Genomic DNA, 1,153,433 nt, shown 5'->3' with positions numbered 1-1,153,433 from the left:
CATCTGGGTTGGTTCCACAGTCTAGCAATTGTGAATTGTGCTGCTATGAACATCGATGTAGCAGTATCCCTGTAGTATGCTCTTTTAAGGTCTTCAGGGAAAAGTCCAAGAAGGGCAATAGCTGGGTCAAATGGTGGTTCCATTCCCAGCTTTCCCAGGAGTCTCCATACTGTTTTCCAGATTGGCCGCACCAGTTTGCAGTCCCACCAGCAATGTACAAGAGTACCCTTTTCCCCACATCCTCTCCAGCACTTGTTGTTGTTTGTCTTCATAATGGCTGCCAATCTTACTGGAGTGAGATGGTATCTTAGGGTGGTTTTGATTTGCATTTCTCTGACTGCTAGAGATGGTGAGCATTTTTTCATGTACTTGTTGATTGATTGTATGTCCTCCTCTGAGAAGTGTCTGTTCAGGTCTTTGGCCCATTTGTTGATTGGGTTATTTGTTTTCTTATTGTTTAATTTTTTGAGTTCTTTGTATACTCTGGATATTAGGGCTCTATCTGAAGTGTGAGGAGTAAAAATTTGTTCCCATGATGTAGGCTCCCTATTTACCTCTTTTATTGTTTCTCTTGCTGAGAGAAAACTTTTCAGTTTAAGTAAGTCCCATTTGTTGATTTTTGTTATCAACTTTTGTGCTATGGGTGTCCTATTAAGGAATTTGGAGCCCGACCCTACAATATGTAGATCGGAGCCAACTTTTTCTTCTATCAGACGCAGAGTCTCTGATTTGATATCTAGCTCCTTGATCCACTTTGAGTTAACTTTTGTGCATGGCGAGAGGAGGGGATTCAGTTTCATTTTGTTGCATATGGATTTCCAGTTTTCCCAGCACCATTTGTTGAAGATGCTATCCTCCCTCCATTGCATGCTTTTAGCTCCTTTATCAAATATAAGATAGTTGTAGCTTTGTGGATTAGTCTCTGTGTCCTCTATTCTGTACCATTGGTCCACCCTCCTGTTTTGGTACCAGTACCATGCTGTTTTTGTTACTATTGCTCTGTAATATAGTTTTAAGTCTGGTATCGCTATACCGCCTGATTCACACTTCCTGCTTAGAATTGCTTTTGCTATTCTGGGTCTTTTATTTTTCCATATGAATTTCATGATTGCTTTATCCATTTCTACAAGAAATGCCGTTGGGATTTTGATTGGCATTGCATTAAACCTATAGAGAACTTTTGGTAATATCGCCATTTTGATGATGTTAGTTCTGCCTATCCATGAACAGGGTATATTTTTCCATCTTCTAAGATCTTCTTCTACTTCTCTTTTTAGGGTTTTGTAGTTTTCATTATATAAATCTTTCACCTCTCTTGTTAGGTTGATTCCCAAGTATTTTATTTTTTTTGAGGATATTGTGAATGGAGTGTTTTTCCTCATTTCCGTTTCAGAAGTTTTGTCGCTGATATACAGAAATGCCTTTGATTTATGCGTGTTGATTTTATATCCTGCCACTTTGCTGAATTCATTTATTAGTTCTAGTAGTTTTTTTGTAGACCCTTTTGGGTCTTCTAGGTATAGAATCATGTCATCTGCAAATAGTGATAATTTAAGTTCTTCCTTTCCTATTTTTATGCCTTTAATTTCTTTCGTCTGTCTAATTGCTCTGGCCAGTGTTTCGAGAACTATATTGAATAGAAGTGGTGATAGAGGGCATCCCTGTCTTGTTCCAGATTTTAGGGGGAATGCCTTCAATTTTTCTCCATTGAGAATGATGCTAGCCTGAGGCTTAGCATAGATAGCTTTTACAATGTCGAGGTAAGTTCCTGTTATCCCTAGTTTTTCTAATGTTTTGAACATAAAGGGATGCTGTACTTTGTCGAATGCTTTTTCTGCGTCTATTGAGATGATCATATGGTTCTTATTTTTAAGTCTATTGATGTGGTGAATAACATTTATTGATTTCCGTATATTGAACCATCCTTGCATCCCAGGGATGAATCCTACTTGATCATGGTGCACAATTTTTTTGATGTGCCTTTGTATCCGGTTCGCCAGAATTTTATTGAGGATTTTTGCATCTATGTTCATCAGAGATATTGGTCTGTAGTTTTCTTTCTTTGAGGTGTCTTTGTCTGGTTTCGGAATCAGGGTGATGTTGGCCTCATAGAATGAATTTGGCAGAGCTCCTTCTTTTTCTATTTCCTGAAATAACTTGAAAAGTATTGGTATTAATTCTTCCTTAAAGGTTTTGTAAAACTCCGCTGTATACCCATCCGGTCCTGGGCTTTTCTTGGTTGGAAGTCTTTTGATTGCTTCTTCTATTTCATCTATTGTTATTGGTCTGTTTAAGTTGTGAGTATCCTCCTGACTCAGTCTGGGCAAATCATATGACTTAAGGAATTTATCAATGTCTTCACTATCTTCTATTTTATTGGAATATAGGTTTTCAAAATAATTTCTAATTGTCTTCTGTATTTCTGTAGTGTCTGTTGTGATATTGCCTTTTTCATCCCGTATGTTAGTGATTTGAGTTCTCTCTCTTCTTCTCTTCGTTAGCATGGCTAAGGGTCTGTCGATCTTATTTATTTTTTCAAAGAACCAACTTTTAGTTTTGTTAATTTTTTCAATAGTTTCTTTTGTTTCAATTTCATTGATTTCCGCTCTGATTTTAATTATTTCTTGCCTTCTGCTACATTTGCTGTTGTTTTGCTCTTCCTTTTCTAGGGCTTTGAGATGAAGTGTGAGCTCATTTATTTGTTGGTTTTTCCTTTTTTTGAGGAATGACCTCCAAGCGATGAATTTCCCTCTTAAAACTGCTTTCATTGTGTCCCATAGATTCCGATATGTTGTGTCTGTATTTTCATTTATCTCTAAGAATTTTTTGATTTCTTCCTTTATGTCTTCTGTAACCCATTGATCATTCAGTAACATATTGTTCATTTTCCATGTGATGTAGGATTTTTCCTTCCGTCTTTTATCATTGATTTCCAGTTTCATTCCATTATGATCAGATAAAATGCATGGTATTATCTCCACCCCTGTATATTTACTGAGGGTTGCCCTATGGCATAATATATGGTCTATTTTTGAGGAGGATCCATGTGCTGCTGAGAAAAAAGTATATCCACTTGATGATGGTTGATATATTCTATATATGTCAGTTAAGTCTAGGTTGTTGATTGTGATATTGAGTTCTATAGTTTCTTTATTCAGCTTTTGTTTGGAGGATCTGTCCAATTGTGAGAGAGGTGTGTTGAAGTCACCCATAATTATTGTGTTGTGGTCTATTTGATTCTTGAACTTGAGGAGAATTTGTTTTATGAACGTCGCAGCACCATTATTTGGTGCATAAATATTGATAATTGTTATGTCTTGTTGGTAAATGGTTCCTTTTAACAGTATATAATGTCCTTCCTTATCCCTTTTGATTAATTTAGTCTTGAAGTCAATTTTATTCGATATGAGGATGGCCACCCCTGCTTGCTTACGAGGACCGTGTGCATGGTATATTTTTTCCCAACCTTTCACCTTCAGCCTGTGTATGTCTTTTCCAATCAGATGTGTCTCCTGGAGGCAGCATATTGTTGGATTTGTTTTTTTAATCCATGTTACCAGCCTATGTCGCTTTATTGGAGAGTTTAAGCCATTAATGTTTAGAGTTACTATTGATATATGGTTTGTACTTCCAGCCATGTTTGATTATTTATCTTCTTTTTTTTTTTTTTTAATTTAGTTTGTTTCTCCATGGTTAGCTTTCCCCCCACCCTCTGTCTTTATAGAGGCACTTCCCACTGATGGTTTTGGTTATTGTTTTTCATTTCTTCCTCGTGTAGTGTTTTGCTCAAGATGCTTTGCAATGCTGGTTTTCTGGCTGCAAATTCTTTTAGCTTTTGTTTATCATGAAAGATTTTTATTTCGTTATCGTACCTGAAGCTTAATTTTGCTGGATACAGAATTCTTGGTTGGCATCCATTGTCTTTCAGTGTTTGAAATACGTTGTTCCAGGATCTTCTCGCTTTCAGCGTCTGTGATGAAAAATCTGTTGTTAACCTTATTGGTTTACCCCTGAATGTAATCTGCCTCCTTTCTCTTGTAGCTTTTAGTATTTTCTCTTTGTTCTGTATATTGGATATCTTCATAACAATGTGTCTTGGCGTTGGTCTACTGTGATTTTGTGTGCTCGGTGTCCTGTATGCATCTACAATTTGTATATCCATTTCCTTTTTTATTTCTGGAAAGTTTTCTGTAATTATTTCTTTCAGCAGGTTACTCATTCCCTTGGTTTGAATCTCTGTACCTTCTTCTATCCCGATGACTCGTAGGTTTGGTTTCTTTATGTTATCCCATATCTCTTGGATGTTTTTCTCGTGGTTTTTAACCAGCCTTTCTGAGTTGGCTAGGCTCTTTTCAAGATGATATATTTTGTCTTCATTATCTGATGTTCTGGCTTCTACTTGCTCCACTCTGTTAGTGATACTCTCAATTGAGTTTTTAATTTGGTTTATCGTTTCCTTCATTTCTAGAATTATTGTTTGGTTTTTTTTAATAATCTCAATCTCCTGATAAAGATGCTTAACTTCTTCTTTTATCTGTCTATGTAATTCATTTTCAAAGTGTTCTTTCACTGTTTGGATTTGCTGTCTCGTATCCTCTTTAAGGTTCCATTCCATCTGTCTAAGGTGTTCCTTGAGTTCTTTATATGACCATTTTTCTGCTGACTCTAGGTCCTCCTGAATATTTAGGCTGTCCTTCATTGTTTGTACTCCTTTTCTTCCTTGCTTTTTTATGCTGCTCATGTTACTTCTTGTTCTGTTTGACTGCTGAGTTTCTGTTTACTCTTATAGATTTATTTGATGCTTGAGAGGAAAGATATTAGAAGGGAAGGGAAGAAGTCACTAAAGAGAATGAGAGTAGGCAGGTAGAATTCAAGGAAGGGGGAATAAGAAGATTGAAAAGAAATGAAAAGACAAAAGAAACAAGAATAATAAAGATTAGATAATAAAGAAAGAAAGAAAAGACGGAAAAAAAAATTTTAACAAAAATAATAGTGATAATAAAAAATGAAAATTAAAATTAAAAAAAAATAAAAATAAAATAAAAAAAATTTAAAAAAATAGAAACATTGAAAAAAAATTAAAGAACAACAACAAATAAAAATTGAAAATGAAAGAAAAAGAAGAAAGAAAAGAAAAAAAAAAGAAAAGAAAAAAAAATGATAATAATAATAATAATAAATGCAGTCCTAGAGTTCTATTAATTTCTCTTCCAGTAGGTGGAGCTGTGCCCACTGGGCCAAGCTTCTCCTCTCAATAGGTGGGAACCATTCACTGTGCAGCAGCTCTTTCTCCTAGACTGGGCCGGTCTCCAATCCTGAGTGTCTAGGGCCTTGTCTTGTGTTTCCTCAAGCCAGGCCGTGCTCACCTGTGGCGCTCACCACAATACTGGCTACACGCCAGGTCTGCTGCTCCTGGGAGCCCTGTTTTCATGAACACCTGGGCTCACTCTCCCTGTTTGCCTCCCTCAGACCCTAAGTTTGTAGAGCTTGGGGCTGAGATCCCCCAGCGAATTTGCTTGCCCTCCTGTAGCCACGCCCCCGGTAGCTGGTGCAAGAGACCTCAGTTGTCAGCACTGGTGGGAGCGGTAGCCGGGAGTTCCGCGCCGCGAGTCCTGCGCCACTCCTGGTTCCCTCGGTCTGGTTATTGCGTTCACAGGAGAGCTGGGAGTGGCCCTTAAGGTTTCCCCGCTGTGTGGAGAGAGATGGCTAGGGGATTACACACCTGTCGCGCTGGTTTCACTGCAGTTATCTCCTCCGCCCATGACGCCATTTCTCTGCCATGGTGATATCCCATGCAAATGGTGACCGTTTGTTCCCTTTGCCGGATGACCAATGCAACGGGTGGGTCCTGACTGTCTCTCCCAATCCCCGTTTCAGTCCTGTGGCCACTGCCTATGAAGGCTCGGTTGGCTTTTACCTCTGTAAGTTCCTAAGGGCCGGCCAATTATTTCAGCGGGATCGTTAGTGCTGAGTCACACGAAGCAGGCGAACCGGAGCTTAATTGCCTCCGATTCGGGCTCTGTGTGTGTGTTCTGAGGGGCCCAGCCTGTACACCCCAGATCCACGTCAGCTCAGCATTGCCTAGTGATCCTGAGCAAACAGCATTTAGACAGTTTACGGCTCCCTATGCCCTCACAGTTGAAGATGTCAGAGACTTGATCTCTCTGCGCCTGCCACCATGTTACATCTCCTCAGTAATATTCATGTTGCCCTTACAGCTTCCTGGTATAAGCAAGTTCTTGGGATTATACAAACTGCTGCTTCTGTTTCCAGTCCAGATTTCTAGAAATGAAACTCTGGGCCGCGCTGACGAGCGTCCGCGCTTGTCTGCGACCGTAGCAGAGCCGCCCTGGCAAGCGTCCGCGCTTGTCTGCGCCCGTAGCAGAGCCGCCCTGGCCTCCGCAGCTCTTCAGCCCGGTGCCAGGCCCCAGGGGCCCAAGCGGCTGCCGCCGCGGCTCTCCGTCCCCCTCCTCCGGAGCACGGGTCGCCTGGCAGGGGGGTGCAGAACGACCCCAGAGCAGGCTCTGCCCGAAGGTGCAGCGGCGAACAGGCCACAGAGACGCTCGAGGCTGCAGTCCAGCCTTCGGAGGACAGGGCTCGGCACGCAGCCCAGCTGCAACCTCTAGGTGCGGCTGCCGGACAGTGTATACGGAGCCATCAAGACAGCAAGCAGAAAGCAAATGGCGGCTCCCGCGGAGTGGATTTTCGGCACAGAAACCACAGCCCCGCCAGCAATCCCAATCCACAAACTCTCCCTGTATAAAAAATATTCAAAAAAAAAGAAAAAAAAAAGGCGGGGCGCACTGAGCTTTCTTTGCCTTGGGTACTTACAATCCACTGCTGATTGCACATTCAGCTTCTCCGCCCGGAGCGAAGCGAAAGAGGAAGCAGATGGGAGCAAAGCGCCCGCGGCTCTGAGCAGCCAAGCGTCTCTTTTTCGATTTCTTTGTTCTTCCTGCTCCTTGGCAAAGTGGTCCACTACAGATTAACGGTGAAAGGAGCTTTAACAGACTGTGCGAAATCTCTATTAAAGCCGCTGCTTTGAGCACCACGCTCAGCACTTCAGCAACCCCCGTACGCAGCGGCCATCTTCCTCCGCATTAACTATGTATTGTTTTGCAACATAATTCATCCCTCATTTAATTTGTATAACTTTCCTAATAATAAGCGAGTAAGTGTAAATTTCCTACTCACCTATGTTAAAAGACAAGAAAGAAACATTGGATTTTGCTGTCATGTCATGATAGTTCATAGGGAAATACACTCAACAATGGGTGGTATTTTATGATACAAAACCACTTGAGTTTTGGAATTGATGAAGGAAAGGTATTGTAACTACCAGTCTTCTCTGGACCAGATCTTGCTTTAAAAAAAAAACCAAAAAAACAAAACTTTATTATAATTAACTAAATTGTTAAGACAATAAAGAGGCTGTTGACTTCTTATTTCTTTCTTCTTGCATTTATTAATTTAATGTATATTCACTTAGTATGTAATAATTACTGGACACTCTTGTGAACATCTGAAATACAAAAGAAAATTAGAGAACATATCAAGTGTATTTTCTTTAGTTCCATATACTTCAGTAGCAGAGGGTTTCTGGATATTACCTGTTCAACTCTTCCTTCTACCAAACAGTGAGAAACATTGAATTATCTTAGTGATGGTGGTCATACAATAGCTCAGATCACGCAAACTTTGCAAGAGATGACAGAGGTTGTTTCCTACCTACAGTGAAAGAGCAGAGATGTTCTGATTACTTTTCTCAGTATAGGTATTGTCAAACATAAGCTTCTTTCCTTTTGAAGGACAACAAAGAACAGGCATATTTCCCTTCACTTTTCATATTTATGTGACTATACCCTAAATACTATAATATAAAATGCTCATAAGCTATAAATATATATAATATAAATAAATATATGTATAAAGCACGCATAATCTTCCAGTGAAGCAATCTTAACCAATAATTAAGATTTGATTAAATAACCATAATTAAGATTATGATTCCTTTTTGTTCTTTAAGGCATGTATGTTTCTTTTGGGGAGGAATAGAGAGATCTTTACCCTGAATTATCTGAAAAATACAAAATAATTTACTTGAGAAATAAAAATTTGTTGCATGTGTCTCTCAAAGCAATTCAGGGATATACTCCTAGGATCCTATCAGACTACAACAGAAGGAGGCTAATACAGTACTGCAGGCTTTAAGAAGTAGAAGATTAGATGACACATGATTTGAATTTAAGTGCAAGAATATAGACAAAATAGATTACCCTAGTGGGCCTTTGAGTAGTTCCTAATACAATCATATATTATGTAATCAAGATACTAATTCAGGCTTAGTTTTGGTATCCTATTTGCAGTCTAATTGGAGTGGTTCTTATGGCATAAGATTGCTTCCAGTGTTTTCTAAATAGCTCTAAATAGCAAAGTGTTTTATAATTGTGTTAATAAAAGCTTTTAGTGATTTGAAAAAGATTAAGTGTGGTCAGTAGGCCAAAGACGGACAAGCCTAAAAGGCTGAGGTCTTTCTCTGCTCTTCATATTCCAAAGACTTGGTATCAGTGAAGGCTGAGCAGATGTGTACTAGGAGGTGACTTCATCCAAAGAATGTGATAAGGTTCCAGAATGAGGCAAACACTTGTTTAAAGTATTAGAGACCAACTTTAAAGAATGTCAGTCTAGATCATTCATTCCTAGATGGTGGGATTTGTCTCAAAACAAGTCCTTTTAAAGGTGTTATTGGTAGGGTCTTAGCAGCATTAGAGTAAGCAACAGAATTATTCACATTTTTCAAATTGATGAATTATAATTCCTAAATCAGTAAAGTCATTTCAATAAGATATCAAATACTTCTGGAGGAATTTTACAAAGCCCAACATAGAGAAGAAACTTACATTTCCATTTTACCCTCTTTCTCACTCTTCACACTTCCTTAAGTAAATGTATATATCAGCTTCTTTCTATGCAAGTACTCAGAAAGGTGGTGACTGTCTTTTGCAGGCTCTCTCCTGAAGCATTTTCTTTTGTTCTAACACTGGTTAATTTCAAAGTCATAAAGTCATAATTTTCAAAGTCATAAACTTCTACTGGGGCAATAAGTCTGTCCTTGATATTGAGTCAAACATAGAGGTTTGCTCAGTTTATCATGAACTTATGACAATGAAATTAAGTTAAATAGTACATTGAATCCAAACTTGTGTGAATCAAGTTATTTATATGTGTTAGAAGAAAATAAAAAATACATTCAGTCAATTATGATAGTGTTTTATTTTCAATTTGATATTAAATATTAGAGTTTTTCCCCTGGATAGAAATCATTCATTGTGAAAATAGAATCCAGACATGTTTGATATAATTGTGACAAACTTATCTGAAATTCAAAATCTGTCATGAATATCTTTTTCGTTCAACTATTAAATAGTGAGATATCACCAGTTCCCAGTTCCCAGAACACTGTCCCTTCATAGTTGTTTTGTGAGTTATTTCATTATCTACCTTAGGATTAAAACCTCAGAACATTCCTGGTTACTACTAATAAAAAGAAAAATAAAATGTCCCTATTTTCTGTAACTCACAGAAATAGCTACATTTTATTTATTTATTTATTTATTTATCAATCAATCAATCAATCACTGGGTATTGATTGAACCCAGAGGCACTTTATCACTGTGCTACATCTCCAGCCCCCATTTTAATTTTTTACTTTAAAACATGGTCTTACTAAGTTGCTTAGAGCCTTGCTAAATTACTGATGCTGGCCTCAAATTTGGGACTCTCCTGCCTCAGCCTCCCAAGCTACTGAGACTACAGGCATCCTCTGCAGACCCAGCAAGAATAGACATTTTAATGACAAGTGGAGTTCTTTAAAATTTACAAATTTCCCCAGGACTCTTAAATAAATATTAAAAAAAAATATTTGTTTTCTTAACCCTACAATCTCCTTAAACTGGGTGAGTTGAATTAAATATCACAATATTGGATTTTGTAAGATCTCTTAGAATGTATTGGTCTTTGAAGCAATAGTGAAAAATGGAGAGAGAAAGAGTTCAATTTCAACATTTTTTTTCTATTAAACTCTGGAATTATGGAGGAAGCTAAATGTATTGAAATGCATTTAACAATTGATATCAGAAGTTATTGATGTCATTCTACCCCTACTTATTTACATGTGTGAATCTTTGGGCAAGTCACTTAGAATATTTTGAAATGCAGATGTAACTAGTACATTTATGAAATGGCAGCTGTCAGAAGTATTAATCAAATATGAATATATTTTATATAATTAGATTAGTATACAATTATATAGCATTATATTGAACAGAACAATGATTATTAATATTATTTTAACAATTGATATTGTTAAAATAATCTTTTGTTAAGAGATCAAAAGATTTTTATACATACAAATAATCACAGTTTAAAATAGTATATAATGTTTTAATAAGTTTTATTCAGCATTAACTTCATGCTACTATCATTTAAAAATAGTATTTTTAATTTAGGTAATTAATTCTCAATGTCAGTTTTAGTAACCATGCTTTAGTTACTATATTTTATAGAGAAAAAAAAACAAAATAAATGAAATTCTAAAAAATCCTTTATGTCCTACTTACTATACAATTTCCTTTTTATAAATCAAAAAAGGGTAATTGGTTAATTATTCATTCGATTTATGAAAACTATATACTTATTAGTTACTTTAATATAATTTTATGTTTTTAATGCTTTTGAAATATATTAGGTAGAATATAAGTTATCTCAGTATTTTTATTCTTTCCCCTAATTTTAAATGGGTAGATTTACAGCACTTTATGCTCTACTCACTTACAATTTACTCTTTTGGAGTATTGTATGCAAAAGGACATTCTCCTTATGTGACAGGCACTATACAATTTTATTAATCAGTTTTATATTGCTGTAAAAATTACCTGAGATAATCAACTTTTATTGGAAAAATATGAAAATAGTTTACTTTGGTTTAGGAGTTTTTCAGAGACTTCAGTCCATGGTCAGTTGGCCTGCTGCCTTTGGCCTGGTAGGAAGACAAAATATCAAGGAGGGGAGGGCTTAGTGGAACACAGCTGTTCACTTCATAACAGCTGGGAAGCAGCCAGAGGCAGGAGAGTCCAGGGTCTTAATTATCCCCTTCCAGAGCATGCTCCAAATAACCATGTTTCCTTCCACTTGGCCCCACATCCTAAAGGTTCTATCACCTCCCAATACTGTCACAAACTAATTACCAGGCCTTTGGGGAACATTAAAGATCCAAACTGTAATAACATAGAAAAAAATATAAGAATTATAACCTAGATAAAATTAATTATAAATACTGTCAAAGTTTCACATAAGGCATTTCAGGATTTTATTCTGAGAATTGTGTAGTTAGTCTGAAGTATTTTTTTTTTCATTAAATTACTTCCTTTAAGTCAGTAGAAGAAAATATGACAATAAAAGAAATTATATATACATTTATATATATAAATATATATACATTTCTTAAATGTAGTTTAACATTTATGATAAGCATCCAGAGATTCATTAAAAGCACTTTATTTGAGAGATAAAAAATATGTATGCCCTATGTATAATAGAAACATATATGTAATTTATTCATATATCTACATATTTTAGAAAACTATAGCTAAATAGCTATATAATTGTATTTACTCTCCAAACTAATCTAAATATGTTATTGGATTATAAAGATGAGGCTTCATTTCTTCTTGATGGTCCAAAGAAGATTAAACAAATTGCTTAAGGCCCCTTAGCTAGTAGGAGTAAGAGTTAGAATTTGGACTTTTATCTGCTTGACCCTGAAGAACATTACCATTTAATCTACATGCTATATTCCTTTTTGTTTAAAAAAATCTTTAAAATTTGAATTTTAAATTATAGCCTCAATATATAAACTTCAAATTATAACCTTAATATATAATTGAAGTTAAGAATATCTTTTTTTGTCTTAAGAGAATCACCATCTCTTATACATGTTTTATGAGCATGAAAAAGTGATGTCTAATAATTATGAAGGATTTGGCTTGCATGGAGTTCTTTATATGCTTTATTTCAGTCAATCCTTACAGTAGACGTAGGGTGCAAATACTACTATTCAAAACATTTTATGAATGATGCAACTGCAAATTATGTAGAGACCTGCGGCCAAAGAAGATTCTGGATCTTTTTCTAAGTTGTATGGAAAGCCACTGAAGTTTTGTTCAAGGTAGTGACATGATCTGTTTTAAATTGTGAAAGTAGCAATTGGGCAGTTGGGTGAGGACTGATCTGGAGAAGCCAGACCACACAGGGAAATTGGATAGAAGAGGATGGTTGAAGTCCAGGAAGAACTTGGGCTAACAGTCAAATTCTCATATATTTCAAAGCCAGTTCCAACGAAATATCTGATGGTTTGAATAAGGGATACCAAAGAAATATAATTCAAAGATATCATCAGATTTTGGCCTTAGCAATTGGGAAAATGTGGTTATAGAAAGGATGAATCCTAGTATAAGAAAGTTCGATAAAAATTTAGTTGAGAATAGGTTTGTGTTCAGATAAATATTAAAGAAAGATGAGTACTTACTTAAATAAAATTGTTATGAGTCTGGAAAGTCCCCAAAAATCTCCTGTGCTCAGAGATGGAGTTTTTGGGAAAATGATTAGATCATGAGGGTTCTGACTTTATTAGTGAATGAATCCACTGATAGCTGAATGGACTACTAGAAGGTGAAACTTAGTTGAAGGAAATAGATTAGTGGGGGCTTGCCCTGGAAGGGTTTATCTTTTCCTCATCCTCTTCCTGTCTCTCTGTGCTTCCTGGATGCCATGAATGACATGATAGAACAGCATGCTTCTTCCACCATGATGTTCTATCTCACCTCAGGCCTAGAGTAATGGAGCTGATTGAATATGGACTGAAACTACGGAAGCTGTTAGCTTAAAGAAATATTTTTTGCTGTTTTTCTTAGGTATTTGTCACAGTGATGTAAAACTAACACAATACTGATACACAAGCTCTTCATAAAATATAATCTATTAATGAAATTTAAGAAAAAATTGACTCTGATGGTTGAAAATTGCTATTTTTTACAAGATACTACTTTTCTATTCGTCTATTGGGGTTGCTAAAACAAGGTATCATAAACTAGATAGCTTAAAAACAACAGAAATTTATTTATTATGGTTCTGGAAACTAGTAAGTCCAAAGTCAAGACAGTTCAGTGTCTAGTGAGGGCCCACCTTCTGGTTCATAGGCCACCTGCTGTGAACACATATGATTGAAGGTTCAAGGCAGCTTTCTGAGGCTGTTTTAATAAAGTCTCTAATCCTACTCACAAGGGCTCTTTCTCATGACCTTATCCCTTTCCCAAAGCACCACCTGCTCATATTACTGCTTGGAGTTTAGGATTTCAACATATGAATTCTGGGAGGAAATAAGCATTTAGACTATAGCATGATAGAAAGGAATTATGTTTGGGGATAGTTAAAAATATTATAAATGTATCTATGAAGAAAATCACAGGCAACTCATACTCTTTCTTGGCAAACACTAAAATTCTGATAATTCAAATACTGCAGAAAAGAAATAGTATCAGTATTTTAATAAAATATTGCCTAAAATATATATCTTTCAAGATAATCTCTTGAGCAGTAGGGTGAAGGAAATGAGGACTCTGTTTAACTATGTCAATAGTGAATTAAAAAAACGAATCAGTAAATATATTATTTGTGTGTCTTGCTATCCCAAACTCTATGATTTGTCTATTAATGAAACCTTGAAGTTCAAATACTTCAATAATACTATGGGAAATATTTTAAAAGATATTTTCATAGTATAATATTTCTCAACTATAATTTAAAAAACAAGCCTTATAAATAATAGAAATCCATGCACTTTTTTTCCTGAAAATTATCTAAAGAAATCTGTGCATCATCTCAGTAGTTACAATAATGTTTACAACAGCATTCTTAAGAAAATTTTGAAAGTGCTATGGGATTTTGGAAATGTAAAATGTCTTATACATTTTATATATTATTATGCTGGTAATAAAATTTATTTTGCAGAAGTCTATTTAATATATCATAGAAAATCACATGTTCAAATATAATTAAAACATTAAAATGCCAGATTTTTGGTTTCATAGAGTTTTAGTTTTTAAATGTAAATGTACAAAGTATTTTCTTATTATATGCTTTAAATTCTTTCTACATAGTCACTGGGAAGTTGGATTTAGGGCAAATGAGATTTCTGTGGGTCTCTCTGGAAAAATTCACATATGTCTATATTATAAAAAGATAGAATGCTGTTACCTGAGATATGGTAAAATACCATAAAGGAGATAGAATTTGACTTTCAAGACTTAGTCTTTATCCCAGCTTTAAAACTATTATCATTCTATATATGAACCTTGGTATCCCCATTATAAATGATGAGGTGTCACATGAATCCATGCCAAATAAAAGACTCACATGGAACATTAAAAATTTTGTTTTAGTTGTACATAGACAAAATACCTTTATTCTATTTATTTCTATGTTGTGTTAAGGATCAAACCCAGTGCCTCACACATGCTAGGAAAGTGCTCTACCACTGAGCTAGAAGTACAGCCACATGGAACATTTTTTTAAAGAAATATTTGTTTTTAATTTCAGTCTTCCAACAATGTTTAAGGTAATTATATATATTCTTTTCCACACGGGGAAGCTAAATCTCATCAAAGTTGTGATCTTGTTCATGTGTATATGAATACTAGAGATCACAGACGGAATCTGAAATCAGGTCAGTGTGACTTTCAGAGACTGTGTGATGGTTCTTCAATTGGAAGAGGTAAATGAAATAGAACAATGGCATTATGGATGAACAGAAATAAAGGAATGGTTAGAAGAACACAAATAAGTAAAGACATTTAAAATAACTTTTTCTGGAGAACCAAAGAGAATGAGGATCTGAGGAACAGTAAGAGACTTGATGTGGTTCAGGAAAACACAATGGAAAGATTTTTTAGTTATTTTAATTATAGAGAAGGCAAGATAGCAAAGTCAATTGAAAGCCTAAACATAATAGTGAGTGAGTATTTGAAGATTAATTTAATTACATAGGTATGAGAAAATAAAAGCATTTATGGATTTGGATTACATATATCATTAGAGTTAACTTACATGTATTTGAGTCTAAATGGCATAAGCAAATACTAGGCAAAAAGGTCTTTCCCTGAAACTTCTTAATCCCCATCCTTCAATCAAAGACTTGCATTTATTCTCATCTTAGCTTGCACTCTCATTGTTTTACCTTTTCCCAAATAATGAAAAGCTTCTTAAACCAAATAAAACACAAAGGCCTGTGGTTGAAGCTCTGTGATATAATGCTTTCCTAGCATGCATGATACCTTGGATTCAGTTGCATTTCCAACATGGAAAAACCAGAATAAAACAAAAACTAAGTATTATCAAGAATATTTAGGAAAAAACTACCTTAAAAATTTACAATGTAAGTAAATTATGTGCAAGTAGCATGCATATAATATAATTAACTATATGTTTAGAACTTGATTAGTGTCATAAAGACTCATAAAAATCCTAGGAAATCAGATTTGGGCAATCTATTGTAATGAGTAGGTAAGTCCCTTTATGAACCCTGAGGAATCATGATCCTGCAAATTACATATTCTTTTTCTCTTCTAACTTCTTGAGAGGGCCTCACCTCGCAGTCACTGATTAAAAGACATGCGGTAAAACATCTCCTTGGAGAACCTATGAAACAGAATGACTAATGTTCTCTTTAAATTAATGATAGGTGAATCACAAAGCTTTGGGAGGTTGAGTTCCTTTTCCTCATCTGAACTTTCTTTGATGAAGAAATAAGGCTAGAAAACATGTGAGAATGCATTATCTCTTGAGAGATCTAGTACTTCTCTTTCAGCCTCTAGCTTTAAAATGTTTAAACAATATGAAAAAAAATCATTCCTGTTATACCAGTCCCTATGTTTTCTCTTAAAAATGAATTGGAAAAATATTAACTTAAAGAGAAGAAAAAAAATTCTTACCGTTTACCCATTCCTCATAATTTTTAAGATGTATAGAAAAATAAAATCTTATATTCTGACTCTGGACAGGACAACAAACATAACATCTCATTCTCTGCTGAAGGAGAAGTAAAGGAGGAAAAATCTTTGAAGGAATGAGGGATGAAAGGAAGGAAAGAAGGAAGCAAGGCAGAGAGAGAGGATCTTTCATTATCACTTGTTTGAGTTCTAAGTCTCTCATCTAGTTTCTCTGGCTACCCTTGGAGAAGCATGTGATTCTAACTTCTAACCACATAAAGATTAATAATAAACTTTTCTAGTATAATAAAAATCCTTTTGTAACATGCAAAGAAAGCATTTAATTTTTTTTTTGTTAGTACACTGTGGTTATACCTAATAGTGGGGTTTATTTGATATACTTGTGCATGAATGGAATGAAATTTGCTCCATCTCAGTCCCCAATTCTTCTTCTCTCCCTCCCTTTTCCCTCCCTCTTTTCCTCTTCTTCTACTCATTTTCCTGCTATTTATTGCTTTTTAATTGGTGCTTTAAAGATATACATAAAGATGGAATTCACTGTGGTAGTTATATATGTATATAATTCTGGTTTTGTTTTCTGTCAAACACTGTGTAAGTCTATAATATTTATAAATCATTTGATCTGTGTGTAAGTCAGTTAGGGCTGCTGTAACAATCTATGGACCTGGTAGTGCATAGAGCATACATTTATTTCTCACAGTTCTAGAGCCTGGGAAGTTTAAGAGTGAGGCTCTAGCAGATCTGGTGTCTGTTACAAGCTCTTCTGGTTCACAGAGTAGTCTTCTCATTGATCCTCACATGGCAGAGAGCAAGAGCTCATGTCTCTTCTCAGAAGGGCACTAATGCCATTCACAAAAGCTCTGCCTTTTTAACTTAATCACCTCCCAACAGCCCATATCCTAATGCCATCAGTTTGGGTTAGATTTCAACATGTGAGTTTTGTGGGAAACACACAGTTCATCCAAAACAGCAAGGGAAACCACCATAAAAAAATCCAAAGAACATGTTAAAGACTACAAAACAACGGGTATATTAGTACAAGCTTCCTCTAAATCTTTGAAAGAATATGAATAAAGGGGAAGTAATAGGCAGTTAAAAACACTTTATATTTGGAACTACAGAATGATTTACTAATTGTAAAAGCAACTAATTCAATTCTCCTTTACCTCATAGATATTCATTACATGTATGGAGAATTCTAAATCAAGTCCCAGATAACTCAAATCCTCTTCTTACGTTTTGAAAGGTATTTCTTCTAAGAAGTCTCAGTAATTCTGTATTAGGCATATGGGCCTTATGGTTCCTTTACATATTCATATTTACTTTCTAAGGTGAAGTACTATAGGCTGATAAGATTAATGACTCTTTTCTTAGAAGTTCCATTGTAGTGAAAGCCCACATATAATATTATTGCAAGTAATGCATAATTGTATTTGTTTCTTCAAATATGCAACCTCTACTAGACTGTAATTCCCTGAAGTCAAGAAGCACAGATTAATGATCTTTGTACCCTCACAATTTTTTAAAAATCATGTAAAAATTATGATGATGGCTGGAGTATTCAAAACCTAGGTTGACTTTCTTCACCTTTTCCTAATTGAAGTAATGTTGAGTTATTCACCTTTATTCTGTTATGAATTTATTTTGGTGGTAAACTGTGCTAAGGTTTAAAATACTGCTATTGCTTATCTCAAGAGGAAAACACAAGAAGGAAAACATGTATTAAGGGTAATAAGATATTACCTTGGACTGAGAAAAGAGAAAGAGAAAAAGAAGTCCTCTAGCTCAGACTGCACTTGTTGCCTATTGACAAGAATTTATATTTAAAGTAGCTGTTTGTAGGCAACAGGTTGTAGGGTCTTGGATTTTGTGTGTTTGTTTTAATCTCACTCTGACAGTTTCTGCTTTAATTTACCATTCACATTTAGGGTCATTAGTAATACAACTGGGTTAATATCTACTGTGATTGTAACCATCCTCTATTTGCTATACTTTTTATTTCTCCCCTGCATTTCTAGATTTCTTGATTTTTATTAATGATATGATTCTATTTTGTCTCTTCTCAGCACAATTATTTTACATTTTTGAGAAATTTTAATTGTCCAGTTAGCGTTTTGCAATATGCATTTTACCGAATAAAATCTGTCTAAAATAAAAAGAAAGAAAGAAAGGAAGAAAGAAAGGAAGACGGTCAGAACCATATATAGCTTCTCCAAAGACTCCTGCATTAATTAGGTGGCAATTAGTAGCAAAAACCCAAAAGATTTGAAAGGTTGGTATGCAGAGGAGTGAAGCAAGCATCAGGATTTTTTCAAGTCAAAGATTGATTAGGAACCATATTAATATTTTGCAATCCCCTCTGCTCCATTTCCAAGAAATATATAGAACTGTAGCAGGACTCTATGAGTTGTTAGGATGGCTCAGAAAATACTTTACGGGTTATGATTTTGTTGTTGTTATTATTATTCTACTTGTCCAAAAGAACACAAGTACATATTGTGAGTTATGTACAAATAAAAATCCAGTTGATTCACAACTGATTTTGTGAACTGAATATCATAACCATGATCTTTATTTAATAGATTTAGCTCAGATTGTGGAATAAAAAGAACACTGAAACTACCAGAATTGAAGTTCTATATTATTTATAAAAGTTTTTATGGTAGACTATTTCAGAACAGTGTAGTAAAATTTGTATCTTCTAAAAGCTAAATAAAGAACAGTTGTCCCAACCAAGAAAGCACTATTTTTATCATCTTTTTTTTTTTAAAATTGTATATTGCTTGTGTAATACTTCAAGTGCCTGTTTTTCTTTTCCTTCTCAAACATTATACCCATGCCACTTACCCTTTACTGTAGTCAATCAATGAGGCCAGATGGCTAGCCCATCCACCATAAGCTGCAGGGAAAAGGAAACCTCATACTTCACATCATTATCTTTATGACAATTCACAGTGTAAGACATCCCAAGGCTTATTCTAAAAGGTACTAATTGGATGTTCTATGGCTGATATGAGCAGAGAAAGAAAATATATAGGTCATGCTGAAGGACTTTATGGTATGAAAAAGAGTAAGCTAAACAAAAGGCACATTAGTTAAAATAAATTTTAAACAAATTAAATATAAAGAAACATAAAGGCACTAGTACATTTTAGACCTTGAACTTCTAATATCAAACAGCATCTGTCAATTATCAATAAATAAAACAAAGTAATATTCCCTTTGCAGAGACCGTAATATTCAAGTTCTTTTAATATCAAACCGAATAATAAAACATTAGTACATGAGTCTAAGAGTAGGAACTGGCATTTCTAACACATGTTCTGATCTATACTGTCTTGTGAAGACCATAAGCTGCATCTTAAAATGTCAATGGAAATTATTAATCACCTAAACATTCTATCTCACATTCTGATTTTTGAATAGTTACGACAGCAATAATAACCCATCAACAAAATGGTGCTAGTTATACCAATGTGATGAAATAAGAAGAAAAAAAGAAATAATATCAAAATAGTAACAAAGACTAGAGCATTTTCTATTAAATTTGAAATAAAATGTTAAAATTTTAATTACTTTAAAAATAATGTATTTAAGCTCAGCGGAGGAAAGATAATTATGAAACTTTATTTAAACTGTTTATATTATCAGAGAGACACTATTGATTAATTATTGCTTTCCAAATTGATAAGTAAAATTTTGTTTATAGCATAAAGGTATAAAAAATGTTTTGATACATGTATACATTGTGTAACGCCTAAGTCAAGCTAATTAACATTATCCATTATCTTGCATAGTTATCATTTTTGCTGTGAAAACTTTTAAAATCTACTTTCTTAAAATTTTCAAATATATAGTACATTGTTATTAATTATAGTTATCATATTGTAAAATAGATCTTCTGTACTTTTCTTTCTGTTTAATTAAAATTTTGTACATTGTAATCAACATCTCTCTGATCCTCCTACCCGCTACCTTCTCATAACCACCATTTTTCTTCTGTTTCTATGAGTTTAACATTTTTAGGTTGCAAATACATATGTGTCATGCAATATCTATCTTTCTGGTCTGGTTTATTTCACTTAATGACCTCAAAATTTATCCATGTTCAACAGAATAGGATTGCTGTCTTTTTAAGGCTGAATTACATTGTATATCAATGCCATATTTTTATTATCCATTCATCTCAGTTTGGAAACTTAATTTCTCGTCATGGCTATTGTGAACAACTCTGCAACAAGCTTGAAGGGTTCAGATATCTCTTCAACATACTGATTGTATTTCCTTTGTATATACACCCAGAGGTAGAATTGCTCAATCATGTGGTAGTTTTATATTTAATTGTTTTAGGAACCTCCACAGTGTGTGTGCTAATGCACATTTCCTCTAGTCATCCTCAAGAGGTCCATTTTACTTTTCTTTACATGCTTGGTAATATTTATTTTTCATTTTTTTTAATGACAGGAATGAGGCTATATTTCTAAGAAATTCCCTAGATATAAAATCTTAAATCAAAACTTTGATGAAGTTAGTTTGCCGTGATTCCTCCTAAGAAGCATGAAACAATTTGCCCTTTACAACAATAAAACAGACAACACAGAGAGACTGGGCATATTTTTAGAATAACTGTCTAAAGAAACTATGTTATCATTGACATTTTAACCATGCTAGTATTCTTGTGACTCCATGAGGTATACAGAGGGTTGAGGGAATGAGTTTAGTGGTCAAAGCTATAAGAGTAGACAAAATAAAAACTGAGAAAGTGGAGGTGATTTACATATTTTGTGAATAATTCAATTTTGGAGGAATTCCCAAAAATATCTTCAAATATTTCTAACTTCCAAGTAAACCAAGAAAAATTTGAAAATAACTTTTGTTTCATTATATCTATTTTATGTCTTGTTCTTTTGTTTGGAGTTTATTCTGCATTTGAGCAAGTCATATAAAAATCCAAGTTTCAAAAAAGAAAAAGGTCAATATAATGAAAGTAGGTTTTACATAATAAGGAGCTGAACACATAAATAATGGAAGCTAACATTTTGGTTTAAACAGAAGAAGTCAGACACCAAATGCCTCCTACTCTAGGATTTCATTTATATCACATTTTATAAAAGAAAAATTGTAGGGATGAAAATCAGATGGTGATTGCCAAGAAGTAGGGATGGGGGTAGGCATTGCACACAAAAGATACTAGTTAACATTTGGGTGTGATATAAATATTTTGTATTTTGATTGCATTGGTGCTTACATAACTGCATATGTTTTCAGACTTTTAGAACTGGATACATAATATGAGTAAATTTCATTAAGTATACTCTACAGCTCAATAAACTGATTTCAGAGAAGAGAAATAAGTATTCAACTTAAATTTAGAAAGTATTTGCTTAAATTGCCAAGACAATGTGATCTAAATATCCTGTCACATTATTTCCCCAAATGATTTCCTGATTCCTTCTTTTAAAACTATGTAGAATGACCTTAGAGTAAAAAAATACCAACTCATTTTTTTTTCAGTCTGACATTTTTTAAAAATCCCCCAAAATAAGGATAAGTCACTCTCACTCATTTTTCCAAAAACAATTAATGTAATTGCTTGAATTTGAGTCATATAAAAATGAAAAGTACAAAAATGCTTTTGTAGTCATGAAAAGATTATTTAAAATCAGAATATGTGCACCTGAAAATTATGATGAGATTAAAAAAAATAAACCACTAATAAATATTATCTTTTTCAGAGAAAAGGAATGTATAAAAGAAAACTAAAATTTATATAAAATTTCATTAAGAATTATCTAATTTATTGAAGAGAAAAATATTTTAGTAGTTTTAATCTTTCCTTTAATTCGTAGTCTAAAAATTTCATATTAATAACTTCCAATTAAGGAAACTGATAATAATCTCAAAAAGGTTTTCATGAAACCTTGTAGAATATTTCAAATGTCCCCGAAGGCAGAATTTAGCTCAATTATGAGCTAAATTTTCAATCAACATAAAGAAACATCTTCTACCTGATTCAAAATATGGAAATAATTCCATCAATTGAAAATTTCTAGCAGGAATGAAAAATAATCTCTCTCTCTCTCTCTCTCTCTCTCTCTCTTTCTCTCTCTCTCTCTCTCTCACACACACACACATACACACACACATCTATATCTATATATTAGTGAAAAACTTTTCAGTGGTATAGATATTAAATTAAGATGATAGCTTTAAATTATAATTTTTCTTAATTCTAATATATTTATGTGATATAATAAAACCAATATACATATATTCTACACTGTGGGAAAACAAGTTAGAGTAAAATCCTATTAAAATGATATGTATTTTTAAAATTCAGTTAAATTGATATTTAAATTCTCTTTCCTATGTACATGAGAGTAAACTTTGGTTGACTTGCTTATGTTTATCCAGTTAAAGTGACAACTAAGGACTCATACATTATATCTTGCTCAAAGCAAAATGTTACTTTTATTATTTCACAATATATTATGGATTTTCTCTTCAGTTTAAATAATAGTGAATGACACTTATTTGATTAAAAAGTAGTAGTCAACTGCCTGGGCATTCTGTTGACCGTTTATAAAGAAAGACTTAATTTATCTTAAGAAAAAAAAATGTTGCCTTCAGTCTTTTCCAAATGACTGACATATAATTGTGGCAAAACTCCTGGTAAATTATGTTAAATAAAGGAAGGTATCATCAGCTCTCACTTGCAAATTGGATTGGATGCCAAATCCATATTAAGAAAAGATAGAAAAAGTAGTCAGTATATTATGCAGTGAAGGCATCCACTCACTGCTCATGACAGACATCCCAGAGTTCTCATATGCAGAAAACAAGAGAGAAAACTCATTCTTGGAGATACGTGGATAAGGAATATGGAAACATAAAGGATCACAGTGAATATTGCCATATTTAGAAAAGTTGTGATATAAAAGTAATACTTCTGGAACCTCAAAAGATATTCAAGATTTTAAGTTATGATTAAAATATCAGCCCACCACCAACTTTCAAGGATCAACTTTCTCTTGGTGGATGTGTGTGTGTGTGTGCGCGCCCATACACACACACATAATTATATATATATACTTATATATATAATGTGTGTGTGTGTGTATATATATATATATATATATATATATATATATTTTTTTTTTTTTTTTTTTTTCAGTACCAGGGCCTCATGCTAGACAAACATTCTACCTCTAAGCCACATCCCAAGCCTTTTTGGTATATATTTTTAGAGGGTGAAGCTTGAGATACTTTTTCGTTTTCCTACCCACAATTTGTTCCCCAATCTGTCTGTTCTTGTGTGTTTCATTCACTTCAGTTAAAAATCCTCACTCAGTTTGCCATGGTTTGATCAAAGGCTATCCTAGAATTTGGCGTTTTCAACACAATGTTATCACTTTGTAAGCTTCAGTAAAAACAATTTTTCCTTTATTGTCTGAATTAATATAAGCCCTGGCAGAAACAGATGGTACATATATTGGTAAACATGAAGAAAGTTTAATAATGGTTTATTTACTAAATTGTAGGTAGGATACTCTAGTAGGATTGCTATCCAGATTTGAGTGTATATAATGCTAAGTACCCTTACATCTAAAGAGGAAAGTGATTAGAACACTTTCCAGAAGCAGAAGGAGGTAGTTCCTTAGAAAGAGCCAGATCATTAGAATCTTAGATTGAGAGTTATTCAACCCAAAGAAGCTCCTCTGGAGAGAAGCTGGACACTCCAACTTTATTTTCTCCCCTGCACCCTTTCTCTTGCTAGGGCTCTCTCTAAGCCCAACCAGAAACGAAGGCAGAGGAAGAAGGAGTATCTTGAAGTAGTTTCCACCAATCAGATGCATGAGGACACAGAGCTTGAAGAAGGGCAGGGAGGGCAAAGGCTAGATCTTGAGATGCAAATCAGAGATATCTATTAGACTTTTAGAGGTAGTATATAATATCTGTTAAGCCTTATTGATGGGTTAGAGTAATGAATTGTACTATCATGCAGATTATAAAAATGCAGCTATATATAAATAGTCATTTCCAAGTCTTCAATGAAAGTTTTGATGACCTTTCATGGAGGTTGCCTTTTTTCAATGTCCCTAACTTCTAATGTCAAATCTATCTGTAGCTCTCTATTTTGATATCCAAAATTATATCTTTTCCAAATCATACTTTTACTGGAAGAACTTGTATTCATCACAAGATTCATCTCCTTGTCTCACAATTATATGTCTCAATATTTCCAAAGTAACACAGTAGAAATGGGGTTTGCAGGCACTTCAAGTAGAGACTACATGGACGTCTTCCCAGCAGGTACATATACTTCCATATTCATCTGCCTGTCTATAGGTGATTATAGCATCCATCTCACATAAATATACTCACTCACATACACAGAATCATACATGAGTATTCACATGTGCAAACATATATGAGAAGAACTATTATTTTTCTCTAAGATAATGAAGACTAAACCACAGGAAGAAAATAAGCATTTTCCTAACTGGGATATATTTGAACTCTATTATTATGAAGGTCAAATCCCTTACAATGGAATTATACTTGGCATTACCATTCAGAACTATGTTATTTCTTTTGTTTATTTCCAACTGCCCTCTATATTCAAATGGTGCCCTCCTGAGCCTAGAGAGAATAAGAAATACATCCCTTATCAAGTCTCATTCAGCAGAAGATTGCGTATCTAGGAAACAGAACACCAGAATCATTCCAATAACATAGTTAATCTATGGTGGCTCTCTGTGATCATCCATTTGAAACAAACAAATAACAACAAAAATGATGTAAAAATAATTGGAGAATTCTATGCTCTACAGCACAGAGTATGGTAATGCCATCTTCTGCTCATCTATGAATGGCCACTTAGGAATACTGCAGTGGCCCAGCCTATGCTGTGTGAGCTGAGAAACACAGAGCTAACAGACAGATGAAAGTAGTTATTTTAGAGTCAAATTTAAAATATCATTGCTGTCATAAATAAGAAATAAATTACCAATAAGGATATATCCCTGTTGTGTAAATTATGTTCCTATATTCCTGTGTAAATCAACAAGTAGTATCCAAAAATGAAATTTGCATGTATTTGTTACTAATGAATATCATCTTTGAATCATATATGATTGTATTAAAATTCGAGTTTCTTGAATAAGAAATAAAAAAGCCAAATAATTATATTTATGCCACTAAATGTCATATGATTTTCGCTTTAACATTTTTACAAAACTTGATATTTTTTACTCATGAACAAAGTTGTCATGTTTAATGTATTCTTTAGTATGTTTGTAGAGCATCCATATATCTATTTGATGTATGATATCTCAAAATCACATTGGTTTCTGAAGCATTCCTATTGAATCTCATATTCCACGATATGCACCAAGTTTTGTTTGCCAGATCTCTTTTTGTTTGTTTGCTTCTATCAATGTATGTTTTGTAGTTATTAAATACAGGTTTAGTTTTTAAAAAAAGGAGATTGGGAAGCTTTTCAGTAAAACATGTTAAATCTGTTTTTAATGACTATTTGGACAGATGAAGACCTGTCTCAAATGTCAAAATAACTGCCTCACACTTGAAACAAGTACTTAGACAAAGTCTGAATTCTTTCTTGATCTCTGAGAAGGGAGAAGTATTGATTCCCTTAAATTAAAAAAAAATACATACATACAGGGAGCAGTCATGTATAGCAGTTCATTGAGTTATTTGTTGAAAAGGCTTAATCTTCCTCCATTGAAGTTCAGAATTTACTTCTCACAGTGACAAAAACAAAGCAAAATCTTCTTTAGAGCCTGAAAATGATCTTATCAATTATTACTTTTCCTTCCTCCAGGTAATCAAGTCATATAATGCAGGGGAAATAAAGAAAAAGCAAGAGTCTCACATCCTGACTGTGTCATGTGTTACTTGTATTTTTTAAGGAAAATTAATTTTGCTGAGTCTGAGTTTCAATTATTTGTTATTGATTATATAGTAATTTATTAGAAGTTCCTAGGTATGGGAGTCATAGCATGTTCTTCAGAATTATTCTGAGGAAGGAGTCATTTTCATAATTAATTAAACAGTAACTATTTACAACTGCATTAAGAGATGTGAAAAACAGGTATTGAAAGCAAAAAGGGCACATAACAAAATTCTGGTGTTTAGGAAAGAGAAGGTGTTCACATGGAAAAAATTATTTAGTTTTGAAGGTAGAGCAGAAAAATCTTCATAAAGTTTTTTGAAGAAGACATTCAAAATTACAGGTGTTTTTATATGCACAGTTTCTGAGATGGGAGTTGACATGATCATGTAAGTTTATTGCATAAAATGAAATCTAGAGGAAGAAGTGTTGAAAATTAAAAAAAAAATCATAGTTCTCTCTCCCTCCCAGAATAAATAAAAAAAGAAAAATAAATCATTTTCCATAGGACTATAACTATTTTTGTAGCTCATCATGTTTAATAGGAAATCCGTTTATAATTCCAATGACATCTTCCACAGAAATAGAAGAAAATAATCTTAAAATTCTAAATGGTCAAAGACCATTAAGCAAAATGAACAAATATGGAGGCATCATACAAACTTACTTCAAAAATGTACTACAATGATAAGGCTATATAAATCAAACAGCATAGTGCTGGCACAAAAACAGACATATAGACCAATGGGATATAATAGGGGGCCCATAAATAAGTCCACATGTCCATAGTAACCTGATGTTTCACACAGTACTACAAATATGCAATGGGAATAGTCTCTTCTGTAAATAGGAACATTGAATATCTACATGAAGAAGAATGAAATTGAACCTGTATTTCATGCCAAATATAATTCAAAATGTATTAAAGACATAAATATAAGACTTGATACTATAAACCTACTAGAAGAGACTATAGTAAAAAGGTTCTCAACATTGGTGTGGGCAAAGATGTTTTTAATGTAATCTCCTAAGTTCAAGCAACAAGAGCAAAAATAGGCAAATGGGATTGTAACAACCTAAATAGCTTGTGCACAGCTGAAGAAATAATCAAAATAGTGAAAAGTAACCTACAGAATAGGTGAAAATATTTTCCAACTCTGTCTCTGATAAGGAGTTCATATCCAAACTGTTTATAAAAAGAATTTCAACAACTCATAGAAGACAGATAACCCAATTAGAAAATGGGGAAGTAACACAAAATGACATTTCTACAAAGAAGATATACAAATGGCTCATGGATAATGAAAAAGTACTCAACGTGTCTAACCACCAAGCCAATGCAAATTAAAGGCCACAGTCAGATAGCACATCTCACCTGTGAGAATGGCTACTATTAAATGATACTAAGTGTTGGTGAGGATGTGCAGAAAAATAACATTTACATGTTGCTATATAACTGGAAATAGAAAATGTGGTATAAATAAACAACAAAATGCTTTTCTGCCTTAGAAAAGGAAATCCTGTCACATGCAACAATATGGATGAGTTTGGAGGACATTATGCTTAATTAAGTAAGACAGTCACAGGAAGATAAATGCCACATGATTTCACTTAAATGTATAAAGTAAAAATGTGGAAGTAATAGAAACAAAGAGCAGAAACACTTTTCTGTTGTCCCTGAAGGAGCAAACTGGCATGTTGTAGAGAGGGTCTAATAACAGAAAATGGTGACAACCTATAAACCACAGGAACCCGATTTTTCCAGAAATCACTGATCTTGGAAAAGGACACCAAGTTTCAGATAAGATCAGAGCTCTGGCTGACTTGACAGCAGCCACGTTCCAAGGAGATTGTATTTGTAGCTGTATTCCAGTTAAACCATGCTTAGACCTCAGACCCAAGGGAATTGTGAGATAATACATATGCCGTGACTTCTAATTTTGTAGTAACTTTTTTTTATGCAATAATAGATGACTCATGTAGCTATAGTGTGGTAAACAGCAGGACTAGTACAAAAATTGGTGATTAATTAATTAATTTACTCATTTAATATTTACTATTATTATTTCACTAGGAAGAAGAGCAAACAAATTTTATAGTCCAAAACCTAGTCTTAAGGCATAGAACATAACAGATACAGATGGGGTTATATAGTTAAAGTAATAAAAACTGAGTTATAGGATCTAAAATTAGAGTATATTTTTCTCATTGCATGTTCATATCAAGGAGCCGCTCCTAGGTTCAAGGGTGAGAAAGTGAAGTTTAACAAGGAGCTGGAAGAACTAGCTGGAAAGAACATTGTAAACAGAAGGAATTTTATAACAGGGCTACTATATTAAAGCAGGATCCTAATGCTTTTGTAGCCTGTTTCCATTAAACAATAAATGGCTTGAATACAGATATTATATAATGTTTTCCATTCAAAGAGTTTACATAATTAGGTGCTCCTTATACACTAGAGGATTAAAAGAAAAAAATAAATTAATCAGTGATATCACAAGAAAGTGGGTATTAAAATGGGGTATAAAAAGGTGTTTCTCATCTGAGAACTGTCCAATGATTATATAGACTACCCCTTAGAATAGCTGTATCGCTATAATTTAAAGTCTAAGCAGACAATATAGTCATCACTAAACAGCACTGAAAAACAGTGAGTGACCTATTGAATCCATTCTAGTTTTCAACATCTGCTCAATCCTAGGAGTGGTAAACAAAAATCATGGTAGACATGGTGGGGCATCTTCATAAAATCAGAAATAGCAACTGGAAAAATGGAATTGCCAGAGGAGAAAAGCCTTGGAAATAAGATGCCTTATCAAATAGAGATAATATGGAAATATGAAAGAGCAGTTTCATGCAGATGGAAAAAGCAGGATTTTTTTTATCTTAACAGAGTTTAAATGAGCAATGCATATAAATACATGAGGAATTATATGAGGAATGCCATTTCAAAGGATCATCAGACTTTCTGGACTCCTTTCTCAGAATATAAGTGCTTTTGTGAAGTATAATAACTCATATGTCCATGCTCATGTAAGGTGGAGGACCAGTCTTTAGAATTCAAAAATTTCAGATGCCTTAGTTGGAAGACCTTCCATTTTTCTCCATTCAGACCCAAGTTTCAAATTGGAGGTGAAGAAGTTGGTACACGTGCTACAGCCATAGCACAGGTAGGTTGGTCAGCCTTTGTAGCCAAAACTCTAACAGACTTTTCTTCTGCCTTACTCACCAATGCAGAGGGTTGTATGTAGGTATTACAAAATTGAACTAGACAAGTATGATCTTTTTGAGTACATGGATGATCAAAATTAATTATTATTTAGCAATCTCATTTGGGGCTTATTCTATATATTAATTTGAGCTTAGAGATAATTCCAACAAATCAAATATATGTTTTAATTATTGCCTAGGTCATATACTTTATCATGGAAGTTCATATTGTAATTTAGGGTAAAAATTATGTAAATATAAAGCATAGTAAAACCTTAAAATGGAAAGTAAAATTTGACTTTCATGAAATCTAATTAGTAACCTCTCTAATGAATAATCTGTCTAATTTTGGTAATAAAGTGAGTTATTAGCTACTTGAAGGAGAGGGATTTGACTTTCATTGCTTCTATTTCTATTAAAATATCAGAGCCTAGCATAGTGCCTGACAAATAGTAGAATTAAAAATATTTTAAGACATTAGTGGATGCATAGAAGGATGTTCTCTAATTAAACTAGTCACCTTATTTAGAATTTCATATTTTAAAGTATTAGCTAGATTCCATTTATTATTGAAAATGCTTCAAATAAAACTCCACTGTAATAAAAAATATGTTGATTTTGTCCTTTTAGTGTAACTTATCACATTTAATGAATAAATACTATGACGTCATTGATGTGAGTAACACAATTATCCTGATAATCAGTACAAGCAGGAGGGGTGGGAGAGAGAGAGGAGACCAGAAGGGCAGAATGATAAATTGTTCTGTTAAACAATTTCTAATCATATAAATGATCAAGTGATTTAATCAGCTTCATACTAGATAAGAAAAGATAATGGAAAAAATGAGAAAGGCTTAAATTAGCTTTCAGTATGAAAAAGCAGAATGTAAAATGCTAATTAGTGTTACTGGTATGATGATACTCTCCAGAGAATTAGCACTCTTCTCACAATTTTTCAGTTGCATAAGATAAATGACATATACTATTTAAAAGTGTTATGTGACTAACAATTATATAACTTTATCTCTAGGAGAAATAATGTGAAAATAAAATAATCCATAAATGAATTCCAATAAAATTTAATAGATGGTCAACAAATCTTACTAATGAAAATCATTAACTTAATTATTACTTAGAGTGAATTGATGCCTGAAAATTGTATTTTGTAAGCATAAAAGACTCCAGATTATTATGTGGTAAAGGCCATGAAATTAATAGTCATTAAGAGTTATATTTTAGATGATCCCAAATACTGAATAACATTCTATTGGCCTACATTTAATTATATAAAAGAACTATATCTGGAAACAACAGCATGGTATTAAATTGATAAATATATTCACATATAGGTCTGTAAAATAATATTTAAAATAATTAAATGAAAAAATTTTAAAATACCATACTTGAAGTGTTTATTTTCAGAATTGGATTCTTGCTGTTCATACAGCATTTTCCATTACTGTTTTAGATGAATAACAGACTTTTAAAAACCTTTTTCTTATTTAGGATAAAATAAAACAAAAATCAAAGGATAAAAGATTATAATGACTTAAAATATTTGCTACAGTTGCTTCCAAGAAGTGATTTTATGAGATCATCCACACACAACGTAACTTTCCCAAGGGGTAGTTAGCAGCCCAAGAGAGAAGAAATATTAGCATTAAAAGGAAAGTTCATGCTGCTTGTTCAGTTCAGTCAGATGATATATTTGTTTTGTATGTGGCTCACTTCTTTTGGTTCCCCTATTTAAATACTTTCAGTATACCTTGTGTTGAGTAGGCTAGGAACACTTACTGCCACTTTACAAACTTGAAAGTTACTACATAAAATAAGAAGTACTTGCAAAACTATTTGCTCAGTATTAAAACTACATTAAAAAAAGCCTTGGGTATCAGACATTTGTATTTGCTGTTTATACATTTTTTCTTATAACAAAATATAAATGAGAAACCAAATAATGCATCTCACTATTTTTAATAATAATATTTATAACCGTTTCCATTTATTTTTTGAGTGGCTGATGAAGTGAGATGACATAATCCTTACATCAAGCTCAAACTTATTTGTTTATTTTAAGTAGGCATTAGATGGGAAGTAGGAATTCAATGTTCTGGATTTTATTTTCATTTTAGTGTTCAGTGGTCATTTTTATTGTATTATTACTATTTTTTCATTGGTGCTGTTTTAGTCAGTTTTGCTTTGCTGTGAACAAAAAACCTGACAAGAACAACACAGAGGAGAAAAAGTTGATTTTGGTTCATGGTTTCAGAGGTTTATTTCATGTCGGCTGACTCCATAACTTTAGTCCTGAGCAGAGGCAGAAACTCATAGTGGAAGGGCATGGCACAGGGAACCAGCTCAGGACACAGGAACCAGGAAGGAGAGAGAGAGAGAGAGAGAGAGAGAGAGAGAGAGAGAGAGAGAGAGAGAGAGAGAGAGAGAGAGAGAGAGACTGCGTGCGCACGAGCGCTTCTCTCACCAGAGACAAAATATAAACTCCAAAAGCATGCCTACTTAGTGACCTACTTCCTGGATTCACATCCTTTCTGCCCACAGTTATCATCCAATTAATTCATTCAAGTAGATTAGGTTACAGCTTTCATAATTTAATCATTTTACTTCTGAATATTTTTTTCATTCTCTCACATATGAGCTTTTGGGGGAATGCCTTAAAACTGAACCAGAACAATATATCATAATTATACATAGGAGTTGGATTCAGTATGCAATATTTGTACATGTCCATAACATAATTAGATTAAGATCATTCCCAAGTAACTTCCCTTTCCCTCCTTACCCCCTCCCTTCTCCTGATCTGCTTGTTTTATTCATTCTGATCTCCCTTTTATTATTTTTAATAATTTAATAATTTACTGTTAGCAAAGTTTGATAGATTTTGACCTGACAGAAATAAAATTCTGATATATGAACCAAAAAAAATGTTAACTAGAAAGAGATATGTAAACGAACTTGAAGGTCAGAAGTCTAACTATAAGACACTGAATTAGAAATCAGCAGAAGTGTAGTAGCAACTAAAGCCACCACTGTGGATAGGATCATGCTGCAGGAATTGTAGACAAGAAGAAAAAATGAAGAAACACTAGCATTGAAAGAACTGATGGGAGGAGGGAAGACCTTAAAGGGATTCTGAAAAGGAACCACTTGGGGAAAAATCGATGAAGAGAAAGGAGTAAGAGGTGCTAAGAGTATTCTTAAAAGGAGATTAAAAGTTTCTGAGAATTCTACTGATTTCCTTATATGAAGCCTAATGGTGACCTGTAGAAAAAATATTTTGGTGGTATTACAGGATTAGAAGCCCAATTTCAGTGTGAGAAGGTAAAAATGATCAGGGAGAATATTAGAATGGAAAGTTTCAGAAACAATGTGAACATTTTTGGCCATTAATGAATGTGAAAAATGAAAAAAAAATACATGGTGAGAGAAGTGAAAAGGGAAGGTTGTACATGGTTTAATTTATTTTTATATGAAAGAGATGCTGCCAAGGGGGGGAAAAAAACTATTAGTGAAGGTACTAAAGTTATAATTGAAGGAAGCACTAAAGAATACAGGAATATCCTAAAGAATTTCAGATGTTACAGGAAGCAAATATTAAGTAGAAAGACTATATTTTAAAGCACATCTATAAAATGTAATTATTTCTTCTCTTTTCTTTTCTCTACACTCAGAGAAAAACTAGTTATAACAACATAATTTTCTCCTGTCTTTACTACACTGACTAAAAAACTAGGGCCCATTTCTGTGGTAACCAAGGAGAAGCCCAAGAGAATGCAATTAATTACTTTTGTTATTCTAATAAGGACCTTGATAGAGACAGAAACAAATCAAACAATATTTTATACAGAAAAGAGAATTACTGTGTTTATAGGAAATTATAGATGACTTGTTAAACGGAGACAAGTTTCTTTCTTCCATATGGATTCCTGAGTTTCTGTCCTTAGGTAGTATATAAGTGTGTGACCTAGCTGGTTCACTAATTAAAGAAATGATCATATTCTGGGAGCTGAAATGAACCACATTTTATTCTATGAATGTGTAATTATATCACAATAAACCTGTATTAGTCAGGGTTCTCTAGAAGAACAGAACCAATGGGATGGAGATATATAACTAGATTGGCTTACACAACCAGATGCTGGATAGTCCTATAGTGGCTATCTGTAGGCTGGAAAGCTAGAGGAACTGAAACAAGAGGGATCAACTATGCTACCCAAGTCCAAGACAGAAAACCTGGAAACTCCCTGGAGAATCACTGTCAGAGTCCACTTTGGAAGAGAGAAGGAGCTGGAATTTGATGTCTTCAGACAATCCCAGCAGCAATCAATAACCCATTTAAGAAACTAGAACTTTCATATGTTGCTGTTTCCTTTTTCTTCCAACTTTTATCCCATCTAAACCTCCAACCTATTGGATGGTCCAACCCACTTAGGGTGGGTCTTCTGTTCATTATCCCATGGGCTAAATTTTCAAATACCCTTATTGACACAACCTGGAGCCTCTTAGGTGCTTTTTAACCCAATCAAGTTGACAATTCAGATTAGTCATTATAAAGCCCCACCATTATGTATAATTGTGATGCACTAAGAAAAACATAAAAATAGAAATGATATTTTAAACTCTTACAGATAAGAATAACAATGAAGATGGATTTATGGCCAACTTCAATGGAGGAGTCTTAGAATTCATTCTACTACCAGTGCTTAAACCTTCTTCTCCTTTCCATCTGACACTCTCACTCTACCTGGCACTTATTAATCTACAGAACTTTGTTAACAAAGAACATCACTATTTAGGGAAGCAAGGAAAATGTATTTCAAACTCTCAACTCTAAACTTTCTATTTATTACGAATGAATGAAAGAAATTGTAATCCAAGCAGTTAAGATTCACTCATATATTATATGGTTAGCTATTTTATCAGAGGTGGGTGAGGATTTCAATGGTAAGAGTAAATAAAAGATTTATTTGAGAAATGGGAGCATAGCCTCAAGGCAAAGAACCAAGCTAAGTCAGGGGGGAGGTTGGTGGCACTCATTGTGAGAATAAAGATCAAAGGTGTTTTCCTTGAACTGTAGAAGAAACGTTATTTTGTCAAGAGTTTATCCTTTTCTTTCCTTTGCTGCAATTGTCTTTAAAAATGTGCCAATTGGTAGTTAAATAGATCCTTTCTTGACCATAGTCTTGGGGAATTTGAAGAGACAGATGAGTAATTGGGAAAATGTGCTCCTAATTTTGTCTGTCCATAGAGATAGAACGTGATCCTCTCTCTTTAATAAGGTAAAAAGGTAAAAGAAAACAGAAAATAAAAATAAGTGGTTAATGCACTAAGAGTCCAACTGGGATCAACACACAGATTGAAGAAGAGACCATAGACCTTTATCAGTTGAAAAAGGATGAAAGCTTATTGTGGAGGATACAGCCTAATAACTGAGAGGGCAAATTATGAATTGAGATATATATCTTATGACTGGGTGAGTAAGAAACTTAAGAGCAGATACTTTGAAATGAGAAATAGTGGTTGGAATTAATATTATGTATCTAAGGTAACACAGGTCCAATGCTGGTTATTTTAGAACATCTGATTTGGGCTGAAAAATCAGTTTAATTATGACAATAGTGAGAAAAGTAATGTCTTTAGAAAGAAACCAGGTTTCAGTTTAAACCAGAGGGGTAGGAAATGATTACTGAAAAGTTGATGGAGGTGTAGTAGATAAAATGACCGTCCCCAAATCTGTGGATATGATCTTACCCGATAAGAGGGACCTTGATGATGTGATTAAGGTTAAAGATGGAGAGATGGAAGATTAGCCACAACTATCTAGGTATGCTCAGTTTAATCACATGAGTGTTTTAAAACAGAAAACCTTTTTTTTTGGTTTTGATCAGAGGGAGTGTGACCACAGAAAAGGGGTCAGAGAAATTCAGTGTTGCTTGCTTTGAGGATAGAAGAAGTTGACTGTTCACTAAGAAAATGTGGGCAACCTCTAAATGTTCAAGAAGGCCAGAGAATAAAGTCTCCTCCAGAGCTTCCAGAAGAAAATGAAGCCCCTCCACGATGCTTTGATTTTAGGATTTTGAACAACCAGCACTGTAAGAAATAAAATTTATGTTGTTTAAGCCACTATGTTTGTGGTCCTTTGCTACATCAGTTGTGGAAAATTAATATGTAGTGAAATTGATTAATCATGGGAATGGAAGGAAACATGAGGATTCTGGTGACCATTTCACAAAGTTGTTGATATACTCAATAACATTGAATATATAAACCATTTAACAATCTGGAACATAGGCTTTCAGAACTTGTAGTAATTATTTAATATATTTTTTATTTATTGCAAGTGCTATGAATCAAACAACATAGTAATTAGTAGTCACTGCTGATGAGATGCTGAAAAATGTATACATGGAATTACTCTCAAATAGTTTCTACTTTTCTGAAAGTGGAATTAATTATTGTAGGTAACCAAACATTATAGTTGGGAAATAAAAGAACTGTGACACTTCCCCCGCCAAGAATTTTTTTTAATTCTTTGAGTCTTAGTTTTCTTATTTATGAAATAGGGCTTTCTCATATACTGTATAAACTGCTTATAATGACTAAATATTTCATGTAAAAGCAATTGACATGAAATATTTTTAAAACATGTTTAATGTTTTATAGTGCTTGTGTGTGTGTATCTGTAAAGGCTTGAGTGTAATTTATGGTGAAAAATACAGCAACTCTTCTTTATCACTCTATATTTGGCTGCAGTTACAGTGGTAATAGAGATGTTGTAAGTGGCATTAGGTAATGCGAGCTTTTCACATTATTAGCAGTGGAGTTGTTAAGCAACCCATTTATTTGTGGAGCTGCCATGGCTTCACAATTAAGGGGAAACACTAAAATCAAGGAAGTGTTTCTTAGTAATTTGTCGAGGATCAATTTAATTGTCCTTTGGCACTCAGTGCTACTGAAACTCAATAAATAGTTCACTTGTAGGAAATGTGATGATGAGTAAAACCCAATAGAAAAAACACAGCAGTCACTGTTAGTCACTATTCAGCTTTTGCCCTGAGGATGCTATCATGTGATGCCTAAATTCAAATATTGCAACATGGAAAAGTCTAAATGCAAAAGTAAGTATCCTAATCATTGATTGAACCACATAACACCTATTTACTGAGTAACAATTATATTGTATGCTTTGTTAGTTCCCATGCAAAGATGAATTAGGAACAATTTCTACATCAAAGGATGATAAATAATAGTAACTGGCTTGTTTATATTGTTTTTCAGTTTACAAAAAAATTGTGTTTTTTTTTTTTATTTCAAATGCTAAATTCCTGTTAATAGACACAGGAGTGCATGTGTAACACTGACTGTTATAAGAGAGCGAGGAATCTACAAGGAATCTGTAATTTTTGCCTGGATGGTGATTAAATGAGTTAACTAAATGTTATAGTTTGGATGTGGAGTGTAGTCTAAAACCTCATGTGTGAGATAATGAAGAACATTCAGAGGTGAAATGATTGGGTTTTGAGAGCCTTAACCCAATCAGTGGATCAATCTCCTGATATGTATTAAGTGAGGGGTTACTGTAGACTGGCAGAGTATGGCTGGAGGAGGTGGATTCCTGAGGGGCATGCCTTTGGGGTATATATTTAGTAAGCTGAACTTAACTTTTCTTTCTGCTTTCTGATAATGTCCTGAGCTACTTTCCTCTACCACACTCTTCTGCCATGATGTTCTGCCTCACTTTGAGCCCTGAGGAATGGAGCCAGCCTACTATAGACTGAGACTTCTGAAACCATGAGTCTACAAATAAACTTTTCCTCCTCCAAAATTGTTCTCATTAGGTCTTTTAGTCACAGCAGTGAAGAAGCTGACTAAAACACTAAAGGTGAAAATCCGAGTTATGATACACAGTACTACTAGGCATTTAAAGTAAATCCTGATACTTTTTTAAAAAATACATTCTGCTCTTTTAAAAACTGAATTTGTTTTTAAACAAATTGTGGTGGGCTTAGTTTTCTCAATCATAATTTTCTTTTTTATTGAAATTTTTTTTGCAAATTTGTGTAGTACTATATTAAAAATAAATAAACTTGCAGAGAGGAAAATAAAAGAAGCAAAGACATTAAAATGTTAATCAAAATACCTCTTCATTCTTTTCTCATTTTTATTTTTAATTAATTTTAACTGGCAATTAACAATATTATATATTTATAATGATGACATGATGTTTTAATATATGTATACATTCATTATGCAATGACTAAATCAAGCTAATTAGCATATGCATTACATCACATATTTTGGTGGCAAGAGTATTTAACATCTAATCTCAGCAATTTTCAAGTGTATTTCATATTGTTTTTTTTTTTTTATTTTATTTTTTTTTTATTGTTGGTTGTTCAAAACATTACATAGTTCTTGATATATCATCTTTCACACTTTGCTTCAAGTGAGTTATGAACTCCCATTTTTAGCCCATATACAGATTGCAGAATCACATCAATTACACATCCATTGATTTACATATTGCCATACTAGTGTCTGTTGTGTTCTGCTGCCTTTCCTATCCTCTACTATCCCCCCTCCCCTCCCCTCCCCACCCTTCTTCTCTCTCTACCCCCCCTATTGACCTTCATTTCTCCCCCTTGTATTATTTTTCCCTTTCCCCTCATTTCCTCTTGTATGTTCTTTTGTATAACCCTGAGGGTCTCCTTCCATTTCCATGCAATTTCCCTTTTCTCTCCCTTTCCCTCCCACCTCTCATCTCTGTTTAATGTTAATCTTCTTCTCATGCTCTTCGTCCCTACTCTGTTCTTAGTTACTCTCCTTATATCAAAGGAGACATTTGGCATTTGCTTTTTAGGGATTGGCTAGCTTCACTTAGCATAATCTGCTCTAGTGCCATCCATTTCCCTGCAAATTCTATGATTTTGTCATTTTTTAATGCAGAGTAATACTCCATTGTGTATAAATGCCACATTTTTTTAATCCATTCGTCTATTGAAGGGCATCTGGGTTGGTTCCAAAGTCTTGCTATTGTGAATTGAGCTGCTATGAACATCGATGTAGCAGTGTCCCTATAGCATGCTCTTTTTAGGTCTTTAGGGAATAGACCAAGAAGGGGAATAGCTGGGTCAAATGGTGGCTCCATTCCCAGCTTTCCAAGAAATCTCCATACTGCTTTCCAAATTGGCTGCACCAATTTGCAGTCCCACCAGCAATGTACAAGTGTACCCTTTTCCCCACATCCTCGCCAGCACTTGTTGTTGTTTGACTTCATGATGGCTAAATCTATTAACCAGTATTTTCAATGGAACTTGCATATAACACAATTTAATAATTTTAAGTGTGCAATTTTGTAAGTTTGAGGAGCATCATATAAAATATTTTTACCACCGCAAAATGTTTTCTCATGCCTTTTGCAATCAACCTTACCTCTCCTAATCATTGCTCTGTTTTCTGACATTATAGTTTTGCCATTCCAAGAATATCACATAAACAAATTGTAGATTTTGTGAATATGCCAAGACTTTCTTTCACTTAGGCTGATCATTTTCAGCTTCATCCATGTTGTTGGGTGTATCAGTAATGAATCAGTAGTTATTTGCTTTTATTGCCAAGTAGAATTCTGTTGTAAGGTTAAACCATAATTTCTTTATTAGTTCACAAATTGATAGACATGAGAGTTCTTTCCAGTATGTGGATATTATGAATATAAATAAGCTGTTATGGATATCTAGATACAATCCTGTCTTTGAACATAACTTTTCATTTACTTTTAGTGAGTCCTTAGGAAAGGATTTCTGAATCTTATTAAGAAACTTTTAAAGGGTTTTGCAAAGTATTTATATCATTTTCCATTCTCATCCACAAAATGTGACTCTTCTACTTGTATTATAATATCTTCAACAACATTTGACGCTGGTTTTAATATTTTGATTGACATTCAATGGTGTCTTGTTGTGGTATTACTTTACATTTCCCTAATTACTAATGAGAATTTATCAACATGCTATGTCTCATTCTTAGATTTTCTCTGTGGAAGTATCTACTCATATTTTTGTAAGTGGCATTAGGTATATAGGTTGAATTCTTTGTCTCATCCTGGTGAGTTGAAAATATATATTCTGGAGAGGAGTCCTTATGAAGGATACACAAAACATTTGCATTTTGTAATATAATGTATTTTTTAAAGTGTACTCATAAAGTTTTGAGGTTCTGGCAAGAGCAAGTTCAGTTCCCCTTCTTTAGCAGTTGATTAAGTCAACTAAATAACTACTTCCCTTATGCACTCTAACATTCTGGGGTCAGTACATACCTACCTTACTTGTGCCAGAGCCACATACCAGAAACCTAGGGACAGGCCCTATGCCAAGAGCCAGTGAAATTGTTCAAATTAGTCAATTCAGAGTGAGCTTATGCAACCTAGCTAATCCTACCCTTCTTTTTATTTTTTTTCTTGGTACCGGGGATTGAACTCAGGGGCACTTGACCACTGAGCCACATCCCTAGCCCTATTTATATTTTATTTAGAGACAGGGTCTCACTGAATTGCTTAGTGCCTAGGTTTTGCTGAGGCTGGCTTTGAACTGAGGATCCTTCTGCCTCAGCCTCCTGAGCCTCTGGGATTACAGGTGTGTGCCAGTGTACCCAGATAATCCTTCCCTTCTTGCCACACAAAGCTACCTCTTGGGCTTTGGCTTGCACTTATCCTATTCTCAGCTGCAACCTTCCAGGTGTCCCTGTGTGACAGCCTTCTCTCATTTGGAGATGTAACAAAAACTTTTGCTGCTTACCTATGTAAGTGTCACTGTGTTTTGTCTTACAATCAAAAGAATCTTCAAATCTAAAACACCTTTTATTCTACTACAGTGTACTGACAAACAATAGACTGAATTTTTATTTCACCTTTCTAACTATACATGTGTTAGGGAGAATGTACACTTGCTGTATGTATTTTTGGGTGTATATGACCTATACATCAGGTTAAGGAACATGTCCCGTTTGGAATAAGCAAATCATTATATTCTACATCTGTGTACAATTCAGAGATGAGAATGAAATGCTTACACAGAAATGCAAGAAAATATTTTGGAGATTTTCCTGAAACAAATACTTGTCTCATACTTGGCAGGAGATAGCAAGATTTTCTTCCTTTCTTCATGTTCTTTCATCTTAAAGTCTCTATTTTTCAATTTCTATTCTATTTGCATATATATTTCTGTACTGGTGTGTGTGTGTGTATGTATGTGTGTGTGTGTGTATTCATGTGTGTATAAGATGACTGTTACATATTAGTTATTCATGTTGTTCTACTTTCTTTTTTAACTTGAAGTGTCAAGAATTGAAAGAGCTCATTTCACTCTGATTCTTTTTACTGTGTAACTAAGTACTTACTTCTTCTGAAAGCATATAAGATTTTTCTCTTTATTCCTGGAGTTAGAGAATAATATTGGAATATAATTAAGTATTGTTTTATTAATTTTTACTACTTAAAATGCAGTGATGCCTTTTAATCTACAGAATCAGGTCTTATTCCAGCTCAAGAAAGTTATTTCTTACCTATTTAAGTTTTGCCTCCCTACCTGTTGTTGCTACTTCTCTTTCTATAATTCTAATTGCTGTGTACTTTCATCTCATGTGAATGAATTCCTAATATGGGCTTCATTCTGTCACCTAATTCAGTGACTATTATTTTTCTGATTTTTAATTCATATAAAATATTACACCCAATTATCTCACTATTTACCTACCTATTCTAGAAAATATTTTATGCTACAATTGAATCATTGTAAATACTAATTTATTTTACATTCAGTTATTCTATTGATAGCAGTTCCATCTTACTCTGCTGTAAATGTTCATTTTTATTATTTCTTTTTTTGCCTGATGGACACGCTTAGGTTGTAGTCCATTCCATGCTATCCTTGGAATTCAGACATAGTTCTGGAATTCCTTAATTGGTGACAATCTCATTAGAAATGGGAGGGACCAAGATTTTGTCCTGTGTATTGATGGAATGCTAGTCATCAAGTTCTTAACATTCTTTGCGTGATCATCAGTAAGCTCCTTCTGTTTGGATTTCCCATTTAGAATGGAATTAATCCTGACTAAGAGATGGAGACCTCAGACCAACAGTTCTCAGAAGCCAGGGAATCCTTATGAACATTCTTGGAGATCAGTGCTGGCCTTTCTCAGGCTAATCTCTACTTCTAGTATTCTAGTTTCTTGGACTCGCAACGCAAGGCTTTCCACTGTCCTCTCACTTACTAGTGGAAATATTTTTCATCACTCTTTCTTTTTATCATTTTACATAATCTGTTGCCTCTACTCTCTTTCTAGGTGCCATGTTTCTACAGTAACAATCCTTGGAGGACTAGTGCTGATTGGGTATAGGGTAGCAGGCATAACTCCATAGCACCATAATCCCAAGATTTTCTCATGTATTAACTCATTTTTAGTCTTGATAGAGGCCCTAGTGTTGATTATCTGAGTGAATAAGAAGAATAGCATGAAAATGAAGAGAATGACATGAATAAGATTTAAATGATCCTGGTCTGTGTAGAAGGCATAGAATAGATTTCTTTCATTGTCATTTGTTAAAGATTGACAAAGTAGAACCAGAAAATGGAGATTTTTATCAAGTACATTATAGAGTTCAGTTGTGATAAAACTGGTTAGTGATAGGTTGCCATGAAAGACAATTGAGATTTTTAAAGCAGATATAATGTGTGGACTGGAGTTGGAGAAGAATATTGTCAGGAAGATTAACAGCAATGGTATTTATATAGGTGGCAACAAGTGAAGGTGGAATAGAAGAAACTATTAGTGATGACCAGTGTCCACCTACAGTTCCCAGCCTGCCTTCAGCATGTTTTCTACATGACAAGTACAGAGCAAAGCAATGTTGAGTGGAAGAAAAGGGTGTCACATCTGGGAGGTGTGATCTAGTGCATGGGTGGCCAAACCTCTCCTCTCCTTTGATCCTGAATTCTGGTGTCCCTGACTTCTGCTTAGACACATGCAATCTTTTATTTTTACTTATCCTTATGAGGTTCCAAAAATGAGCAAGTAAATTTTCTTAAAATATGAGCCAATTATAAAGAATTATTTAAATAAGAGGCAAATATGCATGCATATCTCATTGTTGATATTCTAGCATACAGAATTATGAGATTTGGGGTAAATTGTGATTATTTATAATGAAGTCAGAGTAATACAAATTTTAAAAATGATCCTGCATTCAGCAGATTGCTAACCACCACATAAATTACACAACCATTAATTCACTTTCACTCATCTGAAAATCAGAAGAAACAAATATGACCTTAGGAATAGAAAATTAACTCCCTATAAATTGCTGGAAAATTTGCTAATAGTTCCTTTTGTTATAATATTATACAAATTAATTTTACTATATAATTCTTTCTATTCAATTTAAATACAAAGCAGAAGCAATTTGCTGTGGTGTAAAGAATATAGAAAAACAATTATTTGGTTTTAATAAGATTTGATTTTAGAGGTTCTAATTTTCATATGATCTTTGATAGTTCACAACTTTTTTGAATTTTAATTTATTATTAAATATGAGTAATAATATATTTTCTTCTGTCTCACAGGGTTATTTTGGTGATTATGTTATGAAACATGTTAAAAATTTGTTTGTAAATTGGAACATGAAACGTGTACATTATATTTGTGTGGGTTAATAACAGTAGATTATTCATACCGTTTGCAATACTAATATAAAATTATCTAAATTTGAAGTAACTGTTATTATTATTTGCATTTTTTCAGGTAAGGATGCTATAATAGATCTTAGGCAAATTGTCTAATATCACATTGGAAATAAATGGTGATACTGAGATGCAAATGTCCATGCTTTCATTACTATCTTATATACCCTTTCTTTTTGCTACTCAAGAATTTGGAGTTACTTATACACAAAAGTCATCAGTACTGTCTCCTTGTGTAAATATACAAATCTGTTATTTTGGTTCAAATTGTTTTAGTTGTCACATTCAAAAAATAAATGTTGAGATTCTGTTATATGCAGTACAGAATATCCAGAGATAATTAAAGATCTATAGATACCTTTTAAAATGGCCATTGAAAGGATAAATCTAACATTGCTAAACTATAACATGATATAGATCTGTAAACCAAAAAAATTCAAATAAAAAGGTTTTTAATTTTTTTTAGTTTTGACATAATTTCTATCTCAATCCACAGAAGTGAAAAAAATTATATTTCTCCAATAGCTAAATCATGAAATAAATTCCCATTTTTTAGAAAAAAGTTAATTTTCATAATAAAAACTTGTTTTTCAGCATTTTGAGGTCTGGGAAGTTAAAGATCATGGTGCTGGGAAGGTAGGTCCATTTTGAGGCTTATCCTCTAGGCTAGTAGGTAGCCACCATCTTGCAATGTGTTCACATGCCTTCTGTGTATGAAAAGGGAGAGATAGATCTCTCTCCTTTTCTCTTTGTATGAAGTCACAATCATAAAGGTCCCATTCTTCTGGCCTCATTTGACTATAGTTACTTCCTAACAGGAAGTGCAAATCAAAACCATAAATGAGACACCACTTTACACCTATAAGAATAGTTATAATTAAAAATCAAAACTGGAGGTGGTGAATATGTAGATGAATTAGATCCTTTGTACATAGGAGATAAGAATTTAAAAGAGTACAGCTTTGTAGAAAGCAATATGGTTCTTCCTCAAAAGTTAAACATCTTACTTCTTGTTGACTCAGCAATTTCAATTCTCTCTCTCTCTCTCTCTCTCTCTCTATATATATATATATATATATATATATATATATATATATATATATATTATATATATATATATATGCTAGAAAACAGGGGCTCAAATAGATAATACTACACTGTTTTTTTGTATTGTTATCCACAATAAATGTGGAAATACTCATTTTCCATCAATAAATAAATGTAATAAAACATAATACTGAGTTGTAAAAAGGGATAAATTTCTGGTGCTATAACACAGATACTATAACCATAATGCTATAATGCTATAACACAGATGAACTTGAAACCTTTATGCTAAGTGGAATAAGCTTGACACAGCAGGACAAATATTATTTAATATTGCTTAGATATATAAAATACATAAAATGAACAAATTTACAGGTACACAAAATAGATTGGAAATTATCAGAAGCATAAAAGAGGAGTGAGTGGGGTGTTATTGCTTACTGCTTACTGAGTTTCTGTTGGGGTGATAGAAAATGTTTGGAAAAAGATAAAAGTGACAGTTTCTAGAACACTGTAAATGTAACTAACACCACTCATCTGTACCCTTAATAATGTTTAAAATAGTAAATTTGTGATACATGTATATTTCACCATATTTAAAAATTTCCACTGTGCATATCTATTACATTTTCTTCATTCTTTTGTCTATAAATAAACTTTTAGGTTGAAATCCTATTTAGCCATAAAATAGCATGAAGTACTCTCATTTGTGATAACATGGATGGTCCTGAAGTCATTATGTTAGGTGAAATAAGCCAGGCACAGAAAGACACTGTATGTTCTTACTTAAAAGTAGAGCCTAAAAAGTAGATCTCATAGAAGTTGTTGAGTGGAATAGTGGTTACCAGAGACTGGAGAGGATAAAGACAGTTCTTAGCAATTCAGTAGTGAAGATGTAAGGTTTCTAACAAATGGTACTGGAAGAACTTGATATCCTTATGAGAAAAAAAATAAAAATAAAAAATTTGAAACCTTAATTTATACCACACAAAAAAAATGATCCCAAAATGGATCATAGGCCTAAGAATGTAAATTAGCATTACAAGACTTTTAGAATAGTATAAGATACAGTCTTTGTGATCTAAAATTGGTGCAAGATTCATTAGATAAGATTCAAAAAAGCATGAGGAATAAAAATAAATTTTAAAATTGGTCTTTTTAAAATGAAAAAGATGTTTTTAAAAAACATGTAAAAGTCAAAGCACATATGGAAAGTTTTCATGGACCATGTATTTGAAAAATATTTCATATATGGAATACATAAATATTTTGCATCTCAACAAAAGACATACCGATAAAAAAAAGGTTGTTAATACATCTTCCTGAACAAGATATATTGATAGAGAATAAGTACCTAAAAGGAAGCCCAACATCATCAGCCATCAGGGGAGTATAAATTAAAACTATTATACATGCATTGGGATAGTTAATTAGTAAACCTAATTACACAGGGTTTTGTTGTGGAAATAGTGCAATAGGAATTCTTTCAAACTGTTGTTGCAAGTGCAAAATGGCATGAACTATTGGGAAAGCTCTTTAGCCATTTCTTAAAAAGTTAAACATACATCTTTGAGATAATTCACTTGTTCAACTTAAGTATTTATAGATAGAAAATGCTTTCAAGTTTCACTGAGAGTTTCAGTCAGTGGACAGAAAACCTTCTGTATCCTCTACTAAAAGTCCTTGACGTAACTTCCTCTGTTGCTATTTACTTCCTTCTCTACCCTTCACAATAAAACTGAGTTTTATTCATTGTGCCCAGTCTTCCTTTTCCCTCTACCATCTACTTAAGTCTACTTTTGTCATTTGGCAGCAATCATGCTAACCACAGGCATTAATTAACTTCATATAGTTAAGGACATGGGCAATTCTCAGACTTCATTTTCTATAAAGCGTAGTAATATTTATCATGTTAAACCATCCTTTCCTTTCTGAAACACTTTCCTCTCTAGGGTTTTTTTTTTTTTTTGATTGTTTGTTTTTGGTCACCATCTTAATTATATTTTCACCTTTTCATGTTTTCCTTATTAGTTTCATCTTCTTAATAATACTTCTGTATTTGTGACCCTTAAGGCTCTATCATTGCCTTCTCCTACTATGTATTACATTATTCCTTGATGTCAAATACTGTTAGCTTGGAATTTGGAAATTATTGTCTCTAATTAACACGAACGTCTTCTTAGTATAAGAGTCATATATTCAATATCCCACTCAAAAACTCCACTTGGGTGTACAAATGGCTAAAGCTGACCAGATACAATCACTGTTAATTCTAAATCTGTTAATACAAACTTACCTCTATCACCAATGACACACTAAGGATGGTGGGAACAAACTTCCATGGGCATTTTGTCTTTAGTACTATATATTAAACTGTTAGCCTGTCTTCTTTCTAAGACTTTACTTATTGAGCTGCTGCTTTATAATATAAAAACTCAAAAACCAAAATTCATTCTGTTTCAAAACAACAATGTATAAAAGACAGGTATGATTGGTCCACAAAAGATTTCTTTTTAATTCAATGTAATGACTGTCAAAATTTCAGAAAATTCTTTTATTTTTTTTCCTATTAGGGTTACTTATAAGTTGTTAAGTACAATACAGACTTTTTAAGCTTCAATTTTCTTGGTGAGCCTGCTTATTACAACTGTCTTAGTATTTCTTATTGACCTCTCCTCTTGTCTTCAGAAACACTCTTTTCCTAATTTTCTTTTAAATGTACATGACTATTTTTATTGAACTAATGCATTGTTCTTTGTCCTTCAAGACTTTGATTTATACAGTTTCCTGCCCCATCCAGCTATGTAATTGGTATACACACACATGGCAAAGAAGTAGAGAGAGAGATATTCTTCCATTCTTCTGCCTGATCAGTTTTGCTAATAAAATCTTAGTACCTAAGTCCACTTAGTCATGTAAAACAGCAACTTGAAAGTACTGTACTGTTTTCTTTTTGTATTAATACTATTATTAAAAAAATTAATAATATTACAAGTTTCATTGCATAAGTATTATTCAGACAGAGCTTTTTATGTGTTCTGTTCGCCATTGCCAGGTACAGGTCCAGATTATTTATTGTTTTAGTGATTGTGACTGGCTTCTTGTGATATGATTGATTGTGTGATGTAGTGATGTGTTTACTCTGATCTTAGTCTCATCCTTTCTACACATCTAGAGTTGTCTGTTACAAATGAAAATATAACTGTATTATTCTTGTGCTTAACATGTTTTCAATACTTCTGAATAATTTGCAATATAAAATTAAGCTCATTAATATGGCATTCAACATCCTTCAAGACATAGTACCTCCCTAATTTTACTTACCTTTCTAAATTCTGATGTGAACTTTTTTTTTTTAATTTGAACTAGATGAAATTGTCCCTTAAAAAGTTCAAATGGTTAATTATCAGCAATTTCCTAGAATATAACTAACCTTATGCTTTAACAATGGTGAATTGCCTAAAGTACCCATAATACAATTCTTGCTTCTATGACTACCAATTTTGATTTTCAAAAAAAGTATCAAGTTCCCGATTCCAGAACCATAATCCTATTCTAGTAGCTTTATTTATGCTTCTGAGACTTCTTCATGATCCTTGATACTTATTCATTTTAATTATTTATAACTGCACTATTAAAACTGGAGTTTTGAGATAAAACTCTATTTTCCCCTTCTGCTGGTAGGTAGGGTCGTGCACAAGCTGCAAACCTCTGCAGCCGAAAATTGTTGTAGCTCTTAATGGTGGGTAGTGTCGCAGGAAGCCCAAGCAGCTCACTATCAGCTTCTTCTTTCTGTTTCTTGTCTCTGAATTCAAAAAATAAAATCCAGAGACCAAGACAAATGAATGTTGAGAATAGGATTTATTCAAGTGTGCATAGAAACATAACTTCACAGTGTGAGAGGGGACCCCAGAAGGGTTGCTTTCTGAGTATGCTAGTCCAGGAGTTTATGTAGCACTTGGGTCGATGCTATTGTTCCAAACTTACGCTAATCAGGGTTTGCAAAAAGTACCAAAGTTAAATAGGGTTTGGGGAAGTACTAATGCTATAAGTTAACCCTGATTCCCATTCAGGTTTGCCTTGCTTCTATTTTCTCCCCACATCTTGGGAAATCAGAGGTTGAGGTCAGTGAATGGCACATGCTCTGTTGTGGTGGGGGACCTGAAGCTTCAGAGCTGTGTGGAGTGAGTATCTGCTTTTGGTCTGATTGAGCTGTGTAGGATGACAGGTATGTGGGTTTTGGCTTGCCTGCAGTGAGTGCTCCACCTCGCCTCAGGCTAGTTTTCACCACCAGTGCTCCAGCCTGCCTAGATCACCACTCCCTCAGTCCTCCACTTTGCTATAAAGCTCTGCTGCCACTTCCTGAAAGGGACCAGTAGGCTGGCTCTTCCCCTTGGTGGTAGGGGGGCTGCCACTGAGTCAGGTAAGGGTGAAAATCATAACAGATTTTATACTAAACCATAGAATAATTACATGGGGATAAGACCACATTTTTCCAGTCTTTCTCCCTTTTCATCTTGTGATATTTAGTAAGTGATGCGAATTTCTGAAATTAGTTTTATTCCATCATAAAATGAGAATAATCAAACATATATCCTCATAATGATGTAACTCCCTTTATAATGGCACATGGTAAAGAATATTCTAAACTTGCAAAATTTTTATGTTGATAATAATCATTTCTGTTGAAACTTCCAAAATGAATCAAAAAAAGAGTCATATACATATTAAAATTAAGTTCATAAAATATTAGATATAATAAACAATTGTATTGAAAAATCAATGCAGAATAAAATTTATCCCTTGCTGCAAATAATAATAAACCACAAAACTCCACAAAAAAACCATAATGACCTTCAAATGATACAAAAACATTCATTGTATTAATATAATTTTGTGTGTGAGTTTTAGCTAACACTAGACTATTATTTAAACTCTTAAACATAGAATAATTTGCTTCCATTAAGATTACTACAGCTTTCATTTTCCACTATCATAATTTTAAAAAGTTATTTGAAATGAGAAGTTAAACTTATATTTTACTGTCTCCAAAAATTTTTCAAATATCTTAAAGATCATTTTAACATAACAAAAAGATGTTTTATGTAATGCCAGTAGAATTACATTAAGTCTCCATGATATTGTCCTTTGAAAAGTAAGTTAGAGAAAGTAGGATTGCTAAAATGAGTTTCTTGTAATGGGATGACTTTTGTTGCAAGTAATTGAAACTTTAGAATGCTTAAACAAAGAAGTCACAAGATAAAATGTCTGGAGACTTTATGGTGGATAACACTTATTAAGGGCTCAGTTTCCATTGCTCTATTTCAAACTGCCACTCTCAACATGATAATTGCGACATGATTTCAGCAATTAAGATGTATTGTTTTCTCACAGGAAAACACTCAGAGGTGAAAAAGTAATTTCTTTTTGCTTTCCACTTTTTCCTTTGTTAGATAATTTTTTGGTTGTAGATGGACAAAATATCTTTTTTTAAACTTTATTTACATTTATGCAGTGCTGAGGATCAAACCTGGTGCCTTATACGTGCAAGGCAAGCACTCTGCCACTGAGCCACAATCCCAGACTGATTTCCACTTTTTTTTTTTTCATAAAGGAAAACCTTAATGAAATATTAGGGGAACAGACTTACTGGGCACCTAGTAGTCGAGGGCTGAAACACAAGTCAGTTCTTGTCACCAGTAAAAAGAATTATCTTGGTTATCTTGATGGGTTAATATCTACTACCTGTGGCTATAGAGAGGTAAACCAGACTGCCATCCCTGAATAAAACTGTGTATTCTTAGCCAGGAAAAGGGGGAGAATGATCATTGCTTAGGAGTGAGGCTTTGGAGGCCTCCTCTCAAATTGAATTCTGTTCTAATCCATAGAATGAGATTACAATGTTCAAAATGTGTGTCTACATAGTCATCATAAGAGGACATACAGATGCTACCCTGATGGAGAGTTCATTAAGGGACAGAGTGGGAGAAAATGAGTAGCGGGAGGAGAAAGAGAACTGCTACTGCAGTTCATCACTATGAAGTAAAGGATTACATTCCAAATAAACTGTATCAAAGAAAGATTTTCAACTTGTCATTCTCAGACCAGGGTGAAAAACAGATTTACTATAGAAATCCTCAAGTTTATGAGTTCCCTGCATTAACTTTTTAGTTAAATAAAATGTTAACCCACATTTATAAGAAAATAGGTGTCACTGTCAACTCTATTACTCTAAATGTATTACTGAATTAATTAGCTTTTGTTTTAAAAAAACATGACTACCGTATAGGGGTCTTAGAACAGGTTTTCTTTTAATTTTTAACAATAAAAAGTGAGGATCTCTTATAAAGACACTGTTTAATAAAGAAATAGTAGGACTTTTAAAAAGAAAACTTATGTAAAGTACCCTCTGCACTTTTATTTTACCATCATCTTTGGAGTTTCTTAAGATAAGTTCTTCTGTGGTATTGAAGCTCTTCGTTAGGTGAGTCACTGGACCCATGGGGATAATGATTTATTCTTCTGGGTCTCTACACTGGGAGTTATAAATTATAGAGAAATGTGGGTCACCCCTAAGTCTCCTAAATACAATGCATGTTATATATAGGGAATCTTGCTTGATGGTTGGAACATATCATAAAACACAAGGTTATTTCCAAATATTAAACATATTCTGGGGAAGGGGTGATTCTCAGTTTAGCCATGTGCAGGCTGAAGATTTTCTGATTGAGCTCTCAGTTACAAAGTTTGAAAAGTTGAAGTGTGGTACAACACGATGAATGATGAATATGATATTGTTATGTTACTTGTAGGTATTGTAGGGAATGCATTCAGGTGGGGGAAGCAATAATTTTGACAAAGGTAAGTTCAAGAACCTGAAATAGCAGAAAGAGAAGCAATGTAAAACTGAATTTCTGGAAAATAGATCAGAAAAATAGATTAGAATTAAACTATGGTGAGTTTAATTCATTAAAGCTCTGCTTGGTGCAATAATAGTTTCAGGTGGAAAGGGAATTATGTGAAAAGGTAGGGGAGGATCAAATGTGATTTAAGGACATTGCCTCTGGAAATAAGACTATAAATCAGGAAGCTCCTCCTGCAAGATCATTAAGCCAAATGTATCCTTCTCTGTGGCTCAGTTTTGTCACCTCTAAATGCAGAAAAATAATATTCTTATGCACTGGCTTGTAAGGGTTAAATAAGGTATACAACATAGAACACTTAACAGAGGGCCCATAAGCGATTATGTGCTCAATAAATGTTAGCTAATGTTACTTCCATCTCCCTTATGTTTAAATATGAGAAGAAAGAGATACATGATGAATGTATTTGAAATAATTTACCTTCAAAATACTTAGTTTAATATTTGGACAAATGCATTATCATGTAGCCCATTTATTATTATTGTTTATTTAATTCAGAGTATTTTTCAATATGTCAGTATGGGACAGCTCTTTTATTCAAAAGCCATACAAGCACATTGTATTAATGTACATCTTTTCAAAGTGATCACTTTCCAAAGAAAAAAACAATTGTTAAGATAGGGTTCCTTTTATTTATACACATCATGTATTTTTCTTCAGATAATAGAATAATACCCGAAAGCAGGATTATGTAAATGCAGAACTACAAAAGCAGCTTAGTTCAATGGTCTCATTGAGGGTCATGCATTAACAATTTTATGAGAAACCCTATGACAAGAAAGGGATTTAACATATTAGATGACAACATGCAATTGAATTAGTTTCTTCAGGAGAAAGTTCTGAAGTTTCTATTTGAGAGCATTTTTATGAGAAAAAGGCCTGTGTGTATTTTTACTGACACATTTTTTGGAGACAAGGCACACACATCTTGTGGCACTCTAATCTGTTCCTAAGCATAGTAAAAAAAAAACACAAACAAGGCTGGAAGTAATTATTAATAGATAAAGTGACATTGCTACTCATGTAAGCATGTGATTAACAAGATTTGCATAATACAAATAAATGACAAGAAAAATAAAATTAAGGAAGCATAACAAAAATGCATATCACTGTCACTGTCGTTCCTTGAATATCTTGTCAGAGAATATTCACATTATTTAAAGATAACTGGATAAGGGAATATACTGAGCTCCATTTATTGAGTTGGTACCATGTGCCAGGAATTGTTATTCTCTTATGTACACAAGCTGCTCTAATTATTACAACTAATTATGCTGATATTCTTGCTTCCATTTTATTGGTTAAGAAACTGAGGCTCAGATATCAGGTCTGTCTCAACTTAATGACTATACTCCTGGAATTATAATATATAGTCTCTTGCATCATAACAATCACAGGTGCTTGATATAATACAGACTTTATAGTACATATCTCAGAATTATTAATCAGACTCTCAGGAGACAGGTCAGGTACAGGACTATCATTTTAACACGTTGCTGGGTGATTCTGATATTCAACAAAATCTGAAAAATGTTGCTTCATTGACTAGCGAAACCAATTGATCCTGACTATACTCTAAATCACACATTGTTAAGAAGTTTTACAGATTAATAAATTGCGTTTGAGAGAGGTCACTTATTTAAAATTGTAATAAAGTACATACATTGCATTAAATAATGGTCCAATTAATTTCTGGATACTCATCAATAATGCACTTGTGTAGCCAGCATGTAAACAACTGATCTTTAAGAATGAATCCTCAAAGATTTATGTTCCTATTCTATGATGATCATGAGAGTAATGGTTATTTATAGGAGCTGGAAAAGAAGTTTTCAACATGATCTCTGTCTTCAAGTTTCTTATAAATGTTATTGTTCTTTGCTGGTTCCATGATGGAAGTTTTCTGACTATTAAAAAGTACTTAGATTTCAGCTAGTCTACCTTCGGCTTTAAGGCTTTCAGGATTGGTCTGAACCTTTATTTTTGTGTATTCTTTATTTTACATTTAATCTTTATCTAAAAGTAGTAAGTCTCATTTGCCATAAGCATGATAAATATTATAATGTATACAAATTTTAAAAATAATAATTACAAGTTTATAAAAATATTTAGGTGGATTTAGGACAAATTTCATGCTAAAATGTTGTGCTAATATAGTTTTAGATAATGACTGCTATAGATCAAACTTCATAATGCAGTCTATGCAGATCACTATTGTAAACTAATAAAATTGATGGTTGAATATACTGCCGTGAAGGCAGAACTAAGTTTTATCAGTTTAATGTCATATTCAGAACTACTGGGATCATATAGAATGCAAAATAAAAATAGCAGCCTATACACGTGCTAAGTATGTTTTGTATATTTTTGTTATTCTCTCAGGATACTATTATACTAGCTCTACCTAGTGGTCAACTACAAATATTACACTTAGCTAATAAATAGGAATTAAGAAGTGTGCTCTAATTTACAATTTAGCTCTAAAATAAGTAATTAATGATTACTTCTAGTTGACATTTTTGAAATGAAGTCAAATGATTTGGATACAGAATTTTCAACTCCATTGTCATTGATTGGTATAGTTTATTTTGCAATTTTTAAAAAAATTGTGGTGTGAAACTTAACTTGAGCTCTATGTTCTTACATGTTTGAGTGTACAATAGAGTATTGTTAACTGCAACCGCAGTGTCACCCAGCAGATCTATCATTTTGCATAATTAATTTTTTTCCCTTTGGTAAAAGGGAAATGAAGAGCTGCTATTTCAGCAACACTGCTAATAACCACCATTCTTCTCTCTGTTTCTGTGTGTTTGCCTGTGACAGAAGTAATTTATAAACTAGGCTTATTTATTAAAATGGAGAATTTTGATTTGTATTTTCTTGGCACTGAATTTTCAGTACCAAAACCACATTTCTTGAACGTTGCATTCCATGACCAAATCACGTCACAAGGCAGGTGGAAGGGGAAAGGTGAGACTCCCATCTTGATGTGAGTGGTTGTAAAGTCACATTGCAAATGACACAGATACAGGGAGAGGTAAAGAACAATGGTCACATTTTCAATCTGCCACAAGTTTGAGAGGATTTTCTAGGTATGCATTTGTATTCATTGAGAGTGGGAGTTTCACAGATGTACTATGATTCAACATGAGGCCTTGTATTAAGTTTATAGACAAACATTTATATGTCCTTTCTTTAAATTTTAAGAGTGATAATTATTCCTTTTGGATAAGGATTGGTCAATAGACATCTTTGTTTATACATTTAATAAGATTAATTGCAATTTAATTTATTTTAGCTCTATGCCACAAATCTATAATCTTCAGTGGAAATCAAAACTTTGGACTAAGAGTCAAAGGACCAGATTGCTACCCCAATTGATTGTGTGGTCTCAGGAAAATCATATCCCCTCCTCTATGTCTCCTTTTTTTGCCTGTCTATGCAATGAGAGAATCAAATTGAATAGAGAATAAAATATAGAAGTATATTTTTCCATTTTAGGGTTTCTTCTAGTGTTGTCTGTGATAAACCTCTCCATGCTATCACAATCCAGTATTTTCTCTGCTAAAAGCATTTGAGAATATTCAAACTAGCAATTCCTTGCTGTTCAATTAGAATCATCTTAATATTGCCTAGACTACAATGTGCACATCAGTCAAAGATAAATTACTATTCTCAACACCTTTGTGACAATGTCCACCCTGTTCATTATTTTTTTGACATGGAATTTTAGGTCTACATTCTCTGAAAAAAGGACAACAATAACAAGGACAACAACAAAAAAATACCCAAACTTCTCATTTTTCTCTGTGTCAAATGGAATGACGCTGTAGAGGCTGTATTAGAGTGTTTTGTTTTCAATTATTCACACTTAACACAAATGCTGCAGTGTGATTGTGTCCCACCTCCCTACCCATGTTTATCATCAGTCTATTTGCTTTCTCTAGACTGCCTAGGAAAAGTGAAAGTATTTGGTCATTGGAACATGTAGTTTAGCTCTAAAAATGTGTTCTCAGTAGCAATGTTTTTCAAGTTTTGATAAATGTTATCACTGGAATGCAAGAGGATAATGGTACTCAGGAACTCTGCACTATCTTCATGACTTTACTATAAATCCAAACTTATGCCAAAATAAAAAGTAGACCTAAATAAGATGAAAAGAAAAATCATATTATGAACCTGTCTATTTATTTGTAAGTGAGTGAAGACATATAAATGCTTTGTTGTATATTAATACTACACTATAGTTAATGAAGAATTGACCAGATCAATGTATACATAAATATGGGTAGAGCTTGCAGGATATAGTTTTGAAAAGCAAATTATAAGAGTATAAGATTTAAGTAAAATTCAGAAAATGTTAAAATACTAGTACATATTTTTCTTATGTAGGCATATATATATATCTAGGAAATTTTAAAAATCATGAGCAGACTATGTACTGAATTTATTATAGCAATGCAATATGACTAGGGAGAGAAACTTGAGGAAATCCATTCTAATCTGTAGTGATGGTTTTTTAAGGGGATATCTACAGCAAATTTGTCAATGAAACAAAATAAAAATCACTTTGTTTCAAAAATATCTGCTATAAAACCATCAAAGTGAATTTCTGTTAGCTAATTTTAACTATTTCTATACTCTCTTTGCTGTATCTGAATTTCTGTATTGGAGTAAATATGAAGAATACTTCATCACCAATTATTTTATCTCCATCAGTGTCTTCTAACTCTCAAATCCACCTTCTCCACTTCAGCAATCCTCTGTTCATCCTCATTACTCTCATTCTAATTTTAATGAGGTCCTCTAATCCTTGCACAAGCCTTCTGTCTTTTGCCTTTTACCTAATTGGTCTTCCTGTCTCTGGCTCATCCACCCTCTGACTCATCCTGTGGCTGATAAAAGTTCCTCAAGTGCAAAACTGATTTAATCCTTCTGCTGCTCATCCACCTTAAATGACATCGGAGTATCATTGAATTAAATAGAAATCTCTCCATCTGATTTTCAAACAATTCTATAAAATGTCCTCAGCTTAAACTTTCCTGTCTATGTATATACTTGAGCAACACCCTTACACAATACAGTAGTTGTTTAGCTCAACTGATTGTTTCTGCATGAATTTCATGCATCACTACCTTCATTTTTTTGTACCTGTTAATTCTTCAATTTGGAATAACTTCTATAAACTTTGACTCTTGATAGCCTGTTTTCAAAGGAAACATCACTGTCAATAATGGCATGTTGGGATTTATTTTATCTGGTCTTGATTGACTCTTATACCCTCAGAAATATGATATTTTTTTAGCCACTCATAAAACTTATCTTGTACTTTTACTTTTAATGTCTCGTGGATATATATAGATTTATATTTGCCTTAAAGCTTTGTAAATTGTTAGCCCTAAAATGTTAGGATTTATGCTAATCACATCAGTTGATATGATTGAGGAAATCAATCTCAAAATAGATAGATTTGGATATGTCTGGAATTGAAAAAAAAATTGGAGTTGAATAATGGATGAAAAATATTTAGCATTTAAATCTTTGATATATTTGTGGCAAGTATTGAGATGGAGACTTGATAATATGGAGATTAAAGTGTGACATCTATTTAATAGTAACTCAATACTTGAGTAATTACTTCAGCAATCCTCTGTTCAAGGGAGTATGTAAAACACCATAGTCAGCACTTCACAAAGAATAAATGCATAATTTTATATTAATGAATATAGTTCAAAAAGACCATTGAACTGAAGGCAAACTGATTATTCAGGAAAGAATAGTTTTCAGAAACACTTCTATTAACAACAATAATTTAATGAATTACTTATCTATTTTTTTTTACATATGATGCTGTAGCTTCTTGACAATAATAGAAACAAAAAACCTCTACCTTTTGCTTTTGACTAAATTATCTCTTTATTTTAGTGTACCAACTATCATTTCTTTGCTTTCTTTACAACCATATTAAAACTAAAGCATAAAAGTTTTGTAAGTTTCAAATATCAAATGTTAAAAATAAAGGGGTTATGGAAATAGAAATGCTGATTTAATGCCTAAAGGTTATTTGTGGAGAATTATGGTAAAAATTTCTTCCCCTCTTCTTTTTTGGTTAAGAAAAGGAATAAAATATGTGTTCTCTAAATAAGATAGATGACTCCAGCTTTCCTAAAACTATGTTCTAAAAAGTAACTTGTAATATTATTAGATGTTAAATGAGAAAGTGGTTTTGAAACAAATATGACAAACACTACATAGAATTGCCATTTCTTGGAACATACAGTTTATATATTCTTATTATAAATTTTTTATTCAAGTATAGTTAACCTGATATTTCCCAAATTTATAATACAGGATCATGTTTTTTTTTTCCTCCTGCAGAATGTTTATCAGCATTTTTCTTTAAACAGTTTGGAAATGTTATACCAGTTTCCCATCATGGGTCATTCATGCATCAAATATTTACTGAGCATCTTCTATAGCCCAGGCAGTTTTTAAGTTGGATTTAGACATAAAAGCTGGATTTAGAAATAAAAGTCATTTTCTTCCAGTTGAGAATCCTCACTGTACAGCATGAAGGAAGAAATCCTAACTCTTTATCATGTGATATCAGAGGACGAAGGTAAATTCTTGACACAGCCATGCTGGTACTCACTGATTCCTATCTACCTACCAACCACTGATGGACAGAAGCTGGGTCAAAGATTTCCTGGAATCCATCTCTAAACTGAGTATATAAAAAGAGAAGCTCCATAGACAACAGTGTTGGAGTCTGTAAGAAAGACAGAGGACTTGAAAGAAATGAATCATCTGAAGTACAGTAGGTGATTTGTCCTAGAATCCTTAATGTGGAAGAGGGAGTAGAAAGAGGAGATGGTAAAGGGGTAAACATAGACATATCCTCCTTCTGTGGAAACTAAGGCTTGTGACCTAACAGATATCAGGGTCTTTTGGAAGAATGTAACAAACAAAATGACTTCAAGAGATTTATGTTCTTTTTGTTTTGTGACTAGATTGGAGTAAAGATAGTCTGGAGGCGACTGAAGACCTAAAACATATAGACATATGAAACAAAATTGCAATTGTTTAGAGTACATCTCTTATTAAAAAAAAAAAAAGTTCTCATTCTTGTCCAATACTTCATTCATTATTGTACCTGGTTATCTCTGGAGTAGTAATCTGACTATCTTCTTGATGATTAAGGGCTACATTGAAACATCCTTCCCCATTCTCACACACAGGAAATGGTGAGAATGAAACTCACCATTGATCTTTTGATATTGATCTTATAAAACATAAAAACATAATAAACTCGAGTTTAAATGTACACAAGTATCTTAGGGAGAAAAAAACCCCACAGATTTCATCTAGGAAAAATGATCACGAGGACCAGAAAATTTAGAATGAATAACATTAAATAATATGCAAATTAGACATTACATGTATTTGCAGGGGTGGGAGATTGTTGTTCAGCCACAAAGTATATTACTGAATAATTACAGGTTGCAATTTTGGCAGTGTGGTTAAGCAATGTTCTAAGGGAAAATAGCTGCTAGATTTTTATACCAAGGTCCTATTAGCATGACTCTTTCTAAAGTAAAGATGAAGGGAAAAGTTATGGTCACAAATTGCAATAAATTTGATAAATGTTTTCACATATAATAACAAGATTTTTGATGATCTGGATTTTAGACTGAAAGTAGGATTGTTCTGTGTTTGATCCTGTCCCATCTCTTATGCTTACAGTGCTCTGTCATTTTTTCTTTCAGGTTGTACTATGTGGATCTTCACTCTTCTATTAGTTATTTATCACTTGTTACTACTTGCATATTCCTTTCTTCCTAAGATACTTATGTATATTTATCATAAGGGATTTTCAGACTTTACTTGTCTGTATTTAAACTAATAGCCATTTTGCTAACCGTCACCCTTCTCCTGTGATCTCTGTTGTACATGTGGTTCCAATGTTTTCCCTACCACTTATGCAGAAACCTGAGGGTCATTGTTGACTCCTTTGTAACTTCACCCCTACCTATGTCATTAAATGTAAAATTCTGCCAGTTTCACCTTCTAGATATTTCTTTTATCATCACTAATTTATACACAATACTGCAATAGCTTCCTAATTGATTTTTTATCATTAACTTTTTTCATTAAAAAAAATCAATCTCAGTTCCCTAGTTGAGATGGCCAAAATAAAATTCTGATTGTTTCATTCACTTTCTGCTACCATTTCATCTCCTTTCCAAGCCACCTTTACTACCAAAAAAATAGCAGCTTGAAAGACTTTTTGGTATTGACTTAATATATGTAGTTCATAAGACCAGATTATCTAGTTCAAAAACTGTCTATATCTTACTAACTTTGTGAACTACAAAATATACTTACTGATATGCATATACATAAGTATTATATATATAATATAGACACATAAATACACACATGCATATCAGAATAAATAAAAAAATATATAGTATAACCATCTAGTTTTTAAGAAGCACAATTCTCAATTGATGATATATTTTATATTCCTGTAGTCCTTATTCTAACAAATGTTTCTTTATCACCATTTATAAAATGACACTATAAATGAAGAAAATATATATAATTCATATATATGTGAAACAATTGTTTTATATATATATATTAGAATATATAGTAGTAGAATATATATATTCTACTACTTCTTAGCAAATAGAAATAGTATTTGGAGGCAAAAGTCTTGAGTATAAGTTTATTTCTATGCAATTTTTTCCTAAACCTATTTTCTATACAATTGAAGATACAATAATCTTAATGCCTTTCATTTCATTATTGTTATATTTGTCTCTTTGTTCTTTTATATATATATAATATGCATATTATATGTATATATATATATATATATATATATATATATATATATATATTTGCTAATACAAAATTATTAACTACATATGTCTTATAAAATTCACTCCAGGAAAACTTCATATGGATATTATGCCTTCAATTTATTACTGAATTTAGAAGATGAAAATTTATAAACATTAAAATCTTTGCTTTCTTCTTGAATAAATATTTAGATTATATAACATACAAATTTAATAATAATGACAAACACTTGTTATACCATTTCCATTTTATATTAAATAACAACCTATGTTCTCTATTTTTTATAAACGTGGTTTATGATAAGCCCCTGTGTAATTGTAGCTAGCTAGTATAGCAACCCAAACACTGCAAGTATCAATTGACAAGAAGATTAAAAGAGAAAGACTTTGTCTGAAAACATATGAAAAACTTAGGATATGTAATATGAAACAATGCAACAGGAAATATATTTAATCTCTAATAAAACAACACACACACAGATACACACACAAGTGAGGAAGAGAGAAATGAAAGAATAATTTCTGAGATAAAAAAAGGATGAACTAAGGACATAATTAAGATAAAAGTCAGATCTATGAGGTGAAAGGGGTTTGATTTTAAAAATTATTAATTTAAAGTTTATTTTGATTTGAACATAATTATATAAAATTATAGGTACAATATGATGTTTTGATATGCATATGAAATTTATTAAATGGCATGATATAATTAAGTCAAACTAATCAACATTTTCATCACCTCTCTTACTTATTTCTTATTGTGATTAGACATTTAAAATTTATACTTTACTTATTTTTAAATATGTTTTATCAAATATTACTATTATTGTTATCATTATTGTTATTATTATTTTGACACAGGGATTGAACTCAGGGGTGCTTAACCACTGAACCATATCCCCAGTCCGTTTTTATATTTTATTTTGAGACTGGGTCTCTCTAAGTTGCTTAGGGCCTCACTAAGTTGCTGAGGATGGTCATTGTCTTCCAAGTCACTGGAATTACAGAGGTGCACCACTGTGTCTGGCTTCTAAAACGCTATTGATTATAGTCATTCTGCTGTTCAGTAGAATTAGGAACCTATTCTGCTGATCGATCTGAAACTTTGCAACCTTTGATTAATGTCTCATTCTCTCCACCCCATTTACCAGCCTTGGGTCTGGTAACCATCCTTCTACTCCAAAATTTTATGAGTTTAACTATATTAGATTCTACATTCTATTTGTCACCTTTGCATTACTACAATGTATCTGTGGACACTAACTTTAAGATATAGTGCTGGGGCAGACACAGGGTTAACAGGGAGCACTAGAAAAGTAAAGAGGAGGAATTGACCAGAACAAGATCCACATCCAACAGGCAAAGCCTCAAGTCTTAAATCTCTAAGTGAGGCATTCTGGGCATGTGGCAGAAGGATCACCTCCCAAAGTTTCAGATAGTACTGCCCCATGACTTTGCTGGTTGCATGCCACATGGCTACTCTAAAGATGTTTGCATCTTTTCAAGGTTGTGTGGCACCTTGCTGGAACCTCTCCTTTCCTGGGTTCTTGTTGACTTCACTTCTGCAGCTCTACTGGTCATCTCCAGTGGTCAGCTTCACTGGTGGCAAATACCCAGGAATCAAATTATCAGGAAAATAGATTTCATTCAAAGCCAGCTTTGAAGGAAGATAGAGGAGACCTATTTTCAAATAACTGTCTTCAGAGAATTCAAGGGCCAAGAAAGCATTTATAAGAGAAGTGATGGCAAAGTGGGTCAAAAGGCATACATACCTGCAGATATAGTTAGGCAGAGAATTTGCCAGTCTGAATTCCCTTGGCCTCTATCAGATTGAAGGTGTGTGGGACCTTCAGGCTTTACTTTCAGATTGGAGCACCAATTCTCAGTATGAAGAATTTGCTCTTAATTTCAGAGGGAGTCTGCTTCAGAAGTTGCCAAGACTCTATCACTTAGCTTCTGCACAAGTCCACATTCAGCATTGTGTGAGCAATGCTAAGATCTGTTGCTGGCACAAGCTGTGCTCAAACTTGCATAAATCCTGGTACAGCAGCCATGGTGTTCTTTGCCAGCAAGAGAGAGCCTCAAGTTGTTTTTGTGTGCACAGGGCACCCCAGGGCTCTTTTGTTGCCCTAGAATGTCTCTGAGAAACATTGACACTTCTAGGCTTCTGAGAGGCCTATAAGGAGCTAGGCAGAGCCTGAAGATTTCTTTTTCTTTTTGTTTTTTGGGCTTGTATTTTCTTCCTTTCCTCCCATCTTTCTTTCTTTCTCTCATTCTTTCTTTCTTTTGCATTTCTGATAGGATTTTCCAAAATGGCTACACTATTTACGTTTCTTATCAACAGTATAAAAATGTGTCCTTTACTTCATGTTTTTGCAAAATGCTATTCCTTTTTAAATTTTAATTATTTTTCAATTTATATCTTTTTATTTATTTATTTTTATTTGTTCTTTTTAGTTATACAAGACAGTATAATTTCATTTTGATATAATTATACAAGCAAGTAATATATCTTATTCTAATTATAACTCCATTCTTATGTGTTATGGCGAGCTTGAATAAATCACCGAGTCAATCTTAGAGTAGTAGACGGAAACTTTATTCACCAGTTGGTGGTCTGGATTCCCCAGCTGGTGGGCCAAGGGGCAGATTGCAAATCTATACCCTTTGACCCCCACCTGGGATTTGAGTACACCTTTTATAGTCCAAAACCATATTAATCATAAGTGACTGTTGATATGATTAAAAAAACCATAAACAAATGTCATGAAATCTAAAATCATAAACAGAATGGGAAGTGGGTCAAAATGTCCCTTGAGTGCAAGTTAAAGAAGGATTACTAACATCTAGACAGTCTATCCCTGACAGGGTACATCGTCCATGAAAAATGAAAATCGAGGAGAGAACAATTTTACATTGTATAAGAATTGCCATCTTGTGCTGCCAAACATGCTATGCTAAGCAAATACTGATGCGTACAGAGGCAGGGCTTTCACATGGGAGAAACAGTTTTTACATGCTGTGGAGTCTCAGGGCAAAATGGAGTCTGTTTGGTCCTTACCCATATAGCCTGGCCCATGACATATGCATGTACACAATGGTGGGAATCACTATGGTAGATTCATATGTGTACATAGGAAAATTATTTTGGATTCATTCAACTGTCTTTCCTTTTCCTATTACTCCTCCCTTCCCTTCATTCCCCTTTATCTAATCTAGTGAATATCTATGCTTCCCCTCTCCCCTCTTATTGTGGATTAGCTTCCACATATCAGCAAAAACATTTGACCTTTGGCTTTTGGGTAGGATTGGCTTATTTCACTCAGCATGATAGTCTCCATATCCATCCATTTATCTGCAAATGTCATGAAGTCATTTTCCTTTATAGTTGAGTAATACTCCATGTTCTTTATCCATTCATCATTGAAGGTCACCTAGATTGCTCCATAGCTTAGCTATCATGAATTGAGCTGCTATAAACATGAATGTGGCTGTGTCAATCTGGTATGCTGATTTTAAATCCTTTGGAAATGTACCAAAGAGTGGGATAGCTGACTCAAATGGCTATTCTAAAAAGCATGAAGTGATACTCCTTGTAGTTTTGGTTTGAATTTCCATATTATTTAGAGGTGCTGAGCATTTTTATAGTATTTATTGGCCATTTATAAGTTTTCTTTTTGAAAAATATTTATTTGGGTTTCTTTCCCAAGAAAGAAACATTTGTTTCTTATTAGAACATTTGTTTTCTTGTCATTTGGTTTAATCCTTTTATATTTGAGAAGTTAACCTATTTTTAGATGTAAGGTTTGCAAATATTTTCTCTCATCTTATGTGTTCTATCTTCACTTGGTTAATCATCTATTCCTGCTGTAAATAAGACTTTTAGTTTGAAGCTATCCTATTTATCTATTATTTTTATTGTCTATGCTTTTGGAAATCTTATTCAGAAAATCATTGCTCAGACCAAAGGCAATGTGTTTTCCTCCAGTGTTTTCTCTTAATATTTTTCTTCTAGTAGTTTTAAAATTTTAGATCTTATATTTTAGGCTTTAATCTCCTTTGGGTTGATTTTTGGATACAATATATGAAAAAGGTCTGATTGTATTCTTCATGTAGATATCTGTCTTTCTGCTTCTTTTAGTTATTCTTGCTTTTCTTTTTCAATGTGCATTTTTAGAACAGGCTCTAAAGACTACTTTTGGTTTCTCAATATTCACATCGCCATACATATCTCAGCTTATTTTCCTTTCAGTGAGTGAGTGTGATTTGAACTTCTATTCTCTTTTTATTTTGTCTATAATTATGGTGTTTTCCAGAACCCTCAATTCAAATCTGTTTGTAGGCAAAACAGACACTGCTTAATATAGTAGTTAATTTTATTCCATTATGATTCAGGAAACAGCTTATACTGCTCAGTGCCCACACTGCAGTCATATGTGAGTAACACAATCTCTTCTCTATGCATAAGGTATGTTTAAAATATATATTGTATTTCTACTTCTAAAACAATAATACAAAAGCCAATATTTTATTTAAAAATCATGTAAAAAGGCATTTTTAAATGTTTTTTGAATAAGAACTTTTTCCCAGATTATACCATATTAATTATTTGGATTTTTTTTCCACTGGAGCATTCATTATTCTACTATTAACTTAAATTTGTTTTAACTATTAAACTACCAGCATATTTTCCCTTTGTACTCACTTCCTACTCTACCATTTCTTTGTCTCAAAGGAGGAATATATTTTATTTTATAATTTAAAGATGTGTGCATGTGTGTGTGTCAGAGGGAGGGTAATGACTATATTATCTTAGGATCATACAGTAAATAACCTAGAATGAATTTAAGGAGGTATACTTTTTTAAAGTTTAAAAGCTATGGTGAGTCTTTTAAAAATTAATAAGATGAAGCATTTTAAAAGAAGGATTAGAAAGCAAAATCACCTACTTTTACTACTCAGAATAATAAAATTGCATCCAGACCATTTTTAAATCATTTGTTATATAAATCATATTCACATATCTTCAAAACGCCTACTCCTACTTTTCACCTACATTGTTCTGTAGTTATTAATACTAGTTATGAATGGTGGTGAAGAAATTCATTTCAAACTTGTACTGAATAATATGTTGAATAAATTGCATGTTCTGTCAGGAGTAAAATCTACTTATTTTTATAGCACACTGAATAAAGAAGAGAATTTTAGTCTTGTCAGCTCAAGATTACAGAGATGTGAAGTTTACCAGAATTAAGAATGTATTAAATCTGCTTCTTGATGTTGTGTAGGTGGACAGAGAAACCTACATTGGCTCCAAATCCTAAGTGAGGATCATGTGTGAGACTAGTTATCTAAGTGTCCTGGAAATTTATGAAATTAAGATCGATTTAGACTAACAATAAATCAGCATAGCTATTGTGTTCATTAGTTTCTCTGGGAGGCATACAGTGAGATGGATTTAAAACATGCCAGAGATTTGTCAAGGGATAATTTCTGTAAAAGATAAAATGGAAATTAGTAACATTGTGCAGGAAAAAAATCTTCACATTGTACTGCAGAACTGACATCTAGAAAATGAAAGGAAAGAAGGAAAAGCAGATTGCCCTCCGCCATCTCCCCTGGCTTGGCTACTTATTTCACTCAATTCTCATTTCTAAAGAGACTGAGCCCCTGGGAACATTTCCCTTGTCATGTTGAAGTTGATGCATTTATTCCTTGATATACACAGTTGGGAAGAGAATGCTCAGAAGAGATTCCTCAGAAGATCAGAATTCTGTATATAATCTTCCTTCCCTGGATTGCTCAGTAACAATCCCATGTCCTCCTATTGATCAACTTCAACTATTCCATCAAAGATAGTTTCCTGTAATACTCTGGGCATAGAATTCAAAATTGTCTAGGCAACAGCCTATATAAGAAGTCAATGAATATTGTTTGATTGTTTTTTGCTTGGCTAGTGAAACACTCTATTTTCTTTTCTTTTCTTTTTTTGTTTAATTCTCATGCATTATTCCTACCAGGGACACAGGGCCATATGGAGTTCCTAGACACAGTGTATATACCTCATTGTGTGGGATATTGGCTCCAAGAGAGCACTTCAGCTTTATGCACAAAAGGCCATGCCAATACTCTCAAGCCATTTGCCTTTGGGTGGTAAATTATATGATAAAACCAGTGGATTCCATGGTGATAGGTCTTCTGTGTTTCCTTTGCTGTAAACTCAGTCCTCTGTCCAGATGTTGTTTTATAGATTTCTATGCCCTTAAGTTATGCACCTGTAAGCTCCAGGATAGTGGTACTGGCAGAGGTTCTGCAAGTCAAAACCCTTTTGCTGGCACATTGACTTTAAACCCCTTCTCATGTTGGTGTTGTCACTTGGCCTGTATGACTTTGGGACCTTATGCTATCAATAAGTCAATCTCATTGACAACATCTTCTATGATCCCTGGCTTGTAGACAAGAGTCACCATGGAATTTCTTAGTGCTTCTCTCGTTAGCACATGTCATATAGTATTGATTAGTAGTGTACTATTTGGATCATCCTATGCAACTTTATCCTCTAGTGAGTATTCTAACTTTGCAAAATATATCCTGTTGTAAACCTGCACAATGACATTTATTCAGTTTACCCTAAATTTGGGCTGATGAGGGGATTGGAAAAGAGATAAACAAACACACAAATATAGGAAAAGTGGAACCCAGTGGTAAAGCCAAGCCCTGATGAGCCTTGACTGATATCAGAGAAGGCTCTGAACATTTATTATATAGGTTTAAATATAAAAATGATTTATTGTGAGCACGAACAGCCAATTAAAGCTCAGAAGCTTGTTGTCCATATTTCATCTACCTCTGGGAAGCTGGTATTTGAACTCAAAGCTATTGAACCAGTGGAATCCATGACAAGCATGGAATCCTCCCTATTAACTGGGGCCAATGGGCAGACCTCCCAGCTCCCTTGCACAAAAAGATTCCTAAAAGAAATGTCTCTGCTGTCCAGGACAGTTTCAAAGAAATGATTCATTCACTGCTCCCAAAAATATCCATTCTAACATGTCCAACTACTTGAGCCTTTTAATCCTTTCCTGTTCCATTTGTGTTGGTAAGTCCAGATTTTAACTTAATTCATCATAGACCACAATTTCCCCATGTTTCTAGAAGTCACTTGTTATGCTTTGGACATGAGGTAACCCTCTAAAATTCATGTAGAAAAGTTCAGGGATAAAATAATTAGATTAATTCATTTGAGGGTCAATGATTTGAATGGATTAATGAGTGGTAACTGAAGGCAGGTATGGAGTGGCTAGAAGAAGTATGTCACTGGGGGCATGCCATTGGAGATTAATGTATTGTCTCTAGTTCCTTACACTCAAGCGCTTCTGTTTTCTGGCTGTCATGAACAAACATAGCAGCTTTCCTCCATCACATGATATTCAAATCCAGAGGTATAGAGATGGCCAACCATTGACTGAACCTTTGAAACTGTGAGCCAAACTAAGGTTTTCTTCTTCTAAGTTGTTGTTGGTTTATAATTATAATGATGCAAAAGCTGTCCAACACATTGTTTTTGACAAGTTTTCACTTCTGTGAACAATTTTAGGGGAGGAAAAATTTATTTAGGTGCCCATTATTTCAGGTGTCTCAGTCTATAGAATACTGACTCCATTCCTGGAGGCTCAAGGAGAGGCAGAACATCATGGCAGAAGAATATAGTGGATGGTAGCTCAAATGATGAACAGATAGCAGAGAGAAAGAGAGAGAGAGAGAGAGAGAGAGAGAGAGAGAGAGAGCACTCACCAGATACAAAATATATACTCCAAGGGCATGACCCCAGTGACCCTACCTGCCTTTAGTTCCCACTCAGTTAATCCCATTATGGGATTAATTCACTGATTGGATTAAGGCTTTATGGTCAGATCAATTTGGCTCTAAACCTTCCTGCATTGTCTCACACATGAGCTTTTGGGGGACACCTCAAAAGTATAACACATATCACTCTAGTAGAGAATTTTTACCATGCCTTAGGGTTCTTGTCAAACATTAAATTTTGTGTCTGAGATATCTTAGCCCAAGTAAGTAACCTATCCTTATCTAGCCCTACATTTCAGCTCCCCAATCAAGCGTGTTCAAAATCTAGTCTTATAGATAGTTTATTAAATTCTGTTAGTGTGAACTAATACTTTAGTGTTGGAGTGCAATATTTTCCTTTTTATCAGACCTGGATATTCCTGGTTGAGTTAGGTCAATAACAAATCATAGTTATCCATCTAATATCCAAGAGTGGAGGTGAGGCAAATCTTGATAAGAATTCCTATTGACTCATGGGAAGGGGCTTCTGAAGTAGGTAATGATATTGACTTGGACTTTGAAGAGTACTATTTTTTTATAAAAGGGTTACCTCTTCAAAACACTGGAAACTTAAGCAAAAGTAGAGAAACGTGATTATATCAAACTGAAAAGCATCTGCACAGCAAAGGAAATAACCAAAAGATTGAAGAGGCAAATTACTGAATGGAAGAAAATAGTAGCAGACTGTCCACCTGAAAAGGAATTAATATTCAGAATACAGAAGGGACAAAAACTCAACAGCAACAAATCAGATGACCTGATTAAAAAATGGGCAATAGACCTAAATAGACATTTCTCAGCTAATAGGTAGCTGGAATATGCTCAACATCACCAATCACCAGGGAAATGCAAATCAAAACCACAAGGATATGTCACTTCATTCCTGACAAATGACTATTATCTGAAAGACAAAAGATAGCAAGTGCTGAATGATAAGTTGAGAAATGTGAGTGCTTCAAACCATTGATGGGAATGTAAGTATCTGCAACCACATGAAAATCAATATGAAAGTTCATCAAAAAATTAAGAATAGACAATAATGGGAGGGGCATAAGAAAAATGGAGAACTTTAGGCAAAATGGAGAGAGGGAAGGGGAGGGGCCATAGGGGCAGAAAAGATGGTGGAATGAGATGGACATCATTACCCTAGGTACATGATGACTGCACAAATGGTGCGATGCTACGTGGTGTACAACCAAAGAAGTGAAAAGTTATGCTGCAATTGTGTGCAATGACTCAAAATGCATTCTGCTGTCATATGTATCTAATTAGAATAAATAAATTTTAAGAATAAAAAAAGAAATTAAGAATAGAACTACTCATGACCAATGTAATTCTGCAACCTGTACACTCAGAAAAATGAGAAATTATACCCCATCTTATTCAAATGTATGATATGTCAAGATCATTGTACTGTCATGTATAACTAATTAAAACAAATAGAAAAAAAACTTAAAAGACAAAGAATAGAACTACTGTATGATTCAGCAATCCCATTCCTGGTACTTCAAAGGAAATGAATTCAATAAATATGTCAAAAATATATCTGCCCTGCTATATTTATTGCAACGTTATTCACAATAGACAAAAAATGAAAGAAACCTAAGTGTCTATCATTTGATGAATGCATAAAGAAAATGTGATAAATATGCACAGTGGAGTACTATTCAACTATAAAGAAGAGTGAAATCCTGTCTTTTGTGACACCATGGCTCAAACTGGAGGCATGGAAAATAAAATATTTGATTTCATAGAAGTTGAGAGTAGAATGGTGGTTACCAGAGTCTGGGGAGTCTAGGAAGTGGAAGAGGGAAAGGGAAAGGTTGATCTATATAGTTTATAGTTGGATGGGAAGAAGAGATTCTTGTGTGTTATTGAAAAGTTGCATGACTATAGGTAAGGATAATGTGCTGTATGTTTCAAAAAGCTAGAAGAAAATATTTTGAATGATTTTACCATGGAGAAGTGATGGATGTTTGAGGAGATGGATATGTTTAATTTGTTTTGAGATTTGCACAATGCATTCATATATTGAGGCATTGCATTGCATACAATAAATATATATAATTCTTTTATTATGTATCAGTTGAAAATAAATTTAATGAAAATTTATAAATCCAGAAATAATAGCTACTTTGTAAGCTACCAAGGTCTTTACTGTTAGTTTCCATTTAAAAAAAATATATTTCAGTTGTCAATGGATCTTTATTTTATTTATGTGTATGTGATGCTGAGATTTGAACCCAGTAAATCACACATGCTAGACAAGTGCTCTAACACTGAGCCATAACTGCAGCCCCGAGTTTTTATTTTTAAAGGAAATTTCCCAGAGCTTTTCATTATCCCTCTATTAAACATAACACTCCTTAATAATAACCAATCCTTTCCATTGTCCTAGCTGCATGATTATCCCTGTATGTTTCAACCTTCTAAATCTCTCTAATGACCAGGGTATTTACCTCTGATGAAACCTCCTTTCAAGTCACTAAGTCACTGTCAGCAATATGACAACAATTAAGGCCCTGCATTGTGCAAGGGATTATCCATGTCTCACACGCACCCTTTGATGTTGTCCTTGTTTTCAGTAAAATGATAATGATGCAGATCCCAAACCCCACTTCTGGCACTACTTCAGTAAAACCAGCAAAAAAGCAAATGTAGATACAGAATTATGAATGCAAGAAGTCTTACTGGGCTTTGCTTGTGAAAGACAAGGGAAGGATGAAGCAGAATCAGACATAAAAACCTAAGATTATGATACTGGCAAAAGGAGCTAGTTGGTAAACAGAAATAGTGAGGACTTAGTACTCCTAAGGTACTCAGTCATAGCTGGGCTTGCCAAGAAAGTGAATGCACTCCTCTGGAAAACTGCAATAAAATGTGATACATGTTGCACTTTTTTGAGACGATGAGAATTTTAGGTTTCTTCTTGTATTATTACTGACAACAATCAGGCAGTAGACAAATGGAAGTCTTAGATGGTGGCTCCTGAAGACTTTAAAAAAATTATTTCAGATGTACATATGTATTGCCAGATACTGTGGAATACTGCTGTAATCCTAGCACTAGGGATACTGAGGAAGGAGAACTGCAAGCTCAAAGCCAAACTCAACAACTTTTAGACCCTGTCTCAAAATGAAAAATGAAAGATTGGGGATATAACTCAATGGTAAGGCTCCCCTGGGTTCATTGCCCATACAAAACCAGACGCAAAACAAAACAACACAACGAATATTTATGGAGTACGATGTAATAATTTAATACATGTGTACATTGTGTAAAAGATCAAATCAGATGAGGTAGCAATTCTATCTCCTTAAACATTTAAAAGTTTTTGATTAGTATATAATAATCATATATATTTATGAGATACAGTATAATATTTCAATACATGAATACAGTGTGCAGTGATAAAATAAAGGTAATTTAGTTCTGTGTTTCCTTATCATTAATTTGTGTTTGTAATCTTTGAGACTACTAGTTCTTCATATGATAGGTTGTTTTGAACTATAGCTTTGCCAGTGTGCTGTAGAACACAAGAACTTACCTCTGGAGGCTGTCAGCCACCACTCTTTCAAGCTAATTGGCAAGTTTTTCCTTTTCCTCCCCTCCCCTTCCCCTTCCCTCCCCTTCTTTCAGTAGTGGGAATTGAACCCATGGATACTTTACCCATTAGTGGTATCCCAAGAACTTTTCCTTATTTTTTGAGACAGAGTCTTGCTAAGTTGCATAGGTCCTCGATAAATTGCTGAGGCTATCCTTGGACTTGCCATCCTCCTATCTTGGACACCCAAGTCTCTGGAGTTATAGACACATGCAACCAAACCCAGTGTGAGTCTTCTCTTGATGGAATGTCTAAACAGCACCTTCTTGGAACTTCTATGGTCATGAATAGAATAGCCAAAGCTAGTTGAACTGTATTATACATACAACTAAATCACACGATATGTAGTTTACATTTTTTTGTTAATTGTTAAGACACTTACAAATCAGATTAAGGAAATCAGCTAGAAAACACAATTCTTTTATTGTAACTATGTTATACTTATTTAACTCTAAATAAATCACAAGAAAACAATTTTAAGGTATTTAAATAATTCAAACAGCAAAAGTAAACACCTGTTGTTGATTATACAAGACATAGTAATCTTAAAAACAGCAACAATGCTCCTGTACATTTCAATATGATTTTCTAATATCCAAAATCTTTTGGGGTGTATTTAGCACAGTTATGCTAAATTAAAAAGAAAATCTTCTTTCTCTTCTATTAACTTGATACTGACTATACATATGAAATACAGAACTAACAGTCTGCAAATGATGCCAAATAAGCATATAACTGAATAGAGCCTTAACTTTAATAGCTTTTAAGTTCATTTTAGCAAGCACTTTTTCAGCATGCTTTATAATACACAGAGGGCTAGGATGTAGTGATTAAATACCTCTGCCTTCAATGAGATTTCATTCTAAGCCCTGTAAGAAAGGTACTAGCTAATAAGCGACTTCACTTTAGTGAATTTAGGTAACTGGAGAGAGGAGAAAGTTTAGCAAAAGAGGTGGAATTTGGCCAGGCCTAGTGGAACACGCCTGTAATCCCAGCAGTTTAGATCGCTGAGGCAGGAGGATTGTGAGTTCAAAGCCAGTCTCAGCAAAAGTGAGGTGCTATGCAACTCATAGAGATCCTGTCTCTAAATAAAATACAAAACAGGGCTAGGGATGTGGCTCAGTGGTTGAATGCTCCTGAGTTCAATCCCCAGTAACCTCCCCCACTCCAAAAAAGAGGAGGAATTTCTGTAGAGAGAGAATATATGTATAAAATTTCAATAAAATAAATGAAGGTAAGAAGCATGTATAGAGAAAGGGACAAAGACATAAATTACAAAGTAAGAAATTGCTAAAGAATACCCAAAACAAACCAAAAAACTTGTTTCTTTGGATTCTCAAGAGAGTTGTAACAAACTAAGGCATAAAGTGAGAGCTGAGTGTAGAATCAGGATTTTTCCATAGGTGATTTTGGAAATCATGCATCTTTGTTAAAAATACATATTTCGAGGTTGAAGGATCTTGTTCTACAATATTTGGGGAGGAAAATGTTTTTGCTCCTTTTAAACCCAAGTTTTATCACTCACTGAGTAAATGGTACAGACATGTTCTGGTCACATAAATAACATATCCTTGTGGCGCATGCCTGTAATCCCAGTGACTCAGAAGGCTGAGACAGGAGGGTCACCAGTTTAAAGCCAGAGGTATCATTGCTAAGGCACTAAGCAACTTAGTGAGACCCTGTCTCTAAATAAAATACAAACTGGGGCTGGGGATGTGGTTCAGTGGTTGTGTGCCCCTGAGTTCAATCCCCCGTACCCCCATCCTCCCAAAAAAGAATATATCCTTTCGTTGTAACAATTTAGGGTCACTAAGGAGATGAAAAGCCAGATTTTAGAACTAAATCATACAAGAGCTAGAAGTATGGTTTTACACAAATATATGATTTAGATAAAAATTGTTAAAATCAGGTTGGGGATGTGGCTCAAGTGGTAGCGTGCTCGCCTGGCTTGCATGGGGCGCTGGGTTCATCCTCAGCACCACATAAAAATAAAAAAATAAATATGTCGTGTCCACTAAAAACTGAAAAACAAATATTAAAAATAATTATCTCTCTCAAAAAAATTGTTAAAATATCTCATGTATTAGAATTCATTAACTGTAATGACAAGGATTACAGTAGATTTTTGTTAGTAGTAAAATAAAGCTTTTGATTATAGAATTTGAGGGTCATTAACATTGTTTCAAAGAACATATTTTATTTCTTTACAGAGTTATTACTTTTTTGATTCATTTTGGAAATAATAATTATTCATTTTTCTGAGCCAGTTCACTGGTAATAAGCTTGTATCTTCTAGAAATAAAGCAGACTATCTTAAAACAATTAAAAAATAATTGGAAATTCCAACTATTTTAGGATGAATAGAAATTCTTAACAGGTCAGTCAATCTTAGGTTTATACAGAAAATAGATTAAAACAAACACAATGGTGCTATGACAACAACATTTTATTGAAGTAATTTACAGTTTTTACTATATATTAATTGATTTTACTATATATTAATTGATATTAATATGATGTGATACTGCAGGGATCTTAAAAACAAAGAAAATCGCCCTTCAAATAAAGGAGTCATGGATATTAAAACTTAACTTGATTAAGAAAATAGTAAGGGAATTGAAGACTTTGGAATTGCTTCATCTTATGTTAAAATAATATACTTTTCTTTATCATTACCAGAAGTTATTTATCAGAGGGACAGGAGATTGAAAGCACTGAGAAGCCATGAAAATTACCTGTAAGATACTAGTGCTACGTAAATGAACCCACCGATATTCTCGTTTGAATTAAATGCTGCTGCCTAATCTTTGAAAACATGAGTTCTTATTTTTTTTCTAAATACAATAACCAATGTAGAGGAATATTCTATCAAGAGTAAACAATGTTTATCACTCTCTTGAACATGTGAAAATTGTTCTTCAAATGGTTCCTCTGTGCTAAAATTCCTAACACTAAAATTCTTCAGAACATCCAACCCAAAGAATTTTCATCTTGTGCAGAGGCATGAGTGAGAAGGAACACTCACAAAAGAATTATTCATGAAATACCTACACTAATAATATGGATAATAGTTAATTTTTATTGAATACTTATAATGTTCTTTGAGAAACAGGTTTATTAAGGGAGACCCAGCATTCTTTAAAAGCTCTTTCCTATGTACCAAAACTTACAGTGAAAATTATAGTCATTGGATTTGAAAATTACAATACAGTGGGAATAATTGAATATGGTGGCACCAGTATCCAAATGGTGGCGCTCAACTATCAAAGGCAAGGTGAGTATGGTTCCAATAGTGGACACCAGAGACAAGGAAACTATCAGAATAGAACAAATATGCTGATAAAATGTATGTGGTAGAGAGCCTACTACATTCAGCTGGCACCTACACACACCCAGGCCTGTGCCCCTTCGTAAGCCCTTGCAAAGCCAGTTGGTCCACAGTACATAAAAAAATATCAATAGTGCTTCTATATACCAATAACATACCAAAAAAGAAATAAGAAACAGGAGGGAAACCAAATAAAGGAAACAATACAGTTTACAATAGTTACAAAAATAAATAGAATACCAGGGAATAAATGAAACCAAAGAGGTGAAATAACTCAATAGAGTGTTTTCACTTTATTAAAAAGTGAGTGTACTCTCTAAAACATGGATGAAAATAATTGAACAGGACAGCCAAAAATGAAAAGACATTCTTATTTTATGGATTGGAGGAATTTATATTCTTAAAATGTCCATGATACCCAAAGCAATCTAATTCAATGTAATCCTTATTAAAAAATACTAATTGCCTTCTTCAGAGAAATAGAAGAAAACAATACTAAAATTTTTATGGAACCACAATAGATCCCAAATAAAAACGCATCTGGAGCTGGAGGCATCACAGTACCTGACTTCAAAACATCTGCACAGTTTTAGTAACCAAGACATCATGGTCCTTCATGGACAAACTAATAGAAATGAATGAAGAACCCAGTAATAGATCCATGTATTTATAATAACTAAGATATCTGTCTATGTATTTATTGCCAACTGCTTTTTGATAAAGACACCAAAAAAATTCATTAGAGAAGATAGTCTATTCATCAAATGATTCTGGAACAACTGATAACCATTTGGAGAAGAATAAAACTATACCTCTATATCTTAGAATTTACCAAAATCAATTCAAAATTGTTTAATGACTTAAATGTTAGACCTCAAACTATAAAATTACTAGGAGAACATGTGTGCGAAATGCTTCAAGTTATTGGGATGGGTAAAGATGTTTTCTGATATGACCCCAAAATAACAGGAAAGAAAATACAAAGTTGACAATGATATATGATATATCCTATCAAAAAGTTTCTGCACTACAAAGGAAACAGCCAGCAGAGTTGAGACAACCTAGACCACAAGAATTAATATTTGCAAGCTAATAAACCAATAAGGGATTAATATCCAGGATATTAGAAACTCAACTCAACAGAAAAAAAAATTAATTTGATTTTAAAAATGTGTAAATGACCTCAATAGACATTTTTCAAAGGAAGATATACAAATTACTAGCAAGAATCTGAAAAAAATGTGCTCAAAATCACTGATCATTAGGAAATGCATATTAAAACCCAAATAGATATCATCTATGATTATTATTAAGAGAACAAAAAAATGCTGGTAAGGATTAGGACAAATGTTAAATGTTATGTAAATGTTAATTTCTTCAGGCATTATGAAAAAGATATACAGATTTCTCAAGAAAAGAAAAACCAACTAGACAGAATCACTGAAAAATTTAACAATCCCACTATTGGTTATATATCCAGAAGATAAGAAATCAGCATGTTGAAGTAATACCTGCACTCCCGTGTTTATTGAAGCAGTATTTACAATAGACAAGATATGGAATGAATGTGGGTGTCCACTGGTGAGTGAAAATATATATATATATATATATATATATATAAATAATACATGGCGAAATATGCTTCATCCATAAAAGGAATTAAATCATTTCACTTTGGCAACATAGATGAACTGAAGCACATTATGTTAAGTGAAATAAGTAAAGCAGAGAAAGACAAATATTCCAGGTTTACATATATATTTGGAAGCTAAAAATGTTGATCTTCTAGAAATAAAGAATTGAATACTGGTTACCAGAGGCTTAGAAGAAAGGGTGAGGAGAGAGAAAGGTTGGTTAACAGGTACAGGAAAACAGTCAAATCAGAGGAAAACCTTCTACTATTCTATAACCCAGTGGGGTAACTGTAGATGACAACAATTAATTACATATTTTAAAACAGGTAGATGAAAGAATTTTGAATGTTCAAAGAAGTGTTAAATGTTTGAAGTAATGAATGTGCCAGTTACCTTGATCATTACAAATTAGATACATGTATTTAAATATCATACTATATATCAAAATATGTAGAATTATGATGTATTAATTTAAAATTTAAAAATATAATTAAAATTGTTTATGACTGGTTTGTAGTACTAATGGCTATAAAATACAGTCCTGCTGTCAAAATTTTTAGAGTTTTGTCTTTAATCTGAGTCTAGTTTTGTAATCTTCCCATGATAAAATTGTGTTAATTTGACTTGCAATATTCACTGGAATAGCACAGATATATTTAAAAGAGGATATTCAAAGAGGTACCTCAGAATTAATGGAGTTGGGATTATATAAGTTATAGTCCATTTTGTGTTACAGAATTTTTATATTTGGGTTAAGATTAACAAGTAGCTAGGGGATCCAGTCAAAATTTTACTAAACTGCCATCTGTAGCTCCAGAGAGGAGAATATGAATTAGATTTAAATAAAGCAAAATACCCATAAGAAATCTGTACTATTGCCATCTGGAGATTTTTTTATGTGAAAAATGAAAATTTTATTTGATTGCATAATTCTAGACAATTATTTTGTGTAGCACTTAGGTTATTTCATCAAACATGTAATTTTTACATAAAACATATTTTCCCTATGAACTTCTCTCAACAAAAGAGGGAATTTCTGAACATACTGAACATACCACAGGGAATCTCAACATCAAGCATATCCACATGACACTAATTTAAAAAAATTAAATAAATTACAGAAAGATCAGTCAAGTAGAGGGAGGGGATCAGGAGGAAGCAGGGAGTGCTGGGAGCCGAATCCGGCAAATTATATTCCATACTTTTGTGATTATGTCACAATGTATCCTAATGTTATATAAAACTAAAAAGAATCAATACTTGTAAAAAATTATAATTTCACATATGTGTTTATCATACTTTTTCATTCAGTTGGCAATTTAATTAATCTTATTTACCATTCTAATTAATGTCATTTACCATTCTTGCTTATATTTCAAGTATAATGTTTGTGGAATTTTGCTGAGTTTTGTTATTATATATTTTTGTCATTTGTAATGGTTAATATTTTAATTTATTTCCTTAGTGCAAAAAAATTAAAATGTAAGTCACTATATTAGAAAGTAAGAAAGAATAAATGACTATATAGGAACTCCATATATTAGTATTTTTTTTACGATATATTGGTTTGTATTTATTTTCAACAGAAAGGTGGCTTTCTAAGAAAGAAATATAAATATCATGTACTTTTACATTCCTAATGATAATATAGAAAAAGTAACTCATAAGAATTATTAGGCCATATTAATATTAAAATTCAATTGAAGAACCACTGATCTCATGTATATTCTAATTTAAGTGTGTATAAATATTAAGTCATTATACTTATATTTGAGTACAAGTATATATTGAATGTACAAGAGGTAGAACAGTTAGCATAAGTGAATAAAGCAAGGAGGTGCAGGACAACAGGCAAAGGCTGAACTTGGGTACCTGTCATTAAGCATAAAATTGTGTGTGTGTGTTTATAGGAAATTGTTGCATAGCACCAGGATACAAGAGGTTGCTGGGAGAATAAGTCACATATTTAAGAGATCTTATATACAAGGTTTGGAATCCCAGAATCAGAGAATTTCAGACTTTTAGAGATGATGTTTTGCTTTTAAGAATGTTCCATCTATTGATTACTTAAAGCTTTTAGAAAGAGTAAATTAGTTCTCTTATAACATCAGCATCAAAGAAGAAATAAAAGCATAAATGTTATTTATTGGAATGACTTACTCATAAAACCCTTTTCAGAGCAGTATTTTTTTTTTTGCATTTACCAACATGGCTTTATAACAAGGATAAAAAGCCATTAAAAGTGTACAACTGTGGCTATGGACCATAAAAAGTATATAACTAAAAAAGTAGGATAATTATTTCAAAGTAGAAAATCATAACATAATCATATAATAATGTCATACATTTTATGCCCTTTTAAAACAATATATTGTTCTCCCCTCCTGACTGATCAAGTTTCCTGAACTCCTACATAAAAATGTATAGTACTGGGATAAAGATTTATAATCTACAGGAATGATTTGATCATGTTGATAGGAGAAATAAACATATTTTACAACTTAGAAATTTAGTTTTGGGGGCTACAATAAACATTTATTCAAATATGAGATACTACATAATAGCAATTATATTCTTAGAAATATAAATGCTGAAAATATTAGTGTTAAAAAGCATTTGTTAATAATAGTAAGATAAATCAATCCTAAAGCTGGTTTATAAAAATTATTGTGCAGGGGCTGGGGATATAACTCATTTTGTAGAGTACTTGCCTCGCATGCACAAGGCCCTGGGTTTGAGCCCCACCACCACCACCATATATATATATTTCTAAGAATATAATATAATTTTATTGTGCAAAATACCAAGAGATTATTGAAACATTTTGACACACTTGATAAAAAATAAATATATACTTAAAGAGTACGTAAAATACAAAGAAAAAAACCACAATGCTACATAGTAGAGAATCTAGAAACTATATACACACATCCACACAAATCACATTACAAATGAATAAAGACTTGGATTATTGAAAAAAATCTATAACTGACGTAAAGAACATAAGACTATATTTAAACTTAGATAATGGAAGAAGACAAAATATTAAATAGCTAAAACAATTATTAAATGCATACAATGGCAGTAGTTTACCCAAGGAAAAAAATTGAAGTCAATGGATAGAAAAACAGTCAAGTTTAAACACATAATTATGAATATCTATATGCCATATGCCATAGAGGAACTTGAAAAATAAGTAATAAACTGGAAATGTATTGTCAGTAGATTGGAAAAATCATGATGTGGATAATGGAAAGATATAGAACTTCTATTTTTTTACTTCTTTTATTTAAAAGGTACACTCCTTATCTTCAATTTTGTTTTCTGTGTGTACAGATAGATTGACTCTTAGAAACTTATCTCTTTTTTTTTCGTTTTAGTGCCTGCTGTTTAAAAAGTTAATCCTCAGATATAGAATTATATGTAACATTTTTTATCCTCATTTGCTAAAGAAAGACAATTTGATAGATAATAGTGGTGGGGGTGGTTACAAAGCAAAAAGAAATATACAATGTACATACAAAATGTCACAGATCTGCAGAAGTAAATAAGGTATTTCAATGTAAAATAATAATGATATAAAACACTTTATTATCTTAGTACGTTTTTAAATTCATAATATCTAGTTTTAGAATTCTGGACACTTCCATTCTCATACTCTGAGTATACAATGGGAGAAGCTATTTGGAGAATTATGTCAAATTTTGTCAAAGTTTAAGAGCTATATTTCTTTTCTTCCAGCTATTATACTTGTAAAAATGTGTCCAGTAGAAATATGTGTTGTGTACAGTGACAGAAAAAAAAGACCTCATATAAATTCATTTTGAAGAATGAAAGTGAACAATTAAGTGGCTATAAATACTAACTTCTGCCAATCAGTAGCTATGTGACCTTGGGGGAGATACTTAACATATGTTTGCATTTCAGTTTCCTTTTCTAAAGACCAATCTATTTTTCCCTGAAAAAAATCATATACTGGAATTTAAACCCCAAGGTAATTGTATTAGAAGACAGGGCCTTTGGGAGGTGTCACAGCAATCATCCCTTTTGCTCTTCTACCATATGAGCAGCAACCGAAGATTGTATTGGAAAAGGAAAGAGCTAGCCCTGACCAGATGCTGAATCCACTGGTATCTCCATCCTTGGACTTCTCATTCTCCAGAATTATAAGAAATAAATTTATGTTTATAAAATATCCAGTCTAAAGTATTTTGTTATAGCCATAGTAACAAAGATGAGGCTAATAATATCTGATATTATTTATATTAAGTATATGGAAAATTATTATTTGACACTTACTAGATCAGTGTCTTACAACAACTAAATGGCACTAAGCCAGCTTTAACTATGAATATTAGGACAATGTGGAGGGAATGATAGAGCCACAGGATGGCGAGAACTTTGGTTTGTGAAAGCTTATGCCATTGGTGCCCATGTGCTTTGGACCACACTGTTTTGTGAATCTCTTCATTATAACACTTTAATTTTATTCTAACCATTCTCTAAAAGTAAATAGAAATGTTATTCTCTGCTCATGTTTTATAGTTATATTTGTTTTTTTAAGGGATGAAACTTAAAAAAAAAACTTAATTCTAGTAATTTTTTCAGGAGGAAAATAGCACTTTGGATGTGAATTTTATAACCATATGTACATTTGAGATCTTTGATCTCTCTTTTCTAATAAGGCTGATTTATAGTTTTTATAACAACTATGTTTTTATAAAACAACAAAATGATAAAATATTATATGTATTGCCAAGTTACCAAACTTCACAGAATTTATGCAATTAAATTTTATATGAACCCTATAAAGTTTGTATATAGTGTGTCTATATTTACAAAGGAGGACACTGGGATTCAGTGATTATTTTTATTCTGATTAGAATTAAAATATTCTGGGAGTATATATTACAAATGGGATATAACTGGAGTCACTCTGAATTTAGGGCCCATTTTCTTTCATTGTGTGTTGACTCTCTTTTATATATGTAAAGACAGATGATAGGCAGAGTTTGATTGTTAGAAATAAATATAGGTTACCTTGTTTAAAGTCTTCTAAGAGCAATGAACCTAAGATGTTAGTTCCTGTAGGAGACACAAAAAACATTTGCTTTACCTTCATAAGAATTTAACACTAGTTGTTCTTAATAGACAAGATGTATTTTATGAGGATCTTTACCTATTTTCATTTTGAGACAATGTCTTTATTTTAGTTATTTAATAGATTTATTAGGAAACATGAAATTCTTACTTTGTGCTCAGTTTGGTTCTATATCTTAAGAATTCAGATCTTCATATTAGTTTTTTTCTGAATCTCAAGAGGCTGACCTCTGATTACTCAATAATACATTAGTCCTAACCTGATAGATACAATGTTACTTGTCTCTATTAATATTATTATGATTCTAAATGATCCAACTTTAGTATTTCATAATAAAAAACATTATAAGTTAACAACTGAATTGCTAAGAAGGAGAAAATGACATAAATAAACCAAAGCACTAAGCTACATTCACATCCCCTTTGAAAAATGTTACAGGGTCTTCCCAGACATGTCTCAAACTTGCAATGTTCCTGTCTCAAACTCCAGAGGAAGTATATTTTAAGCTTTAAAAATTATGCTGTTTTGGATCAACATCAGAAGTCTATACTTCTCATACTCATTTAAAAGCAAAAGAAGGTTTGTTTGCTTCCATGAGGATCATATTGCAAAGTTCATGAAATGCTTTCTGCTCTTGGTCATGGCAGTAGAATTAGATAAGAATGCCTAGGAACATAGTTCTGAGACCTCTCAGCCTTGCCTGTAATCCAATCATTGAACAGTATGCAAATGACCTAACAGGAATACAATCAAGGCTACAAGAGCAAGTAATTTCCATTTCAATTACTGCTTAATGAGATTGTGCTGTAATTTTAAGGTAGTACACCTCCAGGAAGGGCTTTTACTTCTTCTCTTTTTGCTTTATTCAGATTACTTCCTCCAATTACACTGAGCAACAAATTATTGCTTTATCTGATCAAAGATTTAAAGGCTGCTCTTTCACATGAATCCAGATATTCCATTCTTTGTAAAAGTCATCCAAAGCTAACTTTTCAAAGTATTCTTATCAACTGATTAACAATGAAGTATGCAGGAAAAGTAGAATGTGCTTTCTTTCAGGAGACATTTGAGTTTTATCAAAGGAATGGGGCTATTAGCCAAAGGATTTAAAAAATGTTTTTAAAATAATTCCCCCCCCCTTGCTTTATGAGTGTCATTTGAAAGGTTCTAACATAAGAACCGAAAAACCATGACTATAATGATATTGATTTTCTCTACATTTACCAGAGTGATAACCTAGATTCTATAAGATTGCTTGCTCTATATCCTATCACCTAGTCTATCAACTTTTAAATAAGATTAAAATAACTTCTAGAGAAAGCTACTTCTTAGGCATTGAAATTCACTGTGTAGAAAAGGTGTTTCCAGGTTGCTATAGTCAGGGACAGTACTGGGCACAATTTTGAAAATCACTGAACATTTGAAATGAAAGGACACTTTTGAGATCATTATCCTCCCACTATATTACCCCTCATTCTGCAAATGAGTTACAGAGAAGTTGAAATTATCCATGCAGAAGTTAACAGAAAGCTATTGATGAAGTTGCATCTCACATCCCCTGGCTGGGTTAATTGTTTGGGTACCCCTTGTCTTTGAGATCTCCACATTCTCCACATTCTTTTCTTCCTTCCCTGGTAATATCATTACATTAATATTAACAGTTACTACATATTTATTATTTACATGAATATACTTGGTATGAATTGTGATTAGTGTTCTATCCATCTTTAATTCTAATAACAGCCTATGAATACACTTAGTAACCTGTTTTCACAGATGAAGTAAAGTTTAAATGATTTTCCTAAAGTTACACAGGAAGCAGTGGTGTCAGGAAAATGAACATTTTCAAAATAAACAGGTCTCTCTGACCCTGGGCTTGATTTGTAAGCATGACAGAAAAATATCCAGGAATATTTTGTGCTTAGGCTGCTCTTTCAAATGGATCCAGATATTCCATTCTTTGTAAAAGTCATCCAAAGCTAACTTTTCAAAGTATTCTTATCAACTGATTAACAATGAAGTATGCAGGAAAAGTAGAATGTGCTTTCTTTCAGGATACATTTGACTTTTATCAAAGGAATGGGGATATTAGCCAAATGAATGAATGAATGAATGAATGAATGAAATTTTAGAATTGAAAATTCACTCCTCAATGAATGGCTGTTAAGAAAGAGATTTAAAGTAATGAGCACTGTATTGTGTCCTCCATTTAATGTCCTTTATAGAGTATGATGAAAAGCGATCAGGCTTTGGAGGTACAGTTTATTTCATAGCTGCAAACTCATTTAATGTAAGAGTAATCTTTTACTAAATCAGTCACTATTGATTTGCAAAGAGCTAAGCAATCCCTGTAGTCTAATGCTGCTTAGATTTTTTCTGGGAAATTCATTTACCTCTAATTAAGGTTATTCAGTGATATGGTGGGAATAGAATGGACAGTAGTTCAGAAACAGCTCTCCCATCTCTATCCACACTTCATTAAGATAAATTCTTCCTTAATATAACACATATATTTCATTTTTCACACACACAGAAAATGTTTCTTTAAGAAAGGATACCGTGCCAGGAATGGTGGCACACACCTGTAATCCTGTAATCCCAGCAGCTCTGGAGGCTGAGGCAGGATGGATTGCAAATTCAAAGCCATCCTCAGCAATTTAGCAAGGCCCTAAGTAACTTGGTGACACCCTGTAAGGGTTTTAGCTGTGGAAATATACAAGACATCCAATTTCCTCTGATGGGAAAACTCCCAGGGAATAGTAGGTGTTTTGTTTTCCACAGCTCTGAAACATTCTGTAGTTTCTCCCAGGAATAGTAAGATAACTAATATGTGCTCAATGCCTAGGAAAATTTCTCTGCAATGGTGCAAGATGCCTAGCTGCTGTGGTGATGCCCTCTGTAAGGAGCCTCTGTGCTAGAGTCTTATCAGCCTCTACCTTAATCTCAGACACTTAGCTCCTGGGAATTAAGGAACTATCTTATTAGATAACTACAATGCTTCATCAAGCTCTGCTGCTCCTAAACCTGCCCACAAAACAGTAACTTTAATCAACAGACTTTCTTGAAAGCTACACAAAGCTCCTAATATTGAACATGGCAACTTAGTATGTAACTGAGGAAAAAGCTGCATAATGTTGCTAACTCTATAACCTGCCTAGTGATACAATGAAAAATATGCACTAAGGATGCCAGTGATCTAATGTAACCTATTGATAAAAATAAGGCTGGCAGCTTGAAGAGCATCCATTATTCTGCCTCTGCACCTTGCTTGTGTCTCCTTTTGCTCTCTTTATAAGACCCTGTCTCAAAATAAAATAAAAAAGGTCTGGGGATGTGACTCAGTGGTTAAGCACCCTTGAGTTCACTCCCCAGTACCAAAAAACAAAACAAAACAAACAACAACAACAACAAAAAGTGTTCCTTTTACTCCACATCATCTCCCAGCATTTATTATTGTTTGTATTCTTGGTGACTACAATTCTAAACTGGAATGAGATGAAATCTGAGTGTGGTTTTGATTTGCATTTCCCTAGGTGCTAATGATGTTGAACATTTTTTTTTTCATCCATTTATTTTTTTCAGGAAAAAGCCTTATTATTTCTTCTTTTGAGAAGTATCTGTTTCGTTCATTTGCCCATTTACTGAATGTGTTATTTGTTCTTTAGGTGTTAAGCTTTTGAGTTCTTTGGTTAAAGATAACTTGAAATTCTTTGATTTTTATACAAATTTTTCACTTAACAAGAAAACAAATTACCTTAGTGATTTTGTAGAATTTATAATATGCAATATTATACAAAATCCATCTCTCAGCAAAACTGTTCAAACTGCTCAGGGTTATTAGTTTAGTAACAAGGCTATTAATTATACAATACATCTTGTGGGATACTCTGACCTGTGATACTATTTAAAGTGGGTTTAATTCAGTACATACTTTCATAAATTCCCTAATATAAACATATACTTTTTCTTTTTAGCAACAGCATAATTTTTCTTTCCTACCTAAGAACAAAGCTCTCAAATAAAAATACTTAATATCTATTCATAATTTTCACTTACATAGCCATTTTTTAAAAATTTCTACTTAAAACATATTAGGGCATGTTAATCCTTATGTATTTATTTTAAAACAGTAACTTTCTTTTCTTTGTAAGAATTTTGATATTTCTAATTCTAAATATTGTATTCAAATTAATAATTTAGATATTTTACCAAATATGTCAATAGCACAATTTATATTATATCCACAAAATCTAAACACTCTAAGTTATTATTGAGTAGTTTTATTTTTAATGGAAATAGTATTTTATTTTAAAATTCCATCTATACTAAACATATACAGGCTTCATTTATATTGTGTTAGAACTTATAAATAATCTAGAGATGATTTAAAATATTTGAGAAGATATGCATTTGTTAAATGCAAAAATGGCACAGTTTTATACAAGGGATTTGAACATCCTCAGATTATGGGATCCACATGGTTCCTGAAACCAATCCCCTACAGACCTCAAAGGATAACAATATCAATTGAGCCCCCTAGTAATGTACTAACAATATCACTACAGCTTAGTATCAAAGTTTGATATTTTTCTAAAGCTTCATGAAATGTAAATTACAAATTTTTATTGTAAGGCATCGAATTCACTATTAGGAAGGTTTTTTTTTTTTTTTTCAGAAAAGTTTGCATAAAACACTAGCTTTATTGTTTCTATATTTTGGTTATGCTTTCATGAATTATATAAAATCCTAAGAGAGTATATAACATTTTTGTTATTTTCTTGTACAATTGTGTATTCCTACATGTATTTTTCTCTACTTCATCATTTATGCAAAACAGTTTTTCTGATATTCATCCATGCTGATAAAGGCAACTGTAGGATTCCATTGTATCATAGTGCACTACCATTCAATTATCAGTATATACTAGGGCTATCTTGACTTTCTTTTGCTGTAAAAAATAATAATAATATGTAAAAATCGTTTTATATTCTTCTTCTACCTCTGTTCTGGTGAACATGTGCAAAATTTCATTTATTACATAACTCAAAATATAATTGATGGCTCCAGAGTGTAGATACATATCAAGCAAACACAAAGGCAAATTGTCTTCTGAAGAGCTTCTATCAATTTTGATTAATGCCAATATTGCATACAAATTTCTTAAATATTATATTCTTCAAATCTTTTTGTACTGTCAGATGTCTTTGGGTATCTTACTTTTTACTAGACTAATAGGTTTTAAAATGCATCTCATTGTAGTTGTCTATTTCCCTCATTACTCTGAGGTAGAGCAGACTCAATGTTTATGCTGTATTTGTTTCTTCTAGTAAGTCCCTCTTCATATCTTTTGACCACTTTTATATGGTTTTAACATTCTAATTTATTTTTAGGATTTATATATTCTGGGTATTATTCTTTTGTGAGAGGCAAATTCTTCTATTTCTAATGCATGATATGATTTTATAAAGGATTGATGCTGACTTTTATTGAGTATATATTTTTTTTTTACTTATTGAGATGATTACCTTTTTTTCTTTTAATCTGTTATTCCATCTGTATTAGTCAGGATTCTCCAGATAATAGAAGTGAGACAGAAGAAGAGGAGAAAGGGGCAGTGGGTGGGGGGAAGGTGTGGAGGTAGACAGACATTGGCTTTAAGGCACTGGTTGATACAGTAGTGGATCCTGGCAAGCCCAAATTCAGCAGGCTGAAGATCCAGGGAAAGATTGATGTTGCAGCTCAAGTACAAGTGCTGTTCAGAATTTGGTCTTCCTTAGGTAGTCTCATTTTCCTTATAAGGAACTAAACAGATTGAAAATGATTTTATTTCCACTTAATTATCTCTTGGAAGTGGGTAATGGGCACAGACTCAAAAATATTGAGGAGCAAGAATAATAAAGGCATAGATTGTGTTTAACATTAAAAAAACTTAGAAATATGCATTTAATTTTCCTGGAGAAGACTCGAAGGAAGTAAGGAACATGGTACAGAAGAGATTATACACATTATTTTCATAGTAAACTTATAAATGTGTAGCACACCATCCTTTGCTTCACAGACTAGATAAGGAGAAAAATGTTCATGAAAATATTTTGCACAGTACAACATGTAATCCTCAGCATGAACAGGATAAGTGATAAATACCACATTTTATGAGTCTTTTGTTTTTAATTCACTAGATGACATGAGTAACATATCCATCCATGTAGCGCTATAAAGGTTGTCCATCAATCCACATTCTGCAGGAAGTTATCTATTTCCAAAAGCATAGATATCATAACTAAACATAGAAACTTTTGGCTTCTCTAACTTACTATGTCTTTGGGTATCTTACTTTTTACTACTATTTCTTTAAACATAATATCAACTACAATCCATAGCTTTCTTTATGTACTGCACCATAATTGTAATAACTTCTTCAAAATCCTTATTTGCTAATTTTAACATGTAGTTATCTCAAAATCAATATCACTTTCCTTCTACTTACAATATCAACCATAATATATGATATATAAACATGTTCCTTCTGTGCTTCTATTTGCCTGAGAGAATAGATTTCATGCCTGTGCTAAGATCATATTTAGAATGCTTTTATGCTCTTCATTTCTCCCTCAAATTGCCTTTGAACCTTTTTCAGACATATATGTATGCATATATATGTATATATGCATATATATTTTTTTCAGCATATTTACATAAATTTCCCGTTTATAATTAATTCCTTCTTAGGTTTCTCCATTGGTGCAGATATACTGTTTCATATTCAGAATTTACATAGATACAGCTCGAAAGACAATGTAGACAGTTTCACAGAGCAAGTGAACATGATAATGACAAGATTTGTATACAATTTATGATTTTATTATATCATATAATAAAATAATAATGACATATTTCACTATATACTTAGCTGTGTTCATGTTCTTTTAATAGTTTTGTCATATTTCATCAATTAAAAGAGTTTGCCCTCTTCTGGGGAGACAATAAAATGTATAAAATTTTCTCATTTCTGTGTTTGATTTGGGTGCTTCACCTTTGCCTTTATCTAAAGAATTATTGACATTAGCCAGGCATGTTGCTGCATGCTTGTAATCCAGTGACTTCAGAGGTAGAGGCAGGAGAATTGTAAGTTCAAAGTCAGCGTTAGCAACTTAGGAGGCCCTAAGCAACTTAGTAAGACCCTGTGTCAAGACAGAAAATAACAAGGACTGGGGATGTGGCCTAGTGATTAAGTCCCCTGTGATCAATCCCCAGTACAAAAGAATATATATATACATAGATACAGAAGAATATATATATATATATATATATATATATATATATATATATTCTTTTGTACTTGGGATATATATATATATATATACTCACACACACTCACACACACACACTCACACATACACACACCCATATATGTATAATCTCCACACACATACCCAGAAATCAAAATCAATGATCTAAGCAGTAAACACTAGAAAATATAACATTTTTAATTTTTTTTTTTAAATGAAAAATTATAATTTTTATTCTATGCGATATAAAATAATATGCATAGATTTGAGACATAATTTCTTAGTTTTTACTTTAGGTAAAAGAAACACAATGAAAAAAAGGTTTATAAATCTCTCAGTCCCTTTATAAAAATTTACTGTTGAAACCAACTGTTACTTACATGTACAACCACCAACTCTGAATAAAATATGAATTATAGCTAGGAATTGGAATTTACCTAGAAGAGCTCTAGCTGCTTTTTAAAAAATGCATAATTACATCATAGAACACTGTGTCATCTATAATATGTCCCAAATTTGAAAAGAAACTCCTGCTTCCATATAAGGAAACAATACTTTTTCCATAATTGTCTTCCAGTATTAAAAAACTTCATAGACTGATTTACCTTTATTAAAGGTAAAATGATGCACTGCTACATTTGTATGGATTATCTTGATTCTCAGTAGTTCTTAAACACAAAATAAAATTTTGCGTGAACTTTCATCTGTTTAGGTTTTCAAAATACTAATACAAAATGTATTCAACTAGCAGAAGTCCAAGGGCTAAAGAAAAAGGAACAGAATATAAAATGTTCACCAACTTTATCCTTTCTAGTTTTACACAGCTTCAGGTTATTGAGACCTAATTGGTTGGTTGTGCCTAATCACCACGAACATAGCCCCATCTTTTATCTTAATACTCCCCAATGCCATCTTTTGTTTGGTTCTTCATTTTGCGACGTATAAGATCACTTCGTCCAACTTCAATCATTTGTTCTTCCCAAGATTTCATTTCGTTATCATAACGAATTTTATCATCTTTAGCAAGTTGAATATATACTTGCTTTTGAGAACTAGGCAGGTTTTTCCAAGTTTCATTTACATATTTCAGCTTTGCCTGTGATGAACCATCCTTAACTTCTTGGAAGCTTTCAGATATAAAAATGTTATAAGCTGAGCGAGGTCTTTTTGGTTTTCCAAGCATTGTTAACTCTCTTTTTTTTTATTAAAGCTTTCTTTTTTAAACGTTTTTGCAGCGAGTTGTCATTGTTGAGGCCGTTAGATTTTTCTGAGGAGGGTCCTCCGGGATTTGGGCCCGGCCACTGCCTTGTCGGCCATCACCGCCGCCATGGCGCTGCTCCGGGGAGTGTGGGGCGTGCTGAGGGACCTGGGAAAGTCTGGAATGGAGTTGTGCTCCGGCTGTGGAAATCGTCTGCGCTCACCCTTCAGTTTCGTGTATTTTCCGAAGTGGTTTTCATCCACCTTGGGTAGTTATCCTAAGAAACCTATGAGTTCATACCTTCGATTTTCTAAAGAACAGCTACCCATATTTAAAGCTCAGAACCCAGATATGAAAATATCAGAACTAATTAGAAGAATTGCTGAGCTTTGGAGGGAACTTCCTGAATCACAGAAAAAAATGTATGAAGATGCTTATAAGGCAGACTGGCAAGCATACAAAGAAGAGATAAACAGAATTCAGGAACAGCTAACTCCAAGTCAAATGATATCATTTTTAATTTTTATAAGCTGTTTAAAGGGGTCTTTTCCTTATAGCTTTTAAAGATGATAAAGTAGAATTACAAAAAATATATTAAATTAAATAGTAGTCTTGACTAAAAACAAAACAAGAAGAAAAAACATCCCAAATTCACAAACAATCTCATTGGAAATACCACTATTTAGATACTTGTAATCAAAATGAATAACTGTTTTCTAAGTTTTGTGAAAGTATTCCTGCCATTTACCATAAGATCTGACACTTTCAGACACATGCTAGCATTAACTATCACTTTCTAGAAGATGATAAGAAAAATTGAATTTTATTTCAACTACTTAGCAATTGAGAAAGGCAAAAAAATGCTGTAAATTAAAGCTTAACTATATTCATATAAATGTTTGGGAAGGTACCAAAGCATTTTCCAGAACCATACCTGTGTTCCCCACATACTTTTATGAAATGCTAATTTAAAAATATTTGAAAATGATCTTTTGGAAACAGTTAACATTCTCTGTACATAAACGTCTTAAAATGTCTTCTGCTCTGACTGAGATAATGAGATAAGCATAGCTGGAATCCTAATATGATTGTGCTTTTATGCTCTCATTTTCGTTCACAGTTCATAAATTGCTATATTATCTGTCAATGCTCTGACTCCACTTGAGAAAGAAATAAGGAGATGCTTTTAGGTGAAAAAGCAGATATACATCTTTGGTTCTTTAAACATATAATATTTGATACACCTAATAGCATTATAATATAACAATGTTGTCTTCTCTCTATAAAAATGACACCACTGAAATATGCTTGGTAGAGTGGTGACTATGAATTGCTTTCCCGGAGCAATAGGATGTCTGTCATTACTCACCTATGCTCTTTGCTCAGCCCTCTCGTACAAGCACGATACACTGGCTATATTTTTGTTTTATTGTAGGTGTTCCACTTATGATTTACGTAGACCTATAAAGATGATATCTTAGAACAGCAGTGAGTTACAAAATATACTGTAGCTATGGAATTCTGTTTTCAAATAAAATCTTTCTTGAAGGCACAACATGTGAATCTTATGAAAGTTGGACCACAATTCCAGAAAGGATAGGATTTTTTCTCTTCTTTCTCCCAGACAATTCTGGGCCCAGAACACTAAGAATCAGTATTTAAAACTCAGTGAATCAATGCATCATTACAAAAATATTCAGGGATAAAAGGACCAGACTGATACTTATGTTGCCACCGTCACAGCAAATATTCTAAGTGATTATTATTTGTGAACTAATTTTCTAAGTGCTTTAATTACTTAATTTTTCTAGTTATTCCTTATCTCATCATCTAAAGGTAACCATGAATTCTGGGTATCGTACCTAATCCATCTTATAAAAATGAAAATGAAGTACAATGTGCTTAAGTACATTTCCCCATAAGTAACAGCTAATAAATTCTAAATGTGGGTTTAGACTGAGGGTCACCAGATTCATAAGATGACTTACATAGTGAACATTCATTGTTTTTCTGTGCAACATTAATTTCATCATTTTACAAACCATTCTCTTACCTATCTAAATCTATATGAAATTAATGGAATTGAAAGTCAAGAGCCAGTCCACTCAAAGCAAGCATTTTATTTTTATTTATTTATTTTCAAATATTTATTTTTTAGTTGTAGTTGGACACAATATCTTTATTTTATTTATTTATTTTATGTGGTGCGGAGGATCGAACCCAGGCCTCGCACATGCTAGGCGAGTGCTCTACTGCTGAACCACAATCCCAGCCCCCAAAGCATGCATTTTATCTAGGGTGGTCATTCAAAATTTTCCCTTGTGTGAAGCAAGGTTATAGGAAGAGATATTTAAGTAGGTGCAGTCTCTCTTTCTGGGATTGCTCTGTATGCAGGGAGTTTAAATAAGTTAAATTTTTGATCTGCTGGGGTTAAAGCAGCAATGGAAATGGCAGTATATATCTCACCATATGGATATAGTGTACATAAACTAAAGCCAAGAGTATGTGGTGATAAATGTTCACCTGAATTCCTCAATCATGAGAAAAAATATAATAAATTATTTTATTTATTTTTTTTTGTGAGCCAATTTGAGTTGTCATATTTCTTTATTTATTCCTAATTGCTACATAATAGTTTTATTATTTAGGTTTTAGATCTCATTTATCATTTAGATTGAACTAATCCCAAACACATATAATAAAAGGAAATATCTTTATCCAGCAAAGTATTACAGGGGATATAATAATACAGAAGACCAAACTTTATTTACAGAAAGGAAATACATAAGAACAAACTTTATTCATAGCAAAACCAGACCTAAAATCAAGTGCTGTAGAGGGGGATGTAATATAACTGAGTTGTGTTTTAATGATAACTTTACCACTGGAGGAGTGGTATAGACTGAATCTTAAGGATGGATAGTCATGAAGAGGGTTGGGAACTCTTCATAGAATGAAGAAATAGGTGTACAATTATCATCATAGAGTTGGAATGAGGTATATAGTCCTGGAAAAACTGAATCATTTATTGGGGGAAAAAATTAAAAACTAAAACTTGGTCCATCACTGAACCACTGTCAAGGATTCAGCAGCCTCCCACCCAAGCACCTCTTTTCCTGTTGCTCTGTCTCTCTACTGTCCCAGCTGCCTTGTGCACACTGGTTCCATTGAGGAGAAGGAATTTGATCTTATGTCTACTATCCAGAACCTCCACTCATTCCGCCCCTTAGCTGATACAAATAAGTGATAACCTGCTTCCTGCTAGCACTGAGGATTATATCACAATTCAACAGAGAAACAGTAGGAATATTCTTACTGATGATTATGATAAAAAGAAGCTAGTGAAGGTATTTAAGAAGAAATGTGCCTGCATTGGTACTCTAATTGAGCATCCAGAATATCTAGAACTAATTCAGCAACAGGTGACCAGTGTAAGAACATATACCAGTTCCTGGTAGATTGGACTGGCCAAGGTGATCAGCTGAAGGTTCAATGGAGTTTAAGTGCTTGCGTCTCACTGAAGCTTAAGGGATGACATCCTGGCAATGAGTAGAATTTCCCTTCTGTCCCTTGTCACAAGTTTAAAACCCTCACAGCTTGTATAATGTAATCATTTTGGGGTCCACTTTTAACTTGGACTAGTGTAACTCTTTCATGCAATAAACTGAAAAGAACCATGCTGTCTAGTCTTGAAGTCACTCATTTAAACAAAGGACAAGCAGTAGGCGCCTGGCAGCGTCCACCCTGAAACAAAGCAATAATGTGATGCTTCAGTGATGCTCAGACCCTACAATCACAGATGGCTGTGTCTGGCCAGAAGCTCTTTCGCTCTTCCACTGCAGAATCCCCTACCCTAAGAGAGTGTCATGACCTGAACAATCAGGAGAGGATGAGGTAAGACAGCAATGGCAGCAGCAGTAGCAGGGCACCACTCCAGGGAGCCTTTGGTAGCAAAAAGAGCCCCTGGTGTCTCTAACCTGACCAGATGGGCAGAACTCAGAGGCCATCTTCCCTCCAGTGAGGTGATGTGACATCTGGCTTGCCACCAAGGTCTTCTTTTTGAGAGCACATATTCTAGCTATGGTCTGTGCAAAACAACAGAATGTAGGGCCAGCTGAATATCAGTTAAATTTTTGACAAGGAAACAAATCCCAAACTGATGTTATCAGTCCTATAGCTAACAACAGAGCTTGCAACTCACTAGCAACAGCTGCTCTGGTCCATGTGAAGTAAAGCACTGATTTTTGGTATTCTTTTTCCCTTCCAGTTTTAATGTTATGTAATGCACTCAAACCCGTATTTAAACAAACAAAAAAAAAACAAAACAAAAAACTTGTTTTCAGAAATTAAAAAAAGAAAAAAAGGCAAAACTCAGACTATGGTACTTTGTATTGCTTACATGCATGATGTAATGATAGCTATCATTTTATATATTTAAGACATATCTCTGAGTTCAAGAGAGAAAGATACCTGCTGCAGTCTGGCTGGGCACAAATCACGAGCCACTGAAGCAGGAACAAACTTTATTTCTGAACTCCACCAGCACACTCCACACAGGCTCCCTGGGAACTCTCCCAAACGCCACCCACGCTGCTCCTCCAGGAAATCCCTCCAGGAACCACCAACCGGAAATCCCTCCTCTGGCACTTCCCCAACCAATGGGAACTCGCTGGGAATCCCCATGAGAACTCCAAAGTAGCAGGCTGAGGTGGACAGCAGGGTTCTAATATACACAGCTTAACATAACCATTATCATCTCAATGGCTTGCTGGCGTCACCTCTCAACCACTCCATTCTGGCAAAATGCCATGCGTCATTAGGACTCCGTTATGGCTCTCAGCAGATACCCTTTAGCTATTATGAATAAACAAGATTTCTAATAAAATATAAGCTTATTTATGAAAAATAAGTAATATTAATAATCATATTTTTGTTAATTGAGTCTCAGGTCTGTAAGTTCTTTTAATATTCGTTTCTTATACAGATAATCCAATTATTAACTCACTAACCATACAACAGTTTTGATAACTGCCAAGTTTCTCCAATCTGATAAAAGAGAAAGGAGGGGACAAAAATCTTATATTTTTTATGACATTTTTTTAATCTGAACAAATATTAAGCACAGATGGGTAATAAGACAGCGAGGAACTCAATTCCCTTAGTGGAACATTCTAGAATCATGACAATCTAATCAATCTATGTTACCAATCAAATTTCCTTCCATTTTATTGAGCCACATATATTTATTTTTCTTTCTTTTTTTTTTTCTTTATGTACTAGGCATTGAACCCAGCAACACTTAACCACTGAGGTATATCCCAGCCATTTTTTTGTATTTTATTTAAAGACAGTGTCTCACTGAGTTGCTTAGGAGCTCACTATGTTGCTGAGGCTGGCTTTGAACTCACAATCCTCCTGCCTCAGCCTCCTGAGCCTCTGGGATTATAAGTGTGTGCCTCTTTTTCCAGTTATATCAAACGTCTCTCTGTTTTATATAGTTCCAAGTGCATTATACTCTCCATGCCAGTATTGTCCTTACTCTTCTCATTGCAAATAAAACTCTTCATTCTTAAGTATATGATTCAAAAGTCGTGTCTTAAAATATTATATTTTTAAATTTATATTTCAACAACTTTCTATCATTATCTCTACTGTTTAGGGAAACACTCATACATAGTATGTCACATTTATGTCACTCAATAAATGGAAAACATTTGAAGGGGCATGGAGAGAGAACAGAAAGAAAGAAAGACAACAAACTTTTCAATCTGATAACATTATGCTGGAATGGCCTTCATTTTCATACAATTATGTCTTTTCATTAGGATATTTTGTGCTTTTAATACTTACTTTTGTAACTAGTTTGTTCCTTCACTTATTCATTCATTCATTTATTCATCTAACCTCAATGATTTTACTATTTGAAAATTAAAACATTATTTTCCTTAAGCTGTAGATATACTCTTATTAGAAAATTTTTATATAATTAAATATTTTCCACATAATATGATAACTTACAGAGGACTATGGATATACAAAGGAAGGAGAATTTAGTTTTAAATAAGACTTCTAAAAAAGGGGTCTTTTAATTTGTCTTCACAAATAATTTTATAATGGATATAATTGACTTTATTAATGTCCTTTGCTATTAAAAAGTCAGAAATAAAATCAGAATATCATATCTTATCATTTATAATTTACAATTAAGCTTCTCATGTTTTAAAATTTAAACCACTAGAATTATTTTGATAATGTCATATAAAGCATCAAAATATTACATAATCTCATACACAATGTCTCTTAAACATAATGGCTATGGGTGCACTAAAGAAAATAACAAATCAACCAAATCAATTATATGAGCAAAGAGACCCATAACCTGTAACTTTGTCCTCAGCTTTTACCACACACAAATGGCTTCCCAGTTCCTTATGCAAGGAAACCCTTATATAGTCCATCAATGTCAAGGCTAGATTATAATTAACATAAATACTTTACTATTAATCATTTTCCACAGTAAATTGTTTTTTCATTAAAATAGTCATACTCATTAATCATAATTGTAATTTACAGTTTTCTTAAGCAAAATCTTTATCTTCACATAAATTCTACTTTTCTTATTATCCATAATTATACTAAGGAAAATAAGTAAGACAAACTGGAAACAACTAGTTTCTTTAAATTTTGTTTCAATATTAATAATGTCCTCAGGCCTATCCATCACTATAATGGATTTTGTCATAACATGATTAAGTGAAGAGGTAATTTGCACTGTTGTGAAAATGGCTTTGACTATGGAGATATACTGCTTCCATCTGGTTCCTTCATTCAGGGTTATGCTATTACATATTCCCCTAATATTCAAAAATATATTAGAAATGTATAGAGGACTAGGTTGCCATAAAGTACCATTATAACATTGAACAGTTATTTTCTACACAATATTTTATTTTAGACAACCTTCACAATTTGGAAAATACTTCTACATATTTCTCTTTGAGGGGATAGGTTTGCTTTTGCTGTTTTTCTTCTTGTAGAAGAAACATCAAACAGTATGGTTCTGTATTTTGAGTTTATCAATAATAATAGCATCAATAGAGACTTGAATAATCATTAACTCTTTCATTCACATGTTGAGCACCTACTAAATGCTAGGAATTGCATTAGTGGTAGACAAAGTATACATGAATAGAGTTTAGAATATAATGGAAAGAGCTGTCTTAGAATATTACAAACAACATCCTAACAAATGAGTACAGGTGCTATTAAATGATATGTGTGTATTTATGTGTGTGTGTGTGTGTGTGTGAGAGAGGGAGAGAGAGAGAGAGAGAGAGAGAGAGAGAGAGAGAGAGAGAGAGAGAGAGAGAGAAACTACATTGTACAAAGGACAGGGAACTAAATTACTTCTTTAAGAGACACTACTTATAATGAGGCTTGCAGGAGGAGTCAGAAGAATGAAACATTAATTGTCACGGAAAGAGACTCTAAGAGTGAAGAAGTAACACTTGCAAAGCTATGGTTTTGAAACTCTCTGCACTTTCAGAGAACTTGGGCTAAGACAAGGAAGGTATTGACCATTTATATTTAAAAATAGTGAAGCTGGATACTTCAATATTATTATGTATATTATGCACCAATTATTCTCTGAAGCAGATACTAACACACTTAATAATTTTGTGGAATTTGCCCCAAAACGCTATGAAGCAATGATCCACCGCAATGCAGCTTAGGGGAAATGTCAAGACAGTTATCCATGGATTGAAAGTCAAGATTAATTTTTAAAGGTTATGGTCAATAAAAGCCCTTTTCCGATGAACTTCATTTAATCACTAAGAATTGAATTAACATAGTCTTTTTTGAATTGTGGAAATAATTTATGAAAGTTTGTATATCTCAGTGAAGAGTTACTTTCTTTACCCATGCACCAAACTGAAGTCAGGCTTTGATAATGACTTCAATCACAAAGGACATTCCTGTGGTGAAGGAAAATAGTACTTAGAAATGATGAGAACTCACTCAATAGCATGTCATTCTTATACTGTCTGCATATATTTTCTTGCCTGAAAATATTTTGTTAAGTCATTAAAATATTTCTAATAGTGGTATTGCTGAAAAATAATTCTTGTTTTTCTCCATAGAATTTAGATGACTTTAATTTTTTAGTGCTTAATAATATTGAACATATCTCAGTTAAAATGCAAAGTTGTAAACTGTGTAATAAATCAGTGAGCAAATTTGTGTGATAGAATTTGTATAAAAGCAGTTATTTTTCTTCCAGCAGCCAGAGTGATCCTTTTCAAAAAGCTTCCCAATGTCCCTACAATTAAGTACCAGCCAGCTTCTCAAGATCCATCTTCTCTCTCACCTTTCATGCCTTGTTCTCCAGTCTGTCTTAGGTTCACAGCCTGCTGTCCTGTCTGTCTGTACTCTAGCTGTACTCCTACCTCAAAGGCTGTACCCTGTGTTCTCACAGAATGAGCCTGCAGCACTCATCTCCCAGATGTCCATGTGGCTCACTTCTTCTCAACCCCCATGTTTCTTTTCAAATGACACCTTATCACAGAAGCCTTTCCTGAGCAGGCTAGATAAATTAGTAGCCCCCATTTACACAGTACTGAACCCCTTGACACAAACTGTTTTTCATATCCTGCTTTATTTACCCCATGATACTTATGAAATGCGTGCATCAGTCTTTTTATTGCCTATTCTATCCTCCATGAGAATGGAAATTTTGTGTATTTCCTTGCTCATGTCTCTAATGTCTGTACAAATTCCATGAAACTGATAATTAGGAACATTTGTTGTCAATGAATTAATCTGAGACTTCATTTAGTGTTTCATGGTTCATTTCAAGTAATTCATAATTGATAAAACGAACAGGTTTATTTTATTCACAAAACTCAAAAAATAAATTAGCAATTTTATTAATATATTCAACACTTTACATTGTGGGTTTTTTTTTTTTTTTTGGCACTGGGGATTGAATTCAGGTGCACTTGACCACTGAGCCACATCCCCAGTCCTATTTTGTATTTTATTTAGAGACAAGGTCTCACTGAATTGCTGAGCACTCCGCTGTTGGCTGAGAATAGCTTTGAACTAGCAATTCTCCTGTCTCAGCCTCCAGAGCTGCTGTCATTACAGGCTTGCGCCACTGTGCCCAGTGTGGTGTTTTTTTAATGGTAAGAATACTTGAAATCTACTTTCTCAAAAAATTTCAAGCATCCAATACAGTCACCATGCTGTGCATGTATATCCAGAACTTATTCATCTTTTAACAGAATTATAATACATACATATGTATATATAATGTAATAATTATAATATCTTTCCTTTACCCCACTTCCCAATTTCTGGTGAACACCATTATATTTTCTGTGATTATGCATTCAATATTTTTATTTCCATGTATATATTAGATCATGCAAAATCTGTCTTTCTGTGCCTGATTTTTTACCTAGCATAAAGTCTTCCCTTCTACCTGTGTTATCACAGTGGCAAAATTTCTCCCCTGTTTTTAAGGCTGAATAAAATTCTGTTGTGTGTATATTTGTGCATGTTTTTTTTTTTTAAATCCAGTTCTCAGTTGATGGACTTTCATAGTTCAATTTCATTTCTCAGTTATTGTGAATAGTGCTGCAATAAACATGGGATTGAAAATATCTCCTTGACATACTGATTTCATTTCTTGGATATATACCTAGTAGTGAGATTGCTAGATCATGTGGCAATTCTACTTTTTATTTATTTCAGGAACCTCCATACTGTTTTCTATAATGTTTTTTACTGGCTTGAATTCCCACCAACAACTGTCAAATGTTCCCTTTTCTCCCTGGTAGCTATCCTATCAAACATAAGGTGATAGTTCATTGTGGTTTTGACTGGCATTTTTCCAATGATTAATGAAGTTGAGCATCTTTTTATGTACCTGTCCATTAGTTCTATGCCATCTTTGGTTCAGTTTTTTAAAAATTAGGTAATAGTATCCTTGAAGATATCTTTTAAAATATAGATGCAAATATATTTAATTAGGTTTAATTCACATGGTTTCTATTTCATAATTGCTTATATTACATTTATTTACAAAAATGTGAAACAAAATCATAGGGCTATTAATTAATGAGGATGTAGCGGGACACTGGCTACTGACTAAGTAGGCCAGTTTTTGAACAACATAGTAGGAACAACACTAACACTTTTTTCTCCTTCTTTCGATATTTATGGGTTAGAAGATCTTGGCTTAGAGCCTCCTTCTTTTATATAAGGAGATATTGAGGATGCCTTATAATCTAGGTCAAGAGTAAAGTATTCTTTCATCAAATAGCACTCATAGTCTCTGTGAGATTGGTAGCAGGCATCCCTCTTTCTTTGCCCTTTCCATATTTCCTGTTGTTTGCCTTTACTGATATAATTCTAGTCCAATTTTTGCTAAATCTCATGCTTATTCTGCAATCTTTCAATCTTTTAAGTCTATTGATCAAAGTATAAAATTCAAGCTGTTTAATAATATTCATTTGCAGTGTACATCAACAACTGGAACTGGGAAATACACAATAAAATAGAGGGATAGATAATAGTAAGTTTTTACACAGCAATCTCCAGAGCTGTAGTTAAGATGTGAGTCTCCTTCAGGGAGAGATTAGGATTCTAGACAACCACCTATTTAAAAAGAAAGAAAGAAAGAAAGAAAGAAAGAAAGAAAGAAAGAAAGAAAGAAGGAAGGAAGGAAGGAAGGAAGGAAGGAAGGAAGGAAGGAAGGAAGGAAGGAAGGAGAAAAACCAGAAACAAAGAAAAAAATAGGTCAGTAATACCAACAATAACAGGCAAATTAAAATTGTAGGAGGACAACTGTGGCCAAAGAACAAGACAGAGACCATGTTATCAGAATATGCTTTCTGTTTTAAACTGATATGCCAGATATCAGCTGTGCTGTACTACAATTTTTTTGACAGCAAAATGGAAAAGAAAAAATAAAAGCAGTAATAGCCTAATAGCCTAGAGGGTTATGAAGATAATTAAATAATATTAAGTAACTTCCATGTAATAAGTGACTATTGTCTGTGTTCTAATCCTTCTTTGTATTCGAACATGGTGGAATATTATTTAATATTTGGAAAATAAAGGATAGTGTTTTGTGCATATTCACTAAGCCCCAGTGTGATATCTATTTTTAAAATAATCTACATAAAATCTAGCAAAAATATGCAGCACATGTTGTGCAATAAGTTTCATTTTCTGGATGGCTAAATTTCATAAATAAGATTGTTACTACTCTATGAACCACTGTCACCACTGGGTTCTTATGTGTTTGCTTTTATCAATTTGTTAATAGAAAATAAAGTAGGGGAACAGGAGGGACCTTAAAAGTCATTTCTTTTTCTCATATAAGGAGGGGCTGGAAAAACGTGATTAAAATAAAATTGAGTCATATGCATTCCTATGCTTTTTGTTTAATAATCTTTTGACATATGACTTAAATGAAACAAAATTACTCCTGCTGAACTAAAATGTGCTTACATCTATGAAGAGAGAAAATGTCTATATTCAGTGGAGCACTTTGAAAAGTGAAGGGAGTTAATCACCAAATTAAGAAGAACATGGTTGGTTTTCATTTTTAATGTAAAGAAATGTCAGGGCCCATAGATATATGATTAAGCATTTGGGTCAATCAAAATTGAATGAACTTTTGAATTGAGAAATATAGGTTAGGATATTATATACAGGAGTAAATTTTTCTTAGCTGATTTGTTACCATAATAATTCATTAATATATGATTCAGAAGTAAGTGTTTTCAATGTGTGACCATAATTATCCCCTTTCAATGTGCATATAATTAATTATATGGTGGTAGTCTTTAATAAAATTAACCTGCAATGTATGTTTAGCACATACTTGATAATATTGCAAATTACTGAATATTATTTGATATAAAGTAACTCTAGTTATCTCTGTGTAAAATGAGAAAGAAAAAATAAATGTTGGTACCAAAGAAAGATATCCTTTGATAGTTGTGTAAAAATATTAACTTTCCAAACACACCTCATTTGAAAGTATTTTTTATTTGTCCATAGACTATGGCACTAGCTTACTTTGGGTTAATACTCCTACCAAATTATGCAACAGGAAAACATACCTTATAATTTTAATTTTATTAAATTTAGCTTTATCAACAATAAGATCTAATGAAAATTTTAATTCTCAGTAATGTTAAATTCATGGTTTTAACATCTCAACATTGGTTAGAGTGTATATCTATTTATACATATGAATGATGCATTTTTTAAAATTCAGCATTGCATCTGGATGTCATGGAATATTATTTTCTGGGTTTACTTCTTTTTGTGAAGTGCTGTGAGACCCAGTGGACACCTGGTGAGACACATACTACATTCTGCTACTTGGGCAGAATTCATTTCATTCTCTCCCTGGGAAATGAAGAGAGTGAATCTCACAAAATAACTCTATATTTTAACTTAAGTTTTCTTTCTACTTTACTGATTCCATTCTAATTTTATTTTCACACCAATTTATAAAGGCAAGTTAATAATCATTACCATTATTTAGAAACCAAGTTCAAAAAAAAAGACTTGTTATAATTAACATAAATATGATGTTATGAACTTATAGATTTTATATACTTGACATTTGATTTTTACTGAGTGGTGCTCAAAATGATTATTTTATTACATCTCCCTCCCACTCCCTCTAATACACACACATACACAGACAGACATCTTAGAATTCTATTGCCAGCCTTCCTCATATCAGTGAATGGCATCACCATCCAATTGCTAGGGCAACAAAGCAAATACAAACAGAAAAGGTAGACATTATCGTAAACCCCTAAATTTTCTTATCTTCCACAGTGATCCTGTTAGTTTGTTCTATTATCTATCCCTCAAAATACATTTTAACGCCCTTTATTAGATATAGTGTGATGTGTTCATCTCAATTTTCAACATCTCAGTCAAAGCCAACACCATTGCTTCTCTACACTAAATGCAGTATCCTCAACACTAGATCTCTACTTCCACCTTTTTCTACACAGAAGCCAACATGATCTGTGATAAATCATTACATCCCCCAACTTGCATTTCTCCAATGGATTTCTTGCACATAAAATAGAATGTAGACTCTATAGCCAATCTCTGGGACCCTGAAGGATTCAGTCATCACTTAGCCTCTCTCCCCACTGAGTATTATGCTTCAACTTCATAGAACTTGTATACAGACTTAGGATCTTCATGCCTGACATCACTTAAGACTTCTCTTTCATCAACTATGGGAATTGGTGATTCCTTCTCATCCTTTGGAAACATACCAAATATATCATGTCTTTAAAGAAATCTTTCCTGACTATACTGAGAAACCCTGTTAATCCTAATTTTCTATCCTATTATCTCATTTATTTCCTCAATAGAATGTCTATTTCTGATCGAAATACAAGTCCCTTGAAAAGACAGAGAGTGTTAGGAACTAAGCAACAATAACAAAACCAAGAAAATCATTCAACATTTCATCAGTTACAATTTTGCTTTTTCACATGGGTAAAAATTAGTAAAATACTTAGTGATTAAATGAAAGAATAGATAGTTCTTTCATTATCATTTCATATTATTTTGTATTATTTCAAAAGTCAAATATATTAAATTGAAACATTCATGTTCTTAAATTGAATGATAACTTTTTTGCTAACACAGTTATTCTCTATTAATGTTTAATTTTATTTATTCATACCTTTACTTTAAATATTAACTATCTGCAGTTTTTCTTTGTTGGCATTCCTTCAATTTCAACCAAGGGCCAACAAACAAAAAAGTTCAATGAAGCTCTCCTAACTAATGACTACTATATTTTTCTTCTTTTCCTAGTGACCTTGTTTCAGAACCTTGACCAAAATTAAGCCACTGTTAAAGTATCTTAATTAATTGAATTGCCTCTATTGGTTTTTCTTTTCTTTTTTTTTTTTCATGGAGGTTGAAAACAGCGATTGTCATGTTTATGAGATATAGTGTGATGTTTTGATTCATGTATACACTGTGCAAAGATCAAATTAGGGTAATTAGCATACATATCACCTTAAATATTTATTATTCCTTTGTATCGTTATAGTGAGAACATCCCAAATCCTCTATTCTAGCTATTTTGGAATCCACAACGAATTATTGTTAACTATATTAATCTTTCTGTGCAATCAAACACTAGAAATTATTCTTCCCATCAAACTGTAATACTCTACCTATTGACCAACCTCTCCCATTTTCCCCATCCCCTACTCTTGCCAGCCTCTAGAAACTACTACTCTACTGTCAACTTTTAGGAGAAAAACATTTTTAAAAATATTACACATAGAAGTAAAATAAGGAGATATTTATCTTTCTATAGATAGCTTATTACACCTATCATAATGTCCTCAAATTCCATTCATGTTGCCACAAATGGCAACATTTTGTCATTTTTTTATGGCTGAATAATATTTCTTTTTGCCTTCATCCAGTAATGAACATTTAGATTGATTTCATATCTTAGCTATTGTGAAAAGTGCTGCATTAAATATAAGAGTGCAGATGTCTCTTTGATATATATATATTTAATTTGTTAATATACATCCAGAAGTAAGATTTCTGGGTGATATGATACTTCTATTTTTATTTTTTTGAGGAACATTCAAACTGTTTTCTATAATGGCTGTACCAATTTACATTCACAATCACAATGTGTAAGTTTCCTTTTCCTCAATATCTTGTTAGTATTTGTTATTTTGTGTATTTGATAATAACCATTTTATGGTGCTGGGAAAACTGGATATCCATATTTGGGAAAACTTGACATTCACATGTAGAAAAATGAAACTAGATCCTTATCTTTTATCCTGCTAGAAGAAAACATAGGGTCAACACTTCGACACATTGATGCTGACATTGATTTCCTTAAGAAGACCCTGAAAATGCAAGAAATAAAATTAAGAATCAGTAAGTGGGATGACATCAATTTTGAAAATATTCTGCACATCAAAGGAAATGATAAAGAGTGTAAAGCGAAAGCCTACAGAATGGAAGAAAATATTTTCCAGCTACTCCTTTGACAGGAGAGTAATGTCCAGAAAATATAAAGAACTTAAACATTTTGACACCAATACAAAGAATTCAATCACCAAACGTGCAATAGAGCTAACCACATTCTTCAAAAGAAACACAAATGGATGATAAATATATAAGTTCAACATCCCTCACAATCATGGAAACGCAAATCAAAACTACACTGAGATTTCATCCCTCTCCAATTACGATGGCAGTTATCAAGAATACAAATAATAATAAATGTGGGTGAGGATGTGGGGGGAAAAGGTACACTCATACATTGTTGATGGGCCTGCAATTAGTATCACCACTCTGGAAAGCAGTATGAAGTTTTCTCAAAAGACTAGGAATGGAATCATTGTGTGACCCAGCTATCCCATTCCTTGCTATTTACCCAGGTTGAAAATCAGAATACTATAGTGATACAACCACATCAATGTTTATAGCATGCATCTCACAATAGCCATGATATGGAACCATCAATAGATGAGTGAATTAAGAAATATACACACACACACCCCAATCACTTGGCCATAAAGAGAATGAAATTATGGCATGTGAGAGTAAATGGATGAAACTGGAGACCATCATGCTTCGTGAAATAAGCCAGACACAGAAAATTAGTGGTTGAATACTCTCTCATGTGGAAGCTACAGCAAAGTAAGAGGAAATAAAATAAAGGCAGGGGGTTGGATATCATAAAAACAGAGGGAAGATTGGGGAAGTAGGAGATTGATGGGGAGGATGGAGAGATAGGAAAGGGGAAGAAATGCAGAATGAATTTGACAAAATTATGCATATGCATATATAAATATATCACAGTGAATTCCATCATTATTTGTATCTATAAATCACCAATTAAAATATATAAATAAGTGAAAGGTAGACACATAAGTAGAAGAAGAGGAACAGACGGGGGGAGGAGGTGAGGGAAAGGAGAGGCATGAGGGAGTGAGAGTAAATCAAATTCCATGCATGTATGATTATGTCATAATGAACCTCAATTATTCTGTAAAACTAAAATTCACTAATAAAAGCAAAAAAGTAATAAACATTCTAACTGGAGTGAGATAATATCTCATTGTGTTTTTGATTTGCATGTCTTTCATGATTAGTGATATTACACATTTTATACACACACACACACACACAGAGAAATTTGTATGTCTTTTTTAAGAAATATCTGTTTCTTAGCCTATTCTTTAGCATGTGTATTTCCATTGAGTTGAGTTTCTTAAAAATTCTGGAAATTAACTCTTTGTTGAGTATACATTTTGTGAGTATTTTCTGCCTTTCATGGATTGGAAGAATTGATATTATTAATATGACCAATCTTCAGATTAAAAACAACCCCTGTCAAACTACCAATTTCATTTTCCACAGAACCAGGAAAGAAATCCTAAAATCAATATATAAATACACAAGAAACCAAGTAGACAAAAGTAATGTTGAACATAAGAACCAAGCTAGAAGCACTATATTACCTGACTGCAAAATATATTACAAAACCATTATAATTAACATGGCATGGCATTGTCTTAAAAAAAGACACACAGAACGGATGAAGCAGAATTCAGAAAACATAAATAAAACTACACATTTGCAACCATTTTTTTAACAAATATATGGCCAAGAACACACAATGGGGAAAAGTGCATTCTCTTGAATAAATGATGGTGGGAAAACTGGATGTACACAGGCAGAAGGAATTTAAACCCCTTTCTCACTATACATAAAAAATCAACTCAAAATAGATGAAAGACTTAAATGCTCAACAAGAACCTGTGAACCCACTAGGAAAAAAAAAAAAAAAAAAAAAACAGGGTAGTGCTAAATGACACTGGTCTGGGCAATGAATTTTTTAGATATAACCTCAAAAGCGCAGGCAACAAAAGCAGAAAGAGATAAATGGGATTTCATCAAACTAAAAAGCTTCTGCACAGCAAAGGAAACAATCTAGTTGTGCTTTATTTTCCAAATTGTGCTGCTGCATTTTCAAATAAATCTTCCAAATTATCACTTTCTTCTTGCCATTCTGTTCCACAGGATTTCATAGCTTTCTCTAATCTATTGGCTACAATACAAACTCTTTTGTTTGGCATTCAAGTCCTGCAGAATTCTGGCTCTGAATACATTTCCAGCTATTTTTTCTCTTTCAGTACATATATAACTTTTGCTTCTTGGAAAAAAAAAGTACATTCCTGTGCCTGAATGTTTGTTCAATATTTAGTCTTCCTATTTAAATTTTATCTGTCCTTCAGAGAACACTTCAAATTCTTCCAACACAGCCAACAGTCTGGATTTCTCAATAAGTCATCTGTAAATGGCACCCAAATCTCTCTTGCTAGTCCTATTTGCATCCACTCATCTTCCAGAATGCTTTTTTCTGTTGATTGGTTTAGAAGGATTACGATGCAACAGTGAAAAGAGCAGGTATTTTGGGATTTCCCATGCTGAACCAAATTCCAAGTCATACTACTTTTACCCAGTCTTAAAAGTTGTGCTATTTAACATCTTTGAGCTTTGGAATTATCTGTCTATAAAATTGGATAGACAGTGCCTAAATCATGGGGTGGTTTTGAGTATTAAAGAATACGTGTATGCATCGACTGTGTAGTTAGTCTGTTCTTCCCACATCTTATATTCCAAAACAGCATTGTTCAAATCCCATCTCAAACCCTATCTCTTTCAAAGATGTTTTCCTGAGCATGTCCGCATCAAAGGTTTGCTTTCTTCTCAAAGTTGATGGAAGGATTTTTTGTTTGTTTGTTTAGGACGATTATTTTGTCTTATACTCTCTTGATATTAGTTTTATATTTTACTAATGCTAAATTTAAAAATAAAGTATTTAGTGACTATGTGGTGTTTTAATATTGTGCTAGATAATTATCAAAACTAGGAAACATAAGGTAAAATGGTTTTACACATGAGAAAATCATAGGAACAAATAAAATAAATCATCCAGGGTCCTATGGCTTTTTCAGAGTTAAAGATTCAAACTCAGGTCTATATAGTTCATCTTTATAGTTGTTCAAGTAATATCATAATTCTTCTTTTTTTGTTGTTTTATGCCAGTTTCCCCAACTGATTGCAAATTCTGCAAGATAAATATTGTGTAAGACACGTCCACTTTGTATAATTCTTTAATTCATAATACTTATTTCAAGTTTTAAAACCTAAAAATGTTGCTTATTTTACTTTAAATGAATGCACACACGAACTCTAAAAATCTTATATGTGCATTTATGTAATTTGTATATTTTAATATAAAATTTTACATGTATGAATGTATGTGCATCTGTGAATATATATATATATATATATATATATATGCCCATTAAATCAAAAGGTCTCTATATATTTACATATATATACATTTATGTGTATGTGTAATTTATATAATAAATTATATTGTTGTCATAATAATTCCTTTCAATATTTTCTTTTAATTTTGAAAAATTTCATTCCTTTATTTTGGTCACAAATTCTATCAACCTTTCCCTCTGATATGTACATATTTCATAGAGTTTAGGGTATGTTAACATGAATTCACTTTTTTTTGGGGGGGAGGATTATTAGGTCTCATTCAGTCTGTTTTTTACCCTTTCTTCTTTTTTTTTCCCCTCTCTGCTTTATTTGCTCCTTTTTTCACTTTATTTTTCTGGGGAAAACAAAACAAACACACACACACCTGCAGAAGATTGCTGAAGAGCACAGCTGAGCCTTTTGGTCCTCAAGGTTCCTAACAGTGACCTTTAGACTTAGATACTCTGATCTTTACCATCCTAGGAAGCTCATTTACTTTCCTGTCACCATAAAATTTAATTTTTTAAAAAAATATTCTGTACTGTGGTTACAGAATATAAAAGTAAATGTATATCTGTTACTGTTTAAATGTTAAAATGTCACCTGAGTAAGAAGTTAGGCAACTATAGAATCAGGTAAGTTTTTCATAGGCTGTTGCCTTTGTAACAGAATTCCCAAATATGTAAGTTACTGATGCTTTAGGGAGAACACTGGTAGGGAGTGAAATTTGCAGTTGCTCGGACTTATTAAATACTGGAAATTTTAAGGAACATGAATCACTCATGGTATTCATGTTAACAACATCCCTAAATTTCAGATATTTAGCTGTTAAATTTTAGTTTAACCACTGATCTGATTTGCATTTTAATTATCTTATTCATTGTAGGACTTTTTTTTGCTGTCTTCATATTCAAAGTCCTCAAGCTCAAATCAGTAGTGAGTCTAACCAGAGCAATGGATGGCTAATAATTAAGAAATATTACCAATGGCTCTCTTAAAGTTTCCCCAGGACTTCTTGGGAGTACTACTTAGGAAAACACTGATGTATTTTATAATTAGTATTCATCTCCATCACTCAGAAATAAAAATTATGTTTGCAATTTAGACTAACTGCCTTCAGGAACCCCTGTAATGAACCTGCTGCCTAAAGAATCTGCAAGAAAAATTCTATTGAAAGTAAGATTAAAGGAAGCCTTCATCCATGAGAGGTGTGGTGAGGTTAACTACTTCCCTGGGCTTTCAAAAGGTCCCTCACACAGTAGGTAAACAATGAAAGTTGAGATAATTGGTTATCATTGGTACCAAAGTGTCAAAGTGTAATGGAGCAGGATAGCTCTCCGTGTGGGAAGAATGTCCTGGAGCTTCAAAGGCTGCTTGGAAGGTTTTCTGAAGACCAGAAGTCTCTTTCTTTAATAACTGTGGCACACTAAAGCATCTTGCTAATATATGCCAATAAACAGAATAAAACTGTTGATTTGGATCATGCAAAATTCCCAAATTACTAGTAGTAAAAAAGAAATAAAACTCTATTTGTAATTTTTACATTATAGTAAAATTTTATAAGGAGAAAACTTTATACTCTGTACCAGATATTTCAATTGCTTATTCATTTCATCCTTCCTTTGTGCCAGTTCTCTCATTCCAGCAGAAACTACATATTATTGAATGTTTGCCTATAATCTGTGACAATTTCCTTTATGCCCAGCCCCACCATAGTTTAGAGATAGATCATTGTTTTACAAGCCTAAGAAAAAATTGCAATGACCTGGGTGTGCTTGAGAGCTTTTAAAAATTAATAATACTTGAATTCTTGCATGATGTTATTGTTTTAAGCTTGGTTACAAAAATCTATAGCTAATTTTTGATCAAAGCTACCTACCATATGATTCTGAAAAGCAGGTAGGATTGAGTTACTGAGGAAATGTTATGTCTTTGCCAGTGATTGGTTTAGGTAGAGAGGCACTTTACCAATTTTTAGCCAATGAGATGTTAGAAAAAACATGCATTTGTTGGACTTTGGGGAAAAGTTTTCTTATTTTTGTAAAAATTGATAATAATAATAAAATGATAAGAAGAAATTAATTAATTGCAAGAATAAATCATTGTTCATTTGCAACCCTTATAAATCGTCAGCAAAGCAACAATATTAGGATCAGGAAAAAAAGCAAGGATAAGAGAAGACATCAAAAAGCAAATTATGGCAAAGTGAAGTGATGGGAAAAGTTTTAGGTTCTTGAAGGCATTGGTAAGTCATGAAGTCAAACGAGTCTAGAATTACCATGTATTTAGATTTCTTAGGGGAGGTCAATCACTTCTCGCCTGCTTCAGATGTTTTACTGGCAATTACATTCTTGCTGATCTAAGTTGTAAAGAAACCAATTTGTTATACCTTTAAAAGAATAAAGCCTATAAAGTCTTCGGGAACTCAATAATTATTTATTGAGCTCCTACCATAAGCCAAGAACTGTTTTGTGATGTTGGAGCTAAGTGAGTAGTGATGAGAAGAGGAGACATAAAGCTATATAGGTAGGGACAGCCAGATCACAGGGAACCCAGTAAATCACATCAGGGTTTGGCCTTCCCTTTGTGTCAGGTGTCAAGGCGATAGAAGTTGCTCTTCAGAAGAGTAATATGATCCCACTTGTGTTTCAGAGTATCAAACTAGACAAACTTCTAAATGCATAGTGTAAGTGATCATAGAAAGTAAAAGAGAAGTGGACTACTTAGGCGTTATTGTAATAATTGTAGATAGTGATGCCTTGGCAATGTGATTGCAATAAGGGTGCTAAAATGTGATCAGACTCTGAATGTAAATTTAAGGGTAGCAAACAACTTTGACAGTCTGCAAAGGATACAAATAGTTTTTATATAACAAGACTTCTAGCTAGGGACACTAATTGTTAATCCATGAATTTTCTCTTTGTTTCCCTCTCAATTCCATTAAAAGTTAAAGTATAGAATTCTCATGACAGGTGCTTTCCTACCTCTCTCCACCCTGCTTCAACTAACGTCATCATGTTTTTATTAGAGGAAGAGAAAGAGAGAATTTAGTGGATCACTAAAAGGTAAAGTCCTTTTTAATAGATTGGGCCTACAATGTTCAAAACTTTCAGGTGAGAATTACATAGAATTCAGAATTAAGTTCCCCAACACATTCATTTCCTAATAACTAATGCAAATTTTTTTTTTTTTTTTTTTTTTGGTGCTGGTGATCAAAGCCAGGGGCTTAAATATTAGGCAAGTACTCTACCACTGAACTACAACACAGCCTTGATCTCTCATTTCTTTAACCCATCTAAGACATTCCTTTTAGTCTTATCTGGTTTTCCAGTGCAAGAAAGGCCTCATATCTAACTGCATAAAGTTCACAGTAGTAATGTGCCATTAGTGATATTTTCCAAGAGTGTTTTATAATGAAAAAATATTCATGTTATTGATCAATATTGTCCTGATTTTTTATTTTAGTTTGGGAAGTATATTCCCATGTCTTTTATGAAATAGCAAGATTTCACCCATGTGAGTCCTTGGCTAACATGAACATTTTATTGTAAATTGACAGTTTCCCATCATATAAACTTGTGAGGTATAAACTGATGTTTTGATTTATGAATATAATATGGATTAATTAAATCAAGCTTATATATTCATCAACTTAATACATATTAGTTTTGTGGTGAGAACATTTGTAATTAATTTATTAGAAATTTTGAAATATGTAATACACTATTATTAACGATATTTACTATGTTTTGCAATAGACCTAAAAACTTTTTCTCCTGCTGGGTGTGGTGGCACAAGCCTAAAATTCCACTGGCTAGGGAGACTTAGGCAGGAGGATAAGGCGTTCAAAGTCAGCCTTAGCAATTTAGCGAGGCCCTAAGAAACTCAGTGAGACCCTGTCTCTAAATAAAATATGAAAAAGGGCTGGGGATGTGGCTCAGTGGTTAAGTGCCCCTGGGTTTAATCCTTGGTACTTGTCCCTAAAAACTTTCATTCTAACAGGTTTATACCACTTGCCCATCATCTCCATTTCCCTTGCTACAAGCCTCTGTAATCACCATTCTACTCTCTGTTTTTGTGAGTTATAGTGTTTTAGATTTATCACATAAGTAGGAACATACAGTATTTATGTTTCTGTACCTGGCCTATGTCACTTAGCACTATATCCTCCAATTCCACCCATGACATTGCAAATGAATTTCCTTCTTTTGTAAATCTGAATAGGATTCCATAGTATATATATTCTAGAGTATATATACCAAATTTTCTTTATCTATTCATCTGTTGCTGGAAAGTCAGGTTATTTTCATGATTTGGCTGCTTTTCATAATGCTGTAATAAACATGGGTATGCAAATATCTCTTTGTTCAACAAACTGATTTCAAATCTTTTGATTAAATGCTCAGACATGGAATTGCTAGATCATAAGGCAGTTCTACTTTTTAGTATTTTGAGTAAACTCTATACAGTTTGTCTTCATTAATTTACATCCCATCAACAATAAGGATTCCCTCCTATCCACATAAAATGAATTTTTTTACTTTGAACTTTATAAGTGTTTCTTTAAAGTGCAAAACTACCTTATTAAAATTATATGAAATGATTATGTAAATGCAGATTCTCCAGGGCCTTGATATCAGACATCTTAATCAATAGGTATTAAACTTTAACTGGAATTTTAAGTAATACTTAATTACATAAAGAACCACGTCTTCGAACAGTTAAAAACATTTTTGTTTCAGTGTATTATCTGAGGTTGGATGCTCTGTTTTCTCAAGGGAAATATTTACCTCTTAGGACATAGATCATGATACACAAATTGATTTTTAACTCTGCATTAGTAGTTTAACTTGGAAAGAAAAAGTTTATATCATCTTGAGTAAATAAGAAATATTTTATCAAGAAAAATGAAATTAAAACATGACAAAAACTGATAACATATATGAGATTCTCCAGAGACAAGTATAAAAATGTAATTATTAGCAAAGTATTACTTTTGCTTCTTTTGTACATTAGAAAAGATGTTTATCTTATCTTTATTCCCTGTAAAAAACTTCATTGGAGTGAAAGACTTTCATTGCTTTATAGACACTCTTTATTCTAGGACAAGATCTTACTGTTTTAACATGGTTGGCAAGAACAAGTAATGAACCAATTAGGTTATTTGGAAGATAAATCAATAAATCTTTGATAACTTATAGGACATTGGTAACTTCAAGAATGGGATATTGAAAGAATTATTATAGATTAATATTACAGTGATTTGGATTTTATTCATTCAATAAAAATTTGAGTGAAATTTAATCTAAGACAAGTTTTACTTAGAAATGTGGAAGAATGGTAAATGAAGAATGAATTGTTATCCATTTCTGCAGTTATATGAAGTTAACATACTGACACATTTGGACTTTGACATAGGCAGTTATCTAGCTCTAATTTTCACAAGCAAAGTCCAATGATTGAAATTGGCCCAATTTGTGTTCATGGAAATAAAGTTTTATTAACACCAGTAGTAACCTTTTATTTATTTAATATAGGTGGCTCCACTCATGCTACTGTGGAGTGGAGTTTTCAGTTCAAACCATAATGTTTGGTGTCAGATCCATGAACACACAACTTCGAGGTCAGAATTTCATTCATTACTTCAGGACATTGCATTCTTGAGCTACCTCCCTAAAATCATTCAGTTCTCTTTCTCTTCCTTTGAATGGTCTCATATCAAGAAAACTGAGGCTTCAGTTTTGCTGCTACTTTACTGATACTTCCTGTGATCAGATTTGCTTTTTTTTTTTTTTTTGAGATAAATAATGGGAAGACACAAAGAGGACACAAGCAATGGAAATTTTTCCATATTCTTGGTTAAACATTTTTTCTGGTTAGAAAAAAAAATGATGCCCCTTCCTCAGAATGTTAGACGTTTTCCCCACTGTAACTGTTGTCATTATCACTACGGCACCTTTGTCACTGTGATTTCCTAAAAATCGAGAAAAGCAAAAAAAAAAAAAAAAAAAAAAAAAAAAAAAACACCACACAAACAAAAAAAAGTGGTTTCTCCCATTATCTCTGACCCTTTACTAATTCTGCAACCACAAAGTGAGGATTTTACTTGAAGCTATTTCTTTTCCCACCCAGCATGAGTATCTTGGTTTCTGGCTCATTGAGTTTAGGCCTGGAGATATCAACGGGTGTAGATGAGAAACTGAAGAGATTTCTAAAAGATTTGATGGTGCATCAAATTCTTGTGTACCACCCTAAGCCTCCAACAAACACTGGCTTCTCAGAATCCTCCTGAAGCTTCTTCTGAGTTCTGTCAAGTCCATGGCTACATTCAGTGAAAGAGACAGGATGAAGATTGCTTAGTTAACTTGCCAAAGAATCAGAACCATTTGATAAGCTTATTTTCAAATCTGAATAATATATTTGTAGAGGGCCAAACACAAACCTGGTATCATGACTGCTGCATTTCAATTTTCTTCTATCATAGTAATTTCCCTGGCTTTTATTTCTCATCCTCCTCATTCTAACACAAGCAAATTGGAGAAAGAAAACCACATCTCTGCTTCAAAAATAATTCTCCAGTTTCAAATAGAATACTATTTGATCCACTTGAAGACTTTGTAAAATATATTGTCTTAACTTCTCTTTGAAAATATTATCCTGTTTCATGCTCTCTCATAGTCTACTCTTATCTTAACATGTTTATCCTCACAGTACAAATATATAATGACTTAATGTGCAATTTGTTAAGCTGATTTTCTCTTCTTCATAAATGTTTGGTGATATTTGGAGAGACTTTCTGTAGAGTTGGCTCCAAAGGGCATAATCTTTAGCTCCTGTTTTACTTCCTAATCTCTTCAACCCTGTAAGGACATAGAGCCTTTTAAGATAATCTTTTTTCATTTAATTAACAAACAGGAACAGAAAACACAAAAATGCCCGAATAACTGAAAAACTTCTAGTTTAAGATAACAACAACAAAATGACCCAATCACCAACCTGTGAAATGTCAAAGGAATTCAAGAGATAAGCATCTTTTGAGTAATTATCTATCTTGATAGAAACCAGACTTTCAATCAACATACAATATTAACTCTATTACTATATCTGAAGAGTGTTGTTAATTTTCTCCACTTGTTAGGAAGGACATTTATAATAGTAAAATGTTTTGTCCTAGAAAACACAGAAGATAAATTCTCAATCTTTTTATAAAGTCTCAACATGTTTTAGTATATTTCCCCTAAAAAACTTTTTATCATGTTATTCTAATTGTTTTTAAATTTAAAATATCTTAAAATTAAAATGATTTCTAATATTGGCTTAGGAAGCTAGTGAAAACAGAACATGATTTAGTTATGACTAATGATTTGATGCTGTAAAAAAATTCTGGAAACAAATCTTCCAGGCAGAATACAGAACAATAAACAATCACTGATTTAATAAATTTATCAAGTCTACTTAGTTAAATCAGTTTTAGAATTGCTAAAACATCTATGGTTCTTAGATTCTTAATGATTTTATAGTAAACATAATTGTGTTATTTAATTGTATTGCTACTGTCTTTATCCATTTGATCTCAGTATTTCACACTATAATCTCCATATTAAACCAAATCAGAAACATGTTGATAGACAATATAATTGAAGAATAGACTTAAAAAATTAGTAAATGAAAGTTTATGTAAATAAAATTAGTGGAAAATGCATGAAATACCTTTAAATAAAACCTAAATCTATAAAAAAATTATTGAAGGAAACATAAGAGGACATTTTGGTAACCTAAATTATGCAAATGTTTCTTTAGACAAAAACCCAAAAACATGATCATTGTAAAAACAATTAATAAATTAGACATCATTTAAGTTAAAAAACTGCTCTTCAAAAGACATTGTTAAGAGAATGAAAAGGTCAGCCATACAGTGGAGGAAAATATTTGCAAATCATATATCTGACAAAACATTTGTTTCAAGAATGTATAAGTCACTGTCAAAACTTAATCATAAAAAGATCCAAAAAATGTGCAAAAGCTGTGAACATACTTTATCAAAGAAAAATAGGTAAAGAGGCACATAAAGATAAATTGGCAAAGAGCTGCATGAAAAGATGTTATCATTAGTCAGTAGGAATATGGAAATTACATAGTAATTTGATTTATTATGCAGTTATATGAATGGTAAATTAAATACTAAATAGTCAAAGATTTGGAGTGACTATATCCTTCATACATTATTGGAAGAAATGTAAAATGAACAATCACTTCAGAGAAATACTTTGATATTTTCTTAAAAATTCAAAAAATAACTTACCATATGATGCAATCATTACACCAAGGGGTATACCCTGCCTGTCATGCTGCATGTGTTCATACAAAGATTTGTTCACAAATGTTCAAACCAGCACTATTTGAACAGATACTGGAAGTAATGGAGCATCCATTAATATGTTAATGGATAAACTGTATAATTAGTAGTATATTGAAATACTAGTAAGTAATAAAATTATTGATGAACATAGATGTTTATGGATAAATCTCAACACATGGATGTATCTCAAGATATACTGTATGAAAGAAACTACAAGTAAGGGGGCATAATTTACTATTATACTTGTTCAAAATTATAGAAGTGCAAATTAATATATTGTGACAAAGGCAATCAATACTGAGATGGGAATATGGTAGTAGAAAATCAGTGGGAGTGATTTCCAGGAAAACTTTTGGGGATAAATTGCATCTCATTATTATGATGATTGTAATGGTTTCATGATTCTGTGTGTGTGTGTATGTAAGAAAACTTACCAAATTGTACTCCTTTAAATATGTGCACCTTATTATATGCCAATTATGCCTCAATACAGCTGGGTTTTTTTGTCTATATTGATGAAGGCTAGGGTTTTACTTTTGAGCATGAATATGAAAATGGCCAAAGAATTTATTTTTTTATAGTGTACCAAGTGCCTATAGTGAGGCAGAAAATATAAACATCAATGACTCCTGGATGGCTGTTAATTTATTATTTTGTTCCCAAGGAAAAAAGACTTTTATGTCCAATGGATGAACTATAGTGCAGTAAGACAGGAGAAAGGTGACATGGCAGGATATTCCTCATTCATACAGAAGGCATATGAAACTGTACTAAAGTAAACCAAATGGTGTAACACTTAGTACCAAGTACAATTATTTCCAAAATGAAATATACCCACTTAACTGTAGAAATATCAAGATATTTTGTGATGTTTGAATTAATATTAACATATTGTATTCTTGTTATTGTTTTGTGGTTATTTTCTTTGTGATTTTTAACCCTCTTTGACCCAATGAATGGGTTTATTGTCAGTGTTAATCATAAATGTATCCCCCAATCCCCAATCCCCCCAACCTCCAAATGAGGTTGGTGAAAACTTTGATCCCCGTGGTGTGGTATTAAGTACAGCCTTCCTTTACGTAAGGATTAGTGGTTTATAAAATCTTGCAGGCAATTAACTCAGTCCTTATTTGATCTTTTACTTTTTCACCAGATAGGGTCACGGTACCTGTTACCTGTGTAAAATGCAGCAACAAGGAGTCAACTTTGAGGTGGAGACTAGGCCCCAGCCCAAATACCAGATTTGCTGCCACTTTGATCTTGAACTTCTCAGCCTGTAGCACAGTGAGAAATTCATTTCTGTTGTTTATAAAATACTCAGTCTTTGGGTTTTGGCTATAGCAGCACAAGTAAACAAAGAAAAAGAAGAGTTACATAAAATTTTCAAATTGATGAAATGACAAAAAGGAAACTTCAAAAATAAAATAGTCAATTTATAAACTCACAAAAACATGTTTAATAGTTGTTAAGTAATAAGATTATATGTCTGAAATGGTACAATTAAGAAAGTCAAGTTCAAGCTAGTGACATTTCCATTTAGTTTTTCCAAGAGACTTATTACTGCCCTCTGTTACACATCTTATTGCTATACTATAAGCTCAATCAGGGCTGGGATTTTTTCATTTATTTATTTTTATCCTTCCATAGTTTGGTGGACCCCCAGCATTTAGATTTGTGCCTGATGTGTGATAATGATGATGGAATAACCAATATCAATTTTGAACTCCAATATTGCATATTAATTTTCTAAAGTTAAATATTAAATATTGGGTGAAAATTATTTCTACCTATGAGGAAAGATGTCAATATTGCATATATTGAGTATATATTTTCTATACCAAATATGGTAGGACAATATTTGCATATATCCGTATCTATAGACTTAAGAAATTATAAAAATGAATGTAAGAGGGTAACATATTCCTGACTGAGAGGGGGTTGGGCAGAACCAGCACAGCCAACATAGCAGAATACAGTGAGTTTAACAAGCTCTCTTTGTGCTGCTAGTTCCACAGTCTTTATGATTTTTTAATTCTTCAACTTCCAAATACAGGGAGTTATAAAATGGTGAAGATGCACAGCAAGTAATAAAATATTTATTTTCAATAAAATATTGAAAAAATTCTTCAAAAGTGAATTCTTGGCCAAATTTTTTTTAAAAGTCTTTTTTTTTAAATAATAAAATGGGAGTTCATAACCCACTTGAATCAAAGTGTGAAATATGATATATCAAGAACTATGTAATGTTTTGAACAACCAACAATAAAAATTTAAAAAGAAATAAAAAAAAAGAAAAACATCGGGAAGAATAAGAGAGGGTAAGAGGAAGGATAGATATGATCAAAGTACGTTATATGCATGTATGTGAAAATGTCACACACCCCACCACTGCCAAGCAAGCCCATTGAGTTCTTTTTTTAATATTTATTTTTTAGTTTTAGGAGGACACAACATCTTTATTTTACATTTATGTGGTTCTGAGGATTGAACCCAGTGCCTCATGCAGGCTAGGCAAGTACTCTACCACAGAGCCACAACCCCAGCCCCGCCCATTGAGATCTTTTAAAATAAAAAAAAAAAAAAACAAAAAACTGAGAAGTGTATGCTTCAAAGTACATTTTTTTAACCAGATATGGATTATACCTCAATAAATCTGATTTTAAAAAATTTAAAAAATGTAAAATGTTTTATGCAAATGCCTATACATTCCTACTAATAATTTCTTTTCTTAATCTAGCCATTCAAAAAATTTTAAATTTTTCTTTTCGTTGTAACTGGACGTAATACCTTTATTTTGTTTATTTATCCATTTTTATGTGGTGCTGAGGATCGAACCCAGTGCCCTACACCTGTGAGGCAAGCGCTCTACTGCTGAGCCCCAGCCCCAGCATCTAGCCATTCAAATTTTATATTTTGTTATGTATTTATTTTAATGTGAGATGAAACATGTAAGAAATAGCGTACTATTATCAATCTAAAACTTTTAACACCCATTTTAGATTCACCTATTCTCTTTAATAAACTTGGATTCCTCAGATTCAAGTTTGAATTTATTACTATACACTCCCAGTAATATAGTTAAAAAAAATTCATTTTGAGAAGGAGCTAGCCTTGATTGTGTAAACAGAGGATAATATGTTTTTTGTGTGTGTGCTTTAGCCCAAAGGAATACATTTATTATATCTAAAATTACATAGTCTCATACTTTTAACTAAGATTATTCAAAAATTTTATTTGCTTCTTCTTAATTTTGTACTTCTATTAAAACACAAGTTTGGATGACAGTTCAAGATGGCACTACATTTCAGGGAGCCTACTAATTTTCTAAAGTTAAAGATTATATGTTGGGTGAAGATTAATTTTTGCCTATGAGGACAGATCTCAAAGCCTTCATTTGATTCACAAATGGATTTTTGACACAGGAAAATAAATACAAACTACAAATTTACAATTTTTCTTTTTCAAAACCAATGATTTCTCTTTTAAAAAAAACTATCCAATTAAGACTGAAAGTTTACAATACTATAAAGAACATAAATGGGTACCTAACGATTGATATTATCTGTGTTACTTTTTTAAAATCAAATTTAGATGTCTTTGACACTGTTTCAAGTAAATCTAAACATGTTGCTGGTTATAGTTAGCTTTGCATTGCTGTGATCAAAAGACCTGATAGAACAGCATGAAAAAGTAAAAGTTGATTTTGGCTCAGAGGTTCAGTCTGTTGTACAAATTCTCCATGACTATGGGCCCCAGATGAGACAGAACACCAAGGCAGAAGGGCATAGCGGAGGAAAGCAGCTCAGGATATGGTAACAGGATGCAGAGAGAAGAGCTCCCGTCACCAGGGAAAAAATGTAAACTCCAAAGCCATACTCCCAGGGATCTACTTCCTCCAGTCACACCCTGCCTGCCTACAGTTACCACCTAGTTAATCCATATCAGTCAATTAATCCACCAATTAGGCTACACTTCTTATAATTGAATCATCTCACCTCTGAACCTGTTTGCATTGTCTCTGACATGAGCTTTTGGAGAATACCTCACGTACAAACCACAACATTCCATCTAGGTTAAGTTCTTCCAATCTAATCAGATGCTATTGCAATGTTCAATCTCTGTGTTTCACCCATTTTCATACTTTTCTGAAATTCCAACATTTGTGTAATCCTTTGTGAAAACATGTATCTTGACAAAGAGATCTGGAGGGAGTTAAGGAGGATTGCAAAGATAATTCTGGGAATGATGAGTTTTATAAAACATCATTAACAAAGAGCAAGGAGAGAGTTAACAACAATAACAACAAAGAATGAAAAGAGTCTATCATCCCTAGCAAGAGAGAGGGAATGTTATAAATCTGGGTTCCTCTCGGTATTGGGGCTCTTGCTGTTATGCCTCCTACTGATACTTGCAGAATATCTGCCCTCAAAATAGGAAGTTCTTGATGGATGATGTTGATAGCACTGAACACACAAGTGGATTTTTAACCTACGGTGAGTGTTCAAATAAAAAACAGATGGCAACTTCTTAGAAACTAAGTACATTCCTCAGGAGATAAAGTGGAGTATTAAAACATTTTAACATTGCACTGGAGCAGATAATTAGGATAATTACAACTCTTCAAAGACACAAGGAATAAGGTCTAAGCTAACTTCCTTCTTCAAAATTTAAACATTATGAAATTCTAAGGGAACTTGAGTAAAATCATCATTCTATAAAATGGAATAATATTTACAATGGTAGTATTTGAGATTAAATAGATTGTTATGCTCAAACATCAATTATATAATGAAGAAAGCAAAATCAAGATGCCTCTACTTAACATGAAAAGTAATACAGCTGAAAAAAGAAAAAGGAAGTCAAGATAGTTTAAAGATGCAAAGAGAAGAGTCTATACCCAAGTACATACACAAACATCAAACAATTGGAAATGCCAAGTGGTTGAATTTGATTTAATTTTGGAAAATTAATTAAATATCATTGACTTGGCTGTGTTAATAATCTCAGCAATGTTGTCATTTTCTGAGTGACTTTTATTTTGACTCATATTAATTATATCCTTAAATAAACAATTTTATTTGGGGATATCATATTACAGAATAGTAATAATGGGCTAAATTAATACAATATGGATAAACTGTATGGAAAGTTTTGAAACAAGGTAGACATGTATACACACAAATGCACATATACAGAGTTATGTACTACATAGCAATATTTCAGTCAAAAACAGACCACATATACAACATTGGTCCCATAAGTATACAATGGAATGAAAAAGAGATTCTCAGTAACTCATCATGTAGCAATTGTAGTATTTGTAGGGCGATGAGAGCAACAAAAGATTGAGAAATGTCCTTCATCAGAATTGAAGGAATTTTAATAATATAAAGATACAGAACAGATATAGATGTATATCCCTCACAGCATCATGATTATCACAGCCAAAGCAAAAAGCATATTTGTGACTGTTATGATTTGGAAATGTTTTGTCTCTCAAAGGTTCTTGTGTTTGGGGGTTGGCATTGATTGTGGTGAGGGGACTTAAGGAGGAGAAAGGTCTAGTGGGGGGTCCTCAGATAAATAGGAGGCATATACTCAGAAGGGATTGTGTGACCCCAGTATCTGTCTGGCTTCCTGATTCAAGTTGTGATCTCTTCCTCTCACAGAGACATCTGCTATTGTGATGCCATCCACCAAGAGGTCCTCACCAGAGCCAAGACATTGCTGGTAAGTGTCTTTTATTCTGTGGGACTGTGAGGAAAATAAATCTCTTTTCTTTATAAAGTTACCCAGCTTTTGGTATTTTCTACATTAATAAAAAAAAAGAAAAGACAACTACAACAATGTTGAAAGAAAAGTCTGGCCCCCATATGATATTGCATTTGCTTCTAACTTTGGGTGGTTTAAACGACTTAAGCATATTTGTTCTGTTACATAATGTGAAAATGAGAGGTGAGTATTTGAATGTTAATGTGAAGGAAGCTGAGAATTACTGGAAACTTTAGATAAGCTGATTATGCAGGAAAATTACTTGACAGAGTATATCTTCAATATGGATTATTGAAAATTCCCTTAATCTGAAAATGATATCTGAAAAGACTTTCACCAACCAAGAGGCCAACTCAAGGCAGGGTTTCAAGACTTTTAAGGGCAATCTTGATTGGAAGCAATGTTTCAGGCTAAAAAATGACACTCTGATATCTGGCAGTGCGGACCTCAGGGTGAGCAAACGTATCAATGAGTACCTATTGCCGGGGTACCACAGAAGCAATACAAAGTCATGGGTGACCCAGCTTCTTCTTGAATTCTTTTCCAGGAAAATGGAGTACTATCTAAGGAATAACACACTTTTCAAGATCTTTGGTTTTCAACATATGAGAGCATTTCTTCTGTACACAGAGACAATTTAACATTTTCCTTTCCAATAAAGACAGCTATTCAGGACTTTCATTACATTGCTGAACACAAGTGGTGAGGGTGGGGATTCCTGTCCTGTCCCTGATCTTAGAGGAAAAGTCTTTAGCTTTTCCCCACTGACTAGTTTAGCTGTGAGCTTGTCATGTGTATCCATTATTGTGTTGAGGGTACATTCCTTCTATAGGTAATATCCTGAGTTTTTATATATAAGGATATTGAATTTTTTCAGTTGCTATCTGTATATACCTGGAATGATCATATTATTTTGGTCCTTCATTCTGGTATTGAAGATCACATTTCTATATTGGCATGTATTAAACCATTCTTGCATCCCAGGGATAAATTACAGTTGTCCATGGAGAATGATATTTTCAATGTAGAGTTGAATTCAGTTTGCTAGTATTTTTGTGATGATTTTTCTTCTATCCTCAGGAATGTGGCTCTAGTTTTTCCTCTCTCCCTCCCTCCTTCTCTTCCTCCTCCCTCCCTCCCTTCCACTGCTCCTTTCTGTCCTTCCTTTCTTCTTTCCTTCCTCCTTCTCTTCCTTCTTCCGTCTTCCTCCCTCCCTCTTCCTTCCTTCCTTCCTTCCTTTCTTTCTTTCTTTCTTTCTTTCTTTCTTTCTTTCTTTCTTTCTTTCTCTTTTGTGTATTCTCTGGCTTTGGGATCAGGATAATTTGGAGTTTAAAAAAATGAGTTTGTAAGTATTCCATCCTGTTAGCTTTTTTAGAAGAGTTCAACATTTACTGATATTCATTGTTAAAGATTTGGAAGAATTCAGCTTTAAAGCATCTAGTTTTTCTTTGAGAGAAGGTTTTTTTAAGTTGATTTAATGTACTTATTTATTAGCTCTTTGCTTGAAGTTTCAATTTCTTTATGACTCAGTTTTGGTAAGTTGCATATGCCCCCAAATTAATATATTTCTTCTAGGTTGTCTGATTTGTTGCCATATGTTTCATAACAATCTCTTTAAAACCTTTATATTTTATCTGTGGTAATGTCTATTTTTCAGGTTTTTAAAATTTTATTTCAGTGTTCTCTTTTCTCTAAATTAGTCTAGCTAACATTTTATATATAAAATTATTTATTTTTAAACTGAACTCTTAGTTTCTTTGTTCTTTTTACTTTTTTGTACCTTCTATTTCATGTTTCATGTATATCCCTCTGATTTTACTGTTTCATTCTCCTACTTATATTTGGGTATTTGTTCTTGTTTCAGTAGTAGCTTGAAGTGTATTGTTAGGTCGTGTATTTGAAATTCTTTCAGATGGAGGTATTTATTCCTATACACTTCCATCTTAAATTTAGTTGCTGCATTTCTTTTTTTTTTATTGTTGGTTGTTCAAAACATTACATAGTTCTTGATATATCATCTTTCACACTTTGCTTCAAGTGGGTTATGAACTCCCATTTTTAGCCCATATACAGATTGCAGAATCACATCAATTACACATCCATTGATTTACATATTGCCATACTAGTGTCTGTCGTGTTCTGCTACCTTTCCTATCCTCTACTATCCCCCCTCTCCTCCCCTCCCCTCCCCTCTTCTCTCTCTATCCCCTCTACTGACCTTCATTTCTCCCCCTTGTATTATTTTTCCCTTTCCCCTCATTTCCTCTTGTATGTTCTTTTGTATAACCCTGAGGGTCTCCTTCCATTTCCATGCAATTTCCCTTTTCTCTTCCTTTCCCTCCCACCTCTCATCTCTGTTTAATGTTAATCTTCTTCTCATGCTCTTCGTCCCTACTCTGTTCTTAGTTACTCTCCTTATATCAAAGAAGACATTTGACATTTGTTTTTTAGGGATTGGCTAGCTTCACTTAGCATAATCTGCTCTAGTGCCATCCATTTCCCTGCAAATTCTATGATTTTGTCATTTTTTAATGCAGAGTAATACTCCATTGTGTATAAATGCCACATTTTTTTAATCCATTTGTCTATTGAAGGGCATCTGGGTTGGTTCCACAGTCTTGCAATTGTGAATTGAGCTGCTATGAACATCGATGTAGCAGTGTCCCTGTAGCATGCTCTTTTTAGGTCTTTAGGGAATAGACCAAGAAGGGGAATAGCTGGGTCAAATGGTGGCTCCATTCCCAGCTTTCCAAGAAATCTCCATACTGCTTTCCAGATTGGCTGCACCAATTTGCAGTCCCACCAGCCATGTACAAGTGTACCCTTTTCCCCACATCCTCGCCAGCACTTGTTGTTGTTTGACTTCATAATGGCTGCCAATCTTACTGGAGTGAGATGGTATCTTAGGGTGGTTTTGATTTGCATTTCTCTGACTGCTAGAGATGGTGAGCATTTTTTCATGTACTTGTTGATAGATTGTATGTCCTCCTCTGAGAAGTGTCTGTTCAGGTCCTTGGCCCATTTGTTGATTGGGTTGTTTGTTATCTTATTGTCTAATTTTTTGTGTTCTTTGTATACTCTGGATATTAGGGCTCTATCTGAAGTGTGAGGAGTAAAGATTTGTTCCCAGGATGTAGGCTCTCTATTTACCTCTCTTATTGTCTCTTTAGCTGAGAAAAAACTTTTTAGTTTGAGTAAGTCCCATTTGTTGATTCTAGTTATTAGACAGACGAAAGAATTAAAGGCATAAAAATAGGAAAAGAAGAACTTAAATTATCACTATTTGCAGATGATATGATTCTATACCTAGCAGACCCAAAAGGCTCTACAAAGAAACTATTAGAGCTAATAAATGAATTCAGCAAAGTGGCAGGATATAAAATCAACACGCATAAATCAAAGGCATTCCTGTATATCAGCGACAAATCCTCTGAAATGGAAATGAGGACAACCACTCCATTCACAATATCTTCAAAAAAAATAAAATACTTGGGAATCAACCTAACAAAAGAGGTGAAAGACTTATACAATGAAAACTGCAGAACCCTAAAGAGAGAAATAGAAGAAGATCTTAGAAGATGGAAAAATATACCCTGTTCATGGATAGGCAGAACTAACATCATCAAAATGGCGATATTACCAAAAGTTCTCTATAGGTTTAATGCAATGCCAATCAAAATCCTAACTGCATTTCTTGTAGAAATAGAGAAAGCAATCATGAAATTCATATGGAAAAATAAAAGACCCAGAATAGCAAAAACAATGCTAAGCAGGAAGTGTGAATCAGGCGGTATAGCGATACCAGACTTCAAACTATACTACAGAGCAATAGTAACAAAAACAGCATGGTACTGGTACCAAAACAGGTGGGTGGACCAATGGTACAGAATAGAGGACACAGAAACCAATCCACAAAACTACAACTATCTTATATTTGATAAAGGGGCTAAAAGCATGCAATGGAGGAAGGATAGAATCTTCAACAAATGGTGCTGGGAAAACTGGAAATCCATATGCAACAAAATGAAAGTGAATCCCTTTCTCTCGCCATGCACAAAAGTGAATTCAAAATGGATCAAGGAGCTTGATATCAAATCAGAGACACGCCGTCTGATAGAAGAAAAAGTGGGCTACGATCTACATACTGTGGGGTCGGGCTCCAAATTCCTCAATAGGACACCCATAGCACAAAAGTTAATAGTTGCTGCATTTCATGTTTTGGTATATTATGTCTCTGTTTTGTTTGTGTTTCAATTAAGTTTTTAAAATTCTTCTAAAATTTCTTCATTGATTCATTGGTTGTTTGGGTGCTTGTTTGATTCCTGTGTATTTGTAAACTTCCCCAAATTTTGATTATTGATTTTTAATTTTGTAGCATTGCAATTGGAAAAGATGCATAACATTACTTAGTTTTAATTTTGTTAAGACTGTTTTTGTTGCTGAGCATATATTTTAACCTAGAGAATGTTCCAACTGTACTTGAGAAGAAGGTATACTATGCTTCTGTTGGAAGTCTTGTTCTGTAAATATCTCTTCAGTCCATTTGACTTGGAGTGAAGTTTAAGTCATATTTTCTTTATGCATATAATGTCCATTGTGGTAGTGGAAGTCTACCACTAATATTGTACTGTGACTTATCTCTTTATTCAGACCTATTGGTATTTGCTTTATATATTTGCTTGAATGTTGTGTGCATATATATATATATATACATATATATAGTTGTTACGTCCATTTGCTGAATTGATCTTTTTTCATTACAGAATGACTTTTTTTCCCCCTTAGTTTCTGACTTGAGGTCTTTTTTATTTGATGTAAGCATATCTAGACCTGCACTTTTGGTTTCTATTTGCATGAACTATTTTTCCTTTGCTTTCAGTCTATATGTACCTTCAGGATTGATGGTAAGTCTCTCATAGGTAGCATATAGTTAGGTCTAGTTTCTTTGTATTCATTAAATCACTATATATTTTTCTTGGGGAATTTAATCATTTATAATCAAGGTAAGTTTTGAGTGTGGCAGTGCTGGGGTTTGAACTCAGGGACACTCTACCACTAAACCCAATCCCAGCTCTATTTTGTATTTTATTTAGAGACAGATCTCACTGAGTTGCATAGCACCTTGCTTTTGCTGAGGCTGGCTTTGTACCTGCGATCCTCCTGCCTCAGCTACTGGGATTACAGGCCTGTGTGACCTTGTCCAGCCTCAATGTAATTATTGTATCATTAATTGTCTTGGAGCTCCTTTGTTCTATTCTTCATTTTTTGGTATCTCTTCTTGTGTTTAAGCAGTTTTATCTAATCTGACTCTTTGTTTCTTTGCTTTTTATTTTTTGTGTATCTACTGCTAGCTCTTACTTTGTAATTATCTTGATGTTTAAAAAATCATCCTATGGTTGTAACATGTTGTTTTTAAGCTGATAACAATTTAGTTTTGCATTTCTCTGACTGCTAGAGATGGTGAGCATTTTTTCATGTACTTGTTGATTGATTGTATGTCCTCCTCTGAGAAGTGTCTGTTCAGGTCCTTGGCCCATTTGTTGATTGGGTTATTTGTTTTCTTATTGTTTAATTTTTTGAGTTCTTTGTATACTCTGGATATTAGGGCTCTATCTGAAGTGTGAGGAGTAAAGATTTGTTCCCAGGATGTAGGCTCCCTATTTACCTCTCTTATTGTTTCTTTAGCTGAGAAAAAACTTTTTAGTTTGAGTAAGTCCCATTTGTTGATTCTAGTTATTAACTCTTGTGCTATGGGTGTCCTATTGAGGAATTTGGAGCCCGACCCCACAGTATGTAGATCGTAGCCACCCTAAGATACCATCTCACTCCAGTAAGATTGGCAGCCATTATGAAGTCACACAACAACAAGTGCTGGCGAGGATGTGGGGAAAAGGGTGCACTTGTACATTGCTGGTGGGACTGCAAATTGGTGCAGCCAATTTGGAAAGCAGTATGGAGATTTCTTGGAAAGCTGGGAATGGAACCACCATTTGACCCAGCTATTCCCCTTCTTGGTCTATTCCCTAAAGACCTAAAAAGAGCATACTACAGGGACACTGCTACATTGATGTTCATAGCAGCACAATTCATAACAGCAAGACTGTGGAACCAACCTAGATGCCCTTCAATAGACGAATGGATAAAAAAAATATGGCATTTATACACAATGGAGTATTACTCTGCATTAAAAAATGACAAAATCATAGAATTTGCAGGGAAATGGATGGCATTAGAGCAGATTATGCTAAGTGAAGCTAGCCAATCCCTAAAAAACAAATGCCCAATGTCTTCTTTGATATAAGGAGAGTAACTAAGAACAGAGTAGGGAGGAAGAGCATGAGAAGAAGATTAACATTAAACAGGGACGAGAGGTGGGAGGGAAAGGGAGAGAGAAGGGAAATTGCATGGAATTGGAAGGAGACCCTCATGGTTATACAAAATTACATACAAAAGGAAGTGAGGGGAAAGGGGAAAAAAAAAACAAGGGGGAGAAATGAATTACAGTAGATGGGGTAGAGAGAGAAGATGGGAGGGGAGGGGAGGAGAGGGGGGATAGTAGAGGATAGGAAAGGCAGCAGAATACAACAGACACTAGTATGGCAATATGTAAATCAGTGGATGTGTAATTGATGTGATTCTGCAATCTGTATAGGGGGTAAAAATGGGAATTCATAACCCACTTGAATCAAAGTGTGAAATATGATATGTCAAGAACTATGTAATGTTTTGAACAACCAACAATAAAAATTAAAAAAAAAACTTAAAAAAAAAATAAAACAAATAACAGCTTTTATAGTAGAAAAAAAATTAGTTTTGATTGCATTCATCTAAATCATAATTTAATAATTTTACTTCACCCCAACATTTTGAATTTTGTTATTATAAGTATGACTTTATATTGATCATTCCCTAACAGATCAGTAACCTTTATCATTTTAATTATTTAGTCTTCTTACCTTCATTCTAAAGATAGTAGCGATTTATATGTTACTATTTCAGAGTTTCAGCTTTCTGGATTTGACTGTGTATTTATGTTTCCAAAATTGACTTATACTCACATATCTTTGTTTTCCTAATTAGAACACTTTTCTTTCAGCTTGAAGAGGTCCCTTGAACATTTCTTGTAACACAGGTGGTGGTGATAAACTTCCTCAGCTTTGTTTTAGAAAGTCTTTATCTCTGCCTAATTTCTCAAGGATTGCTTTGCCATGTAGCATTCTGGGTTGGCAGGTTTTTTTCCTTCACCCATTTGAATATATCATTCCACTCTCCCTTAATCTATGAGGTTTCTGCTGATAAAACTACTGCTCACCTTATTAGAACTCCCATATATATTACTTTATTCTTTCACCTCACTACTTAAAGATCTTCATTTTCTCTTTTGTGTGTGTGTGTGTGTGTGTGTGTGTGTGAGAGAGAGAGAGAGAGAGAGAGAGAGAGAGAGAGAGAGAGAGAGAGAGAGATTTTGCTTGTATGTCTTGGAATAGTCTTGTTTAGATTGAATCTGTTCAGAGACTTTTGACCTTCCTGTATCTTTCTCCAGGTTTTAGATATTTTTTTCTGCTAGAATTTTCTTAAATAATCTTTTTATCCCTATACTTTTCTTCTCCTTGAATTTCTTTTTTTTTAATATTTATTTTTCAGTTGTAGTTGGACACAATATCCCTCTTCCACTTATTTATTTTTATGTGGTGCTGAGGATAGAACCCAGGGCGAGTGCATGCCAGGCAAGTGTTCTACCACTGAGCCAGAACCCCAGTCCCCTCCTTGAATTACTAGAAACTCAAGTATTTCTTTTGGTGATATTACATAAATCCCATAAGTTTTCTCCATTTTCTTCTATTCTTTTCTCCTCTGACAATATATTTTAGAACAACATGTTTGTGAGCCCACAAATTCTCTCTTCTGCCGGATTAATTCTGTCATTTTTTTTTCAATTACATTTTTCATTTTATCAATTGCATTTTTTAAGCCCTCAGATTTCTGTTTGAATTGAAAAAAAAAATAGTTTCAACCTCTTCACTACATTTCTACTTGTGTTTATTTATTATTTTCCTGACTTCAGTGAATTGTTTACTTGTACTTTCCAGAAGTTCACTGAGGTTATTTAAAACAGGAATTTCATGCATGTCTGATTTTTTTTTTTTTTTAAGGTTGATGCTCTGTTTTTTCCCTTTGGTGATGTCATATTTCCTGTATTGTTCTCAATCATATAGCCTTGCATTGCTTCTACATTTGAAGGAGTAAGTATGTGTTACAACCTGGAAAGAACTGGCTTTGTTTGATAAAGCCCCCTCACCAATCATCTCTTCCAGAAATTATGGGAAGGCTATCTGCCATGGTCTGTATGTGGCTTGCTGATGGGGTCTTTGAGTTGGCTGGCTTGTTGCCTGGGGCAGTCAGAAGGTGGTCTGTGGCCTGGTTTCACTGTGGAAACCTGTTGACTAGTCTGATACCTAGATCACTAGGAGCTGAATTGATGCTGGGGCTTTGATACTGAATATTTAGGAGACCACCAGACACTGGGATGGGCCTGAACCCTATATCCTCTAGGAATGCTTAACTCTGTAAGTGTAAGCTCTGGGTCCTGGGTCCAAAGGGTCTGATCTGGAGTCTGGATATTCCCATAGTCTTAGTTGGCAGGGACTGGCCTCGTACTTGGAGTTCTGGGGTAAACTTGAACATTGTGCTTGCTGGAATAGGCCTAGACCTTGGCACTGGATCCCGAGGCCACTGAGATAAACCCGGATGTTGGGCTTAGTGATGTATGTGCAGGCATAGAATCTGTGTCTGGAGGGTCTAGTTTAATCCTGGTGTCCCAGGTTCTGGCCTGGTACCTGGGTCATGTGGTTAGCCTAAAGTCTGGTTCATAATGGCCTGTATAAAGGATAGGTGTGTGGGTCCTATTTCAGAAGCTAGATCTGTAAGAATTGGTCTGAATTCTGGGATCTCAGACGCAGGTGTATAGGATAGAATCATAGGGACTCTCTTGGTACTAAGGCCTAAAATCAGTGTTCTAGGTGCCAGCATTGTAATTGAGGCTACATTTGCTGGCTTCATGCTAGCATAGACCTTAAGCCTGGGGCTATTTGAACCAAACTGTATCTTGTCTGTCTGGAGCCTGGGTGGGATTAGAACCTGTAGCCACAGGGGTTTGCTATGAGTTATAAAGATCTGGAGCCTATACTCACAGACTGCCAACACCAGTCCATTTTTGTTACTATTACTCTGTAGTATAGTTTGAGGTCTGGAATAGTAATGCCACCAGCTTTACTCTTCTTGTAAGAATTGCTTTGGCTATTCTGAGTCTCTTATTTTTCCAGATGAATTTCATGATCCTTTATTTCTATGAGGAATGTCATTGAGATTTTTATTGGGATTGCATTAAATCTGTATAGTGCTTTTGGTGGTATGGTCTTTTTGATAATATTAATTCTTATAAATCTTTGCATTTAAATATAACTATGTCCTTATGACAATACTTAGGTCATCACACCATCATTGACCCTCTGACTAGAGCTACTGGAGCTCTATCCATTTGTCTTTTCAGAACATTTTAGCAATATTATGAAAAACATGCTTAACAGTAATATACTTATCACTACAAACCACAATCTAAAATACTATCAATTCATTTTCTATTGCTGTTGGAAAAAGTTACCACATACTTAGTGACCTAGTGGTTTAAAATAAAACATTTTTCCTCCCATAGTTCTGAAGATCAGAAGTCTGAAATCAGTTTTTCAGGACTAGTTTCTTCTATAGATTCAGAAAAGCCTGCTGGCTTCCCTTGGCATGTGGCCACCTTATTCCAATCTCTTCTTCTATTGTCATATTACTTTCTCCTCACTCTGTCCCTCGGCCTTTCTCTTGGATTATATTAGGCCAAGTCAAATAAAAGAGGGTTATAGCCTCATCTCTAAAAGCTCAATCAGACTTACATGGTCCCTTTTATCATACCAGGTAACACACTTACAAATTCAGGGATTAAATTGTGGACATTTTGTGAAGGGTCATTATTCAATTTACTAGTTGGCTATGTTTGGGAGGCCATGATTCAACCCACCAAATACATTTAAAAAAATAATCATTCACTACTATATCTCAAAATGTATAACTCTAGTGTCTCAGTAAGATATGATACCAGCTACTATATCAATTTTATGAAAGAATTCTCTAAGAAGGAAAGATACTGAGTTATATTGTCATATTGTCCAGTTCTGTAACCATTACCTAAATGTTTAAACAAATGTGATCATAGAGTTTCTTATGTATAACTCAAGATAGATTATTGAGTACGTCTTTATTTTTTTCAAGTCACTTTTTATGGGCTAGTCAATATTTCAAATTTATTTTCAGTATCCTCACCATTGTCTATTCTCAAAAATTTAAGACATCTAGGCTTGATAAGACATGCAGGTTTTCCTGTATACTCAGGATGCTGAGGAAGGAAGCTTACAAGTTCAAGGACAGCCTAGGTAACTTAGTAAGATCTTGTCCCAAAATAAAATAAAGCAGATTGAGGATCAGTTGCCTTGCCTAGCATGTGTGAGATCTTGGGCTAAATCTCCAAATCTCTAATAATACTGTAAAAAAAAAAAAAGAAAAGGAAAAAGAAAAAGGAAAGAAAAAAGGAGGAGGAGGAGAAGAAGAAGTTGTTAAGATAATGTAATCAAAGACATTTATGAGCATCCCTAGATAAATTTTTAATTTTCCTCAATTCACTTTATGCTTGCCTTTAAATATCAGAAACTTATTTCATAATTGAAGCAAAATTCGTTCATTCTTAAAATAAAGTCAAATATGTGTGTTTGTGTTCTTAATGTGTGAATATGAATGCCTAACATATATTTATATGAATGTAGTCCATGAAAAACATATGTAAATGAGATATCCCTACTCATTTTGTTTGAAAGGGAAAGAAAATGGCAGAAAGATATTAAAGAACAGAAATAGAAGGAAGACTCAACTTCTGCATTACAACTAAAGAAACTGGGAACAAAGAATAAATTTTAAGGATTTCTGAATTGTTTCCTCAATATTTCTTAAGGTAAATCTGTTGACATAAGATCAGTGAGAGCTAAACGTAGTCCTGAAAACAGTAAGGATCCTATACCCAGTATCAGCAAGTGGGATGACTACTCACCAGGTGATTTATGAAGAATTTTATATTTTGGTGTTTTTAGAGTTATTTATCTATTCTGACTTCATTTGAAAATGGTCACCTCCTGGAGATGTATGAGTGGTAAGCCTAGGAAATACCTTGGTATAGTGTCTCCTTGGTTTGGAAAGCAGAAAGGGACTCAAGTGAATTATCTTCCATTTGAATTCAAGTTCTAAAATGATTCAGAATCTTGAAATCTACAAACTGTGAAGTAGTTAGTTGGTTATCAAATTAGAACATTCTAAATTATGCTTGAATCTTCATTGAATCAAAACTACCAGCTCTGTCTCCATGTTAAAGGTGAAACAAAACAAACAAAAGATTGGGTTCACTGCTTAATGTAATTGAATGCAAACTATTATTATGCACAACAGAGCATTTGAAAAATCACAGTTAACCTTTTGCTATAATTATTTTCCTTAAAGACTGATCTGCTACCAACAGTATTCCCTTTTCCCCAAAGTTTAAATGGCAGATTTTTCTCAGTTTTTTTTTCCCTATAACTTTCCTTCACAGTTTCATTGCTAAGGATTGTAACTTATTAAGTCCAAATTCTTCAAAAGTTCTTTTCATAGGATATCAAAATGTGATAGGTACAACTAAGTGTAGAGGGGATGCAATTTCTTTCTAGATAGGACTACTGTTTGTAAGAAAAATTAGAAAAAAAGAGATACACATTATAAAAAGATAAAACAATAAAGAATTATTTTTTACTTCTCTAATAATTTGGTAAGAAAGGCAAAGTTAATTTTCATTTCTTTATTTAATAAATACATTTTTTTAGAAATTGCTTTGGGTCAGACAGTACAGGAGAAGGAAACTTCAACAAGAGCAACCATGATGTGATCCTAGCAAAATTAAATTTTAGTAGGAGAACAGACATGTAAATGCAGTGTCATAATAGCTGTCAGAATAGTATGCGTGGCACATACTTGAAGCAGAGAATATTGGAGGAATTACTTGGAGATTTCTTGGCCAAGGATATGCTTGAAGTGAACTATCAAAACATGCTGTAGCCATAAATACTATACTTCCATTTAAGAGAAAAATACTATACTTCTACTTAAGAGAATGCAGAAGTGTTTTTGCAAAGCCAAGCTTCATCAGTAATGCCCCTGTCCTTTTTAACTTTTGAGAGACTCTCTTTGTCATATCAACTATTATTTTAGTTTCCATTTGCTGCAATAACAAACTATCACAAAATTAGCTGCTTAAACAGCAAAAACGTATGATCTCACAGTTTGGTAGGGGAGAAGTCCAACCTGCCTCTGAGCAGATTGACATTAAGGTGTCAGTGTGGCAGTGATCTTTTCTAGAAGATTAGAGGAGGGGGTGTTTCCTTGCCCAGTCAGGCTGTTGGTAAGATTCAGTGATTTCCAGTCAAGGGGTTGAAGTCCCTGTTTTCTTGTTGGCTATTAGCAGAAGTCCTTTCCAAGTTTGTAAAGGCAATTCTCTTTTCTTGGTTTCTTTCCTCCATCCCCAAAGCCAGTGATGGTGAGTCGTGTTCCTCCCATGCTTTAGATCTCTCCTTTCATCTGTTTTCCTCATTCACTCTTGGGACCCATGTGATATAATCCAGGATAAGCTTCCCATCTAGACAATTTTAATCTTAATAGAATTTGTGAAGTGCCTCTTGACACCTTACCTATTTACAGAATGCCCACATTAGAGCAGAGGCTTCTTTGGGGGGCATTATTCAGCTTACCATAAAAGATTACCAGAGGATGAAGTGATAGGTTGAATTGAATTTAAGACTTTGTCATGTGAATTCCAATGGAATTTTTTTTCTTTCTTTTTTTATTAAACCCAGGGTGCTTAACCACTGAGCAACATCCCCAGTCCTTTTTATCTTTTTCTTTTGAGACAAGGTCTTACTCAATTGCCTAGGATCTTGCTAAATTGTTAAAGCTGGCTTTGAATTTGCAGTTCTCCTGCCTCAGCCCCTGAGTCCCTGGAATTACAGGCAGGCACCACCATGCCCAGTTAGAACAATTCTTTCTTAATAACCCATAATTTTTTATGTTTTATGAACTTTAATAAAGGGGGACACAAAAAAATCTTCTTTGAGGATGATATTGTTGACATGGAATTAAAAACAAAACAACAAAAAATCATTGGATCTAGACATTGCTACTATAATCTGAAGATTATACATTATACACTATAATTTTGTTTGGTTTATTTAAAATGGCTCTTCATAAAAATATCAAATGAAATAGTGTATTTTTATAGTTGTTTACATTTTAAAAATACAACCTTGTCATCTCATTTGATCCTCACCATAACCAGGTGATCTACTAAAGTTACTATTCCTTTACTTATATAAATTAAAACGAAAATAGTGTTTTGTTCTAAGTTGGAGGAGAAACATATTTGCCATAACAAATATGTGTGAATTTTTAGGTTTCTAGAGCTACCAGATAAACTGTAAACTGTAGGAATTTTCTCGTGTGTGTGTGTGTGTGTGTGTGTGTGTGTGTGTGTGATGGCACCTTGGGTCAAGTCTCTTTTATGTATTACATGGAAAGCAAACAGAGTCCAAATATTCATTAATAATAAGTTATATTGCAATGATGAATCAGTTTCTAAATATATGCTATAGGGCAGAACATAATATTATTATTAATTTTGAGGGAAAATGATAAAAATGATGAAATTTCTATGATGAAAATGAACTAAATTTAGCATATAACAGTTTAAATTTAGAGCTTGTACATGAAATGAAAAAAAGTGGTATAAAATCATGAAATGTTTATACTTTATTATCTAATGTCACATAGTACATGAAGTAGTGAAGCATAGAACTTCATTTAGATGGATACACAAAACAATTTAATTAAGAGAGCACTCAACATGGCAATAGGGAAAATATAGTTTAAAAGTCATAATTAGCCTGGAAATAGAGGTCATTTTAAATAATTCTGGCAGCTTGATTAATGTTAAAATATATCAAAAAGTTCATATTCTAAAGAAACAGAACTTGGTTTTGTCTCTCAGCCTATCTGATAATTAGAAAATTATATATGTACATGTAATGGTTTTGTGGTTATATGTTATAAACATAACTAAATTATCTACTTTACCAATTTATTTTATTAGTTATTTAAATATGATTTTTAATAATTTGGAGTGAAACTCTGAATATTTTCTTCTATTCTTGTCTAAAAAAATCTAAATTTATATAAAGTCATGTAGTCTTTTTGAAAATGTCAATGCCTCAGAAAGCCTTTGGTACAGATAGAAGAATAGTGTGAGTTTTGCAATTATTACACTGAGAAAGAATTTTACAATTATTTCTCTAAATTGATATATAGCTTATTGTCATCCTTTACAAATTTTGTATTTGGTAATATGTTGACACACTAAAACATTTGTATCCCCCCAAATCAATACTTGCTATGTTTTCATGTCATATGGGGATGTGATAGATTGGCAACAAATCTGGGTTGATAGACACCTGCAAATTCCCATCTAAAGTCCAACAAAGGGAAACTCTTTTCTTGTTACAGCTGTTTCATAAAATATTACCAGAGGATGAAGACAGTTGGGAGCCATGTAGCATCATGCAAGAAGTTTCAGCTTTGGATAAGCCAAATAGGCTTTGAACCCCATTCTGAGATATTCAAGGGATAAAGTATCACATCAAAAAGAGAAACAAACAAACAAGCAAGAATATTTAGGCTTAGGGGTTACATTTTAGGAAATGGAATTAGTTTTATTACTTAATTCATTCAAACTAATTTATTTTAATTAATAACATTAAGTGCCACAAACATTCAACATAAGGTATTTATTTCATATACAGACATTATTTTAATATTACATCTTTGCTCACATAGAGATTGTTCTTCCTGTAAAGAACTATTCAGATGACTCTCTGTTATCTCTAGATGATAAATTTAAAGTACATTTATAAAACTATAAAATATTTTCAATTTGTTTACCTGATGTCATTTTTTTCCAGTGATATTAAAATTGGGAATCCCCTAAGATGAAATAAAATGAGTATTTGGAAAACCTGCACATGCTATGTGGATGATTTTTCTTTGCTGTTATAACAATTTTGTGTGGGTTTAAAAATGTTTTTGTTTAATTAGATGACTAAGGCCAATTGTGAAGTTGTGAAGATGGAAACTAATAATGATACAGTGAAAACTGTAAACTCTGGTTTATTCTCCTTGTGTTTGCATTATGATAGCAGCACATATTATTTGACTCTGGAGGAAACATTTCACTTTTTTTTTTTTTTGGTCTCATTTTCCTTATCTGTAATAGAAGAGTAACAAGATTCCCTGCCCATTAAAAGGGTGCAATAATTAATTTACTAATTTAATAATAATTAATTTACTTTATGTAAAGCACTTATCACCAAATATAGGTCACTAGCATATCCAGCATCAGAAAGTGGAAAGAAAAAAGGAGGTAACTTCTCTCTTACCCCATTGGCTACTTAATTATAATTAGCTTTAAGGAGGCAAAAATTTGTAACAGTTATTCCTAGGAGTTATCTGCCCAGATAAGATTCATTAGTTTTAGTGCTACAGAGACAAAAAAGTAATTGGGGACAACCAGTAGTTTCTAGAAACTTAAGATCAATATATTTTAGTGATTGTTGAAATAGACTTTAAAGTAGTACCTTACGCATCTCTTCTCTTATTCATGTCCTCTGTTTTCATGCGGCAGAACCTGTGCTTTGTTTCTATTAGAGTACAGCATGACAGAAAGTTGTGTCCATGGTTACATTACATGTTATTGGAGCTCTGTCTTTTCTAGCACTCTCTACCTGGAGGGCTTAGGTGAAGCCAGTGTCCATGCTGGGGAACTGCTCATGGGAAAGATCACATGCCAAGAAACTAAGAGCAGACACTGGCCCCAAATCAGAAAGACACTGAAAACCTTTGTCCAGCAGCCAGCAAGAAAACTAATGCTTCTAAATTCACAGGAATGAGCTGGGAATCAGATCCTTCTCAGTCTAGTATTTAGATTATATCACAGCTTTTGCCAACACTTTGATTGCAGCCTCATGAGATACCCTGAGCAAGGAGCCCAGTCAGGTCTTGCCAATGCTTTTGACCCCTGATATTCTGAGATAATAAGCATGTGCTATTTTAAGCCACCAAGGTTGTTGAAATTTGTTAAATAGCAAAAGAAAACTAACAGAAGTATATATTATTGATACCATTGAGTAAAAACATTTATTTGTAAGTTGTCTGATTTAGTGAAAAAAAGTAATAAAATAAATAAAAGAAGGCAGATAATGAGGGAGGGAGAAAAAGAATACTTCCATATGTATTTAGTTAAGTTTAGTGATTTTTTAACATTTTCTGAAGTGCTTTACTCTAATTCAAAGTCTACTCTTATTTTGATAAAATTACAAGCATTTAATTTCTGGTTTTAATGTAGGTCTTACAGAAAGACATGGGTGTGTTATTTTAAATTTCTTAGAAAATATATTTTAGTTATGAGATGTTAAATAGATATTTTCCCCTAACTTATTTCCATGATAACCTATAGATATAGATGTGGATATAGATATTACAGATGCAGATGCCTGTTTGTTTTAAATTAAATTTTCCATTTTCTATTTCGTCTTAAAACATGGCCTCATATTTTAAAACATTTTTTAATAACATAGGCACAAAACCTGAAGTATATTTCAAAGGGTTTTTCTTTTTGTTCTATTTGTTATGTTTTGGAAGTCTCCCTTATAATGGGAATTTCTGTTTATTTATTCAAAATAGGACTTTAAGTGGTTTGCAAATAGCACTGAACCCTGGAAATAGCAAATACAAAGGGAGACTTGTCTGAAAGAGAAGCAGAGTATTCAGACTTGTTCAGGTATAATCAAAGCGAAGGTGCTTCTTCTGTCTAGTGCCAAGAAAGTAAAACAAAAAAATTCTATTATTTGGTGAATAAGACATACAGCTTTTGATACAATGCAATCATAGTAAAATTGTTTCAGGGAAGGTGTTGATAAGTAATGGATTTTGAAACAATGTAATCACAGCAAGGGGACTTTCAGGTCCCTGGGCATGAAGTAATTTCATGAATAGTCTTACATATTTTGTTAAAATTAAAAGTTATAAGCAGAAATGAAGAATGTTGAATAAATAGATGAACATTTTAAATATTCTCTATAAATTACTGTAGAACAATTATATTGATCAGTTTATATCTTTACCATTCAAAACGTGAGTGTAGAGTGTTTTGTTTTAATTGTGTAAGGAAGTATGTGTATCACATTTTGTTACTGGTAATGAGTCTTATGTTTTGGACATACATTTGGGTCAATGAAACTAATACCTAATTAACCTTTAAAGCTATCTCTTCTGATTTAAGATGCAGACTTTTTATAAAGTATGTGTTGGTGACAAGTTTCTATTTTTATGTAATATAAACCTTCAATGTCTAAAACACAATCATTTCCTTTATTTACTTATTTTTTGGGGATAGTGCTTTAAGGAACATCTCACATTTTTATCTTTAAGCATTATTTAAGCTTTTAGTTTTTCATGTTATGTTTTTAAAGTATTTAATTTTCTATAGTCAGAGATTTATCATTTTCCATTGTTTCCAGCTGTTAACTGTGATTAATGTGTGCATATTGTTTGGCTGGAAACTTGAAACTGTCCATGTCAGGCGTAGTCTGCTAACTATTTTGGAAACCCATACACTTTGTTGATTTTTCTTTTTTGATACTAAATCATTTCAAAATAAACTGTCAAGATAGAAGATTTCAGGGCTAACTTTTATCTGTGTACTACAAATGTTGTTTTATTATCTTGTCAACTTCAATTTATTTGTGCCAGGTTATTCAATAATCAAGATACTTGTTTGGCTTCTTATGGTTTAGAATAATGATCTATTTATACTTTATAAGTTCTGAGCTTCCTTCCATGCAAATCAGTATCAACTTTAATCCTATTTACGATCAGTAGATTAGTTCCATATTAGATATCTCAATGTGGAAAGTGTGTAAATTGTGCTAATTAGCTACTGTGAGGATGTTTACTACAATTCATTAGATATAAATATGTATATATTTTTAACCCCAGTACTATTTTCATTTTAGAGTGAATGATTTTTGTGGTGAGGGCTGTCCTATGCATTGTAGGATACTTAGCAGAATTCCTGTCCTCACCCATATAATGTCAGTAATACCACCACTCCCCTTCAGTTGTGTCAATCAAAGATTCTCCAGGCATTGCTAAATGTCCCTTGGAGGAAAATGGATGGGAATACCTAAATGAAAACTACTGTAATAACTGTAATAGAGAAGAATATTCCTATGCTATTAAGAGAATTTTACTTTTGATGGCTCAAGAATTTACTTAGAATTAGATATTTAAATCTATACACATATTTAAGCAGGATTGGAGTAATATAACTTATTTTTATATCTTGTTATAGAAAACTCTTTCAGTATAGTGTTTGTTCTTATTCTGATTGGGTTTAGCATGAGTTTTGTTGGTTAGACAAAATAAAATTGATTTATATTGTTATTTGATCAGCCACAGTACCATGTAAGTGCTCAAATATATAAAAGAAGTTATAAATATGTGTGCCTCTGTGGTTTTCTTCTATTTTTATGAAAAACTAGATTTTCTGTAAGATTGAAACCTGGTTTTACCTGAAACTCTGAAGCATTTATGGGAGATAGCTATGAAAAAATAAGTTTATGCTTAATTTCTTTGAATTATGGTAGAAAACTTTGACCTGAGATAGTTCTCCTCTAGTCTGCAGTTCTCCTCTACTCTGCTTTGGTGACTCTGTGTGTGTGTGTGTTTTCATAAGAACTTGGGGCCCATCTTTTAAAAAAATTATAAACAGTAAGGTAGATGAAGCTCTATTTTTGGTGGGCTTTATCTTCTTCCAAGTTATAAAACTAGTTCCTGTCCAAAAGGGTATGGGAGCTTTGGTTTTTCCCTGGATAAAGACAGTTTGACCAATGGTAGTATGTCTTATTCCTGAATGACTCATTATGGTTTATTTTGAGAACTCATACACAATGAATCATCTGTATAAAAGGATGAGATTTTTTTTTGTCTTGGCAATCTTTTAGTAGGATTGCCTGCATCTACCTGATAGCCATTCAGGTTTGATGCTTATTCAGTATTAAAAGTTTGTTATTGTTCTGTGGAGAGGATTGTTGGGTTGTGAAAAGATTTTGTTTTCAATAACATTTTGGTTTCACCAGTGCTTTTATTCTATTTACCAGGAAAATAGGAAGAAATAAGCTGGGCTTCCTGAATCAGCACTGTGTTGCTCTGTAGGCTGGGTGATTATATTCTTCTGTTGAAGAGACACTGTGGCAAAGAACCATGTTGAAAGACGCTTCATTTTGCTGAATAGGGCTTTGACTCTTACTGCTGCTGTAGTTTGAAATAAGATGTATTGGGGAAGGAAAATACTGGCAGATATGCCCTGGAGAGTAAGTCTCCTACTGAATCCTCTGCTACCTCTGCTTTTCTGTTAAATAAATCCAGAAATAAAGCTATAAAAATAGTGCAATTTAGTCTGGAAACAGTAAGCTAAAAAGTGGAGTTTGGCTGATGTAAAAAGCCTTTAGGCAAATTACTTAAGAAGCTTTCTGTCTTTCCCTTCTTTCTTCCTTCCTGAAGTCCTTCCTTCCTTCTTTCTTTTATGAGTTTTTGTTTTTTCTTTTAAAAGTCCAGGATAAGTTAAAGGTTTATTAACTTCACTGACACATGTGACAATTTAACATTTAGCAGTTCCTTGAGGATATTTCCTGTGGGTAACAAAGAATTACCCAATTAATTTGTGATCAAGGAGAAAAACACTGATTCATGCCATTCTCATTCAATCTTACCTAGGAGCCTGGCTGAATGCTGTCTCACTGCTTTCCCCTTCCCTATCTCAGTTTTTAGTATTTGCTGATATGTTGATTTAGCTCATGTTTTTCAGACATTTTTTTCTCAATATTTTAAAAATCTTTAGACTATTTACAAAACTATAAATATAAAGTAGTAAAAAAAACAATGAAAATTGCTGAGTAAAGATTATTCCTATATTCCTCAGCAATACTGTAACTCTATTTCTATACGAGTATGGTAGTCTCCAGGATATTTTGTGCTTCCACCATGATAGAAACAGAAATGGTGCATACTAGCTGTCAAAATAAATAAACAAAAATGGTGTCTGTGTGGTGCTGACTTGTTCTTATCCAAGAACATGACTGCTGTATTCCACACCCTAATGTGTCCTATAAAAACAAAAATGAATTAATGAGAGAACATATTTTAGCTCCCTAGATTTGCAGTTTCTGAGTTTTCTAAATTCTTTCTGAAATAAAAGCAGAAGGGGGCTGGGGAAAGTACATATTACAATATAGCCATTTGAGGTAAAGAAAAATTCTTTATTATAGTATGTCCTCCGTATCATTTGGTTAGTGTTCATGTTGATTTCTTAAACACAATATATAGTTGTTTTATGAACAGATACAACAAAACAAGTAAAATTACTCTTAATTAATTTGGGCTACCTGTGCTGACCCTGAATAACACTACAATTTAGCAGTCTAATCTTTTTTTAAAAAAAACTCTTCATTCTTGTATCTTTTCAAAAAATTTTCTTTCAAATAATTGCAGATACCTCTTGACTTTAAATATTGTAATTTCACTTAGTGTGGTCAAGTTTTTCTCTCCTTCTCCCTCTCCTTCTCCCTCCAACATTATTATAGATTTAAAAGCTATGACTTGACTTACAAAATAACGAAACAAAAATACAAGCAATTTTCATAGACTTCTTATTTTTTGTTTGAGCATTTTTATTCTAAAATTTGAATGTAATCAAATTACCAGTTGAGATCCATCAGTGCTTGGAAAAGTATTTACTATTTATAATTAACAAAATCACTGTATTGGTAATTTTTTTTGCTTTGTTTTCTTTACATGGATCATTTTGTTATTACCTTAGAATAACCTTTATTTTACTGAGTTTGAGAAAAGAATTTATGTTGTATGGTGGTTACACAATTATACATATTTCCCAAAATATATTGGAAAGTACAGTTAAAATTGATAATATATTTGCATATAAATGAACTTAGTGAAGTTCATTTAAGATAGAAATAGAGTAACTATACATTCAACAATTTGGATGAATGTCAAACAACAACAAATAAAAAACACAAAAGCAAATTTCTAAATTAAATTGAAGAACAGAAAAAATAATTTAGAATTATAGCAAACAGAACAGCAGTGGTTGCTGAAAAGGGTAAGAATTTGCTGAAATGGGACATGAGTAAATTTAGCTCAATCCAGTTGCTAAGTTGATTATATTGGTACATATTTTTGTCAAAACTCAATGCATTGTATACTCAATAGGAGGGCATATTGGTTGATTGTTAAAAAAAGAATGAATACAATTTAAGAAATAATTATTGCATAACATTTTACTATGTCTGTCGCCCAGGTTTACATGTAGGACATTGACAATGTCTTGCAAGCCTCCACGATCCTCTGCTTAATCATATATCCCTTCCTCATGCATAGATTCCCTGGATTTTGATGTGTCCTGCATAGAACTATTGAGGAGACAGAATCTCAACTAGTCTGGACTGCAAAGAGCTTGCACCTCCTGGGATAAATGTACTTTGGACTTCCGTGTAAGTGGCAGAGCAGCACCCCGGCTCCTGGGGTGTTCTAAACAATATATCCTTGCTGTTGTAGTGGAATCACCCTGTATGCCTTTCACACTGGCAATATAAAATGATGACCTTAAGACATGGGTTTTCAAATCCAGTTTGTGACAGGTAATGTTATACTTGCCAGAGGCAAAAGGAGAGCTGCTGAATGCACACTCAGCAGCTTGCCTCTTAGGAGTCAGGATTTCAGTCATACTGCCAGTATCCTACTGAAGATACACTTAAAACTCAGAGCCAGCAGTTCCAGTTCTAAAAATTATATTATATTTGTGTAATTTATCGGGATGTTATAATAACTGGTTTTCTGATTTTTTTTTTGAAGAACCTAATGTCAGATATTTTGAGATCAGACTGAGAAATAAGTCACATTTTTTAGTTAAAATGTAAACAACTTTTATAGTGATCATTCCACTGTGTATATGTATCCCATAACATTATCTTGTATACTTTAACATTCACAATAGACTTTATTAAAAAAATTAAGCACTGAACTATTTCACTGGGCCAATTAGATGTTCCTGTTTATGTTCCATCCCACTTCCCATGTAATTGGATTCTCATACTTAAAATACATAATGTATCATTTGAGACTCTGATAGCCTTCAATAATATCACACCCATCTATTTGACAACTGAATTATGAAAAAGTTGTGAAATAAAACAGAAAAGGAAGTATGGAGAGCAACATGCCATCTAAAATACCCATGACGTTGGAACATGGAATTCAGTGTAAAAGTCAAATGGGTCATATGGTTAATGCTCAGAATGCTTCAGACTTTCATATCAGGCACCAACAACATTGGATAGAGAGTACTTGCTTTCTCAAGGGACTTGCTCCTGTGAGAAACTAAACATAGGGAAGACGTATAAAAAGTGTTTCTGTAGCCAAATCTATCACTCAGATAAGTCATTTCACCTTCCAACACAGAGAGAGAAGTATGCACTTCCCACTATATAGAGTTATCTATTCTTCACTGGAAGAAAACATGAAGAGTGCCAGGAGGGAGCTTCAGAACTAGAAATGTGGTAGTTCCTCACCTCTGAGCAGCACAGCCTGATACATCAGTGCACTGGGCTTGGTAATAACTTCCTTATAAGTAAAACTGCTTGTTGACATTTGAAGCTCCAACTGTCTCTAAATTTCCTGTTTCATTTCTTTAGGGAAGATAAGTGCTATCACTTTCATGGCAGCTGAATTTTCAGTACAATATTCTGTATTGATCACTACCAGTTTTACCATACAAACCAAATTTGCCGAGAAAGAGAGAAAAACAAATGGGTTATGTTTAGGTCAGAATGTAACCAATGCATTTCTTGTGTCCCAAAGAAATTTCAGTTCCATTGTAATTGTGACTGTACCATGCATTTCTTCCTGCAACCTTTAGGGATTAGACCCTAGGATCATGTGTGCCTCAATCCTCATGTTGGATGATATCATGGAACACATGACCCTTATCTGGGAATTCTCAGGTAAATTTCAGCAACACCTTATTTCAGAAAACCCTTAAAAATGTATGTTCATAAGTTAGAGTTTGAAATTGCTAGGCATGCTTTATTTATCTAAGGTATTCATATAGTATTTTGAGATGAGGCTTTTGGGATGTGATTAAGTCATGAGAATGAAACCCTAATGAATGATATGAGTGTTTCTGTTTTAAAAAAGATTCTGGACAGCTCCCTCATCCCTTCCAGTATGTGATGATGTGATTAGAAGACAGCCATCTACACACAAGGAAGCAGGCACTTGCCAGCCACAGAATCTGCTAGTACTTTGTCCTTAGAATTTCTGGCCTCCAGGAATTTGAGAAATAATTTGTTCTTTTCTATAATGCCTCAGTCTATGGCATTCTGTTATAACAGCCTGAACTGATTAAGAAACTCAGTGAATTAATTGTCTGTACTGACTGTAATAAATCACCACAGACTTGGTGGCTTAAACGACAGAAAAATCCTTTCTCACAATACTGGAGTTTAGAAGTTAAAAATCCGTTATCACTGGGATGAAGTCAAGGTCTTACCAGAGCCATGCTCATCTCTGGGGGCTTAAGGAGAAATTTTGTTTTCCTTGCCTCTTCTGGTTACAGGTGGTTGACAGTGTTCCTTGGCTAATGATTGCACCATCTTTATCTCTGTTTTTATGGTTACATCTTTTACTTTGCTTGTGCCTGTGTCTCTTATTCTTCTCTCTCTCTCTCTCTTGTGAGGACACTTGTGATTGCATTTGGGGCCCATCCAAGTAATACAGAACAATCTCTACCTCAAGAATCTTAGTTTAATCATATCTGCTCTTTTTTCATAAAGGACTGCAGGAACAAGGAACATTATTTAGGCTACTATACAAGGTATCAGCAATGTTTGTTGTTGAGGGTCCCCAGCTTTAATCAAGGACATCAAACAGATCTTGGATTCTATTATTGCTGTCATTTCAGGCAGTGCTTATTTTCTGTAATGTCTTTAGTTACTAATAATCTCAGAAAGAGGAAAATATTTAGCTGGTTCCTGTCATAATTACATCCTCAAAATAGCTGAATACTCTTTTCATATTTACTTTGTTCTTATACTATTGCCAGATGTATCCTGAATTTATTGAAACTGATGTTTCCAAAATTATATAAGGTCTTTTGCAGTTTACTAGGAATAATTTTATGTCTTAAATATACGGTAAATATTTAGGTGGCACTATGTCATGAAAGCCTCTAGTACTTAAGAAAACTTGAACAACCCTCTCTCATTACCCATCTCTACTCTAACGCATATTCCAATTGGTGAATAGGATAAAATGATGCTAACTGACAGTAGGAATCCTTTACTGTCCCTCAAACATGTAGAAATCATCTTCTCTTGTGAAAACCAGAAAATATTAAAAAACTGTATTATTACCAAGGACATATTTATTCAAAGATAATACAACATGTGTGTCTGTTGCATGCCTTTTCACTTACTCTACTCCCAACTCCAAGAAGACATTTGACTGTCAATCCACACTTCAGGTACAACCAGATAGGAGAAAGATAAATATGTTATCCTAAATTCTCAATGTCTATTGGCAGTGTGACACTCTCCTGTATCAGTGAAAGTCAGTTAGACCTAGGGACTGCTTAGGAATTCTTCCGAATTAAAATACCTCTGTAAAATGTTTTTTTTTTTTTTTTTTCCATTGAATGAACCAGGAAAAGCCCTATTTGTGCCTAGTGTAAACTTGTTAAGATTTATAAGATTCCTTGGACTAGTAAAATTCTTATACCATGTGAGAGAGAATATTCATTAAGTTTTGAGTAGTCATACATCTGATGGTTTGCTGCACAACAGTATATTAATGAGTTCACTACACACGGGGAATCCTGAGCTATTGTTATATAAATTAAAAGTGGCTCCCTGCAGTATGGTGTGGTAGAGTGAAATGATCACATGATTTGGTTCCAATCAGGCTTGAATTTTTTAAATGCTTTTATTAGTTCATTATAGTAATGCATAAAAGTGGGGTTCACTTTGACATATTCATAAATGCTTATAACATAACTTGTTCCATTTCATTCTCTAGTACTTCTTTTTTCCCTACCCTGATCCCTCCTTTACTCTATTGAGTCTCTTTTCTATTTATGTATTGTATTTTTAATGGGTGCATTATAGTTATATATAAAAGTGGAATTCATTGTGATTTAGTCATACATGCGCGGAACATAATTTGGTTCATTTCATTTCACTCTTCCTCCCTCCCCTCAGTCACCTTCCACCTTCTTCCACTGTTCTCCCTTCTATTTTCATGCATGGTAACCGATAGAAGAAAATATTGGGTTAGCACTCCAACATCACAGCAGAGGCACCAGCTTCCTTAATAAAACTCCTAAAGCTGAAGAAATAAAATCACCAAGAGTCAGTAAGTGGGAAGGCCTCAAATTAAATAGCTTTTGTAGAGCAAAGGAAACAATTTAAAAATGTGAAGAAAGAGCCTTCAGAATGGGAGAAAATCTTTTTCATCTATTCTTCTAACAGGGAATTAGTATATATAAAGAACTCAAAAAACATAAACACCAAAAAGAAAAATGACCCAATCAATAAATAAGCAAGTGATCTAAACAGATATTTCTCAGAAGTAGAAGTAAAAATAACCAAACACCCATATGAGAAAGATGTTTCATAGCCTTAGCAATCAGGAATATGCAAATCAAAATTACATTGAGATTTCCTCTCACTTCAGTTAGAGTGACAATCATCAAGAATACAGACAACAATATGGCTCATGAGGATGTTGGGAAAAAAGTATACTCATGTGTTGTTGTTGGGACTGCAAATAGTACAACCACTCTGGAAGCAGTATTGAGATTTTTCAGAACACTAGGAAATAAACTACCATTTGACCTACTCCTTGGCATTTATTCAAAAGAAGTAAAATCAGACACTATAGCAATACATACGTTCTAATGTTTATAGCAGGGCCATCACAATAGCTAAGTTAGGGAACCAGCAAAGGTGCTTGTCAACAGATAAATGAATAAAGAAAATGTAAAATATATTTACATAACAGAGTTTTACTGAGCCATAGAAAAGAATGAAATTACATCATTTGCTGATAAATGGATGGACCTGTTTTTGTTTTTTATTTAAAAAATATTTTTTTGGATTTTTTTAAAAAAGAACATCATTCTCAGTAAAATATACTAGATTCAGAAATTCAAGAGTTAAATTTTTCTCTCATGCAGAAACTATAGAGAAATAAGAATTAAAATTTTAAAAAAATTGGTAAAGGACAGATCTCAGGCTTGAATTTAAACTCCAAATTCAAAACTAAAATGTTCAACATCTCTAACAATTAGAGAAATGCAAATCAAAACTACTCTAAGATTTCATCTCACTCCAGTCAGAATAGCAGCTATTATGAAGACAAACAACAATAAGTAAATGCTGGCGAGGGGAAGAAGGCACACTCATACATTGCTGGGGGACTGCAAATTAGTGCAGCCAATATGGAAAGCAATATGGAGAATCCTTGGAAAACTTGGAATGGAAACACCATTTGACCCAGCTACCCCACTCCTCAGTCTATACCCAAAGGACTTAAAAACAGCATACTACAGGGACACAGCCACATCAATGTTTATAGCAGTACAATTCACAATAGCTAAACTGTGGAACCAACCTAGATGCTCTTCAGTAGATGAATGGATAAAGAAAATGTGGTATATATACACAATGGAATATTATTCAGCATTCAAAGAGAATAAAGTCATGGCATTTGCAGATAAATGGATGGAGCTGGAGATTATAATGCTAAGTGAAATTAGCCAGTCCCCCCAAAACCAAATGCCAAATGATTCTCTGATGTAAGGATGCTGATCCATAATATGCTGCAGGTGGGAGGGGGAGGATTAAATGAACACTTGATGGGGCAAAGGGGAAAGGGGGAAGGAGGGGATGAGAGGGAGTATAGGGGTAGAAAAGATGATGGAATGTGATGGTCATCATTATCCTAAGTACATGTATGAAGACACGCAGGATATGAATCTACTTTGTGTACAACCAGAGATATGAAAAGTTGTGCTCTCTATATGTAATATGAATTTAATGCATTCTGTTGCCATATATAACAAATTAAAATTTAAAAAGAATACAGACAACAACTAGACATATTTCTTAATTCATCTGAAGTTCATTTTTTCACTTAAAATTAATATTAATAACTATATCAGTATTGCATCTATTTAACAGCAAAGTATATATGAAAAAGCTAACATGATCTCTAGAAAAGAGTAGATATCAGTAATATTTGTGCTATATATTCACATCATTCATATTGTGTAAAAAATTTCATATAAAAGCTTTGGTTAGATTGAGTATAGTTACTTTATTTGTCTTGTACTTTCACCCTATCTTTATTTTCATTTAAAAACTAAAGTAGTAACTTCATCATCATGCAGTGATAATACTTTATTGCCATGTGATAAAAGTGAAGTGTAGTAATGTAGTAAAATTTATTCAAATGTTGGAAATGCAGTCTAATGTTCTAACGTATAAACATTAGTATTCATTTTCAGTGCTTCATTATAAGCTTCAGTATCGTTTCCTAGAAATTCTGCATTGAATGTGTGTGTATTTTTTATGTCAAATCATGCTTATATTGGTATTCTTTGTGTGTTTTGGGATTATTTTAAAAAGTTCAACAACAGTATAGGTAATTTTAATTTTGTCCTAATCTATACAATACAATGAGTAATCAATAGGTATCTTTTTCTCTCTGCTAGAAGACTTCCACTAACATTCTCCACCTTATTAGTATGCTATAGGGCACAGGTGGAAAGTAGATAATGAAAAGATCAGACTGTAAGCCATGAGAGTTGTTAATACTTCAAGATCTTCTTTTAGAAATCACTGTGATTTAGGATAATGATAAAAGATCATTACAGTACTTTCCCTTCATTACCTCCTTTTATTATACTTTCTCATTCAGTCTTCATAATATCTTGTTGTGGCCCTTGGTCATTAAAATGGCCTTTTGAATGCAATCTTATATTATCCCTTTTAGATTGTACCATACAAGTAAGTATTTTTGTGTGTGTGTGTGTGTGTGTGTGTGTGAGTGTGTGTGTGTGAAGTACTTTGTAATAAATAGAATATTGATTTGAATTGTCTTCAGAATCTGTTTTGTGAATATTTGCCCTTTTAAACTCACAGTGTTTTTATTACAATGACTAAAGTTTGAAGGCCAAAAAAACTTTTTTGGTAGAATTTTTAAGTGAACACAAAACATTATTATTACCAAGTACAGAAATGAGAATAAATATGAATTCAACATTTCTTCTCTAAAGATCGTTATTGGTTTTGTAGCATAAAATGCTACTGTCCATTTGCAACATTTTTTCAGTCTGATTATTTCTGGTCACCTGCAGGAGAAATTTTCTGTAACAGAGCCTTGGAGTGGCTCATTTTGCTTTTAGCCTCTTAAAATAATAGAAAAGTATGCCTTGAGGTGGCCTAACCCATACTTTTTGTTCTCTTGGCCTATGAACAAATGTGTGAAAGGAAGTCGAGTATGTGGGGTTTCACTTTCTATCCATAATGGAAGTAGTGAGCTGGTAGAAGCACACACATGATGCTCAAAAGCTCGTCCAATGCTCTGCATTTATATGGCAGTAATTTTTAGGCTTGTATTATTTTTTTCTGTGCAATCTCAGTTCCTCTCAGAACCTATCATGAGTTGAGAGTCCTGAAATGAAAGTAAAAATAGCAATTTTGTATTCCAAACTCAGCAATAAGCCTTCTTTTCCTTTCTGACTCAAACTCAAGGTACAGTCATGACAGTGTAATGAGTTTGTGATGTCTGAAAGGAACTTGAACTTGCTTTAGAATTTGACTGAATGAAAATTGAAGAGTAATTTTTATATCCACTGGATAGAAGAAAAAGAAAGAAAAATGGATACCTAAGTGCTGGGCTGCATTTACCTTTCTGGCATAAATCAATGATTTTTTGTTATGATTATCACAACTTTATTTCCCCATAAAATTATCATGTTGACAAAATTTAAAATAAGCTCATATTACCTTGATTTTAAACATCTCCCAATTAATTTAATGAGTGTAAATCTGACTTCCTCACATATTTGCATCCATATTAATATTAAAACAAAAACATGGTGCCTTTTATTAGTTTTATCTTAATTAATTTAATTTTATGGGCCTCATAATTTGTAAAAAATGATTGCACATAAAACTGTTAAGTATTTAATGGCCATATGATATCCATATGGGAGATTTCTGTGTTTAAAATACATTGAAGCCCATATCATTAAAGTGCTAAACTTTTCACACTGAAAATAAATATTAATGCAGTAAGTCAAGTAATTTTATTTCAGTTGCTCTTATGACTGTGACATTATGTTTTATTAAAATACAAATATTTTATTACCTTTAATTTTGTTTGTTATAACATTGCAATATTAATAATAGCTACTTTGCTGAATAGGACTTTGTATGGTATTTATTAGGAAACAAGAAAAAGAAAAAAGATTTCCGTCCTACTTTTTGACATTATATAACTGCTGAACTTTCAAGATCTCAGGGTTGCAAAAGAAGTATTCCAAAGTCAAAGAATCCTAAAGCTGAATAGTTTAAACATTATTGTTATTAGCTCCTACACTCTTAATCTGACTTAACATTTTTAAGTATCCTTGACTCTTTTGAGTTTTTCAACTAATAATAAATATGGTGCATTAGATATTAATATATAACAAACTACCACACAATTCATTGGTTTAAAACAATAATAATTTATTACTTGTCACAGTGCATTGTGTTGTGTAGGTGACACCCCTAATGGTTTTCCTTGGGCTCACCCATAAGGATGTACTCAGGAAGGTCCAAATGTCTCTACTCACAGCAATTCATGTGGCTGTCAGCTGGGGTTTTGCTTTCTGTGGCCTCTCATATACTCAATAGATTAGGTCAAGCTTCTTTGCTTTACATTCTCAGAGTATTATTCCAGAGAAACAGGAGCAGTAGCTTTGAAACTGCAGGATCTAATGTTCCAAGTAAGTTCTTCCGTATTCTTCTGGGCAGCACAGGTAATAAGACCATGCTTTGTTCAGGTGTGGAGAAATAGGGTCCTTCTCCTGTTGGAGCAGTGAAATATGGTAGCCATATTTTCAATCTTCTGTTCATATATGTCTTGTCTGCATTGACTACTTTCTTGTTTCTTATGAGCAAATATTCTAGTAATTTAGAGTTTGTTATTTGTAGAAAGAGGTAACTTTTGGAAAATAATAGGATTTAGTTTCTCCCATAGTGTGTGAGAAAGCACAGTTTACCAGCCCTACTTATAGCCTCACAGAATTTTGAAAGTGTTGAGGTTTATTCAGTATATTAAAAACTTCTCTACAAGTTTCTGAGCTGATTCTAATCAACCTAGAAGAAATAAGCATCCTCAATCCCAACTTCGTGTAAGATCTCTGAGTTCTATTGTATATCTAGTGTATGGTATTCTTGAATATTGTTCTGAGGATCGGTTTTCCATATTGTTTATGACTAGTTGTACTAAGTATGCAAGTTCTTTGCTAGAATAAGAGTTTTAAAATAAACTCCAAACCATTGATTTTGGTACCCATGAACAACTACCCAGCTATCTACTTACTACCCTTAGGGGCCACATGTCTTCACTAAATGGGGTAATATTATCACCATTGTGTTTCTGTTAATTCCACTGCCTAAAACAAATTTTGCACATTTGTAGATTATTGAAGAAATTTGTTTGGTCTGAAATTGTTTGTTTTTGACCAAAATTATGTTTAAAAATAAACTGTACATTAACAATGGAAATAGAGAGAGTGAGATTTAAAATCACAATGCAATTTACAAGGGCTTCAAATAAAATACTTGTCAATAAACCTAACAAAAATATACAGGGTCTATATGGCAAATATTATAAAATTCTTCTGAAAGAAGGACATATTATGACTTCGGATTTGAAGATTCAAGTGAAGATATCGTTTTTTTTTTTCCCAAATTGATCTACAGGATTTATGAAATTACTATCAAATCCCAGAGAAATTTTGTAGACATAGACAAGGTTATTCTAAAATTTTTATGCTAAAGCACAGATTTAAAATAGTTCAAATTTTATTAAAAAAGAAGACTGCTATAAGAAAAAATACTATGTCTGATTTTAAGGTAAACACATAGCTCAGGAATCAGAGCAGTGAGGTATTGGTAAAAAGATAATAACATAGAAGGATCATGGTAGAAAACCCATTTATAAAACCAAAGAAGAAATTATGGCCTTTTTAAAATATGGGGATGAAACAACCACAGATAATGGTAGACAAAAAAGTTTAGCACTTTAATGATATGGGCTTCAATGTTTTTTAAACATAGAAATCTCCCATATGGATATCATATGGCCATTAAATAAAGAATTTTGAAAAATGGCATTGTCTTAAATGTAAATATACAGTTAGAAAAAATATTTGGGAGCAAGGATTAGAAAATTGTCCTTACTCTGGACACCAAAATCAAGACTTATAAAAGAAACAAAAAGATAAAATTAGTCCTTATCAAAGTGAAAAACTTTTGCTGTGTCAAAGAATCTATAGAAAAGATTAATTTTATAAGAAATTCTTAATCTGATTTCCTGAATAGCTGTGCTATTTTCCACGTCCCACAGTGAAAGGAATTATTTTCCACATCCTTGCCTGCATTAGTCATTGATTAATTTTCACAATTTTGTTAGATGTAGTGATTTTTTTTATTGTAGTTTCAATATGCACTAGATTCTATTATCTATCTATACAATGATTCAACATACATATATGTAAAAATACTTTTATTTTCAATGTTTTTTTTTCTAATGCAGCATTCTAAGGGCTACTGATTTTACGTTAAATTGATATTTTAAATATGGAATATTTCAAACACATAAAAGTAGAAATAATGTTATAAAATCTTGCTAAAAATGACTCATTAGAAAAATAAAACCAAAGTGGGATAAAAGCAAATAGGAAAATTTAGGTTTTATTTTCCTAATTACTCATTTTTTGGCAACATTTTATACTGCTTGATTTTATCTCTGCTTTTCTTTAAACATATTTTATCCTATATATTGAATCACTAATATCAACTTAACTGACTGAAAATGAATTTTTAAATCTATTTTCCATACTGAATAAAAATGGTACATTTTGCATAATGTGAGGCACCAATATAGAAGTCTATAAAATGTGTAATATGTAACATGAACCTATAGAGGCATGGTATATCTATGCAGATCCTTCAGAGGCATCTATTTTGTCTATCATCTCTCAATCTATTGATCTATTATCTATGTGTCTATCATCTATCTAAAGAGACTATAAAAAATGGATCACATAGTTTTCGAAGTTGAGAACTCCAAATTCTGTATAGTCAATATCCCAGTGTGAGTCCAGAGGCCATAAGGTGCCACAAAACAAGGAAGAGGTGATATCCCAGTGAATGTCCTCAGGCAGAAACAGCTTACACTTCAAATTAACTGTCAAGTACAAGGATTGCCCCTCCCCCCCATTTTTATTGGTGCATTATAGTTTTACTGTTGAGAGCCATGTATAAATTATGGGTTTGTTTGAGCCATTATGGCAAGGAAGCTGCTTTTCTGGGAACTTTTGGGTGAAATTCCTCAGTTTGAGAAAGCCCATATCATGCTGGTGCCCTGCCTTAGTTCACAGCCTTAGGATCAAACACAGCAACCCAGAGATGCTTGTAACCTGCCAAGCACCAAACAACCTGTTCACTTCAAGACACCTGCTACACTGAAACCTTACCCCTGACACACTGAAAGCTTTGATGTACTTCCCTTTAAGTGAAGAATCAGGGCCTTTTTCAGTTGTTCAGTTCCAGTTCCTATCGGGGCTGGAAGACCCATCAGCCTTGCCCACCTTTTAAATCTAATCTCTGTCTTTAATTCTTACTGATTATTTCAGACTTTTTATTTTCCCAGGTGACTCACACCTCCTAGCAGGAATCTCTTCTACCCAGGACGCTGGTTATCCTGGCATATTGTACATAATGATGGTATTTGTTGTTATATATTAGTACATGCACAGAGTATAACAATATAATTTATCTAATATCCCCTCCCAGTATTTACCCCTCTTATTTCAGTAATGCTAGGCCTATTCTCTTCTGCCCTTCATCTCATTGGATGAGATCCACCTACTTTATGGAGGGCAATCTGATTTATTCAGTCTGTTGACTTAAATCTTAATCTCATCTAAAAACACCTTTGCAGAAACATTCAGAATAATATCTGACAATGTATATGGCCACCATCACAAATCCACTCTTCATCAACTTGGCATCTGTCCCATATAGATCACCTTAAACCATATTTAATCTTTCAATGAAGACAATAAGAAAGTCATGATTCCACCTGACATGATAGAACTATCCTGCCTACAACTGAAAATACATTGCGAACTTCTCTAGAAGAGGAAGTATTTGAGTAATATTACTCTTCCATAACTTAAATACTATTATATAAGATTAACCATACTTTAATCGTGTGATAGGAAATCAACACAGCTTATGTTAGTGATCAGGATATAAAAGGGAATAAAACAGCATTCCTCAGTATTTTGGGTAGTTCTTGTGTCTTCCTCTTGTTTTTTTCCCATCATAACAATTCTCAGTCTACAGGTTGGGGAAAAAGTGGGGGAATTCTGTCAGATGTTGAGCATGTCTATTCTAATTATATATTCCAGAACTTGGAGATAAAACCACAGCATGTTTTCAGGGACCCACAATGATATATTAGATTTCTTGAACTAATATTTCTTCACCAGTGTCTAGGACTACCCTGATAAAAGACCCTAGATTCCTTTTGGGAAGCCTAGGTGAAAGATTAATAGTATAAAATTTCGGTAACCCACCAGGATTCTTTCTCAAAGGGAACCAGTCTCTCCTTCACTCAAGAGGTTAAAAGTCTATAAAATAAATAGAGTCTGGGAATTGATTCATGGATCATGACTATCTGTTTTTATGAATCAAGTTAGACTTTTATTTACTTGACCTAGAACTTTTATAGATAAGTAAAAATTTAATAGGCTTCCTCTCTATTTCACTTCTAGGAACACCATAATCAACCAGCCAATTTCATATATCTACACAGGAAGAATATTCTGATTGCTGCTTCGACTCTGCTATTATAGCAATTAAACCTACTTTGCCTTTGGGAGTTATGTGTCATTACTTGGTTTCTACCACTCAGGATTCAGTGACTATAGTTCCTACTTCAAGGTCTGGTTTACAACCAAGAGTGATCACTGAGCTTCTGAAGGATGCTGAGACTCTCCTCACAAATTCATTTCTCATAGCATTGGTGAAAGATGTGTCTTTTAGACTCTGCCAGTGTGAATGAGTAGGTCCTAAATGAAATCCACTGTAATGTTCCCATCTCTTTTAAACCCTTTCTCTATATTAAACCAAAGCAAGTCTAATGTTTACAACTCCATTCCTGTGAAGTGCTTTTTGGTCCATGTTTATCTAACCAAACAAACTGTTGTATCTCTTCATGACTCCTGGAGCTAACAACATTAAATGTAGCATCTATGTTCAGTGAACTCATGTCAATAAATGTTATCTCATTCCACATTGTAGCTGTTTTATCAACATCCTGTAACCCCTTATTCATTCCCACTTACATTCCCCATTATTTCTGTCTGTATAAATTTGTAAACATATAGTTCTTTTGGAGTATAGCATATTTCCTCATTTATCACATTTTGCACCTAAACTTAGGGGACTATTAGACCTAGAGTATAATTATGGGCCAAGATGCAAAAAGGGTTAGAGGAAGGTAGGACCTGGGAGTTGTTGGTACTATCTGGAAGGCAATTGACTTAGGAGAGACCATTACAATTTTCTCAAGCAATGTGGAGTTAATCCCCTCAGATGCTGGTGGAGAGGGTGTTTATGTGACTAAAATAACTCATCAGAATTCGTATTACAAGATTCATCAGTGTCTTCCCACATGTCTCTCTTCTAACTTTCAGGATCCCATTCCTTCCCAATCAGTGTCTTCACATTAACAACAGAAACTTTGCAAGGCTGAGATTTAATTTGCATAGTAATTCATTGACATTATGAGAGCCTGGTTTTGGTTTTCAGCAATCTCAGTCTTGTGGTTACAGATGATCTTAGTTCCTTTTAAGATATTAAGAAGCTTCTTCATCATTTTTATGTTATTTGAGCTGGGGATTTGAATTCTGTAGCTCATCCTTTTCATCTTTTGTCCAGAAACATTAGTAGCAACTGTTCATTCTCCTTTACACTCACTCTTTTGACAATAATGCTTGTAAGTATTATATACATAGTCACCCAGATACTAGCTTCTTATAAGTGCTTGCTTAGGTATATCCACTGGTTATATTTCATATATTTTTATTGCAGATTATATCAGTGCATGGATCTTAGTTCTTTCTTGACCATTAGAAATAGACCATCAATGTTTATAAATCTAACTGTATGCCAAAGAACCAATATAGAAATTTTATTAAGATTCTATTCCTGTGCTGGGGTTGTAGTTCAATGGTAGAACGCATGTCTTGCATGCATGAGGCCCTATGTTCTGTCCCCAGCACCACATAAAAATAAACAAATACAAATAAAGACATATATTAAAAAAGATTCTGTTCCTCTAGCGTACTCTTAATATCAAATTCCGTTTCAGCCACTATTCTCCAGATAAGCAAAATCAATTATAATACAATATTGAATGTTGTATATACTATATATAAGTATGTGTATATGCATTTATTTTTAGTTTTTATAAGGAATGATCTCAACTGATATAGAGTCTAACAAGTCCAAAATAGCCAGAGCCATCCCAGTTTGAATCTGAAGGCTGGAAATTGCAGTAGAACCAGAAAGAGTCTATGTTCAAATTCAAAGCCTATTGGGATGTAGAATTCTCTCTTAGGTAAAGACCATTTTTGTTGTTGTTGTTTTTCATTCTATTCAGGCCTTCAACAGATTGGATGAGTTGCATTATGGAGGACATCCACTTTACTCAGTGTGATGGTTAATTTTATGTGTCAGATTGACTGTACTAAAGGATGCCAAATAGTTGATAAAACATTACTTCTTGGTTTGTCTGTGAGATTGTTTCTAAAGGAGTTAGCATTTTAATTGATAAAACGAGTGAAGCAGAGAACCCTCCCCAGTGTGGATAGGTCTCATCTAAGCCATTGAGGGCTTAAATAAAACAAAAAGGCAAAGGGAAGGAAATTCATCTTTTCCTACTGAGGATGGGATATCTGTCTTTTCCTGTTCATTATAGTGGGACTCTTAGTTATTAGTCTTCAAAATCAGATCTGGACTTACACCACTGGCACCTTGATTCCCAGACCTTCACATTTAGACTGAATTAAGTCACCAGATCTCTTGGTTCTTTAGCTCACACAGGATAGATTGTGGAACTTCTCAACCTCCATAATTAGATGGGCCAATACTTATAAAAAATCATATATATCCTTTTGATTTAATTTCCCTGGATGATCCTGACTAAATACATGAAACTTATCAGTACACATGGTTTAGGAAGTATTTAGAGAGTCATTGGAAGACTCTTTGTAGAGGGGGTATTTGAATTGACTGCTGATGTAGAATTTGGACATTTATGTTGTTTTGTATTCAATAAGAGATTATGGTTCTCATTTATCAAGTATCAGAAGATTTTAGGGGGCACTTCTTTTTGTGTAGATAACTTAAAAACTACTTTCTCTAGGAAGCCTTTGGTGCATTCTTCAAGTGCCTGCACAGTAATATATTTTCTTGGCTGTAACTTCTTACACTGTGAAAATTTATTGTTTAACCCTAAATTTATAACTTGATTTCATTACCAATGTGCAAACCTTACAAAAATGATTGACATTAATCTTCAGAAATCTCAAGATTTAAAGTGCTAGACTATTGGCTTCCTATAAGTTTCATAGAGCTCTTAAGATTTGCATAACACTATGTCTGGTACAATATTTTATATGACAAAATATTTAATTTTCTTGCCAAAGTGAATTATATGCAATAGAGACTGAAGTTTATGGAGAGTTTAAATAACAGCCCTTTATTACAAAGGTAACTTTTTTTTGTTAGTGTGAATGATGTTTAAAAATTCCCTGTGAAATACTTCCCTATTTGCCGCAGTCTGGCTGGGCACAAATGCCGCAGTCTGGCTGGGCACACAATCACGAGCCACCACACACTTGTAGATTCAAACAGCAACTCTTTATTCCCGAACTCACACCAGCCGTCTACAATCACGTTCTGGGGAAATCCACGTTCTCTGCCCAAATCCACCTTCTCTCCCAAATTCACCTCCACTGGGCTTTTATCTCCAAAATATACTGTCTGAATCCCGTGAGAACTCAAGGGGAACTCAGGCAGCAGGATATGCCCTATTCCCAGCAGGAATAATCTTAAACCTGGAACCTAAACTGGGAACGCCCTAAACACGACTATCTTAAAACCGGGAACACCCTAATCTGCCTTGGTCCTTGAGCAAGGTCACATACATTCAATGTCACTGCAACATGGGGTACGCTGGCAAGGAAATTGTCATACCTACTTGGCTAATGGCTCCCAGCACCTATTATACTAATAAGTTTACTATATAATATATTGTCCAAACTGAGACACTTATTTCAGAGATATATGATGAACCAGATGGTACGCTGGAACAACAGGTGTAAACTAGGACTTTTGTGCAAACTGGAATTTGTATTTGTCAGAAGAATTGGAAATATTGGAAAACAACAAAACTTTAAAAATATAAGTAATATTTTTTAAATGAAAGAATTTTATTTAGCAAAAACTATTCATTTTTTTGATAAATATGCTACATTTTAAATAGGATGGGTGTCAAGTAAAAAAAAAAGACAAAGTTCTTTGCATTGAAATTCCTCTTACCTGCCTCTTGTGCAGATATGCTAGATATCCTAGATGATATTTTCACATCTTCAGCTTTTTAAAATTATCAATCATTATATCAATTAATTAACTTTAATATAGTGAGAAAAGTTAACATGAAATCTACCCTTTGAACAGTTTAATTTATTTGGTACTGGAGATTGAATCCAGGGGCATTTAACCACCGAACCACATCCCTAGCCCTTATAATATTTTATTTTGAAACACAGTCTCATTAAATTGCTGGGGGTCTCACTAACTTACTGAAACTGGCTTTGAACTTGTGATCCTTCTGCCTCAGTCTCCTAATCTGCTGGGATTATATGTGTGCACCACCGCACCCGGCTCTTAATAAATTTTTAAGTGCACCTTACAATATTAACTACAGTCAATATGTTGTAAGGCAAATCTCTAGAATTTATTCATCTTGCCTAACTGAAACTTTATACTCGTTGAATTGAAACTCACAGTCTTGCCCACCCCTAGAACCTAGTAAATGCTGTTTTGTTATCTGTTTCCATGAGGTATTTGAAACAACTAAACTCAAATATTCTTGATATTGTCAAATTGCTCTGCTTAACCAGTGGCAATTCATATTTCCCTCGGCAGTATATAAGGGGTCTGTTTTTCTACTTAAACTTACAACTGTAGATATAAATTATGTTCACGGGAAATTTTGAAACAAGTATGTCAATGATGTATAGTGTAGGAGATATTTTTGATCTCCCTAGAGCCAATGGAGACAGGGCAGGTATAAAGTTATTTCAAAGTCAATGTTTCTCTTCTCCATCATTGTTATCACTTAGAGAAGTGTAACAGACCTTGGCTCTGAAGATCCTGTAAATCATTCCTTTTCCTATGCCCTTTAAGCAAATGTGCCAATGGGAAGCATCAGGGTCAAAGTTACTGTGGGCAGCATTTGAAAGGGCAATGTATGGAGCTCTGAGAGTGGAGTTGAAGCTGTAGCGAAGATCCTAGGAAGTTAGATACCAGATATGTAAAATATATTTCAAGGAAAGCTGCAGGCAGTGAAGAGATCTAGCCCAAGAATGAGGCCATATGAGCTCCAACCAGTAAGGTGATGGAGGTGGGACTGCCACCTGTCTTCATTAGTTTAGATTTTTATTTTTTGGTACTTGGGTTTAAACCCAGGTTAATTTACCACTTAACTCCATCTGTAGCTCTTTATTTTATTTTATTTTATATTATTTTTTTGAGACAGGATTTTACTAAGTTACTTGGGGCTTTGCTAAGTTGCAGAGGCTGACCTTGAACTTGTGATCCTTCTACCTCAGCCTGTTTAGTCATTGGTATTAAAAGTTTGTGTCACCATGCCCAGCCATTACATTGGAATCTTATTATCCCATTGCTGTCAGTGATTCAGATGTGTCTTACTGCCAGCTCTGAGCAAAAAGAAGAGTCAACATCAAGATTCAAAGGAATCTTCTACTCAAGGTCAATTTTTTTTTCATTTTTCTTTACCTTTATTCTGACTTTTTGTATAGCATCTTGTAGCATTTCCGTAGAAATAGTCATTTATTGGGTCTCTAGGCTTATATAGAATAGTCACTCTAGCAAGCCAATTCTCTGGGATTTGTATTTCATTTAACAAAACATCATCTATTTCATGTGCCTAGGAGAAATAGTTTTGGTGTCTTTGTACAATTCCTAGGGTCCTTGCCAGAAAATTTGATCCTGCGTCGTGAGAGAACACTGCCATGACAATAAGCTCTTCTCTTTTTATAACTTTATATTCCACATCTTCTGTGCACTCAGGATAGTTCTGTATGTAATGTCCTGACTCCTTCTGGCATAAGTTGATTAGATGCTGCAGTTTCTCTGGGAGTAATAATTACTCTTTATCTTCTTTATAGGCCATGTGCTTTCTCTACCAGCTATTGCTGTTATTTAATTTAAAGTACTAATATAGAAGTCAGAAAGGAAAGTGAGAGAAGATCTGGTAGAATGGGATGTGCTACTTTGCACAGTGAAGATAACCACGTCCTCTTAAAGTGCCTCAGAAGGATAAAAACCCTGTTCTGTTGGCTTAGGGGGTTTGTGACATATAAAAATTGAAGATATCTTAAAGTGCATCAAACTAAATATCTCTATCTCATTCTGATGGCTTCATTATTTTCCATTTGAGGCCTTCATCTTGGTAAAAAAGATCTCCTTAGGTAAGAATAGAAATGATTTCTGTTATTCTACTACTCTTTATAATTTGATTTTGATCCTGCTTCTGAGCCTACTAAATTCTCCATCAACAAAAGGTTGACATTCTTTGTATACTGACAAAAAGTTCCTCTGGATTTCATACATAGCTTTTAAATATTTAGTTTTGTATTATCTCTCTCTCACACTCATTAGTTAAGCCCAGCAAAAAAAATATCCAATTTTATTATCTTTATAATTTTTTTCTGGCATATTTCAAAAATGCCTGCTAAATTTCAATCAGTAATGAATGGTTCCAGAAAGTTTTTCTTTGAAGAACTGGACAGTGAATAATTTACACTCTGCAAGCACAGTTTCTGTAACAACTAGTATAGTATACTGGTGTAGCATCTTAGCAGTTATAGATGGCTGCAGCTTTTCTCAAAGGAAGATTAAAAAAGAAAAAAAAATGGTGGTGGCTAATAGTTTGCTAACTCCACACAAAAGCAAGCATTCTTTTGGTTTATCATATCAGGTCATGATATGCAGAAGTTATAATCAATCCCTTGGCATGCTATGGCTCCCATATCTACTAGTAATGATTTTTTAAATTATCAACATGTTAGAAGATACCTGCTTACTACCTCCCACCTCCAATTTAGTACTAATTATTCAGTGTCTTGTTCTGGTACTAATTAAAACCCCTGGAACCAGGCCCTAGGGTGGAAGTGAGCATGCATAGAAGGAAGCAAGACTGGACAAAGGGAGAAAGTGGGTTGTGATACTCAGCCAATCTCTCAAGACATTTGAAGCTAAGCCTTTCAAAGTCATTCTAGTTTTAAATGCAGGGGCCATAGACCTATATTTTCACACAGACAGGTCATTGAATGAAGGTTGTCCCTGGAATCAGGGTATGATTTTTGACAAAATGACTCTCTTTACTTTGGGGAAATTCCCAGAAAAGACTGACAACTGAGATCTGTCAGTTAAGAGTATTACTTACAACCAGTGATGTATGTTCAGAAGAGGGATCTGAGTAATGCATATGGTTTCCACTAAAGAGATATAGTCCAGCATATGAAGAGATACTAAATGAGTTCCAGGATGTCCTCTTTCTCCTTGAATTTGTGCCAATTTTTTATATTTTTTGGACTGTGGGAACCTCTGGCACATTGCCAGTTGCTTTCTGCACACCCATAAAGAAACAACAGGCTATGTAATGGCCAAGCTATATAATCCTATTTCATATTCTCTATGCAAATTGAAAGACTTGTACTCTCTGGGTGACTGGTTAGAGATTCATTTTCTCATCCTATATTTCTCAGATCTTTACCAGCTACCCAAATAATTGTGGAGGATATAATTTATATGACACATTGTTCATATCATGTTCTCCTGAGTGAACTTAAGTAGAGATTATAATGGTTATGAGCAATTTTTCAGTTCTATGAAATCATTAAACTGAAAATATTAGTTCAATATTTTATATATTGATATGAATACAAATTCTCCTTTTTATATTCTTTCATTTTCCTATGAAAATGTTCTAATTGTGGTTAATTTGATACATCTCTATTTCACTTACAGATATTAGAAGTATTGTATGAACTATATCATTCCAAGATGGAGTAAGGACTTTGTGTATTCACTTTTGGCGAGAGCATTAATGTATGTTCAGTATGTATAATGTGCGAGGAAAGGTGGAAGCAAGGTTTTACTGTTACTTTATGTGGAAATTAAATATGGTTTAAAGAGGTGCATATGGATACCAGTTTAGGTGGACACTGGATCACAACTGGTTAGATAGCATGGTAAAATTGGAGAATGTGCTTTCTACTATCATTATGATACTTTTGTATTAGAGGAGAAATGTACACAAGAACTGGAATGTGGACAAGAAGCTGATCATTACTCTCTAAAGGTGTTTTCACACTCAGATAATGTGACAATGGACAGACTCTGAGATTCCTGATGATGGATTCCATTTCTCTCCTGTGCCCTGCATCTACATTGTCATGGCTGCTGGCCTCTTGGCCTGCAGTGACCACAGACCGGACCCCAGCTGTTTCTTCATAGAGACAGCAGTAACCAGTTTCTTCACAGAGACATTAGATTCCCAAAGACCTCTCCCTGTATACAGTCTCATTTTGAAAGATGTTGGAAGTGGTTTTATCACATGGTGGCAGCAGAGTTCTAACAGGGCAAGCCCCAGTACAAAAAGACTTATTAAGTCTCTGCATGTACCAATTTGCTGATGGTGAGCCATTGGCAAAATAACCATCACCAAGGTAAAAGTCAAAGCAGAAGGAAACAAAAGAAAGCATGGATACTAGGGACATTTCAAATCTACCTCACCTGAACTTTACCTTTGTTGTAATTACATATGTATTTTCTTTTAGAGTTCTCTAATAATATTGAAAATGTAGATTTCATATATATGTGTGTGTGTGTGTATATATATATATATATATATATATATATATATATTCAGCATGTTATATATATGTATATAAAATCAGCATGTTATATATATATATATAAAATCAACATTTTATATATATATACACATATATATATGGTTTTAAATCATATAACATCATATGATTTTAGTATATATTAACTTAGGATATATTAATTGCAACTTTGTTGAATACCACTTCCTACTTAATATTGAACAATATGACTTCCTATCTTATTAAATTTCTTAGCCCTTGGCACGTTATGTTAGACTTACTGATCTTTTGTTTTCTGAAAAAAGACAATAAAAGAAGAATATGTCATGAAAGTTATAATAAAATCCACACTTACATTTTAAGGTTGTTTTTGAAATTTATAAGCTAGTTTTCTCCTTAAATATTTAATATATAGATAAAGAAGTTAATGCTACCTATGGTATGCAATTAGAAATACTTCTTTTTCTCCTTTTAAGCATTGCTTGATGAAAAAATATCCCAAGCTAGATTGATTCTCATATTTTAATATAATGGCTTTAGATCATTCTAGAATAAAAGTAAATGCAATCTGTTGCAAAAGAAAAAAAGGTCAGGCTAAATAAGATAAAGAAGATTTAAAAAAAAAATGTACCCTTAAATGATTTTTTAATTAATTTAAGACTAAATGTAGTATTTTTGGAGTTCTTTGCAACTGTTATCTGTAATGCTTGCCAAGTTTCCTCCCCCCTCTTCTCCTCCCTCCTCCTTCTCTTCCTTGTCCTCCTCCTCCCTTCTCCTCCTTCTCTTTCTCCTCCTCCTTCTTCTTTTTCAATTTAAGACTCTGATAAATATTCAGACTCAACATTAAGACGAAAACTTCAGTTTACACCAATCTAATCAGAATGATTTGGAACACAAACCATCCCCTTGTTGGCAGGACAATGTCAATCATTCTTTTTCGTTTTCAGGAGTTTGTGATATAGATCAAAACAGTATCATATGTATCAAGATCTCTTGCAAAGTCTATAGGCACAACATTCAGGGTATTTACAAGAGACCTGGAGAGCTACTACAGTCACTACACTCAGGGATGAATAAAATAGTTTGTATATATCAAGTTTTTCCAGTTTTCCCAGGCCAGATGTAGCACAAAACAGAGGTCATTTTTAAAATCATAGCAATTTATTTTGCATTTTTTACTTATGTTTCGTTTCCAAGGGAACAGGAACAAAGTTCATTTTCTCATTCAGCATAGGAAAGGGTTTTGTTAACACTTTTCCTACACTGTCAAATGTTCCAACCATATTTTGTACAAAATTATTTATAATAAATGAGTGGGCTTTAGTTACATGCCAATTTTATTAGATACAACTTATTTTTCTGAACATAACAGATATTCCATGTATTTATGAGACATCACACTATCTAACAATTACTGTGTTCTGTTCTCTAGTGGTGAAGGTGATGTGGCTTTTTGAAAAATACCATTTGCTGACCCTCAACTATATGCCAGGCATTATGTTTATTGTTCAATGTGTATGATATTATCTATTGATCACACCAATCTTGCAAGAAAGGAATTAGCAACTTTTTGTTGAGGAGAAAACTGAGGCTGAACACAATGGTCAGCTGACCCCAATATCATTTTTACTCTGCCAACTTTAGAGACCTTCATGATATCATTTAAAAAGTGAATGGTTAAGTGATATTGGTGATGCAAATAGTGTTGCTGTTTGGATTTTTGTCATTGTCATCATTAAGACAATCATTTGCTGGCTACCGACTTTGCAAGTTGTTTATTTTAAAAAGGAAGAGGTTACTTGAAGGGATATTACAATGCAAAATTAAAGGATTTATGAAATGAATCTCATTTTAGCAAAAGTTTTTGAAATTTCAAGTTTCAAATCTGTCAGAGAGCATGAAGATTCAGAAGCAATAATGGAAATGGTATCATTACATCTATTTAAAAATTAGGCCAGCAGAAAGGTGGGTGTAGTGAGTAATCCTGTTTTAAGAGAATGTCCTAATGGCCTCAATTTATCCTTTGTCTGTAATAACTATGATTGACTCTAACATTTAAAAAATTTAAACCTAGATATTTTTTATAATATTTTTCTTCTGATCAATGAAACTCACTCTCTCATTTGTGTTACTTCTTTTTTAAAAAAATCAAATTGCATAGTAGGAAAATTATATGGTTATTTACAGAGTAGTTCATGAACTGTCTTCAAGTGGTAAATATTCTTATTTTCTGATGCTGAAACATGTTCTTGGTAGGTTGTGTTATACTTAGTTTATTATATCAAAAATATTAAAATTAGGGGACTGGGGTTGTAGCTTAGCAGTAGAATGCTCACCTAGCTCGTGTGAGGTACTGGGTTTGATCCTCAGCACCACATAAAAATAAATAATAAAATAAAGGTATTGTGTCCAACTACAACTAAAAAAAAATTTAAAAAAAAATTTTGTTAAAATAATTTAAATCAGCATTATGCTAATTTTTAATCCATTCTTAATTAAATGTTTTTGTACCATATATTTCTTTATTTTAATGAAGCTAAATGTTTATGATCATATGCTTTTATTTATATAACTATATTCCTTTTAAAATATTATGATATTAAATGTCTTTTTATATAAGCCTCTAAACCACTCAGTTTATATAATTCTCTATTTGATATAATTTCTTATATATAGAATTTTATGTATATCAGTCTTATTTTCTTCAGTTATTTAACTTAATATATATTTCATGAAAAGTGGAAATTATTTTATTACACATAAAAAAGCATCCAGTCAATGTTTCTGACACACGATTCAACAATTTATACTTTTAAAGTAGATTATTATATTTTTGATGATAGCATCTGGTTTATACAACCTTCTTGAAAAAAACTACTTTATTATAATTGTGCTCACCCACTGAAAATCAAATAAAATATATTAGTTTTATATATAATAACACACATTAATTTTTCATACATTTAATGATCTTAATAAAAATATTCATGCCATTTTCATCAATACCTTGATTTCAAATTGTAAAAAAGATTACAGATATTAAGGAAGTATTATATATCAAAAGACATATTATTGTATGATACCTGAAAAAGTTCAATTATGTTCTCTGATATTTTGCGTATTTCTAAATATTCAGAAAACAATGATAATGTTAGTAATAGTGTCAATATAATTAGCTTATATAAATATGTTCACATTCTTCTTTCAATAGAGATGTGCTTAAGAAGTCCAACCAGACAAGCAGGAGTTACTGTTATATTGAAAGTGAGACTGAATTTTCTTCTCCAATGTTCATCAACAAAAAGTAAACCAAATAAATGAACCCACTATCAAAGGATGGTATAGTTTACATTATAAATTTTATTTCCACTCCTTACATTTTATTTTCTTATATTTTATGACTTAGAGAGAAAAGAATTTGTAGGAAGAATTCTTAGCAGCTAATGCCTAGATGAATAAAATGCTAAAGACAAACTAAACTGTCATATGTAGAGCTAGAATATAAAATACTTTCCCCAGTGATTATATGGGTATTGATTATGAGTGTATCATAAATAAAGAAATTACCAACACTCTTCAAGCTGAAGTAAAACTTTAATTACTAAAATTTTTAAAATTCAGGTTTCAACTAATATATATATATATATTTCAACTCTTTCTCTCAGAGAGAGAGAGAAAGAGTTGTGATACAGAGACATAAAATTAATAGTAAAGCAGATAAGAGATGAGAATTCTGCAGCAAAGGAATAGACAATTTTTTATATCTCAAAATGTTAGGAATAGTAGAAAGTGTTAGAAATTTCTACATAGCATTTTACAAAAGTTGTACTGTTTTGAGAAGTATAATAAAAATGTTTGAACTTTCTCTATTATATCAATGTATTTGATACCAAATAATAAAATTATTAGGAAGAAGTCTTTAAAAACCAGTCATAAAATTAAATAAAAATTATTCCTTACTCTAAAGCTCTACAAACGCTAAATAATGTTACATTAATTTTGTCATATGACATAAAAGTAGGCTTCATATTTGCTTTCTTTTAAAATTGTAACTTTCCCTTCTATAGCAATGAATACAAAACACTTTATCTTTACACCATCAACATGAGTTGTTACCATTGATTTCAGATTTACACTAGAAAGTCTCATCACCTCAGTCCTTCCTGTATTTCTTTCTCCTTTGCCCCAAACATGAAAAAGTATTGTGAGGAGCTGCCATTCTGCTCTCTATAATATAACTTTTACTGTTCTGTTTAATTTGATCTGCTATAGTTTCTATTAAGTTTGACCTCATTTGCTTATTTGGCCTTTGCATATCACATATACATGTATTCATTTCTTTACTGTTTTCTTCCATTTATACTATAACAGATATGAGGGATATTTTCCAGAATACTCAGTATTGTATGCTAAGTGCCTAAAACTAATTTGTATTTAGTGGAAACTCACTGAACATTTCCTATAATAATAAATTTCCAATGCATTTTTCTATGAACTCAAGAATAATTTGTGTGCGTGTGTGTGTGTGTGTGTGTGTGTGTGTGTGTGTTAGAGATTAAAGAATGGAAATGATGACTGAATTCTGAATTGTGCCATATAACAATTATTGTTTATTTCTTATGTGCTTGGTACCCCAAGTCCTAGCTTCTTTATGTGTCTCTATTTGGCCTTCTGCCTACTTACAGTGAAGCAAACACAGCTTACCAATTTTTTGATGTGGTCCATGCCATCTGTGATGTTTAATTTTATGTGTCAACTTGACTGAGCTACAGGGAGCCCAGATATTTGATGAAACATTATTCTAAATGCTGATGTGAGGCAATTTTGATGAAATTACCATTTTAATTGGTAGAGTAAAACAGATTGCTTTCTATAATGTGATGGACCTTATCTAATCTGTTGGAGGCCTGAATAGAACAAAATGACCATCTCTCCCCTGAAAAAAATTCCAACAGACTTCATTTGTACTTCAGCTGCACCATTGGTTCTCCTAGTAGAGGACATCCAAGATCACTGGAGATCCAACTGACTGGACATCTGAGATGCTAGTCTTTGAACTGGAATTTCACCATCAACTATCCTGGGTCTCAAAATCACTAGTTCATATGACATACTGGACTTGCTGGACTTCATAAAACCATGAGCCATTTTCTTATGATTAAACCTTTTCTATAACATATATAGAACCTTTTCTATAACATATTAGAACTCTAATATACTATCCCTCAGATTGTTAAGTGAATTTCTTCCATGAACATTTCCATGATCAATAAACTAACATGTATTCAGTTGTTATTAATTACTAACTGACCTCTGGATTCCACAATCAGAGGTACTTGCATCAAAAATATTTTCTATTGAGGTTCACTGCAATATTGCAAAAGAGCCTGTCCCTTTATGATGAAGAAAATGTGTATAATGAAGTAATCCACTGAAAATCAAAATGTTGGCTCATACAGTAACTAGGATTTGAGCCAAAATTTGTCTTAACACAAATTTGATTTTTTATAGCATTCAACTTCTGATCAGTCTAACATTTTTTAAAGGATCAACTAATTATATTTTTATGTTTTTAATGAGATTTTAATTCAACACTTAATTAAGCTGATTAGAAAATATTTACAAACTATCTAACCTAAGAAATAATGTAAAATTATTAGACATGAATCAAGATTTTGCCATTTCATCTATTTTCCTGAATGTTGAGGACACTTGCCTCTGTGAGATTGGATGACTAATTGACTTTTATATTAGATAAAAACAAATGTAGGTATCATAAAATAGACTTTCAGAGGTTCTGCTCTTAATAAAGAGATGGTATTTAAATAGTGAGTTTTTAAATAAATTGTCCTTCTAAAATGTGATTATTTTATTTCTCATTTTTACAGTTCATTTGTTTGCATTTGTTGATTCAGAGGAGAGAAAATAAAGCAACCAATTTATAGAAGCATTACATATCTTATTTTAAGCTTTGCTAATTGCCACTGAAAATGCCCAGTTTATTAGTCATTTATTTTGTTGAATTTCATTTACTTAGGTATTCTCAGTAGTAAAATCATCCTCAGAATACTATCCAAATTATATCAGAAGATTGACAACATTTATTTCCATAATGAATTTTCTGTTTTGAAAGTATATTATTTGGCATTCTAAAAAATAATGTATATTATTCATTCTTATTATTTTATAAGCATTATAAACAGTGATTAAATGTCCTCTTAGTCACACGAGTAAAATAATTTCTTTCAAAAATAATTTCTACCTCATTAATGCTCTATGACCCTTTATTATTGTTTTTATAATAAACAGTATGGTGGGCACATTGCAAATGGCAATAAAGCAGAACTCTTTAATCCAAATTATAAAGTATGTAGTAACAATTTATTTAACTATTTAGATTAATGTTAAGTCTTTTATGGGATAACTCAGCAAATGTAAGTCTACTAAAATTGAGATATTCAGGGACATCTTTTTAAACACAATTTACTATTGAAAAAAATTTATTGATACTTTATTCTAAAAATTACTGCTTTTATTCTCTTGTGAATATGGCAAAATTCACTTTGATTATTGCTGTAATAGAAATCTTATTTCTTGTTATCAAATTATATAAAAAAGGAACTTTCTACTTCTCTAAAAGAGAACATATATTGGGATGAATATTTCTTCCTCTCATCCTTTACTTACTAATCTCTGAATCAAGGAATTAGCCCTATTGATAAAAACCTGAAATATATTCAGTAACACCTACGTGCAGGTAGGATATTTTTTATGGTTTGTATATGAGGTGTCTCCTCAAAGCTCCTTTGATAATGCAGGAATGCTTGGAGATGTAATAATTAGAACCTGTGATGTCTAAATAATTATGCCTGACTTGTTTCTATTTTTTGTTAGGTGAGTTCTCCCATAATTAGGTGAGATTTTATTCAAGTGTAGTCAGGGTCATATTCTGTTGCTTATAACCCCAAAATATCTAAATAATATACATTTGGATCCCAATAAAAGACTTTTATTCTTTTGTTAATTTAAAAAAAAAAGAATGTGAGAGCTGTAACCTAATCTGTCTATCCTAATTTGAAGAGAATTACTAAATGATGACTACTGACAGGTAGGATGTGGCTGTTTGAGGGGGGTCACTGGGGAAATACCCTGGAAGGGTTTACTTTCCCTACTGCCCCCTCTATTTCTTAACCATCCATAAACAGAGCAGTGCTCCTGCACCGTTGTTTTTCATCATGATGTGCTTCCTCACCTCGTGCCGGATAAATGGGGAGTTAGCCCACATGGACTAAATCTTTGAAAACATGAGCTTTCCTCTTAGTCGTTGTTCTTGGGTATTTTTCTCACAGTGATGCAAAGATGACTAATACAATATTAAAAGGAGATGTTTAATATCATTTAAAACTAACCTATCATTCTCGTTGCCTTATTTTCTATATCTTCTAAAAGTAGCTCCAAGTACCTTTTTTTTTTTTTTCTGGTGCTTTATCTCTATTCAGTTCTGAATATATCCTTACCTGATTTAATCTCTCATCCATCCATATACCCATCCCTACACTCCCAACACTTTTAATGACCTTTGGAATTTTCTTTTTGTCATCAGTGAGATTTCTATAGTTTGTGGTTCTGACTTTCCCTTCTGCTTCTCATGGCATGTAAAATCCATACAGCTCATTAATATTATACTTTCACTATAGTCTCTAACATGGTGACTGTTTTTTGTCTTACATCCCACACAATACTGGAATTTTAAAGAGAGTGTAGGTGAGTTTCTAACTCCTAATGGCTACTACCAACCCATCATTCTTTCCCCATCCTCTAAATTCCTACTGCTCTGAAGTGTAGTTTTTAGTTTATACAATCAACTGTCTCTCCTTGTCACAGTCACATATAAACCTGGTCACTTTTCATATTAATTGAAAAGTTTTGACATTTGACTCACTGCTGTTCTTTATTTTTCTTTGAATAGTATATAAATTCTTGCTTCATTTGTATATTTAATGACCATCTACTATACTCCTCTGCTAGCAACTCCCTTGGTCATACTCAATAACTTGTCACTAGTTTTAACTAGAACCTCTCCAAAATTTCATTTTTTAGACCTCCATACTAATTATCCAACTAATGTTTGACCAAAATGGTAACTTCACAATGCTAAATACACTCTTTGTCATCATCACTCTATTGTCTACAATCACTTGATTACCTGGTGTAAACTCCATAGTCTGTCATAATTTTGTCCTTGCATATTCTCTCAACCCATTTTTTCCTCTACTAAAATAATAACTGAAAGACCTGGTTCCCCTCTGCACTATCAGAGGAGCAGAGGTAGATGTAGAAGAACACACAATTATGATTACTTTAAACTGTGGTTCTGACTTTCCCTTCTGCATCTCATGCCTTGTAAAATCCATACAGCTCATTAGTATGAGAGTTTCACTGTAGTCTCTAACATGGTGACTGTTTTTGTCTCACATCCCATACACTATTGGAATTTTAAAGGGCGTGTAGGCCATAAACTTTTAAGTGCTTCTTGAAAACAAGAGTACATTTCTCTAGTCAATTTGCTTTTCCATTCTTGGGTAATAATTCATGATTTCTCATATTTCTTCAAGAGACACTTCTTTATCTCTATCTCTCTCGCTCTCGCTCTCGCTCTCTTGCTCTCTCTTGCTTTTACATCACTAGGAAAAACATACTTTGAGAAGACAGTTTTTATAAACTATTTGCAACTAAGTTCCAGACTCTCTTCAGCAATCTAAACCCCAATCTAAACTGTCTTACTTCCTGTTACAATGGGTCAGATATTCATACTTCTTCCTGAAGCCAGTGTCTCTGCTTGTTTGATAGATTAAGCTTTTCTCATGTAATAAATTTGTCAAACTTTGATGGTTGAAAACAGAAATACTATTATTATCACTCAGGCATCCATATGTAAGTTCTAGTTTGTAGGACCTAGGCTTTGCCTTAAATTTATCTGGTCTTGGTCCTCTGCTGAGATTTGGTACAAGTTGATTCCATTTGTGGTTCATACTGATGCCAAGGCTGACTCTTCAACCAACCCACACGAGTCTCTTCTCTTGATGACATCAGAATCCTCATAAAACCAATAGGGACATGGAAGTTTCTTGAACTAGGCAATTTAACTATGTCACTTTACAGATCAAACCAAGTCACATGGTGAAACACAAATTCAAGACACAAGGAAATATTCTCTCTGCCTTTAGTAGAGGAAACTAAAACATGAAGGAAGGGTAGGGATTTGTGGTCCATAGTAATTTATATACAGTTTCCTTCAACTCTTACAGATTTAAGCAATTTTATATTTTTACTTTCTGTCTTCTCATCCATCAGGTTTTCTCTAACTAAATCATTCCCATCAGCAAACAAACATGATGAAACAAACAAGTGTTAAGAATGAAACATTCCTACCTCCTACAAACAAAAACCCAATGACCAAAAAACTCTCTTCTTTGGCTCCAATCCAATTGCCCTTCCAATTCTATTCTTCCCTATACAGTAAAATTCTTCAAAAGAAATGCCTATATGCAGAGTTTGATTTTTTTATTTCCCCCTATGCCTAATCTCTGTTTGCTCAGGATTTTACTCCTACAATTCCACTGAAACAATTCTTTCCAAAGTAATCAACAATTCCCAATTTCCAAATCCAATGGCACATTTTACTGTTATTAATAGAATTTGACATTGTTGATGGCTTCTTCCTCCTTAAAATATTTCATTTACTTGACTTTTGTAATGCCAGTATCTTTCACCTTCTCCTACATTTATCTGTACAGTCTCAGTTCCTTAGTAAAATGTCTTCAACTCTGCAACTTCTAAATATTTTGTTTTAAGGATCAATAATGTTTGGACCTCTTTCCTTATTAAAATTAAAATTTAAAAAATTCCTGAAAATTTCTAGGCCCAAATTCTTCATTGTCAAGCTTATTCGCTTGAGGCTATCATCTAATATACAGTTTTAAAACTGGTTATTTCCAACTGACTTTCAAATTAATATTGCAGGATCATCTTGAGAAAATATAGAACCTACTACCTGAAGGAAAAGCTTTAGGCTTGAATTAATAGCTTTTTCTAAAGTAGCTTCAGAAATCAAATAAATGATTTGCTTCCTTCAGCTCTCTTCTAGTGAGTAGTTTCATCTCAGTTAATGACATTCTATTCTTAACAGTTTATCAGGCCAAATTCATGCATTCATCTTTGACTTCTCTCTTACCCTTATAATTCGTTTATACTTTATCAACAATTCATAATTGTGCCATCTTCCCAGTAAATTCCATATTCAGATGTTCATCATTTATACCCCCATCACAGTGGTTCAATCTAAACATCATGTTCATTTATAACATTAACATTGCCCCTTAAGGATTTCCTTGTTACCAGTTTACCAGAATCTATTTTCCATATGATGGTCCAAGTGATTTTATAGAATGTAAATTTGATGATGTAATTTTTCTTTTCAAAATTCCTCAATGACTTCTCTTAACACACATTATCTAACTCCTTACTATGACACAGGAATTGAACCCAGAGGCTCTTCACCACTGAGCCACATCCCAGCCTTTTAAGTTTCTTATTATGAAACAGAGTCTTGCTAAATTGTTTAGGATCTCATTAAGTTGCCTAGGCTGGCTCTGAACTTACCATTCTCTTGCCTCAGCCTCCAGAGATGCTGGGATTGTAGGCATGAGCTTCCATGCTCAGCTCCTTTTTATTCTCCTAGCATTGGTCTCATTGTAATTCACTCCATATTCCACAGACTATGTTTCACATATTACACTTCTTTAAATAATTCACCTTTATTAGCCTCTCTTCCTGAAAATTTCTAGGCCCAAATTCTACATGCATTGCCCCTCACTTTATTGAGTTTTTTTAAAGCTAAAATTATATTTCTTTTTAGAATGATTTTATATAAGCCAAACTATGATCATATCTATTTCACCTTATACACCCTGCTTATTTCCTAATTGATACATTCATTTCAAGAAAAGTCTTTTATGGAAAATACTATGAAAGTTTTTCAAAAAACTAAAAATAGAGCTACCATATGACCAAGCAATCCCACTACTAGGTATATACCCAAAAGAAATAAATGATATGTGGAAGAGATTCCTACACTCTCATATTTATTGTAACATTTCACAAAACCCAAGGTGTGGTATCAACTGAAGTATAAATCAACAGAGCAGGAATAAAGAACATACTGTTTGTATACACAATGGAATTCTATTCAGCCATAAAAGAGATAAAAATTCTTGTCATTTGAAGCAACATGGATAAAGCTGGAGGACATATGTTAAGTGAAATAAACTGGAAAAATTTTGCATGATCTCATTGAAATACGAAATCTAAAAAGTTTGACTTCATAAAAGTAGAGCTGATTGGTTTCTAGGTGTTGTATAACCTGCTTGCTTATGTATGATTGGAAGATACATTTTATATCAATTGTAATCACTTCCATATTAAACCAGCTGCTGGAGGTCCACTGTGGTTGTCACCTGCCAGTTCTCTCACCAGCTCCTGATGTCTGTGTTGACTCCGCGTCTCTACCTGCCACAACTGAAGTAGCCGAGTGACGAATTGACCACACCAGTGACCAGAACGTCCACGGTTTTTGAGGCTTAAGATGTGGCTCAGTGGTAGAGTGTTTGCTTAGCATGAGCAAGGCACTGGATTCAAACCCCAGTACCATGGAAACACACACACACAAACACACACACACACACACCAGTTACTTCAGGAAAGGGTGAGGAAGGGGAAGAAGAGAATGAGGTAAGGTTGGTCAATGGACACAAAGGAATAATTCGATTGAAGGAATAAATTCTGGGGTTCTATTGTATAGTAGTTCCGCCATATTTAATAACAATGCATGTACATTTCAGAACAACTAAAGAGTGGATTTTAAATGCTTCACCACAAAGAAATGATTACACCTTGTATACATGTATTGATCCACCACAATATACTCCATAAATGTGTACAATTATTTTAATAAAATTAAATAAAACTCTTAAAATATATAGAATTAAAATAAATAAGACTCTAAGATTCTTGGCTTTAGAACTAGCACAGCTACTTTTTAATTATGAAAACCAGAAAAATTCGTGTTTTGAAAGCTTAATACCATTAATTTACAAAATGAACATGCTGTTTTATAACTCTAAAGATAGAAGAATCAAATTCAAGAATATATGTGACAGTTTTTAATACTATGCTTTAAGGATGTAAAATCTTGCCATTATTAGTCTCATTCTATCCTATGATGATTTCTTCTATTTGCATATTTCAAGAGTTTTCGCACTTGGAATTAAATAACTCTATTTACTTTAAAATATCTGATCACAACAACAGTAAAAGGCCCCAGGAAAGAGCTCTTGCTTTGTAATTATTCTTAATAGTCTAATTATTTCAAATAGTTGGCATTAGTCTTTACCATACAATTATCTAAATCTAACTTAAATATATAATTAGCTCAGAATGGGCAAAAATATGAAATGTATTCCACATTTTAAAGGGAAAGTCATTTTTCTATCCATAGATTACAATCCAAATTGCTTGCTGGTTACCCATTTAAAGCCCTATGGAGTAATTCAAGATGAATTTTCTCTGGAAGAGAGTATTTGGATCCAATAATTATTGTGAGATTTACAGTTATATGTATTTCTACATCATAAAGATAACAATTAAAAGCTATTTAATATTATGGTACTGTTCAATGGTCCTTGTGAGGGAAATCAAGAGTTCCAGTCACACTTGAGTTTAGCTAATATTTTCAAGAAAATAATAAAATGTGATTACTACATACAAAATGGATATAAATAAATTGATTAAAATTAATGTTAGCATTGATGGGTCATATGTGATGGAATGAGTAAATAGTGAAGGAAACAAATGTACACATTGTAAGTGCAGTGGGGATAAAGTCATTTTTGCAACTTAGGGGTAAGATGGAAATCAAACAGCTAGGTTAATAGCTGAAAAAAAATGCAAAGAGGAAATATGTTAGTGGTAATACTTTAGCATATTGATAAGCATAGATAAGTAAATTAATAAAAAGGCCAAAGGAAGAATAGTGATGGCTGATGAAGTGAAATCTGCTGAAATACTTTGCCCATTAAAATTTTCTGTGACAGAGTTTCACTGGAGGTCAAATCTCAACTTCTCTTCAAGGAAAAGGGAACTCCATCGACTAGGAAAAAAAATCCCTTTAGGGCTCAGCAGCATTGACTTGCTGAAAGACTTGCCAGAAAAATTCAAGGGTAAAAACACTTGGACCAAATTTTATGTTTCTCATCTGGTCTATCATCAACCCATTCTCTGGACAAAGAGAGTTCCATCCAATAAAAAAATGACTTAAGGTTAAAATACAGAAACAGAATACAACAAACAACAAAACCAATCAAACAGTAGCAAATATAAGGAAAGTTCAGTGTTTGATGGTTATGAAAATTGTGCAATCACTGGTTCAAAGCTGTTCATGGTTATAAGATGTTGTCATAGTTATTACCAGTGTAGACAGAGGTTGAAGATGGTTCAGCTTTTCTGAAGTCATGACAAACTGTAGCAAATGAAGGTAGAGGATTGGTGACTATGTACGAAGATGAAAGAAAAAATAAAGATGCCCTCCAGTTGGAGTGTGCCCAAATATTTATGGGATGGATTTTGAATTACGGTGGTGGATTTGGTGATTTAATTAAAAAAAAACAGACTACTATTCCAGGTTCTTGAGTTAAGAAGAAAACTTGCATTTTAAGACCTTCCATAACCATATAAGACAGGCAAGTCTAGGTTAAAGGAAACTAAGAATTTGGGATAATAATTGCAATGTTATTGGATTAGTTCTATTGATGAAGGCTTGAATGAATTAAGACATTTGCAAGACTAAAGAGAGTATAGATTTTAAAGATATTTTTGAATAGTTCTTAGTTGGATGGAAATGTTACATACCCCTCCCCGCCCCCGCATGAGGAATAACATTTCCAAATATCTGAGTACTAGGTTATGATTCTTTCAAAAGTAAAACACAATTTTTCTTGTGTTTTGACTTTGGGTCATGATACTTAATCTTGAAAACAATGCAATGTTTATGTGATATAGAGACAGCAACTGGTTTATATGGTAACTTTTGAGTTTCCTTTTCTTGAATTTTATAGTCTGTTTTCTACTCAGAACCTCATCACCTGTTATCCCCAATCCAGAAAAATCCTATTCATTTTTTCCCTTATTGTTTCTTTTTAGTTATACATGACAGTAGAATCCATTTTGACATAAATATACAAGCACAGAATATATTTTGTCCTAATTCGGCTCCAGTACCAAGTTTTAAATACTGAAATCCAACATCTCATCTTGTACGTAAGTAAGCGTGGAGCACTTTCCCTCCTTTGTCTCCTGTTAAATATATTAATTCTTTGGGTCCTTTATCTTAACAGATCATATGTCTTCACAACATGCCCTAGTCAGTAGCATGAATGTAGATGCTAAGGACGGAGTTTCAAGATGTGTAATAATACAACAACTGCTAACTGCTCTGAGCATTAACTTGCCATTCTTTTTCACCCATTCTTCCCATGCTCAGTCTAACTCACAGTAGAATCTAACCTCAGGTTCTGAATCATTAAGGAAGATATACATATGCATAAACAGACATACATGCCCTATGCATGATTTCATTTGAATATTTATCAAATTATCTTAAAGTAATTTTCTTGTGTCACTAAATTGATTATGAGAAAGAGTTTCCTAAATGTTGTTTGTGCATAACCAACTCCCCTGTGGTCAATTTGCATACAGGACTTTCTTGTATCTTTCCATCATTTCCCACTTCACTATTGCCTGGTAAGTGAGGTATGTTCCATTCTGATTTCCTCCAATTGTCTCTTAATTCATGCTACCCAAGGCATACCACATAGATTCTTACAGTTGGGTTTAAAATCCCCACTTCAACAAGGGCACTAAAAGTGAACTTGATCCTACATACATCTAGAAATGTTGACTTAAGTCACACCATGCAAGAACTTGCAGTGTCTCTGTTGTCCTTTATTGTACCCCTGTCATTACTATATACATTCTTTTATCCCTGACACAAAGGATAGTTAACAAAATTATTTAAAAAGGCATTTTCAATTTTTTGCTTCTGTGGTTTAATTGATAGCTGTTCCCTCCAAAATTCACCTTGAAACTTAATTCCCAATGCTGCAATAGTAAGAGGCATAGCTATTAGAAGTTAATCAAATTATATGGCCTCTCCTGATTAGTACCCTGAAGAAAGAGCTTGAGATTGAAGGAAGCACTCTTTGTCTTTCTTCTTTTCCTATGTACAGACACAGCATCCCTCTTCTCCAGAGGATACAGCGACAGTACTATTTTTGGAAGCAGAGAACAACCCCACCAGGCCCCAATCCTAGTGACACCTTGGTCTTCACAGCCTCCAGAATTATAAGAATTAAATTTGGGTTCTTTATAAATTGCCCAACCTAAAGTACTTTATTATAGTTCCACAAATAAACTAAGGCATCTCCCATCTTTCAGGCATCCAATCTTACCAATGATGACTACTTCAAAGTTACCTTTTTGCTTGACGTTTAGGGCAGTGGAAAGAGGCTAAATGTCGGCACCTCCCATTCCTTAGGAAAGAAAAGAAAAAAATCTAAACAGTGGGATGATGACTCAGTGTTTCTATGACTTCCCCTTAAACTCCCTCTTTTCTTTGTGGAAGCCTAGGGAGAGTAATTAATTATAGCAGTGAGTAGTTACATTTTATCACTGAGGTGATATCTGCTGGATTCCTTTTCTTAGTTTTCTATAGTATAAGAGGGTGTTGATTGTTCATTATTTTTAGTCAAAATCCTTTCACTATAATTTTGAGACACTATGCAAACTATCATCCAATATGTTGTTAGGTATTTTAATTTATAATTGCACTTTTAAATATTTGGAGGTATTTAATTAATTAAAACTGGTTCTCAGCATTTAAATGCTCAAGAAAAATTGACTTTCAAAGTGCTGTCAAATAAGACATAAATTTAATAAATTGAGCCTTAATCAATGGAACAATAACTGTGGGTATTATTTTCCATGTAAAAATATCCCTTCAAACCATCAACGATCTTGTTAAATATATAAAGCTTTCAGGGAAAGCCAGAAATTATCAGATTGCTACATGGTAGATTCCATCCAGAATTCTGTAACATCTCATTTCCTTCCTTATCGGACCTGTCTCCTCCATGTTATATAAATCCCAATTAATACATCTTTTTTAAACTTTGTAGACTGAACTTTCTTTTTTCTCAATATGCCACATATTCTACCTTGAACTTAAAACTTTTGAAAATGTGAAGTTTCTTAAAATATTGAAGCTATATATTTCACTATAAAATGCTTGCCCTAATAAAGTTATAATCCCTAAAGAACAGTGACTGTATTTTATACCTAGCTTCTTAAATAATAGTTACTTATTTTTAAATTGAGACTTCTCTAAATTTAGTCATACTTACTTTTCTGTGTCTGTATTTTCAACTTTTTTTTTTTTTGCTTGTGATTTTGTTGGTATTTGTCAGGTAAGGCAGTTCCACTAGCTTTGTAATGGTTGTATTCAGGCCACGTAGTTGGATCAACACCTCACACAAAGCCCCAAAGCATCTCAAAAACTTCAAGTAGTGTTCTGATTCCCCCCAAATCTATTCTCTGAAGCTAGATTTTGTATTATAGCCAAGGACAGTTACCAAGTACTTAGAAGGAAAGCAAGCACTGGGTAACACAGATAAACAACGTCAGAGACACAAATGTGGGTGAGGCATGGAATCTGGAAGACTATGCATCTCCTCCTGGACTTGGCCCAGGGAAGTCTGGATAATCTGAGTTACCACCTCCAGTGGCCTTCCTGGTCCATTTGGTTTATTTTGTCTTCCTGATATATTTAGGGAAAAATCAGGAAGCTTGGGTTCCTGTGAGATGATGTGACTGTTTTCTCTGTCTTTAGATCTTAGCTCATTAACAATGAAGCAGAAGACAGCTAGAATCAAAGATGATGCTGTAGACCTGCAACATTGAACAGCTGTCAGAGGATTCCTATTTCAGAACCCATGTTGCCTTTCCTACTGAGCCCAGTTTTAAAATATTCTCAGAGGTATAAGGTACTTGTCTTCAAGTTTTCAGGGAAGAAATCTGTTCTTAATAAACAAATAAACAGACAAAAACATCTATTAAAGAGTCCTTAAAGTGTCTGAAGTGCTGGCCATGCCAATTACCCTACTCCCATCATTAGACATTATATACATAAACTGAAATGTCCCACTGTGCCTTGTAGAGAGTATAAGGTTAGTGCGTATGAATAATAATAATAATAAATCCTACCAATTTTGGTGGCCCAGGACTGTAATCCCAGCAGCCCAGAAGGCTGAGGCAGGAGGATCACAAGTTCAAAGCTAGCCTCAGCAACTTAGTTAAGACCTAAGCAACTTGGAAAGACTCTGTCTCAAAACAAAACAAAACAAACAATACAAAGCAAAAACCAAAACATGAAAGGGGCTGGGAATGTGGCTCAGTGAATAAGAACCCCTGGATAGTTCAATCTTTGGAACCACCCCCCAAAAAATTCCTTAGCAGTTGGAATCAACATGTGAAGTACAGTTATGACTAGGAAATGGCCAAGAAAGTGAGAAACAGTGCAAGCTGATATATATGAAAAAAGAAGTAAATGAGGGATTTTTCTGATGATCATGTATAGAGTGTTTGATACAGAGAAAGAACACCATTTGTGCTATTATATTTAAAACTTTACATAATATTAAAAACATATAGAACTTACTTTAGTAATAAAAAGATAATAACTTAAGGAAAGGTTGAAAATTTTTTTGCAAAGGAAGATAGCTGGATTTATTTGTTCTATTTTGTAGTAGTCTACTATGTGCTAGAAATTAAGGTTCAGTGAGATGTTCAAAGATAGTTCAGTGTTATGACAAGTGTCTTAATAATATCTCCTGGGAATTCCTGGGAAGAACAAATTAATCTAAGAGACAGGCCTGATTAGGAAGGAAGTGAGATGTTAGAGATTTCTAGATGGAATCTAAGAGAAGGCCCAGGAAAATTAGTACAGAAATTTTGGAGCTTGGGAATAAAGGTGGAATTTTAATAGGTTCGCATGGAAAAATGTTTGCATATTTGTTATCATAAATAGTTCATGAGCCATTCAGAGGCAAATGGTTTCTTTCACTAAACCATACCACAAAACAAAAAAGTATTTAGTCCTTATTGAGTCCTTAAACCCGGGAGAGTGTTCAAGGGAGTCACTATTATAGAGAACAAATAAAGGAAAATATAATTTGCAACCATAAAATGTAAGAATAAAGCTGTAAGTTTAAGGTACAGAGTAAACGTGATAAATGGAGTGAAGGAAGTCAGGTTAGATTTTGAGAAAATCTGAAAATTAATATGATTTTTGGAGTATGAAAAAAGTTAACAGATTGCAGAAATTTTGAAGATGGTGATGAAAGTTGAAATAGTTGAAAAATAGATTAAAATATAACACAAAATATCTGGATGGAAAAAATATTAGGTTTGTGGTTTAACATATACAGAAAACAAAAACCTTAAACAAAGATGACTTAGAATAAAAAGATTAAGTATGTGGGGATGAGGGTCTTTTTGCAAGAGATTAAGAAACCATGGGCAAATTAATTTAATTTGCACAAGGTTATTTATTCTTTATCTGCCTCAGATATTCCTCCATTCCTATATCACTTCTTCATAGTGTTACTGTAAATATAAAATGCAAAGTCCTTAGATAATAACTCTAAAAACATTTTGTATTTATGAGTATATACTAAGTGTGGTGTTCAGCAAAAATGGGCAGAGAATCATCTCATTCTTATCTTTATATCCATTTTGTAATGTTGTGTTAGTCATCTTTTGGTCCTGGTGACGAAAAACAATGGCAAATAACTTTAAGGCAAAAACTTTATTTTGATTCACTGTCTCAGAGGTTTTAATTCATCGTCAGTTGAACTGGCTCTTTTGCATTGGATCTGACTGAGGTACAGCATCATGACAGAAGGGTATGGCAGGGGAAATTTGCTCAGCTCATGGTAAGCTGGGAAGGAGAGGGGAGCTGGAATAAATGGAGGAGAGGGAGAGGGGAAGGGGGAGGATATATTCCCCAAGGACATGCTCCCAATGACCTAATTTCCCCAACCATGTCTCACCTGCCTCCAGTTTTCACAACTTCCTAGTAGTCTATTCAACTATCAGTGGATAAATCCACTGTTGTGACTTGCCAGAAAAGCTACCCAGATGTGCCAGAGTCAATGAGTCAACCTGTGAAACTGAATGAAAAAATTTAAAGGCATTATGGTTTAGATACATTGTCCCCTAAAAGCTCATGTGTGAAACAATGCAAGGAGGTTTAGAGGTGAAATTATTGGGTATGAGAGACTTAACAGAATCAGTACATCAATCCCCTGATAGGTATTAACTGGGTGGTAACTGTAGGCAGATAGGGTATTGCTGGCAGAGGTGGGTCATTGGGGAGTATGCCTCAAAGTATATATTTTGTCCCTAGTGAGGAATTCTCTCCTCTCTCTCTCTCTCTCTCTCTTTCCTGATGCCATTTTCCCAGCTGCTTTCCTCTGCTATCCTCTTCTGCCACTATGGTTTGCCTCACTTTGAGCCCCAAAGAATGGAGTCAGCCATCTATCCATTGAGACCTCTGAAGCCATGAACCCCCAAATAAACTTTTCCTCTTTAAAATTGTTCTTGTCAGGTCTTTCAGTCAAACAGTGAAAAAAGCTAACTAAAACAAAAGCCAGTAGACATATACAGTACTATTACACCAGTTATTTGCAATAGTTAAAATATAAGAAACAAATTGTTTATCCAAAGACTAATTAAGTTATGGTTATCTATATAATAAAATATTAATTCAATTATCTCATTAGTGAATGAAATCTCAATCTAATGTTATAAAATGGTACTCTACAATATTTTGTGAATTATATCAATTATAAAATGATCAGCTTGTCTATGCACAGATAATATAAAAGTTTATAATATGAAAAAGTGAAATTTTTAGTAATAGGAAATGCATGTAAGCATCTTTTGTGTATTTGTGTTTTCAAATGGACAAATTTTCCCTAATGTATGGGTATGTATAAATATGTGTATGTGTGATTATACACATACACATCTGTGTTTATATATGGCATATTGTTAATAAATGGATCATCAATGAGAATCTTGTTGGCTGCACATGTTTGGGCAGTATTTGGTAGGGAAGAGCTGTAGGTTTCAAATCATATATTCAAATAACTTGGTTAGAAGACTGGATATGAGAATTAGCACTATCACTTTGTGGACTTGGAGAGATCTTTTCCTTTCTGTGACTCTTCATGGCTCCATATATAGGACAAGGATAAAAGTATTGTGGTGCAATAAGGAGAAGAAACACCTTATCTGGGAAGAACCTATTAAAAACAGTTGCAATCTGCATAGCACTTGGAAGAGAAGCCCACCCTTCCCAGGTGCCTGCTGCTGAAGAACAAGGACTCCAAGGGAGATTCTGTCCCAGCAAACACTATGTCAGGGGCTCATGTTTTAAAGTCCACTTGATCCTGGTGAAGAGTGCCCTGGTGTGGTGAGCCGCTTCTGCCGTTTCTGCAGATTATGGTCGCCATTACAAGATGGCGTTGGCTCCGCTGTGGTCTGTGACAAACAACTTCTTATCTGGGAAAGTTGGCACATGATTTTTCACCACCCTGTGAGAAAGTTCCACGCGGCAGCTTTGCATTGGGGCTTGGGATGCTTTATTAAGGCTGGGAGGGGCACCCGAGAGGGAGAAGAAGAAATATCCAGGGGCCTGAATAAACTGTTGAAAGAAGATTCTCGAGTTGCGTCTTCCTTGCGGGCAAGGGGTCGCGACAAGTGGTGCCGAAACCCGGGAACCAGAACTTTCAACAGTCAGGGGTGGTGCACCGGTTAGTCCCAGGTAAGTGGGATCCGCGATCAAAGCGGGGTTAGTCCCAGGTAAGTGGGATCCGCGATCAAAGCGGGGTTAATCCCAGGTAAGTGGGATCCGCGACCAAAGCGGGACAGCTCCTCTGTAATGAAAGAGAGAGCCTTACATTTTATTGCAGCTGCACTGTGTACTTTCGCTTTCTTTTTTTTGTGCTTCCTTTGTTGTGTCATGGGTGCCGCATCTTCAAGTCCGCTTCTCCTGGCCCTAGATGGCCTGTTATGTTCCAAGGGACTGGAAGTGAAACATAGTACTTTACAGAGATTTTTACAGAAGATAGATATCGCTGCACCGTGGTTTGCATTTTCGGGCAGCCTTACTGTGCCTAGTTGGGATAAATTAGGCAAAGATCTTGACTTTGCTTCTGAGCAGGGCATATTAGAGGGTGGGGTGATACCCCTTTGGAAAATGGTCCGTAGTTGCCTTACAGATGATAGATGTCAGGAAGCACTTACTAAAGGACAGGAGGTTTTAGAGCGATTGCATGAGGAAAAACCGGAGATGGCAGAAAGTGAAGTGACTCGGGAGGATGGGAGTGTGCGGAGCATGAGACGGGGGAAGAAACGGTTGTATCCAGATCTCAGTACGCTGCGTACACCCCCATGCGAAAGTGGGTCAGAGGAGGAGAAGGATGAGGAGGAAGAGCTCGGGAGGCTGTCTCGTCAGCTAGGGAGTTTAGCTGTAGGAGAAGGGAACACAGATAAGCAAGGGCTCAAGAAAAGCGATCCCCCGGATCCACCGCCGGATGGCGGGGGCATTTCAGGAAGAGCTTTCCATGCCCAAACATGGAGGGCTATTCACGCTGAGATGGGTCTTGCTTATCCAGTTTTTCAGGATGACAACAGGGGAAGAGTCCATGAACCCTTAGATTTTAAAATTGTGAAGACCCTGGCGGAGTCTGTACGCACTTATGGGGTGGATACCGCCTTCACGCTGACTCAGGTGGAAAATCTGTCTAGATACTGTATGACTCCCTCTGATTGGGCTAGCCTTGTTCGGGCTTGCGTTTCCCCGGGTAAATATTTGGACTGGAGCGCATTCATGCTAGAGGGCGCAATAGAGCAGGCCGCCCAAAACCATGCAGCGGGACACCCCCATTGGGACAAGGATATGCTCTTGGGACAGGGTAGATTTGCAAATCAACAGACAGGATTTCCTCTTGAGGCATATGATCAAATTAACAATATTTGTATTCGGGCATGGAAGTCGCTTCCAAATAGAGGAGAGGTATCTGGCAATTTGACCAAGATTCTACAAGGCCCTACAGAACCTTTTTCAGATTTTGTAGCAAGGATGGTGGATGCTGCTGGAAAGATTTTTGGGGATCCTGATAGAGCCATGCCCCTTATCAAGCAATTGGTCTTTGAGCAATGCACCAAGGAATGTAAAGTGGCAATCACTCCTTATAAAAATAAGGGCATAGAAGCATGGATGAAAGTGTGTAGAGAGATTGGAGGACCTTTAACTAATGCAGGTCTTGCAGCTGCTGTCCTTCGGGTGGCAAAAGGGGGCAATCCTGGTGCCGGAACATGCTTCCATTGTGGTCAGCCCGGTCATTTCAGACGTGAATGTCCTAAAAAAGATAATTTTACTGGACCCCCTCACGGTGGCCCTTCCAATGGCTTTCGTCAACCAGGGCTGTGTCCAAAATGTAAAAAAGGGAAGCATTAGGCAAAAGAGTGTAGATCAATGAGGGACATCCATGGACAGCCTATTTCAGCTGGGCCAAAAAACGGCCGAAGGGGCCCCCGACCCCAGGGCCCACAAATATATGGGGCAATGGAGAATGTCACACCCAAACCCGAGACATGGCCATCTCTACGCCATCCCATGAGACGCAGAGAGCCACTACAGGTGCCGCGGGATTGTACCTCTGTTCCACCTCCAGACTCGTATTAACACCTAAGATGGGAGTCCAATTGGTGGAAACTGAGTTCAAAGGGCGTTTACCGCCTGGCACTGTAGGTTTGCTAATTGGACGTGCATCTTCTACTTTGCAAGGTCTTCATGTCTTTCCTGGAGTTATTAGCCCTGATACTGTAGGGACAATAAAAGTTATGGTGGAAGCTCCAAGGGGCATTGTATCTATTTCCCCAGGAGATCGGATTGCCCAATTGTTACTTCTACCCAGTCTGCATACCCGCTTTTCTGCTGATTCCTTTTCAAGGACAAGTGATAAAATTGGAGTTACTGGAGGGAATTCTGTTTATTTGTCCTTAGATATGAATGACCGTCCTACTTTAAACTTAACCATAGAAGGCAAATCAATTTTGGGATTGCTCGATACTGGAGCAGATCGTAGTATAATTGCACAAAAGGACTGGTCAAAGGGGTGGCCGGTACAGCTCTCAGATCAATCACTGAGAGGCTTGGGATATGCCCAAGCCCCTCAAATTAGCTGTAGACATCTATCTTGGAAGGACCCAGAAGGACACAATGGCACTTTTCAGCCTTATGTACTTGATTTACCTATCTCTTTATGGGGTCGTGATCTGATGAAAGACATGGGGTTCACTCTTAGTAATGACTATTCCCCGGCGTCTCAACAGATTATGCAAAATATGGGGTATAGGCCAGGTCTAGGACTAGGAAAACATCTACAGGGGCGTAGGCATCCTGTGCAAGGTCATCAAAAGCTTAACAGATTTGGTCTGGGTTTTTCCTAGGGGCCACTGGGGCTCAAATACCCATAACATGGCTCACCGAGGAGCCTGTTTGGGTGCCTCAGTGGCCTCTTCCCTCGGTTAAATTGGCAGAAGCCCATAATTTAATCAAAGAACAACTGGACTTGGGTCACATCCAACCTTCCACTTCTCCATGGAATACTCCCATATTTGTTATTAGGAAAAAATCAGGAAAGTGGCGCCTACTGCATGATTTACGAGCAGTTAATGCTCAAATGCAACTTATGGGGCCCATTCAAAGAGGGCTGCCTCTGCTCTCCTCTATTCCTCAGGGCTGGCATATTATTGCTATTGACATTAAAGACTGTTTCTTTTCTATTCCTTTGCATCCTAAAGACTCACAACGTTTTGCTTTCACCCTTCCCTCGTGTAACCACGAGGAGCCAGATCTTAGGTTTGAGTGGGTAGTGTTGCCGCAGGGAATGGCTAATAGTCCCACGATGTGCCAGATGTATGTGGGGAAGGCACTCGCACCTCTCAGACATAAGTATTCCTCCATCAAGATCATTCATTATATGGATGATGTGTTATTGGCCGCTAAGTTAGAGCAGATAGTTAATGAGGCCTATAGAGACTTAGTAAAGCTGTTAGCTCAATATGGGCTACATATCGCACCTGAAAAGGTTCAAACGGGGAATTCTATTGAGTATTTGGGAGCAATCATTGGGCATGACAAATTGAAACCACAAAAAATCACCATAAGAACTCAGGATCTCCAAACTCTGAATGATTTTCAAAAACTGCTGGGAGATATTAATTGGATAAGGGGATATTTACATATTCCTAATGGTGTGCTCCAGCCTTTGTATGCTACCCTTAAGGGTGATCCAGATCTTGCTTCTCCTCGTAGCCTCACCAAAGAGGCCAGGGCAGCCCTTATAACAGTAGAAGAAGCTATACAACATGCTACTCTATGCAGGCTCCGCAGTGATAAACCTTTCCAGTTATGTGTGCTTGCCACTATGCGGCAGCCTACTGGAGTACTGTGGCAAGATGGGCCTTTACTATGGATCCACCCACATATATCCCCAGGAAAATCTTTAGAATACTATCCTGATGCTGTTGCAGCGTTAGCACTTAAAGGGATCCACCAAAGCATTCAATTTTTCGGACAATCACCTTCTTCTCTTATTATACCCTATACTAAGGCTCAGCTTAATGTTTTGTGTGCTACTCTAGACAACTGGGCTATTCTATGTTGCTCGTTTCAAGGGGATATTGATAATCATTACCCTTCCCATCCATTACTCCATTTTGTTAAAGAACATCCCATCATTTTCCCTAAGGTAACTTCACCCAACCCAATTCCGGGGGCTATTAATATTTTCACTGATGGTTCCAAGTCTGGAATGGGAGCTTATGTAATTAATGATTCTCCCCCTGTTCAGCATCAATTTGCTCCTGGTAATCCACAATGGGTTGAACTGCAAATTGTTATTGAGGTTTTTAAACAATGTTCTTTTCCTTTTAATCTTATCTGGGACTCCATTTATGTGATACAAGCACTCAAAGTCCTGGAGGCCGTGGGAGCTATTAGTAATGCCCATAATGTATCTGCTTACTTTAATCAGCTTCAACAACTTATCTGTAGCCGCACTGCTCCTTTTTATCCAATGCACATACGGGCTCACACCTCTCTTCCTGGTCCGTTATCACAGGGTAATGCCTGTGCAGACTCAGCCACTAGAGACCAGTTGATATGCTTGGCTTCCTCCTTAGAGGGGGCTAAATTATTTCACCAGAATTTCCATGTTAATGCTTTAACGCTGCGCAGGCGTTTTTCCATTTCAAGAGCGGATGCTCGTCAGATAGTATTACAATGTCCCCATTGTGTCACATTTCTTCACCCCCCTACTTATGGAGTGAACCCACGGGGATTGAAGCCATTGGTTGTCTGGCAAATGGATGTGACGCACATACCTGACTTTGGTAACCTCAAGTATGTACATGTTTCTGTTGATACGTGCTCTGGAGTTATTCATGCCTCTGCTTTGTCGGGAGAGAAAGCACATAATGTTATTACTCATTGCCTAGAAGCATGGGCAGCATGGGGTGCTCCTGCATCCCTTAAGACTGATAATGGACCTGCTTATACTGGCAGACAATTTACATCCTTTTGTTCTACCATGGGAGTGCAACTTACTCATGGTCTGCCTTACAATCCTCAAAGACAAGGCATTGTTGAGCGTGCTCATCGCACCTTAAAGGAAACTTTACAAAAACAAAAAGGGGAAATAGGAGCTGAACACACTCCTAAAGAACGCCTGTCCTTAGCTCTCTTTACCATTAATTTTTTGAATTTGGATATTCATGGTCACTCTGTGGCCGATAGACATGTGTCCCCTCAGCCCTCTGTGATTGGCTATGTTAAGTGGAAGGATGTTCTTACGGGCCAATGGAACGGCCCCGACCCCGTGCTGACATGGTCACGAGGATCTGTATGTGTTTTTCCCCAGGATCGCACGGAGCCGTTGTGGGTCCCTGAACGCCTGACAAGAAGAGTCTTGACATCAACCGACAAGCAACAAGAGATACCACAGCAACCCTGTGATGAGGATCTTCACGCTGCTACGTGCTCTGGTTCTGGTGCTGGTGCCGATGGCACAGACGACACCAATGCAGTGGTGGGCAATGGCACGGGCTTGGCCAATGCCGATGCCGGTTCATGGTAGTTCTAGTGTCCTCCCCACTCTTTTCTCTACCTCATGTGAGATGTCTGCTCCCTGTGCCTCTCCTAGAGGGGACGTGGAGAGCATTTTTAATCAATCTCAGGTTAATCTCACAGGAGTTTTTTGTTTCAGCCTTGGAAACGCTAATTGCATCAGCCTTAAGATCAAAAATTTGACTAACTGGGAGGACCCATTGCGGTCCAATCAGGTCTCAGGGAGTATTATTAATGCCGTACTGAGCCAAGTAGTTTCAGGGAAGCAATCAGGTTCAGGGACCCCTGTAAATAGCTCTGCTTTAAACATAACTACCTTGGCTATGATCTCCAAGGTACTAATCCCAGTGCCTCCTTCTTCTAATAGTACTTACAATGCCACTCATTTCAAGGCCTCTCCTTACTGTACCCCTAATCTTGGTTTCCCCCCAACATTTACGCCTTGTCAGGATCATTCTTGGGAGAGACTTCAAATTGCTAAGGGTTTCTCCTTTTCCCCCTCTCTTAAGAGGTATGTTTATAACTTTAACCATAGTGCCAACTCCTCTACAGGAGTAGGTTGGTCCTGGTTTCAATGGCTGATTTCCAATGAGAAGGGGGCTTCAGCTGATATTTCTGCATTGGCTCAATTGCTGGGAGTCAGAAGCTAGCTGGCTAATGTTTCTGGTACCGTCCGCAAGAGTGAACGGGGTAATAGACTTACATCTGTTTCGTTCAACTCTTTGCTATATAATGCCACATTGCCCCCTGCGATGGTCTGCGTCCAATCCCCATTCTTGCTCCTTTTGGCTAATGACACCTCGTCAGGGATGCTGGATTGTTCTAGTGTTACCTGTCTCTTATCTGAGTGTTGGAATGGTTCTTGGACTGTAGCAGTGGTTATGAAAATTCCAACCTTTGTCCCAATCCCAGTCACTGCGGACCCAGATAAATTCCCCATTGTTGAGCTACTTAGAGTCCGCAGGGATTTTGGAATTACGGCAGCTATAGTGACAGCTGTGGCAGTGTCTGCTGCTGCAGCAGTTACGGCCGGAATGGCCATGGCCAGTCAAGTACAAACTGCTGCCACCATTAATCAAGTTGTTCAACAAACTTCTACCATACTTGAGTCCCAAAATTCAATTAATCAACATATTTTGTCAGGGATTTTAGCTGCCAACCAAAGAATAGATTTACTCCAAGCTCAGGTAGAAGAATTGGCAGACTTGGTGCTTTTGGGTTGTGTTGACCAACGTGCACATTTATGTATAACCTCTGTCAGATTTAATGATTCCAGAAATGCCTCCCGCATCATCGGAGAGTATCTATCCGGAACCTGGTCCATGGAAGCAGAAAACTTGATCCAGTCTCAACTAACTCAGATTGCTGTTTTGAATAGTACCCGTGTCGAACCAGTGACTTTGGGTCAGTTCACCGATTGGATATCTTCTGCTTTTTCCTTCTTCAAAGAGTGGGTGGGAGTAGGCATTTTTGGTGCAATGTGTTGCTTCAGTGTTGTGCTCTGTTTGTGGCTTCTCTGTCGCCTTAAAACTCGCCATGCACAAGAAAAGGCTATGATCATACAAGCTCTTGCAGCTTTAGAAAATGGCAACTCACCTCAAGTCTGGCTTGCACATCTTAAGCAGTAAACCTTTGTCATGGTCGTTACACCCCAAGTTATTATAACATTGCACTGGGATCGACATGACTTTCCTTGTTATTCTCTTAGTGTTGGAAAGCCCTTGCACTCTGCCGGTCTTACTGCCATTGCACGCAGATGGGTTTCCACACTAGTGCTTTTCTATCGCCTTGAAGTTCGTGCCTTTCTTTCAGGGTGCTGTCAACTTGTTTGTCATTATAAATAGCCACAGTTCAGCCTCAGCTATCCCCCTTCGTCCACCATCGTCACGATACAGGATGCGAGGCAAGGCACTGCACTTGAGTGATCCTTGACGTGGACCTCAAGGAGAGCATGTCCTATTGCATGCGGGTTAGACGTGTCCACGCCCCGCCCCACGAAAAAAGGCGTCGGCTGATATGGCCTCAGATCTGGGGAAGGGCCCTCCTTGGGACTGAGCCATACTATGCAGCCACTTCTGCACAGTGGGATAGGACCTCTACTCTCGCCTGTATTGTTTTAATAAAATAGAAAAGGGGGAACTGTGGTGAGCCGCTTCTGCCGTTTCTGCAGATTATGGTCGCCATTACAAGATGGCGCTGGCTCCGCTGTGGTCTGTGACAAACAACTTCTTATCTGGGAAAGTTGGCACATGATTTTTCACCACCCTGTGAGAAAGTTCCACGCGGCAGCTTTGCATTGGGGCTTGGGATGCTTTATTAAGGCTGGGAGGGGCACCCGAGAGGGAGAAGAAGAAATATCCAGGGGCCTGAATAAACTGTTGAAAGAAGATTCTCGAGTTGCGTCTTCCTTGCGGGCAAGGGGTCGCGACACCCTGGGGATCTTGATTAGTAACTAGAAGATTGGTTAATTGGGGTAGAATTTGGTAAGGTGGATCCCAAGTTCATTAAGAATGTTCAATTAATTTTGTGGAAAGCCTAATAAATTATCCCTTGTTATTAACAGTGTATTTTTCCAGAGACTCCTTTTGTCTGATTGAATAGTATTTAATTATGTGTAAAAGTATAGAGTATTTTTGCTTTCTAAAATATTCTATAGAGAACACTGTTTTCTATCTTTAAATATCTTATTTTTCAAAAGATTTAAGATGCATTTACTAAAATATCATTTATAATAAATTCCAGACATAGTAACATTCACTAATTTATGTCCATTGGCTCTCATTCACTGTATAAAGTTCTTTCTCATCATACTCTCCTCAAAAATGTTCATCTATCAAATGATCAGTTTATCCTTAAATACTATGGAAATGAGCCTTAAATAAGACCAGGGAATCTATTAACTCTGAACATTTGCTGTTAAATAGACAGTTGAGTGTCTGAACTGCTCAAAGATTTTTAGTGGATTTTGAGTGTCTAAAAGATAGTCAGAATTCTTAAGCCTGGCCTTTACATAGATTTATCCCTCTTTCCAGACTTTGTACATCTAACAAATTTTCAAACTTTTATTTCATTGCTAAATCTTCCTCATTATTAAAGATCTTGTACATAGCTTTAATTTCCCCAGATACCTTCTCCAGAACTCAAACACAACTTCGTGATTCTATCAAAGTCTATGTTACATTTTCTTTTATCAGCCTCTACAATATTTGTAAGTGCTACAAAGCAAGCCCTGGGATCTGTATTTAGTCACGTAACGTATATGTGTATCATCCTTATCAGACACTATGGTCGCCATTGGAGAGCCAACATATACGAGTCAGATAAGGGTTCTGTCTTTGTAGAGGCTGTATATTAGAAGGAAACAGAGACATTTTAACAATTTAGTTAGTCACATTTTCAGTGTTAGGTAGGAGAAACATCACAATTTATATATAAATACAAATATTTATATATAAATACGAATAAATAAAGCATGGGAAGCAGGAGTACGTCTTATAGGGAAGAAAGATAATCACCATTGTTACACTGGTAAACATCTTTCAGGTTATGTGGACTGAAGTAAACTCTGGAGAAATGAAGATGAACGACATTATATTTTTTTGTAATTCTCTAAAAAATCTTTCAGGTTGGTACTATTAATCTATCTTTACACACATTAAATCTTGTGTCCTTGGTCATAAAGTTTAAAAGTGTATGTATTACATTCAATCCAGGAGCAGTGAATTTAGATACCTAGTTCTTTACCCAGATGCTTCCTGGTGGAAGAGACCGCAGTGCAGGTGCAGCAGAGGATATCCTATGGCACTCGTTCATCCCTAGAAGCTCCATTCTCCATGCTTATACTCCAATTATTCTTGCTCTGCTACAGTATTCAGGCCCAGAAAAATAACTATTCTTCAGAGTGCTTCAAAGTCTAAATTTCATTCAAAAAGCTAGTATACTGGAGGAAATGAAAGTACGATAAATTATGATATTGAAATTTCTATCAAAAGAAAAATTTGAAATCAAACATTGTTAGGTACAAGCAATCTCAAAAGGAAGTAGATACCACTGATAATATATGGACCCATAAAGGCTCACATCCCCATACCAGTGAGGCCACTGATATCATAGGTATGAGAAGTCTTTTTAAATTTTTTTTTCTTTTAGTTGTCAATGGACCTTTATTTATTTATATTCGGTGCTGAGAATTGAACCCAGCTCCCCACACACGCTAGGCAAGCACTCTACCAAAGAGCCACAACCCAGCCCTGAGAAGTCTTTGATTTGATGTTCTTTTGTGGAACAGATCAATTATCTGAAAAATAAAGGGAGAGAAAAAAAGTGGCTGTGAGTCAACTCTAAACCTTTCATTTTTCTCATTATGGTAAGTGGCTAGGTACATATTAGGCAGGGCCACTGGATTGAAAATAATGCATCACTGTCTTAATCTGGAATTTATAGAGAGCAATAAGAAATAAATTTATGTTGGAGTTTGCAAAGAAATAGACTTTAAACAGCACAGCCTGGACATCACTTTTTGTCATATTGTATATGTTCTTTGATCTAGGTACACATTACAATAGAGGAGATTTTAGAATTGATGTAGGTTGACCTAACTCTCAATCCATTGGTTCAGGACAGGGTTTAGGGGTGGTTTTATATTACAGTGTTCCGGATGAGAATAATATAAAGCTAAAGTTAAGATTAGAATTATAAACTGATTGAACATTATTCTCTTAATGTATGCCGATATTTTGCATATTGTTTTTCTAAAGGAACAGAATAGAGTTGGAGCTCAACGTTGTTGGATTTCCTTATTGAGAAGTCAGCAAATGTTATGCAATCTTATCATTAACACTGGGTAAATCTGTTTTCATACAGCTGTGACTGAGGTGACTGTATCACTTAGCATTACAGGTAAATGCTTATTCTTCTCTCTCAATTAAGTGCGACTCATTTCCTAGAATGTTCTGTTTTCTCAAGAAATTGAAAATTTCAGGGAGGCACAAATTCTTGTTAATCAAAAAACGGCAGTCAGATGAGAAAGGATGCAACAAGAGTAGAACCCAGTGTAATCTCCTTTCAGGAAATTCCATAATATCTATTTCAAATGGCTATGGGATGGGATTGTCGGAAAATTTTCAAGGGGGAGGGTACATTTCTGAACTATAGATAGTTAGGCTTTAATCCTAAATCCTACATATACTAAGCAACAGGGAGCGTCTTCAAGCCTCAATAATGATCAGAGAAATCTATTTCTGGTTAGAGAAAAAGATGAGAGAGAGAAAAAAGAAAGAATAATAGAGTTTGATGCTAAAATTAATGTCTAAGTTCATTCTTTTATACATTTTTCCATAATTGTCCCTATGTTTCCATAATTTCATTATTCATAAAACGTTAATAATAAATGTGTATTGTATATCTGATTATGTATTAGATAGATTCAGACTATTGTTAGTATCAAAGATTTTCCCCTACAAGCACTTTTTGTATATTTGGGATGATATTGTCCTAGTTGACATAATGGAACAAGACAAAAACAAGATGATCTATAATGGTGTGTATACACAACAAAACAAGGAAACTGTACCACCACACACAAAACAACCAAGCATCTCTCCACCATCTAGTCAACAAAAGTAACCACTGCTTCTTTACAAGTGACAACACTAACCCCATCCTCTGGACAAAGTTTATTAAGACACCAAATTACCAGTTGTCTCCACTGTTTGATAGCACCCAATCAGGACAAATTCTTGAAATCTATGACAAATAATCAAATACAAATCAACTTAAAAGTCTCTACTAACCCTATTGGATACCCCAGGGTTGCCAATGGGCATCTTCCCTTGTCACATTAAGAGATGTAACTTTGTGCATCTACTATTATCTCTCTGGTGGTCTTTGATTACAAAGTTTTTATTGGATCTGATAAATTCCTTTGAAAAGTCTAATCTTTAAAATGTAGCAGTATCAGGAGTACATAGATAACAGAAAACATATTTTTAATTCAGAAATATATTCTAAAGAATGAGTTTTGTGAATGACTTAAAAAGAGATATAAGCTGGGTGTGGTGGCACAAGCCTATAATCCCAGAAATGTGGAAGTTGTGAGACCATGTCTCAGAATAAAAAGTACAATATGGGGATATAGCTCAGTGATTAAGTGTCCCTGAGTTCAATCTCCGGTACACAACCCCCCCCCCCAAATAAAAAAAGACAAAAACAAAACAACAACAACAACAACAACAAAGAAATATAATTGATTTAGGAAATTTTCAGGATAGGCATTCTGGAAATTGAAACTCATATAATTGATCTTTAGGTTATTTTTTATAGTAGAAAAGATCTTATTAATAATTTTATATGAATAAACATCAGGATATTTTAAAATGGCACTTGTTATTTGAATTAAAAATTATAAATTTATTTAAATTGCTATTTAAGAATTTTATTTGGGCTCCACTTCTTCTTCTTCTTTTAATTAATTTGAGAGTATTTTCCTTTCTCCTTTAAGCATAAATCTGGGAAAGGCTCTGATGTTTCCCCAGTAGATGAAAATCATATATTCTCATGAAATGTAACTTATGCCTTCTCAGCCCCCTTCTATGAAAACCACCACTACGTTCACACTCTTTCTCTTCTGTTGCTGGAGTGGATGAACTGACAACTCTTTCATGAACCTTCAAAGTGAACGTGAAATGCCAAACATGAGCTTAGGCTGACGTGTCTTTTTGTTGTTTGCACCTTCATATATATTGGGCATTACTTTTAAAAAGATAAAATCGCTTTGTCAAATGTTGATCAGTATTTCTTACTTGCAATCATAAAGTATTTATCTCATGGTGAGTAGAATAATCAATTGTAATGTGTACTAGCCTAGAAAAAAGATTTTTCCCATAAATTTTGGCAGATCCCAAAATGATGCCATTTTATTCAAGTTCCAAAATACCAGAAACTTTCACACTAAAAGATTTTCCAAATAGTTACTCTTCACATAATATTTCAAAATGCATCATTTAAGAAAGTGACATCTAAATCAATAAAAGTTGAAAATGAGGGTATGTAGTTTGAATCTTTGGGATAAGTTTTAAAACAATCAGAATTTCATATTTCAAAATTGTTCACTTTCTTGAACTGTTAGGAATAACAAACAGTCTCTTGAGGGATGCTTGTGATTTTGGAACACATCTGAAAAATGATGAAATAGAATATATAAAGTGGAAAGAAAAAAAATATTGTAGCACAATAGCAGAAAAGAAAAAAATAAGAAAAACTAAAATATATTTTAAATCTGAATCTTGCAAATAAAATATGAAAATTAAAACATTAAAATCTTGAAGAGACATATAGGTATACTTCCAAATAATTCATCCTCCATAAAAAAGCCAGTGAAATTTAGAAAGCATAACTATTTCAGCTTTCCTCAAGCCTTCTGCTTTTTTGTCTGGTTCCTATACTTATCTAGGAGTCCCTTGAAGGCTGCTGATCAATAAGTGAGATAGAGTTGAATATAGGAGGTCAAAGAAAGTAGAAATAATTTAGTGTACTCTCCTCTGTGCTGCTGCATCTGATTTACTCTGATCCTTTGCTAGATTTCATTCCCCCCCCCCCGCCTGGCTAAAATATAATCATTTCTTTGGGGAACTTAACCTAAATTTGCACTCCAGCATCTTGCTCTTCAGATTTAAGGAGTCATGGAAATGAAATTCATGATGTCTAGATCAGAATATCTTTTTTTTGGCATCTACTTTCCATCATGAAAGTCATTGTGAGGGCTTCTGAAGTTATTCCTATTTCTGACACAAAGATATTATTTTAGTTAGGTACAATGTAAATGGCTTTACTGGAACACATTATGTCTGGTAACCTAGGTATTTTGATGAATTTGGTGGGACATAATTCAGTGGAGGGAGTGATTAAGACAGTAGCCAGATCATACAGTAGGGTAAGGATGGACCAGCAGTCATGAAACAGACAAAATGTGTAGATTTTATTTCTGGTATTTGAGAAGGAAAATAGAAAGTCAAACTGAGTGGGTGATGTGGAATGAACCACAGTTATACTTGGATTGAAGAATTTTAGAAATTATTTTCATCAGTGAGAATAGTTTAAAGACAAATAACAAATTAAAAGGAATAGCATGCAAAAAAGATGTTGTGGAATAAGAAAAATTGAGGTTTAATAAACAAGTGGAGAGAAAAGACTTAGAGAACAAAAGAGAGCTTATGGATTGTCAAACATTATAGGTATGTAAGTTTCAAAATAATGCATTTTGACACATTTGTAGTGGAACTCAAATTGTGAATGCTAATTGTTTTTCTACTGCTTTTCAAACTTGCAATGATAGGAATGACGACTTCATGATTATGTGTCAATATTCAGGTGTGTAGAGCATTGAAAAATAAGAATTTTTAAAGTTGCCTATTGGAGTCTCAGAATTGATTGATTTTCGGCAGCACAAACATTTTCCTATGAAATCCCTATGACAGTTAATTTGATGTGTCAATTTGGATAGGCCATACTCCCCAGATGTTTCCTCAAACATCAGTTTAGGTAATTTTAAAGACTGGGTTAACATTTAAATCTCTGGACTTTGAGTAAGGCAGTTTGTCTTTCTTAATATGAGTGGGATTCATTCAATGAGGGGAGGTCATAAAAGAAAACAAACTGAGGAAGAGTGGGGTGACCTGTAATCTGATGTTAGGATTGGGCTGCAATATTAACTCTAACCTGCCAGCATGACCTCCAGATGTTGGGGGAGAGAGAGAGAGAGAGAGAGAGAGAGAGAGAGAGAGAGAGAGAGCGCGAGCCAGAGACAGGCAGAAATTCATTTTAAGAAATTCACTAATTGCATAGGCTGACGAGTCCCCAATTAACTGATTATGTATAGGCTGGCAAGTCCACATTTTACTTTTTTTCCTTTTATACATACACAATTTGCTTTCAGCTTTAGGATCTTAGGAATCTGCAAAGAAAAATCTTATAAAATTTATAAAAAATAAAAAAATCTTTTTATAAAATTTATTAAAAAAATTTTATAAAAAAAATATTTTTCCTTAGAAAAAATGCAAGCATTTCTCAGTCTTTATATACTTAGAGAAGTGTTTATTTATCATAACATATATACACTTATTTTCACAAAATACACTTGGATGCATTCCTAAATAGATTTTTGTAGGAGGTAACAGGGATTGAACTCAGGGGCATTTGACCTCTCAGCCACATCACCCAGCCCTATTTTGTGTTTCATTTAGAGACAGTGTCTCACTGAGTTGCTTAGCCCCTCGCTGTTGCTAAGGCTGGCTTTGAACTTGCTATCCTTCAGCCTCAACCCCCAAGCCTCTGGAATTACAGATATGTGCCAGCCTGGCTTTTAAATAGATTTTTGGTTTTATACTTCCTTTAGCAGTACAGAAGGATTACAGGGGTCCTATTTCTTGTAACTTTGATATGGCAATTACTTGACTTTCTCATTTTGGACAAATGATAGTTTTAACATAATCTCATTATTGCTTTAATTCATTTCTTTGATTATTAGGAACTTAGCACTTCCCTATACATTCTTATTGGTGAGTCTTCTTCTGTTGCAAATTTTTTATTTGTGGAGTTTGTGCATTTTTTGATCTGTGTTTCTAACTTTTCAAATTTTTCATGGACTATTTGGACACTATAAAGAAACTACTTTTTTTTCTATGAGTTATTTTCCAACAGTGATTTTGTTCATCATAATATTATGAATCAACAAATGCCAATATTCTATATTTTTATTTTTCATATTTTCTGTGGAACAAAACAAAGTATATACATCAAAAGTTATTACAAAATTTTTATTGCAAATGCTGTTTTACTCTGAAATTTTAATCAACATTATTGAAAATATGAAATCCTATTTTTTATTTGTTTTATTCAATTCACTCTGATATGTCAAGTACTGAATGTAATTGAGAATTCATTAATTATGGACCATCTTCAATTTCCTCTTACATGCTTAGGTTGATAATTCCAGAAAGCCACTGAAAAGGAGTCTTGTTTTAATGCCATGCAACCAGCATCTGTTGATATAATCTTTTTAACCACCATTTCAGATATTCCTGGGATTAGGGTCTGATGAGTGAGCTGGGCCTATAGTACATTTTCCACTGTAATTGGGTGTCCACATGTACGCTTAACTTCTTTTGGAAACTGAGGACTCATTTCCTAGATCATAAACTAAAATAACTTTCTAGAAATATTTTCTTGCTCCTTTTCAGAGACTTTATCTTCCCCACCTGTTTCCTTTTTTTCTTCCTATGTCTTCTGCCTTACATTATTACACCTTTACTTTGCACAGATTTATTTATCTGGATCAGGTTCCAGAGCTTAATTAAGATCAAACCTGAAAAGATTCTTGATCACAGTAAATTTGGAAAGGTTTAACTGTTATTCAGGGATAAGAAATAGCAGAGAAGAGGAAATTGAAAAAGAAATATCATATTTAGATCCAAGTCTTTGCATAACAATAAATTCCTAAGTAACTGTACTCACAAACTAGGAAGGAAGAAAATATATCAGGATAAAACGTGTATCTAAATTAATGATAATCAGTTAGAATGATTAGAAAAAATGATAGAGAATTTGAAATGGGAAATTAGCAGAAGAAACCATATGGATTACAAAACATAAAAGGATTTTCAGTTATTACAGTGATGTGTAGACGGCACATAAAAATGTGAGAAATGCATTTCATACTCATTATATAAATACTAGAGACTCTAATACAATTTAATCTTGGTAATTCTGTGCATTATCCCAAAGGCACATCTGATACCAGTGAGATGTAAATGATTAGAAATATTTAGAAAGTTATTTGAGAATGCAAAAATTTATAAAATGATTATGTACTGCGATCCCAGTTTTAGGGAAATACCTGAGCAAATTTCTCAGATACATGAACCACTGTTTGTAATACAAATAACACTGAAAGCAATTTAAGCTTCTTTAGGTGGAGAATTGACAAGTAAATTATGGTATTCATGTCATAAAATACTACATAAAATATAAAATTTACTAATTTCATATATATATATATACTACTACTATTGATAAACTTTAAAAACATCATATTGGAAGAAAATAGCAAGATGCAGAAAGAAATATAAATGTAAACTACTTATGCAGTTTTTTTAAACTACAAAATTTTATAAATAATTTGTAAATACATAAATATGCACTTAAATTAAACATGCACTAAATAAAATCAAACCCTATCACATTCATATTTACCTCTTGGACAGAAAGGAGAGAATTTAGATTACCCAGAGATGTAGATAAACAATTTTACATATAATTTTAACTTCTTTTTAAAAAGCTGAAGCAAAAATGACAATATTTCAATATCCATTAGAGCTGAATTATGTGTTGTACTTTGGGTTATTATTGAAAGATTTCTCATTGAACAATAATAATAAACCCAAAGAGTGAAGAAATGGGAGTGACTACATATTTGCTCAACTGATAGAAGAAAATGAAAGAAAAAGTGTTTGCACTATGTTCAGTGCAAGATCACTACAATATTTTTTTAAAATTTTTTATTGTTGGTTGTTCAAAACATTACATAGTTCTTGACATATCATATTTCACACTTTGATTCAAGTGGGTTATGAACTCCCGTTTTTACCCCGTATACAGATTGCAGAATCATATCAGTTACACATCCATTGATTTACATGTTGCCATACTAGTGTCTGTTGTATTCTGCTGCCTTTCCTATCCTCTACTATCCCCCCTCCCCTCCCCTCCCCACTACAATATTTTTAAATATGAAGAGATCTGAAGACATTTAGGGGAAAGATGGTGAAGTCCTTGATGAGAGAGGTAGTAGTTAAGGGACAAAAGAGGAAACAGGAAGCATAGATGGGATGTTCAGCCTGGGGAATATGAGGGAAAATAGGTCTAAGGAAGCTGCACAGCTCTAGTAGTAAGGCAAACTGGAAAAGTCTGGGAAGCAAGAGCTGAAGTTCAAGGCTGCAATAAAGAAAACACATTTGGGTGTTGCAAGGCAAACCCTGGCTAAAAGAATGGTTTCAAGGAAGTGATGAGCAGTTGGATGGAGTAAACAACTGTGGAAACAGGCTGCTGCAGTGGCTGATGTGAAGAGAAGAGTCTGTCAGGTGTCAAGGGATGTGCTGATAATTAGATCTGGACCAGACACTGACCCTGAACCAGGACATGGGAAAAGCAGTGTTAGGGTTAGAAGAGTATCAAAGTTTCACTGTTCTAAACAGAACAAAACAAAACAAGACTAGATTTCACCTATTTACATCTTCCAGGGAAAGTAGTGGTTGAAACTGAGAAACATGACTCATATGTGCAATCTAGGACTAGGGGAGTTTAGTGGTAGAGCACTTGCCTAGTACCTGTGAAGCCCTGGGTTCAATCCCTAGCACCAGAATAAAGCAAACACCAAACCAAAAAATAAAAACAAACTGACATGCAAATTAATTTAGTATAATCTCTGAGAAGGGGCTTTGAAAGAGAAGGGATATTTTTCTTTATTTGGCCCTATTGTTACTTACTTCAAATTAAAAGGGAATAGCTTATCTGACTAATAGCAGAGCAATATTTGATCCAGGTATTTGAGGTTGAGGAGCTGTAAGAAGCAGTTAGCAAATCCTGGTCTTAGGGTTTGGTTTCCAACCTGGCTATCACCGATAATCTGGGCTCTGGCAGACACATCTCAGGTTGTCAGATGAGGTTTGCCAGATGTGCATGTCCTAAAATGAATCAGACACCTCCCTGACAGAAGCAAGATGTGGAAAGGAAGTGCTTGAGGCCATTTTAAGGGTGTCAGCAGGATAAAGGAGAGTTATGGGGGTTGGTCTGTGATTAGCATTTGAAAAGTGGAAGTTTGTGGTTACTGTGAGTCTGGGAGAATGGTAAGGTTGGTGAAATTCTTCTCCAGGTGAAAAGCAACTAGGCTCATTTAATCAAATGAAAAGAGAAGGGCAAGGGGAGAAGAAAATTAAAACTGAATGAATCCTACACTGGTTTTACCTTGTGCAGGCTCATCAGACCATGCTGGGTGGAAAGCTAGAAAGCATGGGTTGAAATTTTCACAGTGAATTTCTAATATCAACACTTTTCATGTATTTCTACTTATATTATTTGTGAAATCCCAAATAGTTTTTCTTAAATTGCACATGTTTTTTAGGCATTTTTTACAGAGAAAGTAAGAGAGGACTAGTTGTGCACATTGAGTGAAGATCCAAAATTTGTTAAATGTAATAATGTGGGTTGAAAATAACATACTCGGGAAATTTGAAAGAGAGAATGGATTAATTTTAATGAAGAGTTTTGGGGAAGATGTTCAGACTAGACTGTCAATAGCCTTGAAGAATTTTAAAGTTTCTGTACTGGTAGCTGATGGAGCTATGCTCATTGAGGGCAAGGTTTTTATTCAATCACCAATTTGGCACCAAAAATCCTAATGCATGCATGTGCCAGACCAAAAGAAAAAAAAAATGATATAGCCAAGAGAAGCAAGTGGAGGTGGCAAGAGCAGGGAAGCAAAGGAAATGTAACAAACGTTTCTTAGAGATGAAACTCTAAATCTTGAAGAGTAAAGAGGTTTTCCCCAGATAAAGAATGTGAAAATAATTGTGGGGGTGGGGGGAGTACAATCATTATTATTAGATAAAAAAAGAGAAAATGTACTTGATACCAATAGCATATGTTTCTATATTCTGATAGTGAGAAGTACTTTTTAGAAAATTAAAATTCTAATAACAAAAAAGGAAATAATCTACCAATTTATATATAAGCAATGCAGATTTTTGCCTGAACAAAGAAGCACCATAAAAAAAAAGCACAATTTAAATGTAATCCTTACTTGAGCCTGGCGCAGTGCTGCATGCCTGTAATTCTGGTGGCTCAAGAAGCTGAGACAGGAAAATGGCAAGTTCAAAGCCAGCCTCAATGTCCTAAACAACTTACTGAGACTCTGTCTCAATATAAAAAAAGATTGGGATGTAACTCAGTGGTTAAATGCCCCTGGGTTCAATCTCTGGTACCAAAAATAAATAAATGAATAAAGTAAATAAATAAAATCCTTATATGAAAGACAGTTTTGTATTTTTTTATATATAAAGATCTTTCTCCAAAGAGAAAAAGTTAAATAAATAGAAACAAATAAAGTGGACATTTGATATTTCAGAAAAATGAAAAGTTAACATGGGTAATCTTCAGATTTCCAGAATTAAAGAATCAAAATTGAAAAGGAATTTTATTTATCACACATGAAACTGGTGAAAATTAAAATGTTTACTTACCGTCTGATATTACTGCTCAGGAAAAGAAGCCAAGTTCACTATTTACTCTATATGTTGTTTTGTTTGTTTTGGTTTTTGTTGGGAGGAGGTGTCCTCAGGCACACAGAGTGAGCATCTAACCATGGGTCCTGTGCAAAGAATTCTAAAGGAAGTCCACCCCACCTGGCTAGAACTCACTGATATAAACAACAAAACAACAACAACAAAATGAACTGAGAATCCTTGAAACAAACTTGACCAATCATGTTTTCTCTTTCTGAAATTTACAGTTAAAAAAAATTTTGTCCCAGAAAGGGACATTCTCTGAAGCAGTGCCTTAGTAATGGTAGTAATGGTAGTATACTAAAAATAGAACTACGTGGTCTTGATGCTGCTTTACAAGGAAGAATCTTTTCCATCTTCTGATTCCTGTTCTTTGTATTCCATGAAATGAAACAATATCGGCTATATATAAATGTCTTTCAGTTACTAAGTCAGAAAACAGAAAGGATCACTATGCCAATTTATTGGTAATATCTATCAAATTAACATCATTTTGATCCATTAATTGATTGGGACTTTATCAAATTTTACATGTATATGGAAGTGAAAATGCAGGGATATTTCCCCTTGCAGAAATGTAGATACATCCAACGTGGTAGTTAGAACCATAGTTCTTATATTTTACTACTGGATAATTTTAAGCACATGAGACAAATCTCAAAATTATTGATCTGTTGTTCTATCCATGATTGCTTGGATGATTTCCAGTTTGGGGCTTTTAGAAATATGTTACTGTGAAAATATGCTCATGTGTTTTTAGTATAAACTTAGAAGTGTGATTGTTGGGTATAATTTGTATGCATATTTTTAACTATTGGAAATAATGCCAAAGCTTTTGTCAAATGTGTTCTATATAAAAACATATATACTACCATGACCATTGCAAGAGAATTTTCACTGCTCTGCTCCTAGCATTATGTTTGACATTCTTGTATGCATTTAGAGGTATATAATTACTATTTAAATGTTCTCTTATGGCTAGTGAGGCTGAATATTTTTGCACAAATTAATGACTTTTGATTATAACACTATGTGAAGTTTCTATTCAAGTCCCATGCTATTTTTTTTTCTATTGGGTTTTCCGCCTAGTAGTAGTAGTAGTAGTAGTAGTAGTAGCAGCAGCAGTAGTAAAAGTGTAACAATTATATGTTGAAAATATATTTCCATGTGTTTATATGTGTGTGTATGCATGTGTGTGCATGCGTTTATGTGTGTTTACAACAAAATTCTTATTTTTGTCTCTTAGTTACTCAAATATTAAATATAATTTCTTTAAAATTCATGTCTGAGAACTTCATGATCTGAATCCTTTATAGGTCTCTTTCTCTTGACCAATGAGAAACATTTAGAGGAAAGTACACAATTGTTAAATACTTAACTCTGACTCTGGATTCTGATGATGAGGGAAAAGTAAAAATAGAGACAAAGTTGGATGCTTCAGGTTTGAGAGGAAATATCACATATAAAAAATCTGTTCAGGTTGAGTTAGAGTCTGAGTAAAGCTTTTCTTGGGACTGTTCTCAATTCTGGGTTTTTCTGGCAAAGACTATATTCCTAGTTTATTGTCCCATCTTTTGTGCATTCCATCTCATCATAGGCCCAAAATAACTGGTCCAATTGACCATGTGCTGAAACCTCCAAAAACGTGAGAAAATAAACCTTTACTCTTAATAAGTTGATTACTTCAGATAATTGTTCTAGTAACAGAAATATGACTAACACATATATTCTTGAGTCTTTATTTATAATATCTTCTGCATTGCGTTTCCCACTGACCTGAATATGTTAGGGTTGCTAAAAAAATTGTATATAGATGTCCATGTTGTATTTTATACTATATTCCTTGGAATAACTTCATGAAAGAAACTAATGCTTGGGAGAATCTAGAATTTACTGTCCTCTTCATGGTATAACTTCACTTGGACTGAGAATTACTTAGGCAGTCTAATCACAAATAGTTCTCCCTTCCCTCATTCTTCTTGCTGTTATGGTCTGCTCAGTAAAAAGATTAGAACAAGGCACTATCAAGAGATTTAGTTTTTGAGCCATCTTCCAATATGTGCTGTTAGCAGTAATTTATCATGTCCAACAGAGTGACCATTGTGAAGTTTATAATTTTCTACGGAATGTACGATAGTCATTTCTCAGAAAGGAGACATTGAGTAAATTTTTGCAGAAAATAAATGAGTTGGTAGGAGTAATGGGCCAATTATAAAAACAACTGAAATTCTTTGGGGGTTTTATGATACTAACAGTAACTGTGTATATCTGTATTTTCCTGTTTTAGCCCTTTTATTTTAGAGAATTTCTAGATTTAAGAAAAATTATGAAGATAATACAGGGAGTTGACATATCCCACACCAGTTCTATTACTAATATCTACCATAGAATGGCACATTTGTTAGAATTAATGAGTCAGTATAACACATTATAATCATCAACTAAATTCCACAATTTAATCAAATTTATCTCATTTCAAATATCCTTTTTTTTTTTTTTGTTAATTTCAGGAACCCATTTAAGATACCTCATAACATCTAATAGACTTTTAGTGGTCATACTTCCTTTGCCTTTCCTTGGCTATAAGAATTGCCTAAAATCATCATTGTTTTTGATGACCTTGACAGTTAGGTCAGGTAGTTTGGACTACTAAGTAGTCAGATATATTACAAAATTTTCTCAATTGGAATGAATTTCATGATTTTCTAAAGAATGCGGTTGAGTAATACATTTCTGAGAGGAAGACCACAGAGGAACAGTTTCATTTAATTTTATTTTATCATAGGTAAATGTTAGCAACCTGAATTCACTATTGAAGTTAACCTTTATCATATGATCCTAAGGTTTCTCCACTACAAACTAACTCTTCTCCCTTTCCATAATATCCCATTTAGAGGAAAGTAACAAAAACAGTCCATACTCAAGGGATGGAGAGTTTGGTTCTACCTTTTTGAGGATGAAATAGCTAGCTAAAAAGCTTGTAATTCTTCTCCAGGGATAATTTGTCTCTTGACCCTGTACCTGATCCTGATTATTTGTGTATTCAATAATTAATTTACATCAAACATTTACTTAAAAGTTAAAATTAGTTGAGCTGTGTGGCAATGGCCTATAGATTCTAGAGTGAAGAAAGTGGCATGAGGTTCATAGACAAATTTTTGTACCTGGGGGTACCATTAGGCATAGGTAAGGAAGGGAAGGAATTGTTGGTATTTATTGGCATTTCTGTGAAGGTTAGAAATAATAATAATAAAACTAACAACAACAACAACAAAACAATAAAAGGCTTGCTGGGTTTTCTGTATTAACTCATAAATCTTCTCACTGTGGCTTTGAGTCAGGGCATGAGGAAAGCAGTGCTTGGGTGAAGGAATGAAAGAGAAAGTATAGAATCAGGACTCATTCATCCTAAAAGGAGTCCTTGCTATTACACATCAGTCACCTGAACTAGTAGTCCTTCTCATCAGGTACCACTTTGATATTATCCTGAGGAGGTACATTGTAAAGCAAGATGAGGATTATTTTTATTTTTTCAAGATTTCAGCTTCAATCCAAGAAAACATACTGCCTTGTGTCAAAAGAGGCACGTATTACACTTTTGGGTAGACAGTATTCAAGAACTATTAGAGGCCTTCTGCCAGACCTAGGGCTTTTGGAACAAGTTCCTACATTGCATTTCCTATAGGTAGGTTTTTAACTGCAAATTTTTTATAATCATTATAACAAATCTATCTCAGGACTCAGAGATGATCTGCGAGATACTTAAAATTAAAAAGAGTCCTTTCTGGCCTCTTTCTGGAGAAGTGCTTTAGGTCAAGTGCTGCTAAGAGGTGTATGTAAGAATTTGTGGTTGAGAAATGGCAGTGGTGGTAACAGAGAATGGTGTGGAGAGTACAAATTGAGATTGTGGATTTTGAAGATCAGTAAGTATGTGGTTTAAATATTCAAGATGAAAATACATTGAATTTCATCATTAAACCCAGAAATGAACATAAAATAAATATTAGAAACATATTCTAAAATTAGCATTGTTTAATTTTCTTACATTAATTTTTTTGGTTTAAAGTTATAAAAACAAGAATTATAAAAATAGAACAAAGTGGGACATATGTTAAACTAAAACATAAAAAAAAGAATACCCCATGATTTCAATCAAGGTTTCTCTCATCTAACTTTTCTTTGGGAACTGGGTACAATGCAATTTTTAAAAGCAAGTAAAATTTTAAAAAATTATATGTTCTTTACTGTATACTAAAATTTATTAAGTATAATGATGGAGATAAATACAATGATTTGTCAGAGGTAACAGGAGCAATAGATATGACATCAGTGTAGAGGTTAGAGAATGATTGATTTGGCTGGAAGTGGGTAATGGTTGGAAGGGAGCCCCATAGAGACTGCTATGATTTTGTAATGTCTTGCCATCATATAGTTAAATGGCAATGCTTACAATGTAAAAGTGCATCAAATGTTATGCTTCTGATTTGTACCTTTTGGAGTACTACTCTCAGAAATTATGAAAACTCAGAGAAGTGGCACCAAATTTGTCTTTGTGTTTTATAACAGCTTGCTCAGGTATATTTGTATATATAAATGGATAAAGGTGTATCTGTATACTCTACTAGAAACAATAACAATGTCAGCACTTACTAGTTACTTTATTAAATACTATATGGCAAATATTTTTCTAAGGACTTTAATATTTTGACTTTTGGAAGTATAACCACTAAAAGTCTATTAAATGTTATGAGGTGTCTTAAATGGGTTCCTGAAAGAATAAAAGGATATTTGAAACAAAGTAAATATGAATAAATTGTAAAATTTCGTTGAAAATTATAATGTGTTAATACTGATTCATTATGAGTTAATACAGAAAACTGAGCAAGCTTTTCATTAATTATTCATTAAATAGCATTAGTATTTTTCTAAGGACTTTAGCATGGATAAATGAAGGAGAAAGGCTTGGTAGGAACAAAAAAATATGTTTACTGATAGATAATATCAAGTAAGTTTTGTTCTGAAGACTTTGTCAATCCATCAAATGTTATAGACTTCCCAGAAAACTTGGATTGCCAAGGAGAGAATGACAAACCCAGGTAAAACTCAATGTCATCACTGATATTATAATGGAATATATTCCTTAAAAATGAGTAACCCTTGCCAGATTGAGGTTGTAGGAACTGATTGTTGAAATGGGGAATGTATCAGTGAATTACAAAACAAATCAAATGAACTTATACTATCATTTGAACTTAAATAAACTTACCTGGTTGCATTGTTCAGACGAAAATGCATCCAGTATGAATGTTGTGATTAAATCATATCAAATTAAATTGTTTTAAAAGTGACACCATAGTCAGGCAGGGTAGTGCACACCAGTAACCACACCAACTCAGGAGGCTGAATTAGGAGGATCACAAATTCAAGGCCATTCTCAGCAACTTAGAGAGACTGTCTTAAATTAAAAAATAAAAAGGACTGGGATATAGATTAGTGATAAAGCACACCTATGCTCAACTCCCTGTCCAAAAGAAACAAAAAGACAACATAAAGCTCAATTCAGAGTCACCTTGTCTATTTTGGAAACATGACTTCAACATGTAATGTTTCTACTCTTATAACCAGAGCCCAAATTCTTTTTGACTATTTTCTCTTCTCTATACAATTGATTAATAAGAGTCTAAATTATGAGGTTGTAATGAAATGTTAAAGTCCTTAGAAAAATACTTGCCATATGATATCCAATAAAGTAACTAGTAAATGCGGACATTATTATTGTTTCTAATAGAATATATAAAACTTCTACTTTCCTAATAATTAGCACTAAATAAAAAAATGAATTTAAAGTATTTTTGAAAGGAAGGACCTTTTATTATGACCCTTAAAATACTGGAAAAATATTTCTAAAGAACAAATAAATGCAATGGGGATCTCATTTTGTGTTTGCCAAGCAGTTTTCTGATTTTTCTTTTAGATTTCCTATATAAATAGGTATCAATAAGGGTGTATTCACATAATAAGGGTGTATTGTGCTTCTTGGGAAGTATACATAGTATAGTCCTGTCTGAAACTGTAGTTAATTATGAATTGAGTTTGTTTTTATAATTTTTTTTGCAGTATATTTAGTGGAACATCATCACTTTTGCTTTTCTTCTGGAACTTTCAGATTTTAGATTTAACGTATAGGTATATGATCCATTTAAATTGATACAATGTATGGCATGAGGTAGAGGTCAAGGCTGATTATTTCTCCATATAAATACCTAATTTTTGCAACATCATTGGTGGAAACAACTTTCTTTTTTCTGTTAAATTACCCTATATCCTCTTTCAAAATCAAATAATCACACGTGGGTCTGTTATTATTCTCTATTCTTAATTTCTACACTTATAAAGATAACATGCCATTTTTAAATATAACTTAATTTTATAAATTTAATTAAATTTATAAATTTAATTAAAAATTGTATGGTTTTAAAATAGAAATTCTCCCACTCTGTTCTATTATTTCTAAAACTGTGTTGGATGTTTGGGTTTTTTTCCATTACCATGTAAATTTTGTGATATTAAATCAGCTTGGCAATTTAAATGAATGTCTAGGATCTTCAGATGAATGTGAGTAGAATATACTCTTAACTAAGTTTTATGTAGATACCATTTATCATGTTACAAGTGGTGCTTTTTCAACTTACTGGTAAAAATTCTATAATTATGCCCAAGAGAGTAAGTCACTCCAAAGTTTAGTTTCTTCATCTATTAAGGAGTATAATAAAAAGTAATGTCAACCCATAGAACTACTGCAATCAAGAATACTTGAAATAGAGAGCACTGTTTACTTGATTAAGTAAATAACAATGAAGGGAGATATCTGCCTGTAACAAACAAAGCAGATTGATTTCTTCATCTTTCTTTTCTTTTTCCTGTGTTTTCTATACTATCACTTCACTCTTTAAAGAAGTCAGAATTATTTTTGTGACACAAAAGCTTACTCTATGATGTGAAAAAAAAAAAAACAGTTATCACTCAATGTAAACTCAAAAGTGAATAGTAGTTCTGATGTTCTGTCTCCTTTACAGTCCCAAGACAATAAAGTATAATGAGGGATCAACTGATAAATAATGAGTTTTTAAAATTACTACTTTTTATTGTATTCCTGAGTGCAAACTCAGATTTTTGGATGAAAGATTGAATTTGATTACTTATTACAGAAATAACCTCCTCATTTCCCCATGCTCCTGTCTCCCTCCAGAATAAAGAGATGAGAGCCACATGGACCTGTGCCAAACTCCTTAATCCAGGAATCATGTGGGGACCAAAGTTAGAGAATATTTAAGAAAAGTAAATCCTCTCAGGGAAGAGAACAGGAATTGGAAAGAATTCTTCTGGAATGTATCCCTCTTCAAAATATGAACACTTGGTTATGAGAGGAGATAAATACTTTAAATTTTGTTGGGAGCTTTCTATCTTTGGGTTGCTTTTCAGGTTTGGTGTCTGAGACTTATATTTCCACTCAGGTATTAGATTGTCTCACTGTGACTGCAGCAAGGAAATCAGTAATCGGTGTGTAGGCCGGCTGGAATAAAAGGCTGAAAAAATAGTATTAAGAAATAAAGACAAAGGACACAAGAAATATAGTTTAAGTGGAGGCTTGACTGGTGGAAAAGACCTGATGGGTCTCATCCTAACAAAAGGAAAAGACCCATGAATGCTTTATTTATAGTGAAACACATTAAAGAGGGGATTTATTGTGAGAAAAACCTTTTCAAGACAAACAAGAAGGGAGAGGCTGTAGGAAATTGGCCTGATTGGGGACTTATCACTTAGGCAGTAATTCTTCCTCCTTCAGGCAGCTGGAGCCTCAAGGGCTCCACTGGGCACACTGGTAACTCATTCCAACTGGTGGTGCTGGTGGTGGTGGTGGTGGTGGTAGAGGTGGTTTGAACCTAGGAGGGTCTTAACCAATAAATTCCACAGTATCAGAATTCTCCTTGAGCAGGGCATTGCCAAGGCAACGATATGGAATCAGATGAGTGATATGACACTAAGAGATCGCTGAGGGGCACACCTCCACTTAGAGATGGCTCAGACAAGCCCACAATTCATTCGTAGATCCCAACAAGTTTCTTTGCTCAGAAAGCCCTAATGATGCAGAAACGTGAACGTGTGTTTGCAACAGTTCTACAAAGGTTCTTGCACCAGATTACATTTGCTCTTAAGGTGAATATTCTCCTTATAGTAACACATGGAATAGGTTTAGGAATATAAAGCTGCAGAATCGCTTCACCTAGCATCTATTTCTGGGACCCTTCTGGATATTCTGTTTGGATAATTTATATGAGAATAATACAGAGACCTTACTTGATCTGTGGCTCTCAATATTTATCAGCTCTTAAATCTTTAATTCATAAGCAGACATATCTTCAGGTGCTAAAAATGGAGGTCTTACAGGTGACTTCTTTTATACTACAGGAATAATCCTGGCCCTTCTTACTCATGATTAGACACTCATTTCATGATAAATACTATTATCTTCTCCTCATTCCACTCAAATAATAATTTTTCAGGTTACAATCTCCAAATTCTTTTATTTTTTTTTCATTTTTTTTTAAAATTTTTTATTGTGGGTTGTTCAAAACATTACAAATTTCTTGACATATCATATTCCACACTTTGATTCAAGTGGGTTATGAACTCCCACCTTCACCCCATATACAGATTGCAGATTCACATCAGTTACACATCCATTGATTTACATATTGCCATACTAGTGTCTGTTGTGCTCCGCTGCCTTTCCCATCCTCCACCCTCCCCCCTCCCCACCTCTCCCCTCCCCTCCCCTCCTCTCTCTCTACCCCCTCCACTGTATAACCCTGAGGGTCTCCTTCCATTACCATGCAATTTCCCTTCTCTCTCCCTTTCCCTCCCACCTCTCATCCCTGTTAAATGTTAATCTTCTTCTCCTGCTCTTCGTCCCTACTCTGATCTTAGTTACTCTCCTTATATCAAAGAAGACATTTGGCATTTGTTTTTTAGGGATTGGCTAGCTTCACTTAGCATAATCTGCTCTAATGCCATCCATTTCCCTGTAAATTCTATGATTTTGTCATTTTTTAATGCAGAGTAATACTCCATTGTGTATAAATGCCACATTTTTTTTTATCCATTCGTCTATTGAAGGGCGTCTAGGTTGGTTCCACAGTCTTGGTATTGTGAATTGTGCTGCTATGAACATCGATGTAGCAGTGTCCCTGTAGCATGCTCTTTTTAGGTCTTTAGGGAATAGACCAAGAAGGGGAATAGCTGGGTCAAACGGTGGCTCCATTCCCAGCTTTCCAAGAAATCTCCATACTGCTTTCCAAATTGGCTGCACCAATCTGCAGTCCCACCAGCAATGTACAAGTGTACCCTTTTCCCCACATCCTCGCCAGCACTTGTTGTTGTTTGACTTCATAATGGCTGCCAATCTAACTGGAGTGAGATAGTATCTTAGGGTGGTTTTGATTTGCATTTCTCTGACTGCTAGAGATGTTGAGCATTTTTTCATGTACTTGTTGATTGACTGTATGTCCTCCTCTGAGAAGTGTCTGTTCAGGTCCTTGGCCCATTTGTTGATTGGGTTGTTTGTTCTCTTATTGTCTAATTTTTTGAGTTCTTTGTATACTCTGGATATTAGGGCTCTATCTGAAGTGTGAGGAGTAAAGATTTGTTCCCAGGGTGTAGGCTCCCTATTTACCTCTCTTATTGTTTCTTTTGCTGAGAAAAAACTTTTTAGTTTGAGTAAGTCCCATTTGTTGATTCTAGTTATTAACTTTTGTGCTATGGGTGTCCTATTAAGGAATTTGGAGCCCGACCCCACCGACTGTAGATCGTAGCCAACTTTATCTTCTATCAGACTGCGTGTCTCTGATTTGATATCAAGCTCCTTGATCCATTTTGAATTCACTTTTGTGCATGGCGAGAGAAAGGGATTCAGTTTCATTTTGTTGCATATGGATTTCCAGTTTTCCCAGCACCATTTGTTGAAGATGCTATCCTTCCTCCATTGCATGCTTTTAGCCCCTTTATCAAATATAAGATAGTTGTAGTTTTGTGGATTGGTTTCTGTGTCCTCTATTCTGTACCATTGGTCCACCCGCCTGTTTTGGTACCAGTACTATGCTGTTTTTGTTACTATTGCTCTGTAGTATAGTTTGAAGTCTGGTATCGCTATACCGCCTGATTCACACTTCCTGCTTAGCATTGTTTTTGCTATTCTGGGTCTTTTATTTTTCCATATGAATTTCATGATTGCTTTCTCTATTTCTACAAGAAATGCCGTTGGGATTTTGATTGGCATTGCATTAAACCTATAGAGAACTTTTGGTAATATCGCCATTTTGATGATGTTAGTTCTGCCTATCCATGAACAGGGTATATTTTTCCATCTTCTAAGATCTTCTTCTATTTCTCTCTTTAGGGTTCTGTAGTTTTCATTGTATAAGTATTTCACCTCTTTTGTTAGGTTGATTCCCAAGTATTTTATTTTTTTTGAAGATATTTTTAATGGAGTGGTTGTCCTCATTTCCATTTCAGAGGATTTGTCGCTGATATACAGGAATGCCTTTGATTTATGCGTGTTGATTTTATATCCTGCCACTTTGCTGAATTCATTTATTAGCTCTAATAGTTTCTTTGTAGAGCCTTTTGGGTCTGCTAGGTATAGAATCATATCATCTGCAAATAGTGGTAATTTAAGTTAATCTTTTCCTATTTTTATGCCTTTAAATTCTTTTGTCTGTCTAATTGCTCTGGCCAGTGTTTCGAGAACTATGTTGAACAGAAGTGGAGAGAGAGGGCATCCCTGTCTTGTTCCAGATTTTAGAGGGAATGCCTTCAGTTTTTCTCCATTCAGAATGATGCTAGCCTGAGGCTTAGCATAGATTGCTTTTACAATATTGAGGTATGTTCCTGTTATCCCTAGTTTTTCTAGAGTTTTGAACATAAAGGGATGCTGTACTTTGTCGAATGCTTTTTCCGCATCTATCGAGATGATCATATGGTTCTTATTTTTAAGTCTATTGATGTGGTGAATAACATTTATTGATTTTCGTATATTGAACCAGCCTTGCATCCCAGGGATGAATCCTACTTGATCATGGTGTACAATTTTTTTGATATGTTTTTGTATCCGATTCGCCAGAATTTTATTGAGGATTTTTGCATCTAGGTTCATTAGAGATATTGGTCTGTAGTTTTCTTTCTTTGAAGTGTCTTTGTCTGGTTTAGGTATCAGGGTGATGTTGGCCTTATAGAATGAATTTGGAAGTTCTCCCTCCTTTTCTATTTCCTGAAGTAGCTTGAAAAGTATTGGTATTAGTTCTTCTTTAAAGGTTTTGTAAAATTCTGCTGTATACCCATCCGGTCCTGGGCTTTTCTTAGTTGGTAGTCTTTTGATGGTTTCTTCTATTTCCTCAATTAATATTGGTCTGTTTAGGTTTTCTATATCCTCTTGACTCAATCTGGGCAGATCATATGACTTAAGAAATTTATCTATGCCTTCACTATCTTCTAATTTATTGGAGTATAAGGATTCAAAATAGTTTTTGATTATCTTCTGTATTTCTGAAGTGTCTGTTGTGATATTGCCTTTTTCATCCCGTATGCTAGTAATTTGAGTTCTCTCTCTTCTTCTCTTCGCTAGCATCGCTAAGGGTCTGTCGATTTTGTTTATTTTTTCAAAGAACCAACTTTTAGTTTTGTCAATTTTTTCAATTGTTTCTTTTGTTTCGATTTCATTAATTTCAGCTCTGATTTTAATTATTTCTTGCCTTCTACTTCTTTTGCTGTTGTTTTGCTCTTCTTTTTAAAGGATTTTGAAATGAAGTATGAGATCATTTATTTGTTGGTTTTTCTTTTTTTAAGGAATGAACTCCAAGCAATGAATTTTCCTCTTAGAACTGCTTTCAATGTGTCCCATAGATTCCGATATGTTGTGTCTGTGTTTTCATTTATCTCTAAGAATTTTTTAATTTCCTCCTTGATGTCTTCTATAACCCATTGATCATTCAGTAACCTATTGTTCATTCTCCAAGTGATGTATGCTTTTTCCTTCCTTCTTTTATTGTTGATTTTCAGTTTCATTCCATTATGATCAGATAAGATGCATGGTATTATCTCTACTCCTTTATATTGTCTAAGAGTTGCCCTGTGACATAATGTATGATCTATTTTTGAGAAGGATCCATGTGCTGCTGAGAAAAAAGTGTAACTGCTTGATGTTGGATGGTATACTCTATATATGTCAATTAGGTCTAGGTTATTAATAGTGTTATTGAGTTCTATAGTTTCCTTATTCAACTTTTGTTTGGAAGATCTGTCCATTGGTGAGAGAGGTGTGTTGAAGTCTCCCATGATTATGGTATGGTGGTCTATTAGACTCTTGAACTTGAGAAGAGTTTGTTTGACGAACATAGCTGCACCATTGTTTGGGGCATAAATATTTATGATTGTTATGTCTTGTTGGTGTATGGTTCCCTTAAGCAGTATGTAGTGTCCCTCTTTATCCCTTTTGATTAACTTTGGCTTGAAATCTATTTTATTTGATATGAGTATGGACACTCCTGCTTGTTTCCGAAGTCCATATGAGTGATATGATTTTTCCCAACCTTTCACCTTCAGCCTATGTATGTCTTTTCCTATCGAATGCGTCTCCTGTAGGCAGCATATTGTTGGGTCTTGTTTTGTGATCCATTCTACTAGCCTGTGTCTCTTAATTGGTGAGTTTAAGCCATTAACATTTAGGGTTATTATTGAGATATGGGTTGTTCTTCCAGCCATATTTGTTTATTTATGTTACTAAACATGGTTTGTTTTCCTCTTTGATTATTTTCCCCCCCTTTACTGTCCTACCTCCCACTGTTGGTTTTCATTGTTATTTTCCATTTCCTCTTCCTGTAATGCTTTGTCGAGGATGTTTTGAAGAGATGGTTTTCTAGCTGCGAATTCTTTTAACTTTTGTTTATCGTGGAAGGTTTTAATTTCATCTTCCATCCTGAAGCTTAATTTCGCTGGATACACAATTCTTGGTTGGAACCCATTTTCTTTCAGTGTTTGAAATATGTTATTCCTGGATCTTCTAGCTTTCAGAGTCTGTGTTGAAAGATCAGCTGTTATCCTGATTGGCTTACCCCTAAATGTAATCTGCTTCCTTTCTCTTGTAGCTTTTAAAATTCTCTCCTTATTCTGTATGTTGGGCATCTTCATTATAATGTGTCTAGGTGTGGATCTCTTATGATTTTGCACATTCGGCGTCCTGTAGGCTTCTAGGATTTGGGATTCTGTCTCATTCTTCAAGTCTGGGAAGTTTTCTCGTATTATTTCATTGAATAGACTGCTCATTCCTTTGGTTTGGAGCTCTGTACCTTCCTGTATCCCAATGACTCTTAAGTTTGGTTTCTTAATGTTATCCCATATTTCTTGGATGTTCTGCTCATGGTTTCTTAACAGTCTTGCTGAGCTGTCTATGTTCTTTTCCAGTTGAAATACTTTGTCTTCATTGTCTGATGTTCTATCTTCTAAGTGTTCTACTCTGCTGGTAGTATTCTCCATTGAGTTTTTATGTTGGTTTATTGCTTCCTGCATTTCTAGGATTTCTGTTTGTTTGTTTTTTATAACCTCTATCTCCCTGTATAGTTGATCCTTTGCTTCCTGGATTTGTTTGCGTAATTCATTGTCGAAGTGATCTTTCATTGTCTGATTTTGCTGTTTAATGTCTTCCTTGATACTCCAGATCATCTGAAGCATGTATATCCTGAATTCTTTATCTGACATTCCATCTGCTGCAGCTGTTACCTCTTCTAAAGTTGCGTTGACCTGCATTGCTTGTGGTCCTTTCTTTCCTTGTCTTTTCATACTGCTTGCGTATCTTTCTTGCAGGCGCGGGCGGCGGCTCTGCTCTCTCCTTATTCCAATTTGGGTGTCGTGGCTACCACGCCGGCAGGTCACTGGGCCTATTCTGGGCACTGGCGGCGGCTCTGTTCTGCCCCTACTCCAATTGGGGTGACGAGTGTACCACGCCGGCAGGCCACCGGGCCTGATCCGCCGGTCGGTTGCAGGTTTGCCTACTCTGCAGGCGCGGGCGGCGGCTCTACTCTGCCCCTACTCCAAATGGGGTGACGTGTCTGTCGTACCGGCAGGCCACTGGGCCTGTCCCACTGGTCGGCCGCAGATCTGCCCACCTTTCGGGCACGGGTGGAGGCTCTGCTCTGCCCCTACTCCAATTGGGGTGTCGTGACTACCCTGCCTGCAGGACGCTGGGCCTGTTCCTGGCATGGGCGGCGACTCTGCTCTGCCCCTACTCCAATTAGGGTGGTGTGTGTACCATGCCGGCAAGCTCCTGGGCCTGATCCGCCGGTCTGTTGTAGGTCTGCCTACCTTGGAGGCGCGGGCGGCGGATCTGCCCTGCCCCTCCTACCACGCCTGCGGACCCCTGGTCCTGATCTGCAGGTTGGTCACAGGTCTGCTCGCCCTGTGGGCACGGGTGGCGGTTCCGCTCCGCCCCCTCTCCAATTGGGGTCACGCGGTCACCATGCTGGCGAGCCGCTGGGTCTGCTCTGGGCGCTGGTGGCGGCCCGGCTCCTCCCCTCTGGCTCGACGACAAATTGAGGAGACTCGGGTGTCTGTGCCTCACCCCCCCTACCAGGAGACCAACTGTTTATGTCGCCACTGGTATTGATGAAGTTCTCTCCTCCACCGCTTTCTGATGACATCAGATCTCTGCCATGTTGGTATCCTATGCAAATGGCAGCATTTCGTTCCCCTTGCCGGGCAACCAAAGCAACGGGTGAGTCCTGACCGGCCCTCAGCAGGACCCGGACCGAGAAGCAGTTTCCGCGGGCTCCTAGCCCCGGGCCAGGGAAGTTCCGGGAGCCGGAACTCGGCCGCTCCGTGCTCAGTGTAAGCTCCTATAAGTGTAGGCTCCAAGAAGCTTTCCCCGCGGGCTCAGTTCCGGGAGCTGGAATTCGGCCGCTTAGTGCTTGGTGTATGCTCTGATAGGAGCAGGGTCCAAGAAGCAGCCTCCGCAGGCTCCGCAGCCCTGGGCCAGGGCGGTTCCGGGACGGTTCCAGGAGCCGGAACTCGGCCGCCCCGCGCTCGGTGTTCGCTCAGATAAGATCAGGTTCTAAGAAGCACCCAGGCACTGAACCCTAGCAATCTGTCTGCAAGCCGCAGGCGAATTGCAGCCTGAAATTACCTGTTCTATGGCTGAATGAGCTGCGGTCAGTCGAAAACAGGGATGGTGACGTCAGCTTTCCAACATGGTGGCTGCTGGCCTCCTCTGTGGTCTGACCGGTGTGGAGAACCGAGATGGACCACTTCCTTCCCCCATCTCGAACCCAGAATTCAGCCCTGAGTACGGTGCTTGCATGGCTGGCAGAAACTGCAGCGCTGTATCCCTGCGTCGCTATCTCCTTGTTTCCCAGCGCGTGCTGCAGACTCCAGCTGCGGGGCGATTTGCTGAATAAGCAGTGTTACCCTCCGTGCGACAAACCTCTCGAGTTTGAGTCCCTGTAGCCGATCCTCGTGCGATGGAAATCCTTCCTCCAGGTTCCGGAGCACCCCACTATTGCTGGAAATTCCTAACAAGATATCCTTTAGCCGTCCTGACTTGTCATACTCCCACACAGTGAAGCAGCACACGGGGGCAATGCACTCCCCTCGCCGCCATCTTCCTTCCCCCCCACAATCTCCAAATTCTAAAGGTTATGTTTTGAGATAATGCAAGAATGTTCAGGGCTGAAATTATTAAATTACGACATTTTGGTTCAGTGTATAAATTCACTGATATGGATTTAACTGTAGGCAGGTAGGATGTAACTGAAGGAAGTAGGTCACTGGAGGTGTGTCTTTGAGGTTCTTATTTTGTCCTTGATGGGTAGAGCTCTCTCTCTGCTTCCTGTTTCCAATGTTCTGATCTACTTTCCTCATGCCCTTATGCCATGATGTTCTGCCTTATCTTGGGTTCAGGGCTTTGGAGTCAGCCAACCATGGACTGAGCCTCTGAAAGTCTGAGCCAAAAAAAAAAAAAAAAAAAACTTGTCCTCCTTTAAGTTGTTCTTGTCAGGTATTTAGGTCACAGTGACAGAAAATGGACTCAAACGCCTCGATATCTTAGTAAGTCTCCCAAATGTATCTACTTCCTATGATTTCTCACCTGTATGTTTTGTCTACATCCTGTTCCCTAAAATTGTTGTATAAAGATGAAAAAGTCTTCACTATTGTTTTTCTATTTAAACTTTTTCAATAGAACATAAATCCCTTAAGTGTGTGTGAATATGTAGTATACGTCATCTGAATGTCTAGTATTCCCTGAAAATAACAAATTGAAACCAGAACTCATCATGTCCCTTCCATTTATTTTCTTATCTGTTGTCTGGATGAGGAAGGACAACTTTGTCCTTTTTATTTCAAGTCAGAAATGTAGCAGCAATTACAATGTTTTTTTTCTTCTCCTTTCCCATTCAGACAATAAGTCCTAATGATTCCATGTTCTAAAATAATTCTATAATTAAATAGGTTCTCAGCATTCCATTTGACATCCAAATATGCCAGACAAATTGTGTAACTCTAGTCAGACACAATGATGTTCAAATTAAAGGCATTGTGTTTCTCATGTTAAAGAACAAATAATTTCTTAGGAATTCAAGAGACAAACACTATTATCAGATCTTATTAGATTTATTGAATTTTACTAAATGCCTTTCCTAATATTCACGTTCCAAACATTTTGTTTCCTGAACATATTAAGGATGATTCTTTGCCTCTTTTCATGCCTAATATGTCCCTCTCCTGTTTCCTGCCTGCTATTCAACTGGGTAATTCTTATCTGTCTTTTAGATATCAACTAGAATTTCATTTCCTTTTTTAAAAGGAGGGATTTTTCAGATAGAAACTCTTCATATAGTTTTCTTTATATTCCATCCTTTACTTTTTATAATGTTTATTAAAATTAAGAATATTTTCTAGCATTTTCATGAATCTTAGTCAAATTAAGATATATTTTTAATAGAATGAACATAACCTTGAAGTCCCATCTAAGTTGAAATGCTTCCTAAAATCTCTTCCATACCACATTTACTTTAGTGGGGAGAATATCTTTGCTAACTTCAAGAAAATAAAATCTGGGTGGATACTGTGTTTTGAGAATCTGACAGAAGCATGCAGAAATGCCATGGTGCCTGGGAGTAATTCCTAATTCATAAAGAGCATTTAGTACCAATTCTGTATTAATGCAGTTAGACAGACAGCTTCAAAGATGTCACAAATAACTTAAGCTAGTGCTTCCTAAATTTTAATGTGCATAATAATCGCCTGATGTGCTTGTTCAAATACAAACTCTGATTCTATAGACCTGAGGTCCAGACTGGGATTCTGGGATTCTGCATTTCTAATAAATTCTCAGGTTTGGCTAATGCTCTGGTTGACATATTCCACTGAAGATGAGAATTGAGTAACAAAATCTGAGATTGCACTTCTTGAAATAATAAAAAAAAGCATTATATAATCCTGTTGGAGGGGAATGTAAATCAAGAGGAAGGTAACTTTTACACTAGCTAAGGCTGCTTTTCTTGCCAAAGATATGTGAGAAAACCTGTATGCTAGGATAAGATGTTCATAGAAATCAAGTGTATAAGAATCTCCTGCCCCGCCTCAGGATGAATATAAAACTTTACTCATTTTTGAAAATGAGTACACTGAAGAAGAAAGACTATGTACACATAAAAGGTGAGAAACAAAGTCATTAAGATGTAACAGGGATATAGGAAAAGTACAACATGTCTAAGGAAACAGAGATTTTGAACAGAAATATTAGCCATTGAGGAATAAGGCTTTGATAGTGTCTCTATCATTATTGCTCTCTGATTTGTACTGGAAATAAGATGAGAATTTTCTTTGTAATTTAAATAGCAACAGAGAGCCATTATAGGCTCTTGTCTTGAAGAAAAAATTTACTGTAGGAAACATTAGTTTTCAATAAACAGATTGAAGCAGAGAAAGACTAAAGGTAGAAAAAATATGTACATATTATTACCTAAGAAAAGAATCATATACTTCATTACCCCCCAAAATACCACACAGAGTTTAGACTTGGATAACTGAAACTATCTATCCCACTTTCTCCACACAGAGCTTCATTCTTATATTAATATGGCTTCATTATATTGTCTTCTATAGTATAACTAGAGTATTTTAGAGGACTCTTGCTCAAGCAGATAATTTGCCTCTTCACTACAGGACCTTCCTAAAAGATTCATGTATACTTCCACAGACTATATCAGCTTATTTTACCTGCCCTTTAACTCTGTGCCTCCAAGTCATCACCTTTCTGTGCTTACAAATAGTAAACCATTATACCATGGACGCTATACATTCTGAACCAAGCCCCTGAAATAAAACACTGGTTTTAAACTTCCAGTTGGCAATAAATTCTAACTTGAAGTGTCCACTACCAAAATTCTTTAGGTTATCAAAGTAAGCAATAACTGAACTTTTTCTTATCAGCGTGTTGTGTTTGGGGTAATAGAATTCAACAAACCAAATCTACGTGATGGGAGAATGAACAGAAGGCAAAGGAATAAAGAAGAATGATTGGCAAGTTCAAGACAATTGCAGACACATTTTTAGATGGCTGTTATCACCGGGACAGAGAGGGACATGAGATTAGATTGGAAGAACCCTCTAATAATAGACTAATTTAAGCAGAACCCAAACTGAATTGGACTTTGTAGTTTGAGAAGTTGACTGTGCTACCAGAACAATTCCTTGTATTTGGATCCCTTAGTTAATTTATTAAAAGGATATGACTTCATTTGCCTTTTTTTGTTTGTTTTATTAAGTGCTCATACTTCTGATGTCAACAGTTTTAAGTTTATAGTTGCATGAATCTGGATTAATGTTTATAGAGGGACAACAATCAATGCCACTAAAAAAAGACCACCAGGAATATGCCAGTAGTTAAACAAGTCAGATTTCCTACCCCGTGGAGAACCCCAACATGTCTTAGTAATAGGGTATTAGAAAGTAATAATTACAGGATCTGGTTGCACTGGTTGGCATTGTGCAGGGTTTAAGGAAACAGGCTTTGTTCTGGATTGGATGATATCAGGCAGCAGAGGCAATTCAAGTCTTTATTATCTTAAATATTATAAATAGAAGGAAAACTGGACTGAAGCTAAAGATTCAATTGAGCACTCCCTCATTTTACCAAGAATACCGGGGTGTTTGGTCAGTTTTGAGTCTTAGACAATGTTGACTTTTTACGTATGTCAGATGTGATTCTAGAGTTGTCTTCCTGCTTTTATTCCTTATGATTACAAAGGAGGCTTATTAAAAGTTCATGGTTTGTAAACTTCTTTTTAAAAAAGATTTCAACAAAAATACAATAATTGCTAGCAATACCAAATTCCTGGTGATAGTACCCAGTTTGCTCCTGAATGTCAGGGGCTGCTTTCCTCTGTTTTACAACTGTCAACACCAACAGATTTTGGACTATTTCCATTATACTGAGATATACCCTATGAACATTTGCAGCCATTCCCTACCCTTTGCACACAAACAGGGAAACTACTGATTGACTTTCTGTTGCTATAGTTTTGCCATCTGTGGAATTTCATAGAAATGGAATCATCTATAGTCTTTTGTATCTGGCTTCTTTCACTTAGCATGACATTTCTGAGATGCATCTCTGTTGTCAGAAGAGTCACTAATTTGTTCCTTTTTATTATAAACTCTGTATGGATAGATGGTATTTTTCTACTTATCTAGAACAACTTCACAAATCTAAAAATATTAAATAGTCTGGTGGACAATATTTAATTTGTCTTTCTCTGTTTGCAAACAGACAGACCCAATTCTGGAGTTCAATATGACTTCTTATCTCTTTCTTTCATTGTTTCTACAACATGGCCAACCAGCAATAGCAGAACTTGAGGATGTGACTGGGGGAGGGAGTAATTAACTCTGTCACTGGAGTATAGGTTGGGTGTTCTTAGGTACATAATTATGGAAAACCTTGGGTTGGTGTTTGTTTCTGTTTCTGTGATGTTTACGTATATCCTACCAACCACTAATTTTCATTTTTCCCCTTAGTGTCACTAATAGTTCTCCATAAAATTGTTACTTCTTATTTCTCTTTCTTTCTTCATGCTAACAGCATTTTACTTATTTCCTGAGATTTTCCTCTTAGTCTTGTTTATCTTTTAATCCTCAGAGATGTTACTTCTATCTAAAAGCTTTCTGTAAATCTACTAGTTTGATAGAAGCTCTTCTCCATATCGTCAGATACGAATCTGCACATTTTACTATTACTTCACATAGGGATATGTTACAATATCTCTTCTGCATCTACATATGCCTCATGTGATATTCAAAGGACATATTTAGACTGTGATGTGTTTAACTCAGATTCTTACTACTTGCTCCTGTAACAAGTAAAGCACCTGATATTTAGCATTGTTGAATTCCCAGGTGTTGCACCTCTTACATTACGAATATTATATCATTTAATGCTACAAATGAAGACATGCTATCATTTATATTATTTCTATTTCATAGTTGAAGAAGTTGAGACAAAAGTATAAAGAACATTAACTTAAGAACACAATAAAGAAAAGTGAGGCTACTAATTGTGGAATTCTGTGTTCACTGTCACTATAATATATATTCAGGTTTATCTGTCCTAGTGTAAGTGAAAAATTAATTTGGAAACAAATCAAAATGTCTTACATAGAATAATTAAATTCTGATGGAGAGAAATACATATCAACCATCAATATGACTTTTAAAAAGAATATCTTAACATAAGTAAATGTTCTTCATGTGTTAAGTGAAAAATAGCATTAAAATTATCAGAGGAAAAATATTTTTATATATTAGCTGGTATATATTAGCTTCCTGGTATATATTAGCTATTCAATAAAGGCTTTCAAAATTATATTTTATATCAAATAAATGTATCAAAGATATAAGCCTGATAATGACTAGATATAATACTTTAAGAATTTTTTAAACTGTAGTTTATACAAAACTTTCTCATAATTGCCTCCTTAATATTATACAAATTTTTGTTAAAAATGGAATTCCAAAATACTAGTATAAATTTATAAGAAATTAAAATACTAACCTAAAAATGTGTCAGTATTCTCCATCTCCCTATCCTCATTAAAGCAATGAATTTGAAATGTAAGCTTTGTATTATAAAACAAACAAATCAAAATTGAAAGACACCCAAATTATGAACTCAAGGTTTACTGATTTCTGAAATCAATGCAACTTAGTATTTTGGGAAAAATGCATAAAACCTAAAAGTAATGCCAGATTCAGAAGAATTAATTAAATAAAAAAACACAAGTCATGTTTACCTATTTAAAAAAGGTATATTTCTGCAATTTATGATTATTTGAGATCCCTGTAATTAAAAATATAAAATATGTAGTTCATATGCATTGTGTAACATAGAATAACTATTTAAAAATTCATTGTCATTTTATTTCATTGGTTGATTTACAGCTTGTTTGTTAATTAAGCTCCCATTAATTTATATTTTTAGTTAATTAACTTATTTTAATTAGGTATATATGACAGTAGAATGCATTTTAACTCATTGTACACAATTGCAGCACAATTTTTCATTTCTCTGGTTTTACACGATACAGTCATACACACACACACACACACACACACACACACACACACCTAGGGTAATGATGTCATCTCATTCCACCAACTTTCCTGACCCCATACCTCTACCCACTTCTCCCTCTCCTTTTCCCCATCAAGTCTCCTTCATTTTTCCCATGTCCCCCTTATTATGGATCAGCATCTACTCATAAGAGAGAACATCTGGCCTTTGATTTTGGGGGATTGGCTTACTTTGCTTAGCATGATATTATCCAGCTTCATCCATTTACCTGAAAATGCCATAATTTTATTCTCTTTTAATGCTGAGTAATATTGCATTGTGTACATATACCACAGTTTCTTTATCCATTCATCTATTGAAGGAAATCTAGGTTGGTTCTACAGTTTATCTTTTGTGAATTCAGCGGCTATAAACATGGATGTAGCTCTGTTACTATAGTAAGCTTATTTTAAGTCCTTTGAGTATAGACTGAAGAGTGGGATAGCTGGGTCAAATGGTGGTTCCATTACAAGTTTTTCAAGGAATTTCTATAATATTTTCCAGATTGGTTGCACCAATTTGCAGTCCCACCAGCAATGTATGAGTGGGCCTTTCCCCACATCCTCACCAATTGCAAATATTATGTAGTAGTTCTATCTGTTACAGAAATAGAACTAAAAACAGTCTCTTTATCCCAAAGCTTCACAAAAGTGGGAAAGAATGATACCTTTTTTTATAATTAAATGAAGCATTAAACCAGATTGTGAGGTGCATCCCAGGTAATTTTTAAAAGATTGTAAAGGTACAAAGAAATCTCAGATACAAACCATTATGTAATTATTTTTGCAACTGAAACAATTTATTACTCATATTTACTGAGATAAGGAGGAACACCATGCCACATGGGCCACATGAAAAGGAGTAGGTTTGGTCAGATACTTTTATATATTTCATTTATGTAAAAACCAGTACAAAGTTAGAGGACTTGAGGGCTCATTTGTTTCAACAGTTTACCTTAAATTTATTTGGCAATTAAAATGGCCATCTGGGTTAGTTAATTGGTTTCATACAAAGGAAAAAATAAGCTCCTCATATCTTTATGACAAAAGGTAGTTTTATAACTTAGAAACATCTGCTGAATTCAGGCCCCAGCCCTTCTGCAAAAATGGGGTGATAGAGACACCATCTTCATCATGATTGTATTCCACAGAGATTTCGCAGGTCCTGGAGGAAAGTATTCCTGGGTCTTAAAGCTGGCTAGAGGTTTGATTAGCTTTCAAAACACATTAATTTCAAAGAGACGAAAAAGAATGAAAATTACAAGTTTCCTAAAGATAATGCATTAAAATGTAAAAAGTGTGTGGGGTGTGTCTCTCCTTACTTATACAGGGAGAATTAAACTCATCATTTATCATTTTTGTTTGTACTTTCATACTATTCTTTAAAGAAAAAACACATACATATAATTATGTTGAGGTTAGCCATAGTACTAAGGCAATTAACCAAATGAAGCTACAAGACAGTTAACAATGAAATAAAACTAGTTTTGTCCTCAATTGATCTATTGTCATGATTTATGCAATAAACTAGAAAAACATTCGACTCTTCCTTAAAATCTGCTTGTGCAAGTCACAAAACATTGAGGTGGGGGTTGGAAGATTTTTGATGAGCATTTAATAAAATTTTTCCAAGAATAATAAAATTTACTTGTTTTGAAATTTTGTTTGCAAAAGTGCTATGTTGATATTATTTCTTTATTGACTGTGCTATAATTATCTAATTAAAACTATAAAAGTTAGTAAATTGACCATGCCAAATGCCTAGAAAACCATAAATTTGAGGAGACTAGAAATCAAACAACATGTTGTTGCTATGGCCAATAAAATTAATTTGCACACAGAAGAAAACAATATTCAATGAGCCTTAAATTAAGTACTATAATCATTTTAAAGGGTTTTAAATTTCCATAAAGTTTATATTTCATGGTTAATTTCACTTAATTTATTATTTTAAATCAGGTTCATTTTCACATTCATATGCCCCTACTTGATAATAATGTGTGTAGTATGACCATGGTAATAAAACCAGAGCCCACGTTTTCCCTTTATAATCGTCAAATTAGCAAAGATGGTCATAAACTCAACCATTCAATATGCAATATTTCAATCAACAATGGAGATATACCTGTCATCTGGAACTCAATCAGTCATGTAACGGCTGCCCCAAATAATGCTGCATCAGGAGCTTTGAAAAATCTATAGGATGGCTCCAAATATTGTATTGGTGGAGGTTTAACAAGCATGAGTCAGGTGATGCAGGCAATGAAGCAGTCCATATTGAGCTTTAACAGTCAATAAATCAAGTCCAAAGTAGAATATGAGAGTCTCAGATAAATGACAGCATAAGCTAAAAATAGTCTAATAAAACATATTATAAAAATATAGATTCAGTAAAATTCTATGAAAGGAGAAATGCAGATAAGGCTCACATTTTTGAAGACAGAATGCCATTTAGGGACAAACACAAGGATTCAACTTTGTGGTAATATGTGATATGGTGTTCATTCGGATGCAAATGCACAGAAAAACCCTGGAACATAGTTATAATAACAACATAGTTATGAGTATAATAACAATGGAGTCATTAAACTACTAAAAAATCGACTTAATCTCTTTTTCTTCTCTGCATTTGAAATTTTTCTGGGGTTAGAAGTATAGAAATACTATTTATTTAAAAATGAAAGTTTTCCTGTTTATATTTACAGTCAGAAAAATGCATAGATAAAAAAGAAAGTGAATTATGAGAGAAATGTGTGTGGGTATGTGTTCTAATGTAGAACATTTTTCAAAAGTACAGCAGATATAGCATATATATACATATATACAAATATGTGATTGTATTATTTTTAAAATATTGAAATGTGGAAATTATATGTTAAAATTCCATCATGTGAAAAATGTACATTTAATATACCGAATAATTATATGTTAAATTTGTTTTATGAATTTTATTATATGAACTTTCTTTTTCCTCAATGAAATGACAGCAGGGACCAGCGTACCTGTGTTTAATTTCTCACTCTGCTACTTACTGACTATATAAATGCACATCCTTGGAGGCATTAATTAATCTCTCTAATTAATCTCTGCTATGGTTTGAATGTTTGTCTCCTCCAAAATTTATGTTGAAATTTAATTGTCATTGTTAGCAGTGCCAAGAGTTGGGACTTTAAGAAGTAATTATTCCATGAGGGTTATACTTCTTTCTCAGGTGGGATTGATACTATCATAAAAAAGTGCATCTGGCCCCCAATTGTACTCTCTCACCCTCTCACCTTCTGCCATGAGATGAAACAGCAAGAAGGCCCTCTCTAGATGCTGACAACTTGGTATTGGACTTCCTGGCCTCCAGAACTATGAGTCAATAAATTCTGTTGATTATAAATTACACATTCTCTGGTATTCTGATATAGCAACACAAAACAGACTAAAACAACCACTCTTTGACTCAGTTATTATCTCTCTAAAATGGATGTTAATAGTAAAACTAATATTTAAGATTTTGTCAGTATTAAATAAAATATGTAAACCTACTAAGGAAGATTATATAATTCTATATGTATTACAAGTAGTATTATACAGATGTTATATATACATATGCTTTGCTTTCAATTTGCAATTTAATCAAATGGAAAGTGTATTCATCATCTTAGAAATATTTAAAACCATACCATTAAATTATTGCATCATCTATTAAAATATGCACATACATGATTTTAAGTTGTAATATATTTAAATTGGGATATCCTAATTTGTATCTTCTTTGATACTGTCATTTATAAAAAATTTTCTGCTTGAGGCATGGTTGTATCCTCACGACTTCATATCTCAATACCCATAGCCAAAGGAGACACAAAGCTATTCTGTTAAATATTAAAAAAAATAAATAAATAGTTTGAAGTTTGTTTTTTACAAAAACAAACAAACAAACATGGATTACCTGGATTTGTAATTAACTTCTAAAATTACAAGCTATATTTTTAAGTATAATCATTGAGTTTTACTTTTAATTTCCTTAAACACTTTTTTCATTTTCATTAATTTTCATTAAAATAAGAATGCAAGCTTAGGGTTCACTTTAATGGTACCTCTGAGTCAATCAGCTCACAAAAATAATCTCTCCAGAGTTTCAACATCTAGTAGCCATCCTTCATTATTTTCTTATTTCTAAACTGCAGCTTCTTGAAGATGCTCTTTAATTGAAATCTTCAATATGTGCTAAACTTACCCACACAAATGATTCTGAAATTAGTATAAACATGCCATCAGTTAACTAGACCAATTAACAATGTTAAGTACAGATCCTTTATGAAATTAATTAAAAGATTCTCATTCTCAACCCTGCTAAGTTAATTTTAACTCTTCTCATTATAACATTCATTTTTATTTTGGAATAAGTGGCATAAACTAAATTTTATAACCAATAATGAAATATTTTCTCTAAAATGTTACCCTATGTTAAATGGCACTTCCAAATACAGTAATCTAACTTCACAGCCTATCTTCATATACAGTTGCATTTTGGTATCTGCATATGAAAATGACAGACCTTTTCTTTTTTATTATTATTATTTTATTTATATATGACAGCAGAATGCATTACAATTCTTATTACACAAATAGAGCACAATTTTCATATCTCTGGTTGTATACAAAGTATATTCACACCAATTCGTGTATTTATACATGTACTTTGGATATTAATGTTCATTACATTCCACCATCATTTCTAACCTCATACCCCCTCGCTTCCCCTCCCACTCCTCTGCCCTGTCTAGAGTTCGTCTATTCCTCCCACACTCCCCTCTCTACCCCACTACGAATCAACTTCCTTATATCAGAGAAAATATTAAGCATTTGTGTTTTGGGTAACTTCATTTGGCTAACTTCACTTAGCATTATCTTCTCTAACTCCATCCATTCACCTGCAATTGCCATGATTTTATTCTCTTTCATTGCTGAGTAATATTCCATTGTGTATATATGCCACATTTTTTTCCCATTCATCTATTGAAGGGTATCTAGGTTGGTTCCACAGTTTATTCTCATGCATTCACAATTGATCCCTGGTTTAGTCCGATTTTACATTGCTGTGACTAAAGGATCTGACCAGAACAGCTGTAAAGTTGGAAAAGTTTATTTGAGGGCTAATGGTTTCATAGGTCTTATTCCTCAGGGCTGGAGGTGAGGCAGAACTTCATGGCTGAAGAGGGTGATGGAGGAAAGCAGCTCACATCACAGTGACCAGGAGGCAGAGAGAGAGAGACTCTACTTCCCAGATACAAACATATATACCCCAAAGCCACACCCCAATTTTTACCTCCTCGAGCCACACCCTGTCATTTCTGTTACTACTCAGTTAATCCTTATCAGAGGATTAATAATTTTTCCTCAGAACCTTCTTGCATTGTCTCACTCATGAGCTTTTGGGGGACACCTCACAACTGAACCATAACACTCCAGACATATCCATTTTTTTTTTAAACTAGTGATTTGTCTTTCTGTCATTCACCACAGCATTGAATCCATCAATCATAAAAAAAAAAACACAATTAAATTAATCCATCATTGTATGTAGCCATTCATATTAACATTTAGACTAAAACCATCAGCAAGACTGCCATAAGCAAGATTACTAATAAACTACTACTTCACCACTCTTTCTTCTTTGAGTAGGCTCAAAGATCTTTATTAGCAGCCAGAGGAAAAGAAAGCAATCAATTCATCAAGTTGCCAGAATCACCTAACTCCAGCTGAAGAAGTCCACTAAAGGGATAGTTTCTGCCAGTTAGAACAGGAACTGTAACCAGGATTCTTAATCCATTTAGCTCATCAACCATAAGTGTAAACACACTAGCCCAACCAACAGCAAATATTACTACCAGGAATCTTTTCCAAGATGCTCTTTTCTAGAAAAGCTAGTCACTTACATTATAGTTTCAGTTAGTTTTCTAGGACTTCCAAAACAAAGTGCCACTGACCAGAAGTTTTAAAACACAAGTTTGCTTCCTCACAGTCCTGAAGACTGGAACATGTATCAAGATCAAGATCTTGGCAGGGTTGGTTTCTTCTAAGCATCCTCCCTTGGCTTTAGTTGGCCATCACCCTCTGCTGTCTTTATGTGGTCTTTGCTCTGTTTTAATCTCCTTATCACCGACCATATCAATTTAGGGCCACCCTATATGACCTTATTTTACCTTATTTCCTCTTTCAAGACCCTATTTCCAAATATAGTCATATTCTAAGATATAGAGGGTTAAAACTTTCACAGAGTCATGGTTAGGCCCACAGTCCCACTTAATATTTTTCTTCTATATAACTGCAGGTTTAATTTGCACATAAACATCTTCTAGACTCCATAGAAATCTCCTCTTAATGACTGTTCAACTAATTATGCGATGCTCTGCACCTGTTTCTGCTTTTTTTTCTTTTTTATATTTTACAAACAGCATTTATGATATAGGCTAATGCGAATGTTACCTGCACCTAGATTTGACTGGACATCACATTTAATTTTTCTAACTGTGATCTTGTTGCCACTCATATTTGTAGTCACAAGCAATAATAGTTCTATTTAGCCTCTGCTTACAAAATTGTTTGCTTTATAGTCTGCTTACAGAATTGTTCTCCTAAATCATATTCTTATTTCTAATATATTTATAAAACATGGAATATTTTAAGAATAACCACAGTTGTTCCTGGGAAAACACTTCATATAAATTTTAAGAACGTATCCTCAGCATCTGTATTTTCCATCTTCAAAATGTTGGATTTCCTATCTTATCAATAATATCCAAACCTGAGAGTCTCCTGATGGGAGATGGAAGAGTGTATAGGGGTTGATTCTAGCATGTATTACAATTTATTGTAACCACAAAGGCACGTTGCTATGACTACCTTTGGGTCTCAGAAGCTGAACCATTTCTGGGAAGGGATCTAGGGGAAGACTTTGTAAAAGCAAGATGAGCTGAATCTTTGCAATTTAAAAGTCATTACAGAGGCAAAGATGGAAATATAAGGGAAGTACTAGAGTGATAGTGCTGCATATTGTCAAGAATGGGAGGTTAAAGAAACACAGAAGTATTCAATGTGGTTAAATTTTTTGAGTGAATGGATGGGACTGGAATACTCTGCAGATCCCAGATCATTAAGGATCTATTCTGTTAAAGAGCTGGTGCTTTGTTCAACCTGAAAACAAATAAATGACTTATGAACAAGTCACACACATGCACCATTTACTGATCATATAATTTTCTGTTTTGAAAGTATTCCCTCTATAAAGCACATACAGTCTAGTGAAAAATGAACAAAGAACAATGAAGGTTGTGAGGTGGTGGATCATGGAGATAGCATTACAAAATAGAGAAGTTGCTTTACCAGTGGTAAGAAATAAATAAGAGCAACACATTAAGACAAGGCTTAGGAGTTATACGTATTCCTGACAAAACCTCCACTCTTATTGGAGGCTTTGTCATCCTTTCATCAACCACTGAGAGTTTATCATCTTTTCTCCACCATGAACCAGTGGGAGCCATGAATGAATGGTGAGCTTGTCTGAGCCATCTCTAAGCTGAGGTGTGCCTCTTGGAGAACTCTCATGCTGCCTCACTGATTTGAGATTGCTCTGTTGACTTGGCAATGACCCCCTCAAAGAGAATTCTGTGATACCCCAGAATTTGTTGGTTCAGACAGCCCTAGATTCAAACACAACTGCCCAGAGGTGGAAAGAGATACCAGTGCACCCAACCAGCCTTGAAGGGCCAACTGCCTGGAGGAGGAAGAAACACTGCGTGAGTGATAAGTCTCAGTCAGGCCAACTTCCCCACACTTCTTGTTTACCTTGAAGAACTCTTCCTCACAATAAATTCCTCTGATATGTTTTGGTATAAATAAAGTATTCACAGAACTTTTTCTCTTTGTTAGGATCAGACCCATCAGGTCTTTTCTTAGTCCATAAGGAACAACTCAACTTCTTCCACTGTGTCCACTGTATATCAATGGCCCCTATCAGCACACCCCTTCATTCTCAAATTCATTGTCACTGTCCTGTCTCCTTGGCCTAAGGCACAGAGACTCTTTCCTGAAAGCATCTTTCCCTGTGGCTTTCTTTGGGTGGCTGGTTCCTCTCACACTGTCCTTAACAATGGGACAGAATGAGTGTTGTAGGGCAGATGTTCTCTCTGCCACCACCTCCTTGCTTCTGCTTCCAGACCAGTCTCCTTCATTTCAATTCCCTTTTAGAAAAAATTTTTTATGCATGTCATCAGGTGTACTACTAGCTATCTCAGTTTGAGAGGGCCTTTGGTACAGTGTTTCACATAAATCAACTTATTTATTATAATATTTTCCTCCAGATATTAGATTACTCTAGTTAGCTTATAAAACCTTCAATATCTTATTGACTGGCTATTTCTTATCTTATATTTTAATAAGAAGAGTGTATTCATCTCCCATATCTATTGTGAATTTTTTATACTTCTTTTAGTTATGCAAAAATCCATAATGTTACTGTCTCTGTGTGTACATGTAGATAATTTTGATTGCATGTAATCTTAGACATGTTGCAGCTATTTTGATGAAAGACAATTTCTACACAAAGACTTATATATTGTTGCTCTTGAAAGAATTTTCCCCAAACTGGATATAATTCAAATTTCTATGCATAGGTGAATGGATTACCACATTATAGTACTTCTATAGAGTGGAATTTTACTCAGCAATAAGAAATGATGAAGTATTCATAGATACAACACCTTGAATGAATACCAAAATAATTATACTAAGTGAAAAAATTCCAGACAAGAGAGTGTATGTACTAGGTGCATCTCCTTATAAAACTGTACAAAGGTCATACTATTATATAATGACAGAACAGGTAGAAGAGGAATTACACATAAATAAAATAGAACCTTTTTGAGTAAATAATATGTTCATTACCTTGATTGGGGTAATGGCTTCAATTAATGTGTATAATTATGTCAAAATTCATTAAATTCTTCTCTTGAAATTTGTGCAATTCACTCAAGGCCAGATATATTTCAATAAAACTGTAAAATATTCATAATTGCTGCTGCCCTTTTAATCTTATCAATAATGGTGTCTAGTTTTTATAGAGTAAATTCTAAGATTTATTTTTTCTATCATCATACCTAAGACTTGAAAGCCTCTCATCTTTCTCATTTACTATACAGACTCCAAACTGCAGTCTTACTGATTCATTGAACAATCCCATTACCCAATAAAGTCATGTTTTGTAATGCAAGGGAAAAGGATCTTCTCATTTTCTGAGACAAAGGAGAGGTAAGTACTGCAGTCATGACACTAGATATTATACCAGTAGGTCCAGTAGAGCTTATTCAATTGTTTTATGTAAAGCAAAAGAAAAGACTTTAATAAAACTTCCCAGATGGAGAGTTCAGCTATTTTTAAAGCACAGTGGCCTTAAAGAAGATGATGATGTGTTTAGAATACTATAAATAGCACTAGATAATCAAAGCATCTAATTTTCTTTAATGTCTCCCTCAGAGAAAAATATCAACCCAAATGGATAATATTCAAGTCTGACACATAATTCATGTTTCTATTATACCTTTAAACTTGGCACTTGAAAAAACTGATTTGAAAAACCAGATCCAGTTTCCCAAGAACATATAAATTGTAAAAGTACAGGTAAATTATTTACAATTTAGAGAAAATACAAGAACATAAAGGATAATTTCTAAAATGGTATTTTGTTAAACTTCAGAAATTATCTCAAGTTACAGTTCAGAAGATTTGTTTGATTACTGCTAATATTTCAAAGAACTTTTTGCCTGCTTTATAGATAACATTGTAAGTTTTTGATGAATAGTTTGTCTTTAAGAGTTAACTTTTATTCCAACTAAGTAATTGGAAATTCAGCTTCATTTTGCTAAATAGACACATCGTTTTCAGAGGGATACAAAACCACACCTCTGACCCTTTAAAGATTCTTTGGTACATTTCATCAAGCAGGATTATTACCATGGTGTCATTACAAATTTGATTAATTGCACTCTCTAAACCCAAAATTCTGCTACAAGTCCAATTGGCTATGACATTATTTTTTCAGCATACCATTATATAAATAGGCTGCTAATGATAAGTAATGAAACAGTTCATTCTCCCATATAGAAAAATGAACAAATGTTGTCATAAGAATACATTCTCATTTTATGTTTGAATATGTGAAAAATGAACAATGAACCAGCTCATTTCACAGTTTATTAGAGAAAACAAATATAGAAACCAGTTATTTAAGTAGTACAATAGCTCAAGTCTTTCATAAAAATGTATGGAATAACACAATGCCTAACTGTCCAACTATAGACAGCCATAGGATGAATCAACCCAGAGAATTAGAACTCTAATTACAGTTAGATTGGCATTGGCTGAAAGCCTCAAAATGCCTGAATTATGTTGAGTCAGTTTTAATAATTCAATGAGATTTTGAGAATTAGTTTGTTATCATTGTTCACTAGAATTATGCTCCCTAAAGCAGACTGATTTTTGTTCATTCCTGTAGCCCAGTTTCCAGAAAAATATCTGACACAAAGTAGGCACCCCGTAAATATTTGTTGAAGGAAAGGATAAATGTATAAATGAAGTTATGAGATTAGCCCACACAGATAAAACTGAGTGGATGGACTATATCTGTGAAAGGCCCAGCCTACATTCAGTACACATCCGAATATAAATGGAAGAGATAATAAGAAGTAATCCAAAATGCAGGTGCCCTGAAGAAGTGTATGTGTGCATGCAGAGAAGGCCAGCATAGATCCTGGGACACAACAATAGAAACAAGTTTGCCTCTGAAGTGTTTATAGTACCAGGAGAAAATGAAGACATAATTATTATGGTGCTGGCACATAAAAAAAATCACGTAGGCATGTGTGTATTTTACAAGTGAATCTTTGAGTTATTCCGTTGCTCTTTTCCTTTACAATATCATATGAGACTACTGAATATAAATAAAAAATAAAAACAATTAAAATGATGAATAATCATGAATGCCTTGCTTTAATAGCAATTATCAGCTATTAAAATAGTATAAATATATTTATTTAGTATCTAGTACTGTAGGTGATTAAATATGCATGTACATTGATTCAATTCAAATTTAAGAAACTTGCCCATTTTATATCAGTATGCTTTCCCAGTTGATCAAGTTCTGTTTGGTTCAATTAAATATTTAAATAATTAAAAAATAAATAAAATTTTAAGAAGACACAAAATATAAGGGCACCAATACCATTGAATATTGAATGGTTTACTCAACATACACATACATTTTCATATGAATACATGATTTTATTTAAAATTCAGTTTTGGTATAAACATAAGTTCAGGATTAGTTTTGAATTTTGTGTCAGTAAGGTTACTTTTATGAAATGAATATGTATGTCAGATAACATGAGTATTTTTTCCACCATACCTGTGAAAACATTTGAAAACCTATACATTAGTGTTTTTTCAACAGGGAAATGTCTATGTATAACAATTTTTATATAGATGGTGCATGAATATATCCTAGGAAAAATACATAGTATGTTTCATGAAAATGTAAAAGGGAAAATTGAAATTATGTTTTAAATATACATGGAATCTGATATTTGTGTACATGCGGGCATTCAAAATTCAAAATAGCTATAAGTATTCAGCTACTATTAGGTTTAGTATTACACAATGAGTTTGGGTTTTGCTTAGAAAATGAATATGTTTATCGGAAATTATGTATGATTAAAAGAATGTTCATGTAAAAAAGAGTGGAACAAAGTGTCCTTGAAACTGTAAACAAAAAAGAAAAAAATGACGTATTTCATGAATCCAATTTGAAAAAAATCATTGTATTTCTCTATAAAATTAGCAGACAAAAATAAAATTAAAAATAGTGTCAAATAACATATTAAAACCTAATAAAAATATAATAAAATGTATAAGAACTCTATAACAAATAAACTACGATATATTGTCTACCTAAATTAAATAAATGAAAGGTTATTGCATATCCTCAATAAATCAAAAAAGTCAAAATTCAAAAGTTAATTTTGATAAATTTAAGATTGTGTCATAAATTATCCAAAATTAATTCATAGATATAGTACTATGCCATTAGCTACTCTTTATTATAAGTAAACACAATGATTAGAAAATTTAAATGGAAGTGCATGGGCCAGGAAGATGCAATAAAATCTTGAATGATAAAAGAGTTAGCTGATCTTCCTCCACTACATATCATGGCTTATTTTTAATCATAATAATTGATATAATATGGCTTTGGAAGAAGAAGAGAAAACTGGAGAATTGAAGTAAATGGAAAAAACTCAGAATAGATGTCATTCCTTCGGTTTTGTTTTCTCAGAAGTTGACCTTGAGACAAAAACAGTGAGAATGACTTTGTCCATGAGATTGAGTAAGCTGAAAACCACACTGGATACCAAAATACAGTTTTTGCCTTACAGAGATTAAATCTGTATTTAGTCAACAATTTGTGGTGAGGTATTTAGTGGGATCTAAGTTTTTTCTATTTTGTTGTACCTCCATTCTATCCTTAGAGTTCCAACCAGAAACATAGATCGTTAAATAAGGATAACTTGGAAAAGGTATTTTTTAAAACATTATTTTAAAGGGTATGGTTTGAAAATGCTAAAAAGCCAGTGGTAATAGTAGGAGAGTCACTACTAACCTCAAGCCAGGAAGGTGGAGTTGAGGGAAGAGTTAACTGAGCCCAAAAGAAAAGAGCTTTGGGGACAGGCAAACTTTGAAGGATCCATGACCTTCATTTGAGGAACATTGTCAGCAGGAGGTGAGGCAGCTGGAAGGAAGCCAGTGGGAAATAATAGAAGCTTATTCTCACTTCCTTTTCTCAATTGCTTTGGTTCCTCATTGCCTAAACTCAATTGGAAACCAGAGGGCAAGTGAGTCTTTTAATATAGCAGACTCACAGATCATCCTCCTAAGGCACTAAACAAAATAAAGAAGAATGGAGAAAATTTTGTATGAAAACTTTAAACAAAAATATTGTGCTATACAATGCCATTTAATATTAATTTCTTTGGTTTTCTAGTTCCATACTTGACCAAACAAAATTAAGAATTGTTGTATGATGAATGATTCAATTTTATTACTTAATTGGATATATTAGGTAAATTATAAATTAACACAGTATGAATTGATTGATAACACTTGAGACACTATTATCATTTACTAAATTACTATACTTTATAATCAACAAAACTATAAGGATCTCAGTATTTTGATGCCATAATAAAACTATAGCCTTTAAAAATTAATTTGCCCAACAAATGAATGTGTTTTGTTAATAATCAATGTGAGAATCAAATTCTAACTGAATGGGGAAGGGCAGTGGTTACTAAACTGTAATAACTCTGGAATAACTGGTGTCTACATTTCTACTAGGAAAGGAACTTCTTTGGAGACGTTATTACTAGAATTTTCAAGTTTATGGTATAAAGAAAAACCAGTAGCAATTTTCAATCTAATTCTATAGGTATGTTAATAATGTCAATTATGTTAGATTGTGCTAGGCACAAGATTTTAGTCAACTTTCTCAACTTTGGCACTATTGATATTTTGGTCCAGATAAATCTTTCTAATGGACCTATCTTATGTATTTTAGAATGTTCAGAGGTTCCCATGTCTTTACTTAAAAGATTCCAGTAGGTCAGTCTATTGATTAAAATACTTATTTCTTCTAGACTCATCCGCAAAGACATATACCTTAAAATAATTATTTACCAGCTCTCTGGGTGTCTCTTACCCTATTTAAATGAGACATAAAATTAACCATTACAATTTTTTTTCAGGCTATATTGATAGCATTTTTGGAGTTTACAGTTGAGAAAGCTGAAAAAGTGATATGGTAGTCATTAACATACAAGTTGGTGAACTGGAAGTAAATTAGAAAAAGTATAAAATAATGTGAGAAATAAAATGATAAAAAAATCATTGAAAAAGAGCTATACATCTTAAGAGGATAGATGACGTTAGTTTATATTTGTGTAGTAACTTATTTGATATTATAAGTAATCTATTGTTACGTACAAGCACACCAGACAATAAAGAAAAATGCATGTATAAAATAAACAAAAAAACTACTTAATCGTACCTTATTATATATTTGGATTTCTTGAAATCCAAACAGAAATAAGTTTTAAATATAATTTTGGAACATTTATGGACTTTTAATCACAGTTACAAGCTGTAGTATAAACTTAATAAAATGAAGTAGACAAAGTATTTTGTGGGAACAAGTGCTTGGAGTACTGCATACACAGCATATGTTAAGGGCATCAGAGTGGCAAACCACTCCCCCCTTCTAGGCGTGTGAGTGGCAAACCGCTTACTCCATAGGCACAGCCCTGGGCATGAGGCCATGTGTTGCAGTCCCTGTGCTTGCTCCATGGCCCACTCCTGGATTGGTTGCTGCAGGGAGAGTTAGCCAGCAGTTGCACTGGTGGCTACTTGCAATCTGTTTAGCTACTGCCTGAGTATGTATACATGGTAACTGCGCAATATAATTAGACCTGCTTCCTGCTTGGTCTCCAGAGGTCTTGATTAGTGACTCAGTGATCAGCCACACTCTTGTCTACCCTTTTCTGTGGACCTCCTGGCTGGATGAGAGAGAGCCTAGGCAGTATTTGGAAATTTTTTTTTTAATTCAAGATGTCAAGTGCATCCAGTGTGACTAACAAGAGTAATGACAAATAATTGGACTAAAGGAAGGCTCACTGAAAAAATGTTCTTTCGAGTTCTTAACATTTGCCAAATATTATGCAAAGACCTTCTCGTAAATATAAAGAAAAGTATGTGTAGACATAAATTTGTGTATGTGTTTAAATAATCTGTATATATGCATGCCGTTCTTCATAAATATTGCTACTCTCATTTTATATATAATCTTTCAAGTTTCAATTTACTTTTGATTAAAAATTTGTAAAAGAAGTACAAAAAACACACTATACTCTATTGCTTTCACTGACAGATCTTGCAATGACATATTAATCAAACAAGAAAGTGATAAATTATTTTAACAATGAATTGCTTGTTCACTCAGTAAAACCTACTACAGAAACAAAAATAAACATAAATATTAAAGAGAATTCTCTTTCCTCTGCTTGAAAAGAAGAAATGGCAAATAAATTCACCTATAATTAATGTGCTTATAAATAATTCACCCTTTAGGAAATATGACTTGAGTTCTTACAATGTAAGTCCCTGTTAGGCATTCTATAGAGGGCAGAATAAATTGGATAAGCTCTTTGCTATCAAAATACTAATAATCTATTAAAATGGAAGGCAAATGCTTATATTACTGTGCAACAAGTCATATTCTAATCAGTATTAACAGATATTTTATGAAATCACTACAGTTAGTCAAAAGAAAAAGAACAGCAATTGCAGAAAAAAAAATGTTCTTTGGATTACTCATTGTCTTGGATAAAAGATGGTGCACACTCTTTTGGAAAACATTCAATAAAACCATCACTAAATAAAGGGGAGGTGAAACTCAGAGTGCCCCCTACATGGCTATGATGTTATTTGGCCTTTTTATGGTTGAAGGAGTGAACAAAGGATCACTCTCCAGACCAGAAAGAAGAGGGAGCCAAGAGGGAGCTTTGGGTGATGTAGCCATGATACCATCAAGGACACTACAGAGAAGGAGTTAAAAGAATAACACCCCACTATCAGTTTTCCATTTCCTGATATCTTAACTAGAAGATAAGGGGCAAATTACTCACTGAGGTAATCTACCTATCCCAAGCTCTTGACAGGATGAAGAGCTAGGTCTGAAAAATAAATCCAATCTCCTGTATTCAATTAATGTTATTATATTTGGCCTAAATTTTTTTCTCCCTTAGAGAAAATAAAATTATCTTATTATACCAAGAGCAGTATTTCCAGAAGTGGTGCTCAAATATTAACTAAAATATGAATAAGCAAATATTTTCTGTAGGCCACAATTTTTGCAGTAACTATTTAGCTCAAGATGGAGAGAACTGAGATAGTTAACTTACTAAGATCAAACTCATCTTGTGAATCAAGAGATAAGTATGTTAGATAATTTAAGTGTATATGGAAATTTAGACTAAAACAGTGTTCCTATTTAAAAAATAGCTGTAACATTGACAATGAAGAAGCACATATTGAGTTTCCTAATATAAAAAATTCTCTCCTTCAGAATAGTATGGTAATTATTCCAGGCTATTACAGCAGGATGTCAGTATCCTCTTTCTAAAAGAAAGAAAGAAAAAAAATATATATATTCAGAAGCTGTTTTCATTGGGCATAAAGCTCCATGAGCAGAATCCACATTACTAATTGAATATAAAATCAAGTAGGAATAAAGGGCAATGAAGTTTAAAAATTTTATATATTGTTTATTTGTTTCAGCAATTTTGTAGAATTAAGGAATTAGAGTGGGGAAGTGGACCATTTATCTCTCATTTCTCCCCTTCTTTCAGCTCCAGGGATATCAATTAACCACAGTTGTCCTGTGAGAAACAGACTGCCAATTAACACCAAAAGAGTTTTCTCAAAACCACTGTGGAGCATTGCTCAGGGAGCCTAGCTAGTTTCTGATAAATCTTGCTCTGAATTTATTTGAACAAACTCAGAACAATAATATTGAGGAAAAGGCAACTTTGAAAATCACTAACTATCTTGAGATTTAATTTTAAAATATTTATTTTAAATTGTAAAATAATTAGCAGAATGAGTTGACATATTGCATTTATCAGTATTCTGTTATTGTAAAAGTTCAGACTAGATGCATACTGCCTTGATTATAAATAGAATATATCTATATTTAATTTGTATATTAGTTGATATAATGGAACAAGTATAACTACAGATATAGTTTTAAAGAATAGCATATAATTTCCCCAAATGTGTGAAGCTATTTAAATATTATCAGTTCACTACAGAGCCTTTCTTAGCGCATTTAGTTTAATGATATCATTTATTTGAAATGCTAAATGGTATTTATTAACCATAATGTATGTAATAAAATGTATGAAGAAAATATCTCCAAACTATGAACTATTTCTGTCAATTCTCCTTGCATGATTTTTAATATCCTAATTTATAGAGGAAAAATGAATTGTAAAGTTAAATTTCTTTGGCCAGTTTGATGTGCTCTGTGACTTACAGTATCACAGTTATGATCATGACATGCTATTACATTATTCAGCTTTCTTATGTAATGTTGTTTATGGTACTGATTTGTCACATGAGAAGGAAAATATGAATTTCAATCTTATGTTCAAAACTTTGCAGGATAATTGGTAATGAATAATAATAATATTTGTATGTTTTTGACATATTTCCTTTTCTTTCTCTGTGTATTTGGCTGACTCTCTCTACTGAAATATAAAAAAAAATGAGAATGAAATGTTTGATGCATTCCTGTAACCCTGGTTTGAGAACCATGTATTTAATGTTGTAGGGACTCAGTGTTACCTAAAAGAATGCCATTATTGTTGATTGCTTTAAACCAAATAAGTCTATAGGTATAATATATTTTATTCTTGAATATTGTCTCTTTACAAACACTGAGTGAATGTCCTATTCATCATCAAAGCCCAAGTTAAATGTGATTTTATTTAAAAAGCTGCTCCTGATTCTTTCTCTTCACTCAGAGTCTATGTGAACTTAAACATCTTCTACCCTTCTACTTCTAGACTACTTTGCTTGTGTATTTATTATGGCAAGTATAATCTTTAACATTTTATCATAATTGTATATGTAAAAGCATACACATAAACTACACATAGTGTGTATGTATTATACACACACACACACATATATATACACACACACATATTTATTGGGATATATATATATATATATATATATATATATATATATATCCCAATAAAGTTCAAATACTTGAAGATAAAGAACAGGATATTTTACTCCTTGCATTTTGTAAAGTTGACAATATGAGACTTAAGATACTGCAAATACTATGATCAAATGTTTCAATGGTTTGTTCAAGTTTATTTTTATACACTTATTTATACCCTCACTCATTCACTCAAATCCTGTTGATAAACATTTTATAATCATTTCATTAAATGACTTAAGATGACAAAAGAACAATCAGATATTTTCTAGTTTCTGCCACTGATTCTTCTGTTACTCCAATTTCCATGACAATATAAAATTCAATATTCAGAAAAAGATCAGTTCTTTCACCATTTGCACTTAAACTGTTACTAAACATTTTTGTTACTAAATATCAGATAATAAACAATTGGTTTTATTAGCTTAGCCTCCCTTCCTCTTGATAACAAGCTTCACTGTCACATGTAAACTTGTCTTACCTTCTTACTAAAGATACAGGCATTTGGTTTAACTGATGAAAGCCAATTTTAGAAATTGGTGTGGATCTAAAGGTGAGAGTCTTAGTTGTACTTTATTCTAGGTACTAGTGTTGTTGGTAAGGGTTACATACCTAAATCTAAGAAACAACTTCATACATAGGGAAAGGAGGGTTAAGAATAGAATAAGAGAGTAAAGCAAACAAGGCAGATGGATAGTGAGGATGGAAACATAACTCAAAAAGAGAAAACATATAGCTAAGTACTCACTAGGAAAAAAAAAGTCCATCTCTGAAAGGATCAGTACACCACACTATATAATTTTCGTGCAGTTTTTAGTGACCACACAACATCATTGCTCACAGAATCACCCATGCCCTTATATTGTAAATACTTTATCATTATACTGCATAGATACACATACTTGCAAGAATGCTTAATCATCTACTGATTAATTGGCATAACTATTCAGGTGATACTTTCTCAGTTCTCCTTGCATGATTTTTAATATCCTAATTTCAAAATAATTAGCAGAGTGAGTTGACACATTACATTTATTAGCAAAGTATTCTGTTATTGTAAAAGTTCAGACTAGATGCATACTGCCTTGATTATAAATAGAATATATCTACATTTAACTTGTATATTATCTTATCTCCTTGGCCCATGTGATGAGTTTATCACAGATCTTCAGATCCTAAATCATTGGTAGTTAGTAATTGACTTTGGCTTTAATGAACAGTATTGCTACATATACTAAGATATATTTAAGGATGTATATCTAAGTATATTTATATGCTTAGATATATTAAGGATGCTTTATAGCAATAAATGTAAATAATGTTTAGTCTTCATGTCTTATTGTATAATAGAAGCATCTGCATATCAGCATCCTCTCCTTCTTTCTTTCTTTTAGAAAGAGTCTTCCCTCTCCCAGCCTTTCCTTGGAGGGAAAACTGAAATCCCAGTCATTCTCACTTAAGGCCTTAAAGCAGTCCCATTTATTGGTCAGAGATTATTTCAGCAATGGGCATATCCCACCCTGAACAATGAAATATGAAGGGAAACTTGATGGGTAATTACCTTAATCATATCAAATTCTGGAAGAATACAGTTTTCCATCCTATAGATTTGATAAGCCTTGTTTTGCTTAAGTCACCTTAATGACCAGCCTGAGGATGAAGCCAACACATAGCTAATGAGAGATTTGGCAGAAAAAAAAAATCACACCAACAAATACCTAGGCCTTTGTGTTCTGTGAATAGGTACATTAAGGTCTTATAATGGAGTTCCATATAAAATAATAAAGCATTCTTGGTGGGCACCTTCCAGAATTTATGCTCATTAAGTGTCAGAATAAACCCAGTGCATCTCTAACTTAAAGAAATCATAAGCTAGATTACAAATTTTTCGAACTCATATTGCCTTCCCATAGGATATGACTTATTTTATAAAAATAGCTCCCTAATCACCCTCTTCTCAATGAAAACATGTTTTGATGATTTGCATGAACATCAGGGACATATAACATTCCTGCTGACTAGAACCATGTGAACATAACTGTCACTAGACAACTGTTTCCTCTGTTTTATTTGGTAAAGGCAATGTTTCTGTAAAATATAATAGTTTGGGGAAATATCTTCATTCTCTACATTTTCAGATTGGACCTATATTTATGATTCTTCCAATATTTGAAATTTTGTTTTTTAATATATTAAAGTATCAAGGACTTTTATAGGGTTGCATATCTTATATGATAAAATATATGAATGTGAATATATGCCTCAATTTTCCTTCAGAGATTCATAAAGTCTTTCTAAAACTCTTCATAATATGATTCACAATAAGATGTAATGTTATTATGGTGCAGGAATGAGTGATACAATTTTGTTTTATAGGTGTGAATGAGAGTATTTGCTAAACATTATGGTTCAATAGGTTTCCTCAGATATATTTTGAAAAGTAGACACATGGCATGTGAAACACAATGAAGAATATATTGAAGCTATTAACCAAAGATTACAGACTGAATTTGGTTTGCTAAGCAAATGTAACATTACCTCTTTTCTGTATTTTATTTCAGATTTACTTCATCTTCTTTAAGAGGAACTTTTAATAAGGAAGCACAAATTAAGCTGCCTTTGAATATGCTTTAGAATTCAAAACCATTCTGATTTATCTATAAAGACACATCTCACATAAGCTATTATCTCTTAGAAATTCCAGGTTCATTGCTCTTTGTTACTAGTTCAACAAATCACAGCAAATTGAATTAATCAAGTCTTTTAGATTTGCTAAATAGATGTGGCTTTGAGCAGGGCTTTTGTTCTAAAAGCAAGCATGGACCTGAATACAATATAAGTATTTTCATTAGTGTATTCTTAAGATTAATATTTTGATCAATAACTATCTTAGTATATAAAACAAGCTTAAAGGGAGACTTGGGCTATTTTGATGTTCCAGTTTTTACATATGAATTCCTTAAGATGAAGACCTTGCTTCTTTGAATGTATAGAGTATTGACTATTGTAATGGTTCTTAAATGATTACTATTTTTAACCATGATGAATTTAAATGGATTTCTAAAAGAAAAAATATATATATTGCATGTTTCTGTTGATGATGTAATAATTTAATAAATGACAGTAAAATTTTATGTAGTTCTTTGAGTATACATATTGAAACCGAAAAGCTTATTTTGAGGCTCCTCATTTCAGAGATCCTATTCCATAGATCTCTGAAACCATTCTTCAGGGCCCAAGGTTAGACAGATCATCATGGGGGGAGCAGTGTGGCAGGGAAAATCGGCTCAGGACAAGGCATGAGGAAGTGATGAGAGAGACAGAAAGACAGAGACAGAGACAGCTTTTCCTTCTCTAAAACTATTCTTGTTAGGTGTTTTGATCCCAGCAAGGAAAAAAAAAACTGACTAAAACATACAGGAACAGAAATACATTTGCTATTGATAATATCAAGTCAAGAGAATAATAAATCAAATTTACAAGAGTGTAAGATCTAGGTGAACTACCATCCTTCTCTTATTTCATTTCCTCCTTAGGACCTCTTATTATGGATGAGGAAAAATGTTTACAAAGCTAAGTAACTATCCTGAACAAACAGCAAAATACTAAGCCAGGATCCAAACCTAGGCTTTTTAAAATTCTATTTCGAATTTATACTTTTTCTAGATGATGAAAAGTTACTTAGTGAGTTGGTTACTACAGTTTTCTTAAAAGGGTTGATATATTACTTCAATATAATTTATGCCTTGAGAGATTGAGTATCAACATTTTTGGTAATTTGTAATATTATTTCTTAAGTTGATAATCATCTGAGGTAGCAGAGTTATTTACCAGGTGCTCATATTAAATTTTTAGCTCAAATTTGAGAATTTGAACTGGAAATTCAAAACACATGAAGATAGCCTTTTGATACAATTCCTGTGATGAAGACATTTTTGGCTTATTCATCATCTAGCATTTGGATAATTTCTAGTCAAAATCATATGTAAGGAATCTTTTCTTCAAAACACAAGGTAAATAAAACAATGGTGACCTACCTATTTGCTTTAAAAATTTGAGGAATACCTTACAAATAAATTTGGTATGAGACTTGAAAATCTAAACAAATAGTTTAACATAATGTTATGCCAAGATAAAATTCGAAAATTTAATTAATTATACAATAATAAGCCTATACTTACTTGATACTTTAAAGTTATGTACTTCAAATTAAAAGTATGAATAAAAATTTTCCTAGAATTTTGGGTAGCAAGTATATTAGTGAAATTCAAGAGCAACTACATGAAGGAATATAGTACCTTTTTAATGCACATTCCTTTTTGTTTTTCTACTATGGTTTAATAAAATTATTTATTTACATACTCACTCAAGATTTACTGGTAGAGTATGTGTCTTAAGTCTGGAGATCCAAGCAACTCCAATGAAAACATGATAGGTAGGCTTGTGCTGGGTTTTGGTTAGATCATATAGTACATCAGGTATCTATAATCAAAACTCAAAAATGACAATAGAAAAGTATTAAGTAAAATTGGAACATTTTACATTGTTATAGATTATTTTCTAAACTTATAAAAGCAAAGTTATTTTTCTTACTTTGATAATAGAATGTATCTTATTACTTAGCTATTGCCATGTCATGAAATATTTGGTTTGTGTTCAGAAATATTTATATATTTATTTATATATGAAATTATTTTTTTTGATTGATGCATAATATTTGTGCAGATTTGTAAGGTACAATGTGATGTTTTGTTTCAGGTATAACCAACGTGGTGTAATGAGCACATCCATCCCTTAAACTTCTATTATTTCTTTGTGATGAATGCACTAAAAATCCTGTCTTCTAACTATTTTGAGATATACAATGCATTATTGTTAACCATATTCACCCTACTATGCCACAGAACACCATAAATTATTCCTTTTATCTAAGTATAACATTGTGCCTTAGAATGTATTTTTCAATAGCTAAAAGATAAAGAAAAATGGGGATATGTGATACAGTTATTTTATTATCACTGAAGTCTTTTCTTTGAAATATGTTAAATGAAGTAGCAGAATACCCAGTGCATAATAGGTCTTTGTAATTACCATTTCATTTCTATCTGAAAATTCTCTTTTAATTATGTATTTTTTTCTCTTCTTTAGGTCGTAATCATTAACTCAGATAACAATTTTGTGCCAATAACAAAAGGGTGTCACTTGTTTCTTACATAAAATACCTCATCCTTGAGTTCATGAGTTGGGGAACAGAGGCCTAGTTTGTCAAACTCTAAAACTCTTTCTGCTAATGAGCATCACACTCCATGTTAAAACATTAAAGCCATTCATGGGATATTAAAGCAAGACTACATTTACTTTAGTCAGCTAGAAATACCTACTCTTCTACAGAAGAATGTCCCAGATCATTAATTAGATATTCAGGAATCCACAAATAACAGAGCATAAAATTTCTGTCTCAGACTTCATACATGGCCAATGTGGCTCTTGCAAGCCACTGTTCTGCTTCAGGTATCACATGGACAGCAATCTAGGAGAATTGATTACATTGAAATTGCTGCAGTTGTCCTTCTCAAACCCACATGATGAACCACTTAAAGAAAGCCATACTTCTAGTGATCAGAAAGAATGAGTTATTTTATAAGCTTTCATGTTCTACTTATTATTCATTACACTAAACCTTATTGGAAAAAGACACACTATGTAGATAATGTCATCACTGTATCAAACTTCAGCTTTACACATTTAGAAACTGAACTTAGAAGCTACTCACTTATTAAGGACTCTCTTCATTGCTCAAATAAGATAATAAGATGAAGAAAATAGTATGCACCTTCTCTGGAGAGCCAGGGAAATTCCACAGGGAAAAGCCTGCCTGTCTGTGTGTGTAGGAATTTACTCATACAAAACCCCACATTTATCCTTTAGCAACTTTGTTAAAGTTTAAGGCTGAATCCCTTCTGCTGGCATGGAGGCCTCAATTGTCCTCCTGTTGCTCTAGGTGAATGCTGCTTTCTCATCTCCCTCCCCTCTGAAGGGTATGTCTTTCTCTAAGATGCCTTATGACTTGGTTGACCTGTGTATTCAGGTTTCCACAGGGTCACATAAATTTATGATAATGTATATTTTCTAACTTATTTATATTAACTTGGGGTGATGTTCTTTCTTTCACATGGGAGAAGCTAAGCTCATTTGAAATCACATCTTTCTTTCCTTTTTTTTAAACCAAATTTTCTACAAGCATCATTCTTGAAAGCAGAAGCTATGCACATCTGGCTTATAATTGTATTCTAACATAGTAAACGAGCTGATCTATCCAGACAGAATAGATCTATTCTGTATCTATTCAGACAGAAGTGTCATTGGTTAATAATACAGAGCACATTATTATACCAAATATTCTATTGCAAAGCCCATTACAAATCATCTCCTTAACAGTATACTCAATAAATTGCATCTTCCTTAATTTACTTTCAAACACTACGGAACAATTAGCATGTTTCCAAACATAGAATTCTTTTAGTGCTACTTGCCTTTTTCAAGTAACTATTGCTGTGGAAACAAAGCATCACACAACCTAGTGGCTTAAAACTATAATAATTTAAGATTTGATATGCTTCTTTTGGGCACACTTTGTGGGATTTATTCTGTTTTTTGCTGCCTGGGTCACTCATGTGGTTGCATGTTTTGGGCTGAAATCCTGACTGACATATAGGAGTTGGATGCTGATTATACTTTGCTTAATCATCTTTTCACATCGTGTCTCAGATTCTGGACCTTCTCCATGTTCTCTCTCTACAAGGGACATAGCTTGGACCCCCAAATAGTCTGGCTGTGTACACAGAAAGAGCATTCTGGACTGCCATATGTAGCACTGCATACTAAGTGGCATGAACACATAAATTCTTTTATTGCAATGCTGTAGGCTTCAAGATCCAAAATCAAGTTTTGAATCAATTAAATTTATGGTGAGGATTTCCTTCCTAGCTTGCAGATGACCATTTTTTATATGTCCTCACATGGCTTTTCTTTTGTGCTTAGATGGGTGGGGGGAGGCTCTGATATTTCTTATTCTTATTAGCCATGGCCCCACTTTTACGACCTCATTTGCTGCAATTGTTTCCATAGAGACCCTATCTCCAAATAGTCTCAATGGGGATAAGGGATTCAACATAGGAGTTTTGGAAAGCACAAACATTCAACGCCTACCTGCATATTAAATCTTTGCTTCCATTACACTTGCCAAGACCATGTAGAAGCTAAGCTTGGATTAGATGAGTGGGAACTGCACAATGGTATGAATAAAGAATAGTGTGGGTTAATGTGGGCCACCAATGTGGCACACCAGCAAAGTGCCATTGAAAAGAACAACTTTTAGTTCATTGCCCAATTTCCTTTTTGTTTTGTAGAAAGATTTATCTTGTTACCTCCTTTAAAATACCTTCTTTAACTGATGCTGTTAAAGATCCCTCCTCTTTGACCCCATATCTCTGGTTATAATCAGAATAGCACAGTCTCTGGACTGAATATAAAATCTCCAAAAGAACATTTTTATTCACAAGAACAAATGTTGAGAGGATGAAACCATGCCACATGCATTTAGTGTACTTTTTCTATTAACACCTTGAAAGTATTTATTTGTATATGTAAAAAGTGACAAAATTGTGAAAATCCTTGAATAGAGGATATTGTGCTCATGTGGGAAATAGATCTAAGACTGAATTTATTCTGTCCACTAAAATGTTTCTGAATTATCTAAATGTATATGTTTTAAATAGTCAGTGTATAAAGACAATAAATGAATTTGTTAGAATTTATTGATTTTTTAGTATTGTTAAATGAGGAACAAAATACAAATAACAGGTTATGGAACAGTTTGGATATGATGTTTCTTAATGAAGACATTTGATACCTCAGTAGAGCAGTAGAAATATCAGTTTACATATTCTTGACTAAAGCCTTATGCTCATTATCTCAGCACTATCTTAAACTGCTATGTATCATTCTAATATGATGTTTTGTGCTATTGCAATTCATAACCTAATTAAGGTGTTTTTATTTTTATTTCCTATCATTCTTAAAATGCAGAAAGTTTTTGATTTATTTGGTCAGATCTCAGCAAGAGTATGGTTCATTTTTCTTAATTATTGCTGCTTATATCTGTATATGCATCAGACTTTGAGATTTTTTTTCCCTGTATGCCACTTTGTAACACAGCATCTTCTTCAGAAACCTATGGCAAGTGTCTAGTTTTACTGCAGATGGGGTTTTTATGGAAGATGGTGGAGTTCTTCAATGTGTCAGCCTTTAATTGACTAAAAAGAATACCCACACAGATGGATGATGTAGATATAGATGAATATATCTCTGCTCATCCTTAGTTGTTTCCTGAATCTCAAAATTTAGAATGTGTTTTGCTGTTCATATTATTATCATCTCCATTTCCTTCTGTCCTCTACCTACCTCTCACCCTCATTCAAAACTATTTGCAGCCAGGAAGTTACTACAATTGTACAATTAAATGCTTACATCATGTGGATTATAATAAACAGTAATGGCCCTTGTTTGAAAAAAGTTCTGATGGAAGTACTCTAAATAGAATTGTGAATTTGTTAAAAAAAAAAAAAAACACAACTAACTGCATGTCAACGTAAGTAGGAATTCCAGAAATAATTAAATCATCACCCAACTACAAATAACTGTTTAGACCACTCTAATACATATGTCCAGATGTTGTCTTCTCTCTATTTTTTTTTTGTTTGTTTGTTTTTCCCTTCTCTCTCTCTCTCTCTCTTAGGTCTGGTGTTGAACCAGGGATGCTTTGTGACTGAGCTACATCCCTAGACCTTTATATATTTTATTTTGAGGTGGGAGTCTCACAGAGTTGCCAAGGCTAGTCTCAAACTTGTGTTCTTCCTGCCAGAGCCTCCCTGATCACAGACCTGGGAATACAGGTCTGCACCACTGCACATCAGTTTATATCATAGAAAATGTAGCAAGTTAAAATCTCTCAGATACCTCCAACTTTATAATGCCCATTACCCATAGCATCTCTAGGAATGCTCTTCACTTCTTTCAAGTTGTTCTCTGTCTCACTTTTATATCCAAAGCCTCTTCTTAACCCCCTGCACCTTTCCCATATTTCTTCTGTGCTCTTCCATACCCCACTTGAGTGTAAATTCCTTGTGTAGAACAATTTAGATAAATCCTTTTGTCCATTTATTTCTTTCATTCAATGTTTGCAGGGCCTCACTTTCCATCCCCATATATTTTATTAACAAATTGTCCTAAACCATGACAATTACTTTCACAAAGTGGAGCTCATTTTTCATCTGCTAAAATAATTTCTTTTTCAACTTCTGCTGTATCAATGCTGTCACAATTGTTATTACTGAGTATGGTTTCCATTGCTCTTGTGACAGTTTGCAAGTATTAAGGAGAATTTGGACTATGGACTATGCAAAAGAGAATGATAAAAAATGTGGGCATGAATGCATTACTGATAATTGAGAGGTAATCTTAATGTTGGCTAGTAATCTGTTATATCTTTGTAATTCCCTTAGGTTTCACATTGAATGGTAACAGGTATTATTCCTACAAATCTTGTAAGATTTTAACTCTGATAAACAACCTTATTCCACAATGTAATTTTAGGTCTTGAAGGTTTTTAAAATTCATTGTTTTAATGAATTATTTCAATAGATTTGCTTTGATCAGAGAATTTTTTTTTAGGAAAAAAGTTACAAGTTTCCAAACAACTGTACAGATGTTTTGTTTAATTACTTAATGAGTACAAGAACTCCTGAGGACATTTTTCTCAGTTATATGTGTAGATCAAAGCAATGTGTTCAGGGTTTGGTGTTAGTTTTTTCTTTCTTTTTTTTTAGGAGAGGTAAGCTTTTTATTCAGTTTAAATCATGGTCATAATGGGTTATTTAATGAGGCAGTACATTATTTACTCTGCTTTTATACAAAACTCAGAATTTATATTTCATATTAAAAGAAACATTGTTATAAAAATAAAGTTTTAGTTATTTTTTTCAGAAATGTGTTGCATGAATAGTCAAATAACTCATGAAATTAAGAGCTAATAATTTTCATGAATAAATGGCACTAAATCAATCTACTGCATTTAATAATGGACCTATTTTCAAAGTTACAAAGCTTAATAGGTGATAATTATTAAGAAGCGGGATTAATCTAGAACTACTTGCCCTTCCTTTTCTTCTCTGGGCCATATTGATTATTTATTTATTTATATTACAGTAAGAGCATTTAACACGAGATCATCTCTGTAAATGCAAGTATACAAGACAGTGATATTAACTGTAGGAGCAAGGTTGTACAGCACACATTTAGAATTCATTCATATGTTACAACTGAAACTTTAGATGTTTTTTACAACAACTCTCCATTTTTCCTTCTCCTTTAGCCTGATTAATTAGCATCCTACTGTGTTTCTATGAATTTGAATATTTTACATACCTTTTATAACTGAAATCACTCAATATTTATCTTTCTGTGATGCACTCAGTACTCATTATAATATTCTGCAGATTTATCCAAATTCAAGTTTTCCTTCTTTTCTCAATCTGCATATTATTCCATGGTATATCTATACCATATTTTCTTTATTCAGTCACCTGTCTTTGGACATCTACATTGCTTACACATCTTGGTTAGTTTGAATAGTATTGCAATGAATAAGAGAGTGCAGCTTTCTCTGTAAGATATTTATTTCAACTCTCTTGGATAAATAGAGATGGGATTGTTGAATTATACAGCAACTTAATTTTTATTTTCTGGGGAAGGTCATACTGTTTCCCAGAAAATACATTCTACATTTCCATCAATAGTGTATAAGATTTCCAGCTTCTAGTGGGGTTGGCAGGATGGTCCAGTGGTAGAGTCTTTACCTGGAATAGAATACACGAAGCCCTGGACTCAATACCCAACATCACAAAAAATTAAAAAAAAAGAGTTTGTATATCCTCACCAACACTATCATTTTTTTTAAACAAAATATTCCCATCCTAAGGAATATGAAATGATGTCTCATGTTTTTTTTTTTTTTATTGTTTTGTATTTCTCTGATGAATAAGGTATTGATGTTGAACTTTTTTTATATTGCTTGGCCATTTGAATGTCTTTTCAAGACTAATTATTATTAAAATTATTTCTCTGACTTTTTGTTTATTTTTAAATAGCATTAAAAATTCTATTGAGTTATAAAACTCTTTGTATATCTTGGATCTTAACCTATTAGCAGATTAACTGGCTTGCCTCTATGTTTTTCAGTGTTATTTTCAAGGCAGTGTCATGAAGCTTTTTCCTATGCTTTTTATTTTTATTTTTTAGCTTCACATATCAAGCTTCTTTCTGTGTGTGGGTACCAGTTTTTCCAATCCCATTTGTAGAATAGACTATTCTTTCCCCATTGTATAGTCTCAACCCTCTTTTCAAAGTTCAGTTGCTACTTGATTTGTGGGTTTATTTTTAGACTGTGTATTCTATCCACTATCACCTTTATGCCATCATCACACATTTTTTTTAATATACCACAACTTTTTAATATATTTTGAAATTAGGAAATGTGATGTCTCCACCTTCGCTCTTCTTTCCTAAAATTGCTTTGGCTACAATGGGTCTTTTATTGTTCCATACAAATTTTAGGATTATTTTCTTTATTTTTATAAAAATACCATTGTGATTTTGATTGAGATAACATTGAATTGTAGATCAGTTTAAATATTACTGACATTTTAATAATAATAAATCTTATAATTTATGAACATGAATGCTTTCCCATGTTCTGTATGTTTTTAATTTCTTTCCTAAATTTTTTGTACTTTTCAGCATAAATATCTTTCACCTTTTTAGATAAATCTATTCCTAGATATTTTACCATTTTGATACTATTATAAATAAGATGGTTATCTTAATTTCCCTTTCAGATAATTCCTTTATTTGAAACCATGATTTATTTTTGATGGTGCTACAAACTCTCATGGTTTTTCCGATCAAAACAAAAACAAAGGAATAGGGAGTAATATTCATGTAATTAAATGACTTCCTAATTCCAACCAGTGTATTTCCTGACCTGAATTAAATAATGACCTAAGTCCCAGGTTCGTCGTTCCTTTGCTTCTTGTGCTAAATGTTGGGAAATTGTGATTTTGTCTGCCTGTATTTAATTGTTTTTTGGTAAGCAGGTCATGCTACATGTAGAATGAGCTGAAATTGTTCCATTGATATTATTATATTATTGTAAGTCTCTAAAGTTCATTTATTTTGGCTACTTTATAAAATCCCATTGTATAAATGTCAGTTTATATACTATACACCAAAGTAACATAGGATTAATAGTGAAACTGACTTAAAATTAAACTCAGTTTCTTTCATTTTATTTACAAAGAGTAAAAGAAAATTTTTTCTCTGTCATTTCTCTTGCTAATAAATCCATTCTGTGTACTTCATTTGCATAATCTGGAATAGCAAAATATGGTAAAATTCAGATTTCATTTTTCTGCCAGTTACCCATTTTATGTCCTTTGGTTAAATACTTAACTTTTCTGTGTATCAGTTTCTTCATCTACAAAACTTGAGAAATAGAATTCTTGTCAAAAACAAGTTTGGAAATTAAATGGGATATTTTGAATACCCAGTACTTAGAAGTGTACTGGGCAAATATAAAAACTCAAAAAAATATTATTTTATATATATATATATATATATATATATATATATATATATATATATATATATATTTGTTTTACTAAGAATCAAACCCAGGGCCTTATGCATACAAAGTAATCACTCCACCATTGAGCTACATACCCAGCCCTTTTAATTTTTATTTCAATACACATTCTCACTAAGTTACCCAGACAGACCTCCACCTTGCAGTCATCTTGTCTCAGCATATGCCAGTAATTGGGAAAGCTGCAGTACAGAACCATATCTGTCATTTTATTTTTATTATCATCTCATAATATGAGCTACTTTTATATAGTCATAACAAATATTCCTGAAGCATAATATACCAGCTTGCTGAACATACTCTAGATTCTGTTTTTCTTCTTTCACTGGACTTCTTTCTTTCACTGTTATCTAAATTTTTCATTTTTTCATTGTAAATAAACCATGTTTACTCCCAATGTGAATGTTCCTAGTTTGACTTGCCTTTTATAGTACCCATTTTTTTCAGTACAGCATATGAACAATCATGTGGATAAATAGCTATGCAAAGAAATGTAGATGGCTATTTAATATACTATTCAAGAAGCTTTGTCATTATGTTTCTCAATTATTGTTGTGTTGTCCCAATATTCAACAACAGCAATAGCAAAACTTTTTGAACATATACAGTGTGTTGGGCACTATGTTGATCATGATGAAATTCAAACACAAATTATCCTTTCCTTGTTGTGCTTACTACACAGGAGAGAGACAGATGATGCGATAGTTAGAACATTCATTAATAAAGTCAATGTTATAACTGTATAAGGCCATTTCAGAATACAGAGTATGACATACAATACATCCACGTAAAGTAACTGCTTTATTGGGAAATGTCTAGCAATTTTGCCTTGGGTTTGGAAATATGGTATAATTATAGAATTTTGAAAGCAATGTTAAATGGAGTGGTAGAGGTGGAACAAAGACTGCAGATGATTTTTTAATAAATGGTGGGTGAAGAATTGGGGAGAGAGTATAAATTTCTCTTTCTAAAAAGAAGAAAAAGAAAAAGAAAAAAAACAGTATGGGAAGGAGAATATTGAGGAAGTATGAAGAAAGCTAGCCTAGGACATGGGGTTTGAAAAGAGGTTTTGTTAATTTTTACCCAAACTATAAGATATTTTGACCTGCGCTTAAATTATGATCTCTTAGGAAAGTAGATTATTTGAGACAGAACAATTTAACATATAAACAACAGGAAGATAGATATGTAACAAGGACCATAGATAGAGAATTAAAGAAAGTAAACAAAGATTCAAAATGGGGCAAATGTCTAGTCATACAGTTAAACCAGAAAGGAAAGAAAATTAAGATAGGTAGAAAACTAAAGTTCATCTAGTCTTACATCATTTTTTTCCTGATTTAGAAGCCACAGACTCCTATAGAGTTGCTCAAGGTAGGTCAATATAGCACTTTTTATTTATTATTATTCTTCTTTCTTCAACTAGTACTGCCCCTGGTCTTTAACTCCTTCGTCTTAAACCCATAGACAAATCTCCTCTTCTATATAAAAATCTGTTAATCTGTCATAACTTACCAAGTAACCTCTTCTTATAGGAGTTCTGCAACCCCAAGCTTTTACACTAAAAGTTTAGAAGAAGGTAAAGTTTTCTCTCAATTTCCTGTCAGTTTATGCAGGCTATTGTTCAATAAAAGCATAAACATACAAGCATTCTCTCTAGTTTTGCTGTTTCCAAATAAGTTACTCCTCTTTCTCCTCCTCTCAACAGTGCTGATTCTGTGATGCCTTCTCCTTTTCTTCCTCCTTCTCCCCTTCCCCACCTGGCTTCTCCTCCCTCTCCTCCTCAGCATGGCCTCCTGCTCCCCCAGCATCTTTGTTTCTCCTTCATCTCCAGGTCAATATTCATCTCCAAGCATCCATGATACCGCCATTTTCCACAATTTAAATGTAACAAATTTAATTATGGCTATTTTCCCCCAAATTATCAGAACTTAGTTTTCCACTATCACTTTGTGATTCTGCTTTTCCAGCTGTTTAATTTGGGGATTTAATAGCACTGCATGATTCAGTTTTATTGAAAACTATATTATAGTTTATCTGCAAATTATGTTAAATAAATAAAAATGTATACATTTAAGGTTTATTTTGATATAGGTATGCATTATGAAATGAATACACATCATGCACACTAACATACTCATTACCTCATCTACATGGTTTTCTTTGTGTTGTGAAAAGAGTTAAGATAGACTTTCTCAACAACTTTAAAGTGTAGATACTATATATATATATATATATATATATATATATATATATAGAGAGAGAGAGAGAGAGAGAGAAAGAGAGAGAGAGAGAGAAAGAGAGAGAGAGATTATATTTTTTAAAATACCATCTGTGATCATTTCACCTAAAGCAGCTTCCTTTGAACTTATTATCCCATCATTATACATTTCCTTCTCTGTACTTAATCACAATCTGGAATTTTATTGCATGTTATATTTTAACTTGATGGTTGCTTATGTCAGCCACTTCTCCAGAAGGTGCACAAAGGTAACGACTTTATAATGTTACTTTGGTTTACTTTCATCATTAGTCTAGCACTTGGTATACATTATAAGCTTTATAGAATATCACAGTGACTTAAAACAACAGAAATTTATTGTCCTATAGTTCTGGAGTTAAGAAATCCAAAATGTGTCTCATTGGGCAAAATCAGGCTGTCAACACCTTATTACTGCTATACTATTAAGTCTTTTCTGGCAGCTCTGGGTTAGACTCTTTTTCTTTCCTTTTACAGCTTTTAGAATCTACCTACATTTCTTCACTTATGGCCCCTACCATATTCAAATCAAATATATCTCTATCAAATATGTCTATATCTCTATCTCTCTCTTTCCCTTTCTCCCTCCCTCCCTCCCTCATTTGGAAACCATCATGATTTGTTTTGAGGGATGCTAATACCACCTAGAAATGAGACAGGTAATACAGGACTAATTAAACTAGCTTCTGATATTATTTGTTCTATAAGGTGTAGATTCAGAGATAATTATAAACTCTGACTTTGAAAATAATGTTGCTTTTCTAAGGAAATTTAAAAAATACCTTGATCTTAACAAAGCCGCAGAAACCGAATTCTTTCTTATATATGATAACATGGTATACAGCTATGAAAACCGAAAACTATATCCATGAACATACACTGAGCTCAAATCTATCCCAGAGAAGTAACCTTTAGGTAATTACAGAGAAATGGTTGTGAATCTATTCAGTTGAACAAAACCTAAGTCCACATTTCATCTAGACTTTCAGTATATAGGTCAAGTAGGTAATTTTATTTCATAAGCTAGTTTAAAAAACTTTTTTTTTGTTATTTTGTTATTTTCAAGTGAAAATAGATTTAGTGATATAGATCAGAAGGAATCAAATGAGACAACTTTATAAAGACCTAGAAGAATAATATCATTAGAGGAAACAGTATGCAAATATCCTCAATTCAAAAAGCTCTTGGCATATTCAAAGACAGAATCTCCCAGTTGTAGGAGTCTAGCACGTAAAAAGACCAACAGTATCATATGAGACTGGGGAGAAAGAGATATATCAAATGTTAAAAACTATAGTACATTTTTGGGATTTTATCATAGATAACACACAAATCCATTTTTATGGTTAAATCTAGAGTATAGTGTATATTAACATTTTTTTGTTTTATTGAATTATTCCAATTGTTCTGACAAAAATGAATTGGAAAACTGTGAAAGAACTTGCAAGAAGGGAAGATAAATCTGGAGGACTAATAGAAAATAGTGATCTGGACTAAAGTGATTGTAAGCAGAGACCCATAGAGACAGAATTAAAATATATCCTGGAGACATGGGTAGAACTTTCTAAAGAAGAAGTGGTGAGGGGAGAAGGAGTAGGAAGAATATACTTATGACAGGATTTAGAGAGTAGGGGGTGCCATCTTCCATTGCGGAAATCTGGAGCACCATTTAGGACTCCAAAACTCTTTTCTGAGATTTTCAAAGTTTCTTCAGGTAATCTATTCAGCTTTATAGTAATGACTGAAGCTCGGAAATTCCACTGGACCCAACTGTATAGACATATTTGAATCACATAGAAAACGAGAGAATGAACTAAAAAATGCCCTGAAAACTTCCAAATCTCCTGTTCCAGACTTTATTGAAATCTGGAAGAACTACTGGCCTTTCCTTAGAAGAACATGTCCTTGAGAGAAACTAGCCAACTGCTAAGAAATTCCCTGATGTACTTAAGCTATCTCTGCATTGAAAAAACCAATCCTAAGAAATAGAAATGCCCTTCTAATGCACACATTGTAAACCAATTTCCCCCGATACCGTGGCTGACTAACTGATAGATCAAACAATGGAATATGGGATTTGTAATGATCCAAAAGTCTTTTCTGAAGTTAAAGAAAGTTAAATTTTTTAACAAACTAAAAACATTCAACCTCCCATGAATAGTCATAGCTTTCTTAAACTGAAAAATATATCTAAAATACATGAATATACTAAAGCTTTACCAGAATCCAACTATATTTTCCATCCTGCAAAGAAGGAGTCATTAACTTTATTTCTCCCTCACCTTCATTTATTAAGTTCCATATTTTCCTTTTTTTATTTTCCTAGGAGTCACTTAAAGCAATACACCTGTTCCTTTTGATTCTAAAGTTAAAGCCTTCCCTACTTCAGCTTTTGCCTTTATACATTTAAGTTTTTTTTTTAATGACACCTCTTCTCAAACATAAAGTCTTTTATGCCTCTTGCCACCTCCCTAACCATCTTTGACTTTTACAGCTCCATCTGTCTCACTAAATTTCTAGCATCAAATGTGCTCATAATTCTGTTACTGTTGATATTTTTGCTTTGGTTTTCAATACTGTTTTATATTGAAACTGCTGCGTTCACATGCTCAGAGTTCATATGGGCATCTGAATACAAAAAAAAATATACAGGAAAGATATAGGCTTCTAAAAATACAGGCAAACTGTGATGGTTTGGATCTTAAATCTTTAAAAAGTCAGCTTGTGGTGCTATTGGGAGGTCATATCTAGTAGGGGTGGTGCCTAGTTAGGAAGTGTGGTCTAGAGGAAGTAAGTTAGGTCACTGGGTATGTAATTTTGAAGAGATTACTGGGACCTTGGTCCCTTCCTTTCCCTCTTTGCTTTCTTCCCACCATAAGGTGAGTAGTTTTTCTGTGCCACACAGTACCTGCCACGATGTTCTGCATCACTATAGTTACCAAAATAGCAGAGCCAGGTTATCATTGAATACATCCTCTGCAGCCATGAGCCAAAATAAACAATTTCTCCTTATAAGTTGATTTCCTCAGGTGTTTTATCATAGTTATAGTAAGCTAACACACATAAAAGAGTTTATGACAAGTGAAAGTTTCATACATGCCCATATAGGGCAAAATATAAAGGGAAAATGTTATAAATGTAATTTAATTAAAGCACCCTAGAACTTCATAACTGTTTGAAGCACTAGGGATGATACCACATGGTAGTATCAACAGTAATTTTACATCCTAGTATCAGACTACTAGGAATCTTTTACTTTAAGCATGATTTGTAATTTAAATAAATTGACCCCAGTGCTTAATTTAGGCATCACTTTAAAATTAAAACCTCATCTCTGGAAGACCTTTCTGATCATGTTTATTAAGGAAAGTGTAGCATTGCCCATACATCTGTTCACTTTGCAGTACTGGATTCACAGAAGTACAAGCTAAAGCAATGGACTACAATTTGGCCACAGCAGGACATAAATATATATTTTTAAATTTTATTTTTACTTTGAATTTGTATTAGACATAGAGCTGGTTGAGTCATGGAAGTCCTGCAGAGGCTTTATGGATGAAACTTCACAGATCACTGTTCAGACTGAATAGAAAATTTAAAGATTACTTACTTCAAGCCAGTAACTAGTGATAAATCCATGTTAAGCAGATGGTAGAATGATGAATTAGACAAAGTCCAGAACTCTGCCATAATCTTAGAAAATGTGCATGTTCTAGTATGAGACTCATGATTTCCCAGCATGATAACTTTTATAGAATGATGGCTACAAACAACATATTAAATCTGTGAATATGTCTAAATGCTTGTGAGCCTGTCATCATTAGTTTTTGGAAAGCTGTCCACTGGAAAATCTTTTCTTTTCTTTTTTTTTTTTTATTGGTTGTTCAAAACATTATAAAGCTATTGACGTATCATATTTCATACATTAGATTCAAGTTGGTTATGAACTCCCAATTTTACCCCAAATACAGATTGCAGAATCACATCGGTTACACATCCACATTTTTACATAATGCCCTATTAGTAACTGTTGTATTCTGCTACCTTTCCTATCCTCTACTATCCCCCCTCCCTCCCCTCCCATCTTCTCTCTCTACCCCATCCACTGTAATTCATTTCTCTCCTTGTTTATTTTCCCATTCCCCTCACAACCTCTTATATGTAATTTTGTATAACAATGAGGGACTCCCTCCATTACCATGCAATTTCCCTTTTCTCTCCCTTTCCATCCCACCTCATGTATCTGTTTAATGTTAATCTTTTCTTCCTGCTCTTCCTCCCTGCTCTGTTCTTAGTTGCTCTCATTATATCAAAGAAGACATTTGGTATTTGTTTTTTAGGGATTGGCTAGCTTCACTAAGCATAATCTGCTCTAGTGCCATCCATTTGGAAAATCTTAATTCATTTTTTTTATGTCAAATTTTTGATTTGTTGAACCATCCAGCTGCCACCTGGTAAATAAACTTAAGACTACTTTTTATAAATTTATCTCTTTTTTGATAAATAATTGGCCAGCTGTTCTCTAAATATAGATTAGAAGAGTCTGGTTCAAAGATGAAAGGGTAAATGTTAATATAGACATGAACATGAAGAGAGTTAAAAAGAAAATTTCTATATTTTTAATTCCAAACATGTCATTTTTTGTTAGAGAACTTGAGTTGATCCTTTATAATAAATATTATGCTGTAAAGCTAAACTCATGTTGAAAATCTCCACTTGTCTTTTTGGTAATTTGAAAATTTGTAGTCAAATAACATTTTTCCCATTTACCCCCTGTTAAAATTAAATCTGTTTTAATTATTATACAATTTATTTTTAAACTAAATCATAAAACATAAATATTTTACATATAAGTGGGTAATGTTTTAATTCATAAATGCATTGTGTAATATTTAAGCAGCTTAAGCATATCGGTCTCCTGAAACATTTATCATATCTTTATAGTGAAAACATTCTTCTAGCTTTTCAACATATAGAGTAAATTACTGCTACAGTCATCCCACTACACAATAGCACACACACACAAAACCACTTTCATTGTTCTTAAATGTGCATATAAATGTGCATATATATGCACCAAACCTATTATTTTTGCTGAGATTCTTTTTCTGTTCATCTTCAGAAAGATGCATTTCAAGGTTTTTTCATGAACCTGGTAATTAGAGATAACACTGACTTATGATTTTTTTTTTTTTTAGAAATTGCCAGTACAATTTTTTCCCAAATATTTGTTTTGAGAGATGAGAAATCTATTTAGGAAAACAGAGACATAGCTATTGTGAAGACAAAGAAATATCTTCAGTGAGGAATCTACTAATAAACACAGAAAGATATTAAGAAATTAAAGTAAAAGCAATAAATCGTTTTCATTTGTTCTTTAGACAGGAGTTAAAATGTCCATTAAATAAGGAATCATTGTTAAATTTAAATTATTACTCTTCCCAAACTGATGAGAGTAGCTCTTTGATTATCTACTAATAGAATATATCAAGCATGTAGTATTCATTCAAGCATATGAATATAATGATATATCAATATATATTAATTTTTTTTAAAAAAATGGAGGTGCTGGGATTATACCCAGGGCTTTGTGCATGCTAAGCAGGACCTCTACCTTAAGCTATACCCTCAAAATCTTTTAAATATTGTAGTTTGTTTTATGGTCCAGAATATCTTCTATTGTGGTAAGTGTGGTATTTGCACTTGGGTAGGATATGTGTCATGACAATGATACATGGTCAGGGGTACAAATGTCCATTACAGCAAAATTGTTGATGGGTCAACTATTTTCTTGAATGACTGATCACTTTATCATATGTAATGATCCCTTTATATTTGGTCTTTTAATTTTTAGTTCTTGTTTAATAATATATTTTGTTAGAAATTAATATTACTCTCCTGACTTTATTTTGATTGACTTTTGCATGATACGGGTTTCTTAATTTTTCTACTTGTAAAGTACCCTACCCTTATATTTATTTTCAAAATAGTTTTTTGTTTTGTTTTGTTTTTTACCAGATCTGGTGGCATACTCCTATATTCCCAGTGACTTGGGAGACTAAAGCAGGAGAAGCACAAATTTGAGGCCCACCTGAACAATTTAGGAGTCTCTGTCTCAAGAAAACAAACAAACAAACAAACACTAGGGTATTGCTTAGCAGTAGAGAGCTTCTGGGTTAAACCCCTAGTGTAATAACAGTAATAATAATAATAATTAATAATAATTTGGTACCAGGAATTGAACCCAGGGGGCTCCTTACCAATAAGTCACATCCTCAGTTCTTTTTTCTTTTTTTTTTCATTTTATCTAGAGATAGGGTCTCACTGAATTGTTCAGTACTTTGTGAATTTGCTCATGCTGGTTTTGAACTTGCCATCCACCTTCCTCAGCCTCCTGAGCCCCTGGGATTATAGGTTTACATCTCCATGCCCAACATTATTATTATTATAATGAATAAAAACAATAAATAATATGGCTTCTTACAGATAGAATAATAGTTTGGTTGTGGCTTTTGCCCATTTGGATGTCTGATTTCTAGTTGGTGTATTTAACATTTACATTACAAAATATTGTTGATCCAATTGAATTAAAACCTACCATTTTGTTAGCTCTTTTCTACTTTTCCATTTTTTTCTTTATTCTATGGATTTAACTGAACACATTTAGTTACTTTATTGTATATCTTTACTTGCTCTATTACTTGTACCTTTTATATTAATGTTTTGGGATGATGCTATGGTTTACAATATATATTTTTAATTGATTTGTATTTACCTTAGAAAGCTTTATACACTCACTTGTAAAGGCCTTAAACACTATTGATCCCATTCTTCTCTTCCTTTTTACTGTAGTTGACAACATTCCACTTTTATATATGTTATAAAAATGTGATATATTATTGTTCTTATTGTTTTAAGCAGTTATTTCTATAACACATATTTTTTAAAAAAATAATATATTCTTCCTTTACATATTTATTTTTTAAAAATTAATTTATTTTTGTAAGTTCATGTTTGTGACATAACATATTTGTATTTAACTACCTGAAGACCTTTTCGCTAACATTTTCTGTACAGTAGTTTTGCTAAAAAAAGAAAAAAAAATCTCAGTTTGAACCTGGAAATTTCTTTTTTTCCCCCCGACTTTTGCAGGGTACTTTTACCAGGAAAAAAGTTAAAATGTCACAGTTGTATTTGTATATTTTCTCCAGAATTTAAAAAATAAAATAAAAACTATATCCTTGCTTTCATGATTTGAACATGAACTTTACTATAATTTTCATCTTTATTTCTCTGTAGGTAATTTGCTTTTGTGAGTTTTTGTTCTTTTAGTTTTAAAATATATCCTACTTGGTGTTCTCCAATCTTCTGAGTTTTTGGTGTGTATTCTACTACAAATATGGAAAATTCTCAGTCCTTATTACTTCAAATATTTCTTCTGTCCTTTCTTTCTTTGATATTCCAATTACATTCATGTTAGAACATTGAAAAGTGTTACAATTCTTGGATGTACTCTGCTGCCAAGCATATATATATACATATATATATATATATACACACACACTCATTAAAAATTACTTCTAAAGAAGAATGAAATTATGGCATTTGCTGGTAAATGGATGGAATCGGAGAATATCATGCTAAGTAAAATTATCCAATCCCAAAAAAACAAAGGTGGAATGTTTTCTCTGATATGCAGATGCTAATTCATAATAATGGGGGGCGGCTAGGGAACAAGAGTTTCTTTAGATTAGGTAGAGGGGAGTGAAGGGAAGGGAGCGGGTATGGGGTTAGGAAGGCTGGTATAGTAATATGCCGATACAGGGTAATATACGACTGGTGGGATTCTATATCATGTAGAAAAATGAGAAATTATACTCCATGTATGTATAATCTAACCAAGTACATTCTACTCTCATGTATAACTAATTAGAATTAAAAAGGGTATCTCTTTGATAATAATTGGTTACATTGTTACTAAGAAAACATGATTTTTAAAGTTGGTGGAAATCTGTGGTATTTCCATGGTTTGTCCTCACAGAACTCATTTTAAAATAAGCTCGTATCTTAGAGTAAGAGAAATTATATTGAACTAATAATTAGGTCTAATAGAATCCATCCCACAAAGAACCAATAACTGACTGGCATAGAAAAAAAGGAGAAAATATATAAGAAATCATTTCAATAAAAAAGAAAGGGGAGTGACTCTCCTTAAGCAACAATTCATCAAAAGTGAAGTAATTGCTTGTGACTTTTCACCAGATTAAAGTTTTTCCTGAATGAGTCATAAAGTTGCCTATATCAAACATTATTCATAATGTAAAACATTAAAGGATTAATATGCAGTTTTCTCATTGTTTGAAAATACTGCTTTATAATTTTATAATTAAAAGATTCTTTCTATAAATTCTGTATACTTTTTAACTTTATTCAAATTGGTAAGTAATACACATAACTCTGTGTTTTCATTCATATTTGAACAAAGTTTTTTTTCTTTTAAAAATAGCTAAAGATAAAACAAAAATCTCAGTTTATTTCTGTAAAAGTAAATCTACATTTATTAAAAGAAATCTTAAAAAGAAATGATAATCACTAAAATAATATTTATTATATTTTAGGATATGCATAATAGAGATAGGATATTCTGATCAATATATTTTCACAGAGATCATTAAAATGTAAAAATAAGACTATCCAAAATATCAATACATGATTCTTACTCCTGAGACAAAGAAAAGGGTTAAGGAGAAATATGAAAATAATTCTGGAATCATTGATGTGCCCTGGGGATTTCTGCATGATGTCGTGTTTGCGCTCTCCTTTTGAACCAAAATATCCCCACTGGAATTTAAAAGTAAGAGAAAAATAATTAATGACATCATCACAATATAGAAATACAAAATACTTTCAGGTACCCAAAAGCAAAATATTTTGTAAAAGTTTCCCTGGATGCTGACACTACCCTAATTTATGTCAGATATTGAATATCAGATGTGATTTCTTATTTTCACCAAACCCAGATTGATTTATCACTCTTTTACATATGAGGACCTTGGAATTTTTATGCTTAATTCACTCCTGGGTACCTCAGAGCTTGATTCTGCCTAAATGATATTCAAACCTAGGAAAGCAAAGCATTCTGATCTCTTGACTTTCTCCCTTACCACTCTACATCTGTATGAATTTAAGCAATTCTCTTAGATAATTCATTCTGAGCCAGAATATCTAGCTTAACTGTCTATTGAGACCAGGGACAATTTACTTTTCTGCTATCTCAGTTTCTTCATCTTTAAAATGGGGATGAAAAGGATGGTGTTATCTCAAGCAGTTTCAATGAGGCTTCAATAGATCATTCAGTGCAAAGGGAGCTAACCTGTAAAGCAGACAGAGCTTTACATTACCCTCTCAGTGTCATCATTATTCTAACTTTTCTTTTTTGGACCTTGATTTTCTACTTGATTAATGAGGATAATAACAACAGGGTTTTAAGACCATTTAATTATAAGGTCCAATTTCAATAAACTTGAAGACATTAAAATAGAGATTCCTGTGTAACAATAATAATATAAATATTAAGAATAGTAAGTGTGTGTGTGTGAGAGAGAGAGAGAGAGAGAGAGAGAGAAGGAGAGGGAGGGAGGGAGGGAGGGAGGGAGAGAGAGAGATATTTAGCATATCAGGGGAATAACTTAGATAATGAATGATATTGAATTTTGATAACAGTCACATAACTGTAAATATAAGAGAGACAATAAGCAAAAAGAATTGTCCACTCATTTCTGAAGATTAAAGCAATTAATAAAAGCAAAGCACTGGGAACAATGATTGGCATATAGTAAAGACTCAATAAATGTTAGCTATTATTCTTGTGCATTATTCACCATTATCCTACCCCAGTGTCCAATAAAACACCTAATATTAGGATTGCAATATAAATTTGTTAGATTTTGTTAGAAAGATGTAACATTAAGTCTACCTGGGGGATAAATGAATCAATGTTTACATGTTTATGTTGTTCAAACTAATGTAAAAGAATGAAAGTTTACTTGGATAATTATTTTAATGTGAAATTTGTCACAGATATGAGCAGCTTCTTGACATAAGAAGAGAAATTGAAACACAAATGTTGCCAAAAAATAAACATCCCTGGATTGGGGGTACTTCAGTGATGATCACAGATATATACTTTAGCTTTCATATTATCTAAATTACAGTTTTGAAAGCAAATGAATTAATGTTTTACTAATAATTATTGTCAATATTGTGTTTTATACCCAATATTCTACAGACTTCATTACAAAGGACATTAAAAAGTATAGGAAAATACGTTTCACTGTATACCAAAGTGCTTAATTTACTATGTGACATGTAATTTTTTGAAGTATTTTTTTTTCCATTTAGAGGGTTATCAGACAAAAGAAACTGCTCTTCTAGCTTCAACTTAGGAAAGAAGTTTGTTTTCCCATCAAAACCAGAATTTATGGGGAAAAAAATTGTAGTTGCTTCAACAGTAGCTTCTGTATCCATTTGTTCATTGTTGGACATTTGTGATTCCATACTTGACTATTGTGAATGATGTAGCAATGAACACAGCAGTGATGTGATGTTCAGGAGGTGATGACTTTATTTCTTAAGAGTATGAGCCCAAGAAAGTGCTCACTGGGTCATGAGGCAGTTCCAGCATCCAACTTTCTGGGCTGCTTAACAGTGTTGTACTATTTTCTGTGTTCTTTGCCCTACATTTAAAATAGGCCATAGGCAACTCCTTAGCTTAATGTTCCAGCTTACTTCTATAAGACTATTTTTGAATTTTATCCTTTGCAGTTCTTCCTTGGGAACAAGGCACTATGTAGGTAATTAGACAAGAATGGTACACACAAAGCTAATATCATTATTTTAATAGAATTAAATATGTCTTGTTTTTGACACTACAATTGACCAGCTGTGGATTCAAATAAAGTTACTTAACCTCTCTGTGTCTCCAGAGAAATCTGGAGAAATTTTTGAATTTTAAATACTGTTTATTTATTTGTTCTTTTAAAAAATTTTTTCTGATTTGTTATATATGGCAGCAGAATGAATTTCAATTCATATTATACATATTCAGCACATTTTTTCATATCTCTGGTTGTACACAATATAGAGTTACATCATTCATGTCTTCATATATCCACTTAGAGTAATGATGTCCATCTCATTCCACTGTCTTTCCTACCCTCATATCCCCTCTAAAATTTCTCATTTTTTAATGTTACTGGCTTTCTGTGGGGATTAAATGAGTTAATAAATTATAATATAATTATTTAGAACAGTGCTTGGCACATAGAAATGTTCAATAACTATTAACTGTTATAACTGTTCCAATAGAATTGTTCATTCTGAGAAGGCAAGTGTTTGTATTTGTGTGTGTGTGTGTGTGTATTTGCTTAGAAGGTTGTGTACCATAAAGTAGGTATCCATTTCTTAATGTTAAAAATGAGTGAGGAGAATGAATGCTTCTCTACTTTTTCCATCAGTGAAAAATATTTAAAATTTTAAATCATACTATGGTATAATTTTAAAAACTCAAGTTAATAAATGCCTTTAAACAATATTTAACTTATATATACTGTATGATGAGCTACATCATGGTGAAGATTCTTTAAATTATACAGTTAAGCAAAAAGTAAGCAGGATTCTTTGGTCTTGAATGTTAGCAAAACTATGTTTTGCTAAACTCTATTGTATTTTATTGAATCATATTGTATTTTAAAACACTGTGTGAAGTACTAGAAAATAGTCATATTTCATAGTTTTGTTTGTCATATCATCATGAACTTGGTATTAATGTAGCATCAGTAGACATAAAAGTTATTGATAAAATGATCAAAATATATATTAATATAAACATTAAATAAAGCCTAACAAGTTAATTTTTGAGTCAATTAAACCATAAATATTTAACAGTTGTATTGCTTGTCCTAATAAAATGTGTATTTTTGATGATTAATTCCCAATATGATCAATTACAAAATTAACATTTGCATATCTCCTAGTTTTGTGTTTTTCATGTAAAATAGGCTTTTGCTTTATGAAGATACATGTATTTTCCCCTCTGAAGAAATATTACTCACCTCATTTATTGATGTTGAGTAACTTCAGTATATTTGATTTGCACATTGAAAACAGTGTCTTTTGAAATATATTAATTAGCCTATAAAATTTTGTGGAGATAGAGAATCATAAATAATATAATCCACAACCATACTGTGTAGAGAACTCTACTGCTAATGTATATGTATTTAATGTCCATTCTACTGGCACTGAATATAATTCATAAACACTACTTTTGATTATTGAATAATAGTTATTGAAGTACCATTTTCTGTTTAAACTATTATTGTGATGATTATCCTGAGATAAAAAGCTTAAACAAATTTTTACTTTTTTCTTTCTTCCTTAGATCTAGCTTCTGCTGGAAATGGAAGTTCTGAATCACAGATTTGGACCAGATTTATCTTCTGGGTGCATATTTTCTGATTTCTGTTGAAGAATTGACAAAATATATTATTTCTTGGTTGAGAGGAGGAAAGCCATTTATAAAAAGTGACTCTGGGACACAAAGGTCCATTTTTAAGTTACCTCCAAGCCTAATGTGAAGGTGCACTGTTATCTCAAGGGCCTCTTAGCTCCCCTGATAGATATCTGAAATATGTTTGACATATACCTCATTTTTTTCAGAAACACATTTTCAAGTTTAGCCAGCATATGGTCTGAATGAATAAAGAAGATTAAACAAATACGGAAAGAATCTCATTACTCTACTCTTTTTAATGGATTTAATGAACACTATTCTGTTTTCTGTGTGACCTATACCTGTTGTTTTGTAAATTTTACTCCAAATTAGGTCTTCTCTTTGAATTCTGTGAGAAAGACTTCTCTTTCCCCTGGTATTTTAGCTTCAGGCCTATCTAATCTTGTATGTTAATTCATGCAAAATCTGCTCTGTTTTCTAAGGTTTCTTGAAATCTTCATTTTGTTGTTGTACTCCTATTTTATTTTCCTTGCTATTATAGGTTTAGTGTTTTATAGATCAATTAATATGTTCATTTCATTGAGAGTCAAAGAAAGAAGGAATGTGCAAATTTTGGATCAATATAAAATTCTGGAGCAGAAGTTATTACAACTTTCAATTGCTTTAACATTTAATACCTTTATTTAGAATTATTTTTATGCTTATCTATCTCATATTTATTCAATTTTTTCCTATTGCAAAATATAATAAGAATATTAATCAGCCAAATCTATAAGAGAACATTAATATACCCCATGTTCTTTTTTCCTTGAAAAAGCTATACTTAACATAAATTGTTAGTTTAAATAATTAACTGGACACTAACAGATGGCAGAATTCTGTGTGTAACCTGAATTCATTAATACATATTCTTCTATGTGAATCTTTCATCCTGCTTCTCTTCTACCATAAATGCAATTACCTATGCCAATGAAAATATTAGTCCAGTAAGCTAATAAAATAAAAACTTACTATTATGTGATTTTCCTAATTTCCAAACATATGGCATTTTAACTTATCTTTTACATAATTATAATGTAGTCAGAGAACATATTGCACAATACTTTAGTCATCTGAAATCTACAGAAACTTATATTGTGTCCCAGAATTAAATAGTTTTATAAAATTTCTCCATACACTTAAAATATAAATATTGTCATGGTTACATGCTCTATATATGCTGATTATTGATTACCTTTTATTGATTACCTTGTTCAAATAGTATACATATTCACTGTTTTTCTTAATTTGGTTTATCAAATACTGGGAAAGATATGTTAAAATGCTGCATTATGCTTCAGGATTTGTCTGTTTCTTCTTTGAGTTCTGATGGGGTTTGCTGTGTTCATTTTAATAAGTGTGTGTTTTGAGTATGCCATTCTCTACAACAGCAAATCTACTAAAAGAAAATTGAATAAGTGAGACTGATTTTTCTTACAGAAGGGTTTTGAAATTATAATGTATTAATAAACACTTACTTTTAAAATATTTTTGTTATAAAGAACAATTTAATTCTAAAATAATGTTTATGATTATTTCTTTAGAAAGCATCTAAGTTTTAGCTGTCTTTGATTCTCTCTGTTTCTATATTTGACTACTTTTATACATTTGTCTACCTTCAACAATTCTCCTGAAATTCATTAGTCTTATAAAAACTTAATTCACATTGGCATTTTTTTCTTTCTTTTCTTTCTTTCTAATATATACTGATGTAGTGATCATATAAAGCCTAACATCATAACAGATGATGGTCTCTATTTACAAGTTCCCTCACATTAGAGTGGGAATTTTTTTTGTTCCCAAATACATCATATCAGACTGGGAAAAGGAGACAAACTAGTCATAAAGCTCTCAATTTCCTTATCCTAATATCTGAAATGTCCAACTGAAATCAAATGTAAGTACCACGAGACAAGCTCACCTGTTGATTGGTTTCATTTTGAATTTTTAATTTCATTTGAATTTTGAATTCTGCTTAGGGCCCTTATCTTCTAAATGACATTTACTCGGCTTTATGTTTTAGAGATTTACAAAACATTTAGATTATTCTGTATCATATTTTCTATTTTAAAATATTTTAAAAAACCATCTTTGCAAACTGAAGTAACTAAATTAAATCAGTTTTAATTCCACTAGGTGTCATTGTGAGTGATGAGGGGCCATACCATCCTGTGGAGACATTTCGACTCTGAAATCCTGAAGGCTTGGTTCAAATTCATCTCACAGTACTTACTAGCATTTACAAATTAAGCAAGTGTCACTTTTTTGTGTACAAAATGAAATTAAATTGTTCAATAATGAAATAACATAATTGTTAATTATATAGACTTACGTTACCAATTATTTATATAATAAATAATTAATAAATCAATTAAATAATTAAATATAAGATTCAGCTTTCCTCTTTACACCAGAAAATTACATACTTTTTCTTTAAGGTTTTCATAATGTTAAAAGTGTATACTTATATCTAAATGTATAAAAGTACTTTCTATTTCTGGTATTTGAATAATAAGTAGGAATTTAATTGAATTCACAATAAACTCAGTGTGTTAATTATAAATTTTAGTAAAAAGAAATTTAAGAATTAATGTAGTTTTAATATATTAAGAAAGAGTTGATTCTAATGGAATGTAAAGTGTTTGCTAATGCCTACTACCAAGATGATAAGATATCTAATTTTGCAAGGCTTAGTTCCCAAGGATAAATATTTGGGGTATCCGTCTTGAAGTTAAAATATTTATTTTTTCGACTTTAATTTTAAAATCACATTAAATGTGTTCAATAAGTATCTAAGAGACTTTCCTTTTGTACACAAAGGGAGATCCATCAATTAGTGTATCTCATTTGCAGTAAATGAAAATGGAAGAAAGTCCTAATTACTATACACTATACTATATCCTTCAAACCACAGCTGCATCCTACCATTGCTTCATTAACAAAATCTCTAAGTAACTAAATCTTGCTAGAATTTTAAAACCTTTGCTTTATGTGCACAACATATACTTCTCTCAGATTGGTAAACATAATTTACCCTTAAATAAAATGGTAATGATGATAAAATTAAGGTAGAAACAAGTAAGGTAATTTCTCTCAAATCCCAGGGTTAGCCCACAGCTAGGGAGGACTCAAGCTAGGTGTTCTGACTCTACAAACCTATGGGCTTGATTATTGACTTTATTAATTAAGATAGAAAGAAAATATAATTTGAAAAAGCAAATACTATACAAAACAGAATTTGCTCATCAAGCTTAAGATAACATTGTGTGGCTTTGGAAGAAAGCTTAATTATCATGGGGAAATAGTCATGGGTCCTGAATAAAGAGATAAAACAGGAAGAAATAGAATGCAAATTTGGTCTAACATAGCTGTCCCATATGACTTGAGCAACTTCTTTTTGTATAGAAAGCAGGTGTGAAAGAATGATAAGATACAGACACTCTTTGACTTGAGTGAGGTTACATCCTGATAAATCCATCAGAAGATTTCATGTCAGAAATGCATTTGACACAAGTAACCTACTGAACATCCCAACTTAGAATAAAGTGCAGCGTAGAAGTATTGGATGTTTCGCATCCTGTGGTTGACTGGGAACTGTGGATTGCTATTGCTGCCCAACATGGCAAGATAATATATTGTTGAATATCATCCAGGAAAACATCAAAATGCAAAATCTGAAAAATTATTTTTACTGAATATGCATTGTTTCCACAAGATCATAAAAGTTGAAAAGCTGGAAGTCTGTACAGTATTAGATATATGTGGGTGTAGGGTACAATTTTGTAGTACTTAACTAAGTATCAGTGAAATATGAGTCATTGTCTAAGACTGTTAAAGAGCAAATGTCATGGAACCTGTTTTGAGATGTGTACTTTATTGCCAGAAGATAGCAGAGTTAGCTGTTGAAGTGGGTTTACAATCGGGTATTAATTATTTAAAATCTATAGTTGATGTGCTAAAATCAGGCAGTGATGATTAATTAGATGATTACTTAGCTTGATGTAAAATCTAATTGGGTAAAGTTAGAATCTTCAATTTTCAGAAAATATAGTGAGAATGCCCCAGATTTTAGAAAGTGGATGGAACCCTACATTGCTGTCCCAGCAATCATGTGAAAAAAGTGAAATTTAATCCTTGTTACTTTCCCAGCTTCTGTTTCACAACAATGCTAGTTAGTTTTGTTTTCTCTCTTATTGCAGCAACAAGTATCAGTTACCTTTAACTCTAAAGTTTTTAATAAAAATATTCTATCATTTTAAATATGCTACTTGACCATGATAAATGTGTGATAAAAGTTTGGCATGAATGTAAGCAGGGTCTTTTGGCCATTTGGTCAGGAAGTAATATTAACTCATTTATTAGAAACCTACTTGTTAACTCTAGTCACTGTGATGTACAATAAATCTATTGAACTTGCTCCCTCCTCATCTCACAGGAATTTTGTGCCCTTTGACCAACATCTTTTCAACTATGTTCCATGCAGCCTCTTGAAATCAACATTTTGTTCTCTGTTTCTTTGAGCTCAACTAATAATATTTTTCCTATTTGAAAACTGCTGCAAGTAAATTTTAAGAATTCTCAATACACAAATACAATGTGAGGCAAAACACATATTAAATAGCTTAATTTATTCATTCTATGTGTACATATATCAAAACATCATGATTTCTACATAAATACATATAATTTTCATGTATCAATTAAACAAGCAAATGATTAATTTATTGATCCAAGTGGAGACTGTATACATCAGTTTACACAACTAACCCATAGGGAAAGCATCAAGAAATTTTCTTTATAGGGATAAAAAGAAAAGTGACCTAATATTAAGACACAAGGTGCTGTGCAACCATAAAAAGTCAGTTAAAATTGAGGAGTTTTCTCAAGTAAGTTAATCCTAAAATAGATACTAAAAGACAAAGACAAGTTAGCTAGCAAGAAATCTGGTTCAGAGAATGTGAGGTGACAGGAGACATTGAAGGGGGAAAAAAGAGCTCAAGCATACATTTAAAAATGAGAGAGTGCATTAGCAAGGACTTGAGGAATATGAGCTTTTACCCTACTTGCAGGTTCCCAACTTAGCTTGACATGGCATCAAGGAGGCTGACAGGATGAACAAAACTCATGAATCAGTGACACTGTTTTTTTGTAAGCCCCAGTTTTTGCAGAATGAAGTAAACACCTTAGGTCGCCTTACAATGATCACACCTATCCTTTGCTCCATTGAAAGACAGTATGTCTGTCTTCCAACACTGGAAGCAACACTTCCCTTTGCTTCCCAAGGAAATACTAGCTTTATTTTCTTAGGTGTTTACCAAACAACCTTCCCTGAAAGATAATTTCAGGTAAACTGTCACTAATGCCTCATTAATAAGACATAAAGTAATGCAAGAGACCTGTGGAGAATTTTCTCCCCAAAGTACTATGTTTAGAATATTGTAATTGCTAACATTCTTAAGTTAAAAGACAGGTGCAAAACCTAAGACCATGGCAGAAAAGTGCAGAGGAGACATATTAAAGGGAGACATATTAAAAGAATACTAAATCCTCATATGCAATTATATAAAAGTTACAAATGAGACAAGCAAAGGGCTGAAAGATTATATATATATATATATATATATATATATATAGCAGTGGAGAGTGTTGCTGTTATTAGCATGAGAAAGTTATGAAAAAAGAGTAGAAATACTATATTTTTAAAAATCATAGGGCCTCAAAAATCACAGGATATATACTACTACAATGAAGACACCTCAATATTTTTCTCTACCATCTACAGAGTATTTAAGATTCATTTTTCTGATAATTTAAAATTGATATATCTATAATAATTGGTTTAATATAGTTTTAATGAATAGAGTCAAAAGTATTTTCTAATACTTATAATTAGCATTTCTAAAAATTTGACATTGTTTTCAGTATAAATTCTGCAACTTTTTATATTATCTTGTACTTCTTCATGATTCATTTTCAGTCACTTAAAAAAGTTACAAAATGGTCACTTTTAGATTTTTCTAGTCCCTCCCAGATCTTAAGTATTATTTTGTTTATTATGTTCATATTTTCTGCCTTTTCCAAAGCAGTTTATTTTCTTGCAAGAATTGTGAATATTTTTCCGTCCTGATCTCACCTCTAGTGGTGGTGGTTTATTTTGAAGTACGCCCTGCCCACCCTCTGGAGTACTAACTTGCTTAGACAGTTCAAGCATCCCTAAATAGAGGTTTCCCAGTGCTATTCTTGATATGCCCTGTAGCTTTCAATAGCAGTGGACAATTTAAATAGTATCTGAGCTTGGCATTCATTGGACAAATTATAGGAAGTGTAAATTCAGCTCCAATACTCCCATATGCTTAAGAGACTGGCATTTTTATTGTTCCAGGGTAATTTTTATCCACTCAAGAGCCTAGGCAGATGGCATATGCTCTCACCATACTTCAGGACACATGAACAATTTTCTTAGTTTCCCTTTCTTGGGTGTGTAACATTCTTATAATAACCAAGCTTTATACAAGAGTCTAAATTTCAACCGTCTCTACCCTGAGTGAGTAGGAGTGCATTGAATGTTCACATGTGGAGGCAGTATATGCAACTCCATTTGCTGCTTTAGCCCTAAGTCATGCTTTGCATTCTTATACTGTTCTCTTTCTTTATTTCTGGAAACCAGAACACTCAATTTCATTCTTTTAACCCCATATATATTTATTATTGGTTGTGTCATTATATTTATTTTCCAGATAATTCCATCACATTTTATTAGTTTATATATGCTGCACATTGTGTGTATTCCATATACCATTTCTATACCTAGTTCAGCTATAGTCCCATTCTCTTATCCTCTTATACATAGTTTGATACTTTCTTGACCTATGTGTAGCCTATTTCTCAACTTGCCTAAAATTCAACTCTCTTAGTCCACTTTTCCATTTTTTGATAAATCCTACTTCTCTTGCAATTTTTTTTCTCCATATTAGTAAATAATACCTCTTCTGTCCTATTTGCTTATTCAGAAAACTTTGGAGACATACTTGACTCATTTCACTCTCTACCAGTTCATATTTAAACTGCTCAAAACTATTTTTGACTGTTTTTCCTAAAAATATCCAGAAGCCAACTATATTCTCCACCTCCATATCACATATTCTGGTTCCAGTCCAAGGGCTCTTATTGCAGGAGCATACAAATTCATCTCCTTGTTTTCACTTTCTACCTGTACTAACCCAGGTTCATCAGGGCAACCCCAGTGACAGTTTTAAAATCCAAATCATACAATATTACTGCACTCTTCCAAATTCTCTTAATAGCTTCCCAACTCCTTCAGAGTAGACTGTGGTATAGTTTTCAGGATTTACAAAGCACTAACTAAATCTATTGCATAACCCATGTTTCTGAACATTTTAAGTTGCCATTATTCACACCTACTGGCTTCTTCATAGTTCCTTGACATGCAAAGTTGAGTCATGTGAAATAGGTGTTAGGATAGGTGAAAAATGGTCAACTTAGGGGTCTTCTATGTGTCTCAAGAAAATGTTCATCCTAGGAAATCTGTACTCAATGCTCCATCTTTTCTTCCAATAACCACTTGGATCCTTCATTCTTTTAAATCTTGTTTAACAGCATTTTGTGACAGGGCTTCACTGACCATCTTTATAGCAGAGTTGCCTCTCATTCTTAATTTGCTTTTTTTTTTTTTACCAGACATATCACCTCCTGATACTACATATTTATTTGTTTATTCAGTCTCTTTTACCAGAATGTTAGTCCCTTAAGGGGAATATCTGTTTGTTTAATACACCATCTGTAGTGCCTGTACTTTTTTTTAGAAAAGATATATTGCTAAATACAGAACTTAGCACAAAATTTTTTATTAACCAGTGAGGTTACTGAATGGCATAAAATCCTTCATATAAATAGTTTGTATGATTTACCTAAAAATCAGAATCAGTGGTAATTCTCAGTTTCTAAACTTGCTTTTTAATTATTGAATCATGGAAAATCAGAAGCATCTTGTAATGTGACTTAATTTTGATACTATGTATATATTTCATAATTATTTAATATTTGATTTTAATTAGTGGGGCTTTATAAGGAGTATAACTTCTACAACATCTGAAAAGTTTGGGCTCACTGAATATTCATTTTTGTTGACATTGAAGAATTTTATTAATGTTCAAATCTAAAAATGTGGCATGTTTCCATTTTAATTGTTAGTGACATCATTTATTATTGAGACTTTATAAGAATTTGAATTTGACCTTCTAATAATAAATCAGTCACTTTACATGTTCTGAACAATCCATTGGAAAATCTGTTTTAATATTGTTTGATGTTTTAAGATTAGGCATTTCCTTTATTGTTCTATAGTCATGAGAGTTTTCATTCTTTCTTTTAAAGTAATATTATGGGCTGTAGCATGCCACCAGTGACACTACTTGAGTGGTATTTTACTGGGTACTGAGCCATGGGAACTCAGGTCTCCCCTTGGGAACAATCTTGGCATTCCCGTGTGTAGACTCCCCAAGAAGTGAGATCTCTGCCCTCGTTCTACCAATGGGACAGCTCTCTCAGCTCTGGAATTTGGAGTTACCATTAGGCTTGGACAGCCCATCTCCAACCTTATTTGGCAAAAGAACATTCCATCAAAATCCTTTTGAAGCCCCCTTTGTATGAATAAAGGAAATGTGGGTTCTTGCTCTCTCCCTTCTTCCAGTGTGGAAGCAGGACAGGTAAGGTCACAGAGCTGTCCTGCCCCCGCATTTTAAAATTATTTCTTTGTCATGTGATTTTTTGCAAAATTTCTCAGCCAGCACATTTCACTCAAGGGAAACCCAAAATTCATAGCCCACATGGGACACAGGAGAGAAGTACAGGAATCAAGAAGTATAAGAATTGAGAATGGGAAAGGAAGCTAATTATCTTATGAATCATGTGGAAAACTTGATGATTACTTGTACTGGGAAATTTATAAACTAAAATGTCATCATAAACCAAGATTTAGCATACTCTCAGAGTCATTTCATTATATTTTGGACATTCTTATCACAGGACTTTGGAAGACGAAATAATTTGCAAAATGTTTGTAAACAAAATTTTTATTAAAGAAACTAAATTTTTATAAACAATTTGAACAACAGAGAATGTAAAAATGACAGCCTTTCCATTTAATGTTAACATTGCTTATATATCTTATTTATTATTATGAAATATCCACAGATCCCAAACCCGGAATGAACCACACGAGACACTGGCTGCAAAAAGCAGGAGGCGTTTATTCTCACACAGGCGCCTGCGGGTGCACAGCAAAACCTCAGCCGGAGCTTTGATGAGCTGGCACACCGGGCTTTGGGGTATAGATTTTTTATATGGAACAGGTGGGTTAGGTCTTAGCTTAGCACAGCAACAGCCTTCCTATTGGTCCCTCTGAATTTAGCAGTTGAGTCACCTAGGGGGGTAAACTTGTTTTTCAACTTTTTGTTCTCAGAAAAACCATAAAATTGCATTCTGTCCTTTCAGTTCCTGTTTTTAAACCTAGTTCTCAAGTTTAACCAGTAGGACTGTCTAAAAGGAACATCTTGTGATAGGGGGCCCATTAGGGTTATCTACATGGAACATCTTGTGGTAACATTGTGCAACACCTGAGGTGCTACATGCTGCTGGAGGGGTTTTGACATGGGGGTTGGGTGAGGATGTGTCTTGCAGCTTTGAGGCCTAGGGGTTTGGTCATCTAATGCTGGGCCTGGGTCTTGAGGTCCTACATTCCCCCCTTTTTCTTTATCCGGGATATAATCTTATATCCATTGATCTACCTGCTCAGAGTCCGGTATTTGCTCAGCTGATGGTTCAGGGTGCTGTGGGAGTACTTGATATTGCTGCGCGAGTACCATAGTTTGAATTACAGACAATCTTTTTTTTATAAATTGCATTAATTTGTTAAATATGCAGGGCCCAAATGTTAAGATCAGCAGCAATACAATTAAGGGACCGGCTACAGTAGATAATATAGTAGTTAACCAAGGGGAGTTATTAAACCAGCTTTCAAACCAACTTTGGGAGCTTTGCAGAGACCTTTCCCTTGCATCTAGTCTTTCTCTAAGCTTTGTCATAGACTCCCTTACTACCCCTGTGTGATCGGTGTAAAAGCAACAGTTTTCTTTTAAGGCTGTACAAAGTCCTCCCTCCTTCAAGAATAATAGGTCCAGACCTCGTCTATTCTGCAAGACAACTTCTGATAAGGAGGTTAGGGATTTTTCTAAAGCAGTTACAGAGGTTTCTATTGCTCTTAGGTCTTGTTGGATTGCAGCTTCTAGAATCCCTAGCTGTCGGGGGCCCTCAACCAGAGCTGCAGCCCCAGTCCCAATTCCTGCCAATACTCCTGCTCCTAACAAGACTGCCAGGGTAAGGCTAATAGGCTCTCGGGTGTATCGAATCCTGCCCATGAAATGTCCTTCAAATTCCTCTGAGGAATAATAGAATAGTCGTGGGTAGATTCGGACTAACACACAAAAATCAGTGGAGGCATTGAGGATTGCCGTGGAAATACAGGGGGTCAGTCCAATGTTGCAGGCCCAATAAGTTCCGGGGGGACCCCACAAATAGTTATTTTGTGAGCCATTTGTCAGGAGGGTGGTGTTACAGAGAGGTTGATGTGACAGGGGTATATTTCCTACACAGATCCCTTGTCCTGAAACTTCAGTGATGGTGAGTTTATAGCCGGGCAGGGACATACATTTAGGATCAGGGTTTATGTTACTGTTCCAGTCAGACATTATTGCTATTCCTTCATAGTAGGGTGGGCCGAAGGTGAGACAGAGCCAACATTCCCGGGTGCGGTCTGGGTTGGTGGCATTGAGGGCATAAAAGGCTCCTTGAATCAAATCTAACAATCGGTTTTCGGTTTCAGGGAGTGTGGGTTCGGGGGAGTAACTAGAGGTTTGACAGTCTATGGTTACAATTTGAGACATGGGTGGCTCACTGGGAGGTACTTTGGGCGGACTTTTTGATTGTCTGGGAACTGAGGGAGCTCTTTGGTCCCCGAGAACAGGATTAGGTCCTATTGGGCTCATCAAAATTGGGGTTAGAGATAATTTGATTCTGAGAATTACACCGAGATCATCTCCTTTCATAAACCATCTAAGGCCCCATGTTCTCCCAGTGAGCCAGGGATCTAGCTGTTCTTTTCCTTTTTCTGTAAACTGTATCCGTAAGGGCAATGATTTGTCCCCTTGGTAGTAAGATGTAGGGGGGGGATAGCAATCAGAGGGGCGCGTACCATGGGGAGTGAAGTTTTTGAGTATTGTTATGAATTCCTTATCAGAAGAAGGTTTCCAGTGAGCGTCCCCTGTAGTTTCACAGCCCCAGGAGGAGCAAAAGTATGTTTTATAATTTCCACATCTACGTGCTTGGGTTCGGTTTCTCCCTTCTTTGGGACAAACGTAAAAGTCATGTTGACCCAGTCTGCATCTCGTTATGGGGGTAGAACAATAAGTACTGAGGTCATGTGAGTTGCCGGGAATATCCCAAGAGTCTGATTCAGCGGCTAGTTGACAAAAGTCTGGGGTCAAAATAGGCCACCATGTGCCAGGGATGTGGGCTGCTGTAATAGACCAAATTATTTTTCCGGTTTCGGAATACACCTGCCAAGTCAACTTCATGGGGGTATGGGGATTACTACCTAGGACGAGGGGAGTAGCGTAGAGAGCAAGAGTGATTAACAACGTGTAAGTCTTATCTTTAGCGGGTTTTGGGTGCGTTGCAGTTTCCATTCTGGATCCAGAGAGGCGTCTGTGGGCTCCTGCGGATGTGCAGCTTTCACGTGGGAAGCGTGGATCCAAGCGGTGATGCCGTCCACTTTGATTGCAGTGGGAGTGGTCAGCAGGATGGTGTAAGGTCCTTTCCACCGCGGTTCGAGGTTCTTGCTCTGGTGCCTGCGTACCCAGACGGTGTCTCCGACTTTGAAGGGATGTGGCAGCGAGGGGGTTTTGAGTTCCTCCTTGTATGCTGCGGCTAGAGGCTTCCAAACCTTGTTCTGGACCAACTGCAAGGCACGCAAATGAGTCTGCATAGATGGGGTGAGGGAGGCATAAGTTTCAGTTTCATAAAAGTTAACAGCAGGTGGTGGTGCACCATACAAAATCTCAAATGGGGTTAGCCCCTGTGGGCCTGGGGTGTTTCGGGCCCGGTATAAAGCTAAAGGTAGGAGTTGTACCCAGTCTCTAGTGCCAGTTTCAAGCGTTAATTTAGTTAGAGTCTCCTTGATGGTTCTATTCATCCTTTCTACCTGTCCTGAACTTTGGGGTCTATAAGCACAATGTAATTTCCAATTAATCCCCAATGTATTGGCCACCATCTGACTTACCTGGGAGACAAAGGCAGGCCCGTTATCTGACCCAATGGTCCCGGGTACTCCATACCTGGGAAAGATTTCTTCCAGTAATTTCTTTGCAACCACCTTAGCAGTCTCATGCCGAGTTGGGAATGCCTCGGTCCATCCAGAGAAAGTGTCAACAAAAACCAGAAGATATTTGTAGCCATACATACCAGGTTTAATTTCAGTGAAGTCTATTTCCCAATGGGTTCCGGGCTTATGGCCTTTTACCCGGATCCCTGTTCCAATTTTGATCTTACCAGCATTTACCTGGGCACATGCTTGACAGTTTTCTGCTTCTTGGCGCAGAAGTTGATCCCTGTTTGGAAGATATAAAGTACCTTCCCCACGCTCTAAGAGCTCCTTCATCTTTTTAGCCCCAAGGTGTGTTAGTCTGTGTAGGGACTTTACTAATTGTTTTGAATTTTTGAGGGGCATGATAGTCTTTCCTTGATATTTCCAGACATTTTTTCCGGGGTCATAAGTGGCCCCCAGTTTTTGTATGGCATCTAAATCTTTATCTTCATAGACCCAGTGTTCTTCATGGTCATCATGTGGTGGGTCTACTCGTTGGGGCAATAGAGTCACTATCAAAAGCTGTGGCCCTAGGGCTGCTTTCTTGGCCGTTTCATCTGCTAATCTGTTCCCTTTGGCCTCTGGAGTATTACCTTTTTGATGACCGGGGCAATGCATGATACTTAACTTTTTAGGCAAGAATAAAGCTTTAAGTAAGGCTAATATTTCAGCCTTATTTTTGATCTCTTTTCCTTCTGAGCTTAGTAGACCCCGGCGTCTGTAAATTTCTCCGTGTATGTGAGCAGTAGCAAAGGCATATCTACTGTCAGTGTACACGTTTAGTTTCTTCCCCTCTGCCAACTTTAACGCTTGAGTCAGCGCTATCAGTTCTGCCCGCTGAGCTGATGTTCCGCCCGGAAGTGCACTCGCCCATATTACCTCAGATTCGGTGGTGACGGCTGCTCCTGCTCGTCGTTCTCCATTGAGCAGATAACTGCTTCCATCTGTGTACCAGACCAGCTCCACATCCTTCATCGGTTGGTCGGTGAGGTCCGGCCGGGTTCCCTGTGTCTCTGCAAGAATCTGCTGACAGTTGTGAGGATCGGCTTTTCCTGGGAGCGGCAGGAGGGTCGCTGGATTCAGCGTCACCATGGGACCAAACTGAATTCGGTCGGTGTCCAATAACAAAGACTGGTAATGGGTGAGTCGGGCATTTGACATCCAGCGATCAGGCGGCTGGCGAATCACAGTTTCGATGGCATGAGGGGTTAACAGGGTTAATGGCTGTCCCAAAGTCAGTTTAGTGGCATCCTTAATCAGCAGAGCCACAGCTGCAATCATCCGGAGGCATGGTGGCCATCCTGCTGCCACTGGATCTAATTTCTTTGACAGGTAGGCTATAGGTCGCCTCCAGGGCCCTAGTTTTTGGGTTAAAACCCCTTTTGCATATCCCCGTTTTTCATCTATAAACAGATCAAAGGGCTTGGTAATGTCCGGTAAGCCCAAAGCAGGGGCTGACAGAAGAGCCAATTTGATGTTATCAAATGCCAATTGATGTTCCTTAGTCCAAGCAAAGGAGTTACCTTGCTTAGTTAGTAGATACAAGGGGGCTGCTATCTCAGCAAACCCAGGAATCCAGAGTCTACAGAAACCTGCGGTCCCCAGGAATTCCCGCAGTTGCTTGGGACTCTGGGGGGTTGGTATACTTGAGATAGTCTCTTTTCTGGCAGTTGTCAACCATCGTTGACCATCATGGAGTTCATAGCCCAGATAGGTAACTTTTGTCTGACAGATTTGGGCCTTCTTTGCTGACGCCCTATACCCTAGTAGCCCCAAAGTTTGCAATAATTTCTCCGTACCTGCCTGGCAATCTTCCTCGGAGGTCGCAGCCAGCAAGATGTCATCTACATATTGGAGCATGATTAGGGAAGGGTGCCTTACACGGAAGTCTGCCAAATCCTGATGCAAAGCCTCATCGAAGAGTGTTGGGCTGTTTTTAAATCCTTGTGGCAGTCTCGTCCAGGTCAGCTGTCCAGAGATTCCCCCTTCTGGATCTTTCCATTCAAATGCGAAGAGAGCCTGACTTTGGGGAGACAGTCTTAGGCAGAAAAAAGCATCTTTCAGATCCAGAACAGTATACCAAGTATGAGTAGGAGGCAAAGTGCTAAGGAGATTGTAAGGATTTGGCACTGTGGGGTGGATATCGCATACCCTCTTGTTAACTTCCCTTAAGTCTTGGACTGGTCTGTAATCATTAGTCCCCGGCTTTTTAACTGGTAGTAGTGGGGTGTTCCAGGGCGATTGGCAAGGTGTTAGGATGCCTTGGTCTAGGAGGCGTTTGATATGCGGCTTGATGCCCTGATAGGCCTCTCTTGACATAGGATATTGTTTGATATTAATGGGAGTAGCAGCGGCCTTCAGATGAATGACTATTGGGGGCCGTTGTTTTGCCAATCCCATTCCTCCGGTTTCAGCCCAGGCCTCCGGGTAGGAACTAAGCCAATAGTCCATGTCTTTCATAGGTACCGAGGGCTTGTCAAAAAGTTTATATTCGTCTTCCAATTTGAAAGTCAATATATGTAATGGAGTCTGGTTTGGCCCCGTGATGGAGACGCCCCCATCTTTAAAATAAATTTGGGCTCTCAATTTAGCCAATAAGTCTCTTCCCAACAGTGGATACGGACAGTCAGGCACGTGTAGGAACGAATGAGAAACCTTACCTGTGGCAAGGTGTACTTCTCTCGTGGTGGTCCACCGGTAGGGTTTACTCCCAGTGGCACCTTGGACCCACGTCGTTTTGTGGCTCATGGGTCCTGGTGTCTGTGTCAGCACTGAGTGTTGGGCTCCGGTATCCACTAGGAAGGTCACAGGTTGCTCCCCTACTTGTAGAGTTACCCGGGGCTCAGGGGGGAGCTCCTGGCCCTGACTCCTCTAATCCTCATCTAATGTTAGCAGTCGGGGAGCCCGGTTGGTATCTCTCCTGGGGTTGGGGGGTCTCTTTGGGCAGTCTTTTACCCAGTGTCCTTTTTCCTTGCAGTAGGCACATTGATCTCGGTCTACACGGGGTCTGCTTTGCTCCCTGTCCCTGTTTACTTTGTTTCCCTGATGTCCTGCCTGAACTACGGTGGCCAATATTTTACTTAGTTCCCTGTTACGCCTTTGTTCTCTTTCCCTTTCTTTTTTGTCTGATTCCTCTCTAAGCTTAAGTTCTCGTTCTTCCTGCATCTTTCTGATCCTGTCCTCTCGTTCTTCTGGAGTTTCTCTTTTGTTATATATCTTTTCGGCTTCCTTCAGTAAGTCTGCCAGAGAAAAATCTTGCAAGTTATCTAGTCTCTGCAATTTAGACCTGATATCTGGGGCGGACTGCCAAATGAAAGCCATAGATACATTTCCTTTTTGGTCCTCGCTATCAGGATCAAAAGGAGTAAACCTCCGATATGCCTCTTTTAATCTTTCTAGAAATGCTGTCGGGGTTTCTGTTGCCCCTTGGGTAGTCTGTCTTACCTGAGCCAAATTAGTGGGTCGTCGCCCTGCTGCATGGAGACCCGCTATGAGTAACTGGCGATAGAGACGTAGGTGGTCCCTACCTGCTTCAGTCGCATGGTCCCAGTTTGGCCGGGTTAAAGGAAAAGCTTCATTAATCAAATTTGGGAGTTGGGTGGGACGCCCATCGTCCCCTGGCACATTTTTGCGAGCTTCCAAAAGAACTTTTTGTTTCTCCTCTGAAGTGAGGAGAATTTGCAGGAGCTGCTGGCAGTCATCCCATGTTGGCTGATGAGTTACTAGGATAGACTCAATCAAAGAGGTTAGAGCTATAGGGTCTTTAGAAAAGGAAGGGTTATGGGTTTTCCAGTTATAGAGGTCAGAGGCAGAAAAAGGCCAATACTGATATTGGCCATTGGGGCCTCCCGTCTGTCGCAGGGGGAGAACTCTGGAGGTGTCTCCTGAGGCGGTGTGATCCCGGCGTCCCCGGAGCCGTCCCACCATGGGAGAAGGATCCGGGGGAGCATTGGCGACTGGGCCTTCTTGGTTCTCGTCCTCGGAGGATGCTTGATCAGGTTCAGGGGCTTGTAAGGGCTGGGGCTGATAGGGAGGAGGCTCATCAGTCAGCAAGTCAATTAGAGTTGAGTCCTCCGGCGGTAGAACCTTCTTTGGTGTTGTCCCTGTTTTAACTGAGGTCTCAGATTTGTTAAGAACAGGGTAAAGATGAGAGGTTTGGGGAGGGGGAAGTGGAATGAGGGGAGCAGAGGGTTTAAGGGGAGGACGGAGAGGGGGTTTGGGTGGAGAGAAAGGAGCAACCCAAGGGGGGGGGTTGGAGGCTAAGTCCTCCCAGGTAACAATGTAGGGTATCTGGTCAGGGTGTCCATGAGGACCATGGGTGAAGATTCGGGTTTTCACCTGGAAAATAAGATCAGTATTAAAAGTCCCTTCTGCTGGCCAGCTGGTGTTGAATGTTGGCCATTCTGAAGTACAGAGAGTTTTCCATTTTTTCTTTTTGACTGTCACGGACAGGTTGTCTGCTCGATCTTGAACGTCTTGCCAATGATCTAGAGTTAGGCTCAAAGGGGTTGTTAGTGATTGTCCCATGTTACTTTCAGAGAGGAAATAGAGAGACAGACACAATGACACAAAAACGAAACCAAACAGTGAGATCGCTGCGCGGCTTCGGTGGAAACCGAACAAATCAGATGGCCTGGGAGAAGTTTGTACTTCTCTTTCGCCTACAAAAATGGTGTAACCCTCGGAAACACCGGGGGCCCCAAAGAAATGGACCCTTCTGATCCCTGGGACGTCTCCCAGGGTGGCAGGGGAGAAGTCCGAGTTCGTCAACTCCTTCTCAAGCTGCCTCAGAATACTAAATGACAGAACTGCCTCAGAATACTCAGAATACTAAATGACTATGCCTAGGATCATATAGTCTTACAGACGCTGCGCGGAACAAAGAACAGATAACCAACAGGACAACAAGACAGTCAGTTTGAGCTGGCCAGCTTACCTCCCAGTGATGTCGGGTGTCCTCCGGATAGGGACCGGGATCGGAACCGGAACCGGGATCTTGGATCTCGGTGGAACCTCCACAATGAAATATCCACAGATCCCAAACCCGGAATGAACCACACGAGACACTGGCTGCAAAAAGCAGGAGGCGTTTATTCTCACACAGGCGCCTGCGGGTGCACAGCAAAACCTCAGCCGGAGCTTTGATGAGCTGGCACACCGGGCTTTGGGGTATAGATTTTTTATATGGAACAGGTGGGTTAGGTCTTAGCTTAGCACAGCAACAGCCTTCCTATTGGTCCCTCTGAATTTAGCAGTTGAGTCACCTAGGGGGGTAAACTTGTTTTTCAACTTTTTGTTCTCAGAAAAACCATAAAATTGCATTCTGTCCTTTCAGTTCCTGTTTTTAAACCTAGTTCTCAAGTTTAACCAGTAGGACTGTCTAAAAGGAACATCTTGTGATAGGGGGCCCATTAGGGTTATCTACATGGAACATCTTGTGGTAACATTGTGCAACACCTGAGGTGCTACATGCTGCTGGAGGGGTTTTGACATGGGGGTTGGGTGAGGATGTGTCTTGCAGCTTTGAGGCCTAGGGGTTTGGTCATCTAATGCTGGGCCTGGGTCTTGAGGTCCTACAATTAGACATGACAACTTAAAAATTATTTTTTAAATTTTTATGAGTCACATATTCTGCTATTGGTATTATATATGCTCTGATGGCTATCCATAAGTCCCTAAGCTCTCTCTCTCTCTCTTTTTTCTTTACACTTTTTATTTTTGATTTATTATTTTCCTCTCTGAGAGGATAATTTCATCATCTATCATTGAGTTTACTAATCCTATCTACTGTTTGATTCAGTATGCTAGTGAATCCTCCTAGTGAATTTTTCCATTGATTTATTGTATTCTTCAGCTTCATGATTTCTCCATCTCTCTCTTTAAAATCCTTTAGTCTCTTTGTTGATGTAAAAGTATGTCAGGTCCTGTCATTGATCTGAGAGAAAGGTAAACCCATACTTCAGTGCCTTGAGCAATCCCCAAGAGAATCAGAACATTAGATGTATGCTCCATTCCTTTCCTTTCTTCTCCATGCAGAAGCTAGGCACTAGGGATTTTCTCTCAACTATATGAACCTATGCCCAGGGCAAGGGTTTTTGTGAGAGGGTTTTTCTAATTTTTTTTGCCAGCTTTAATGTGGCTGGTATTGTGCTTGTCTAGGGCACAAGATCACATTAATTAATTTTAGAATTTCTCATCTGTCTGTTGTTTAACTGATGTTTCTAGGAGGGGAAGAGATACATATATTTCCTGTTGTGCCATCTGGATGACTACCCCTCTATTCCAGAGGTTTTTCTTATGATAATAAAAATTACCTTCATTTTAAATAATAGATATAAGCAATGAAAGTTTTATTTACGTTTAGTTGACATTAGGTGGATACGTAATATTACTCACAAAAATGGTCAACAAGATGACATGTGTGAGTCAGTTAAGTCTTCAAAGATTGTTATGAAAAAAACAAAAAGATGTTCAATATTCCAGGGTTCAGTGTTATGTAAAGACAATAATTCAAGGTTAATTTTAGAATTATTTATCAATTGCCTTTAAGGGGTAGATTACACCTTCATTTCTGAAAGCATAGAAGGGCTTTCCAGTCTTAGAACAGTCCCAAGTTATTTGTTTAGCCATGTTTCCACTGTTTATATAGCAGGTTTACCAGATAAACAAAAAGCTGCTTGCTTTCCAGTTTCACACTATTATGCATGATAGATTACTCTATTTTACAACCCAATCCTTAAATCAGGCACATAGACTTCTATTTTGTAGAGTTACAGGAATTAAAATTCTTATGAATAGAGAATATATACTGACTGCACAGATCACTGAGAAAGGCTGCAGGAAGACATTTTTCTCTCATAAGTATTAATTATTTCTGGAAATACAGTCAAGAAAAATATGTCTAAATCATGTACACAATATAAATTAGGCTTTCAAAACTGTCATTTTGAGAATTGAAAGGAATGTAAATAATGCATATGCTTCTAGGTCAAGAATAATTAGGACCTTTAACCAGCTATACATGTATAAACAAAAACATCCTCATATATGGCTAGAGTAGTTAGGATTAAAGAGGTCACTTCCAAATGATCAACTTGTCAATTGCTCAAAAGGACATAAAAATCCTTAACATTTTTGAATCTGCAAGCAAAAATTTACAGTAATAAGGTACTAATATTTTACATAAGTATTTAAAGTACACAGTTTATACACATAAGCTGTATATAACAAAAGACTTCTAAGATGAAAGGAGAAATAAACAAATGCATAATTAGAAGCAGAGATTTTAATATGTGCTTCAGTAATTGGTAGAAGAATTAAATAGAACACAAGAATACAGAAGTTTGAACCTGTTAACCAACATTTCCTAGTTGGATTTTATAAAACATTGCACTAACCAACAGCAGAATGTACACTATTTTTGAGATCACATAATATTTAGCACTATAAATCATATACTAGGCATACAATAATTTCACCTAAGTTTAGAGTTTCCAAGTTATATAGAATGTTCTCAGATAATAATTAAATTAAATGAGGAATCAATGACAGAAGGATTTTTTGAAAATTGTCAGTATTTTAAAACTCAACTCAATTCTAAATAACTGATGGATCAATTTAAATGGAATTTGAAAATATTTTCAATGCAATGAAAAATAAAACAACAGAATCATCTGTAAAATATTGCTAAAGCATAATTTAAAGGAAAATTAAGACAACTGTCTACATTATCAAAACTTAGTCTCAAGTAAACAAACTCACTTCCAATTTCACAGACTGAAAAAAGAAATCAAAATAGAGGAGGTAAAAGAGGGAATATCAGAGAACTAGAAAAAAGTAAGGTAATACATAAAGTTAATTAAAATAAAGGCATAACTTTTGAGATTATCAATAAAATTGATCAGCCTTTAACAGGCACATCCTCACATAAAGTGATGATACAGTTTACCAATATCACAAAATGTAGACATACAGACTACAGCTATTATCAATAAAATTGATCAGTCTTTAGATAGACACATCCTCACATAAAGTGATGATACAGTTTACTGATATCAAGAATGTAGACAATACAGACTACCGCTATTAAAATGATAGTAAGTGATTAGTATGAACAACCACTTGCTTGTAAGTTCAAAAAGTTGTAGAAACTGATATATCTCTGAAAGATTGAAAACTTAGTAAGAAATTATTTCTTAAGTATAACAAACATATTAAATATAATAAATTTCTGTTTACAAATTCTCCCACAAAAAAATATATCCAGGCACAAATGACTTTGCTGAAGATTTCTACCAAACATATGAGAAAGAAATAATACCAATTCCAAAGAAACTCTTCCAGGAAGCTGAAAAAGACAGATCACTTATCTGTTAATTCTAGAAGATCAGAATTACTCTATCTCAAAACAGACAAGACATTATGAAGAAAGCTATGAACCAATAGCCCTAATAAACATATTCAGAAATTAGAGTTTAAGCAAACCAAAATTAAAAATGTGTTAAAAAGATAATACATCAGAACCAAGGATTTATCTCAAGAACATATTTGTTTTTTAATAAGAAAATAATCAAAGTAACTCATTATATTAGCAATTAAAAATTAAAAACTATATTATCATTTTAACACTGGTAGAAAATGCTTTGGAAAAAATTCAACATCTTTTCAATTCTGATAAAATATCTTGGCAAACTAGAGAGAAAAGATAACTTCCTTAGGCAGATAAAGAGAATCTACGAAAATCTTGAACTTAACATCATACTTAGTGGTATCTGGGATCAGAAAGAGACAAACTTGTCTCCTCACCACTGCTTTTTAGCATTGTACTGGAAGACATACTTATTTCTGTAGGTAAAGATAAAAGTCATCCAACTAAGAAGTTAAAAAAAAATTCTTATAGATAACAAGATGATAAATTTAGGAAAAAACAGTGAAATCTACAAATAAGCTCTTTATACTAAAACTTCTATCAAGTTTTTAGGATGCATCTTTGAATTATAGAAATTTACACAAATTGATTTATTAACATCAATTGTATTTCTATACACTAGAAGGAAGTATTTACATATTTAAATTAATTAAATTAGTAAAATAAACATTTTAACCAAGTTAAATTAAAATTAAGCCAAAATCACAACATGTACAATTATAATAAAAATATGAAGTATATATCAATAAATCTGGTAGAAGATGTAAGCACCCTATACACTGAAGCCAAACATTGTTGGATGAAATTTCAAAATAAACTAAGTTATTGAATGGAAAATCACATCAAATTCATTAGTCAGAAGACTCAGAATTCTGTGATATTAAGTTTTCCCAAAATGATGTAAACTCATCCCCATTACAGTTAAGTCACCATCTAGAAATTGATAAAATTTTAATAAAATTCTTATGAAAACAAATATTATGGAATTTTCCAAACAACTTTGTAACAAAAGAACAGATTTAGGAGGACAAAACTTACCTAACATCATTACTTATTTTCCAGTTTCAGTAACCAGTGTAGACAAGTATGCTAAAGGAACTAATGTGCAGAGGCAAGTATGAACACACACACACACACACACATAAAACTCATGTTCAACCAAAGTACTAAGGCTAATCAGTGAATAGTCTTTTCAAATTTTCAACAATTGATTTGAAACATTGAATGTACAAATAAACCACAAAAAACTTTCATCCATACATCACACTATTAAAAAATGAATTAAAATTAGACTGCAGAGCTCTGTGAGTAATCTAAAATTATAACACATCTAGGCAAATCATAACATAAAAGCACTTTATATCCTTGCTTTAAACTAAGATTGCTTAAAAACAACACAATTTGTAATCAATGGAATAATAAATTAATTAATTAGACTTCATTATAATTTTAAAACTGCTTTTTGAAGGACATGATTGAGAAAATGAAAACATACACCATAGTGAGCAGACATTCACAAATAACATATCTGCTAAAGGTAATGCATTCATATACATACAAATGACTCAAAATTAAATAATATTGTGAATAGCATGCTTAATATGTATGTAAAAAGGCCTGAACAGGATCTTCAGCAGAAGATACATGTATAGCATATTGATACATGTATGCATACATATGTATATGAGAATATACTTAATATTATTAAGGATAAATAAAAACTATGTAAACCAATGATGGATCTATTAGAAGGGCTAAATTAAAGATTGATCATTAGATGTATTGCTCAAGTTGTACAGTTGGAATTCTCATAAATGTCTGGTGAGAATGTAAAAGGTATAACTAATTTGAAAACCTTTCTTACATCCATACATCCATATTAAAATGTTTAATCAGGTGTATCTCAGTGGGACAGCTCTTGCCTAGCATGCCAGAAAACCTGGGTTTGATCCCCAGTACCACAAACGAACATACAAACAAACAAAGAAACAAAACCCCAGCAAATGGTACCATCTGATGCAGTGATATCTCCACTAGGTGTAAAACCAAGAGAAACAAAAGCATATGACCATACAAATATTTGCATATGAATGCTCATAGACCTTTATTTGCAACATGACAAAACAAGAAACACATAAATCTTCATCAGCAGGTTAATAAATAAACAACTATGGTACTTTCATACAGTATGATCTTATTCAGTAATAAATGGGAATTATTGCTGTATATTACAATGTAGACGAATCTAAAATTTATTATTTCAAGGAAAGGGTTCAGACAAAATGGCTGTGAGCTGTATGATTCCATCAATACTAAACTGTAGAAAATCCAAACTAATCTATGTAGAGATAAAAGAACAGAGGTTGCCTTCTTAAAACAGGAGTGTGGTGTGGGGAGTGAGAGAAAGAGGAAGATGATAAATGGGCACAATGAGACTTTTTGGGTTATAGATATGTTCCTTTCCCTGATTATGATGATGTTTTCATGAATGTACATGAATATCAAAATTTATCCTTTTGTACATTACCTAAATGTCTGGTTTTCTATAAGTCAATTATACTTCACAAAAACTCTTCAAAAAAATAACATCAAAATAGAATAGTAGAAAAAAAAGATGCAGATGAAACTGGTGCATGATTTCTGGTGGCTATTTTTGTTAAACAAAAAGTGTTTCAGGCCTTGCAGTGAATTTTTAAATGGAAGCATTTTTCATTATATTTTTTATCTGATGAAAGAATTTAAGTTTGTTTATTTGAATGGACAAACTTCTTCTAGTCACAATTGAAAGCATAATTTATCATCATGTGGGTCCTTATCTAAATGCTAATGTCTTCAACTACAGATGTGCAACAGGCTAAGAAACACTTTTTTTAATCTAAAATATTCATATTGGTTTTCTATTAAAGGTGAATACTGAGGAATGAATTTCAATTTAGTAAAGGACTTTTGGTATAAAAGGTGAATTAGATATATCATTTCTTTTTTTCCATACTTTTATTGCTGTAATATAATTTTACAGAATGGCAGAATTCATTGTTATGCATTTGTACATGTGATTGATTTAACAATATGATTTAGTCAATATTGTTCTCCAGTATTTCTCTTTTACTTCTCCTTGCCCTTTTCCTTTTTCTTCTTGATAGTCTAACTACAACAATAATAGCTAAAATAATTTAAGAGAACATAGATGAATACTTATTATGTTCAACAGGTCAACACTCTCAACCATGAACTGCCTTAAGCAACAGCTGAAGAAACTTTAGGTTATAATCAGTTTATAGTTGTGGGGCAGAGGTTGGAGCTCAGTGGTAGAGCGCTTGCCTAGCATGTGTGAGGCATTGGGTTTGATCCTCAGTACCACATATAAATAAATAACTAAAATAAAGGTATAAAAAATAAGATAAAAAGGAATAATCACTTTGTAGCTCTAATTCCTCCTAGTTGCTTGCTGCTCAGAGTGTGAATACTCTCGAAAGTTGTTTTTGTTTGTTTGTTTGTTTTTTGTTTTGTATCAGGGATTGAACACAGGTACCATTAACCACTGAGCAACATGCCTGGCCTTTTTATTTATTTCTTTTTATTTTGAGGCAGGGTCCTGCCAAGTAGATATTGATTTAAAATAAAAACGCTAGATACCTAAGCTACTTCTGTGGAGGTGTTTCTTAGATTCTTTCTCTACTTACACATATATATATGAAATCTATTTGCCATGGACATATAATTTAAGGAAGAACTGTGAAAGGAAGAACTGTGAAAATCATATAGGTTGTATTTAATATCAAACATTTCTGTTACTCTCATTCTTGTTAAACAGTTGTCTTATAAGCATATAAGAAGTTGAATTTATATTGAAAACAAACAAAAACATTAATGATCATGAAAATTGGAAGATTAACATATATCAAAATAACTGTAAAAAATGTAAACCTCTGACTCCACATATTAAAATGGCATAATAATTTATTTTACTAAGCCCAGTAAATTTTAAGAATGTGGAAATTATTAAATTCCTTTGATTTGCAATCTTCCAGGATTAAGGCTCATAAAAGATTTGTTTTGTCACTTATCTTTTCAAAATACCTAGAGCAGTGTCAGGCATATAATAGGTACTGAACTTAAATCTATCTGTGTTTATCTCTTTATTCACTTGATATTATAAAATATGAGCAACTAAAAAGATAATTTGTTTTTATAAAAATATTCATGAGGTGACCTGAATTCATAATCTTTTAAAAGCTGTAGTGATAAATAAAAAAACTTCATTAACTATCTGGGATACCTAGGAAGAATGACAATAAATTATAAGCAACAAGAAGATATCTTAAATGAGCCAAGCTTTTATGTCATTTTCAAATGACAGCAATGAACTGGAAAATTATTATACCATTGAAAATACTGTGCATTAGATGCTATAATAAATCATTTACTGAAGACTATTAGAGTTTAAATTAAATTCATTTATAATTAAGTTTCAAAGAACTTTGAACATCATGCTTTATTTCAAAAATATGTTTGATGTAAATTCCTGTGTTCATCATCACATTAAAACGCCACATAAATATTGGTGGACTATGTACAAGCACTGAATGAGTTTAGCCTACTTTCTTTGCTTAAGCAGTTAAATGAAATAGGAAAATGGGGGGCTGGAATTGTGGCTCAGTGGTAGAGCGCTCGCCTAGCACGTGTGAGGTCTGGGTTTGATCTTCAGCACCACATAAAAGTAATTTAAAAAAATAAAGATATTGTGTCCAGTTATAACTAAAAATGAATATTAAGAAAATAATAGGAAAAGGACCATCTTTATTCCTTTGTTTTTTTCTTTTTGCTGTAGTAGTGGGGATTGTATCTAGCAGTACTCTACCACAGAATTTCATCCCTCACCATTTATTTATTTATTTATTATTTTATTTTTAGACAGTGTCTTGCTAAATTGCCACCACTGGCCTGGACCTTGAGATTCTCCTGCCTCTGCCTCCAGAGTCGCTGGAATTATAGGTGTGTATCACTATATCCATCTTTAGTTTTCCTTTTTATATAAAGAATAGTAAGGTAAGCATATTAAAATTGTGAATCTTGGGCTGAGGTTGTGGCTTAGAGGTAGAGTGTTTGCCTAGCATGCATGAGGCACTGGGTTCGATCCTCAGCACCACATAAAAATAAAATATTGTGTCCACCTATAACTAAAAAATAAATGTTAAAAAATTTTAAAAATGATGAATCCTTAGTGTTATTGAAGTCTTTGCTGCACAATAACAACAAAAAATCAAAAATCGGATTAACAAATATTTACCAATAAGAAGACTTTATTGATACCTCCATTTCTTACAGGGGACCTCTTTTCTATGTTGATTAGTGAGTAATATGTAGTGGATATAGCATTAGTAAATAAATTAAAAAATTAGTCTAAAATCAGATATTAATGACACATAATTCAGCTATTCTCTTCTTGCTTATTTATGCATAAGATCTCCTAAAAATAAATATCATTTATGTTTGAAAATATTAATAGAGGAAAAAGATAAATTGGTATTGAATATGAAATGGCAAAATAAAAAGTAAAATGAAAATGCAAATGAATGTAATCAGAGAAAAACATGAGTTCAACAAAAACCTGAGTTGGAGAAAAGACTAAATCTTCAATTTGTACACTTGGAGAAACTTAATGAAATATGGCTCACCTGAAAGGCAATAATCTTTTCTAATATAAAAGTCAGTGCAAGGCAATGACAAAAAAAAATAAAACCATGAAGATAGAAAGAATTTGAAGGAGGAAGTTACAGAAAGGAAGATCAAAAAGAAAATCACAGAGGTGATAACACTTAAATTCAATGGAGGAGGATCAAGGTAGAGGTTAAGTTATAGGTAGAAAGGCTAAAGATCAAATTCAAGGACAAAATGAGTGTTAGTTTATAAAGTGTTAAGGCTATATATATAGTGTCAAATTTATTATCTAGAAATTATGGAAATTAAAAAAATAAATATTTATAATGTCAGATTCATATCAATTTATTGTCTTCAATCACTCACAGTAATTCGTGTTTTATGTTTTATTTTACTTTGCTTATTTCTATGTACAAATTTTGCATGTTCTTTCTGAATTAGATATAAATATTTGTGTATTTTATGTGAGTGATTTTGTGAATCTGTATTTGGCTGACTGTCTCAAACCAAAGCACTTGATAGGAATATGGACACTTTTTTCCAGCATTGTTTAATTTTGTCTTGCATCTGAACAATTTTAAAGTGAGTTTTGTATATGTTTGCTCAGATAGGCAGAACAAATACACTAATCATCTTTGAACATGAATTGTGGATGGCATTTAGCTAACACAGAAAGATTTTTCATAATACTGTTTCTGAAATACTAAGTTGGCCTCAGATGAATGACTATTTATTAACTTAATTTGCTTATGTAGGAAGTACAAAGGATGGAGAAGTGGGTGGCCACTGGAAAGTAGTTCACATAATTAATGGGAAAGCTCTTTACAGGAAAAAAAAAAACTTTAAAAATCTTTATGAGACCATTTACTTCATGTTGGGAAACCAATTATCCCTATACTAGGATTTTTATCTCAGAGGAAGGAAACAAAACAAAATGAACAAATATAGATTTGCTGAACCAATATTATGTGCCAGGAATTAGCCTAGAGAGTTGTAACATACTCTAATATTGTAAAGCATTTAATTCATTTACAACTACCTCTCTGGGAAATAGAGACTCTTATTCTTATATTACATATGAGAAAAAAAGAACTTCAATAACAATAAAATTGCTTACACAAGTAGTAGGTTTTGAATGTCAAAAGGGTCAGGTTTCAGAGTTTGTCCTCTCCGTAGGAGTTGGGAGATGTGCCCATATAACATGTCCAAAACCTAATCTCCTTTGAATTTATTTTGATTATCAGTTTTGTCATATTTGTTAGTCTTCTGGACTATTTTTGGCATGCTACATTACTTTGAGTTGAACATGGATATTAAGTCTAAAATTTGATTGAGATTCTTGAATATACGATCTTCCTCCACCAAGGATTACTTTTTCTTCTGCCTTTCAGAATGTAGACAAGCTGTTTCTTTCTGCCTAGGGTTGGTTGCATAGTTTTAAAATGTGAAAGTATTTTATCTTAACCCTTACTTATAGAACAGGACCATTACTGAAATGTAGCCCTTCCTGGATTTCAGAGGATAGATTGGATTATTGAGCAACATATCTTCTACATCTTCAGGCTCTGAATTCCACTTTGGTATACTTACCACCATGTGGCTGCTAAAATTTCTGTTAAGCCTTTAACCTCCTCAAGTACCAATTTCTACCTAGGGACCTATCAGTATTTGTACCATAGGTATTAGTGAAAACCTTGGGAGGAATTTGTACCCAGATTTGGGGACTCATATAGCTGATATCCATTGTTCTCAGTGATGTTTACCCTCAAATCACAGATTTTTGGGCATCCCTGAATTCCAATCTCTTTCTCTTTAGCTTAGTATAACTGCAGCTTTCTGCATGGAACTTTCTACTTTCTTTGCCAGGAGTATCAAAGATTTCTCTCAGGGAAAAAAACAAAAGGATGGTGGAGCTTACCTTCTTTCCTTCAGGCCTTAGAGACTCTCCCACTCTGCCTGCAGGGGTTATCTACACTGGCTTCAAATAATAGAAGTGTGCATTTCCGTAAGAGACTTGTTTAGTATAAGCTACATAGTTTTGGCTGGTATTGGAATTCCTTTCTGTAAAACTCCTTTAATTATATATATTCTAATTGTCAGAAAAGTAACTAAAACAGAAAGGGAATAAAATGATAGCATTTATGAAAAATATTAATTTTAAAGGTGAATATTTCTCTATTGGTGGAAACTAAATTAAAAATTAAGTGTATGAAATTCCTATTTTAATTAAACAATGCATAGTGGAATTCTTATAGTATTAGTGTGTTACATTCAAAAAAGCATTGAAGTAGTGGCCAAAAAAATCATTCTTATTTATTGATTGTTTTTTATCTAGGGCAAGTATTAATCTTCAGTTTCCTATTAATTATTTGTAATTTACACATTTGCATTTAGAATATGGTAATTAATGTTTATCTGTTCAACATTTTATTCAATAGCACTGCCTATTATCTGTCAGGTTCCTTTCTTATTGTCAAGGATAAATCAAGAAGGAGATAAAGTCATGTTTTAGTCTGTTTTTTCACTGCTGTGACTAACAGATCTGACCAGAACAATTGTAGCATGGAAGGGTTTATCTGAGGGATCAGTCCGAAGAAGGCTGGCTCCATTCCTCGGGGCTCAAGGTAAGGAAGAAGAACATCATGGTGCAAGAGTGGGGCAGAGAAAAATAGCTCATATGATGATCAGTAAGCAGAGAGAGTCCACTCTCCAGATACAAAATATATACCTCATAGCCTCATCACCAATGAACCACATCCTCCAGCCATACCCCATCTGCCTCCAGTCACCACCCAGTAAATCCCATCAGGGATTGACTCACTGATTACATTGAGCCTATAACCCAATCGTTTCTCCTTTAATCCTTCTTGCATCATCTCACATATGAGCTTTTTGGGGACACCTCATATCCAAACTATTACAAGCCTCTCCATGATTTCTTAGCTGATAGACTTTAATAAAGAAGAGAGAAGATAAATCAGCTAAAATTTGTAAATAAGACCACTTTGAAAATTGTGGGAACATGACTGGTCAATATAGAGATCAGAGTAACATTAAGAGGACATTCGCAAGTAAATATTTGTTTAACACAAAAAACAAGCACAAATCATAGATACCTTTCAGCAAACTATGTTAGAGAGAGAAAATAATTTCAAAGATTTTGAGAAAGTTTTTCTAAGCCTGAAAAAAAATTAGTGTCATTAAAATATAATAAACTAGGAAGAAAGCAGTAGAAGAAGAAAATAGTGAGTAGTCTGTTCAATATAATATATTGCATAAATCTAGTAAGATATTGATAAATTGTTTGGTTTCAATTTGAAATGTAATGGAATTTTGAGTGACATTGCAGATAAGTAAATGATATAATGTGACTTATATAAAAATTAAGTCACTCTTAAAATTATAGGTTTTGTTGTAGTTTTTTAATGAAATTTAAATTTTTGCCAGCTTAGAGCAACTTGTTATACAATTTACTTTAACTAAAGTATGTTTTTTAAAGCCTCATGGTAACTGCAAAGCAAAAATTACAGATAGATGTGCAAAATAGAAAAATAAAGAATCAAAACATACCATTACAAATAATCAGCTGAGCTCAAATGAAGATAAGAAGATAGGAACAAAGGAAGAAAGGATTTACAAGACAAGCATACAAAAAAATGAGAGGAGAGAAACCTCCACTCACTGTGAGGTCAGCTTACTTTGATGGTAAAGTCAGACAAAGATATTACCAGAGAGAGAGAAGAAGACTATGGGTCAACATCACTGATGAGTATTAACATAAAATTTCTCAAAAGAATACTAGCAAACTGAATGCAATCACACACAGAAAACTATCTTAAGCCACCATCAAGGGAGATTTTCCTCAGGCCTACTAAGACTCTTCAACATAAGTGAATCAATAATAGTGATATATCATAGAACAAAATCATATCGTCATTTCAATAAATGCAAAAAAATTATTTGACAATTCAATCATTTCATGTATAAAAACTCTCAACATATAGAAGGACTGTATATATAGTATATATAGAAGGACTGCACTTGAACAAAATAAAGACCTTTATATTAGTTGACTTTTCATTGCTGAGACCAAAACACCTGACTAGAACTCACATTTTCAAAGGACCAGTTTATAGTCAGCTGATTCCATTGCTGTGGGCCCAAGATGAGGCAGAAGGGAATCTAGAGGAAAACTGCTCACCTTCTAGCAGAGAGCAAATGAGAGGAACCAGGGACAAAATATATAATTCCTAAGGCAGGCCCACAGTGACCTCTTCCTCCAGTCATGCCTCTCTTATCTCCAGTTACCAGCTAGGAAACCACTCAAATTATTAATAGATCATTGGATTAATCCACTGATTAGGTCATAGCTCTCATGATGTAATAATTTCATCTTCATAAACACAGGAGCTTTAGAGAATGATTTATATCCAAACCATAGCAGTCATCTATGACAAACCCACAGCTGATATCATACATGCATGTTGGTGATTTCAGTGGACTGCATTTCCATAAAATTAGAATTTGGTCTTTTTGTATATCTGTTTTTGTAAGTTGAATGTTTAATTTGCTTTGCAACTTAAAAATTTCTACATGTGAATCTTATCTATATAGAAATTGTTAATGTGGCTTTAAAGAAGCTATTCCAAAGTAGTGGGTTTTAATGAAGTTCACTGTTTTAAAAAAGAAGAAAATATTTGGATTTTAGGTGTGATGTAGAAGTTATAGTTACAGTTACACATATTTGTCTTTGTATACACATTATTTTCACCCTGATGGTGAATTTAACTTTGCTTTTTTTTTTTTTTTTTTTTTTTTTGGTGCTGGGGATTGAACTCAGAGCCACATTCCCACCCCTATTTTGTTTTTTATTTAGAGACAGGTTCTCACTGAGTTGCTTAGCGCCTTGCTTTGGCTGAGCCTGGCTTTGAACTTGTGATCCTACTGCTTCAGCCTCCTGAGCTGCTGGGATTGCAGGGATCCACCACCAGCTCCTGGTGGATTTGACAAAGTCCCATCCTCTTTTAAAACCAAGAAAATTGTCACCCACACTGCTCTTTTGTGAAGTGGATATGATCTCAGCAATGTGGGTAAGAATGGAGTAAAGAGAAACTATAGTGTGCTAGTAAGAGTTGATGCTGATTTAAATTAGGCTGAGAGGAATTGGAGATGGAAAAAAAAGTATATAATTCAGGATATATTCTAGAGTTAAAACCCTTTTGTTATGGAATTGAATGTAAAGGAAATCAAGAGTAATTTTTTTTGCATTTATTTATAAAGTTATATTTTAATGCTTTAAACCAAGTTTAAATAGGCAAATTTAATAATATTTCTAAACACTAATACAAATTACATTGGGAAGTCTTTACATATAATGTGCCACTGAACTGTAGATGTAAACTAACACTTTATTTATATATTGTTGACTCCAGAATTACTTCCACTATACACCCCAACATAAACAATCATTTCCATTTGAGTGATTAGCTACTAATCAATATAGCTAAGCATAACTGATTCAAATTTATAATATTGGACTGGAAAGCATGAATCTACATTATGAAATAATCCTGCACAATTAATCATGAAGATCAGTTTTCAACGGTCCTCTGAGGTCAGATTTTATTTATGATAATGGCATCCATTGAAGATAGCCTTGTCTTTCTTTGACAAAAAAGTAAACTATTTATGATGTCATGTTATAAAGTGTGAATTAAACAGCATTTAACAGTTAAGAAAATTCTTGATTTAATATATTTTAGTAATTCTGAGAATTTAGGCCTTGAAATTATTATAACCAAGCATAAAAGCCTGATCTTTTTGAAATATATATATAAATATATATATATAATATATATTATATATAATATATATATATATATATATATATTATATATATAATATATATATATATTATATGCTTTATTTATTTATTTATTCTCTATTTCCCATATACTTTATTAATTTTAAATTAGTACAAGAATGACACAGGTTATACTAGGTAATTTCAATATGCAATGGCAAAAGTGTGTTCTGAATAACCCTTTTATATAAGAGCCATTATATTCAAAAATTAATTAGAAAAAAAAAGTCAGGGCCAAATGAGGATTAATGGTAATTAAGTGCTGAAGGATTGGGCAAGATATGTGTAATTAGCCCTTTCATGTATGCTTGGGACCAGACACAGGCTTATGACTTGCAGGTCAATATTAAACTGTCCCAATTATGAAGCAAGCAAAGGATTCCTGATATTCTTTCTTGTTATATTTCAAGAAACAAATGGGACTCAGTAAAGATATCTTAAAACATGTTTTAAAAGTTAATATATTTTTAAATTGTTCAGAAATTAGATAAAATATTTACTATTGAAAGTCTTTCTCCATTATTGCAATCTGTAAATGTTAGACAGACTATGTTGACTGACTAGTTATCGTAAGATATTCTCTCTCTGAAAAATAATTCAAAATTCTGAATTAAATATTTTCTGAATTTTTTTCCAAACTATAAAAGACATGACTTGAGAGAAAGTGAAAGCTGGAAAGAAGAGTACTGAACACAGCTGTCACCAAAGTACTAAAGCTACTGTTGCTCTAATGGGACAGGTAAAACTCATTTAACTTTGTATTTTGTTTTGCAGAACAGTGTCCAGGAACTAAAGGGAGAAAGAGAGAAAGAGAGAATTTTAATATTATATTTTTTTAGTTATCAGCGGACACAACATCTTTGTTTGTATGTGGTGCTGAGGATCGAACCCTGGGCGTACACATGCCAGGCGAGCGCACTACCGCTTGAGCCACATCCCCAGCCCAGGTGGAGAGTTTTATAGTAAGCAAGCTTCCATCAAAATGGGACCCTCAATGTGAAATCTAACCAGAAATAAACACGTTATCTTCTACATGGTCAAAAACTAGTATGGCAATTTGTAAATCAATGGATGTGTAACTGATGTGAATCTGCAATCTGTGTATGGGGTGAAGGTGGGAGTTCATAACCCACTAGAATCAAAGTGTGGAATATGATATGTCAAGAAATTTGTAATGTTTTGAACAACCCACAATAAAAAATTAAAAAAAAATAAAAAATAAAAAAATAAAAAAAAAATAAAAAAAAAAAAAAATAAGTTGGCTGTACTCATCTCTGGACTTTATATTCCATTCCACTGTTCTATGTATCTTTTCTTTTTTCTTTTTCTTTTTTTTTTAGTTCTAATACTGTGCTCTTTGGGTTGCAATAGATTCACAGCATAATTCAAAGTCAGATACTGTGATGCCTCTAGTTGTTTTTTTTTTCTCAAGAAAGCTTTGGTTTTTTGGGATCTTTGGTGATTGTGTACAAATTTTAGGATTGTCTTATCTGTGTGTAATGATATTGAAACTTTGATGGCTATTGCATTGAATCTATCATGAAAATGATGAAGTCCTGTTTAGTGCAACAACATGGATGGAACTGGAAGACATTATGAAGTAAAATAAACCTGAACAAAAAGACAAATGTTGCATGATCTCATTCATATATGGATCTAAAAATGTTAATCTCATAAGCCTTGAAGGTAGAATAGGAGTTAGAAGAAGTTGGGGGAGGAGTTTGGTGGACAGTTTGGTCAATAGAAATATTACTACATTTAGAATGGGGGATAAATCTAGTGTTCTATTGCATAGTATGGGGATATTTAACAATACTGCATTGTAGATTTACAGGTAGCTAGAAGAGAGGATTTAGAATTTACTCATGATAAGTAAACAATAAATATTAGAGGTGATGGATATGCTAATCACCCTGATCTAATCCTTATGCATGTATACTTGAATCAAATCATCATGTTGTGCCCCATAAACACATATAATTATGTGTCTTCAAAAAATTAAAAATGCATATTAATTGATAATTTCTTGGTTATTCTTAGATATAATTATATTTTTAAATAAACAAAAAGAAAAATACACAAAGTAATAAGAGATCAGAGTAGAATATGAAACAATGATTATGATTAATTATGTTTCCTGCTCCAGAATGAAAATCAACATTGTTTAAGAGAAAAAAGTCATGAGAAAATGCTTTACATATTATTTAAAACAGCATACAACTATGATATACTAAATTATACATTCAGTAATTACACTTTTATGTACATAAATAATTATAAAATACTATGAATACCTAAGGGGTCAATATGGGATACATAAATGATTGTAAATACCATATTCAAGGATTGGAAGAATAATACAGACACTAATTTGTAACAGAATGTTGTGTAATACTGATATAATCCAAATTTCAATGCTTGGGGTTTTTTTTGGACATTGAAAAATGAGATTCTAAAATCCTTGAATAAGAATAAAATATAGCATTGATTATAAGAAAAAATAAGACATATTTAAAATATACTAGTGGGTAGAGATGTAGCATAATAGAGAACTCAAAAATAGAACAAGTTATAAGAGAAACATATCATTTATGTAAATTAATGCTTATAAAGAAATAATAAATAAATAAATGATTTTTCAAGAATGCTGCTGAGACAACTGGACATCTGTAAAAACAAAGAAAATGGCCCTGAATGCCAACCTCACACTGCACAAGGAATTGGTTTTAGGTAAAATAAAGGTACAACTTATGAAGATAAAACTTTAGGCTATTAAAAAATATGTTTATAAATTTGGAATAAGAATGCATTTTAAAAGAAACAAAATGAACTAATAAATAAAGGAAATTTTTAATAAATTTGAGGACATTAAGAACTGATAGTTATCAATATCATTAAATCTATAAATTCAGGCCACAGATTAGAGAAGATATTTGCTTAAGATATCTTAAGCATAATTTACCAAATATTAAGATATTTGGTAAATGAGGTATTGGTGCTAGAAAAGAACTTCTATAAAGAATAATTTAAAATTATGAAAGAAATTGTCATGTTCATACAATAATATTATAGCAATGCAAATGTTGTGTATGCTAAAATGGATGTATTTAAAATATTGTTTCAAGAGAAAAACAGCTCAGGAGATTTTATAGAACATGCTTTAAATTATGTAGCACTTTAAAATGTCACAATTAAACTTCATTGTTTAAGATTGTGTGCCTGGGTTCTAAAACCCTAAAGTAAATTGGTGTTATATTGAAAATATTGTTATTGTCCCTGATCTGCCATGAGAAGAGTGTGTCTCAGATTTGTGATTGATCCAAGAAGAAATTTGAAAATAGTTATGCAGTACTAAACCAGGTTCACATTCTGGACCCTAAGCAAGCACACCAGAGTTGTAACCAACCAGTTTACTAATTAGGAAGAAATAAACACCTACAGGGGAAAATTCCAAAGTGTTTGTGGGTGATTTCTTTCACAATATCATTGCAAAACGATTGCTCAGTAAAACATACTAGAAGAATCAAATGCAAGAGATTAATATTGCCATTAGTGGAAAGTGTTAAGTAAGGCATGACAGAGGCAATGGCATTTCACCTGGACCTTGAAAGATGAGTTGAGTTTTGGACTAAATTGGTTAGCTTTTTATATTTTCAATTCAATCAGTATAATGGAGTATGGAAAATTCTTGATTGGCACTTTAAATTACATTGGTAGCACATTTGGAGAAAAGCATTGGGAGGGAAGTTCTGAAACAGTTATCAGAACAATGATGAGTGATACAGTAAAGCTCGTTTTCTTTTTTTTTTTAATGAAAATCTGATTTTGCAAAACAGTCACTTTTTAATTTCAAATCATATAGCAATTCTTAAATAAATTTGCAGTTTCTGTTGCTATACTCTGGAATGTTATCACTTTATGTGTGCTTATGTCAGTTTTTCTGTATTGTCCCACTCCCACACACTGTCATCTACAAGGACTTACCCCTTTGTAATATTTTTTAAAGCACTCTTCACCTCTTTATATCACCAATTATAAATGTACCAACAAACTGATTTGTATGAACACTTGTTTAATGTTTTCTCTTGTTATTTAATGGGTTCTAATTAAGGCTAGTAACTGCCAGTTTTGATTCCTATTATAGAATGTCTGGACCACAAATGGATTTCAATAAAAACTTAAGAATGTCATCAAAGAATACAAAGGACACAAGCTTTGAAGTGAGTGGATCTGGGTATACAAAAGCTGTTTTATCTTTTATTGAGTTTAGATTTTAGATAATGTGTTCTTATTTTGATATCCTCAATTTTGTCCTATGCAAACTTGATATAGTAAGATTTGGAGAAACATGTATAAACATCTCAGATAAACAGCGGTTATCATTATTATTTAAATGGTTTATAGTACATGTAGAAATTTTAGAAACAGAAGAGGCACATATGCAGTCTCTTTGATTTTTCAATTTACTATAAAAACTCACAGGACAAAAATTCCTTTTGAAAGAGTAAGGTCATTTGAACAAACAATATGTCCTTCCATAGTCTTCTGCATAAACAATTAGTTTCCCCACGATCATTGCAAGTATATTCTAGCAGTAGATTGATAACATTGACCTGTATGTTCATCACTTCTGTAACCTAAACACCATTTTTCTGTGGTTGATTGTTTTGCTTACTTAAAGCATTAAAGAAAGAACATAAATGGAAATAAAATAATTCAGAAAGACATTTTTTGCAATTCAATTTTTCTTAAGAAATATATTTTTCATTCCATTATGTAATTATAACACTTAAAGTCTATCCTGAGAATTAGACATATAGTTGCATTTTTCTCATTTATATTCTAGAAAGTGAGCTTTCCTGGATTTTCACCTCTGCTCTCTTATGATCACCCTTCATTGTAAAAGAATTTTCTCATTGACCTCGAGCTGCCTGGCTATTTAGGAAGCAGAAATAAGGAGAGTACAGTTTATTTGTTAACTCATTTTCTTGAATTATGCAGCAGTGCCTTGCTGTGGTTTAATTTAAGCTAATAGCATTTCTTTTAATGCTGCTACACAAATAAGATGCTAATAATTTAGTCTTTATCTACCACCCACTTGTTTTCCAAATATGAGATTATATACTTGAGGTGAAAAAAAAGAAGTGTAGGCGCTTTCGTTAGCTAAGTAATATTCATATGGAAAATGACCATTATTTCCCCTCAATATCTTCATCGTACTTAATATATAAGACAACTCTAAACACTTTAACACTGTCCTTCTTGTTCATGGAAAATAAAAGTGGTGCACTATGTCAGTGCAGCTTTAAAACAGCTGTGCCTCCTAACAATTCAATCCACCCAAAGATAATTTCTATTAATCTGAAACAAAATCATATTTCTATATACATTATATGATTTTTATAATATAAAATTTACTCTTGTTGGCATAGGATTCTGAGAAATGTGTATAAAGGTAAGCTATGACCATCTCAAACAAGTACCATAACTATTACCCCAAACAGTTCCTAACACTGCCTTTCTAGTCACCTGCTAACCCTAAGATCTCTGAAAAACACTGCTATGTACTTCATAGATTAAGAAACACATTTTACAAAATCATACTCATTTATTACAGAATATTTCTTATTTTTATTCTCTTTAAACTTTGCAGATTTTCACACTCCTTTTGCATTTAATTGAAAAACCATTGAATTTTATGAGATTTTTACTTAATCAGCATTCCCAGACTGATGCTGTACAGAACATGTTTTTGCAGGATATGACTTAATATGTTATAAAAAGAAAAAGTGCTTCAGATTCAAATAAGTTCATGAATGAATTGAATCATTTATTGTTTAAAGATTACTGTTCCTTTTACAATGAAATGTTTACAGAATAGTTTCTATCAATCATTTCAATGTCAAATAAGACAAAGGACATAAGAAGCAACTGTGAGATACACATATCAGTTCAAAGTATTAAGATGGCAGAACAAAGAATCTGAAATTGGGACTCAAAATCAGAAATTCTGAATGTCCTTGAAAATCATCAACATATTAACAATATGAACACAATACAAAGAAGACAGTGTGGACTAAATTGAGTGGAGTCTTATATTCAAGATGAAATGGTGCCATTGATTGTTTACTTTTTCCTGGTCTGGGTAAGTATCCTCTGCTACAGTGAATGCACACTTACACAATATCCGGGAATAAAGTTTTGTTGAGGTGCATTTACTCAAAGTGGTCATAGGATCTTGTCACATGCAGTTGTCAACTTCCAGTTCATACTACTTTGTCCAATTTGAAGTGCAAGTTTAGGGATGATGTGCAAGAACTATGCTCTGATGTTGTTGTACCTGACTTTAGATAAATCTATATTATTTATCTGACATGTGGATATTTTTGATTAAAATAAAAACACATAATCAACTTTGATATTAAAAAATATAAAAATATGCTTTTAAAAGAAAGCATATATGACCCTCTTTAATGACTTCTATTTTTTCCAATAAAAAACATTCATTGTTATAAAAATTTCCCTCCTGCTATGCTGCATAACTCCTGCTATGCTGAATAAGAAATATATATATATCAATGGTAGTTGTATATCTATTAAACAATAATAGTAGGACGACGTCAGGCTAGTGGAGAGGATTTTTTTGCATGATATAAAGGATGAGAAAGAGAGAGAGAGAGAGAGAGAGAGAGAGAGAGAGAGAGAGAGAAGAAACAGAGAAAGTGAATCATAGTATTTCCATTATGTTTTCATTAGAATCATTTACAGACCACAGAATATGGGTGGGAGCATGGGATTGGGGATGCAAATATTAGATCTTGAGAAGACCAGGTAATTTTGGCAAATTGTAATATTGGATAAGAGGAGAGAGAGAGAGAGAGAGAGAGAGAGAGAGAGAGTGAGTTGGGGAGGATTATTGATTGGTGCTTGGAAGAAAGAATTTCCTAAGGCTACTGAAAATAGAATCAACATTTTAAGATCTCATAAAGGAAAGGAAAGGGTCATGATCACTTAACATGGAGGGGAAATATGTCATAATTTGGATCTTTGGATAAAATCAAAAAAGTTTAAACAATTGAGCCAAAATCATAGAGAAGATGGAGTTAGTACATAAAGATCTGAAAAATTTAGACATCTATACGTGTGTATATATGTAAATAAAATGAAGTAAGGGAACATAAACAAGTGAAACAATATATGAAAGATAGAAAACAAATGTACATTCTATAGAAAAAGATATAAAAATTGAAATTTCAAAAATAAACTGGTTATAATTAAAACTAGATTAAACACTGCAGCATAAGATATCAGTGAACTTGAAAGTATGGTGATAGAAAATGCAAAATTCTATTCTTGTAATTTCTGGTTGACATTATACTAAAGATCATAGACAGTTCTGTAAGACAAGAGAGATAGTCATATACATTACAAAATAATTAAAGGTGTTCATATTCCCAGATAATATTATTGTTCATGTGGAAATTTAGGAACAATCTACTAAAAGAAATTAGAACTAAAAAGTAAACTTAGAAAGATAATAACATACAAGACTAATAAACAAATGTCCTTTTTATTGTAATATGCTATTAATTAAACATCAGAAATTGAAGTTAATATAATGCTACTAATAATAACTTGAATAACACATACCTTGCTATATAAAGTAATAACATACATGAGGAAAAAATTTATAAAACACACAAAAAACTTATTAACTGAAAACCATAATCATAATGTTGGGAAGAAATTAATGACATAAGAAGACGGAGAGAAATATATCATGTTAGTGAATTACAAAATGTACTATTATTATTATTATTATTATTATTATTATTATTATTATTTTTGGTGTGGGGATTGAACCTAGGGATGCTTATCCACAGAGCCACATTCCCAGCCCTTTTAAATTTTTTATTTATTGTCAGGGTCTTGCTAAGTTCCTGAATCTGAATTCACCATCCAGGATCCTGCCTCAGCCTCCCGAATCACTGGGACTGGAGGAGTATGCCACTACACCTGGAAAAATTCAATATTTTAAAGAGTTAAATTCTCTTTATACAATAAATCCGTAAATCAATGTAAAACAAGCAAAATCCATTGTCATTTTTGTAAATATTTACAAGTGATTTTAAAATTTATATAAAAATTAAAATATCTGCGTGTACTCAAAGCAATTTTGAAAAAGAAAAATAAGATTTTCACTGCCACCTTTCAAAACTAATAATTCAAAGTAACTAAAAGTGTTTGATATTTATCTGTCAATAGCAAAATGGATCAGTGTTACAGAATAATAAGTACATAAATTGTTTCATACAGAGAAATGATTTTTGACAAAGGTATCAATGGAATCCAATGATGAAAAGAAAGTACAGTTTCAACAAGTGGTGGTGAGAAAATTAAATAGTCTTATATATAAAAGACCTCAATTACTAGCTGATACCATACAAAAATTAATTCAACATGGGTTACATAGCCTTTATTTATAAAACTATAAGAATATAAAAGGGAGAAAAATTTTTGAATTTATGTGAATTTCTATTATATTTTATATAACTCACAAAATGACAAAACATAAATAAACAACAAATTGTCCACAAAAAAATCAAGCCTTTTGCATTTAGAAAGATACTCTAAGAAAATGAAATCTCAAACCATTGGGATAATATTTGCAAGTAACAGATGATAATGGATTTGTGTGGTGAGCCGCTTCTGCCGTTTCTGCAGACTATGGTCACCATTACAAGATGGCGCTGGCTCCGCTGTGGTCTGTGACAAACAACTCCTTATTTGGGAGAGTTGGCGCATGCTTTTTCACCACCCTATGAGAAAGCTCCACGTGGCAGCTTCGAATTGGGGCTTGAGATGCTTTATTAAGGCTGGGAGGGGCATCCGAAAGAGAGAAGAAAAAATATCAGGGCCTGAATAAACTGCTGAAAGAAGATTCCTGAGTTGCGTCTTCCTTGCGGGCAAGGGGTCGCGACAGATTTGCATCCAAAATTTAAAAAATATATAATATATATATACACACACACACACACACACTTACACATACATATAACTCAAGAATAAGAAAACATAAAACCTAGTTAGAAAAATGAACAAATATGTTAATAGGAAAATGCAATTTCAAATTGCAATGAATGGCAGAGGATGTAGTTCAGTAGTAGAGCACTTACCTAGCCATGTGCAAGTCCCTGGGTTCAATCCCCAAAAGTGAAAAATAAAAAGAGGAGAAAGAAAACTGCAATGAAAATTCAATAAACACTCTTAGAAGGAGTAATTAAGCACTTTTTCAAAGGATAAATATAAACTCATTAGAAGACCTAACAATTCTACTTTTAGAAGGTTGACCCAGAAAAATGAAAACATGTTCACACAAGGAATTGCACATGAATGGTTAAGATAGTTTTATACAGAAGAGCTCTACACTGGAAGCATCCCAGAATGTCCATTAATTTTCAAATAAATGGTATAAACAAAAATTATGATAAATATACACAAAGGAGTATTTCTAAGAAGCAAAATGAATAAATTGTGTGTATAATAGAATGAATAAATTGGTTAGGCAAATGTTAGTCATAAATAATGGGAAATCCAGAAGCCAATCAACTCATCATGGCCCTTGGCAAACAACAACATATTCTCAGGGTATCTGGAAGACTGTGTGCATGCTCAAGAGACATCATAGACTGTCTAAGTTATCTGTTCACCACTGTTTAAACAAAGCCCTAGAAAAAGAAATTTATCAAGTCTTCAAATGTTTAATGGTAACTCCATCTCATATATAAATTGCTTAGTCAAAAGTTGTTGGTATTATTGGCTCACTGTAAATAAATATATTCTTTAACAAATCACTAGATGCCAACTGAACTAAGATATGTTGAACCAAGATCAACTAATAGGAAACAAGCTTAAAAAAAATCAAATCAAATAAATAAAATAGCTTAAAAATAAGCAAAGATAGTATTTGTTTTATAAAATAAAATATTTTAAAAATAAATAAATAGATAACTGCATACTGCAGGTGATACAGACTCGATTGCATAGAAATTTTCAAAGAAATGAAACCAACCAACACACACACACACACCAGGAACAACAACAATAAGAAATTAATGGATCTTCATTAACAAGAAAATCTACAGAGTTTTACTCAGCCATTAAAAAGAATGAGATTATGTCAGTTGCTGATGAATAAACCAAACTGTAGAACATCATGGTAAGTGAAATAAGCCAGATTTAGAAAGTCAAGGGTAAAATGTTTTCTCTCCTCTGTGAAAGCTATAGAGAGAAGAAAGGGAATTTAAAAAAGAGAAAAAGAGGTCATTAAAATAGAAGAGAGATCAATAGAGTAGAAGAAATTATGCTATGTCCACTTACAAATATACCACCATGATTCCCAAATACATATATAATAACAATGCACTAAATAACATAATAAAAATAATAATAGCAACAACTGTAGCAGCAACAATAGAAGAAAGATCAATAGAGTAGAGCAACAGAATCACAGAGGGAATAGTGGAGTGTATGGGAAGGTACTCGGGAATGAGACTGATCAAATTATGCTCTGTGCACAAATAGGGAGAGTGTCAAAAATAGAGGTGAGAGAAAAATAGACAGAAAAAACACTTAAGGATATAATTGTCCCAAACTACCTAAATTTGAAGAAAACCATTCATCTACACATCTAAATTGCTCAATGAAGTTCACATAGGGAAATTTAGAGATCCTTACCTAACTCTAACTCCATCGTAGCCAAACTGTTGACTATAGGAACAACAGGAGAGAGACTTCAAAAAAAGGGAACCTTAGCAGTAACTCAATGAATACCTCACTTCTCATCAGAAATAGATCAGAAGACATTGGGATCAGTTATTCAAATTGCTCAAAAAAAGAATAGAACAGAACAGAATCTCTCAACCCAGAATTCTATATATTGCAGTCATTTTTTATAGTGAAAATCCAAATAAACACATTCTAAAGTGAAAAAAAAAAGACAGGATTTGTGATTAGTAGGTTAGCCTTTCAGGAAATCCTAAAGGAATTCTCAATACTGAAAGAAATGATACTATACAGTACCTCCAATCTACCTACACAAAATAAAAATCACCAGTAAACATAATATTATAGGTAAATTGAAAATGCGGTATACATAAATGCAGAAAGATGAATTTTAACCAGTTACTCATATAACACACAGAAAAAAAAATCAATGAATCATAAAACTAAATCTAAGAACTAAAATTAAATATTTTATAATAAAACCTAGGAGTAAAATATTCATGACTTTAAATTAGGCTAAAGCCTTAGATAAAACACTGAAATAAATCTTGAAAAAAAGAGGTAAATTGGATTAGACTAATATTTATTAAGTGATTTCAAAAGATAGAATTAAAAAAATAAAAAAGATAAACCATGGTTTTCTAGTGCATGTTGTTTGGTATGTATGTCAATGCTTCTCAGCTACAGATTCAGGGTGTCTTTCTCCTTCAAAACCACATGCCCAAACTACAGCCTGAGGTCAATAATGGACTCCCAATTCCAGAGAGCACTGCAGAGGTGTTGCCTCATGTGGTCCACACAAGCTTAAGGACTGACTTTCTGGGATTTTATTTTCTAGGAGGAGCTCCAGATAATGGTCTCCCTGCCTCTCAGAGCTAGAGCTAGGTATTCAGGGATGCTGTTTTGGATTTCCTCAGGACAAGTAGACCCTGGGAATCCCCATTCTGAGAATTCTATACAGGGAGTTGATGCTTGAGATATTCAGTAACCCAGTCTTGCTGAGAATTCCACTTTCCAAGTCCAAACTCATCAATCTGATAAAGTAGGGAGAGGAACAATGTAGACAGTAGAGAACACAGCTTGGGCCCTGTCCAGATAAAAGTAAGGAAAGAATGGTAAAGAGTGTTCACTGTTACTTTATTCATCAACATTCTCTGGAAATCTTCTAATCCCATATAAGAAGGAAATGAAACAAACCATATTGTGGTAATTCACTGTCTTCTGGAAGCAAATTTAGATAGATCCTCATACCTTAAATTTATGAGAAATTTCTCTTAGGATCAACCCTTGCAATGGGAAAATAAAGTAGATTGGGCAGAGGGAAGCTTGTACTACCGCACAGGGATTCTGGGGTTAGGATGCTCTTTGGAGTTGTCCACAGTTTAAAAAAAGGTTCTGGCCTTTGGATCATGGTATACAAGTGATTCCTGAAAAGCATGTAACATCTTTAGACAAAGCGGGCCCCAATAAGTCTGGTTGTAAGGGCAGCTGTCATTTGGCTCCATCAGCCATGGCCAAACTTCTTGCTGAATGTGAAACACTTGTATCACACCACAATCTCCATAACAGCATAACACTGAAATACCTGATCCACTTCCGTGCACAGATTGTAGAAACAGCTCTTTCTGAATTCTCATGTATCACTTTTTTCCTTACAAAAGGAAGATGCAAGAATTAATTTCAGATTCTAATTATTGTCTCCTCTCTTTACTATTATCTCATCCCATCTGTTATGGATTGCCTCTGGAATGTCCCCCGAAACCAAATTGAAGTCTTGGTTCTCAATGAAGCAATGTCCAGAGGTGAGGTCTTTAGGACATAATTGGCTCATGAAAACTCCAGCCTCATCAGTGGATTAATCCATTTGATGGATTAATAATTTGAATGCATTATTGGGAGGTGGAAACCAGTTTGAGGAAATAGGTCACTAAGGGTGAATCCTGGATGAGTTTACATTTTTCCCCAATCCCTTCCCCTCTCTCTCCTTCCTGCCTGCCTTGTGTTTTGCAACTTTTCTCCACCACACCCTTCCACCATGATGATTCTACCTTAGAATCAAGTGACCATGGACTGAAATCTCTGAAACCATGAGACAAAATAAATCTCCACTTTTTGAACTTGTCCCTGTCAGGTATTTAGGTCACAGTGAGGAAAAATTGACTAACACACCCTTTTACCCCAGCTTGCCTCTCTGCTGTTTCCACAGATCTTCGCAGCCATTACTTGTCTTTGCAGCCAGCCCTTCATGTGTTCACAATAGCTGTTAGTCACCATAATCCCTCAGTCTGGCTCTCACACTTGTCCATGTACTGTCAAGTTTGGGCAACTGAGTACCACAGGGAATGTTCAATTGTAATATTTTTATATCACACTCCTTCTTGGTGTTACTTTAGATCATACCAGTCCTCCCCTTGGAGATCAAGCCGGTGGTTGCTCTTCTCCATCACTGGTTTTTGATACAAAGAATCTAAAATGCTAAGGTAAAAACTAAAGCTTTAATTAATGGGAACCCTGTTGCTCCCTGGTAGAAGAATTCCCCTTGATAACAAGACTTCCAATCACAACCTAGAGATACAGAGGTGGAAACATAAAATTCCAAGTGTTTTTTTTTTTTTTTTTGTGAAGGGGAAGGGGAAGAGGAAGGAGATAAGGACCTCATTGTTACCTCCTTTTTTCCTGATTCTAGTAATTTGCCTAAGGGGAAACACATATTATGTAAAAGCTGTGATTTTCAGTGTAACTCTGTCCTATTGCATGGTACTCTATGAAAATATGTCCACTGAGTAGTTCACTGTGCTTTAAATTAATTGTTCCATCCAGAGTAACATTGGTGACTTCTAAAGGCTATAAGTGATATATCCCCTGGGCCTCAGTTCCTCTGAGTTATAAATCAGGTCCCCGCACTAACATAGTATTAGGTGGTATCGTGTCCTGGTAGATCATGTATGCTATGTTTCTATGTTTTTCTCAATTAGATGTGATATGTACTGACTATTTTAGTCTTCTGAAAATGTATATGTTGTAGACATAACTCATAACATGATGGTTTCAGCACATAGGACCTTTGGGAAGTAATTAGGTTTAGAAAGAGATACAAGGATGAGGTCTCATGATAGAATAAGTGCTCATATAACAGGAGACAAAGGGACTAGATCTTCCTCTCTACACCTTGTGAGGATACAGTGAGAAGTCAAGCCAAGAAAACAGAATCTGCCTACATCATGACCGGGAACTTTCCAGCCTCCAGATCTGTGAGAAATAAATATATGTTGTTGAAGACATTCAGGCTATAGAATATTTTTACAGTAGCCCAAGCCGTCTAAAACAAAATGTTATTTGTCACATAGGTTTTCATTCATGAGCAGAAAATTAATACATATATTCACAGGAAAAATTTCTTGATCTGTTTTATTAAATAATCTTTTTTGTTTTTATGGAAACAAATCCATATTTTTATAATTGACTTCATGTTATAAACAAGGAAATATGATACACTTATAATAGAGATCAATTATATTTTTCAAATTACTTATATATAGTATTTATATATATGTTTCTAGCAAAGGTGTTAAAATGGTAATTTTTATGCATTGCTAATGAGAATATAAAAAAGTATGTCCAATTAGAAAACATTTTCACAGTTTCTTAAAATGTCAAGAGTAAATTTATCATCTGACCCAATCATTCTTCTTCTAGGTATCTACCAAAGAGAATTTAAATGTATGTTCATATGTAGATTTGTACATAGTTGTCCATAATAGCATCATTCTTTTTTTTTTTTTTTCAAGTGGCTATGGGAATACTCACAGCCTCTGTTAGCCAACAGAGAGAGTGAGATAACCTCTTAAGTCTTTTATTCTAATGCAATTGAATATAAAATGGACATTAGTCCTGCTAGTTCAGTTTGTTCCAGTTCTTGCTAGTTTTTGGATCTTTTTGTAACCTTGCTCTTCACAGGCTTTGAGCCAGAGTTCTTTGCTTGCCCATTGGAGTTCTTGGATTTCTGATTGTATCTACTGCATTTTTGGCCTGTGTAAACAGCAGTGTGGCTGTAAGATTTGTCCCTTGCTACATGGTATGGAAAATGAGACAGGCATTGGGTTTCCACAGCAGGGGCAGGCTCCTGTGGGGACTTCTCAGAGGGTTCCTTCAACATTGTTTTGGTATTTTAATCTTGTTCATGGTAGAAGTGATAACATTGCATTTGTTCATATAGCAGCACAAACTCAATAGCATCATTCTTAATATCCCCAAATGGGAAGCAATCTAAATGTACCTTAACTGCTGAATGGATAGGCAAGATGTGCTCCATCTATATAAAAGAGTAGCATACAACAGTTAAATAAAGTACTGATGCATTTAACAGCAGAAATAAATATCAATTACACCATACTAAGTTAAAGAATGTATTTACGACAAAAATCTTATATTAAATGTCTCATATAGGGCACATGTAGAAGAGGTAAATATAAGATTCAGAAAGTCACAATAAATTGGCATGAGGGACCTTTGTGAAATGATTAAAATCTTAAAAAACTGCATTGTTATGAAATTTGTACAGGCCTACGAATTTACTAGATTTAAATGTATATTGTACCTGTACATATAAAATGTATGTATTAGATAATATGTAAATAATACACTAGTATACTTGTATTTTAAGAAACTAACTAGTAACATAACAAAAAACTAGTTCCCATTTTTTTCTCTTCTTTTCCAATTTTGTATGATTTTGATCTATATTTCCATAATTTATGTAACTCATTACTAAAATCTAGAATATAGAATATAAGCACATCCTTTAACCAATCAGGAACAATAAATATTTCTGTATTAATATTTTTGCCCTTAGGATCAACTCACATCTGAAGATATATAGCATTCACATATTTTTAAAAATATTTTTTTTAGTTGTAGTCGGACACAATACCTTTATTTTATTTATTTTTATGTGGTGCTGAGGATCGAACCCAGCTCTCGCATGTGCCAGGCACGCACTCTACTGCTGAGCCACAACCCCAGCCCCCAGCATTCACATATTTTAAATTAGAATTAAAATAAGTTTCAGTGTTTCTGTCTCCCCAGCATCTATGACCACTTCCTTTTATTTCCGGTACACTAATTTATTTCTAGGGAGTTTTTAGAAGCATTCTAAGGAAAACCTCATGGTAAGTTAGTTTTAAGCTTTACAAGGCAAGTTTCATATATTTTTTTGTTATTTAAAGGAAAAGTTAATGTTAATTAAGACATGTTCCACCAAATCAGTCAGCTTACTAGTTTAGATACAAGATGTTTCTTACCATGGAAACAACTTAATTGTATTCAGACTATACTGTATATTTTTGAACAGACACTTAAAAAAAATACTTCTGTAAAAAGATGTGAGTGTATCCATAAAGCTTCTTCTTGGGAAAATAATTATTCCATGATATTATATTATAATGTTGGTTTTTTACTCTCACTTATGAAATTACTGTTATTGGAAATACTTTTGATCTTAAAAAGTGAATTCGTATATTAGTAGACAGAATGCAATCTTAAAGTTTTCTCAAAGGAATCAGAAGTTTCTAGGCATCTCATTATATAAACTAAACCACATAGAAAATATTATCTAATTGGTGACTGAGAAACTTTGTAAACATCAGACAGTTAATATTATAAGCTACAGTGAAGAAACATAAAGAAGACAAAGGCAATAAGTCTTAGGGTGAGTCTATGGTTTCCCAGAATCTAATAGCAACAAGCAACCCAATTAAAGAAATAAGGACAACATTTTCATAAGAGGGATTCATAAAAGTTTACCAGAGTGACATTGAATTAAATCTGTTTTGCCTGTGGTTTGAGTATGGATGGAATCTATCAAACAAAAATTTTTAATTTTTATTTTTCAGATTCCTGTACCTAAACTCTCAAGTTTTAGTCTTAAAATTGTTAAAATTATTTAAAAAGTATGTTCATTCCTCCATTTATCTCTCTTTTCCATTAGAGTTATTATTTATTAAGTTTAAAATATTAAGTTGAAAATAGTAAACTACAAACAGCTACCATCATATTGTTGCACAATGAGGAATCCATTTTCATTTCAGTCTCAAATGATACTTTTTTTCCTAAATGGATTCAGTATACCCTTATCATCACTCCCACTTGGAGTGTTGATAGTGACAGAAATTACAATAATCTCATGAATATAATAAGCCACAAAAATGTTCCTAGAGGTTCATAGGAGAGTATTGTACTGCCACACAATCACACCACACTCTATTTCTAGTATATTACAACACATAGTTGGGTGAAAAAAAATTCTGTTAATAAATAAGTTGATATGAGAAAAATTATTAAATTACTTAAATTTGTAGTATTTAAAGAGTGTATGATTTAAACAAGATTCAGTCATTCCTTCAACAATGTTTTTTGCAATACTCATTGATTTAGATTCTCTTCTAAGTAATAGAAATATAACTCTAACTAAACAAATACCTAGATGCATAGTGTTCAAGCCCTGGGGAGAAGATAGAAATAGACAAGTAAAGTAGAAGTCAAGAAGTGACTCATGATTCTGAAGTTCAAGAAGGTGATCAGGATTGGAAATAAAATCTTATTAGTACATAGATAATTCTATAAGCTCAGAGATTAAATGAGATTTATAATTCCCCCATTATGTTATGATGTTGCCACATAATTGATAACTGAAAACTATTAACATCAGATACAGCAAAAGGTAAATTTAAACTAAAACAGGATGAACATGGACATGCAATTGTGATGAGACCCAGGATATCCAGATCCTAACTGGAATTGGTGCACAAATTGATGAAAGAAAAGCATAGAAAAAAGTCAAGGGATGACACTGGGACAGTTCAACATTTAAAAATCAGAATGGGGAAGCAATAAACTCTAAAAGGAATACCGAGGAAGTCAAAATAAAGCAGATATGTATAAGCCAAGTGCAAAGGGTATATTAACAAGGAAGGAGTAGCTAGCTGTGTCAAAAGCTACTAATTGTCCAGTTGAGAAGATTGAAAATCAATTGAATTTTTCAATGATGAGAAGGTCATTGGGAAGAGCAATCCGGTGGAGTAAGAGATAAAGAAGGAATTCATAAGTAGGGGATGTAGAGAAAACAAGAAAGATATCTCTTTCCAAGAATTAACCGAACATAAAGAAAGGCTAAAGGAGGATAGGAAGTCCAAGTCTCTTTTTTATTCTTTTTAGGATATTAATGATGACTTCATCTATGTGCTTATTAGAACAATCCACATATGAAAAAAATTGATGACAAATAATAGGAGAAATTTTTTGAGATGAAGTTATTGAGGGAGCAAATGATTAGTTCTAGTTCAGAATTAGAGGACTTGGCCTTTCTAGCATATACTTAATTCAAAGTAACACGGGGTAAAGAAGATTATTTGGATATAGGAACCTGCATAGTTGAAGAGATGTGGTTGTGGTAGCTTGTGGCACAATTTTCACAGTAATAAAAGTAACATAGTGTGAAGATATAAAGAAAGATTTGAGAGAAAAAGGGAAAGTAGAAAACTAGTATCTCCAGTACAAGAAGGAAAAATGAGGTGAAAAAGTAGTATGATTGCCAAATAGCATGAACCATCAACTTGAATTAGGAATTTTCTGTTTAGAGTGAAAAGAACCCTCATAGTTTGAAGTTTTCTTGAAATACATTAAGCTGTTCAGGTTCAGAAGAATGAATAATTCTAGGTAAACAACGCAAGATTGTTACCACAGTCATAAAATAAAAAACAAAGAATGACATTGAAAGTTATACATAGAGTCATTTCTGAAGATGAAATAAATTTTCTTTAGAAGACACCCAAAATTCTATGTAAAACTATTTTTAAAAATGTAGAAGGGAGATAGCGGAAGAGAAAGCATTTGAGTCTCCCGAATACCTTTGAAATGAATGGAAGAATGGGAAACGGAGGAATATCTAAGAAGATAAATTTCTGATGTTCAAATTCATTTGTTATAAAGAGAGGAATCCACCATTTTGCTTTGTTTTTTTACGGTTCGTGCTAAAATATTGATTATAGGCTATGTTCTACACCATGCAACTATTTGTGGAGAGCACTAATTTTAATCATGGCCTCTGACTGTCTCCTGGCTACGTATGTAATGGGAGCTGCCTGTGTAAATATGCAAGTCAAAAATGCCCCAGTTTCTATGTTGACATGGACCCAAGAAAACTCTGCAAAGGCCAGAGTTATCTGTCAGGGCCTTGAGTTCAGACACCAACACCCAAGAATAAAAATTCTGAGCAAAACTAGATGACCCTAATGTCTTGCCAGTCCTGCGGCGTCTTTCAGATTGCCTGCTTTGCTGAAATTTTCCCACAAATAACCTTTGGATGAAGATTATAATAAATGTGCTGAGCTATCTCTGGGTCAGTCAATCTCCATCAGAGCTTGGCTGAACCACCTGACCCCACCTTTTTTTTATGCATGTCTGTTTGTCTTTTCTTCATCCCCCATTGCCCCTCATCCGGTTTCTGAATTACTGGCCCAGGCATGAGGCCTTGGCATCTATTGGAGAGTTTTTGTTGTTATTTTTGTTTTTGTTGTCCTTGGGATTGAATCCAGGGGCTCTCTATCACTGTGCTAAATCTGCAGCTCTATTTAATTTATTCTGAAGCAGGTTTTCACTAAATTGCCCAAGCTGGCCTTGAAATTGCAATCCTCCTGCCTCAGTCTCCTGAGTCACTGGGATAACAGATGGCACCTGGCCTGTTGTAGAGTTTCAGTGGTTTTGAGATGGTTAGTGCTCACCCAATATCTATGTGTTCCTCATCATTTCATCCCTTTGAGGTAGTTTGAGATCTTATGACCAGTATACATCCAATGGAATATGAATAAAATAATCAGCATTGTTTCACAGTTGAGGCTTACAAGAGTTAAGGTATTCATTCTCCTTTTACCTTTTTCTGTCATATATTTGTCAAATATTTGTCAATATTTGGGGACCGAATATTCCATATAGCTTAGTTTAAGAAAAGAGAGCCAGTTAAGCCACATAAAAATTAATATTAGCAAATGATAGACATTGAAAGAGCTGTCAATTAAACATTTTTTAAAATTTATTTTTTATATGTAGTTGGACACAATACCTTTATTTTACTCATTTATTTTTATGTGGTGCTGAGGATCAAACCCAGGGCCTCACCTGTCCTAGGCAACTGCTCTACTGCTAAGCCACAACCCAGGCCCAAAGAATTTTTTTTTTTTAAACTGTGAAAGTATATCTCATTTCATTCCGGCTGATAAAAGACATGTTAGAGAGTGAGTACTGTTGTGGTGTTTTAAAATATAAGTAATAATAATAGGCTTATGTAATGGGAAAAGAGAAATAATATTTAGAATATAAAACCACAACAATCTGAACTATCTGGTGGCAAAATATTGGTAATATTTTGGAACCAAGAAGGCAAATTTTGGGTCTTCTAAATGTGCAGCTCTAGTGAAGATTTTGGAAAAGGTCAATGTTTTAGGGTTTGTTGTCAAAGCACTTCAAGAAAAAAAAAAGTGGGTTCAGAAAGAATTTTCTCTCTGTAGGCAGGAATGAAAGATATCAGAAAGAAACCAGGGTCTGAGACAGATGGGGAAAACTTTTATTCTAGAACCCAAAAATAGAGGATGAATTTTTTTTAAACACTCCAAGGGCCCCAAAATATCTTCTTTATTTGTAGTAAGTACAAAGATAAAATCATGAGTACAGTGCCACTAAAATTTCTGAGTTGAACAAAATCTCATAGCAAGAGCTATATTAAATGTAGAGCCAGCCATGCACAGCTTCAAGCAATCTCAAGTTTTCTTCACTGCACTTGTGGCAACTTTTGGCCCTCCTCCACTTTTCTTGTCTGTTTTGGCCTCATTGGGTTTCTAGGTCATTGCTTTATGTTTTTTATGTCAGGGTCTTTCTGATCTGTTGGCATCTTAATGTAATAGCATGCCGTTGAAATGCCAACTTGTGGGCTGCCTTAGACATTTTATTCTTCTCTTGAGTAATCTCATTTCTCTAAAAATGGGGGAATAACACAGAGCCTCATTACTTTAAATATTACTTAGGTGTTTAGATCAGTAAACTGTATGTTTGGTTTATTTTAAATTATCACTTAAAAGAAACATGCTTTTCATCTAAATTCTAATAAAATATTTTATTTACAGTGATAATTTGTGTGTATGCATGATTGTTTTTAGCATTATGATCATTGACTGTTTCACTCTGTTAAAACATTTTAATCAATGTGACCCAATTTGCTCACCACACTTCTAGACCTATTATATTTAAGTTTTTATTTCAGTCCTTATTCTCAGTTTTGTCCTATATAAGGCACCATTTGTTTTCCAAGCCCAAAAGTTTTAGGGTATCTTCTAGGCAGCAAAGCCAAACTGATCTCTTTCAGATATCTCAAGATGTTGTATTAAGATGAAAAATACACCAAACCACAAAGTGCTCTGGTTTCATACATTTCCAGGAGGAAAACCAACAGACAGCATTATGGCATGAGAAAGAGTTCAGCATAAATTCCACTGAATTGTACATTATGTCCTCATATAAAACACATTTTCTATCAACAAAATGTTGCTTCCTTAACCTCTCATACTGGCCTGCAAAGCATCAGCTGTTTTCATATTTTGAGCTATATGCAATACCAAAGCATGGGACATGGCTACAGTTCTCTGAAATTAGAATTCCTTCTTGGCATTAACATCCCTGATTCTTCCCACAATATTCATTGTAATTTTCTTTTTTCCACAACTTCTTTTTCCTTAAAAAAAAAAAATGTCCTGGGTGTTTATCCTAAGCTGATTCACTGTTTAAAAAGTAAGTTTTACACAAAAGAGAAAAACAACAACAACAACAAAAAAACTAGTCCAAATTCAGTTTCTACATTAGGTAATATCTCTGAAATATAGTACAAATATTCCTTAAATAGGGATGATTTTCTTCCCCAGAGATGGAAGTAGGTTACACAGGGATAACATTTTTATAATCAATTGGAATATTTTTTTTAGTATTTTACTATTTCATACTAATATCTTCCATTGAGTAAATTAATTAATTATTCTATAGATACTGGTCATAGTACATAACACAAGAGACTGAAGAGTACAAAGAAATCAATTTTTACTTCATATTAAAATGCTGGGTTTAAGACATTATGTCTGAAATAATAAAAAGAAAAGGATGAAATTATTCCAAGGCAAGAGGAAATTGTACCTAATCTGGGACGAGTAGACAATGGAGATAAAATAAGAGATTATGTTTCTGAAAAAAAAATTATTTCTATCTCCTGCTACGATAAATTCCAAAAAGGAGAACAAAAATCTTGAACAGTAAAGATGTCAACATCCTAATATCAGGAGCTTGAAATGTTACCTTATGAGTTATGAAACAGTAGAATGAATCTAAAATAATTTCTCTGTGTACACATATAAAATCCCATATTAAATATACCATATTAAATCCCAGTATCATATACATTCATAAGAATGGGGTCATAATTAGAATAAGATATATTCCAAACATGCATATCAAAATGAATTTAATGTTATGTATAACTATAAAGAACTAATAAAAATAAATGAAAGAGACTTTGCAGATGGAATTAAGCATTTTAGGATGAGTGAATTATCCTGGATAGACCCAAATGTAATCACAAGGGTCCCCATAAGAGTTAAGTAGGACAAGAGTCAATATTAGTAGATGGATAATAGTGCAAAAGTTTGTTGAAGAATGGACCAGGAGCCAAGGAAGGCAATTGTTTCTAGAATCTGAAAAGCCAAGGAAATGGATTCTCCTGTGAATACTCTAGAAAGAATTTGGCCTCACTAACATCTTGATTTTACTTTTCTTACCCCCATAACTATAAGTAAATACACTTTTTCTTGTTTTAAATAACTGAATTTGCTGTAATTTGTCAAAGCAGCAATAGGAACCCATTCATTTTGCAAACACAAATTGTACCCTTCTTCCATGTGAAACCTGATGAAGTAAAAAAAAAAAAAAATATATATATATATATATATATATATATATATATATATATATATATATATATAAATTAGAATCACCATGAGCTGGCTTCGGGTAGGAAACTGTGGTAGAACACTGCGATTACAGAAACAATAGGTTCTCAGATCACATTTTTTTTCTACATGGATGAATAGGTGCTAATAATAGAAATAAAGTTTATAGACAAATGTAGTTGCATTACTTAGCAGAGTTTCATTTTTAATACACTGATTTATTCTTTGACTTGGTAAATTTGAGTTTAGAGAATAGATATTCTTTAGCTTTGGAAAGCTCATCATCAATTTTCTCTCAGTCTTAGAAAAGAGGAAACAAAATATATTGAAAGGTTTAAATCTGACAGGCTTTCTTAAAACTGAAAGTTTCATTGCTCATCAGTCAACTAGAATATCTCACTGCATTTTGTTAAACAAAACACTTAGAGTTTGCCATTCAATTTCCAATTAAAAGAAGAAACCCCATGAGTTCCCCGGATGTCTTGTTAAGATTAAATCTTCAATAACGTTTGCATTTGCTTCTAACTGTGTTATGGAAATCATAAGATTGCTTGCTCTTGTGAAGTGGCAATTTCTAGACCAACTTAAAACAGCTACAAGTAAGAAACAAGCCTTCTTAATTCAGTACCAGAAGCCAATTAGCATACATAACCACTATTGGGTAATTAATTAATATCTATATTTATCTTTTATAGAATGTAAATGAAATGATAAACAAAAGATTCATTTGCTAATGTCCCAATGCCTTTTCTTTGGGAAAAAGATATGATATCCAACAATAAGAAATTTTCACCTGTCAGGCATTGTTCATATTTTATACCTTAATTTCAATTTATTGTATTTAACTTCTTAGTAAATAAAATTTGAGACATATAAATCAGCCTGGGGTTTTGAAACATAAATATTTGAAGGGAGATTTTTCACATCTCCAGGAGAATAATGCTCTGTTTATATTCCCACACTCATAATAATTTTAATTGACCTTATTATATGTTAATTACTAAGCTAAACACATACGAATTTGTAGTCTTATGTTTATTTAGAAGTAGTAGTGACTTTTTAAAACACAAATAAAACTACAAAAATCCTAGTTTTCCATGATTAAACTAGATTACTTGCTCTCTGCCTGAAGAACTACCTTATAGTATTTAACTAGTTTTTCAAACTTTAGCCACATTGATATTCTCTTTGCTTATTTTTAACTCATGGTTACATTTATTTTCTATCCTCATCTAAGACTATTAAACTCTTTTTATATATAACTACCTATTGAATATGTTGTTTAAAATAATTAATTAGTAAATTTTGGATGATTGTCAATGTGGCTAAAGTAATTGTATTGTTACAATTGTGAGAAATATTTGGAATATTTCAAATATATAATTGCAATTATTTATTTTGTTTAAAATATGTTTTTTTTCTGCATATAACTAATGAAAAGGCAAGGAAATGGAAATGATAAGCTTTTTTAGTTGATAATACCTTAAAAACAAAATGATTCCTATGAAAATAAATTTAAAAATTATATTATGTTCTTTAAATGTAATACATATTTATATGTTTCTTTTAATGATACAAATTGTTCACATTGGTAGAAGCCATTGGTCTTATAATCAGAAGCTGCTATAGATTTTACACATACTTATTTTGCCCAGATTCATAGTAAATGTAACAGGAATTATATTAAATACCAAATTTATATCTTATAATTTTTGTAGATCTCAGTTAACAAAATTCTAGAAAATTTCTAGTTTATAGCTCTAACAATATATTGGAATAATTTTTAAGTATTTCAATAATTTAATTTGAATTTGAATTATGTATAAAGCAGCAGAACAAACTATAATATACCCAAAATACTCTACTATTAATTATTTGTAAATGTTAGAAGTCTGGATAACTTGCTTAAAATTTTCTACTTGAAGCTTTCTGTAATTGCATGGTTCATAGCCAAATGTCTTATAAAGTAATATTTAACGATATAAATTTGTGAAATGGTTATGGGCCTTAAAAATTGGAAAGATAAATATTGGAAACAATTGTTAGTGTCATCATATAAATAAATATTAATTCCCAGTAAAATATAAAATTGATGAATCTTTTATTTAAGTAACACAATCTACTTCAAGTCACAATACATTTCTTTCATTGTCCATTCAAAATATCCTGTATAATCATTATTATTGAAATTAACAAGCAGATAGACCATTGTTACTATTACACATACCTTTTCTTATTTAAAGTTGCTGTTCATTTTAAACATATACCACATGAAACCAAAGAAAAACAGAAATGACTGACTCAATTTTCAATGTTCCTTACTATTGTTTTCCTCCATCTCTCTGTCTCTCTCTCTCTGTCTCTCTTTTTAATCTTCAAGTAAATTATAGCATTATTGAGCATGGAATTTAGTTTGAGCACAGTAGTTTGAACAATACATTCAGGAATGATACATCAGGCTGAAAAGCATTTGTTCTTTGTCATACATTTAAAGTACTAATTTAATCACAGGAACCTTTTTATCATGGAATAGAGGATAATATGAAAGCAAAATATACAAAATAAAAATTAATTATGTAAAATATGTTCAGTGGAAACACATAAAAAGCTTTGGGAATAATCACATATGGCTTTTAAATGCATAAACTAGTACCTACAAGTGATATGATATAATATTTGTCAAAAATATTCTATTAAGCTAAGAGTAAAAATACCAAATTTAAGCATTGTTGTATTAAGTACAATTTATTTGTATTAATTTTTAATCATAGTATGTCGCTGTAAAGCTTCCAAAGACAGTAACAAAATTTAGGTTTGAGGTCACAACAGATTCCAGATGGTCTTAAGTGACAAAAATGTTAACTGAGGAATAATAATTATAATAAGGAGATGGATTCAAACTTAAGATTTAAATTTCTTGTGAATGTGCTATCTTCCCTGTGGTTTTCTACTTGGAAGTCACAATTAGTTTATTATTACTTAACAGCAGGAAGCCTTCCAAAGTTCAATTTTATGAAGGTCTAAAACTCTCTTTGATTATCCTCCAGGACCCTGGGACTACTATATAAAACTTTGAGTTTTAATATTTTTAATCTTGGTTCAATTTTACAAATTAAACTATATATGAACTATACTAAGAAAATTCAGTATTAAAGCAACTCTACAGAATCCTTTTAGGAAAAAAAATGCTTTTGTCTAGCAAATTACATAGGCACAAGATAAATTGCAAGTGATAAACATACATTACTTTTTAAAAGGTAATCACTACATTGTTACTAAAAATAATCTCTAAATCAACTAATCTTTAAAACAGCACACAATCCAGAGTTAGAATTTGATTTGGAAATATTAATAGTGTTTGCCACTGCTACTTTTAATATAAAAGGCAATTAATTGGTTTAACTGGAGTCAAATATTGCATATATTCTCTTCTACTTTTTTCATTAGTGTTTTTAACATTTAAATGCTCAGATAATTATTTAAGTTTATTATTAGAATAAATTATAGCTATTATGTATAGAATTGCTTTTGAGAATGTCTTTTTCAGCAAGATTATTATTGGTATATACAGATACCATTGATTTTCATATCTTGACTTCCTATCCCACAAGTTTGCTGAATTTGATTATCAGTTCTTATAGAATTATGTATGTGTGGTCTATATGGATTTTTATATATAAAATTATATTATCTGCAAACAAGGATAATTTTACTTTCTCATTTCCTGTCGAATGCCTTTCATTTCTTTCCTTGTGCAATTGCTTTTGCTAATGGAAAACTATCCCATGGACTGGAAAATGTTAAATGTTAAAATGTCCATACTACCCAAAGCAACTTACAGCCTCAATGCAATACCCATAGAAATATAAATAATATTCTTCCCACAAATTAAAACAAAACTTACAGTTTATATGGAACTATAAAGGCCTTTAAATAACCAAAACAAATTTGAGCAAAAAAGATTAAATCTTGAGACATCTTAAAACATGATTTCCAAATACATTACAATTCTTTAGCAACAACAACAACAACAGAACCCACATTGTATTGACGTGAAACTAGAACAAAGAGCATGGAAAAGAATAGATAACTGAGAAAAAAAGTCCACACATCTATAATCATTGATCATTGGTGAAACATCAAAAACATACATAGGAAAGAGGACAGTCTCTTCAATAAATGGTTCTGGGGGAAAAAAGATATCCATATGCACAAAAAAAGAAATGAGACCCTATTTTTCACCATATAAGAATATTGAGTTATCAAATGAAATAAAGGCTTAAATGTAAGACTTAAACCTACAAAACTAGAGGTAATGTTCTTCCCATGCTCTTCGTCTCTTCCCCATTTTAAGTCACCCCCCTTATCTCTACATAGCAAAGAGGGGTGGGAGGGAAATGGAGGGAGAAAGGGAATTGCATGCATGGTGGAAGGAGACCCTTATTGTTATACAAAATACATGTATGAAGATGTGAGGAAAAAAAAAAAGAATACTAGACTAAGTAGAGAGAAGTGGTGGGAGGGAAGGAGAGGGGTTGGGGTGATAGGAAGGACAGTAGAATGAAACAGACATTATTATTACTGTATATATGTGACTGCATGACCAATGTGATTCTGCAACCTGTATACTCGGAAAAATGAGATATTATATCCCATCTGATTCAAATGTATGATATGTCAAGATTACTGTACTGTCATGTGTAACTAAGTAAAACAAATAAAATTAAAAAGTACTTATATATAAACAAACAAATATAAGGAACAAAAGCAGCCAAATGATTCATTTAGAAAGAAAATACAATCCAAGAAAGGACAGCAGAAGCTGGAATTGCTGTGTGCTCCAGAATTTAATAAGAATTTGAGTGAAGTGAAATATCAGCTCAAAAAAATGATAAAAATATTAGATAAAAGATGGGAAGGGAGAGTGCCAAGATAAGGAGAAAAGAGCAGGAACCTAAACACTAGCTATCACATGTCCAAACATTTAGAAAACATGAGAAACAGATTGGAGTTATGAAACAATCAGAGTACTCAACAAAAGTCAAAAAGATTAAAACAAACAGTGAGAAAAAGATGAGTATAAAGAAACCAGAATTCAATATGAAAAACTTGATGCCTCCAAATTAGAGAATCCATAAGTGTATCAAGAAAACACATGCAGAAGCTGGCTGTGGTGGTACATGCCTGTAATCCTAGCAGCTCAGGAGGCTGACACAGCAGGATTGCAAATTCAAATCCAACCTCATCAATTTAGAGAGATCCTAAGCAACTCAGTGAGAAGGAAAGAAAAAAAAAATACACACAGAGACATATGGGAAACATCCTCTTAAGTAAAGAAAAAAATGTATTGCTTAAAGGATATAAGATACATGGATGCAAAAGAGTAAATATAAAAAAAAAGAAAGAAAAAAAGAAACTACAAAACTACTAGAAGAAAACCCAGGGAAATACTCCAACACATCAGTATAGGCAATGTTATGTTTGAATAAGACCTCTAAAACACAAGCACCAAAGCTAAATACAAAGAAGAGATTATATTAAACTAAGTAGCTTTTGTACAGCAAAGAAAACAATGAATAGAGTGAAGAGACAATCTGTTAAATGGGAGAAAATATTTACAAATCCTTCTTCCAACAGGGCATTAATATACAGACTATATAAGGATCTGAAAAGGTTTTAGAAAAACAAAACTATATAACTACTTGTATTAAGAAATGGGCAAGCATTTTTTTTTTTGAACTGGCGTTTGAACCCAGGGGTGCTTTACTACTGAAGTATATCTCTTTTTATTTATTCATTTCTTTTAAATTTTAAGATAGGGTTTTGCTAAGTTACTTAGGGCCTCCCTAAATTGCTGAGGCTGGCCTAAAACTTACAATCCTTAGCCTCCCAAGTTGCTGGGATTGCAGGCTTATGCTACTGCAAATGATCAAAATAGACATTTTTCAAAAGAAAATATACAAATGGCTAATAAGTATATAAAAATAATGTTCAATATTGTTAATACTCAGAGAAATGGAAATCAGAGCCATAATAAATTATCACTTTATTCCAGTTAGAATGGCTATTATGAAAGACAAAAAAATAATAATTGCTTGCAAGGATGAAGGAAAGGAGAATGTATGCTGTTTTTGGAAATGTAAATTAGAACTCCTTCCAGAAAAAAACTTTCCTTTTATTCTATATGATAGTTTAAGGAGGCAGATAAAGAGATCCTACCACATTTTATTACTTCTGTTTTTCTGAAAAACCCCTAACATATTTCTATACATCTGAGATGTATTTCTATAATTTTATAACTTTAGGAACATTAGTAAACTCTGAAATTATGTTTGCTTTTTTTTTCTCTCTCTCTCTCCCTCTCCCTCTCCCCACCCCATCGCTATCTCTCTCTGTCTCCCTCCTTCCCTTCTTCTTCCTTCTTTCTGTCCTTCTTTCCTTGCAGCATAGTACTCTGGAACTCCTGCAAATGTAATGTATGTGTATAAATACTATATATATATATATAGTAGGAAATCAAAATACAGAGATATATAAATGCATATATATATATATTAATAAATTATTATCTGCCTCTTTAAACTATTATCTAGAATAAAAGGAAAGTTTTATTTAAAGGAAATGGCTCTTAGACTTTTTGGCCTGACAAATTGGAAACTCAACACACTGATGTTTTAGTCTTGAGTGTGAAATTCACTGGAATGGTTGGTAGGCTGGAAGAAAGTCAAGATTTCTTCTCCAGGAAACCACAGTTTTTATTCTTAGATCTTGAAATGATTCAATGAAGTCCATTCACATTGTAGAGGCTAATCTTTCCTTAAAATTGCTGATCATATATGTTAACCACAATTACAAAAAATGAGGGCTCTTCCATGTTATGGATGTACCCGTTTGTTTGTTGATTAACCTGTCGAGACCCCCTCGCCAGCAAGGAAGACACGACACAGGATTCTTCTTTCAGCAGTTTATTCAGGCCTTGTTTCATGTATCATCTTCTAGTGACCCCCGCCGAGCGCTCAAGCACAGCCTAATAAAGCCTCCCGCATACCAATCCCAAGCTGCCACGTGGATCTCTCTCATAGGGTGGTAAGGGATTGCATGCCAATTCTCCATATAAGGAGTTGTTTATCACAGGCCACAGTGGAAGCCGGCGCCATCTTCTAATGGCGGCCACGGTCTAATTAGAACGGCTCACCACATTAACCCACTGGAGGATATCTGTACTGTTTTCAAATGTGAGGTGATCACGAATAAAATTTTTCTGAACATGTTTTTACAGATTTTTTTTAACATAAATCATTATTTGTCTTAGATAAATAACTGGCCCTTATAGGATGCATGTTTACTTAAATTAAAATATTGTCTCTTTGTTTTCTAAAATAGTTTTACCATTTTGCCAATCCATGATTAACATAAAAGTTCCCACTTCTCAGTATTCTCACCAGCCCTTGAAGTTATAATATTTTTTTTAAAAAATTATTTTACCTCCTATACAAATAATAATAAGTGCTGGTAAGGATGTGGGTTAATAGGTATACTTCTACATTGCAAATTATTGCAACCAGTCTGGAAGGCAAAATGGGGATTCCTCAAAAAACTAGGAATGGATCTATATGACCCAGCTCTCCCACTTCTTGGTATATATTCAAAAGATCTAAAATCATCATACTATAGGGAAGAAGCCATATCAATGTTTACAGCTGTACAATTCACAATAGCCAGAGTATGGAGCAAACCTAGTTTTCCTTCAACAGATGAATGAATGAAGAAAATGTGTGTTTATATATATATATATATATATATATATATATATATATATGTATATATATATATATATATATATAATGCTAAGTGAAATTAGACTCTGAACGTCAAGGGTCAAATGTTCTCTATTATATGTGAAATTAGTCTAAAGGAAGGCTGGGAGAAAGAAAAGAGATGAGGGGGGATTTCATCAAAATATAAGAAAGATCAGGTGAATAGAAAAAGGGAATTGAGGGGGAAGGAGGATAGACATGATAAGGGAATAACAGCTAAATGAATCTGACCTAAATTTCCAATACACATATATGAATATACTATAGTGAATCTCATCATTATGTATATCCACATGACACTATTTTTTTTAAAAAATGTAAATACAGGGCTGGGGTTATGGTTCAGTGGTAGTGTGCTCACCTAGCACACATGAGGTACTGGGTTCCATCCTCAGCACCACATAAAAATGAATAAAGATTGTGTGTCCACCTACAACTAAAAAATAAATATATTTTTTTTTAAATGTAAAAAAATTAGATCATTTAATTAGAGGAAAAGGAACTGGGGAAAAAAGAAGGGGAGAGGGTAAGGATAAGTAGCAGGGACTTAATTGGAGCAATCTATACTCCATATATATATTATGTCAAAATAAGTCCTAATGTCATACATAACTATTATGAGCCAATAAAAAATATTACTTTACCCACTCTTGATAGGTGTGCAGTGATACTTCATTGTGGTTTTAATTTGATTTTACTAATGGCTGATAATGATGTATATGTTTTTTTTTTCTTTTCTTTTATACTGGAAATTGAAACCAGGTGTATTTACCTCTGAACCACATCCACATCCCCAGCCCTTATGTGTGTGTGTATGTATGTATTTATGTATGCATTGAATGTTGAGACAGGATCTTGCTAATTTGCTTAGGACCTGGCTAAATTGCTAAGGCTGGCCTCAAACTTGTAGTCCTCCCGTCTCAGCCTCCTGAACCACTGGGATTACAGGTGTGCACCATCTCTCCAGGCTTTATATCTTTTCATATTCTTATTTTTCATCTCTGTATCCTCTCAAATGAGTTAAACTGATTCAACTCATTTTATTTCTTTTAAAAAGTATCTTAAGTATTCTAATTCTGTTTTCCTCCAGGTAAATGTTAGAATAAGTTTGTTCCTATCTATAAAAATATCTAGCTAAGATTTTGAGAGCAGTAACATAAACTCACATTTGAATTTGGAGAAAGTAGATATATTTTATAATGGTGAATCTTCTAACTCATGAACATATTTTGTGTTTCCATTTACTTAGATGTTCTTTGATTTCTTTCATGAGAATTTTTTTGTTTCAACAAAGAAGCCCTGTACATGATTTATTAGATTTACAACTGTATACATGGATGACAGTGACTTGTATTGTTTTCAGTTTTGTATTCCTAGCTTATACATAGAAATAGGGCTAACATTTTAAGTTTGTTTTGTACTCTAAGGCCTTGCTCGTTTCACTTTATTTTAGGATTTTAAACAACAAAGTACTTGAGATTTTCTATATAAACATTAATTTCAAGTATAATTATGCTCATTTTTTTTTCTTCTTTATGTCTGTATGACTTTTATTTCCTGTTTTCTCCTTTTCCCCTCCAGTAGTACCTGTTATTAGAATGGTGGGAATGGACATGCTTGTTTCTGTTCTTAGGGGAAACAGGCAATCTTTCACCAGTAAGTATCATGTTTACTGTGGCTTTGATTTTTAATTTTTTTGGCAGACAGTCTAAATCAAGTTGAAGTTCTCTGTCTTCCTAACATGCTTATGACTTTATTATGAATGAGTGTTGACTTTGGTCAAATATTTTCCATCATCAATTAACATCATCATGTGATATTCATTCTTCAGCTTGTTAACATGCTTCCTTACTTTAACTGATTTTCAAATGTTCAGCCAACCATGCACAACTGAAACCCTTCCTCCTCCTAGTTATGCTGCACCATTCTTTTTATACATTGCTGGATTCTCTGTCTTAATACTGTATAATTTTTTTTTTGTCTGTATTTGTAAGATGTATTCATCTATAATTTTCTTTCTCTCTTTCTTTCTTTTTTTTTTTTAAGTTTTTGGTATCAGGGTGACACTAGGTTCATAAAAAGATATGAATCACATTCCCTTACCTTCTATCTGGAAGATATTTTGGAATTGGTATTCATTCTTTCAGAAATGTTTGGTAGCATCATCCAGTAAAAGCTTCTGGGATCTGGAAACTTCTCTTTGGAAAACAATAGACATCTGAAATGATAAATAACAGATAAATATAATTCTTTAAAGTTACTTTAAAATACTTTAAAATACTTATTTTAAAATTCTTTAAAAATACTTATTACTTAAAAAATAAACTTATAGCATTGTATGATGGGGTTTCTAATGAATCTAATATATTTAAAAATATAACTTCAAAAGAGAAGACAAAAGGAAACTTAGAGAAGAAAGGTTATATGGGCTGGGATTGTGGCTCAGCAGTAGAGCGCTCACCTACCATGTTTGGGGCCCTGGGTTCGATCCTCAGCACCACATAAAAATAAATAAATAAAATAAAGGTATTGTGTCCAACTACAACTAAAAAATAAATATTAAAAAAAAGAAAAGAAAGGTTCTACATTCCAGCTAAAACAGTAACATACTGACTCTAAATGGATTATGAGCACTTCAATTTGTATACAATGATCTGTTGAACTACAATTGAAAAGATAATGTAGACAAAAGTAAAATATACTATATAAATTAGAATTGCAAATATGTTTAAAGAAGCAAATCAAGTTAGAAAAACAGAAATTCATTAAAAAAATTAGACACAAAACAAAATGAAATGGTACATTTTGAAACAAAAATTTATAATAATTTAAAGTCATCTAAACAGAAAATAAGAAGACAGATATTGTCACAATGCATAAAGCCATCTTTCTTTATGGTTTAAAGATTATTTATTTCATATAAATAGTATTTATTATTCTATTTGTTATAATTTTCTCATATTATTTTGCACATTAAGCTACATTATTTTACACTTTACTCTGTAGGTATTGTTTTTATAAATACAAAGGTTATTTCCAAAGGTGAAATACGTATGCCAGAAACCATAATGTATTTCCTTATAATAAATAACTTAGAAATGTGGAAAACAGAAAAGAAAAAAGGAAGGGTGGAAAGAATGAAAAATATCAGGAAATGTAGAAAGAAAGAAGGTAGAAAAGGAGACAAAAAAGGAAGTTAAACCATCATTTTGCCAGTTTTTAAAAATTACTTTCAGAAAGATTCATTTTTAGTAAATGGAGATTTTCTTTTTTTTTCAGTTAATGGATATCAATTTTTTTTTCATTATGGAAAATATCACCCTCTTCATCTATTATACTCATAAGAAAACCTATGTTTGCAATATGAAAATTTTTTTCTTTATTTAGAAAGAAAGTTAACAAAAATAAATATAATTTCCTCTTTCTAAGGAACTTCTTTTCAAAATTATTTTAGAACTTTTCTACTGGAAATTAATACTGTTTTTTTTTGTGTGTGTGTGTAGGGAGAATGCGTACCAGAGATTGAACCCAGGGGCACACGACCATTGAGCCAAATCCCCAGCCCTATTTTGTATTTGTTACTTAGAGACAGTGTCTCACTGAGTTACTTGGCACCTCACTTTTGCTGAGGCTGGCTTTGATCCTGCAATCCTCCTGCATCAGCCTCCTGAGCTGCTGGGATTACAGTCATGCCCCACCGCACCCAGCTTCTCTTGTTACTTTTTATGCGGATTATTTTCTTTTACCTTCCTCCTAATAAATCCTGTCATTGAACATAGAATAAGCTGATTCTTCTTTTAGATCCTATGGCAGTTGTGCTGTTTCTTTCTGGACTCCAAATCCTGTTATTCAAACTAACCATTTTAAACTTTATTTATATTCTAATAAACTTTTACTTTAGTTCTGCTTGAAGAATATGTCTAGAAAATTCAGAATTTTTTTAGACCTTGATACAATATTTGTGCCAAAATCTAGCTCCTGTAGGATAAATTAAAATTTATTATATGCTCAAAATACAATGTGATATTTTTATTTTTATATATTCCTCACAAGTATTCCTTACAAGTAATAATTCATATTTTTTCTGAATGCTTTCAAGATTTTGCACTATAAATATTTCTTTTGGTGGATTGGTGAAGAAACCCAGTATATGGATTTTTAAATTTTATTTTACTTGGAATTTAGGGAATTGGGGTTGTTTAATGTATTAATTCAGTACTGAAAATATTTAGTATGTTAAAATGAGATCCACATATATAACACTCAGAGTTTAACCCCAAAGTTATAAAAAATAAAAGTTTTAAATACCATCAGTATATAAACTCCTCCCTCTCCCTGAACTCTTAAGATATTTTCTGATTCTCTGAGGCCCTCTTGAATGACAGTACCTGAAAATTGGGTCCTTAGTTAACTCAGTCTTTGTGAAACTAGTTGGCCATGTTTTTATCTGGGCCAAATGGCATACACATGAGAGGAAGACATTCCATGAATTACATAGAATAAAATTCCAGTTTGTGTAACTTTGAAGTATGATCTTCTTTCCCAGTCGATTTATGAAGATTTGACATTCCTGGCTATGTTCATGGGCTTTTATGATTATAGCTACATTCATGTTATCTATGTACTCCTTTATCTATGGAAATTCTTCAGAAATATAATCCAGGAAACTCAGGAATTACTCCTCTTAATAAATCTGAAAATTCTTTTCAAGCAATGGCTTGAAAAAATGCAATAAATTATTTTAAAACATCATAAACTGTGTTTATACTTCTTTTCAAATCATCACCAATTCTATAATTCACAAATTTTCTAATCACCTAGTTTGCTAATAATATAGAAAATACCAAAATACTAACCATTTTAAACTTTATTTACATTCTAATAAACTTTTACTTTAGTTCTGCTTGAAGAATATGTCTAGAAAAAACAGAATTTTTTTTAGACCTTAATACAATATTTGTGCAAAAATCTAGCTCTTGTAGGATAAATTAAAATTTATTGTATGCTCAAAATACAATGTGATACTTCTATTTTTATATAAGTGTAAATTGGGGCTCATGTTGGATGAATGTAATCCTAAACAACTCTGAAACTAATATTAGAATGAAAAGATTGTACTGTATCTGGAATGACATTAAGCTATATGTAAGGTGAAGTATTTGAAGAGTTGGAATTTGAGATTCATTATTAAATATTAATTATTAAACAATAATAATTTAATAAATTAAATATAAATAATATTTTTGGAATACTATATTAGAGGAGAGTAGATGAAAGTGGATAGCAACTAAAATATTTCTAGAATTTTGGGTAGTGTGTTTTAAAATACATATCCTTGACAGAAAGCTAGGAACTTCAATCTCTGGGTTTGGTCTGTAATCAAGATGTTGTTGTGGGTTGGTGAAAAGATACCATGGTTAGAAATATCACAAGATTTCATGCTCTAGACTAAGGCTTATGTATATTCAATAATTAATTATAATTCAATTATATTTTAGCAAATAACCTTTGCTATTTATTATCACTACCTTTGCAGTGTTATTGTTGTTTCATTTTGTTTTGTTTTCTGTATTAACTAATGGTAACAAGTTTTCTAGGACTTTGGAGCTAATTTATTTCTATCATTCAAGTCCCAATTAAAATATCATTTATTGAGTAAGGTATTTCATGACTATCCTATCCAAAGGAGGTTTTATTCCTATTCACATTTTCTTAACATTTATTAAATGCTTCAGAGCAGTTACCTCTATTTTAGTTTAAATTGCTCAATTTCAATAGACCTTTGTATCTTCACATTTGTAAAATATATATACAACATGAGAGAAGAAATCTTATCTAACTTAAATTCTAGATTCCAAATAACCCTGATAATAATTGTAGCAGTGCATTCCATGAAAAATGGATGAAATAAATACAATACTAATAAATGAACAAATTATGAGTTAGCTAGTATATCTTATTAGATTAAAATACTAATAAATAAACAAAATATGAGTTAACTAGTATACTTTATTAGGATACCATAAGATATTCATAAAAAGAAGTATGAAATATTCCCTTTTCTTTTATGGTAAATGATCAAAATAATTTAAACAACGCTGCCTCCCCAAAAATCAATTATTTTAGTGGTGTGGAGCTTGCAGTAGAAATATTAAGTATATAGTCAGATAAATATAAAAGATGTTACTTGTGTATGTGTGTGAGTGTTTGTATTATATTATATATATTACATAATACCTGATAAGCAGTAAATTCTCCTTAACTGTCATTTATTTTTACCAGTTGCTGGAAGCATAATAGATTTTGTTTAAACATTACATAGATAAAGTTTTCTCTGGAAAAGTAATATTTGTAAAAGCCAATTATCTTTAATAAAACTTTCTTTCAAAGCATTTTTCAAATTGATGTCTCGCAACAGTGAACTAAAGGACAAATTTAGGATTTAAATCAATTAAAAATTCCTGTAATTAAATATATTTCTAAAATGTTAGTTTACACAAGTTATGCTGTTTTATTTTTTAAAAAGCTAGCCCACTATGAATACTTTATAAGCTCATATTTTAAGATAATCTTTAGACAGTGGTATTCAATGAAGATTTTTTAATTTTAATTTGATCATTAACTTTTAACCTATCCCAGACCTATTATGCAATTATTATTCTAAAGTTCTGATTATGAATTTTAACTCCTTACATTCAAACACCCTTATAGATGTTAGTTTCATTTTTCATAAGGAAAAAAATGCTGTTTATGATATTGGAAATTTTAACATTTCAGTTGTATTTAGTTTTTTGTTTTGTTTTGTTTTGTTTAATTATTGAGGTAATTTCATCACTGTTAGATAGAACTTTTCAATCCTCCTATAACTTAGCCACATAAGACTTGTCATTATAATAGTGCACCAGAATACTTCCTAAATATAATGTAACAAGTGATTTCCCTGCCTTTTAAGATTATTCCCACTGAGACTTTGATAATTCAAAATTTAATTTTAGTGCTTAGCAACTTTACTCAACATTATTTCTTTTATATCTGATTCTTACTTTAGGAGCTATACTTTAGTATTCATCTTTCACACTCTATTGATTTATATGTTTTCAATATATTTAATATTTAATGTCAATGAAAATCAAGGACAAAACTAATTTATTATTTTAAAAACTCTTATTCAACTTACATTAGCTATTTATTTGTCTTCCAATTAAATTTAAACAAAATAATTAATCTATTCACAGAAACATAACATTACAATGCCAAAGTGTTTAAATTCTACCATTCTCAAACCAGGAGAAAAATACCAAAATAGAAGCTAACTTTTTTTTTCAAAATTTAGATCTCTCAATTTTATTTGTATCAATTTACATGATGAACGCATGAATCTTTCCCTTCTGGGTAGGTGCTTATCTCTTATCCTTTTCTAGTCTCTGAATGTTTTACCGCATATACAGAACTGAATTCTACAGATGCTACTTGGAATTCTGAATCTGAAGTCTTCATGCTTGCACTAGAAATTTGATCAAAGGAAGAACACACAAGCAAGGACAGGTTTGTGAGACTGCTTAAATTTTTGCACATTCCATTTTGGCACTGGTACTGGCACATGTTTCTAGTTAATATCCAAAACAGATAAATGCTTTTCCAGGATGAGCAGTAACCTATGATGTTGGCCATCAACAATACTAGAGGTGTTATTTAATGCAAAATTACACATTGTCTGGGGAAAAGGAAGATCAACTGAAGAGAAAGGGGAAAGGGAACAGCATCCTGAAATCTGATAATGAAGATTTTCATTATCCTCCCTACAATCTTATGATGTTGCTCACAAAAGACAAGCAAAGGATCCAAGTTCAATTTAATTTATAGGTATTCAGATTAACATTCATAACTTTGAAATCTTAGAAACCTGGCTCCACATATATAGACCCCACTGTACTATGATGCCCCTTACAATCCTTCTATTTTCTCAATGCTGAGATATGCATTTATTTGTTCAGTAAATGATATTTATTATTTTCTGTGTGTCAGGCATGAACCAAGATTTATTTTTTTTAATTTTTTTCTAACTTTGTGATCAGTTCTCAATGAAAATGTTTTCAAAACTAACTGGTAATCAATCCAATGAGCATTTCTTTAGAAAGCAGATATTTTATATAGTCTATATAATGTATAGGCTAAATTAGGCTATAGCAAAGTAAAATATTAAATATCAAGCTCAATTATTTGTCTGAAATATACTGGAAAATTAAAAACAAAGTTTAAAGTTATATTTATGAACTATAGTAAGGTTTGGATGTGAGGTATGTGCCCAAAAGCTCCTATACTGCAGGGCCATTCAGAGATAAAGTGACAGGATTGTGAGTTGCCATTTTACCTTGAATGATAGAGTAGTAACTATAGGCACATGGGGTGTGGCTGAAGAAGTTGTATCACTGGGTTGAGCCCTGGAAGGGTGCATCTTCCCAGTGAACTCTCCTTATTTCCTGTTCTCTGCTCCTGACTCCAACAAGATATGAAAAACTTTCTTCCTGCCAGGCTCTTTCCTCATGATGTGTGGCCTCATCTTGGGCTCAAAGCAATGGAGTCAGCTCTCTGTGGACTGACGCCTCTGAAACAGTGAGCCCCAAATAAATGCAAATAAGTGGTCATTGTGATGAAAAGGTAACTAAAACAGTATATATTTATGAAAATATGACATTTTCCAAACAATGCAAGTGTTACGTTAAAATGTACAACTTAATTTAGCCACCAAATCAACAGATATAAATTTTCCAGTTAAGAACCAAACAATAAAAACTTTATTTCCTGTATCTTAATGATAAGTATTCTATGTTTAAAAATAATATGAAATAATTATATATTTCTTATATATTCAATTCATTTGTGATTATCAGGTACTAGGCTGAGGTGTTACCTTTATATTAAATATCCATCATGTAACAGTGAATTATAGTATAATTGCAGGAATTTATGGATTTTAATAGTAGTTACAAAAGAGAAGTCTTTGGTCAGTTAAATTATTATAATTACTTTCTATTAACAAAAGTACTTCTATATAATGATTTTTATAAACTATATTTCAGGGATTCCAGTAATTTTAATTGATATAGTATATTATTTAATCTGTGTTTATTTTCTTCCTTGGTATCATAGATTGGTCTGGTTTTCTTAAGATTAACTAGGATATATTAATAATTATTTATGATTTTATTTTTTGACATTTGTTATAAAATGTGCATGCTAAGTAAGCTATATTATATGAAACTTTTCCTTGCATGTGTTGTTTCTAAACTTTGGAAGCTATTCATAGGGAAAATTTGCAAGTCAGAAAGCATTATTCTCTCAAAATAATAGCTTTAGAAACTGTGAAATGGAAAGTTCTAAGCACTGATTTATTTAAAAGTAATAAATCCAAAAACTGCCTAACATGAAAAAAAAATACTTCTGAGAAAGCAAGGGAGTACTGGGAATTTACTGATCATAGTATTACCCTAAGAAAATTATTTCAGTTATTCACATCTGAATGTGAGTTTAATATTATGTAGAACATATAAATTTTTTGCATATTAGGTCAGTAATACTATTATGAAGCCAAAACTAACTTCAATGTCATTTTCCTCATTTTACAAATGAACAAATGGATGACAGATGGTTGTATATTTTGGTCCTTGTTGCTATAAATATTGGAAAAATCCAAAAGGAATTTTACGATCACATATCTATAATTGTAGCAATATCGTGTATGCAAGGATTGTCTGATTCAAAAGATCAACAGTATTATACAGAATGCAGATTTATTCTTTCTCTCCACTTTTCTATCTTAAAGTTCTGATTTTATATCAACATGTCTACAACAGTTTTAGAAATCACAGTGTGCTTGACATTTTTCACAGAGGAGGAAAAAATTGTTTCCTTTTTCTTTGAGTTTCTCTTACAACTCATTGACCATAGCCAATCTGCCTATCTCTGAATCAATTACTGGCATGGTAAATGAAAATATTTTTGGCAAATTAAACATACAGCTGAAACTAGTTTAGAACTACCCCTGAGGCCCAAGGCTGAAAAGGCGGATAGATGTTGAGCAAATGGGTTTCTACTGTAAATGAGAAAAGAGAGAATGTATACTATATAGACAAACAACTCTCTTAGTCCATTCCCTGTTGCTAATAACACAATATCACAGACTAAGTTTTGAAGGAAACAGGTTTAATTTCGTCTTATGGTTCTGGAAGCTCAAGGCCAAAAAGACTGCATTTGGTGTTGACTTGCTGGTAAAGTTCTAAATCAGGGCAGGTATCACATGGTGAGAGAAAGGGAACACACATGTGCGTGAGCACCCATGCACATGTGGAGAGGAGTGATTTGAATCATGGCCTCTGATTGCCTGGTGGCTACATTGCACTGGGAACTTCCTGTGCAAAGGTGCAGGTCAAGATGGCCCAGTTGTTGTGGTGACGCTGGGCCCTGGAGGCTCCATGCAAAGGCACACAGCTATAATCAGTTGGGACCTTGAGCTCAAGCACCAAAGTTTGGGGATAGAGAATTCTGGGCATAACATGATAGTCTTGATGCCTCGCAAGTTTCACTGCAACCCCCAGTCTGCCAGCTTAGTTGAAACTTTTCCACAAATAACCTTTGGGTAAAACCTATATAATAAATATGCTAGCTAGCTCTAGGTCATTAAACCTCCATCAAAGGATAATGTCCCACCTGGCCCCAGCTTTCTTCCTATGTATGTCTGTCTGTCTTTTCTCAGTCCCCCATCACCCCTTGCCATTTTTTGAATCAACAGCCATGCTTGTCTCAGCACACACACACATATACATGCACACATTCTGCATGTATGTTTTCTGGTTTCTCTCCCTCTTAAAGGTTTCAGTCATTGGGGCTGCACCTAAGGACCTTAACACCTCCCAAAGGCCCTACCTCTAAACACAATTATCAGATTAAGTTTCTGTCCTCTTAATACTTCAGAGTGAGGATTGAATTTCAACATAGGAAGCCTTGTCTCACCCACTTGAGCCCTATACAAACCACAGCATCACCTTTGATGTCTAATATTGAAAGATACTTCATAGTGAACCAAGGTAATACAGTGCTAAAAGAGTATTTTCTGTGTATTATAATTTGCCAGTAATTTGATAGTCACATCTATTGAATAAATAACAAGAATATAAATAAGCAGGAGAAAGTCACAAATGAGTACTGTATTTTAGAAAGATCATCAGAAAGCTAAAATTATCAAGTGGTGCTGTGAGAATGTTATAAAAATATTTAGTAACAAATAATTGATTTTAAATCCTTGTATGAAACGATACGTCATACCATTCTTTCAATTAGTGCTCACTACAAGAGTAAATATTTTACTCTATTATTATTTTCTGGGAAACAGATTACTACTCTAGTATCCAACCTGTTTACTCACCCTCTCACACACTGGCATTATTTTTCTATTTATATAATTCATATTTACTATGGAATCAAGAGCAGCTAAATTTTGTAGGTTAACTCTTGCTAAATTGACATGTAGTCTCTTTTGTAGAACTCCAGGGAAATGTACTAGTGTGCCCCCTGTGTGTGTAGGTATTTGTGGTCAGAATATTTCCTTTCAGGTGACTGTGTTGAGTTTCTGATCCTGTTACAGTTCAGTTTGGTGAGACAATCACAACCACAATCTTTTCTGGTCACTTATTCATTGCCACCATTAGATTTAAGAGCTAGATATATCTTGCTTTCCCTTGTTGCATCTAGACCTCAAAATGATGCAAAGCATTCTTGTAAAATAATGAACTCCCAACACTAATTGTTTCTCTTGATAGTCTTATTTTAGCAATTTTCACTCACTCAGATTCTCACTGAAATATGAAATAATAATCATTTTCTGATAATTCATTTGCATTTGTATTCAATCAATTTTTTTCAATCATAAAAACCATAATAACCATACCAGTTTATGTGGATAGCACATGGCTTTCTCTTAAGACTTGATGTCAATATAGCATTTTTCTCAACTGATAAAAAAATGAGATTTCTCTAAAGTCGCTACCCATCATAACCACAATCAAGATTCCAGAGCAATATATTCTACTTGTAGAATTTATTTTCTTACATAAAATAAGAATCAACCAAAATTAAAAACATGAACCACTTGGCTCATACTCTCTATTTACCTAAAACCCTAAACTTGAATTTCAACATTTTATTGGATCCAGATCTTGACAGGGCAGGAGATTGAGATTGCTTAGCCATCTCCTATGAAAGTAAACTTTTAGACTATTTAGAATTTAATTTTCTGATAACTTTATAGTCTGAACATCTAATTCAAATTAAAAAAACTACTTGCATACAACTAAAATCATAATGTTGAATTATTGAACATAATTCACCTAAAGTCAGGAAGGTAGCCAGGAGGTCTGGTTTCAACACCTTTAATCAGTATTGCAATGAAGGTCCTAATGGTTATAACAGAACAAAATTTAAAAAAAAGTAAGAAGGAAAGAAAAAATGAAAGACAAGCATTTGATTGGAAAAGAAGAGTATAAGTTTTCCCTATTTGCAGTGACATGATCCTTTACATAGAAAAGCCCAAGGAATATATAAAACATAGAGAGAAATTAAATATTATTTCTATTTAATGAATTCAGCCAGCTAAAGTTGCAGGATATAAGGTAGAGTAAACCAACCTATACATCCACAGGAATGATGTCTTAATTAGAATAAGATATATTCCATGCTTGTTTAATTATATCAAAATGGATTCTACTGTCATGTATAACTTAAAAAGAACCAATAAAAATAAATTTAGTGAAGATCAAAAAATACACACACAAATTAGATTGTTGTAAATGTGGTATTGAAAAATGAATTTAATACACCTGTGTCTGTTTACACGTGAATGGGAAATTTTAGATATAAACAGTTATATTTACTGTTTTAAAGAATCAACTCTCTGTACACTACGGGTAATCATTTTGATACCAAGTCAAAGTTCACTTACAATAATAACAAAATGATTAATAAATGTAGGTAACTAAATTGGGCATCACCTTTATAGACCATACATATGATAAAACAAAGAAGATCAACAAGAATGAATAAGTGCAATATGTCTATAAATTTGGAGATTCCTGGCTAACACTGATTTATTTAGAAAGAAGTCATGAGAAAAAGAGAAATTTTCTCCATTTATGTTATATGACATTAGTGAAATTTAAAAAAAGGAAAAGATTTCTAGAATTTAAATATATCTTTCCCTGCCACAGTAGCACTGATGTTTACAAATCCAAAATGAAATTGATGATCAACAAATACAATGAGGAACTTATTGGAATTAAAGGCTTAAGGGCTTAGGAAAATAATTTATTTAAATTTTTCAATATCCACACACAAAGTACTGGTTGCTTTTTGTTTGTTGACTGTCATTTTTTTTCCCCCTTTTCTAGATCTTCAGAAGATCCAATCATTCCTTGACTTCTTGGAGTCATCATATCCAACAGCAATCCTTCATCCAGTACCACCAGTGGGGTAAAAAAGTCCCACATTTTATCAGCTAATTAGCATATTTCCTTAATCATAGTGATTTCATCACCAGAGGCCTAAATCTACCTGTGAGAGTTTTGATTGGTGAACTTTGGGACTGGTGATTTCTTACTTTTTGATATTGATGAAAAGTTTTGCAGGCTTTAATGATCAGTTATGAGGAAGTAAGAAAATGGAACTGTTAAAACAGAATATAGGACATGAACTAGTAGCCAATGCTAATGAGCCCCAAGAAACACTGAATGACCATTATTGAAAGGGGATATTTCTTACTCAAGTAGTGGTAACTTTCCTATCAAACATGAAACCCTTGGCTAGCCAGAATGTGGCTCAGAAACTCTACTGGAGGCTCTCAAACATTATTTTGTGAAACATCTCAAACATATATTCACTCAAATATATAATCACTTTCTCTTATCTCAAATATATATTCACTTTCTCTTATCTATTGCATATAAATTTAACACAAACAAGAGCATAGCACTTTTATGGGCTACCATTCTTGTAAGAAGCATCGAGATTCTCGTAATTTTTCACTCTAAAGGGAGAACTTTCCAAGAAATCTCAAAACAAGTGGCATTAGTTGGTCAAAATGTGATTCTTATGATTATGCCTTGATACCTGATACTTGGCTTAAATGTTGAATTTTCAAATTTCATCTTCAAAAGTCCTGAGTGTTTCAAAAGATAAATTAAAGGTGATTTTGATACTTTACAAAAATTATTTTGCAAATGGTTTGAGAGCATAGGTAACATGAATGTATTAAAAAGGTATAGCTTACTTATGAAAAACATAGATATGATTGTCTTCCATATTGATTATCATTAAATAGATATATTTAGCAAAAAACAAAAAGGAGACTTTTTTAAAAACTTTATAATGAAAATCTTACATCTTAACCAATGACAAAGGTGACACGTGGAACTACTTTAATGTACATGCATATTTTACACACATTATCAGAGAAAGCAGGGCAGACCTTTTTATGCCTAGCATATTACACAAAGCCTGTCACATATTTCTATAACCATTATTGAGTTAAAGCCATGCATGGATATTGAAAATAGATTACTTCCAATTAGAAGAAAAGGAAAGCAATCATTAACAGTACAAATATCGACTAGAAAATTCTTTCTCTCAATAGCCACATGTGTAGACAGGCAACATATTTTTCTTTAATATATATATTCACTTTCTCTTATCTATTGCATATAAATTCAACACAAACAAGAGCATGGCACTTTTATGGGCTACCATTCTTGTAAGAAGCATCGAGATTCTCGTAATTTTTCACTCTTAAGGGAGAACTTTCTAAGAAATCTCAATATGTCTCTAGGACACTTGAATTGTGTTTCTGGAATTGATCCCATACTTATTACAGCAGTTAGCAGAAAAAGTAAAAAAGAAAAAAAATACCAAAAATACATATGCCTCAGATAGAACTTAGTTGTCTACATATTACCAAGAAAATTTTTGGCTTTTACACATTGGTCTATAAATATGTTTACTAACATGTTTACAAAAGTAAAATCGAATTTGCTTTAAGGGAATTACTGTGCAACATTACATCAGTGTAATTAATGCATTGTGTCATGTACTTGATATCTTCAATGAATAAATAAACTATTATTTATTAGACATTCAGTTTTTTGGAAGACCTGAATATATAAAGCAGCAATCAAGATAATTAAGGTTATAATAACTATAAGTGTACACCTACAGATGTAAATTTTAATAATTAAATCTTTAATTGATTTTAAGAAGATTTGTTTATTGCAATATCCATACACTAAAATTTTCAGACAGTTTAATGGGTTTGTAATCACTACATTCATCGATTGAGATTCTCTGCTACCAATATATCAGTGTGGGCCCTCTACACCCCCCACAACAACTATGTACTCAGTATAAAATATAGAAAACAACCATACAACCATGTGGGAATTCAGAATGATAAGAAAATACACAGAGGTTGTTGAAAGAGCCAGAACTTGGAAATTTTGTGATTTTTTTTCTTGATAGTAGGCCAGTGCCCCAAATCAGCAAGGGCAGCGACTAAACCTCTAATTGAAAACCTGTCATCTTTTTGGCTAGAGGAATCAGCAAAGGAGATTGTACAATTACAGAATGATGAACTATAAGTCCTGTGGACAGACTAAAAGCACAGCGATAAAGAATTAAGAAACTGTACTGATACTTAATCCTCAAATCTCATAAGGTGAGAGAGTATATAATGTGAGTCTAAGCATATCAATTGCTTGTTCAAAATGAAAACACAGGGAAATTTATTTCCCTGAAAAATAAAATAAAACTCAGAGCCTACATAATAAAATATTCTAATTTTCAGTAAACAATGAATCTACCCAACATTCAAATACCTAAAAAATGTAACCTTTTTTCCTTGAAAATTGTCAACAAATACCATCATAAAAGTAATTTAGATGTTGGAATTGTGAGACAAGAACTTTAAAACAATGTTAAAACTATGTTCCATACACTTAATCAAAATATGCTTAAAATTAATGAAAAGATAAAGCAGAAATAACTTTAAAAATTAAAATGGATCAAATTGAAATCTTAAGACTCATACATAGAAACTGTGAAAAATCAGTGGAGAGATTTATTCACAGATGGGTTATGACAGAGGACAGATTCAGGAAACTTGAACATTTGTCTATATAAATGTTCAAATCTAAAAATGAGAGGAAATAAAAAAGAGGCACAGAATTCCAGGAAAATCTTTGAAAATAATATATTAGCAAACCCAATACAAAAACTACATTAAAAAGGTAATGTCACAGGAGTAGTAAGCCTATTTCAGGATGAAAGGAATGAATTAAAATTTGAAAATTAGTCAACAGAATTCATCATATTATCATATTAAAGTGGTGTCCATGTTAGGACAACTTCACAATAAAAGGCAGAATCTTTGAGAAGGCTACTCTCACCACAACTACTGCAGTTTTAGGGAGGCCCAATCCAGCCTCACTTGTGATGAGCTGGATACAAATTCAGTAGTTCTCACTACCTCTTCAGGACTGATAATTCACTAGAATGACTCAAAAAACTCCAAAAAGTATAAAACTAACTATTAGTTATAATCTTAATAGTAAGAGGTAACAAGTCTGAACTAGCCAAGGAGAAAGTCACATAACATGAAGTCAGGGAATATTTTAAATCAGTTTAAAAGTCCAAGGAGGAAAAACCAGTCACATTCTCCAAATTACACAAGGAGCAAAGTAAAGAGGCAGTTTCAATAATTCTGACAAAATTCAACATTAGCTAATAATTAAAAATCAACAGGAAACTAAAAATAGAATGAAACATCTTCAATCTGATAAGGTTAAATCACACGTAATAATTAAAGACATGATTTTCCTATTAGAGGTAGCTATTCCCATAACTTTTTTTCTAATTTTGCTTCAGGATATGGGCACTGCAACAAGGGAAAGATAAAATGATATAAAATTAAGTTCAAAAATTAAAAAAAATATATATGAAATTGTCCCATTATGCAATTATATGATAGAAGATAAAATTCAGAGGAGGAAAATTAAATCTTTTTGAAATTTGAAACTGCACATAGAGAAAAAAAGTCATAACTTCTGCTACATATCACACGCAAAATTAACTAAAATTCTTCTAAAAATATGTGAAAAAATCATGTACTGTAAAAAGCTGGTAATTTGGAATACATAAAATTTGAAACATTTGTCCTCCGAGAAACACTGATAGGAAAGGTACAAATAAGTCACAGTCTGCTAGAACATTTTCACATTATGTAAAAGACCTGGATCCAAATCAGGTAAAGCACCTTTAAAATTGAACTCTCTCTCTCTCTCTCTCTCTCTCTCTCTCTCTCTCTCTATATATATATATATATATATATATATATATATATATATATATTTTTTTTTTTTTTTTTTTTAATGAAGAAAAAGCCAGGCATGGTGGCGCATGTCTGTAATCCTAGCGGCCCAGAAGGCTGAGGCAGAAGGATCATGTTTTCAAACCACCCTTAGCACAAGTGAGTTACTAAGCAACTCAGTGAGACCTTGTCTCCAAATAAAATACAAAATAGGGCTGGGGATGTGGCTCAGTGATCAAGTGCCCTGAGTTTAATCCCTGGTACCCCTCTCCCCCCCAAAAAAAAAGAAAAACAATTTTAAAAATACAATTTACAAAAGAAGATATACAAATAAAAAGCTCTAGAATATTATTAATCATTAGAGAAATGCAAATTCTAAGAACAATGACACAGAACTATGCTGCCACTAGAATGGTTGAAATCACAATCATTGACTATATTATATGTCATTCAAAATTTGGAAAACTGATTTTCACATACTTTTGGTAGGAATACATAATTGTACAGTCATTTGAAAGAATTTTGGTAGTTATTTATGTTATTAAATACATACCTGTCATGTGAACCAATGTTTTTGTTGTGGTTTATCCATAAAATATCTACTTACAGACTTTTGAAAGATAACTCAGAGCAGTTTTATTTGCAATATCTAAAAACTAGAGAAAAATTTCATCAAATGATGAATAGACAAATAAACTTGGATATATTCATGTGATAGAATATTGTTCATCAAAAAGGGAAGACAAGGCATAATTAACCCAGAGTTGCATATAAAAAAAGAAAAAGAAAAATGTCATATTGTATCATCTCAGTTGTGCAAAATTTTAGAAAATATTAGTCTTTGATGGTGATGTAAAATTGAATATCTGTTACATGGGTCAGTGTGTAAAGGAAAAAAATGTAAAGGAACAAAGGGAATTTATGGGTGAAGGAAACATTGTTTATGTTAATTGTAAAATTATTTAATGAGGTGTGTTCATATGTTTAATAATTTTTTACCCTTCAAGTATATATTGTTTGTAGAAATCCATATGGAGGAGAATGAACTTTAACCCCTATCTCTCACCCTGCACAAAACTCAACTCGAAGTAGGTCAAAGACATAGGTATTAGATCAGAAATACTGTACCTTCTAGAAGAAACTGTAGGACCAACATTCCAATATGTTGGCTTAGAAATCAACTTCCTCAACAAGATTCCTAAAGTGCAAGAAATAAAATGAACAATTAATAAGTGGGATGGCATCAAACTAAAAAGCTTCACAGCAGTGAAAACAATCAAGAGGGTGAAGAAAAAGCCTATAGAGTGAAAGAAAATCTTTGGCACTGACACCTCAGATAAGGCATTAGTTGCCAGGATATACAAAGAACCCCAAAAGTATAACACCTCCCCTCAAAAAAAAAAAAAAAAAACCCAAATAACGCAATCAATGGGCAAAGAAACAAAACAGATACTTCTCAGAAAAAGAAAAAGAATGGTCAAGAAATATATAAAGAAATGTACAACATTGCAACCAGGTAGAGAAATGCAAATTAAAACTATCCAAAGATTTCATCTCATTCCAGTCAGAATGGCAACTATGAAGAATGCAAGTAACAATATGTGTTGAGAGAGGATGTGGTGAAAAGGGTACACTAATACATTGTGGTGGGAATATAAACTAGTGTAATTATTCTGGAAAGTAATATGGAATGTCCTTAGAAAACTTGGACTAGAACCACCATTTGACCCAGTTATCCCACTCATTAGTATATATCCAAGGGACTTAAAATCAGCATATTATAGGGATACAGCAACATCAGTGTTTCAGTGGCACAATTCACAATAACTAATCTATGGAACCAACCTAGATGGCCATCAACAGATGAATGGATGGAGGAATTGTGGTATATACATACAATGGAATATTACTCAGTCATAAAGAAGAATGACTTTATGACATTTGCCAGTAAATGGATGGAACTGTAGAGACTATCATGCTAAGTGAAATAAGCCAATCCTCCAAAACCAAAGGTCAAATGTTCTCTCTGATTTGTGGATTCTGACGCACAGCAAGGCACAGGAGAGGGAGAATAGAAGTTCAGTGGATTAGATAAAGGGGTATCAAGTAAGGGAGGGGGTATTAGAATAGAAAAGACAGTGTAATGAATTTGTCATAACTTTTTAATATACATATATGAATACACTACATTGATCTCAACATTATGTACATCCACAAGATTGGGGTCCTAATTAGAATAAAATATTCTCCATGTTTGTGTTAATGTGTCAAAATATATAGTCATGTATAACTAAGAAGAAAACATAAAATTAATGTATGCATATAGTATATAATATATAATAAATATTTCCATAATAAAATATTTAAAAATTATGATCATTTCTTATATTGCTAACTTTTATGAAGTACATTTCTAATTTTTAAAATTTCAAATTTATTTACTTTTATAAAACTCAAAGCAAGCATAAAATATTGAAATAATCTCTTGTATCTTTTTAGGTCATAATAGACTAAAATAAAAAATTACAGCAAGAAAAACTAAAGAAACTATTCAAGTACATTGAGATTAAACAGTATATTTTTGAATGATGAGTGGGTTATTGTATTCATTTAGACAATAAATCAGAAGGAATTTTTAAGAAAAAATATTAAAATCAAATGAAAATAGAAACTCAGTGTACCAGAATGAGGGATGTAGCAAAGGCACTTCTTAGAGAAGCTTATATCTATGGATGCCTTCACAAAAAAATTAGAAAAATGTTAAATATACTATTTATTGATGCATCTCAGGGTCTTAGACATAACAAGAACAAATCCCAAAGCTGGTAGAAGGAAAGAAATAGTAAATATTATAGTAGAACTTAGTAAAATAGAAAATAAAAGTACAGAGAATCAGTGAAACAAAGAATTGTCTTTGAAAAAGGTAAGCAAAATTAGTAAATTCCTATCCAAATTGACTGAAATAAAGAGACATAAGACCCAAATTGAAGTAGAAAAAAATGAACATTACCACATAAATCACTTAAATTCTGAGAATCTGTAGCAACTATATTGAAAATGTATAATCTAATAATCTAAAAAGTCTGGAAAAAATGGATAAATTTATAGACAGATATATGACAAACTGGAATTGAACAAATAGGATATAGAAAACTTAGATCAATAATAAACAAAAAGAATGAACCCGTAATAAAAGTTTTCCAACAAATAAAAGTCCAGAGCAGCTGAATTATACCAGACCTTAAAAGAACTGAAACCAGTGCTCCCTAATTTATACTATAAAATAGATAGGAGGGAAAGTTTCCAAACTTTTTGCAAAGCCAGTCTCACCTTTATAACAAATCCAGGTGAAACACACCAAGGAAAAATGTTATAGGCCAGTATTCTTGATAAATACAGATATAAAAATCCTTAATAAACACTTGTAAACTAAATTCAGCAACATATTAAAAAGATTACACATCATATTAAGTTGGTTTCATTCTGTAAATACATGCATGGTTTCACATTTCAAATAAATAAATGTAATAAACCACATGAATAGAATGAAGGACAAAATCACATGATCATCTCAATAGATGCAGCAAAAGTCTTTGGAAAAATTCAACACTTCTTTATGACAAAATCTCTGCATTGCCAGGCATGGCGGTACATGCCTGTAATTCCATCAGAATGCTGAGGCAGAAAGATCATGAGTTCAAAGCCAGCCTCAGCAAAAATGAGGTGCTAAGCAACTCAGTGAGATCCTGTCTCTAAATGAAATACAAAATAGGGCCGGGGATGTGGCAAAGTGATCGAGTGTGTCTGAGTTCAATTCTTGGTATCAAAAAAAAAAAAAAACTCTGAGGAAACTAGGGATAATATGAATTTGCCTCAAAATTTAAAGGTTATACATGAGAAACCCAAAGCCAACATCATACTGACTGGAGAAAAATCAGAAGCAATTCTTCTAAAAAATCAGGAACCAGACAAGAATGTTCACTCTCACCAGTTCTATGGAATATAGTACTTAAAATTCCAGCCCGAGAAATTAATTAGCCAATAGAAAGAAATAAAAGGGATTCAAATAGAAAAGGAAGAGGTCAATTGTCTCTAGTTTCAAATGATATGATCTTACATTTAGAAGACCCTTAAAGATTTTAGAAAAGTGAAGAAAGAAATTGTAGAAGACACTGAAAGTTGGAAAGCTCTCCCATGTTCATGGATAGGCAAAATCAATATTGTTAAAATGGCTAATTATCATAAGTGATCCGTATATTCAATAATATCTCTATCAAAACACCAATTATATTCGCCAAAGAATAAGAAAAATAATCTTAAAGTATATATGAAAGAATAAAAGAACCAGAATAGCTAAAGCAACCCGGAAGCAAAGGAGCAATACTACAGGCATCACAATATCCAATTTCAAATTATAATAGAGAACCATAGTAATGAAAAGAGCACAGTACTGGCATGAAAACAGACACGTAGACCCGTGAAATAGAAGACACTGAGAAAAAACCCACATAACTACAATCATCTGATTTTTGACAAAGATTCTAAGACATACATTGGAGAAGAGACAGCCTTTTTTAACACACAGCACGGGGAAAATTGGATATTCAAATGTGCAGAATGAAAAGAGATCCCTATCTCTCACCCCATATAAAAGTCAACCAAAAATGAATAGATATCTATCTATAAATTCAGAAAATTTGGAAATGTTGGAAGAAATAATAGAGGAAATAATTCAATATATAGACACAAATAAATACTAGCTGAACAGGACTCCTGTAACTCAGGAGATAATAGCAAGTATCAATCAATGCCATGGAATCAAATTGAAAAACTTCTGTATAGTAATGTTAATGATGAATACAGAACAAAGAGACAACCTACATAATTTGAGAAAATGTTTGCCAGTTACTACTCAGTTAATATTCAGAATATATAAATGATTAAAAAAATGTATTCCTCAAAAATTAAATAAATAAATAAACTGACCAATAAGTTAATCAGTAAATGGGCAAAAGAACTAGGAACACTAGAGACAATAATTATATAAAAAAGTTTAACATCTTTTGTCATCATGTAAATGCAAATTAAAAAGTGCATTGAGATTCTGTCTCACTCCAATCAGAATGGCAGTTACTAAGAACACAAATAACAATAAATTCTGAAGATGGCCGCTGCGTACGGGGGTTGCTGAAGTGCTGAGCGTGGTGCTCAAAGCAGCGGCTTTAATAGAGATTTCGCACAGTCTGTTAAAGCTCCTTTCACCTTTAATCTGTAGTGGACCACTTTGCCAAGGAGCAGGAAGAACAAAGAAATCGAAAAAGAGAGGCTTGGCTGCTCAGAGCCGCGGGCGCTTTGCTCCCATCTGCTTCCTCTTTCGCTTCGCTCCGGGCGGAGAAGCTGAATGTGTAATCAGCAGTGGATTGTAAGTACCCGAGGCAAAGAAAGCTCAGTGCGCCCTGCCTTTTTTTTTTTTCTTTTTTTTTTGAATATTTTTTATACAGGGAGAGTTTGTGGATTGGGATTACTGGCGGGGCTGTGGTTTCTGTGCCGAAAATCCACTCCGCGGGAGCCGCCATTAGCTTTCTGCTTGCTGTCTTGATGGCTCTGTATACACTGTCCGGCAGCCGCACCTAGAGGTTGGAGCTGGGCTGCGTGCCGAGCCCTGTCCTCCGAAGGCTGGACTGCAGCCTCGAGCGTCTCTGTGGCCTGTTCGCCGCTGCACCTTCGGGCAGAGCCTGCTCTGGGGTCGTTCTGCACCCCCCTGCCAGGGGACCCGTGCTCCGGAGGAGGGGGATGGAGAGCCGCGGCGGCAGCCGCTTGGGCCCCTGGGGCCTGGCACCGGGCTGAAGAGCTGCGGAGGCCAGGGCGGCTCTGCTACGGTCGCAGACAAGCGCGGACGCTCGTCAGCGCGGCCCAGAGTTTCATTTCTAGAAATCTGGACTGGAAACAGAAGCAGCAGTTTGTATAATCCCAAGAACTTGCTTATACCAGGAAGCTGTAAGGGCAACATGAATATCACTGAGGAGATGTAACATGGTGGCAGGCGCAGAGAGATCAAGTCTCTGACATCTTCAACTGCACGGGCATAGGGAGCCATAAACTGTCTAAATGCTGTTTGCTCAGGATCACTAGGCAATGCTGAGCTGACGTGGATCTGGGGTGTACAGGCTGGGCCCCTCAGAACACACACACAGAGCCCGAATCGGAGGCAATTAAGCTCCGGTTCGCCTGCTTCGTGTGACTCAGCACTAACGATCCCGCTGAAATAATTGGCCGGCCCTTAGGAACTTACAGAGGTAAAAGCCAACCGAGCCTTCATAGGCAGTGGCCACAGGACTGAAATGGGGATTGAGAGAGACAGTCAGGACCCACCCGTTGCATTGGTCATCTGGCAAAGGGAACAAACGGTCACCATTTGCATGGGATATCACCATGGCAGAGAAATGGCGTCACGGGCGGAGGAGATAACTGCATTGAAACCAGCGCGACAGGTGTGTAATCCCCTAGCCATCTCTCTCCACACAGCGGGGAAACCTTAAGGGCCACTCCCAGCTCTCCTGTGAACGCAATAACCAGACCGAGGGAATCAGGAGTGGCGTGGGACTCGCGGTGCGGAACTCCCGGCTACCGCTCCCACCAGTGATGACAACTGAGGTCTCTTGCACCAGCTACCGGGGGCGTGGCTACAGGAGGGCAAGCAAATTCGCTGGGGGATCTCAGCCCCAAGCTCTATGAACTTAGGGTCTGAGGGAGGCAAACAGGGAGAGTGAGCCCAGGTGTTCATGAAAACAGGGCTCCCAGGAGCAGCAGACCTGGCGTGTAGCCAGTATTGTGGTGAGCGCCACAGGTGAGCACGGCCTGGCTTGAGGAAACACAAGACAAGGCCCTAGACACTCAGGATTGGAGACCCGCCCAGTCTAGGAGAAAGAGCTGCTGCACAGTGAATGGTTCCCACCTATTGAGAGGAGAAGCTTGGCCCAGTGGGCACAGCTCCACCTACTGGAAGAGAAGTTAATAGAACTCTAGGACTGCATTTATTATTATTATTATCATTTTTTTTCTTTTCTTTTTCTTTTTTTTCTTCTTTTTCTTTCATTTTCAATTTTTATTTGTTGTTGTTCTTTAATTTTTTTTCAATGTTTCTATTTTTTTAATTTTTTTATTTTATTATTATTATTTTTTTTTAATTTTAATTTTCATTTTTTATTATCACTATTATTTTTGTTAAAATTTTTTTTTCGTCTTTTCTTTCTTTCTTTATTATCTAATCTTTGTTATTCTTGTTTCTTTTGTCTTTTCATTTCTTTTCAATCTTCTTATTCCCCCTTCCTTGAATTCTACCTGCCTACTCTCATTCTCTTTAGTGACTTCTTCCCTTCCTTTCTAATATCTTTCCTCTCAAGCATCAAATAAATCTATAAGAGTAAACAGTAACTCAGCAGTCAAACAGAACAAGAAGTAACATGAGCAGCATAAAAAAGCAAGGAAGAAAAGGAGTACAAACAATGAAGGACAGCCTAAATATTCAGGAGGACCTAGAGTCAGCAGAAAAATGGTCATATAAAGAACTCAAGGAATACCTTAGACAGATGGAATGGAACCTTAAAGAAGATACGAGACAGCAAATCCAAACAGTGAAAGAACACTTTGAAAATGAATTACATAGACAGATAAAAGAAGAAGTTAAGCATCTTTATCAGGAGATTGAGATTATAAAAAAAAACCAAACAATAATTCTAGAAATGAAGGAAACGATAAACCAAATTAAAAACTCAATTGAGAGTATCACTAACAGAGTGGAGCAAGTAGAAGCCAGAACATCAGATAATGAAGACAAAATATATCATCTTGAAAAGAGCCTAGCCAACTCAGAAAGGCTGGTTAAAAACCACGAGAAAAACATCCAAGAGATATGGGATAACATAAAGAAACCAAACCTACGAGTCATCGGGATAGAAGAAGGTACAGAGATTCAAACCAAGGGAATGAGTAACCTGCTGAAAGAAATAATTACAGAAAACTTTCCAGAAATAAAAAAGGAAACGGATATACAAATTGTAGATGCATACAGGACACCAAGCACACAAAATCACAGTAGACCAACACCAAGACACATTGTTATGAAGATATCCAATATACAGAACAAAGAGAAAATACTAAAAGCTACAAGAGAAAGGAGGCAGATTACATTCAGGGGTAAACCAATAAGGTTAACAACGGATTTTTCATCACAGACGCTGAAAGCGAGAAGATCCTGGAACAATGTATTTCAAACACTGAAAGACAATGGATGCCAACCAAGAATTCTGTATCCAGCAAAATTAAGCTTCAGGTACGATAACGAAATAAAAATCTTTCATGATAAACAAAAGCTAAAAGAATTTGCAGCCAGAAAACCAGCATTGCAAAGCATCTTGAGCAAAACACTACACGAGGAAGAAATGAAAAACAATAACCAAAACCATCAGTGGGAAGTGCCTCTATAAAGACAGAGGGCGGGGGGAAAGCTAACCATGGAGAAACAAACTAAATTAAAAAAAAAAAAAGAAGATAAATAATCAAACATGGCTGGAAGTACAAACCATATATCAATAGTAACTCTAAACATTAATGGCTTAAACTCTCCAATAAAGCGACATAGGCTGGTAACATGGATTAAAAAAACAAATCCAACAATATGCTGCCTCCAGGAGACACATCTGATTGGAAAAGACATACACAGGCTGAAGGTGAAAGGTTGGGAAAAAATACACCACGCACACGGTCCTCGTAAGCAAGCAGGGGTGGCCATCCTCATATTGAATAAAATTGACTTCAAGACTAAATTAATCAAAAGGGATAAGGAAGGACATTATATACTGTTAAAAGGAACCATTCACCAACAAGACATAACAATTATCAATATTTATGCACCAAATAATGGTGCTGCGACGTTCATAAAACAAATTCTCCTCAAAGTCAAGAATCAAATAGACCACAACACAATAATTATGGGTGACTTCAACACACCTCTCTCACAATTGGACAGACCCTCCAAACAAAAGCTGAATAAAGAAACTATTGAACTCAATATCACAATCAACAACCTAGACTTAACTGACATATATAGAATATATCAACCATCATCAAGTGGATATACTTTTTTCTCAGCAGCACATGGATCCTCCTCAAAAATAGACCATATATTATGCCATAGGGCAACCCTCAGTAAATATACAGGGGTGGAGATAATACCATGCATTTTATCTGATCATAATGGAATGAAACTGGAAATCAATGATAAAAGACGGAAGGAAAAATCCTACATCACATGGAAAATGAACAATATGTTACTGAATGATCAATGGGTTACAGAAGACATAAAGGAAGAAATCAAAAAATTCTTAGAGATAAATGAAAATACAGACACAACATATCGGAATCTATGGGACACAATGAAAGCAGTTTTAAGAGGGAAATTCATCTCTTGGAGGTCATTCCTCAAAAAAAGGAAAAACCAACAAATAAATGAGCTCACACTTCATCTCAAAGCCCTAGAAAAGGAAGAGCAAAACAACAGCAAATGTAGCAGAAGGCAAGAAATAATTAAAATCAGAGCGGAAATCAATGAAATTGAAACAAAAGAAACTATTGAAAAAATTAACAAAACTAAAAGTTGGTTCTTTGAAAAAATAAATAAGATCGACAGACCCTTAGCCATGCTAACGAAGAGAAGAAGAGAGAGAACTCAAATCACTAACATACGGGATGAAAAAGGCAATATCACAACAGACACTACAGAAATACAGAAGACAATTAGAAATTATTTTGAAAACCTATATTCCAATAAAATAGAAGATAGTGAAGACATTGATAAATTCCTTAAGTCATATGATTTGCCCAGACTGAGTCAGGAGGATACTCACAACTTAAACAGACCAATAACAATAGATGAAATAGAAGAAGCAATCAAAAGACTTCCAACCAAGAAAAGCCCAGGACCGGATGGGTATACAGCAGAGTTTTACAAAACCTTTAAGGAAGAATTAATACCAATACTTTTCAAGTTATTTCAGGAAATAGAAAAAGAAGGAGCTCTGCCAAATTCATTCTATGAGGCCAACATCACCCTGATTCCGAAACCAGACAAAGACACCTCAAAGAAAGAAAACTACAGACCAATATCTCTGATGAACCTAGATGCAAAAATCCTCAATAAAATTCTGGCGAATCGGATACAAAGGCACATCAAAAAAATTGTGCACCATGATCAAGTAGGATTCATCCCTGGGATGCAAGGATGGTTCAATATACGGAAATCAATAAATGTTATCCACCACATCAATAGACTTAAAAATAAGAACCATATGATCATCTCAATAGATGCAGAAAAAGCATTCGACAAAGTACAGCATCCCTTTATGTTCAAAACATTAGAAAAACTAGGGATAACAGGAACTTACCTCGACATTGTAAAAGCTATCTATGCTAAGCCTCAGGCTAGCATCATTCTCAATGGAGAAAAATTGAAGGCATTCCCCCTAAAATCTGGAACAAGACAGGGATGCCCTCTATCACCACTTCTATTCAATATAGTTCTCGAAACACTGGCCAGAGCAATTAGACAGACGAAAGAAATTAAAGGCATAAAAATAGAAAAGGAAGAACTTAAATTATCACTATTTGCAGATGACATGATTCTATACCTAGAAGACCCAAAAGGGTCTACAAAAAAACTACTAGAACTAATAAATGAATTCAGCAAAGTGGCAGGATATAAAATCAACACGCATAAATCAAAGGCATTTCTGTATATAAGCGACAAAACTTCTGAAATGGAAATGAGGAAAAACACTCCATTCACAATATCCTCAAAAAAAAATAAAATACCTGGGAATCAACCTAACAAAAGAGGTGAAAGATTTATACAATGAAAACTACAAAACCCTAAAAAGAGAAGTAGAAGAAGATCTTAGAAGATGGAAAAATATACCTTGTTCATGGATAGGCAGAACTAACATCATCAAAATGGAGATATTACCAAAAGTTCTCTATAGGTTTAATGCAATGCCAATCAAAATCCCAACGGCATTTCTTGTAGAAATGGATAAAGCAATCATGAAATTCATATGGAAAAATAAAAGACCCAGAATAGCAAAAGCAATTCTAAGCAGGAAGTGCGAATCAGGCGGTATAGCGATACCAGACTTAAAACTATATTACAGAGCAATAGTAACAAAAACAGCATGGTACTGGTACCAAAACAGGAGGGTGGACCAATGGTACAGAATAGAGGACACAGAGACTAATCCACAAAGCTACAACTATCTTATATTTGATAAAGGAGCTAAAAGCATGCAATGGAGGGAGGATAGCATCTTCAACAAATGGTGCTGGGAAAACTGGAAATCCATATGCAACAAAATGAAACTGAATCCCCTCCTCTCGCCATGCACAAAAGTTAACTCAAAGTGGATCAAGGAGCTAGATATCAAATCAGAGACTCTGCGTCTGATACAAGAAAAAGTTGGCTCCGATCTACATATTGTAGGGTCGGGCTCCAAATTCCTTAATAGGACACCCATAGCACAAAAGTTGATAACAAAAATCAACAAATGGGACTTACTTAAACTGAAAAGTTTTCTCTCAGCAAGAGAAACAATAAAAGAGGTAAATAGGGAGCCTACATCATGGGAACAAATTTTTACTCCTCACACTTCAGATAGAGCCCTAATATCCAGAGTATACAAAGAACTCAAAAAATTAAACAATAAGAAAACAAATAACCCAATCAACAAATGGGCCAACGACCTGAACAGACACTTCTCAGAGGAGGACATACAATCAATCAACAAGTACATGAAAAAATGCTCACCATCTCTAGCAGTCAGAGAAATGCAAATCAAAACCACCCTAAGATACCATCTCACTCCAGTAAGATTGGCAGCCATTATGAAGTCAAACAACAACAAGTGCTGGAGAGGATGTGGGGAAAAGGGTACTCTTGTACATTGCTGGTGGGACTGCAAACTGGTGCGGCCAATCTGGAAAACAGTATGGAGACTCCTGGGAAAGCTGGGAATGGAACCACCATTTGACCCAGCTATTGCCCTTCTTGGACTTTTCCCTGAAGACCTTAAAAGAGCGTACTACAGGGATACTGCTACATCGATGTTCATAGCAGCACAATTCACAATTGCTAGACTGTGGAACCAACCCAGATGCCCTTCAGTAGATGAATGGATAAAAAAAAATGTGGCATTTATACACCATGGATTATTACACAGCACTAAAAAATGACAAAATCATAGAATTTGCAGGGAAATGGATGGCACTAGAGCAGATTATGCTTAGTGAAGCTAGCCAATCCCTAAAAAACAAATACCAAATGTCTTCTTTGATATAATGAGAGCAACTAAGAACAGAGCAGGGAGGAAGAGCAGGAAGAAAAGATTAACATTAAACAGATACATGAGGTGGGATGGAAAGGGAGAGAAAAGGGAAATTGCATGGTAATGGAGGGAGACCCTCATTGTTATACAAAATTACATATAAGAGGTTGTGAGGGGAATGGGAAAATAAACAAGGAGAGATATGAATTACAGTGGATGGGGTAGAGAGAGAAGATGGGAGGGGAGGGAGGGGGGATGGTAGAGGATAGGAAAGGTAGCAGAATACAACAGTTACTAATAGGGCATTATGTAAAAATGTGGATGTGTAACCGATGTGATTCTGCAATCTGTATTTGGGGTAAAATTGGGAGTTCATAACCAACTTGAATCTAATGTATGAAATATGATATGTCAAGAGCTTTACAATGTTTTGAACAACCAATAAAAAAAATAAAAAAAAAAAGAAATTCAACAACAACAACAAAAAAAAAAACACAATAAATTCTGGAGACAATATGAAGAAAAAGAAATGCATAGACTGTTCATCAGAATGTAAATTAGGACAGCCACTGTGGAAATCAATATGGAGATTCCTCAAAAACCTGAAACTAGAGAACTAAAATCATTGTACTTTAGAGATACATGCTTACCCATGTTTATTGCAGCACAGTTTGCCATAGCCAATTTATGGAATTTCTCTTTGTGTCTATCAACAGATGAATGGGTAAAAAAATGTGGTACATATACACAATGGAGTTTTATTAATTAATAAAGAAGAACATATTATGTTATTTGCAGAAAAATAGATGAAATTGAAGAGCCTCATTTCATGTAAAATACTCCTGACTCAGAAACATAAGTGTCATATGTTTTCTCTAAAAGGAAAAAAGACAAAAAGAAAAAAACAACAACAACAACAAAAAAAAAAAAAAACAAAAAACAGGGAAATCATGAGACCAGAATGGAAACCAACATGATAGAGAAAGGAAATCTGGGGAGGCGAAGTAAGGCAGGTTATTGGGGAGTGAAATTGATCAAATAATGCTGTATGCATGTACAGTATAACCAAAATGACAACCCCCTAAAAAAGAGTTTGAGAAGGATTGATGTTCGTTTTTCTTTAAAAGGTTGGTAGAATTCTACCATGAAGCCATCTGGTCCAGGGCTTTAAACTTCAAGAGAGACATATGTTTATTGATTCCTTTTCTTTACCCATCATTAGGATCCCAAACTTATGATTCAGTCTTGGTAAGTCATATGTTTATAAAAAATCATCCATTTTTCTTTAGGCTGTTCTGTTTGTTGGCATATAATTGTTTCAGATCATTATGAATTCAAATGCAATTATAATAACACATAAATTCATATCAATAATATGCTAGAATTTGACATTTATACAATATACTGATCTTATTCAGATATATCCAGTATTTCTTACTTGTTTGTGGTTGTATTTAATTATAAAGAATTTTGTTAAAATTGAATAGTTAACTACTACCACAATTAAATTTCATCATTATATGGAATTTTTCTGGAAAGTAACTGTTTTTTAAATAGTTATCTAATATGCTACTTTTAAAAAAATATAGCAACTAAAGAAGTATTCATAACAGTGGAATGTGTAGAGAAACCATTGAACTATTAATCACTTATACATCATTTTTTGTTTCCATCACATACATGTTTAAAGAGATTTCACATACTTTAAATTATATTTTATGTACGCATGCGGGCACACACACACACACACAAATTCAAGTTTAAAACATTCTAAAGAACATATCCTGCAAATTATTCACTACTTTTAAAATACCTCTAGTATGAGGAACATAATAAAAGTCATGGTGAAAAGATGTTTGAGTAATAAATACATTTGGATCACAAATTATGTACTACTGCTGCTTTGATTTTCTGACTGAGAAAATCAGCTTAAAATGTGATAAATAAAATTGCCTCTTTTATTCTTAATCTGATTTCATGTAATTTCCTCACCAATACCTTTCAGATCTGCTGTTTCCAGAAATATCTTTCATTAGAATAGAACATAGTAAAAGCGAGGAGGAGGGCTGAGCTGCCATTCAATGTAAAATACACTTCATGAACAGGCTTCCGTAATTGTTATTCACACACTGCATGAGACAAATTGCCAGCACATGAAATGATTGGGGAAATGAGACAGAGAAGAAAAGGCTAAATCTGTCAAATACATGTTTTGTTGGTTTTATTGCTTAATTTACCCTCCTAGAAAATACAAGGTAGACTTCTTTTTGAAAGCTTACACAGACAGTTATAGGATTTTAAAAAATCATTAGCTTCTGATGATAAGGGTCTAAAAAGATAGGAGAATATTTTTCAATTGTTTTCATTTTTGTTATCAATTCATAATTTTCCCCAAATACTAATATAGAAGACAATTTACTCCAGATTAAAATTGAGATTTTTGTATTTTCTTTCTTCTGTTACTCAAAAGATTCTTTTCTTTACATTATATATCTAGGAAGTATCTGAGTCACATGGCTGTAATTTAAAGATACATAAATTAGGGAATAATGAAAAGTCATCCACTCAGTAGTAGTAACAGCACAGGATCAGAAGTTCTGGTAACCAAAAATGCATAATACTTTTTAAAAAGTCTACCTGCCACATAGTAAATATCAGAAAGACCATCCACATTTTAAACATTACTATTTCATTATGCTTTATACATTTTGAAGTTTTTAACTGAAAAGAATAATTATTATATGTAAATAATATTCCTCAAAAAATTTTAATACAATCAAAGTTCTTAATTCAGTAACACAATCCATGATTGGTGCTGGGGAGCTTCCTGATGTGTTTTCTTAGTGGTCATATATCACTGCACAATAAAAAATTCTCTCAAACTTAGTGGGCTCTGTGGGTCTGTCTTAGTCCTCCAGAGGAAAAAAAAAAACAATAGAAATTATATATAATTATAAGAGGGAATTTATTAGGTTGGCTCACGTGTTCAGAGGCTAGATATTCCCACAATGGCCCTCTGCAGGCTGGAGAGTCAGGGAAATTAGTAGCTCCATACTCCAAGGAGCAGAAGTCTCAGAAAAAGAGGCACAAGAGATGCAGCTGTATTTCAAGGCTGAAGTCCTGGAAGCCACCCAGAGAGTGGCTGGTTTGTGTCCATATTCAAAGGCTGAAGAAGCTGGAGTCTGATATTTATTTGCAGGCAATGAAATTGGCAAAGAATGCATCCACTCAAGAACAATCAAGCTTGCATTCCTGAGCAAGCTTCCCCCTTCTGCTTTTTGATCTATCCAGGCCTCTTAACCTATTGAACAGCGCTGCCCACATTCAGGCCAGGTCTTCATCTCACTGAATTCCAATGTCAATCAACTCTGGAAAACCCTAACAGACACATCCACAAGTGTTCTTTCCCAATTTTCTAGGTATTTTTCAATCCAATCAAGTTAATTATCAGTATTCACCACTATAGTGAGTTAACTGGGCTCAGCTGTGTGGCTTTAGCTTGCAGTTTTTTTTAAAAAAAGTTACACATAGAGGCCACATAGAGACACACTCATCTAAAGGCTGAAAAGTGTTAGGTAGCCAAGATGGCTCACTCACAGAGATGATGACCAACATTAACAGAAGTCTATGAGAACAAATGTCAGTGTCAACTGAATTACTCTGCCATTTGGCTTGGGATTCTTATAGTAGAGTTCAGAGAATGTCTTCAGAGACAATTGCACAGGAGTGAACATATATACGTAGAACAGAGAAGAAAGCTTTGGCAGAATTCTGGCATATATCAAAAAAAATTAAATGGGCACAGGAAAGAAATCCAAGAAAGACATAGAGGTAAACAGACATGTAGGAAGAAAACTAGAACTGCATTCTCTCAGGAAAGAATTTTGACAAATTTTGTTAAGTGAACAAGTGAAATTAGCATTAAATTTTGTGTCTTTTGCTTAGCAAATGATTTTGGATTTTGATGAAAGCAGTAGAATTATTCATAAGAAGGAGAAACAAATGGGAACTGGTAGACATGTGTGAAAGTCTTTAAGAGAGGAAAGGGATAAAGAAGCAATAAAAGTTAACATACACTAAAAAAATTCTTGGATATTTTGTCTAACTTCATTAGATTTTTGTTTGTTGTTTGTTGTAATAAAGAAGTGGTATACCTATAATACTGTCAAGAGGAAACCAATTAACTACAGTGCTGAAGACACTAGAAAAAAATGACAATCCATTATTCAAGGTATTTTTAAACTTCATGATTTTTTTAAGTTATAACATGAAAACTTTGTTATGATCAGTGTGATGCAAGAATTTTTTGCTTAGAAACTACCCACTGTTTTTGAAATCTTTACTCCACTGTGTGGAAGGTAACACTCCATTTTATTGTTTATGATTTTCCAATTTCTTTTAGGTTTAAATATGTCTTTTCCTTATTTTTATTTAGAAATTATTTCCTAATTTAACTTATGTAAACATTGTCACAGTTTTTTTTTCCTGAAAGACTTATTAAAGAGGGACATTTAGCAAAAAGCAGAAACCTAAATACTAATACTAATACTAATACTAATACTAAATTATCAAGATGATAAACTGCAATGCCTAAATATTGCATACTGAAAAACATAAAACAATACTTAGTATATTAAAATTACCATAATGACCAGGAGCAAGATGTATTCCATGTAAAGAGTATAATTAAATTACAAATATAATACTAAATATTAAATAACATTTATTAGTTTATGTAATTACTAATTTTAAGAATACAGACATAATCAAAAGGACAACCTTATATTTTGCTTATTTTGTTGAAATTCATGATGATATAGGATTCTTTCCATTGAATAACTCTCACATTCATATTTATGCACATTTTTACTGCTGTGCATTAGAGACAGGCAATAGGCACATTTTAATTAATCAAAAAAATTATTTGTGGAATAGGATAGTTACTGCAGAATAATGACATTAGAGTCAGTAAAAATCTTGGTTTAAATTTTTACATAAACCCATGTTTTATTTCTAAAGCTGTTTTTGGTAGATTATAAATACTTTGCCCACATTATTTGCCTAGATTGAAGGACTGTGATCTCAGTGACCTTCCCCCTAGGATGAGTTAACTAAGTTGATTTAGAGTTCTGCCACACAAGCTACAAATCCTTGTCAAAATGTATTCGTGATTATGAATAATTTATTAACATAAACATTTCACACAAAAGCCAAGAATTGACATTTTGTAATTTTAAGTCTGCTAATAAAATAAGCAATTTGTTCTTTATTGGATCAAGTATTTTATAACGTAGATATTATACTTAATTTGTATTTAGAAAATAAAGTGGCACAAAAATAAAATTTAATGAGCCTAAAATATAAGAATGGAATGAAAGTAATCAATATATTTCAATTTCTAAGTTATAATGCTATTACTAATAAAAGACTATACAAAGAGAACTTATAATAAATGTATATTTATTGTAAACATAATTTATTGTAGTTAAGTTTGGAAACAATGCATCTGATGGATAGGTACAATATGCACTCTATAAAATCTCAAAATAAAAACTCAAACATAAATATATATTTTTCTCTTGGTAGTCATAAATTTATGGTGAAGTTTATTAATATGAAAAAATTATGAGCAAAATATTTTACATTTTCTCTTTTATTTCTGAAATCTTTCCTTATAATTTATTATGTTATACAGTTTGCATAATTTATGTGCATTTTTCTTTCTTCCTATCTCTTTCTTTCTTTAACAAATAGTCCACAAAGCTATTTTATTTTATTTTTTTACAAAAGTTTAATAAATTCCATAATTCTCATTAATTTTCTTATGGAACTATTTTGATGATATATTATGGCAATATATTATATGGTTACTATTGCACTACTATTGAAATATTGTAATGCATAAAAAAACACAATGTTTTAGTATAGTACAAAACACCAGGTTTAGTTCTGATGTTACACTACAATAATAAATCATAAAAGTTATTCCAGCCGAACCATAATAATGGTTTTGTATTTTAAAATGTTCTGTTAAAAACTGAAGCAATACACTTCATTTAAAATGTGGACAAAATGAAAACTAACTACATATGCTACTGGTTTAGCAATCATTTGTACATATCAAAATGAAATAGAATTTTCATAGAGGAGTTTAATCATGTAGTTGGGGTGACTGAGCACTCATAAATTAAGTCACATGACTCTTTATTGGATTAATTACCCACTTCATGAACAACACAGTATAACCAAAGCAAACCCTTAAATATGCTGAAGTTACCATTGTAATAATTAAGCTACTTTTACTATTGCAAACTCTGTTCAAATTTTTGTGTAGATGTCCTGACACATTGCCATTAGGATGAAAACATATTAATATAATTATAATTATATATGCATGAACTCAATTTTAATATTCACTTAAGCTATTGATTTTATTCTTTTTAAAGATGAAGAAAGCCTACAAACTGGGGCACAATATATAATATAAAATATAAAATTGAAGTTTAATTTAGATAATTTTATCCAGGAAAACAAATTGGACACTTGTAACCATAGTGTAATGTAATATTAAAAAAAAAGAAAAATAATTGCATTTGATGAATTTACTTCTTCTTTTTAACAGCTCGTAAAGATCCTGGACTTTCTCTTAAGTAAATCAGAAGTCCCTGATAGGAAAAACTAGTCATAATTTATGTATATTAATAAATGATATTCAAATTTTCCTTTGGATAAATTACATTTTTTCATATCCTTGTGAGTTAGTGCCTACAAATAAAAACAATTGTTTAAAGAGCTTTCATAGTCACTGTCTAGAGCAATTTTATTTAAGCAACATTTTAATGAGAATTAAAAATATAGAAAGAAAAATTAAAGAAAAATATAGCAATATGTTAAGGCTACTTAAACTTTAAAAGTGTCAATTTCTCACTATGTGTGTATGTACAGACATCCATATATGATATATAGAGAATGTATACATCAGTGGAATATATTTACTAAAGTATGTATGTTTATATACTTATATATAAAGTGTATGTATTGATTTGCACATATACATACATGTATATATTTATATTATAATTGTATGCTTGACCTTAATTTTAATATTCACTTCTTATGCAATTGATTTGGATATATATATATATATATATATATATATATATATATATATATATTTACATGTATATATGCAAATATAATAATATATGCAAGTAAATATATGATATATATACATGTATATATGCAAATATATATGCAAGTAAATATGTGCATGTACATACATATTGTTTATATGTGTATATGTACTCATATACATATAATGTATATATATACTCATTTAATACCATATATGCACATATATAATATATAATATTTGTGTTATCTATAACAATACTATATATGTAAATTATACATGTGTCTGTATATATGTACATTATACATTTATATGTACATATGTACGTAGGTATAATGTATACATGTATATGTATTTTCATGTATATGAACACATATATTAATATATAAACATATATACTTATATGTACATAGGTAAATCTATATTTATTAATATTATATATTTTTAATTGCATTTAGTATAAATTGCATTTAGTATAAATCTCCTTAGAAAAATGAAATGCTTAGAAATAGATGGAATTTGCCTTGGTTGAAATACTTCTCAAGCCATAGTCAACATAGTCAATGTTACTTTCTTCAAATTGATCAGTTATAGGAGCAACACTTAATAAAAACCCAAAGTTGCAAATAATATAAAAGATGAAAATGTAATTGAAAAAATAGCAAGAAATGCTCTAATTTAATGGTAAGAGAAATGCAGAGCTGGCAAACTCTATGTACATTCAGGCGATAATTCCACGTGCTGTTGAGCGGGAATTTGTGTCATGTAGTTTTTGGAATGATGCTGAAAAGTTGACTTGATCTGGGGTGTAGGTTCATTCAATTTGTGTTGTTGTTGTTGATTCTCTATTTAGAAACTAATCTTTAATGATCCAGTATTTGTTTAAATAATCTTAAAAATATTCTTTGTGTGATTTTTAACTGTAGATATTGTATATACAACTATAAAGAAGTTTCCATTCTGAGGAAGAGACAGGAATACCAACATCACCTTCAAGAACATGCCTCCAAACTTGCCTGCTAAAGGTTCTACTGCCTACCAATAAAGCCATGGACTAGGAACCAAGTCTTTAGAACATGAAGCTTTATGGAACATTTCAGAACTAAACTATGACACTGCCCTTGTAATAATGATTATTAAACACAAGCTCCTTATTTTTCATTAATTCCATGGAGTCCAGATTCATTGAAAAAAAATTATGCTACTTTTTCAACTGAGAGTAATAGGCAAAAGATTTCATGAAATGGCTGAAAGTAGCATATAAAGGCTAACTAGCCAGGTGGAGTGGTGCATGCCTGTAATCCCAGTGGCTCAGGAGGCTGAGGCAGGAGGATCATGAAGATCAAAAATAGGGATGAGGATGTGGCTCAGAGGTTGAGTTGCCCCCAAGTTCAATCCTAGATGCCCCCTACCCAAAGCTAATTAAATGGTGAATATAAAATATAAATGGAGTTAGAAGAATTAATTTAAAAAGTTTCATGGAACTCTTAGTGGAATTTAGGTAGACTAAATTTTTATATATGTTGAAAATTATGATAATAATGACAATGATGTTGTATTAACTGAAATTTATTGTGTTTATAAAACGTGCTATCCAATACACATTTAATGAGGTATCTCAAGAAGTCTCATATCTACCCACTTAAAATTAGTCATAAATTGTCAAAATTTTTCCAATATTTTGTTGAATAAAACTTGATATATTTTCAGTATGTTTTGATTCATATCAACATGTTTTGATTTCATTTCAATAATGCTTAGTGTGAAATACATGCATGAATGCTTATAGATTGTTACTTATAATATGAAATACATAATTTAAAATAGGATTTTAAAAGGATTTTTAAATCTCTAAAATTCATGTAAATATACTTTATTTGCTAGGGAAAAAGTGTTGTTAATTTTTTTTTCTAAAACTGTAGTTTTTTTCTTTTCCTTTCTTCCTACAATCTACAATCTCAAAAGATTCTGAGAATATTATCTCATTAATCTGAGGAGATTTCTCTGACCTCAGTGACAAACGTTTTGCCCCCATTTCACAGATGGAGAGCTTTTATAGATAAAGGTTAATTCATTCATGTAAGTTGACACATCATGTCAATTTGTAGGTTCTTAGAAAATGTATGCTGCTTGCTTTCTTAGCTACAATATTACCCACTCCATCATTTCTACTACATTGAGAAATAAGGTAACAGAAAAGAATCAAGTACCTTATAATCATTTGTTCCAAACCACCCTACATACTTGAGCCTGCTTTTCCTCTGCATATTCTCTTGCTAATTCCAATATTATTTTTTTATCTTACAGCACATATCCTTAAAAGCAAAAAATGGCACAACAACAATTACATAACAGAAAGGAGTCTGGAGGAACGTAAGAAGAAAGAAAAGAAGAAACAAGAAAAAAGAGAGGGAAGAGGGAGAAAGAGATGGAGGAAAACACAGGAAAGACATAATGCCTTAGATCTCATAATTCATTCCTCGTTGGAAATTATCTAAAAAGAGACCAGACACTCACAAAACAATTGTGTCTCTTGAGAAAACTTTCAAAAATTGAATATGGGTAATTTTCTGTTTGAAACAAAACTAAGTAGAACATAATAAATAAAATTTGAAATAAGTCAGACTATAATAAATAAAGTATTTTTTTCTCTGCTTTTCAACTAACCATACTGAAGTTCATATAAACAATCAAAACACTATTTTTATAAACCTTCACTACCTGGCAATGTAGCACAAGAAAATGAAATTAAATATTTAAAATTCGTTAAAGAATTTATCTTTTGCAAAGCATTGTAAAATAGGAAGTTTAGGTGTGGTCAAGTATGTAACCATTGCAAAATATTAAAGTATGCTTTTTTAATAAAAAAATTCAAGACTAGGTTTATAAAACTTGTCAGAAATCAATTTAATCAATTCCTAAATCTAATTAATCCCAATTTATTAATTAGCTAATAAATGATCTATTCTTAATGTTTGGGTTTTAACCAATTATTAATCCCTGATTTAATTAACTCCTTATTTAATTCCTGACTTTAGATTCCAAAATAACACTATCAGTGCTTTCATTTCTGAAGTAAGAACTTTTCTTTTTTGTTTTACAAACAGATGTACTAATGTTACGTTAAAAGGTGTTGTGGGGCTGGGGATGTGGCTCAAGTGGTAGTGCGCTCGCCTGGCATGCGTGAGGCCCGGGTTCGATCCTCAGCACCGCATACATACACACAAAGATGTTGTGTCTGCTGAAAACTAAAAAATAAATATTAAAATTCTCTCTCAAAAAAAAAAAGGTGTTGTGGAGGCTGGGGTTGTGGCTCACAATGCTTGCCTAGTGCATGTGAGGCACTGGGTTTGATCTTCAGAATCACATGAAAAAATGAATAAATAAAATTAAGGTATTGTGTCCAATACAACTAAAAAAATATTAACAACATCAACAACAACAACAAAAAGGTGTTATGGTTTGGCTATGAGGTGTCCCCAGAAAGCTCATGCATGTGAAATGTAGGACTGTTTAGAGGTGATATAATTAGATTATGAGAGCTTCCACCTAATCAGTGGATTGATTTACTTGATGGTTTAATAATTTGAAAGAATTACTGTACGGGATGGTGACTGAAGGCAGGTAGTGCGTGGCGGGAGGAAGCAGGTCACTAAGGGTATGTCTTCAGGGTTATATTTTTTTTTCCCTGGAGAGTGGAGCTCCCCGTGAACTCAGCAGCTTTCCCTCCATCATGCCCATGATGTTCTTTCTCACTTTGTGCTCATAGCAATGGAGCCAGCTCTCCATGGACTGAACCTTTGAAACCATGAGCCAAAATAAACGTTTCCTCCTCTAAGTCGTTCTTGCAGGTACATTAGTCACAGTGACTCAAAGCTGACTAACAAAACAGGAGCCACTTTGCATATATATTTAATTTAAGTGAGCCCAGAGACTCTGGAGGCTTAGGCAGGAGGATTGAGAGTTCAAAGCCAGCCTCAGCAACTCAGTGATCTCCTAAGCAACTTGGCTGGGATATGGCTCAATGTTTAAGTGCTCCTAGGTTCAATCCTCAGTACAAAAAAAAAAAAAAATCAATCCCTGTGGCAACCAGGTGACATTGTTATCTAACAGACTCACCCAACTCACTTGTAAATTGATGTTTGTGGTTTAGTCTTTTTTTTTAATCTTTCTATTGGAAATGAATATAAATATAATATGGATCGTTGACTATTAGATACCAACCCATTCTCCTTAGCACTGCTACAAAGTTGGAGTAGAAGAGAGTGAAAAAACAAGTTCAAGCTGTACATTGACTCATAAATCCAATTTCAGGGGAACCCTGAGAAAGACGGAAGTCACCTTATGCCTTGAGGTCACTGTCAAAGCCTATGTACTAACTTCTTCATTATTATTAAGGCCCTAAAGGCCCTTTGCATGTGTTCATCCTCCCCGCCACCACCCTTTTTTCCATTATCATACAGAGCATATGCCTGAGACATCTCCTTTTCCCCTCACCATATCAGATAGGTCTGATTCAGTTCATTGAATCTGCAAGGAATAAGAAATACTAAGAAATCTTTGATGATCTCTAGATACATGAGCCTCACATAAAATGACAATTAGCTAATCCATATAAATTTGATATATCATTGAAAAAAATAAAGTATCTCATTTACAGCTCCATTCCAACTTTTCAAGGTGTTTTCAATTTCTTTTGTCAGGAAAGCTTACCTCTCTATTGCTTAAACATATGCTTTGAACAATTATTATCTAGTAGAAGTAACTTTGCCTGCACTTAGCCTAGGTCATTTCTACTCATTCTCATAGAACCCTGCCACATCATGTGGAAAATAAATGATGTTAGCAGGACAACAAGAAATCTTGTGGTTCTTAATATAGTTTACTGATTTATCCCAAATCAGGCCTTTGATGTATAAGAAAGCCCAAAAAAGGCCATAACATTTGTGCTAATTAACTTTTTGTGGCTATGATCAAAATACCTGATTAAAACAGCTTAGAATAGACAAAAACTTTGTTTTTGTTTCATGGTTTCAGAGGTTTCAGTCCATGTGGAGGCATGCCTACATTATTCAAGACAGACAGTTGACAACTTTGCCTGTGTTTACAGTTGCTGCTTACAGAACCTGACAGTTAGCTAGAGCAGAAGTATTTGGGCTACATCAGGTCTTTTGTAAACATGTAGGTAGCCCTGGGCATGCAAACAACCCTTTACATGTGTGCCTTTTGGGATCCTAGCTATATGACAGAGCTTCACAAATCCCTATGAACACCACATTCCTCAGCTTTTCATTTTAAGCCTTTAGTCTAGTTTATTGATTGCTCCAGCTTTACGTGCTACTCAGGCAGGCACAAAGATAAACAATTGTCTTCAAGAAATTTCTCTAGAAAGAACTTTTTCAGTAAGTGAGCTCCAGGTCAGGTAGGTCAAATACAGATGGGGCTGAAATTGTGGTTTTTCCAGGGAACCGTCAGATAGCTCAAAGAATATTAACTTTCTGAGACTGCATCTTTGAAAGAGCTCTGATATTGTTTTGCCCACCTGGTGGCTGTCAGGCTGTTGTTTCTCAATAAGATTAAGGACTATTAATTTCCAGGGCTACTGCAAAGTAGGAATTTATGATATGAAACTAGGGCAAGTTAAAACTCCATGGAGCTCACTATTCTTGCCAATATACATCTCCAGATTACTGAAATTTTTTATTAAATTTCCAAAGTTCTGAAATTTAATGAGTGGTTACCTTGTATATGGCACTATGCATTTTGAGGAATAGAAAAATGGTTATAGGAAAATAGTGAGTAAGAAACTTTAAAAAGAATTGCGGGTAAGAAGGTTTAAACAGCTTTCTAAGTTATGCCATTAGAAAATAACAGATTTTATTTGTGTGTGTATGTGTGTGCGTGAGTGTGTGTGTGTGTTACTGGGGATCAATCTTAGGTATGTTCCCATTGAGCTACATCCTAGCCCTTCTTATTTTTGAGACAAGGACTCATTATGTTGCTGAGGCTAGTAGCCTCTGTCTTATGATCCTCCTACCTCAGCCTTCCAGTGACTGGATAATAAACATATACCACCACACTCTGAAAATGGTAGATTTTAAATAGATATGAGATCTTACCTTTGGAACTATTCTTCTAGTAATTTCGGTATCATGCATGCAAATTATTGTTTTTTGGTTTTTTTGTTATTTTGCGTAAAATGTTTATATATTCAATTTGACATCCTTTTACAGCTATATTATTTAAAAAAATTCTCTCACTATTTGCATGATATGTTTAGTTTATGCAGGAATTTATATATATGCATATATATGTGAAATATATATATATAAAATATATATATTTATAAATATTATAATATATTATATATATATATATATATATATATATATATATATAAATGTGTGTGTGTATGTGTCAAAGTTACCCATCTATATTACACATAGATTGAGAGAGAGTAAGGAGAAAGAAATAACATGACATTATTCTGATATCTGAATTTTATTTTTTTGGTGTCTAAAGCATTATTAATTGCATCAATAACTAACACGTACACATGTCTTGCACTCAAAATAAACAAAGTAAGAAACTGTGGAGGTTGACAGTCAGAGGAAATAATGTTAAAAGAAATATCAAAGTTTATCTGTAGTCTAATGTTGGCTGAACTTAGTGATAAGAGAGGAATGTTTGAAACTAAGATTGTGCAGGCATTCAATTTTATGGTAAGGAGAGGCAGATGAATGCAAAAGTTATGCTTGGTGATACCTTATGATAATATGAAATTTTAAAAGGAGTGATTTTTTAGAGAGGAGAAACAGAAAATACAATGGACACAGCAATGAAAATAAGCAGGACACTTCAACCTGCTCTATTCCAGGGAAATGCCATCTGTGGAAAAACAAGAATGGCCTCAAAATTCTTCAAGGAATATTTACTGCCATTAGTGTAAATACAGGTTCACTGGAGTAAGAAAGGGAATTCAGCTCTTACAGAAGAAGTTGAGCCTTATGTGCACTCTTATAAGGACGAAAACCTTAGTTCTGAAACGGAAAGTGAAAAAGGTTAGAGTATGGTTATAAAAATAAAACTAAAAATAAAAAGTAAGAGGACTAGCGTTTGGGTGAAAAGGGATTTCTGGAAGTTCTGGTAGTTTTTGATGAGTTGTATGAACAGGAATGAGGGCGTAGATTAAAAGGAATCGTCCTTCAGGCACGTACCAGGGCAGAGCCTGTGAGGTTGGGCATATAGAAGGGGAATCTTGACAGGAGGATTGTGGGATTTTGATTTGACTCTCTGATAAAAGGATGAGTTTCTCCATAATTTCTTCTACTCTTTCTACAGAACTCTAGACTTTTCAAGGCATCTTGTGCCTCACATGATACTAAGTGCTGATGCTAAGTAGAGATTTTCATCTTCTCCTTTATAAACAATGAAAGGAAAAAAAATGTGTACAAGGATTGAAAATAATAAAATTTTTCAGAAAACTACTCCTGTGATAATTTTTATATTAGATTTTTTAAATATAAATTCAAAGTTGAGAGTATACTATCATTCTAGAAAATATTATGGGCTTCAAAAAATTTCAGCTTCATCCTTTTAGGTAGTAAGTTTAAAATTTATAAGTTATGTGACAGCTACAGTCCAAGAAGCTTAAATGGCAGTAATATATAGAAAGGATTAAAGGGAAAGACATCAGTGACAGTATGGGGCTGAGATAGTTTGTATACAAAGTAAATTAAGTGTTGTCATAGGAATGGGGAAGAATTACTAGAGGAACATTAAGAAGAACTGTTGCTACCAAGGGAGAATAATTTCACATGGACATAAAATTATAGGAGCTGTGGAGCTGCAGTGTTCCACCAATTACAAAGCATTTTGGAATACAGTTGTCTATCAGTGATAGTAAATTATATGTGCATTCAGAAGAGATTAAATTATAGATGTTTTAACTGATGAAAGCTTCATCTTAATTTAAATAAAAAATCTTGGGAAACATTTTTTAAATTAAAAAAGAAGTTGCAGTAAGATTTGGTAACATATTAGGTAGTTTTTAAGAAGTACATTATTATTGCTGCCATTTAGCAGTCTGTTAGAAGATAGCTCCCAAAATAAAAATTCAAATTTGTAGTGCATTACTCAGTCCTAAAGGATATTTTACTGGGGAAAATGTCGTATTGTGCTGTTCAAATAGAACATTTAATGAGCTCCTTTTTTTATTTTACATTGGTTTTATAGCTATTGAAAGCATTGATTTTATGGGAGTTTCAAAATTATTATTCCTGCTGCTGCATTATAAGTAGAAATTGCACTAGTCTGAGTCACAGAGTTAACTTTGTTAAATTGGTTAATTGTGATCTAGTATGCACAGCAGGAATGTGGAAATAAATATAATTTGCATATATGTCAGACAAAAGTAAACCTAACAATTTTTCATAATTCAAGGAAAATATATTTATTATAATACATTTATACAAGATTTACTCTAACAGAAATTAGCAATCCTATATACACAATATTTAACTCAATTTTTATTTGAACAAAGGAAATCGTAACTGTATTTCTGAAGTAATTCTTGCTATGTAAAATCCGAAGCAGTTAAGTCAACTTTGGGGGAATGGTTGAAACTTTTTAAAAAAAATTAGGACCATCTCATCTAATATTTGTAATATAGCCAAAAATATTTTGAAAGGGACTGGTTTTTAAAGTCAGTTGAAATTGGGATTCCACTACTACATAATTACTAAACCTCTGGCAAATTTCTTTTTAATTCAAGTTTCCTCTTTTGCAAAATAAAATAAGCTACACTTCTATAAGGTTGTTTGAAAAATTAACAGTGATACTTATAAAATGAAAATTACAGGACCTGAGATATTATAAGTGATTGGTAATAATAAGATTAATGATACAATAGATAATTTTTACCAAGTGCTTATTAGGTATCAGTAATGACAAGAAGTGTCTCTAGATGTTTTTGTTATTTTTTTCACAAATAAATATATGCGGAAGATTATAGTTTAATTTTCACTTTACAAACGAACAGGTTAAACCATAGAGTCTTTGAGCAAATGGTTTAAAATTATACTTACTAAAAAGAAGTGGATATAATACAAAATGCAAACTTGTATTTATATCAACCTGAGGTTTAATAAGTTTGATGGGTTACCATGCCCATAAAAGATATAATCTTCATCTTCCATTTAAAAAGAACATGTGTTCTGTTAACTGTAATTTAAATGAAGCATACTCTTAAAGTTCCACAATTAGAAATGGCAGAGTTGGAATCTTATGCAAGCAGGTTTAAATGTTAAATGTTAGGTTGACTGTTTATGGCATTATTAGCTTCATTTTGTTTATACTTTAAAGTTAATTGCTAATTAATGTTCCATACTTTTCAATGTTCAAGTTCCTGCCTTCTAAATCATTTTCCCTTCCTACTATCCTTATTTTCATTAATTAAAAGCAATATTCCTTCTTATACAATGTAATCACTAATGCCTACCTCAAAAGTTCAATCTTGAATATTGTGGCCATGGTTGAGTGATATTAAACTACTTACAGTCCCTTAAAAATTTATGCCTTTATGTTGGTATATTACATTGGCATGTGAACATTCATTAAATACTTTTTGAGTGACTTGAAATAATGTAATTAAATACTTCCTCAAGAATTGAAAAAGTGCATAAAAGTTTGTGACACTATGCCTAGTACAAATTAAATGCTTATTACATGTTTATATTTTAACTTGTGGCACACTGAGGCCAAAACTTTGGACTCCTTTTTGGCTTTCTCTAACTTGAAAATGTTACCCAATTTGGCCATTTCTTATTACATTCAGTGCTGCCACACTAGAGCAAACAAAGATGCTGTTATCTTTCTTTGGGTTGAAGCAATTAACTCTTATCTAATCTCCCATATTTTATCTTTACAGTCCTTTCTTGTCTCAAACAATAACAAGAATATTCTGTTAAAAGGATAGATATATAGAAGGATTCTTTTCTCAAAATAAACTCCTTTGACTCCCTATCTCACATTCTCTCTTTTCTCTCCATACCACTACTGACTTTTGTTATTGTTCTTTGCACACACCAAGCATGATTCTAATACTGATATACATTCAGGCAGCTCTATCATCCTAAAGTGCTCTTCCATTATCATCTGTATAGCTCACTTGGCCATTTCTTAGGTTTTTTTTTCCACCCAAGAGTAGTCAGTTTTTCAAATTTCTTGTTATTTGATTCAATCTATCTAACTTATGAATCTAAGCCTTTCTTTCTGTCTTATATTTTGTCAATGTTCTTCCATAAAAAATATTAATGTCCAGCGTACTATGTCCTTATACTTACTTACTCATTTTGCATCTCACTTCCCCCAGTAGAACATAGAGGGTTGGATTTTATTTGTTTATTTTTATATCCTTTGCCGCAGTCTGGCTGGGCACAAAATCACGAGCCACTCACAGCCTTGTAGATTCAAACAGCAATTCTTTGTTCCCGAACTCACACCGGCACTCTACAAACACGTTCTGGGGGAATTCACGTTCCGGGCCCCAATCACGTTCTGGGCAAAATCCCAAATACTCTCTAAATCCCACGAGAACTCAATGAAAACTCAAGGAGCAGGCACGCCTGAGGCAGCAGGATACGCCCTATTCCCAGCAGGGTACACCTTAAACCTGGAACCGCCCTAAACCCGGATTGTCCTAAACCAGGAATGCCCTAAACCCCGATCCGCCCTGATCCTTCAGCAAGGTCACCTTACATGCAATGACACTGCAAATGACCTGGGTCAATATGGAGAGTCCTTCCTCTAAGCAACATTGGTTAGGCTGACAAATAAATTGCCATGTGTCATTCTTACTTAGCAGTGGCCCTCAGCATCTCCCCGCTTCTGATTAATTAAACGACAAGCAATGTGGCTTAAAGACCGTGCCTGGTAGGTTGTCCAATTCAACATATGGTTCTTACCCGTCATGGGAAAAACTGACCTCTAGGCGTCAGCCTCCTGTCTTAGGTTGATACCACTGCAATTGGATCATGCCCGTCACTGACTACCGGTCCAGCATACAGCCATACTTGTGGATAGGCCTATGCACCAGTGCGGGGGTGTGGTTCTTTGCCTCACCTCTGTTGGCCCCCAAATTTTAGACCATCACTAGCAGAAGGGTGGAGGATACAGAAATGCCACGACACCAAGCCAATTGATGGCTCCTTTGGAAAAATTGCATCACCGGTGACACCATCAGCAAAGATATGCCAGCACTATCACAATTCTCTGCACCAAACGATAGTTCACAATGTATACAAGTGATACATAGTCTAGGCAAGTTCTGCAAGCAGTTCAAAGCAGAGGGGTCTATCAATATGTCCATTTCCTCCCAAAGTAAATCGAGTCCTTGATTGAGCATTACTTGTTGAGTTATATTCATTGATGCATCAGTTTATACAGTTTACTGTGATAGCTATCATAGAAGCTGTAGTCTGGTTTTATCTTTGTCTTCACCGGCACTGGGATGGAGATAGGAATTCTGGCAATAATGCTAAAGAGACATTATCCTGAACAGAATTATTAAATATGATGAAAAGGAAAGGTGAAAGTAAACAAACAGATCTGTTAACCTCCTTTAAAAACAATCCTTAACAGCTTTTTACCTAATTTAAATTAGTAAACAAACAGATGTATTAACCACCTTTAAAAACAATCCTTAACAGCTATTTACCTAATTTAAATTAAACCATTTAAATCACGTGAATTAAAAAAAAATAATAATAATTCGGATCCATTTTTTCATGAGCGCTCCTCATATAAGATCTATGGACATACGCACACACAGACATACAACACAAAACACAAATGTGCACACAAACGTACACCACATAAGACAATAGTAAAGGCCTTGTAGCTTTACCTAGGTGAAATCTCCATTGCAATGTTTAAAAACTCCACAGTCAAAAAATAAAACTGATCAGAAAAACATTAAACTAGGTTTGTATGAACTCAAAAAATAAAATAGAACTTTATGATGTGGGAAAAAGCAATAATAAAATAGATATTGAAAAAAAGCACCCTGGTTAATCACTGTCGCAGATGTAAGAATAGCCAAGCTGGAGCTCTGGATATCAGCTGTTATGGATTTGAGTCAAATCATCTTCTTTTTGGACTGTAGAAATTGCTTTAGTTAATCTCTCTGGAATCCAAATCGGCTGCTGTTCTCCCTGTGGAAAAATACAAACAGACCCCCGACTCCAGACAATCACTGGGTCAGGACCTTTCCATTGTCCTGTTAGAATATCTTTCCAAAGTACTTTAGGCTTATGTACATTTTCTGGATACATATGCCTTTCCGCAGCACTAAGTCCTGATGAATCCAAATTTAAAAAGTTTAGAGTAAAAAGCGTTATTTTAAGTTTATCTTTGGGGGATATATACCCCTTTCCAATTCCCTCTTTTTGCTTTAATAAGTATGTTTTAATAGTTTGATGAGCTCTTTCAACTATTCCTTGTCCCTGTGGATTGTATGGGATTCCTGTTATATGAGTAATGCCAAATGATGAGCAAAATTGTTTAAAAGAGGTAGAAGTATAACCAGGACCATTATCTGTTTTTAACTGTTTAGGAACGCCCACAGTGGCAAAATTTTGTAAGCAGTGAGCTGTAACATCTTTAGTTTTTTCTCCAGCATGAAGGGAGCCCATCAAAAATCCGGAAGAAGTATCAACTGTAACATGTAAATATTTTAATTTTCCAAATTCTGGCAAGTGTGTGACGTCCATCTGCCAAATATGGTTAGGTATCAGTCCTCTAGGATTGACTCCAAGATTAACTTGTGGTAAAAATGTCACACAATTTTGACATTGTTTTATTATTTGTCTAGCTTGTTCCTTAGTTATTTTAAAACGCTTTTGTAAAGTATTAGCATTAACATGAAAATTTTTATGAAAATTTGTAGCCTCTTCTAGTGTAGAGAAAATATGTATGTCATGTGTAGTTTTATCTGCTAAATCATTGCCCAAACTAAGGGCTCCAGGCAATCCTGTATGTGCCCTAATATGTCCTATAAAGAATGGATCTTTTCTGTCCCAGATTAGACTTTGTATAGTGGAAAACAGTAGAGGAAGGGGAAATCCTACCAGCATCTTCAAGGGATATAATAGCATTAACTATATATTGACTAGAAGAAAATAAATTAAATACAGAATCTTTAAACATCAAAAAAGCTTGTAAAACTGCATTAAGCTCTACCTTTTGAGCTGATTGTTTGGGTACTAAAAATGTAGAAGTTTGATCAGGGGTAACTACTGCTGCTGTACCATTATTAGACCCATCAGTGAATATATTTGGAGCATTCATGATAGGTGTTTTTCTTGTCATTTTAGGAAAAATTACAGGATGCTTAGACCAAAAAGACAACAAAGGATTAGATGGTAAATGATTATCAAATGAAACATTAGATTTACACATGATTATTGCCCAAGTATTTAACTCATTAGCTAACTCATCAATTTGATCCATAGTATATGGAGTAATAATTTTATTGGGAGAAATTCCAAACACTCCCTTCGCTGCTTTTATTCCTTTGAGTATTAATTGTCCTACAGCCTCAGGATACCTAGTAAGAATAGTGTTAGGAGAATAAGATAAATGTATCCACAATAATGGACCTTCTTGCCAAAATACTCCTGTAGGAATATTTTTTGTTGGTAGTACAATAAATAATAAAGGCAAACTTATATCAATTCTATCCAAATGCATATTTTCCATATATGTTTCAATAATTTTTAATGCCTTTCTTGCTTTAGGAGTTAACATGCGGGGTGAATTTGGATCTGATGGACCTTGTAGCATATCAAATAAAGGTCCCAACTCTCCTGTTGGTATGCCTAGATAAGGCCTTATCCAATTTATGTCTCCCAATAACTTTTGAAAGTCGTTAAGTGATTTGAGTTGATCTACTCGTATTTGAATTTTTGGTGGACGGACCATGGTTGAGGATAATAGAACTCCTAAATAATTAATTGGAAAATTTAATTGTACTTTATCTATTCCTATCTCTAGATTATAATTTTTTAAAGTTTGTAAGTGTGGCATAACATTCCAGCAATGTGTTTTTATCTTTATGTGCTAATAACACATCATCCATATAGTGAAATATTTGTAGTTCAGGATTTTGATTTCTAAGTGGCTGGATTGCTTTGTTAACATAGATTTGACACATAGTTGGACTGTTAGCCATCCCTTGAGGGAGTACTTTCCATTCATATCTCTGATCAGGACCTTCATGATTTAATGCAGGGATAGTAAATGCAAAACGTGGACTATCCTCGGGATGAATTGGAATCGAAAAAAAAAAAAATCTTTAATATCTATAGCTAAAACATGCCAGGTTTTTGGCAAAGCAGACAATTGAGGAATCCCTGATTGAGCAGGTCCCATAATAACCATCTCATTAATAATGGCTCTTAAATCTTGCAATAATCTCCATTTACCAGATTTCTTTTTGATGATAAAAATGGGAGTATTATGGGGAGATATGGAAAGTTGTATATGTCCCTCCGCTAATTGTTGTTTGACCAGATCATGGGCTACTTGAATCTTTTCTTTAGTGAGGGGCCACTGAGGAACCCACACTGGTCTTTCTGATTTCCAAGTAATTTTGATTGTCTCAGTGGCCCTTTCTGAAAATCCAACCCATGTCTGTCTGTTCCTTGATCTATTTGAATTGGTGCTGCTATACCTTGTTCTTGTTCTCCTAATCTTTTTTCTTTCCTAAAGCCTTGTCTAGCCCTAGTAGTGGGCGCATTAGGATTGATGTTATTTGTTAACGTCAAACCTAATTGATCTAGGACATCTCGTACCCATAAATTTATGGGAAGATGATCCAATACATATGGCTGTATAGTTCCTTCACATCCTTCAGGATCCTTCCAATCTAATATCATAGAACTTTTATGGGGATTAGTCGCCACTCCTAGGCCTCGAAGCGTTTGAGTGGCTTGTTGTAATGGCCAATGTTTTGGCCATTCTTGACGAGATATGATGCTAAGGTCAGCACCTGTGTCCAGTATCCCATTAAACTCATGTCCTTGAATATTTAGTTTTAGCATTGGGCGGGAATCTAAATTTAAAGCCAGCATAGCCCAATCTACACCCGTGGAGCCTAATCCCCTGGAACCTCTTTCTACACTACGGCTGGAGAATTTATCATGTAGGCTGGGTATTATTAACAACTGTGCTATTCTATCTCCTGGTGAAATTACTGATATACCTCTTGGAGAACTAGCTATAATTTTTATTTCACCTGCATAATCGGGATCAATTACCCCAGGACTTATCATAAGTCCTTTTAATGTAGATGAACTACGTCCCAATAATAAGCCTACTGTTCCTTGGGGAAGAGGTCCTTTTACTCCTGTGGGAATGATTTGAACTCTCATCTCTGGAGTTAGTACTGCTCTGGCAGAGGCACAGATGTCCAACCCTACGCTCCCTCGGGTTTGTCTGATGAGGGATTTAATGGACAATGTGTCCTGGACACTACCCTGATGGTGTTGCTGGGTTCCTCCACTGCCCCGTATATTTGTGGTTGTGGGCCCCGGAGCATTGGGCCCCCCAGTCTGTTTTTTGGCAATGGAGCCTGATGCCTTTCTCCACGATATCCGTTTTTTGATAAGGGAGTACCCTCTATGGTGGTTTGAGAATGGCATTCATTAGCCCAATGTCTCCCTCTACGGCATCGTGGGCAAATACCCGGTATTCTATTCCTTTGATACCTACTTTTGTTAAACCCTCCTCCTATGGGGCAATTCCTTTTAAAATGTCCTGTTTGTTCACAATTGTAGCATGTTTTTGGCCTGGCATCTAAAGCCTGTTTTACTGCAGCTGCCAAGACTTGCCCTTGTTCATTAACATCTCTACATAATTTAATATATGTGTTTAAATCTTCATGTCTCCATGGTCTAATGACCTCTCTGCAACAATGATTTGCTTGGTCATAAGCCAGTTGTTTTATTAATGGCATTGCCTGTTCTGTATCCCCAAAAATTCTGGAAGCTGTTTGAAGAAGCCTATCTACAAATTCAGCGTAAGTTTCATTAGTTCTCTGTATTACCTTAGATAGCTGACCTTGTAAATCTCCATGTCCTTGTAAAGTCTTCCATGCCCTAACTGCGTCTGCAGCAATTTGTGCATATATAGCAGGATCATATTCAATTTGTTACCGTTGACCCTCATAAGGTCCTTTTCCTAACAACATATCTAGATTTCTTTGAGGGTAACCGGCTGCTGCATTTTGCCAAGCTGTCTCCGTGCAAAATTCCTCATTGGCAACCTTCCATAACAAATATTGTCCTCCATTTAGCACAGATTTACACATGCTAGCCCAATCTGCTGGCGTCATGTCCAAGTTAGTAATGGACTCGACCATGCTTACCGTGAAGGGTGCTTGGGGACCATAGGTTGTTACAGCCTCCTTTAACTGCTTCACTGTTTTAAAATCTAAAGCATGGTGAATTCGCTGCCCTCCTACCTGTTCAAGTACAGGGCATGCTAATCTTTGAGGTCCTGTCTCAGGATCCCATTTATCAACTACGGGGTTTGAGGGCCACTCAGCTGTCTCCATAGGTGGGGTTGTTGGTTGAATTACGCCCTCTGGTGATAAAACGGAGTTAGTAACAGCCTCCTATTGTGGCCTTTTTCCTAATAACCCCTTTTCCTTTAAATTTTCTTCCCCTGTCTGACTAGCTCGAGAGACCTTCTCTTTTGCTTGATCTAAAATGTCTTTCTCCATGGTCTGAACCTCTAACAATTTACTTAACACCTTTTCCATTTGTTTTTTACTAATTTCTAATCTACTATAAAGATAACACAATCCAATAAGATAACACAAAACAAAACCGAAAGTGAATGAAACAAAAACAGAATAAAAAATCGTTGTATCAATTTTCTCTTCCTCAGGGCCGACAAACTTCAAAACTTTAGCCAACCATTTTTCCCAGTTTGCCTGAGAAATTTCTAGGGATAGGCAGCTTGAAACAAAAACAAAATAAATCAAAAAAGGAACACATTGTTTTTTTAAATGCTCACCCATCCTTTCTCTCTTCCTCAAGAGCGAGAAATTTCACTTACCTCCAAGTTTCAGGCATTCCCCGTACAGACCACCAAATGCCGCAGTCTGGCTGGGCACAAAATCACGAGCCACTCACAGCCTTGTAGATTCAAACAGCAATTCTTTATTCCCGAACTCACACCGGCACTCTACAAACACGTTCTGGGGGAATTCACGTTCCGGGCCCCAATCACATTCTGGGCAAAATCCCAAATACTCTCTGAATCCCACAAGAACTCAATGAGAACTCAACGAGCAGGCATGCCTGAGGCAGCAGGATACGCCCTATTCCCAGCAGGGTACACCTTAAACCTGGAACCACCCTAAACCCGGATTGTCCTAAACCAGGAATGCCCTAAACCCCGATCTGCCCTGATCCTTCAGCAAGGTCACCTTACATGCAATGACACTGCAAATGACCTGGGTCAATATGGAGAGTCCTTCCTCTAAGCAAAATTGGGTAGGCTGACAAATAAATTGCCATGTGTCATTCTTACTTAGCAGTGGCCCTCAGCAATCCTTAACATCTAAAACAAAGGCAGACATTTGAGAAACAATACTATTTGTTAAATCTTTTTACTAAAAAAAAGAAAAAGATGAGCAATTTCCCATTGTAACTGCTTTCCAAATAAAATAAGTAATAATAGCAAAGTATATTGAGCTTCTTGCTGCAATGAACACAAAAATAACTAACTATTCTGGATAAAAGTAAACTAATTTTCTCAATTGGCTTGCAAAGGTATTACTCTACAGTAGGGCCATCCAGAGTCAGGATCTCTATATCATTTGCACTCTGTGAGTTGGCTTTATTACTTTCCATGATCTCTGTCTATCTTAAAATATGAAGGACTGGCTCCTGAGTGTAAGACCCATGCAGTTGGAAAATACTTTTTTCTCAGAAAGGCCCTGTGTTTGGCTTAATAATCTCCTGTAGCCATCATGAAATGTGAACATTGAACTTTCTATTTTCATTTTATCCTAAACCATCAACATTAGATAGCTGGTCTTAAGTAAGCTGTGAACTCCCCATTTCTTCATTTGCAGAATTTGTCTATTCCCTCCCCACAAATTAAAAAAAAAAAAAAGACTTCCTTCTTCCTTGTTTGTCTTCCAGTATCAGCTTGTGATTTGCTGCAGATCTATTGCCAGACATCAAGACATGGTGTATTCCTACTGCTTTACAATTTATCGTGCTCAAAACCAGAGAATTGAAGTAGAGGAACGTTTCTCTTGGACAGGGGGAAATCCCAGAAAAAGATAAGGATATGTTCACAAGAAAGAAACTGGAGAAATGTGATGCTAATCCAATAAAGGTAATAGATTTGAATCACTTTGTATAATGGGGATGTATCACAATTTTGTTAATAACTTGTCCCTTATTTAGATAGTTAATTTGTGCTCATGTTTCAACACTATGAATATCACCACTGTGAAATCTTCTTACACAAATATTTCCCCACAGTTCTTATAATTTTCATAGAGCAAAGTACTAGAAATTGAATTTCTACTTTAAAACATCTGAATTAATTTAAGCTTTTCATCCATGTTTTGAATTTAATTTCCAGAAAGATCATGTTAATTTATCATCTCACTAGTCTTTTACAAAGGTCTTACATTCCTAGCATATTTAACAGAATTCAATAGTACCTTAAACATACCTTAGTAATCTGATAAGTAAAAAAAAAAAATACCAATTATCAAATTATGTTTATTTGGTTTTTTTGACTATAATAATGTAAAATATAGTTGTTTCATATTTATTAGTGGCATTTATTTTCTATTTAATAAATTTGCCGCAGTCCGGCAAATTGTCTATTTATATTATTTTCTCATTTTTTAAAATAAATTTATAGGGAAAATTTCAATCTTGTTCCTTCCAAAATTGTGGCAATCAGGCTTCCATGCCATGATGATTTATATTTATTTATTTGTATGATGTTTACTTTGTAGCCAGTTTTTGAGGTGTCACATTTTGGAGGGATTGTGATTCACTATGTAACACCGGGACTTTTGTAATTTTTCAATTATATAATCTCAAACATGATTGCATTAAATAAATCACTATTTTATTAAATACCATTAACCAATGACCGAAATCCTCACTGCAACTCCCATGAAGCTGATATACATTACATGAATTGGCAAATGAATAGATTGAATGTGTCCTGATTCTAACTCAGCAATTCTGTGTAGAAGACACACAAAATCCATTAATCTTTCTGCCTTTTCTTACACTCTTTTCTTTCATTATTATTATTATTCTTACTAAAATTGTACACATATATGGAAAACAGTGTGATTATATATACTTATATATGTATGTATATAATGATCAAATCAGCATAGTTAATATTTTCGTCTTTTTGAACATTTAAAAATTACTTAACATATAATAATTACATACATTTATGGTATGATATTTCAATACATGTAGAAAATATGTACTGTTAAATTCAGGGTAATTAACGTGTCTGTCTCCCTATTATTACTTTGTATTTGAGGCTTTCAGCTCTTCTAGTTCTTCAAAAGCATATAACAGAGATGTTGAACACTTTTCATATATTTGTTGATAGATTGTATTTCTTCTTCTGTAAAGTGTCTGTTCAGTTCGTTGGCCCATTTATTGATTCGGTTATTTGTTTTTTTTTTTGTTTGTTTGTTTGTTTGTTTTTGCTGTTAATTTTTTGAATTCTTACATATATCCTAGAGATTAATGTTTTATTGGAGGTAAATGTGGTAAAGATTTTCTCCCAATCTTTAGACTGTCTCCTCACATTATTTATTGTTTCCTTTGCTGAGAAGCAGCTTTTTAATTTGAATCCATTCCATTTATTGATTCTTGATTTTACTTCTTGTGCTTTAGGAGTCTTGTTAAGGAAGTCAGATCCTAGGCCAACATGGTGAAGATTTGGGCCTAATTTTACTTCTGTTAGGCACAGGATTTCTGTTCTGGTGTGTAAGTCGTTGATCCTCTTTGAGTTGATTTTTGTGCAGGGTGAGAGATAAAGGTTTCACTTCATTTGGCTACATATGGATTTCCAGTTTTGCCAGCACCATTTGTTGAATAGTTTATATTTTCTCCAGTGAATGTTTTTGGCACCTTTGTCTAATATGACATAGCTGTATCTATATGGGTTTGTCTCTGTGACCTCTATTCTGTACCATTGGTCCACAAGTCTATTTTGGTGCCAATACCATGCTGTTTTTGTTACTATAGCTCTGTAGTATAGTTTAAAGTCTGGGACTATGATACCTCCTGCTTCATTTTTCTTACTAAGAATTGCTTTAGCTATTCTGGGTCTCTTATTTTTCCAAATAAATTTTGTGATGGCCTTTTCTATTTCTTTCTTTTGTTTAATTGTTCTGCCTAGAATTTCAAGAATGATGTTGAATAGAAGTGGTGAAAGACAACATCCTTGCTTGTTCCAGTTTTTAGAGGGAATGTTTTCAATTTTTCTCCATTTAAAATGATGCTGGAATTGGGTTTAGCATATATAGCTTTTACAATGTTGATGTATGTTCCTATTACCCCTAGTTTTTCAAGTTTTTTGAAATGAAGATGTGTTGTATTTTGTCATATGCTTTTTCTGCATCTATTGAGATGATCATATGATTATTGTTTTTAAGTCAATTAATATAATGAATTATGTTTATTGATTTCTGTATGTTGAAATAACCCTGCATCCCTGGGATCAACCCCACTTGATTGTGGTATACTATTTTTTAACATGTTTTTGTATGTGATTTGCCAGAATTTTATTGATAATTTTTGGATTTATGTACATGACCCAGCTATTTCACTTCAAGAGAAATGGAAATATATACCCATAAACATAGTGTACACATATGTTAGTGGCAGAATTATTTGTGATAAACAAAAATCAAAACAAATGTACAAATGTATTAACTAGATAAATAAAATGTGATTTATCCATATAATGGAATATTATTCAACAATAAAAAGATGAAGTATTGATACATTCTGAAACATGAATTCACCTTGAAAATATTTCAAAATGCTAAGAGAAAGAAGTCAGTTACAACTGACCAAGTTATATTTAATTTATATGAACTATCCAAATGGGGAAATCTATAAGAAAAAATATATTAGTGGCTTATGGTAAAGGGGTAAGGAGGAATAATGGGTGACAGCTCCAATATGCAGGGCTTATTTTTGGCATAATGAAAATATTCTAAAATTATTATGGTTATGAGTGTGTACCTTTGTGGAAAAGCCAGTGAATTGTGGACTTTCATTGTGTGAATTCCATGGTGGGGATTAATTGTATTTCATTAAAGCTGTATTTTTTTTTTTTTTTAAGAATGGGAGTAAACAGTTAATAATATTCTCTTAAACACTCCTTTGGAGCAAGTACTATTTGAATGCTTAACTTGAATGTTTATGTAATGTTAACTCATTTAATAGTATTGCATATAAGTATGTCATTTAATTATTTTATGTATTTTTTTACATATTCATTTTACATAAAATCAAAGTAAGACCCAAAAAAAGTATCTAAGAGATTATTTTCACTATAGTTTCACACTGTTCTATAGAACACTGGAACTTATTCCTTCTATCTAAATGTATGTTTGTACCCATGTCCAACTTCCTATTATCTACTCTCACCCTTCTCAGCCTCTAAAAAAATCACTATTATACATTCTGATCTGCTTTTTTAAAATATCTTCGTAAGAAAGAGAACATAAGATATTTAATTATTTTAAAGTAATTTATTGGGAAATCTTGTTCCTCTGTAACATTCCATGAAATACTTACCAAAACCTACCAAAAAAGAAAAAGTAAGATATACACTTTTTCTTTCCAATTTTCTCCCAAATAATTAAAAAACATTTCTTAAGATGTACTGTCTTGCATGGAGAATGGAAGGAGACCCTCATCTTATACAGGATACATGTATGACGATGTGAGGAAAAAAAAAAAAGAAATGTGTCACATTAGATTTGGTAGAGAGAAGTGATGGGAGGGGAGGGGAGGGGAAGGGCAGGAAAGGAAGGGCAGCAGAATAAAAGACAGTATTATTGCTGTATATATATACGTGACTGCATGACCAATGTGATTCAGCAACCTGTACACTCATAAAAATGAGAAATTATACCCCATCTGATTCAAATGTATAATATATCAACAAAGTATAAACTATTGATCAAATATATATTTTGAAAATTAAAAAAAAGTAAAACCATGGGCTGGGGTTGTAGCTCAGAGGTAGAGCACTTGCCTTGCATGTGGGAGGCACTGTGTTTGATACTTAGCCCCACATAAAAATAAATGAAATAAACATATTATATCCACATACAACTAAAATAGCACATTGAAAAAAAAAAGTTAAACTGTGGAATGGGGCTGTAACTTGGTGGCAGAGCACTTGCCTAGCATGTGCAAGGCCCTGTGTTTGATACTTAGCATCATGTAAAAATAAAATAAAATAATTTTAAAAATAAAAAAAGATGTACTGTCTTCAGTCATTAAAACTAATGCTTTATCAGGTTGTTACCCGTGACTCAACTGAAGACAGTCAGGTTTGTACTAAAAAGGGATACATGCAAAAATAGATGAGAATCTATTTTACATTCAAACTGTCTGTGAAATGTAAATAAATAAAAACTTATTTATTGCTCTTAACTGAGAAGAATAAAATATTTCTAATACTTCCAAGTTATTGTCATAATCCTCTTCCATTTTTCATGGTGATTTATCATTAGTAGCATGGCAGTTATAGTATGGTTGCACAATTTTAAGTACTTCACATATGCACATTTAATTTAAATACTGAACCTGGAAATTAGGTATTTTTATTATCCCATTTTTTTTCTGATTTGAAATTCAGGTCTACAGAATTTTGTAATGAAAGTTAAGAATTGTTTCAAATCCAGGTGTTGGTGATTATGTGTACAACAGAAATTCTCCTACAATTCCAGTTGAAATTTAGGATGATATAACTGTTTTGGAATATTGATTGGCCTTCATTACTAAAGCTAAGTATATGTACACAATGAATCAACAGTACACTCAAGGGTCACAAATGTTCACCAAAAACCATTTAAGTATTTAATTGGCTTTAAATTATTAGAAGTAGTTGCCCATCAATAATGGATTGGGAGAAAACAATTAGACATATTTGCATATTTGATTATTATAGAGCATTGGAAGCAAAGAAGAAACTACTGACATGTAGCATGGGTGAACTATAAAGGAAGCAATTCAGAAGTAATTTTTTCTCTTTTTAATTTTGAGTTTTTCTCTTTTCTTGGTTTCAGAGATTGAATAATCACTTAGTCACATACCTAGACCTTTATTAAAAATATTTTATTTTAAAATAGTATCTTGCCAAGTTGCTCAGGGTCTACCTTAGATGTTGTGGCTAGTTTTGAATTTGCAATCCCCTGCTTTAGCCTCCCGAGTTGATGGGATTATAGGCATGCCTCCCCAAACCCAGACATGTGTGATTTTTTTTTTCATTGAACTTTTTATTTTAAATTACATTAAATTTTAAAATAGACTAACATAATCTATGGGTCAAATTAGAAGGAGAATTATCCTTGTAGCAGTTAGTATTTGGAAGTCTTTGGGTGCTAGAAATGTTCTGTATCTTCACATGGGTGGTAGTTGAACATGTCTATAAGTATGTAAAACTTTCCAATGTGTACTTAATATTTGTAAACTCCTTTGCTTATTAATTGTATCACAATAAAAATAATTAGTATCCAAAAGGAAATTGAATGAAGTTTCTTTTCTTGTTACCTTAGTGTACATATTGACTTACACTCTCACTTTGGGCTTACATTTAATAAAGCAATCCTATTATTATTGCACTATAATCCATATTGAATTTTTTCAAAAACACAAATAAGAAAATGACTGTTGACCTAAACTAATTAATGATATTATATATGTACTAGGAAATCCTGTTAGGATCCATAACTTCAACCAACCACTAGCCACTTGATGATTTTCAATAAATAAGCTATTCCCTGGATTCTTCAGTTTGATGTCTCAAGAATATGTCTTTGAAACCTTCTTCCCTCAGACAGTGGAGCATGGAAGAAATTTTACAAAGATTCTTCTGAAAGGGGACAAGAGAATTATTTTGTAAATATCAAATTATAAATACAAACAGCTCATTTTGCTTTCATTTTTTTTCTCCAAAAAGTAGTGAGGGAATACATCTACATAATTTTCCTTTAACTCTGAAAAGGTCATTGTATATTTATAGTCCTCCAACGATTAAAACTGAAATATTAGAGACTATTCAACAGACTAAAATGTATGCATATTAAAGAGGAAAGAAAATATGATTTCTATTCCAAATGACTTTATTTTAGAAAGGATGAAGGAGTGCTAGTGAAAGATGTGCAAAACAGACATAAATAAATAAATATATGTATATATATTAAATTGAATCTGTTAATGATCTTATTCTTTGCTGACAATGGGCACTTTGGATTTTTTCCTCTTTTGTATTGTAGGTTTTCTTGATAATTTCTTCTTTCCCTCTCACACATTTAATTATAAAGAAAATATTTATTTATGGCATTGATTTATTTAGCCTGAATTTATGGCTTAGTCTCTGACTTCAGCAAAGAACAACTGACTAAGTCACCAACAAATTATTACTTTATCAAATCAATATAGCTCTATCACTATCATCAATTCATAGCAAAAAAAAATGATACCAAATTAAAAGTATTCATAATATAGGATTTTACTATTGGGGAAATAAAATGCACATTTTTACTTCTGGAAAATGCTGAAAGTAAATATTATTTACTAGGTTGAGAAAGAAATTGAAGTATGGGGAGATTATGGAGAAAATTAAGTGAAAAATATAGTGTGATTAAAGACAAAAGAGACTAATGTGGAATCTCAAGGAGAAAAGAGATTAAAGTGGAATCTTGAAGACTACCAATAATTTATTTGGTATTAATAAATAAAGAGACTATTTCAAGCACCAGCAAAGTCATGAAGCATGGATGGTCATTAAGAAGAAAGAAGCTTGCTTATATGACAACTTTCAAGAAAGAAGTATGAGAAAGGCATTAAGCAATGAAAGAAGCCTGTTCATACAAGAATTGGTAACCTCCCAAGCATAAAATAAAAAATCAAGGTTTATAATTTATTTATTATCTTATTTTTCAAGATGTAATTATTTAATTACTTATCAATTGATAATATTTACATTATACAGAGCATGTATGAACTATTTTTCTCTCTTAAAGGTAATCCCTGCCATATTATTTACTTGCTTTCATTTATTTTGCTAATACTAAAACTTAAATTGGGAAGATTAAATTTATAGTGGTAAAACATCAAAATCACTTACATAATGCTCATAGATACAGATAAAATATCTGTGCATTTTAAAGTAATATATTCCAAAATGAAAGCTACAAGTTACATCTCAATTAATAAAAAAATTTAATAATAATCATGATAGGTAAGTACTGATAGCATTTTATGAACTAAGATCATGTATGTGTAATTTGTTCTTCACAATTTCTTTGAAGAAAGTAGTTTTTACAAAAGTATTTCTCAGGAGATCATCAAGTGGAAGTAAAATAGAGAGGTCTCTGGAGAGAAAAAAATAAAAATAAGGAAACACCTTTATGAAGACTGAAAGAAAGCTGGCTTAAGTAAGGAGAGAAGTTGATATTAAAGGCTCTATTTTTCTAACTCTCTAATAGCATGGGAAATTCTAATAAATGTTATGGCATTTCAGAATTTTCTTCTTGGATAAGTAGGGAGGCTTTTCTAAACCCACAGGTACCAGTAAATGGAAACTTCTGAAAGAGGCATGACCTTTGGTCAGCACTGTGGTTTTCTTTGACAAAAATAATTTCATTAACTTTGTGAAATCAAACAAGGTAGGCACTTATACTGGCCCCTTTGGCTAGAATATTTCCTAACAGTATTACAAGAGGTAGAGCCCAAATTGAGTACTGAATGAAAGTGGTAACAACAAGGTTTGTCTACTGACTGAACTAAAATTTGCAGAGCATCATTCTTGGTAGTATACTTTAGCTATCTTTTGGTCACTGTGACCACAAGACCTGATGAAAACAACATATAGGAGAAAAAGTTTATTGTGGCTCACTATTTCAGAAATTCAGTCCATGTTCAAGTAGTACCATTGTTCTGGGCCTAGTGTGAGGCAGAACATTATGGCCTTTATGGCTACAGGGTGAGGCAGAAGAAAGCTTCTCAGCACATGACAACCAAGAAGCAGAAAGAGAAACTCCAAAGTCATGCCACCAGTGACCCACCTCCTCCAGTGACATCCTACCTGTCCAATTACCACCAAGTTCATTCATATTGGTAAATTAATTCCCTGATTATGTTATGCCTCTCACAATCTAACCATTTTACCCTTGAACATTTCTGTATTGTCTCACACGTGGGGACTTTCTCATATCCAAATCATAACAGCAGCGGAAAATATTCAGAAGAAATACCCAGGTCAAGGTACCTGTGTTTGAGTTTCCTATCCTATACTTAGCTGAGGATTGAGCAGTATGTGGGTAGGTGAGACTCCATTAGACTTCTGGAAGATAAACGAGGGAAAATAACTTAATGCCAAATAATGCTAGAATTTTGGTCCTGCCAGGGTATAGATATTTTATTAATTCCCCCAAAACTTAGAAGAGACTCCAGATATATCACACCTTAGGAATAGGGATACTTTATACCAATTCTAAGTAAAATTAAATCAAGACATTGAAACAAGAAAAATTGTCTACAAAAAATAGGCTTGCATTGAAATATTCAATACTATAATAATAAAGATAGCATAATCCAAAACTAAGGATTAGAACTGTGAATTTAGCTCATTGGTACAGTGTTTGCCTAGTATGCATGAGACCCTATGTTTTCAATCCCTAGGATATATGTACATGGATATTCCACAGTGAAACCTATTACTATGTACAATGTTTGATAACAAATACATTATCAAATAATAAGCATGGAATAGACAAAGTCACAAGCAGTTTTGAATGGACAAAAGGGGATAAGAGATATTAAAATAAATCTCTTTGATGCAAAAGAAAAAAAATAAACCAGTGATATGTAGGAATATATCTAGAAGTTCAGAAGAGAAACCCAGGCCAAAGTATCTGTAATATATGTTTTAGAAACAGAACATAGAAATACAGCAGAAAAAAATATATTTGAAAGCATAACTGAAAATGAAACATTTTTATTTAAAAAAAAAAATATATATATATACATATGTATATCAGTAAACTCAAATATTTCAACATGGTGATCAAAAACAATCAACCTAAGAAGGTTAAAAAAAAAGGAGGAGGAGATGAAGAAGAAAAAAAAGAGGGATGGATAAGAAAAAGAAAGGGAGGGAAATATGAATGTAGAGAAATGAAAAATGATAAAACCAGGATTTTATGTTCAGCAAAAATGTCCTCCAAAAGTGAAGTGAATCCATTTTCAGATTAAAGAAACTTAAACACTAATAAAAATTCTTTGAGCTCCAGGACAGTTCGCCCTTATTAAAAAACAAAACAAACAAACAAACAAACAAACAAACAAAAACCTGACCCAGTAGGAAACTAAAGATCACTAAAACTTGTGTTAATCAGTTTTTCATATCTGTGAAAAAATACCTGACAAAACAACTTAGAAGAGTTTATTTTGGCTCACAGTTTCAGAGGTTTAGTCCATGCTCCATTACTCTTGCCCCAAGGTCAAGCAAACAGTCAAGGAAGAAGGACATGGTGGAACAAAGATACTCATTTCATGGTAGCCAGAAAGCAGGGAGAGAGAGAGAGAGAGATCAGAACTCCAGTAACATACCTCCTCCATATGCTCACCTGCCTACAGTTACTACCCACTTAGTCTATTCCAACTAGGATGGACTGGTTACATCATAATCAAATCAATTGACCTCTGAATATTCTTACATTTTCACAGTAACTTTTGGAGAACACATCGTATCCACAACATAACATTCTGCTTCTGGCCATCCAAAGCTAATATTCATCTTAAAATGCAAAATGCAACATTTCAACTTGAACGGTCCCCATGGTCTTAACAGTTTAAGCATTACCTAAAAGTCCATGTCTAAAGTCTCCTCTAAGACTCCTATAAGGCTGTGAGCCCTATAAAAAATGAAAATCATGTTACCCCCTTTCAGTATATAATGAAAAAGAATAAACACTCCCATTCCAAAATGGAGGAATACAGGTATAGAAACCAGAGATGGAAAATGTCCACTTTTTACCCATGTCCTGATGCTTTGTGAGGCTGAGTTTAAAAAGGAAGGACTAATTAATCTGGCGGAGGTAAATCTCAAGGCAGAAAAAAAAATCAGATAGTTGCATGGATATTGTTTTCAAATTTTAGATAGGTTTACTATGTGAATCAGAAGCAGAAGGATTTAAAAAAAATTGTAGTTTTTCAGGAAAAGTGAATGTAAAACTGGGTCCAAGAAGGTATGGTTGTTAAAGAGACTACAGGCACTAAACAGATACTAAGTACTTTGCACAGAAACAGTATGAAAAATGACCTGAGCACAACTCAGGAATTGGTAATACCACATCTGTCAAAAGTTCAAGGGTATAAAAGTAAAAATTCATTGGGAAAGAGTTCCAGGAGGCCATAGAAAGTTGTTTCACCTTGCTTAGCTGCCCAGGCACTCAGAGGCCACTATAGTCATGATCAGAGGGGGTCTAGTTACTGCTCTAGTTGGTGGCAGACATCAGCATTGTTTATGTGGTGCAGGTGCTAGAGGAATACAGGTGCTAGAGTTAGGGCCTCTGAGAGGCTTCTACTGAAATTTCAAAGGAAGTCCTGGGAGGCCAGGCAAAGTTAGCCAAGTATGACATTTCCTCAGAACAACAACAACAAAATGACTGCCAAGTGATGTAAAATTCCACTAGTTATATATTCAAAGGAAATTAAATGGATGTGTCAAAGAACTCTCTCTACTCCATGTCCATTGCAACAATATTCACAGTGCCCAAAATATGCAATCAACCTAAGTACCTATTGTAGAATGAATGATGATATGTTTACATATTAGAACACTATTCAGTCTTTTAAAAGAAGAAAATTCTTTCATTTGCATTCATATAGATGAACTAGAGAACATGATATTAAGTGAAATGAACCAAGCACAGTAAGACAAATACCATATGGTATCACTTATATGTGGAATTAAAAATACACACACAGACACAAACACACACACACACATACACACACACAGGGAGAGAGAGAGAGAGAGAGAGAGAGAGAGAGAGAGAGAGAGAGAGAGAAAGTAAAGTAGAATGGTGGACCTCAGTGCCTGAAGATGGTTGATGGGATCAGGAGCAATGTTTGTCAGAGGTTCAAAATTTCGCTTAGATCAGAAGAATAAGTTAAAGAGATTTGTTTTGCAATATGATGATTATAGTTAATAACAATGTATTACATTCTTGAAAATTTGTAAGTATTGATTTTTAAATGTTCTTACTACAAAAATGATGTGTACTAATGCGTATGCTAATTAGCCTAGCAGAGACATTCCACAATGTATATGTATTTCAAAACACTGTACAAAATGAATATATATAAGTTTTATTTGTGATTTAGAAAAATAATAAATGGAAAAAGAAATTGAAGTAATAATACAAACTGCAGTACTATTATTTCATAAACTTTTAGGCAATTTCCAAACATTCCAAACAGAGGTACCCCATGATCCAAAAAGTCTATTTCTATCCAAGATACTAACACATATGCCAAAAAAATAATTTAAATGAGGATGTTCACAGTAGCTTTACTCTTAATAGCTGAAAATTTAGAACAGTTTGAATGTTAATCAATAAAAGAGTTGTAATGTATTCGTGTACTGGATTTGTACAAAATAATAAATTAAAATACTGAGCAACCAACTTGTACACCAACATGTATTGATTTGATTTTTTTAAAGAAATGTTTATTTATTTAAGTAACAGGGATTGAACACAAGAATGCTTAACCACTGACACATATCACCAGCCTGTTTCATTTCATTTTTTAAAATTTTGACACAGGGTCTTGCTAAACTGCTTAGGGTCTTACTAATTTGCCCAAGTTGGCCTTGAACTTGGGAATCTACCATCTCAGCCTCTTGAATCACTGGGATTACAACTGCACCACTATGCCCATGCACATGTAATAGGTTAGTACAAAGCAATAAATTAAAAGAATGAGCAACCAACATACATACCAACATGGATAGATTTTATAGAAATATATTGAAGAAAAGAATTAAGAAACAAAGGAAAGAATAACTGATTCCATTTGTAAGACTTTCATTAATGAATGGATGTAATCTTTGGTGATAAAGAATAATTATTTCTGGGAAGGATTTATTTATTAATTAGGGTCTGGCACTGAGAAATATTCTGAAGTTATTGGGGTGGTTCAGAAATATTCTGAAGTTATTGGGCAATATCATATTTTTATACTTTTTATAATACCTTTGAGATACAAATTGTATGCTGTTATTAAATCCAACTTGGTGTTATTTCCTATGTTATTTAATAGGTTACATACAATTTGTTATAAAATATTCTAAATCTTTTCAATTTTTTTCATATTTTAATTCATTTAAATTTTAATATTATTGAGTTTAAATATGATGTTCATGATTTTTCTATTTACTACTTTGATGGTTTACTTTCTGGCTTGTGAAGCAATTATAAGACTGTTGGCCTTATTTGTAGTGACCAATATTATACTGACAATATTTTCAGAGTCACTATATGTAGTCAAATACTTTTTAATGAAAAAAGGAACTGCTAGTTTATTCTGATTCTATGTTTAATACTTTCATTCAAGTCAGAGAAAAATCATATTTCTCACATTTCCAAGCAGCTATGAACTAAAATACTGAATAACATTTCCTTTTTTTAGAAAATGAATACATATTTACCTGCAGCATTTTTACCTACATATAATAATCTGGTTGAGAAAAGACAGAGACAAGGAATAGCTTTAAGATGGGATATTTATCACCAAAATGACTGGGAAATATTAACAGGGACTTGTAATTTTCTAGTACTGAAATTGTTTTTAAAGGTAGGGACTTCATGCTGTGGCTATTTGGCTCCCTGCAGATTTCCTGTGACACTTATATTCCTCTGTTCACCATGAAAAAGATAGGGAGACACAGCTATGGAGAAACTATTTCTAAACTAATCAATGTTCTTCAATAAAACAACAGTTGGGCTCCAAAGTACTGTAATGAAGTTTCAGAATACTGAATTGTTGTGAAATAAATTTTTAAGAATTATCCAGCATGCTTTTCTTTTACTCCAAAACTATGTTTGTAAGGAATCATGGTATTGAGGTTTAGAACCTAACATGAATCAATCATCACTATCATAGTATGATCCTTATGGCAATATTCTCTGAGTATTGGTTCATTAACCTGCATTAGCATAAACTTAACCCACCAACACTAATACTGGCCTGTAAACCCAAAATCATATGTCCCTGGGACATAATTCTGTCACACATTTGCATAAAACTTTGCAGAGGCCACAGAGATGCATGCAGCTGCCAGATCTTTGCCTTTCAGATTCCAAAATTGTGAGTTGAACAAATCTCTTTTATTTATAAGAAACCCAGTCTCAATTATTTTGTTATAGCAACAGAAAAGTATTTAAAATAAACTACAATATATACATACCCTATCAAAATTAACCACAAAGACTGAAAACCAAAACAGGCTAACAAAAGAGTATCAGATTGAATCAGTTAAATAAAAATTCCCAACTAAGATGGGCTGGGGATGTGGCTCAAGCAGTAGCGCACTCGCTTGGCATGCACAGGTCGCTGGGTTCCATCCTCAGCACCACATAAAAAAATAAAATAAAGATGTTGTGTCCACTGAAAACTAAAAAATAATTCTCTCTCTCTCTCTCTCTCTCTCTCTCTCTCTCTCTCTCTCTCTCCCCCTCTCTCTCTCTCAAAAAAAAAAAAATTCCCAACAAAGAAAAGCCCGGGATGGATGATTTCACTGCAGAATTCTATCAATTATTTTAAGGAAGGATAAATGCTTATGATTATCAAATCATTCCAACAAATCAAAGTGGTGGTATTTCTTCTAACCTCATTCTATCAGGCCAGCATTATTCCGATATTGAAACTAGACTAGCACATGATGTAAACAAAACAAAGCCAACTATAGACCAGTTACTATAATGAAAATAGAGCAAAATTTCACAACCAAATAATACCAAATAAAATCCATCATCCTATCAAAATAGCATTCAATATGATCAGCTGTGATTTAGTCTAGTGATAAAAGGATAGTTCAACATATGCAAATCAATTGATAAGTACAATGAATATAACACACCATACTAACAGAATGAACATCATATGATTATCTCAATAAAGTTGAAATAAGCATTTGATATATTTACAGTCCCTTCGTGATAATAAGCCTGAACAAATTAGGTATAGAACTAACATACTTTAACATAAATAAGGCTGAATATAACAAGACTATCAATATCATACTGAATGGAGAAAAGATGAAATCTTTTCCTCCTAGATCCACAATTAGATAAGGAAGTTCACTTTTATCATTTTTATTCAATATTTATAACACTGGAAAGCCTAAGCAGAGTAAATTAAGTAAGAAAAGAATATTTTAAAAAGGGCACTGTTATGGTTTGGATATGAGGAGTCCCCCAAAAGATCATGTGTGAGACAATGGAAGAATATACAGAGTTGAAACATTTACATTATGAGAACTGTAACCTAATCAGTAGATAAATTCACTTCAATTGATCAGTTTGGTGGTAAATGTAGGCAGTAGTGTGTTGCTGGGGAAAGTGTGTCACTTCGGGCATGGCTTGGGAATTTTTATCTTAACCCTAGCATGCTGCTTTCTCCACATCCTGGCTGTCATGAATAAGATTCTTCTACCACTCCCTTTTACCATGATGTTTTGCCTCATCTTGGGCCCAAAGCCATGGATTTGGGCAGTCATCCACTGACTCTCTGATACCATGAGTTAAAATAAACTTTTCATCCTCTAAATAGTTTTAGTTAGGTATTTTGGTCACAGGAATGCAAAGCTGACTGAAACAGATACAAATAGGAAGAAAGGAAGTGAAATATCGCTGTGTTGCAGATAATATCATTCTATATTTAGAAAAAGATAAATATGCCACAAAAATTATTACAACAGAAAAAGACAGTAGAGTATACAAAACCAATATACAAAAACCAGTAACATTATTATTGTCCAATAATAACATTGCTGAGAAATACCACCATGAAGGAAATCCCATCCACCATCCTACAAAAATAATAATAATAAAAACTTAGCAATAATTTTAGGAAGACTTCTCCAATGAAAATTGCAAAACTCTCATGTGTTAAAGAGTAAAGGGCATAAAAAATAAAACAGATCTCCAAAATTCATGAATTAAAAGAATGAATATTACAGCTGACCAGATTAATATTGAGAATACACTCTTAAAAGCTCAATAATAATAAAAAATTTGATAATTCTATTCAAAAATGAAAAAGGGGTATGAATAGTCACTTCTCAAAAGCCAAATCTGAGGAGATGTAACATCTTTAATATATTGTTTTCTAATCCACAAAAAGGTGTGTTCCCGAATAGATTTAGCTCATCTCTAATTTTCTTTATTAAAATTTTTAAAATTTAGCCTACAGGTATCGTGCATGTCTTGTTCATCTTAGTATTTTGGTTTCTTTGAAGTCACTATAAATAATGCTGTGTTTCTAATTTTGCTTTAGATATACTTGTTTGTTGTTCAAAATAATTGTCTTTTAAAGAAGGTGAAAAGTAGATATTCATTTGTTTTATCATCCCACATATATGCAAATCCCATGATTTCAAATATTTAAAGGTTAGGGTCTGTAAACAAGTCAAGATGGCACCTGGCATTTTACCAGAGGGAGTGGTTTATGAAGTAACACCAGGGAGCCATTAAGTGTGGAGATTCCTTATTGGTTGACTGCTGTATCTAGTTTATGTTAATTAGATAAGCTGTGTGGAATGTATATATACCCCTCCTGTCCTACAATAGACTGCTCCCACTCCTGCTGTATCAATCTACACAAGTTGCTCCTCACCCCCCAGTTATTTTGCTGCAGCCGGACTGCGGCAAATGGCAAACCTTTTGCTGATTGGTTTTCTGCTTTGTACATTTGGAAATATCTTCATTTTCTTTCAATTTCAGAGGATCTTTTCAATAACTGTAATATTCCAGAAGAACAAAATTTTTTCTCATTTTTCTCTGGCTTTTCCTCATTGTCTTCTTTTACCACTTAATGTTCATCTTGGCTTTCATTGTTTTTCATAAGAAATATGTGATTATTTGTATCCTTGTTCCCTACATGTAATTCTTTCCTCCCATCTGCGATGTTCAGTAATTCTCCATGTTTGTTTTCAACAATTTGACCACAGTGTAAGCTGGAGACTTTACTTTGCATTTTTCCTATATTTAGTTTTCTATCCTATGGATTCTTAAAAGGTTCATGAATGCTCTTAGATTTCTGATTAAGTATTTTTCATATTTGGAAAGGTTTATGTCATTGTTTATTTAAGTTGTTTCATGTCCCATTCTGATACACTTCTCCTTTTGTACTCTAATTAAACCTAAGTTCTATGAAATACTATACATACCACAGAAGTTCTGCCTTTTTCTTTTTCAGCTTGTATATTCTTTGTACTTCACAATGGAAAGTAGAAAAGGGAAACAAGGAGAAAGAATTATTAAATTAATTGTATCACTACTATACTAGAAAATTAATAGATGTTGTCTAAAATGATAGAGTGTATTAAAATTTGTTTATAATAACAAAAATGTAAACATAATAAATATATTAAAAAGAATCATTAAATAAATGGACTGCAAGTAGAGAATTAACAAAAAAGCCATAAAACAGCAAGCATAACCAAATGGCAGAATTAAGAGCAAACACATTAGTCATTAAAGATGTCAACATTCAGTTATTAAAGGACTCATAGAATTAATGCTTTAAAGGAGCTATGAGATGACTAAGATATCAGTGTTGGCAATTGTAGACTACTTGAATCAGAGAACCTATCAACACCATAGTTTTTTTTTTTTTTTTTTTTTTTTTTAAGAAATCTAGATATATAAATGAAATCCAAGTGCCTCTTTTTATCAACTGAAGTTTATGGAAATATATCTTGGCAAGATATTTGTTTGATTTTCAATAATTTCATGCCAGTAGTTTTATTATTCTGAGGTTGGGAATTAGGAATAATGTTTTAATCACCCTGAATTCTGATAAACAGGTATTTTAATATAACTGATGAGAAAATGATTATTAAAATAACTTAATCCTATGTTAGGAATATGTAGTGGCCCTCCATGAAAAAGACATGCAATTTATTTTTATCTTCCTTACTTAGATATTCTTAATTTGAAAGAAATAAAAAGGAACTTTATAAATATAATGAGATGTTAAAATGGATAATTGATTTTAAAAAAAGCTTCTGCATATTTTGTATTAGCAGTTAAAAATGTGGAGAAAAAGTCCAACTCATTTGGTTGCATACTATGAACTTCTGTGCTTATATTTAGCAGTAATAGAATTGTATATTGAATAAGGGCGTTTGAAGAATATCATTTCCTCTACTGAAGAATAGTTTGCTGAACAGTATTCACCAAGAATTTTGACTCATCTAATTAAAGCTATAATAGTCCAGTCACACTTCTCAAATAGTGCCCTTTATTAGCCTTTCAGGTAGTTTCCTTTGCAATATAGCAAGCCATGGCCAGGTCTGGGTTAAGGAAAATTGAATTCATTATGACAGCAATGACAAATTATCTTCTGCAAGAATTGTTTAACACAATGGGTCCAAAAGAGAAGACACTAAACAAAAGAAAGGAATAGCATAAGAATGAATAAAGAATAAAATCACGTATTTAAAAATCAAAGCAATAGAAGAAATTTTAAAAAATGAATAAAAAGGTAATGTAAAAATATAGGCATAATGAGCTTTTCTTGTCATTAGAGGTTATTACATTTTCATTTATTTTATAATCATATGTGACATTCTCCAGTCTTTAAGAGCTCCCAACATATTTAGCAAATGCAAAATATGCAAAATTAGAGGAAATGCTTAGCTTTGAAATATGACTTACGATCAATAATGAGCCACTAATTTTCTATGGCAAAAGTTGCAGTTTGTATAGGTTAAAAGTTCAGTCTGACCTAGTTTTGATTTGTTCAAAGATGAACTTCATTACATATTATATAAGCACTTTCCTATCTTTCCAAAATATGTTTTGCCAATACTCAAAACAAAAAAAGGGGATTTTAATAGTTTTTGACATTTCTGTTTTATGCATGCACTAATGATTTTCTAAAATTTATCTCAGGATAAAGTCATCCCAGGCATACTTAATATAAACTGGATTTCAAATGATATTTGGATACAGTGCTAAGTAATATTACAGTGTTCAAAATAGAATTGTTAAAATTATTATTTTAACACATTGTATAGTGGCTTTAAGATAATTTGAGGAATAGAACATTCAGTACTATTGATTTATTGCCAAATTGTGAATCTTCTAAAATTCATTTGAATAGAAATCAAAGTGTATTTGGCTTTTTTTAAAAAAAATTATGATATAGATAATACATGTTTAATTACAATTACTATGTACACACACAAAAAAACAAATTTTGAGATGGTAAAACAATCTTTTGGTATGTTGTAATTATTCAATAGTTTAACAAAGATTTATGGTTACCTTTCATTAATAAAAGTACTAACCTTTTGTTCAAAGGTTATGTGATATAAAATATGTAAAGGAATATGTAATATATGTATATATGTCATATATAGTATGGAATGTAGAACACATTAAATCAAAATAATATACTTCCTCTTCTACATAGGTATGATTTTAGGCACAAATTACAAACTAAAGATATCTTTTTCTTGTATTATTTTTAAGCTAAATTTCATAGGTCAATATAGTCAACAGTTTGTGCCATGGTACACTGAGAAGCAAGTCAACATATTAGGATGCACCTTTTTAATAAAGGAAGAATGTTTGTAGATGGCAGTTTATTTACTCAACAATTTTTTTAGTATTAGAGAGTTGCTATAACTCAATAAGGTGAATTGTCTATCTATATACCTTAAAGTCAAATTCTATGTTTTATGGTAGTTTCAAATAAAGTAACTATAAAAATTGGAAGGATAAAATCAATACAATAAAAGACTTTTTGGAACATGTAGATAGTATCCACGCCTTAGAAGGATGGATGCATTTTGAATACATGAAAATTTAAAAAAAATGAGTAATTTCTCTCTAAGACAGTGGTATGAACAAAAAACAAGAGAGGCCTGGTGCAGTGGTGCCTGCCTGTAATTCCAGGAACTCTGGAGGCTGAGGCTTGAGTTCAAAGCCAGAGCTTGAGTTCAAAGCCAGCCTCAGCAAAAGTGAGGCACTAAGCAACTCAGTGAGACCCTGTCTCTAAATAAAATACAAAATAGGACTAGGGATGTGTCTCAGTGGTCAAGTGCCCCTGAGTTCAATTACTAGTGCAAAAAAAAAAAAAATGAAAGAAAAAAGGAAAAAAAAAACAAGAGAGAAGAAATGAAAATAATTTGTGGCCATGAATATAGAGAAAAGAATCTGAAACAGGCTATCATTTAAAGATAGTATTAGATGGAAGGGTGCTAGATTATAAATGGTATTAATAACTGATAAATTATTTGAGTTTTGCAAAGGAGAATTGCATTATAGACACTCTTTTCTCTAGAAGGATGGTTTGAACTTTAAAATGTTTTAGTTACTAGAAAATGAGATAAATTATTATGTGGAATTCATTTGGGTATAGCAGAACAGGTGAGAGTCAAAATTGACCTAACCTGGGTTGGTATTGGTGTGATTACGGAAGTTGGAACAAATTCAAGGGATTGCATATGGTAGAATAAAAAGAAATTAGCAGATTATATGAGTGGTGAAAATATTAAAGACAGTAAAGGAATCAATCAATTATCTATAAGCCTCTACTTTAAGCCTTAGTTGGTATCTTGCTACTAGCAATGGCATTAGGGACTGACAATAATATTTATGTAATGAAAATTGTTTTGACCTCTTATTCTATTTCAAATATTTTCTAAGGGTTAGGATAATATCTATGGTTAACGAACTTATTTTCACAGAACTTGCAAAGGGACAACACTGAATAGTAAGCACTTTCCAATAGTTTAATATATTGTCATCACTGATCTAAGCACCTTATGAACATTATTTCATTTAATCCTGAAAGAAACAGAAACAAATAAAGGAAAGCTTGGGGTTATGTATACAGACTATTTTTAAAGTGAGAAAAATGAATCATGAAATATTTTTGAATCGTGCCGTAGGATAAACATCTTGTAAATTGTTGGGCTTGGGACTGAGACATAAAGAGCCAGACTCCAAAGGCCACATTCAAACACCAGGTGGTATTTTTATGATAGATGAGGCACAATACGCTTCCAAAGTAAGAAGAAAGGAATGGAGATTTAGAAAATCCAGGAAAAGATTTCAGAAATATTAAAATATCTTGTGTATTTGAGAAACACAAGACATTAAATACGGCCTGAGATTCGGCTGCCAGGGCAATTATGAGAAAAAAAAATCAATTTAATTGTTAGATAACTCAGCTATTTTCAACCCTAAGTAAAGAATTTGGGATTTAACTTAAGGACACATGAAAGGAATTATAAAACAAATTTTATGTGGGAAAATAACAAATAAATTTGGAGTTTTAGAGAAGGAAATGTAAATTTTCCTCTAGATTTCTGATTAAAGATACTGATAGGACAGTTAGATAGAAGTCTGACAAGCCTTTAGAAACAAACAATTATCCTCAGGAGAAAAACATAGTTTTTGTATATGGATTTTGCTTTTTCAGATGGCACCTACTGACCTTTGAAGGGGATAATATGCCAAGGTCTGGCTGATGAAAACAGTTGTACTCAGACCTTGCTACAAGGGCTACGGGAAGGATGGACATAGTGCAATGCTACACCAACCAAACTCAATTTTCCCCAGAATTTGAAAGTCGTATGATGTAAGCCTTCCAATATTGGTGGCCAGCCTTTTTTATTAAAGCATTTGTAGATATTTTGTCAAAATGGAAACAAAAAAGCACAGTTTTCCAGAGAACAGATTATGGATGAAATCATTGAAACAATTAGACACTGGAGGATTGAAGCCAGCAAGATTCCAAAATCATTTTCAGTTATTGAACTAATTATTTTCTCTACCTTCTTTTGAATTGTATTACTATGACATATCCTTAATAGGGAACTATCAAATATGAGAATCTCATTCACATACATTTTTATTTGGAAGCAACACAATTTTCAAAGACTTACATAAAGCCATCAATAAAATTTTGAAGTAAAACAAAATACCAGATCAATGAGAAAAGTCTTAATGAGAAAAGACAATGATTCAAATTGCAAAGGTACACAATACATGTTGTTTTCAGAAAGCCAAGGTAACAATCTTTTACCTTTTAAAATAGGGAAAACTGTGTTTAAGAAAACTAGATGTTAAAAAAAAAATAAGTAATCTGAAAACAAAGGAATGCCAAAGGAAGACATTTTTGGATAATAAAAAAAAATTGAGTGCATTAATAACCAACAGAAACCTATTTCACAGAGAAAATGAAGATATTGTGCAAAAACTGATAATAAATTCTATAACCAGATAACAAGTATGGATTCAAAGGGAGAAATACACTATATCTGCTAAGAATTTTCTCATTGAATATCCTAAAATTTTTCACAAATATGATTAATTCTATCATTATTTTAACTTACAATCACATTGACAGAAGTTCATGACATTCTTGCCTTCTGGGTCATACTTTTTAAATAATAAGCCAATAATCTTCAAATATTTACTGATAGGCTGTATCTAATCGTGATTACATTTAACTAATATTGTAATAGTTTTTTTTTTTTTTTTAAGCCAAAGATGATTTAGAGGTCTTACACAGAGTAAAATTTGTTTTCCTAAAGGATGGGCATTATCATTGCTTTTATCAAATGGATACATGTTCTCAATAAATATTCTTATTTTTATAATTAACCTAAAATAAATTATATGAAAATTAAAGTAAAATATAATTTGATTCAACAATGAAAAGTTATTTTTTGTTACCAGTAATGTTTTTTGATGTATGTGCAGTTGAGCGTCATGATGACTTAGTTAAAAAAAATGTTGTTTTATTTTTAAAGTAAACTACAAAACTTGAAACAAAATCTAAGAGTTTTACCTATTGATTTCTTATTGAGTGTTTCATATAGTTTATTTTATTTATTTATTTATTTTTAGATTTACCATAATTCAAGATTTTGGAATCTAATGGGATTCACCAGTGCATTTGGATTCTACACATTCAGGATTATTTAGATTGTTATTTTATTCATATCCATCTGGTAAAATTATTATAACCATTTTCTCAAATATAGACTCCACAACAGATGTTACTTTTGTCTCTAGATGTCATTATATAATACACACAATTTTAAACAGTCTAGATTTAGTTCTAATTTTAAATATTAAAACTGAGGTCACCAAAATAAAATAATTAATTATTAGTGTGGCAAAATTGACTATATTATTTTGCAGATTTGGAATCTGTATTTCTGGGTACATCAGGATTGAGAGTTAATGTGGTAGTTAATATTTATAAACACTATCTGGAGGGAGATAGAAAATAATGAATCCAGGATAAAGAATAAAAACTGACAATTATAATTAGAGGTGAATAAAAACTGGAATGTGCAGAGAGGCCTCTCACACCAACTAGCTGTTTGCTCATTTTTGGTTTGGTGTAGTTTTTATTGTCAATTCAATTATGTTTTAATTCTAACACAAATGCTTGGATACATAATGCTGGAAAGCAAAAGCGCTACTTTGCCCATTGCTTGTGTTGTTAAGGGAAGGGGTGTGGGGAATTCTGTAAAAAGCAAGACATTCATGTTTTCCCCTTCATATGTATATATGTATGTGTGTGTGTGCGTACACACGCACACATGCATGTGTGTGTTATAGAGATATAATACACACACAGACACACACACACATATATATATGTGTATGTACACACACACACACACACACACACATAGGAAATCAAACTCAGGGGCATACAACCAGTGAGCCACATCCCCAGCACTATTTTGTAACCCCTTTCCTTTTTAATACTTTAAACTTTATAAGTTTGGCCCTTATCCCATCAATACAAAGCAGCTGGTTTTGTATAGCCTGGCAACAAAATGTGTGTGAAGTCCAGTACAAAGAGTTTCCACCTTGCCATTTTCTGCCAAGCATGCCTTTAAACTCTACCAAGTCTCAATTATCTAGTTTATCTAATGGTATTCTTATGTTTAGCTGCCTTTAAGTCTAATGATCATTTTTATAAAATTCAGATTCTTAGATTCTTTCAAAAATGGTAACTTTTCTACATATGATTGTGTGCACATGTGTGGACTCAAATCTTCAATTTCATTAATATTTAGGATAAAATATAAGACATTATTTTGAAAGTTGTTTTTAAGCTGGGCATGGTGGCCCATGCCAGTTATCCCAGCAACTCTGAAGACTGAAGCAGGAGGATCACAAATTTGAGGTCACTTAGCAGGCAATGTCTCAAAATAAGAAGTAAGAAGATCTGGGGAGTGTAGTTCTGTGGTTAATCATAGTTTTAGTCAGATTTTTCTCTGCTATTACTATATAGTACAACCAGAACAATTTTAGAGAAGGAAGAGTTTATTTGGGGGCTCACAGTTTTCAGAGGTTTCAATCCATAGTCAGCAGACTCCATTCCTTGGGGCTCAGGTGAGGCAGAACATCATGGCAGAACAGTGTGGCAGAGGGAAGTGATGAACAGGAAGCAAAGATAGAGATCTCTACTCAATGGATGCAAATATATAACCCAAAGCCACTCCCTCAATGGTCCACCTCCTCCATCCACACCCCACCTGCCTTCAGTTCCCACTCCATTAATCCCATCAAGAAATTGATCCACTGATTGAGTTAAGACTCTTATAACCCAATCATTTGTCCTCTAAACCTTCTCACATTGTCTCACAAGTGAGCTTTTGGAAGATACATCACATGCAAACCAGAATAAGCCCCCCACCCCACCCCCCGAGTTCAATCCCTAGTACCACAAAAGATATTTGTAAATATATAGATCAGTTTGATGATGTTCCCATTTTATATAATATGTGCTATATATAAATAGTACACACACATACTAACATACTTTAGGAAAAGTATAGGTCATTTATACACTTTAGAATTAAAGTGTACTCTGTTTTAAGCATTTGTACAATTGCATACTAGATCTCAAACAACCTCTCCTGGGAAAATATAGCAGAGTTATGAGAGATTATTTGCAGTTTAATATGTTTAGTTTTCTCTCAGGGAGCAGTATTTGGTTTGTATACAATTTCCCTTCTACTTATTTATTCTAAGTTCTTCCTTTGTTTAATGCTGCCTCTACAAAGTCAATGTTTATGATACATTTAGGTTATAAAATCATTAGTAGTTTGTCTGTACACAGAACACATATTTTGTATTGTTTTTTAAAGATGGTATTAAACTTATTTGTAGGTGTAGATTCAGTTGGGGATATTTGAACAGTAGCTTCTTAACTTATTTCAAACAGTGCTACTAAATTTGAGAAAATTAGAAAGAAAATAATCATGTTTAATGCACTTAGCTGTACCATCCCTAAAGCATAGGGGCACACACACACAAAAAAAATGTTCCTAAATGTTCCTTTTCTGTTCCCACAAACCTAGACAAGTTAAGGGAACAATGAAAGAAGGCTTGAGCTGTAAAGTACAGCTAAGTGTCATCTTGAAGGACAATGGCTTTCTCTTACTCACACTGGGAAATAGGCAAATTAGTTATTAACTGTAGAAGCTACTTTCTTTCATGTGCACCAGAACAGTTTTTCCTTGGAATGCTGATCATGCAAGCAAACTAATGCTGATGATGTAACTGCATCTACAGCCAAACATATAAAAGTGGTTTCTGAGTAGGGATAGGTGTGGAACTGAGGGCACCATGGAAAATAGATTTGTCACTTGCCCAACCAACTGCCACTGGACAAAACATCAAGAGGGAAAGGAGGCAATGCTTGTCAAAGTGCTATGAGGGATGTGCTATCTGCCAGCCTGTCATCACTGAGCTCTTCTTGGAGCAGTAACTGATCTCTTATAAGCTTTTTCCAATAAGTCACTTGTCTCCCATGCTGTCTCCTGGCACTTTCTTTGGCTTCTGTGATACCTACCCCACTACCCCAGTTGGGCTTGGATGATATACTAGCCATTTATATTAAATACGTTTGTGCATTATTTATATTCATTCTCACAAATGTCTTATGTACAATTAACTAATTCAAAAATAGTTTCATAGAAATTGTGTATTTCCATATTTCACATAGTTACTTAATAACCTAGTTTTCTAGGTGGATCATAATTTATAAAAGGACAGAATACCATCAATGTTATCAAAATCTAATGGGTAATTATTAAATATGTATCAATATGCCTCTTTCACTTGGCTAATGATCAACAGTGAGTTTTCCAAAAACTTTTCAAACCATAACCTAAACACTCACGATGTGAGTTTCAAAATAGATAATGACTTTTACATTATTAAATCAAGATAGTAAAGAAACTGGTTGAATTTTACATATTTTTATGAATTATAACAGCTTAAATCTAAAAATGTGAAATTTAATCTTCCTTTATGCATCTAACCAAATATAGGTAACAATATTTTATATATTGTGATATATGTGCAGGGATTTTTTAATAATTTTTAAATGTCAAATATACATAAATTAATCTGTTAAATCTTTAATTGGCAAGCTTCATTAACTTTCACAAATATATGAGAGGCATAAAGGAAAGTGAAATATTTAGAAAAGTTTCTAATAAAAAATTATTTATAAAAATAACAAATATGTGTAGAAAAATAACAATTAAATAATATTCATAATCCCATCATTCTGAATTATTTTATAAGTAGATACTATTTTTCTACATGAAATTAAAATTTTCTAAAGTCACAAGTGTACTATGTATAAAATATATGAATAATTTTTATTCTGATTTTATCAATTGTAAATTTATTTTAAATACTCCTATTTCTAATCTACCATTTATTAAATTTTTATAATGATGGTGGTTCAAAAATTTGGAATCAAAATTGTTATGTCAAATACATTAATGCTGTTCTGTTTCTTGGTAAACACTATAAAGATGACTTCTGTAGGAAGAAGGTCAACAGCAATCAATATGTGCACCAATTTAGTTAAATTTTTAAAATTTTAGGGTTTCAATTGCTTTATAGTACAATTAGAGAAGAATCAATTTAATACAAATTACTCTCCTCATTCAAGAACATGATGTATTGATCTAATTATTCAAATAATAAAACATATTAAAGTAATATTTTTATTTATTAAAATTCCTGCACATATATCACAATATATTCTATTCAATTAGTAATTCTCTATGTTGATCATAAGTTTTCTAGGTGGATCATAATTTATAAAAGGACAGAATACCATGCAATTTGTCTTAAATATAAACTTTAAGGAGAATGTTAAGTACTTTATATAAAGAGAAAATCTTCTCTCAATTATTAATTACATCATATTTTAAACAATGTAATTTATATTAGTAAATAATTTTGTTTTAAATCAGCTTAATTAATGTAACATTGAAATTCATCACTCTACTAATATCTGATTATCGTAAGAATGCATATCTTATATATAAGCACTGATACACTTTTAACTGCAAGAACTTTAAAATTAAAAAGTCTTAAAAATTTTGCAGGGTATATTTTCAAGTCATTGATTTTTTTTTAACCTGGACTGCCATTCTAAATCATGCTTTGACCTATGTTGTTGTATACATGTACAAAGTTTATATTGGACACTTTCTATATTGTGTTTATTATAATTTGATTATCAACCCCTCTTTCTACTGCTTTCTTCATTTCCATCAGATTGTAGAACACTTCATTGATTCCCATCCAGTTATTTCTAGATTTTTCTTGTGCTGCATCTCATTTTGGGAGTAGAAAGGGAAAAGGATATTTAGCATTGAGGAAACAATGAAAAGGGAGTTTTATGTGCTATGAAAAAGGAATTTTATGCATTTCTCAAATATCACCTATTCCTTCTGCCTTTGGCTATAGTGTTCATTTTTCACATATAATATTTAGTTGTCTTCTTAATCTCTTCAACTTAGTATCCATTGAATGTTTATATTTCACTCTATAGTGTAGTTATATTTTCTATGTGGGCTGTTCTGTGGGCATCCCTTCTACCTTTTTCTGTGACCAACTGAAAAAATGAGAAAATGTCTCAGCACTCATATACCACTCTAAAATCATAGGAAACTACATAAGAACTCTTCCATCTATTTGCAGAGGGAGCTCAACCACTTACCTTTATTTTGTGGTCATTTTCTTAGTATGGCCCTGTGGAGAATGCATGTAGTATGTTGATATCCAGAATTCCAGCTGTGTATGGAACACTGAAGTCTTTAATTTTCAATTGTTTCTCATTATTCTTCTCTTTACACAGGCAACATTTTCCTATTCTCAAACACAGGCAACTTCAAATCATACTGCTTCATTCTTTGAGTTTTTTTTTTAACCCTTTACTATTTCTGGAAAAGCAAGAAATTTAGTCTCTAACCCATGTAATTTTGGTACCCATGAGAGTCTTCCAAAAGCCTAAGATTTTATATTCAAACAGGTCCTTGACTTTTGATATTATATTTTCACTACAAGTTTCCCAAGTTAACTTTAAAAAGAAAATAGGTGAATGTTGACTATTCTTTTTTTTTTTCACTTTTTACCCAAGTATCTTACACCAGAGCCAGTTAGTAAAAATTTTTTTATTGTGAATTAAATAGGAGGCAGTGTATACAGTATACAAATGTACTAAGGAAGAGGCACATTAATATTAAAATGTCATGTTTATCTTTAAAATAGATAGCATTTTTGTTATTCATTATAAATAATGCTCTAAGAATCTGAATTCTTATATAGTGTTCTTCCTTTTATATTTTAATCATTATTTTTGGATATTCATGGTCTAGATTATACTCTGCATGTTGTCTTGGAAAAGTTAACTCTTTGTAAGTGAATGAATCTGAATACAGGCTTCTTCTGTCTTTATCAGTCATCAGTGGCTAGATTTTTTTTTAATTTCAATTGAAGTTTCACATCATTTTTATTTAAGCATTTTAAAATACCATTTCAGTGATTTCTGGTATCTAAAACATAAAATAGAATCTTATTTTTTTACATTTAAAAATAATTCTTCCTTGAAATAATATTCTTTAAAGAATTATCATTTTTCTTTATTTTTAGTAATTTAGGTTATACACAATCACCATATTTTCCCAAGACCTAGATAAATTACTTCAGCTTCATGTTTGATTATTAAATATGATCTATTAGGCCTTTCTCCTTCTTTTGGATATTTCTGAAAGTAAAGATTGTTCAAAAGTGATTGAAGCTCACTAGATTACTTGGGTAACTAGTCATGTGAGAACTGGGCCATCTCATTTTCTCATTGGAAAGAGCTGAGATCAAACTCATTTTCTGTATATATATATTTTCCCAGTCTTTGCTCCCTCACCAAATCACATAAAGGACTACAGAACTTCTTAGACTTAATGGCACATTAATCTAATGTGTTTAGGAGTTGGCTTTTCCTAACAATCCCTATAAGCAACTGATTTTTGAATGCAGATAGAGAAGCATATCAATAATCTATTTGTTTTTTCCAGTTATAAGACTATGTTTTTGCTTATTGTATAAGATGGGAGAGAGAAACAATCTTTCTCACTGAGTACAAATTCATACTTTAGTAGAGGTCTCTGGCTCATCTGTTGGAAGTAATAGTAAATTGAATGGCACAGGGTTTCTCTTACTTAGGGGAAATTTGACCTACAAATATCCAAATTTCCAATTGCTCAATTTTCAGCCTACAATGTAATAGAATTTGTTCCAGGAACTGTTTTCTGATAGTTCTGATAACAGTCTTGAAAATAAGAATAGGGTCGTCATTCCCCCTGTGCTGAAGCTTAAACGCCTGAAAAATGCAGAAGCAAGAGTAGAAAACGAATTTTATCTAAAAGACAGAGTGGGGGGAGGGACACACCAACCTCCAGAGAGGAGTCTTAGGGACCTTTAGCTGGCACCCACGGGAGTAGGGGTGTCTTGCCCCTTTCTAGATTTTAGGTTTCCTTTTTTTTTTTCTCATGCCCCCTCCTTTTATCTTGCTCACCTGACCAAAAGGCAGGAAAAGAGCCACCCAGTGTGTTGCTTGTGTTGAAAAGTGTGATTCTTCCCCTCCCTCTGAGGTGTTAACAATCAGTTGATGGGGAAGTGCTATCTATCCATTTCCTTTTCTTGGATAATCAGCTACATGTCCTTTGCCCCAGTCTCAGGTACAATCATAAAGGAACTCAATTTTCATGATGCAGTGCTTTTTATCTTCCATTACTTGCTATATTAATTCACATTTTTCATCTAATTGCTTCTAAAAGTCTTTAGAAATTAAGTGCAAATAGTTTAGGGGTAAGAGTTGAAAGAAAGTTCAGGTTGAGTTTTAAGAATATTTCAAAATCTGGTGCCATTATTATGTAAATGTTAGTAATTTGCCCTTGGAAGGGATTATACTTGATGCTTATTTCAATTGTGGTAGTTGTTTCAGTGGTCATCAATAAATCATGTCCATTATTATGCTTGGCTTTTGTAGTCTGACCCCTTTAAGGCAGATTGCTGACCTATGCCTTGTTTTAACCACACCTTGAAACAGAAATAAACTGTATCTATTCCAGTTACCTAAACATCACTGAAATCAGCTTTGTTATTTTGGAATTCCTGAGCCACCACATAGAAGTTGAACCAACTTGCTGACAATTAGGCAGAGAGTAAATTCTGAATATGCCAGGACCCCATAGAACTTCAGTTCAATTCTCTTGCATAAGTGAAAATGGCAGGAACACATAACAAATGTGTAGAAGAGCACAGTTCACATTGTAGAAATTTAAGCAAGGAAATGGATGTTGTCATAAGAAAATATGTAACTGCTGAATGATTGAAAGGCAGGTGCTTTCAAAATATTTGAAAAATTCCATAATTTGCTGCAAATGAATTAGTTGTGAAAATACTAAGGTATAATTCTGTAATAAGTGATAACACTATCCTATTTATATACATTATGATATACTCTCATCTACTGGTTTATGATTAATCAATTCAATCCTTATTCACTGAAAGCCATTTTGTTATGTAGATGTGATGTTTTGATAAATCACCAGGAAGCAAAGCCAATAGTCAGGTTTTGGAAGCAAAAAGGAAAATTTCCAGCTTCTTCGCAGCAAAAGAAACAATCAAGAATGTGAAGAGGGAGCCTACAGAATGGGAGAAAACTCTTTAAAATTTTTACCACATGTACCACAGATAGAGCATTAATCTCCAGGCTATATAAAGAACCCCAAAATCTTACCACCACTAAAACAAATAACCCAATCAATAAATGGGTTAAGGAACAGAACAGACTTCAAAGAAGAAGACATATAAATGGTCAACAGATATAATAAAAAAAATGTTCAACATCACTAGTAATTAGAGAAATGCAAATTAAAACTACACTGAGATTTCATCTCACTCCAGTCATAATTGTAATTTTCAAGAATAAAGTAACAATAAAGGTTGGTAAGGATGTGGGGGGAAAGGTACACTCATATTTTGCTGGTGGGACAGCAAATTGGTGCAATCACTTTGGAAAACAGTATGAAGATTCCTCAGAAAATATTAAATGGAAACACCATTTGACACAATTATCTCACTCCTTGGTTGATACCCAAAAACTTAAAGTCAGCATACTATACAGCCACATCAATGTTTATGGAAGCTCAATTCACAATAGCTAAGTTAAAGGAACTAACCTATGTGCCCTTCAATAGATGAATGGATAAGGAAAATGTGGTACATATACCCAGTGGAATATTACTCAGCCATAAAAATGAAGGAAATTATGGCATGTGCTCGTAGATGGATGGAACTGGAGACTATCAAGCTAAGTAAAACAAGCCAATCCCCCCAAAAAACTCAAAGGTCAAATGTTCTCCCTGATATGTGGATGCTGACTCACAATAGATGGGGATGGGAAGGGAGGAGTATAGATTCACCTGATAGAATAGCAGGAAATCCTGGAAAGGGAGAAGGGATGAGAATGGGAGAAAGACTGCAAATAAATCTGACAGAACATTTCAATTTTCATATTTGAACACACAACCAGTATAACTCCACATACTGCACAACCACAAGAATGGTGGTACTCCATGTATGTATGCTATGTCAAAATAAATTCTACTGTGAAGCATAACTAAAAAAAAAAATGAGAAAAAAGAAAAAGAAAAAGAAAATTTCCAGTGGCATCATTACTATGAACACAAGTCTCATAAACTATTTGAATAAAATTTCTGTTACATAACAAAGCACCATAAAATCTAAATAAATGTTGTAAAGTCTTGTGAAAAATGTGGAAATTGGTAATATAGTAGTTAAAACTAGATATTAGGGGCTGGGGCTGTAGTTCAGTGGTAGAGCGCTTGCCTTGCATGTATGAGGCATTGAGTTTGATCCTCAGCACCACATAAAAAAATAAATAAAGATTGTGTCCATCTACAACTAAAAACATTAAAAAACATCCTAGATATTAGACTGAGACAAACCTTGCTTTGAGTACTATTTCTCCAAGTACTTTTGATTAAACATTATGAAACATTCTTCTATTAATTCAGTTTCCTTGTAGGTATTCCCTGAACAATTATGGAACTAATTCTTTAAATTTGTTATGAGAATTAAATACAATAATGGCTGTAAATTCTCTGTATAATATCTGTTACACAGTGGGCTAGCTAGCAGTGTAGCTGTTCTCATTACTATTTTCTAGAATATAATTTTCATAGAAGTTTGAGCATACAATACCCTGTGACCTATAATAATTACAGGAGGAATTTGAAGTATGCAGCAAAATATGGAAATAATCAAATATGAAGTGATCAGGTGTTAAGATATTATGATGTTTATGTTATGCACTTTATAACTAAAATAATGTGGCCTTGTGCTTCTCCCTTGAAATTCTATGAATTACATATCAGAAACAAGTGATGAATTTTGTGAATATTCCATAATATTTGATATTTTATGCTCTTGATATTTATGTGCCCTGGCAAGGTTAAGAAAAAGAGGCATTTATGTTTTTGAAATCAGGAATGTAGGATACATGAAATGAAACATTATCTCTAAATATAAAAGTTTTTATATATTGTTGATAGACAAAAATAAATGGATCTACAATTTAAAAAATAAAGAAAAAAGAAAAGAAAATGACCCTCCCAAATTTAAAAAAAAAAAAAAAACAGAGCTTCATACTTCAGAGGTAAAGAAATCATAAATTCAAGGATGTAAGAAGTTATTAATTACATTACAGCTACAGAAAATGGAAAAGTAGCTAACACTGAGATGGTGTAAAATGCTTTCAGTTTAAAGGGCATAATCTTTAGAACCAAAATAAAATCATCATGGAGGATATTCAAACTGTGTGTGTGTGTGTGTGCGCGTGCGTGCGTGCGTACTAGCTACCATACAAGTAAAAAATCTTGAATATTGGTAATTTCACATAGTTCAACCTAAAATTAGCTTTGCATTCTCATGTTAATCTTTGTGTTAGCTGTCTGTTACTGTAACAAATACCTGATATAATCAACTTATAAAGATAAAAAAATTATTTTGGCCCAGTTTTGGAAGTTTCATGTCATAGTTAGTTGGATCTATTGCTTTTGGGCATGTGCCTCTGAAGCAGCACATCATGGCAAGAGCAGATGGTATTAGAACACTGCCAACCTCATGACCAGGATGATAACAACAACAACAAAATAGAAGAAACCAGAGTATCACAAACTTCCTCAAGGGCATATCCCTACTGCCCTCAAACTTTCTACTATGCTCCATACCTTAAAGACTTCAACACCTCCCATTAGTTCCATCTTGGGGACCAAGCCTTTAACATATAGGCATCTGGATGATATTCCAGATTGAAGCTATAGTACTTGCCAAATAAAATATGTCAGAATTTGGGTAATTATCAGTCAGGGGATAGAAAGTGTCAAAAAACACTTAATGTAAAATCAGAATTAGCTTCAAATCATGAGAATAAACAGTGTTCAGACATAATTTATATTCCAATCAAGAAACCCTACAAATTCAACTGAACTATATATCTCTTCTAGATCAATACATGTGCTAAACCAAAAGTGCATAATTAATGCCTGTGTTTGATGTTTAAATGGATATGATGAGATATGGGGGTAATTTGTGTAAGGGAAAGGGGATTACAGTATTCAAAAGAAAGAATTTTTAATGACGTAAATGTTAAATGACTATCTTGCAAGAAATAAAATAAATATTATCCATAGAAATGCAGAGTAAAGAAAATCTGCATTCAGAATATATACGTATTCCCTCTTCCATTTATTTATTTATTTATTTATTTTTGATTCCATGTGATTCTGGTGGGGCTACAGACATTCAGTCTTTCTTTCTCATCAGAGTGATGAGAAGCTCACCTTGATCAATCGTGATAATTCTTTTTAAGAATTTGAATAGATTGGATCAGAAAGTATTGTGTTTTATTTTCTAAGATAGTGTAAACCTATCCGTTGAGTGGACAACTTTTCTGTCAAATGGAGGAAAAGGATTTTTTTGTTTTGTCTTATTTTTTCCTGAACAATGGATACAAGACAGAAGTAGTAAGAGTCAGTTTAGAAGAAGAATCAGCCATGAATAAAAGAAACCTGAATTCTTGGATTTATCACCACAAGTAACAATCTTTTTTTCCTTCCTTTTTTTCCTTAATGTAAGTTGAATGGGAATACTCAAGAGAGTGAAAATAATATATTTTACTGAGGAGGATACATGTGAGATCCACTTTTAAAAATAAATATTTTCAAAAATAGGAAAAAAGCATAACATATTAAAATATAAGTAGTCTCTTATAATAGGATTACAGTAAATGTGGAATGTTGTCTGGTAGAGAAGTAATACAAATTGGGGAAAGATTATGGAAGAACAAATGCTTTGAATTTTGTTCTAAAAACAAGTCATATTACAGTCTTTCAAAAGGAAAGATATATCAAATCTCCATAAAGAAATTAAAAATCTAAATATGAATAAGTTAGTCCCACTTGAGACTCTATAGTAGGAAATGCCTAAAGCAAGAGAAAAAAAATCTAGGACGTTGATTAAGGTACTGGTTAATTTGTAAAGATAGAAATTTTATTCCTATAATAACTTGGTTGAGACCATTAAAACCTACTACTGCTCTCAGGTGTATGACAATATGTTTTAATTTTCATGTATATATTTGACACATATTTTATGTCAGCTAGAGACACAGATAAATTCTTAAATTGATCCATATTATTAAAGGACACTCTGTATATGTTATCAGGTTCAGTCTTAGAAGTGCAGAGAGGGTTATATTTTAATATTTTTTTTTTTCATTTAAGTCCAAAGATTTAAAAATTAATTATTGTGGATTTATGCCAGAACTGACAGGTCTGGTGGTAACTTCATTCCCACATTTGCATATATAGTAAATTGATTTTTTTGATTGATAATAGTGAGCAACTTGGCCTAATTGAAATCTTGTTATACATACATACACATATGTGTGTGTGTGTAATATCTATAGTATTATATATGTCTATAATGTATATTAGTTCCTGCTAAATTATGTGATAAAGAATATATTGCAAGAAAAATAAATTGAAAGTAATTCTCAGTTAATAAAAATGAGATAACTTGAAACAGAGCCTGAATTTTCAAAGCTGAAAATTATTAGTGAAAATTTCTGTCCACATTCCTTAAGCTTGATTACAAAAAGTATTCCATGTAGTGTAAGTTTCTGTCTGAAGTGTGGTCAAGATAGGTCAGGTGTCCCTAAAATGATCAACAGAGTTGGAGATTTTCTGGAAGGAGTCAGAAGGACTCAGCATATAATTGAATTCATGGCTACTATTTATCACAGTGAAAGTTATACAAAGCAAAATAAGCAAAGAAAGAAGGCACATGGGTGAAGTCCAGAGGGAGAACACCATAAATTCAGTGTCCTTTCTCACGGAGACATACAGACCTGTTTAATATCTCTACCAGTAAATTGTTACAATATAACTGAAGTGTTGTCTATTAGGGAAGACCATTTAAGACTGTTCATTGGGAACTAGCTCAACATGAATTAAAATTTCAGACTCTAAAAGCACAGTGATATATCCATTGTTAATGGAACTGATAAGATTTTTGATACCTGGCTTTCTTTAGTTCTGGAATCCAACTGTCAGTATCTTTTAAAAATATTCCAGTTAATTATACTGTGCAGCCAATGTTAAGCATGACTTTAAAGTGATTTAGTAGATATTAACCATTGGAACTCAGGAAACAAAACTGTTGAGACTGAGTGCCGGGCTGATGAAAGCTTGATTGGAATATCAGTCCCCTACAAAACTTCACACTTATGAACCCCATAAAAGAGGTTGCTCACTCATTAGTATGTTGTTAGGATTGTCTGTCTGTTCTTTAGAAGTACTTTCAGAGGAAGCAATGTAGATATATTCTAAGAATTCAGTTCTCACCAAAGGATCTAAGTCTATTAAGTATTGTGAAAATTTAAAATCAATAAACTATGTAAAATGTAAATGTCTAATTACAATATTAAAGCATCCTGTCACCATCACATTTTTATGAATCCAAATACGCTAGTAAATATTTATTGTCTAACTCTTCAGGCAACAAGTGAGATACCTGTAATACCAACATTAGAAAAACAGCATCCCCATCCTCTAGGTGCATATAGGCTGACAGGTTTCGTAGCTGGGTCTCTGGTGTTCCTGTTGATCCTGCAGTGATCATTAATACTCTACCTTTTTACTTTGCAACACTTCCATACAATTTTTGTTTGATTTTCCTTCCAAAAAGAGGTTAATTTCAGTTAATATCTCAACTAGTCTTTCTCTAGTTAGGTCACAAAAAAATGCTCATTTTAGTCTCAAGGTTTTCCATCAAACATCGTAAAATATGAAATTCTAAATGTTTCTCAGCAGATTGGGCAAAGGGCCACTAATTAAATTTTGTTAATGATTATGCTGACTGTAATGATTTTTCTTAATTAAATGAAAAGCTGTGAGGTCAGGGCTAATTATTCATCTTATACTGCTTCCAAACAGGAAAACTGTTTTTTTTTTTTTAAACATTCTTCTTTCATTTGTTTCTCATTTTCTGTTTTACCTTCAATCAGTCCATACTTCTCCAAACCAGACTAAAGTAAATAAAAATAAAAGAGAGAAACATTAATTATCTTCTCTTTTATTTCATCAATCTTAATCATAGTCATTCCATTACATGAAAGAAGGAAACAACTTTCTAAACCTAAATATTGAATTTTCCATATCTTATATTCTTAAGGACATGGAAAATAATATATCAAAAAACAAAATGTAAACTATTACAAATAAAGATTATAAGTATCTGTCCTTACAGGAACCACTTTTCATTGTGTGCATTAACATAATTTTTTTATGTTCTGTGTCTTTTGAAAAATTAGGTTTATAAATGTTTTTGATAATTTTATTATTTTTACACCTTCTTAATCATGTAACTTCTATTTTTTGTGCCATGTATTTATATTCCATTTATGCTCTAGGACAAAGTACTTGAGGCTGGGTAATTTATACATAAAAATGGTTTATTTAGCTCACAGTTTTGGATGATGAAAGTTCAAAAAAGATGACAGTCTTTTGCTGAGACCACTCTTGGCTCTGTCATTCCATGGCTGACATCATACTTGGAGTCCATGAGTGAAAGAGAGATCACCAGGGATAATAAGAAATCAGAGAGTGGGAGGGTCATGTTTACCTAATTACCTTGCATTCCGACCCACATTTAAATACCCCCCCCCCCCACCTCCTGCATTGTCACACTGGGGAACCAAGCTTTCACCACATATACCCTTGGGGAACAAACATGAATCCAAAATATAACAATTGCTTTTTTTCTTTTGTTTATGCAATGAATGTTTCTTATAATTTAGCAATACATTCAGTATGGTGGTTGGAAGTATTGATTGTTATCATCTTTGTTCTAAACAATCTATATTCCTACTATAAGGCTCAGTATGATTTTCACCAGATTATGTTACTGGATCTGTGAGATCTAGTATGAGAATCACATAACCTTCTGGTAAAGACCTTACAGATTCTCTATGTTAGTGCAGATTAAGATTAATATATAAGAAATCTTAAGTAATAATATTCTATTAATTCCTTTGACTTGTCAGAAGGATAGCATTATGAAGTGTAAAGTACAGACATAGAGATAAAAAATGTTGACTTATTACCTGCTTTTTCTTCTCTTATTTTACAACCAGAACTGTGATGGAGCACAGGTAGTAGCTGATCATTTAATTTGAGAATGTTTCCATCCCAAAACATCACGATTTTGTTCATATATACACTTATCCAATAAAAGTGTCAGCCATTGTTTTCATATGGTAAATCCTAACAAATATTTCAACCTCATTTCTGATTCCATCTGGGCATCTTCTCTGCTACAGTCTACTAAAGTCTCTGTCATCCACCACACATCATTTGTTGAGTTAATGTATGTGAAAAAAATATGAAAATTATAAAGTGTTCTTCAAATATTTTTGCTCTTACCATGGTGATGTTTCTGCCTTTGTCATGTGTGAAACTTAGCAGGTCTTTTTTCCTGCTCTTTAAAAAACATACTTCTCAGTTCTTCATAACTCAATTTAAAACTCAACTTCACTAAAATAACTAAATGTGTGGATTTGATATATTTATATATTCATGTGAGATGAATATATGTAGAATTTGTTTTTCCTAAAAATACAAGTCAGAATAAAAGTAAGGTTAAAAGAAAAAATTACCAGAATTTGAAATGGTTTTACTGAAAGCTTGATGCACATGCAAAAGTCATGCTGAAAGTAAATGAATCTGCTCAATTACAACTATGTGGCTTCATTGAATCCATTAAATTAATGTAATCACATTAAGATAATAAAAACCCCAGAAAGCACATAAGAAAACATAAGCATTTTCGGTTTACTGATGCCGGAAAGCTTGGAAACTTGAGAATGTCTCAGGATTATCTCTCGCAAATGCCAAAGATTTACTTTTCTACTAAAACACGTGGATTTATTTATATTCTTAAATATTATATTATACATTCTACTATCATATAGAATTAGAATATTTAATACTTGACTTCAAATCCCATAACATTTTGTTCCTTATTTTTATAACCCTAGTCTCTGAGTAGGTCTAAGAAATATTGATTGCATAATTTATAGATTACATAAGCCACTGGTAGTGGTTCTAGTAGAGAGGTGGTATATTAGAAGCAAAAGCAAGTGATGACAAGAAAAGATACAAATTAATATTATGTAATAAGAATTATGGAACAAAACATTTGGAAACAAATTTCAAACTACGGCTTTTTTAAAGTCAAAACATGCAGAATATCATGGCATTTATAAACAGTTTATTAAAAGGAGATAAGTCAACACTTTTTTGTTTTATATTATTTAAGTAATTGAGGGGTTTTTTTGCCCTAAAGCATGAAAAACATTCACCTTTTGAATTAATAGCAGAATTTCATTTTAGATATCTCATCATTCATTCAGTAAACATAATTTGCATCTGTGGAGAATTCTGAATGTTATATTCCAATAATTACAAAATAAGATAAAATTATGGTTAAAATTTAATAGTTTTGGGGGATGTTTTTGTTCTTTCCAAAAGCTTTTCTTTATCATGTGTGTTTGGTCCATTTTGGAAAGTATGTTTTGAGAATTCTATAGAAACTACTCCAAAATAAAGTTCTCTGGTAGCTTGAGGATCAGGAGGTCATATGTTGTTTGGGAAGTACATTTACCATGTAAATTTAACTGTTGAGTCATAATAAAATGCAATGAATGGTCATATAATTGAAGTATTTCAGTCGTAAGTGAGAAAAAAAATAACTTATAAAGGGTAACTGTAGAGTCAATAATTCTGGAAGTTATACAAATTGACCTAGAGTTAACACTCATTCTAGAGAACTACTTTAAGCTATTCTTCCCAGCTAAATATGCTTATCTTACAAAATAAAACAGTAATGATTCCTGGTTAACGTTATAGAGAACTTTGAAGATGGAAAGTACTACAGCAAATCTAGTCTTACTGATCATTAGCAACATAGATTAAATATTTTGTAGATGACATGTCTTAGTGTAGAAAATGTGTTTCCTTTCTTTGAAGCCTTGCATGCTTGTCTATTTAGCAGTAATTTATTTGACATTTCTTGATATTTCAAGAGATAGAATTTTTTTTCATTTTAAAGTATCATTTGATCGTGGATATGTCATTTGTAATTTATTATTGTTATAATCTCCAATAAAAATCATTGCATCACTTCAAGAAGATCAACATAGTTGCTTACCAAGTGACCTATGAATATCCCATCTGACATCTATCCAGTGTTTTATTTACATACCAGAGGTAAAAAGTTGTTCCTCCATCAAAACCTCTTGCAATGCAGGATCCATATGAATTTTTCTACTTATACTCCCTTGCTTCTAGCTTTTAAAAATTAATCAAACTCCTGCCTGTTCTTTTGTTCAATTTTTGTCCCTCTGGACATTTAGTAGGAGTATCCTTTTGCTTCTTGGATATTTGCTTGTCTTCTGACCTACTTCATGTAGCATAATACTTCTGCAGCTGTGCTATTTAATTTTCCTGTTTTCAGTTTTCCAGACTTCACTATGCCCACATTCTTCCTTTCACTTAGATAAGAGCAATTCACTTCACATTTTTTTCATCATACTTACAGTCATACACAATTATGATGATGATAGTTAATTTTTCCTGATTAGAAAAATTCAGTATTTTTACTTAATTCTATTAACTAAACATTTTTTTCCTCTGAATCTGCATTTTTTTTTTTCTGGACAATACCTAAGGAGTCAATTAATAAAATTGAATTCTTCAATCACACAAAAATTTTAGTACAACTTTAATCATATTGCTTCTTTGGTCTGAATCTGTCTTTTCAGTACTCAAAGAGTGGGAACATGCTTTCCAATCAGTTATCAAGGCTCTCCACAACTTGACAAATCTATTTTAACTTACATTACTTGAGACTGAATTGTTCTTTGTTTCCTTAATAAGCAAATGAATTTCAAACTCTGCATGTGTGCTAACCTCTTTTTCCTCATTAGAAATAGTTATTACATTTCTAATTTTGGTTTTCTTTAACTCCCAGATTCAATTCCACCAGGACTTTTGAATAGAATATCCAAATAATTAAATTTTTTTCATTATATATGTTGTTTAAAGTGGAAGCATTCTGTAAAATTTTGGTTATCTCTTACGTTTATGGTTTTGTATCTTATCCATAATGCTGTAACCTACTTGAAAGACATCAGCATAGTACATTATTCTTCTAAGGTCAACTCAGTTTTTAAAAAGTGGGATCTCAATTTATATGGTTTATTACTTTACTGAGTAATGACTATGCATACAATTCAACTAAAAACAGTTTTGCTTGAAATATTGATATTCTTTTAGAAATTGTCTTTAATATAAAAACTTTCTAGTTACATGTTTTACTTGAGATATATTCTTTGTGGTGTAACTAAACTAGTAAATATTACCTTTAATTCAATCTTTTTAAAAAATTATTACTTAGATTTATTGTTTTAAAAATCATTATTGTTAAGATAGATGACTAGAGTAAGTATCCAAAAATGAGCAGAAGTGTTCATTTACAACACATAAAATGGAAGATAATGATAAAAATTCAAACAATACATGAGTTCAAAAAAGCAAGGCTCATGCTTTCTTGGTCAAGCCACTCCCTAAGGATGATGATGGTTTGTTTACTATTATTTTCTCTTTCAGAAATTATTTTACAGTCATTTGAATGTATTTTGCTTGTGCACATAGATAGTTGTTGGCATCTACATTTTGGCATATATATATATATATATATATATATATATATATATATATCATCTATAAACACATATTCATAGACTTATACTAGCAATTTAATCTTTCCTCTATATATAACTACCTATGCATAATAAAATAAAATAATAAATTTTATCATACTATTCATTTTTCTCAGTGAAATTGACATAACAGTAAATATACTCCTAATTAATTTTGCAGTAGCTGCACATTATTTCATATTATTAATATACTATAATTGTATAATTGTATGTTATATTATTTCTCAAATGCTAAAAAAATATTCTTTTCTTTAATTATGATTTCTACTGACTTTTTTCATACTACTAATTATAGAAGGAAAAAAAATGGTATAATCCAAGGCGAAGATACAAGTAAAGAATTAGACTCACTTCTCTTCCCAGGGCTTCTGGAATTTCTACAAAAGGTGATCACATGCTACTTCCTCTCCCTGGAATGCTTTTGCTTGTCCTCATCAGGCATATCTTACTCACCTGTCAATCCTCAACTCAATACCAATATACAAGAGAGGGCTTTCCTGGCCAATCACATCAAAAGATTTTGCTGTCTTAAAACTTCAATACTTGACACATTTCTTATCATGATTTAAAAGATATTTGTATACTCTTTAACTAGTTTCTCTCTGCTCTTACCAGACTATAAGTTCCATGAATATATCAATGATATAGCACAGTTCACAACACAGAGCAAATCCTCAACAAAAAATCTGACATTTTATAGAATGAATAATTCAATTAATAAGATTTTAAAAACTGTAAACTTTAGCCATGTCAGCTGGCACAATCCAGACGGAGCCACCTTCCACAAAGCCATTCAACATGATAAGCACCTTTTAGGATTTACAATCTAATCTTTACTATGATGCCCCATGTATATTATTATTGGAGTGTTTTATAAGGAAGCTCAGTTTAGTGTATATAGATTGCCAAGTTCTAAACAGAATTTTATGCAAGACATGAAATAGAATTAGTTTTCTCCAAACTTTCACATCAAGGGCACCTGTTCAATAACAAAAGTGATGTAGAAAAGATAATAAATTGTGTCAATCAGTAAATGAGTGCCTACCATGAAGTAGGAGCTGTACAAACACTTTTATTATATTTCAGTTAATTGATATACCATTTTGCTTTTTCTTAAGTCTTATAAATCTATGTTGAACTTATGACTTTGTTAATTTGTAATCGATATAATGTATTTTCAAATTTATAATTTTCAAAATGAAGTACTAAAATAAATTCCATATAAACCCAGTGTAATTCATATTACCTGTTTTATACCAGATCTTTTATACCAGACCTTTAAATTTATATAAATATACATTTTATTGCCCTGTTGCCATTGACAATTTTAATACTGTATTAGTTTTCTGACTACCAAAGAAGATCCAATGAACCATTTATAATTTATCTTTTTATGGATTTCCAAGAGCCTTATTAGAATTTTAACTGTGCTGGTGCATGTAAATAAAGTTTCAGGTGAAATAACCAAATTTAATAAGATACACCATATGTTTAAAATGTTAAGCAATATTTATTTACTGAGATATTTTAATTAATGAATGTAAATTGCATTCATCATGGTAACCATTTACAACAATAATGGCAAAATATTCAGTAAACACAATAATTCACCTATAAATATTGTAGATATCCCAAACAGTGGTAAGAACCATAATCAATGCATGCCATTTATAAGAACTACCAGAATTGGAAATAAGGTTAATTTAAAGGGCTTCTAAAAGATATATTAAAATAGTGAACAGAAAAAACATTGTTTTAAAGAAATTTTGTCACATTTAACATACTATATTGCCTAATAATTTTAAGTATCAAGTGAGCCCAGTTTTAAATGGATAATGTAAAAAAGTGAAGATCCAACAAATATTTATCCACTGTCTCACATAAAAAATGTGATATGCTGAGAGTGGGTGTAGGAATGATTCTCTCACATACTGTAGTATATTCAAGTGAGCAGAAAAGTATTAAGTCATCTCCAAGCAGACAGTATATTACTAAAATATAAACAGGTAATTATAAAATAGAGGATATATATATTTTACTTCTAAATTGTTCCATCAAGAATGTATCCAATATCCATCACTTCACTTTACATGTAGTAAAATGGATAACATAATTTTTAAAAAGAAGCAGAAATAGCATTTCTGGTGAGGATATGGAGAAATTGGAACATTAGTGCACTGCTGGTGGGGATATTAAATGGTGAAGAGGCAGTGAAAATAATATTGAAGTTCCTCAAAAAATTTAAAAAAGTTGGCATATGATCTAGCACTTCCACTTTTAAGTAGATACACTCCCCCTTGTACACACACACACACACACACAATTGAAAGCTTGAAAGTTTACAGGTATTTGAGCATGTAGGATTATTCACATGGCAACATTATTTACAATGGCCAAAATGTGAAATCAATGCTAGTGTCAATCAATGTATGAATAAACTAAATTATATATAAATATATATTTGTGTATATATATTTGTGTATATATATATATATATATATTTGTGTGTGTATATATATGTGTGTATATATATATACATATATATAGAGATATGTTATTCATTCATAAAAAGGAATAAAACTCTGAAGTATCCTATGCATGTTTAGTACTTGAAAATATTATGATAGGTTTAGGGAGATGAGTGCACCAGGGCAAGCACAGTATGATTTCACTTTAGGAGATACCTAGAATATTTAACATTCATGGAGACATTGATTCAAATACTGGTGACTATGGAATTGGAGGAGAGGTAATGGGGTGTTACTTTAATGGGTAACAGTAACATTCAGAAAAGAAAAGGATAGTGGTGATGTTGTACAATGTCTGTGCCATTGAATTGTACACTTTAAAAGGGTTAAAATGGTGTTGAGGCATGCTGTAATCCCAGGGGTTTGGGGGGCAGAGGTAGGAGGATTAAGAGTCCAAAGCCAGCTTTAGCAATTGTGAATTGCTAAGCAAATGAGTGAGACCCTGTCTCTAAGTTAAAAAAAAAATTAGGGATGGGGATGTTGCTCAGTGGTTGAGTCCCCCTAAGTTCAACCCCCTGGGGGGAAAAGTTAAATGGAAAATTATGTTACATGTATGTAAACACAATAAAAATTATTTTAAAAAGGAGAGGAAGAAATCATTCAGGATATCAATATGTGATGGCTATAGAATTTAAGCTAGCACTGAAGGAAGAGATGACTTAAGAGAATTAGGGGAGAAAAGAAAACAGTTGAGCAAAATTCAAAGTTATAAAGTTCACAGAATGATAACATGTTTACTGTGAATGAATCCTGAGATCTACACATGAGCAAACTGAACTCAGCAAGAAATAATGAATCCAGATATGGAAAATATGAATGTCAACTAAAGGTTTGGACATAGCTATTATATGCTAAAAAGTGGGCAGCAATCCTTTCACACATTTGCAAAAATAACAACTAACAACAGAAGCAGAACCAGCTGATAAGAGTGTAAGAAAATATATCTGTGTGTATGCATATACAGATATATATTTATATAAAATATGAACTATCAGAACATGTACATGCTACTGCATTCATTTGTGTGTATATGCCTTTAAGAAAATATGAAGAGTTGATTGATTAAAATATTGTTTATTGCTCAGATACCTAAGAGCAATCATCGGGAAAATTTGGAAATTTGGAGATGAATCTTAGAAACAAATTTGGAATCCAGTCCCACAAAGGATTAAAATCAGTTTCATGAATTCTGCTCAGATGTTCTATATAAGAACTAAATTAAATTTTCAAATGTTCATTAAGCACACTCCTTCATTCACTTAGCATATTCTTATGTAATATTACTAAAGGGAGATATCTATTTTAGGGTGAGTGATACATCAGGATGTAAAACGATATACCAAAACCCTTATTTATATTAATTTTCTTATATTTATAATTTTTCTGAGTTAGATAAATAAGGTAATAATGCACTCATACATTTTTATTAATAAATACACAATGGTGAGCTTGTATACAAATGTTAAATGTGCTAATAAAGTTTTGCAGACATTTATCTCAAATGCCAGGATTTACACAGCTTTATTCCTTAGCTTGAGGCCAAGACTAGATAAAAATAAGGAGATTCAAAAGATAAAGAGTAATTTTCTCCTATAGTGTATTTCCATGATTAACCATATGCATGTATTTGAAAATAAGTTCCCAACTCCAGTAAAATAAAACATAATGTTTTAAAATCTCTTGGAATTTTATGTCACATTCCCTTCCTCAGTGTATAAATGAAAATATTTTATAGCATGGCTATCTTTAGCAAATGTGCTGTTTTAAAAAAAATACTAATTTATGTGGAACTTATTAAACTGGTTATAAAATGGGAAGAATAGTCAGCATATTAGTATTTTTTGTGCTAAAATTAAACATGCAATTCATCCCAAAGCCATATTTATAAAAATTCTTCTACAATTTATCAGTATAGTCAGACATTTTATTTTTTCATTTAATGCGAATTTACTTCTACTTCTTTTTTTAAATATTTATTTTTTAGTTGTAGTTGGACACAATACCTTTATTTCACTTATTTATTTTTATGTGGTGCTGCATACTGCATGTGCGAGGCAAGTACTCTACTGCTGAGCCACAACTCCAGCTCCAACTTCTACTTCTTGAAATGTATTGTATACTAAGTTCTTAAACAATGGGGAAAACCATGATCTCAAACTACAAAAATATAACATATATTTCAGAAGTATTTAAATGACTGTATTCCTCATGAAATATAACTTGAGACAATCTCTTGAGCAGGATTCAATTCTCCTTAATATCTTTTACATAAATTACAGTACTTTGGTCATCCTCATCATTAATGAGATTTCTAAAATATGCCTCCATTCACACCTGCCAATCTAACGTAATTCTTCTGATTCTAATCTTCTGCAGTCTCCTCTCAATAAATCATGTTATGAGAATAAGGTTTAACTTTAAAATCTTAAATTATGTTATGTTTTATTCTAAACATTTTACAAAAAAATAGATTTTTATAATTGAATCATAAATTTCCTAGGTTTGATTTTTATTATTCTCAGAAGTTTCTGTTGTATTTGACTTACTTAGCTAAATATCAAATGAGCTTCCTGAAGAGAAGTAGAAACAAGAAACTGATTCAAAGAGATACCTTGAAAATGAAGGTATAAAGAAAAAAAATAAATGTACAGTTCTAGTTTAATTTGATTTCCCCTTCCCCCAAACTCTCCAAAATATTTTATGAAATATTGTAAAATTACAAGTTTAAATTAACAAATATAAATATGTATTTTGGGGTGATCACAGAATATCATTTATTATATAGAATAAGGATTAGGTTAGCTAATAATAAATATGATGTTTTGTTTTTCCAGGATGCATCAGTAGATAATACATAAATATGTGACTAGATATCTAAATCCACTTGGTCAGCTATCCTGTTAAAAGCATTCAATATTTGTTATAGAAATGTCAACATTTCATTATGTTTATTAAAATTCGAATTATCTTTTTACATTATTTTGCATGGAAATTTATGTATGTAGAATATTAAAATCTGCAAATATAATTGCTTTATTTAAAAATTTAACCATTGACCTCTGAATAACATCAAATATATATTATATAGATTACATATATATGAAAATTAATTTTTAAATTTTATTTTTCTTTTTCTTGAGTATAGCATTTGCTATTATGTAATAACTAAATCATAGATATAATTGGTTTACATGTAAAAGCTATGACATGCTACATATAATATTTGATAAGCCTGATTTATTCTGAGCATTCTACCCAGTTTGTGATTTTTCACTGAATTCTTATTACTCAAATAATTACACTATGAATAAGAATGTTTACTGGCACTAATATACGTATATCACTGAAGTGTCTATATAATTGCAAGTTCTTATTATTTTCCAAGCTATAAAGTAACATAATGAAGTGATAAAAACGGAAACCCTTTACTATGTAGCCTTACATAAGAAACAAGTTGTAAATTGGGAATTTATATTCATGTAATAAATGTGTATTAATATTTTAATATATTCTAGTAATAAGATTAAGCCAACTTTTGAAAAACATTGAATGAATGAAAAAAAGAAGAGCTTTCTCTTTCTCTATTTTATATCTAATGCTAATATTTTACCTACATACTACGTAATTGTATTAGTAGCCATATTATTCCCTATTATTTACATTTTATCTAATTTTACTGTGTTCTAGTAGAAATCAAATTAAACTAGTGCTTACCCACTGGTTTAATAACTATTGCAGCAGTCTGGTAGTACGTAAGGGAACCACAAATGGGGAAATTACTTGTTGGCTACATTCTGAACAGTATATTTTTTGACCCTTAAACAACTATATAGGTCATGTAATTCAAATTCACAGTAAAGTTGAACAAACTAAAAATTGCAGTGACTAATGATTATTTGTGTTAGCGTTAGAAGAAATACTGTAGCACCAATCTCACTTTTTGCTTATGGCTTTAATAATACCATTTGTGACAGAATGTATTTTAGAATACTGGCTCTTGGGACATTCCCTTTTGTGATATTTCCTTGCACATATAAAGGCCATCTTGTGAGAAGACCCAGCCACATAAGAGGCCACCTCTAGAAACTTTGATGGAAAATCCCAGCTAATCCAAATCTTTCCAGCCCAGATACATGCCAGTGAAGAAAATATTTGGGAAGTAAATCCTCTAGATGCAATTGCTTCAGCTTTTAAATGTTTGAAGACTCCATATGATGAAGCAGAGAAGAAACATCACCACTGAGACTTTTCTCAATTTCTGTCCAAAAAATCTGCAGCATTGTCAAATTTTTATGATTTTGTACCACTAAATTTAGAGTGATTTTTATGCTACTATAGTAACAGAAACACCACTCAACGGAAGACACCTGTTCAATGTGAAAGTTGGAGGAGGGCACCAAATTTTCAACTTGTAGCCACATGTTATATAAAGTAGAAACCTGAAGTGATGTTCTTGGTGGTAAAAATAATGATTTTCCTTTTCTCCCACTTCTACAGGAAATGGTTATTTCAAAATGAATGTGTTTAAAAAGTATTTCCATAAATCATCATCATTTTCCCCTCAATTAATTCTGGAAAATATTCCTCTAAAGCAGATAATATATGCCAATTATTCACATATTTAAGGATTCAGTTAACTTTTTTTTTATTGGTACAGGGAATTGAACTCAGGGGCACTTGACCACTGAGCTACATCCCAGTCCTACTTTGTATTTTATTCAGAGACAGGGTCTCACTGAATTGCTTAGTGCCTCACTGTTACTGAAGCTGGTTTGAACTCACAATGCTCCTGCCTCAGCTTCTAAAGCCTCTGGTATTGCTCAGTTAATTTTTATACAGAATGTCCTATTTACCAATTTCTATTCACCAGATACTCTGTGGGAACACACACACAAAAAGTACAATTAACCAGTCAGTGCATATTTGTAGATACAAGAGAGACTTAAAAAAAAATCAAAACAAAAAAAGAAAGAGATTTCCCATAGAATTGAGCTTTGTCTAGAAGTGTGAATGTTCATAGTGCCTTACTCTGAATAACATTTGTGGTAAAAGCTGGAATTGATCTCTTTCCTAGGCTTGTGTACATGGTACACCATGTAAACATGTCTGTCAGAAATACATGCACATACACACTCACACACATACTGAACTCTGGCATTGCTTAAATGGCTTCTCTGCTTAGGGTCTGATCAGTTCACAAATCAAGTTTGTGAGGGTTACATGTGCATCAAGATCTCAGCTGTAGAATGATGTGATTCGGACTTCCCTCCAGTATTGGCAAAATTCATCCCTGCATGGTTGTAGGATAAGAGCCCCCACTTCCCAGGCAGCAGTTTTACCATCTCTCTTAGAGTCTTCAGGCAGGCCCTTGCCAGGGAGGCCCTCTCACAGCATGGCAGCTGACTCTTCAAAGCCAGCAGGGGCTCATCTCTCACTCTAATATTCTAAGCTAGATTCTCATATAATACAAGATAGCCAAGATGGTGACAGCCTTTTTCCTTTGCCATATAACATATCCTAAAAACAGAAGTGTCATCCTGTCATCGTTCCCCTATCCTGTTGGCTTAGAATCAAACCAAAAGTTCTGCCCACACTCACCTTACCCAATAATTACACAGGACTATGACTTTGATTTAGTCACCTTACAGTACATCTATCACAAATGACTTTTAAAGGATGCATTCAATCACATCAAAAAATGTGATTAAAGACAGGGAAGCACGCAGGCAATGCAAGAGGCACTTGAGTGTATACTAACAATAATCTTCAGAAATTATTTTTCCTTTTCATCCTTTTCAGACAAAGGAATTGACAAATATCAACAATATCTAATATTTGAGCATTCCTGTGTCAGATAATATTCTATGTGCTTTAAAATGTTTTAATAATGATGGTAACTCTACACAGTTTTTATTATCACTTTTAAATATAAAACTGAAGCAGTGAGATTTTTATCAATTTACTTAAACTCACATAGCTAAGGCATGGCAAATTGAAATTTGAAGAAAAGACATTTTTTATACATCCTTTACAGTCTTTTCTCAGAAGAGCTAGAGATCACCTCCATTAACTTAGGTGAAATGTATTATACTGCATAGACTTTTAAAAGTATCATATTAAAAATAAAATATTGTATGTTTAATACATATATATTATTTTTCCTTTCTATCATTGAAACTTATTATTGTTGCATAAATATTGGTTAATGTAAAAATAAATTTCAATGGGTATGGAACCTTTATTTTGTACTAGTGCTATACCACAGTGAATGATGCAGAGAATATAATGTTGTATTAAAATCCATCTTGTGCAATTTGCTACAACCTGACCTTTATCCACCTGTTGATAGAATCAATACCACAAAATATCTGCTTCCTACACTGTATTTGAAAGTGGATTACAACATATTCCTTGACCTTTTTATTTCCTTGTCTGTGTATAGTACCTGCGCATCCTGTTTCAATCCCTGTTTCTTTTTAAACACTGCATTTCTTATTGGTTGCTCTGTCCCTGTTCTCTATCCTAAGTTATCTTGTCCCCTTCAATAAAATCACCCATGACCTGCTGGGTTATTTTAATGAGCTAGAAACTCAAGGTCTCTCTTTCCTTCCCTCAACTCCATCTCTTTTCTTCTCTTCCTACTCTTCACTTTTCCCTTCTTCTTTCTCTCCCCTTCCCACTTCTCTCTCCCCCATAACTCACTCTGTATCTTTCTTTCCCTTCATCTGGAACTCTCTCTCTGCTTCCTATTGAGAAGTTACGTTTTTCAAAGGAAGTGATAAAGAGTTGTACATGGTAGGTGCAGTTAAAATTATATGCTATAATTACTTAATTTAAAAAAGGGGGGAGAAAGTAGAACACTTGTTCTGTCATAATTTATATTACCATACATCTATATTAACTTATCAGAATTCAAATTATTTTTAATAGCTGAATCCATGTTGCTTTAGTGTTGCAAACAACTTAATTTTTTGCTTTTGTTTGTTGTTGTATATAATCTGCTGACTTATGAAACAATATGGCAGCAAAACCCCAACTGCAGCAATACAGAGAAATAAAAATAAAATCCTTGTGATATGGGTATGGGGGGGTGGTTCTGGAAGATTAAGAAAGACACACGAACTTCAAGAGAAAAAGCTGGTATTAGGTGGGAAAGTAATCTTTGGTTGAGAACAGTGATCCAGAGTTGACTCAGCATGTTTATCATATAAGTTTTATCATCAAAGGGTTAATTTGTTAAAGTTTTGCAAAGCAGGCAGGCTTGAAGGCTATAGCACTGATGAGATATTATGGTTATCTTTCTATGTTCAGAATCGCCTATCCCGTGGGAGTTAGTGTCTGAGTTTCAAGTTAAGGTTGATAAATCTGAGCCTTTGCACAGTTTCCATGGGCAGGGATTCACTGTAGCAACTGGGCAATCTTAACCTGGACTTTTGCCCAGGGAGTTCTCAGTGCAAGTGCACCACAGCCACAATGAAATCCAAAACCTTGATCCACATCACCACTTCCTACACTCCTCACTCAAAGGTCTTTCCTGAACTTTAATATTAGGTCTGGTTTTATACATTTTCCACTTTTTTGTCTTATGTTGGAAATAGAATCTTAAAATAATTTGATAGCTAATTTAACACATTAAGTCATGATTCATGCCACATGTAAATCATTATGGCTCTCTGAGAGATTATTGTACTTTCCTTTGATGTAACAATATATGTTTTAGCTTAAAATATCTTTAAGAATTGACTGAGTTAATAAAACAATCAAGAAATTCTGTTTCTTAGACATTCAGAAAAAATGAAAATGCAACATACTCATGAAGAAACATGAAACTATTTTAAATAGTTATTTGGTATCACTTAGAAGATTTAGTCGGATTACCTTTTCACATATAGATCTCCATAATACTGATTTGACCTATGTATCTTAACTTTATTTAAATTTCTGTGTACTGCAGGGGTTTAGTCAGCTATTCTACCACTGTGACTAAAAGAACTGACGTGAGATATTTTAGAGGATGGAAAGTTTATTTGGGGCTCACAGTTTGAGATGTCCCACTCCACAGATGGCTGGCCCAAAGTGAGCTGAACATCATGGTGGAAGAGTGCAGTGGAGAAATTGGATCAGAACATGAATCAGGAAGCAGAGAAAGAGAGAAAGAAACTCTATTTACTACATACAAATTATATACCCTGAAAGGCCATGCCCCTACTGATCCACCTTCTCTAGCCACACCCTATCAACTTACAGTTACCACTCAATTAATCCCTATCAGGAAATTAATTCACTGATTAGCTTAAAGCTCTCATAACCATACCTCTAAACCTTGTGTAGTCTCATGGATGAGCTCTTGGGAGATACCTCATATCTTAACCATAACATGCATCAAATGAAGTGAAGCAGGTTTCAGATCTCCAAGTTCTCTAACATTTAAATACTTCTAATTAATAAATTTCAATAGATCCCATTTTTATTTTCCTCTTTACAATTAACTTGTAATAAGTATCTTTTCCTCTATGGGCCTAAATTATTTAGATATTCTATTTACCCCTTTGATTCTAAATTGATTAGTCTCTATATTAGACCCATCTAGTTCAAAATATTTGAACATTGTATGGCAGTGTAAATATGTTAATAATAGATTTGGTAGTTTTATTTTTCAATTAAATCAGTATGTTGAATACCTACTAAGTTTTAGCCTCTATGTATATAAAGAGAAAATAAATTTTATATTTGGGGAAAGTAAAACACATAATGGGATCGAACTCTGGGACTTTTGCCACTAAGCCACATCCCCAGCTCTATTTTTATCTTATTTAGAGACAAAGTCTCACTGAGTTATTAGTATCTCACTTTTGTTGAGACTAGCTTTGAACTCAAGATCTTCCTGCCTCAGCCTTCCAAGTCCCTGGGATTACAGGCATGCACCACTGAGCTCGGCACAATAAGTTATTTTTGAAGAAGGGGGTGAATAAATGGATAAAAAAGGAATAAAACCAAGCAGTATAACCTTTTTCTTTTTCTTAAAATTGAAAGAAAACTAAAATAAGCTAAGAAGCACCATTTAGCATATATTCTTAAAGCACTTACCATATACCATTCCTGTAAGAAATGAAACATATCTCTGTTTATTCTGTTCTACTTATAAGAGCCAGGATATAATTACATTTACATTTATAAAGATATCACTCATATTGCATTTTTGGAAAGAGTCAGTAAATGTTGGAGAACAGATGAGTAGTTGTCTAGGTATAGAGTTAGGGGGACATGGTATTGGTTATACATCATCATATATATTCTAAAGGTAATATAAATCCACATGCAAAATTGAAGTCAAGTTACTATATGTTAAAATAAAATCTAACAAGTAACTTTTACACTAATTAGAATGTTTAAAATTAGAAAACTGACATGTTGTCACATTTTGTGCAACAATTGGACCATTCACTCACTGCTGGTAGATGACTAAATTCATTTAACAAATTTGGAAAATCCTTAGGCACATGTACTACATATGTATACCATATAACCACAAAATTCCTATCTTAAAATATATACAAGAAAAATGCATATATATAATAACTAAAAATTATGTAATGTATTTTAAACATCATCCTTCATAACAAATATTACTTTATGTAACATATTTGGAAGACAGAAAGAATGTCAAGTTAAATTTAAAATTTATTAATAATTTTATCTTTACTAAAATTTTTGAAACATTTTCAATTCCATTTCCACTTAAAAATATACAATGTGACACAAATATTTTATAGTTTTTAGAACTGAAGATTTTGAATATTAAAATGTACTAAAATATAATAAGTAAAACAACAGTCTACCTAAATTTAGTTTTTTCAAATTGAAGACTCAACTAAATATGCATTCTTTCAAAAATCCATGCCTTTAAAAAGTCTGCTTCTGAGTTCTACCTACTGACATATTGAGACAATGGCAAGTATGATATTGATAAGTGAGGTTAAAAAATCTATTTTTACTAAAGGGATCAGGGCTAATTTAATGTCTAAGGAAATACATTGGTCTGTTTTCTGTTGCTATAACACAGTAGCTGAGACTGAGTATATTTTAATGTAAAATGTTTATATTGGCTCATGATTCTGGAGGTCCAAGTTCGAGGGCTTGCATCTGATGATAGCTTTCCTGCTGGCAGAGTAGGTCAGTGTAAGGCATAATATGGTGAGTGACAGGGGTAGCTGTGTTGTGTGTGTTGTCTGGTCTCTCTCCCTTTTCTTATAAAGCCATCAGAATTCACTTTTAACAGTTAAGCCTTAGTAACTTATCTAAACCTAATAAGCTTTGAAAGTCTCCACCTTGAACACTATAGTGTAATTAAGTTTTCATCCCTCCAATACCTCCCAATGGGGATTAGTTTCAACATATGATTCCTTAAGGGACACACTCAAACCACATGCAAGCCAGAGAAGGTAGCATCTTGTACTAGTTTACTTACACCATCTGGGAATAAAGTAAATAAATCAGCTTGTTATTCAGTGATGTAACATCTATCACACACACATACAAAAAAAAAAAAAATCTTCAGGGATAGAGATACACCAAATATGATAAAAATCTTGGATTAAAATCAGGCGGAGGTATAAACCATAGAGGATGATAGTGAATCAAATTATTACTATAAGTAATTTTCCAAATTACTTTGGAATTTCAAAGTAGAAATTAAATTCTTTATTTTTATGAAAAATCTTTTGCCACAGAACTTGTTTCTCATTTTAGAAACAAGGTCACAAACTCAAGTTTGTGACTTCAAATTAACATAATATGGAAAGAGAGAGAAGAATGTAAGGAAATGTCTGTTTTTTTTTTATTTAAAATACATGAAATAACATTAGGAGTAAAATTTAAGACCTAAAGCTTGTGCTTCTCCAAACATAACACTGGTTTAATGAGGACTTATAAATCTCTAATCCCCCATCTTGGAAACTGGGACACTCATTATCCATTACACTATTGTATTGATATTCCAACTTTTCTCAATTCTATTTTTTTGGGGCCAATAATACTTTAATCTCAATGTTAAGATTACACATATTATTTAGTCAAAAAATTCCTCTTTTTATTACCAAAAATATCTTTTTCACTGTGACTAAAATTTAAAAAAAAAAAAAAACTCTGCTGTATTTCCTAAATCATCTTTATCCTTTTCCTTTGTGAACCATATGTTTCAGTAAACCTAAGAACTGCCATACCCAGAAGGTGTTACACATATGTTGTGTCAAATAAATATAAATAAATATTTGGAGAATGAATAAATGAGTAGTTGTTTATAATAACATTTTTTAAAAAGCAATATTGTAAGAAATTGTGATATCTTTGAATGTCATTGGTATTGCATTGTATCTTCAAAGATACAAAACTATTGCCTACTTCATAAATAACCCATCAAAATCTTTGCCTACTAGAAAAAAAAAAGATATTTTAAGGGCTCCCTTATTTCCAGATATATTGAGAAAAAAGATGGAAATATAATATCTCTTTCAGACCTGAGTAACATAAATGATAAACTAATGTTAAGAAACTAGAAGTTTAGCTGGGCATGGTAGCACAAGTCTGTAATCCCAGGAGCTGGGGAGGCTGAGACAGGAGAATCGCAAGTTCAAAACCAGCCTCAGCAAAAGCAAGGTGCTAAGCAACTCAATGAGACCCTGTCTCTAAATAAAATACAAAATAGGGCTATAGATGTGGCTCAGTGGCTGAGTGCCCCTGAGTTCAATCCCTGACACACACTTCCTATCAAAAAAAAAAAAAAAAAGCAAAAAGCTTACCTAGAAGTTGTGAAAGGTATGAACTGAATATTTTTGTTTCCCCAAATTACACATGTTGAAATAGGGAGCTATGTTCTACTATGTGGTCACCTTCATAAATATGTGTCATTGAATTGTCCAAGGTAACCATGGTGAGTGGCTTTTCAGTGAGGAGTATTATAGCTTGACTGTGAATTCAAATGTTCCTTTCCTCTCAATTCGATATGGGAATGATCAAAATTGGAGGCAGTGAAATTAATCAAACACAACTTTCCTATGTTCATACATGAATACAACACCAGTGAAACTCTTCTTCATATACAACCACAAGAATGGGATCCTAATTTGGGGCTGGGGATGTGGCTCAAGTGATAGCGCGCTCGCCTGGCATGCATGGGGCGCTGGGTTCGATCCTCAGCACCACATAAAAATAAAAAATAAAGATGTTGTGTCCACCAAAAACTGGAAAAATAAATATTAAAAAATTCTCTCTCTCTCTCTCTCTCTCTCAAAAAAAAAAAAAAGAATGGGATCTTAATTAGAATAAGTTAGACTCCATGCATGTATAATATGTCCAAATACACTCAACTGTTGTGCATATCTAAAAAGAACAAATTAAGAAGCTTTACGATTGTTCTGCTTTACCAGCAGGCACATATTTTAATAAATATCCAATTGTTTAGTAGACTTAAAATAAAGCCACTTGGATGCTATTGGATAATACTAATTTTTTTAAAAGAACAAAAAATGAGAATTTTCAACTACCCTTGAAGAGAAAATATCTCAACTAAGTATAAACTTTATTAAAGGGTCAGAAATACCCTTTTAAAAACCATACATTGGAGACTGTATACCTAAGTGAAACTTCCTCTGTACAGAGTAAGAAATGTGCCATAAATGTACCTTTTATGGGCACTTTCTAACATTTGAAATTACATTTCAAGGTCATCAAGCAGCTGGCATATATCCTGATACAACTGAATCCAAATGATTTTTCCCAATAACTGTTTAATTAAGATATCATCCATTAAGAATGCCAGGTCTGTTGGCAATGCTAGGTTCAGATCTATTAGAACATGGTTTTACCAGTAATAGGGTTTTTTTCCCCTCAGGAATTGAAGATACAAAATCACTTGAATATGAACCTGTCCTTTCTCTTTTACTGTTTAGTTTTTGATAGACCTAGAGTATACCTATTGATTGTACTAAGATCTTGAAACTTGAATACTCCCCTGATATTCTCTGCAGTTTATAACCCCCAAAAAAACTCTATACCATTTAGGGATTCAGCATTCTGTGGGTCAGTATAGTTAAAGTTTTTTAAAAAAATCAATTAAATATTTTTGAATTTAATAATTTTATTATCAGGTGCTTTATTTTTAAATGTGTTGAAATTATTATTTGATTTTAGGTTATATTCCACCAAATATTAAACTTAATTCAAGGATCTAAAGGTACCTAAACTCCGTGTGCTCTTTAATGTTAGATCATTAATTATTTTCTCCCTGGTGATGCTAAAGGCAACATTCAACTAGAGGATATATCATCATAGTTGGCATTTTTTTGAATATCTGTATTTTATCATTTAGTCTTATTGTAAAATCTTGGAAAATATGTGCCCCATAAAGGTTTAAATTTGCATTTTGTTTTATGAGGGTCAACTAACATGTCAATTGATTTAATTAAGTATTCTATGACTTTTTAAAAATAATTCTCTGTGGAATAATTTTAACTTTTCCTTCAATGACCTTAGGATGATAGCAAATGATCTGGGTGACATAAGATTGCAAGTAAATGACTGTTTTACAATTATCTTTAGAGCCATCATGCTCAAAGGAAGCTCAAATATTCTAAATTCTGTAAGTGTATGTATGTGTGTGTGAGAGAGAGAAAGAGAGAGTGTGTGTGTGTGTGTTTGCACACATATGTGTTCTCTCTATACTTGTGGTGGATCATATTATTGTAAAAAATATGCACTGTCATTCTCTCAAGCTTTTAGCTCTTGGAAAATTCCCTGACAGGTACTGTTCCACTGGACCTGTCCATAGTAAGATCAGACAGCAGGGTGAATGGCTTTATATCCATGGTTCTTAACCTGAAACTGTTTCGTCCCCAAGGGAATATTTGCTAATGTGTCGAAATATTTTTGTGCATCAGAACTTGGTGTTTATTATTGTTATCTAGTGGGTAAAGGCCAAAAATATTATTAAATAATACTGACCCTTCCACCCCTTGACTAAGAAAGACTGATCAGAAATGCCCATTTCGCTGATTTTGAGAAACTCTCCTTTACACAATGCATTGTAACATGAACTGTGTCTAATCTGAAGACAAGAGCCACAGCATCACTCTTTGTTTTACCATGAGGTGAACTCAGGAACTCAGACAGGATCTGCCTTTGTGTCCCAGCGACAAAATGAAGATGACAAGGGGCAGAGCTACAGCCACACACAGTGGACAATAAAGGTAGTTAAAAAAAATAACCATTTTATTTATTGTAATCTACTAAAATTTAGGAGTCCTTTGTTACACAGTTTAATATACTTAGCATAAGCTAGCTGTTAAATTACCTAGTCTTTTACAATAATAATATTAAAATTTTAATGTCTACCAGTGTGACTCTTGCATCTGTCTCTGAATTTGTTCAAAGTTCAGTTGATACAGAAGAATTTTATTTAATATTATGCATAAAATCTTAAGAATATACCTAAGATAAAATTGATGATTCAAGGAAGTGTGGACATTTCTATCGGTAGAGCTTTTCATCCTCTAATGATGCCAGAGTATGTTGGTCAGCTTTTGACCGCTATGAAAAAAAAAAAAAACCTGACAAGAACAACTTAGAGAAAGAAAAGTTAAATTTGAGCTCTGTTACAGAGCCTCAGTCTTTGGTTAACTGATTTCATTGCTCCGAGCCTGAAGTGAGGCAGAACATCACAAAGGAAGGATACGGCAGAGGAAAGTTGTCTGTGCCTGGCAAACAGCAAGCAGAGACAGAGAAAGAGAGAGAGAGGGAGAGGGAGAATGGGACTAGGGACACCTATAGTCCAAGGTCACACCCCCAGAGACCTACTTCCCCCAACCATCCTCCACCTGCCTACAGACACCACCCAGTATTCTATTTAAATGAATGCATCAAATGGATCATCACCTATGAAATTACAATGCCCATAATCCAATATTTTCACCTTTGAACATTACTGCATTCCTAACACATGATCTCTTCAGGGACATTCCAAGATCTAAACCATAACACAGAGATTTTTAAAATATGCTAAAAATCACCTTCTGTTAAGAGGCTAAAGCATGTCAAAGACCATCTTAACTGACCAGATTGTCTTAAATTTAATGTAGTCTTAAAAAGGGGCTTTTCTGAAATCCCAAATGATTTGTAACTCATTAAACAGTTCAAGGATGCTGATTCTCCACAGCCTTGGAAAATGCATATTTGAAAATCACTTTACATGAAATCTTATTAGGCAGCATCCTCTTCACTTCGTTCTAACTAACTAATATGGGAGTGACTGGTGAGTACAGTTTAGTCTTAGAATGACTTTCGAAATTTTTCTAGGATGAAATCTCCTGCGCTACCATCAATAATTAATTCAATCTGAAATAGCAAATAAGCTTGAATGTTTGCAGTCAAGTGTAAGAAGACAGTGCCAAGGTCTGTTTGTTGAAAGCTTATCTTCTACTCTATCATAAACCATGCTTTTCTTACTATTTGTCAAACTATGTGATGAATGGACACAAATAGGCAGACACTTGTCTCTTGTATGTGCTTGTATGGTGCTTGGTATCCCTGATGAATGGCTTTCCACCAGTTTGAAAGTTCCCTGGCATAAAAAATTTTTCCTTATTACTATCTACTTCAGAGTTCTTGTTATCTAGTGAGGTTCACTATTGATAATTGAATAAGAAGCACATAAAGAATAGATAATTTTAATTTATAGTTATTCTCATAAAAGTTTTTTTAAAAAACTTAATAAGCAATTATGAAAACCAGGATTTAGAACCAATCTAAGTTTCTATTTTTTTATAAAAAATTTTGAACATTTATTTTTCTTTAAATGTTTACTCTACAAGGATGATAAAAATGAAATATTTCCCTGTAACTCTGTCTTTTAGACCATAAATTGGCATCCATTTTCAAAAGATTATGAGTGATTGCCATACTTGTGACTGTCATGTTCTGCTACCTTTCCTATCCTCTACTATCCCCCCTCCCCTCCCCTCCCCACCCTTCTTCTCTCTCTACCCCCCCTATTGACCTTCATTTCTCCCCCTTGTATTATTTTTCCCTTTCCCCTCATTTCCTCTTGTATGTTCTTTTGTATAACCCTGAGGGTCTCCTTCCATTTCCATGCAATTTCCCTTTTCTCTCCCTTTCCCTCCCACCTCTCATCTCTGTTTAATGTTAATCTTCTTCTCATGCTCTTCGTCCCTACTCTGTTCTTAGTTACTCTCCTTATATCAAAGGAGACATTTGGCATTTGCTTTTTAGGGATTGGCTAGCTTCACTTAGCATAATCTGCTCTAGTGCCATCCATTTCCCTGCAAATTCTATGATTTTGTCATTTTTTAATGCAGAGTAATACTCCATTGTGTATAAATGCCACATTTTTTTAATCCATTCGTCTATTGAAGGGCATCTGGGTTGGTTCCAAAGTCTTGCTATTGTGAATTGAGCTGCTATGAACATCGATGTAGCAGTGTCCCTGTAGCATGCTCTTTTTAGGTCTTTAGGGAATAGACCAAGAAGGGGAATAGCTGGGTCAAATGGTGGCTCCATTCCCAGCTTTCCAAGAAATCTCCATACTGCTTTCCAAATTGGCTGCACCAATTTGCAGTCCCACCAGCAATGTACAAGTGTACCCTTTTCCCCACATCCTCGCCAGCACTTGTTGTTGTTTGACTTCATGATGGCTGCCAATCTTACTGGAGTGAGATGGTATCTTAGGGTGGTTTTGATTTGCATTTCTCTGACTGCTAGAGATGGTGAGCATTTTTTCATGTACTTGTTGATTGATTGTATGTCCTCCTCTGAGAAGTGTCTGTTCAGGTCCTTGGCCCATTTGTTGATTGGGTTGTTAGTTACCTTATTGTCTAATTTTTCCTTTAGGATAGTCTGCATTTGAGATCACAACTTCTGTGAATGTACTTTCACTTCCAATCTACTTTATTTTATTTTCTTGGCTTATTAACCTGACTGAAACTTCCTGTACAATGTTGAAGTGGTAAGAGTGGAGTTCTTTGAGGGGGGCAAGTACCCAATCTTTCAAATTAAGTATGATATTAGCTGTGAGTTTTGTAAAATCCCTCTATCAGGCTGAGAAACTTTACTGTTCCTCAATTGTCTTTTTATTGTACTGTATTTAAACCTTATACATGTGCACACATACTGTTTATCAAGACCACATACTTTGGACTTATACCATTCTAAGGCAATTGATGATGTTTTTATCTAAATATATCTGAGATATTTTTTAAGGTGAGAACTGCTATAGAGAATGTTTTGTAAACCATCTAAAGGGGTCTATTCTAGTCTATCAAATTAACCACCTGTTTTCTTTACAATAAAATTGTATGTTCATAAAAATAACTAATGCCTGATATGACAGGCATATATTAAAAAGAATCCTGATAACAATTGCTTTAGGGCACTCTGTAAAATGAATACATTGGAAAAAAGATTTTTAGCATTATCCAAATTCAATGGATTTCATATTTTGATTGGTAAGAAAAAGAAAAAAAATTCATACAATGTAGGTTAAAAAAAATGTTGCTGGGTACTTATAATTCTAGCTGCCTGGGAGGCTGAGGCAGGAGGATCACAAGTTTAAAGCCAGCCTGGATAACATAGCAAGACCCTGTCTCAAAAAAAGAAAAAAAAAGTTGTTTTTTTGGTTGTTGTTGTTGTTATTGTTTTGTGGGATGTAGCTTGTTGGTAGAATGCTTGTCTAGCTCATGTGAGGTCCTGGGTTTAATATTCAGCACTGAGAGAAAAAATAAATAAATTTTAAATTCCAGGAAAAAAAATCTTCAAGTTTAAAAAATAAAAATGTGAACACCCTAATGTCTACCCCTTGGCATTGCTAGATTGAAGAGACAACAAAAGAGGAGACATTTCTTTTTTCCGATAAAAGAAGGCTGATTCATAGTGGGCTGGGGAGGGGGAGCAAGGGAGGATTAGAGGAATTCTAGATAGGGCAAAAGGTGTGAAGAGAAGGGAGGAGGAATGAGAGTAGGAAAGACGGTGGAATGAGACGGACATCATTACCTTAAGTACATGTATGAAGACACAAATGATGTGAATATACTTTGTGTACAACCAGAGATGTGAAAAATTGTGCTCTATATGTGTAATATGATTTGTAATGCATTCTGCTGTCATATATAACAAATTATAATAATAAAAAAAAGAGGAGACATTTCAATGGACACCTTATCAGTTCTGCACAAGTTTATCCCAGTGGTTCCATTCGGCCTGATTTTGTGCCCAGGCCCCCTGACACTGTGCATTTTGAGTTATATATTCATTTTTAAACAAAAAAGTCACCTGGTCAAATCCATGGTGCACCATCCTTATGCTATCAATGTGTCGACCCCTTTAATAAGATCCAGTGGTCAGAAAAATGAAACGGTGGTAATGTGTCTATTATTCTTGGTCACTGGGAGATGAAGTTTCTCGTTACTTAAAACCTCTAAAGAGTTGGGCTTTTTTTTTTTTTTAAACTTAGGCATTTGATGCTATCCTATAAAGTTTATTACTAAAGAAACTAAATGGCACATCTAGGACTCTGACACAAGAAATTCTTTGTGAAAGTATCATTTAAGAGAGCCAAAGCAGTCTTGAAAAAATGTTCTAGAATGACAGAATAAAAGTTATGATCATAAACAAAATAGGAGTAGCAGAATACAACAGTTACTAATATGGCATTATGTAAAAATGTGGATGTGTAACCGATGTGATTCTGCAATCTGTATTTGGGGTAAAAATGGGAGTTCATAACCCACTTGAATCTAATGTATGAAATATGATATGTCGAGCTTTGTAATGTTTTGAACAACCAATAAAAAAAGGAAAAAAAAACAAACAAAATAGGAGGAAAACAAAATCTGATAATAAAACTAAAGGCTTAAAAAAAAAAAAAAAAAGATTATGAGTGACTCACGACATTCTGAATTTTTCAAAATGGACCTCAGCATTTTATCTATGCGGTAATGTTGTAAGATAAGCAGTCTTAGAGTGTAGAGGAGATCAAAATTTGGAAAATAATTTTTGTATACCAAAAGAATACCATATACAGAGTCCTGTGCTTGTAACTCCTCTTGTCCTTGTGACAAAGTTATACATGCTGATGTTTAATGTTTTGTTTAAAGAGCTTTATTATATTATGATTCAGAGATACTTTATTGAAGCTGAGCATTAGCTGCTTTGATTTCAGATGCAGGATGTTATCTACACTGTATTTTGTATTGCAATAGAAGAGTATTGGAAGTTACTCTAATAAAACTGTAAACAGAATTCTCCTTAGATGTTAGACTTCATAAAAACTTTAGAAAATTTGGGAGAGTTTTAGACTTCATTATATTCAGAATAACATTTTATTTTAAATCCTGTGTATTTCAGAGGGAGTTTAATTTTGCAAAACCCTTCTTGTTATCTAAATGAAAGTCTGTGCCCTGGACACCCACACTGTCCCTCTACTGGTATTATCTTGTTTTTCTCTTAGATTGCTGCCTTGCTAAGAAAAGAGCAACATTTCCTCTGAACTCATAAAACAATACAGAACTGCTTTGTGGTGCTCATTAATCTTATGTAAGTATATGCTCTTCCCCTGCCTTTAAATTTACCTACATGAACCAGAGTATATTTGTTTAGTTGCAAACGCAATGACTTTATTCTGGAAAAACATTAGGTTGGTTGCATTTCATTGGTCATTAGAGTTTGAGTTAGGTAAAATAGATGTTAGTATGAACTGTAATTATTTGTTTTCATTAAGAGTGTGTATACCTCTTGAGCATTACTGTTCATCGGATCATTATTCTACCCAATATTTTACTGGTAGTTAAAGCAAAATCTATATAGTTGATTTAATTCAACAATGAAACTATTTGGAAGATGTTCACGTACACTACAGAGCTGAATTTAAAGTAAAATAACCTGATTGTTTTAAAGAGTTAAATATATACACTACCAAATATTAAATAAATTATGTAAAGTTTTTGATTATGGAAAATATTTTTATCCAGACAAAATTTTACCATTGAGAACATACTAGAAATCCACACAATTAATTCCTTCAAGTAAACCATTGTAGTCTTCCCCTTTTAATGTTTCTATGTAGCTGCTATTAAAATATATAACTGTGTGTGTATGTGTGTGTATTTCATGTCAAAACATTTTCTGAACATATAAGTTCAAATATATTTAAAACTTCCAATTCACAAGATAAATGAAAAAAGCAGAATATAAAATAATTCAATTTTCATTTACAAATGCAATAGTCAATGAAAAGATACACTAGCTAGAATATTAAGATTAACAAGGTCCTCAGAATAGAAATTGGACCCATTGTCACTAAAGTCTAACTGTCCTTTCACACGAAAGTCTATTGCCGTCCAATGAAGGCTCATGCTTTGAGTAGAATGAGAGATCCATCTGACCAACATAAATGAAGAAAATAACACCCCCAGCAGATGTTGCAGTAACTCCGATGTTCTTGCTGTTGTGTTTGTTGTCGCATTGTTATTTTTGGTGTTATTTTTGTTTCAACAAATAACTTGTCATCTCATTTCTGGGTCAGATGGTTTCTCTATTGTGGAGTCAAAGTCAACTCCTATAACAACAATCACACATAGTGTATGGATAGTATGAGAATTTATACAAGGCAGCTTGCTTACTGAAGCTGCCTTATATAAAGTTTTATCTTATAGGACTTTGTGAACAATTCATTTATAAGTATGTCCACCTCTCTGTGGCTGCCTAAGAATTTGGCCTTTTTCTTTTTGTTCACAGAACTCTAGCCCAAATGATGTCAAATAACAAAGGTAACTGAGATACAATTTCAATCATTTTACTTCTTTCTACAAGTTTGTCAAAGGAGGTGATAGACTGGACCAGTCTTGCTGGTTTTGTGAATGTTCTGGTTCCAGGTGAGATACCTATCCATTCAGGTCTAGTGGCTTTTCCAGGTCCCCAGCCTCTGCTACTTCAGGTTATGCAAAGAGCAGGGTTATCTCTGGTGGGTCTGAAAGGCCCTATGCCTGACATTAATTCACCCTGCTTAGGAGGTGCAGTGCCTGAGGTTCATTCTCCCTCAGTGTACTTTCTAGGAGGTTTTGCTTCCTCCCAATAATTCTGCTGCTTCCCTCCACAAAGGTGACTTTCAAACTCTTCCTTCTTTTTAAAAACTACCTTTCCTCCCTTGTTTCCCTTCTTCAACTCTCTCTGTCCTCAAAAATATAAACGAACAGAAACAAAACAAAACCATAAATTTAAGGGAAAATTAAAAAGTCAAGAGTATTCAGCCACCTTCATCTTTAGGGAAGTGTCATAACCATCCCATGGGGCAGTTTAACACAGAAAAATCTGACTGCTTCATGCAAGTGTGTGGGGCAATGGCTCAGGAAACAGATTAACTTGAAAATAATACACTATTTCATATTTCAGTATTCAAAATGATTTAATAAGGTAAACAGAAGATTTTAATGAGCTGCAAAATGCTGTGACAGAGGAAATCACCACCCACCAGGCAAACAGAGAAGATTCCACTAACCTGTAATCATAAGAAGTCAGGGAAAGATAGAAAGTTTGAGCAGGAAGGACTCCAAAGGGATTTTCAGATACAGCTGAGTCCTTAAAGACAAAGTGAGTTAATCAAGTGTTTGAAAGGGGTACAGTGTATTTCAAGCAGAAAAAAAAATCAAGTACTCCTAGTGAAAGTTCTGATCTATTTAAGGAACCACACTTAAATCAGAACACATTGTGTGCAGAACAATAGAGCTATGAGAAAGAAGACACAGGGAATAGCAGCCAGGTCATAAAAGTCCTTGTCTATCCTCAGGTTTTGTTTTATCTTTAAGACAAAGAGTCACTAGTATAATCTCAGGCTGAATCCTTTACTTTTACTTATGTTTTAATCATTGTATTTCCCTACAGGTGTTCATGAATCTAAGTTAAACCTGTGAGATATCTAAGAGAACACAGAGTAACTATTTCCCTCTGGATATCAATACAAGGTTGTTTAAATAGCATGTTTCAGTATTTTGATATTAGATTCTTAGTATTTATATTATGCTTTTTGCTATCCTAAAAGATGTTTATTTTACTAAAGCCCTAATTTCTGTTTCTAAGCCAACTTTATTTATTCAAATTTTACTTATTGAGATTATGCTGAATTCTGCCTTTGTTTGTCAATGTTTTATTTATCTAATGCATCTTTCTTTGTTTACAATTAAATTAATAACCCCTTTAAATAAATATGTTTTTGTTTCTTTTTTTAGAAATTGAGGACACTTTACTATAGAAGTAATTGTGAGGATGTATTATAGCTTGTTTTAGTAGAGATAATTTTCAAAAGAAAGAAAAAAGAAAAAAAAATTAAAAAGAAAATTGCCCCTTTCCCTGACCAGGTATGTGTTGAATCACTTTTAGTGATAGATGTAATACTCCTATTTAGGATTTGCTCACTCAAATTCACACTCTCTGCAGAACAGTGTAGGGCTTTTGTAAGCAAATTAACATCATAATTTTGTCATATTTAAATAGAGAACAGAAGGGAATATCTGCTTATTTAGCATAGATAAAAGTAATGAACCCACATAAAGCATAAAGACAGTAGACTATGCTGAAACACAAAAGGATAAATTCACTATGTTATGTAATATTTTGTTGTCATTTGTGGTGTGCACATTGGGTCCATTCAAACCTTACAGATGTTTCCTTTCTCACATGAATATTCAGTGGGAGGCAGGGAGGTAAATGTGCTTCTTAGTTATCTATGCTCCCTGTACCTCCTCAATAATGCCCCCTGGGGATAAGTGTGGTAGAAAGGATGTTGTCTCCCCTAAATATAGGACTCTGCAGTCTGCTGGCATCTGTTCTGACACCCCAACCTCACAAGTTTTAGACTAAGGTGACAAGAATGTAAATGCTAATGTCGTCATTTCTATAATCATCTACTTTGTTTATGACTGTGCAAACAAAACAGAGGTCCTGTGCCTTCCCTCCCTCTTTCTGTGCAATTTGGTTCTAAATCAAAATATCAAAAATAATAAAAAGTAAATCAAAATATCAAAAACAATTAATTATGGCCAAAATATGAAAGGGTCTTGGAAATGTATTTTTTTTAAGTTAGTAGCTTCTGTATGCTTTAAAGGGCCTAGGGCATGTACCAATGGAATTTTTTTTTAATAGTTAAGGACATTGCATATGTGAAATTAGATCTGCCACACACTATTCCTAAATTTATTTTCCAAATTATCAACCAATCTCTGCTTCTCCACTTGTGAAATAAAATTAAATTCTGCTTTTGACAGTCATGTCTGGGCTGTTACAAAATACAAACATGGAGGAAAGCTTAAATTATTTTTTAAAAAAGGTAGTGAAAAAATGCAGAAAACAACTAGGATGGAAAAGCACTTTAAACAACTTTGCCCCAATTCCCTGAGGTAAGTTCCCAAACACAATCTCCACCTCCTCTCTGTCTAGTTGATAATATAATTACTAAATGACTCTGCCATTTGTATAAATCATGAAGTTAACTCACTGATTTAGTAAGCTGTCTAAAATGAGCAATCTTCCACCTTGTTAAAAGTATACTGATATCTTTATAGTATAAAATTATGTCAAAAATGTCTATTTTATAAACTAGAAGAGGGAAGAATAACAAAGTGTTTTGATAATGCCTTGAATCTCATTTTTCTCAAATGACTTTTGATTCCATCCTATGCTTGAAACAGGAAGATAACGAAATTCAGAAGTACATCTATGTCTTTTTCTGTGATGAAAAGAACATCTAGCTGTGGTCCAGCCAATAATTCATATTGACTCAGTGGTTGGTTGATTCTGATTCACAGCAAGGTTCATCTTTCCATAATTTAAATAGCAAAAAAAGTAAATAGATGCAAATGTCATATTAGGCTATCATTTATCGAAAGTAAGAGATACACAGTCTACTATCAAGCAACTTTACACTGATATCATTCAGACCTGAAGAGAACTACAGTGAAAGAGTGGTAGATGATCAGCATTTCTAGTTTCTCAGCAGTCATGTATTCTATTATACACATACACCCTGACAATATCTCCTAACGTCCACTTCCTTTTAGGGAAATGAACCCTAATATTGGGCTTTATCTTTCCATTTTCTACCTGAAGGCATAATTTCTCTAAAACTCATTAGCTTATCACTCACTTCACAGCTCTGTCTTTTCTCTTCAGCCTGTACACGGAGTTTTCAATTATTCTGGTCCAACATACTATAGTATTTGAGGATCTGCATCAGAAATTCAAGGTTAAAAAAATGTAGCAGCACTTCTTTGGAAAATATTCAGCACATTGCCAAATGCTTCTGTTTGTGTCTGTTCTTCTGGATTGAATTCCATTAAAATGTGTTGCTCTGCTTTTTCATTTAGCTATGTGTTGAGTCTGGGAAGGGGAATGAAATAGGAAATAAAAACAAATATCACTTCATTTAAATTGGGCTTTAAATATTTAAGAGGAAAAAGATATGAACAATTTAGCACTATATCATTTTATCACTGAAGACAGGAAATGTAAAGCAAATAATTTCATTGGATCCTGTCTCTAGTTCCCAGAAGGTAAACTCTTTTTATATTAATTTTATGTCAAGTTGTGGGGATAAGAGTGCTCAAATGTTTGATTAAAATTTATTTTGGATGTTTTGGGAAAGGGATTAACTTTTAAACTGGTGCACTGTTGACTTTGAGTAAAGTAATTTGTCCTCAATGATGACTCTTATTCTATCAGTTGAAGGCCTGAATGGAAACAAGATTGACTTTCCTGGTAGAAAAGGGGATTCTGCCAGTGAACTTGTCTTTTGAAAACCTTCTCTGGTCTCCAGATTACTAGCCTACTCTCCAGATAGTTGGAGTAGGCATGCCTACACAATTGTGTAAGCCAATTCTTTTAAGTCTCTTTTTCTCTGTCTCTCTCCCTTTCTCTTTCTCTCTCTTTCTAAAATAGGACGACTGGGGAAATTCCATACCTATACATTATATATCTTGGTGTATGAATGGGAGTAGAATTTCCCAACTGATAAAAAATATCTTTGTTAGTAACTCAGCTAATAAGATGCTTAGCTGGCATCCTAGTTTATGCTAACAGCATGATTGACAACAGGTTCTTTTATGCCAGAAGGACCAACCACATGATTATAGAGCTCAGGCTTTGAGCCACTTCTTATCACCCAGTCTTCCAGCTGAAAACAGTCACCTAGGCACTGGTTCAATGAACCATGCAAACACCATTCAAAGTAATAAGAACTTTCAACACACAAGCTCATTTGAGTTATTCTGTTTGGTTATACTCTGAGGGTTTTCATATATTGATGCCTGGAGGGAATGTTGCTTTAGGTTTCCAGAATCCTTCCTGGTTTTTGCCTTATGTGACTCTTCTTTTGCCTGGTTCTACTGTTTATCTTTTTGCCATAATACAACTTTAATTATGAGTAGAGCACATGTAGTGAGTTCTGTGTACCCTGTTAGTAAATGATGGACCCTAAAGATGTGATGGGATCCCCAAATTTGTAGTTTTCTGTTCTATGATCTGGAAACATATTATTGCTTTTTTATTTCAAATTTTATTTATTTTATATACTTGATATACCTCATTTCTCCATTGAACTACTTTTCTAATTAGGGTCATTTGGTAGTTTACATGAAAATGAAGAATATAGAGTATAACAAAACTGTTAAATATTACAGTTTAGTTAAATTGTATTCTTTAGGCAGAGCACAAAGTATGTGATATTACCTGAAGGTGAAATCTACTGTTTATAGAATCCCATCTAGACCACACATTTATATATAGTTCCCCCCTGAAAAACACTTTCCATATAATATATGAACTTGTCCATAAAAGGTCAACAACTAAGCAATTTTGATACTTTCTTATGATAAATATATAACATTTGGTTTCTCAAATCATTGTAAAACATTTCTCTGTATTTGAAAAAATTAAAATAAATGCAAAATATTGAGCTTTTTCACAAGTGATATTAATAAGATGGCTTATTGTGTTGAAAGTATCATGTGTTAAAAGTAAAATTTGTTGAGGTGGGGTGCTATGGTGTATCCCTGTAATCCCAGCAGTTCAGGAGGCTGAGGTAGGAGTATTGCAGATTCAAAGCCAGGCTTAGCAACATACAGAGACCCTTCTCAAAATTTAAAAAAATAATAAAAAAGAAAAAAAGACTGGGGATATGGCTCAGTAGTTGAGCACCCCTGGGTTCAATTCCCCAGTAAAAAGTAAAATGAAGTAAAATTTGTGCATAAAACTTGAGTAATTCAAAGTGAAAATATGAAAAATTTGTTTAAATTTTTATTGAAACTGCTGGCTCAATAAGATTTTCTTCAATATCACTAAACCAGTACCAACTTAATTTTAATATGTACGTTCATTTTCTGAAGAAAGTATTTAAAAAGTCCATAAATTGTCTAAATAAATATTTAAGGAAAGAAGATATGTGGATAAAATAATTTATAGCCAGTGTATCATAAAACTGAACACAATGTTCTCCAAGAAATTTTAAGAGAAGCTAATTATATCAATCTCAAGTCACTAATAGGTGAAAAACTTACTATAATGCTTAATTATGTGGTATGATGGAATACATGGGGTTTTTCCTAGAGGGAGATGATCAGATCATGGATCCATAGAAGTGGTTAATGTGAATTTAGTGGGAGTGGGATGGTTCCTAGGAGAGTGAGTCATTATAAGGCAAGGCTACTCGCACACTTGGCCCCTTCTGCACATGTGCAGCTTCCTTTTCTCTTCACAACATTGTAGCTAGGAGGCCCTGGTGTGGTGCTTTTTGGACCTTTTATTTACTAGAATTGTAAACCAAACATGCATCTTTTCTTTATGAACTACCGAAAGGGTGGTATTTTGTAATAACAATGCAAATTGGACTAAGACAAATTGTAATATAATCCACTCAACATTGCTCAGAAAAGAAAAACTTAGGTAAAACATTGTATTGCCATTAAAAATGAAATAATGAACTACAAATAACTATAAACTAATATCCAGAATTGCAGTTGAATTTGTTGTACTATATGTTTTTATTCTACACCTTAATTTCACTGTTCTTACACTATTTTATTAAAGAAATAAATCCAACATAGATCACATATACTTACAAATTCTTATATTGATATACTAATAAACAGCTACAGAATTTTCATTAAATAATACAATAATTTTTAAAGTCAATATTATTTTAATTATTTTCAGATGTTTAATTATACATAGAAATTAGTTTGCCAATTTTAGAATTATCTTATTTCAGCAGTTGCAATAGAATAAATAAAAACAAGAAACATAGATAAATTGAAATTATTCTTACTATCTCTGATGATAATGGAAAAATTTTGAATAGGAACATTAAACAAAGCAAAAAATAACTGCTCTTTGTATTTTTAAAATAAATCTAAAGAATTCAATATCAGAGATCTGAAAACCTTGGTAGGATATAAATGGACATAAATGCTGGGTTGAGTAAATATACAGTTTTAAGGTAACTTAACTACTGTTGGGTTGAGGTTTTTCTTTAAAAAGGCAGATTTCTATGTTTTGTTGTATCTACAGGAAAATACTTACCCAAAGTAAGCAACAGGCATAACATAAGACTGACATCAAGTGGCCGTTCAAGTTAATTGCAGAGTGACTTTTTTTTTTTTTTTCCCAAATTATTTAAAGCAGTACTGGAAAGGGTTTGTGATAATTATTTAATTAGATTTCTCCATGGGAGAAACAATTTCCTTATTGATCACAATATAAGTAGCAAATATGTCACCAAGTATACAGATTTCATACTATTATTTTTTTCTAATACCTCCTGGATTATTAACAATCACCCAGAGTAATAAATACACACACAGAGAGAGTAAAATATTCAAATCCCCACTTTAGTTATTTCAAAATCCATATCTATTATAATATATCTCTATATGTCAATATTTAATATATCTATATATCAATATTTATATCTATTTCACTTAGGTAAATAATCTGATGGATTAGTTTTTATTTTCAATTTGCTTTTAAAGACTGTTTTTCACATCTTCCTTTGAGAAGACATTTCCTTTTGTAGTTGAGGCACAATATGCAACCTGTTTTTACCTCATGCAAATTATATTTCTGATGCGTGTTAGCAGAGCAGTTGTACTCACTGGGGTTACTCATAGGTCCAGTCAGTTGGAGCAACTGGCATCATTAAACTGCTATTTCCTATGAGAAAGAAGAGAAAGAGAGAAACTTAAAGAATATCAATTAGATGCCAGAGTTCACAAATGACCAGAAGACTACATTGACAGAAGCAGCCACTTAGCACAAGTGAACAGCAGGGACCAGGGAGTAAGTCCTATATGTGCTCAGTTGGGGAGGAAACACTCCCTGTCTTTGAACACTCTCTGTCTTTGTTTCTTTATCTTCTTTGGCTAATTTTTCTTCAAGATTCTTCTGAACATTTGGGGTCTTAACATTTTAATTTTGACTTCAAATAAGTATTATGCTGATGATTCTTATATTTTAAGCTTATACAATTGTTAAGTATTCTAGATCATAGAGCTAACATTTTACTCACTATAAATATTTAATGATTTCAAACCTCTCAAACTCAAAATGGCTATAATAGAAATTATAATAACACACCTAAACTATTTTTCTTTAATTTTTTTTCAAAAAACATGATCTATTCAGTTAGATTTGCCAAAAACCTAGTAATCAGCTTTGAAAATTATGCACTGTCATTGACTTAGGAGGCATTTTGTTATTATTTGTTTTGTTTTTGTTTGCACCCTGATAATATTTACCTTCCACAGACAGAGATTCAGAATACTCATAAACAATCTTAACTAGTTAATAATTCAATTCCCATATGTAATGCTACAATAGCCATCCTTAAGAATTCTTGCAAGATTTGTACTTATATTACTGAAAACAATACCTATAGCTATCATACCTCCACACTGACATGAAACTGAAAGCATGGAAATACATTTAATAAATACACTTAGGTAAAGAAAGTCATATTAATAGATACATTGAATCCAAATATTGTGCTTGTTTTAACATTTAATATAGCTATGCTTGAATATCACACAGTTTTCTGGTTTTCATTTATGCATCAATATATCATTTTGTTCAAAGCAATTTGACTTAGGTTTCCATCATTTGCACCCAAACTCTAAATGTATCATTTTATTCTCATATACACACAAACACATAATTATAGCACTATTATAATATTGAAATAACATACATAATATATTAATATATACTGCATAAATGTGATACTACAGTACTATCACACATATATAATGATTTTTAAATATTTAGAAAATTTCAACAATGTATTATATTTGTGTATATATATGTGTGTGTGTTTTTAATATAAGATTTTTACAAATTAGTTCAGAGATAATGGATATTTTTTACAGGTTTTGTAACAAAACTAGCTGTGAGTACATATGTAGGGGGGTTTTAATTCTATTTATTTTGGGGGGGAAGGGGACAGCAGCCAGCATCTCAATAAGGGGTTCTCATTTCTGTCCAGGAATCCAAGCCACCCTAAAACTTTCAATTTTAGATAATTAGTAAGTAACAAAACACAAATACTCAGAAATATATTTACATAATGCAAAGCCCTTGATAGATCTAGTTCACATGGGTTCTGGAACTACACAAAGACAAGATGTCTCTGGTGGTTTATTTAGGCCGCGGGTGTATCAAAGGTAGGGATAAGGTTTCAAGAACAGTCTTGTTTTGTGATGTCTTGCAGTTAGCAGGGTGATTGACATCTTGGGAGGTCCCACCCATCTCAGGTGTTGTGTGGGAAAGTGATTCACATTGTCCCTGGGCAATTGACCAGAGGAAATATCCACTGGCCATTTCCAGACACCAGATGTCTCTATCCATGAGGCTTCCATGCTCGGTGACCCACGTGCAACCCATGGACGGCTGGTGACAATTTTTGTTTTGTTTTTCTTTACACCTAACAATATTTTTAAATGTACACATATCATTCATATTTGATGCTCTGTGCTTATGATCCCAAAGGGCCAAATTCAAGCCTCCTTGTGGACATCTGGTTTCACATCACTTAGGGAAGTCAGCATGAGAAAACTGCTCTAATTTCTAAACTGAAGACCAAGATTGTCCTATATAACCTGTTTTATGAATATTTTTTTCCAGCCCCAGTCATTTTATATTGGTAGTTGGGTTGATGAAAAAAGAGCTGAACTAGGGAGAACATTTTGCAATGATACACTGGAAAAAAATTTAATAAGAATTTATACGAGTTTTGGTTCAAAATGTTTATCACTTAGGCTTAAGGAGCTACATCACCTCTGCCTGATGTGATTTTGGCTTCACGGGGAAAATAAAACCCACAGCTAGTAGAAGTTAGATCAATTTTTTTCTGTTTGGTTTTTTAAGTAACCTGAGGGCCAACAAATTCTTTCCTTGTTCTCAAGTTAGTTTTTCTAAAACTGTTCCACAGGCTGCAGATCTCTGAATCAGATGCTCTGAGTGGAGTTCAGCAACTATATTTGAAGAAATGTGCCCAGTCATATTTATATGTCCCCAAATTAAAAATCTAATGCTCAACCCAGAAATTTAAAAGATACAAAAGAAAAAAGTCCAATTTACTCATCCTAGGGCTCCACCATATTATATGATATCTTGTGAAGCTGAGAATTCTATTTGTTGTCTTCTTTTTCATATTAATCCATTGTGAAACTCTAAAAAGCTATACATGAAAGAGAACAGTTTGGGTTGAATCTTTTATTCCCCATAGGAAAGTGGACAAGAGAAGACTAGAGAAGGACTCAGAGAGAAAAACAATTGAGAATAACTGAGATAGTTAATTACCAAATATACAGTACCTTTCTTATCAAAATGAAAGTCATATGAATAAATAACTTAGGCAGAAATTTTACCTAGAAAATTTTCTAGTGCCAGTTTTTTGAGATGTTTAGCAAAACAAATTTTTGCCTAATTAGCTAGTACACATGAGCTAGTGGGTAAACGTGATCTGCACTTGTTGAAGACTCCTATCATAAAATTGATTACCTCCAGGAGATAAATGAGAGGCTTTGTATTACTTAGTAATTATAATTGAAGCTGAATATAATTAAATATATAACTTTGGGATGTTAATGTTAAATCCCATTCTATTAAAGGATGAAACTGAATCATCATGAAGAATTCACTTAAGTGCAAGTCAAATCTCTGAAAGGATATTGGACATTTTTATTAAGAACAACAATAAAATTACTTTCAACTGTAGGATATATGCTACCTTACACAGCTATTAATTATAATGAATAAAATTTCTTTCTCTTCTGATATCACAAAATCTTCTCTGTTCTCTAATTCTTCTTAACTATTATCATCAAGCTGAATGAAAGTAATTTCTCTTTTTTCCTGCCTTTCTATATCTATTTCCTAATAATTTTTAAATTTTAGTGCACATAAAAATTTTTATTTAACTGAATGTACCATATTCACTATGTTTAGCAAATATGTATCAAGGGACACACCTGTATTCTTTTAAATAGTTGATGCTATGAGTTTGCAAAAGAAATTTTTCCATTGTGTGTAGAACTGATTTTTTTTTCAGAGAACACTGAGAATCCATTGAAAATGGATGAAACTAAGCAAATGAAGAGAAAATTATCTGCCAATTTATCATAGTTTATGAGCTATAAATATAAAATAAGACTATCTCCTTATTTTTGGCTTTCTTAATGCCCCATACCATTGGGCTCTGTGTTAATTTTTCTAAAGGATAATATGAGGGACTGAAGATCACAGGGTATTTTATTTGTTCTCTTTAGATATACTGACAATAGAGTATATTTTGACATATTTATAAAAAAATGGAGTATTTCTGATTCTATGGGAATTCTAGTCTTTTTGTTTTATACAATTTTGAGATTCACTGTGGTGTGTTCACACATGTACATAGAAAAGTTAACTTCTGCATCATCTGTTCTCTGTATTCTCATACCAGAAATAATAATTACTGAAGCAACAACACTTTGGAGTAAACACAATAAATTTAAATGTAAATTTAGCATATATACCTCTTTCCACATCTTTATTGAAATTTTTCAACTGTTCCTCTTGGTTTCTATCTTTCACTGATCCATAGTACTAGACCTTTGAGTAAAAACAAAATTCATTGGAAATAATGATGGCTACCTGAATTTTTATTCTTGCTTTTTTTTTTTTGTTTTCTTCTTTCTTTCTAGCAATTACATAGTTAGCAACCACCCTGAATCATTGATTTATAATGTAAAATTTTATATTATCCATATTAAAATTTGCTTTTAGATAAAAGCTGAAATCAATTGTAACAGGTGGTAGCTTTAATTTTGTGATTGGTTAAGAATTACTTTAAGATTGAAGATTTTTTGAGTATTTAATATTTATTTATTGAAGCCATTTGTTATATAGCATAATTTTAATGAAAAGAACTAGTTTGGAATAAATGAATACTTTGTTTCATCTTTGAGTCTGGGTCTCTGTTTTCTGAGTCTTGTTGGGAGTATTACTTGTTTGTAAAATGTCTTAAACAGCAAAATATCTTTGATGGCTGAATGTCAGAGGGATAATAAAGAGGTTATACCAGAGCCAACTTTCTGATCACTATGATAGAACTCTCTTTTTTATTCTTTATTTTTATCAGGATTTAAATTTCTTCATTTAATATTATCATGTCATTAATATTATTTATTTAAAAATTATGTCTTTTGTTCTTTTGAATTTAAACTAGTTGAAAAATTTTCTGTTTTGTCTTTACCCCAACTACTATATGTAAGTAAAACAATTATTTGATATAATAAGTGTTCAATAAGCAATTCCTTGAAGAAATATGTACTTAAACTAAATGGCAAATAAGCAGAAAGGTTTTAACTTAAACTAATTTAGTATGTATGCAGTTTTTGTGATATATAACAATACAACATGATAGGATTATTCTGAAATTTTACCTTTAAAATTAGGCATAGTTTTAAAAATTGAATTAGATGATCATATGTATAAAGTAAATAATATTCTCTACTATCTTATAAAATTTAAGAGAATAAAATCAATAAAATAAATCTCAACTTTGAGTTTAAAATGTTAGTATAAGCTTTAAAATATCAGGGAAAAGCACAATGTTTTCCACTAGATGTTCTGAAAAATGTATGGCCTATCATTTATATTTACCATTTTTATAAAAATATGTAGAATAAAGCAGACACTCTGCTTTGGATGTAATGAGACACATTATAACCTAATAAAAAGTAGATTCCTTTAAAATATATTCTTTGATGACATGGCTAACAGTATTTGACATGGCTAACAGTAGTTGGAGGTAGTTATTTTGTAGCCTACATTTGCAGTCACAGAGGACTTTGTATATTCAGCAACTTAATCCAGATTGTATTTTCTCCTGGGGTTAATAGGATTGTTTTTAAGGAGTAGTTTTAACATGGCCTTTTCTTGTTTCTTTATCACTTTGTGCTCTTTCTTCCACACTGTTTTCATATCCCTGGTTAAAAGCTCCTGGGAGAAACACTCTAATACTAGAATGTTATGTTTTCACCTGGGTTGTTCTGTCACTGCTTGTTTAGAAATTGCTCTGTATTATAGGACAGGAAAATATATAAAAATGGAAGAGTTGAGGCCTTCTATTTATTAATCCCAAATGAAGATAGTCATGCTAGGTTTCTGAGAGCATCTTGCTATTGCAACCAAATCTCATGCTAACAAGTGTCAATGCCAACCTCAAGAAACAGGAAGGAAAATCAGGTGAAGTTTTAAACTTTAAAGTATAATCTTTCCCTCTGTGCCAATATCTACATAATACAAAGAGATTAGTTGATTATAGATATAGATATAATATCCCAAAATAGTTGCATTTGCAGAATAATAAATCCCAAAATGCCTTTCTTCTAATCCCTGAGAACAGATTATGTTTTGTAAGATGGTAAGGAGAAATTAAGGCTGCTAGTAAAATTAAAATTAGTAATTAGTTGATGTTCACATAAAGAAACTGTTCTGGATTATAGGAGTGGTTTTAATGTAATCACAAGGGCCATTGTACATTAAAAGAGTATTCCAGGAGTGTCAGTTATGTAACATGTAGAAAAATATGCTCTTGAATCATTGTTCCCTTTACATATGGAAAATGGCAAAAGCCAAAGTCACCCCTAGAAGCTGGCAATTGCAAGAAAGATGAATTTTTTATACATCCTGCAGGAAGAAATGGAATAATACCAACAATTTATTTGAGCTCATTTTGGACTTTTGGCCTCTAAAACTATAAGATGGTAAATTTGTGTCATTTTAAACTCCTATATTTATAGTAGTTTATAGTATGGTACAAATATGCCATATGGAATTGTACAAATATCATTTAGCGATTGGAAACTAATGCAGATACTTGATGACAGTTACAGATATTCCCATCCAAAGTTAACACCATGCTTAACACAGAACTTTAATGATTTTGAGATAGTACTAAATCTTTCTTCAAATTGAATCATGTAAAAAATTTTTGAAGAAATGGAAAACATTGCAAAAATCATCAGACTCTAGAGACAGGTAAAAAGTTTGTGGTTATTCATCAAAGGAAAATTGAAAATTGGACTTTATCAAAATTGAATTATTTTTCTTCATGAAATGCTTATTAAGTGAGCAAAATAAAATAAAAATGAAAACAAAATATAGAATGGGAAAATTAATTGCAATCCACATATTACAAAATAACTACTATTTAGAATACATAAAGAATTCTCAAAATTGAATAGAAAACATCTTCAATGTTAAAAAGGAGCATATGCTATGGTTAAAAATACATGTTAATATATAAACATAGAAAAATTTGTAATTACTATTGTGTCAATATGTTTGAAGCCTGAAAGTGCATATTGGCACTCCTTATTCTCTCGTTTGTTTGTTTGTTCCTTTCCTTTTTTTATTTTTTATTTTTTGACTAAGGATTGAACACAGGGGCATTTTTCCAATGAGCAACATTCCAGGTTCAGTTCTTTTTACTTTGTTTAGACAAGATCTTACTAAGTTACTGAGGCTGGCTTTGAATTTGTGATCCTCATGCCTCAGCCTCCTGAGTTTGTGGGATTACAGGCATGTACCACCATTCCAGCTTGACTGCCATGGCTGCTGAGTGGAGGGGACAGTGCAGGTAGAGAGAGAGGAAACTATAGTGATAAAAATATTTTTAAATATTGGCCTGGGTGTGATGGTTTGGATATGTGGTGTTGCCCCAAAGCTTATGTGTGAGACAATGCAAGAAAGTTCTGAGAAGAAATGATTGGGGTTATAAGAGCCTCAATTCAATCAAAGAATTAACCATCTGATGGGATGGAGTGGTAATTAAAGGCAGGTGGGATGTGGACGGAGTGTGGCTTTGGGGGAGTGTGGCTTTGGGATATATATTTATATCTGGAAAGTAGAGTCTCAATCTCTGCTTCTGATCATCATGTGAGCTGCTTCTCTTTGCCATACTCTTCTGGCATGATAGCCTGACTCTATATGGACTGAGACCTATGAAACCATGAACCCTTAAATAAACTTCCTCCTTTGCAATTGTTCTGGTTGGGTCTTTTCATCACAGCAATGAAAAAGCTGACTAAAATATTTGGGAAAACTTTGGAATATAGAGAAGGGAGGCTGATCTTAATGGACTCAGAAGACTCACTGTAAGTGGGAGAAGTAGTTGAGTGAAAATCCACCAAAATCAGTTGGCCCATGGGCCAACAGTTTGGTGAAAAAGGAGGACACAGTCATGGGAACCATTCATAGGCACCAAGCACCAAGGAGCAGAGACAGGAGATTGGGAATTCATACATCAAGTTACAAAAAAAACGAAACAAAAACAAAAAACTGTAGCCTATTATGACCTCAGTTACCCAACTGAGAAGCAGCCTTTGGTGCTGAGGAACTTCTGGGAACTGCCATCTTTTCTCTATTTGTGATTTTTTTATTTACTATATGTTTATTTCAGGAGAAGAAGGGTCTCCAAAGAAAGGTTTCCAGAGAGAATGGGAAAATAGGATCAGTAGGGTTTCTTGGCATATGTGATGAACAAGAATTTCACACATATTCAGCCAAAAGCATAACCAGAGGTTTAGGAAAATAGATATATATTCAAGGGAGAATGAGAGTAATCTCATGAGAGAAACACCTTTGGGGTCAAAGCAAGGAATATGCCTTCAAGGGAGAATATGACGCATCTTGGGTGGGAGACACAGTTTTGGGATTCCCGACTCTTATTTTCAAAGAAACTTATTGAAAAGTAGGTATGGAAATTTATGTAGGAATGATATGAGTTTTATATTTTCAAGACAGTGTCTGGTAAGTCTCAAGATCTTTAGGCTGATGTAGTCTTTATCATCTGATCAGTAAATAGCAGTGGAAAGTCTCAGAAAGTATAGGTTTCTAAAAATATCTCTTAATTGATGTATTGTGAGTTTAATTAACACAGAGAGAGTTACAGATTTTCCAGGAATTTGGGAGAAATTGACCTTGGAGAGAGCCTGGCTTAGGAAGTGATAGCCTGGAAACGTAAAACTTCTAAATTAAAATCATATTTTCTTGTACTTCTTTATTTCTCCTTTCTGTCTATTTCTGTCTATTTCTTCTATCCTACTTCAGTTACTGTCAGAAAGTTAAAGTAACACTACCCCATATGTCTTTTGTCTTCTTTAACAAAAAGTAATTTTATTGGTTTGCACATCATCTGTAATAATTGCCATAATGTAATGTTTTGTGGACCTAAATTGCCTCACAGGATACTAATCAAGGTTTCCTCTAAATCTGGATTCATATAAAAATTATTCTTCTGTATCCCCAGAGATCTGAAGTAATATTTTCTGATTTTTTTGTTCATATCCATATTCCTTTAATTTTTCAATTTTTTTCCTTTCCAATACAGTAACAACTATAAACTTTAGTTTTTATTAGGTTTCACTAGACTAGTTTTACATCATTTTACTTCTCTATCATTTGTTTTATTTCAATTATTTTTTTACAAATAAGCTTCTGATTTAAATGAATCACATAAGCATAAAAGGTAGTACATCAACTAAACGTCCCTTTCTCCAAAGATATCCAATTTCTAATCCCCCAAACTTATAAATAGGTTACTTTATAGTAAAATAAACTTTACATGTGTAACTAAGTTAAAGGTATTGTGTTAGGGAGATTATTTTGGATTGTTCATAAGAGCCCAGTGTGATCACAACCCTTTTATGATGAAAGCAGAAGACTTGATTCTAGAAGAATCTCAGAATAATTCAATGCAAAATAGAGTCAAGCAGCAATCACTGGGTTTTCAGATGAAGAAACTATGGGACAACAATGCAAATGACATCCAGAAGTTGAAAAAAATCAAGAAAGCAGGTAGCCCTTTCTGAGACTCCAAAGAGAACCATCCTAGGCAAAATTTTAATTGTAATCCAGAGAGACCAATTTTGTCCTTCGATCTTTGTACCTGGAAGGTAATATTGTTTTGCATTTTTTTAAGGAAAATTTATGGTAACATTTCAGCAGGAAAACATGGGAGAGATATTTAAGTGGGGATTTTCATATGGAGTATATTTTAAGAAAAAGTATACGAAGTATAACTAATATGATTAATTCTTATTAATTCATCTTGTTTTAGTATATCTTCAAACTACTTTGGAAAAATTATTTCTAGATAATTTAGCATAATTCTGTGACTTTTTCAGGTTTAAGTATAAATTTTCCATATTAATTGCCTCTGAAGTTATTATTTTCATTTTATTGAGTTGTCATACAATTTACGTTAACAATTCAAGTGAACATAGAGGTTGCTCTAATGCATTAATGTATAACTTTTAGGAATACCTTGATCATTTTGAATATGAGATTCATTCATACCTTTCTTCTTTATATACATTTTCCAAATAAGAAGATAATTATTTGTTGATCATTTTTTTTCTTAAGTTGAGATGAAATTCATATTCATAATTTTGCTTATTCTTACATATATATAACTGACATGATTTCATTTTAATAGACTTATACTAAACCAAAAGGTAAAGAAAATTGCAATATAAATAAAAGTTTTGTATACATTTAGATATATCATTTGGCTCATCTATAAGATGTTGAAGCTTTCTTTTACTTCCACAATCAACAGAATATGTGAGAACACATTTGTAATTGGAATGTTTTAATACATAGTTGATTTTATTTACAAAATATTGCTTTATTTGTATAGGCATGGTATTATTTCTGATAAATATTTTAAATGATATTTTATGATATTTCAAATGTTTAAGTTGCTTTTTAAATATAAATAATTAAATTTCATGAAGGTCTATTGAAAAACTATATTATTAAAATTCTTAAATTTATTTATTTTTAAAATCGAAATATAATAGATTAATATAAGCAGTACACATCATAAGTGCACTTTAAGTGTATTTTTGCAAAGTGAACTCATCCATGAAACTCTTAAATATCAAGAAGTAAAACATTATCTGAATTCCAAGAACATCAATTTCTTTCCCTCTAGTTATTAATGCCAATAAAAATAATTTTTATTCTGTCTTTTAACACCACAGTTTAGATTTTTCTTTAAAATTTGTCATATGGATTTATATAGCTTATACTATGCTATATTTGACATATTTCTTGTAATATTATGTTGTCAAAATAGTCTATGTTGTTGCTTATAGTAAGAGTTTGTTCTCAGTTTTTTTTATTGATTAAGTTACATGGACATACAATGAGGTGATTGTTAATTATACTGTTGATTAATAGGGTTTTATTCCTAGCTTAGAAATGTTAACAAATAATGTTACTCTGAGCATCCTGAATATGTCTTTTGAAACGATCTTGTTCATTCCTATATTACTTATTAGTAAGAAAATGTTATAGTATGTAATTTGCAATATAATTTGCTATGGAGTAAGCTTATTATCAGGTTTGGTAGACAATAACAGCAGTTTTCTTAAGTGGTGATGCCATTTTAAACCCACTACCACTGCATGAGATTCCTAGCTTTTTGAGATTATTTCTAAATTTGATTTTGACATTTTCTTCAAATTTAGCAGTGTTATTTAATTGATATTATACAGCATTTGTTAGAGGACAATTTCCATGAATTTGTAAAGATAATTTACACATACATGCAGGTATTAAACATAGGCTTCAGGACTATCTTTCCTAGAATATCTGTACAAATACATAGTCAAGAAAACAGTGATAGGAAATCCTTCTGATGGAAATATATTTACTTTGCTGGACAAGTAAAGACAGCAGTTCCCTCTAGAGATATTTAAAAAAGACTCTCCCCAAAGAACCTAGATCATATTCAGGTTAATAAGCCTAGATATTTTTTCTATTCCCAGAAATATTTGCATATATCCCAGGATAATGAAAGCAATGTTCATCTCTGGTATGGGAGAGTGGAAAGAACAATTTTACAAAAAGCTCTTACAAAAGATCAGAGGCTCCAAGCTTAAATTTCCTATCTTGTAACAAACTACTGTCATATCATATTCAGTTATCAACTGGAACTCATTGCATTGCCCTATAGCAGTTGGAACTCTAAAAATCAGTCAATAATTTTATTCTGACTTCAGTATTAGTTGAGTCATAAATTGTTTTTTTTCACTAACCTGAAAATCTTCGATTGTCTCTCTCTGTCCCTTCCTTTTCTCTTCACCCCTTCTCTCCCTTGATTCCTCCCTCCTTAGGTGATTATCTGTGTATGTATTTCCTTTTCTATGGATCAGACTTCCTTGTTAGCTCTCAAAGAAGATAAAATGTCCAACACTTCATAGGAATAGACACAAAGTTCCAGTCCATTATACTTCTCTTTGGTCCAGCTTAACGTGTGTTTATTTGCAATGGTCTTTAGCCATGATTTCACCTTAGCAGTAGGGATCCTACTGCAGTGTGGGCTTATGTTCTACCTCACTGCTGTGCTGCTCTAAGCAGATCTATAGGGCGAGGATGTGACACAACTTTGAGGCACAGATATCCACAAGAGTGACATAGAAACCTAGGGCTGGTTCTGCTGTTGTGGTTCTTCTAAGAGACAGGCAGAAACCCATGGTACCCAACTGCAAGTCAGTGACTATGAAGGATAGATAAATCTAGTTTATTCCTCCTTGGTTTGGATAATTTATATTTTTCAAGAATTTTATATAGTATACCCAAATGCCAAAATTATTTGCAAAATTTGTTCAAAATAAACTGTTGCAACTTTATATTATTTTTAAAGTCTGCAATAATGATTATTCATGTTGTCAATATTACATTTGTCTTGAAATGGATAATAGTATAATATATGGACATAAAGATGCTTAAGTCATCATCATGGCATTTCACATAATGCTAAGATGAAGAAGCTTACTTGAACTAGAGGAAATACAGCAATATGTTCATGCCATGAGTTTAATATCAAGTGTCCATCAGTCAAAAACACATGGCCAAATTGGAATAAAATGAATAAACTCAAATAGTAAGAAATTATAGGATTAGGACACAGTTGATAAAAAGTCTGTGACATCTCTCCTTTTTGTACCTATTTAGATACTTTTCTCTAATTGTGGAATTTTTGTTTTATGTTTCCATAATATTGAGCTCAGTAGGTTTAATATCTTAGTATATAATAGTTTTATCCAGTCACACATAAAATAAATTAAAAGCTGAGACTACCTTATGGCCTTTTTAAGCTGTCCTGTAGTAATGGACAGAATGGTTTTGTTGCAATTACCAAAAGGAATTAGATAATTGTAATATATTAGGAACAAGGAAAACTGCAACACACAATACTCTTAGTACTATCATTGTTAATATTATTGGTCAATGGTAAAACAGGAATAGTAAAGAATTGCAGTTTTTCCTCTTAATTTCTCACAATTTTTCTTGCTATGTTATGGGAAAGCGAGGCTGTTTGCATGTTAACTTTTAAATGTGAGTCATATTAGTTCCCAAAGTCTGCCACGGCAAAGTGCTACAAACTTGGTGGCTTATAACAATGTAAATTCATTTTCCAAGAGTCTTGAAGGTTAGACATCTAGAATCAAGGTGTGGCCAGGTCATGCTCCCTTCATATTCTAAGAGAAGATGACTCTGACTCTTCCAGTTTCTGGTTGTCTAGAATGGTCTTTAAATTGTGGCAGATTTGCTCTAATGTTTGCCTCTGTCTTTAAGGAAAAATGGAATTTAAAAGTGTATTGTTTAATTACCCTGTTGCTATTACAGGAAGAGCTCACTCCCATTCTTTTTTCTGTTTACCTAGAGAATCTTCTTTAGAAAACCTAAAACTGTAAATATTTTCCTCCACTTTGAAATATAAATACATATTTTTGTAAAGTAGATAGACATTTTGTGAGCTTTAAAACCTAGGAATGTCTTTCCTAAAGACCAGGAATCCATCTCTTTGAAATGTCAACATCAAGGGAGATTTTATACCTTTTTACCTGTTTGTGTGGGAAAGTAGAAGCTTAATTTCAAAGAGAACCTTTTTTCAAGTTCCTAAACTATGTCCTGTCAGAAAGACATGAAAAGTGTGTTGTCCCCCTGGGTACAGTCAATTCACTAACAAAAAGTCACCTAAAAGTGAGGATGAACTATGTGTGAAAAATTGTAGTGTCAAGTGTTCTTATCTGAGACTAGTCATTGTTTCCTGATATCATGTACCTAGTAGGTTATTTCTCTCTGTTTATATAAAAGGGTGGGGTTCATTCTGTCTTTGCAGAATGATGCGCCTCACATTCTGGCTTAATGCTTATGCAGTAATAAATCTGTTTTCTTTCTCTACTACCTTTATGGAGAGGATTTCTGTGTTTCAAGAAGATTTATCTTTAATTATATTACCCCAGCAGTCTTTACATGGCTAACTTCATTTTTTGTCTTCTCGTTGCATCCTTTGCGTGTTTGTCTGTGTCCACATTTCCCTTATAAGCCCATGAGTCATATTGGATCAGGAATATAGTGATGTCATTTTAACTTGCTTATATTTCTATAAAGACCCTATTTCCAAATGAGGTAATGTTCATAGGTACCAGGGGATAAAACATTCAATTATTTCAGGGGAAATAGGAAAACTGTACAACTTATATAGGAATAGATGTGGATGGATGTCACTGCGCAGTGATGCAGTATCTGATGACTCTGTCTTTGGGATTTGCAGAAAAAAACATTTGTCATCTAAACACAAATGAAGAATGAATGCCATGAGACAAATGGATACATTTTTCTAGATCTGCTCCCTGTATGACTTTGTGTCTTTGATGTTTGATCAATTCATAATTGTGCTATTAGGAAATCACATTTCTTGTGTCTTATAGTTAGTTTCAAATGGAAACAGGTCCTGGCAAAAGTTACGATAAGAAGTTTCATCATGATACCTCAGTTTTATTATCTAAGTTGATATATATATATATATATATATATATATATATATATATAAAATATATTTAGAAGAAAAAAATATATATATAATATTATATATATATTTAGAAGAAAAAAATATATATATAATATATATTTAGAAGAAAAAATATATATAATATTATATATATATTTAGAAGAAAAAAATATATAATATATATATATCAACTTAGGTAATAAAACTGAGGTATCATGATGAAACATCTTATCATAATTTTTGCCAGGACTTGTTTTATATATATTCCATCAATTCTAAGCATTCAAAAAAGTTTCCCATTGCTGCTTCATGCAGAGTTCTTTAGCATATATTTTTAGCTTTCCTTCACTCTTTCTACAATTCTAATAGTTCTTCCTTGAAACTATTTTGTCACGCAGTTTTAGTATAATGTTAGAGTTTCTGGAGATTTAACCTAGGGCTTGCACATGCATGTGCTCCATCATTAGGCTATATATGCCATCCTTTACAGATTTTATGTTGAGACATAATCTCCTAAATTGCTCAGACTAACCTCAAAGTTTTGATCTTCCTGCCTCAGCCTCCCAATAATATGACATTTTTACTGTGACACAGGTTATTACACATCCCCTAATTTAAATAATGCACTATTTCAATAAGTGTTCTTTTATGTAAGCATATGATACATTATTTCTCATATTCCAATGTGAAATTAGGTGGAATCCTTTCATAGAAATAGCATCCTTTTATGGAAAGACCATATTGCAGGGAAAGGGGGGGGCTTATAGCAGGATTTCCCAATCACAGAATCCAATCATGGCATGGCTAAAAATTTAAAGTATTCACACATGGCTATTTTTAGGGAATTGTAGATTTGAAGATTCATCAATTCTACAGTAGACTGTAGTATACCAGTGGACTGCAGTACACCACCCATAGGTTTGAGAAATACACTGAAAGACAAGTAAACTATTGCTGCCCAATCCTTCCTCACTCATGTACCCCAAAGTGCTTTGTAACTATTACAAAATCAAATGCTTTAGGCATATATTATATCATGTATGGCAGACTCATTCTTATTATAAATTGCATGCCAATTTCTGTTTAAATGAGATAATTCCTTCCATATTTACTTATTTGCAATCTTCATGCTTCATGGTCATACAACTTACACTGGCAATTTCAAATTGTTTATAAATAGATTCTTCTCTAGAGAAAAAGCTATATCTCAATCTCTTTGCACAGGGATAGATAGTCCTAGATTTCTTAGAGCATCTCATTCTTATCTCCTTTTCTTTTCTTCTAATATCAGAACAGTATATATCTAAAATGATTTATTATACATTTCTTATTTTTGTACAACTTTATCATACTTACAAACATAAGATTACTATAAATGTCAATTAAAACTAAAATATATTTTAAAAAACTAAATAAATTTTTGTTCCCAACAATTCACTTGATATGTATATTCTTTTACATTTTTACAGAGAATACAAATGTGGAAAAAGTATCAGTCATCTATAATTTTGAGTTTAATCTACCACTTACTGAATTTTTAATTAAAAGAAATAGCATCCTTTCATGGAAAGACCATGGTGAGGGAAAAAAAACTTGTAGCAGAGTTTCTGTTTTGGTTTCTGTTTTGCAGACTACACTTGAATACTTCTGATAATTTACATTCAGGTTTTTTATTCATTTCATGTAACACAAAGAAATAAATTTTAATTAGCATAGAGAAATGCCTTAATATGATATTTTCTTCCATGTTGCTTTCTCCATAAGTGTTGTGATATCTTAAAATGATATATTAATTAATCATTAAGTAATATATTAAATTCATAAGATCTTTCAATATAGTCAAACTTTGCAAAACAAAATTTGAAAACGAATGGATTTTTGTCTACTTATGCAAAATATATAAGAAAGAATTTTTGTCTATATTTTGTCAAAAATATTAATCATTATTCTAATACTATATTGAGCCTCCTTTATAAAATGGAGTTCAGAAATTATTTAACAGTTCATTTATAAAATTAGACTTTTGAATGTCTCTGAACACTGTCATTCAAAAAATGACAATATATGAATTGGCCTCATAAGTAAATAAATATTTACCCCAAAAATATCACCTGGGGAGGAAAAATTAGAATTTAAAAAGAAATGAGAAATATCCAGGTATTGCATAACTAGCTAGGATTTAAAAATAATACTGATATTATATAATGAGTCTAGCTAAAGGACTATATCTTCAGATAATTTATCAGTGTCCCAAATATCCATTCAGGAAATTGATTTGTCTCAGAGGAAATCTTCCACAAACAGAGAGCAAGAAAAGAGAGAGAGAGAGAGAGAGAGAGAGAGAGAGAGAGAGAGGAGGAGAAGAAGAAGAAGAAGGAGGAGGAGGAGGAGGAGGAGGAGGAGGAAGGGAGGGAGGGAGGGGAAAAGAACAGGAAAGAAAGAAGGAAGAAATTATCAAAAGTCAGCCTTAGAAGGTCATTTTCTGAAATACATCAAAACTATAGAATATAGGGCTAGAGATACAACTCATTGTAGAATGCTTGACTAATATGCATAGAATCCTGGATTATTTGGTTTCCAGTATTGCAAAAAAAAATCTACATCTATCTCTACATCTATGAAGAAGGGGAACAATGAGAGTGAAAATACAAGTACCATTCTATAGAAATATACTCCATCTGTATATTTTTGATTCTGTAGTGTCTCTGAAAATATGTTTCTTGGAAGAATGAAACACTGTATGATGTTTTTCCACAGTGATTCCTTTATTTTTTTAGACCATCATCAGTTGATTCCATATGGCTTATTGATACTAAAGAGAATTCAGTAATGTAAACTTTCCTTTCAACCCAACTAATCTTTAATGGTTTAAATGTTTGTAAGTTGATTGATTTTGAACTAAGATCTAAGGTAATATGATGATCAAAATAATCATATTCTTGAAGTGCAAACTAGCCATGTCTAAAGAAAACACAAGTTGGAGATATATATCTTCTCTGCAAGCTCACTAACATGTCCTTTATGAATATGAAAGCAAGCCACAGATGGAATTCATCTAGGAAGGCATAGAATTGTCATAAATGCTGTCCTTAAATATTCATAAAGTTCCCCTCATTTTTTTAAGTACTTTAACAATTACTTTTCCAAAAGTTTACTTGTAGAAATGAATAGTGATATACTGAAATCTGGATCAGTGAACTTTCTAGTTTGATTAGGTGTGAGAATTTTTTTAAATGAGATATATAAGAACAAAATGGAATTCTAAAGTACCCTTATCCAACACTAATAGAATGTTCTGTGATGGTGGTATTATCCTATTGATTTGCTGTACAATATGACAGTCTTTTAGCCACTTAAATGATCAGAAAAATAATTTTATTGTGTTTGATTAATAGTCACATGTGATCATTGACTCCTATATTGAACAGTCTAGTTTTTTTTAAAGTTTAATTTCATTTTTTTTGTTTGGCAATTAATAATTATGGACTAAAAATGTCATTTTGATATATGCAAATATTATAGAATTATCAAATCATTGCTTCCTCCAACATTTTCTCATTGTAAGCCTAACACTTGCCATATAAACATATCAAAAAATATTTTCCCTATTGCCAAGTGTCCCTGCTTTCCTTCAACACTACACAACATCTTTCATCCAGTTCATCTGAAAGGGGAGTGTGCTAGTCAACTTTTTATCACTGTAACCAAAACACCTGACAAGAACGATTTAGAGGAGGAAAAGCTTATTCTGAGTCATGGTTTCAGAGGTTCAGTTCATGGTCAGTTGGCTCCATTTCTGTGGGTCCAAAGTAAGGTGGAACATCATGGCAGGAAGATGTCAATGGAGGAAGCTTGGAAGCACAGAGAAGGAAATGGGCTGCAAGAAAAGTATACCTTTCCAGTTTACACCCCCAGTGACCCACTTCCTCCAACCGTGCTCCTCCTGCCCATAGTTACCACTGGGTTACTCCATTAAATTAGATCAGACTAATCAGGTTACAGATCTCATAATCTAATTGTCATCTCTGTATTTATGTCTTAACCCAGGCACTATGAAAGGACATCTCATATCCAATCCATAAAAGTAAGGGATCACCCTGTGCATTCATTAAGTAGGAATGAACTACACTAAGCAACAGAATGAGGAAAACCAGTGTGACTACCAGATCCAATGACAGAGAAATGCCTGGGAGATGAATAGGGAAAGGTTCACTTTCCCTGAAGAGCATATTCAACCCAAGTAGGACTTTATTAGTGTATCTATCAGTTCAAATATTTGTCATTTGTTTGTGGTGAGAACATTCAAAATTCTCTTTTAGCTGTTTTGAAATATATGCTACATTATTATTAACTATACTTATTGTAATGTGAAATCAAGCACCGGTATTTATTTTTCCTTTCTAACTATAATTTTGTACTCATTTACCAAAATATCTTCCTCCTCTTTTCCCCATTAGCCTTTCATAACCGCCATTCTACTTTCTAATTATTTGAATTCAATTTTTATTTAAATTCCACAGATAAGTTACAGGTCCATAGTTCCATTGATAGTACTCCATTGTGTATATATACCACATTTTAAAATATATTCATTCATTGATAGACAGTTGGTTTCCATATGTTCTCTTCTATGAACATTGCTAAACGAACAAGGGAGTGCAGATACCTCTTTGGCATACTGAGTTTAATTATCTTGTGTTTATACTCAGAAGAGGGATTTCTGGATTATATGATAATTATATATTTTTTTAAATTTTTTTGAGTAACCTTCAATCTGTTTTCCAAATAGCTAATTTAAAATACCAACAAGAGTGTGTAAGTATTCCTTTTTGTCAACTTCCATGGCAACATAAATTATCTGTGATTTTTTATAATATCAATTTTATCAAATGTGAACATATATCTCATTGTGACTTAATTAGTTTTTCTCTGATGACTAGAGATGTTGAACTTTTCACATCTGTTTAATGTATGTTTATCTTCTTTAGATAAAGTCCTTTGCTCATTTTAATAGTTATTTACTTGTTGAGTAATCTGTGTTCCTTACATATTTTGTATATTAGTTTCATAGCAAATGAATGATCCTAAATATTTTATTCCAGTCTGTGGGCTGTCTCTTCATTCAGTTTTTTTTTTTTTTTTTGTGTGTGTGTGTGTATGTGTTGTTGTGTTGTTTTTATTCCTATGCAGAAGATTTTATTTTGATGCGAACCCACTGACCTATGTTTACTTTTATTATCTGTGTTTTAGAGTCATTTATAAGAAATCTCTGCCAAGACCAATGCCATTAAGCTTTTCCATTTTTGCTTTTAGTAGTTTCATAAACTGGGAGAGACATTTAAATCATTAATCTACTTTAGTTAATTCTTGTATAAGGGGTGAAATAAAAGTCTATTTTCATTCTTATGAATATGAATATCCACTTTTCCTAACCACATTTATCAAAGAGACTGCCTTTCCCCCATTGTGTAATCTTGGCATCTTTTTTGAAAATCAATCAACCATAGATGTGTGGGCTTATGTTTGGGATACCTAAATCAAAAGTACTAACCCAAAGACATCTTGTCACTATTTTACCAAATTCTAGTAGCTTGCATAAGTAAGGGTAGATGTGGGTTTATAATCATTCTAATCAGATAAACACCTTGAATATTACTCATTTCATGAAAGAAGTCTTTTTTCTATCTTTCTTTATGTTAATTAACACTGATTTTGCAATTTTGGAGTGTGGATTGGAGATTAGTCTCAGAACTGCTGAATACTCAAAAATCTAAAATGATTGCAGAAGTGACAACTTTGGATGTAGATGAGAGTTTATTTGCTCCCTCAAATATATACATCATAATGTTTACATTGAATTATTTTCAGTGATATTGTGACAATAAAAAACTACTTAAACAGAATAATAATGAGGATCATTTTTAGAAAATAATTTCTGTGCTTTGATTTGCATCAGAAACCATGATACACTGAAATTGGAAAAGTGTAGCATACACCATATATAATTACAAAAGACAATATCTGATGAAAAAAAGAAAAGAAAATCAGCTGTTGCATGAACAACATAACATGACTATGATATCTGAATAGAGAAAAAGGTATGAGTTAAAACCCTGATCAACACAGCTGACTGCCTTAAGTCATCTTGGTAAACTCATTTAGGGGTTTAAACCCAAAACAATTCATAGCACATTAGAAGTCAGCAATGTGTGCATGACAGGAATTGATGGAAAATAATAATTAAAATATAGAAGCTGTTCAGAGAAGGAGTTTCAAGGTATCTACCTAAGAATGTCCTCAAGTCTCTACTTTAAAACTAAATTACACATGCACAGGAATGACTGGAATGCCTGGTAGAAAGCAGAGATTTTGGAACTGTAATCAGAATTAATGATTCCAAGGTAACATGGTACTACAGGAAATATGAGCATTTTTTAAAATTTTTATTAGTGCATTATAATCATACATAAGAGTGGGGTTCATTTTGACATAATTATGCATGCATGGAATATAGTTTGCTCTATTTCAGTCCCCAGTGCTTCATCTTTTCTCCCTCCTCCTTATCCTATTCACTTTCCTCTACTCTACAGGTGTTTATTCTATTTATTTATTTATTTTTACATTGGTGCTTTATAGATGTACATTTACATTCGCTGTGATACGTTCATATTTGTACATAGCATAATTTAGTCAATTACATTCCACAGTTCCTCCATTTTTCCTGGCCCCTCTCCCTTCCCTTCAATCATTTTCCTCTACTCTACTACTGACCCCCTTATATTTTCATGGGATCTCTTTTTACCCAAATTTCTTTGCTCTAACTTCTGCTTATGATAATAAACATTCAAACTTGATTTTCTGTGTTTGACTTATGTCACTAATCAGAGTACTTTTCAGCTCCATCCATTTACTTACTGCTAATGCTATTATTTAATTCTTTATTGTTTATACATGCCACATTTTCATTGTGTATACATGCCACATTTTTTATACATTCATGTATTGATGCACTCTTGGGCTATTCAATAACTTGGCTATTGTGAATTGTGCTTCTATAAATATTGATATAGCTGTATCACTATAGTGTACTGGTTTTAGTTCTTTTGAATAAATACCAATGAATGAGGTAGTTGGGTCATATGTTGTTTCCATTTCTAATCTTTTGAAGTTATTTTTATAACTGCTTTCCAAAGTTCTACACAAATTTACACCCAACCCACAATGTATAAATGTACCTTTTATCCCCAATGTCCTCACAAGTGTTTATTATGATTTGTATTTTTATAATTGTAATAAGATGAACTAAATCTCAATGTAGTTTTAATTTGCATTTTCCTGATTACTGAGTATGCTGAACATTTATTTCATATATTTCTTCCCTTCAGAAATGTCTATTTAGTTCTTTTGATCAACTACTGATTGGTGTGTGTGTGTGTGTGTGTGTGTGTGTGTGTGTTATGTATCTTTAGTTCTTTGTATTATCTGGATATTAATCATCTGTCAGGGGAGTACTTGGCAAATATTTTCTCCTATTTTCTAGGCTTTTCTTTCAATATTTTATTTCATTTTGCTATGCAAAACCTTTTAAATTTGATGTCATCTCACTTATTAATTCTTTGTTTTATTTCTTAAATTTTATGGGCCTTGTTAAGAAAGTCAATATACTTCTGACAATATGTTGGAATGTTGAATCTATATTTTCTTCTAGCAATAGCAAAGTTTCTGATCTAGATCTTTGATCCACCTCAAGTAGACTTTTTTTTGGGGGGGGGAGGGGCTTCCAGGGATTGAACTCAGGGGCACTAGACCACTAAGCCACATTCCTAGCCCTATTTTGTATTTCATTTAGAGACAGGGTCTCGCTGATTTGCTTAGCACCTCGCTGTTACTGAGGCTGGCTTTGAACTCTTGATCCTCCTGCTTCAGCTTCCCAAGCTGCTTGGTTATGTAGACTTTTGTCAAATATCAGATGATTGTATCTGTGGTTTTGTCTCTGTGTATTCTATTTTATTGATCATCATGTATGTTTTGATGTCAATACCATGCTGTTTTTTTTTTTTAACTATAGCTGTCTAGTATAATTTGAGATAAGGTATTGTTATGCTTCCAGCTTTGCTCTTCTTGCTCAGTATTTAGCTATTTTCAGTCTTTAATGCTTTCAAATTAATTTTAGTACTTTTTCCCCTAGTTCTAGCTGATAAATAAATTCAGCAAAATAGCAGGATACAAGATCAGCATAAAACAATAACAACAACAGCAACAACACGACAGTCACTAGTATGGCAATATGTAAATCAATGGATGTGTAATTGATGTGATTCTGCAATCTGTATATGGGCTAAAAATGGGAGTTCATAACCCACTTGAAGCAAAGTGTGAAAGATGATATATCAAGAACTATGTAATGTTTTGAACAACCAACAATAAAAAAATAAAAAAATTAAAAATTAAAAAAAGAGCTTCCCTGTACTCCAATAATGAATCTCCTGAGAAAGAAATAAGAAAAATTATTCAATTCACAGTAGTTTTTAAAATACTAGGAATAAATCTAATGAATGATTTATGTAAACTATAAAACACAGAATTAAAAATTTGGAGAAGACCTTATATGTTAAGATCTTTCATGTTCTTAGATAGGAAGAATTAAGCATCATACAGATCCAGTACAATTCTTAATATTTTAGTCAGCTTTTTCATTGCTGTAACCAGAAGAACTGATATGAACAATTTTAAGGAGGAGAAGTTTAATTAGAGCTCATGGTTTCAGAGGTCTCAGTCCACAGGTGGCTGGCTCCATTCCTTTGGGTACAAATGAGGCAGAACATCATGGCAGAAGTTTGTGGAAGAGGAAAGCATCTGAGAACCTGGCATCTCGGAAGCAGAGAGAAAGAGCTCTGCTCAACAAGGACAAAATATATACCCAAAAGATACCCGCCCCATCAGGGTATCTTCAGCAACAATTTACCTGCCTACATTTACCATACACTTAATCCCTCTCTGGGGACTAATGCACCGATTAGGTTGAGACTCTCATAACTCCATCATTTTTACCTCTAAACTTTTGTGGAGCACTTCATATCAAAACCATAATACCTCAACATATATGAGTGTTTGTGTTGCCAGTTCTGCAAGGAAGTAACAAGATTATATTCCTATCCAAGGATGTGAAAAACACTGGGTTACTTTCAAAAGAAAACAAAGTGAAAACCACAAACTAATGAGTAGGGTAAATAAGAATTTTAGCAATTTTAATGTTGACAAGTTCTGCATTTCTACTGTTTCAGTCCTACTACTGCAACTATTACTTATCAGCAAAGTATTATCGTTGGGGTGATCACCAAAGTGGCAGTGTAAAGAAAGGAGCCGCTTCTCATGTGCTCTGCGGTTTGGAATTTGATTGACTGGTATGTGGCTTCATAACAAGCTAAGTGTATGAAGAAAATTATTATAAATTATTACTTGTTTGTCAGAGATTCAGAAACAACCAGAAATTCTGGTGTAGTGAATGGAGAATATAAAGAAACACCCTAGAACTTGGAAGAAACAGTGGTGCTGTGTCACTTCAGAGAAGGGGGGAGGGAAAGAGAAAAAGAAATACTGAGGATAGACTTGGCATCAAAATGTTGTCCATATTTTTCAACTTCCAAGTGAAGAACATGTAGAGATCCAGCTGAAGGAGTTTTGGCTGAATCTTGTTCCTGTCCTTTACATTCATTGTACAATAATAAATAGTGTATGAATGACTGCAAAAAAAAAAAAAAATCTAACACCAGGACAAAGAAACGAATCCAAAGACAGCTAAGAAATTAGATGGTGCTGGGGAAAGACTGAACAAATTATATTATCAGTATGCATGAATAAGACATAATGAATCTCAATATTATGTATACTTATAATGTGCCATTAAAAAGAAAATTAGAATTATCAGACAAGAATATTAAATCAGCTTCTCAGAATGTTTAAGGATTTAAAGAGAAAAAGTATGCAGACAAGATCTCAGAAAATTCTAAATCATAAAAAATTTCTAGATTGAGTAGTACAATACCTGAAGGTATCATAGCAACCATAATAAGATAGCACTTCTATAAATAATATATATATCAAAGAAAAACTCGAAATAAAAATTAGGAGATATTTTGAACAGAATGTTCATGAAATATATCAAAATTTGAAGGATGTTATTAAAGCAGCAATCAAAGGAGAATTTTAGCTTTTAAACCTTATGTTAAAAGGTCAATAAAAGTGTTTAAATTTTATGTACTTTCTACCTTAAGAAAGTAGAAATTAAAGAGTAAATTAAGCAGAAAAATATGAAAATAATAATGGTAAGACAGTAAATCAATGGAAAAGTAAAAATCAACAAAACCAAAAAACATTTTTTAAAAAGTAAATAAAAATCAATAAAATTGATGAATTTATATTTATGTTGGTCATGAAAAAATCATATAAAACACATGCTTCAAATTGAAAGAGTAAAATGGTGTGCAACTATGATGGTTAATTTTCTGTATCTATGTGACTGAGCTAAAAGATTACCAAATTTCTGATAAAACAAACATAACATCTGGGTTTATTTGTTAAGATATTTGGCAAGAGAATATTATCTGAATTTTTGAACTGTGTAGAGCAAATGGTCCTTCTCAATGTCAAGGGGCATCATCCAATCTGTTGAGGACTCAAATATAAAACAAACAAAACAAGAGTGAAGGAAAGATAATTAAATCCCATTTTTTGAGTTGGAGTATCCTATTTCCTTTTGGCCTCAAACATTGGTGCTTTTTATTCTCAGCCATTTTTATTCAGATTCAGTTATATAACTAATTTTCCTAGTCTTCCAGTTTGCAAGTAAGTGACAGATCATGGAAATTTTCAGCTTCCATAATTGTGAGAGCCATTCTCATATATAACATTAAAAGTATCATTAATTAAGTGCTTAAAAATTTAACCTTGAAAAAGTCCACAATGTTCACAAAACATAATCCAGAAAACTTTGTTTTCCTTTTTTAGCACATTTTTAAAGTTGTAATTCATACATCATAAAATGCATCAATTTAAAGAGTGAAATTTATTATTTCACTATTATTATTTTTAACGTGTTTATAGATGTATGCAACTATCACTACAATTTAAGTTTGAAATATTTCTATTCTTTCTGAAAGAAATCCAAAATATATCACCAGTCATTATGTATTTTCTCCCAATGCCCTGTCCCTAGGCAACTGGTAGTCTACTTTCTTTTTCTATGTGATTACATATTGTGGACAACTCATATAAGTTAAAATCATAAAAAATGTGGCCTCATAAAACTAGCTTCTTTCACACTGTAGCATGCAAAGGTACTTCATTTTTATTGCTGAATAATACTCAGTTGTATGAATAGTTCACATTTCATTGTACATTCATCAATTAATGGGCATTTAATTTTTTTTTCTTTAGCAAATCTACTTTACATTAACCTATGTTGTAAGCATTTGATTAATATTGAAGTTATTACATGGAAATTATAGATCACTTACATGTTACTTATGTAGATGGACTGGTCAGTAGTTGTCAACAGGTAGATTTATTGTTAAAATTCTCCTACTGCTTTGTCCACAATGTTAAAGTCTGAAAGTTTTACTATCTATTTGGTGAGGTTATCTTTTAAAATCTGAATACTGTAATATGAATTAAAAAATATTTTCTCTGTATATGTTAGGCTTCATCATTGCATCCCTATTTTTAGAATCTTTATTTTGTATCTTTTTTTCATTCCCAGAATATGATAGTTAGTTCTCCATAAATATAACAAATGCATTAGATAATCAACTTAAAAAGCTCATGTCTTCAGAATTTTCAGTCTATTGTCATTGGGCCCCATTGTTTGGGGTCATTGGTAAGGCAGCATACCATATTGGGAAGTGAATGATGTATAGTAAAGCTGCTCACTTAATGGTGGCCAGAAAGCAGGAAGAAACAGAAGAGACTAGAGACTGACATCCCACAATCCCCCTTGATGCTGTATCCCCATTGACATAAATCTTCTCACTATGTCCAACCAAATTATTGTCTTATATTTGTTCTTAGTGTTTAGCTTATAAATTTCATGCCCATAACCAATCCTGAATTATTTTTTTAATACTTTGAAGCAATGATCAAAGTCACTTTATTTTCTAAATGTGGATATCCAGTTATATCAGGATAAAGTGTTGAAAAGAATTTCCTCTTTATATTAAAGTGATTTGCCAGGTACTTAAAAAAATAAAATGATGACATTAATGTGAATTTACTTCTGAGAACTGAAATAAGTTTATCTCTTTGTTGATTTGTATGTCAAAGCCACTCTTTCTTGATGACGCCATCTTCTGCTTTTACCCCTAGTTTGAAGTCACGTAGTTTATATTTTCTACCTTTGTTCTAATTTTTTTAAAGATTACCTTAGATATTTTTATTTCTTAACATGGCTATATGAATGTTATAATTAGCTTGCTAAATTCTTCAAAATGTAATGAGACAAAATAAATTATCTTTTTGCTTTGTTTTGAAGAAATTTTCAAAGTTTCAGACTTACACTTCCATTTTATTACAAAAGTATCTAATCATAATGTCCCATAAAACTTCATCTCTTGAATTTTTTACAGATATGAATATATTAACTGATATACCAGAATAATCAGCATAACTATGAAATTTCTGCATTTCAATTAACAGATCATGTAGTGCTTATGCTGAGAAAACTTTGATACTACTTTAGCCAGCTTTTTGCCTCTGTGACCAAAGGACCTGAAAAGAACAATTAGAGGAGAACAATTTTATTTGGGGGCTCATAATTTCAGAGGTCTCAGTTCATAGATGGCCAACTCAATTCCTCAGGGCTTGAGGTGAGGCAGAACATCATGGTGGAAGAGCGTGGCAGAGGAAAGCACCTGGGAACATGGCACCCAGGAAGCAGAGAGAGTGAGCTCTCCTTCCCACGACAAAATATAAACCCCTAATTCATGCACTCAAGGACCCACCTCCTCCAGCCATAGCCTACCTGCTTGCAGTTACCACTCAGTAAAACTCTTATCAGGTGATTAATTCACTTATTGGGTTAGGGCTCTCATTAACCCAATCATTTTACCTCTAAATCTTCTTGCATTGTTTCATACATAAGTTTGTGGGGAACATCTCAGATTTAAATCATAGCAGATATTAATGGTCTTGTGATTTCCAATTTCGTACTTTCCAGAGATTTTCAAAAAACTAAACAGAAGTAGTGAGTTAATACAACAAAATCTATTTAGTAAAAATAATGTCCCCATTAAAGTTATTTGTGCATCCCAAAGCTGACTGCATTCTCTAATTTCAGTTTTTGGCAGGTGGAGGGGGTACTAGGTGTTGAACTTAGGGGCACTCAGCCACTGAGCCACATCCCTGCCCTATTTTGTATTTTATTTAGAAACAGGGTCTCACTGAATTCCTTAGTGCCTCGCTATTTTGCTGAGACTGTCTTTGAACTCATGATTCTCCTGCCTCCGCCTTCCCAGTCTCTTGGATTACAGGATTGTGCCACCGAGCACAGATTCTAATCTCATTTATTTATACAGATAAATGAACTCTACAAATTGAAGTTCAATTTAAACTTAATTATTAATTTTAATAAAGTTTAATGTCAATATATTATTAGACATATTAAGAACACATTTAAAATTAGCTATGATAATATAAATCAAGACTGTATTTTTCTGCAAATCATAATGATATCAACGTAGATTTTTTGTTAATGATGTCAATGTAAGTATTCTGTGTTTTAAGTACATTTTACTATAGGAGTCATCAAAGTGATAATGATAATAATATTAGAATTAATAATTTCTCTCACAATTAAGCTTTGTAATCTTTTAGAGATACATTTTAAATTTGTTTGCTTGACTGATCTCTTAAAATATTTGAGAGATAATAATAAAATCATAATAAAACTGTGGTGTCTTAGGCTCAAATTATTAGTAAAACAATAAGTAAGTTTATTCTCCAAATTAGAACAAAAGAACACATTGTTAGTTAATATGTTAATTACGTTAGAACACTTACATTAATCAAGATGCTATTTTGTGCCATACAATAGTGTTTAACATGTGAATAAAACTGTCAGGTTGAATGGAAAAATTATAAAACAATATAACACTAGAGATGCTATACTGTGAAATATGTGAGTGGAGTGGGAGTAAGTAGAAATTTAGGGTGCCGGCTTCCTCTTTCGCTTCGCTCCGGGCAGAGAAGCTGAATGTGTAATCAGCAGTGGATTGTAAGTACCCGAGGCAAAGAAAGCTCAGTGCGCCCCTCCTTTTTTTCTTTTTTTTTCCTTTTTTTTTTTGAATATTTTTTATACAGGGAGAGTTTGTGGATTGGGATTGTTGGCGGGGCTGTGGTTTCTGTGCCGAAAATCCACTCCGCGGGAGCCGCCATTTGCTTTCTGCTTGCTGTCTTGATGGCTCTGTATACATTGTCTGGCAGCAGCATCTAGAGGTTGGAGCTGGGCTGCATGCCGAGCCCTGTCCTCCGAAGGCTGGACTGCAGCCTCGAGCGCCTCGGTGGCCTGTTCGCTGCTGCACCTTCGGGTAGAGCCTGCTCTGGGGTCGTTCTGCATCCCCCTGCCAGGGGACCCGTGCTCCGGAGGAGGGGGACGGAGAGCCGCGGCAGCAGCCACTTGGGCCCCAGGGGCCGGGCACCGGGCTGAAGAGCTGCGGAGGCCAGGGCAGCTCTGCTAAGGTCGCAGACAAGTGCAGCGCCTGTGAGCGCGGCCCAGAGATGGAGGCGACGGCGGCAGGGTTTCATTTCTAGAAATCTGGACTGGAAACAGAAGCAGCAGTTTGTATAATCCCAAGAACTTGCTTATGCCAGGAAGCTGTAAGGGCAACATGAATATCATTGAGGAGATCTAATATGGTGGCAGGCGCAGAGAGATCAAGTCTCTGACATCTTCAACTGCGCAGGCACAGGGAGCCATAAACTGTCTAAATGCTGTTTGCTCAGGATCACTAGGCAATGCTGAGCTGACGTGGATCTGGGGTGTACAGGCTGGGCCCCTCAGAACACACACACAGAGCCCGAATCAGAGGCAATTAAGCTCCGGTTCGCCTGCTTCATGTGACTCAGCACTAACGATCCCGCTGAAATAATTGGTGGGCCCTTAGGAACTTACAGAGGTAAAAGCCAACCGAGCCTTCATAGGCAGTGGCCACAGGACTGAAACGGGGATTGGGAGAGACAGTCAGGACCCACCCGTTGCATTGGTCACCCGGCAAAGGGAACGAATGGTCACCATTTGCATGGGATACCACCATGGCAGAGAAATGGCGTCACGGGCGGAGGAGATAACTGCATTGAAACCAGCGCGACAGGTGTGTAATCCCCTAGTCATCTCTCTCCACACAGCGGGGAAACCTTAAGGGCCACTCCCAGCTCTCCTGTGAACGCAATAACCAGACCGAGGGAATCAGGAGTGGCGCAGGACTCGTGGCGCGGAACTCCCGGCTACCGCTCCCACCAGTGCTGACAACTGAGGTCTCTTGCACCAGCTACCGGGGGCGTGGCTACAGGAGGGCAAGCAAATTCGCTGGGGGATCTCAGCCCCAAGCTCTACAAACTTAGGGTCTGAGGGAGGCAAACAGGGAGAGTGAGCCCAGGTGTTCATGAAAACAGGGCTTCCAGGAGCAGCAGACCTGGCTTGTAGCCAGTATTGTGGTGAGCGCCACAGGTGAGCACGGCCTGGCTTGAGGAAACACAAGACAAGGCCCTAGACACTCAGGATTGGAGACCCGCCCAGTCTAGGAGAAAGAGCTGCTGCACAGTGAATGGTTCCCACCTATTGAGGGGAGAAGCTTGGCCCAGTGGGCACAGCTCCACCTACTGGAAGAGAAGTTAATAGAACTCTAGGACTGCATTTATTATTATTATTATTATCATTTTTTTTCTTTTTCTTTTTATTTTCTTCTTTTTCTTTCATTTTCAATTTTTATTTGTTGTTGTTCTTTAACTTTTTTTCAATGTTTCTAATTCTTTTTTAAATTTTTTTATTTTATTATTATTATTTTTTTTAAATTTTAATTTTCATTTTTTTATTATCATTATTATTTTTGATAAAATTTTTTTTCTCGTCTTTTCTTTCTTTCTTTATTATCTAATCTTTGTTATTTTTGTTTCTTTTGTCTTTTCATTTCTTTTCAATTTTCTGATTCCCCCTTCCTTGAATTCTACCTGCCTACTCTCATTCTCTTTAGTGACTTCTTCCCTTCCCTTCTCATATCTTTCCTCCCAAGCATCAAATAAATCTATAAGAGTAAACAGTAACTCAGCAGTCAAACAGAACAAGAAGTAACATGAGCAGCATAAAAAAGCAAGGAAGAAAAGGAGTACAAACAATGAAGGACAGCCTAAATATTCAGGAGGACCTAGAGTCAGCAGAAAAATGGTCATATAAAGAACTCAAGGAATACCTTAGACAGATGGAATGGAACCTTAAAGAAGATACGAGACAGCAAATCCAAACAGTGAAAAAACACTTTGAAAATGAATTACATAAACAGATAAAAGAAGAAGTTAAGCATCTTTATCAGGAGATAGAGATTATAAAAAAAAAAACCAAACAATAATTCTAGAAATGAAGGAAACGATAAACCAAATTAAAAACTCAATTGAGAGTATCACCAACAGAGTGGAGCAAGTAGAAGCCAGAACATCAGATATGAAGACAAAATATATCATCTTGAAAAGAGCCTAGCCAACTCAGAAAGGCTGGTTAAAAACCACGAGAAAAACATCCAAGAAATATGGGATAACATAAAAAAACCAAACCTACGAGTCATCGGGATAGAAGAAGGTACAGAGATTCAAACCAAGGGAATGAGTAGCCTGCTGAATGAAATAATTACAGAAAACTTTCCAGAAATAAAAAAGGAAACGGATATACAAATTGTAGATGCATACAGGACACCGAGCACACAAAATCACAGTAGACCAACGCCAAGACACATTGTTATGAAGATATCCAATATACAGAACAAAGAGAAAATATTAAAAGCTACAAGAGAAAGGAGGCAGATTACATTCAGGGGTAAACCAATAAGGTTAACAACGGATTTTTCATCACAGACGCTGAAAGCGAGAAGATCCTGGAACAACGTATTTCAAACACTGAAAGACATGGATGCCAACCAAGAATTCTGTATTCAGCAAAATTAAGCTTCAGGTACGACAACGAAATAAAAATCTTTCATGATAAACAAAAGCTAAAAGAATTTGCAGCCAGAAAACCAGCATTGCAAAGCATCTTGAGCAAAACACTACACGAGGAAGAAATGAAAAACAATAACCAAAACCATCAGTGGGAAGTGCCTCTATAAAGACAGAGGGCAGGGGGAAAGCTAACCATGGAGAAACAAACTAAATTAAAAAAAAAAAGAAGATAAATAATCAAACATGGCTGGAAGTACAAACCATATATCAATAGTAACTCTAAACGTTAATGGCTTAAACTCTCCAATAAAGCGACATAGGCTGGTAACATGGATTAAAAAAACAAATCAAACAATATGCTGCCTCCAGGAGACACATTTGATTGGAAAAGACATACACAGGCTGAAGGTGAAAGGTTGGGAAAAAATATACCACGCACACGGTCCTCGTAAGCAAGCAGGGGTGGCCATCCTCATATCGAATAAAATTGACTTCAAGACTAAATTAATCAAAAGGGATAAGGAAGGACATTATATACTGTTAAAAGGAACCATTCACCAACAAGACATAACAATTATCAATATTTATGCACCAAATAATGGTGCTGCGATGTTCATAAAACAAATTCTCCTCAAGTTCAAGAATCAAATAGACCACAACACAATAATTATGGGTGACTTCAACACACCTCTCTCACAATTGGACAGATCCTCCAAACAAAAGCTGAATAAAGAAACTATAGAACTCAATATCACAATCAACAACCTAGACTTAACTGACATATATAGAATATATCAACCATCATCAAGTGGATATACTTTTTTCTCAGCAGCACATGGATCCTTCTCAAAAATAGACCATATATTATGCCATAGGGCAACCCTCAGTAAATATACAGGGGTGGAGATAATACCATGCATTTTATCTGATCATAATGGAATGAAACTGGAAATCAATGATAAAAGAAGGAAGGAAAAATCCTACATCACATGGAAAATGAACAATATGTTACTGAATGATCAATGGGTTACAGAAGACATAAAGAAGGAAATCAAAAAATTCTTAGAGATAAATGAAAATACAGACACAACATATCGGAATCTATGGGACACAATGAAAGCAGTTTTAAGAGGGAAATTCATCGCTTGGAGGTCATTCCTCAAAAAAAGGAAAAACCAACAAATAAATGAGCTCACACTTCATCTCAAAGCCCTAGAAAAGGAAGAGCGAAACAACAGCAAATGTAGCAGAAGGCAAGAAATAATTAAAATCAGAGCGGAAATCAACGAAATTGAAACAAAAGAAACCATTGAAAAAATTAACAAAACTAAAAGTTGGTTCTTTGAAAAAATAAATAAGATCGACAGACCCTTAGCCATGCTAACGAAGAGAAGAAGAGAGAGAACTCAAATTACTAACATACGGGATGAAAAAGGCAATATCACAACAGACGCTACAGAAATACAGAAGACAATTAGAAATTATTTTGAAAACCTATATTCCAATAAAATAGAAGATAGTGAAGACATCGATAAATTCCTTAAGTCATATGATTTGCCCAGACTGAGTCAGGAGGATACTCACAACTTAAACAGACCAATAACAATAGATGAAATAGAAGAAGCAATCAAAAGACTTCCAACCCAGAAAAGCCCAGGACTCGATGGGTATACAGCGGAGTTTTACAAAACCTTTAAGGAAGAATTAATACCAATACTTTTCAAGTTATTTCAGGAAATAGAAAAAGAAGGAGCTCTGCCAAATTCATTCTATGAGGCCAACATCACCCTGATTCCGAAACCAGACAAAGACACCTCAAAGAAAGAAAACTACAGACCAATATCTCTGATGAACCTAGATGCAAAAATCCTCAATAAAATTCTGGCGAATCGGATAGGATACAAAGGCACATCAAAAAAATTGTGCACCATGATCAAGTAGGATTCATCCCTGGGATGCAAGGATGGTTCAATATACGGAAATCAATAAATGTTATTCACCACATCAATAGACTTAAAAATAAGAACCATGTGATCATCTCAATAGACGCAGAAAAAACATTCGACAAAGTACAGCATCCCTTTATGTTCAAAACATTAGAAAAACTAGGGATAACAGGAACTTACCTCAACATTGTAAAAGCTATCTATGCTAAGCCTCAGGCTAGCATCATTCTCAATGGAGAAAAATTGAAGGCATTCCCCCTAAAATCTGGAACAAGACAGGGATGCCCTCTATCACTACTTCTATTCAATATAGTTCTCGAAACACTGGCCAGAGCAATTAGACAGACGAAAGAAATTAAAGGCATAAAAATAGGAAAGGAAGAACTTAAATTATCACTATTTGCAGATGACATGATTCTATACCTAGAAGACCCAAAAGGGTCTACAAAAAAACTACTAGAACTAATAAATGAATTCAGCAAAGTTGCAGGATATAAAATCAACACGCATAAATCAAAGGCATTTCTGTATATCAGCGACAAAACTTCTGAAACGGAAATGAGGAAAAACACTCCATTCACAATATCCTCAAAAAAAATAAAATACTTGGGAATCAACCTAACAAAAGAGGTGAAAGATTTATACAATGAAAACTACAAAACCCTAAAAAGAGAAGTAGAAGAAGATCTTAGAAGATGGAAAAATATACCCTGTTCATGGATAGGCAGAACTAACATCATCAAAATGGAGATATTACCAAAAGTTCTCTATAGGTTTAATGCAATGCCAATCAAAATCCCAACGGCATTTCTTGTAGAAATGGATAAAGCAATCATGAAATTCATATGGAAAAATAAAAGACCCAGAATAGCAAAAGCAATTCTAAGCAGGAAGTGCGAATCAGGCGGTATAGCGATACCAGACTTAAAACTATATTACAGAGCAATAGTAACAAAAACAGCATGGTACTGGTACCAAAACAGGAGGGTGGACCAATGGTACAGAATAGAGGACACAGAGACTAATCCACAAAGCTACAACTATCTTATATTTGATAAAGGAGCTAAAAGCATGAAATGGAGGGAGGATAGCATCTTCAACAAATGGTGCTGGGAAAACTGGAAATCCATATGCAACAAAATGAAACTGAATCCCCTCCTCTCGCCATGCACAAAAGTTAACTCAAAGTGGATCAAGAAGCTAGATATCAAATCAGAGACTCTGCGTCTGATAGAAGAAAAAGTTGGCGCCGATCTACATATTGTAGGGTCGGGCTCCAAATTCCTTAATAGGACACCCATAGCACAAAAGTTGATAACAAGAATCAACAAATGGGACTTACTTAAACTGAAAAGTTTTCTCTCAGCAAGAGAAACAATAAAAGAGGTAAATAGGGAGCCTACATCATGGGAACAAATTTTTACTCCTCACACTTCAGATAGAGCCCTAATATCCAGAGTATACAAAGAACTCAAAAAATTAAACAATAAGAAAACAAATAACCCAATCAACAAATGGGCCAACGACCTGAACAGACACTTCTCAGAGGAGGACATACAATCAATCAACAAGTACATGAAAAAATGCTCACCATCTCTAGCAGTCAGAGAAATGCAAATCAAAACCACCCTAAGATACCATCTCACCCCAGTAAGATTGGCAGCCATTATGAAGTCAAACAACAACAAGTGCTGGAGAGGATGTGGGGAAAAGGGTACTCTTGTACATTGCTGGTGGGACTGCAAACTGGTGCGGCCAATCTGGAAAGCAGTATGGAGATTCCTGGGAAAGCTGGGAATGGAACCACCATTTGACCCAGCTATTGCCCTTCTTGGACTATTCCCTGAAGACCTTAAAAGAGCGTACTACAGGGATACTGCTACATTGATGTTCATAGCAGCACAATTCACAATTGCTAGACTGTGGAACCAACCCAGATGCCCTTCAATAGATGAATGGATAAAAAAAATGTGGCATTTATACACCATGGAGTATTACGCAGCACTAAAAAATGACAAAATCATAGTATTTGCAGGGAAATGGATGGCACTAGAGCAGATTATGCTTAGTGAAGCTAGCCAATCCCTAAAAAACAAATACCAAATGTCTTCTTTGATATAATGAGAGCAACTAAGAACAGAGCAGGGAGGAAGAGCAGGAAGAAAAGATTAACATTAAACAGATACATGAGGTGGGATGGAAAGGGAGAGAAAAGGGAAATTGCATGGTAATGGAGGGAGATCCTCATTGTTATACAAAATTACATATAAGAGGTTGTGAGGGGAATGGGAAAATAAACAAGGAGAGAAATGAATTACAGTGGATGGGGTAGAGAGAGAAGATGGGAGGGGAGGGAGGGGTGATAGTAGAGGATAGGAAAGGTAGCAGAATACAACAGTTACTAATAGGGCATTATGTAAAAATGTGGATGTGTAACCGATGTGATTCTGCAATCTGTATTTGGGGTAAAATTGGGAGTTCATAACCAACTTGAATCTAATGTATGAAATATGATATGTCAAGAGCTTTATAATGTTTTGAACAACCAATAAAAAAAAACAAAAAAAAAAAAGAAATTTAGGGGGCCCTTAAAGATTCCATACACCCTTGTACACCTGTGTGGTCTGATTCCTTGGACTTTATTCCTGTGATTAGGTTATGTTACTTGGAGCCACTGACTATTAAAAAAAAAAAAGGAGTTTATCTGGAAGTGTTGAAACTAAACACAGGAATCTTTTAGCAGCTGAGATTTTTCTCCTGCTGATCACAGAAAAGAAACTTAAGAGAATTGCCTTTCAGAGGATCTTAGAAAAAACATATACCCATGTTGTGAACTGCCTGTGAGGTCTCTATTAAAAGGAAATGTGGGCAGCCTCACAGAAGCTGAAAACAATCCCCAGCCAATAGTCTGCAGCAGAATGGCTGCCTCAATCTTATATTGTGAAAAGACTGGATTCAGCCAAAAATAAAAGCAAACTTTCTACCAGAGTTTCCAAAGGAAAACTCAGATGATATGACACTTTGATTTTGCCCTCATGACTATCAATTTCTAGTCAGGGATGGAGGGAAAGTGAAGAAGTTCTGGGGTTAGGGATAGTGACTGTCATCAAATTTGGTAATTTTATGCCACTAATAATCTCTATTATTTAAAATATTACATGGAATGTCATTTACTTTATTAATGATCTAAAAGAGGTTAGGAGATAAACATTTTGTGACAATGGATTTTTAATATTTGTACTGCTTAATGCATTAACCACTATGTATAATTATTGAAACCTTGAAATGTTGAGAGTGGGGATACTGGGGATTGAACTCAGAGGCACTTGAGCACTGAGTCACAACCCTAGCCCTATTTTGTATTTTACTTAGAGATAGGTGTTAACTGAATTGCTTAGTGCCTCACTTTTGCTGAGGCTGGCTTTGAACTCATGATCCTCCTGCCTCAGCCTCCTAAGCCTGAAGGGGTCTTTTGACCGTATAGTATACCTTAAGTTGTGAGGATTCTTCTGAATTATTGTTATAAACTCTTTATCCTCTGTTATATCCAATGATATAATATACATGAGTCTTGAAGATAACCTGAAGTTCATGAGGAAGTTTAGTTCTATACTTTATAAACAATTGAGGGACCTAGGGTTGTGGCTCAGCAATACCACACTCACCTAACACATGTGAGGACCTGGGTTCGACTCTCAGCAACAAATAAAAATAAATAAGTAAAATAAAGGTTTAAAAAAAAGAATTGAGGACTAACTCCTTTCTAAACATACCTCCATGGATTTGACATACAGAATTAGCCTTTGATCTGTAATATTGGTGACATCCTATTTTTGAATGATGTTTTCCACCCACAAAACAGATTCTTTTTGAACTTTTCTTGACTGTGACTATCTTCATTTAAGGCTGCAAGATAACCTTAAAATCCCCCTTGCCCACCTGCTTACCTACTGGAAAATAACTGAGAAATTATTCATTCTATTGCACTATTATATATATGCTTAAAAAGCCCATCGGACTGAGTTTTTGTGATTTTGTAAAACATACATATATAAATATCTTTAATCATTGGAAATACTTTGTTATAAGACTTTTTTCTCTTTTTTATTTTTTATTTATACATGACAAGGGAATGCATTATAATTCTTATTACACATAAAGAGCACAATTTTTCATATATCCGGTTGTATACAAAGTATATTCACACCAATTTGTGTCTTCATACATGTACTTTGGGTAATAATGACCATCACTTCCACCATCATTTCTAACCCATTTATTCCCTCCCTTCTCCTTCAACCCCTCTGCGCTATCTAGAGTTCCTGTATTCCTCCCATTCTCCCTCTCCCTATCCAACTATCAATCAGCATCCTATATCAGAGAAAACATGCAGCTTTTGGCTTTTGGGGATTGGCAGCTCTGGGTAAAATATATATTCTTCCAAATATCAGAAGAATATTAGTTCAAATCTTCCAGATAACCAAATTTCTATGTAGCTGATGTATTTCAAGATTCTGCAAAATGAATTAAAGAAAAACTGAGGTGTGAATACTTTCTCACAAGTTCATCCAAATTTTTAAGTTTCTCATAATAAAGTGGAAAAATAGTTGTTTTTGTATTTTATCATATGTTTTGGTTTTATATTTAATTATTTCTGGTAATAAAATAATTTACAATCCCAAATATAAGCTAATAAGTTTTAGAGTGAGTTAACTAGTGACAGATAATTAATTAATTTACTCACTATAGGCTGGATGCCAGGATTCAATCACATGATGTGCAGAGTTTGTATGAAAATCAGCAGTCATAGATAGTGATTTATTTTTTCTTCCTTAAAATTTTGTTGACTCTCTTAATAACTGTATTGAACTACAGAAAAATATGTACAGACATATATGCCTCTAATTATGCAAATATTCTCCCAGTACCTAATAAATTTGGTATAAATAGTAGCACAATTATAAAAACCAAATATCTCAATCCTGCCTCTAGGGTCAAGGTAAAGTTGCAAATAAGTTTCTCTTTAATGTATTTATACTGCAGAATCTGGGCTACTGAAAAATCTGAAGACCTGTCACCATCCACCTCCTGGGACACCAATTCTTTATGTTTACAATGTGATACCTGAAATGGGAATGAATCTGTTCTTAGAATCTAGTGAAAAACAATGCCCACGTTTGTACAGTTCTGGGTTGGAGCTGCCAGCAGTCTCAATGTGCACCTTCTCTCCTGTTCTTTGGCCCTGTTGAGAATTTGTCCAGGAAGTGTATTCCATCACCTAGGACATAAAAATGAGTGGTTCAGGCCTTTCATCTTGCTGATGTCAATGAATTCATAGCTCTTAAACATGAAATTTTGAAGCAGTAAACTGAGATATGCCTGAGACTTCAGGTATATAGTGAATATTAAGATGGATTTCCAAAAGTACATGTATGTATTAATAAATTGATAATGTCAAGTCATTGTAAAAAAAAAAATTACAATGTGAAAAACATGGTATTGTTTTATGTACCAATACATATACCCTTATGGTTCATTATAAAGCAAAATACACACTCAAGTCCATGTGCTGTAAGTTCTAACCTTACTGCACACAGTTCAAGTATCCAAACTCCAGACAACTCAGGACAGAGAAAAGAAAAGAAAAATGCTTCCTCTCAAAATATAAATGGTGTACATAGCATAATGTTTAAAAAGCTCAACTTTTGAAGAAGGAAGAATTTTTTGAATAAAAAATAAAAAGTTATCTTTACAGGGATATGCAATTTTACTATAATTTCAACTTAAAATTTAAATGAATGAAAATTATGAAATGGAGGCTATTAAGGAAATCTCAGCATAACTACTATAGAAAGGGATGTTTTCTGTCTCGTCTGCTGTACTAAGAAATCTGAATCTTTAAATTTCCATTATTAAAATGATGACTTTGAAAATACATATTTATCTATAATAGAAGGAAAATAACATTTGCCTCATAGGAAAATCATATAGTAAAAACAAGGTGTTCTATGCAAAATTATCCATGGAAGAGCTAATACTAAGTAATATCAATGTCGTAATTATTCTGGAGCTTTTCTTTTGATCTGCAACATGTATTAACAATATTGAAACCTGGGTCTCTTATTTAAGATACTTGGAACATGTTTTCAGAAGAGTATTCTCTGGCATTCTGCAGACTGAGAGAGAACACTAAACCTCTAAATAAAGGAGTATTGTTTGATGGAAAACAGAAAGAGCTGTTTGTATGATAAGTGAAATCAGCCAATCCCCCAAAACCAAAGGCCAAATGTTTTCTCTGACATGCGGATACTAATTCACAATAAGGGGCAGGGGGCTAGGAAAGAATAGAGTTATTTTGGATTAGGAAGGATAGTAGAAGTATCTAATATTATCACCTTATGTACATATATGACTATATGACCGGTGTGATTCTACCTCATGTACACCCAGAAGATAGAGAAATTACATTCCATTTATGTATTATGTGTCAAAATGCATTCTACTGTTGTGTATAACTAATTAGAACAAATTTTAAAAATTAAAATAAAGAAAAAACTGCTTGCTACAAAATTAGCATTGAGGTTTGTCGTTTTGACCAAGAGAGTAAAACAATTGTACTTGAGGTAGGATACTTATTAATTTAAAGATAGCTGAAATTTCTGAAATGTATAATTTATTGTGACCATGGAAAAGTTATTAAACAATTGAAGCTATTGTTTTCTAGTCAACATAGGTCACTCTTCTTAAAGGAATCTAGTAAATGTATTGCCTTTGAAATGAACTTTGATACTATTTTTATGAGTCACTTGAATAAGAAATTAGTCAACTGTAATCCCAGGAAATAGGGGCTGAGTCAGGAGGATTGCAAGTTCAAGGCCAGGCTCAGCAACTTAGCTAGACCCTGTCTTAAAATAAAATTAAATTAATAAAATGGATGGTGATATAGCTCAGTTGTAGAGCACCTCTTAATTCAACCCCCAGTACCACAGTGCACACACAGTAGTTAAGAATGAAGAACAGGAGACAGAACTAAGTGGGTCTATAAACAATTCTGTTTCTCTTAAATTAAATTCATTGTCATGAAAAATATATTCTTGAATTTGTTGTTCTAGTGTGACAAATTTAAGCACCTTGAAATATTCTTAGGGAATTATTACTGGAACTATTTAATTTGTTTGAATATTCTTCTCTCTCTCCCTAATTCCCATCCTACAATCTCAAAGTAAATTTAAATGTGTTTTACAAATATGTGACAAACATATCTTTACAAAATGAAATAAGGTATTACAAAGTAGTCAGTACAAAGCATGTTAAGTATATGTGGTGAGCCGCTTCTGCCGTTTCTGCAGACTATGGTCGCCATTACAAGATGGCGCTGGCTCCGCTGTGGTCTGTGACAAACAACTCCTTATTTGGGAGAGTTGGCGCGTGGTTTTTTCACCACCCTATGAGAAAGCTCCACGTGGCAGCTTCGCATTGGGGCTTGAGATGCTTTATTAAGGCTGGGAGGGGCATCCGGGAGGGAGAAGAAGAAATATCAAGGGCCTGAATAAACTGCTGAAAGAAGATTCCTGAGTTGCGTCTTCCTTGTGGGCAAGGGGTCGCGACAAGTATAAGCAATGTGTTTAACTGTTGGGTGTACTTAACTACTTAGTACTTTATAAGGGAGTGGGTTGATACCAATTTCCCCAATGATTCTTTTTTCGGATTGTGTCTCATTATTTCCATCAAAATTGTATCCATTACTTCTGGTTCAATAATTTATATTCAACTCTGTAGGGTTTGGAGCATTCTAAACAATGCATTTATTCCATCATGTATAAGGACCATTTTGCTTTATCTTTCATCAGTTGATAGGCACAGATTGTTTCCATTTCTTGGCTTTTGTGAATAGCCATGATGATGCTAATATCCCCTTGACATATTGATTTCATTTTCTTTTATACCCAGTAGTGGGATTGCTGGATCATATGGTAGTTCTAATTTAATTTTCTGAGAAATCTCCATACTGTTTTCCATAACGGCTGTGCCAATTTACATTCCCCCAAATAACATGTGGGAGTTCCTCTTTCCCTGCATCCTTGTTAGCATTTGTTAATTTTTGTTTTTTTGGATAATTGCCATTCCAACTGGAGTAAGGTGATATTTCACTGAGGTTTTGATTTGTGATTCCCTGATGATTAGTGATGTTGAACACATTTTTCATTTACTGTTTGGTAACTTGTGTATTTTCTTTTAATTTTTCCATAAGAATGAATACTGATATTTTGTCTCAATACACATAAAAAGGTGTTAGCTTTTCTTATCCACAACTATGTAAGAGGGAGTCCTTAACTTCTTCTTGACCTGAAGCAGGAATGTGTGATAAATCTTCCATGGCATTTATCTTCTGTTAGGAAGAGTTTCTGAGAATTTAGGATGGTGTTAAATATAGATAGTATGGTGAGGGAAAACAATTTAATGATAAATCCCAGGTATATAAGTTATTAGTTTGGGGACTCAAAAATATGGAAGTGTTTCACAGAATGCATACTTCTTAACATTTAAGAAAACCACCTGTTTAAGGACACATATAGAACAATCAAATTTCTATCCAAATTAGGAAAACTGACCAATTTATAATTAATTAACAAAGTTTATGGATAAATTTCAGTGAGTTAATTGACTCTCAAGACGAATTTATTTACTCTTGAAATGAGATATTTTAATATATTTAGCAGTTATCATGATTTATATTTTGTCATATATTTCAATATCTCAGTTGAAACAAGAGATCTTAAAGATAGGGATCTTGTTATTTTCCTTTCTTCTCTTGTTTAATATAGTTTCAGATACACAGTATGAAGGCAATAAATTGTGTTGCTTTCTTGATCCAAACATACCATAATTATCAAAGGATATCGAAATGGCATCTTAAAAATCTACCACTCATGTAGAAGCTTAACATTAACACAATTACTTCTCCTCTCAGGCAGATTTGGCATGATATTGATTATTGCTTATTATCTGTATTTCAAACAATCCCTCCAAAATACACAAAAATATGTTGTAAAAATACTTAGTTTAAATGGGGGCTAATTTGCTTACCAAATATTTCTACTCCATTTATGGTTTTCTTAATTGATAATTGGCCTAGCCTATGTACCTAAGAATACATAATTATAAGAAACACTACCTTGGGTGCAGTGGCACATACCTGTAATCCCAGTGATTCTGGAGGCTAAAACTGGAGGATTGTGAAATTAAAGTTAGTGTCTGCAATTTAGTGAGGCCCTAAGAAATTCAGCCTGACCCAGTCTCAACTAAAATATTCAAAAAGGGCTGGGGATGTGGATCAGTGGTAAAGGGCTTCTAAGTTCAATCTTGAGAGAGAGAGAGAGAGAGAGAGAGAGAGAGAGAGAGAGAGAGAGAGAGAAAGACATTACCAATTAGATATTGACCATAGTATGAGATAAATATTTGTGAATACTTTCAAAATAATTCAGTTTCTGGTAGTTATATATGAATTAGTTTTAGACTTATTTTTATATATGTATATTTGAAGGCAATTTGAGATAATAAAAAGGCAGAAATTGAAAAAGGGATTACTTTTAAAGAATGAAATTGCACTAGGTAAGATGATCACATTTGCAGATTTGTCTCTGAATGTGCTCTGCAGGAGCCATGCAAGATCCATGGAACTCAGCCAGAACAAAAATCAGAGAACAAAGCTCAACAGAAGAGAGCAAATGGTATGCAGGGCATACACGCTGTGAACAAGGAAATTGTAGGGAGAGGACACCAAAATCTTTGTGGAAACTCTCTTCATATTTTTAAATAATCCTTAATTGTGCTTAAATTGAGAAGAACCCATTGTGCATGGCAGAGAAAATAGCTAGAAAGGTGATCTTATAAAAATCTAGAATCTCAACAACACAGCACCTAGAATATCCAGCACACAATTAAGATTTGTTATACTTGTGGAGAAACAGAAAACATGTGACCAAGACTGAAAAGAAAAAGAAGTGAATAGAAAATATTTAAAAATACGAGATTGGAATCAACAAGTAAGGACTTTCGAATACTTACAAATATGTTGAAGAGTTCAACTGAAAAATGGAAACTCTGAAATCAAAGTGATTAAAGATTTTAAATTTTAGAACTTAGAAATGGAATCTTAGAATGTATGGGCATAACTGTAAGAAAAAATATATGGCTGCATATTTGAGTTCAAGATAGATTGCTAGAAATTTTTTTTAAAACTTGGAAAGACATAGAAAATATTTTCATAAACTTAAGAGATCCTCTGTTTTCTGTGATGTGATTTAAGATTCTCTGAATATATGTGTATACACATGCACACACAATTACATATATGATTGTGCATGCGTATATGTTTGTGTCTATAATTTTATGTGGAGAAAGTTAAGAGACAATAACGCAGGAGATAAATAAGGATTAATGGCTTCAAATTTTCAAAATATTTGACAATAGGCTGGGCACTGTTGTGCACACCTGTAATCCCAGAGGCTCTGGAGGCTGAGGTGGAAGAATCTTGAGTTCAAAGCCAGCCTCAGCAAGTTAGTGAGTCCCTGAACAACTCAGCGAAACCCTGTCTCTAAATAAGATATAGAAATGGTTAGGGATGTGGTTTTGGTACCAGGCCCCTGAGTTCAATGCCTGATACAAAAAAAGTGGCAAATCACATACTTATTGATGTAAGGACAGTGAACCCCAATAAATGTAAACCCGCAAATCAATGAGGTTGCATTTTAGTCAACTTACTGAAAAAAAATTCAAGACAAATGGAATGTTTTGAAAGTTGATCAAAAGAACAAATGACATGCAGGAGAACAATTATCTATGAATGATGATAGGACATTCAGAAAGAAAGGAATTAGAAGTCAAGGAAGCATCTTCTAATACTTAAAATAATAAAAATAAAAAATCATACTCTTAACTCAGAATTTCCTATCATGCTGTGGCACAAAATCCCCAAAGGCCTAATACCCTTACCTCTAATCAGTTCATGTCTATGTGTGAGTCTCTTCTCAAGTGTAAAGAGCCTGAGACATTCATCAGCAATCTCATCTTAGATTTTGCATGAGAGAAATAAAAACATATTAATAAACTGTTCATGGATTTTCATAGCAGCTTTACTTATAAAATTCCTCACGGAGAAGCAGCAAAACTGCTGATAACAGGGCAGAATTTCTTAAAATATGCTATATTCATACAATAGAGTACTATTTGGCATTATAAAGTGCTATGGAACTGAGAGATTCTGCAATCTCTGAATCTCACAGTTCCATATAGCTGAATCTCTTGGTTCTCAATAGCTGAACCTCACAGATATGTGGAAGATGAAAGATACTGTATACAAAGGAGTACATTCTATAAGGTTCTGTTTATATATAATACTAAAATTGGCAAATCCAGTCAATGATGAAAACTATTAGACCTGTCATTATTTGCAAATGGTTCACTGACTAGGAAGGAATATTGGTGGTCTTTGTATAAAGATGGAAATAAACTATACCTATAAAGTGTCATGGGTTGCAGATATATACATTTATCAAAGTTAACTGGACAGATTACAAGACTCAGAAAGAGTGTCAGACCCAAGTCTGAGGTAGAGACAAGTTAGTGGCTGCAGAATGATCTGCAGACTCCGGTCTTCTCCACACTAACAAGATAGCTAGAGGATCTGCTGCCATGTGCATTTTGATAGAAGTTGTCTCACATATATCTCATTAAACATTGACATAATCTTCTGGTTGATAATTTCATTGATTAAATTAATACATTACTTTATTATATTTTATCATGTGGGTATATATTAAATACAAAATTATTTTTATATTTTATAAAGAAATAAATACGTAAATCACAATTTTATGTCAGTTCTCTGATCTACAAGTATGAAATGATGTTTGGGCTAATATCTGAGGGGAATAGATTTAGAAAAATGTATTTGTTTCAATTTTCAATTTTTGAATGTGAAGTATTAATTATAATTGCCTTAGAGAACAGTTTAAACCATTTTGTATGAGCACTGATTTTGAATGTGTATGTATACATATATACATATATATGCACATGTACATATATATTAAATTTTAGTAATTTTTCAGAAACACTAAATCCTATTATGCTCATAAAAACTCATATTTTTATGGAAAAATAAATGATATATCAAGGACAGAAAGAACACATCAGAGACTTTTGTTTTGACTGGAAGATTAGCAAGAGTCAAGGTAGAAATAAAAACAATGATACATAGGTATAAGTGAATTAGGGGAAGTTAATATTTCTGCATTCTTGATGAAAAGATAATTGATTTGCAACTTTACATATATTTAGCTTTCAAGTGATTATAGTTTAGTTGAAAATGATATTTAAATTCATCTTTTGTATTAAAACATAAAGATATTCTCCTAATTAGTTACTATGTAGAATAATTCAGGCCAAAGAAGGTAGGCTAAAAAAATAGTATATTCTCATGACTCAACATTATTTTCCCAATATCTTTTATTCTTAGAACTGTACAAAATGTATTGAGTGTTACTTTTTTAATATAACATCATTATTTTGTTCATCCAGTAAATTAATTATCGATGTTTTTCAGTTAATGAGATAGTACCTGATAAACATGTTCTACAAATATAGGTAGCTTTGCAGCTTTATTGACTATTTTATATAACCAATTAAAATTTGCAGAATATAGAAACTGCACTCTTTTATTAATTTATTTATTTTAATTAGGTATATATGACAGCAGAATGCATTTTAATTCATTATACACAACTGCAGCACAACTTTTCATTTCTCTGATTATATAGGATGTAGCATCTCACCTTATGTGCAGACATACATGTACCTAGGGTAATGATGTTCATCTCATTCCACCATATCTTGATATATTTTTCATATTGAGAGTGCTAGAATATGTTCTAGTGAACATTTGGGAGATCAGATTTGTGAATATTTTTTTCTTCAGTGAATCTCAATAATTTAGTAGAGTATTTCACAGCTAGTAGGTACTCATTAAAGTTTTTAATGAATGAAAAAATAAAATTACTTATAATTAATTAGCATTTTAATTCTTTTTTCAATATTTTGTGCGTTCAAATTACTTCACATGCATTTCTCATCCATTTTTCCTACTGTAAAGGAAGTTTAAATATATTTAGAAACTCCACATATAAGCGACCTTAAGAAATAACTTTTAAATAACTGGCCTTTTAGCATATTATAATAATATTCAGGGACACCAGAGTAGACTGGATTTGGATGTTCTTAATATGGATAAGATCTCTATCACAGAGTTAGATGAGAGATTTGGAATAAATATCTCAAGCCCTTTGTAATAGCCATCAGGGGATAGAGGATAAAAATTTCTTACTATGTGGGAAAATTTAGTAAGGCTTCAATACCTGCAGAATGTTATGAGAAGGGTACTGGCTCTTAATAGTATATTCCAAGGTCATTTAACTTTATAGAAGCATACTGGATGTAAAACTTGTGAAATTTACCATGCAACATAACCAAAATTACAAGAAACTTTTGTATCATCATCAGCCTCACTCTTGGAGCTGAATTTAATTTGTGGCGTATATTAGTAGATTTGGGATAATTCTCTAGACAAAACAAACACACACACACACACACACACACAATATGGATCCATGTTTAGACAGTGGAAATGCATCTTATTAGGAAAAAGACCATTAAACCTGTCTTACATTAAAATATTTTAACTTTTGTTTTTTAATAACATATATCACTGGGATGTACTAAGGCTTTAATTAAATATTTTCTTATCATCAGTACTTTATTAATATTATGAGCAAAAAATTGCTCATTCTGGAATAGTAGTTTGTAGGATTGCTGAAAACAGTTTGTTCTCCTCTCATTTCAGTACAGAAAGGTGTTGCACTTTTTTGGCCACTGAAGATGTTGACAAAATTTGACCAAAGAACTGAAAAGAGATTGTCTTTCTTTGTGGAAGGATTTTAATTTCCTATGCAAGACTTTAGATTTCCCTACACTGATGGCTGTAGAAGTTATTTGTTAATATTTAAATTAGCTGCAGCACAAAAAATTGATGATTTATCTTAAAATTCTTCACTACCACCATTTATTTCTTTCAGACATATAGTAAGACTCAAGTCTTAGATGTCCCAGAGGGTAAGGTGCAAAGTAAAACCCAAGTGTGAAATATTTGCAGTTTTGTCAATTTATTTTAACAGAAAATCTTGGCATTATTCACGTAAAAGGATCTCAAGGGTCTCGGAATTCAGTAAAAACCAAAATATAATTAAGCTTGATCAGACTGAATTTATTGATGAATGAGCATGGTAATCAGAGTGTAGTGTATTCAAATTATGAGTTTATGGCAATCTTAATATTATGATTCATTGATTGACTAAAATAATCTTTAGAAACTGAAGCAGAAGTTCTAGAATATCTTCAATATTTTGGAAACAAAAATGTTCAAAGACTTAGAGACACTGAAATGCTACAGTGAGTTTAGCATGTGAGACCTCTGGCTTATGTCCTGAACACATACACCAAGGGGTTTTGTAACTTGAGATTGATTAGCTGCATGCCAGGTTCCTCTTGCTCCTTCCATATTAGGTGAAGCAGCATGACACACTGCAGAGACTGTTGTTTCTCCAACAAATGTCAATGGGGCTACTTGGGGTAGAAGTATGAGCAGTTAACACCCCATGAGACAAACTCTGACCCATGGAGTAGAGAAGCCACAGAAGGAATCACAAATTCCATTTCTGTAAGCTTTCTGATGAAGCTGTGTTGCTGAATATTTTCAGCTATCAAATAATCAGATATGACTCTTACTAGTTCATTATGGGACCTTGGTAGTTTACTAAAGCATTCTTTTGCCATAATCACTTTTTACTTTGTCTCACTTTCCTTCAAAGCATTATATTTGCTTTGGAATACCACCTAAAAAAAAAGATGATGAATATTAACACCAAGTCTCAGTCTGTTTTCTAGTCAAACTGAATTAATATATCAATAATAAGGTAAACTTCCACTTTGAATTTTATGAGTGCTTTCCTTCAGTAACTAAGGGGGATTGATTTCCACCTACAGATAGCAAAACCTGCCAATGCCCAAATCCCTAATGAAGAATCACAGTATTTGTGAATAACCTGAATGCATCTTCCCATGTACTAGAAATAATCTCTAGATAACTTATAATACCTAATGCAAGGGAAATCCTATGTAAGTAGTTGTTGTACTATATTACTTAGAGAGTAATGACAAGAAAAAAGTCTGTGCATGTTCAATACATTTGCAATTTTTCCTGAATATTTTCAATGCATGGTTGGTTGTGAAATGCTGATTCAAAAGGCTGACTGTATTCAACTGTATGCAGGAAGACATGTATATTATTATGTAGTTATACCAAAAGAAATAAGAAGAAATATAAAATTGATTTTTATTCAAAAGTGAATGTGCTAACAATGCATCTTAGCATTATTATAAATGCATTTCAATCAAAAATAATAATTACTATCAATTCATAATTTAAAATTTACATTTACTTCTGAAAGATTTTTTTATTAAAACTTAGGCACATATTGCAAGTGGTATAAGTGACTATTATTCCTAACATATATGATTGCCTATAAAATATGTTTTAAGAAAATGTTTGGTTAGACATTCACTGTTTGGTCCACCAAGAAAACATTGTAGAAATACTTATATTTTTACTTACATGTCAACAATTATTTAAAACTTTTGCAATCACAATTCTACAGAATTATTTTCTTTGAAATTTTATCTCAGCTAAGAATATTGAGTTTTCTCACTTTTATTATGAGAACTAATGCATTCTCATCTTGGCAGTATGAAATATAAGTATATAGAGAAAGATTTGTTGTTTGTCCAGTTTTTTGCATTACTTAGAATTCTTTTCAAGAAGCAATTTGAGAAATGATGTCTGTAATAATAGCTAGAATTTATACATAGTTTACTGTGCTTAATTGTTATCCAAGAGCTTTATTTTGTTTATCTCATTTATTTTACCAATCAATCTACATTCTCAGGAGTAATGTGCTACAATTCTCCAAAGGTTAGATTGATTGAGCCTATTGCCCATGTAACCCTTTTAGTGCAAGATGGAAATCAGAACCAGCTCATAGTCAAAGGCACCAGAACATGCTCACATGGCCTCTGTGTTAATTGTAAATTTTATGTAAAATTGATCATTTTGATCATATGATTTTGTGCGAGGATCTCCAATGTTCTCTTTGAAACTCCAGGTCTGTATTCAGAGCCAATAAACTAAATTGTAATACTATGCAGAACAAATCAGAGCCAATGTACGATTACAAATTTAGTCTTGCTAAACAGACAGACATTATTATATTATATTTTTAATTAATTGTCATTAAATTTAATATAAAGATTATTTGACAAAAATGTTTTCTATCTAAAGTCAATAAAATTGAATGAAAGGCATTCAACTAGAGGGGTTATTTTTTCATATACAAATTTAACTTAGCCAACAAATACATTTAAGAGTTCTTTCATTTCTTGGAAATGAAACATTTGCTTCTGTCTGAATGCTAAGGTTTTGCATAATAGTGATAAATGTCATTTTTATATAAAGTAACCATACTATATATATTCTTACATTTGGAGAAAAAATTGTGTCCTCATCTCTTCAAATTCAATGCCAGTTGATCGGAAATGCGTATTTTGCCAAGTACTATGCTACCACATTAAAAATATAAACAAAGCCTGATTTGTATTTTTACCATTTTTTCGCCAGTAATCATTTTGATAACCTCTTTAAATAGGTTAATGTAAGCCCTGTATTATCTTGTCTATAAATAACGAGTCTTAACAAATGTATACATCTAGGAGACCAACACAGAAAGACAGAAGAGATTTTTCTCACCCCAAAACCTGTAAGCAGCATCCCAGTAAATTTCTGTACTTCTTTAGCCATAAGCAACCACAGATCTCTAATTATCAACAATATATTTTCATATTAAAGGAGTCAAACCAGATTTACTTTTGTGTCGAGTTTCTTTTTCAGTGTAGTACTTTTCAGAATCATTCATATTATTTTGTTTCAGTACTGCATTTATTTTTATTGCTGATTAGTATTCAATTTTATGAATAGGCCATAATGTTTGTCCATTCATATGCTGATAGACAGTTTTGTTTTATGAATACAGATACTTTATATCTGCATACATGATTTTGTGCAAAATATGTTTTTATTTCTCAAGTGTAAATGCCTAAACATGGAACTATAGAGTTGTATGGGAAGCCTATGTTAATATAATGTTTCTCAAATTATATGACTTTTATTCCAACCAGTTGTGAGAATTCTTGTTGCTCTCCATTCTTGCTAACTTGTAATATTATCAGATATATAAAATTTTGCTTTTTAAAAGAGTGTGCAGTGATATTTAATTAGAGTTTGAATTTGTGTTACTCAGTGATCAGTGAAAGACCTTTTTCTTTGGCTTACTAGCCTTTTAAAATACTTCTCATATGTAGTGCCTGATGCGATCTTTTGCCCAATAGTTGTTTTCTGTTTTATTATAAAATTAAAATAATCTCTATGGTCTATACATAAATCATTTTTCAAATAAATGTATAGGGAAATTTTTAATAAGTTGTAGTTTATAAGTCAAAATAGATACAAACAGAATTTCTAGAACAAAATAGAGAATCAGTGACATTAATTTTCCTCTAAGGTTAAGGGGATTTTATATATATATATATAATGCTATAAGAATTTGTTAATTTCATATGCATATTTTATTTTACAGTACAATATTTACAAAGGCTTGCTCAATTTTTATGACATTGGAATACATCAAATTGCAGAAATTCATAAATAGACATATCATTTCTGTCCCCAAGGCATTGACAATATGTACATTCTAATATGGAGGTGTCATCTATGACCTAAGGCGATTTAGGGACTTAGATTTCCACGCTGAAAAAAAAATAATCTTTTGCCAATTTTAAACATTCCAAAAATTTCTGATACAATATGAACACTTACTCATTCTGAAAAATCTGAAATTATCAATTAATTAGTGCTTATGATATTAAAAATATATATATTATGGATAAATTAAAACCCATTTGAAATACTAAAGCAACTAGAAATGTTTAAATAATATAGTTTTTTGCTTATTTGTAATGAAAATTATAGTACAGCTAAAAATATATTCTCAAAGCAATTGTCTTTTTACCATCTCTTCCTCTTTCTGAAATTTGATCCCATGCTAACTTAACATTTTAAAAGGTAATAATAAATTAATTCCACTACTATGATAATCATTCTACTTAGTTTTTGTAAGATAGAATTTTGTTTATTTTGATGAAATGGAGGTATTTGTATTGAGTTAAAAGATGGCTTAGGAGAAATACCAATGTTTGAAAAAAATGGTATAGGAACCAAGGTGGGGGGGAACTTTACTCAGAAGAAGACATCTTTATTTCAGAATGTAAGAAAGTTACAATTATAAACATAAAGAAGAAAATATAATATAAACCATATAAACTTTGATCTGTAATTTTAAAGTTTTAGGCATGCATATCAAATATATTTAGATTTTTAGTTAAAATATAGAAAAAGTCAAGGAAGGTCTACAGATTTTCAAATGTAAAAAGATAAAACTTCATTTTTTTCCCATTATGACATTTAATTACAAGATGCTTAAAACAGACATAGCTCTCATTGGATACAAACTGGAGAAGATTGAAGAAATCCCTCACTCCCAAAATTATTTCTGTGGGGCTTCCAAAATCATGTTATGCTATAGCTCCTGGGTGAATATAACCATCTATTACTGCTTAATGTGGTTAAAATTATAATATTAAGTAATATTTACTTTATAAAATTATAAAGTAAAGGCATTATCTTTGGTATAAGTAAAAAATTATCTTTCACCTCATTTTCAAAAATATATACAGAATTTATTTTCTGGATCATAGTATATTGTCAGAACCTGGAGGCATATCTAAATCAAGGTTCCCTATGAGGACTAGGGGTCAGGTGCTAATGGGAGTCCCTGAATGTTTGGAAAGCTGGCAAATGAATCCCTAACGTGCCCAAACACAAGTTCATATCCATGAGTAGCATATGGTATGGATGTTGTGAGAACTAAAAGAATGCTATGTCCTTTAGTCACAGCTTTTTCTTGCTGGGACTAAAGGACCCGGCCAGAACAACTGTAAAGGAGGAAAGGTTTATTTGAGGACTCACAACTTAGAGGTCCTAGTCCATGAAAGCTGGCTCCATTCCTCAGAGCTGGAAGTAAAGCAGAACATCATGGCAGAAGAGTATGGCAGAGAGGACCAGTTCATATGATGCTCAGGAGGCAAAGAGAGAGATCTCCGTGTGACAGTTACAAATACATACCTTAAAGCCAGGCCCTAATTCCCACTTCCTCCAGCCACACCCTACCATTTCAATTGCCACTCAGTTAATCCCTATCAGGGGGATTAATTCAGTGATTAATTCAGTGATTGGGTTAAGACTCATAACCTAATCATTTCTCCTCTGAACCTTCTTGCATTGTCTCACAAGTGAGCTTTTGAAGGACATTTCACATCTAAACCATAACAAATGCTTTCTGTGTTACTCAGAAGATGCCTGTGGAACAAATCTGACCACATGCCTCTTCCCTACAGAAGTGAATTCAAACCCCTTATCATTTCCATATTGTCTCACAGAACTTAATGTCTCCAGAAGTACCAACCACTGAGTGGCTTTCTGAAGGTGAAATTAAAAATAAAAATAACCTGAAACTATAAAGCACAAACCTGAACATATAATAAAGTATAAGAGCTTCTTCCTAGATTTTTCTACATGCAAAATTCTTGTAGCACAAAATTTATCAAGGCTGTATATGTTGCATTCATTGATCCTGTCCCTTTATTGGTGCTTTGGGAAAGACTTTGATAACTTGGTTGATAAAGAGAAAGAAATCTGGTCTGCAGCCCTTTCCCTGAATTACCAGGGACAGAGGCAGGTCTTCCTACCCTTCATCAGCATTCTACACCTCTCTCTCTTTCCCCTCAACAATAATTTACATCATTGCATTACTATTTATCCCACAGTGTTGTTGTTTTTTGCTCTTAAATGTCTTTTAGTTCTATATTTGATCCTATTCACCATTATCATTTGTGCTTAGCCTAGTGCATTGCACTCAGCAGGTGTTTCCACTCATGTATTTTGAATGAACAAATGAATGAAAGAAATGCTTCCTGTTGTATTCCAGAAACTCCTACCTGATCTGACACCCTGCATTCTCTTTATCCTCTGAGGAGGTATCACCCACATTCCACCAGATTCCAGATAATGTTTTCTGATTCTCCTGCACAAACAGAACTTGTATAAGTGGTGAAAGGAGTTGAGGTCCCCAGGGGATACTAGGTCCAGGTTCTTGGCATCCTGAGGGGGGGCGGGAAATGAGTGAGATAGGAGAAGTTGGCAGGCAAGGTAGAGGTTTATTAAAAGCAAATGTAACATTCTTGGAGAGCAGAGTGGGCTGAGTTGTGAAGTAGTTCAAGGCCCTGTCTATACAGTGGAGCCTGCGTTTATTTGACTGTGTGTGACAGTTGAATTTTATCCAATTTTTTTGTACTATTCATGTGTAAATTTCTTTTTATCCAGGAAAATTCAGAGGGGAGCCAACCGCAATGCTAATGATAGGTTAACTAGCAACAAATTAAATTTAGTTCAGTTCTTTGGATTATTGTTTATGCCCAATATTAGCAATTCTTCATGGTCTTGAATTTCCCCTGGTCTCATCTACTTTTCTTCTTTTAAGCACAAGATGGTCCACTTTTCCTTCATAGGAAGGGGTTTCAGTGGAGTGTTATGAGGTCCCTAGGTGGTGAAGCTGAGACCTAAGAGATTGTCTCTTCTTGATGCCCTATCCTACCAAATATTTGAACCTCCATAAAAGTGAGGAACCATATTCTTAAAGACATCTTCTTTCTCCTCCAAGGTGAGAAGAAATACTGGGCATACGCCTTACCATAGTTTTGATCACTCTCTAGCTTATAGGTCCCTGGGGCAATCCAGTTCATCTGTTCATTCATTCATTGCCCCTTGCATGATCTGCCCTGAGAATCTTTTTTTTTTTTTTTTTGAGCCAGAAGTTAGAGACAGAAGAAATCCATTGGCTGCTCCCCTTTCTGATCAGTGGCTCATCAATGTATATACTCCTTGTTTTTTTATTTACTCATTTATTACCTATTTGTATTTATTGACTGATGGACTGAAGAAGAGTTAGATTTCCCTACTGAGATAAGGACTATTCATAGGCTTCAGATTGCTCCAGAATGGATTCAGAAGTCATTTTAATTGTATCTATTAAAAGCTATTCTGGAAATTTTTAGTAGAGTTTGGTTTCAAGTAAACAAGAAAACAGAATGGGTAAATAGAGAGGTAGGTGATATATCAGCTCACTTTAAGAAAAGGAAGCAAATATGTGATATACAGAAGGTTACTATAAATCTCATAGGGAAAGGGAGTCTCACTTCATGGAGTACCCCAAAGTATCTTACCATCAATCAACAGATTGATAAATGAGAAATGTAGGTCAGAGAACCTCATGACCTTTGGGTACCTAGAAGATAAGAAAATGAGTTCTAGAGGAGGAGTCTGGGGAAAGAAAATGCCCAGATGCAGCACTTTCCTCTCAACCCCACTTCTAGGAAAACACCCTTTGCAGAAATAAACACGAGAACCAAGGCCAATGGATCAGGACTTAGACCATCTATGAATTATGTACCAGCCTAGAACAGTGATGACTGTCACCATCTGCCAGGTTTCTGTTCTCGTGACTAAAAGGCTCAGGGGTTACTCCAGTTGAACTGGGCTGACTGGGCTGCACAAAATAATCACACAAGAGACACAAATACCTTTTTCTTTGGGATCGCTGTGAAGGCTCCTCTGACCTTAAGGATCTGCAGGAAGAGAGAGAGCGAGAGCATGTGCTGACCCCTTTTATTGAGGAGAAGCTATTCAAATGAGGCAAGGGGTCAGGTTTCAGGGGGCTGAGTCTATCTTCATGATGTCCACTGTCAGCAGGTTGACTGACACCTGGGTAGGCCACACCCAAAGGCACAGTAAGAGAAGGGGACACACACAAGGCACTTCCATGGAAGATTCTATCCTAAACAGGGCAAGGGGTTATATTACAAAGGAACAGGTGAGCATAGCTTCACCTATAGGGCTGTAGGAAGACACACCCATGCAGGAGACACCGACTCTCAAACTCAAGAAGGTTGGGGAAAGCTCTGCCACATTTCTGTGACTGAGCGCCTCAGCACCCAGCCAGGGAATGTGACTCAGTCAAGTGCAAGGTTGGTCTCCCACAACCATCTTCCCCATATCATAGAAAATAAAAAGGAAGGTCCCTTTGCATGCGTTGTCCAGTTATACCAGCTTGTAGGGGAGCACTGAATCACGGAGGTATTTCATGGTGCTCACCTGGAACACCACAGGTACTTTCACGTGATCATTTCATTGGTGCAGAACTTTGTATCCCCTTCTAAATCAAAGGGATGTACCCATGACCTGGATCTTGAGGCTTCCACAAAGGCATTTTTGTCCATGAATAGCAGCAAAATTATTATTTCTGTTGAGAAATACAGAGCAGAGAAACTTTTATTCTGCTCTCTTAACAACGTCACACTCCCTTCTCTATTCATAAAGCCAATAAAAAGATGATGCTTTAGAAAAAATTATAAGGACTAAAATAAAAATTTATGATCCCCTTCTAGCCCAAAGTCCTACATTCAATAAAAGACACTTGTAAAAAAGCAAGAAAATATGTTCTAAAACTAAGAAAAAAATGACCCAGATGTTGGAAGTTATAATTTAAGAACTTATAAAAGAATGTGTAAAGGGGCTAGGGTTGTGGCTCAGCGGTAGAGCAATCACCTCGCACATGCGGGACCCTAAATTCGATCCTCAGCACCACATAAAAATAAAATAAGTGAAATAAACTATTGTTTCCAACTACAACCAAAAAATATGTTAAAAAATAAGAATAAGTAAAATAATTTACAAGACATGCTAAATATAACAAATGATAGGATAAGGTACCATCATGAAAAGTAGAGCATATTAAAAAACTGGGCAAAATAAAATTTGCATCAAAAATGAAATGAAATGAATTACATTCAATATCATTTGCATGAAGCAGTAATTTATACTATCAAGTATAATATAAATTGAATATGCACTGTTAAATTTCATATATTCTAGAATTTCACAAATCTAGAAAATTGATAATTATCAGTTATCAATTAAAAGTTGCTATTTTATTACCTTATAATAAGGCGTAACATAGGGCTATGGCTATGTAGATATAAAATGTATTTTCCAGATGGAGGGAATGGTGGGCATGCATAGTCCCAACTACTCAGGAAGCTGAGGCAAGAAGGTCACTTTGGGCCAGTCTTGGGTACATAGTGATATTCCCATTTCTTATATAGTTTCTTCTAACCCTATATTTAAATCTCTGAAAATGAAACTAAACAGGAATTCTGCATGCCATTTTCATCTCACTTAATTAAAAAAAAATCTGCTTTTATCTTTTCATTTCCTAGATATCTAGATCCATTTTTTTAATGTTTTATTTTTTATCTGTAGTTGGACACAATACCTTTATTTATTTATTTATTTTTATGTGGTGCAGAGGATGGAACCCAGGGTCTCACAGGTGCTAGGCGAGAGCTCTACTGCTGAGCCACATCCCGAGCCCCAATATCTAGATCTTGAACATGCAGGAAAAGGACTTTACCTTTTTAAAACCCTCTGACCAATTTACCATGAGAAATTCACTTAACCTTTCTTTTCATCACTTTCCTCATCTGTAAAGTTACTACAATAATGGAGACCAGATTTGTCATATAGAATAAGAAAACTGAAAACATGAACAGTCATTATACAGCAGGTAACACACGACCATAATCTTTGAAAGAAAAGAGGAAATGAGGTGGATGTTAACATTAACCTAGCTTTTTGTCTGGGAACATGTTCCAATCCACAGCTCAGGAAAAAGAAGCCCTAGTAGACAATGTGGTCTCAGAGTTCAGGAAACAGAGATTGGAGTTTGAAATGTGTAAATTGTGGGCATAATAACTGACTTGAGAGATATACATACAGTAAGAGCTATAAAGTTGCACAGAAATCTCCCAGATGTCTTTGACATAATAATATTCTGATCATGAATAAATGCCACTAGGTCAGGAAAAAGCAATTCAACAAAAGTAGCTGTAAGTAATAAATGATTCCCAGAACTCACATGGAATAGGAGAAGTTAGAGTTCCTTTAGCAAAATTCAGAGCTTGTTGAATAGTTGGTGCAATCAGTAGTGAACTAGGAAGGAACATGTTTTAGTAGTGAGGCTGATTTAGCTCAATTAAGACTGTAATAGACCTCTGTGGTGAAATCTATAAACAAGCTTCCAAAGGATCAATCTGATTTGCTAACAATTAGACAGTTTTTTTAAAGGAAGAAAAACAAATTCAAAGCACAATTCAAAAACCACATTGTCTGAAATCTAATCATATTTTATAATACATTTAAAGTAACAGCAAATGTTGACATATAAATAAAAGAAAAATAAGACTTAATTCAAACAGGTTAAAGATGACAGAAGGTGGAACTGTTATGCAATGACCTTCAGGAAGTTATAATTATTTAAATATGCTCAATAATTTAACAACACATGAATATAACAAGAAGGAAACAGGAAAGATATGGAAAAACTAGAACTTGAAAATAAAGTGTTTTAAAAGAAATTCTACTCAATGAGATTAAAATGACAGAGAAATTAAAGAAGGAAAAAAAATCACTGAACTTGGAAACTAATTAGAGCCCAATAGAAACAGGGATAAAAAAATTTTAAAAGCTACAAATACAAATAAAAACTTATGAATATGCAAGACATTGTCAGATCAGTTAAATGTTATCGTATTTCTAGAAAGGAGGGGACATAAAATCCACATAATTAGTAGCCTAAAGTTTTCAAAATTTTAAAGAAATGTATATGAACAATAACCTCAATAAACACACTGAGTAAAATAAAGCAAAGGAAGTCACACAAAATCACAGCATAATCAAATGGATAAAATTCAGTGATAAAGATTCTTAAAGCACTGACATAAAAAGCCACAATGCATACAAAGGAAGACGTAGAATGATTGACCTGAGAGTTCTCATCCGAAAATACACAATTCAAAGAACTAAAACAAAAACACTGCTAACCAAAATTTTAAATGCAACATTAACGTGGGCCTTAAAAAAGAAAAGTGGAATATGTTTAATAGACAAAATCAGATGATGTGGCCAGCATATCTGTATCATAAGAAATGCTGAAGGCAAACACTTTAGCCTCTGCCTAGCTGTAGGAAGCTGGGAAGCACATCACTCTCACCTTGGCAACAAGAAACAGCTGGGTTATCTACAAAATACATTTTTTCTTAAGCTAGCAGAGACCTGAGTTCATATAACAATGGATCAGCTTGAAAGCTGAGGGAAGTCGGTGCCTAAGGTGACCACTGCAAACCTGTGGCAGCAGGAGGAAGACAAAGACTCCAGACAAACATGAAGAAAGAAATTGCTAAAATGTTTACTGAATTGCTAGAGGCCAAGTGTGGTCTGGCAGGAGAGCATAGGACCCCAGGAAGAACTTAACACACTTGAAAGTGGTTCTCTACAGATATCATCCCCAGTTTTAATGAAGATTGGGGAGCAGGAGGGGTACAGACAAAGCCTGTTTTCCTGGTGCAGGAAAGGATCTTAGGAGGAATGCTGGTATAAGAAAGATATACAGTCCATGCTAATCCTTTCTGTCCTGAAGAACAGAAAACTTCGTCCCCCACAGAAAGGGCAATATTCCGCCCCCCAGCCACCCAGCACCTGCCAGAGCACACTTGAAGACTCGCTACAGCTAGGGCAAGAAGAAGAAAAAAAAAACAAAAAACTCCATGTTTGGGGTTTTGGCAAGAAGGCACCTGGGCCCAGAGTCTTAGAGATCTCCTACAATGAGGGGATAACCTTCATCTCTCTGTATTCCTTGATGAACCTGTTTTTGGCAGGCCCAGTGTCATTAAATGTCCTCTTAGGTTTTCTCAGTGATTCAGTATAATCAGCCCAAAGGGTTTAGCATCAGTTTCTGTTGCTTGCAAGTTTGGCATTTATCAGGAAAGCTAGCTATCCTGGCCTTAGTGAGAGGAAGTCCATGTTCTTGGTCTCATTTAGACTCCATCTGTGCGAATATGACTATTCTATTCCAAAAACTATTTTATTAATACTACAGTGACCAAAAAAGAAAAAGAAAAAGAAAACATGGCACACAGTAGCTCAGATGAATAATACAAATATCATGCCTCTATTCCCTGTCCTCAGAGTTTTATGCTGACATCCTTATGTCATACTTTGCTACCATAGCCATTACTTTTAAAGAAAAGTTCCACCAAATAGTGTAAAGCAGGCAAGGAACACTTTATTTAATAGTTACAGTAGGGGGGGATAAATTGAACTGAAATTTGTTGAAAAAAAAAAGGCAGTCTATATGATTAAATGCTGAAGATAGCTAATGGAAAATAACTTCAGGGGATTAGAGGACATTGGTCAAAATGATTAAGACATCTATGTTTGCCAATTAGCACTTATTAAAGTTATGCACCCACATCACCTAAAGAAAATGGGCACTATCTTCTAACATGATTATATTTCAAAGAGATGGCTCCCGAAGTCTGGAAGAAGATATTTCTGGGTTGTAAATCTGGCATGAAAGTTGCAGAAGATTTATATCCCAGAGAGGCAGAGAAAGAATTTGCACTCATGCAAATATTTTCTAAAATAAATGCTCCAAGAAAAAAGAGGTCAAGGGACTAGAGTCAAGATGAATCCTTCCTTCAAGCTGAAAGCAACTGACAACTGTCATCATCAATATACAGTTAGCATGGATAAATTATGTTGGAAGAATGTATAGTTGGGAACTGAGTTTTTATGCCAGCAATTTATTATGGAAAACACTGGAGTGAAGGGAAGAAGAAACAAGCTGGAGGAGATATCAAAGCATCAAATTCACATGTGTCCTCCAAATTTACTTGGGCCTTATCCTGGATGAACAAGCCTATCATTTAATTTTAAGCACTTGTTACTTCCATTAATAATTCAATATATTTAAAAATATTCATCTCCTCAAGTACCCATTCTAATTGTTTAGATATAAGATGTCCCTCAAAAGCTCATGTGTGAGAAATACAAAAATGTTGATAGGTAAATGATTAGATTATAATAGATATATACTAGCCAGTGGATTAATCCACTGATACAGATTAACTGAGTGGTAATGGTAGGCAGATAGGGTATGGCTACAGAAAGTATGTCACCGGTGGTGTGCATTTGGTTTTATATTTTGTCACTGTTGAGCAGACCTCTCTCTGCTTCCTGGTTGCCATGAACTGAGTAGATTTTTTCTGAGATGCCCTTTCACCAGGATGTTCTGCCTCAACTTAGGCCCAGAGCTATAGAGTCAGCTGAACCTCGAAAACCATGAATCAAAATCAACCATTCCTACTTTAGTTGTTTTTGTCTTTTGGTCAGAGTGATAAAAAGCTGACTAAAACAGAGTTTGGTATCCACAAGTCAGGTATTTGCTGTGAATAAACTGACCATTTGGTTCAGAACCATTTGGAATTGGTTTGCAGGAGTTTGGAAAAATTTGGAGATGTAGGATATAGAACTCTTAGAAAATTGTCAGCAGAACTTAATGGGCAATTCTGATGGGATCTCAGAAGACTATGCATTGTAAAGACTGGACTCATGAGTTTCCAGAGAGGAAGGAAGATTCAACTGGAAATTGGACTAGAAACTATTTTTGTTACATTTTGGCAAATAAATGGAAGAAGTTGTCTATATTTTGCCCACCTCCTAAGATTTTTTTTTTTTATGAAGCTGAATTTAAAGGTGATAGACTAATTAATCTGGTGGAGGAAACTTCAAGACAGCACAACATTCAGTTGGTGGCATAGGCATTGATGGCAGATTTTAGCCACATATATTGTGAAAATCAGGAACAAAAAGTAGAGCAGAAAGATTTGAAAAACTTGATATTTGGCCAGAAAGTACGTGTAAAACTGGAGGCAAGGAAGTTGTTGTTGTTGAAAAGATTATAGCCACTAAAAGGATACTAAATACTTCACACAAAGATAATAGGAATGATGACTTGCGGGCATCTCAGGATTGCCAAGACCACATTTATCTCAGGCTCAGGGATGTAAAAATAAAAATTCTCTTGAGAAGAGACCAGAGGACACCCCATTTGCAAAGGGGGATTAATATGTTGTTTCACTGTGCTCAACTGTGCAGAAGTTCAGAGGCTACCGCAGTAATGATCTTAACAGGCCTTGTAATTTCTCAAGACAGCAGCAGATCTAAGCATTCTTTCTGAGCAGGTGTTCTGATTGCTGTTTTGACCACATGAGGACAATGGCCTCCTGATTTTTCATTCTTCCAAAGTCAATTCTGACCAGAGAATCTCCAGGAAGATTCCAGACTTCAGTCTAGAACCGGTGCTGCATTATTGGAGGGTTTTTTTTTTTTTTTTTCTAAAGCTCTAGATTCTTGGACTGAGCAGCTATGGGAATTGAAAGGGACAAATACAGCACTATGAAAAGTTTTGAGAGGTTATTTGTGACTAAACTTATTTGACATAATCTTACAAGTTAGATAGGAATTAAACAGATTAATTCTATGGCAAATATGATAGCATAATATTGAGTTGTGGAATCCTTTCAGAGGATGTGTATTCATAAAGACATAACTTAGATATTGAACAAATGATAATATTGCTCTAAGTAAATTATAAATTAGTGTAACAGTGACAACATTGCTAGCACAGTGTGAGTATAAGGCAATTTAAGTAATTTTTTTGTCTCTAAAGATAATTGGCTATTCATTTTGTCATTATCTAGAATCATATCTTTTTTGGAGATATGCACTCTATTGCCTAGTCAAACCAAATTCTTTTAGAGGTATTGGATTTTCCTGACATCTAACATGAAGATTTCAAATGCTTTGTGTTATTTTACATGTAAATTTTCTCTCTCTCTCCCTCCCTCCCTCCCTCTCTCCCTCCCTCCCTTCCTCTTTTCCTAGCTCTTTCTCTTTTTCTCTGGTATTGGAAATTAAACCCAGGGGCACTTTACCACAGAGGTGACATCCCCCATCCCTTTTTATTTTCAATTTTGAGAATGGGTCTTGCTAAAGTTACTGAGGGCCTTGCTAAATTGATGAGACTGAACATGAACTTGTAGTCTTCCTGCCTCAGTGTCCTACGTTGCTGGAGTGTGTGCCACTGAATCTGGCATGAATTTTCTTTCTAGATCCTGTGTCCTAAGTCCCATATTTTTCATTAAGAACATTTTAGCATTTGCTGAGTGCTTTGAGTTTATATCTTAAATTACATCCATGAAAAAATTTTGACAACTGGATATGCAGCAGAAGTGGAATATATTCAAAGATTAAATTTCTAAAAATCACATGTTAACAATAAACACTTCATATATTAAGATACCCAGGAGCAGGAAGAGGTATGATGGCAAAAAGGAGATAGAACAAAAGGAGAATTAGACTTTCAAAGGTAGATCAACAAGGGGATGGATGTATAAATCTGATTTTTTTTTATGAGAGTGTATGCTTTGACTGTTCAGGAAGAATTGAAGAATTGGGTAGACTCCAAAGCTAGCAGACTGGTTGCAAATTAAAGAGTTCTAAATGACAAGGGGTTGAGGATCGATCTACAGAGGAGTTGAAATTCAGTGTTTGCTCTACTACAAATAATTTTTCCATGGAGAGGATTAGCTAAGAGGGAACCAAGATGAAATGGCTATAGTGAAAAGGTTTAAGAGATCAGCAATTTTAAGAGGCTGTATGCTGTAGTATAAATACAGATGAATTCTAATTTTCATGATCCTCAGAAAAGTAGGATAGAACCCAATCTTCACAACTTTGCATCTATAGTGTTTAATTTTCAATCAAATATTACTAAATATACAAAAGAAAATTGTGAATAATCCATATCGGGAGAAAAAAATATATTTGGATTTGTCAGGAAAAGAGTCCAAAAAATTATAAAAAAGTTAAAACACAAAACTATCATGTATTAAATAATTAAATGATAAGTTTTCACTCCAGTGACTGAAAAACATGACAGGAACAACTTAGAGGAGGAAATATTAATTTTGGTTCATGGGTTCAAAGGTTTACTCTGTTTTCAGCTGATTCCATAACTCTGGGGCTGAGGTAAGGCAGAACAAAATGATGTAAGGGTATGGCAGACGAACGCTGCTCACTTCATGATATTCAGGAAACAGTGCTCTGCTCATCAGGGGCAAAATTACAAACCCCAAGTGGATGTTCCCAGCGACCTACTTTCTCTATCCACATGCCTCCTGCCTATATTTACCCCCCAGTTAGTTCATGCAAGTGGATCAATTCACTGATTAAGTTACAACTCTCAAAATTGAATTATTAAAAAATTATTAAATTATTATTAAAATTATTAATAAATTAAATTATTATTAAAAATTCTTTTTTTAATTTTTCATTTTAATTGGAGTATTATAATTGTAAATAACAGTAAAGTTTGTTATACATATTCATATGTGCACACAATAAAACAGTATAATTTGATCAGTTTCATTCCCCAGTACCTTACATTTCCCTCCCCTCCCTCCCACTGATCCCCTTCTTTTATTCTAGTGGTCTCCCTTCTATTTTTTGAAATATTTTTTCTAATTATTTATACATGACAGTAGAATGCATTTTGACACATTGTACACAAATGTAGCATAACTTTCCCTCAATGCCCTCTACACAATTCGAAGTTCCTTGATGCTTCTGTATGACCCCCCCGCCCCACTGTGTATCTGTATCTGCTTATCAGAGAAAACATTTGGCCTTTGTTCTTTTGGGATTGGCTTATTTCACTTAGCGTAATATTCTCTAGTTCCATTCATTTACCTGCAAATGCCATAATTTCATTCTTATTTAAGTCTGAGTAATATTCCATTGAGTACATGTACCACATATACTTTATCCATCCATCTGTTGAAGAGCATCTAGGTAGATTACATAGTTTAACTATGTTGAATTGAGCTGCTATAAACATTGATGTGGCTGTGTAACTGTAGTTTATTCAAGTGGATCAATTCACTGATTAAGTTACAACTCTCAAAATGAATTATTTTCCCTCTAAACAGTCTTACATTCTTTCATAAGGAAGGTTTTGGGGAAACCTCATATGCAAATCACAACAGATATTACTGCCTTTGTGGGAAAACATTAATCTTCATAGAGAAATAGAAACTATAAAAATTGGAATTTCTGCAGACAAAAATTATGATAAGTTAAATGAATATTTAATAGATGATGCTGACAGAAAATTAGATATGCAGAATTACAATGACTAAAACTACATAATAATAGGAATTAGCTAATCTAAACAAAAGAATAAAAATTTAAGGAAAATATGCATGGTGTCCAAGTCCAGTAGGACAATATGATGCAGTGCAAAGTTTTGTAATTGTTCTCTTAGAAGGAAAGGATAGAGAGAAATGTGCAGAGAAAACTACTTGAAGAAATAATTGCTAAAACTTTATTATAATGTATGGAAAGCATTAATTTATAGGTCTGAGAATTCAACAAACACTAAACAAGAAAAACTCAGACACATGACTACAGTTACATCAGATCTTTATCAATATGTGAAAGATAAGAAGAAAATCTTCAAATCAATATGAGAAAAACAACATACCACATAAAAGGAGAACATTAGAATATATGTTGGAAGGTAGATGATAGTGATATAAATTATTCCATTTACTTAAGTTAAAAAAAGTCAAGTAAGTATTCAATATGCCACAGTTATCTTATAAAAGGGATGATAGATAAAGTAAGATAAAAGCAAAAAAGAAAAGTTATCTTCAATAAATTTTCACTACAAGAAAGGATAAAGGAAGTCTGCTGATTTAAAGAAAAATTACAATGAATGATAACAGAGATCATAGAAATCAACAGAAATCTAGGGTAAAGGGCAAATAATTCGATAAATATGAAAATATGTATTTTCTTTTTTTTTACTTATTGAAACATTTCTTAAACAATATTTAGCATCTGTTTTTATGGGTGGGGAGTACTTGGTCACTGAGCCACATCCCCAGCCCTATTTTGTATTTTATTTAGAGACAGAGTATCACTGAGTTCTTAGAACCTTGCTTTTGCTGAGACTTGCTTTAAACTCATGATCTTTCCTGCCTCAGCCTCCTTTGCCTCTGGTATTTCAGGTGTGCACTGCTGCGCCCAGCAAATTAGAAACATTCTGAGAGAGTTTTGGTGTATATGAATATATTTACATAGAAAAAAAGAGAGTGAGAGAAATTATTTGTAAATCATATACCTGATAGGGGTCTATAATTTGTAATATACCAATAATTTTTATAACTCAACATATGACTCAAATAAAAAAGGGCCAATTTTTTAATACCTTTATTTTATTTATTTATATATGGTGCTGAGGATCAAATTCAGTGCCTCACACATGCTAGGTGAGTACTCTACTGCTGAGCCACAACCCCAGACCCCAGGGTTAAAGATTATATACAAGTAGCTTCCTGGCAAAATGAAAGACATTCAATATCATTAGTCATTAAGGAAATGAAAATCAAAACCACATTGGCATCTCACTTAAACTCATTAAGATGGTTACAATAATCATAGTAATAACAGAACATTGACAATAACAAATGTTGGCAGTATGTGTAGAATTGAGTGCTGTCATACATTTTTGATAAGAATGGAATGTGGTGTAGCTACTGTGAAAGATGTTTTGGTATTTCTTCAAAAAGTTAAATATAGTGTTATCATAAGACTCAGCAATTCCTTTCTTAAATATATCTCAAAAGAATTGAAAACATATATGCTCAAAAACACAAATGTTCATAGTAATGTTATTTGTAATAAATAGTCAATAAGAAGAAATCATTCAAATATCTATAAAATAATGAATGCATAAATGAAAAAGATTATTCATTCCTAAAGGAATGAAGAAAGAATAAATGCTACATCATGAATAAAACTTTTAGTTTTTTTTGCTAAGTGAAGAAGGTAAACATAAAATCATATGGTTTTGATTCCACTTAAATTAAATGTGAAGATTATGGGTTATGGTTAGATTAGGTGTCATCCAAAAGATCATGTGTGAGACAATGTGAAAGTATTTAGAGATGAAATGATTAGGATTATAAAAGGTTTAACCTAATTGGTTCATTAATCTCCTGATAGGAATTAACTTGGTGTTAACTGTAGATAGGGTGTAACTGGAGGAGGTGGGCCCATGGGGCCATGCCTTTGGCTTGTTTTGTCCTGGTGAGGGGATCTCTCCCTGTCTCTCTCGCTGCTTCTTGGTGGCCATATCCTGACCTGATTTCATCCATCACATTCTTCTGCCATGATGTTGTGCCTCACCTTGGGTCCAGAGCAAAGAAGCCAGCCATCTATGGACTAAAACCTCTGAAACCATGAGCCATCAAATAAATTTTCATCTCTAAAATTGTTCTCATCAGGTCTTTTGGTCACAGCAGGAAAAAAAATTTTTAAAAATTAACTAACGCGGGGGCTGGGGATGTGGCTCAAGCAGTAGTGCACTCACCTGGCATGCGTGCGGCCCGGGTTCGATCCTCAGCACCACATACAAAGATGTTGTGTCCGCCGAAAACTAAATATTAAAAAAAAATTCTCTTTCTCTCTCTCTCTCTCTTTAAAAAAATTAACTAAAGCAAATACATAAAAACATCATGTCAAAAAATAGATAAATAGATCAGCAGTTGCCAGGGGTTGGCAGGGAACAAGAAGGAGTAATTGCAAAAACGTATGAGCTTTCTTTCTGGAGTGCCTTAGTTAGCTCAGGTTTCCATAACAACATCCCACAGACTGGATGGCTTAAACAACATAAAATTATTTCTCACAATTCTGAAAACAAGATTTCCAAGATCAAGATAATCTCAGGGTGGGTCTCTGGTAAGACCTCTTGTCCAGACTTGTGTACTAGTAGACTTTTCCCTGTCATCACATGGCTGCTCCTGTATGTGCATAGAAAGAGACCTATTTGTCTTTCTCTTTTTATAAGGGTAGTAGTCTAATTAGATTAGATCTTTCTGATCCAATTTAACATTAATTACCACCTTGAAGGACCCATCCCCAAAGACAATTATATTAGGCATTAGGTTACTACATGATTTTTCCCCCCCAGGGTTATGAGCAGGGCACAATTTGTCCATAACAGTGATGACAATGTTCTGTAATTACATAAGGAAGTAGTTACACAACAATGTGAGTGTACTAAAAGCTACTGAATTTTGCATTTTAAAATAGTGAATTGTGTGTTATGTAAGGCATGTATTAATAAGGTATGCATGTTTTAATGAATGTATGTGCAGGATTGCTCACAGTTCATTGGCATCTTAATGCCATGTGTGGTCTGTTGTGAGAGCTTATTATATCTGGAACCCTCAGACACATCAGGTATCCATGCTAATCAACAGGTCTTACCATGAACTCCATGAGATGCTTACAAAAAATTGGAAGTAAGGCAAAATTCTGTTAATCTTTGTCCATGGTACTAAGACGTGGAACCCTGTATGTTTACTGGAACCTGTAAAACCATAACCTCTAGGAAGATTTTATTATGGGTAACATTCACTACTGCAGAGAAAGAGGTATAATCAAAAGGAGCAATTACCTTGGGAATAATCATGCTCTCCTTCTAAGGCAATAAACCCTGCCTTTGTGGAAAGCATAGACGCAAAAACTTTCTGCCCATGTGGGAGGCTGCTATGATTTGCATGACAGTGTTCTGCACAAAATCATTGTTGAAACCTGATCTTACTTGCAGTGTTATTAAGAGTGTGTGACCTTTGTAAGTGATAAATAATGAGTGTTCCACCTTCATGTATAGGATTAGCAGCCTTCCTTATAACAGGTTTCCAAAAGGAAGGAAGTGCCCTGTTGATTATCAATCCCTTCATCCACCGGAGGACAGCTTTCTTCCACTGCACAGGAGGTAGCAAGACAGCATGGTAGAAAGCAGAACACAGCCCACATTGGATACCAATCCTGACAACATTTTGATCTCATAATTTCAGTCTCTGGAATTATGAGAAATTAATCTTCATTTTTTATAAATTACTCAGCCTATGATTTTTTATAGTATACAAAAAAATCTGGAAACCCACTAATAGAATTCTGCACAGATATAAAGCAGATTTTTTTTTATATTTTGAAAGGCAAGAAATTTGCCTCTACAAGATCCTTCCCCACCCCTACTCTCCAGAGGCAAGGCAAAGATTGTCTAGGTCTTTACTCTCCCATTTACCATTCATTTAACATCACTTTGTTAGGGAATAACTAATACTAAATAAACATTTTGAGGAAAGTGTATTGGCTTTTATCTGGATTCTCTTGAATATGTAAAAATGGATAATAATGGTCAATTATGCTTTTCCAATAGTGGCACAGTATATTCAATTGTTGCTTGAAGAGATGGATTATTTGTGGAAAAAAATTGAAAAATGAATGTGATTTTATGTTTTCCATATCATTATAAACTTTAATTGTCACATACATATAATATTTGTTTTAACATTAAGAGAGGATCAGAAAAAATAATATAGTAAAACAAAAAGGCAAAAGCACATTATCATTAAAGATGCTATCTCAATAAGTAAGCTTGTGTTATCTTGCCAGCTTGCAAAGTAGAAATTGTTTTCCCCTGTAGACTTAAATAGAAATATTGCATTTTTATGTATTTTAATAAGGTAATATTTTTTTTAGTCTCATAGTAAATATTGAATTCCTCTTCAAGGAAACAAGAACCCTAGGGAGCACTTTATGTCATCAATAAATAACATGAAATAAATATAATGCAGAGTAGATAACAAAAGAGCCTGGAGAGTCTGCTTTGTCATTGCAGTTGGGAAAATAGAAGGTGGGAGCTATAATACTACTCAGTATGGTAATTATGAAGTGGTAAATATATAGACTTATGCTATACATCAAAGTTGAACTTATTTCCATCCCTTTGCCAGGAAAGCAGTAACAATCCAAAAAAGCAAATTTCTGTGCTCCCAATACCAATTTTTGTTTTCTATTTAGTGAACATTTATATTCCAGTTAGTCATTCACAGTAGTAGTGTGGAGTGTTATTCATAGTTATAATACTATGAATATTTGAGGGACAAAGATAAGGAAGCAGAAAGGAATCAAGTAACAGGTAAGGAGTGAAATATTCTGTTTATATCAATGTATATTCTGCTCACATTTTCATTTTGGAAAGCCAACTTACCCCACTTGTACCTTTAAATAGATGTCAGTAGCTAGAGAAAGGCTTAAATGGACCTCAGGAAATGGGAATTACTGGATGGTAGCTTAGACCATAAAATATCTGAAAAATTTTAAACAATGAGAAATGCACATATTCTTACTTTTACAAACATAGTTGCAACATAAAACTTTCCTTAAAATATAAGGCAATGATATAATACAGTAAAACCAAACAGTGGTAAGAACTAACATATAATATGTATTCTTTTAGAATACTTTCTATTAGGGATAGCAGAAATAAACAAATAATTAAAGAATTTAACAAGTGGTAAAAAGTAAAGTAGGATAAGATAATAAAACTTTATGGCTGTCATTTGTAATAGTAATTATTTTGCTTTTTTTATTAGGATAATACCTTTATTTCTACTGAATTTTATTGTCACAAAAAATTGTGAGTCTCCTTTTCTTTTTAGTTTACTTAAAATTTTTTTGGATAATTCTGGTCTTTCTCTTGGTCTTTCTTTAAAATTTACAAATTGAAAACTCTAATCCATAATATGTTTAAGTGTTGATCAGCATTTTTCCCACTCCCTCCTAAAGTTTTATTAGATGTATGCTGTAATTTGAATATAATCTTCCATTTTTGAACTCTTATTGTTCATAATTCCCTATTTCCCTCTTTCATATTTGGTGCAATTACATACAATTTATTTGACATTTCACTAATTTACTCTTCATTTTACAACAATCTTTTATTCATCCTATCTTTATTTATTCTTCAATTAATACATTTTCATTGACAAATAATCTTAGTATTTGTACTGTCACCTGCAATGATTTCATAACATTCTTAATTTGTATTGCTCTTATGTACAACTTGACTTGGAAGTCACACTATCATATTAGAGACAATAATTAAGTGATAATTTTCAAATAAATAATCCTTTAAGTTTTAGTAAAATAATATTATCATTTTAATAATATTTAAATTGATATTATCAATTTTAAAATATTATCATTTTAATTTCCTAGAAAGTCTCTTGTAGTTATTATTAGCAAAACAAAGGATATATGCATTGTACTTACCAATACCCTATTTCTTCCTATTTATTTTTTTCTTTGTACACATTTTTGTAATAGAAACAAAGCATAAAATAACATTTTAAATGAAAACTAATCAAATAAATTGAATAAGTATATACATAATAATATTTTAAGTATGATTCCATTATATGACAATAGATATAGTTTATTTTTTAATCCATATTTGCTCATTTCCTAAAGCTAATCCCTGGTTGAAATACCAAATTCATAGATGAATATATATTGTTAAGAGCCACAGCCAAAGGGGCCCCAGCAAACTTCCAGCTGCCAGCTGATGATTAGCTCACAGCAGCCCCAGCAAACTTCCAGCTGCCAACTGATTGGCTCCTCTGCGGTGATGCTCATTGGGCTGTTTCCCCACCCTTTCAGACCACAGAGCTGCTAATTGGGGGACTTTTTTTGGCTCTGCCCAGGGGACCCAGCCAATTGGCCTCAAGAGCAGGAGGAGTGGGGGAGGTTGAGAGGCTTGTGGGAAGCTGGTGGTGGCAGTTGGGCTCTGAGGGTTTTTCCTGAGGAGCTGTGTGGTGTGGTGTGTATGTTCTAAAAATAAAGTTCGTTTCTTTTGACAAGTGGCTCCTGAATTGTGCCCAGCGAGATTGCGGCAATATATCATATATATCTTGATATATTTTTACAAGAAATCAATTGCAATATTGTTTCACTGTTACAAAAGTTAACCAAGGGCTGGGATAGAGCGCTTTTCTAATATGTATGGGGTACTGGGTTTGATCCTCAGCACCATACAAAAGATAGATATATAAATAAATAAATGATAAATAAATAAATAAATAAAGTTATTAAAAATATAAACCAAGACATTAGTACATGAAAAAATAGTTTACTAAACAATAGCTTAATATACATATTATGTATACATAGTTCATTGGGTACTGTATTTCATAATATTAATCTTTTCAATACAAACCTACTCCCCTGATTTTCTTTTTCCCCCCTCTCTGTTTCTTGAAAACACACACACACACACACACATATACACACATACACACACACTCACATTTTTCTTATTTTTAACATGTAAATAACAATTAGATATTTATTTTGTATAATGTAGTGTTTTGAAGTATGTTTGCATTGTATAATGGTTTAATTGATCTTATTATTATTAATAAGTGCATTCATTCACACTTATTATTATGTTTCATTGAAACTACTTAAAACCTCCTTTTCCCCCCATTTTTTACTGGTGTGATATAGTTGTACATACTGGTGGGATTTGTTGTTACATACACATACATGTACACAATATAACAATATAATTTTGGCCACTATCATTCCCCAGTATTTCCCCTTTTCCTTTTCTCCTCCTTCCCCTGGTCCCTTTCCTCTACTCTACAGATCTTTTGATTTTCATGTGATCCTCCCACCTGTCATTCACTTTTTCTTTAGTTTCCACCTATGAGAACAAAACATGTGACTGTTGACTTTCCAAGTTTGGTTTATTTCACTTAACACAATGATCTAAAATTCCACCAAATTTTCTGCAAGGATATGATTTCATTTTTATTTAAGGCTCAATAAAACTCCATTTTGTGTATAAACCATTCATCTGTTAATGGACACCTAGGCTGCTTCCTCAGTGTGGCTATTGTGAATTGTGCTGTTGTAAAGAAGGATATGCATGTATTGCTATATATGATGACTTTAATCCTATAGGATAAATACTGAGGAAGGTATAGCTGGGTCATATGGTGATTATATTTTAAGTCTTTTGAGCAACCCCCATACTGATTTCTATAATGGTTGTACTACTTTATAATACTACCAACAGTGAAATACTGGTCCTTTTTCTTTACATCTTTCTCTAGCATTCATTATTGTTAAAACTAGCTTTTTTAGTAGTTTCCAGAAATACATTTTAATTAACTATGACTAATTAAAGTCAGTATCTTGAAATTAATCAGCCTATCTAACTGGAAGTTTCTATTCTTTGTCCAGCATCACCTAACACATCTCTATTAGACCCTGGCAACAACCATTCTACTCTCTACTACTGTGAATTCAAATTCTTAGATTCCACATTTTAAGTGAGATCCAGTATTTGTCCTTCTGTGACTGATTTACTTCTCTTTATGTAACGTTCTTTATATTCATCTCTATTGTCACAAATGACAGAATTTCCTTCTTTTTAAATTCTGAATAGTTTTCCATTATGTGTGTGTGTGTGTATATATATAACACATTTTCTTTTTCTATTCATTCATATATAGATATTTAGTTTGGTTTCATGTATTGGTTATAGGGAATGATGCTGCAATGATCATGTAAGTGCAGGAGACTCTAGCAAACAATTTTTATTTACTTTTGGATTTATACCCAGTAGTTGAATTGCTGGATCATTTTTCTTGAATTTTTTAGAGCATTACTACTGTTTTCTATAATGGCTATACCAGTCAATATTCCCACCAACCAAGTACCAGGGTTTTCTGTCTCTACATCCTTTACAACACTTACCCTTAATCTATCTAATAACAGCCATTCTAATACAGGTGAGGTGAAATAACATTGGGGATGTAGATTGAATTTCCTTTATGATTATTGATGCAAGACATTTGTTTCATATATTTATTGTCATTTGTGTAGCTTTACATACTTTGATAATTTTTAAATTTCTTACTATTGAGTTTTTCTGTTCCTTATATATTTTGGATACTAATCCCTCAACAGTCATGCTATTTGCAAATATTTTCTCTCATTCCTTTGGTTGTATTTTCCTCTGTTAATTTTTATCTGGATTGTGCAAAATTTTTAGTTTGATATAATTGTAATTGTCTATTTTTTCTTTTGTTGCTTATACTTCTGAGGTGATGTCCAAAAAACAAACAAACATCATCAACAACAACAAAAACCCTAGTGCCTTAACCAAAACTGTGGAATTTTTTCTACTCTTCTATTAGATTTAGAGTTCCAGCATACCATTTAAGTTTCAGATCTGTTTTGAATTGATGTTTTTTATATGCTGCAAATGTCTAATTGCTTTTTCTGTGTGTAGATATTCACTGTTCCAATACAATTCATTGAATAGAGATCCTTTCTTGATCATATGTTCCTGACACCTTTGTCAAGAATCAATTAACCATACTGTGGTACTGTGCTAGCCTAGCATGCACAGTGCCCTGGATTCAATCATCACTCTTAAAAAAAATTGATCATAAATGCGTAGGTTTATTTCTGTTCCATTAGCCTATATTTCTGTTTTTATGTCAGTACCATAATGTTTATTTACTCTTTGTATATTGAAGTAAAGTCATATTATCTTTCCAGCTCTATTCCTTTTGCTGAAGATTGCTTTGACTATTTAAGATCCTAAATTGGTTCTACATGAATTTTATTTCTGTATAAAATACCATTGGAAATTTAATAAGAATTGCTTTGAATCTGTAAATTGCTTTGAATGCTATGAATATTTTAATAATATTACTATTTTTAAACCATAAGCATGGTGTTTCTTTTTACATGTGTCTTCTTTAATATCTTTCAATAGTAGTTTTCAGTGTCTTTCTCATTCTTGGTTAATTTTTTTTAAACAAACAAAGTTTTTAAAGTTTTTTTGTGGGTTTCACTGAAATTTCAGGATAATCTTGGCATTTCACCTCTCTTTAGTTTATTTTTTATTGCTCTTGCAAATGGGAATATTTCCTTGATTTTCTTTTTAAATAGTTTATTATTTATGCATAGTAACTCTACTTAGTTTTGTATGTTGATTTTTTATGCTGAAGCATTGTTGAATTTTTTATCAGTTGCAGTAATTAAGTAGAGTCTTTGGCTTTTTATGTATAAATTTATGTCATGTACATACAGGAACATTTCATCTTCTTTCCTTACAATTGGTAAACCTTTTATGATTTTATCTAATTACTGTTGCAGAAGTTCCAGTACCATATGAATCATACACGTCTTACCTTGTCCTATATGTTAATAATAAGATCATTACAACTTTCATATAATGTTGAAGTTCTTATAACTACTACAAAATTATAGTTGTATAAATGTACATCTTCTTTCCAATAGGATCAAATAAATATGTAGAATTTTCGATGCTGTATAAATATAAAAATTTACCATCAAATATTAACTCATTTGGAAGGATTTTCAGACTGGCAATTTTATTATATAGAGTGACATGATGACTGAATACCTGTGAGGTGATTTTTAGTATCTTGTATTTTTAGGGCCTTATCAAGAGTGAATTGGCACATTTTTGGCTTTCTGTAATACTTAAAAAATTAAAGACTCTTAAAATAATTAAGTAAATAAAACATCCAAATTACAAAAAAATGTGTATTCCTAATGCCTGTAACCATTTAAATGCTTCCCACTGTGAAGTATAAGTGAATGAATGTTTCAGAGTGCTTATTCTGAGAGAACCCCCATGTGAGAACAATGCATTGGGAGAGAAATAAGATATGTAATTACTATTATGGAAATAATTAAAATGCAGGTAGCTCAACTCATGCAAACAATATGTAACTAAAATTTGCATTTGCTACAGTTATGGTGGCATTCCAAAATATTGCTTAAAGTATCAAGCAATTAAATATGCTCCATATTCATGTTGTCTTTTCCATTTTAAAAAAAAGCTTTTCATTCAAATTTGCTTCTGGAGATTTCAGCATGCTTTATATAAAAATGTATTTTTTCAACTATTTCCATATTACATTAGCTTTGTTGTTGACTACTCATTTAAATAATACATTTAGATAAAACTACATAAAATAAGCTCATAAAATTACAGCAAAAATATCACAAGAACCAAACAGGAAATGCAGGTAATATACAGCTGGTGAAATAAACACAGAATACATTTCAATGCATATGGCACAGTGTTGGGTTATTAATGGTGAGAAAAAATATATACATGTGTGTGTGTGTTCATGGACACACATATACATAAATATTATTATTATTCCTTCTTTGATAAAGTGAACTAAATATGATGAAACTTTTTAATTTTTAGTATTAGTATTCTTGCATTTAAATTATGTTTTAATTTTAATGGGAAAGAAAATAATTGTGTAAATACATTTGTTTATTTATTCTAAGGTATCATAATCTATTGATTATCTTGCATATTCACATAGTAATTATTCAGTTAATATTGACTAAATATATTTCTCTTTTTAAAATTATGTATATTTTTAGGAATAAAAGTTAGGTTATTAGTTTTGAGTAAGTTAATTTGTCTAAGTGGATAGTAGCTGAACAGATACTAAATTTATAAGTTTTTATTTTTTGCCTCAAAAAGAAAAAAATTCTATATCTATCCCAATTTTCTTAGCTTTTAAATCAATTTTACTTTATTAATAATGATAAATGACAGTAAATTTTAATAGTCTATCAAGTTCTAATCCTTTGCAGTATTAACATATCATGTACTAATTTCTAATATCCATTTTATAAATTTAGAAAATTCATGTGTTAAAAGCATAGATATTATAGCAAAGTTAATTGCTGCTGAAACAAACTACTACACACTCAGTGACTTACTATAACACACATTTATTGTTTTACACTTCTATAAGTCAGAAGTACAATATAGGTCTTCCTGGGCTATGACCAAGGTTTTAGACTACATTCCTTTCTCAAGATGTGGAGGAGATTCCATTTCCTTACGTTTTCCAGTTTTTATAGCCATTTTATTGGCTTGTAGTTTTCTTCAAAGACAGCAATATTGCATCACTCTAACCATTCTTTATGCTTGTAACCAGGAACTTTGTTTTTCTTAACCCATGTGATTAGACTGGGTTTCACTGAAAAGAAAATTCAGGATAATCTTGCCACCTCACAGTACTTAACCTTAATAATATTTTCAAAATAACTTTATGATTATCAAGTAATATTTTCACTGTTTCTTATGGAATGGGCATGAGCCCTGGGGGGGCATTAATCAATATAACATAAATAATGGTCCTGAAGATAAAATTCAGATATTTGTCCAAGTGTCATTGCTATTGTTTGATTACCCTCTTAAACTAGTGTTGAAATTAAATTGTCAATATAACAGAATTAAGATGTAGGAACTTTAAAAGGAGATTAGGTCATGAGGGCCCCACTCTCAAGAATAGGTTAATATCATCATGGCTGGAGTGGCTAGTTACGGTGGAAATGGCTTTGTTACAAAAGTGAGCTCTATGGCTGGGGATATAGCTCAGTTGTAGAGTGCTTGCCTCACATGCACAAAGCCCTGGGTTCAATCCCCAGTACCACACACATACACACACACACACAAAAAAAAAAAAAAAAAAAAAGAAAAGAGAAAGAAAGAAAGAAAAAAGAAAAGTGAGCTCTTTTGCATTTATTTTCTTTTGTGCCCAAGTTCTTCCATGTGCTCTGTGGCCATGAAAAACTTTCCAACTTGTCATGATACAGTGAAGGGTCCCTCATCAGATGCCATATTTCAATCTTGAACTTGCCAAGCCTTCAGAAATCTAAGCTGAATAAACAAATGTTGTGTATAGATCACCCAGTAGTGAACTCTCACAGTGACAGAAAAGGACTAAGAAAGTCATTAATTACCTAACTATATGATATGCCTACACAGTATACTTGTTCCTGCATAATTCTATCATTTTTTTCAGTCATACTATAAAAGGTAGCACATGTTTTATTTCTAATAAATTTTATTTCTAATAAATAGATTTGCTAATATATTAGCAAACCTCTAATGGAAAATTATTTTTAATATAAGATAAGTGACAAGAAATCATTTATCATGTTTGAGTACTGTTCACTGCTATTCAAACAGAAATGATGAATATATAATACAAAATCAAAATCATATTTCATGAGGAAAAGAAATAAAACAGATATCATTAAAGGGATGAAAAACCACCTTGTAACTCAACTTAGAGATCATATAAACTGTCCTCTGTTCTTGCCAAGTAAGATTTTATATCTATGCAAACCTCAAACACTTTGAATCCCACTTAAATTAACATTTAAGTTAAAGTTCATTGATACTTAACCCATCTTATTTGAGCATCTTATAAATTTTGGAAAAACATTAAAATATTATATGCAATATTATTTTATTCAAATAAAGTTATGAATACACCAAATCAATTTATGCTTTAGATACAAAGATTAAAATTTTCTTTGTCACCAAATAACATACAATATTATATAAAAAGTTAAATATATGTTGTGTTTTAAGCTTATCCTTATTGGTAGATTAGTTCAAGTAGTTTTGGTCACATATATACATATATATGATTAAATTATATATATATAATTTATACCATGATTGGAACTACAGAGACACATCCCTAACCTGTTATTATTATCATCATCATCATCATCATCATTTATTTATTTATTTATTTTGAGACAGGGCCTCACTAAATTTCTAAGGCTGGCTTTGAACTTGTGATCCTTCCGCCTTAGCCTCCTAAGCCACTGGGATTATAGGTTTATGCCACCATCCTGGCTTGTTCCTACATTTTAGTGTACTTTTTTATGAAATAATTAAAGATATAAGAAATTCTAGGAAGTTTTTCAAATAATCATATGCATTTTTTTCAGTGTTGGGGATCATGCTAGGCAAGTACTCAACCACAGAGCTACAACTCTAGTGCAATATTCATAGTTTTGAAATTTATCACTTGCCATGTAACTATAAGAATGTGATTAAAATAATATTAATTTATAATTTTATAACATCAAAATTTAAATAATGGACTTGACTGTGATTTAAACAATCTTAATAAAACAACAAGTTTGCTTCTTCCAATTACAGCTTTTACATTTAAAAAGCTTTGAAGTTGTCACTATCATCCTTATACATGGAAGACATGAACAACCTGATAATCCAAGACTCATTAGAAAACTTAGAATGAAAGGGAAAAAGCCTTACAACTTTTTGGAACTGAAAAGACAGAGAAATTTAGAGTTGCAACTAAGATCTGCTTATCTGTAGCACAAGTCACTGGAGCCTTATTGTAGAGTGGATATTTAAATGGCATTTGATGAATTTCTGGAGCCTGAGTAGGCTAAATTGGAGTAAGAAAATTTCTTGTTATAGACTTGGAGTATGGGTCCCTCATTTATGTGATTTTTCTTCTAGGAAGGTCACCAAAATCCTCAGAATAAAGTTTTAAGATAGACCTCTTCATGTATCTGGCAGGAGGAGGCGAAGGTAATCTCCCACAACCTGTTCATAATGTCCATTATAAAGGTTGACTTTTCAGTGAAAATTATTTTCTTAGACCCTTATCCACATTGGAACTGGGGTTTATTTCAGCTGTAGCCAAATCTAGCCTTTCTTATTTATCTGAGAGCCAAAAATAACCTTGTAAATGTAGAAACACTTGCCTCAGACCAACTGAATGACTGAGATGTTAAAACAATATTGCCAAAAATGGCTTCTTTCCCTCACTTTACCACTATACTAACAAGGATTCACATAAGAGTATATTACATAGAAGATTTACCTCTTTTAGGAGGAAAACCCAAAGCCAACAGAAGACATAGAAACAAGGGAACTCTGAAGCCTGTGCTATCTGCTAGTGGAGCAGACATTAATACAGTCTTCTCCAGGCCAGACTCACCAAAGTTCTAATACTAAGAGCTTATGAGTCAGTTCATATTGCCAGATACAACATGTGAGCATGTTGTATCCGGCAATATGAACTGACTCAGTTTTCAAGAAATAATACAAGGTATGCCATGACAACAAACTTTTGCCTGTAGAGCAAAAGCATGTATGAGAACCAGATTCATACACTGGACTCAGATGTTAGAGTTATCAAACAAGAAATTTAATACAAAGATGGAAATATCTGAAGAGCTTTAATAGAAGGAAAAACTTTTAAAATAGGCATCCGTGGAAGACATAAACAACCTGAAAATCCAAGACTCATTAGAAAACTGAGAATGAAAGGGGAAAAGCCTTACAACTTTTTGGAACTGAAAAGACAGAGAAATTTAGAGTTGCAACTAAGATCTGCTTATCTGTAGCACAAGTCACTGAAGCCTTATTGAGAGGGGGTATTTAAATGGCATTTGATGAATTTCTGGAGCCTGAGTAGGCTAAAATTGGAGTAAGAAAATTTCTTGTTAAAGACTTGGAGTATGGGACCCTCAAGTCTATAACATGGATGGATGATGCATACAGGAAATAGAACTTCTAAGAAAGAACTGAAAGAAAATACTAGATAAAAACTTCACTAAAACAGAGATAAAGGATGACAGCTATGGTCTCATCCTTGGTTATGGTTTGGACTTGGCTAAGGAAGACCTTAGTGACAAGGAAGATAGTGGAAAAACTGAAATGCAAGAAGAAAAACAAACCAAAATGTAAAAAGAAAAATGTCAGCTGACAGCCCGAAATTCCAATGACTCAGGAGGCTAAGGCAGGAGGATCATGAATTCAAAGCCAGCCTCAGTAATTTACAGATGCCTAAGTAACTTAGTGAGATCCTCCTGTCTTAAAATAAAAAGTAAAAGTGCTGGTAATGTTGCTCAGTGGTTAAGCAACCCTGGGTTCAATCCCTGATAACAACAACAACAACAACAACATCAAAAGTAAAGGAACAATGTCAAGAACATGAGAAAATTTCAAAAGGAATAATATACACATAAATATAATACCAAATGACAAAAATGATAAAGAACAAGGAAGAAGAAACATTTGAAGTAATTATGAATACAATTTTTCCAAAATTATTTACAACCAAACAACAGATTTAGGAAAATCAAAACAATGATAAAGATGAGCAACCGATGAAAATATACCCGAGGAAAAATGGAAATTGAAGAACACAGTTATAAGCATCAATAAAAGAAAAGGCCTTTAAAATATTTTAAACCAAATAAAATCATAGAATCAAAATTTATGGAATCAAAATTCATAGTATCCAACAGCAAAACAAGTTCTTTAAAATTTATAACATTAAATGCATATGTTAATGTTAGAATAAAATTTAAAATTCAGTCACAGAAAACTAGGGAATGAAGAGCAACCTAGGGATAAAATCAAGCAGGAAAAAATGGTATATTATGGCAGATAACAATTAACTAGAGAACAGAGAGAAGATAGAGAATATCTGTATTTTTAAAATGTTTTAAGAAGTTCAATAAAATTAATAAATCTTTCACCACATTAAGAAAAAAGAGAAGTTACAAATTACCAATATCAGAAGTGGAAGAGAGATAATAACTACTTATTCTAAAGAGTATAAAAGGAATTCAGTGAACAACTCTGTACCCATAAATTTGATGTTAGATGAAACATATCAGTCTTTCAGATTAACAAAAAACAAAACTTATAGAAGGAAATACATAATCTGAATAAATTAATATCTATTATAAAACTGATTTAATAATTAAACTTCCTAAAAGGAACAGGTTCATAAATTTTCATTGATGAATTTATTTAAGGAAAAAATAATACCAATTCTTTACAATATCTTCCAGAGAATAAACCAGTTCCTAACTCATTTGCATTTATCCTCAAGAAAATAGTAGCAAAACAATTTCAGCAATGCATCAGTATTATTATTATATACCATGAAAAGGCAGGAAACCTTTGAAAATCAGTTCATATAATCCATTACATCAACAGAGTACAGAGAAAAGGATAATCATATTAATTAAATCAGAAAAATGTCTTATTAAAAACCCAACTGCAAACCATGCCAAACCTCTCACCTAATGGGAAAATAGAGGGAGAATGGCTAAAAACAGAACAAAATAAAAATCTAACAATATACCTTGACAAAATGTATGCAGATAAGAAAGAAATATTTTATCAAAGCTTATTTATTTTATTTTTGGTTGACATAGTATACATATTTCTAGAATATGGTGTGACATTTTATTAGATTTATAAAATTCATAATGATCAAACTAGGGTAATTTGATATCAATTACTTCAAGTATTTATCATTTCTTTATGTTGGAAACATTCCAACCCCTGTCTATTAATTATTTTGAAAAATACAGTTAATTTTTGTCAACCACAGCCACTCTATTGTTCTCATTAGAAACTATTTTTATTACCTAACTGCACCTTGAGACTGTTAGACTGTTAATGACCCTCTTTCCATCCCTTTCTCCAATCCTCTCACTCTTTTTAGCCTTTGATATCCATTATTTTATTTTCTATTTCTATGAGATCTTTTATATATATATGTATGTGTATATATATATATATACATATATATAATTTATCTTTCTATTACTACTTATTTCAATTAATATAATATCCTCTAATTCCATCAATGTCATCACAAATGACGTGACTTCATAATTTGGAAGTCTGAATAATATTCCACTGAATGTAGGTACCTCATTTTCTTTATCCATTCATCTGTCAGTGGACACTTACTTTGATTTCATATCTTAGCTATTGTGAATATTGCTGAAATAACCATAGGAATGCAAATACCTCTTTGATGTATTAATATATTTTCCTTTTCATTATAAAATTAAAGTCTTACCATATGTGAACTATGAATCATGCTTCTAGAATTGAAAGCTTATGTTCCTGCAAAAATATATAATCAAAAGTTTATAGCAACTTGGTTTACTGTCTCTCCAAACAGGAAAAAAAAACAAAATCTCTGTATACTGGTGGATGGATAAGTTGGCATATTATTAAATAATAAAAATATTGATCCTACAATTCACCAAAATGGATGCATCTTAAATTCATATTAATAGGTATTAAAACTTGAGCACACATAGATCTCAATTTATGTTTTCTAATACCAGTACAATAAAAAGAACCAGGACTTAAACTAAAATATTATTACTTTATTTTAGTAAAGTAAATTCTAAAGAAACACATATTTACTCTCTCGCACACCACAGAGTGTAGATATATTGATTTCAAGAAAATGAACAATAGCTTCTCATACCATTAGAGTTAACTGTGTATAGTGATTCTTATGTAAATATGTTTTGTATGGAAAGGAAAGTGAAAAATAATAACTTTTGTCAGACACTGCCTTAGCCTGATGATTAAGATCAGCATCTGTACTCATAAGTCATATTGATAGTGTGCCTTCTTTATATAATGTGATGAAAATGGCATTACTCCTGAGTTTTATTTCTAAGAATATATGATTCAGTCTAATCCTGAGAAAAACATCAAAAAGAATGTCAATTAAAAAATAATCTACAAAATACCTTAATATATTTCTTTAAAATTTTTAAGCTAATCAAAATCAAGGAAAGCCTGAGAAACTCATGGCCAAGAGGGGCCTGAGACAACATGGTCAATTAATATAATATTATTTTCTAAATATATCTAACCTTTGGCATAGGAGAATTCCTGGATATCCTCAAAGTAAAAAATAAAATAAATTTTGTACTGCCAAATTAAATAAATGTGTAATGCATAATAATATCATTAATATCAACAGCAGCAATAATGACAATGTATAAATATATGTCCAGGCACAGTGGACATATATTTATCTGTCAGTGGACACTTACTTTGATTTCATATCTTTTTATACAGTGTATGCATAAGGATGACCCTATATCTTTTCTGACAATTCTTTTCTTGAATCCCCAAACTGTTGCTAAAAGCAAGGTGTTTTCTCTCTCTCTTATTTTTTTAAAAGCCCTCTTCTTTTGATTCCCCAAAATACATAATCATAGGAATGTTTTTATACAGGCCATATTTTGACTGACACAGCATGTATCTCTTTCCCTAATTGTTTATAATTTTTAGTTAAGGGCAAAGATGAATATGAAACATTTTATATAATAAACCAAATGTTTCAGATACAAAAACTTTCCGTTTTCTTGCAGAAGGATATCCAGGTAATGCTTTCAAATCAATTTGGCTAAATTCCATAGAAATTCATTTTTAATGGCTATATGAAAGTAATTATCAGACATTAGAGGTGGTTGAATGGTGATATTGGTGATGTAGGAATAATAATTAGACACCATTCTTGCATTCAATTGCTCAAGAATCAGTTCACTGAAGATATGCAATCTTGGACTGCCTTACGCAAATTTTGTTCTATTAATTTTTAAGATAAATGGAGGTGTTTTGAGAGATTGAATATTAGTTTTGATTTGTTAAGATGACAATTATTGACTGCTTTTTACTTTTCCTCTTTTTCTTTCCTTGTCCTTTTCAAATTGTATTACTTTGAACATTGTTAAATAGTTCATTGTTAGGGTAAAAAGCATAATGAAAAAAATTAATTCATTTATGTACTATATGGAGCCCAATAAGTATCCATATAATCATTTTTAGATCTTTTAGAATATAAATTCTAAAGATCCAAGGGCCACATATTTTATTCTGTACTGATATGAAGATAGGATATAAAACAAGGTATTTCATGATTTCCCTTTGTGCTGGATGAATTTGGAATATATATTTCTATATCCAAATATGACTGAAAATAAACTTAAATGATTTCAATAAAATATACCAAAAAAGAGATTATAAGATTTTTATTAAAAAAATTTAGATCAGTTGAACTTCTGATCACTAAATATCTCATAGACCTCAATGCAAGAACTACCTTAAATCTCTTTTCATACATCTGATTCCTCAGCTGTTCTTCAAAACATCCTTCCACTGTTTGCTATCTTTACTGTTTATTCAGTTCTCATACTTTCTTTCAGGAGATGTATTCCTTTGTTCTTACCAGTTGTGATTATCCATATTGGTTTTTGCACTTAGTTTGGATGCTCCTTGTGTTAAAATCTTTGTCTCAAGGGTCGTGCTATTGGAAATTGATAGAACCTATAGGAGGCATAAAACTCTTAGAATGTGCCCTTTTTAGGAGATTATGGAACTGTAGCTCCTTTCATTTTTCTCTTTGGTTCAATAAGCAGCTTGCTCTGTCACATGCTCCTCACCATTGTAATTGAGCATCCCTATCAGAGACCCAAAGTGATGGCTTCACTTGATGTCAGACTAGTATGTCTAGAACTGTGAGCTAAAACAACAACAACAACAACAACAAAAACTTTTCTCTTCATAAATGAATTATCTCACATATATTCTTATGGTAATGTGAAGCTCAAAAATACTCTCTCCATTCTTCAAACTTTACCACAAACTTCTTTACTGGACAGAGGCATGGGAGAGCTTTTGATAATCAAATAATCTTTTTTTTTTCATATTATTTATTTAAATAAGTATACAAGTAGGTGTTATTCTCTTGGTTATTCAGAAATACTATAGTTTCCATAATATGCCAAGTTTTACAATCCATACTTTTGTTCTAAGTATAAATCTCTGATCATACAAAGAGATGGCGGTACTGAAATCTATAAGATCATACTCAATTGTACCCATCTAGATAATTCAGGATTGTTGCCAGATTATAAGATCTAAAAGATCTTTAGGATGATAAAATAATGGATAATATATTCACAAGTTTCAGGAATTTGGGTGTGGATATCTTACCAGACTGGGAGTTAAGACTGGGACTTTTCTGCCTACAAGTAGAATTAAATCCTTATGGTGTTCAGCAACTAAATTATTTACCACTAATAAAATTTGTCAAGTAAATCCAGGGTACCACTTGGTTTACCCTTTTCACGTTTTACGAAGTTTAGATATTTAGCAGCAAAGTTTAAATGAATGACCTTTAAACCACTGAAACATCATTGTTTACACAAAAGATACAATGCTATCATCACACAGGAAAAGTTGAATTACATCTTTTTTAACTTCACCTTTTTCTGAATATATTGCTCAAAATTTATACCAAAGTTGTATTAATCTTAAAATGATATGTTTTTATTTTTTGACATTATTATAATTCTAAAAAAATTGAATATCACTATTTCACAGAATTTCCCTTAACTGAAAACTTAAAAGCAAAAACAAAAGAAAAATCCAAAATTCTGAAACAAAACACAAAAATGAATTAACAAAACAGACAGCATATTCTCCTTTATATTTGATTAATTGCATTTAAGTAAATTTTAATATAATCCTGTAATCATTTGCAATTATTCAAGTCAAATGTTTATGTTGGGATTTTTCATTTAAAATCATTAAGAATCATTGTCAACTTACATTTGTTTTCAAACATTTAATTAGTCATCTATTTTTAAATATCTGTTGCTAATCATAAAATATTACATATTTTCAAAAATAACTTTTAATTAGGATTTTGTGTGCCTTCTGTGATGAATAGGCAATGTGCCTGTTTTTTTTTTCTTTCTTTTTACTGTGCCCTTATTAAACATGGTTCAGCAATAATATCTTTCTGAACTACTATACTGTCTTAGGAAGACAGATTTGCTCTATTAACTCCAATATAGAAAAGAAGCTCTGGAAATACAAGATAAAAGAATTTTAGGTATATCAATTAAACCTTTGAATTTTTCATTGTAACCACAAGAACTATTGATTATAATCAAATTATTTAATATTAAACCTCAAGGATATACACTAATGTTAATTTTCAACAACTATGTCAATGAGAGGGATTCTTTTATTAGTTACTTAAGGTAGTCTGTTAATCTGCCTAGAAAATGGATAGTCCAGTCCCTTCCCTAAATTCTACACATGACTACAGTAACATTTCAGGTATTTTTCTTCCATCTTAACTTAGGAAAGATGAGTTAAATATCAAATTAAGGTAGGATAGTTTCTCACATGCTTACTTACAGGCTTCCAAAGTGTAGGAGTGTCCATATCTGAAATACTGTATTTATAGAATCATGTACTTATTCAGCCAGCAAATATTTATTGTTACTCCTATGTAAGAGACACTGATGAGGGTCGTCACAGGATATATAAATAAATTTTATTTTAATTCTGGTCCTGAACATTGCAGGTCTAGTTTTGATCAGAGTTGCTAGCAAGGGGGAAGTCAGAAATATTTACTAAAATCTTTTTGAGATTTGTACAGCTTATCCATCCCCTTGATCAGTTTATATGAATTCAGTCTGCTTCCTCAAAATGCCATTAATAAACTTTTGCATTCACCCTCACACTCTGTCCTCATTGTCTTTCTGAAAGCTTTCACTTCTTTTTCAAAACTATTAGATATCCATTGTAACATGAAATTCTTATACTGTTTTATTATTATTTTTATTTCTTGCCAAAAAGTGTGTTGACAATTATAATTCACATTTTAGGAGACAATTCTGGCAAGGGAGTAGAAAAGATGGTGGAATGAGATGGACATCAGTATGACTGCACGAATGTTATGACTCTACTTCATGTAAAACCAGAGAAGTGAAAAATTCTGCTCCATTTGTGTACAATGAATCGAAGAGCATTCTGATGTCATGTATAACTGATTAGAGCTAATAAAAAATAAACAATTCCACTCATGTTATGAATTTGAGATATTACAAATTAATCAAATTTCTAAATCAGACTTTTTTCATACATCGAAATTTTAGCCAGTGTCACACTTTACTAATAATTTTTAAGGATACAAAAATTGTGTAGTACAAATAAAAGAGGCAAGTCCAGGACCCCAACCTAGCTCCACAGTTTCTTCTGTTGAACACACTCTAGCCCAGATTAACAGGGTTTCTAAATTAGATATGTAGCCACCTCCCTACACAAGAGCTCTTTAACACATGGGAGATCATCATTTTAAACTCAGATATTTACATAAGCTCCATGGTATCTTCTACAGATGCATGCCCCATGTCTTCTGAGATCCAGGTTTTGTTTTGTTTTTTAGGCATTTTAGAATAGGATAGGCCCATTCTATGGGATGCATTTTCAATCCACTCAACAAAAAGCATTTAAGTTATTCATTATGTCTAACACAAATAAATTCACAAAGACATTAGGCAGATTCAACTTCATATTTTTTTCTCAGAGTCAAACCTCCACAGTTTCAGAATAACATTTTTGCCATTTACCCCCACTTGTAAAAAATATTTTCCCAATTTGCCATTATAACCAAGCAGAAACCAAAATAAACAAAATTTCTTTTTGATATTGAATGCTTTTAAAAGATGCTCTTTTGTTTGTCTCCTGTTCTGTGCAACACAATTTTGATTACGATTTGGTATGAAAATCAACTTTGAACTCTTTCTGTCTCTGTGTTTCTAACACATACTAACTTTGTGATTGTAGGTGCCCCCCCAAAGAGAATGAGTGCTGCTGAATATGCTGCTAATAAAATATTGAATCAATGCTTAACAAACTACTCCTTGAAATTACATCCTACATTTAGGCATGAAACACTATTATTATCTTTAAATCAATGGGAGTTATACATTTAAATAATTTTAGTTTTATATACTACTCCAGTGTGAGAATTTGAACAACCTATTATATATTAAACTTATTACATAGAATTTTTTTCTTAGTATAACAACAAAAAAATGACAACATAATTTCCTCTTGAGATAGGACTTTACTACTGACAAAATACCAAATGGGTGTTTTAATGAAAATTTACAAGTATGTAGAAATTCACTCCCTCCTTTACCAGGCAATCCATCAAACTGAATTATCATTTGTCTTAATTAAATATTGTCCATTGAGTAAGTCAGGTTAAGTTTTCATGATTGTAGACATTTAAATTATTGTAAATTTGTATCTATTATTTTAGCGTTCTGTTTTTCAAATTTCAAAGCCTAAGTGATATTTTAGAATGTTACCATATAAATATATATTAGATGAATTTGATAGATTGCACAGTAAATTCTTATAAAAATATTATAACTGTGTTGCCTTTTATTTCCTAATGTTTAAATTTGTGGGAACTGTACAATTGGATAGGTCTCACATTGCTTCATCTATGCTAATTATATTTCACTTCTACAAGATAAGAGATGTTTAATTTACTAGTCAATAAATCTTATTTAGATCACCTTTTATTGTAGAAAATAAAATATTATTATTATATTCATTTCTGTTATTCTATTTTTTAAAAAAGTCAGTGGATTTTTACTATAAAGCATATTGGTTTGGTGTAGGGAAAATAAAAGGAGACACAGAGACAAGATGCAGAGGCAAGAAAGGGAAAGAAAGGGTCACTGCCCCTCTAAGCAGCCGTGTTTATCTATATCAAAAGTTACATAGCTTGTTAGTACCATTACTACATTATTATTTAGTATTCCTTTAATCCAAGGTCCTAGATAATTGAGATCTAAGTTTGGGCTAATCAAGACAGCCCCTTTTCTCTAAGGACATTACCATAGTAACTAGATACTGCACTTGTATAGTTATCTTGCTAGCTTCTAGGAGAAACTGTCAGGCATTCCAAGTGTGGGAAACAGAGTGCCTGTTACCCCCTGGGAGTTTGCTCACCAGAGGAATGTTTCCCTGTACATTTCCATGGTCCAAATACCTACAAGTCCTTATATTCCCAAGAGCTGTGTGCTTGATGAAGGTCAAAACTGATAAGGCTCCAACACAGAGTTTTCACGTCAAGAACATTGCTATAGCAGCTAGGCATTCTGTGTCTTTGCACAGAAACTTCCTGTCACCAAGCATGCCACAATCACAAAGTTTATCAGAGACCCTAATCCAAAACACAGAACCCCTACAGTTTGGCATTAAGTTTAAATTACATTTACAGTTATACTAAGATAAATATACTGTTCCTATATCAAACTTGTTTTTATTTAAGCTCTTTTTTAATTTACAGCAAAATTTCATGTTACCTACAATGAGGTTTTACATATTTTCTACAGTGAAATGTTATTTCCAGAGATACGACAACAAATCTTCTGGTTTACGTGGAATTACACATATGAGTTTCATAGTAGCTAAAAAATTGTATCATTGGGTTATTAATAAATGAAAATATTCTTTATTACTTTTTAAGTTTTGTTGAGTTGTATTCTGCTTATTTGGAATAAATTTCTTAAGATGTATGTAAAGAATAATTATAATAGAAATAATAAGAATTATTTATAAGTAAAAAATGATGGTAATAAGAAAATGGGACTCTCCCTCTATCTAGGTTGCAAATTCCAGTTTTCACAGAAAAATATAATCAGTCATATATTAACATCATATTTTGAATACTATCGCTACATGCATACATTATGTGTGCATAAATTGAATAAATAGTTTTTATTGCTCATTATTAATTGGATATACTGTACAACCATGGATACAAACTTAGACAAATATCATAGATTTTATGTGTACTTTTAGGAAATAGTTCTGTTTTACTTTGTTGTAATCATTTAGTCACAAAGAGAAACACAATTCAGGAATTAGGTTGCCTATTCCAAAATAACCATTAAAGTCTGCATTGATTGAACATTCTGTCATCTTCCCCAACGTGGACCTGCTTCAAATTGGGAACCTACAAGGGGAAGACAGAGCTTGTTCTTTCTCTTCTATTCTCATGTTATGCTTTCCTTATAGAGAATTTCTTACTCCTTTAGACCTGGGATGGTAGGTGTCAAGGAATATGAAGATTTTTCTTCCCTCAGTTTTTTCATAGTTAAAATTGTGCTCTGTGGGCTTGGAAAGTATTTAATATTGAGCTTTTTATGAATGCCCTAGAGATTTCCGACATGTGGTTACCATGGCCCCAGTTAACTTTATTCCTGGTAAAGAGTGACTCGGATCTAATATCTGGCATTTCCTCTCAGCATTTTGCTGCTGGGATTTCTTCTTGTAGTTAGGTTGTCATCACTGACATTCTCATCTGTTGCCTACATCTTGCCCACAGGGTAGGTCAGGGGAGGCAGGGAAGTAGAATAATTTATTGTTTGTTATTCTTGCTGTATGATAAAAGTATGTATTATGTTAAAGAGGTAAAATGTGTTCCTCATCCATTACCAATAAGTCTAACCATGTAATATGCACTTTTTGCATATTGAGTATTTTATCTTTGTATATATTTTAAATTTATTACTGTGAATTTAGTATCTATCTTAAAACAACTCTGAATTTAAAAATAATATTTAAATAACATAACATATGCATCTAAAAGCATATGAATAGTAAATGTGTGAAATGTGTAAACATTAAATTTTTTAATTTGAATAATATTGGTGGAACTGGTACATGTCTGTAATCCCAGCATTTTGGGAGACTGAGGAAAAAGATTCCAAGTTCCAGGCCATACTGTGTAGTTTAATGAGACCCTGACAAAAAATGAAAATAAATAAGTAAAGGTCTGTGGATGTAGATATAGTTCAATGCATGAACCCCCAGGTTTAAAACCTGGTATGTGTGTGTGTGAATTATATATGTATATATACATAATATGCGTGCAAATATATATTTAAGAATTAATGATACTCAAAAAAGTGTATAAGTTATTATGTAAACATTTCATAAAGTCTTGGACTTTTTAATTTTATTCCAGATGGTTGTGCAGTGGGATTAGCAGTATAATAGTTTTGAAACTTAATTTATATATTTTAATGCATTTAAACATTTTGTTATATTTTACTATCTCTGAGGCCAAGATCTCCTTATGCTACTCTTCTTTTTCGGAAATTTACATACAATCTGTATATTCTATATTTGTGTTTTCACATTAATTTTAGGTACAGCTACATAATCAACCCTCAAAAAATTTGCCTATGCAGAATTTTTATGGAAATAATTTATTTTAAATTTAAAGAAAGAATTCCCATAATATCAAGATTTTTCTTTCTGATAGTAACTCCATTTGTTGAGTTTTTTCTCATATAGGTGAAGTTTTAAATAATTTTCAGTTATAATGCCAAAAATTATTTTCATATTAGAACACTGGCATGAATTGTCATCAATCCCAAAGAAAAAGAGGCATACAATTTTATAATTAATAATAACAAATTATCAATTTCTTTCAATATGTATTTGTATCTATTATAAAGGCTATTTTCTCAGTTATTCTGACTTTTAGATAATTTTTGTTATATGATTTTTGCTTTTATAACATACGTTATATAATATGCAATACATAATAATGCTTTAAAAATAATGGTTTCATCTTTTAATTGTGTGAATATATCACATTTCATATTCCTTATCCAAGGACATTCTGCCTGTTCCTAATATTTTGTTAACAAGTACTTTGATGAGAATATTTGCAACTAACTCTGTGTTTTTATTGTTAACTTTTTTGAAAAATTTTGGTTAGAAAGACCAACACTCAAATAAAAATGCATTAACTTTTTATTGTTCTTTTAAGATATGCATGACAGTAGAGTATATTTTGACATCTTATACATATATGGTATATAAGGATACTAGTCTTGTGTTGTACTTTCACTTTGACAGTCCAGAGTAACTCCAATTTGGTTAAGGGGGTGACATAGCATGGTCATAGTTGAGGTAGTCTTCACATAGACATTCAGGAGACTGCCTTAATTGCCTCCCTGACCTTGCAGTGATGAAATTTTCTGAGGTCAGTCTTCCATGTGACATCTTGGTATTTTTCATTAATTACAGAGAGTTTAGATTTTATTGAGGAAACATACATTAAGCAAACTCAAGGAAATCAGTAAAACACTGTACATTAGAAAAATAACAATGGGCATAGAGGGTAGATATTAGTGCTCATTAATGGCACTGCAATATAAAATAAAATCATTAGAAATGCATTCACTGATAAGATGATATTACAGTAAAACTTTGATGGATGTGATGGTACAATCTATTTCATTATCAGGAGGAAAAGTATTTCAGAACAGCAAATAGGGACTCTAGAGTCCCAGGTGTTTAGTATAATGACTAGACTGATTATGAATCTTTCTTGATAAGAACCTCATGAAATGAAGTGAATCAAAACAAAGGTGAGAGGAAGAGAACATTTCCCCCTCAATAAAATTCATGTGTTCATGTGTATAATTTCTTAGAATCATAGATATTAGTTCAGTAGTTAATTAGCTAGGTTTGGTTATAATCCACAGAAAACAATGTGGGCATATACATGCAGCATACATATACTCAACATAGATTTATACACTAATATTTTATTAAGTACAAATGAATGTATGCATATATATTTTACTAGTTTCCTGTTGAATGAAACCTAAGCCTCTGGCTATTAGCTTTTGTCCTAAATAGACTAGAGTTTCGTGATTCAGATAACTAAATTATGAGAGGATTGGGACAGCAAAAATGAAAATAAAATCTTGTGTTTGATAATAGAAATTTTTCTTCAGTTGCCAGAATTGTAATGCTGTAAATTTTTTGTTTTATTATCAAATGAAAACATTTAGAATTCTTCACTTTGCTCTTCATAAAAGATATAATAGACTATTTTTCTAGGCTAACATTTTGATTATCTTTGAGGTTGAAATTTGAAATACCAAAAAGCCTTACGTAAGGGCAAATTGAGTCTGTATTCTGTTACCACAACCTTTTTTTCTTAGTAGCATTTACAAGATAACAACAACTTTTTCAATAATAAATGAAGGATATGGATGAATAAAGTTATGATGCTAGCAAAGAAGAAATTTGAATGATAAAGAGCTAAAGAATTAATGGCAAATGTAGATATTTAAAATTTTTACTGTGTAATGAGACTGTTATTGATACAATATCTTCACTGACATGTACATTTCAATTTAAATCTTTTAAAGTTTTGGAGATATATAAAAAGCAAGCTGTCTTTTCAGAAATGAGAAAGCTTTGAATAGTTATGTTTGTAAGGGACAGATAACCATTGGAACATAAAATATGTTGTAGCTTATTATGGTTTTATCTATTTATTTAGATCTAGTTGATATAGTAAATAATATGGTATAGAATAATCATAGAAATTTCAGTTTTTGTATTATTAGGTGAATTAATTAACTATTGATTTTTAAGTGAATGGACAAGGATATATAACATAGAAAAGATCAGTGGTGTTTCACATGCCTACTTTAAAATTATACATCTTGTCAACAGTAGATCTTTTTGTTATGATGTATATGGAGTGAAATGTGATTTTTTTTTAACTTTCAAATCTGAAAAACACACTTCTGTACTTCTTCCAGGTGTACAGTAGAGGGAAGGGAATTCAGTAACCAGGAGCAAGAAACTAAGTAAGAAGCTTGGCATTGTAACATTTTAACTCAGGCTTGGTCTCAGGCATGTGTCCATGTATTATATATAATCATGACAATATTCAGAGGTTCTCAAATCACTCCAGAGGCTCTGAGATAGTTAAAATTTATTATCCTTGGAAAAATAATGTCTAGATTGCTTCCACAATTATTGAGCAAACTATGTTATATTTAGCTCTTGATATAAAGTTATTGCCTTTCTAGGATTTGCACTTCCTAGATTTAATGGCCAGATGGGACTTATTTGTCATAAAGGAAACTAAAAATGTCCAGAAAAGAAGATCTCTTGGTTTATATTCACTTAATTTTTTCTACGCCTCAGTCCTAAATTCTAACACCTGCTATTAGCCTAACACCTTTGTTTATTTTAAATCCCAGAAGGCAATTATACATCTGTGGATTATTTATACACTGATTTTCATATTGAAACAGGTGTACAGATAAACAGTGAAGCAGTTAAAATTTTGCATTGTTGAGGAAAAGCAAGAGGTCTGCTACATCTCAGATGAATGGTTGAAATAGAATATAGCTCGTGACTTGCCTTTAAATGTGTATTTTCTATTCCAAAGACCCACACACTATTGAATAAGGATACCATAAGATTTTTGTGTAGGCTTTTGGAAATCTGTGTGATATAATAACACACACACACACACACACATTTACTAATTGAATAACATTCACATACAGCAAAAGATACATATTAATGTACTTTTAAAAGAATATATATGTCCATGTAAATTATACCAGGTGAAGAATTATACCAGATGAAGACACAGAACATTATTAGCATTTCTGAAGTATCACTTTTCACTATTAGGAAGGCAAAATTTAACTGTGTTTTAAAACCTCTTGGAGGTGGCTGGGATATCCAGAGGGCATAAGTGTCCAACAAACAGCGCCACCTCTACAGGAGACTGCTACTAACAACTTTCTATCACCAGAGGGCGAAAGTGTCCAACCAACAGCGCCACCTCTACAGGAGACTGCTACTAACACCTTTCTATCACCAGAGGACGTAAATGTCCAACTAACAAGGCCACCTCCATATGCTGGGGCCCCTTCGGCTGTGGCTCTCAACACCTCTCATCACAGAAAACTGCCTGAGTTGGCCTATCCACAAATGGAATTAAGAAGTATGCACCTTTTATTTGTGGTTTCCTTCAGCTATGTCATGTCTATGATATTCAAACTTCCTGTGTGCTTCATGCATTTTCACAGCTCTGGAGTTTTCCATTGTGTGCATAATCCACAATATGTTAATGTATATATCTGTGGTTTTTGTTTCTGGTCTGATATATTATAAATATAACTGCTATGTGTATGGTTGTATTTTTTTGTGAGGGGAGTTGACTTAAGATTTCTTTAGGTTATAAATGTGTTGTGAAATTGCCACAACAGGCTCTGTATATTTCTAACTTTAATAAGTTAACTTTTATAAATAGTTTTCATGAATTTAAAATTCCACAAACAATATGCAGGTTTTTGGGTTGCTCCACATTCTCTTGGTGTTATCAGTCATTTTCATTAAAACAGTTCTAATGGAAGTATAGTGGTATTTCATTGTGGTTTTGAGTTGTATTTTCCTGGTTATTGATGAAACTGAGATAATTTAAATATTGACTATTCTGACAATTTACTTTATGAAAGTTCAGATCAACAAGGTAACCCTTGTAAATTCTTTTGGGAATAAATTATTATGAATTTGTGCCTTGAATTTTGAGTAATATATGCTTTTTCTACATTTTTAAAACACAATTAATAGAGTTAGATGTTTCCCATTTATTCATAATATGTTGAGTGTTTATGGTATGAAATTAATTCTGCTATCTTTTATCTGGTGTGTTTCCACATCAAGTAAATATGTGATAGTTAATTTCGTATCAGTTATAGATAATTCTTGAATCACATGCTATGATTTAGATATGAGATGCCCCATAAAAGCTCATATGGGAAAAAATACAAGAAAGTTTAGAGGTTAAATGATTGAGCTATGAGAGCTTTAACCTAATCAATGCATTAAGTCACTGATAGGGATTGATTTAGCAGCAACTCTAGGCAGGTAAGGTGTGGCTGGAAGAGGAGGGTTGATGGGGGCATGCACTGGGGGTTTATATTTTGTCTGTGATGAAGGCAGCTATCTCTTTCTCTCTCTTTCTCTGCTTCTGGGTGGCTAGGTTGTGAGCTGCTTTCCTCTGCCACACCTTGGACTCAGAACAATGGAGCTGACTGTCTATGAACTGAGACCTCTGAAACCGTGAGGCCCCAAATAAGCTATTCCTCCTGTAAAATTGTTCTTGGTAGACCTTTTAGTCACAGCAGCAAAATAAAGCTGACTAAATATGTCATTGTTAAAATATTGTTTTGCCACCATTTTCTTCCTGTACTATAATTATCCATATTTAGATAACTATTTCTAAATTCTCAAATAAACATTTTCTCTGTATGCCAACTTTTATTTTTCTATGTAGTTCTTTGTTAATATTTTCTCTGATTTGTTGCCTTTTGATTAAACAATCTTTTCTACTTTCTCTAAACTACTAGTTTTTTAAAAATAAACTTTATTGAGGTATATTTTACATATAATAAAATGAACAGATTTTAAAATTGCTGTTTTATCAGTTATTCTTATTAATACATGCATGCAATTCCTAATTAATTACTATATTTTTCACTCTCAAATATAACCTATCTTATCTGCAATAGAGGACTCTCCTTAAACTCTCTGATTTATTTGGTTTTGATAATTTTAACTTGTTGCTTCAACTTTGTCATAGACATTTTGGAAACTACAAAATGTAAATAATCTCTAAGTCTATTCTAATTATCTACCTGTCCTTTGGTTGTCAATTATTTGTTCTATTATAACATATCTTAATTTTTTATTGTAATATATATACAATAAAATTTGCCATTTTTGAAACTTAAGTGTATGATTCAATGATATTAATCATATTTGCAATGTTATACAACATAATCACTATGTCCAAAAACTTATTATCACTTTGAATAGAAGGTGTATACATATTAAACAAAAACTTGCCACTTCTTCCCTTCCATCAGACCCTAATAGCCTCTAAATAATTTCTGCCTCAATGCATTTCCCTCTAATTAATTCATCTAAGTGGAATCAAGCAATATCTGTCTTTCTGAGACTGCTTTCTTTTACTCAGCATTCTGTTTCCAAAGGTCATCCATATTGAAGAAGGGATTACTTCTTCATCTGTGTGGCCGAATAATATATTTTTTTATACTGGAACCTTAATAGATATATGATTTCCAAATATTTCCTCCCATATTATAGGATGCCTTTTCATTTTCTCTAGGAAAATGTTGCTAATTTCTTGCCGCAGTCTGGCTGGGCACAAAATCAGGAGCCACTCACAGCCTTGTAGATTCAAACAGCAATTCTTTATTCCCGAACTCACACCGGCACTCTACAAGCACGTTCTGGGGCAAAATCCACACTTCCACTGGGCTCTGCATCCCAAAATACTCTCGGAATCCCGAGAGAACTCAACGGGAACTCAAGGAGCGGGTGGGCACTTGAGGCAGCAGGATACGCCCTATTCCCAGCAGGGTCCACCTTAAACCTGGAACCTCCCTAAACCCAAGGAGCAGGATACTCCCTATTCCCAGCAGGATACACCCTAAACCTAGACCCACCCTAATCCAGCAGGATCCTCCCTAAACCCAGATCCACCCTGGTCCTTGAGCAGGGTCACCTTACTCAAACATACATCCAATGTCACTGCAAATGACCTGGGTCCAAAGGCAAGCCCATTTCCACAATGGAGAGTCCTTCCTCTAAGCAACATGGGGTAGGCTGACAAGGAAATTGCCATGCATCATTCCTACTTGGCAATGGCTCTCAGCAATTTCTAATTTATTTATTACTTATTTTGTTATTTTTGTTTTTGGTGTCATGTTGTAAGAAAAAATTGTCAAATTTGAGTTCATGAAACTTTAACCTCATGTATTGTGAGAGTTTTATGGTTTTATTTCTTACATTTAGATTAATGACCAATTTTGAGTTAATTTTTGTATGTGGTATAAGGTAGGAGTCCAACTTAATTTTTATGCATGTAAAATACAGTTGTTATTGCACCACTATTGAAGTGACTCTTTCCATTTAATCATGTAGGCCACCTTGCAAACTGAATTAGTCTTAGATAAGTCTACATATTTCTGGACTTAAATGTGTTCTATTCACATGTACATATCAATAGTACTACACTGCTTGGATAGTACTAAACTGTTTTATTATTAAAGTTTTGTAGTAATATTTGAAGTTGATGAGTCTCCCAAATTTTTACTTCTTTATCAAAGTATTTTTCTGCATACTTTGGGTCATTTATAATTTCATATAAATTTTATTATTAGTCTTTGTATTTCTACAAAACAAGTAAATAAAAAAGTCATTAAAATTTTGTGAAGGAATTTGTTAAACCTCTAGATCACTTGGGATAATATTGACAACTTGGCAATATTAAGACCTCCCATCCCTGAACAACTTCTCTATTTTTTTTTTAAATTACTGAAAGAAATTGCAGATATAAAACAGACTATTTATTTACATCTGCAATTTCTTTCAGTAATTTATAAAATCATATGAATCTTTAATCTTATTGCTTAAATTTATTTTCAGGTATTTTATTCCTTCAGAGAATATTCTACAATGCAATTACTTTCTGTCTTAGTCTGTTCAGGCTGTTATAACAATTACCATATATTGGGGCTTTAAATAAGAAATTATTACTCACAGTTCTGAAGTCTGAGTGGTCCAATACCAAGGTGCCAGTAGATTCAGTTCTGACAAGAGCTCTCTTGTTGACAGCTCTTTTCTCATATGCACACCTGGCAGAGAAAAGAGACAGAGAACAGACTATCATATTTCTTTTTATAATAGCACTATAATAATTCATAAGGACTTTACCTTCATGACCTAATCATCACTCAAATGCTCCACCTCCTATTATCATCATACTGGATGTCAGTATATAAAAATATAAATTTTGGGGACAACAAACATTCAGGCCATCATGTTTAAACTTTGTTTCTGATAGCTTATTACTAATGTTTAGAAATGTCTAATTTTTGTGTATTGATCTTGTGCCACGAAACTTTGATGAATTCAATTAATAGACCTAATAGCTTTCTTATGGATTCTTTGTGATTTTTCTATATATAGACTCATATCATCTCTGAAAAGAGGTGGTATTGTCTTTTCCGTTTCAATTTGGATATATTTAATATCCTTTTCTCAATTAATCACTGTCTAGAAGAGCATCCCATTCAAAGTTGGATAAAAGTAGTGAAACTAGTTGCTGATCATCTTAGGGAAAAATTTCAGTCTCTCACACTATGATGTTACTATGAATTTTTCATAAATATTCCTTATTTGTTTGTAAGCTTCCTTCTATTCATAGTTCTCTGAACATTTTGGGGAATGGATGTTGGCTTAGATTGAATATCTTTTACATGCCAGTGCAGGTGAACATCTGTTTTACTCACATCATTCAGTTCATGTGACATGCTACGTTAATTTAATTTTTATGTTGAACAACTCTTTGATTCCGACTCCCAGGATAAAAATTTAGGTTGAACTACTTTTTGATTCCTAGGATAAAATCTTGCTAGTCATTATAGAGATGTTCTTTTTAATGTTTGTTGGATTGTTTGCTGGTATATTGTTGAGGAGTTAACATTAAGTCAAAAATAACAAAAATGGGAGATCAGAAGGAATTTTTGGAAGTGATGGATACTGTATGTATGGCATGCATTGTGGTGATTGTTTTATCTGTGCATGCATATGTATTTCCAAACTCATCAAATGTATTTATTCAAAATGTATAGCTTTTTCATATATCAACCTCATCTCAATTAAGATGAGTCAGGAAATATTACCCCACTACTTTCTACAATTCATAATTTCTACAATTTGCATTTTTTTTTTGGTACTAGGGATTGAACCCAGGGGTGCTTGAACACTGAGCCACTACCCCAGACCTCTTATATATTTTTTATTTAGAAACAGGGACTTTCTGAGTTGCTTAGGGCTTCGCTAAATTGCTGAGGCTAGCTTTAAACTCGTGATCTTCTTGCCCCAGTCTCCAGAGCTGCTGAGATTACAGGCATGTGCCATCATGTACAGCTATTTGGTGTTGATTTTATTGAAGATCCTCTGTAAATGACTAATTTCATCTCTCTAGCTCCTTTCAAGATTCTCTGTATTTAGATTTTAACACTTGATTTTATTTTGTCTTATTGTTGGTCTCTTCAATTATACCTATTGAGAGCTAATTATTCTTAGATATGTAGGTTCATGCCTTTCATCAAATTCAGGCATGTTTTTCTATTTTATTTCAAATCCTATTTCTGCCCCTTTCTTTCCCTCATTCTGTGAATTTCCCTTAATGCATGTAATGTGTGCATTGAACCCCTTGGTATTCAACATTAGACTAAGATCACTCTTCTTCACTTTCTGTTCCTCAGAGTGGATAATACAATTTTCTTATTTCCAAGTTCTCTCATTCCATCTAACTCTGCTAATCTCTGCAAACTCCACTGATTAATTTTCTTTCTATATATGTACTTTTCAACTCCAGTATTTCTATTGGCCTTTTAAAATAGATATTTCTTGATTAACATTTTATTTTATTCTTTTTTCTTTCCTTATTTCCTTTATTCAGGGCTTCTTTGGCTCCTTAGCATACTTAACAGAATTAAATGTTAAACTCTTTGTTTTGTCTACTTAAATTCCAGTAGGTATCCTGGTGGATAGTTTCTGTTAATTTATATTTACCTGGGAATGAGCTATGTTTTCCAGTATCTTTTATGCTGTTATTATTATTATCATTATTTGCTCTGGTCTGAAACAGAATTTGGAATATTATACTGTAGTAACTTTAGAAATCAGATTCTACCTTTCCTTAGAGTTTGACTTTCTTGGTTGTTAAAGGCTGTATTCATCCATTTGTTGAGTTACTTTTTCCAAACTATTTTTCAATGGTATGTTCTTTATTCTGTATTGTTATTGAATTTTATGATTCATTAGATTTTATTTAGATAGTGTTTTCGCAGAGATATTTCAAATGTCAAGATCATATGTTAGTTTTCTTTCCCTTGATCCATTGTTTGGTTTTGCTATACATCTTTAACCTTCTAGAGATATCTGAAAAAATTTGGTTCTAAAAGATTATTGTATTTCAATGTTTCTGTGAAAAAAAAGTTAGCAGTGTGCCTTATATTGATATTTATTCCCTGCATATTTTAGTTTTGTTTGGAATAACTAGTATTGCTGAAACTATTTATTTCACCTTTGGTATTTAGTCATCTACCATTTCAGAATTTCAAAATTCACCAAATGTTCTGGGGGAAAATCATCCATGTCCTTGGATCCTATCATTTCTCTGCCGGAATATAATTCATCCAGCTATAGTCGTATATAGGTGTAAGATCCACATTTTCAGCTTCCTATTTGATTTCAAAATTAATTAATATCTCCAGGGAAAAAGGAAGCACAAATATCATCTTGTTCAGTTTATCCTATCTCTGGAGGATAGCACTGCAATTCTCATACCTTAAAACCTTCTGTGAATTCAACCTCATTAAATTTTAAATATACCATCAATATAAAGTGCATGGTTATGTTTCCCAATTTTATATCTTCTGTAAGCTTTATTTAGATGTGTTGTTCTTGTTAGATCATTGTGGTCAATACATATTCAGCTATCCATAGTAATTTAAACAATCCCCCCCCCCACACACACACACACTTAAGATCACAATTAAAAAGTAAATATTCATTGTAACACCAATTTTTACCTCTTCCCAAATCCACATCTAGTAATAAATTTCCAAGTATCTTCAAGTAAGTCATAATATTCTTATTTTACTAAAACTTCCATTGCTTGTGAAAACAATATTTTCTTGAAACTCTCCCTTTGATATTTTATTCTCTATCATACCTCTACGGTCACTAACAAATTAGTAAAAATTTTTCTCACTTTTTGATATCTTTCTCTCTCAACTACTAATAATAATTATAGGTATTTCATTTAACTTAATCTGTTCATGACCACCCTTTCTCATTGTGGCTAGTTATAAATATTCATTCCACTACCTTTCTTACACCATAAAGATTTCTTCTCCTGGGACTGAGAGTTCAGCTCAGTAGTAGAGTGCTTATGTAGTCCTTAAACTTGTTCTCCAGATTCACATAAACGAGTAAATAAATAAATAAATAATCTCCTTTCTTGTTATCACTCTTCTCAAAGCTAATCCTTTACAAATCCCTGATTTCAAAGCATATGTCAATTACTCTTTAAATATTCTGACCTTACTAAAATTTGGCTTTTTCTCTTCTGTGATTCATTTATCCACTATACCTCAGGTGCTGCATCCCTTAATCACATACATTGGCGTTCTCACTTAAGAAACTTTAAATATATAAACTCTACTATCAGTTACAGTTGCTCTATTTTCTGCCTGTTCTTTATCATGCTAGCATAAATAGCTTTTTGGTCTCCACAGAAACTTCAAATTATTAATAGTAACTATTTCTTCTCTTTTTAAAATGCTTTCATATATCTGTCCAATATAGGTCATGGTACATAAATATATTTGATTTTCTATATCTATATTTTCATCCATAATTTTCTCCTTTGATTTATTTTGGTATGTTAGAGAAAAAAACCTACTACCCTAGTTAAATCCTATTTTTTTCTTAATGTGAGACTATTTTTAAAAAGTTATATATGACTACAGAAAAAGAAAGTGTTTTGCTGACTGATTCTATTTTGAATTCATGAAAACCAGTTTCAAATGGGGTATTATATTTTTATGTATTATGATATTGTATTAGAAACTACTTATATTCTTGCTATTTGAAGCTACAATAATGCATCTAATAGCCTAACCTTTAGTTAATAACTTTGCTTCTTTATACACTGAGAAATGCCTGAGGTTTTACTTACTAGAACAAGATTTGAGACAGTAGTTGGGACACTTATCATTTATCCAGAGATTTACCTTAGCAAGAATGTTGTCTGGAGTACCTTCTATCCTCGACCTGGTTTGGGAGGGAAGAAATGAAGTGCACAATAAATATTGCAGGGTTGTTCCACTTTGAAGGAAAATAATCACGATACTGAATTTACATGCCAGTCAGTCATCAGTGAATCTTATGGTGGAAGGTAATCTCCAATTTATCCCTAGCAAGGAAGGTCCTATCAACAGAGAGAAATTTCTTTAAGAATATCACCTGTTGAAGTCCTTTCCTCTAACATTTGCTGAAGTTGTGAGACAGATGCACTAGCCACTGAAGGGGATCTATCCAGGTCCTAACACAATATTCTACAATGCATAATTTTTTTTATTATTTTTTAAATCTACTATTAGATTATAGTATATAGGAATATGAAGAGCTTAGACCCATCTGGAATAATGCTTTGGTTGAGCTCTGGAGAGAAGAGGCTGTTATGATTTCCATCTACTATATCCCCCTAAACTTTTATGTGTCAAAAGTACATACTCCAGTGTAGCAAGGTTCAGAGGTTGGGCTTTTAGGGAATGATTGGAACATAAGGGCTCTGGCCATATCAGAGGATTATCTATTTGATGGATGAATACATTGGTAGCTGGATAGATGGCTGAGAGGTGGGACATAGTTGGAAAAAGTAGCACTGGGTGGCTTCACCTAGAAGGGCTTATCTTCTCCTTGTGCCATTCCACCTCCTTTCTCTCTCTCCCCCCAATCTATCTCTATCTTTATCTCTCTATCTCTATCTCTCTCCTTCCAAATTGTCATAAATTGAGCAGTTTTCCTCCAGTAAAACCTTTTGCCATGATTGTCTGCCTCACTTCTGGCCCAAAGTAATGGAGCTAGTTTACCATAGACTGAATCCTCTGAAACAATGAGCCAAAATAAATCTTTTCTCCTCTAAATTTTTGTTAGGTATTTTGATCATAACAACGAAAATCTGACACACAGAAATTCAAGTAACTAAGATACATGTTGAAGATAGCCATGAAAGAAATAGTTAACTCTCCCATGTATATGAATAGCACAGTGAATCTCAACATCCTGTATATTCACAAGACACTAATTTCAAAAAGAGCTAAAAATAAATAGAAAGATCAATAGAGTAGAATAAATGAAACAGGGGGAGGGAGGAGAAGAGAATGTGGAAGTACTAGGGACTGAATTACAGCAAATTAACTTCCGTGCTTTTATACTTACATCAAAATGAATTCTACTGTTATGTATAATTGAAAAGAACCAATAAAAAAGTGGTGAAAGGAGTAGTAACAAGTGTTATGTACAAATTCAATTGCTATTGCAACTAAAGATTGTAGCTTTCACTCATTTTCTTTTACCATGTGTTAAACATATTTTTAAAGAAACAACTGAACTATTTTTCTTCTTCATTCCTTTACCATTGCCTTGCTATTATTTGTTGGCTGTGATAAATCTTAATATTTAGTCTTCAAAATGCATAAGGTAGAATGGATAAATGAAAGACAAAATGCTCATTTGAGTCAGGCACTGCAGTATATGCCTGTAATCACAGTCCCTCAAGATGCTGAGGCAGGAGGCTCACAGGTTCAAAGCCAGACTCAGCAACTTAGCAAGGACCTAAGAAACTTAGTGAGAACCTGTCTCAAAATTAAAAAGCAAAAACAAAAAAGTGGGGAGGAGAGGCTAGGGATGTAAATCAGTGGTTAATCACCCCTGGGTTCAATCTCTGGTACCAAATTAAAAAATAAAAAATCATCAGAATGAGTAGGATTTACTTACTATATCTAGATTATGTTTCTTTTGGGAAACATTCATTTCTTGGTAGTTTCAGTTTTGATTTTGCATGCAAAATACTTGTACTACATGTTGGGGGACTGTGTTTCAATCACAGTAAGGGAATTAAGTGTACTTTGGATGATAAGCCTACCATATTGACATGTAATGGATATTAATCAATATTTGGCTTTTTAAAAATTTGAACCCCAATGTGCTTGAAGTTTCTCAGTAAATAAGTTGTAGTGAGTCTCATCTTTGGCATAATACATTCAGGAGATTGAGGGAAGAAACAATGAGCAAACTAAAATTAGTTGATCTGATTCAGGATCAGTCATATAAATATCAGATGGCAGAATCAATAAATTAAAATTTAATGATAAAATATAGGTGGAAGGAACATTAAGTACTCCTTGAGAAGTAAAAAAAAAAATAATGTAACCTTACCTTCAAGAAAACTGTGCCTAGAATATTAATATATTTACCATATAGTAATATATTTGTCATAAGCTCTTCAAAGAAATCTCAAAATATTTCAGAAAATATCCAGAGGCTAGTAAGAAAACAGAATTTTAAAAGATTACATTAATTTGTAATTTGTTAAGATTTACTGTAGTATATTGCTAAACAATTGAGAAATACTGATTGGTTTAGATACTTATCAGGTTCTTGACAGCAACCTGCTATGGAAATGTAACAAACAATTCATATGGCAAATAAAAGAAAACATTTATCATAACATTGGCACAATATGCATTCAAGTTATTCAGTTTACTTATCTATATGCCAATATATATTCTGCTGTTTTTCTTAGGTACATAAACATGATTGACTATATTTTAGTTTTGTCCCTCACTTAGAGAATATTTCTTTTTTCTCTTTAATTTATTGGTACATTATAATTATACATAATAGTGGTGTTCATTATGTTTTATTTGTACATGCACATAATTTGTTCAATCTTTTCCTAGAAAGGAAATATTTTTCAATAAATATTTATTGAATATAATTATATGTGCATATTCATATATATTTACATATATGTATGGAGATATATGTGTATGTTTTTATGTCTAAAGAATCTGAAGGAACTCTCACCCTTCACCCACTGATTCTGCCTTAAAGGCAGTTGGATAAGAGATAATTTGGATGTATCCAGAAATAAAAACATATTATTGAATAAAATTATTTTCAGTCCCAAACGCTTATCAAATTTACCTTCAGAGTTTTATAAACTTACAGAGGTCTGGACATCCCTCTAGAACAATTAACTTAGAATATGAATATATTTATTTTGAACACTTCTTTTTCTTTATTTTCCCTCCCTCTTTTCTTGCCTCCTTCCACCCTCCTCTTCCTTCCTCTACTTTCTCTTCCTATTCTCACTCCTCCTTTATTTCTTCTTCCTTATTCTTCTTGTTCCCTCTTCTGTCCCTAACTTCCTAGGTGGGGAGATGAATTCCAATATGTAGAAATGGTTGAAAGGCACTGGAGATGGTTGAGATTTTGATCAGTAGTGAAAGGGAACAAAATTCTTCATATAGCTTTTGCTTCCCTGTTCCCTTATTCCAATGTCCCCCAAAATTGACTATTTGTAACATGAAGTACCTCTTGCTTGGATGTGAACTCTTTTGAAAATACTTTGCACGAGATTTAGAGTAAATAAACATCTTGAGTTGAATCCTGACTATTTTTCCCTTTTTATTACTAGTTTCATGATTTTGCAATACTATCACTCTTGATTTATTTACCAATTGGTTAAAAAATGCAACATAATGTGGTTGATTGTACTTTTGAAATACTTCTTAACAGTTTTAATGAACTCTTCTTAGATGTCAGATCCTTAAAATAACCAAACAATTTATGATTAAACAGTTAAGTGTCTTTCATAAAGAACGTGATTACATGAATGATTTCATAAAAATGGACAGTTATACATACACATAGACACACACACACACAAAGAAATGACTTCACATGTAACCAGTGAGATGCACATAATTCCCTTAGATTGTACTGAGGACAATTTGGTGCTCTAGTACAGCTGACACTGATTTTGATCTTGTTCTACAGTCATACAAGGTGTCAACCTTGGGGAAGGCTGGATGAAAGATAAAGGGGCCTCCCTACACATTTTATTGTACATTTCTATATATCTGCCATTACTCGAACATAAGTTTCAAAATCAGTGTGGCTTGGTGCTGTGCTTTTATTGAAGTAGCTGTGACTGAGGGTATGGAAGCTGTCACAATTGTGCAGACTTGATTTTGGTGTTAAGCTAGTAGCAAGTACTATTTGGGTGGCTTCTGGTTAAAAGTGCACTCTCTAGTCTTCCTCACAAAGAAGGTGGAAGATATGTAAGCTTGACTTGGAAAAAACTAGAACCTTGGAGGAAGAAATTCAGAGTAGGGTCTTTATTAACACCTCTGGATTAGCTCTTTTTGATAATGGGTCAAATTGTGCTCAAATTTTTGTTTTCATTTTGGCACTGTGAGTAAAACTGAGATTGGCATTGGAATCCATGAAAATATTCAATGGAATATCTTTTCAAAGACAGTATTTCATATACGCATTAAAGTGGTAGAGATAACATGACACAGCTATCGAGAATTACTGACTTAAGGGACATATCTGGGATGTGATGAAGGGCACACATAAAAGATAAAATAGTTATATTCTGTATCAGAGAAAGATGATGAACTTTAAAATTACTGCTTGATATGAACCTTAAGTCAACTCAGAAGATGGCTTTCCAGTATCCTCAGGGGCAACTTTGATGGAAAGCAGCACTTTTTCAATGGAGACACTTTTGCATAGGCCTTTATACAGTTATTCACAAGGAAGAAAATACATATAAATGACTTATTTATCTGCTTACATCTAAAATTACTTTAGGAAGTTAAGGATGCTGCACTTCGCATTTATAGCATTCTATGTGGAGTATTCTAACCATGGCCCTTTTCATTTTTCCATTGATCTATTTTCCTTTAATCATATTAAACATGCTTCTCTGCTTACACTTATGAGATGAACTTATACCATTCTTTTATCTGTTCTATATTTCAATTTTTGAGAGTAGTTTAAGACAAATAACACTCAAGCTATAGGCTTCACAGAAAAGAACTAAGTGCTAAGAATAATCATAAAGTTCTTTGGCAATGCAAAAAGTGCTACATAAATGTCATATAGGAAATGGCTAAAACATAATTCAGCATTTAGTTGTAGTATTCCTGTCCTTTAAATTTATGCTGCTTTCTGCATGCTACTTTCTGCTAGATCCACTAAAATACATATGCAGCTGTGATAGTGACAGCTTGAAGTTGAGCAGATTGACATAAAAGGCAAAAAAAATGCTATGCCACCTTGTGAAGGGCATATGGAGAAGACTTGGTTTTAAAAGCCATTTTCACCATATCAGGTTACATTTTCAATTATAGAGATACAATTCATATTTTGTAATAATTTGATTAAAACTATGTTGCATTAGAAAGTATTTCCAGGATACTGGATAAAAGATGTACAATATTTAATATTTTATGCATTTTTTGAAAACACATATATTTCTTCTTTCTTTAAAATGCTTTACCAAAATATTTTCTAAAAATAAAGTCACTTAATAAAAAATATAAATATGTCTAACATCAGTATTTTAATAAAAACTAGATGGTATAGAAAAGCTCCTTACATAGAAGTGTTCTGGTCACCCTGCCTTCACACAGAAAGAATCAATTAGAAATTAATCTGTGTACATCTTAAATAACATGGCTATATGGCAATCTTAGGTCTAATGTTATACCTCAATGGAGTGAACATTAAATCCTATTTCTAAAAAAGTAATTGTTCAATTAAATAATGTTTTTCAATATTGTAGTAACCATTATATTCAAATATCTTTTCTTTCTTTTTCCTCTCTTACTTCCAATCTTCCTGTTTCAAATCCTCTCCTTTCCCTCTTTCTTTTGAATTGGTTTTACTAAGGTATCACTATAGAGTTCCCCTTTATTAACTGGTTTATTTTCTATACAATTTAAAATTCAGAATAAATTTTTACTATTTTTTTCTTATTCTTTCTTTGGTATTGCTAAATTGCATTAATAAATTTACATTCTACCTTTTTAATAAGATATGAGCTTATTGTGAAGAGTATAGAAATTGCAAATAAGAAAGTCCAGGTGAGGAAAGACATCTTTGACTCTATACCATGAAGAAAAATTACATTTATCATTTTGATGACAGTTCTCTATTTAAATATACTTTCAGCTAAGATATACATCATTATATTGAATCATATCATCGGTAGTTTTATTGCAACTATTTTCTGCTTAGTTGTATGATTAATCTTCATGTCAGTGAATGAACATTAACATCACTACTTAATGGTTGCATAATTTTTCATTTCATGACTGTCTCATAAATATTTTAAGCAAAGACCTGATATTATAAGTTAATGGGTATTCTATCTCAACAACCCTCCAATTTAGATTTTTGCCTAGAAGTTTTAAATCATTTTTATTTTAATGATACTGAATTTTGTAAATTGAATCTTCAAATGGTAGGTATGTGTCTTTTAAGTTTTCATTTATATATTAGAAATTGTAAAAAAGTAACATTGTGCCAACTTATACTTTGAAAATTTGCAATGATAGTTCATTTCTCATTGCATGATGCTATTACATTTAACTAGATAGTAAATCACATATTGGAGTAATTTGACAAATATATTTGATTCACTTAATTAACTTGATTTTGTTAGCATATATGAATTTCCATTATTTTTCAACTTTTTTTTAAATTTAAAATAATTTTAGGTCATGAAAAATATTCCTGTGTCATCACTCCACTTCCCTAATAGTAGCATTTTAAGTATCTACTTTCCTTTTATTTTAGGTTGGTTCTGCATGCTAATCCATATTTTTACTCTTCGTTATTCTTTCAGGGTCAAAGTTTGGATACTTACAAGTAGAAGTTTCTTATTTCTCTTTCAATTTCTCACTGATATAATGGAGACAATGATTCCACCTTCCTTACAGGCTTATTGCATACAGATGATCCTCATACCACCATACAAAGGCCTAAGGCACTGTCTTCAGTCTTCTAAGTATTATAAACATATTAAGCATTGATTTTTATATTATTATTAATCATACAGCCTCTATAAGGATATTGTCTTCTGTTCATTGGTCTACTATTAACTCCAAGACTAATGCCTTATTTTTGACCATCAAATATTGCCTAGGATATTTAATGTATTTATAAGAAACATTTAAATCATTATTTCTTGTCATTCTAAATATCTGAGCATTTTTGGAATTTTTTATTCTGAGATAAACCAAATTTTTTGTGAGCATTCACAATATTTGAAACTATATTGAGTAAAGTTCCATTATATTATGAAATATGCTACATTGTCCATATACATATATACGAACACACACAGAAGGGAAACCTGGGGTGAGGCAGGAACGGGGGCAGGGGGGAGAGAGAGAGAGAGAGAGAGAGAGAGAGAGAGAGAGAGAGAGAGAGAAGCAGTTGGGGAGATTTTAAGGAACATTTTGAAGGTGCAAGGTAAGCAAGTGGGCTGGATACTCAAAGAGTCCTCATCAAAGGATGTAAGCTAAGAGAAGTCTTTCCTGCTCAGAGGAGCTTGGTCTTCATTCTGTTATGGACATCAACTTGTTGGATGAGACCTACCAGCATTATGGAGGGTGAGCTTCTTTACTCAACATACACAAAATAAAATGCTAATCTCATCAGAACTCCAGCCTCTCTGACATTTGGATTTGGGGACTTGAAGAAGCAATATCCCTACATCCCACCCCCAACCCATGGTCTAACTTCTCAGGTCTTCAGGGCTTTCACTGAGCGTTACACCACTGGCTTCCCTGGTTCTGAACTTTTCAGACTTGCACTGAGTCACAGAGATTCAGAGTCTCTAGCTCACAGAGCCTATTTCGGGACTTATCCCATAATCATGTGAGTCATTTCCCTATTATATGGCTTCTTGTCTGTCTATCCATTCATCTGTCTAGATTAATATTTTCTTGGCTGTCTGTCTTGTCTCTTATTGTCTATTCACTCATCTGTCTTGATTGATTCTGTCTTTCTGAAGAACCATAACTAACACGCAAAAGACATCTTTGGGTTAGATTACATTTTACTTAGAGAATTCCAAGGGATAATGTAAGAAGACTTACAGGGGATTGTCGGATTATTGTACCTTAATTTATAGGCCTATTCCTGAGATAATTGTCACTAACAGGGGGTAAATATTTTGAAGAGATGGACCCTGATTATATTATGTTTGTAGTCACTGGTAGAAGAAATATAAAAGTGGAATCCTAACATTTTAAATATGTTTCAGTGAGTTTCTAATTAATCGGGAAAAAAATAAAGGTGCTGGGAAAAGAAGATTTGGTACATGAATCTGGTTAAGGTAAGAGAAAGCATGGTTACATATTTGAAATCTGGCAACTTCTCCTTTATTTACATTATGGACACCTATAATTTTCTTCTGATTGCTTAAAATTAACATTGGTAATAATGCTACTTATATATTAAAAATTCCTGCTTGCATTATTTTCATTTGGATAGCAATCACCCTAATATTTGACAGAGAGTCATTTAGGTTATCACATATACAGATGCTAAGTTTTGTTTTGGCTTCCTCTCTATTTTTCTCTTTTTTTTTTTATTTGTTTTGTTTTGTTTTCATTGAGTGGTGTTTCATGGTACAGAAAAACTGCCATTTGTTTTATTATTTAAAACTTAAAAATCATAATGGTTTCTTCATATTTGAGCTATTATGAAAAACGTTGCTATAAACATTAGTATCTTCATAAATGGAAATGGATTTATCATTTTATATTCACATCAGCAAAGTATGAGTGATACAGATTCTCTACATTTTCACCAAGATTTTGAATTGTTATTATTAATTTAACCATTTTAATAAATGCATGTCCATATCATTTTTAGTTTTCATTTTTATTTCCCAAATAGCAAATGATATTGAAAATTTTTTCATGTCCTTATTTGCATTTAATATTTTTATAAGTGAAGGTATTTGGCCAATTTACCAATCATGTTTGCTTTTTTCATACTATAGAATTTAAAATATATATTTTAATACAGCAAAATGGATACAAAATAAAATTTAATAATGATATTAAGTGCATTCACACAACCGTTACAATGCTACCACTGTTTGTCTGAAAACATTTTTATCACCCCAAAGTATTCAATTCTTACTGCCCATTCCTCTCTCTCTCTTGCACCTGGCCACCACTAATCTGCTTTCTGTCTCTATGGATTTGCCTATTCTCTATATTTGACCTAAATGGAATTTAGAATATGTAGATTTTGTGTCTGACTTTTTTCACTTGGAAATGTTGTCAAGATTTATCCTTTAGCATGTATCATCACTTTATTACTTGTGACAACTGAATAATAATCCATTGTATAAATGTATGACATTTTATTTTCGATGATCACACATTCATTGACAATATTTAGAAATGTAACAGATTTTACCATGATATCAGAGATAGGAATTTTTGACTCAGTGCTGGTGAAAACAGAATCTGAGTTGAGCCCAAATGCATAGGCGAAACTTTCACAGGGGAGGACAAGAAGATGGAGTCCAGCTCCAGCTACAGGGAAACAGCCTTGACTAAGAGAGAAAAAGAAATTAGGGTGCCTGGAACAAAATAATGTCCCAGCATTTTATTGGGTGGTTCGGGTGGGGAAAGGTGTGACATTTTCATAATAAAAATTTAAAGGAGTTTCTTTCTTGTGGAAAACTCATGTGAGGTCACCTGGCACCACCCTACACCTGGTGTTTTTGATTGACCTGATTAATAATAGGAGATTGGGGAAAGGCATTATTCATACATTGTAAGAATAGGAGAGTAAGAAAATAATTTAGCAGGTAAAGATTGTAAATTAAGGCTCTGGAGTCTATCCAACATTTTGTGCTCTCTTAGTGTCCCTGACTGTCTCATTTATGTTATCTCATATCCTGTGATCTTGCTGAAATCACTTACTGTTGCAGAGCAAGGACATCTACTGAGACAGAATGACCACAAATGTACTACCTCACCAAATCTTATGATCATGCTGGAAAGATTTCAGAGGCATTGCACATAGACAATGAATTTGTTAGAAGGAAAATGAAAAAGGGAAAAAGCAGGACACTTTCAAGGTAGAGAGTGGGTCTTCCTGGAGAAGAGAAAAATAGCACGATTCTCCTGTCCTCCTCTTTTATTGGGAGTCCCAGAGAAGTTTACAGAAAGTCCCACCCAGGTGCACTTTTTGACTTTTGGCTGACCATGTAATTGACCAAGTAATTATACTTCCACATTCTCATCACATATAGTGTTACCACATGGATGGAAGGTTTTGCTATTGTTATGGCATGCTAAAGATCAAAGGCAACTCTGGGTTACTTTGGTGCACATTGATCAGTTCTAATTGGAACTAGTTTTTGCAGATTTTATGGTGAGGGGGTTTCTTCTAATTATCCAATCTTCCTGAGTTCTGGAATCTGGTCTGTGTAGAGGTCATGAAGTTATGCCATTCAGGGTAAGTTGGGTCATTCTTACCAGCAGAGAATAAGTAGCCTTTTTCCTGTAAGATGACAGGTTGTTTGCTGAACAATCTAGCATATCATATTGACTTAATCCAGGAAGGATTATAGGTAAATTATTTTACAAAAGAAAGCATATGGGGTCATCACAGTAGGCACAATTTGTGGAATTATCCCCCTAATCTAATATTCCCACTGCTCATCTCTTGCTGTGACCTATCATTACTGATTCTAGGAGTTGTGTTTTTCCTTTGTAGATTTCTTAGTAATAATCATGTGATTTGAGAATATAAAAAGTTTTATTTATTCAGGTTTGTATGCCTTCTATTTACTTTATTCTTATGAGAATTGCTGCGAAAGTTGTGAAAGTGAAGATTTTTGTCTCATTCCCAATTTTAATGAGAAATTATTTACTCTTAAACTTTATATGTAATGTTGGCTGTATATTTTTTGTAATTTTTTTATTAAATTGAAGATTTTTTATATACATAGTATTTTGAGAATTTCCATCAAATGGGTATTGAAGTTTGTTGAATGTCTTTTTATTTTTGCTTCAACTAATATTATCATGTCATTTTTCTATATTAGCTGTTAACATGAAAAAAATGTTAACCAATTTTAGAATGTTTATTTTTAATTAAATCAAATTAAAATATTTAATTTGATTTAATTTATTGTAATAACACAAGATGAGATCTATACTCAACAAATTTTAAACTTAAGCATATGATATTGTTGACTATGAAAGCAATTATATACAGAAGATCCCTAGAACTTATTCATATTTTGTGTGTGTGTCACAATTTCTTTATACATTTATTTGCCTATAGACATATGAATTGTTTTCACATTTTGACAAATGTTAACAGTGTTGCAAAGAACACTGAACTGTTAATAGCTCTTCAAGACCTTGGTTTAAATTATTTTGAATAAATACTACCTATATGATTGCATTTGCAGAGTTTCCTATGGAGAGAATACAGCTGATTCATATTTTTTAAATCCATTCTGACAGTCTTTTTTTCATGGATATAGTTAAGCCTAATTTCATCCAATTATCAATAAATTAAGAATCATCAGATTTTTTGTTTTCTGTTTACTCATTGTGGTTTTTGTTCTTATTTTTCCAATTTGTCTTAATTCATCCACAGTATCTTGAATTATTTTTATTTTATTGCTTTATTAGTGATTATTTTCAAAATTTACTATTATCATCATTTTCCCAGTTATAGGGATAATAGCAATCTTATCTCCTTCTACCTCCCTTCTGCACTCCTCCATTTATAATGTACTTATTCAATAAATTCTTTACATGTATTTTAAATAATATCAGTGTTCAAATATTAAAAATCAACTATCCCAACATAATTATAAAAATTAAAGAGAAGAAAAATCTACTTACTTATATTTTGTTAACCATATTCCTCCTTTCTGAGGATCCACGTTTTTCTGAATGGTTATTATTATTTTTTTCTTGTTCTGTTCTGGCTTTAAGGTATTTTGGTTTATCATACTTGAGGTGTACACAGCTTTCTAAGTGCAAAGTTTTATGTCATTTGCAACATTTGAGAGGTTCAACCATTATTTCTGTATTTTCTAAAACTTCCCATTTTTTTCCTGCATTTCTAGGAATCTGATGAAATAAATATTAGATCTCTTCTCATAGTTGTGCTGGAACTAGAAGCACATTTTAGCTTTTGAAATCTCTTTTCTTTTTATTTATATGGGTAATTTATATGCTTCTGTCATCATATTTATTGATTTTTTTCTCTACCATTTTATTATTGAGTTAATTTCTTCAATTTTTTTAATTTGGTTACTGAAATTTTTAGCTTTAATTTTTTTTATTCTTTTTTGTATTTCTTTATATCATTGCTGAAACTTCCATTTATTAGTTGACACTTTCTATTTTTTCCACTTATTACAAGTGAGCCCATAAATGCTCATTAAAACATTTTTTTTATAAAGTCTGTATTAGAATGCTTCTTGGACAATCCCTGTTCTCAAGTTGGCAGTTGGCACCTATCATTTTTTATACTGAGTGTAAACTTCAGGAGTCTTGATGTAACCGGTGACTTTTTTATTAAAATTTGGCTGTTTTGGATCTTATTTTATTGGACTTTGAATTTTATTTAAATTGTCTGTTTCAAATGACTTCCTTTGACAATGCCATGCAAAATTGAAATTGTTGGGTATAACTTCATTTCTTCCAAGTGGTAGTAGAAGTTCAGGTTCCCCTTCAAACTCTAATCCCTGAGAGGAAGAATTTTATTTTTTTTATTTTTTTTATTAACATTAAGTCTCCATTGATCCACTGATGCCTCTGGAAGAATAGGGATGCTTCATTACTGCTTCCCCAGGAGCTTCCACTGACACTGTGGGGAAGGGGTGCTTCATTACCTCTGGACCATAGTAAAGAATCTGACTCTCCATTAGCTCTACTTTGATACCACCCCAGCAGGAGAGAGAGGGGATTACCTCATCACTATCAAAAGAAGTGGAAGTCCATGAAGGGATGAATGCAAGCTTCCCCAGTAAATGTCCTCTGAAGTAACACCATTGAGGTATTCAGATACCTCATCACTGTCTCTCATTTTTTTCCCTTTTAGTTTTAGTAAGATTTTATTACCTTTCTTTTTAAATTATTTTTTAAATTTATGTATAACAATGGAATGCATTACAATTCCTATTACACATACAGAGCACAATTTTTCATATCTCTGGTTGTATACAAAGTGTATTCACACCCAGCCCCTCACTGAGAGCAGGGCCCTTGTTTTTTATGGCATCTTTGACAAAAACAGAGTAGATGTTTTAACAATCATTGTTATAATTATTGAGTGGCTGTTGTCATAATAGTTTTTATTTATTGCCTTGCTATGTAAACTTTTTCTAAGTTATATCACTGCAGAGAATAGGCTTTGTCTGTACCTGGAAGGTTTTACTCTTTGCAGGCTATATATTAGGATATATTAAATGCAAACAAAACTGAGGGGTATCACCGATGAATCATTTATCCTTTACTGGAATCCCAAGGGGCACCTCTTTTTTTTCCCCTCCCCAGCTTTCAGGATATTCTGTATGTGTTCTCTATAGAATGTCCAGGAATTTTCTTTTACTTAGAGAAGTAGTGAAAACACGTCTGCTACACTTTGCCAGAAGCAATGATTGATTTCTAAAGCAATTTGGAATATTTGTTCTCTGATCTTTTATGTGATGGTCAATCAGGCAGTCATAAAAGAATAAATAGGGGAGTCTCAGAAAAACAAGATTTTGCTTTTGTTCTTTTATTGTGTGTGTGGTCATGGGGACTGAATCCAGGGGAGCTCTCTCACTGAATCACTGCAATCCCCTTTTCAAATTTCATTTTCAGAGGGTCATCCTAAGTTGCTGAGGGTAGCCTGAAACTTGTGATCCCCCTACCTCAGCCTCCTGAGTATTTAAAAAGGTGCAAGGTTTCCTGAGGTTATTTAAAAAGGTACAAGATTACCTTTTTTTATACCCTTATCTAGAAAATCTCTTTGTAGTCTAATAAAATCTCTTTGTAGGTGGGAATACAAGCATGCACCAGCAATTCTGATGTAAAAACAATATTTGCAACAGTAACAGTTCCTACAAATAGATGGCACCCTATGCCAGACAGGGCCACGTGAGAAATCACCAGTGTTGTTCAGGAGGCAGAAGGGGCAGGAATGTGGGAATAGCTAAGGACACAGAGTTCACTGGTATTTCCATAGAAAACTCAGGGCAGGACAGGTGAAGAGTTGAAGATTGGCTAGTTTGGATAATCTCAATGGGCTCTAAAAAATAGGAGTTTTCTGGACTTTACCTTGAATGATTGTGACAGAAACATTGTCTTAGAATTTATAGATGAGAGAGAAAAGGTATGTCTCTGGAGTGGTCAGTTTACCTATAACAATGACATGTTCTTGGTAGAACCCCTGCTGTCTCTCATAATTATCTAGCTCTGGAGGAACCCTCTCTCCCCAGCCAGAAAGATTTTAAGAAGCTGATAAAACTTAATATATAGAAAATAAAAATATAAACAAAATACAATGTCTCTATTATTATATAATCAGTATTAATAATATTTTAAATAATTATAAAATGGAAAAGGTCTGTTGTTTTAATATTTTGCAAAAGTCTATTCTGTCACAATACTGGTTATACTTCATGAGAAAGATCAATTTCACTTTTAATAAGACTGAGTATGTACAATTTTTTTTATTTATTGACTTATTCATAGATAGATGCTTAGGTTGTTTCCATATCTTGGATATTCAAATAATTCTTCAGTTAACGTGGAAGTATAGGGACACATACAATATGCTGATTTCATTTTTCTTTGACAATGTACTCAGTAGAGACATTGCTGGGTCATACATGATAGTTCTCTCTTTAATTTTTTGAGGAAACTCCTTTCTGGTTTCCAGACTGGTACACCAATTTATATTCCCATTAACAGGTTTATCTTAATTAACAGGTTATTTTAAAAGGTACAAGGTTACCTTTTTTATACCCTTATCTAGAAAATCTCTTTGTAGTCTAATTTAATAAAACAAATTGATTTTCATATCAACTTCTAGATTAAATATGATCTTATATATTGCTGATTGAGGAATGAAAAAGAAAATCTGGATTCACATAGAGAGGTGTTATTAAAAAATAAGATATATTAGTCTCTGTTTAAATTGACTGCAATTGTTTGATTTTAATACTACATAAAAATGACATGGAAATAAACATAAAAATGGATGGAAATGAAGACCATAATTTTGACTGAAACAAGTCAAACTTAGAAAACTATCATGTGTTTTCTCTCATCTGCAAAAAGAAATAAGGGGGAAAAAGAAGAGAGACACCATGAACCTAGAAGGGAGACTATAGTTTAGAGGAAGGGGATCAGGGTGCAAGAGAAGGTGAAGGGTTGAGAAGCAAAATTGATCAAATTCTATTTTTATGTATGCATGAATATGCTACAATGAAACCCAACATTCTTTATAATTACTGTCACTAATAAAAATGACAATTTAAAAAACTCAGCTAATTGTATTTACTTCAAGGATAGAATTCAACTGAACTCTGAAATCATATCCATACATGTTAATACTAAGTTACATTAAAACCCATTGATTCATTTTGCATTCTGAATAGATATTTTATAGATAATAAGCATGGGTTTGTAACATGATGAATTGGTCAGTTGGAAAATATTGAATTAATTGTATGGCAGGCCTTCTTAATATTGGGACATCAAGTGGCACAACGTCACAATCATGTTTATTAATATCATCCCTCATAAGAAAAGGTTTGAAGAATTGAAAAGCTGTTCAGCTTGATGCTGAATGTATTTTCCAAAATTCTTATTTACTGTGAAACTTCATGTTTTTTCATTGGCACCAAAAACCTGCCCCTACTTGGCCTGACAGCCTCACTTCTAGCATTTTTGTGAATGTTATCTGCCAAATGCCCAAATCGGAATCAGTTGTTACTTTACATGGAAGTGGATTTCCAGGAAATTAATCAGTTAATTCAACTGGCAAATCAAACCATCACGAAGTGTTTTATCTTTATGACTACCTTTTTACTTTATGTAGAGCAGAACTTTTCTAGAGTTACCAATGTGACACAGAGAATATTAAAAAAAATATGTGAACTTAAGGCTCAAGAATGTTAATTATTTTATTGTTTATCAAAATATTTTTAGAGAAAAATCTCTTTCTCAATGAATTGGGAACATTTTAAAATATAATCCTTATCTGTACATACCGGTAAATCATTGTTCTAAATCCTTGCTAGTTGTGCCACTCATTGCTTCTGCACTTGGAGTGTGAAAACTGGTATACTGAAAAAACAAAGGGATACCTTATTATCATTACAATAAAAAGTATTATAGAGTAGTTTGAACCTCACAGACCACTAGATATAGGACTCAGAAGGGCCAAGGAATTAACTTTAAGAACATTTAAAAACAACTCATTCATATTGTTTCCTATCTCTTAAACTCAAGTCTGAGCTCAATTTGTCAATGACAACCTCAACATCTGTTACCAAAATAATAATTAAACATAATAAATATTATATACTACATTAAGCTTTCTATTATTTTACCCATTGTGAACATTGATTATGGGAGATTTACTTATGCAAATATCACAAAACCAATGAATAAAAAAATCAGCAACACAACACTTTATAACTCTGATTTTTAAATTCCAACCTAATAAAACATCTGTTCAGAAAGAGTTTGTACTCCATGATGTAAAGAATATTAGGTTTCATGTTTTGAAAAAAAGTCCAAATAGATAATTTTTTAAAAAGACTCAGTGGCTCAGGAGGCTGAGGCTAGAGGATTGCGAGAGTTCAGAGACAGCCTCAGCAAAAGCCAAATGCTTAGCAACTCAGTGAGACCCTGTCTCTAAATAAAATGCAAAATATTTTGGGATGTGGTTCAGTGATTAAGTGCCCCTGAGTTCAATCACTGGTACCCCCCCCAAAAAAAAAGAATAGAAAAAGAAAATTAAAAAAAAAAGAAAGTCAGAACAATGTTGAGGATGACATGGATCATGAGATCAAAACATCAGCCCTGTGAAGTGCTTCTCAACCTTTCTTTTAGAGTTGAACAAATGGAGTCCTATGGAATGTTGAAGAAAGTTATTTAGTCAGAAACATTTCTCCTCAAATTTATAAAAGAAAGGTTGAAACATGATCAATCACGTTGCTTTATCTTTAAATGTCTAAGAAAAACAACATGGTAGGCATTGACATATCCTCAGTTAAACTGAGTAATTTGACTATACATATTGTCAAGGTTGTGATAACGGTTGTTGGCTGTTTATCATTTGGAGACTCATTTACTTTGTTTCACTTGTCAGTTAGTTGTCAGAGTCTGGAAATGTTTTTCATTCAGAATTTGTTGGTTGCTTAGCAATGTATTTTCAGTAAAATCTACTCAATTTCAAGTGAGGAAAGAATGTTTCTTTACATTTTGTGTTATATTTTAGAATTTCTAGGTAGTAGTCTCATAAAATATGTTGTTATATCGGTTTCAGTGTCCTCCCAATTTACTCTTCTCTAGTCCTTAAGTTCACTCTGCTTTTTCAGCATTTTTCAGCACCATACATGGTTGCTAGATGACCATACAGAATTTCAGCAATTTATGTTCATATAGCAGTGATTCATTGTAAGGCTGAAAATGTTCCTCTTTTGACCCATTGTTTTAAGAGTAATAAAAAACATACAAGAAGTCCACTAAGATATCTATTCTCAGTTTTCACTGCTCAGAATTGTTTCACAAGGCCTGGAAAAGTCATTGTGAGGACAGGGATTTGTTCAGACTTTAACCATGGTTACAGGAGAAAATGACTTGACAGAGTATGTTATCAGTTCTCACAAGGATGATATAGATGCAGCACCATTTTAGATACATGGGAGAAAAGTCAGTTTATTGTACAAAGCAAATGCTTTAGGGCGTTAGGGTTTAATTCTATCCAAGAACCCCAGTAAAAAAAAAAAAGCAGGTTGCATTAACCATAATTCTTTCCTTGAATCTAAGTCTAAGGATACAATGATCTACCCTGAAACATAAAACTGCTAGAGTAATTTGAACTTAACAGAGTTTCTACTAGAAAAGAAAAAGGTAAAGATGGACTTTGGGTGGGAAATCAATTTTATTCCGCATTTGTTTTTGAAGAGTGATATACAATACATTATGTTCTGATGTGTCACCCAGATCAGCTTTTAGGACTGAAGGAATTATTTTGCCTGCTGTTGGAAATGCTGCCAGCAAACATCCCCCAACTGTCAGACCTCTCTGGGAATTATCTTAGCTAAAAAGATTTGTCTCATTCAATATCTCATCCTTTTTCCAGAAAGCTCACATCTCGTGACTGTTTAGTGCAGACAGACAAAGGCCTGACCTGGCTTTTTTAGCTCTGAAGGGCTATTCAGGCTTCAGAGGGGATCAGATGAAGACTGTGCTGGACTGTGCCTTGGACCAACCCCCTTTTCCCAGTCCTGTTACCTTTTTGCCCTTCCACAGGTCATGATCCCAAAAGCAAAACCAAATTAACTCCTGCACACTTTGCATCTGTCTCTTAGAATTTGCTCCCAAATAAAAACTTGAATATCTTTTTAATCATTTTGGATCTAATCATCCAGATATACAAAAGTAATAGCAAAATATATATGGTAATAGCAAACAAGTTTGTGAAAGATGATACATACAGGTATATAAAATGAAGATAGATCACACTTAGCAATATGCCTGACAACAGACATGAAAGAAATACACAAACATATGCACTAATTTAGCTTTCTTAAAAATTAATATTTTCATTTTACTTTTAAATAAATATCAGAGAGCTTGTTCTCTGCTTATGATGATGAAATCAATATGCACCAAAGCTAGTAAAATCTGTGTAATAATAAACAATTAACCAATTATATCTACTGCCTATTCCTGAGAGAAAATCATGACAATAAAAGCTTGAAAAGAATAAATTTAACAAAAGTATTACATTACAAAATTTGTTTCATATGTGAACAACATTTGACTTAAAATCAATTCTAAAATCCAAAAAAAAAAAAGAATTCATTTTTTCAATTTTCTGAAACTTAAAGATTTTCAAACTGTAGCTTTATTTTCAAAACTATATCTGGGTATACACCTGCAATTTCAATGGCTAGTAAGGATAAAACAGGAGGATCCCAAATTCAAGGCCAGTATCAGCAACTTGTAAGGCTTGGGTAATTTAGTGAGACATGAACTCAAAATAAAAAATAAAAAAGACTAGATATAGTTCTGTGGTAAATTGCCCCGGGTTAAATTGTTAAATCCCCAGTAACCTCATCACACACACCAAAAAAAAAAACAACAACAAAAAAACAATGTGGCATATATACACAATGGAATATTAATCATCAATAAAAGAGGATAAAATCATGGCATTTGCAGGTAAATGGATGGAATTAGAGAAGATAATGCTAAGTGAAGTTAGTCAATCCCAAAAACCAAATGCCGAATGTTTTCTTTGATATAAGGAGTTTGATTCATAGTGGCATAGGGAGCCAGAGCATGGGAGGAATAGAGGGACTCTAGATAGGGCAGAGGGTTGGAGGGGAAGGGAGGGGGCATGGGGTAATTAATGATGGTGGAGTGGGTTGATCATTATTATCCAAAGTACCGGCATGAAAACATGAATTGGTGTGAATATACTATGTATAAAACCAGAGATATGAAAAATTGTGCTCTATATGTTTAATAAGAATTTAATGCATTCCACTGTCATATATAAATAAATAAATGTGTATACAAACATACACACACGTGCATGTGTATATATACACACACATACACAGAGACAGATTTTTATAAGTTGTGACATCAACTTTATAACAACTCAATTTCAATTTCAATTTTCAGAGAAAAGAGAATAATGTTACATTTGGTTGGGAATATAAAATACTATGATCTTAGAATAAATAAAAACAGTAAATCCTTCCCAAGAAATTATTGTCATTGTATCTGATTTCTTTGTCTTCATTTGACAGATAACATATGACATATTTAATCATACATATAACTATCTGCACATGTATATTAAGGCTTCATTATTCTCCTATAGAGTAATGAGTTGAGATAAGGTAGTATAAATTAAAAAAAAAAAGAAGGACTAATTTTAAAATTATCCTTTGCTGAATTTTCTATAAGAATAAAGTTTCAAATAAAATAATGAATAAACACAAGATGAGCATTTTAACTCAAGTGGGAGTGTAACACTTAAGTTTTAATTAGTAAGAGGTAGGCAGTTACTATATTCAATTTTCCAATTCTATGGAATATTTTTTAAATGAAGAAATGATAATTTTTTGATGTAGAATTAAGTTTACAAGAAAGACAGCCTCTGAATTGACTTACTGAATTATATAGATAATGTAGTATTACATTAGTGGGCTCAAAAGGTTTTGGTACAAGGCTTAAAACGTACAGGCCAACCATCCGCAGCTTCTAATACAATCTTGTTATCTTTGTTAAATAGCTCAATATATTTGATCTCTGGTAAATTTCTAGTAGTAACAATCTATTCATTATGATTTAACTGATTCTCATTAACTGAACATCCTACATCTACTGCTTGATTCTTTATATATCTGAGTTTGGAGAATGCATAATATTAGAAGATAGATAGATAGATAGATAGATAGATAGATAGATAGATAGATAGATAGATAGACCGTAAAACAGGATTCCCTGTCTCTGATATTACAAACTTCAGAATACAGAGTTTTGTGACTCTTCCTTTTGTATTCTAAATCTAGTCTGGGTTGTTATAGTACAATCATACATGTTTACTAACTCTTTCACTCTGACAGCTGGGTTTATCCAGTTTGATCTTACAAATCTCTAAATTAATTATATGTAGTATCTTGTTAACTAGAGTTGATCACAAAAAAATTACTTTGAAACATTAGTGAAACCAGAAAACATTTTGTAAACAGTAAGAGTACGGTATGTGTGAAGAAGTCATGTTCGCACTTTTCAGAATATTTTGAGGGGGGCATATATGTTTCTACTGAATCATTCCTCTATAGTTTTTTTTCAACTTATTATTTACATTTTCTTTAAAGTTTGTATATATACATTTTTTACTCTCATTCTCCGTATATCAAAACTCAAGTGCTAACTAATATCAATATTATAAAGACCAAATACAACAACCACAGAGCCAATGCCATACTGAACAGAGAAAAATTGAAAGCATTTTTTTTTAAATCAGGAACAATATAAGGATGCCCTCTCTCACCACTCCTATTCAATATAGTCCCTGAAATTCTAGTTAGAGCAGTAAAGCAAGAAAAGGAAATTAAAGTGTTACAAATAGGAAAATTCTACTCTTTCCCATATGGCATTCTCTATTAGGAGTTATAAAACATCATTTCTATGCAGAAAAATTATAGTATACATGCCAAAATAGTACAATAAAATAATACAATTATTCGTATGTTTATATATGTTCATGCATTTTTATATGTATCAATCACCTCTTTAATCACCTATTTTAACCAAATATGGTTAATTAAAAAACCTAGTGTCTGGAATTGTGGCTCAGTGGTAGAGTGCTCGCCTAGCACATGGGAGGCATTGGGTTCAGTCCTCAGCAGCACATAAAAATAAATTAATAAAATAAAGTTATTGTGTCCACCTATAGGTAAAAAAAAAAGTATTTAAAAGAAAAACCCAAACTTTGAATAATCCTAGAAACTGTAATGAAGCAATAATATAAGAAACTAGAAAAATAATCACAATGACCATAGTTCTAATTATCTTTTTAAAGATATTGGTTTCCTAGGAAATATCAGCAAAAGAAAATGTAATTAATATGTCTTGTCAACTGTATTGGAGTTGAAAAATAAAGTGTAAAGTGTGTAACTGTTTTAATGATCACATTTCCCCCTAACATTGATTAAAGTTATTGAAATTTCCAGTAGTTCACCAAGTCTCTATAAAGTATAATATTTGACTTTGTAATTAGTGTGTATATTAAGATCTTCAAAATAATATAAATAATTCTTCATATTTTATAACTTTGAATTCAGGAATTCCCCTATGAAATAAAAAATACACTTTAAATATTATTGTTCAAAACTCTATACAGTTTCCAGAAAATGTCAGGGAATTTAAATCAGACTTAAAATTCTATTGTGTATTTCATAGATCTTTTTCTTAAACATTCTTAGTAATATGGATAATTTGGTAGTGAAATACCAAGTACTTTTTGACATGTGAAATATTAAACCACTTAAAAAATGGATTCGATTCTTTTCTGCTTTTTATTTCCCCTATTCTAAAGGAGCTAGATCATGTTGACATATGCATTTGTACATGCATTGTGTTTTATGTATTTATGAAATAAATCAAACATTTTAAAGCCTTGTTAACATGTTGGAAAGGCTGTGATTGTACTTGCAACACTTCTTTGCCTGTTTCTCCTCTAGTTCACGTAGAATACCTATGCCCTACAGACATTGACACAGGTTTACTTGGAAGTTCCCCTGAAGCTTTGTCAGGCATCATCAGCATTACTACAATGTTCCTTCTTCTCACATTGTCTATCATATCCCTTTAAAATATCCTATCCTAGAAAAACAACTAGTGTTTTTCAGCTTGATATTGTTGTTGTGTTTGCCGGTTTTAACAAGCTCTATTAGAAGCCATCTTTGCCTGCATTTGTAGAACTATACTAATGAATATGTAAGGAGAAAATGACAGAATTTTCTTTGAGGAGGCAGGGATTCTTCTCACCCTCTCTTCCTTACTGTGTCTTCTTTAAAACGCAACAGGTCTAATAATGTCCTGTCCTTTTGACTTTACAATACAAAATTGCAGGCCGACTGAGGCTTGGAACTATACAACATGTATCTTCATTCAGGTTTTCTCAGTGTATAAAGAAGAGATTAGTCCCAAGATGTATCCATTTGTCTCCCAGGAAGAAAGCAGAAGTTTTAATTGTTCTTTCTTTATATATTTCTGTGAAATTCTATTCAGACCTTATAGTCATTTTTATCTAACCTCAAATGAATTCTCAAATATTAAATTGTGTCATCTCTCTCTATTATATAAGTTCAGAGGTATTTTTGTTGGCAATATTGTATTACACCCTCCATGGGTTTAACCTAAAGGAACGAGACTATCTAATACTCTGTCTAATAGTCAATATCACCATGAAAATAAATTCCTTTCCTAGGTTCCTTCAAACTCATCCAGTTCTGCACTTTTCTATCTTTTTTCCCCTACCATATTCATTAATGAGTAAAATATAGTCTGTAATTACAAGTTTGAACCTAAACTGCTAGGAGTTTGGTATATCGTTAAATGAAATTTGACTTATTAGGGATAAGATTCATGACAGACATACATCTTTAGTTAATTTAATTATATTTTTTAAGAACAGAATTTGCAGGGGCATTTTTTGTTTTGTTTTATTTCATTTTGTTGTTAGACACCTTATATCAAGTCACCCAAATAATCATCTCTTGGAATACATGATTAACTAGCAGAGACAGACACATAAGCTATATTGTTTTGCTGATACATATATTTTTGGTAAAAATATGATATTTGCTCATCTCATAGAAATTTGTAAATATTCTGGGGGATAGAGAATGCTTCTGCTTTAAAGAATTTTTATTATGTTAATATAATGTTTTCCTACTAAGTTTTGCTTGTTCAACTTCTCACTGATAACTCTAGTCCATTATGCGCTGGAAAATAAGCCACATCTTTTGATGTTCTAAAGCATTCTCAGACTACTTAAATGGCAGGTTAACATCTTTGAGCTTGGATTTCTCACTGCCCACACATAGATCTCACCATTTTTCTATCCTAAGAATACAAGGTTAATGATGGTACAGTTCTAAGCTCCATCATCCATGAGCAGTGAGTTAAACAAATTACCATTTTTAAGTTTCAGCAATTTCATCTGGGAAAACAGAAATATTAGTAGTACTAGTACACATGGTTGTAGGCAAGCTCTTTTATACAGCAAAGATGGGTTACGTGGTCCATACTCAGGAATGTCTTAATTTATAGTAATGTCTTAATTTATAGTAATTATCATCACAATTTTTCTTTTTTAAGAAAAGATGATTTTATTTATTTAATTTCTTTTTTATTTGTTTTACTTAGTTGTACATGACAGCAGAATGCATTTTAATTCATCATATACAAATGGAGTACAACATTTCCGTTCTCTGGTTGTACATGGTATAGAGAAGTCATTATACACAAGAAGTCCCAAATTCATAAGTATAATACAAGGAATATTGTACTTATTTTGAGCTATCAGTTTCAAAACTTCTCTTAATATTTTTGTTTATTTATTATTCTTACTGATGTATTGTACATAATAGTGGGATTAATGATTACTTATCCTTACATGCACATAACACAATTTGTTCAGTCTCCTTCTCTGTATTTTAACAAGACAACCACGTTCTAATTGGATCATCTTGTAGTCATTTGGTTCCATTTATTATCATCAACCTGATGCTCCTCATGCACTTACAGCTTACTGTAATGCTGCTTATTTCTTCTCCTAAAAGTACTGATGCATATACCTGACTAAGGCACTTTCTGACATACAATTTGCATATGAAAATTCCCATGTGAAAAAATGTGTATATTTACTCTCAGACCTGTCGCATATGCATAATAAATGATCCTGAAACAATCAACTGATTTTTCATGTAAAAATAATATGAGGGAACCATGAAAAATGTGAATCAAATATATACAAGTAAATTTGCAAGAGAAGAGCCACAATGCTCTGTATTCTGACACTTACCTAAATCCCATATAAATTTCAAGTCTTCAAATAAACCATCTTATTTGTTTCAAGTTAGAGAAGAGAATACACATTTTGACTTATTTTGGAAGAGTTTATGACTTTTCATTTTCCAAGATATATGTGAAATATCAAACACTACTTTTAAGAATAAAATGAATAGAATAATTTGTAGTCCCATGAAACCTTGACACTAATATAAATCTTTTTAGACTCTGGGAGTTAGACACAATGTCATCTCAAAATCCTGAAAAATCTGGGATTACAAAATATGCCAATCTGTTTGGAGATTAAAAAGTTCCTAGCAAAAGGAATTAATGGAAATGAAAAACATTAGAAAAACATACCTCTAAGACATAAAAAAGAAAAAGTATATATTAAAATACAGATAGTTACATTTATTAATGTAACGGTCAAAATAATAAAAGAATAAACATAGGCATGTGAGGATTACTTTTTATTCGAAAGAGAGGAGAAATGGAGAAAGGAAAGATGGAGATGTAGCAATTTAAGAGAATCATACATAAAAAGGTAAAAAGAAATAAACTAGACTAATATCGATAGAAAGTTTACATTAAACATAGAAAGAACTTCATTTCTCTCCCTTGTTTCCCCCCACCCCCTTTCCTTTCACCTCCTCTTGAACAACTAATTAAAAAAAAAATAGAAAGAAAAGTGAAGTGGCCAAAGATAATAATATAGGTTCATATCATCCTTCAAGAAGGGAAATTTTATTCTTTTTATATTTGCTACCAGGGAAGTCAACTAAATAAAACTCTTTTAAATTTTGAAGAAAGACAAAATAAAATGCATTGTTATATAGAAGTAAAAAAAAAAAAGATTTGTTAGGTAAATATCATGGATTAATGCAGTATATCCACAAAAGAAGGGGAAAGACACAACAAAAAAATATTCCTACTAATAGTATTTATATTTAAATATAATTTGAGGAATATTATTGTATACCATACTGATTATCCAAATGAGAAAAATTTCAGAGCAATTAAGTAATTTGTTCAAATCTTTTTCTCAAATAGTGAAGGATCAGAAGCTATTGTAATAGTATCATAGTCAATTAAACTTAAAAAGAATTTTCCCTATATAAAGATCCTATTTTGAATGATATCATAATGTCAGAAGTATATCATTTGATATATCACTCAAGATGTATCTATCACTACAAATTTTCAGTCAGAAATTATTATTAATCAAGTTATAATGTGTTACATGAGTAATCCATCTTTAAAGTAAATCATAATTTCATGTTTTCATTCCCAAAAAGTTAGGAGACTTGTTTTAAGATGTTTGAAAAAGCTATTGACAACTTTTGTTTTTCTTGGAGGTTTTTGAGTTCACCTCTGGAAAGTAATGACCTTTTGGAACTCTTAGGTGATTAGAAGTGACCAGAAATTAATATATTTTGAGTAAGTATATATCTGTAAAATAAAGATTAATGCTAACTAAAATTGATCTTAATTCATTTTCCTGACAGGAAATTATACTCTTTTATCTTAATAAATAGCTTTGTGTAATTCTTTTTTCTGTGTTTTTTTTAGTTCTGTTAACTTTGAATTTGAGATTAAAATGCACATTTTCATAGCTTAAACAGTGAGTTCTATGAGCATGATTTCAATCACTATGTTATCATAGAAAACCAGTTGCTTTGTCCAGAAAAGATAAAGTTTCAGAGGAGTGAAATAGCAAAATGAAACCAGTAAACCAGCTAGATCTGAAAGCTTTGACTTACTCATTTAAATAATTACTCTTTTCCAAACACTTAAACCTATTCACAATACAAAAGCTAAATCATTTAGATTTGCAAATTTTTATATTGGAAATTCAGTTGAATATGTCTGATACTGTACAATTTGCTTCCACTTTTCTGTTAGTTGATATATGTCCTAATATTTCCAAATTATTCTTAGCACCAATTATATTTTATCATTTATAATTTTAAAAATTAATTATCAATGCTTGAAAACACACACAAAAAATGTGTCGAATATAAAGCTTAAAATGTATGTAATTAGGTGTTTAATTTTTCTTAACTCAGACACCAATATGTATCCAGGCTTGGTGGCACACACTTGTAATTCCAGCAGCTTAGGTTACTATGACAGGAGAGTTGTGAGTTCAAAGTCAGCTTCAGCAATGGGCAAGGTACTAAGCAACTCAGTAAGACCCTGTCTCTAAATAAAATACAAAATAGGACTGAGGATGTTGCTCAGTGATTGAGTGCCCCTGAGTTCAATCCCCAGTACCAAAAAAAAAAAAAAAGAAGAAGAAGAAGAAAAGTAAGTGTGATTCTCAAGTGCTTTTACCTACTCTTGACTATTTCTTTGATCTTTCTTCATTTTATCCCTTCATTAATTAAAATGCACATTACATTCTTGTGATGCTTGGGCATCCCATGAAGAGTGTGTCAGAGGGGAAGACTGTACTAACATGAAGATATAAGGAGTGGCTGCTGATAAGTAACTAAAAGATGGGAAACTAGTTTACCATATGATGAGGCCTGAGTTTTAGGACAAGATAAAAATATACCCTAAGCTGCTGACTCACTATGTGATTCAGAAACACAGAAACAGTTGATTAGGTGCAATGTTTCTCATGTGATAAGTTCATAGGAACTCCTGAAAAAGTTGACATTCTATTATTCATATTTTGTCTACCATGATATTAAGCATAATTCTTTGCATATTTGTTAATCTTTTTATGACAAGGTATATGTGTTTTCATTATTTTTTAAAAAGCTATTTTGAGTCTTCTGTTGTGCTTGTTTATTGAGATAAAGTTTATAGTATTTTATGTATTTCCAAAGTATATCATTAGAAATGTTATTGAAATTGTAAGAATTTCATGGGTTATTTTAGAATATAGTGAGTTTTCCATGTAAGAAAATGATCTCATTTTTGCAGTATCCTTTTTACTTTATTTCTTTCCTCTTTCTCTCCATGCTTCCATGATACTTTTAGCCTTTGAGTCTTCCTATGAAAGTTAAGCATTTAGAAGATTTCCCTTTAGTTATCCATAATTATCTTTGAATCTGATATGCTTTCTAAAATTATACAAGTATTTTGAAATTTCTTTCCTTAATTCCATGCTTCAGTCAGCATAGATTAAAAAATACAAAATGAGGAAAAGTTTACATTATTTGACAACTGATAATCATGCTTATATCCAGAAAACCAAAGAAAATTGACCCAAAGTACTACAAAATGTAATAGAACTTAGAAACTCTTTGTTATTCATTTAACATGTATAATATTTCACACATACATATATAACAAAATTTATTTAGAATAGTAATCACAAGAGAAAATAAAAGTACTTAATACAGTCATCAGTAAATTCAAAAACCATATGAGTAAATGGCTGAAATTGATGCTGAGGATGAAATTTTTGATAATCAGAAAAAATATTCTTTGGATCAAAGATTAAAAAAAAAAAACGTATTTAAGGGCTGAGGTTGTAGCTCAGTTGTAGAGTGCCTGCCTAACTTGTGTGAGGCACTGGGTTCGATCCTCAGCACCACATATAAATAAATAAAATAAAGGTATGTGTCCATCTACAATTTAAAAATCAATATGTAAAATGTATACATTCATTTTATCACCAATTTGATTACCTTGTAAAATGAGTATGTTACCATATCAAAATGCTACTGACAATATTCAAATACAGTATATGTGTAAGAACAGCTTAGCCATTACATATTTTTATTGTAATGTAAAATTCTGTACTAAAGTTTGCATGCAGTTTCTTGCCTGAACTCTTCTATAATCTCTTATCTCTTGTAGGATAATTTGTTGTTCCTGCACTCCAATATCAGCATATAAGTTAATTTGAGGTAGTGTTAAAATCATATGTATTGGGCTACGGAAAGAGTGGGAAAAGGTTGATCAAAGGGTACAAAGGTATACTTAGGAGTAGGAATTTCCAGTGTGCTATTGCAGTTGAGTGAGTATAGTTAGCAATTAGGTACTAAATATTTTAAAAATTTAGAAAAGGAATGATTTTGAATATTCTCATCATAAAGAAATACCACATATCTGGGGTGTAATAAAAATTTAACCGGATGTAAACATTACACAATGCATACATATATGAAAACATCTTATAGTAACTCATAAATGTATACAAGTTTTATGCTTTTATGTATCAACAAATAAATAAAATTTGATAAAAATAAATAAATGAAATGTGAAAAAATCACATATGTATGTGCATGCCACCAACATCCTCACACAATTATATATCTAAATGATTTCAAAGATGTTTTCCTGCACAGAATTCTTAAATAATACTTGCAACAATTTTTAAGTGATGAGCTTGAATCCATATGGTGATAAATTTCATTATATATTTTTTTACCACTCACCAACTGTACTTCAATCGAACAGTGTTTTCTTTTTGACCTCTTACGGAATTCTCACATAAAAAATAACATTCATAAATGTGCAGTGACAAATGTCAGATGTCATGATTGGATATGAATATTCATTATGCATAGAATTTTCAACTACCTAAGTGTGATTTTGAATATCAAAAATTTTAAAATATCTTTATATATTTAACACACTAATTCACAATTTCAAAACAGGAATAGTACACAGAAAGTCAAGTACTTTGTGATCTCAAGTGGTATGTAAGAAAGTTGAAAGTAGAATAGTGGTTAACAGAGGTTAGGGAGAGTAAGAGGAGGGATGAAGAAGATTGACCAGTGGGTACTAAATTTGAGTTATGTGTGTGCTATTACAGAGTATTAATGTGCCAATAGATACTGCAATTGTACTATATAGTTTATAAAACTAGAAGGAATGATTTAGAATTTTTTTATAAAGAAAAATGAATATTTGAAGAGATAGATTTATTTAACATAGTTTGAACATTATATACTGTATGTACATATGAAAATATCACATAGTGCAACCCAAAAAATGTAGATTTTTATTGGTTTTTGTATGAATTAAATTTTTAAGTTAAAATTAAGAAAAAATGAACATATTTAAAAAACAATGAAGAAAGAATACAAAGAACTACTTTTTACTTAAAATTATCTTATCACATGGATGCTTGGGAATACTAAATGTACCCTATATGATATCATAAATATTTATCAGTAAAAACATTAATTATAAGAAAAAAAGAACAGCTGATTTGTGATTTGGAAAGTAGATAATTTCACATTTGAAATAATTAAATGATGAAAATATTAGCTAGTACATGTTCAGTGTAGAAAATATGTCTTGACAGCTGACTTTCCAAAAAGAGTAAACAATGGAATAAAATAAATAAAAAGATTGCCATTTTGGAGATACTAAGCAAAATACATAGATTATATTTATCAAAATTCATAAATACAAATCTCCAAAATTGGAATTTCCAGACCCAGAAGTTTTAACCAAATCAGATAATTCTGTCAACAGTTTAAAGGAAAATTAATGCAATGATTACTGAGTATTTTCCAAAACAATATAAATAAAAGGAATATTGCCCAATTTATTCTCCAAGAGTGCTATGAATCTAATACCCAAACTATGCAAACCAGTTAGAGGAATTGTTTTTCTGAATTACAAAATGTATTATATATCTGCAAGAATAAATACTGTGCTACTGTCAAAACATACGCACAGAGATCAATGGAACTCTCTAGAAAGTTTAGAAAGAGATCTTTTTAGTTGGGTCCAACTAATTTTGCCAAAGACACAAAAACAATTAAATGAAAGAAAGTCAAATAGTCTTTGTAATATATGGTACTGAAGCAAGAAGATATAAAGTATTAAAATCAATTATTAAATCAATTTAAGCATAAAACTCACATTGAATGAAAAGAACCTAGGTTGAAATCTATCATGGACTTTAATATAAAGCATATAACTATAAAACTTTTAGAAAAAAATATAGACAAACCATCCTTATATTAATACAAAAATCAATAAAATGACAACTGATAAATTTCACCTAAATAATAAATTTTATTCATTTAAAACTCCTGGTTAAGAAGATGAAAGGACAAACTAACACTGGGAGCAATACACTTGGTAACCATACACTTCAACAAAAGTCTTGTACCTGGAATATGTAATACCACAAAACAAATAATATATTAGAAAATGGGAAAAAGATATGAATATAATCTCACTGAAGAGGATATTCAGATGGTAAATAAGTATAAAAAAGATGTCTATCACATTAATTACTATTAGGAAAATGCAAAATAAAACCATAATGAAATGTCACTACATACAAATCACAATGACTAACATAAAATAAGAGTGATGACATCAAATACTGACATTCATGTAGACAAACTGAGAAAATCCTGAATTCCTGGTAGAAAGTAAAAGGGTACAGTGACAGTGGAATGAATCAGACTTGAACTTCTAATGGATGTATATGAATACTCCACAGTGAATTCAACAAGACTGGGAACTAATTAGAATAAGATATACTCCATGTTTGTACCGATATGTTAAATTAGATTCTACTGTCATGTATAACTAAAAAGAACAAATAAAAAATTAAAAAAGCAAAAGAGTACAGTGATTTTTGAAAATTGACCTGTTGTTTTCTTACAAAACTAAGTTATGACCCAGCCCAATGACAGTTTTGGGTATTTATGCTGGAGAAAATAAAAGCCTTTGTTCATTCAAAATCTACACAAAAATATTCAAAGCATCTTTATTCACTATAGTCAAATATATGAACCAACCCACTAACCTTCCAAGGAATGAATGATTAAATGTATTATTGTGCATATGTTCCATCAAAAGAAAAGAAAAAAAAATATTATTAATACATGAAATGACTTGAATGAATCTAAGTAGATTTTACCTAGTGAAACATTCCAACATTAAAGCTTATATTATCACTAACTCTATTTATATACTCTTTCTAAATTTAAAAATTGTAGAATATAGAACAGCTGGTAAATGCCAGAATTTGGGAATGGAGAGAGGTTGCTGAGAACTTGAAAGGGTAGTATGAGACATCTTTCTCTTGAAAATATCCTTAATCTTAATTGAGATGGTGGCTAATGATTATACATTTGTAATTACATTTTATAGAACTAAATGTGTCCATACAAAAGTAATACATTTAAAAATGGTGAAATACAAGTTGATTTAATCAATTCTGTCAAACTAAGTATGCTTATTTTGAGATTGTATGGTAATTACACAAGAAGTTTTCATGGTAAAAACTGGAAAGTGTATTGTATATGGAATTTCTTTATATTATTTCTGAGAACTGCATGTCAGTTTAAAATTATCTCAAAATAAAACATTAAAGGAATTACGAATGCAATTCAGTGTTAACAACTCTTGCCTAGCATGTGAAAAGCTTTGGTTGGATTCTTGACACCAAAAGAAATATTAAATAAATAAAATTTTAAGAAAAAGGACCTCCTAGGAATAATGAGTGAACCCAAAGAAAATATTGGGGTCTCTAATACCATTCTAGGGCAGGCAGGGAAAGAAAATATTGGATTCATCTAGAGCATCTTTTGCCAGAAAATAAAAACAGGCATGTAAGGCAAATAGGAAACAAACTGAAAGTCTTAATTTGCTGGTCAATGTGAGCTACATATATAATTATAGTTATAACTGTATATATAATACATGAACTAGTGGTATATATTAAGTAAAATATATTATAAATTTGCATTAATATTATTTATTCATAATTTACATACAGAATAACTATATGAGACATTATTACAAAGTAAATACATCTATAATGCTATAAAGGAATGTTTGAATAAATAAATACATGTATAAGAGAAAAAAAGTCTTTGTTATAAAATAAGTCAAGGTATTTTATGTGGCTACTAAGTTTTTCAGAAAGAGAAATTTAACATCCACAAGGCTCTATCTCCCACCAATGGAAGAGAATGCCTTTATTTGCTTCCCACAATATGGAAAGAAGAAAAATGCAATTTTATATTGGAGAGACATGCAAAAAAATCTACATTTCCTAAATGATGAAGGTTAACATCACCAATGCTAAGTCATCAAATGCAAGATGCAGGTCTGATCATGAGAAAACAGTAAGAAAATCCCTATTGAATAATATTTTACAGCTTATCTAATACTCCTCAAATTTATCAAGATCATATGTAATAAAGAAAGTCTAAGAAATTGTCACAGAGAAAAAGTGATTGAGGATGTCTGGTAACTGAATGTAATGTGGTAAATTCAATGACATTCTGGAACAACAACAACAAAAAGGATATTATAGGGAAAAATTAATGAAATCTCATTAAGAATATAATTTATGTATCCCTGTTTTCTAAACAATAAGAAATGTACTGAAGCATTCTGTATTACTATTGACAATTTTTCTGTAAATATAAGGCAATTCTAAAAAATGTTTTCTTAGAAAACTTTTTAAAAATTAAAAATCTGGGTTCTTAGTTACATTATCCTCATTTCAACTCAACAGTAATTTATGGCTATGCTATAGCAAAAGTATAGGATATTTCCAGACTGATTTTAGTACACATAACTTAATACTTCTCCCAGTCAATATCTTCCAGAAACCTTACTTATCAATGTAAACTTATTGCTCTAACCAATGTCATTCAATAAGAATATCCAAAAGCTAATATTACACAAACATATGGGAAATAGTGTGCGGAGCCATAAACAATCTAGTTGACCAAGGTTTTGAATGCAAGGCAAATAGCATCCAAGTTTCTTTGACTATAATAAATTCCTACTAATGCTGTCTAGAATTGCATTAAGCTACATAGATTTACCTTCATAAGTAAATAGAGAATATAAGTAGCGGCAGTTATCTAGTAGACATGTGAGGAAGTGTATATATATTCTATCACAAGATTCCCCTCATCTAACCTTTAACAGCATCCATTCCCTTTCTTGGGTTTAGTAAAATTCTAATAGAAATGATTTCCAAATGGCTGCATAGAGTCATTCAGCACTTCCCCATAAAGAAGAACAAATAGCAAGTTTATTGCTACATATTGAGGTGAGTGACCACAGGAGAACATTGGAATTAAACAGTGGAAAAGTGGAAACCTTATAAAATCTAGAGACCTGGAAAGCAGCATGGCAAGAGATACAAAACATCCCAATACCCGTCACCCTGTCTTTTAGGGATAGAATGGATGGGTTGGAGGTTTGCAGGGTAGGGTGGGTATAGTATGCGCTCTACAGTGGTAAAGGTAAAAAAGAGCTCAAACAAATCATGGATTTGGGCAATGTTAGCTATTAGAAACTTTCATAATGCTTAAAGGCTACAGTCTAAGTACAGAAGAGATCTTAAATCTACATGGAAAAGAAATTTATTTCATCTCCTAGCAAACCCTCAGGGTACTGTAGCCAGGAACCCATCTTAAGAGAGAAAATATTGTCTGAATTTATATTGTACTAGAAGTCAGAAATCTCTGCATATTCCTATCTGGGACCCTGCAGATATTCCACTGCATTGCATCAGTGGGTAGCTGACTCAGGAACCAAATTTGACTTAACAGAATGACTGAAACTCTCCTCTGAGAACATTATATTGTAAGAGGTGGGTTTTTCAAGACAGAGGGAAATGAATGGTGCTGCCCTCATCAGGGCATTGGGAAGCCAGTCCTTTTCTTACTCCATGAAAATCCACACAGCATCTAGCCATAGAAATGACAGATCTACAAACTATAAAAGACCCCAAATTGCTTCTGCCCTTCAAAGCTGTCTGGTTTAGAAACTGCCTGCCTTAGTGCTAAACAACACTTCCTAGATGTATAAGTCCTCTCTAACTGCTCTTCCCTGAGTGTCCCTGGCCCTTTTCCTTCCTTGAGATGGCCCTATACTGTAGTTTCCAGAAAAAAAAAAAAAAAAAAAAAAACTTGTTAAGGATGACTTCCTCCCTCATATCCCTTTCCAACAGGCCATTCATTCAGTTTGTTATGCAGTATTGTTTTCTTCTATTTCTTGATTAGCCTTCAAATCTTTGAACTTAACACATCCACTCTCAACTGTTAGCCATCTCCTCATGCCTATGTAACAAACAATCTTGAATATTTTTGTCCTTTTCTAAGCAGTAGACTATTGTTTCTTGTTTCACAACTGCTAGCTTGGTGGGATGTATTAGAATGTATTCTTTAATCAAAATTTTAAATAATATATAACAAAATATTAGTGAAAAAGTTCTATATGTACAAATTAATTTTCAAAATTGAAAATGTTTATGGACTACCTGCAGTTGTAGCATCAAGCAATATTACTTGATCATGCTAAAACTCTGAATAAGTGAGATTTACCTAAAAATGCATTATTTTCAATAGAAATCTGTTTTCTTTATATTTTAAATGTATGGAGGTAATTTCTAGTAATTTTCAATCATTGAAGTGTCTTCTTCCATCAAATAGTGATATTTAACATTTTAAACAATGTGATTCTCACTTGTATACTCACTGTCATATTTTTCCCTAAGACTACAGGGTGTCAGAGTTTCAAGATAACAATTATTAGAATCAAACCTTATACTCATATCATGCATATCAGAAAATCACTGTTGTATAACAGCTTGAAAGCACTGGGCTTTGTTAGGTAGATAGCATCACAGCTTGTCAGAATCATCAACCACCAACTGGGACTGTGATATAAGAGTTTAAAGGAGCACTGTTACCTTTCCAATGGAAGAAATCAATATTTTAAACTGTACCTTTGCCCCTTTATGTTTCTCTTAATTGAGTTTGTTGATTGTTTTATACTGGGTGAAGTCATTCATAATCTTACTATGAATTCAATCACTATATTTCTTTCCAAATGCTAACCTTTATGAAACAGTATCTGCTTAAACATATTTTTCAGTTTAAGCATTTACAATTATAGTATAATTAGAAGTCATTCTATCTGAAAAGTTTTTATTTAATTAATTGAAATAGTAACAAAGGAAGGTTTCATGTCTCTTCCTGTTTTGTCATCTGTAGCTTCAACTTCAGGTAATTGCAGGCAAAAATGATAAAGCTTATTTAATAAATCCCACATCAACCCATAATTTAATTCAAAATGAATTGCAAACTCTTTTTCAGTGTATTTGAATAACCAATGCCTTTACTCTGTAACCTATTCTTTCCAAACATTCAATTGACTTAAACAATTTGAATATGACACTTTTTACTTGTTTCAGTGACAGCAGCAAGTATTTAAAAATTATTCAAATCGTAAGTATGCTTAAACCTGGGTTTACAATATTCAGTTTTATAACATATCTATTTTTGACATGGAAGTTGCTGTAGGTGCTTCATCTATAGCCCTTAGGCATTATCAGTTCAGGTGTCCTGGACAAGTTCTTGCTGCCACTGTCTCTATCTCTGCCTCAGGGTGCTCTCTAGGGAAGGCTACTGAATGCCATCAAGCCCGGTAATTCAGAACTAGGAGAAACTTTCAAATAAATTTATTCCAACTTCCTGTCTCTTGTTTAGAATAAAAATATGTGTTCTAGGTTATTTCTCAGGGTTCTAGCTGACTTGATGATACAACTTTATTGACTGCCTTCTCTTTCCAGTTTAAATTCTTACTGCCTTACTGGTGTTCCTGCAGCTCCAATATAAGTTACATGAGTTTGAATTCTTAGCTCAGATTGGCTGCTGGAGGAATTCAAACTAAAACTTTTATCAATTAATCTTTTAGTAGTGTTTTCTCCTCTGCCTCAGGATTTTTTGTATTCCTCATTTTTATTCTCAAGATAATAAATTTCTCTGCTCTCAAAATATTACACTAGAATACACCCCTCACTTGTTTCTTTATAAAGTCTATATTTCACTCCATGTAGTCTCATTTCTCTGCTCACTTTCAATAAACAATTCTATAGCAAATCTCATTGGGGTCTTTCTTCTCACTTCCTGTTTCCTCTTCAAGATAACCCAATCAAGCAACAGGCTTTAACTCCTCCAGAATACTAAAATCTCTTTTAGTTTTAGTTTTCTTGTATTAGTAAATGGAGCAATCTTTTACTCAGATGTTCAAGATAAATGCCCATGAGACATACATAACTTATCCTTTGCATTTTCAAAAATTAGCATACTTTTGAAAACAAAACTTCCTTTTGTCAATATATTATTATATCTCCACTTTCTCCTTTTTTCAATATTTTCTTCCTTCACCATGAAATACTGGCCAAGCCATCATCATCTTAAGCCTGAATAAGAGAACACATTACTATCTTTCCCTAGTCTACTATACTCAGGAACCAGAATAATTTTTATTTTTTCCTTATCAGAAGCCCAATCTACTAAATAATTCCACTCAAGGGATCCTGGGTATGCAATATGGTTCTTTTCTCCTTATGTGAGAAAACTCTTTAATGCCCATGATTTTAGTAAATCCTTCAATAGAGTAGAAAGTCTTAGAAAAAAGTGAGTCATCAGTGGTATACCAGATTAAAGCCTTAGCCAGGGTTTTGTGGAGGACAAAGGTGAAAACTACTTTCATAATAATTGGTTACTTTTTTACTCTGTCTCTGCTATCCACTGTATATAATCACCTTCAGGAGCAAAGATAATGTATGCCTACCAATAAATATTCATAGAAAGAATGAATGTATGCATAAATAATACATGACTCCTTCATAGCTGTGTGCATTTATGTCAGGAAGTAATTAAAACACAGATTTTAGAATACAGTCAACATAAATTTGAATAACGGCTTTGCTGCTTACCAAGCTCTCTTATCTTCGATTGTAATGATTAGAAAAGAAGTAGCAAGATGATCAGTTTACCTAATATGAATAATCACATTAAATATTAATGTCCTAACTCTATAATTAAAATATGGAGAATGCCAAATTTGATAAAATAGATAGACCAAAACAGAACCCAAAATAAATGTAAGAAGAAGAATAGGTTAAAAGTAAAGGCTAAAAATGTGTAAGTATGGTCAGGAATTTTAGTATTCTTCTATTAATAATTGACCAATCAGTGAGCCAAAAATGTCATAAAAGTTAAGAAGGATTAAATAACAGTTTTTAACTAACTTGACCTAACTAGCATGTACAGAACATTCTACCTAGGGGTATTTTTTTTAAATGTAGCTATTTTAGGATTTACCAAAATAGACCATATTCTGAGCCATAAAAATAACTTAGAATAGACTTAAACAAAAAAAAAGAACTTAAGATATACAAGTATTCTGTCTACCTACAATAAAATTACATTTAGAGCAAATAATAGAAAGGTATATGGAAAATCCCCAAATAATTTGAGGCTAATTAACAACATTTAAATAATGGATGAGTCAAAGAAGACATTAAAAAGGAAATTAGAGAATTTTTTATTGAATGAAAGTGAGCAGGACCTAAAAATATTGAATATAGTAAATATACAAAATTGTTGAATGCTACTACAGAATGAAGTAGTGGAATATTTATAGTAGTAAATGCCAATAGTAGAAAAGAAAAATGGTTTCTAGAAAGAGTAAATTTAACCTAAATAGATGATACCAAATAATAAATATAAAAATCAGAAGTCAATGAAATACAAAACTAAAAGCCAATAGAGAAAAATCAAAGATTCCAAAATCTGGTCTTTCAGACAATCAGTAAGATTGATAAACCCATAACATGGTAATGAGCAAAAAATTCAGAAGACAATACTTGCCAAGGCAAGAAATGAAAACATGATATCCATTCAGGTTCTATAATGTTCAAAGAATTATAAAGAAATATTATGAATAACCAACAGTATTCAAGTAATTCTACAAGATGTGATGTAGAGATAGTCCCTGCTCTGGATTGGAACTTGAATATCTTCAAAAGGCCTATGTGTCAGAATCTTGGTCTCAGTTTGGCACTATTGGGAGGGGTGGCAACCTTAAGAGGTGGGGCCTGGTGAGAGGTCATTGGGTAATTAAGGATTTGAGCCTTTCCCTCTTTCTCTTTTTTCTCCAGCCATGGGGTACATGGTTTAGCTCCTCCATACAATTCCATTCTGATGTGCTGCCTCATCATAAGCTTATATGCAACAGGACCATCCAATCATGGACTGGAAGTCCCAAAATTATGAGGTAAAATAAACCTTTTCTCTTTACAGGTGGATTATCTCAAGGTTTTGTTATAATAATAGAAATATGACTAATTCATTAACATAGATGAACAAAATTTTCAAGATTATATAAACTGAGTAGCCTAATTTCTATTAAATAAATTTAATTTCTACTTAAAAAGCTTTGCACAAAGAAAGTTGAAGGCCTTTACTGCTTTACCAATGAATTTCATCAAATACCAAACAATCTAGCAGAAATCTTCTCCCCAAATTTGGAAGGATGAATTATATTCCATCTTATTCTATGAAGTCAGAATTACTTTAAAAGAAAAATTAAGTAATATAAGAAGAGAAAACTAGGTTATTTATCCCATATGAACATGTATAAAAACATTTTAAACAAAAGATTTGTATAAATCAAATCCAAGAAACAATAATATAAATAATGCCTTATCACTAAGTAGGGTGTATCATACTAATATCATGAGGGTACTGCAAACTACAGAAGATACAAAAGATACCACTTCATATCTATCAGAATGAATAAATTTACAAAATCTGACCACACAAAGTCTTGGCAAGGATGTGGAGAATCCTCCCCATTCATTGTGGGTAGAAAGTAAAATGTCTATATTGAAATGAGATATTTTCTTAAATGTCTCATTCTTAAATTCACCTTTCATAGGGCCTAGCTATCCCCTACCTAGTTATTTTCTCAAGAGAAATGATTGCTTGTGCCCCAACACAAATATGTGTTTCAATAGACATAACTACTTTTTTGTGATACATAAAACTTGAAAATTAAACAAATTTCCATCAACTGGTTAATAAACACATTTTTGATTTGTTTATATAATGGCATATTATTGAGTAAAAAAACAAACTTAATCCTTCAAAACTAGAAAATACATAAATCTCATAATAATCATATTGAATGTAAGAAGCCAGACCATCCCACCATAACAGAAATAACAAAATACTTAATAGAGTATGAGTCAATTGTTCAAATTTTTAGAATATTAAAGTTAATGTATAGTGGAATTTTTTGGATTCAGGATTATGAATGTTGAAAGAAAAGATTATGAAAAATTAATGAGATAATGCATCTGTTAATATATTGATTTTGATGACATCTTAGAAGTCAAATTGTACATGTTAAATGCATGCAATTTATTATATACACATACTTAGAGTTGTTAAAAAAATCTAACTAAAATACTGATGCACAAGAAATTCACCTCTATCTTTAAATATTGTATACCACTTTCATTTTTTTAATTGTAAAAACTGACTATCCACTTTTCATTTCCTTGCTTTTCTGCTATTTTAACTGTAACTTTAATTCCACGTTTTCTGCAATGTAAAGTATATAAATATAACGTTTTGTATTCAAATAGCATCTTTTGATGTTCTTGAAAGGAAAAAGAAATATTTTATATTTACCTATATATTTATAATTCTTGTGTGCTTTATTTTAAATATTTTAATTTTTATTCATATGATTTTCTAGATTTGTATATAAATAAAATTAAACATTTCTTTGTGGCATAAGTTAATAGGAGGTAAGGTTATTTAAAAAAGGATTTAGGGCAGTAGAAGAATGCAAAACTAGGGGGAGATGTAATAATTTAGAAATTGACATCACACAGTAGAAGGTAATATGACTTAAATATGTCAGTCTATAGGCATTTGGACAAAAATAATTTATTTTGCTGTTGGATATACTTAAAATCTTGTGAAAATGGCAGAATTTCTCCACTTCTATTGGCCTGGCCATGATAAAAAACATTTAAGTCATACAAATATGAATCTAGCATTTACAGTTTGCTTTCATTTTGAAAATCACTTTCATTAGTTATTGGTAAATTCTTGGAAAAATGTTGGCAGTGCTGGATCAATTAATAATTAATAAAATTATTTTTAAAATACTGAATACATATTCTATAGGGTAAATTTTAGTAATGAAAATACTAACAATAAATATGCTAAGCATTTGTAATAACCAGTAGATAATATTTATGCTATTGAATAAGAATAAAATGTTTCAGAAAAGATAAAAATCTATATGTAGCCAGGCACAGTGGGCACACCTGTAATCCCAGCAGTTTGGGAAGCTGAGGCAAGACACTCAGCCAAAGCAAGGCGTTAAGCAACTTACTAACTCCCTGTCTTTTAATAATGTACACAATAGGTCTGGGAATGTGGCTCAGTGGTTGAGTGTTTCCTAAATTCAATCCCCAGTAACACCCCTGCCCCCTCAATCTGTATGTAAATAAAGTTCTTATATCTTGAAGATGTCAATTTCAATTAATGGTCACTAATTAAGAAAGAGAATGACAAACATTACAATTGTTTACATCTTTTACTTTTTCAAGAATAGAAGGTTATCTCTCAGAATGATAGAAAGGATCATAGATCTATTAATTATTTAAAATAATCACTAACATTATTAATAATAGTTAACTTTTGATTATTTATTATGCCATATACTATTCCAAGAACTTTCCTTAAAGAAGAAACCATTAAGATGTCTATAAAATATTTTTAAAAACTGAAGTATAGAGAAGAAACTACTTTATCATTCCAAGTTTGAAAGTTATAAAGCCAGAATTTTTTCCTGGGATGATAAGACATAAATCCATCTTTCTAATTAATTATACTTAATAGTATATATGAGATGTAAGCCCAGAAAATAAAATAAATTTAATTTTTTTAAAAGTCTAAACATTGTAGGTCTGGTTTCACAGTATTAATTCTTCAATGTGAAGATTTTTTTTATTTTTTTATTTTTATTTTATTGGTTGTTCAAAACATTACAAAACTCTTGACATATCATATTTCATACATTAGATTCAAGTGGGTTATGAACTCCCATTTTTACCCCAAATACAGATTGCAGAATCACATCGGATACACATCCACATTTTTACATAATGCCATATTAGTAACTGTTGTATTCTACTACCTTTCCTATCCTCTACTATCACCCCTCCCCTCCCCTCCCATCTTCTCTCTCTACCCCATCTATTGTAATTAATTTCTCCCCTTGTTTTTTTTTTTTTTCCCATTCCCCTCATAACCTCTTATATGTAATTTTGTATAACAATGAGGGTCTCCTTCCATTTCCATGCAATTTCCCTTTTCTCTACCTTTCCCTCCCACCTCATGCCTCTGTTTAATGTTAATCTTTTCCTCCTGCTCTTCCTCCCTGCTCTGTTCTTAGTTGCTCTCATTATATCAAAGAAGACATTTGGCATTTATTTTTTAGGGATTGGCTAGCTTCACTTAGCATAATCTGCTCTAGTGCCATCCATTTCCCTGCAAATTCCATGATTTGTCATTTTTTAGTGCTGCATAATACTCCATTGTGTATAAATGCCACATTTTTTTTTATGCATTCATCTATTGAAGGGCATCTAGGTTGGTTCCACAGTCTAGCTATTGTGAATTGTGCTGCTATGAACATCGATGTGGCAGTATCCCTGTAGTACACTCTTTTAAGCTCTTCAGGGAATAGTCCCAGAAGGGCAATAGCTGGGTCAAATGGTGGTTCCATTCCCAGCTTTCCCAGGAATCTCCATATTGCTTTCCAAATTGGCCGCATCAATTTGCAGTCCCACCAGCAATGTACAAGAGTACACTTTTCCCCACATCCTCACCAGCACTTGTTTTTGTTTGACTTCATAATGGCTACCAATCTTACTTGAGTGAGATGGTATCTTAGGGTGGTTTTGATTTGCATTTCTTTAACTGCTAGAGATGGTGAGCATTTTTTCATGTACTTGTTGATTGACTGTATGTCCTCCTCTGAGAAGTGTCTGTTCAGGTCCTTGGTCCATTTGTTGATTGGGTTATTTGTTATCTTATTGTTTAATTTTTTGAGTTCTTTGTATACTCTGGATATTAGGGTTCTATCTGAAGTGTGAGGAGTAAAAATTTGTTCCCTTGATGTAGGCTCCCTATTTACCTCTCTTATTGTTTCTCTTGCTGAGAAAAAACTTTTTAGTTTAAGTAAGTCCCATTTGTTGATTCTTGTTATTAACTCTTGTGCTATGGGTGTCCTATTAAGGAATTTGGAGCCCGACCCCACAATATGTAGATCGGAGCCAACTTTTTCTTCTATCAGACCAATATCAATGGATGAAATAGAAGAAGCAATCAAAAGACTACCAACCAAAAAAAGCCCAGGACCGGATGGGTATACAGCAGAGTTTTACAAAACCTTTATAGAAGAATTAATACCAATACTTTTCAAGTTATTTCAGGAAATAGAAAAAGAGGGAGCTCTTCCAAATTCATTCTATGAGGCCAACATCACCCTGATTCCGAAACCAAAGACACCTCAAAGAAAGAAAACTACAGACCAATATCTCTAATGAACCTAGATGCAAAAATCCTCAATAAAATTCTGGCAAATCAGATACAAAAACACATCAAAAAAATTGTGCACCATGATCAAGTAGGATTCATCCCTGGGATGCAAGGATGGTTCAATATATGGAAATCAATAAATGTTATTCACCACATTAATAGACTTAAAGATAAGAACCATATGATCATCTCGATAGACACAGAAAAAGCATTCAACAAAGTACAGCATCCCTTTATGTTCAAAACATTAGAAAAACTAGGGACAACAGGAACTTACCTCAACATTGTAAAAGCTATCTATGCTAAGCCTCAGGCTAGCATCATTCTGAATGGAGAAAAATTGAAGGCATTCCCTCTAAAATCTGGAACAAGACAGGGATGCCCTCTATCACCACTTCTGTTCAACATAGTTCTCGAAACACTGGCCAGAGCAATTAGACAGACGAAAGAAATTAAAGGCATCAAAATAGGAAAAGAAGAACTTAAATTATCACTATTTGCAGATGACATGATTCTATACCTAGCAGACCCAAAAGGCTCTACAAAAAACTACTAGAACTAATAAATGAATTCAGCAAAGTGTCAGGATATAAAATCAACACGCATAAATCAAAGGCATTTCTGTATATCAGCGACAAAACTTCTGAAACTGAAATGAGGAAAAACACCCCATTCACAATATTCTCAAAAAAAAAATAAAATACTTGGGAATCAACCTAACAAAAGAGGTGAAAGATTTATACAATGAAAACTACAGAACCCTAAAGAGAGAAATAGAAGAAGATCTTAGAAGATGGAAAAATATACCCTGTTCATGGATAGGCAGAACAAACATCATCAAAATGGCGATATTACCAAAAGTTCTCTATAGGTTTAATGCAATGCCAATCAAAATCCCAACAGCATTTCTTGTAGAAATAGATAAAGCAATCATGAAATTCATATGGAAAAATAAAAGACCCAGAATAGCAAAAGCAACTCTAAGCAGGAAGTGTGAATCAGGCGGTATAGCGATACCAGATTTCAAACTATATTACAGAGCAATAGTAACAAAAACAGCATGGTACTGGTACCAAAACAGGCGGGTGGACCAATGGTACAGAATAGAGGACACAGAGACTAATCCACAAAGCTACAACTATCTTATATTTGATAAAGGAGCTAAAAGCATGCAATGGAGGAAGGACAGCATCTTCAACAAATGGTGCTGGGAAAACTGGAAATCCATATGCAACAAAATGAAACTGAATCCCCTCCTCTCGCCATGCACAAAAGTTAACTCAAAATGGATCAAGAAGCTTGATATCAAATGTGAAGATTTTTATCCTGAAAGTGATGCCAACTTCTTCGATGACAGTAACATGATGCTCAAACTATTACAGCTGTGGTAAGGTATTTCATTCCTAAAGCAACATAGTGATTGTCACAAATTTATATAATTACCTGCTCTGGAAATGAAAAGAGCTTAAAAAACATCCATCAAATGTCTGCTTTTTTATGAGCTTAGGGCTTTCTTATAAGAGATGTAGATTCCAAGCCTATAGCTGAAAATCCCATGATACTGAAGAAGTATCTGAAAATTGACATTATGCCTTTTGCCCTATAGCAGCATTTCATGATTTCATCTATTTAAAATGTTCTCCGATTTAAATATCTTCCTTTGTGGCTTAAATATTATGTATAAATGCCTTCATTTTTAGTACCTATTCTTAAATTGGGGGTGGGGGGGGGCTAAAGCAAAATTATTTGCTTGTGAGTTCTTTGGGGATTTAGTTTTGAAATAAAAGATAAAGGAAAAACTAAAGTTTCTTGAATTCCTTCTCTCACAATTATTTAAAACCCACTTCCATATACTTCTTTGCACAAAAAAATTTGCATCATAGATATGAGATATTCGTAGTGAAAACTTGTCAAAGTGTCATATAAGAAATTTTAGGGAGTGAGAAAATCCTTAATTTAGAAGAACACAAATGACATTTTCTTATATATTTGATGTACCTATTCATAAAGACATGAGGTTATAAAGTAAACAGAGTTCAAATGGTACAAATTTTAACAAAACCTAATCATGACATGAAATATAATGCTGTTTCCAAAATGCAAAACTCACACTCAGATAAAAAATATGAAATGCATTTTTTAGACAAGAGGTCATTTAGAAGAAAGGAAGAAAAATAGCATAGTCATACCAAATATTGCATTGGACATTTGCTTAGTTTTGAACACACTGCCATAGAGCAGCTTTAGGTTTACAGCACAATTGGGTGGAAAATAAAGAAAAAATTCTATAAAGCGTCTCATCAAAACTCCCAGACTCCCCTACTGTCAATATCCTTTACCAACCTGGCCTATTTTTTTGCAATTGATGATAAGTTGGTATATCATTATCATCCAAAATCCATAGTTAACATTAATGTTTATTCTTGGTGCTGTACATTTGATGAATGTGGATAAATTTGTATTAACATATACTGGTTAATCATTAGAGTATAATACTGAGTATTTTCACTGCCCTAAAATTTCTCTGTTCCCCAATTGTATCCTCTCTTTTCCCAGGTCCTGGCAACTACTGATATATATATATCAGTATATATATATATATATATATATATATATATATATATATATATATATATATATATATATATATATATTCCCAGTATATGGCTTGTCTTCTTATAACAGAAATTTTCCTGGAGCAGACATGTTTAAGTTTATCAAAGTTCAGCTTGTAAGTTAATTGTTTGTTTTATGGCAAGTGCCTTTGATTTTGTTCAAGGGAAAGTAGATTTTTTTTGTTGTTGTTACCATTCAGGAATTTTATAGGTTTGTGTTTTATATTTAAATATATGATCCATTTAAGCTGATATTTTTTTGTCAAGCTCATTAAGGATATGTCTACATTTATCTATTTTTTCATTATCTATTTTTTCATGTGGGTTTCTAGTTGTTATATGACTATATGTAGATAAACATGTATTTGAAGAAACAATGGCAAACATCTCTAAATTTCATGGAAATCCATGATAATAAGAAAAAAATCTATTGTAAGTACAGTAGTGCTGAGTAGATATTTGGACACTGGTTCGTATATGTCATGAGCTTGGATAATTCAACCACTTTCCAGTAGATGTGGTCACATTTATACATTTATTCTCATGGCAGAGCCTGGAGTTTAGAACAGAGGTTAAGCATGCAGCGTTTTTGAGGTTTAGACTCAGTGTGGAACAATATTTCCTCTGCTTCAGTCTATGATCTTAAAACAAGCTACATTACAAAAGTCATAGGCATTATATTGTGCTAATAATTGGGAAATAACTTTCCAATCAATATTCTACATACCCTACATATATTTCTTAGAAATTAGTTGGGTAGCCAAAAAACAAACAAACAAACAAAGCCCAGGGCCACCTTCAAGCAAAAACCACATTGAGCCATGGCATCTGCACATGCAATTTCATTTATCACTAGCTCTAGGAATTAGGAAATCAGATCTTTATTTTTGCAGAAATTAGCAAGTAAGTGGTTCATTGCCACTAACATTTCTACTTTCACATTACTATACTGTAACAATAAATATAAATGAATTTATAATAACTTCATATTGCTTTGTAACCACTGTCCCAAACTTTTTTTCATGATAAGTAATATTCTTCATGATTTCTCTCCATAAGGCTTAATTATAAATCACTTTTTAATCTGTCTTTTGCTTCTTTTTTCAATCATGATAAAAAGAGCTCTGAATGAGGTCTTTGCTGTTATGGTAAAAAGACAAATAATGAAGAAGTTCTCTAAAATCTGACATTTCCATATTGCTACATAGGTTTAGAATGACATTTTTAAGTGGGTCCCAAATATTCATTTATTCATTAAAACTTTATTAATTAATTTTGTCATATATATTAAAATATATGAGGTTCCAAAGAAACAAACAAAACAAAAACAACAACAACCAAAATGCAGATTCATGAGACTTACCCCTGAAAACCTTTTCACATTTCAGAGAGACTATGTCACAAAATAAGCAAGTACAATTGAGGTCTATCATAGAAATGCCCACTGTGAAAGGAAATACATACACATATCACTAGTGCTTTTTTGTGATTTTATTATGTTGCTTGCTGTAAATAAGAACTAGAATAGAATAGAATCTCAGCAATTAATCAAATAATAATTTTAATTTAATTACTGATAAAAGTATTAACATTTAAGATTTAAACTAATGTTATGTTTTGTTTTGTTTTTTACTATTCTCAAACCTTATACTTTTTCACACCTTACCTTCTTTTATGTCTTATTTATTAGAAATAGCTCTGGGAAGACTAAAAGACACATAGCAGAGTTTGTAAATCTCAGGTAACAAAAAAAGGTAGAATTAATACTATAACATGTCACATATTGTTAACAGCAGGGTAAGGTGCCTTAAATCAATCCTCAATAGTTAATATTTGTGAATGCTAGCAATTTTAACTATCTTATATGTGTATGCACGCACATACACACATTCAAGTTTTCAGTATTTAAAATTTCATTAACGTCATCAAACTTAATATGATAGAATTTTGTTAAAAGATATGAAACTCTCTTGATTGGCAATGTAGAAAATGGCACTGTGCCTGCATGAATTACCCAGGTAATTGCAGTTGGAAAGATAGTTACTCAGGAGTAGATCCCATCCAAGCTTTTCCAGTTCACTCTACTTCATTTCCATTAGGAAGTCTTTAGTGCTACTAGAACATATCCTATGATTTGTAATATAGGATTTCTCAAGCGATGAGGTCACTTATGTTCAAATGACTCTAACCTTTATGAAAATGGAAACATAGTTTCCTTTTAAAAGATTTTTGGAATTTGAACTGAAACCAACTTGTGAAATAGAGTGATTCCTTATAGCATTTATCAAAATTATTTTTTAAAAATATAATATATTTGCCAAAAAACTCAACCTCAAGAGTGAGAAAGTTTAGAAGATTTCTCATCATATATGTTCATTTGAGTGCTATTAATATTTGTGAATAATAGAAAAATATAAATGACAAATATGGGAGACTAATTAATTACAGAAAAATAAGTATTATGCATGGCTTTACAGCCCCAAAATATTTATAAAAAGCACATGCCCCAAAATATTTATAATATATGTTGCTACAAAATATCAGGTAAATAATACATGTATTATGAATATAAATTTGTTCAAAGGAAAAATAGAAGAGACAGTTTTCAGGCACATGATTAAATTTTACATTTATCAAAAGGTGAACAGGAATTATTTTGTTAAACGGACTTTTGAATAATCTAGTAACTATAATTTTGTTATTTCCATGTTACAATTAACAGATAATATATCCCTTTTAATCAGAAATTAATTAATGAAAATATAGAAACATAATTTGTATTTTCCATATGCTACATTAACTGATGAACAAATCCTGACTTTCAACAATATAAGAAATCCACAATTTGAAGAATTTAATTAATACTTCAAGAAAAGAGTTAACTCATTTTTTCATTATAAACATATATGAACGATGTTAGCTGTCTGAATAATATGAGAATAAATAAAAAATAAATAATAATTCACAGTGTGCCCACTTATATTTCCTAACAAAAAACTATAATTTATTAAATTTTCAATTTTATTATTTAATAATAATTCTGCACCATATGTAAAATGGTGCACCATATGTTTCTGGTATTATCATTTGTTCACTGAGTTTGAAAAAAAGAACACTCATGTCACAGGAAATCCCTTTATTATATTTTCCATCCATAATATATACAATGGAAGTACAAATACATGGGTATAACAATGACGTTTTGGTAGCCAAAGTGATACATTATTTTTTGCCAAAAAGAAGGTATGACTCCTATTCCTTCCCGGAAGCTAATAGAATTGAGACTCTTTTGAAATTCTAGGAAAAGTTTATTGATCTTATTGAAAAACATCAGCACTATTGTTTCAATAATACATATATACCATATTAAAGAAATGTTATCATGATATTAAGACATTGATTAATAAATATTAATAAAAGGACTTAAATGGTTCAACAAGAAATTTATAGAGGAGAACAAATTAAAATATACTTATATATGTTCAAATAACCCAGATAGATTAAAGTTTGAGAGAACAACATATTTTAAAAGAAAGAGGTAGACAACATAGTGTTACAAAACAAAGAGTAAATTAAGATAAAAACTGAAGTTGCTCTATGCTGGTGGAATAGAACTAACACAGTGAATAGACAAAAATAAGTAATTTTCTAAGGAAACAGTGAGGTGTCCCCCAAGATCCCTTGTGCTAATGCAGGAATATTTGGAATTGAAATAATTGGACTCTAAAAACTGTAACCTAATCAATTCAATATAGTTTGAATGGACCTGGTAGTAACTGTAGATAGATGGGACATGGCTAGAGGAGGTAAGTCCCTGGGGGCATGCCTAGGAAGGGTGCATCTTAACTGTGGCTCCTTCCTTCTCTTCTGGCTCCTGGATAGCCATGAGGGGAACACCTTCCCTCTATTGCACCTTTCCCCCTTTATGTTTTGCCTCACTTGGGCCCAGAGCAATAAACTTGAGTAAATATAGACTGAGATGTCTATAAGCATGATCCCCCAATAAATATTCCATCATCTAAGTTGTTCTTGTCAGGTATTTTGTTCACATTTGCACAAAACTGACTAAAGAGACATTCATGCCAGAAATGAGGTCATGCTGTAACTAATGTGAACATGTGGTTCATTAGACTTTCGGGCTGATTTGCAGAAGGAATCTGGAAACGTATGAGAATGTAGGCCAGAGAAGCCTTATAATGTGGTAAGTGGATCTTAATGGATGATTCTAGTGGAAACTCAGAAGACTAGGGTGCTGATAGGTGAACTGTGCTCATGAGGTTTTAGAAGAAAACGTGAACTCTATTTGAAATTGGATTAAATGCTACTCATGTTACATTCTGACAAAGAAGTTCTCTACAGTTTGCCCATGTCTTGAGATTTTTTTGTGAGTCTAAATTTAAAATCAGTGGACTAATAATTAATGTGATGGAAGAAATTTCAAGTTGGCATAGAATTCAGTCAATAACATGGATATTGCTGACAGCTTTTAGCCAGGTTTACTATGAGAAACAGAAGGAGAAATCAAAGCAGAAGGATTTTAAAAACTTGCAGTTTAGCCAGAAAAAAAAAATGCACAGAAAACTGGGAGAAAGGAAGATGTGGTTATTGAAGAGAATATAGCTGCTAAAGAGAAGTTAAATACTTTGCACAGAGACAATTGGCAAAACCACATTGTTTGCAGGCTCAAAAGTATAGAAATAAAATTCCTTTGAAAAGGGAATTGGGATCAATTGCTTCCAGAGATGTGTATAGGACGTTGTTTCATGATCTTTGGATGTCCAGAGACTCAGAGGCCATTGTAGTTACCATCCCAGGGGTTCCAGCTAGTGCTTAAGGTGGCAGAACACCTTGTCATTATTCATGAGACGCTGCTTCTTTAGGAATGCTGGATGCTGGAGTTACAAAGCCATATAGACTTCCTCCAATATTTCAAAGGAATTCATTGGAGGCTAAGAAAATATAGCAGGATTATCACTCTGCAGCCCACTCCTGAGAATATGTAACTTGTTTTTGGTTTTTAGAGGGACTCATAGTTAAGTGGGCCTTGATTCTCACAGATTTTGGATTTGAACTTTTGGGAAATTCTGGAACTGTGAAGAATATGAGATTCTTGGAGTTGGACTAAACACATTTTCAAACACAGTGAGATGTAAATAAGCTTTTAGGGACCGAGGAAGAACATTAATGGCTTGGATATGAAGTGTCCCTCAAAAGCTCCTGTTTTAATATAGGAATGTCTAGAGTTGAAATAATTGGATTGTGAGAGGTATAAACTAGTTACAGTCCTTCCTAGTTTGAATAGACTGGCATGATAGTAGTCTAAGCAGGTGGGACATGGCTGGAAGAGGTGAGTCACTGTGGGTGTGCCTGTGAAGGATGTATCTTCCCTGTGGCCTTTCCCACCCACACCCATTTTCCTGGCCATCCATGAGAGGAGCAGTTTCCTTTCTCTATACTATTTCCCCATGATGTTCTTCCTCACTTGGAGACAAAACAATAGACTCCATTGTCCATAGACTGAGAGCTCTGAAGGAGCCCCAAATAAACATTCTCTTTTCTAAGCTGTTGTTATCAGGTATTTTAAAGTGGTACTAAGTTGATTAAAGCTGACATTGAAGAGAAACTTGAAGAAAAGAGATGATTTGGAAATAGAGAGTCCATGAAAAGGTGTGGAATCCTTTTTTTTCCTACTGCAAATTAAATTATTTCTTTAAATTCTGTTACTAATTATTCATTGCTAGTATATAGAAACTCATTTTTTTGTATCATCATTTATTTCATTTTTATATTGAGTTATATAGGTTGAGCATCCACAAATAAAAATCCCAAATCTGACATGTTTTCAAATTTGAAACTTATGATCACTGACATGATGTCATACATACAAAATTTGACATTTGATTTCATATTATTGGTCACAGACAAAACATGGGTGCATTAAAAATACTGTGTACAATTATTTTTAAGCTATGTATATAAGGCATATATATGAAACAAAAATAAATTTTGGCTTATAGGACTTAGTTCCTATATACAAGATATCCCATTATATAAATCATATATCCTAAAATATTTAAAACTTTAAAATATAAAATATTTCTGGCCTTGATTATTTCAGATACGTTATACTCCTCCTGTAGTACAAATCACACATATTATTCAGAATGACTATCCCCATTTAATACATTCTCTTATAATTCATCATCATCATCATCATCATTATTATTATTATCATTATGTGCTAGGGATTGAACCCAGGACCTTGTGCTTGCACGACAAGCACTCTACCAACTGAGCTACACTCCCAGCCCCTCATCCTTTATTACATGTTCAAGAATATAAATCTTAAACATTAGAGCCAGTTATACAAAACTATCATGTCAACTATGTTTTCTATTTGATTCATAACCACTTTGTAAGCCTACCCAAACTGCCAAAATGCTTGGCACGTTCATCATCATCATAGCACCATCTATAATAACCTAGACATGGAAACAATTCAACAGTCTATCAAGCAATGAGAGGAAAAACTCAATGTGTACCTATAAAGAACTATTATTCATCCTTAATAAGAAAGGCAATCCTGCCACATTGTTGCAGCATGGATTAACTATGAGAATATTATTCTAAATGAAATTAGACAATCAGAGAAGATAAATATTGTCCAATTCCACATATTTGAGTTATTTAAAGTAGTCAATTTATATAAACAGAAGGTGTAAAGTTAATTACCAGTTTCAAGGGTGAGAGAGGAAAGCTAAGTTGGTTAAAGGCAATAGGTCTAGTTTCATTCTTCTACATATGCATATCCAGTTTTCCCAGCATCATTTGTTTAAAAGGCCATCTTTCCTCCAACATAGCTTTTTGGTATCTTTGTTATGTGTCAGATGACTGTCTGTGTGGATATATCTCTGTGCATTATATTCTATCCCATTGATCTTCATGTCTTTCCAATGCCAATACCATGCTGTTTCTCTTAATTTAGTATAATTTGAGATCAGGTACCATGATGCCTCCAGCATCACTCTTTTTGCTCAGGATTGCCTTGGGTATTCTGGGTCTTGTATTCTTCAAAATGAATTTTAGAATTTTTTTCTTGTTCTGTAAAGAAGTCATGGGTATTTTAGTGGGGGTTGTATTGGATCTATACATTGCTTTTGGCAGCATGGCCATTTTGACAATATTAATTTTGCTTATCCAAGAACAGGGGAGTTCTTTCCATTTTCTAAAGTCTTCTTCAATGTTTTATCATTTTCATTACAGATCTCTTACTCCTACTGGGTTAGATTTATTCCCAAGTACTTTATGAGGTTTTTGTGATTGAGATAGATCTTCTCATTTCTTTCTGAGCAGATTCATTATTAGATATAAAAAAGAAATTGATTTATGTATGAGATCTTGTATTTTGCTATTTTGCTAAATTTATTTATCACCTCTAGAAGTTTTCTGGTGGAAATTTTTGGCTCTTCTAGATATTCTAGGATGATGTCATAAGCAAGTAGAGATAATGTGACTTTCTTTTCCATTTGTGTTCTTTTAATTTCCCTTTCTTGTCAAGACTGCCCTGTTGAGAGTGATGAGAATGAATATCCTTGTCTTATTACTGATTTTAAAGGGAATGTGTTCAGTATTTTCTCTGGTCAGAATAATGTTGGCCATTGGTTTGTCACATAAAGTCTTTAGAATATTGAGGTTGGTCAGTTACATTCCTATTTTTCTCCAGTGTTCTTAGCATGAATGAAGAGAAAACACAGCCTTTTTAACAAATGGAGCTGAGAAAACTAGATATCCATATTTAGAAGAATGGACTAGATTTCTATCTTTAACCTTGCATAAAAGTCAATTCAAAGTAGAACAAGCACCTAGGAATTAGACTAGAAACTTTGCAATTGGTAAAAGAAAATGTAGGGTAAACACACCAACATATAGATGCAAGCACCAACTTCCTTAACAAGACTTCTAAAGCAGAAGAAATAAAATTAAGAATCAGTAAGTGGGACAACCTCAAATTAAAAAGCTTCTTCCCAGCAAAGAAAACAATTCAGAGCATGAAAAGAGAGCCTACAAAACAAGAAAAGATCTTTGCCAGCTGCTCTATGACAGATAATTAATATCCAGAATATATAAAGGACTTACCAGTCATGTTGGCACACATCTACAATCCCAGCAGCTAGGGAGGCTGAGAAAGGAGGAACACAAGTTAAAAACCAGCTTAAGCAATTTAGTGAGGCCACAAGTAGCTTAGCAAGACTCTGTCTCAAAACGTTAAAAAAAAAAAAAAAGGCAGGGTTTGTGACCCGGTGGTTAAGAACCTCTGGGTTCAATCTCTAGTAGCAAGAAAGAAGAAACATAAAACAATATAGGAAGATCTCAAAAAAAAAAAATGCTTAACACCAAAAAAATAGCAATTAATTAATAAATGAGCAAAAAAACTGAACAGATACTTCTTAAAAGAAGAACAAACGACCAACAAATATTTGTAAAATGTTCAAAATCTATAGCAATCAGGGAAATGCAAATAAAAACTACATGAAATTTTATCTCACTCTATTTAGAATGTCAATCATTATGAATACAAATAATAAATACTGGTGAGGATGTGGGGAAAGGGGTATTTTAATATATTTGTGGGAGTGCAAATTAGTACAACAACTTTGGAAAGCAGTATAGAGAGTCCCCAAAAGACCTGAAATGAAACAATCAGAAGACCCAGCTATCCCAGGTATTTATCCAAAATAACTAAAATCTCTAGTGATATAGGCACATTGATACTTATAGCAGTTCAATCACAATAGCAAAACTATGGAACTAGCCCAGATGCCCATCAACAGATGAATGGATTTAAAATGCCATATGTACACACTATGCAGTGCAGTTTTGCTCATTCATAGAGAATGAAATTATGGTATTTGCTGGTAAATGGATGAAACTGGAGAACATCAGGGTAAATGAAATAAGCTAGACTCAGAAAATCAAGGGTCCAATGTTTTCTCTCATATGCTAGATCAAAATAAGGAAAAAAGGCTGGTGGGTGGGAGGAATCCCATGAAAACCAAAGGGAGATTGGTGGGATAGAAAAAGGTGATAGAGAGGGAAGAGGGACAGGAAAAGGGAGGATGGTGAAATGAAATTGACCAAATTATGCTATGTACATATATGAATATACCACAGTTAATGTCTCCTTTATGTATATCTGTAAGGAACCAATTAAAAAAACAACAACTATAAATTAATAGAAGAAAGACCAGTAGAATAAAGAATGGGGAGCAGGCAAAGAAAGGGAGAAGGGAAGGGAAAAAGGAATTAGTAGAAACTAAAGTGGAGCAAAACACATTCCTTGCATGTATAATGAACCCCAATATTTTGTATAACTATAATGCAGTAATAAATTTTGCCAAACGAAAAAGTTCCAGTGATCTAGTTGACAACCATGTGACTATACTGAACACCACTTAACTTCACACTTAAAAATCATTAAGATGGTCATTTTTATGTCGTTTGCTTTTTATTAACCGCAATTTAAAAAATAAAATTAAAGAGGTGGGAGAACCCATCTAACTCTTGGATTCTGGAAAAAAGTCCCAGTGGTGAGGTAGTATTGAGCTAATGAGTAAAGAAAGCATTAAAGAAACATTTCAGAATTTACTGATTACCTACCTCTTTTCCTCTTTATTCTTGTGAGCTGACTAATAGAATCCCATCCTATGAGAGCATATCGTACTACTAATATGCTGGTTAGCCAAGAGTCCTGCTTCCTCACATGTTGAAGTATAACATTAGAGAAGCAAGCCGAGGCAAGCATATGAAGCAGAGTTTATTTAAAAAGGGGTAACATAGACTTCTCCCTGGAGGGAGAAGGGGGCCATAGCTGGTATCCTGGTATCCTAAGAAGCAAGGGTGTTTTTGCCTTTTTATATGTCCTAGGTTACTTTGTTCTCCTGCTCCCTTCCAATTATCTCTTTACCTCCCACAAATGTGACTAGGCCCAGGAAATGTTCCAAAGATGAGAAACAGATGGGCTGGAGGGGTCAAATTGGAATGATCTGGGCAGGAAGGGGTGTTAATTAACTACCCCCTGTAGGGAGGGATAAACCCAGAGACAAATTACCTTAGCAATAAGTTGGAGCAGGGGCAGGTTATCTTGGTAAGGGTGGAGAAAGGATTCTAAAGGAATTAACATATCAATTCCTCCATTCTCTAGATCCAACCCTTGCCTATCTGCCTAATTCTGGCTTCACTACCCCTTGAATATTTTCTCTTTTGTTACTTTTTCCCATGCAACAGAAGAGAAGAAATTGTTTGCCTGCAACCTGATTAAATGAAATGTTTCATATACAACCACAGCAGCTTCTAGAAATGAGACAATGAGCTACATGTTAATCTTTCATTTTCCTATGGTTTCTTAATTACATTTTCTTCATCTACACAGTATTTTCACATTCACAAATCACTTATGTAAAGATGTGAAAAGATGGGATGTGATGTTAATTACTTTATATTGCTATAAATGATTTGCAGTTCTATCTGAAGAATTTCAATCTATAGAAAAAAGTATACTGCACATTCATATAATATTTCCCTGGTTATTTAACTAAAAGTTAATAATTATGCTACCTTCAAATTTTATATCTTAATTTGATATATTATAATTCACACATAATAAATTTAATATTAGTACTTTCTTTTTTTCATGTACTTAGAGTGGGGAGTTTCTTTTAAAAACTCAGCATCAATGTGATAACTATTTTTAAATACATTATAATCACTGTATGGTTCATTGATGGCTATTTTTAATATTCATTTTGTTCTAATTTTCATTTTACTTCCTCTGTGTATTCAAAGAAATATCCAAACTTAAAACAGCAATTTGGAGGAATGAGTTTATACATCTTTGACCTTTATTTAATAAATGAATATTTCTGTCTTTAAAATAAAATTTCATCAGACGCTGTAATATGAAAGTATGACAAATTATAATGAGTAGAGGGAAAAAACATTCTCTTCTGCAAAGTTCTGATAAGAATTTGTTTCTATAAGAGATTTTTCTCTTTTATAATTGGAAAATTCTAACCCTTAACATATTAAAGGCCAAATGCAATTATACACTATTCTTATTATATTTCTTAGGCAAAACTAAGAAATTTAACATTACTTCTGTGAATCATTGGCTTATTATAAATATTTTCTTCTTTGAAGTATATGAAATTTAAATTGTTTTAATTCATTTTATATTGCTTATTGGAGACTAAGATTATTATGAACATAATGACATGTTTATTGACTTCATATTCTGTAATATATTATATACTTAAAACAATGAATATCTTTCCCTTATGTTGTGTAAAAAATAGTAATTTTAATTTCTTTTTTTTTTTAATTTTTAATGTTTATTTTTTAGTTTTCGGCGGACACAACATCTTTGTTTGTATGTGGTGCTGAGGATAGAACCCGGGCCGCACGCATGTCAGGCAAGCGCGCTACCGCTTGAGCCACATCCCCAGCCCATAATTTCTTAAATTAAGATATTTCATATTACATCTTTTTATATTATATAGCATTATATAGACAAATTGTACTAACCTTTTTGTGTGTGTGTGTGTATATATATATATATATATATATATATATATACACACACACACACACATGTATATGTATTTTTATCAATGGTATATGTTTAAGGTGTTTTTGACCCAAACTATCAAACAGAAGCTTTAAAAGTCCTTTGAAAATTATACACTTAAGTTATACAGTCAGCTGTTTTTCATTTCATTTCTTGTTATTTTTTAACAAGTCTCTCATCACTTTGATTCAATACTCAATATAATAGGTACAACAAAGATTCATATAGGATCCCCCAAACCGGAAATAATGGTAAGGTTCTAAGTGTGACAGGAAAGGACAAATATACATGTATATATGTATGTCAAAATATCATATTCTGGGGAGAAAAAAAAAAAAAAAACAGACATTTATTTTGGCAAGGGTCTGGAGGCTACCTGTGTAAGAACAGGTGCTAATGCCTGTTTCTCTGATTTCTTTTCTTGTGAAAATACTATTCCTATCAGGGATGATCCTATGGCATCATTTCACCTGTTTATGGGCCCTATCTCCAGATAAATTCACACTGGAGATTAGGGCCTCAAGGTAAGAATTTTAAGAGGACACCATTGAGTCTATAGTAGCACAGAAGTCTTAAAATATGTAAAATAGAACCTAAGGAATATGTTTTTGATATGCATAATGTAAGTCTTTATTGTTTTATTTGGGAATATTTAAATAGTAATTAATGTCAACATTTATTTTTCATTTAAAACTTTTATTTTACAGATTCACTAGTGAAACAGTTTATCTAATGATACTGACCTATACACTTACAGAACAAAAGCTGGACAAAATTGAGAGTCATATATCCCTTATTAGTCAGGGCTTTGCCTCTGCTCTAATACACACTATTTCCTATCAACTCCCTAAATCTGAGGCTAAATACAAATCACCTTTTATAATTTTGTTAGCTCTATTATTTTACTTTACCTTGAGTTAATAAACAATTTAGTAAAATGTTTATTTAAATAAAGAAGTGCCTGATTTTAAAAAGTCAATATTTATTTGAAATCTGTTATTATGTATCAAGCATCCAAATATAAAGCAATACATGAGAAAATTTCCCCTAAGATATTTTGTTATTGTTTATATGGTTCTTTGGCATTCTTGAAAATAGCTATGTTTTGAGTGTAAAGGAAATAGAAAAATGTCAATAATATAGAATTCATTGACTTCACAGAGACTACATATTTAAGTATACACCTTATGTAGTTCTAATAGAAAATTGATATTTCTTTGTATTTATTTCATAGAACCATACTTTTCATATGAGCTTTAAATTTTTTTTCATTTTCAATGCAACCAACTTGTTAAAATTTGCCACTTTATCTCCATGCCTACTTATGTGTTGTAACTATAATAAGATATCACTAGAATAATACAGCTGAAATTAATCTTTGGCATATACTTATTGATGATTGATGGTTCTTGAAAAGTAACCAGTTACTATATTATCTTTAAAAGTGTTATGCATACTTGCAAAAAGTTGGTGGTTGGAATAAAACATTCAAATTTATTTAAAAATTACTGTAGTCTCAGAAAGAGCAGTACTATAGTAAAATAAAAAAAAAAAAATATCACTACAGAAGAATAGAAAGAGAGAGAGTGAGAGAAAGAGATCAAAAGAAAGAAAAAGAAAAATGCTTATGTGACAAGACATCCCCAAATACCCAAGAACTAATGGGTGAAAAACCAGTGATCCCCACAAGACCTGAATGGTGTCAGTAACTGGAGAAACCAGAGAAAAACAATGAAAATGTCTAAAGCTGTCAGAATAGCAATGGATACTTCCTAGGAACTACAGCAGGCAAATGTGAAGACAGAAGCAAAAGCTGAGAAGAGCTGCTGTACACTTGTTGAGTAACTCAGAGAAGAATCTGAAAAAGGTAAAACAACATGATCAGTATGACGACTAGGGGAAAAAAAAAGAAACTATACTGGACAAGATTTCTGGGAATAGAAGTTAAAATGAAGAACACAAGTACAATAAGGAGAAATGAAAGAGAAGGTAGAAATAATAATTCTAGGAGATCTCGGAAAATATGATGCTATATTTTGAAAAATATTTTGATAAGCTAATCCCTCTTAATAATTTGAAAAAAATTCACCTGAAATTATCAAAGTTAAAAAAAATCATGAACAAATCACTTATAAAATTCAAAAGAAAGGGAAAGAGTAAAAGATAAAGTCATTAACAAATAGGTAATGATTGCATGTGACAAGGACATGTCCATTGAAAAATAGGAAATCCATTTTGTTAAATTTCAAAGTGAGACAGTATAAATAAAAAACAAATTAGAAGAAGGGAAAAGAAATAGTAATCAGGAGACAAAAACTTAGTGGTGCTCTAATAGAAATTAGACCAAAAATGATATGCAAAAGAAAATATTATCGAAACACACATGCACACACACACACACACACACAAATTGGGAGTATAAAAATAGAGCAAGCTTAAAAGATGAGTCCTTGAAATAAAAAGAAAGTAAAAAAGAGGAAGTAATTTAAAAAATGAAAACAATAACTGTTAACAAGGGGCATCAAATAAATCATAGGTGCTTTTGAATAGAGAATAATAGTAATGAAACAGGAAAAATCATAATTCAAAATCATTAAATACAGAATGTCATTAAAATGACATAATAAAATAATAAGAAAAGAGATGACCTCAGACATGACCAGCACTAATACATTTCATTAAAACTTAATAAATCTTACAGAAATGAGATAATATTGTGCTCTTATTAGAAAGTGTAAAAGCAATATAATTGACAGCAACAAATTGTGAGGTATACATCAGTAGTGTAAATGAATGTAAAAACGTCATGCTAAATAACAGACGCTGGACTCAAGAATCTACACATTGCATGATTTGATTATGTGATAACAGTAAGATCAAACCATACCACTATACAGTATTTGAAAACTAACAGTCCTTTTCTAAGCTCATCCTCCCATAGGAATTTTGAAAACTCTAGACGTAAGCAAAAACTCTTGAGCATATTAATAAAAAATATTCCTTTTCTATTTTCTATTTCAGCAGTTCAGCTTCAACTGGGCACATATTGCCATATACAGATAACACTCAGTCTATTAGAGTGCATTTGCTTAATTGGCTCATTGAGGTAAAGACCTTGTTTTACATTTGTTACCATCTCAAAAAAGTAAGTAGCTTTCTCCATATTAATTCCAATAATCATTTTCTTTGGAATTTTAAGTTCTACTACTGCTCCTATAACTTTACTTTTTGTGTTTGATGAAAAAAAATTAGTGTTTTCATCTTGGCTGGGGCCAAAAACTGGATTACTTTTTTATTTCTTTGGTAGAAGTTGTCAGTGTTCAGTTTGGAAGAGAGCTGATGATGAAGTTCAGTCCACTCAAATAGGCTGATACTTTATGAAGAAATGCTACTTATAATCAGGAGGAATGGATAGTTTGGTAGACTATAACAAAACATGAATGAATACAGATCTGCTCAATGTATGCTAGAGAGCCAAACAATGTATATTAGTAAAGCTTAATAGCAATTTGGTTTTAAAGTGATAATCCTCAGAAGATTTCATGGTAACTTCTTTTCTGATTGTCACCCATGAAGGTACCCCTATGATTATTTTCCATATTGATTCCAAAACATTGAATTTGCAAGCCCCTATTAAGTGGTTATTTACAGAATGAAGGTATAGAGATTACCACTGATGAACCTGGGTATATAGAAATATGTTTAAAGAATATTCAATATCTTTAAAATTTTATATTAAATAATATGTTCATATTAATCCTTGACAACTATTGAGTAATTTTCATGATAATACATTTTAAAATGGCATTTTAAAAGAACAGTATATTTCTTTTGGTCATACACTGAATAATCTTGATTTTGCACTTTATTTACAAATTATTTTCTTGTAAACTCCTTGCATTTTGGAAATTATGTTCTCTACATCTAAATTTCAAGTTATTTTTTCATATGCAGTTATTTAAATGGTTTATTACAGAGGTTGTGTGGGTTCATATTACTTTTACTACATACTATTAAAAATTATATTTTGTCAATATTAACTACTATTTATTCAGGTATATACAAAATTGTAATACAAAAGTTTAATGAAAAAAAAATTTATTGTTTTTATATAATTTTAACTCTGTGGGAAGTCAGAATCACACTGGTCTGTATCACATTTAAATTGGTATTAATTAATTGAGTATTTTAAAGATCATGCAATTTAGTTCTTTAATAAAGAATCTTAGTGAGGCTTGACATGGTACAATGTTAAATTATAAGTTAAAGTACAAATTGAAAATAGAGACAATCCAAATATTCTTTTGTTAAAAGACCAAATTAACAAAACTTTTGACATACTAATATTTGTGGCTTTTATGAAATTTCCTTCCTAATGAAAATCCATAACCAAATGACATAAATCTTCAAGATGAATGTATATATACATTTTCTTTGGTGCTGGGTGTCAAACCAAGGCTTCACGTATGCTGGGCAAATGCTATTCACCTGAGCTATAACCCAAATACTTAATGAAGAAAACTTTCTCATAATCATGAATTTTTCATTACATTGTTACACCTTTATTATTTGTAACTTTACAAACTTTACATCATCGACTTTAAATGTATGTTGAATTGCATAATTTTTATTTAAATAAATTAGAAAACTAAAACATTGGGGTCTGATTTCTATTAAAATGTTACATGTAGATTTTAGAATACCTGAGTTTTTTCTTATAGATTATGATATTGTATTAAAAAAAACATGAAATTCATGAAAAATGTTAAGTTTTGTGGAAATTATATAATATACATTGGCATATTTCATATATAAAGATATTTGCTAATCAACCATTATTATTCTTTTTCCTAGCAAATATTAACCTATTTGTCTATTTGTAATGTTTCCTAAATTCATTTTCTTTCTTTTTCTATTTTTTGCAGTACTGTATTATTGAACCCAGGGCCTCACGCATGGTAAACAAGCACTCCATTGCTACATTTCCAGGTATCCTCAGTTTTATTTTGAGACAGGGTCTCACTAAATTGCTCAGCTATCCTCAAACTGATGATTTTCTTTCTTATCCTCCAAAGTAGCGGGAAATATACGCGTGTACTATCCTCCCCCATTGCAGTCATTTTTATAAATAATTTAATCTATTATTGTTGCCATATAAAAACACCTGAGTGTGGGTAATTTATAAAAAAACAAAAATTTATTTCTCACAGCTATAGGGGATGAGGTTTCAAGATGAAGATCCCAGCACATACAGTGTCTTATGAAGGCATGTCTCTGTTTACAATAAAGAAATTTGTTGCTGCATCTTCTGAAGGGAATGAACACAGCATCCTCACATGGTAGAAGGCAGGAGGACAGGAAAAGGTGAAATCCTCATCAAACCTTTTTATACACGTATTTAATTCCATTTACAAAGACAAAGTCATCATGAGTCAATCACATCCTAACACTTGTACCTCTTAATACTGTTGTATAGAGGATTCAAAATTAATTTTGGAAGAAAAAAAAACATTAAAATGTTAGCAAAGAACAATTAATTTTCCATACTGCTGGCAGTATTAAGCATTCTGTCATATATAATTATCTCAATTTGTATATAAATGTATTAACCAGTTATTTTATTTAATATGTAGATTGGTATATCCATATTAAAAACTGATATGTCAAATATGTATGTGTATATATGTATATTTGTATATATTTGTGTGTGTATGCAGATGATTATATGACAATACAACGTGGTAGAAAATTCAACTCTGGGAACATTCAAGAATTCAAAAATTCAAAGGTAGGATCAGCCAAATCTGCCTGGGGTAATTTTTGAAAGAGTTACAGAAGATGTTTTATCTTGAAACTGAAGTGTGAATAAAATTCCAAAAAGAGAAGGAAACAGTATTCATGAAAGAAGGATTGATGTCCTAAAGAGAATGAGAAAGGAAAAGTAAATGATGAACCATGAACTTGACTGAAACACAGGATACTCAGCTCCAAACAGTACCAACACTCTGGTACGTATAGAAGGAAGAAATACAGCTAGTGCTACAAGAAACCAAGGCAAGCTGTTAGGAGGACTTCTCCATCAAGGTAGAACCCTGTAGTCCAAGGTTTCTGTGATTTCTTGACTTGACTCAAGACTATTTGATGATCCTCTCCATAAACCTACACAGAGGAGGGCACTCAACTGGTTTCCCTGGTCTTATAAACTTATTTTTCTCTGTCTTAATACAATGTGGCCTAGGTCATAGAGAAAAATTCTAAGGCTTCTTTTTCCTAAATATCAGAAGCTGTGTGTTTCTACTTCAGTGTTGACTGTGGCACTTTTTAAATCCAAGATCTTTTCCCTCTCTCCACAGTTACTCAATCAGAATACCTGGAGGTAGACTATTAGCATCAAAAGCTTGTCATGTGACTCCTATGTACCCTGATTATGATTCACTCAGCTGGACTTGGCAGGATGTCCCTATTATGAGTAGAACATAGTGACATAATTAGTCATGCTCTTATGACAAATAAGTATGGGAAGTCTCACTTTTAGAAAAGAGAGCTTGTTCCTTATGATGTACTGAAGACAAAAGCAAACAACAACAATAAAACAATAAAAAAGAAGCACAAGATAAATGTATAATGAAGACCTAAATTATGCTGGTAATTATGCTCAATTCTTGCTAAGTTTTTGAATCTTTGCAGTTCTGAGGCAAATATCAATTTCTAAAGAAAAAACTAAGACATGAGTGTTATGTATATGAGAATACAAGAAATAAACTAAGATGTGAATGTTCTGTGTGTTAGAATAGAAGAAATAAACTAAGACACTTATATTACATCTGTTAAGTACAACTGTTCTATATAGATGAAGATAGTTTTCTCTAATTCCAGGAGACATAGGTGGCTATAATCTTAATTCCTTCTACAATGATGGTGAGTGCATATTCACCTATTCAGATATCCTTCCCAAAGTTAGAAACTATCTCTCATGCCCCCAAGGAAATCTCATTAAAAGTTTATGGGCAAAAAGGAAGATAATATATTGAACATTCCTTTTGGTAATTGCTCTTATTTTATATTACGTAGTAGTCTATATTTAAATATAGGTCTCCACTATAAATTTAACGTGTACAATTGTATCTTTTAAAAGGGATGAATTTATCATTGAGGTAACAGAAATCATTTTTAGATACCTGCTGACAATTGCTCTCATGCAATTCAAATCTTTTAGAGGAATTTTTTTTTGTTAGATTCAAGTTACAGAATTGTTTGCTTTGTTAATTTTATTCCTCTCTCTCAATAATCAAAAGGACACTTAATTTTTAAAAATTAATAAATTCATTAGTGATTTTAAAAATTTTCTTCATGATACTTAGTGTGTTACATCAAAATGTGAAATATTTTTCTTAAAGATAGTTCTTTGATATAATTTAGAAACTTATTTTATTATCAATATATTAAAATAATAACAAGTTACACTGATATGTAGCTCAGTGGTAGAACACCTGATTCAAGTGTATGAGGCCCTGGATCCAATTCCTCACATCATACACACAGATGTGAGCATGCACACACACATTTAGTTTCAAATATGTACTAAGTTACATAGAATATTCATTCTCTCAAATTATATATAAATTATAGAAAGTCCTGTAATTAATTCTTTATAATTGTTTTCAATGAACATTATTTAAGATTTAGTTGAACTTAAATAACTGACTCAACACTAGTAAAGGATGTAGCATAGTAAAACCAGTCATTCTTAATACAAGCCCAGTGGTTCCCCATTTAATAATCCATTTACTTTGTTTATAATACATTCACGTTTCCTTGTGTTATTTATCATGTTACGATAAATAACATCCTGATTCAGGGTGATTTGAAAAGTTAACACATTAAATTTTGGCTAAAGAAGGATCCATGCACAATTCATCCTTGCTTCTTTTCTTTCTTCATTTTTTTTCCCCTGCTTGCCCTATTCTTGCAATGGTCAAGTGTTGCCATCATCATCATGTTGGTTTCAAGATAATTAGAATTGTGCCACATGTCACAATGTGGCACAAATGAGGAAATGTCTAAGTTATTCAGAAGAGTGAATTAAAAATTACCTAGATTATTCTCAGGTGATATGTTCTCATAACTGATTAGCTAACTTAGGTTACAATAATATTCTTAAACTATTCTCTAATGTAAGGCTTGAAGCATCAAAATTCACTTTGATTAATCACAATTTACAACTGGTTTTGAGGGCTGGGTCAGAATAATTTGAATCAAATGATGTCAGGATTCTGTTAGGAAGAAGGAACCAGAGAATTTACATCTGTCACATATATCCTCTAGAGTGAGGAAACATATAGAGAATAAATTGAATAGATCATTAAATTTTTCGATCAACATATGTCTTCTGAAAGAAAAAAATGTATGTTCATTTGAGGTTATTGTGTCAATGCATGTTTATTAAAAACTGGGTAAGTATATGAACAAACAAATAGACATTTGAGTAACAGATACTAATTGTTTAAAAAGTCAAAACACAAATTATGTAAACATACATAGTCATTTTGTTTTTAACTTATTTCTGATGAAATAAGAGGCAATATATTTATGATATTTTAATTTCTGTGTTGATGCAGAAATTTTATTGTTAATTCAATGGGAGTTAAATTGCTGAGACTTGCAAAAATTGGGGGCCTTATACTATTTTTATATGGGTTACTTAGGTGGTAAAGCTATCTTGTACTCTTTGTGTAACTTTAGTGAACTTTGTTCAGCAAAGGAGAATAAATCAAAATGTGTAGTATAGCTCCATATCTTCTGCTAGCATAGTGCAATTAGTATGAAAGTAAAATACATACACCACTTCTGTTTTTTTGAGATAAACCTAAGTCTTAAGAGTTCAGAGTGGAGGGTACTTGAATTATTTGATTTAGTTTTGGCTTTGCAGTGGTAACCAATAAACCCTGCAAATACAATGATACAGGACAAGAAAGATATCGTTCACTGCAAACCTGCTATATATCAGTGGAGTCAATATTGAATACAGTGACTTAGTTTCCTACATTCTATCCTTCTTAAGCTGCTACTACTTTAACAGGTAGAATCCAGAAGACAGAAAGGAAAGATGAGGTCAAGGATACATATCCCATCAATTTAATCCAGCTACAAATGATGGACATAAATGACAATATATGTATGAGCAATGAGTACTAACAATGTTGTAACAGAATTTAGGCTTGCTCCATGCATAGTCAGTTTAAGAAGTCAAAGAAGAATAGGAAGAAGAAGGGCAGAGTTATATTTTATAAATATAGACCAATATCTATGACTCATCACTAGGATGCTTTTTCTTTCATGCTTGGCTACATGACTCTCTTTTACCAATGGAATAATATATAAAAAAAAAGATGTACTGGTGAAAAAAAACTTCAGAAGCCAATTAATACTACTTACCTATAATATTTTCCCCTGTCAAAATAAAAGTGTACAAGCTTCAAATAGTCTACTTAATCAACACCATAGGAGACAAATAAGGTCAATGGAGTGACCCTTTGGGTTTTCTTTTTATGGCTTCAGGATTTTCTTGATTATCTCAATAACCTCACCAGGACAGATTTCCTTCATTGCTCAAGCACACAAAATTGCAGAAGTAGATACCTACAGGCAATAGATCCATAATCAATGTCCAAATGAGGAAAGCTGAACCAAGTACAGCTGTATTAGATTCCCATTCTGCCCAAGATCCCACAAGGCTAAAGAGTTGAGATTAAAGCAGGGTTCTGGTCAAGACTTATGTCAGAGTCCACTTGTTTCATCCTTATACTCTTTCTGTGAGTGTAGGCTGCTCATTTCCTATCTCCCAGGTTGTTTTACTTTGGAATCAGATCAGAAAAATAATAGTATTTTCAAGGAACTATCTCTTAAATTATACCAAAATTATGCTATTTAAATTGATGCTTCAGCAAAGTTGAATGTTTTGACATAGAATTGAATATATATATATATATATATATATATATATATATATATATATATAATAAATTTTCAATTTAAAATAAGAAATAATGCATATTTCTAAGCCAAATACCTTATTCTCAAAGCAGCAATACAGAAAGAAATGAATTTAAACACCAACAATTTTTAATAAAGGGTGCAAGTTCACACATATGTATACACATAAGATTTTAGTGTTTTAAGAACTGATTTTAGATGCACATTTCCATCTATGGTGACTAACTGCAATACATAATATATTATTTCACCAAGTTTTAAAAATCCTTTTAAAACATATAATTTTAGTATTCTGAAATAAAGGAAAGTTAATCTGATCCCAGTTGTGCCTTCAAAGCTCATTCACACATTGAAAGCAGATTAGAGATTTATTGGTTCTTTAGACCCAGGGTAAAAGAATCACAAGATATAGTGTCTCAAGGGCAACTAAACCAGTAGAAGTTTACAACATAATAAAATAACAGAAATTACTGAGTGTTTTGGGGGCAACAAATGGCAGTGATCTTACTTTGTTGCCTCAGAGATTTGAAATGGTAGAGGAATCTTGGTGTGTAAGCTATAATTGATATGGCAAAATATTCAGGGGAGACATGAAAAAGCAAAAATAATACTCTAAGGACCAACAGAAGACACTTTAGATAGTAGGCCCAGGATAGTAATTTCCTTTGAATTATGCTTCTCACTCTGGTGAGAAAAAGAAAAATCAGTTGTTTAGAAAGCTAATCACAAACATATTTGTTAAAACATTTTTTAAAAGGATACCATAAATAAACAATCTTCTTAAGAACTGCTTTTTTTAATTAGAAAATTGTTTTAAATTTTAAAGAAAAAATCATGTTCAACATTCCTTATACTATTAATTTAATTTGATACAGTTATTGGTGCATTAAAAATCAATTTCAAGATTTCTCTGGTTTTGTTCTCTTGCAAAATTTTTTGAGTAATTCTGATGTTTAATTTTCAAAAAAATCTTTCATCACTTAATTGTATGTGAATCATAATATGTAATGAGAACAAGATACATTAACATTAACTTAATGGATATCTTAGGCATATAAAGTGGCATGTCGAAATCCTAATGAAATTCGTGTTAAAATCAGCCTCAATTTTGAAGCTCATGTTAATCATTTTCTCTTCCCCTTATGCACTCAGTTAAAAGTATGTGCTTTCTTGGTAAGTAATATAAACCAAAATTCACACTGAAATTCACCCTGAAAACTATTTTTTCCTTTCTTTCTTTCTTTTCTTGTTTTTTTTTTTTTTTTTTGTTGTTGTTGTTTTTCTCTTTCGGTACTGGGGATTGAGTCTAGAGTGCTCCACTACTGAGGTATATCTCCTTTATTTTTTTTTTTTTATTTTGAGACTAGGTCTTCTTGAGGCCAATCTCAAACTTAGAATCCTCCTGTCTCAGCCTCAAGAGTCACTAGTATTACATTTGTGCACCACCACACCCAGCAACAATTATGTTTCATAAAAAATAATTCTGGATGTTTAATTGAGCTAGATAGAATTAAGAATTATTGACTAAGTTAAATGATAGAGCATTCAAATATTTTCTTTGTATTTAAAAATTTCATCTATTTGAATGACTATTTTTGTAAGCAAACTGGAAATCTCAGGAAGTTGACAAATTCATAGAAGCCCCTTCTGATTAAAAAATAAATCAATAAACCAAACCATAGAAACAATCACAGGTAAGATTACCAAATGTATTGTACAGAAAATAGAAGATGAATCACATTTTTAGAGAGATATTTTCTTAGAAATAATTCCATGAAAAGTTACCGTAAATATTCATAAAATATTCTTATAACAGGATATAGAGGCATAGAACACAAGAGTTTCAGGCCACAGACAATTAATCATAGATATCCTTCATAAAGAAAAGTCATTTTCACAATAGATACTTTTTGCTTTCTCATTAAAACAATTAAAGGCTGTATATATTTTACAGATAGAGGGAATTTGAGTAAAAACACTTTTACCCAAGGATCAGCTTATGGCATCTCTAGTTCACTGTGCAGCCCTTTCCCAACCACAGTCAATATGTTTTAATACTACAGAGTTTTGTATTATAATGTAAGCCAATACGGAATTAAAAAATAAAAGATTTTAAACGATATTTTAGAAAGATTTCCTTACTGAAATTGCTTTGCTTATTTAAAGCAAATTATGTAGTTCATGAATTAGTTAAGCATCAAGATTTTATCAAAATTGTAGCAATAGTAAGAATCAATATTTATATACCAGATTTTTTAAAAAAATTCTAAACAGTCAAATTTATGATGTTTTTTTCTTTTTCTAATAGCACAAAAATCACTGCATGTATTCTTTGATTAAATAAATAAATCAATTAACTACATCTTTCTATTTTTCTATTTATCTATTTTCCCTGAGAAAATGTCATTATCATTAATTTCTACTGCTGAGATGCATTGCTGAGAGAAAAAGCAAAAACTTTCATTAAACCACACAATTTATAAATATTAATTAAAACTAAAATGCCATATAAACAAAATATAGCTAGAAGAATTGATGAGAATTAGCTACAAATAAAAAAAAACAGAAGAAAGAAAAAGTGCTTAAAAATAGGGATCTTTAACATGCTCACATATTTTGAAGTAGCAAACCTGTCTCCTTCAGCTTAGCTGAATAGTGCTGACTGAATATCCCGCAAAGCCTTGTAGTCAGGAACCACAGACAGTAGTAGATAGATTGGGGATTTAGAGGGCAAGGGAGATGCTCTAAGTGAAAGTACCAATTTATCAACCTCTGACAATCCTGAGTCTGCAGGAAACAAGAGAAAGGTGGGCAGGTAGCAAATGAAAATGAAAGGAGTGGAAAATAGACTTGCCTCCTGATTCAATGCCAGTTAATTGAGAAGGGGGGATTTTAAAATATTTTATACATTGGGTAAATTGTATGCTATATTTTTGGAATTTACTATAAAATATTTGTTAGTTATAGAACAAACTCATTTGAATTTCATAAGAAGACCATGTAGTTTTTCTTTTATGCAATGAATTTAATCTTTAAAAGACATTTGATATTGACTTTCATGCCAAATAGTCATAAAACATTATTAACACTATCTTCAGTGTCTGTATACTTGAAATTTATGCATCAAATTTATGTGAGGGGAAAGAAAGGTAAATATTTCAATCTACTTAACACTATGCAAATAAAATAACTGACAATATTTGACACTGATCAGTTCAAATGCATTTTAATCTGGAGGTTTACAAAGCCATGCTACAAATTCATGCCAAATATATGATTGTTTACTATGCAAACATTGATTTATTTTGAACTTTTACATGTTAAAATATTAATTGACTTTCGAGATCGCTCATAATTAATGGACCATGTGTTTTCCATACAACTACACGGCAGGTTCTTTAAAGTTTTAAGCATATTTGCTCTTAGATACTGTGTGGTAAGAATCCAGAACTATAACCCTGATTAACAAAGTGATTTCATCAAGTTTAGAGTTATAACAACTTTTGTTTAATTTCAATTATTTTAATTTTTCTGTTACCACCATAGCCAGTGCTATCACAATTACTACTATAAAATTATCATAAATGCAACATTTAGTGATGACATGTGTCTCACCTGTCAAAATATTTTTAGGGTTAAAATGTACATTTCTTTCTTTATTCCATAGTAGTTGAGGTCCTATTTACTATTCTGCATTATGTTCTACCATGATTGGTGTCTAAAAGTCACTTTATCTCTGAATTTATGGAATACAGTATTTTAGGATAAAACTTCAAGAAAAAATATTTTTAATTAATCATTATAGCTTTGATATTCATATACTTACTCAAAAGTTGCATATGGTTTTTACATTTCCATAATGACTTACAGTTTTAATACCTGAATTCCAATAAACATTTTTAGAAAATTAATAGATATTCTACTCTATTATTCTTAATAACTAAAAAGTATTTTAATTAGAACAAATTATTTTAATGATTACTTATTTACAGTTATTCTTTCAAACAACTTGTTAATTTTGGACCCATGATCTATATGAAAATGTTCCCTTTTAATATTGTAATGATCACTCATATAAACTATGTATTTGCCCACATGCAATCCTCTCTCTAACGGTGCAGAAAGTTGAAGTTCCAGAAACTCAACTCCTTATTGAAAAGTGCACCTTATTACTAATATTATTCATTATTGTCAAAATACAAAGAACTTACATTTCACTGTCAGTAAAAATCCTACTCTTTTAATAAATCATATTTGGCATATTAGAAGATCACAACTTGACATTATGAGATACATAAAATAGTAAATTGGTTACTGTAGTGAAGCAAATTAATGTAACAATCATAGAGTTGTGTTTTTTGTGACACAAACAGATAAAATCTACTTATTAAACAAATATTCCAAGTAAAATACACTTATGCAGTTCTCATATTGTATATTAGATCTCTAGACTTACTTATCCTATATATTTGTTACTTTGTATTGATATACCTCTTGTCTGTCTTATAATACACATCAGTGAAATTGTGCAGTAATTTTTTTAGGTGTCCCACATAATTTAATGTGCTCTTGGTTAATCTACATTGTGAAAAATGGCAAATTCTCCTTGTTTTTTAAGATTAATGCAAGATTTTTATATCACTTGTAATATTTTATCATATATACACAAATGCACAGGCACAAACACACACCCACCACATTTTCTTATCTTTTGTTTCTATATCTTGGCTCTTGTTTATTTGTAATTGTTTAAAAATTTGGAATATCAAAGCCTTGTCTAAGAGTTTGCAAATGTATTCACAGCTGGTATTTTTTAAATGGTGATTTTTCATTTTATGCACATGTACTCTCTGGTCTTTACTTTTGATGTCAAATGTAAAGGAGTCCCCTAATCATATGATTGTACATGTACAAATAATTTGTTATTTTCTAATTTGTAATCTAAATATTTAGTTTTTCTTGTATGTATGTTTGCATTAATCTTCCAGGACTCCCCCCCCCATTCCACCTTAAACTGAGTGTTAAAATATCCATCAAATCTACATTGTCATGGTAATAGTGAGAAAGAGTGGTAGAGAATAATGAGAATGAAAAGAGGTTAAAATATGTTGTTTGCACAAGTAGCCTTCAAAATGATATGTAGATTTTGTTAGTTAAAAATATTCATCACATATTTCTGAAATTAAGTTGTACTTTACTCCTTTTATACTTTAGTAAAAAGATAGTAGCTTTGTCCCTAAGAAGATCAAGTGGAATTCAAAGTGGACAGATAATAAGTGCAACATATGGGTCCATGATCTAAGCAAAACAATATTGCTTTCTCTTCTTACTACTCCTATCTTCACCAGAGTAGCTATGCATTTGTTAGGGTATAGTCAAAACTCTAGATTAAAATTAGGGTAAATTTATTTTACTAAAGTGTCTTCTTCTTTCATATCTTTAATCGTACAAAATCTTTAATGGAGTGTTCTCACAACCTCAAGTCTGCCCTCAAAAATAACTCTGCTGCTACCTTTTTTTAAACAAATAGAACAATAAAAAAGGAGACATCTATTATCAAGTTAAATTTGCTTCAGTGTTTTTAGTATCACATAGTAGACTTTAACTATAGTTTTCAAATGTTTACTCTAAACATTCCTTACAGCAGCCTTCACTGGCAATCTTGTTAAAATATTGGAAGTCTGTGTCTCTTGAGATCCTTGAAATCTTAAAAAACAATAAAATGGCAGTCCTAGACTCTTTCCAAATGAATCTTATCTATACCAATATTTTGTACAGAGGAGTGTAATACAATTCCATGATTGTCTAAAGTAGTTCCACTATTTTCTTATTTTTAAATCACTTCTCTAAGGAACAATAACTCACATAAACCAGTTAATTGCTTTGTAAGGACTTTTTTTAAATTTTTAGATAATATAGAATAAACTATGCAAAAGAACTGAAGTACAACCTGATGATAAGAAAAGCTGCATCACTGACAGACATATTTACCTACAGAGTAAGAATAAGTTCAATACTGAAAAACAAGGGAGTCTGACTTTCTTTTCCACATTCTCACTCTTGTCACATTTTCTACTGTCCCACCTTGAATCACAGCAGATGATTGAAGCCACATTCCTCATGCCCCAGGACTTAAAACACATCAAGCTTTCTCACCAATGTGATCAATCCTAGGTCCTTTTAGAAGCACTGGGCTTTATAAACAATCCCTCCTAAAGAGAGAATTGACAGATCAAGTAATCTTCAATATGCTGTCTACTATGTAGGACCTTCTTCCTCTTTCATGATAGTGCTTTAATCAAATGGACATAAAAATTACTACCTCTACTTCACAATCCTTCTGCCTTAGCAAAACTGGCAATCCCTTACTTTGGAACACATTTCAAAAACAAAACCCAGAAAGCTTCCTTCCACCTCTTGAGAGAATGCATTGCCTAAGGTCCTATTAAATCAATTTACCTCTTCTGTTCCCATTCTCTACCATACCGTAATTCCTCTTCTCTAGAATAACAGCCTGTCTAAACTGAGGAGTAATGGAATGAAGGAACTTAAATTATGCCTACCTTTGCCTGAATTATATACAGGCAAGTCTTTACCAGGTTTCAGAATGAAACTCCTGATGGGTTTCAAATTAAAATAGTTTCCATATTTTCTTTGTCTTTAATGACTGGACATTTTTGCAGAATACAAGATATTCATTTTTTTTCCTTTTTGTATTAGTGCATTATAGCTATACATAATATTATCATCCATTTTGAAATAATTAGACAAGCATGATATATAATCTGTTCCAATTTAGTTCCCAGTACTTTCCTTTTCCCATGCCTCCTCTTTCTTCCATGATTTCTTTCCTCTACTCTATTGAGCTTTCTTCTATTCATCTATAACTTTGTTTTTTTCTGTAGAACCATTTTGATTTGGGTTTGTCTGATACCTCTGTTCCAACTGTGATTTGTTAGATCTATGCTTGTATAATCGACATTCATGCATCACAGTGTCAATTGTATTATCCATATTTTCTGTATTTTTGATGTTCTGACATTTGTGCATTCATGGACTGTGGAAAGTCTGCCCTTCCCAAGGCTTCTCAATTCTAGAGATAGCAGAGAGCTCCCTTGAGAGAATCCCTTTCAAATGAAACTAATCAATCTAGGCTGCCCCCAACCAAGGTTCTATATAGTTCCCACAGTCCCTTTCCCTTACATCAGCCCAGGACAGGTATTAGGGGACTGTAACCCACTCCTATAGCCAAAAGCCCACCAGAATTATTGAAATTATCCAATTCTAAATCCTTTATTCTTCTTTATCTTCCATGTCAACATGCTAATAAAGGCTATGAGGTAGGCTTTCCCTTGTCACAGCTTCTGTCTCCTACCAAACCTTGATGACTTTCCTACCTCTGCTTCTTGGAAAATGCAAGCAACAAAAACTTTTTAATAGCAATGGCTTCACCACTTCATCACTGAATCCCATAAGTACAAATGAGGCAGTTTCTTCCTAAACAGATTTAGATTGTGTATTTTTGCAGGCATTGCATAGATGTGATGTTTTATCATCAACAAATTGTATTAGGAAGCATCCCTCCAATTACTAGGGATTTGGTAACCCATCATTCAGTTAAGATGTGGTCTGCCAGATTTCTCAAATACAAAATTATTTCTTCTTTATAATTAATAAAGTTCTTATATAGAGTGTGATATGCACAAATTTTTTTCTTATCAGCTTGCATGCACTAAGTTTATCATTTGTCAATGATTCTTTCCAGAAATAACTGTTACTATGGTAGTCATCAGTGGTTAGCAAATATGTTTTGTCTAATCTACCAATGTCATAGAATTTACTCTTCAATGCCTAGCAATATATGGCTTAATATATCACCCTTTCTTCTGCCCCTTATGGATAGCATTAATTCTTATTCATTTATGCATCGATAGCCTTAATCTACAGGAATACACATCATATTTACATTATCTTTATCTTTGACTTTATTGCCCCTGCATTTAATTTTTTTACATATTGAATTATAATCTCACCCTAGACAAACTTTGCATACTAAAAAAATAAGTAGGGCGACATACTGTAGATAATGGTGATGATTTTAAAATAGATGAAAATTCTTTGATATCCCTCCCTTCAAGAATTATAGACAATAACACATGAACGGAAATCATATGAAAAATGTTTCATATTGGCCCAAGCATATTTGCTAGAGACAGCACTCTGTATTCTACCTCCTTCCACTACTTCATGATAGAGGATCACAGCAACCTTGAATCAAGTACAGAAGACAATAAAGTTGTACATTTATTGTGTTCTGTATGCCCAAATTACTACTAGAAACAAGATTACACTAACAAATAGTCTTTATCCAAGTGTGTCAAAAATGTTTCATATATGTTTTAAGCATGGTATGCTACATTAACTATTTTGTTACAGCTACTAATGAAATAGTATTGCTATTTCTTAATTATTCGATACACTTAATTTATTTCAATTGAGTTTGGAAATTGAATATTACTTTGTAGAAATATGTAACAATTTTAAAAAGGTTTATATTAGCCAGAATAAAGGATTACATAGAGAAAATGTTTAATACTTGAGTAAAATTGTGGTTTTAGAGGTTTTCCATATTAATTTACATGGAGATAGAACGTAGGTTCAAAAAGAGGTTAGAAAAGGGCCAAAGGGAAATAAAGTTTCAGACTACGTCATTTGTGGCAGATGGCAAGGATATTATTTGTGCATAGAAACATACCTTGAAATTCTATGATTGGGAACAGTGACAGACAATAAAATACCTGGCTGATAAAACAACTAGAGAAGACTACATTTAAAATGTCTATTGAAGCATCAGCCTATAGATATGCCAAATTGCACTTGTATTTAAAGAATAAGAATTGGCATTAAAACTGAAATTTCCACCATCTATTTTTTAAAGGACATACCTAAGTAAGGCAACAGTAATTGAGTCCAATACTGTGGGCTTATGAAAAATAGATTTGAAATGGTCAGGTCTTAGACCTGTTTTCAGGCATTGTGATAAATGGAAAAAGCACCATGTTGACAATTTTGTGGCAAGATTAACTAATTAGGCATGTTGTAAATTTTAAGACAGAAATTCATTATTACTCTGTAGTAACAGGATGCATAAGAAAAATAAAGGCCCTTTTTCTGAAGTGCAAAAGGTCATAATGGGCTTTTCTTTTGTTGTTCAAGTATTGGGGATTCAGCACAGTTCTTCACACATGCCATTCAAGTTTTCCACCAATGAGCAATATCTCAAGTCCAATAATGGGCTTATCTTTTCAATATTAGAGCCCAATATAAAAAATCATGAATAAGTGAATAAATTGCTAACAGTAATGTAAATGGAGTGGAATGGAAAGCAGAGATACTAAAATCAAAGGTTAATGCTGTCGTAAGAAGCCTCTAAAATGGCCCTCAATGATCGGTGCTTCCTGATTTCCACACCTTTGTGTATTCCCAGCTCTTAAATGTAGCTGGATTTATCCATTAACTTCAAATTAAGTCCATTTATGAGATTTAAATTTGAGAGTAGATTATATAAAGATGGTAGCTTCTAACTTGGGCCTATGTGATTCTCTTACTTGCTGACTATTTAGAAAGGCAGTTGCTGTGCTGCGAACTGAACAATAGAGAAGCCCTTTGTCAAGGAATCAATATCTCCAGGCAGGACTTCATGAGAACCTAAAGCCTGCCAATAGCAGATCTTCCCCAAGCTGAGCTATGATATAACAAAGTATAGGCCAACATTTGAATGGAGCCTCCTTAGAGACATTGAATCAGTAACACTCAGACAGGCTGCACCCAATTCTTGACCCTCAGAAAATATGACTTAAAAAAACGTTGCATTATGCCTCCAAGATTTAAGGTAATTGGTTACATAGCATCCAATTACTACTACCAATGCCCAACTCATTTTTATCCACAGATAACACCTTAATTTAAGGACCTGACAACCAAAAAAATGAAAACATGGTCTTTCATGGCATTAAAAGTTGTTACTTTATATATTATTATCAATATTATCATGAATTATACATTTTAATCTATCCAAATATGCTCAGAAAATTTTTATCCAACTGTAGTGTAAAAATTATACTAAATTGGACAACTGAAAATCGTATCAAAACTCTCCTGAGTTCTTCCAATGAAGTTCTTTTTTTTCTATGAAGTTCTATTTAAGCGTATCTGAGCAAGAATACAAAAATCTAGATATTTTTCACTAACTCAATGCTAAGTTAATGTTTTATATGATATATACATATAATATAATATACACACATATATATGTACATATATATAGCATAAAGACATTAAAATATACTTTTCCTGGAGTATAACTATCAAAAATAAAATGCAATATTTGATGATGTCTTAATGTAAGTTTTTATAGAAAACAAAGGCTATTAAAAATGTCTTCAGTTAGCTGCAATGTAATGCCAAAGTTTTTAGTAAATGTTGCTAGTCTAGCAATCAATAAAGTAATATAAACTGAGCACCTGTCAGGATCTGCATTTTATCCCATGAAATCCTTCTCTACCCAAAAAATCTTTGTGTAAGATATTTTATATTAAATTGGGATTTGGTGAAATAAATTCTACCCCCAGTTCTACAGACAGAAAATGGCAGAAGTATGATTTATATCTGAGCTCTTCTAACCCCAAATGTACTACTTCTCGTGAAATAGAAAGCTGTGTTCAGTGGAATTAGGTAGATGATAATACTTTACAAGTATCAGAGGGTGAAGCAACTCAGATTTCTTTTGTGTTGGACATGTCTTAGGTTATTGCTTCTTGGTGGATTCATTGTGAATTAAGTGTATATTAACCTGTGAGCAGTTAAACTTCCCATTCTCAAGAAATCATGTTGTTTCTTTCTTTTTTTTAATATATATATATTTTTAGTTGTAGGTGGACAGAATACCTTTATTTTATTTATTTATTTGTAGTCCTGAGGATTGAACCCAGGGTATCACACATGCTAGGTGAGTGTTCTAGTACTTAGCCACATCCTGACCTAAGAAATCCCATTGTTTCTTAGTCTAATATTACCTATTATTTCAAAGGAAGTAAATAATATGCCAGCAATCGAAATGTTCTATCTATATCTCCTGTTGTAGGGAGTAAAACTGACCAAAGTCCTGGTCACTGTGCTCTCATCTACTCTCTTATTAGCTCGACACCACATGCCCCACAGGTTGCTTGAAATTACTACTTAGAGCAGCAACATACATTAATACGGACCCAAATGTACAAAATGCAAAACATCTTAGATGGGAATCTTTGACTTACAGAAATCTTCATCAGAGTTCTTAGCTCTGCTATAGCCTGAGAGCCTTCCTACTTAATCCTTTATTCCAATTCTCTTCCACACAATTAAAATATGCACAGTGGCCTGCAAACTCTTTCAACCTCTTCTGACTTCCTCTCTTTTTGCCATGTGAAGAATTTTTCTCAATAAATCTTTTGTTGATGTTATCCAGTTTGGAAGTCTGCTTTTCAGAAGGCAGTGCAAGTGAAACAAGAAATATCCCAGTGGAGAGGAGAGTCACTAATAAAATAAGTTAGGTGCTTAAAAGATAACATGAAGATCTATGCAAACACATGGTGGGGTTAACTCTTGTTAAGCTCTAGCATCCTACTGAAGCACAACAGGAAACCTGCAGTTGGCCCAAAATAAGAGACCCAGTGTGAGCCTAGAGAAACTCTTACCAAGTTTACCAAACATGCCATTTTTCTCAGTACAAAAGCAGATGTAAATAATACATATACTGAAAATTTGTAGAACTTCAGGCACATCTAAATGTTTAGTCAAAACACATCTATTTTGGTCAAATAATGACCTGAAATTGGATGTCCCAGATTTTCTGGGTATAGGATTAGAGGTGGATGCCCTGAGGTTTTAAAGGTGATCCACCCTCTCCTGACATGATATTGCACTTACTTCATGCTAGAAGATGAAATAGTTACATTCAGAAATTGCCCTCACCTTTTCTCCTAGTGTAACTGACACTTGATTCCCTGCTTCTGCTGGAAGGTGAAAGTGGAGTTTCTTTGTTTCTGAGCTTCTGCAGGCAGGTGGGGACGATTTAAGGTTGTAGGTCTCTGCTATGGAGAAGTACTGTAGCTTTAAGCATGGGCCATGTCTTCCAGTGTTGGAGTAGACTCTAGTAGCTCACCATCAATTTCTTCTTCTCTCTGGGTTCTGGTCTCATGAATTCTAAGAATGAAATCCACAGACCAGGATGAGTGTCAGAATAGAAACAGGAACAGAATTCTTGCCAGGGCAAGAGAGGAACCCATAGCAGATTTCCTCTATCAAATATATTAGTCTAGGGGTCTTGGGTCACTGCACTTGGGTCACGGCTATTGATCCAAACTTATGCTATTCAGGGTTTGGAAACATACTGACTATTGGCCAACTCTCCAGTGCCAACTTCCATTCAGGTCTGCCCCATGTCCATTTTCTCACTGAGAGTCAAGAAACAGGAAATTGAAGTTCTGATATGGTCTATGCTAGCAGATTCTGTGTCGTAGTGCTGTGTGTAGCTGGCTATGGCAGGAGGCATCTGTAATGTGCCCAGTCCTGGCCACTGAAGGATAACAGGTCTGCATGCCTTGGCTCCACATTGCTTCACCAGTGGCCATGCTGGCATGGCGGGCTACAAGAGGCTGCATATTGTGATTGAGACCTCAGCTCCAACCCACCTGCTGCCACTCCACTGTTGGGCTCCCGCTTAGCTTCTCAGCAGGGGCCAGTGGTCTGACTGCAGGGCTGGGCAACTAGGAGCTTGATACTAGAGGCCAGAAAGGTAAGTTGTGTCAAATCCAAACACAACTAGGACCTGACAAGGGAGGGAAGAGTCTAGAGGCTGAAGGTATACAAGAATCAGATAACAGATACTGAAGGAGTAATGGAAAGCCCCTGAGATTAAATTTTGAGAATACTTGATCCAAGAAGCCAGAATATAAGAGTTCATTAAAAAAATAGATTGATTTGGCATTTTTCTAGGACATTAGACTCAATACCCTTGAAAAGAACTCCAGGCTTTGCACAAACTCACTACTAGCATGGCTTATTGAAGCCTGAAAAAAAAAAAAACATCCATTTCTAGTGAAATGAAAATGAGTGAGTTACCTTAAAAGTTAACAAGGAGTAAAGAGGTTGAGGGAAGAAGGTGTGAAAAAGGCATATTATTGGAGAGAGCAGAACATTTTCTCTCACAGAGGAAATGCTCCATGGAAGGTCGAGAGAACACCCTACTGGTCATCAAGGTCATTAGTTAAGTGTGTGGGCAAATGGCTCCAGTACAACTGACAGCAGAATCATCCACCATAGAGTTGGCCTAATTGTTACTCAAGGGAATGCTGTGTGCCCAGTGAAATAGAGGCCAGAGGACAGGACTTAACTAGCAAAAGCTAGGGTATAGTGATTACCACAACAAAGCCTAGAGGGCTTCTCATGATGACCATGGGGTCAGCAGAGATAGAAATCACAGAAAACAACACAAAACTGCTTAATGAAGCAACTCCCCACACAGGCCAAGATAATACACACAAACACACAAAAACAATTTTGCATGGCAAACAGAAAGACAGATCACCATTAAAGTGCCTAAAGGGCTATGGTTTGTCCTTATATATTTATTTAATTAACAAGTATATATATATTTATTTAATTAACAAGTATGGTCCTTCCTCAAACTGATGAGAACCTAGAGAATAATTAAAGATATCAAAATTTGATTAAATAATAGCCTGATCATAGCCTTAGGGCTGGATGTGTTATCTATGCTACAGAAGATTAATAAGCCCTTTTTACATGATGTGTAGCATTGTTTGGGTAAATATTTTATTTTCCAATTTAATGAGAAAAAAATATATATAAGACAGAGTTGGTAGCTATGTAAAATAGTTGACAATATTCACTTACAGTTTCCCCTCAGAGGTATGTGGATATTTCCACTCTCTATCATTATACCTGAACTACTAGTGTCCCTCAGAACACTATCTGATTCCTTACATCAATGACATCATGCTGACAGGGCAGTGTGAGAAAGAGATAGTAAGCACTCTAAAGATTACTGGTGATCTCTACATTGTGTGACATATAGTCTATAAAAATTTCAGTGATGATTCTAAGGATTCATTGACTAGAGTGCACCAGGATTATTTTTCTAAAGTCAAAAAAGAATACAAAGCTCCATTTCAAATCTCTGTCAGAGAAAGGGTAGACAGCACTTCATAAAAGTCTCTGGCTTTTGGATACAGTACCTTCCATACTTAGGAATGGAGAATCTGGGCCATATGTCAGGTAATATTAGCTGGCCTGTGGTTAGGAATAAACTATAGTAGATTCACAGTGATTCAAACAACCCTGCCACTGAGACCATGCATAGTGTCAAATCTTATGGCGTTAGAAGTTTCACTGGTAGGAAAAGATTAAATATGCAGCTAATTCCATGTCCTAGGGGTAGAAAAGCAGAACTTTTTTTTTTGGGGGGGCGTACCTGGGATTGAACCCAGCAGTGTTTAACACTGAGCCACATCCTCAGCCTTTTTTGTATTTAATTTTGGAGACAGAGTCTTGCTGAATTGCTTAGGGTGTTGCTAAATTACTGAGGCTGGCTTTGATTTCACAATCCTCATGCCTCTGCCTTCTGAGCTGCTGGAATTATAGGAATGCACCACTGCACCTGGCCCAAAATGCAGACCTTTTGTATTCTGGTGCTGGCCATGTGGTCCACAGCAGAGTACTGTCTTTATAAAATGATCTTTGCATGCATTGAGGTCTTCTGGTAGAGTTGAAATTCTTGCTTGTGGGACATCAAGTCTCTGTGTTTCTGAAACTGCCTATTTTATGTTTGTTTCTATTTGTCTCTGAAGGTATAAACTGGATAAGCCCAGCAGAAGTCCATCATAAGATGAAAATGGTATATCCAGAGTAGAGCACAAGTAAGGTGCATATGATTAAAAACATCCTTATGCCCACCACAGTTGCAAGGGTGTTCCTCTCCCAGCTCCCATCCATGGTTAGTGGGGTGAAGGTAGGGAAAACCCAAATGCCCAGCTGAAGGAGGAAGAAATTAAGTGAGCTTAGATTATATGTGACTCACACAATGTTTGGTAACAAGCTAAAAAATCACCAGTGACTTCATTTTGCTATATTCAGTCAGAACTTTTCTTGGAAAGTAGAGGACAGGATTAATCTTTTGAATGAGAGAAGCTGTGAGTTCAATTGGTAATTCACAGTTATTAACAAGATAGTAGTCAGGCTGGGGATATAGCTCAGTGGTAGAGTGTTTGTCTTATATGTTCAAGGCCCTAAGTTTGATCCCCGACATTGCAAAAAGGTAAAACAATGGAAAAAGAAAAAGAAAAAAAGTGGTCAAGGTGAAAATATACACTTGTAGTTCTAGATACTGGCTATTGTTTCAATACTTTTATAAGTAGCTTATGAGGAAAAAAAGATTTAAAGATCAGAGTTAAGAAGGTCTTGGGGTAGAGGAAATCAGGGATGGATATATAGTAGAGACATTGGAATGGTAATATATTCATTAACACCTTCAGGGACATACTCATCTACAAAGAATAACCAAGACTATAAATGAGTTGGTCAGTTGATCTGAGCCACTTTACTATTGATTACTCTGGAATAGGCATAATAGACACACAGAAGGAGTGCTCATAATGACAGTAATAGCAGCTATATATAGGTCCAGTAGTGTGAATTCAGATTTTGTAAAGCAAGTTTCACAATTTTCTATAATTTGGATTTTAAATGTCCCCCCAAATGTCCATATGTTAATACCTATGTCCTCAAGTTGACATTATTGGGATGTGGTGGAACTTTCAAGGTAGGGGCTAATCAGAAGTCCTTAGATCATTAGGGATGTACACACAAAGCATAACATGGTGCCCAGTAACTTTCACATCCTCTTTTTGCTTGTTGACCACGAGGTGAGCAGTTTTGCTCTACATATATGCTACCACCAGGACATGTTCTCTCCTTACCACAGGCACAAAGCAATGAGCCTATTGGCTCCACCAGAATGGTAAGCTGAAATAACCCTTTTCTCTTTATGATTTAGCTAAGGTATCTTGTTATAGTGATGTGAAGTGACCAACACTACTGTTAGTCAGCAGTCAAACTTTGCCACACCAAGGAAATAAACTTATGACCTAGAGATCTGCTTGCTGCTTGACATACCACATCATCCAGAAAGAGCCAGCTTCATAGAATGTTGAAGTTTCTTTGTAAAGGCACACCTGATGTTCCATCTCAGATGCAATACTCTGAAAATATGAAGTCCTATCCTTCCAGATACCATCTATGCATTTACTCTGATATTTCATATGTGAATCTGGGAAATAACAGTCCAAATGTTCTACTGGTGTTCTAAAGGTTCCTGTCCCAGGAATTTGAGGTTTTGTGGATTTGGAATTCTAAATCACCAACGTGTGTATACCCTTTGTAGTAGACTAATAAGGTTCTCTTTCACCTTCCAACTGTAGCTGCGGCTTGAGCACTTTGGAATCCTTATGTAAACAAACCAGATGAGAAAATGAGTCTCCATGCTAACAAATTTAAGTGATCATAACCATCAGAAAAGAAATTTCCTTTTAAACACTGGGGCAAGAATATGTGTCATACCCATGTGAACTACCATGGCATGTCTTGATATTCACTTGCTTTATTAAAACTGTGAATGTACCTGTACAACAATTTCATACCCAGAAGGGAATAATAAACAAGGCTTTGATGACAGAGGAATGAAGTTTGAGTCACACACACCATTAATTAGGTCACTAAGATTTGAAGATAATTGATAATTAAAGGGAATTAAAAATGGAGGAGGGAGGGGATGAGTACTACTTGCAATGCTGAAATCTAGTGGAGTGACAGCCCTCCCTGTATTCTTCCCAGTTACCTCTGTCTTCTTTCACTCAGATACAAGAGCCCATAGGAATCATGGACGAATTACTTTTAAACTGTGTAGAAAGTTCTGTGTGCATACTGCAAAATATTATTTTTATAATTAGAAAATTAAAAACAGGGAATTATTATCATTCAGTATTTATTATTATGAAAAATCTAGAATTTGAAGAGAGGGAAAATGATCTAAAGATTTTTAGATGTCAAACAGGAGAACTTTATGCATAAAACCAAAGAAATAATATACATATTCTAAGTAAATTTTACAAGAACAAGTTCAGAGCTACTCAATGGATCCATTGAATTATTGACCACAGCTAAGGTAGTGTGATTCAGGGTTGCAAGCACTGTTATGCATTGGGTGAAAATGAAGAGGATGCAGTTTCCATATTGCTAGACACCCAAGACCAGACACTCTTTCTTGTTCTTTTATAGAGGAATATGAAACCCCTGCACCCAAACAAAACTAAATCACCCATTATGATAATAATAAAATTGTGCTAAGTAAGTAATTTAAGCATACTTCAGTTGCAAATATTTTTAAATACAAAATGAGGAGGAAGCATAAAATAATGAAAAGCAAAGGCAGAGATACTATCCTTGAGTTTATTTTTGAATCTCTAGTTTTTAAAAATCCAAACTAGAAGTAAGACCACAATAATTGGAGCCCTCAGGTGGTTTTCATTTTTTCTATAATTGGTTCTAATGGATATATAGAGAGAGGGAAAATTAGCTTAACAATTGAGATTAAAGCCTAACTTGGGGGGTGGTGCTGCATATATAGCCCAGGGGCAAACCACTTGCCTAGCAAGAGCAAGGCACTGGGTTTAACCCCCAGCACAGCAGAAAGCAAAATAAAACAAAACAAAAAACAAACTTAACTATCCCAGAATGTGTGAAATACAGAATGATGTAAGTAAGAGAGAGGTGAAGTTATGACAATGAAATGCAAAAAGAAATAATAAGAATGATAAACTCAAAACAGAGGAATAATGATATATTTCATTTTTATAATACTAGTCATACTTCCACGATAAAGCACTGGTGAGGAAAAAATATTCTAGGGATAAAGTGTTTATCCTCACGAGATATAGGGGTCTTAAAGGCATCAGGTGTTAGTCAGTAAATTATTTCTTTCTAGGCACTAAATGTCAGCCTGCTGCTCAGGAAGAATTAATTTAGTGTGTTATATCTTTAGAACATACAAGCTAATGTCAAATCCTGAAATAATTATCACATAATTAGTTGCATTAATAATAGTAATATATTTATGCTATACTCCATAGTCAGCAAGATTCCTCCAGCAAGTAACTCAGTAAGAATACGTTAAATACTTTGGAAGCTAATTAATTTTGTCAGTCTCTTAAGCACCATTTAACATGATAACATGATTTACTAGATGGCAGAAGTTGACCTAAATGAAACAAATGCAGCTCTATGATTCAAAATTACTGATTTTTTTGTTTCTGCAATTTTTACTCCAGAGTGAGCCTCACCTGAGAATAGCACTCTCACTGATCCTAAAGGGAAATACATTTGTTTGAACTGTTATCACTATCATTGTTTGAACTATTATCCTTTATATCAATTATTGTGACCAGTAATTGGTACTAGGTAGCTCCCATGGGCAACTTCTAATGATACCTTCAATTAATTAATTAGAAGTATGCACAAGGAAAATGTAATAGGAAAAACTTTAGTATCTTTGTATGCTTCTTCATACAAGTGTTCTTTTAAAATTCTTTTTAAATTCCACATCATTTTTAAAATTTTCATTACATATTTATTGTATATAATTCCTGAAATTAGATGTTATATTTATTTGGTCTTTTTCCTGATCACTATCAAGAAATACATTCAGTTTTTTTGTACACTTTGATTATGGAGGTAATTTTTAAAAACTCAAACCAAATTTTCAAATTTTGTTTTTATTTAGAAAAATCTATACTGAATTTGTGTTTTCCTAAGGAAATTCTAAGTTTCCTAGTTTTATTCCCTGGAAAAATAAAATCAAATAGAGTAAATTTGCATTAGACTTGCTTTTTATTACAATGTAGATTTATATTCCTTTAGGAAATACCTTTTAGTTATTTACTTAAGGAATACAACTGAACTATGCCAGTAAGTGGTAAAATCTGTAAAGGCAATTGTTGTGTATCTGTGTCTTTTTGACACTGAGCTCTATCCTTCAATATTTATGAATGCCAGAATAAATGATTACAGGTTTTTAAACATTATAATACAAGCAATATACATTTTGATTGATTGCATATAATTATTTGTTATGAAATATATAGTCAGTGGTGGTGACAATGTAAAATGTCATGTTCGCAATATAGCATGCTTGTAAAACAGAAATTATTTAAATCTTAATAAATATTCTGGTCAACTTAAAATGAAGTTAAAATGACAGAGACCATATTTTGGAACATGAATAGAAAATTATATTTAAAATTATAATATAAATGGGTAAAGTATTGAATCTTGGAAATCTGTAATATGTTTAAAAAAGTTTTTGAAATCTTCTGCCTCTTCCTCATAGATACTTTACTCAACTCTTTCTCCTAAACTTCTAAAATATTATAATTACCTCCTTGATTATTTCTCAAACCAAATGCTATAGCCCAGCAACTATTATCCAATTATCAGGAATTAAAGGATAGAAGGTGACCTATAAATCACGATTCCTTCCCTTAGAATACTTAGGAAGAAATGATCTAGTCACCTCTTTCTACACATGCCAATTGATTCTCTTCATAGCATTTATTAACAGAATGTTCTATGGAATGTTTTTAACAAGCCATACCTAATCTGTCTAGTTTACTTAAGGTAAACACACTGAAATTTATGAATGCATGGTTCCCTGGAAACTATTATTGCTAGATATATAATTATCAGAGTAATAAATGTTGGTATTTTTTGATTAGGCTGGTTATGAATTTATTGCCTCTCAGCTACAAATTCATCTTTTTAGACTGCTCTTAGAAATGGAGGTCATTTACAATATTTGTTTTTCCTGTGTCAGCTGGCAGAAAGTTTGTCACTAGAGTTTACAGGATAGAAACTGTTTTCTTTCCTATTTCTAATCTATTGGTTTTGCAGCTTGTAGCATTCACAGCTTCTTGAGTGCTTAACTTTCTAGGCACATAGCAGGTAGCAATACTAGTAGCAGGTGTGTGTAGGGGGTGGCTTCCTTGATGCCACCCATCTCTTTCTCTGGGTACAGCTTCTTTAATTTACAGTACCCTACTGTAAATTGCTCAACATCTCTCAAACCAGAGACTCCTAAGTTGCATGGCCCCTGCCTTCAGAAGCCAGCAGAAGCCTGCAATAAAGAGCTTTCCCAGGACCTCACATAGTGATTTCTGGAAGTCAGAAGGTGTGTTACTAGCAAGATCTACTGAGCAACTACCTGTGCCTTCTTTAAGAAAGTTGAGATCTCAACTCTGGGGAATCTGTGTTCTTCCTTAGGTAGTCTGTCTTACCCCTAAGGTGCTTCTTAAATTTTTTATTTCCATGTTTTGATCTCTCTTTACTTCTTACTTGCGAAGACTATGTTATTTTAGTCACCTTTTAAAGTTAATGATTCTTTTTTACTTTTTTTTTCTTTTTCTTTCTTTCTTTTCTTCTTCTTTTTTTTTTTTTTTTTTGCAGAAGTTCAAGGGATTGAACTCAGGGGCACTCAGTGGCACTCAAACACTGAGCCACATCCCAGTCCTATTTTGTATTTTATTTAGAAACAGGGTCTCACCTCACTGTTGCTGAGGCTGGCCTCGAACTTGCCATCCTCCTGCCTCAGCCTCCTGAGCCACTGGGATTACAGGCATGTGGCACTATGCCCAGCTAGTTAATGATTCTTAATATTAAACTTACTTTGTTAAGTGTGTGATTTTCTCCTGATTGGACCCAAGATGATACAACAATCTAACTCATTCTTTTTGTGAAAGTGATACTCCACTTATATCATGTAGACAGTGTGTGTCTTAATATGACAAAAAAGTTTCAAAGGGAGAGATTGGTTGCATTAGACTCTTCCACACTTGGCTTTTGTCTTGCAATTTTCTGGAACCTTGATGTTTTGATGAACTTTGATTCTGAGAAAGATACCTGATTTTTGTGACTATCCACAGTATGTGTCCATAACCACATAACTCCCCGACTTCTCATTCCAGAAGTCAGTCTGAATGAGACGACACCAAACCAATTAATGTCATTGTTCCTGAAAGAGTGAGAGAGATCTAGATAGTCTAATATCCACAATTTATTGTTCCAACTCAAAAGGGACATTTATTAGTTCCACCAACAACTCACTGGATAAAAATAGTTTTATGTGTTCCGCTCACTAAGAGAGAGCCAGACATAGCAGTATTATCAGGTTTCTGGTATAGGTGAGTAGAGCCATGTATAACTATTATAATGATACATATTGTAACTCCCCTTGGTTAAAATATCTGGCTATTTTGAATTCAAAGTAAGCATACCTTTTCCACCAAGAGGTGTGTCAGGTCCAGAATCTTGTTTGATGTGGTTAGTCTCTGTATCAGGGAGACCTAATCCAGATACTTACTAAACGACAAGACAAATACCCACTATACTACTCCCATTTGAAAAGAAAGAAGAGTGGAAAATGTAGAAGTTGCTGGTAGCAAACCGAAATCCCATTAGGCAGTGGTTATGAGGACCCTTCATTGTGGGTGAGGAATGTCCCTTAATTAGAACAGGTTTTCCTCTCAAAATGGGGAGGGTCTTGATATGATATTCCTCAGTGACCTTTGTCTCTGTCTTCTAAGGTTTTCTTTCTCCATTCTCCATTATTAATCAGATAAATTTTAAGTAGGCATTATGAATATATAAGATGCTTGTTTTAGGGGGCTGAGTGGTTTTCTCATATCTTTTTTTGCCAAGAGTTGCACTTACAGTCCTATTTGTGTACATTCATTATTTTTTCATTATTATTTAAATACCTGCTTGCAAGACTATGGAGGTCAGATCCAAGTCTTTCTATGCTTTTTTTTTTTTTTTGGCTCGCATGGCTATTTATTTTAGATTAATTCCTGATAATGTGAGCATATTTGTCTTCAATGGAGAAAACATATTTAGCTTTACTCAGGGTGAGTTTATCCAATCGGAAACTTAAACAGTGAAACATTTAAAAGTATAGGTTGTTTCAATTCTCTAAATATAAACAAAATTGTATATATCATACACATTTAGGATAATCTAGTGAGGTAAGTGCTAAGAAATTTCACCAAGGAGGCAACATTCTGTTTTCAATTATTTGGTCATCATAGCAAAAGCCAATTAAACAGCTTGAGAAAAGATTGTGAGCAGTTTCCACCATAAGATAGTATGTTTGCTCTTACTGCTACTCAATACTTCTTTCCAGTTATAAATCATTACTTTGATATTTTACTGAAGATTTTATAAAATTCACCAATAATAATTAGTCAAGTCTATGATGTAAAAAATTTCATCAGTATACCACAAAATGACTAGAAGTTTTGTACTATTTTCTGCCAAATAATGTGGAACTCCTCATTATTGATTAGTGGTGACTTATATCTAAGAACAAATCAATTAAATATTATTTTTCATATAAAATAATTATTCTCACTTAAAAACTTTATATAAACTCATCATTATCTAATTTATATAGATATACATTGTAAGGCTTAGGGAAGCGATTCAACAGGGAAAATATATCCTGACAGCTTAACTGTCTGAGAAAAGTAAATAGTTCTGTGAAGGAGCTAATATTCTACCCTCAACTAGAAAATAACAATATTCCTGAACCTTGATCCAGTTTAATAATATAGGGGATAAAAATGTTAGCTCACCATTTACTATAGACCTGCATGTGACTGAATATTTATATTCCTCAAATTTCGTAAGTTGTTAGGAGTTTGGGGTCTTTGAGCCATTCATGAATGAAATTATTGTCCTTAAATGAAAACCTCTCAGAGATCCAATGTCCCTTCTGCATGTAAATTTACAGCAAAAGTTTTTTTTCTTCAGGAAATGGAGTCTCACCAGACACCAAATCTTATGTCATCTAGATCTTGGACCTTCTAGCCTCCATAATTGTGAGAAATAAATTTATATTGCTGTAAGTTACTCTATCTATGCTATTTTTAAAAAATTATAGCCTGAACAATTTAGCATGATATCCCAAGGAATAGAAGTATAAATATGTATATATGTATAAGATTGATGACTAATCAGTGTGTGTGCACACGTGTGTGTGCATGCGTGCGCGCACACACATATACACACACTTCTGATAAAATCACTCAGTGTATATATAAATAAAACAGATTTCTGTTTTATCATAGAAGCTAGGAAGAGAGAATGAAATTCTTTACCCCATTTGTTTGCTTATACACTTTTTCCAGTTTGCACTCATACCCCATTGTTACTTCAGATTTTAATACCTGCTCTCAAGACTATGGAGGTCAGATCCAAATCTTTCTTTTCATAGTAACTTCAGGAGAGAAACAATGTAAGTAAATTACTTCAGTAGAAGAGAATGAGCAACAAAGAATAGCTAAAGAGAACAATCATTGTTGAAGAGATATTACTTTTTCTCACAAAAAACAAAATGCACCAAGTCAAATTGTATACTCATTTTTATAATTTCTAGGCCTCATGGATGATGGGGAGAAATAGTAGGAAAAACTATTTTACCTGGATCAACAGTATTTTGCTAGGGGATGCATCCTGGTAATGGTTGAGCCAAAATAATAATAATAAGAAGAAGAAGAAGAAGAAGAAAAGAAGAAATAATTGTATTGTTGACTTACAGATGACATTGAAAGTTCTCTTAGTGAAATATATTATATAGCTAATTATAATATTACATAAATGCAAACTTTAAAAATAGGATTATTGATAAGTTTTTTAAAAATTATAATATTAGTAATATTTAATATTCACTTGCCTATTTATCATTTTCATTTGAATCTTTTAGGAACCTTAAACACAATATGTCTCATATAAAATTCTTTTTACTGTCCACCATTGTCTGTTTTTAGTCAAATAACCCATGCCTCCACATCTGTAAATATCACCAATGCTTACCCAGTTATGGAACACCCAATCTAGGAGTCACAATTAAAAAATAATCTCACTCTTGAAATTTTAACAAAGGAGAGCAGGTGAAGTGTGAATAGAAGTCTAAATGATCCATCAACACCCCTTGTTTTGGAAAATCAATGAACATTTTTGGTTAACTGTAGGGAATTAAAAATCCCAGTAGGGTGCATCTCTTTTGTACATGTGTTTATTTGTGTGTAATTAGAGAGGCTTCAGCAAGAAAAGTGTGAGGACAAAGTGCTTACAAATCAGAAGAAACCCCAAAATAACCCCTAGAAAAGGCATCTCTCTTCATTACCTTGTGTATGTTTACTCAGGTTTTCCTGGATGAGACTATATGTCTCTGTTGAGCCCATTCCTGTCTCCAGAAGAATAATTCCCATAAAGCTATTCCATGAAGCAGGGAAAAAGACAAGGATAAGAAAAGAAGAGGAGGAAGAGGAAGAGCAGAAGGAAGAGTTAGGGATAAAAAGCAAAAGAGAGAGAGAGAGAGAGAGAGAAAGGAAAGAAAGAAGGAAGGAATCAGATGAAGCTCTCTGTAGGTGTTATGAGTGTAGAACATTCTATTCCTACCAGAAATAATAAATAAATTCATATGCACATACAAAGATAAGTGTGATACATATGCATAGAGAGGGTCCTTAACTTTTTTTAGCTGAACAACATGAATGAATGGTACAATGACTTCTCCGGGTTGCAGACTTCACAGAACACACTTATGTATTGCTATTATTTAAAGTAAAGAATATGGACAACTAGAGATTGACTACATTGAGTCCCTCTTTTGAATCATCAAAATCTTTGTAAAATTTCACATAATCATGTCTGGTTCATTAAACAGGTTAGGCCAGTTTCAAACCATTAATTTTGTAAGAAGTAGCCAAACTGTCTTGCAAACTGCCTGTACCATTTTACAAATGAATGAGAGTAATTTAGTATTTTTCCTCTTCAGTGAGAGCTAAATCTGTTTGTGACCTCAATGACAACATCCTCCTAATAGCAGTTTAAAATATATCACATATGCTTAATTCATTTCTTCTCATCTTCTCCTCCCCTTTCTTTTCCTTTAATGCTGTAATGTGTTTCGCTTAAAAAAATAGATTCTGAAAGTAATTTGTCCATTGAAAATTATATACTGTGGAATTAAAAATGTAGAAAGGAGTATACTGCACCTTTATCTACTACCTAGAGCATATAGAGACTGGTATTCTGTACTGCTTGAGTAATTTTCTTCTTGAATTTTGGAGAAACTGGTATCTTAAATCTGCTTCATGAGATATGTATTCTATATTAAGACAGCTTTAACATAGAGTTAATGTGGGGGAAATTCCTGGAGAAATGACTAATGAGAAAGATGTTGAGTAGCCAATTTCTTGCTCTGTTTATGATGCATTACATAGTCTGGGCAGAGACAAATTGCCTCCTCATAGTATTTTTCTTTAGGAAAGAGTTCTTCAAATCCATAAAATCCCTGGTAGAGATTAATAAAATGTAAAAAGAGATCGATTCAATAACAGAAAGAGTTAAATTCTAAAAATTCACTATATCCAGGTCAAAAGCCTTGACAGACTATTAATTTGGAGAGTAAAAAGTTCTGGGAAAAGAGCCAAGAGAGATCACAGGAAGATAAAGAGCTGTAAATCTTAAGAATGATGTTCTCTCTGCTTCTGCAGGACCACCTTACTTATCCTACTCTTTTTAAATTTAAGGATATTTGCCTTTTAAACAGAAAGGCAGATGGTTGGGAGCTATCAAGGGTAAGGGCAACAAAGCTTAATCTTTGCTTCTAGATTCATTAAAATATCAGAAATGGCTTGTAGGACCCTAAGCTGTACTCCAAAGTTCAGGTATTTAGTATGAAAGTTTCTTCATTTATTCATTTTTAATGGCAAGATTATGATAGGAAAGAAAGTCTACTACAATTTTTGGAGGAAATAAAGAGGCATAAATCTGAGATTGTAGCTTGAGATAATTAGGAATGTTATATGCTTCCCTGAGTGTGTTTTTTTTTTTTTTCAATTATGCAGATGTTGCAAAAGGACCACTCTTTTGACTAATTAGAGCACATAGAGTACAGGCCACTGATAATTGAACATTCTAAATAGAATGTGGCAGGGACTCTAACCCTTAGCAAAATTCTAACCTTCAAACAAATATAGTAAGTAATAGGATTAGTGAGTAGAAATGGAATGGTGGCATATATTTTGAAGGAAGTAGGAGTGATCTTATTCCCTATTTATGAGTTAGTTGTCTAGATAACACTTAGGGGATACTTTTACATATCAAAAACTAAATAAATAGGTGTTGTTTATCGATAAAAGGGTACCTGATATAACATTTATTTTGAAATATCTTTCTGCATCCCAATTTTTCTGGTGGAAGTCAATCATCTGAGAAATGCATTAAGTTCAAAGCAAGTTCATGTTGGCTTAACAATAATAATTTCACATTATTTTGGCAAGCAAAAGAAATTCATATTTCCTGTTTTATTATGTCAATAGATTGATAGTTTCAAAATCTGAAAAATAAAACTACAAAGAGATAGACATTGAAATTGATTTCTTTGGGATATAAAATCTGAAACAGAAATTCATACTTGGAAGATTGTGAAATGCTCTTTTCATGAACATTGTAGAGGACGCAGAGAAGAAAAATTGTCAGAACAAGAATTTTCAATAAGATTCAATTATAACAAAAGTCTCAACTAATCATACTCAGAGTTCTGGATGAGGATAAACCTTCAAACTTGTCCTGAACTGAAGAAAGGCAGCATTTCTTTATATCTCATGCTTTGACCAGTCATTGAATCCTGACTTCTTGGGTAAAAGTGTACAATTTTGGACAAGAAAATTTTTTTCAGATAACAGTAATTTCTAGAAAGGGTGTCACCTGATTGGTGTCAGCTGTCACCAGGGCCTGAGGAGAAGGAATTATTCATTCTGGTAGCCAGGGTTCTCTAAGAAACTCGGAGAGTATTCACTCGGCCACTCCTAGTGTGTCCTGGAAGCATTTTTTTTTATATGTTAGGAAAATATATTTTCCATAATAATAATCAGATGATTGTCCTAGAATAATTATGTGTTGATGTTTACTAGGATCAACTAATGCCCCTGGTGCTACACATGTTGGTATCATATTCCTGTTATTATATATTTGTAACTGCAGATTTTACTTACATTATTATCCCTATTCTATTACCAAGTATAGATTCCCTTTATTTTTGGATTGCAGTTCTGTTAGTCTCAAGAGGTTTACCTGATGGTTTCACTAAGAACATTATCCCTGTGTGGTCTTAGCTCCTGATCAAAAAGTACTTCTCAGACTGTCGTTACTAAACTTTTCTTTCCCTTTTACTGTCAAAATTCATCAAATGAGAGATGTGCAAATAAGTCATTTGAATTCTTCAATGTGTACAGTGTTAGTCCTACTAAGTTCTGATGAGTGAGATTAATAATTCCTACAAGGAAAGTGATTTGTTTCCTTCCCTACTGTTCTCTTGGAGAGGGGTGCTGAAACGAGGGAATGACAGCATAATTTAATTGGAATCTTGTTATGATCTGTAATGGGATCATTTTTCTATTGGGATCCAAGGCCCCTAAACAAAGCCTACAGTTGCATGGATGGTGTGTTTTCCTTGAAGAAAAGAAGGACAGTGAAACACCATGTCACTGAATCTCCTTTCCATTCCCCAAAATCTAGCTACTTTAAGGAAACAAAGAGAGCAAGTCTGGGCTAGAATGTACAAATATATGTTACCTTGAAGGACCTAGCTTTCACTCCTGTATGCTGGAAATTAGGACAAGTGAGTGTTATCTTTAGAGATCTGCTTTCTTGCATGCATGCCAAGTTCCTTGGGGTTCTGATTACACAATGGCACAAAGTAAGCTAAGCTGATGCTGCTTCTGTAACCTCACCTATAAATACCCCCTCTCCATTGTAACTGATACAGACAAGAGCACCACAGAGAGGGAAGTGCTCATCCAGGCAACTACCCTTGAAAGAAGCATCATTGAGGGGTAGAAGGTGCTACATTTTGGTGATGCATGCATCTACTATGTAAAGACAGAGATATACTTGTCCAGCCCATTTCCAGTAAATCTTTGGGCAAAGTACCTCACCAGTCTATCATCAGTGGATCCCCGATAAGTGTTTCTTAATAAACCTCATATCCAATATCCTATCTCTGGATGTCTTCCTCAGTCTCTTGAGAACTTATTCTACTGCCCTACACAATTCAACTATGAATTTTATAGGTGGGAATTCCAAATAACTCTCAAGTATGTTATTTGAGAACACTGATAAGTGAGGGTTATTTATGATGCCATGATTGCAGACTCATGTATTTTACAATTAACAGCACAGGACTTCATAATTCTCATTAATTTAGAATATAGACTTTATCCTGGCATATAGTGCCCACCCTCATAGAGCATCATATGCATATGGCCCTCAGCTTTACCTTCAACAGGACATATCTTTGCTTTATTAATGCAGCACACTGGGTACTAAATGGTGCAGTACATGAAAGGCCCCATGGATCATAATTTATGCATTGCAAAAAAGTTTATATAAATTTGGCCCTTTAATTCAATTCATTTTTATGAAGGATCCTCTGTTAAGGAATGAAACACTTTACAAACCTTGGTTAGTGGTATAGTTATGGAGTTGTGTGCAGAAAAGTCAGTCCTATACTTAGTAGGTGTTGATTCAGTCAAAATGAATTGTCACACCTTTGGGGACTGAATGAGTCCAATGTAATCTCTCCTTGTCATAACAAAGTGGATAGTTTATTCTCTTTAAGAATAGTAACATACCGAGAGTTCATCATTGTTCCCTGTGGTTGGCAGGTTGGATATGAGGCAATTACAGTGGCTACTCTACCACTTCATGTTCATCACTATAGTTCTGTTGATGTCTCTTTCCCTTGGTCTTCTACTATTTGTCATTTAAGGACCAGCCAAGTCAAGCCATTCATTCTGTATGTATGTGCATGTTTGTGTGTGTGCACGGACTTCTCTCCCTTTATAAAGTATGGGTCCAAATGCAATGCAAAAACTGATCATCAGGATGATTTTCAGGCTCCACTGTTTTTCAAAGTCAAGTAAAAAGGGTTCTGTTTTACTCAAAATGTATTTTTAGCTTGTGGTGACATTTCAGTTCAGTCCACATACCATACTAAGACAATTCATGCATAAAACAATCAGAGTCATTTTACTCCTCCACCTGATAATTATATTGGAACCACTAAAAGGACATAGCCATGAGCTGATGGACCAGCCTCGGTATAACCTTGGCTACCTGCTCACTCATACAGTTGACCTGAAATCTCCAGTCGTATAAACTAGATCCACCCTTTTTTTCTAACCATACAGTACTTCCTGCTCCATCCAGTTTTATTGGACACAACAGTTCATGGATGTCAGCTCAGGACACATGGTCATTGATATTCTTTGGTCAAGCACTTCATCTCTACAAGAACTCTCTGTTTTGCTAAGAGTTGATTTGGGGAGGTGTGATGTTAAGCATTAAAACTCCTTTCTACATATGGTTATAGAGTAAAAAACAATCACATGTATTGAAAAGACAACACTTTCTTCATTTATCTAAGGGCCACCTTTGTCACAAATCATGTGCCCCTATATAGAAGCGTGTCCTTCAGTGTTCTTCCTCTGTTTACAGGTCTATTTTTCTGCTCTTGTACAAATATTATACTGAGTCAATCATTCTAGCTTTATAATAACTCCTAACATCTGCTAGAACAATGTGTTTTTTTTAATTTAGGGTAAATACAATTCAGGTTATTCTGCATAAATACCTATAGGACAAGGTCTAAAGTTCTACATTGCTAATAAACTTACACATGACTCTGATATTAGTAAACTGCGGACCACACTTAGAAAAATGACACAATAGAGTGAATCTTACAAAGATGTTCTTTTTCTGTATGTATTTACCTGTGTTTTGTTTCATTTTTCTATTTTGCCTTTCCATTTTTCAACTAATCAAGTTATGCTTACCCCAAAACAAAAACAGAAGCAGCAACAAGAAAAATAAAATCCTGTTAGAAATTCTCTTTTGACTAAAACTTCATAAATTGGTTAGCTATGAGGAATCCACAGCTATAAATACTATTTGCCAATTAATGGGAATAGTACATATTGCCAATGATTTCATTCATTATTTTTAGTTGGGTTTTATGGAACAATCTTATAATTCATTAATTATAATTGTTCCTACATTTTTATACTTTTATGAAACTTTAAATGCCATAATTCTTTAATTTTCTGTTTGGTGTTGTGCTCTAAAGCGTATAATTTTTAATACATTTAACATTATTTCCTCTGCTATATTTAATATGCTACCTAGATGATAGAAAAATGATTCACTAAAATGCTTAGAATCTTGCAAAACTTTCAAGAGCATTTGTTTTATTGGCTTACTTTATAATTATTCATATATCAAAAAATTTTGCTCAATATTAAGAGATCTATAAATAATATAAAGCTATTAATAATATATTCTCCATTTAAACTTGAATTGCTTAGATTAATTCTTCTCTTGTCATTCCTGATAAGTTTATGACTTAGAAGAATATGAGTTTCATTAACATTTAAAAGGAAAAAAACATTGACTCGATTAAATATTTTTCTGATTTTAAATACATCTACAGAATATATTTTCAAATAACACTGAATGTTAGATCTTACCATCCTTGAATCATTTTATTTTGATTGATATAAAGACACATCAATTTAAAAATGATGTGCCTAAGAGTAATGCCTAATCCAATACTCTTCAGCAGCTCATTTATTTTTACCTCATTTTGTTGTATGAATGGAAAATTGTTGTAATGGTTAAGATTGCCTTTGGAAACAAAATTTCATCAGCTTTTATTAGAAGCCCTTCGATAAGAAGTGAGTTTTGAGATAGTATGTTTCTTTCACTTTAGAGATTATTAAGGCAATTGATTAAGGCTATGATACTAAAATACCTTTAGAAAATAATGGGAAAACAGTGAAACTAGATGCAATGATTTTATTGTAACCTCAAGCTATTCTCTGAATATATAAATTGCTATTATTCTTCAGTATTCTGTGATTAGAGAAGAAAAGTGACAACAGAATAAAAGTTGCATTTTGCTTTATACCATTTATTTGTCATGATGCATATACTTTAAAAAGGAACTGGAAAAAAGAAGTGAATGCCACTATTATAGGGAATTTTATCTCTTTATTCCCCATAATTTATTTTAAAAATAGACAAATCTCAGTCTCAGAGTTCTCAAAGTTACTTGAAGGACACTGTGCTTAGAAAAATCTTGAAGTCATATTTTTATTATAAACTTACTTGGAAATAATTAGATTAATATTACCCATTAAATGTAAGTTAAAACACTTTTTAATCAAAGCTGAGTATTGTTTTATTGTACTGTTAAAACATAAATTAAGAATCTAATATTCCACTGCTTTACTCAAATACAAATGTTCAAAAAGCAAGTCTACTTCTCTTTGTAGTTACTTTCTAAAATTTTCTTGATTTTGTCTTTTGTGAGTACAAGTTTCAAATTTTGAAAAACCCAATTTCTATTCCTTTTTTTTCATGGTTGGTGTTTTGATCTTCCTAGGAAATACTTTCTACAAAGATAATTGCTTTATTTATTTTGACTTTATAGTTTTAACATTTCAAATTCAACCAATTTATTATTTATTTTGAACCTGATTTCATTGTTTTATGTCCTTATATTTATATAAGGTGTTCATAATCAATATGTTAATTTCCACCAGAAGCCTGCTGGGATTTCAACAAGGATGGAATTCCAACTAATCATTATATGGAGAATTTAAATTATGACATTGAGTCTTCTAATCCATGAATGTGACATTTGTCTAAATTAAAAAAAAAAAAAACTTTTAAATTATTTTTCAGCAATGTTTGTTGGTTTTCAGTATAATGGTCTATAGTATTATAAAATAGTTGGTATTTTCTTTTTATCCTGTTGCAAGTAGTATTTTTCATTAAAATAACTTTTTTAGTTTTTGTAGCTGAGTTATACAAGGAAATTTTTCAAAAATTAAATAAATGGACTGTCTTCGCCAACCAGCAGACCCACTCCAGAGCCCAGGCCCCATCCCAGGACAGCCTCCACTGCCCCATTTGGGAGCCCATGCCCAGGTTAGGCCCAGAACTACCCCTTGAACCCACCTGGGACCCCAGGCCTAGCCCACCTCCATCTTGGGACACTCGAGTCATTGCCATAGCCCTCCCAGTGCAGTAGCCTCCACTTTTCAACAACAGCTACATCTCAAAACAGGCAGCCAAAGCCATTGTAAAGCCTAGCCTTTCATCCCCATCTCTGAAAGTGGTTGCATCCATTATGGGACATCCCTTTTGCTAACTTGAGATACCTCTGTTATTGCCGCCACCATCTTTCGTTGCAATAGCATCCGTCACGCGACACCAGCAGGGTCTAGAAGCCCAACACGAAGGTGAGGTACAGATAATCTGCATGGATAGTACAAGATTTTATGGTATAAACCGTAAGACCTCAGATTCACACTGCCAGAAAGGAAGACACATAGACAAAATGGAAAAACAAGGGAAGAAAGTGCCTCAACAAACCAGGATACTACAATAATAGAATCCATGGACAGTGCAGTTGATGAAATGTCAGAGAAGTAGTTCTGAATATACATAATTTAAATTATGTGTGAATTAAAGAAATAGCTAAATGAGCAAATACAGGCAAAAATTGATCACTCCAACAAGGAGGTAAGATAGCAAATACAGGCAACCATTGATCACACCAATAAAGAGATTAGCGATCAAATACAGGTAAAAAAGATAACTTCAAGAAAGAGATAGAGTTCCTCAAGAAAAAAACAATCAAAAATTCTTGAAATGAAGGAAACAATAAGCCAAATAAAAAACTCAATATAAAGCATCACCAAAATGCTAGATCACTTGAAAGAGAGAACATCAGATAATGTACACAAAGTATACAATCTAGAAAATAAAGTTGACCATACAGTGAAGAGGATAACCATGAGCAGAACATCCAAAAATTATGGGATATCATCAAAAGACCAAGACTAAGAGTTATTGGGAGAGAGGAAGGCACAGAGTTTCAAACCAAAGGAATGCACAATCTCTTCAATTAGATAATATCAAAACATTTCTCAAACATGAAGGATGAATTGGAAAATCACATACAAGAGGCTTACAGGACACCAAATGTACAAAATTACAACAGATCTATACCAAGGCACATTATAATAAAAATCCTTAGCCTACAGAATAAGGATAGAATCTTAAATACCACGAGAGAGGGATCAGATCACTTATAGAGGGAGATCCATTCATATCTCTCAGCAGATTTTTCAACCCAGACTCCCAAAGCCAGGAGATCATGGGACAACATATACCAATTTCTGAAAGAAAATAGATGGCAACCAAGAATCTTATATCCAGCAAAATTAAACTTTAGATTTAAAATAAATAAAAACCTTTCATGATAAGCAAATGTTAAAAGAATTTACAGTGAGAAAGTCTATACTACAGAGCATCCTCAGCAAAATATTCCAGGAGAAAGAAATAAAAAACAACAATGAAAATCACCAAAGGGAGGAACTGCTCTAAAGGAAAGGCTAATCAAAGGAGAAATCAAGTCAAGTTAAACCCAAAATGTCTGGGAATACAAATTACATTTCAATAATAACTCCGAATGTGAATGGCCTAAATGTATCAATTAAAAGACATAGAATGACAGATTGGATTAAAAAAAAAGACCCAACAATATGTTGCCTTTAAGAGACTCATCTCACAGGAAAAAACCTCCTCAGACTGAAGGTGAAAGTGTAGGAAAAAATGTACCACTCACATGGACCACACAAATAAGCAGGGTTTTCCATCCTCAGATAAAATGGACATCAAACCAAAGCTTGTGAAAAGGGATAAAAAAGGACATTTTATGCTGCCTAAGGGATTCATGCACTAACAAACCATAACAATCATAAATATCTATGCCCCGAACAATGGGACATCTATTATGTCAAAAAAAAAAAAACAACATTTCTCAAATACAAGAACCAAATTACCACAACACAATAATACTAGGTGACTTTAATACACCTCTCTCATCACTGGATAGATCTTCCAAACAAAAACTAAACAAAGAAACTATAGAACTTAATAATACAATCAATAAATTGGACTTAACTGACTATATATAGAATAATGCACCCATCAACAAGTGAATATACTTTCTTCTCAGCAGCACATGGAACCTTCTCCAAAATAGGCCATACATTATGCCACAAATGAAGTCTTAGAAAATACAAAAAATAGAGATACTACCCTGCATACTATCAGACCCTAAAGGCATGAAATTAGAAATCAATAATAAAAGTAAAAAGGGAAGGTACTCTAGCACTTGGAGACTAAACAATATGCTATTGAATGACACATGGAAAACAGAAGACATCGGGGAGGATATAAAAAAATTCTTAGAAGTAAATGAGGATTTCAATACAACTTATCAAAATCTGTGGGACACTATGAATACAGTGCTAACAGGAAAGTTCATTGCATTAAGCTCATTCATTAATCAAAGAAAAAGCCAACAAATAAATGACTGGCCATTACATCTTAAAACCCTAGAAAAAAGAACAAACCAACCCCAAAAGTAGAAGATAGAGAATAATTAAAATCAGGGCAGAAATCTATGAAATTGAAACAAAAGAAACAATTTTAAAAATTGATCAAAAAAACGGTCATTCTTTAAAAAAAAATAAAAATAAAATGGACAAAATCTTAGCCACCTTAATGAAAAGGAGGAGGGAAAAACTCAAATTACTAAAACTTGTGAGAAAAAGGAAATATCATGACAGACACTATTGAAAGACAGAAGACAATTATAAACTATTTTGGAAATTCGTACTTCAGTAAAATAGAAAACTTCAAGAACACCGACAAATTTCTAGAAGCCCATGATCAACCCAAAATGAGTCAAGAGGACATACACAATTTAAACAGATCAAAAATTTTAAGCAAGGAAATTGAAGATGCCATCAAAAGTCTACCAACCAAGATAAGTCTGGGACCAGATGGATTCACAGCTGAGTTCTACAAGACCTATAGAAGAATTAATACCAACACTCCTCAAACTATTTCTTAAAATAGAAAAGGAAAGAACCCTTACAAACTCATTCTATGAAGCTAGTATCATCATGATACCAAAACAAGGCAGAGACACATCAAGGAAAGAAAATTTCAGGCCAATATACCTGATGAATATTGAAGCAAAAATTCTCAATAAAATTCAGGCAAATTGCATACAAAAACATATTTAAAAATAGTGTACCATAATCAAGTGGGGTTCATTCAAGTGATGCAAGGTTGGTTCAACCTTGGAAATCAATAAATATAATTCATAACATCAATAGACTTAAAGATGAGAATCATATCATTATATCAATGGATGTAGAGGAAGCATTTGACAAAATATAGTACCCTTTCATGTTCAAAACATTAGAAAATCGAGGGATAGTAGAAACATACCTCAACATTGTAAAAGCTATCTATGCTAAACCCAAGGCCAATGTCATTCTAAATGGAGAAAAAATAGAAACTTTTGCTCTAAAAACTAGAACAAGACAGGTATGCCCTCTTTGACCACTTCTATTCAACACAGTCATTAAAACTCTAGCCAGAGCAATTAGACAGATGGAAGAAATTAAAGGGATACAAATAGGAAAAGAAAAAAATCAAACTATCGTTATATTTGCTGATGACATGATTCTATATTTACAGGATCCAAAAAACTACATGAGAAAACTTCTAGAATTAATTAATGAATTCAACAAAGTAGCAGAATATAAAATTAATAAATCAATACCCATAAATCAAATGCATTTTTATACATAAGTGATGAATGCCCTAAAAGAGGAATTAGGAAAACTGTCCCATTCACAATAGCCTCAAAAAAATAAAAGAAAAACCTTGGGAATCAACTTAACAAAAGAGGTGAAAGACATCCACAATGAAAACTACAAAACACTAAAGAAAGAAATTGAAGAAGACCTTAGAAGATGGAAGGATCTCACATGCTCTTAGATAGGCAAAATTAATATTATCAAATGGCCATACTAACTAATAACCAAAGCCTTATACAGATTCAATGTGATTCCCGTTAAAATCCCATTGTCATTTCTTATAGAAATGGAAAAAGCAATCATGAAATTCATTTGGAAAAATAAGAGACCCAGAGTAGCCAAAGCAATCCTTAGTAAGAAGAGTGAAGCAAGAGGCATCACAATACCAGACCTTAAACTATACTACAAATCTATACTAACAAAAACAACATTGTATTGGTACCAAAATAGTCATGTAGAACAATGGTACAGAATAGAAGACAAAGAGACAAACCCACATAAATAGAGTCATCTCATACTTGACAAAGCCTCCAAAAACTTGGAGAAAAGATAGCCTCTTCAATAAATTGTGCTGGATATCAAAATAAAAATAAACTCCAATCTCTTACCATGCACAAAACTCAAAGTGGATCAAGGACCTAGGAATTAGGGCAGAGACCCTGCAACTAATAGAGGAAAAAGTAGACCCAAATCTTTCACATGTTGGATTAGGCCCCAAATTCCTTAACAAGACTCCTAAAGCAGAAGAAATAAAATCAAGAATTAATAAATGGGATGGATTCAAACTACAAAGCTTCTTCTCAACAAAAGAAACAATCAATAAAGTGAAGAGAGCCTACATTTTGGGAGCAAATTTTTGCCACACGCACATCAAAGCACTAATCTCCAGGATATATAAAGAACTAAAAAACTTAACACCAAAAAAGCAAACAACCCAATCAATAAATGGGCTAAGGAGCTGAACAGACACTTCTCAGAAGAATATATGCATTTGATCAACAAATATATGAAAAAAAAAGGTTCAACACCTCTAGTAATTAGAGAAATGCAAATCAAAAGTACTCTAAGATTTGGTCTCATGCCAGAATGGCAGTTATCAAGAGTAGAGACAACAATAAATGTTGGTGAGGATGTCATGGAAAAGGCACATTCATACATTGCTGGTGGGATTGTAAATTGGTGCAACCAATCTGGAAAGCATTATAGAGATTCCTTAGAAAACTTGGAAGGAACCACCATTTGACCCAGCTATACCACTCCTTCGTCTATACCCAATGGTCTTAAAATCAGCATATTATAGTAATGCACCCACATCAATGTTTATAGCAGCTCAATTCACAATTGCTAAACTGTGGAAGCAACCTAGATGCCCTTCAATAGATGAATGGACAAAGAAACTGTGGTATATATACTCAATGGAATATTACTCAACACTAAAAAAGAATAAAATTATGGCATTAGAAGGTAAATAGATGGAGTTTGAGAATATCATGCTAAGTGAAGTAAGCCAATCCCCAAAAAGCAAAGACCAAATGTTCTCTCTGATAAGTGGATGCTGATTCATAATGGGCAAGGGGAGGGCAATGGGAAAAATGGAGGAACTTTGATGGAGCAAAGGGGAGGGAGGGATGGGGAGGTGATATGTGGGTAGGAAAGATGGTGGAATGATATGGGCATCATTACCCTAGGTACATATATGACTGCACATTTGGTGCCATGGTACATCATGTACAATCATAGAAATGTAAAATTGTACTGCAATTGTGTACAATGAATCAGATGCATTCTGCTGTCATATATACCTAATTAAAATAAAATTAAAAAGTTAAATAAATGTATTTATTATATTACCTATTATTTTCTATACAAAAATTATCGACATGTAGAATTTTTACTTCTTTCTCTTCATTTTCTTTGATTATTCCATTAATTTTTCATTTTGTCCCATGATTAATAGAAATATTGAGATCATATACTCTTGTCTTAGTCCACAAATTAGAAAAAAACCCATATTTCTGAAAGAATAATATTAGTTGCAAAGAGTTTATGCATAATCTATACTAGCCTGATGAAGTTAACTATTGCTATATAAAGAGAAAGGTTTTTCAATTAAAATTTGTTTTTGAAATTTATCAATAATTCCCTTGGATATGTTAAGATGATTAAAATTATTTTTCCTTGATGAAGTGGAATATACATTTACTTGATGTGGGATATAAAAAGTTCCTTCTAGCACTGGGATAGAACCATACCTAATTTTGTTTAAATTTTTTTTATATTTTTCACAATTTAATTAATTATTATTACTTTATTAGAAGTTTTATTTTTATGTTCACATTAGTTAAATAGAAAAAAAATGAAATAATTTGTGTATTATTTAATTGCCTTCTATTTTTGAACATGTTCATCTAATACTACTAGATTTTATTATTAAATATTTCATAAAATATACGAGGGAAGTCACCTGAGCCCTAGAATTTCCTTGTAGAAAGTTTTAGAATGACAACTTCTTTAAACATATGTAGCCCTTAAAGTTTCTAATTCTTCTGATACCAATTTGGCTAAATTGTGTTTCTAATACTTCATTCATGTCATTCAGATTATCAAAATTTATAACATTAAGATTTTTCTCATGTAGGTATTATTCATTTGAGGTCCATATAATATGTAAAGGTGCCTGCTTCACATCTAACATTAATAATTTATTTCTTCTTTTATTTTTTAATCTCAATAAACTATATTAGGGATTGAATTTAATATTTTTCATTCATGGGCTCCTTAAATTTAATTTTTTAAGTTTATTGACGTATAAATAATATTGGCATTCTCACTCATCCTTCTACTTTTTACTTATACATATACTTTTATGGTGAATTTATAGATTCTTAAGTGGTACATTACATAATTAATACACAATTGTTGTTTAGGTATTATGATATTTAGTTATTGAGTTTCCATTCTTAATAATTTCTGTCTTTCCACAAAATTTTGCTATGTAACTAATAAGATGATAGTGTTCTTTATGTCCTTTTCATACTTACAGTACTAAAATCCTTGTGAACTAATTCCAACATATGAGATACCTCTTTGTGTGTTCCTACTTAACAGCAATTTTCCCTCTATCTCCATTTTATCTATCTGTCTGATCAACTCCACTGGCAGCAATTAAATTACTTGTGATACTTGTGGAATCTGCTAGGAACAGTGTTTTTTAAGGATTGGTCCTGTCTTTAGTTATAGTTCATGGACTTTAGTAGAGAAGTATCCTTATTCCCACATATGACTTTTGTACAACTAATAACAATCGGAGGGCTCCGTGAGATTTCTCTATACTGGCTGAGCTTTACACTTCTTCTTCTTCTTCTTCTTTTTTTTTTTTTTTTCCAGAAATGCATCAGCAACCACTTACTGCTTTCTTCCAGGACCTCCATGAATGTGACAGACAAGCTCCTGGCCAAAGTCTTTAGAAGAACCATTTTACAGATTTCTCTGTGGGTTTACCTCTGTGTAAATTTGCTTTCTCCAATAATTCACTTCACAAATTTCAACCAGCTGACAAGATCTTATCTTCCATTTCTGCACCTCATCTCATCTTGTGATCTGCCTCTTGGTTAGGAATTTGTGTGGAGAATGAAATACAGGGTGAATGTGAAATGCACAACGTGGAAACTACTTCTCTTCTCTGCTACATATTGTTTGGTGCCAGAAAACAGTTCCTTAATATGTATGTGCAGTTTTGCTGTTATTTAAGGTGACAGGTAAGCCCAACATCCATATTTCACCTGAGCTACAGCTATAAAAGTAGTCATATTTTTAACATCACAAGAAAAAATAGAAAAGGTAATTTTCTGATTACAGTAAAGAAACTGAGCCAAGCCTTTGCCTAAATACTACAGAATATTACAGAAACTAATTGCACACACATAATTCATAGACAATTTTAAAGGCCTAAAATTAATCTTACCTAAAATTATTTTGGGAAAAGAGAATTAGAAAATGTATCAAAGTAGAATATTCACACAAAAAATATACTAAAAATATCAAAGCTCAAGTACACCATTTTAAAATAATTGAGACATTAAGATTTTTACATAAAATATAAAAATATGATACTGGTTCAATTTCTTTTCTCTGAAAGACTTGGAATCAGAAACACTTTTTAATTGAGAATATTCACATATATATAATGGAAATATGCTGGTGATGGTATTAGGGTGTAATCACAATATATATGAGTCATATAATCCTTATATACATAGCCTTAAAGTAATTTTATACAACAATTTCCTGCACCTATATTTTGATTACAAACTATCACAGGAGGTCAGGTGTGGAATTTTAAAGTTGTGGCATCATCTCAGTGCTCAATTTTTTTTGAATTTTAGAACATTTCAGACTTAAAAATTTGAGATTAAACAGACATAACCTATATGTGAAACAAGAATTATCTGAAATGAGATGATAGAACCAAATAATAATTAAATAAAAAGAAAGCTATAATTTAGAAATTAAGATTAAACAAGTTAGAAGCTGGAAATGAATTATAGAGGTGATAATACTTCAAGAAATGCCAGAGAAGAGAAGAAGAAAATTTTAAAGTCAAACATAAAAACATTATATAAGTTATTCATGAGAAATTAATGAATATTAAACATAGAGAATGAAAGTCTCTGAGTTAATAGAAATTTCTTCAGGAGAAAATTAACCAAGGGTTCAGAACTTTATACTAAAATTTGTTATTCAGAAAAAAAATATTAAATTAAAAAATCAAAATTATATCAACATATATTTCAATAAAACTACTAGACAATGAGAAAAAAGGATAAATCATTTAGGCATCTAGGAAAAAAATAACATAAGTAGTATGAGGAAAAATTTTAATAAGCATTGACTGTACACCAATTTATGCCAGAAAATTTATCAGAATAACATATATAAAATTCTTAAGAAAAGACCTGTAGGGCTGGGGTTGTGGCTCAGTAGTAGAGTGTGCACCTAACACATCTGAGGGCCTGGGTTTGATCCTCAGCACCACATTAAAATAAATAAAATAAAGGTATTGTGTCCAACTACAACTTTAAAAAAAAGAAAGAAAGAAATAACAAAAGAAAAGAAAAGAAAGAAAGAAAAGGCCTGTGACCTTGTCCTTCAATCATTACTGCCTAGACAAAATAATTAAGTTTTAAGAGTTCATCACTGTTCTTTCTGTAATTCCTAGTACAAGTTAATGGTCAAATGTGACCATTAACTTGTACTAAGAATTGTTTAGAGGTAAAAATACTATAAAAACTAAGCTTCTTCTCTGAAGTAATTGTGTTGGGCATCCCACAAATGAATACAGTTAATTACATTAGAAGCCTAAAGTGCAAATTAGCCATGATCCATGGCAATCATTAAGCATCAACTTCTTCAGGAGGAACATTGTCTATCCACAAAGATAATACTGTTTCTGGACCAAGAATAGATGCCTAAAAGTGAATGGAATGTTTTCTTTTCTTTCTTCTGGGTTCAGTGCTGATCATCATGCCAAGGGAAGAGAGACTGGAAATTCATACCTAAGCATTCCATTGTCAGGGAGGAAAAAAAAAGTAAAAGAAATTAATTAGGACCTATTTTTATTTGCAGACAAGTCATTTGGTCTTGAATTTACTTCCAATGCAGTGGAAAATGAGGAAGTTGATGGAATATTTTCTGAATGCCTTAATAGCTACATAATTAAATCTCCTTATTTCCCTTATACAGATAATGGGATGTGAAGTTCAAAATAATGAAGCATGTGTTAAATATGCATAGCTACTAAGTAACAAAGAACCTGAAGCCCATCTGATACAAGAACTCAGATGTCTAAACACTAGACCTCTTTTTCCATTCCACAGATAATACTATTGAAAACATCTTGTATTTTTAGATACTGTGCTGATTTTATGCAATACGATCTTGCCTTCCTTCTAGTTGGAGCATTCCTTTCATGAGACCTTACTTTATATACATTTCCAAATATAGAACCACATCTGGATGGCCTGAGAGAAATGTCCTATTTTTATTCATTACAACTGTAATGAATGTCTTAGATAATTCAGCTTTGAACTCAATGCTGAATGGGGGATCAAAGCATCAGAGATCCTCTGATTATATTAATTGCTTGGCAATTCACTGGGAAGTTTGCTACAATCCTGTTCCCTTAGAATTACATATAATAAAGTTCAACCCGAGGGAACCAATTGGTTTATATGCTAAAATGGCTTAATATATGCTCACAGAAAATTCTATTGAATCAAATTAATAACAATCTCATCAGCTTGCCAAGTTACTCATTTAGGAGACACACATGAGCTATCCTGACAATACCAAAGTGACTCTGCATTTGTAACACTGATAATTATAGAGAATGTCACAACCAGCTACAGAAAATATGATTCTATTACAGTTGTCAGCAAAAGAATTTCCTGCCACTGTGTCAATCCTAAACTCTTTAGTGAGAAGTAAAATTAACAAGGTTAGGTAAAACAATTTGTACCTAGTTTTATCAAGTAATATTATGTATTACATGTACACTTGAATGCATGTACATTATGTTAAGATGTTTGTGAGCAAAGGGTAAGTGGGATTGACTTGTTACCTCTGTAAATTAAGCAATATAAGGATACAAAATTAAATTAATGATAACAGCTGGAATTAAATATTTAAATATTGGGCACAAACATACTAAAGAAGTAATCATTTCATACATATTATAAATAAGATTTTAAGCTTTTAAACAATGAATAATTTATTCTTGTACACACAGTTATTGAGTGACTGAGTTCATATTAGAAACCAGGGCTGGGGGTGTGGCTCAAGTGGTAGCGCGCTCGCCTGGCATGCATGCGGCCTGGGTTCAATCCTCAGCACAACATACAAATAAAGATGTTGTGTCTGCCAAAAACTAAAAACTAAATATTAAAATTCTCTCTCTCTCTCTCTCTCTCAAAAAAAAAAATAGAAACCAGCTTATTTCTAAATACCACATGATTAATATTTAGTAATTTTTCATTTTTCAAAGTACAATAATAAGTAATGCATCAAGTAAGTACAAACACACATATATATACGTTTATATAATATATATTTCATAAATAACAGTCAATATAGGAAATATTCAAACTGGGTGATGTGCTGCAACAGAAATTTATTTTTGTCACAGTTCTGGTGGTTAGAAGGCAGCAGAATACAACAGACACTAGTATAGCAGTATGCATAAATGTGGCTGTATAACCAATGTGATCCTACAATCTGTACACGTGGTAAAAATAAGAATTCATACCCCATTTGAATCAAATGTATGATATATGATATGTCAAGATCATTGTAATGTTTTGAGCAACCAATAAAAAAAGAAGTCTGAAATCAATGAGTTTGCAGTCTTGATTTTCTGCAAGGACTCTGAAGAAATATTGGTTTCTTACCATTTTTCTAGTTTCTGGTTACAGCCAGCAATCATTGGCATTCCTTGATTTATAGATATTTTATTCAATCTGAGCCCAGCCAGTGCCAGCATGACAAGATCTTAACTAATTGCTTCTAAAATGATGTTATATCCAAATTGTAAAGACCACAATGTGAGGTTCTGGGTCAGGACTGTAACAAATCTTTTTTGGAGAGAGAAAATGAAATCAACCCTCAAAATCCACTGTATACTGAAATGCTTTATGTTAATTATTATGTTTTTGTTATGTATTGCCAATGACTTTGGGTGAAACCATGCATCCTCTGAACCTTCCTTCCAGTTGAGAACCAAATATCTACTTTGATTTCATAAACAAGTTTATAAAATTTTAATAAAAATTTCAAAAGAAAGCATAAGATGCAGAAAATAATTAATAGTTAAAAGCACTGATTTTAATTTTAGTTTTTAAACATAATAAAGGGATAATAAATGGACACATTGATTTGATTTTATACTAGCAAGGCACTTATTGAAATAAAACTTCTTAACACCTGATATGAAGTATCATTAGAAGTTGACTTACCTTTTTCATCATATATATATATATATATATATATATATATATATATATATATATATATATATATATATCTGTAGTATACAATATAACATAATTATGTAGAACACACATAATGTATGTTATACATATAATTATAAGTATCCCTATATATGGCACATATTACAACACCAAGACCTTTATAAATTAACTGTAGTGTATTTAAACTATTCCTAGAAATTACTGTCATAAAAAGTTTGATGATTAAAGAAAGAGTAGTATTGTATTAAGGTAAAAAAAATAGAAATTTTAAAATATATTTTTGTCATCTGAAAAACTCAGCAATCCTAATAAAACAACAGTGTTCTATTTATACAGTTATACCAAAAACTTTTGGAGAGCAGAGGCCAATTTTACTTTACTATGCTTCACATCAATTAATGTTGTAAGAGTAAATGGGGGTAACTCAACAGTATGCATATATTTCTTTCTTTCATATCATGGTTATGTTTTGATGAAATATTTGTATGCCAAAAATCAGTGTTTATTATACATGTGCATTTTTATTCATAATTAAATATGTGCCATAGATATGAAAAAATACAATAATGCATCAGGTTCCTAAACTCATATATGTTGTTAGTAAAAAACCAAAATTTACACTAGATTTTTCTAAATTCAAATCCATAGTTAATTCACCAAAACTTTCTAATATAAAGATCAGCACAATCCAACAGAAGATATTATTAAGCCAAAATGTAAAAAATAAAACTTCCAGAACATTCTCAAGAAAATTGCCATATAAGTAGTGTCACTTTATTAAGAGTGAATTTTGCTTGGTGATTTGAATTCTTTACAATGTTTGGAGAAATATCAGCTAATTACGATGGACAAATATGTATCTCGTATGGTTTTAAATACTTGATCACCATTACAATGCATGATTAAAATTTTTAATAATTCAAATGTACTAATTCAGCTATATATTTCTGAATCAGTTATATGTGAAATGGCATTAAGAAATCCATACTAGAAATACTCGTATGGAAGACAGCAGAATATGCCTTCCAATACATGCTACTTTCATATAAAAATTATTTTGAGCTGAAGGACACAAAAAACAGCAGATGCAAGTAATGTGTCTTAGTATGTTCTTTCCTACTCTAATAGAATACTACACACTGTATAATCTATAAAGAAAATAGATTTATTTCTTATAGTTCTGTAGGCTAGGATATGCAATGTGGAGGGGCCCACTTCTGGGGAGGTTTCCCTACTTGTCAAATTGTGGTGAAAGACAGAGGGCAGGAGAAGGAAAGAAAGCAAGAGGGTCCTTACCAAGTCACCCTAGTAAGAATTACATTAACCCTTTAATCACATGTTTCAAGGTCTTAGTTCTCAATGTTGTTGAATTGAGGGGATTATGTATCTGTCACAAGAATTTCAGGGGACAGCCAAACCATAGCAAATAGCACTGTAACTGTAACTACAATGTGAAAAACACCATCTCTATGTAAGGACAAAATGAACTTTTTTTGACACAGACATAGCTGTAAGAATTTTGTACAAACAGACCTTGTTAAAATAATTTTTATCTTCCCTTAGACTCCCCACATAATTTGGTACCTTTTCATAATTATTCAATCAAATTTAAAAGCATTTAGGATTCTTCAGGGTATTGGGTATTTATTTTCTTTAATGTGCTCCCATGCCAGGTAAGACATTATACTTTTCCTGTTCATTTGCCATCAATTGAATTCTCAAGCCCAGCTGAGACCCTAAAAAGGTAGAGATAATTTTTTTCCTTCCCTACAACTAGAAAGCAAGTAAACATTATCACAAAATTCATTTGATGAGCACATGAAGAAGCTGAAAGCATATCATAAAATAATACAATAATATCATCTGAAATGTGGAAAAGAACAGTGCAAGGAATTATATAAACATTTCCTCTCTGCTGATAAAAAAAAGATAAGAGCAATTTTTATGATAATTTTAGAAACATAAGCCAAGTAACATATTTTAACTAATAGACATTATATTCTGAATTTAGAGATGAGGAGTAAGGAAGTGTATTTTAGCAAGGATTCAGATAAATTCCAGGGCTACAAGTAAAGGCAGAGGGGTAGGTAGAAATTATTTGTTGAGGTTACAAATTGAAGGGCAGTGATTATGGAGCTTTATGCTCAAAATTTGCCAGTCACCATTATTTTTATCCATAATAATTAAGGCTGAAAGTTAATGTTATTTTGTCAAAGAATAGGTTATTATAATTATATGTCAGTCCACACCGTGGAAGATTAAGTTCATTTGTATATTAGGGAAAATGCTTAATAGCATTCAATTAATCAATGTTATTCAATTATTTATTTATATTCCTGTGTAAAAGAACTCTGTAGCTATGCAATTCAGAGATGAACTTTCCATACCATACTTCATCCTGTTGCATATGGATATTTTTAAGTCTACTTCTTCATGTTGGCTTCTGGAGCTCTAATCATGAATATGTAGGCCAATAAAGAAAGAAAAGGGAAAAAGGCAAACTCTTCTCTTACAAATCGGCACAACTGGAGAAGAATTGGCAGTCTCATCTAACACATGCACTTAACAATTCACTAGCCAGAACAGGCTCATGTTGCCAAAACTGTGTTGTAACTACAGTTTACAAACATATCCTTTCCTCCCATTGCCTCATGTGGAATATTGTGCACAAATTTAAAAGGGGGTTGTGTTGATAAGGAATAATGGTAACATGGGTGTTGTAATCTCCATTGGAGAGCCCAAATATGAAATGGCCCACTTGTTTCACATGTATTGGACTCATATTCTTCAGATTTTTAATTATGTATATGGAGTGAGTTAAGCCAAAAAAGTTCAAATCACTTTTCCAGAGTCACACCAGTATTAATAGTTATGAGATTGTGAATACAGGTGTACTGGTCTACTACTCCATGACTAATTTGACTACAATATACCACCTTCAAATTCATTCTCACCAAAAATAGAAAACATTTTTACAGTTTAAATAAACAAAGCAGTTAACTATAGATATATAGATAGATAGATAGATAGATAGATAGATTACCATTTTAGTTAGTTTTACAAATGCAGTGCAACACACGGATATAAGTGCTCAAATCACAGATGGTCTTTTCAATAAAGAGTCACAAAATAAGCAAATTAATGACCACCAACTAGCTTAAAAAAATTTCAAGCACCTTAGATGCTCTTCTTGTGCTGCCACCATTGAATCAGAAATTCACCCCTCCAAAGTCAAGTACCAGGCTGATTTTAATACTGCAAATTAATTTTGCCTTGATTTGTATTATATATGTATAAACTATATATTTGTAGTTGTTAGCCTTGTGTAATATGTTCTTGTATGTGGAAGAAGAATCTAGTTCATTTTTATTTTTATGCAGTATCACTTTGTACAGATGATTTAATATTCTATTGATAGACATTTGAATGATGTAAATATTTTGAATATGGCTATGAATATTTTGTTCGTGGGTTTTAGAATTTTGTCCCTTTGCATGCCTATTTGCTGTATACCACAAGAGAGAAACTACTGTGTTTTGTTGTGTGCATGTTTTCACTTTTGTTAAACTCGCTAAAGGGTTTGCACCATTTTCACTGCCACCAACAGTTATATGGAGTCCTACTTGCTCCACTTTTTAAATTTTTTTATTTATTTTTTTAGTTATACATGACATTAAATCTATTTTGATATTTTTATACATGTTTGGAATATATCTTACTATAACTAGGATCCTAGTCTTATGGATGTACATATGTTGAGATTCACTTTGGTGTATTCATATATGTACACGGGAAAGTTATGTCACATTCCTTGTACTGTCTTTCCTATTCCTATCTCCCTCCCTTCCCTTCATTCCCCTTCGTTTAATACACTGAACTTCTGTCCCACCCCCTTGTTTTAGGTTAGCATCCACATATCAGAGAGAACATTCAACCTTTGGTTTTGGGGGAATTGACTTATTTCACTTAACATATGATACTATCAAGATCCATCGTTTTACCAGCTAATCTCAAAAAGTCATTCTTCTTATGGCTGAGTAATTTTCCATTGTGTTTATATACCACAATTTCTTTATCCATTCATCTCTTGATGTGCATCTAGGTTGGTTCCATAGCTTAGCTATTGTGAATTGAGCTTCTATAAATATTGATTTAGGTGTATCACTGTAGTTTGCTGATTTTAACTCCTTTGGATACATATCAAGGAGTGGGATAACTGGGTCAAACAGAGGTTCCATTCTAAGTTTTCTGAGGAATCTTCATACTGCTTTCCAGAGTGGTTGCACTAATCTGTAGTCCTACCAATAATGTATGAGTGTGCCCTTTTCCCCAACATTTATTGTTACATGTATTGTTGATTATTGTCATTCTTGTTGGAGTGAGGAAGAATCTGCATTTTTCTAATTGCTAGAGATGTTGAACTTTTTTTATATCTTTCTTGACTATTGAGTATTAATTTTCAGGATATACAAAGAACTCAAAAAGCTTAAAAATGACCCGATCAATCGATGGGCAAAGGAGCTAAACAGTAATTGCTCCTTTTTTTTTTTTTTTAATCTAAGACAGTGTTTTTACAGATAAATAGATGGATGGATAGATAGATGGTAGATAGTTCATTTTTCATAGTCATGCCACATTGCAGATTAGTGGGTAGGTCTTTATATTTCTATGTTGATCACTTCTTGGATGATGCATCTTTTTATATCTTAAGACACTTTCTGAAGAATTTTGTAAAAGAGTGGCCAGAAGTACCCAGAGTAGCTGGAGAAATAAGTCCTTCAGTAGTAAAGGGGCCTATGCCTCATGCCTATTACCATCACCCTACTGCATTCATAATTTTGAAGTAATGATACTTTTAGGAATAGAGTAATTAAATGTTTAAAACATTTGATCTTTTTAACAGTAAATCCCTTTTTTTTCTTTCAACAGCAATATTGACTTCATGAGGCACATATATCTCTAGTGAAAAACATGGTAAATGTTATCGCAGTATTTCCTTCAGGTTGTTGAAAAATACATGTTGTTTTTAATGCATCATGATTTGGTCTTTTAAATTTTAATTCAAAATCAAGTAGCAGTTTTAACAATTAGAAATAACTTTGTGTTAAAAAGTGATTTAGGCCATTGCTAATGTAAAATCAATTAGGCGTAACACTCCTTAAATCTTAGCAAAGAAGCTACTTAATACTGTGAGTGTCCAGAGCAATGATTAGAAACATGTTTTTTTTTTATTTGACTCTATTTGATTAAGATTGCCTTTTTCAATCCTCACATACACAATACTGCTCAATTTATTCTAAGAAAAGCTATGTAGTGGTAGAGAAGGTATCATTACATTTTATTTGAATATTTTCTTTGTTAAATCTATCTGATTACTATTCTATATTTTTGCACATTTACATCCTACATGGTTAATTTAGTTTAATATCTGTAAACTTAATTTTTTTCTTAAAGTATTTCAAGATTAATTTAATCTCAAAATATCTAAAACTTGATGGAAATGTATAACATCCCAGGTGTTAAATTCTTCAAATATTAATAGTGTAATGATAAGTGTCACAAAAATGAGAGAAAGTTTATAAGTACAAAGCAAAAAGATTATTAGATATAAGAAAATAAAGTTACTTCAATTTTCCTAGAAAATCAATAGATTAAGAAAGCATTGAAGATAGTACCATTTATTGGTATGTTTTGATGTGTATGCATTGTTAATCAGTTTTCTATCACTGTGAGGAAATACCTGAGATGAACAATTTAAAGGAGGGAAATGTTTATTTTCACTAATGGTTTCAAAGGTTTAGGTTCATGGTAGGCTTGATCCTGCTGCTTTGGGCCTGTGGCAACACATAACACTATAGTGGTAGAACCTGACAAAGGAATGGTTCACTTGATGGTGTCGGGGAAGTGAAAGTGAAGAAGAGACTAGTGTTCCATAGTCACTTTTAGGACATGCCCCAGAGACCATCAACTAAATCCTATCTCCTAAACTTTTCACCACCTCCCATTAGTACCAGAAGCTAGTGACCAAGCCTTTAATACATGAGCCTTAGGAGGTCATTTCAGATCCAAATTTTAATATGCACTGGCCTATATTAAGGGGAATCCCATCGAAAAATGCAAAATAGGTATAATAAAACATTATCAAAGTAGCCTTTTCCCTCCAGCCTCTACTGTCCCTAGCCATTCCATTTTTCATGGATCATTCTCAATATTAACTTTTAAGAAAACCTGAAGCATTCAGTTAAATGTTTTTCACTGTTCTCTAGGTATCTCTTTTACTACTTGTCACATTGTATGTTTTCACACTCATTTTGTCAAATTTCTTACTAAAGACCAAACTTTACAACCTTTAGCTACAGTTTAGTCAGGGATTCTTGAATGTTGTGTTACATTTATTTGGTGTATAACATTTCTTTAAATAAATCGTGATTTATGTGATTTATACTTGAGAAATTTTGGTATAACTTTAACAAATTTAAATAGACTAACTTAAAATCGGGAGTGATGATAAACATAGACGCATGTCAGCCATTTTCTCATCTAGTCCATAAAATATATATCCTATGGACTAGATAAGAAAATACACATTTACATTTTCAATATTTGTTTAAATAGATAATTTTTGGCAGTATTCAGATATGTTTTGGCAGTGTTCGTATATGATTTTGTTTTGATGGATACCAGTTGTTTGCCTTCCTATGAATATAAAATTATATAAAATTTATTATATACATGTTCATATCTATGTGCTTTTGTAAATATGTGTGCACACAATATTTCTTCCTAAATTTTATGATGAAATAAAATTTAAGTAACATTTATTGAAAGCTGTATTGGAGCTGTACCGCACAACAGTTCAAAATCTCATCATGTACCCTTGTATGTTATCTTCAGGCATATATGTTTGTATGTATGTGTGTGTGTGTGTGTGTGTGTGTATGAGAGAGAGATTCATTTTCATTTTACAAAGAAGAAATGAGTCCAGAGAACTGTATATAATTTACACAAAACCAGAGAAATAGAATATAATAAAAAATATTGGCATTTGGGTATCTTTCATATCTTCATGGTAATGATTGTTGCTTCTATTGGTTTCCTCATAATTCCCTTCTCTACTCACTATATACCCATTTTTATTTTTATTTATTGTGATATTTAGATTATTTTGTATCATTGTAAAATATCGTTGTTTTCTTTATGGGATAAGATAGATGAGTGCTAACAAGTAGTCAAAGCGAGCAGATAAGATTCTCCAAGCTTCAACTGTCTCACAGAAAGCTGTGTTGGACTGCACAGGAATCATTTTTTCCCAAAAAATCATCTCCTGAATATTTCCCTGCAGAGGGAGTGAGTTAAGAAACTTTTACATGAAGCTAAAAGAATAAAATGTGCTCCTGCTTAATGAAAGACCCTCATGCAAAGCGGAAACCTCCCAACCCAGTCATGCCCTCGAGTTCCTTCTTCCTGTGGGCGACCGCAGCTCTCTGCCAAGATTCTTTAAAGGTGGAGGACATGTACTCAAAAGGTCAGTCAGACCTTCTCCAACCCCCCAAATAAACTAGTACTAAGTTGTACTAGTAGTCTATGTGCTTCTGCATCTTTGCAATAAATTATGATTACATAAATGAGTAGTGAACAAATAAAATCTTTATCAAGTAAATGTTTTCAAATATATTCAAAAAGAGAAAGAAGAATCTATTATATTTATTTGAAGAATTTTAAAAATTTGTTTCTTATAATTTTTCCAATAAGTAACTTTCAGTCACTGAAAGATGTTCTTTTTGAAAGAATATTAGTATATGAAAGAAACTTTAGGTAAACTTGAGGTAATTTCCCAAAATCCCAATAATAGTTTTAAGAAACTCTTCAGGCAAAAACAGAAAATCTCATTAATATCACTAGCTTATTTGGAAAGAAGACAAAAGGGCTCTAAAATGTAATAGCTGCAATTCTTCAGAAGCACCCATCTGGAAAAACTCTAATATTCATGCTAATACTGTTTTTAAGTACAATATGGTAAAAGTGTGTGTGTGTGTGTGTGTGTGTGTGTGTGTGTTTGTATGTACCTTGGAATACTGTTTTGATATTGTAGCAAGGAAAATGGAATTTTTTTTTATTTAAAAAGTTCAAATTTGAGTCAGAATTTATACTATATATAATCTTTCTCTCAATTTGTAATTAAATATTGCATTTTTATTTATTCTTTAATTGTAATTATTTTCTACAAATAGTTTTTTATAACGCAAAATTTTTAAAAGCAAAATTGTTTTTGTTGTTTAGTTTTTAGTTTTCCCTCAAGGAGGATGGAAAGTGTAAGATCATTTTTTAGCAATATGCAAATTATTTAACTCATTTTAATAATAAATTATTGTGCCTTAAAATACAAATTCTTGTCTTTGCTTTTTAATTGCATCATTTTAGTGAATTAAAAAAAAAAAAAACTCTGCTTTCAATTTTCCGATTGTTTTTCAATATTTTATGCAGAAGTGATAGAAAATGTATTATCTGTGGAGTACCTGCTACTCTAGCACAGCCTGTGGACCAGCAGCATCAACATTAGCTTTAACTTTTTTCTGAAATTCGGATTCTGAGCAGTCTCCCCAGAACTACTCAGTGTCCACATTTTAACAAGAAACTTGGTTTATCTGTTTCCAATGTCCTCAGACTATAATTTTGAATTTGATTATACATTAGAATAACTGATTGGTTATTCTAATGCAATGTTATACTTGAGAAACTTTTTCTAAGGTCTTTAAAAGTGTTTTGTTTCATCAGTCATGGTAGTGCATGCTTGTAATCCCGGTGACTCAGGAGGCTGAGGCAGCAAGATCACAAGTTTAAGGCTAGTCTCAGCGACTTGGTGAGACCCTGTCTCAAAATTTAAAAACAAAAACAAAAATAAAAAAAAACTTTGTTTCATGCAATCCTACAATGAAGACATTATTGTCTCCATTTTGTACATAAAAAGGGAAGACAAAAAAAATCATCTATATATCTATATTTGGGATATTCTCTCCTTCATAGAATAATTAGGACTTTAAAAACTTACTGAGCAATTTCAGTTAAAATCTGAATTTTACTCATTAAATTTCCTTACTGTGGAATATTTCAGATTTCCATCAACATTGGGGTAACAAAAGAAGTGTAATTAATCATTAACTAAGTCTTCAAGTATATGTGTATGTTTTTTCATGTTTTATGTAAAAACTGACTTGTTCCAAAAAGTGTTTAAAATGGATACAGGTAAACCAGGAAAGTTAAAATTCTTACGTGGATGTTACTTTGAAAGAATAAAGAAAAATTTTATCAGAAGCAAAGTATACAATTACTGACTTCACATTGCTATCCTAAAGTCATAATAATGGCATTGTGGGGGTGTGCACTTATTGTTATACTCTAATGATTATGAAAATGAGTATATGAGGAGATTTGATAGTCACATTTTTATTAGGCCAAAGCAAAATAATTGTTCAGAAATAGAAATAAAATATAGATATTTGTTACGGTCTGTAAACAAGTCAAGATGGCGCCTGGCATTTTGCCAGAGGGAATGGTTTGTGAAGTAATGCCAGCGAGCCATTAAGTGTGGAAATTCCTTATTGGTTGACTGCTGTATCTAGTTTATGTTAAGCTGTGTGGAATGTATATATACCCCTCCTGTCCTACAATAAACGGCTCCCACTCCTGCTGTATCAATATACACAAGTTGCTTGTCATCCCCCAGTTAGTTTGCCCAGCCAGCCGGGCTGCAGAAGATATTAATCCCTGAAGTGTTTATTGAAAAAGCTTTATGGATAAGGAACATGAAAAAAGAAAATAAACATTAGCTGAATTCATTTTATAACGTTTAAAGCTTTTTAAACAATTCAATTATAAAGGAACTGTGAAGAAATATTAATTTATAATTTTAAGTGTTTTAGTGGTAAACTGTTTTTATGAAAGTGTTGCATGTATTCATAAAATAATAAAATTACAAATGTAATATTAATTGAGCACGTTCATGATTTTAGGTAATATATAAATTTTATTTTACATATTTTAATAACTCCTTTAGATAGATAAAATCCTCATTTTATTTTATAGGTCAAGAAATTTAATTTAACTAATGGCTTATGAAAATAAGATTGAGATTTTTAGATTGAGACTATAATTGAGACAATCTGGTCCTATTTATTTTTTCTCATTTTCACCAATAAAACACCTCCATTAAATCCTAGGCCTTGTAACCAGTTTTAGGACCAGTGATTCAGATCAGTATCAGCCAACAAATGAATCAAATCTAGCCTTCCACAGGTTCTTATAAAGAAAGTTCACTGGATTGGAGTTATACCCCTTTGCTACTGTTTGAATGTCCTCCTTCTAGAACTCATCTTGAAACTTCATTGCTGTTGCAAAAGTAGAAAAAAGTGACACCTTTAAGAAGTGATTGTGTCATGAGTATTCACTTCCCTTTCCAACATGTTATGATGCATCCTGAGGCAAATAAACTTCTATTGTATATAAATTATCCAGTCTGTGGTGTTCTATTATAGTAGCAGAAAATGCACAAAGAAACCATTTGTTTCTACTTTAGTCTGTAGCAGCTTTGCCACCACAATGGTAGAGTTGGGTAGTACTGCCAATGATGATGGAAATAATAGAGCCTTTCTAGCCCATAAAGCCAAAGCCATTTACTACATAGCCCTTTACTAAAAAAGTTTGGCAATCTGTGATAAATGATGTTTTCTGCGATGTAAGTTTTAATATTGAAAATATAATCAATATACCTTGAAAATGTTTTATTTTTTCCACAAAAACTTTTCCTAATGTGTTTAGAAAATGATGAATTAATGAAACTGAACACATTTTCTTAATTTAAGATTTCTTAGAATTATAAAAAAATTTATAGGATTTTGAATATTCAAAGGAAGGTCACAAACCCAAGTTTAATAAACATTTTTTAAATCATAAGATTTTTTTACTAGTTTATGATCTATTAGGTAAGCATTGCAATAGTAAATATAATTTTTCATTTAAACAATATTTATTGCACATTTTACTTTAATTATAAAATTATAGATAATTATTCTTATGTATGTGTAATCATTTATAAACAACTTCTGTTAAGAATCAAGTTAGAATTAACTGAATAGTTGAGAAATTGTAGCTTCTGTATATTCAATTTACACTGATAGAGCATCTCAATCTGTTTACTTTTACCTAAATACTTTTGATAATGTAAGATCTTTTGATAAAACCTTTGTAAAAATTATAAAAATGATTTCATTTGAGAATTTTAAAAATTTATTCCTTATAAAACACAACTAACTGAAAGAAAAACATAGAATGCTGTCAAGATTCCAGGCTAGTTTTCAGCCCTTGTGATGATTATAGTCAGTCTGGAGTTGTGTTTATGGTATTAAAGGTGAAATTGGAGGACATACTACTCCAAGGATCATTCATTTCTTTGTTGAGATGCTGATAGCTGTTGGTAGCAACAAGTTTGACATCACTCACTCTGAAAAGAATCATCAAAATTTTGCTCTCTTGTTGTTTTGAAGTCAAACATTCATATTTTAAAAATGTCCAGAGCTTTGATAGAATTGACTTTGAATAACCAGGTAAGGATTCTGGATATGGTCAGAACACATACATTTTGATTTGGTAGCATTTCCAAGAGTGAGGTCACTTTAGAAATCATACTTTTAAACATCTGTAAAATTCAATTGGTAGTTGACATTCATGTCATGTACCTTTATACTATAAGCATACACATACTTTAGTTATACTCCTTTGTTTTCTGATCATGATAATTCCACAATATGCAATTCATTTTTTTTAAAAAAGAATAAAATCCAAAAGCAAAAGAAAGTCATATAAGACAAGAAAAATACAGGGGCAAGCAAATTTTATGCACAGTACATCAGAGGGAACATTACTGAGCCTGTCTATGTAGTTTTATGACTCATAAATAGAGTTGACATTAAAAACAAACAAACAAACAGAAGTGCATCTTCTAGCAATTGTTCAGAAATCACTGTAGTTTGACTGCTATATTCAAACCACAACTGTTCTCAGGAACATAGCAATAGCCAGTTTGATGGTACAGGCAGCTTTTCATTATTCAGAGCATCATAGTAGCCAGAATATTTTTACTCTGGATTTGCAGGGGAGAAAGAAGTAACTGGAAAAGACACCCATGAACTTAAACACTATTCCAGTTATGGCAATATGCTCTTGCAAAAACAACAAAAGAATAAATGTATTTTTATTAAAAATAATTGTATTCACTGTTTACTATTTATTATTATGCACAATTTTTGAAAGGAACTAAAATTTTTAAATCATTATTTTGTATTAGAGCTTTATACTTATACATAGTGGCTGGTTCATTCTGACAAAAATATGCATGGAATCTAACCCACACCATTTCAGTCTCCATTTCTCCCAACCCCAACTCCATTGAACCTCCTCTTGCTCATCCATCACCTATACTTGATCATTGTTTTCCATACAAACCTAAAAGTGGAATTCCCCATGGTATGGTTATACATGCACATGACCTGATTTTGTTAAATTTATTCCACATTTCCTCTCCTTTCTCATTCCTCCTTCTTCCCTCTGGATCTCCTTCTACTCTTCCTTATATCTTCATGATATCTGATCACTCCTTTTCCTTATTTTGCTATAGCAAGAACTCCAATTTGACAGTCTTAACTGACACTTCAAGCATATTATATTTCCTTAGAAGGCAAGATATTGTCTCTTTTAGTATAATAACATCTATTGTTATTCCCCAAATTTCTGTAGATTCAAACAAGATAGAGTCTTTTAGCTTCATTTGTTAAAAGTGTGGAAAATAAAAAGGGTGAAGTTCTATGGATCTCTGTATAAAGAAGAAAAATGTAAGACTTTTTCTACAGAAGGCATGACATGTTTGGTAGTGCTGCATGCATTCAAAACAGGTAAACATGTAGTAAATAGTTTACTGTGACTTATAGAAATTTGATCATTATCCTTGTCAACACTTGATCAAGTGCACATTATAATTGTTGATTCTATGGCCATCGGTTTACTAAAAGATATTTATAAATTTGTAATCTTACAGCCATTTAAAATCAAAATCCTGTTACAGAGGATGTCTGTTGTATGTACAAAACTAACATACAAGCCAGGTGCTGAGTACACACCTATATAATCCCAGTGGCTCTAGAGGCTGAGGCAGGAGGATTTCTAGTTCAAAACCAGCCTTAACAATAGTGAGGCACTAAGCAACTCAGTGAGACCCTGTCTCTAAATAATATACAAAATAGGAGTGAGGATGTGTGGCTCAGTGAGCGAGTGATCCTGAGTTCAATTCACAGTACCCAAACAAACAAACAACAACAACAAAAATTAACATATACAGACATTACATTCAGATTTAACTTTGTATGTGATTTCTGGGTGCTTTTGTTTGTACTTTGACATGTTTATTGCTCTTTTGTGTATTAAGTCATCTTAGATGTTATTATACAACAGAGAAGTAAAATATTTTAATATTTTGAGATGGACCATTTATATTACCCAAGTTATTTTAATCCATTCCAACTAAACATGTTTAAAAAATACAAAATATCTTGTATATGTTATTTCATTCCAGTACCAATATTTTTTAAAGAACACTATCAGTACTTCAAATTTAAAGTTATTATACATACTAAAAAACCATTAGCTAAGCACTAGAGAAAAAATAATTACTGCTAGGCTGATGTCTTCAAAAGCTAACTTGTGCAAGCAGACTTCTATGTAAATAACTACAGCATAATGTGATAAGATAAACTAACGTAATTGTATGCTAATGAAAGAAGAAATAACTAACCTTCCCTGGAGAAGCTAGAGAGATTTTATAGAGCAGGATATAGTGGTGAGGAAATAATTATTTTTGTTCTTTTTTTTATAAATGGTAAAGAAAGTGAAAAAGTTTCCTAGAGATACATTTTGAAAACCCATTTATAACTAGTAGTTTTTTTTTTCTTTTATGTACCTGGTGTATTAGTCAGCTTTTTCATTGCTGTGACCAAAACTCCTGACAAGAACAACGTATAAGCAAGAAAAATGTATTTGGTGCTCACAGTTTCAGAGGTTTCTGTCCATAGATGGGTGATTCCTTTGCTCTGAGCCTGAAGTGAGGCAGAACATTATGGTGGAAAGATATGGAGAATGAATTTATTTCAGGATATGACCTTCAGGAAGCAGAGGAACATCTCTCACCAAGGAAAAATATGTACCCCAAAGACTTTAGTGATCTACCTTCTCCAGTCATACCTCACCTACCTATAGCTGACATCCAGTTAATCCCTATTAGAGCACTGATTAGGTTAAGGCTCTCATAACCCAATCATTTCACCTTTAAGCTTTCTTGAAATGTCTCACACATGAGCTTTTGGGGGATGTTTCATATTTAAATCATAACACCTGGTCAATATAAAATCAGTGGCTCATCTAAAGATCATGACAAGAAAATGGCTTTCTTGTATATAAAATGTAACAAGCTAACCAAACTACATAAACAAATGTGACTCAGATCTTAGGTTTTAATACTATTATGCTGGCATTCTTAGTATTCAAAAATAAGAAATACATTTGCTTTCTTTGTCTCCTGAAGTTCAGAAATCTCTATTGTCCTTCACTCCTTGGTTTAAAAAATTTATTATTTATTACCACCTAATAATATTATTATTATTTTTAAAAGAAGTTTTATAAATATAGAGGTTTCTGAGTGTCTCTCTATATGTTTCTACATTTATCAATGAATCCCAATCCTTATCTTTTTTAACATGATTTTTAGTATATGAAATATTGCTAAACTAGTGAAAAACTAAGTAAATAAATATCTTGGAAAACAAAAGCTTATGGGCAATTAAAACTGATTGAGATACAAGAAAAATCTGAAAACTTAATTCTTCTAAGGATTTGGAAAAACACAAAGTCAATAAGCAGAATAATTTGCTTTTCTAGAATTCTACAAGGAATTGCATTTGGAAGCAATGTGAGATGATAATGGCTATGTTAATCTGTTTCACCATAGTAACCATTTATATATGATATATATATATAAATTATATATATATTCACATCCACATATATCTGTATCTTGTAACATGTTGTAGACTTTATATATGAAAAAAAATATTCAAAAAAATTTAAAAGAAGCTGGCAATATAGAGTACAACTTAAAATAAGGATCAGTGGAAAGATTCCTGAAGAGCATTAAATATTTAGCTTCCTATCCCTGCACCACATAGCACATAAATGGCCCACTTGTACCATGGAAGAAGATAAAGTGTGGAATAAGGAAGTATTGGTTTTTGTTCAGTATATATGGATGTATGTATACCTAAGGAAAGGAGAAAGTTTGGTTTAAAAAAAAAAGAAAGATAGAATTAAAAGAAACACTGCAACCCAAACTATGAAAACCTCAAGCTACCTTCCGATTTTATTGAGTTTCAGAATGCTGAAAAACAAGTCTTACAGACTCCAAGTAGAATCCTAGAACTTCTCTCTCGAGACCTCACTAGACAAGAAACAGAATTAATAATACAATGTCAGGAACCCACAATAAAAAAAATATCTTCCTTGTCACAAATTCATGAAGATCACAAGTCAATGCTTATCAACCATAGAGAGTGACTATCCTAAGATTGCACAAAACACATAATTGCTACCTTATTAAAATGTTTAATAATAGAATAAGAAAACATATGTAATTATTTTATATAATAATATAAAATCTATGAATATGTAATATACAGCATATATCATTTGTAATATTACTTATGTATATAAAAGTTTAAAAGTTGTTAAGAAGATTGGAAGACTAAGTTGATGAAATTTCCTAGAAAGTGATACTAAAAAACAAAGAGATATAATTTAAAAGAAGAAAGTCATAGAATCAATCCAAAGGAGCAATGTCTGCCCATGAAAGATGAGATTTTTTTTTTAAAAAAAGGAAATAAAAATTATCAAATGAGTTCAATAAAACTTTTTTGATTAAAAAAAAATAGTTCTAATAGTTGAAGGGCCCACTCAGCAAGATGAATATATATCCATTCATGCATATGTGTATCATAATGAAGATGAATATATATCCATTCATGCAGATGTGTATCATAATGAATTATCAGAACACCAGATATATATATATATATATATATATATATATATATATATATATATATGATAAAATTTAATCTTTTTTATAAAAATAAAAGCACTCATATGGATAAAAATCAAAACAATTATAATATGTGACAACTAGTAATACTTTTAAAAGGAAATTTAGACAATTCTCTTTATGAGGGCCAGGGGGAGTTCCAGTTGGAGAGAAGAGTTAGTGAGAAGACACTCCAACCTGGGAAGGAAAAAGGTTTCCATGGTGAATGACAGGGGTCAGTGGGGTGAGGGGAGGGCCCATAGATAACTGAAGGTATCCACTTGTTCCACATTGAATGAAGTCTTAGAGCTGCAGATGGTGATTGGGAAGACTCAGTGAAAGTACATGTCCAAATAAGCCTAAGAAAAGCAAGTAGGCAGTTATTACTTCCAGGAAAGTCATGAAGTTAAACAAAATGGAGTTATCATGGATATGCACCATTTAGTTATATTTTCTTTTGTATACATTTGGACATCTTTTAATGTAATATTTATTTTTAAAATAGCTATTTCTGTTTTCTGTTGTGATTTGCATCTTAAATTTAAGGTGAAATTATTCTTTGATTTTTTTATAACATATTTGTTTAAAATGTAGCTTAATTTTTCTTGAGATATTCTTTGCTTCACACATCAAGTTTGGAAAATGTTCTATGGGTGATATATATACAGAATTTTGTTAAGTTGATGCATTGATTTTAGTTGACATCAAATAAAATTAATAAACTTAAAACATGTGATTTGTTGTGCTTTACATAAGCACACACGAATGTACATTGTGAAAATTTCTTATGCATCTATTTCATCTATTTAATAAGCTTTATGTGTTTTAATAATATAGATTTCATTTGCACATATGGAATTTACCAACTTCATCTTTTAATGATAGTAATAGCAGAAGAAACAGTAGTACTCATTTTAACAAATAACAAATAGAATACAGTGTTAGGAATGTTGACAAGCCTACTTCATCCTTACAACAATAAGCAGTATTAGAAAAAGATGAAGAAACAAAGACATATGAAATTTAAGGGACATTATCAAAGTCATAAAGATATGATCAGGTAAAATCCTAAACCAAATTACCTCAGTCTGTAGTCTATGCTCTTATGGACATTTTTTTTTGTCCTGAAAATACAGCTTTGATCTCTAGATTGAAGAGTTTATTTGTACTTATATTATTTGTAGTTTTTACTCTGTACCATGTTATAGCAAAATGACTAATCCCAATGTAAGATCACCCCCAAAATAGGATTAAATGGTTTATTTTAACTAATATCATTACTTTATATATAATATGCTTTTATATTATACATATATTTATTTATTTTTTACCTTACATGTACAAATATAGCTGTACATTTCGTATTAAGAAGACCTGTATGCTGCTAATGTAAATTATGATTCTGTTTAATATGACAGTTTTATTGACATATAATTCACACATATCCATTCACATAAAATTCATGATTTGATGTTCTTAGTTTACTCAGTGTTATGCTTTGGATCTTAAAAATCCCACAACAGCTAATTTGTTATTCTCTCTCCACCTCATTTTGCAATAAGTCAATTGACTTTCATCTACTAATCTTGTGTTTTTTATGCAAATGCAACCACATTGTGCCTTAAGAAAAATAAAGAACACAAATATGGGGAGTGAGAAGTCTCAGGTGGTAAAAGTTTGATACCCAATGCAGCCATGCTTAGATATGGAGCCTTTGTGAGGTGATTGAATCATAATGGTTCTGACCTCATAAATGTATGCATTCATTTCTGGATTCATACCTTAATGGTCTGTTGGGAGGTGGAGGAAGCTTTAGGAGTTAGGGCTTAGCTGGAGGAACAGGTCACTGTGTGCAAGCTCTAGGAGAGTGTTTTGCCCCTGACTGATTTCCCCCTTTCCCTCCCTCCCCTCTGCCACCTGGCCACCACCAACTTGGCTCCACCACATGCTTCCTGGCACAGTGCTGCCTCACCCACAAACAAACAACAGTCAAGCCAAGTGACCACCTGAAATGAGACACCTGAAATGCGGGGCTAAGTTAACTCTATTCTCCTTTAAGTTGATTTTGATTTTCTCAGGTATTTTGTCATTATGAGAAAGAGCTAAGTCACACAGTCTGTTGTAGAACATTTATATTTTTCATAAGAAGACACATACATAAAAGAAGCAGGAATTTGCATGTTGGAAGGAACATTATTCTTCTCCCAACCCATCTAGCCCCAAAACCTCTCTCCTGTTTCCTGTCTCTATAAATTTTACCCTTTTATATAAATATAATCACACAATATGTGATCTTTTATAAAAGGATTTTTTTCTTAGAATAACATTTTTAAGTTTTATACAGATAATAGGCTTTCAATTTATACACTTTCAAATACTTATTATCCAAGTTTTTAATTTAAATCATTCTAATGACTGCAAAATGGTATTTTCCTCTGAATTTCATTTGCATTTAATTAATGACTAATGACATTGAAAATCATTTTATATGCTTGTTCTACTTTTAATATGTTAAACTTTTACATTTACATCTTTAAATCATTTAGAGTTAATTTTTGTTCAAGGTATGAGGAAGGGGTCTAACCTCATGGTTTTGCATGTAGGTTTCTAACTGTCCAGCAACATTTGTTGAAAATGGACTCTTTCCCCCATTGAATTATCTTGACACCATTATTGAAATCCAACTGATAAATGTAAAGTTTTTTTCCAGGCATTCAATTCTATTCCATATTTTATATGTCTATCCTTATATGTGAATGTCTTTATTGCTGTTGCTTTAGAGTGAATTTTGACATCAGAAAGCACAACTTTTCCATCTTTGTTACTATTTGTAGAGGTTGCTTTGAATCTTCTATATCCTTCAGATTGTCTGAGATTCAGAATCATTTTGTCAATTTCTGAGAAAAAAAATTAAAACAACTAGCATTTTGACAAAATGGCCTTCTATGAGAGACAGAACCTCCAATCTAAGAGTGAAGCTGAGTAGGAACAGGAAGACTGAGGAAGGAAGGGAGTCTCCCACCCTTTTGTCCAAACACAGCTGGATATAATCTCCATCATATAGAGTTTGGGAAGATGAGATATCCTGGTGGTCTGCCTCCTCTGAAAGGTTACCACAGACTTGAGTTGGAACTGAGGGGTGAAAACCTATGTTCTTAGTTGTAATCCCTGGAGAAGGTGGTCCATCATTGTCGTACAGGGAAGAAAAGGAGGGAGGTGGTAAGCTAAAGAACCACAAATTCTGTTTTCCATAGTCTTGACATATTTTCTTGAATAATTGTTTCATTTACTTTATGCCCTTAAGGCAAATTGCAAATATTTCAAATTTTTTTATAATAATGACAAATTTCAACTGTTTTGTCACAGTGTGTCCATGAAGCTATTGCAGAAGTACCTCCTCACCATTTTGTTTTAAACCATCATATTCAAATCAGTATTTTTTTTAAAGTTGAAGCCATGCAAAATCTTTCAAATTAGACTAATGGCTGTTGAAAGAGAAAGTTGCAGTTGTGTGAATATACATCTAATATGAATAAAATTTTACATTTCTATGATTTTATTTTGGTAGGATATATTTGATATCACTGTCCAATATAACAGTAGAAATAATTGAACTAGCTCAGTATGTTAAAATGTCTTATAAATAAATTTTAAAGCAATCAAATAAGGTTATAAAATCTGAACATAAGTGGCAGAATGAATGTGTGAAATAAAATGATGGAGAAAAAAATAATTAGAAATGTCCTCATGAGCACAGGCCATTATAGCAAGATTATAGCAAAAGTCATGACAGCAGTTAACTCTCACTTTCAGGTTTCATTCTTCAACAAGATATATCTATTGTCTCTTTAAATATAGACTAAAATCAAGTTTAAAAACAAATAAAAATAACTCAGAATCATCACTAACTACCCAGTTTCATAGTCACATTTTAGGTGAAATTATTTAAGGTCACATTGAATACATAAGGGATATGATAAAGCTTTGCAGAAACAACAAACACAAATCATCTCTTATTGTTTTGTCTTTGATCGAGAAATTTTAAAGAATATTATTTTCATATTTATCTCAGCTACTCTGGTTGCTCCTTGGAATATGCATTATCCTAGTGAAGTCTTCATCAATGGTTACTACATAAAGTTGTCTATAGTAAGCTCTTGATATACATTTGTCAACTTTGAGTATGGTAAATATAATGATTCACTAACAAATAACAATGCAAGTGTCCATTGGTAGGCATGATTTTAGATATACAGAAGAAAATGCTACTCTACAGCAGGAGTATTATTACCAGTGAGAAGTAAACTAGAAGAATATAAAGCAATAATCTGATTTCCTCATTGCTCTTTCATCTTCACACATCTTATGCTTATTAGGCAGCATAACATGACAAATGCAGAATCCTTAGAATCATGAGAACTGGGAGCAAATTTTTGGTAGGTCAACTTGTTGCTATTTTATATTATACAACAAGAACCTTTTTTATATGTCTGTAAAGTGAATGTAGAAGTAATAACTGCTCATAGGATTGTTTATAGAATTAACCAGCTACAACATTTGACACATGCAGACATTATTCAATAAAAGGTAAAATTTTTTCAGTCTAAATGCCATGCTATGTTTTTAATCATATTCATGAAACACTGATATTAATTTATACTTTCCTAATTAGCTATCTCAATCAATTTTATATGGAAAAATATTTCATATTATAGGATCTTTTCAATACTAAATGAGTAGCAATTAAACAATTTATATATATATATATATATATATATATATATATATATATATATATATATTTTTTTTTTTTTTTTTAAGGAAATGTTAAGTCAGATGTCAGATTTCTGTATTCTTTGAGTTTCTAATTTAATAGGTCTGGCTGGGGCCTGAATATTACACTTTAAAGTTCCCAGGTGATGCTGATTTTGCTGGTCTAGGAACAACACTTTGAGAGTCATTGCTCTAAATCACATAATAAGTGGAATTACTGAGTTTAAATATTTACTAACCTCCCAAATACAAAGTCGAATAGTTTTTGTCTTATGATCCAGATTTAGTTTTATACTCATGTGGGAAAAGCTTTCTTAGATTTCCCTTAGCTCTTTTTCCTTTACACTGACTTTATAGCTTTCTCTGAAAGTTCTAAAGCTCACCATCTCAATTTCATTATAGTATTTGTTTGAAAACATCCTCAACATTCCATTTATCCTCTGAGTGATAATAGCTAACAATTTTATAGTATTTACAATATAATAAGAACTCTTCTAGGCCCTTTACATAATTCACTAATTTGTCTCAAATGGTCCAATGCAGTAAACACTCCTATTGTCATTATTGTTTCATAGATGTGGAAACAGAAGCAAAGGTTATTCCATGAATTGCCCAAGTTCATGTATTTAGTACATAGCAGAAAGTGATTCAGGCAGTCAGTTTCCAACTCATTTTTTCTTAGTTATATTACAAAATATCTCACTTTACAATGTTGATTTGGATTGTTTGTATATCACTTACTCTTTAATATTTTCCTTACTTATTTGTTACAACAATTAGGTTAGGAAAAAAAAACTTGATATAGGGAATAATTTATTTAGAACATATGAATGACTCTATAGGGAATAAATTTTTCTCCAGCATATTCTGTTTCAAGATAAAACTTATATATGTATGTATGTGATCATGTAAGTTTCTCAATTTTTATTTGTATTCCAGAAAATAGCTGTACCTAATATATTATATATTAGCAGATTAAATATATATATATATATATTATGAGAAGGTTAAATAATATTAAATATTTTATATTACTATAAAAGTAGCATTTTATTATGGTAATGACTTGTATGTTTTAATAATAAAATGTGTTTATGTTTATATATTATAAGAACTATATATAGTTACTTTGAAATATATATATTATATAGCTTATATATATATTAAATATCATATATATATATATATATACACACACACACACACACACCTTTATCACAGGAGAATGTATGAGAAAGCAAAAAAGAGAGAGAAATATTATTTAAATTAAATCTAATGTATTTGTTATGATTATGCTTGTTAATTAAGTTTATCCCCATCTCAATCTCTGAGTCAAGTAGATTATTACTTCAGGTGTAACTGTATGAGGCAGCCCTCAGCCCCACAAGATCAGAGCCCATTCCTTAGACAACTCCTGTCCAGGGAAAAAAAGGATATAGAAATGTTAGATATTGCTTTTAAATATTTTCAAGTTTCCTTTTTTAAAAAAAAATTAGTTAAAGGAGGTAGAGTGATAAGAAAATAGGGCAAAAGTTCTTCACATTGGAGTGGTTAATGATTTCTTGGATGTGACACAAACATGGAAAACAAGAAAAAGAAGCAAGTTGGACTACATGAAACTAAAAACTTTGGTACAGTGAAGGAACAGTCAACAGAGTGAAAAAGGAGCCTATGAGATTGGAGGAACAGATTGCAAATAATACAGGTAAAAAAGGGGGTTAACTTCCAAAATACAAAAGGTATTCATACAACTCAATAGCAAAAAAATGCATAACCAATTAAAATTGTCAATGGACCAATAGACCTTTGTCAGAAGTAAACGTGAATTAAAACCACCAGATAACATCTTATACCTGTTGGAATGACTATCTTCAGAAAGACAGCAAGTATTGATGAAAATCTGAAGAAAATCAAAATCTTGCATATGGTTGGAGGGAAAATAAATTAGTGCATATATATTATGGAAAGAAATATATTCAAGAATTAAAAATGGAGCTGTCATATGATGCAAATCTACTGCAGGATATGCACATCCAAAGGAAATAAAATTAGTGTACCAAAGAGATACTTACATTCCCATATTTCCTGCAGTATTATTCAACCTCGGTTTCTTTCAATGGATAAATAGAAAATGAAAATGTGATATATTTACACAATATAATAATATTAAGCCATTGAAAAGAAGATCTTATCATGTTGTAAGATTTTATTGAATTTTAAAAAAGTTAAATAAAGGTAGGGAAAGAACTTAAGCAAATATTTCTAAAAGGAAGACATATAAATGGTCAATGATTAAATAAAATGATGCTGGAGTCATCAATTGTCAGGAAAATAAAAATAAAAATCATAATATACTATCACTTCATATCTGTTAGAATAGCATTTATCAAAACAAAAAACTAAATGATTACAGGTGTTGTAAAGGACATGAAAAAATGGATCTCTTATATGCTGTTGGCAAAATGTAAAATAATGCAGCAACTATGCAAAACAGTAAGAAGTTTCCTCAAAAAATCATAAGCATAATTGCCATATGATCTAGCAATGCCACATGAGTATATTTCCAAAGGAATTAAAATCAGAATTTCAAAGCAATGTCTCGACTCTCATGTTTAATGTTGTAATATTCATAATTGCCATGATAAGAGTTAGCTCAAGTGTTCATCAACAGATGAATGGATAAAGAAAATGTGGTACACACATAGAATGGAATATTATTCAGCTTAAAAAAATGAAAGAAATCCTACCATTTCTGACAACTTGGATGAACTTGGAGAACATGAAGCTAAGTGAAATATAATATTTATACTTCATGTCGAAATGTTCTTAAAACACACACATACAAACAAGGACGTAAGAACTATTTGGAAAGTGCTAGACATTTAGTAATGCCCAAGATGACATGACTTCGTTGTGGAGATAGTATAAAGGTGGGTTTTTTCATCCATATTTATCAAACAGCTTACATTAATTATGTTAAGGTCTTTTATCTCAATTATATCTCAATAAAGTTAATGAAAAGAAAATAACTGTTCCTATTTGGAAAAACTAGTAGGAAGAAAGACGAAGTCATGTCCAGTCATTATTCCCAACTGCTTTTTCTTTTACCATTGGACTCAATTAAAAAGACCATGATCTACCAAAGATGAGGTTATTCCCCTTTTGATGGGTGATTAATGGTCTATCAGCATAAGCCTTCCTGGAGTTTTCTTCTCCTCCCCAACCAGCCCGTTCTTTGACACAACTGGAGAATGTTTAATATTTTATGTCTGGGACCCTTCAATGGACCTGAATGACATACTAATTAAATTTTGTGCCAACTCTACACTGCTGCAAGGCTGAAAATCTATTTTCTCTTCCATTTCTTATCCCAAATTAGGTATAATCAGATTGTACAACATAGTCTATCAGGAGTTATTCAATGAATTGAAATGACTTCATTAAGAAATCTAATAATAAAATTGATAAAGACATTCCATAATAAAATGCCAACATCATTCACATGACATAAAATTGCATCTAAGCCCTTTAGCAATATGTACTTTCTAGGGAAATATTAAAGTTCAAAGATTAAATCCTCCTAGTTAAATTTCAAACAAATTCAAGTTGGAAATAAAGATATGCTTGCTGCCTTAGTGTGCTAAAAGTCCAAAAGAATTAATATCGGCCATCTATTGCAAAGCTCTCCTTTCACCACAGTGGTTCTCCAAGCTTAGGTGGTATTAAAATTCTTTCAGCAATTCTTTCAGCAATTATTTCGATTATTTCAGAGAACTGAAAGTTATAGTAGCTTAATGCCAAGTCTTGATGTACCCCATATCTTTATTTAATAGGACAAAAACATCATGAAACTTTTAACTACCAAGTTTAAAAATAAGCTTGCCCACCTCCAGGGAACCAAATTCTTGGGAAAACTGTTTTCAAAATAAACTATACTTCTTACTGATGCTCAAGATGATATTAAAGATTCAGTGATATTTGAGGGAGGAAATATCAATGAGGATCTTACATTTCAACCACATATGCATAAGAATCAGTTAATGACTGTTGTCTAGAATCAACAATATGTGAGTGTGAATTCAACTAGAAATAATATCCTAGATAATCTTCTGTTTAGCTTTATGTATTTTCTATATCTGGGCTAAAATGTGTGAAATGCTCATAGAGCCAAGAAACCACTTCCTACAAAGGCGTGAGCTCATATTAATTTACCCTCATTTGTGAACAACATTTAGAGGAATTCTGAACTAAGCTAATATTTCTAAATCCAAATCTTCAGTCCTTATGACTATGACAAACCACCATCTTTTTATAATACCCTGGCCAGAAACAATTCACCAAGAACTGACTTCTTGTCCTTAGGGACTTTTTTTTTCTTTTCTTTAGCTGTTCATTTTTTATAGATAAACTTGAATGCTTACATACTCAAATGTTAGCAGTTTAAATTGACCAATCATTTCCCCCTACACATGATCCTATCAATAAGCTATGTGCCCTTGAGCTAGTCCTTCTGAAAATGTCTTTGTTCGTGCATGACAGAATTTGTAGAAGTAGATCTAAAGTTTTCTACTAAATCTCACACTAATAATTTCCCAACAGCATTCCATAATGCATGTAGAACTTATCAGCTCAATAGTTAAAAAGGTCAAGAAAGAATTCTTTATTCCAAAAGTAAAATTTTCCTTCAGCTGTGCTGACTTAGAAAAATGTGTGCCTTCGTAGAAAGATGCAGCAGCTTGCATTCCCCAGCTGTGTATCTCTGCTAAAGGCCTTCCAGTCTGGTTCTTTGCTAAAGTTTATTTGCTTGCTGGATACACCAACTGTCTGCTCACCTACAAGTTTGCCAAGACTGACCATGCGATCCTGCACTTCTGTCAAGACCTCATATTCACTAATCTGTATCCAAGGAGATTCCACAAGTACATAATCCCACTACAAACTGAAGTGTGACTTCTTAAGATCATCACTCTAAAGTCATCTTACTATTGAAACAAGCTTTCCCCCGGAATATAAACTTCTGCAAATTGCCAAGTTCGAAATACTTTGTTCACATGTTAATCCAAGATTTTAATGCCCTGCCTCATCACAAAGTTATTGATGTGTTATTTTCATCTCAAATTATGTCCCCAACTTGCTTCTCTCATTTATGATCCATGTCTAATTGTTGAGGATATTTTTGCAGCCTCAAATAAGGCCTCTCATCTCCAAGAGTTAAGAAAAAAAAAAACAGAGCAATGCCAGATGGTCATTGAAATATTAGTTTTTTTGCAAATAATAGTCTAATTCATTACATTTCTTTGCAGAAAATCAAAATGGGCTAACTGACCAACTCCAGACAGTGAAGGGTTTATGGACCTAGCCACAGATGCAGTCTTGTAGTAGGGATTTCCATACAGCAGGGAAGGGCCTAGTTTCTGCAGGACAGAGGAAAGCTGACTTCTAAGAGAAACAAAGTTATAGCTGACCTGAAGGTGCCTAGTTTATTCAGAAGACTTTTAACAAAAAGGCAAATGATCTCACTTTATAGATACAAATATATATGTATGTGTGTGTGTATATATATATATATATATATATATAAATGTTCTCTTATATAGAATGAATAATGGAAAGTGGAGGGGGAGGAGAGGGTTGGGCAGCAGAACAGGTCAGTGTTTTGCTTATATTGTGTAGAAAGAAGAAGCGTTTCTCTTCCTAAATTTAGATACTAGTTCAGACTACATCAGAGCTTCAACTTTCAGATATTGTTTTAGGAAATAAACAATTACTAAACACATAAATAATTTCATTTTAAAGAAAATTTTAAAAAATAGTCTTAGGCTAATTTATTTCATTAACTTTGTAAATCAATGCAAGTATTGGATAAAATTTAATCTTATACCTTGATTTCTACTGATGTATTCTGAAATAGTTACACTGATTAGTTTAATATCTAAGAGGTGAAAAGAGTCTCACAATTTAGGTGTAAACAACAAATAAACAACTTATAATGATAATGAATAAATAACTCCATTTGGGCATAAATGCTCAGTTGTTCTTCTGTTTTTCAAAATCCAAATATTTTTCTCTTGGTATCTATAACATTTTAAAAATCAATAGAATCCATTTGTAGTAATCAGAGCTCTCTAGAGGAACAGAACCAAAGAATATATGATTATGAAAAGGATTTATTTAATTAGCTTTCATGATGAGAAACTAGATAACCCCACAATGGCCATCTACAAACTGGAGGACCATAGAAACTAGTAGCAGCTCAGTGCAAAGAGGTAGAAGCCTCAGAATAAGCCCCAATGATGTAGCCCAATTCTTTTATGTTGTCGTTATTCTTTTTAAGTGTACATGACAGTAGAGTGTATTTTGATGTATTATGCATAAATGGAGTATAACTTATTCTAATTAGAATCCATTCTTGCAGGTGTACATGATGTGGAGTTTCACTGGTCATGTATTCATATATGAACATAGGAAAGATTTGTCCAATTGATTCTTCTATCTGTCCTTTTCCTATCCCCACTTCTTTCCTTTCATTCCCCCTTTGTCTAATTCAATGAACTTCTATCCCCTCCCCCTACTGTGTGTTAGTATCCATCTATAAGAACATCTGGCCTTTGGTTTTTTGGAAATATCTTATTTCACTTGGTGTGATAGTCTCTGGTTCCATCCATTTACCAGCAAATGCCATAATTTCATTCTTCTTTATGGCTGAGTAATACTCTATTAGGTAGAGGTACCACATTTTCTTTATCCATCTATCTGTTTAAGGGCACCTAGGTTGGTTCCATAGCTTAGCTATTGTTAAGTGAGCTGCTGTAAACATGGATGTGGTGATGCAACCCCATTCTCAAGCTGAAAGCCTGAAAGGCCCAAGTTGAGTGACTGCTATGAGTCATATTGAAAGACCAAAGAAGCTGGAGTCTACGAGTAATGGCTGCAAAAATAGATGTACCTACTCAAGAAGAACCAAGCTTCTTTTGGTTTTGTTCCATATGAGTCCACCAGCCTGTTGGACAGTGGTACTCAAATTTAGGGTGGTTCTCCCCTCTCAGCTTATTGTTCCACATGCCAATCATCATCTGTGGAAACACCCTCACAGACACATCCAGAACTGTTCTTTATTGATTTCCTAAGTGTCTCTCAATATAATCAAGTTGACAATCAATAGTAACAATCACACCATTTCCCAGTTTATTGGTAAAAGAAATATAAGATTCTATTATCAAGGTCTAAGATCTGTTTTTAATATTTTTTAGTTGGAGTTGGATACAATATCTTTCTTTATTTTTATGTGGTGCTGAGGATGGAACCCAGTGCGTCACATGTGCAAGGCAGGCGCTTCACCAATGAGCTACAGCCCCAGCCTACTAAGGTCTAATTTAAATATATTAGCAAATATTACATTAGCTTTATCTAAAAATAGGAAAACTTATTTATACAGACAGCAATTAGATTTAAGGAAACTACAGAAATAATCCAGTATAGTCCTTGTAATTCACATATGAGTTAAGAACCACAGTAAAGTATGAGGCAATAATGACATTATACTAAGTTCTTCTGACTTCTGTTTAAGTAGTTCTTATCTGTACCAAATTGCATCTCAAATTTATACTACCATTGCCAGTCAAGATAATTTCAATGAGCTCTTAGGCAATCACATTAAATGATTTGCATGTGCATGCTGATAATTGTGACATAGACACAAGCTATCAACATTTCTTGAACATCTGAAGTTTGGCTGACAGCAACCTCTATTATTCAGTTATATGAAGTATATTGAATGTATTATCTCCAAGTCATACAGCTCAGGAAACAGTGATAGCCTGAGTTGAGCAAGGATTGACATTAACTCAACACTAGCTTCAATATAAAAATAGTTAGTGTTGTCCTTAGATAAAGAAAGTCTGCTATTAGTTCATGTTTGTTGACAAAAGAATATTTCAAGAAACAAGATGCTATGCTGATAGTTAAAAAATTTTTACACATTTAATATATTATAGAAGGTTGAAAGTCAATGATATGGCAAAAAATAAGTTAAGCAGAAAAAATTTAAAAGTATAATACAAACATGCAGTAATTTTTTACCATAACAACTCCAGTAGGAATGAAAGATCAATTATCTCCCTTTTCTTCTATCTTCAGAATTAGAGGCTGATAACTTTCTGCCTCATTTCTCTCACAAATTATAACATTTATAAGAAGCCTCATATCTAAGGCACCTTTCCTTTAAAGATTGCCACATTGAAATATAACTTCTTCCTCATTATGTAAACATGTCAAAACCCAGGCACCAGAATGTATGTAAATGTGGTCATATATAACTGCTGTTTTCTTTATTAATTCACTCAGGCAGCAGCTAATTATGGAGTAACACATCCATGAGTGTCCTACAATGAAATAAGAAATGTTATAAATATTTTATACTGGAATAATTGCATACAGGAATTACATAGTTGAAACAAGGCTGAAGAGGCAAGAGGAGAGGTTGAAATGACATGAAGGGAGGACAAGTATCATCAAAAAGGACAGGCTTAAGGATGAAATAGGGCCACTAGAACTCAGAAACCAGCATCATCTCTAAACACATGGCTGCTCCCAGAAAGAAGCGGGGTCACAGATGTGGCAGTTTGGTCAGTATCTAAGGCTACAGGGGAGATGTGCTCACTGCATGAAAATCCACTCCAGAGGGCATGGAGAAGAGGGGATACCCGAGCTTCATTCCTTCTCCCTGGCTCCAGTCTTCCAACCAGCACCTCCCTGCAGTTGAAACTACTTGCTAGCTATTAAGCAAACAAAGTTAGGAAATAACTTTCAGGAGAACAAGAAATGAATTGCCACAGTCTAGCTGGGCAAAATAACTGAGGGGTGACAAGCAATTGTGAAGGTTGAAACAGCGGGAGCCGCTTTATTGTAGGACAGCAGAGGTATTTATACCTAACTCATTATACACAGCTTGTTTCAATTTAGCATCATCCAGTTACAGCAATTAGTCATTAAGGAATCCTCATCATCTTAATAATTACACACAGCTTAACTTAATTAACATCTAGATACAGCAGTCAGTCATTAAGGAATCTCCATCATCTTAATGGCTCCCTGGCTTTACTTCTCAAACCACTCCTCCTGGCAAAGTGCCAGGAGCCATCTTGACTTGTCCGTGGCCCTCAACAATGAATTGGAATGCAAATTATACAAAGTAGCACAAGTGCCAACTATATGTAATGCGCTATTTTTTGATAGTAAAAAATCAGCAATAAGCAAAATTGACTAAAATCCTTATTCTTGGGGAGGATAGTATGTAGTATTTAGGATTTACTATAATTACCATAAATACACCAATACATTTTAAATAGAACCATCTACAAAACCATATATATATATATATATATATATATATATATATATATATATATATGGATAAGTATTATTATTCTTCTTATTCAGATAAGAAATACAGACTAGATGCCTTAGTTAGCAATGTTTATAGTTGTCAGAGTCAAGATTTAAACCAAGTTTTCTTTGGATTTTTCCCTACAGTTTTTTTTTTAAACTGGCGCATTATAGTTGTACATAATGATGGGATTTATTGTTACATTCAAATTAGGATGAACTGATTAGATTATATTTTTCACAATCCAATTACTTTACTTCAAACATTTTGGCATTAATACAGGAACTTCTGGGGGACACCTCAGATCTAAACCACAACAGAAACATTTTCAAAATGTGTGTTTACATGCAAGTAACTAGAACATTTTAAATGTGCAGCATAAATTTGCTTATGATAGCAAAATATATAAAATTATTTATCTTCATCTTGGAGATACATGTCTTTAAATAATTGGAAAAAAATGGCAGCCTTGTGTTACTTATTTGGCACAAAAGCATAGTGAACTTTATAAGAGGAAAAAGAAAGCACTTCAAGGGAATTTTCCCAATCTTCAGGTTTTAGGAATTTCAGATAGGGAGAACAGAAAACCCTGACCAGAAAATAATATTTTAATTAAATGTCACAAGGAGCACTGGGGCAGCATAAGGCAGTATGTACTTCTGAATATAACATGAACTTAGACTACTTCACAATCTCCTCATGGTCACACAAAGCTACTTGAAGAATTTTCCAAATGAATGAGAGTGGAATCCCCAAAACCTGCTACTAGATATCAGAAAATTATTTTCTGATTCTATGTTGTGATTTCCTATGTAAATGTTTAAATGCAAGAGCATTTTTTTTGCAAAACAGGTTTTTAACCATATGGTTCACCTTTTTCCATTTAGCAGATGAGAGATAACATTTGTAGAGGCATTATTTACTGTGAATTATTTCACATGGAACACTAAAAGAAATGTCTCCACATGAAAGGCTGACATGGTGATTGTCATTTCTTTCCTCTGTCAGTGGTTGTTATTTTCATATTTTACATTTTAATTTATTTTCTAAGAAAGCAAATATGAGAGCACTATGTCCCAAGTGAGCGCACATCTGATTTATAGATTCTGGTCATAATGAATGACTATATGATCTTTGTGACTTTTTTTTTAACATAAAAACAAGTCCTGTAGCTTAATACAATTGAAATGTGAACTGGTGACTTTGTGGAATCCCTGCTGCCCTTTGTGAAAGACATATGAAATGAAAATCTCTTCCAAGTGCATGCAATACTGACATCATGTAATTACAGCCATGCTAGGCAAAAGTCCATTTAATCAGAGTGCCATTAGAAACACTATTCCTGTTCTAGAAGTAATTCCGTCTGCATGAATTATAGTATATGATGGGAAGCTTAGGTTTGCAGCCTGAACTTTTATTTCCCCATCTTTGTATCATAGTTAAAATGTTTAGCATTAAAAATCATGCACATCCCAAACTTTTTCTTGTCTTAATTTCAAACCAATTACAAAATTTAAATTTTTTAAGGTATATCAACATATTGCTACATAAAAGTTGTTTTCATAAGCCTATTCACCTGACTGTAGATCTCTTTTTTTTGTATGTGTTAGGAAGAAATGGAAAAGTAAGAAAGAGAATAGGATTGATCATAATCATTCTTGCAATAAACATGAAGCTTCATTTGTGTGTCAAAAACAAATAGCTGGGTCCCATGGTGCACACCTGTAATCCCAGCAGCTCAAGGGGCTGAGACAGGAGATCAGCCAGCCTCAACAAAAGCAAGGTGCTAAGCAACTCAGTGAGACCCTGTCTCTAAATAAAATACAAAACAGGGCAGGGGATGTTGAAATGACATGAAGGGAGGACAGGTATCATCAAGAAGGACAGGCTTAAGGATGAGATAAGGCCACTAGAACTCAGAAACCAGCATCATCTCTAAACACATGGCTGCTCCCAGAAAGAAGCGGGGTCACAGATGTGGCAGTTTGGTCAAGTACCCCTGAGTTCAATCCCAGGTACCACCCTCCCCCCCAAAAAAAATAAAAACAAGCAAGTAATTCAGCCTGCTATCTATAATCATTCATTATTTATGGTAATACTCTACAAAAGTACATATAAATGTCTTTTATATATTTGAGGACATATAAGTAGGCTTTTTTTTAAAAAAAGTATTTTTTAGTTGTAGTTGGAAACAATATCTTTATTTTATTTATTTATTTATTTATTTATTTATTTATTTATTTATTTATTTATGTGGTTCTGAGAATCAAACCTAGCGCCTCACAGGTGCTAGGCAAGCACTCTACTGCTGAGCCCCAGCCCCAGCCCCATAAGTAGACTTTTTAATGAAATATTTAGCAATACGTTCTTTCATACAATGCTACAGCAGAATAGAACTCTTTACATGATAATATGTGATATAACTGTAAAGTAACATGCTGAAAGGAAAAAAAAACAGATATTAAAGTATATGAATCATATGATTATAAGTAGCCATTGTTGGAGTCTAGGCATTTATTAAAATAATGTGATCAGCAAAATTAATTTTGAAATTGTCCTGAGGAATTATTTATAATACTTACAGAGCTTAATACATTTTTAATAGAGAAACCATAACATTTTAATAAATACTTTTAGCTAATTATTGCTAAACATTGGAAACATGAAAGTCAACATTAAGGAGTATGTCTTACATTACCTTTAAAATTTCATAACACAAATGTGTCTACTTAGGTATAGGACTATATATTTCTTGCTTTTTCACATGCAGAAGAGGATACTCTCCCTCCTGTTTGAAATCACCAAAACCATATGCTGCTTTGTAATGCCCGAAAGCAGAGTCCACAAACCCATGTGTGCTCCCTGCTGATTCACTGTTGACTCACTCAGTGACAGAAAGCGGGCTGGAGAGAGAGGAGACCTGCTCTGCTCCTTTCTGTTTTACTTCTGTTGATACTTTGTTTACCTTTAGTTTCCTATTTGATTCCCTATAGCAGTGACAATTTGTTCCAAAAGTGCATGATTCATTTCTTTTATTTTTATACCAATATTTTCAAAACCATTATCACACAAGTTCAGAGTTTCCAGCTTTCATGAAAGATTCAGGTTGAAGAAAGATCTAATATGCTCATAAGTAAAATGACATGCAGCCCTCTCATGAGTGCCTAGACTACATGCCACATGAGTAATGTGTTCTCATCAGGGATCTGAATTCCAACCTCAGGAGGCTACCACTCCAGTTCTTTAAATTTTAGTTATCTCAACCTCTTCTCTTGGTTCACCAGGAGGAGGAGAGTCGTGTGCATTCTTCACTAGTTACCTTCATATACCTCAATATTTTGTTTGTTACCATGTCTTCCATGATAACTTTTAATTATTCCTCCCAAACTCATACATTTTCTCAATTTCTTTCATAATTGGTCTTTCATGATATCATTGAATCTGAGTTGGCTTTGTGCATTGCTTTGACCAATAGTGTGAGACAGAAATGAGGTCTATTGACTTCACCTTGCTCTCTGGAAAGTATGTAGCACCATGGAAGAAATACAACTATGTTGCCAAAGCTTCACTCAAAAGTGAAGTCTTTCTAGATCCAGATATTCTGGCTAACCTGAGATGCCAGACTTATGGGTAAGCATTTTGGATTTTCTAGCCCCAATTGAACTCACAGTTGAATGGAACTCTGTGACCACTCAACTGTGGACCATTTGGAATAGAGGGATAGCCCAGAAGTTTCCAATTGGCCCAGAATGCTGGGAATCCTGATAAATAATGAATCATAATTGCCTTAAATAACTAGTTAAAGATGTAGTTGGCTTCAGTACATGATTGATAAAACCTTTTTAAGTTCAAGAGCTACCTTAACTTTACACTAAATATGCACTAATTAAATCTCTGGCCATGGTTTGTCTGTCCACAGAACCAAACATAAAATGCTTAAACCAATAAAATAACTTAGTTGAAATTTTGTATATTCGCTACCATTTTTCACATGCTAAACTCACTAATGTTTTATACTATACTTAATTTAATGATATTAAGGAAATAATAAATATCTGATTATCAGAAATATTTAAAGAAATAATTCATCAAAATAGCAATATATAAGTCTAAAAGCTACTATTGAAGAAATAGTAAATTTTCTTTAAGACTGTTACCACTTAACTAAACAACTGTTAGGTGACCACTTAATATTAGTTCACTGGTAATTTTGAATAGAATCTGATTCAGGTCTTCATGGGTTCTTTTCATATGAATAAAGTGATGTGAATATTATAGTAATAATGATGAATGCAATTATAGTTTACTAATAGCATTTACGATTATAAAGTAAAATATTATTTATGTTAACATGAAGTGCCTTGAAAAGGTAATAATTGTGATAGTGAATAATAACTATGAGTTATTGGGTAATTTGTAACTATAATTAGTTTTATGTATTGAATTTGAAATTTGACTTATGTGACTAGAACAATGAGAAATGATACTGGAGCATCTGTAATTATAAAAGGTCATAAAACTGTGTCAGCCAAAGCATATCAACAGAATAGTTTATGAATAAAAAGAGATTGTTTTCCTCCAACAAACCACAGCAGGATTTAGCCTCATTTATTGGGATCAGGTATTCCTAAAACCATCAAGACAGAAAATATGTTCCCAGGAGCCCCATAATGTAAATTTATATCATATTAGGCCCTTCTATAAAGCCAGGATATTAGTATATCAAGATGGACATGTGACTATCAAATCTGAAAGGATAAAGAGTATTGAAACATACAAACCTGTGAGAGGAATGATTGCCTGATTTTTATACTCTTTAGCAGTCAGTCCTCAATCTGGAGTCAGGGAGGGGATTAGGGGCCTTGCTGTGGTACAAACTTACTACTTCCCTTCCTCTCTCCTTCAGTGGCCCTCCCCCTAGATGAAATAATTGAAATAACTTCTTCTTGCTATAATCTTAAACTCTGCATCTGATAGAAAACCAACTTAAAGTTTCATTCAAATATTTGTACTGATTGAAGTAAGTGTCCATGCCTATTTATTTTTGAAGCACCCTGAAATTAGGAACAGTGTGATTTTCCTCCAGTGAGAACACATTGAATTTCTTAAAGGTTAGTGAGGGGGGTTAGTTAGAAGGAAATAGCTATTAAATATAGAAAAGAAGCAATGTTACTTTTGCAAAATAACATTACTAAAAAAATAGTTTATATCATTAGACAACTGGATAAAATATATAGTGGGAAATAAAGTTATTAAAACATTATACTTTGTATGTCTATTTGGCTGTGAATCTCAAATCTAAGACAATTCTTTGTAAATAATGACCCATTTTTGTGAAAGAAATTTATTGAGCATTTAAATGGTAACTATTCTCTGACAGTCATTAAATATAGATTGAGTGATTCAATTCTGATATAATATTATTCCTTAACTATAATTATTACTGCCATTTTACAGATATAAACAAATATGTAACAAACAAAATCATCACTAATATCATATGGCTAATGAATGATGAAGTCAGCAATTAAAACCAAAACATATATGAGTGTGTGTGTATTTGTATACACATACACTATTCATAATGTATATATAATTCTAAGCACAGTATGCTATATGCACACATGCTTATGTAATGATTTGAACTGAGAATGCCCCCCAAAGGCTCATGGGTTAAAGGGCTTGTTTCCCAGTACAGTAAAGTTCAGAGGTGGGGCTTTTGGGTTGTGGATGGATCATAAGAGATCTGATCTCATCAGCAACTTATTGCATTGAGAAATTCATAACCTGAATGAACTAGTAGAAGAAATTAGGTCACTTAGGAGCATGCCTTAGATGGGTATGTATTCTCACAAGTCCTTATTTTTCTCTCATTCTCTGCTCCCTGGTTGGCATGATCTCAGCAGCTTTCCTCCACCACAAAAATGTTCTGCTTCAACTTAAGTCCAAAGCAATGGAGCCAGCTAACCATGGGTTGGAACTTCTGGAACCATGAGCTAAAATAAATCTTTCCTCCTTCGGCTTGTTCATGTTAGGTATTTTGGCCAGAGACAAAATGTTGACTAGCATAGCTTATAATTGTACTGTTTTGTCTTCTAAATATGTGTGTTTGAGAAAATTCTGCCACTAAAATAGTAAATCAAATTGAATTGAACATTTCCTATATCCTGCAATTTCTGATTAACTTGTGTAACCTAGCCAATAAAAGCTCATTTGCTCAAGTTTATTGTTAAAGGGGGAGAAAAATTCTGACCATCAAAGAGAAAAGAATTCTCTCTTTTATACTTATTTTAAAATAAGTATCTTTCTGGGTATATTGGCACATGCCTGTAACCCCAGCAACTGAGGAGGCTGAGGCAGGAAGACTGCAAATTTAAGAGCAGCTTCAGCAACTTAATGAGATCCTACCTCAAAATAAAAGTAGAAAAGAAATGGAGTGTAGCTCAGTAGCAGAGCACCTCTAAGTTAAATCTACAACTCCACAAGAAAAAATAAATGATTTTTTTTAAATGACCGGGTGTGGTGGTACACATCTGTAATTCCAGAGGCTCAGGAGGCTAATGCAGGAGTAGTAAAAGTTCAAAGCTCACATCAACAGTTTTGCGAGACCCTAAGCAATCTGGTAAGACCTTGTCTCAAAATTCAAAAATAAAAAGAGCTGGGGGTGTGGCTCATTAAGTGTCTCTGGGTTCAATCCCTGGTAATAAAAATAATTTTAAAAAATTAAAATATGTATGCATGCTATTTAAATAATACAGAAAATAGACATTTTTAAATGATCACATATTATTTATGTCCAAAATCAAAAAACATCTTGTCTATCATTTATTAATTTTTCACATTATGAGCCATACTTTCTTAAGTAAAACAGTCAACTACCTGACCCTTTTGCTGCTGGTATACATGTATGTTATCCAGGTGCTGACAGTTTGAAGAAAACCCATGAGGTTTCAGTTTGAAAGTGGGTAACATGAGGTTATATTTGCATATTCTAGCAATCAGGTGGAAGGGATGCAGCTGTCTTTGAGGATGACAGAGATGGTGTAATGCATTAATCATTTCACCACCGTTAGAAATTTAAGCTGTTCCTAAAATTTGGCACATCTATATATAGATGTTTTGACGTGTAATTTTGATTAATATTTTTAAATTTGCTTATCAGTAATTAATTACTATGGCAAACTAATTTAAATTGATTATTTAAATATTTTCATAAGAGTTTTATTAACTTATACAACTCTGGTAGCTCTGAATAGTTCTTGAACATTGCCTAACCTTCAAAAGCACTGAGCATTATTTTTTTAAAATATCAATCTGATGGGTAACAGGGCTATCTCATGTGTAATGCTTTTTATTTCTCTGCTTATAGATTATTTGCTATATGTTTATAATTTATTATTGATGTGTATTTTAAGTTTTCAGTTTTCTGTTAATATCCTTTAAGTATTTTGTTAGAAGTATTTTTTGCCTTATATTTGAAAGTTAGACTATAGAATAATTTTGATACATGCTTACATACATGCATATAATTTTATTAGTTGAAATTCAGTTTTGTTTATTCATGTTTTATTTTAAAATTATTTTTCAAAAAAATTTGCTGTGTATATTTAAGGTATACAGCCATCATAAATACACATATAGTGAAATGATTACTATATTGGAATGAATTAACAATCTCACATAGTTATCCATTTTCTTCCTGTGAGATGAAAAGCTATAATCTACTTATTACATAAACATCTAGATTACATCACACCACTAATTGTAGTACCATAATGTACATTAGACGTTTTGATTTCATCCTATATATTTGCTACTTTGTACCTTTTGACCTAAAATATCCCCTTTCCTTCTCCCTAATGTTAATTTTGGTAACCAGTGTTTTATTCATTTTATTGGTTCTTTTTAGTTACACATGACAGTAGAAACCATTTTGATATAATTAAACAAGCATGGAATACATCTTATTCAAACTCAGACCCTACCTAGTTCTTCCCTTTTTCTTTCCCCACCCCCTGCTCCTTTCCCTATTGATCTTTCTGCCATTTAGCCATAGTTATTTTTTTAAAATTAACATTGTGGATGTACACGATGGTGAGATTCACTGTAGAGTATTCATATATTTATATAGGAATGTTGTGTCAGATTCATTATAATGTCTTTCTTTTTCCTATCCCCTCTCCTTTCCTTTATTCTTCTTTGTCTAATCTACTAAACTTCTATTCTCCCCTCCTCTGCTTTAGTGTGGGTTAGCTTTCACATATCAGAGAAAACATTCAACCTTTGTTTTCTAGGGGGATTGGCTTATTTCACTTAGCATTATATTCTCTAGATCCATCCATTTACCAGCAAATATCATAAGGTCACTCTTCTTTGTGTAAATATCACATTTTCTTTATCCATTCATGTGTTGAAGCCACCTAAGTTTTAAAAAGTAGTTTGTGCATGGAGTTGATCACTAAGTATTAAACAGGATTTTTTTTTTTTAATTTTAAAAGGAACAGTTCACACTCTCAACATTCTGCTGAAAACTCTTCTTAACCAAATCAACAAGCTTTTTGGATACTTTTTCAATTTTTCATGATATCTTGGTTAACTGTTTTATTAAGCATTTTGCTTTTATGTAATTTATGTTCATTTTTTTCCCAGCTCAAATAATTTATTCACTTTCCTTCAATCCTAACATCTTTTGAATGTTCTTCCAGCTGCTTTTCACCGTATTGTCCCCAAGTGATAACATACATTTCATTGCAATAGTAATGTCCCACTTCTAAATAACAGTCTATTTCAATTCAATATTTTGAATAACAAATAACTCAAATTTAGTGGCCTAAATGACAGTTTTATTTTATCTCATAGTTCAGGGTTGACCAGATCCTAGATAATAGGTTGCGTTAGAGATCGAGTTTGATGTCTCTTAAGTCAGGGCAGTCAACAGTACATGGGTTTGCCTGCTGAGTCTCTCTGGGTATCTCATGACCGTACTTTGCCAAGGACCCTCCCTCGCTATGTCACATTCAATTTCCAACTCCTTTCCACATGGGCATTCTGTCCAGCAGGATAACTTATTTTGTGGTTCAGGGCTTCAGGACTGAGAGAGTAGAGAGTGGGTTGCCAAATCCTCTTTGTAACTTTGCCTGAAAGTCTTAGTTCTTTATTTTGTCCACATTTTATTAATCAAAGCAGTCACAGTCACAGCTCAGTTTCAAGGGGAAAAGTATTTTCACTCTTGATCATAGGTACTACATGCTCATGTAGGGAGTGGTAGAGAGGTTATACAATGTTTTTAGAAATTAGCTAACACATTTAAGTTGTGTATGTATGTGTGTGTGTGTCTGAGAGAGACAGAGAGATTCTCCTTCACTGAAATCAAATTAAATTGATTTAAATAAAGCTTATAATCTTTTTCTTGTTGTTATTTCCATCCATTGTCAAGACTGTAAAATGTTAGTTTAACATTCATTTCCAGCCACCCCAAAAACGAAATAACTTTTAGAGGTTAAGCAAAGCATTCTGTGAGCTAGATTCTCCCTCACTTTCTGGAAATATTTTTATTAATATAATTGGAATTTTAGTCATTTTTAAATTGTGACAATATTGAAGTTTGCAGCAAAATTTTTAGTGTATTCTATAATCTGGGTTTTTGGGGGAGTAGGCTGCATAAATAAAGTTGAATGGAAAAGAAGGAGTCCCCAAATCTGAAAAATAGGTAAGATCACTTAAAAACAGCATTGCTGTCATTTCTGGAGGATTTAGTGTGCTAGAATTACAAAAATCTACTTTTCATATAAGAACCTGACTGGTCTCTCTGACTGTTATACACACACTTGATATTGAATGTGTCCACTATACTACAAAGTTTTTAGCATTGCATAAGTGAAGTAATAGAACTATCCTTTTTAAAAAAATAATAATTTGGTCAACTGTTTAGTATTTTAAAAAATCTAGCAGCAAAATTTTGTATTCATATACTTTATCTTTTACTGATACTGAAAATACTATCTTGTATTTCTTTGAAAGGCCATATTTGCATTATTTTATAAAAGGTTTTTTAAAAAAGTGGATAAACTATTGAAAGAGCTTTTTTGTTTTCTGTTCCATATAGAGGAAAGAATTCACATTTTCTTTTAAATTATTTTCATTTTGGTGATGTTTCACATACAAATTTTACTCAGATGATATTGCCATATTATATATTATTGCTAAAGTGCTATTTTAAATAGGAAGTAATTTACAAGTTTTCATAATTTTAGTCAATGCCCAGAATTAGAATTTTTATGCAAACATATATGAAAATTCTACTTGATAACTGCCTACTCCTGTTTATAGTAATATCATTTGACACTTTCTGAATTATTGAGTTGAGTTTTCTCTCTTAAACATCCTCTCCCTGTGGTGAAAACACCTGTACAATGAATTTTATACTCAGTACTCAGTGCTTATTCCACATACACTTCCAAGTTTAAAGTAAAAAATAGGTCTGATCTTACCTTAGAAATTTAGCAACATATCTATTTTAATCCAATCTCCATTTGGACAATTATTTTTTAAAGAGTACACATATTTTCTCAGGTCTTCTCATTTATCATCACTGCATATTTGTATGGGTCCTAGTAGACATGGAAATTACTTATTAGAATCCCTGCAATCTGTTATATCACTTTGACTATGTGGAATTTATGTTCTGTGCATGGAGTTGACCACTAAGTATATTAAATCTCTGGAAAGAGCAAGATCCAATTTTGGACAGTCATCATTCTATGCTTTCAAATAATTTCACTTGGTTGAATTGGCAAATTGAGCTTTGGAGACATATTTTTACTGAACTCTAATGTGCAATAGTGCAGTCTCATAGTAAGGCTTGGAATATTATACCAGAAAATTGGCTTTTGAAAAACAACAAGGCAAAGAGTGACCTTTGTACTAAAAGGAGACAAGCAGATTGTGAATAATTCAGGGATAGACTCAAATATTCCAAAATTCAAACCAGTAGAAATAAATCACAAGAACAATACGGATTGATGGTGAGGAAGAGAGCTGGTGTGTACTTTCAAACCAACGTTTAAGCAGTTTCATATGCTGACAAAACAAATTTAATGCAGATAGCTGCCAGAATCACTAAAATTATGGGGTTATTTAAATACTCCCCTAATCTTGTGGAAGGTCAATATATTTTTCCAGTATGCTGACAAATATGCATACCTTATGATTTTATGTTTCTTTCTAGTTTCAATCTTATTGTTCCCAAATTATCCCTCTCATGTCTTTTCTCTGACCAGCACTAACTCAAATAAGAAACATAAAAATTTCCCCTTGGTGTCCCTTATGAACTATTTATACAATACAGGTATATTTAGATGGAAAAAGATACTCAATATCTATGAGAAACCACAATTATCATTTCAATACAAATGGAAGATTACGTAGTCAAATGTTAGATTTTTGTTTTAATTTCCTTGTATACACACCTCCAGAACTCTTACTAAATCCCTATAGTATTTTAGATCTCTATGGTACATTTTCTATTTATCCTTTTTTATCTTCTCCCAAACACTCAATATTACTAAACAACTTAGAAGCATAAAAAGATAGTGATGCCTTTAGAAAATGGGTAAAATCAGTAAACTTCCATACTCAGTGGATGACAGATTTGGGGCAAGACTTATGGTGTCATTCTATTTTGAGGTAAAAATAAATTACTTTTATCTATTTAATGTATTAAATTTTTAGTATATTTAAATTGAAAATATATATTTAAAAAGATACTAAAAATTTATCATGATCCTACAGTTGATATTTAACTACTCTTTCCTTCTCTCTCCTAGTCATCTAATATATCTTACATGTTTTAAGTTTTTTGCTAGTTCCAACATAAAATTATATATATATATATATATATATATATATATATATATATATATATATATATAATATATATATATTATATATATAATATATATATAAAGACACATAGATATAGATATACATATAGATACATAGAGATATATAAAATATATTCAGCTTCCCTGAGGATTTTTTTTTTCCCCCTTTTGGAGATGTGGTTTCTCTCTGCTGTTCTGATTGGTTTAGAATCCTGGATTCAGGGGATCCTATAGCTTCAACCTTTTCTCCCAAGTAGCTGGGACTATGAACAATCACCATACCTGTCTTATTTGATGATCTTATGTGCATTTTTGACACTCTTGAGGCCACTGTGATATATTGTGTAAAGGCAATATTTATTGGTTCCAAATGCAGGAGAATATGAAAAGAGGCTGGGTGAGTGGTGAATGCTCAAAATAGATGGCTTATCATTCGGACTTATTAAATACCATCTAGTTTCAGGTAACTCATTATAAGATTTAGAATCAGGGAGCAATTACATACATTTCTTGATATAAAGTAGAAGTTACATTGCACATTCAGTAGATTAAAAAGTAAATTTTTAATATTCATGTTCTTTAAATGGTCTGGTGTTAGAACAAAAGAATATTTGTTGTTTGGTTTTTCAGTGATCAGACACATGACAATATGTAATCTGCAGTGTGTTAATAAGGGCATGGCTGAAGAAAAACATGCCATTTTTACAGGGAAATAGTTCAATCGATTCTCAACTAAGAATAGAAGCAAACTTCTTTAACTGAAAAAGGGCATCTTTAAAAAGCTACAACTACTATCATAGTCAATGGTGAAGGACTAAATGCTTTCTCTTTAAATTTAGGTAGATGGTAAGAATGTCCTCTCAAGAGGATACCTGAGACTTTAGTGCAAGCAGGCAGACAGACAAGAAAGGGAAATAAAGACATGTGGTTCAAAAAGTTTTATTCACAGGCAGCAAGAACTTGTATTTAAGAAATTTTAAGGATTCCACAAATAATCTTGAAAACTACTGAGCTCATCAAGGAATCTAAATAAAGGTCAGTACATAAAAATCAAATATATTTCTATATATTTACAATAAATAATTCAAAAATGAGATAAGGAAAAATATATGCAGAACCAAAATGATAAAATATTTAGAAATATAGTTGACAAAAGATGTAGAAAAGATGTACTTAGAAACTGTCCTATCTTACAGGGGAAATTTTTTCTAAAAATTTAATTAATGGAAAATGTTATTTCCTTATTCGAATAGATTCTTATTTTTTTAAAAGAGAGAGTGAGAGAGGAAAGAGAGAATTTTAATATATATTTAGTTTTCGGCAGATACAACATCTTTGTTTGTATGTGGTGCTGAGGATTGAACCCGGGCCGCACGCATGCCAGGCGAGCGCGTTACCGCTTGAGCCACATTCCCAGCCTAAGATTCTTATTTTTAACATGGCGATTCCTGATCTATAGATAATAAAACAATCTCTCTAGACCTACAAAGTCTAAGGAGTTTTTTTTTTCTCAAAAGTTACAAACTATTCCTACAGCACATGTGAGAAAAAAAATAAGAGGGGGAAAAAAGTCTTTAGAAGACAGTTGGAGAGTTCACACTGGCTGATTTCAAGTTAGTATAAAGAGGAATGACAACAAAAAAATGGCAGAGGGGTAGCTCTGAGGGCCCATCTTTCGACAAAAACAATGAAAACTAGGAAGAAACAACTTGCCAGAACTCTGGAAAACAGTTGGGGGTTTACAGGAATCAAGTGAATGCTGAATCAAGGAAAAGTCATCTTAAAAATTGTGAGAAACTTTGTGGCATTTTTACTGCAGGCAAGCACCCCTGCCCAGTTTTCCTGCTTGCCTGCTGGCATTATTGCACCTAGTAAGTGACCCTGGACCCAAACTCTGGAGGAATCAAAGATCATCTTTACAAAGATCTCCTCTCCTTTTATCTGTGTTGAAGCTACCAGAACTGATGCAAATTGCCTTGCTTTGTTTCAACTAAATTGGAACTCCCTCAGGGAGGAAAGGAGCTCTGCGGAAAGCAGTTCTTAAAACCACTGAAAGATAAGTGAACAATTCCTTTGCTTCCTGGGACAAAAGATTAAGGTGAAGCAAACAATAAACAGGTGGAAGCCTGAGAAGAAGAGCTGAGGAGAGAGTTTCTTTGTAGGACATTGAAAATCTCCTACATATACTAGGAAAATTTCACTACGAAATTTAAAAGCCATGCTCTCCCACAGCAGGACACTTGCTCAGTAAAGATCTGAGAAGACCTGAAGCTTCACTTGTGGCTAAACTTCAGGCTCAACAAGCAAAAAGTTATGACTAACACAGAATGGTAAATGTTAGGTCGGTGGAGGCGACTTGGTGGCGACTTAGGGGCAACTCAGAACAAAGCAGCCTGCATTGGAAAAGAACATCAATCAGATGCCGGCGGAAATGCCTGTCAATCAGCCAGATCTCCTGACTAACACCTGTCAATCAGCAGGACCCCCTGGCCAATCCTGGAGTTCAGCCAACTCCCCTGGCCAACTTCAAGGGGGCAAGGGACCCTAGAAACACCTTTTCCTGTCCCCCAAGCCCTTCCCTTCCTGCTGTAAGCCCCATAAAAGTCCAGTCCTGTTGAGCTTCCATGTGGTTTCTCCTCAGACCCTTCCCCTGTCCCTTCTGTGGGTCTGATTGAGTTCTGTGCAGGAGTGATATCTCAATAAAGCCTCCCCTTGTCTTATCTGACAGTAAACAGTCCACCTAAGCTTGGAAGGATTGACTTAACACAGAGCCAGTCTCCAAAGACAGCAAGTCTATGTTGTTATATATTTTACTTTTATATTTTCCTTATTCTCCAGACATTTTGAGAAAATTTCTGTCAGGATGGCAACCTATTCCCAATATGATAAAAAATACTTCTTTTGTTCTGGGCACCACACAAAAACTAGTTGCATTGGGAGTCTATCAGTAAATGGATCAGAACAGTACACCCAAATGGGGTACTTGCTACATCTAACTTATTTAAGAATTGGGCCTGTATTTTATGTGTGGTAGGAACTGCCCAGTAAAACATGTTATTCTTTACCTTAGAAGGCATAGTTTGGCAGCTCATAATACTTGACCCTAGAAATTCATCTGAAGTGAAAGTTATCTAAATTTTGTGGGATTTATTTTCCATCTTTTGACATACACATGTCTTATTGATATGTCTATAGTAGTTTCTACTTCCTGATCAGTATGTCATGGACTATTTTAATGTGTTATGCAAGGGAAATGCCACCGAATTCCCTGCTGACTAAGTTCTGTCACACACCTGGACACATCACTGAGGAAAGAGTGACAGCATTTTTCTCTTCTTATCTGCTAAACACTAACTACTTTAGTGATCCTCACTAATTCATATAGTATAAATGACATTTGTCACATCTATAAAAGCATATATTTAATAGGGGATGTTATAATTTGCTCAAGTAATGAAGCAAAAGCTGCAATAGCAAATGAAATTTGAAACACCTTCTGATTATGTTTACAATAATCCACTGTCCCCTAAAATCCATTCATTCTCTTCATATTCCAAATACATGACTTGAATTAAAATCCGTGTGAATCAACACCCCTGCATCTCTCTCAAGTTCTTGACAATGGCACTAATGACAATGGGGCTAATCTCTGCAATCTCTCCAGGAATGAATTATTGCTGTCTGTCATTTATCATATTTTTAGATAGCAGCAAGTGTGCTGACTTACATTTGAACTTTCCTACCATAATTGATCTCAATATGCAGCTTGGGAATCCAGGTGTAGATTCTATCAGTTGCTGAGCATGTCTAGTCCTATTTTGCATTCTAGAACTACAGTCATAACCATGATTAGGTTCAAGCACCCACAATGACTACTGTGGGGACTACTGTGAGATGGACATAAGCTAAATCCCATTAATCACCTAACCTTCATAAACTCCAACTTTGACTAATAGACTACAGTATCATTTTGGGGTCTTCAAGAGTAAGTGTCTTTAGACTCAATGTCGAGTAATCTTCCAAATTTCTGATTATTTCCCATTCCCCATTATCTTGTCACTGTGATAAATGTCTATAGGTCCCTCTGGGAAAGGCAAGTATAAAGAGCAGATTTATTTGATAGTTGCTCAAATTGAATCATGATGATATACACAATTTAAACCTATCAATTTCAAGTGATGAAATAGAAGACATCATCAGAAGCCTACCAACCAAAAAAAAAAAAAAAAGCCCAGGACCAGATGTATACACAGCCAAATTCTACAAGACTTTTAAGCAAGAACTAATACTACTACTCTTCAATTTATTTCAGGAAATATAAAAAGAGGGAGCACTTCCAAACTAATATATGAGGTCAATATCACCCTGATTCCAAAACCGGGCAAAGGCACATCAAAAAAAGAGAACTTAAGACCAATACCTCTAATGAACATAGATGAAAAAATTCTCAATAAAATTCTGGCAAATCGAATACAAAAACACATCAAAAAGATGGTGCACCACGATCAAGTGGGGTTTATCCAAGGGATGCAAGATTAGTTCAATATATGGAAATCAATAAATGTAATTCATCACATCAATAAACTCAAAGATAAGAATCATATGATAATCTCAATAGACACAGAAAAATATTCAAGAAATGCAGCATCCCTTCATGTTCAAAACACTAGAAAAACTAGGGATAACAGGAATATATCCCAACATCATAAAAGCTATCTATGCTAAGCCCCAGGCACACATAATTCTAAATTGAGAAAAATTGAAAGCATTCCCTCTAAAAACTAGAACAAGACAAGTATGCCCTCTTTCACTTCTATTTAACATAGTTCTTGAAAAACTGGTGAAAGCATTAAGACAGATGAAAGAAATTAAAGGGATACAGATAGGAAAAGAAGAATTCAAATTAAAATTATTTGCCAACAATATGATTCTATTCCTAGAAGACCCAAAAAGTTCCACCAGAAATCTTTTAGAACCAGTAAGTGAATTCAGCAAAGTAGCAGGATACAAAATCAACATTCATAAATCAAAGGCATTTCTGTATATGAGTGACAAATCCTCTGAAGGGGAAATGAGGAAAACTCTCCATTTACAATAACCACAAAACAAAAGTAAAATACTTGGGAATCATCCTAACAAAAGAGGAGAAAGACCTCTACAACAAAGGCTACAGAACACTAAATAAAAAGATTAAAGAAGACCTTAGAAGATGGAAAGATCTACCTTGTTCTTGGATAGGCAGAATTAATATTGTCAAAATGACCATAATATCTAAAGCACTATACAGATTTAATGCAATTCCAATCCAAACCCTAATGACATTCCTTATAGAAATAGAAAAAGCAGTCATGAAATTCATCTGGAAAAATAAGAGACTCAGAATTGCTAAAGTAATTCTTAGTAAGAAGAGTGAAGCAAGAGGCATCACTATACCAGTTCTTAAACTATACTACAGAGAAATAGTAATAAAAACAGCATGGTATTGGCACCAAAATATACTTGTAGACCAATGGTACCGAATAGAGGACATGAAGACAAACCCACATAATTACAGTTATCTTATATTAGACAAAGGTGCCAAAACCTTACATTGGGGGAAAGATAGCCTCTTCAACAATCATGCTGCGAGACCTGGAAATCCATATGCAACAAAATGAAATTAAACCCCTATCTCTCACTACACACAAATTCAACTCAAAGTGGGTAAAGGACCTAGGAATTAAACCAGAGATCCTGCATCTAATAGAAGAAAAAGTAGCCCTGAATCTCCATCCTATTGGATTAGGACCCTACTTCTTTAATGACACTCCTATAGCACAAGAATCAAAATCAAGAATTAATAAATGGGATAAATTCAAACTAAAAAGTTTCTTTTCAGCAAAAGAGACAATCAGTGAGGTGAATAGAGAGCTTACTGCTTGAGACCAAATTTTTACCACTTGTACATCAGATACAGCACTAAACTCTAGGGTATATAAAGAATTCAAAAATCTTAACACCAAAATAACAAATAACCCAATTAATAAAGGGGCCAAGGAACTGAACAGACACTTCTCAGAAGGTGATATACAACCAATCAACAAATATATGAAAAAATGTTCAACATCTCTAGCTATTAGAGAAATGCAAATCAAAACTACTCTATGATTTTACCTCTCTCCAGTCAGAATGGCAGCTGTTAAGAATACAAACAACAATAAGTGTTGGCAGGATGTAGGAAAAAAGGCACACACATGCATTGCTGGTGGGACTGTAAAATGGTGTAGTCAGTGTGGAAAGAAGTATAGAGATTCCTTGGAAAACTTAGAATGGAACAACCATTTGATTTAATTTAATTAAAGCTATTTAATTTAATTAAAGTTATTTCTTTCCACAGTCTATCCCAAAGGACTTAAAAACAGCATACTACAGGGACACAGACATATCAATGTTTATTGCAGCAACCTAAATGCCCATCAGTAGATGAATGGATGAAGAGAATGTGGTATATAAACACAGTGAAATATTACTCAGCAATAAAAGAGAATAAAAACATGACATTTGTAGGTAAATGGATGGAGTTGGAGAATATAATGCTAAGTGAAGTTAACCAATCCAAAAAACCAAATGCCGAATGTTTTCTCTGATATAAGGAGGCTGATTCATAGTGGGTTTGGGAGAGGAAGCATGGGAAGATTAGAGGAACTCTAGATGGGGCAAAGGGGAGGGAGGGGAAGAGAGGGAACAAGGGTTCTAAAAAAGATGGTAGAATGCAATGGACATCATTACCCTAGTACATGTATAAAGACAAGAATGGTGTGAATATACTTTATATACAACCAGAGTTATGAAAAACTATGCTCTATATGTGTAATATGAATTGTAATGCATTCTGCTGTCATATATAACAAATTAGAATAAAAAATAAAATTTAAAAAAAGAACTGTAGAAAAAAATATGACTTTCTTTCAGGATGGATAGAAAAGTTTTCAGGTATAGTTTGAGCTGGAAATCTGAAGTCTAGAGCTCATTCCTTTCATTACTGATTTACTCCATCACATTCAGGGACTACCAGCCATTCCATTATACTCCTTAATTTAATTAAAATGTTCTAAGGTGTTGATACATAATCCTGCTGAAACTTGCCTTCTATATGGATTTGATCAGGAATAACCAAACATAATATTTTACATATCATTTTTATCACATTATGTTATGAACTGTCCTTACCACTGGAAATAAGTCATTAGAGCCTTTTATTTATTCAGATTCAAGAACCAACTTGAGACATCCCAAAATCAATTAAAAAAAATATTTTTAGGATTTGTTCCTTTAATAATATCTCAAGTTACAAAATGATTATAATTATCAGAGTTCAACAGAAAATCAGAATGGGCAGGGAATATGCTAAGGTATTTTTTGCAGTAGATTGGCTTAGTTAATTGTGGATCTGGTTAGACAAGCGTGCAATCTCTAAGGCAGGACATCAAGGACATTGGGACCCAACCTAAAGTTGCTGTGAACAGGTAATGTCCTTATAGAAATCTTGGCTGTTCTCTTCAGACTTTTCAATGATCAAATAAGGCCAAAGGTATTAATACCTTTTGCATAAAGTCAATTGACTTTGGCTTTAATTACATCTAAAATGTAACAAGTGCTTGGTTTAAATAAATTGGGACTGTACCCTATCTAAATTAACATATTAAAAAGATGATTTCTATGTAAATGTATATGTATATTATTTACAGAACATTAAAGGAATGCTCATTTTTCTATTATTAAAAATATGGATGTAAATTTTTTGAAAGACATTGAATGTTTTACTCTCATGCACAAGATTGGGTTCAATGCTACCCTCATTTAATTGTGGCGTTTGTTTAAAGGTTTTAATTGATGCAAGGCATTTCAAACTTTATTATTATTATTATTATTAATTATCAATTATTATAATTAATCTGGAACTCAATTTAGTATTATTTATTAATTTAAGTAAGGACAATGTACAAGATAAAATAAAAGGCCAACTAAAGAAGAATATATTAACATGTACATTTTAGTCACATCCATTGCTTTGAGTTTGTTTCAGTAGAAGCTTTTAAAATGTGCTTTATTAACCCAGCAAAAGTTTAGAGGCTTACGTTCATAAAGAAGATATGTACAAAGCATAAAGGAAAACAGATTTAGCATAAGTTATGAATTAAACATAGCAAGGAAATTTTTTCCACTTATGCAAGCATTATTGGTGCATTTTAAATTGATAAACTTTTTAAAAGGATTTTCATTTATTAGACTTTTGGAATTTAAAGACATGATACCTTCATGTAATTTTTTTTACAAATTTACATAATTAAATTTATCCTTTTAATATTAGAGTCTTTTAAGAACATATACTGACTCAGATTTATTCAGTTAGCTATTAAATATTTCAAAAGATTTCTAAAACCAGCATGTTTCCAATAGACAATGTTGTCACCATGATTATTCTTTTAAATACTAGCTGATCAAGAATCCTGAAATTACTCACTGTGTAATATTGAAAAAGTTTGTGTGTACTAACATGCAGAGAGAGATATAATAAAGATTTTCAGTGAACATTATTGTTTGAATTTTCCCTCACTCTCATTGAAATGTACTCATTTACAGGGCTCTTTTAAAAATTAAAAAAGCTGACTCAAATATCATACCTAGAAACAAATATTTAAGCTAATTCAAATGAATTTTCTGTGACATCACCTAGTAAGGACAACTTTGCTCAGTCTAATTTCTTCTTAAAGTATTACACCTTAATACTCTATTTAGAAATTGCTATCATCTGTCTTATAATGAATATAATTTTACTTTATAAACTGAACAAGTGGCTGAAGATTTTAAAATTAACAGCTTTCTTCACCTGCATTATTTATGATATTGAAGGATTGGGGGCAGCAGAAGTGTAATGGATAACAGCACATCAAATGAAAGATCCATGGTTGCTATGAATATTTAGCACTAAAGGCTGGAACATCTTTTCAGAATATCAGTTTTCAGGTTTATAACAAAGATGTTGTCTTTTTCTTATAGTGAGTAAATATTCTAATACTAATAAGAGCAAATTAGGATGAAATAGTACATATTGTCTTTAATAATTTGACACAAAGATACAGCAAATCTGGAAAAGAGCAAACATTTTAATAAAAATAAGATCTTAATATCACATTCTGATTGTGTGAAAATTATAATGCTAAAACTTACATAGTGATTGCATAATATATACCTGTATTATGAATATTGCAGCATTTTTAAGGGTAATTTGATTTAAATTATTAAAGAATTACATAAAATTACAAATTAGTTTATCTTTAAAACTGTATTAATGTGGTTGGTTTTCTTAATGAGCTGTTATATCTTAGCATAACAGCATTTTAAATATTAAGTTGGCAAAGGAGAGATACAGTATGAAAAATAAGAACCAAATATGGTCCTAATATTCCTAACAATGTTTTTAAAACAATTAATTTACATGATATTTTTTATCATAGCCCACTGTAGGACCAATGATTAGCACACAGTAAGTATTTAGTTAATGAATTACACAAGATGTGAATTAAAACACTGATATAGGGAGAGAATTATTTGTAAATTCTATTTGAATCAGGTGATATAAAATGATTTCAGAAGCCTTTATTTATATTATTCAAAATGTAGTTATTATTTAGAAGATGTGAGTTCCTCTTTAAGTCATGCAATAAAGACTTTCTGCATAAAAAAATAGAATGGAACATGATGGTACACTCTCAAAAATAATACAAATTTCATTAGGGATGCAGGTATATTAGATTTGTACACCTGCTGTAATAAATCACTACAAACTTGGTGGCTCAAAACAACAGAGTGTCATTTTTTCACAAATCTGGAAGTCAGAAGTTTGAAATTAAGGGGTTCACAGGGTAATGCTACCTTTGGAGGCTCTAAGAGAGAATCCTATTCATTACCTCTACTGTCTCCTGAGAGCTGCCAGCAATTCTTGGCTTGTGACCACATCACTCCAATCTCTTTTGCTGTGTGTTCTACTCTTACTGGTTATCTGTTATGAGTACATTTGTGATGATAATTTAGGGCCCAACTTGATCTGGGAAACTTACTTCATCTCAAAACTTTTATCACAATCACATCTGTAAAGACTTTTTCTAAATGAGTTAATATATACAGATTCTAACACAGCACATAAAATACAATAGACACTAGAAATATTGTTATGAGAAAATGTGCTTGTCATATCACCATGGAATTTTAAAACTAAGGAATGACATAATGTTTGTTTGAATTGATGAAACTATCATGGTTTTAGAAGTCAGAGTTGAGTTTGTATCAACTGTGAAATGTTGGAGATGTTATATAATCCCTCAAAATCTGAGTTTCTGAATTAAAACAATAATCTATGGGAAGATGAGGAACTCATGGAAGAATAATGGTATTCTTAAATGACAAATTAGGAATTAGATTGTTTTCAGGCGAAAGATGGTGTTTCATTTGCATATGTTGAATCAAAATGTGTTTATGATAGCCAGAAGATATTTTCAATATGTAGTAAGATATTTTGGCCTGAAGATAGAGTTATGACTTATATATTTATAGATTTGACGTTTAGTATATAAAGAATTTCTATGTAAATGTTTTGAATACAGTTGTTAATTTAAAAGACAGGCTTTTTGATATAATACCTTGCAGTGAGACACAGAAAGTAATGTGGGCTTAGGATCAAACCATGAGGGATCAGTCAATGTTTTGACAAAAAAAAAAAAAAAGATTCAGCAAAGAAAATTAGGAGAAAAACAAGAAAAGTTGGATATTGGAGGAGACAATGTAATTTTTTTTTTTCACAGAAGTGGCAAAGATTGCTTAATGATGTTGAAAAGTCAAGTATGATTAGAATTTATAAAGCCTATTGTATTTAGCAGTGTGTTTTTGCCATTGCTATCATCAGGACAAGCTATATGTGAAAAGCTATACTTATGGACTAGGAGGGATGAAATCAAACCAAAGTGTTTGAGCACTGTTTTAGTCCATGTTCAGTTGCTATAACAAAGTACCTAAGATCAGGTAATTCATAAAGAATAGAAACTTATTAAACTCAAGATTTTGGATGCTGGCAAGTCCAATAATATGATATCAACCTCTGTTTGATACCTCATCAAAACATGACAAAGTGTATCATATAATGAAATAAACCAATTCTGGCAAACTAGTTCTTTCTTCTTTTTATATGACCACAAATGCCATAATGGGAACCCCACCCACATAAGCTTATCTAATCCTAATTATTCCCCAAAAGCCTACTTCTAAATACAATTAAAATATAAATTTCAAAATTAATTTTCTAAAACATGAACTTTTGGGGAAAACATTTAAACTGGATTAACTATCAACTAAGATACTGAGAAATACAGATTGGAAATGTGAACTGTCTTTGGAAGAGGCCAAAAAGGCTATAATTGACAAGTTAATGAATGTGCTTTGTATGCCACTGTTTCATGTATATATTTTTAGTAGGAAATACTTAAATGTGGAAGAAAAACTTGGAAGATTAAGACAAGAGACAGTAGTGTGTATACACAAAAAGAAATATAATTGATAGTTCCTGAAAGGGAAGTAAAAATGGAAACCTCATGGCAGTAGGTTTATATTATTTTACAAGAGATGATGAACAAATCACAGAGTAACATTTTGTATAATTTGCAGATTTAGCATTTAGAATATAAGGAACTTCCTTCTGACAGTCTTTGTTGTTGTTATTCATTTGTCTTTTTGTTCATTGAGAATATATACAGAAAGGGCAGAGAAGGTATAATAAGTGGCAGGAAGTACACATAACAAAAAATATTGGAAGAAATAAATGTGACTGATACAAATTAACATATTTTATCAGTTTTTGATGTATTCTTTAGGCTCTATGGTATCTGTAGTGTAGGGTTCTGATATAACTTTCTCCCTTAGTGCTTGCTGCTCCTATTCATATAACACATAAGGATGGTTAGATTTATGTGAGGCAAAGATCCTTCCAGACAGGAGAAAATTTTTGCATGACAACATTATTTAAAAGACTACACATCAAAATTTGTAATGATATAACAAAAAATGAACAAAGATGCATTCTAACCGAATGAGGGGGAAAATAAGCAGAAGCCAAACAGGTGGCTTAATATACCTAGAAATGTTTTTATAGGATTGTAATGCTAATGGTTTCAAAACGGCAAACATCTGACCCTGGATTCCTTTGTAAGCATATTTGAAAATTTCTGAACTAACATATGGTGAGGCTTCTCAACCAAACCTGGTTCAGAACATTCTAGGAGGTGATGTCCTATTCTGAATATAGTACAGAATAACCTGGAAGACCATTAAAATATAGTTATTTTAGCTACTTCCCAAAATCATCTAGGTAATGATAAAAGATGTAAGTCACTCCTGATAAGAAATTTCACTTGGAGTGTGTGGATGAATTTTTTTTCAACTATAGAACTCCAAAAATTCTGGAGATAATACAACATATATCCATTATAGTTGAACTTACTATAATGTATGTGAAAATATCAGGGATTAAAAGCAAAGCAGAATCAGCATTCCAAAATGGAAACGAAATATTAAGATGCTAGTAGACATAAGGCTCCTTTCCTGAGCGAAGGCAAGGATTTGGATGCACTCCATTATAAATATGACATCTGAATGGAGGCTATATCAGTAGACAAGGAAATCTTGGCAGTTTGGAAAAGAAAGACAAACCCTCAGTCTCATGTCAAAATAGAAACCAAATACTTCTTTACCAATCTGTAATTTTCATGCTGTACTCACACTGGTATAACTATTGATTTTATACTATGTGAATGGTCCAGCTGAGAAACTAAATTAAACTGGTCTTAGGTTGGTAGTAAATGCCTGCATCTACATAATGTAAGAGTAAATACTCTCTGGAAAAACAAAGACCTATTAAAATGCTTATGATACCTGACAATGACATGAAATTCGAGTTCATAATAAACTACTTCAAAACATGGGGAAGCATATTGACACAAACAAGAACAAACAAAAATTTGAATTGCAAGGGATGTATAATATTAGAATTCCTACATACTGAAGATAGAATGCAAGTAAAAGAATGAATAAATATATTCAATATGTTCAAATAAATATATTCAATATTTACTCATATAAAAATGTTAATATAGGTATATTAATGTGAGGCAAGTTAGTTATTGTGGTTAAAAACTTTAAAAAGGATACAGAGAATACCTGTCTAACAATGCAAGTTTATTCCTGTAGGAGCTGAAACAATTCAAAATGTTTATAAAGCATAAAAATAATGTACTATAGATTTAAAAAAACTAGAAGAGAGATTTTGAAAATTTTCACCATAAAGAAATGATATATATTTAAAGAAATGAATGTTTAACCTGATTCACATATTACACAATGTATACATATATTGAACATTATACAGTACCCCATTAATATAATTTTTATGTTTTTATGTATCAGTTAAAAAAACACTTTAAAGCATCTCTCAAATTATAAGACAAAACTTTGCAGAAGACAGGACAAATCCATGCCAATTTGTGTAGATTAAAAAATATTTTTGAAACAAATGATAGATGAAAGAATTTTATAAGGATCAAAAATAATATGCTTAATCTAGACCTATATAAGTACATATATACAGAATAAATAACAAATTTTATTTTAAGCACATTTAAATCAATTAAAAACTAAAAATTTAAAAGCATTCTAAGCCCAAGTTTTTTAAACATTATAAAATTATTTTGGAAATTAATTTAAAATTTAATGAAAAAGTTTCAAACTAATGCAAGTCAGCTAAAGCACTAAACAAAATAAACAATTCACACTATGGCATATATATGAACATCAAAGAACTAAAAGTTGATTAGTAAAATATTCAACCTAATAATTTAATAGAAATGAAAAAAAAAACTAAAAATAAAAAAGAATTATAAACCAAATATAGATTTAATAAATGTTAACATTTTAATTTATAAAAAGCAAAGCAGAAAAGACGCATTACTACAAATTACAGATTAAAAAGTATTGAAAAAAGAAGAATAAACACAATTTCCCTCAAATTGGAAAACTTAAATTGATAGTTTTAATATATAAATTGTATAACAAAAAGAATGGAAAATTAAACTGTTTTAGAATTTAGAATTTTAGAAAAGGGGTTAAAATGATGCTCAGAATAGAAATTGAATCGCTAGTAAAGAAATGCCATGGATAACATCTAAATAAAACCAAGTGCTAAGTTATGCACATGAACTTCAAGGTAAGAATAGGTTAGTGTCAAACATTAAACAAAAAGGTGGAGTCTTGACCAACAGCTTAGGGACAGAGCACTTGCCAAGCAAGCACAAGGCCCTGGATTCAATTCCCAGGACCACATAAAAACCAATCAAGATGACCCATGATATGTCACCAAGTGGGTGGAGAAAGCAGTATCAAGGCAGGAAGGCAGATACCACTGAAAGACTCCCTCCCTGCAAAACTGGGAGATGTCCACTAGCAGCTCTTCTAAGTGAAAATCAGAAACACTGAAGGAAAGCTCAGCAGTCAATGGGATAAAAGAAACCCAAACAGAAAGGGGACTTTTTGGGCTCATTGCCAAGAGAATATTTACATTTAGAACAAACTCCTGGCAGTAAAATTCAAATAGAAAAGCAGAGTTTAAAAATATTAAAGTCAACACAAAGAAAATGCAAATAATAATATAGGAGGGAAACATACACATTTCAGAAATCATAATGACATACTTTTGAATAACTTGTGATAACAACAAAAGAAGGAATTGGAGGCTGAAGCTGAAGAAATCTGACTTTCCTTAACCTCCAGTACTGTCACTGGAGAATATGGGTTCACAGTTTCTCCATCCAAACACAATGGAGACTTTGGATGAAATACTTCTTTATTTAGGGAAGATGTCTTGAGCATTTCAGGATTTTTTGCAGTAACCTTTCTCTTTACCTACTAGATGCCATTAGCAACCCAGTGGTCACAATAAATAAAATGTCTCCAGACATTTCCAGATGTTTGTGGGTGACAAAATCATAGTTACTTGAAAACCTATCTTACTTAATCATGAGTGATAAAAAGAATTGTGTTTGAATTTCACACTACTTATTTGCCAAAACAAAGAGATTGAGATATAACAATTAATAATGACTTGTCCAGGGGCCTGGCCTGTGACTCAGTGGTAGAGTGCTTGCCTAGCATGCATGAAACAACCCGGCAACACATAGAAATAAACAATAAAATAAAGGTATTGTGTCCATCTACAACTAAAATTACATTTTAAAAAATGACTTGTCAATGATGAAGTCACATCATAAAACATACACTCAAAAGAAGAAATACAAAGAAAGAAAAAAGCTATGAAGAAAAGCATTAATAAAAATGTCATGAAAAAAGCAAAAATAATAATTAGAAAAATTTCAAAAATGGAATGATATAACAAGATGATTTGAAAAGGAAATTGAAAAATTCAGATAAAATAATTTTATAGAAATTTTAGAAATACATATATCTTGATGTATGTATTAATACATGTAAGGTCATAAAGCTAAAGAAGAAACAATGCAAACTGAAGCATTGTGTAGGCCTGGACACGTCATCATAAGATCCAGTGAAATAGTACATAACTAGAATTTAGAAGACTAGGGAATTTATCCAATTCAGAGAATTAATGTTGCTATCTTGGGGAGAAGCCAGGGAAATCCCAATGCAACTTTAAAATGCACAACTCTATATGAAGGTCAAATAAGGCATCTGATATTCATTTAATTAGACTAAGAGTTTAATTAATTAAACTGTTAAAATTTATTAATAAAAATAAAGGTTTATTGCAGGGCAATATTAGCAAGCTTCATGCTAAAGGAAAACATGTTCTTCCTTTATCTTTCCCGTATCTTCCCAATACATATTTATATTGGTTGCTTCTTGATTCCTTTATCAACTCAGTTCCAATATAGTATATATTTTACATGCATGCATGTATGCACACATAAATATGTGTGTATTTATTTATTTATACTGGATATTGAACCCATGGGCATCTCCAGTCCATTTTAATTTTTTTTTTTTCCTTTTGAAACAGCTTCTTTCACTCAATTGCTGAGACTGGCCTTGAACTTGCCAGCAACTTGCCTCAACCTCCTGAGTTTCAGGGATTACAGACATGATCTACTGTGCCCAGGCCTACTTCATATTCTTAATTTCTGTTAAGAGACTACCAATTATAATTTAAGCTGAATAGTGTTCATTATTTTGCTGGGAACATAACCTGATGGGAAGATGTTGTATGTATTTAAATATTAAATATTATAAATAAATTAAATTAAATATTATAGCATTATTCCAGTGATATTAAATAATTAAAATATTTTTCTGGGTTGAGAACTTCTAATTTTGTGCATGCACAGGCATGTTCATACACATTGGGTTAGAAGTTATTTTATAAAAATTTAACAATGGAAGTTGTTGATTTTAAATTTGTCTTTTAGCAATGACCAGAGAAAGTACATGTTGAATTATTTCATTAAATATTCATCAAATAAAGAAAATATATTTCTATAACTAGAAGAATTTTAACTGTGTTATAATGATGAGTTTTATTCTGACAAAATTCTGCTTAACATTGTGTGATAAAAACAATGTTGTGTTTTTGGAACACATATTGACTCTGACACTAAAGAAAACTCTTATAAAACTAGAAATCTTGTTGTAAAAACTGTTATGGTAACTGAAAAAAAACCAGAACCATCTTTGGAAATTAAAATAAGATGTACAAAATGTCAAAGTTTAGGGACATGCATCACAAAGCTTAGTTTTTAAAAAAATAAGATACAAAAAGAGCTAGATATATTTCAAATAAAAAAAGCCCCATATGTATCAAATTTGAATTTGCTAAACTTATGCAGTTGCTTTATTTAATGTTATGAATACATTAACAGTTTAATGTTTATTGGTTTATGAATGTTAAAAATGAAATGAAACTTGTAAAGAAACATTTTATGTGAAAACAGCATTATAAAATTGTTATCTGACAGTAAAGGAAGATTGTGGAAGCTTATAGTATTATTCTGTGAAAGGTCAACACCAAATCCCAGTTCAACTGGCTGCAGTTTAAAAATCCAACTGCTCTGTGAATATTTTGAGAGTTCTGTGCACTAAGGGGAAGCATTTTTCTAGTAGTGAAATCAAGGAATACTTGACAGAGCATAATAAAATCCTGTTATCCTTTCTTTAAAGAGAAAGTAAACACTGTTCTAATAGATATTTTCATCCCAGGACAATAAGATACAAGTGAAGTATCCTAATTTGAAAATCCAAATATAAATGCTCAAAAACCTGAAAATTTTTGAGTGTCAACATGATACCAGAAGTGCAAGATTCCACACCTGTCCCCAGTGATAAGTCAAAGCAAAATATAGGAACACTAAAAATATTGTATAAAATTACCTTCAGGCTTTCTGAATAAAGGTATTTATGAAACATAAATTAATTTCATGTTTAGACTTGAATTCTATCATATATATATATATGTGTGTGTGTGTGTGTGTGTGTGTGTGTCTGTGTGCATTTGTGTGTGTGTATATATATATATATTTATTCTAAAATTTGTGAAAATCCAAATCTAAAACAATCTGGTCTCAGGTATTTAATAAAAAAGATAAATTGTATGTTGTGAAATATGTTCACTTTATCTTTTATGTAACAGCAGCTTTAATGCTACAATAGTCATACTACACATATGAAATCAGTTGTTTTAATACAATTTGACCTGTAATTTTAAAACTACTTTTTATGTGTCTATTTTTCACTTTGTAAAATCCACACTAATATGTTTAGCATATTCTAATTGTGAACAAAAGAAATGTTGAAAAATAAAATTTGCATTCATAATGTATTTTGGATATAGTATAAAATTCTATGTCTAGTTCATAGCAAGAAAATTAATACAAACTTGAAAGACAGTTATTTTGAAGTCAAGTAAAGAGCACATTAGACTTTGTTATTACACATAATTCAAAATAACTATGGATTACGAATGTTTAAAATGAACACCTCACAGCTTTTTGAAATTATTGATTTGATTTTGGGAAAAAAAATCCTCTCTACATCACTCTTTGTATTGATTTTATATTTAAGAACAAAATTTGAAAAATAATTGAGATATATTGTTTACTTGATGGCGCATGATGACAAAATCTAAAATATTAATATGAATGTGGGAAATTTATTTTTAAAAAGTGATCAACAGTCAATTTGGTTACAAGCTGCAAGAGTTTTGTTTCAGATACATCTTGGACAGTGCTGAGGGCCATTGCTAAGTAAGAATGAAGCATGGCATGACCCAGGTCATTTGCAGTGTCATTGCATGTAAGGTGACCTTGCTCAAGGACCAGGGCGGATCTGGCTTTAGGGCGGTTCCAGGCTTAAGGTGTACCCTGCTGGGAATGGGGCGTATCCTGCTGCCTCAGGCTCGCCCGCTCCTTGAGTTCCCGTTGAGTTCTCCTGGGATTCAGAGAGTATTTGGGATTTTGCCCAGAACGTGAATTCCCCCACAACGTGTGTAGAGTGCTGGTGTGTGTTCGGGAATAAAGAATTGCTGTTTGAATCTACAAGGCTGTGAGTGGCTCGTGATTTTGTGCCCAGCCAGACTGCGGCAGGACAGCATTGTGTGAACTCTACATAAGGCACGTGGCTCCTAATTCCTCAGATACTGTCATGGGATTTGTCTGTTCCCTGGCATGACTACTTCCATTTCTGAATCTGAAAATCCCTGATGATCTGAGATTTTTTCTGATTCCTGATGTCTCAATCTTGCTCAAAGATAAAACAGAATATTTTGAACAACTTTTGACTTACTGAAATTTGAAGTTGGAAAGGATCAGTAAAACTTTCTTTTTTATAAATCTAGAGATGGGAAATAAGATGTTCAGAAGTTTTAAGTGACCAAATTATTCCAGGGTCAAAGACACTTTAAAAAATTAAGATGAATTAAACTACTAGTTTCTATTGTCACATTTCATTTATTTATTTGCTTTTCTACCTGAGAGCTAAGAAAAGAAAGCATTCATCTGAACCATGGTATAGATCTTAAAATGCCCCCACCTTCACTCTTTCCTGCTCACTGGCTTTTGTGCACTGCTAGTAGTGAGATTCAACATGAAAAATGAGGCCCAAAATAGGCTGAATATTGAACTAGAGCTTTGCTCTTCCCTGCCTCAGGAAAGACACTTCAGAAAAGCCAATAAACCAGTTACTGTATGATTAGTGTCCACGGCAAGCAAACTACTGTGTGAAGATATCTGGGCTAAATTAAAAAACATGAAGAGGCAACATCTTAGACTATGAGGAATTTATTTTTGCTATAAAATAAAAATAACTAAACTACAAAGATGCTTGTGTGTGTGTGTGTGTGTGTGTGTGTGAGTTTGGGTGTGTGTGCAGGTGTGTCTGGATATGTGTGTCAAAAAAGGAAAGAAGTGCTTGAGAAATGATACACATATGTTAAAACAATTTAAAACACAGCTTATCTGGGATATATTTAACAAATATGAGATGATATAAATGTCACTGTCTCTAATGGTAATGGCAGATTATGACTTATTGAATGACACAGGATTCATGATGATATACCCATGCAAATAAATATGTAAATAAATATGAAAGTAGACAAAGTTCTTCCCTTATTATAAAGTGTTACCTAGGAAAATGAATAAGATTTGATGGGATTATAGAGTCACCATTGGAGACCATAATATTTAAAATTGACCAGGAAAAATAATTAATGGATGCTAAAATAATTGACTGAAAAGATAATGAGAAATAAGACTTCACCACATTCTAAGCTCATAAATTCATGAAAATATGAATGTGTTCTAGACAAACTTGGCAGATGCCCCGTCAGCCCTAGGACAAAAATTATCAACAGTAGTAATGAAAGAAAACAAAATCTTGGACCACCTGATGTGTTAATGAAGAGAGCACAGTATCACTTCTGCAATATCCATTCTCCAAATTCTCACCTAAAAACAACATAAGCAGGGGAAAGGCAAAGGTGGCGTTGGACAAACTTGATCTAAAAGATACTCAAAGAATGGCAAGCTGGTTGTTTTCAGAATATTAAGATCCTGAAAGATATGAAAATACTGAAGAATTATTCCATTTTGAAGGTGACTAAGGAAACATGACAAATACTGCACTTGACCTTGGATGTATGTTTTTATTACTAATGTCACTATTTGAATAAGATAAATTGGGATACGCTTTATTGATGAGGTGAGTGGTAGTATTATAGATATTCATTTGCTGATTTTTGTCATTATTCTGTACTTTTAGATACATTCTGGCTATCTATTGATTTTCAACAAATCACCTACAATTTAGGCACCAAGAAAAACAAAATGACATAATGATATTGAAAAGTATTTTTCACAATTCTTTGAGATGAGTGGACAAAGTTGGGGACTTTTTATGTGACCAGAATCAGGAACTACATGATCTGAAACTCCACATCTCACAGAAGTTGGAAGCCTAAGTCTGAGTCTTAATTACATGGGTGAAAATTGACACTGGATGTCTATTGGATGCTTGCTTGTGCTAATGACTAGGTTATATTCATATGGCTTCAACTTTTCTTGATGCCAATATTCTTAAAAGAGGACCTCAAGAGCAAATGTCTATGGATTAGTCCCCCAAATTCTAGAATGTCACTTCTGCCCCATTCTATTGGTTAAACCTAGCCCACAGGCAAGAGTATTTCCAATTTTTAATGAGTAAAGGGCAAGATAATATTACAGAAAATTACACAAGATGGGAGAACATTTGAGCCATTTTTTGCAAGCACATGCACCTTCGTAAGAAAATATCTTAAGTGGAATATTCACTGGCTGGAATATTCAGCAAAAAGAGGCCAACATGTCTTCATGAAAACAACTTACTTTTTATATTATTTTTATTGGTAACTTTTGGTTATATATAACGTTAGGATTAATTTTAACATAATTATAAAAACACACAATATAATTGGCTCTTCTAATTGTTCCAGAAAACAAAAACCAAATAACAAAACAACCTTTATCTGTCTATCTACTCATCCAGTCTTCTATCATCCATCACTCAGAAAGAATGATAAAGCAAATGTGGTAAAATGTTAGCAATAATAATATATGGATATGAAATATTTTAGTGGTCTTGTACTATTCTTATTTGCTTTCTTCTAAGCCTAAAATTTTTAAAATTGAAAAACTAAAAAAATAATAAAAATAATATATTGGATATTACAAAATGTTTATGATTAACATTTATTGGTTTACCTAATCTGTTAACAAAAATGAAGTAATGTGAATAATTCTAATACTATGCCATCTTTTCAGTAAATATTATTACATAAGATAATGTTTGCTTTTAATGTATTTGCATATGCTTTATTTAGAAAATTTGAGTCTATGTTTGTAACTGGTATTTAATAAATTTGTAGGTTGGAATAGCAGGACAGGGGGAAGCTACACCTATCTGGTTTATTGTAAAAATCACAGTAGCTTATAAGACTAGGAGAGAAATTGTGTTAATTTCTTTTCATTCACTGGAAAGAGGTTGTGCTCATGTAGTTGCTATGTAAAGATAGCACATGTAAGAGAAGCCATATGGAACTCCATAACTCCAAAAGTTGGCACAAACTATTTAAAACTAATCAATTAAAAGAAAAAAAGAAATACCCTGCCCAAGAGAGGAATGCATAGAAAGTAAGACAACACCTAACATAATTTGGCAGAGTTGAATATCTCAGTTTTACCCAATGTTGTCCAAACTACCTCAAAAACTAAGGACCCCCTTTTTTTTGCAGTACTTTTTATATCTCTGGACCCTAGAATAGAGATTCACTTTGCATCCATTATGTTTAGAGAGAATTTTTCTCTGAACTAGCAATAAAGTTGACATTTAGCTTCTATGAATATCTAAAACAAGGCTGGGTGATTATTTCATCTATCTCATAGAAAGTTGGTCAGTTATATGATTTTGTCTCACTGTTCCTTCTCAGTTATGGTGGACTCAAAACCCTGATGTTTTATGAATTTTCTCAGGAAAGATCAGTTCTCTGCTCTACAGAAGCCTTACCTGCACCTGTTTAGAATTTCCATTGCCTTCTTTCCTTCATTTATTCTCCACTATCTTCTTCCCTTTCTTTCCTTCTAAGAACCAGATCCCACCAATTTTCTATTTTTCATAAAGTACTCTAATTGCTAATCTATAGGTGGCATTTCTAATGATTATTTATATATGTATTTTGTCAGAGCTTTTATTTCTGTTTATCTGTCCATATGTCTATAATCTATCTACCTATTTTTTATCAAAGTGATTAAGTGAGAAAAATAACCTAGATATTTATCTTACTCTCTTAAATTCCTTATAAAGAAAGAAAGAAGTACATATATCAGAAGAAAAAAGGAAGAAAAAAAGATAGAAAGGAAAAGGAAGGGAGGGAGGGAGAAAGGAAGGAAGAGAGGGACAGAATTCAAATTTTTATTTTTGTCTTTTAAAGGGAGATGCTGATTTCATATTCTTAGAAATTAATGCAAGGAGGCCACTATGATATCAAATATCTAGGATGTCACCAAACATAATCAGAAGAAAATGCATACTCTTATGCATTTGCTAGGAAAAAACGAAGCTAATCTGAAAATTGGATAAATTACTAGTACAACAATCTCTCTTCTCTTTTTAAATATATTTGTCTTCATTGAGAAACTATACACACATAATATAGCTAAAATCATAGGCATGATATGTGGTACATTAAAAAAGGATTAGAAAATGAGATTTAGGCAAGATATGAACAGACACAGAGAATTATGTCTTATCCCAAGTATAATGAGGAAAAATGAATGTTTATGTCTCAGGGAGATACATTATGTATTTTAGTTTTACAGAAATTAGAAAATTGAACTATGGCATAACAATCAATTAGGACATTTTCTAAGTGATATTAGTGAAAGATAATATTCGAATGAAGTAATAAAATTAGCAATAAGAATTATTGATATTAAGTGACAAGAATTATTGATCTTAAGTGTATTTAAATAAATTAATAAAGGTAATGATTTAACATAATGCTATGTAGAGATTATAATTTGAATTGATGTGTCTATTAGGTAAATTAAATGTTTATGTAAATAACTTTAAAGTTTAATCTCATAACCTGGTATTTGGATCAGAAACTAAATCTGTATACATATTTCATTTATATACATATACAGATATATCTATATCTACCTTGGGAGAGATAGATCTTTTTATATCTATACTTTAATATACCTTATTTTCCTTGTTAACCATTTTAGTATAAAAATTATTGATTCTTAAGAAATATCAAATAAATGATAAAATTATATTTTAATCTATAAATCTCACTATTAAATGACACGCAATATATTCCTAATTCATTAATTTACTCCCTATACTCTGGAAATTTTATTTTCAGTCTCCTTTATTTTTTACCATATAATTTTTTCTATTAAATAATTCAATTCCTAATTAATTTGCTTATTTAAATATTCACCAGTGACTATGTACTGAGAACTCTGTGGAGTTTTAATTACTGAGATGAATGAAGTAAATAGTCCCTGCCTTTACAGACCTTACTTTGTGCTGGGGAAATAAGAGTGAAAACAATGTTCTATTGCAGTTGATAATAATGATAGAAGAAAAATAAAATATACTGAAGGACATATTGGGAGTGATTATTTTTTATAGAAGGAAAACCCTTCTCTGATGCAGAAGCTAAATTTGAGCAGGAATGAGATAGCAAGTCCTGCAGACAGTTGAGGAATGGTGATTCTAAGCAGAAGGAACAGCAGGAGCAGAAGTCCCAAAGTAAGATTGTGCTTGTCTCTATCTGAAGTGTGAGGAGTAAAGATTTGTTCCCAGGGTGTAGGCTCCCTATTTACCTCTCTTATTGTTTCTTTTGCTGAGAAAAAACTTTTTAGTTTGAGTAAGTCCCATTTGTTGATTCTAGTTATTAACTTTTGTGCTATGGGTGTCCTATTGAGGAATTTGGAGCCCGACCCCACTGACTGTAGATAGTAGCCAACTTTTTCTTCTATCAGACGGCGCGTCTCTGATTTGATATCAAGCTCCTTGATCCATTTTGAATTCACTTTTGTGCATGGCGAGAGAAAGGGATTCAGTTTCATTTTGTTGCATATGGATTTCCAGTTTTCCCAGAACCATTTGTTGAAGATGCTATCCTTCCTCCATTGCATGCTTTTAGCCCCTTTATCAAATATAAGATAGTTGTAGTTTTGTGGATTGGTTTCTGTGTCCTCTATTCTGTACCATTGGTCCACCCGCCTGTTTTGGTACCAGTACCATGCTGTTTTTGTTACTATTGCTCTGTAGTATAGTTTGAAGTCTGGTATCGCTATACCGCCTGATTCACACTTCTTGCTTAGCATTGTTTTTGCTATTCTGGGTCTTTTATTTTTCCATATGAATTTCATGATTGCTTTCTCGGATGTGTAACTGATGTGATTCTGCAATCTGTGTATGGGGTGAAGGTGGGAGTTCATAACCCACTTGAATCAAAGTGTGGAATATGATATGTCAAGAAATTTGTAATGTTTTGAACAACCCACAATAAAAGAAAAAAAAACCAAAAAAAAAAAAAAGAAATAAATGGATAATGTGAAAATTACCAAAAACAATAGAATTACAAGGAAAAAAAAATCATGACAGCTATTGAGATACTAGGAAATCTTTCAGACTACTAATTAATTAATCAGATTCTTAGGCATACTAATGTTTGTTTGGGAAAATAATAATAAAAAAATACAGTCTCCTGAATGTTTGGATATGTGTTCTTTAACTGTATTCGAGTGTTAAGGCCCACTATGTTAACAGTACAAATAAAATAATGATGTCAATAAGAAAAAAAAAAAAGATTGTGCTTGTCATGACAGGAAAAAAAAAAAAAAAGAAAGCCAGAGGGTTGAGAGGGAGAGAAAGGGTTCCAGAGTAATCAGAGATTGGAGAGGAGCTGGGTGATGGGTGGGTGGTACAAATCACATACAGCCTGTTAGCATTTTTTGAGTGTTATATTTGAGTTTTAATTCAGAGAAATTTCATATTCATTATTCTTAACAAAATTTCTTTTGAAACCATAATCCTTAGTCCTTAAATTCTATTCATTTTGTACTTCCCAACTTTGGTTGATTTCATTCTCTTATTTCATATTTTCCAACTAACTACTTGTGAAATACAGCTGTGAGCAAATCATCTGACCCATCTCAGTGAAAATTGTATATTCATACCATTTAATGTCAGCTCACTTTTCAATATTACATGGAAGAGATTTAATATGAAGGAAAAGTAAATGAAATATAATGTGATCGTTTTGATAGAGAGTGGTTAGAACAGATTTTTGGACTACATATGCAAGGGATGGTTCTGCCAGGTTTCCTAAGTGAAAGATTACTGTAGAATGTGATGCCTGAGTTGAATTGAAGACAGACTCTGAACTGAATATAAATGAATTGAGTAGGGGGAAAACTGGAAAAAGCATCCAAGGAACAAGGTCGAAAATGAGCAAAAGGAAATATATGAATTAAAGCCATGCATTATATTTTGAATGATAGGGTATTGCTAAGGTGCTTTTAGACAGGTAAAGAGAGGTAAACAGCGACAGTGGTCAAAATCAAAGCAGTTTGTGCAGGCCATTAAAGGTATATTATATGATATGATATGACAAAGTCGTAACATGATAGAAGTCAATTTAGCCAACCTATTATTCAAAAGTAAATTGGAAGAATGGACAAGATTGGAGAACCTGAAAATCATTTAGAATAATAATGTTGATAAGGGGTGAGAATTTTAGTAAAGATTCAATAAAAAGATATAAATAAGCATATATCATAGAAAGAAAAGTCAAAAATTTCCCTTGACATGCTGATATTCATCTCTGAAGAGGAGAGATGAGTAAAGGGGGAGGGTAAAGTTTATCATTCACTTATTTTGGAAATTCTAATTAAAAACAAATTTTTTTCTCCGGACACTAAAATGTTTTTCTTCATCAAGGTAGCAGAAAAAGAAAAACCCTTTTATTATCAAATAAGCATTAAACCAAGAAGTGATATACGTCTAGGCAATCTAACGGACTGCAAAGACAGAAAGGAAATTTATATAATCAAGAGACACAACCCATTACATACATGGTTTTTAAATGACCAATAATTAGTATTAACAGAGACTTGGAGAGGCTTTCTTTGCCCAAAGCAATGACTTTTTTTTTTACTTAGGCCTGCAGAAGCTCAACAGGTAACTAAAGGCAGGATATAGCTTGGCATGTCTGCATTTTGAATCTGCCTCATTACCTTAAACATAGGGCTAGATTCTTGATAATACTACACATGGATATGCTAAACATGTAAAGAGTATAATGCCAGATTTATTAGTCTTGAATTTACCTAAACTATCTTATCCTATTTTAAAGACTAAGGACAGTGAGATAAGCGTAAGATATTTTCGAGATTTGCAGAGACTTTTAACTGCCAGACCCCTGAAATGAGGCCTAGAAATCTGTATACCTTCAGTCACCTTGGATTCCAAGAAGAGCAGAGCCTTGCAGACAGATCACTCCATCATGAGAGCTCTTCTCTAAATGGGAGAAACTATCCTCCAGATTGGCCCCCTTAAGTAATAAGGACTTCTACAGAACTACCTTCCTGAACCAGTCTTTTGATAATGATCAACAATTAACCACAGCAACCATCTGAACAGGTTGACTTACTGTCAATCCTGCTGCCATACAAATTCCCAATCCTTTCTTTGCTTCTCCCTTTCTATAAAAGCTGGAAGTTTCTTTCAGTCCTTCGAAGACAGAACTTTGGTCACTGAACCTCTAAATACATTTTTCCCAGCATGAAAATGCTGATTTAAACCTTTTCCTGCTTTTCACCACTTCTCATTTTTTTGGTTGGTTTTAAGGGACAGGTGGTAAAGCCTGGTCAGTTGGGACCAGATCCAGAGCTTTTACCTAAGGACACTAGTAACACTAATTTTCCTAGTCCCCACATCTAAAGACTTGAAAACATCATCTGTCACACATGATTTATACTAACTTTACCTAATAGTTAGGATAACAATCTATGTCAGCATATAGACTTTATTCAGAAAAAGCAAGCTTCTCATATCTTTATGACAAGAGATAATTTTTATAGGTAACAGATAGATGTGAGTGGTGGGAACATAAAGTTAAGGGAACAGTCTTATAAATTGAATTCACTATTCTGACCCCCAGAGAATTTTATTTTTTAAGCAATTTTCCTGCAGTCTTACCTGGTTTAAGTCAACAGAAGATGTGCCATTCCTCATCAAAAAAAATCCCTGCTTTGGCAGGAAAAATATAGCCCAAAATGATGATCAGAAATATGCAAATTACTTTGAAGAAGGGACTTTTGTGACCTTTATATAGACTAGGTTCCAGAATCAGGGAAGTAAGATAATTCACCCTAACCACAAAATCTGTGAGAACAAGTCCCAATTAGAACTGATCAGCATGTGCCAAAGTGATCTAGAGTTGTCTTGGGTCTTTACCATGTGCAGTGGAGACTTGAAAATCTGATGTCACCTTGCTGTCAGTCAAAAATCAAGAGGTGTACCTGGATGGCAAGAGGGGTGCACCATCCTTTTCATTTATAAGAGGACTCACTCTCTCCCTTGAGAATGTCCCATTTTCTCTTTTCCTATTCCTTTCATAAACTCTTCTCTGAGTTTCATATCTGAAATCTATTGGTGTGATCACAAGAACCAATGAGAGTGGACCTCTGGGGCTGCCTCAGGCAGGTCCTTGCCTTGTAACAATTTTGCTACTTGGAGCAAGGTTCCCATCAAAGTTAAGAGTTCTAGGTCCTTCCATTCCCCACCCATACTCACATGTACAAGCCAACTAGCAAAGAGGAAGGAATTATACATTTTTACATTTCAAACACATAGTTTACATCTCAAAACTGATGGCTTCCGAGTTCTTAAAAAAGACATTTCTGGTTTATAATGCTGACAAAATGCCTATCTAGTTTTCCAATAGATTTAAGTAAATTTCAGAGGGGAGAAACTATTAAAAATTTAAAGTTTGCTAAAGTCAGAGCCCTATGAAAAAAGAAGAGAGGGGACTGTATTCCCTTATTTTAAGTTTATTTATGTTCTTACAGTTAACAGTTTGCACAATGTCCCAGGAAATTTTATAATTTAGCCACTTTCATAACATTTCTGGTATAGGCCTTCCATTATATGCTTAGATTACTCCATACTTCTCTAATTTTAAATCTAAGTTGTTTTTTCTTTAATAATTCTCACTATTTGAAACTCCATCTACAAGTTATTTATATTTCCTACTAATTATGACCATAGAGACTCTTATTTTTCTTTCATTTGACAAGTCTCAAATATATCTTTATATCTATTGTGTCTAATTTCATAATTTTTCTTGTTTATGACAAATATCATGGGAAGTCCAAATTATCTATATATAGTCTGTTTCTTTCTCTTTAAAACCTTGATTGTGCCTCTGAATTCACTCAGTCCTGTATGAATTGTAAAAATCTCATAAGGCAAATCTCTCTGATCCTGTAGATATTGGATGGGTTTAATTCTTTCTTTATAAACTAAAGCCTTCATAATTATTCTTCATAAACTCAAAATTTTACATTCATGTTTTTATGAAGTGTTTCAATCAAAGTCAAGGGAAGCAACACTTATCTTTTGATGAGCTATCAAAAGTAGTGAATAAAACAAATATACAAATAAGAGAAAATAATAAAACTGGAGTAAATTATACACTTTAAATGTTGTATGCCTGGTTCCCTTTTTAAAAAATTAAAAGGAAATTGAGAAATTGCCAAGCCTATACAAACATATCCAGTGTCATGAAAATTTAGGTTATAAATAGGAATTATATAGTGACACTTCTATTAGTATGTTCTCTTAAGAAAAGGTTCTTTTCTGGAAAGTCAACTGAATTAAAAAATACCATAATTATGATGAAGTGAACTGTCTGCTTTTTAGCTGCATGGGGAAAAAAAGTTGCAAATCTCTTATGCGCCAATTAATGTAAACATAGCCAAACCAAGGGAAGTTATGAAGTCTATCAAGTTTATGTGTAGATTTTTTTTCTTTTCTGTTATATGATTGTCAACCCCAATTTCCAATGGAATACTCTTGCTCTTATTATTTTACACTTTCTATTCATCAAGTTAGGGGAGTCTCTGAGAGTTAACAGGATAACAGGGATAACAGGAAAATATAACACCATAATAAAGGATATCTACACTAAGCCTCAGGCCAACATCATTCTAAACAGAGAAAAATTGAAGTCATTCCTTCTAAAAACTGGAGCAAGACAGGGATGCCCTCTTTCGATACTTCTATTCAACATAGTTCTTGAAACACTGGCCCAAACAATTAGACAAAAGAAATCAAAGGGATATGTATAGGAAAAGAAGAACTTATATTAGCACTATTTACTGATGATATGATTCTATACCTAGAAAACCCAAAAAACACCACCAGAAAACTTCTACAATTAATAAATAAATTTAGCAAAGTAGCAGGATATAAAATCAACACCCATAAATCAAAGGCATTTTTGTATATCAGTGACAAAGCCTCTGAGAAGGAAATGATGATAACTACCTCATTCACAGTCACCTCAAAAAAAAAAAAAAGATACTTGGGAATTAACTTAACAAAAGAGGTGAAAAATCTATACAATAAAAACCACAGAACCCTAAAGAGAGAAATCAAAGAAGATGTTAGAAAATGGAAAGATCTACCTTGCTCTTGGATAGGCAGAATTAATATTATCAAAATCATCATACAACCAAAAGCACTATACAGATTTAATGCAATTCCAATCAAAATCCCAATGGCATTCCTCATAGAAATAGAAAAAACAATCATGAAATTCATCTGGAAAAATAAGAGACCCAGAATAGCTAAAGCAATTCTTAGCAGGAAGAGTGAAGCAGGTGACATCACTGTACCAGACCTTACACTATACCACAGAACTATAGTAACAAAACAGCATGTATTGGCACCAAAACAGACTGGTAGACCAATGGTACAGAATAGAGGACTCAAAGACTAACCCACAAAATTACAATTATATTAGACAAAGGTGCCAAAAACATGCATTGGAGAAAAGATTTGTTTATCTTCAACAAATGGTGCTGGAAAACTGGAAATCCATTAGCAACAAAATGAAATTAAACCCATATCTCTCACCATGCACAAAACTTAACTCAAAATAGATCAAGGACCTAGGAATTAAACCAGAGACGCTGAGTCTAATAGAAGAAAAAGTAGGCTCTAATCTTCATCATGTAGGATTAGGCCAACTTCCCTAATAAGACTCCTATAGCACAAGAATTAAAACCAAGAATCAATAAATGGGATGTAATTAAACTAAAACATTTTTTTTTTCTCAGCAAAAGAAAGAATCTGTGAGGTGAACAGAAAGCCTGGGAGCAAATCTTTACCCCTCACACATCAGATAGAGCACTAATCTCTAGGATATATAAAGAACTCAAAAAGCCAAGCACTGAAGAAACAAATAACCCAATCAACAAATGGGCCAAGGACCTGAACAGACACTTCTCAGAAGAGGATATACAATGAATCAACAAGTACATGAAAAAATGCTTATCATCTCTAGCAATCAGAGAAATTCAAATAAAAACTACTCTAAGATATCATCTCACTCCAGTCGGAATGGCAGCTATTATGAAGACAAACAACAACAAGTGTTGGCAAGGATGTGGGGAAAAAGGTACACTCATACATTGCTGGTGGGACAGCAAATCCGTGCAGCCAATATGGAGATTCCTTGGAAATCTGGGAATGGAACCACCATTTGACCTAGTTATCCCTCTCCTCAGACTATACCCAAAGGAGTTAAAAACAGCATACTACAGGGACACAGCAACATCAATGTTTATAGCAGCATAATTCACAATAGCTAAACTGTGGAGACAACCTAGATGCCCTTCAGTGGATGAATAGTAAAAAGTGTTGTATATACATGATGGAATTTTACTCAGCAATAAAGGAGAAAATAAAATCATGGCATTTGCAGGTAAACAGTTGAAGTTGGAGAAGATGATGCTAAGTGAAGCTAGTCAATACCCCCCAAAAAATTCCAAATGTTTTCTCTGATATAAGGTGACTGACTCGGGAAGAGAGTACATGGGAGGAATAGATGAATTCTAGATAAGGGGAGGGAGGGAAAGGGAGGAGGCAGGGGATTAGCAAGGATGGTGGAATGTGATGGACATCATTATCCAAAGTACATGTTTGAAGACAAAAATTGGGTGTCACCCTCGTTTATATACAAACAGAGATATGAAAAATTGTGGTATATATGTGTAATAAGAATTGTAATGCAAAAAAAAGAAACAAAGTACATGTATAAAGACATAAATTGGTGTGAACATACTTTATATACAAAGATATTAAAATTGAGCTCTATATGTGTAATAAGAATTGTAATGCATTTTGCTGTTGTGTATTTAAAAAAATAAAATAGATGACACAGCTGGGCTATTAAGATGTTTAAAATAATTTTGTACAATTGTTACATATCATAATTACATTGTTTTACATGTATTCCTCACTAGTTTAAGAGTAGCAATTCTAGTTTATGATTATAACTGCCTTTTTAAAGAAAAATACTTCATTGATTAATATTCCATATCATATATTTTAATTTAATTTTTGGATCCAGTTTATTTGTTATATTATTGATAACTAAAAATCATGAGTATATTTAAGGTATATATTGAAGATATACATATACATATATATTTTAAAATATATTAATTAGACTATGAACTTATCAATCACCACATCTATTTACTATATGTGTGTTTGTGGTGTGAGGGTATGTATTGAACATTGAGGATATACTTTCTATGAAAATTATAAGTATACAATACATTATTATTAACTATAGTCACCATACAGTATATTTGTCTCCAAAATTTATTCATCTTGTAATATAAAATTCATATGGTTTGACTAATGTTTCCCAATTCCCTCATTTCTCAAGCTCTACTAACCACTCCTACTCTCTTTGCCTACAAGGAATTTTAATTTTTGATATTAAATATAACAATTTTTTCATTGTTCCTCTATACTAGGTTTGTTATGGTTTGTGTTTAAATATACCTCTCCTTTCCTTTTGGGTTAATATTTGAAACATTTTTGTGACTTTCAAACATCAAAATATCAATTTTTCCTTTGTATTACATTATATTCAAAGAATACTTTATCACTGAAGTATTAATGCAATATCATATTCAGAAAAATCTTGTGCCTCTCCTTTAAACAATTTTCCTCAGTCCTTGATTTCCTTTCATATAATAGAATTAATATATAGATAGGTTAAAAGAAAATATTAATAAAGGAGATACAACTTAATGATGATAAATAGGAGCACAACAGAGTTAACTTTTAATACAAGAAAAACTTTAAGATGCATCTCAATATTAAAATACGACACTGTGACGCTGGAAGTATTGGCACAGTGGTTAGCACAGAGGAATATGCTACTAAGTGTTAGGCTCAAGTGATCTTTATAGAACTCAATCTATAAGGATGTCTTACCTGGGGAGGTACCAGAGTATCCGTGGAACAGGTTCTTAGAAGTGGGCATAAGAGTTCACCTGGAAGCTGGGCATGGTGGCACATGACTATAATCCCAGCTGCTTGAGACGCTGAGGCAGGAGGATCATGAGTTCAAAGACAGTCTCATCAAAAGCAACTGAGTGAGACCCAGTCTCTAAATAAAATACAAAATAGGGATGTGGCTCAATAGTTGAGTGACCCTAAGTTTAATCCCAGGTACCCTCCCCCAAATAAATAAAAGAGGTCACCTGGAAGATATACTTCTGTCGTCAGGTCTTTGTACCATACGCAAGTCCTCATGTGGAGATTGGGGATTGCAATCTGAAGACCATGCTAATAAACCCCACAAAGAATCTGGCATTTGAATGCCTTAAAAAGTACTTAGGAGCCAAGCAGAATTGTGATTAACAGTATCCCCAAAACTTCTTAGGTGTTTTATCTAGCTCACAGAAACCAAGCTCTTGTACCTGAGGAACAAAGTGGTAGCCCCAGTGAGCTGGAGTGAGGGGCAAGGAGCATAGGCCACCACTGCCTGCAGGCCTGTCATTCCTGCATTGGCTTGAGGTGTGGCAAGCCAGGGTGGAGGTTACTCTACAGCAGCCTGAACTGGCGGGGGCATGTGCCTTCTCCACACAGCTCTACATTCCTAATTCCCTAGTATCTAATTCCCACCGACCTCAACCTCCTGCCTCTCTATGAACGGTGAGAAAACTAAGTGGGTCAGACTTGAGTGGAAGTTCAGACTCAAGAGTTAACCAATAGCATTGGTACTTTTCCAAACCCTGATCAGCATAAATTTGGACCAATAGCATTGACCCAAGTTCTATATAAACCCCTAGATTAGTACATTCAAGCAGTAACCTGCTATCTAAGGTCCCCTTTTGCCTCTGCACACTTGACTAACTGCTATTCTTTCACCTTGAACTTCCATTTCCTGGTGAATTTCATTCTTCATATTTGTAAGACAACCTGGATAGAAGTTGGTGGTGAGATGCTGGTGTCAAATGCAACACTGGAGGACATGGCCTCTCATTAAGACCTGCAATACTGAGAGCTGCAACATGCCACTCAATGATAGTGGAGAACAATTAGGCATCACCAGTTGCAACCCTCAGAGTCCACTGGCAGACTTCCCCTGCCATGATTAGCTGCTGACACTAAAATGGGCTTTCTCAGTTGCAGATGTCTGCAGAATTAGGTTTTGTCTCACCACTGTCACTAAGGTGGAGCTAGAAGCTGGAAGTAAAGAGAACTATATCTAATATGTGTTTTGCTGCTGTTAAGTAGAATGTCCTGTACATATCTGGTTCATTTGGTTTACAATGTTGCTCAAATCCTCTGTTTTCTTTTGAAAACATTTGTCCAGATCATTTGTCCAGATAATCTATCCATTATTACAAGTTAGGTTTTGAAATTCTCTGGCTACTATTATGTCTCTATCTATTCTTCCTTTCCTCCTATGTATATGAATGTTCCCGTGTGTGTTTTAATTTTTTGTGGTGCCATGTTTTGATTCCTTTCTCATTTTTCTCTTATGTCTTCTTATAACTATGTAGGTATAAATCATTTGTAGTTGTAACAATTTATTTAGCAACTTTACATACACAAACATGAAACTTCTACTCTATATACTCTTTAGTTTTATTGGTGTCACAAATTACAATTTTAAATATTGTGTATCCATTAACATATTTTATGATTATGATTATTTTTTACACTTTGTCTTTCAACTTCTATATCAGAAATAACAGGGGTTTATATACTACTGTTATAATATCACAGCATTCTATATTTGTTCATATAGTTATCTTTTTCAGCAAGCTTTATACTTCCTTATAAATTTATGTTACTATTTAGCATTTGTTTTAGTTAGGTTTTGCATCACTGAGGCCAAAATACCTTACAAGAACAGATTAAGGGAAGAAAAGTTGATTTTGGCTCACAGAATCAAAGGACTTAGTTCAATCAGAGGTCTGATTCCTTTGCTCTGAGTCCAAAGTGAGGCTTCACATCATGGGATAGGGGATGACAGAGGAGAAGCTGCTCCTCATGGTAATAAGGAAGCAGAGAACAACAGAGGGGAAGAAGATGCAGGAAGAACAATCCTTCTAGGGGGCACACCCCCAGATCTCCCCCCCTCTAACCGTGACCCACCTGCCTACAGCTAACACCCAGTAAATCCCTTCAAACTAGGATGGAATGATTAGGTTGCAGTTCTCAAAATCTGATCGTTCCACCTCTGAATATTCCCACATTAACAGGAGCTCTTGAGGGACATCCATATCCAAACTGTAACAGGATTGTGTTCATTCGCTTCAAATTGAAAACTGCCTTTAGAATTTTTTGTAACACAGTTCTAATACTGATTAATTGCCCCTGCTTTTGTTTATCTGAGGAGGTTTATTTCTTCCTCATTTTGGAAGAGCAATAGTCAAATAGTCAATAATTACAGCATTCTTGACTATCATTTTTTTCCAGCACTTTGAACATATCACCTAATTTTATTCTGAATTACAAATATTCTATTGATACATTTACATACAGCCTTATGAGTACACAATGAATGTTTTATTCTTGTTACTTTCAAAATTCTCTTTGTCTTCAATATCTGACAATTTGATTATAATGTGTCTCAGTGTGGACTTTTTTTGTATTCATTCTATTTAAATGATTTGGGGCTTGTTGAAACTGGATGACAATTTTCTTTCACAGATTTGGAAAACCATTAATTCATTTTTTTTCCTCCTCTTTATTAGTGGATTGTAATTACACATGATATTGATATTCAATTTGCACATGCACCTAAAATAACAGTATTTCTTTAAATAAGAGTTCTGTCCTTTTGCTATATTATTCTCATTTTAGGACTCCCATAATGCACTTATAGATCTTCTGAAAGTGTCCCATAATCATTTAAAGCTTTTTTCACTCATTTTCAATGTTTATCTTTTCCTCCTTTGTCTGAATACTGTCAAATGAAATATACTCAAATCAACTCTTTATGACAATTATTTTGAATTATTTGTCAAATAATTCATATACTCTCATTTCTTTAGGGTCAGTTTATGGAAATCTACTTTGTTATTCTTTTTCTTTTTGGATGTTTTCCTGCTTCCTTATGTCTCCTGATATTTTCTGTAGAGTCTGTGCATTTGGAAAGTATTTAAGGACTCAATTTTTATGGTGGAGGACAATAGCTTGGCTAGAGTTTTCTTCGGGGGACTTCTCAAACCTTTGATTTTTTTGCTTTTCTAATTGTGACAAAAGTGAAAATTTATTCAATAGGTTTTTAAATTTTTTTGGTATGATTCATTTTGTTTAAACAGCAAATACTTATAATTCCCTGAACTTGTGTATGAATATTCTAAAGAGGAATTATCTTTCTTCTTTCCTGAATCATTTAAAGTTCTCTGTGTGCTGCACCATGAGTCCTCTAGAGCAGCAGCATACTGCCCAACTCTGCTTTTTGTGTTTTCAGTGTCCCGGAGTCATATAGAGTATCTCACATCCCATCAGCATTTTGAATAGAAGCTAGTTCCTTGGATATCCCTTCTCATGTATGAACCAAAACTCATGTTTCAGTCTCTTCTTTCTATCCCCAGGGAAAAACTGAAGCCTCAGATCATGTCACACAAACTTGTAGGATAGGCTGTGGTAGGTGAGCACACACTGGTAAACCTGGGTTTTCATCGCTTTCCAACCTGGGTTCCTTCCTATCAGATCTCATATTCAGGCAAGACAGAAACTCATCTTGTGGATAGGTTCTACAAACTCAAACTCTTGAACTTGTAGTCTAGTGCTCATTTTCTCTTCCCAAGAAAAACCTGGGAGCAAAGGCTTTCCACTGTGTGCTGAGGGAAGGCATTATGGGGAGAGCAATTTTACAAACTTTCTCAGTTTTGATGTAATCAGTTTCATACTTAACTAGAAACTTAGGGTGCCCCTTAACTATTCTATGGATCTCTAACAAATAAGCTATATATGTAATATATATATATATATATATATATATATATATATATATATATAAAATTATATTTGTATATAATTATATAATATATAATATTTGTTTTTTTTTATTTTTTTAAATATTTATTTATTTATTTTAGTTGTAGTCGGACAAAATACCTCTATTTATTTATTTTTATGTGGTGCTGAGGATAGAACCCAGGGACCCACACATGTGAGGCGAGTGCTGTACCAATGAGCCACAACCCCAGTCCAACATATAATATTTATATAATGTATAAATAATAGATAAATTATATATATATATATGTGTGTGTGTGTGTGTGTGTGTGTGTGTGTGTGTGTGTGTATTACATGTATATCTGTTGCATTGGTGCTGTGGAGTGAGGAGAATCCAAAGTTTTTTCCTATTTTTCCATCTTGCTGATGACTTTGCCACTTGTATTTTACTGGTGAGAAAACTAGGCTTCAGAAAAAATCAATAATGTAGTTTACCAATTCCTCACAAATTTGAAATGTGTAAAACTTAATAGAAACACAGCCTTCTCCCTCTTTTCCAATGCTCTTTTATGGAGTTGGACTGGACAGAACCATCTTCATTTCTTTGTGTGTTCTACATAGGAGTATGAAATGAAAGACCAATTAATAGTTTGTCATCTAGCCATGTGAAAAAACAAATGTAATTGAGCAAGGTGTCAATTTAGTCTACAATTTGTAATTATATTCAGATTCTAATAAAGAATAGTTTGAAAGTTTGAATCTTGGGAAATGAAGCCAATTTTTACTTATTAGGATTTTCTCTGCCATTTCTCAAATATATAATTATAATCAAATTTAGAAAGATCTTTTTATTCCTTGACCCAAAATTACAATTTCAAAATCACACATATATTACTGCCACCCTCAGAATTCTAGAGTGTGTTGTTCTGATCAATAAAGAATAATTTTCTTAGAAATTTTACATCTATCTTTTATCTGATTGCATATCCCTAAAACTCAATATTTGATACCTTAACAATATATATTTAGTTCAATTTTACTTTTTGTTCAAATATCTACTCTTATCATTTCTTTGTACTACATCTCCAAGTGCATGTGGTCTTTAATACCTAGAGATGAAATTCAGAATCAAGCCATTCATTGTGCACATTTTGGGTAATGAAAAAGTACCTCTTTACTTGAAAATAGAACTGGTTTTACAGCCTGATGAGTGTTTGCAAATGTCATCAATAGAACTGTATCTATTTAGTTTAACACATTATTTGTTCAAATGGAGCACATACAAATTATAAAAAAAATAGTATGTGGTTGAAATTAATGAGGTCCTAGATCTATGAAACATAATAATCTTGATTAAATGTGACAGGCTTCTTAAAGAATATGTGCATGGATCATAGACCAGTTCTAATAATTTCCAAAAATGCTGCAAATTCATATGGTGCTCCATTAATTTTAACACATATAATGTGGTTATAAATGTGAAGGGGAGATGTGTTATGTTACACAATTCAAGGATTATCTATGCTGCCACTGCACTGATTGTATGGTATAATTTCTGTGTGTGTTAAGCAACAAAAAGAAAACATAACTTTTTATCTGAAATGATGCTGAGGAGTGAGATGCCACTATTTTTACATTGCAAACCATTGCACTATTTCCCCTTTTCCATATCGAGTAGTTTTTGACATTTTTATACTTTAAAAAACAGTGCATGAGAGACACCTACTGGTTTTTATAAACTACTGAATATTTTAAGCACTTGGTACAGTTAGGTTTAGAGTGGAAACCATTTGAAATGTTCCAATTCACTCTTTATTTGCTATACATTGAAAATATTTTAATACATATTATATTGTAGATGTTTAGTTCAACAAGGATAGAATATATTCATAGCAAACCAAGAGAAATTATGATGAATCTCATATAGCTTCTTGTCTCATTTGTACCCACACCCCCAACACATATTCAACCTTTCCTGCCATACATGCTGATTGATTGTAGAACTTCTGTTACTCTCAAAGAACCTATATCAACACATAGTTATTACCCAAAGTCCACTAAAGTTCACTTTGGGTGTTGTATATATTATTGGTTTTGACAAATGTATTAATGGCATAGTCTCATCATACATTACAGTTTTCATGCTGGAAAAATTTTCTGTGCTCTACCTGTTCTTACCTTGCATTTCCCAAGTACTAGTAACCACTGATCTTACTATATCCACAGGGATAATATCAGTTTAAATTATGCACTGTGTTCCTTTTTAGATTGGCTTGTCATTTATTTTATATTAAAGCTGGAACATAATAATTTATTTGGCAGATACATACCTAATATACCTTTGTATATACATCCCCCTGCCATTGAGATTCAGGGCTCAATAACAGCCATGTCTCTTATCTCCATATTGACACAAATACTCATGTAAGGTTTATGCTTAAAATTTCTACATATTGTACCAAAATTATCAACAATAAGAAGAAGCAGAACTAGATGTTTGAAATATTAGCAGTTTAAGAAATGCATTGGATTAAGCAAATAAATTACAAAATTCATATTTGTATCTGTAGATTATGTTCTTTAAAAAGTGATTGAGTCCACTGTGGTTTCAGGAATAAAATAAAATTATGTGGCCTGGATTTGATCATTTTGTGTCAGAGGTAAGATGTACCTCTTTTGAAGACTCTCTTTCCTCTTTTGAAGACTAATTGTGTTTTCTATCTCATCCACGATCACCAAACTGCTTCATAGAATTTTTATTTTTACTTCAAACTATTGGTGGAAAGTAAAGTGTTGTATTGAGGAAAATATTATTGGTTAATATAATAGTAGGTGCTTAAACTTTCAGATATCTCTAAAACAAGTAGATAATTCTAAGTAGGGGCTCATGGTTTCAGAGGTCTGTCTATAGACAACTGGCTCAACTCTCTGAGACTCAAGGTGAAACTGAACATCATGGTGGAAGAGTGTGGCAGAGGGAAGCAGCTCAAAACAGGCAGTAGAGAAAGGGCTCAGCTCATCAAGGACAGAATATATACTCCAAGGACACATGCCCCTGGACCCACCTCTTCTACCCAAACCCTACCTGCCCAGAGTTACCACTCAGTTAATCCCTATCAGGGGATTAATTCACTGATTGGATTAAGGTAGTCATAAGTCAATCATTTCACCTCTAAATTTTCTTTCATTGTTTCAAACATCAGCTTTTAGGGGACACCTCATATCTTAACCATAACACCTAATAAGGTTAGTAAAGCATATGGTGATTTTATGTATTCAGTACGTGCTCCATGTGTAATATCCATCCACAGTCTTTCCAGAGATTTTAAACTCTATTTTAACCTATATATTTAGGACATTAGTCTTTTCTAATCTTCCTTCTTGACAATTCTATTTCAGCAGATTTTTCTTTTTCTAAATGGAATTTTTACATGATTTAGTAACCCCATTAAAAGGGCATCCAGATTTTCTGTTTTACAGGCACCATTTTTATACATATAGAGGGTTACCACCACTTACTATGTAACTTATGTTTAATCTCTTTGCAAACAAAAATGACTATCCTATGAACAAAGGAATGCTTTCAAATGAACATCAATGTTTGCCTACAACCAAGAAAAGAACAGAACATTTAGAAGGTTTTTTGTTGTTTGTTTGCTTGTTTGTTTTGATGTTGTTGTTGTTTTGTACCTGGGATTGGACCCAGGGGCACTTAACCACTGAGCCATATCATAGTCCTTATTTTTTCTTATTTTGAGACAGGGTCTGGCTAAGTTGCTTAAGGCCTCACTAAATTGCTGAGGTTGGCCTTAAATATGTGATCCTCCTGCCTCAGCCTCCTGAGCTGCTGGGATTACAGGGGTGCACCACCACACCTGGCTCATTTAACATTTTCATTCTTTTTCAATCTACACAGCATATGGCAATAATAATTCTTCTCTTCTTTGTCTTCTTCCTCCTATAATTGTGAGCTGTTTGGCTGTATACCTACTTTTCTTCCTCCTATTCTCCTTTATTTCAAAATTCTGATTTGTATTACTAAATTTTTTAATGCATGCTCTCCCCAAAAAGTAATATTTATTTTCTATTTAGAAATATATTTGGTAATTATTTTTGTTCAAAATCTTTTAGTGTTTTGATGTTATATATTTTCCCAGTTTTTTCTCCAAGGCTTTAGGATAATTAGTTCTCTTTCAGCGCATTTTTTTAAGTATATCACTATTTGTTTTTAAAAATTTTTACTGAGGGGCTGGGGCTGCAACTCAGTGGCAGAGTGCTTGCCTGACATGTGTGAGGCACTGGGTTCGATCCTCAGCACCACATATAAATAAATAATAAAGGTTCATCAACAACTGAAAAAATATATTAAAAAATTTACTGAGGTATAATTCATATTTAAAAATTGTCTACATTTAATATGTATAATTTGATAAATTTGCATCTATGCAAACATCTTTAATACCATCACAAAATCAAGGTAATTGCTATAGTACAAAAAAGTATATATGTATGTATTTTGTAGACCCTATATAGTCATTTCTTAATTTAGTTTTTTCCAGTTAATGTTAAATGTATTCAGCCAAAACATCTCATCTACATATTGACATAATTAAAAGTAGAATTTCAACGTTACACACCCTATACATGTATTTATTTTAAAGAGAGAGAGAGAGAGAGAGAGAGAGAGAGAGAGAGAATTTTTTTAATATTTATTTTTCAGTTTTCGGTGGACATAACATCTTTATCTTATTTTTATGTGGTGCTGAGGATCGAACCCAGCACCCCATACATGCCAGGTGAGAACGTTACTGCTTGAGCCACATTCCCAGCCCTACATGTAATTTTTAACCTTGGTTGAGTTGTCAGGTTAATTCATCAGTTCAGCATTCTGGTATTTGAGGTATTTATAGATACCACCCATTCCTTATCTGCTCCTTTCAATTAAATCATATAGTCTTGTTATGGTACACATGTTACAGTAGACACACACTTATAATTGTACTGTACTCGTCTTCTAAACTTCCTTTTTAATATTTTCAGTTTTTTCCTCTCATCTGCAACAATTGCTAATTTGTGTTAATGTTTCCAATATTTATTCACACCAGTACATTTTCTGTATGACATCTTGAATGCTATTTTTTTCTTTTTTAACAATAATCCAGTAATGTTTTCCTTATAATTAATATTATTCAGAAATTCTCCCATTGTGGGTCTGAGATAGGTATCTTACATCACTTAAAATAATTAATAAAATGGATATCACACTTTGGTCTATGGCATATCTCCAAGTAGAGAATGGGCTTTGAATGCTGTTGTTAACTTAGGGATGGGGGATAATACTCTGATTTGGACTATTTGGTGGGGGGAACAACATAAATTTTTTTATCAGAGTAGGAATTGTTACAAGTAAATGTGTCTTTTATATTGCAAAAAAAAAATTAATAAACTCCAGTATGTTCTTACCTCCACCCTTGTATCTTCCAGAGTGAGAGGACAACTCGCTCCCACTATTTAAATTTAGCTTATGAAATATGTCATTCTAATTATCACATAATTGCTTTTGTCCTGAAAGCTTCTATTTGACAACCAAAATATCAGTTGATTGACTTCATTTTATTTCATTCATTTATTTTAGTAAGACAATGTTTACAAGAGAAAAATAAGGAGAGAAAAAAAAACATCAGAAAGAGAAACCTTAAAAAATGAATGGCAAAATATTAAAATGAAACAATTAATGTAATCAGAGAAATAAAGTAGATGAACTCTCAAAACAGAAACTTTTTAAAAAGAGCTAACTAGATATTCAATGTCAGTTAGCAAACCATCACCCTTTCTTGCATTATTTATTGACAGAATCACATTTATTCAGATATTTCCAATGTGACTAAGGGGAAGATAATCTCATCTCTGTTTCCAAGTTGAACCTTTGATTGTCTATGCTCATTAAAATTATTTCATCTATTTTTCTAAAAAGCAGTTTAAATATTTGTAATCTGATTTGATAGTAGGCTTTATGGCTCATGCTTCAAGGATATTTGGAGAGCTTCACTGTGTACTTGTTTTTTGCCTTGTTGATTCTTTTCCCCCTTATCCCTTCTAGACTTGTAATAAAAGCTTTCAGCTTCAAACTCTATTCATTGTCACGTTAAAGTCATAAGAGACCACAGACTTAAAATCATCCAAATGCCCAAGAGGAGAGTACAAGAGAAGAAAAATAAAAGGTCAAAACAAAAAACAAGCAATGTGACAAAAAAATAAAGAATTAAATACAAGACAAGAAAAGAAAAGGGAACTTATAAGGCATCTATGAGCCAGTTTCTGTTTGTCAAAAAATGAAAACACTAATTTATTTTCTTGGGTTTTTCTGGTAGGTGGTGCCACCTTCATTTGTGTCCTGTAATTTAGATGGATTTATATTTCCTGTGCAACTTGTGAATGTGCAGCAATGTACCACAGGTACTTTACACGTATGTGCACACATACAGGAATATACACACACACTCACCCACCCTGCTATTCATTGAATATGCTTTGTATGTGAACAAAGTTTTATGTATCAGAAGTTTGGTTCCCAAGGTGGTGGTGTTGAGTGATGTTTTCAATGTAGAAAGAAGTGGGGCCTAGTGGACTGTACAGTGTTAGGGTTTTACCAAAGGTCATTTATAAAAAGAGAACCACCTCATTTTTTAATTTGAACCTCTAGAACTGCAAATGAAGCTCTTTTCTTTATAATGTTTGCTTATCTCAGTTATTTTGTTGTAGCAGAAGAGGACAGATTAACAAACACACATACCAGCTTCTCCCATAGACAAGAAAATTTATTAATAGACTCATTGAATGGTTTATTGAACAAATTAATCAGGCAAAACCAAATGAGTCAGTAATTAAAATCAATTTATATTTTGAATTATTGAAATTTGAACATATTGTAATTATTTGATCAATGATATTTTGAACTTGACATTACAAAATTCAAACCTTTTCCTTCTTTATTGAAAATACTTTGTGTATAAAAATTCCAAAATATGCTTGTTATATAAAATTTATTTCTGTTTGCCTATCATAATTTTTGCTAACCATTATTCTCACAAATCTATTTGTTTTGAAGACCAAGAGCAAAATTCTATTTCTTTCTGACTATTTCCTTCTGACTGTCATATGGATGATGTTTAATTAAAAACAAAAACTGATTATAAACTAATGATTCGGAACATCCCCCTAGGGGTTCAGAGAGGAAAAGCTGACATAATGTGACAGATGCTTTCTTTCAACCACCAGTTGCAGGAAGCACATTCTGAGTATGAAAAGTCAATTTATTTTCAGAAAACATATCTCTGGGTATAATAAAAAGAAAATTAAACAAATAATATTTGAAAGAGAGAGGCACTGGGGTTATGAATAGCAAATCACTAAAATTTGACCTGGAAAGAATGAAGAATAGAGTGTTTCCTCAATTGCATATTTCTCTTTGACAGTGAATCACAACAGGAGAAAATTAGACTTCCATGCAATGGATGCTGATGCATTTTTAAAAGCCAAAAGGTGAGAAGCATCCTTAGTTAGCAGAGGTTCTTGTTGTTTTCTGTATGTGGAATTTAATTTAATTTAATATGGATAGCTATGAGGTAGGCAAGATAACTTAAAAAATACCTTTTATATATTTCACTTCAAAATCATTCTATATGTAGTATCACTTATATTGAATTTACTTTTAAGCTTTGAATGCAAAAATGAAGTGAAGTTGAGGAAATAAGATTGGATCATCAAAGAACAGAATGTTAGACTTTATGATTGACTAAGTCTTTATATTAATTGTGTAATAAAAACCATACAATCATAGCACAAAAACATAGGATGTAGTCTAAAATTTGACATAAAACTAAAAATAAAAGTTACCCAAGAAGGAACTGATGGAGACTCAGGGAGATAAAACAAATTATATGTCAGAACAAGTCTTAAAAGCATCTATGCTTTGTTGTTTATCAATAGATACAAATGCATGTAATTTGTAGAGGAATACTTGTCACAGACTATTAGGCCCTAACTCAACCTGTTTTCAAGCCCTTTCTTCTAGCTTTCCAGGAAGAGATGCCAAATATCAGGACTCTGGCAGAAAATATTTCTGATATAACCGTTCTACTTGGTATTTTGATTTTCTTGATACAGTCAAACTTATTTTTCCTATCTCATTTTCCTTTTGGAATGCACAAACTGCAGAACAGGTATAGGATATATACTGGAAAGGCATAACAATAAAGCAGAGAAAGAACAGAGAATCATGAAAATGCAGAGCCCCTGATGGTATCGATCTTCTGAACTGACAATCTTGACAATCCTTGTCATCATGTTGCAGAATTTCATCTTTTAGTATTAGCTGCACTCCATTATCTTCAAACTAAGCCACATAAGAAGCAAATACAAGGTGCATTTTTCCTATTGCTCAGTGGCACTAGTCAAAAGTAGAAAGTGTAATTGCAGAATTGTTCAAAGGGCAATTGATAGTGTAAGGACAAATGACAGATTAAGGAGATATTGTGAAAAAACAGTGTACAGAGAAATGTACTAACCAATATTAGGAAGGCAGAATCTCTGGGAAGCAGAAAGTCAGGCTTGGATACAATGCAACAAGTAACAAGCACCTTATATATGATGTGCAGGACTGAATCCTCACATCTGCCACTACTCAGCACCAATTTAACAATTCACAAAACACTGCAATGTGGGCATTGACAGATTCTGCACATAGGTGCCAGAGCTTTGTCTCACCAGCCCTTGTTTTGATGGATTCGCTAGCCCTCAATGCTGGAGTAGATGTGGCATAAATAACACAAATCAATTTCTTTCTTTTGTTAGTTTTAGTCCTGAGTGCTTAAACAGATATTTCAAATTAGTGAAGCTTATGACACCCATCAGTACCACAGAAGAAATGATAATGGAGAGTAAATTTTCTAGTTTCTACCTTTGCAAATTAATATTTACAAGACATATAATCTTTGAAAGATTACAGAAATATTTAAAAAGTTGTAAATCAGGAAATATGAAAAATTAACGACTTGCATGTTAGAGAATTGTATTGTACCTTCTCTATTTTTGTTCAAAAGTTTTGTGAAAATATTTGCTATGAGTTTGGATATGGATATTAAAATTATCAAAAAACTGTCTTTATACACTTCTCTATGTATACATATAAACATTTTCAATAAGCATTAAAAGAATAAAGTGTAGGGCTGGGGATATACCTCAGTTGGTAGAGTGCTTGCCTCACATGCACAAGGCTCTGAGTTCAATCTCCAGCACTAAAACAAAAGAGAGAGAGCAAAGTATAATATGATAGATTTCTTTATCTATAAGAACATGTACATACATCATATATGTAATAGATATGATATATAAATATATATTATTGTATCTTTGCTAATAAACAAACTGCATCAATAAAATAAGCTCCACATTAATACATGACAAAGCTTTCATTGACAGGATATAAACTGTCTGTGATAGTAAGTGTAAATGTTTAGACTGGAGGCTCACCCTGCCCCCACTAAAGGAAAGATATTTTACCTGATCATAGTGTGAAAGCTGGGATCGTAGCCTGAAACCAATCTTATTTCAGTGAGTTCTAAGTGAGTAACTAAACATATCACATAGCTATGTCATTTCAGTCTTCCCTTGGCACTGCAGGAGAACAGCAAGTATTTGCATAGTAGCCCGAGAGGGCTATTGGAGCTTATCGTGATACCAGCAGAGATCGCCAGCTTAATTTGAACAAGAAATGAGGGCAAATGATAAAATCTTCTATCCCCTTCTCATTTCCCTTTAAAGCCCCGTCTCCTCTGTGTATATAGAAGTTGGTGTATTTGTGTTACCATGGTCCTTTAATTTGTCTTTGAGGAAAATCTTAAGACTACAAATTAAATTATTATCAATTTAAACACCCCATATATAATTCAAACCCAACACACAAACCTGCACTTTCTGGAACTATATATAAATATATTTTTTTCTCCTTCATGTGAGTCTGTTTGTCTCTGTGCTCCAAAGTAAATTCTTTCCACTCAACTGCCCTCGAAATCTCAGACTTCATCTTTTGACTTATTTAATCTGCTTTCTTTTTAACTATACAGAAAATTTCTGTCTCTTTTAAATATACTTTTAGTTATGAAATTTTCATTAGGTATCTTTTATAGCTTATAAAACTCTACAGTTTTCCAAAAATGTGCTACTACCAATATGCTACTTTTTATTTTAAATCTGAGTAGCTAGTTATCTATCTACCATCTAGTTACCTATAACAGCTGTTTTAAAACCCCATTCTTGCTCATTTTAATGCTTAAATATCTTTAAGTTTGATTCTGTGACAATTTTTTTTAAAATAAATTCATGCAAGGTATTGTGGATCCTAGGTTATAGGAAATTCAAATTATATGCATGGCTGTAAAACAAGTTCAGTTTTAAAGCCCATTTTCTTTTTCACTGTGCCCTTCAATGTCTCTATTGAAAATAACTCACAAGCTCTGAAATCTTACTATGTACAGGTGCTCTTCATGAGCTTCCAATATGACAAATAGTTTAATTCTGAAACAGTCCAGGAGAGAGGCACTGTTATTCACTTGTATTGATGATGGAGAAACTCAGGCACAGAGAGGAAAAGTCACTTGTCCTAGTCAAAAAGTCAGTAAGAAACTAAGCCTAACCTCAACCCATCAATCTGAGTCCAGACTATGTGATTTCTATGAATATGACTTTCAGTCTTTAGAAAGGAGGGATCATGTCCATATTGCTAACTAATGTGATTACAGTAATCAATGCAGAGCAGGGCACATTATCAACACTGAGAAAATTATTGTTTGACGGAAGAAGAATACTGAATAATTTAATTATTTTGATAAAAACTAAATATGTTTATATTATGTTAGAGTAATGGTCAATAATATCTCTATTATTTTATATAAGCTCCATTTCATTTTCTTAATGTGAAATATATCTTTTGACTCTGAAACTGTTAGTAATATTTGCATAGTCTGGATTCCTCCCTAGAGAAATACTTCAAAATTATTTTTCTTACATTTAAAAGGCACTTTAAGAATTATATGTAAATATAATGGCACAAATATTGTATAGTACCCCAAACTATGCTTCAAAATGTGTTTATCTTTTATTCCTACTTTTGACAATTATGTCAATACATTTTGCTTTGGATATTAATGCTTTCATAGAAAACATCAGGGACTGGAATTCTCTTAGTATTAAGAGAACAAAGATAAACTTAACAATTATATGAAGGAACTATATACAATTCTCAGTTCCTTATATTTCCAATATGTGTAACTTAAAATTCATGAATAAATTAGATAATAGACAATTCTTGTTTCAATACTAAATAGATATTAGCATAGTATGCCTTGCTTGTTTTTATATGTTTTATCACCATCTGAAATATCCTCTATTTTTTCATATCTTCAATAGTGTGGAATATGAAAACTATGTCTCTTTAGATTTATTTCATTTCAGATTTACAGATAGACAGCTATTTTGCTTTAAAGATTAACATTCTGATGTGCTAATAATTTATTCCTATAATTAGATTGATGTCAACTTATGATGATTCTTCCCTTATGATTCTAACAAATGCCAGGTTTGAAACACTTCATTACAGTCACTTCTACTTTCATTGTTATAGGTTTTCTCCATCTGCTTCCTAGAATTCTGACAGATTATGGATGAAGGTACCATGAACAGGAACGGTGGTTTTGCTGTTGAGGTTGCTAACAGAATAGCATTACTACGTTTTGTTTCTCCTGCCATTTCTTTCAGGACTCTGAAGCAATGAGTCACTGAGCACTCATAAGTCACCTCAGAAAGGTTAATCCTTTTGATACAAGAGCAAATATCTCAGGGCAAAAATAGGGAGGACAGGCTGGGCTTGAGCCAGTTTGTTGGGCAGCCCTGTTTTCTCACCTGCCTGGCTGCCAGTAGGTTGGACTGAGAGTGTAGGAACTCAGCTCTGAGAATCCCCTTTGCCTCTGTACTCTAGAACAGGCAAGACATTGGTGACACTGGTCAATTGGAACAACCAGCACTGGCAATACCAGGGGCTACAGGAATGAAGGGGCACTTTCTGCTTCTAGGGTAAAAGGAAAAGTGGTGTAAGAGACCAGTTACCCACAGCAGGAGGCACAAAGAACCCTCAAAGCTTCTACTACAAATGGAAATATGCAGACAGTTTTTCCAGCACTAAACTGCCCTCAAAACCAGATTTTAAGTTCCATTCCCCATCCAGATTTCTCTCTTAGGGAATTGGTTCACTTAATAAATGGCACTAGTGCTTTCCATCTAAGCCTGAGAAATTAATTTGTTTGAAGTTCACCTATAGATTCCAAATTGCCCATACTTTTCTTGGCACATATGGGTTTTCTTTCATAGCTGTTTCCCCTCTTTTTTCTATTTTTAATTTTTTAGTTATACATGACAGTAGAATGCATTTTGGCATATCATACATACATGTAGTATAACTTCCCATTCTTGTAGTCATACATAATGTGGAGTTACATTTTTGTGTATTCACATATGAATATAGCAAAGTTATGTCTGATTCATTCTACTGTCTTTCCCATTCTCATCCTTCCCCATCCCCCTCATTCCCCATCCAAACCAGTGAACATCCACCCCACACACACTGCCTATTGTGAGTCAGCATCAACATATCAGAGAGAACATTAGGCTTTTGGTTTGGGGGGATTGGCTTATTTCACTTAGCATGATAGCCTCTGGTTCCATCCATTTACCAGCAAATGCCATAATTTCATTCTTATTTATGGCTGAGTAATATTTCATAGTGTATATGTACCACATTTTCTTTATCCACTCATCTACTGAAGAGTACTCAGGTTGTTTCCATAGCTTAGCTCTTGTGAATTGAAATACTAGCTTTTTTTGGAGGGTGAGGGCGATGGTACCAGGGATTGAACTCAGGAGCAGTCGACCACTGAGCCACATCCCCAGCCCTATTTCATATTTTATTTAGAGACAAGGGTCTCATTGAATTACTTAGCACCTTAATTTTTGCTGAGGCAGGCTTTGAACTTGTGACCCTCCTGCATCAGCCTCCCAAACTGCTGGGATTACAGGTGTGCCTGTGGGATTACACAGTGCCTGGCTTCATCTCATTCTTGATCTTGGTTTTGTACCTGATGTGTCCAATGCAAACTAGATTCTTAAGTATACATGTAATCACAAAGAATGTGGAACAATCAAAATACACAGTGAAAGGAGAACAAAATTGGATCCTCAAATTTCCTAATTATAAGACTTATTGTGAAACCACAATCATCAAAAATAATATGGTATTTACATGACAAAATACAAATAATCAATAATTGATAGGATAGACAAAATTGACAGAACAGATAAAAACACACATATAACTCAAATAATTGGTTTTCACTTAAGTTGGACCAAGCAATTAATTTTTAATTTTTTAAATTTAGAGCTCAAACAACTAAATACACACACACATATACACAAATCTTAATCTGTATCTTATTTTTAAATGAAGATTAAAGTGGAATGAATCTATATTCATAAATTTTATTTTAAAAAGAGAAAATCTTAACAGCCTTGCGTAGAAAAATAATTACGGCAGGGAAAATACAGTGGATATAAAATTTAAAAATACCAGTAAATTTGAGTTCATTAAAGGTATACATTTCTGACATGTAAAGATACAATTATGAAAATTAATAGAAAACTAACAGACATGGAGATAATAATTTCAATGCATGCCTCAAACAAAATAACAATCAGAATACACATTTTTTAAACTGCTTCAGATCAAGAACAAAGAAGACATTATCAAAAAACAGTGATAATGAGTAAACTTATAGTACCTCAAGCTCACCATAAGAGAAATATGATTAGTCAATAAAAACTTTAAAAATATATTTAACAATATTAATTTTGGATAAAATGGCTCAAATTTAAAAGACCACATTTAAGAGATTATACAACCTGAAACTGATACACAAACATCAAATATGTGAAAGAATGCAGATCTCTAGAATTTTCATATATTGATGGTATAGGTAGTAAACGAATAACCACCTAGAGAAAGTATTTCTTCTTTATTCATAAAATTAAATATTTAAGAACAATACAACAAAGCTTTGCCAAATTCTATGATTTGATGTATGTGCATAAAAACTGTGTAAAATAATCTTCATAGCAGATTGTTTTTATATCAGTCAAAAGTTGAAGGCAAGTGTTCAGTGACAGGAGACTATAAAATATTGTTATATACTTATGCAAATTGACTCAGACTTGGCAAAGGAAGGGATGAATTAATGATATAACAATCACGCAAATGAATCACCACAGATCTTACAGTAACTCAAAGATGCCAGCACAATAGATTGCTTACTCTATGACTCAATTCATTAAAATTTCAAAAATGGTCAGTAGTGAAAGAAATCAGAAGAATTTATTTATTTATTTTTCCTGGCATGGAGGTATTAGCTGAAATGGAACACATGGAATTTTCTTGCTTCATGCAGAAGAATGTGTCATATAGTGAATAAATGGTGGTTATGTACAAGCATACTTTTGTTACAACTCAATAATTTGTATGCATTACAGATTTTGCTTTTTGTAAATGTCACCTGATAGTAATTTAAGAACACACACCCAGAAATAAGTAAATGGGGAGAATGTAGTTTTTTATGCATAATCTATAAATTTTCAAGAATGGCTAGGAAAATACAGCCTGAAGGCAAGAGGTACACTAGCAGCAAACATCCATCATCCTTCCTCTGGTTGATCACACATATGTGCATAGTTTTCTTCTCACAGTTAAAGCAAGTCATCCCTTGGACAAGAAACACCTCCAACACTCATTCATTGCATGATTTTTATTTTTTTAAATTTATTTCCCAGCCATGCATCCTCTAAATTTAAAGGCATTTAAAGGTATTCCACATGTGCATAGTATGTTTATGGAATAGCCTTCCGCTGTCCACCTCCAAATTAGTATAAATCCTAATTGGTTTTAAATGTGGCAAGCAAACAAACAAACAAAACCACATTGGGTTACAAATAAAACAAGACGACAACAACAACAACAACACACACACACACACACACACACACAACAGACACTTATTTCTCTCTCACATAGGTTGCAGGTTGGAATGAGAGAGCAGCTCTACTCCTTGAAATTATTCAGGATCCTGAAATTTGTTCACCATGACTATCTCCAGGGTCAAAATCTGGTTATAGAAAACTGAGCTCTGGGTTACAGGGTGGTTACAAAAAAAAAAAAAAGGAAATCTAAGAAAACAATTTATTTGGTGAAGATGAAGCAAATGTTGTGTGAGTCATTTATATTGACATTTCCTTGTGGTAAACTGCTTTAATCCCCCATGCCTAGTTAAAAGAAACACTGGGAAAAACAGTTTCCATTCATATATACTCAAGAGGTAAGAAATGTGTATGTTTTCTTTGGGTGAAAGTAATACAAAATAATTATATTCTATCAAAACATCAGACACACTAAAACCTCAATCTTTGTCTCTTCTGATAGCTTAAGGCACCCCATATTTGAAAGTCCACAGGAACCATCTTTTTTTCTGTCTTGCATGCTCTACTTTTTCCTTCATACTGCTTTGAGTTTCACTGGACCCAAAGAAAATGGAGGACAGATAAGAAACAAGAAAGATCTTGTTTTAGTGATACACTATTGAGCTCTAGTTTTGATAGTCTTTAATAAGGATGTCATTTAGCTATTGGCTTTCCCTTTCCCAGGTTAGTTGTGTGTGTTGTCTAAAGCCTTGTCAGCTGAGCCCTGCCCTTGTGTTTTAGTTAATGGTTGAGGCCTCCTCCAGCTGATTTGACTTCCCACTGGGCCTCCTCTTGTGGAGACCTCTTCTAATAGGACCCAGCTCACATGCAGTTCATTGGAAACACTCAGTGCTGCCTCTTTCTATTGCAGCTTGTGCTGCAATAGAAAAGGTTATCTTAATTCTAGATTATTTTTTGAAACTGGACCAAAAAAAAATGTCCCCAGTGTTTATGACACTTTAATGTGGTATAGAAAAAGCACTGTAATTAATTGACTTGTAGATCTTTCATTCATTTCCTTAAAGTGAAAAGAAATCCTCTATTTTCTCCTACAATTCTCTGTGGGCTTCTTTTAACACAATGGGCTAGAAAGGACTTGAGGATTCTTTTAGCTTCACAACAAGGACAGATCTAGGTTAGTCTGGTCACATATCAAAAACTCCAGGTAATCATTTTAGTCCTGTTTTTCCTATAAAATCTGTAATTCCTAGAATTCCAAATCTGTAGGAAAAAGAAAGTGATTCTGAAATTGTACACTTTATGATCAACTAATTTTTCTCCTTTTGGGATGGAGAGATTTAAAAAAAAATGTGTATCACAATGAAAAAGGTATAGACTGATAGCTTGAGTGACTTAAATATAAAATGAAGATCTATAAACAAGAAATGGAAGCAGTCTTAGTCCTGTTGATTAGTGTATTATGCAGAATGAGAGAAAGATGCACATTTGGACATGGGAAAGGAATCTAGAGAGTAAAAATAGTTGTAACCAACACATCCTCTGCATTTCCCTTATGTTGAGCAAAGGAAGCTTACTTTGGTGGTCTATTACTGTTCTTTAAATAAAATAGCAAGTTGTTAGTTTGGCAATTGATCATGCCATTTGTTAAAGTACTATATTTTTTATAAGAAATTTGGCTTGGTGGGTAGAGCTGAGCTTTTCTTACTTAGATGTTCACTTTTGTGATAACTTTAAAATACATTTTTATTATTTTTCATGTTCTCAAGTTCAATCTCTGTGGGAAGCAATCTATTATAAGGCAGATTTGTTCAACAGGTCCTGCAGAGCTTCACAAATTCATCCCTCCAGGGATGTTATTTTTGATGGTAAAACATAAGGAAAACTATTAAATAAAAATAAGAAATAACAAATATAAAGCATACACAAGAAAGAACAATACATGTATTTTTTATAGTTACAAACGTGGAGATCAACAATGAAAACTTATCTATTCATGTCCAAAATTTAGTATAAGATTAATACTTAAAAGGTATATTACAATTCTGTATTTTAGATAATCTCTCTATATTAGTTAATCCAATGACAACCACTATTTTTAAAAGTATTTAAATTTTTCATTTTTAATAAAATTATCATACTGAATCCATAGGAAAATGTAACAGTCTCCTAAGGTTATTCTTAGACAACACTATTATTAAAATATATAATTCTAAATAAATATTCTCATTTCCTCTCAACTGTTATTCTACAAATGGACTTTATAGGTAAAGAGAAAACATTATTCGGCATGAATTCAGTAAACAACACAATTTTCAACATATTAGCAGAATATCATCATAATTCAGTGGCTTTGTAAAGACTCCAAAGTAAAAATACCTGGGTTCAAAGTCCAACCTTGTCACTTAGCAATGTCAAGTTAAGTAAGTTGTCTTTTGTGACATGGTATAGTTTCTGCAAGTAAAGAATTAGCTTAATTGCACTATCTACATTATGACATGTATGTGAATTCAATGCGCTAATCCATTTAACCTGCTTTGAACAGTATAGGACATTTACAAGTTAGTGCTATTAATACAATAAACACCCTCTTTGATAAAATAAGATATCATCAGGGGAAAAATATTTTGTTTCAATATTCTGGCCCTTATTACCAGCCATAAATCATATCATTTGCCCACAGTTAGTTCTCTATGTCCTTCACCTGCATATTGCTAACCAAACTTTCAACACTCCTGTAAATCCACTTCCTGTTCCATGGAAAATATTATTTCTCACTTTTTCCAAATTTCTTTCAGTGTTACAGGATGAAAGCTATTTACCAATAACATGGATAACATTTTATGTCCTTTTTTTTCTGGAATTTTCTTTTCAGGCATTTATTGTTTCTATTTTGGTTACCTTTACTCTTTCTTTCTCCTTCTGTTTATATCTGGAATTAGTGCTCCAAACCTTCCTTGTTTACATTTCACCCTTCAACATTGTCCGATCTTCAGAGTTTGCCTCTGAAAAAGAATACTCAAAATGTACTCAGCTGACTTACTTCCAATTCTTGATTTTATCTCTGGTATTTTTCTGAAACAATTCTTACCCATGGCAGCCCTGATTGCTACACAGCTGCATGAAATGAGTAAGTACCAGCTTTTTAAATTGTACTTCATTGCCAGGTTATAAAATATCACTTATTTGTTTCTGCAGTTTCACTCTCTGAATTTCTTGACTTCACATGCTCCTGGTTTTTCTACCTTTGTGCATAATAATTCTCTGATGTCCTCTTTGTGGGATGTTATTTCTTTTTTTGTCTCATAAATGCTGGTCTTTCTGAAGGTTCTGATACAAACTCTACTTTTCTCTCCCTCTATCCTATAGGTAATCTCCTCCAATTCCTTGAGTTTTGTCTGCTGTTCCATATGTTTGTCTTGATACAACCAATGTAACATTTACATACAATAAAATGAATAGATCTAATGTATGGAGTTCAATATGATCTGATGAATCACTTCAATCAAAGTGTAAAATAGTTTATTAATTCTAGAAACTTATCCTTTTTTTTTTAATGTACCATATATTGAAACTTTGAAATCAATTTAATTATTTACCAAAATATAAACAAAATATATCAACATCTGTGTAATTAAAACCAAATTCATGTTTAGAGGAATTTTCATATTAAATAATTATAAATGAATAATACTCTCAAATCAAAATCCTAATATTTTTCTTGCAAAAAGTAAACAGTAGATTTAACACAAAGAAAGCAGAAGGAATAAAATAATAAAGATAACAGGAGAAATAAATGAAATTGAAAACATGTATAGATACATAAAGTCAGTTAAATCAAATATTAATGGTTGGAAAAGTGCTAATCAGTGTTTAGGAAAGCTTGCAGTGTGATATGAAGGACCCTAAAGACCTTGACAATGAAGGAAATGGGGAAGGGAAGCTAGACATTTCCCTTATCTCCAATTCTTTAGGTGAGAATCATAAACGGGGTGAATTTTGTTTTCTAGTAAAATAATATACATGAAACATCTGAAAAAATCCATCCACATACAATCTATCGCATATATTTCCCACTGCATGTAAAGCAGCCTTCCATTGTATCTTGGCCTGCTGTCACTGAGGAGTGTGTGAGTAATAGAATGTCCAACATCTCTCCATTGAGTTCTCCAAGTTCTTGGGATGGAAAAAAGGAATGCATGTGTTATAGTTAAAGCTTCATCCCAGGGTTTCATAAACTGACTTCCAGACCACTCAAGTATAATCGAATCAAGCCTTTATTGAAGCACACTGGTGGCGGCTGACCAGAACATAAAGCTGTTCCCCTGATCAGCCCCGAACAATTGCAAGGGCACTCCTTATAAGCCTGAAAACTGCAAAAGGGATGTTCGGGGGGTCTAGCCAATGCAAGCAAGCCAGGTTACAGAAGCGGGACAGTGCAGTCAAGTGGAGGGAAGCCTAACCAATCACAGTTATCCCAGTCACCCCAGTTACAGAAACAGAGCCCTGTTACTCTAGTTACAGAAACAATGCCCCATTAGGTAGTTCCGTGTTCTTAAAGGTTTCTATAGCAAAAGGAAAAGAACATCTTGCTCCAGTCATGACTCTTCTACTTGGCATGGTTGTTTTTCAGGATGAAGTCATAAAACAAAATGGAGTCACATTTGCTCCTACTATTACACATGAGGTATCTGCAGTCCTGGGTTGAAGGCTGATGTTTTGGCCATGAGAATAAAATTGATAAAAATTTAGCTCACTGATAAGAAAGAATAGAGAAAAATTACTGATATGGGGAATGGCAGAACACCAATATAAATTCTATACATATCAAGAGGTGTATAAGGGAATATTATATGACTTCATGTCAATAAATCTTTTGATATTTAATAAATAAATTCCTTGACAGACATTGCCTACCTAACTTGACTCAAGAAAAAAATAAGAACTTGGGTAATTATACATATTGATAAATGGAAATTTTAATTAAAATATCTTCACATAAATAAGCACACAGATGCAAACTTTCAGGTCCAATGGTTTCACTGTTAAAATGTGACAAGAAAAGAATAATACCAATTTCTATTGAAAATATTTTGGAAAATAGTAGAGAAGGAAATATTTCCCCACTCATTCTATATACTATTACCCTTTTCTATTCTTCACGTTTTGAAATTTCTATGGGTATTTTCTTCACGTTCACTGATTCTTTCTTTTGATATTTCTAATATGCTTCTAAATCCTTTTTATAAAATTTTAATTTTTTCTTTAGTAAACACTTCTTATCTAGGATCTCCTTTTTAGAAAAGTGTCTAAATTTGTGTTGAACTTCATTGCCTTTGTTTCACTAATAGCATATTAGCCTTTAATTCTTGGAAAATATTTTCTTTTAATACTTGAATATATTCATGTTAGCTGATTTGAAGTCATCCTCTGCTTAATCTAACATCTAATCCACTGTGAGTCGGTTTCTAATGACATATCCCATCAAAAATTTGAGTCCCACATTCCTGTGTCTTTAATGTTTAGTATATTTAATAGAAATCTCCACATTGTATGGATTTTTTTTTTTTAATCAAGGATTGAAACCAGGGGTACTTAACCATTAAACCACATCTCCAGCTCTTTTTAAAATGTTTTATTTTGAGATAGGGTCTTGCAAATTTGCTCAGAGCCTCACTAAATTGCTAAAGCTGGCTTTGAACTCACAATCCTCCTGCCTTAGTCTCAGGAGTCTCTGGGATTATGGGTATGAGCCACCACACCTGTCTGTAATGTGTTTAATAAGCCTGTATACAATATTTTTTTGTGAATTATTGTATTTCTAATTGTCTAATGACTTTTCTGTCTTCAAATGGAAATCTATTCCCCATCTGGGTGTTCATTGTTGGAATAACTTTCAGTCATAGCTAGCAGCTATGAGCAACTCAGAAGTGCTTGAAATATCCATGTTCCTTCAGGCCTGACAGGAGGGACTGCAGGATGGGGTGAAACCACATCCTCAGCACTTGTGGTTAGCATTTCCAAACTACCTGGCCAGGAAATGGACAGTCAGGGGCTTCAGGATATGAAACCCCTGACTCAGTAAGGGCCAAAGACCCTTCCAGATTGCTTTCCACCATGACAGCAATATTTAGAGTTTCCTCACAGTGTGGTTATATTAGGCAGAAGATAATTAGCTTAAGGATGTTGTCTTGCTTATGAAGCTCTTTCAACCTGTCCCTACTCAAGGCTCTTTAGTTAAACAATTGGCAGGGGAAGGAGCCACTGCAGGAATTAGGGCTGCAATTGCCCCAGCATGCAGCGAATCCCTTTTGAAATGGACCTCTGCTACAAAAGAAATAGCCCCCTCTTCAGGGCCCTCAGGCATTAACAGCTGCCATTAGCAAACTATCAGTTAACAAAAATGATGGGCCTTCACAACTAAGATCTGATCCCATTTGCTAGGGCTGTAATCAGCCAGGCCACATTGAGGATTACTGTCCTAAGAATGGCAGCCTCCCTGGCCTCAAGATACCCTGCTCTAGATTAAAAAAAAAAAAAAAAAGAGAGAGAGAGAAAGAAAAGAAAAGTCATCTCCCATCTATTTAAATGTTTTAAAATTATGAATGTCCCCATGTCTATTAAAATTGATAAAGGGCCAACCTATACTAACAAGACATTTCAAGCAATTTGCAATGGTTGGCATATACATCACTTAATTCAGATTCTCTATAGCACTTAGACTCAAGGCATTATAGTAAGAAGACAAAAGAAACCATACTAAGTCCCCTCATGATGCCTTGTAAAGAATCATATTTGGTTTAAAATTTCTTTCAATTTCAAAATTTTCTACTAAAATAGCAGCCCATAAGCATTGAGCCCCCCTCTCAGAATCCTCCCATCTACCTATGGTCTCATGAAAAGATTCATAACAAATGCATGGGATTTTACGGGGCCCCTCTTAAATGTCACACCAGCCACCAGTTGCCAAGCTCTGGAAACTGAGCCTGGATGAAAGAAAGAGACCAATATGACCTCTCCACCGGAGGGCTCACAAGATAACCTGGGTTGAAATTAAAGACCTATCAGATCAAGCTCAGACCATGTCACCTGCCAGAAACCAGAGCCCTGGTACTCTCTTCTTGCTTATGTGTGCAATTAAAACCTGCAACTTACAGGTAAGTGCAAAACAGGTAAGCATGGAGGAAGAAAGGCATCTGCCTAATGGCCTGATAACTCAAGGGCCTATGCTGGCCTGTCCAAGCAAAACCGATACACTTCAAAGTATGTCCCATAAGGGAAAAATTGCTTTGCAGACAGCTATTACTCATGAACGGCTGTCTGTGGGACAGTTCTCCTCTAGTGGAAGGACTCTAGCACCACCTAGCGGCAAAAACCTTTCAGTGAGCAAAATATTCATGCCACTGCAATTAAAAAAACATAAGAGCAATCCATGCTCAATTAATCATGATCAGGAATGTTGCACATACTTCTCTCTCAAATCTTGCAGAATGCATCCCAAGGACAAAACTCAGTAGAACAGGAGCCCCCTGGATTAACAGTGTCCTCACAGCCACAACTGCAACTGCCACTCTCTTCACTCTCCTGCACCTGACCAGAAGGACCACACCCAACCGATTGGAAACAACTTATGCTGTTGCTGGGACTTTAATTGGACTTTCCCCTTCTTTTGCATCAATGCAGAAAAGGACCCCCTTTATGCTATTGTGCATCATTCTGTCATTCAGCCCTCAAATACATGCTTGGTGGGTGGGGGCTCCATCTCCTGGGATTTTTTTACCCATTGGTTTGGATGATACTGCATTGCCTTTCTGGTTTGCTACTGATGTTTTCTCACGATGCCCTGTTACATCTAACCCAATAGCAAGGCACCCTTGGAATATGTCATTCTCACTTGATCATTCATGGGCCTTTACTATATTAAGGAATGTGTCTAGGGCACAGAGGTTATGTCAGTCTACAATTTGCCTTCACAATGATACTCTTTGGAAGCCAGGAATAGGATGCATTATAGGCTTTCCAGTCACTCTCCTTAGAAGGTGAAGCAAAAGTAGTCTCTGTCAGTGGTCTGCCTAATGGCATGACCATGACCCCTCATGCTGAAGACTCATGTTATTGGTCTCAACCCTTTCTGCAGAGATGTCCCCGGAGAAAATTTAAAGATATCAATGAAAGTGTACCTCTAAGAGCTATATCTTGGAGAAACTGTTTCTCCCTTTCCCAACCCTATTTCATTTCTGATGAACTTATTAGTTAGTCCAGACCTTATACAAAAGGTGGATGGAGAATGGATTTTTCAACAGAAACAAATACATTAATATTTAAATATCATACAGATTGGATAAAAAATTCTCAAAATACAAAAGAAAGACAGGAGACTTTTTGCAATTAGGCAAACAATCCTTATGTGGTGCTTACAAATGTATAGATATCAGTCCTATTGTCACCATGCATGCCATTTGGTTTAACGGCTCTTTCAAAAAACTCTCAGCTAAACGTGCTACTAAAGGCCATATATGTGTTAAGCCACCCTTTTTCTTTGTAACTTCCACTCGAAATCACAAAAATGGTCATCTTAATTGTGATAACTCCCAAAGTGAGTTAACCAAATGCTGCAATTTCTCTGTTAAGACAGTAGTGCTAATGAGAACACCCCCCCCCCCATGTTACGGTTTCCAATGAAGGATGACTCCTCCGGTCAAGAGGTTCACTTTACAAGAGATATTTCCCTTCCCAGAGTTAGGCAAGATTTTGGGATTACTGCTGCCATTATAGCTGCCTCCCTCGCTGCAGTGGCAGCAGCTACCGCCAGTCCACAGCAAATGCTGCAACCATTAACCAGGTAGTGCAGTGCTCCACTAAAGCCCTGACCACCCAGGAGCGACTGAACCTGCACTTGGAAGGAGGTATCTTAATGTTACAACAACACATTGACCTTATTGATGAAAAAATTGATATGCTGCAATTGAATGTTAGAGTACCCTGCAGTCCTCAATTTCTGTATGTTTGTCAAACCCCTCTGTTGGTAAAAAATGTAACAGAAGCTCGGCTTGAACTGGCAAATAGACTTAAGAGGCCTTGGGATATGACTTTTAGAAATTTCACTATGATGCTGCATGCTCAGTTTCTCAGCCTAAATGAAACCAGAGCAGAGCTAATTTTTAACCCCTCAATCTTACAGCGTCTATGGGATAAATTGTCAGCTTTAATTGACCTTGCTAATTGGATCCTCACTGGTATTGGCATAGTTTTTCTTGTTCTAGTATATGTTATATTAAGAAGCTTCCAAAAATGGCTCAACAAAGTAGAAACAAAACAAGTTATGTTAGATCATGCATGTAAGGAAAGTCAAAAGGAAAATAATGATTCCCCTGCATCTGTATGGATGGCTGCTATGGATAGGATCTAAGTAGTAACAACTAAGGGCCAGTTTTCTATGAGGGATCATGCCCTGAGTCTTATCACTGCTCTCCTTTTCATCTATCTGTGTCTCTCAGCTGTCACAATATTACTGTCTGTCTATGGCTTTTCTCTTTCCTTCCTGGATGAAGCCTCACCAGCCCAGTGCTTGATCTGGGCCCTCCATGGAGAAGAACCCTGTGTTTCCTGATCCTAAGGTAAATGCTGGCGTGGAGGCCATGGGGGCATTATCTATCAAGGAGACAGAGAACCCTCTCGGGGGCAATGCCTTGCACACTCCACATCACCCTGTTTGGCCCTGGAGGATGGCTGGTTAGTCAATGACAGGTAAGATTCCTCAAGGGAGGAACAACCTAAGACAGGCACAGTCGCAGAGGGGCCATCAGGAGAAAACTTGGGGGCCAACAGAGGTGAGGCACAGAACCTCAACCCCACCACCTGTGAAAAGGCCTAATTCTTCACTTTTTCTGAGAGAGGTTTCCTGCCCCCATGACTGCTCCCCAAGCCTAGCTCAGATCAGGACCCAAGTGACAGACAGAGACCTAGTCAACAGCAGCTGTCCGCTCAGGCTCACCACAGCAGGAAACAATTGCAGCTACAGGAAAGGGCCATGTCTGGAAGTTTTCCCATTTCTCTTTCTTAGTTCTCCCCCGACCTTTTCCATGCTTTTGACTTTTCCTCTCTTCTCTCATCAGGGTTCTCCTTTGGCAATAAATGTAATAAAAGGAGAGGAAATGTTGGAATAACTTTCAGTCACAGCTAGCAGCCATGAACAGCTCAGAAGTGCTTGAAATATCCACATTCCTTCAGACTTGACAGGAGGGCCTGGAGGATGGGGTGAAACAGACAGTCAGGGGCTTCAGGGCATGAAACCCCTGACTCAGTAAGGGCCAAAGACCCTTCCAGATTGCTTTCTGCAATGACAGCAATATTTAGAGTTTCCTCACAGTGTGGTTACATTAGGCAGAAGATGATTGGCTTATAGATATTGTCTTGCTTATGTATGATTGATTGACAGGCACGCCCCACTGGAACCCTATAACAGTTGTGTGCATTCCAAAAATAAACTGAGCTACTGGACAACAACTTGAGGTTTGTCTCCTGCCAGTTCTCTCACCAGCTCCTGTGTGTTGACTCCGTGTCTCTACCTGACTGAGGTAGCCAAGCAACTAATTGACCACACCAGTGACAGGAATGTATGCAGTTCATCATCTAATCTCTCTGTCCTAATACCATGGTTTCCAATATTGGCATAATCTTTAGGCTGGGCCTTCTATGGTTCCCTTGTCTCAAAGTAAACTTTATTCAGTTTATGATGTAGGCAGAGATGGGCTTACCTTTTCTCTGCATCCCTTGCTTCTGAGTTGATCCCTTATGTTCAAATTCTGTCTTTCCTTCTCATTTTATACTCTGATACTTCAAAGACATTCAGTATAACAATTCCACCACCTGCACTATGAACCTTTGAGAATGCAATCAGTTAAGGGAAGCAACAATGGATGAACTGGCCCCCTGTAAACTCTAAATTCTAGAATATGGAATTATATCCTGGGTATCTACCAGGATGTTTAGTTTTTATTTGTTTGTTTATTAACTAAAGATAAACTGAGATCTTTTTTGTACATCATTTGTCTTTTAGTCTGCACTTCAAGCAGATCATGCTTTGATTCCATTCTAATTATTTCTGGGGTTCTTGAACAGACAGAATTTCCACATACCCTTGCATGCTCTTTTCCCAGTCCTGAATTCTGATCTGTGAAAACTTAATAGGTAAGACTGTGGCTTTTCCTACCTTTGTTTTTGTTGGCTTTAGAAGTTTTAATGGTAACCCCAGGCCAATACACTAAAATTCACAGTATATATCAGTTGGGTATTTTTTTTAATAACAACATTATTCTGCAACTCTTGTATTTTGAACACTTTCCAAGGTCTAAGTCTCTCTCCCCAGTTTTTTATATTTGTTTATGCAGGGTGATTATTTCACTATTTTTCTGCTTTGTCATCACCAATTTAGTTTTCTTCCAGATCATATTTCCATATATTTTAAAAGATAAATTCCTAAAACAATAAAACAAATTAAATTTCAAAAGATAAGAAATGTATTCCTATCTCAGACTTTTGTGCCAATGTAAAAAGTTACCACAGACTGGGAATTTATTTTAAAAAATGTTTATTTCTCCCAGTTCTGGAGAGTAGGAAGTCCAAGATCAAGGTGTCAGCAAGTTCAGTCACCTGGTATGAATCTGGTCTGTTTCCAAGATGGAAACCTTGAGCACTATGTGCAGACAGGAGGAACCCATATCCACACATGGTGTGAGATGGAAGAGCAAGCTAGAAAACACTACAGGAAGCCTCTTTATAAGATCCTCAACCTCATTGAGGAAGGGAGGAGACCTCATGATTGAATCACTCATATCCCATCTCTTAAATACTGCATTAAACATTGAGTTTCAACATTGGACATTGAATTTTGGAAGGGATACATTCAAGCCATATCAATTGACTCCACCAACACAAAATTAACATATTTAAATAATACATCTTAATGAATTATGACCTACATTTGCATTCATAAAACAATTCCCACAATCAAGCTAATAATAAAACTTAAAAAAATTATTTGTGTCATTTTACATATTCTTTTTTCATATTTTCCCTTTTATACTAGACAACCACTCTTCTGATTTCTACTAAAGATTAGTTTGCATTTTATAAATTTTATAAAAATTTAATCATGCAGTATGTACTCTTTTTTCATCTGACTTCTTTCACTTTGTGTACTATTTTATGATAAAGCCATATGGATATATGTGTCGATAGTTGACTCATTTGTATGCCACAGTGGTTTTCCATTTTATGAATATACTATCATTTATTTATCTATTTGCCTATTATTTGGCATTTGGTTTGTTTTCAGTTTAGAATTATAATAAATGAATCTTCTATGAACAGTACACACAAGCACTTTAAGTTATCTTGAGTAGATACCTAGGTAGGGAATGCATGAGTCACACTGTGTGGTTTATGTCTAGTATTTTAAGAATGTCTAAATTATTTTCCAGTTTTATTGAGTTGTTAAATTTCCTAAACCCAATGCATGAGATCCAATTGTTGTACATCCTTGTCAATATACCTTTTATTTATCTTAATTGGTTGTTGGTGATATAATAGTAATATACACACATGCATGCACACACACACATAATCAAATTCTATCAAAATGTATATATTTCAATATTATACCAATAAGAATGTGACAACCAATTTTAAAATAAACTATGCTTTTATTTTTACATATAAATAGGTATTTATTATATTTATACAATGTGTCTGTGTCCCTAATTACTTCAATTTTTGTTATAGGTTATGCCAGATGAAAAAGTGCTAAGGTGCTACCTACCATGATTGCTTTTAAATTTTTTTGATCACAGTTATATTGCATGTCTAATGAGAAAAAGAGACAGAATAAATTTAGAACTGCACTAGTTTTTAATCCCTAACTCAAATCCCCTTCTGTGCTATGCCACACTGCTGATTAAACAAATCGTTCACAGGTTTGACTTGATATTTTATTCCTTTTTAAAAATACTTTGTGGCATCTAAACAGAGCCTGAAGCTTTTGGATAGTTTATCTTCAGATTCAAGCAGCATTTTGTACAGCTACTCAGTAGGTGGTGAAAAGCAAAGGTTAAGGGCACATCTTGAAATCCCCACAGGCAGTCAGGAAGTGAGAGTGATGAACAGCATAAGATGTTTCCTACCTGGGCTTTAAATGCAAAACGTATTCAAGTGAACACCAATCATAGAAATCAAGAGGAAATAGTGCCCCTGCCAATACTGGACAAGGAATCTATTGCACTACAAGAGGTGTCTTTTTCTAATGGTCCTAGAAAGATAGTAAACTGCCTAAAATGTTGGATTTGGAAGCAAGAGACCTGTTAGACATCTAGCAGGTGAATCTACAGACAGTTGCTTAGAAAATGTTACACTTTTAGTGTCATACAAGCCACAACAAGAGATTCAAATCAGTGCATATTTATTATGCAAATTAGGGCTTCTCCATTGTTTTCAAATGTTTCATATGATGCACTTTAGAATGATTACAAGAAATTAAAATATCACAAGTCTCCACAGAAAAAAAATCCTAAGATCCTTTATATATAAAATATATCAAACACAGAATGGTTTGTAAAAATGGCTTTAAAAATTTTATCATCTGTAATGAATATGATTCTATGATATTCAGGAGATAACTAAAAAAATTCCAGAAAACCTATTGTGGAATTCCAGTTTAAGCAAAATCACTAATATGAATGAATTTAATAGTATAAAATATATTAAATATAATTTTGAACATGTTTTATCTGGATATTTTATACAATTTCCATTTTAATTGCTGTCCCAACAATTTATATTTCTAATAACTATAAGGTGTAGAGAAATTTAATTGATTTTCTTGCCAAGTTCTACATAGATAACTGAACATTCATTATAATTTATTATTATAGTGTATAATGTCTATAAGATCATTTCCTGTGAATGTGAGGTTGTAAGACTATAGAGTACTACCTAAGAAAATGTAATATTAAATAATATTTAATGATTACCCATGTTGAGTCCAGCAATTTGTGTGGAAAAAAAAATCATTTTCCAAATGGTCCCTTTAGCTGATTTCTCACTTTAAAAACATAAAACCCAGGACAGAAAGGTTACATCCATCATCAATATTCTCTAAAAATTAGAAGATGACTCACCTGGAAAAGTAAGGATGTGACCTAAAATTTTGCATGATTGAAATTATGAGAATTTCAACAAAAATATTTTCCTTCCCCACACTAAGTCATGGGAACATATATGGCCAAAAAGCAGGATAGATTTCCAAAAGAGTAATAAGGAAGAAATATTCACATATTATTCTTTTCTATCCTATGTATATGCAGCTTGGATATAAAGAGTCTCATATATCTGGATAACTGTTGCACTTAATGCAAAATCACATCTAGCCTAATCTGCTGCTAAAATGCAGCTCTCTCAGAGATGTGATTTCCCCTTACTTGAACTACTATAATAATCTCCTGACAGGTTTTAGTTTTTTCCTTATTTCCTTAAAATTAAAAGAGACAGAGTGAGAGAGAAGGGTGGGGAGATAGTTATTGTAAATTGAACTCAAACCATGTCAGTTTTTGTTCAAATGTCTACTGTGTCTTCTCTTTCATTCAGAATGAAAACAAATGTTGAAGTCACAATAATGGTTTTCAGGATCAAGGCATGATATAACCCCTTTCTTACTCCTATAATATCTTTATTAATGCATAGTTTGCTAACAGTATTTCAATTATTCTGAACTCCTAAATTTTCTGAAAATTAAAATAAGACTTCCACATTAGGGAATGTTAAAATTTTTATTATATTTTACTTTATTTATTTATTTGGGTACCAGAGATTAAACCTAGATGCACTCAACCCCTGAGACACATTCCCGGCCCTATTTTTGTATTTTATTTACAGACAGGGTCTCACTGAATTGCTTAGCGCCTTACCATTGCGGAGGCTGGCTTTGGACTCATGATCCTCCTGTCTCAGCCTCCAGAGCTGTTAGGATTATAAGCATGCACCACCATGCCCAGCTATATTTTACTTTATTATTTCCTTTTCCCAGAATATTCTTTTTTCAGGTATACACTTAGATTACAAGTTCACTTTCTTTAAATTTTTGTTTAGATGTCACCTTCTCATTAAGACATTAATAGTAAATTTTATTAAGTCCTCAGTATTTCAGTTATTTTGTCATTCTTATTATCTCTGTAATATTAATATAAAAATATAATCATATATATTTATATATTTATAATCATATATATAAATATATAAATATATATATTTGGCATTTAGTATCTTTCTCTTCCACTGGGAAGAACAAAGGAAAGTTCCATGAAGAAATGAAATTTTATTTTATTTTTCCCCTAATTTGTGGATTCCAAATACATAGGAAATCCTCTAGAGTGAAGTAGGTAAGTTTAACTAGGTAAGTTTTTATTGAACAGTTAAATCAATGCATTTATGAGTAATGCCTTTTAGAAGGACATGTGCCTTTCTCACTTAGTGATTTACCGAATGGTCTGCCAAATTAAACTTTAAGAATCAAAAGAGAAATACACAGGTTGTATTTCTGAACAGGTCTCTTTTTTCTATCAAGTATTAATTTTGCTCTGAAAAAAAAGATTGGGGATAAAAAATTTATATGCACTTGTTTTACTACAATACCTTTAAATATGAAAGAGTAGAATTTAGATTTTACTGAATTCTGGTATAGTACCTGATTTAATTAAGCCACAAGGTTCCTAGCAGAAAAATGATGCTACAACAAAAAAAAAAATATAAAACTCATTCAATGTAATTTATAGCTACTCAATTTATAGCTATAATAATTGTGATTTTTGAGAATTTTTAAATACTATTATCCTATAAGGGAACAATACTTAGAGGTAGGTTGTAAACCCATAAATCTTACTTTTAAGAAGGTAATTTTATAAGGTTAGGTTTTAGAATGAGCAGTTACATTTAGTAGTATTATTTCTTTGTACTTGCTATATTTCTCTTTCAGATGTGGTACTCTGAAACTAGTGCTGTCAAAATGCACTCTTGGAGGAATTTACTTCAGTTGCTGTTTTCCATAATTTTAGTCACTTCCTTGCTGTAATTCTTTAGTCATAAATAGATGAAAATTCTTGGAAGTTTGAAGTTTTTGCAGTTTTGAAGTTTTGGCCTCATAGGAGGACAAAAATAACAACTTCTTAGTTCTTTATTCTCCTAAAACTGTGAAAGAGTGACACCTTACTTAGATATAATAAAATTTACAACTCAAACAAATAGATACAGATGATTGAAACTTCTTTCCCATGGGCAGTGAGTGAGAATGGCTGAAGAAAATTTCCTACATATAACCACTTAATAGTTCTATTTACCTAGAGGCACACCTCACTCACTACTCAGTGTTAAGGAGTTCTAGGGGAGAATTTCATAGATTAGTAATATTTATACAATTAGCAGATAGCAGAGTCCATATGTGAGCCCAGGTCTCTATAAATGACAATGTGGTCCTATCTTACTATTATCTCAACTTGCTTTTCCTCAGGAAAGTTATGCTGTCAGTATGCCTAATCACCAAGTCAACTTAGTAGAAAAAAATAAGAATTTTTTCTTTAATAACTACATAGCTAAACACTATTAATGAGCTCTAAGTATTTTAATAGTTTTGAAAGACTTTCTTCTTGAAACTATATAAAATATTTTAAATTTTAAGCAAATTAATGGAGGTAGATGTTGGAACTTTTGAAATCAAAATCCCTAATTTAAAGTATTAGACAAAAGGACAAGTTTCCATGGATAATGGCTAATTAATATGTTAGAAAAAAATAATTATTTTACTTGATTAAATGAGATAATGAGCAATTAAACAAAATATTGAAATAGACTACAAGGAACCATTAGTGAAAAGGGGGGGGGGTCACAAAGTGTACTCATCCCAGCAAGCTGTCTCTGTCCAACAGAGGCAAGGAAAGTCCAGCCACACATTTCCAGTCTGAGAAGCACCTTCATCTTCCTAGTTCTGAATCTCCCCCACTGACAGACCCCCTGGTATGGGATAACTCCATCCTTTAAGGCAGAACCAATAGGGGCTGACTGAACGGTGAGAATCCCAACAGCACCAACTAACCCAGCAGACTAAAGTAACACCGTAAAAGCTTTGAACTTTTAATGGTCATTGAAAATAGGCCTGAAAAACAGGCTGAGACATGCGTGCTTAACTAAAATAGAATGCCTGCTTACTTGAACAAAATATTCAAATAGGGCCAAAGATCTTCTAATATAGTTAATAAAGATGCAGGATATAATTAAAAATTTTTCAGCATATGAAGAACCAAGAAAATCACAATTTGATTAAGAAAATTTTTACCTTAAGTACATGTATGAAGACATGAATGGTGTGAACATACTTTATATACAACCAGAGATATGAAAAAATTGTGCTCTATATGTGAAATATGAATTGTAATGAAATCTGCTGTCATATATAACAAATTAGAATTAAAAATAAATAAATACCAAAAAATAAAAGAAAGGGCAATTAACAGACCTAAACACTGAGATTAATCTTATGTTAAATTTATCTGGCAAAAATATTTAAAGCAGTTATTTTACAATTTTTCAAAGTCAATTTTCTTTCTAGATTTTCTTGAAACAAAAAAAATTAAAAATCTGAGCAAAGATATTAAGGTTATAATGATAGCTAGATAAAAATTATAGAATTTAAAAATAAATAATAGGAAAAACAATCTTCTAGATGGAATCAACAGAAAAATAGAGTGGCAAGATAGAAAAAAAAAAAAAAACTGAGGAAAGATCAATAGAATTTATCCAGTCTGAACAAAACAAATGGAAAAAAAAAACACTTATCAATCTTGGAAAAATAGCAACCACACATTCAAAATTTATGTTATTAAAGTTTCAAAAATATTAGAGAAAGTAGGACTGAAAAAAATATTTACAAAAATAGTGAATGACTATCTCCCAAATTTCTTGAAAGACATAAAGGTACATATTTAAAAAGCTGAATATACCTCAAACGGTATACACCGAAAGAATGACATATTCATTGTGTTTTTATGCTTGTGTTTTGTACTGGAGATTGAACCCATAGATTACTGAGCTACTACAGATTCACTATCAACGTATGGGCTTCCAATATCTCCACACACACCCCCCACAACTTTTTGACTGTTTTTTCTTGATTACAGACATAGTAGTGGGTATGTAATAGTGTCTCATTGTGACTGATTTGCATTTCCCTATTGACTATTTTCACATTGTTCAAATGTGCTGATTCTACTTATAGGACTGACATTTTAAAAGAAGAAAACAGTTTTTTAGCCTTTGTATAAACAGGAAAGAATGACTAGGATGTCAAATTAAAAAGTACTAAATGCTTAATACTAAATTATTATTGTTTGTAGGCTTTGGAGATTTTAATTATTTATCTCAATAAAGATACCATCTGCTTTTTTTTAAAGATGTTAAGAAGTGTCAGGGAAATACATCATTCTTTCCAAATTTTATTTCTTGTCACATAAATAAAAACATGTGGAGTACAAGATATGTTAATTGAACATTTAAAATAGTCTTAAAATTATACAATATGAGTGAATTTAATTTACATTCTTAGATATCACTAGAAAATTATTCATCTAAAGCAGATGTGATGTATAATCTAATGAATTTCAGAAAAATTTCCATCTTTATTAAATATAAATTTATTTTCATATTACTCTACATGTAGAAAAATTAAGAAGAAAATATTCTGTGAAAATCATGTACAACATAAGCCAATGAAACTAAAGGCAATTGAGGCCATTCTTGCTTCTATGACTTTGTATGCAGACCGTGTATTATGCCTCTTTGATTTTCATTTGTCATCTATGTTTTTATTCCATTTTATGGCAAACTACTTGCAGTTTAAGAGCCAATATCAATATCAAGACAAATATTTTCAATTTCTACAGTAATTTCTGGTACAGTTATCTGCACAGTACTCATTGGCATAGCTAAGATAACCCAGAGGGGTTGCAGCCTGTTAGGCCATTCAGGGAAGAGTGTGTTGTGCAACATAGACTCATATTCAGAAGCTGAGTAAAGAAAGAGAAGACAGACAGAAACCAAAAACACACTGTCGAAATTGTTTCACAATGTAAGTTAGGGTCATAAAAATAAACGTTGTTTGCTTTGATGAAATTCCTATCTACTTTAACTTTTATGTGGCCATTATAAAGTGTCACTTAAATATCATCCCAAATATCAAATAGTCTTGTTCATGCTCATTTTCCAAACTCACCTTTATGAGTAGTAAATATGATAATGTTATTCTGTTATTTAAACCATCCACAGACTTATGCCTTCTCCCTCCTCCTGCTGAGAGCCATGGCCGAGTCTGTATGGCCCCTGGCATTTTGCCAACAGTATTGATTGACAGGCGAGGCATTACTATCCGCCTCTGCCGCAACTTTTGAGTTCTCGCACTATTTTGGAGTTCTCATGGGGATTTCCGGGGATTCCCCGAGAGTTCCCATTGGTTGGGGAAGTGCAGGAGGAGGGATTTCCGGGAGAGATATTTCCGGCTGGGGGTTCCTGGACAAGCCTCGTGGCGTTCCGGAGGATTCCCCGGGAGCTGTGTGAAGTGTTTTCCTGCAGTTTAAAAATAAAGTTTATTCCTGCTTCAGTGGCTCTTGATTTGTGCCCAGCCAGACTGCGGCAATTGGCGGCCCGTAAGGGGAACGTCTGAAGCTTCGGGGTAAGTGGAATTGCTTGCCCCTAAGGGAAGGCGAGAGAATGGATGACCATTTTAAAAAACAATGTGTTCTTATTTTGATTTGTTTTGTGTTTGTTTCAAGCTGCCTATCCCTAGAATTTTCTCAGGCAGATTGGGAAAAATGGTTGGCTCAAGGTTTGAAGTTGTTCGCCCCGAGGAAGAGATAGAAATAGACCACAAATGCACATGTCAAGAAAATAGGAAAATTGATACAACGATTTTTTGTTCTGTTTTTGTTTCATTCTGTTTCGGTTTTGTTTTGTGTTATCTTATTGGGTTGCGCTATCTTTATAACAGATTAGAAATTAGTAAAAAACAAACTGAAAGAGTGTTAAGTAAATTGTTAGAGGTTCAGACCATGGAGAAAGACATTTTAGATCAAGCAAAAGAGAAGGTCTCTCAAGCTAGTCAGACAGAGGAAGAAAATTTAAAGGAAGAAAGCTTAGAGGAGAAACAGCTATTAGGGAAAAAGCTACAACAGGAGGCTGCTACTAACACTGTTCTATCACCAGAGGGCATAATTCAACCAACAGCTCCCCCTATGGAGATAGCTGAGTGGCCCTCAAACCTGTAGTTGATAGATGGGATCCTGAGACAGGACCTCAAAGATTAGCATGCCCTGTACTTGAGCAGGCAGGAGGGCAGCAAATTCACCGTGCTTTAGATTTCAAAACAGTGAAGCAGTTAAAGGAGGCTGTAACAACCTATGGTCCTCAAGCACTGTTCACTGTAAGCATGGTCGAATCCATTACCAATTTGGACATGACGCCAGCAGATTGGGCTAGTATGTGTAAATCTGTGCTAAATGGAGGACAATATTTGTTATGGAAGGTTGCCAATGAGGAATTTTGCAGGGAGACAGCTAGACGAAATGCAGCAGCTGGTTACCCTCAAAGAAATCTAGATATGTTGTTAGGAAAAGGACCTTATGAGGGTCAACGGCAACAAATTGAATATGATCCTGGCGTATACGCACAAATTGCTGTAGATGCGGTTAGGGCATGGAAAACTTTACAGGGGCATGGAGGTTTACAAGGTCAATTATCTAAGGTAATACAAGGAACTAATGAACCTTACGCTGAATTTGTAGATAGGCTTATTGAAGCAGCTTCCAGAATTTTTGGGGATACAGAACAGGCAATGCCATTTATAAAAAACTGGCTTATGACCAAGCAAATCGTTGTTGCAGAGAGGTCATTAGACCATGGAGACATGAAGATTTAAACACATATATTAAATTATGTAGAGACATTAATGAACAAGGGCAAGTTTTAGCAGCAGTACAACAAGCTTTAGATGCCAGGCCAAAAACATGCCATAATTGTGATCAAACAGGACATTTTAAAAGGAGTTGCCCCATAGGAGGAGGGTTTAACAAAGCTAGATATCAAACGAATAGAATACCGGGTATTTGCCCACGATGCCATAGAGGGAAACATTGGGCTAATGAATGCCGATCTCAAACCACCATAGAGGGTATTCCGTTATCAAAAAACAGACAAGGACCAAGTGTTTACCCACGATATCGTGGAGAAAGGCATCGGGCTCCATTGCCAAAAAACGGACAGGGGGGGCCCAATGCTCCGGGGCCCACGACCACAAATGTACGGGGCACTGGAGGAACCCAGAAACACCATGGAGGAACCCAGCAACACCATCAGGGTAGTGCCCAGGACACATTATCCATCAGATCTCTCATCAGACGAACCAGAGGGAGCGCAGGGTTGGACATCTGTGCCTCCGCCAGAGCAGTACTAACTCCAGAGATGGGAGTTCAAATCATTCCCACAGGAGTAAAAGGACCTCTTCCCCAAGGAACAGTAGGCTTATTGTTAGGACGCAGTTCTTCTATGCTAAAAGGACTTATGATAAGTCCCGGGGTAATTGATCCCGATTATGAAGGTGAAATAAAAATTATAGCTAGTTCTCCAAAGGGTATATCAGTAATTTCACCAGGAGATAGAATAGCACAGTTATTAATAATATCCAGCCTACATGATAAATTTTCCAGTAGTACTATAGAAAGAGGTTCCAGGGGATTAGGCTCCACAGGTGTAGATTGGGCTATGCTGTCTTTAAATTTAGATTCTCGCCCCATGCTAAAACTAAATATTCAAGGACATGAATTTAATGGGCTACTGGATACAGGTGCAGACCTTAGCATCATATCTCCTCAAGAATGGCCAAAACATTGGCCGTTACAACAAGCCACTCAAACGCTTCGAGGCCTAGGAGTGGCAACTAATCCCCATAGAAGTGCAATGGTATTAGATTGGAAGGATCCTGAAGGATGTGAAGGAACTATACAGCCATATGTATTGGATCATCTTCCAGTAAATTTATGGGGACAAGATGTCCTAGATCAATTAGGTTTGACATTAACAAATAACATCAACCAAAATGCACCCACTATTATGACTATACAAGGTTTTAGGAAAGGAAAAAGATTAGAAAAACAAGAACAAGGTATAGCAGCACCAATACAAATAGATCAAGGAACAGACAGACATGGGTTGGATTTTCAGAAAGGGCCACTGAGACAATAAAAATTACTTGGAAATCAGATAGACCAGTATGGGTTCCTCAGTGGCCCCTGACTAAAGAAAAGATACAAGCAGCCCATGATCTGGTCAAACAACAATTAGCGGAGGGACCTATACAACCTTCCGTATCTCCTTACAATACTCCCATTTTTGTCATTAAAAAGAAATCTGGTAAATGGGGATTTTTGCAAGATTTAAGAGCCATTAATAATGAGATGGTTATTATGGGACCTGCTCAATCGGGGATTCCTCAATTGTCTGCTTTGCCAAAAACCTGGTACGTTTTAGCTATAGATATTAAAGATTGTTTTTTTTTTCAATTCCAATTCATCCTGAGGATAGTCCACATTTTGCATTTACTATCCCTGCACTGAATCATGAAGGTCCTGATCAGAGATATGAATGGAAAGTACTCCCTCAAGGGATGGCTAACAGCCCAACTATGTGTCAAATTTATGTTAACAAAGCAATCCAGCCACTTAGAAATCAAAATCCTAAACTACAAATATTTCACTATTTGGATGATGTATTGTTAGCACACAAAGATAAAAACACATTTCTAGAATGTTATGCCACACTTACAAATTTATTAAAAAAATTATAATCTAGAGATAGCAATAGATAAAGTACAATTAAATTTTCCAATTAATTATTTAGGAGTTCTATTATCCTCAACCATGGTCCGTCCACCAAAAATTCAAATACGAGTAGATCAACTCAAATCACTTAACGACTTTCAAAAGTTATTAGGAGACATAAATTGGATAAGGCCTTATCTAGGCATACCAACAGGAGACTTGGGACCTTTATTTGATATCCTAAAAGGTCCATCAGATCCAAATTCACCCCGCATGTTAACGCCTGAAGCAAGAAAGGCATTAAAAATTATTGAAACATATATGGAAAATATGCATTTGGATAGAATTGATATAACTTTGCCTTTATTATTTATTGTAATACCAACAAAAAATATTGCTACAGGAGTATTTTGGCAAGAAGGTCCATTATTGTGGATACATTTATCTTATTCTCCTAACACTATTCTTACTAGGTATCCTGAGGCTGTAGCACAATTAATACTCAAAGGAATAAAAGCAGCAAAGGGAGTATTTGGAATTTCTCCCAATAAAATTATTACTCCATATACTATGGATCAAATTGATGAGTTAGCTAATGAGTTAAATACTTGGGCAATAATCATGTGTAAATCTAATGTTTCATTTGATAATCACTTACCATCTAATCCTTTGTTGTCTTTTTGGTCTTCGCATCCTGTAGTTTTTCCAAAAATGACAAGAAAAACCCCTATCATGAATGCTCCAAATGTATTCACTGATGGGTCAAATAATGGTACAGCAGCAGTAGTTACCCCTGATCAAACTTTTACATTTTTAGTACCCAAACAATCAGCTCAAAAGGTAGAGTTTAATGCAGTTTTACAAGCTTTTGTGATGTTTAAAGATTCTGTATTTAATTTATTCTCTGATAGTCAGTATGTAGTTAATGCTATAGTATCCCTTGAAGATGCTGGCAGGATTTCCCCTTCCTCTACTGTTTTCTCTTTGTTTTCTGCTATACAAAGTCTAATCTGGGACAGAAAAGATCCATTCTTTATAGGACATATCAGAGCACATACAGGATTGCCTGGAGCCCTTAGTTTTAGTATATGTCCTTCTGCTAATTGTTGTTTGACCAGGTCATGGGCTGCTTGTATCTTTTCTTTAGTCAGGGGCCACTGAGGAACCCATACTGGTCTATTTGATTCCCAAGTAATTTTTATTGTCTCAGTGGCCCTTTCTGAAAATCCAACCCATGTCTGTCTGTTCCTTGATCTATTTGTATTGGTGCTGCTATACCTTGTTCTTGTTTTTCTAATCTTTTTCCTTTCCTAAAACCTTGTCTAGTCATAATAGTGGGTGCATTTTGGTTGATGTTATTTGTTAATGTCAAACCTAATTGATCTAGGACATCTTGTCCCCATAAATTTACTGGAAGATGATCCAATACATATGGCTGTATAGTTCCTTCACATCCTTCAGGATCCTTCCAATCTAATACCATTGCACTTCTATGGGGATTAGTTGCCACTCCTAGGCCTCGAAGCGTTTGAGTGGCTTGTTGTAACGGCCAATGTTTTGGCCATTCTTGAGGAGATATGATGCTAAGGTCTGCACCTGTATCCAGTAGCCCATTAAATTCATGTCCTTGAATATTTAGTTTTAGCATGGGGCGAGAATCTAAATTTAAAGATAGCATAGCCCAATCTACACCTGTGGAGCCTAATCCCTTGGAACCTCTTTCTACAGTACGACTGGAAAATTTATCATGTAGGCTGGGTATTATTAGTAACTGTGCTATTCTATCTCCTGGTGAAATTACTGATATACCTTTTGGAGAACTGGCTATAATTTTTATTTCACCTTCATAATCGGGATCAATTACCCCAGGACTTATCATAAGTCCTTTTAGAGTAGAAGAGCTGTGTCCCAATAATAAGCCTACTGTTCCTTTGGGAAGAGGTCCTTTCACCCCTGTGGGAATGATTTGAACTCCCATCTCTGGAGTTAGTACTGCTCTGGCGGAGGCGCAGATGTCCAATCCTGCGCTCCCTCTGGTTTGTCTGATGAGGGATCTGATGGACAATGTGTCCTGGGCACTACCCTGATGGGGTTGCTGGGTTCCTCCAGTGCTCCGTATATTTGTGGTTTTGGGCCCCGGAGCATTGGGCCCCCCTGTCCATTTTTTGGCAATGGAGCCCAATGCCTTTCTCCATGATATCATGGATAAACACCTGGTCCTTGTTCGTTTTTTGATAATGGAGTACCCTCTATGGTGGTTTGAGAACGGCATTCATTAGCCCAATGTCTCCCTCTACGGCATCGAGGGCAAATACCTGGTATTCTACTCCTTTGATACCTAGTTTTGTTAAACCCTCCTCCAATGGGGCAATTCCTTTTAAAATGTCCTGTTTGTTCACAATTGTAGCATGTTCTTGGCCTGGCATCTAAAGCCTGTTTTACTGTAGCTGCCACAATTTGCCCTTGTTCATTAATGTCTCTGGCATCTAAAGCCTGTTTTACTGCAGCTGCCACGACTTGCTCTTGTTCATTAATGTCTCTACATAATTTAATATATGTGTTTAAATCTTCATGTTTCCATGGTCTAATGATATCTCTGCACCAACGATTCGCTTGCTCATAAGCCAGGTGTTTTAGTAATGGCATTGCTTGTTCTGTATTCCCAAAAACTCTGGTAGCTGTTTGAATAAGCCTATCTACAAATTCAGCATAAGGTTCATTAGCTCCTTGTATTACCTTAGATAATTGACCTTGTAAACCTCCATGTCCTTGTAAAGTCTTCCATGCCTTAATTTCATCTACAGCAATTTGTGCATATACACCAGGATCATATGCAATTTGTTGCTGCTGATCCTCATAAGGTCCCTTTCCTAACAACATATCTAGATTTCTCTGAGGATAACCAGCTGCTGCATTTCGCCTAGCGGTGTCCTTGCAAAATTCCTCATTGGCAACCTTCCATAACAGGTATTGTCCTCCATTTAGCACAGCTTTACACATATTAGCCCAATCTGTTGGCGTCATGTTCAAGTTGTTAATGGATTCGACCATGCTTACAGTGAAGGGTGCTTGAGGACCATAGGTTGTTACAGCCTCTTTTAGCTGCTTCACTGTTTTGAAATTTAAAACTTGGTAAAATCGCTGCCCTCCTGCCTCAAATACAGGGCATGTTAATATTTGAGATATTGTCTCAGGATCCCAACTATCAACTGCGGGGGTTGGGGACCTCCCAGCATATGGAGGTGGCCTTGTTAGTTGGACACTTACGTTCTCTGGTGATACAAAGTTGTTAGTAGCAGTCTCCTGTAGAGGTGGTGCTGTTGGTTGGACACTTACACCCTCTGGTGATAGAAAGGTGTTAGTAGCAGTCTCCTGTTGTAACTTTCCCCCTGATGGCTTTTTCTGTTTCACACTTTCTTTCTCTGTCGGACTAGCTTGAGAGGCCTTCTCTTTTATTTGAATCTTTTCCTCTGTCTGACTAACTTGAGAGACCTTCTCTTTTACTTGAATCGTTATGTCTTCTTCTTCCTCTACCATTGTCTGAACTGAAGGCTTTGGACTAAGCAAACAAGATATGAACGTCCACAATGGCAATGTGCCAACTGGCAGAGTCCCTGGGCTTTTCTTTTCTATTCTTTTTAAATCTTCACCATGATGGTTCCATTGTGATATATTTAACAACTCCTCCTTAAAAAGCCATGGGCTACATTTTTGTATTGTATCAACGTATGCCCTGATTGTTCTTGATTTTACCGAGATGCCTCCTTCCTCTAACAATTTACTTAACACTCTTTCAGTTTGTTTTGTACTAATTTCTGATCCCGTATTTCTACTATAATACAACCCAACAAGATGACGCCAAACAAAACCGAGACAGAATGAAATAAAAAGGGAACAACAAAAAGTCATTATAGCCTTTCTATCCTCCTGACATGTGCATCCGTCCTTTTTCCCTATCTGTTCCTCAGACATAAATAGTTTTTCCTCAGATGTGAGCAGTTTTTCTTCCGTCTCACTCATCTCCAGGGACAGGCAACTTAAAACAAAAGTGAAGCAAAATAAAAGAGGAATCTTAAAATGGCTACCCATCCTCTCGCCCTGCCCTCAGGGGCGAGCAGTTTCACTTACCCTCAGTCGCTCCCCGTGCGAGCCACCAAATGCCGCAGTCTGGCTGGGCACATTCAGGAGCCTCTCAGGAAAAACCCTCAGAGCCTCAACTGCCACCACCGGCTTTCCACAAGCCTCTCTCTCCCACACCAGCTTCTCCCCACCTCCCACAATCCTCCTGCTCTTGAGGCCGATTGGCTGGGTCACGTGGGCGGAGCCAAAAAAGTCCCCCAATGAGCAGCTCCGTGGTCTGAAAGGGCAGGGAAACAGCCCAATGAGCATCACTGCAGAGGAGCCAATCAGCTAGATGGTGCTGGGGCCGCTGTGAGCCAATCATCAGCCGGCAGCTGGAAGTTTGCTGGCAGCTGGAAGTTTGCTGGGGCCCCTTCGGCTGTGGCTCTCAACACACACAAGTATGGCTGTATGCTGGACCGGTAGTCAGTGACGGGTATGATCCAATTGCAGTGGTACCAACTTAAGACAGGAGGCTGACGCCTAGAGGTCAGTTCATCTGATGGCGGGTAAGGACCATATGTTGAATTGGACTGCCTAACAGGCACGGTCCCTAAGCCACATTGCTTGTTGTTTAATTAAACAAAAAGGGGGAGATGCTGAGAGCCACGGCCGAGTCTGTATGGCCCCTGGCATTTTGCCAACAGTATTGATTGACAGGCGAGGCATTACTATCCGCCTCTGCCGCAACTTTTGAGTTCTCCCACTATTTTGGAGTTCTCGTGGGGATTTCCGGGGATTCCCCGAGAGTTCCCATTGGTTGGGGAAGTGCAGGAGGAGGGATTTCCGGGAGAGATATTTCCGGCTGGGGGTTCCTGGACAAGCCTCGTGGCGTTCCGGAGGATTCCCCGGGAGCTGTGTGAAGTGTTTTCCTGCAGTTTAAAAATAAAGTTTGTTCCTGCTTCAGTGGCTCGTGATTTGTGCCCAGCCAGACTGCGGCATCCTCCTACTGACCATACTTATTTGTTATGTCAAGCATTCATTTTGTGAATTGGTAATGATGCAGCATTTCAAAATATTTGTAGATCAAGACCCTACAAGACCTTGCCAGTGTTTATATCTCCAATTTCAAACGAGTTCTTCCAGACATTCTGAGTTAATTTTAGATTTTCAAATCACAACGATCTTGTAAGAACTGGGAATTGTGTAAGAAAACCTAATGTACAAGTAGTGTCCCTTGACCTTACTTTTCTCATTTCAACAGTGGAAAATTTTTATCTGCACCATATTCAGTCACCTGTACCAATATATATTTTTAAGTAATTTGTAACATATATTTAAGCAAGAAACTGAAGTTTGAATATGTTTTCCAAGAATGTTTTGATATTTTTCATTATTTTAGAAGTAAATTCTTTAGTCCTCATAAAATGATGTGATATCTTTTGTGTGTATATATTTGCATATATTCTTATAAATATTAACTACTACAAATATAACTAAATATTTTGATTTTTAAACTGCTTTGCAACAGTCCAAGAAACTATAGAACAATATCAAGGCAATCAAGTATTTTATTATTTTTAAGATATTTCAGAATAAATGAAGTAGCAACTAGACAAGTATAAAATGAAGATTACTGTAAAAGCATGACTTCCAATGATTGCCTGCTGTGAGAAAAGAGTAGCTAGGAAAGCAATTGACAATCTCTTATTTGATCATTTAAAATATAATTTTTAAGATAGTAAACTGTTAGCACATTAAAATACTCTCATTACCCATTTCACTAATTAATGCTCTTAGAAACATACATACATGACAATATATAATAATAATCATTCTTTAGCTTTTTTTTCCCGAGAATTTTCTGTATACTCCACAGGAAAGAGAGCAGAGGTTATTAATAGTAAGTTGAAATTTCAAAATTTGTTGAAACATCCTAAGCAAATAAGTTTCTTCTGTTCTTATTTTCTAAGCAGCATAGGGAAAAAGAGAATCCTTTTCTTAGAATCAAATTGTTCACTTAAGAACTCCATAATTAAAGCATATAGTTACTGAATTTCTGAATCTTTATGTGCTTAACTCTCTCAGGATACTGAATATAGCAGACATCTGAAATTCTGAAAAGTTCTAAATATATTATTGTCAAAGAGAATATTCATTGGTGATATTACAAAGCTGAAAACCCAATTCTAATTCTAAATAAAACCAAGATTCCTGAAAATAAAGACACAGATGATGTATCTTATTAGACACAAATGAAATCATTTACACAGAAAACAAAAAACACTCTAAAAAATTACAGGATATATAAGCAATATAAAATATGAGAAATCTATCTTAGTAATATGCTTTAGTTTTAATTCATGTCTTTCTTAGTATTAGATCTTAATGATCAGTTTTAAGTATCAACTGTCAAAAAGATGGTAATTGAAAAATTGATAACATTTTGAAACAGTTCCTTTCTTATATCAGGATTAACAATATCATACCTAGCATGTCAAGGTCACATAATCAGTTTTTATGGATATAGCATTAATAATTCTATAGTAAAATGTTTTAAAGTATTTCTTTTAAAGTTGCTCCTATCAAACTACATTTGAATGCCTTCCTAGTCCTTTAGTAATAACCATAAATTGATGGCATTATTGTCATTGTTTGGTAACAAATCATCAAATAAAGGCTGAGATATAGGAAAAAAGCTTTTATTCAAACATACAATGTCAATAATACAAGAGGAGTGTGCCCAATTACCAGAAAGTAAATTGTTTTTTGTAGACATGTTCTATTATTGTCAAGGTTTCTCTAGTGTAAAATTTTCAACCAAAGATATCAAATATAGATATACTTACACAGTATATTGTCTAATCAATTCCTTAGGATTTGAAGACAAATGAAAAACACCGCTGCTATATGAAAGCAAGAGCTAAATTCCTGTCCTTCGTGGGTTTGCATAAGCCTTTGATTTTTACTCCTGCAACCTGTTTACAGGTTTCTGAGTTAAGAACTCAGTGAGCAGTAACATTTTACCTTTAAAGTAAATTATCATTAAATTGCATTAAAGTTAAGAATACTTTCTCTCTCTTTCTGCAAGTAAGTTATACAGAACTCATGTTTGAAAGAATGTAAAATACCCCAAAGAACATAGTACAACACAAGATTGTGTAAATATAAACAAAGGAAGGACGAATTATCTATATTTATATCCAGACCACAATTTATATTTAGGTACATTATATATCTCTCTATATAAATGGTGTTTTATTATTTAGAAATATGTATGTGATCCCTCTATTTAATTTCAATTTTAAAATTAATTTCACTAAACAGGGTACTATGAGTATAATTTCCTAAAGGAATCCCAATTCTAAAATCAATATGGGGGGCTGGAGATGTGGCTCAAGCAGTAGCACGCTCGCCTACTGAGGGTTCCATCCTCAGTACCACATACAAACAAAGATGTTGTGTCAGCCGAAAACTAAAAAATAAACATTAAAAAATTCTCTCCCTCTCTCTCTCTCACTCTCTCTTTAAAAAAATAAAATCAATATGGTAACATATTCTTATTTTTCTTTGAGTATAATGAAGGATCTGACCCTATCCTTTATTTTTCACCTCCTCTCATTCCCCTTCATCTAGGAAAGGTAACACACAAGATCACTTCTTTACTATTGATGGAAAGTTCAAACCACCTAAGCTCCTAATGGGTGAGAAACTCTCATATAGGCCTCATCTGTTAATTCCATACAAACCCCAAATTGTCTCCTTTTGCATACTCTCTCTCCTCCAGTTTATTTTTGGCCCATCACAGGAAATTTGCAAACTGTTTTCCCCAGAATGCCACATTGTATTAGCAATAATACCTTTCATAGCCTCTTGCAGTACTTGTGTATGATACCTTCAGCCTTAATACCTGAACCAATTTTGGGGCAAGAATCCACCCTGATTCTGAAGGGGTATGTGCTATTGATAACCCTACATTTAATTCACTTAGCATGGAAACTATAGAACCTATAAAATATCATAAATTGATTTAATATTAAATTTTATGTTGTAATTTAAATAGTATGACTGTATAATAAATGTAATTGTAAAGTGGAAAACAGCAATACTTAACCATAATTGAAACATTTCTAAAGGGTTATAAGTGCAAAAGAATAACAAATTGACATAATATAAAGTTAATTTCATTTAATTGAGAAAAAAAATTTAGGGTATATTCAATTTCAATTGTTATTAATTTGGAAAGATGATGAAATAAACATGCAGTCATGTGCATAGAGAAATTATTAATTTCCACAATATGACTTCATAGAACATATAATGTGTCAAACTTGTAACACAATTCATGAATCTAGTTTGCTTAACTCACTAAATTACTGCCATTATGTCTTGAAGAGGTAATATTTGTTTTTAATCAAATAATAGATTTATTTTTTAATGGTACATAAAGAAGTGCTGGCACTTTACAGTATCTGATTTTTTAAATTACAATTTACAAGACAAAATCCATGTAGTTACTAATAGAAATAGAGAAAATTGGTTTGTTCTACTATTGCTGGATCAACATCATTTTAATTGACATAAATTGATATGTACCTAAGTTTATCCACAAATAATTGTTTTTAAGGTATATGACATATTAGCACATTATGATATCTTCATGATTTCAGTCTCTTTCATGTTTATATATACCTGCTGTTGACACCCCAGTTCCCCTCCCTGATCACTAGATCCATATCCAATAATATATAACAATGGTACTTGTGTATCAATGAAACTTTTTAAACTTATTGTGTCCCAACTGAACTTCTAAGTTCTCAGTAATTGTAGTTCCTTTTTTATCTGTTTAAGTCAAAATAGCTATAGTCATTCTTGTTTAATATTATTCTCTGGTTTGAATATATCAATCCACAATTAAGATGTTACCTGTGTGTTAATATTAAGAATGAATCTTAGGAAGTTGATTTGCCATGAGGGTTTGTCTTTCTCTTTTTCTTAAATACCTTTTAGTTATAGGCGGACACAATATCTTTATTTTATTTTTGTTGTGGTGTGGAGGATCTAAACAAGTGCCTCATGCATGCTAGGCCAGTGCTTCACCTCTGAGCCACAACCAGAGACCCAGGGCATGTCTCTTTTAAATGGAATTCACACCCTCATTAAAGGAAGCTACACACATTTTGCTATCTTGCACTTCAGTGTACTGCCAGGTGAGGTACTCATCACATGTAATGCCTGCATCTTCATCTTGAACTTCCAACCCTCCAGAACTGTGAGAAATTAATTTTATTTCTTTACAAATACCCAGTCTCAGGTATTTTGTTGTACCCTGGTGAAAAAATCCAGACAACCCCAAATGTTGCATCTAGTCTGCCATCTAACTTACTCCTGTATTCCCAAAAGATTTCCAGAATCTGATCATTTCTCAAACTTTAGACAACTGCCACACTCTGGGCTACCCCTCACTGCTTACTTGAATGACTAAAATAGCTTGCAAGTTAAAAGAGCTTTTAAAAACTCTTCAGTTTATACTCAATAAGCAGCAAGTGATTGCATTAAAATATACATCACTCCCTTATCCCAATCCATCCATGATTCCCTATTTCATCCAAAATAAAAACCAAAATAATTATATGACCTATAGGTTTTATAGCATCTGGCCCTTGTTATTTTCCTAAACTGCCTTTAAATTCCAATACTGTTTCTCAAACATATCAATGAAGTACCTACTTCAGCTCCTGCGCATTGGCAATTTTCTCTGCTTTGAATACCCTTGCCCTCAATACCAAAAAATCTCAGTTCCTCACTACCTCAAGTTCTTATCTCCTCCTAATAACTTTTATATATGAATCTAATTTCAGATACTTTAATTGAATGACTAGTTAATACACCCTTTAAAAATCTATTTATGAGTACTTATTAGCTAATGGCCAGTTTTCCCCATAATCCTGGGTACCCAAATATTCTACCCACTTCAGCCTCTGACACAAAAATTTCCTAAGGGATATTCTCAAACTTTTTTCTCCTTCCATGATATAGATGTCCAGTTGCCAGCACCCCAAGATGGAATAGGTCAGGATGCTTGAGTCCTTACATAGAGGAATGCTACTATTAAAAAGGAAAACCCATTTGGAATATATATGAAAAACAAAAATTTCATTTGACCATATACTTTATAGTCTATGTCTCACAACAATGTGTGTATGTATGTGTATAATTTATATATATATAAATTATATATTATAATTATATATATTATATTATATAATATTATATATATTATATTATATTAATTATATTATATTATTATATTATATATATTATATTATATTAATTATATATATTATATTATATATATTATATTATATATATTATAATTTATATATATATATAAATTATACACATACATATAAATTATATATGTGTATATATATATATATATATATATATATATATATATATATATATATATAATTAATCACTCTACACAAAACTGCAGTCTTCTCCCCAAGGCTTTTCTCTGCTTAATGTTCCTTGAGACTAAATAATTCTACTGTATTACATATACAGTATTTTTCCTGCTTATTCTTCATTGTGCCGTGGTTTGTGTAACAATGCTTTTGATTTGGTTATTGTTTTTACAATCCTCTCAAGAAATCTGCTAGCTTTGAGTTCAACTCCAAGGCTTCATCTTCTATATATTTGGGAGTCCCTCATATTCCCCCAATTTTTTTTTATGGAGTATCATTTAACAGCAGACATTTCAGATAATGAAAGTCAAGTTTACCTCTATTTCAAAGCCTATCATATTATTTACTTATGACTTATTAGTTACTGCTGGGAGCCATTAGCCAAGTAGGTATGACAATTTCCTTGCCAGCATACCCCATGTTGCAGTGACATTGAATGTAGGTGACCTTGCTCAAGGACCAGGGCGGATTAGGGTGTTCCCGGTTTAGGATAATCTGGTTTAGGGTGTTCCAGGTTTAAGATTATTCCTGCTGGGAATAGGGCGTATCCTGCTTCCTGAGTTCCCCTTGAGTTCTAATGGGATTCAGACAGTATTTTTTGGGAGATAGAAGCCCAGTGGAGGTGGATTTGGGCAGAGAACGTGGATTTCCCCAGAACGTGATTGTAGACGGCTGGTGTGAGTTCGGGAATAAAGAGTTGCTGTTTGAATCTACAAGCTGTGTGGTGGCTCGTGATTGTGTGCCCAGCCAGACTGCGGCATTTGTGCCCAGCCAGACTGCGGCATTTGTGCCCAGCCAGACTGCGGCAAGTTACTGATGACAACAACTGATGAATACCACTAAATTAATATTAGATACTTATGATATTTTTTAATTGAATTTTTTAATTCTTAATTCTTTCTACTAGAGGGAATGAGAATTCATGAATGACTAGAAGTATATGACCAAACTTTTTGTCTTCTTAGTGCTAATTAACTGATACACTTAATTGATTTTTTAAAAAAGAAAATAAGTAATTTAAAAAACTAATATCCTCCCAAATATTTTTTTTTCTTGAGATGCTAGGAATTGAATGCAAGGTGTTCCTTATGCTAGGCAAGTTCTTTCCCTGATCCTCATGCCCAGACCCTGTTCCCAGGCTTTTTTTGGACAAAGAATTTTATTTTATTCACTGCCATATCAATAAAGCTTCATTTGTACCTGGAAACAAGTGGGAAATGCATATTTCTATATTGGAAAAATAAACATTTTCCCACCATCAATTAGTGAAGGCAGCATGAGATCTCTGGAGTTGAACTGCTGGTTGTAAATATGAAAATTATTTACTAGGTCCATAAATTAGCACCCACTGAACCACTCCATATATTGATTTTTCACACCAATAAAGCGAGGACAATAATAAACACAATCTAAATGATATTTTTGAGGAATTAATTGAGAAAATGGGCAAAACTATGAATATAGGGCATTTAAAACATATCAGATATTCTCAATTTTTAAAATAATATTTTAGGGTACTTGTTTCATCAAGTATATTTTATAGTGGTAGAAAATTTTGGCACAGACTAAGGTTGGGTTTAATTATTTTCTTTATGCTCTTTTTATATAAACTCATAATTAAGGAACGCTCAACCTAAAGACACTGACACATGGATAATTAATTTTTGAAAAAAATTTGAAGTTCTAATTTGTTCATTTTTTTCTGTACGCTTTGCTAGAACTTATATTGTAAAAGAACTAATATTGATTCTTTTTCTTTTCTCTCACTACATAGTTGAACTCTAACACAATCCCAAAACTGTAGCAAATATTGGCGCCTAACGTGTTAGATTCCTGGATGGGTATTTTCTTTTTTATTTGTTCGTGTGTTTTTAGTTCTAGAGGGAAGACTTGCCAGGTAGATTTAATTTTCAATAACTGATTCGGGCATAATACAATGTGACCTAGGTAGAGAAGACAAAAAGCTGAAATATAACACAGCCCAGGGACAGATGATGGAGAAGGGATCACTGGAGAATAACTGGTGACAAGAACATATCCTATTTCCCTGTGTATCAATTTGAAATAAGTCTAATTGGGACATATTCATTTCATACGCTTTATCAAATTATTCTGTGGATGTTGCAGCTGTTCTTCCAATGTGCTCACTAGAATGGAGAGTGTCCTTGAAACTTAGAATCCTTATGGGACACACATATCTGAAGTAAAGGAAGCAGAACATTAGCAACCTTTCTACAAACTTTCAGATTTTAATTATATTGTTTTTTTTTAAATGTAAGGGATTTCGTACCCCAGATTTTTCTTCCCTGTATATACAAGAATAGTAAAACAAAGGACTTTTTCAGTCATATAAATTCAGTATATTTGTAGTATTTTCAGATATTTCTTTGTTTAATAACAGCTGAGGAAACATGTTGCTTTCAGCAAACCCTATTATTTATCTTCCATAACTTCACCTAGTAAACAAACACAATAAAAAATAAAACTATAAAATATATTAAAGATCAGTATCCAGATATAAAACTGTATTAGAGATACCTTAACATATTATCTAAAAAAACAATGATTTAATTCATATGTTAATGCTTAGAATTAAACATTTTGCTATCAAGTCTATTCTAATTCCACCAATAGTATTTGCTTTTGTTTAGGGCTTGCCTTAGTTTTTAATCACATAACAACTATATAATAAAATAAAAATGAATATATTTAGTTTCTAGACTGTTCTTCCTTATGAAAAGAACTATTGCTTACTTATAAACTATCTGCACAATCGTATAATCCATACTGTACTATTCATTATGCAAAATTGTTAAAATCATAAAGTTTTATGATCGTCAAATAATAGCACAATCTCTAAACTGGTATAAACTGCAGTGCAATTGAGCATTTGCCTGTAAACTCATTCAGTACACAGAAGCATATACCACCCCTAAAACACAAGCGCTTTTAAGATCTCTGTGTTACCTTTGCCTCGGCATGCATACTGCTTCCCACCTGTTTGCATCTGCTCCTGTCATAAAGGTTCTTGAAGCTCCATCTTGGTTACCTTCTGTTACACCTGCTAGGCATCTCTCAGCTCATTAGCAAACTGATTGCTCCCCAGTCTATGTCACTTAATGCTTAATGCATTTTCAATTGTGTATCAGTATCATGTGGCTGCTTCAACAAATTACCATGAATTTGGTGGTTTAAAAACAAAATGAAGATATTGTCTCACAATCCTGGAGGCTCCCACACCCTTCACAGGCACTAAAAGAGAATTGCTTTTGCTCTGTTCTAAATTTTCCGGGTTCCAGGTGTCCCAGACTTTGTCTGTATTCATCACATGACCTTTTCCTCCTCTCCTCATCTGTCTCTGTGTGTCTCATATGATATTTGTTATTGGATTTAGAGACCATGCCAATAATCCTCAGCTTAATCATATCTGCAAAGATATTTTTATTCCTCAAATTACATTAAATTCAGTTCCTAGGACCCACATGAATGTATCTCTTGGGACCCAGAATGCAACACTGTACATAGTCTGAGAGTTTAGCATTTGAACTACTACAAAGGGAGAAAAGGAAAAAGAAGAAAAATTGTAGTTTAAATGTTTAAACTCTCAGGCTATTGTCTTCTTGCTATTTTTTTCATTTATACAAAACTAATATAATCATCTTCTCTGTCTACAATACCTTATAGTTTAGTGGAGAAGACAGGCAAGGAAACAAACAGTTACAACATAATATTACAGTGATAAAGCAGAAATGTTTGGAAATATGGTTAAGATATAACCCAAGTAGTTTTCTGAAAGATGTGACATAGATGACTTGCAAAGAAATATGGACCAAGGAGCATGGCATACAAGTAGACTCCAGGTACCAGCATATGCATGTGTTCACAACACACTCACACACCCACACACATCGCACTTTTCTAGATATTAAGCAATTAAACAAAGCTCTATAATAGAGAAAAAGCTATAGAAATTCTGTCCATGAAACAACCTCATATAAATCTTTGTGTTATATATTGTTATTTTATTTCATACTATTAGTCATCATTTCACATTAAATTACTTTTAACTTATGTATTTGTTTATTTTTTAAAAATTTTTTAATTTTTGTCTACTCTTCCAATGACCTCACTGGTATATAAACTCCATAAGGAGTGGCTTAAATGAGCAAAAAGTGCTTATTTAATAATTTAAAAATAGTAGTTATTTCCACTACAAAGCATATTGCAGTAGAGAAAACATGAATTGAAAGGAAAAAACGGGTTATGATTTTTTTAAATGATCAGAAGAAGTGTTTATAAAAAAATGGTATTTTGGTACAGACAGAATCAAATTTATAGTAGAGCTTGGAGAAACATTTCTAGGAATTTTTATTGAAGGAAATGTTAAGATAGGTGCATCATTAGCATATGTGCCCCTTCCCTCCCAAATTGTACTGCTTCAAGCAGCTTTGTGCATCAGGCACAGTGACTTAGCTAGCTAGCTCAAGTAAAGGAGCAAAGGAACAGTGGAAGAACACAAAATCTCTCAGGATTGCAAAAATAATGTTTGTCCATGCTTCAGAGGAAAAGAAACTAGTAAAGTTTAGTTGCTGAAGTCAGTTTGTCCTTTCTCGGTGTATGTATGTATTTTTTCCCTGCTCTCTCTCAGGGTCCCTGTGGCCTCTTTTCTTTTCTTCACTACCTCCTTGTCTCTTAGGGGATTATTTTGTTTGCGTGTAGCCCGACGTGGATGTGAGCCCTGACTGCATTTCAGTGCCCATGACCAAGAATATTTACACTACCAATAAACAACTGCAAGCAAAAATATAATAGGTGCTTAGACATACCTTGCACCAGTTGCCTTATTTAGGTTTATTTTGTCTTTTTAAAATAAGCTGCAGCTGGAACAAGAAACATGGCAGTAACTTTTCTGCTGGGCATGAAACTAACATGTTTGAACAGGAAAATAGCATTTCATTAAGTGACAATAACCCTCAAATCTAAATTTTATCCACTTAGAATATATTTATTGAGACTTGTAGAAGAAAATCACTGTAAGTTTTGGAGATGTATCAGTGAACAAAACAGAAACAAATCCCTGTTCTGGTAAGAGAAGAAAGAAAACTATTAAAAATTACAATAAAAGAAAGTCAATTATATAGTATGTTCTAGAAGAGTAAAGAAAAGAAGGGAGCACTGGGGGACTGGCTTTGCAATTTAAAAAAATGACTTTACCAAGAAATGGTATTTGCTAAAATATTTAGAATGATTCTTGCTGTTATCTAAGGGGAACATGTTCAGGCAAAGAGAAAAACCAGCGCAAAATCCAGGGTCAGGTGTGTGACTACTGTATTTGAGAGGCAGGTGGCTTGACCATAGTGACTAACAGAGAAATGTGAAGATGAGGTCAAAGGTTGTGGATGCACAAGAAGTTGTATCCATGTTTGAGAGGATAATGATGCCATGAAGATCCATTCAAAGCTTTTAAATCTCACTCTTGCCCTTGATCTTGCTTCCTTCAAAGAACTTCATATTTTGTTTTCCTCAAAGATTCTCACTTAATTTGATACTGTAGTCCTTTCTTTTATGGTCCACCTCTTCTTCATCGTCTCAAAGTTTAAGCATAGCTGTTGATGAAATCAGTGAAACAAAATGACACATATCCCTTGGCCTTCTTGATTTCTTCAGTATCAGACACTTCACAGCCAATCCAGGAATTGCTTCACTTTAAATACAAGGAATACATGAGCTCAAGTTTCAGCCAAATTGACGTCAAAGTCTTTTTTTCTTTTCTTTTTTTTTTTTTTTTTTTTGCTGGGGGACAGGGATTGAACTCAGGGCACTCGACCACTGAGCCACATCCCCAGCCCTATTTTGTATTTTATTTAGAGACAGGGTTTCACTGAATTGCTTAGTGCCTCGCCTTTGCTGAAGCTGGCTTTGAATTTGTGATCCTCCTGTCTCAGTTTCCCAAGCTGCTGGGATTATAGGTGTGCACCACCGTGCCCAGCTCCTTTGCTTCTTAAGACAAGTCAGGAGTTAATATTTTATTGTCATTTTATTCTTATCTTGATTCAATTCTGGACTTCAGAAGGGATTTTTAAATTTTTTTCTATTATTTTTAATGTTTACATTAGTTATGATGATATTTTATGGTCCCTATCCATTTCCAAATTTTTTAATCCTATTTTTCAATGCTTATGAAACAAATCTTGCATTTATTCTAGAAACTCTACAGTTTGAAGACAGCCAAAATAAAAAGCATTTTCTCTTTCAAGTTGTTGTGGTTTGAATCTGGCTTGTCCCCCATAAGGTCATTTGTTGAAGGCTTGATCCCCAACATAGCAATGTTCAGTGGGGGGTCTGTGGGGAAATAATGAACCTTGAGGATTACGATATCATCAGTGGATTAACAAGTATTAGTGGAAGTTTTTTAGGAGTTCTTTGTGGATGATATCTTATCCCCAGTCTTTTTCTCTCTGCCTCTCTATACTTCCTGGCCGCCATATCCTTCCAACACGATGTTCTGCCTTGCTTCTGGCCCAAAGCAATGGAGCCCGCTGACCATGCACTGAAATCTCTGAAATAGGGTGAAACTAAACATTTCTTCCTTTAGCTTGTTTATATCATGACTTATTTTGGTCACGGCAACAAAAAGTTGAAGAAGACAGAAACAAGTCCACCTTAAACTATGCCTTCTTTATCCTTTCATGTCTCAGGGAAGAACCCAGCCACTGAGTAATCCTAGGTACTTGTGTCTAGAAAATCTGAAGACATGTCAGGAAAGCTAAAATAATTGATTCCAAGGTGATGTCGTTGACCCTGCAGTTTCATCACAGCAGATTTCGTCCCTGAAAAATATTCTACTAAAATTTGCACAGTGTTATGCCCTGCATTTGCTCACCTTGATAATAAGTCAAAATACATTCTACTGTCATGTTTATCTACACAGAATAAAAATGGGCACAAAAAGAGTTAATACCATCTAATTTAATACATGACTAGAGTTAGAGCACAACAGGACTCCTGAGATGAGAAAAGGCCAATGTAAAGAATACACTCACAACCAAAGATATTTTACTTTGTCTTTGGTTCTCTTTGTTTTATTTTGGTGGTAGCTGCTAAATTTTCCATTTCCACTTGACAAAACATTTACCCTTGTTTTGAGGCTTAGCTTCAGACATTTACCATCTATTTATTGTCCTTCTTTCCATCTCTTTCCAGAGCACATTTTATATGTCAGTGTTTTTTTATTTCTTTGCTCTTACTACTCTGGAAAATGCATTTTATCTTATAATCTAGTCATTTATGTGAAGAGTTTCATGCTGGCAGTAAACTTTGAGACAGGCACTATATCTTGTTTGATTTAAAATTTTGTCACATTTTTCATTGGTTAGTCTCTAATTTTTTGTATTGTATTTCTGCATTATTCATAGTTTTGTTCTTTTGATAAACTGGCATAAATTTTCTTTCACTTTACATTTCAACATTTCAGAGGAAAGAACTTCATCCAAATTATCAAAGAGCAGGTCAAAGATACAATATATACTTGATATGGAAATAGCACCAATGTCTCCGGACAGATGTGAGTACACTAGCACAGGTCATAATGGACATGGGAACAAGTCAAGAAAATGATGACATGGATGTAACTTAATGAAGAGTGATCAGAATTAGATACAAGATTTTCATGCACATTCATTTGTCTGATTTTAAGATTCACATTGCCACTTAAAGAAAGACAAGAAAATACAGCATTTAAAGGTAACACATATGCCTAAGAGTGTATTAGAAACAGCAGTGATATTCAAATTTTAATCTGTTTTTGAACACTCTGTGACACAGATTGTCAGATTTATGGCATCCAATTACAGGTTAAGCTTTATTCTCAAAGAAACATGACAGAGAGAAATAGAACAGTGTAGCAATTACTTTTTATATGCTTTTTGGACTAAGGTAAGATGCCAATATACCCTAAAATAGTGATTATTGATATCTTTGGAAATAATATGAAGTATCTTTGGGTGTGAGCATTGGCCTTTCTCATATCAGGAGTCTTGTTGGGCTCTAACTCTAGTAATGTATTAAATTAAATTGCATTAACTTTTTTTGGTGTCTATTTTTTTTCATTTGTTCTGTTTAGATATACATGACAGTAGAATGTATTTTGACATATTATAATACACGGAGTATAACTACTAAGTCTTAACCCTAAGTAACCCAAAATATCCTCTGCAACCTTTTATTCAGTTTCCCTTTCAAACACACACTTTACTTTCACTTCTACTTGGAATAGCTTTACTCACACAGATACATCTTCTATTTTCTCTTTGATGAAGAGTTTTTTCAACTGTCTATGTCATTCACCAAAACACACAGTGACAAATTTGATGTAAAGCTTGCTTATTAACTTTGCTGATGTAAGATGTTGGTAGATTTTTTTTGAGCAGGTGTTTAGAAAGAACACAGTGATAGATGATTATGGGTCATGGAGAGAATGGCACATGTACTTGCTATCCTTTGTGTGGAAACTGAAGCGAATAAAATTTATTCTGGTGAATATGCAAAACTACATGACCTTTCTGTATATGTGCAAAATGTAATAATAGGATAGGTGTCTACAGTAGTAGATTCCAAATGTGGAAGAACATCAGAATTAACTGGAAAATATATATATTTTTTAATAACAATGATTTCTGAATCCCATATTTCTTTTAAGAATTACTGGACTTCAGGCTGTGAAATATGCATTGATAAAAATAAATAATCCCTTAGAATCCAGAAGCAACCAGATCACTGACTGCTATTTTGCAATTCTATTCTCAGCATGTTTGAACAAGGAAAAACAGAAATACACAAGAAAGATTTGTATTTAAATTAGCTCATCTGAAAATTTAAGAACAAAATGCAGTTAGAATATACTAATATTTCTATTTTAGAGTGCCCACAATATGCCTGAAATTTTATATACATATTTCATTCTGTCTCATAAAAATCATGTATGATTAGTAAGTCAAAATTCATGGAGTTTAAATAATCCGCCCACATCACGTTTTTGATGTGAACGACATTCTGTCTTAGTTTCTAGGATGATACTTGGCTTCCAAAGATATATTTCTGGTGTTTAAGGACTGGATAAATTTCAGAAATCCTAAAGCAAAGAATAGCTTCTCTCTTTTTTCATCCTCTTTTCCATGCCATGAGTGTAGGTAGGTTGCCCAGTAGATTTGGACTGAGTTCACCCTCACTTCTTGCTCATAGTTTTTAAGAATAACTGTAGAATATGCTAGAAATATCATGTCCTGAGATAAGGAGGAACCAGATGAACCAGCCTGGGTTCTATACCAATACCCAACTGGCAACAGGATGTCCTTCAATACTTAATCCCAGCAACCCCTGTTTTCCTGATGTGTGAAACCCAGGGAGCACAGCCTTCTGGAATCCCATCAGCTGTGGTGCAAAGTGGAGCATAGGCAGATCTCTGTCCACTGCAGACAGATTTCCTGAGCTTTGGAAATGATTTCCATTGTCCCTTGCTGCCTATCTGTAATTAATAATCCCACTCCAGGAAATGTTTGTGTGAGTAAGTATTCCATCTCACTAGACTCAAAAAAATTGTCCTGTGCACAGTGAAACTACACAATGCAGAGCTTCTAAGTAAAATGAAATGCTGAGAGCCACGGCCGAGTCTGTATGGCCCCTGGTATTTTGCCAACAGTATTGATTGACAGGCAAGGCGTTACTATCCGCCTCTGCCGCAACTTTTGAGTTCTCCCACTATTTTGGAGTTCTCATGGGGATTTCCGGGGATTCCCCGAGAGAGTTCCCATTGGTTGGGGAAGTGCAGGAGGAGGGATTTCCGGGAGATATATTTCCGGCTGGGGGTTCCTGGACAAGCCTCCTGGCGTTCGGGAGGATTCCCCGGGAGCTGTGTGAAGTGTTTTCCTGCAGTTTAAAAATAAAGTTTGTTCCTGCTTCAGTGGCTCGTGATTTGTGCCCAGCCAGACTGCGGCAATGAAAAGAGAATATCATGAGAAAGTTTTGTTTTTATTTGTGTTTTGCATGTATTTCTTATGTTAACACACTGAGGAACAGCTAGAAAATCCCATAAAGCCAGATTTGCTTTCTTAAACCTGTCTGCCCTTCTCTTGTTCTCCTTAGGCATGATTGAGGTTGGTGTTTGTGACTGGGGTGATATTTGTCAGTCAATTTAATGATTCTTTTTGCTAACAGAAATATATCACATCTGTGATTGTCACTAATTGGGATATCCAGAACCTGAAAGACATCTAAATTACCATGCTCAATAAAAAGAAAGTAGATTCACTCTCTCATTAAAATAAAGAACTAAGTGCTCTTTAGCTGGCTTCATTTTTATTGAAAAACAACAGAAGGAAGAATACGCACAGTGTTTTCACAAAGTAATAGTGAATGTCCATCTGTTTATCCTGTATTATAATATTTGTAAAGACATCAAGTGATGGAATCAGTTTAAGGCACACACACATATGCACACAAAAATATACATATTATTAGGATAACCCATATAAAATTACAGGTTTTATATTGCAAAATTAACAATTTTCCATGGTTGAACTAAATATAAATACATTGTTGAAACTTTTCAAATGCATGAATCTGTTTATATTTTAAATGTAATATATATTTTGTATTGTATAATATAAATATTTTAAGTATTAATATATATATTAATATTTAATATATATATATGTATATATATATATATATACATATATATATATATGTATATATATATATATATACATATATATATATATATATATATATTTCCTTAATGGAATAATATACTGAAAGTAACTTTTAAGTTAAGTAAGCATTTATGACTCATCCATTTTTACAAAGTAAATAAATTTCAGGACTCAATCCAGAAATAAAAGACAAAGAAAACTATTTTAAAATATGTAGTTTTTACTCTAAGCCTAAAATATTATCTTATTTAGATTAAAAAGTAAGAAGTACATTTTTTAAACTTTAATTTCTCTTTTTGAGTTTTGGGAACAAAGATGCATAGATTCCCCTACAAGTAAAGAAAACATCTGTTTCCTGAATAAACATTAATTAGAATAATATGATAATCTTATTTAACAAATGTCTCACTTAAAATGACATACTAGTTTCATATAAAGCTCTTTACAGTGCAATTATTAGTGAGTGTGTGTGTTTTAGAAAAGAAATGTTAGATGTTGGTTTTATGTAGCTAAGTGAAATCAGTGTTCAGTTATACTTGAAGGCTATGTACAATGCTCCTGCTAATTGTTAGAACAGTTGACATTTAGTAAAATTTAAATATGCCTAAGATGACCTGAAATAAATGAAATGTTAGCAGGCTGGGGATTTAAATTTGTGTCATTGTACTGCATTCATAGTCCAAGGAATCTCATACTCTGAAATATGATTTTCAGATTACTATGAAATTCATCAACTATTTAAAAATTGATGTTTCAATTCTCATTCATTCCTTCAGGTGATCCTTCTTGGGTACTGAGGCACTCTACCCTTTCATTTGAAATAAGAAAATTTACCTTTATATTTTCTCACTGAGTATAATTATAGTATTGAATCCCAAAACCTTGCAAAACTAAAGAGAGTGGGTTTAAATTGGTATTTTGAATCATACCTTGTCTTTAATGTACACACTTGTTCATTTTCTAAATAATACATGTGACCCCATTAAATTCAGCCCTGAATAACCAGAGTGAATTGATTCTTCTCTGTGTGGTTAACTTAGACTGATTTAATGACATCAATATATTGAAAGAATATTTCTAATGGCAATCAGTAGACATTACAATATAATGTATAATTTTTATCCATGTCATGAAATATTGATATGTTTATGATTTTAGTATGTCACTACCCTTTATACAGAAACTATTTCATTAGTAACTACTGACAAACAAAGCTTCCAAAAATGAACTTTTCCTCCAAAAAAATAAATAAAATAGAATGTATAATAGACTATAGTGAATTAATTGATTAAATAAGTTTAAACCTGGTGTCTGAAGAGCTTATTATTATTAACATAATTATTTTATGATGGTCAAAAATGAAATATCAAATTAATCATTTATGGTTCAAAATTATGAGATAATTATCTTTTGTCATATTATTCACATTATGTTTAAAACATGAAAATAACTTGAAATTTCTCATTATTATATGCATTATTATGGATCTGGATTGAAATTGAAAATTTCCAAGATAGTTCATGGACCACTCCAAAGTAACGTAGGGTTAAAAAAAAAAGTGAATCATGTGAATGAGCATTGCAGATTGTAGAGAGGTGGAGAGTATACAAGTAATTCATCAGAGTGTCACTATGGGGTGACTATTTCAAACACAGTGATAACAATACTGGTAGTACAAATGAAGAAGAAAAAATCATTAAAAAGTGGAATACACAGAGTATAAAGGAAGTCCAAATCACAAATTTAAAATTTACACAATTATTTATTGAAATGCAGAAAATGGGAGGAGGAATCAATGTGGTTTTAGAGAAAATTTTTGATATATTTTATTTATTACTTACATTAACATGTATATCTTCCAGGAAAGACAGCTACTTGAAGCTTAGATTATTTATTGAATTACTAAAAGAGAAATGTAATTGTATTAGGCAAAAAGGCATTCATTTTTAAGCATCCAATATATGTATTACAATTCTGGTGTTCTATTTCTAGCATTTTCTACACAAGTATGTAAGATGGTGAGGCATTGTGGATAGAAGCTTTAAGTACTAAAACATTGCCAATATGTTAACAAAAATTGGGGGCGAAGAGTTTCATTAATTGAAAGGATGAATGGAATCAAATGAATAAAAAAAGTTATTTGTGAGATGTTCACTCTACACCTTTATTAAAAAAAACAAAAACAAAAATCAAAACAAACCAAAAAACTTGCTGAATTTAAAGGGGATAGTAACACTTTCTTCTCCACCCTCCATCTTTTTCTTTTAAAATAAACATCAAGTATATTCAGACCATAAAATGGAGGCAACTATCACTTTCATAAGTGACTATAGCTATTTTGCTCCCTTTTCCCATCCCAAATCCCATAGGTGCCTATTCTGACTACTTACAAGCAGGGATTGGGGAATAGTCATCCATTGAAGAGATGGATAGAAGGGTCAGGAAATATGAATGAGATTTAAAATGTATAAATTGGGTGGAATGAAAATTTATCTTTGATATAATTTTTGGTTCAGATTTACAACTTCTAAAAACAAATAGAATTATTTGATAGAATTGTAATTTCATGCTCAAAATTAAAATATTAACAGGTTCATGTTACAAGCTGAGTTTCGTGAATTGAAACATGTTAATATAGAAAAAATATCTTACTGTCAGTATGCTGTTCGAGACAGACAACCTAGGTGCCTTTCAACAGATGAATGGATAAGGAAAATGTGGCATATATAAACAATGGAATGTTACTCAGCCATAAAAAGAACGACTTCCTGATTTTTCCAGTAAATCAATGGATGTACAGACATTGTGCAAAGTGAAATAAGACAATCCCAAACAATCAAAGGCCTAATGTTCTCTCTGATATGTGAGTGCTAATACACAACAAAGGGGGTGGAGGGGAAGAACAAAGCTCAGTAAATTAGACAAAGGGGAATGAAGGAAGGGGGGCAAGAATGAAAAATACAGCGGAATGAATCTGATGTAATTTTCCTATGTGTGTGTGTGTGTGTGTGTGTGTGTGTGTGTATATATATATATATATATATATATATATATACCCAATGTCAATCTTCACATCATTTACAACTACTAGCCTGGATGCTACATAGAATAAGATGTACTCCATGTTTGCATAAATGTGTTGTGTGTAACTAAAAAGAACAAATGAAACTTTTTAAAAAGAGGCAGTTATGAAGAACTGGTTTCGTGTGCATGAAAACCGGTTCTTGCCAGAGAAAGTTATGTTAAATCTAATACTCCCATCAATCAGCATGCTTACCTATTATACCTGCCAGCTTTAAGAAATATATTTTAAATCTGGAATCACTATTAAGCATGTACTCAAGTTCAGGGTCACAAAATATATTTTTGAACAAAGGAAGTACATTTTTCTCCATCTCTAACTCTGTATTGATTCAAATTTGAAGATATATGAATAAACATATCAGTTGGCTAAGAAAAGAGCCTTTATACCTAATGTGCATTCTACAGGCTCTGTTCAATTAAGTACTTTATGACTCACAGAATGTCATTCCTTAATGAGGTAGTGCAGTGCAAGTTGAATCATTGGCTAGGAAATGTCAAGAGAATTTCCGTGGTGATAAATTCCCACTTCAGGTTATTCTTAGGTCATCAGAAGTAACTTGGTATTCACTATTTATAATGTGAGAATAAATAATTGTACATTTTCATATAAACATTCTTACTTTTCTTAACCACATATAATTTGTTGCCTCAATAAAAATCAATCATTTAATATTTTAAAGATTTTATACAAAAATCTAATAGTTTAGATTATAATAAACAGACATTTTGACTAAAAACCTCAACCTAAATCAAAGAAACACTAATAATGAAACTATACTCATGTACTTTTATAGAACAAAAAACAATTTGTCAGAATTAAATGAACATTGGTACAAGATTAAGAAATTAAGGGAAATGTGCTACAGTTTTCTGGGGATAAATGTTTAAATATTTCAATTAACAAATCATTTGTGAACCAAAATTATTCTGCTAGAGGATTGTTATATTTAGTGATATCTCTAACATGAAAATATACTATAATTATTTATCATGATAAAAAAGATTATAACAATCATTATATTCTTCCCTTACTACCCCTTATTGTGTGTTTACATCCACATATCAAAGAGAACCTTCAGCCTTTGGTTTTTGGGGGATTGGCTTATTTCACTTAGTATAATAGTATCCAGAGCCATCCATTCACCAGCAACTGTCATCATAGTCTTTACCAAAGCTTGGTCAAGTATTTTCTATAGTTGTCCTGAGTGGCCTTCAAAATCCTATTCTGTAGTTCTCTCCTTTCATTGTGATCAGTTTATTTTCCATCTCAAGTTCCAGAAATTTAACTCATACAGAATTTACGTTTATTTTGTATTCAGTAATTTATTCCAAGGACCCATCAAAATACATAGTAGAGTCTTATTAAATATTCATTGAAATAACAGATATTAAATGAAACCATTACCCAATTAAAATCATCAGAATATATGTTAGTAAAACTCAGCTGATAAAACTAAAATATAAAAACAAATCTAAACCAATTTTCTCTAGTTACTGATGTTTGCATATAAATCCCACAAATCATAAATATGAGAGAAAACTTAGATTTTGTGTTCATATAAAAAAGTGAAAATCATTTATATATAATTATCACTAAATGGTTTTTATCATTTATTATATATAATTATCATTTATTTAATTTATATGAAAATCATTTGTATTTAATAACAATATGTATAATTATATACATACATGTACATAATTACACCTTTCTTGAGGAGAAATTAACAATTAAGTAAGGTTGAATTAACCTACAACACAGTTGATCCCAGGATTCTCTATTGGAAAAACAAGGGTAGAAATTAATTCCTGTGTTTCCAAGATGTTTTATAGTCCCACATCTAACTAAATCTCTTGACATTAAAAAAATCAACTGAATGCTAGTACATAAAATTAAAGAAGTTTTAGGAATTCATTGTTTTTGTTGTTGACATCATGGTTAATGCTCTGTTTCATATAAGAGAGATATTGATATAGAAATTCAAAGGAATATATTTGGAAAACAACCAAAACTGAACTAAGATGTAATGCCTACTACTTTTCTATTTCCTACCTATATCATAATGGGCACATCCTTTGTGAGTGTCAGCTCTTGGGGCTGGAACTTGTAATCAGAAGCTTGAGCTACAGACTATTAATTGTATTTATGGTGGCAAACATCTTTTCTGAAAAAAAAAAAGAATTATTTTCTTAAGAGCATTTTTCCTTGAAGTGTAAGTGCATTTCCATAGTATATTGCACATCAAATATGAAATAAGAGAAAGACTCAAGAATGGAAAATGTGCATGGCATGCTATTCAAATAATCACTGTCAGTACATAGAATCAATGAATATTTTAGTGTGCTATGTTAAATGATGTGCAATTCCGCTTGAAGGATTTGCAACTTTCAGACATTCTATAACCCCGCTGCCATCCTCCCAGGACACATTACACATTTCTTTACCCCCTTAGTTAATAGACATACAACATTGATTTTTAAGTTTCATAAAGTACATTATATCACTATTGCATGGCTCTAAGTAAATACTCATCTTATGCCAAGTAATATATTGTAAACATTCTTACACTGGATTTGACAAATTAAAATGTATCTATACCATTGGTTTCTACTCAATTTCTGAGTTTGGTAAAATCATATGCTAAATTCTTATTACAATGATCTCTAATTTTTAAGTATATGCTTTAACATTTTTTCTAAGAGTATATTTTCTTTTTCAATTACAAAAATTTATAACACTAGGAAAATAACAAAAACTTACATGCAGAAAAAAAACATAAGATTATAACTTACAATCCCATCTTTCTCTAAAAATTGTTTAATATGTTAGTTAATATCCTCTTTGCATGTTAATGTGCAAAAGTGTGCATGTGTCTGTATATTCATATAAATATACATCATGGTTGAGATTATGCTGCATCAAATGAATTCTTCCATGCTTCTTATGTAGCTTTCTTGAAGCACTATTTATTGACCAAAAATTCACTTAAGTTTAAATTTCAATGAGCTTTGTAAATGCATTTGTGCAATCATCTAAATTCCAACTTTAGAATATTTTGGTCACCCAACCAGATTCTTGCTATTCATTTGGAGTCATTTTATGTCTCTATCCACACACCCAGGACACTATTAAACTACCCTTTGTCTCCAAGCTTCTGTTATATTTCCTATGATTTTAGAAATATTTTAGTGTAATATTTCTTATTTCATCTATGTTGCAGTATGTACAAGTAGTTTCTCCTTTATAGTGTCATAGTGTAAGCAGATCACATGTTTAAAATGTGAGAGTTATTTGTGTTATTTTGTGCATTATGAATAACTCATATTACAGAAATTTGCATATAAGCTTTTGTGTGTACATTTTTTTTCTATTGCTTAGACATCTAGGTCTAGAAGTATTAGAACTATATCAAATTAATGAATAAGATCTTAAGAAACTCTCCAAAAGTTCTTCAAAGTGGTGCAGCACTTTGCTTTTTCCTGAGCAACATATAAATATCCCAGTTTTTTCACACCCTTGCTGTCACTTGATATATTTATCAATTTGATAACAGCTATGATAATAGGTAAGATTACATTAGCGTTTAATTGGTGTTTCCCTAATAACCAATTACCTTCTACATATTTTGATGTGTTTATTGACATTTCTTGTATTTTGGGATGAAAGTCTATTCAACTATATTCTCCAATACTAAATGGAATTTTCTTAATAATGGGCTATATAAATTCTTCATAAATTCTTAAGACAAGTGTTTTGGCAGATAAATGATTTGCAATTATTTTCTTTCATTGTGTGCTTTATCATCTTTTTGATGAAGACATTTTTAATTTTGAAAAAGTTTCAATCTATCTTTATTTTTTCTTTTATGGATTTTGCTTTTGGTGTTCTTCCTAGAAATATTTCCCTTACCAAGTTCATGAAGATTTTCTATCACAGGTTCTATTAAATTTTATAGCTTTATTTCTTACATTTATGTGTGATCCATTTACCAATAATTGCTTCGTGTCATCTGAAGTAAATGTCTTAATGCATTTTGTGTGTGTGTGTGTGTGTGTGTGTGTGGAATCCAATTTTCCAACTACTATTTATTGCAAAGATTATCTTTTCCTCATTGAATTTTTATGTGATCCTTGTCAAAAATCAATTGTCTGTAAATATAAAAGTCTATTTTTAAATTCTAAACACAGTTCCATTGATTTACATGTATCCGTGTGCTTCTACCATACAATCACTATAGAACTGTAGTAAGTTTTAAAATCAATGAAGTATCAATCAGGTTGTTCTTTTCTTTTTCAAGATTGTTTTGGCTATCTTGTTCCTTTGCATTTGCACATAAGTTGTATGAAAAATTTGTCAGTCCATCTAAAAACTTCTGCTGGTATTTTCAGAGTTTATCTTGACTCTAGCCTACCATCTGTGGAGAATTGCCACTTTTAAAGTCATCGAGTCTTCAAATGAAGAGGGAATGTCATTACCTTTATTTAGACCTTCAGTTTTTTAGCAGTGGTGTGTAATTTTCATGTATTAAGGCTTGTACATCTTTTGTTAAATTTATCTCAAAGGTAACAACCTTTGTGATGCTATTGTAATAGGATTGTCTTATGAATATTAATTTCGTGATCACTCTTATTAATATGTAGAAATATGATTTTCATAGCTTTGATATGTTTAACTTTAAATAGTCATATAATATTTGTGAGACTGCAAACAACACCTTTATGCTCTCATCTTTCACAGTCACAGAGCTGGGATTTCCAGGGAGGGGTATGATTTTGTGCTTCAGAGTTGTCCAGTTATTCTTTGAAAAGGGCTATGAAAAGCAAATCTTCAAATCCACATAATTTATATAATTATTTTCTGAATGTCTGGCAAATGATGGAGCCATTTTCCACATAGAATTTGGAGCTATACTTGTGATACCATCCTTGAGTTACATATTTTTACCATAGACCATGAAATGAAATATTGTTTCCTCAGAGTCACAGCTGGTAACCTTGTGATTTAAGGGGGGTGATCCAGCACAAAGTGTGTCCTGTCTTTGGAGTCTTTTCAGAAAGTCTTTGGTGTAGATCTAGCATCCATCTGTAAGCCAAAATTTCATCTATATGAAAGATGATGCAATTAATTTATTTTTTGTATTTATTTTATTAAATTTTTTATTCATTTTAGTTCAACAAAAACTGAATTTGACTGCTTTGTTTCTTGGATGCTTTTTAACTTCACCAAGGGGAGATTATGAAATGGAGAAAGATTATTCCTTAATATAGGAAATTCCCACCAGACAAACTGCTTTCTGAAAGTGAGGAAATTATTTTGGCAAATCCTTTTATATCCCCTAGTCTAACCCTACTATTTTTTCAGTACTTAGGAAATAGCTTTCTCTGGTGAATAGAATAAGTTCATACAAGTTCCAAAATAATGTTCAATAAGTCCTTGCCTATGTGTTATTTATGAAGAAAATCTGGACTTCTATGTTTTATTCCTCAAGACTTTCATTCTATTTTAACCCCAGCTTGCTTAGGATATCTTTTTTATTCCCATCTTTGAAACTTGTTGTTTAAATCAAATGAAATATACGAGGAGAGCAGTTAAATTATATTTTTGTACTATCATCACTCTTTAGAACTTTCACGACAGGTAAATCTGTTACAATAGATATTAAGCCAAGCATATATGAGACATAAGGCATCCTTAAAATGATAATGGGAAAAGGGAACTCTTTTTATCTAGGTATTCATAGTATAAATTTATACCACATGATTGAAAGTCAACTTTTTTCTTTTCATACCATATCAGGAGGTGATCCAAACAAACCTCCAAGTAACAGCTCACAAATAAGATGGATGCACTTAAAAACTCCTGTGAGTACTAGCTATGGATTTAATTAATATTAAACTTCTGGATAGAGATTGCTTCTGTGTCCAGTTTAAATTTAGTCTTTAGCTCATCATTCCTATATGAATGCATTTTAAATCAATACATTGAATCAAAGACATCTAGGAAATATTTATTTCCTTTTTTAAATTTAATATTTATTTTTTAGTTGTAGTTGGACACAATATTTTTATTTTATTTAATTTTATGTGGTGCTGAAGATCAAACTCAGGGCCTCACATGTGCTAGGCGAGTGCTCTACTGCTGAGCCACAATCCCAGCTGGGAAATACTTATTTCTTATTCAGATATTTATTATTGCTAAAACATGAACTAAAATAATGTAATAATGCATAAAGCATATTATGAAATCTAAACTCTTGAGCAAGGAAAATTTGAAGTACAGCTTTTGTTTGTGTTTAATGTGTGGGTTCTAAACATGTTTGCAATTATTTTAAGAAAATTAATCTGCAAATTCTGTTTAAACAGTTTACAGTTGCTTAAAATTAAATTTAAGAATTATATCTCACCTTATCATTTAATTTCATTAGTTAATCATCAAAAGATAGAAAGATATTTTCAGTACTACGTTTGAAATTCTAAAAAAAAAGGTGGAAAGAGAATTTACTGAAGAGAATTTCGATACCTTCTTTGTTTAACCAAGACTCTAAAATTTTAAAATAAAGTAGTTAAAATTTTTCTGCAAACAGTATTTAAGATTAGAAAGAAGAGTTTTATTTGGTCTGTTGTACACGTGTGTTTCTCATGATTCTTTTTATAATTAGGGAAATTAATGGAAATAGGTATTAGCAGTGTTTCTAGGCAGCTTCTTTATGAAAGGAAGATGTTAAATGGATAATTTATTGTTAGATTAGTATTTAATTTGTGTGTGCGTGTATTTCAGAACAAATTACATTTCCAATTGGGAAATCATAGAACCATACTTGAACAGAATGAATCCAAGAATCTCACCAAAGTCCAGGATAAGCAAGGGCCAGATTCTCAGATTAAGACCTAGATCAGGGTCTAGAAGTAGTTTCACAATCCAGGGAATAGCTCAGAGAACAAGATATACTTTTTCATCAATAGGTTTTGGCTATGGGTCACTATGACAAAGCAAAATTCTCTGAATATGCCTGTCTCAGCTCCTTTTGTCACAAAAGTTAGTTGATTTTTCCCCCATACTTGCAAATGCAAGTCTATTGAAATGCACATATATGGAAAATTTCACATTTTACAAGCACATCACTCTATAAAATTTCACAAAATCAGCAAAGCATCAAATCAACACCCAAAGAAATATATGTATTTCTCTGCACATATTTTGGAATTATGCTTATTCCAACTCTCTTTCTCTATTCTTTAACACTTTCGATATTTAATGCTTTATGAGCTCTGCCTGTTTCTGAATTTAATTTTTCTTTACCCAACTGTAAGTACCTGTCCATGTTCTTATAAGATCGTTATTTTTATGGAAAAAAGCTTTTGGGGCCTGGCAATTATCAGCATCCCTTTTTAGGCAAAATTATTATTATTAATAATAATTTATTATTACTATTATTATTATTATTATTATTATCATCATCATCATCATCATCTAATTCACTGAATGTGCTATGCATAAGCTAGGGACCATTCTGGTAAATACCAGAATCATTTAATTACAAAGGATACAGTGTAGTCTCAAATATTTTCTTTAAAATATAATTATATAAATGTTCAAATACTATACCAGTACATTGATTGAAACCTACTGTGAAAGCAATGACCCTACCAAATAGAGGTTAGGGAAATGTGAGCTCATGATTAATTATTCACAACCTTGTCTATGCCTTTTGCAAATGACTTTAAAATGAAGTATTTAACCTACTCTGAGGAGCCAAACAGAGATTACTAGGGGAAAGTAACAGTCAACAAAGACTTAGAAGATCAATATGCTTTAGTTACAAAAAAAAAAAAAAAATCTTTATGTGTTCAAATTTATGTGTCTACGTATCTTTATACATATGTAGGGGTGTGAGTGGTGTTTCTGATTTCTAATTTTCCTTTTTTGTTGTTATTGTTCTTTCACCCATTCTAATATTTGTTGTTGTTTTCATTGAATTTTAATGTCTGATTAAGGCATAGCATGCGTCTTTCAATTTATAAGAAGAGTGTCTGATTCCTATTGTCTTCTGTCTGGAGTATTTACACATAAGTGTACTACCTAGCACCAAGATACATTTAAGTAAAGACCTACTGTATAATCTAGGCCCTGTCTACAAACTTCCAATTCATTTAAAAACATTCTTCCTCTCCCTTTGATTCTCTTTCAGAGACTATTGATTTATTTCTCTTCTTTGACATTTTCAATCTATTCTCCACCTGTCTATGAAAATAATTTGCCCTAGATATTTACATACATGACTCAGTTTCATTAAACCAAGTAGATATTTAAGACTGTAAATTATAGGAGGGGTATTATAAATATTAGTGCAAAATGAAATTGAATTCAAAATAGAAGTTAAATATTCAAATCTGGTGAGACCCAATAAGAGGCTGTGACTTTTTCCTTATATTTTGAGCTATTTTAGGATAATATCCTTAGTATTTTGTTAGGATAATAGCTTTTCTTGTTTATGTACTTTATCCACAGTACCTCTGCTGTAACACAAATTAACATTGAAATGTGCTTGAGTATTAAGTCTAACTTCAACCAAATTGAATTATTGGATTGACAATCTTTAAGTAAAATATCACCAAAACACAGAATGAACAAAGTGATGAAAATATGTTGCATTAAATATGCATTATACTATATATATGTACATATACACCTTTGTATACACATAGGTATATATGTGTTTATTATATTTATGTGTCTTATTACTGTGTTATTCATAAAAACACCAACAAAAACAGTTATGCCAATGCATGAATAATAAGTTCAGATTGGAGACCAACTACTATATCAGCAGCTCAGTAAAAAGATAGCATTATGTATAAAATCCTATAATGTGCCAAGAGCCAGGAAATAGGCCATTCTCTTCATTCAACTGAGGGCTGCACTGAAAGGAAGTGTATGGGCAGGAGGTGAGGTTTAGGGTTTTCATGGAGTATCAGATGTAAGCAAAATATACTTACAGTAAGTTTACAGGTTCTGGGCAGAAATATAAATAAGTTTCTAGGAAAATAATTGAAATGTTTTTCAAATCTAATGCTAAAAATATCAATTCTTCATGAGCTAATTTCAAAACTAAGTAATAATTGTTCTGCATTACATAAATGAAGATTATAATTAACAAGGTTTTCACTGATTTTTGGCCTTCACTTCATTCAACAAAGCATTTTTCAAATTTTCAAATATGGCATAAGGCTGTGCTAGTGATTGAAGCTGCAAAAAGGTGAATGAAATCATCTGAAACTTTAATTTTATGCAAGGCAGGTAGAATTTATTTCTAAGTAGAGAAAATTGTGCTATTTTGCAGAGGGAAAAAGGATATCTTCTAAAATCCAACAAAATCCAACAAAAAGCCATTCACATTCTGAACAAGTGTACAGCCATCAGAAAAGTACATAATTTAATCAAATAATCATATTCACTATTTATATAATGCCAAACAATCTTTCTCTTGCAACACACTTTAAAAAGATTAAACTACTTTTTTCAAGGTTTTTGTAAGCACAAATTCTTATTCTTCTCTAGTCCTGCATAGGAAATTCATGAAAGACAGCAGAATGCTATTTGTGTTAAAATATATGCAGCTCTAAAATATAATGGTAAAGCAATAGAAAGTGAAAATCTATCCAAGTGGAAGAATAGACCCTACAAAATTATATCTTTAAAAAACCCTATCATTTTCTAAATGTGTTGTTATTTTATATCAGCGAATTTTTCAAGGCCAATGGTAGCTAGCCACCTGTATAAGTAAACAAATGGAGAAGACATTATTTTGTCTAATTAACATACAGCCATATCAATGTCCACAGTGAACTCACATGTCCTGCATGGTAACATTTCTTGCATAATGTCATCTACATTGCAGTACATTGAATTTTGTGTTGATGACCTAACTTTTCTTATTTTTTAAAATTTCTAATCCATTTACTCTCCTGTATATAAAAGCATTGTCCACTTGTAGACCAATGGTCATCCTGAAAAATGAGAAAATTCACTTGGAAAACTAAAAATAATGTATTTTCTGTAAGAATAACATTTTGTATTTAACATTATAATGCCAGAAAAAATAATGTAAATATCTTGTTCAGATAATAATCAGCTGGGTTCTTTTTTCCTGTGTTTGAGTATGAATTAAAGTAAAAATACAGATCATTTAAGTACATTGTTGTAAACAGAAAATATAATCATTTCTTTTCTACAGCACACATGGTTTTGTACAAAAAAGCTGTTGATTTCACGTTGCTTACCTGTTTTTGTCTTCCACCATGACTATCTTAATCCACTTTTTTTGTTGTTGCTTTTGGCTTTGAATTATCACTTGGCACATTTTAAACTCCCTGGGAGGAAAACCTGTATCTTTCTCTTCTTCTATATTTAGCTGGAAATTTTTCCCTTTAAATCTCTTCCAATTGTGTCCTTAATGCATTCAGCAAAATATGATTGATCATCTTGACAGTCTATTTCATTGTACTTTTGAAAAAACTATATACTGAAAATCCCAACTTATAGTTGTATTTCTATTTATGATTTGATGAACAGCGTTTCTCTTTGACCCATGGCTAAAACATACTTTTCTTCTAGTTCTCAATTGAGTTTTTTTTAATACTTATTTTTTAGTTGTAGACACAATACTTTTATTTTATTTATTTTTATGTGGTGCTGAGGATCGAACCCAGGGCCTCACATGTGCTAGGCAAGCGCTCTACAGTTGAGCCACAAACCCAGCCCTCAACTGAGCTTTTAATAGATCATGAATTGGACTTAAGTGTTTGTCTTACTTTATGTTTCTCCAATCACAGAATCTAAGGCAAGGAATCCATTAAATAATTTTTAATTTAAAGGAAATGAACCCAAACAAAATGATTAGAGGAATTGGGAAAGTGAAAATGAATGAAATAAAAACAAATCCTGGGTTGTAGCACTGTTACTGTGGTTAACACTAAGGGAAAATTGGAACAAAACTTCCTTTGGGACTATCTGAGGAACCATTTTAAATCCCCTCAGAATTGTCTGCCTGATGCACAAAAGAAAGTGTTTATCAGGGACTTTCATCTCCTATTGATCAATGTTTGCCCCAGGGTTTTCACACCCCTGCATTTCCAGATTTGCCACAGGTTTCTGTGAAGACTAGTACAATTGATTCATTTAGTTTTCAGAGGCAAACAAATGTCAAGGCAGAAAGCTAGAGATATCTATCACATTTGAAGAAAGTTTCCACCAGTACATTGATTGAAACCTACTGCAAAAGCAATGACCCTACCAAATAGAGGTTAGGGAAATGTGAGATCATGATTAATTATTCACAACCTTGTCTATGCCTTTTGTGACTCAGACATACTCATTCACTACATGAAATTTAGTCTACCAAAAAAAAAACTTTAATGGGAATATTTGGTGGCAATCTCTAAAAACGTAGCTTATACTAAATAGTTCATAGTTAAAGCTACATTTTACCTTGCTATTGCTACTTATTCCTATTGGTATCCATCATTCCTTATTCTACAGTCCACTTTACATTTCCTCAAATGTTATTAGCATACATGAACACACAGGACTGTATTAATTGGGATTCCCTAAAACTTCATCCTCAAAATTTGACACCCTCAATTGTTGTATTTCTTGTCACATTCATGTCATTTTATTCACTGAACTTGTGAAAACATTATTTTCTGAGAATTTCCACTTATAGTTGTATTTCTATTTTACCATTGGATGTGCTCTTTGACCCATGGCTAAACCATACCACATTTCAAGAAATTATTCCCAGAGTGTATGTACTTCTAGGTACTTTTGTCAGTGTTTTAAACCCTGACTCACAGAAGATAACTCACATAAAAATAAATACTCCCCTGTGCCCTTCATATTGTACTGAAGGTTCTAACAAGTGCAATAAGGAGGTTAGAAAGTAAGCATTCAAATTTCTTAAAAGAAATAATTTTTATGTCAAAATTAGTGTCTGCCTGTTAAGCAGCTGGAATTTATAAAACTGTTACTAAAATTAGCATATAATTTTAGCAAACTTGTAGAATAAAAGAACAATAAAATTGATTGTTTCTTTATATTAGCAACATTTATTGTGGAATAGGTTAACAATAACACTACTTACAATAGTATCCACATATATAGTGATAAATCAAATAAGAATTCTGTGCAAACCTAAGAAGATCTAAATAAATGGAGACATATAACATTAAGGTATGTATGTATGCACATGGAATATTCTCTAGGATAAACTGTGTATTTGACCACAAAACATTTGTCAATATATTTCAAATTTTCAAATCTCAGAAAGTATCTTTATGATGGAATAAAACTAAATATTTAAAGCAGAGGAACCTAGAAAATTCACAAATATATTTAAACTACACTCCCTTAAACATTTGATAATTCAAAAAAGGTCCAAGCAACTTTCTGAAAAAGTTTTAAAAAATTCACAGAGTTGCACAATACAAAATAAACACACATAAATCGTTAAGTGTCTGTAAATTAGCATGAACTGTCCTAGAAGCAGCTGAGAAAATGTTTCCATATACAACAGAATCCAAATTAATTAAGTGGTTAGAAATGAATTGAACCAAGAAAGTGAAGAACTTGTATCCCATAAACTTGAGTAAATGGAAAGATATCTCATATTCATGAATTTGAAGATTAATATTATTCAGAAGAAAATAATAATCAGTGATCTATAGATCCAATATAATACCTACTGAAATCCCAAGGATTACTTTTTTGCATAAATACAAATCTGATCTTCAAATTCATATGGGAAGAAATTTCAAATAGTCAAAGCAATAGTGAATCAGAACCACGTTGGAAGGCTCATCCTTTCAAATTTCTAATCTTACAATAATTCTACAGTATTCACAATGCTGGGGTATTGATATAAGAAGATACTTATGGAACGGTGAAGTAGAACTGAAATTCCAGGATTCACCCCATACCTTTATGGCCAATTGAGTTTTGACAAAAATGACAATACTATTCAAAAGAGAAAGAATAATTTCTTCAATAAATGATGTTAGAACCATTGGATATTTATTTTCAGGCAGATAAATAAGATCCCTACTTCAAGAACATATACAAATATTAACTTCAAGTAGAAAAAGATAAATTATTAAAATTATTAAATTATTAAAAGAAAACATGGGTAGATATTCTTGCCCTTTGATGACATAATACTCTCTTAAATATCATACCAAAAGCATTTTCTTAGATACCATATATATTTTCTTCCATTTTATTGTCTTTTATTTTTTATTATGTTCTTTGATGCATAGAAATTTTTATTTTTTAATTAAAAATATTTATATGTATACTATAGTTGTACATAAGAGAGGGACTTATTATGTAATATTTGGACATGCATGTAACATAATGATAAATCTTATTCACTAGTACCTTCCCTTACCCTTGTCCTTCCTTCTGATATACTTGCTCTACTCTATTGATATACCTTGTATTATTATATTTTAATTAAAGTAATAAAAATATACATAAATAAGACTACGTATATATATGCAAGGTTCATTATTCATTATGGTATATTTGCATATGCACGTATCATAATTTGATAGATTTTTTTTCCCCAGTACTTCTCTCCTCCTTCTATCTCAATTTCCTTCTACTATGCTATTGGTCTCCCTTATATTTTCATGAGCTCTCTTTTTTGAAAAACTTCCCCCTCTATCCAGCTTCTGCATATAAGAAAAAAATTTGACTTTCTGAATCTGGTCTATTTCACTTAGCATGATGTTCTACAAATCCATAAATTTATCAGCAAATGCCATGATTTGATTCTTCTTTATGATGGAGTGGAACTCCATTGTGTATATGTACCCCATTTATTTGATTCTGTTGTCTACTGAAGGATACCTTAAGTCCATAAATTGACTGCTGTGAATTGTACTGCTATAAACATTGGTATGCATGTGTCACTATAATATGCTCATTTTAATTCTTTCGAATAAATACCTAGTAGTAGGATAGTTGGATCATATGGTGATTCCATTCTTAATATTTTGAGGAGTCTCCATACTGCTTTCCAAAGTGGTTGTACTAATTTGAAGTTCCATGAACAACATACAAGTGTAGCTTTTCCATACATCCTCATCAACATTTATTGTTATTTTTATTCTTGAATATTGTCACTCTAACTGAAATAAGATCTCACTGTATTTTTGACTTGTATTTTCCTGTGGGATGTTGAACATTTTTTTTCATATATTTGTTGGCCACTTGTCTTTCTTCTTTTAAGAAATGTCTGTTTAGATATTTTGCCCATTTATAAATTGGGTTATTTTGTTGGTTGTTGGGATTTTGTGTGTCTGTTTGTGTGTGTGGGTGTTAAGTTTTTGTTTGTTTTTGTTTTTTGAGTTCTTTGTATGTTCTATATATTAAATCCCTGTCAGAAGAGTAGATGCTAAAGATTTTCTCCTATTCCAAAGGCTTTCTCTTCAAGCTCCTTTTCCTTTTGTTGTGAAGAAGTTTTTTCAGTTTGATGAAAATTTTTGATTTATTTCTTCAGCTTTAAGACAGTTGGTATCTGTGCCAATATATTGTAGTGTTGAGAAATTTTAAATTTTGATGAAATCAAGCACATATTTTTTTGTACTTAATAAGTGAGTCTTTGGTCATAGGTAGAGTTTATCTAGTAATTTTTACAGAAAATGAAAACATCTTGAGGAATGAATCTTAAATATTTCAATTTTACCCCTCTCACATTTCAGACATGTATACATTTTGAAATATGATATGAAGTGTGGTATAAAGATAAGAAAAAACGGTTCATGAATTCAAGGCTATACTCACATTTATAAAGTTGATTAGGTAATAGAAATACAGAGTTTAATTTTGTGATCAAAGCTGGAAATTTTGTGAAATTTCTCTGTTATGAAATCCATGCAAGTAACTGAGGGTTGATTATTGTCATGAAACTATTCTTAGGTACCACAGATACCAAATAGACATGGTGGACATGGGGAGACAGAACTTCATATTCAGTGTAATGCCTGAAATATGTAACATATTAGTCACAGTTGAATGTCATAAGAATATCTATTTCTGCTGTTTTCCAAATGGGAAATGAATGAATCTCAACTTCCCTTACATTCCTGCCAAGTGGAATTATGGAACTTTGAAGAGATTTATATGAGTCTCTTCTATCAGAAACAATTATGTTGCCTATGTTTGTGAATCTAATGCATTACTTAAACTTCTGCAGAAACGTCAAGAGAAAGCATGGGAATTGGCATTATAGAACTACAGAACTATAATCTTCGTAGATCCATAAAGGGGGAAAAAAGAGGATTATTAATTAGTTCTACCTTTTTTAATCTTAAGAATTTGTTTAAAGTGTCTTATTCACAAATATTTCAAATTTTTCATCTCAATCTTCCAGGAATTCAGTGAATAAAGAAGTCATTATATTTAAATTTTGATGTTAGTTGCAGTTGCCACATTAGATTTTGTACTATCTAAATATATCAACATTATTTCTATTTGTGCAGTAATATAATAGTTTTAAATAATGTTTATTATGAATAGGCAATGTTAAGTAAATTTCTGCATCACTAGACACCAAACACAGTAAAATATGAAGTCAGAATAAAATAATTTAAATACTTCTTTCTGTTAAGAAAATCCCAAATTATAAAGTCACCAACCAGGGTAATATAGTTAAATAGTTCAAAAACAATTCTCAGTATATCTTTATCAAAGACAAATTAATTTTATCTTGTCTAAGAAAATAATTATAATTTTATCTCCTTCTAACAGAATCACTCAGTGTCTTTCTCTTATTTTATCACACCTGACACACAATATCATTTCAAATTAACAAGAACATTATTTTATTGGCCTCTACATCACAAAAACCTTTAACTTACCATCACAACTATATTCTCTTGAGAAGTTTCTAGGCTTAGCCCTTTTAATAGCCTCATCTCCTATCATCTACTACACCCAGAAGGTTCATAAGTTTATGCTCATGGTCAGTGTTCCTTTAATATTGTTTTTCTTTTTTCTGCAGTACTAGGTATTAGACCCAGGGACACACTACCACTGAGTTGCATTCCCAGCCCCTTTTGAAAACTTTGTGTTGAGACAGGGTCTTGTTAAATTTCCCTGCCTGGCCTGTAACTTGCCATATTCCTACCTTGGCCTCTCAGGTGTGGAAATACATTCCTAGGAATTCCTACCCAAGTATGCGTTTCCACATCTGGCCCATTCATCTTGCTGATAAGAGAGAAAAATTCGACTTTTGCCAATTTTAGTGCTTATGATACCATTCTTCTCTTCAAATGAGAGGTTCTCAGAAATTTGATCAGTGAGGTATATTTTTAGATAATAATTATTCAAATTGGCATTCCATTTGATTTTTATATTTTGCATAATATTCAATATCTTTGCACTGTATTATCAGTGTAACATAGATATTAATATTTATGATTATGTTTCTTTAAGTAAACTGATTACATATTAAAGTTTGGAATGTTCTTTGATGTTTATTATTATTCTCTCTGTGCCATATCCAACCCATTAGAAAATCTTGTTGGTTTTTCCAAATATTTTAAAAATAATCTTAGATCTTTTCACACATCTATTGTTACATTCTGACCTAAGCCAACATCCATTCTCAGCAAAATTTCTAGAGTAGCCACATGACCAAAGAAAATAACATATTTTAGTCAGGGAAGGAGGCTAGAAAAATAACCTAAGAGTCTAAAATCAAGAAGAAAAACAAATGAGAAGTAAAACAGTTTTCTTTTAAGCTTCTTTAAAGAAGACATGCTCGTGTTGTATTAACTCTTCAGGAATCTACAAAACCTTTTTCCCATAAAAACATAACAAAATAAAATATAATATAATAAAAGCAAGGTTAGTGGGCCTATAGAAGGCATATTACTGTGGAAAATGGAATACATGTACCTTCACAAGAAACAATCTATAACTTAAGAAGATAATTCATGGTAACATTACTTTAAAATAAATTCAAAATTTTTTAATAAATTGAAAAAAAGAACTGTTAACACTATAGATTACAATATATTTCTCTAAGCTCCAAAAATTCAAGTACATGATGTTTAGTCTGCTTTTTTTGCTGTTGTTACTAAAAGACCTGACCAGCACAATTGTAGAGGAGGAAAAGTTTATAGTCCATAGAAGGCCAACTCCATTCCTTGGGGCTCAGGTTGAGGCTGGACATCATGGCAGAAGAGTGTAGTAGAAGAAAACAGCTCACACCAGTAAGAAGAGAGAAAGACTTCACTCACCAGATACAAAAATATATACTCAACGTCACGCCCTAATTCCCATATCCTCCAGCCATACCCTACCTCTTTAGTTACCACTCAGTTAACCCCTATTAGGGGATTAAATCACTGGTTGGGTTAAGAATCTTACAACTTAATCATTTCCCCTCTGAACCTTTTTGCATTGTCTCAAAAGTGAGCTTTTGGGGGACACCTTACATCCAAACCAGAAAAATGCATTATATTTATTGATCAGAAGTCTCAAAATGTTAAGATGAAGTTTAATATGTTCACCCTAATATGATGTAGGGATGCCATGACATTTGTATCAAAATTCTAGTACCCTTTATTTTTACAAAATTTGACAAGCTGATTTTAAAATTTATAGAGAAATGCAAATAATTTAGGATAACCAAGAAAAAATCTTGAAAAAGAAGAGCTTCTATGTTCAAAATTTTCTAGTTTCAAAAATTACAATAATCTAAATAATCAAGATGCTATTATTATCATTAGGTTGGGCATAAAATCAAGAAAAAAAATGAGATAATCTAGAAATAAATGCTATATATGTCCTTTAAAATATGCTCAACATAATTAGTTATTAGTGAAATGAAAAATAAAGTGACAATTACATATACCTACACATCCCTTAGATAGCTAAGAATAAAAATAATTATAAAACCAAGTATTGGGGTTCACGTGAAGAAATTAGAACCCTCATACATTGTTGTTTGAAATGTAATATAACACAGACTTTACAGCAGTGTGGTAAACTACAGCCCAATGTTAAAAAAATATTAAAAATCACATATACAGAATGAAAAGTAGGTTATCATTACAAGTTACTCTCCTGCACAAGGAATATGCTACGTTTCCACCTCTTTCATTTTGTATTTGGTAGGAACCATTAACATGCGATTCCACAGAGCACTGTATAGGTTTACTATACCAGTGACAACACAGTAATTGGATGTTCCAGTAAGATCAGTGTTCACATGGAGGTGCAAAATAAACTCTATAAAATGGGGTGATCCTTGCTCATTAAGATTTTAGCAGTTTAATTACTTGTCATATTGGAACATCCCTTTAAGACTAATACAAAATACTGCACTTTAAAACATCTTATCACTTAAAAATTTCACCTTGTGTGCTATTGGACTTTTCCAGCTAAGGTATCAGTATTCCAATCTCTTTCCTCACTACTTTATTTTTCATTGACATTTATTAATGATGCATTTTTTTCGATAAACTACTATTTGTTTCTTATTAAAAATAATTATTGCAGTGACTCAGGGGGCTGAGGAAAGAGGATATTGGAGACTGTCTCAAAAAATAAAAAGAACTGGAAGATAACTCAATGGTAAAATGTCCCGGGGCCAATCCCAAAATGAACTTAAAAATTAAAAAAAAATTAAAAAATCATTGAAATAAAACAAAAATTTCACATTTTTTACTTCTCAAATGTGTGGTCAGTTTTCCATTGCACTGATAAATACCACCCCCCCCAAAAAAAAAAACTTAAGGAAGGAAAGATTTATTTTGGTTTATAGTTTTAGAAGTAGTAGTTCATAGCTCATTGCTCATGGTGCTTTGCACCTGTGGGAGCACAGTATCTCTTGGCAGGAATGTGGAAGTGTGTGATGAAGAAAGTCTGCTCACTTTCTAGTGGCCAACAAGCAAAAAGAGAGAAGCGACTGAGATTGGCTATCCCCTCAAGAGCATGCTCCCAATGGCCTTTCTGCCTTCCACTAAGGTCCCACCTCTTACAGATTCTACCTTCTCTCAATAGTGCCTTGAGCTAGTAAGGAAGCCAAGGCTTCAACACATGAGTCTTTGGGGGACACATTTCAGATCCCAACTATACCACCATGCAAGATCACAAAGTCTTGAGGTAAAAATACTCTAAATTCTAACTCTTATTTCCTAAATTTTATAATCTCAGAAACATTACCTTGAATTTGAAGCAATAATAGAAACTTAACTAATGTCTAAACTAACTGAAAATTCCTTGTTATACATAGATATTACTATAGCTAACTCCCCATTAAAATATATGCCTTTCTGGACATTTACACTCTACCACACCGGTATTTTTATCAGAAATAGAATTACTAGCATCACATCCCTTTATTGATATATTGATGCTAGGCAGTTTCAACATATATACACCTTTCTCAAAACTGACTCCTTTATTTTCCTGTTTTATTTTAAGATATTTTAAAACATTGCAGAAAGTATAATTTTAAGAGGTTCTCACTTGAACTTCCCATGTTTTCTGTTCTTCTACACAGACTTTGCAGTCTGGGATTCTGACAATATATGTTACTTTAGATTTAAACATTTTGAAAGTATGTAGCCTTGAATACAAGGCAACATGCCCATTGTTTTTTTCTCAGCAGAGTCAAGTTTTCCTGAAAGTTTAGGAAAATATATTGTTTAAATATTCAGATATTTTTTTTAAATGGGACTGGATCTAAGTCCTTTTTTTTAATCTTTTTTTTTATTGGTTGTTCAAAACATTACAAAGCTCATGACATATCATCTTTCATACATTTGATTCACGTGGGTTATGAACTCCCATTTTTACCCCAAATACAAATTGCAGAATCACATTGGTTACACATCCACGTTTTTACATAATGCCATATTAGTGACTGTTGAATATAATTACATTAATGTTAAAATAAAATCAGGCTTCAAATACATTTTACATTTATCAATATTTGAGCCACAGTCCCAGACACCAATGGAACAAGTTCACTTTTCTCATTATACTTTTAAAATCAAAGTATCTAAAGTAAATTTTAGATGACTGAGTTTGCAATAGGGATAAGAATCCAGTACTTCACATATTATTTCTCCTTTGGGGGGCAAAAATAATTGCAGTGTGACTTTATAAGCATGTGATATCTGTTCATTCCCTGGGTCAAAATCATATTCAATGTTTAAAAAGTAAATTTCCATGAAGATAATAACAATAGTTGCAAAGGCACCTTTTGAAATGTTTCATGAGTTTCACATGCTTATGGGATCCTTTTCCCTGAGTATAAGAATTAATGTGACTCTTTTCTAAAGATAGAACAAATCCATTACACACACACACACACACACACACCCGGGTTCATATGAACTGCTATGAAGTAAGCATTGGAAAGTCACTGTTGGTAGTAATAAAAGCTGTAAAAAGTCAGTATGCATTTTATACAAAGATAAGCCACAATATACATGCTCCTGTTTTCAAATCTGTCTTCTGGCAAAGTTGATATATTGGCACTGCTACATCTCTTAGGTAATTTTCAAGCATTTGCCTTTCTTTGTTATATAAATCTTCTCTTGCCAAAGGGATCAATTGGGATTAGAGGTTTATCCTATGGCTAACATTCAAAGTAAAAGGCCAAGAGGAGAGTGACCTTACCTTTTCTGAGAAACACACTGAAGCAGCAGCAGCAGCAGGTGCCTCTCTTTTGTTAGTTGCCCTCCACCTGAATGTGGCTCTGGTATTTAAAGGTGCAGCATTTATTTTTATGTAACACATCCCTATAATGCAAGTCAACTATCTATATCATATTGTTGCAGAGAAATATTGATTCATTTTTCTGTTGGAAGAAAAGAATGGCTTTGTTGGTTTGAGAAAGGATATGAGGATCTCCACCTGGATACCTTCCTAAGGGATTTGAAAGGTGATTCTTTCTATTAAGGATCATAACCACATTATTTTTAAAAACAGAACCCTTACTTATTGACTAAAGCATTGGTATTAGCTTTTGTTTTTAACTATTAATGCTATCAACATCTACAGTTATTTAATTTTTTAAATAAATTAATAGAGCATAAGAGTAGTATTTGAACTCAAATGGCTTGGGAATAAATTTCCTTACATAGTAGTTGAACAATCAAATTATATTTCCCATCTGAGCTTTCACAGGTTGCATGTTAGTTTTATCATGAGCTTGACATGAATGAAACTTGTTATGCTTCTTAAACTCACAGGCTCTAAGGGGTGTATAACACCATAGACAATCCTCAATAAACCCTTCTTTAGATCTAGGCTAATATGCTGCATATATATATATATATATATATATATATATATATATATATATATATATATAATTGCATAAAAGGTTTAACAAAATATTATATTAAATTTCACAGTATTAAATATTTTCATTTATTCACCCATCTACTTGGATTGTAATATGAACAACTAAAAATCATACCTATTCTAGACAACATGCTTAATAAGCTAAATCTTTTCCAATTTAGCTTTTTAATGTCATTTCCTCCAGCCTACATTTTTTAGAACTCAAGATTTAGCATGGTAATGCTACAAAATTATTCTAGATGTGTTGTCTCTGGACTTAAGGCATTTTATTTCTATCACCCCTTCCATCACCTTTTACATTCACTGTAAATGTTGAAAAGCCCATGTTTGCTATCGATGGCATCTTCATGTTAACTAATGACCCAGGAAGATGGATTATTTTAGCTCAAGTAATGTAATTCTGCTATAGAAGAATATCATGTCTTCTGAAAAATTAGTGAATTACCATTATTTGGTTAAGAATAAAAGTACCTTTTTATCCCAAGTATCAGTATCAAAATTTTGTTTACCATCTTAAATCTCAATGCAGTTTCACAGGCTTTTTCTATAATTCTACAACAGTTCTCTGAGTTAGGCAGAGATATTACAGACATCCAACTTTCATTAATAGGGAGCTTTATTCACTTGCTAAGGTTAATACATCTGGGGAATGAATTATCTAGAATTCACATATGGGTTTTATGATTTTTTTTTTTGGCCTGGTATGCTTTGCTCTGGATCATGCAGTTGTTCAAATGAAATAACAATATGTGGTTAACTTTTATGATTATGAGAAAAAAATTGCAATAAAGAATGAGAATGATATTTTAAAAGAGGTGAAACATTTATGTTTTTCAATAAAATGAAATGGAACACTTTAAAATTGAATTAGTAATTAATATAGCATATTTCATATTTATATAATTTATCCTATATATGTGCTTTACATAGGTTATATTTTTAAAATCTGGAACGCTGTTTAAATTTAGAGTTATAACCCAGTAGAAAATATTTATACAATTTTACATTTCCATTAAATCTAATTTTAGTTTGCAATCCAAAACCTTTCCCAGTTATCTTTCTCTAGTTTTTGCTAATTTACAAATTGAAAAATCAAAATTTGCATTCTCAAACTTCTTTGACTTCCATGGAAAATAAGAAATGAGAACTGAACAAAAGCTGGGTAGACACTTTAGAAAAAAATTTAATAACCTTATAAAAAGAGACAAAGGTGACTGAAACAGCCTTCCTGGTTCTTTCATGTTCCTTCTTAAAGAAACACAAATGGTGAGAGCTACAATAGCCATCTTACAACCTTGTATGAAATATGGAAAGAATTTCAGACATGAGTTTTAATGTTGTTAAACCATGAGACTGACATAATCATATCTATAGTACACTTAAATTACTTACTTACTCAGGAATGTATTCCTAACCTTTTCAACCATTCCTAAAACTTATCTGAAAATTAGTAGATGTAATTTACACTATTTGGAATGAAAGTAAATATGTGTGAGTTTTTATATTCATTATCGATTATGAAGATAAATACCACTGAAGTGAATATTTTGATGAATGCTTTGAATTTTAAATTAGAATAGGGCCACAGATATCATCTAATTTAATTCCCCCTCTCCTTTTAAGTTTGTTGACTAAAGATTCAAATTGTTGACATGTTAACATAAATAAATACACTTTATGTGGCAACTGGGAGAATTCGGGATATCTCCTTATGGTTCTTTTGACAAACATATATTGATGGCAAACCACAGCTTCTTTACTGTAATTGCAATAGTGAAAATACAGTAATTATTTAGTGGTTAAGGAATAAGTTTATTTTTAAGAATAAAGCCTCATTTAAATACACATAAAAACTTAGAGATACCACAATATAATAAAGAAAACCAATATATATCCCAAATATTTTTTAACATTTCAAAAGTATTTGTTCCTTGAATAATATCTCATTTTCCTATGAATTGACTTAAATAACTCACTGGAGACTCAACTGGTTAGATAACCAGCTCCAAATCATATACCTAACAACCTAGATTTGTCTCCTAACTTCTTTCCAAAGCCTTTTGACTATCATGTCCCACAAAATTATTTGTTTTCCTTCATTTTTTCTACCATATTTTAAGGCACTTTTACATCCAAAGTGTTCACCATTTAATTCAACTCCCATTCTTCAATTATACTTCATTATGTTTTCAGGGTCTCTTAATACTGTGACCTCCTTTTCATTTCTATTTAGTCCTCATTATCTTATATTGACTGCTAAAATAGTAATAAAATAACATATTTCCCTACCAGCAATCTTTCCAATTTGTATACTGTCTGTTTCATTAATCATGCATAGTTGCTGTTGTTGTTGTTAAAAAATCCTTTTAGAAGCTTCACCCTGGCAAGCAAACTCATCACAGCAAATAAGGTCATTCACAATCTGTTGTGTCTATATACAGGATTATATCCTGCCCTTTTCATAACCAAAACTACACTTGGTGCAGAAAAAAATGCATACCAGTTGATGAATACATATTATCTTTCCAGCCTTTCTTGTTTTGCTTAATTTAAGAATTCTTTTACCTGCTTCCATCAGTTAGAGCCCCATTCATCATGTTAGACATAGGCCAAAGTATGATATCTAATGTTAGAACTTTCTAATTTGATAGAATAGAAATTTCCCTGTAAAATTCTGCCATACTCTCATTGGAAGAAATGCCTGGGTGAGCGTGTTACAAAGGACAGAGGCCAAGAGCCATTCTGTTATGTTTGAATAAATTTCATTGTGAGATTTCACTGTGGTGATTTCCTCTGCCCTCATAAAAATATGAGCACATTTGTAACATGCTTGTAGTTTAATTATTATCAATTATTGTCATCACCTCTGAGATGCTCGGAGGAAAGGGACTGTTTTATATACTTGTTATTTAAAACATTATTTCACACAAGTACATAAATGACAAAATGTAACTCCAAGTCAATGCATTAAATGACCAAAAAAGGTCAATGGGACTAAAACGGAAAGCAGAAATTAAAAATAGAACTATCATACAACCCAGAAATCCCGTTTCTTGTTGTATACCCAAAGGAGACAAAATTAATGTAATAGTTTTAAAGTGAAGTTTCATTAGTGATTTATACTTATTTAAATATTAAGGGATATGATCATACATATATATATATATATATATATATATATATATATATATATAACATGGTTAATATAATCAGCTCTTTAGTAGTCAAAATATATATGCATATAATATATGCATACTAATTTGTGCATTCTAATAGTATGTATATTCATTTTTTGAATTGCTTATATACTCTTTTTTTAAATTTTTTATTGTTGGCTGTTCAAAACATTACATAGTTCTTGATATATCATATTTCACACTTTGATTCAAGTGGGTTATGAGCTCCCATTTTTACCCCATATACAGATTGCAGAATCACATCAGTTACACATCCATTGATTTACATATGTCTGTTGTGTTCTGCTGCCTTTCCTATCCTCTACTATCCCCCCTCCCCTCCCCTCCCCTCCCCTCTTCTCTCTCTGCCCCCTCTACTGACATTCATTTGTCCCCCTTGTATTATTTTTCCCCTTCCCCTCACTTCCTCTTGTATGTACTTTTGTAGAACTCTGAGGGTCTCCTTCCATTTCCATGCAATTTCCCTTCTCTCTCCCTTTCCCTCCCACCTCTCATCCCTGTTTAATGTTAATCTTCTTCTCATGCTCTTCGACCCTACTCTGTTCTTAGTTACTCTCCTTATATCAAAGAAGACATTTGGCATTTGTTTTTTAGGGATTGGCTAGCTTCACTTAGCATAATCTGCTCTAATGCCATCCATTTCCCTGTAAATTCTATGATTTTGTCATTTTTTAATGCAGAGTAATACTCCATTGTGTATAAATGCCACATTTTTTTTATCCATTCATCCATTGAAGGGCATCTAGGTTGGTTCCACAGTCTAGCTATTGTGAATTGTGCTGCTATGAACATCGATGTAGCAGTGTCCCTGTAGCATGCTCTTTTTAGGTCTTTAGGGAATAGACCGAGAAGGGGAATAGCTGGGTCAAATGGTGGCTCCATTCCCAGCTTTCCAAGAAATCTCCATACTGCTTTCCAAATTGGCTGCACCAATTTGCAGTCCCACCAGCAATGTACAAGAGTACCCTTTTCCCCACATCCTCGCCAGCACTTGTTGTTGTTTGACTTCATAATGGCTGCCAATCTAACTGGAGTGAGATGGTATCTTAGGGTGGTTTTGATTTGCATTTCTCTGACTGTTTTATATACTCTTTTGTAGGCTGCTTCTCTTATCAATATTAGATACCTATGTGCTTTGAAACTAAACTCTTGGTTATATGTGTTGAAATATTTTCTAGGGGTTTTTTGCTTTAATTTTGATCATGGTTTATTATTTATGTTTTTATACTACTCATATATTAATTGGTTTTTTCTTCTTTGCTTTCCAATTACATATGTGTCATGATGATTTTATGTGGTTAATATTTTGCTATTTATTATGTATGATGTAAACAAGTTTCATTATTTTGCTTAGTTTCCTAATACGCAAAAGGGAATAATGAATGGCATCTATTCTACTGAATAATGGTTAGAATTATTTGAACATGAATGTTCTCATTTAAAACCACCCATTAGTGTGTTATCAACACATTTGCTATTATCTTATCAAATGAATAGAATATAGAAACATCAGGGTAGGTGTTTTCAGTGTTTTAATTGTTTATGCTAGATGCCAGGATTGCTTATTAAACTTTACTGGTATTATTTTTATATTTAGTTTGAGAATTAAATAAAATGAATATTTATCAAAGCTGAAACATTGTAGAAAGTAGGAGTGCTCTTCCAAACTCTTCTATAGTTAGGAATTTATCAAGGGTGTCATGCTTTCTTGCTCTATCTTGCTGCCTTTTTTTCCCCATCAGAAATAGGATGGATAGTGGATGAGTAGCAAGTTCACATTCTAGCCCTTCTATACTCAACTATTTCCCTATCTAAATAAAAAGATTCTGCATGGAAGCTGAAAGTGATTTTTTAAAATAGATTTTAAAAAATCCTTTCTAACCTTGTTTTGTTTGAATACTGGACTTACCCTACCACTTATCATTTGTGTGTGTGTGTGTGTGTATGTGTGTGTTACAGAACATATTATTTTCTTTCCTTTTTTTGGTATGAGGGATTTAAACCAAGGGTACTTTATCACTGGGCTATATCCCTAGTCCTTTTTATTTATTTATACATATTTTTTGAGACAGGGTCTCACTAAGTTGCTGAAGCTGGCCTTCAACTTTCAATCCTCCTGCCTCAGTCTCCCAAATACCTGGGATAACAGGCATGGGCTCACCATATCCTGCCTTATTTTCTTTTTAAAAATTGTTCTTGTGATGCTTCTACCTCATCTTTGCTTAGATAGAGAATGCTTAATAATAACTGTTGAAAAATAAATTAGCCTGATAAGTAAAATGACCACTTTAACAATTTTTTAATATTTATTTTTTTAGATTTAGGTGGACACAATATTTTTATTTTATTTTTATATGGTGCTGAGGATCGAACCCAGTGCCCTATGCATTCTAGGTGAGCACGCTACTACTGAGCCACAATACCAAGGCCAATGATTTTTAGTATATGATTGTTTGGCTGAAACTAAGGTTATAATTTTACAATATTATAATTGTATCTAGGTGTAAATATACTTATTGCCAGTATTAATAAAGTGAATTTATATTAACATAGTGTATTTATACATATATAAATACATATTTATATATTATATTCTCTTGACTTCATCAAGGGAAACAAATATTAGAGAGACCAAAGTATGTTCTCAATTGGAATCTTTAAATGGCATAAATAACTCATAAAATTTTTCATCAAGGGAAACAAATATTAGAGAGACCAAAGTATGCTCTCAATTGGAATCTTTAAATGGCATAAATAACTCATAAAATTTAGATAGTCTTGAAATTTGGCATATGAATGAATATTCTTTTTTAAATTACAACACTAGGAGAAGTCTGTGAATCTGTAACAGCAAAATACCATTGTAAAACTGCACCTTAAATCCATCCAATGATATAATTTTTCATTGGATAATTTTGTGAGTCTTTGAGATAATTTTATTCAGTGTTATCCTGGGTAAATATTTAATGCCACTCTACATATCCTCTGCATCATTCAATAATTTTAAATTCATCACATTAATAGCAACCTGAGTCTATATATTTTATTCAAGAAAGGCAACAATGAAAAAATCATGAATATATTATCTATATAATCACCTCCATAAGGTGTTTTGACCAATAGTTACTGAATTCTTAATTATATTCAAGTGTTATATGCTGAGATTAAAAACAAGAAAATATATGATCATTATTTTAAGAGACATGAATCCTGAAAAATATTAATTATAATTGTACTAAGAAAGGATATTAGTTGAGTGGAGCTGCATTGAGAACATGAAAAAAAGGGGGTCAGGAAAGATGTCTTTGACACCTGAATAGAGAATTAAAAGTATGTATTGTGGTTTTCCTGGAGGTCAAAAAAGGGAAAATAATTCTAAGTAGATATGCTTATATGTGAAAATCATTAAATATTCAGCATATGCCAAAAAACAGAATAATAAGAAATTTTTGGTCTGAGGTTACAGTTCATGACATGCTTGAGTCCCTGGGTTCAATCTCCAGCACTGCCAAAAAGCAAAAAAGTAATTCCCTTCTGTTCCAGAACCTTGCATTTTTAAAAATTTAATATTTTTTTAATTGGAGGAAAGTTGTTGTGTACTATTGTAAATTATTAGGAATTAAGACAAAAGAGAAAGCTATGGTCTTTTATGTGATGCAGAGGAATTAAGTATTTATCCTGTAAGGTGTGCCTAGTCTCTGAAAATACCTGAATCTGGTTTTCACATGTATTTGCTACTCAATGGTAGTGTTGAGGATAAACTAGGGAGGAATTAGCATAGAAGCAACAACTTGATAATCTATTGAACAGGCTTTGGAGTTGTTAAACTCCTCATGACAAGAGATGATGAAAGTTTGAATTATACCTGTCCAAATGGAATTGGAGAGGAAAGACCTCTATAGAAAATAATTTTAAGATAGAATACATATAGTGACTACTTGGATATTTATTGTAGGTGAAGCTAGAAGAAGAAATCAGGATAATTGTCAAATATTTGTTCTTTACATTTTAAGAGATAACTCAATATGATCCCTGATGAATCATATTCACATTAAGTGTAGGAGGTCCTAAGACAGTTTATTTTTCCCTCTTAAACCACAACAGAAATTCCTATCAGGAAACTACATAGCACAAAGTAAATAAAAGTAAACATGTCTTTTCCACATACAAATACTTTCACACTCCAGTCCCTTCCATAAACCTGAGATACAGGTATTATTTTTGTAGTTTTACAATTAGAAGGGTAATATAACATTTAGCTGTTGAGTTATAATAAATGATTTCTGAACTCAAACTAATAATGCAACAGCATGGTGTAATTATAGCTTATGTGACACAGGGGTAAATTCATTTAGGCCTAGCTCATTCCTGAGACAACTGAACCAACCAAGTTCAATGTCACATATCTCTCCTCTCTTTGCTGTAAATTTGAATGCATCGCAGCATTCTTTAGAAGAGAGCAGCAGAAGGATGCTTTTCATAACTCATACTCATCATGTCAAGTTCACTACCCTTGCTCTGTCATCGGTCAAAACAGATCACATGATAAAACTGAGGTGCAGAGGATTTTACCTTACCTAACAAAGAACAAAACACAGTGGCACATACTTTTAATCTCGGTGACTCAGTTTAACAAAATATTAAGCAATTTAGTAAGATCATCTCTTAAAATAAAAATTAAAAAAAATTAAATGGATTGTGGATGTAGCTCAGTGGCAATACACCCCTGGGTTCAATCCCTAGTACTATGTAAATAAATAAGAAAAAGTAAATGAAGGAAAAGAAGCCCTGGGGACGTTAGTGTAACCAATACAACACTGGGTAGGATGTTCTATCTGTTAAGACAATGAGCTCTTCAGCTAAAATCCTGGTCTACCATGAGCTCTGTGACCTTGGACAAATAACTAACATATCTAGGTCTGTTTTCTTCATCTTAATAAATGAAAATAGTATGATTGTTTCATATTTCTAAAGAATACATATTTCTGAACCCTATATCTAACACAAATCATGTTAAACATGTTAATTATTACTGGTTTTATGTAATGCCATTACATATCGAAGTTCACAGAGTTGACATATTTTTAAAACATAATTTTATATTAATAATGGACATTGAATTTAGCACTTGAATGCAGAAATGTAGATTACCTAACTTTGGACTTCAGGCTATTTATACAAAATCTTCCCATTACTATATAAAAGTCATTAAGCATGGTCACTAGAGGCAATGTAAATATACTTAAAAATTATTATTTTCATAAGCTGATAATCATGCAACAATATAAAAGTTTCCCACTAGGAATTAATCAATTTGTACTCTTTAATCTTTAATTTACATTGAAATATAAAGTTTTTGCTTTTTCTTGTTTATAATAAATAATGTGAAATAAATGTCACATTGACTTTATTTAGTACAGTGAATGGCCAATGATAAATCTTATGCATTCCTCTTAGAATGATGTAGATTATTACATAAATGCTATTATAACTGTATTTTAAAATTCAAGCTCTCTAATACTGGGTGTAAAACTAGAATAGTTGTGAAGGTGTCATTATAGTTGCCAGTTTACAGTAATGTGATTGTGCTATTGTAATTTAAGAAATACTGTGTGACAGCATAAAGTTAACACTTTTATGTAACCAATACAACACTGGTAGGATGTTCTATCTGTTAAGACCATGAGCTCTTCAGCTAGATTCCTGGTCTAGATTCCAACCACATAAGGGTTGGAAATTACCATTACCTTTAATTCTTGTTGTAGATATTTAAGACTTTTTTTTAAGAATGCATACAACCAGCACCTTCTACCAGAAAGAAATTTTCTTTTTAGGAACACAGTAGTCTTTTATATTTCTTTAATCTCCAACACTCTTCAGGATGTTCAGAATTCATATATTTCTGAAAGAAGTTTGCCAATTTGTTTTCTGTACATAGGTGTGTTCTGCATTTGGTATATTCTAAAAAGCAATATTACACATATGGAAGGTGGTGACTTAGTTGACAAATTGATAGATTCTGGTCTGTGCTACATATATGAGCTATTTATTGTTCAAGGATGAATAAACTGACCCCCCCCCCCTTACATGGACACTTGTGTTCTCATGTTTTCTCCTAAAAAAAATGAGAAAGATATCTGTTTTATTTTCCCCTTTTGTGAAAATACACTGTACAATCACATACAACAGTGCTACTTTGTTTTCACTATTCTAAAAATGCCTGAATTTAAGCAACAACTACTATGTGTCATAGGGTTTGCTAGAGTCTTTTCTTCATGCTCCAGTACTTACCAAATACTGGACCAACTTGATTCTGATATCCTTGATAAGTACTGTAAACTTGTCTTATATAATTAGAGTTTTCTAAGCTTTCCTAAAGTTGCTGGTGCTATGTTGAGTCCATACAACTAATGGAATAATTCATGATTTTAAAGTTTTTTTTTTTTAAAAAAACATGCTTAAAATCATTATTTATCATTTAATTATTTTGCAATTAAATAATATGTTTTATGAAGTGGAAATTTTGAAACGAGTCATTTTGGAGGTTTATGTGATTTGAACCAACATTATTGATTTTTCCACATAAAACTGTTTTTGAATAATGGATCTAGAAAATCAGTCATTGGACTTGCTATATATGTGCATTCACCAAGCAACATGGCAACTTGGAAACAACTATATGAGATGAGAACAAAAGAACAGACTTGTCAGCACCCAGAATATTGTCAGCTGTGTGATTTTTGTAAAGTAGCCTCAGCTACTTCTAAATCCTAAACAGTTTTCCTTTACTGTGAAAACACTATAACTTGATCTTCCTAGCCTCCCTTTTTTACTTCTCAGCTATATGAAATTGTGAACATTTTTGAAATCCTAAGTTCATTCCATAAAAATAAATCTAACAAATATTGTGGAAGTTAGAAGGTTTAGGTGTTAATACTGACAGTCCATGAGACTGTGGACAAGATACCACATGAGTTTGAACTTCAATTTCTTCATATGTAAAATGAGGAAATTCCTTAAAGCATGTTAGAAATAATTTACTGCTTTTGTTTTCAGTGGTTCAAAGAATTCATAAAATAAAAATAAATTTAAAAATTTAGATTTATTTATGAAAATATAAAAATGGCATGGAAATTACTCTCAGTAAAAATGTATCAAAGTATCAAAATAATTTACGATTTTTCTTTAAAAAAATACTTGCTGGTTTGATGCCCTTTTTGAGTGGCAAACACATAGCAAAGCATCTTTTAACTGGGAACAATATAAGCCAGGCAAAATTACAAAGGAGCAGAAAGTAACTGAAATTTAAAAAGAAGGCAAAATGTCAAAGAAGGAAAATGGACAAGTGATGATATAAACGTAATGAAAATTAATGAGGTAAAATATTCAGAAATGTAAATTGATTTACAAAGTTTGTACTAATTTTCAATGAGCCTTTCAATGAAGGAACAAGATTATCTTTACAAAAATTTCTAGGAAACATGTTTGATATCAGTATGCCACTGAGTACACTAATAAAGAACAAATTTTATTCTAAAATTCAATTTTGAAATAATTTGATATAATTACTTTTTTCTTTGAGGGAAGATTTTCATTTGTTTCTAGGTCATTCATTCTATAATTTGATTTTTTGGTAGAATCTGATTTCCTCAGTCATCCTTTACTGTTGATGTTCATATCTTTTCTAACACTCTGAAAGTTCCATATGAAGATATGAACCTGTTATCAAAACAAGCTTAAAAATATAGTTCACTTGTAGCCCCTAAGAGGGTTCATGATTAAAGTTTGTAATAGAAGTACATAAATACTTTATATACAAACAGTGATATGAAAAATTGTGGTATATATGTGTAATAAGAATTGTAATGCATCCTGCTGTCATTTATCTATTTATTTATTTTTAAATATCAATAAAAATACATAAATATTAAAAAACGGTTATGTTCTCAGATTCTCAGATTGTAATTAAGATTTCTAGAATGAATTAGGCTTAGGCTCAACGCATTAAGAATTCTTCTTGAGTCTGATATTTTGGCACTTCTTCCTGCATTTATTTCTACTTGATTGTACCTCTCAACTTTGTCCTCTACTTTACTCCCATTTCTTCCATATTTTGTTCCACATATAGTCATTTCCGCATTTCTATCTCCTCACAAGTGTTTACTTTGTTTTATATTTGCTAACTATATTTCTCTACTTATAGAATTTTTCATTTTGTTTTTGTTTCAGATGAAAATCTTCCCTAATCATTGCATTATGAAATGTTGCTACCATAGACTGAGTGTTACTTGTCATCTCTGTTTCCCAGTTGCTGATTCCTATAAGTGACTTTTGTCTCTGGGCCAAGATAATTCAAAACAAGTACTCTCCATATTTTTTTACTTGGTAATTCAGATGGATCATTATTCTGATACTTTCATGAATCCAATTCTAATCCTTTATATCACTGTGCAGAAATGTTTCTGTTATGAGCAAAATTATATTGTACATGATTAGCACATACAATTTTATCTGTCAATTTAAGAAAAAGACTTAAATCCATCCTTCTAGTGTTTTGAAATGTAAAATATATGAAAAGTTTTAACTATAATGAAATATAGTAATTTGTATTTTGAATATATATTACTACAAATATATAAAATATATATTACTATAAGTATATAAAAATATAATAAACATTTGAGGCATTAGTTATGTTTAACCAAATTTAAACTTTATGTTATGTATACATCTATTTAACTCTTACAAGATACTAATTAATATGTACAATTTTATATTTTTACATAACAGTTAAAAACGTTTAAGTTCAGGAAAAAAAGAAGGAAAATGATTTTGCTCTTGTAATAAAAATTGAACTGAACTTTGAAATATTGGTTATCTTTACCCTTTAATCCCCAGATCCTTGGCTATCTCCATTCCTTGAAGCTTGTTATTATTAGGTGGTTTTCTTCTCAATCTTTTATCATATAGTATTTAGTGCCTCATAATGACAGACCTCCTAGAATTTCTGTTAATCTCATATGTGCAAACATTACCCTTGTTCCAATAAAACAGGAAGATCACTTCCAAATGACAATAAAAAAAAATTGAATGAACTATTGGTTGGTAATTGTAAGCAGGTGAGTCATGATGGGAGGAAGAAGGTCAATGGGAGCATGACCTTGGGCTATATGTGTCCTGTTCCCTTCCTCTTTCTCTGCTTCCCACTTCCCATGTGCTGAGTATCTTTCCTCCATCACATCCTTCCACCATAATATTTCTGCCTTGGAGCAAATTGTGGACCAAAATAAATATCTCCTCTAAAAGTTAAAAAAAAAAATTAAAGTTAAAAAATAAAAACAGTCAACCTTCTTAGAATAACTCTATTACCAAAATGCTTAGGATTTTTTTGTTTATCTTCAGATTTTGTCTTGCAATTTACTCTTCTTTATGTAAATGTTATTTTACCCACTACTAAATAATTATAATACTTCCACATAAACATGACATGCTCATGCTCAGTTGTTACGCAGAACTTGGGTTTTTAGATTATGTTTATTTTATAAGTACATATTTTAACTTGAATAAATTATTAAAACTGGTTGTATAAATAATTTTAAATTCATGTAGAGAAATTAATTTCTGTAGAAATTGAAATGGAGGAGAATATGATTCCTATGTATGAGATTAATATCTGAAACAATATAACATTATCATTATTTTGTAATATCATAAAAAGGACTAAATCTTTAAACTCATGGTATTTCATTAATGATACCAAAGTCTATTAAAATATAAGGACACAAAGTAATTATGGGAAAGAAAAAAGACATCTTTTTTCTTCTCATTCCAGGAAGAACAACTAAAAAAACTAAATTAACCAACACAAATTTGTGGAGTCTGAAAATTCTCATTACATCTAATAATTTGAGTTCTCACTTGAACAAAAAAAAATATAAATATGGGTTTAATGTTTTTACTATCAGAGAATTTAATAGACTTTTGTTCCTATGAAAGAAGCATGTGTTAAATCCAATCAATTTCTTGATTTTTCTGAGCAGACTAGGATGACTGATATTGGTGGGGCCTTCGTTGCATATTTATAGGGATATTAAGATATTCATGTTTGTTTCATTAGCACTGGAGGAAAATCCCAATTTGAAGGTAATCTTTCATAAGCTATACCTTTATAGAGAGAGGTCTCTCTAAAAAGAAAAGAACTATCTATTCATCTGATAACATGATAAAAGTACTTACTCATTATTTTTTACTGTCTGTTTAAACTGAAAGATCAAAACAGATGTTAAGGAATCCCACACCCAAAGACTGGAGTATCATGATTGACACAGTAAAAAGAAAAAAGATCAATCCGAATACAAGAGCAGATTGTTATAAAGGAGAATTTAATGAAAGCAAAGGAAAAAAAATAACATTATATAAAGAGTTTCAGAAAAACATTAGATGTGCAAAAGAAATTTGAAAATTGAAAAACAATATGATTTAAAGAAATCATCTATTTCAGAAAAAGATGGAAGCTAACTTTGTGTTTTGGAATGTAATTTGAAAAAGAATATGATAGACACCACAGAACAAAGGATGATTTTTGAATACAAAGAGACTAAATGAAAAAATATAGGAAAGAGTTCAGGGAAAGCCAAAGTGAAATGATAGAAGTTTCAGTGTAAGTAAATATAAGCAGTTGTAGGAGAAAATAAAAACAGGAGAACATCCTAAACCAAATAAAAAGTAGTTTTTCCAGATTGAGAAAATTACTAAGTTGTAATGTTATTGCTGCTGAAATCTCTGAAATCCAATGAAGAATAGAAATTTTTAAGTTCTAGATAGAATGAAAAGAGATGTAAAGTGTCAACATTTTACATTTGTGCCACCTGAAACTGAAATATGATTAAAATTCCTATAATAACTAGGTAAAAGAATGCTTGTTGGAGAAATATATATGTCCTATGAGCCATTGCCCCACAAATAGATAAATATATGCAATGATACACACCAAAGTGTTAATTTAAATTTTTAACAACATCCAATGTGAGAAAAGATGCAAAAGATTAGTAGAAGTAAAGGAATTTTGTTTATAGTTATTTTGCACTCCCAGTGGAGAAAGCTACCTCAGGGTTCCGTGCCCCTGGTAGCTCTGTTGCCAGCCTGTGCTGAGTGCCCTGCCCTCCCATCTTCTCATTAGGAGAGTGGCCTTGGTGCTCTGACCTATCCTTGCCTCCATATCCTAGATTCTGGCATGGAAAATAGTTGCTGCAGCTGCCCAAGGCAACATCTAGCATGGATAGGAGATTGGGAAGCCCTATAGCTAGATTAAAAAAAAAAAAAAAAAACTGGAAAGCGCCTGAACCAGACACTAAAATAGAAACAAAGAAAAAATTACCTGGCCCCATTTAGACTCTGTATCCAAAGTAAGAAAGTTCACACTGTTGCTGGCTCTACAGGGGTCACACAAGAACATCTGCACTCCAAAGCAGATACCCCATACTTTAAATCTTAACAGTGAAGTTGAAACTTGTGGAGATTTTATCCCTGTGTCCTAAAAGCAGATTTTATTGGAGAGCCCAGAGATCCAGACACCCAAAGATGGAAATTGGATCAAGGGAGGTGTGAATGCATCCTTGCTTTGAACTACTTAACCCTGGACAACAAGATGCCTCTCCTTGCAATCTTTCCCTGCCAGGGCACCTAGAGAAACATCTATTTGCAGGTGACTCCTGTTGATAGGAAGAGTTCCATGCTTGTCACAGAATTTACTAGTTCAAAAGCCCTGAATTGAAATCCCAGCTCCTCTGGTTTACCTAAGAAGCCATTCATAGTGAATCCCTTTGATGTTTAAACTCTATACAATAAACATACAGAGCCTAGCTCTTTGTTGGATCATACCACATCATGGCTGATTCAAACACCGAATCCTGCTTTTCACCTATAATTGAGTCTTGGTGTTTTTATTTCTTACAATCTCTCATTTTCTTAATCTGCCCATCACCTATGTATAGAGAAATGTTTACCCATTGTGCAGATCATGGTGATAAAACTAAACCTCAATTACTAGAATATTGAATTTAAAGTCTACTCCCCACAACCAAAGAAAAACACAATTTGCCAATACCCAAAATGCACTACCCTACCACATACTGAGTGACTGGAAACAGATTCACTACAACTAGCTATACCACCTAGCCACAAAGGTTGGTAGCTAAGTGAGGAATACAAAGGTGTTGGGCTTCACAATCCCCCACACTCAAATCAAGGGTTACAAATAAAAAAAAAAAAAATATATATATATATATATATATATATATATACACACACACACACACACACACACACACACAAACATACACACACACATACACATATACATACACAAACACACACATTCTTTGTGTGTGTGTGTGTGTGTATATATATTCTATATATTCTTTATATATATATATATATATATATATATATATATAAAGAAAGAACATCTATCCCTGCCAACAGTTTTGAATTCCTCAGAGGAAATTAGGTCTTTATTTCTCATCCAGATTTTTGTTTTTATCTTTTTTATACTTTCAAACACACTCCCATTTTTAATCTATTTGTTTATTCTGTCTTCTTTTAAATTTTAACTTTAAAATTTTTCACATGTCATTTCATCATATTATATTATTCCTCAGTTGTTTTCTTTATGCATAATTTTGTGTGCATGAATGAGGACGGGTGTGTGTGTTTGTGTGTGTGTGTGTGTATGTATACTGTCTTTATGGGGTTTCAAAAAATATATGTATATCTATAAAATTTAACTTTCACATTAATTGCTTCTCTCTGCATTTGTTCATTAGTCAGTCTTGATTTGTATTAGGTGAGATTCAATTATTAATGGGTTTGAGTTGTTTTGATAGTTTTGAGTTGCTTTAAGTTCATGGGTTTATTCATATTTGGTTCTTTCCTTCTTTTCTTATTACCCCTTCTTCACTCTCTTCCCCCACATCCTCTTATTCTTTATTATTTCAGTAAATCTTTTATTCTTATTTTTTTACAGCCAACATCTGTTACATACCTGCTGTAATCACATTTTAAGTATTGCAAACATCTTACAACTCCCCCTATTTTCTCTTTACCTAAGAAAATATAACCTCACTAAATAATAAATCATATAGTTTATGCAATTCCCACTCCATTCATAGTGATGAAATTATAAGTACATTGGATGACATAATAAACACTTGAGGTTGAATGCCTGATCTAGTTTTCATATTCTCTTGCTGATATTGATGTTAAATGCTAACTCCATCATTTCTATATAGGTGGCAATTATGGTTAAAGATATCAGAGTAGATACCGGATATTTATCTTAAAATTATACATCTGTTACTGACACTAGTGCTATTCATGGTTCCCTCTCCCTCTAATAGGGGCTGGAAAGTGACTGTGACACTTTAAGATTACAGAGTAGAGACATAACTGCCAATAAATATTCAAAATTCGTCCAATGAACAGTGAACCTTATTCCACAAATGATATACACAAATAACTTGAGCCTAAATCTTATTTCATCTCATGGAATTGGAGCTACAAAAGCCCCAAACCAAAAACCCGACCCTGAAAATACTACAAAAAGGGAACCTCAAGTCTTTTACCTAGACATCTATTCATATATGAAAGAGAAATCCTGGAGTAAAAAACATACACATAATGACATCCATATAAAAGAGGAAGGGGAAACCAACTTAACTGATGCACAATGTCAGGACCTCAGAAAATGTGAAGAAATAGACAAATACTCCCCACTCCTAGCAATTCACAGTCCCCCAACAAAAGATCCACCAAAAATGGAAGTGGAGAAAATTCCAGAGAAATATAGAAATTATACAAAAGTACTATCATCAAAATGTTCAATGAACTAAAAAAAGACCTAAGTTATACGGTAAGAGAGCAAATATAGGAAAAGAAAGATCATTTCAATAGAAATGTTGATAAGAAACCTATCCAATGCCAGCAATGAAAGACACGGTGAATCAATTTAAAATTTCATTTGAAAGCATCACCAACAGATTAGATTGCATAGAAAACAGAACCTCAGGCCTTGAAGACAGGATACATAAATTTGAGTACACAGAATACAATAAGTGGAAGAAGAATAAAGTATGATCAGAATTCACAGGGACTCTGGGAAAATATTAAGAGACTAAACCTGAGAATCACTGGGATACAAGCAAACATGAAGAAACAAGCTAAAGGCATTAAAAAGCTTTTCAATGGGATAGTAACAGAACAATTTCCCCATATCAGAAATGAGATTTACAGCCAAGTACAGGAAGCATCAAGTAGATTGAATAAGAAAAGAAGTTCTCCAAGACATATAATAATCAAAATTCACAACATCAAAAATAAAAATATTGAAAGCTGCAAGAGAGAAATACCCAATTGCATTTAGAGGCTAACCAAGAAGACTCCCTTCTGGCTTCTCAGTTCAGACCTTAAAGTCCTGGAGGGCATGGAATGAGATATTCCAATTTCTAAAAGAAAACAACTGCCAAGGAAGTTTGCTCTACCCAGTAAAGCTCTCTTTCATATTTAGTGGGGAATTATAAACTTTCCATGACAAGGACAAAATAAATGACAACCAAGCCAACACTACAAAGAATACACAAATATAAATGGTAAGCAGATGTACCCTCCAAAAAAAATCCACAAATTTCCAAATAAGTGAATACCATTAGAATACCAATCACCTAAATAAGAACCTAGATAGATTTAAATGTAACTAAAAAATCAAACTGTGAACAAACCGAAAGCATGTATTCATAATAATAGTGAATCAAAATGGTCACAAGTTCCCAATTAAAAGATCTAGGTTAGAGACAACATTTGAACTTCGTTTTTTGTTTTTTTTGTTTGTTTGTTTGTTTGTTTGTTTTGGGGGTGGGGGTGGGGATTGGCTTACTCCATCCATTTATTTGCAAATTTCATAATTATATTCTCTTTAAATGCTGAGTAATATTCCATTGTGTTCATAAACCACAGTTTATTTTTCCATTCATCTATTGAAGGGCATCTAGGTTGATTCCACAGTTTAGCTACTGTGAATTGAATTGCTAATTAATTTGCATGCTAAGCAAAGTAATCCAGTCCCAAAATACCAAGGGGGATTGTTCTTTCTGATAAGTGGATGTTGAACCATAATGAGGGGAGAGGGGCATAGGAAGAATGGAGGAATTTCTATTGGGCAAAGGGGAAGAAAGGAAGGCAGGGGGAATAGGGGCAGGAAAGATGGTGGAATGAGATGGACATCATTACCCCAGGTACATGTATGACTGCACATATGATGCAACTCTACATTGCATACAACCAGAGAAATGAAAAGTTGTGCTTCATTTGTGTACAATGAATTGAAATGCATTCTGCTGTTATATATACCTAACTAGAAAAAAAATTAAAAATGAAAACAAAATTAAAATTAAAAAAAATAAAAGGCCAAGAGTAGCAGAATGAATCAAAAACAAAATCCACCGTATGCTGTTTTTGTAAGAGACTAATGTCATAGGTAAGGATACTCATAGGCTGAAGGTAAAAGAATAGGGAAAAAAAAATCTATGCAAAAGGAGTCTGAAAAACAGCCAAGTAGTTATTTTCATATTGATAAAAGCTAATTTCAAGCAAAAATTAAACAAAAGAGACAAAGAAGGCCATTATATCCTGGTAAACAAAAGAATCCAATAAGAAGAAATACCAACAATAAATATATGAGATACAAATGTCAGTATAGACCCAATTACTTTTAAAAAATATTCCTTGACATTGAACCACAGATAGACCCCAATAAATTAATACTGGGATATTTCAGAAATTATCACCAATATTCAGCTCACCCAAGCAGAATTTCAATAAAGATATGTCTAATTTAAATAATACTATAAACCAAATGGACCTAATAGAATATTTCACCCCCAAACACCTGAATTTACCTTCTTGTCAGTAGCTCATGGAAACTTCTCCAAGACAGACCACATTCTAGGCCATAATGTAAATCTTAGAAAATACAAAAAAAAGATATAATCTCATATATAATGTTGGATCATAATGGACTGAAAATAGAAATCAACAGAAAAAAATAATAGAAACCACACAACATATGGAAATCAAATAATACTCTTTTAAATAAAAAATGATCAAAGAAGAAATGAGAGAAGAAATTAAGAATTTTTTAGAAATAAATTAAAAGCAAGATACAACATGTCAAAATGTCTGGAACACTTAAAAGTAGTAGTATCAGGAAAACGTATTTAATTGAGTATCCACATTTTCAAAATAGGGCTGGGCACAGGGATTTGGGATATATATATATATATATATTTTGTGTATATATATATACATACATATATATATTTTGTATATATATATATATATATATATATATTGTGTGTGTATATATATATATATATATATATATATATATATATATGACTATCTATCTATCTATATGAGCACAAAAAGCCATTTTGAACAAGAAAAGGGATACAACAGGTATCAAAATACTTAATCTCAAATTATACACAGAGCTATAGTTACAAAAACAACATGGTACTGACAACAAAATAGTTGAAGATCAATGAAATAGAATAGAAGATACCAAGACAAACCCAAATATACAGACTGCTGATACTTGACAGAGATACCAAAAATTTATGATGGAGAAAGGCGTCCTTCTTAATAAATGGTGCCGGCAAAATGTATATCCATGTGTAGAAGAATGAAATTAGATTCCTATCCTTCATCCTTCATCAATCAAAAATGGATCAAAGACTTAGTACCTAGCCCAGAAACCATGCAACTGGTAGAAGAAAATATAGGGTCATTTATTTATCATACTGGTGCAGGCACTGACTTCTTCAGTAAGATCCTTAAAGCTCAATAAATAAAAACAAGAATCAATAATTGAGATGCCACCAAATTAAAAATGTTTTTCACAGAAAAGAAAATGATTAAGACTGTGAAGAGAGAGCCTACAGAATGGAAAAAAGTCTTTGCAAGCCACTCCTCTAACAGGGAATTAATATCCAAAATATGCAAAGAACTCAAAAAACTCAATGCCAAACCAAACAACCAACCAACAAATAACCCAACTGATAAATAGGCTGAAGAAATAAACAAAATTTTCTCAAATGAAGAAATACAAATGGCCAGCTAACACATGAAAAAATGTCCAACATCTCCAGCCAACAGAAAAGTGCAAATTAAAACTACACTAAGATTTAACCTCACCCTATCCAGAATGGCAATGATCAAAACATGAACAATAAGATATGATGGTGAGGATGTGGGGAGAAAAGGTAAACTCTACATTGAAGGTAAAACTGCAAACTAGTACAACCATAATAGAAAACAGTGTGGAGACACTTCAAAAAAGTTAGAATGGAACCACCATATGATCCAGTTTTCCCACTTCTAAGTATTTTCTCAAAATAACTAAAATCATCATATTATAGCTATACAGCCCGTTCAATGTTCGTAGCAGCATGATTCACAATTGCCAAATTATGGACTCAACCCAAATGACCATCAACAGTTGAATGCATCAAGAAAATATGGTACATATACACAATAGAGCTTTATTCAGTCATAAAAAAAGAAAGAAAGAATGGCATTTGCTGGAAAATGGATGAAAATAGAGAAAATCATGCTAAGTGAAATAAGCCAGACTCCAAAAATCAAGTGCCAAATGTTTTCTCACCTATATGGTAGCTTGAGAAAAATAAGGGATAGAAGGTGATAGAAGAGGGAACAAGAGCAATTGAAAAAAAGTAGGAAAATGAGAGGTAGGCAGGAAAGGAGAGAACGAGGTAAAAATATGGAATTAACAAGATCATGTTATATAAATGTATGAGGAAGAATTTCACCTTTAAGTTTGTGTAGAAAATACCAATCACAAATAAATAAATAAAGGAATGAAAGAAAGATTAATAGACAAGAGGAGGGAGAATAGAGAGAAGGAGGAGGAAAGGGAAAGTGAGGAAATGGGGATTGAAATCAAATTCCTTGTTTGTGTTATTTTGTCAGAATTAATCCAAATACTATGTATAATTATAATATTTACAAAAATAGAATAAAACTGGAGAACCAAAAATGAAGGGATCAAAAATATATTTTATAGGGAAAATGGATGAAATGTTTAATATTTGATAAAATATAAAATACAAAATTATAAAAAGCAGGCTATACAATGAGAAGAAGCATAAATGAAACTACAATAGTGTACAAAATAAAGATATTTATAAAAATCAGAAATAAAAGAATACCTTAAAAGAAGCCAGAGGAAAGGACACTTTACATATAAAAGGACAAAAATTGGAATGACAGCAGACTTCTGTAGAGAAACAATAAAGACTGTTCAGCACGGAATAGTGAATTGCCATAGTAACAGAACCAAACTCCAATTTTTCTTCCCTGCCAAGAGAAGATTAAAATGAACTCTAGCACATAATATGGATTTGGCAAATGTGTATTTTTAGCCTTATAAGAAAAAAAAATAGAGAAAAGGAGAAGAGATAGTAGGAATGACTAAACATTTGTTCTCTCACTCTGTGTCATAGATTAGAAGGATCTGGACAGTCCAACATTTCTCCCAACATAATACTTAATACTCATGTTGCTGATATTGGGTTAAATACATTGGAAGTAGCAATAACTTTGGTTGCATTCATGTATTCTACAGGACGGGAGATAATTCCTATGAACATTCAAGGATTTTCTGGGGTCAAACAGGGTCATTTTGTCCATAGGAAAATTGTAGCATAGCATATCCTCCAACTAATAACAAAAGAATGATATTTGATGAACTTTGTGTTCTGAAGGATGTTCTGTCAAAGGGTCCATATGAACCAGCTTACTCATGCTGTTACTTATATTTAATATGACTGATGGTATTAGAGTTATCAGAGGTTCAGAAAGAACCCACTTAGTGTTTTTAGCAACTACTAAAGTATTGTGGCAAACAGATATGCCATTTTCATCAGAAATTTACAACATATCCAAAAACAGAAGAAGAAGCTGGTAGCAATGAAATGTCTTATCATGACATATCAAAGTGAACTGTGTATTTTAAGTTTGATTTTATTATATCCTAAATTTATAAGGCTCTGTGAGCCTAGAAGTAATGTATCATGAAAATAAAGTGGTTCATCTAGAATCAAGCAAATGAAGGTCCAGAGGCAAAAATAAACAGCATGAGCATTGACCCAGATTCCCAAATCATCCATCACATCCTCTAACCCACATCTGTGGCCACATTTATGATTTTTATAGACAACTGATGGAAGAGAAAACACCAAACTTAGTTAAATTGAAGCAATACTCAAGTATGGGTATAAAAATAAATGTTTTTCCTTTTAAAAGGAAAAACTTGTAAGAGTACAGGTGGTCACATAATTGTGGTGGGATATATGACTCTGAGATGAGTGTATGTTGATTCATGGATTTTGGTAATTGTTTTATCTACTTGTTCATGGCACTTGGACTAAAACAATTAGAAATTTGCTAAGAAGTATGCTCCATGTAGATATAACTTGCAAGACTAAGGGACTTACTCTCTCAACTTTGAGATGTATGGTCTGCTGACAAATCATAGTTTAGAATTTCCCTAGTCCAAATAAAGCTACACTGTGGAAGTTTTCATTCATCTCTAAGAAGGATGCTGGGCTACAGGGCTTAACTTTCTTTACCCGATATAGACTATGTTTGAAGGACCATATCAGCTTCACAGTTCCCCAGGAGATTGGCTAAGTTTACTCCCTCAAAGTGTTATTATCTAGAGCATGGTTCATTGGAGCACCTGTGGGTAAAGTCAGTTTTCCTGGAAATATGCTCAATGACTAATTGTTGCAAGAAACTTGAATTACTTTATTACTAATTAAAATAATAATGATAATGTATAATAAAATGAAATCCAATATAGCCACTCCAGGTTCACTTACAAGAAAATTAAACTTTTTAATAAAATCTCTTTTTGTGTGTGTATATAATTATGGCATTAACTCTTGGAAATACCAAGGCATATGGCCATGGAATTCCTTCCCATGAAAATATTTTCATTTTACCTCTATTTACATATCTTTATAGTGATAAACTCTGTTGTCTATATTCTTTAATGTATTTTTAAAAATATTAATTTTAATTGTTAATCTGGAGAATTGAAGGAGTAATACGTGTTACACCTGCAAAATAAAAGTCTTTCATGAAGACAAGTCTCAAGAATGCTTCTATTACAGGAATCAGCATTTTCAGACCTTTTATTCTTCAGAAACTTGGCTATAATGGTTATTTTATTATGCATTATGTCTAATTAAAATTATACTAGCTGACATATACAATGACTGTAAAGCTTCTGATTGGTTTCAAAATACATATTTGTTTTTATTTCTAACATTTCATCTCTGTTGATTTTTTTTTTTTTGCTGATTGATTTGTCATCACAGAAGACTATTATATTCATGCTGATTTAGTAAATTTCTTTAACTGTTTAGTTGTTTAATTTTCCTATGTTTCTAATTGTGTTAAATTATCTAGTTAAAAAAAACTGTATTTTCCTTGGCGATTACCTCATCATATTTGGTAAGAACAAAAATTAGGAAATCCCTAAAAATAGGCAAGAACAAATTATAAAGGATAATTAAAAACTGGAAAACAGTGACCCCAGAAATGCTTTATATATTGTACAAATCAATTCAAGAAAAATGGTTTCAATGAGTTTGCCTCTAAACAATAAAATAATAGAAAAAATACTATCAGAAGGAAAAAGATTGGCTATTTTGCCATTTTAAAAGTTAGGAACAAATACCACTATTAATTGTACTCTTAAAAAAATTGTGTCTGCTACCTTGTTTAAGTTAATTACAGAAGTTACAAAAATGTAAGGCAATTTTAATGGCTTACTAAACAATATTTAAGTCTGAAAAAAAGCACACTAGTTGAACTTAAAATATATAAATCTGACATTAATTGAACTAGCATGTGATACAAGTCACATTGAAAAATACTGTGAGAATTACTTATTATAAAATGTCTTGCAAAAATATTATTTATTTTACAGTGACAAGCAAGAGGAAATAAGATATGCTCTTATTTTACATATATAAAAATCAGTTTAAATTCTAAGTTTATCTGTAAGTTTTTAGACTGCTGAAATAGATTGTCTTATTTCATAATAATTATAGGGTTTTTTTTAACTCCAAAATAGCATTTAATATTCACAATAGTACTTCAATAAAGACATGTAACACTTTAATTTGTCTGTTTTCTGAGATACAACAAGTCCAATGTTATTGTGCCAAGTTTAACAGGATATATGTATGCGAATATTCATCAAAATATGGCTAAAAAGAGAATTTAAAATATTCTAGATATCCATAAATAGAATAATGGATAAAGAAAACATGCTGCATGCATAATATGGACTATCAGTCAATAGTTGGAAGTAGTAAAATGAACACATACACACACACATATACAGCAATGTCATCACAACTAAAAATATATATTAACAAATGTAATTATTTTAGAAAAATCTAAAAATATGAAAAAATTTAAATAATTTGAATATTTGAAATGATATTGCATTCTTTAATGAAAGATATATACAAAAATACATCACACATATTAAGTGACTTTTCAAGTGAGAGACAAAGAATGAAATGGGAGAAATTTTTGGTGTAATTTATTTAAATTAAACAAGACAAAGATCCACCAATGATGAATTATCATATCTTTAATTGCAACTGAGTTCTATAAGTTCTTTCAAAATAAAAATCAAATATGTGTACAAATTTAAAAATAAATACATGCTTCTAATTTGTTTAATTAGATATGAACAAATATTTGTACCCATTATGCACTTACAGCTTTATGTTTGCAAGGCCGGGAATAAAACTGTAAATGCCACTTTAAAAAAAAAAATTACATGGATTTTGCGTTCTAACTGAAGGAAGCAGACAATATGCAAATAAAGAGAAAAGTCAATACTTTCCAAGGGTAAGAAGTGGAAAAAAGCAAGCATTGGAGCAGACTTTCCATAAACTAACATTTGAACAGAGACCTGTATGAGTGTAAAAGAGGGCCATATGTGTTTGTGTAGAAAGAAATTCAAAGAACAAATAGTGAGTATAAACCTCTCAAAGGGAAGTCTGTGTTTCGCGTTTACATGATAGAAAGAACACAGGTAAAGCTCTTGATACAGATGAATATTTCAAATTTCTATTCATTTCTCTCTCAGTTCAATACTTAATTATTTGGGGGTATAAATTTTTAGTTAGTAATGTCTCATTTGGTTACACAACAAAAACCCTATGTACTTTAAATCAGAAGGGAAATATATTGATTCAAGTAATCTATTTAAGCAGATAATATTTGTATGTTGTCTGCTTCCTTCAGTAGTAGTGTGTGTGTGTGTGTGGGGGGGACTACTGTCATTGGACTTCAAAAAATGCGGTTAGAAACCTGTGTCAATACTTTAGGTTCTACATAACCAACATCAGAGCTAACTCCTACTAATTCAAAGAAAAAAAAGGACATGTTTAGAGAAGGTATTTAGATAATGACAAAATTTGCAGGAGTTTTAGAGAACCCAACCAAAAATTCAGCTTGCAAAAAAGAATCTTCTTAGTAAAGATAAAGGACAACATTTATCTCCAATGATAGTATTATTATTTAGAACCTTTAAAAATGTGTTGGGACATATTGGTTTGAGGATTAGTTATTGATATTTACCATGTAAGACCAAAGTTTTAACATGTTTTTCAATGCACTAGAACAAGAAAGAGTTTTGGAATCTGAATAATATACAGTATTCATGGCTAAGTCTGAACTCTGAATTCTCCACTCTAAATAACCTTATTCCTCTGTCTTTACATTACTATCAGTGTTATGTATACTAAATTAGATCATTCATTTGGCCACATATACATGACATTTCAGGTTCTTTCTTCTATGAACAGTTGAGAAAACATAAACTACATCCTTTTTCTTCTAAAGTGGGCATCCCTTATGAGAAGGCATTTTCAAGTATTAGGAAGCTAGAAATTAATAATGTCCACTACAATCTCCATTAATTGGTTGTTTTTGATTAATGTTATTCTCATAGAAAATAAATAATATGTCTATATGCCACCTAAAGTTCATTTTGACTCATTCCCCTAGGTATCAAAAAACACATTTGGACTTTGGAACTATTCAAACATGAACTAAAAACTGTTGCCCTATAAATAATTGTACACTCCCTACCCCTTTTTACTTTTATGTATGGATTCTTTAGAAGAGAAAGGAGTTCTATTTACAGATTAAGGGAAAGATGCTTGAGAATCAAAGAAACAGAATCTATTATAGTTCTGATGTGAGGTGTCCCCCAAAAGCTCCTGTGTGAGACAATGAAAAGAAGTTTAGAGATGAATGATTAGGTTTTGAGAAACTTAACCAAAACAATACATTAATCTTCTGGATTAACTAAATCTTGGCCATAGGAAGGAGGGAAGTGGCTGTAGGAGGTGGGTGGATGGGGGCATGCATTTCGTGTTTATATTTGTCTCTGCTGAGGGGAGCGCGCTTTCTCCCTCTCCCTCCCCCTCCCCCGCCCCCTCCCCCTCCCCCTCCCCCTCCCCCTCCCCCTCCCCCGCCCCCTCCCCCTCCCCTTCCTGGTGCAATGCCTTGAGCCTCTTTTCTGAACCACACTTTTCTACCATGATGTCCTCCTACCTTATCTCAGGCCCTGAAGAATGGAGTTAGCCATCTATGAACTGAGACCTCTGAAACTGAGCCCCAAGTAAACTTTTCCTCCTTTGAAACTGCTCTTGTCAGGTCTTTAGGTCATAGCAGTAAAAAAGTGAACTAAAACAGAATATAATTCTCTCAGTATAGGAAAATGTTTCATTTTACCTGTGTGTGTATATAAAGTAGTGTAAATCTATAGGATGGCTCACTAATATAGTTTTCAGAAACTTAGAAATTTTAACTATTTCCCTGAGTGAAAGAAATCCTGTTACCCCATATCTAAGAGAAAAGGTGCACTAAATGTGGAAGTAAATTGTTTGAACAATTCTCTCCATATAAAGGATATTGAAAGCAAGAAATCTGTTTCTGGTTTAAGACTCTATAAAATCATATTTAATCTTGGTAAAACAACTATATCTTTACCCCCGTCTTTGACTAAGCTAGTATGCTTGAATTTTTAAGTGAACTAACTTAAAAAAAAACAAGTGTTCTATGTTTTATTTTTTAATTAATAATAAATAAATACTGAATGAAGAGAAACAAAATTAAAGACAATTGCTCAAAATGTCTGCTAATCCAATAAAAGCACCTAGTAATAACTGTGTAGAATGTGGAAAGTTCCAGGGATAAAAAAGCTTTATTGGAAATATATCAATACAATATTATATTTTAAAACTTTCTCCCAAAATTGTTTTATATTTTAAATATTTTTTTTTAATTTATTTTATTGATAGATAGAAATATAAAATTTGCACATATTAGTGGGATACTATGATCACATTTTGATACATCTGTATGCTGTGTAAAGTTTTAAGTATTTTCAAACATACTTATCTCATTAACTATTGGTCATTTTTAATGATAAAAATATTCAAATGCCTTTCTTACTTCTTTTTGATATATAAAGTAAATAATTGTTAGAGTAGTCTTTTATACTCCTATCAAATAATGACTTAGAACCTATTCTATAGACTTTCTTCATTTCTACTTCCCTTTTTGTCTCCCCAGTTTCTGGCAACCACTACTCCACTGTCAACTTCTATGAGATCAACTTCATTAAATTCCCTACTTAAGTAAAATCATGTAGTACTTATTTTGCTCGTGCCTGGCTTATTTTGTTTAATATAACAATCTCCATTTCCATCCATGTTGTTGCACATTATAGGATTCATTCATCTTTATGGTTGAATAGTATTTCACTCTGTATGTGTAGCACATTTTCTATATCTATTCCTCAGTTGATGGCCACTTAAGTTTTTCTTTTTTTTTTTCTTTAATTTCTTGAGTGATACTGCAATAAACATGAGAGTGCAGGTGTCTCTTTGATTCTATCTCCTTTGGATATGCAAATATGAGTAGGAGTGTTGGGTCATATGTTAGTTCTATTTGTTATATTTTTTGGAACCTCCGCAATATTTTCCATATGGCTGTACTAATTTACATTCCTATCAAGAATGTATAAGAGTTTTCTTCTCTCTATATGCTCAGTAGCACATGTTACTTTTGTCTTCTTGATAACAGCTATTCTTATCAAAGGAAACAATCACCAGAGTAAAGAGATGACTTAAAAAATAGGAGAAAAATATTTTCACACTACAATCTGAAAAGGGGTAATATACAGAATATATAAAGGTATTGAGAAACTCAATAACAAAACAAAAACTCAATTAAAAAAATAACAATAATCCTAAATACACATTTCTCAAAAAAAAAAAACATACAAAAAGTCAACATGTATGCAAATGTTCACCATCACTAAGTGTTGGGGAAGTGAAAATCCAAACCATAATGAGATATATTTAAAAGATTTTTTAAATACATTTTTTAGTTGTAGATGAACACACAGTATTTTATTTATTTTTATGAGGTGCTAAGAATCAAACCCAGTGCCTCACATATGCAAGGCCAGAACTGTACCACTGATCTACAGCCCCAGCACTATTTATAAGATTTTACATTGCATTTCAGTATAGCATAAATAGAAACATCAGAAGATGGTCTTCCTAGTCATACTCTCATTTTGTGTCACTCATATCAGAAGTTAGCATTGACTTGAATGAATATGCTTTTAATAGCTAGCAGTGAAAATATAGGTTCAAATCAGATGCTTTGTTAGAGACAGAAAACTCTAAAGAAAAGTAGACTTATGTTTTGTCAGTATTCTAGCTCTGTGTCTTTCTTTATACAACATTTAAATACTCTGAGCATTTGTTTTCTCATCTTTAAAATAAAAAAAAATAAGTATATACTAAAGAATTCACTACTTCAAACAACATGCATGAAAAAAATCATGGAATAATAAACACCAATTTGAACATTGTGATTATTCCTGCTGTGAAAAAAGGTGGTACAAATGGATATGGGAATAAAAGAACTCATTGTATTGATAATGATGTATTTTCTGATATGGAGGATGACAGACTTTGTGTTATCCTTTGTATGGTAAGTCATGTTTAAGATCACAAAAATTCAAATATAAATAAATAAAACAAAATAAAACTGAACAATAAATCTTAATCACATACCAATAATAATAATAACAATAATCAATATATAACTAATTCTATAAAAATAAAAGCCAATATTGTTTTTGCTCCTTGGGATCCTTACAAATTATTAGGCAATATTAAGTAGTAAAATGCCAGAAGTTAGTAATAAGTGCTAGAATAGCATTGATACAAGATACTGATGGGAACAAATAATCAATACAGTATGAACAATAAAGGAAGCTTCCCATAGAAACTATGGCAGAAAAGTGGGAAACATTATGCAGAAGAAAAGCAAGATTGAAAAGAATTTTCATTGAAACTGTAGTATGTGTAAAGTTGTATATATGAGAAATGGATTAGACATTTTAAAGGAAAAAGAAGTACAGAATGGCTATAGCATAGAATACACAGCCTACCCAAAGACTGTCTAAATGAGAGTACCCCTGTGAAAAGCAGTTTGTGAAATTTATGAAATATAATTCATAACAACAGTCTTTATATTATGATGTGCACTACCTAGGGAATTTATATATGTATACATTGGTATAACAAACACACATTTTGGAAATTTTACATATTTTTAATCACATGTTCTTAATATCTGTCTTTACGATTGTTTTACATGCAAATGATGAGTTTACTTAGTGCATATAATGTAATTTACAAACTAATAATTCAAAACATACATATTTAATTGCAAATTCCAAAAATATTAGGCTAATGAAATGGTGTCAAAATTGAAGCCATCAGTCAATATCACCCAAAACACAAATAACAAGAATTAAGGTACTTTGCTTTGGCAACAAAAAAAATATTCTTTTTATTCCAAGTTCACCAAGCAATCTGATTTTTCTTCCTAAATAGAGGATAAAATTATAACAAACAAATTAATATTCACCTTGCAGTGGCAGTCATATTTCTTTATGTAAACAATGTGATTTAATTTTAATCTTCACAAAGGAAACTGCCTCCTAAATTTTGGAGATTTTGCAATCTCTTTTTGTTCTATATTTTGTGATTCAGTTTTTCACCACCAAATATAATATATGGTGCTAAAATTTTAACTATATAAGCTCGAAGCCTGAGACCAAGTCATAAGCTGATGATAGAATTTCTAAAGTAATAAGTTCTCTGAGGGCTCACTCAAAGTGTCTTGTGTGCAGTGGCCACTTCAGAAATCCTATGCAGTGGACTCTTATGTAATCTGCAGAGCAATAGGTACCATCGTGCAGTGTACATTTGAGTAATCTGAGGCAAAATTCTGTATATTCCTAAAGAGCATCCCCTTGTTTATTTATTTATTAACATTGTGTATTTTTACTAATTTTGAAAATTCTATTTACCCTTCAGGGATGAACTTACAATTCTGCTTCTTGAAACAATCTACTTGATGCCCTAACATAGGTCATGATATCAAATAACTGTGAATGACTCTAAAAAAAAAGATGGTCTTGTTTTTCTAACAGGGCAAAATAACATGGAAAAATATGTCTTTGGAAGAAATAAAACCATATTTAATTTTCACCTCTCCTACTTGTTCTATTGTATTGGAAAATTAGTTAATGCAGGTCTCAATCTTTTTTCTTATTATTGTTTTTATTTTCATATACTAATATTCTTAATTTCACCATATTTATAAAATAACAACAAAATAACAACATTAATCACATTTGTAATTAAAATTTGCAATACAGAAGACATATAGATCCAATTATAATCAACTGGTGGAATATCAGATGCAAATCATTACATTGAAATATTATCAAGTTTTAAGTTCAATACTGTAAGGAGATTTATCTGGACAAAAAATTCTGACAGCAGAGCTGCAGTCTCCTGAGAGGCTCTGTCAGAAAGAGATGAATTTAGTTTACTACAATCAAATATAAGGTATATCATCTCTAAATTTGTCTTCCAAATGACCATAAGGAGTAGCAGCAGCATTTTCTAACATCAACTGGGACCAGCTCCAAACAAGAGTAAGTTGGTTTGTAATAGGAAAATGGGTGTTTAGCTTCAAAAATTTAACTCTCAAAGCCTCAGGCTTATTGTGCAGAAAAATAAACAAGGTCATATGCAGATACAAATATTACTATAACTTCATATCTAGAGAGTACAGGAATGTCTAGAGCAAATCAACCGAACAACAACCTCAGTTAATAATGTCCATGTTTTGAAATTCTATTTACCCTTCAAGAATGGACTCACAATTCTGCTTTCTTGAAAAAAATCTACTTGATGCCCTATCGTAGGTCATGATATCAAATATCTCTGAACGACTCTAAAAAAAAAGATGGTTTTATTTTTATAACTAGGCAAAATAATGTGGAAAAATATGTCTTTGGAAGAAATAAAACCAGATTTAACTTTCACTTCTCATACTTGTTCTGTTATATTGGAAAATTAGCTAATACAGGTTAGTCTGTTGTTATTTTTGACAATGTTTGGAAAAGAATGCTTGTAAATTAACATTGTGTGTGTGTGCACACGTGTGTGTTTGTGTGATCAAAACAAACAATATTTTAAGGAGAAAGCAAAGATTTCTACAGATACACTATTCTCATATGCATTATAGTTTTCCTAAAAAAAACCCAACATTCTTATATTTCTTAGCAAGTGATGACTTTTAATTTTTATTCTCCTATAAAAGTAACTAATTATTATTCTATATTGCAGACATACATTTTTACAATTTGATACCTAATCATAGGAAAAGTAAACTCATGTAACAAAATAATGAATGTTTGTCAGTAAGTGAAGAATAGAGAAAATTTACTCTCTGCGGTTTTAGGACCCAAGTTAAGTCCCAAGAATGTAAATATTGAAAGGCAGAAAGAAAAGAAGAAATTTCTAACAGTTTTAGAAAACATGTGACTGAAGTGGAATGAGATTTCTAAGAGAAAGAATAGTCACTTGTCAAAGATATAAGACAGATTATTTATTAGGTGAAGGCAATACAGGCATCCTGCTGCAGTGAACATGCTTCTTTGACTTACTGATTTAATTTTCATTTGACATATATCTAGTGGTGAGATTGCTAGGCAATATGGTAGTTCTACTTTTAACTTTTTAAGGTACCTTAAAAAGGTATTTCCTTTTCTTCATACATTGTCAATACCTTGTCATTGGTCATGTTTTTGAATGTAACAATAGCCATTTTAACAGAAGTGAGGTGATATTTGATTGTGATTTTAATTTCCCTAATGTTTTCCAATATGAATCTTTTTTTCCCACATATCTGATGACTTTTTCAAGTCTTCTTGTGAGAAATGTCTGTTCATGTCCTGTACCCATTTTAAGTTGGATATTTATTTTCTTGTTATTGGGATGAGCTTCTTCTGTATTTGTATATTTAACCCCTATTCATATATACTTGCAGATATTTTCTCCCAACATATTTCTTTATTAATTAGCAGAAATATCTATCTGTCTTCCAAACTATCTTCTAATGTAGGGTATTACGTTGTTATAATTTTCTTTGAAAGTCTTTTTTTTTAACAATAAACATTTCCACCTAAGGTATTTGATTGGCAATTTTTAAGTTTAAGGTCATTAGTATGTTAAATTACAGAGAAAATTATTTCAAGCTTTTATAAGTGTTTTCCCACACTAACTACTGTAAGGAATTCATTATTTATATTTAAAGAATGGAAATGAAAAGAGAAAATAAAACTTGTTTTTTTTTTATGTGCAACTTTGAATTAATACCCAATAAAGTAGGATTCTCTCATTTACAAACACTTTCTGAGGAGCATGCATGTTTGGGCTCTACTCTTCATTTCCGTTCCCTGCTGCATTGAGTCAATGCCTCACAGGCAGTGAGCACTCCATAAGAACTGGTAAATTCTCTAGTGAATGCTTGATGATATGGGCATAAGGACATGTGGTCCAAGATTAGTTATAGGAAAATGATCCATTGACTCTCATTGAATCAGCTAAAAGCCCTGCTATTTTTATGAATAATTAAATGTCTTGACTTAACAATGCAAAGAGTTAGAATACCCTTTTCAATGCCACTTTAAAAAGCTTATTTGTATAAATGTAGCCTTGACCTTCAGTTGTGTGGAAGTCAATTTCAGGGGAAAACCAAGTGGTCATTAGGTTAGCATGTTCTCTTATAAATTATTGCTTTTTTCTCTATTTTATGTATAAATATTATTCAAATTCTTCTTCAGATTAATAGGTGGCCATTTGCAGTAGAAAAATCCTTTGACAACCCTAAAAGCTCTGTTTTCTTTGGGTAAGAATTTTGAAAAGACTTTTTCTTTTTAAGTGCAAATTGCCACCCACTCTTTTTTTCACAAACTTTGATAAAAATATTATGGGTAATAGTAATATGTTTGTAAGTGTACTGCATAAAGATTTACTTTATGTGTAATATCCATGCAGTTATCAAACATAGCAGTCTCTGAGAGATGCCTTACTCTATAGGATCAAATTCCATTCTCACAATTAACATTATCTACATTTAAATGGAAGAAAAACTTATTTCAAGGATGCCATTATACCGCACTGATGTTATAAATTTATATGTTTTGGAGCTAGATTTGAATTCTAAGCAGTTTTCTCTAAGGCTGAGCTATTCCTTAAATAGCTTTCTCTTTTGTGAATTAAGTTATTATTAGGAAAAAATACAAAAAAATTGGTTTTATTTCTTGCTGCCAACATTAAGAAATAAGTAGTGCTGAAGTTTATATGCTTTCCAAACACTGGGGGAGAAAATAAATTTCATAAAGTTTCTCTGAATCAAAGCTATTTACAAGAGGAATAAGGAAGATTCATAGATATTTTAAATATAAAAATCTAATATAAGTAATATTTCACAGACTCAAAGAAAAGACAATAAAAGGCAATTAAAATAAACAAGTTTGGGAAGGAGATCTGTATTATATATACCTAAAGAAAGGGCAGGTTAGAAAGTCAAATTCCATGTCCCTGAATGTCCTCCTTTCTGTGGCCAAAACTCTAGCTAAGTTAGGGAACAATGAGAGCAAGCTTGGGCTAAAAATCCTGATACATATTATCTTGGAGGACAATGACTTTCTCTTGTGTACCTTGGGAAAGAGGCAAATCAGTGTTATCTGTAGAAGCTACTTTCTTGATTGTACACCAGGGATGCTAGTCAAAAAAAAAAAAAGCACATAAAGCAATCTAATGCTGATGATGTCACTGCTTCTGTAATGTAACATAAAAACCCTTTCTCACCGATAATGGGTGCAGAATTGAGGGCACTGTGGAAAAAAAAATGTGTCCCTCCTTATCCAGCTGGCCACCACTGGATAAAACACCATGAGGGAGAGGAGGTACTGCTTGGCCAAGCACCTTGAATTATGGAGGTGTTGTTTAGCCAATTACCAATGAATTTTTTTTAGCAACCATTGATCTCTTGTAATCCTTACCCAATAAACTATATGCCTCTCATGCTGTCGCTGGGCACTTTGGCCTGTCTGCAATCTATCCCACTTCTCTGGCACAAATGGACTATGAAGAACACAGAATAAAATAAAATAGATATAATATCCAGAATAAAATAAATAGAAATAAAGGATGATAATAACTATAATACAAGTTAATATAATTGTAAACTAAGGAAAGAGGAGAGTGTGGAGAAAATAACTGACCTACGTGTTATTGTTTGGTTATGAAATATCTGTCAAAGTTTCATGTGTTAAAAGTCTGAATCCCAAAACAACAGTGTTCACAGGTAGAACTAATGAGAAGTGATTGAATCCTGCAGAATCTAACCTCATCAATGGATTAATCTATTTATGGATTAATATTTGTAAGTATTTTGGGAAAATGATAGAAACTATATGAGATAAGACCTGGTTATGGAAGGTAGGATACTGAGGACATGACCTGGAAGGGTATATCTTGTCATCTGCCCTACTTCCTCCCTCCCCATCCTCTCTCTCTCTTTCTCTCTCCTCTCTTCCCTCCTTCCTGGTCACTATGAGGTAAGTACCTTTGATCCACCACATTTGTCTGCCATGATGTTCTGCTTCACTACAGGTCCATAGCAATGGAGCCAGCTCTAAGGCCATGAGGCAAATTCCTCCTTTAAGTTGCTTTACCCGGGTATTTTGTCATGGTGATGCACTAAGAAACTTTGGAAAACACTATTTTGCCTCTATACTATAATATTAAAAGTAAAACCTAATAAGCAAATGTGTTGTCCTAGTAGGTAGTTTGTTTTGCACAGGAGTAAGGGTTAGCAATTGCATAACTATGTATTCTCTATTCTAGAACTTTAAAAACAAACATTTTGTACACAGTAATGACCAGGTTAAAGAAAATAAACATGAGGAAATAAAGGTGACAATAAACCCTATTCATAGAAATTTCAAGTGTCAATATAAATTCAAAAAGATAAAGAAACAGATTGATTTTATGTGACTGTGCATTATATGTCACCCAAGAGTTTTATGATATGACAGTCCAATAATAATGAGTGTATCTAAAAGGTCTATTTTTTTTATACATTCTATTCTCCAATATAAAACACTAGACTCCTTGGAGAAGTAGATAACTCTAGGGCTAGGATACAAATATTCAAAATAATATTGGAACCAAAACGAAAATTCATCAGCAAGTATGGAAGGTACTCAGACCATGGCCAATTTAAGAGACCAAATGTGGCCAAATGTAAGAGAATTTGAGCAACAAAACTTTGATTTAGACTAGAATATCACACAAAGGGTAAAATTAGAATTCATGGAATCTACACTGATTTACATGAGCAATAATAGTTTAATAATTAGTTTAAAAAGAAGGGAAACTGCCTTAAAGCAAAATTACACCTATAAAATGTAAAATAAATTATGCACATAAAATATCACTGTTTAGGTAACAATGCTGATCCCTGTAAATTTTATCAGTAAAAATAGTTGAAAATTATGTTAAGAATCTCAATGAGTCTCAGCAAAAGATAGTTTTAATTAAAATACATATAAAATGAAGTTTTCGGTTGGGAAATCTGGCAGATAACACAAAAACCAAGTAAAAAAATAATATAAATAGTAAAGCACACCATCACTTCATGTCCCTCTTTATGCGAAGGCATTTAGGAAGATATTAAATCACTCCAGAAGCATTCTGACCAAATTTCCATAAGCTGTATTTAATCATGAAGAAATAAACAAATCCAATAAAGAAAATATGTTTTATATACATAAGAAAATATTACTCATCTATAAAAGAAATGAAATTATGGCATTTGCCAGTAAATGGATGGAACTGGAGACAATCATGCTAAGTGAAATAAGCCAATCCCCCCCAAACCAAAGGCTGAATGTTTTCCCTGGAGGATGCTAACTCACAATGTGTATAGGGGTGTGTGTGGAGGGAAAAATAGTTTGAATTAGACAAAGGAGAATGAAGAGAAGGGAGAGGAAGTAGGAGTAGGAAATTTAGTAAAATGGGTCAGACATTACTTTCCTACATTCATATATGAATGTATGACCAATGAAATTCAAAATCAAATACAAACAGAAAAAATGGAAAGTTGTATTTCATATATGTATAATATGTCAAAATACATTCTACTGTCATGTATAAAAGAAGAATAAAAAAGAAAATAATAAGAAGAGATAATAATTACACAACTAAAAAAGAAATAAATTCAATTTCCTTAAAATGCCTAATACTTCTCAAAAATGTCAATTTCATAAATTTTTTTAAAGAAGACTAAAACAAGTTTCAAAATAAAGGAGATTAAAACAGCATGAAAAGTAGATTTGCTCTCAGAACAGAGAGAATACCTTAGTAAAACAGTTCATAAATTTGAATGTTTATAGATTGGATGATGTAATTTATCAATATTTTTTTCTAATGCTTCTATCTGTATTTTCATTTTGTGATAAATTAACATTTAATGACTATGATATAAAAGTAGCCAAAATTCTTTCAATTTTGCAATATTTTTGTTCATCTGAAATTCTTTCACCAGAAGCTGGTGAGAAATACTATGTACAAGAAATATGAGTGAAGATAAGGAGTTATACAGGAAGAATAAATTTTGAGACCTATTGCATAGCAAGACATTAACATAATGTATTTTTATCTTAAGAGAGTAATTTTCAAATGTCTTATCACAAAAAAAGATATGAAGTGATGTTTATGTTAATTATTCATTTGTTTCCTCTGTTTATTTATATACATATACCAAAATATTACAGTGTACTCCATATTATGATTTATCAAGAAAATAACATTAATTTAAGAAAATTAAAGATAAAAAGATCTAAAATAATTCTTAATACATGTTTAGTTGTATTTTATTCGCTTTATGTTCAGAAGACAAAAATAAATGCAGAAATACATTGTGAAAAGCTTTCACAGAATAGGTAGGAATAACGGGGTGCTTCTAATAGGGAAAATATACTTGGATTCATATAAGTTGAAGCAGTAATATCTGCAGAATATTTCTTTGGTGAGAAGTGAGAATACAAATTTTACTGGTGAGGATAATAAAGACAGCAAAAATTAGTTGAACAATTGAAACATTTTGACTTAATTTTATAGACTACTTATAATACTTGTTGAGATTAAAAATATAACCAGTATGTTTGTTATAATACATTTAGATAGTTAATATTTCACATACTCAAAAAATAGTGAAAATTCATGAGGAAGAATGAGAATCCAGCATAGAAAACAAGCAAATTCATAGCAAAAATATAATGGAACTTCACTGAAAAAATGGATAGAGAAATACGGTAATCTAAGTAACTTTTGATCTCATTTTAATTTTTTGTTATCCTTTGAAATGGCATTTCTTTGGCAGACCTAATTTGGCATATAAAATTAGGTATAATATTCATCTTAGAAGTATATGAATACGAACTTAAATTTGTGATTTGAAGTACAGAAATATATGCTCTACATTTGCCATATAGTACATGCAAACAGATTTAAGTCTCAGTTTACTCTTCTAAAATGATTGTATATGATAAAATAAAACATGGGATTTGGAAATAAAATCAACATATACTTCTGCATGTTGCTTATCAGTTTTTGTAAGCAACTTAGACTTTTTCCTGTCTGAATAACTATATGGGAAATGAGGATCATTGCTGTGAATCACACAGAAATATTCCTTGTTAGATACAAATATGTTAACTATATAATTATTTTATTATGCATGAAACTATATGGTAAACACACAGAACTAATTAATATATAAGTTTCCTGATGGCAGAAATTATCTTATATTTTTTCATAATTTTTCTACTGATCAGTGTCTAGAATGTGGTATTCAGTGAAGTAATCAATGAATTTCCACTATATATACTTATGTGTATAAAAGTCTATATTTCAAAGTATAAAAATAATGTAATATTTCACAGGATGTATATACTTCAGCATTAGTGAATTGAATGCATTTTGAAAATTGTTATTATTACTAATATTCTTTTTATTATTTGGAAAATTCTTACACTCTTGCTCCTAGCAAAGAGCCTCTGTGTACTTAAATCAATAAATATCGACATGTCATTGAATAAAAATAAAATGGTTTTACCTCATGGTTCCATTATAATGTATTAGATGTAGGACTTTATATGCCCTATTTCATTTTTAATTAATGAATTCATTAAAATTATTAAATAGTGACAATGTAAATAAGAATTTTTAAAGTGTTTAAGTGAATATTCTTTTAACTTAAATTTAATAACCAGTTTTAAGCTTTCAAGCGTTTCATGTTTTAGCAATTTAGAAGGAATAGAGATAATTTGAATCATCTAAGCCATATATGGCCTGAGTTTTAGCAAGTAGGTATAGTGTTTACTTAGGTAATTTATTTTCCCTTATAGAATATTTGAACAGAATGTGGATATAGAAGATGCTCTAAAGAAAAAGTGTATCTTGTTTTCGTGTGCTTTTTTCTACCTGAGTATAATTTGATACAAGCTAGATATTTTTCTGGGCTGGTTCATACTGAGAAAAACTATACATGAATTATCCAATAATGTTTTTAATACTGTTCTCTTTCTACAACATGATGTGTAAATTTTACTCCGCCTATCAAATAATAGCTAGGTTCCCTGTATTTCCTTAGTCAAGTTTAGATGTAAATTTGATGTAATGTGAAATTTTCCTATTTCTCTTCTATCAAAATTTGCAGATAGAAATTATATATCTGAAATTGAAGCAATAAAACTATTTAGTATAATTGATGTTATTTTTTATTTTCCCCAAGCTAATAATATCTGGAATAAAGATAAGTGGCAGCTGTCAGATATCAGTAATATGTGGATTTATCTCATTATCAAATGTTTCTTAAAATAAAGAAGTCATTATTTGATCTAAAGCTGTTGTCTTGGTGTACTATTTGTATTTAGAGGTAAGTAAATTCTTAAATTATAGGACTTGTGAATATTAACAATATGCACAAACTCATATGCAAACTAAATTTTCTTGAGTGGAGGCCATAAAGAAGAATATCTGCCTGTCTCTCTGTCTGTCTATCTATCTATCTAGTTGATTTAGGTCTGGGGTTGTGGCTCAGCGGTTGTGCACTTACCTGGCATGTGTGAGGCACTGGGTTTGATTCTCAGCACTGCATGTAAATAAATAAAATAAAGGTCTATCAACAATTAAAAAAAATTAAAAAATATTTTGAATTCCAAAACATTTTTCTTGATTTTCAGAGGAAAACACAGAGCACTGTGAAATTAATATATAACATATATCTCTTCTTATAAGAAATAACTACCTTTTCTTTCTGTATTTAGCTAAAATATCTACATGAACATTATTAAACTAACCATATGGTAACTCCAAAAACCTGAAAAATAATGTGAGAAGAAAAAATAGGCAAATTTTGCTGGTTAAATTTTCTAAACTGTCCTAACTACAATATTTACTATTTGAACGCAGCAATATATTAAAAAGAAAATCATAGCACCATTATTGTTTTAAGGGTACAGCAGGTAAGTTTGGGGGATAAAAAGACCCTACATTGAAAAAGAAAAAGAAAAAAAAAGACTCTATGTTGCCATATGGCTTCTTAAAGTCCAATATTAAGTTCTCTCACAAATAAAAAAAATTATCCAGCTGATTCCATAGTTGTTCCATTTTTAGCATGTGGATTCCTGCATTGTTACATCTGTGAGAGGAAATTAAATTTAGGGCCAGTAACTTTCAGGAAGAGTCCAATGTTTGCTCACGTAACTTCCACTCATGTACCATTGACTCGAACTAAACCTTATGGTTAAAATGACCTGCAAAGGAAAATAGGAATTCTAGCCATCAAGTGAGCAGCTACGTACACTCCCAACACTCATACACACACACACACACACACACAAAAAAAAAGACTCTATGTTGCCATATGGCTTCTTAAAGTCATACACACACACACACACACCAAACCAAATCAAGCCAAACAATAAATAGAAAACAAGAAAGAAAGAAGAAAAAAAGTTAAGAAGGTAAGAGAAAAATGATTAAGAAGGTAGGAGAGAGAAAAAGAGGATAAACACTGGGGCATAGGTCAACAGTTATTGCTATAGTGACACTTGCCACCTCTCATCTGAGTGTACCCACTATATCCTTCTGCCAACACAAGGACTGCTCAAATCCTTTCCAGGGGCAGAAAATCAACAATACTATTAGTTATGCCAGAATTCTGAGTAACTAAAAGTACTCCCTTCTCTAGTCATGATGGTCTGATGGTCTCTAGCCATATGGTCTGATGTCTTTCTGATAAAGAGAAAACATTGTCTCATCTTCAATTTCTGGCATCAACCTATTACATAGCATGGACCTGAATACAGAAAATGGCATTCAAATGTACCACTCAAAACAGAAGAATGAACTAAACAACAGTGAATTATCCCAAGTGCCATAGGAAAAGACTTGCAAAGTCTCTTTGCCCTGGTAATGAAATAAATTTCTACAGTCTATATGACCTCCTATTATTTAGTTCTATCTGTCAAATCATTATTAATTTCTTTGTCATTATTTCCATGACCTCTGACGTTTCTGTTGAGAGGCCTTTGGCTTGTTTGCTTGTCTTTTGAGAAAATGGGAAAAGGAGGTTATGTTTTCATTAAAAAATTTTTCAAATATTCCAACATATTAGACTTTCACGAGGGAAGTAATATTCCTGGCCCTGTATGCATGTATAGAAAATCTAGAAGCTTGAAAACAAATCTTAGATGAGTGTGTTTGAAACTATCAATAGTAAAATAAGAAACAATCTAATTACTTATGCAAAAATTAGATGACTTTGCATTAGACTAATGGATTTTATCCTTTCTGTTTTAAGAAAATACATTTTTCATCATAAAACAGATGAAAATTCTATTAGAATTTCCACAGCTCATGGAAACCTCTACCACTCTGAAACCTTAGTAAAACAAATATATTTCTCATAATCTTCCAAGATTGTAAAATTTTATTTAGCTATAATATGTACAAGGGCTGAAAAAGAAAGCGTTGTTGTATTTGAGAGCATTCTCAATTTTTGTTGCCATTTCTGAAATTGTATTCACAGAAAATTATGTTCATGTTTCTATAAAGACAAAGATTGTAAAATAGTACATAAGCACACTAATTTGAACAACCTTGAGTTAGGTTCCATAAAAAGTGAGGCAGGAAATTCTATAGAACACACTTTTACTCACTCTATTCAAATTTATAAATCTTTCACAAGTATTCTGCTCCTTAACTTCAGCAGTAGGAAAATCAAACTGGAATGTGGCACTCAGATAGATAAGTGAATTCATTCTGAAAACTATTTCCATTTCAGCATCAAGTAAAAACAGTTGAAAGATGAATCTTACCAATGCTAGCACAAAACACTAATTAGAAGCCAGTCTGAAGTGTTATTGTCATGTCTGATGACTCTATAGGATGTTAATAAGCTTTTCATGTAGCATTAAATTTCTTAAACTCCTATTACTAAATTTCTATGATAAATTTTTAGCAATAGATGAATTTTGAAAAACATTAGAAAACAGCCAACTAATATATTAACAACAACCATGAAACATAAATCTGATGTGGGATTTTTGTTTTCCTCTGTTTATTTTCTTTTCATTTCAGTTCAACAATGGAATATTTGATTAGTAACAAGTTTAAAATAAGGCTAGAAATCTTGTTTATCTGGCAGCAATGTGTTTGTAACAATAACAATTGAAGTCAACAATGACAAGCCACTTTCTTATGGAATATTAACTTCCTATCCTATTGAAGATTAGAGAAAAAAAGCTGGTGTGGCGTATCTACCATATCTACCATACTATATTTAATTATTTAATTATGAAATTGGTATCTACCATACTATATTTAATTATTTAATTATGAAATTGGTTTCATCATAAAGATTGTTCTTACATTACAATGGTGACATTGAATTGCCTGAATTTTCCTCAGGTTTTCTCTTCATAGAGCATAGCAGGTCTAGATGTTGAGAAGACATGGATATGAACAATGATTAGTTATGAACAATATCAAAGTCATCATTAAAAACCAGTGTGCCAAAGGAGTCTTATTAAGGGTGTTGGGGCCTAATCCTACATGATGGAGATTAGGGCTTACTTTTTCTTCTATTAGATTCAAGGTCTCTGGTTTTATTCCTAAGTCCTTGATCCATTTTTGAGTTGAATTTTTTTGCATGATGAGAGATAGGGGTTTAATTTCATTTTGTTGCATATGGATTTCCAGTTTTCCCAGCACCATTTCTCCAATGCATGTTTTGGGCACCTTTGTCTAATATAAAATAATGTAATTTTGTGGGTTAGTCTCTGTGTCCTCTATTCTGTACCTTTGGTCTACCAGTCTATTTTGTGGCCAATACCAAGATTTTTTTGTTACTATTGCTTTGCAATATAGTTTAAGTTCTGGTATAGTGATGTCACCTGCTTCACTCTTCCTGCTAAAGATTGCTTTAGCTATTCTGGGTCTCTTATTTTTCCAGATTAATTTCATGGTTGCTTTTTCTATTTCTAGAAAAAGATGACGACTGGTTACTCAGCAATAAAATATAATAAAATCATGGCATTTGCAGGCAAATGGATGGCGTTAGAGAAGATAATGCTAAGTGAAGTTAGCCAATCCCCAAAAAACAAATGCCAAATGTTTTCTCTGATATAAGGAGGATGATTCATAGTGGGATAGGGTGAGGAAGCATGGGAGGAATAGATGAACTCTAGATAGGGAAGAGGGGGTGGAGGGAAAGGGTGGAGGCATGGGTTTAGAAATGATGGTGGAATTTGATGATCATTATTATCCAAAGTACATGTATGAGGACATGAATTTGTGTGAATATACTTTGTATACAACCAGAGATATGAAAAATTTTCCTCTATATGTGTAATAAGAATTGTAATACATTCTGCTGTCATATATAAATAAAAAATAAAATGAAAATTAAAGAAAGCATAAGAAGGTTGAATGCCTTATCTCAGTTCACAGTAAAAAAAAACAGAAAACAAACAAACAAACAAATAAAAACAATATGTAAACCAGGTGCTGTGGCATACACCTATAATCCCAGCAGCTTGGGAGGCTGATACAGGAGGAACTCAAGTTCAAAGCCAGCCTCAGAAACTAAGAGGCACTAACCAACTCAGTGATACCCTATCTCAGGCATTAAGCAACTCAGTGAGACCTAGTCTCTAAATAAAATACAAATTCGGGCTGAATATGTGGCTCAGTGGTTGAGTGTCCCTGAGTTCAATCCCCATTACTGAAAACAACAACAACAGCAACAACGACAACAACAACAAAAAAAACCCTTATTCGTAGGTTTATAATAGTGAAGAAGGATTAAAAAAAAAAAGAAAAAAACTAGGACATAAAACAAATGAAAAAAGCAAGAGTAAAATGTATTTCAAAACAATTATATTTTTGTAATTGTGCTATAAGGGAAACAAAGATGATACACTAACATTTAATAATGATAGATCAGAAAGTCTGAGAGATAGAGTAAGATGGAAATGATATGTAAATATATAGATATAACCAGATAGATATATACCTTGTTGACATACACTAAGCACTGAGCTCTCTATTGGAAACTAAACAGAAGATTATGGCCCTAAACTCCATAATCTAGTGATAAAAGCATACATTAAATAATCACAAAACTGTATAGATAACACCACAATTAATTTTAAAAACTCAATATGCAAATAAAAATAATTCAGCAAGGCAGTATTGGGATACTATAGATGTACTGAAGGTCATGGCATTCTTCATATAAACTGTGTTTCAAATTGAAGTGATATTCTTACATCATTTTTATTTTATGTCATAACTCATTCATGTTTAAAAAAAATACTCTATTAGAGGCAGGCATGGTGGCACATGCCCATAGACCTTGCTATTTGGTGGGTTAAGTCAGGAGAATCATTTGAGCTCAGGATTTCAAGACCAGCCTGAGCAACATGGTAAGACCACATCTTAACAGCAGCAACACACACACTGAAAACTCAACTTAAAAGTTTGATCCTACAAATTACTGAACTTTTCAGTTGGTATGCTGAATTATAGCAGAAATGTCTTCTTGTGGGTACAATGGAAGAGTTTTTGTCACAAACAGAAAGTTAAAACTATTATTGATATATAAAAATATATTTGTTTATTTACAAAGATATTGTAAATAATTTTGCAAGGTTGAAGACTGAGCTATTGATGAAAATTCCTCATGAATGCTGAGATTCTTTCTGACTTTCTGCATTCATCAGGAATTTTCATCAATCTGAGTAATACTATCTATTTGAAAAATGATCGACAAAAAATAATTAAAATTTAATTATCTGGAATTTTTTCTCTATCACATGCCAAACTTCACTGTTGTACCCAATAAAAATGACAACTGAACTAAAAAAATGATGAAGTACAAGGTGAAAAAGAAAATTTTATACTAACCTATGATAGATGAAAAAGATTCTTCTTTCATTATTGCTAAAGACTACCATGGAAGTAAAAGGGCACATTTTTTTTTTTTCATGACTATAAAGTAACTCAGAATATTTTGGCAGTGTTCATTAATATTATGGCATCTCCTTTGGCTATATTCTGGATCTTGAATAGCCCAGAAACTCACATGTGTTGCAGGCATTTTTCTCACCCTGTGGCACTCTTGAGAGATGCTGGAACTTTAGAAGACAGGGCCAGTGGGAGGAACTTAGGTCACTAGCAGCATGCCCTTGGAGGATATATTGGGCTCCCATCGCTTTCTCTTTTTCCTTGCTTTCTGGCTGCCTTGAGGAGAATAGGCCTTCTCAGCCATGTGCTCCTACCATGGTATATTGTGCTACCACAGGTCCAAAGCCACAGGGTCAAGTGACCATGGGCTGAAATCTCTGAAAACATGAGCCAGAATAGGCCTTTTCTCCTTATAAGTGGTTTACCCAAAGTATTTTTGACAGAAAGAGGACTAATATAACTTGATATCACAGAGTATATAAAAATAATTCAGAATCTGGTTAAGTTAATTTACTCAATTAATTAAGATCACGAGAACTTACTATGCCCATGGTTTTTAATTTTTGAAAACTGAATTATAGTCTCATTGGAGATAGGAACACTTGGGGACATTTGAAATATTTTAGGCAAGAAAGTTGATCTTAAGGATTAATGAGAACCATATAGGGTTTGATAATTGGAGGAGTCAACATGAGTTAATTCTCAAGAAAATACCTGAAAAACTTAAGCCTAAACCTTCAAGCAATCCATATCAACATGCCATTTGAATTTAATAAATAATTTTACTAGTAATCAAACTAAAATAATTGGAAACTATAATTTAAACACTATTAAACATAAATGTGTATATTTATAATAAACATAACTATTGGCATATATATATATATATATATATATATATATATTTACATATTATACAATATTTTGGGAGGACTTGCTGTGGCATCCTTGAAACAATCACTAATGAATGTCTCACAGATATTCATGTATGACATACTAAAATGAAAATATATTGCTCATAAATTACATATGCATGCACTTGAAAATTGTTTTCAGGGTTGACTTTTATAGATAATGAAGTATTGAATACAAAAGAAAAAAAATGACTCATGGAGCTTTTACTTTACTGGAGTAGTACACACACTCATGTGTTGCTTAATGATGGGGATATATTTTGAGAAATTCATTGTTGGTGATTTTGTCATTGTGACAAAAATATTATTTTGTGAAGAAAAATATCACATAATCACCAAAAAATGTGTCTGTGGGGGAAAACTAAGATTCAAACTGTAGCAATGAAATAGAGAACAGTAGTTTGGTAAGTACTGGAGTCAAAGGGCAGGGTGGAATAAATTCAATAGAGGATGGGAAGCTGGCTGCAGGGGCACATGCCTGTAATCACAGCAGCTCTGGATGCTGAGACAGCAAGAGCACAGGTTCAAAGCCTGTCTCAGAAAGGCCCTAATCAAGTTATAAAGGCCCTAATCAAGTTATTAAAACCCTGTCTCAAAAAAAAAAAAGATATAAAAGGGGATCTGGAGGTGTGGCTCAGCGATTAAGTACCCCTGGGTTCTATCCCTGGCATCAACAAATAAACAAAAACAAAAGGAAATAGGAAAAAGGAAAAAAAAAGTAATAGGAAATAGAAGTAGATAACTTTTTGGAAGCTGTTTGCACTAAAGTTAAGCAAAGAAAAATTAAAATATTTGCATTTATTCATAAGTATTAGTACAAATCTGTATAGACAGTGAAAGGCTGTTAACATGCAGTGCCTAAAGTACCATAAATAGGTGGACTAAGAGGTCATTTTGCTTATTTATAGCAGGGATGGACATCAGAATAGCAGTTATCCCTAATTATTTGATGAGTCAATACACAAGGAGTACTCATTTAAAAAGTGTGTTACATAAATTTTCATAATCAACGTCCACAAAGTCCAAAGAAATACCATTATCATATTTTACAGAAAGAAGTCAAACCATAAAAAAATTAAGAGATGTGCTAATGTTTACCAGGATACATAGTAGAGAATGCAAGTCAATGAGCACATTCTTGTTATCCTAACAATGCATGTTCTTTTCATTGTGCGAAACACTTTTTCTTTTGAGAGTGAGAGGAGAAAACCCAAGCGATAATAGTGGAGCACATTATATAATTCCTAGGCTGGACAAAAAAGCTTGTAAAATGTTTGTTGGAAGTTTTGAATCCTGTAGAGTTATGAGGGTGACCGTGGCATAGGAAGTGACTGTGACACCTGAGAAGACTCCATGTATGTAAAAGAGATACTGACAGTGAAATGACCAGAGTGGAGACATTAGCAAGAGTATATGAAAAAAAAATGCAAAAGTTCTTCTCTTTGTGAAATCACACAGAGAGGAGGAATAATTCTAGAAAATCAATTATTTACTCTGAGATATAATAGCATGACAAGAGAGAAGTACTAGCATTCAATTCCAAATAATAAACTCAAGGGTTTAGGGAATATATTATCAGTTTAAAATGGAGTTGGTTAGTTTAAAAAAGTGTGGCGTTATCCTGGAGCATAGTTTATAATGTGGACAAAAACTTGAGAATATAAGAAGGTAACACAGGAGAAGAATTCTAGTGGTTAATGTAGCATTTGATACTACCTGCATTGATATTCATGAATTAATTAATGCAGTCAGTAATATTTGATCACCTATTCTCTGAGGATTGAGCTAGTTATTTCAAGTGTAGGAGTGTACTAGAAACTGCAACTGCTCTCAACCCTTTTACAGAAAAATAGACAAAATAGATAAATAAGGTATAATTAAAATATTATCACATGATTATATAAGAGTAAATATAGATATTATTATAAAATTAATGAATGTAAGCATCTCTAATCTTTATTTAGAGGTAGGTATTAAAGAAGGCTTTATGAGCACATGAAATTTTTATAAAAGAAAATGTTAAAAATTTTAAAATTCAGAACTTTTTGAAAATACAGATAAGAAAGTCAAACAAGGCATAATTTCCAAGTATAAGGTAAACCAATATGTTGACTTTTCTGCAAAGCAATGTGAAATTGTGATGTTTGAAGGAAACATTTAGCAAATCCTTCCTAATCCTGTTAGATATAAAATTAGAAGATTACATGAAACTGGTTACTGAGTAGCTTCCTCTCAAATATCAGACAGCTCTCTCAACATGTTAAATTAAAAATCAGTGTCTGGTTAGGAAGTATAAACATGGAATAAGGGATAAAGCTTTAAATACAAAAGGATAATTACAATAGTGATGTGGGACTATAAAGAGATTTCCATGAGAGCAGAAAGACCCTTATACAGTTCAGAATCCAAGAACAGAACATCATAAAGCAGAGACCCTAAACCCTGCCAAATTGAACAAAGACATTTAGATAGCAACAGGCATCAAACATGAGAAGGAATTTCACTTGTACAATCTCGTTTTCTTGACAGCTCTTTAATAGCATATTTCCATTAGCTTGGACAAAGACAGTAGGCCTCCTTCCAATGGATGGAGTCACCTAGATAAATGATGTGGTACAGAAAATGTCAACTTCTCTCTCCCTTTCTCATGTGCACAATTTTTTAGAAACAATTAATGCTGATTTACACTATCAACCACTTGTTCATAGTCACTTCACTGAGATGGACACCAAAGCTAGCAGAAAAGACACATACCACATAATTAAAATTGTGCTCGGTTATGCTTTAGGAACACATAATTGACCAAGAATGGTCAACTATAATTAACATAAATAAGATGTTCTTTATTTATTTACTTATTTTTATTTTTACATAACAAATTATTATTACATATACATATTTATGGAATACAGTGATAAGTGTACAGCATATATTATGGAACAAGTAAGTCAACACATTGGAACATCCATCACCTCACATACTTATCTGTGCGTGTGTGTGTATGTGTGTGTGTGTGTGTAGGTAGGTGGTGAGAACATTGAAAATTTACTCTTAGCAATTTTTAATTATTTATATTATTTTAACTATAATTATCATGCTGTGAAATAGATCTCAAAGACTTATTAATAGTTGCTAACTAAAACATTATACCTTTGACAATACATCTCCAATGGCAACCCTACCACTACTGTGACCACCTCTAATAACCATTTTATTCTTCTACTTCTATGACTTTAACTTTTTCCATTTGACATAGGTAACACATGTATTGTTTTCCTGTATCTGGTTTATTTTACCTGTTATAGTGAATTCCAAGTCCATCCATGTTGTTCAAAATATCATGATTTACTGCCTTTTTAAGACTCAATGATATCCTATTGTGTATATATATATCATGTTTTGTTTATCCAACTATTGATGAACACCTAGGATGATTCTATAATTTGGATATTGTTAATAATGCTTCAATGAAATGGGACTTCAGACATCTCCTTGACATACTGATCTCATTTGCGTTGGATAAATACTCTAACTGCTATGAAACTTATTATTAATTATTATTATTATTATTATTTTTATTATTACAAAACAGAAATAGATTGAACTTCCTTATTGAGATTTGATTTACAAAAAGAGGCTATGTTGGGAATTTTGGCTCTTCTTCTGCCCCACCCTTAATACATTAATTTTATCAGAAAATTCTCCCAGCTGTACTGACCTTGCTCACTAGTTTCACCACTTCATCAGTATGAAACTACTAAGTTCTCTTACTGGGATTTTTTACTGAATTGTATCCAAACATCTTTTTCTACTTCTTTTTAATATGCTACTGGATTTGGTTTGCTAGTATTATATTGAGGATATTTACATTCATGTAATCAAGGATATTGGCCTGTAGTTTCTTTTTTTAATTGTGTCCTAGTCTGGTTTTAATATAAGGATACTGCTGATCTTGTACTATGTGTTTGGAAGAATTTCCTGCTTTACTGTATTTTGGAATAATTTAAGAAGAATTGGTATCCATTCTTCAAAAATTTGGTAGAACTCAGCAGTGAATCCATTCTGTCCAATTTTTAATAGTTTAATGTAAATTATTTCTACTCCTTCCTGATATTCATAACGATCTAGCTCTTTTATTCTACAGAAATAAAAAACAAATATATAGACGGTTGGTTTAGCTGAGAATCTACCATCTGTATATACAAATATCCCTGAGATTCCTTGTCAAAAATTAAATTAAGGAGGCAGGAATTCTTCTAGAACTCAACCAAATTTTGTCTTTGTTTGACTCTTGGTTAACTATTCACATATTTTGTGAGAGCAGATGGCAGTTACATTATTAGAATCTCACTTTCTTAAGACAGATAAGCTATGTAAAAATAATATGACACACCTGTAAATGTGTATATTCTTATAGCAATAGAAGTCTGTGATTTAGAATATGTGACTGTGGTTCAGAACAGGTAATAATATCATGTTATTGTATTCAGGGTACTCCATGCTCACATAATAATAAAATTTTTTATTCTGTGGTTCTCCATAAGGAATGTTATAATAAACACTTAGTAAATAAAAATATATCAGCCTTTCCAAAAGAATATTTAAAATTTATACTGATATTAGGTTAAAAGTATGTAATATTATATAATTGAAGAGATATTTAAGTATCAGTATCTCTGTGGGTGAAAAACAATAGACTAGTTATATTTAATTCATTTCTCTAGCATTCTATTTTATAATAAGACATAAAGAATATTAACATATGAGATAAATGTTAAATATTTCATATACAGATTTCTATATTTTGCCAATATACATTTAAATAAAATTATTGGTCTGTAGTACCATGAAAAATTATAAAATAAAATTTAAAATATATCAATAAAATAGGAAAATATTAAAATACAAATTTATATTAATATAAAATGTAGACATAAAATATAAAATACAAATATATGAATAAAATATGAATCATTAATATAAAATACATATAATAAAATATATATGAGCAAATACCAAGTTTACTTGATAACTATGTTAGTTTTACATTTACCTACATATTGTCTGAATCATTTATTTAATTATTCTGAACTTCAGAATGTCTCTATGTAAAAACTAAAGACAATAACTTCAATTTTTGTGTTGTTCAGTAATATTTCAATTGCAAGTGTCAAAATTCTAATTCAGAATATCTCTAGAGAAAAATGGAAGACTTTAGATTTTATAAATGGGCAGTGAAAGCAGATAAGCTAATACATCTAGTGGGATTTATCAGTCCAAAATTGATCAGTTCTCTCTCTCTTCTATTGATCAGTGCTATTTTTTAATCCTGAGTAGGCTATCTCCAGGCAGCAGTAAAGAGTGACCTTGGGAATTTCAAGTTTACTTAATTTGAATTTATCATTATATCAATTAGGTATGCATACTTAAATAAGAGAGAAATAGAGAAAGAGGGGAAAGGAGAAATATCTCCCTCCAGTTTGAGTGGATTACAGAAAAATGAAAATGTTATCATTTGCTTACATGTCAAATAAATGTAGCATATCAATGTACCAATTTGCTTACGTGAACACTGTAATTCCAATAAAGACCCAAACAAGAAAGAAAAAAGTTTCATATATATATGTAAAATTTTATTTATTTAGTTAAGAAAACCAAGTATGAATATCCAAATTATTTGCTTTTAAATACCTTTATAATTATTTAGCTTTTGAAAATTTAATAATTGGTTATTACATTCATACTTTTATATATATAATGTATACATGTTATTTTTGTAGAATAAAATTTGTACATTTAAAATATGCTATTAGAGTGATTTTTAATTAAGAAGGTATATATTTTGGATGATAATTAGAATGCAATAAATATAACTAACATTTATGAGGCATCATTATAACACATTGATATTTGCTTCATTTTAACTGTTTTTTTTTTCCTCATGACTTAAACCATGAGAGAAAATCTCAAAAAACTATTGACTCACATAAGTGTTATTTTTTACCATGCATTGAATTATTGACTTTCGAACTTGTTATATATAGAGATACATTCTTATTTACAATCCTCCAATGGAAATTGTTCCTTTTCTATGGCTCCCCTGGTAGAAGTTGTACTGACAATTATGTATGTAAACACTACTGCATCATTTTCTTCTAAATTGGATTACATAAAATTATTTTTAATTAAAAGATACTTTATTAATTATGACAATATTCCACCTGAGAAACTTTTTAGAATTTTAAACTTGTGTTTTTCTTGCAAAGAGCATCATAGTTATAAGAAAAAAGTCAGTTTTATTGCTTTAATAACTTGTTTTCACAAGTATACAAATGATTTAATTCTTGCCTACTTCAATATATTTTGTCATAGTTATGGGAAAATAAATTTAAATTTACTGTATAAAATAAATCTTAAATTTTCTGTGTTGGTGTAAATAAAAACAAAGCAATTTACGAACACTATAACTCTGAAAGCTTTATAACTCAAGAAGCACTCAATTCTTTACTTTGTTTTAAAAGTTTATTATGGAGAAATGAAAAGAAAGTTTTCTTAAGCTAAAGCTTAGAATCTCATGAGGGTTTATTATCCATGCCCTATTAATATTTGTGAAAGTCTCTGCTATTACAAAACAAAAGAGGATGCTAATAGTTCCTATGAAGAGCATGTACATCCCATACTTCTGTATAAAATTACCAAAGGACTTGTGCAGGCTTAATGTCAAAAGAACAGCATGAAAACTAGGAGAATTATATGTTTTAGTTCCAACATTTTTACTGAATTTACACATAATTAATTCTAAAGGAAGAATGAGTTAATCAGATAATGAAAACTATTTAGACTGTTATCCAAAATTATAACAAGAAAAATAAACTGACATTAAAAAGTGAAATATCAAAATGTATTCAAAACCCTCATGAATTCCTCACATTTAAACCACAGTGATAATATTCCAATCTTCTATTTTTGGATGTGAAACAGAATAGTTTCTGAATTTAGGGCATTTTTAATTCTTTATTATCCCTTTCTCATTCTCTCTACTCCAACTCAAAAGATTATAATCCAAAATTTTTAAGTATTCTTTCACCCAAATCAATGAAGCAGATTAACAAAACCAGATATTAATTGTAGTGTAAAATTTTTGTAAAACCACAAATATGTTCTATATGTTCTTATTATACTTTATTTTTGTTTAATCCACAGAGAACCGATTTATACATTGCATCTACAGGGATGATTTTGATTGCATTGAGAATCCAATCATATTTTATTTCACATAGTTTGTAACAAACATTCCACAACCAAGTATTAAGTAGTTGCTCATTTTCCCAAAGAGTATCAGTTCCATCTTAACCATATGTAATATATAAAAATTTGAATATTATTGATAGTTTCTGAGCTATTTTATTTCAATTCTCCATTTTTTCTGTGCATCTGCCAATAAAACATTTTCATCAGCAATAGAATTTTAAAAAAGGGTTCTCAAATAAGGTATATGTGTGTGTGTGTACACACACACACACTACTACATATATCATTTGCACCTTGGCTGTTCTTCTATTCTAATACATATATTTATATCTTTTAAAATTGATTGTAATTTATTTCTTTTTTATTAAAGTATTTATTCTAAAGTATTTGTTATACATGATGACAGAATGCAATTCATTTCATGTTACATATATAGAGCACAATTTTTCATGTCGCTGATTGTACACAAAGTATTTTCACATCATTAGTGTCGTTATACATATACTTAGGGTAATGATGTCTAACTCATTCCACCATCATTCCTACCCCCATACCTCCTCCTTTTCCTTCCATCCCCTTTTCCCTATCCAAAGTTCTTCCATTTGTCCCATGCTCTCCCACTTATCACCACTATGAGTCAGCATCCTCATATCAAAGAAAACACCTGGTCTTTGGTTTTGGGGATTGGCTTGCTTCACTAAGGATTATATTCTCCAGCTTCATCCATTTACCTGCAGATACCATGATTTTATTTTCTTTTAATGCTTAGTAATGTTCTGTTGTGCATAGTTTGTACAGTTCTGTTGTGTATAATTTCCCTATCCATTCATCTACTGAAGAGCATCTAGGTTGGTTCCATAATTTCCATTGTGAATTGTGCTGCTATAAACATTGATATGGCTATGTCCCTGTAGTAGCTGACTTAGGTCTTTTGGGTATAAACCAAGGAGTGGGATAGATGGGTCAAATGGTGGTTCCATTCCAAGTTTTCCAAGGAATCTCCATACTGCTTTCCTGATTGTATTGGCTGCACCAATTTGCAGTCCCACCAGCAATGTATGAGTGTGACTTTTTCCCCACATACTCACAAACACTTTTTGTTATTTGTATTCTTAATAGCTGCCATTCTATTTTTTTTTGGGGGGGGCTATTGTAAATGGGGTGACTGGAGTGAGATGAAACCTTAGAGTAGTTTTGAATTGCATTTCTCTAATTGCTAAAGATGTGGAACATTTTTTTCATATGTTTCTTGATTGATTGTATATCCTGTTCTGAGTAATATCTGCTTAGTTCCTTGGCCCATTTATTGATTAAGTTATTTTTTTTCGCTGTTGTTTTGTTTTGTTTTTGGTGTTAAAGTTTTTGAATGCTTTATATATCCTAGAGATTAGTGCTCTATTTGATGGGCTTATGGTAAAGATTTGCTCCCATTCTGTAGGCTCGCTACTCACCTCATTGATTGTTTCTTTTGCTGAGAAGAAACTTTTTAGTTTTAATTCATCCCATTTATTGATTCTTGGTTTTAATTCTTGTGCTACAGGAGACTAACTAAGAAGTTTGGGGCCTAATCTGAAATGATGAAGATTTGGGCCTACTTTTTCTACCATTAGGCACAAGATCTCTAGTTTAATTCCTAGGTTATTAATCCACTTTGAGTTGAGTTTTGGGCATGGTGAAAGATAAAGCTTTAATTTCATTTTATTGTATGTGGATTTCCAGTTTTCACAACACCATTTGTTGAAGAGGCTATCATTTCTCCAATGTATGTTTTTGGTGCCTTTGTCTAATATAAGATATCTCTGTTATGTGAGTTAGACTCTATGTTCTCTATTCTGTACCATTGGTCTATAGGTCTATTTGGTGCCAATATCATGCTGGTTTTGTACTATTGCCCTGTATTACATAGTTTTAAGTCTGGAGTAATAATGCCACCAGCTTCACTCTTCTTGCTAAAGATTGATTTGGCTATTCTGGGTCTCTTATTTTTCCTTATGAATTTCATGATTGGTTTTTCTATTTCTATAAGGAATGCCATTGGGATTTTAATTGGGATTGCATTGAATCTGTATAGTGCTTTTGGTATTATAGTCACTGTGACAATATTAATTCTGCCTATCCAAGAACAAGGTAGATCTTTCCATCTTCTAAGGTCTTCTTTAATTTCTTCCTTTGGTGTGTTGCCATTTTCATTGTAGAAGTCTTTCACCTTTTTAATTAAATTTATTCCCAAGTATTTTATTTTTTGAGGCTATTGTAAATGGGGTAAACTACTATTGATACACCATTGCTAAATTTCTCTTTCGAGAGACACTGTGGGACACCGGCCTGTGCAGGGCCCAGGCAAACATCAGACCTGGTCCACCACTTTCCCAATGGGGCAGACTTTCGCCAGAGTCTAGCCTCTGGTGCTGGACCACCCCTTCTGACCAGTGGACTACTGTGGGAATCAAGATTCAGCCCAAATTGCCCATACCAGCCCATGTAGGATCCAGGCTCTCAGTAGGCCCGCTTCACCCTTCCATTGGAGGGGCAGACAGACACAACTAGAGCCTAACCTCTGGTGCAAAACCGGCCCTTCCAACCAGGAGACAACTGCTACGGGAGGTCAAGCCCAGAGATCCAGATCCAACCACAGCCCCCTGTGCTGGACTCAGGCACACAGCAGTCCCAGTTCACCCCTCCCCAGGTGGGACAGACACCCAACAGAGACTGGCCTCTGGCACAGGATTACCCCTTCCAACCAGGAGACTACCATGGGAGGTCAAACCCAGAAGCCCAGATCCACCCACTCCAACTTACACAGGACCCAGATCCAGGATGCAGTAGCATTCATTGAGGGACAATCTGCCCGGGTACTACAAAAATATTGGGAAAAAACTGTAATATCTCAGATCCACACTGCAAGAAAGGAAGACACATAGATAACATGAAAAGACAAGGGAGGAACATGCCCCAAACAAACTAGGACAATATAATAACAGAACCCATGGACAGCGAAGTTAATGAAATGTCAGAGAAGGAATTCAGAGGGTTCATAATTAAAATTATCTGTGAGTTAAACAATGATCTAAATGAGCAAATATAAGCAAAAATTGATCACTCCAACAATGAGATAAGAGAGCAAATAAAGGTAGCAAAAGATTACTTCAAGAGATTGATAGAGACTCTGAAAAAAAATCAATCAGAAATTCTTGAAATGAAGGATACAATAAATCAGATTTAAAAACTCAATAGAAAGCATAACCAACAGACTAGATCACTTGGAAGAAATGTCAGATAATGAAGACAAAGTACAATCTGGAAAATAAAGTTGATCACACAGTGAAGAAATTTAGAAACCATGAACAGAATTATTGGACAGCATCAAAATACCAAATCTAAGAGTTATTGGGATAGAGGAAGGCACAGAGTTCTGAACCAAAGGAATGCACAATATCTTCAATGGGAAAATTCCCTAAGCATAAAGAACGAATTGGAAAACCAAATACAAGAGGCTTGCGGGACACACAATGTACAAAGTTACAATAGATCTACACCAAGGCACATTATAATGAAAATGCCTAGCAAACAGAATAAGGATAGAATCTTAACAACCGCAAGAGAGAGATTTAGATCACATATAGGGGGAAACCAATTCAAATCTCAGCAGATTTTTCAACCCAGACTCTCAAAGCCAGGTGATTATGGAACAACATATACCAAGCTCTAAAAGAAAACGGTTGCCAACCAAGAATCTTATATCCAGCTAAAATAAGCTTTAGGTTTGATGATAAAATAAAAACCTTTCATGATAAAAGTTAAAAGAAATTACAACTAGAAAGCCTGCACTACAGAACATCCTCAGCAAAATATTTAAAGAAGAAAAAATGAAAACTAATAATGAAAATCAGCAGAGGGAAGGATTACACTAAAGGAAAATCTAATCAGAAGAGAAATTAAGTCACATTAAATACCAAAAATAAACCAAAATGACTGGGAATGAAAATCATGTATCAATAATAACCATGAATGTTAATGGCCTAAACTCACCAATCATAGATGAGCAGATTGTATCAAAAAAAAAAAAAGACCCAAGAATAAGCTGCCTCCAAGAGACTCATCTCATAGAAAAAGAGACTGAAGGTGAAGGATTGGGAAAAATCATACCACTCACAAGGGTTGCAGAATAAGCAAGGGTTTCCATCCTTGTATCAAATAAAATAGACTTCAAAGTAAAGTCAATCAAAAAGGATAAAGAAGAACACTACATACTGCTCAAGGGAATCATACACCAACAAGACTTAACAATTATAAATATATATGCCCCAAATAATGAATCAGCTATGTTCATTAAACAAACTCTTCTCAAGTTCAAGAGTCAAATAGACTACAACACAATAATTTTGGGTGACTTTACCACACCTCTTTCATCACTAGATAGATCTTCCAAACAAAAGCTGAACAAAGAAATATAGAACTCAATAGTACAATCAATAACTTAGACTTAACTGATATATATAGAATATTCTATCCTTCAATTAAAGAATATACTTTATTCTCAGCAGCACATGAATTATTCTCTAAAATAGACCATATACTATACCACAAAGCAACTCTTAGCAAATATCATAATGGAATTAAATTAGATATCAATGAGAAAATAAGAAATAACATTCACTCTGACACCTGGAGAGTAAATAATATGCTACTGAATAAGCAATGGGTTACAGAAGACATCAAGGAGGAGATTAAAAATTTTTAGAGGTGAATGAGAACACAGGTACAACATATTGAAATCTCTGGGACACTATAAAATTAGTTCTTAGAGGAAAGTTCTTTGCACGGAGGTTATTCCTTAAAAGAAAAAAAAGTCAACAAATAAATGACTTAACACTACATCTCAAAGCCCTAGAAAAAGAAGAACAAATCAACACCAAAAGCAGCAGAAGACAGGAAATAATTAAAATCAGAGCTGAAATCAGTGAAATTAAAACAAAACAAATTGAAAAAATTGACAGAACAAAAAGTTGGTTCTTTGAAAAAAATACATAAAATTTTAGACCCTTAGCCATGTTAATGACGAGAGAGAAATAACTCACATCAATAACATACGTGGTGAAAAAGGAAATATTACAACAGACACTACAGAAATACAGAAGGTGATTAGAAATTATTTTGAAAACTTGTACTCTAATAAAATAGAAAATATCAAAGGCATTAACAAGCTTCTAGAGTCATACAATTTACCCAAATTGCATCAGGATGCTATACACAATTTAAACTGATCAATTTTAAGCAAGGAAATAGAAGACACTATCAGAAACCTACCACCCAAAAAAACCCAGGACTGAATGGATACACAATCAAGTTCTATAAGACCTTTAAAGAAGAACTAATACCAATATTCTTCAATTTATTTCAGGAAATAGAAAAAGAGGCAGCGCTTCCAAATTTGTATAAGGCCAATATCACCCTGATTCCAAAACCAAGCAAAGACACATCAAAAAAGAGAACTTCAGGCCAATATCTCTAATGAATATACATACAAAATTCTCAATAAAATTCTGGCAAATTGCAAATCGAACACAAAAATTTATCAAAAAGATAGTAGACCACAATCAAATGGGGTTCACTCTAGGGCTGCAAGATTGGTTCAACCTACAGAAATCAATAAATGTAATTCATCACAGCAATAGACTTAAAGGAAAGAACCATATGATCATCTCAATAGATGCAGAAAAAGCTTTTGACAAAATACAGCATCCTTCATGTTCAAAACACTGGAAAAACTAGGGATAACAGAGTTATGTCTCAACATTGTAAAATCTATCTATGCTAAGCCCAGGCCAACTTCATTCTAAATGGCAAAAAATTGAAAGTATTTCCTCTAAAAACTCGAACAAGACAGAGATACTCTCTTTCACCACTTCTATTTAACATAGTTCTTGAAACACTGGTCAGAACAATTAGATGAGAAAAATTAAAGAGATACAAATAGGTAAAGAAGAACTCAAATTAACACTACGTGTTGATGATGATTCTATACCTAGAAGAACCAAAAAATTTCCACCAGAAAACTTCTAGAACTAGTAAATGAATTCAGCAAAGTAGCAGGACACAAAGTCAACACTCATAGATCAAAGGCATTTCTGTACATCAGTGACAAATCCTCTAAAAGGGAAACGAGGAAAACTATCCCATTTACAATAGCTCCCCCCAAAAAACTTGGAAATTAACTTAACAAAAGAGATTAAAGACCTCTACAATGAAAATTACAGAATGCTAAAGAAAGAAATTAAAGTAGACCTTAGAAGATGCAAAGATCTACCTTGCTCTTGGATAGGCAGAATTAATATTGTCAAAATGACCTTTCTACCAAAAGCACTATACAGAATTAATGCAATTCCAATCAAAATCCCAATGACATTCCTCATAGAAATAGAAAAATCACTCATGAAATTCATCTGGAAAAATAAGAGACCCAGAGTAGTTAGCAATCCTTAGAAAGAAGGCATCAGTATACCAGACATTAAACTCCACTACAGAGCATTAGTAACAAAAACAGGATGATATTGGCACCAAAACAGACTTTTAGACCAATAGTATAGAATAGAGGACACAGAGACTAACCCTCATAATTACAGTTATCTTATATTTGACAAAGGCGACAAAAATGTACATTGGAGAAAAGATAGCCTTTGCAACAAAGGGTTCTGGGAAATCTGGAAATCCATATGCAATAAAATGAAATTAAACCCCTATCTCTCACCATACACAAAATTCAACTCAAAGTGGATCAAGGACCTAGGAATTAAACTAGAGATTCTGTGTCTATTAGAAGAAAATGTAGGCCCAAAACTCCATCATGTCGGATTAGGCCCCAACTTCCTTTATAAGACTCCTATAGTGCAAGAATTAATATCAAGAATCAATAAACGGGATGGATTCAAATTAAAAAGCTTCCTCTCAGCAAAAGAATCAATCAGTGAGGTGAATAGAGAGTCTACTAATTGGAAAAAAATTCTTACCACAAGCACGTCAGATAGAGCACTAATCTCCAGAATATATAAAGACTCCAAAATCTTAACACCAACAAAACAAATAACCCAATCAATAAATGGGCCAAGGAACTAAACAGACATTTCTCAGAAGAAGATGTACAATCAATCAACAAACATATGAAAAAAATGTTCAACATATCTAACAATTAGAGAAATGCAAATCAAATCTACTCTAAGATTTCATCTCACACCAGGCAGATCGCAGCTATTAAGAATACAAACAATAAGTGATGGCAAGGATGTGAGGAAGAAGGCATACTCAGACATTGCTAGTGAGACTGCAAATTGGTGCAGCCAATATGAAAAGCAGTATGGAAAATCCTTGGAAAACTTGGAATGGAACCACCATTTGACCTAGCTATTCCACTCTTCAGTCTATGCCCAAAGCACTTAAAAACAGCATACTACAGGGTCACAGCCACATCAATGTTTACAGCAGCATAATTCACAATAGCTAAACTGTGGAACCAACCTAGATGCCCTTCAAGAAATGATTGGATAAAGAAAATGTGGTATGTATACATAATGGGAATTATTCAGCATTAAAAGACAATAAAATCATGGCATTTGCAGATAATTGGATGAAGCTGGAGGATATAATGTCAAGTGAAATTAGCCAATTCGAGAAAACCAAATGCCAAATGATTTCTCTGATTTAAGGATGCTGATCCATAATATGCTGTGGGGGAGGAGGGATGGGAGGATTAAATGAACTCTAGATAAGTCAAAGAGGAAAATGGGAAGGAGAGGAAGGGAGGGAGCATAGGGGACGGAAACATGGTGGAATGCTATGGTCAGCATTACCCTAAGTACATGTATGAAGACATGAAGGATGTGAATCTACTTGTGTACAACCAGAGATATAAAAAATAGTCCTCTATATGTGTAATATGAATTCTAATGCATTCTGTTGTTACATATAACAAATTAAAATAAAAAAGATAACATTCATATATTTTAACTATAATTCATAATTTTTAATAAAGGATAAATATGTAATTTTATATAATAAAAATGTGATATATATACAATGGACTCAGCCTTAAAGAAGAATGAAATTATGGAATTTGCTGGTAAATGGATGAAGCTAGAGAATACCATGCCAAGTAAAGCCAATCCCAAAAACTAAAGGCCGAATAGTTTCTGTGATATGTGGATATTTATTCTCAATGGGGGAAAGGCTAGGAAGAATAGAGTTTAATAATTTTACTAAGAATAAATTCTTACTACTCTTATACCAACCTGCACAATAATACTAGATTAGGTAGAGGGGAGTGAAGGGAAGAGGGAAGGGTGTTTGGGGGTAGGAAAGAGAATGGATCAGACATTATTATCCTATGAATATATATAACTATATGACTGGCCTGATTCTATGTCTTGTAAAACCAGAAGAATGAGAAGTTATACTCCATTATATATGATGTATCAAAGTATTTTCTACTAAAATGTATAACTAATTAAAACAAATTTTAAAAAAAATTAAAAAGAGCCACTAAAGGTCTTCTAGGCACCTATTTGTAGACATAAAGTACATTTTTCTTATTCAATTATTTTCATTATTTGAGTCTTAGCAACATTTTCATACAGAAATAATTGATATATAAATTAATAACTAACTGATGAAGTATTAATTAATGTACTAATTAGTACATTTTAACTGAATACAACATGAACATTATACTAATTCTACTTTTGCTGACCCCAGACATACACTAACAGAGTATATTTGATTCTCACTGCCTATCCTGCAACAGATATAATAAGATATGAATATTCTTGTAACCATGTGTAACATTAACAACACACTATTGTTGGAAATTCACTTTTTAATTTTCCATTTGGTAATACAATTTGTATCTAATGTTAAATAGAAGGGTCAAATTTATGCATTTAATAACACTAGTTGATGCTTTACTCTAACAACTGTTATCCAAATCTGAGTAGCTAATAAATATGTGCACTTTTCATTATTTCAACTCTTTATATGACATTTACATTCTTTCTAAATGTAAATACATACATAAATATGTATGTACATACAAATATGCAAAGTTTATGAGGGTTTTTTAAAACTTAAGTTGGTACCTATAAAGGATTTGTTATATAAGTTTATTGCAGTTACTTTCTATTGAATTTCAATAATCATAAAACTGATATTATGAATTTTGAAAACTGCTCAAGGGATTTTTTTTTAGTTTAAATTGCTTTCCAGCTGCATCTTCACACAGCAATATTTTATATCAAGGTTAGACACATGTCTAAGGTTATTGATTCAATCTAAAAATTTAATTCTGTGCATGTCAATAATAATTTTAAATGGAATCATAAAATATTTAAGTTCTTTAACCTCTACAAAAGCCACATGAGAATTTAGAATAAATGACTTTAAGTGACAGAAATTAAACAGAATTGAATCAAGAATATAATATACATGCAAATATGATTTGAATTTTTCAAATGTGATTCTATGGAAGAGATAATAATATGTGTTGTGGGCCAAGCCTACGTAATATAATCTGTTTTCAGATAACATTTGTTTCCAAATTATTTATTGGGCAAAAGAAATTTGGAAGGAATAAAAACCATAACAAATAACAATCACAACAAAAAGCTAACAGCCGAAATAAATAAATAAGATACACCCCTAAATTCCTTTAAACTAGAGACATTATTGCAACTTCCTTTCTTTTCATCATAAAATCTAAAAGATTCAGACTTTTGTAATCCTTCCAGTGTCACCATTTTTGTTACTTCAGGAATATTAAATTCACATAACAAATGTGTCTTATATCTTAATATCCAAAGCATCCTGTGGAAATTATACTGCAAGTTTCCAAATATAATTATAAACATTTCAGTGTTTGCTGAAATGGAACTTAAAGTCATGATGTCTATTCCTTTGGTGAGTAATGTGGAAACTGAAAATTAGTGTTAAATATGTGTAATTATATACATATATGCAGGGCACACAGAATTAAACATACAACCATGCAGAAATATAATAATAAGTCTATGGATCTTAAAGAGGCACAGTAAAACACCCTGTCACTGAATGCCCCACTTCTCTTAAATTCCTACCAAGTTAAGGGAATGAAAAACCAGAAAAAGATCATCCAAATACATATTATTCTGAAGAACACTAGATTTTTCTTATGAATATTTGCCATAAAGGCAAGGTAATGTTATCTGTAGAAAGCGACTGCCTTGCTTGTACACCAGGACAGTTGTTCCTTGGGATGCAGGTCACATGAGCAACCTAAGAATGTTAATGCTGATGATGTTACTGTTTCTGCAGTCTCACACATAAAACCCTTCTCTCAGAGGCACCCGCCACAAAACTGAAGGTACTGTGGAAAGGACACACGTCATTCCTCCAGCCTGTTGCCACTGGACAAAGCACTGTGAGGGAGAGAAGGCTGTGCTTAGTGAAGCACCTTGAATGATGGAAATGGTAACTGCTCAGCCTGTCACCACTGAACTTTTCTTTTAGCAGTCACTGATCTCCTCTAAGTTTGCCCCATAAATCACATGTCTCCCGTACTGTCTCCAGGAACTGTCCTTGGCTTGTCTGCAACTTATCCACCACCGTGGCATAACTGGGATGTGGATATGACAATAGGTTATAAAGAAAATTTAGGGCAACTTTCTTCTTCTCCTTTTCTGCTTTCTTCCTCTCCTTTTTTCCCCTTTGGGAAGCCCCCCAATAAAATCTCTTGGTTGAATCTCAAAAAAAAAATTAGACAATTTGCTAAACAATAGATACTATATATGTGTGTGTGTGTATATATATATATATATATATATATATGAAATTATATATATGTGTACACACATATATATGTTATATATATTATACAGTTTATTTGGGAGTTTAAAATGAATTTAAGGTTAGTAATTGTACTCTAGAGAAGGCAGAACATTAGGCTTTTATTTAAGATATTTCATCCTAATAATATAAAAGGAAGTATATATTAAAATTGAATTATAAAAATAGTAACCTACATGAAGAATTATATTATTCCCACTCAGAAAATGTTTGTAAATCTAGGTATGATTATTTTACAAAATTTCTGCACTCATATTTACTCTAAAGGTATATATTAAATAGTATCATAATTTAAAAAAATTCACTGCTTTGTTCAAATGTGTTTTGTGTGTGTGTGTGTGTGTGTGTGTGTGTGTGTGTGTGAGAGAGAGAGAGAGAGAGAGAGAGAGAGAGAGAGAGAGAGAGAGAGAGAGAGAGACTAGACTAGACTAGACACTGGAAGATTGTAGGAACTTTGAGAGAAAACCCAGTACCAAGAAACAGATCCAACTCAAGTTTCAATCTTGTATGAGGGGAAGGAACACATTTTATGATATATAAGTTCACTGTAATTATTCTAACCATTTCAAGTTGACCATGTTGTTAAAAATACGATCATGGGCTGAGGTTGTGGCACAGTGGTAGAGCACTTGTCAAGCATGTGCGAGGCACTGGGTTTGATTCTCAACACCACATATAAACAAGTAAATAAAACAAAGGTCTATGAACAACTAATTAAAATATTTTTAAAAAATACAATTATATATTATCTATGTTGTATTAATGTACAAACAATGTACTAATAAGGGTGACAAATATGTCAAAAATAATAAAGTATGGCAAAGTTAGAAAAATAAGGCTAAAAGGGAAATGCAAAAAGCAATATAGAGAAGGCATCAGCAAGACCATTAAGAATCTGAGTGAAAGCAATCTGGATAGGGCAGTCCTGGTTTAGCAATCTTAGGGCGACTGCAACCAACCCTTGTTCTAAGCAGTAAAAAGAAGAAATGTTTCCAGGAATTTAGGGATGGAATTGTGTAGGAAGAAATGACATGAACTTCTACAAGTTATTTTCCTTTAGCTCTTTGACTCAATCTTTCCTCGCATGTACATTATATCTCTTTTTTTTGTCAAAAATCATATTATACTTTATTTTGAGAACATATATACATTCATTGTATAACTTGGATAGCTTTTAACTTTTCTTTGAAAGTTCCATTGCAAGTATAGTTTTTGATTCATGGGTGCATGGTCTTTTTTGAATATTTCTCAATCTATTAATTAGAGATTTCTATTTTAATTCTAAATCCTCCCCTGCTCAGACTGGTACAACATTCTGCTTCTCAGCTGCTTTTTTGTTCGTATGGCTGTGATTATAGCTTGATCAATACTATATACAATTTGACTATTGGTAAATAGGGATGGGGTAAATATATCACTATTCAAGGTCACACCTTATAAGGAAATTCTGAATACACCATTGTTACTTAATTCAGCATTTTAAATCTTACTGAATCATCAGGCATAGAGCAAGTCTCTGTACAGCAATCCTGGATATGGCCTGCCATACTGTTGTCTCTAATTGGGGGAAATTGTAGATCACTGAAATTGCTTCCTGTTGAAAGGTTTCCTGATTTCACACCCATCTATAATCAACTTTATAGCTCAGGATGGAAGAAATCAATGTGTGTCTGTCTCCTGCTTCCTTTAGCTTTGCCATTACTTGAAGTGGTTTTTTCCAAATCAATTCACTATCCTCAGTAAGCTAATTGGGAAGTGTGAGCCTTGGCATATAGCTTCTCTATAGCAAGCAGGTGAGTAAAAATCAGGTTTCAGGGCTTATTTCTTTGAGGCAGAAGTAAACAGAACAGCTGCATTTCTCCTGCTACTCACTGTGTATCTTACTGTCTTCATGTTTTCAAAGATAAGATCATATGTTAAAATTAAGTTTTCCAATATACTTTTATCAGAAAGAAATTGTTTTGCATATTTACACACTATTAATTAGCTTTCTCAATAAGCAAGGTCATTGAAACTTGGTTATACTTGAACATTTGAATGGCCTCAGAGGCAGGATGAATAAAACTTTTCATGAGTTAACACTTTTCATTTGTTCATTTTATTTTTTATGCTATTCTATATATCAGGGTGGAAATAGTGTGTCAGTGTGCTGGGAGTAGTTTTGCTTCCTTATTTTTGGTACTGGTGAGGCTTATAAAATCAACTTTGAATAAACTAATTTAAAACTTAACTGAAAAATTCTTGTTAGGATAAAATCAACATCAAAAACAAAAATAAATAACTCACTTCCTTCTTAGTAGATCTATGGCATTAGAAAATCCCATTTCCACATTGGATTTTGGAAAGCATAAGCCTATGACTTCAATTTCAATTATATTGACAATTATTCTGCTTCAGCTCCCTTATCCTTAGCACAGAATAATTTTTATTCTACTTACATATAGATGCAGACAGAGCCACAAAAATGCTGTTTTTTAATCTTCTTTTTAGGCTGGGGTTTGAGTGAAGCCAGCTGAGGGAATTCTAACATATTGTTCCATAGGTAATTTATGAGAATAGAAAGTAATGATAAAGTTGAAATGAAAAAAATACTAAGGAGTCAGAACATGATATTGTCTATTGTTTTCCCAGTCACCTCTCGAGGCCTGAATAGTGGGCACCATCCTCTCATGCCCAAAGAATTTGAGGAAAGAAGATGGCATTGCCAATATATTTCATACCTACAAACTCCATATACTGTAAAGTAAATTTCAAGTTAGGAAGTAAAAAAATAATTTGTTACAAAAGCTGAACTGTCACTTACTATCTTAAGAGTTATATATTTAAGATTTGGATAAACTAATATCAAACAACATAAGATCAATTCTGTTACAGATAAAATGGTTCTTAAGAATGTTTTGCCTTCAGTGTATTATGTTTAATAATCCAAACTTGCCTGTGGTGTTTACAATCTTTTCAAACATGATGAACTATTGAAATAATACAGTATATTTATTCAACAAGAATGTATTGATCATCTATTCAGTATTAGGCAGTATTCAACATTCCATTCCTTGAGGATACAACAAGGAACTAAAGCAGACAAAGTCCCTATGGGTTTCTTCAGATGAGACTCACAGCAAACATAAGCACAGCAAACAGAAGCAAGCGCGCGCGCACACACACACACACACCTCCAAGCAGAGTACGACAGCTAGAGAGAGTCAGGAATTATATTGTTTAGTGTGCACATAGTGTTGTTTATGTAAACTAATTCAGTATCATTATGATATAGATTGGAAATTGATCAAAAGACTCACAAAGTACAATATACTCATATTTTCTCCTTTCTAATTTTCAAGAGTACAAAGCTGGCACTGAAACACACAACTAAGCAGCAATCCCATGAAAGATATGACTACACTTCAGTTGGTGCTTTCAGTCCATCTACCTGCCATGAACTGCTTTGTCTCCAACAAGTTGGAAAAAAAAATAGAAAGACAATGTTAGTAGAGCAAAGCAGAGACAATTAGGTGAACCTTATTTGGTTCAACATTTAATTCCTAGAGTAATCTTGGCCCTGATAATTACTGAATGAATACTTTCTAAATTTTATTGAAAAAAAAGTGGAAGAAGATGATAAAATGTTTATCACCACTTTCCATGATAACAATTTTATACTGAATATGCTGAAATAAAATTTATATTTATTGCTCATTTTAAATTCTACTATTATTATATTTACATTTCAAACTGAGGAATTATCAAATATTAGAAGTGTAAATATATGCTTAAATAAAATGACCATTTGGTCTTGTTTCTCTATACTCCTGGATTAAAATGTGCCCTTTTCAACAATTTATTCTATCAAAAGTGTAATTTGTAAAAATTACATATATGAGATTATAAGAGCATGTACAAAAATATGTGTTGAAGGCAATTATAGTAACAAATTAGATTGTAAATTTAGTTCACTGTTATAGAATCTTGTAAAATCAGGGTTTAAATATAAAATAATAAATCTGAAAAAAAGTCTGTATGTGTGTATCTAGACTAGTGTATTCATGAATGGGCAAAGAAATATGCAGAAGAATATTTGCCATTCTATTGATCTCCAAGAAGAAATGGAAGGTAGAGGTAGAGATTTTGATGTTTTTTTTTCTCTTCTTCCTCCTCCTCCTCCTCTTCCTCCTCCTTCTTCTTTTTTCTTTTCTTATATTAAAAATGAATAATTTTTGTTTTCATTTTAACTTTTTCTTTATTATGATAAAGACATGTAAAATAAGATCTACTATATTAATGCATTTTTAAGAACAAACTTCTCTATTCTAATTTCCCTACTTCAGCAACACTTATAACCAGCATAGGTCTTTATAAAAAAAATTAAAACCAAATAAATTAAGCATATATTTTTAAAAATCCATAGTTTATGTATTTATTATATTCTAATTACAGAAAACTATTTATAGAATATTTGCCAAATAGTGTATAAAGTGGCACTATATTAGCCTACTTCTGAAATGATATTTTTTACTAAAAAATAGTATTTTGTCATCATGAAAAAAAAAATCTGAATTTATGATTTTCATGTACCTTGATCTCTCAAATAGTTTTTTTAAAGGCAATTTGTCCACGACCAATTTAGCATACAAGGCAACTGGCAATCATGCACAGTTGATCATTGATTTTCTCATGTTCACATTTTTATTCCACATCACCAGTCCCACTACAACTCCTACACTCAAGCTAGTACACCATTTCATACCTATTTCTTCCATATTCATTTGTTAAAAAAGAACAAAGTGACAAAGCCCAGCCCTGCATGCGTGGTGGCATAATTAAGGGTGTGGGTATATTATTACAAGGTATGTATTTCTCACCTCATAACACTACCTAAACTTTGCCCAAAATAGAAGAACAAATATTTGAATAGGTCTAAAATTACAGTCTCATGTGCAATTGTTAAGCATTTTGTACTCAGCAAGCTGTACTCAGATATTTTTCATGTTCCACTTTGGAGATTGTCAAATCTTCCTTTGGACTGAGGCACTTACTAAGATTTTCTTATACCTATTTCCCTTTATGTCTTTGTTCTTAATATATGAATGTTTAATAACCACTCTCATTCTTGTTTATTTTGTAAGCACCTCTTTAACTATCATTCTGAATGGAATTAAGTATATACCATATTTGCTTGTTCTCATATGTGCCTTAATTTTTTTTAAAAAATGTCCACATCTCCAATTATAAACAATTATCTTACTTTACTACATTGAGTCTTACTAAGTTTCAGTCCCTGTGACAGGGCTTGCATGTGGCAATTCCTTAAAAAAGTAAATTTCACACATGCAGGTATTTTTATATTACCTTTTTGCCCATTCAATAGCTTCCTCAAGTTCAAGAAAATTTTCTGTCCTTTATAGTATAAATTTCTATCACTATTCACCAGATGAGTTTGTACATCTCCATACCTTTACTGTGAATAAATCCACAGTACTATTGGCAGAGATTTTATAGACTGATCAAAAGAGGGTATTCTTGCTGTTATCTAGATTATTGAGGACTGAGCCTCTAGTTTCTAAACTGTATCCAGGAGAGTTAAGATGAAAGCTGAGGTTTTACGATGAAGTGACATACAAATGTATAGTATCTAACTTCAGGAATTTATATAAGTTTGGTGGTTTCACTTATTGTGGAAGTGAAACAGGACCCACGATCTTTGGCAATAATTGGCAGAGATTTTAAAGGAATTAAATTTCCTTACAACCAACTCATTATAACATTGTTCACATTGTTCTCCCCTCTCTCTACTTTCCATATCATGGTTCTCTGCAATCAGTTCTGTTTGCTGACTGACTGACAGACAATAAATGTGTTTCTTCTACTCATTATTCCCCATCACTTTGGGTCAGAACCTCTCTCGGGCATTTCACCCCATTCATCTGTATCCCAGATCTGTGCCCAGAACTGATAGTTATCAGAATGCAAAACTACAATATAGATGATTTCCATATTCAGTGCATGTCTACACATTGATTCACACGGCTACCCTTCCTAAGATTTCCAGCAACTTTTTGAGTAAGTACTTGTGTGCTTTAAATAAGACACCAGTTTTCTACTGAAATTGGACCACTAACAGATTTATGTCCTAGAACTAACACTGTCAGATCTTGGTTTTTAGAGTTTCTGAAAAAGCAACAAAGTAACATAATTCCACTATCATTTACTTCTAAAGAAGTTAGTAAAAAAGTCTATTTGGGGCTATATAATCCAGACTACTCACAAGTTAGTCATACATAACACTGGCTCTCATACTGCATTCAGTCTGGAGATTCTCAAGGCCTAGATCAAAAATGCTATTTATGTGACTCAGAGTGACAAAGTGTAGGATTTGTAGGCTGGAGTTTCAATAACAGTTGATATGGTAGAGGTGTTGTTTGGTGAGCCATAAGCACGCTCAATGCCTAAATTACTGGATACACTTGAATTGTGCCTGCAGTGTGACTATTGGAGCTGTGATATATTCTGCCCTTGCCAATATTAGCACATCTCCCTGTTGCCACTGAAAAACACCACAGCTGGTACCTTCATATTTGTCTTGGACTGTGATACAAACTTACACAGCACCAGCCAGGGTGAAGGGATTGCTCACGCAGATTCTGTTTCCTCAGGGCCTGATGGATCAACAGGAAGCTTTTGTATGGTTCAACTCTAGAGGATAGCACTGGTCTGTTGCAAGGTTTGTCTTTGATTCTTTGTTAATCCCCTGAGATTGTCAAAGGGTTAATCTAAAAAATGCGCATTTAAGGCCTTCTTCTTTTCCTCAGTAGTATTAATTTTGATATTTTTAAAGTTATGCCATTATATATGGAGGCATAAATTATAATGAAATTATACAATTCAAATGTGCTATTTAATGAATTTTAACAATTATGGACACATTTATAAACATACCTAAAATGAAGTGTAGGACATTTCTATCATTTTATTTTTTTTTTCTTGTGCCCCCTTTCTGTCTTCCCACCAGAGATGAGCACTTGCTAGTTTCTGTCAATGCAGAGCAGTCATATTCTCAAACCTTTTCTGTCAAGGACCAGCTGGTGAATATCTTAGGCTTCTGTTGGCTACCTATTTCTATTTCACACACTTTTTGTTCTTTACATGATTTTTTTTTTTTTGGTACCAGGGATTGAAACCAGGAGTGCTTAACCACTGAGTCACATCCCTTGCCCCTTTTCTCATTTTATTAGTGACAGAGTATCACTGAATTGCTTAGGGCCTCATTAAGTTGTTGAGGCTGGGTTTGAAATCACAATCCTCCTGCCTCAGCCTCCCAAGCCACTGGGATCTTTACATGCTTTATAACAATGCTTTTTAAATAGGCTCAATTCAGTGGCTATGCAAATACACAATAAGGGAGCAGAGTTGATATGGCCTTCTGTTGTAGTTTGTTGAGTCCTGTCATGCACATGTTCTGGCTGTCTTTAAAAACCAGGCAAATGGGATGATATTTCTGGATATTTAGCTTGATATGTTGTCTTCTTTTGTTTATCTACATTGTTCCACAAATTAAGACTTTATTTCTTTTTATTTCTGAGTAGTGTATTATTAATTAATGATGTTGTTATTATTATTTTTGTACTGGGGGTTGAACCCCAGGACATTGTGCATGCTCGGCAATGCTATACCCCTGAGCTATATCCCCAGCCCCTGCCATTAAATTTTCATTGACAAATTTTTAGCCCTTTGATAAATATTTGAGTTGTTCCATTTGGAACTATCTGTGGAATTGCTAGGTTATGATGGTAGGTTGCGCATAAACTGTGAAACTCTGATGTTCAATTGTCCAAAATGATTGTATCACTTTCCACTCCACTGACAATGCTCCCCACCCCTTTTCTTGTCAAGGACCACAGGTGAAATACACATGGCATTTCCAAATCTGGAACCCTATTATTAATTGACTGGTTATTTGGCCAAAATACTAGCTGGCTCTCAAATAGAACACTTAAGTAGCAACCGAAAATTCTGGAAGCATCATCAGGATGCTTTACTCTAACAAATGCTCAATATATGATCAGTACAACCTAGATTTCTTTTAGTGACACAGATGAATACTAATTTAGACAAAACCTGCCTGTGGTGCCCCTGGGCAACAGAGCTCCTTGCTAGGTATGTATAGGATTAAGCTGTACCTGAAACTGTCACTGAGGAACTGTACAAGGGGCAGAATTAGGGAGGGAAGGAGGGAACTATCTCATGTGAACTCTTTTCAGAACCAGCATGAATCATGTGTGGCAGATTGTGCTTTTGGAGAAATATTCAATTGAAGTACTGATCTAATATCCAGGAAAGAATTAATCACTGACTCCATACCTCAGTTCTGTTTGCTTCACATCTCGCATCAATCACATGGTCCCCAAAAAACTTCCAAAAATGTGCTTATACTTTGTTTGTGATCATATCCCTTACAGTGCTACTACATTTCCCATTATAAGAATAGTGGTCAAAATGTCTCAGAACTTGCTACTTAAAATATGGTACATGAATCATCAACACTTTTTGTTTTCATTGTTGAGTCCTACCCCAGACCAACAGACCCAGATTCTCTAAAAATAAAGACTTCAATATGATTCATATATGTATTGATGTTTAATTAGCACCTTTATAAAATATTCACAAATGTATACAATGATCTCCATATTCCAAAAGTTCAAACATACCAGGGCTTTAATTGTGCTTGGTGCAGACTTGGAGTGTTCTGTGTGCATGGGGTACAGAGTGGAGCCTGCTTTCATCAAACTTCTCTATCCTTCCATTTAATTAAATGTACCCTGAAATCTCACAAGTAAGGCAGATTTGTGTCAGTTTGAATCTGTAATAGGTTCAAAGATTGCTGGAAATGACTTCTTAGTTATACTTAATTTTTTTCAATTAAGTTTATTCTAGAATAAAAGAAAATGTATGCCCAGGAAGATGATGCAAATAAATAAGTAAACCTAGAGTTCCATGCTCCCTCAACTTCTCAAGTGCATGATATAATCTACTTGCCTTGAGGAACCCTAGAGAAAAGGGGTTAAGTGTGTTTCATTGTCTTTATTCTGTTATGAGAAAAAAGGTAGCCTCCAGTAAAATCTCAAAAGATGAAGAACAGATGCCAATTCAATTGCATCTTTTTACTTATTATCTGGTAAATAAACGACTATCATTTTCTTGGCTAATATTTATTCCATGTATGTTTTCAGAAAATATATTTATTTCTTTCTCTGGGCTATAAATTTCTCTGTGCTCCTGAAATTTTGGAGTAGCAACTATTTAGGTTTGGAGGTTATAAAATTGTATGGATCTCAGTTGTCATTTGCTGATGGTAAGGTATTTAGAAAATCTCCTATTATGAATTTCTCTAGTTTTTAAATTGGGGAGATAATGCATAACAAGAACATTTTATTTGCTAGCTATGAGTAATATATGTACAAAGATTGGCAAAGCTCTAATATTGTGAAAAAGACAGCTTATTTTAGTGATATGTCTATTATTATACCCCCAAAACAATCTTATTTTTTCATTTGAAACTGTCATTGAGGTGGTGGAATAGGGATAACTTATAGTCTTTTTAACTTATTTCATCTTTATTTTCTCCTCTTGAGACACAAGAACAGTTTTTTCAGAATTTACTCTGCATTTTACAGGTCTCCTGGCAACTAGTCTGATGGAAGATGAAACTGTCTTCAGCACAACACACAGCCTAATGGACTCAACTTCAGACACGAAGCAGTTGTCATTCCCCATAATTTCTGTAAACTGGCATCTAAGCTCAAATACTTTTGTGCACAAACAGGATGCTTCTCCTTGTTTGAAAAATCACACTTGTACTCCCTCCATAGAGGTCCATCTCACAGTACATGCAGTTGTACCAACCTGAAGTCCATCATTCCCAGGGCTCTTGATAGTAGGTGGATCCATAAGCTTCCTGACATGGACCATTGAGGTCAATTCTGGGCCAAGTGATTCTATGGCTTTTCAGCTGACATTCTATCTTAACTTTGTGTTAATGTCATTTACAAATGAAATTTTTATCTTAATTTCTGACTTTTTAAAAAATATTTTTTTTCTAAAAAACTACTAGATGCCAGTGATCCTGAGCATATTTGAATTCCATTTTCTCTCTTTCTCATCTCCCCCTAAATTAAGGAAATCATTTATCAGAATAAAGAATAACTAAATGAAGTGTAGACTATCCACTTTTCAGTAGTCTTTGTGCCACTCAAAAGTCTCATCACTACTGCTCCCTTATTCTTCCATGATATGGGAAACTTGAGAAATGACAAAAGAAAAGAAAGATATGCTAGAAGACCATTCAAATATTGAAGAAAGATCCTGAATTTAGATATAAGTAGGAAAAAGGAGTAAAGTGTTCCTCAGTTCAGTTACTCTGCTCTGTTGTGAAAATAAGTAAGCTGTAAAATTACATATTGGTTTCTATGTGTGTGTGTGTGTATGTGTATTATACACATACATAAAGAAATAAATCACTCTATTAAATCAATAATACCTTCACTAGGAGAAAATTATTGCCACTTAATATGTATAAATATGATTTTGTGAAACTGTGGTCCTTTAATTAGCATCCAATTCAGGATATTTTTAATTATTATGAAAATATAGAACTTTTCTTCTATGTTAAATGTTCTTGGTCAACTGTATAGAACATTTTAAATTTCTTCCATTCTCCCTCAGCAATTTTATGTTTATATTGCTTTGGTGTGTGTATTTTATTTTATTTTTGGCAGCAGGGATTGAACCCAGGGGTACTTTCTACTGAGCCACATTCCCAGCCCTTTTTATATTTTATTTGGAAACAGGGTCTCCCTAAGTTGCTGAGGCTGACTTTCAACTTATAATCGTATTGCCTAAGCCTCCTGATGCACTGGGATTACAGGTCTGTGCCACCATGCCCAAATGGTATATATATTTTAAAATGCCCCTAGTTTTACATCTCTTTCTGTATTCTGTTTGCCATTTGCATTTGAATATCTTACCATAAAAGTGTGGAGCCTACTTTTCCACCCTTTAATTCTGATATGATTTTTTTTTTTTGGTTTGCATCAATGTCATATGAAATGTCTATTTGCATCAATGCCAATAGAAAAAAATGGAAATGACATTTTCCCAGGACCTAAGACATAAAATGTCTCTTTTTACCTGCTCCTCTGCCATCATCATGAAAATAAGTCTGAACCATTTTGCCAGAAAACTAAGACATATGAATTAGAGATAAGTCATAAAAGTTTTCACAGCAAATACCCTGCATGTATGTTCGGAAACTAACATAAAGTTCCAACCCAAATCATCAACCCCTGCTGGCCACCTTCAGCTGACCACAGATACATCCCTGACCCCTTGAAGTCTCCCAACATCAGCAGAATCACACCACAACTTTGGATTTTATATGGAATATTGCTTAGTATTCTAAGTCGTTGTGCTGGATCTTATAAAGAAATTGTTTTCAAGTACAATTTCCAAATTCTATTTGTCATTGCTACCACTCTTTCTATAGCAAGATATTTCATATGTAAATAGAGATTCATGTTAGATCTACTATATATAGAATTTCTGTTGATAACTTATGACACTATTGATATAGATCTGGTAGATCTGTAAATATACAAATATACTAGATCTCATGTAGAACATATGGGCTCTAAGTAAATTAAGTACTTAGGTACAATTTTTCTAACATTTATCCTATTTTTTCCTAAGGCTGTAGGAATATATTTATTAGACCATAATTATAGACATAGATAGTATTTTAAAATGGATATCTAAATTTAGAAATGGGTACAAAAACTTTTTAGGTAGAAAATAAAAATTCAAATACTCACCTTACATCTGTTATCTCATATGGAATTTATAATGATATGGTACAATATTAATAATTGCATTTTACAGAGAAGTTTCAAAAATGTATAAAGTTTTTTATTATTGATATAATAAATGGTGAAGTAGGAAATGGAGCTCAATTTTATCTAACTTAATTACCTATGGTAAAAGTTAGTTAAGACATGAACACACACACACAGAAGTACAAATCCATTCTATAGATCAGGAAACTAACATAAAAATCTGTTAATGATTAGGAAAAAAACTGCAATTATATTTAAAATTCTAGCATTATGGAATATGTCATCTGATGTCTTATAAATTGGTGTTCTCTCCTCATTACCAAATTACCAATTTATGGAATTAGAAAAGAGATGACCTAAGATGTAGCATTTAGACCTTCAATAAAATAGACTTTCAATCTATTGACTGAAATACTCCGGCACACAGACATTGAGTTATCTTTGTAATATGTTAGGTATATTTTTATTGTTAAATAACATGATTTTCAGTCAAATATTTAATATTTTCATACATGAAGATATGAGGGTCAGAGGTAGGAGTGAGTTTTTTTTAAAAGATGATTATTCATAGTTGTTTCTTTGGTTTTAAATTCTGAGTTCTATGATAATATCATACTGATATTCATTTAAAGTCAATGAAATATAATAAATAACAATTTTAATAACTATTTTGAAATATGGCATTCTGTCCAATAAGTCCTCCGAGAATATTTTCCTAGGTCATTATTTTAGTCAGCTTTTTCACAGCCTTGACCAAAAAGACCTGACATAAATTAGAGGAGTAAAGTTTATTCGGGGACTTACAGTTTCAGAAATCTCAGTCCATAGATAGCCAGTTCCAATCCTAGGGCCAAGATGAGGCAAAACATCGTGGTGGAAGAGTGTGGCAGAGGAAATTGGCTCCAGACATTACTAGGAAGGAGAGAGAGAGAGAGAGAGAGAGAGAGAGAGAGAGAGAGATTGATTACACTCCCCAGATACAATATATATACTCCAAAGACATGCCACCAATGACCTACCTCCTCTAGTCACACCCTACCTGCCTTCCATTACCACTCAAGTTAGTCCCCATTAGGGGCTTAATTCACTGATTGGGTTAAGACTCTCATAACCCAGACATTTCACCCCTAATCCTTCTTGCATTGTTTCACACATGAACTTTAGGGGGATACTTCACATCCAAACCATAATAATCATACATCATTTAAAAATGAACTAATAAAAACTTTTGTGAAAAGAACAACTGAGCAAATTGAAAGCATGTAGGTATTTTGACTCACACTTGTGACAGGAAAAGATGTGTTGAACATTGCGATGAAAACAAGAGCATAAAATCAGCTCACTCAGTTCTTGTATTCTGTATACTCAATTTATAATAGGGTATTCTCCCAAATTTTGTGATGATGCCTCCAACTCCTCTTTTAGTTAAGAGTTTTATTGCCTCTAGGCTGTTTTTCACTTTTCCAATTTGGTTTGAAAATTTTCTGACTTTACCTATTTTGATCCAATGCTAGGAAAAAACTTGACAAGTTTTGCTGATTCTTTCTTTACATTTGGGAATTTGGTCCAATGACAGTATCAAGCAAAATGTAAGCATTGCAAATCTATCCAAACAGAAAACATATCATAATAGCTCACAAATAGTGACTGTGGAACAGAAAAATAATGATTTTTGCCCTTCCTTGAACAAGCTAAAAGTGACAAGTAAACATGAGGAAAAAGGAAAGTCTCTAGGCATTTTTTGACAGGAAAATTTAAACACATACTATAAATGACTATAATATGGTTACACCGTTACTCTGTACTGATACACATTTTAGAAATGTCCTTAATTGAAGTGAAAGTATAAATATTCATCCATTTCTGAATTATTTGCAGTTATTATTTTACTATAATAGGCCCCATGTCTTTGAACCTGTAATATTATTATGTGATCTCAGTGATCAAAAATATAATTATGTAAAAACCTAATAATGTTGAGAATATAGAAATTTTGGTTTGTAGAAATTTAAAATACTTCAGACTATGTAATTAATGCTATCAGTATATTCAGATATTAATTGGAAATATTGCACAAACTAAAAAGGTACATCTATACCTGGAATAAATATGCATAGCATTAATATATGTTTAGAGTAAATATGAAGTCCTTTATCTTATATATTCAAAAGAATGTGATAATGCATCTCCAAGAAGAGGGTAAAATATGTAGGGTATAAGTAATTGAATCTACACTGCTGAGATTATTTTTCAGAAATGGCCCCAATAATGGCAAAGAACTTAGTCCTCCCTTTCTATGTAATCATGTAAGGCAGAAAATGAGTCCATTTTTAAATGGTAGAATCATACTGGGCCATGATTTTCTCTGTTCTGAAAGAATACCTGGTTTAGAATTAGAAGTATTTTGGGCTCTAGAAGGCCTCTTCAGAGTTTGAGTGTAGAAAGGTGAAGTGATAGTATTGAACTCATGATTATCAAGAGGTAAGCCTATTTTGTGAGTAAAAAAGGACTTCAACTGGATATTTAGTTAATGTATTTCCATTGAATAGATGTTTCTTGGACAAATAAGTTCCTGAACATTATGAAGGGACTGAACACTGAAAATGATTAGCAGCAGATCAATCTTTGCTCCATCATCTAAAGCAGCATTTCTTGATATCTAATGCTCTCACTCATGTATAAAACTCAGTAAGGTTGCGGGGTGGGCAAGGGAAGAATAGGAGAATTTTGGATTAGACAGAGGGTAGGAGAGGGGTTTAGGAGTGGGAAAGATGGTAGAATGACATGGACATTATTATCCTATGTACATGTATGATTACATGAATGGTGTGACTCTGCATTGTGTACAATCAGAGAAATGAAAAGTGTGGCTCCATTTGTGTATGATGAGTTGAAATAAATTCTGCTGTTATGTATAGCTAATTAGAACAAATAAAAAAAACCCTCAGTAACATGAACATTTTTATTTAGTAGGCCTGGAATAGGGTCTGATGTTATGAATTTCTAATGATCATTTAAAAGATATTGAGTAATTTTGTGTAGCAAGTTTTTAAAGGATGTCCCCTTCATAAATTGATTAGTCTCCTTATCTCCATAAAATTAGTAAGAACTATTTTATGTTGATCTAAAATTCAGAGATTTAGGAATGGGGATTAGGATTTAACTCAAAGCTAAAGCACTTTATTAGCATGTGAGACCCTGGGATCAATCCCCAGTACGAAAATTAATTGATTGATTAATTAATTAAATAAAATTCAGAGACTCAAACCATAGAGAAATGCTGAAAATCAAGAAATTTTATACACTTCACTTTAGTATAATGGAGGAAAAGTTGACTTTTTTCCCAAACCCTAAGGATATGTATGTGGGGGGGTAGGTGTATGTGTGTGTGCGCATGGGTGTGTATCGTCCTATTATGGTTTAAGAGTTGAACCATAGCTCTAAGTATTATAAATGACAAATTCTTAGCATATATCAAATAAAGGCTTGAAAAATTAAATTTGAAACATATTATTACTGAAAAGGTTCACTGAACAAATAAAAGGCTTATTTACCATTTGAAAATTGTACAAAATATTATTCCAGGTTAATAAACTAAAGAAAAATATTAAATTAACTATTATTTCAACATATGTAGAAAATTAATCTTATATCCAGAACCAAAAGAGAGCTGAGGAAAGCAATTAAAAATGTCCAGTATTTGTAACTACATGCAATGTTCATGGATTGGAAAATTTAATGTTGGTAAGTCATAGACCCTAATTTTGTTCTGTAGATATATGCCATCAGCATCATGGCCATTAAGTTTTGCTACAGAGAGATCCATTTTTAGTCATCTTCATTCCAATATGGTCGATTTAAAAAAAAACTTATAGTAAAATTTATTCTTTTGTACTATAAAGTTTATGACTTTTGACAAATGTATAGAATTATGTATCCCCTAACACAAATCAATATAGAATAATTCAATCTCTCTAAAACTCATGCCAGCAATATTTTTATAGGCAATAAATCCCCAAACTATTCTTTTCTTTTTTTAAATCCTTATAATTTTTTTTTCTGTTTTAGGATATCAAATAAATGTTACTATAAAATATATAGCCTTGTATGTCTGGCTTTTCATAACTAGAAAATGCATCAAAGATGCATCTGTATTAGTGGAAACAATAGCTTTTAAAGATATTTATTAGTAACCCATTGTATTACTTTATAACACTAATTTAACTTTTGATTAGTTAAAGGATATTTGGCTTCTTCAGTTTTCAAAAATTGTGAGTGTAGCTTTTATAAACATTCACATATAGGCATTTGTATAAGGCTTGTTTTTTCTCAAGCATTTACCTGAGAGACCAAGTACTACATCAAATGAGTTAGGTAAGAATAAATTCATGTCATTAATGTGGAAGTAACATTTCAGTGGATATTGTAACCATGAGGGAAAACAAAGATTATTCTTTATTCTTTATTATATATTATTTTCTATTATAAAACAAAATTGAAGTACAGTGAAAAGAAACAGAAATATAAACATATATGTACATATTCATATATAACATATATGAATATATATATATATATATATATATATATATATATATATATATATATATATATATATATATATATATATATCAGTGATTTAAAATGTAATAGCACCAACAAAAAACTATAAAAGTTATAGGAAAAAATATGAAATTCCCTCTGAAATGTCAAAACAAAAAAAAATAAAGGAAAATAAAAAGTAAAAAGAAGATATTTGAGAAATATGGAAAATGGGTAGTAGAAGCTATATTTAAACAGGTAATCAAGGGTTCAGTAGATATAAAATCAGAACCTCTTTAAAATTGTTCCATTACCCAATCCCTTTCTCACAACTTCTCCTTATTTTAATGCTTTAATCATGCCTGAAGTTTTTTAGTCCAAGAGATTTTCTGCTAATATTCCCATAGCCTAAGGCATTAATCCTAGAATCATTGTTTCTCTACAGACCTCTCATGAATCGGGTATAGACTCAAACATTTGTTTTAAATCAAGATAATGCAATTGCCTCCTCTTCCTCAAGTAATTGTTTGTCACACTGGTTTATTTTACATTCATCATAACTTAGCTCAGTTTCTGATGATCCCACTGGAGTGTAAAATTGAGGTTAGTGGTATGCACAACTACAGTACCAATGTTACAAGAGTTCTTGGCATACACTAAATCCAGACAGAGTGTGTGGGGGGGGGGCGAGAAGTAGAGGAAGAAGAAGAAATAGGGGAGAAAATGAGGAAGGAAGAAGGAAGGGAATAAGGAAGGAGGGAAAGTGGGAGGGAGAGAGGAAACAACAAAGTCAACATTAAAGAAATCACCATTGCAGACATACACATTGGAACAGATTCGACATTCAAAAATTCTATTGATAATATTGTTATTTTTAAATTTTCTAATACCCTCCCACCCCACCCCCTGGTACTGACTGAGGATGAAACACTGAGATATTCTACCACTGAGCTCCATCATCGGCCCTTTTTGGTTTTGTTTTGTTGGTTTTTGAGATAGGGTCTCAATCAGTTGCTGAAGCTGGCCTCAAACTTGTAATCCTCCTGTTTTAGCCTCCAAAGTCACTGAGATTGCAGGTATAAGCCTCTGTGCCCAGCTCACCCATTGTTGTTTTCTAATAATTCTGCTCTAATGAAATAAAGATAAGTAGTTTATATGATTGTATTTGTTAGCTGGTTTTCAAAAATTCTACTTACCATTTGTACTTTGTGATTATACATTAAAGGTATAAACTAAATTATATTTTATTATGTAAACAGCATTATATTTATTTATCACCAATTTATTTTTAATTGATACACAAAAATTTTGCACATAAATGGGATACCACATGATATTTCAAAACACGTATACATTGGGTAATATTTATAACAAGGTAAACATATCTATTTTCTCAAACACTTAACATTTATAATGAAAAAATTCAAAATCCTTTCAGTTTGTTGAAAGATACAGTACATAATTGCTATCTATAGTCACCGTACTCTGCAGTAGCTCACCAGAACTTCTTATTCCTATATACCAGTAACTTACCACCTATTGATAAACCCTTTCCCATCTCTACCTGCAATCAATTTCTTTTATGGTATGTCTATTTGAATCATTAAAAATAAAACACTTGAAGTCCCAGAATGGAAGAGTTTTATATCAATCTGATATTGCTGTTGCTCTCTGAAGACTGCATCAAGTGATAAGTTCAGTTCAGTTAATGATCCTGGGCTACTTATGAAACAAAAGGAGAAAGGGACAAGACTTTTATCAATAAAACTTAAAAGCTCTGGACTGTTCCACCACAATCTTATGGATTACTCAAAGCACTTCTGAAGAGGAAACTCATTATCAGTCTTATGACCTTTCATTGTTTAAATATTTTAGAGCACTTAAATCAGGAAAAAATAATTTTATTAAGTCATCATTGAAATGAATACTTATATTTCCCCTGAAAATAAAAAAAAAATATCAAAATACCATGAGGGGCATATGTATTTTGATGATAATTTCATGGAGATTTTTCAGATTAACTAATTGATAAGGGGTCTATGGAAGACAGATCTTAGGCTACAAGCAGTGAGGCTCTACATTGTTTAAAATGTTGCAATTATTTCACAGATAAATGAGTTTAGGTTAATGAATAATGCTTTCAATCCTTGCCACTTCTTTGGAAAAACTAATGATAGTAATAACCAGATTATTGTTGTTTAAATATAAATTGAAAAAAATTAGTTATAACTTTTTTTTCATAATTTCTCCTTAGTTTGGTGATATTTTATTCCCTATGTGACTCTATGCAAATTTCTGCAACATAATAGAAATAAACCAGTCACACTTTATCTGCTATTTCCCTAAAATTTATCACTATTTAAGTAATCACTATTATTTAAAAAAATCATACTTCCATGGGTTTTACATGACCACTTTTCAATAATAAAGCAATAATTTAAAAAGTAGAAATACAATTTTAAGTTTGATATTAATATTTAATGTACCTTATTCTAATGAATTTTTCCAATAAACTTAATTAAAAATTGATTCTTTAAGAAGATTTTGTTGCTATTTTTCCATTAAAATCAGCAAAATAATCAAGTGAAAGATTGATTTTCAGGGTTCTGAAGTGTGTCTAGCCACTATCCACATACACACATCTCATAATATTGAACTTCACAAACACTGCATCTTTTGCAAACTACAGGATTTTAGCAAACCTGTGTTAAGGAATTCTAACAGTGCCATTTTCCCAAAAGTATGTGTTCTCTTTGTGTCACTGTCACATTTTGATAATTTTTACAATATCTAGATTGCTTCATAGTTCATATCTGTCATGGTTAACTGTGAACAGTGATCTTTGATGTTATTATCATAATAGTTTTGGGTGCCATAAATCTAGGCCATAGGAACTGGCAAACTTATTTGATAAAGGTTGTACTGTTCTGAGGCTTCCATTGACCATTAACACACCTCTCTCTCTCCCTCTCCTTAAGCTTTCCTATTCCTGAGACATGACAATATTAACATAAAGCTAATTAATAACCCTACATGATCTCTAGGTTTTAAAATTAAAAGAAGAGTCATGTTTCTCACTTTAAATAAAAATCTAGAAATGACTAAATTTGACTTTTTTTTTTAAACCACACTAAAAGCCAGTATAGGCTGAAGGCTACGATTTAGGGGTCCGATTTGCTCAAAAGTTTTTGCACACAAATGAAAAATTCTTGACAGAAATTAAAAGTTCTACTGTGGTAAACAAATGAATGATAAGAAAGAAAGACAGACTTATTGTTGATATGGAAAATATTTTAGTGGTGAAGATAGAAGATCAAACCAACCAAAACATTCTCTTAAAGGTAGGCCGAATGCATCCAAGCAAGGCCCTAATTCTTCTGAGTTCTATGAAGACTGAGAGAGGTGAGGAAGCTGCAGAAGAAAGTGTGAAGCTAGCAGAGGTTGGGTTTATGTGGTGTGTGGAAAGAAGTCACACCTCTAACGTGAAAGTGCCAGGTGAAGCAGTGAGTGCTCATGGAGATGCTATTGCAAGCCACCCAGAAGATGTAGCTGCAATAAGTGATGAACAACACCTTTTAAATGTAGGTGAAACAGCCTTATATTGGAAAAATATGCCATCTAAGGTGTTCATAGCCAGAGAGGAGAAGTCAATACCTGGCTTAAAGGACAAGCTCATTCTTGTAGGAGCTAAGGAGGCTGATGACTAGGTTGAAGAGAATGTTCACTTACCATTCTGAAAATTACAGGCCACTTAAGAACTATATTTAATCTTTCTGTGCTCCATAAATAGAATAGTGAAGTCTTGGTGATTACTGAATATTATAATCACAGTGTTTTGAACAATTGCTCAGAACAAGATTTCTTTCTAAAGAAATAACTGTTTATTGACAATGTACCTAATACCCTAAGAGTTCTGATGAAGATGTACAATGAGACTAATATTGTTTTTATGCCTGCTAACTCCACATCCATTCTGTACTCTGTGAACCAAGAAACAAGTGGATCTTTAAGATTCTTAAGAAATACATTTTGTAAGGCTATTGTTGTCATACAGTTATGCCTCTAATGTTCAAAGTAAATTGAAAATCTTCTGGAAATGATACTCTATTCTTTGTGACATTAAGAATATTTATGATTCATGGGAAGAGTTCAAAATATCTATATTAATGATAAGATTTTGGAATGAGTTGATTCTAGCACTCATGGATGACTTTGATAGGTTCAAGATTTCAGTGGAAGAAGCAACTACCAAGGTAGTGGAAACAAGAGAACTAGAATTAAAAAATGGAGCCCGAAGACATGACCAAATGGCTGCAATCTTATTATATAATAAAAGTTGTTAGAAAATTATGTAGATGATCAGGAATGGGAACTTACTCTACAAACTACTGACCTAAACATGTAATACATTTATTTATTTATTTATTTATTTCAAAATAAGTAAGTTTCATACTGGGGAGGATGAGCAACTATAGTTTGGAAGATGATCCATAACTCCCATATCTTACTGGCTCCATTCAATGTATCTTTCTATATATATGACAGGACCTTACATCTCTCATCTTATAAAGCATGGTCTGTAGGCAGCTGATTCTTTGCAACATGCAGAAAGCTCATTTTATTTCCTTCATTTAAATGACTCTTTTAGGGGAAGAATTGCAACATTATTTTTGGTGCTAAGAAGTTGGAGACAATTTAGTAGTCAATTACTGGAAGAATGTATATATAGCATGTGGTAAATGCAGCAGAAGAAATGAAAGCTTTGCATGCTAATAACAATTTGGATGTTTCTTAAAGGCATAGGGCTTAATGAAATGGTAATAAAATGGTGCCACTTATACAAATTTATTGTATGTGCTCAGAATGGCCACTCACAATGCTTAAGAGCATATACAAAAATGGCATTAATAATCATATCAGATGGGCCCCTGGTTGTGTGAAAGAGAAATGGTGTTGGGGTGAGACTATAAGAAATTAGCAAAATGAATAAATAAGAGATGGGTTATGCATGGACTGATGGTAATTGCATACCTGGAGCTGAAACATATAATTAAATCAACTCTCTTTACCTGAGGTCCAAAAAGATGCAAATCAATACCCACGAAAATAAATTATATCACCTTATTTTTTTGCAAAAGTAATGAAAATCTATCTAAATCTAAAAGTGAAGTAAAAATCATTAATTTCCTAGGATGTGATTTTCATCATAATCCTAATATTTTAAGAAAAAAATTCCCTTTAAGGAAATTTCATGAGGCTTATATTTTACTCTCTATTCTTTTTCCAATTGCTAGTTTCTTAATTCACACACAAACACCTTTTTGTCTGTGATGTGTGTTTCATAAAAAATAAATGTGTGTGAACGTGTCTGACTTTAAGTAGTTATAGGACAGAATTGTGATATATATATAGGCATATACAGGACTTCACAAGAGCAAATGAAAGAAGATATGTGTATATATTGGGGTAAACACAAGAAATATCATAGACATAACTTTAGGTAAATAAATGATAGAAATATTGATTTATAAAATGCTTTTTTACAGGGAAGGGAAAGGATATTAAATGCCATTAAATATTTTACATAGACATTTAAAATCAAATATTGATTTTAATTTCACAAAAGCAAATGAAAGAAGATATGTATATATATTTGGGTAAACATAGAAATATAGACATATCTTTAGGTGAGTAAAAAATAAAAATATTGATATATAAAATGCTTTTTTTTACAGGGAAGGGAAAGGGTATTTAAGACCATGAAACAGTCTACATAGCCATTTAAAATCAAAAGGGACCAAAAATGAATTCAAATATACATGTATAGTATAAGCTATGTACTTAGTTAGGCTTCAGGGGTATATGATGGATGAGGCAGATTTCTCCAGCTACTTTTATAACAGGCATTTCATCTGATTTGATGGGTTTCCAGGTTTATGTAGATCATGCGACCTATGCTGGGCTCAGGTGGGCTGTTTCACTTCCAGTTATAGATCTTAAGGTTTGGATTTTTATTGCACATGGGACTGTATCTTTTGTTTTTAAAGACACACATACACACACACACACACACACACAGGCTCACATACACATAGGCTCACATACACACAGGCTCACATACACAGGCACACATATGCACACACATCTTAAGTATTATTCTAAGTATTTATCTCAAGACCGAGGCTGAAAGTATAGCAAATATCTAGTGGGAATTTTCTTCACAGTATTGGCAGAGGGTCAAATGAGCAAAGAAAAAACACACAATTCCTTTTAAAACCTATTGTTTAAACTGATTCATGTCACTTTTACTACACTCTTTTGGCCAAAATTATTCTAACAGCTAGACCCAAATTGTTTGGGGATGAATATTTCTATTCCTCTATTGAGAAAAAATATGAAATGGCATGGCTAATACGCTATGGATAAAAATAAAGGCTTGTTGCTTAATTTATCATGTTCATCACCTTGGCTACAATTACACTATTCTCATACAGAAAATATATTTACTCCTTAAGTTCTTGCAAAGTCTCATCTACTCATGTTATTAGCCTTGAGGTCCAACTTACTATGCTCTACATTATGTCAGACATAGCTCTTTATGATCTGAAAATTTATGAACAGACTAGTTACTTGCTGAACCTACCCCATGATGAAACAGGAACAAAATCTTCACTAAACACTGCCATTTTCAAAGGAATAAAACAAGAACTGCAAATAAATTACTGGCTTGCAGTTAGATAATCCTGATGGAGAAATGATTTCAGCTCAATTTTTCCTGGAGATCTGGATTATATCTGATTTTGCCTCAGTTCTATTCCCTAGTACATATTTTTTCAAAGTTCTAAGCTTATCTTTTTGAAATGTCAATCATTCCTGTCCTCCAATTTGGCCTGTTATGAGAGGGATAATATGGAATGTCTTCTTCATAGCTCAGTAGTGTTCTCCATTTTCTTTCTGCATGTAGGACATGGGGGAGAACTCTTTTTCTGTTAAACTGTCTGGCTCTCTTTCAACCCAGGCTGACATAAATTTTGCAAATACAACTATTTCACAAAGCTTGTGGTTTTATTTGGTATTTGTCCTCAGTATAGTCAAAATATCAAAATTCACACTCATAGGATGGTGCTGAAGTTTAGTTGTTGAGTGCTTGCTTCATGTGTGTAAGGCACTGGGTTCGATACTCAGCACCACATAAGAATGAATGAATAAATAAATAAATAAATAAATGCATATTTGTGTCCATCTATGACTAATTTTTTAAAAATTCACATATTAAACGCGAGAGGTTTGTCGCACGGAGGGTAACACTGCTTATTAAGCAAATCGCCCCGCGGCTAGAGTCTGCAAGGCGCGCTGGGATAGAGACGCAGGGTTACAGCGCTGCAGTTTCTGCCAGACGCGCAAGCACCGCACTCAGGGCTGAATTCTGGGTTCGAGACGGGGGAAGGAAGCGGTCCATCTCGGTTCTCCACACCGGTCAGACCACAGAGGAGGCCAGCAGCCACCATGTTGGTAAACTGACGTCACCACACCTGTTTTTGACTGACCGCAGCTCATTCAGCCATAGAACAGGTAATTTCAGGCTGCAATTCGCCTGCGGCTTGCAGACAGATTGCTAGGGTTCAGCGCCTGGGGGCTTCTTAAAATCTGATCTTATCGGAGTGAACACGGAGCGCAGGGCGGCCGAGTTCCGGCTCCCGGAACCGTCCCGGAACCGCCCTGGCTCAGGGCTGCGGAGCCCGCGGAGGCTGCTTCTTGGACCCTGCTACTATCAGAGCATACACCAAGCACCAAGCGGCCGAATTCCGGCTCCCGGAACTGAGCCCGTGGGGGCTGCTTCTTGGAGCTTACACTTATAGGAGCTTACACCGAGCACGGAGCGGCCGAGTTCCGGCTCCCGGAACTTCCCTGGACCGGGGCTAGGAGCCCGCGGAAACTGTGTCTCGGTCCGGGTCCTGCTGAGGGCAGGTCAGGACTCACCCATTGCTTGGGTTGCCAGGCAAGGGGAACGAAATGCTGCCATTCGCATAGGATACCAACATGGCAGAGATCTGATGTCAGCAGAAAGCGGTGGAGGAGAGATCTTCATCAATACCAGCGGTGACATAAGCAGTTGGTCTCCTGGTAAGGGGGGTGAGGCTCAGTCACCCGAGTCTCCTCAATTTGTCCTCGAGCCAGAGGGAAGGAGCCGGGCCGCCGCCAGCCCCCGGAGCAGGCCCAGCGGCTCGCCAGCGTGGTGACCGAGTGAACCCAATTGGAGAGGGGGCGGAGCGGAGCCGCCACCCACACCCGCCAGGTGGGCAGACCCACGACCCAGTAGTACATGGGCGTGGTAGGAGGGGCAGGGCAGAGCCGCCCTTCGCGCTTGCAAGGTAAACAGACCTGTGACAGCCTGGCGGGTCAGGCCCAGTGGCCTGCCAGTGTGGTACACACGTCACCCCAACTCGAGTAGGGGCAGAGCAGATCCTTATCCCACGCCCGGATCAGGCCCTGCCGGTGTGGTGGTCACGTGACCCCAATTGGAGTGGGGGTGGAGCGGAACCGCCACCCGTGCCCGCAGGGTGAGCAGACCAGTGATCAACCTGCAGATCAGGCCCAGGGGTCCGCAGGCGTGGTAGGAGGGGCAGGGCAGATCCGCCGCCCGCGCCTTCAAGGTAGGCAGACCTACAACAGACCGGCGGATCAGGCCCAGGAGCCTGCCGGCGTGGTACAAACACCACCCTAATTGGAGTAGTGACAGAGCAGAGTCGCCTCCCTTGCCAGGAACAGACCCAGCATCCTGCAGGCGGGGTAGTCACGACACCCCAATTGGAGTAGGGGCAAAGCAGAGCCTCCACCCGTGCCCGAAAGGTGGGCAGATCTGCGACAGACCAGCGGGACAGGCCCAGTGGCCTGCTGGTACGACAGACACGTCACCCCAATTGGAGTAGGGGCAGAACAGAGCCGCCACCAGCTCCCAGAACAGGCCCAGTGACCTGCCGGCGTGGTAGCCACGACACCCCAATTGGAATAAGGAGAGAGCAGAGCCGCCGCCCGCACCTGCAGGAAAGATACGCAAGCAGTATGAAAAGACAAGGAAAGAAAGGACCACAAGCAATGCAGGTCAACGCAACTTTAGAAGAGGTAACAGCTGCAGCAGATGGAATGTCAGATAAAGAATTCAGGATATACATGCTTCAGATGATCTGGAGTATCAAGGAAGACATTAAACAGCAAAATCAGACAATGAAAGATCACTTCGACAACGAATTACGCAAACAAATCCAGGAAGCAAAGGATCAACTATACAGGGAGATAGAGGTTATAAAAAACAAGCAATCAGAAATCCTAGAAATGCAGGAAGCAATAAACCAACTTAAAAACTCAATGGAGAATACTACCAACAGAGTAGAACACTTAGAAGATAGAACATCAGACAATGAAGACAAAGTATTTCAACTGGAAAAGAACATAGACAGCTCAGCAAGACTGTTAAGAAACCATGAGCAGAACATCCAAGAAATATGGGATAACATTAAGAGACCAAACTTAAGAGTCATTGGGATACAGGAAGGTACAGAGCTCCAAACCAAAGGAATGAGCAGTCTATTCAATGAAATAATACAAGAAAACTTCCCAGACTTGAAGAATGAGACAGAATCCCAAATCCTAGAAGCCTACAGGACGCCGAATGTGCAAAATCATAAGAGATCCACACCTAGACACATTATAATGAAGATGCCCAACATACAGAATAAGGAGAGAATTTTAAAAGCTACAAGAGAAAGGAAGCAGATTACATTTAGGGGCAAGCCAATCAGGATAACAGCTGATCTTTCAACACAGACTCTGAAAGCTAGAAGATCCTGGAATAACATATTTCAAACACTGAAAGATAATGGGTTCCAACCAAGAATTGTGTATCCAGCGAAATTAAGCTTCAGGATGGAGAATGAAATTAAAACCTTCCACGATAAACAAAAGTTTAAAGAATTCGCAGCTAGAAAACCATCTCTTCAAAACATCCTAGCCAAAGTATTACAGGAAGAGGAAATGGAAAATAACAATGAAAACCAACAGTGGGAGGTAGGACAGTAAAGGGGGGGGGAAACAATCAAAGAGGAAAACAAACAATGTTTAGTAACAGAAATAAACAAATATGGCTGGAAGAACAACCCATATCTCAATAATAACCCTAAATGTTAATGGCTTAAACTCACCAATTAAGAGACACAGGCTAGTAGAATGGATCACAAAACAAGACCCAACAATATGCTGCCTACAGGAGACGCATTTGATAGGAAAAGACATACATAGGCTGAAGGTGAAAGGTTGGGAAAAATCATATCACTCATATGGACTTCGGAAACAAGCAGGCGTGTCCATACTCATATCAAATAAAATAGATTTCAAGCCAAAGTTAATCAAAAGAGATAAAGAGGGACACTACATACTGCTTAAGGGAACCATACACCAACAAGACATAACAATCATAAATATTTATGCCCCAAACAATGGTGCAGCTATGTTCGTCAAACAAACTCTTCTCAAGTTCAAGAGTCTAATAGACCACCACACCATAATCATGGGAGACTTCAACACACCTCTCTCGCCACTGGACAGATCTTCCAAACAAAAGTTGAATAAGGAAACTATAGAACTCAATAACACTATTAATAACCTAGACCTAATTGACATATATAGAGTATACCACCCAACATCAAGCAGTTACACTTTTTTCTCAGCAGCACATGGATCCTTCTCAAAAATAGATCATATATTATGTCACAGGGCAACTCTTAGACAATATAAAGGAGTAGAGATATTACCATGCATCTTATCTGATCATAATGGAATGAAACTGAAAATCAACGATAAAAGAAGGAAGGAAAAAGCATACATCAATTGGAGAATGAACAATAGGTTACTGAATGATCAATGGGTTATAGAAGACATCAAGGAGGAAATTAAAAAATTCTTAGAGATAAATGAAAACACAGACACAACATATCGGAATCTATGGGACACATTGAAAGCAGTTCTAAGAGGAAAATTCATTGCTTGGAGTTCATTCCTTAAAAAAAGAAAAAACCAACAAATAAATGATCTCATACTTCATCTCAAAATCCTTGAAAAAGAAGAGCAAAACAACAGCAAAAGAAGTAGAAGGCAAGAAATAATTAAAATCAGAGCTGAAATTAATGAAATCGAAACAAAAGAAACAATTGAAAAAATTGACAAAACTAAAAGTTGGTTCTTTGAAAAAATAAACAAAATCGACAGACCCTTAGCGATGCTAGTGAAGAGAAGAAGAGAGAGAACTCAAATTACTAGCATACGGGATGAAAAAGGCAATATCACAACAGACACTTCAGAAATACAGAAGATAATCAAAAACTATTTTGAATCCTTATACTCCAATAAATTAGAAGATAGTGAAGGCATAGATAAATTTCTTAAGTCATATGATCTGCCCAGATTGAGTCAGGAGGATATAGAAAACCTAAACAGACCAATATCAATTGAGGAGATAGAAGAAACCATAAAAAGACTACCAACTAAGAAAAGCCCAGGTCCCGATGGGTATACAGCAGAATTTTACAAAACCTTTAAAGAAGAACTAATACCAATACTTTTCAAGCTACTTCAGGAAATAGAAAAGGAGGGAGAACTTCCAAATTCATTCTATGAGGCCAACATCACCCTGATACCTAAACCAGACAAAGACACTTCAAAGAAAGAAAACTACAGACCAATATCTCTAATGAACCTAGATGCAAAAATCCTCAATAAAATTCTGGCGAATCGGATACAAAAACATATAAAAAAAATTGTACACCATGATCAAGTAGGATTCATCCCTGGGATGCAAGGCTGGTTCAATATACGGAAATCAATAAATGTTATTCACCACATCAATAGACTTAAAAATAAGAACCATATGATCATCTCGAGAGATGCGGAAAAAGCATTTGACAAAGTACAGCATCCCTTTATGTTCAAAACTCTAGAAAAACTAGGGATAACAGGAACATACCTCAATATTGTAAAAGCAATCTATGCTAAGCCTCAGGCTAGCATTATTCTGAATGGAGAAAAACTGAAGGCATTCCCTCTAAAATCTGGAACAAGACAGGGATGCCCTCTCTCTCCACTTCTCTTCAACATAGTTCTCGAAACACTGGCCAGAGCAATTAGACAGACGAAAGAAATTAAAGGCATAAAAATAGGAAAAGAAGAAATTAAATTATCACTATTTGCAGATGATATGATTCTATATCTAGCAGACCCAAAAGGCTCTACAAAGAAACTATTAGAGCTAATAAATGAATTCAGCAAAGTGGCAGGATTTAAAATCAACACGCATAAATCAAAGGCATTCCTGTATATCAGCGACAAATCCTCTGAAATGGAAATGAGGGCAACCACTCCATTCAAAATATCTTCAAAAAAAATAAAATACTTGGGAATCAACCTAACAAAAGAGGTGAAAGACTTATACAATGAAAACTACAGAACCCTAAAGAGAGAAATAGAAGAAGATCTTAGAAGATGGAAAAATATACCCTGTTCATGGATAGGCAGAACTAACATCATCAAAATGGCGATATTACCAAAAGTTCTCTATAGGTTTAATGCAATGCCAATCAAAATCCCAATGGCATTTCTTGTAGAAATAGAGAAAGCAATCATGAAATTCATATGGAAAAATAAAAGACCCAGAATAGCAAAAACAATGCTAAGCAAGAAGTGTGAATCAGGCGGTATAGCGATACCAGACTTCAAACTATACTACAGAGCAATAGTAACAAAAACAGCATGGTACTGGTACCAAAACAGGCGTGTGGACCAATGGTACAGAATAGAGGACACAGAAACCAATCCACAAAACTACAACTATCTTATATTTGATAAAGGGGCTAAAAGCATGCAATGGAGGAAGGATAGCATCTTCAACAAATGGTGCTGGGAAAACTGGAAATCCATATGCAACAAAATGAAACTGAATCCCTTTCTCTCGCCATGCACAAAAGTGAATTCAAAATGGATCAAGGAACTTGATATCAAATCAGAGACGCGCCGTCTGATAGAAGAAAAAGTTGGCTACGATCTACATACTGTGGGGTCGGGCTCCAAATTCCTCAATAGGACACCCATAGCACAAAAGTTAATAACTAGAATCAACAAATGGGACTTACTCAAACTAAGAAGTTTTTTCTCAGCAAAAGAAACAATAAGAGAGGTAAATAGGGAGCCTACATCCTGGGAACAAATCTTTACTCCTCACACTTCAGATAGAGCCCTAATATCCAGAGTATACAAAGAACTCAAAAAATTAGACAATAAGAGAACAAACAACCCAATCAACAAATGGGCCAAGGACCTGAACAGACACTTCACAGAGGAGGACATACAGTCAATCAACAAGTACATGAAAAAATGCTCAACATCTCTAGCTGTCAGAGAAATGCAAATCAAAACCACCCTAAGATACCATCTCACTCCAGTAAGATTGGCAGCCATTAGGAAGTCAAACAACAACAAGTGCTGGCGAGGATGTGGGGAAAAGGGTACACTTGTACATTGCTGGTGGGACTGCAGATTGGTGCAGCCAATTTGGAAAGCAGTATGGAGATTTCTTGGAAAGCTGGGAATGGAGCCACCATTTGACCCAGCTATTCCCCTTCTTGGTCTATTCCCTAAAGACCTAAAAAGAGCATGCTACAGGGACACTGCTACATCGATGTTCATAGCAGCACAGTTCACAATAGCAAGACTGTGGAACCAACCTAGATGCCCTTCAATAGACGAATGGATAAAAAAAATGTGGCATTTATACACAATGGAGTATTACTCTGCATTAAAAAATGACAAAATCATAGAATTTACAGGGAAATGGATGGCATTAGAGCAGATTATGCTAAGTGAAGCTAGCCAATCCCTAAAAAAGAAATGCCAAATGTCTTCTTTGATATAAGGAAAGTAACTAAGAACAGAGTAGGGACGAAGAACAGGAGAAGAAGATTAACATTTAACAGGGATGAGAGGTGGGAGGGAAAGGGAGAGAGAAGGTAAATTGCACGGTAATGGAAGGAGACCCTCAGGGTTATACAGTGGAGGGGGTAGAGAGAGAGGAGGGGAGGGGAGGGGAGAGGTGGGGAGGGGGGAGGGTGGATGATGGGAAAGGCAGCGGAGCACAACAGACACTAGTATGGCACTTTGTAAATCAATGGATGTGTAACTGATGTGAATCTGCAATCTGTGTATGGGGTGAAGGTGGGAGTTTATAACCCACTAGAATCAAAGTGTGGAATATGATATGTCAAGAAATTTGTAATGTTTTGAACAACCCACAATAAAAATTAAAAAAAAAAAAAATTCACATATTATTTTTCACATATACTTGTTTAGGCTTGACTGAATATGTATTAGGTGCTAAGAAATATTCATCAGTTCTTTCCTGAAACCATTCTGGCTAATAAAGTCTGTTAGGGAGCTTCGTCATTGTTTCAAAGTCTTTTACCAAAGGTGGCATAGAATAGAGACACCTTTGTTTTGTTCATGCCAATAATCTTCTTTTCCATCTCTTCTCTGTTCTCTCTCCACGTCTCCCTCTGTGCTTTTCTTAGACAGAGTAAGAAATAAGTGATTTATTTTCCTCCAATATGAATGTGTTTAAAATGTGCTTATATTCAGCTCTCTCTTAACCCTATGTTTAATATAAGAACATTATAATAGCATTGTATTAGTTGCTCAATGTCTTATTTAGTAACACTTATCAAGTGTTCATTTGTAGCAGACCTTGCTTAATATGGCCTATGTTAGACATTATTTTCAATGAAGAATCAATCTTAAGCTCAAAGAATTTAGAAAATTAGCCCTAAGCCTTTCTCAATTAATTACTACTTAAGAAATTAGTAGCTAAAGTCATTGATCTTGATATAGTTTTAGGTACAGAAAAATTTCCAGAAATTTTCATATACTAGCAATAGCTCTGTGTTGTCTATTCTCCTAATTCTTAGTAAAGTCTGAAATAATTAACCTTGACTGTGAGGAGTACTAATACGCTTTTTTGTATCTCAGTGTATCTTATCAACATAGGCACAGTTTAGCTAAGACTCATTTGCTTGTAAATTATCAGAATAGTTAAAACAATTTCAGATAAATTATCTGCACAGTAATCATATGATAAAAATTCCTATGACATAAGATGAAAGAAATTGAAATAATGTGTAAAGAATTAATGTCTCTTTTTTAAGTTATGAAGCATATAGAAATATACATTCTTGAAAAAAAAGCATTATAACGTGTTGGTTTCTCTATGAATTGTACATTTTAATATTTTCTCTAATACCTCATCCTGCATATACTTAATTCTTTCATTACCTTTCGCATTCATTGACTTTGGCACTGGGCTCTGATTCTTTCCTCTACCTTTCATCTCTTGGCATCATGAAAGCTTTTGGTGTCTATATAAATACATGAGTAAACATACTAAAATCAATTTTTATCTTTTCAGATACATGACCTCACTGTTCTCGAATTCAACTTCTCATTCCTGTGCCAAAAGTCAGCCTTGTAATCACCCTCAGAAATAATAAATCCCAATATCCATGACTGCAGTCGGAGATCTGTATCCATATTTGTCTTTTGTGTGTCACTTTTCTTTCTTTTTAACATCATCAAAGCATTTTACGCATTTACCCTCTAGTAAGCATCACTTTATCTGATACCTACTGATTGGATTTTCTCTTGTATTGAATTTGTATTTTATAGCCAGCCACATAATTTCTCTCTTACTAGCTATCTTTGTGCCATTACATTCTTGCTATATTGCATCTGTTGTCCTCAAACAGCCACCCCAGCATCAGTCCTTAAAAATCCCTATTTTTTCTTCAGGTATTTGGAGTTCTAAAAATTACTTTTGGAGAAATGCACACAATTCTTCAGAGAGCTGTCATTAGTCATTGTGAATTTCCAAGCTCATTTTATCACCATTATTTCCAACCCTTTACCATCTGATTATATAGTACTCAACTCTGTAGAGCATCTTAGTGTTTTCATTGTTAAATAGCCAGAGTTTATTAATGTTACTATCAATTACCCCCAACTCTCCATATGCTCCATCTTTTCATGGGAATACACAAACTAAATCTCACCATTAATAAACATAATTTTTCTACCTTCTCAAAGTAAGTCTCTCATTTTTTCCCTTTAACCACACTCTATGTACTCAGAAATTTACTTTCATAAAAACTACTCTTTCCCCTTTATTACTTTTCTTTCCATGAGCTCATTAGTCACTATAAAAAGGTATCAATGACTATGCTGGCCTGAAAAGTAAAATAAAATAACTTATCTTTTGATGCTGAATTATTACCTAATAATGGATTAGTATGCTTTTTTACTTTTAAATCTAAAATTTGAAGAGTAGATTCACTTGCTGTCTGTTCTACTCACAGTACACAAACTTAAGTACTTCACCATCTGGCTTCACCACAAGATGTTCATTGAAAGTTTTGTGATTTAAGTCATTCATAACATATTAGTTCCCAAGCAAAAAGGACACTAAGGAAATAAACTAGTTTATTTGGCCACCTCCAAATCAACCTTTGATATTTTAGTAACCATAATCTACCCCTTCTGTGAACATGCCTCATTATCTTCAGTGACAAACTAATGGATATCCTCCTGGCCCAAATAATTTATATAAGTTTATAGCTAGTCCTTCTAATTAGGGCTTGATTTGAGAAACTGACATGATGAAACAGAAACAGTGCTGGAGAACTGGCATATAATCATGGTTAAAATGTTACAGCTGTCTCTTACAGAACCCAATATAAATCCAGTGTATATATGAAGACCCGAGCATTATGAATACACTCACCCTGGTAGTCAGCATGAAGGATACTTTGTCTTCAGTTTTCTTCTGAGTTTGTTAGATTTAGAAATCTGATAAGAAGTTTCTGTTTTGGGGTCATGTCACTCAAAGGACTCCTATTCAAAGTTGAAATAAACCGAACATGCCCTTGGCTTCTAAACCTCAACAGAAAATTGGATTCTCTGCTGTGTCACTGAACTTAGTTCCTGACAAGGACTGCTAGTGTGTTCATTCTTTGTGGTTCAGAAAAGGGCTCAAATTGGGAAAGAAAGAAGGAAATGTCAAGCATCCAATGGAAATCATGGGCACAAGTGTAATAAATTCAAGAGATGTAATCTGAAGTCTTTAAATAGGAATGCAATTTAACCCTTTTCTATCATGACAATTCTTAAATTAGTGTAAGGTATTTACAATATTCTGAAATATTTATATTACTCTTTGCGAGGCATCTTATTTCAATTCCTTATTTGTGAAAAATCTGCATTATATCTGAAAGTGTTCTGATCTGAGAGGGATCAACTGGACCAAATAAGTTTAGTTATATGTCATGTATATTTTTCTTGATGTTTATAACTTCAGAAACTATTTTCAGCTATGCTATCTTCTTTGGAAGAACCATCATAACAATTCATATATATTAAACTAATAAAATATATGCATGGCATTTATTATCCAGATTCCTCATTTCTTTAACACTTTGACAGAGAAACCACTATCCAGTATATACAGTGCCCATGGCCAAGCTCTGCCCAATGGCTTCCATTAATCTCTGGGAAACCTGGGAATTTTAAAAAAGATAGCACAATGACAGGATGGATTTTAGAACCTGGGCTTTTTCTCAGTAACTGAAAAAAACAAGACAGACTCAAAGAAGAGCCAAGTTTTTCTAGGTCAGCAGCCTGGGATTTCTTTTAGTGTCAGGAATCATTCACTTTGGTAATGCAGTGTCAGCGTAATATCAATGTTCAAAACAGAACTGTCACAGAAAGCATGATTGGAAATAGAACCTGTAGTGAATACGAATCAGGTTTTACCTTACTGGGAAAATACAAGACTAGATCTACTCGAGGCCAAGAATTGAATTCCCTGATAAGACTTGGAAAAGGAGTGGTTCATGGGGAATTTTAAAAATTCATTTCTTATTTTAACACAGTCTAGCAGTAATATGTGACTATACACATGAATGTTACTGATAGAAAAAATTTAGAAAGCTTAAGTGTTATTAAAACATTTATAAATGACTAACTGAATAAACAATGAAAAATTTCCAAAAGTTTGCACTTAGCCATATGAAAGAAACCAAAGTGAATAAAACAATTATATATCTTATATTCCTTTCCCCATTCTTATACCATTTCTAGTTATTTTTTTTTTCTCTTTCACTAAGGTCTTAGAGATAACTGAGTAAAATCTCCTAAGATCTAGTTGAATCCCCAAAATATTGAAAAAAGAGATTCCTTTAACTCATGGCCTATGAATATCAAAGTTCTAAGCTCAGTATACCTTATTGCCAAATCAAGTTTATTTTGTTTCACTTTTTCAAACACTGATGACAATGATTTTCATAGCTACGTGAAGATCATTATGAGTTTTTAAAGAAAAGTAGTATGATATCTGTGAAACACTATTAAGCATGTAGTTAAAAGTTATGTTTGAATTTTAGATTTAACTTTTAATGATCAAGTATTGTGGTTTGAGGAAATATCATATTTTCTGATCTTTTTATTTCTTCTCTTGTAAAATAAGAAAATGATATGTTTTTAATTCAAATGATTGGTAATTCAAATAAAATGTAGCATGCAAAATTCTGTTGATTAATTCAATAAATCACTAAATCATTATTATCAGTTATTAATGTTTTATTATATACTTTTTTATCAACTCATTTAAGCTATACATAACTTTCACATTTTCTGATATTATATTTAATTTTTTAAATATTTTATGTTTGGGTAGATTATTTGTGTTGGAGGGTTGGTCCCCAGGGAGGTGCTATTAGAAGGAGAGGAACTTTTAAGAGTTAGACTTTAGTGGGAGAACTTTAGATCATTGAAGGCATGTCCCAAAGATGGTTGTGAGATACTGCCCTCTTCCTTGTTTCTTCTTCACTTCTTGGCCATGGTGTGAATTGTATTACATGCATTCCCATAGTTGCACTCCCTGCCTTGCCACATGCCCTAAATCAGTGAGGCCAATCAATCATGGACTGAAACCTCTAAAACCAGAAGCCAAAAACAACTCCATTATTCTTTGTAAATTGATTATCTCAGGCATTGTTATGGTAATGGAAAGTTGACTAACCCATGAGTCCAAAATTTATTGCAATAACAAGTGTATTAATCAGGATTTTCCAGAGGAACAGAAACAACTGTGGTGAATATATGTATTCTGTTATATAAAATTATGTATGATTTCATACATATATATATATATATATATATATATATATATATATATAATTTTATTACATGTATAATTATAAAAAACAGAAACAATAATATATATAAAATATTTTGTTGTATACGTATAATTATATATTGTACATATATAATTATACACCTATATAATTAGAAGAGGGTATTTATTAGATTGGCTTTCATGATCAAAGGCTGCATAGTCCCACAATGGCCATCAAAAAGCTTGAGAACTGAGAAAACCAGTAGCTGCTCAGCCTGTGAAACTTGATATCTCAGAACAAGGGAGACCAATGATGCATTTATGGTCTGAATAGGAAGACTGGAGACTTGCTGGTAGGATTCCACATTCAGAGACTGAAAAATATGAAGTTTCATATCCATGAGTAATGGGAGCATTAAAATCCACTCCCTAGAGAAGAACCAAGCTTGCATGTGTGCATTAGCTTCCTCCTTCTTCCTACCACTTTTTGTTGTCTCTGGGCATCCAGCTGTTGCCTGGTGCCACTCACATTCAGGGCAGGGTTTCTTTCCTGTTATTTCACAGCAAAGCATGCAAGTCATCTGTGAGGAAACTCCTCACAGCCACTCCCAGAAGTGTGCTTTATCAACTTTCCAGGTATCTCTCAATCTAGTCAGATTAACAACCAAGATTAACCATAAAAACCTATGACTATTATAATATATAAAATATGTGATGGGAAAAAATGCCATTCAAGAAATAGGAATAGACTCTGAACAAAAATTGTGTGTATGTGTGTGTAGTGTACATATACACAGTAACTAACGTACTATAATATATTAATCTGTTAATTTGAGTGTTAAAGGATAAAATCATATAAAGTTGTGTATACTTTTAAAATATCGTTATTATTTTCATTGCTATGCATTTGGTCAAATTTACTTGCTGAGGAATAATACCCTAATTACATAACTTTCCTCAAAATCAGATTCATTTGTACCACAGAGACTTCATACTTAACTTACTTTTCTTAGAAATGTTTTCTTTTCCTTCTATTTTAAGGAATAGAAGAATTATTCATACTTTCTTTAGTCATCTATTAGACAAGTTAGAGAGATCTTTTATATAATAGTGGAAGAAATAGCGATCATTTCTGGAAAACTCTGAGAGAGAATAACTAAACTCAGGACCATTAAAATAGCCTGTGTAGTGCCACTGGTAGGTTGAAAATGGTCAGAATGTGGCAGAGAGCACAGAAGTGTACAGCATTTCACAGAAGAAAAGCTAATGTTACTAATCATGACATTAGGGGTTAACAGGGTGAAATCTCTTACATTATTTCAATTCAGACATTTATTAATGATTCTTATGGAGAAAATAAAACACCAAAACAAAACATATGAGGTGTATAAAAGAAACAACTGTGGCTGGTGTTGTTCAGGTGTAACATACCTGCTAGCATGCCCAGTGCCCTACATTCAATACTCAGCACCACAACATTACAAAAAAGAAACCACTGAAACAAAATGACACTTACTGTATGCAAGTTATATATAATTTACCATCCAAATATAGTAAAATTTTAGAGTAAAAAATGTTATTATTAAAACAAATAGGTGTAATAGTCCTAAACTCACAGTGATCCAGAAAAAAACAGGATATCTTTTCATTCCAATTATGTAGAGAATTCATATTTAATCTATTTTAAAAAATAATAAACAGGGGTTGGAAATCTTTTAGATGAAACCATAGTAGAACAAAAATTAACTGTGGTTTCTATGATTGGGGAAGTATATACATATCTAACGTGCATAATTTAAATTGATATAGATAACCTTTTTGTTGCTAGATCAAGGAATGTGAAACTACAGGTCAACCTGTCATCTATTTATGAACAGCCATGACTTAATGTTTTTATATATATTTGTGATGACATTTTAAATAATGTTATAAGAACCTAATATAATATTCTAGATTTTGCTGTTTGTCCCTAAAATCTTAAACTATTTGCTATATAATCCTTGAAGAAAATTTTTTTTCTACCGGTTCTAGTTGAAAAGCAACCACCTAACATTCAGATAAGAATACTTCATTAGATAACACAGACATACCCAACCTGTGTATTTCACATACTGAAAGTCTACCATGTTTCTGATATTGATATCACCCTCTGTTATGTTGGGGTAAATAATGGGGGGTGGAGTTCGTGTGTGTGTGTGTGTGTGTGTGTATGTATACATACACATATGCAAATATAACAATGATTACATTATATGGTATATATGTATTCAATATATTTAAATTTATTGTACATGTATATAGATAGATTTTTCAAATAATCTGTACTTACATATTGCAAATAGCACATTTCAATAATCTACATCCTCAGTTTGCTTCATGCTTCAATATCATTCATTCTTCATGGCTCAGAACTTCCTTCTATAAAATCATATTATTACACTCTACCTATATCACAAATATTTTTTGTTTCATTTTTATACAGGGTCTTGCTATGTTGCTCAGGGTCTTGCTAAATTGCTGATGCTGCCTTTGAACTTGTGATCATCTGGCCTCAGTCTCCTAAACTGCTGGGATAACAGTTATACTGGAAAGAAACAAACAAAGGAGACACACACACACAATGAAGAGGCAAGAAAAAAGAAGGAAGTGGCTGCTCCTCTCCTCAGCCACATTTATTTATCTCAAAAGTTACATAGCTTGTCATTACCATGACTACATTATGATTTAAACTTCCTTTAATCCCAAGTGCCAGCTAACTGAGATAAGGCCCAAGTAAATATAAACACAGAACCCCTTTTCTCCAAGGACATCACCATAGAAACTAGATAGTGCACCTGTATGGTTATCTTAATAGCTTCAAGGAGAAACTGTGGGCATTCAAAGCATGGGAAACAAAGGGCCTGTTACCCACCAGGAGTTTGCTCACCAGAGGAATACTTCCCTGTACATTTCCATGGTCAGAATACCTACACCACTGCCCTTGGTCTTCATTTTTCATTTTGAGACATGGCCTTAATAAATTGCAGAGGCTGGTCTCAAACTTGCAATCCTCCTGACTCAACCTCCTTAACTGTGAGTAGAGATGAGAACCACCATGCCAGGGTCAATTCATTCTTATGAACTATAACCAGTACTTTGCATAATAGGATGTCTTAAACTTTTTTCCTTCTAATTGAAATGTCTTTTCCTTTGACCAACATCTCCCAATCGCATGTCTTATGTCCCTGACCACCATTATACTCTCTACTTGTGAGTTCAAGGTTTTTATATTACACATATAACTATTATCATTTATATTTTGATAGTTCAATCGATATAGTAACTGCTAAACCTGTTTTTGAGATATTCTATAAATGATATTTCCTGATGTAGTAGAGCAATTATATAACTTTGTACATTTTGTTTGTTAACATGAGCTCAAGTATCTCTCAAAAATTAATATTCCTGGTGGGCATAGAGGCCCACATTTACAATCCCAGCTACTTGGGAGACAGGAGAAGGAGGCAGGAGAATTGCAATTTCAAAGGCAGCCTCAACTGGGTTCCCTCCCAGGTACTGAAGCAAGAACAAAGGCCAGGCTAGTGTAGATAGATGGTCTTTTCTGGTGAGGAAGATGAAGCAGAATAGGGGAAGATAGAAGCTGATTCAAATGGAATGTTAATACCTTCAGGACACATCTCCCTCCCCTCACTGGTGGCTCTTCTTGACAGACCATGTAAAATGGTGAGAAGTTTCCCACCTTTTTGCCACATGAGTGGGATAAAAGGAAGGAAACCTAGAATCTATAAAAAGACAAGATTCACCCCATCCAAGGATACCAGCTCTGGGACCCCTTCTCTGTGGAGAAGTCCTTTACTATTCTTTAAATGAAACTTGCTTTCTACACTTGCCTTGGAATTTCTCTGGTGTTCAGTCTTTAACAGCTGGGGAAATGGAACTCATCTCTAGTAACAGTATAACCAAAAGAAAAAATAAATAAATTTTAAAAAAGAGATAAAGAAAGAAAGAAATTCATTTGTGTCTGGTCTTTAGAGCAATCTGAGAACTGATCATCTTTATTTTATGGGGTTATATACTACATTAAATTTTCCTTTTCTTTTTTTTATGATTCAGAGATTGTTATTTTAGCTATTATGACACATTTCAAGTTTAAAAGGACATATGTCATGTTTTGATTACAATATTTGTGAATATATTCTGTCTCAAAATGCTATGTCTTACTAAAAGAGAACTTAGAACTTAAGAACAGAAATGTAACCTCAACAAAAGTAGAATAAAATAAATGTTCTTTAACATAACTAAAGACCTTCTTCATGTATGGGTGAGGAATGTTTCAACACTCTTCATTGTATACTTTATGCTTCCCTCTAGAGTCCAGAATCAGCCATATTTCATATCAATCAAAAGTAATGAAGCCAGATTTAAAGACAGGTAGTCAGTGTAGAAGTGGAAAATTGGGTCAGATTGAGAAAATGGAAGCCATTTTGAGTCTGGGAAATTGAAAGCTTTCTCTGGGAGATTAGAATGTTCAGGTCTCCAGAGCCCTTTGATACTACCCCAAACCCAAAAGGTTGTAAGGAAGCAACTGCTGACCAGACAAAGAGCTACTAATAAATGTCCCCTGTGTTTCCACTCCCTTCCTGCCTAGCACTCCACCTAAGCCCTTCCAGCTCACCTGCTCACCCCCTGGCCATTCCACCAACATCCCTCATCTCTATGCAGGATGAGGGGAAATTAACAAGATAAGGGAGAAGAATTGCAGGAAAACAGGGAAACTTTAAATGTATAAAAGGGACAGGACTTCCTCATCTCACAGATGCACCTTTGGGTCCCTTGTTCCACCCAGGAGAAGTCTGTTTTGCTATCCTTTAAAAAAGTTTCTTACTTTCTACTCTACAGTTGCCCTTGGCGTGCTTCTCTGGTGTTATACTTCAACATTTGAGGAAGAAGCAGAAGTCATGGAGGTAATCCATAAAGGCAGTATCAGTAACATATTTTAATATAAAATAATACATTTTCCCATGGTTCAGTATATAAACATTTGCCTAGAGTGTAATAAAGATAGAGTCACTTTCCAATTCATAAAATGGATATTATGGTAGACAACATAAGTGAGCTTAAAAATGGTAATGTAATTACTTAAACCATTCAAGAAATCTGGCAGGCAAAAATTGTTTCTGGAAATGCTAAATTCTTTTTCTGATGCAATGAAGTAGTAATATTTAAACTTTAGTAAAATCACTTAGAGTGCACTAAATTGCACAATTAATAAAAATCTGTAATGTGAAAACATATTAAAAGTACTATGATTAAAATTTATGTAGCATAAAGTTAAAAGAAAGTCCTGTATAGGAATTTGTATGGAATGCTAAAAAAATGAATGTATTCAAGGAAGTGTGATATTAATAAATGCAGATCAAAATGTTTACTTCTTCAAAATTATTCCAGAAACTTATACACTTGCAAAGTGTTATGGGTTCAAATATGTGTGGAGTGTTTGGTACAGAAGAAAATAAAACAGCGAAAGAATACAGGAATTCTTTTTTTTCCTTTAGAGCCACTAAAAACAGAAAAATAAATAAATTTTGAATGTCTTTTTAATATCAAGTTTGTACATTTATAAAATGTATTTCACAAGTATATTTGAACATTTGAAACAATCTTAGAAGCATAATTAAAATTATGGAGATGTAATTATTAATAACATGAATAATAAATCCTATTATTATTTAATTGAGCTACTGCCTAATTCAAATTATTATTATTTTTTGCTGTGTACAATTTTCATGTTTAATTGATATTGGGAATGTCTCAAACATTTGTCTTAAAACAAATGATGCTCTTTAAACTAATAAATGCCATGTTGTTCAGGGATTACATCCTTTTTATTATGGCAACAGAGCTCAGAGAATGGTTTCTTATTCCTTAGATATACTAATTTATAAGTTTGCTTTTGTTTCTTATTGTATCTAAACACTATCATCAGAGAGCAACTAGAAATTACACTTTTCCACATATCAAGACAACTACTCTATCATCTATCCTTTCTCTGTAATTATGTTTCCCTTATAGAACTTATTCTCTTTGATCTTACAACAATTTTTAGTGTACCCAGTACAGATATTCACTCTTTTCTCCTTCTGTATACTTACAGCAGCTTTTTGCTTATATTTATGTTTTTAATGTGCCTTCCCATACTGTCTGCATTAAATGCTGAGCATAACTCACATAATATTTTAGGGACACTTATTTTCCAGGCCCATCCTACTCTGGGGAAAACAAACATATCTTTAATATATGATTGGATGATAATGACCTTGATATTCTCACAAAATATTAGGAAATATGTGTAACTAGGTTCCAGCTTCTTTGAAGTTAGTATATGATAGAAACAGGAGAAAAAATTTTCAGGTGTGTATTTTCTTTCTTATAATCAATTCTGAACAAAGGACTATGAAACAACAACAAAACAATTGTGATGTCCACTTTGGCCATCCATAAAGGTCTTGAGGAGTTGAATACAAAAATAGGTAAGTCCATACCACATGTAAAAATAAACCACTCTCAAGTACTGTTGCAACCCATGGAAAAGGGCAAGTCATACTTTTATGGCTTTTAGATCAATATAGCCCATACTTGGTCAATAACTAACAGCTTCTCTGATTTTTGCCTTTACTTCTACCTTGGGACCAATCAGAGAAAGCAATTTATGTACCTTTACCAATCACAGAAGATGCCCTGCCTATAGTTAGCCAGCTTCAAGCTTCACCATGAAATACCTAAAACCTTTATTTTTCCACAATAAAGTTGCCACATTTTTCTATTTTTAATTTCTATCATATGTAAATGATGATGTCTGTCTCTTTTTCCAAGCTCCAGATAAATACTTGTTCCCATTTGGGTTGTCTTCATTCATTTTCAGTTTTCCTAGAGGTTTCAACAAGATGTAATCTATATGGCTCTATATGGCCCATCACTGTGGACCACAGACTTCAACTAGGTGTGGTACCCCTGGAAATCCCTTGTGCCTTGTGGTAACTCAGTGCCAGGTATGAACTCTGCTCTCTTTGCATTGAGTTTCTTGGCTATTTATTTTCAGTTTGGTGTTTGGTTTGATGATTTGTTCCTATCTGTTTGGCATTCTTGGTAGAATCATGTCATTTCTTTTCTTTCATGTTTCCTGTCTTTTATGTTTTTGGTTTGTGTTGTGCTTTTGGTCAGATTAATGAATAGCAAAGTGGAACAGGTTATACCTCATCTTAATGAATAAGATAGTTTTTTTTTTCTGTAAGGTTTATCTTATGAGAAATAATAATACCATGGCCTATGAAATTAGTCTTTTGACTTTGATTGGACAGCTAGTATCCCTGGTTCTGTAATATCTTACAAGGTTTATTATTAGTTTTGGTTTGTTTATTATCATAGTATTGATAACCCTGGGTCATTCTGTCCTATCCAGAATCCTACATATTTTTATGCAGTTGCCTCATTAGATAATTGCCATGATGTCATAAGAAGAAAAAGATCAAGAAGATCTTGCAATACTGTTGACAATAGAGATGACTAATAATATCTAACACTGAAGATCTGGATCTCCAGGCTTGCTGGAACTTTTCCAACCTTCCACAACTGAGAAAATGACCAATAGAGGAAGGGGGAACTAAGAGGTTTAATATACAAAGTTACAATGGTCATTCTATATATAAAAGTAGAACTTTCACCCACAATGTCTATAGCAGATACTCATGTAGCAATGAGCAAAAAAGAGCAAGGTCTTGGTCCATAACTTATTGCTTCCCAATTTTTCCTAGTTTCCCAGATGAACCAGTCAAAGTCAAATATGATAATCAATCTTGTCAAACACTCCACCTCTATTTATCCTGCTTTCAATTTTCTTGTGCCCAAACCTTCTAATCCAAGCATACCTGAAGCCATTTTCCACTAGAAAGCTTTCAAACTCTGTTGCCTGCTATTGTTTCTCTGTCAAATGTAGGTGATAGTGATTAACTCCTTGCTCTTGCAATGTCTGAATAAATAGCTTTTGCTTTTCCCTTTGGAGTTTCTTATTTCTATAACTTATTTCTTCAGTATTCAGCTGGCAATCATATAGTTTAGGGAAGTCTTTTTTAACCCCTTGAAGAGAAGCCTAATGCACATGTTAGAATTATTTTATTAGTAGTATGCAATTAATGTTGACATGCTAACTCATATTTGAGCTAAGAGTCCACTGTAAAGCCAGAGCTACATATATTCAATTTACAAGTAATACAGGATTTCATGGTCAGTCTTACTTTATGCCATAAAATAATAGAATAATTAGAAATAGGAGTTTTGATTATTCTTACTGAGTTTTTCTGTTTTTATTGGGAGACAATAAAACAAACATATATATGGTGGCTAGATATTAGATAATTGAGTAGAATATAGACTTTTTCCCCAGAGTTCAGCAATTGTGAATTGTGCTGTGATAAATACTAATGTGGCTATGTCCATATATATATACACAATGTAATATTATTCAGCATTAAAAGAGAATAAAATAATGACATTTGCAGGTAAATGGATGGAGTTAGAGAATATAATGCTAAGTGAAGTTAGCCAATCCCCAAAAGCCAAATGACAAATGTTTTCTCTGATGTAAGGATGATGATTCATAATGGGGTGAGGAGGCAGAGCATGGGAGGATTAAAGGAACACTAGATAGGGCAAAGGGATGGGAGGGAAAGGGAGTTGGCATGGGGATAAAAAAGACGGTGGAATGAGATAGACATCATTACCCTAAGTACATGTATAAAGACAGGAATGGTGTGACTATACTATGTGCACCACCAGAGATAAAAAAAAATTGTGTTCTATATTTGTAATATGAGTTATAATGCATTCTTCTGTCATATTTAACAAATTATAATAAAAATAAATAAATAAGAATATAGACTTTGTTTCCACCTGACCAGTACAAAATGCAATGAACTGTGACTCTGTATTCCTGGAGTAAAAATTTCTTACTGTCAATATTTGCTCTAATTATAGAACATTGAGAAGGTCTATGAAGTGGAGTAGGAGAGATTGATAGTTAATTTATGGGCCTGGAGGCATTTTCCCATCCTTATACCCTGAAATAACTCTTAAGCATTGCCAGCACTGGACTAGTCCCTGTCAGTCTTGAACTCTGTGGTTGGTAAGGAAAACTCTAATGATGGGATAAGGCTGGCACGATTAAAGCTGTTCCGTAGTCCCCAGTGTCCAGTGATTTCTGACTTTTCAATACAAAGCTCTTTCTAGTGTGCCTGTCACTCCAGGGGACTACACAGTTCTACACTTGGCAGAATAGAGCAAATTGATATGTACAATGTAAACAGCATCGGGCAAATAAAAAAAAAAATAAGAGCTATGTATAATTGTGTTATCTACATGAATCCACTTGGTGATTTTAAAAAATTAAATTCAACAGAACTTCTTCTGAAACGGATGTGTTGAGATTTATGTAACATTTATCAGATGTAACTTTCATGTATCACAAAGCCTTTTCTAAAACTAGAAAAAAAAAATAATAGATTTTTCCACATCCTTGAACAACTCTTCACCCCATGAAAACCAAAGATATATGTGTTTAGTGAACTTAATCCACTGAGTGTATTTCCATAGATTTTTTCATTTATAGCTGAAGTACATGTTAAACTTTTGTGTAAGTTACAGGGCTAAGAAGTTTTGGAAACTTTTTTCTCAGATATAGAAATCAATAGGCTTTCTGTTTATGGGTATGGGATTCAGCAGAATCCAACATTTCTTGCTAGTTGCATTCCTACCATGAGTTAGACATTCAAATCCTTTATAATGCATTTGAGATTTTAGATTACAAGTATATTCTAATATAAAAATTATTTTAAAATTTATAAATTTCACAACTATAATAATTTAATAATTTACACTACCGGCTGGATGATTACAAGTCATGTGGCCAAGGTGTGCCAATCACAGAATCTTGCTTTTCTAGATAGTGATAAGTCCAAGAGACTGTGACTCATTGATTTCCCCTGAAAATTTTCAAAATGATATAAAAACTTCATTTTCTCTCTAGTCTCAATATTGTATAGATATATTTATATGGCACAACATAGCCATCATTCCAAATTTATGCAATAAGAGAAAATAAAGCAAGTACTGGAAAAGATTCAAAAGTAAAATATATAGAGAGTCCCAGAAGTATCAATGCAATACTTCAATATATTGTCACACAAATGTCTTCTTTTCCTAGTCATGGCAACCACTACAGCTTCTATTATTTTTTAATAAAAAAGGATCATTAATCCTAACTAATACAAAAATCAACACCTAGTGGAGAGGTGTAAAAAGTTGCTGAAAAAACTGGGGGCAGAATATGACTTTGGGTTTCCTTTATCCTTATTAGGTGGTAATCTTTGCAGCTGGCTCAATAATTGCCTGCTGCACTTTGGAAGCTCAAATCATGTAACTGTTGAATCTAAACTATTAGGAAATTTGCTAGAATAAAGTCAATATTTTAGATTATTTTAGCTACTTGTTTTATACATGATTACACAAAGTTTCAAATTCACAAGAAGGCATGCACTGTTGCATCTATAAATAGACACATCCACACAAACTCAGGTATATGGTGGGATATAAAAACTATAACTGAGGTGGAATTAAATATATAAATGTTGCAGAAAAGCACAACAAATTGCCACTGTTCTGTAAATAATAGTTCCATCCCTTTTTGTTCTTTTAAGCTATTAATAAATGAATGGGTTTTGGCAAAGCTTTTGCATGTGTGGATGAGAAAGCTTGGGGATTAGCTCCAGTGTGTTGAGTGGTGAGATCATTACCTTCTTGGATTACTTTTTGGTTTGGAGCATAGTACTAACAAGAGGACATGATCCCTGGTGAAATCTGTTTGAAGGGAGAAACAGATTTGCTGTGTTTGTTGGCCTCAGGTTCATTCCTACTCATAGCCAGATGTCTAGTTTAGGATTTCAGATCAGTTGGGAACGAATTTGGATTAATCAAAGGAAGGGTATTCTCCCAAACAAAACAAAACAAAACAAATTCAAAGCTCCTTTTGTACAAATGATATATTTGTAGAAGCATATTTGTTTGTGTCTACTATGAAATACAAGGGCACAAAAAATAAAAACATGCAGTGAGCAAAGTTCTCCTGGACTCTAAATATGAAGCCATGGTAAAATGACAGCACCTACAAATGTGCCTTATTCATGACTTAATCACTGATGAGTCCTCATTGTTAGCATTCTTTCCATTTCCATTTCTATTCTAAGGAGAAAATATGTATGCAACAAGGTTTAATACTGTCCTTTAAATTAGTTTAAATTATTAATAAATTTTAAGAGCAGTTTTGTTTACAGAAAAATTGAAGACCCTGCAAAGTTTCCATGTTTTCAGGATTTCTGATGATTATTAACTTGCATTGTTGTGCTACAACTGATGAGGCCACACTGACATGTTACTACTAACCAAATTTCACAGGCATTAGGATTTACTACTTATATTGCATTACAGTTCCTTGGGTTTTAACAAATGCCTAATGCCATATATCCAGCATTGCAGTATCCTACAAAAAGAATAGTTACACTGCCATATTTTGCCCTTGTGTGCCACCTAATCATTTTTTCCTCTGAAATAATAGTTTCCTCTATGCACTCTTGCCTTTTCCATGTTGTGTATTTAGAATTATACACTATGTCCATTTTCCAGATTTTTTTTTCCACTTAGAAATATACATTTCAAGCCTCTGTGCATCTTTATTGGCTTGGCAGATTTTTATTTACATCCTGGAATAATATCCCATTGTATGGATGTACCACAGTTTATCTATTACTCTATTGAAGAACATCTTGGTTGCTTCCAACTTGGGGCAGTTATGAGTAAAACTACTATAAATATCTATGTTCAGATTTTTGTGTGTACACAAGTTTTTAATTCATTTTAGTTAAAGCCTTGGAGCACGGATGTTGGATCGTATGGTGGGATGATATTTAGCTTTGTTAGAAACTGCCAAACTGTCTTCCAAAGTGTACACACTGTTTTGTATTCTGACCAATAATGAATGAGAGTACCTCTTGTTTCACTTCTTCACCAGAGTTTGGTGTAAGCATTCTAGAATTTACTATTCTAATCATCGTGTATTGGTATGCCCTTGTTTTTTTTAAATTTGCAATTCTCAAATAGCAGATGATTTTAGATTTTTTTATTGATTTTATTTTTTTTAAATACACGACAGTGGAATGCATTACAATGCTTATTACACATATAGAGCACAATTTTTCATATCTTTGTAAATAAAGTGTGTTCACGCCAATTCATGTCTTTATACATGTACTTTGTTTTTTTTGCATTACAATTCTTATTACACATATATACCACAATATTTCATACCTCTGCTTGTAGGATGATTTTTCATATGCTTATTGGTCTTTTGTATATCTTCTTTAATGAGCTAACCCTTCAAATCATTTGTCTCCTTTTTATTGGGTTATTTGATTGGTGTTTTAGGTTTGTTGTTTGTTTTTCAGTTTTAAGAGTTCCTTGGGTATTTTGTGTAGTCATCTTTGATCAGAAGTGTGTTTTGTAACACTGTTTTCCCCCTAGTCTGTGAGTTGTGTTTTCCTTTTCTTAATAACATCTTTTGCTTGGGAATATTTGAGAGAGGACTCTATGAAAGATGAGAATCTTCGAGTTTAGACAAACCAATGGTAGATGGAGTGCAGGTAACAATGCTAACGGCCAGAATGCCCCACAGTCTGGGACACCCCAACCAGATGGTATGTTGAGAGGGACGATGGGACACCTCATTGTCTCAAATACTCTGTCTTCTCTCCAAAGAGGCAATTATACATCCATATCCTGAGATGACTCTTCCATTAAATCTTAATTAATTGGGTTTATGTTGAAGCAGAGGAATTAAGAAAAGGACACTGACTTTATTCTGTAACATGGCTTGACCCAAATATAAATTACAGAATGGACACTTGTCCTGTAAATGGGAAGGAAAATTTAAGAGAGGTCTATCAAGCTTTTCAATCCTCTTCAGACTGTTTAAAAATTGTCATTCAAGGGTTATTATATTAAACCATTATTCTCAAAATCACTTGGTACAAATGGACAAATGAAAATCTTTCCCTTTAGAGAGTTCTAAAGAAGAGGACAAACAGCAGTGATGTTTGACATGGATCCACCTCAGTATGGCAAGGTGCCACCTGAACATTTGATTTCATGGTAACTATGATGGGTAGATTCTGCCTTGTCATCTCCAACTGTATAAGCCTCCCCTGTGTATCCATCCTGTATCTCATGATAGACATCAGTGAAAGGCTAGGTTTGGGGCTCTGGATTTCTAAATTTGGCATGCACTCAGTTTAGTGAGCATCTGTATCATTTTTATCCCCTATCTATAGGGATCCAATACCTGGTCTAAAATACATGACTAAACCAGTCAGGGTCACTCCAGGTAAACCTGGGCTGGCATGAAATAAAGACACAAAGAAAGATAAATACCTTTTTCTTTGGGTTCTGTGATGGCCTCTCTGACCCTGCTCCCACAAAGGAGGCAAGGCAAGCAAGAGAGAGAGGGAGCACACCTTAAACCCAGGTTTTATTGGGGGAGACTGTTCCATGGAACATTCTATCCCATAAAGGGCAAAGGGGTAGGATTACAAAGAAACAAGGAGGCAGCCCACTCTAATTGGGTAATTCCCACTCCCAGAGCTGTACCTTTTTATCCAAGTGGAGGTAAAGACCACTTGCATTGCAGGGTACAATACCAGTCCAGTGACTCTTTACTCAGGACTTAAACATCTGTGCATAACTCCTGTTCAGGGTGGCCCTCGACACCGGTCTATGAATAATATAAAAACAGAGGCTCTGTCTTTGTGTCTTTTCCATGTCTAGTCTCACAAGACACTTCCTTTTCTGTTTCTTGATTAAAGGGGATAACTGGCACATCGATGACTTTCTGAAAAGAAACTCTATAAACCCCAATGTTGATTCTTGCACTAATTGACAGACAAGACTCTAACAAAGAGTTCTGCAAATAGTACTTTATTAACCAAGCTTTGGAAAGCTCAGGGGTGGCTTTCTCAGGTTGGGTACGCATAGAAAGTACTCTTTGCCCCACTCATTAAAGTCTACCTCTGATTAAAGACAAATTAAAGAATTTATCAACTAGATAGCTCTCCAAAATATGATTATCTCAGTCATTTATTTTTTTTTCTTCTGTAAGTGTGTCTTCCTCTATTGATTACCCCTTAAAGTGGGAAAATATATTAACTTCCTCTGTTGATTACTCCTTAAAGTGAGAAAAGATATTAACTTAAGTCTGCATAGCAAACCCCACTTTTAAAACTTTTGCATTTACTGGACCTTCGATATACTCTTCTCAGGGATGTTTAGACTAAGTTCTCTTGTCTATGAGATGCACAATTTCTACTTGTTTTGACTAAATAAGATCTTTGGAAGTACAGATTTAAAATTAAGGATTTTTAGGACTAAGATAATCATATAAACCGTCTAGCTTTTTAAAAAAAAATGACAAATAGTGAATCTAGATTAAAGCTATAAAACCTTGTGTATGCTTGTTACATATGTGTATTCTTATATATTGTGCCTACATGGTACTGAATTGGTTTAGAAATAAAAGAAAGCTAATAAATTGAAAAGACATGAACATAAATGCCATTTAGTCCACAGCACATGACTTAGATACATTTTTAACAAATAAATTAATCTAAAATTATTGTGAATTCAGACACAATAGTGCATGCCTGTAATCCCAATGACTCAGGAGTCTGAGGCAGGAGGACCATAGGTTCAAGGCCAGCCTCAGCAACATATTGAGGCCCTAAATAATTTAGTAAGACTCTGCCTCAAAAAAACAAAGAGGGGCCATGGGGGCTCAGTAGTAAAGTGTCCCTGGGCTCAATCCCCAGTAGCTAAAATAAAATAAAATTTGAGGGAAGATAAATGTAAAGATGCCTAAAAATTTTAACATACAGTATTTGGTAGATTACTAGCAAGTGGGGCAGTAACTGTGTTTTTAAGATGTCTAAAGTACCATGTACATTGCTCTTAGTGTTTTACATTTAAAGGAAAAATGGCTTAATATGTCATCTATGCTTGCCTATCTTGCTTTTAATTAATAACCTGAAAATAGTGCTAAAGTTGGGAAACATAGTTTTTCCCATAAATTTGATACATATTTATGAATGCATTGATTAGAGAAATAACTGAATCATCTGTAATTTAAAATTCTAAAACATCAGTTTCTAAGTATAAATTCAAGGACTCTTAAATTCTGTAATTATATTTGTATATATATATATATATATATATATATATATATGTCTAATAATGTTTAATAAATTGCTTATATAAAAAATAATGTGTTTTGCAAAGCACAAGTTTTTAATTTTAATGAAATACAACTTGTCTTCATTTTTTACTTTTTCTTTCAAGCATTGTGTTTTTACCAAAAACTAAAGACTCATTGTAAAACTAAAGATCTCCTTGGTTTCCCCTATTTTATATTCTGGAAGTGTTATAGCTTTGTGTTTTATATTTAGGACTGTAATCTGAGTTACTTTTTTCTTAGTGATACTGCAGCAATATCTACATTAATAATAATGAAAATATTATATTTATGTATCATATATATCATAATGTAATGAATATAATAAAAATATTACTATTTTCTTATTTTTGTGACTGCCTAGTTGTTTGGGCTCCATATGTTGAAAATAACCTCTTTTCCTTTTAAGTGACTTTGTTCCTTTGCAGGAGATTAATTCACTAATTGTATTTATTTATGGGTTTTCTGTTCTGTTCCATGGCTATTTTTTGTCTATTCTTTTAACAAATACCTGACTATCTTGATTATTATGATTTTATAATAAGTATTGAAGAAAGTGTCTTATTGATATGTTCTTAATTATTCTGATCTTTGTCCTTTTCATATATAAACTTTATAATGAATTTTTCAAAATCTGCAAAATAACTAGCACAGATTTTGATTAGAATTGTGCTTCCCTTCTATTTTTTAAAAAGATTATTTTCTACTATTAAATTGATGTATACTTTATTAAATTTCATTGAATGTTTTAAAGAATGTCTTATAATTTTAGTTCTTTAATCCTTTAAGATATTCCTCTTCAATATTTTGTCTTCAAAAGTGTTAACTTACAATTGACAATTAAAATGATTTATAGGGTGCATATTTTGCAAATGTAAAAATTCTCATAAGATATGGTAGATTGGGTCAGGCACAGTGGCATAACCTTGTTAGCCCAGTGGCTCCTGAGGCAGGAGAACCACAAGTTCAAAGCCAGCATCAGGAACGGTGGAGCGCTAAGCAATTCATTGAGATCTTATATTTAAAGAGAATATAAAATAAGGCTGGAAATGTGTCTCAGGGATTTAGTGGCCCTGAGTTTAATTCCTGCTACCAAAAAAGGGGGGGGGGGGAGTTAGATTTGAAGGAATGTTATACTACACATTGAATTTCTGTGTCAGTAATCCCTGAAGTCCTGTTTTCTTTGTTTTTCATTTTGTTTTCTTTTTCTTTTTATTTTATGAATCCTCTGGATACTGAAAGTTTTTTTTATTGCAGATTTAAAAGGAAATAAGCCTGAATTATCTTCTTAAATATTCCACTTAAAATTGAAAATTGAACGTTAACTACAGTTTTTATATAAATTTTTATTCTCTAAAATGGCCATGGTAGTAACTATATTAAAAGTTTGGCATAAAACTTAAAATAAGACAAAATACAGGAGAACTTAATACATGAAATCTGGCTTTCAAAAAATATCTTTCTTTTTTCTTCTCAATTGTAACTACCAATGCAGACAAAAGTACCATTTGGTTTTGGATAAATATGCTATCTCTAAAGTATCCATAGCAAATTAAAAATGATGTATGATGTCTTAAGGTTTTTATTTTTAAAGTCAGAAACCCAAAATGGAATGTACACAAGCACTTGATAAAAAATAATATTGCAATAGAAGTCTATTGTATTAAATTACAAGTCTGAACTTAATCCTGTGGTTTAATATTCTTGGAGGTGATGCCATAGTTTAGTTTATTGTTTGATGTAGCTTCATATATTCAATAATAATAGTATGTTACTTATGTTACTTTCTTCCTAATATTACTTTAGTAAAACATCATATTTCCTCAAACTTTTTAAAAATTTTCCTAATATTTCCTTGTAATAATTTCTAACATAGAATTAAACACATATGTCCAAAATCTCTGTTAATAGCTCACTTTAACTGTGGTGAGTAATTTTTGGCTTCTGCTATATTTGTATGTTATCCTTAAGTACCAAATAAAATCAATCTTCCAATGGCAGCAACTCTGAAAAGTTGAAATAAAATTTTGTTATCATAATATCTACTCTATCCCCAAAGATGATTCTCATAGGATTTATTTGATAGGTTTTTGAAGCAGTTTTGCATGATGGAAACTCTAAATCATATATAGATAAATGTTGCATACAATGTTATAAAATAAATTGAGCTCGAATTTTCATATAACATCAACTCTAGGCAACAGAACTTATAGTATTCACTCTATTATAGTTTAAATATTGCAGGAAAGAGTGGACTATAAAAGTTATTTGGATATTTTTGAAATCATGCTGAAAATGATACAATGAACATATATATATATCATTTACATAAAAAACAAATAGTTGAATTATTTGAGGGTTCAAGTTTAAAAAATAATTACATAATGTAGATCATTATCTTTTTTTAAAAAACTTCATATTTTGCAATAAGGTTCAAAGAAATGCATAGTTGGATCTAGGGCGGGGCTGTGGCTCAGCGGTAGAGCACCTGCCTAGCATGTACGAAGCCCTGGGTTCGATCCTCAGCACCACATAAAAATAAATAAATAAAATAAAGATATTGTGTCCAACTAAAAAAAATAAATATTTTAAAAAATATATTTAAGAAATGCATAGTGGGGTCTATGTACCCTTTCTCCAGCTGCTTTTAATTAATATTAACATTTTGCATAATTGATATAACAATGTCAAAATCAGAAAAATAATATTTACATAATCTGCATGGCTTATTTAAATGTCACCAGTTCTACATGCACTTGTGTTTATATGTGTATGTAGCTGTACAAAATCTTATCACTGTTATGGTTTAGGTATGTGTCCAGAACAATAGAGGTAGAAGTCTATTGACTGAAACATCTGAAACCATGAGCCCTAAATACATCTTTCCTCCTATACATTGTTCTTCTCAGGTTTTTGGGTCACAATGGCAAAAAAGCCGACTAAAAATATCACAATCAGATATTGATCAATACCAACACCATAATATTCCCTAATTCTAAATAATTGTAGCCACAGTCACCTCCGCAACGCCATTATCAAAATTACTCCATTTTTATGTCAGTTCATAGATATCATATTAATCAAATCATGCAATATGCATTCTTGTAAGATTTTTTTCACCCTTCAAGTAAAAAAATTTCTTAATGCTTATCCAAGGAATATTAATGCATCATTTGGTTAATTCCTTTATATCATCAAGAAGTTTTCCATGGTATGGATGTACCCATGTTTGTTTAACCACTCACCCAACAAAGGACATTTGGTGGGTTTCAGTTTGAGGTTTTTATGAATAAAATTCTTATCTTATTTCTCTGATGCCAATTGCTTAAATACATGTGCTAAAATATAAGTGCTTCTGAGTTTACCTCTGTATGGAAGAGGAGGAATAGTTCTGAGGGCAAATACTCCACAGTCTAAATACAATGCCCCTCAACTTCTATGTGAACCTCTGCCATTTCCATCAAGCTTTTAAAAAGGAAATGAGCTTAGGTCACAAACACTTGGACAACTTTCATGCTCCATTCCTTACTCTGTGGGAATGTCCTCTCTCATTCTCCATTTTCAGTTGTACTTTTTCCCTTCTTTCTATTATACCTTGTATTTCCCCAAAAGCAAACCAGTCTTAAAAAAAGAAAAAGAAAGTAAGAAAGAAATCCAAAAAAATCAAGGTCTATAAACAATCTGTGTTATGACTAGTAATAGAAAATAGGCCTTGGATAATAGAACATGAACTTGAGTATATAAAGGGAAGAAAAATAGAGAATAAAACTAGCATTAATTTGTATAAAATTGTTCTGTGTTGTGTGAACACTGAAAAAATTCAAATTACTTTGCATAATATACACTAATGTGATGCCACCTATAGATCCATAAACCCCAGTAGCAATGAGCATGATTATCACCCACATCTTTGTTTCTTATGCTAATCTGATAAAACAAGCTAGCCTTCCTTAAAGAAATAGCTGATTCTAGCACTAGAAAAAGAAATATAAATTATGACCCTGTCTCATTTTTAGTCAAGAAGTAAGAAATATTCAAAACAAGCCAACAAACCACAATTTTGGGTATTCTTGAAGGGACACAGTAGATACAATAACTAACAAAGAAAAACAGAAAATAAAAGATTATACCTAGTACACTAACAAAGAAAGTGAAAGGAAATAATGAAAAATAATTAAGTCTTCTAAAATCATAAAAATAGAATAAAAGAGGAGCAAGAGAAACATATTGTGAGATAATAGACTTCACACCACCTACACTCACAATCAAATCAATTTTACATCATTTAAATATCCCAGGTAAAATCTGAGAATGATAGATTAGATATAAAATGTCAAATAACCACTGTACACAATAATTTAAGTCTGTAACATGAAGTTCTATAGATGCGGAACCATAATTCTTTAGAAAACCTTGTTATTTTAAAAAGAAAAAAAATTAATATAATGGTAACATTATCAATATTTCAATTTAAATGAAAATCTGTTTTCAGGGAAACAATAATTTGTAACCTGCCAATCGCTTATCATTAAGACATCTATTTAAATGAAGAAGGGACCATGAAACTTAAATATGAAGGATGTTAAATGAGCTCAATTTCAAAAAGACAAAAATGCTAAGTTTGAAATTACACTGTTACATTTTAAAAAGGTTAAATGATTCGCCAGAATTTTATTGAGGATTTTTGCATCTATGTTCATCAGAGATATTGGTCTGTAGTTTTCTTTCTTTGAGGTGTCTTTGTCTGGTTTTGGAATCAGGGTGATGTTGGCCTCATAGAATGAATTTGGCAGAGCTCCTTCTTTTTCTATTTCCTGAAATAACTTGAAAAGTATTGGTATTAATTCTTCCTTAAAGGTTTTGTAAAACTCCGCTGTATACCCATCCGGTCCTGGGCTTTTCTTGGTTGGAAGTCTTTTGATTGCTTCTTCTATTTCATCTATTGTTATTGGTCTGTTTAAGTTGTGAGTATCCTCCTGACTCAGTCTGGGCAAATCATATGACTTAAGGAATTTATCAATGTCTTCACTATCTTCTATTTTATTGGAATATAGGTTTTCAAAATAATTTCTAATTGTCTTCTGTATTTCTGTAGTGTCTGTTGTGATATTGCCTTTTTCATCCCGTATGTTAGTGATTTGAGTTCTCTCTCTTCTTCTCTTCGTTAGCATGGCTAAGGGTCTGTCGATCTTATTTATTTTTTCAAAGAACCAACTTTTAGTTTTGTTAATTTTTTCAATAGTTTCTTTTGTTTCAATTGCATTGATTTCCGCTCTGGTTTTAATTATTTCTTGCCTTCTGCTACATTTGCTGTTGTTTTGCTCTTCCTTTTCTAGGGCTTTGAGATGAAGTGTGAGCTCATTTATTTGTTGGTTTTTCCTTTTTTTGAGGAATGACCTCCAAGTGATGAATTTCAAGGCACATCAAAAAAATTGTGCACCATGATCAAGTAGGATTCATCCCTGGGATGCAAGGATGGTTCAATATACGGAAATCAATAAATGTTATTCACCACATCAATAGACTTAAAAATAAGAACCATATGATCATCTCAATAGACGCAGAAAAAGCATTCGACAAAGTACAGCATCCCTTTATGTTCAAAACATTAGAAAAACTAGGGATAACAGGAACTTACCTCGACATTGTAAAAGCTATCTATGCTAAGCCTCAGGCTAGCATCATTCTCAATGGAGAAAAATTGAAGGCATTCCCCCTAAAATCTGGAACAAGACAGGGATGCCCTCTATCACCACTTCTATTCAATATAGTTCTCGAAACACTGGCCAGAGCAATTAGACAGACGAAAGAAATTAAAGGCATAAAAATAGAAAAGGAAGAACTTAAATTATCACTATTTGCAGATGACATGATTCTATACCTAGAAGACCCAAAAGGGTCTACAAAAAAACTACTAGAACTAATAAATGAATTCAGCAAAGTGGCAGGATATAAAATCAACACGCATAAATCAAAGGCATTTCTGTATATCAGCGACAAAACTTCTGAAACGGAAATGAGGAAAAACACTCCATTCACAATATCCTCAAAAAAAAATAAAATACTTGGGAATCAACCTAACAAAAGAGGTGAAAGATTTATATATGAAAACTACAAAACCCTAAAAAGAGAAGTAGAAGAAGATCTTAGAAGATGGAAAAATAAACCCTGTTCATGGATAGGCAGAACTAACATCATCAAAATGGCGATATTACCAAAAGTTCTCTATAGGTTTAATGCAATGCCAATCAAAATCCCAACGGCATTTCTTGTAGAAATGGATAAAGCAATCATGAAATTCATATGGAAAAATAAAAGACCCAGAATAGCAAAAGCAATTCTAAGCAGGAAGTGCGAATCAGGTGGTATAGCGATACCAGACTTAAAACTATATTACAGAGCAATAGTAACAAAAACAGCATGGTACTGGTACCAAAACAGGAGGGTGGACCAATGGTACAGAATAGAGGACACAGAGACTAATCCACAAAGCTACAACTATCTTATATTTGATAAAGGAGCTAAAAGCATGCAATGGAGGGAGGATAGCATCTTCAACAAATGGTGCTGGGAAAACTGGAAATCCATATGCAAAAAAATGAAACTGAATCCCCTCCTCTCGCCATGCACAAAAGTTAACTCAAAGTGGATCAAGGAGCTAGATATCAAATCAGAGACTCTGCGTCTGATAGAAGAAAAAGGTGGCTCCGATCTACATATTGTAGGGTCGGGCTCCAAATTCCTTAATAGGACACCCATAGCACAAAATTTGATAACAAAAATCAACAAATGGGACTTACTTAAACTGAAAAGTTTTCTCTCAGCAAGAGAAACAATAAAAGAGGTAAATAGGGAGCCTACATCATGGGAACAAATTTTTACTCCTCACACTTCAGATAGAGCCCTAATATCCAGAGTATACAAAGAACTCAAAAAATTAAACAATAAGAAAACAAATAACCCAATCAACAAATGGGCCAAAGACCTGAACAGACACTTCTCAGAGGAGGACATACAATCAATCAACAAGTACATGAAAAAATGCTCACCATCTCTAGCAGTCAGAGAAATGCAAATCAAAACCACCCTAAGATACCATCTCACTCCAGTAAGATTGGCAGCCATTATGAAGTCAAACAACAACAAGTGCTGGAGAGGATGTGGGGAAAAGGGTACTCTTGTACATTGCTGGTGGGACTGCAAACTGGTGCGGCCAATCTGGAAAACAGTATGGAGACTCCTGGGAAAGCTGGGAATGGAACCACCATTTGACCCAGCTATTGCCCTTCTTGGACTTTTCCCTGAAGACCTTAAAAGAGCGTACTACAGGGATACTGCTACATCGATGTTCATAGCAGCACAATTCACAATTGCTAGACTGTGGAACCAACCCAGATGCCCTTCAATAGATGAATGGATAAAAAAAATGTGGCATTTATACACCATGGAGTATTACGCAGCACTAAAAAATGACAAAATCATAGAATTTGCAGGGAAATGGATGGCACTAGAGAAGATTATGCTTAGTGAAGCTAGCCAATCCCTAAAAAACAAATACCAAATGTCTTCTTTGATATAATGAGAGCAACTAAGAACAGAGCAGGGAGGAAGAGCAGGAAGAAAAGATTAACATTAAACAGATACATGAGGTGGGATGGAAAGGGAGAGAAAAGGGAAATTGCATGGTGATGGAGGGAGACCCTCATTGTTATACAAAATTACATATAAGAGGTTGTGAGGGGAATGGGAAAATAAACAAGGAGAGATATGAATTACAGTGGATGGGGTAGAGAGAGAAGATGGGAGGGGAGGGAGGGGGGATGGTAGAGGATAGGAAAGGTAGCAGAATACAACAGTTACTAATAGGGCATTATGTAAAAATGTGGACGTGTAACCGATGTGATTCTGCAATCTGTATTTGGGGTAAAATTGGGAGTTCATAACCAACTTGAATCTAATGTATGAAATATGATATGTCAAGAGCTTTACAATGTTTTGAACAACCAATAAAAAAAATTAAAAAAAAAGGTTAAATGAGCCATTTCTAAATGGTTCTTAGAAGATATATGAAAAGAAATAACAAATAATAGAGAAGAGTCCTGAAAACAGTAAGTGAAAATTAACTTACCAAGCACTGTATGATGCATGAAAGTAGAGAAGGGGGCAAATCATTTTGGCTATTACCAATAAACTAGTAAGTTAATTTCTCATTCATTTTTAGAGTTGTCTCATTAATATCTTAATTAAATACATAATGGAATTTGATGAGGCATTCTCTCTCTCTGATGCCCCTCCCAGCCTTAATAAAGCATCCCAAGCCCCAATGCAAAGCTGCTGCGTGGAGCTGTCTCACAGGGTGGTGTACAGGGTGGTGAAAAATCATGTGACAACTCTCCCAGATAAGGAGTTGTTTGTCACAGACCACAGCGGAGCCAGCATCATCTTGTAATGGCGACCATAGTCTGCAGAAACAGCAGAAGCGGCTCACCACAGGCCACAGAGAGCTGAGTTAGATGAAGAACTAGAATAAAGATCAAGTAGTGAATCAATATCGTTGCCCAAAATCTAAGAATCATTTATATACTAAAACACCTGGCTTATGAGCAAGCGAATCGTTGGTGCAGAGATATCATTAGACCATGGAAACATGAAGATTTAAACACATATATTAAATTATGTAGAGACATTAATGAACAAGAGCAAGTCGTGGCAGCTGCAGTAAAACAGGCTTTAGATGCCAGAGACATTAATGAACAAGGGAAAATTGTGGCAGCTGCAGTAAAACAGGCTTTAGATGGCAGGCCAAGAACATGCTACAATTGTGAACAAACAGGACATTTTAAAAGGAATTGCCCCATTGGAGGAGTGTGGTGAGCCGCTTCTGCCGTTTCTGCAGACTATGGTCGCCATTACAAGATGGCGCTGGCTCCGCTGTGGTCTGTGACAAACAACTCCTTATTTGGGAGAGTTGGCGCATGGTTTTTCACCACCCTATGAGAAAGCTCCACGTGGCAGCTTCGCATTGGGGCTTGAGATGCTTTATTAAGGCTGGGAGGGGCATCCGAGAGGAAGAAGAAAAAATATCAAAGGCCTGAATAAACTGCTGAAAGAAGATTCCTGAGTTGCGTCTTCCTTGCGGGCAAGGGGTCGCGACAAGTGGTGCCGAAACCCGGGAACCAGAACTTTCAGCAGTCAGGGGTGGTGCACCGGTTAGTCCCAGGTAAGTGGGATCCGCGACCAAAGTGGGGTTAGTCCCAATAAGTGGGATCCGCGATCAAAGCGGGGTTAGTCCCAGGTAAGTGGGATCCGCGACCAAAGCGGGGCAGCTCCTCTGTAAAGAAAGAGAGAGCATTACATTTTATTGCAGCTGCACTGTGTACTTTCGCTTTTGTTTTCTGTGTTTCTTTTGTTGTGTCATTTCGCTTTTGTTTTTTGTGCTTCTTTTGTTGTTGTGTCATGGGTGCCGCATCTTCAAGTCCGCTTCTCCTGGCCCTAGATGGCCTGTTACGTTCCAAGGGCCTGGAAGTGAAACATAGTACTTTACAGAGATTTTTACAGAAGATAGATATCGCTGCACCGTGGTTTGCATTTTCGGGCAGCCTTACTGTACCTAGTTGGGATAAATTAGGCAAAGATCTTGACTTTGCTTCTGAGCAGGGCATATTAGAGGGTGGGGTGATACCCCTTTGGAAATTGGTCCGTAGTTGCCTTACAGATGGCAGATGTCAGGAAGCACTTACTAAAGGACAGGAAGTTCTAGAGCAATTACATGAGGAGAAATCGGAGACGGCAGGAAGTGAGGTGCCTCAAAAGGATGGGAGTGTGCGGAGCGTGAAACAGGGGAGGAGACGATTGTATCCAGATCTCAGTACGCTGCGCACACCCCCATGTGAAAGTGGGTCCGAGGAAGAGGAGGATGAGGAGGAAGAGCTCGGGAGGCTGTCTCGTCAGCTAGAGAGTTTAGCTATAGGAGAAGGGAACAGAAATAAACAGGGGCTCAAGAAAAGTGATGCCCCGGATCCACCGCCGTATGGTGGGGGTGTTTCGGGGAGAGCTTTCCATGCCCAAACATGGAGGGCTGTTAACGCTGAGATGGGTCTTGCTTATCCAGTTTTTCAGGATGACAATAGGGGAAGATTCCATGAACCCTTAGATTTTAAAATTGTGAAGACCCTGGCGGAGTCTGTGCGCACTTATGGGGTGGATGCCGCCTTCACACTAACTCAGGTGGAGAGACTTACTAGATTTTGCATGACTCCCTCAGATTGGGCTAGTCTAGTCCGCGCTTGTGTTTCCCCAGGGAAATATTAGGAGTCCAAAGTTGGCTGTTTAATGTTTCTGGCAGTACCCAAGACTCGGAGCAAGGTAGGAGGCTTAAAATTTCTGCAAATAATTCACAATTATCTAATGCTACATTACCCTCCGCAGCAGTCTGTCTCCAATCTCCGTTCCTGTTTCTTTTGGCTAATGATACATCACAGGGGATGCTTAATTGTTCTAATGTTACTTGCTACTTGTCTGAGTGTTGGAATGGCTCCTGGACTATGGCAGTGATTATGAAAATTCCAACCTTTGTCCCAATCCCAGTCACTGCGGACCCAGATAAATTCCCCATTGTTGAGCTACTTAGAGTCCGCAGAGATTTTGGAATTACGGCAGCTATAGTGACAGCTGTGGCAGTGTCTGCTGCTGCAGCGGTTACGGCCGGAGTGGCCATGGCCAGTCAAGTACAAACTGCTACCACCATTAATCAAGTTGTTCAACAAACTTCCACCATACTTGAATGTGGTGAGCCGCTTCTGCCGTTTCTGCAGATTATGGTCGCCATTACAAGATGGCGCTGGCTCCGCTGTGGTCTGTGACAAACAATTTCTTATCTGGGAAAGTTGGCACATGATTTTTCATCACCCTGTGAGAAAGTTCCACGCGGCAGCTTTGCATTGGGGCTTGGGATGCTTTATTAAGGCTGGGAGGGGCACCCGAGAGGAAGAAGAAGAAATATCCAGGGACCTGAATAAACTGTTGAAAGAAGATTCTCGAGTTGCGTATTCCTTGCGGGCAAGGGGTCGCGACAAGTGGCGCCGAGACCCGGGAACCAGAACTTTCAACAGTCAGGGGTGGTGCACCGGTTAGTCCCAGGTAAGTGGGATCCGCGATCAAAGCGGGGTGAGTCCCAATAAGTGGGATCCGCGATCAAAGCGGGGTTAGTCCCTAGTAAGTGGGATCCGCGACCAAAGCGGGACAGCTCCTCTGTAATGAAAGAGAGAGCCTTACATTTTATTGCAGCTGCACTGTGTACTTTCGCTCCTACTTTCGCTTTCTTTTTTTTGTGCTTTCTTTGTTGTTGTGTCATGGGTGCCGCATCTTCAAGTCCGCTTCTCCTGGCCCTAGATGGCCTGTTACGTTCCAAGGGACTGGAAGTGAAACATAGTACTTTACAGAGATTTTTACAGAAGATAGATATTGCTGCACCGTGGTTTGCATTTTCGGGCAGCCTTACTGTGCCTAGTTGGGATAAATTAGGCAAAGATCTTGACTTTGCTTCTGAGCAGGGCATATTAGAGGGTGGGGTGATACCCCTTTGGAAAATGGTCCGTAGTTGCCTTACAGATGATAGATGTCAGGAAGCACTTACTAAAGGACAGGAGGTTTTAGAGCGATTGCATGAGGAAAAATCGGAGATGGCAGAAAGTGAAGTGACTCGGGAGGATGGGAGTGTGCGGAGCATGAGACGGGGGAGGAAACGGTTGTATCCAGATCTCAGTACACTGCGTACACCCCCATGCGAAAGTGGGTCAGAGGAGGAGGAGGATGAGGAGGAAGAGCTCGAGAGGCTGTCTCGTCAGCTAGGGAGTTTAGCTGTAGGAGAAGGGAACACAGATAAGCAAGGGCTCAAGAAAAGCGATCCCCCGGATCCACCGCCGGATGGCGGGGGCGTTTCGGGAAGAGCTTTCCATGCCCAAACATGGAGGGCTGTTCACGCTGAGATGGGTCTTGCTTATCCAGTTTTTCAGGATGACAACAGGGGAAGAGTCCATGAACCCTTAGATTTTAAAATTGTGAAGACCCTGGCGGAGTCTGTACGCACTTATGGGGTGGATGCCGCCTTCACGCTGACTCAGGTGGAAAATCTGTCTAGATACTGTATGACTCCCTCTGATTGGGCTAGCCTTGTTCGGGCTTGCGTTTCCCCGGGTAAATATTTGGACTGGAGAGCATTCGTGCTAGAGGGCGCAATAGAGCAGGCCGCCCAAAACCATGCAGCGGGACACCCCCATTGGGACAAGGATATGCTCTTGGGACAGGGTAGATTTGCAAATCAACAGACAGGATTTCCTCTTGAGGCATATGATCAAATTAACAATATTTGTATTCGGGCATGGAAGTCGCTTCCAAATAGAGGAGAGGTGTCTGGCAATTTGACCAAGATTCTACAAGGCCCTACAGAACCTTTTTCAGATTTTGTAGCAAGGATGGTGGATGCTGCTGGAAAGATTTTTGGGGATCCTGATAGAGCCATGCCCCTTATCAAGCAATTGGTCTTTGAACAATGCACCAAGGAATGTAAAGCGGCAATCACTCCTTATAAAAATAAGGGCATAGAAGCATGGATGAAAGTGTGTAGAGAGATTGGAGGACCTTTAACTAATGCAGGTCTTGCAGCTGCTGTCCTTCGGGTGGCAAAAGGGGGCAATCCTGGTGCCGGAACATGCTTCCATTGTGGTCAGCCCGGTCATTTCAGACGTGAATGTCCTAAAAAAGATAATTTTACTGGACCCCCTCACGGTGGCCCTTCCAATGGCTTTCGTCAACCAGGGCTGTGTCCAAAATGTAAAAAAGGGAAGCATTGGGCAAAAGAGTGTAGATCAATGAGGGACATCCATGGACAGCCTATTTCAGCTGGGCCAAAAAACGGCCGAAGGGGCCCCGACCCCAGGGCCCACAAATATATGGGGCAATGGAGAATGTCACACCCAAACCCGAGACATGGCCATCTCTACGCCATCCCATGAGACGCGGAGAGCCACTACAGGTGCCGCGGGATTGGACCTCTGTTCCACCTCCAGACTCGTATTAACACCTAAGATGGGAGTCCAATTGGTGGAAACTGAGTTCAAAGGGCCTTTACCGCCTGGCACTGTAGGTTTGCTAATTGGACGTGCATCTTCTACTTTGCAAGGTCTTCATGTCTTTCCTGGGGTTATTAGCCCTGATACTGTAGGGACAATAAAAGTTATGGTGGAAGCTCCAAGGGGCATTGTATCTATTTCCCCAGGAGATCGGATTGCCCAATTGTTACTTCTACCCAGCCTGCATACCCGCTTTTCTGCTGATTCCTTTTCAAGGACAAGTGATGAGATTGGAGTTACTGGAGGGAATTCTGTTTATTTGTCCTTAGATATGAATGACCGTCCTACTTTAAACTTAACCATAGAAGGCAAATCAATTTTGGGATTGCTCGATACTGGAGCAGATCGTAGTATAATTGCACAAAAGGACTGGTCAAAGGGGTGGCCGGTGCAGCTCTCAGATCAATCACTGAGAGGCTTGGGATATGCCCAAGCCCCTCAAGTCAGCTGCAGACATCTATCTTGGAAGGACCCAGAAGGACACAATGGCACTTTTCAGCCTTATGTACTTGATTTACCTATCTCTTTATGGGGTCGTGATCTGATGAAAGACATGGGGTTCACTCTTAGTAATGACTATTCCCCGGCGTCTCAACAGATTATGCAAAATATGGGGTATAGGCCAGGTCTAGGACTAGGAAAACATCTACAGGGGCGTAGGCATCCTGTGCAAGGTCATCAAAAGCTTAACAGATTTGGTCTGGGTTTTTCCTAGGGGCCACTGGGGCTCAAATACCCATAACATGGCTCACCGAGGAGCCTGTTTGGGTGCCTCAGTGGCCTCTTCCCTCGGTTAAATTGGCAGCAGCCCATAATTTAATCAAAGAACAACTGGACTTGGGTCACATCCAACCTTCCACTTCTCCATGGAATACTCCCATATTTGTTATTAGGAAAAAATCAGGAAAGTGGCGCCTACTGCATGATTTACGAGCAGTTAATGCTCAAATGCAACTTATGGGGCCCATTCAAAGAGGGCTGCCTCTGCTCTCCTCTATTCCTCAGGGCTGGCATATTATTGCTATTGACATTAAAGACTGTTTCTTTTCTATTCCTTTGCATCCTAAAGACTCACAACGTTTTGCTTTCACCCTTCCCTCGTGTAACCACGAGGAGCCAGATCTTAGGTTTGAGTGGGTAGTGTTGCCGCAGGGAATGGCTAATAGTCCCACGATGTGCCAGATGTATGTGGGGAAGGCACTCGCACCTCTCAGACATAAGTATTCCTCCATCAAGATCATTCATTATATGGATGATGTGTTATTGGCCGCTAAGTTAGAGCAGATAGTTAATGAGGCCTATAGAGACTTAGTAAAGCTGTTAGCTCAATATGGGCTACATATCGCACCTGAAAAGGTTCAAACGGGGAATTCTATTGAGTATTTGGGAGCAATCATTGGGCATGACAAATTGAAACCACAAAAAATCACCATAAGAACTCAGGATCTCCAAACTCTGAATGATTTTCAAAAACTGCTGGGAGATATTAATTGGATAAGGGGATATTTACATATTCCTAATGGTGTGCTCCAGCCTTTGTATGCTACCCTTAAGGGTGATCCAGATCTTGCTTCTCCTCGTAGCCTCACCAAAGAGGCCAGGGCAGCCCTTATAACAGTAGAAGAAGCTATACAACATGCTACTCTATGCAGGCTCCGCAGTGATAAACCTTTCCAGTTATGTGTGCTTGCCACTATGCGGCAGCCTACTGGAGTACTGTGGCAAGATGGGCCTTTACTATGGATCCACCCACATATATCCCCAGGAAAATCTTTAGAATACTATCCTGATGCTGTTGCAGCGTTAGCACTTAAAGGGATCCACCAAAGCATTCAATTTTTCGGACAATCACCTTCTTCTCTTATTATACCCTATACTAAGGCTCAGCTTAATGTTTTGTGTGCTACTCTAGACAACTGGGCTATTCTATGTTGCTCGTTTCAAGGGGATATTGATAATCATTACCCTTCCCATCCATTACTCCATTTTGTTAAAGAACATCCCATCATTTTCCCTAAGGTAATTTCACCCAACCCAATTCCGGGGGCTGTTAATATTTTCACTGATGGTTCCAAGTCTGGAATGGGAGCTTATGTAATTAATGATTCTCCCCCTGTTCAGCATCACTTTGCTCCTGGTAATCCACAATGGGTTGAACTGCAAATTGTTATTGAGGTTTTTAAACAATGTTCTTTTCCTTTTAATCTTATCTCGGACTCCATTTATGTGGTACAAGCACTCAAAGTCCTGGAGGCCGTGGGAGCTATTAGTAATGCCCATAATGTATCTGCTTACTTTAATCAGCTTCAACAACTTATCTGTAGCCGCACTGCTCCTTTTTATCCAATGCACATACGGGCTCACACCTCTCTTCCTGGTCCGTTATCACAGGGTAATGCCTGTGCAGACTCAGCCACTAGAGACCAGTTGATATGCTTGGCTTCCTCCTTAGAGGGGGCTAAATTATTTCACCAGAATTTCCATGTTAATGCTTTAACGCTGCGCAGGCGTTTTTCCATTTCAAGAGCGGATGCTCGTCAGATAGTATTACAATGTCCCCATTGTGTCACATTTCTTCATCCCCCTACTTATGGAGTGAACCCACGGGGATTGAAGCCATTGGTTGTCTGGCAAATGGATGTGACGCACATACCTGACTTTGGTAACCTCAAGTATGTACATGTTTCTGTTGATACGTGCTCTGGAGTTATTCATGCCTCTGCTTTGTCGGGAGAGAAGGCACGTAATGTTATTACTCATTGCCTAGAAGCATGGGCAGCATGGGGTGCTCCTGCATCCCTTAAGACTGATAATGGACCTGCTTATACTGGCAGACAATTTACATCCTTTTGTTCTACCATGGGAGTGCAACTTACTCATGGTCTGCCTTACAATCCTCAAGGACAAGGCATTGTTGAGCGTGCTCATCGCACCTTAAAGGAAACTTTACAAAAACAAAAAGGGGGAATAGGAGCTGAACACACTCCTAAAGAACGCCTGTCCTTAGCTCTCTTTACCATTAATTTTTTAAATTTGGATATTCATGGTCACTCTGTGGCCGATAGACATGTGTCCCCTCAGCCCTCTGTGATTGGCTATGTTAAGTGGAAGGATGTTCTTACGGGCCAATGGAACGGCCCCGACCCCGTGCTGACATGGGCACGAGGATCTGTATGTGTTTTTCCCCAGGATCGCACAGAGCCGTTGTGGGTCCCTGAACGTCTGACAAGAAGAGTCTTGACATCAACCGACCAACAACAAGAGATACCACAGCAACCCTGTGATGAGGATCTTCACTCTGCTACGTGCTCTGGTTCTGGTGCTGGTGCCGATGGCACAGACGACACCAATGCAGTGGTGGGCAGTGGCACGGGCTTGGCCAATGCCGATGCCGGTTCATGGTAGTTCTAGTGTCCTCCCCACTCTTTTCTCTACCTCATGTGAGATGTCTGCTCCCTGTGCCTCTCCTAGAGGGGACGTGGAGAGCATTTTTAATCAATCTCAGGTTAATCTCACAGGAGTTTTTTGTTTCAGCCTTGGAAACGCTAATTGCATCAGCCTTAAGATCAAAAATTTGACTAACTGGGAGGATCCATTGCGGTCCAATCAGGTCTCAGGGAGTATTATTAATGCCGTACTGAGCCAAGTAGTTTCAGGGAAGCAATTAGGTTCAGGGACCCCTGTAAATAGCTCTGCTTTTAACATAACTACCTTGGCTATGATCTCCAAGGTACTAATCCCAGTGCCTCCTTCTTCTAATAGTACTTACAATGCCACTCATTTCAAGGCCTCTCCTTACTGTACCCCTAATCTTGGTTTCCCCCCAACATTTACGCCTTGTCAGGATCATTCTTGGGAGAGACTTCAAGTTGCTAAGGGTTTCTCTTTTTCCCCCTCTCTTAAGAGGTATGTTTATAACTTTAACCATAGTGCCAACTCCTCTACAGGAGTAGGTTGGTCCTGGTTTCAATGGCTGATTTCCAATGAGAAGGGGGCTTCAGCTGATATTTCTGCATTGGCTCAATTGCTGGGAGTCAGAAGCTGGCTGGCTAATGTTTCTGGTACTGTTCGCGAGAGTGAACGGGGTAATAGACTTACATCTGTTTCGTTCAACTCTTTGCTATATAATGCCACATTGCCCCCTGCGATGGTCTGCGTCCAATCCCCATTCTTGCTCCTTTTGACTAATGACACCTCATCAGGGATGCTGGATTGTTCTAGTGTTACCTGTCTCTTATCTGAGTGTTGGAATGGTTCTTGGACTGTAGCAGTGGTTATGAAAATTCCAACCTTTGTCCCAATCCCAGTCACTGCGGACCCAGATAAATTCCCCATTGTTGAGCTACTTAGAGTCCGCAGGGATTTTGGAATTACGGCAGCTATAGTGACAGCTGTGGCAGTGTCTGCTGCTGCAGCGGTTACGGCCGGAGTGGCCATGGCCAGTCAAGTACAAACTGCTGCCACCATTAATCAAGTTGTTCAACAAACTTCTACCATACTTGAGTCCCAAAATTCAATTAATCAACATATTTTGTCAGGGATTTTAGCTGCCAACCAAAGAATAGATTTACTCCAAGCTCAGGTAGAAGAATTGGCCGACTTGGTGCTTTTGGGTTGTGTTGACCAACGTGCACATTTATGTATAACCTCTGTCAGATTTAATGATTCCAGAAATGCCTCCCGCATCATCGGAGAGTATCTATCCGGAACCTGGTCCATGGCAGCAGAAAACTTGATCCAGTCTCAACTAACTCAGATTGCTGTTTTGAATAGTACCCGTGTCGAACCAGTGACTTTGGGTCAATTCACCGATTGGATATCTTCTGCTTTTTCCTTCTTCAAAGAGGGGTGGGAGTAGGCATTTTTGGTGCAATGTGTTGCTTCAGTGTTGTGCTCTGTTTGTGGCTTCTCTGTCGCCTTAAAACTCGCCATGCACAAGAAAAGGCTATGATCATACAAGCTCTTGCAGCTTTAGAAAATGGCAACTCGCCTCAAGTCTGGCTTGCGCATCTTAAGCAGTAAACCTTTGTCATGGTCGTTACACCCCAAGTTATTATAACATTGCACTGGGATCGACATGACTTTCCTTGTTATTCTCTTAGTGTTGGAAAGCCCTTGCACTCTGCCGGTCTTACTGCCATTGCACGCAGATGGGTTTCCACACTAGTACTTTTCTATCGCCTTGAAGTTCGTGCCTTTCTTTCAGGGTGCTGTCAACTTGTTTGTCATTATAAACAGCCACAGTTCAGCCTCAGCTATCCCCCTTCGTCCACCATCGTCACGATACAGGATGCGAGGCAAGGCACTGCACTTGAGTGATCCTTGAAGAGGACCTCAAGGAGAGCATGTCCTATTGCATGCAGGTTAGACGCATTCACGCCCCGCCCCACGAAAAAAGGCGTCGGCTGATATGGCCTCAGATCTGGGGAAGGGCCCTCCTTGGGACTGAGCCATACTATGCAGCCACTTCTGCACAGTGGGATAGGTCCTCTACTCTCGCCTGTATTGTTTTAATAAAACAGAAAAGGGGGAACTGTGGTGAGCCGCTTCTGCCATTTCTGCAGATTATGGTCGCCATTACAAGATGGCGCTGGCTCCGCTGTGGTCTGTGACAAACAATTTCTTATCTGGGAAAGTTGGCACATGATTTTTCATCACCCTGTGAGAAAGTTCCACGCGGCAGCTTTGCATTGGGGCTTGGGATGCTTTATTAAGGCTGGGAGGGGCACCCGAGAGGAAGAAGAAGAAATATCCAGGGACCTGAATAAACTGTTGAAAGAAGATTCTCGAGTTGCGTATTCCTTGCGGGCAAGGGGTCGCGACACTTGAATCCCAAAATACAATTAATCAACATATTTTGTCAGGGATTTTAGCTGCCAACCAAAGAATAGATTTACTCCAAGCTCAGGTAGAAGAATTGGCTGACTTGGTGCTTTTGGGTTGTGTTGACCAACGTGCACATTTATGCATAACCTCTGTCAGATTTAATGATTCCAGGAATGGCTCCCGCATCATTGGCGAATATTTGGCCGGAAATTGGTCCATGGCAGCGGAAGACATGATCCAGTCTCAACTAACCCAGATAGCTGTCTTGAACAGTACTCGTGTCGATCCTGTGACTTTGGGTCAATTCACCGATTGGATATCTTCTGCTTTTTCCTTCTTCAAAGAGTGGGTGGGGGTAGGCATTTTTGGTGCAATGTGTTGCTTCGGTATGTTCCTCTGTTTGTGGTTTCTCTGTCGCCTTAAGGCCCGCAGTGCTCACGATAAGGCTATGATCATACAAGCTCTTGCAGCTTTAGAAAATGGCAACTCACCTCAAGTCTGGCTTGTGCATCTTAAACAGTACACCCCAAGTTATTATAACATTGCACTGGGATCGACATGACTTTCCTTGTTATTCTCTTAGTGTTGGAAAGCCCTTGCACTTTGCCGGTCTTACTGCCATTGCACGCAGATGGGTTTCCACACTAGTGCTTTTCTATCGTCTTAAAGTCCGTGCCTTTCTTTCAGGGTGCTGTCAACTTGTTTGTCGTTATAAACAGCCACAGTTCAGCCTCAGCTATCCCCCTTCGTCCACCATCGTCACGATACAGGATGCGAGGCAAGGCACTGCACTTGAGTGATCCTTGACGTGGACCTCAAGGAGAGCATGTCCTATTGCATGCGGGTTAGACGCGTCCACGCCCCACCCCACGAAAAAAGGCGTCGGCTGATATGGCCTCAGATCTGGGGAAGGGCCCTCCTTGGGACTGAGCCATACTATGCAGCCACTTCTGCACAGTGGGATAGGACCTCTACTCTCGCCTGTATTGTTTTAAGAAAACAGAAAGGGGGAACTGTGGTGAGCCGCTTCTGCCGTTTCTGCAGACTATGGTCGCCATTACAAGATGGCGCTGGCTCCGCTGTGGTCTGTGACAAACAACTCCTTATTTGGGAAAGTTGGCGCATGGTTTTTCACCACCCTATGAGAAAGCTCCACGTGGCAGCTTCGCATTGGGGCTTGAGATGCTTTATTAAGGCTGGGAGGGGCATCCGAGAGGAAGAAGAAAAAATATCAAAGGCCTGAATAAACTGCTGAAAGAAGATTCCTGAGTTGCGTCTTCCTTGCAGGCAAGGGGTCGTGACAGAGGAGGGTTTAACAAAACTAGGTATCAAAGGAGTAGAATACCAGGTATTTGCCCACGATGCTGTAGAGGGAGACATTGGGCTAATGAATGCCATTCTCAAACCACCATAAAGGGTACTCCATTATCAAAAAACGAACAAGGACCAGGTGTTTATCCACGATATCGTGGAGAAAGGCATCCAGCTCCATTGCCAAAAAATGGACAGGGGGGCCCAATGCTCCGGGGCCCAAAACCACAAATATACGGAGCACTGGAGGAACCCAGCAACCCCATCAGGGTAGTGCCCAGGACACATTGTCCATCAGATCCCTCATCAGACAAACCAGAGGGAGCGCAGGGTTGGACATCTGCGCCTCCGCCAGAGCAGTACTAACTCCAGAGATGGGAGTTCAAATCATTCCCACAGGGGTGAAAGACCTCTTCCCAAAGGAACAGTAGGCTTATTATTGGGACACAGCTCTTCTACTCTAAAAGGACTTATGATAAGTCCTGGGGTAATTGATCCCGATTATGAAGGTGAAATAAAAATTATAGCCAGTTCTCCAAAGGGTATATCAGTAATTTCACCAGGAGATAGAATAGCACAGTTACTAATAATACCCAGCCTACATGATAAATTTTCCAGTCGTACTGTAGAAAGAGGTTCCAAGGGATTAGGCTCCACAGGTGTAGATTGGGCTATGCTTTCTTTAAATTTAGATTCTCGTCCCATGCTAAAACTAAATATTCAAGGACATGAATTTAATGGGCTACTGGATACAGGTGCAGACCTTAGCATCATCTCTCGTCAAGAATGGCCAAAACATTGGCCATTACAACAAGCCACTCAAACGCTTCGAGGCCAAGAGTGGCAACTAATCCCCATAGAAGTGCAATGGTATTAGATTGGAAGGATCCTGAAGGATGTGAAGGAACTGTACAGCCATATGTATTGGATCATCTTCCCGTAAATTTATGGGGACGAGATGTCCTAGATCAATTAGGTTTGACATTAACAAATAACATCAACCAAAATGCACCCACTATTATGACTAGACAAGGTTTTAGGAAAGGAAAAAGATTAGAAAAACAAGAACAAGGTATAGCAGCACCAATACAAATAGATCAAGGAACAGACAGACATGGGTTGGATTTTCAGAAAGGGCCACTGAGACAATAAAAATTACTTGGAAATCAGAAAGACCAGTATGGGTTCCTCAGTGGCCCCTGACTAAAGAAAAGATACAAGCAGCCCATGACCTGGTCAAACAACAATTAGCGGAAGGACATATACAACCTTCTGTATCTCCCCATAATACTCCCATTTCTGTCATCAAAAAGAAATCTGGTAAATGGAGAAATATGCATTTGGACAGAATTGATATAAGTTTGCCTTTATTATTTATTGTACTACCAACAAAAAATATTCCTACAGGAGTATTTTGGCAAGAAGGTCCATTATTATGGATACATTTATCTTATTCTCCTAACACTATTCTTACTAGGTATCCTGAGGCTGTAGCACAATTAATACTCAAAGGAATAAAAGCAGCAAAGGGAGTGTTTGGAATTTCTCCCAATAAAATTATTACTCCATATACTATGAATCAAATTGATGAGTTAGCTAATGAGTTAAATACTTGGGCAATAATCATGTGCAAATCTAATGTTTCATTTGATAACCACTTACCATCTAATCCTTTATTGTCTTTTTGGTCATTGCATCCTGTAATTTTTCCAAAAATGACAAGAAAAACACCTATCATGAATGCTCCAAATATATTCACTGATGGGTCAAATAATGGTACAGCAGCAGTAGTTACCCCTGATCAAACTTTTACATTTTTAGTACCCAAACAATCAGCTCAAAAGGTAGAGCTTAATGCAGTTTTACAAGCTTTTGTGATATTTAAAGATTCTGTATTTAATTTATTTTCTGATAGTCAGTATGTAGTTAATGCTATAGTATCTCTTGAAGATGCTGGTAGGATTTCCCCTTCTTCTACTGTTTTCTCTTTGCTTTCCACTATACAAAGTCTAATCTGGGACAGAAAAGATCCATTCTTTATAGGACATATCAGGGCACATACAGGATTGCCTGGAGCCCTTAGTTTGGGCAATGATTTAGCAGATAAAACTACACATGACATACATATTTTTTCTACACTAGAAGAAGCTATAAATTTTCATAAAAAGTTCCATGTCAATGCTAATACTTTACAAAAGCGTTTTAAAATAACTAAGGAACAAGCTAGACAAATAATAAAACAATGTCAAAATTGTGTGACCTTTTTACCACAAGTTAATCTTGGAGTCAATCCTAGAGGATTGATACCTAACCATATTTGGCAGATGGACGTCACACACTTGCCACAATTTGGAAAATTAAAATATTTGCATGTTACAGTTGATACTTCTTCTGGATTTTTGATGGGCTCCCTTCATGCCGGAGAAAAAACTAAAGATGTTATAGCTCATTGCTTACAAAATTTTGCCACTGTGGGTGTTCCAAAACAGTTAAAAACAGATAATGCCCCGGTTATACTTCTACCTCTTTTAAACAATTTTGCTCAACATTTGGCATTACTCATGTAACAGGAATCCCATACAATCCACAGGGACAAGGCATAGTTGAAAGAGCTCATCAAACTATTAAAATGTACTTATTAAAGCAAAAAGAAGGAATTGGGAATGGGTATATATTCCCCAAAGATAAACTTAAAATAACCCTTTTTACTCTAAACTTTTTAAATTTGGATTCATCAGGACTTAGTGCTGCAGAAAGGCATATGTGTCCAAAAAATGTACATAAGCCCAAGGTACTTTGGAAGGATATTCTAACAGGACAATGGAAAGGTCCTGACCCAGTAATTGTCTGGAGTCAGGGGTCTGTTTGTGTGTTTCCACAGGGAGAACAGCAGCCGATTTGGATTCCAGAGAGATTAACCAAGGTCCTGACCCAGTGATTGTCTGGAGTTGGGGGTCTGTTTATATGTTTCCACAGGGAGAACAGCAGCCGATTTGGATTCCAGAAAGATTAACTAAAGCGATTTCTACAGACCAAAAAGAAGATGATTTGGCTCAAATCCATAACAACTGATATCCAAAACTCCAGTTTGGCTATTTTTACATCTGCAACAGAACCAGGATGCTTTTTTCAATATCTATTTTATTATTGCCCTTTGCCATATCATGAAGTTCTATTTTGTTTTTTGAGCTCATACAGACCTAGGTTAATGTCTTGCTGATCAGTTCTATTTTTTGACTATAGAGTTTTTTTTTTTGCAATGGAGATTTCACCTGTAAAAAGTTATAAGGCCTTTACTATAATGTTATGTGTTATATGTATTATATTATGTGTGCACACTTGTGTTTTGTGTTATATGTTTGAATGTATGTATGTCCATATATCATATATGATGAGCGCTCATGATAAAATGGATCCAAATATTTTTTTTTCACGTGATTTATATGGTTTAATTTAAATTGGGTAAACAACTGTTGAGGATTGTTTTAATATGTAAACAAAAAAGAAGGTTAACAGATCTGTTTGTTTACTTTCACCTTTCCTTTTCATTATATTTAATAATTCTCTTAAAGACAATGTAAATTGTTAAGAAAATTGTTTTCTTTTAGTGCCTTCTGTAATGTTACATAATTTTTTCTTTAGCCATTATTGCCAGAATTCCTATCTTCATCCCAGTGCCGGTGAAGACAATGTAAATTGTTAAGAAAATTGTTTTCTTTTAGTGCCTTCTGTAATGTTACATAATTTTTTCTTTAGCCATTATTGCCAGAATTCCTATCTTCATCCCAGTGCTGGTGAAGTCAAAGATAAAACCAATCTACAGCTTCTACAATAGCCATCACTGAACTGCTTGCAGAACTTGCCTGGACACATTGTGAGCTCACCTGTATGCATTGTGAACTATCTGTTGGTGCAGCGACTTGTGGTAGTGTTGGGGAATTTTTGCTGATGATGTCATTGGTGGTACAATTTTTCCAAAAGGAGCCGTCAATTGGCTTGGTGTATCTTCCTCTCTTCTGCTTGTCATGATCGTCCAGCTAAAATTTTGGGGCCAACAGAGGTGAGGCAAAGAACCTCACCCCCCCCCGCTGGTACAAAGACCTCTCCACAGGTGTGGCTGTATACTGGACTGGTAGTCAGTGACGGGTAAGATCCAATTGCAATGGTACCAACCTAAGGACCATATGTACTATTGGACAACCTAAGGCAGGCACGGTCCCTAAGCCACATGCTTGTTGTTTAAACAGAGAGGGGGAGATGTTGAGAGCCACAGCCGAAGGGGCCCCAGCAAACTTCCAGCTGCCAGCAAACTTCCAGCTGCCGGCTGATGATTGGCTCACAGCGGCCCCAGCAACATCTAGCTGATTGGCTCCTCGGCCCCAGCAACATCTAGCTGATTGGCTCCTCTGCGGTGATGCTCATTGGACTGTTTCCCTGCCCTTTCAGACCACGGAGCTGCTCATTGGGGGACTTTTTTTGCTCTGCCCACGTGACCCAGCCAATCGGCCTCAAGAGCAGGAGGATTGTGGGAGGTGGAGAGAAGCTTGTGTGAGAGAGAGAGGCTTGTGGAAAGCCTGTGGTGGCAGTTGAGGCTCTGAGGGTTTTTCCTGAGAGGCTGTTTTGTTTGGCGTGTGTGGTTATAAAAATAAAGTTAGTTTCTTTTGACAAGTGGCTCCTGATTGTGCCCAGCCAGACTGCGGCACAATTCCATACACTGTCTTGAGATCTGGAAGTCTAACAGGAGACCCAGACATCTGTCCTGGAGAAGATGTGGTCACACTCTGAATGCAGTGAGATTGTGGGACAATTTGACTCTGAATTTCACAAAAAAATTCTCGTAGTTTCTTGGATAAAGCAGCGTTTTTTGTTATCTGAATAGTAAGTAGGTTCAGCCTCAGCCTATAACTGAGAAACTCAGACTTTCTTTCCTAAAGTTCTTCCAGTTTTTTATGTAGATTTCTCATTCACTTTGTAAGAGCCAGTTGTTATTAAAATACAGTGTCCTTTGGGGGGAAGAATATCCTGTCTACTTTAAAAGCTTTTTGCCTTTGTCAGATATCAACTGACTAAATCTGTGTACCTCTCTTTCTGGGATCTCTATTCTGTTTCTTTAATCTTTGAATCTACTCTGTTGCCAACACCACACTGGCTTGATCACAGAAGCTTTAAATTATATTATCTTAAAATTGAGTGGTTGTCCAAATTTATTTTTTTTCTTCAGTATTGCATTGACTATCTTATATTTATTGTATTTCCATATAAACTAAAATAATTCTGTCAATAACTACAAACTAGCTTGTTGAGATTAATTTGGGATTATATTGTGTCTATAGTTCAAATTGGGAAGAATTTTTATCTTAAATTCAGCTTACTAATCAAAGAACATTATATTTTATTTATTTATTCTATGATTTGTAATTTTCAGTATACGGATCATGTATAATTTCTTTTTAGATGTTTGTGTTTCACTATTGGGATATTTAAAGATATTTTTTAAATTTCAGATTTTAGTAGCCCATTGATGATATAAAGACACCAGCTGACTTTTATACAATGATCTTTGCACACTGTGACATTGCTATTCTCCCTTACTATTTTCAGGAGCATTTTAGAGATTGATTAGGTTTTTCTTCATAGGCAGTTATTTCCTCTGAAGAAAAAAAGGATTTTCTTCCTTTTTCTCAGTTTTATGCTATATATATATATATATATATATATATATATATATATATGCATATATATGCATATATATGTATCGATTGTATGTATGTATAATGATATACATATGTGTGTGTATGCATATATATATATATATATATATATATATATATATATATATAATTTCCCAAGCTATCAGTTCCAACACAATATTGAAAGGAAGCATCAGAAGAAGACTTTGTTGCCCATTAATCTTATAATCTTGAGAGCAAAGTATCTGTTTTTTTCATCATTGTCTTTAATGTTAGATGTAATTTTTCATAAATTATCTTTATCATTTTGAGGATGGTCCCCTCAGTTTTCAGTTTGGTTATAGGTTTTACTGTGGATTTGGTGAAAATAATTTTCTGTGTAGCTTGATATAACTGTATGTAAATGTTTGGTTGTTCAGCCGGTTGTCATTGCACATTTAATTCACTGATTTTTTAATGTTAAGTCCGCTTTGCAAGCTTGGAATACATTTCACCCAGGCACAGAGTACAATGTTTATACATTGGTGAGGCACTGTTTCTGCAGATTTTTTTCATCTGTGTTTATGGGAGATAGTATTTAATTTTCCTCTCTTATAATGTCTTTATTTAATTTTGTTATTAGGTCATTGCTGGCATTATAGAATAATTTATAGAGTGCTTCCTCTGTGCATTCTGGAATATATTTTGGACAAATGACATTTATTTCATAAAAGTTTAATAGAGCTCACTAGTGAAAGCATCTAGATCTGATGCTTTCTTCTTTTGAATGATTATGTTTTTACTAATCAATGTTTCTGATAGGTAAAGAGCTAGTGAAGAAATTTAATTTCCTTCACATGAGTTTTGGTGGTTGGTCTTTCTAAGAATTGGGCTATTACATCTAAATTATCAAATTTATGGCCACATAGTTTTTTGTAGTATTCCTTTACTAACTGTTTATGTTACCAGCATTTTATTTTTATTATTAGTAATTTAGGCTTTTTATGGTTTCCTCTTGCTGCCCTATCTAAAGTTTTATCAATTTTACTGTTCATGTTTTGGAACCAGCTTGCAATACTGTTGATTTTTAAAATAATTTCTGTTCTAAAAATTATGGAGTAAAGATAATATGCATGTATGGTAGGTTTACTGATTTATTTATCTTATTTTAAATTTCATTTCCCCCTACTAATTTTAGATTTAATTCAACTTTCTTACTTTCTTTTCCTAACGTGAGAGCTTATGACAGATACTATAACGTTTTTAAATATGAACAATTCTGAATTCCCCAAATACAATTAGCCTTTAAATAAGAAAATATTTAGTAGTGTACTAATAATTATTTGAAGAAAGAATTAATTATTTTTAGAAGCTTATTTTCCTTTTGACAACTGCATAAAGAGACATCTCTGCACTTTCAATAATTGTTTTGACATATTGATTAATTTAATTCAAAAATATTTTTCTAAAATTCCTTCAAGAATATATGACTTTCCTTCTCCCATGACCCCTTTATCTTTCTTCCCCTTTTCCATTTCTCATTTATTAAGTACCATGGCTTTTTATCTTCCAACATTTTTTTCTCATGTTTTATACTGAATGTTGGCCAAAAACTATTAATTGAATCAGTATTTCAGTTGACAAAGTAACTCTTTAACTGTGTCATATCAATAATCTAACAATCATTGCATTTAATATTTTAATGACAATATTTTACTTTTAGATCTCTATTTCATAGTAGATCATACATTATGGAACTAAAATAGCTTTTATCCTTCTTTCAGCATTAGTTGTGCTTATTTTAGTCTTTCCCCTATGATCTATTGTCTACACACCTAGCTGCTTATTGCTTTTTGCTTTCCCTTCCCTGTGTCGGTATTCATTAAGTCAACTAATTCTGGCACATGTGCTTATAAAAGTAATGAAGACACTTTATCTGTTCATTGACGACACTGCTTATAATATTGGTCATAGTCTTTTTCTACTAGAAATGGAGTAAAGATGCTACATGTTATAAGGTAGGTTTACTAATGATAACTTGTTAAGAGATCACCACCCCTCACTGATACCCATGTTTCCACTGACTTACATAGGCAGTATGTAAAGTCACTAATGATACAAATTCATATACTTGGGGAATATGTAGAAATTGTACAAGCTATGTGGCAATTATGAGTTTTCAATGATTGTCCCCCTTGGCAGTATCTTTACAAATTCACAGTATCATGTCAAATTAATAATCATTCACTCAGGATTAGATTGTGGAATTGTTCATTTGTTTGGTTATAACTATACAAATAAAAATGACTGACTTAATTACTAATAATAGATTAAATAGGATGCAAGCCTAGAACTTAAGGAAAAAAATCTGGTTTATACACTTGGAATAGAAAGAGTATAAAAATACATGATGACTAATACTAGTTCCTCCACATAGTAAATACACAACTGGTGGCAGATTTAAAAGATGGCCACATGCATGTTAAACATATCAAAATGAAGTCCACTTTTATGTGTTATTGTAATGCACCAATTAAAAAAGAAATCAATTTAAAAAGATGGATGTGGTGAAAATGATAATGTTTGAGATGAGTTAAATATGATTTAATATTTCAAGAATTCTTGACATGTTTTCATAAAAAGAAAGTAATTTTCAATACAGTTAACAATTTTGATAATTTCATATTGGACTCGTGTTATTTAAGAGCAAGGAAAAATCTTTTAAAATAATCCTGCAATAGAAACTGAAGAAAAAAAAAAGATTAATCCTAAAGAGCATTTTCTAAGACCTCTATAATTCCTTATGGATCTAAGTGAGCAAGCAGCATCACATGGCAAGCTTGCCATATTTAAGCACTTGAGTCTGAACTAGTGACAAACAGAAGCGTAAGGCCCCATTTTTTACTTTTAAAATGCTTGACACAAGTAAAAACAGACAAAACAAAACAAAAACATTTAAAGGAGAGTGTAAAAATGTATCATAATAAAGGAGAGGCAGCACAATGCAACCATGGTTCTTAGATCAGGAACACAAAGGTTTTAAGAGCAGATACTGCTTAACAAAAAATAAATGGAAAAGCAATGAAGAATTTCACAGATACTTTTTTTTCTTGTTTTTTTTGGGGGGGTGGGTGGGGGGGGGGTGCTGGGGATTGAATCCAGGGCCCTATGCATGTGAGGCAGGCACTCTACCAATGAACTATATCCCTGGCCTCTCAGACACTTTTGATGCAGTCTCTCAGGGGGAAAGAGGCAGATTCTACAACACATAAATGATAATTTTTCAGGAAGGTATGTGTGTGTGGGTGTGTGCGTATCCCTATCTATAATTTAGAATCTAAGTTTCTTTCAAAAATTTTCTGAATACTAAAATTTCAAAATTTTAAATCCCTAGTGTGTGGCTAAAGCTAAAATATGCTAAAAACAACTTGTCCTACGTCAATGAAAATGAAGTCATACCATTTCTTTAAATAAAATCAGATCAATAAAAGAAACTATGTGCCATGCTGAACTTTTTCTCTGAACTTAAAGGGCAAATGAATATTTTTTTTTGTTTCTTTTTGTTTTAGTTTCTTTTGTTGTTCTTTTTGGCAGAGTTTCATCTTGACTTTCTAGTTCCATATTAAATAGTCACATTTTACTACTTTAAACTACAATGATCTTATTGGAAACATAGATACACAGTACCATAAGAGACAGCCAACAGGATACAATTAAATAGGCGGTGAAGAAGACTGAGGACTCTTGTGAACTAAAGTGCACAGGCATTTTCTTACCCCTTACTACACTATTCAGAAGCATCACATATTTCTGCAACAATATAGAGCACTTGGGGTAAGGGGATATCTTTGTTCATAAAGGCAACACTGAAGAGAATGCCAACATCTTCTAGAAACCTTGCCTTGATTCTAAGAATTAAATGAAATGCTATTAAAATAAATAACTAATTGCTAAACTGTTATGGGATGGCAGGCAAAGTATATTTATAGGTATATAAAATAGAAAAATTATAATACCTCTGAATTTTTACTGTTGTTTTCATTGTTCTTGTTAGGTCAGATCACAATACCTTGAAGAAACTTTATAAACTTATTTTGTGATACAAAGTTCTGTGATGCAATATTAGGGAAAGAAAATGATAAAAAAGAATGATAGGGTATGGTACACACTAACTTTGAGGAAAACATCATCTTGGGAATAGAAAAAAAACGAAAACAGAAATATAAATCTGAAAATGAGATCAGACATTTTGCTAGTGAGTCCAGGCTCCAGTAACAATGTTTTACAATAATTGCTTATTCCTGACAGCTCTCAGCTGCTGACGAAAGTCTACATTTACCCTTTTCTTCATAGCTTAGTCCCTGATCTGTAACCTAAAAATCCTTTAATTAAGTAATTTAAAAAACATAAATGTCATCATTATCAGAAATTTTCTGAACTACACACATCTATAAAAAGATGTACTGTTCCAAGGAAATTATTAGTTTTAGTACATGGTACACCTTTTAACATATATCAAGGACAGCATTTAAAAATAATCTCAGCTCAAGAGCATAATGAAATTGTATATTGTGTAAATATACACTGAGTCCATAGATTTAAAGTTGGCTTCAGTTATATTATAACATTGGGATTAAGGGAAGAGGTCATTTATATTTTATTAATCCAATATTTTATCATTGTATTACAATAATTTGCTTATTTTACTATCTTCTCTAAAACATTTTGAGACTGACCACTTTAATATTTACCAATCTATTATTTACTGATAAAACCATTTTCTTACACCTACATTAGGTTGTTTTTAATAAAATAATACTCAAATATAGCACATATAAATATTTTATGAATATGCATGAACACAGGTTCATTAGAAATTAATCATTACAACTGAGCATTCACAATCAATGCATAAACATATATGAATTTCATTATTCCAATGAAATGACATTTCTTAGAACTTTACCCCATATTTTAATACTAAAATTCATGTAAATGTGCATGTGTATTTATATATGCACATATGTGCACATATGCACACATTGACATACTTTTTGTCATATTTCTTGATAACACAGAATAGATGTACTGATTTTCCAAATATGAATAAAACTGATTCAGATACTAATGGTAAGAAAACACATTTTATCAACTTAAAATTAAGCTATAAAAGTTCAGTGGTATAATAAAATAACAAAATCCTGTGAAATCTAGCAAAGAGAAAAAAAAAATTATTAGTATGGAAGTGTCAGAGAAATCTTCACAAAAGTGGTGACTTTGAAAGATGAATAAAAATAATCCAAGTGTGTGGTGTGTGTGCCTGCTTGTATCCCAGGGGGAGTTATGTGCATTTAAATGGCAAATAAAGGAATAGCAAGCTAAATTATTAGCAATTGTTCTAATAATTAGTCATTTTGACACAAGTCATTTTATAATTATAAAGAAAATGACTGCTTTAAAGTTAAGCACATTGATTCTATTAACTGATGTCAAAACATCTCTACTTTTAAGAGGGTCTTCTTAAATCTCAAAGTGGTAAAAATCAGATTACAATTTTAGCAGTTGTTATTCATGAAAGTCCAATTGGCACTATAATCATAACCATGAAATTGCAATAGCATCCTTCAGATGAGATTATACACCCTTGCACTTATGTATACAGAAAATAAAATAAAGTGCTATGATAGTAAAAGCAGAACAGATCAAAATTAGAAATGATTGATTTCAAATTCTGATTAGCTTATGTTTGAGATGAATAAAGATCTGTAATGTAGAAAGATGCTAGAGATGAATACTAGTCATTCTTCCACTGATTATTCCCCCTTTGCTTTAATTATGGAGTTAGAGATAGAGAAAATTTGCAATAGAATTTGTTTGATATTGCTTCTTATTGAATGCTGTTTTTCAAAATACAGTCCCTGGATACTCAACAGATTTTGAATTTAAGATAGTAAGCTTATTTTAATATTTGGTAAAATTAATGAAAAATCTTAAAAATCAAATACAACATATTGCATCTAATTGATCACCTTATAATTACTTCCTCACAATTTTAGTATCTCATTTTATTTATAATCACTCTGATGTCATAGAGTGCTATTTTAACTGCCACTACTTACTTATTGAAGGAAAACATTAAGAATAAACAAAGGAACTGGAAAAAGAGGGATTGATATCCTGCTTGGGTTGATACAGACCTGCCTTGACATGCACTCAGCTCTATGTCCAGAGTCAAGATCCTCCAGGGCAAGTGGGAGTCAGGGGTTGATGGATTAGGACCTGCACTGTATCTCAGACATTTAATTTTAAAAAAAAGACATCAAGGTTGAGGATTTTCCATGCCAATGTCAAACTAAGAAAATGTAGTATTTAATCATCTTGATGTCAACTTATGACCAATTCAGACCATGATTTTGCTACCACCTATGGTATTGAGACAGAAAAGGCTAGGCATTGGAGAGTAGAGAAGGGGCAGTGAAGGTTATCAAGAGAGCAAGCACAAGAACAGCCATTCCATTTTAACATGCCCCAACATGTTATAGAACAGCTCCTCTTTCTCAGAAATGACATACATTTTCATCTCACAGAAAGCAAATGCATAATTCATAATCTGGCCAGAGCCCAATATAGGACAATTGAAATATCAAAAACCAATCAAGAGGAGGATATCAATTTCTCCTTGCAGCCTTTAAAAGCTGAGGTGGCAAGGCCCTTCTCAGGCATGCTGCTCTGGGAGTTCTGCATCTTTTTCTCCCTTATCTATTTAATAAAATCTCCCCTTCCTTACCTCGGCAGCATTCTTGGTGTTCATTATTTGAGTCAGTAGAACAGGAACCAGATCTCAAATCCTATGATGGTAAGTCATTTGTACCTCATGCTCTTTGCCTTCAGTATCCTTTGGAGGAAAACTGGGCACTCACCAGCCACTTAAAAGTGATTAGAGCAGCTGTCAGTCTCAATTCTTGGGTAATAGGTTTCTCAGTTGCTATGGTTCCCAATCACCTACCCTACGGGTCAGGCATAACCCTACATCATTTCCTACTTTTCTGTCCCAGCCTGGAGTAAGTAGGCAATCTCCCCTGATCATGACCTGCCTTTGAATGCAAGGATTTGGGTGAAGTTGAGAGTGAAGAAGAGTAGCCTCTGACTGAGGCTCCTCTTCGGTGACTCTCCAAAATCCCTCTTCTGAGGCCATTTCCCACCAGTCCCTTGAAATATCCTGTTGTGGTTGGTGGATCATGGTGCTGAGAAATCTTCCTCTAGGTGGGCACCTCCCTATAAGCCCACCTGAACCTCCTCCCTTAGACTTGATCTTCCTGAGTGCTTCCCTAATAAATAAAAGTCTATCCACAGAAAGAGATATATACAATGAAGAGTGGCTAAGGCTAGGTTCACCTGGCACTCCTATCTACTGAAAAACTGGGACAAGTTTGACCCACAGATGCTCAGAAAAAAGTGCCTGATATTTTTCTGTAGTCAGTTGTGGCCTCAATACAAACTCTCCAATGGAGAATCATGGTCACCAAAGGAAAGTATAAACTTTAATACACTCTTGCATCATAGTTTTTTGTTGTTGTTTTTCCCCATAAGAAAGAAGGAAAACAGTCTGAAGGTGCCTTATGTTGAGGCTTCTATTGCTCTGAGGGAGAATCCCAAATTACATCAGCAGTGTAAGACAGACCTTGCTAACATTGCTGCCATGATGAAGTCCAAGACTAAGGAGACATCTGCCAGGGTAGAAAAGTTGGAGAAATCCCAAGGATTCCCCAATCCTACTAACTCTTGCCAATAGTCCCCATGTCCTCTCTCCTTAGGACTCACATTATTCACCCCTAAAGAAGGATAAAACCTACTGCCACTTTGGGAAATACCAGGAGAGGAGTTTGGGCCAACAAAGGTGAGATGATATCATCTCAGTCATGCCCCTGCAACACAAAGTAGGAATAGATCTAATTAATTATCCATGTAGGGCACAGGTAGCTCCTAGGAATAATCATGAATGGGATACAAATGATAACAGAATGATTGAAAAATGAGACATTTTTAGGCTTTGGTCTTGAAGGTCTCAGAAGATCAAGGCAGAAACCTATTAATTAATACAAGATATCTGAAATCCATCAAAGCCCTCAGGAGAACTACCCAACCTCTCTGGAGAAACTCAGGGAGGCATTGAGAAAGCACACCACAATGTATCCTAAATTCACAGAGGGCCAAATAATTTTAAAGGATAAAGTTATTATTTAGTTAGCCCCAGACGTTAGGAGGAAGTTAAAAAAATTGGCATATGGCCCTGATCAGTTCTTAGATGATATCATCTGGCTTGCAACATCTGTCTTTTACAACAGATTAGAAGAAGAGGAAGGAAAGGGAATGTAGAGATAGAAGGAAAGCTGAAGTACTGGTCATGGTCCTGCAGGGTGCAAGCTTCTTGGGTGATAAAGGAGGTAAATGCAATGGACAACAAAAGAAAATGATTTCTGCTGTGGAAAGGAGGGACATAACCAATGGGAATGCCAACAGGTTAAGTCACCACCATCAAGGCCTTGTCCTCTCTGTAAAGGTAATCTCTAGATGAATGAATGTCCCCTATGGCATAGGTTTATAGGGCCATATTTCCCCAACCAGGTCTAAAGGGGTCCAGGGTCAACCTCAGTGGCTCCTGAGCATCCTATTACCATCCATAAACCCTGGTATGATTCTCAGTAGGGAATGAAAGGGCCAGTTTCCTTCTGGACATTAGCAGCAGCTTCTCTGCACCTGTGTCTTACCCTGGACACCCTTCCTCTGATACTAAGACTGTGGAGGGGTGTCTGGATGTCCTAATACTAGATATCTTACTCCCCCATTATGCTGTATATGGGATGGGGTGATGTTTTATCGTGCATTATTGATAGTCCCAAGTGTCTAATCTCTTATTGAGAAAAGATATACTCTCAAAACTTCAAGCCACTATCACCTTGAATGTGGGAGCCCAGGGTCCATTATGTCTAGATCTATTAGAATGTGATATAAGCCCTGATAAGATCTGAAGTATGGGCCACTGAAGGCAAAATCAGATGAGCAACGAGTACAGTTCCAGTTAAAATAATTTTGAGGACTCTTCCATTTTTCAATACCAAAGAGAGAACCCCTTGTGCTCAGAGCAAAATTAGGTTTTTTTGGAGATCATTCAAAACCTTAAACAACAGGGACTTGTAGTGTTTTTTAATAGCCCTTGCAGTACACCCAGTTTAGGAGTCCAGAAACCAAATGGGGAATGGTGCCTAATCGAAAACCTTAGGATAATCAATGAAGCAGTCATCACCCTTTATCCTATAATGCCCAACCCTTGTATTTGTTTTCTGAGATCCCAGCTACCTCTGCTTCCTTTATTATATTAGATTTAAAGAATGCCTTTTTTCTGTATATTCCTAGCCAATCAATCACAATATCAATTTGCTCTTTAAGAGTTAAGCAGTGGATGTCAATAAATCTACGCAGTGTTACCCCAAGGATTCAGAGAGAATCCCCACTTGTTTGGGCAGGTCCTGGCCAAAGACCTAGCAGAACTAAAGGACATATCATCTGTAGATGTCATCCTCCTATGGATACCACCCAGGTGGAAAGTCAAATGGCCACTACAGTGCTCTTGAATTACCTAGCTGATAGAGGGTATAAGGTTTTTTAAAAGAAAGCTCAACTATGCCAACCACAGGTTCATTATTTGAGTTACAAGTATCTTAAGGAATATGAAGATTAGGGAAAGAGAGGATTGTCACTATAGGATGATACCCTCTACCCCAAACCATATGACAACTTAAAGGTTTTCTGGGGATAACTGGATATTGTAGGCTTTAGATCCCTAGGTATGGAGAGATAGCCAGACCCTTTACCAACTCCTTAAGGAAGCCAAATCCCAGGGGACAACAGTCCTAATATGGGAACCAGAATATGTTAAAAGTTTCAAAGCTGTAGAAGGCCTTACTTCAAGCTCTTACTCTCTTCTTACTTACAGAGGAAAAATTTAAATTGTGACCCAAATGGGAGGAATGGTCTTAGGGCAATAACACAAAGGAGTGGGCCAGCTCAACAGCTGGTAGTATAGCTTAGCAAAGAGTTTGATAAAGTATCTTAAGGATAGCCCCACTGCCTGTGAGTGGTGGCTGCAGTAATCTTGTTGATCCCTGAGGCAATTAAGATAACCCTAGTAAGGGATATTACTGAATACACTTCTCATGATCTTTCATAAGTTCTAAATGCTAAAGGGGGATTATGGATCTCACATGGTCAACTTCTAAAATCCCAGGCTTTGCTCCTAGAAGAGCAAGTGCCTCAAATAAAAATTTGCTCATGTTGAAACCCAGCCAATTTCCTCTGGAATCATTAGAAGAAAACCCTGAACATGACTGTCAGCAAGCCTTAGACATACATTATTCAGCCTGGGGAGACCTCCAAAGTTTTCCACTGTCCAATCCAGATCATACTATGCATGCAAATGAAAGTTCTTTTATGGAACAAGAAGATCACAAAGCTAGGTATGCCATGGTAAATTTATATGATACATTAAAGGCACAATCTCTGCCCCTAGTTACAAATGCACAACTTGTGGAGTTAATAGCCCTAACTAGAGCACTTGACTTAGGAAAACAACAAAAAGTTAATATTTATACTGATTCTAAGTATGCTTATTTAATCCTTCATGCACATGCAGTAATCTGGAGGGAAAGGGGATTTCAAACAGCTGGAGTTACTCCTATAAAGAACTATGAACAGATCTTAAAATGATTGGAAGCTGTCCATCTACCTAGTAATTCACTTCTGGGGACACCAAAAAGGAATGGATAAAATATTAGAAAGTAATAGGTGATCTGACCAACAAGCTAAAGAGGCTGCAAAGGGAAAATTGTGTTAGCCATCAACTTTAGCTCCTCTACTTTGTGGAGAGGACATCCCCTGGATATAATACTCCAATATACTCAAGAGGAACATGTTTTAACTAAAGGAGGCACTCTCCTTTGCTCTGGATCCACAGACAGAAAATAATAATGTTTGCCTACCTGCTAACTCCTGATGAAAAATTCTACATACCCAAAATCAGTTCTTCTATTGGGGAGAAGAAAATACTCTCAAGCTAACTTGAGAGTTATTTGAAGGAAAAGGCATACCTCCAAATGTTCATCAGCTGTTGTAAAATATGTCAAAGAAATAACCCACTTCACTTTACCAGAATGACTCCAGGAGTTCAGAGAGCAGGAAACTTCCCCAGAGAAAATTGGCAACTTGATTTCACCTGTGTGCTTCAAAGCAGCAGGTTCCAATATCTGTAATTCATGAGAGATACCTTTACTGAGCAGGTTGAGGCTTTTCCTTCCCAAACTAAACAAGCAGGAAAAGTGGTAAAGGTTTTACTACAAGATATTTTCCCTCGGGATCCAACATGGCGGCGAGAGGGGAGGCAGCGCTTTCAGTACCTCCTCAACTACGGGGTCAGAGAGACGCATGGATACGCTTAGATTCGACCTGCTGAGAAACTCCTAGCAAAATTCCACTAAAGAGAGATTTCAAGCCAAAGTTAATCAAAAAGGATAAAGAGGGACACTACATACTGCTCAAGGGAACCATACACCAACAAGACATAACAATCATAAATATATATGCCCCAAACAATGGTGCAGCTATGTTCATCAAACAAACTCTTCTCAAGTTCAAGAGTCTAATAGACCACCATACAATAATCATGGGAGACTTCAACACACCTCTCTCGCCACTGGACAGATCTTCCAAACAAAAGTTGAATAAGGAAACTATAGAACTCAATAACACAATTAATAACCTAGACTTAATTGACATATATAGAATATACCACCCAACATCAAGCAGTTACACTTTTTTCTCAGCAGCACATGGATCCTTCTCAAAAATAGATCATATATTATGTCACAGGGCAACTCTTAGACAATATAAAGGAGTAGAGATAATACCATGCATCCTATCTGATCATAATGGAATGAAACTGAAAATCAACGATAAAAGAAGGAAGGAAAAAGCATACATCACTTGGAGAATGAACAATAGGTTACTGAATGATCAATGGGTTATAGAAGACATCAAGGAGGAAATTAAAAAATTCTTAGAGATTAATGAAAACACAGACACAACATATCGGAATCTATGGGACACATTGAAAGCAGTTCTAAGAGTAAAATTCATTGCTTGGAGTTCATTCCTTAAAAAAAGAAAAAAAACAACAAATAAATGATCTCATACTTCATCTCAAAATCCTTGAAAAAGAAGAGCAAAACAACAGCAAAAGAAGTAGAAGGCAAGAAATAATTAAAATCAGAGCTGAAATTAATGAAATTGAAACAAAAGAAACAATTGAAAAAATTGACAAAACTAAAAGTTGGTTCTTTGAAAAAATAAACAAAATCGACAGACCCTTAGCCATGCTAGCGAAGAGAAGAAGAGAGAGAACTCAAATTACTAGCATACGGGATGAAAAAGGCAATATCACAACAGACACTTCAGAAATACAGAAGATAATCAAAAATTATTTTGAATCCTTATACTCCAATAAATTAGAAGATAGTGAAGGCATAGATAAATTTCTTAAGTCATATGATCTGCCCAGATTGAGTCAGGAGGATATAGACAACCTAAACAGACAAATATCAATCGAGGAAATAGAAGAAACCATCAAAAGACTACCAACTAAGAAAAGCCCAGGACCGGATGGGTATACAGCAGAATTTTACAAAACCTTTAAAGAGGAACTAATACCAATACTTTTCAAGCTACTTCAGGAAATAGAAAAAGAGGGAGAACTTCCAAATTCATTCTACAAGGCCAACATCACCCTGATACCTAAACCAGACAAAGACACTTCAAAGAAAGAAAACTTCAGACCAATATCTCTAATGAACCTAGATGCAAAAATCCTCAATAAAATTCTGGCGAATCGGATAAAAAAACATATCAAAAAAATTGTGCACCATGATCAAGTAGGATTCATCCCTGGGATGCAAGGCTGGTTCAATATACGGAAATCAATAAATGTTATTCACCACATCAATAGACTTAAAAATAAGAACCATATGATCATCTCGATAGATGCGGAAAAAGCATTCGACAAAGTACAGCATCCCTTTATGTTCAAAACTCTAGAAAAACTAGGGATAACAGGAACATACCTCAATATTGTAAAAGCAATCTATGCTAAGCCTCAAGCTAGCATCATTCTGAATGGAGAAAAACTGAAGGCATTCCCTCTAAAATCTGGAACAAGACAGGGATGCCCTCTCTCACCACTTCTGTTCAACATAGTTCTCGAAACACTGGCCAGAGCAATTAGACAGACGAAAGAAATTAAAGGCATAAAAATAGGAAAAGAAGAACTTAAATTATCACTATTTGCAGATGATATGATTCTATACCTAGCAGACCCAAAAGGCTCTACAAAGAAACTATTAGAGCTAATAAATGAATTCAGCAAAGTGGCAGGATATAAAATCAACACGCATAAATCAAAGGCATTCCTGTATATCAGCGACAAATCCTCTGAAATGGAAATGAGGACAACCATTCCATTCACAATATCTTCAAAAAAAATAAAATACTTGGGAATCAACCTAACAAAAGAGGTGAAAGACTTATACAATGAAAACTACAGAACCCTAAAGAGAGAAAAAGAAGAAGATCTTAGAAGATGGAAAAATATACCCTGTTCATGGATAGGTAGAACTAACATCATCAAAATGGCGATATTACCAAAAGTTCTCTATAGGTTTAATGCAATGCCAATCAAAATCCCAACGGCATTTCTTGTAGAAATAGAGAAAGCAATCATGAAATTCATATGGAAAAATAAAAGACCTAGAATAGCAAAAACAATGCTAAGCAGGAAGTGTGAATCATGCGGTATAGCGATACCAGACTTCAAACTATACTACAGAGCAATAGTAACAAAAACAGCATGGTACTGGTACCAAAACAGGCGGGTGGACCAATGGTACAGAATAGAGGACACAGAAACCAATCCACAAAACTACAACTACCTTATATTTGATAAAGGGGCTAAAAGCATGCAATGGAGGAAGGATAGCATCTTCAACAAATGGTGCTGGGAAAACTGGAAATCCATATGCAACAAAATGAAACTGAATCCCTTTCTCTCGCCATGCACAAAAGTTAATTCAAAATAGATCAAGGAGCTTGATATCAAATCAGAGACACGCCGTCTGATAGAAGAAAAAGTTGCCTACGATCTACATACTGTGGGGTCGGGCTCCAAATTCCTCAATAGGACACCCATAGCACAAAAGTTAATAACTAGAATCAACAAATGGGACTTACTCAAACTAAAAAGTTTTTTCTCAGCTAAAGAAACAATAAGAGAGGTAAATAGAGAGCCTACATCCTGGGAACAAATCTTTACTCCTCACACTTCAGATAGAGCCCTAATATCCAGAGTATACAAAGAACTCAAAAAATTAGACAATAAGAGAACAAACAACCCAATCAACAAATGGGCCAAGGACCTGAACAGACACTTCTCAGAGGAGGACATACAATCAATCAACAAGTACATGAAAAAATGCTCACCATCTCTAGCAGTCAGAGAAATGCAAATCAAAACCACCCTAAGATACCATCTCACTCCAGTAAGATTGGCAGCCATTATGAAGTCAAACAACAACAAGTGCTGGCAAGGATGTGGGGAAAAGGGTACACTTGTACATTGCTGGTGGGACTGCAAATTGGTGCAGCCAATTTGGAAAGCAGTATGGAGATTTCTTGGAAAGCTGGGAATGGAGCCACCATTTGACCCAGCTATTCCCCTTCTTGGTCTATTCCCTAAAGACCTAAAAAGAGCATGCTACAGGGACACTGCTACATCGATGTTCATAGCAGCTCAATTCACAATAGCAAGACTGTGGAACCAACCCAGATGCCCTTCAATAGACGAATGGATTAAAAAAATGTGGCATTTATACACAATGGAGTATTACTCTGCATTAAAAAATGACAAAATCATAGAATTTGCAGGGAAATGGATGGCACTAGAGCAGATTATGCTAAGTGAAGCTAGCCAATCCCTAAAAAACAAATGCCAAATGTCTTCTTTGATATAAGGAGAGTAACTAAGAGTAGGGACGAAGAGCATGAGAAGAAGATTAACATTAAACAGAGATGAGAGGTGGGAGGGAAAGGGAGAGAAAAGGGAAATTGCATGGAAATGGAAGGAGACCCTCAGGGTTATACAAAAGAACATACAAGAGGAAATGAGGGGAAAGGGAAAAATAATACAAGGGGGAGAAATGAAGGTCAGTAGAGGGGGTAGAGAGAGAAGAGGTGTGGGGAGGGGAGGGGAGGGGGGATAGTAGAGGATAGGAAAGGCAGCAGAACATGACAGTCACTAGTATGGCAATATGTAAATCAATGGATGTGTAATTGATGTGATTCTGCAATCTGTATATGGGCTAAAAATGGGAGTTCATAACCCACTTGAAGCAAAGTGTGAAAGATGATATATCAAGAACTATGTAATGTTTTGAACAACCAACAATAAAAAACAAATAAAATAAAAAAAAAGATATTTTCCCTCAATCTGAATTGCCCAACAGCCTGCAAAGTGATAATAAAGCAGCTTTCAAGGCAGCTGTCACTTAGGGAATATCAAAAATCTTAAGCATATGATATCATCTTTATTGTGCCCAGAGAAGTCAGTCTTTAGGAAAGGCAGAAAATGCAAATGATATTCTAAAGAGGCATTTGAGGAAACTCACTCAAAAAGCTCATTATTCTTGGCCCAGGATGCTTCCTCTAGCCCTCCTAGGAATCAGAAACATCCCAGGAAAATTAAGACTTTGTTGGTTCGTGAAAGGCTAGTGACTCACCAAAGACAGAGATTCAACCAAGAGATTTTATTGGGGGGCTGCCCGAGGGGGGAAGAAAAGGAGAGACAGAAAGAGGAGAGAAGGAGGGCAGGGAGAAAGAGAAAGAGAGCAGAGAGAGGAGAGAAAGAAGAGGAAGAGGGCAGAGAGAGAAGAGAAAGAGGGCAGAGGAAGAGAGAAGAAGAGGCCAGACAGAGCGAGCTTGCAAGCTTGGGCTTAAGAAGGGTTGCATAGATGACGTGGCGGGTGCTGATTGGCAGGGTGACTCAGGAACTGAGAGCAGACACTGCATCCAGCAGGGATTGGTAGAGAAAACCTTTGAATTTGGCAGTCTTCAGTTTGGTGCCCTTTCGGAGAGGAGGGGGAGGGGTAAGGGATTCTGTGATGTTTTCTGAGACAGAAACTTAACTTCAGTGGGGAGTCTCCCACACACTCAACAATTCTAGCTCTTATATAGGACATCATTCTTAAAAAATGATAACCTTAAAGATCAATAAGCTGCTGATTTGGTATCTCATCTCACAAAGCTAGACTGAAATCTGTAAATATCCCACAGATGGGCCGATTATTTCTCCCATACTTGTATGAACCTAGACTTAGTAATGGTCAAGACCATATCCCCAAGTTCCCCTAATCTAGATCCTATCTGGAAGGGACATTTTTGTATGACTTTATCTTTCTCCATTGTAGTAAAATACTTGGACAATAAAAATTGAATCCACCACTCCAGAAATAGCTGATAGATATCCAACTCTAACACTGCACTAGATGAATATAAACCCTTATCAGTGAAATCTCCTCCAAATATTTGTAAATGAACAGAAGATTTCAAGTTCTTCTTTAAATGAGCTAAGTGATATGATTAAATTCATTGGTCTCTTCATTGCAATACTACTGGCTTTACTACTTGCTATTGTATTAACTGTAATAGCTTGGCAGGACTGGAGCCCTACCTGCAGAATATTTCTGGCCTTAATCTTTCTAAGCATAATAACTTTGTTTTATATCCTAGAGTGGCTGCCTATCCTATTATGAGTAGACCATATTACTTTTATGCCCCTTTGTTATTGTGAAAATTACCGTCTCCTTTGCCAGCCAAATGTGCAGGTTCTGTGTTAGGTCCATGGAAAGACAATCATTAGTTAATTTCTCAAGACTATAAGTCTGGGAATGGATTCTCTAATTTACTGAATCTGTCACCCACTTCACATACGGGTTAGGGTCTCCATGTTTGCTCCTGTGCATGATAGGAATTTAACCCTCTCTCTCATCTCAGGACCAACTAATCTAAGACCTTTACAAATTTCTTTTCAGACAGAATGATCTTTCCCATTGTGTTGAGTTTATACCCACTTCAACTGCTCTAAATTATAGGCCAAGCCATTGCCTATCCCTGCATTGATTATGTTCAATTTTCAGGTCAATGTGCCATTGGAATGCCCAAGCAACTGGCAGTGGGAGTCATCATACAAAATATCACTGTGTCAAGGCCTAGTGTTATGGCGAAATTATAATAAATCACTGAGCCAATCTCAATGCAGGAGATGGAACCTTTATTCACTAGCTGGTGGGCCAGGAGGTAGGCTGCAAGTCTGTATTCCTCAAGCCCCTTCAAGGGTTAGAGCACACCTTTTATAGTTCAAAACCACAAGTAAAGCATGTCAGTACATTAATCATAAGTGGCTCTTGCTATAATTCAAAACCATAAGGAAAAATCATGAGATTTAAAATCATAAGCAGAAGAGGAAGTGGGTCAAAATGACCCTAGTTGGGTAAAATTTAAAGAATGGTTATTGGGCTGGGGTTATGGCTCAGTGGTAGAGGGCATGCCTAGCATGTGTGAGACACTGGGTTTGAGCCTCAGCACCACATTTAAATAAATAAATAAAATAAAGGCATTGTGTCTCTCTACAACTAAAAATAAAAAATAGTTACTAATGTCTAGATAATCATTAACATTCTATGTGAGTAGGATACATTGAACAAGTAGAGTATACAACAATAGAAGCAAAAATTTTGCCATTTTGCATTGCCAATATGTTATTCTAAGCAATTGTTGGTGGGTACAGAGGTGGGGTCTTCCCATGGGAGAAGTATTTCTTACATGACATGGAGTCTCAGGGTAAAATGGAGTCTGGTTATTGCCAATATAGCTTGGCCCATAACACTAGCAAATCCGAGGGATTAATTCTTATGGGAATAGGAATCATTATAGGTCTTGTTGTGCCATGAGCTATATTTACTCAACATGAAGTCACTCTCAAAAATCTCACAAATACCCTGGAAGTGCCTGCAGAAAATACTGGGCCAACATGGCCACAGACAATTATCTGGCCTTGGAGTATTGACTAGCAAGTGAAGGAGGAGTTTGTGCTGTAACCAACAAAACTTTTTGTACATGTATCAATAATTCAAATACAGTTGAAATCAATATAAAACATCTATAAGTAGGCAATACGGCTTCATTGATATAACAAGGCAACTGACCCCAAGTGGCACTTAGAGTAGCTGTTTCTTGATTAACTTGGTTTCTCCCTTGATTAGGCCCCTTATTAATTCTCCTTGTGCATATAATCTTTGGATTCTGCATTCTCAATATGTGAATTCAACTTATTCATGGCAGGCTGCAAGCCATTAAACTACAGATGGTAATGTAAATGTGTCTGTACATGATCATTACAGATGACTTCTATTATGGACCCTTGTAATCAACCTAATCATCCTTAATGGGAAACTTGAACTGCTTACCCCTCTTTGCCTCCTCTCAGCTCGAAGTACCTAGAGCAGTATTCACCCAAAAACCCTTACAGCAGCAAGGGTTTCCTTGTCAGAGGGGGAATGAGGTAAAAAAGCATAGCAGTGGAGAGTAAGGAAGAGACAATAAAGGTCAAGAAGAGGGCAAGTATGAGAACAACTATTTTAACACATCCCAACATGCTATAAAACAATTCTTGTTTCTCAGTAAGGGTGTAAATTTCCATCTCTGGAAAAGTGACTGCATGATGTGTAATCTGGTCCATGCCCAATAGAGGACAATTGAAATATCAAAAAACACTGGAGAGGAGCTTATAAATTTCTCCTTACATGTCTTTAAAAGCAGGAAGGCTGTAAGACTGAAGTGCCATTCTTGCCCCTCCCAGGCACACTGTGCTTAGAGTTCTGAAACTTTCTCTCACTGGCCTTTTTAATAAGATTCCTGCTGGCTTGCTTACCTCATTGGCATTTGCTGTGTTCATTCTTCAAGTCTGTGGAACATGAACCTGATCCTGACTCCTGTCGGTAAGTTTCAGGCGTTTATAAATGGACAGGGGACAGGCTGGAAAGTGTGAGGACACTGTGATTTCTTCCTCACTATTTTTCTACCATGGTTTTACTAACCAAAAATTCAGTTACAAATAACTAAGAACACATCTTATCCATAGAATACAGATGACAGATTTCTCTAGGAGGAAATTGTTGAAATGGAAGGTCAAGAGGAAGCAAAAGGAGCAGGCAATCAACTGATAAAACTCTTTGATTACTTCTTGAAACTGCCCTCGAAACTGAAGCCACTTGGAGGAGAGGGAAGTAACATAGAACAATTAAACAATCAGCTCTTTTCTGGTGCTTGAGGTGAAAACAGAGCCACATATTAAACTAAAAGCCACAATGTAGACTGTAAGTGGCTCTTAAAACACAAGAAGAAGGGGAAGAAAATTCACAAAATTTGTATGAAAAATTAACTTGTAAATTATTGCATTATCAGTGATTGGGAGAAAGAAAATCTTCTTGGACTCTAGCAGCAACCTCTTCTAAAAATTCACTTTATTTGTCCTAGGCTAGAAGAATATAAACCAGTTCAATCAAGCCAATAGTGAACAGAAATAAGAACCCTATAGCTAACCATAATTTCTGCTAATAATACTTGCTTGCAACAGTTTTCTCAGTTTGATTATAAGTGGAACTATAACTCACTGTCAAATATATCTTGGCTTAGATAATAACTTACATGTTTTAGTTAATAAATTTCTCTCATTTAATAGATTTCTTGGGGGCATATGTAGTATTATCAAGTAGAGGTGTCAATTTATAGCAGTGGTTATCAAAGTCTAGTGTATCAGAATCACTAGATGGTTCACTGAAACACATGGTCAGACCTCAATCTCAGAACTCATAATTTAGAAAATATTCACTTCTTAACAATACCTAAAGTGATGCTGATTCTCTTGGTTCAAGGCTCAAATTCTAAGAACCACTGCTCTAGTGTATTGATGGACATGTTTGAGGCATTTAAAGCAAGGATTCACCATGAAAAATAAAATTCATTTTGAATCCAGGCCATTAAATGCAATATTCTTTTATTTATTTTTAATTTTTAATTAGTTTATTTTTATTTTTGATTGACATGTTATACTAGTACATATTAATGAGCACAACACATGCATAAAGTGCACACTTATCAAATGAGGGCAATTCTTGTTTCCTTCTCCATGTCATTTCTTCATGTTTGAAAGCATCCAACTTGTCTCTTCTAGATTTTTCATAAAACATCTAATAGAGATTATGAACTATGCTGTGTAACACCTGAATTTATTCTTTACTCTTTTTTAGTTATTTCTTTGGTTCAAGGATTGAGCCCATGGGTACATAAACACTGAGCCACATCCCCAACCCTTTCTTACATCTTATTTAAAGACAGGATCCCTCTGAATTGCTTAGGGCCTTTCTAAATAGTTGAGGCTAGTTTTGAAGGAAATCCTCCTTCCTCACACACCCAGCCTGCATTGATTCTTGATTGTTTTCCACCTTCCCTGAGGGAAAACATAAGTGATCAAAATTTTATGGAAGAATGTAAGTCTCTAAATCTTGATCACAGTCTTGCTGTCTATCATCACCAACTCTTAAATTGTAAGGCACAATTTTGGAAAAAATTATCTCTCTATTGATCCAGAATGTGGCTGTTGTTTTGTTTATAGAAGTATTTAATTTATACATCTGTAAATTCTAAAATACTTAATTTAAAAATTCTCTCCAAATTAATAATTAAGGTCATAAACCTTAATGACATCTCTACTTGTCTTGAAATATGAAGAAATTCTCTGTGTTTGTTTTATTTTTGTGCATGCTTCCCCCCCCCCCAAATAAAACTAAATTCCTTGAGGTATAAAGAATTGTGTCACTTTAATCTTTTTAATTTTTGTAGCACAAGGTATTATGCCTTTCGTATGATATATATTCAATGAAAACTAGATACTAGTTAAACTATGAATTAAGCTTAATAAACTATAAAATACAAGAATGAAGATTGTACTGAATATTTACTATGTGTTAGGCATAAGATGATGTTTTTATGTCTCTCATTTCATTTTCTCAACATAGATTTTATGTTTGACATTAATATTACCTTCATGTAAATAGATATATCAAAGCTCAAAAAATAAAGTAAAACAACATGAAACAGAATGTTTAAATCAGTTATTTGCTCATGCTAGCTCCCTTGTGCATGCTCCACCTCTCTCACCTCCACTGCCTTTATGAGTATCTAAGTAAACATCATAGTCATAAAATTGTGATAAGGCAGCCTGACTTAAGGTAAGATTCTGGGCAAAGGCAAATTAATACGTTGCTTGCAAACATTTTACTCCTGATTTTATCTCACTCTCTTTTCATAGGAAATGGGTTTATAAATCAACTTAAATCAGCTTGTTATTTCCCTATAACAATAGGAAGGGTCAAAGTGTATGGAATATGCAATATTTAACTAGCATTTAAAATGATTAAAAAATTTCTGTATAAGGAGAGATAAAATAGCACTCATCCAGGAAAAAGATATTACTAAAGGCATAATAAAATATTTGAATCCTTGTTGATATTTAGAGGTCTGTATTACTCATATATATGATATACACACACACACATGCATACTGTACATGGACACACACATACACACACAGAGATTAGAATGTATCCTCCAAATTTCTTCTTTAAGTTTTACTGCAAGAACAGTGAGATCAATCAATCAATAAATCAATCAATAAATAATTCTTTGCCAGCTGAAGCAAAATAAAATTTTCCATCTTTATTGTATTGGCTTTAGGCAAAAATTGCATTCATAGTTTCATTATGCCATCCCCTCTTTTAATTATGCCAGAATGAGAGATTCCTGAGAGAAGGCTTTGGGTATCAGAAGAAAGACTAGTTTGCCTAAAAGAATAGGTTTATAAATGAGTCCAGGAGTCAAAAAAGTGTACATGACTCTAGAAGCAAAGAACGCCTTCTAGTTCTTTGTGTGGAATCATTTATCATTTATCAGGAATCTACAAGAGAAAGTGCCATCCTAAAACCCTCACCTCAATTTCACTCTACTACTTGTGCTTTCCTAAAATAGTTTTAAGAAGAAATGTTATTAATTTAACAAATATTGCACTGACCTAATAAAACTCAAAGAAAGGGGATGTATCTCAGTGTTAGAGCACTTTCCTAGCATGCCTGAGACCTTGGGTTCAGTCCCCAGAACCACAAAAACAAAAACAAAACAAAACAATAACCTCAAAGAAAGAAACATAGAGACTTAATTTATGGTATGTAAAAACAAAGAGCATATAACTGGTCATGCATGTACTTAATTTCCTCAAACAGGCACTAGCTCAAAGATTATATACATAATCTTATATTGAATATTATATATGTATTATAGAAATATGAATCATTAAGATAAAACAAATGTGGAGATTACCAGGCTGTGTAAAGGTTCAATGCTTTAATTTCTCTGTGCTGTCATGAGTGGGCAGTGGGGTTGCAGATTTTGAATGGTTGAATATAATAGGATGAAACAAGTGCCATGTGTCTTTTTTAAATAGTGGACTTTTGTTGACTTCCCATGAGGCAAAGAAAACACATACATATGTTCTCCAAACATTCTCAACCTTCTACCAGCCCCTTAGCAGAATTAACTTGTTAAGCATGCATGAATCATTCTTTGGTTGAATATCCAACAGATAGAGGAGATTATTTAGTGAATTTGACTGAAACCAAAAGGAGATATTTTTAGGGGGAAAAAAGTGTTGAAGAAGCATGAAGAAGAATTTAGCTTATAGTAGTTTACAAACTGGGGATTTAATAAATACTTTATAGTTGAAGAAGACATAAAAATGTACAACAAATTTCTTTCATTTCTCCAATTAACATTTAGTAGAATTTCTCAATGAAATAAACTGGGTCAATCGTACACTATAAATTCGGCTTTCTTAATAGACTATCATACTATGAATGAATTTATATGAATTAAATTGTGGAATTTTATTTTTTTGAAAAATTATTCATATATACTATATGTATATATAATTGCTCATGGTATAGCTTCACTATTGTTTTGAGTGTGCAGTGTTTATAGTGATATCTGTTGTTTCATTCAGATATTGACAATCTGTCTTGCTATTTTTTTTTCCTTCTCAGTTTTGCTAGAATTTAAGCTTACAATCCCTTTTAGAAACACCTCTTTGATTTACTAATTTTCCTCTATTTTTACACTTTCAATTTCATTAATTCATGCTCTTAGTTTTGTTATTCTCTTTCTCTATGTACTGCTTTAGATGAGTCTAAAAATTCTGTGTTGCATTTAAATTTTATTCATTTCAGTAGTTTTTGTTTGTTTGCTGTTTGTTTGTATGTTGTGCCCCTTGAGATTTTCTCTTGGACTCCCAAATAATTTAGAATTATGTCATTTTGCTTTTAAGTTTTGGCATTTTACCAATTATCATTTTGTTATCAATTTATAGCTTAATTTCTTTTTGAACATATATAATACACTATTATATTTCTTTTAAATTTATGGAGGTTTGTTTGATAGCTTGTCTGGAGGAACTTAAAAAATGTGTATTCTTCTGTTTTGGGGGGGTGAAATATTCTGTTAATGTCAGATTTATATACTTATTGATGAAGATGATTTATGTTGATGTTTTTGTTAATATTTCTGTCTGCTTATGTTATGAATTATTAAGAAGAGTTATTGAAGCCACCAAGCGTAACTGTGGGTTTGTGTATTTTTTCTCTCAGCTTTATTAGTTTTTGTATCACAAAATCTGCAGTTTTACTATTTGGCAAACAGAGTTAAGATGAATGTAACTTTTGGTGGAGTAACCATTTTTTCATTATATAACATAGTTTCTCAACATTTTCTTTCCTCTGAAGTATTCTTTATATAATATAATATATAGACATGCCTGTTTTTCTATAATTAATGTTTTATATTTTATGTTTTTCCACACTTTTATTTCAGTTTTCCTCAATTACATTTAAAATGATTTTCTTTTGATAACATACAATGGTATATTTTTCAATCCAGTCTTTCCATCTGCATCTTATAATTTATGTATTTTTAATAATCACTATTTTTTAAATTTTTGAATAACATGTAATAGTTGTACTTATTAATGGGATATGACATTTATATTATCACACATACATATAGCATGCACTAATTAAATCAATGTGATTAACACTTCCATCTTCTTATCATTTCTTTAAGTTTGGAGATTGTTACACTTTAAATATTAGTTGTTCCCCAAAAGCTTATGTGTGAAACATTTAAAGAAGTTTTAGAGGTGAAATGATTGGATTATGAAAGCCATAACCCAATCAGTGAATTAATCTCTTGATAGGGATTAACAGAGTGGTAAAAGTAGGCCAGTAGGGTATGAATGGAGGAGGCTGGTCACTGGAGGCATGCCTTAGGGGTACATATTTTGTCTCTGGAGAGTGGAATCAATCTCTCTCTCTTTCTCTCTGTCTCTCTCCACACTCTTCCCTCTCTACCTCCCTCCTTCCCTCTCTTTCTCTCTGCTTCTTGATGCCAATGTCCTGATACTTTCCTCCAAAACACCCTTCCACCATGATGTTCTACCTCACCTTGAGCCCTGAGGAATGGAGTCAGGTATCTATGAATGGAGACCTCTGAAGCTGTAGGCCCCAAAATAAACTTTTTCTCCTTTAGTTGTTCTTGTCAGGTCTTTGGTCCTAGCAGAAAAAAGAAAGAAAAAGAAAGAAAGAAAGAGAGAGAGAGAGAAAGAAAGAAAGAAGCTGTCTAAAACAGAGATATTGATATCCTGTCTCTTATTTAAAAAAAATATTTTATTCACAGACCAACTTTCATTGCAAGACTGTACAAAAAAGAAAGACATAAAGAGACAACCAGAGAGGAGTCCCAAACCATGGCTGACAGATGGCCAGAACCTTTAAATTGACCAGTCAATATCTTTCCCAAGAAACTACCTATAGAATCAATGCAGTATTGGCCATGTCTTAAAAGGAGGAATAACAAATACAAACAAAACAAAAACATAGACATACAACCAGAGGAAATTCTCATACCCAAGACTAACAAACATATGAGAGCCTAGATAGAATAGACCAGAAAGGAGTAAATATACCTAGGTTCTTTAGTTCTACTTATGACTTCTACAGCAGTGGCACCATAGATGTCCCCCACAAAGAGAGACCAGATGTTTCCTCAAAGAGGAACCAAATGTGTGAAATCAAGGGTTTCAGCATGAACACTGGGGGAAATATCAGATGTCCAAGTGTGTCCTGACTTTACTGAGTTCAGTTTTCTTTTTCTCAAAGTGGACTATGTTAGAGCAGCCTATACCATTCAGGGAGAGAAGGTGGGAGTTCCCCAAAGCAAAAGGAGTTTTGGAAGCTGCTGGGACAATCCCTCAGTCCTTCCCTTTACTCACAGAAATAGCTCCTCTTTTTCAATCCAAGGAAAATTCACCTGTCTCCTAACTCTCCATCATTTGGCTCTCAACAAGTTTTTTAGTTACCCTGCAACCTCAGCATGGAAATGGGGTTCCTTGGAGAGCCAGACCTGCCCAAGAAAGCTGGATCAGGGGCTGCTTTCAGGTCCCACTTGGGTATCACATTTATAACAGAAACTCAGTTCTCATCCCTGATGCCAATCCAATAAGGAGGACATGATTTTGAGAAAAAGGGGAAAAAAAAGTTTTATTGCTTTGCTAGCAAAGGAGAAACATGGGACACTCCATACCCATGGCTGTGATTCTTGAGATCCTCTCTTCTATATTTTCAAAAAATACATAATAGGTTACTGTGAACTATAGTTATCTTACTGTGCTGTGTAGCACAATAACTTATTTTTTTCTATGTGTGCTTTGGTATCAGTTATCCATGCCCACCTCTTTCCTCCTTGTGGTCTCATACTTCTCAACCTCTAATAATCTGTATTCTACATTCATAGTGACTTTTTAAAGCTTCCATATATGAGAGAAATGTGTGACATTTGTCTTTCTATGTCTGTCTTTTTTCATTTAATACAATGTCTTCTAGTTCAATTCATTTTGCTACAAATGACAAGATCTCATTATATATATATATATATATATATATAATTATATATATATTATATATATAATTTATATATATATATATATATATAATTATATATATATATATATAATTATATATATATATATATATATATATATATATATATATATATATAATTTTCCATTATATAAACATACCACACTTTTTCCCCATTCATCTGTCAAGTATTCCTCAATTTTATTTCAAATCTTAAATATTATGAATTGTACCACAATAAACATGGGAGTGCAGATATATCTTTGTTATGCTGATCACTTTTGCTTTGGATATTTATTCAGAAATTGAATAACTGGATTATAGGTAGGACTATTTTTTTTCTTTTTTGAGAAACCTCTATGGCTTTTCTTTAATGGCTATACTAATTTACATTCCCACCAATAGCATGAAAATTTTCTTTCACCACATCCTTGCCAGCATAATTTATATATTAAGACTGCTTATAGTTAATGTATTCAATAATTTGTTAAAGCTTAGGTTTACCATTTTGGTTTTTGTTTTATGTTTGCCTTCACTATTTTCCATTTTTCTGTTTCCTTCTTTTTACTTTCCTATTGTTGAACATCTTTTAGACTTCCGTCTATTTACTGGCTTAATTATCAAAGATCATGAAAACTCTAGGATCAGATCACAATATGGGGAGAAAATACAACAAAATAAAATAGAGATCAGTAGAGACTTACAGTTTTAGGTATAAGTACACCAGATTTTTAATCCAATTCTAGACTCAAGCAAGGTATTCTCTCAGCTGTATTTTTTTTATCTATTATTGCACGGTAAAACACAAGTACTCATAGGTACTTATCTCACAGGATTATATTCATCATTAAGTGAGGTAAGTGTGAAGACCTTGGTACATTATACTTACTGTTGTATTAACAATTGCTAATTGCTACATACAAACTTATCACAAATTTAGTGTCTGAAAAATATACACACTTATTAGCACAAAGTTCTGTAGGTCAGAAGTCCATGGCTGGTTCACTGCTTAGGTCTTACAAGATTGAAAATAAGGCATTGACTAGGCTTTCCAGAGCCTACTGGGAAGATTCCTTTTTCAAACCCATTCAGGTTGTGGACTGAATTGAATTTCTTGTAATTCAGAAATGCTTCCTTGCTGTCTGGCAGCTGGCAGATACTCTATGCTTTTAGAGACTACTCATTTTCCTTGTCAAATGATTCTCCTGCTTTGAATATCTGATGTTAATTATATTCCAGTTTCTTTTAAGGGCTCACTCTAGATGATCTTCCTTTCTCAAAGTCAATTATTCCATGGAACATAACCTAATCATAGGTGCAAATTCTTGATCAGAGTTCCTGGGGAACAAGCAGGTGTAAGGATCTTTGGGACTGTCTTAGTGTTTTGTTCAGCGCCCTACTAAATATGAATTATGAATTATAAATATAATAAAGCTTAGTGTAATTTAGACAGTATATAAACAAACAACCTTGAAATTATGTGCAGAAAATATATTATCGTATTGAAAATTCTGCAACAAATGCATAATTAATCCACTTTTGAGAATTATAAAATCTCTATATGCAAAAATGTGTAAATTCTGTTTTAGAATGCCTCAGTAGCAATAAAGTAACATTAAAAGAAGTAAATCTTCCCACATTTCAGCATTTGAGTTATTTTGTGATATGGTCTGAATCTTGAGTTAACAGAAAATATAAGATACCTAAGAGAGTGATAATATGTGGAGGGAAGAATTAGAAATATGCAGAACAATACTAAAGAAGCACTGATCTAACAGTATTCTTAATGAACAGTTAAATCAATAAGGTCTACTTTGCAATTAAAAGGAATGAAGTATTGGGGCTGGGACTGTAGCTCAGTGGTAGAGTGCTTGTCCTGCATGTGTGAGGCACTGGGTTTGATCCTTAGTACCACATAAAAATAAATAAATAAATATATTGTAGAAAAAAAGAGGAACAAAGTATTTCAAAACAGAATGCATGCATATGCATACACATACAATATTTCTAATATCTTTAAAACTATTTAAATGTTTTTTATCTTTAATCTTAAGTGTAAACATTCATTGTTAATGCTTCCTAGATTTTAAAGTAATTATTTCTTTTGCACAATTTTTAAATGTAGAAATTATATAACCCACATAGTCTGCTTGATCACTCAGTTACTTATTCTGGGTCAATGATGATAATATACTTGACACCTTGAAGGAGGTTCTACATTCACAAAATAATGAATAATTATGCAAGAACTGAAGATAAGCTATCTGGGGGATTATCTATCTTTACTGTAATAAAAAGTTTTAACAGAATTCTGTCACTACACTTATTAAGAAACTGGGGAAATGAAACTAAATCTCAAGATTCAGCTGGTTTATGCCTTTTCAGTGTGCCATAAGGCATAAGGTCATTACCATAAGGCTATAACTTTTGTTTTTTAAGTCAAATTTCCAAAATGATTTATGCATGGTACTGCTTTAAGCAAACCACTTATTTCTTCAAAAAATTATAGGTCAGTTGTTTTAGTCATCTTTTCTTTCCTGTGACAAAATGACCTAACAAGAACAATTTAGGAGCAAAAATGTTTATACTGGCTCATGGTTTCTGAGGGTCAGTCCATGGTCAGCCAACTATAGAGCTCTGGGTCCAAGGTTAGGCAGAAAGTCATGATAGAAGGTTATAGTGGGTGCAGAAGGAGCTCAAGAGATGAAAACCAGAAAGGAGAGAGAGAGAGAGAGAGAGAGAAAGTTTCATTGATCAATTACAAAATATAAACCCCAAAGGCATGCTCCCAGTGACCTACTTCCTCTAGTCAAACCCTATCTGCCTGCAGTTATCACCCAGTTAATCCATATCGGTGAATTAATCTACTGACTACATGGATTAGATTAAAGCTCTAATAATTTAATTATTTTACCTCTAAAATTTCTTTCATTTTCTTACACATGAGTTTTTGAGGGACACCTTATATCCAAACTATCACACTACACCTCTCATTTCCAAAACCTCATTCCCATCTCACAATGCAAAATACATTTAGTCTGTTTTCAAGAGTCCCTATAGTCTTAATAGTTTTAGCATTGCCTAAAGTCCCAATGCAAAAAATTTCATCTGAGAGAAAAGGAAAACTCTTGGATGTTTGCCCCTGCCGAGATCAAAAGCAAGTAACATATATCTAATCTGTAATGGCACTAAGTAAACATCCCCATTCCACGGGGTTAAATTGGGGCATTGACAGAAGGAATGGAACCAAAGCAAGACTAAAAATCCAGATGGGCAAACAAGTCCTGAAGCTCCACATCCAGCATCTAGGGCACATGACATCCTGATGTTCTCTCCAAAGGGTTTGTGTAGCCCCACCCCTATGACCATTGTCTTGGTTTGTTTCTACTAGATTCTTGCAGCTTTCCACAAAGATTCCACATTAATAGCATCTCTTAATCTTGAGAATCTCCACTACATATTTGGTTTCCTTTTACAACTTTATGCATCACCTTCTCAAGGAATGCCTGCAGATATTCCAACCCTTATATGCTTTGTATAATCTCCAGGCCTTCCTTTGAAATCTTGGTGGAAGCTTCAGTGACCACCTAAATCCAACATCATGCAGTCCTGTGATATGAGCACCACGTGATTGATGCCAAGGTCTAACACTTTTTCCAGCAGTAGCCAAGCCTCCTGGAACCATGACAGCAGCAGCCACTGAGTACCCGGGTAGCTGAGCACAGTGAAACAACTTCCTCGGCCCCCTTTTTAAGGCAGAGTTGACCCTATTGTCTCTTCAAATAAAGGAATTTTTACTTTTATACACTTGAGCCTGAGATGGGTGTGCTCCTGCAAATTCTTGAAATGTTCAATTCTTGAGATGCTATTAAGCATCTTTTCTATTGTTTCTGAACTTAGCATCTCTTAGGCAGCTGTAATGACAGTTTCTTTAGCTCTAGTTTTATTCAGACTTTCCTGACCAAACTGTAAGTTTTTCAAATCTTTAGACTTTGCCTTCTGCTATTGAGTATCACAGTAACCTTGGTAAAAGCCACCAGCAATAACCATGTCACTGATTAAATGCTTTGCTGCCTTGAAGTTTTCTCCACCAGATTAATTGGTTCATTGTCTTTAAATTAAGCCTTACAGAAAGCCACAGGACATAGGCAAAATGTAGACAAATTATTTGCCACAATGTAACATGAAAGACCTCTAATCAAATTTCCATTAAGTTGTCTTTCTGAAACTTTTTGAGTCCAAGTCTTTATTTTCTACTGTTTGTAAGGAAAATAAAAAGAGATGTAGAGACAAGATGCAGGGGCAGGAAAGATGGCAGAATGGCAGAGAGGCCAAACTACCAAGCTTTATTTATATCAATAGGTTACTTTAGGTCATTGGTATCATTAGTACATATTGTTCAGTGTATTACTAGGCAGATTACAGATTTAGCAGCACTATGCAGCCTCTTCCTCAGTTACATCCTAAATTGCAATGCACAATATTAGGAACATTGTGTAGCTCTCAAGAAAGTCCATTGTATAAAGTTACTTTTATGTGGACAGGTTTGGGCTCAGTGAAACATTGTAGTTGTCTAACAAGAGAGTTCCTTCATTCCCAGGAGCTGTGTGCCTGAGATCAAGGTCAAAGCTGATAAGACTCTCTAGCACCGAGCCTCCTCATGCAGGGTATGGTTAAGCAGCTAGACATAGCACATGTATTAGTTATCTTACTAGTTTCTAGGAGAAACTGCAGGGCATTCTAAGGGTGGGAAACAGAGTGCCAGTTACCCCCTCCCCTCTGCGAATTTGTTCACCAGAGAAATGCTTCCCTGTATATTTCCAGGGTCAGAATTCCTATAACTATCAACATTCTGGTCTTGTGAGCTCACACCAGAATCACCCATTTGGCTCCATCCAAACACCTTCTAATGCATTTCCAGCCAGTGTCTCTACATGTTTCAAAATGTCTCCCATCAATCAGCTCCAAACATTTCTGAACCACATGGTAAGGCCAGTCACAGCAACAACCTTACTTCTCAGTACCAATTCCTGTTTTGTCAGCATTTCATCACCATGAGTGAAAGATCTCACAAGAACAATTTAGAGCAGGAGAAGTTTATTTAAAGATCATGGTTTCAGAGTTTCCATCTATGATCAGCCAATTCCATAGCTTTGGACCTGAAGTGAGGCAGAACATCATGGCAGAAGAAAGAAGTTCAGGGCATGGTGAACAGGAAAGAAAGAGAGAGCTCCTCTTATCAGGGATAAAATATAAACCCCAAAGGCAAGCCTCCAGTGGCTTACTTCCTCTAGGCATACCCTGCCTGTCTACAGTTACAATCTGGTGAATTAATTCACTGTTAATCATATTGATTAAAGTTCTTATAATCTAATCACCTCACCTTTGAATATTCTTATGTTCTCTAACATATGAACTTTTAGCAGATACCTTAAGATACAGATCCTGTGTTTATGTCTTTGGCTAACCTGGTATCAGAAAATGATACAACAAGTGAGGATATCCACCAGAGAGTAATGGCTCCAGGAGATAGTGTTGAAAACTACCACAGCAATAATTAAAGCAAATTTTTGTGTTCTAAAACAAGAAACTCGCCAAATGCTCCTAAACCTCTTACACTGCTGATTTAAGATTGTTTTTCCCTTTAGATATAACCCTGATTTTCATTGTAGGTTGATTTGATCTATGATAATGTTTCCAGTGAATGTAGAGAAGGAATATGCTTCAGCAATACACCAGGATGGGAATTCAGCATCTGAAAATGATCTCTAATAAGAGCTGAGACCACAATTATTGATTAAAATGTCTTACACGTATTCCCCTGGTAAAGCCAAAATATCATACTAAGTCCACAATGGGAAAGCCAAGAAAAAAAAATTCCTCAAATTTGTTCCTAGTTTGGGTTGGATATTTTCATAAAATTTGGTTGAAATGGAAGATCACATAATCAGTGTAAAACTGCCAGAGTGACTTAGACTTTATAGTTGCTGTTTTTTAGAAAGAAATACCAACATGATTACTCTTTGAAATTAAAGGTAAAATGAGGTTGTTATATCACATTTACAGCTCAAGTTTAAGCAAAATCCAACAAGCTTTAATATGCCTGACAAACTGTTGAAGCAAGTCACCAGAACTGATTTACATCATAGCTAAGATGTTTAACAAGATTCAGGTACAACTGTGTATTACCCAGTAAAATTTTTTGGTTTTTAAAGGGAAGTTACACAGTTCCATGTAGTATTTATTATCCAGATTACAAGTGGTTTCATATCACTGTACTCATGTTTCATATGAAGCCCTTGGGACATGTATTCATGGAAAGAACTAGAAATAAACAGGTCAACAGTGACAAGACAAAAAAATCTAAAGGAAGACTCTGACTTTGATTTATGTCTAAATAGATGCCAGCTGTGGAATCAAGAGAAACAAAATGTTTTAAGTCAGAATAGCATTTAATTTTTTTTTTCTGCTTAAAATGTCCCAAGTATTTATTTTTAATTCTGAGTTAACATTTGCTACTGATGTGTCTTAAAATTTAATCTAATAATACCATTTAAATATTTTTACAGGTGTAGAATTTCCTGAACCTGTGTGGACTGTTTGAAAAGAAGAAAAACAAAAGAATTGAAAGTTCAAGCATTTATTTTATAATCTATAAGACGTGTGTGTGTCTGTATGTGTATATATGTATATGTAATATCTTAAAATATTACTCTACTTTGATAATGAAAGAGAAAAAATAACACCCCAATTTTTCAGAGAGAGAGAGAGAGAAGAAGGAAGGAGAAAAGGTCAGAGAGGAGAGAAAAGAGTGAAAAGAAAATGGGAAGGGCTACAATAGGAAAGAGAAGAGAGAAAAGAGGAAAAAAGAGAGGAAAACAGAGGAGAAAAAAATAATTTTGTTCCAGAAACTTTAGTGAGGACTTCTGCAGAAGATGAGATTCTCTGGATATGGTTGCCCTTAGCACAAGCCTTTAGGAACAGCAATGATTGGCAGGACAGGCCATGCCCATGAGCACATAAAAGATGCCCCAGAAATATTTAGAAGGATTATTTTGACAGACTGCAGTTCTTATATCTGAGGTTATAGGAAAGAGGCCATGACATCCTGGTTAATCCTATTATGAAACCCTATCTGTAAACACAGTTGGGGCCGCCTGAGAAACCTGGATTGGACTCAATCATTGTGGGAAAAAAAAAAAAAAAAAGGAAAATAAATCCTTCCTCTCTTGGGTCTATAGAAAACTGATTCAAAAAGAAAGAAAAGAAGATGTTGATTGCTGACATCTACAAGCTGCTAGAGTGGATAATGTTTGGCCCATTTAATCATTAGTTCTCACTATCCTAATTTAACTATTCCTAAACATATGGGTTGGGCATATTTCAAGACATTTAGAAACCTGCTTCAGTGACAGTTTTAGAAAAGTTTTCACGTATTTAGACTTTGTTAATAAACAGCATTCCTCCTTCCTGGCTCTCATCCAGAATTTAAAGTAAACCTGGAAATTAATGGTAGAGTCACTTTTACACAAAATAGCCTAACCTGAACCCTCTATAAAGGTAAGGACAGATTATGATTAATTTACCTGCTTTTTTCTTTTTGCATCACTAAAGTACTTTTGGTTTGTCAGTGTCTTGCTGTTTTTCTGATTTTATAGGTGTGGGGCCTTGGTTTGTTGTTTTGGAAGCCTAGAGGACTCAGCATGCTACTGAGGCCTCCAGCTCTTATCACTACAAGCAAAGCTGTCAGTTCTGAAGCACTGCTGGGAAGGAGACTCTCAGGTAAAAAGGAATGCAAAACAAGCACTTCCCAGGGACCAGGCAGGTACTCTACAGAACTTATTAATGAAGGATTAAACATATAAAAATAATGCTTTCAGTCCCTAAAGTTTATTTACCTCAAAACTACAGGATTAAAAGTAATCATGTTGGAACAGTTTGAGAGTTAGAAGAGTGTTTTGTTAGCTCAGCTAATAAATATTTTCATTTTGTTCATCTTACCTTAATCATATAAAAATAATATAAGCAAATAAAATGCACATATTTTTAGTAACTTTATGTCCTTTGTAATAAATGGGAAAGGTGATAAAAATTTTTAAACATTGAGATAAATCCTCTTAAATATCAAATTAACTTAAATAAAAAATATATATGTAGATGAGGAATGTTACTTAAAGAAACTATATAAATCTAAAATAGACTCTAATATATTATTTATTTTTTAAAAACTTTCATCTTACCTATTTTTTCATAGCAGGGCAAAAATATGAGAACCTGCTTCAGTGACAGGAGTATGGAGTTTTTGATGTTGAGCAATCTGTGCCTACTTTTGTACATGAACTCATTTTCTCTTATAACTTTAAATGTCAGCTTGTAATGTGAGCAAACAGAAGTCCAACAATCAAGATCAAGCCCTGCCATTTCTTATGGCTTTTTATGGTGAATTTGCTATTGAATAAAGTAGGAAGATGGGGAAATTCTGAGAGTAGAAAAGAATTGGAACAACACAGAGTTAAATCTCCTCTCTCCCTTTTCTCTTAAATTATTTGATAGTTTCTCACCAGATATGTTAACTTTTGTATATTTCCATTCTGAGCACTGATATTCTGCTAAAATGGCAACTTTTGGGCCCTCAGAGTATAATGATAGAGGGATGAGCATGGAGAAATCACTGGTGTGAGGTCTTCTTCCACTTCTTTATTTGCTTCTCGTGCCATTTTCGTGTTGTATGCCTTACAATCCTGGACTGGTGTTGCTGTGTCCTTCTTAGGTTATTAGTAGGGAGGAATAAACCTTTCACCTGAACTATTTGCAGCTCTGGTAGCCCACCCTTCACTCTGGGATGGAATGTTCTCTTCATTTGATAATCTTCCTTTTATTTTCCACAGCCTTCTTTACATTTTTGTTTGTTTGTTTTATTCAAGTAAAAGATCCTTTTCTGTGGCATTTCTTGGGTAGGGCAGGAATGGTGAAAAGACTCAGCCCTCCTTCCTGGTCATTTAACCATTTATTGATTGATTCCTTATATTTATGAAATATATTCTCTAAGCCTGTTTGGGACTTTTTAAAATTAATTTTATATTTTGATTATTTTCCTATGACATTAAGTATTCTTTGATCACGTCATCTTAGTTTCTTATAGTACCTCATCTCTTTTTTTGTGAAACTTGGTTTTGGCAATCATTTCAAGTTTCTTTGAAAATAACAATGGAGGAAACTGTTTTGCCAAAAAGCATTACTCAACACTTTTTAGTATTTGAATCTAGTAATGATTTTTTTAATGATGCATCTTCCCTAGACAAAGGCCACAATTAAAAATATAAGCCTACTTTAAAATATGCCAAACTCAAATCCACTTTCAATATAATGAATTAAAAATATTTCTTCTTTTCTATGAAGTTCATTGTAAATTGACTTACAATCATACTTGAACACACTTCCTTGCTCTCACTACAAGACTAATATATATTTTTTCCTATTACTGAATTTGCTGATCTCAATATATACCAAATTAAAGGAAAACAGTTTTTCACCCACCTGTTCTCTCTGTAGGATAGAGATCATGTTTGAATGACCTAGTTATTAATAAAGACTAGAACTTCATAGTCATATTTTAGATTTATAGAATTAATGAAATCAGTTCCCACGTCTAACACAGTATAAGTTCACTTAAACTTGGGAGTGTTGGTTTATTTTAGGTAATATTACTACATTTTCTTTAAACTGTGTTATATCACACAGGGTCCTAACAGAATAATAAAGATACATTTATCTCAAATTCTGAAGATGATTTGATGAAAATTGTATTTAAAGAGTTGTGGGAGGAGTTAAGAGAACAACAACAACAATAAAAAGATATGAATTTTCCAATGTCTAGCTATAGTCATAATCTCATTCCTCATTAGGCATGAAGAAATAATAAGGAAGTGAGTCAGTATATTCCAAGGTAGCTGGAAACACATGAAGTCCACTACCAGGTCCCCAAGTCTTCTGATTCTACAACCTATACTAACTAGAAGCTCAAGGTTAATGGCTCCTGGTGATGAAGTCTATAAAGTTGAGCTATAAAACCACAGAATTTCAAAGAGAAGCCCTAAGAATTGATCAGGATTTAAGTGAAAAACTCAAGAGTTGTTATGGAAGAGATATGCCTGATATTAACTACGAAGAACTGTACTATCATTAAAGATCTGATATAAAATTATAGGTGTGTTTTTGGTGTTGGCCTCTCCCACTCTCTATTTCTGCTTCCACTGCCATAAAGTGAGCAACTTTGCTGCCCCCATGCTCTCCGCGAGATGCTCTGCCTCACCACGGTTCCCAAAACAATGGAGCTAAGCAACAAAGGACTGAATGCTCTGAATTTTATCTTGGCATTTTGTCATAATGATGGAAAGCTAATTAACACATCCCCTGAATTAGTAGGACAATGATTACATGACAAATGAGCATGTATGGAACGAAAGACAATGAGTTTGATATGAACTGTGTATACTTAAACAATAGAGAAATTTATTTTTAGCATCATTAACATAAACCATAGACAAAATATAGTGATTATTTTATAGATTATTATTACTGAATTCATTCTCTAAATATAGTCCTGGCATAATGTTATAAAATGAGAGATGAATTTCACAAAAATGTCAATCATAAAGCATCACTCTATAATTGATTTAACCACTAGCAAATTTAAAAATGTACATTATGAATATACAAACTCTATGATAATCTTGAATTCTTATATTTTTTCCCTGAAAATGGTAGTGGCATTATCATAATTAACATTATGGTAATTATCCTAAAAATACAAATTTAAGAGGCTTCTGGTTATTATGGATTCCTTATCATTTACTATTTCCTATGAGTTTGTCTGTTTAAAAAAATGTATACATAGTATACTATAATACAAAGAAATAAACTTGATAAATCTGGTTCACTTATGAACCTACTGTATAGTACTGGGTCAGCCTCATAGTGGACACTTAATATGTAGAATGAGTAGATGAATGAAGCAATGGCATGAAGTATACTTTTGGATATCTGAGTTAAACTTCAGGTAAACCTGATCCAGGCAATTGAATGAGAATTTTGAAGATTCTAAAATTAATACAGAAATTTATATAGAAATGCAAGGAAACTAGAATCATGTTAAGACTTATTATAAATGAGCAATAGCCAAGGCAGTGTGATATTGATATTAAGGTAGAATATATATATATATATATATATATATATATATATATATATATATATACATATATCTATACATCAGTGGGATGTATGTAGGATCCAAAAATGCATTCATACAGTTATGGAGGATGGCATCAGACAAAATTACAAAAGCATGCCAGTGGAGGAGTTTTTTTCAATAACTAGGTGAGATATCCATATGCCAATAATATCACAACCACAAATAAACCACTGATTGATATAGTCCAAATATTTGCAAAGCAACTGAAAATGAATCATCTGTCTAAATATAAAACAAAAATTCTGACTTAAATTTGACTTTGAACTACAAATTTTTAGGTTCTACGCTAAAAGCATCATCCAGAAATTTCATTCCACTTTTAAGAGAATTAAAAGAAAAGCCACAGACTGAAAGAAACTCTTTGGAAACCATACATATAAAAAAGGTCTTGTATTCAGAATGTGAAATTAACTCTCTAATACAACAATAAGAAAACAAATCCATTTTAAAATTTTTTTTATTAACAGAAATTTTGAACAGATACTTGACCCAGGAACATCTATGGATACCAAATGCAAGAAAAGATGCTGGTCATTTGGAAATACAAGTTAAACCCACAATATAATACCATGCTCTATATATTAGAATTCCCAAAATTAATAATACTAACTATAATGAGGATTTGGAGGAAGTGAAACTCTCATGTACTGTGGTAGGAATGGAAAATGGTAAAACTAATATGGGAAACTTAGTAGTTGTTTCCTAAAATTTTAAAGGAAGACAGAAAAATAAATGAATGTATTACATTTTATTTCATTTATATAAAATCCTGGAAAGTATAAACTTACATATAATGATTTAAAAAATCACTAGGTACTACTGCATAGAAAAAGAAGGGATGGGTTAAACATTTATCAAAATGGGTATTATATTGTGGGTTTAACTTGTATTTCCAAATATGTGTATATGACAGTAAATTCACTTTGTCTCTGAAACTACAATAGTAGGATGTATGTAGGGTTTAAGTTCACACAAAGTATAATTTTTCCAATATTTCCACTCTACAAAAGGCAGAACAAATATTCAGTTGTACTATGTTCTGATTTTGAATTAAAATGATTCTTATTCATCATTTTGACAAATTTTTGAGCGCTTACTATGCTTAACTACCAGTCTGGGCACTGAGGATACAATATTTTTAATAGCAAAGAAAAAACAAATCCATATGGCAACTGTTAGGCAATATATACTTGCATGGAAGACAGACAATAAACACTTTAGAATAATTGGAAGAAAATCATTATTAGTGATAAGAGCCTTTATAGAAAGAATCAAGGGGAGAAAGTAAAAATATGTGAATATGTGATATTTAATTTGAATGGTTAGGAAGGACCTTTAAATTTTTAGCCTTTGAGCATAACACTTAAATGTGCTGAAAGAATCAGTCATGTAGCTAACTAGCCAAAGAACATTCTGGAAATGGACTTGAAAAGAGTAAGTATAAAGCCCTTTCCTGCTGTCTGAAAAAATAAAAAGAAGGCCACTGTGGCTGATGTATTAGTTTTCCTGATACATTATAGTAATAGAAAGAAGATTGATATGACTGGATTGATATGAGGTCAGAGATATAGCAATGAAGATTAAAAAAATGGATGAGAGCCTAGAAAGTATTTAATATTACTTTATGAAAAAGAATTTTTGAGCAGAGAAATAGCGTAGTCTAATTTACCCTTACAAGACTGCAGTCGTCTTTATAGGGTGGAGGACTATCTCTACTAAAACTCACACTCTTTCTTCTATAAATTATCGCTTTAATGGATACTGTGATCATATGAGTATAACTTGATTATGATGACTATGTCAACCTAATGTTCTAAAGACTACTAATACCTGTTTTTATCTTATACAGCTTCTTAAAAATATCAGTGTCTCCTCCCACCCCAAACATGTACTAGATGTGAAATGTTTATTCATTAGGAATCTTTTCAGCACTGTACTAATAAAAACTTAACTAAAACTATCACAAGACTAACAAAGGGTGTGGTTTTGTTGGACCACATGAACATAATTAACATCACATTTAGATCTAGTGGTTCAATGGAAATTCTCAGGGTTTTCATCTCTTTCTCTATCAAATTGTTTGCCTCTGTTAACTTCATCATTAAGAGGTTCTCAACAACTTGTTTGGGACCCCAAAATACATTCCAATATCTTAGTGATTCAACAGCTTACAATATCTTAATCTTCAGGCACATTGAAAATTTCTCATTGCATATACTTGGTTAATCCAATATTGAGCTCAGTTCTTTGTCAAAGAGGATGAGTTGTCTACCAGATGGACAATATCTTACTTCTGTGATATGAGAAAGGCAGATCATGGTTACAGTCTCAGGTCTGAGTCACATATCACTGTGACTTCAGTCATTGTAAATTAAGGGATGACAGGTTATGAAAAAATTGCAATTATGTAAAGAAGTCATATGAAGTTTTGACCTGCCAAAAGCTCTCAGTATCAAAGTCTAAAATGGGAAGTAGTCAAGGGAGGAATTCAAGGGCAAGTGCAACTAAATCAGGAAATAGATAAAATGCCCTGCTTTATGTTAGATGAAATAATCTTCCATATGGGTGGAGTAGTACTTTAAATCTGCCAAAACATAACACATAATACTCACTCCATGTGGGAAAATTACCCGACCTCCTGTTAAATTTAAAAAAAGAAGTGTGTATAAAAATGTGTGTGTGTGAGGGTGTGTACATATGCATGTTTATAGGTAAACATAGTCTAAAGTATTTCAATATGGGTATTTGTATAGGTATATATACATTAGTAGAGGTTGTTGCTTTCTTTTATTAAACTCTAATTTTTGGCACATAGGCGACTCACTAAAGTTTTAGTGAAGTATTTCTGCATCAATTAATGTGTTAAATATATGAGTCACAAGGGACACAAACTACAAAAATTATTTTCAATGTATTTATTCATATATATGTGTATATATATATATGCATATACAGTAGGCTTTCCTCTTTTAGAATAATAAGCTAAGTTCCAAAAAATTAAAACTTCCTTCTATAAATCTTCTCTTTTATTACATTCACTTTAAATTTGGAATTTAAATTTAAAAAATTTTAATGTTAAGTACAGGATCAAAACCAGAGTTTAAAACAAATACGTATGTGTGTGTTTCAGTAATATTTTTCTTCTATTTCTTCTGTTTCTCTCTACTCAAGGGTTGAGATATTCTTAAATTTATTTTGAAGTGCCATTATATTTAGATAAACAAGATTTTCATCATTTTAATAAACATATTCACTTTTTTACTTTATATAAATGCCTTGTGACAACTGTTTCATCTTCCTACATTACTTTGTCCAGACACAAAACACATCTGCTGAAGGGGATAATCCCATCTCTAGCAAAATATCTGGCAGGATTCCGTTTGTTTTGTTCCACATGCTGTTGACTAAGATTCACTGATTGTACACGAACTGTTTAATGTTCCAATTTCTTATGCATGAATTTCACACAATCAAATATAGGTCAGTGAATATTTCTGAGTACCAGATAATGAAATGAAATGAAAATGAAATCTCATAGTTTCTCTCTACTAAGTAGCATAAAATCACAATAATACAGTCTATGTTTTTCAATGGTAGATTCATGGGAATCAAACTTTCCATTAAAAGTTCAGATTTTTATTGTCAACGATTCAATAGGAATTAAATGATAAACTTCATGGGATGGACATATAACAATATTGCCCTGAAAGGTGTACTTTTATCAACTGCATACTATGACCAAAGCAGGAGAGAAAACAAAGAAAGCCATGTTTATAAAACTTCATTTCCCATACAAATAGTCTTTTTTAAAATTATTTTTTAGTTGTAGTTGGACATAATACCTTTATTTTATTTATTTTTACGTGATGCTGAGGATGGAACCCAGGGCTTCGCACACGCTAGGTTATCACTCTACCAGTGAGCCACAACTCCAGCTCCCCCATACAAATATTCTTTAGAAGTAAAATTAATACATTTTTTCATTATTGTTGAGTGCCTGATATTTTAATATGCCTGTCACAAATTAGATATATTTAGGATTAAAAAACAAATACATGACCAATTTTTTTATAGATAATGGAAGAAAAGAGACTAGTTTTCTATTCTGTGAACAGATTTCCCTTGCCTTAAAACATCGTACTTCCAGTCTCTGTGTTCAGAGCACAGATCTGTGACTAATACAAAGACAAGTGCATTGCTTGTGATGTGACCTTGCTCTAAAGGATCCATTCACATGCTCTGTCTGTCAGGCATCCTTTCTGAGCAATCTCAAGATATGAGCTCAATTGGCAAAAGGCTTTATTGTGGAGAACTTTGCACATTGTTTTCATCACTCTTAAGGCATTTCAAAGCCGGCACAGCTGTAAAATTGTTTTATCTCCTCTTCTTTCCCCCAGTAAGGATTAGTTGAAGTCAGGGAGTGTTACAAGCCTGATAAACCTTCGAGTGCTTTTACACTGCACCTGGAATGAGTCCAAATATTTCCAACTCTAACATATCAAACTTAAAATATCACAGAAAGCTCAAGTGTTTCAGAAATCTTAAATCACCTTCAGGACTGAAGTGCTCATTCCTCTAGCTACTGGGAGTGTCCTTTCTTAGCTGAGTCCCTCTGAAGAAATGATGCAGTTTTAGAGTCAGCCTTAGGTAGGTTACATCTTCTTCTGGGAGTTCGGTGTCCATCCAAAGACTGACCAACAGAGAGCTGGGAGGTGGCTGGGGCAAAGGGACTGCAGCAAGATGCAATACTTTCACTTCTGCTCTGGACAACTTTGAAGGGCCAATTCAGCTCCAGTGGGATTCCCAGGGGTTTTTGTTGCAATGGCATGCAACTCTAATTATCCCCCTGCCCAGCGCTGTACTTTTATTCTATCACAGATGTTATTCCTGGAAGCAATTAGCTTCTGGCATGTGAAACTCTACAGCTAAGTCTATTTCCAGAGACACTGACTTGCAACACAACTCGAAGAATTTGCATTTCTCTCTTTTGCCCAAACATTAAAAATGAAGAACGTTTTTCTTCACTAGCTTCATTATATGAAATTACAGTGGACAGAATAAAAAAATATTTGCCATTCTGGAGATGATATTTTCACAGGAACTAAGTGTGCACTTAAGCCTTTGATTAGTCTTTAAATTATAGCACAATATCTGAAGGACATAATAAAGAGCTAATACTGAGATTCTTTTTTTACACTTGTATATATTTAAGAGCTCTCTTTTTCTAAAAAAAAAAAATGATGAGTCTCACCTGTGTTGGGGGGAGGTGGGGGATTGGGTTCAAAATCACAATGATATTAGACTCAATTATGATATCCTTTTATAGCATATGCCTATAAAACATGCCTTAATTTTATCAAATTTCACTTATATATTCCCAACATTAAGAAAATGTTAAAAAATATCCTGTGGTTTACTCATTCTCTTCCCCCAGCTCATTGGTGAGCCTTTTTTAACCTCTCCTTTTTGTGTTTCTCATAAAATCTCCTGCTACATATTAATAATTTGGCTTCAGGAAAGAGTAAATTCACTATACCATTGGACATTTAGGAGCGTATCCATTTGACAACATTAATATTAACTACATATATATATATATATATATATACACATACATATATATATATATATATATATGTATGTATATATATATATAGTTGTTAAAAATAAGTATGTCAAACAAAAATATGTGGGTAAATCTATTTCTGTAGCCCATTTTGTTACTTCACTCTATTTGTCCTATTTTAATGTCAATATCACTCTTGGGAAAATAATGTATAAGATATGCTGGGATTTGAATGTATCTATTCTAATTATGCATTGTACAACAGACGAAATAGACTCAGAGAAGATGAGGAGACCAGTTACCCCACTGACAGAGAGAGAGAGAGAGAGAGAGAGAGAGAGAGAGAGAGAGAGAGAGAGAGAAAAGAGAGAGAGAGAAAACATGTTGAGAGAATTAGTAACTCCATTTTGAGTTTTCAGGAATTAATGTCAATTCTAAGCATATGTCTGCAATACCATAAAATTGGGTGTCCACCTTTCCCAATACACAGTTATACTGATAAATGGTTACAGGTCCTTTGGAAAAGACCAGGAAGAAAATTTACAATACAAATTTCAACATCATAGCAGGATTTTTCTTCATATTAACTGGTTCTCCTTCATAAAAGAGACTCTGGGTCTTAAATCAAGAATTGTTGGGGCTGGGGTTATGGCTCAGGGTAGAGCACTTGCCTAGCATGTGTGAGGCACTGGGTTCAATTCTCAGCACCACATAAAAATAAGTAAATAAAATAAAGTTCCATTATAAACTAAAAAATATTTTTAAAAATTAAAAAAGGAATTGTTGGAGATCAGGATACAGCCCAGTGATAGATCAAATTGCTTAATATTGGCCAGATACAAAGTTCAATCCCTAATAACATAAAAAAATGATTGATGTCTTAGGATCTGTAAAAACAACTAGATATTCTGCACTTACACAAATGAAGGAAGACTTCTGGAGACTGTGCATATTTTCAGTCCTAACTAATGAAGAACATCAAACATTTCTGCTGATGAACATCAAACATCTCTGCTGATGAAACCATTCTGCTTACTGTTTCAACTCTGCAGATAATTATGAGAATCACAATTACCTTGTCTCTGTCAAATGTGTGTTTCCTATGTGTGTTTCCATATCACTAAAATTCCCAAAGTATTTTTCTTAGACATTCAGTAAAATTTTAATTTAAATATTACCCATTATATTGACTAGTTAATTATTAATTTCTGCCTTAAAAAGTGGTTTCATATTCTACTTTATCTTGGCCTGTAAGCACCTACTTTTCTCACTATCATTAGGTAACTAAGTTGGGGGCTATTTTCAGTCTATTTCTCTACGGTTTTCAGATAATTTATTTTTCAGCCTTGATTTCATTGAATTGCATATACTTTTCTTTTATAACCTATTCCAAAGTAGTTTATATTTGTTGTCCTTTTAATTCTGATATTTTTCTATGAATCAAAGATACAATAGACTGAGTACATTATTCTATCTTGTTGTCTAGTTAATAAAAACAACCCAAGGTTAAATTTTTATATTTGATCTTTCCTACCTCAGTGATTTTTAATATAAACTTACTTTATATGCACTTACTGAAATGCACATCAAATTGAAATACATCAATAAGCTAGCTCTTCTTTACTTATTATAGCATGTCTTCTATATACTATAAAAGTCAATTATCATTAACAAGATCTGTAATATTATTGTACTATATTTTAAAAAATAAGTTTTCATTTCCTTTCAAATTTTTAATTCTAGCTCCAAAAAGGAATATAAACTTCAAAACAAATTTTGCGTAGATTTGCTATAAAATTATGGCATGTATCTCTGCATTTTGACCACCTATTTAAATCCAAAAAATGAAGTCATCATAGATAATTTATAACAGCTATCATTGTTACTATTTTCCACATGCCAATCAACAATATACCTTAGAATAATATTTGGAAGGAGGAGGGAGAGAAAAATAGAAATAATAGAACATGTTAAGTAAAATAAATATTATATCTGGCATCAAATTATTTATTTATAATCATTATATGGTTTTGGTATATCATTTGAAAATATTTATTTTTCTCCCATAAAATTAAATTCTTAGTATTTTACATCATATTCAAATTAATGAAGTATGACTACTACATATATAATCAGTATATACAACACTTTTACATGAGTATTCTATTTTCTCAAATATTGTTATTTTGACATTTTAATCTGTCTGAATTATGACATTTTTCCTTTTCAGGTCTCTTATCTTGTCTAAAACCTTCTGATTTCATAGGATTTATTTTCTCCTGTTGCAGCTTTTGTAAGTTGCTATGCAACTTAGATACTCTGTTATGATTTTTTATTTGATCTATTTTCTGTTATTTACTTCACATTACTAAACTTACAATATTTATGAAAGAAAATAAGCCCATAATGTCAGTGAACTAGGATAATAATTTTCATTCATTATATTTATAAATAATTAAAATTAATCTTCATATTATTTAAACTGAATATTCATTTTGATCTCAGAATTGTAAAAATTGAAAAGCCATTACTGTGGAAATATGTTATGATTGTCATATAATTATAGTAAAGCAATGACTTTCAGGGGACTAAAAATGCACATCAAACTGAAATAAAGGTCATTTATTTTTTGTTAATCATTGCTTCCTTACTTGTCTTCCAGAGTCTCATTTTTTCTAATATGCAAGATTAATACACATGTTTGTAACTATAGTATTCTTAATAAAAATTTATACAGGTTTAATGTGAACTGATAATCTAAAAGTAGATCAATGTATTTTCCATGGTCAGAATATTGGACTAGCAAATAAGATCAGAAAACAGAAAAATTTTATTGAAACGTTGAGAAGGAATAAAAAAGAGGGGGAATTTAAAAAGAAAAGATAGAACCAAAAGAATTGAATTCACAGGTTTCAGAGCTGGAGCATATTAGAACATTTTCTAGATCAAACTTAGGTGCTACATATTTTTGATATTATCCAACATTCTATGTAAGTGTCATGTAGCAGTGCCCATGATACCCAACTTTGTTCTGAAACAATCTGAATATCAAACCTGTATATTATTAAGGTAATTTTCCAGAGCTCCACTGTGAATTTATTTATGAATGGAGAAACAGGTCTACAGAGACAGTCCATGGAAGGGACATTAATTTATTACACTATTTCAATTATAGCCATCTATGAATATTCATGTGCTCAAAACAGCATACAAAAAAATTGGTGTTTTGTAATCTCAAAACTAAAAATATATATTTGCCCATCTGTAAAAATGGACAAATAAGCTAGAAATAATGTAGGAGTCTCAATGTCTTCCTAATTTCAGCAGGAGTATTTTTAAATGTATCAACATTGATCACAAATAACTCACTGTCAGCAGTTGATTACATCAAGGTGGAAAAGATTAAGAGGTGGCTGAGATATTTGCTTATGTCCTCAAAATAAAATTCAAGAAGTTACATTTTGCGACCTCTGCTTTGTAATTTTACTGTGCTACGATGCTTCTTAATGGTGATTTAAAGAGAAAACATTTGTGTGATTAAAATGAATGTATAAGGGAGATAAATAATAATGATAAAAACAACAAAAGCATATAACAAAAAGAGCATTCACTTCTGCTCTCTACAAATTTTTTATATCCTAATTTAAATGGAATGGAAAAGAAAATCTCCAAAGCATGCTTAATTATTCACTTAGTCACCTGTCTTCCTGGTTAATTTAAGGACTCTTACAAAAGGATACAGATATCTTCTTGGCACTTAAGATGAACACTATTTATACTGAAAGAAGAATCGAAACTGGCAACCAAGGCATACAAATTGCCCAAGTCTAAGCCATTGAACAAAACATGTCAAATTACCATATGAATCTTGCTCTTCATTTTCTTCCAGCCTCCTCTTTAGTTCTCTCATTACTCTTTTCATTTATAATTAATGTCATGTTTGTAACAGCAAACATAGTAAAAGAAAAACCAAATTCAATAGAAATGTCTTATATTAAAAATTTAAATAAATCTTTAGCCTCTCCTCTTTTCCATACCTAGTATGTAAAGTCATTAAACAAAGTGGTCCTAAAAAAAAAAATTCCACAAAGCAGTGTTAACCTTTGTTAATTTGTTATATATACTTCCAGTTCTTTCTCGATTATATGATAGTTTACCAAAGAAAACACTTCGTAGTTGATGATCTGCTAAACTTGTTTATTTCTGAAAAACATGCTATTGCAGAACAGGGTAGAAATCACCCTATTTATAGTGTCTGGTCTGCCACATCCTCTGGCTATGGTTTATGATAACAGGGGTAGACATGTGCTGAAAACAAGAATCCTGATTCATAATCTGGTGATTTGAAATTGGATGTAACAGATTCTTGTCTCTTCTGAGTATTTTTTTAAACCAGGGTTATTTAAATGTGGCATACCATCTTGCACCATTTGAAATGTTCAGATTGCTAAGAAAGATGTGGGGAGTGAAATTTTGACATCAGCTCTTAAGAGGAACCTGAAAGATTTGTTCTCTAAAGTCAACACCGCATCTTTGTTCCTCATTTTCAGCTTTCTGGAGGTCAGAATACTCTTGTATTTATCTTTGTAAATGTCTGTTATGCTTTGGATATGAGATATACCCCCAAGGCTCCCATATTATTGCAGGAGGTGAAATGATTAGATCATGAGAGTTATACACAAACTGTGTGGATGAATCCATGTGAAGGATTAATAATCTGAAATACTGCTATATTTAGTGGTAACTGTAGGTAAGTGGTGTGTCACTGGAGGAAGTAGGTCACTGGTCACTTGCCTTGGGGATTATACCTCTCCTCCTGGTATCTCTTTCTCTCTGCTTCCTGGCTGCCATGAACTAAGCAGCTTTCCTTCACCATGCTTCTCCACCATGAGGTTCTGTATCAACTTGAGCCCACAACAATGAAGTCAGTCAACCATGGACTGGGAGACCTCTGAAACCATAGGCCACAATAAACTTTTCATCCTCAAAGCAGTTCTTGTTGGATATTTTGGACACATTTTCAAAAGATGACAAACATAATTTCTAATGAATTGCATGCTCTCACTTGAAATATCTCAAATTTGTATCTTGGAACAACATACCTGAAATGGTATACATTTCACTTTAATACTTGCTTTTATCAGGTTTAAATAAGTATTGATTGTGCTAGGGGAAATTAGTAACCTTGAGTTAATGTGAAAGCTGTGTTTATACTTGAAAACCTCAAAAATAACATATTTCATAGTGAGAAACATCTCAGTAAATACTCTTGTATGCAAATACACATAATTAAGGAAATGGGCATTAATTAAACACAAGCTCACATACCAAACACAATAATTTGTCCTGACAGTAGAGGTATAAACAGACGTCTAACCATAGGCATTATTAGGATTTCTGTTTAAGGACTTATTTAGATGTAAATGTATTCAGGTCTTGGTTAAGCTGAGCAACGAATAATATTTTAACCTATTCACTCATAAAACAAGTTGATTCATGTGTTTGTTTTAAGGAAGTAATTATATATTTCAAACTAAGAAATTTTTACTATTAGGCAGTCAAGATAATAACCTACTAAGAAATATATTTTTGACAGACCTAGAATTATCTTTCTCTTTTACAAGATGACAGACCAAGGGACATGGAGCCACCAGGAAGAGACATGTTTTAACAGACTTGATACATCTTATGTTGAAGAGTTAGAACGATTTTGAGTAACTTCAATTTAATAACTTATTTTTTTCTTACTCAATAATCTTTATTCAATGTACTAAGATAAAGCAAGAAATAATTGAGAAATGGTGAAAATATACAAGAGTAAATTTGGGCTGTGGAGACTTAATATATAGCTTCTATAAATTAAACTGAGTCCATAACTTCTTTAAAGTGATGTACAATGCAATCTTTTTTTCCCCTTTTTTTCCTGAAATAAAGTTATATATGTTGGTACAATTGTTCATCTTCATTTAAAGATGTTCCCCTATTTTATGAAATCTTGTTACATGTTTCAGCTTATTAAGGTCTCACTGTATTTTCACTTTATTACAATAAATGTAGTACAAATTTTTATTTCATTTATTACAAGTGATGATCAATGTATTTCTGTGGGTTTTGCATGAAGCATACTGGAGACTCAGTAAGATTCCCTAGGTAAAAGTATCAATGGCTGGATTATGAAATGAATGAATGGACAGAAAAATACTTATTATTATTTTATCTCTTCTTCTAAAATTTGCTATTCAAATCCTTTTACTTCTGAACTAATTAATGAACCTTAAAATATGTTAGACACATATGAATTTGAACAGTCTGACTTTTAATTGTGTTTACATTCATGCCACATAGAGTTTAAAAAGTGTTTCTTTTCAAATGTAATAATTTATTATTATTTTGTACCTACACTTGGAACATCCAATTTTCACTGAGACTAATTGTAACATATTAAAACAATTCATTATTAAATAAAGCACATTACTAAACCTATCAAGCTTTTAAGAAGCCTTAAATAATTAATCAATTTGTAGGACTCTCTGATCATAGTCTTTCAGAACAGTCATATAAATGAATTTCCTATCTTTCACCAAATTTTAACTTCTATATGTATCTTTTAGAAATTGGATAGCCTGTTGTCAGAAGAATTCTTTTCTCTTTTCTATTCCCTAAACTCATTTATTATATATGGCAATGGAAGAAGTTTCAGAATTCCGAAGCACAGACATCAAACAGGATTTTTAACCAGTTTCCTTTAAAATTCTACAGAAACTTTTAAAATGAAATTTAGACATTAACCTCACTGACTTTTGAGACCTTTTTCTGCTGAATTTTGTCTTTCTTTCAGAAACTTAAAAAATCAAGACTGCTCTGTTTTGAGTGGAACAGATGAAGCCAAGTTCATTCACAGACACCTCTCAGAACTCTTTTAGAGTGAAATGGCTTTGCCATTTCATGAAAAAAGCAAGATGATTGACAGCGATCACATGCAACTCAAATTTCTTAATTGGGGTAACAGTATCAGACATCCTAATGCTTCCATAAAAATGTATTTTGTAAATATTTATGCATAATCTCTTAAATTGTAAAAACAATACTCAATGATTTGTCAGGATGGGACTATAGAACTGGAGCACTGAGGAGTTTTGTGTTCTGTGATGAAAACAGATATCACAATTCCCATGGATCTGGAGTCATTTCCATCACACTGAATAATGCCATTTTATTAAAAGCAAAAAAGTCATCAGTGAACTTGTTACATGTTGAAATAAAAATGCTTGGTGACTAGATGCTAATATTGCTTTCCTATTTATGATGCATACATTGACATGTCTTGCTGCAATTTTTAACTTATAAAACCATTGCTCTTTGTAATTTTGAAGGATTCTGTTAATGGCAATCATAAAAAGTGCCCTTATATGGGAAAGAAAGGTTGTTGCTTATCAGCATGTGTTAAAATTATATATATATATATATATATATATATATATATTTTTTTTTTTTAAATATTACTATATATACATAAATTTTAAAAATATTACTATATATATATATACATACATATACATATATATATATATATATATATATATATATATATATATATATAACAAAACAGTTGCAGATTATAGGCTCACTGTGTAACCTCATGTACTTGTAGATTTTCACAAGAATAATTTGATTGGGTTTTTCCCCATTAGTGAAAGGAAACCACCTTCTGCAGAGTTTTCATATTTTCTCAGTAACTTTTTTTTCACTCTCATTTATAACTTTCAAGTCATTTCTCTTGCGGATGATGACATCCATTTCTTTTGCTTGACTCATTGATGACAAATAGAGTAGTAGACATAGACACTGTGAATGTATAGTGACTAAAAAATGGATTTGGAGTTAAAAAAATTATTAAAACTCTCTTTAAGATAAGATTTTCCTTCCATAATAAAGTAAATGAGTACACTTACCTTAGAGAATCTTAAAATGATATGTATTTAAAGCTCTTGGCTAACTATGTGAAACATTAAACAATGAAAGTTCCAATATCTTCACTTTTCTTACCAATCTTAATGATACATAGGTTTTACAATTTCTTAGAGAGTAATGAACTGGCCATTAAACCTAAAATAGAAAACAATACTAATATGGTAATTATGAAAGAAAACAAGCACAAAATACTCGTAATTGTCATAGGGTACAGGGTGCTATATTTGATACTATTCTTTCATTGCCAGTATTCAATGAATTGCTAAGTATGGTAGATTTGTGTTATATTAAATTATCACTAATATTTGACCAGTATGCTTTATTTTCACTATTGCTAAAGTAAATTGGCCACCATTGTCTCAAATGTGGTTTCAGTTTCAAATTTCAAATGGTTATCCTTGAGGACAGAGACTTCTGTCAATATAAATTTTTTTGGTATTTATTTATTTTTTTACTTATTTATTGCACTGCTGGGCATTGAACCCAGGGATGCTTTATCATTGAATGAGAACTATCCCATTTTACTCTTTATCTTGGACAGGACATCACTCAGTTGTCCAGATTGGCTTCCTGCCTTAGTCTCTCAACTCATTGGGATTATAGGTGTGCACCACTGTGCCTGGCTTTCATTCTTGTTTATTTTGACTTTTCATTATAATTTATTCTGACCTTTTCAAAGATTTATTTTGATCTACACATAGTAGGTACATATTAATATGGTACAATATAATCACTTTGATTCATGGATAATGACCTACCTCAAATTTTATGATTACTTCATGATGAACATACTTTAAAAATCTTCCCTTCTAGCTAGTTTCAGATACATAATGCATTACTTTACCTATATTCACCAACCTCTGCCATAGAACACCAAAACTTACTCTTCCTAACTATAATAGTGTTCTGATTGACCAATCTTTCCCCATTCTCCCACCCTGCCCACTCTCCCTGCCTTCTGTCAACAACTAGTTTTTCAATTCCTATGAGATCAACTGTTTTAAATTTCACATGTAAATGGAATCCAGTAAATGCTTGTCTGTCTGCAACTGGCTTATTTCATTTAACATAATGTCTTCCTTGTCCATCCCTACTGTTGTATATGACAAGACTTCATTTAGTTTTTTGGTTGTATAATATTTATTTGCATATACAACATTTTCTTTATCCATTTGTCTGTTTATGGGCACTTAGGTAGTTTTAAATTTCTAGCTATTATGAACAATGCTGAAATCATAGAGTAGTGCAGGTGTTTCTTTGACATGTCCATTTCATTCTCTTTTGTATATATAACTAATAGTGGAATTGCAAGATTATGTGGCACGTCTATTTTTAGTTTTTTTTTTTAGTAAACTCCATACTGTTTTCCTTAATAACATCCCCAATGGTCATGCTCTCCAAAAATATTTTTTGTGTCATTCCTACCAAATGTGTCCCAATACTTCCTTTAACATTATGGCTTTTCAAGTATGAAAATATCTACCTAGCCAAACCCTATCTCGCTGTCCTCAATATTGTCATGTAAAGAGAAAGTTTATAACTGTTTCTCAAATAAACAATGACAATTTCTATCTCGAAATTTATATTAGATTTTTATGCAGAGATATCATTGACTTTCTCAATCATTTACATAATTCATTATTTAAATTTAATTTGTAAGTTTCTACTGTATTATTAGTTTTATAAAATTGATTTGTTGGGCAGTGGATGTGGCTCAAGAGGTAGTGCGCTCACCTGGCATTCGTGCGGCCCGGGTTCGATCCTCAGCACCACATACAAACAAAGATGTTGTGTCCGCCAAAAACTAAAAAAAAAAAAATATTAAAAAAATTTCTCTCTCTCTCTTTAAAAAAAAATAAATAAAATAAAATTGATTTGTCATTTTTACTTTACTATATTTGTTAATAGTGCTTCAAATTTAGCTTTGTATCCCCTACTATATTTTTAAAAAGGAAAGAAATTCATAGATAGAGTTGAATTTTGGGATTGAAATGCAAAAAATAAATAAATAAAATAAAATGGCCATTTGAGTCATGAATAAACAAAAAAACTGAGATTATTTAAAAATAATTTTAGTAACAATGCTTTAAAATTAAGATGCTACCAATAATTCAAATATATCTATTTTTTCAGCATTTAGAACAAATAATGAAACTAATCACCAAAAATATATGCACATGTATATTATTATATAGGCAGTATATATATCTATGTAAGGTCTCAGAGTTATTTCCTTTTATTTGGTGCTAAAATTAAGAAAAGTCACATATTACTGTTACTGCATCTTTTTAGTTATTGTTTTATTTTTTGGCTGGAATGGTAAGTAGATTTTGTGTATTAATTTATTAAACCATTCTGCTTAACTTACATTGTACACTCCTTAAAATTTACATTTTAATATGTGAAAATATATTGATACACATAAGATATTTTATTTGATCAACATACTATTTTCTTAAGTTATATAATTATCAACTACACAAACAAAAATATTCTACAAAGATAACATCAAAAAGAAGAGAAATGAAACAATTCCATTGAAAATATAGTAGTCTATGTTTACCATTGAGGATCAAATTTCTTGATTGTCATATCTTGGCATTTTTCAGGTTTATTTCCTAACACAAAAATTTATTATTCAATTCATCTTATACATAAAACATTTTGAATTCTCATTCATAACGTTTTTCAGCTACTGAAAGTGCAATTTTCTGTATATTTATGTCTCTGTGTGTATGTGTGTATACACATATAACATGACTATGAATCATAGATATGTATATGGAGAAATACTATTTTTGTATTTAGGTGAATGTATTTGTATTTGTCTGTATGGGTACCATATTTGGATACATTTTTGCTATAAAGTGTGAACTTAAAAAATGAAATATGATAAAGTTATCTGAAATTAAACAGTTAATTAACAGAAAAATTAAGGTTGAGAAAATATTATCTGATGCTCCATTAATTTTTCTGTAATAGTCTTTAGATATCAGATATTGATCAGATTATATGGGCAAGATCATCAACATTAAATGTATTTGAGAAGTTCAGAATATCAGCCATGTTTCCCCCCTCCTTTTTTTTTTAACTCTCTTTAACTTAGTTTTTCTTTCACTGTTTGCAAACTATAAAATCTTTCACCACCTCCTTTCTCATCTACTAGAGCTACCTAAATAATTTTTAAGAAAGTTCATAATGCATTCTCCAATGTTACATGATCTTAAAAATCTGAGACAAAGATTTTCAACTCTTTATGCATTATTTCCATTTCTGTGATTTGCTTTCCTTTATTTTAATTAGAACACATGTAATAGGAGGTAAAAATTTCTATATTTCCATATTGAAAATTTTAAAAGTCTTAATTACATTGCTTATTGTAATAAAGAACTATATATATGACAGAGAATGTACATAAAATATAATATACATTATTTTGAAAATGTAGGACATGATGTCTATTAAACAGTGTAATTGTAATTTCAAGGCCAGGCTCAGCAACTTTTGTGAGACCCTTTCTCAAAAATGGTTCCACCTCCATCACTGAAAAAACAAACTCAATGGTGGAGCACCCCTGGGTTCAATCCCCAGTGTTGAAAAAATAAATAAATAAACATAAATGGAAAATATAACCAACTAGTTGATAACACTTTTATGAAACAAACATGTATTTTCTAAAATAACCTATTAATGTTTGTCTTTTGTTTTAGGTGGAAGCAATGAAAAGAAACTATTATTTTGTCTTAATCATAATATTATACAACTGAGTGAATTTAGTTTGATAATTTTCACATTACTGAAAAATTAGAATATTATTTTAATTATTTATCTTTCTCTGGGTCAGTAACTAGTTGTCAGCTAGTTATACCTAGAGTATAGTAGGCATGGTTCAGCCACCATTCTTTAACAAAACGATGGAATCAGAAATATGGCTTAGCAAAGGTAATCTGGAGGCTTGCTGAGGCTGTGAATGGGAGATATTAAAGAATGAAAATAATAACAAGGATTCTGGAAAGTGTTCCCATTTCTCTCTCTCGCTCCCTCTCTTGCTCTGCCTCTCTGATTGATGTAAGAATCTATCCATATTTCTGTCCATCTATTTAGAAACAAGTTTTATTGGAGATTTAAAAAGCAATTTAATATTACAGCTTTCTATATGACAAGGGAGGGAACAGGCACCTTATCCTCTAAAAAGGATCAGAAGACGTGTGTTCCCTCATGTCAAATCATTGAGATCTGAACTATGTTCCATCTGAGAACTGAGGCAATTTACTTATTTTCCTTCTGTTCCTATTTCTCTATCTAACAGGTAGCAATTAATATTGTAGCTTCTTTGTAGCATTTTTTGTTAGCTTTAAATAAATGGCATGAAGAGATAGCTTACATATGTAGAAAATGTTCAACAAAAAGAGCAATAACTTTCATCTTGCCATTGTCATCAATCTCTTGGTCCTTTTCTCATCATATTATTACAACAACACTGTAGGATTAGAGAGATTTAATTTCAATCCTTGACAATATCATTGATTCTCTGTGATCTTAAGTGTGACAGCTAGTCTTTCTGGGTTTGGCTTGTCATAAATCAATTGATAATTAATGGTTCCTTTTCTGTAAAGACGTTTGAAAAGTTTTATGTAATTTCAGCACTCTGTTTGGTGACATACTTGGAACACAGTCAATTGTAGCTATTTTAAACGTTATTACTAACAGCCTCCTAAATTGTCTTCATGACACCCGTCTTCTGCAGCTTTCCTGTTATATTCACTTCCATCAGAATTTTCTTTCTAAAAAATAAATTTACTCTTGTCACATTCTTTAGAGTTACCTTTAGGATAAGAATACAAACAAAAAGGAAACTAACATAAATATAATGAATTCCTTTTGTTAGGCATTAAGCTAAACATACCATAGAAGTTATCTAACTTAGTTCTTCCAATGATTCAATAGAGCTGATTATTTTCCCAATTTTAACTGCTTAAGAAACTGACAGAAGTAAGATGAATCATGTCCGAGTGACATCATCCTCTCTTTCTTATTGAGACTTATGAAGAATCTGTCAGTGATTCTCTGCTCCTTGTAACTTAGAACTACCATGCTTTAATGCACTGAAAATAAATACCAAAATTAAAGAAGGGTCATGTCCCTTTATTAAGGGAGTAGTACAATAAAAACTCTAAGTGTCAGCAATCTGGTATATGGTTAAAAAAATTCATTTCAATATCTACATCAATATTTCTGAGAATAACATTAAAAAATTACACAACGTATTTGAAAATAGCTACCAACCCTTCACTGAAATAAACTGCACTGCTATATTGCTTTTTTGAGTAAAACAAATACTTAGGATATATTGAATTATAAAATAATTTTTAAGATTAAGCTATAAAGTATAATAATATTTAAATAGTTTAAATTTAATGAAAATATTTGTGTCAGATGAATAAGTATGAACAGCATAACTAATTATAAGAAAGATGCCTGGATAATAAAGGTGAGTAGTTCTACCAAATATTTAACTGTATCATGATACTACAGTAAAGCATTATACTATGAATACAAGATAGCAGACCCATGATATGAGAATAACAGTAGAGAACTAGAAAAGTTTCTAATTCTTTTGAAAATGAATCTGATATTTTCATTTTAGAACTTGAATTTTTATACTATTAACTTCATTTCTAGAAATCTTGCCTAAAGTTATAGAAAAAAACAGTGTGATATTTTATAGATGAGTGCATGCTATTGTATTGTAAGTTAAACAATAGAAGATTGCTTTGTGTCGTATTTTTTTTAACAAATGTTTGTCAATGAGATCCCTTAAGTTGACATATCCTATACAATAAGAAATGTGGAAAATTATTCCTGGTGGACAGTAGTTTGATTTTTGTTCTCCTTAATTTTCCCCATGACAGTTATTTAGGCTGACATCTAAAAATGTTATTACCACCTTACAATATACACATTAAGCCAGTTTCTATGATTGTGTTGTTAATTTTTATGTCCTATCCAAGATTCAATATTGTATCTGAAACTGTGGCAGAGTCATAGGGATTGTTGAAGAAAGGGGTAATAAAGTAGAACACATTGTATGTTCAAGCTCTTACATGACATTAAGGACTTTGCAGCAAAAGAACAAGTGGTAGGTAAATTCATTTCATTCACCTGTATCTTTAGTAGAACTGAATGAGCATCTCAATAAAGTTTCGAATCAAGGCACAAGTAGTGAAGGCTGACAGTAATACTTACATAATTTTTCATTTTCCATTTTTAGAAATGTAATTAATATATATGTTTGTCTGCAGTAAATACATCAGCATTTCAACTGTTTTGTAGAAATATGATTCCTGTCTCATCATAGTGAGAGCTTTAACAAATTTGTTATAATTCTTGAAACACTTATTATAAATATTATTTTAATTCATTATTCATAGATTATCTAGCTTATATTCATTCTTAAAAATGGAATTTTAAGCATAAATTGCATATTTATACTTATTCTCATTTTATTTTCAGGTTTGCATCTATAAGAAAACAGATTTTTGTGAAAAGTAGTAGAAATTACTTTTCATAATGCAATTTTCAAATAACAGTGAACAATTTTTACTTAATAGTGATTAAGTATATATACATATTAAATACATTTAATACTATATATATATATTTTTTGTTTTAAGTATATACATATATACAGGTATGCAACATAGTGCAATATTTTTGATGCCCTAGAATACAGAAGTGTCTAGGGAGATCTTTCATATTAAATTACACTAAATTATACACAGGTGAGCTGAAATGGATATATTATTTCTCTCAAAATGATATAAAGCAATAGAAGTAAAAAAAATTCTACAATTTTTAAATTAATTTATTAAATACCTATTATCATTAAAAATAGTGAGGTACTAAAATTAGAATTCAAATTCATATTTGTATGACTTTTCAAATAGGTTAGCTCTTTTCATTTTTGCACATGAGTCCAAAATAACAATGAAAATACCTAAGTCCACAACCTAAAAGACCAAATTTCCACAGGAACTAATTACATATTTATTCTGTCCCTATTCTGTGAAAACTCCTGCAAATGACTGAAAACTTTTCTAACATAGAAAATTATATTATATTTACTGCAGACATATATTAGTCATAAGTAAATATTAATATTTTTAAATACCTTTATTTTTTCAATTTGTAATCTCTTTATTGAATGGGACATGAACACATTATCTCTGCCCACATGTGGCTAAGAGATATGCAACAGAGCAGCCCTGTAGGGCCTGTTTCCTAGGGGTTCCACAATAACAAACTGTGTAGCTTACAATAGAAATTTATTCTCTCACAATTCTAGCAGTCAGAATCTGAAATCAAGGTGTGAGCAAGGCAGTGCTCCTTCTGAGACTCTGGATGAAATCCATTCCTTTCCTCTTCTTAGCTTTGGTGGTATTCCTTAATCCTCAACTTTCATTGGCTTGCAGCCACATTGCTCCAATCTGCTTCTGTCTCCACAGTTTCCTCCCTTCCCATTATCTTGTTATAAGATCATCAAGCATATCGGAAAGGGGTTAATGCCCTCATCTTTACTGTGTGTGATAAAACAGAATGATTTTTACCATCTTAGCCATTTTAACTGTACAGCAGAGTAGTATTAATGATTCACATTGTTGAACAACAAATTCGTAGAGCTTTTTCACCCAGCAAAAATGAAATTCTCTAGCCTCTGTACAACAACCCTTCTTTACCATTTCCCTCTAATCTCTGGCAAACACCATCTTGCTTTCTGTTGTTATTTGGATATCTTATATAAGTAGAATCATATGGCATTGATCTTAATTATGTCTCACTTATTTTACTTAGTATAATGCCTTCAAGAATCACCCATGTTATAACATATAAAAGATTTTCCTTTTATAAGATAATAATATTTTGTTATATATATATATATATATATATATATATATATATATATATACCACAATTTATTTGCTCATTCATAAAACAGTGGAGATTTAAGCTGCTTCTACAACTGACATATAAAAATATTGCTTCAATGAATGTAGGTATGCAAATATCTGTCTTGAGATTCTGTCCTTAATACCATGTGATATATACCAAGAAGTAGGATCATTGGAATATATGGTAGTTGTGTATTTAATTTTTTTTTAAAGAGAGAAAGAGAGAGAGAATTTTCTAATATTTATTTTTTAGTTTTCGATGGACACAACATCTTTATTTTATTTTTATGTGGTGCTGAGGATCAAACCCAGCACCCAGCGCATGCCAGGCAAGCATGCTACTGCTTGAGCCACATCCCCAGCCCATGTGTATTTAATTTTTGAGGAACTTCCATACTATTTTCCATTGGAGTTGCAACATTTTATATTCCCAACAGCAATGCATAAGAGCTCCAATTTCTTCATATCCTCACAAACATTTACTTGTAACCACTAACATAGTTTTATAGTTTCTGCTTGTTTATGCTTTTCTTGTTTAAATTTTGTGATTAAATTAAACATGTTCTCTGTAGCTACAATTTATCTCACTCTAGTCAGAATGACAATTATCAAGAATACAAGTAACAATAAATGTTGGCAAGAATATGAGGAAAATGGTTTACTCATGCAGTGCTGGCGGAACTGCAAATTAGTGCAACCACTCTGGAAAGCAGTATGGATATTCCTTAGAAAACCTGGAATGGAACTACCATTTGACTCAGTTATCCCACATCTTGGCTTACACCCAAATGTCTTTAAATCAGCATACTACAGTGACACAGCTACTTCAATCTTCATACCAGCTCAATTCATAATAGCCAAGCTATGGACCAACCTAGGTGTCTTTCAACAAATGAATAGAGAAAGAAAACGTAGCATACAAACATAATGGAATATTACTCATCCATAAAGAAGAATGAAATTAGGCATTTGCAGGGAAACAAATGAAGCTGGAGAATATCATGCTAAGTGAAATAAGTCTGTCTGAAAAAAACCAAAGGCCAAATGTTCTGTGATATGTGGATGCTAATCTATAACAAAAGAGGGTAGGTAGGGGAAGTATAGAAGTTCATTGGATTAGACAAAAGGAAATGAAGGGAAGAAAGGGGGGATGGAAATAGGAAAGACAGTAGAATTAATTGGACATGACTTTTCTAGGTTCATGTATGAATACGTGACCAGTGTTACTTCACATTATGTACAACCACAGAATGGGATCAATATTGGAATAGGATGCACTTCATGTTTGTATGCTATGTCAAAATACACACTACTGTCATGTATATTTAAAAACAACAAATAAAACAAATAAGTCTATATGGATTTTGTATTCAAATTAGCATATTTCATGGTGTCAGTGACAAGTAATGAAATAATGTTTCTGATTTTTTAAAAAAAATAATCCATATTTGTCTGCATATATCCCTTTATCAGAAAGTTTATATGTTCATATGCTTTTTTGTTACTGTCTATCATTCTTTTGTTTCCACTTGAAAGACCCCCCTTAGCAATTCTCATAAAATTGGTCTGGTGGTAATTAACTCACTCACCTTTTGTTTTCCCAAGAAAGCTGTTAATTTTCCTTAGTTTTTAAAGAAAATTTTAGGTGCTGTTCTTCTCTGGGTTGGCAAATTGTTTTTAATTGGTGCTTGCATATATTTTTTTCTTTCAAAACTTTGATATATCATCTCTGACCTAATTTTTTCTTCTGAAATATCCGACAATAATTTTCTGGAAGCTCCATCATATGATCTAAGTCAGTCTTCACTTCTTATATTAAAAAATTCTTCATTTTTGAATCTTGAGAGTTTAGTTATAATTTGCCTCAGTGTGGGTACTTTTGGAGTCAGCTTAGTTATTGTTCTTTGAGCTTCTTAAATTTGGGTATCCATTTCCTTTCTCAGAAATGAAAAGGTTTTGTCTATTTTTTTTTCTAATAAGTTCTCCTCTCCCTTCTCTTTCTCTTCTTCAGGGATAAATGCAAAACATATATTTGTCCTTTCGATATTGTCTTATAAGTCCCTTAGATGTTCTTCACATTTAAAAAAATATTTTTGTTCCTCTGTAAAAATAATTTCAAAAAGCCTATATTTGAGTTTAATGATTCATTCTTCTGCTTCATCAAGTCTGTTACTGAAAACTTCTAGTATATTTTTCATTCCAATTATTGTATTCGTTTTTTATAGTTTCTTCTTGTCATTTTTAAATTGTACATGTATTTTCCTGATTTTGTTTCATTTTCTGTCTATACTCTCTTATAACACACATAACTTCTTCAAGAGGACTATTTTTCATTTATGTGAAATTATTCATACACCTGCAAAGACTTAGAGTTGGTCTTTGGAGAATTGTTTTGTTTATTTAATTTATTGGTGTTTCTCTATTTCTTCATGTGTCTTGTTATTTCTGTTTTATTTTTTTTTTTTTTGCATTTGAAAACACAGCCACTTCTCCCAAGCTTTATGAACCAGTTTTGTACAGGGGACAAGTTACAAAAAATTAGCCACTTGAAATTTTGGAAGACTCTCCCATCTTTTATGGGAGTGCTTCTTTCCTAAATTTGAAATATTTTTTTAAATATTTTTTTTTAGTTGTCATTGGCTCTTTATTTTACTTATTTATATGAAGTGCTGAGAATCGAACCCAGTGCCTCACGCATGCTAGGCAAGCTCTCTATCACTCAGCCACAATCCCAGCCCTTGAAATGTGATTTCTGAATTAGACAGGTTTGCTTGTTTCTTTTGGAAGATCTTTCCCTTCCGCTGTTGTCTTATTGCAGTACTTTAGATTATTTAATGCTCAAAGAAGCCCTTTGAGTTCTCTCTTGTTCTTAGCCAACCCATTTTTCCAAGATATGACATTACCTCATAAGTGTCCTGAGACAGGTGAGACAAATCATTTGCTCAGAACTCTGTCACTCCCCACACAAGCAAAATCCTAGAATATTAGAAGCATATCCACTCTTCTCCTAAGAAAGTTGTCATGAATTACATTTGTCCTGCTCATCTGGGGAAGGAATTGACACAGGTGAAAGAAAGTGGCTTTTCTTACCTCTTTAAATGAAACAATGGATTCCTTGGAGTACTGTGATTTCATAACTGATTTTTGGAGTTCTCTTAAAGGATCTTTAGGCCATATAAACTTGTTATGTCAGTGTTTCTGTGAGAAAGTAAGGTCTCGGGCTCTCTATTCTGAAATGTCAGACACCACTCATGAAAAATATTTCATTCTAACAAAAAAGATTATTCATATAATAAGGTGACTTCCATTCATTTTCATTCAAGTATAATTTCTTAATGTGAGTTAATTTTATCATAAAATTCATTTTATAAATATAACATCCAAATTTTTAAATACACTTTAACCTCTTTTATCTTGCGATCCACTGAGTAATTATAAACAATAACATCAAGATATTTGTGGTAGTGTTTAAACATCCTAGACCTTTTGTTTTTTTTCAAATTGAAATAGTCTCATAAAATGTGCAACATATCTATTTTTCAATGTAGAACAGATGAAGATATCCAATTATAGTGATACCCAATCTCCACATTTATAATTCTATTTTCTCAAAAATTTTAGTTTAGTCAAATATTATTTTTTTCTGAGCCCTGAAATAAGGGAATCTGATGAGCACATTTAAGATTTTTATATCCCAAGGTGCTGGATTGTAAACCAAATCTCAAAAGAATAGAACTATGGAAATTTGGGGGGGGGATAAAGGTTTATAATCTTGGCAGGATGAGAACAGCTATCTTGTTCATTCCTGGAATATCAGACCAAAGTGAAGTTTTCCTTTGATGCTCCTATTGTCTTTCTAATTTATTTTATTTTTCTGAGGCTCCCCTCACCAGATTTGCCATCCTCTATCTACCCTTCTCATTTAATAGAAACTTCATGACTTATAGTGCCTGACTTACTCTTTCTCTCTTCCTAGCTTAAAAGCTGTCATATTATTTATATATTGATATTCATTTTTCTAGTATACCATTATTATATCATGAGGTGGTCACAGAATACATATTTTCTTTTATACTGAATGTTTTCACATTCATTGTACAATGTATATAATACACACATTTTATGATTGCAGGTTTGCAAAATCTCTTGCCCGAAAGCAAGAAGTAGGGCACTGGCTCTGGCTTCCCTAATAATAAGCAGATTCATATTAACTGAATTTATACTTCATCACATCCAAATTAGAGTCATAGAGAAAAAACAACGTTTGCTATATGGCACATGCTGTGGTGATAATAGATTTGGGGCTGAGGAAAATTAAGAGGTATTGTCTCATAACTTTGAACATTAATTTTTATCTTATAAGCTGTTTCATAACTGCTGTAGTCATACTCTGAAATGCTTTCCTAACATAACAGTGAGAGATGTGGTGTTAACTGTGGAAATTAATTCCAGTTGCAGATTTTGATTAGATTTTGATTTTTGAAAATATATTAAAGTCTCTGAACCATTTTTAGATTCTGAAGTTCTCATTTACATATTCATTTAGATCAACTTTTTCTTCCAAGCTATGTGAAGAGCTTATAAGTCATCATGCCCACCCTTCCATCAAAAGAAAAGAGTTAAACAAACTGAAAATCAATGAGCCTTCTTAGATGCATCACAGAAATGATGTTCTATGACCAAGTGATGTTCTTAAAACTGGAGAGGTTGACAAATACAGAGGATCATAGCCCACCAGGAACAGAAGATGCTGGAGCAGAAACAGGAGGAATGGTTGTGACAAACCTTTGCTTTGTATGAGGTAACCTGAGAGGAATAAACTCCTGAGAATTCAGCCTTTCTGTTACTGCAGAGAGTTGTACCCCCAGGAGCTCTTCCAAAATTAATGGTAAAACTCTGAAAAAAAATCCCTCATGTTTCCATAAGTGACAGGGAAATTCACTTTTGTGGAATATGCTAATGGTAAAGAAATGATTTTGAAATATGCTTAGGGCATTTGTTTTTCTCTGCCTGCCCTCAGAAGAAACCATATTGTCAGCACCTGTGACAAATGTGGGAAAGCCCCTCCAGTCTCTTCTAGCTTTCTCATGTGAAATAGGAAGGTTTGGGGGGTGGAGGGAGTTGAGAAACTTGAGAAGATCATAACCCAGTGACACATGCCCACTGAAACAGGATTTCCTAAGATTATCCCATGCTTTTCCTCTACCCATGAATTGAGATAACTATGGTTAACATGTTACAGTTTGTGAGAATTAAATTCTATGTGTCAACTTGCATAAGGGTGGTGTTTAGTATTTTGGTCCAACAACAGTCTAGATGTTGATGTGAAGGCATTTTTTAGATATGCTTAATATCTACTATCAGTTTATTTTAATGAAGGAAATTACCCCCAATAATGTAGGTGGGTCTCATCAAATCAGGTAAAAACTTAATAACAATAACAAGTTTTCCAGGAAAAGGAATTCTATCCCAGTACTATACCACAAAAATCCTGCCTGAGTTTCCAGTTTGGCAGAGGTATGATTACATACTGACTTATGAGCTGTGATCAGGGTTGTTGTTATATGGTTAGAAACACAGAAAGAGCACATTTCAAAATTTGGCAATAAAGAATTATAGAGATGAATTATGTGTGTGCATATCTCTGAATAGGTGCAAAAAATGAGAAGATATTTGTGTCTTCTTTGAATACTCACCTAAGGAGATCTCCACAGAGGGGGATATTAATAATCATATGGACAGAATGACCCATGGATATCTTTCTTCTGAATCTCAGTTGAATAATTTTGAGCTGTATTTCTGTGGCTTCTCTGAGGCTTTCAGTGATGTTGAGGTAAATTTGCCCACAGTGATGACCAACTTAACAATATATCATTGTTTTGACATTTTCTCCTTCCCTCTCTCAACTCTTGTCATTTTCCCTCTCCTGTTTCCTGGAATGAAATCCTAAAATAAACCAGTGCCTTGCAAGCTCATACCTCATTTTTTACTTGCTGGGGGAAAACTAGACTCAGGCAGTTTTCTATGGAGTAAGGTATTTTTCTGGTCCGTAAAGAAAACAGTCATGAGTGAGACCAAGTCAGACCAACAGAAAAAAACATCCATTCAAACTATCCATTTGTGAGAAAAAAATAAAATAAAATAACTGTTGTGTACTATTGTTTGAAGTCAGTAATATTCAGGATTATTTTTTTCATATTATTTTGTTGATGATGTCCTCATCCTCTCATTCTCTGACACTTCTGCAGTATGAACATTATTGGCCAATAAATTCTTCCCTCTGGTGGTGGTGATGATCATGATGATGACAATACCCTCTTTTCAATGGGTTTTGAGTTGGCTTTATCTCTTTTATACAGTAACCTTATATTGAAATCAAAAAATGAAACAGAACAAAAACTTTAAAAAATAATTTAAAAGACATTTTCTTTCTTATTTAAGAAATTTTAAAAGTTTATTCAAGTCTCATCATTCATATGAAATTGAAATATTTTAGATAAAAAAGAAACTTGCATAAAGAATATATTAATAGTATGGAAAGATAAAATGTATACAAATAATATTGCTGAAAACTTGGGAAAATAAACTTTGCAAAATACTTTACATTAAACAGAGAAGAAAAATTCTAATTTTGTAGAAAAAGTTCTAACAAGATAGTAATATAATCATTTTTAATGTCAATAAGCATGCTATTTGAAGATTCATTTGATGCTAACATATAATTTTAATTTCTAAAACTCCAAGAAGTTAGGTGTTTATTTTCTAATTCCCAAAACCTTTAAATCCATAATGATTCAGGGAGTAAAACAACAAAATAAAAATTGATAACATAAAACATAAGTATTTTCATGAAAAAATGTATAGGACTAGGTTGACAAGTAAATTATATTCTATAAATTTCTAAATGATGGGTGATTTTAAGTGTACAAATACATATTTCACACATAGGAAAAATAGCACTATATAGAGTTGTCTATAAAGCACAGTAAAATCAGAAATTTATTTCAGAAGTTATGAACCTAAAACCTTTTCCAATCACAAATTTCAAAGTCAGGTTAATATTATATATTTCTTATTAAATATAATATAATACATAAATGAAATCTCATTGCATATATTACTTTGAGTGTTGTTTGCTTCATATTTTGTTTAATAGATGCATTCCTGATATCATGTATATTTATATTTCTTATTTTTTAAATTTATCTGATATTTACTATTTCTATATATAATATATAGTTTTAAATTTTATTATTTGTTTGTGTATATGTGCTGGTGAAAACTGAACATAGGTTTTGATGCTTGGTAAGTGCTCTACCACCTAAGCCACATCCCTCAGACCTCAATTTTACTCTTGATAGATAAGATTTTTTTTTTTCTGATAGAAGCTATTACAAACAATTACCTAGGCACATTCTTATATATGAATGTTAGTGTAAAGCATTCTTAGCAGTAGAAAAAAAATCATATAGGTAAATTAAAATTGACTAATTCAGAAGCCTATGTTTATAAAGTTTAAATTTGTTTATGCATGTATCTTAACATGTTAAAAATATGTTCTGACAAGCTAACTACAAAATTTCTCAAGGAGACATGTTATTACTCAGCAAAACTTTAGAGTAGAATTCAAGGGTAAGACTGAAAAAGTCAGGATCAGGGTAAATGTTCAGCACTTTCTTTTTTTTAATTTTTTTATTAGTTGCTCAAAACATTACAATGATCTTGACATATCATACATTTGATTCAAATGGGGTATGAATTCTTATTTTTCCAAGTGTACAGATTGCAGGATCACATTGGTTATACAGCCATGTTTATACATACAGCCATACTAGTGTCTGTTGTATCAACACTTTCTTTTGAGCATATGAACCTAAACTAGTAGCAATTACCCATTACCAACTGGCAACTGGCCTTACAGAGCTGTTGGAAAATTCTGATTAAAACTAACTATGCTATTTAATCACAGATTATCCATAGTAAACTACATATTTACAGATTTGTCAAAAGTACTTGTGCCCCACATCTGCATATTCCTGAAAGTTTAGACATTGTTTTAGTTTACATTTTATTCCTAAAATCTTTATTTAGTTGCCAGGAAAAATAGAGAATAATCAACAGAAATGTTTGAGAAAATTGACTCACTTAATTGAATAGTGAGACATAATTATTTCTAAACAATTTCTTAATTATTTTTCAAAACGAATTCCCTTCAAACACTAGGTTTATAGTGACAGAGCCTAAAGTGTGAGGGCCAGGAATTTGCAAGAAAGAAAACCAATGAATGTGAGAGGTGCAAATATCTGTGAAGAAATGTTTTTTGCTCCCAATTTTGACTTTCACTGGATGTGTGGAGGGAGTTTAATGAAATACAATGAGAAACAAGTAGTTTGGTCAACATCTGAAGTTGCCAAAAAAAAAAAAATGTTTTTCTACTGAATATTTTATGGCTCTCTTACTGTTTTCTGACTTTTAAGCTATTTAATTATTTTTTGTCCCTGATATATTTGTCTACCACAAACATATTTGCCTGAAAAAGTGGAACAGGTGTTCTTTAACAGTGGGTATGTATGTATGTATTTTCGTAGTACTGGGGGTTGAATCCAGGGACATTCCGCCATCAAGCTACACGTCTGGCTTTATTTTGTATTTTTTTTTTTTAATTTTGAGGTAAGCCCCCACAAAATTGTCAAGGGTGGCCTGCAACTTGGGAGTCTCCTGTGTCAGCCATCCCAGGTATTCAGGATTACATGCAAATGCCAAAACATTCAGTCTTAACAGTGAATTTTAGAATACTTTTCTTTCATTTTTTATTGGTACACAACAATTATACAGAATATTGAAATTCATTGCAGCATATTCTTACATGCACATAACACAATTTAATCAATTACAAACCCCTTTTCATCTCCTCAACTTCCTCTCCTCCCTCCCCCAATTCCCTTTGTCTACCCCAGTGGTCTCCCTTCTGTTTTCATAGGACCCTATTTTGTCCCCTTTTTTTCTATCTAGTTTCCATGTATGAGAGAAAAATATGACCTTTGACTTTTTCAATCTCCTTTTCTGGTTTATTTTGCTTAACACAATGATCTCCATTTTCATGCTAATTACATAATATTGTTCTTCTTTATGGCTGAGTTGAACTCCACTGTGTTTGTGTGTCACATTCTCTTTATCCATTCATCTGTCAACAAACACCTAGTCTGGTTCCATGACAAGGCTATTGTGAATTATGTTATTCTAAATGTGGGTATGGAGGTATCTTCTGTACTATATTGTACTGATTTTTAGTTGTTTTGAATTGATACCAAGGAGTGTATAGTGTATTATATGGGAGTTCTATTCTTATTATTCTGAGACTCTTTACTAATTTCCATACTACCTGTAGTAATTTATATTCCCAACAATCTGTGCATCCTTATTTATATTTATTTGTATTCCTGATGATTGAAATTCTAACTATAGTCAGATGAAATCTCACTATAGTTTTGATTTCATTCACATGATGGCTAAAGATGTTGGAAATATTTTTATATTTCTGTTTGGTATTTGTACTTACTTTTTTAAGAAGTTCCAGTTTAACACAATTGCCCATTTTTTTGAATGGGTTATTTTTTAGTTGTTGAATAGTTTGAGTTCTTTATATATTCTAGATGGTTATCCTTTGTCCGAGGAGTAGCTGCCAAAGATTTTCTCCCGATTTTTAGGCTCTGTCTTCCTGCTATTAATTATTTCCCTTACTCTAAGAAGCATTTTAGTTTAATGAAATCTAGTAATGGATTCTTCGTATTATTTCCTGAGCTATAGGCGTATTGTTGAGGCAGTTGATGCATTTGCCTACATGTTAGAGGATTTCTTCTAGGTTTTTTCTAGCAATTTGCAAAGTTTCTGGTCTTATACCTAGGTCTTGATATGTTTTGAGTTGACTTTTGTACAAAGTGACACATAAGGATAAACTTTCAATCTTTCACTGTTGGATATCCAATTTTCCAAGAACCATTTCTTAAAATAAGTTGTCCTTTCTCCAACATAATTTTTTAGTACTTTGTTGTGAACCAGGTAACTGCAGTTGTGTGGGTTTGTCTCTGGTTCTTCTATTCTGTTCCATATGTCTATATGTCTATTTTATACTACCAACCTGCTTTTGTTACTTTGACTGTTATATAATTTAAAATTGGATATTGTGATGCTTCTAGCTTCACTCTTTTTGCTTGGAATTTGTTTGATTACTATGGATCTTTTGTTTTTCAAATTTTAATTTTCTTCCTAGTCCTGAGACGATATAATTGATATTGTGATGGGATGCCTTGCATCTGTAGATTCCTTTTGGTAATATGGCTATTTTAACAATATTATGTCTGCCTATTTATGAACATGGAAGGTATATCTTCTGATATCTTCTTTGATTTCATTTTTTAGAGCTTGTAGAGTTCTTCCACGTTTTCTGATAGATTTATTTCTAAGTATTTTTTGAGGTTATGATATGCTTTTCTGGATAATTTTATAATTTTATTTGCATCACCTGTTTATATACTAATATATAATATTAACCCAGCAACTATTTCCCCCAAATAGTGTTTTAAAAAAGGTCACTACTTTATAACCCCTCACAATTATTTATCTGATTCTGAGTCCTGTAATATGTATATTTTACCTTTTAACTTCATTGAAAAATGTCATATTTTATTTCACTTATGTAATTTCCCCTTCTTATTTATATGGTTAAAATTAGGTAGCTGGCCAAACAATTTAGATTTTAGAGTTTTCACTTCTATTTTTAAATTTAAACCATTACAAGGATCATTACAAACCAGTAATACTGTAAAACATTTAATATTATAAAACATTTATGATTCTGGCATAAGACTTTTTAAACAGACATTGCTTTAATATGTCTGTGTAATTTTGGCTGATAAGAATATTCACCTACATAGGTATCACCATGATCCTCAGCTTTTACACTTTTATGTCACAAGCTTAAAAAAACAGTAAGCTTATAAGATGTTAACAAAAATAGCAAAGTTTTGCAAACAGCAACTATATAGTCCATTAATGACAGAACAATATTTCAATTATAGCAGCCACAGCCTATTTTTATGACCAGAAATTAATATACTGAAAAAAGATAATAGGAAGCAGACTTTGAAGTTATAGATCTTTGTTGGAAATTTTGCACTAATAGTTGTCACTAAAATTCTATGTGACTCAAATAATCACATATTTATTATTTAAACATGGTGTATCTTGAAAAAATGTGCTATCTTTTCTGAAAAAAAAAGGGGGAGAAAACCCCTTGCTGTGACTTTGAGTTTCTAAAATGCCAACCTATATTTGCAAGACTACAGTGAATTTTAACAAATATCCCAGAAGTATGCAACAATTTATTTTCAGTAATCTAATACATTGAATAGAGGTATAAAGAGCATCTGTATGAATGTAAAACTTATTTTAAATGTATTTATAGTTTTCGTATGTATGAAATAAAATTCATATCACTTTCATTACACTTTTATTAATCTATTTAACATTTATCACTTATATAGCATTAAAATATTATAGAATGTATCTAAAATGTAAATAAAATAGCATAGAAATTATGTTCAGTGCTTCAGTTTTCTGTTTTCTACTTTTAAAATCCACAAAAGTAACTGAGTGTAAGAAAATGATAGCTATAAATTTCACTAAATCAATATGTCAGAAAAGAACTCATTCATTATGCAAAATTTCTCAAGACAATATTAGCTTTAGGGATCAATCTCCAAAGTAATGGGTAAATGTTCATTTCTAACTACTACAGCACACATGAAATAAAATGAAAGCTATAAATTTTAATTACTGTGATTACAAAATGTTTTGTCTTTCTAAAAGTCTTTAAAAGGCTCTCTGCTCTATTTTCCTCTATTTCTATGTCATTTTTATAATTTATATTGATTTCATTTTCTTGTCTTACCTGTGTTCATGATCTATCTAACTATGAAATATATTGCAAATTATGTCCTCAATTATTTAGAGAGATTAACCTTTGGGAGAATTCATTTTGAAAATACAGCATCATTGGCCAACTGCTCACCAATATAGTACTTTTCAAAGCCTCTTTAGAGCTATTTTATAAACATTTATAATTACTACAGAGACATTTGATTTATTTTAAACATCATACTTCTAAAAGACGCAAGAGAAACAATAAACTGTATCATTGAAAGCAATCTTTTTAAAAATAGGTTACTTTTTCATTCTGATATTATCAGTAAAATTTACATGAAAAGTTTTCCACACGAACAAAGGGGAACACTAATATTATGTATAAGAAAGGTGGTCAGAAGTGGGTGAAAGTCAAGATAAACTCCTTGAGGACAGCCATTTGGCACCATTTATTTGCTTGTGAACCTTGCCAAGTCAACTACTTCATTTTATCCAAGTATCTTCAACTTTAAATTAGGGTTGACATCTTTTTCTAAAGATTGAGAAATTAACGAACACTCAAAAACATATACACGTATGCCCTGTTAGCTTTTTTGCTATTGTGACTAAAAGACCTGACAATAGCAACTTTAGAGGAGAAAATTTTTAATTTGGGGATCATGGTTGTTCACAGACAGCTGTCTCTATTTCCTGGGGATCCAGGTAAGGCAGAACATCATGGTGAAAGAGTGTGGTGAAGGGAAGAGGGTAGAAGTTCACATAATGATCAGAAAGTAGAGAGTGAGAGAGTTTACTCCCCAGATTCAAAATATATGCCCAAAAGTCATGGCCCCAAGAACCCAACTCCTTCAGCCATACCTTCCCAGTCTTCAATTACCACTCAGTTCATTCCATCAGGGGACTAATTCACTAATTGGATTAACAATCTCATAACCCATTTTTCCTCTAAACCTTCTTGCTTGTCTCACACATGAGCTTTTGGGGGACACCTCACATCCAAACATTCCACCCACAAAAGCTTGTGACCATCTCACAATGCAAAATACATTTTGTCCATTTCCAAGAGACCCCATAGTCTTAACAGTTCCAAGATTGCCCAGAAGTTCAAGTCCAAAGACTCATGTGAAACTAAAGGCAAGCTCACATCATGAGTTCCTATAAAAATCAAAAGAAATTTACAAGTATCCAATATATAAAGGTACAGAGTAAACATTTCCATTCAGAAAAATAGGTGCATAGAAAAATGGGATAAGATCAAAGCAAGACTGATATCCAGCTGGACAAACAAGTCCTGTGGTTCTGTGTCTGGCAACTGGAGCACATGGCATCATGATGTTGGGTCCAAAGGCCTTGTGTAGATTGGTTGCAGTCCAAGAAGTTTTTATGTTAGCTCATTTTTTTTTTTGGCAACTTTTTGTTGTTATTGTTTCATAGGTCTTAGTCCATAGAAAGCATGCACATGCACGTTGGCCCCATTTCTTGGGGCTCCTGATGAGGTTTGAACATCATGGCAGAAGAGTATGGTGGAGGGAAGCAGCTCACGTGATTAAGAAGCAGAGAGACTCCACTCTCCAGATATAAAATTTATAACCTTAAAGACACACCCCCAGGATACCACCTCCCCCAGTCACAACCTACCCACCTTTAGTTACCACTGAATTCCATCAGGGGATTAATTTACAGATTGTGTTAAGACTCTTGTAACCTTTCTCCTCCAAACCTACTTGCATTGTCTCACACATGAGCTTTTATGGGACACCTCACATCCAAACCATAACACATGTATACACACACACACATGCACACAGACATGCATAAACACACATACACACACACACACACAAGCACTAGCTGTTGATTTACTTTATGCTTCTATAACAAAATAACTAAACCTTGGTACTATATAATCAGAAGGATTTTCATTAGTTCACAGTTTTTGAAACTGAAAGTCCAAGATTGAGTGGCTGTATTTGTTTGGCTCCTGAATAAGACCCCCTTATATTCATCACAACATCATAGAAGAGAAAAAATTGAAATGGTCATATAAAAAATAAGCCAAGCACATGGTGATTCCTTGCTTTATAAAATTTCCACTCTCCCAGGAACTAAGCAGGGGCCCAAGAAAATTGCAATAATCTCGTATGGGGGCAGTGATCCCAATCTTATAATACCTCCCACTAGGCATCTCTTAAAGGTACCATGGGCTATAAACATTGTCACACTGAGGACCAAACCTTCAGCATATGACCCTTCAAGGGAACATATTCAAACAGTATCCAAATTAAAATAAATATATAAAACAAATATTTTTATATATTAAGTACTTCTTGAATGTTCACATCTATCATTTTCTTAAATATATTTTTAGTTGTTGATGGACCTTTATTTTTTCATTTATTTATTTATATGCAGTGCTGAGAACTGAACCCATTGCAGCAAGGGCTCTACCACTGAGCCACAATCCCTGCCCCTAAACTCTATCTTGGTAGAAGAAATGTTCAGTTACTTGTGAGTCTTGCTTCATTATAGGTTGACAAGAATGCTTCATATTGTTCTCCACATTATGCACTTCAACTTAATATTTTACATTTATTTCATGTAATCTTGCTGAATGTTTAAGTGGCTTTAAGTTCTTAAATGGTATCATATAAATTTGAATGAACAAAAGTTTCTCTTCAATACCACAAAACCCCTTATTTTATTAAAAACCTGTATGAGTTTAATAAGAGTAAAAATCACTGACCTCTTCTTAATTACCAAATAAAACCACATATAGCATTTTGTAACAGAAATTAGAATTAATACAGAAAATCTTTTCTGTATACTCATAAGCTCTAGTTATTCATAAAATTGGAGGAACAAGAGAAAAAAATGCATTCTGAAAGACCTGAGTAAAATTGACTTTAGTATATGATTGCATTTTTGTGTTTTTATCATTCTAAAACTTACTTTATTATTATGTGTGCAAGCATGTGCAATTGTGTATTTTATAATAAAGTCATTGAAGTAATCCTGCTTTCTTTGTTTTGTTTTCAAATGTAAATAAAACTATATTAAGTTGCTTGATTAATATTTTTAATCTATTTTATGTTACTCTAACAAAATACCCAAGGTCAGGTATATTATAGAGAAAAAGAGATTTGTTTATCTCATAGTCTTGAAAGTAGAAAACCATAGTATCAGCATCTTCCCAGTTCTGGTGAAGACCTCATGGAGGTGGCATCAAAATGGTGAGAGTGTATGCAAGAATGGCTAATAGTTCATGCAGAACAGAGTAAAAAGAAGGCACCAGCATCTCTCCCCTATAACGACTTATTCTCCATGGAAATATTCTAGTCCTATAATACCTCCAGTAATCCCTCTTGAAGGTGGTGCCCTCCTGACCTGATTATATTCCATGAGGCCCAAATTCTTAACACTTGATCATCTCAACACTGGCACATGGGAACCAAGCTTCTACCACAGTTCCTTTTGGAGGCACACCTGGACCATATCATAAACCATGCAACAACTATTCAAGATCCTTTATAGAAACTATATTATGTTTTACCAAAGTAGGTCTTGAGGAAATAATGTATCTCACAACAGGGTTTGATAAACTTTCAGTAGAAATATAAACTTGGACCTTATAACATCAATTTAAACATTGAGATCCATTACAAAACAAAGATACCTCATGTAAAACTTCTAAGTGACCTAGACAATATGCTATTGTGATATTACAGAATGATTCCAGGGCCTAAAGTCTAAAGTCATACTCTGCTTGGATTAAACTTTAATTCTTTTTTTTCAATCTAAGTTATTAGATATTCTCAACTAACATTTTGTTCTACTTGAAAACAGTAATAGCAATAAGTATCTGTCAGATTTTCTGAGCATTGATTGATGTAGTCTACTACAAAATTCCCAGCACAAGGGTTGAAACATAGAAGAATGTCAATTAAAAGTGACAATTATATAAATGTTTTGTTGTATCAAATCTATAAATAATTTGTATTATTGTCAAACTTTTTATTGTTATTTTAATTACACTTATGAGATATAGTGTGATTGCTTATTTTATATATATACACACACACACCCACACACATACATACAATAGGTAATGATCAAGTCATAATAGCTAACATTTATATTTTAAAATATTTTACTTGTTTTTTTAACAAAAATAAAGTTGTAAGAAGGAACATTAGAAAAAGGGTACTAAAATTTAAACACTTAACATTTTTTTTTTGGTAAAAAAATTTTTTTTTGGAAGAGATCACAGAAGACCTAAATAAATGGAAAGATATCCTCATGGATATATAGATAAAACATTACTAACATGTCAACAGTCCCCAGTTAGATTTTAAAATGTGTACTATCCTTATCCAAATTTCAGATGTATTTATTGAAGTAATTGAACAGTTGATCTTAAAGTCATGTGGAAATTCAAGGGTCCCTAAATTGCCCCAAATAATCTTGAAACAGAACATTTGGGTTATTTCATAATTTCAAATTTTACTACATGCAATACTAATCAAACTAGTGTGGTGCTGTTGTAATTACATATTTGTTTTGGGGTGTGTGTGTGTGTGTGTGTGTGTGTGAAGAAAGAGAGTTGAAAACTCCAAAATAAACTCTTTATAACTAATTAATGTTCTTCAAAATAGTAAATGCGGAAGGATTTGTCTTGTTACCAAATTTTCCTGGAAATGTTGATATCCTGAGGTAAAAGAATAAATTTGGAGACTTATCTCATACTATAAAAAATTAAAGTAGATCACAAAATCAATGTAATTGCTAAAATTACAAAACTCTTAAAGAAAACATAGAAGTAATCATCACCAACTTGGGCTGAACTTTTAGTTCCTTAGATAAAACACCAAAAACACACACACAAAAAAGGATAAATTATACTTATTCAAAATTAAACAATTAAGCTTCACAGATACCATTAAGGAAACAAGAAAGATAACCCAAAGAATAAGAGAAAATATTTTCTAATTATATATCTGTATTTAGGATATATTTTAAAAATCCTAAAAATTCAAAATTAAGAAAAAACAACCCAGTTAAAAACTGGGTATAGAATCTGAATAGGCAACTGTCCAAGGAAATATGCCAACAGTCAATAAGCATGTGGAAATATAATCATTAACATTAGGTATGTAGAAAAAGAACTATTAAAACCACAATGATATATCTCTTCACACTCATAAAACTAGCTCTGTAAAATACTGATATTAAAAATATTATTGATAATGTGAAGAAATTAGAAAACTGCGTGTATAAGTTGGTGAAATCACATTGGAAAACAGCTTTGAAATTTCTCCAAAAGTTGAGCATAGGTACATATGACCCAACACAGTCACATCTAGAATTATACCAAAAGCAATGAAAACATATTCCACACAAATCTGGTACATTAATATTTGCAGCTTTATCTCTGAAAGTTAAAAAGTTGAAGTAACTAGAATGTTCATCAGAAGATGAATCAATAAACAAAATGGGGTGTATTCACACAATGAAATATTATTTGACAATACAATAAATGAAATAATGTTTCATACTATAGGAATGAACCTTGAAAACATCATGCTGTAAAGGAAATGAGTCATTAAAGACCACATACTGAATGAGCATTCATATGGAATGTCTAGAATATAGAAGTCCATGTAGAATTAAAATAGACTAATGGTTTCTAAGGGCTAAGGGGAAAGAAGAATGGTGAGTGGCTGCTAAAGGCTATAGGTTTCTTTTAGAAAGTAATGAAAATACAATTAAAAGTGGGGTTCATTACACAATTCAGTGACAGTGCTGAAAAAAATATGAATTCTACACTTTAAAAGAGGGAATTTATGGTACAAAATGCGTTTTACTACTTGGGGAGTAAAGTCTGTTCTTCCATGAGCCCTAATAGTATTTTATTTCTCTTAAAATGAAATATTTTTTTGAGGACTATAGCTAGCCCATCTGTTTATTGTAAATAATCTGCAATATATAGTATTACATGAGCTAGAGTTACTTTAAAGAATGGATATCAGTTAATTAATCCATTAAAAATAGTCTTTTAATTATTCATCAATGAAAGCATGAAAACAAAGACTCCCAAACCATATGTTTATGTTTACTGGAGAGTGAGAATGGCAGAGTTAATTGTAGACTTTAATATTTTACTTTATCTGTATCATTTTACTTTAATAACCTTACATAGCTAAAATTTATATAAAACCAATTAGATTATAAAAATACACCTTAGAACATTTTTAATAAAATTGTTTTATATAGGTTTTGCCATAAGAATATTTGAGGTAGTAAGAGCGATGATTACATCTCTGTTGCAAAGTTTAATTAAATCAACCTCTTTGAGAAATTAAATAACAAAAAAGACACTGTCATGGAAGAAGAAATCCAAAATAAACATATTCTTGCAACATATTCACCCTATTTCAGGGTCACATGAACCTCTTCATTGCCCATTAGATTTGAACTTAATATTTAAATTAAAATCTAGACATGGTGCATTTCTTCTGCCTCAAGGTAGAGATTAAGTTGCTTTATTAAAACATTATCTTTTTATGGGATTTCCACATAGCTCATTATATTTGGAACATGATTTAATGTTATTTCTGTGACCTTTTTCCTTTTACCATTCAAAGACATTTTGCCATTGTATTTTAGATGATAAAAAATAGGAACTTCTTATTAACTTTGTGGTACACATTTTTAGTGTCTCAATTATTTAACACTTAATATAATAAAGCACATTACAAATACCATAAGAGGTTTGCCTCCTATATATGTAAATGCTATAAGATCTTAGGATCCTTGAAAGACTCATATTAAATATTATTTCAGTTTTCCATGCCTCCAGCAACTTTGAATAACAACTTTTCTTTCAAGTATATTGTCTACCAACAAAGAGTCCAGCTTAACTTACTTTTGATAAATGGTGTCTTTTTTTCTGAGGAGCCCAAGTGTTATACTCAGCTTTTTCACTGCTCTGACAAAAATACCAGACAAGAAAAATTTTTAGAGGATAAAAAGCATATTTGGTGCTCATTGTTTCAGCAGTCTCTGTCCATTGGTGGCCAACTCCATTGCTCTGAGCCTGACGTAAGGCAGAACAGCATGGTAGATGGGTGTGGTAGAGGAAGTCAGCTCCAGATATGACCAACAGGCAGCAGAGAGAGCGTGCCTTACCAGGGACAAATTACTCACCCCTAAATCAGAGGCCCAGGAACCCACCTCTTCCAGCCATAACCTACCTGCCAATGGTTACCATGCAGTTAATCCTTATTGGTGGATTACCATGCTAATTAGATTAAGGCTCTCATAACCAAATCATTTCACCTGGACACTTCCTTGCATTGTCTCACTCATGAGCTTTTGGGGGTCCTCATATCTAAACTATAACACCAAGGATACTTCCAATTTCCTTGCCAATTTTACAACTTATTGCTCCCAGTCAAGTTATCTTTCCTTTTCTAAATGAATGGGATATAGTATAAAGAATCAGAAATATTTTATTTCTCTGAAAAAAATATGACAGAAAGCTAAGGATGCTGTAGGAAAAATGATACTGATGTATTTTCTAGCTTCTTTCTTTTCTCCTTTCATGAAGGACTCTGATTCCAGTTTTGGCTTTCCTTATTTCCCACTTTTGGACAAGCTAGTAAAAGAGCCTGCATACTCATCATCTGACTCCAGTAGGAGTTTAGACCACACAACCTCCTACCTGTGTGTAGGAACCTTCAACCAGGCCCTATATCCTACCCACAAAAATAATAAAAAAAAAAATACAAAACAATGCCATTCAGTCTCCTTTCTTGTTCAAACTTACTTTAAAGTCAGTTTAGCCAAATAGACTTGCTCTTCTCAGAATGATTCATTATGCAAGTTTCAAACCTTCTGATGCCTTCACAGTGTGTCTGGTGATGTCATTCTTACTTCCTAAACCAAATCTTGTGTGAGCGTTCATCCTGTGATTTCAGGGTAGCTATAGTGACAGTTGTACCATAAGTATTGAATCCTATTGCGCCCAATATACCCTATTTCTGCACTCCTTCCTAGATTAGTAATCATTTCATTTGAGAAAAGGAGAACCGACATTTTTAGGGTAAGGAATGAGAATATATTTTAAAAAGTGAGGACAAAGAGAGACCTCCTGCTAAACTACACTTAGGCCAGTTCACGGGAAGAGGGAGCATTTAGAATGCTGTGTCTGGATGAGTATTGAGAAACAAAAATGTCTGTTATTTTTATCATAACTTAAAAATAAGTCTTGGGAAGTTATAGAATTTGCTTTAAATATATTGTATGAGGGTGCTAGACCTACAGTAGCAGACCATCAAAAGTTGGGTGGTTTAAACAACACAAATTTATTGTCTCACAGTCTTGGAGGTAAAGTCAGAGACCAAAGTGTCAGCAGAGTTGGTACTTTCTGAGAACTGTGCAAGAAAGATGTTTTCTGTTCCTCTATCCTTGACCTTTAAATTCACATTATCTTGTCTCTATTCATATCTGAGTCCAAATTTCTTCTCCTTGTAAGGCCAAGAAGATTAGTACACACCCTAATGACCTTATCTTAAACTGATCACTTCTAAAAAATCCCTGGGTCCTAATAAGGACACATTCTTAAATACTAGGGACTTCCACATAGGTTTTCAGAAACACAATCTATTCCACAGCATCTGTTCATTTTCTTAATAATGATATTACGAAATACATTGTAAACACATTGTTTAACATATTCGAATTATCTATTTTGCAGATTAATCTTGTTGGAAGGGTAGAACTCTCCACAAACTACATTAGATTCTCAGTTCTACTTCTTGTCCATCATAATCTCAAGTACTCAATTTTCTTTTTCTAAAAATCTTTATAGTCATTTACTTAGTAAGATTGTCTGCCTTGCCAATACTGATTACAAAACTCAGTTGCTTTCCTGAGCTTGCTGTGGTCTGCCTTTATTTTTTTTTTCTTGCTTTTAATATCTTCATTATTTAGCTAGAAAAAAAATCCTAATATTTTACAACCTATTTTCACATACATTATATTATTTAATATTAAAAAACTTATAATTTTCACATATCAAGAAAGAATAAAATAAAACTGCCAGTGGGTAAGTATTCATTCTAAGATTAAAAAAATACATATATCAGATTTGGGATTCAAACTCTTAATTAATTCAATAATTATAATAGTGACTTGGTAATAATTGTAGGTTCTGACAACAAAAGTAAAAATTAAAGCATAACATGGGCTAATATTAAATTATATGTAATGTCACTAGGTATAAATAAAGTTTACAGAGGCAGGTCCAGGAATGAATAACAGAAGTAAACAATAGTTGAAATAAATTTTAATACAATATCAAGATAAGTTGAATGTCAAAAGAAAAATAAAAAGCAAAGAAAAGAGAATAAATGTGAGTACTATTTCCACTGAGAATGGAGTTGCTATACAAGGACATGTGAAATTACTAAAAAATTATTAAACAAAGAAAAAATCTACCAATAATTAATAAACTGGAAAATCTACCATGAATAAATTAAAAGCTATGAGAACTTTTTCAAGAATGTGAATGAAATGTCAATTAAGCAGTTTACAAATTCATGAAATAGCATTTTAGGCTAGAAGAACAGCCTGTGTAAAGCACTAAGGAAGGAGAATGATGGGCATGTTGAACAAAAGAGCAAGACCACCAGTCACTGGAGAAGAATGAGCAAAGGAAAACAGTAACGGAATCCAAGGTAGGTGAAGAATAATGATCTTTTTGCACTCTGTTATAGTTTTTGATATTTTCTATAGTGAGATGGGATACTATATGTTTGTTTTGCAGAATCATAATTGCTGATATTAAATAAATACACTAAAGCAAGATAAGAGCACAGTAAGGAAGTAATCCTTCCACCTATTTGGCATAGGTTTGGGCAATGATTTTTGTCAGATGCTGGGTAACCACAGTGTACGTGATGAAAAATAACTAACTTAGAAAATAATTTCAGGTTACCACAACAGAGAATTTATATACTAAATCTGAGATGTAAGAGAAAAGCAGGACTCATTTTAGACTCCCTGTCCAGTGAGGATAAAGTATGCTTCCACTTTCAAAGAAGGAGGAGATGGGAAAAGAGTTGATTTGGAGTGAAAAACATCCACAACATCTGGCTACATATGTTTAAACTCATATACATTTTATAAGACAATGTGTACAGGTCACATGTGCCACTTGTTGGGAATGTGAAATTTGAGGAACCAATCACAATTAAGGATATCACTTTTGAAGTCATCCACCATGCAGCTGAAGGAGATCATCTAGGAGGAGGGTGAGGGAGGATAAAAGCAGGCTGGGAAATTGAGCTCTGAGATAGTCCAGCATTTAAAATTAGGGAACAGGAAGGAAATCCAGAAAAAGATACTGGGGATAAAACTGACATGGCAGGAAGAAGTATATCTGAATTGTATAATGTTTTGAAATGCAAAGGTAAAAAGTATTTTGAAAAAGGAAAAAAAAGAGAAAGCGAGAAACTGTAATAAATTCAGAACAGATCTTGGGAGATACAAACCAGGATATAAGGTAACTGGTGAGTCTGGGAAAAGAAATTTAGATGAAATGATAAACAAAAATGTTTGACTGAAATAGGTCTAAGATAAATTGTTTAAAGCAGACCTGAGTACTACATTTAATATACTACTGTTTCCAGGTGAATAATGGATACAGTTATTTACAGTTTTTTTTTTGTTGTTGTTGTTGTCATGAAAGATAATGTTAAAGTCCTACATAATGTCTGACCAGAGTGTGTTTGGTAAGAAAGGCAGTAATTCAGTAAATGTGGGAGGGACATGATGATATATAGGGAAAAAGAAATGATCAAAGTAGCCAAATATATGATTAGGAAAAAATGAAGAACTCCATAGCACAGGTAAGTTTGGACTTTAGCAGAAGGAATGACTAATCTACGGTAACAATAGACAAGCTAAGTATTTGACAAAGATTCAGGTGTTTTCATAGAATTGAGACAGATAGATGAGTAAATATTATACTTTGATTGTTTTATTTTCTCAGTAAAATAAGAAATAAGGTCAGTATATGACAATGAAGAGTATAAAGTTTTATTTTGTTCTAGTTTTTGTTACTCTCTAGGAAACAGGATGAAATATAAAAAGGTCAATAGTTTGCAGAGTAATTAATATCATTAGAATTTTGTGTCTTTCCAGACATATTCTCTTGTAAAATTGGTGAAAAGATATATGTAGGAGAAAATTTTTCAAAATAAATAATTATAGAAAAAGGAATATACATACACACATATATAAGCAATATGTGTGTATATATGAACAATTACAGTGAAAGATCTTAAAAACTCAATTAGTAAAGAATGAAGAACCAAAAATAACTTGGGCATGGTGAAAGAGAAATGAGTAATACTAATTAGAATGCAAATTTCAATGGTGGAAGATGTTATGGAATGGTCAGAGATCACAAGATTACAGTTTAAATATTGGAGGAAGAGAAGTTTGTGTTCTGATCTAAGTTATGACCCTGGAAATGACAGCTGAAATGGGATGAAAGGAATAACTTTGAGGTGAGTTAGTGACAGAATTGGAAACCCAGAAATGTTAGATGAATTATGCAAATGGATACTTTAATAACCATGACTCAAAGTATTTTTCTGACAATAGCAGGCTAAGTTGTGTCAGACTAATCTCCCTAATGGGAATAAATACAAAAGTTTAGAAAAATATTTCAAAAATCCATTTGAAGACAAGACAGCTTTCAAAGCACTGAGAATTAGGAAGAGGGCAAGATCAATGAATATGGGAACATCAATGATGTCATTTTTTCTTTTTATATAATTGCCTACTTAGGTTTCACATTCATAAGACAGAAGAAACAAAAATGAGGTGCAGGTATTTCCAAAGTGAATTATCATTGCTAGACTCTTTCCCACAAACAAAGCTGAAACACTACCACCTATGTGAAAGATTAGCTAGAAATTCACAGGCCCTTTTGTGTGTCTGAATATAACTCTATTATCGAAAACTTACTTCCAGTAATCACAAGACTGTGATATATTTTACAAATATGATTAATAATCTTCAAATATTTTTCTCTAATTTTTAAGGAAACAAAATTCACCATTTTAATTATTTTTAATGTAAATTAATTGGCATTTGATACATACACAATATTGTGCAGTGATCATCACTATCAAGTCCTTGAATATTTTTATCAACCTATAAACAAACACATGTTCTTCAAACATTTTCTCTTTTTCTCCCTCTCTTTCCAGGCTTTGGCAACCTCCAATCTACTTTCTATTCTTATGTTATACTTTCTTATTAAATGCATTTCTATGTAATTGATTCTTTGGATGATATTGTGAATTGGGAATTACTTTTTGAATTTCCTTTGCAGATGAGTCATTATTGAGGTATAGAATTTGAGTTTGTGCCTGTAATTTTGCTGAATTTATTAGTTTTTAGTTTAAATATATTATACATAATTTTTTACCGATAGATATATAGATAGATGATCATGTTATTTGTGAAAAGTGGTAGTTTTATTTCTTACTCCCTGATTTGGACACCATTTTATTTTTCCTGCATGACACTGCTTACTGGAACTGTTGATACAATGTTGAATGGTTATGGTAAAAGTAGACATGACTTGTTTAGACTTTAGGAGGAAGACTTTAGTCTTTCACTAATATGATATTAGCTACTAGTTTTTCATAACTCATTCATGGTGAGGAATTTCTCTTCTATCTCTAGTTCTGAGTTGTTTTATCAGGAAATGTTATATGAGATTTTTGTCAGCATGTTTTTTTCTGCATAAATTTAAATAATCACTACTTGCCTTTCATTCCATTGATGTGGTGTGTTACATTGACTAGTTTTCACATGTTAACTTACCCTGGCAATTTTACTTGGTCACGGTCTATAATCAATTTAATATATTGCTTGGTTTAGTTTGTTATTTTTTCATAAATTTTTGTAATGCCCATTGACGTACTGTTTTCTTCTTCCATGATATATTTGAAGATCCTTAAAATCAGGGTAAAACTGGTCTCCCAAATGTGATAAGGAGTGGTCTGTCTTTCTTTTCTGAAAGAGTCTGAAAAGGATTGATATTAATTTTTCTTTAAATGTTTGGAAGAATTCACCAATGAAGCCATCAGGACCTGGACTTTTCTTTCTAGGGGCATAATTGATTATTGGCACAACCTATCTTCTTGTTATAATTCTACTCATATTTCTCAAATCAATGTGGGTATTCTCTTAAGTTTTTTATATTTTTTTTCTGGGGGAAATTTGTGTCTTGTCAGCAACCTATAATTATACACTTTGACTAACTAGAATATGTAGTTTGGCTCTTCTTTCTCAACGCAAATACTGTATTTATACTACTTTTCAGACAATGAGAATGGCGCATGCAGTTGAAACTCAATCTTAGACTTTCTAGTTTACTATCCCAAAGTCACCTGAATTTCAAGATATATCTTGGCAAAGTATTTGTTGTTAAAATATCAATTTGTATCAAACCAAGAGATTCTCAAACTTTCCAAACCAGAAATTTACATGATAACAACAAAAACTATACATGAATATTTAATTGATAGTAGACACAAGTGTCATATACAAATATACAAACTCGAAAAATAACAAAAACTATGTAGAAATCCACTATATGTACGTGTGTGTGCCTATTTGTGTATTACTGTATACTGTATATGTGTATATTCACTTGTGTATAAATGTGTATGTGAGTATGTATATATGTTTGTACATGAAACCACATGTCAGATCTCAGAAGTAACGCAGGGAAATGGACAAGACAAAAGAAGAGATTCATGTCTACCAAGAGAAAGAAATCCCCCTAAAACATCTAGTATGGACAAGTAATCTTCTAAGCAAGTACTAATTGATTCAACCTGTCAATGAAATACTTCCATTTTCATTTTCAAACTCACACTTTCTAGATAGCTTATTGTAGTTTTTGCCAAAGTATTTGGGGGGTGGGGAAAGCATAGTAGAAAGGAATGATGGCATTCAGGCTATTTCTGTTTTCAGTGAGGACAAACACAAGAGAAGCAGAAATAGAAGCCTTCTCCAGTAGTAAATAAACCAGTGATAGATACCTAATCTCAAGTATTGTGTAGTGCACATTGCAGGAAGCAAAACTCAATGCATAAAATATTGATATATATAAATTCTTGAGCAGAGTCTAAATCTACTCTATGTGAAACAAAATGAGGTTGGGAGTATCCAATCTGATCCCAACATTTGAGAAACCAGATAGTGTCCAACAAATGCCCAGATCCACAGTAGTAATTATGATTATTTAGGAATTAAATTTTAATGTGATTTTTTCATTGTATCTATATTTTAATGGCTATCAGATATTGCAAACAATTTTAGTGCTTAAAAAGTAGTTCTTAAAAAGTGGGATGCATTTGTAATCTTTGTGCATTATTTGTGTGTTGCAAAATCATTTGAAAAATGGCTAGTATTTTTGTTTTTCACTTATTCTGCACTTACTATATGATCTAACAATCCTGCTACTGAGTATTCACCCTCAGACAATAAAGATGCATATTTACACTGCTTATAATGGCTTTGTTCATAGTTGCCTAAAATTGGAAATGACCCTCTTTAACTAGTGAGTAAAAAAATAAAATAGGTTTTGTTATATTTTGTGAGTAATCACTCATAAAGATTAATTCTGTTCATGAACAACATTAAAGAAATGTTGACAGTCCAGTGGTTCCAGTTGAATGGAATCTGTGCTGACAAAAGACATTAGGAAAGTAACCCCAGATGAAGATTTTTTTTTTATAATTGCCTTCCTCAAGATTATGTTTCCACAGTGAGTTAAGAAAATATTAAATCAATTCCTGATTTGTGGATGCAGTCCATTTCTTTAGAAATTTTATTATATTTTGTTTCCTGGTACTTAAAGAATTTATAAAGAATTTACCTATGTCAAGACATATAGTATTTTATTTATAAACTTCTGATATGATAGTAAAAATTATAGAGAAAGATTGGTACTTCTTTAGTTCGTGTTGTAGAATAATAGCTTCTGGTTGCCAGAGAAAACTTAAGATTAAACAGAAGGCAGATTGAAGTTGATATATTTGTTTTCACGTCGGGAAAAATTTATAAGAAGGGAAAATCATATTATACTGATTTCATTTCTTTTGTAAAAATATGTATCGGGGATTTTTTTTGTTGCTTGATCTATGCTGATACAATAGTACAAATAAATTGTTGTGCTCTTGCTCAGAAATTAAATTCTGATTGACTTGAAGCCAGGTCAAAAAAAAAAAAACTAAAACAAAAACAACAACAACAAAAACACTAGGTAGAAAATTTAGGGTTGTAGAACTTTCTTTTAGTTTTTTTTTTTTCCCCTAATCATACATCATTAACTGTTACTTTCATTTCAAAAGCATTCCTTTTAACATGCACTTAATTTTTTCCCTATTGTAAACACCTATATAATATGCTACATCTAAAAATAGTTTTACCTCCCTAATCAGTACTGTCCTTTCATTGTCTTTCTAAAACAAAATGTGTTTAAGTCATCACCATCAATCCTCAAAACAAAAGAAACAAGCCAATAGAATGTATTTGCAGTTTCACTGCTTTCTTCTCTCTAGTGCATTGCTCTGCTGTTGACATTTATTTTTTTAATTGCCACACAATAATTGTACATATTTATTGGGCACAGTGTGATATTTGATAGAGGTATATAATGTGTAATTATCAAATCAGGATATTTAGCAATTTTCTTCTCCATAAACATTTATCGTGTGTGTGTGTGGTGGGAACATTTGAAATTTTTTTCTCTAGTCTATATAGAATATACAATAAATTGTTGTGAACTATAATCACCTTACTATGCTGTAGAATACTAGATGTTATCCTCCTGCCTAATTGTATTTTGGCACCTTTCATCCAACCTCCATCTAATTCTGCTATTCCCTATCCTTCCTAATGTTTTTCTGTCACATATTTTAAGTGCAAAGGCACAGATGTGATCCAGTTTTACAGTTTGTATTACACTTTTCAGTAAACATAAATCAGAAAATAATAATGGGTAAGATATGATTAGTTTTAATAATCTAAAAATTAGTATAAGTATTGATAGATGCAATCATCTATAATTCTTCTGGGAAAACTCCTAGGTATTTATGTTACCATAGTTGAAGAAAAGGATTAGTGAAATGGGTCCATTTGTCCACCTACTCCCTTGTATTCACAGGGTTTGCAATGTGATTTTGAAGCAACTTCTATTAATAGTTAAAGTCTATTTGTGTACCCCTCAAATTGCGAATAATTGTATGACTTTCCTTAGTCAATAGGATGCAGAGGACATAAGAGTGCTTCAGTCCCAAGAGTAGTACTCAAGTCTTAGCATACTTCCGTTTTCATTCTTGTAATCTTATCTTAATAAGAATGAGCTCCAATTAGTTTACCAAGCATTAGACCTCATGGAACAGCGGCAACTCAGAATAATAATCCCAACTGAAGCTACATTTATGTGAGGATATCCAGTTGGATTCACCAAGCTAAGCCAAGACCAGAGACCGCAAACTCTCATAAGTAACAATAAATGTTGGTTATTTTATGCAACTAAATTCTTTCTGATTAATATACAACATTACTGTTAGTATAGAAAAGTACCAAGAACTTAAAATAACCCAGGGAATGAGGGTTTTATTGGAATGAAAATATTCAGGGCAGGATGGAATTCAAGAGACATTACAGTCTGCTCAAGTATATACAAAATGAAAAAGTCAAAGCAAGTTTTAAAGCATATACAACTCAAGGTCAACTTTAAAGTATGCTATGGTTCTAAAAATTGTTACTTCTCTCATTTTATGTATATATGATACTGGAGTTGAGAATCAGGTTTGAGTCCCATTCCCCTGGTGTTGAAGATTGAACACCTGAGAAACACAAAGACAAGCACAATTTTTTTTTTTTTAAAGGACGAACAAAGCAGAAAGTGAGGGTAGAGGGAGTCAGGGGGTGGACAGGGAGGCAGAGACTTCTCTCTGCAGAGGAGGAGGTTTAAGTTTTTAAGTTAGTGCCTCAGGGAGTGGCAGTGTCCTCCTCAGCCATTTTATATTTTTTAGGTTTCCTTTGTTCTAATGCCTCCTCCTCCTCTTATCTTGTCTATGTAACCATAAAGTGGACCAAAAGGTGGGAAGGAAAATTTTTCTATTTAGAATCTGGTAAGAAGAGTAAAATATTAGATTATTATAAATATAAACATAATTCATTCTGTTTTTTTCAATTAAAATAGCCACTAGTAGAAGACACAGTAGTACGAGTAATCATTTTAATCTGACAAGATAGATTTCAGTTCAAAGAGATTTTTTATTTGATTTACTTAATTTAATTTTTTGTTTATGTCAAAATGATTATCTATTTTGTTTTTTAATTAATCAACTCACATAATTTATTTTCTTTCTCTTGTTACTAATTTTAATTCTCTCTTTATGGAGTATTGTAATGTTTTCCATAGTATGAAACAATTTGTTTCCAAATTATTATATACCTTTCTACATTTATCTCTATGGTAATCAATCAAATGATATATTTATCTTAGATTGCATATAGATATAGGGTCTTATTTAAAATATTTGTAAGAAAAAGTTAAAGTTTATTTACAACCAAAAAATTGATTGTCATAATTATTACTTTATTAAATTTTATATGTACGAAACACAGAAAAGCAACAAGTTTATATTATAGAGTTTGTTATATTAACATTCTTAATTGCATTTGCATATGTTAAACCCAACAATAATATTTTATACACATTGTTTTATATAGTTGCTTTTACTGTCAGTTAAGAATGAAAGAAGAAAACTATGTATGTACACATCTATTATAATTACATACTTACTTTACTTGTGTTCTTTTATCGTTGTTGGTAGATGTAAGATTAGAATTTCCATCTGGTTTACTTACTTTTAGCTTAAAGAAATTCCTAAAAATTATCTTGTAAAATTGGGTCCATTAGCAACAAATTCCATCAGTTTTTGTTTATCTTAGAATGTCTTTATTTTGCTTTGATTTTAGGAAAATAGTTCTGTTGTATATAAGCTTCCTATTGACAGTTCTTTTCTTTGAACACATCACATGTATCTATTATCAACTACCTTAGTCTGCATTGACTCTGAGGAGAGGTCAGCTGCTAACCCCATTGAAATCTCCCTTGTAAAGTTAGTTTTTCTATTGTTGTGTCAAGACTTCACTTTCTCTTTGATTTCCATCCTTTTTTTCTATGATATATCTGGGTTTTAACTATTTTAACTTTGAATTTATTGAACTTCATTGATATGTGGATCAAAGTTTCTCAGAATTTTATTCAATAATTATTAAGCAGAATATCTTTCTGGCTCTTTCTCTGTATCTTCTCCTGGTACTCCCACCCTGAAAACATTGGTGAATTTAAAGTTAATCCAAATTTCAGTGAGACTGGTTTTTTTTTCACCTTTTCCTCAGCAGTTTTCAGATGATATACTCTATTCACGTGTCTTAGGTATCATTGAAGATTTTTCTGCCATTTCAAAAATACTAATAATACTAGCAGTTAATTAGTTCATTTTTCATTTCTGTATGAGAATTTCCATTTTCTTCTTTTTTTTTACTCTCAGTGTACTAATTGATACTCTCTATATAATGTTACACTTTTATCATACTTCCTTCTTTCATGATTTTATATAGTGTTGTGAATAAATTTGATTCTTTTTTGTTTTATTTTATTGATTCTTTTTAGTTATATAGGACAGTGGAATACATTTTGACATAACTATAAATGCATGGAATGTATCTAGTTCTAATTCAGTTTGCAGTACTTCCCTTTCCCTCCTTCACACCCTCCCTACCCTCCACTGATCTTTCTTCCATTTGCCCATGGTTATTGATTTTAAATAATTTCTTGTGCATGTCCATGATGGTGAGATTCACTGTGGTATATTCATATATGTACATAGTAAAGTTATGTGAGATTCATTCCACCATCTTTCCTTTTCCTATCTCCCTCTCATCTTTTCATTGCCCTTTATCTATTAAAGAAAATATTTGACCTTTGGCTTTTGGGGATTGGCTTATTTCACTTAGAATGATAGTCTCCAGGCCCATCCATTTATTGGCAAATGTCATAAAGTTATTCTTTATGGAACCAGCAGATCCTGGGTCCCTTACCCACACTTCAGGGCCTCTTTTTTTTGTTCTTTCTGTAATATATTCCCTGTGTATTATTGCTTTTTTACTCTTTGACTCTTTACCTTTATCTACAGCCTGGCTGGGCTATTGATAAAGTCTGAAGTATGAAGTCCTTGGAATCATTTATTACAGGCAATAGACATGGTTGGGTTCTGTTACTCTGGATAAAAGTGGTTAAGGATTCTCTGTGACTTTATTTCCTCCCTCTTCCACTTGCACTGACTGCCTCATTTATGCATGTATCAGTGCATTAAGCTCTAATAATTGCAGATGGGTTTTAGTATTGTTTTCCACAATGCTGTTAGCACACATTGCTCGTCAATATAATTATATTTAAGCAGTGATAGTTTTGAATCTAGTTTTGCATTTTTTTTTCACCCCAGGGAAACTTTTCTTAATTATTCTTTTTCCTGGTTCCTCCTTGTGAACTACATAGCCTATAGTTTAAATTGCACTTAATTAAAAGGATTTATTGTCTTTCAGAGCATTCTTAGTCTTGCACTTCCTCACAATCTCTTTAAAATAATGTCAGTTATTCTCAGGACAGCTTCTGAGTTTGTTTTATGAACTGCCTCTCCTTCTGGAACAATCTTCTGAGAAATTCTTTGATCACCTTTGTGTATTCAGAGGGCTTTTCTTCTCCATGCACATAGGGAGAGGGAGAGAGAGCTCAGCTGTTTTTTCTTCTTCTGATAAGTATCACAGTTCTAATGGAATAGGTCTACCCTTATAGACTGCATTTAACTTTAGTTACCTCCATAGAGGCTCTGTCTCCAAATTCAGTCACATTGAAGTTTAAAGTTTCAGCATATAATGAGAAGAATACAATTCAGTCCAAAAGAATTACCAGAAATTCTCATCATTTCCTATGTGGTCTACTCCAGAATTTAAATAGTAAACTAAAAAAAGGAAGAGTGTTCAAAAAAGGTTACTTAGATACAGCTGTATTTTTGTTAAGTATTTTCAACAGTGTCAATTATTTTGAAAAAATTGGTAGGTTTTGGAAAATGGTATGTTAGTGATCAATATAAGACAGTTGACTCATCAATATTGGGGATCAGGTGAGGTACTTATTTCCCAGTGCAGGCTCACAATTGGTGAGAAATCTGAAGGTCACAATCAAAGCTATTCTGAAAGATAAAATGTTACTCAGAAGGTGTGAAGCATTGAGTCTGCTAACTAAAACAGAAAGAGGCAGCACTGTCAATTGCAGGAGTGACCTGGAACTGATAGCAGGAGCTTCAAGAGCCACTGTGACCAGTGGTGCATGCTCATGTTGTCATAATTTGTCAAATTTCTCCTGTCAGAGATCATTTCTACAATTTGAAAATATCATGACATTTTGGACTGAATTACGAGACTCATTTCTACCTTACTCTTGTACATCCTGAATGTATGAATTGATGTGATGTATTTCTGACTTGTAGTTTTCTTCTTTTTTTTAAAATGTGAATAATGTCAACCTTTTATACAACCTGCTAAGCTCAGAAAAAAAAAATCCTGTTACTGCATTCAGTGAATGTTCAGTTATGATCACTACAGTATAATTGTGCTAGAACAAATTTTAAATTTGGGTCATATTTTGGATACTCATGTTAATTGTTGTGAAAGAGTAATATTGGTAATTAAACATAAGTGAGAGTTTTTAAGCATTAAATATAGAAACCATTGCTCCTAACCCCACAATGTCAAAATATTTCTGTAGTTGCCATAGCATAATTTTCAAAAATATTCAATTCTTATTTTATTCTACCCTTAAGAAAAAGATTAATAATTATATTAAATAACTAAAAAGAAATCATGAGGTAAATAAAGGAAAGGCAAAGTTCATAAATAGATTATCAGTTTCTGCAATATAGAGATTATGTATATTCTTCTTCTTAGCATAAAATTTGCAATATGTATGATTCACATGATTATTAAAATATATTACATATTCCTAATTAGACATTGACTTTAAAGAGTTTTAAGAAGAAGTTGCTATTATGCAAAATAGAATTATTTAGTTTTTATTGAGAAAAATATTAAAACCAGTTAAAAAATTCAAATTAAATTTTCACTTAATGAACATAAGTATTTTGAATTTTTGCTTAATTTATTTGAACTTTTTTTTTAACTTTTGCTACTGTGTCTGATAAGTTCAGCACTAAAAAACTTATTTCCATTAGCCTAAAAATCACTAAAGAATAATTTTTCATATTAAATTGGTGATCTTTGAAGACTAACAACAATCTTCCTTTTTGTTTTAAATACCTTATGTATATTCTTTAATAACAGACTGACAATAAATAACAAAATTTATTAGTCAAAAGGTATTTATGCTTCATGGTCTACATGATCATGTTCACACCTAATTTCTATAAATGATGCTCAACTAAGTCTTGATCCAACTGAAAAAAGTAAATTAAATATTTGAACCATTTCAACTATTTGTAATTATTAAGAAGAATTTTCTGAATTAACTAAAAATATCACTAACAAAACTTCCATGGAACATATTTATCCAAAATATTGAAATATGACTAAAATAATCATCATAGAATAGGCAAGAGTCAGGGTGCGCATGCAGTATATGGGTTTATCCTTTATTCTCTTCCTGTTCTTATAAAGCCACTAATAATTCAGTCAGGGAGTCTACCCTGATGACCTTATTTAATCTTAATTATCTCCCCAAACCCTCATTCCAAAGCATATAGTCAGATGAAATTCCTATCTTCTTAATAACTCATTACATTTAAACAAGTGAACCTTTGGGGAGATGCATTCAAATTATATCAAACCCATAGCAATAGAAAATCAAAAGAAAAGAAATAAGAAGAGCAATCATAGACAACACTAAAATAGAGGAGAAAAAATGAATTTAAAGTGCTATAAAAGAGATCATAATGGCATGGGAGCAGAATTAAGCTCATTTTTGAAAGCATATTAAGCTTTGAAAGAAATAATAATGAGAAACTTTTTTATCAATCCTTTTTTTCACATATTGTAGTATGCAACTCAATAGCAATTTTACTTTGCTGTAAAATAAAACCATCCAAAGAAGAGTAGTTTAAATATTAAGAAAAAAATTGCTGACATAAGCATACATGATTTTTTTCAATACATTCTAAGACCAGAAAATGAGTTGAAGTGATGATGTTTGATTTTTTAAAAAATATATTTCACTATTTCTCCATAGAATTCTTTAAAATGGAAAACATTTTGGCAGAAGACATTTGAGTAGGTACTGTGGACATTATAGAACTATGAAGAATAATATTAAAATATAAAGATGGGATTCTCTATGTATTACCAAAAAGACTGGACTACTTTAGACTCCATTATGAATCAAGCCAGTATTTACTTATCTAATAGTGGGCAGGTGACTTATCCTTCTGGGCATCCATATCTTCATCTAACTCAATGAATAGATGATGCTAAGCAATTTTGACTAGATTCCTTTAACTTTGATAATTTGCTTTTCTTTAGCATTGATTACCTCTCCCTATTGCTTGGAGTTTTACAGTTGTCAAATCATTTGATTTGTAACATTATCATCTGAGAAAGATTTTAAGATTACCATCTCCTATTCACTATTATGTAAGCTGAGGCACAAAGACTTTAATTAATGTGGGGAAGGTCACACAACCTTCTTGTAAGATAAGGATGATTTGAATTTTAGTAGTCCAGGTCAAAATATCTTCTCATAATTCCAATTTTGCTCTTGAGGAGTATATTATAAGATGATAATGTTAATATTTTGAAATTAAGTTCATTATGGAAAATTTAAAATATCTGTTTTCTTTTCCTATAGGCAAATTTAACAATTAAGAATAAAAAAAAATAATACCTTCAACAGCAATTCCAATCTCTTTTTTTTTCTCTGTGAGATTTTAAAGGTGAAATACTTAAACTAAAATACATGAATGCAATGGGGAGTGGTTACTTCAGATGTTTTAGATAGTTTTAATGGAAAATCATTTTCTATGACAATTCAGTGATGAATTTGCTAAATCTCGTGATTTTTTAGCAAAGCTTTAAAAAAATAAGTGCCTTCAGTTAATCTGCAAAACAAGTGTTTTTAGTCTTCAAGAAGAAAAAGAATTTCAATTATAGCAATAAATAAATAAGCAATGACATGTTTTTCTAATTGATCAAATAGTTCAAGAAGTTATTGAATAATGTCTTTAAAATTGTACCTAATAAGAACTGATGGAATTTTGTGTCTGGACCTTGGATTCTTTGCTTTCTTTCAAATTCCATAATGACACATATATATAGAATGTATGCCTTGAGTACATACATATATCTGACAGGGAAAAAGTAGTTTTAAGAATGTTTTTAACAAGTAAGTATGCTCTTAAAGGTTTTCTTATTGATCAATATACTAATAGATAATTTTAAAGTAAAACTTATTATACAGAGAATTTTAACCTGTCTGAAAATCAGAGTTTATGACATTCCTGGCTTATTTGCAAACATTTAAGTAATCAATTTTAGTCAGTACAATATTAGTCTTAAAATATTTCTTAAGGATTTCTAAATCTATAGAGAATTTGGCTCTTCCTTAAATCTTCCAGGAATCTGGGTAACAAAATTTGTAAATGATTTGATTTTTCAAATTATTTATTTATTTTTAAAGCTCTCATTTTTTATGCTGAATATTTTTGACAAATTTAAACTGTTTTTCAAGTAATTATATAATGAACACATCCTTATATGCAGGTGTGTGTGTGTGTGTGTGTGTGTATGTGTGTGTGTGTGTGCCTGTGTGCTGATAGCATGTGCTTATAAATTTATTTTGTATCCTCTTGTGGGGGATTATTGATAAAATATACTGTTTTGAATTTGAGTCATAGAAAATGTTATTTTTAATTTACTAATTCAGGTGTGTTTAACCATATATTTGTTAAATTTTCAGTATCATGACTGCATTTTTCCTTTGATATTTATGTTTACTTCATTGCAGCAGTTACCAGACTTGCATTTCTGTGCTTGTGTGAATAGTAGCCATTTAGTTAAGAGCCATCTTCTACTTGAGACTAGGAGCCCTTTGTGAGAAGTAGTTGAGCATCTTTTAAACTTGACAGTTGCTAAATTCTCACTCTCACTTAGAGCCTGGAATATAGTTTTTATCTGTTAAATACTTAAAGTTTTTTAATTGAATGGATTGGAAAATTCTGATAGGGTATTTTCATATCCTATTTAATAAGATTATATATCCCCAGAATATGTGCTTTCTAGCTTTCTAACTGATATTTTAGTAGACCAGGAATGTTTCTATCCATATTCTTGGATCGTGATATTTTTTGTACGAGTTCTGTTTTCTCTGTATAAATTTTTTCTAATTTTTAAGTTGGATCCATGACTCCATGTCTGCCATTGTGTTTTGCTATCAGTTTGTTATCATTTCCCCCTGTTTGGGAGACTCTCTTTATCTTAATCAGTATAGAAATTGTGATTTTTCTCCTTATTTCCTGATTTTGTGCAAATTTTCTTTTCAGCTTATTTTCTTCCAGTATTTCTTACTCAGGTTTTACTATCTCTTCAGAATTTTATTAAAAATATGAATAGAGAACATCCCATCTTTTTCAATGATTAAACTGTTTAGAGTATGGAATTTCTAGTAATAGTATTAAGCAATGTTTCTCAAAGTGTGTTTGCCTAATCCCTGGGACAATATAACCCTAACCCTACTGGTAACCCTGAGCCCTTTAAGGATTATATGAAGTAAAACATATTCTCTTAATAAAATTGAAAGTTCATGTGCTTTTTCATTCTTATCCATTAGCTATACTACAGTGAAAATTACAAGAAACTATGTGAAACACCAGGTATCATACATTTAATGCAGTAGCAGATATCAAAATGCAACTGTTCTTTTAAAAGCCAGGAATTAAAGAGACTTGCAAAAATTTAAATCACATTAACTTTCTCTATAATTTTGGAAAATCTATTTTTAATAAGCCATGAACAATTTATGTTACTGGATATGAATTTATTATTTTAAGATTTTAAAGTATTTTAAATTTATTGGTTTGGGGACTGGGGAACACAGCTCAGTGGTAGAGTGCTTGCCTAGCATGTGTGAGGTCCAGGACCAGATCTCCAGTATAGTGAAATATAAAAATAAACAAACAAAATTTCTTGGTTTCATTTCTTTTAAAGATGTCATTGTTTTATGATTTTAAAATGTTTTGATATAATGTTTCCACTTATTTATGAAGTACAATAGTATAATTATAATTATATATATATATATATATATATACTGTACAATAATCAAATTAGAATAATTAGCATTTTCATCTCCTCAAATGGTATCATTTTATGTGTGAGAAACCTTCAAACTCTTCTGTACTTATTTTCAAATGTATAATAAACTATTTTAGACTATAGTTACTTTACCATGCTATAGAAAATTAGAACTGGGGCTGGGGATGTGGCTCAAGCGGTAGCGCGCTCGCCTGGCATGCCTGCGGCCCGGGTTCTATCCTCAGCACCACATACAAAGAAAGATGTTGTGTCTGCCGAAAACTAAAAATAAATATTAAAAATTCTCTCCCTCTCTTTAAAAAAAAAAGAAAAGAAAATTAGAACTAATTTCCCCATCTGACTATATTTTATTAGCTATTATCCAATTTTCTTCCATCCATATTATAAATATAAATATATGCAACCTATATTAAAAGCAAAAAGCTTTTTGTGGAACTCAATCATTTTTAAGAGTGTTCAATATTCCTAAGACTAAAAAGTTTAAAAACAACTATTTTTTATTATTTTCATTATTTTTGATTATATAATTTTTTTTAAATGTAGGAGTATATTTGTCCCCTTCCCATAAGATGATTTTGATGAAAGTTTTGAACATGATTAATTAAAGGAACATGGGTAAATGGCATTCCTATTTACAGTTAGGTACCTGCAATCTGTGCTTGGGAGAGGACAGGAAGATGAAACTGTGGGAGTTTTCACATGTAGCTTCAACTCTGTTAAAAAAGGAAATAACTAATATCCAGGAAATTATCACTTGGTATTGATGTGCCTAACTAGGTAAGGACCCTCAGCCTTCAGACACTACATGCCAATACATGTCTGCCAACATTCCCTTCATTCATTATTAAGATACATTTTCTTCTTGAAATACCACATGCAGAGAACATACAAAGCCTTCATCATTGGCCTAGATATGTGTAGGCCCTTAACTGTTTCTTCAGTTGAATATTTCAGTAGAAATAAAGAAAGAGCCAGATTTCTGTGCTCATAATACCATCTTGTTCAAGAGTCTGAAAACCTATTTTCACTGCCTAAAAGAAGAATTCCCACTTTGAAGAATATCATCATAGAAGACACTTTCTTGCCCTCTCAGATCTCTCCTTATTCAAGATATTCTGATATAATAAGATCAAAATTGTACTCACAAATCCTTAGTCAGCTAACCTCTGCTCTAAGTTCTGACCTTATTCTCAAAATAAAATTACCATAATATAAAGTAAGAGTTATATAATGCAATAATACACATTTACACAGCCCTTTTACTGTCTAAATAGGCAAGATACAAAGGAATATAGGAACTTAGGATTTTAACTAAGTTTTTTAAATTTATTCATAAAAAAATTTTGAATAGTTTTCTTCTTAATCAGTTCCTCAATCTTTTATTGGTAATTTCAGTAAACTTTATATTCTTTGAATTAAGAAGGCATAAATAAGAATATGATCATGTTCATGCAACTCAACACTATTCACTTTTCAAAACCATTTAAAGCAGCCAGAAGAATCTGAGCCTTCCCTGAACACATATATATGTCAGATGTCAATAAGCCAGAGTTAAACAACATGGGACTTGCTCTATTTGGTTAATAGGGAAAAATTCACTCATAAACAAATCAGTTAAAACGTGCAGCTTACATTTATTATATGCTGAAGGAAAGTGTTTGATCTTATATGCAGGTGAGAAGAATGTATTTTTTAAATTTTAGTTTGGTTTTCTTGTTTGCCATCATAGTTGACTGACAGTTGTTATTGTTTATTTGCTTTGGGGAGAAATATGACTGGGGAAAAAGCAAAGTTTCAAAGAGTGATGACCTCAGAACAAAGGCATATACCAGAAGAGGATCAAAATATCATAAAAGAACTGGGCACCTTGGTAATCCCAGTGACTCAGGAGGCTGAGGCAGAATTTCAAGTTCAAAGCCAACCTCAGAAATTTAGCAAGGCCCTAACCAACAACTTAGCAAGACCCTGTCTCTCTCTCTTTTTTTTAAAGGGCTGCAAATGTGGCTCAGTTCAGGGTTCAAACCATGGAATCCCCCCCAAAAAAAAATTATAAAGGAGAATGTTAAATGTCACAAGTCTCATCACCCTACTCCCTTAAAAAAAATTAAATTCTTGACATATCATATTTCATACATTAGATTCAAGTTGGTTATGAACTCCCAATTTTACCCCAAATACAGATTGCAGAATCACATCGGTTACACATCCACATTTTTACATAATGCCCTATTAGTAACTGTTGTATTTTGCTACCTTTCCTATCAACCAATAAAAAAAATTAAAAAAAAAAGAAGTCTAAAATAAAGGTGCTGGTAGTACTATGTTAAAAAAATTAAATTCAATAATAGTGAACAAATCTGGGTTATGAGCAGCAACAGCATCTGACATCATCACCGTTAGGGGTTTTTTTTCATAGGAGTGACATCATAATCTTAGTTACCTTTATAATTTAGTAATTCAGAATCCTTGGACTTGGTTTGCCTTTGTTCTCCCAGTTGTTTCAAAAATATTTCGAATCTTTTATTATGTATAAGAAAATAGCAAAGGGGAAAGGGCCAGTATACTCATAGGCAGAAAGTCTTGCTATTCTCCAAAATTCTAAATTGAATGTAATTAATATTTACTCCTGAAATTATGGTTAATTTATAGAAACTAAGATTCAAAAGAACTGTGGACAGTGTAAGAACTGAAATGTTTCAGGAAATACCAAATTGATCTCATTTGTTTTTTTACTCTTTTAAAAACTGAAAAAAAAAGCTTGGTTTCTATATTTGATCATTTTCTTAGAAGAAAACTAAAATAATTTTCTTCCCACAAGGCTTTGATACAAGTAATAGATCTAAAGATATAAAAGAAATAAACATTGGCAGAGTTTTCTAGAATGTCTTAACTTAAATGCCAGAGTCCGTATTTACCATATGTGGTCTGCTGGACAGAGGAAAAGGAAGAACTTTATTTTGTCAAATACTATGAGTATTTGATGGGAGTGAGGTAATATACTTCACAAAGTATTTTTAATATTGTATCTAATGCACAATCATAAAATGATTCATTATAGTATAAACCAGTAAATACAGTGTTTTCTTCTCACTTAAATTTTTATTTTATACTTATTGAGAGGGCTTTCCAGACTTCTAAAAAATCATTATATGTATTGTTACGTGTGTTAAAATATGTAATTTTTTATCGCAAATGTATAAAAGGGGAATTCAAGTATTCCCAGGTCTTCTTCATATTGAGAGTCTAACTCCTCTGAGTTACCTTTTAATTCAAGTATATTATTCTGGTTGTCTCTTCAGTGTCATCAGCAATGTTGACAATGCAGCCTTTCTTAAAATAGTGCTTTGTTTTCATCTCCAGGTTTATCCCACAAGGTGATGACTATCTATAAGCCAGAATATGAATACACAGAAAATGAAAGCTACAGCAAGCCTTGACCTAGTGCCTGACCAATTGCAATTGTAATATGCATTCCCACTTAAAGACATACATATTTTTAGAATTAATGGAATAAAGAGTTTATACCTCTTTCCTTTAAATACAGTGAACAGAAGTTCATCTCTTTATATATTTAACTCTTTTCTACTCTTATGCCACTTGGGAAAAAATGTGCCTCAAGTAATCAAATAATAGACCCATAAATAAGTAGAACTCAGAAGTCTTAATTCACTGAGAACACTATCATTTTGTTTTTTAATAATCTTTAATGAGTGTCCTATCTCATTCAAAAATGATGCTGAAAGATATTGAGTGCTGTGAATATTAATATCTCATAATTAGAGAGACACTGCACTAAATAAAATTGTAGTAAACAACTTTTCACAGTGTTTAATAGTTCTTTGTATGTTCAGTTTATTTTTTGCTGCAATCTACTGGTTTTCAATTGTGATGAAGTTTTATAAAGCAAACCAGCAAATTGCTTTCAGAATATTTAGAACATATTAATTTGGTTTATAAACTTCCCTTTTTGTTAAAATTTATGCTTCCAGATTTTATTAAAAAAAATCTACTATTTTACTGTTGGGCAGTATAGAGGCAATGTTAATGGTATGGTCCATGGTCTTTACTGAAAATAAAGATGATCAGTTTATATTAATTTTTTGAAAAAATAATATTAAATTATTAAATAAGAATACTTTTATATTTAAAAAAGCATAAAACTATAATAATTTATTTTTAATGAGTAACTTACTACATATAAGTGCTAACTGATATTTTATATTGATTCAATTTCAGGAAAAAATATTTCCAAGTAATACAGTTTGACATACAAGATTAATATGCAAGTTTTATTCTACATAATTTTGCATTCCACAAATTTGCATATTCAGAATAATTTCTTACAAGTCTATTATTTTTGCTTAGCAGTCTTATCCATTCTTGGTTAAATCATATGTTAAGTCTATTCTACCATTTGTTTCAAATGGAAAGAACAATAGCAATTATTAATGAACTAAAGGCATAAAGTACCAGTATGAACCTGCTGATCTGCCAATATTAAATACAGGAATAAATGAAAACAATGAGAAAATCCATGATATTCCCATACCCTTCACAATTAATGTCAACACTTTAATAAGGTTTATATCTAAATTTTTCCAATTTCTTCCACCTCTTCTTATTCCAAAACTTTAACAACTCTTGCCTAACCTAATTTTCTTCCTTGATTACTATTAATTATCAAATGTAATCACTTTAATTTCTGGTTTCTTGTTTTTACCCTTATTCCCTAAATAGATTATCAGTTTAATATGGGAAGAAACCTTACCTCCTTTCATCACTTATAATACCAATGCTAAAGTTACTGTCTGAAACATAGTTGGTTCTCAATTAATATTGGATTAATTAATAAAGGAAAATTACTGGGAATTATAGCTATTTCATTAATTCTTGTACATGACTTTCAATTTTATCTTAATCATTATTTCAGAAAGTCATGAGAGTAAACCTAAAGTGTGCAATCCAATAGAATGGCATTCAGCATCCTGACTGTACACATCAGGAAATTTCCAAATTCTGAAACTCTAAGTTCAAATCAAGCTCCCATAATATGTTATGTGTCTTCTTGAGCAAGTTATTTAGCATGACTTAATTTACAATTTCTTCATCTCCAATGTGGTTCTCCAAACACTACTTATTATAGAACAGCATAGAAGAGTTCTAAGAATTAATTGAAATCATGCATTTAAGGTACTAGTTAGACTACTAATATTAAACAACTATGATTAAATAGTTCATGTATTTGCATCTATTCCTATGACTTCTAAGACATTATTCCTCACAGTGAATCCAGGGGTTAATAAGTAAATTTTGTTTTGTTCTCTTAAAATATAATTTTGGCTTATTCCTCAGATTAATTAGAAATATAACTTATATTACAAATCCTCTATTTTATAGTAGACAATAGATTAAGAATTTAATATCTCTAAATATTAGTTTCTATATAAATAAAATATCATAAAAGACTATAATATGGTTTTTTAATGATTAAATGAGTGATTAATAAAAATCATTTAGCTGTGTCCTATATATATGATTCATATTGAACAAATGATACATAATATAATTATTTATTAATTTCTCAAGTTATATGCTTTCTTTTTTTGTAACTTATTCTACTTTGTTATACATGACAATAAAATATATTTTGACACATCATATATATAAATGGAGTATAACTTCTCATTCTTCTGTTTGTAGCTGTTGTAGAATCACACAGGTCATGTAATCATATATGTACATAGGGTAGTAATGACCAATCATGTACAAAGGATAATAATGACCATTCCTACCCCCATACCCTCTCCCCTCATTTTTCCTTTTTATTCTCATTTTTTGATTTATCTGTTGTATATTGAGATCCACATTATCTTCCATAATTCATTAAAATTATTGCATTTCTAAAAAATTAATGATTTGACACTGATTCATCTGACAGAATCCAGTTGTTGCACCATATTAGTTTTGCAATGTTAACTGATCTTTCAAAGATTTAGTTTTTAAGTATAAATATGGAAAAGATACATATTGAGGTTTGGAGGAAAATTAAATATGATGAATAGGAGAAAATATCTTATGCACTGATGTTATGTGAAATTATTACACATATCCTCTCTATCAGTGCTGTAAATATACAGCCCATTTGGATCAGTTCTTATTTATTACATCAAAGTGATTACAGAGATAATTTTGAATATGATTGCACATAATTATTTTTGTTAAGTTATTATTAACTTATAATATGTCTTTATTGTCTAAGAAAAAATTATCACTTAAGAATTTTTAATGTGTTTTTATGTAATAACATATCTGATTCAAAGACAATAATAGTTACCAGGATTTTAATTTAAAAAGTGTTTAACTTATAATTTTCTGTTTAGTATTTAAAATATTCCTTGTAGGTGATAGATATCTGAGACCAATGTGTTAAAAAGAAGTTTTTAACTTATTATTATGAGGTATTATGTCATACCCAAGAATTCAAGGGGAAGTTTGTTTAGGCCTCAGGAAGAAGGACCCAAGAACTGTTGAGAGCCACAGCCAAAGGGGCCCCAGCAAACTTCCAGCTGCCAGCAAACTTCCAGCTGCTGGCTGATGATTGGCTCACAGCGGCCCCAGCAACATCTAGCTGATTGGCTCCTCGGCCCCAGCAACATCTAGCTGATTGGCTCCTCTGCGGTGATGCTCATTGGACTGTTTCCCTGCCCTTTCAGACCACGGAGCTGCTCATTGGGGGACTTTTTTGGCTCCGCCCACGTGACCCAGCCAATCGGCCTCAAGAGCAGGAGGATTGTGGGAGGTGGAGAGAAGCTTGTGTGGGAGAGAGAGGCTTGGGGAAAGCCGTGGTGGCAGTTGAGGCTCTGAGGGTTTTTCCTGAGAGACTATTTTGTTTGTCGTGTGTGGTTCTAAAAATAAAGTTAGTTTCTTTTGACAAGTGGCTCCTGATTGTGCCCAGCCAGACTGCGGCATTGACCCAAGAACCACCATGACATTATCCATTGAGGTCATCTGAGTTTTCAGTTCATGTTTTTATACCCTTTTATGAGTTTCTATCTTATCTAGATACTCTTTTATTCTTCTTGTTCACAAAGCAGGGAATATGACTAGCTACACACTACAAACATTTATTATGAGAAATATTTCATTCTTTTTTTAAAAGTCAAAAAATGTTGAATGGAAATTCTCATTGGCTCTGTTCAACCAAGTTTACCACATTTAGAAAGGTACATCCTACAGTTTCTGTGCAAAAGAATTATATAACAAATAGAAAATAAAATTCTGGACCTTAAAAGTCCTAACTGTGTACTGCATATCTGTCAAAAGACTATCACATTGATGGTTCAAAACTTGTTTGGGCTCCATCTGTAATTTTTAAAACCTACAAACTCTAGAATGCATACTTTTAAAAATAGAGCCCCCAATAAAGTGAACAAATTATTTTTCTGGTTGCATAGCTGACATTTGATGTAACATTTCTAGGACCAGAATTAAATTCATTTCAAAAAGTACTCCTGTAGAGTAGTGATCCTGACAGATCTCAGTTACTATAAAGTAAATCAAGCTCACAGCATATATTTATTTTATTACATTTATTAGCATAGGTTTAAATATTTCTGAACAATTGATACTGATGAGTAGGGAACATGCTTTTGAAGATCCCTGCAAATGTAAAGCATAATTATTCAGCTAAGGTAATAGATTATTTTTCCCTAGAAAGAATTAATTGGGGAAAATTATAGATATATATCAAGTTAATATTTTTTATACTGGTATATCAATGGTATTCATGAAGTAAATACAAACACAAATTCTTCTGACTCAAATGTTATATAGAGTAAAAAGTGCAAAAGGGCATGTCATTAGAACGAATACACACACACACATACACACAAACATACATATATATGTTTAAGGTGATCAAGAAAGACACAATGATAGGCATTATAATTCCATTAACTGAAATATAAATAAGGAAAGTGCCATATTTCTGTGTGCTCACATAATACTGTAGATCCTAACTGAAAATACCACCTTAGGATTGGACATCCTTGAGACACAGATATTTATTAAGAAGAAAATTACATAAAAGCCTAGTAAAACACTAGGTTAATGAAAGATTATCAAAGAACTAAGTCGAACTACATTATGACATATATTAAATCCTTTTAACCACAGGGAGTACAGAAGGTAGATAGCAAAAAATAGGTGTCTTCAAAAAAAATAACATTGCCTCTGAGATTTAACCCATACATCAAAACATGATTTCCAGATGATAGAAGTAAATCTGATTTTTACCTTATCACACCCCTGCTGTTTAAACTTTGGTGATTTGGTTTCCCAAATAGATTTGGGTGGTGAAAAGTAAAACAGTTACTGTAGAACCAAAGTTTTCAGGAATCTTGGAAGTATCGTATATCATCCTAGTATGAAATTTTGTGAATTATTACAGATTGGTTGGAAACACAATCAAAGCAATGTGCATTATTTCAGTGAGCCACTTGGTGATTTCCGAGTGTGCAATATGAAAAATGAACTTAACCAGTGGTGGAATCTGCCTGCCAAGGGCAGCATGCAGTCAGCCATCCACTTCTGGCAAAACTTGTCAATATCCTTTAGCCAAAGACTACTGGGACATGCTTGTTTTCAAGCAAAGTGAGTTTATTACTTATTGCAATGAGAGACAACCCAGGAGGAATCATGGGATGTCTTACAAAGCAAGTGCAGATTGAACATCCCTTAATCCAAAATAGTTGAGACCAAAAGTGTTTCAGAGATTGTATTTTTTCTGATTGTGGAATGTTTGCATGTGACCTATCTAGATTATGGAACTTAAATCTAAACCCAAATTCAGAATGAGTCACATAAACATTAAACACATAAAAGGGTGATTTTATGCAATACTTTTACAATATTTTAAATATCCCTGTGTTTTGAATGCAACCTGTCATATGAGGTCAAGTGTAAAATTTTCCACTTGTAGTATCATGTGGATGTTCAAAAAACTTTGGGTTTTGGATCATTTCCGATTTTGGATATTTGGTTTAGGAATGGTCAACCTGTATTAAAATAAATCTGTAAAGGATTAGGGCTTTGACTGGGTAATTTAGCAAAGGGTCTAAGGAAGCAGACCTTCATTCTAAATTGAGCATTGTCCCAAAACTATAGAATCTCTATCAATGGGTGTCTCAATAATACTTAGTTATAAGGGAGATAACCTAGAACAAGGATATAATTGAAAAAAAAAAAAAAACACCAAAAACCAGTAGTTATACATACAATTAAAAAGGGGCATGTTTTTAATTTTATGGATTGTGTAATGTTTTTGTTTAAACACCCTGTGCTATGGTTTATCCTCAAAGAAGAATACACTGGCTAGTTGTCATATAAGTTGTAATAATATTGCATCAGATCATTTTCAAGAAATAAGGGAAGAGATAGACCAAACTAATACAAATGCAGTGGCCAAACTATTTGTTTCTTAAGAAGTAATTGATGAAAATATCACATTTTACATTTTTCCCTACTTTTGATTGTTTCCATTTTGTGTGTTATAGCCCCAAATCAGCAATCAAATAATAACTTTGTTCTAACAGATTTTAATAAATTAATTACAGATTTTGCCTTCTTAGGTTAGAACTGAGAAAACATACATATCCTCAAGTATGCATTTTAAGTTACAGGTAGCTCCAAGATTAAGACCTGTTACAACCTGCTTAACTATTTCTTTAGACATTAAAAAACTAGTGAAATAATATATACTACATGAGAAGATTTTGCATTTTCATTCTAATTTAACAGTTCTAAAATTGAGCATGGTGTTAGAATACCAAGCCCACTCTGAGAGCTCCTAGTTTAGTTTAATTATATGATAGAAATAAGTTTTATTTTTAACTCTATTTAGGTCATTCTACAATTCAGTCAGTGGTCAAGAATAATATATTAATGTTTACTTATTAAACCCTTCACACTGGATAGGTAGAGGGGACTAAGTAATTCCATCTTTAGGGAAGACTATACCATTAATCAGTTTGCCTATGTGTAAAACATGGGAAGATCTCGAGGGAATAAAATGGGAAGAAGTATTTCAAGCCAATTGTGCAAAGAAGAAATATTGGAGGGCACATTATATCCTAATATCCCTTCCTTTTCTCCTTTGGCTAAAACAAAGGTTAGGTAATGTTTTGTTGTTGTTTGTTGAGAAAAGGCTAGAATTAAGAACATGGTTAATTCTAATGGAGGCAGTTTCTAAAAGGAACTACGTTATTACCAACTCTGTGCTTAGTCAGTAAGATCCCTCCCTGACACTCACAGATTTATAATATTTGTTCTTGAACTATGATGTTCAACAGTTAAGATTTTTGTCAGCTCTCTGGACATAGGAAATCTACAATGGCAAAAATGTGTTGCAGGAAAATATGTGTTATTCCTCTGAGTCTGGGTAATTACCATAGGTTGTTCATTCTTACATTCTCTCTTTTCCCCTCAGTTTATAGATAAAGACAAAAATAAATACATATTTGATTAACTATATTACTCTCATTTATTAAGTTTCAGTTGCAAACCTCATCATGTTATTCTCTAAAATAATAGTATTCTATTCAGTTGAAAAAAGAACAGGGCATGATGTTAAAATTATATACTGATAGATGCCTTGGTTTCTCTTTTTCTTATTACCCCTCCTCCTGAAGCATTTGATTAGTGAGTTGCACCTAATTCAGAATATGGGTAGCCTTAACAAAGCTAAAAGAAATACAAATGAGGCAGTATTGCTGCTTGCTGATTAACTTTGTAAAAGAGTTTATTGTATGTGAAATGCATACCTGGAGATTTCTATAATAATACTCAATGTCATTTTCTCTTTCTTTTTTTTGTTCATAGATTGTTTAATAGAGTAATGTAAAATGGTAAGTAGAAAAGTTGAGATTTCTGGACTCACAGAACACTGGCGTGTTAAAACACCTTAAGTATCATGTATTGCACCCACTTATCTGATTGACAAAAGCTGCACATAAAGACATAGTCAAATGAAAAAGGAATCTCCTCTACCTTTAAAAAATGGCTCTAAATAGCACTTAGAGAACAGGAGCAAAGGCATAAATCAGGCAAATGTAGCCTTGTCCTTTAATTTGAGAATACTTGGAAAAAAATGTATTAAAGTCAACCCTCTGTGCTCTTTCAAAACAAATGTGAACCCTTGTAGAGAGTTTTGTTCATGCCCCAATTAGCCAAACTATTCAGCTATGGGAAAATAGTTGAGGATCAAAACTGCTTTGGGCCATGATGAAAAATGAGTGAGCAAATGCACTAATTAATATTGCCATGACAATGTAAGTCACTTCACTGGAGCTCAACTTTAGGATTCTATGAGCAGCACAAGAGTGATTAATATTCACTATATAAGGTCTTTAAAGTTTATTTTTATATCAGAGAATCCCATTTTATACTTTATTAGCAGAGAAAAAGGTGATACTAGAGAAGTTTATAATAATAGGGAAACAATTACAATGCAATTTGTATACTTTAAGAGAAAATGGTGGATTTTGTCTTAAGGAAGTAAATACAAAATATTTAATTTTATCATAAAACAGTTAAAAAATAAAGTAATATTCTGAAACTATGTATTTTACACAATTGTTAAGAGTGATTTAACAGGATAGACATTAATCATTATTTTGGAGTTTTGATTTTTATGTAATGTGGATGAATATTGATGTTCTGATTCCATATAGGAAATATAACTTATGGTATTTCAGAAAAGTTCTCTGTTCATTGAGCATTTAGGCAATTATTTTCCTTCTCATTTTGTTCTCACAGTCCTCAATTTCTCACTCCCCATCTTCATCATGGCCAAAGAGGACATATTAAGATTTTTGTGCCCACCCCACTACCCCCTAAAATATAGTATAATTCTGCTTAAGGAATGAGGAATCTCCCAAGCCTCTTCTGTGTCTTACATTGTCTTTTTTCTCTCTGTTTCTAATATTATCTTTATTTCTATCTCTTCCCTTCTCATACTAATAATTAGATTCAAGTAAAAAAAAAAAAGGAATAGCAAAACTGAAACCAGGAGGAACAAGCAAAATGATAGAAACGAAACATCTAGATAAATCTCATACATTTTTCAATCAAGTCAATGTACTACCATCATGGAAATTGTGTTTTCCTCTGTAGTGGATGTTCTACAGTTTTTCAAATCTTTGTTACAAAATAAAAACGATGTAGCTACAAACAGACAAACAAAATGGCTTGGAGATCACCTACCTTACTATTTGACCATGAACAATTTAATAATTAAATTATTAAAACATAAAAATATGCATCAGTTTTAAAATATATTTTTATATGAACAAAATTGTTAAAATAGTAATTCCCCATAATTCTCTTTTAACAACTTCATTAAAGTATAATTGATATACCCAAGATTGAATAATTAATATGTACAATTTGATGATCTGGGACCTGTGCCTGCATCCTTAATATCAGCACCACATGAAGGCAATGAGCATTATCTATCAAAAGTTTTCTTGTGTCCTCTGTTTTTTTAAAGGAGTACTTAATATGAAATCTACATTTTTAACAAATTTTAAGGGTACAATACAATATTGTTAACTTTAAAATTTTATTGTTCAGCAGCTCTCTAGAATTTAGTATATTGTGCACAACTAAAAATATATACCCATTGAGCAACAATTTCTATTTCTTCTTTTTCCCTTTTCCTGCCAACCCCATTCTAATTTCTCCTTCTAAGAATTTGTCCCATATAAGTATATTTTCAATATTTATCTTGTGATAGTTTTTTTCCATGTAGCATAATGTTCTCCAGTTTAATCCATATTGTTGTAAATAGTAGGATTTTCTTCCTTTTCAAGACTAATACTCCACTATACGAATATGTCACAGTTTCTTTATTTATAAATCAATGGATATTTGTTTTTTCTTTTCTATATCATGCCTATTATAAATAATGCTGCATGAACATGGAAAAGTATGTATCTGTCAGAAATCCTGAATTTAGTTGTTCAAGGTGTATACCCAGAAGTAAAATTATGGAATCATGGTAGTTCTAATTTCAACTTTGAGGAAATTCTATGTGATTTTCTACAATGGCTGAAACATTTAAATTTCTTTCAACAGTTTACAAGTTTACAGTTTTTTCACCAACACTTCACCAACATCTTCATCTTCACCAACACTTCCCAATTTTTTTTATAATAGCCACCTCACTGTGATTGCTTTTATCAGGTTTGAATTGAGACCTCATTGTGTGTTTTTTATGTCCTTTTTTTTTTTTTTTTTGATGATTAGTGATGGTGAGTGTCCTGTCATATAGCTGACAACTTGTATGTACACCTTTGGTTCCTACAAGTTTTCTAGATGAGGCTTTCTCTCCCTCTAGAGGTGGCCCACATTCTCCCTTGAATGCATATTCCTTGCTTTACCTAAAAGTTGTCTCTTGAAATTAATGCCATTCTCCCTTGAATGTGCATCTACTTTCCCAAATAGACATCTGTCTATGCCTGGGGTGGGGGTGGGGATGGAGCCAAGCTTCACCAATCACCAAATATTGCTTATCTTAAGGAGTCAGAAGACTTAATTAATATGTCAGGTGTTAAACAGTGAATAAAATTTGCACTAGAAAATCTGGTTTTCTCATCAGTCTGGATAATGCTCCATTTTTTTTTCTTTTTTTCTTTTATTTGTTCTTTTTAGATACACATGAAAGTAGAGTATATTATGACATTATACACACATGGAGTGTAACTTATTCTAATTAGGATCCCATTCTTATGATTGTACATGATGTGGAATTTCACTGATGGTATAGTCACTTATGAACATAGGAAAGATATAGAAATTGGTTTATCTTGATTATGTATGATGGAGAAAGTTTTGGAAGCAGAACTAGAAATGAATAGATTGGTATAATTCATTGTATCTTGATTGGAAGTAGACAGCATTGGTCTGTTAATGTTGAAAGACAACATAATGTTAAATAAATATTCATTAATCTGTATATTATGCCGATCTCTGACCCTCTAAATTACTCTAATCCTAGCAGGTTTCCTTTATCAAAAGGAGAATACTCTTCCTAATCACAATTTTATATCTCAAAAAATATATTCATATTTTAAATCATTTCTGTAAAAAATAAAACTGCTCATATCAGTTTCATCTTTGACTGATCAGTTTCATCATTTCCGCTGTCACCTCCAAGTTCAGATTCTTATCATCTTTTATATGGAAAAACAGAAACATGATGAATGAAGAAAAATAGGAGCTTTTGTTACCTGGCTTTGAAATTTAATTCTTTGAAAATACTCTTGAAGGATTATTTTTCTTTTGCTTTTAAAAATTCAAATTTAAGTAAAGATATGTCATTAACAATATGTCTATAAATATAAACATCTGTTCTTATTTAATATTTCAAAAATTATTTAATACTCTGACTGATCTAGGACTGCTCTTCTCAATACATCCTCCTTAGAATTAAGAAGAGCATTTTAGAAATTGGGCTCCAGCATCAAACAAATGAGTTTTAATGCACAAGTTAATGTAAATTATGCCATCTTTTTCTAACATAGTAAACTATTTGGGTCTTAGTTTAATCATTTCTAAAAGAAGTGTAGCAATAGTATCTGCAAAATGATATTATGATTTTTAAATTAGATATTTATTTTTAAAAAAACTTTGTCCCAGTATCAAGTCAATAGTAATTGCTAAGTAAATGTTTGTTGGTACCTGTCAAGTATCTAATGTCTATTTTATGTCCATCAAATATTGTAAATATTTACTGTTCAAAAATTTTCTAACTAGAAGTTAAATAAGAACTGTGTCCTCCTTTTAGAAGGCATGATACTTTGAGACTAATTATATAAATTTTTTATCCTCAGCAGAAGGAGAACTATGTCCACATATAATTCCACCATGCTGGATATTTTCAGTTCTTGATTCTGTGCTTCATACAGGATTCAGTGGTCATAAGCACAGATTTTAGTACCTAAGTCTGAGTCTTGGATCTGAACTTGAATGAATGTCCTTACTGCTCAGAGCTCTGATGTCTCATTTGTAAATGAAGATAATGACTACTTCCTAGGGCTCGGGGGAAGTTTAAAATGAGTTGATATATGTTAGGACCTTTATAACAGTACCTATCAGATAGTAAGTACTATATAAACATTAGCTATAGTTACCTACTGCAAAGTTATCAGATATGGTCTTAATTGAAATATCAGTAATTAACTAATTTGTGAATTCACTCTATAATTACCATACTAAATTGTCATCAGATATGATTATTCCAGAATCCTGTAAGGTAGGCTTAACACAGGGGATCACAAGGGTTCCTAACAACCAGGTGTTTTACATTCAATCTCTTCTGGTTTACATTTTAAACTGAATATACATTTTAGATATGTCACTAAACAATTGAATTCTTTTCTTAAATGCATTTTAAATGTTTACTCAATTAAGTAAAAAAAAATTAGTATGATTTTTAAAAGACATTACTAGCTTCCTTCCCGCCGATTACATACTTCCTCAGTTATTCCTCTCAATATATTCAGTATTACTTTTTAAAAAAGACAAAAACAAAACACTATTTATCATTCTCCAAAATACCACAGAATCTCACTCATGTGGAATCTAAACAGTTGATGGCATAGAAGTGGAGAGTAGAATGATAGTTACCAGAGGCTGTGGGCAGTGGGATTGGGGGCATGGGGACAATTTGATCAATGATTATGATGTGATTGTAGTGAGATAGAAGCAAAAAGCTTTAGGGTACTATTGCATAGTATGGTGACTACAGAAAATAATTATGAACTATAAATTGTAAAAAGCTGGAAGAATTTTGAAGTTTTTACCAGAAAGAAATGAATAATGTTTGTAATGTTTAAAACCTTTATATGTTGTATAATACTTAAATTAGGTTTAGTGAGACTAAACCTAATTTAAGTATTATACAACATATAAAGGTTTTAAACATTGCAAATTAATTCCATTAATATGTATAATTATATGTTTTTGTGTTTTGGTTAAAAATTAAAAATTAATAAAACACTTATAGTAGTGATTAGGTCTTGTCTATTGCTATGCTGATTATAATTACAACAAACATTATTACAACAGACATTAACACAGTGAGTAGCCAATATTCAAATTACACTTCACTGTAGGATCCTTAGAATCTATTGGTAAACATCAAAAAACTTCATATAAAGGCAAGATTTAGTTGCTTTTATTTAATATTTTTAACCATAACAAGTAGAAACAAATTATCAGCAATTTCCACAAAATTATTGTTTAATATTTTCTAATAAAGGTATTAAAGCAAAAATGATGAGTTGATATTAAAAATAAGGAGAACATGAAAATTATATTCTATAAGCTGAAATGCTCTAGAAAGAAATCATGCAGCAATCATAGATTAAGCCTATCAAGATTTAAGAGACATACCAATTTTGAGGAGAGAAAGTACAACAAAATCCCTATGTAATGAATTATTATTGGTACATGACCTTGTAACTTAGCACTCTTTCAAGCTAGTCACTCTCATTTCATGAACATCACAACCACATTGCCGCAGTCTGGCTGGGCACACAATCACGAGCCACCACACAGCTTGTAGATTCAAACAGCAACTCTTTATTCCCGAACTCACACCAGCCGTCTACAATCACGTTCTGGGGAAATCCACGTTCTCTTCCCAAATCCCCCTCCACTGGGCTTCTATCTCCAAAATATACTGTCTGAATCCCGTGAGAACTCAAGGGGAACTCAGGCAGGATACGCCCTATTCCCAGCAGGAATAATCTTAAACCTTAAACCTGGAACCTAAACTGGGAACGCCCTAAACACGATTATCTTAAACTGGGAACACCCTAATCCGCCTTGGTCCTTGAGCAAGGTCACCTACATTCAATGTCACTGCAACATGGGGTACGCTGGCAAGGAAATTATCATACCTACTTGGCTAATGGCTCCCAGCATCTCCCCCCTTCTGATTAATTAAACAACAAGCAATGTGGCTTAAGGACCGTGCCTGGTAGGTTGTCCAATTCAACATATGGTTCTTACCCGTCATCGGAAAACTGACCTTTAGGCGTCAGCCTCCTGTCTTAGGTTGATACCACTGCAATTGGATCATACCCGTCACTGACTACCGGTCCAGCATACAGCCATACTTGTGGATAGGACTATGCACCAGTGGGGGGGTGAGGTTCTTTGCCTTACCTCTGTTGGCCCCCAAATTTGGCCTTGGTGCCAGTGGGGGAGTGAGGTTAATGTGGCTTAAGGACCGTGCCTGGTAGGTTGTCCAATTCAACATATGGTTCTTACCCATCATCGGAAAACTGACCTTTAGGCGTCAGCCTCCTGTCTTAGGTTGATACCACTGCAATTGGATCATACCCGTCACTGACTACCGGTCCAGCATACGCCATTGGCCCCCAAATTTTAGACCATCACTAGCAGAAGGGAGGAGGATACAGAAATGCCACGACACCAAGCCAATTGACGGCTCCTTGGGAAAAATTGCATCACTGGTGACACCATCAGCAAAGATATGTCAGCACTACCACAATTAACATGGGGTGTGCTGGCAAGGAAATAAAAATTGCATCACTAGTGACACCATCAGCAAAGATATGCCAGCATTACCACAATTCGCTGCACCAAACGATAGTTACATAGTCTGCAAGCAGTTCAAAGCGGAGGAATCTATCAATATGTCCATTTCCTCCCAAAATCCGTTTCCTCCCAAAGTAAGTTGACTCTTTGATTGAGCATTACTTGTTGAGTTCTTCACCGGCACTGGGATGGAGATAGGAATTCTGGCAATGATGCTAAAGAGACATTATCCTGAAAAGAATTATTAAATATAATGAAAAGGAAAGGTGAAAGTAAACAAACAGATCTGTTAACCTACTTTAAAAACAATCCTTAACAGCCTTTTACCTAATTTAAACTAGTAAACAAACAGATCTGTTAACCACCTTTAAAAACAATCCTTAACAGCTGTTTACCTAATTTAAATTAAACCATTTAAATCACGTGAATAAAAAAAATAATAATAATTCGGATCCATTTTTTCATGAGCGCTCCTCATATAAGAAATATGGACATACGCACATACAGACATACAACACAAAACACAAGAGTGTACACAAACGTACAACACATAAGAAAATAGTAAAGGCCTTGTAGCTTTACCTGGGTGAAATCTCCATTGCAATGTTTAAAAACTCCACAGTCAAAAGATAAAACTGATCAGAAAAACATTAACCTAGGTTTGTATGAGCTCAAAAAATAAAAATAGAACCTTATGATGTGGAAAAATACAATAATAAAATAGCTATTGAAAAAAGCATCCTGGTTAATCACTGTCGCAGATGTAAGAATGGCCAAGCTGGAGTTCTGGATATCAGCTGTTATGGATTTGAGTCAAATCATCTTCTTTTCGATCTGTAGAAACTGTTTTAGTTAATCTCTCTGGAATCCAAATGGGCTGCTGTTCTCCCTGTGGAAAAACACAAACAGACCCCCGACTCCAGACAATCACTGGGTCAGGACCTTTCCATTGTCCTGTTAGAATATCTTTCCAAAGTACTTTAGGCTTATGTACATTTTTTGGATACATATGCCTTTCCGCAGCACTAAGTCCTGAAGAATCCAAATTTAAAAAGTTTAGAGTAAAAAGCGTTATTTTAGGTTTATCTTTGGGGGATATATACGCCCTTCCAATTCCCTCTTTTTGCTTTAATAAGTATGTTTTAATAGTTTGATGAGCTCTTTCAACTATGCCTTGTCCCTGTGGATTGTATGGGATTCCTGTTATATGAGTAATACCAAATGATGAGCAAAATTGTTTAAAAGGGGTAGAGGTATAGCCAGGACCATTATCGGTTTTTAACTGTTTAGGAACGCCCACAGTGGCAAAATTTTGTAAGCAATGAGCTATAACATCTTTAGTTTTTTCTCCGGCATGAAGGGAGCCCATCAAAAATCCAGAAGAAGTATCAACTGTAACGTGTAAATATTTTAATTTTCCAAATTCTGGCAAGTGTGTGACATCCATCTGCCAAATATGGTTAGGTATCAGTCCTCTAGGATTGACTCCAAGATTAACTTGTGGTAAAAATGTCACACAATTTTGACATTGTTTTATTATATGTCTGGCTTGTTCCTTAGTTATTTTAAAATGCTTTTGTAAAGTATTAGCATTAACATGAAACCTTTTATGAAAATTTATAGCTTCTTCTATAGTGGAGAAAATATGTATGTCATGTGTAGATTTATCTGCTAATTCATTGTCCAAACTAAGGGCTCCAGGCAATCCTGTATGTGCCCTAATATGTCCTATAAAGAATGGATCTTTTCTGTCCCAGATTAGACTTTGTATAGTGGAAAACAAAGAGAAAACAGTAGAAGAAGGGGAAATCCTACCAGCATCTTCAAGAGATACTATAGCATTAACTACATACTGACTATCAGAAAATAAATTAAATACAGAATCTTTAAACATCACAAAAGCTTGTAAAACTGCATTAAGCTCTACCTTTTGAGCTGATTGTTTGGGTACTAAAAATGTAAAAGTTTGATCAGGGGTAACTACTGCTGCTGTACCATTATTTGACCCATCAGTGAATATATTTGGAGCATTCATGATAGGTGTTTTTCTTGTCATTTTAGGAAAAACTACAGGATGCTTAGACCAAAAAGACAACAAAGGATTAGATGGTAAGTGATTATCAAATGAAACTTTAGATTTACACATGATTATTGCCCAAGTATTTAACTCATTAGCTAACTCATCAATTTGATCCATAGTATATGGAGTAATAATTTTATTGGGAGAAATTCCAAACACTCCCTTCGCTGCTTTTATTCCTTTGAGTATTAATTGTCCTACAGCCTCAGGATACCTAGTAAGAATAGTGTTAGGAGAATAAGATAAATGTATCCACAATAATGGACCTTCTTGCCAAAATACTCCTGTAGGAATATTTTTTTGTTGGTAGTACAATAAATAATAAAGGCAAACTTATATCAATTCTATCCAAATGCATATTTTCCATTTATGTTTCAATAATTTTTAATGCCTTTCTTGCTTTAGGAGTTAACATGCGGGGTGAATTTGGATCTGATGGACCTTTTATAATATCAAATAAAGGTCCCAACTCTCCTGTTGGTATACCTAGATAAGGCCTTATCCAATTTATGTCTCCCAATAACTTTTGAAAGTCGTTAAGTGATTTGAGTTGATCTACTCGTATTTGAATTTTTGGTGGACGGACCATGGTTGAGGATAATAGAACTCCTAAATAATTAATTGGAAAATTTAATTGTACTTTATCTATTGCTATCTCTAGATTATAATTTTTTAATAAGTTTGTAAGTGTGGCATAACATTCCAGCAATATGTTTTTATCTTTATGTGCCAATAATACATCATCCATATAGTGAAATATTTGTAGTTCAGGATTTTGATTTCTAAGTGGCTGGATTGCTTTGTTAACATATATTTGACACATAGTTGGACTGTTAGCCATCCCTTGAGGGAGTACTTTCCATTCATATCTCTGATCAGGACCTTCATGATTTAATGCAGGGATAGTAAATGCAAAACGTGCACTATCCTCGGGATGAATTGGAATTGAAAAAAAACAATCTTTAATATCTATAGCTAAAACATGCCAGGTTTTTGGCAAAGCAGACAATTGAGGAATCCCTGATTGAGCAGGTCCCATAATAACCATCTCATTATTAATGGCTCTTAAATCTTGCAACAATCTCCATTTACCAGATTTCTTTTTGATGACAAAAATGGGAGTATTATGGGGAGATATGGAAGGTTGTATATGTCCTTCCGCTAATTGTTGTTTGACCAGATCATGGGCTACTTGTGTCTTTTCTTTTGTCAGGGGCCACTGAGGAACCCACACTGGTCTTTCTGATTTCCAAGTAATTTTGATTGTCTCAGTGGCCCTTTCTGAAAATCCAACCCATGTCTGTCTGTTCCTTGATCTATTTGTACTGGTGCTGCTATAACTAGCCCTTGTTTTCCTAATCTTTTTTCTTTCCTAAAGCCTTGTCTAGCCCTAGTAGTGGGCGCATTAGGATTGATGTTATTTGTTAACGTCAAACCTAATTGATCTAGGACATCTCGTCCCCATAAATTTATAGGAAGATGATCCAATACATATGGCTGTATAGTTCCTTCACATCCTTCAGGATCCTTCCAATCTAATATCATAGAACTTCTATGGGGATTAGTCGCCACTCCTAGGCCTCGAAGTGTTTGAGTGGCTTGTTGTAATGGCCAATGTTTTGGCCATTCTTGACAAGATATGATGCTAAGGTCAGCTCCTGTGTCCAGTAGACCTTGAATATTTAGTTTTAGCATTGGGCGAGAATCTAAATTTAAAGACAGCATAGCCCAATCTACACCTGTGGAGCCTAATCCCCTGGAACCTCTTTCTACACTATGACTAGGAAATTTATTATGTAGGCTGGGTATTATTAACAACTGTGCTATTCTATCTCCAGGTGAAATTACTGATATACTTCTTGGAGAACTAGCTATAATTTTTATTTCACCTATATAATCAGGATCAATTACCCCAGGACTTATCATAAGTCCTTTTAATGTAGATGAACTACGTCCCAATAATAAGCCTACTGTTCCTTGGGGAAGAGGTCCTTTTACTCCTGTGGGAATGATTTGAACTCCCATCTCTGGAGTTAATACTGCTCTGGCAGAGGCGCAGATGTCCAACCCTGCGCTCCCTCAGGTTTGTCTGATGAGGGATTTAATGGACAATGTGTCCTGGGCACTAGCCTGATGGTGTTGCTGGGTTCCTCCACTGACTGCCCCGTAGATTTGTGGTTGTGGGCCCCGGGGCATTGGGCCCCCCTGTCCGTTTTTTGGCAATGGAGCCTGATGCCTTTCTCCACAATATCTTGGATAAATACCTGGTCTTTGTCCGTTTTTTGATAAGGGAGTACCTTCTATGGTGGTTTGAGAACGGCATTCATTAGCCCAATGTCTCCCTCTACGGCATCGTGGGCAAATACCCGGTATTCTATTCCTTTGATACCTACTTTTGTTAAACCCTCCTCCTATGGGGCAATTCCTTTAAAAATGTCCTGTTTGTTCACAATCATAGCATGTTTTTGGCCTGGCATCTAAAGCCTGTTGTACTGCAGCTGCCAAGACTTGCCCTTGTTCATTAATATCTCTACATAATTTAATATATGTGTTTAAATCTTCATGTCTCCATGGTCTAATAACCTCTCTGCAGCAACGATTTGCTTGGTCATAAGCCAGTTGTTTTATTAATGGCATTGCTTGTTCTGTATCCCCAAAAATTTTGGCAGCCGTTTGAATTAGCCTATCTACAAAGTCAGCGTAAGGTTCATTAGCTCTCTGTATTACCTTAGATAGCTGACCTTGTAAATCTCCATGTCCTTGTAAAGTCTTCCATGCCCTAACTGTGTCTGCAGCAATTTGTGCATATATAGCAGGATCATATTCAATTTGTTGCCGTTGACCCTCATAAGGTCCTTTTCCTAACAACATATCTAGATTTCTTTGAGGGTAACCGGCTGCTGCATTTCGCCTAGCTGTCTCCGTGCAAAATTGCTCATTGGCAACCTTCCATAACAAATATTGTCCTCCATTTAGTACAGATTTACACATGCTAGCCCAATCTGCTGGCATCATGTCCAAGTTAGTAATGGACTCTACCATGCTTACCGTGAAGGGAGCTTGGGGGCCATAGGTTGTTACAGCCTCCTTTAACTGCTTCACTGTTTTAAAATCTAAAGCATGGTGAATTTGCTGCCCTCCTGCCTGTTCAAGTACAGGGCATGCTAATCTTTGAGGTCCTGTCTCAGGATCCCATTTATCAACTACGGGGTTTGAGGGCCACTCAGCTGTCTCCATCGGTGGGGCTGTTGGTTGAATTACGCCCTCTTGTGATAAAATGGAGTTAGTAACAGCCTCCTGTTGTGGCCTTTTTCCTAACAACCCCTTTTCCTTTAAATTTTCTTCCTCTGTCTGACTAGCTCGAGAGACCTTCTCTTTTGCTTGATCTAAAATGTCTTTCTCCATGGTCTGAACCTCTAACAATTTACTTAACATCTTTTCAGTTTGTTTTTTACTAATTTCTAATCTACTATAAAGATAACGCAACCCAATAAGATAACACAAAACAAAACCCAAACTGAATGAAACAAAAACGGAATAAAAAATCAGTGTATCAATTTTCTCTTCCTCAGGGCCTACAAACTTCAAACCTTTAGTCAACCATTTTTTCCAGTTTGCCTGAGAAATTTCCAGGGATAGGCAGCTTGAAACAAAAACAAGATAAATCAAAACAATAACACATTGTTTTTTGAATTGGTCACCCATTCTTTCGCTCTTCCTCAGGGGCAAGCAATTTCACTTACCTCCAAGCTTCAGAAGTTCCCTGCACGGGACGCCAAATGCCACAGTCTGGCTGGGCACAAATGCCGCAGTCTGGCTGGGCACACAATCACGAGCCACCACACAGCTTGTAGATTCAAACAGCAACTCTTTATTCCCGAACTCACACCAGCCGTCTACAATCACGTTCTGGGGAAATCCACGTTCTCTTCCCAAATCCCCCTCCACTGGGCTTCTATCTCCAAAATATACTGTCTGAATCCCGTGAGAACTCAAGGGGAACTCAGGCAGGATACGCCCTATTCCCAGCAGGAATAATCTTAAACCTTAAACCTGGAACCTAAACTGGGAACGCCCTAAACACGATTATCTTAAACTGGGAACACCCTAATCCGCCTTGGTCCTTGAGCAAGGTCACCTACATTCAATGTCACTGCAACATGGGGTACGCTGGCAAGGAAATTGTCATACCTACTTGGCTAATGGCTCCCAGTACCACATTAGGCTAGATTAATAAAAATTACAAGCCCAGCATACTTCAAGATTAGTATAGATTGAAAATACAAACTGACATCTGACAACCTGAAAACAAAATATGGGGAAGGAAAGGAAAGAAGAAAAGACTGAAAACCAACAACAACAACAACAAAGTAAACTGTATTGGCCTCTGAAATCTAGGTGTACTTCACAGCTAAACAACATCCAGAATTATCACTGTTTCAAAATCCATAAAACTGTTCTTCAGAAAATTGACTTTGATCATAAACAAATAAATTGATTTTATTTGTTTATATTATACTTGTTAAATAGTTTTTTTTTATTAAAATACTGTTTTAAGAGGACAGAAACAATTGTAATGTACTTTTGGAAGAAAATAACAGGTTGTGCTAAATAAAATAAATAAGCTAAGCCAATTGTTTAGAAAATACAGCATTTTTATTCAGTTGATAATGAATATACTAAAGACAGTATAATTATATCATAGTTGGACAATATTTTGCCAAATTGAATCACAAAGCTTTTTAGCTATATCTTTCTTTTGTGTTTTCACTGTCTGTAATAACATTTTTATACTTATTCTACTTTTTCTAATAGTAATTTTGCAAGGAATTTTCGTTGATACCTTTCAGTTACTTCATTTATGTGTGAAATTAACTTTCCTGAGCTTTTAGAAAAAGGTTCTGCCAGATATCTTCACTAAATTTACAATCTCCTTCTACTGGTTTTAAAATACTATTTTAAAATTCAGTGAAAACTTAATGTGATTTTGTGGCTTTATTTTCTCCCTATTTCTTATCATGATTTTTTAAATTGACTTTATTGTCCATAACCCATTTAATTTTAATTCTATTTCTAGCAATTTCTTCTCAGTGAGTTTTTTCTTATATTATTTTTTTCCTAGAAAAAAAAAAAAAAAACTGTGGCTTAGCTTTGAAGTGTCATAGGGTATATGAGGTATTTCAGGGTAAATTTTATCTGTCAACTGGAGTAGTCTAGAGTCTTTATTTGCTAAATCAGAAACAAATTTAAGTGTACCCATGAAGGTGTCTTGTATATGTGATTAAAGTACATAATCAGTTGACTTTAAAAAAAATAGATTACTCTAGATGTTCTGTTTGGAACAATTGAAATATCCTATGAACAAAAGTATGGCTTCTCAGAAGAAAAATTTCCACTAGTGGAACACATTTTCAAATTAAGTCTGTCTTCTAGATAATGGATTTGTCTTACACCCCAAAATCACATAAGCTAATCCTTTCATTAACATCTCCCACTGATCATCTCCCACTCTTCCCTTTAAAACTTTGTGCTAATATAAGCTGTTCATGTAGGCTAACTCCTCTTACTTTCAGTCTACACTGCTTTTTAATGCATGCTGTTGAATATTTTGGTTCCTCTGATTGTCAGTTCCAATGTATGCTTCAATTTATTCCTCTGTTTCTTTCTGTGAAGATATTTATATTTATATTTATACATGGAAGGTTTGTCCCTTGAACATTTGGGTTTTGTTCAAGAAGATAACTAGTAATGCCAGGAGCAATAGTACATGCCTGTAGTTCCATTTACTTGGAAGACTGAAGTAGGAAGATCGATTGATCCCAGGAGTTCAAGACCAGCCTGGATAGGAGAATAAAACCTCATTTCAGAGGAAAACTAGTTAGAGTCAATTTTCATTCTCATTGAGATATGTATATGTGTGTGTGTGTGTCTCTGTGTGTGTGTGTGACACACACATATATATATATTCTAAAAAGTTATCAATTCTGAATTAGTAAATGCTGAACTGTAGAACTCACAATTAGCAGCACCTAATTCATGCACAAACAATGCAAATTTAATGCTCACATTTTCTTTCTAAAACACATCAGAACTGTCTTGTGCTTACTTCAAGCTTATTATTCTCAACATTCACTTAAAATAGCAAAATTACCAACCAAAAGTACAAAAGTGGAAGCACATAGCCGTACATGTAATGGAAAAGGGCCTTGTTTGTAGCCTGAGAGATGAAGCAAGCAGGCAGAGCATTGTGTTGTTCAACCTCAGATTCGAACATACACTACAGGCAACTCACAGGTTCATCTTCTCTGGGTGTTCAGACTTCCACAAATGAACAAAAAATGAACCAAGAGTATTTATTTTCAGGTTAAAAATAAATTTTAGTGAACAGGTGAATTTTCCAATGCAAAGTTGAAAAAAATAAAGAGAGCAGGGGTTGTGGCTCAGTGGCAGAGTGCTTGCCTTGCACATGTGAGACACTGGCTTCGATCTTCAGAGGACCACATAAAAATAAATAAAATAAATATATTTTGTTCATGTATAACAAAAAAAATAAGGATTGACTATTCCATCTTTTTAAGGCTCTCTTGAATTTTGGTTGGGCTCTGTGTTTGTTTTACTGAATGATATTGTTGATGCTACTATTGTTCTTGTTGTTAATAGAATTTGAAAAAAACTGAAATTATTCTACATTTCCCCTTATCTGACCAGAATTTGCCACAATTGTTGTTTTTTTTTTTTTACAAGTGCATGATTTAATAAGATTTTTTTTTAAAAAAAAAAAAAACAACCACTCTACTACTTAGTTGAAAATAATTAAATCTCTTTCCTCAAACTTTACCACCATCATGTAAGTTCTGTTCTTACATATAAAATCAGTTCTAATCATTTCAGACACTCTTTGTTGTTTGGCCTCACATTATTTATTGATATTCAGCATCTCATGGTAGCAATGAGGCAGAATAAGGAAATACATCTGTTGTTAGTTGGCCTTTGCTCTCCAACCCACTTCTGTGTCAGTGGCACCAAGCATAATGCGAGTCCACTTTATGCTTTGGAAATGACTGCTCTTTCATTATGGCTTATTTTAAAACTGACTTTTCTCTCCTTCTCTCTCTCTCTCTCTCTCTCTCTCTCTCTCTCTCTCCTCCCTGCTCCTCTCACTAACATTGGGGAAAACAAGATTGCCCTTCTTTCCAACCTAGGCCAAGTTACTTGTCCTTGAGCAAACACACACCACAGGAATGAGCAAACATACACCATAGGAATGAAGTAATTCAGACTTAGGGATGGCACCAGAAGATCTAAGAAATGACTACCACTCAGGGCTACAAGTAGATTATGGTCCCTAAAAATGCACACCTGGAATCTAGCCTCTGAATCACCTCTTTACAAATCCCTCTATTTCCCCTGATGATCAGAATCAGACTGTGAGACAGGAGTACCCTGTCTTTCTCCTTCACTGGGAAAGCAATATAATTCCTTCTTTCTTTTTCTCTAAATCACATCCTCATTATCATATTGGCATTAAGGAGCAAGGACGAAGCTTTCAGCTACACAGGTAGAAAGCAAAACATTCATTGCAACCCATCATTAATGTAGTAGTGGGAATTGATGCTCTACTTTGAAAACAGAAAAGACATCAGCAAAGACAAAAAGAAAGTTTGAATTCCACCTGCCTCCCTTGGCATTAAAATGAGACAAGGTAGAATGAGGAAGCACTTTTCCTTATTGAGCCTATTCTCAGGCTTAATCTGTAGCTGCATATCCACATGCAAACTGTATCCAGTGCTACATCTAAATAGACTTTCCGTACAGTAGAACATTTAATAATATTTAGACACAACTCACATAAATAAAAATGTTCAAAACACGTTTTAGTGGTTGAGAGTCAATATTTGCAAACCAGATATCTGTTCAAAGACTTTAATCTAGAATATACAAAGAACTCTCAAAACTCAACAATAAAAAAGCAAACAATACAATTAGAATTGTTCTAGAGATATAAATAGACATTTAACCAAAAAGGATATACCAATGTTAAGTAAAAACATGAAAAGAGAGGCAGTATTGCTAGACATTATACAAATACAAATTGAAGGTGCAATGCAATATAGTTTTACACTCGTTAAGACAGATCACACACAAAAGAAATTTTGTGACAGACTATCAAATACTAAAGAGAATGCATAAAAACTGAGATTCTCATATATTCCCCGTTGTGTTCCTATGAGTACATTTACCTTAGAAAATAGTGGGTGATTTCTTTAAAAGCTAAATGTATACTTTCTATACAACCCAACAGTCCCATAACTCCAAGGCCTTTATCCCAGAAAACTGAAAATGTAATAATAAGTTTTACTAGCTATATAAATTTGTATTATCCTGAAAGTAAACATGAGTATTCTAGGGCAATAATATGTTACTTATTACCTCATAACCATTGTTTTACCTCTTTCCTAGTTTATCTGTCTTCTGGGACCATGCCAAGAGAGCAAGATAGATATCATTCTGTGCTATAGGTCAGGAATCCATTAAATAGGAATCTGAGAGACTATATAGGAAAAGGATAGCCTCTCTGGCTGTACTTCTAAGAGAAGGAGAGAAAACCTTGCTTCTCACATGGTGAACAAATTTTCCTTGGGATTAGAATGGAAAAGATCTTGAGGTTTTATCCCCCGCACTTTGGTCTGCAAATAAGTGTCTCCAGAGTAAAGATGAGTCACTAAGTTTGCATTCCATGAAAACATGTCCACAGCTCCAGTATCATCTGTTTTGAAATGTAAACATTTACTTTTAGAGAATTAATTCTATCAGTAGCTTTCAAGGCTTCTTCCTTGACCCATGTCCCTGTAAAAGGTGTTTTAAAAGCCCTAGCTATTCAGAAAGAATATAGTAAAAAAAAATCATAATTTTCTTTACAACACAACATTAAGGTCCATACAAAATTTGTACAATAATTATTACAGATTTTTAACAATAACACACAGCAAATAAAGCAAATGCCTTTCAATAGATGATTCATTAACCCGTAATTCCACTGAGCAATAAAAAGGAATAAACCATTGATGCCCATAATATCTTGGTTGACTCCCAAGGGGATGGTGGGTGATAAGAGTCAATACTGAAAGATTACATACTATATGATTCCATTTTTATATCATTTTTGGTATTATAAAATTAGAGATAGAGAACAGTTTAAAGATTACTTGAGGCTTAGAACCAGGGGGAGGTGAAGGAGATTGATGTGCTTATAATATGATGGAACAGTTAAGTATCTTGATTGGATATTAGTTACACAAATCTACACATAAGATAAAATTGTATAGAACAACACAGACACATACACACACACAAAAAAAAAAAAAAACCCACAATTGAGTGCATGTAAAACTGGTATCATGAATGTCTGTCCAATATTCCAAGTCAATTCCCCAGTTTTGAGATTGTACTCATTATACACAGTGTTACTATTGGAGGAGGATTCACAGGAATTCTCTAAAAATTTTTGCAACATTTTGTGAATCTGTAATTATTTTAGAAAAAAAGTGTAAAAGAACATATGCTGATGAATTTTATCATTATTTGTCAATGTCTATATGTATAAAATAACATTTAAAAAATAAAATATTTAAAATCTGCTTACAGATTAGTGTCAACAGATAGGCTTTTGCAATGAATTTTAGTGATAATAGACAAATTTTGAACCCCAGTTAAAAGAAATACTTATCTCAAAAGATGTATTTCATAATTTAGTAGACTTATATTATAGCAACCTCTATTCTCTATTATTACTATTGTTATATATTGAACTTCATCCATTAAAATTGTTTTTCCCCTCTTCTTGTATCAGTAATGATATGTTAACCTCTATTTTTTTCTCTTGAAAGGTAAAACTTAGGATATTTATTATCTGATGCTTCACACACACAGAAAAATAACCAACTGGTCCTTACACTTGAATATCGCATAATGCCTGTTGTTCCTTTCAAAGTTGTGTTTTGCTTAGTTTGGTTTTGTTTTTGGAGGGTGTTATCTTTTTCCAATTGATTTCCTCATGAATGTTTTCCTAATTTTACTGCCTCAGGTGATAAAGTATTAATGTATTAGAAGAAAAAAAATGGTGTAAAAAAACTTTATTATGGGATAAGAAAGCTCCTATGTAAGCATTTCTAATTTTGCCCCAGATTTCTCTGATTCTTACAATTGTTTACAATTATCATTAAGGAATAGTTTTCTTACCTTTTGCGAGAGTGAGATAGAATTCAAGGAGTAGCTCAAAGAATTTGCAACAGAGGTGGTGGGATTTAATGCCTTAGCTTCTGATTTTACAGATTCATGCAATGATCCATTCAAAACTGTACTTTATGCTCACCCTTCAAGGTTCTCAGCATTATTCATTTTTGAGCTTTACATGGATTCATCAGAAAGAATCACCTCCTTCTCCTTTACATTATCATCTGGGAGTGCTGTGGTTTCGGCACTTTTCACCCTAAAAAGCCATTATGTATTATCTATCTTCTTTTCATCTTCTAGAAATGTATTCACATCTCTTATCCAATCATTCTCTACCACTTTCTTTTGTCCATGAGAATTTGCATCATTTGCATTTCTTGACAGTATTTTCGCAGAATTCATGATGAAGTGGGTGTAGTTTTTTTGTAATTACTTTCCAAATTTTATGAGAAATCCTTATCTTGCCCTTCTTGGACTTTTCCCTGAAGACCTTAAAAGAGCGTACTACAGGGATACTGCTACATCGATGTTCATAGCAGCACAATTCACAATTGCTAGACTGTGGAACCAACCCAGATGCCCTTCAATAGATGAATGGATAAAAAAAATGTGGCATTTATACACCATGGAGTATTACGCAGCACTAAAAAATGACAAAATCATGGAATTTGCAGGGAAATGGATGGCACTAGAGCAGATTATGCTTAGTGAAGGTAGCCAATCCCTAAAAAACAAATACCAAATGTCTTCTTTGATATAATGAGAGCAACTAAGAACAGAGCAGGGAGGAAGAGCAGGAAGAAAAGATTAACATTAAACAGATACATGAGGTGGGATGGAAAGGGAGAGAAAAGGGAAATTGCATGGTAATGGAGGGAGACCCTCATTGTTATACAAAATTACATATAAGAGGTTGTGAGGGGAATGGGAAAATAAACAAGGAGAGATATGAATTACAGTGGATGGGGTAGAGAGAGAAGATGGGAGGGGAGGGAGGGGGGATGGTAGAGGATAGGAAAGGTAGCAGAATACAACAGTTACTAATAGGGCATTATGTAAAAATGTGGATGTGTAACCGATATGATTCTGCAATCTGTATTTGGGGTAAAATTGGGAGTTCATAACCAACTTGAATCTAATGTATGAAATATGATATGCCAAGAGCTTTATACTGTATACTTTAAACTGTATTTGCAGTTTATACTTTAAACTGTATTTGCCATTGTAAATGTCTTCCAGGGAATTAAAACATTGCATTAAAATGGTTTTACCAAAAAAAATTAAATGTTTTATGTTTTTGCAGCTAACACTGAAACAATGAGCCTACATATCAAATGATTTATACAGGGTCATACTGTCAGTCCTAGGATAAAAATTCAATGCAACTCCTCTTTGTTTTACAAGGTCTTACCAAAAGTAATTTTTACTGGTACCTAAAATTGAAGATTCTAAAAATCTTTCCAAATTTTATATTCACACTTTTGAAAAAAGTTCCATTTTTCAGTTCAAACAGTAAGAAAACACATAAAAATATGTAAATTTTAAATAATATATGTTCTACCAACAGAAGTATCATTTTATACTATTTCTCTTCTCATTATTTCTTCAGGAATAAGAATATGCAATTATGAAAAAGGTAAAAAAAAATCAGAATAGAAATAATTGCTAGAGTAGACATTCAATGCAGATTTATTAATTTTTTTTTTTAAGAAAACATGGCTCCTATCTGGCTTAATGCCCTGGGGTTTTATGCTGTCTTTAAGATACTCGATGAAAATGCTTGAGTGTGTTCAAGTGTAACTGCATGGTCAATTAGGCACAGAATTTTCAGTTTCAAGCAGCAAGTTAGAGGCATCTTTCTGAAAATGAATACTACGAAACCTATCTTCTGAAGCAGTTTTTCCAGTATCCTCGCCCCATACACCAAACATATCACACTACTGTTGTAGCAGGATTGAATTCAGTTGTAAAAACTCAAGCAAGGTGGGATATAAAATGTAAAGGACAAAGGGACAAAGAGACCAAGTTTTTTAAAAAAATCATAGCAGCACAGGGATTTTTTAAAAAAACCTTGCCTGTGGAAAGTCTTATTTTGATGGATTGGTGTTGCAAGATTTTATGCCCCAGAGCATACAAATGGAAATTTTAACCTCTAGTAAAATGATATTAATCAATGTTCTGATATTTTAAAACATTGAAATGTCCTGACTTAATTGAATTTCTTTACAGGGGATTCCTAAAAATGCCAAAAACTAATGGTTGTTGTAATGATTTAAAAATATTTCTATGGGGAAAATTATATCAACATTTGTGTAATTGAACCTAGCAAATGATTGAGCATGTGAACATGATACTGTCACTGTGTGTGTGTGTATATATATATATATATATATATATATATATGCCAATTTCAGTGGACTTGAAATGATAAAAATATTTAGGGGTAACAGAAATCTCTGCCTAAAAGAAAATATCTTAAATCATTGGTGTTCAAATTTTAATTTAAATTGAAATTTACTTGGAACTATTAGTGAGTAGTTCAATTGATTGGAATATATTTCTGGAACATCCAAAAGCAGATCACACCATGCAGTTAATTGACAAGCTATTTTTCATACTTCGGTGACCATCAACTACCTTGTTACAGGATGATTTTGTGGAATTTAAGGACAAATTCTTTTGAAACAGTTAAGTCAGTTCTTAGTCTCACAGGGTTAACAAACATACCAGGAAATTGGGAGTTAAAAAGCAATCCAGTCTTTAAGGCTATAAAATTAAGATTAAAATACCAGAAGAGGATAGAGGGACAGGAGGACAATGAGTCAGCTGAGCTTTCAAAGGCTATATGGACAACAGAGATACCAAGAAGCAAGTGCCAACAAAAGAGACATCATTAAAATCAAACCCACTGAGGAAGGGCAAGGGTCTCTCTTGCTCCAAAACTCAATTAGGAACTTTTCCAGATGATAAGGAACAAATTCTGGATGGTAATGGCAAGCATATGCACAGGCAGTTACTAAAACACCCTATAATAACATTTGCCTTGTTATCATGGTAAGAACCACACCCCCAGATGGAGACCCAACATGACAGTAAGATATGCATGTCACCAAGAGACAGGATAAGGGAAAGTGCAGGCAAAACTTACTTCTACTACAATGACATAAAGAAGACCAGATCCTCACCTACCTCCAAAGATGCCCTAAAAGCTGTGCACCTCTTTGTTTATGTCCATATGGAGTTTCTGTCTCCTGGGTCCTGCCTCCTTTCACTCCAGCATAAGAATAAAAGCATTATTCCTCTGCCATCTCATCTCTGTCTAAGTCTTCTGATAGCACAAGAACTCACAGAGCTGGGGATGATAACAGTTAAACAGATTTAAAGAAGAAAAAACAAAAGTATAGTGTATAAGAAGTGAAAATAATATTTATCATTTTTTGAGTATTGAATACTTGCTAGCCACTGAAGGACTCTATATTCATAGAGTCTTTAATGCTCAGAAAATTACTTCAGGGTAAAATTATGTTCAATTCTGATATCAATTCATTGATATTTGAAAAACTAATATCTTGGGATACTTCAAAACCTGTGTCCTCGTAGTGGTAGTCAGAAATCTTTGGCATTCTTCAGCTCACAACTGTATCACTCTAATCTCTGCCTTTATTCTCACTGTTTATTTCTTTGTCCAAATTTTTCTTTTATCAGGTCATTGGATGTTCCAAAAATGCCTCATTTTTGTTTTACCTCATTTGTGAAGAAGATTTTTCTACATAAGGCAATATTTACAGGTAACTGAAATTAGGATTTCAGCATACTTTTACGAGGGTACACAACTCAACACGCACACAGAGTCAATAATGTCATGCTTGGTATGCATTAAACACCCAAAATTTTACAGTCTTAAAACAACACAGGTTTATGTTACTCTTGCTAATCTATCCTGACAGAACTGATAGAATCTTGGAGCATTGTTAGACATGATGTCAAATAAATGGGAAAGTTTCAGACCATATGCTCTCTTAAAGTTTTTTGCTCAAAAGTGACATAATTGCTAATATTCCACAGCACCCCCCCCCAAAAAAGTGGCTTCATACAGCTTGGAAAGATATGTACAGAATTTGCACTGAAGTTAAATCTAGTCATATGCCCAGAAGGAAGAGAATTTCACCAAGGAAATCATGATAAATGTATTAGAGTTATTTGTGTACACCTTTATTTCAAAATACATTTTATTTTGTCTTAGGAAACAGAAAAATAGGATATTACTTCATAATTTAGTGATTTTGGGGGGAAAGTAGCTCAGTAAGATTTTAATATGTATTATGTCATTTGATCATCAAAACAATCCTATGAAATTTAAAGTTTTTTTTTTTTTTTTTTTTTTTACTTATAGTGCTCACAGATTAGGGAATTAATGTGTAATCACTGTAATTTGCCAATGTTGCTTAAGTAGCAATGGGCAAAGCATCAGTTCAAAATCAGATTTAGCTTAACTTTTAGAACAACAATGGAAAAGGTCAACTTGATGCATTTATTGTTTAATTTTTTTAATTATTTTGAGAAGGTAGCAAGAACTGAACCCAGGGGTCTTTACTGAGCCATACCCTCAACCCTTTTTAATTTTTTGTTTTGATACAAGTTCTCATTAAGTTACCAAGGGCTTCCCTAAGTTTCTGATGCTGGCTTTGAACTCACAATCCTCTTTCCTCAGCCTGCTGAGCCACTGGAATTACAGGTATGCGCCACAGTGCCTGCCACCATTTATTTATTTTTCATATAACTAGGTTGTGATATAAATAAATAAGTAAACAGAAAAAAAGTAAATTAATTAATAAACAAGAAAATAATTCCATGAATAAAATTTACCATCATTATTTTCAAAATGTCAAGAACAATAATACATTGATACAGATACTATGTCATTATCTATTACATCTCTCTGTGTTTACCTGAGTATAGGTATTCAATTGTGAATTCATAAAAAAAAAGGAATTTATCTAATTCTTCATTCTGTATGACTTCATCCATATAAACTATGAAGAAAAGCAAAGGTGTGACAGGCAGTCAGAGCTAAATTACTTTTTGGGAATGGGAGGTGATTGTGATTTGGAAGGTGTAAATTACAGGCTTCAGGGGTGTTGATAATTTTCTGTCATTCCTGGTTGCATTAGGCTACATGTTTTGTTTATTTTTGTTCTTTGTAGAGTTTTCCATATGTATTTTTTCTTAATCAAAAACTTTTAAAATATGGAAATATATAATATAGTAAAAAACAAAAAAATGCAAGAAAATTTTAGATGTATGTAGAACAAATGTTTCTCTTTAGTGTGATTGACAGTAGATACTACTCAACCTGGCTGAACTCTTGAATTCCAAAACATAATGAGATTTCAGGCATTTTTTGCAGGTAAAAGATTATGGACTTAAAGTTATAATTATATAAATATGTGAGGATGTATGAGTGAGTAAATAAATAACCAAATTTATTCTAATACTTTTATTGTTTACTCTTGTTTACTCTAGGTAATGTTCATGATCGTGATGGCCAACAATATACAAGAGCTATGCTAATTAATGAATAATTTATTTATAAATGAGAAGAATGTGATTTATGAGTGATTCAAATTTTGTCCAAGGAGATATAAGGGGAAGGGCTGGCAAACCTCCTATATCTAACTTTCCACTAAGCCAGTACTTATTGTTTCCTTTTTGCCACTGTATAACTGTATACTACATATAACAAACTGGACCTTTACCTAGGAAGTCTTATGTTTTATTCAAAGTTCTTAAAGAGGGTTTTCATATCATCAATTATAATTTAATAGAATGACTGAGTATAATGGAAGAAGCACTATAGGCAAAGGTTATTTTGGAATTAGAACAGTACAGGTTAAATTAGATTTGAAAAACTCAATAGGAACAGTTTAAAATTATATTCAGGGCATTAATACCCACAAGTGAAAATGGACCAAATTATTTACAGGAATCATTGGTGTTTACAAAGGGTTACCAGAGGTTTAGCCAAGTGTTTTTTTTTTCTTTTTTTCTTCCTTCAAAGCCGCCTCTAGTGTTTAATCCTCATAGGCCTCTAGAATGAGCAATGTTGCTTGTCAGTAAATTAGCATGTCATTTGTGGAGTTGAACATATGGTTATCCCAATCATAATTAAATAAATGACTTTTCATAAGGATAAAATTAAATTTTCATAAATACTATTATAATTACAATCCCTGTTTTGAGAAAGGTGTACACAAATTTGAAGTCATCAAGATGAAATAATCAGATTACATTTGGAAACCATTATTCCATGTAACAAAAGTGATGCAAAATAAGCTCTCTGTAATGCTTTTTCTGCAGTGTTATTTAGAAAGAAAAATAAACAAAAAATAACAAACTTTATGCAACATATTCTTGAGTTCATTTTCTTACTGTAGATTATTCATTATTTTTATTATTCTAACAATTTTTAGAGTTCTTTACCATATCACTAATGAGGCTGTTTCCACTAAAATTATTTTTAAAAGAAGAAAAGAACATCTATTGTGTTCTATATGTCAGTTCAAAGCACTATTTAAAATGTACCTAACATCAAGAAATTTATTCTTTGACAACATAAAAATACTCAACTTCAAAACTCAAACACTCACAATTAGACAACTACTTTAAACGTTTATCCATAAAAACTTCCCAAGACTTTGAGATCTGCAACTTAGGAGTAAGAAAGGTGAGAAGTGGAAGGAGAATTTAAAAGTCCTTATTTGACAGGTACTATCATGTAAAGTCTGGTCCCCCTCCCACACATCCCTCATGACCATGCATTTCACATTATATTTTCCAATAAAGAAACACATAAAATGGAAATTATGGTCAGAACTTTCTCCTTTTTGAGCTACTTAGTATTCATTAGTGGATACTAAGTATACTAAGTATAGTATCTTATAAGTATATTATATTATCTGTTTGTTTATTTGTTTCTAGAAGAACTCAGTGTCAAGGCAAAACCTAAGACTTGACTTGTACTTTCACTTCACCTGTGGGAGTGCTTGTGGTAGTGCTGTGGGAGTGCTTGTGCACAAGCCTGACTTATAATTCCTGAAGATGTAACTTCCTTCAATCTGAGTATATAACATTCAATCTTCTTCTCCTTTTATTATAATCACTCTAAAGCTCACTGTATTTTCTTTGTTCTTTATATATCTAAAAATTTCTTTCATTCTTTTTTTTTAATTCTAGTTGTTGAATATTTTCCTAGCTCTTACAAGTGGAAATGTACAAATAAGCAATTTTATAAAGAAAAACCTTGCTCTTCCTGTAAGCAGCCTAATGTGATCTGTGAAAATTATTTGCTACACTTGTAACAGAAAGCCCACAGAATCATGCAATCAAGACAGTCAAATCTTTGTTTTCACTTAGGAACACCCATGAAACTGCAAAGGCCATTGAGGGTATGCATGTCCAAAAAGCCAAAGTACCTGAAAGATGTCACTTTAAAGAAACAATGTGTGCCACTCTGGGAGATGTGTCCAGGCCAAACAGTGGGGCTGGATGCACTGTGGATGGCCCAAACAGGGCTGAATATTTGCTGCACATGCTTAAAAATGCAAAGACTAATGCTGAACTTAGGGTTTAGATGTAGATTCTCTGGTCATTGAACATATCCAGGTAAACAAAGCACCCAAGATGTGTCCCTGTACTTAGGGAGCTCATGGTTAGATTAATCCATGAGCTCTCCCTGCCACACCAAGATGATTTCAGTTTCCTCACTGAAAAGGAACAAATTGTTCCAAACCAGAAGAGGAGGTTGCAGAGAAGAAAAAAATATACCAGAAAAAGCTGGAAAAAAAAAAAAAAACCTGTGGAGAGGAATATATCCAGCATAAAATAAATGCAAATAGAAGTTTAAAAAGATAGAAAAAAATCTGACAGCTTAAGACTGTTTTTTAAAGTAAATACCCATGTAACCATCAAACAGACATGGTATACAATAGTTGACAACACCCTTGAACCTATATTTTGCATGTTCCAAACGAACACTTTTCTTGTTTCCAGACAATAATATGGTTCTGACTGTATGTTGCTCTTTTACTTCTCTTCATAATTTATATAAGTGAAGTCATACAGTAGGATTTCTCTAATTCTTTCACTCATCATTGTTTGTGGAATTTATTCATGTTATTAAGAGTGGCTACAATTTATTATATTTCATTGCTGCATAAATATCCATTCTTTGAAAACAAAAAATTAATTTATTAATCTTTTTATTGATGGACACTGATTTTGTTCAATTTGAAGATATTACATATAATGTTGTATGAACATTCTTACCTATTATCTCCTTTGTGTATACCTAATGCATATATACCTATGGGTATATAATTTATATACCTAATATACTTGTGTGTGTATATACATATACATATATTTGAATGCATACATATATATATATATATACATATACACACATAAGTATATTAGGTATATAAATTCACACACACACACACACACAGAGAGAGATATGCCTAAGGCTGTTCATATATACCCAATGCTGTTAGGTTTTTAGATGTTATAAACAATTCTGACCTATACAGTATGGAATATGTTCTCCTGTAATGGATCCTGTGAAATTAGTATCTTTCACATCAAACTCTATTGAAAGGCCATTATTCCACATTCTTGACAGTGCACAGTATTGCCTGACTTTTTCTTTACCCTGTAATAGATTCGTTGATTTACATTTCTCTAATTCCTGCAGGATGGATTTCCTTTTCATGTTTATAAGTGGTTCAAGTCTCTTGCCCCTTTGATTACTTAGTAATGTTACTGTATTTCTCCTATTTTTTCTTCTACTCTGAGTTTTCTCAAGATTTCTTGAAATGAAAACTAATATTAAAGAAATTTTACTACTGATGTATTTCAATATCACTCAAGCCAAATATTTTCTGAATTCATTTAATTTCTTTTTTTAGAATAGTTATAGATGAACACAAGATTAAATTCTATCTCTGCAACTTTGTGTTTATCTCTAAATATTCAGAAAACATCAACTTTTTGTTGATTTTCTATTTATTTTATTGGTTCAGGGAATGTTTTGAATAATTTTTAGTTTTTAATGTATTAACAATTGCTTTATGTACTTATATTGTGATTTCTAAAACTATTCTTTGTATGCTAGAAAATTGCAAGTTTAATTGTCATTTGACTTTCTTCATTTCTGTTAAAAACGGGAGCTGTTTGATTTTTCTATTTACAAATACATTCTGTTGTTTTGCTTGCCACTTTTAGAACACTCATTGTCTTTTGCTTCTGTAGCTTTATTACCATGTGTCCAAATGTAGAATTTTTTTAAATTTATTTTTTTCTTATGTATTTCTAGCTACTTTAAAACATTTCATATTAAATTCTTATACTGTCAAATATCAAATATAATTTGTTTCCTAAATTAGTGTTTTTCCTTGTGGAATTCAGTTATTCTTGTTAGAACATCTCAAATTATCCTCTTTTTCTCTTATCCAGTATTTGCTTGCTAGTGTGCTTTAGTCTTTCTAGCTCCTCCTCCTTTATTATGCAGAAATCATTGCAATCATCTCCCAGTTCACTTAATCTCACTAATCTTGTCTAATTGTTAACAAATAATCTCATTATAATTTATATACTATAGTATTTTTTAGAACTTAAATGATTTTTGTTTATATATTATTTTAACTGGTAAATCATAATTATATTACATTTATGTATTACAATATGATATATATATATATATATATATATATATATATATATATATACTCACATATATGCAATGGAATGACTAAAACAGACTTCTTTTTCCAAATAGTTATACTATTTTTAATAACTTCATGTTATCTGCAAAAAAGACAACTTTTCATATCCTTGATTCAAGAAACCATAATAACTCTAATGATTTTGCCTAATTGCATTAGTATTTAGAATTCATGATGTACCTACACATTGCCTTATGATTATGTTAGTTTTTCAAAATTATCACATGATTTTCTTTTTCCAGGAGCCTGTGGAATACCAGCAATACAGGAGGTTATGGTTTGAATATAAGATATCCTTCAAAACTTATTTTTGAAAAAATGCAAGACGGTTTAGAGGAAAAATGATTGGGTTATGATAGCCTTAACTAAATCAGTAAATTTATCCCCTGATGGGATTAAAACTGAGTGGTGACTGAAGGTGGGTAAGATGTGTGTGGAGGAGGTGGGTCATTGGCAGCATGCCTTTGTGCTGAATATTTTTTATCTGGTGAATGGAGTCTCTCTCTCTGCTCTCTGATCATCAAGCGAGCTGCTTCCCTCTACCACACTTTTCTGCTATGATGTTTAGTCTCACCTGGAGCCCTAAGGAATGGAGCCTGCTGTCTATGAATTGAGACTTCTGAAACTGTGAGCACCCAAATAAACTTTTCCTCATCTACAGTTGTTCTTGTCAGGGCTTTTACTCACAGCAGTGAAAATGCTGACTAAAACACAGTATCACCTTCATCTAGTTTCTGGCTGTGCAGAAGGCTTCAAACAGTTGCGTTTTCTGTAAAAGTTCTGTTACACCCAATGACCCTCCTCCTGACATATTGCCTTTATATGTCCCTAGGCAAAATGTGGGAGTTGTGAGTTCTAAATTCCATCATTTGTCCTTTAGTATCATAAAGCTTTTTTTTTTTTTTAATGCTTCTTAACCATTTATCCTTTTTTTTTTGTAAGTAACTAAGGTCTTAAGTTCCAGAGTATCCCCAAATGTTGCACTTAACTCACTTTTTTTTTTCTCCTCACTTTTGGCACAGTAATTTATCACTATAATGTACTCTGCAAAGCCTCCAAAAATGTTTTCTTTTTGTCCAGATTTTGGTTATCCTCAGTGATTGTCTTTGGCCAGTTAATTTGCTATTATTGAAAGTAGATATTTTTTCTGGAATTTCTATTTTAGCATTTGTGAAATATATTAATTAAACAAAAATGTACTTTTAAAATACTTTAGAATTGCCAAGCATGGTAGCTCACACCTATATCCCAGCAGCTCAGAAGTTTGAGGCAGGATGATTGTGAGTTCAAAGCCAGCCTCAACAACTTAGCAAGATCCTGTCTCTAAATAAAAAATGAAAAATGGCTGGGGATGTAGCTGAAGTGGTTAAGTACCCCAGGTTCAATCCATGGTACCAATTAAAAAGAAAAAAAAAACTTTAGAATTTATTTTTTCTCACCATTTTTTCTGTCTAACAATATGGTGTTTGAGGATTTCATATTCTTCTTTCAATATTTAATAAAGTCCATTTTTTAAGTTTTCTTTGTCTTCTCTGAATGATCATTTTATTTAATGGTAATCTTTATTTTTTGTGATGTCAGATTTCCAGAAATATCTGTAACTTTTAATAATTCTTTTCTTGTTGAATATGACTAAGAATCACAGTGATTAGTAGCAAATAGACGTGAGTTGTCGGAACATTAAATTTTAGAGATAATTCTATAGATTAGATCTACTTACTGGTCCTCCACATGTTTTCTTTAAGGTCATTCTGGCCATAGTTTGGCTTAGTTCAATAAGATATTTTGTTGTATTGACAAAAAACCAGCTCTATCTTTAACGCTATTCTAATGGGTGAGGAATGTACATCTATAGAATTCTCCATGCCCATGAGAACAAACATTACCTAGAAAGGGATCTTTCACATATACCAAAAATTCAAAGATTCCAGAAAACAGAAAAATGAAAAGCAAAGTTCACTGATAAAATCTATATAAAAAATTTCCAATTAAACCTGGCCAGTGTGGAACTAGGACTTTAGCATGTCATTTTAATCTCATAATAATAGTAAAAATTCTTCCAACATACATACATTTCACTTGGGTACCTATAGGTAAAATCATGTGTAGTAAGGGCTTGAAAATCAGTTTCAATCCTACCTTTAATCAAAGGTTAAGATGTTGTACCTGGGTGTGATTCTCTAGAAACTTCCCTAAGATCTCAATAAAATTAGAAAAAAAAAAAAAAGAGAGAGAGAGAACAAGATGTCACTCTCTAAGAAAACCCACCCTCTCACTTTAGGGTGTTTTTCTTTTCTCATCTAATAATAGTCATTATACTTTTCCTGTGGTTTGTGTCTTGTTTGACTTCTCCTCTTGCAAGAATATAACAGCCAACAGTCACAACATGACTCCTAGTAACAAGATTAAGATAACTAAACTACTAGATAAAATTTTCTACTCTTCTTCAATCAATTTCATCTAAAATATGTGTTTTCTTAGGAGGCTACAATCTAGGTTGCTAGATTCACACAATAAAACCTAGTTCCTTCCCATGAAGTTCATTTAATTTCTCTGATATTTTTGTTACCATTAAAGATGGAAAGGAAAACCTACTAGTATTAGTGTAGTTGTTCTGCAAATGGTGTTTCTATCATTACTAATTCTTTTAAGAAACATTCGTGTAATGTCTTCCTGGAATTGCTTTAGCTATTTGTAACAGAAATTTACATAAAATGTATTTGCCTTCCTTTAAGGACTTCGAAATTTAATGGGAAAGTAAGCTATCAAAATTAATAGTTACAGTAAAATGTAATGTTATTTTTACCATCAAGAATATAGTGCTGTAGAAATAGAGAAAGAAAATTGAACCCTGATTGTATAGCTAGGGAAGCAATTGATATCTAGTTGAATGTGAAAGATAAACACTTTTCTGTGTGTGATAGAAGGTATTTAGGTAACTAATTTCCCCTTAGAGGAAACTTTATAGACAGTTTTCCTCTCTTCAATCCGATCTATAGTTTTCCATACAAAGATATTTGATATCTCCTTGTGTAGCTTTCAGAACAATAGGGTATAAACAACTTGTTTCATAGCTTCCTTCACTTACATTAAAACTTAGAGCTCTTCAAACTTATGAAGTCAGTCACAACCTGAATTGTGCTTGTAATCTCTCAAAATAGATTGGTACAATTATGCATTTTTTTGTTTACTTTTCAAAATCTACCTGCTTATTTTTCTTATGTTCTTATTTATTTACTTATATTTTTCTTCTTCTTTTTTGTAGGATTTTTGAGAGGGGGAACAATTGTAAACAATGTGTGACCAATTAGATGTATTTTTCATAATTCTTAATTTGAAGTCCTTGAATACAGTCAAATGCCCAGAATATTATTGTGGATTTAACATCAATTAACACACAGTGGATGTTACTTTATTTTGATACAAGAAATAAAAAGACAAGTACATAAGGAAATACTTAAATGTCCTTGGAAATAGAAAAATTAATATAAATTATTTAAATTTTGTCTTTGTTTGTTTGTTGGCAAGCATTCAACATATTGGTAGATAAAATACAACAGAACGGAATAACAATATTAAAACAGAAAAAAAAGGGATGAGATAAAACATTTCATACCACCAACTTTTATTGAGAAAATTCAAAATTACCTAAATATCCTCCAGAGAAAAATCATGAAGAATTTCTAAGAGTGTTTTTAATGGGAAAATTAAAGATTCTAAATGGACACTTTCTATACAGTTGTTAGTTTTTAAAAGGGATATAAAAATGTACTGTGAATTATTAACATCATTAAAATAAATATTATTCTAAATAGTGAAATATAAGAACAAAAACTCATCATAAAACAAATATATTTAATAATATTTTCTTTATACGTGTTTTATTTTTAAAAGTAATTGTACACTAAAATAGTGTGATAGTTAAATTTGTGTGTCAACTTGAATGGGACACAGGGTGTGCAGATATTTGTACAAACATTATTCTAATTATGTCTATGAGGTTGTTGTTTGATAAGATTATTATTTCAACTCATAGAATGAGTAAAGCAGAGTGTGGAGAGTGGTAACTTGGATGATATTCTCTGACTGTCTCACAGTAGGAGGCTGTGCTTGCTCTTGGAACTTCCTGTACAATGTGGCAAGTGAAGATTGCCCAGTTGCTATGGTGATGCCCTACTTGAAAGGGTTCTGTGGAAAGCACAGAACTATCAGACTTGACCCTCAGTTCAGACACCAACTCTGGAGATAGAGAATTATGAGTACAAGTAGATAATTAGAATTGCTTGCAGATGCATCAACCTTCAAGACTGCCTACTTTGAAGAAACTTTTTTACAGAAACTCTTTTGATGATAAAACCTATCCAATAAATGAGCCATCAGAGTATGATGTCCCACCTGGTCAAAGCTAACTTTATGTAAGTATTTGTTTGTCTTTTTTAATTCCTCATTGCCCCTCACAAGTTTCTACTTACTGACTGTGTAGGTCACAGCAGTTCGTGCCCAAACAGGGACCGGACATAGGGAAACTTCAAAGATTAGATGAAGGGATGCTCTTGAGGATGTGCTTAGACAAAGAAAGGTAAAGAGCCAGTATATCCACGTGTAAAATATGGGTAATAAAGAATCCAAAGAAAGGGATCTGTATGTTGCTATGCTTATGACTGCTTAAATCAAGAGGCAGTCCTGTCAAGAAGACACAGTTTTTACAGTTTTTGGAACTTGTTACTGAAACTTGCTCCTGGTTCCCTGAAGAGGAAATGGTAAATGTAGATACATGGGAGCAACTTGGTAATAAACAGCTGTGGGTCCAGGTAAGATACCCATAGCTACTTTTACTTTATGGTCTTTAGTGCAAGATTGTCTCAACCCATCCCATGAAAGTGTGAAATGTTTGACTTTTGACATGATTTCTGGCCTTAAAAACACTGTTAAAGGTTGTGAACAGTTAACAAATATCCTCTTCCAATTGATCCTTTCCCACCCTGGCTAGAGCCCTTACCTCTGGAGAATAAACAGGAATTGGAGAAAGGGGCTGACCAGGACACATGCACTCAGGGTAAAGGCAAGGAGGACTTTAAAGAATCTGAAGAAGACCTTAAAGAGAAAAGGGAGCTCAGTTTATAATTTTCTAACCTGACTATGACTGTTTCTGCTTCAGTGAAGCAACCCATGCCCAGGACAAAATTAAAAATACCCAGGTCAACAATGTTTTCGCCACTGCAGTAGGGTCTCCAAAGGAAGCATAAACTATGGCACTACACCTTAAAAGCATTATTTTACAAAAGAAAAAAATAGTTACAATGCTCTATACATGAGGTTTTGCCCTTCAGCTCAAAATAGCAGCTTTCCTTATTTCTTAGTTTCTGTCAGATTTCTCTCTCTCTCCTAGGCTTGCATTTAAAATGTAAATTACAGAGGCAGTTATTTTTTTTTTTATTTTTTTGAACTCAAAAATAAAATAAAATAAAAGTTGTCACTTTTAAATTCAAGCCACTTTGAGACCTTTATGGCTGGCTATCTTGTCTGATCTCACACTTTACCACCCTGTTTTCTGTAGAAGTTTCTCCCTAACAACTGTAACACAGGGAGAAAAATGGAATGATCTAATATATTCAAGTTTTCTTTTCTTTGAGAATCTTTACCTAAGGATTTTGGGGCTCTCTCATTCTTTCACTCTAATCTGAGCCAAAAAGTAAACTCTGATATGCTAAGTGCTCTGCATGGTTCTTTATTAGACTAATTAAGAGCCATGCCATTTTCTTAGAACTTTTGTTTTTTTTAAATTCTATACTTTTGCGATTATGGCTTTATGGTGAATTCCCATTTGATCTTCTTGCACATAAATTAAGGTATTTTTCTGATCAGTCTTATTTTATCTAACTATAGAGATTTTTACACTCTTTTTTCACAGAGCAATTTTTCAAGGGTTGACTCTCAATTGCATTGGAACAATCTCCTTTTACTAAATACTAAAAGAGATATGGACATGGTATTGTTGGTATAATTTTGATATTGAGGACAAGTGGACATCTGAACCTTTAACTTCAATCTCCACCTCACATTTCCAAGTGTACATGCCTGCCCTATATTAAAGTCATAAGGTGAAAGTCTGATAGGCTCTATTTTAATTTCTAATAAGTTAAATTTATTAGAGGCTTTAATAAATATCTATGAGCACCACTTACAAAAACTTACAAAATCATTATTTCCTGTCTGTTTTATGTATGTGTGCGCATTTGTGTATTGTGTTGTGTCTACATATGTGTTTGTGTCCATATGGTATGTACATGGTATCAAATTTATATATATATATATAAATGAGCACTCATAAATTAATATTTAAAAGAGTAATGGATACAAATACCTTTTAGTTCATGTGACTTAAAAAAGGTTCAATTTAAATTAGATAAACATATGAGAGTAAATATGTCTTTAAAATTACTAACTCCCAAGTATTTCTAGGTGGTCAGACAATAAAAATATTAGTTTCTATAAAATATCTAAAATGTAATATCCATTGCTTCTAGGATTTTTCTTCAATAAGAAAGATATGGCTGATATTGTTAACTACGCTTGTCTGATATCCTGGTTTTTACAGTTAAAAATGAGTAAATTTGATTTAACATAAATGGAATTAATCTTTATACATGTGTTTGTTTAAGGAGACACAGAAATCTGTGGATTTTGGTAGCTGCCTTAGATTTAATCAATTACACTGGCAGCTCTCTAACTAATCTTGTGGACTACAGCTGTAAAGTAACTTCCTGCTGTGGCCTGTGAGCCTGCCTACAATACCCTTATATTTTAATTTCTAGGAATACAAAAGTAAATAGGACAGGAGAAAAGTAACATGTCACTTTTCAAAGTTGTAATCTGACTAATTACATTACTAGGTATAATGGAGGACAGGGAGTGCTTGTGTTACAAGCACTTTGTTTTGATCCCAATAACATTTTAGAACCTTGGTATTCTAATGATGAATTTCAAATCCTATAATAGATTCATATCTAGCTGAAAAGTCACCAGTGTTCTATTAATCTTATTGCTTTAGGAGTAGTCATTTTGGTATCCATTTTGGTCTCTACTGTGATATCCACCATAGCCTTATCCCAAAGTATTCAAAATGCTCATTTTCTTAATGAATTGGCTCAGAATACGTCCAAAGCCCTGAAAAAACAGGTATATATTGATACCAAGATAGAAACTAAATTCAACGTCCTGGAAGCTGCAGTCATAAATATAGGAAATGAGCTTGCTGCTCTTAAGTTCAGACAGCGACTTCACTACAATGCTAGCTACAAATATGTTTGTGTCACAGCAAGATATAACACTTCCTAATGGGATTAGGAGAATGTTTAAAAATCACTTAATGGGCATTTGGCAGAAAAATAATGACAATCTATACCTTGTGGAGTTATATCATCACATCCAAGATATTTGGGAGAGCAGGAATGAACTTGTGGATCCCTCATGTCTTGCTAAATAAATACTTTATGACTTAAATCATTTTAATCCCTAAAAGATGTTAAAACATACAATTTGGTACGTTTTTTGAATTATGTGTTTACTACTAATATTCTTTTGTGTTATAACAATAGATGTCATATCTTCCAAGAAGAAATCTGACAGCTCTAAATAATAGCTCATCACTTGTGCTTAAAAAGTAGAAAAAAGGGAGTAGAGTATTTTTCCTAATGTGGATGGGCATTTTTAATTTTTTTCTTTTGGAATTAGTACAATTTTTAACTTAGACTTTAGCTCTTACTTCACATTTTAATACAAAATGAAAGTTCTCCTTGCAAAATTTCATGAACTTAATACCATTGAAGAAGTTGGTATTAGTAACAGAATTAATACTGTTTACATACTTGATAGAATCATCTCATCTAGAAATCCTTTAATGAGGAACAATTGCTATCCTCATTTTGTGGATGACTAAACTGATGCTCAATAATGTCAACTAAAATGCCCAAAATCACAAAATATGGGAAAGTTATATTTTATACCTGGGCAAGTTGACTTGCAAAATCTGCAGTCACAGTATGGCTTCCTAATTCTTCCAGTCTCTCCCTCAATGGGAACATGGGAGATTACTGAACTGACAGTGAAATCTAGTTGGTTATATGAAAGTACTGTTTGGTTTATGGGGTGACTGGTTTACTATGGTCAACAGTAAATTCAGTTATTATGAGCATGCCCTATCATAAGTTAAAAATTTTCAAATATGAGTCCCTGGATATGATATGGGAAAATAAAATATTTATAGTAAAAATAATATTGGTAAATACAACATTTTATAATTTTCTCTTTAATAATCAAAATTTTAATTATCATATTGAAATCTCAAAGTTTCTGAACAAAGAAATAGTCTACTTTGGAGAAATTTTTATTTATTTATTTATTTTAGAATCACTTTTTTATGAAGTTTCATGTAGTCAGAGAGAGAATGGATAAATTGAGATCATATTTGGCTCATACAAGTGGAGTAAAACTTGTTTTTAATTTATTTTACTTTATTTATTCTAATTAGTTATCTATGGCAGCATAATGCAATTCAATTCATATTATATAAATAGGGAACAATTTTTCATGTCTCTTGTTGAACACAAAGTGGAGTCACACCATTCGTGTTTACATGCATGTGATTCACAGTAATGATGTCCCTCTCACTCCACCATCTTTCATACCCCTGTTTCTCCCTTTCCCCTTTCTCCTGGTTGCCCTATCTAAAGTTTATCTATTCCTCCCATGCTCCCCCTGCATCTCCATATGAATCAGCATCCTTGTATCAGAGAAGACATTTGGCATTTGTTTTTGTTTTTTTTTTTTTTTTTTGGGGGGGGGGGATTGGCTAACTTCACTTAGCATTATCTTCTCCAGTGCCATCCATTGACCTCCACCTCCAAATGCCATGATTTTATTCTCTTTTAACACTGAGTAATATTTCATAAGTTAGGCTGGTAAGTAGATAACATATCCTTATTTAAAACAACAACACTAATAAAGATTTGGGAGTTGGTAAAGCTATTTAAATATTTGAACTATTAGATATTTCTATTAAAAAGTTTATAATCATTCACAATTTTGTTGTTTTATTGTTTCTATAGTAATCTTCTGGGTAAAATAAACAATTTCCCACACAGTAAAAAAAAAAGTAATATTTTCAGTTTTGAACAACACTGCTAAATAATTATCATTTCATTTGTACCACAGAACACATGCCCCTAAGCACATGTTCTTATGTAAAAATATAATCTCACACACACACACACACACACATGTACTCTAAAAAGATGCCTCATTATTGCATCAAAACCAAAAAGTCCAGTGTTTGCTAGGTACAGACTATGTGGTGCCCAACATTTAGATACTAAACATTATTTAACAATGTGATGCTATTTGGAGGCCTGACCTTGGGAAATAAATAAGAAAATGAGGCTAGAAGCCTTCAAGACTTAACCTTGTGAATGAAATAAATGCCTTAATAAGGAGAGGCAGGAAGGTAACTGTCTAATACCAAGAAAGTAGTTTCACACCAGACACTAGCACTTCAGGTGCCTTGATCTTGAACTTCTTGGTCTCCAGAACTGTGAGAAATATGTGTTCATTGTTTAAGCTAGCCAGTCATGGGTACTTTTTATATAAAAGGATATAGCACCTTAAATTGACTAATAAAGTTTCTATAAAGATACCATTCTAGTTATATTTCAAAAAAAGGCATCCAACATATTCCCAAAAGAATCCACCATTTCTAAATACCTGTAAATATGTGTGTTGTATTCTAAACTCTATATATAAACTAAATTTAATGGATATAAAGATACCTCCTAAAAGAAAACAAAGCAAAACATCTTTGCTTTCCCCAAAGAATATGCAGTAAACAAACCATACTTACAAGCTGAAAATTCGTCTTTTGAGGTGGAACCTGTTTTCATTTCCTTATTTTGTTATGTTTTCTAAATATCCTGCAGATTATGGATTGCTAGACAGGGCTCTAATTGATTTACATATGTTGTGTGCTCCTCCCAAACATTAGAATTTACATAATAAACTATAATAAAATACAATGTGATAATTCTACTGTTTATACATAAATCGAGGTTACTTTTTAATTTTTTTTTTTTTGCAGGACTGAAGATAGAAGCCAGGAGTGTTCTAACACTGGTCTACAGCCACTTTTTTTATTTTAATACACAAGATGTCACTAAGTTGTCAGTATTGGCCTTGAACTTGAGATCCTTCCTGCCTCAGCTTCCCAAGTCACTGGGATTATAGGCATGTACCACCACAATTATAGACTAACAATTTTAGTTTTTAAATTATTTAATTGAGCAGATAAAATTAAATAGAGTACATTGTGTGTGGGTATGAGTGTGTGTGTGTGTGTGTGTGTGTGATTATATGTTTACATAACATGTGCTTAGGAGCATGTGTTCTGTGGTACAAATGAAATGATAATTATTTAGCAGTGTTGCTCAAAACAGAAAATATTCCTTTTTTTTTTACTGTGTGGGAAATTGTTTATTTTACCCAGAGGATTACTCTATTTTCGAACCCCATCCTTTGTTATAAAAATGCACATGTATGAGTGGCAGGTCAAGATGAAGTCACCTTATCTTATAACTAGATGCAAATGAACAAGATATCAATCCCCAAATCTTGTGTAAAAAAACAAAGAAAAAATTGAATCCTCATTATTCTAGAACAGTGAAACACAAATGAAAAGGAAAGTTTTGTGTTTTTTGACAAAGGAATAAGTATCCTTAGGAAAGCATGGAGTAAAACATATCACAAGTACACAAATCAAATTCATAAAATATCACAAAAAATGTCCACCTGATCTTTAGTTTGTACTTAGAATATCCTCTTTTAATCTATAATTCCATTTTCTCATTTGAAATTTTATATACAGGAAGGGCAGCAGAATAAAATAGATATTATTATTGCTGTATGTATATAGGTGATTATATGACCAATGTGATTCTGCAACCTGTACAATCAGAAAAAAGAGAAATTATACCCCATTTGATTCAAATGTATGAATTGTCAAGATCATTGTACTGACGTGTAACTAATAAAAAAAAAGAAATTGTATATATTTAATATCAAAATTTAATTTAAAAAGACTCATTTACAAAAGAGAAATAGATGTTTGGGCTTTACTTTTGTGATGTAATCTTGAGATTACCTCAAGGTCTGAATCTTGAGAGCAGTCAATGTAGAGGAAACAAAACATAGTAAAGCTATGATAAGAAATCACAGCTTTGTGGTGAAACCTTGAAGTGATTTAAGAGAACCATACATATATAAAGGCAAGGGAGTTTTGTTTTTCCTTTTCACTTTTTAAATTTTTAAAATTTTAATCTCCATTAACATGTATTAATTATACATATAAATGGAGTTCATTGTAATATTAACACACATGAATCCAGCCAGGTCTGATCAAATTATTCCTTTTAATTTCTAATTAGTTTCTGTAAGTACTCAACCATAACAATAACAGGTCCCAAGACTGCAGTCTTTATTGACTTACTGAGTGATTACATAGTTTAGATGCTATTAGACAGGACAGAAAGTTGGCATCATCTGTTTTTTTTTAATTTTTTATTATATTATCTTAGCTTTGGCAGTTTTATTGCTCTCTCGGTATTCCAATATAAGAGACAGAAATAAAAATAATATTTGCATCAATTTTGTAACTAGGTGCAATAAAAATTCTTACTAGTGAAACTTTTCATCAGATCTTGGGAAACTAACGGTTTAGTCAAATGTTCCAAAACTATGTACACAATTTGAAGGTTCAGTGAAACAGTACATTTTAAATATCATCACTAGAACTTCATTATATATCAAGCAATATTCATTTTCTAAATACATACAAAGAAAAAAAGATATTATGATTCTTTAAACCTTCTTTCCTAAAAATATTTGACTCTCTTTCCAAAAAGATTTTTTTTGTTCTAAGAGCTGAAGAAAAATTTTTCATGTGAATCAAATGATAAATTTAATAAACTGATTTGATACTGATTTTATAACAAAGATAACAACCATGATGAAAATAATAATAGTAAAGAATTGCTTTATCCAAACTGTCTCCTCCTTATCACAAGTACTCTTCTTTAAAGATCCGCACTGCTATAATCAAAGAGTACGTCTCCTTAATATACTGCTCAATTGTGTGCATCAAGTCTAAAACTAACCGTATTTAAATGACTTCAAAATGCAGATGATTTAAAAGTGTAAACATTTGGGCATTTATAAAATTTGGAGTATAACCAAAATTACCAATGGATTAGTAGTACATTGAGTTGGTAAATTACTTTCATGGTTCTTCAACAAGCATCTTTCATAAATAGAAATCTACTGATTGTCAGTCTTTATTTGGTAGTTTAACAGACTCTCAACTCAGGTTCCTGTCTTGAGGATTCCACTTTCCTTTCCACAGTAAAGAATAATAAGAAAAAGAAGGGTAAAAGAAGAAAAGAAAGCAGAGATGAATGTAAAGCACTTATGTTACTTCAGAAGAATTAATTATTCCTAAAATCGTATTTAGTATTTGATAAAATAAGCAACAATAATTTATTTTATTTGTTACCATTAAACAAACAAAAAATATAGATCTGTATAGTATTCTGTTTTTCATTGGAAATCAATAGTTGTGCAACCGGTTTCATGCTTCTGGGAATTTCTCTAACTGGTGTAAACAGAGCTGAGACAATTGGAAATGCTTCAAATCATTTATATGTCATAGTTATAGGCAATTGATCATCATAAAAGTTGTTCTGTCTCTGTTCTTTTAACAAAACTGTAAAAGTTCATCAAACAATGGGCTCTGATGCCAGGATTATAACTTGTATGAAAGTTTTTAGTTCATATGCACATGTTGTTTGAATTCATAAAAGAAACAATGAACAGAAGGAAAAATAACGACCATAAACTTATTGTTGGTCTTTCATACTCAAATCACAGTGTCTTTTAAAAGCATATAATTATATGACCACAAAATGAGACTACTGTAACATACTACATGGGAAATAATCATAGCGAGCAGCAAAATTTCTTGGAAATACTTCCTATGATGCTATTTATGAATTGTGTTCTTATTTCAAAAGTGTGGCTTTTGTTTTGTACATAGATGCAGTGAGAGAGGTAGTTATGGGGGGGGGGGAACTACAAATAGTTGCTGCTGTCAGTGGAAGTGACAGTGAAGCAGACAGTGAAGAAAGTTCTCCAAACCTCCAGAGGAGCTGGATGTTAAAAGCAGTAGGCATTTTTAACATACTGTGATAATTAAGGAAGAATAGACAGTTAATCATGGGTTGCCAGCATATCTAGAAAAATCTTGGACCACTGCTTTGTTCTGTTATCAACATATGGTGGAGATAAATGACCAAAATAATATCTTCCTAAGTTTTCCTACTGTTCATTATGTCCTAGCTCATAATCATTATCCCAGCTGAGAAATTTAACATGATAGTTTTGGCACTTAGGTAATGGATATGTCTCACCCTTTGTCTAGAGGTTTGAATATCTCATTCAATATTCATGTATTCATGCGAATGTTGTTTAGTCAAATCTTACCATGTTCTGTTAGACACTAAGGAACAGAGTAGTGAACAACAGTTTCTACTCCTAAGAAGATTGAAATGAGAATCTAAAGTGCTTGGGCATGAATATATGAACAGGAATGATAAATTTCAATGGCATTTTTCTCTGATGCTGTATGCTACTGGGGGGATATCATAAACTCCTTGAATCTTAAACCAAAATAAATGACATCTTCCTGTAGGTTGAACTTGTGTGGTTTACAGACATTTCTAACCTGGTATCCCTGAAACTTGAGGATGACTAGCAAATGAGGCATTGTTAAAAGACAATAAACATTCAGTTGCTATGGTATAAGTAGGAGTAGCAGGGATCTTACTTTTGAATGTAATTTAAAGGAAAGACAATCTAATTAAGTAGTAATATAAATGGTTCTTAAATATAATGCTTAGGTATAAAAAAAAAAACAAAAACCTGTCACTATTTTGTTTTGGATAAAACCTAAAGCACATGTCATGTTTCAATCAGTATGAAATAAAAACTAATTTAAATGTATTTGTCTATTTAGCAGCCAAATTAAAATTGTAATAGAATATAATTAATAAAAGGTTAATAAACAGTATCTGCTCAATGTGTAGAATGACAGGCATCCTGGGAAGTTAGAGAATATACATTTGAAGGCTAAAAATAGGGTTGCAGGTAATTCACATAAAAAAGCTAAAATCAGGCTGGAAGCTGATAGAACATCAAATATAAAAATCAGAAAAAAATGTCATATTTCCTTGCATTGCATGTGACATCTCACAAGTGAAATACAAACGATTTTTATCCTGCACCAAGATTTTTTAACGATTAGTATATATACAAAGCAGGGTTATACATATGCAACTGCAGTACCTCAGAAAACCTGTCAGATATACCATCAGTCCTTAAATTGCACATTTATTTATAGCAAACAGCTATCCATCAAAGTATACCATGCAAAAGCCTTTGTGACTCACTAATCAGAGCAGGATATTTGTTTCTGAGTAGATAGATAGAATTGATGTTTGCAAGAGTTTATGCTAAGTGTCAAGCTCGAGTTCTTAACTCACAATATTGGAAATTTAAAAACAATAACCTTGATTATACTGTCCTTAGAAGAAACATTTCGCATTACTGTGACACAATGATTATGTTGTATATGATGATGTGTAATAGGTAATAGAGAATTGCTGGTTAAATAACCTTTATTCATTATACTTTTATACACTTCAAACTTTTTATATTAAGGAAATTAATAATATTTTAGGTAGCAAAATAAAAGTTAAATAAGGGTATTTTACAAACATATAATATAGTATATAATGATACATTTCTATTCATCATTAATTTTCTATTGATAAAGATAATTAAATAATTTTGTTAAGTTGAAAACCCAACAATAAGATTAACAGAGGATAAGTCTACAATCTAAAAATATAAAAGATGGTAAAATTACATGTGAATTACAAATAAATTGCATTAAAAATATATTTCTTTTTGGACATATCACCTCAACTACTATATGAATCATTATCATATAAAATGCATATAAAACTATTTACCTCAAGACACATGCCATTGCATTACCTCACTATTTACTTACAACTTTCTTATAATATAAAACGATCTTGACTTGGATTTTACATATATATATATATATATATATTTTACATATATATATATATATATATATATAAAACCCATGATAAGACATTAGAAATATATATATATTTTCCAGAAATTCTTGAGCATATTCCCAGCAAATGATTTAAAACCTTTCCGGTCTATATCACCTGGAAGCCACAAAGTGTGCAAATTTTGACCTTTTAAAGTTACTCTCCAATGACACATTTTTAAACCGAAGACAAAGAAATGAAGAGGAAAATCACTTACTGGAATATTAAATTATCTTCAGCATTATATAGGTTTTGATCTTTCTAATAAAGTTTAATTTATGATTGTTTACTTTCCAAAGAGAGTGGGAATAGAACATTAAATTTTACTACTCAGAGCACAGGAAGCAGGCATATATAGAGATTATAAAAAGAAAAAGAAAGAAAGAAATGAAAAAGAAGACAAGAAACTCAAGCACAGTTGCCTAGACTCATTTCCAGTTCTTCTTCCATTCTCTATGGAGCCCACTAAACTTAGACTTTCTCCCCTACCAACCCACCCTGACTTTTCTTGTCCAGGTCTCAAGTTGACTTTCTGCCCTTACTATTTATGTTTAGTCTTTACATTTCAGAGTCCATAGCATTTGAGAAAACTCAACAATTCCCAACTGACACACTTCCTTTTCATTGTAAGACACCATGTGCATCTGTTTTCTTCCTACCTCACTGGGTACTCCTTTTAAATATCCTTTCCTGATTATATTCTCACTTTCCCATTCTCCCTAAGGTTGGAATGTTCAAGACCCACTCTTTATACATCATATTTCCATCAGTCCTCATTCCTTGGCAACATCATCAAGCTGTCTCGCCATGAATATGACTACTCCCACCTTAATATTACCCTAAATGACTTCCCAGAACAAAGGCTGTTGCATGCAATTGCCCATTCAACATTTTTAATTGTAAGTTTCATAAAATCCTCAATCTTCACTTATCTGCAACTGAGCTCTTGCTGCCTAGCCTCAACTCCACCAAATCAGCATTTCATTGTCTGCCCAACTTTGGTTGTGCCATTAATATGCATTTATAAAGAAAAACATGTTTTGGAAGCTTTGAAAACATTTGTTAATCACACAAAGAGATAAACAGATGTGAGAAGAATTGCAGAAGTATGTGGAGGAAGCAGTCATAATATGTCATTTAAATATTGATAGTTCTCTAAAATTTTGAGCGCCACTGCAATTCAAAGTAAAGACTGTTTTGACAATATTTAGCTGGTGTAGAGAATATAGCAGAGGTAAACTGAATATGAAACAAAAAAGAACACCAACAGTTCTCATTAGAAAGTGACTGCAACTTGATTGCAAATGTCTAGTGTTACGGTAAGAAAGAAAAATAGCTGAGGAATAGCAGGTCTAAATTTAACATAAATGTATGTTTTCTGAAATAAAATAGACATTAACAAGTACTACCACACCTACTCGTAGTAATAACATAGACTTTTAGAAAATGTACTAGTGTTCAGGGCATCTAGGAAAGCAACTAGATCAAAGAAGAAAACAAAATAAAACATGAGTTTCAGACATGGGAGGCAAGGATATTTTTACAGATTTCCATGAGCTGGTGTTGGAATAGGTTATGGCAACAAAGTGAAGAGTACACCTGGTGCAAAATTTGGCAAAGCAATAATAGCATGAACAAGAATAGCAATGGATTCTGTTTTTTATTACAAAGCAAATCTGCAAAAAAATTTGAGTCTATGATCATGAGAAAGAAAGGCAAATTAACAATAAACTCTAATTAAGCATAGTAACGTGGAGTTTATTAGAATTTTAAAAAAAACCTTATGATGATTTTCACAATTTATGTGATGAAGAATAGAAATTAAATTTCAAGTTGTTTATGAACTGAAAGTATCATTTTTTTTTTTTTTTTGCTTATTTGGCGGTGGCACAAATGTTTGATTTCTGAATAAAGAAAAAATCCTCAAGTTAAAATAATAACTAGTAATAATTAGATCTGCCTTATCTAATGAGTAGGATCTTAGGAGAAAACAGACCTATGATAAATAACTCCATAATTCTGAACAACCACCATGGGCAGATGGAACATCAGAAATAAACCCAACGTTTAATGGTTATAGTCAATAATTTAACCACATAAAAGAACTTATCCATGCACATGAGCTGCAGGTCTGAGAGTAAACATTTTTTCAGCAAAGTTATTCTGGGGCATGGGCACGTCCATAAAGTTTATGGGGTAGCCAATGCAATGATTTCATTCCCAGTGATGCAATGTCCTTTCCCAAATCACACACTCTGGATACTCTTGGTACCACTGTAGAAAGAGTGTGTGTGTGTGTGTGCACGCAAAGGTGTTCAAGTTATTTCACATTTGTTATCACTCAGAAAATATAGAACTGTTTCAAGAAATTGATTTAGGAAATGTAATTATTCTAGCTCCATTGGTCCTGACTGGTACAATATAGCATTGACTGTCATCTGAATAATTGCTATAATCTTCCAACCTGTCACCCTGCTAACTGTAGTCATTCTCTGTTTATAAAAATTTGGTCATGTCAATCATCACAAGCTTGCAAGTCTTTACATTTCACCCAAAATAAAATGTAAATTCCTTATAATTGCCTGTAGATCTTACATGATTTATTCCCTCATTATCTCTTTTATTTCATCTCCTATCAGCTTCCTCTTGCTTTCTTAGCCACACAGTGTCCTTCTTTATGCTCAAACTCACCCAGCATGATTTTGTAATTGCTGATTCTTCCAACCAAGACTCTTAATTCCAAGATATTAAAATGTCTCATGTCCTTGTTTCTCTAAGGACTATATTGTATTCAGATTCTCAAGAGGATCAAAACCAATATAAAGTATGTATAATTATAACAGGATTTATGATTTATTAAATTGACTTATATGATCAGAAGGTAGATATTCCCACAATAGCTTCCTGTGGGCTGGAGAGCCAAGGAAACCCTAGTTTTTCAGTTCAAGAAGCTGGAAGCTTCAGAAAAAGAAGCAGCAATGATATAGGCCCAATCCAAGGCTGAAGGCCTAGAAGCTTCCCAAAGAGTCACTGATGCAAGTCTTTGTTCAAAAGCTTAAGAATCGGGAGTCTTTTGTCCACAAGCAATGATAGTAGCGAAAAACACACCCACACCAGAAAATCCAGCTGAGGCTGGCACATGCCCACTGTCACACAGCTTCCCTCTTCCTCTTTTTGCTCCATCCAACACTCAGCCTATTGGATGGTGCTGCCTTTGACATGACTTCCCCACTTCCCAGCCCTGCAGCTGGCCTACTGGTCCCTTAAGAAGCAGCAGCGAAGCAGTGGAGGGATGGATCAGTGAAGTGGCAGCCCTGGTGGGTTGGAATGCAGTATGAAGCACGGCCCAGCTCACCTTGCAGGCACAGAGGTCCTGAAGCTGGTGGGCCTTCCCCAGGGTGAGTCAGGGCAAGTCTTTCTATCACCTGGTGGCAGCCCTGCCCCCACACAGTGGGGATGCACCCTGCACAAGTATACTCCACACAGTGCTGCCACTCCAGACACCTCACTGAGTATGTGCAATTCAATGACTTCAAATTCCCCACTTCCACAAGCAGGAAGAAATGGCCAGCAAACCTGATGGGACTCAAGAATTGACCAATAGTATTAATACTGTTCCCAAACCCAATAAGCATAAACTTGGACCACTAACATTTCTTCCATATCCTAATTAGCATAAGTCAATGAACTGCAGTGACCCATGTGCTTGTTATATAAACCCTTAGACTAGCACACTTGTAGGAGAAAATCTGCCATTGGGTCCCCTCTGCTCCTGTTCTTCAATAAATCCTGCCCTGATACTCAGTCATCCTGGTCTATGGATTTCATTTGTTGAATTCACAGAGACAAGAACACAGAAAGAAGAAGAAATTGAAGTTGAGCTGTTAAGATGTGCTACAACACTGAAGGGCATGAACTGCCATTAAGAACTGCTATGCTTTTTGGCTGCAGAGGCATGGAACTTGTGCAGACCCCACTTGCCAGCAGAAGCAGTGCATCAATCTTCATCTCAAAACTCCAGTTTCATGGGCCTTCAAGGTGGGTCTTCCTCATTCAGTGACTTGATGTTGATCTTCTTTGGAGACAACATCACAGACGCACCCAAAAGTGATGCCAAATGTCTTAACTTCTCTTAATCCTACAATTAAGATTAATCATCACACGTACTCAGAAAGCCATCTTCTAAGAAAGGTTTTTCTGTTATGTCTATAATCTCAAATGCAAGATGGTGAAGCCTACTTCCATGTTTTGATTGTCTTCAGAACCACGAAACATCGTTTATTTTTTAAACATATATATCATTTATTGCTCAATAGAATTAAAAGCTCCATGAGGATGAGAGTATGAGTTAAATCTGTTCACATATGTATTTTCAGAATCTAGAACAGTGCCATTTAGAGAATAGAAAAAAAAATTAAAGTATATCAACTGAAAAAGGAAAATGACTACAAATATCTTGAATTGTATTTTTAATTTGACTTATACATTTCCCTGTAAATAACAGAATATCTTGATGGGATATACGGAGTTAAATTTTTATCATTATGCATTTTTACTCAATAGCAAAGGAAAGGCGAGCTGTGTGTGAAACACAAATATAGAGAAATACAAAATCCAGTGGTCCATTTTCAGAACACAATATTTAGCCTTAAATAAGAATTGGGAAGTAAGAAAAGCAGCAGGAGGGGAGAGCAAAATGGAAAGTTAAAAGCAGTTAACACTGGAGTGTGACAAATTCACAACTCCTTGACAAACAGGAGGTGAGGGGAAGGGGCTGCCTGACCAACAGAGATAAACTGCAAGATGCACTCATCCCAAGAAGGCCTTCCTGCCATAAGAGAACAAAGGGAGGTGGAGACAACCAAATGTACATTTCTTTAAATAATCCATAGGAGACAGTAAATCCTAGGTGACATTCAGGAAAATTGTGCACCCCATAATCCTTAGTCAAGGAGGAACCAGGGAAAGGCCTTTGAGCACTAGGCAATAAAATACTGGTTGTAACTGCTCTGGGAGTGCCTGTTCATTCTGACATCCAATCTTGCAAGATCATCTTTAAAAGCCTCACTTTGTCTCTACCCTTGTATCTCTCAATCCATTGTTTTGGGTTTGGATACGTTAGCATGTTTCTCACATAAATGACTTTATTTATTTCTGATAATGTGGACAATACTTTTTGTCAGAAACAATTCTGTTTTCTATTTGCAAAGGAGAAACATATGACATTCCATTTTATATCATTTTCTCAAGGCAGGAGTTAACCTGTTTTATCATGAACTAATTAAAGGGAAATTGTTAACTTATAAATAAATGTATCCATCTTTCTTTTGGGGAGTAAATTTTTTAAATTTATGCTTCTTAATAAGCTATTGATTCTGGCAGTAATTACTGGAATCCTGTTAACACACATCTACTCCAAATTAATTCTCCTATATCCCTTTCCCATAGATACTGTCACAATATTAGCACACTTCAATTCTGACTATACTTACAAGTCTTACTATTCTTACTTATTCTTTCTGCCTTCAGTACTTATTACCCATGTATCTGTACTACTCACAGAGGCTTCCAAATCATATAAAATTAAATGGATTGGTTCCTTAGTCTGATACACCAGGCATTCTATGCCTATTTTACACATCTCACTTTACTTTCTAATATTCAGCAGGTATGCAGTCTTTGGTCTAGTCTGATAAATCTGAAGTTGTACACTGTCCATATTGGTCCTTCTGCAAAAATTTGCTTCCATCTTGTCTTATAATGATCATTTAACCATCCTTCAAAGTGAATCTAAAACAAATTGTTTTCTTGTTTATAATTCATGCACAATTTATTTTTCTATATTTTGATTTTTGACATATTATAAGCATCTATCTCAATACTGTGATATCTTTATTGGCAGGGACTATGTCATATCATTTTTATAACTCTGGTATCAGAGTCTTCTTAAAAATTTTTAATTCTATAAGCAAATAATTCATAGCACTTACATAGTTATCAAAATCATCTAAAATAATTTTAATAATAAAGTAAAAATCATTACATTTCTAATTTGTTCATTGTTTTTGAGATGTTTTCAATTTTCTCTTAGAAATTTCTTCAGATTTTCTGCAATTCTAACTATTAGAGCTGACATTTCTTTTAGAATTTCTGGATGTGTGATGATAGTATTATCTCTGAAAATTATTTTTGAAATTTGATTGTTTTTAGACAGGAAAGTTGCTCCACTTGCCTGTTGTGAACTGAAAATGAACCAGGTAAATATACAATGCTCTCCTTACTTCCAATTCATCACTCATGTCTTTCTTTTTGTTTTCTCTTGATCCTAGTGAGAGCTGAAATTGTCAGTAATATAAAATTTCATCAGATGCTCAGTTTTTAGCAATATGAAAGCTCTAAAGAAAATTTAAGTTCTCTTTTTCTTCAATATTTTGCTTGTCTCAATTTTTTCCATTTACATTAATAAAACTCACTGCTTCTCCTTGTAGAGTGAAGCATGAACACACCCAAACATAAGTGTAAACATACAGGGCATGCTCTGGTGCCTTTTCCTTCTATTATCTTTTTCTAATTTGATAACATGATTCTACATAACGTGTACCAGTTAGTATTGGGGAGAATCTTTCTGATTTAGTTCAGCAATTGCCTCTTGAGCTGCACCTGATTTTATTTCTGATGAGTAGCCTTTTGTTCCATCCAGATGCCCCTGGCCTGTTTACTCAGTTTCCTTTATTCAAGTTCCTAAGTGAATAGAGGATCAATTGTTTTAATATTTATGTCTGTTCTTCTTTGGAAGGAATTTTCTTTCTTAAATAGTATTCACAAATTCTTGAATTATTTGTGAGGAAAAAATTATTACCTAACAAAACCTCAGGGAATATTCCCTAATGATTCCATGCTTATCTTTCAATAACCCAAGAGCTATAAGTATACTCAGTATAGAAAAACATGTATAGAATGTAAAAATAATTACAATAGCCTACATATTATTAATCTAAACAAGAGATCCATTAAATAGTATGTTTTTATTCCACTAAAACATTCCCTGACAGTCTCAAAAGTGAATATTCATTTTATCACTATTTATGAAAGTTAAGATTTAAAAAACAATGCATTTAACTGGAATAAAACTCATTTAAACATGTGAAACTTCTGACGAAAATAAAATATTGAACAAGTTATTGAGATTATTTAAGCTTTAAAAGTAATTTTCTTGGATTACCTGAGTATCTTGAGCACATAAAAGTTTTAGCTCAATTTATACAAAGTGATCTTAATTCTTCATGGTATTTTGTGCAAAGCCAGGAAAAGCTCTTTCTCTTGCTGAAATAAAAAAAAATTATACTGAAGAGATAATAAAGTCCATACTAAATTTTGTGAGATCTATATAAATTTGTCTTTAAAAAGATTTGGTTAAATCTTCCCTTTCAAAGCAAAGCCAAAGTTATTTTAAGAGTAGGGTTTACCATTGTTTATATATATTTTATAATATAACTACTTTTCTATTCCTTGATTATATTTTTTACATGTAACATCAAATGTTTTTCTCAAGAGCTCCTGGGAATAGTTTAATAAAATGGAAAGATTCCTACCATTTCTCAGCAAGCAATCTGACTTGAAAATCAGAAGCAGGCAATGATAAAATTAATGTCTTCCTTTAATCCTCCTACCCCCTCAAAGAACCGTTTTCTATTTTAAGAGACCTGTGCTTTTGAGAACTAGGCCATCAGAATTATCATCGTATATAACATGTAGTGCTACCTCTACCTTCTTACATTTTTGAAGGATTTAGGTTTCTTATACTGGCTTAAAAAATGTTCTTCAAAAATTTTAGACATAACCAAAACCTGTCCTTCTCCTAGTTCTAATCTAAACTCACTTTAGAGTTCTATCAACTCATAATCAGAATTTAATTTATATTTTCATTCTACCTGTTTGATGTGCAATTTTACATTTTTAGATTACTTGATAAACTTTAATAGAGTAGTTAAACCTGATTGATTAGGGAGAAGATTCCTTCCAAAAAATAAAAATAAAAAATAGCAATTCAATGAATGAATAGGGGGAAAAAAGCAAGCAAGAGATTTAAGATAGAGAGTAAAGTTTTGGAACATTATTTTTAAAAAACATCATGCTACTTTTAGCTTGTTGATTGGTTGGCATAGCTGAAGGCTCTGTATCCTCCATATATTGTTAGAAATGTGAAATTTTAGAACCTGGTACTTTCTGAAGCAAAATCTCACTCTAACAACATCTGCAGGTGATCATTAGACAATGTAGTTTGCACAACAGAAAGTTCTGGACCTATTTAATGACTTAATGATGACATGGTGGTAATGACATGAGTATCACCAATTGTACCTGCCATAGGCTAAACACTATCATAAGTGGTATTTATTGATTATTTCATTTAGCTCATATAATATCCGTATGAGTTAGGTGCTATTATGTTTTCTTATTTGTAGATTATCTCATGATTTTGATGACTATGTTGCACTGAATATATAGGCATCAAGAGAATTCATTCTAAGGAACTAGGAGCATGTCTCTTGTGCATAAATCATACCTTGAAAAGTAGTATGTTTCAGAAGACAGAAAGAAATAATTTGTTCTGTTGGGTATATTATTTTAGTTTTTATTTTTTTCTAAATTTTTAGATAATGGTAGTCTGTTATTAGCAAACAAAACAGAATTAAAATAGATACAAAAAAACAAACATAAACAAAGATTGGGATTTGAGAAGTAAATGCTTCATGTACAGAATGAATTTTCATTCAGCTTCAAAAAGGCTATAATTAAACTAAAAAGCATTGCTTTCTTTTTATTTTTTAAATTTTTATTAAATCTAGTCACTCTTGGAAGCAAGGATTGTATAAAGGAGAGAAATCCATTAACCGTAAAAATAATTCTTATGTCCTTTTAGAGGAGCTTGTCTTAGAACAGTTTCAACAGCAAATAAGTATTAATAGGCCATGTTGTTTTAAATAGGATGCAGTATTGAAAATTGTGTTTTCAGTTTCTAGTGATGAAAGTGAATAAATGCTCTTGACTTGAAAGAATATGAAATTATAAAACCCAGATGCCTTGATTTGAGTACCAAACAATTAGGTTAAATCAAATTTAGACTTCTCTGTGCGGATTCCCTAAGTTGTTATTGGTACACCTTTCGTGACAATGCATTCTTTGTATCCTTTGTCTGAGGACATTCTTGGATGCTGCTCTCAGCCAGAGATACCAAGTCCTGCTCTTCTTAGAACTCCTATTATTATCACTGCTCACATATCTCAAGTGATTATAAGGGTTGAGGAAAAATAAAAGAAAAACTTTCTTATGACTTAAATATGCAAGTCAGTAGTTAATATAGAATGACATGATTTCAGGGCAAAAATGGAAGAGATCAAATCCTCTAGGAACCTTCTTCCAATTTAGAGATAATAAATAGTCCTCCTGAATCTGTCTAATCCACACACCAAATATGTCACATAGAAGGCACACTTGACAAGACACAGTATCAATTCAGGCAAAGAAGTAGAAGATAAACAAGACTTTCTTCCAGAAGAATCTTCCAGAAGCATTGTTGTGTGCTGTCATTCAGTATGACAATGTTAATCATCTCTTCATAAGTGATCCAAGGGCCTTTCTCCCATTTCGGGAGCACTGACTAATACTAAGGTAAAGGTAAAAAATGGCGTCTTTTCAGTGATTTTTTCCTTCTCAAAAATCTGTTTTCAGGGCCCAGTGTTTGCAGTGCATTCAACCTCCATACCTCTTTTCTACTTGTTCTGCTTTCCTGGCTTTTACTTATAAATAAATGGAAGGTCTGAAGAGCCCCTCTGCTGAGCAGGCTGACTTTATAAGGTGATTTTCTATTGACTGAGAGTCTGTCCTTAAGGAAATTTATCCTGTCCCTACCACGAGTCACCTTCCTTAGCATTTTTTTTTTCATATTTTAGAGATCCCTTTGTCTAAAAGCTCATTTAAAACAGTGTAGCCAAGTGGAAAGAGAGTTGAGCCGAAAGACAGGAAAGGAAGATGCCATCCCCTGCCTCCAGGACTCTGCATACTTTTTCCTTGGCCCTGAACTTTTCTGTGTGAGTTAGAAAAATAAAATAGTCTTCTTTGCTTTCCATCTCATCCCTGCTTCCCAGTTTCAGCCTATTTGTCCTTCTTTCATTTTACTCCTCAAGGATGTTTGAAGGATAAATTATGTATTTTTTTAAAAAAAGAAAAACTTTGTGTAAGCACTTTGATGTTCCTAGATAAGAACGGACAAATCAATGTATTGTTAAGAATAGGGTCTTTTTTTTTCAATGAATAATAATAAAAATCTGGGAAGGGGCATTGTGGGAAAAATAATAGCTTTATTCAAGGGTCCACTGTGTCCTGGTTGATGTGCCAGGTATCTCTGTACATTGTTTCATTTTTTTTTACTACAACATTGTGACACAAGTATATGATGCCAATTATATGGACAATAATGCCCAGAAGTTTTAATTACATTTTTATTGATTTTGCTAATTCAGTGAAAAACAACTAAACCCTGAAAAATGACTAAACCCATGTGTTGGTTATAATCTGTTCTGGAACTACATAGAGATGGTGGTTGTGCAACATTTTGAATGTACTAAATGCTTCTCAATTGCTGACTATAAAATGATTAATTTTGTTATGTGAATTTCACCCTAATAAGAAACTATTTAAAAGAGGATATATTAAGGTGATTTTCCTCAGTAATATTTTATATTAAGATTAAAAAATATCCAAATTATACCCCCTAAATCACTTCATTATGAAATTCTTAAAGCATGAATAAAGAGAGAAAAATGAGCTGTGAAATTACATTTTTATTTGCGGTGTTATCCCAGTACAGAACTCCAGTGTGGAAAACTCACATAATTCTGTAGGTAGGATAAAGGTGCTCAGTCCAGAGAAAGTAGAAAAGACCATTTCATTTATTTTCCCCAAGCCCTAAATCATGTTTCAAGTCTTGATCCTAAAGAAGCCTGCAGAGAAAATGAAATAAAGAAGGCAGGAAATGGATTTGTTTGTTTTTATGTGTTTAGTATTACAAACATATTGGGTACAGTGTGTTATTTAAATACATGTATGCAATATGTACTGATCAAATCAGGGTAATTAAGGTTTCTGTCTTCTTATCATTTCTATGTGTTTGAAGACTTGAGCTTCTAGTCACTCATTAAATATATCATGGTTTATTGTGAACTGTAGTCAGTCCACTGTGCTACAGAACACTAGAACTTAATCCTATCTACCTGTGTCTGGCTACCTGCTGTTTTAAGAAAGGATTTTTTGGACAAACGGATATGGTTTGAATCATCCTTCTACCAATTGCCAAATAAATCTTTGGGGGGAATACCAGGGATTGAACTCAGGGGCACTTAACCACTAAGCCACATCCCCAGCCCTTTTTTGCATTTTATTTAGAGACAAGGTCTCCCTGAGTTGCTTAGTGCCTCGCTTTTGCTGAGTTTGCTTTGAACTTACTATCCTCCTGTCTCAGCCTCCAGAGCCACTGCCAAGCCCAAATAAATCTTTAACAAGCTATTTTAACAACTTCAAGTTTATTTTCTTGTATAAAATGGGAACAGTAGTAATTCATTTTTTGGTAAGAATTTTTGAATAACTAAATGCCCTGATATATGTTTATGTATGTTCATGATATTAGCGGAGCCAATATTAGTGACGGGAAGGACAAGCTGAAGAGGAAAGATCCATCTAGTGATGGTCCTCTAGTGAACTCCTCAGTCCCTTGTCCCTCCTGGCTGAAGGAGTTAACAGCTTCTAAAAGGGCTATGTTCCTTCAGAAAACCCACCAAGCAGCTCCTTTATTTCTCTTCTTTAATAATGGAGAAACAAAGCGAATGGAGACTTCAGATTTCCATTCCTGAAAAGTACCATATTTATATCTTTTGTTTTCTTTGAATTTTGGTGGATTTAACAATGTAGAGCCCACTACCCCAATGGGAACTCAAGCGTTGATTTTGTGGTAGTTTGTGTTCATTTACCATACAATTATGGTACCCTTTTTCCCTCTTGCTTGGCATGCCTTGACCTTTTCCTACACCCCCCTCAGTTTAACCCCTCTCAACAAAACCCGTTAATTGACAGTGTACTAATTTTAATAGCAATATAATTTTTCATAAATTGAGTATATTTTACTTTATTCAAATATCCCACTAATTATAGACATTGATTTTCTTCCAATTTCCATTCTAAACAGAATAGCTCTTCTCTAAATGTCCTTGAACATATGAAAAGAACTGAATATGTGCAAGGACATATTCTATGATACATATTGCTTTGATTGAAACTATTGGGTCAATGTGTATATTTTTAGAGGCTGTAATAAGTGCATTTTTACATGAAAACACCCTCAAAAATGAGAAGAAAAACTTTGTTTCTCATAAATATTATTTATCTATATTTTTAGATTTTTCTGGATTTCCAGCCTATAGTTAATGGACATTTTATAAAATAATTGTTGCAATTTTAGATCCTGTGTATGAAGTAATTATCCAATATAATCATAGGTAACCTATCAGACATTTCTATGAGACACATATTAAAAACTTAACATATGCACATGAATCACAAATTTCAGTAAAAGATCTAAATATTCTAATCTGTATTATTAAATATTTGGTAACAAAGAAACTAAAAACCTCCAGGTAAAAAAAATGATAGAAATTAGGGTTTAAAACAGGAATGTTTAGACTAGAATATTTTTTACCTTCTGTTTATTCAATTTTATTCAGTAACTACTCTCCCATTTCCCTCAGGATATGTATAAAATATAGCCTTTGCATGTGCATAAATATTATACATTTAATGATAATCCATAATTTTTTTGAAAAAAAAATGGTCTGAGGAAAGTTTTTTTTTTTCAATTTGCCTATAAATTCTCAAAAAGGTTTAGAGGGTCAAAGTTATTTGACTAGTTACAGATGATTTCTTCAGCAAGGCTGACAGAGAAAACAAATTGAAAAGTGAAGGACACACCGACTGCCCTGAGAAAGACAGACATGATGTTGTATGTCAGAATTCCATATTTAGTATTCCAGGGGAGTATGGTGCTCAGTGAGCCATATTTCATAACCAGCAGTGATTGTGACAAATGTTGACTAGCATTCAGATGACAAATGACATAAAGAAGGACTAAGAAGTTTCTTCTGCTTTAATACCAGGGGTACTGACAGAATGAAACTTAGGAATACATTAACAGTGTACTATTAATGTAATTTAAAAAGAATTATATTGGCTTTCAACAAAGGGTCACTTCTACCCTCACAGGAATAGACAACTCTAGCCTTGAGACAATATTTTTTTTCTGTTTAACTCTCTTAGGTTCTTCCAGGGATTGCAGTTTTATTAACATTAACTTTGGTAGGGGGTAAATTTTTATAGAAGTAATCAAATTTTTCATCACAAATAAGAGATTTTGGATTAATGGATTTGATTTAAGATGTAAATAAAGCTGTTAGTTGTTGAGTGATATCATATGGGCATATTTGTCTTTGATGATGGTACAATGTCAATAGGATTTATTAGTCATCTTGTCAAATAAATATACAGCTGCAAATCAAGTCACCACAAAACATATGTTCAGATAGTTCATTGGAGGGTTTTTATTCATTTGGCAATAGTGTAAATGATAAATGTGCTTCATTACAGAGTCTTTTGCTCAAACGACAAAGAGGGTGCCGTGAGTTTATTCATTATAAATACATGTTGCTTCATGCTCAGTGTTATGCTCAGTTGATTTGGTAAAGTGATAAAATGAATGTAATTAAAATAACAAATATTCTTTAGCAAACCAGTATAGAAAACCATGATACCTTATTAGTAATCATCTTAAAAATAGTGTGTCAGTCAGCTTTCTGTTAATATAACAAAATACCAGAGATAACCAATGTATAAAAAGAAAAGCTTTATTTGTGGTAACATTTTTGGAGCTTCCAGTCTATGGTCACTTGATCCTATCATTTTGGGCTTCTGGCAAGGCTGCACATTATGGTGGGGTATGTAGCAGAGTAAAGTTGCTTACTTTGTGGCAAAGAGGCAAAGAGGCAAAGACAAAAAGAAGGGCTTATGGTCCCATGATCCCCTTTAAGAGGGTATCCCCAAAGCCTACGTAGCTCTATACTCCATCTGTTAAATATTCCACTATCTCCCAATACCATATCCCTGTAAACCAAGACTCTATTAATGGGTCATTGGGGGACATTTAAGATACAAACTGTAGCAGACAGTTTTAAAATAATTTTATAATATGAAGTGGTAGACTATAGATTATCTATTTTTTCCCAAATAAGAACAGACCAATTTTCGACAATTTAATTAGATTTCACTAAAAAAAAAAAAAAACTAAATAATTGAGTGGAAGCTGCTTAGGACGTGGATCAAGAATTCAAAATTATAAGAAAATAGTGTATTACAGTAGAAATTTTACAGAGTTCCCTGTTCCCCTTGCTTCTATTTTATGGCTTGAATAAAAATTACAGAGCATCTTGACTTCATTGTGACTCAGCCAACTACAAGGTTTTTATTTTTGTTTGAGGTTTTGTTTGTTTGTTTTTTATTTGTTTCATGAGAACAGAGCCCACAGTAGAGCCTTGAACATTCCAAGGCACTGAGAAAGGTGTTCATGTTATTGTTCAAAATACTGAAAAGAAATTGACTCTGGACTTGAGTCCAAATTCCTTAGAACTTCAGATAAATTCCACAGACTGATACTCTTGCTGTGGACACACTAGGCAGCAAATCCCTTTTCTCTTGCTGACCATCACAAGGACACTGCACTCTGCAGGGAAGGTATCCTAATAAATGCTTTGGACTGATCATCCTGGCATTTAGTGATTCTTTCTATGGAATCCCAACTAGCCTTGTCTCAGGACAATTGGGGACAATCCCTTCTGGAAATTCCCCTGGGGCCTCTTGGGTAATAACTAAAGCCCTAAGTTCAGCAAGAGGAAACACACACTTTTTATCTGACCACAGTACAACCAGTGGTTTGTCATTTGGGGAAATAGTTTAAATACAACCCTCATCCTATACTGTGTTGCCTGGCCTCCTAGCCAGCTGATCCTGGGGATTTCCTCTGTCACAACTGGAGGAGTATGTTCCAGTTCAAATTCCCCAGAAATGTATTTAGTCTCAGTATCTTAACAGTCTTCCAGGTTCCAAATTTCTGAAGACGATGCCAATAAACAGATGACATTTCATGAGAAAAAGTCTGTCCCATAAACTCATCCCACGCTGTGACACCTTAACCCTGTCATGCATCTTCTTAGGATGACTGGGAGACTGAAGAACCACAGATATAGAAAGACAATAGATAGACATAGAGATGATAGAGATAGAGATTGAAATCTTGCTGATATTGGCCTTGTGAATTTTCCATTTCCCAATAAAATCTATTTCCTATGACATATGACATTATGGGATTTACCCAGATCTCTTGCACAATCAGTGGCAGCCCAAAAGGGAGTCACTTGGCACAGATATGAAAGAAAAAAAAAAGTAAAATTTAAAGTCCAGCACATTTTACTTTAATATCATATTAAGCCTGAATGTTTAATATAGTATGTTCATTTATTGAATTTTTTTTTAAATAGATCCAGTGACCACTGTTTTACACATTCTCCCTTGTATTAGCCAAAAATCTAATGCAATTTTCTGGATTTCTATTTACATCTTGTAAGGAAAAAAAACACTCAAAGAAACTGTAAAAATAATATAATTGCTGAATTTTTAAAAATTGTTATAGTGATCTCAAGAAGACATCAAATAACAGCATGTTTAGTGACTCAATTTGGTTGCTTTTTCCTGGATTCAAGTTGGCTATAATTGAGAGAGTAACTTTTATTATTTTTCATTCTCATTTTATCAGTTTACATAATGCTAAATAAAATATAAATTGATTATATGAATGTTCAAGGCATATTAAACTTTACAAACAGACAACTCAACTTTAAAGCAGTTGTAGATGAAGGCCACACAAGTGAGTATCATCAGTGTGCCTGGACAATGTGTATGATTACACAGAGAAATAAAGCTTCGGATATTGTAAAAAATACATAACATAGAGGCAGTTAAAAGAGCTACCCTTATATTTGGAATTAAAAGAAGTGATCTTTTATTTTTAATCTATATAATATTCATCTAAGCTGTATAAGTGTTCAATCATCTATCAATGGATGTTTTTGTACAATAGTTTTCTCAAAATTTAGCAATAATCTATATTTCATAAACCCCAATGATTTTTTCAAATATTATTCTCTATATGATATGCAATTCTGTGCAGAATTCCATAACCTACTTTTACTATTCTCTGAAAATATTGTCATTAATTACATTCCAGACTATTTCATCCTTGCATTTTTCTATGGTTCTTTCTATTTCTTCTGTTTCTTTTTGTTTGTTTGTTTCTACTTCTCTGTATCTGACAGCAGTTCATATTTATCAGATTATTTTAATGTGGGTATTGCTGAAAATCTTCTTGAAAGGGGAATCAGTCACTGACATAAGTTCCTCTCTATTATGGTTTGAATCTGGAATGACCCCAAAGTCTCATGTACTCAGATGTGGAGATTGGGGGAAGTGATTGGATCATGAAGGCACTGGTTTTATCAATGTATTAATCCACTGATACTCCTATCTACTGGTAAGTGGAACCTAGTTGGAGGAAGTAGGTTACTGGAGGCCTACCATGGAAGGGTTTAATCTTCTTTCTGGCCCCATCCTCTTTTTCTCTCTGCTGCCATCTATTAAGAGCTGTGAACCTTTCCTCTACCATGCCCATCTGCCTCACTTCAGGCCCAAAGCAAAAAAGAGAGCTGATCATGGACTAAATCCTCTGAATCTATGAGACAAAAGCAGTCTTTCCTCCACTAGTTGTTCTTGTAAGGTATTTTGGTATTAGCAATGAAAAACTAACACACAGAGATGCTCCATTTGTCTCTAACATTTTTCTGAGACACTTTGTTCTGGAGATATTTGGATTCTAAGAACAACAGGTATGATTAATAAGCATCACATGACAAAGAACCAAAAGTAGTGCCAAGCAGCCATGAACCTCACAGAAAAACCACTTCAAGGTGACATTGCTCCCCTAAATAGGAGTAATTGCCCTATGATGGAGTCAAGGTTGTCTCCCAAAGCAGAAGCAGCCATCTCTATAGGAACTGAATTGCCCTTCAAATGATTTTGACCTTCCCAGAGCTTCACAGAACCAGTCAAATCTTCATTAGACACGCAAGCTCAAAGCTTTTGTTAAGTCAAATAATGAATATCATGTCTCTACTGGCTGGCAAATTTCCACCACAAGTGTTTCTTTAACGTAAAATTGGAAATTCAATAGTCTTCTCAATAAAACCACAAAACATCTTTTAAGCCTTCACTATAACTGTTTTACTTAAGGTAATCCAATCTTTAATAACCTGAAAAATCACTATTCTCAGTACATTTTATATTCATATTTGGGTCTTCTTCCCCTTTGTCTTTGTAAAGTCTAAATATGTCATAGTTTAAGGTTCAGTGAAATTTCAATATTCCAATAAAATATATATATATATATATATATATATATATTTGGCCCATAGAACACTCTTCATTTCTGACTCGTCAGGTCCCAAACTGTATCTAAATTTTGTCATTTCATGATATTGTCATAACTATGCTATATATAAATATGTGTCAGGTCTTCTTTTAGAATTTAAGCCCTGATTAGATATTGTTTTTGAATATAATTGAGTTTTGAGGACATAATATGTGCTAGGTCTGGGTTAAGAATGCATTGATATCTTTTTTCTATGGGACCATCTCACGGACCACACTCTTCTAGAAGACAAAGAAAGCTTTTTGACCATTTTTTTAGTCACATGTGGCACATAATATAGTGACTTTCTAATCTATAAATGTAACATCTATCTTTTAAAACAAATACTTGGAAAAAGTACACATCACATTCCTTATATCAGGTGTTTGTTTTATTACTTGGTTTCTCTTTAGTTTGTGACTTGTCCATTCCTAAGAGTAGTATCTGAATTTTTACATTCTGAAAAATTCTATGTATTCATGATTAATAGGCTTTTTATCCATTATTAATAGAGTATTTTTATGATTGAATTAAATAGGCAATCCATTCATAAAGATATTATTCATTTTTTCGTATAAATCATAATGATATGCAAACAACTTAGATAAAGTTTTTATGGTAGTTATTTTTACATAATTTAACTATTATAATGAGAAATTGAGATTATTCATCATTAAAATAGTTCATAGCACTGTTGTTCTTGTTTTTAAAAAAACACATGCAACTGTGTGGAAAAGTACTGATAACAGTCCATTTCAATTAATATGATACAGAATTTACATTATCAGCAATATTCAAACAAGAACACTTCAAGGAGATTTAAGTTCTAATTACTTCACAGAATAATTCTGAATTTTAAAAACAAAGGCCATAAAAATGCCAGATTTTTTAAAAATATTAACTATAGGCTTCAAGACAAAATAAATATATTCTGGAATTAATTTTTTAGCATAGTAAATATTCTAGCATTGTCAGTCTGTGAAGCCTAGAAAAATTTTAACCCATATTGAAAGCAGAAGAGTCATGTAATTGCTTGGTACCTAAAGGTAGAAGGGACAACCATCTGATGTTCAAGAATGTGCTCCAAAAAACAGATTTACAACTGTATCCTTCAAAATTTAAAAAGATGTGAAATAGATAGATATATCCTGGTTAAGAACTCAAATAAATTTTAAAACAAAAGGGTGTAACATAAAGGAGATAGACCAATCTCAAAATGTGTCAGGAAGTCAACACAGGTTCTCCAAAGAAAGTTTGCACAATGTAGTCTCTGAGAAATGAGTTTCTAAATTAAAATGGCACAAAGTAAAAAGAAAATATTATGGTATGTAAATAATACCTCAGAATAGAACCATCCTAATTCACAAAGAATAAAATTCAGAATCATTCAAAAGTAATGGTTTAGGCTGAGTCTCCAGGTTGAATGTGATTCACCCACCGTCAACATTAACAGAGATAGCAGAAAGGAAAATTCTGCACTTAAAAAATTCAAAACAGGTGATGAGTGGTTCATACACAAATTATCTGTTCATGTATTTTCTCTATCTTTATTTTTATATGTAACTATAGGGGAAAATTCTATATAGTCATCATTAATAGGCTATTTTTTATGATATGAATGTTGACTTTGATAGCTAAAATCTCTGAACAAGTGGACTACCTCTCTTCTTTACCTTTTCTTTCTCCCTCCCCTTTTCTCAATCCCTCCCCACCCTACACACACACACACACACACACACACACACACACAGTATTGTTTGAAACTTTAAGAAAGCTTAAATTGTGGGGAGGAAAAATGGAAAGGTTAAGGTATAAGAGGTGAGCCTAAAATTTGGTGATTTCTTTCCCATAAAACAATGGTCTCAATGTGGGGACTCATGGCAAGCAACATTAGCAACAACCACAGTCTTGGAAGTAATAAAGATTATGATGCTATACCCTGCATCTAAAGATTCAGCAGTTCTGGAGGTAAGTTCTAGCAATGTGTTTTAATGATTGTTCCAGGTAATTCTGATACACATTAAGTTTGAGAATTGTTCTTCAGGAAAGATTTAATGATCCCATGATGAAGAAGGAGGAAACAAATTTAAACCGAAGTTTCTGACCGGGTCATCTGGAACATGATGGTGTTGCTCACCAAAACAGTAAATCAAAAGTAAAAGTAGGCTGGGCAGGGTCGTGTGCTAAGAGCCACAGCCAAGTAATATGATGCATGGCATTTTTGGTTGAAAGGTGACACCAGCAAGCCATTGAGATGATATGATTATGTTAAGATCTGCATTCATATGGATATTGGACCCTGCTGTTCACCTCGGCCTGCTATGGGACACCTGGAGAGTTCCCATTGGTTGGGGAAGTGTGGTAGGAGGGAATTCCGGAGGAGGGACTTCCTATTGGGGTCCAGGAGTACACCGCGTGGGTCGGTCGGCAATCTTCCTGGGAGCGTACGGGGCATTGGCGGCAGTTTCAAAAATAAAGTTTGTTCCTGCTTGAGTGGCACATGATTTTGTGCCCAGCCAGACTGCGGCAATTGGTGGCCCGTACGGGGAACGCCTGAAGCTTGGAAGTGAGTAAAATTGTTTGCCCCTGAGGAAAGGCGAGAGAATGGGTGACCATTTCAAAAAACAATGTGTTCTTGTTTTGATTTATTTTGTTTTTGTTTCAAGCTGCCTATCATTAGAACTTTCTCAGGCAAACTGGGAAAATTGGTTGACTCAAGGTTTGAAGTTGTTTGGCCCTGAGAAAGAGAAAATTGATACAACGATTTTTTGTTCCGTTTTTGTTTCATTCTGTTTCGGTTTTGTTTTATGTTATCTTATTGGGTTGCATTACCTTTATAGTAGATTAGAAATTAGTAAAAAACAAACCGAAAGACTGTTAAGTAAATTGTTAGAGGTCCAGACTGTGGTAGAAAACATGTTAGGTCAAGCAAAAGAGAAGGTCTCTCGAGATAGTCAGACAGAGGAAAATTTAAAGGAAGAAAGCTTGAAGGACAAACAACCATCGGGGGGGAGCTACAACAGGAGGCTGCTACTAACTCCGTTCTATCACCAGAGGGTGTAATTCAACCAACAGCTCCATCTACAGCTGAGTGGCCCTCAACTCCCATAGTTGATGGACTGAATCCTGAGGCAGGACCCCAAAGATTAGCATGCCCTGTACTTGAGCAGGCAAGAGGGCAACAAATTCACCGTGCTTTAGATTTCAAAACAGTGAAGCAATTAAAGGAGTCTGTAACAACCTATGGTCCCCAAGCACCCTTCACTGTGAGCATGGTCAAATCCATTACCAACTTGGACATGACACCAGCAGATTGGGCTAACGT

General features: G+C 33.2%; 2 protein-coding genes across 2 annotated transcripts; one reads left to right on the top strand and one right to left on the bottom strand.

The window, feature by feature from the left end:
* The first annotated feature begins 89,807 nt into the window (after window positions 1-89,807).
* On the top strand, window positions 89,808-90,335 carry LOC124107041 (transcription factor A, mitochondrial-like). The gene has a single exon (XM_046464994.2). The coding sequence runs from the start codon at window positions 89,901-89,903 to the stop codon at window positions 90,333-90,335; it is 435 nt and encodes a 144-aa protein (XP_046320950.1). The 5' UTR covers window positions 89,808-89,900.
* Window positions 90,336-285,200: 194,865 nt separating this feature from the next.
* On the bottom strand, window positions 285,201-291,034 carry LOC124106979 (uncharacterized). The gene is given in 2 exon segments (XM_046464926.2): window positions 285,201-285,456; window positions 285,459-291,034. Coding segments are annotated over 2 exon segments (4,587 nt in total). The 5' UTR covers window positions 289,990-291,034; the 3' UTR covers window positions 285,201-285,400.
* Between the last annotated feature and the right edge of the window lie 862,399 nt (window positions 291,035-1,153,433).

The sequence above is a fragment of the Marmota monax genome, unplaced genomic scaffold (genome assembly GCF_021218885.2).
Source record: "Marmota monax isolate L192 unplaced genomic scaffold, Marmota_monax_Labrador192_F-V1.1 WCK01_AAM20220418_F8-fsc00003, whole genome shotgun sequence".
NCBI lineage: Eukaryota > Metazoa > Chordata > Mammalia > Rodentia > Sciuridae > Marmota > Marmota monax.
The sequence above is the reverse complement of the archived record's forward strand: the minus strand, read 5'-3'. Positions and strand labels throughout refer to the sequence as shown.

Bases quoted from the DNA above. Each gene is read 5' to 3' on its own strand.
- LOC124107041 (XM_046464994.2), top strand. From the start codon at position 89,901: ATGGCGCTGCTCCGGGGAGTGTGGGGCGTGCTGAGGGACCTGGGAAAG.